Below are 1,153,433 nucleotides of genomic sequence, written 5' to 3'. Positions count from 1 at the left end.
TTACTTGTTCATGAGACCCAGAAAATATTAGATACAGGCTCCCAGGTAGATGCCATTTTCCTTGACTTCCGGAAGGCGTTCCACTGGACTCGCATTCGGGAGGACGACGGTTCAATCCCGTCTCCACCCTCCTGATTTAGGTTTTCCGTGATTTCCCTAAATCGTTTCAGGCAAATGCCGCGATGGTTCCTTTGAAAGGGCACGGCCGATTTCCTTCCCAATCCTTCCCTAACCCGAGCTTGCGCTCCGTCTCTAATGACCTCGTTGTCGACGGGACGTTAAACACTAACCACCACCACCACCACGGAAGGCGTTCGATACAGTTCCGCACTGTCGCCTGATAAACAAAGTAAGAGCCTACGGAATATCAGACCAGCTGTGTGGCTGGATTGAAGAGTTTTTAGCAAACAGAACACAGCATGTTGTTCTCAATGGAGAGACGTCTACAGACGTTAAAAGTAACCTCTGGCGTGCCACAGGGGAGTGTTATGGGACCATTGCTTTTCACAATATATACAAATTACCTAGTAGATAGTGTCGGAAGTTCCATGCGGCTTTTTGCGGATGATGCTGTAGTATACAGAGAAGTAGCCGCATTAGAAAATTGCAGCGAAATGCAGGAAGATATGCAGCGATTAGGCACTTGGTGCAGGAAGTGGCAACTGACACTTAACATGGACAAATGTAATTTATTGCGAATACATAGAAAGAAGGATCATTTATTGTATGATTATATGATAGCGGAACAAACAGTGGTAGCAGTTACTTCTGTAAAATATCTGGGAGTATGTTTACGGTACAATTTGTAGTGGAATGATCATATAAAATTAATTGTTAGTAAGGCGGGTGCCAGGTTGAGATTCATTGGGAGAGTCCTTAGAAAATGTAGTCCATCAACAAACGAGGTGGCTTACCAAACACTCGTTTGTCCTATACTTGAGTATTGCTCGTCAGTGTGGGACCCGTACCAGATCGGGTTGACGGAGGAGATAGAGAAGATCCAAAGAAGAGCGGCACGTTTCGTCACAGGGGTATTTGGTAACCATGATAGCGTTACGGAGATGTTTAGCAAACTCAAGTGGCAGACTCTGCAAGAGAGGCGCTCTGCATCGCGGTGTAGCTTGCTCGCCAGGTTTCGAGAGAGTGCGTTTCTGGATGAGGTATCGAATATATTGCTTCCCCCTACTTATATCTCCCGAGGAGATCACGAATGTAAAATTAGAGAGATTCGAGCGCGTACGGAGGCTTTCCGACAGTCGTTCTTCCCGCGAACCATACGCGACTGGAACAGAAAAGGGTGGTAATGACAGAGGCACGTAAAGTGCCCTCCGCCACAGTGGCTTGCGGAGTATAAATGTAGATCTAGATGTATCGAATAAATATTATAACACTGAGTATTGAAAATTAACAATTTTTTCAGCCTTCAGTTGCAAGGTAATTTTTACTCGTTTACCTAGGTTTCGATTCCAGTAATGGAATCTTCTTCAGAGCTTATAAATTAAACCACATACGGACATATATTACTCTCTGAAATGCATCATCAGTCTAATGATTGAATAATAAAGAAATCGTGATACTTACAAAAATTAAATTATTTTGAGGGCCAAACACTGGCCATGTCACAGATTAAAAATTAAAACAATAAAGACGCATAATCATAAGATTATGTCAGTCAAAATTAAAACCATTAAGGCGAACGTAGACGAAGCTACGCCGGCCATAAATAAGGACAACTGCGAGCGGCACGGAAACTAGGCGTCGCGAGCAGTTCCGCGGCGAGGCTCGGCCGCGGCCAAGCGCATGCGCGAGCGCAAGCGCAAGCGCAGGCGCGAGAGACAAACTGTCTCAAAATTATTTAGAGCAAATATACATATAAATAAAATGTGACTGAAAGCCGTCTTACAAATGGCCAAACCTATCTATTGGTATGGCAACATTAAACAATTTACCTGAGAACAAACTACAAAGCCAAGGTATAAAAAATGTTTTACATTTAAATATTATAGTAAGAGGGCGAACCCCCGCTACAGTAACTAAAAAATTAGTTGCAGATGACAAGTTGTATATTGTGTAGCAGAACAGCTACCAAAACAAGTGGACAATAACATCATGTAAGGTATGTTACTTATTATTACACCCACTGTTCGCCAATTAAGTTATAAATTCAACTTTTACATAATGTTGTAAACGACACAAATGTTAATATGTTAACAACAAATTTACAGTTAAAAATAAAAATAGAACCCACTGACGCTAGCACAAAAGTGCTGAAACATGTATGGGTGAAACAAAAAGAAAAAAGGTGTCTTGCATAAGGCGGAACTTCTCATCCCATTTTCTTAGCAAGACTTTCTCTCTCATCCATAATATGGGTGGAGAGAGTGGTTACATATTTGTTTTTGTTTAAGTTGGTTTCGTCGCACAGTGTTCTGTTGGCATTTGTTCCTGCTTAGGAATCCGTGTGTGAACTGTACAACTTAAATGTTTTTCAAAGCTACTGCTCGCATTCCACGAAGGCCAGTTTATTTTCATTTTTTTATTATATTTTTATTTTTATTTTTTTGTGAAGTCAAATCTGTCGCAAATAAAAACCGCAGGGAAAACCGAATGAAGCTTTAAGTAGATACACTGCGCAGGGTCTCAAGTATACCTAGATGATCACGCTCTTTAGTGCTGAACGCATAGCGAGCACGTAAAGATACCTACAATAAAAGTCTCTCCTGCCAGGTGTAAAGTGCGTGCTGTCATTCGATTTCTTCGTACTGCTGTCATGCAGCCCACATAATGTAATTCTCACGACTGACAGTGAAGTGCAACAATGATACAGGAACATTGAAGCAGCAGTCAGGGAGGGAAGAGGGTATCAATCGACGGCCTTGCTCAGCGAGTGGATCAGAAAATCTTTTACGAAGCGCAATTCAGAGCAAGCGAAGCGTAATGTTGTCATCAGGAATTTTTCGTGACAATGGCTGTCGCATACTGCAGTGCAACAAAAACGCTCCTGCAACGTTTTCGCGCAGCATTTTGGCACAGGCAACAAGCTGCAAACCAGAACAGACAATTGGTGGAAAGCAGAGGAGGCAGCCTTCTAACACGGGGAATTGGAAAATTAGTACAGCGCTACGACAAACGTCTACATCGTAGCGGTGAATACGTAGAGATGTAGTTGGAGGGAGTAGCTAAATGTTGCAATTAAAACATGTTTGATTTTCACTGTGATTTCGATTTTGCCGGACTTTGATGAAACAACTGTCTTCGTATTTCATTTTTGTTCCCATCCGTTTTTTTCTGCTTTCTCACATTTAGTGTGGAACTGCAAGACAGCAGCTTCTTATATTTGACTTTATGCCGTCTTGTTATGAGTATGATACGTAATTCTGAATGGCATTGCTTCTTCAATAAATTATGATTTGTATTCCTTTGCCTAGACGTTTCTTCCTTGCAAATGCTAAAAATGCAGAAGTAATTACGAAAGTGTTCTCAGCTGTTATTAACAGCCACAACATATCACACCTTTAAGCAGAAATCACACCAATGAAAAATTGGAAGACAATAATACGCTCTCGCTTCCTTTCTTTAGTGAATTATGTGTAACAAGAGTTAACTAAATGAAGTAGCGTTCAATACGGTGAAAGTACGTTTATAATATAACGCAAAATTTCATCGAAATATTTTTTCTGCATAACAGTAACTGGCACAATAACTTCGCATTCTGTCACCAAAACTACAAAGCATACTCAATGGCAATAAGCAATACCATTCAAAGCAAAATTACGTACTAATTCTATGACAAGATGTAATAAAGTCGATTGCCACATCTGTCCAAACATGCTAACGTGGGGACTTTTCCATTCAATGATGCAAACAAAAATAAAATGGAATACGTTAAACATACTTACAACACAATCAAATCAAGCAATGGTTCAAATGACTCTGAGCACTATGCGACTTATCTTCTGAGGTTCAAAATGGTTCAAATGGCTCTGAGCACTATGGGACTCAACATCTTAGGTCATCAGTCGCCTAGAACTTAGAACTAATTAAACCTAACTAACCTAAGGACATCACACATATCCATGCCCGAGGCAGGATTCGAACCTGCGACCCGCTCGGCTACAGACTGTAGCGCCTAGAACCGCACGGCCAAATCGAGCATATCACACACAGATTTAAATGCAGAAAAAAAACATACACGAGTCAAAAGAACACCGTGTTTCACGACAGCTTGTCTTATATGAAACAAAAACACATACGGACCATTTACTCCACACACCACCATGGCTATGAGCAAAAATCAAGCAGAATTGCTTACAACGCAATACAAAGAGTGCAATACACACAAGAAGTGCGATGAAACCAACATTCGTGTCACGTCTTGTCAGATAATTTTAGGTTTTGACAAGCTATAGTGCAATTATTTTCATTTGAATATGGCCATAGTGTCGAAATTGCAATATTGGGTTTTATAAAATAAACAACCTTACAGCCGAAAGGCGATCGTGGTGTCATTCACAAAATTTTAAATGAGTGTGAATCCCAGCTAAGAGAAGCTACTTTTTGATAGAGATTACTCGAATATATTACAAGGTGATAAGCACGTTTCAGGTCACGCGCTTTACCACTAGACTATGACACCCGCCTCTAAAGTATAAATGAAAAATAATGTCACACCTGGCCGGCCGGTGTGACCGAGCAGTTCTAGGCGCTTCAGTCTGGAACCGCAAGACCGCTGCGGTCGCAGGTTCGAATCCTGCCTCGGGCAAGGATGTGTGTGATGTCCTTAGGTTAGTTAGGTTTAAGTAGTTCTTAGTTCTAGGGGACTGATGACATCAGATGTTAAGTCCCATAGTGCTCAGAACCATTTGAATTTTTTGAAATGTCACATCTACTCGTTTTCTCAAAGGAAGAATACGTATTTTCGCACCATATTCTCCCGCATTCGACGTTCACTGTCAGACCATTATGAGCACTGCTGTCTTCTCTACTTCCATATCGCAACATGGGCAATGTATCTCTTACTACACTCCTGGAAATGGAGAAAAGAACACATTGACACCGGTGTGTCAGACCCACCATACTTGCTCCGGACACTGCGAGAGGGCTGTACAAGCAATGATCACACGCACGGCACAGCGGACACACCAGGAACCGCGGTGTTGGCCGTCGAATGGCGCTAGCTGCGCAGCATTTGTGCACCGCCGCCGTCAGTGTCAGCCAGTTTGCTGTGGCATACGGAGCTCCATCGCAGTCTTTAACACTGGTAGCATGCCGCGACAGCGTGGACGTGAACCGTATGTGCAGTTGACGGACTTTGAGCGAGGGCGTATAGTGGGCATGCGGGAGGCCGGGTGGACGTACCGCCGAATTGCTCAACACGTGGGGCGTGAGGTCTCCACAGTACATCGATGTTGTCGCCAGTGGTCGGCGGAAGGTGCACGTGCCCGTCGACCTGGGACCGGACCGCAGCGACGCACGGATGCACGCCAAGACCGTAGGAACCTATGCAGTGCCGTAGGGGACCGCACCGCCACTTCCCAGCAAATTAGGGACACTGTTGCTCCTGGGGTATCGGCGAGGACCATTCGCAACCGTCTCCATGAAGCTGGGCTACGGTCCCGCACACCGTTAGGCCGTCTTCCGCTCACGCCCCAACATCGTGCAGCCCGCCTCCAGTGGTGTCGCGACAGGCGTGAATGGAGGGACGAATGGAGACGTGTCGTCTTCAGCGATGAGAGTCGCTTCTGCCTTGGTGCCAATGATGGTCGTATGCGTGTTTGGCGCCGTGCAGGTGAGCGCCACAATCAGGACTGCATACGACCGAGGCACACAGGGCCAACACCCGGCATCTTGGTGTGGGGAGCGATCTCCTACACTGGCCGTACACCACTGGTGATCGTCGAGGGGACACTGAATAGTGCACGGTACATCCAAACCGTCGTCGAACCCATCGTTCTACCATTCCTAGACCGGCAAGGGAACTTGCTGTTCCAACAGGACAATGCACGTCCGCATGTATCCCGTGCCACCCAACGTGCTCTAGAAGGTGTAAGTCAACTACCCTGGCCAGCAAGATCTCCGGATCTGTCCCCCATTGAGCATGTTTGGGACTGGATGAAGCGTCGTCTCACGCGGTCTGCACGTCCAGCACGAACGCTGGTGCCACTGAGGCGCCAGGTGGAAATGGCATGGCAAGCCGTTCCACAGGACTACATCCAGCATCTCTACGATCGTCTCCATGGGAGAATAGCAGCCTGCATTGCTGCGAAAGGTGGATATACACTGTACTAGTGCCGACATTGTGCATGCTCTGTTGCCTGTGTCTATGTGCCTGTGGTTCTGTCAGTGTGATCATGTGATGTATCTGACCCCAGGAATGTGTCAATAAAGTTTCCCCTTCCTGGGATAATGAATTCACGGTGTTTTTATTTCAATTTCCAGGAGTGTATATGGTGTTCTGTGGTTGCGTCTTTCTACTAGAACGCGTTACCAGTTTCGGCCAATGAAAACTCTGGCCGACAGAATTTATTTCTGCTCTGTCACGCTTTGTGAGACAAAACTACTTTTTATTTCTTGTTCGTCTTTCGGGAAAACATTCTGTACTGTCGAAGTAGCTTTGCAGACTTTTATCTAGTGCGAATATAATGGCGTTTGACCATCAAACATGGTTATTATGATAAGATTGCAGCCAGCTGCAACCATTGCAATCTCTTACATATAATAGGGTATTTGGCTGATCCCTGAAAATTGTGTGAAATGAATAATTAGGTAGTCATTTTATGCTCGTAACATACTTTCTTCCTCTTGAATTTCAGTATGCTTTTATAAAAACGGAAAGGAAATTAAAATAATTTGAAAGCCCGCTAAAACTCTCCATTCGAGTCATGTGATGCCTGTGACATCATTAGCTAGCCCGCTGCTCGTACTCTCAAAACGCTAATTCACAATGATGTCTTGCTTTGGAATTTACTTTTCGGAAAATGGGTTACAAATGGTGTGCAGTAGCACGTGTACAAAGACATATACAAAAACTCCCGAAAAGTTTTTTTGAATGTTTCAGAGAATGAGAAGAAGCGTAAAATGTGGTTACACTGTACCGGCAAACTGCCACCACGTCGACGCACAAGTTCACTAACTCCATTAAAAATGTATTTCACTGTGAAGCTAACATTAATTGACCTCCGAGATATGCTTTTCCACTTTCAAAAGGAACGATAGCGTCATTCAACGAAATTAAACTCTTAGTGAAAATTGTTGTTTTACCCAACTTCATGTAAATTAGTGGGTAACTCTGTTGTTAGAGTGATAGACCGTCGAATTTTATAAGATGATGTCCATACATCGCTGTTTCGGGTCCAACCCAAACAATATTTTAAATTATTTGTAAAACGACTAGATAGTCCTCCCCTATGAAAACCAAATCACAAGTCCAACATGTAGTGTTATCATCGTATGAAAGGGCAAACTCTTACTGCAGAACTGCTTCAAGGGGTGGAAGATCATGGATTCATATCAGAAAGGAACACAGTTCAAATCAAGACATGACCTCAGTACAGCAAGTGAAGACAAACACTTTGAAATATCATGTATTGGATTAACAGAGCTTGATATCACCAAGAAACTAATCATTTTATCTGTTTATAGATCTCCCAGTGGTGGTGTGGACACTTTTTTCAATAAATTAACAGAAGTTGTAGACAAAGCTTCGAGTACAGAAGTTAACATAATTTTATTTGGGGACATTAACATCAACACAAATATCATTAATGAATCGAGCAGCACCCTCATAAATATCCTTTAAAGTTTTGGCATGTCCCTATTGGTCAATAGTGCAACAAGGCTTATCACAATGACTGCATCAGTAAGTGACCATATGGCCACAGATATGGACAGGGAAAAATGTGATGTTGCTGTAGAAGATGTCGGACTGTCATCCCATTTCTGTCAAATAACAGCAGGAAATCAGGCATCGAATCATTCCCTAAACTACAAGCCTACAAACAACATCTATGAGAAATCAAAATAAAAGATTTTTCAAGGGAACTAGCAAAACAAATCTGGGATGAAGTGTATAGGGAAAACAATCATCATCATCATCATCATCATCTTTTAAGACTGATTACGCCTTTCAGAGTTCAGTCTGGAGCATAGTTCCCCTTATAAAATTCCTCCATGATCCCCTATTCAGTGCTAACATTGGTGCCTCTTCTGATGTTAAGCCTATTACTTCAAAATCATTCTTAACCGAATCCACGTACCTTCTCCTTGGTCTGCCCCGACTCCTCCTACCCTCTACTGCTGAATCCATGAGTCTCTTCAGTAACCTTGCTTCTCCCATGCGTGTAACATGACCCCACCACCTAAGCCTATTCGCCCTGACTGCTGCATCTATAGAGTTCATTCCCAATTTTTCTTTGATTTCTTCATTGTGGACACCCTCCTGCCATTGTTCCCATCTACTAGTACCTGCAACCATCCTAGCTACTTTCATATCCGTAACCTCAACCTTGTTGATAAGGTAACCTGAATCCACCCAGCTTTCGCTCCCATACAACAAAGCTGGTCGAAAGATTGAACGGTACACAGATATCTTAGTCTTGGTACTGATTTCTTTCTTGCAGAAGAGAGTAGATCGTAGCTGAGCGCTCACTGCATTAGCTTTGCTACACCTCGCTTCCAGTTCTTTCACTATGTTGCCAACCTGTGAGAATATGCATCCTAAGTACTTGAAACCATTCACCTGTTCTAGCTTTGTTCCTCCTACTTGGCACTCAATCCGTTTATATCTCTTCCCCACTGACATTACTTTCGTTTTGGAGATGCTAATCTTCATACCATAGTCCTTACATTTCTGATCTAGCTCTGAAATATTACTTTGCAAACTTTCAATCGAATCTGCCATCACAACTAAGTAATCGGCATATGCAAGACTGCTTATTTTGTGTTCAGATATCTTAATCTCAACCAGCCAGTCTATTGTTTTCAACATATGATCCATAAATAATATGAACAACAGTGGAGACAGGTTGCAGCCTTGTCTTACCCCTGAAACTACTCAGAACCATGAACTCAATTTACCGTCAACTCTAACTTTCTATTTTGTAATTCATTATGGGACTTAATATCCGTGGTCATCAGTCCCCCAGAACTTAGAACTACTTAAACCTAACTAACCTAAGGACATCACACACATCCATGCCCGAAGCAGGATTCGAACCTGCCACCATAGCGGTCACGCAGTTCCAGACTGAAGCGCCTAGAACCGCACGACCACACCGGCCGGCTAACTCTAACTGCTGCCTGACTATCCACGTAAAGACCTTTAATTGCTTGCAGAAGTTTGCCTCCTATTCCATAATCTCGTAGAACAGACAATAACTTCCTCCAAGGAACCCGGTCATATGCCTTTTCTAGATCTATAAAGTATAGATACAGTTCCCTGTTCCACTCATAGCACTTCTCCATTATTTGCCGTAAGCTAAAGATCTGATCCTGACAACCTCTAAGAGGCCTAAACCCGCACTGATTTTCATCCAATTGGTCCTCAACTAATACTCGCACTTTCCTTTCAACAATACCTGAGAAGATTTTACCCACAACGCTGATTAAAGAAATACCTCTGTAGTTGTTACAATATTTTCTGTTTCCATGTTTAAAGATTGGTGTGATTACTGCTTTTGTCCAGTCTGATGGAACCTGTCCCGACTCCCAGGCCATTTCAATTATCCTGTGTAGCCATTTAAGACCTGACATTCCACTGTATTTGATGAGTTCCGACTTACTTTCATCCACCCCAGCTGCTTTATTGCACTGCAATCTATTGACCATTTTCTCCACTTCCTCAAATGTTATCCTATTTCCATCATCAGTCCTATCCCATTGTACCTCGAAATCTGAAACATTACTGATCGTATTTTCACCTACATTGAGCAACTCTTCAAAATATTCCCTCCATCTGACCAAGCAATCCACAGGATTCACCAGCAGTTTTCCTGACCTGTCCAAAATACTTGTCACTTCCTTCTTACCTCCCTTTCGAAGACTGCTAATTACACACCAGAATGGTTTTCCAGCAGCTTGACCCAAAGTCTCCAACCTGTTTCCAAAGTCTTCCCACGATTTCTTCTTGGATGCTGCAATTATCTGTTTGGCTTTGTTTATTTCTTCAACATAACTTTCTCTGTCTACCTGAGTTCTATTATGTAGCCATTTTTGATACGCCTTCTTTTTCCTTTTACAGGCTGCCTTGACTGTGTCATTCCACCAAGCTGTTTGCTTCATCCTACCTTTACACACTACTGTTCCAAGACATTCTGTAGCCACTTCTAGTACTGTGTCCCTGTACCTTGTCCATTCCTTTTCCAATGACTGTAATTGACTACATTCAACTAACTGGTACCTTTCTGCGATCATTGTTATGTACTTGTGCCTGATTTCCTTATCCTGAAGTTTCTCCACTCTTATCCTCCTACATATGGACCTGACCTCCTGCACTTTCGGCCTCACAATCCCTATTTCACTGCAGATTAAATAATGATCAGTGTCATCAAAGAATCCCCTGAATACACATGTGTCCCTCACAGCCTTCCTGAATCCCTGATCTGTTATTATATAGTCAACGACAGATCTGGTTCCCCTGCCTTCCCAAGTATATCGGTGAATGTTCTTATGTTTAAAAAAGGAGTTTGTGATTACTAAGCCCATACTGGCACAGAAGTCCAAGAGTTGTTTCCCGTTCCTGTTGGTCTCCATATCCTCTCCAAATTTACCCATAACCTTTTCATAGCCTTCTGTTCGGTTTCCAATCCTGGCATTAAAATCACCCATGAGCAGAACACTGTCCTTCTCCTTTACTCTAACAACTACATCACTGAGTGCCTCATAAAAACTATCCATCTTATCTTGATCTGTCCCTTCACAGTGCGAATATGCTGACACAATCCTAATTTCCTTGCTAGACACTGTCAAATCTATCCACATCAATCGTTCGTTTACATACCTTATTGCAACTACGCTGGGTTCCATTTCTTTCCTGATGTAAAGCCCTACACCCCGTTGTGCTATTCCTGTTTTGACTCCTGACAGGTAGACCTTGTATTCTCCCACTTCCTCTTCTTTCTCACCCCTTACCCGAATGTCACTAACAGCTAAAACGTCCAGCCCCATCTTACTTGCAGCCTCTGCCAGCTCTACCTTCTTCCCAGAGTAGCCCCCATTGATATTAATAGCTCCTCATCTCATTAACATTTGTTTGCCAAGTCGTATCTTAGGAGTCCCTGGTTTGTCAGTTAGAGGTGGGACTCCGTCACCTCCAAAGGTCCGAGGCATTTTCCTCTGAGTGTTGCCAGCATCATATTTAAAGTACCACGGAAGCAGGTTGCTAGCCTTACTTGCCCCGAGTCCCATTGAGTTTTATCCCTAATGGTTGAGGGACTATCCGGTGGATTTGGTAGTCTTTGCCGTATGAGCACAAAGGTGACCACGCCTCAGAATATGTCCGAGATGCCCAGCCTTATTCCAAAGTAACTGGTATCCCGACTGTCGGGACCACTTACTTGGCCATTCATACTTTGCATAGATATGCAACGTAGGAAAACAATGTGAATATGAAATTCTCTAAATTCTCCACATTATTTAAACTGAACTTAGAAAAGGCATTTACAAATGTATGCATGTATGTATCAACAACTCACAAAAACATATGGATAACAGCATGTATTAAGAAGTCCTACCAGCCACTTAAATACCTCAGTTCCAGGAAAAAGAGTCGCAGTGATTCAGAATTCTTAAATTTCTATCATAGATACAAAAAGGTCTGTAGAAAGATGCTGACTGCTGCAAAAAAAGTCATTTAATTACAAAACAATATATAATGCAGGGAATAAAAGCAAAGCAGTCTGGGATGTTATAGAAGAGAAAATGGATAGAAGTAAAGAAACACAGAATAACATACTACAAAGGGACAGGTATATGGTAATAAATGATCCACGACACTTAGCAAACTAAGTAAATGAGCATTTTTTCAAGTATTGCGGAGAAGTTACAGCAACAACTCCCCAAAAGAAACATAACACCTGTAAATAATTTTGCACTAAATACAATGATTTTACTTCCAACAATAGAGAATGAAGTCAATAAAACTGTTCAAAAATTAAAAAATAAAAAGTCAGTAGGCTTAGATGAAGTACCAGTTTGTGCACTGAAACAATGCATAGAGATTATACAAGGCCCCTTAAAAAATATAATAAACGAATGCTTCACATCTGGGGCATTTCCAGAGCAGTTAAAACAAGCAAGAATTGTACCTTTGCTTAAGAAAGGTAATGCAGAAGACATAGAAAATTACTGGGCTGTTTCCCTGCTGTCACCATTCTCAAAAATAATAGAAGCAATTATGAAAGCCAGATTAATGAATTACCTGAATAAATACAATCTTTGAAGCGAATCACAATTTTTTCGAAGTGGCAAAAATACGAAGTCAGCCATAGTAGATTTCATGAAGGTTGTACTTGAAAATCTTGACAAAGATGAGTGTGTCACAGGCAGAGTTTTGTATCTTTCTAAGCCTTTGATACAGTTGATCACAAGATTCTATTACATAAATTAGAAGCATTAGGAACAAGAGGGGTAGCTAATGACTGGTTACGATCATACTTAGCAGATAGAGTACAAAGAGCAGAGATAACGCATACTTTGAATAGATCTAAACATTTAGTAAAACACTTATCAGAACCAAACTACATTAATATAGGGGTTCCACAAGGTAGCATACTAAGACCAATACTATTCCTGACATACATCAATGGCTTTCCCAGTAGTGTTACTCATGGCGAAAAAATTCTCTTTGCTGATGACAGCAATATTAAGAGAACTCATTGCAGAGAAAGCAAATGATGTTCTCAAGGAAGTTTACGATTGGTCAATAAGCAATAAGTTGACATTGAACATAAAGAAAGGTAATGCCATGACTTTCAGATTGAAGAGGGAAAATGACAGTGTTAAATTATTGTAGATGGCACTCTATAGACTGTGTAACAAACGCAAATTTTCTAGGAATGAATATTAATTCTCAGTTGAAGTGGTGTGAACACACAAAGGTACTTGCAAACAGAATGTCATCAGCGTGTTATGCCGTTAGCATCCTGTCATCAGTGTGTAACATGCTGTGTCTTTTAGTCACATACTATTCATATGTACACTCAATTCTTAGCTATGGCATTCTTTTTTGGGGAACAAATGCACAAAAAATGAACACAGTTTTCAAATTCCAGAAAAGAGCCATAAGAATCATAACCAAAAATGGCAGTTGAGCTCATTGTAAAGATCTATTCAAAAAAATAGGGGATTTTAACTGCACCATGTGAATACATTTACCAGTCAGTTGTACACATCAAAAATAACATTGATAATTACTGCACAGACATTTCTGTCCATGGCCATGGAACAAGAACTAGACTCAACTTCCATTTCCCAAGAAACAATAAACATAAAGCTCAAAACAGCATTTTCTACGAAGGAATAAAATTGTACAATAAATTACTAAAAGAGATTAAAGAAATTGCAAAAATACACTTGTTTAAAAAGGCAGCTAAAAAGTGCCTGTTATGCAATACATTTTATACATTGAAGGATTACTTAGATAAAACAGAGTAAAGGTTTGGTAAAACAATGTTATACAAATAAATAATAATAATGATTATAAAACATCCAACATTCCACATAACACCTTCACATTACATTTTTTTCCTTCTTTTTTCCTTTTCTAGAAATCTTACCCTCAAGCTACGCATTGCACAATAGTAACTCCTCTTTCTCTTTCTGAGCTCAAAATCTCACTCATTATAGAGGGATGCTGACTCAGTTTTTTTTTTTTTTTTTTTTTTTTTTTTGAGGATAGCAAATGGGAAGTTGTGGTACAGAAGATGGCCCAGAGATCACCAACGCGCGCGCGCGCGTGCGTATGTGTGTGTGTGTGTGTGTGTGTGTGTGTGTTTGTTCAAAAATGGTTCAAATGGCTCTGAGCACAATGGGATTTAACATCTATGGTCATCAGTCCCCAAGAACTTAGAACTACTTAAACCTAACTAACCTAAGAACATCACACCAACACCCAGTTGTGTGTTTGTGTGTGTAGTGAGTGAAGTGTTATGAAACGATGTGTGTATAGTGTGTGCAGTGACTGATAGTGAGATATGAGTGAACAGTACGGCATTATTTAATAAGTTATTTGTAAAAAAAAGTATTGTATATCAGGAGTAAATCTAATGATTGTCTCTAACTAGAAGTCTGTAAGTGTATGTGTATACGAATTGGCTTATTTTAAATTGGTCTAAACTTGTAAATACTTTGACATATCCTATATCCTTGTAAAAAGAGATCCATGGACGAATAAAGCTACTACTACTAAAATTACAGAACTTTACCACACCGATCAGAAACAGAACATTATTGTGTTTTATTTGCTGTTTACATGCGTTTACATTTGCAATCCTTGGTCACGCAGCGATGTTGCTTTCCAAAAAAGTGAATCGTTTGTTCACAAAATAAATGCATTTGTCCTCTGTTGTCCATTTCTCAGACTAAGATTAATGTGAAGTTGTATATAAGACTTCCCACCATTTAATGTGAAGTTATATACAAGACATCCCACCATCGAAGCGATTGCTACAATCTGTTCTTGCTAACTCTATTTTTGTACTTCGTGTAAAACTTTTAGAAATGTACGTCTCTTCCCGTATTCGAATATGTGCCCTCATTATTCGCACTCTGCTGCGCTATCCATTGCGCCACTGAGCGCCTCGTCAGAAGTATCTCTGCTGAGTGTCTTCTACACAAGAAATTAGCACTATGATTTGCTAAAAATAATTTTACTGTGCTTTGGGTTGTAGCCAACGGTCTTCCACATATTAGTAACACCGTTCCCGTTACATCACCGAAGTTAAGCGTTGTACGGCTTTGCTAACACTTGGATGGGTGACCGTCCGGTCCGAGAAGCGTTGTTGGTAAGCGGGCTGCACTCAGCCCTTGTGAGGCAAATTGAGGAGCTACTTGACTGAGAAGTAAACTGAAAACGGCCGGGAGAGCGACCTGCTGACCAAATGCCCCTCCATGTCCGCATCCAGTGTCGCCTATATGCTGAGGATGACACGGCGGTCGGTCAAAGCCGTTGGGTTTCCAAGACCTGTTAGGACGGAGTTTATAGTTTATTTGCAAAAGTTCTATCATTCCTTAGTTTCGAGCTATTTTAAGGCTGTTGCAGGGAACTGGGAAAAGAATGTTCGTCGTTGCACATATCGTTACTCTAAAAGGGTGAAGAATTAACGAATCACCTTTCGCGAGGTTTCCGCTATCAGCGTTCACAAAATTCCTTTCTATTGTTGCTGCGTTTTCCGTCACTAAAGATCCAAACTGTCTACAGAAAAAGTACATAAAAACCTGGTAACTTCGGCTACCATTCCTCTACCTCATTTCTTACTCCTAATTTGTGGTAACAGAGCGCTTGCCATCATATGATCAAAGCTCGATATTTTCTCCTCTCAGAGAGGTCACAGTTCGTAGTGATGGACGGTAAATCATCGAGTAGAACAGAAGTGATATCTGGCGTTCTGCAAAGTAGTGTCTTAGGATCTCTGCTGTTCCTGATTTTCATAAATGATCTAAGGTGATAATCTGAGCAGCCCCGTTAGATTGTTTACAGATGATGTTGTAATTTACCATCTAGTAAAATCATCAGTTGATCAATTCCAATTACAAAATGATCTAGAGAGAATTTCTGTACGGTGCGGAAAGTGGCAATTGGCTCTAAACCGAGAAAAGTGCGAGGTCATCCACATGGGTACTAAAAGAAATCCGATAAATTTTGGGTATAGGATAAATCGCACAAATCTAAGGGCTGTCAATTCGACCAAATACCTAGGAATTAACGATTACGAGCAACTTAAATTGGAAATACCACATAGATAATATTCTGGAGAAGGCGAAACAAAGACTGCGTTTTGTTGGCAGAACACTTAGAAGATGCGACAGATCCACCAAAGAGACAGCCTACGTTACAATTGTCCGTCCTCTGCTGGAATATTGCTGGGCGGTATGGGGTCCTTACCACGTGGGATTGACGAAGGACATCGAAAAAGTACAAAGAGGGATAGCTCGTTTCGTGTTATTGCGCAATAGGGGTGAGAGTGTCACTGATATGATACGCAACTTGGAGTGGCAGTCACTGAAACAAAGGCGGTTTTCTTTGCGGCGAGATCTATTTACGAAATTTCAATCAACAACTTTCTCTTCAGAATGCGAAAATATTTTGTTGACACCAACCTACTTAGGGACAACCGATCATCATAATAAAATAAGAGAAATCAGAGCTCGAACGGAAAGATTTAGGTGTTCCTTTTTCCCAGGCGTCATTCGAGAGTGGAACGGTACAGAAGTAGTATGAAAATGGTTGGATGAACCCTTTGCCAGGCACTTAAGTGTGAGTTGCAAAGTAACCATGTAGGTAGATGTAGATGTTAATAATTTTTAAGCTGTAATTACATAAAAATAACATATTTTGTGAGAATATTGCCAGTAAATGCTATTTGCATATTACAATCAACCACAGCAACGACAGTCCGAAGCATATTTTTTACGCAGCAAAATAGCCTATTGGAAACCGTGATAGAAGTCAGTTTAGGTAAAGTGATACTGTTTTCTCATGTATTTGTGCGCAGATTTCACATACAATATCGTGTCTCTGTTCACATTTTACGTAACTAAGAACAATTGCTGATCTGAATCCATCTTCGTATTAGGCATCTGTAAACTCAAGTAAGTTACAGTCACTTACACTCATTTTCAGGTTTTCTCAGAATCTTTAATATTTCTTTTGCGGACCTTAAATGTGGTTCGAAAGGAATGTTACTTATTCTGGTGAAACTGTAAATCTGATCCATGTGCAAATTATATTGCTTGTATTTAGATTTCGTAGAATCATTAATTCACACCTTTTCGTGGTATTACGAATTTCAACCACTCGTATTTGCGTCCATGTTCTTACATACTTTCATGGGGTGGTGTGTTTCTTGGTTTTGTTTGGACTTGAAATCAAGATTACACTGTGTATACGTTCCCTGTTGATTTTTTACTTCTTTTATAAATGAGGAGGTATTGAATAGAATTGGAGAAAACAGAAATTTGTGGCAAAACTTGACTAGAAGAAGGGATCGGTTGGTAGGGCATATTCTGAGGCATCAAGGGATCAATTTAGTATTGGAGGGCAGCGTGGAGGGTAAAAATCGTAGAGGGAGACCAAGAGATGAGTACACTAAACAGATTCAGAAGGATGTAGGTTACAGTAGGTAATGGGAGATGAAGAAGCTTGCACAGGATAGAGTAGCATGGAGAGCTGCATCAAACCAGTCTCTGGACTGAAGACCACAACAACAACAATTATAAATGATTTTCAGCAAATAAGGTAAGTTGAAGCTCATGCAATTACTCAAGAGATTTTCAGCTGCTGAGACTTCGGACTGCGGGCCACTGCATTCACCAGACATGTCAAAGGTGTATAGGTTATTAGGCAAAGTAACAGTGAGGTACCTCAGTAACGATTGTTATCATTGTGGATGATTCTTCGTGGTCCATTACGGCCTCCTAGGGGTCCGTAATTTCGTGATTGTTGACCACTCGTTTTCGAATAAACTCAGTGGCTGATTTTATCCCAACGAGCATACGTTGCGATTCCTCCGGAAAATGTGACAATATAGTGTTACAGCACTATTCTTTCGACATTTGACAGTCTAAATGACTTGCAAGAATGGATAAGTGAGAGGGATACGGTTTTCTGGGCAGAAATATTCCGATATATAGCCAAGAAGTTCTCTGTGCGTCGTCTGTTCAGTAAATGTCACTGCGTTTCACGCACCTTCCACGTGGTCTAACGCTTGCTGGATGACAAACGTCTCATGTTCCTCATTTATTTCTTTAACATTAAAATACGCTCCGAGATATCTGAGAAACGTTTCCAGTTTCAGATTTCTGCATTTCTGTTACGCCAGTATCTAACTGAAAGAATTTCAGTTGATGTCACAGTTAGAAGTGTGCGTCTGTTTTCAGGGCTATGATTATTTTCGTTCGCAACACTTACTTTCGTGACAGAGATCTGCAGGTGGAGCTCTATGATAGTAGCATGCCGTGTAACATAAAGCTGTGCACAGGCCTCTTTAAGCAGAGTTGCACTGGCGGCGATTTATCTGTGTCGTCTCTTACGCTTCTGTCGTTATTTTCTACTCTCTTTTCAACCGCCGAGAAGCATTCATTTTCTTGTTGCTGAATCTTCTTTACTCCTGCCATTTCTTCCGAAAAATTACGACGCGTATAATCTCTCTCGAGTTGCCTCTTCTCTCGCTCAATCTTCCTGCCAGATTCTTCCTGGAAATCTTTTTTACCTGTAGCAAGTCCCTACAGCATCTCTCTCTACATATTGTTAATTCATGTGTTGTATGAATCGTTCCTCCACACGGTCCGCATCGTTCTTCTACTTCCAAACCACTGTATTAACGTTTGCTCTACATCTACATCTGCATGGATACTCTGCAAATCACACTTAAGTGCCTGGCAGAGGGTCTATCGAACCATCTTCACTATAATTCTCACAAGGGAACCTCCCCATCGCACCCCCCTCGGATTTAGTTATAAGTTGGCACAGTGGATAGGCCTTGAAAAACTGAACACAAATCAATCGAGAAAAGAGGAAGAAGTTGTGTGGAACTATGAAAAAATAAGCAAAATGTACAAACTGAGTAGTCCATGGGCAAGATAGGCAACATCAAGGACAACGTAAGCTTAGGAGCGCCGTGGTCCCGTGGTTAGCGTGAGCAACTGCAGAAGAAGAGGTACTTGGTTCAAATCTTTACTCGAGTGAAAAGTTTACTTTCTTTATTTTCGCAAAGTTATAATCTGTCCGTTCGTTCATTGACGTCTCTGTTCACTGTAATAAGTTTAGTGCCTGTATTTTGCGACCGCACCGCAAAACCATGCGATTAGTAGACGAGAGGACGTGCCTCTCCAATGGGAACCGTAAACATTTGATCGCAAGGTCATAAGTCAACCAATTTCTCCACAGGAAAACACGTCTGATATATTCTATACGACATTGGTGACGGCATGTGCGTCACATGACAGGAATATGTTGTCGACCCACCCAAATTGTACACTTGGCGAACGGGTAAAAAGATTCTTCTACCTTGCCCAATTTAGGTTTTCTTGTGAATGTGATAATCACTCCCAAAAAAGTGTGAAAACATAAGAGTGTGTCACATAAACTGCAACAAATGAATGCAACAGTTTCACAGTCGCACAGTTTTCCCTGTGCTCTGTCAAAACATATGTTTTTAACGTTTTCAAGTTTTTCCGTGTGTAGACCATCAAATCTTGCATATGTCCAAGCAAATCTGAACATGTCCTGGAATTTTGGAGAGAGAAGTTTATTATGTGTGAGTGCCTGAACTTTGATAATTGTCTGAAAATTAAAAATTAAACTTTTCACTATAGGAAAGACTTGAACTAAAGACCTTTCATTCCGCAGCTGCTCACGCTAACCACAAGACCACGGCGCTCCTACGCTGACACCCTCCTTGATGTTGCATATGTTGTTACCCATGGAATATTCAGTTTGTATATTTTGCTTATTTTTTTCATAGTTCCACACAACTTCTTCCTGTTTCCTCGATTGATCTTTGTTCAGTTTTTCAAGGACTATCCACTGTGCCAACTTATAACTAAATCTGAGGGGGGTGCGATGGGGAGGTTCCCTTGTCAGTTATACCATTCTTGAACAGCGCGAGTAAAAAGCGAATACCTACATCTTTCCATGTGAGCTCTGATTTCCCCTATTTTATTATGATGATCGTTTCTCCCTTCAAAGGTGGGCTCAACACAATATTTTCGCATTCGGAAGAGAAACTTGTTGACTGAAATTTTTTGAGAAGATTCCGCCGCAACGAGAAACGCATCTGTTTTAATGATGTCCTGTAGCATGTCAGTGACACTCTCTCCCCTATTTCTCGATAATACAAAACGTGCTGCTTTTCTTTGAACTTTCTCGATGTACTCCGTTACTCCTATCTGGTAAGGACCCCAGACCATGCACCAGTACTCCAAAAGCGGATGGAAAAGCGTAGTGGAGGCAGTCTCTTTAGTACATATGTTATATTTTCTAGGTGCTCTGCCAATGAAACGCAATCTTTGGTTTGCCAACCTCACAACATTTTCTACATGTTCTTCCCAATTTAAGCTGTTCGTAATTGCAATTTATAGGCATCTAGTTGAATTTACGGCCTTTATAATGGACTGATTTATTGTGCAATCGAAGTTTAACGGATTCCTTTTAGCCATTGGTGTGGATGACCTCACACTTCTGGTTATTTAGGGTCAACTGTCAATTTTTGCACCATACAGATATCTTTTCTGAATCGTTTTGCAATTTCTGTTGATCTTCTGATGACTTTACTAGACGATAAACGACAGCATCATCTGAAAATAACCTAGGATGGCTGCTCAGATTGTCTCCTAAACCGTTTATATAGATAACGAACAGCAGAGGGCCTGAAACACTATGTCGGGGAACGCCAAAAACCATTTCTGCTTTACTCGATGACTTTCCGTCAAATACAACAAACTGTGACCTTTCCGACAAGAAACCATGAATACAGTCGCATAACAGACGATATTCCATTAGCAAGCAGTTTCTCTACAAGGTGTTTGTGTGGTAGAGTAAAAAAAAAAATTTGTGTGAATTCCTAAGGGACCAAACTGCTGAGGTCATCGGTCCCTAGACTTACACACTACTTAAACTAGCTTAAGCTAAGAACAACATTCACACCCATGCTCGAGGGAGCACTCGAACCTCCGGTGGGAAGAGCTGCGCAATCCGTGACATAGCGCCTCTAACCACACGGGCACTCCGCGCGGCTGTGGTATAGTGTCAAAAACCTTCTGGAAATCTTGTACTCAACACTTCGTGTGAGTAAAGAGGTAGCAGGCATTCGCAAAAACAATGTTTTCTAAATCCGTGTTGACTGTGTGTTGTTGTTGTTGTTGTTGTGGTGGTCTTCAGTCCAGAGACTGGTTTGATGCAGCTCTCCATGCTACTCTATCCTGTATAGTGTCAAAAACCTTCTGGAAATCTTGTACTCAACACTTCGTGTGAGTAAAGAGGTAGCAGGCATTCGCAAAAACAATGTTTTCTAAATCCGTGTTGACTGTGTGTTGTTGTTGTTGTTCTGGTGGTGGTCTTCAGTCCAGAGACTGGTTTGATGCAGCTCTCCATGCTACTCTATCCTGTGCAAGCTTCTTCATCTCCCAGTACCTACTGCAGCCTACATCCTTCTGAATCTGCTTAGTGTATTCATCTCTTGGTCTCTCTCTACGGTTTTTACCATCCACGCTGCCCTCCACTACTAAATTGGTGATCCCTCGATGTCTCAGAACATGTCCTACCAACCGATCCCTTCTTCTAGTCAAGTTGTGCCACAAGCTCCTCTTCTCCCCAGTTCTATTCAATACCTCCTCATTAGTTATGTGATTTACCCATCTTCTTTTCGAAGTAATTCATAATGTTCGAACACAGTATAAGTTGCAGGATCCTGTTGCATATCGACGTTAATGATATGGGAATGTAATTTAATGGATTACTCCTAATACCTTTTTTGAATAATGGTGTGATCAGTGCAACATTCCAGTCTTCGGGTGCGGATCTTTCGTCGAGCGAATGATTGTATATGATTGCTAAGTATGGAGCTATTGCATCAGCATACTCTGAAAGGAACCTAACTGGTATACAATCTGCCCACCGGAAGACATGTTGTTATTAAGTGATTTAAGTTGCTTCACTAGTCCGAGGACATCTACTTCTACGTTATTCATGTTGGCAGTTGTTCTTGATTCGAATTATTGAATATTAACTTCGTCTTGTTTGGTGAAGGAATTTCGAAAGACCGAGTTTAGTAACTCTGTTTTGGCAATACTGTCGTCGATAGTATTTCCATTGCTATCGCTCAGAGATGGCATTGATTGTGTCTTGCCACCAGCATACTTTACATAAGACCAGAATCTCTCTGGGTTTTCTGCCAGATTTCGAGGCAAAGTCTCGATGTGGGACACTATTATAAGCATCTACACTGAAGTCCGCGGTAAATTTCGAGGTTCTGTGAAAGAATGCCAGTCTTGGAAATTTTGCGTTCATTTAAATTTCGCATGCTTTTTCTGTTGTTTCTGCGACAGTGTTCTGACCCGTTTTGGGTATCAGGAGGGATCAGCTCCATCGTTTGTTACTTTATTTGGTATAAATATCTCAACTGCTGTCGATACTATTTCTATCAATTCAAGCCACATTTGATCTACAATTACACTGTTATTTTGGAAGGAGTGAAGACTTTCTCTCAGGAAGACGTGAAGAGAATTTTTATCTGCTTTTTTGAATAGGAATATTTTTCGTTTCTTTTTGGATGATTTATGAATTACAACATTCAGCCCCACTACGACAACCTTGTTTTACTAATCTCTAATTAAAATATGGCGCTTCAGTCTTACCGAAACCGGTAATTGAAAATAAAGAATAGCGATCGAAGACTGAAACGCCATATTTTATTTATTGAACGATGGCGGAATTCCCATTGAGACAATCATATCTAGTTTTGATTTACTAATCTCTGTATCCGTTTTGATGCTCGTTATTAGCTCAGGATTATTTATTGCTAAGAGGTCAAGTATGTTTTCACAACCGTTTGATATTCGCGTGGGCTCATGAGCCAAACTGCTCGAAATAATTTTCAGAGAAAGCTTCTAGCACAATTTCGTATGATGTTTTTTGCCAATCTCCGGATTTAAACATGTATTTTCGCCAACATGTAGAGGTAAATATAAGTTACCACCAACTATAATTGTACGAGTTGGATATGTGTTTGAAATTAAACTCAAGTTTTTTAATCTTTCAGCAACTGTGTCATCCGAGTTGGGAGTTTCCATTTCTTATTGTATTTCGGTTGCCAAGAATGACCTCTGCCCGTATTAACTCATAAGAACTACCTACTTCAATTTCGCAGCAAGGTAAACTACTTCTAACAGCAACAAACACCGCAACTGTATTAAGCCTATCCTTTCGGGACACCGTTAGGTTCTTCGCAAAAATTTCGGCTGAGCTTATGTCCGGCTTTAGCCAGCTTTCAGTGCCTATAACGATTTGATTATCAGTGCTTTCTATTAGCGCTTGGAGCTCTAGGACTTCTCCAACACAGCTACGACAATTTATAAGTATTAAACCAATGGTTCCTGTATCTGCATTCTTCCTATGTTAGATCTGCGCTCTTTGAGACTGAAGCGCTTCTTGTGTTACCCCGAGACCCTCTGACCTAAGAAACCGCCCAGTCTACGCCACACAGTCCCTGCTACCCTGTAGCCGCCTCCTGCATGTAGTGGACTTCAGACGTATTCAGTGGAACCCGCTTCGTTCCCCATCAGAATTTTTGATTGGTTTGTGCCCCTGTCTCTTAAATTTCTATTGTCGCTGCTTTTCCCTGCACTATCTGCGTCTATATCTATATGTATATTCTGCAACCCACAGTTCGATGCATGGCGCAGACCACCTTGTACCACAACTACATACACTCCTGGAAATGGAAAAAAGAACACATTGACACCGGTGTGTCAGACCCACCATACTTGCTCCGGACACTGCGAGAGGGCTGTACAAGCAATGATCACACGCACGGCACAGCGGACACACCAGGAACCGCGGTGTTGGCCGTCGAATGGCGCTAGCTGCGCAGCATTTGTGCACCGCCGCCGTCAGTGTCAGCCAGTTTGCCGTGGCATACGGAGCTCCATCGCAGTCTTTAACACTGGTAGCATGCCACGACAGCGTGGACGTGAACCGTATGTGCAGTTGACGGACTTTGAGCGAGGGCGTATAGTGGGCATGCGGGAGGCCGGGTGCTCAACACGTGGGGCGTGAGGTCTCCACAGTACATCGATGTTGTCGCCAGTGGTCGGCGGAAGGTGCGCGTGCCCGTCGACCTGGGACCGGACCGCAGCGACGCACGGATGCACGCCAAGACCGTAGGATCCTACGCAGTGCCGTAGGGGACCGCACCGCCACTTCCCAGCAAATTAGGGACACTGTTGCTCCTGGGGTATCGGCGAGGACCATTCGCAACCGTCTCCATGAAGCTGGGCTACGGTCCCGCACACCGTTAGGCCGTCTTCCGCTCACGCCCCAACATCGTGCAGCCCGCCTCCAGTGGTGTCGCGACAGGCGTGAATGGAGGGACGAATGGAGACGTGTCGTCTTCAGCGATGAGAGTCGCTTCTGCCTTGGTGCCAATGATGGTCGTATGCGTGTTTGGCGCCGTGCAGGTGAGCGCCACAATCAGGACTGCATACGACCGAGGCACACAGGGCCAACACCCGGCATCATGGTGTGGGGAGCGATCTCCTACACTGGCCGTACACCACTGGTGATCGTCGAGGGGACACTGAATAGTGCACGGTACATCCAAACCGTCATCGAACCCATCGTTCTACCATTCCTAGACCGGCAAGGGAACTTGCTGTTCCAACAGGACAATGCACGTCCGCATGTATCCCGTGCCACCCAACGTGCTCTAGAAGGTGTAAGTCAACTACCCTGGCCAGCAAGATCTCCGGATCTGTCCCCCATTGAGCATGTTTGGGACTGGATGAAGCGTCGTCTCACGCGGTCTGCACGTCCAGCACGAACGCTGGTCCCACTGAGGCGCCAGGTGGAAATGGCATGGCAAGCCGTTCCACAGGACTACATCCAGCATCTCTACGATCGTCTCCATGGGAGAATAGCAGCCTGCATTGCTGCGAAAGGTGGATATACACTGTACTAGTGCCGACATTGTGCATGCTCTGTTGCCTGTGTCTATGTGCCTGTGGTTCTGTCAGTGTGATCATGTGATGTATCTGACCCCAGGAATGTGTCAATAAAGTTTCCCCTTCCTGGGACAATGAATTCACGGTGTTCTTATTTCAATTTCCAGGAGTGTATTTCCTCTCCTATTCTACTCGCAAATAGACCAATGAAGAACGACTATCTCAAAGTCTACGTACGAGGTTTGGTTTCTCGCATCGTTCTTACGCGAAATGTACGTTGGTGGCATTGGAATCTCTCTGCTGTTGACCTCAACTGCCGGTTCTATAAATTTGCGCAATGGTGACTTGCGGAAAGGACATCGTCTTCCCAGCAGGGAGTCCCATTTGAGTTCACAAAGCATCTCCGTAATGTCTGCGAGCTGGTCGAACCTACCGATAACAAATTTAGTAGCCCATCTCCGAATTTCTTCTAAGTCTTCCTTTAGTCCAGAATGGTGGTAATCCCAAACACCCAAAGAGTACTCATGAATAGATCGCACTGGCATTCTACACGCCGTCTCCCTTATGGATGAGCTGTACTTTCCTAAAATTCTCCCAAGACAACGAAGTCGAGCATTCGCTTTCCCTACTACCAAGCTGACGTGCTCCTTCCATTTCATATCTTAACGTTATACCTAGATATTTAATCGAAGTAGCTGTGTCATGCTACACCCTACTAATGTTGTATTCGAACGATGTGCGACTGTTTCCCCTACTCATTCGTTAATTTACATTTTTTCTAGGCGTACAGGATTCTGCCACTCATCATGCCTTCTTGAAATTCCTGAAGTCACTCAACGACAGGAAACAGCCGTAAATAGCCGCCCCCGCCCCCCTGACCTTCCCTGGAGCGCTCCTGTCGATACCCTTGTCTTCGAACCACTCATAAATTATCTGGGAACCTAAACCATATGCTTGGACGTTCGTCAACAGTGTGCAGTGGGGCACCGTGTCAAACGCGTTCCGGAATTGTAGGAATATGAAAACCGCATGTTGCCCTCCATCCACGGTTTGTAGGACATCACATGAGAAAAGAGCAAGTTAAGTTTCGCACTAACGATGCTTTCTAAATTCGTGCTTATTTGTGGACAGAAGCTTTTCTGTCTGAAGGAACTTTATTACATCCGAACTCAGAATGCGTTTAAGAATTCTGCAGCAAACCGATATTAAAGATATTGGTCTGGAATTATGCGGGTCAATTCTTTTACCGTTCTTGTACAAAGGAGTTATCTGCGCTTCTTTCCAGTCGCTTGTGACCTTGCCTTGGGCAAGATTCACGATAAATACAAGCTAAGTGAGGGGCCAATGCCGAGAGTACTCTCTGTAAAAACGAATTGGGATTCTATCTGGATTTGGTGACTTACTTGTTTCCAACATTTTCAGTTGCTTCTGTACGCTACGGATACCCATTTCTAAGTCCAGCATGCGGGAATCTGTACGACAGTCAAACGACGGTATGTTTGTACGATCGTCTTGCGTGAATGATTTCTTAAAAGTAACGGTTTTCTTTTGTTGTCTTCCATTGTCACCCCAGGCTGGTCGACGAGTGACTCGATAGAAACCTTCGACCCGCTTAGTGATTTCACATGTGACTAGAATTTTCTCGTGTTCTCGGCAAGATCTTTCGCTAAGGTATGACGGTCGAAGTCGTGTGTTTCCCGCATCGCTTTTCTTACAGACACACGAATTTCTACTAACTTTTACCTGTCAACATTTGGGCGCTCTTTTTTTGAATCGTGAGTGCAACAGTCTCTGTTTCCTTATCATTTCCCGAATTTGGTTATTAAACCACGGAGGGGCGTTTCCATCCTCAATCCACTTACTTGGCACACACATCTCCAGAGCGCGATATACAATCAGTTTATACTTTGCCCATAATATCTCTACGTCTGTCGTACTGAAGCTAAATGTTGTCCATTCTTTGTCTAAGTGGAATGCTAACATCTGCTTGTCTGCATTTTCTAATATACTGTCCTGGCCTTCTTGACGTGTTTACTGACGTCGGTAACCATCGTCGCTATAATGACATCATGGTCACGAATCCCTGTTTATGTACTGACACTGTAGATAAGGTCAGGCCTGTTTGTTTCTACAAGGTGTAAAATATTTCCAATACGTGTGGACAGTTTTCAGTAAAAGTGTTCGTAAGTACTCCACAAGACTATCTGTCCGTATCACCTGCAGTGAATCCAAAGACGTCCCAGTTTATACTCGGTAGGTTAAAGTAAGCTCCAGCTACTACTGCATGATCTTGGTATTTCCGCGATACTGAGCGTAGACTTTCTTTAATTTTAAAACTGTCATAGCGGAATCAGTTGGCCGGTAAAAACATCCAAGAATTAACTTGATTATTGTACGCGCCCAGATAACTTCACTGTTGGATTTAAATTCTACCTCAATGGGGACAACATTTTTGTCAGCTTCAATTAACACATCCCCTCCTGTGGCGTCTAATCTGTCTTTCCGATATATGGTCCATGAATCGCCAGATACCTCAGAGCTTTCTAATTCTGGTTTCAGCCAGCACTCGGCCACGAGAATAATCCGAGATTGAGGAATTTCCGGGAGGGCAGTAAATTTGGAAAATTTGTTCCGATTACTGTTAAAATTTACTGTTAACATTTTGACAATCGAAGTTTCTCTACATCGTACATCATCTGATTTCGCTCTCTGCATATCGACTGGTGATTATTCATCAGAGGACATCAAACTTCCGCCTAGCCTAAAAAAACCCCATATGCACTCCACATGCATTCTGCCACCCCAATAGCTGCTTTATGTAGTGCACCTCTGGCCTGTCAGGGGAGTCCTACAGCTCTGCACCCTGAAATACAGGTCCAGAAATAACTATTTGCTAATGTTCCTGCTTGCTGACTGTCTACCGTCATGCTCGTATCAACAGTTGCCTCGTCTGAACTTATGTTGGGTTTTCGTTCCGCATCTCAGAAACATATGTCCTGCTGCACGGCTCCAAATATTCGACACAAGCCTCGCCCCCGCGTCTGACAGCGTCCTCTTTTCCAGCCAGACAACGTGTGTTTGAGTCGGAAACTCCTCCCACGCTCCTGACAACAGAAAAACATGCACGCAGGGCGTCAAGAATTTCTACTCATATGATCTGTACTAAGTAGCGGCTGGGTGAAACGCCGACGGTGTCCCTCGGCTCTGGGAGAGTGCATGTGAAAGGTGTAGCCAGCCCTTTTCTTAGCCAGGTATTGCTCCGAGTGTCGCGTAGTTTGGTCTAGGCATCACAAATTGGTAGCTCTTGTCAAGCCGATACTACAACTGTGAATGCAGCTATGCTTTGAAAACTTGACAGAAATAAAAACCTGTGACTTCCGAATATTTGCAGATTCGGGAAGGTTCCTCCAAATTTAAAGTGCTCTTTCACAAAGACGGATATAACGGCAAATGCATTTGGCAACGGCCCTAGTCAAAGCGCTAACAGCTTCTCTACGAAAAAAATAAACCCTAATTTTTAAAATATTGTACAGAATAATTGTTCCTGGGTAATTTTACTTATCTAGATCTGTTAATATATGTTCAATTTCCTCTTGAGTGAGCCAGGAATAACAGCTTGAAGAGGGTCTTATACTGTTAATAGTGCCAATATCCTTTATTGTGAGCGCCGAGTAGAGAAATCAAGGGTGGAGTGGAATCTATTACTGGATTATCCAGTTTCATGTGTCATTAATGTTACATTCCATGTCTACTAACAGTGCCCATTCCGATCTTGGTTGCCTGGCGAGTGTACTCTATTAAAATCACTGTGTGGTACTGGTACGTCAGTCGGAAGTACATGGTGCACCATGTTCGCCAGTTGGTCTGCACATTAATTACTCCTAATACCAGCATGCCCACATTGTGTTCTTGAAAGTGCACATTTCTCGGGCAAGTGACTCGTTCTTGCTGATAAAATATCATTCCACACCAACCAAAATAATTTTCTCAAGTTCTACTGTCGGCGCCTGGTGCAGAACTTTCCTCTGAACATTAGTTTGGTTTTCCGTGTACTGAATCATACTGCACCACACCTTAACTGAATGTCCATCAGTTCTCCTAGTGGATAATGCTACATTTACGATAACTAGAGTAAACAGTGGTAACTTTCTTGGCAGAAGATTGTGTATTGCTATTTAAGGTATTGCCATCAATGTCGATACGGCATGCAGTTGTTTGTTATGAAAGATGGTTCAAATGCTTCAAATGGCTCTGAGCACTATGGGACTTAACTGCTGAGGTCATCAGTCCCCTATAACTTAGAACTACTTAAACCTAACTAACCTAAGGACATAACACACGTCCATGCCCCAGGCAGGAGTCGAAGCTGCGACCGTAGCGGTTGCGCGGTGCCAGACTGTAGCGCCTAGAACCGCTCGGCCACTCGGGCCGGCTATGAAAGATGGGCAATCTACAAAACGTGCCTCACACGTATTGATCATTCAGTACGTCGAACACCCTAGGTTACTAATTTCTGTCAGTATACTTTTGAGCCTTAAGGGACACCGTTCATCCCCCGAAGCCCTTCATCCCTCGCAGCATTATTTAAAATTAAAGCAATAACAGCCCTCGGTCGCAAAAAAGAAGTCCTTTGGCCTAGGTTTCGGCACTACTACGAGTGCCTTCATCAGAAGTAAAACACTCAAACTGGCATGTCACCTATAAAGTAAATATCAAGTGATAAAGCTCAGCCACAAAATTTTTGAAATAGAATACATGAAAGGCAAACCACTATGGGCTACTCATACATGTCGAGGTACAGGTAGCATCAGACTGGTCTGATATTTACTATATACGTGACATGTTAGTTTGAGTATTTTACTTCTGATGAAGGCACTCATAGTAGTTCCGAAATCTAGGCCAAACGCCTTTTTTTTCGACCGAAGACTGTTATTGCTTTAATTTTGCTTTGTAAACGGTCGCTGACCACGCAGCCATGTTCAAAACCTGCTGTCCATGGTTTTTTTTCTGGTCAGCCGTCTTATGACCGGTTTGATGCGGCCCGCTTCTAGTTCCTCTCATTTGCATCCCACATCCTCTATTATCTGCTGTATGTATCCCAGTCTCTATCTTCCTCTACAGTTTCTATCCTCTATAGTTCCCTCTAATACCATGGAAGGTACTACTAACAGATGACTTATCATCCTTTCCCTTCTTCTTGTCAATGTTTTCCGTATCTTCCTTTCCTCGCCGATTCTGTGGATAGCCCCTTCATTCCCTGTCTTATCAGTCCACCTAATTTTCATCATTCTGCGGCACCACATCTTAGATGCTTCGATTCTCTTCTGTTCCGATTTTCTCACAGTCTGTGTTTCAGTACCATCAAATTCTGTGCCTCAGACCTGCATTCTCAGAAATTTCTTCCTCGAAGGAAGAAAGCTATGTTTGATACTAGTAGACTTCTCTTGGTCACCAATGTGCTTTTGGCCAGCACTAACCTGCTTCTTATGTCCTCCTTACACCGTCCATCATGGGTTACTTTGCTGCCTAGGTAGAATTCCTTAACATCGTCTGCTTTGTGGTCACCAATTCTGGTGTTAAGTTTCTCGCTGTTCTCATTTCTGCTACTTCTCATTACTTTGACCGATTTACTCTAAATACATACTCTGTACTCATTACACTGTTAATTCAATTCAGCAAATACCGTAATTCTTCTTCACTTTCACTTCTGATAGCAATGTCATCCTCGAATAATTGATATCTTTTCAACGTGAATCTTAATTCCACTCTTGAAACATTTTTTTATTCCCGTCATAGCTTCTTCGATGTTTGGACTGAACAGCAGGGGCGAAAGGTTACATCCCTAGCTTACACCATTTTTAATCCGAGCACTTGATCCTTGGTCATCCAGTCCTATTGTTCCCTCTTGATTTTTGCACGTATTGTATATCACCCGTCTTTCCCTACCGCTTATCCGTATTATTCTCAGAATTGCGAACACCTTGCACCGTTCTACATTGTTGAACGCCTTTTCTAGGTCGACAAATGCAAGGAATGCGTCTTGATTTTCCTTCGGTCTTGTATCCATTATTGACCGCAATGTCAGACCTACCTTCTTGGTGCCAATACCTTTCCTAAAGCCAAACTGATTGTCATCTAACAGATCCTCAATTTTCTTTTCCATTCTTCTATATATTATTCTTGTAAGCAACTTGTATGGCCGGCCAGAGTGGCCGAGCGGTTCTAAGCGCTACAGTCTGGAGCCGCGCGACCGCTACGGTCGCAAGTTCGAATCCTGCCTCGGGCATGGATGTGCGTGATGTCCTTAGGTTAGTTAGGTTTAAGTAGTTTTAAGTTCTAGGGGACTGATGACCTCAGCAGTTGAGTCCCATAGTGCTCAGAGACAGCCAACTTGGATGCATCTGCTCTTAATCTGATTGTGCTATAATTCTCGCACTTGTCTGCTCTTGCAACCTTCGGAATTGTGTGGAGTTTGTTCTTCCGAAAGTATGATGCTATATTCCCAGTCTCACCAACGTGAGTAGTCGTTTTGTTGCCACTTCCACCAACTGTTTTAATAATATCGATGGAATGTTATCTATCCCTTCTACCTTACTCTATTCTCATTCGCCCAAAGCTCTTATAAATTCGGATTCTGATATAGAGGCCCTCTCTCTTACCTGCTGACTCCCGTTTCTTTTTCTATCACGTTATCAGACGAGTGTTTCTCCATAAAGGCCTTCAATTCACTCGTTCCACCTATCATTCACTCCGCTGCATTTAACAGTGGAATCCCCATTTCACTCTTAATATTACCGCCCTTGCTTTTAATTTCAGCTAAGGTTTTTTTGGATTGCCTATATGCTGAGTCAATCCTTCCAACAGACGATTCTTTTTCGATATCGTCACGTGTTTCGTGCAGCCCTTTCGCCTTATCTTCCCAATACTTTCTGTTTATATCGTTCCGAAGTGACTTGTGGTTCTGTATTGCTGAATTTCCTTTAACATTTTTGCACTTCCTCCTTTCGCCTATCAACAGAAATATTTCTTCTGTTGTCCATGGTTTGTTTGCAGTTATCATCCTTCGCTTTAACTAAAAAGTCTATTGAGCTATTTGTTATCGCAGCCTCAGCCCGCCCAGTTAGCCGTATGGTCTAACGCAGAGCTTTCCGGATTGGGATGGAGCGCCTTGTCCCCGGCACGAATCGACCCGGCTGACTTGTGTCGAGGTCCGGTGAGGTGGCCAGTCTATGGATGGTTTTTAGGCGGTCTTCCATCTGCCTCGCCGAATGCGGGCTGGCTCCTCTTATTCCTCCTCAGCTACATTACTCTACCACGAAAACGTAGGGTTTACACCCGTCTGGTGTGAGGCGTTCCCCGGGGTGGGGGGATAGGGGGGTGTGGGGGTGGTCACCGGGGGCCGTAGGGTTGTGGACACTGCGGCTGCGGCGAGGACGGAACCTCTCCTTGGTTTCTAGGCCCCCGCACAATACAACACATACAATACAATCTATGGCCTCAGAAAACTTCTAGCGTATCTCCTTATTCCTTAGTACTTTCGTATCCCAATTTGCTCGTTGGTTCTTCGTTACTAGTCTCGTAAACCTCAGCCTATTCTTCGTCATTACAACGTTGTCATCTGAGTCTGGAACTGCTGCTGCGTACGGCTTACAATCCAATATCCTGTATCGGAATCTCTGCCTGACCATTGTGACACGAAGAATGGAGGTAAAATATCTTCTCCATCGTCCTAAATTTTTTTTCGCCGTTTAATACCTGTAAGCTTTATCACAGAAACTAGATTTAATAGTTAATGGAGGTAACAGTGTATTTATTTGTGAATGTAAATGATTGACTATAATTATGTAAGTATTGTAAAATGCTGCGTAATCGCCAAGGGAACTTCGTTTAAATGTATCGATAGCAACGACGAAATGGCAGTAGTTGCACCGTCGTCATCTTTTGTGTATGGAGAGTCTCTGGTGCGCTGTGTGCAGAGACAAGACACAGCAGCTTGAGTCTTGAGAGAGTGCGTTAAGTGTAGATTACGTGATCACGCCGATGCGTTGTGTAGTTATGATCGCGCCAATGTAGACACACCTATTTTATTAACCAGCAAGTATTTAGAGCACAGTCGGAGTGAACAGGCGAAGGAAGCCACCATTCTAACTTTTGCCTGCCCCATAATTATCTGTGGCTCTGGAGACGACTCGTGGTTCTCAACCGGCAGCAGTAGCATCAGCAGCAGCTCAGGATTGTCGTCGGCTACATTATCCGTCGTCCGCACAGCTACATGCGTTACCCAGTGGCATTTCTTTAATAAACTTTAATGACTAACTTCCTTGATTAATAACCTGCAATAATTAAAACTTGTAGGGCACCTGTGTTGTCATTGTCCTCAGAAATTATCACGCAGGGTCCCTTTCTCTTCCACGTAATCACCGAGTGACGTAAAAATAAAAACATAGACTAACTATTTACTGCCACTTTTGTTTGTTTGCTAATGACCAGTTTCAGTCTAAAACTGCCTCATAACTGTCCTTTCTTGTATTGCACAACAGAGGATTGCCTAATTTGCAATTTTGAGTCTTAATTTCACTCACTTGAAATAATGTAAAATTTCACTGGCAAAGCTAATAGCTAAAGATACATCACAAATTGAGAGTGTGCAGTTTCATTTATTCTGTTTTCAGATTAGCGAGTGACTTCTGGTAGCTTGGTATGTATTTTACTGTTCTCATGTTAAAAACAAATCAATTGCTCATTTGCTTACAGTAAATTCAATTCGGTCTTTCAATAATTAAAGGTACATTGCTTGCCTTTTTCCAAATTTTGCAATACGTTACGCTGACGTTACTGAAAGTCATTCTCTTACGTAACAATGTTTCAGTTACAGCCAATCATTTATTTAATTAGGAACTTCATTGAACCTTGCTTTCAAAATTTAGTATTTCAGAATAAGTATCTGCAATCTCAGTGCTTTCTGATTCATTTATTTTCTCGTGAACTGTTGTGTTTTGGAAAGGCATGACAGCCTTTTGTTGCCGCGCTAGTGATGTGCTTAATTTTCTTTCCAATTGCCTTTCTTATTATTTTGGATTTCACTGCCCTAGTGGGCTGGCGTCTGTTTAATTACCCCGTTTTTTGCTAATCATTTTTTTTGTATTACATATTACGTGGTACCCTATTCTCTCCTTTGTGGTTCGTGAACAATTGTACTAAATTGCAGTCATTTCAAAATTATTATCAGTATTTAGATTAGGTTTAGAATAGATTTCTCCTTCAGATGGGTCTGTTACTGTCTTTCCTCCTGCTAACCGCTATATTTACCTTCGAGAACGATAGCGTTAATCACAGAAAAATTCACTTTGGCATAGGCGAACACGGTCATTTATATCACAATCCAATAGGCAGATTGGGAAGGGGGAAGTTAAAGGGGGAGGTTGCACGTGGTGATGCTTGTGAAAGGACAATATCAGTTTGTTATTGTTCTTGGCACGAAATTTTCGTTATGCAGATTCGTTGCAAATTAAACCATTTCGCTGTGAATCAAGTCGCTCATGCACAGCAATGGTAAATGGTGGAAATGAACCACAAAATTTCAAAATCTGCATTAATCAGTAAAACAGGCAATATCGTTGAGGAACCAGCGGCTATCATCACAGACACTGCCGCTAAAACACAGGAACTGACAAAATGAAATCCCTGGCATTTCCAGATGCTACGGAATTCGGAATAAACATCAAAACCAAATCCATTCACGATAGATACGAGGAAACCATTAAGAAAGAACCAGAGTTAAAGTGGAAACCAGTAATATCTTACAATATATACGATTTGTTAAGCATGTTGGTCAGTAAAATTAATGCTCAGTTCGAAACAAAGAAAGCTCAATCCTAATCAATTAATGCTAAGATCAACGCTCAGTCCGAGTGAACAAAAGCAGAGACTGATTCAACAGTAAAACTGATGCACAATCACGTAAAATGGATGATCAGTACAAAGCAATCAAGGTTGTTTACAATAATAATGGAGTTGTTAACACGAAAGTAGTTGAACTAAAGATATCAATAATTGTAGTGAATACCGAAATCGGTAATCTTAAGGAGGAAACGACAGAGGTACAGCCAAAAATAGGAAGCATTTTGAGACGGTAGTATAGAGGATCCAGCAGGAACTGAAACAGACTGCTGATCCCATTATTGAAAGTAGAGTAAGAGGCAAAAATCAGCCAACCAGTTGCAAACCAAATCTTTATTTAGCCTGTCACCTAAGTTTCGATATTTATAAAAATATCTTCTTCAGAAGGAGTGTGCCTTCATACATGTGATGCTAGAGGTTCCACTCCTTCTGAAGAAGCTATTTTTACTGATATCGAAACCTATGTCTAGGGCTAAATAAACCTTTGGTTTGCAACTGGTTGGCTGATTTTTTCAACCTATTCAAATATACATAGTTGCTGAATCGCAGCCATATTTAAGATTTTGAAAATGTTGTTGTTGTTGTGGTCTTCAGTCCTGAGACTGGTTTGATGCAGCTCTCCATGCTACTCTATCCTGTGCAAGCTTCTTCATCTCCCAGTACCTACTGCAACCTACATCCTTCTGAATCTGCTTAGTGTATTGATCTCTTGGTCTCCCTCTACGATTTTTACCCTCCACGCTGCCCTCCAATGCTAAATTTGTGATCCCTTGATGCCTCAAAACATGTCCTACCAACCGATCCCTTCTTCTAGTCAAGTTGTGCCACAAACTTCTCTTCTCCCCAATCCTATTCAACACCTCCTCATTAGTTACGTGATCTACCCACCTTATCTTCAGCATTCTTCTGTAGCACCACATTTCGAAAGCTTCTATTCTCTTCTTGTCCAAACTGGTTATCGTCCATGTTTCACTTCCATACATGGCTACACTCCATACAAATACTTTCAGAAACGACTTCCTGACACTTAAATCTATATTTGATGTTAACAAATTTCTCTTCTTCAGAAACGATTTCCTTGCCATTGCCAGTCTACATTTTATATCCTCTCTACTTCGACCATCATCAGTTATTTTACTCCCTAAATAGCAAAACTCCTTTACTACTTTAAGTGTCTCATTTCCTAATCTAATTCCCTCAGCATCACCTGATTTAATTTGACTACATTCCATTATCCTCGTTTTGCTTTTGTTGATGTTCATCTTATATCCTCCTTTCAAGACACTGTCCATTCCGTTCAACTGCTCTACCAAGTCCTTTGCTGTCTCTGACAGAATTACAATGTCATCGGCGAACCTCAAAGTTTTTACTTCTTCTCCATGAATTTTAATACCTACTCCGAATTTTTCTTTTGTTTCCTTCACTGCTTGCTCAATATACAGATTGAATAACATCGGGGAGAGGCTACAACCCTGTCTCACTCCTTTCCCAACCACTGCTTCCCTTTCATGCCCCTCGACTCTTATAACTGCCATCTGGTTTCTGTACAAATTGTAAATAGCCTTTCGCTCCCTGTATTTTACCCCTGCCACCTTCAGAATTTGAAAGAGAGTATTCCACTTAACGTTGTCAAAAGCTTTCTCTAAGTCTACAAATGCTAGAAACGTAGGTTTGCCTTTTCTTAATCTTTCTTCTAAGATAAGTCGTAAGGTTAGTATTGCCTCACGTGTTCCAACATTTCTACGGAATCCAAACTGATCTTCCCCGAGGTCCGCTTCTACCAGTTTTTCCATTCGTCTGTAAAGAATTCGTGTTAGTATTTTGCAGCTGTGGCTTATTAAACTGATAGTTCGGTAATTTTCACATCTGTCAACACCTGCTTTCTTTGGTATTGGAATTATTATATTCTTCTTGAAGTCTGTGGGTATTTCGCCTGTCTCGTACATCTTGCTCACCAGATGGTAGAGTTTTGTCATGACTGGCTCTCCCAAGGCCATCAGTAGTTCTAATGGAATGTTGTCTACTCCCGGGGCCTTGTTTCGACTCAGGTCTTTAAGTGCTCTGTCAAACTCTTCACGCAGTATCTTATCTCCCATTTCATCTTCATCTACATCCTCTTCCATTTCCATAATACTATCCTCAAGTACATCGTCCTTGTATAAACCCTCTATATACTCCTTCCACCTTTCCGCCTTCCCTTCTTTGCTTAGAACTGGGTTGCCATCTGAGCTCTTGATATTCATACAAGTGGTTCTCTTCTCTCCAAAGGTCTCTTTAATTTTCCTGTAGGCAGTATCTATCTTACCCCTAGTGAGACAAGCCTCTACATCCTTACATTTGTCCTCTAGCCATCGCTGCTTAGCCATTTTGCACTTTCTGTCGATCTCATTTTTGAGACGTTTGTATTCCCTTTTGCCTGCTTCATTTACTGCATTTTTATATTTTCTCCTTTCATCAATTAAATTCAATATTTCTTCTGTTACCCAAGGATTTCTATTAGCCCTCGTCTTTTTACCTACTTGATCCTCTGCTGCCTTCACTACTTCATCCCTCAGAGCTACCCATTCTTCTTCTACTGTATTTCTTTCCCCCATTCCTGTCAATTGTTCCCTTATGCTCTCCCTGAAACTCTCTACAACCTCTGGTTCTTTCAGTTTATCCAGGTCCCATCTCCTTAAATTCCCACCTTTTTGCAGTTTCTTCAGTTTCAATCTGCAGTTCATAACCAATAGATTGTGGTCAGAATCCACATCTGCCCCTGGAAATGTCTTACAATTTAAAACCTGGTTCCTAAATCTCTGTCTTACCATTATATAATCTATCTGATACCTATTAGTATCTCCAGGATTCTTCCAGGTATACAACCTTCTTTTATGATTCTTGAACCAAGTGTTAGCTATGATTAAGTTATGCTCTGTGCAAAATTCTACAAGGCGGCTTCCTCTTTCATTTCTTCCCCCCAATCCATATTCACCTACTATGTTTCCTTCTCTCCCTTTTCCTACTGACGAATTCCAGTCACCCATGACTATTAAATTTTCGTCTCCCTTCACTACCTGAATAATTTCTTTTATCTCGTCATACATTTCATCAATTTCTTCATCATCTGCAGAGCTAGTTGGCATATAAACTTGTACTACTGTAGTAGGCATGGGCTTTGTGTCTATCTTGGCCACAATAATGCGTTCACTATGCTGTTTGTAGTAGCTAACCCGCACTCCTATTTTTTTATTCATTATTAAACCTACTCCTGCATTACCCCTATTTGATTTTGTATTTATAACCCTGTAATCACCTGACCAAAAATCTTGTTCCTCCTGCCACCGAACTTCACTAATTCCCACTATATCTAACTTTAACCTATCCATTTCCCTTTTTAAATTTTCTAACCTACCTGCCCGATTAAGGGATCTGACATTCCACGCTCCGATCCGTAGAATGCCAGTTTTCTTTCTCCTGATAACGACGTCCTCTTGAGTAGTCCCCGCCCGGAGATCCGAATGGGGGACTATTTTACCTCCGGAATATTTTACCCAAGAGGATGCCATCATCATTTAATCATACAGTAAAGCTGCATGTCCTCGGGAAAAATTACGGCTGTAGTTTCCCCTTGCTTTCAGCCGTTCGCAGTACCAGCACAGCAAGGCCGTTTTGGTTAATGTTACAAGGCCAGATCAGTCAATCATCCAGACTGTTGCCCCTGCAACTACTGAAAAGGCTGCTGCCCCTCTTCAGGAACCACATGTTTGTCTGGCCTCTCAACAGATACCCCTACGTTGTGGTTGCACCTACGGTACGGCCATCTGTATCGCTGAGGCACGCAAGCCTCCCCACCAACGGCAAGGTCCATGGTTCATGGGGGAAGATTTTGAAAATAAAGTAATTTAAAAGGTACAATGAGTGCGAAAAGAAGGAAGGGAATAGATTACGAGTTTGCGAACTTTAGTATCAGACGTAGATACTGGAATGAAGATACAGTTGACTACTTGCGATGAGAAAAAGGGGAAAGTGGAAAGGTGAGCGACGACCACTTGTCAAGCAGTTGCAAAAGTACATCTACATCCTCATCTACGTGATTACTCTGCTATTCACAATAAAGTGCCTGACAGAGGGTTCAAGCTGTCTGTCTACCGTTCCTCTCTCGAATTGTGCTCGGGAAATACGAGCACTTTAATTTTTCTGTGCGAGCCCTGATTTCTCTTATTTTATCGCGAAGATCATTTCTCCCTATCTATGTGGGTGCTAACAGAATGTTTTCGCATTCGGAGGAGAAAACTAGTGATTGAAATTTCATGAGAAGATCCTGTCGCAACGAAAAACGCCATTGTTTTAATGATTGTCACTCCAATTTACGTATCATGTCTGTGGCACTATCTCCCCTATTTCGTGATAATACAAAACTAGCTGCACTTATTTGAACTTTTTCGATGTCATCCGTCAGTCCCACCTGATGCGGATCCCACATCGCACAGCAGTACTCCAGAATAAGGCGGACAAGCGTAGTGTAAGCAGTCTCATTAGTAGACATGTTGCACCTTTTAAGTGTTCTGCCAATGAATCACAGTCTTTGGTTTGCTCTGCCCACAACACTATCTATGTAATCGTTCCAATTTACGTTATTTGTAATTGTAATCCCTAAGTGTTTAGTTGAATTTACACCCTTCAGGTATGTGTGGCTTATCGCGTAACAGAAATTTAACGGATTTCTTTTAGTACTCATGAGAATTACTTCACACTTTTCTTTGTTGAGGGTTGATTGCCACTTTTCGCACAATACAGATGTCGTATGTAAATCATTTTGCAGTTCGTTTTGGTCATCTGCAAACATTGTAAGGGGGAGGGCTACTCAGATTGTCTCCTATGTCGATAGTACAGATCAGGAACAATAGAGAGCTTATAACACTTCCTTAGGGAACGCCGATATTACTTCTGTTTTAGTTGATGACTTTCCGTCTACTACTACTAACTGTGACCTTTCTGATAGAAAATCACGAAAGCAGTCGCACAACTCAGGCGATATTTCATAAGGACGCAGTTTGGTTAGAAGACGCTTGTGAGGAACGGTGTCGAAAACCTTCTGGAAATCTAAAAATATGGAATTAGTTTGGCATCCCCTGTCGATAGCACTCATTACTTCATCAGTATACAGAGCTAGTTATGTTTCACAAGAACGATATTTTCAGAATCCGTGCTGACTACGTGTCAATAAATCGTTTTCTTCGAGGTGATTCATAATGTTCGAACACAGTATATGTTCCAGAACCCAACTGCAAATCGACGTTAGTGATATGGGCCTGTAATTCAGCGGATTACTCCTACTTCCCTTTTTAGGTATTGGTGTGACTTGAGCAATTTTACGATCTTTAGGTGTGGATCTTTCTGTGAGTGAGAGGTTGAATATAATTGCTAAATATGGAGTTATTGTATCAACATATTCTGAGAGGAACCTGACTGGTATACAATCTGGACCGGAGGCCTTGCCTTTAACCGAACTAGAAAAGAGATTAAACGAAAAGCGGCACTATGTGCCGTGCCACGCACATAATACTGAAATCATAGCGAAGAAGAAGCGTTTCGATCCCCTCAAAAACCAGGGTGGCTTGCCCGCTACCGACTTCATTAAAAATTGTTGAAGGGTATTGCCTGAATCGTGGACGGATAATACAAAAATGAACGCTGTAATCGATGTGCTAGGGCGAAGCTAAGCGATGGGGCTTAAACCTCGATATTGTGAACTAGAGATTTCAAGAATTTAAGGATGCGTTCTCGAAAGACTATTGGTCAGAACAGAAGAGGGAGAGTGTAAGGCGCGATTCCGTAGTGTCAAATTCCTACGACGCAGACTCGCGCGGCTAAATAAAAGAACTTCGCGAAAATTAGATTCGCAAATTTCAATATTTACATTATCGATGAACTGAATCACAGATTCTCTAGGAGTTGTGGAAGAAGCTTCCAGATGATTCCAAAAGGCACATAGGCAGTCGTTACAGAATAATTACTGCAATCTTAGAAGAGTTCGAAGAGGAAGATAAATGGCCGAATAACAGCGAAAGTTTAAGAGACGTTGTACTAGTAACAATTACCACAACACCAACAGCCTTAATAACAATAACCACGGCAGTAATGGTAAGTACCACACTGGAAATAATAACTCACGCCATCATAACAATAAGAGTCATAGTGGAAACAATAATAGAAGAAATGACAAAGAACAGTATCAAGTGAATATGGTACGTAGTTCTCAGCAAAATGATAGTAGGCAGGAGCAAAATCAGCAATTACGACAGCCTGAAAGCAACGGTCCTGTTGTACTTAACCTGGGAAACGATTAGCCATGCCGGTTTGGGACCCAGCAGGGGTGGGAAGACCTTGGCGGTCCATAAGAAAGGCTAGGCAGCGTAACTGTGATAGATCCGGTTGGATAAATCAGCGATGGGAGAGTGTGCAAGAAGACGAAGTGAGTAACGCATCCGCGGTAACCGTAATTGAAGTTGAACAGGTGATCGACAAAGCGGTCGCTATGCGTGATAAAGATGAAAATAGAATACCGGTCGTTACGGAAGAGGTAGCCGCTGTTACAGCAACAACGATATCGCACGCTCCAATACAGCGCCATTCGCCGGCTCAATTAAGGAAGCCAATATCGGATACAACTTCCGCTATCGCTCAGAGCAACGCGGAAAGCGAGGTGGTGTGGCTAGGTCAGTTCGGTAGGATGTACGGCAAACTGAAGAATTATAGACGATTGTATGAGAGGTGCGCTAATGGGGAGAGCGAAAAATACCTGACGCTTCTCAAACCGCATTTATGAAGAAACAGAAAGCTCTGTACCGAAGAGGCACGTCTGTCCAAATGATGGTAGTAATGGAAGTAGTCAACCACACCGACGCTGGTCCTAAAGAAAACCGAGGCGATATTTCTGAAGAGGAGCAAGAAAAGTTTACCGACAATGACTGGGTACGATTAATTGTAAGCCACGTAGACTACAACATCAACGAAGTTAAGGCTGACGTCATACAGTCAGATGACAGCGATGTGGGTTACGTGAGCTCGGGAGAAGAATTAGAAGAAGAAACACAGAACATTTTTCCAAGCAATTTGGAAGATAATAGCCATTTTTCTGAAGAAAATTTACCTGACTTGACAGTTAGTCCTTTGCTCGTAAAACGAGATTCGTTAATCGAAGAAATTCATAAAAAGGTTACAATGTTGGAGTAATGACGGCTTCAACAACCGCAGAACAGCCAGATAGAAATTAAGGATGTTCAAGAACAGAAAGCTAAAAAACCACCAGATAAACCTCTATTGGTATCAGAGCCGGACAGGTTCTTCTGTAATGACCTTGGTGTGGATGAGGCAGTTGTGGGGAAGGCGGATAGTCGTCTTCGGTTCATTGGTAGAATTTTGTGAAGATGTGGTACATTTGTAAAGGAGACCGCTTATCATACACTAATAAGACCTATTCTTGAGTACTGCTCGAGCGTTTGGGATCCCTCTCAGGTCGGATTGAGGGAGGACATAGAAGCAATTCAGAGGCGGGCTGCTAGATTTGTTACTGGTAGGTTTGATCATCACGCGAGTGTTACGGAAATGCTTCAGGAACTCGGGTGGGAGTCTCTAGAGGAAAGGAGGCGTTCTTTTCGTGAATCGCTACTGAGGAAATTTAGAGAACCAGCATTTGAGGCTGACTGCAGTACAATTTTACTGCCGCCAACTTACATTTCGCGGAAAGACCACAAAGATAAGAGAGATTAGGGATCATACAGAGGCATATAAGCAGTCATTTTTCCCTCGTTCTGTTTGGGAGTGGAACAGGGAGAGAAGATGCTAGTTGTGGTACGAGGTACCCTCAGCGACGCACCGTATGGTGGATTGCGGAGTATGTATGTAGATGTAGGACTTTTCACGGAAAAACCATGAACTAGACACAGTAAGAGTAGACAAGTAATAGAGCCTGTCCACATACACGGCCTACAAATGCACGTTTTAATTGATAACGGAACAGAGCTAAGTGTTATGTCCGCAAAAATTTTCGATTTGTTAAAACGAAGGCCGGGAGTAGTAGTAATGCCCGTAATTGGAGTCAAAATTATCGGTACTCCCGGAAAGTGTAGCAAACCTATAACCTACAAAATATTTGTCTGTTTCGAAATTCAAGGGTAACAATTTGAACATGAATTTATCGTCGTGCCAGATTTGAGCACCGAGATAAGTATTGGCTTAGAGTGATTATTGGATACCACAGAGTCATTGAATGATGCGCGTTTCAAAAGATCAGACAGAAATTGTGAGTTTTAATGAAACAGGTGATGATGCGAGTAGTCAATAGCAACGTGTTCACATTGTTACTTGGTCTAATGACATTGGTTTAGGCAGAAATATGGAATACTATTAAACGCACAAACGAAGTTGATGCGGCTGATAGGAGCGACGATAAAGGCATTTCCCATTTACAGTTGCTCCCATCAGCCACCGCGCTAAGTGTCAACTTTGTTTGTGCAAATAACACATTAAGTGGAATCTGAATGTTGACAATAGTTTAAAAGACGAGTTCGAGGATATTGTGGAAAAGGTACTAAATGCTACTTCTGTGCAGAAACGCGATTTATATAACGAAATTGTGAGAAATGAAAACGTATTTTCGAATAAACCAGGTCTTGTCACTGGGTATCAGTGAAAATTAAATGTAATGCTCCACAAACCGTTCTTTGTATCACCGTATAAGGCGCCGCTGTCCAAGAAGGATGTTGTACAACTAGAAATAGATCGAATGCTGGAATGGAATGTTATAGAGAAGAGTAGGAAACAGTTATCATAGGGTCAGAATCGTGATAGATGCACGTACGCTAAACAAAGTTGTTCAATGTCAAACTGATAAACCAGAAATTGTGAAGGAGATTCTGCAAAGATTTCATAATGTACAATTTAGACCGGCCTCGACCTGACAGCAGCCTACTGGCAGATCGCTCTTGAGGAAAAATCGACGAAATAAACTGCTTTTTTTGTATGCAGGCAGCTGTCACCAGTATAAGTTAGTGACATTTGGACTGAACATATCAGTGCCTGACCCTCGATAAAGAACTAGGCGCAGCCCTAAGTTCCAGATGGACAGTGTATGTGGACGACTTTCTGTTGGCGAATGCGACCTCTCACGAATTTTACTGCAAGTTCATTCATGGGAAAGGATTCAATGATCTAAACTTAAATAACTTGCTACGCAAGACCCGGGAAGCAAGAACGCTACCGCAAAACCACGAGCTGCGGACATCGCTGAAATAGTAGACTATTGTCACTCAGCCTAGGGTCATTTCAGACCAAAGAAATGTACGAGAAAATAGCTGAAGCTGTGAATTTTAACATCATGTTAAAGAGAATAACAGATACGATAAAGATTTGCGATAAGTGTCAGAGTGTGAAAGTCACCAATTTGTAACTGGTGACTTCGTTCTCGTTAAAGCGAACGAGAAATCGAGCTAGAATGATTGTGAGGTGTCAAAATTTAAAGTCATCTATAATGGACCATTTAAAATTATCAGTATACTTCACACTAACGCTTACTGTTTAGCTTCTCCTAATTCCGGCACGCATCAGAGAAAGAATTTCCAGTAAAAGCTTAATTATTATTGTAATTTTCGAAATTTATTCCAGATTTGTTCCTTAGACCTGAAGGCGGAAGATGCAAGATGTGGGAGGTAGGGTGGATGAGGATGAATAGTCCAATGAATTTTTGTGAGGCCTTACTTGGTCATGGAGAAGGAGAAGTTCGTTTGCATTTTTGTTTCGACGAACTCGATTGTGGTATCTTCAGGTTACTCAGCATAACACAATAGTCGGGCGTTGTGGCCGAGCGTTTCTAGGCGCTTCTGTGCGGAACCGCGCTGCTGCTACGGTCGCAGGTTCAAATCCTGCCTCGGGCATGGATGTGTGTCATGTCCTTACGTTAGTTAGGTTTAAGTACTTCTAAGTCTAGGGGCTGATGACCTCAGATGTTAAGTACCATAGTGCTCAGAGCCATTTGAAGCTTTTTTTTTATAACACAATACGCTTCAAAGTTGACCTTTGCACTGTGAGAGAGAACAGAGTAACCCTTTCACAGTCCTATAAGACCGTCGACATGACTTTACCCGCTGAGAGTGCGGCTTTTAACTTTTTCTTCGGAGGAGAGATGGCGTACCGTCACTCCATGGGTTGCCATTTCGTTTCCTGTTCGAAGTGATGAACTCTTATTTTATCGCCCGTGATGATGTTCGACAGAAAATTGTCAGGATCAGCCTCGTAACGCGCAAGCAATTCCGCACAGATGGTACTTCTTTGCTCTTATGATCTTCTGTTAGGCGGCGAGGAACTCTGCAAGCGCACAACTTTACAGATCTCACTTTGAAGGCTACCTGTAGCGCCGCCACCCATCATAGCTTCATGAAACTGTAGCGGCTGAAATGGGAATATTCCACGACGTTCCACAACAGAATTCTGCATTTTTTGCAAACGAAATTGATTGAGAAAAGAAATACCGCATTATTTATTGAATGCCCCTTGTATTACAGTTAGAAACTGTGCGTACTTCTTGAGGCTGTTTAGCTCAATTACAAACATTAATAAAAACGACAAACTGCAGGGATGTATTCCTGACTGGAAATGGAGGAAAAAAAGTCCTATGAACATGTGTCTAGAAATATACCGTCGCCACGGTAGATGACGCTGACAAATGAACGTTCCTCTGACCACCTGCCGTGTATTCCTTCTATGTTGAAGGCTGTGTGACTGACGCAGCGCGCTGAAAGCAGCGCAATGGTCTGGTATTCACATCGGGAACAAGTCGAAATGGTATTTGTGTACGGACAAGCTCACTGAAACTGTCGAGAGCCAGAACCCGGTCCTCCAAATCTGGTGTACGCACAGTCCCCCGCCTCCCGGCATGTTCGCCTGTCTGAAAAGAACTATGACCACACAAACGCAAAAAAAGGGCTGAAAAATCTTATGTGATCTGGTTGGTGTCTGTGAGGGGTACTTGTTTTGGTATGTTCATTGGACCTCTTTTCCTCCATTTGCAGTCAGGAATCCGTCCCTCCAGTTTATCGGTTTTATTAGTGTTCACCGTTTATAAGGACAATTTCGGAGTCATATTCTACAGTACTAAGAAAGGAATATTCCTAAAGTCCCAATAAACGATCTTGATGAAGCCTGGTGTGTGTGTAGACGGGGTAAAATAGTGCAGTACGTATTTTTTTCTGTAGCCAGTTTCGCTTTTAAGGGGTGAAACCCACTCCGTAACGTAATATGGCATTTTAGGCTTAGAAGGAATAGCGTGAGATGATAATATATAAAAATGTTTTTATATAAAATTTTGAATGTAATTAATGTCCTTGAAAAACATGTAATAATGTAATAATTTTAAGTTTAACAAAATTCCCCACCACCGTTAAATGATGTTGAAAAATGATAATTTTTGTTACAATGTAGATTAAAGAAGCTTCCAAGCCACATAAATCCCTGTGTAATAAAGCTGGTTTCTGATATACTATTTTGGGAAAATAAAATATGCTGTCGGATTATTTTCAACATTGCTAATTAAAATATCTAGACATTCATTAGTATTCTACTTATTTATTTTACTTGTATTTGATTTATATTTCAAATTGTTATTTTAAGTTCTACGTTCTTTTTTTTTTAGTTTACTACTTCACGTAAATATTAACTGAAAGTAATAAGTAATTCAATAATAGGACAAAAACGTTATTATAAATCATCGCTTCGAAGATATTACCTCTAAACCAAAAACGCCAAAATACCTTTAGGGATGGGCACAAACAAACAAGACACATTGTACTATTTTGCTCCCTCTAAACACCCGCAAAATTTCATCAAGGTCGTTTATTGACACATGGGAATGGTGCTTTGTAAGATAAGTTGTTGTTCGTCCTCACTACTATACGCGCTGGCACAACTTGTCTTTGTGTTCACGGAATTGACTCATTACTGAGTTTGTTAATTTTTCACAACGATGTTTACCAAAACTGCCGTCAGGCGAACATGCAGCACGAGCGAATAAATTTACGTAATTATTCTGCCGTGCTTCACGTACCTGAGATATTCAATCAATTTCTGAGCTGCGGCAGATGACGTCAGTGCTAAAGCCGATGATATGCATGAGAGAACACTTTTGCCACCTCAACCTCAAGTACAGCGTAAAACCATGTCACGTCTCAGGAGGATCATCATTGGCCTACGATGCACTTTGGAGATCCAATTAATGTACTCGTATTTATTTGTCAGTAATTAACTTTGCAAATCATTAAATCAAAACAAGTTAGTGGAGTTTTGTAGGTCGTTTCACACGGTACTCAGGAGTTGTTATGCAGATATGTAAACAGCATGAAAAAACCTTCGACGCTTTAAAGAAAATATTGGCAACTAGCTCTCCAGGTAGAGGAATGCAATTGCAGACCTCAAGGAACGCCAAAAGCAAGTCGCGTTTGACTAAATGGCTGCGTCACAACTGGGGGAATTCATGTCATCGGGGTCGCCCAGAGAATATTTCCCTTCACAAGCGACGTGTCATTCGGCGCATCTTCCTACCGTTGTAGCCATTCTTCACACGTTAGTTGCCTTTCGTTTTGTTCTTAGTATGACAGTTATAAGACAAATATTGTAGTGTCTCATTTAATTACACAAAAAGTTAAATCATGCACTGTACAGAAACAAACCGGCAGCTTCCTTATTGCAACAAAGGTTTGTGCACGGTACTTGTGGTGAAGGTGATCGACGCAAATGCCCACCTTCGTTCTCTTCGCTAAACTGTGATTTTTGTGAAGGTTGTGTAGTAGCAGTTCTCAAACTTTTTTCCTCTCGTCCCTTTTTCATTAGGATAAATACTATAAGCCCTCTTCACACTCTATTTTATGAACAAAACTACTCAATTTTCATATTTTCTTGGCCTTATTCTCTGTTTTAGCAATTCCGGTTTAGAAGGATTTTAAGCAATAGAAACCAAAACTACATGAATTATTACAATGAAATCACGGAAGAAATTGTTTATCACATTTTCTTTTATTCATTTCATGAAATCAACAATATTTAGAATTCAGCAATCAATGATTACAAGAACATTACAATTTTAAATTACGAATTTGATTGTGATAGCTGAGTTTGCTTTTGAGAAGAAAGTTTTCTAATAGCAGGAACAGCTGTTCCTCATTCTTTGCTGGCATCTAGCTTTGAACGGTAGTAATATTTCATAGCTGCCAAAGTTGAAAAATTATTCTCGCACAAATATGTTGCTGCAATAGAAATGAGGATTTCTCGCTCCATTTTGGCTCAATAATGGGAATTGCTTGGAAAATATGTATCCAAAACTCAAACAAAAACACTTCATTACATTTTCTCCTCAGTGAAGTATCACAACTTGTAAAATAAGTTGATTTTGCTCTTTTATATTTAGACATGACGGTCCAAGAGCGTTGTGATTGGATTTTTAATACAATTAAATTTCTCAAAACCGTCGCTGAAATACATTTTGAATTGAAGCTTTAGTGTAGCAAGATGATGAAGGCAGGCTTTAGTAGTAAGGAGATGGGTTCGTCACTCCACATTTGATATCAAATTAATTAAATTGATCAATTAATCACCCCCGACCCCAACCACCCTCGCCCTCCTCTACCCCACACCACGCCCTGTCCCTCCCCCACAACCGGAAACCCCCTCCCACTTATGATGTCACGTGTTTTTCTCAGCCTACAAGTATGCACTAGCCCCCTCCTCCCCCTATCCCTCCCTTTCCCCACCCCTCCCCCTCCTACAACCTACCCTATTTGCGGGAATTTCGAATTTTGGTAGGAATTTCGAAATTTGGCAGAAATTTCATTGTTCCAGGGCTGTGCTGACATCCCACCCCTCCCGCCACCCGCGAGTTGACTGGAAATTAAAATTGGCAGTACACTTTGCAGGACTCCAGCCATGACCCTCCTGGGTGGAAAGCATAAGTGTACCCCCCTAACACAATTAAACCACCAGAACGCTTGAAATTGACGGGAAATTAAAAATGGCTGTGTCCTTTCTGGGACTGGAACCCTGATTCTACTGGGTCGAAAGCCCAAGTGCACCCCCCAACATATGGAAACTGTCCAGATGCGCAAGAGGAAGGTATGCTTAGTGTACTTTATTTATTTTGCTTGGGAAACTGACGCAAAGATCGATTCTAACTACGTAATTAATCAGAAAGATCAGGCCTAATTACACAACTATATGCATGGTACTACACAAGGACGGCATAAAAGCGTAATACATCTCAATAACTGCTGATGCCGTACAACTGGTGTTATCACACTGCCAAAAAATTTCGCAATACCACTCGAAAACCAGTGACACACACTCAAATTCTACCCTTCACCTATAAGATGGCGGGGTTAAGGGTGGGGTGTAAGATAGCACCTTTTTTCTTTTTGGTGGGAAATATGTTCAACTGATGAGGTGCTGGTGTTGGACAGACAGGAATTTAAAAGGTGTATTATCTGTAAGCATACAATATCTATCACTGTTTGATGTTAGAGTTTGCTACAGATGGTTGCTCAAAAATCACCTTACAACCCAGGTAACCGATGCCAATACATGCTACCACAAGTGATGGGAAAAAAATGTCACAGTTCTAATAACACTTCGAAATTGTCATGAAAAAACCAGCACTTGAAATGAATGGGTCACAATGCAACACATGTATTGGGGAAAATTGTCGTCCTAAAAGACTACAGAGGAGGCCGTAGTTGAACGTGCGTTCTCTTCAATGTACAAGACGCATCTGCAGAGATGACCTGACACAGACTATGCACGCTTCAAATGGCTCTGAGCACTATGCGACTTAACTTCTGAGGTCATCAGTCGCCTAGAACTTAGAACTACTTAAACCTAACTAACCTAAGGACATCACACACATCCATGCCCGAGGCAGGATTCGAACCTGCGACCGTAGCGGTCGCTCGGCTCCAGACTGTAGCGCCTAGAACCGCACGGCCACTCCGGCCGGCTATGCACGCTTCCAACGCCTCCAATAGGCTTCTCGTTCCACAATGGAAATCACTTTTACTTAATGTCAACAACTCTTTCTTGCAATCTGTTGAAAGTATTTCTAGGAAAGACCAGAGCCCTTTGGAACAACAAAATTCCAGAGAATGATCCAGATGGTTCGCATCACTTCGCTTTCCACCATCTGGCTGCTGCTTTAAGGCGACGCTCCTACGCCAACACAATTAAGTGCAAATTGTTCGTCTAAAATATAGCAACAGAGAAGCCAGGCACCACCCCCTGAGCAGAGAGCAGCTGTGTCCGGCGACTGCTCACAGCACCGCTGCTGCCACCCCATTTACACCACTCACGATACGCGGCATGCCTTCAGGCAACAGTTGTAGACAACACAAAACGGAAATTAGGTAACATAACCCCGCCCATCCAGAGAATGCTCCAGAAGGCTATTTCAAAAGTCGGATGCTTGCGAAACAGGAAGCCTATGCCACCTAAGGAGAGTCCAGCCATATGGCGGCATCGTCAGAACCATGATAAACGACTATTATGCCAACCTAGGGAGAGCCACAGCCTTGTAGGGAACTCGCCCGCCGTTCTGTGCTGGGCTATTTAACACCAAATCGACTCCTATAATAAATCATCTATTAACAGAGAAAAATACAACCATTTTACGTTTGACAAGAACAAGCTATAATTCAAGAGAACAGCTGTTTTGTTCACTGTGACAGATCCCCTTTCACCAATGCGATGCTGTGTCATACTAGTGATTACGAAACAAATTATGAGAGCCTGTCTCGCTCTACATAGATGGGAGACTGAAATTTCGTTAAAAGATATCGCCACAATGAAAAAAAAAAGAAAAAATAAGAAAGAAACGCCTGTGAAGAATTATTCCGTGGCGACCTAGCCATGCCTTCCATCTGCCAGGTGTCACGTCATTGATTTCAGTTTGATTCATTAATTGATTACATTTATCATGAGAGTCACTTTGCATGGCGAATAATTTTTTTTTCAGCAGTCTGATTACACTCGCCAAGTAGGTCAAATGGGAATCCATGGAAGGAACACAATGTTCTTTTCGAGGTACACTATTGAGAAATGACATCTGAAGCTGACCACAGAGGGATTCTACAGCTCATAACATATATTTTGTGTAGGGAACGCACTATTAAAAACACGATCATAACTTCTATGATACCATCACCATGCATAAAAAGCGGTTTTGAGCCTACAGCGGCACACACAGGTCACTGGTAGTGTTACGCTTTGAAGAAGAAATACTGTGCAAAATACACTCCTGGAAATGGAAAAAAGAACACATTGACACCGGTGTGTCAGACCCACCATACTTGCTCCGGACACTGCTAGAGGGCTGTACAAGCAATGATCACACGCACGGCACAGCGGACACACCAGGACCTGCGGTGTTGGCCGTCGAATGGCGCTAGCTGCGCAGCATTTGTGCACCGCCGCCGCCAGTGTCAGCCAGTTTGCCGCGACAGCGTGGACGTGAACCGTATGTGCAGTTGACGGACTTTGAGCGAGGGCGTATAGTAGGCATGCGGGAGGCCGGGTGGACGTACCGCCGAATTGCTCAACACGTGGGGCGTGAGGTCTCCACAGTACATCGATGTTGTCGCCAGTGGTCGGCGGAAGGTGCACGTGCCCGTCGACCTGGGACCGGACCGCAGCGACGCACGGATGCACGCCAAGACCGTAGGATCCTACGCAGTGCCGTAGGGGACCGCACCGCCACTTCCCAGCAAATTAGGGACACTGTTGCTCCTGGGGTATCGGCGAGGACCATTCGCAACCGTCTCCATGAAGCTGGGCTACGGTCCCGCACACCGTTAGGCCGTCTTCCGCTCACGCCCCAACATCGTGCAGCCCGCCTCCAGTGGTGTCGCGACAGGCGTGAATGGAGGGACGAATGGAGACGTGTCGTCTTCAGCGATGAGAGTCGCTTCTGCCTTGGTGCCAATGATGGTCGTATGCGTGTTTGGCGCCGTGCAGGTGAGCGCCACAATCAGGACTGCATACGACCGAGGCACACAGGGCCAACACCCGGCATCATGGTATGGGGAGCGATCTCCTACACTGGCCGTACACCACTGGTGATCGTCGAGGGGACACTGAATAGTGCACGGTACATCCAAACCGTCATCGAACCCATCGTTCTACCATTCCTAGACCGGCAAGGGAACTTGCTGTTCCAACAGGACAATGCACGTCCGCATGTATCCCGTGCCACCCAACGTGCTCTAGAAGGTGTAAGTCAACTACCCTGGCCAGCAAGATCTCCGGATCTGTCCCCCATTGAGCATGTTTGGGACTGGATGAAGCGTCGTCTCACGCGGTCTGCACGTCCAGCACGAACGCTGGTCCAACTGAGGCGCCAGGTGGAAATGGCATGGCAAGCCGTTCCACAGGACTACATCCAGCATCTCTACGATCGTCTCCATGGGAGAATAGCAGCCTGCATTGCTGCGAAAGGTGGATATACACTGTACTAGTGCCGACATTGTGCATGCTCTGTTGCCTGTGTCTATGTGCCTGTGGTTCTGTTAGTGTGATCATGTGATGTATCTGACCCCAGGAATGTGTCAATAAAGTTTCCCCTTCCTGGGACAATGAATTCACGGTGTTCTTATTTCAATTTCCAGGAGTGTAATTTCCGCAATTTGGTATCAACCACATATTTGCGTTGGATCCAGTAGAGACGTCTTTTAATGATTACAGCCACTGGTGAATCATATTGGTGCCATTCTTGTACCTCGAAACGAGCCATCATCTTCTTTTTTTTTCGAACCTATCTGCTAAGACTTCCATACATCAAGATCACCATCGCTGTTTTTCAGACAGTCCCTCTGCATTTGTAACTGCTCCTAAGTCTCTGCCCTGCCCTCCCTGCAGCTTAGTCCATGTGATCGTCCCAATTTAAGTCTGACTACGGAAGTCGGAGTGCGCTATATCTAAGACCTTCTAAATCCTGTGGGGAAACAAGATGAGCTGAGTTAATGTGACAGGAGTGTGTTTTGACCAATCGGTGGAGATGGGAACATGGTGTCATAGCAACGCCAACTGTGTACAGTGTGTAAGGTGAGCGCCAAACCGAGCGAGGTGGCGCAGTGGTTAGCACACTGGACTCGCATTCGGGAGGACGACGGTTCAATCCCGTCTCCGGCCATCCTGATTTAGGTTTTCCGTGATTTCCCTAAATCATTTCAGGTAAATGCCGGGATGGTTCCTTTGACAGGGCACGGCCGATTTCCTTCCCAATCATTCCCTAACCCGAGCTTGCGCTCCGTCTCTAATGACCTCGTTGTCGACGGGACGTTAAACACTACCCACCACCACCGCCAGCGCCAAACGAAGCTTTCCCCTGGCACTCGAGCGAGTAGAAGAGATAGTATGAGCAGTTATGGTGGTGTTTCTTGTTGCGGAAATTGGGAAGACTACACATCATACATGGCATGGACGGAGGACAAAGCTTTTGCTACTACATTGCGACACATCTCCTAACTACACATAGGTAGTCTACATCTACATCTACATGATTACTCTGCAATTCACATTTAAGTGCCTGGCAGAGGGTTCATCGAACCACAATCATACTATCTCTCTACCATTCCACTCCCGAACAGCGCGCGGGAAAAACGAACACCTAAACCTTTCTGTTCGAGCTCTGATTTCTCTTATTTTATTTTGATGATCATTCCTACCTATGTAGGTTGGGCTCAACAAAATATTTTCGGATTCGGAGGAGAAAGTTGGTGACTGAAATTTCGTAAATAGATCTCACCGCGACGAAAAACGTCTTTGCTTTAATGACTTCCATCCCAACTCGCGTATCATGTCTGCCACACTCTCTCCCCTATTACGTGATAATACAAAACGAGCTGCGCTTTTTTGCACCCTTTCGATGTCCTCCGTCAATCCCACCTGGTAAGGATCCCACACCGCGCAGGAATATTCTAACAGAGGACGAGCGAGTGTAGTGTAAGCTGTCTCTTTAGTGGACTTGTTGCATCTTCTAAGTGTCCTGCCAATGAAACGCAACCTTTGGTTCGCCTTCCCCACAATATTATCTATGTAGTCTTTCCAACTGAAGTTGTTCGTAATTTTAACGCCCAGGTACTTAGTTGAATTGACAGCCTTGAGAACCGTACTATTTATAGAGTAATCGAATTCCAACGGATTTCTTTTGGAACTCATGTGGATCACCTTACACTTTTTGTTATTTAGCGTTAACTGCCACGTGCCACACCATACAGCAATCTTTTCTAAATCGCTTTGCAACTGATACTGTCTTCGGATGACCTTACTAGACGGTAAATTACAGCATCATCTGCGAACAACCTAAGAGAACTGCTCAGATTGTCACCCAGGTCATTTATACAGATCAGGAACAGCAGAGGTCCCAGGACGCTTCCCTGGGGAACACCTGATATCACTTCAGTTTTACTCGATGATTTGCCGTCTATTACTACGAACTGCGACCTTCCTGACAGGAAATCACGAATCCAGTCGCACAACTGAGACGATACCCCATAGGCCCGCAGCTTGATTAGAAGTCGCTTTTGAGGAACGGTGTCAAAAGCTTTCCGGAAATCTAGAAATACGGAATCAACTTGAGATCCCCTGTCGATAGCGGCCATTATTTCGTGCGAATAAAGAGCTAGCTGCGTTGCACAAGAACGATGTTTTCTGAAACCAAGCTGATTACGTATCAGTAGATCGTTCCCTTCGAGGTGATTCATAACATCTACATCTACATCCATACTCCGCAAGCCACCTGACGGTGGGTGGCGGAGGGTACCCTGAGTACCTCTATGGGTTCTCCCTTCTATTCCAGTCTCGTATTTTTCGTGGAAAGAAGGATTGTCGGTATGCTTCTGTGTGGGCTCTAATCTCTCTGATTTTATCCTCATGGTCTCTTCGCGAGATATACGTAGGAAGGAGCAATATACTGCTTGACTCTTCGGTGAAGGTATGTTCTCGAAACTTTAACAAATGCCCGTACCGAGCTACTGAGCGTCTCTCCTGCAGAATCTTCCACTGGAGTTTATCTATCATCTCCGTAACGCTTTCGCGATTACTAAATGATCCTGTAACGAAGCGCGCTGCTCTCCGTTGGATCTTCTCTATCTCTTCTATCAACCCTATCTGGTACGGATCCCACACTGCTGAGCAGTATTCAAGCAGTGGGTGAACAAGCGTACTGTAACCTACTTCCTTTGTGTTCGGATTGCATTTCCTTAGGATTCTTCCAATGAATCTCAGTCTGGCATCTGCTTTACCGACGATCAACTTTATATGATCATTCCATTTTAAATCACTCCTAATGCGTACTCCCAGATAATTTATGGAATTAACTGCTTCCAGTTGCTGACCTGCTATTTTGTAGCTAAATGATAAGGGATCTATCTTTCTATGTATTCGCAGCACATTACACTTGTCTACATTGAGATTCAATTGCCATTCCCTGCACCATGCGTCAATTCGCTGCAGATCCTCCTGCATTTCAGTACAATTTTCCATTGATAGAACCTCTCGATACACCACAGCATCATCTGCAAAAAGCCTCAGTGAACTTCCGATGTCATCCACAAGGTCATTTATGTATATTGTGAATAGCAACGGTCCTATGACACTCCCCTGCGGCACACCTGAAATCACTCTTACTTCGGAAGACTTCTCTCCATTGAGAATGACATGCTGCGTTCTGTTATCTAGTAACTCTTCAATCCAATCACACCATTGGTCTGATAGTCCATATGCTCTTACTTTGTTCATTAAACTACTGTGGGGAACTGTATCGAACGCCTTGCAGAAGTCAAGAAACACGGCATCTACCTGTGAACCCGTGTCTATGGCCCTCTGTCTCGTGGACGAATAGCGCGAGCTGGGTTTCACTCGACCGTCTTTTTCGAAACCCATGCTGATTCCTACAGAGTAGATTTCTAGTCTCCAGAAAAGTCATTATACTCGAACATAATACGTGTTCCAAAACTCTACAACTGATCGACGTTAGAGATATAGGTCTATAGTTCTGCACATCTGTTCGACGTCCCTTCTTGAATACGGGGATGACCTGTGCCCTTTTCCAATCCTTTGGAACGCTACGCTCTTCTAGAGACCTACGGTACACCGCTGCAAGAAGGGGGGCAAGTTCCTTCGCGTAATCTGTGTAAAATCGAACTGGTATCCCATCAGGTCCAGCAGCCTTTCCTCTTTTGAGCGATTTTAATTGATTCTCTATCCTTCTGTCGTCTATTTCGATATCTACCATTTTGTCATCTGTGCGACAATCTAGAGAAGGAACTACAGTGCAGTCTTCCTCTGCGAAACAGCTTTGGAAAAAGACATTTAGTATTTCGGCCTTTAGTCTGTCATCCTCTGTTTCAGTACCATTTTGGTCACAGAGTGTCTGGACATTTTGTTTTGATCCACCTACCGCTTTGACATGAGACGAAAATTTCTTAGGATTTTCTGCCAAGTCAGTACATAGAACTTTACTTTCGAATTCATTGAACGCCTCTCGCATAGCCCTCCTCACACTACATTTCGCTTCGCGTAATTTTTGTTTGTCTGCAAGGCTTTGGCTATGTTTATGTTTGCTGTGAAGTTCCCTTTGCTTCCGCAGCAGTTTTCTAACTCGGTTGTTGTACCACGGTGGCTCTTTTCCATCTCTTACGAACTTGCTTGGCACATACTCATCTAACGCATATTGTACGATGGTTTTGAACTTCGTCCACTGATCCTCAACACTATCTGTACTTGAGACAAAACTTTTGTGTTGAGCCGTCAGGTACTCTGTAATCTGCTTTTTGTCACTTTTGCTAAACAGAAAAATCTTCCTATCTTTTTTAATATTTCTACTTACGACTGAAATCATCGATGCCGTAACCGCTTTATGATCGCTGATTCCCTGATCTGCGTTAACTGTTTCAAATAGCTCGGGTCTGTTTGTCACCAGAAGGTCTAATATGTTATCGCCACGAGTCGGTTCTCTGTTTAACTGCTCAAGGTAGTTTTCAGATAAAGCACTTAAAAAATTTCACTGGATTCTTTCTCCCTGCCACCCGTTATGAACGTTTGAGTCTCCCAGTCTATATCCGGCAAATTAAAATCTCCACCCAGAACTATAACATGGTGGGGAAATCTACGCGAAATATTTTCCAAATTATCCTTCAGGTGCTCAGCCACAACAGCTGCTGAGCCCGGGGCCTATAGAGACATCCAATTACCATGTCTGAGCCTGCTTTAACCGTGACCTTCACCCAAATCATGTTTGAATACAATATATGCTCCAAAAGGAGAAGGATATCTGTGTCTCTCAGGGTGCATTCATGTCTATCACCCAAACATACGTGGCGATCCTATTAAATATGCAGGTATTGGTTCAATGGAGCAGGTGGTTCATGATCGAAGTTACTTCCACAGACTGATGTAAAGGTTCATCTGTGGGATGATCAAATCCAACACACTATCGATCACGCAAGAGGCTTCCTGTATTGCTCCCTCATAAGCAGTTTAATACATTGGTTTTGTTTTTTCGCTTGTAACACACGCAACCAGTGTACACTGCCATACACTTTTTTTCTACCATGACTTAGAGCTGCTGGTAAGCCGACATTAACACATTTCGATCCTCTGTCTCTCACAGAAAAATGAACATAGCATGGCATAAACTATGCAGCTACCACAGCACCGGCTGGTACAAATAAAACACAGACGCGATGTTTCTCATTGTCAAAATTGTGAAAAGGCATCGCAACATATGGAAACTGGAAGTGATTGCGCTATTGTAGTACGCTTCCAACAGCTATTCGTAGGTAATTAAACTCATCTTCCAATCGAAAGGGTATTCGTTTCCAAAAGCATTGTTCCCCCATTTTGCAGTCATGTACATGATTACTGTTCTCGTGTTGACCATCGCTTTTCGCAACATGCCTGAGGTAGCACAAATAAAAAGAGGTACTGTTATCTTAATGGTGAAAAAACTAAAAAAATAAAAATAAAAAAGGGCATCGCAGCATGTGGAAATAGGATGAGTCGGTAGCAGTTAGGAACGCTTCCAAACAACGGTATTACGTTGATGACTTCTACAATTAATTCCACGTTCCACAGCGACAAGTAGCAGATATCCAGTGTTCCGCTAAGATTCCCTCCATCTCAAGAGTGGTGTCAGTCTGTCACTATGTGGTAATCAACAGCACACCCAGTGGATGGTCGGGATGGGAAAGATATCATTGATATGGGGTGATGTCCTTTAATACACATGATAGCGAAATTAATTTTACCCAGAAGTCGGAGAGGTAAATGTCTACCACATTTTGAAACGTGCGTAGAAACATAGTGCCCTGAGTTACTGCTGTAGGACCGTGTTTTGACTTAAATATCTATAGCACTTCGATCATGGTGCTTAACTTACAATCTTTCTTTGTGTGGATGGGAGTCACAGGGCATTCTCGCATTCTTAGGATAAAGTTAGAGACAGAAAGATCTCCTCGCATTGTCTTTGACCAACGCTCCATTCCACGTCTCGTGTAGGAACAGTGCGAACAGAGTCTGTAACTGTTGTCCTGCACTCATCTAGGAGCACAAGATTTCTCCAGATGCTCGAATGTCGAGGGGGTTAGCACCCCTTACCGGTGTACAGTAGATATGAAACTTATATAACAGACAGTTAAGAATAAGAAACGGGGGGTTTTTATGCATGATGGAGCTCCAAATGGAAGGAGTTTGCTGCGTTTTACGTAATCAACTGCGCCAGTAATTCTGATGTATTGTCCTAGTGTCTGGAGTCATTACCAAGAAGGTAACGGTAAGAGAGAACATAAACACATGCATTCCTAAGGCTGCTATGTTCTGCACTTAAAACACGCTATAATGTTAGATCTTGCCGTTTCCGACCTTGTAGTCGTATGGAATGCAACGCTGTTACTATCCCAATGTAAGGAATATATTTCTAGCGCATGACATACAATCTCCTTGCAGGTTTCTCTGCCATAAACTATAGTGGTAAACAGTAAAATGAAAAGCTACTTCCTTAAAACATCGATTCCATGTGACACTCGTACAATATAGCTTGCCAGAGGTGTGTAGCCCCCATTATTCACATCTGATCACGGTTCAGAAATTATACTATGGTCGCATCAGTCCTATACAAAATGATCTTTAGTAAAGGAGAATGCCTCTTACAAGGAAAGAGACAAACGCATACCAGCGGTGTTTGACATGTGAAATTACACGTCATTTCGCCACTAACTCCGTAAACAGGACATCTTTTAAGCAGATTTATACACAGGGACTGTAATACCTCACAAACACCCGTCGCTATCTTAGAATCACCGTAGTTATGAAACTGAAGAAACTGAAGACTCAATTTTATGCCCAACAGGCGGCAGGGGAATGGAGTACGTCATATAAATCCTCGTTCGTCTAGATTAATGTGTCGAAACAGGATGGAAATCTTCTGATGATCGAATGGTTTGCTGTTAACGATCGCAAGTAGACAGTGCGCTACGTCACACACAGAACACGCAGTTATATGCGAGTCGAACGCAGGTTATGTCACACAAATGATGCATCCCGACAGAGCAACGGAAAAAAAATGTCGCTACAGCTCCATCTCACCCTATCACTCAATCCACTCTCTGTCATCCTTTAAAGCATATGCAAGTAAGTTTAGAGGCAGATGGTTCTCTTTTTTCGAGGAAAGCATGAAATACATCAGTCAACTCGCGCGTGTCACCTCAATAGACGTACAGTAGAATGCTGCTTAGACGAAAAATAAAAGATTGTTTCCCCAGTTCCCGGTGCTTCCATCTCAACGTTTTCGTAATTTTTCTCTGCTGGATAGTGCAGAATAACGATGATAGATGGTTGGGTGATAGACTTGAATGCATCCTGAGGGTCGCAGATCTGTCTCTATGTTGAGTCTTCCTATTATTCCCACCAAGAAACACCATCGTAACTATTCGTACTGTCGTCATGTTGCAGGAGCAGGCTTCATTTGACGCTGACCTTACACATAAAACACGGGTGGTAGAGTAAATACAACATGTTACCATTTCCAACAAGTAGTCAAAACTTAGCTCACTCTGTTTCTACACAGGTTGGAAAATGCGGTAGATATTTCTATCTCCGACTTCTGGGTAAAATTGATTTCGATATCAACTGTGGTGTGTATTACAGCACATCGAGTGATTGATGGTCTGTTGTATATGGCTACCCTACAGTGCAGGAGATGAAAAATTTACACTGGTCTGTGGAAGCGACTTCGATCACGAATCACCTGCTCCATTGAACCAATACCTGTACGTTTAAGACACAGATCTCCATCCGACTACCTGTACGTAGTTAGGAGATGTGTCGCAATGTAGAAGCAAAACTTCGTCCTCCCTCCATGCCATGTACCACGTGATGATATGTAGTCTTCCTAGATTTTCCAAGAAGAAACACCACCGTAACTGCTCGTACTATCTCTTCTACTACCTTGTGTTGCACAGGAGCAAGCTTCGTTTGGCGCTGGCCTTATACACTGTACATGGTTGATATATATATATATATATATATATATATATATATATATATATATATATATATTCCTGGAAATGGAAAAAAGAACACATTGACACCGGTGTGTCAGACCCACCATACTTGCTCCGGACACTGCGAGAGGGCTGTACAAGCAATGATCACACGCACGGCACAGCGGACACACCAGGAACCGCGGTGTTGGCCGTCGAATGGCGCTAGCTGCGCAGCATTTGTGCACCGCCGCCGTCAGTGTCAGCCAGTTTGCCGTGGCATACGGAGCTCCATCGCAGTCTTTAACACTGGTAGCATGCCGCGACAGCGTGGACGTGAACCGTATGTGCAGTTGACGGACTTTGAGCGAGGGCGTATAGTGGGCATGCGGGAGGCCGGGTGGACGTACCGCCGAATTGCTCAACACGTGGGGCGTGAGGTCTCCACAGTACATCGATGTTGTCGCCAGTGGTCGGCGGAAGGTGCACGTGCCCGTCGACCTGGGACCGGACCGCAGCGACGCACGGATGCACGCCAAGACCGTAGGATCCTACGCAGTGCCGTAGGGGACCGCACCGCCACTTCCCAGCAAATTAGGGACACTGTTGCTCCTGGGGTATCGGCGAGGACCATTCGCAACCGTCTCCATGAAGCTGGGCTACGGTCCCGCACACCGTTAGGCCGTCTTCCGCTCACGCCCCAACATCGTGCAGCCCGCCTCCAGTGGTGTCGCGACAGGCGTGAATGGAGGGACGAATGGGGACGTGTCGTCTTCAGCGATGAGAGTCGCTTCTGCCTTGGTGCCAATGATGGTCGTATGCGTGTTTGGCGCCGTGCAGGTGAGCGCCACAATCAGGACTGCATACGACCGAGGCACACAGGGCCAACACCCGGCATCATGGTGTGGGGAGCGATCTCCTACACTGGCCGTACACCACTGGTGATCGTCGAGGGGACACTGAATAGTGCACGGTACATCCAAACCGTCATCGAACCCATCGTTCTACCATTCCTAGACCGGCAAGGGAACTTGCTGTTCCAACAGGACAATGCACGTCCGCATGTATCCCGTGCCACCCAACGTGCTCTAGAAGGTGTAAGTCAACTACCCTGGCCAGCAAGATCTCCGGATCTGTCCCCCATTGAGCATGTTTGGGACTGGATGAAGCGTCGTCTCACGCGGTCTGCACGTCCAGCACGAACGCTGGTCCAACTGAGGCGCCAGGTGGAAATGGCATGGCAAGCCGTTCCACAGGACTACATCCAGCATCTCTACGATCGTCTCCATGGGAGAATAGCAGCCTGCATTGCTGCGAAAGGTGGATATACACTGTACTAGTGCCGACATTGTGCATGCTCTGTTGCCTGTGTCTATGTGCCTGTGGTTCTGTCAGTGTGATCATGTGATGTATCTGACCCCAGGAATGTGTCAATAAAGTTTCCCCTTCCTGGGATAATGAATTCACGGTGTTCTTATTTCAATTTCCAGGAGTGTAATTTCCGCAATTTGGTATCAACCACATATTTGCGTTGGATCCAGTAGAGACGTCTTTTAATGATTACAGCCACTGGTGAATCATATTGGTGCCATTCTTGTACCTCGAAACGAGCCATCATCTTCTTTTTTTATATATATATATATAATAAGAAGATTCGCTCCCTCACGCTGTACATGGATAGGAACGGAAAGTTGACACACTGTTTGCTGTACATTTTCGTAGGTTAAGTATAACTCAAGTGTAGAAAAAAATCCTTTTGTAAGATTCAGTCCCATTTGCTCGTTTTTAAAGATACTCTGGATTGCAGAATTTCCCTCAAACTGCAAAAAACTGGCGATTTATTTTCATCTGAGTTGTTAAGCTTTTTTTTTAAGAGAGGTGTTATACGTGACGAGTTTTCAGTAATGCATACATTTATCTAAATGCCACATTAAAGTTTGCTTTTTTGACAAAACACATTATTAATTGCACAGACGCACCTTGCAATAGCTATTGTGACAAATCTTGAAACAGATTGTCCTATTAAACAAGCAATAAGTGACCAGAGAAGTCAACACCTTGCTGTAACATAAGAGAAGAAATTTCACGGTTATTTTCATACTAGCAAATTCTTTTTCCACTAGCCATCCGTGACTTTTTAAAAATTATAGTACTGGACTGAAAAAAATTAAATATAAACTGTAGCTTCAGCTGTATCGATGGAGATATGGAAGTTCCATATGTTAGCCATATGGCAAAACACTCTCGTAGTGTTGTGCTATCATTTACCAAAATCTTGTTTCGAATCTCTAAAAGTTTAGGATGTATGAAAATGATGGGTCACTGTGATTTTGCATCTTGTGCATATTACAACATACATTGATGCAAACGAATTTTAGCTAAAATATTGATGTTTTCGAATTTTGCATAGTGTCTTACCTAAATGTGAATATCACAAAAACTATGAACATCAGCAAAAAGATGGGCACTTCACCATGAAGCTGACGTATACAGGTATACGTAACGTAAAAATGAAATTTTTTTATGAATAATTTCTGTAAAATCGTGTGAGAAAGGATACAGAACTAACAGACCGTTTATGACGTTCTACCCATAATGGCACTGCAGCACCTAGACTAGCGCGTTTACCATAACTCTCTGTGTGTAGCCTTAGGCACATACAGCTACGTTCGACAGGACAGCGAGTTGGCACACAGACTACCAGCTTTCTTTCTGTTCTGACACTAAGGTTGGTAATGGGGAAGGGGATGATCGACTTCGGTTAATGGCAGAATTTTAGGAAAGTGTAGCTCATTCGTAAAGGAACTATTTATAGAATAATAGTGGGACCCATTCTTGAGCACTGTTCAAGTGTTTGGGATTACCAACAGATGAGATTAAAGGAAGACATCGAATCATTTCAGAGGCATGTTGCTCGATTTGTTACCGTTAGGATCAATCAACAAGAAAGTGTTATGGAGATGCTTCAGGAACTCAAGAGGAATCTCTAGCGAGAAGATGACATTCTTTTCACAAAACACTCTTAAGAAAACAGGCATTTCAAGCTGGTTAAAGAAAGGCTCTACTGCTGTCAACTTATACTTTGCATCAGCGTAATGAAGATAAGAGGAATTAGGGCTCATATGGAGACGTACACAGTATACTTATAAAGCCGTTTTTTCCTCGCTCTATTTGCGACTGGAAAGGGAAAGCATATGACCAATAGTGGTACAAGGTACCAGCCACCATGCACCATATGGTGGCTTGTAACAATGTATGTAGATGTATTCATCGCATAAAAACAAAAATCCCTTTCTGTAGCTGTGTGTAGTGTTCAAGCTTTTCACGCGGTGGACAGCAAAAATTTAAATGTACACGCCACTCCTTCACGCCCCTCCCTGAAATGGCGGGAGATGAAAGTATTTACACCAACTTCTGAGCCACACAAAATTAATTATGTATCAAGAAACATAACACAAATTTTGTTTTTATATGAGGAGGGTGAATCAGAATTAATAGTGAAGAATAATGGTTGTATGAAAACTATGCCCAATGAAATTTTCCCCCAACCAGAAATCAGTTTGCGTCCAGTGTTTCCGGAAACCACCTGTTCAGTGCATCACGTCCTATCTGTACCCTGAGTCCTCGTGCAATGGACGCACTCGAGCTTTTTTTCCTCCTTTCATGACGCATACTCGTCCTTATATGAAAAATCGTTATATATTTTGAACTTATTTTTGTTTGTTTTTTATTATACGATGGTAGGAACTTAAATAGTGGCAACTATTTACTCACAACCGATACAAAAGAGTTACATGTTTCACCTGTTACTGTCCTAGAGCCTGTTTTGTTGATGGTGCGAATGGAGCGGTCTACTGCCTGTAGAATCTCTGGGATAGTTCTGAAGCGAATGCCACAAAGCCAAAACTGAAACGCCAGTCCAATGAATGGCGTCATTATGGGTCGCCGCGAAAGTCGAAAGTGCGTCAGAACCCCAGCATGGTGCAAGTTATGGTGATTCTCGTGTACGACTGTGATGGTGTTATCCTAACGCATTACGTTCCTCCACGGCAGACCGTCACTGCACAGTATTACTGTTCGTTTTTGGAGCATCACCTGCGACCAGCTTTACGAAAGGAGCGGCGACACTTTCTGCGCAACCCATCGGTCATTTTGCACTACAATGCGCGGGAGCACACTGTTGTGACTTGGCAAGACAGCCAAGCCACTAGGAGAGGAAGCCGAAAGGCACGCGTTTAAGCTCACGCCGGCTGGCGTGAGGTCTGGAACAGTTAAAGGAATTGAGTCTAGTAAAAAAAGTACGTAGCTTCTGGAATACTTTAATCCATAATTGGTGAACATCGGTCTGACGGTACATGCATCACAAGATAAATAGCAAATGATAATGGCGCCTTGCTAGGTCGTAGCAAATGACGTAGCTGAAGGCTATGGTAACTAACTATCGTCTCGGCAAATGAGAGCGTAATTTGTCAGTGAATCATCGCTAGCAAAGTCGGCTGTACAACTGGGCGAGTGCTACGAAGTCTCTGTAGACCTGCCGTGTGGCGGCGCTCGGTCTGCAATCACTGACAGTGGCGACACGCGGGTCCGACGTATACTAACGGACCGCGGCCGATTTAAAGGCTACCACCTAGCAAGTGTGGTGTCTGGCGGTGACACCACACACACAACACAAGCTGTGGCTGCTCTGCTCGGTCGATGGGACTGGGAAATACTGCACCATCCACTATACTCCCGGACTTAAGTCCTTGTGAATTTGATTTTATTCCAGAGATGAAGGAAGCACTTCATGGCATTCGCTTCAGAACTTATTTTCTCTTAGCACAACGTGCAAGACCCTGCTTTAAACAAAGGCCTGTCGTTCGTCTCTAACACCCAACAAGTGAGTTTAAGAGTTCGGTGAACTTGAAGAAACTCGACTGTGGCTTCTAGTGAATTCCTTGAATTGACCAGACGGCGGGGACGAGAGCAAACCTTCTGCTTTCAGCCTATTGTGACTTGCACAAACCGCGCCAAGGCCGGTTGGGCCATTGACATCACGCTGCTCTCTCTGTCTCTGTCTTGTACAGCTTTCGGACAGTGGCGAAACTCACGGCCTGCTGGTTAAAGGCCACAGGCGTGGACACCAAGATGTGACCACGAGCGCCGCCTTCCTTCTCCTGTCCAGCGTATGCTCCGCTCACTACTCAGGCGACACCCCATGTTACTCTTGTGCGCCAGTCAGAGCTCTCCAAACCGCGGCACACGCCCTCTCGCCACGTGGCGACAGGCAACTCCTAGCGACAGTGAAATAGACCTGGGGAGAAATCGATACAAATACACTCCTGGAAATTGAAATAAGAACACCGTGAATTCATTGTCCCAGGAAGGGGAAACTTTATTGACACATTCCTGGGGTCAGATACATCACATGATCACACTGACAGAACCACAGGCACATAGACACAGGCAACAGAGCATGCACAATGTCGGCACTAGTACAGTGTATATCCACCTTTCGCAGCAATGCAGGCTGCTATTCTCCCATGGAGACGATCGTAGAGATGCTGGATGTAGTCCTGTGGAACGGCTTGCCATGCCATTTCCACCTGGCGCCTCAGTTGGACCAGCGCTCGTACTGGACGTGCAGACCGCGTGAGACGACGCTTCATCCAGTCCCAAACATGCTCAATGGGGGACAGATCCGGAGATCTTGCTGGCCAGGGTAGTTGACTTACACCTTCTAGAGCACGTTGGGTGGCACGGGATACATGCGGACGTGCATTGTCCTGTTGGAACAGCAAGTTCCCTTGCCGGTCTAGGAATGGTAGAACGATGGGTTCGATGACGGTTTGGATGTACCGTGCACTATTCAGTGTCCCCTCGACGATCACCAGTGGTGTACGGCCAGTGTAGGAGATCGCTCCCCACACCATGATGCCGGGTGTTGGCCCTGTGTGCCTCGGTCGTATGCAGTCCTGATTGTGGCGCTCACCTGCACGGCGCCAAACACGCATACGACCATCATTGGCACCAAGGCAGAAGCGACTCTCATCGCTGAAGACGACACGTCTCCATTCGTCCCTCCATTCACGCCTGTCGCGACACCACTGGAGGCGGGCTGCACGATGTTGGGGCGTGAGCGGAAGACGGCCTAACGGTGTGCGGGACCGTAGCCCAGCTTCACGGAGACGGTTGCGAATGGTCCTCGCCGATACCCCGGGAGCAACAGTGTCCCTAATTTGCTGGGAAGTGGCGGTGCGGTCCCCTACGGCACTGCGTAGGATCCTACGGTCTTGGCGTGCATCCGTGCGTCGCTGCGGTCCGGTCCCGGGTCGACGGGCACGTGCACCTTCCGCCGACCACTGGCGACAACATCGATGTACTGTGGAGACCTCACGCCCCACGTGTTGAGCAATTCGGCGGTACGTCCACCCGGCCTCCCGCATGCCCACTATACGCCCTCGATCAAAGTCCGTCAGCTGCACATACGGTTCACGTCCACGCTGTCGCGGCATGCTACCAGTGTTAAAGACTGCGATGGAGCTCCGTATGCCACGGCAAACTGGCTGACACTGACGGCGGCGGTGCACAAATGCTGCGCAGCTAGCGCCATTCGACGGCCAACACCGCGGTTCCTGGTGTGTCCGCTGTGCCGTGCGTGTGATCATTGCTTGTACAGCCCTCTCGCAGTGTCCGGAGCAAGTATGGTGGGTCTGACACACCGGTGTCAATGTGTTCTTTTTTCCATTTCCAGGAGTGTATTTTTGAAAAGAGTAAACCACCATTTGACTGTGTATTATGATATTTATCTTTTTTTACTATCCAGGTTTCGTCTTTTATGGCTTTATCAGTTACAATGGTAAGGGTTGTTAAAGGATTATTAAGTCATATTTTTTAAGGCAGATTTGGACTGCCTTAACAAATATGACTTAATAATGGTCTGACAACCTACAGCACTGCACTTTATTAAGTATAATAATACACAGACAAATGGCGGTTTACTCTTTTCAAAATTATTGTGTGACTGTGACTCATATAATATGTGTGTGTGTGTATCGTCCTGTTAAAAAATGTTACTTAATATACAGTTTAACATTACTTATGTTTCTTCACTTGGAAATGACGGCAATGATATGCACAGTTATCCAGGTATGTTGCGCCTTCTCGCTCCAGTAGAAAGGTGGGTGATAGAGATGTTAATGCCAGTGGAGTTGAGAAACAGTTGAAATCGCTAAAACTAAACAAACTCTCAGGCCCGATGGTTTCCCTTAGAGATGCTGTACCAAGCCTGTGACTGAGTTAGCATCTTACTTTCAATTAATCTACTGTATGCCCTTGAAAAAAAAACCTGTGTCCAATGTACGACGTTACCTAAAGGATACTCAGCTGAGTAATAGCTCCCTAACCAGTGTCCCAAACGAGCAAACTGCCAGCGGTTACTTGTATCCTGCCGTCAATCAGTCTGTGCATTGGCTAGAATTCCGGATTAATAAAATAAACAGAAATATTGATTAAAAGACACATGATGCATTAATAAAAAGGGTACTGCTCAGTAATTATTGAGGACATCAGAGAATTCTGTTGAATAATGTTTATTCTACAGTTACCAGTATAACACAGACAGAAATAATTTCATTAAATGCAGTTAAGCTGCGTAGAGAGTGTTACGAGAATGGTAGCAAAATCCCGAAACTAGATTGCCATCAAAGACACACGAAAAAGTAAGTCCATTTCGTGATGACAATACGCGAATTATTCGCCAAAGAAAAATAATTCAGAGTTCAGTATGACGAATTACAAATTACGACACATGAGATAACGAATAGGAGGTCATACTCTGTCTATTCTCACTTCCATAATGCAAATGGAAAAAATCTAAAGTTCTGCTTTGGAGCACATTCAGAGCTCGCGATAATTAAACTGCTATCGAAAGTTAAAATATTTTAGCGACCGTTCACCACCCAGAACCTGTCTCTCACGTGATCGAATAGCACATGTTACCACAGGTAGGTGTGCCTTCTCCAACAATTCGCCCGAAAATGTCTGCCATCAGGACCTAACATAAAAATGCCATCTTCAAGATGTGATGTAAAAAGTGTCTCCTTCAAAAATTCAAGTACAAGTGTCCCCATTGCTCTCTTGAATGCATAGCTCTGAATGTGTCTGTCCACTTGACTCCAGCGGTATTCTGCCGCTGTCGGCTTCTCCATTGGCTGAAGGGCATCCCCGCCAAAATTCATCGTTCTCATGTTCCGCAGGTATGATTTAACTCAACTTGGCCGCTTTCTGCACTAAACTAGTCTATTACACCAATATGTTAATAAAGCCGTATTATAAGCACTTGGTCTCACTCAGACCGTTTACAATATATTTATATATATATATATATATATATATATATATATATATATATATATATATATATGAATAACAGTTCGGGAAACATTGTTCGTAAATATCAGGAAACTTCTCCCAAAGATGTATAACACGACCAAAGATTATAGCTTTAAGATCACTGCGGAACTGCTCAGCAACAGAAGATAGTAATGATCTTTCCCAAGATAGCATTGTATACCAACGACCAACCACGTAACAGGGTTGCACCTCATTTATTTATGTCGACGATCTGACCCTCTCTACCCAGCATAAGACATTTCAAAGCGTTGAAAGACTACTTTCGTCTGCTCTTGACGACATGGGAAAGTATGATGATGCCAACAGCCTGAGGCCAGATCCAAACAAAACTAGTCAGCACATTTCATCTCCATAACAAATATGCTAACTACAGGTTAAAAATGTCATGGTTGGGAACTCATCAATCACAGCTCTACCAGTAAATACCTCAAGGTTGTTGTTGATAGGAGTCTGACGTTCAAGGAACATTGTGACAGTGTCAGAATGAAGATCACAGCATGAAACAGTATCTTAAAAACACTCAAATGCCCAAGCTCACATGTAGTTTGGACGTCGGCTCTAACCTCGTGCTACTTGACAGGAGAACATGCCCCTTGTGTGGTACCAGCGCTGCCACTCGAAACAGGTTAATATTGCTCTTCACCAAACTTCCCTCCAGATTACAGGATGCTTGACATCACCCCCAAACGAGAAGATCCAGCTTCTGGCCTGAACAGCTCCATGCTATATCAGGCGGATACTAACATTGAAATCCGAAAAGGGCAAAGTCAACACCGGGCATGAAGCTGTTGCTCAATATCTTTGCAGCACGAAAAGCTTCATCTTAAATACCTCCCCCTTAGTGAAGTCAAATATGGATGAGAGGCTCCAACGGCGGCAGGAAAGAGCTAAAAGTGACTCGATACCACCAAAAGAGGAGCTTGTGATCAAACAAGTGCTGCATCATTTGAGAGATACAGAGGTGAGCGAGTCTGCTGGGACTTACCCCAGTTCACTGCTACTAGTGCCACGTCACCATAACGCATCTGTGCGTAGCATACAAGTATTGCACCACAATTTAAAAATGAACTTAAAAATTAAAGTAGCTTTTCCAAATTTTGTCAACATATGCTTCGGTATATATTAAATTGTCAAATCTCAGAGTGATCAGATGAATATCTTTCCCTAAATACATCGTTTAAAATAAAAAACAAGTTGCGCTACATAATAAAGAAAGAAATCCAAAAATTGACAATAATGTGCAAATGCATGTAAAAATCAACTGTTACAAATTTCATCTTGATCGAAGCAATATTTTTCGCAAAATCCACAATTTTACGAAAAATAAGTGACGCTAAATAATCAAGAAAGCCAAAAATTTGTATGAAGCTTCAGTTCAACATAAAAATAGTAACTACGTGACTCCATTGAGCTACCTCTACTAGTTTTCACGTAATTTACTGAAAACTAAATTTGGAACAAAATCGTTCTTATTTTTAGTGGATTAAGTATCAGTTATGTTAATGCTAGACAGTTCTGGTTACACCCATTAAATAATAGAGCTATAACAAGTTTCGAGACTTTGATGTAAATAATAACCAATACAAGGTCTCTTAAAGTTGTAGCTCAGAGATCATTTTCTGCTGTTAGTTCCGTTCTAAAAATTCTAGACGGCAAAGTTTAAATGCAGGTGAGGTATATCTTTTTCTCGGATTATAGAAAACTTGATTCCATTCATACAAAAATTACGAAACTTCTAAATTAATACACAACAGTGCTATAAAATATTATGTGCCCGAGGGGCATAGAGCGGATGACAGCAGGTGTTCCCTTGGCCGTCCGCTGCGCCCGTATATAAATACTGCCTGAGAGGCAGTGACATTACTTCACTTCACACCCAGCTACCGTATGGTCTGTATCAGTCAAACGCCGGAGTACGCGCTGCCTCGGATGACGTCACAAACAGGCTGTTACTAAACACATTTTTTCAGTAATAATAGAAAGCGAACTCGCGAGGACTGTACACCGTCCTGGATCGTTTAGATTTGTAAAAAGACTTAACGTCGCACCCAGCTACCATACAGTCCGCGTCAGTCAAACAACGGCTTAAGCGCTGCTTTGGGTCGTGTCACAGCCAGACTGCAAATAAACTCCCGTTTTCGGTACAAATAGGAAGTGAACTCGGGAGGACTGTACACCGTCCTCGATCGCTTATATTTCGCAGAAGTCACTGTTTGTGTGCCGCCCGTAACGTCAACAAATCCGCGTGGCAAGTGGTGATAATTATTTTCTATTTATGTGGGTAGCAATTATTTTGACTATCAGAAATCAAGGCGAAAGATCATTTAATTGAAACTTATCGAAGAGGTCGCCTCTGAACTGGTCATAGTGCTATTTAGGATGCAGACATTTATTATTAGTACTATCATCAGGAATATTCCTACGTTGTGCATGTCAAATATATCTATCAATCAGAACCCAAAATCTTCATTAATGATCATAGTTCCTGATCCCGCTGAGTAGATAGAGAGTAGAAATATTTCCTTCAGTGGGCTGGACAAATTTGGAAATTTGGAAATTTGTGATAAGGTCTTATGGGACCAAACTGTTGAGGTCATCGGACCCTAAGCCTACACACTACTTAACCTAACTTAAACTAACTTACGCTATGAACAACACACAAACCCACGCTCAAGGGAGAGCTCGAACATCCGCCGGGCGAGCCGCACGGACCGTAACAAGGAGCCCTAGACAAGAATGGAGACTGGAAAGAAATAGTTTTCAGGCTCCTCGTAGAAGACGGCGTTCGCCGCCCCACGAGCTGTCACTCAGGAAACAGCACCTCATGGCCAACATGGAGATCACTTAATCTTTGCATGGGCATTCACTGAACTAAAACAGCCATTTTAAAATGGAAACTCAAAAAAAAAAAAAAAAATGTGTACCATGTACATGGTGTCGAGCAGATAATGATCCATTTCCTTCACTGCATTGCTTACAACATCTCCTCAGGCATCGTGACGCAAGAAGATCTGGCATAAGGAAGGCAAAAGCAGTGCACTTTGTTGAAGCACCACACTTCATTTAAATTGAATTATCTCAGTTTGAGAAGACAGAGGGAGGAATCTGTTTTATTTACCAAAAACATTCCGAAAACAAGATCGCATAAATATCTCTTTATTTAAGACAACTGGTGTCATCTTCAAGATTAAATTTTTTTTGTTATGAAATGTACTCATTTTAAGTTCTACTTGACAACTTTGTTTGAGGTGCAACGTCAAATGAACACATTTCATAACAGAAAGCTTTTTGAAGATGTAAAGATGACAGCAAAGCCTGTCGAAACCAGTTGTTTCAAATAAAGAGATATGTTTGCCAGTGGATTGTTTTTAGATTCATTTAAATGGTTGTTATTGGTACGCTAAGAAGAAGAACAGTTTGTTCATACATAAACAAGCAAGTATTCTTGTGCAAATGCACTCACATTAATTGAAAACAGATTGAGGTCAAATATTGTTTAAATAATTATTTATGTACACTCGATAGAAGCGTCTTTTGCCATTCTTTTCAGTAGTGGTGTCAGCTAATCAGTTGTAATCACATTTAAATAAAGTTACTGGTAAAATAGTAAAATATACATTAAATAACTACACAAGTATTACGACACCACATCAGCTATTTACGCTGCATTCAGTTTCTGCGTTACTGAGGAGGATACAATATTCTGACAAACATTTTCACAATGAAACACTATAAAAAACTTAAGAAATAATTTAAAAAAGGATAGAGATACATAGCTTTGAGGGATGATAGCTGTATTGTAGTGCAATCATCTAACAAGGCGAGGCCGCCAATTGTGGAATTCAGATTCGATTCATACTGCGCATAATAAAAGCTCATGGCCAGAGGTGTAATGTGGCAAAGCACCAAGATGCACTTCCCAGCCGTTGTCGAGAAAATCTACAGTTAAAAGAAACCGTTGCGGTGAAATACTCTCTACGATTAATAATTTTCTACAGCGTTGTGGCGCAGCGGTAAGCGCTCGGGTTCGTAATCCGAAGGTCGCCGGATCGAATCTCGCGCCATGCAACCTTTCTTTTTTAGTATTTGTTTTTTTGTAATATATATATATAATTCCCGGCAATCAGTTGCAACAATTATGCATATAATAAGTTGTTGAAAGTCGTTTGTCGTGGAAAAACTGGCGACTTCGAACATCATTATGTTTTCCGCAAACAAAGTTGTATTTCACAATTGTTATTAACTGTCTTCATAATGTTAACCACGTATAGTTAACCGAAAACGTAGAAACTATATTCCGAAACGAATACGTATAGCGTAACTCAAACGTTCGAATTAGAATAGAGACCCCACGAACACAAATTTGCTGTGGCAGGTATGAAATATAAACTCCGTTATTCGCTCGTTACAGTTGAAGGACAGATGTTGAATGGGTCGAAAAGAGCCGCCGCATAACAGCGCAGTTGCCTGCTAACTTCGAAAGAAGGTAGATGCGGTACCTTGCGCAACTTATAACATCGTCGAAAATCAGTGCGGACGGGAGAGCTTTGGTACACCCTGTTAAAAAAACGGAAAAATGGAGGCGGTACAATTGGAGAGCGATCCGCCTTCACCAACATGCATAAGCAATTCATTAATAGTATATGAATTACAAGAAACTAATAATAAAAAAAAATTGCATAGCGCGAGATTCGATCCGGCGACCTTCGGATTACGAACCCGAGCGCTTACCGCTGCGGCACGACGCTGTAGAAAATTATTAATCGTAGAGATTATTTCACCGCAACGGTTTCTTTTAACTGTCGATTTTCTCGACAACGGCTGAGAAGTGCATCTTGGAGCTTTGCCACATTACACCTCTGGCCATGAGCTTTTATTATGCGCAGTATGAATCTAATCTGAATTTCACAATTGGCGGCCTCCCCTTGTAAGATATCGTTTGTTGACATCTTCAAGAAGCGTTTAAAAGTTGTAACTCTTCAGGCTTCCCCGGCGATATCTTGACATGTGGAATAATCGGGTCTACTGCCGGATGTTTGTGTCGCTCTGGCACAATATTTCGGCCACGTAACTCGTTGCCTACTTCAGATGCTACCTGAGACTGCCATGTTGGAGGATCTTGTCCAGTATTTATGCCCAGAGGGCGCTGGGTGCTCTCTTAGCTCTCTTAGCCTGGCGCTGCTTGTAACGTGTTGTCTCTTCCCCGGTGCTCCCTCGGACGTCCGGGCCCGACTCGGTCGCCATCTGTGGCAGCTCTCTGAGGCCCGTCCTGTGTCGGGCGTTCCGTTCGCGGTCCGCGCCCGCTTGGCGCTGCTCCTGAGGTGTTGACACTTCCCTGGTGCTCCGACGGACGTCCGCGCCCGCCTCGTCCACCATCTGCAGTTGTGGCAGCTGTCTGCAGCGAGACGGGCCTCAGGCTGGCAAAACTCGTACCTACCATTCAGTGATATGAAGGATGCCATAAGGCTCCCGTGTACACAGTTGTGCATTACAACTGGTTACAGTAAGTCACATTAAGACCATGACCAACACAGTAGCATTAACAGTCAAGCTCATAGCAGGACCGTTCACAAGCATAGATACACAAAATAATTCTCTGGTTTCATTTGCCTAAATTTAAGAAGCGGTCTCATTTTGATACGGCTTCGCCTGATATATATGGACTCCAAACTGCATCTTTTCTTTGGTATCCTCACCACTAAGGTAACCGGGATGATGAACCTTACAATTTGAAATGATCCCCCGAAACGGGGAAAAACTTGCCCTTGACTGTATCGTTGCTTCTTACCCACCACACCAAAATTCTTAACGAATGAATAATCCCTGGCTTCAGTGACCTGTTCCGTCTTCCCAATGTATAGCGAAGAACAATTATTTCGTGATCCATTCATAATTTTTCCTTACACGTTACAAAGTGTTTCAGATTTGCACAGCATCAACCTTCTCTCGCAGGCTTGAATGCATACGGCAGATGAATCCTTGTGCGCGTCATGGACTGCTGTATCAAACGCGTAGCTCAACCAGCACAACGACATATCCCAATTAGCGTGGTCATAAAGACGGAAGTTAATTAGCGCTGCACGTTGATTTCGATTAACGTGCTTCGCAAATGAGGGTTTCTGGCAGTAGATGTTGCGATAGTATGGTCTAATGGTGGCGTCTTTGACTAGAAATCAAAACGTTCTCGGTCCTGGGTTTGAACCTCGCTATCATTTAAATTTTGAATAACCATCACCAGCAATGACAGCCGATAACGTCCGGCATAAGAAGTCACCCACATTCTGCCAAAGGCCTTATCAAAGGGGCGGAGAGAGAAAAATTCATTGAGTTCTACAGTAAATATCAGTTAGTAAAAGCGAATACTCTACTGAAGAATGAGAAGTGGAGGAGGTATACATAGAAAAAGCCGGATGATATGCGAAGATTTCAGTTAGATTACATCAGACAGAGATTCCGAAATCTGCTATTGGATTGCAAGCCCAATCCAGGAGCAAAATAGACTCAGACCACAATTTAGTAACGTAGAATAGTAGGCTGTAATTTGAGAGACTAGTCAGGAAGAATCAATGAGCAAAAAGAGGGAAACGAAAGTACTAAGAAATGAAGAGACACGTTTGAAGTTTCCTGAGGCTGTAGATACTGCGATAATGAGTAGCTCAGTAGGCAGTTCGATAGTGGAATGGACATCTCTAAGAAAAGGCAATCATAGAACATGGAAAGAAAATAATAGGTACAAGGAAATTAACTGCGAAGAAACTATTGACGATAGAAATACTTCAGCTGGTCGACAAAAGAAGGTAGTAAATAATGTTCAAGGAACTTCAGCAGTAGAGAACTAAAAGTCGCTTAGGAACGAAACAGATAGTAAGTGCAGGGAAGCTAAGACAAAATGGACAGAATTTGGTACGATATCCCTCAGCAGGACATCCGAAAAATCTGTCAATCAGTGTCAAGTCGGATAACTGCTAGCATAAGGGCGAGATGTGAAACATTTTGTCACTGACTCTCTCGATCTGTGAAGCTCATTCCCTTGAATAAATCGTCCATTTGTTCTGAATCTGTAGTCATCTTTTCGTCTGTACATGTACGTCACATCTAGAGATTTCAGTCTAATTCTTTCGTGGTGCGTCTTTTTTTCTTTTCTTCCTTTTTTTTTTTTTTTTTTTTTTTTTTTTTTGAGGATGTGTATGTTAGTTTAAGGACAGTCTGGTAGAGACCACATAGTAGTTTCCACTGTATACGTCTACTCTGCAGCGTAAGAAAGAGACACTTGTGTACCTCCAGGACTGTTACGCTACAGGTCAGGACAACTTGAGTGGCTTTAATTGATTGACTGATGGACCGCCCCGCACGTCGAGCCTGTTGCTTTCGTCGTGGTGTGTGTCACAGCTTCTGCGAAGCACCCTCCTCCAGTTTCAAGTCGCGAGATGCTGTGTCCGAAATGGGCGAAGCGGCAGCTCTCTGACGGGTCGTCAGTCAACATCCATTAAGTCCTCGCCAACCCAGTGAGGCTGGAGAAGGGCCGGCCCTAGTGCTGCCTGCAGTAGTAGGCCGAGCGAGCTGCCTTGTCTGAGCGCGCCCCAAGGGCTGCCAACCTGATCGGCACGTGTATGTCACTGCGATCCATCTGCCGAGGGGGTAATTGCGCATCACGACGACAACCCCTGAGAGTAGAGGCAAGCTCCGTCACGAGTACACCAGCGTCCTCGTTGTGGTGCAGACGTGACGAGCCCTTGGTCGCAGGGACGAATTTTTGGTGGGAAGGTAAATTCAGTATTAGAAGTTATTACTATGATATGTTGGCGACAGATGTTTCCAAAAAATAAAGGAACTTTTGTAATCTAGCGTGTTGCATTATCCCAATTTACGCGATTTTTTCAGTGTTTTGTTGGTACACAGGTCTGAAAAATGTTAGATATTTCGAAAATTTAGTCAGCTTTAAACCTGACCGATCTCTTAAGCTACTACCTCTGAGTGCATAGGAAGTTATGACTCTGGTATCAGTATGCTCCAAATATTCCCCTTAGTATGCAATTTGACCCGTGAATGTACAACAGCGCGACCTGCCTACTTTTACTGAAATGTGAGGTAGCGCATCGGAACAAAAAAGGAACATTTAAAATAAAGCAAATGAAAATAATCTGCAATTAACATCTTCAACTGCTCTAATATAACCTATTGTCGTAACTGTATCCCTCCTTATAGGAGAGGTACGTGCCATGCAGATGTATAGTAACTGAGCACTGTATGTTCTAAGCCTTACCGTGAAGAAAATGCTAGATTAGAAAGCAAAATCTCGACGTATGTATTGCTGCAGCACGTGTCTCGAAGTTCACTGCGACCTGTATTTGCCTTATTTGGCTGAGTATCATACGTTGACAGGAAAATAACGTGACTGCTGAAGACATTTTAAGAAATATTAGTTCCATTGCAGGCACATCATTTTAAATAGGTTGCACCTGTACAGAGAGCATTATAGATCGTTCGACTGAAAAATGACGTCGCGAGGAAAATAATTCATGGGAGATTTGAGTTTATATTGAGTTGACCATGAGAGAAGCAGGTGTCCTTGAGGCTGATGCCGCAGTATTTTAAAGTTTGTCTTTTCGCTTTTTTAATTGTAAAACCGTAGGCTTATTTGATTGGAAGTTGCAGTCTTTCACATTGGAATGACAGTTCAGTAGAGATCCGTGGTATTCTGGTTGATAAACAGTGGATAATAGTTCGTTGATGTTGAAGATTTTCTCCTTTGTAATTTCGAAGTTCAGCACACTGATAGCATCTTTCCGTGGTGCTTGTATCCCAAGTCGTACTGATGTCTGGTTGTTTATTGGTTAACATATATCTTATAGGCGAATGAGTGCTTCATTGAAGATGCCGTCGTTGAATTCGATGGGCAGTTCAGGCTGAGCCTGTCGGATTTGGTACAGTATGATTCGAAGGAGTCCGATAAGTGTTTTGAATTCGATGGGTTGCATGTTGTTAAAATTGTGGAGAGTAAGTGTCTCATTTGTTCAGCTGAGGTTGTGGGTGAGGCTTCTTGTAGTGTTAATTACCAGTGGTTGTCGTTTACCAGTACTCCTAAGGGTTGCCATGTTCTCTCTACGTCTGGCATAGGTAATCGTCCACAGACTTGAGATATGTGAAACTTATTGGTGCCCATATTTCTTGTAGATACATTTGGAGGCAGAAAAATTCGGTGTCGTTCGTATCTACGGTGTATACTCGGCGTAGTGCGCCATTTTTCGTTATTCCTGGATGATCTCCTACTGGAATTCCTTTTTTTCGTCGTTGAAAGATTTTCCTTGCCGTGCTCCATGTATAATCGGTTGGAACGTCGGCACATAGTAATGTTTCGCGAATGGATCCGTTTGGCATAGTTGGTAAAAAGCTGTTAATAGTGTGTTCGGAGGTGGTTTGTAAGGTGTCAGGCAAATCCAACACCTTCCATGAAAACCCTGACATGAGAAGCAAATCCAGTAGTATGTCACATAGCTCCGAATAAATCGTGACATTAAATTAACCAAAGTAATACGAGTAACGAGTGAGCAAATGGAATACCACAGACTAACACAAGAATGCCTAAATGCATGTCATACCTTCCCACCGTGAGACAGACGCAGTTCCGAGGGGAGAAACGAGAACAGAAGCCGAGAGCAGAAACGTGTTAAGTTGAAGGCCCTACGATAAGGGACGGACACACACGTCGCCAGCTAACCGCTAGGACCACCCCCCCCCCCAGCCCATGTTAAAAGCTAGAGCCCTCCAGAAGAACAGTATAGATCTTACGATAACACTAAAAGGACCACACCAGCTGCAAGTTTTAGCGTGAGACTTTTCGCGTCTCTGTTACGTTGCAAACTTTAAAAACATTGCCCCACCACGAAAAGTATAACGTTTCTCATTGGATAGACAGAATTTTTGTAGGTGGAGCTTAAGGTTAACATTGAGACCCTGATTGGTCAGATGAAAACACAGCCAGATTGTTTTTTTAAACCACCTTCGGTAAATTGTAGTAAGGAGAAGTTAGGCGAGGAGTTCCTTCCGAGACGGCGAGGTGAGCGGAGCTGTGCTGCCCGCCGCCCCCTGACGAACACCGACAAGGTAATGAACGCACGCGATGCCGCATAACAGCGCATAAAGCTTCACTCAGAGCTGCAGAAGTCTCATCTGTTACACCCCCTTTTTGCGTAATACTAGTGTCGATCGTCAATTAAAGCTCATGGTGTTCACATTTGCCACTTGAAGTAAAAATCTCAAACGCGATGATTCTTCTGTTATATAGTTATTGAGAAGCCACATCAGCCACTGTAATTTACGACAAGTTAGATAAGTAATTAAAGATAATTGAGGGTCACTGTAGACCATTTTGATAGTTTTCTCTCTTGTAAAACTTAATTTAAACCTTGATTATAGATGTGATATGGCATAGGTCATCCTTCGATCCATTGTAGGACTTGGAAACCCACCCAGGTAATATTCGTTCACATTTTTGTTGAACGCAGTTGGTTTTTATCGTCCTGTATTGAAACATTTCCTTTTATCAATAGTGCAATTTATAAACAATGTTTTGTGAGTGGAATAAAATTTCCAATGGTAAACTTAACTGCTTTTTCGACGTTATCTTACCGGCTAACTAAAAATAGGAAAGCCTTGAACCCCTTCCACTAAATTTAGTTAGTATTAAGATTCTTTTACAGGGAGTGCAGTGGAGCTGACGCTGAAATCATTAAGTATTTGGTTATATCGTCGCTAGTCTCACTGAACTCTTCTGAACTCTACATGTCATGTGTGGTCTGGCGTCTCCTTACCAGCAACAGGTCCCAGGTTCAAACTAGTCAATTCCCTAAAAAACACGCTCAGAGCGTCGTTCGGCGAAAGTGGTAGGGAGACACGATATAGAACAACAGACACCACGCAGAATGTTAGATTCACTTGCAATTTTTCTGGCGGTGTCTTTTGTGAAGTAAACTCGCTGTCCATTCTCCAAATGCACTGCTAGATATTGAGCAGTTGATTCGCGTTCGTGTATGGGAAATCCAAAATTCCACCACCCTTCTTCGTTACTGTTGATGTATTTGGTACATGAGAGGATCCCGTCGTTTCTCTTTTGTTGTTCGCTGTCTTTGGCTATTTGAAACACTGCCACGTCACTGCTTTTGTTCACTTACAGACATATTTGATGGATTTCTCTGAATTGCTCGTAACATTTTGGAAAGTTGTGTTTTATATGGTACTACCTATTATCTGGTTATCTAATTCCAGTTCGTCGCTGCCTCGTATTCGTATTTTTGCTGTGAAGCAATCGTTTTCGGGCGATCGTGTTCTTTACTTGGGATAGCCGTCAACTCCGGTTTGTGTGTTGTCCAAGTACGGTTTTGGGTATTTTTATGTATATTGTACGTGGCAACTTAGAGTTTAATGATCCACATGGTCCCTGAATCATGTTTTTCATTACTATGTCGTACAGCTCCGGATCTTGTGGAGGACTGGGTAATTCAGCTTGGATGATTTTTTCGACATGCTTGGGATGAATTCTATAGTGTAGCCGTATGATATCGTGAGAGTGAGGCAGTGCTCGTTTTTGCCATTCGATTTTGTACATCCAGCATCTTACGGTTACGAAGATGTGATATTTTGTGATGACTTTAATAAATCTCTCTTTCTTGTCGGAAAACTCGGGCTGTTGTGTCGATGCATGGGGGCTTGTCCATATCTCAGCTGTTCTTTGATTTCTGTCCATGACTTGTTCCATGTGAAAGTCATGAAGTGGTCAGGTCGTCCATATTTTCTTATGTAGGTCATGTCATATTGAATGTATTCGTGCATGTATCTCGTACTTCCTATGTATAATGAGGGTAAGATTACCATTGTTCGAATGACGTCAATATTTTCGTCATTTATGGTTGCGTCTCGAAGGTGGATGTAATCTACGATGTGTAGTTTCTTCTGATTCAGTTTTACGTAAAGCTTCTGTTCCACTTCTATTTTATCATACGTACCAGTAATTATTGGAATAAAGAACAGTGTTGAGAATATGATTCTATGTTCCATCGTCTCTGATCATTGAGCGGTAAGCATGGAGATCCTTGGAAGTAACTTTTTTGTTTGTTTCTACGCCTTTTTCAGGTTGTATTTGTTTCACATTAAAGTGGTATCCGTTCTCTCCGTGCAGAAATATTAATGGATATTGGAGAGCATCATATAAACGGCGTGTCTCTGCAATGCATTGTAGTCCGTCCCTTCTTCATTCTATAATTATGTCACGTCTAGCGTTTCATTGTCCAGAATTACGATGGCGACATCGACTGTCTGAGGTGCATTAAATCGATGTTCGTGTTCTTGTAGTCTTTTGTCGGCTCGAATAATAACTTTGTAAACATCAGAAATCATTCGGTCTAGCGCTGCTCTGAATATGTGAATCAGTTGGTTGTATTCGTGTAAGATCCTCTGTACATTTCGGACTACTTCTCGTCTCAATCCAATGATACTTGTGCATCTTTGACCAATTACTGTTTCTTCATTTCCGATGTAATATACTTACAGAAATTTATGGTCTTCATTGCATAACGATAATAATGACCCTACGTTGTATTACATTTGTCCTTGGATGGAAAAAAACATAATCGATTTCATCTGTGTTAGTGTTGGTCAAAGTGACACCGAAAGAAGTCTTTTGGAAGTAGGCGTTATACACTTTTGTACGAGGCCTGTTCAGAAAGTAAGCTCCGATTGATTGCCAAATTGAAACCACAGTGAACATCAGAAATGTTTTACTTGTAACAATTAGCTACACCTTTCAGCTACTTCTCTACGTAGTCGCCGTTCTGACTTAGACTTTTGTCATAGCGTTGTACCAACTTTTCAATAGCCTCATCATAGAAGGCAGCCGCCAGTGCTTTCTGCCAATTCTCCACGCTGGCCTACACCTCGTTGTCTGTGTCAAAATGTTGTCTTCAAAGACAGCGGTTCATGTGACCAGAGATGAAACTCAGGGGGAGACAATTGCTGACTGTATTGTGGGTAATCTCACATTTCGATTTGAAAACGATGCAGGAGCATTTTCATTGCCCCTGCAGAATGCGGCTGAGAATTGTCTTGAAGAAGAAACAGCACGACAGTTATGTAATGTTAGCTGCATAGCTTCAGGCGAAATTTCTCACCAGGCCCTCGTACTTGGCGGCAGACACTATTTTCTAGACATCTTTACGCACTCACTGCGAGCTCAGAAATGAGAAGAGCGACGTGATGCTAACTGGGGTTATACTAGAGACACTACCCAACACATCTGTGCAAAGCTTTATCGGATTTTCATAGTCGTTTCCATTTCGCGACCGATCGGAGCTTACTTTCTGAACGCCCCTCGTATTTTGAAGAAAGTGTTTTAATTCTGGAGTTTCCCCGGTCATGTGATGTAAAAAAATCCTGCGGGGATGCTTTCAGTGATGGAATAGAATTTTTCCATTCATGCAACAGAATCCTGGTGTTTCTCTACTAAATTTGTTCGCTTTGCAAAATTGATATATGTTACCCGATTTTCCCGTTTACGACGTGTTTATTCTGTTATATCCTTTCATCGTGCAGTAGTGGAATGCTTCATTTGTTTGGTTTTACTGTTTCCTTGTCCAGTCCTCGCTTCTCGTAGGGTGATATTTTCATGGCTGACTTGAATTCGCAGTCTTTTATTATAAGATTGTGTCGCATTTCTTGAGTCTTCAATCAGTTCATTTTGTTATTCTTCAGCTTCTCTGCTGCTCAAGTTTCTCATTCTCGTTCGTTAGAAACTTAAACGTGCTAAGCGCTCTTCATCTGTTTCGTTTCTTCGCTGTTATTTTTGTTTTCGCCATTTTACTTCAGATGTGGCCAGATCTGCTCCTCTTTTACGTTTGGACATTGTCTAAAATACACTGAAGTCCAAAATTAAAGCAACAAACCGCTATTTCCCCGTCCTATGCCTAATTCACAATATAATCATACAAACTGTTAACAGATGTCCGTATGATCAACGGAAAACCACGTCAGCGATGACGTTAGCGTCAGGGCACTTATCGAAAGGACTAGCGTTGCCGGATAGTCCCACATCCACAACTGCTGTGTGTAGTCACAGACGGTGCTCTATGGTACAGAGAAGACACCTACCAGACTCTCTACATGGATGAAGAATGGAAGCAAGACAATCGCGAACTCATGTGGCCCGATAGCTTAATGTGCATCGTTCTGATGTTTCTCGGATGTTGCGACAGTTTATAGAGACCGAAACTGTATCACGAATACCATGGCACAGCCTACCACATGTAACATCAGAAAGAGAGGACCGTTATTTGGCTGTAAGGACACGACGGTACCGCCTTGGTACTGCGCAGAAACTGGCATCTATCTTCACAGCATCCGCTGGACGTGTTGTATCGACGCAAACGGACTAGAAAGGCTCTGACAGAGTGGCCTTTATTGCTGGAGACATGCTGCATGTATGCCTCTGACGCGTTTTCACGGGAACGTCTAGAGTGGAGTCGTCAACATGCCACTTGGACAGTTGAACAGTGGGCCAATGCTCCTTTCAGAGATGAGTCAGATTTGGTCTGGAGATTAGTTCTCGACGGATTCGCATCTGAAGGGGATGTGGAACACGATTTCGAGACCCAAATATTGTGCAAAGAGAACGATGTCGAGGAGGATCGCTAATGATGAGGGCACGGATTATGTTTATCACTCCAACATCTCTTCACGTAACTGTACAGGTGAATCGCGAAGGTCTAGCTGCTGACAGGTATCGAGACGAGGTCTTGGGGCCTCATGCACGATTGTTGCGAGGTGTTGTGCGCCCAGGCGTCCTATGGAATGGTGGTTGATGCTTTCTTGGAAACAGAAGATACTGCGTACATGACTTGGCCTGCTCGCTCTCGCGATTTGAATCCCATAGGGCACGTCTGGAATGCACTAGGGAGACGGGTTGCGTCACGTCAGCACCACTAATCGCTCTCCAAGACTTGCGAGCAGCTCCGCAGGAAGAATGAGTCTTATTGCCTCAATATGACATTGGTGACGTTATTCACAGCACGCTCCGTCGTTGTCGGGTCTGTATTGTTGCCATAGGTGGTCACACCCGGTAGTGTGCACATTGCTTTCATTTTGGACACCAGTGTACAAATCAAGTCAACTTTTTATTACCCAATACACTAAGTACTGTTTACACACTTACCACACTTTACTTTTACCTTGTATTCTGTCATTTTATCACTTTGATACTCACATTTTACTTTTTGTTTTTATTCACTCACTGAAATACTTTTTCTGTTCCTCCCTTCGTCACTGATAAGAAACTGACGTCCGAACCCACTTCAAGTCTTGCTTTACATACGCCTTCCAATGGGTAAGCCCATCAGTGGCGAATTCCAGAACATACCAAAAAGGCTTCGAATGGTCCACAATGTACCAGAACATTCCACATTGCTGTGTTCTACAATGTTCCACAATGATCTGGTATGTTCCGGGATGTTCCTAAACATTCTGGAATCTTTCCGAATGTTCCAGACTATTGCCGAACATTCCAGAACCTCTCAGATCATTGTGTAGCATGCCGGAACATTCTCGAAAGTTGTGAAATGCGCTCGAATACTCTTGAATGTTCTAGAAATTTCTAGAGGGCGAAACTTCCCAGCCGTTGTATCTACAACGGCACGCCCCTCAGTTAAAAAGGGAACATTCGTCATGGATGGGGGACACAGAGCTACCACAACATAATAACTCCCTTGATCGTACCGGGACTCGTTTCTGAGTTTGAGCGGCATGCACTTTGTACACTTACATTTATAATGTTGTTTGTTGTTGTGGTCTTCAGTCCAGCGACTGGTTTGATGCAGCTCTCCATGCTACTCTATCCTGTGCAAGCTGCTTCATCTCCCAGTACATACGGCAGCCTACATCCTTCACAATCTGCTTAGTCTATTCATCTCCTGGTCTCCCTCTACGATTTTTACCCTCCACGCTGTCCTCCAATACTAAATTGGTGATCCCTTGATGCCTCATAATATGCCCTACCAACAGACCCTTCTCCTAGTCAAGTTGTGCCACAATTTCTCTTCTCTCCAGTTCTATTCAATACCTCATTACTTATGTGATCTACCCATCTAATCTTCAGCATTATTCTGTAGTACCACATTTCCACAGCTTCTATTCTCTTCTTGTCCCTTCCATACATGGCTACTACACTTCATACAAATACGTTCATAAACGACTTCCTGACACTTAAATCAATACTCGATGTTAACAAATTTCTCTTCTTCAGAAACGATTTCCTTGCCATTGCCAGTCTATATTTTATATCCTCTCTACTTCGACCATCATCAGTTATTTCGCTCCCCAAATAGCAAAACACATTTACTACTTAAAGCGTCTCACTTCCTAATCTAATTCCCTCAGCATCACCGCATTTCATTCGACTACATTCCATTATCCTCGTTTTGCTTTTGTTGATGTTCATCTTATACCCTCCTTTCGCGATACTGTCCACTCCGTTCAGCTGCTCTTCCAGGTCCTTTGCTGCCTCTGACAGAATTACAATGTCATCGGCGAACCTCAAAGTTTTTATTTCTTCTCCATGGATTTTAATTCCTACTCCGAATTTTTCTTTTGTTTCCTTAACATCTTGCTCAATATACAGATTCAATAACATCGGGGATAGGCTACAACCCTGTCTCACTCCCTTCCCAACCACTGTTTCCCTCGACTCTTATAACTGCCATCTGCTTCCAGTACAAATTGTAAATAGCATCCCGCCCCCTGTATTTTACCCCTGCCACCTTCAGAATTTGAAAGAGAGTATTCCAGTCAACACTGTCAAAATCTTTTTCTAAGTTTGAAAAAGCTAATATCGTTGGTTTGCCTTTTCTTAATCAATTTTCTAAGATAAGTCGTAGGGTCAGTATTGCCTCAAGTGTTCCAACATTTCTACAGAATCCAAACTGATCTTCCCCGAGGTCGGCTTCTACCAGTTTTTCCATCCGTCTGTAAAGAATTCGCGTTAGTATTTTGCAGCCGTGGCTTATTAAACTGATAGTTCGGTAATTTTCACATCTGTCAACACCTGCTTTCTTTGGGATTGGAATTATAATATTCTTCTTGAAGTCTGTGAGTATTTTGCCTGTCTCATACATTTTGCTCACAAGACGGTAGAGTTTTGTCAGGACTGGCTCTCCCGAGGCTGTCAGTAGTTCTAATGGAATGTTGTCTACTCCCGGGGCCTTGTTTCGACTCAGCTCTTTCAGTGCTCTGTCAAACTCTTCATGCAGTATCATATCTCCTATTTCATCCTCATCTACATCCATCTCCATAATATTGTCCTCAAGAACATCGCACTTGTATAGACCCTCTATATACTCCTTCCACCTTTCTGCTTTCCCCTCTTTGCTTAGAACTGGGTTCCGATCTGAGCTCTCTGAGCTCTCTGAGCTCTCTGAAGGTCTCTTTAATTTTCCTGTAGGCAGTATCTATCTTACCCCTAGTGAGACAAGCCTCTACAGCCTTACATTTGTCCTCTAACCATCCCTGCTTAGCCATTTTGCACTTCCTGTCGATCTCATTTTTGAGACGTTTGTATTCCTTTTTGCCCGCTTCACTTACTGCATTTTTGCATTTTCTCCTTTCATCAATTAAATTCAGTATCTCTTCTGTTACCTAAGGATTTCTATTAGTCCTCGTCTTTTTTCCTACTTGATCCTCTGCTCCCTTCACTATTTCATCCCTCAAAGCTACCCATTCTTCTTCTACTGTATTTCTTTCCCTCATTCTTGTCACTCGTTCCCTAATGCTCTCCCTGAAACTCTGTACAACCTCTGGTTCTTTCAGTTCATCCGAGTCCCATCTCCTCAAATTCCCACCTTTTTGCAGTTTCTTCAGTTTTAGTGTACAGTTCATAACCAATAGATTGTGGGCAGAATCCACATCTGCCCCTGCAAATGTCTTACAATTTAAAACCTGGTTCCTGAATCTCTGTCTTACCATTATATAATCCGTCTGAGACCTTCCAGTATATCCAGGCTTCTTCCAGGTATACAACCTTCTTTCATGATTCCTGAACCAAGTGTTAGCTATGATTAAGTTATGCTCTGTGCGAAATTCTACCAGTCAGCTTCCTCTTTCATTCCTTACTCCCATTCCATATTCACCTACTACGTTTCCTTCTCTTACTTTTCCTACTATAGAATTACAGTCACCCATGACTATTAAATTTTCGTCTCCCGTCACTATCTGAATAATTTCTTTTATCTCATCATACATTTCATCAATCTCTTCGTCATCTGCGGAGTTAGTTGCCACATAAACTTCTACTACTTTGGTAGGCGTGGGCTTCGTATCTATCTTGGCCACAATAATGCATTCACTATGCTGTTTGTAGTAGCTTACCCGCATTCCTGATTTTTATAATATGTACTGATTATTCATAAAGTAGACAAAAGCTCAATAACAACACATACAAATGTTCTCTAGTGGACAACTAGCCATATAGTACCACCCATTTATAAAACCTGAACAATGATACCATACGCTTTCTAATCCCCACAATACCAGTTAGAGAGTGGGAAAGTAATGTGACAGACGACCGATATTCTCGGACGACTCAGTGAAAAATATTCATACAAATGTATAAATAAAGACCCAATCTTCAGCACATGGACACACAGTTGAAACATCATTGGAAATTTGTGGTAAGGACTATGGGACGAAACTGCTGAGGTCATTGGTCCCTAGGCTTACACACTACTTAACCTAACTTAAACTAACTTCCGCTAAGGACAACACACACACCCATGCCCGAGGGAGGACTCGTACCTCCGACGGGGGCAGCCGCGCGAACCGTGACAAGACGTCTCAGAACGCACGGCTACCCCGCGCGGCAAAACTTCATGTTATATAGAATGAAGCCAGCGCAACGTACGCAAGCCACGATCTCACCAATGATACTTGATTCCGCAGCTTCGGGAGTGCACAAGACGAACGTCTGAGCCTTACAAATCCTCAGCAGACAGAAACCAGGAGCCTGTCCGCATGGACGTGTCAGACTCAAACTCGGTACCAGGCAACCTAATTAGGTGCCTAGACTCTGCGCTCAAAGTCTTCTTAGACATGTTTCTCACTACTCAAACAAAAATAAGGCTAGTTTAGCAGACGGAAACTTGGACTACAGAGCTACATTAACGCTTCACAAATCGTATACAGACACACAACATGTAAGTCGTTTGTAACAGGCGGTTTTCTGCTGTCAAAAATATTACATCGGTTTTGATAATAAAGCGATTACTTCTTTTTTATAAAAATTACAAATATAGTTAGGAGCATCAGACATGAGAGAATAGAGAAATTTAACATCAAAGTTGGTGATCACAAAGTAGACGAAGTAAAGGAATTCGGCTATCTTGGATGCAAAATAAACCATGACGGACGATGCAGGGAGGACTAGCACGGGCAAAGAGGGCACTCCTGGTCAAAGAAAGTCTGCTGGTATCAAACATAGGCCTCCAAGCGAGAAATAAATTTCTGAGAATGTACATTTGGAGTCCAGTATGATAGTGAAACATGGACAGCGGAAAAAGTAGAACAAAAGAGAATTGAAGTATTTGAAAAGCGGTACTACAGAACAATGGTGAAAATTGGATGAAAAATTCGGTGAACTGATAAGATAAGGAATGAGGATGTTCTCCGCGGGATCGGTGAAGAAATCGTGATATGGGAAACAATTATATGGAGAAGGGGCAAAATGACAGAACCTGTGTTAAGACGTCAGGGAATAGCCTCCATGGTACTAGAGAGAGCTGTAGAGGGCAAAAACCTGTAGAGGAAAACAGAGATGGGAATACATCCAGCAAATAATTGAGAATGTAGGTTGCAAGTGCTACTCTGTGAGGTGTTGGCGCAAGAGAGGAATTCATGGCGGGCCGCATCAAACCAGACAGAAGACTCAAAACAAAGGGTAAGACAATTTATATTCAATATTTCTATAAGAACTAAATAAAGTGCACTAAAGTTTTGTTAAAAATGGTAAATATTGCTTTTGACGAGTGTGGCATGTGTCTGGCCCCCAGTTTATCATCAATCGATGAGATCTAGGAAAACGAGATAGAAATGATTATGATCGATTACCGAATCACAGTCAAAGATGTTTCTGATGATGTTAGCATATCAATTGCCTCATGGCATGATTTTTTCCAATTTCTTTACTATCAAACATGTGGCAACGTAATTTATTCCAAAATTCTTGAAACAAGAATAGTGACTTCATATAGTTCAGAAGACTGCTTGCCCGCTACTTGCTTAACAATGGTCATGCCTGGAAGAAGGATTGCGTAGGTACTCAACTTTATTGATTGTATTTCCTTTGTTATTTCATATTAGCGTCTTATGTTACCCCTTATCCATATTACTAACAACGGATAGCTCTGTGATGCATGAACGTGTGATGCTTGGAAGTGCAATCATACAATTAGAATAACTTTTTGGATCATTGTAGAGGTGTGAATTGCCACTGAATTTAGTTTTCGAAGCTGGCTTGTGGCACGACTGGGCAGGGAACAACAGCTGGTCCCGCTAACATGTACGTCATGTGATCAGGTAGACCAATCCTTAAGCTGTGGAAGTTTCCAACCAACTCTTGTTCAAATTTTTTTTCAGTAAACTGGTGGGAGGCTTGAGCAAGAGGCAATGGCATTTTTACTATCAAGCCAACTGGCAACGTTGTGTCATTCCTTGACAACTGGCTGCCTTCAGCCCCTACCACAGCGTCTGGGAAGTTCAGAAATTATCTGTTAGCTGATCGGGCTCTCACGGTGTGGTAAGTTGTTTTGTTTCGAGCACTCTTAGGGTAAATTATTTCGGTTGGGATTTGGGTTACTCGTCTCATTTCTTAATGCAGATAATAACTGTAGTTATTTAGTTCATATACGCAGTGAGTTACGTAAATAAATTATATGCATGTCAGTTTTATCGATTTCAGCTTGATTTTTGGAGAATAGGGCTTGATTTCATTACCCAGTTACCCATTTATCCATCCACATTAGAATTTTTCCGTTGTGCTCTACAGAATTTCTTGAGCAGAATGAATGGTCACTAGCCAGGTGACGGCATCACTTGCAATTTGTAGTCCCCCTTGTAGCGAGTGTTCTGAGTTTTCGTGAGTTCACAAGTACACATGTGTTCCATCTTTCTGATGACCTGATCCTCTGCTGAGAAAGTTATGTCAAGAGAGTTTGTTAATAGCTGACCCACTGTAAGGAACCATACTGTTAAGATGACTCTGCTCTGCTGACAGATCGCTAAAATCGAGGAGAGAACATCTAGCCAATAATAAATGTCCTCCTTCATGGAATATAGTTCGTTAGTCTTTTCCCTAAAAGAGCATTCCAACACTCCCTTCAGCCTCCTATGATCATTGACAATAGCTGTCCTGCTTGAGAAATATCCATTTAAATTATTTCTGAAAATCATGCCTTGATCACTCGTCCCGTACTCGCTTATTTAGATTCCATTGTGCGTTACAGGTAAGTTACTGGGCCAAATTCCATTAAATTCTTTTAATGACTTCAGGTAACGTTGTACTCAGTGGAATTTGCAAGTAGAGAGGCATTGCCTGATCGTCATGAGAAAGACTAGTTTCATAAGTCAATGAGGCATGGTGAAAGATGTATGCCGTATTTTAATGAAATTAAAATTCAGAGTCAGAGACTAATCGCACGGTAGATAGTGTCAATGCTTAAAGTAAATATTATAGAATCAACGATGGGCATCTTTTAAAGTCAAGATCCATGCTCCTACTAAAATGTGTCAGAAGAGGTGATGAGAGATGGGTTTAAGGATATTTCGGGCTAACTCTGTCGTCCCAGTGGAAGCTTTCTTGATAGTCAAGAACTAGAGAAGATCACCAAGTACGGTCAGATGCGAAAGTTATCTCCACTGTATTCTTCGTTTCTAACCGCTTAGTGCATCGTGACTTCTTGCCACAAAGTCGAACGATGAAAAAGGAGTACTATTTACAAGTTCAACGACGTTTGCGTCAGTAGTACGAAACAACGGTTGGATTTGTGGAGAAATTGTAATTGATGTCCTTTTCGCCACAATAATGGACATGCACACACTTAGTTGCCTGCTCCTGAATGTCCAGTCAAAAACAAACCTTTAATGACGCCCCAGCTTCCATATTCGCCACACGTGTCAAAAATGGCTCTGAGCACTATGGGACTTAACACCTGAGGTCATCAGTCCCCTACAACTTAGAACTACTTATACCTAACCTACCTAAGGACATCACACACATCCATGGCTGAGGCCGGATTCGAACCTGCGACCGTAGCGGTCGCGCAGTTCCAGACTGTAGCGCCCAGAACCGCTCGGCCACTACTGCCGGCCCACACGTGTCCCCATGGAACTTTCGTGTTCCCCAAAACAAAGAAAAACTTAAGGGTCCGTCGTTATAAAAGCATAGATGAGATTAATATCCCCTAATACAGAGAGATAAAAGCTATCCCAAAGCTCAAGCTACGCAAATGTTTTGTGAATTGAATAAAGCGCCGGTATAAGTGTGTAACAAAGTAATGAGGACTGTTTCCGACGAGTTAACATTATTTCCAAAAGCAGTAATTGCCTTTTATACTGAACATGCGTTTTGTGCATAGGAAATATAACAGTTGATATTGTGTGCTGGTCAAAAATTGAAGAACAGTTCCATTAGTGATATAACAGGAAAGCAATCTGTTAAAATATGTGTCAATCTGTCATTTCATTCACATCTGCCTATTACGTAAAAGTGGACACTATACGTGGTGCTGCATGTTGCAACCACGCATCCTGATCACTACCTTCAGCCGTTCTTCGTAGTGAATCATGCGCTCTTTCAGACTCCTGGTTCTCTTCAGATTGCGTCAGACGCATTGCTAGCACGCACCTGTAATGACTGCACTTTATCGACGTGTTGGATATGCTTTTAAACTTCCTCATAGCCGGAAATGTGACGGATTCAGGTCTGATAAACGGGAGCCCATTCTACCAGATCACTTCGACAAATCTACACCCATAAAAGTTACGGGGAAATACTGTCGCACGATGTGTGGAAAATGGGGCTGTGCCCTGTAATACACTGCTGTGCAAATCTTGGTAATTTTCTTGTGATTCGCCACTGCCAAGTAACACAGTTGGTTGAAACTTAGATCATACATAGATACAACTGCTATAGAATAGTACAGAAGGTAAATGAAAAATACGCTGTGAGAAGAACAGAAATGATACCTTTGTTTAAAGACCGTACTTGTACTGAAGTGATTCGTGATGGTCACCTGGAAATTACAAACGACGGGACATGGCTTAAAATAGGGTGCTGGTTTATAGATCAATCCGCGGCTTACGATACGATCAACCATCGACTGCTTCTGAATAAGGTTTATGATATTGCCGTAAGTTTGACACCAGTGCTTACTAATTTAAGTTATATAATACAGCACTGAAGATGGTCACTCAGTGACAGAAAATCGATTTTGCAATAATAAAAATATACAACCAATGCTGTCTCTCTTTTCAAGTATACCCATTATCTGGTCGTAGTGCACAGGACACTATGGAGTCGCCAATCAATGGATGTAAACAGTTTCTGAAACATAAGCATATCAGATTTGGGTACAAAGCATGGTGTTTAAACACAACTATCAAATATACCAACGAGCTGAGCCTCAGAGGAATGAAAAATATGAGAAAACATTTGGAAAATGTGCTGCTCCTTTGATTCAAATGATCGATTCTTTTTCTGAAAAGAACAAACATCTTCCCTACAGGTTTTATTTTGACAACCCGTTAACATCACAAGCATTGTTGATTTACCTGAAGCAACGAGGTTTTGGTGCAACTGGGACTATTCGTGAAAACTGTCTGCCTAAAGAGTGTCATCTCACACCTTCTAACACTATGTCCAAAAGGAATAAGAGAGGAGATTTTGATTACAAGAGCAGCAAGGAAAGTGGAATGATCGTTGCCAGATGGCTAGATATTTCTACAGTAACAGTTGCTTCCACAAGCCATGATATCAGTCCAGTCAACACCGTTGCCCGATACTCTAGACAAGAGAAGAAAAGAATACTTGTACCTCGACCTAATGTAATTGGAGAATACAACAAAAATATGGGAGGAATTGACCGATTGGATGAAAATATAGCGTTATATAGAGTGAGTGTCAGAGGAAAGAAATAGTGGTGGCCAATTTTTACATGGCTTCTAGATACCTATATACATAATGGGTGGTTTCTTCATAGAAAGACTGGTATAAGTATGCCTCAGCTGCATTTCCGGCGCTAGATTGTGAAATGTTACCTGACTTCCAATGCTGCAGTACCAAGAGGTCCTGGACGCCCTGCAGGTAATTCAAACCAAGGCAGAGAGCTGCATGATATTAGATATGATGAAACAAATCATCTTGTAGCCACTGGTAAAAGCACCCTCTGCCACGCAACATTGGTATGGAGCACTTTCTTCAAAGGTACATTGGTAAGAAGCTCTCTCCACATCGCAACTTTGCGTAACATTGGTGTAGAGCACTGAGTGAGCAACTGCGACTCCTAGCAGTTCTACCATTCCCCACTAGATAGCAATGAGGTCGTCTTCTCGGCGACAGAAGCTTTTTAAGTCATCACAGTTCATCCAATTTGAAAGAAACATTTATAAACGATATACACAAAACTACCTCGTAAATCAGTCTATTAGTGAGAAGACAGAACGAGATAGGTAGAAGAAGAAAGTAGGAAAGGCTGTACAATGGCTTTGTACACTTGTATCCAGTATTTCTATTCAATATTATTTAATTACTTTATTTTATTTAATTTCACGTGTCTATCGATGTTAGGTACGCGATACTATTCAGATTAGTAAAATTTTGAAACACATATCTATTTTGTACGAGTTGTAAATAACATTATTAACCCATTTCTACCGGAATTATTTTTTTCTTCTGATTTCTACAAATTAGATATTTATGTGTTTATTGTCATCAAAGAAAAGCAATACAGCAATCAAAACAAAAAAATAATCAATAATTGAAACAAAAAAGGGCGTGACATACAGGGTGTTACAAAAAGGTACGGCCAAACTTTCAGGAAACATTCCTGAATAGTATCGCGTACCTAACATCGATAGACACGTGAAATTAAATAAAATAATAAAATAAAGTAATTTAAATAATATTGAATAGAAATACTGGATACAAGTGTACAAAGCCATTGTACAGCCTTTCCTACTTTCTTCTTCTACCTATCTCATTCTGTCTTCTCACTAATAGACTGATTTACGAGGTAGTTTTGTGTATATCATTTATAAATGTTTCTTTCAAATTGGATGAACTGTGATGACTTAAAAAGCTTCCGTCGCCGAGAAGACGACCTCATTGCTATCTAGTGGGGAATGGTAGAACTGCTAGGAGTCGCAGTTGCTCACTCAGTGCTCTACACCAATGTTACGTAATGTTGCGATGTGGAGGGAGCTTCTTACCAATGTACCTTTGAAGAAAGTGCTCCATACCAATGTTGCGTTGCAGAGGGTGCTTTTACCAGTCACTCGCGACTGAGTTTGCTCCAGAACAATGCTGCATGGCTGAAAGTGTTTCATAGCAATGTTGCATGACAGAAAGTATCCGGTACCGCTTTTACATGGCAGAGGGCGCTTCATACCCAAGCCACCTATTCAGGTACCTCGTTCCTGGGAGCCACGCTCCTATTGGGTAAGGCGTATGATGTCACTGGGATCACTGTTCTGCCTCGCGAGTTTAACACCAGTCTATTAAGTGCGTATTAAGTGCTGACACACATTATTAAGCATAGCTTAAATCTGAATTTATAAGAAATAAAAATGTGTACATTTTACAATTACGTCCGCCTTCGGAGACTTCATATTAAGTACTAGAACATCTTACTACATTCATAAATTCTCACTGTAACTCAGAAAGATGACGACGCAACCCACTGAAGATTTTGCATCGCAGTAAGTTCTCTAACGTTTTCTGTTTTAGCTTTGGTTTTCAGATGGCTTACTCTAATGAAGGCTGTTGTCCTCACGTAGAGAGAAACCACTTTATGATGCATTTCGGAGAAGTTTGAGATTATTATAGAATTCAACTTTCCCATCACTCCGTCACACTTAGCTACATGTCGCCCATGGAAACTGTGAAACAGTACTTCAAACATCTTTATTTTAGTGAACCAGATAGTTTACGGAGGAGTGAGAACACCTATGGAGATTATGGACATCCAGTCATTAACGCTGATTTAATCTGAATCCTGGACAATTTCTCTGGGACTGTACCCAAGGAAACGTCAATGCATTTGCATGTAAACGATTCGTAACCCACAAGCTATTTCAGTGCACTACGGGACTCGTAGTCATAATTTATTGCTGGCTCATCACTAGGAAAATAAAAAAGTCTAGTTATTGTTCGCTGGTTTTAGTGCAATCCAAACCAACTGTGATATTTCTAGTTATGTTAACACACACCCGCTTGTGATGAATTTTATGAAGTCCTGTTCATTTTCTTCTGTTGGAGAAACATGTGACGGTACCTCAGTAGTACTCTCCACAACGGATGTATTTACGGACAAGAGGATGTGTACAGTGTTTTCAGTCAATATTAGAAGCCGCATTTTACTATTCACTTCTACAGGCGTTGGTTTGTTGTAAAATGCGCCCAGTTCACGAATTTTAGCCTTGGTTCAGCACGCATTCAGGATGTACAAAGCTCCCACATTCTTTGTGTCAGGGGTAAAGTGCGAAGAGAGAATTTTTTGAAATGGAGAGGCAGCAGGCATTGCCTCTTTTCACAAAGCATGTTGGAACAAAAATCCGCGACGAAGCGTTTTACTATGTTCTCCTTCCTTATAAAATTAAGGTCAGAGCCACTTCGAAGAGGTGCCTTGCTTTCCTTAGGAACACTTGAGCTTAAAACATCAAAGGTTTATTGATCAGTTCAATTAAATTTCGTTCTTGATGCTTATTTAGCTTGTATTAAACGCCTGAGGCACAACGATGTGATACGAACTGCGCTGCCATTCTTACATTCTGCCGAACTCGTCCTCTTACTTCTTCTGAACCTCCGTAATAATTATGATGTATGATGCTTAAATCCCTGTTCTTTCTTACTAAAAAATTTTAAAAGACTTCTTGTTGAAGACTGTGATGTTGGGCAGAGTTACTCCATCATCTAAACTGTGGTTCCTAAGCAATTTCTAGCAAATACGGGACATCAAAACCAACCCTGGAGCCATAGGATTTGGAAACTAGTTTTTTGTTTTGGAAACTCCAAGCTTCTTCCATATCACAAATTTTTGGTGTATTTTGTTACCAATTGCTACCAACTACTTTATAATATTCAGGATTAACTCACAAGCCATGGTACTAGTCAATATACAAGCTGTTCCCATGATGTCAACAAACCATGAACCATGACCACCAAATACTTTTGTTTGGTCCTAAAATTACATCGTCTGATGTGTCAAGGCAATGCAACCACCTATATACATCTCGTCAAAATAGAGGTCACCTCTCTCTAGAGGTTTGAATGTTTCTGTCGTAGCTTTCGTAAGTTGTAGCACTTCTTTCAGAATTCCGGGTCTTCACTTGAATTGCTTGGCCATTTCTGAATTGGTGGGCAGCAAGTGTGTCATCTCCTGGAAAGCCCTATAAAAATTAAGTTAAACCTACACCAGACGTGAAAATGTGAAGTGTCAAAAAAAGTACAACACTGAGTGTATTTCTGTCGATAAAAGCCGTAGCTAATGCGACAAATAACTATAAATTTTGCAACTCGTTGATATGATTTTTTGTGATGAAAATGTTAATAAAACATGTATTTTAGTATCAAAGAGTAATTATGCAATGCAAAGACATTCTTTGTAACCATGGACATCTTATCTCATAAGATTAAAAAAGGCTTGGATCGAAGATGAATATTGCTTTTGTCTCTGCTGTTGGAGAATGAAGTCGCTACCTGTTCTGACGCACTATGTATTTGATGTACGTATTTTCTTTTATAATACATGGTAAAAGTCAATTTCTCCTGTTATTATGCAAAACCTCTCCCTTCCTATGCTAATATGTAAGTGAGAAATAATTATTTAAAGTAAGTTGTGTGGAAGATTGCCCATCTGGCTTTCTTTTGTTGTAACGACGCACAGACGGCCATGACGCAATATTTAATTAAATATTAAATATTAGGCTTCACCCTCAATTTAAATTAATAAATACTTTGATAACTGATAATAATTTTCAAACATTAATATTTACAAAGTTTATTTCATCAGAATTTTTACGGAATTGCGTGGATAGATTTAACTGCAATTAGGTTTAGGTTTGCTTCACGATATTTTTGTGTTTGCTATTAAATTTATTTCTGTCAAGAAAATGTTGAACCTAACATGAAGTTAGCTTGCTATCAATGAAATTATTTATCGTGAGTACAAATCCTTAGGCTGCGTAGGTGGTTATATCGCATCTCTCTTCGTAACAATTAATTTAACGGGAAATAACAGTAAAAGTTTTATGCTACTTCTGATTACTTTGAGCTAGCCACGATTTTAGGCAATGTAATTAAACCATTACAAGCAAAATTGCACTCATTTTTACTAATACACTCCTGGAAATTGAAATAAGAACACCGTGAATTCATTGTCCCAGGAAGGGGAAACTTTATTGACACATTCCTGGGGTCAGATACATCACATGATCACACTGACAGAACCACAGGCACATAGACACAGGCAACAGAGCATGCACAATGTCGGCACTAGTACAGTGTATATCCACCTTTCGCAGCAATGCAGGCTGCTATTCTCCCATGGAGACGATCGTAGAGATGCTGGATGTAGTCCTGTGGAACGGCTTGCCATGCCATTTCCACCTGGCGCCTCAGTTGGACCAGCGTTCGTGCTGGACGTGCAGACCGCGTGAGACGACGCTTCATCCAGTCCCAAACATGCTCAATGGGGGACAGATCCGGAGATCTTGCTGGCCAGGGTAGTTGACTTACACCTTCTAGAGCACGTTGGGTGGCACGGGATACATGCGGACGTGCATTGTCCTGTTGGAACAGCAAGTTCCCTTGCCGGTCTAGGAATGGTAGAACGATGGGTTCGATGACGGTTTGGATGTACCGTGCACTATTCAGTGTCCCCTCGACGATCACCAGTGGTGTACGGCCAGTGTAGGAGATCGCTCCCCACACCATGATGCCGGGTGTTGGCCCTGTGTGCCTCGGTCGTATGCAGTCCTGATTGTGGCGCTCACCTGCACGGCGCCAAACACGCATACGACCATCATTGGCACCAAGGCAGAAGCGACTCTCATCGCTGAAGACGACACGTCTCCATTCGTCCCTCCATTCACGCCTGTCGCGACACCACTGGAGGCGGGCTGCACGATGTTGGGGCGTGAGCGGAAGACGGCCTAACGGTGTGCGGGACCGTAGCACAGCTTCATGGAGACGGTTGCGAATGGTCCTCGCCGATACCCCAGGAGCAACAGTGTCCCTAATTTGCTGGGAAGTGGCGGTGCGGTCCCCTACGGCACTGCGTAGGATCCTACGATCTTGGCGTGCATCCGTGCGTCGCTGCGGTCCGGTCCCAGGTCGACGGGCACGTGCACCTTCCGCCGACCACCGGCGACAACATCGATGTACTGTGGAGACCTCACGCCCCACGTGTTGAGCAATTCGGCGGTACGTCCACCCGGCCTCCCGCATGCCCACTATACGCCCTCGCTCAAAGTCCGTCAACTGCACATACGGTTCACGTCCACGCTGTCGCGGCATGCTACCAGTGTTAAAGACTGCGATGGAGCTCCGTATGCCACGGCAAACTGGCTGACACTGACGGCGGCGGTGCACAAATGCTGCGCAGCTAGCGCCATTCGACGGCCAACACCGCGGTTCCTGGTGTGTCCGCTGTGCCGTGCGTGTGATCATTGCTTGTACAGCCCTCTCGCAGTGTCCGGAGCAAGTATGGTGGGTCTGACACGCCGGTGTCAATGTGTTCTTTTTTCCATTTCCAGGAGTGTAATTGCGCCTGCGTAGAAACTTAGATTATCGTCGGCGTATATGTAAGCCGCATTTAAGATCGTGCAGAATATACGCGACGCCAACAGTGTACTGAGTATCCTTTACCTTTTTCTCAACAATGTCAACCACATCTTCCATTAAAATCAAAACTTTTAATATCAAAGAAAAGAGAGGAACGATATACAAGGAAAAGAGTTGTCCTTTTTCCGCAATTAAGGGTAAGCTTTGGGTGAGAAAGCTCTTAAGGCGAGAGCACTTGCAGAATCTTTCGGGAGCCACTGAACAAAGCGATCTATTTACTTCGACTACACAATCAGAACACTTTAGGACTTTTTTTACTTCTTCTATTCAAAGCGTAGGTTTCTTTCGTCAGCAGTTGTATTTGGTATTTTAGTTTTCCTTTTTCCTCTTCAGTGGTAACGTCTAGGTCAGGACCTATGTTTGTGCTGGTCGTCTGATCAAATTTAATTTTCTTTGGAGATAAAGCTCCTGAAGCAGACAGCGCTCTGTTTTGTACGCTTCTCCCCTTCACATCGGCGATCTTTTGCTGATGTTAACTATTACTAAAACAAATGTATTTTAGTGTAGTATCGTTATTATTGCTATTGTTTTTGTTGTTGTTCTACAAATCAAACGTTTGTAGTCTCTATAAAAAAACAATGTGCAAATAATGCCAAAACTGAAAATACTTACAAACAAGTTTCTGAAGTACATTTATGGTGCTCGTGACAACCTTGATACATTTTGTAACATCCCCTCTTACTAAGCAGGTAAAACGAAATTTTGACAGTGATCTCGTACACCAACGGAAAATAGTTTTGGACCAAGCACTCGTTTCCGAAGAAAAAAATTACCAGTTTGTGGGGAGAAGTGTACAACAACTTATCCTAATGAATAAGTTATTCCACTTCCTCTATTCTCCGTTTATTTGATTTTTGATTAATAAACTTGAAACAGTGCCCTATCACATATAAAGTACGAAACGAGAAGGTGTACCACGTGGCTCAAATAATCCACAGTGAACTCAACTGACATAATGCAGAATATATTTAGCACGGTCGCCAGCCCTATTGGGCACTGTGTGTTCACTGCCCAAACCACTATGCGAGCAGTAATGAGTACATATCTGTTTGACTGTAGCGTGGAGCAACAGAAGGTTTTCAACAACACAACACATTACGATATAACAACAAGAAATGGGGACGATTGTATTGTATCGTTAATAACTTAAAAAATACTAATTTGGAATAAGTGTCTAAACCCCTATTGTTACGGCAATAATCCATGTAACCTCAGAGCAACGTTTACATCCATTTACAGGGTTTCTGGAATCTGCCAACTATGTACGAGAAAGTACTGTGATTTACTTAATAATTCATGAATTCAATAAACAGCTATTAACTTACACCACATCTAGAACGCCGAAATTCGAGCCAAGACAACTCACAGTAGCGCTACGAAAATTAACATAGACTTGAAATACACTAATTTAATATATTGTTTTACTCGGATTTTGAATAGCCAGGACCACTTTAATTGAAGTTATTCTAGTTTAATTTTCATTTAAATAATAGGAACGATTTTGTCTCTGTATATTGTTATTGAGCAGAGCAGTAAACATACTGAGACCTCATTACTAATTATCTGCACTTATTTTTCAATAAGCAAACAATGCTGCCAATATTTCTCTTTCATTACAGAGTGGTGTACTTTCAGAGCTCTCGTAAAAGTGTTTAATTCAGTAATAACAATTAATTAAGGCAATATTACATCATAAATAAGTAAATTAATACCTATTGTAAGATATCAATTGAAAGTTTCACATTTTTTGCGTATTTTCCGGAAAAATAAAACATTTCATAGGCGCAAATTTTGGAGTAGGATCTGTTTACGTTATCGTACACTGTAAGTTAAGTGATTAGTTCAATAAACTCAGGTTAGTATTGTTAGCGTATTCTTACAAGCTATCCATTTGATTCTCTAGTAAGTAGTCAAAATGAAAAGTAAGTGAAAAGCGTCACGTAAACAATATATGTTAAAATCGTTTTTGCTTCTCTGGAAGTTTTGAATTAATATCCGAACCTTAGCCCTAAACTTTCTAAGAAACGAAATATATTAATTGAGTAGTCTAGGAAGTTATTCTTGTTTATCTTAGACTAAAGTTAAAATTTGTTTGCCATGAGTGAGAAGTGTATGACTTACCGTAAGATCGCTAGTTCTGGGTGTGGTGTGAGGGTTGTTGCGGTTTCTTTAATATGATTGACTATAGCGGCGTGGGAAATGGGAAAATAAACAAGGCATATTGGTTGTGTACCATTTTCTGTAGAGATAGGAAGATAATGGAACAGGAGGAGAAGATTGCTGCCCTTCAGGTGGAACTAGTTAAAGCGAAACAAAATCTGGAAAGATTAAGGGGAAGAAGAGAAAAGAGAGGTGGAAAGTGACAATGGGTTGTAGAACAAATAGGGATAGGACTTTATCAGACAGTGTTGCTGTGAATGTGGAGATCAGGATTGATTTGTTGTTACAGGTGGTAATTGTTGAGCCACAAGCAGATGTGTGAGTAGACAGGACACAACAAACTTTCAAAACGTGTTTGAAAAGTAAGAAGTCAGAAAAAGTTGTGAAGAAGTTTTACTGTTAGGTAGTTCACATGACAGAGGTGTTGGTTAGCTGATGCAGGATGAACTAGGGTCAGGTTACGAGGACACAAGTTTTTTTAAACCTACTGCAAGTCAGGGTCAGCTGATAGAGGATGTAGGTTCACTCTGCAAAGACTTCACAAAGGAAGACACCGTGGTAATAGTGGATGGGGCGAGCAATAGCATAGACAAGAACTCTAATTATTCAATTGAGAGGGACTTGGCAAAGATAGCTTCAGCAACGAGATATACTGGTGTTGGGCTTGTGTCTTTTCTGAGGCGCCATGATTAGCCTCATTTAAACTCTTCTGTTAGGAGAGTTAATTTAGTGGTGAAACAGCTACTTGGACCAGGTATGGGTCTCATATCAGTGCGGTTCCTGTTGACTCTATCACCAGGTGGGACTATACTAGGAAACTGAAGGAAAATTGTCTGGGCTAATAGCAAATAACTTAAGACAGGGCACTATCACAAGTGGTAAAGTATCAGTGATCCAAAATGACAGAACAGCCATTTTTTAGGGTACAGAAGGCTGAACCAAGTTCTGGGACAGGTTAAAAATGACATTCAAATTGACAAAACAGCCAGTCAGAAAGCAAATTTTAATGTACACAGCTTATGCAGATAGCCTCTGATTGAAACTAGAGATACTCAAAAATTGACAGGAAAATTAGGTTCATCCAATTGTAATTCAACCAGTGCTAAAAATCGTTTACCCTTATTGCATCAGAATATCTGAGGACTAAAGGGTAAGCTTAATGAGTTGCTTATTTGTGTTGAAGAATTAGAATTGAACAAACCAGTTCATATAATCGGCCTCTCTGAACATCATGTGAAAATTGGTATAGATATGTTAAATTTACAGGATTCAAGTTAGCTTCTTACTTCTCTAGAGAAAATATGGAGAAAGGAGGAGTTGCCACTTTTGTCAGAAACTGTTTTCATTTCAAGAATATTGATATTAATAAATTTTGCTCTGAGCATCACAGAAGCTTCTGCAACAGAAGTAGTATTTCATAGTAAGTCCTTTACAATAGTAAGTATGTACAGGTCACCTTCAGGAAATTTTAACCTCTTCATAAAAAAATCTGGTATCTCTGTTGTTCCATCTCACAATAAATAACAAGAAAATAGTGGTTGCTGTGATTTTAATGTGGATTTATTGAAAAGCTTTGTCAGTGAATAATTATTGCAATCAGTAAATCTATCATTCAGTTTAGTTCCTCCTATGAACTTTGCAAATAGGATATGCTGAGAGGTCACTACTTGGACCCTCTCATAGAAATAAACTCAGTTTGAGTAGAAAATGTAATGACAATCATAAAAGTAAACTCAGTTAGAACAGAAAATGTATAACAAACTCAAGGAAGGCAAAACCAATGGTCATTTATTTATGTTACACCTTGTAAAGCCAACATTTGCTGTGTAATACCCTTAATCAATATCCCATGTTGTGTGTGTGAGAGAGAGAGAGAGAGAAAGATATTTGCACAATTTCAGTATTGCAGCAATCGATTGCGTCTGCTGGACAGAGATGTAAGGGTGCCCCAAAGAGAGCAACAGCTAGTCGAAACTTCAGGCCTTGGTCAAGCAGAGATGAGTAACGTTGGCAGTAAGAGGGGAGCTTCTTTTAAGATACTTTAGAGGACTTCCGGGGGGAGAACAAAGAATGCTGGGTGATGCGCTGTTCTAAAGCACTCTGGCAGCGGACTTCATGACGGGTGGACGCGTTAAATACCTCCGCTAAGAAAGCGTGGCATGGTTGGTGAGTTCACCTTAAGTGAGCCACAACTATATTAAATCTTTTATTTCAGGGTTATGGAATCAGGACAGGTTTTAAATTAAGATGCGTGTGTGAAATATTTAAGAATCTTTTAAATATTTTAAGATATTGTGTTAAGCTTTGTAATGGTATATCTCTGAGTCGTGTTGCACAAGAGCACGATGAAATGGCAAGACACAGCTGGTAAAGCAGGATATAACCTAAATTAAGATGCGTGTGTGAGATACTATTCGTGTTTTGAGACTGAATAGAATAACACATGTGACTTAGAGATTCATTGTGCACAAGCGCCCCAGTGGCGAGAACAAGGTGTGTGTAATGTGTTGCCATGTTTTATTAAATTGCTGTAAGTTCTGGGAATTCGTGTATCGTGAAAGAAGGGAATAGTAATCACGATCTCGAGATTTAATTGGAATAGTAGGCCAACACGTGGACTTGGTGGCCACGTGGTAGGCAATGTGTAGATCCTCCGTTTGCTTAATACAGTGAATCGGTTAGGATGTTATAGAGTTCCTTCTTGTTATCTAAGTTGTGTTTCAATATATTGCAGTGCGATTTTAATAATCATCATGTGAATAATTTTTATGAAGGTTCTAAGTAACACGTGGGAATGTCACGTGCCTTACGTGAATTAGCCTACCTTATTAGCGTTGTGAGTAGCGAGAGCAATATTCGTTCTTGGACAATTTCTCTTAGTTAAGCTATACGTGCGGCTTCACCGAAGGAACAGATCCTAGTCGGCAGTTTGCTTAAGGAACCCTCTTAGCGTTCGAGTCTGAAAGGAGTCGGACTGCGAGGTAAGGTAGCGCATTGTGCAGAAGGGACAGAGGCTACAGTGGACCGAATTCTGGTCGCTGTTGGGAAATCCGCCGTCTTGGAGGCGAGCAGAAAAGGGGCCCTCAAACCAATGTGTAGCGGCCTCGTTAGTGTGCCGAGCTTTCGGCCAGACCTCTGCTAATTTAGAATCGCGAAACTCACCTTAGCTCGGATTTCGTAACCAAGTCCAGGTAGCGTTCGACTGTGCTGAATTACTTGTAAATTGTTGCACCATACTAATCGTGATGCATGAAATAAAATCCGGTGTGCAGTAAATGTATGACTCTAGCACACAAGTACTAGCATTAATATGAATATATTCAGTCCTCATCCATTACCCGAGTAAATTATCTGTTGGCTTATAATTGTAAAGTCACCCATGAGATTGACACTATTATCGGGATATTAAATGTTGCAATCAGTAAAATAAATTAATGTATATCTCATTGGTTTGCTATTATTCCAAACAATTAAAACAGAATCCCGTATTTATAATGAGAATGAAAATCAAAGAAGTAATTATCATAGAAAGAGAGAATGATAAATAAGCTAGAAGCGTTAGAAGGGATACTGTAAAATATTGAAGAAATTAATTCAGAAATAGAAGCAGCTTTATTATCAGAAAAAGATAATTACATTGAGCTACGAAATAAAAACTGTATGGGATATAGTGAAGACAGAGACAGGTAGGGTCAAAAAGGAAGAGGAACAGATAGCTCTAAAAATAAATGAGACTTTGATAACAAATACATGTAGCGTCGTAAACCTCTTAAACAAGTACTTCATTTGCGTTACTGACTACTCGTTATCAGGTTATGTGAACAGAGCAATGGAGTATCTGAGACCAGTCTTTAAAAATAACTTCAGTAAAATGGAAATGACACTAACGTCTCCCAAAGAAGTAGCATCCCTCAAAAAATCCTTAAAATCTGAGTATTCTAGTGAGTATGATAACATATCAACGAAGTTAATCAAAGAGTGCATGTGAGTTAAATTCTCTCTTAAGTTATCTGTGTAAACAATCTCTTATCAACGGAACATTTCCAGACTGGCTAAAATATGTCGAAGTTAAGCCTCTTAACAAAAAAGGGGATAAAGAGGTACCATCAAACTATCGACCAATTTCACTTTTGTCGGCTTTCTCAAAAATATTTGAAAAGGTTTTGTTCAAGCATCTCCTAAAGCATGTGGCTGCAAATAATGTACTGTCCAAGTCACAGTTTGGGTTCTTTAAGGGTTCTGATATGGGGAAAACTATTTACATGTACAGTGATAATCTACTTCATTCATTAGATAACAAATTAGAGGCTACTGAAATTCCCTGTGACCTGTCAGAAGCAGTTGACTGTGTGAACCATAGTAGTCTCTTAAGTAAATTAGACTATTATGGCGCCACCGGTAATGCTGCAAAATGGTTTGAGTCTCATCTAACTTAGAGGAAACAAAGAGTGTCGTTGCGAAATGCCTGTGCAGTAAGCAGTAAGTCTTCATTTGATTGGGAACTAATTACATGTAGTGTTTCTTAAGGTTCCATCTTGGATCCATTGCTTTTTCTTGTGTATATCAATGAAATCTCGTCTGTTACATTGCCAGATGTGCAGTTGATGCAAACATTGCAATAAGTAACAAGTCAAGCACAGATGTAGAAAAAACTGCCAGTAAAATTTTCACTGGCATTAATAAATGGTGTGAAGCTAATTCACTGTCATTAAACTTTGAAAAGACTCACTATATCATTCAGGACCTGTAAGAGATTTGCTTCCAGCATGTGTATAACATATGAAGACATGCAAATCAAAGGGTTTGACAGTGCTAAATTCTGGGATTACAGCTCGATAGTAAATTCAGTTTGGAAGGACATACCACCGAATTGCTGAAGCGCGTAAACAAGTCTGTATTTTCAGTGATAATGATGTCAGATGCATACTTTTCTTACTTTCCAGTTTAAGTAAAAATGCCTATTAGATTTCAGTTTCGACATCACTTGGTCACAACAGACAAGATTTGGTATTTTGTGTACGATAACTTTATTGAAAGTGCATGGCAATGTTTGATTCTGACAGAGCATTAATTCTGTAAATATTAGCAGTTTTAGTTTGTTGTAATGTATTCACCTATTTTGACAGTATCCTGACAGGATAGTAAGTATTATATTCAAATTTATTATGTTTTTTTATGTTATACTTTTTGGCATGTTCCACACACACGAGAATCATCTCATATTTAGGTCTATGGAACGAAAACTGAATCTAATCTAATCTAATCTCATTACAATTCTTTAGCCTTAAGCAACGACACTCGGATATTCAACAACAGGAAAGGACTAGGAAAATACGTAGTTGGCTGCTTGGTTGTTTTGGGGGAGGGGAACTAATAGCGAGGTCATCTGTCCCATCGGATTAGGGAAGCATAGGAGAGGAAGTCGGCCGCGCCCTTTCAGAGGAACCATCCCGGCATTGGCGGAAGGATTTAAGGAAACCAACGGAAACCTGAATCAGTATGGCTGGATACAGGATTGAACCGTCGTCCTCCCGGATGCGAGTTCAGTGTGCTAACCACTGCGCCACCTCGCTCGGTGAACCGAAGTACTTGACAATGCCGTGTACAACTTAATATTGACACGAGGTTCACTAGAAATGTCGAAGTATTTCAGAACGTGAAGGAAAATAAAACGATGTTATAGTCAATTGCAGATGTTAAGACGACGTCTTCGCTGTCGTCGCCAGTGCCTCTGTCGCTCCATAAATGTAGCGGACACACCTTGATTTTTTTTTTTTTTTTTTTGTCATCAGTCTACTGACTGGTTTGATGCGGCCCGCCACGAATTCCTTTCCTGTGCTAACCTCTTCATCTCAGAGTAGCACTTGCAACCTACGTCCTCAATTATCTACTTGACGTATTCCAATCTCTGTCTTCCTCTACAGTTTTTGCCCTCTACAGCTCCCTCTAATACCATGGAAGTCACTCCCTCATGTCTTAGCAGATGTCCTATCATCCTGTCCCTTCTCCTTATCAGTGTTTTCCACATATTCCTTTCCTCTCCGATTCTGCATAGAACCTCCTCATTCCTTACCTTATCAGTCCACCTAATTTTCAACATTCGTCTATAACACATCTCAAATGCTTCGATTCTCTTCTGTTCCGGTTTTCCCACAGTCCATGTTTCACTACCATACAATTCTGTACTCCAGACGTACTTCCTCAGAAATTTCTTCCTCAAATTAAGGCCGGTATTTGATATTAGTAGACTTCTCTTGGCCAGAAATGCCTTTTTTGCCATAGCGAGTCTGCTTTTGATGTCCTCCTTGCTCCGTCCGTCATTGGTTATTTTACTGCCTAGGAAGCAGAATTCCTTAACTTCATTGACTTCGTGACCATCAATCCTGATGTTAAGTTTCTCGCTGTTCTCATTTCTGCTACTTCTCATTACCTTCGTCTTTCTCCGATTTACTCTCAAACCATACTGTGTACTCATTAGACTGTTCATTCCGTTCAGCAGATCATTTAATTCTTCTTCACTTTCACTCAGGATAGCAATGTCATCAGCGAATCGTATCATTGATATCCTTTCACCTTGTATTTAAATTCCACTCCTGAACCTTTCTTTTATTTCCATCATTGCTTCCTCGATGTACAGATTGAAGAGTAGGGGCGAAAGGCTACAGCCTTGTCTTACATCCTCCTTGATACGAGCACTTCGTTCTTGATCGTCCACTCTTATTATTCCCTCTTGGTTGTTGTACATATTGTATGTGACCCGTCTCTCCCTATAGCTTACCCCTACTTTTTTCAGAATCTCGAACAGCTTGCACCATTTTATAGCGTCGAACGCTTTTTCCAGGTCGTCAAATCCTATGAAAGTGTCTTGATTTTTCTTTAGCCTTGCTTCCATTATTAGCCGTAACGTCAGAATTGCCTCTCTCGTCCCTTTACTTTTCCTAAAGCCAAACTGATCGTCACCTAGCGCATTCTCAATTTTCTTTTCCATTCTTCTGTATATTATTCTTGTAAGCAGCTTCGATGCATGAGCTGTTAAGCTGATTGTGCGATAATTCTCGCACTTGTCAGCTCTTGCCGTCTTCGAAATTGTGTGGATGGTGCTTTTCCGAAAGTCAGATGGTATATCGCCAGACTCATATATTCTACACACCAACGAGAATAGTCGTTTTGTTGCCACTTCCCCCAATGATTTTAGAAATTCTGATGGAATGTTATATATCCCTTCTGCCTTATTTGACCGTAAGTCCTCCAAAGCTCTTTTAAATTACGATTCTAATACTGGATCCCCTATCTCTTCTAAATCGACTCCTGTTTCTTCTTCTATCACATCAGACAAATCTTCACCCTCATAGAGGCTTTCAATGTATTCTTTCCACCTATCTGCTCTCTCCTCTGCATTTAACAGTGCAATTCCCGTTGCACTCTTAATGTTACCACCGTTGCTTTTAATGTCACCAAAGGTTGTTTTGACTTTCCTGTATGCTGAGTCTGTCCTTCCGACAATCATATCTTTTTTGATGTCTTCACATTTTTCCTGCAGCCATTTCGTCTTAGCTTCCCTGCACTTCCTATTTATTTCATTCCTCAGCGACTTGTATTTCTGTATTCCTGATTTTCCCGGAACATGTTTGTACTTCCTCCTTTCATCAATCAACTGAAGTATTTCTTCTGTTACCCATGGTTTCTTCTCAGCTACCTTCTTTGTACCTATGTTTTCCTTCCCAACTTCTGTGATGGCCCTTTTTAGAGATGTCCATTCATCTTCAACTGTACTGCCTACTGCGCTATTCCTTATTGTTGTATCTATAGCGTTAGAGAACTTCAAACGTATCACGTCATTCCTTAGTACTTCCATATCCCACTTCTTTGCGTATTGATTCTTCCTGACTAATGTCTTGAACTTCAGCCTACTCTTCATCACTACTATATTGTGATCTGAGTCTATATCTGCTCCTGGGCACGCCTTACAATCCAGTATCTGATTTCGGAATCTCTGTCTGACCATGATGTAATCTAATTGAAGTCTTCCCGTATCTCCCGGCCTTTTCCAAGTATACCTCCTCCTCTTGTGATTCTTGAACAGGGTATTCGCTATTACTAGCTGAAACTTGTTACAGAACTCAATTAGTCTTTCTCCTCTTTCATTCCTTGTCCCAAGCCCATATTCTCCTGTAACCTTTTCTTCTACTCTTTCCCCTACAACTGCATTCCAGTCGCCCATGACTATTAGATTTTCGTCCCCCTTTACATACTGCATTACCCTTTCAATATCCTCATACACTCTCTCTATCTGTTCATCTTCAACTTGCGACGTCGGCATGTATACCTGAACTATCGTTGTCGGTGTTGGTCTGCTGTCGATTCTGATTAGAACAACCCGGTCACTGAACTGTTCACAGTAACACACCCTCTGCCCAACCTTCCTATTCATAACGAATCCTACACCTGTTATACCATTTTCTGCTGCTGTTGATATTACCCGATACTCATCTGACCAGAAATCCTTGTCTTCCTTCCACTTCACTTCACTGACCCCTACTATATCTAGATTGAGCCTTTGCATTTCCCTTTTCAGATTTTCTAGTTTCCCTACCACGTCCAAGCTTCTGACATTCCACGCCCCGACTCGTAGAACGTTATCCTTTCGTTGATTATTCAATCTTTTTCTCATGGTAACCTCCTCCTTGGCAGTCCCCTCCCGGAGATCCGAATGGGGGACTATTCCGGAATCTTTTGCCAATGGAGAGATCATCATGACACTTCTTCAATTACAGGCCATATGTCCTGTGGATACACGTTACGTGTCTTTAATGCAGTGGTTTCCATTGCCTTCTGCATCCTCGTGTCGTTGATCATTGCTGATTCTTCCGCCTTTAGGGGCAATTTCGCACCCCTAGGACACGAGAGTGCCCCGGACCTCTATCCGCTCTTTGACAAGGCCGTTGGCCGAATGAGGCTGACTTCTTATGCCGGAAGTCTTCGGCCTCCAATGCTGATTATTTATCGAAATTTAGGCAGCGGCGGGGATCGAACCCGGGACCGAAGACGTTTTGATTATGAATCAAAGACGCTACCTTGATTAGCAATGACCAATCATGGGGCAGGATCCTGATCCGTGGAGCTCGTGCGTATGCCCACACTCGTCATGCTCTTCGTACCACGTAGTTAACAACTCCCCCTCATATAACCTCTCCTTACCACTACACACGCTACTCCCGTTTGCGCACGGACTCGTTTCACCATCAAGTACTTCTCCCGAGCGTTCGCACTATCGTCACCCTCGCTTCACAAGTTTGCTCTCTGCCAAACGATAATGGATTTCCCCAATTTTCCCTAACGGCGTCACCCCAGTAATATGAAACCATATTACAGAAATAATTGATATAGGTTAAAAAACATACTCCATTTCCTATTTACAAACAGCGTCTTGCGGTTTACGAATAAAGACGTATCATATTTTCAGTTAACAAAATTGGCGAAATTTTTAGGTAGCATAGCTCCATTATAGTGTCAGAAAATCCTCATGGAATTTTTTATGACGGCAAAAAGTCATCCTTAAATTTTTTGTAGGCGACACCAGAAGCTAATTTTTTAAGTCCCATTATTCTCATAATCTTCAAGGAGGAAATGATCTGAACAAAACTTATTCACATTAACAGGATTAGCTGTTTTACAGCGACACCCTTTTTCGGAACTCCATGTTAAACGACATCCGCAGTTTTATATAAAGCATTTTTGCAATTCACAGGTAGCACAGTGATATCTGTTTTTGCTCACAATACTACATAACACCCAACGACAAGAATAGCTAGCAAGTAACTGTATTCTATTCATTTCAACGGAGGCATCTGAGAACCACCTTGCAATAACAATGCACGTATAGTGTTCCTTTCTCGCTTGCCGTATTCCTAACGACATCACGCCGTTTCGCCAGCAATCTGCAAGGGCTGGCTCACCTTGATAACCATACCAATGTTGCGTGGCAGAGGGTGCTCTGTACCAATGTTACGTGGCCAAGAATGCTTCATACTAATTGTGCGTGGCAGAAGTTGCTCCGCAAAGATGTTGTGCAGCAGAAAATGCTTCATGCGATGTTGCATAGCGGAGGGTGCACTGAGCAGACTGTGACTGCCACAGGATGCTTCATGTCTATGTTGCTTGCTAGAGGGCGCTTCACACTTTTGCGTGGCACAGATTGCAACCTATGGATGCTGTATAGCAGAGGGTGTTGCGTGGCAAGGGTTCTCTATACAGCCGACCGCTGTGGCCGAGCGGGTCTAGGCGCCTCGGTCCGGAACCACGCTACTGCTACGGTCGTAGGTTCGAATCCTGCCTCGGGCATGGATGTGTGTGATGTCCTTAGGTTAGTTAGGTTTGTTGTTGTTGTTGTGGTCTTCAGTCCTGAGACTGGTTTGATGCAGCTCTCCATGCTACTCTATCCTGTGCAAGCTGCTTCATCTCCCAGTACCTACTGCAACCTACATCCTTCTGAATCTGCTTAGTGTATTCATCTCTTGGTCTCCCTCTACGATTTTTACCCTCCACGCTGCCCTCCAATGGTAAATTTGTGATCCCTTGATGCCTCAAAACATGTCCTACCAACAGATCCCTTCTTCTAGTCAAGTTGCGCCACAAACTTCTCTCCTCCCCAATCCTGTTCAATACCTCCTCATTAGTTACGTGATCTACCCACCTTATCTTCAGCATTCTTCTGTAGCACCACATTTCGAAAGCTTCGATTCTCTTCTTGTCCAAACTGGTTATCGACCATGTTTGACTTCCATACATGGCTACACTCCATACAAATACTTTCAGAAACGACTTCCTGACACTTAAATCTATACTTGAGGTTAACAAATTTCTCTTCTTCAGAAACGATTTCCTTGCCATTGCCAGTCTACATTTTATATCCTCTCTACTTCGACCATCATCAGTTATTTTACTCCCTAGATAGCAAAACCCCTTTACTACTTTAAGTGTCTCATTTCCTAATCTAATCCCCTCAGCATCACCCGATTTAATTTGACTACATTCCATTATCCTCGTTTTGCTTTTGTTGATGTTCATCTTATATCCTCCTTTCAAGACACTGTCCATTCCGTTCAACTGCTCTTCCAAGTCCTTTGCTGTCTCTGACAGAATTACAATGTCATCGGCGAACCTCAAATTTTGTACTTCTTCTCCATGAATTTTAATACCTACTCCGAAATTTTCTTTTGTTTCTTTTACTGCTTGCTCAATATACAGATTGAATAACATCGGGGAGAGGCTACAACACTGTCTCACTCCTTTCCCAACCACTGCTTCCCTTTCATGCCCCTCGACTCTTATAACTGCCATCTGGTTTCTGTACAAATTGTAAATAGCCTTTCGCTCCCTGTATTTTACCCCTGCCACCTTCAGAGTGTAGTTCAAAGTCTAGGGGACTGATGACCTCAGATGTTAAGTCCCATCGTGCCCCGAGCCATTTGAACCATTTTTTTGCTCTATAGAGAACAGACGTAGACAAGAGAGCTTCGTACTGAACTGGAAGGTGACAAAAGTCATAGGATACCTGCTAGTATAGTTAGGGCCTCCTTTTGTCTGGGATAGTGCAGCGTCTCGACGTAGCATGGACTCAATAAGTCGTTGGAAGTACCTGCAGAAATACTGAGCCTTCTTGCCTCTACAGCCGTCCATACTTGCAAAAATTTGCAGGATTTTGTGCACGAACTGACCTCTTGATTATATGCCAGCAATATTCGAAGATATTCATTTCGGACGATCTGTGTGGCTAAGATATTCGCTCATATTCTCCAGAATGTTCTTCAAACCAGTCGTGATCAGTTATGGTTCGGTGACAATTCCATCGCAGTTTGGGAACATGAAGTTCATGAATGGGTACAAATGGTTTTTCAAGTAGCCGAACATAACCATTTCTAGTCCATGACAGATTCCATTTGACCAGAGGACCCAGTCCATCCCATGCAAATACAGCCCACACTATTATGGAGCCACCACCAGCTTGCGTATCGCCTTGTTGACAACTTTGGTTCATGCTTCTTGGGGGTCTGAGTCACACGCTAACTCTACCATCAGCTCTTACCAACTGAAACCGGAGCTCATCTGAGCAGGCCACGATTTTCCAGTCGTCTAGGCTCCAACAAATGCAGTCAGGCTCCCAGGCGAGCCGCTGGAGGCAATGTCGTGCTGTTAGCACAGTCACTAGCGTCGGTCGTCTGCTGACATAGCCCGTTAACGCCAGATTTCGCAGCATTGTCCCTAACGCAAACGTTCGTCGTACGTCCCATATTGATTTCTGCGGTTATTTCATGTAGTTTTGCTTGTCTGTTAGCACTGACAGTTCTACACATAGACCCAGCTCTAGGTCATTAAACGAAGGTCATCGGCCACTGCGTTGTCCGTGGTGAGAGTTAATGCCTGAAATTTAACATTCTCGCCACACTCTTGACGGTGTGGATCTCGGAGTATTGGATTTCCTAAACATATCCGAAATGAAACTTCCTGGCAGATTAAAACTGTGTCCCGAGTTCGAGTCTCGGTCCGGCACACAGTTTTAATCTGCCAGGAAGTTTCATATCTGCGTACACTCCGCTGCAGAGTGAAAATCTCATTCTGGATATCCGAAATGCAATGTCCCAAGCGTCTGGTTTCAACTACCATTCCGCGTTCAAAGACTATTAATTCCCCTCGTGCGGTCATAACCACGTCGGACACCTTTTCACATGAACCACCTGACTACAAATGACAGCAACGCCAATGCACTGCCCTTCTATACCTTGTGTACGCGTTACTACCTCCATATGCACATGTGCATATCGCTGTCCCATGACCTTTGTCACCTCACTGTGATGGTGCGTGGCAGAAAGTGCTTCTACACCTACATCTACATTTATACTCTGCAAACTGCCGAGAGGTGGGTGGCAGAGGGCACGTCCTATTGTACCAGTTAAGATCTCTTCCCGTTCCAGTTACGTATGGATCGCGGGATAAATGACCGTTTGAATGCCTCTGTGCGTGCAGCAAATATTCTAATCTTCTTCTCATGTTACCTGTGTGAGCAATACGTAGGGGACTGTAGAATTTTACTGTATTCATCATTTAAAACTGGTTATTGAAACTTTGTTAATAGATTTTCTAGGGGTAGTTTACATTTTCAGGAGTCTTCCAGTTCAGGTCCTTCAGTTTCTCTGTGACACTTTTCCATGGATCAACAAACCTGTGATCTTTCGTGCTGCCGTTCTCTGTACACGTTCAATTATTCCCTATTAGTTCCCATTTGGTAGGGGTGCCACACGCTTGAACGATGTGCTAGAATGGGTCGCACGAGTGACTTGTAAGCAATTCCTTTGTAGACTGATTGCACTTCCCCAGAATTATAACAATAAACCAAAGTCTACTACCTGCTTTAGCCACGACTGAGCCTATATGGTCGTTCCGTTTCATGTCAAAATGGCTCTGAGCACTATGGGACTTAACTGCTAAGGTCATCAGTCCCCTAGAACTTAGAACTACTTAAACCAAACTAACCTAAGGACATCACACACATCCATGCCCGAGGCATGATTCGAACCTGCGACCGTAGCGGTCGCGCGGCTCCAGACTGTAGCGCCTAGAACTGCTCGGCCGGCCATTTCATGTCCCTATAAAGTATTATATCCATGTATTTGTATGAGTTGGCCGATTCTAACAATGACTCATGGATATGATAGTCACAGGATACTACGTTTTTTTTCGATTTGTGGACTGCACAGGTTTGCATTTATGTTCATTTAAAGCAAGTTACCAACCTTTCCATCACTTTGCTTTTTACTGATGTTGCGTGAGAGAGAGTGCTTCACACTAAGTTACAAGGCTGAGTGTGCTCCGTACTAATGTTGCGCGGCTGACAGTGATTTGTACCAAAGTTGCTTAGTGATCATGTTTTGCACTAATGTTGCGCAGCAGAGGTTGGTTCATACCATGTTGCTTAGCGAAGGGCACTCAATACCGATTATCCATAGCAGTATAAGCCTCGTAATAACTTTTTTCATTTCTTGGCAGAAGGCGCTTCATAAAAATTTTACGTGGTAGAGTATGAGTGTTGCATGTTGGTGTTTGCTTCGTTCGAGGGTTGCATGGCAGAGGGTGCTACATAGCGATTTTGAGTATCAGTGAGAGCTTCGTACCAATGTAGTGTGGCAAATGACGCTTCATGGCACAATTACGTGACAGATGATAATTTCTAGCAATGTTACGTGCCAAAAAGTGCTTCGTGCCAATGATGCATGGAGGACAGTGCTTCATACCAATGTTACGTGACATTGGGTGCTCTGTACTGAAAATTCATGGCAGATGGTGCTTTGCATCGGTGATGCTAGCAGCAGGTGCTTCAAAACAATTTCTTCGTGCCAGTGTTACAGTTCTGAACGAGCCTAGTTGACGGTGCTCTGTTGCGGTTTTGGGTGGTAGACAGTGCTTCCTAACGATATTGAATTGCAGACGGGCTACGTACCAATGTTACATGACAGAGTATGCCACATAGTGATGCTAAGTGGCAAGGGACGCTTTAACCAAATGTTGTGTGGCAGAAGGTGCATCCTGCCAGAGTCACATGGCAGAAAAGGAGTCCTACCCACAATACGTAACAGAGGGTAAATTGTACGAAGCGTGCATGGAAGAGGGTGCTTCCAAGCGAAGATAAATTGTAGGAAGTGCTTCATACCAATGCTGCATGCCAGAGACTGCTTCTTACCAATTTTTATGACAAAGGGAGCTTTGTAATTTGTTTGGTGACAGAGGGCGCTTTATACTAATTGAGCTGTGGCGGCCTCCTCCTTTCAAATCTTCCACCCTGCGCACCAGAAAACTAGGGATTCCTCGCCACAGAGAGCGCTTTCCAACCTAGGGCCACGGCCATGTCACCGTGAGCGACCGGGCGGCTGCTGTCATTTGTGGCATCAAGTCTGACTAGGCTGAGAGTGATGCACTGTGTACGGCCCGAGTTTGGTTAGGTTGACCGTTGGTAGAGCATGTTTGTAGAGCGGTTCTCCGCAGCTATTCCCGTGTGTGTATTACCTTGAGTGATCTCGGCCCTGTGTATTCCTCGAGTGCCAAAGTTTATTTTATTTGTACTTTCACGTCATTTTCCTCTCGTTTATACAGAGAATCGGGTGTTTTGGAGACTCTGATTCATTAGCTACTTCACCTTTGGATTATACGATTATTGTGCTCTTTCCTGTCGCGGTATGTTGCCTCCTGGTGCTGTACAGAATCAAGAGGCTGCAATGCCTGAGATGTGGTTCTAGTAATCGTACTTTTGGTTCTTATGTTCAGCAGTTAATCTGACAGGACAAAAATATTTAAAATTGTATAAATAATTGGTGACTCCTTGTGCAGAGAACTGTCGATTGTGCTTGCTGAGGGAATATTTGCCACGTGTTCAGCCAGAGACTGTGAAAGGTGCTAGTGGTGCCGCAACTTAGACGCTTCTGCTTATTGTGACACACACAGAGGACACTGAACCTGTTGGCAACATAGTTGTCTTGTGGAACGCCCATCTGTGTATATCGGCTGCCGAAATCCTCTTGCGTAATCCGGTTACGGGTTTCTGCCGCAATAATTTCAATAGTTTTGTTTTACACTCCTGGAAATGGAAAAAAGAACACATTGACACCGGTGTGTCAGACCCACCATACTTGCTCCGGACACTGCGAGAGGGCTGTACAAGCAATGATCACACGCACGGCACAGCGGACACACCAGGAACCGCGGTGTTGGCCGTCGAATGGCGCTAGCTGCGCAGCATTTGTGCACCGCCGCCGTCAGTGTCAGCCAGTTTGCCGTGGCATACGGAGCTCCATCGCAGTCTTTAACACTGGTAGCATGCCGCGACAGCGTGGACGTGAACCGTATGTGCAGTTGACGGACTTTGAGCGAGGGCGTATAGTGGGCATGCGGGAGGCCGGGTGGACGTACCGCCGAATTGCTCAACACGTGGGGCGTGAGGTCTCCACAGTACATCGATGTTGTCGCCAGTGGTCGGCGGAAGGTGCACGTGCCCGTCGACCTGGGACCGGACCGCAGCGACGCACGGATGCACGCCAAGACCGTAGGATCCTACGCAGTGCCGTAGGGGACCGCACCGCCACTTCCCAGCAAATTAGGGACACTGTTGCTCCTGGGGTATCGGCGAGGACCATTCGCAACCGTCTCCATGAAGCTGGGCTACGGTCCCGCACACCGTTAGGCCGTCTTCCGCTCACGCCCCAACATCGTGCAGCCCGCCTCCAGTGGTGTCGCGACAGGCGTGAATGGAGGGACGAATGGAGACGTGTCGTCTTCAGCGATGAGAGTCGCTTCTGCCTTGGTGCCAATGATGGTCGTATGCGTGTTTGGCGCCGTACAGGTGAGCGCCACAATCAGGACTGCATACGACCGAGGCACACAGGGCCAACACCCGGCATCATGGTGTGGGGAGCGATCTCCTACACTGGCCGTACACCACTGGTGATCGTCGAGGGGACACTGAATAGTGCACGGTACATCCAAACCGTCATCGAACCCATCGTTCTACCATTCCTAGACCGGCAAGGGAACTTGCTGTTCCAACAGGACAATGCACGTCCGCATGTACCCCGTGCCACCCAACGTGCTCTAGAAGGTGTAAGTCAACTACCCTGGCCAGCAAGATCTCCGGATCTGTCCCCCATTGAGCATGTTTGGGACTGGATGAAGCGTCGTCTCACGCGGTCTGCACGTCCAGCACGAACGCTGGTCCAACTGAGGCGCCAGGTGGAAATGGCATGGCAAGCCGTTCCACAGGACTACATCCAGCATCTCTACGATCGTCTCCATGGGAGAATAGCAGCCTGCATTGCTGCGAAAGGTAGATATACACTGTACTAGTGCCGACATTGTGCATGCTCTGTTGCCTGTGTCTATGTGCCTGTGGTTCTGTCAGTGTGATCATGTGATGTATCTGACCCCAGGAATGTGTCAATAAAGTTTCCCTTTCCTAGGACAATGAATTCACGGTGTTCTTATTTCAATTTCCAGGAGTGTATTTTCCTTTTTTAAAAGAGATATGATCATATTTCGTGTTTTAACTAATGTGAGTTTAAGAGTTTTGCTCTGTGAGTTCAGCGTTTAGTAAGGCCATCGGCAGACTTTCGCAGGTTGTTAATTAAATTTTATTATCTGGTGCTGGCCAGGGTATAATTTTTGAAGAGGCATGATTTCTCGTGTCTAATTTCTTAAAGTTTTATTATCTGTCACTGGCCAAGTTTTCTTGATTTAAGTTAAGGGACGTCTAGATGTGGACGTAATATCTTAATCGGATGGATTTGTAAGCAAGTGCCCTTATTGCCCATCACGTTTTTGGCCTAACATTACTTGGGATCCCGTCTGTAGATCAGAATTGTGATATAATATTCTAGAAGACCAGCGGGTTCTCTTTACTGAAATAATTATGCCACATGTTGGCATGATAACTCCTCCTGTTTTTCTTAAATGTTTAAATTCAAAATTAGAGTAAATTCAGTTATCTCGTCATCAAGTTTTATTCAAGTGCCCTTCGGGATAGTTATTAAATTGTTAACGAACTTTTTTGGATTCATTCTGCTTTAAATTTGTTCTGCGGCAGTAGACGTTGAGTGTATTCAGAGAGTTTGCCTACTATAAAATTGGATGTCTGCACTTTATAATCTTTGTTAGACAAATTCATTCCACTGCCAGAAAACGAATTCCAAGGGGCAATGGCTCTTGACTCGGCTAGGTAAAAGAAATGGAGGGATTTAACCAAAAACATGTCTTTCCAGCACTCGAGCAAGAAAGCATGGAACCTGCTAAGAAAACTAGATAGTGCCACAGAAACTGGTAACACTTTGACAAAATAAATCGTAACATAATAGCAGCTAAGGCTGTCAGTCTAACATGAGCGCCAAGAAACAACAGCAAACAGAAAGTCAAAGGAATGAAACATGGCTAAAGTCTAAAGCGTCTCTTGCTCAGTCTTCCGAAATTGCACGAAAAACCTATACAGCTGAAGTTGTTTCAGCCTTAGACACCTTGTAACCTGGTAATGCGGCTGGCTTTGGCGGCATATACACTTAAAATAAATGTAAAAACAGACTCAATTACCCACCTCATAAACATGTACCACAGTCTTGGAACTAACGTCTTGTACGCTCCTCTCACACAAACAACATTAAACGTTACCAACTTAGAAACTACTGAACGCAGGACAAAATTCCTGACGTATCATGAGTGACATCATGGCATGATTCAGCTCACCCCTTGTACGTGCGGCCACCTAGTACTAAAAAACTAAAACTAGCAAGGGCCGATAGTATAAGACGGTTGGTACTGTGGGACTCTTCCCTACAGATTCACTTTCTTCCTGTTCAGGTTGCACATCTGAATAATTGACCTCAATTGAATATGTATAGTCTCCGAACGGCTGGAGTATTATGTCTCCCGTCTTTTTCTTCCTCCAGAACAAAACTTTCGGTTCTCTCTCCTTTGGAATTGTTTCACACTTAGGTGGCGACGTTGACTATTTAACAGATTTTTGCACCAATAAAGTGTTATGCAACCTAGGACTGTCTTTTAATATTAATAGATTTAGAACGGGAAGTAGTGGCTTTTGATGCGGCTTGCCGATTTTGACGCTGGCAGGATATCGTTTGGACTCACATTTCTCCGTTGTTTGTATCTTGTTGTCCAGTTCCTGGTTTCCTGCCAGGTCATCGTCACTGAGTATATGCCTGTTACAGGAAGAGCCCCGATATCTAGAGGCTATTTATAGTATATTCCATTGTTAGTACTGTCAAGTAGGCCGCTCCAGATAGCCTCGTAATCCACTTTATTTGCTCTCCAAGTTTCTGTTTCTTGGGAAAATGCGTGTTAAACGTTTCTGTGAATTCCACTCAAGAGTCGGCATTATATGCGTGAAAAAGGGTAATAAATAGAAGATGTGGACACGCTTTTCTCTTGTTTTGTCTATCACACAAATGTGATATGATGGCCATCAATAATTACCATCACCGGATAGCTTTACAAAGTTCAAAAAATGGTCAAATCTCTTAGTAAAAGTATGAGTCGGAATCCAGTTCCTTGAGTGGCAAGCTGAAGTTATCCTAACATGTGATACTATCGCGTGTTAGTACCCATGGTATCACATATTAGGAATATGTGTTCTTCAGCTATAAAAACTAACCTAATAGTTACGCTGTTCGCTTTGAAGGATAGTTCCTTATAGCAAATGAATGAGTACTTTATAAAGAATATAATAGTATGAATATTCTTGCAACAACCATTCAACTTCAGATATTAAATCCCTACAAGCACATACACCTAAAACACTTGCAATTTAGTGCTTTTAAAATAAGGACTGTTGTTCAGCTCCGTAACGGCCTAACTGTCACTGCTCTACGCCTCAGGCGCTGTGAGAACTGATACTTCCCAACAGAACTGAACACTTACTTTAATTAATCTAGCTGTGCAAGAATTGCGAACTGTCCCATAGCACATCCCTTTCCCTGAATTCAAAATCATTTTCAGATTAATAAATTTTAATTGCAATCAGACGAAGCCTAATGAATTTCCTCATCTGATATCTGTAGTTTCATATCTGCAGACAAACGAAATTATTGAATTCTATTTACTTTGAAAATTAAGGAGAAACAAACGACAGTTTTTCTCGGAGAACCACATTCTACGTTTTCCCTGTCAGCTGGAAGGTCGTGCAGTTTCTTTCGTGCTTATCTCTTTCGGAACATTATGCATGTCCAACTGGGTCTTAGTAAATATTGTCTCATAAAATTGAAACGTTTCGTTCAAACCCTTTACACCAAATAGTTGAACTTATTTTTCTCAGCGTATTTGTAAGCTTACTTCGAGACCAAACTTTATGAGCTCATCGTTCTCTCTTAATCAATTCAATCTTAATGATTTTTTTTCTGCTGCATCTGCTTTCCTGTTCTTTAAGTAGTTATCCTACAGACAAAACGTCCTCTTTTGCATCTTAATTTTGACCTTAATGTGTTCTAAATTGAGAGTGATGGTGAATTTTAGTTTTTCACAATAAAAGAACAGAATTGTTGCTGTTAAGCTCTGCGCTTACATTTGAGAGTGTAATTTAAAAAAAATAAAAATAAAAAGCCATTAACTGTTTCTTTCAAGCAAGAGCAATAATTATTCTAATTAACTTCTCTTGGCCGGGGTGCACAGTCACGTAGAATCTTTTAAAGGACATCATATTCGCCGTTGACGGTAAAAATTATTTATTTCTTTTGGCCATTTTCAAGTTGTACTGCAACTTGCTTCAGTCGATGTCAAACCTTAAAATCCATGTATACATGTCGGAGAATTTCAGTGTCTGATACAAGCTGAAGCAAAATCTTTTGCAGCACCTCTTGTAAATGGCCCAAAGACCGTAAGTACAATTGTGAAATAACTAATTTCTACGGTCAACGGCACATATAAAGTTCTTTAAAGAATGATAAATATTCGATTAGTTACTCTCTCCTACATTTCAAGTACGAGCTTCGTAAAAGAATTTTGCTAGAAGTCTGACTGATCCAAAATCAGTTCTTGCTGAAAATAATAATATTCATTCACTCCTACAAAACGAATGCCCCTAGAACAACTTGGACGAACTTTCCTTAAAATTTTGTGAGTTTTGTGACATAGGTTTTGTTATATCGTACTACAATAGCCACGTAAAGTGCACAAGGCCGTGTTGTAATCATCATAAAGGCCATTGGTACTTATCACGATGGAAACATAAGAAGTATTGACCAAACAGCGTAACCGGACTTCAGTTCAACCAGTGACGACCACGTACTTTTCCTGTGAACTATGTCCACACCGACAACATCTCTTCAGACGACATCTGGCGCTACCCGCAATTTATTACGTATCTCGCGATCGCTGTTGGCTTCCTGTATTTCTTCAGGTGGTACTGCTTTCAGACGACGTGTATAGTACGTCTCGCTGGTATGATAACAGGTTAGCGCTATAACCTAATATTAGCAGTCATGGGGCGCAAGTGTTGTCATAATATGTGCTCGATTTGGAACTTAGCCATTTTCCTTAAGAACAGTTTTGTTTCATCGACTGTGCCTATTATACTTACCGTACGGCGTAACTATGCACTGAAATTAAATCGAGGCAGTCAGAAACAATAAGGAACTATCTGTTTTGGCAAATTAATGGGGCACAGTATTCAGACTTTAAGTTGTGAAAATTCTATCAAAACTGATCAGCACATTATCAATGAATGAGTGGATTAGTGTCAACCGCAAAGCACAGCACCTCGGTAAATGTTTGATAATTTCTGAATGAATGAAGAGGTACGTGAACGCATATCAACCCTGTTACGAACCAGATCGCCCCTAAAGTAAATATCTAGTAAGTGAACAAGTCTGTAACGTGATTAACATCCATAAAGACAAGGGAAATGAGGTTTCGGATAGAACCATATAGACCGTCGTTTATTCCTCGCTGCATTTTGGAGTGGAATAGGAAAGGGAATGATTAATAATGGTACAGCGAGTCTGCCATGCGCCATATGGTGACTTGCAGAATGTACTACATGTAGATTTATCTAGAGATTTTATTGAGTCTTATCCTGTACATGATATGTAGTAATGTAGATTGCAACACGTCTGTTGTAAACTACTTGCACACAGCGACTGAGTTGGTCAACATATATACACTCCTGGAAATTGAAATAAGAACACCGTGAATTCATTGTCCCAGGAAGGGGAAACTTTATTGACACATTCCTGGGGTCAGATACATCACATGATCACACTGACAGAACCACAGGCACATAGACACAGGCAACAGAGCATGCACAATGTCGGCACTAGTACAGTATATATCCACCTTTCGCAGCAATGCAGGCTGCTATTCTCCCATGGAGACGATCGTAGAGATGCTGGATGTAGTCCTGTGGAACGGCTTGCCATGCCATTTCCACCTGGCGCCTCAGTTGGACCAGCGTTCGTGCTGGACGTGCAGACCGCGTGAGACGACGCTTCATCCAGTCCCAAACATGCTCAATGGGAGACAGATCCGGAGATCGTGCTGGCCAGGGTAGTTGACTTACACCTTCTAGAGCACGTTGGGTGGCACGGGATACATGCGGACGTGCATTGTCCTGTTGGAACAGCAAGTTCCCTTGCCGGTCTAGGAATGGTAGAACGATGGGTTCGATGACGGTTTGGATGTACCGTGCACTATTCAGTGTCCCCTCGACGATCACCAGTGGTGTACGGCCAGTGTAGGAGATCGCTCCCCACACCATGATGCCGGGTGTTGGCCCTGTGTGCCTCGGTCGTATGCAGTCCTGATTGTGGCGCTCACCTGCACGGCGCCAAACACGCATACGACCATCATTGGCACCAAGGCAGAAGCGACTCTCATCGCTGAAGACGACACGTCTCCATTCGTCCCTCCATTCACGCCTGTCGCGACACCACTGGAGGCGGGCTGCACGATGTTGGGGCGTGAGCGGAAGACGGCGTAACGGTGTGCGGGACCGTAGCCCAGCTTCATGGAGACGGTTGCGAATGGTCCTCGCCGATACCCCAGGAGCAACAGTGTCCCTAATTTGCTGGGAAGTGGCGGTGCGGTCCCCTACGGCACTGCGTAGGATCCTACGGTCTTGGCGTGCATCCGTGCGTCGCTGCGGTCCGGTCCCAGGTCGACGGGCACGTGCACCTTCCGCCGACCACTGGCGACAACATCGATGTACTGTGGAGACCTCACGCCCCACGTGTTGAGCAATTCGGCGGTACGTCCACCCGGCCTCCCGCCTGCCCACTATACGCCCTCGCTCAAAGTCCGTCAACTGCACATACGGGTCACATCCACGCTGTCGCGGCATGCTACCAGTGTTAAAGACTGCGATGGAGCTCCGTATGCCACGGCAAACTGGCTGACACTGACGGCGGCGGTGCACAAATGCTGCGCAGCTAGCGCCATTCGACGGCCAACACCGCGGTTCCTGGTGTGTCCGCTGTGCCGTGCGTGTGATCATTGCTTGTACAGCCCTCTCGCAGTGTCCGGAGCAAGTATGGTGGGTCTGACACACCGGTGTCAATGTGTTCTTTTTTCCATTTCCAGGAGTGTATATATATCTTCAGGGTCGAAAAGAAATTCCAGGAAGAGCACGAAATCTTTCAAGAGTTAGCAGTGTTTTCAACTGCAAAGTATTGTCATTTTACCGTTGAGGCACTGTCTTAAAGTATGGAATGTTAACTGTATATCGTTAATCATAAAATTATGTGACCTTCAGAACGTATAATTATGAAGAATTACGAATATTATAATTGCGTTGATTACTCAAAAACATTCTGCGCCATGCTCGAACAGTACACTGCAATCTCTTGTTAATCAATGGGACATGGAATATTTAAGTGAAGCACATTTTCGACCAACTGTAATATTTACCATCCAAGTGACACACATAACAAAAGAGCTTCTCTTTGGGCATAACCACTGATTCTCTCACATTTTGTGAAAGGGGAACGCAAAACTGATTAGACGTTCCGTATTTTGAGGAGATGAATGCGTATGAGGAAAATATGGGTCGCCAGAGCACACACTCTTCCATTGTCACGTCCTAAGCCACTCGCGGCAACTACTACTGGCACACAAAGAGATAGCACAGTAACTACGATACACAAGAAAGCGGACGGAATTAAATATTGATACAGATGACACATTCAGGAAACTGTAAAAAGCACACAAAAACGATCATACATTTAACACAGAGTAGCTCCGGTAGAATTTAGTGAAGACAATGCGAGTGAGAATACCACCTACACAGACGAGGGAAAGAGTAATTTCTAGAACAAATTATCGGCAACGAGCAAACCCGATGACACAACCATTCTAATACAAAAGCCTATCACGACTACTTTAATGCACATAGAGATACAACAAAAACAAGAGGACCACACACTTGGAGCATACCCAAATGAAACATATTACCAAAATTCGCGACCAACTATTTTACTAATAAAGGCCACATATAAAAGCATAGTTACGATATCATACTATCCGGATAACGTATAACAAAATGACACAAAAAAAGTGTACAGACTCAGAATCTGGCATCACCTGCATGGAGTAGAGGCTGCAGTATTTTTAAGACTCTGTACCTCCGTAGCATATAGTTTAAGAGTAGTCTAGTTTAGTCCATATACAACAAATGCCATGCAGAGACAAAGTACTCGAGGGTTTTCCTAGTAGCAGAAGGTATAACACTAACTTTAAGTCCTATCATGGGGCCTCTTTCTTAACTTGCATCTAAAAACCACAAATAAAGATAAATGATACCGCAACTACACTTTTCATATCCCTCTGCTTATATCTGTTTGCCTTAGCAGCAATAATATTCCAATTATCTTTCTAATATGAGAAGAATATGGTGGGGACCCACAAACTGGCGCAGTACAAGGCGTGTTTTTTTAAGTAAGTGCCGTTTTGAAATTTAAAAAAAGACATGTTAAGATATCTCAATAATTTTATTTTTACATGAAAGCCTGTACCTTAATCTACTTTTCTATATAATTTCTGTCAATATTGAGGCACTTGTCATAACGTTGTACCAGTTTTTGAATACCCTCCTCATACAAGTCTGCCGCATGACTTGTTAACCACTGCATCACCCCTGTTTTGACTTCGTCATCGTCTAGAAGACGCTGACCGCCCACGTGTTGCTTCAATTGCAGGAACAGATGGTAGTCACTGGGCGCAAGATCGGGGCTGTACGGAGGGTGATCTAGAATTTCACATCGAAAAGATGTGATGAGATCTTTAGTCTGATTCGCCACATGAGGACGGGCATTGTCTTGTAGCAAAACGATGCCCTTGGTCAACTTCCATGGACTATTGCTTTGATTATGGTGTGACGTAGGCCACCCATGTTTCATCGCCCGTAACAATTTGGCTTAAGAAATCATCACCGTCCTTGTGGTACTGTGGGGCGGCGGGTGGATATATGTTGTTGTATAAATACTCTGTAGAATGTAGAAACACAGCATTTCCCGGCCGATGCACCATATGTGGGGTGGCGGTTGGAAAATTTTACTGTTGTATTTTTGTTTGAATGGAGAAACACTTCCCTGCCGATTATCCATATGTGGGGCGGCAGGTGGAAATATTTTATTTGCTGTTGCATAAATGTTTGAATGTTGAATTTGTTTGGTTTGTAGAATGTTAAAACAGTTCCTATTATTTAGAATGTTATTTATGCTGTCTTTTGCCGTTCTCAACACTGGCTCTCTAACTACAATATTGGCAACCAGAAAGTGATTAGCACAACGTGAAGCCTGTAATTAAAATTCCTAGTGCCCACTTCATCTGAGAATACACTTATAGTTACAGCTTATAGCTCTGAGGAATTAGGAGATTGTCCGGGATTTATAATCAAAAACGGTCTTGAAAAAACGTTCTGTATTCTGAAAGTCACAGATGAAAACAAAAGAATCCACACCATCTAACTAACAGATCAGTTCAGAGTCTAATGCGCTGATGCAACTATAAATGTCCAAATTAAATGTTTAAATGAATGCTCGCCATAATTTGATGATTAGGTTGATCAAACACCACGCTAAATAATGGTAGAATGTTTGTCCCGCGGCGGCACGTGAAAATACGACATACGCAAACTGAAGATCGATAATTAAAGTCATCCCAGAATTAACACTTATTTCGAGTAACTTAATACGGCATCCGAGGCTGTTTGTAGCAATGATACCGACGCGACGCGACTTCCGACACAGATGGCGTGCTATTCAGCGTCTGGAGAGAACTGGGGCCTTGCCTCCTCGCGCAGCGTTCTTATATATAAAGCCGCGGTGCGGACGGCTAAGGGAACGCCTGATCAAATCGGCTCTCCCGACTAGCCGCTGGGCTAGTAATGCACCACATTAAGTTACCGAATAAATCATAGCTTCTCTTGCTGATGGCCGATGAAGCTCTCAATTTGACGTGGCTAAGTTAAATATTTTGGGCGAGAGAATTAATTTAATTACCCTGCACGCAGTAGACGAGCTCTGAACTGGCCCTTTGGAGATACGCTATCGCTATAGTTTTATAGGTATTCAAATGAAACTTCTCACATCCTTATGGTGATAGCGGATCTCCATTCTACTTAAATATAAACATCCTAGCCTTATTTATTAGCCTACTTAATCTGTCTTGCTTCCTTAAGTTTTGAGACGAAAACCAGAAAATCATGAATTTCCACTAAAATCTTAATTTGTGAGATCCAGAAGACTGTTTTTATTAAATAATTATGAAAAATGAATCTAATTATCAATTTTTAATTCTCTAGCTCTTTTCTGTTGCGCCAATGATTTTTACAGAAAAGTTATCGAACTGATATTCAACACATGTTGTTTTACTATTACTCCTGACATGCTAGAAATGTTTTAGGTTATTTGCTTGATTTTTAATGTATTGCGCAACATTTATGACGTCAGAGCTAGTTACAGCGTACTGGCTGGCACACAATGGAAAGACTGATGTGAATTTACTACAGCGTGAGTAGGCTGCTTCCCTACATCACCCTCTACTTACATTTTTTGTTTTTGAATGTTAATGAACGAAAAAAAATTTAATTACAAAAAGGGAAGCAAGAGTACAGTTTAACTCCCTATGAAAAATTAAAATTGAATTGTAAACATATATAAATATTAAAAGAGAACTGATTACCTACTTTAATTATTTAAATTGCGGGCATGTTCACTGCCTCTTAAGCAACATTATTACTCAAATTTTTAAGCAAAGTCCATGAAACACTTTGGCATACATATTGCCTTAGATAAACAAACACATAAAAATATGTAAAATTATGAAAATCTTAAATCCATTAAATACATTTTTACATACACAAATTCAAAGAAAATAACATGATACATAAACAGATAATTATCTCTTAGCAGTCTTTTCTAAACCTGAAAGAAAATTTCACAAATCATTTTTACACACGTGGTTGTAGCCGCTTTGGCTGGCGTCCTACACTTCCATTCACAAGGGTAGAGGAGGGGAAGTTGCTATGGTGTGCGTCCTTCACGTTCACTCTAAATGACATGGGGAAAGGGGAGGGGTCACTGTGAGTGGTGTCCAAGTCACTCCACGCTTTCACGTAGCTACCAGGCTGCCATTATCTGGTTTGTCCTGTAGAACAAACAAAAAGAGTGCCTCAGACTCTGTTCACTTAATATCTAAGGGTGGGTCACAATGAAATGGGGATATATACATTTTATCCTTCAATATGTTGCTGGAACAAAGTTAACAGAACCTTTTTAATTTTACTCTCACGGTTACTTGACTGTCATAAAATTGGTAAACAAATGGCTCAAAACGCCGTTAGTCACTCACTAGAGAAATTTTATGCTCAAGGCATACAATCATGAATCCTATTTAACATCAATTTATTATTTCTGGGCCGGAACACTGAACCAATGCTCGGTAAATTCCAGATACATTTGTATTTTATTCACTTAGCTGACTCATCTTTGATTACCTTATTTTCAGAGATAGTATGAGTATATTTGATTAGTAGTTTTCTCAGCTTCTTTGTACATGTGAGTAACTTTTGGTGATAGTACGGTTGTGAGTGTTCAAAACATACTACGTTTAGTTGACTAAATCCACTTATTGGTCCTCTGCTGTTGTGTCAGTTCCACATCTGTAATTAGGTACTTACTTACTTTGAAGTGTATTTATGCTGAGCTATCAATAATGTTTCACGTCTGTCATTATGTTACTTATTTACTTTGCTAGTGTGTGAACTTAAGTAATACTCACCCTATTAACATTTAAAGCATAGGATAGCACATTTATTGTATACCTATAGTGTATTGCAGCTGATCAGTTTGCTCACGTGGCAATCCATTTCCAATCGATCGGACGCTGAAACCACAGGTAGTCTCTCTCGACCTACCACTAAAGTGCATCAAGTAATTATGGACGAGCGTAATGCTAAATTCCTTAAACCTATAGGACACCATGAGCTGCTCTGTCTCATCTAACATAGGGGTACCTATGGTCGCATTCACGCCTCCAACTCATAACCTCAATACAAGTAGGTGTGTCCTGTCACACACTACATTAAATAACGGCCAGCTCCAATCTTATAAATACTTCAGGGACGTGTCCTTCACGTCTCAACCACAAACACTGCTCAATTCTATTACACTGCCATTCCTTGCTTCACAAGGTGAGTTTATTCTTACAACTTATCTGCATATTTTTCATAACACTAAGCACTCTCTTTTACTATTTATTAGTTAGCTCTAATGCGTACACTAGGTCTCATTGCCACTTTAGATCCGGCTTGTACACGAATTTGTACATCTTTTTTAAATATTGTTGGTGGACCATTTCCAATAACACAACACTTTGTACTTACTATATTACCTGGGTTCTATACATAATCGTTACTCAAATACATTTATATCTTAATTACGTCATACTTCTCTATTGTTTGTCACTATTAGGTTTGTCACATTAGGTATTTTTCTTCACTAATCGGTGGATAGAATGGTTCCAGAACTCATGGCTTGATAGCCATGGCGGAAAATTTTTGTATTGGAAAGAAGGGGTCAAAATTTTTGTAGATAGGAAAGATGAAGAATGTGTGAGACCTGAAAGGGAAAGAAGATCTCACACAGCTGGGACTGCACAGCTGTCACACTGTGTAGAGGTTACAGAACAACCTCCTCCCTACAGCATTCATTCAAATCCTTTGACCACGCCACGTCGATCTGAAAATACTATATGATGCGTTTTCAAAACCTGTCTCAGTTTTTCCTTCTGATTAGCTGAAATTTTATCGATTTCCTGCAATTTAGTTTCTATTTTGTCCAAAATAATTGCTTCTTCTTCATCTGTGTTTAGCTTACTTGTACTAAGATGAACACCCTCGTACCAATATCTCCTATTTTTCAGAACTCGTATAGGCAGCTCCCAAGTGTCATCATTAGCTACTACATGTTTATCACTAAAAGGTACTGTAATTACTCCGGTTATTGGCAAGACCATATTTAACTGGCTTTTTTCAAAGTCAACAACACTCTGATATTTTGACAGGAAATCTATGCCAATTAAAACCTCAATACTGAGATTGTTTACAATTAAACATGGATGATCATTTAAATTACCATTAATGTTAAAGGGCAGCAAAGCTTCTTGCTTTACTGTTTTTGACACCTTGCCAGTAGCACCAATTATTCTTAGTCCTGATACCCTCATTACTGTAAGCTTGTCTTTACCAGGTAATGCATCAAAGAAGGACTGAGATATCGCACTCACCTCACGTCCACTGTCTAAGAGACAACGTACATTGATACCCAACATATTCACTATTATTATAGGGTGGCTTATTCTAGTTTGTACAGGTAGTTCCTCAAATTCATCCAACAGTTCCTTTTGGATTTGTCTCCAACTAAAGTGATCGACATCTGTCTTCATTACATTTAGGTCACAGTGTGTAGAGGTTTCCTGAATTACATTTTCAGCTGGCTTTTCCAGTCGGTCTATTAATTTTAAATCGAAACACCGCACGACTTCATTACATTTAGTTTGCTGAACATGACCCAAATTACTGTAGTCTGAGCGATTCTGCGCCTCCAGACCGGGCATAACACTAGTTACAGCTAAACCACTATCACCATTATCGTCGGGTTCCTTCTCAAGTGACAACTGGTCACAGCTACTGGGTTCATCGACCCCCAACAGGCTACCCTCTACATTCTCACTTATCTCCTGTCCTAAATCTATTAGTACATTATCAACATCCTGCACAGGCACTTTAGATAAGAGCACATCATCCTCATCGTAAATATAAGCATGAATTTCTTCTGCTTCTTCACCTGACAATTCAATATTTTGTAGCTCTTCCCTATCGTTGCACAGCTGCGCCTTCTCGTTCTCTTCCCACTTAGAAAGCGTCTCTAAAACGGTATCTATCAAATACTGTGAGTGATCTAATATTTCTGCTGTATTCTTAGATGCTACCGACTCTTCATCCACATGTTCAGTCTGAGTATTCTGATCTGTCTTACCAATTCCCGTAACTACTGGCTTAGGAAAAGTAACCGCCTGGTGAGCGCCAGTGTCCTCATAGACGGGAACTAGTTTTCCTGCCTCGGCCTACTACTGTTTCCTTTATTTTCATTATAGTTAACTGGCACAGCATTACTTTCCGTACTGTTGTTTACATGCATAATTCTGTTTGGAACAAAATTATTATTACTTGGATGCCATTGTTGGTTCTGATAATCATTTCTCCAATTCCTACCTCTCTTAGGATGGCGAACACCTACTGTTCTGATGTTTACATTGCCATTTTGCTCGTTCCTAAAATTACTACTATTGTTATTAGCATTTCTGTTATTACGTGCTTGCTCCTCATTGGCAGCAACACGTTCGACACGTTCCAAATATTCAATGAAACGATCCAGATTGTCTCTAGGGGCAGATATAATTCTAGTTTGCCAATACCATGGCAGTTTGGCTAGTATTATCATTTCAGGTTTCAGCTTTTCTGCCAAATGTGACAAACGTGAAACCCATGACCTAGCAAACTCTTTAATAGATTCCTTGCCTGCATTGAAGCGTTTTCCACTCCAAAATTCTCTCAACACTTCATTTTGCTTATTGCTAGACCAATACTCATTAATGAAAGCTGTTTTAAACTCCGCTAATGTTTTACACTTCAACATAACATCAGCTGACCAACGCATGGCGTCACCTGCTAAATGGCTTCTAATAAATGAGATTTTCTCTCGTTCAGACCAAGTTGGTGGAATCACATCTTCAAAATCGTTCCAGAAACCTAGCGGGTGGATATTTTTATCTGGATCGAACCGCAAGAACTGCCGACACCCGATAAAAGCGGCGTTTGCAGCTACAACTTGTTGTATACTACCATTACCAGAAGTTACTGAAGCTACTTTACTCTCAATGTTAGCAATGTTAGTACTAATATTTTCTACTTTCATTTCAACATTATCTACTCTTTGCACAATATGAGTAGTATCAGTTTTGATTGCGTCTACTTCTGCTTGAAATATGTTTACTTTTATATTAACATCTTTAAATCTATCTGAGCACAGTTCAGATTCCGCCTCGATCTTTTCTGTTAACTTGTGCTCCAGCTTCGCATCTTCCATTTGGAAGTCTTTGCGAACCTCAGCAACTTCGGATTTTACTGTTTTATACATTTCAGAAAATTGTTGAGCAACCTTTTTCTTAATATCCTCATGATTGTAATCAATTTTATAATTCAAACTGTCTAGATCCTCTTTCAACTTATTGCAACCAGCCTTGAAGGTATCGTCCATTACCTCCAATCGTTTATTAAAATTAGTTTGGCTGGCCACAATCTCATACTTTAATTCAGCATTATTGGATTCTAATTTATTGTCCATTGCCTCAAACCGTTTATTAAAATTTGTTTGGCTGGCCACAATTTCAGACTTTAATTCAGCTGTCATTTTTGCATTACTGGCAGCTATTGCTTGTAATATAACATTTAAATCAACAGCCCCAGTATCTTTGGGTTGCTCACTAGCTGGTTTCTTTTCACACTCAGGTGACGAAAAACTAGCTCCAACACCAGAATCATCAAAACTAAATGAAAATTCTGATTGATCAGTCATATCTAACTTCTCCTGTTTAAACTCTGCCATCTCTGATGACTGTTTCGTTTTTAACTCATCAGATAAGCTATCATCCAATAAATTAATAATTTCTGATTTCTGCTGGGTCTCTATTATTGAATCATTGCCCCTTTTTACACTACTGTCAGGAGACAATACTTCATATTTCACTTTAACATTACTACTTTCATGCATATTTACACTTGAACCGTTGTCTGGATTTACAGTTCCCTCAACAGTCATAGGTTCTGATATAAGTTTAACCTCAGTTTCTTTTGGCGGTTCCATCGCCAACAGTCTTTTAGTGCAGGTTAGTAAAATTTTTAACAGCTTTTCACTTAACTTGGTTCCTTCTGCACAACATATGGCGTTGCCGGCGTGGCGTACCATGATTACTGATGCGACCCAGTGCTGAATTGCAGACGGCACTCCGACGGCTGCTGTGTGTTTGCGTGCCCCGCAACTGCAGGCACGGCTCCGGCTGTTCCGGCAGACGACTGCGGTGAGGCGAAACTGGCTTCTCGCGATGCCAGCAGCGCCGCTAGACTCAGTGCCAGCTCCGTCAATCCAGATACGTCGTTAATCCAATTGCGTCGTCCACATACGCACATAACACTTTCACTGTTCTATTACTCAATTGCGTGTCGCATTTCACTCGCGAATCCCAATATTTAAAAATCACTTTCACTTTTACTCAGTTTATTTCCCGGCCGATGCACCAATTGTGGGGGGCGGGTGGAAATATGTTGTTGTATAAATACTCTGTAGAATGTAGAAACACAGCATTTCCCGGCCGATGCACCATATGTGGGGTGGCGGTTGGAAAATTTTACTGTTGTATTTTTGTTTGAATGGAGAAACACTTCCCGGCCGATTATCCATATGTGGGGTGGCAGGTGGAAATATTTTATTTGCTGTTGCATAAATGTTTGAAAGTTTAATTTGTTTGGTTTGTAGAATGTTAAAACAGTTCCTATTATTTAGAATGTTATTTATGTTGTCTTTCGCCGTTCTCAACACTGGCTCTCTAACTACAATATTGGCAACCAGAAAGTGATTAGCAAAACGTGAAGCCTGTAATTAGAATTCCTAGTGCCCACTTCATCTGAGAATACACTTATAGTTACAGCTTATAGCTCTGAGGAATTAGGAGATTGTCCGGGATTTATAATCAAAAACGGTCTTGAAAAAACGTTCTGTATTCTGAAAGTCACAGATGAAAACAAAAGAATCCACACCATCTAACTAACAGATCAGTTCAGAGTCTAATGCGCTGATGCAACTATAAATGTCCAAATTAAATGTTTAAATGAATGCTCGCCATAATTTGATGATTAGGTTGATCAAACACCACGCTAAATAATGGTAGAATGTTTGTCCCGCGGCGGCACGTGAAAATACGACATACGCAAACTGAAGATCGATAATTAAAGTCATCCCAGAATTAACACTTATTTCGAGTAACTTAATACGGCATCCGAGGCTGTTTGTAGCAATGATACCGACGCGACGCGACTTCCGACACAGATGGCGTGCTATTCAGCGTCTGGAGAGAACTGGGGCCTTGCCTCCTCGCGCAGCGTTCTTATATATAAAGCCGCGGTGCGGACGGCTAAGGGAACGCCTGATCAAATCGGCTCTCCCGACTAGCCGCTGGGCTAGTAATGCACCACATTAAGTTACCGAATAAATCATAGCTTCTCTTGCTGATGGCCGATGAAGCTCTCAATTTGACGTGGCTAAGTTAAATATTTTGGGCGAGAGAATTAATTTAATTACCCTGCACGCAGTAGACGAGCTCTGAACTGGCCCTTTGGAGATACGCTATCGCTATAGTTTTATAGGTATTCAAATGAAACTTCTCACATCCTTATGGTGATAGCGGATCTCCATTCTACTTAAATATAAACATCCTAGCCTTATTTATTAGCCTACTTAATCTGTCTTGCTTCCTTAAGTTTTGAGACGAAAACCAGAAAATCATGAATTTCCACTAAAATCTTAATTTGTGAGATCCAGAAGACTGTTTTTATTAAATAATTATGAAAAATGAATCTAATTATCAATTTTTAATTCTCTAGCTCTTTTCTGTTGCGCCAATGATTTTTGCAGAAAAGTTATCGAACTGATATTCAACACATGTTGTTTTAGTATTACTTCTGACATGCTAGAAATGTTTTAGGTTATTTGCTTATCGAACTGATATTCAACACATGTTGTTTTAGTATTACTCCTGACATGCTACAAATGTTTTAGGTTATTTGCTTGATTTTTAATGTATTGCGCAACATTTATGACGTCAGAGCTAGTTACAGCGGACTGGCTGGCACACAATGGAAAGACTGATGTGAATTTACTACAGCGTGAGTAGGCTGCTTCCCTACAGTACCGCTCAAGGAAAATCACTGCACTGTCTAAACGTCAACATTTTCGGTACCCAACGTGCGCACAATTTTCGGTATTTCAAGTGCTTGGTCACTACGCCATACAAAACGCTACGAGAAACATTAGGAACGTCATCCCGCAAGGAGGAAATCGTAAAGCGTCTGTTTTCTCTCACCTTATTGTCTACTTCCTGAACCAAACTTTCATTAATGTCCGAAGGACGCCCACTCCGTTGTTCATCATGCACATCTTTAAATGCTCTCACCCAATTTCTTACCATTCCATCACTCATAATGTTTTCTCCGTAAACTGCACAGATCTCACGATGAATATCGATCGTTTTTAGGCCTTTAGCACTAAGAAATCTTATAACAGCCCTTACTTCACAGTCTGCGGGACTCACGATTATCGGAGGCATCTTAAACACTCAGTACACAACGTAAACAAGGAAGAATCAGACTGTAATGGCGTCAGTGCGTAGATTAAGGTACAGGCTTTCCTGTAAAATTAAAATTATTGAGATATCTTAGCAGTTTTTTATTTCAAAACGGTACTAACTTAAAAAACACGCCTCGTATCACTCGTCAAACTATGATTATTTCAGTAGCAAAATTTAACTTAAACAAAGTCACTTCTTAACTTAACTTGGGATAGTTTATATTTTACTTTTCAAGGCAAATTATTCAACACTCAGCTCGATTAACTTAAAAAATCATTCATGATAGTTATCAAGGCTAAATTGTATTTCAAACGAGTTTAACTTATTGCCTTTTTCATCGCCTGTGAAGCAGGTATTTTTAGACAGTATCATATGCACAATATGGCACAATACTTTTGCAAAATGATACTTTGCAATAAGCTGAGAGTACTTTATCAAAATTCTAACTAACTTCAATTTTGTTCGTCCTTGCACATTTGGCCAACACACATAAATCACTAGTTCATTTGAAACAGGATACTCGGTTTATAAACAATTAGGAGAGGACCCTACATATGTTCATGATCAGGGTAAAAGATATGGTTCCAAACACAGATTTGTAGCATTTGGATTATTATGAAAATCACTCACACAAATTAACTGGTCCATGCTCTGATACATATCTACACTCCTAGAAATTGAAATAAGAACACCGTGAATTCATTGTCCCAGGAAGGGGAAACTTTATTGACACATTCCTGGGGTCAGATACATCACATGATCACACTGACAGAACCACAGGCACATAGACACAGGCAACAGAGCATGCACAATGTCGGCACTAGTACAGTGTATATCCACCTTTCGCAGCAATGCAGGCTGCTATTCTCCCATGGAGACGATCGTAGAGATGCTGGATGTAGTCCTGTGGAACGGCTTGCCATGCCATTTCCACCTGGCGCCTCAGTTGGACCAGCGTTCGTGCTGGACGTGCAGACCGCGTGAGACGACGCTTCATCCAGTCCCAAACATGCTCAATGGGGGACAGATCCGGAGATCTTGCTGGCCAGGGTAGTTGACTTACACCTTCTAGAGCACGTTGGGTGGCACGGGATACATGCGGACGTGCATTGTCCTGTTGGAACAGCAAGTTCCCTTGCCGGTCTAGGAATGGTAGAACGATGGGTTCGATGACGGTTTGGATGTACCGTGCACTATTCAGTGTCCCCTCGACGATCACCAGTGGTGTACGGCCAGTGTAGGAGATCGCTCCCCACACCATGATGCCGGGTGTTGGCCCTGTGTGCCTCGGTCGTATGCAGTCCTGATTGTGGCGCTCACCTGCACGGCGCCAAACACGCATACGACCATCATTGGCACCAAGGCAGAAGCGACTCTCATCGCTGAAGACGACACGTCTCCATTCGTCCCTCCATTCACGCCTGTCGCGACACCACTGGAGGCGGGCTGCACGATGTTGGGGCGTGAGCGGAAGACGGCCTAACGGTGTGCGGGACCGTAGCCCAGCTTCATGGAGACGGTTGCGAATGGTCCTCGCCGATACCCCAGGAGCAACAGTGTCCCTAATTTGCTGGGAAGTGGCGGTGCGGTCCCCTACGGCACTGCGTAGGATCCTACGGTCTTGGCGTGCATCCGTGCGTCGCTGCGGTCCGGTCCCAGGTCGACGGGCACGTGCACCTTCCGCCGACCACTGGCGACAACATCGATGTACTGTGGAGACCTCACGCCCCACGTGTTGAGCAATTCGGCGGTACGTCCACCCGGCCTCCCGCATGCCCACTATACGCCCTCGCTCAAAGTCCGTCAACTGCACATACGGTTCACGTCCACGCTGTCGCGGCATGCTACCAGTGTTAAAGACTGCGATGGAGCTCCGTATGCCACGGCAAACTGGCTGACACTGACGGCGGCGGTGCACAAATGCTGCGCAGCTAGCGCCATTCGACGGCCAACACCGCGGTTCCTGGTGTGTCCGCTGTGCCGTGCGTGTGATCATTGCTTGTACAGCCCTCTCGCAGTGTCCGGAGCAAGTATGGTGGGTCTGACACACCGGTGTCAGTGTGTTCTTTTTTCCATTTCCAGGAGTGTATATGCACGAAGTTAGTGGAGCAGTGGCGAAGTTGTGGTGGCAAGCGACATGACGTCTAACTGTACTCACGGCTCTTGATGTTTGAATGCTCTATAAAATTTCTTCTTGGCGACGGATTGTTAACGTGTTAAAGCCATTCCTTATTGCCGAGAGTACCAAGCAACAGCCAAATCCGCATCCGAGGCAAACAAAACTCCTTGCAAAGCGGCTTTCAGTTGCCTACCTTGACACCGTCGCTGTGTACCGTGCAACGGCTAGCCACTGACTGCGTACCGTTCACACCAAGGAGCCGCCCAGTTCGACCGCCAAACCCACCTTTTACATTGTGCGCCATGCCACTTCCGTGGTGGAGGGACTTCACTAGATCTTTTACATTTTACAATACAAGCATGAATCAGCTTCCAATACACATTGTTTATCTTATTAACTTACACATATAAAATTTCATTATTTTAAACAATCATTTATCTTTTTCCGTATATACATTACAAACTTAAAATTTTCTGTTACAGATCAATGATTTTAACTAACAAAGAATAAACACTTCATAATTACAGATACAAAGTTACATAATATAAAACTACTTCTAATCGATATAAGTGTTACAAGGGCTCAATAATTTCCACCTTTCCCGTATTCTTTTTTTCTCTTTTTAAAATGGATCGCCGGGAATGAAACATCCACTTCTCAGCTCTTTAATGTGACAACAAAAGTTTAATACTCACACCGTAACTATGTCATAAGACGAAAACTAAATTCTCATAAAACTGTTATAAGCAGAACGTACATTTCAGCAACGAAATCTATGACAAGAAATCTAAAGTCTCTGATGTCCGTACCTTGAAAATACGAACGCACTGAGATAGTATCATTTCATGAAATGAGACCGTTGAGACCTGCAGAAATGACCTGTGATTTTGTAGCGGATTATATAATTCAATGTCTTTGTCACACGTTACTTTATTACAATTGAACACCGATTTCAGCTTTGAAGACGTCGTCAACCCAAAAAAAGCAAGTGGATACTGAAAGGGATAGAGAAGATGTGGAGCCGAACAAGCACAGCAGTACAGAACATTACCTGTAAATAACTTTAAAATAATATCTAACTCGATTAACCTCCTGTTCAGCGTCCCGTCCCTCATCCGGTAAAAACGTTTGGCTGTCCGTCTCTGTGCCCGACAGCTAAGTTTTTTTTTCTTAGGAAAGGATAGACTTACCACGTTGAAATTTATATCGCATACAGAGGCCTATGGTCCCTTTGCAGCACGAACATTTTAAGCTTCTAAGTCAGTGCAATCACAAGGTGCGGCCATTTATGTCAGATATTTTGATAATCGTAAAATCACTCATCAAAACGTTTAGGCTGATTTCCGTTGGCCTAGAATCATGGGATTTGACAAATAGGAGGGTTCACACTACAATGAAAGGAAAACATACGAAAATTGTAAATCTGTAATTCTATCACAGGAACAATATTGTCATTTCCTATTTGTCTGTCTGTTCGTCCATCTGTTAAAGACCCCTTTTTCTTAGCAACGTGTAGGTGTATCAAGTTGAAATTACATCACATAGTAAGGCCCACGGTCCCTCGGCGGGTATAAAAAAATTGAAGCTTCTACGTCAATACAGTCAAAATATAAGGCCTTCATTTATTTTCATACTTGCAAAGTCACTCATCAAAAGCTGTAGGGTACATCCTGTTGGCCTAGTATCACGGAATTTTGCTGTGAATTTGAAATTATATCAACGAAAAAAATATCCGACTTCAGTCTAAATTACAATAGTCAGTAGTACTGCATTCAGCTGCCTAGGTAACTATGGTAAAAATCAAACATGTGATAAGGAAGAACATACATGATTTAAATAATGAAAACTGCACCCGTTACTTATTCTTTGCTGCTTAACATAACGAATTTCTAGAATTTACAGTTAATTTCAAGTGCATCTGAAGATGAGAGTTAGTTCTCGAAACACGTTTTGCTAAGCAGTAAAAGATAAGTAACTGATGCAGTTTCTTTTTTTAAATCAGAAGAACACAGTTGCAGGCTTTCCCCAGACATATAATATGATGAACAAAATTTAGGAATCACTATATTGCTCATATGACGCCTCTCGGAATTTATCTATAATCAGATATCCACGAGCGATTACTGCATGTAGGTATGGTGTTTCAAGTCGTACGTCAAACAAACATTCGCGGACTAGCCTGTCAATATATATTTCACTTACAACTTGAAATGCCATGTCTACGTGAAGTAATAGCTCCTGGATATCTGATGATGGATAAATTCCGTAACTCGTCACATGAGCAGTAAAGTAATTCCTTGCCTGAAGTTTGACTTCTATCATGGCGACCAAGTCAACCTGAGTGGAGACCTTGTGATTATTATAATAACGGTTGCCTGCCTCCTGCATGGCTGACGTCACATTTATATTACTGAAATTAAAACATTCCTGAAAATCTGGTAATCTCTGGGATCGATATCTTGCCAGTATCAGTGTCGATAACAGGCAAAAGTGGTCAAGCTTCTCGATTGGCGGAATGGATGAAATATCTATAGACATAATTAGGGTTGTACTGAAACCTCAGTACGCGAGTCCTACTCGCTCCTGCCCAATTTTTTACCATTGTCTCATACTATTGTATTCAACGTTATTTTCCTCAATACCATTGTGGATACAGAACAGTTAATAAGCTTATTAAGTACTCTCACTGGCGGTGATGAAACTCGACCATGAAATCCAAGTTTTCTCACCTCCCGCCTAACTGTCACAGTGCAGTGCAGTGGATCATGATGCACTTTGGAATTCCTGTGTGATGGTCTGGATATTACACGTTACCTGTCCATTAAACATTACAACCCTCTTCAACTGTCGGCGGTCTCTGTCAGTCAACAGACGAGGTCGGCCTGCACACTTTTGTGCTGTACGTGTCCCTTCACGTCTCCACTTCACTGTCACATCAGATATAGTGGACCTAGGGATGTTTAGGAGTGTGGAAATCTCGCGTACAGCCGTATGACACAAGTGACACCCAATCATCTGACCAGGTTCGAAGTCCGCGAGTTCCGCGGAGCGTCCCGTTCTGCTCTCTCACGATGTCTAATCACTGCTGAGGTCGCTGATATGGAGTACCTGGCAGTAGGTGGCAGCACAATGCACCTAATATGAAAAAAGTATGTTTTTGGGGGTGTCCGGATTCTTTTGATCACATAGTGACATAAGGTGAGAACGAGAGCATTTTATGCTTTCCGTCTGGTCACCTAAGAAGAGCGCGGTAGTGCTGGAGTTTCGCTGAATACTATTTCATTCTTTTTAAAAATTAAATGATATTTGAAGCTATATTGTTTCTTTGTTCATCGGTTTTTGCGTCTGAACTGCAACTGCTCACACCATGCAGGTTAGTTGGACCGCTGGCTGGACAGTGCTGTCAAAGTTTAATGCTCCGGTAAAGCTGTTGTCCCGCGTTATCACTAAGTCTATGAGCGTGAAACACAGCATGTAACGTATCCTTATGATCGTACTTGACTGTAGTGATCATAGCTTCGCTTCCGCTCCACGTGAAACGAAATCCAGTGAGATTCAAGCAAACGCGGAAGAATAAATATCGTCATGTTTACATCAGGTACATTCTTTTTGATGAACAGAGTATACCAACAAGGGCGTCCAGCTGAGCAGCGAAAAGTTTGATTGTGATCCTTCGATCACTTTGAATGAGTGTCAACACGTTGCAACATTGCAGAAGTAACGTCTGTATGCGGGCTGCCGGCACATAGGAGTTCGGACAGGTTTGCCCCACCTTGTTGCGATGATGACATGCGCCTTGCCCAACGATTCGCCGTGCTTTTGTTTACTGCCAGATCTCCGCAGACATTCCGAAAGCGCCTTTGAATACTTCCGATGCTCTCTTGTTTTCCGCCAAATGAAACTCAATGGCAGCTCTAGGCTTGGAATGTGCTGCTGTTACAGACACCATTTTGCAGGCTACGTATAGCGCCGCGACCTAGCGGATCTTCATGAAACTACGGGTGTTAAAGCGAGAATATTCTACGAGATCTCACAACAAATTACCCATTTTTTCAACCGAAGTTGGCCGCGAAAAGAAAATGTGTGCTTTACTTACTGAACGCGCCTCGTATATATATAACAGTTTTTAAATAGAAATTCGTTAACGGAACAGAAAGAGTTCCACAGGAGAAACTATTTTAAGTCAGATTTAAAACTTGCTTTTCTACCTGTCAGACACTTATGGTATTGGGCAAATGATCAAAAATATTTGTTGCTTTATATTGAACTCCTTCTGAGCCACTGACAGCTTTAGTGATGGTTAGTAAAAGTCATTTTTCTCTCTAGTGTTGTAGGTATGGACATCACTGTTCTTCTCAAACTGTGATGGATTATTTACAACGAACTTCATTAGGAAATGTATGTGTTGTGACGGCGCAATTAAAGTACATGTCTCCTTAAAATGGCACCTACGTGACGCAGTGGCTGAATACCACTTATTATTCAAACTACTCGCTTTTGTGAAATCAATGATTTCTTTCTAAGTGTGAGCTACCCTGAAATCATTCCTTAAGACATTTCTGAGTGGAAATACGCAAACTAGATCATGGATTGGATTATGTATTAGGGATTTTCCTGTAGATAGATATACGTAAATAAATATCGGCACTGGAGGTAAAGAGATGGATCTACGCAACAACAACAACAACAAAAGATGTCTGCACAAAAAGAAAGTAAGTCTTTATTCAAACAGCTGAAATTCTGAAAGTTACAGACTTATTTTGAATTCCTTACAACACATAACGAATGAAAAAAACCTTCCGAACTTAAAAATTATCGATGAGAAAGATCGTCACTGTACAAATGAAAATCATAATGGATAACACTTCTGTATCCACACTTTACACATGTCTTGTCAGGTGCTTCGATACCTCTTCCGTTTGAATTAATATAGGGACTCCTCCTGGATCCGTCCTTTGACCAGCCGGAGGAGACAGAGGTTCGTATTAGAAAGCAATTCCGCAGTAAATTAGTAGAGTCGCCTTTGAAGTGTCGCTAGCAGATTGCCTGGAGGTACGTCCTTTTAAACTGATTTCGCTTCCTCCATTTCTCATTCTCTCTGCCTCCCCGTTCAGCGCAGCCGCCACAGGGAAACCAAAACTAGGACCGCGTGAACTGCTGGTGGAATAGGTCAGCGTGGCATTGCAGATCAGACGAGCATACGACCGAGTGAGGTCACGCTGTGGTAAAGAGACTAGTCTTACATACGGGAGGATCACCATTCGTATCGTCTGGTGGCCTTCATGATTCAAATTTTCCGTGGCGTCCCTAAACTACTTTAGAGAAAAGCCAGGAGGTTTCCTTTGGTAGAGGACATGAGCAGTTTCCTTTCCCAAACCGACCTGTTGCTCTGTCCTCAACGACCTCGTTGCCGACAGAATTTTTAACCTTTATCTTCCTTCTCGTTACTGAAAACGAATTTGTCCACGTTTAATTCGTGAAATATGTGTCAAAGACAACGCTACCCAACTGGTTATTCAGTAAATAAAAGCGGTCACAGGATTTTCTCGCACATTGTCTCGTGAATATCCATATCCTAACAGATAAGAAAGTGCTATAAGTTCTCGCTTTACAGTTTTACAGTACATACCAACAAAAATGCTGTTCTACACAAAGTAGAAAATTGCATTGCTGCCGATAACTATGTACGTATCAGTAAAATGAAACAAGGGCTAATTATAACATTCTATTAGTTTTACAGTCGGATACTACGGCCACTTTGTCCTATAATGTTTTCCGGTTGTCCATCCTACTGCTGCATGCAAGACTACGGCTCTGATCTGTCTTTATTGAGTACCGCAGCTTACGAAACCTGTGTGTTAGGCAACCCACCACACATATCTCCCTTGCAGTTTTGCCTGAGGACGGCGTTCACTTCCAACTAATTAGCGTTAACCGCCAAGCAATTTAAACTTGAAACTGAGCTGGTAATTAAACAAGGTTTCAAGTTATTTCTTCGCTGCTCCTCCATCAAACTTTATATTCCTGTAGTTATTAACGACTTTTCGTTATCATCTGGCAGATATAGGCATATAAGAAGAGCATTTTCCTGAAAGAAAGTAAATATATAACATTAAAAACGCATTCTCGTACATTATTTTAAAATCCCATTGTTCTTGATTTGGAGTCCTATTTCCTAAAATGTTTCTTCCAAATGGTGATGTATCACATATATGCCATTATTAAGTATTCGTTTTCTTTTTCTCAGTTAAAGGATCTGGCAGGTCTCTGTAGAACTGTTGTATTAGTGATATACACTCCTGGAAATGGAAAAAAGAACACACTGACACCGGTGTGTCAGACCCACCATACTTGCTCCGGACACTGCGAGAGGGCTGTACAAGCAATGATCACACGCACGGCACAGCGGACACACCAGGAACCGCGGTGTTGGTCGTCGAATGGCGCTAGCTGCGCAGCATTTGTGCACCGCCGCCGTCAGTGTCAGCCAGTTTGCCGTGGCATACGGAGCTCCATCGCAGTCTTTAAAACTGGTAGCATGCCGCGACAGCGTGGACGTGAACCGAATGTGCAGTTGACGGACTTTGAGCGAGGGCGTATAGTGGGCATGCGGGAGGCCGGGTGGACGTACCGCCGAATTGCTCAATACGTGGGGCGTGAGGTCTCCACAGTACATCGATGTTGTCGCCAGTGGTCGGCGGAAGGTGCACGTGCCCGTCGACCTGGGACCGGACCGCAGCGACGCACGGATGCACGCCATACCGTAGGATCCTACGCAGTGCCGTAGGGGACCGCACCGCCACTTCCCAGCAAATTAGGGACACTGTTGCTCCTGGGGTATCGGCGAGGACCATTCGCAACCGTCTCCATGAAGCTGGGCTACGGTCCCGCACACCGTTACGCCGTCTTCCGCTCACGCCCCAACATCGTGCAGCCCGCCTCCAGTGGTGTCGCGACAGGCGTGAATGGAGGGACGAATGGAGACGTGTCGTCTTCAGCGATGAGAGTCGCTTCTGCCTTGGTGCCAATGATGGTAGTATGCGTGTTTGGCGCCGTGCAGGTGAGCGCCACAATCAGGACTGCATACGACCGAGGCACACAGGGCCAACACCCGGCATCATTGTGTGGGGAGCGATCTCCTACACTGGCCGTACACCACTGGTGATCGTCGAGGGGACACTGAATAGTGCACGGTACATCCAAACCGTCATCGAACCCATCGTTCTACCATTCCTAGACCGGCAAGGGAACTTGCTGTTCCAACAGGACAATGCACGTCCGCATGTATCTCGTGCCACCCAACGTGCTCTAGAAGGTGTAAGTCAACTACCCTGGCCAGCAAGATCTCCGGATCTGTCCCCCATTGAGCATGTTTGGGACTGGATGAAGCGTCGTCTCACGCGGTCTGCACGTCCAGCACGAACGCTGGTCCAACTGAGGCGCCAGGTGGAAATGGCATGGCAAGCCGTTCCACAGGACTACATCCAGCATCTCTACGATCGTCTCCATGGGAGAATAGCAGCCTGCATTGCTGCGAAAGGTGGATATACACTGTACTAGTGCCGACATTGTGCATGCTCTGTTGCCTGTGTCTATGTGCCTGTGGTTCTGTCAGTGTGATCATGTGATGTATCTGACCCCAGGAATGTGTCAATAAAGTTTCCCCTTCCTGGGACAATGAATTCACGGTGTTCTTATTTCAATTTCCAGGAGTGTACAATCTCATTGTCTGACTAGACTTTCTGTTTAGGATTTCTCAGCCGCACAGAAACTGAAACAGAAGCTTTCTCAAAATTTATGATTCCCCAATAGAGTGGTATATTTGAGTAAAAAGATCCCTCTGTCTCACTCATTACGGTGAATTGGGAAGCAAATGAGCACATGTAATTTTATTTGTGCTTCCTTGTTATTTTACGTAACTGTGGAAGCGGGTGCATTGCATTTTCCGAATAGGAATAGAATACCAACTTTTTAGTATCATCATTACGCATACTTACGTATTACAGTTATGACGTAAAACATTTCTCTATTTTTCACAGATAGTTACCGTCGTACACACATACTGTATGCACCAACTACACTTAAGCGCAGCGAAGACAAGCTACCATATTTACGCGGTTATAATGCACCATCGAATGTAATTCGCATTTCACTTTTAAAAATTAAAATCATAAAAGACGCTTTGTTGGCCCCTGACTGATAGGCTACATTTATTTTACACAACGGTGGATGTATACATGAACAATCAAAACGATAGTATTTTTAAGTGGCCCATTTTTAAGTGACCCGCTCATTATCAAAAAAGAATGCTTAACTTGATTTCCGATATGACATGCAAGCAAACATACCAAAAATTACGGGTGCTCCTTATCACTATTAACTAATGGCAGCATTACTGGTATTCTCGTAAGAGTCTACATGATAAAAAGATTAATTTCCTCTTTCACCATCATAATAGGTGTCCAGAATGGGATTTTAACTCTGCAGCGGAGTGTGCGCTGATATGAAACTTCCTGGCAGATTAAAACTGTGTGCCGGACCGAGACTCGAACTCAGGACCTTTTCCTTTCGCGGGCAGGTGGTCTACCAACTGAGCTACCCAAGGTAGGAGACGAGGTACTGGCGGAACTAAAGATGTGAGGATGCGGCGTGAGTCGTGCTTGGGTAGCTCAGTTGGTAGAGCACTTACCCGCGAAAGGCAAAGGTCCCGAGTTCGAGTCCTGGTCCCGCACACAGTTTTAATCTGCCAGGAAGTTTCATACTAGGTGTCGTTCTGGAGCACATCTTCACTGCCGTCCAGTGTATTTGAAGTACTCCATTTCTCGAATGATTTTACGATCATTGGTGCTTCGATGCTTTTCCAGGCAGCCGAAACCCACGGTGCAATAACGTGAGTTGATGTTAACTGTCGGAGTCACTTCACGGTTTGGTTCGCAAAACCATTTTTCGAACTGTTCATCAATGTAACTTTTGAAAGGTTTCTTTATGCTGAAGTCCAGAGGGTTGTAACACAGAAATCATTCCTCCAGGAATAGTATCAAGGTCATTGGACAGACAGTGGATCTTCTATTTTTTACATCAGTGAGGTGACCACGAAATGCATCAAGACAAAGCATTGACGGTAGTTTGGAAATCACACCAGGACGGAGTTTCCACTACGTTTGGGAGCCAGTCAAGCATAAAAGTTTCGGTCATGCCGCTCTTCTTCAGTCGTCCCTCCCTTCTGTTGATTTCGAACAATGACGTAATTTTTAGGGTTTTTGGGGCTTCTTTTCCGCTTGAAGGTTAAGAAAGGGGAAAGTTTGGGCCCATTTGCTGGGATTGCCAGCATTACAGTTGTGTGCTGTTTTTCACACCCTGATGTTTTGGTGGTAACTTCTTTGCTCCCCTCCTTATCAGACGCATAATTACTTGGCATAATAAACCAAAGTGGCGTCTCATTAGCGTCGCTATTTGGTGTATTGAAAAATTCTCCTCTTTCCGAAGTTTGGAGACATACCACTGAAATTCTTGAAGTTTTTTCTCAAAATCCTCTGGAAGCTTTTAGCATATGTTGTACGGCGTCGTAAAGCTAAGCCCGTTCGTTTCTTAAAGCAATCAATTCATCCACAGCCAGCCTTAAATCTTGTGTCGATATATTAACAACCTCTTTTGCTTTGTTTCCTATGGTGTCACTCGTCACCGTTTGCGCATTCGTCTTCTCATTTTTCCCTCCTTTCAGGGACTAACTCCAAAACTTTCACTTCAACATTAGCAAGTCTTCCTTTGCATGGGCCAGTATATTTCTGTCCGGGGGGTAGTTGCAAATAACGCCAATTTTTGTTTCTTCCATGAGTGAACGTTACTCTCAGCTACACTGAACTTTCGTCCTCCCTCCTGTTACAATATTTATCAGAATAAAGAATTGCTTTGCGAATGAAAGTAGCATCATTACGATGTGCTTCTCTGCTTGCCTCCCATTTCGAGACTACCTAATGCTAACACACTACTCAGTAACAGGCCAACAATTATGTAACGCAGTTGAGAATTACAACAGGCGTATTGTAACGCAAGGAACAATATCCTAATTTCAATGATGTTGTCGCTGAACGAGGGGTTTAAGTTTGTACTCGAATGTAATGTGTCATCTAATGTTACGCGCACCCCAATTTTCAGTACTGCACATGATAAAAAAAGAGCGCATTAAATATGTTTTTAAGAACAAATCCAGAAAGAGTTCATATGCTGTAACAAAATGAATCGATTGATGGACTGACAGGCGAATGGCCCCATTTTGGACGCCAAAATGTAGTACGTCACCTTTTAAAATGATGAGTACATGGAAAAATCATGTTTATTATAATTATAATTTACAGATGAACAAGCAACTATAAACTCGGGGGGGGGGGGGGGCGGACGAGGAGAGATGAGGAAGAATGGTGACTCTTCATCACCACAGAAGTCGGTGTATGGGTTGCTGCTACGATGATGAGGTGATGAGTCGACCTCCTTTGGTGCCATGTGGGACAGTCGGCACAGTTTTCATCTGCCCACTCCAGAGACTCTGCTGTGACACTGTCTGCAGCTTAACTCCTTGCTTCTTAAGCACTTTAGTCAGAGATCTGCCCGGCGGCCGAAACGCTGTTATTAACACGCAGTCTGTTGTCTGCAGTGTTCAGCTCAAGGGGCAGCTCTACGTAATCCTTGCATGCTGAAGTCAGAAAAGAGATACAATAATGCTTAAAGATTCAAGCATCAGACATGAGAAACTAACCTAAGGACATCACACACATCCATGCCCGAGGCAGGATTCGGATCTGCGACCGTAGCGGCCGCTCGGCTCCAGACTGTAGCGCCTAGAACCGCACGGCCACTCCGGCCGGCGATGTGGTTGTCACAAAGTAAAGATAGCCATCAGAATGAATGCAGGAGTCGACTCAAACTGTAAACTCAGTCGACAATAGGCTTCCAAAGTTAAAACGTCTTACGTGAAACAGCATGCAAATCACTTCTTTCCAAGCGTCTCTGGGTCTTCCTGTCACTGCTTGATCCCTCAGCTGCCCCTGATCGGCAGTTTTGTTTATGTTCCTCCCACTGTGTCCTCCAGGGCGCTAAATTTCCCATCGTATTATCTTTATCATTAACGGGGTTAATTTGCAATCTCTCCCAGTGAACAACAAACACTGGGCAGCCACACATATCAATCTGCCTGCAAGTTCCCAAAATTTCTACTCTTGCGAGTCGAAAAGGCACTGGATAATGGCTGCCGCGTAGCATGGAAACTCCTGCACTGTTCTGACTCTGTTTCGCTTTGCAACACTTCGTACTGTGGGCTGCATGATCCCTAGTGGTTTCCTTGTAGGATTTTTTAAACCGTTATTTATTTTATTTATTTGTGTCAAAAGCGTTACATAAAAAATAGACAAAAGAGACAAAAGGAGGAAGGCACACTAAATGTATAAAATTACTACATATAGTGCAAAGGAAACATATATACAATGTGAGGCAAATACAGCCATATAATAATAGTTATCTGTAAACAGATTCCTAACACTAAATATAATTAGACCATAAATTAGCGACCTCGACGGCATTGTCCCTGGCCCACAACAGGTCCTCCAGGGAGCAGGCAATTAAGCACTAAATACAGTTGTACAGGTGCTTAGTGGTTTGTTCGGCTCACATTCGCATACAGTTGATGGGTCCCCAAGGTAGTTCCGTTTGTCCCTGTTATCCTCTATTCTACCCATACCACTATTTAGTCTGTTGAGGGACTTGCATTGCCGGTTTTCGCCTGGGAGGGGGCGTGGGGAGGCAGGGCCTGCGAGTTTGTAGGTAGGCTTTGCTCTCAGGCATCCTGCTGTTATTCTACAATTCTCGTTGAAGGCAACGTCTACGCGCCTGGCATGAACAGAACTGTACCAAACAGGGCAAGCTATTAAGCGGCAGAGTAACATAAAGCAAGTGCCGGTGTTCTGAGTACGGTCGTTTGGGCGCCCCATCCGGCACTTGCGACCTTTCTGATGATGTTACTGCTGGCGGATACTTTTTGTTTTTTTATTTAGGCAGTGCTTCCTAAATGTCAGCGCACGGTCCAGCGTGACTCCAGACATTTTGGATTGTGACAGTCCTCCACCTCCATGCCGCCCCATACAACTTTTAGTTTTCTATTATCATCTTTATTTTCTAGATTAAATCGCATACATGAGTTTTATCTGGATTCGGTTTCAGGTAGTTATTTTGGTAGGGTGCTGAGAGAGTGTGAAGTCCATTTGTTAGATGTCTCTCTAATGTTTCTGGGTTGCCGCGCGGATTGGCCGTGCGGTTTGAGGAACCATGTCACGGATTGCGCTGCCCCTCCCGCCGGAGGTTCGAGCCCTCCCTCGGGCATGGGTGTGTGTATGTTGTTCTTAGAATAAGTTAGTTTAAGTATTGTGTATGTGTACGGACCGATGACCTCAGCAGTTTGGTTCCTTAGGAATTCACTCACATTTGAACAATTTTGTTTCGGGGTCTGGTTTCCGATATTAGCGCCACATAGTCAGCGTAGATGAAGCTTTTCGAGTTAAGAGGTTGTGGCTGATCGTTAGGATATATGTTAAACAACGTTGGTGCTAGGACGCTACCTTGACGCTGAACGCTTTTTTGTATTCTCCATCTACTTTTCTTGCCGTCTATTTCGACGTAGAATCTACGGTTCTGGAGGAGAGTTCCTACGAAGCTGGTAAATTCATAATCTCTCGTTAGTTGATATAGTTTGTGGAAAATGATAGTGTGCTGCACAATATCGTAAGCTGCGGAGAGGTCCACGATACTGCTCCTGTGACCAGAACCCGCTCAAAACCGTGAAGAATTCCTTTCAGGATTTATCTGCATTCTTGAATTGTCAATTAGGCTACAACCCAACAACATACCAGCTTGTTTATAACGGGAATGCCTGTAAGTCTTCATTCAAATCCCCCATGCGTTTCGGTATCGACGGTGTCGATCAGCTGGTAGTCATTCTTTCAGAGTGAAGCAAATGCTTCGCCGTACTTTCTGGTTCTCGGGCTCTCAAACAAACGAAAGATTTCATTGGTCCTTGACATGAGTCATAAGCTTTTCGTGCTGAAGGTTGAATGTCATGGTAAGTCGCTCATCTATACTCAGACACGATCTGCTCTTAAAAAGTGTTCAGATCCTCAAAGAAAAACTGCGCTTCACTCAAACAAAGTAAAGTATTATGTGTATTTAAGAAATACATATTACATCAAAATGGTCCAGGACGGATAGGTTGGGATGGGGAAAACACAATATCAAAAATAACTTTGTTCAACGTTCCTCCTCAATGGGTTTGATTCCTACAGTAGTAATGAATCGAAAACAAGGAGTGCTTTCTATTGCGCTTCAGTACCTGCAACAGACGCATGGAGCCTTCCCATGCTTTCAATATGTAGGTTGCTCAGGAAACGGTCGTTGACTGGAAGCAAGCCGACTTTATTATTCCAATATTATGCGTTTCAGATATTGTCATCTTCAGATATCCTGGAACGTAGTGTTGGATATGGACATAAAGTTAATTGTGGCACTGGTAACGATCTGAGTCTGCTTATGAGCAACACGACAATCCAAGATATCTGAAGATGGCAATGTCCGTGGACAATCTATTCAGCATAATATTGTCTCCAAGTCCTGAAGGGGGGCTTATCCTTCATTTCCGTGGCGCACCTCAAAGGGTCTTTCTACCAAATTGCTATCTCTGTCGCATTCTTCATTCCACACGAGCGTCTCTGCTTCGGAGGGGGGAGACGGATATCTAACTTTTGTATCGCCTGGCTCCCTTATCGCTGGTTTCGTCAGCTCGTGGTTCGAGTGCGGCCTCACTTCCGTTTTCGTCTTGATGCGTGACTTTCATATTCACATGGGTATCGTGCTGTGTCAAGGGACCCTACTCATTAACAGGGTCAGGCTCTCTAAACCCTAAACCGTATAAGAACATGTGTGAGGCTCTCTCACACACGAATCGTCGCAACAGCCTGATTCCCCTTCGTCGATCAGGTGCGTGGAACGCTAATCGCGACCAGCGGTCAGTAAACTGACCTCGTCTGGAAACCTTTTTCCATCTAATATTTACCTTCTAGCTCCCATGACTCATGTACAAAAATTTGCTCGCCCTTCTTATAAGTTACTGAATCAAATGCGATCTTAGTGCCCTTTACACTCCATGCAATAGGATCAGAACAGATTAGTCACAACTTTCGTAGTGACTATGGCTCCGCCCAAAGTAAATCACTGTCAGTTATAAAATCAATGGACAGCACACCGATAACAATCGCATTCACCTGACAGAAACTGCTTCTCTCAAGACCTATTTTTGTACTCGCTTCTTTTTCGGCTCAAACGCGGAAGTCACTGAGATTCCTTTAACGGGTGTCTCGGGTTATTTACTGTCACTCTCCAACAATTTTGAATAAAAAGACGTCGAAAGCGCTGTCACTGCCGAACAAGAATCTAGGCATTCCCTGATCTTGATGCCTTACACGGTTACGTTAAGGAGAGGACATAGGTTGTCTGTCTTTTCCGACAAATTCGGTCATACTGGCCAGTGTCGTCTTGCGCTTGCGATCGCCAGTTACGCACTTTGTATGTGTGATATCCCTTTTGTAATGAGGTGTCCCGTGAGGAACCTCATACTCTTTTGTCATGTATTTCAATTATCTTCCGAAACTCTAAATTAGGCGAGGCCAATGGTGGCGTACATACATTATCTTTGGGATGTCTCTGGTTGCGCGATGCCTGAACACAATCGACACGGCGTCCGTGTTTCAGTGCTCCGTTTTTACCTTGCTCTGTCTAGCGTGTATCACATCGTCGGTTCGTACCTCACCTATTCAAATGTTCAAATGTGTGTGAATTCCTAAGAGATCAAGCTGCTTAGGTCATCAGTGTCTAGACTTACACACTACTTAAGAACAACGCACACACCTATGCCCGAGGGAGGACTCGAACCTCCGGCGAGAGGGACCAAGTCTCGCCTATTCCCTTCCTCTCTTCTTCACCCAGTATTGTGTCAATTTGACCTGTCATTGCGCCGCACGAATGTTAGCAGCGCCCCATTTTTCATCCTCTATGTACAACTGTGTTCTGTTCTTCGTTTTCCTGCTCATCGATGTCAATCGGACTTAAAATGTTGAGGAGCTTCTCTCTCGACAGTGAACCAAAGAGCAACCAGAGCACACTGTACCTCAGCAGGGTGACGTGCATCACATTACACCGTTTCTCAACTGCCATTTCCTTGTTCAAGTATCCCACTAGAACGGCAAAATTAGCAGCGTAAGTCCCCATTAACTGCCGTGAGTGTAGCTTGTACTATCCGCTGCATATGTTTCTTTTCGCACTTGCTTGTGTGTGGCTAGGTTCCATTGTGCCACCAGAAACTTACAGAAGAAATCTTTGTAGTACTGCTGCCGCAGATGGTTACAAAGAGCTAAGCAGCCTCCTTCTGCTCAGTGCAGCTACTGCTTGAATTATGACTAAAAACCTTTAGAAAAGGTGACTGAAGACTTCCGGCATGAGGAGACACCCTCCTTCCAACAACGGCCATGTCAAAGAGGGGGAGGAGCGGACAGAGTTTCAGGGTTCATCTTGTCCTTGTAGTGGTTATTTGTCCCTGAATGACGGAAGAATCAACAGTGATCAATGGCACGTGGATGCAGAAGGCAATGAGGATACGTACTGTATATCCATAGGCCATGCAACTTGAAACTGGAGAAATGTCATGATGAAAAAAATGAAATGTCGTGTGACGAGGGCCTCCCTTCGGGTAGACCGTTCGCCTGGTGCAAGTCTTTCGATTTGACGCCACTTCGGCGACTTGCGCGTCGATGGGTATGAAATGATGATGATTAGGACAACACAACACCCAGTCCCTGAGCGGAGAAAATCTCCGACCCAGCCGGGAATCGAACCCGGGCCCTTTGGATTGACAGTCTGTCTTGCTGACCACTCAACTACCGGGGGCGGACAATGTCATGATGATTTGGACATTGCCAAACATTCCGGTTTAGTAAGCCATGTGGATCCCCGGAAAGAGACTGAAAGGAGGAGGTAACTACGAGAAGCAAGTTGAATATCTAACGAGAGGGTAATATTATTCGAGTAGGAGCGTGGAATGTTAGAATTTCGCACGTTGTAGAGAAGCTAGAAAATTTAAAAAAGAAACTGCACAGGCTCAATCTTGCAATGGTAGAGGTCAGAGAAGTGAACTGGACAGGACATAGGGATATCTGGTCAGATGATTTTAGATTAACATCGACAGCGGCAGAAAAAGATGTAAAGGGAGCAAGATTTGTCATGAACAGGAACGTAGGTCAGAGAATGAGTTACTTTGAACAATTCAGTGATAGGATCATTTTCATCAGAATCGACAGTAAACCAATTCCGACAACAATAATTCAGGTATACTGTCCGAGGTCGTAAGCAGAAGATGAAGAGATAGCTCAGTATGCAAAGGGTGATGTTAATTTGATAATCATGGGGATTGGAACGCTATGATAGGGGAGATAATTCGCGACGGTATTACGGGAGAATATGGGCTCTGAAGTAGGAACGAGGCAGGACACTGACAAGAAGAACTCTGCAGTACACTTCAACTGCTGATAGACAACTCACTGTTCAGAAATCATAACAGGAGGAGGTATACTCTGAATACACGGGAAGATTCCAGCTGGATTACATCATGGTCTGACAGAGATTCCGAAACATACACACTCACACCGCAATTTACAAACCATGGAAAGTAGGTTGTAGGTCACGAGAGTCGTCAGGATGTATCAACGTGGTATGAAGTTGGATATGAAAGTACTTAGGAGCGCATATATGAGTCTAAAGTTTTCTGAATTTATCGATACTACAACAATGAATACAGCAGTAGGCAGTTCAGTTGAACCGGACTAACGTCTCTAGAATCACAGAATTAGGACAGAAAAATACAAAGAAGATAATACAAGCAAGGTAAATGTAAAAAAAAACCTGGACGATGAAAGAAGGAAGTATAAACGCTCATGGAAGACTGGTGTACAACGATATAAGTCACTAAAAATTAAATAAACTGGAAGTGCGGGCAAGCTAAGAGAATGTTTGCAGGAAAAATCTAAAGAAATCTAAAAGGAAATGACAACCGGAACGAGAGTTTCAGCATATAGAAAATACTAACCAAATTAAAAGCACAGTTGTCAACATCAATAATACAGAAGGAATACCGCTGTTAAACGTAAAGGAGAGCGCAAATAGGTAGAGGAGTATATGAAGACAGTAACTGTTCTCGGAAGAACAGAATACTGTTGATGACCGTGCAGCATTTCCCTGGAATAAATGATGACTAACTGAAACCCTCAGCTGCCGACAGGTGTTGTTGATATACCTCGATGTGGACAGCTGTAAATGTGTGCCCCGACCGGGACTCGAACCCGGGATCTCCTGCTTACATGGCAGACGCTCTATCCATCTGAGCCACCGAGGACACAGATGAATAGCGCGACTGCAGGGACTTATCCCTTGCACGCCTCCCGTCACACTCATATTCCCAACTGTCCACAATTCTACATATGTAATGTACCTTATAGACATTTGCCCATTCACTCATTACTCGCGCACGCTTTGGCGATTCCCGTAAGAGTTTGGGCAACCTGTGCGCATTCGCACAGACGAAGGTCAATGGCTGGGTAGCCTTTAACTATATATATGAAGACAGTAACTGTTCTCGGAAGAACAGAATACTGTTGATGACCGTGCAGCATTCCCCTGGAGGAAATATACATCGAGGTATATCTACAACACCTGTCGGCAGCTGAGGGTTTCAGTTAGTCATCATTTATTCCAGGTAGAGGAGTGTTGAACCTCTACGAGAGGGAGGTACTGCGAAAAAGCCTTTGATAGCAGAAGAAATACTTAAACTGAACGACGAAAGAAGGTAGTATTAATGCTCAGGAAAGACAAATAAACAACGATATTTCACTCAGGAATGAAATAGACAAGAAATGAGAGGAGGCTAAGGTGAAATTGGTGCAGAACAAATGTAAAGAAGCCTGAAACGAAATGATCATTGGAAGGACAGGTTCAGTATATAGAAAACACAAATAAAATTAAAAGAAAGGTGTCAACATTAGTAATGCAGAAGGAATACCGCTGTTAAAGGAGAGTACGGGTAGGCAGATGTGTGTAATTAAGGCTTCAACGAGAGGGAAGAACTGATGATGTGGTGGAAAAACAGCGGGTGTGGTTTGGAAGACCTGTGACAGAAGAAGAAATTGGAGACGATATGGAAGATTTAGGAGATCCAGTATTAGAGTCAGAATTTAAAAGAGCTCTGGGGGACTTGAGTTCAATGAGACATAAGGTTTCTATATCATTCCTTCTGAATTTCTAAAATCATTGAGAGAAATTGCAAACAGCCGAATATTCAAGTTGGTTTACAGATTCTGTGAGGAGATCTACCTTCAATACTTCGGAAAAATATAATCACACTTCCAAACGTATAACGACAGGTAATTGCGAGAATTACCGTAAAATCTGATTAACAGGTCATGCGTGTAAATCACTTACAAGAGCAGATGAACGGAAAATAAACCTGAGGGTTTCTTAGGTGACGATCGGTTTGGCTTTACGAATAGGTACAGGTACTAGGGAGGCATTTTTGACGTTGCTCTTGGTAATGAAAGCAAGACAAGATAAATCAAGACACTTTCGTAAGATTTTTCGATGTAGAAACAGCGTTCGGTAGTGTAAAATGGTGCAAGATGTTCGAAATTTTCTTGAAAGTAGGTTTAAGCTACAACGAAGGACTGGTAATATACAATATGTGTTACCGCCAAGAAGGAACAATAAGAATGGATGACCAAACACGAGGATATAAGACAGGGATGCAGTCTTTCTGCCATACAGTTCAGTCAATACTTCGAAGGTTCTAGAGTGCGATTAAAATTGAGGGTGAAAGAATATCACAACTAAGATTCTCTGATGAGAGGACTGAAATCATAAGAAATGAGGAAATTCACCAAAGCATCAGCCAAGAGGACAACAACATGTGTAAAAGACCTACAGAGAAACAGAACAGTATGATAAGACATGTGTTAAGATATCAGGGAATAACTTACATGGTACTTGAGGGAGCTGTAGACGGTGGAAACAGTGGGGGAAGAGAGAGACTGTAATACACCCAACAACTAATTGAGGACATTGGGTTCTGGTACCACTCTGAGACGAAGAGTTTGGCACAGGGCAGGAATTCGTGGCGGGCAGCAACAAACAGGTCAGAAAACTATTGACTCAAAGAAAAGTTAAATGCCCACGAAATAGTGCTACCAGTACCTCCAGCTGAAAGTAAGCCTGCTTTAAAAATGATGGAAATAACACAATTGGCCCTGTTACTAAGTGTAGTGTATTGGAAAGAGAAAGTAAAGGATATCGTTAAGGCTCTCACCGCTTTGAAAATTAAAAATATGCTAATACAATGTGACATCTAAATATCAATATAAATTCTTGGCTTCAGAGAGTTTTGTAACTTCCTTTTGCTCCTTTGAATCTTTAGTGAGCTTTCGTTGTTATTGTAATGCCGTCAAGGAGTTAGCAACAATTTCACTGAGAGTTCCTAATGTCTGAGGAAAGCAGAACAGAAAGCGTACTTTTGTGTTTGTCAAGCAGATAATAGCTTATGCTTACAAAGTGATATAGGCAAAGAATACTACTAAGAGACTGAAAACGCACAAAATGATTGAATATGATGTTTTTTTACAGACGAAAATAGCAATGATACATGACGTGAATATATTACAAAGCTCTAGCGAAAGATGTCTGGCGGGACGCCAAGGTTTTTACCCTCCTATGATCAAACAAAGTGAGAAGTAATTCAGTTCATTTCACAGACTCATTCAGAGTACATGTGTGTGTTGCGACTGTATAGTATCAGCCGATTTACAAAGTCGTTTCTGGTGGCTTATCACTCTAAACACATTCAGTAGTTGCTTTTGGAAACACAGTGCGGAGCCCCTAGGAAGTCGGCAACAGCTTTAACACCGGAGGGATGCAGGTGCTTGGCAACGTTGCACCTCAGGGAAACTGATAGGCCGAGATCCCATGTCTGACGTACATGGATTGTTTATACAGTTTCAAATAATCATGAAATATTAGTATTTCTCAAACAAAGTTAACTAACAAAATTTAATACTTTACTGATTTTAAATAATTTAGCTAACTAACTACCAGTAAAATATTGTATCATGAGTAAGGGGTAGACCTCTTGTTGAAACCGTCTGCTGCGAAAAATAATGATAGTAACTCAAAGAAGTAACAACACAAGAGCAAGAAAATCAATTTCGTAATTATAACTAGTTGCAGACCAAACTAACATATTTCACACCACCATTACCTCTGACGTTATGCGGACGAGAGGTAGTAATAAAGTTTTGATTGCCACGTCAAAAAATTGGTTTTAATTACTTTTTTGTTTGTTTGCAGGGACATGTCTGAAACCGCAATCCCCTCACAATAGTACCACAGAGCGATGCCAGAGGAGCCAAACAAAGTGAGAGTATTTGTTTTCTGTTTGAAGGACAACAACGCTCTAACGATTTATAGAGAGTAAGTAAAAGAGTTCGGCAACAATTCGCGATCATATGACACAGTGGTTAGGTGTCGCACAGCCTTCCATAATGGTCAAATAAATCTTAATGATCTAGAACGAAGTGGTAAACCAAGAGGAGTGGGCGCCTTGGTGGTCTGATACCGGAGTACCACTATCGAGGCGATAGTCATAAAAGTAAAAATCAGTAACGAATCAGTTTTCAGTGTCTCGAACTATATTTTCAACACGACAAAGGGCTATGATCGCTGCATTTCGTGACTGGTAGAAGCTATTCAAAAGCCCGCCGAACAGAGGCAGCAACGGAAATGTTGCCGCTGTGTCAGGCCAATCCGGATGACTTCCTTAGCCATCCAGTGATCATGGACGAGACTGTGTGTGTTGCTGTGATCCTGAGACAAAGGATCAAAGAAAACGTTGGAAATATGTACGAGAGCTATACGGAAAGTAAAGTCCGATCGGTCGCGAAATGGGAACCATGGTGAAAATCAAAAACGTTTTATTGAAAACAATTAACTACACCTTCCAGCTACTTCTCTACATAGTTGCTGCTCCGACTTCAACATCTGTCGTAGCGTTGTACCAACTTCCTAATACCCTCGTCATTGAAGGCAGACTCCTGTTGATTCTACCAATTCTCTACGCTGATCTGCAGCCTGTTGTCTGAGCCAAAATGTTGTCTTCATAGCCAGCCGTTCATGTGAGCAGAGAGGAATCTCAGAGGGAGCCAACTAAGGGCCGTTTTGTGGGTAAACAAACGCTTCCCGTCGAAAACGCAGCTGAATCATCTCCATTTCCCCTTGCAGAGTGCAGCCGAGAATTGTCATGAAGAAGGAAAAGCATGACAGTTACGACATGCGGGCTGCATGACATAATGCGAACTCTCTTATCAGGCCTTTATATTTGGTGGGAGACACTATTTTCTACGCATCTTTAAGTGCTCACGGTGCACCCAGAACTGAAAAGAACGACGTGACGCGATAGACCGGCATGCTGTCCAACAAATCCGTACAAAGCTTCATCGGATTTTTACTGTGGTTTCCCTTTCGTGCTCGATCCGACCTTACATCGGAATAGCCCTCATATATTAATCACTGCCGAGAAAGGCGAAGACCCATCCAATTTCGTTCAAGGTGATGCTGAATGTTTTTAGAGACTGTCACGATATGATGCTAACATTAGATTCGTGAGGGCAAGATGTCACGGAAGCATACTATCGAACTCTCCAGAAAAGGTTGCGGGAGCCTGTCCAGGAGGGTGATTTTGCTTCACGACAAAATCCCAGCTCTATTTCCACTTATGCTGCATCTATCGAATTTTGTCTCTCCAGTATTCCCCTGACACGGCATCCAGTGACTTCTTCCCTTTTCCTCGAATGAAGAAACCATTACGTAGCATATTCCCGACCTGTTGTCTGTGGAACAGCGACCGATACGATACTGAAAAAGTATGTGATTTAGTTTAAGCTTGTAATTTATTTTTTCTACTAACTACCGGTTTCGATACACAGTACCACGCAGTCGTCATACTCGCTCCCCAAGTAGATGTGTCAGACACTTCAAACATTTGTTACACTCACTTGGGGTGACGACTGCGTACCAGGAAGTGGCATGAGGATGGTACTGCGTACCGAAACCGATAGCAGTATGTTAAAACTATAACTGTAGACTGAAACGTATGCTTTTTCATTACGTAGCGGGTACTTCAAGAATGCCAATCAGTTGTCTTTCAAGGTGGAACGTTCCCTGAAAAGCCAAATGCGGATTGCTGCAGTCGAGGTCTCCACCTCGTCATCCATCGTTGGGAAACACGTTGCACGTTGAAGGGTGAGTATGCACAGAAGGACTAACTGCATCATCACGTTTCGTTGTCGAAGATCAAATGACTCCGAGCACTATGGGACTCAACATCTGTGGTCATCAGTCCCCTAGACTTAGAACTACTTAAACCTAGGGACATCACACACATCCATGCCCGAGGCAGGATTCGAACCTGCGACCGTAGCAGCAGCGCGGTTCCGGACTGGAGCGCCTAGAACCGCTCGGCCACCATGGCGGCTGTCGAAGATCATTTTTGAGGAATAGTAATTAAAACATTATGTTTACCCTCATACGCTTTCCTGCTACGCCGAAGCAGACATTGTTGGCGGTACTGATTCAATATGAGCACCGTGACTACAGTATTATTTCTCAATTAAATTGAATAATGACACGACACTACTTATAACAATAACATGAGGTTATTGTGGACATAAATATATGTTATAGGCTTTTGCAAAATGTTCTTCAGAGCAACATAATAGTAGGTGTCTTGGTTCTGTCGTCAACACTATGGAACGAGGGAGTGACTGCGAGCTGAGTCAGGCAATGGTGGCAGAACGCCGAAATGGAAAATAACTTTATTCCTTACTTTTATTTAACGCAGTGTATACTACGCTTTAAGCTTCTTCAGCCGTTCATATATAGCTAATTTAAGCTGTGTTGTTCGGAAAAAAAGAAAACATACTCACCAATAATTTATCAGTCCCATAATGAACTTCCACTGTAGCGGAGTGTTCGCTGGTTTGAAACTTCCTGGCAGATTAAAACTGTTCCCTGCAGGGGTCTCAAATCTAGGACATTACCATTTCGCGGGCAAGTGCTCAATCGACTGAACTGTCCAAGCACGACTCACGACCCGCTTTCTCAACTTTACTTTCGGCAGTAACTCATTTCCATGGAGTGAATCGCACTTGCATAGCTCTGAGCACTTGCCTTCCAAAGGGAAAGCTCCCAACTTCGAGTCCCATTCCGGCAGACAGTTTCAGTCTGCCGCAAAGTTTCAATATACCAATGGAGGTATTTGAAATTATGGTTAGAAACTCGTTAGTATCGACGAAGAACTTTAACATCTGTCGTATGCGACCACGGGTATACACATTGGTAATGAAGGTGATAGTTATGGCGCTTTTGGAATTTGTTAAGGTGCTAATAGTTATGGAAGTGATATTTAGGGCGCTCAGTTTGTAACACCATAACTCTAATGCTGTACTGATTTATTCTGCTTTTGTTTCATTTCATGTTACATCGTTGAGCTTCTGTGAATGTTGTTTGATTGAATCAATAACACAAAACTGTATACTCCTTTCTTTGTAAGAACTTTGATGTCTTGGAAGGTTCTATGCAATGTAGTGTATCTGTCATTTAAATTCTTTCTCCCATTTGGAGGGAACAAAACTTACTCTATATAATTGTAATTTCTGTGGGAATAATTTTTTGTAGAAATGTCAATACGTGCAAATGTTCTGTTTTATTTAATGTGTTTGTATGCTATGTAAATTGCTGATCCTCACTTAGGGTTCTTAGTTATTCTGTATGAAAAAGGTGTTGTGGTTCCCCTCGGGGACGGAACTATGTAGAGCGCGCAAATTGTGGTTGGCGTAGGTAGAAAAGGTGGAAACAAGAGTCAGTCGGGCACTGAGGCTTATAAAGTTTTGCTTAGTAAATGATCACATTGCTGCCTGTTGTAAATCGCAGAAGGTGAGTCAGTATCTTGCAAATATGTTAATTTTGTGTCTCACGGTAGTAAAAGTGGAAAACTGCAATTGTGAAACGTTATATACTCATGTTTGCTAAGTGTTTGCCTCTCTTGTGTATTGGAAGTGCATAATAATAATATAACAGGATCCACAGTTTGTCTATTGTGTTAATGCTAGGTAACAAGTAATGGGAAGACCACTAATATGAAAAACATAATTTCTATATTCAAAAGACAGTGAGAATTAACCTGTTGATAAATTCCATATAATCTTCATTCTTAATAGAAAAGTATTTAGTTGAGAGAGACTCAACCTATTACCATCTCATAATTTTGCAGTGAACAACATTTATAATTCTATGTCAACTAGGAAAGTGTTTGAAAATTAGTACTTAACCTGCGTCCAATTAATGATTCTGCAGTGAATATTAATAGTAATGTGATAAAGACCATTCAGTTTGAATAAGCCCTGAAAGTAATAGTGTGTTTCGTTACCTGTTATATTTTCTGAAAATAGTTTATGCTGCTCTAGCTGTTTGTTCCAACCTTAACGTTAACATATGCAGGTGTCAGAGTTCATTGCACTCGCGTGTGGCCAAGTCTAGGTTGTGTTTGTCAAAGTTACTCGTACCTACTTAATCTCTCTCTTGCCTAATTAGGCTGGCGACCGTTTTCCTTTTTCTTTAAAGAGTATAGCTAGACAAAAATATTGGTTGTTACTGTTCAAATATTTACGTAATTCTGACTTTCATTTCCGACAAGCCACCTCCGTTAGGTACAACACGGTCAACATAACAAAATTCCTCTCAGAGGGTAACACTGCTCTGTTGCTGTATACCATAATCGCTTTAACAAGATAGTTTTATTTCACGACCTGCTTCCAACATTAAGGTTATGGTATAGTAGTAGCAGACAGGAGTGTTATCAGTTCCATGGTCGCCAGTCTCTTCATTAAATTATAACTAGGTGAATTTGTTTAAAGCGATACGTTTGAAAAGTTTCGCCAAAATTCGTAAAAGAAACGCTTACTTTCACTTAGCCGGCAGCTTCTGTACGTGTAGCATCACAGCAGAGCACACGGTTGCGTTTCATCTACATCTACATTTATACTCCGCAAGCCACCCAACGGTGTGTGGCGGAGGGCACTTTACGTGCCACTGTCATTACCTCCCTCTCCTGTTCCAGTCGCGTATGATTCGCGGGAAGAACGACTGTCTGAAAGCCTCCGTGCGCGCTCTAATCTCTCTAATTTTACATTCGTGATCTCCTCGGGAGGTATAAGTAGGGGGAAGCAATATATTCGATACCTCATCCAGAAACGCACCCTCTCGAAACCTGGCGAGCAAGCTACACCGCCATGCAGAGCGCCTCTCTTGCAGAGTCTGCCATTTGAGCTTATTAAACACCTCCGTAACGTTATCACGGTTACCAAATAACCCTGCGACGAAACGCGCCGCTCTTCTTTGGATCTTCTCTATCTCCTCCGTCAACCCGATCTGGTACGGATCCCACACTGATGAGCAATACTCAACTATAGGTCGAACGAGTGTTTTGTAAGCCACCTCCTTTGTTGATGGACTACATTTTCTAAGCACTCTCCCAATGAATCTCAACCTGGTACCCGCCTTACCAACAATTAATTTTATATGATCATTCCACTTCAAATCGTTCCGCACGCATACTCCCAGATATTTTACAGAAGTAGCTGCTACCAGTGTTTGTTCCGCTATCATATAATCATACAATAAAGGATCCTCCCTTCTATGTATTCGCAATACATTACATTTGTCTATGTTAAGGGACAGTTGCCACTCCCTGCACCAAGTGCCTATCCACTGCAGATCTTCCTGCATTTCGCTACAATTTTCTAATGCTGCAACTTCTCTGTATACTACAGCATCATCCGCGAAAAGCCGCATGGAACGTCCGACACTATCTACTAGGTCATTTATATATATTGTGAAAAGCAATGGTCCCATAACACTCCCCTGTGGCACGCCAGAGGTTACTTTAACGTCTGTAGACGTCTCTCCATTGATAACAACATGCTGTGTTCTGTTTGCTAAAAACTCTTCAATCCAGCCACACAGCTGGTCTGATATTCCGTAGGCTCTTACTTTGTTTATCAGGCGACAGTGCGGAACTTTATCGAACGCCTTCCGGAAGTCAAGAAAAATAGCATCTACCTGGGAGCCAGTATCCAATATTTTCTGGGTCTCATGAACAAATAAAGCGAGTTTGGTCTCACACGATCGCTGTTTCCGGAATCCATGTTGATTCCTACATAGTAGATTCTGGGTTTCCAAAAACGACATGATACTCGAGCAAAAAACATGTTCTAAAATTCTACAACAGATCGACGTCAGAGATATAGGTCTATAGTTTTGCGCATCTGCTCGACGACCCTTCTTGAAGACTGGGACTACCTGTGCTCTTTTTCCAATCATTTGGAACCTTCCGTTCCTCTAGAGACTTGCGGTACACGGCTGTTAGAAGGCGGGCAAGTTCTTTCGCGTACTCTGTGTAGAATCGAATTGGTATCCCGTCAGGTCCAGTGTACTTTCCTCTGTTGAATGATTCCAGTTGCTTTTCTATTCCTTGGACACTTATTTCGATGTCAGCCATTTTTTCGTTTGTGCGAGGATTTAGAGAAGGAACTGCAGTGCGGTCTTCCTCTGTGAAACAGCTTTGGAAAAAGGTGTTTAGTATTTCAGCTTTACGCGTGTCATCCTCTGTTTCAATGCCATCATCATCCCGGAGTGTCTGGATATGCTGTTTCGAGCCACTTACTGATTTAACGTAAGACCATAACTTCCTAGGATTTTCTGTCAAGTCGGTACATAGAATTTTACTTTCGAATTCACTGACCGCTTCACGCATAGCCCTCCTTACGCTAACTTTGACATCGTTTAGCTTCTGTTTGTCTGAGAGGTTTTGGCTGCGTTTAAACTTGGAGTGAAGCTCTCTTTGCTTTCGCAGTAGTTTCCTAACTTTGTTGTTGTACCACGGTTGGATTCTCCCGTCCCTCACAGTTTTACTCGGCACGTACTTGTCTAAAACGCATTTTACGATTGCCTTGAACTTTTTCCAGGAACATTCAACATTGTCAGTGTCGGGCCGGCCGGTGTGGCCGTGCGGTTAAAGGCGCTTCAGTCTGAAACCTCGTGACCGCTACGGTCGCAGGTTCGAATCCTGCCTCGGGCATGGATGTGTGTGATGTCCTTAGGTTAGTTAGGTTTAAGTAGTTCTAAGTTCTAGGGGACTGATGACCACAGATGTTAAGTCCCACAGTGCTCAGAGCCATTTGACCCAATTTTTGTCAGTGTCGGAACAGAAATTTTCGTTTTGATCTGTTAGGTAGTCTGAAATCTGACTTCTATTACTCTTGCTAAACAGATAAACTTTCCTTTTTTTTATATTCCTATTAACTTCCATATTCAGGGATGCTGCAACGGCCTTATGATCACTGATTCCCTGTTCTGCACATACAGAGTCGAAAAGTTCGGGTCTGTTTGTTATCAGTAGGTCCAAGATGTTATCTCCACGAGTCGGTTCTCTGTTTAATTGCTCGAGGTAATTTTCGGATAGTGCACTCAGTATAATGTCACTCGATGCTCTGTCCCTACCACCCGTCCTAAACGTCTGAGTGTCCCAGTCTATATCTGGTAAATTTAAATCTCCACCTAAGACTATAACAAGCTGAGAAAATTTATGTGAAATGTATTCCAAATTTTCTCTCAGTTGTTCTGCCACTAATGCTGCTGAGTCGGGAGGTCGGTAAAAGGAGCTCCTAACTAGAATTATTGTGTGTTTGCTAAACACAGTCCAGCACTTAACTGTCAATAGTTTCGCAGTGTTTAGTATGACTAGGGGCTGTTATTGTTATGTTCCGATGCAAGCTGGTGACCCTCTGCTCACAACTCCAGGCGGAGCTGGCTTTGCTCATGCAGATTGTGGCTGTTGCCAATTGACATCACTGCCAATTTTGGGACATGGGGATCTAAGAGATGTCCTGCACGTCGCACGTTCCATCGCTGTGAACAGACTGGATAATGCCTGCACTGCCGTTGCCCCCTCATCCGAGGTTGCTCCAAGATGTGACAGGCAGCAAAAGAATTTCTAGACGTACGGTCGAAAGGCCTCCCCATTTTGTCTGATAAAAAGTGATCAGGCACTATGTGTAGCTGATAAACAAAGTGAGCCAGATGCAGTTGCTTGTCCAGCATCAGAGGAAGCCTCTCGGTAAGCAATATTTGGGCATTCGAGAGGATGGGATTACTGGTATTTGGGAACTCCAATTTTAGGCACCCATGGTCCATGAGCAGCGTTTTTGATCGGTAATCAAAAGTCCTCTGTGCCGGGTTCAAACCCCACCACCGCTTAAATTCAGAATAAAAATCATCAGCAGTGGCGGCCGAAGACTTCCGGCGTTCTGCCAACGGCCTTGTCGAAGAGGTTGTAGGAGCGGTCAGCTACAGGGCACTCTCTTGCCCTTGAGGTGGAAAACTGCCCCTAAACGCAGAAGATTAAGCAATGCTCAACGGCATGAGGATGCAGAAGGAAATAGAAACCATTGAGACACATAATGTGTGTTTTGCAATAAATTTCAGCTAGTAGCATCGAATACTCTTTTCAATAATCACAAGAGGAGGAGATATGCTTACAAAAGGCCTGGAGATAAAGATAGATTACATCATGGTCAGCAGAGATTCCGAAATCAGAAACTGGATTGTAAGGCCTACCCAGAAGCAAATATAGACTCAGATCACAATTTAGTAGTGATGAAGAGTAGGCTGAAGTTTAAGAGACTAGTCAAGAAGAAGCAATGCGCAAAGCAGTCGGATACGGAAATACTAAAGAATGAAGTAATATGCTTGAAGTTCTCTGAGGCTATAGGTACTTCGATAAGGAAGTAGGCAGTAGGCAGTAGGCAGTTCAGTTGAAGAGGAATCGCCATCTCTAAAAATAGCAGACATAGAAGCTGAAAAGAAAAACATAGGTACAAAGAAGGCGACTACAAAGAAACCATAGGTAACAGAAGAAACACTTCAGTTGATAGGTGAAAGAAGAAAGTTCAAAAATGTTCACGTAAATTCAGTAATCCGGAAATATAGGTCACTTAGCAATATAATAAACGGGAAGTGCATGGAAGCTAAGGTGAAACGTCTGCATGAAAAATGTGAAGTAATCGAAAAAGAAATGGTGGTCAAAAGGGCTGACTCAGCATATAGAAAAGTCAAAACAACCTTCATTGAAATTAAAAACAAGGGTGGTAACATTAAGAGTGTAATGGGAATTGTACTGTTAAATGAAGAGGAGAGAGCTGATAGGTGGAGAGTGTCCATTGAAAGAGGAAGAATTGTCTGATAACGCGATAGAAGAAGAAAAAGAAGTCGCTATTGTTCAATCTCTACATCGGAAAAGCAATGACCGAAAGAAAAGAACGATACAACAGGGAATTACAATTCAGTGTGAAAGAATGTCAATGATAAGATTCGTTGATGACATTGTTATCATCAGTGAAAGTGAATAAGAAGTACAGGATTTGTTGAATGAGATGAACAGTCCAATGAGTACAGAAGAAACGTTGAGAATATATCGAAAAAGATGAAAGGAATGAGAAGACCAAGAAACTTATCAGAATTGGTGATCGCGAAGTAGATGAAGTTAAGGAAATTCTGCTACCTAGGCAGCAAAATAACCCATTACGGTCGGAGCAAGGATGACATCAAAAGCAGACTAGTACTGGCAAAAAGAGCATTTTTGGCCAAGATATATATACTAGTATCAAACATAGGGCATGAGGAAGGGAGAAATGTACATTTGAAGCACAGTATTGTATGGTAATGAAACATAGACGATGGGCAAACCAGAACAGAAGAGAATCGAAGTATTTGAGATTTGGTGCTACAGAAGAATGTTGAAAACTAAGTGGACTGATTAAGGTAAGAAATGAAGAGATTCTCCGCAGAATCGGCGAGGGAAGAAATATATGAAAAAAGCTGAGAAGAAGAAGGGACAGGATGGTAGGCCATCTGTCAATACGTGACGGAATAACGTCCATGGTATTAGAGGGAGCTATAGCACTCCGTGTTCAGGCCACGAGTGGCTTAGCGGGACCATCCAACCGCCGTGTCATCGTCAGTGAAGGATGCGGATAGTAGGGGTGTGGGGTCAGCACATCGCTCTCGCGGCCGTTATGATGGTATTCTTGACAGAAGCCGCTACTATTCGGTCGAGTAGTTCCTCAATTGGCATCACGAGGCTGAGTGCACCCCGAAAAATGGCAACAGCTCATGGTGGCCTGGATGGTCACCCATCCAAGTGCCGACCACGCCCGACAGCGCGTAACTTCGGTAATCTCACGGGAACCGGTGTATCCCCTGCGGCAAGGCCGTTGCCCAGAGGGAGCTATAGAGGGCAAAAACTGTAGAGGAAGACAGTGATTGGAATGCAGACAGCAACTAATTGAGGACGTAGGTTGCAAGTGCTACTCTGAGATGAAGACGTTGGTACAGGAAAGGAATTCGTGGCTGGCCGCGCCGTATCAAATCAATCAGAAGACTCATGTCATAAGAGATTTTCTCTGGTTTCTTGCGGTTATCTGCAGTAATAAAAACTACCAGTCTTGCTTGCAACATGAAACCACAGCTTACTACCTGTAACGTAGTCGACAGAACTGACGTTGGGCCTGTGGTACGGAGCAGAGTGGAGAGTCTGAATCAGAATTTCAGACGGTTCCGCGACCGTGTAGTGCGAAGAATCCTCGACTTGCGCCATAGGCTCGTGGGGTTTCGGGTTTCACTTAATACGTCAGTGGTCTATTACACACGGGAGGCAGCGACGTGGAGTGATCTGGGCGGCTTTTTGCGTCAGAGTGTTTCGGGAAACTACAGAAAAGGCTCCCGTCTCAAAGGGGCCATGGCAAACACAGGACGAGGGTAGACAGAGTAAGAATCGGTTTTGCAATTGAAAACTGTCGTAGCTGTGTTGGGAAAGAACCAGAGCTCCAAGTGCTAACAGAAGGCACGAAGCTTCATTTATTATGGGTACTGAAAAATATGGCGATAAGTTCCGCCGAAATATTTTCAAGGGAGCTAACGGTGTTCAGAAAGGATATATTAAATGCAGTGGGTAGTGTATGGCTTATTGTTGCTAGAAGTAGTTTACTTTGCAGTGAAACTGAAGTCGATACATTCTGTGAGTTAGTGTAGGCAGGGACTATACTCGACAACCGAAAAAAAGTATAATTTATTTGCTTTTGTTCTACAATATTACTTTTATTGCTAACCGGTTTTCGGCTTACAAGGCCATCTTCAGACATTTAGCCAATGGCTACAATCCAGTTCTTATTGACCACATCTTGCACAGGAAACAAAAACAGAAAATTATACCCCTCCTCTATGCCCCACCTGCTTCCCCATCCACTGTCTGCAAAAAACGGTGTACTCTACCATTTCTAGGTCAGGTATCACAGACTGTAGCCAAAGCACTGAAATCCTGCAAGTATAGGGTTTCCTACTATGTCAGGAACACTACAGCCCAGTGTGTTTTTAATAGCAAAGACAAGATCCAGTTATTAGCCAACAGTGGGGTATACAAAATCACCTGTTCTGATTGTGACAAATTTTACATTGGTCAGTCAGGCAGAGACATATCAACTAGGCTGGCGGAACATGAACGCAGCTGGAGGTTGCAGAATTCAGACTCTGCATTTCCTGAGCATGTACTGAGTGAGGGTCACAACTACCAGCCAGTGTCCCATGTACTTCACTTAGCAAACAAAGGCCATAAACTCAACCTGCTGGAAGCCCTGGAAATTAACAAAGATCTTGCTCACAGTCCAGATCTCATCCTAAATGACCAGACACAACTCAACACTTACCCTCTCCTAAACTTCATATAATCATCTTTGTTGTTCATTAGTTCACACACTCTCTCTTCCTACATATTCCCATTTTCCTGTAGTCATTAAGTTGTTTTATTTGTTGCAGTTGTCTTTGTATTCCACATAGGCTGTAGTTTCAATAGTTAAGGGTTTCCTTTTATCTTGTATTACTGTCCATGTTTAACTCCCCTTATAGTTGTCTCATCAAATACTGTTCATATTTACTTTGCTCATTTATTTAATGAAAACTGGTACACAGCCACTGCTTTGATAATAATGTTAATGTTAAAATGCACTACCACCACACTCTCAAACTGTAGATTCCCTCAAACACCTCAATTTTCCTGCATTTATTAATTTCTGTTTATCTTATTGATATTGCTTAAGTTCTTTATGTATTCTGTATTTACATTGACAACTGTCTCTTCTTTTTTAATTGGTTGTGTATCACTCTCCATGTTTCATACCTCTTGATACAGCCTTGTCTAGTACTAATTTTATCTTATTTTATTAGTTTTGTTTATTAACAGAAACTGTTATGTAGGCATGCTATTCCTATTTTGTGCTAAAGGCTTTCCTGTCAACTCCATTGGTATTTATGTACTGTTCAGTTTTTACTATTTCATTGCAAAGATGTTACTTATTGTACATTTCTACTTCACTCTAGGCGTGTTACTTCTCTTCCAATGTTGTCTGCTAACATTTAACTTCTTTGGTGATAATACTCAGTAAATGTCTGAAGATGGCCTTGTAAGCCGAAAACCGGTTAGCAATAAAAGTAATATTGTAGAACAAAAGCAAACTGGTGCTTTTCATTTATTATTATAATGTTGTTCTACCAAGAACCGACGGAAGATTCTGTTAATATATAATTTATTTCTTTTACCGTTCACTCGACTCGGCTGAAACAATTCCTCTCAACACTTCAAAGGAAACCTGAAGCAGCTTCGAAATAGGTACCCAACACTTACAAATGTAGCTAGCGTTTACTTAAGCCTACCCTCGATATGTTGGAGAGAACACCTCTTTAAAGCCGGCATTAGGCATAAAATAACGTCCGATATCATACTGAATGCTTTCTCCGAAAATTATTTTGAGCAGGTAGTTCAGGAGACCAGGAAACATATTTGGCCTGTTGGCTACAAATAATGCCGAGCAAATGGGCAGCATCACGACAGACACACGGATTATCGATCAGAAGGGCGTTGGGGAATTTGATAATGTTGGTCCAGGTTAATGCGTTTTGTTTCGTCTTTCGAATATGCACGCCAGTAGAAAGCACAAATTAATAGCATTCAGGAATACAAAACAAGAAATGGAAATACGAGTAGCGAACTTAGAGATAATCTAACTCAATCTTGTATCTATTAAACAGGCCTACAAGAAATCGATAAGTTAAGAGAGACATTCATCTCAACAAGTATTTCTCGCAAATGCATAATTCCTCCTGTGTGTATAACAACTGCTGCGATCATACCAGGAGACAAGGTATTGATTTTAGATCCCAGTATCTAATCCCTCCCAGTCATGGATGAGCCCAGTAGTGTAAGACATACTGTCGAGTTATCTAACGATATTTAGAAGAAACGAAAACCTAGTCATTCTCCTCCTGTGATAGCACTCGTTGCAAATTATTCCCACAAGGTAGAGACTGCAAGGCCTGCATCCTCTACGGCCTGCTGCCTGTAGCAGCTCACCAGTCAGGAAGTGAAGAACTGACTCTCGAAATGCCGGTCTGACCCTCTCTGCCAAGTCTTCTTCTGTTTCTCCTCGAACTCCGGCCGCAGAATAATGCCATGTGTGATCCAACTCTACTCCGAGTTTGCCGCAAAAGTCCGAGCAAACTTGCCGCCACCAATTGGAATCTCAGAACAGTGATTCATCTACGTCTATATCTACGTGGGTACGTTTCAGGTCACACTTAAGTGCCTGGGAAAGGGTTCATCGAACCAGCTTCACTTCACAATAATTCTTTATTGTTCCAATCTCAAACAGTGCAAAAAAAAAGAACGAACACTCATATCTTTCCGTGTGATTTATGATTTTTCTTATCTTATTGTGGTGATCATTTCTTCCTATGTAGGTCGGCGTCAACAAAATATTTTCGTATTCGGAAGAGAAAAATTATTGACATTTCGTGAGAAAATCCTGCCGCAACGAGAAACGTCCTTGTTTTAATGATGTCCACCCAAAATCCACTATTACGTCCGTGATATTCTCTCCCCTACAGTACAAAATGTGCTGCTCTTCTTTGAACTTTCTCGATCCCTCACAGCGCAGCGGTACTAAAGAGGACGGACAAGCGTAGTGCAGGCAGTCTCTTTAATATATATGTTGCTTCTTGTAAGTGTTCTGTCAATATATAACAGTCTTTGGTTCGCCTTCCCCACAATATTTTCTGTGTGTTCTTTCCCATTTACGTGGTTTCTAATTTAATTCCTAAGTATTTAGTTGAATTTGCTGCCTTTAAGAGATTCCAGCACTCATGTGAATAACCTCTCACTTTTCATTATTTAGGGTCAGTTGCCAATTTTCCCACTGTACAGATATCTTTTATAAATAATTTTAAGTTATTTTGTCTTCTGATGACTTTAGTAGAGGATAAGCGACTGCATCATTTGCAAACAACACAAGACGGGTGCTCAGATTACCTCCTAAATCGTTTACATAGATAACGAACAGCAGAGGGCCTGTAACACTACCTTGGGGAACGCCAGATATCGCTTCCATTTTACTCGTTTGCTTTCCGTCAGTTACTGTGAACTATGACCTCTTTGACAGGATATCACGAATCCAGTCGCATAAATGAGACGATATTCCGCAAGCACGTAGTCTGATTACAAGCCGCTTGTGAGGTACAGTGTCAAAAGCCTTCTAGAAACCTAGGAATAGTGAATCAGTTTTACTCTCGTTTTCAATAGCACTCGACACTTTGTGTGATTAAAGAGCTAGTTGTGTTTCACAAGAACAATGTTATGTTGACTGTGTGTCAATAGCCAGTGAAATGTTACGAAACGGAACCTGAACATCCCACCTAATTCAATTCTTTTAGGCAATGAGGTGCTCTCCCGCTCCATAAGATAAACAATTTTGCTGTTCACGTAGTTTTGCGTCTGGGCGACGCTATTCCTTCCCCATAAAGAAGAGAAAAACATTGACACGTGATTACCATAGTGTGAAAAACGTCAGTTCTTTGTCATTGGCGCAACACGATTCTCGGCGGCGTCCTTGGAAGGCCGTGAGGTGAAAAACGCACCCACCTCGTTCTTTTAACAGCCACAGTAGCTCATAAAAAGGTTTATTTTGGATTCGACGGATGCACTCAATTATTCCCAGAACGAGTTCATTAGAAGTGACCCCGAACCGCGCACAGCGCTGTTTACCGTAATTCTAAACACTTGCAGACGCATGCGGCACTCTGCGCCCCCGTGCTTAAAGCGGTTTGGCCATGGACTCTACCTGGCAGCCAATGCTCAGGTCGCTGCCCTCTGCTTTTAATGGCCTCCCTTTTGAAGTTTGGCCGTCCAACAGAACACATTCGGCGTTCACAAATGGCTTCCAAATGGCTCTGAGCACTATGGGACTCAACTGCTGAGGTCATTAGTCCCCTAGAACTTAGAACTAGTTAAACCTAACTAACCTAAGGACATCACAAACATCCATGCCCGAGGCAGGATTCAAACCTGCGACCGTAGCGGTCTCGCGGTTCCAGACTGCAGCGCCTTTAACCGCACGGCCACTTCGGCCGGCAAATGGCTTCCAATACCCCTGGTACAGGGCTTAATGACTTCATATACGGAGGCGAGTAACTCATTAAATCAAGAGCATGCCACTTAATAGTAGTTAATAATACTAGTTAGGTGAGAAAATTGGAATGGTATTAGTGCATCTATTTTCCCTGTTGTTATCATTAGCTATGAGAGCATCATACGGACAACTAAAAATGTTTCACGGTTACCTGCATTATGTGCTAGCACAAGAGAAACGTTCAATTTTGTACTATTTTTTTAATAACGTCACGTTTTGTGAACCGTACGTTTTTGAACAGGTGTTTAGGAGAAAAAGTGGTTTATGGAATAAAACAAATTCCGATAATTGCGAGTAGGACTCGCTACAGACTCGTTTATGTCTGTAGACTCATTTATGTCTGTAGATAGTTCATCTATCCCAGGAATCGAGAACTTCGACAATTTTTGGCTGTTATCGATATTGGTGCCGGTAGGATATACGTATCCCTATCCCTGAGAAAAGGTGTTTTAACAGGAGGGCAGACAGACAGTGGGATAAAATATAACAAATTATTTGTGTCATTGATTAATTAACAATTTCAGAATTTTTCTCTTTCCTTTTACTTTGAAACCCGCTTCTTGCCAAATATCGTGATAATATGTCAACCGTAAGTACGTTGTAAGCTTTAATGAGTGAGTTTGCGACCGTAAAATATATGAATTAGCTGCCGTTGCTGTTTATTAAATTGTTTTAGAAAAAAAAGTTCAAATGTGTGTGAAATCGTATCGGACTTAACTGCTAAAGTCATCAGTCCCTAAGCTTACACACTACTTAACCTAAATTATCCTAGGGACAAACACACACACCCATGCCCGCCGGGACCAGCCGCACAGTTTATTTAGAAGCTTAAAGTTCTTACAATGGCTGGTGCCTTAGACGTTAATATGTAACGTAAGTTACAACATGATGCATAAACCGGTTCGTGAGAAGGTATATTAACAGATGGACAAACAGATAGTCAGAGAGCAAATGACGAAAAAAATGTTTATTTGTGTGACATAATTACAAACTAACAGTTCTTGAACTTTTTTCTTATTTGTATTGTAAAACCTTGCTACTTGCCAAATTTCTTGATTCTAGGTCAATGAAAAGTACCCTATATTTTGAAGAGTGTTTTTGAGAATAGCGAAATATGTGACACAAACACCCGTATCTTTTGAATGCATTGACCTAGAACGTTAAATGTCTTAGAGCGCCAAAGGATCGTATACCTTAGTGACATAAATTTAAACTAGACATATCCATCTGTTCCTGAGAAAAATTGTTTGGGACAGACAGGTATCCGTTTTCATCGTTTAAGGTTGTTGTTCTTGTGATATTCAGTCCTGAGACTGGTTTGATGCAGCTCACCATGCTACTCTATCCTGTGCAAGCTGCTTCATCTCCCAGTACGTACTGCAGCCTACGTCCTTCTGAATCTGCTTAGTGTATTCATATCTTGGTCTCCCTCTACGATTTTTACCCTCCACACTGCCCTCCAATACTAAATTGGTGATCCCTTGATGCCTCAGAACATGTCCTACCAACTGATCCCCTCTTCTAGTCAAGTTGTGCCACAAACTCCTTGAAAGGGTACAGTACCGCCCGACATTGAAAATAGGTACAAAATACTTCATTATTCTTGTCAGAACAACACATTTTTTGTGTAAAAATAACTCAATTTCAATTAATGCAGCGAAGCCGGATACCAGTGTGGGAAAGAATGACAATTTATTTATTTAATTGATCGCATGTGCACTCCCTCAAAGTAAATCCCTACATCCAGTTTGGTGAGATCTGTTAAATGAATGAATGTATGGTCGTCTGCTAACCACAGATAGTGAATGTGAATATATGATCATCTTTGAGTCGATCCTTTGGCCACCTTTGGTGGGACCAAAGACATGAAATTTACCAGAGCTTTGAGCGCCTGAAATGTGGCTGACCAATACGATAGCAAGGTGCTTCCTCCACCTCGACAGAGATGGGAGATGACCTAGAGAACGGCCATATTTCAGCACTCTGCCGCTGGATCTTGTGCTGTTAAGACCTGTTTTAGTTGTGCTCCGTAGTGACGAAAGAGTGGAGACATGGTATGCATGTGGAATATTTAAGAGTAGTTTGAACTAATAATTTCTCTATCTCAGGAACTTTTGTGGGGAGAATTAAATGTCAGGCAGGTAACATTAATGGGATTGTAGTAATCTTCGGAAGTGACCAACGGTCACAATGAAACCACGTGTAGCAATAAGTTGAAATACTTCCGTGTGCTTAAGTTAAGCTGAATTACTAGCGTGTGTACAATAAGTTGAAATATTTAAGAAATAGCGTGTGTACCATAAGCTGAAATATTTAAGAAACGGCGTGTGCAGGACTTGAAATTAGAGACGAGTACTTCCACGTGGTGAGTACTGTGTGAGTCTCAATCTGTGTATGAGACAAAGGATAAAGAGAAGTACTCGTCCATGGTATCAGTTGAGGACTCGCGTGTGTGATGAATATGTTCTTAATGTTATTCCGTGTGACGCTAGATTTAAACTCTGAGAGAGAATCAAGGTGAGTCGGCCGTCTATCCAGCAACGCAACTTGGCTTGCATTGCACAGGAAGACGTGCATATGTCTCCAGAGTTCATAGTAGGAAAGTAGAATTACAAAGTGGGGCAGTGTCGTGTGAAACTGGGATAAATATTAATTGAAGTGGGAAAGTTGAAAGTGATAATGTTGTGACTATTACCTGTGTAGTATTTCATGTTGTAGTGTGATGTATGTCATGTAATTTGAGTATGTGTGGTTTGCATGGGAGAGTAGCAAGGTAGTTTCAAAAGATTAGTGGGTTGTGCTTGTTCCTTCTGTGTCGCTCGATCTGGAGGAAAGTTTCGTGATGATGATTGTGAGAGTCGTAGTGTGAGGTATAATGAAAGATCCACCATCCTATCCAGAAAGTGCACTGTAGTGTTAAATAAATTACGAGACCATAATATAGAGATTCACTAATGTAAAGCCATGCCCACTGGGCGGAATTTCTCATATTTTATTGTTGTAGGTTATAGAATTTGTGTGTTTAGGTTAGAGAATTTATCGGAATAAATAAGATAGTGAAAAGAAAAAGATTGGTGGCCTTTTCCATTGAATTGTATGTTGTCATAATGTCCCGAATTTATAATGTGTGCGCCATTCATATTCAGTGGGATGGCCACGTGTTAATAATAACCGTTAAATAAAAGACAAAAAGAAAATGTGGCATTGCCAGTGCATAGTGTACAGTCAGAGTTCTGTAAATCACTGATAGTCAGATATGCGTTTCCGTTGCGTAGTAATCATATAGGAGGATAACTTGTAACTAAGTGTGAGTACTAGAGTTCATGTTACTCGTCAAATAAGAAAGAATCCACTCGCTTGGCAGACCACTCATCTTGGAGGCCTGACTGCTTGATGCCACAGTATGAGCAAGGCATGTGGGTGCCTCTCATCCTCTTCTCCCAATTCTATTCAATACCTCCTCATTAGTTATGTGATCTACCCATCTAATTTTCAGCATTCTTATGTAGCACCACATTTCGAAAGCTTCTATTCTCTTCTTGTCCAAACTATTTATCATCCATGTTTCACTTCCATACATGGCTGCACTCCATGCAAAGACTTTCAGTAACGACTTCCTGACACTTAAATCTATACTCGATGTTAACAAATTCCTCTTCTTCAGAAACGCTTTCCTTGCCATTGCCAGTCCACATTTCATATCCTCTCTACTTCGACTATCATCAGTTATTTTGCTCCCCAAATAGCGAAACTTCTTTACTACTTTAAGTGTCTCATTTCCTAATCTAATTCCCTCATCATCACCCGAATTAACTCGACTACATTCCATTACCCTGGTTTTGCTTTTGTTGATGTTCATCTTATATTCTCCTTTCAAGACACCGTCCATTCCGTTTGCTGCCTCTGACAGGATTACAATGTCATCGGCGAACCCTAAAGTTTTTATTTCTTCTCCATGGATTTTAATACCTACTCCGAATTTTTCTTTTGTTTCCTTTACTGCTTGCTCAATATACAGACTGAATAACATCGTGGAGAGGCTACACGCCGGCCGCGGTGGTCTAGCGGTTCTGGCGCTGCAGTCCGGAACCGCAGGACTGCTACGGTCGCAGGTTCGAATCCTGCCTCGGGCATGGGTGTGTGTGATGTCCTTAGGTTAGTTAGGTTTAAGTAGTTCTAAGTTCTAGGGGACTTATGACCTAAGATGTTGAGTCCCATAGTGCTCAGAGCCATTTGAACCATTTTTTTAGAGGCTACACCCCTGTCTCACTCCCTTCCCAGCCACTGCTTTCCTTTCATGTCCCTCGACTAGTAGAACTGCCGTCTGGTTTCTGTACAAATTGTAAATAGCCTTTCGCTCCCTGTATTTTACCCCTGCCACCTACAGAATTTGAAAGAGAGTATTCCAGTCAACATTGTCAAAAGCTTTCTCTAAGTCTACAAATGCTAGAAACGTAGGTTTGCATTTTATTAATCTAGCTTCTAAGATAAGTCGTAGGGTCAGTATTGCCTCACGTATTCCAACATATCTACGGAATCCAAACTGATCTTCCCCGAGGTCGGCTTCTACCAGTTTTTCCATTCATCTGTAAAGAATTCGCGTTAATATTTTGCAGCCGTGACTTATTAAACTGATAGTTCGGTAATTTTCACATCTGTCAACACCTGCTTTCTTCGGGATTGGAATTATTTTCTTCTTGAAGTCTGAGGGCATTTCACCTGTCTCATACATTTTGCTCCCTATATGGAAGAGTTTAGTCAGTACTGGCTTTCCCAAGACTGTCAGTACTTCTAATGGATTGTTCTCTACTGCCAGGGCCTACGGAACCATAAAAATATACGGTTCTTTTCAAAAGATATATTGCTGTTCATACCATCGTAACAAACGAAGTTACAAGAAGCACCACACCCGTGCTGGTCGTTGTCATCATGGTAACTAAACGGCATTTACTTCGTCCAGTTCTTATTTTGCTTCGGGACTACTTCTTAAGATATTCTGTGTATTGCGCGATAATTAAAGAAATTAGTGTTACCAAAAATCATGTAGGTAGGTGCTGTGAAGTTTGTCGCTGACAAAGGTCGGATGGCAACTGAAGAAACACCTTCAGGAGCAGAAAGTAATCCACCACAGAGGGGAATGCCGCAGGCAGCAGGGTAAGCCTGCCTGCTCGCAAAATGCGCGCTGCCCTCGTGTGGAGTCCTGTCACGTCTCGGCCGCTCTCGGTCGGTCGGCCGCCTGAGCCGCGGGTAATCCGCCAAACTGCGCAGGTCGCCACTGTGTGTGTAAATGAACACATTTAGAGACGCCAGGTCAGGCCGCGGAGAAAAACAACTCTCGCGAGCGAAAGAGCAGAAGCCCATCACTCCACACGAAGCAACGTGTGCCGAGTGCGCCGGAATCGTGCCCGCTACAATTGTTACCAGAGTCCAAGCACTCGCTTTTTAGTTCTGTTCGGCGAAGAAATGAAAATATTCATCTGTTCCTAGCAAAAGTGCATATTCCGAAGCCGAGCAAATTTTCAGCGGATGGAAGGATACAAAATCCAATATGTATACGAAGCAATCTCTTAAATTGCTGTGGCAGCCACTGGACTATTCTTCGCGTCCATTCCAGGCTTTGAAGTTGCCCGAGTGTTGCAGCAACCGAATAACAACGTACGGCCTACTCTCTAGTTAATAGGTAGCGCAAATTCGCAGAAGCTAAAAAGAGTAGCAGGTAGGCCTTTTGGTAAAAATGTTTTAACGTAATTATTTCATGTCGTAATTCCAAGTGTACGTTTGGAACCATTACTGAAATCGATTTACTTTTCAGTGTTTCTGTTGCAGATATGAAATTCGGCACTTACGGTATTCCCTCGATGTTTACGTAGTGATTAACTCAGGTACTTATCTTCTTCTTTCAGTATTGTTATAGAGCGGTTTTAGCAGTGTTAGTGGCGCTTTGGTGGCCGGCTGCCTTTCCTGACGAAACCCCCCCCCCCCCATCCCTCCCGCCTTTCGGGAAAAAATCTGTGTACCCAATGTTTCAGCGTCTCCACCTTCTGTTGATCCATATGTTCAAGCGCGTGAACATTGCTTCGCTTCAGTAACGATTAGAGATCAGTAAATGAATCCAAGGCAGCTAACCAGCTGCAAAAAAAGGTGGTTTTCTTCAACTTTCGACCATTTTTTCTTTGGATCAAACCCGTCTTCTTCAGAAATAATATCTAAAATTTTGTCTTGGAGAAACGCCCACTCACGTCATTATTTGGTGTATTTCCAATGTGAAATGTTAGTTACACGTATTTCTGAAGAAGACGTGTTTATATCCAACGAAACAGTGGCCAAAAGCTGAATAAAATCACTTTTTGTTGCAACTGGTTGGTTAATTTTGATTCATGCATTATACTAATTGTTTGCTTAGCTCGTATTTGAAGCAGAACATGGATATTGGGCTGATATTTCCATAGCTGGATCTAGGGAATCGTCCAAAAACGACATTCAGGCTCACGAATTTGTACTATGTGAGCAAAAGTGTCCGTACACCTGGCTGGAAATGACTTACAAGTTCGTGGCGCCCTCCATCGGTAATGCTTCAGTATGGTGTTGGACCACCCTTAACCTTGATGACAGCTTCCACTCTCACATGCATACGTTCAATCAGGTGCTGGAAGGTTTCCTGGAGCATGGCAGCCCATTTCCTTGAGGAGAGGTATCGATGTCGGTCGGTGAGGCCTGGCACGAAGTCGGCGTTCCAAAACATCCCAAAGGTGTTCTATAGGATACAGGTCAGGACTCTGTGCAGGCCAGTCCATTAGAGGGATGTTATTCTCGTGCAACCACTCCGCCACAGGCCGTGCATTATGAACAGGTGCTCGATCGTATTGAAAGATGCAATCGCCATTCCCGAATTGCTCTTCAACAGTGGGAAGCAAGAAAGTACTTAAAACATCAATGCAGGCCTTTGCTGTGATAGCGCCAAGCAAAACACAACGGGCTGTAAGCCCCCTCCGTGAAAAACACGACTACACCATAACACCACAGCCTCCGAATATTACTGTTGGCACTACACCCGGTGGCAGATGACGTTCACCGGGTACTTGCGATACCCACACCCTGCCATCGGTTTGCCACTTTGTGTACCGTGATTCGTCACTCCACACAACGTTTTTCCACTATTCAATCGTCCAATGTTTACGCTCCTCACACAAAGCGAGGTGTCGTTTGGCATTTAACAGCGTGATATGTGGGTTATGAGCACACTGTCGCCGGCCGTAGTGGCCGTGCGGTTCTAGGCGCTACAGTCTGGAACCGAGCGACCGCTACAGTCACAGGTTCGAATCCTGCCTCGGGCATGGATGTGTGTGATGTCCTTAGGTTAGGCGACTGATGACCTCAGAAGTTAAGTCGCATAGTGCTCAGAGCCATTTGAGCCGGCCGCGGTGGTCTCGCGGTTCTAGGCGCGCAGTCCGGAACCGTGCGACTGCTACGGCCGCAGGTTCGAATCCTGCCTCGGGCATGGATGTTTGTGATGTCCTTAGGTTAGTTAGGTTTAAGTAGTTCTAAGTTCTAGGGGACTAATGACCACAGCAGTTGAGTCCCATAGTGCTCAGAGCCATTTGAACCATTTCAGAGCCATTTGAACCAAGCACACTGTCATAGTACTTGCAGTGGATCCTCAAGCAGTTTGGAATTCCTGTGTGATGATCTGGATAGATGTCTGCCTATTACACATTACGACCCTCTTCAACTGTCTGGGTCCTCTGTCAGTCAACAGACGAGGTCGGGCTGTACGCTTCAGTGCTGTACGTGTCCCTTCACGTTTCCACTTCACCATCACATCGGAAGCAGTGGACCTATGGATGTTTAGGAGTGTGGAAATCTCGCGTACAGACGTATGACACAAGTGACACCCAGTCATCTGACCACATTCGAAGTCCGTGAGTTCGCGCGAAGCGCCTAATTCTGATCTCTCACGATGTCTAATGACTACTGACGTCGTTGATATGGAGTACCTGGCAGTAGGTGGCAGCGCAATGCAGCTTATATGAAAAACGTATGTTTTTGGGAATGTCCGGATACTTATGATGATATAGTGTACCAGCTCTCGTCGGTAATCTGTGAGGTGCCTTCAATCCGTGACTGCTTCTCCTCACCGTACCCAAACCGGCCATGTTTTACCTCGTATGGTCATTCTGCATCGAAAATTTCGTACTCTGCAAGCGACCGTATGGTGTGTGGAAGAGGGCACCATCTACAACTACAAGTAATTTACATGACCGGTACCACGCGTCCATGTCACCATCCATTGCTGACGTAAGTTACGGCTGCAAGGTGGTATACATTCCGAAGTTCGTTGTATGGGATTAGCACAGTAAGTAGGATGGACGTAGAGATTTGATGAGATGGCAGAAGGGGCTATCATGTTTCGTAAGGCTCATTAGCACACCATGAGTGAAGCAGCCAGCTTTCTTTGTGTATCAACTCGGACTGTCTACTGTCTACAAGGAATAGTGTACGACTCGCAGACACGTTACACGATTCCAGCACAGTGGCCGTAAAGATTCTAAGCAGCGGGAACCGGTGACGAGTGTCACACCTCATCAGACCCGACAGGGATTCCTGCTGTGAGTGAATGCAGGTCCTTCCAACAAGTTTCCAAGTGAACCTTGCACGCAACGCAAAAGCAAATAAAGATGCGCATCATCAGTGGGCAAAACTGCACAAAAGCTGAACTGACGGGAGCGTGTGGTGTGGTCGGACGCGTCGCAATTTTCTCTCTTTTCTAGTGATGCTAGACGTGAAGTGCATTGACAGCCTAGCGAAGCCCTTTAACCTGCAGTTTCATGTCGAAGATCGCTCTGTGTTGATTTGAGGCTGTTTTAAGTAGCATGACACTGGCTGACTCATGTTACCGTGAACATGAACCAAGATACATACATCCTTTTCTGGTGGATAATCGGACAGTAGCTGTTGATGTACCTTACATGTAGTAAGGATAAAACCGTCACCTGTATTAACTGATTTTATTCATAAGAAACTGGTATGGGTGTTGCAGTACACCATTTTGAGGCCCTTCTAAAATTCTGGATGATCAAACTGAGTCGTAGAGGAGCCTAACGATGGTGTGTTGTAGCACTGAAACCGGCTTTGCGATCATCCTGAGTCACAGAGGGCCTGAAAATGGTGTTGCGTGTAAATTCTGTACTATGTACAGTCTTAGACATAAGAACTGACCGCCGGTCGGCCCCCACAGAGACTAAGTCCGAGTCGTTCACTTAAGGTGGCCAATAAAACTGACCGCCCCTGACAACTCTAAGTCGGGCCATCTGCACAATCTGGCAACACTGTAAGATGCGGAAGTGTTAGGAGGAAGTATTGTCTACTTCCCAGATCATATGGATGAAATGAGCCCGTGGTCTTGCGGTAATCGTCGTGCATTCTACACTTAGAGTCGCATGTTCGCGTCTAACAACTTTTTTTTACCTCATTTCGGTCTAAAGTTATGAGTCTGATTGAACATCGAAGACAATTCGCTTAACATTCTACCCACCCGCAACAATAAGTATTCCAGAAACAATTCCGCAGGACAGCTCGTGGCCGCGTCGCGATCATAACAGCTTACGCTCGGGCGTTTCCTCGCGCTGCAGCGGCTACCGGCCACCGGCCAGACGCCACCCGCCGCCTGAAATCCGACGCCGCCCATGTGAAGGCGGCGCCACGCTGTCAGTGTATTTATCAATGCCATTTTCGAATTTGAAGTTCTAGTTATCATCTTGCAGTTAAGCATTGGATTTTGCATACTTGAAAATCATGAACTACAGCTAAGCATTGTAAAATTGAGTCGCAAGTGGAAAAAGGTGTAACATCTGCAACACAACGTTTACTTTTGGTATGACACAGGGGTGAATGTAGAGGAAGCAGCAAGAAAGATTTGAACTGTGTTTGGAGCGAGTGCTTTTGGGGAAAATACGCCAGAAAAAGATATTCTTGTTTCAAAAAAAAAAAAAATGGCTCTGAGCACTATGGGACTTAACATCTATGGTCATCAGCCCCCTAGAACTTAGAACTACTTAAACCTAACTAACCTAAGGACGGCACACAACACCCAGTCATCACGAGGCAGAGAAAATTTCTTCTTTCAACAAAGATCGTACTGGCATGAATGATTTTCCACATTAAGGAAGTCTCGACTGCTGATATATGTGACAGATTACCATTTTTCCATCATGCGACATTTGCATTCAACAGGCAAAATTCAGAAGTCTGGTGTAGGAGTACTGCATGCTCTAATTCTAAACAACAAAAATCAACGGAGTGACTATTATTGAACGTCATCAGGTCGCTCATTGAGCAGTCCTATGCAGTACTGTTACTGGCGACGTGTTATGATGCATTTATCGTTAACTTCCTAAGAAGAAATGAAAGGCTGAGCCCCACCAAAAGACGTAGACTAGAGCAAAGAGTAGTGTGAACATAATATTTTACATCTGATAGCTCCAAAAGTGTGTTTTGGACTACGAATTCTGCCCCAAGGGGTGTGTGCAACACAGCTGGAATTTGTTGTCAACAACTGAGACACCTTTCGGTCGCAGTGTAAAAAAGTCGAGCAACAAAACTACATCACCTGTGCAACTGCATGATAACTGACTCTGTTGATTTGAGAGAGAAAACTATCCAGGAGATTGATAGGAAAGTCGTCTCTCAGACACTTGTATTGATAGGGAAGTCCTCTCTAAAGCACTTGTCCCTCTCGTCATATATTCGTAAAATATTACCTTTCCCGCTCTTGATCGATCAACCGTCAAGGCAATTCATTTCTAGACGAAAATACTCTTAAGACTACCATGGTTTAATGACATCGTTAAAACAAGTAGGTTTCTACGGGCGTAGAATTTGTAAACAACTGTAGCATTGTCAGATTATTTTAGATACCGTGAAAGAAAATTCAGCTGCTGATTAATTTCTCTTTGATGATTGCTGTTGCGTTTAGTAAACTAATGGAAAATTCAAATAAAATATTCACTGTACTAATACAAATTAAATTCAGCTTACTACAGAAACATCACGACGATTGAGCCTATTTTAACACGAATTAGTAGGATATTACCGACTTTTGACTTCGAAAAGACACTAAGGGTTACTGTAAGTAGCAAGATGAATTTTGCTCCAGCGTTGTCTTACGACTCCCTTATTTAGTTTGCATGTGCCTGCTTGTAGTTCAGCTACAAAAGAATTTAAAAACTGGCTTTCAGCGAGTCTCGAAAGGCGAACGAAAGCAGCTTGCACCTGGTAGCCAAGAATATTACCTGGGAACTGGTTTTTTCCTAAAGTGGGAAGCCGTCCTTTTGTGGTTGAATTGTTGGCAAAAGTCATTCAGACGTGTGCCGTTGGTCCAAGCGTTTCGGTATGCTGAATTTGTAACTATGGTTTTTCTACAGGTTTTTTCTGTTCCAAATAGAGAGTTGAAGTCTCCCATTAGTATTTTCACGTCATCTTGGTGAATTTTGCGCATAGTATTTTCGAGTGTGTTCCAGAATTTTTCGACATTTGTGGTGTTTATCTTGTTTTCGATGTTGGTGGGAGCATGTGCATTGATGAGTGTATATTTTTTACTGGGGCTCTGAATGAGCGTAGTCATAAGTCGATTGTTGATGGGTGTGATTTCTTTGACAGGGTTGATGATAGATCTGTGTTCCCATTAGTATTTTCACGTCATCTTGGTGAATTTTGCGCATAGTATTTTCGAGTGTGTTCCAGAATTTTTCGACATTTGTGGTGTTTATCTTGTTTTCGATGTTGGTGGGAGCATGTGCATTGATGAGTGTATATTTTTTACTGGGGCTCTGAATGAGCGTAGTCATAAGTCGATTGTTGATGGGTGTGATTTCTTTGACAGGGTTGATGATAGATCTGTGTTCGAGAAAAGCAATGCCCAAGATTGGTACGACTTTCGCTACCTTTTGTTGTATTTTGCTCTTGAAGATGCAATGGTTTCCGTAATGCAAGGTTTCACTGTCAGTTAGTCGTGGTTCGTGAAGAGCAAGGATGAGAATTTTTTGTTGGTCGATTTCTTTTGAGAAATTATTTAGTTTTCGTGCTTGGATCAATGTATCGACGTTTAGTTATAAAAAAAAGATCTTATGTGTGTGAAATCTTATGGGACTTAACTGCGAAGGTCATCAGTCCCTAAGCTTACACACTACTTAACCTAAATTATATTAAGGACAAACACACACACACCCATGCCCGAGGGAGGACACGAACCTCCGCCGGGACCAGCCGAACAGTCCATGACTGCTGCGCCCCAGACCGCTCGGCTAATCCCGCGCGGCATGTAGTTTTCAAGTGCATGTTTTCTGCTTGTAGGTAAATTTACAAGAGATCTTCAATATTCTCTGCCGTGCTAACCTGGACTCCCCAGAATCCGAAATTCCAACTGCCGCCTGTCGACAGCCGGGTTGTGTACCACCTGGGGTAAAGCTGACTTTGCTTGCACAGTTTATGTTTGATTGTGTTTCATTGGTTTGGCTGCTGATTCCAGGACCGGACGGGACCAGAGGGTGTTGAAGCTTTTGGAAGCAAATATTTTCAGCCGAGCTCATTGAGCTAACAGACGGTGACCAGAGTAGCGGTAGTTTTCTCTCAGACGCGTCTGGATTTTGATTTCAACGGATTGAGTAGCCGTTCAGGATTGTGTTAGTATTTGGTTCACCCCAAGTATTTGATTTCCTAGGTAACACCCATATGGGGGAGGGTTTCCCCTATCCTCCCCACGGGATTATTATTATTATTATTATTGTCATTATGTCATCAGCAAAACCGATATGGTGCATCTTCCCACCACTGAAGTAGATGTGCATTGTTCGATTCAGTATTTCCATCACATAAATATGGGTTATAATTACGTTACATTGCTGCCAGTAGACACATTTCTTACTTTTTCTTAGGCAGTTGCTACCTGTTACTCCATCATAGGAATTTATGTGCGCAGCATTGTTGCAATACAGACGTTCAAATTATCCGATTTCTGTAATTTCATTTCGATACCAGATCGTTCTAATCGGATTGAGCAAGTCAGGCTTGATGTGGATATACGAATACGAATCTCATCATTTGATAGACTGGGTAAACCACATTCTTAATCGGACGGTAAATCTAGATCACTTATTTATGACAGGGCCTGAATTCTTAAACACTGTGGAAAATAATAATACAATGTGCTTATTACTAATATGTTATTTAAATATAAATATATGAACGAACGAGATAACAGTTTATTTACAGGAGCAGAGCCCCATCCATCATAGCAGAGCAGTGCGAGATTGGTGCAGGACCAAGAGAGAATAAAGCTGGTGCCGTTTGTTCCACGGTCACCGAACATCAACCAGATAGAGAATATGTGGGCAGAGGTAACAAGGTCATTGCCATGTGGACCTACAAATGCAAGCGACCTTTGGACGAATATAGAAAATGGATGGTGGGAAGTAAACCATCACGCTACACTGTCGACGACTTAATGAAATCAATGCCTCTACGCCTTCGAGAAATCTTACGTAATGATCGTGGGTGGGTTGGTTACTAAAAGTATACTCGTTCACAAAACCCATGTGGACAATTATCTGATAGTCGGTCAAGCTTTGCTTTGTCACAGCTTTTTAGATACAAGTCCATTTACTGTCAGTCTTCTCCTTACAATTCTTGCAATGCAAGGTAATTGAAAAATCTCATCCACTCTACGCCAACTGAGGAATTGACTGGTGCATGTGTTGTTCAACACACAGTAGTTGTCACCCTCACTGGAATCAATGACTGTTTGTGTGTGTGTGTTTTCGTGTCCACGCACAATCTGAATCAATACTATTAACATTAGAGAGACAACCGACAATAAATATTGCATCAAATATGACTGTAAAGTGTTTTAATGCGATGGGTAGTTACAAACTGAATTTTTACCCAACCCACGTCCTGCATATTACGTTAAGTAAGATGTATTAACTCCATAGTATCGTTAGCAGAGACAGTGCGCTCTTGTTGTCGAGGCTCGCGACAAGTGCAGCGATTAGCAGTGCCCAATGCCGCCGCGATTTGTTTATGTTGGCTGAGCGTGGACACTGCAGCAGACGCTTCGCCATAAACAGAAAGAAATCACCTTGGCTCTGACTGCAGTGAGCGAATATCACTGCCTGCGTGTTCTTACAGTAACCAACGTGAGACTCTACTCACAGGTGCCATGGAGCAATTGCAACGGGTATCGTGTCATTAGTCATCAGAATATTAACCAGTGATGAAATGTTCACTCTATGTAAATCCCAAGAAAACAGGAACCTTCTCACAAAGGAATGTGAGGTGATATCAAAATTTATCCAACATACAAATATTAACTGCAGGGCTTTCATGTATGCAGTAGTAGCACACTAGGAAATATTACGTCTTGGAAGCGTATATTTCATTTCCTATTCTCATATTAACGCCCTTGTTTTAGTATGAAGTGAGAAAATAAACACGAAAAACTAAAGTTCCTGAGAAGCATATCAGTCATTTCCTCTTCTCATATCATAACTTTTGTTTTAGTATGAAGTAAAAAAATAAACAGTTTAAGCTTGTGAAGCATAATATGACACGAGATTCTTATCGTAGGCGCTATCGCAAACGCAAAAAGCAGGGTTGGATGCCGTTGAAGTCCCGTTACACTGATGGCAAGACAAATGTTCGCAAATCATCTCTATTGCCTCAAAAAACAATTCCATCTTAAATATCGAAGAATCGACGTCCACACTGTCACAGCGCTTTGAAATATAGTTAATACCGCAGATGAATATTTGTGACCGACTGGGCTTCGAACCTGGACCTCCTGCTTACTAGTCAGACATGCTGATCACTGCACTATTATTTTTTTAAAAAAGTTTGAGAAGACTTTCAACACCAGGTAGGCGGAGGCAAAGAGGGCAGGTGTCGAAGATACGAGGCCTGGCCTCAATGCCTCCCCCATACCTGTCACTGAGCAGCTGCATTATTCCCATGTATTCCATGTTTGCATCCATATATGCCTTTAAATTGTGGAACAAAACTGAAGTAGTAATTAAGGTAATTAGTAATTAAGGTAGAATAAGTAACAGACTGCCACCTCCAACGGCGTGCGTTCCTTGTAGAACATAACGTATAACAGTGAAAAGGGTGACGGAAAAATACATAACATTCATTTGGGAAATATATTCATAATTTAAGTTATTTTGCACTGGATGCATATGAGGTCTGTAAGGAAGCCATATATTTTTCAACAAATGAAAAAAAATTCGGAGCCGGAGGGGTTTTGCCAAATTAGAACAGTTCTGATTTTAGAACCAACGTAAAAGAATATTCTAGGAAAAGTGAAATAATGGTATTCTGCTTCTAATCAAGAAAACTGTCCACCTCTTCATAGCCCACATAAAGCAACAGATAAAAAAAATTGAAACCATTCCTTATATTTGTTATTCTTTTTCAAAGTGAAATGTTCTTCTGCAACGTAAAACATGTACTCTTCTATGTTCTGTTTGTTACGACGTAAAACACAAACTGTCCCAGAAGCCACGAACAACTGTTATTCTTTGCGGACGGGTAACATTTGCAGTCGGGTTGTAAAGCTTCAGTTATCGGTATACGACTTTCTGCGGTTCTGTTGATAGTGCTAATTTCTTCCTAGTCCATTTCCAAATTCTGATTCTGTTTTCACATAAGAAGATGAGCTTTACAGTATCTACAAGCCGACATTTGTCGCAGTATGGAGATGGTCTCAATTTAATTTTCCATAGTCATTCCGCTGAGGATATGGTTTCATTTACAACGTTGCACCATACGGCACTGACGATAGAATTTTACTGTTGATATTTTTCCAGACGTTCCTCCTGTTTTTTGTAGGTTAATTTACCGGAATTGGTTTGTGAAGAGGATGTCTGGTAATATAATCATAGACGGTTCTAGTATTGGTTTGTGCTGGTGGAAGTCTTATACAGCTCCAGTCGCCATAGTACTTTCGGACGTAATCTAGGCCGGCATGCTACATTAACAGGAGCGTTCCTATCCCCAGGATCTAACGAGAGGAACAGAAGTTTCGTGATGCCTGTCTTAGAGGCATGTATTAGTTTAAAACCACGTCTTTAATTCCAAGTCCTCCGTTTTCCCTCTGCAAAGTCGCCGTGTGCAGGGATACTTTGAAGATATTTTGTTTCCACACAAACCAAGAGGCTACAGCTAATATTTTATGTGCAGTGACCTGCAGTATCGGTAAGACTGCTGCGACATGATATATTTCCTAAGTATGTTTGTATTTATAAAGTGAACTTTCTGCAGTCGGTCTAATAATCGCATGTCATGGTCCTTCAACAAGGTTCCGATGACTTTAATTTTCCGCTCCCAATTGTTCGTGGCCATACGCTTGGGATTCGCCCTTAACCTCAAGCCGACTTGGAGTCTCTCTTCAGTTACATCTAACCAGTGCGCACCTGTTGCACTATTGTAAGAACCGAGATGCAGGTTCATTTGGCTACATGAATGCGTATGTTCCTCCAGCATGATGGGGCTCCTGCACATTCTAGTCGTCAGGTGACACATTATCCAAACCTAACATTTCCCGGAAGGTGGATCATTAGATATGGGCACTTTTTTTGGCCTTCAAGGTCCTCGGACCTTATCTCTTTGGATTCTTGGCTGCGGGGATGGTTAAAGGCGAAGTCTACAAATAAAAAGTAAACCCTAGAGCCGATTTGATCGTTCGGGTTATGAATAGTGCAGCCCTCATAAAAGAACGCAAAGACGACCTCAGTAGAGCTAGACGTGGTGTTATCAAGAGAAGTCAAATGTTCATTGAAGTTGGTTGGTGAATTTTTGAAAATCAACTTTGAATGTCCTCATTTGCCTTTGCTTTGAGTTTGTTAGCGTTACGTACTAACAGTTGTACCTCTGTACTCAATAAAAAGTGGACACATTTATATGGAATTTTTTTCGTCTGTACTACCACCTGCTAAAATATCTACTATTCCTCCTGAAAAACCCTGTATATGGATATATGGGTGGTGTCTGTTCTTTCGTACATGTCCGAAAGAAAATGCTTCATAGCATTCTGCAACGACTTTCGATCTAGTTGCAGGGGCTGATACAGATTTCAGAGCTGCTTGGCTGTCTGAATAAAAATAGATGCTACGATTTTTGTAGGGTCTACTCTAATTTTCCTCCGTGCACAGGCTGACAGAAGAAAAAAACGTGTAATACTGTGGCCATTTTCCCTAAAGAGATTCTAGGCAGTACACCAGACTTGGTACTTTCATCTGTTTTCGACCTGTCAGTAAACCACTATATTATGTCTCCTGCACGGTGTTGTGGTTCGTTTTTCCACTGTCCCCTGCTTCCAACTGTTACATGGCAAAGTTTATTGAAACAGCTATAAGTTATTGTGTAGTTAGTCAGCATTTCCCCAGCTATCGCCTTACTGATTTGGGATTCCGTATATTACAACTATATCCAGTTATTTCTAATTTTTAGTCTTTATGTTCCTGCCGCTGCCTCCATTTTAAGCCACAGGTGTAAGGCGGGCATGTCTAGCATAATATCCATTCCAAGAGTGGATGTCCTGCTAATTCCATCTGTTTGTGGAAGCAGGCCAGTCTCTGCACTTTGCCAGACTCCCTAGCAGCCACCTTCTGTTCGGCTTTGTTCATATTATAGGCCAATAAATTATCATTGGTCTATTTGCAGGGATGTATATCCAGTACATACTGGGTTTACACCCCAGTTTACCCTACAGCAGCTTCTAGTGCTTGTAAAATTATCTTTCGCAGTGGAAAATATTCTTTATGTGAGGTATTCATAATAGTTTTCCATCCAGGGCTACCTCTAGATACACTACAACCCTCTCTACAGTTTCATCGAGAAACATAATTTTTCAGTATGTATGCTGGACATGCTTTCCCATAAATAATACTACACCAATTTTCGTGGGGCTCGTCTTTAAATACTTTTTCACAATGTTCAGTGCACATAGGTTTAACAGTACTAGCAAATTTTCTAAGTCTTACTGTGAATAGATCGTCTACTTATTCTTTTCAAGAGTAGTCTCCCGCATTCAGCTCATCTATGAGTTCATTCACCACTAGGTTCTTCATCTCTAACCATTTACTCGAAGGTCGTATTACTCGACATCCAGGAAGATACAGAGAGCATCCAGAAAGGGTAGTGCTTTTTCCACCTTCCCAACAAGTTGGTGAAGTGTTACTTAACATGATTTGCTTCGCAAGTATTATGAAAATGTGGTATTTCATAGATAAAATTATGTATTCACAACAACAACAAATATGTCGGCAGAAAACAAAAACGTGGCATTATGAATTTGGCAGCACCTCAAGGTTTTCGCTTTGAAACTAAGGGTTACTAAAAGAAGCAAGACGAATTTTGCTAGAGCGTTGTCTTACGATTTCCTCATTGAATTTTTATCTGCTTGCTTGTAGCTCTGCTACAAAAGAATTAAAAACCTGGCTTTCGACGAGGCTCGAAAGGCGAACAGACGCAACATGCATCTGTCAGGCAAGCACGTTACCGCGGAGCTAGGGATATGCGCGGTGTCATCTACTTACTTATTGACCCAGTAAGCGCTATGGCAGATAAACCGCAACACAAGAGGCGACAGTAGTTGTATTTCCCATGTGGATCGACTTTCGTGGACTCAAAATGATTAACTGATATCCTTATGTCACATTTCAAGCGAAAATCACTCAGTATTAAATTGAAATGACACGATAATATCAAGTGAATTTAGCAGGATAGTTCTGTGCCATCAAGGAAGTAACTCGTCGGTCACAGAGTTGCCAAACATATTCTGCGCTGTTGCCAAGTTTCAGTTATACTGCCAGGAAGGATACCAGCTGATGTGTTCTGTGAGTGACCTCTGAAGTGACTATAGCTTCGTTTCAAAGTAGCGGGTGGAAAGGGCCGCAAGATCCTCATTATATGTCAATGAGTCTTATTCGCATTTGTGTAACTAGGTTTAGGGGCTAGAGTGCAATTACTTGTAATACATCGATGCACTGAATGCAAACTAAATGTCATAAATTAATAACTGCGGCAATTATTTGTGTTTTACTGACTTAATCGGACCGAAACCTTGAAAGCGTATTCACCAGACGCGATTCACAGTTTTGGAGCTTCTCCAGTGGCAGAGTTGGCAATGTATATATGCTGTACAATATTGTTATTGAGATCACTGTCATTGGCACATCCACCAGAAGACAGGCATGGCCTGGATTATTGTTGTCAGCTTTCCTGACGGATATTCTACCTTTGTTCGAAATGTGATGACTTAGGGTGAATTCGAACATTCCATATGGCGAAAATTTGATGTTTCTATTCTTCCAGCTCTAACATTCAAATAACTGTTACAATAAGCGGCAGAAAAGCTCCTGTGAGTGAACAGTTAATAATGCAATCATAATTAGTGGAATCTGACAAATTCCATCTGTCATCTGATAATTGTGAAAAACTACTTTTTTCATCTTCACAGCACCACAGTATGAACTCAAGGGTTTCATAGAATACCTATACTTAATTTCGTTGTGATCGTTTTCAATGACAGCACGGGAGGAGCAAAACCATCTGACTTGAAACATCCTTTTCCAGCGGGATTTGAATTTTTGGTTACAGTTGCAGTAGCACGTCCAGTGAGGTATTATCCAGTGAGGTATCAAGAATGTGAGCAATCACTCATTGCTGTAGTATAGGCAAGGGCAGAGAGAAGCACGTTTCCGACATAGTAAACGATGAGAGACTCTGTCGCTGTCACTTATTAAACAGGAATTGTTCAGAAAATTACAACTATATCTAGTGAAATGAGTAGGTTGATGCAGCTGCAGTCCGGCACTATCACTCAGTTGCCAAACATTTTCCGAATAGCACTTAAGATAAAAATGTGTATGTGTGTGTATGTATGTGTGTGTGTGTGTGTGTGTGTGTCTGTGTGTGTGTGTGTGTGTCTGTGTGTGTGTCTGTTCTTTCGGACATTTCCGAAAGAACAGACACTACGAATCGAAATAGACAGCCTTGTTAATCAATTAAAGAATGAAGGACAGATGTCCAGGCTGTCATGCGCATTAAAATAGAACAACGGCGTCAGATGAAAATTTGTGCCTGATCAGGTTCGAACCCAGATTCGTAGTGTCTTTCCTTTCGGACATTCCCGAAAGAGCCGCGCATGTGGTATGCGGCAAAGATTGGAATTCGCGTCTGACGAGGAGCGTGTGTAGATAGGAGCTGAAAAGAGGTTGGCTGCTGCGTCCCGACGGTGCCCACCGTCGGAAGTTCGAGTCCTCCCTCCGGCATGGGTGTGTGTGTTGTCCATAGCGTAAGTTAGTTTAAGTTAGATTAAGTAGTGTGTAAACTTAGGGACCGATGATCTAAGCAGCTTGGTCCCGTTCTTACAACGAATTTACAAAATTTTAAATCCAAAATACTGCATCACGGTTCTTACAGTAGTGCAATAGGTGCGCACTGGTTGGCTGTAACTGAAGAGAGACTCCAACTCGGATTGTGGTTAAGGGCATAATAACTTAAATTGTGAATACATTTCTGGACGAATGTTTGTTATGTATTTTTCCGTCACCCTTTTCACTGTTATAAGTTATGTTCTACAAGGAACGCACGCCATTGGAGGCGGCAATCTGTAATTTATTTTACCTTAATTACTACTTCAGTTTTGTTCCACAATTTAAAGGCATATATGGGTGCAAACATGGAATACATGGGAATAATGCAGCTGCTCAGTGACAGGTATGGGGGAGGCATTGAGGCCAGGCCTCGTATCTTCGACCCCTGCCCTCTTTGCCTCCGCCTACATGGTGCTGAAAGTCTTCTCAAACTTTTAAAAAAAAATAATAGTGCAGTGATCAGCATGTCTGTCTAGTAAGCAGGAGGTCCAGGTTCGAAGCCCAGTCGGTCACAAATATTCATCTGCCGTATTAACTGTATTTCAACGCGCTGTGACAGTGTGGACGTCGGTCCTTCGATATTTAAAATGCAATTGTTTTTGAGGCAATAGAGGTGATTTGCGAACATTTGTCTAGCCATCAGTGTAACGGGACTTCAACGACATCCAACCCTTAGTCATTGCTTTGTGCCGGCGCTAACCAATGTCATATACATGCGAATCACATTGTAGTTCATATTTAGTCAAATAACGAATGGTCAGTATACAAGTATGCCGGCCGGGGTGGCCGAGCGGTTCTAGGCACTACAGTCTGGAACCGCGCGACCGCTACGGTCGCAGGTTCGAATCCTGTCTCGGACATGGATGTGTCTGATGTCATTAGGTTAGTTAGGTTTAAGTAGTTCTAAGTTGTAGTGGACTGATAACCTCAGAAGTTAAGTCCCATAGTGCTCAGAGCCATTTGAACCATTTATGAAGTGTACAAGTATTTACGAACAGTAGAAGCAGGATTGCAGCGAACTGATCCCTTAACCAAGTGCAACATAGAGTACCTGTGTAATGAGTCATTCCAACTGCATAGCTGAGGGTAATATTTGTAAAGCAATTCACTGCAGGATTAATGTAATACCCGCACGATGAATTCTGTAGTCATACTGTATCTTCAGCAGCCCGCGAATGGAGTACTATGTTCGTTAAATCGGATTACTCAAGTTGAGGCCAAATAAAGAGAGGCGACGACGCCACAACACTATCTTTACTTAAGCAGGTAGTCAGCGCTAAATTGTATGTGCCACCATTAACGTTACTGTAAGCAGTTCGACAGCATAACACCACCACAACTACTGACAACCTGAGCCATATCATCACGCAGTTGTAACTCGCAGTGATTACAAGTTGCTGATGTTTGTCAAGAATAGCGGAAAGCGCCTCTGAAGTTCCATTTGCATTACGTCTAGGACGGAGAGAATCCTAAATAACAGTAATAGGTCACCCAGCGAAACGAAGAGTCCACGTTTTGTCTCAAGTTCTTGCAGTTTGATATTAATGCAGTTCCAGATAGTTTCACACTAACGGGTTCTTTTGGCTATCGGAATACTCATATGTGAATTACAAAGGTGTAATTGCTAGAACGCTCTACTACCTTAATAACACCTCATTCTGGATTGAATACGACTCGGAAAGCGACGTCAATTTGACGTTTCCAACCATCTCCTAACGTCTTACTGAATGAAGTCTGAAGTGCACCCACACTTGTGTTGCCTGTCGCATGGATTCTGTGATGTATTGTGGCAGCTGGCAGTCATTGCTGAATACAGACATTTGCAAATATCCCCACTGCTTTATGGGAAATCGTCTTTGTTGCATTTTTTCCATACCGTAATTAGCACAATAACACAAGGCTTGTTCTGCTGAAGAACATGATGCCCACAAGTCCTTAAATAAGAATCTCCTAGCGGGAGTAATGCATGAAAGGAGACAGACTGTTGGACAAAAGAATCGACAGCTCCCTGGTTTTTGCGTTTCCGATAGCGCCTACGATAAGAATCTCGTGTCATATTATGCTTCACAACCTTAAACTGTTTATTTTTTTACTTCATACTAAAACAAAAGATATGATATCAGAAGAGGAAATGACTGATATGCTTCTCAGGAACTTTAGTTTTTCGTGTTTATTTTCTCACTTCATACTAAAACAAGGGCGTTAATATGAGAAGAGGAAATGAAATATACACTTCCAAGACATAATATTTCCTTGTGTGCTACTACTGCATACATGAAAGCCCTGCAGTTAATTTTTGTATGTTGGATAAATTTTGATATCACCTCACATTCCTTTGTGAGAAGGTTCCTATTTTCTTGGGATTTAAATAGAGTGAACATTTCATCACTGGTTAATATTCTGATGACTAATGACACGATACCCGTTGCAATTGCTCCATGGCACCTGTGAGTAGAGTCTCACGTTGGTTACTGTAAGAACACGCAGGCAGTGATATTCGCTCACTGCAGTCAGAGCCAAGGTGATTTCTTTCTGTTTATGGCGAAGCGTCTGCTGCAGTGTCCACGCTCAGCCAACATAAACAAATCGCGGCGGCATTGGGCACTGCTAATCGCCGCACTTGTCGCGAGCCTCGACAACAAGAGCGCACTGTCTCTGCTAACGATACTATGGAGTTAATACATCTTACTTAACGTAATATGCAGGACGTGGGTTGGGTAAAAATTCAGTTTGTAACTTCCCATCGCATTAAAACACTTTACAGTCATATTTGATGCAATATTTATTGTCGGTTGTCTCTCTAATGTTAATAGTATTGATTCAGATTGTGCGTGGACACGAAAACACACACACACAAACAGTCATTGATTCCAGTGAGGGTGACAACTACTGTGTGTTGAACAACACATGCACCAGTCAATTCCTCAGTTGGCGTAGAGTGGATGAGATTTTTCAATTACCTTGCATTGCAAGAATTGTAAGGAGAAGACTGACAGTAAATGGACTTGTATCTAAAAAGCTGTGACAAAGCAAAGCTTGACCGACTATCAGATAATTGTCCACATGGGTTTTGTGAACGAGTATACTTTTAGTAACCAACCCACCCACGATCATTACGTAAGATTTCTCGAAGGCGTAGAGGCATTGATTTCATTAAGTCGTCGACAGTGTAGCGTGATGGTTTACTTCCCACCATCCATTTTCTATATTCGTCCAAAGGTCGCTTGCATTTGTAGGTCCACATGGCAATGACCTTGTTACCTCTGCCCACATATTCTCTATCTGGTGGATGTTCGGTGACCGTGGAACAAACGGCACCAGCTTTATTCTCTCTTGGTCCTGCACCAATCTCGCACTGCTCTGCTATGATGGATGGGGCTCTGCTCCTGTAATAAAATGTTATCTCGTTCGTTCATATATTTATATTTAAATAACATATTAGTAATAAGCACATTGTATTATTATTTTCCACAGTGTTTAAGAATTCAGGCCCTGTCATAAATAAGTGATCTAGATTTACCGTCCGATTAAGAATGTGGTTTGCCGGCCGAAGTGGCCGTGCGGTTAAAGGCGCTGCAGTCTGGAACCGCAAGACCGCTACGGTCGCAGGTTCGAATCCTGCCTCGGGCATGGATGTTTGTGATGTCCTTAGGTTAGGTCGGTTTAACTAGTTCTAAGTTCTAGGGGACTAATGACCTCAGCAGTTGAGTCCCATAGTGCTCAGAGCCATTTTTGAAGAATGTGGTTTACCCAGTCTATCAAATGATGAGATTCGTATTCGTATATCCACATCAAGCCTGACTTGCTCAATCCGATTAGAACGATCTGGTATCGAAATGAAATTACAGAAATTGGATAATTTGAACGTCTGTATTGCAACAATGCTGCGCACATAAATTCCTATGATGGAGTAACAGGTAGCAACTGCCTAAGAAAAAGTAAGAAATGTGTCTACTGGCAGCAATGTAACGTAATTATAACCCATATTTATGTGATGGAAATACTGAATCGAACAATGCACATCTACTTCAGTGGTGGGAAGATGCACATATCGGTTTTGCTGATGACATAATGACAATAATAATAATAATAATAATCCCGTGGGGAGAACAGGTGAAACCCTCCCCCATATGGGTGTTACCGAGGAAATCAAATACTTGGGGTGGACCAAATACTAACACAATCCTGAACGGCTACTCAATCCGTTGAATTCAAAATCCAGACGCGTCTGAGAGAAAACTACCGCTACTCTGGTCACCGTCTGTTAGCTCAATGAGCTCGGCTGAAAATATTTGCTTCCAAAAGCTTCAACACCCTCTGGTCCCGTCCGGTCCTGGAATCACGCAGCCAAACCAATGAAACACAATCAAACATAAACTGTGCAAGCAAAGTCAGCTTTACCCCAGGTGGTACACAACCCGGCTGTCGACAGGCGGCAGTTGGAATTTCGGATTCTGGGGAGTCCAGGTTAGCACGGCAGAGAATATTGAAGATCTCTTGTAAATTTACCTACAAGCAGAAAACATGCACTTGAAAACTACATGCCGCGCGGGATTAGCCGAGCGGTCTGGGGCGCAGCAGTCATGGACTGTTCGGCTGGTCCCGGCGGAGGTTCGTGTCCTCCCTCGGGCATGGGTTTGTGTGTGTTTGTCCTTAGGATAATTTAGGTTAAGTAGTGTGTAAGCTTAGGGACTGATGATATTAGCAGTTAAGTCTCATAAGATTTCACACACATAAGATCTTTTTTTTATAACTAAACGTCGATACATTGATCCAAGCACGAAAACTAAATAATTTCTCAAAGGAAATCTACCAACAAAAAATTCTCATCCTTGCTCTTCACGAACCACGACTAACTGACAGTGAAACCTTGCATTACGGAAACCATTGCATCTTCAAGAGCAAAATACAACAAAAGGTAGCGAAAGTCGTACCAATCTTGGGCATTGCTTTTCTCGAACACAGATCTATCATCAACCCTGTCAAAGAAATCACACCCATCAACAATCGACTTATGACTACGCTCATTCAGAGCCCCAGTAAAAAATATACACTCATCAATGCACATGCTCCCACCAACATCGAAAACAAGATAAACACCACAAATGTCGAAAAATTCTGGAACACACTCGAAAATACTATGCGCAAAATTCACCAAGATGACGTGAAAATACTGTTGAGTGGTACTTAAGTAAATAAATTAGTGAAATCAAAGTGAACTAGAAATTAGGATATAGATGAAAAACTTGGTTTAGTTTAGAGAGTTACATACTGGCATTCAGCGGGCAAAACAGCAGAACAGAAGAGACAATGACCACGAAGTCAGCAACTTCCACATAAGCGGGCGCTGTCGATTCAGCCGTCAGGGCATCGCCCGACCGGCTCACGTGTTTCTCAGTTGTCGTATGTGAGCAAAGGCCCTCGCCTACATCCCAAGAGCCAATGACCGACGTTAAGAAGATTCTTCGAGAAGCTTTTCAACGTGACAGACGAGGCAATGACCGTGAAGTCGTTCACCTCCAGTAAACTGAAGTGAATAAATACGCAAGACGCAGTGGGCCAGACAGATGAAGCCGGAGACGGAGTCGAAGACGGAGACAGACGAAGACGGAGACGGGGGCGGAGACGAAGACGAAGACGAGAGACGAAGGAAGAAAAGAAGAGTAGCAGTAGTTTTCAGTCAGTTTCGGTGCTGAAGACCGTCATGCAAGAAGAGTCTGCATCATGCACAGACGAACCAAGTCCGCCGCTGTAATGGAATAGCAAGCAGCCGCCGTAGCGCCAGAAGACAGAAGTTAAAAGGTATTTGAAGTCTGGTTTTTACATACCCGGGTGACTCGTGAGGACGGGAAGGAGACGGCCTCACATCAGTAGTCACCTGTGAGCTGGGATGAAGACCTGACAGCCGAAGATTGGCAAGCGGGAGTCCGTGGTTCGAGTCCGGGACACTGGCCTTCCCCCGCCGCGCCGCTCCGCTGGTCGACGCACAACACACGCGGCCGCATAGAGAAGAGAAACACTGGGACGCCACTCCCAAGGTATCATCCGACGCACGACTTCGCTCGCAATAATTAAACCGGCCACCTCGCGCTGCGCGTCTCCCGACAACTGGGCGAGACAGCGACACGAGATACACACCGCTACGCGTAATCAGACGCCGCCGCCGCCGCCGCCGCCGCTGCCGCAGCAGAAGACATCACAAACGACACAGCTGCCGCTCTCCGAACCAGAATATTCCGTAAGATACAGTTGTACAAATCTTCAATAAAAGTTATTCTTATGTAAAAATGATGTTTCATTCGACCTCATACCCGAGCCAAGGAAGAACCCACCCTGCCCACACGTTGTTAAGAGAGAAAAGTTAATTTATTTAATATTTTCACCCTGACAGAATGCTTTAGAATGCTCATCCTGACAATTGACAGCATCCAAAGAGAAAACCCAGTTACATTTAGTAGCAGAAGTGTCACATTTAGTAACACAACTGTTACATTTGGTATCAGAAGCCGTTATAGTTGTTACAATACTAATGGGAGACTTCAACTCTCTATTTGGAACAGAAAAAACCTGTAGAAAAGCCATTGGTACAAATTCAACATACCGAAACGCTTAGACCAACGGCACACGTCTGACTGACTTTTGCCAACAATTCAACCACAAAAGGACGGCTTCCCACTTTAGGAAAAAACCAGTTCCCAGGTAATATTCTTGGCTACCAGGTGCAAGCTGCTTTCGTTCGCCTTTCGAGACTCGCTGAAAGCCAGATTTTTAATTCTTTTGTAGCTGAGCTACAAGCAGGCACATGCAAACAAAATAAGGGAGTCGTAAGACAACGCTCGAGCAAAATTCATCTTGCTACTTACAGTAACCCTTAGTGTCAGAGCGAAAACCTTACGGTACTGCCAATTTCATAATGCCGCTTTTGTTTTCTGCCGACATATTTTTTGTTGTTGTGAATACATAATTTTATCTATAAAATGCCACATTTTTATAATACTTGTGAATGATCAGGAGATGAAGTAAATACAGATCTTTTCGAAGACAAAAGTCGGTAATATCCTACTAATTCGTGTTAAAATAGGCTCAATCGTCGTGATGTTTCTGTAGTAAGCTGAATTTAATTTGTATTAGTACAGTGAATATTTTATTTGAATTTTCCATTAGTTTACTAAACGCAACAGCAATCATCAAAGAGAAATTAATCAGCAGCTGAATTTTCTTTCACGGTATCTAATATAATCTGACAATGCTACAGTTGTTTACAAATTCTACGCCCGTAGAAACCTACTTGTTTTAACGATGTCATTAAACCATGGTAGTCTTAAGAGTATTTTCGTCTAGAAATGAATTGCCTTGACGGTTGATCGATCAAGAGCGGGAAAGGTAATATTTTACGAATATATGACGAGAGGGACAAGTGCTTTAGAGAGGACTTCCCTATCAATACAAGTGTCTGAGAGACGACTTTCCTATCAATCTCCTGGATAGTTTTCTCTCTCAAATCAACAGAGTCAGTTATCATGCAGTTGCACAGGTGATGTAGTTTTGTTGCTCGACTTTTTTACACTGCGACCGAAAGGTGTCTCAGTTGTTGACAACAAATTCCAGCTGTGTTGCACACACCCCTTGGGGCAGAATTCGTAGTCCAAAACACACTTTTGGAGCTATCAGATGTAAAATATTATGTTCACACTACTCTTTGCTCTAGTCTACGTCTTTTGGTGGGGCTCAGCCTTTCATTTCTTCTTAGGAAGTTAACGATAAATGCATCATAACACGTCGCCAGTAACAGTACTGCATAGGACTGCTCAATGAGCGACCTGATGACGTTCAATAATAGTCACTCCGTTGATTTTTGTTGTTTAGAATTAGAGCATGCAGTACTCCTACACCAGACTTCTGAATTTTGCCTGTTGAATGCAAATGTCGCATGATGGAAAAATGGTAATCTGTCACATATATCAGCAGTCGAGACTTCCTTAATGTGGAAAATCATCCATGCCAGTACGATCTTTGTTGAAACAAGAATATCTTTTTCTGGCGTATTTTCCCCAAAAGCACTCGCTCCAAACACAGTTCAAATCTTTCTTGCTGCTTCCTCTACATTCACCCCTGTGTCATACCAAAAGTAAACGTTGTGTTGCAGATGTTACACCTTTTTCCACTTGCGACTCAATTTTACAATGCTTAGCTGTAGTTCATGATTTTCAAGTATGCAAAATCCAATGCTTAACTGCAATATGATAACTATAACTTCAAATTCGAAAATGGCTTTGATACATACACTGACAGCGTGGCGCCGCCTTCACATGGGCGGCGTCGGATTTCAGGCGGCGGGTGGCGTCTGGCCGGTGGCCGGTAGCCGCTGCAGCGCGAGGAAACGCCCGAGCGTAAGCTGTTATGATCGCGACGCGGCCACGAGCTGTCCTGCGGAATTGTTTCTGGAATACTTATTGTTGCGGGTGGGTAGAATGTTAAGCGAATTGTCTTCGATGTTCAATCAGACTCATAGCTTTAGACCGAAATGAGGTAAAAAAAAAAAAAAGTTGTTAGACGCGAACATGCGACTCTAAGTGTAGAATGCACGACGATTACCGCAAGACCACGGGCTCATTTCATCCATATGATCTGGGAAGTAGACAATACTTCCTCCTAACACTTCCGCATCTTACAGTGTTGCCAGATTGTGCAGATGGCCTGACTTAGAGTTGTCAGGGGCGGTCAGTTTTATTGGCCACCTTAAGTGAACGACTCGGACTTAGTCTCTGTGGCGGCCGGCCGGCGGTCAGTTTTTGTGTCTAAGTCTGTACATCTAAAATCAACCGCCGGCCGGTGTGGCCGCGCGGTTCTAGGCGCTACAGTCTGGAACCGCGCGACCTCTAAGGGTCGCAGGTTCAAATCCTGCTTTGGGCATGGATGTGTGTGATGTCCTTAGGTTAGTTAGGTTTAAGCTGTTCTAAGTTCTCGGGGACTGATGACCTCAGAAGTTAAGTCCCATAGTGCTCAGAGTCATTTGAACCATTTTTTTAAAATGAACCAAGATGCTTATTTCAACATTGTCGGTGACTTTTCCTCCTACATCTACATGATGTTGTGGACATCACCATTGACCTATATGGCAACAGCCGTGATCATAGTATGGGGAGGCGGGTAAATGATCAAAATTATCAGTACTTCGTTATTAAGCTTGTGAAAAAACACTTAAATAATCTGTTCGCGCTTTACACCTATCTACGCAGTCTACACGAACCTGAAAACTGTTGTTGCGGTTGGCCAGAAAGCGAAGGAGAACATACTGACCATAATTTCCAGTCTGCAAGTTCACATTACTCTGCGAGCTCACTGAAAGAAAGTGTTCCTACTTGCTATTTAACTCATCGGGATCAGGAACTATGAATATAAATAAAAGTTTTGAGTTTTAACTGATTGGCATATACGATAGAAGTTCACACACACACAATGTCTAATGCTATCCCTATTAATAATAGTACCCGTATCGGGAACGGCACTATTAACAGTTCAGAGGCGACAGGAAGTTCCAAGAAAATTGTCAATCGCATAGACTTCTAATTGTTCGTTTTAAACGTGGAAAACCTGCCACGCGGTTTTGTTAACATTATGGGCGGCACACAAACAGCTACTTCTGTGAAATCTAAGCGATCCAGGACGGTGTACAGCCTTCGCAAGTTCACTTCCTACTTTTATCGAAAACGTATTGAGGTCTGCCCACCCCTGACGTCATCCAAGGCACAATGCAAACAGATTAATATCTCTGTGTGACGTGTCTGTTCTCACTGTCTGCCTGGCAGAGTGTATACATGAGCGCAGCAGACCGCCAAACTGAACGTCTGCTATCAACCGCCCTAGACCTGTTTCACACGTACGCATTTCCATTCTGTTCCGTTCGTTTCCGGTTTCTGATGAGTGTGAAATGGTACTTCGGTTTTTATTCGTTACCTAAAAGAAACAATATAGCACCAAATACTCCCTGGAGCCGAATAGGTTTCATCAGGTTTCTGTGAGGTTAGAACTCATGTCCAAGGAACAGAAAGCAATCAAGGCGTTTACACAAGCACGGTTCAGTTTGTGTTTTAACCTGATAGCGAGTGGATGTCTTTAAAAATTATCTCCTATCATTTTTTTACAGTAGTTTTCTCAGATTTTCTGATAAAACGAGTGATCTACCAGAAGCAGATCTGGATCGGCTTATTTCTAAAGTGCAATCTAAACCAGAGCTGTGTGGCAGGAAGCATGAAAAGATGTTTTGTTGAAATTTTTATCGACTTTGATAAATCTGACGTCGCTAAAAAAATGGAATTGGGTAAGTAATGAAGAATTCATTTTGTCGAATAAGAGACGTAGCACATTAGTTGGTAAACTCACGGCGAGTTTGAGGACATTTAAAAGGAATTGATTTGAAAATTAAGAAAATAAGCCATTACATTTATTTAAAATACGTATCAGATTATAACACACTACATAATTTTTGTCATAAGTATTAAGGTAAATCAGATTTTAGAAAACTGCAAACTCACTGAACCCACTTCAGTCATGAATTAATCTTACGACATATCTCTACATTTTTTGCCAACATACTTGCCTGATTTCTCCTCATTTCACCCGAGGAGGCATCTTTAAACCCGAGATGGACAACGTGTTTTCCATTTCAAAACCATCTCTGTCTCGTACGAAATTGTGAGGAACTACACAAGCTTTCACTATACTCGTAGCATAGTCAGGATCCAAGTTAATTGCGCGATGGAATATCGTCCATTTGTTGCTATTCCAAAAGTGCGTTCCACAGACCTGCGAACTCTGCACGCGCGATAGTTGTAGATGCTTTTCGCTACCGTCAAACTATTTCCACTGTACGGTTTGAGGAGATGCTTATGTAAGCAAAAAGCACCATCTCCAATGTGGTAGTAAGGTATTTTGTGGTTCTGTGTGCCGGAACACACTTGTCTCTGGTAGGCCTATGGTGTCATTAATGATAGATCGCCACAGTTGACAGTTTTGAAAAATGTTAGAGTCACAGTTCTTTCCAACATTAGCGTAAACAAACCGGCGTTCTGCATCAGCTACTTCCACCAGAACTATAGACGAATATCCATTACAGTTGATATGCATCGAGTTGAGAGGGTGGACGATCCTTATATGTTTCCCATCAACGGAGCCTAAGCAGTTCGTGAAATTAGCGACAATTTCAAATTTCTGGGCAAGTGATTCCCATTTCTTATACTGTCCAGATGGCACAACAGACTCCTGTGACGATCTCGAAATCCCGAGGAGATAAGCGTAATCCAAATCTGAGGAAGTGCAACCACTTGCCAAATATCTAAAACAGTAAAGCAAGCGCACTAGATTAAAATTAATTAAAATATTGTAACGCAAATTGTTACAAAAAAACACGAACGAGAGATTGACAGGTCTTACGATTAATAAAATAATCTTTTTTTTCGGTAAAGACGTTCTGAAAAAGTGGAGGCAAGTGAGAGACCTGTACCGAAGATCACTGAATCGTCTTTCAAACAACCTGTATAAAAAAGAAAAAAACGGGTAATGGATTATATTGAATTAGAAATGATCGCAGCCCTGAAGGAAACACCAAATCGGCACCTTTAATTTTTTAAAGAATTACTCCCTTCTCTTGATGATTTCGATGAATTTGACACACTTGATTTTCAAATGAAGATGCTGAAAGTAGTAAAGGAAATTAGCATCCTCTTCCGTCTACATCCGATACACCATACGTCTCTCCATCCAGTACTCCACCGATGGCCTCTTCATCTGCTACCCCACTGATGATCCCTAATCAGTACGTACAGAGCCAGCCAAGTACCCAGCGCTTTGCGTCAGCCGAACTAAAGCCAATTAATTCACAAGTGTCCCCTGTTCAGTTATACGAGGGCTCACACAACCTTGGCCTGAACTGTCGTTACAGTTCTTTTTCCGATGACAACTGAGGATATGCGTTTCACAATTTGTAAAACATCACTTAACTTCCTTTTCCTTGTATTTACTCCAACCTATTATTTGCAAACTTACGTTATTTCAGTTTTATATTAAAAACTGAATAAAAAAGACTCTTTCAAAAAATTGTGTTAATTGTACTGTCATACCTCAAAGTTACGGTCAGCATCTGAATCAGTCGAATACATTCCCTCATAAATGTGTCTTGGCGTTGAAAATGGTCCTTCAGTTTCACATGTAATTCATTAAATGATTTCATTGACATCCCGAAGTAATTAAAAAATTCGTGGTCTAGCAGCTTCTGGAGATTGGTGTAAAATGATCCAAATTCCTGCCATAAAATGATGAGAGGGTGCTCCCATTGAATTCTAGCATTCCTCCTTTGTTTTCATACTCTTCTATAGAGAAACAATAAGGCATTGCTTCTCGGTTGCAACTGAAAACGAATCGAACCGAACCGAACCGAATGGAACAGCATACGTGTGAAACAGGCCTTAGGCACACAGAGAATGCGCTGCAGTTCTACCTGTTTACCGATGAAGCGGGTTTCACAAACCACGGGGCAGTGAATCTACGGAACATGCATTACTGGTCCGTGGACAATCCTCGCTGGCTCAGACAGGTAGAGCGACAGCGACCGTGGACTGTAAATGTATGGTGCGGAATCATTGGTGACCACCTCATTGGTCCTCACTTCATTGCAGGGGCCCAAACAGCTGCAACATACATCGCGTTTCTACAGAATGATCTGCCAACGTTGCTCGAAAATGTCCCACTGGAAACGCGTCGACGTATGTGGTATCAGCATGATGGTGCACCTGCACATTCCGCAATTAACACTAGGCTGACCCTTGACAGGATGTTCGACGGGCGTTTCATAGGACGTGGAGGACGCATAAATTGGCCAGCCCATTCTCCTGATCTTACACCTCTGGACTTCTTTCTGTGGGATACGTTAAAGGAGAATGTGTACCGTGATGTGCCTACAACCCCAGAGGATATGAAATAACGTATTGTGGCAGCCTGCGGCGACATTACACCAGATGTACTGCGGCGTGTACGACATTCATTAGGCCAGAGATTGCAATTGTGTGCAGCAAATGATGGCCACCACATTGAACATCTATTGGCCTGACATGTCGGGACACACTCTATTCCACTCCGTAATTGAAAACGGAAACCACGTGTGTACATGTACCTCACCCCTCATGGTAATGTACATGTGCGTCAGTGAAAAAGACCAATAAAAAGGTGTTAGCATGTGGACGTAATGTGCTGTTCCAGTCTCTTCTGTACCTAAGGTCCATCACCGTTCCCTTTGGATCCCTACGTAATTCGGTGCTCTCCGATTCACACGATCGAACAGCGGAGGAGTGGTACTCAAGCGTCAACTTTAGGTTACAATATCTCCGGATGTAATTAACATTTTACAATGCAACAAACGGCACTGATTACGTATTTGTTTAAATGTTCAGATGTGCTAACAAAACTAACGGGGTTCCATTTAAAAAAACGTAGGTTTGTGTAAAAAAACATACTTCCGTGCATTTTTTTATTGTTTTTTATTAACCAGTTACACTAACCCCTCTCCTCACGTTCGGTCTGTGGAATCGATTCGTCAGTATTTGATGTGGTTTACGAAATATATCCAGCGGTAATGTTAGGTGACTCACCCTGTATATGAGTTCACTAAAGGAAAAATGAAACTTGATAATAAAACATAGGAAATACATGTAATGTTGTAAAAATGAAAATAGCCAGGTGCATATAAAACATCTATAAAACATATTTAAAACAAATGTACATAAAACAATTAATGAAAACAAGGCATCCTACAGCTCCCTTCTCAAACGTCTTTAGGGTGTCCGATTTTTGAAATTTACAATTGTCACATGAAAACACCGCACTACACATGTCATGTAACAGGTTGGATGTGGCAGCTATGTGGAATGGTGTTAGCCAAGGTGGGTTATCACTTTTTCTCGGCATGTACAGTACAGGCAGCACCCTCAGTGGGGCAGGACCTTGTCTGCGGCAGCAACCAGTGGCGTCTCGTCTCCTGACCATCTTGGATGACGCGGTGGTCGGCAGTGCGTTGCCTCTGTTGAAGACGAGCATGGGAAGACCAGTGCAGTATATGGACAAAGGTTTGATGTGAATCACCTGCTGCTGTTGCTGTCGACCATGTCTCCAGACACGTAATACCTCCAGTCAGCGTTCCCCAAGTGCGCCGCGCTGGCTTGGGCCTCAGACTCCCATTCACTGGTAGGTCCCTGTGGACATTGTAGTGGCAGCGGCGGCGAAAGTGCTCTGGTGTCTGCCGCACCAGCCCCTTGTTGACAGCTGGAGGCGCGAGGGAGCTCGTCCGCTCCCAACTCTATTCACGCAGCCGATGATGTCATGTCGACCAGCTGCCCTGCGCTTGCTAACTCAGTTACCACCTGCTGCGACACCCCCTGCTCACAGGACTGGCGTACAGCCTTGACCGTCTTGTGTGCGTGGCGCTCCGTCTGCCCAGCTGCTACAGCCGCTCCGGTGTCTGCAACCTCTCCAAATGCGTGATACGTCGCCATCAACTCAGCCGCTCATAGTCTGCACAATCCTTAAAAGGAAACTCAGTGCCGTGCTTTTTTTTTTTACAACTATGATTACAGCATAAATACAGTGAATGATTACTCAAAGATTGAAAATTATAGTGATAACTAGACAAAATTTATGCTACTGTGCATATGTTCGGCTGTCACCGACTATTGAACTATGTGTGGTTGTTCCGAAGGTCAGTGGCGTGGGTTGTCATTTCCTCGCGCCGCTCGACCTGGGTTTGGTCCCTGAATCTCAGTTTCCTCGATCTCAGCTCCATTTCCGTTTCCTCAGTCCTTCAGTTGCGCCCATCTTCTATTGTCGTTGAAACCGGAGCCATGTATTCGCCATCCGTTGTTTCGTGGTCCGTAGCCTTCATTCCTCCTTCCATTCCAGCCTCTGTTGCGTAGTGCATAATTATTGCGATTCCAATTCCAGTCTCTTCGTTGTTCAACTTCATTACCCCCGAAATTTCCCGAACGTGAATGGTTTCCGTAAGGTGCTCCATTCCGCACATTTCCGTTCCTATTATTGTAATGGTTATATTGTGGACGCGACATTGGGCCTGCGACGTATCTGTCAGACTATCCTCTGTGTTCTCTGATATTTGCTGCTCGGAATGCGTACTCTAATTCGTAAAGTGTGTTACAGAAAGTACTGAGCTCACATTGCACCTGTCAGATAATACTTGTTGATGTGCTGACGGACGTTTGGTGTAACAATGACGAATGATTTCACCGGTAGAGCATGGTACGTCGAGATACTGGTTCTTGTCAATCATTGCATCAAGGAACTTGACTGGACTTTTGTAGCCTGAACTCTCGAAATCTTTGCCAACAATCATCCCATATTTTATGCGCTCTTGCGTCTCCTTGGACCAGTTAGGAAGCTGTCCTTGAACTGCTTGTAACTTCAACACGTTGCTGATATTCCGCGCATTTTCTACGCAACTGACCTTTGCAAGTGTCCGCAAATAAAGTCCAGCTTGTATTTCAAAGGCCAATTTGCAGTTAAAGAGCGGTCAAATTGTGCGTGGGTGAGTAAAATTACCCAAATCTCGGAAAATTTCGAATTTTCGTACTTGTAAGAAGTGTTGAAAGTCAAATGGTGTTTCATCGACAACTTCCGTCCTAAGGAAAATATCAAACCTTTGGATGTCCTCGTTCGACATCCCCACATTTGTGCTCCCTCCCCGGCTTCGAGGAAATGTGACGTTCATCTCACCATGTCCTCTGCTCGCTGCTAACGGTATGCAGTTATCCGTCCCGTTTGAATTTGTTTCCGTCCCGTCTGAATTTGTTTCTGGTTCTGTTGCATTCGCGCTTGGCCGCATTTGAATTTGCTTCCTTAGCGCCTCCTCCAATTTCTTCTCCACACGCGTGTTGATCGCTTCCTGTTGCGATTTGAACGAAAGGAGAGTCCAGATCTCTTTAGTCTCGCTCACTGGAGTTGCAGTTGTTACCTCCGAACCAGTCCCTAATTTGCGCAGCTCAGATTCTAATTTGTCCATGGCCACTGTCGCATGAAAATCCGTGGCTTCACGTATTTTTGCGTCGATGCGCTGCTCCGCGTCATTTTGCCGCTTTTCCGAGCTTTCGACCTTGTTCAAAATGATCACCGCCTCACGTCGTTGCAATCCTATCGTTTACTCGCTTTCGATGCTTCAGCTGCTACTCGTCTTGCAAAACTTGCAACTGTCTTGGCGCTCTCTGCCGTCTTCTTAGCATCATGTGCAATCTTTAAACCTTTCATTGCTTTGGTGTTTACTTTCCGTAGGTTTTCCTGGAGTTTATTTGCCCATGACTTGTGTTCCTCTCGCATCTGATTTACCTGAGCACCAATATTTTTTATATCCGTCCTCGTCTCACTAATTTTCCCCTTCATTCCTTTTAGTCCATTAATCTTTACCTCCATTCCTTTTAATCCAGCGTCCATTCCCTTCAGTCTATGAAGTTTCTTCTCCATTCCCATTAAAAATGCCACCAGACTGAAGTCCTCTTCGTTTTCCTCAATATCGTGATCGTCCGAACACACACATGATTTCTGCGGTGTTGTATCCGCAGTATTGCTTTCTGATAGCGCCCTGTCTTCTCTCTCCGGATTTCTAGTAAGCACCTCTGCTTCAATATGTTGTGGTACGCTCACATCTTCTATCACACGCGATCTCACACTGCCTGTCACCTCAAGAACAGCCATATCGCTTTCGTCTCCCTGATTTCCTTGTTGTACGACCTCATTGTTGCTGACACCATTCAACAGCAACGCCTCCCTACGTTCAAACTCTGCCTCAACCGTCTCATTGCGCTCTTCCTCCATGACATATGCTTTATTTTCCCGCGCCCAGTCTACTTGTCTATCCCTACTTCTCGTTATCATTCAAATTCTCTATCAACAACTACTAATTATCCGTGCAATACGTGGACAACCTATTATATAGCTCACAAGATATACGCAGTGTAATACAATGACAGTAGTACACGAGATACAGAATCAAAAACAACCAAATACAAAGCAAATACAACAGTAAACACCACAAGAAAACGACAACGCCGTTAGCAACGACGGGAAATCGGTCGACAAATGACGCAGAATTCGCCGACACAAATGCACTATAAATAAAACAAATAAACACATAAACAACACAATCAGAGCATTAAGTATCTACAGCATACTAATGAGCCATATTTTTCTTTTAATTTTGTTTTTTATATCCTCCTAATGTGGACCTGTTCGGCAAGTACACAAACTGACAGCATCACAGAAGTGCCAAGGACTTGGATCCTGGCAGCGGTTTGCCAATTGCAAGCTTGCTACTCGCTTTTACGATCTGGACGTTAATAAAAAAAGACAAGGTACTTTTAATCAAAACACAGATATAAGTTGTTATCCAAATGACAATAGATTTATTCAATCTTAACATAACAAGACCAAAAAATGACTAAAGAAACGTCACACAAACATCTTTATTCGACAAACGCTTTCACTAACATGGAGTCTATGGTGGACAAAGTGATCAGCTGGGGATCGACACACGACACTAACCAGAACACTAATCGCTCTATCTGACTGCACGTGAATCCGGGGTATGGCACAACAACTACCCCACAATCAAGCATCTATACTCTACCATTCCAAAAAGAAAAATATGGTTCGAAAGAACAGGGTGCTGAGAAGCATATACTGGAGCACTACGCCATAGCAGCGAATATTTTAACCTCCTGCTGGTCAGAGCGGCACAGCACGATGCGTTCGGCGACTGAAGTCATGGACGGCCGCAGTCTCTTATTAATGGCGCGCTCCCGAAAAATGCGAGTACGCGGTTAATTCGGAACGCAGATACTTTCCAATGAGCCTCTGAAACCCCGGTGGATTTCAGTGTGCAGGTGGACCCGTTTGCTGGTCTGCCAAACCAATTTGACTCAGTGCCATGACCATGCGTGACGGAATATGTCAAATGCGTAGACGGGCAATTCAAGACAAATAAGTACACCCACGCATCACTTGTTGTGTGTGTCATGCTAGAAGCAGTACCTCTGACGGTTCAGAAGATGACTGGCACAGGCTCTGAGTGGCACACTAGCAAATGACACAAGTTTCACCGTTTAGGTAGAGACCTGCAGTTCTTTACCAGCGAAGCGCCAGTACAAGAGTGACCTCTTCTCTTTCTATCTGCTTCCTCCTCAGCTCGGTACCAAAGTACATTTACATCTTACACTTCCCCCACTTAAGCACAAGCGAATCACGAGGTGGAGTGTGGCATTCGAAGCTCGGAGAGAACGGCTTGCTCTGTAAACACCAATTTGACCAATTGGAGACTTTAAAGTTAGTTGGGAGAAAAGGAAAAGAGATTCAGCTTCGCGGCCTCTTTCCCCACGCTTACGCCATGTCTTTTGCTAACAACATAATCAGGATGGGACCACACCCCTCCATAAAAAGCTTGTTATCTCCTCTGTTGCATTCACTTCGAATTTTCCAAAGAACGGCCATGAGCTCTATAAAAGCCTCGTGCTTTCACAAATATGTTTTGTAGCAGAGTCTGGACGTCTGGGCCCAGTCGCCCTGTCCCACAGGAATTCGCAGAACGGTCACAGTTGTCTCGTCGGCTTCCAGCCTAACAAGGGCCCATCCTCTGCTTTATCGCCGGTCTTCAATGCGCTGGCTGTTGCAGCGGCGATTTCTCGGCGCTAGTGAGTCTACCTGGACGCGGCTGCCTACCGACCGGCGCCAACCAACGTGTCTGCACAATGCAACTGCGGAACTCAGCCATCTGGAAATGTTTCCACCCAGGTTCCGCAGAAAAAACGCGCTTCTCTCGGCCCACCACCGATGTGCTTTTACTGCAGTCGTTTAAATCGGCATCCTATTCCTTTGAATGCAGGTAAAGCTCACCGTTATTCCTTCCCTAGAGCACGCCAGCAAGAGTATTAACTGCTGCCCACCATTTCATCATGATGTATGAAGTCAAATTGCAATAAAGATGATATTTCCTGAGAACATGAAGTGGCGTAAGACTGAATCAGGACTGAGAGTACCCTGCCATCTCTCAATATACTGAGAGTACTGAAATCTAAGTTACCAATGAATATTAGAGAGAAGCCGATACATGTACCTGAAACAATTTTAGAACACTTTATGATTATATTAGACTGAATAGATTTTACACATGAGGATTTGAAAGATAGTGGTGGTAACTGTGTGGGACAATCCACTTCGTTTAGTCAAACAACAAGGGCAGGAATGGCGATTGTTGCAGCCATGGCGTAGCCCTGCCGTTCTGACCTGGAACACAAAATGGGCCCCTCAATAGACAAAATTCATCGCCTTTTAATAGGATGGCAGCTGTTTTAATACGAGCTATAATGTAAACCACATTGGTGACCATGGAAACCTGTGGCTAAATCAGTACGCAAAAAAAAAAAAAAAAAAAATAGAATCCCATTGTGGGGAATCATATGTCAGTAAATACCAGTAATGCTGATCCAGGGGATGTACATGTACATAAACCAAATGAAATTGGCAGCCGAAAAAACACGCGGTAGGAGTAACTGAAGTAGTAGAAGAACGTTCCCCAGTTACTAATGGTCCATCAGACTAACTACTACCACATCCGCCTCTTTATGCTGGTCACAGGATGGAAAGGTGGCAGCAAAAGCCATAAATCTTTACACGTGTTAAGATACAATCTGGGTAGCGTTATAACAGATAAGCTCTGCAATGATCATGACATATGCTATGATCAGAGTGAAAAATTAATTCAGGCAGTTATCAAAGCTACAATAGAAGGCAATCAACCATTATCATACTTGGCACTGGAGCCATGGGGAACATTATGTCGAATAACGTTTTTAAAAGAATAAATGAAATATGCCCGCCAGTATAGCCGAGAGCGATAATGCGCTGCTTCCTGGACTTGTGTAAGCGCGCCGGCCTTGGACCGTATTAACGATGGGTGCCGATATGCCGGCCAGCCTGGATGTGGTTTTTAGGCGGTTTTCCACACCAGCGTGGTCCCCACCTTCCGCATCAGTTAACGACTCGCAGACATTTGAACATGTTCGCGTTATTCCGTGGCTTATGCTAGAAGCAGACAGCTCGGGTACACTAATTCTGTTCGGGGTGGCGACAGGAAGAGTATTCAGCCACCCTCTGCACCTAACACTGCCACACTCCATAGTAATACCCACACCCAGCGGTAGCTGGAGCGGGATCCAGATACAACAAGAAAATGAAATACATAAAATACACAGGTTCCTGGGTCAAAATTGCAGAATCTCCGTTGATATTGGCGCCAAATCCCATAGTGTCAAAGTGCAGGTACAGATTAGGGTAAATTTAGGAAATGGAGCCATAAGTTGCACATTCATAACTGTGAAAGTGTTATTTGTAAGTTGCATAATTGTCACGGATTTTTCACTTCAACACCTAGATTGACTTTTCATGTGGGAAATGATGTTTGAGAGTTGCTGATGAAATTGTTCTATGGAGTTGCCCGACATGGCAAATTTGGCAAGGAACTGGGCTGCTGTATACATACAGTCATCCATCTCATTCTACGTGTGCATGGCATCCATTCAGTTCGGATGATCATGTGCACTGCAATTCTGCTCTCATTAAAAAAAATTATCTAATTCAGGATGTCTCACCACACAAGTGTATTCTTAGATAAGCCAGTAATCATGTGAGGCTGCGAATACCACATGGAAGTTACATCCCGTAACACTTACCAACGGCCTTGCCGCAGTGGTAACACCAGTTCTCATCAGACCACTGAAGTTAAGCGCTGTCAGTCTGGGCTAGCACTTGGTTGTGTGACCATTAGGTCTACAGAGCGGCGTTGGCAAGTGGGATGCACTCAGCCCTTGTGAGGTAAACTGAGGAGCTCCTTGATTGAGAAGTAGTGGCTCCGGTCTCGTAAGCTGGCATACAGCCGAGTGAGCGGTGTGCTGACCACATGCCCTCCCTGATCCGCGTCCAGTGACGCCTGTGGGCTCACGATGACATGGCGTCCGGTCGGTATCGTTGGGTTCAAGATGGCTCTGAGCACTATGGGACATAACTTCTGAGGTCATCTGTCCCCTAAAACCTAGAACTACTTAAACCTAACTAACCTAAGGAAATCACACACATCCATGCCCGAGGCAGGATTCGAACCTGCGACCGTAGTGGCCACGCGGTTCCAGACTGTAGCGCCCAGAACCGCTCGGCCACCCCGGTATCGTTGGGCCTTCATGGCCTGTGCCGGCGGAGTTTAGTTTTAGCTTTTTTAGAACTTACTGTTACACTACCTATTCCGTGATCGAAGAAGAATGCAATTAAGAAGGAGTTAGAGAAAATGTTATAGTGGAAGATGATAGTGACATCTGTGTCGCCATACAGCAGTCTCTCGGTAGCAGTGTCTAAACCACACAGTAATGTCTGTGTAGTTTTAGATGCTAGGGTGCTTAATAAGATCCTAGTCTCAGATTAAAATAAAATTAAGCGTTTATACACACACCATGACACATTCAGTAAAAAAATCTCAGGACGTATTTTCATTTGTTTTCTCAGTTCAGTGTGTAAATATTTTAGACGTAGTTGTAAGACATATTTTGTTTCCGTATCTCTTTTATTGCCTCTATGATCGATTAATTTTCTTGGTATCATTTTTTTTGTCTATTCTCAGTTCTGTGGAGTAATACCGTTGTCCAGTGGAGGTGTGCACATAACCTGCATTTTAATTTTTAAGTGTCCTTTGTAGTGTCGGCAGACTTGCCAACACTACGCACACTAATTGAAAGAGGCGGCCAAGATGCACGCGCTAACTCACGAAGGATGGAGTGAGGTCTGAAACAGGAGACTTAATGAATGCTATAAAGAAAAGTACGTAGCTTCTGGACTACTTAACTTTTAATCCGTCCTTGTATACATCGTTCTTGATGAGACATCTGGAGATTGTGGCGATACAAGTGAGACTCTTTTGATACAAGCTATCTAAGGCTAATGGCGCCTTGCTAAGTCGTAGCCATTAACTTAGCTGAAGGCTATTCTAACTGTCTCTCGGCAAATGAGAGCAAAGGCTTCGTCAGTATAGTCGCTAGCAACGTCGTCGTACAACTGGGGCTGAGTTCTCGTACGCCTCTCGAGACCTGCCGTGTGGTGGCGCTCGGTCTGCGATCACACAGTGGCGACACGCGGGTCCGACATGTACTAATGGACCGCGGCCGATTTAAGCTACCACCTAGCAAGTGTGGTGTCTGCCTGTGACACCACATCCTTTCTGATCAGCAAATCCCTGCTCCGTGACGGCTCACTATTGTGCATGGGAATGTAAGTTTAGCTGCGTTTTTGGACGGATTTCTGCTCTTTCTTGGCCAGGAAACACAGGGAGGTTCCATTAGCTTTCGTGACACAATAGTGGAGGCCACGCTAAAAAGACTGCAGGGGCGCCTAACGGCACATTCCTGTGAGGTCTACGTGAATCAGACGCTGTATGCCGATATCGAAACGTCATTCCCGCCAAATTTACAGGCGAGGCGTTTCCTTGGCCCGTCTGACTCTTAGGGCGTAACTTCTAGAAGCTTCTGGTGTCTTTCTCTCAGCAGAAGAGCACAAAATAAGATGTATTCATATGTGCTCATCTCCGAATGTGATTGGTTTGTACCGTCGCGCAGGAGAGTGTGACACAGGACGGGTGGGTGTGACTTGCGGGACAACGTGGGCAAAGTGCCGTCTAGGTCGCTGTACTGAAGGCAGACAGCTTTGGGGATGCAAATAGTGGAGTCGAGATAGCTTTACGGATATGGGGACAACGATCATGTTAGTTTTGGGGACGCTGAAAGTGCTGTCAGGTATCTGACAAATTATAAAGTTCAATCAAGCTGCGTCGGAAATTATAGGTATTATGAAGAATAAAGTCACTGCCATGTGTAGTCCTAGAAAAGCTGAAAGTAAATGAGAGTTAATTCAGTGCTGAGGTTCTCAGAAAAACTTCTGGGTGCTGCACAAAATTGATTCATGTTAGATGCAGTAGATGAGTGGTAGAAGACCACAAGGTTTGCTGCTGCCCGAAAGTGTTCCAGCCGCATGTTGAATGGTAAGGAACTAATGATTGTAAGCGTGGGTAGCGATGAGTTGTGGACTCTGGAGTGACTGATATCTTCACCAGCATTTTCATTTTTCCTCCTCTGGGCAGCAGTTTAATTATGAGACGATTCAGAAACATTGCTTTAGCTCGTGTGAGTGTCCGATTTGTTGTTCCAAAATTGCTTTTTTATGAATAGTCCATCCTGTTATTAATTACTGAACCTTTAACTACGGAGTTTTAACTTGCCTTACTAACGACGGAGTTTTAACTTGCCTTACTCAGTTTGTTTCTCACATGCTCTGTAACATTCATTGCTAAAGAATCAGTGTTCACTTTCGTTTCTCATAGCTTACTTTAACGGAGCAAGTCTCTTATTCGCATGATTAACATCCCGTCAAAGATAGTTTCTGCTTCCTCAGTGCACAGAGTAAACCTCACTCAGATCATTGTCCCATTTAGTTCACTGAGTTGCCAATGTGTATAGGACAATTGGACGAATTACGTTCCCATTCGTTTATTGTCAAATTTTATGTCAACTGCACAAGAGAACGTTAATAACTGTTGTATTTTGCTGTGTTTCTCTAAAATTATCAGTTTCTCAGGCCCACATAGTTGTAGTCGGTAGTAAAAATCAGAGCGGTACCAGCTGCACGCAAATATCTCATAGTCGTCATTACCGAGTCCGCATTACCTTGCGCCGGATTAGATTAAGATCCCACCATTATAAATCAGGGCTTAAATATTTCATTGTGGACAGAACTCGACAAGGCCATTGTACTTAGGGTTGACCAACAATTTAAAATTATAACGAAAGGTTTGAGAGTCTTATGATGGAAAACACTAATATATTTATACAGCCCAGGAACATCATCTGTTAACTCTTCTCAGGAGTTGTCAATGATAAACCCCCAGACGTCTACGAAGATTTTTTCTAACGTTAACGGTAATAAAACAACAAGTGCCTTTCATGCTTAGCGGAGTCATTTACTAGTCTATACAATGAGTTGAAAAAAGTCATTCATAGCGATACGCACATGTACAGGTGGCGGTAGTATAGCGTACACAAGGCATAAAGGGACAGTGCATTGGCGGAGGTGTCGTTTGCACTACGGTGATTCATGTGGAAAGGTTTCCGACCGGTACGCAATACCGGTGTCAGGCTGTCTGTGTTAGAAAGGACAGGGCCAAGGGCAGACTGAACATCATTGGTGTTGTGAACTTTCTTTCTATTTTAACACAACACACTAAGTTAGATTTTGTTGCGAGAACATGAATGCAATGGGTGTGGGTGATGCTGGATTGAGAGGAGAATACATGCTCAAACCACTCCCATTTATTTTCTTTTGATAACCCTACCTTCCAGGAAGCTGTGAGGCACAGAATACGTTACTACTGGCATCAAATTTGAATTAGTTGCGATACTTTTAAAAATAAGAAATAAAATACATAATGTCAATGAAAATCCAGGATAGGAATTATATATCAGTCATTTGTTTTCCTCCTTAGAACAAAAAACTTTGAAAGTTGCAATAATTTAAAAGTAAGAAACAAAATACATAATATAAAGGAATATCCAGAATACCAATGAAATATTAGTCAATTGTGCTCCTTCTTAGAAAACAACAGGCACTAGAATTTAGCAACATCAGGCATCAATTGCAAAAATATTACATGTCACACAGTCAGAGTTCAACGCCTGTACCATACTACACTTGTGTCCAAAATTAAGCGACAAACCGAAATTTGGCAAGGTTGCCTATATTTTGTCATAAAACAGTATAAACAGGTGGTAGTAAAGTAGAAACAACATAAAGAATACAGAACGTAGATAACTGCAACATGAATAACGGCAGAGAAAAATGTTATTCTTTTTTCCAACTTAACGGATTTACACACTGGGTGCGACCACCTCTAGCTCCAATATAGGCCTGACAAACAATGGGGCGCGCTGTGAATGATGTCATCAGTCTCATGTTGTTCACCTTTAATGTGTAATGTTAGACATGTGAAGTATTAGACATGTAACTCCAGCCAATGAGTAAAATTTCCCTCCGACATAACTTACCGCTAAATACGTGCTTCTCTGCTCAAATGGTTCCAATGATTGAAATGGCTCTGAGCACTATGGGACTTAACATCTGAGGTCATCAGTCGCCTAGATTTAGAACTACGTAAACTAACTAACCTAAGGACGTCACCTACATCCATGCCCGAGGCAGGATTCGAACCTGCGACCGTAGCAGCAGCGCGGTTCCGGACTGAAGAGCCTACATTTGGTCGGCCACAACGGCCGGCTCTGCTCCAATCCAATCGTACAAATATATCCTCTTCTACTACCAAACCTACTCGCACTTAAGACATTAATGTCACTAGCTCAGCGCCAATGACTTCCATTCATTTGATATACTTTTAGCCTCTCATCGAGGCCTTGGCTTACAGAGGTTAACGATCTCGGCATGAGGCTTCCATACGTGACTTCCATTCATTTGATATACTTTTAGCCTCTCATCGAGGCCTTGGCTTACAGAGGTTAACGATCTCGGCATGAGGCTTCCATCCGTTTGCAGATTCCTCAGCACTTTCTTCGCCCAGCGATTTTATCTGTCCTGCTTTCTATAAATCGACTGCGTGTCCCACTTACTCTGTGCACAATAGGGTAGGACGGTGCATTTCCGGGCACCTGCAGGGTGTCTGTCCACCTCCCCAACACGGCTCTTCGCTATCTCCTCCGCTCGCATGCAGCTCCCAGCAAGTTCTTCCGTTTCTTTTCCAGTCAGGTAACCTGGGCAACTTCAGCTGCCCTCCGTTCATACAACTCACACCAACGAAATTCATATTCTACCACCACCAGTTGGTATAAAAAATACAGAAAGCTATTGTATGGTTGCTGATCCAATGTGTTCGTTGATATTAGTGCCGCCCGATAGCTTAAGGAACACAAAAATTCTCAGTGATACAGAAAGAGAAAACGTTCAAGTACAAAATTAAATACGTACGAAAGTTGGCTCGCAAAAGTCTGTCGCCTTTCTAGCTTACAAAGGACAGTTGTAGATATATAGCGTGGTCCATTGATCGTGACCGGGTCAAAATATTTCACGAAATAAGCATCAAACGAAAAAACTACAAAGAACGAAACTTGTCTAGCTTGAAGGGGGAAACCCGACGGCGCTATGGTTGGCCCGCTAGATGGCGCTGCCATAGGTCAAACAGATATCAACTGCGTTTTTTTAAATAGGAACCCCCATTTTTTATTAAATATTCTTGTAGTACGTAAAGAAATATGAATTTTTTAGTTGGAACACTTTTTTCGCTTTGTGATGGATGGCGCAGTAATAGTCGGTCGCAAACACATGGCTCACAATTTTAGACGAACAGTTGGTAACAGGTAGGTTTTTTAAATTAAAATACAGAACGTAGGTACGTTTCAACACTTTATTTCAGTTGTTCCAATATGATACATGTACCTTTGTGAAGTTATCATTTCTGAGAACGCATGCTGTTACAGCGTGATTACCTGTAAATACCACATTAATGCAATAAATGCTCAAAATGATGTCTGTCAACCTCAATGCACTTGGCAATACGTGCAACGACATTCCTCTCAACAGCGAGCAGTTCGCCTTCCGTAATGTTCGCACATGCATTGACAATGCGCTGACGCATGTTGTCAGGCGTTGTCGGTGGATCACGATAGCGAATATCCTTCAACTTTCCCCACAGAAAGAAATCCGGGAACGTCAGATCTGGTGAACGTGCGGGCCATGGTATGGTGCTTCGACGACCAATCCACCTGTCATGAAATATGCTATTCAATACCGCTTCAACCGCACGCGAGCTATGTGCCGGACATCCATCATGTTGGAAGTACATCGCCATTCTGGCATGCAGTGAAACATCTTGTAGCAACATCGGTAGAACATTACGTAGGAAATCAGCATACATTGCACCATTTAGATTGCCATCGATAAAATGGGGGCCAATTATCCTTCCTCTCTTAATGCCGCACCATACATTAACGCGCCAAAGTCGCTGATGTTCCACTTGTCGCAGCCATCGTGGATTTTCCGTTGCCCAGTAGTGCATATTATGCCGGTTTACGTTACCGCTGTTGGTGAATGACGCTTCGTCGCTAAATAGAACGCGTGCAAAAAATCTGTCATCGTCCCGTAACTTCTCTTGCGCCCAGTGGCAGAACTGTACACGACGTTCAAAGTCGTCGCCATACAATTCCTGGTGCATAGAAATATGGTAAGGGTGCAATCGATGTTGATGTAGCATTCTCAACACCGACGTTTTTGAGATTCCAGATTGTCGCGCAATTTGTCTGCTATTGATGTGCTGATTAGCCGCGACAGCAGGTAAAACACCTACTTGGGCATCATCATTTGTGGCAGGTCGTGGTTGACGTTTCACATGTGGCTGAACACTTCCTGTTTTTTTTTAAATAAAGTAACTATCCGGCGAACGGTCCGGACACTTGAATGATGTGGTACAGGATACCGAGCAGCATACATAGCACTCGCCCGTTGGGCATTTTGATCACAATAGCCATACATCAACACGATATCGACCTTTTCCGCAATTGGTAAACGGTCCATTTTAACACGGGTAATGTATCACGAAGCAAATACCGTCCGCACTGGCGGAATGTTACGTGATACCACGTACTTATACGTTTGTGACTATTACAGCGCCATCTATCACAAAGCGAAAAAAGTAGTCCATCTAAAACATTCATATTTCTTTACGTGCTACACGAATATGTAATAAAAATGGGGATTCCTATTTTAAAAAAACGTAGTTGATATCCATTTGACGTATGGCAGCGCCATCTAACGGGCCAACCATAGTGCCATCTGGTTTCCCTCTTCAAGCTAGACGAGTTTCGTTCTTTGTAGTTTTTTCGTTTGATGCTTATTTCGTGAGATATTTGGCCCGGCCACTATCAATGGACCACCCTGTATATGTGAGATGTGGGCAGCTGTGTTACAGATCCAGCGGTAGTGAGAATATTTAGTGCAAATCTCTCGAAAGGTGTCCAAACAAACACAGTAAAGCGTAGTTGGTCATTGTAATGCTAATGGTCCGTGCAGTCTCTGTTGTGGTCAGTGAACTTAGATGTTTTGGGAACAATATGATCAAACACAGTTCTTAAGAAGTGTTTTCACAAACACTTATCTCTTCCATATTTCCATTCGGCACACTTCACCATAAAGAGTGATTTTTCGATGTATACATATTGAACGCCATACAGGTAATTGTCAAGGTACTCGAAAAATTACGTACTATTTTTCACGAAAATCAATATTTATGAATCTGTCACAGCTTTTCGTAGCCTACAGACTTTAAATTGGAAGGTCAGATACAAATTAATTCATACATAAAAGATCACATAAATATTTCATGGAGCTGCTACATGTAAATGGAGCACGGTGATCGCAAGCGTTTCAGTTATGAACCAACCGAAAGCGTGTCGTAACTTTGTAAACGGTGTACTTTCTCTGAACTTGGTCGGCACAGCTGTTTGACGTACGCCATCGACCGAATATGGCATATTTTACCTTTCTATGTATCTGCAGCGTATTGTCAACAACAGCTAGTTGTCTGTTCCAATATCCGCGCGTAGATGCCTGTTCCAAACACGAGCGCTTTTCGAAGGTCGTTCCTGGAAACGGAAAAAAAATTGACGTTATTTACTGACCAAACTGTTAGCTAAATAAAATGGAAAAGTAATTTTCGTTCGCAAATTGTCTGTTCTCCCTGCAGGCGACTTTTCTGTAGACATCGAAAAGCCATCGTGTGTGTTCGCTCAGGTAACTCAATAACTTTTGATTCGTTGAACATATCTGAAATCTCTTTTCTCCTATCTGAAAGTATCAACCAGAACGCCGCTGTGGATCTTATGGAGAAACAGAGCGAGCTGAGTTTCGCAAGGTCTCTGTTTGTGGAATCCATGCTGATTTCTTAGAGCAGAATTTCGTCCTCCAAAAGCATCATAATAAATGAGCATAAAATACGCTCCATAATTCTACAATAGATTCACGTAAACGATTCTACAATTACATGCATCTGTCCTAGGATCCTTCTTGAAAACGGGAATATTCCGCGTTTTTTTTTTTTTTTTTTTTTTTTTTTTTCTGTCGCTGTTCCGGCGACCTACTATAAACTTCTCATAACGCCAGAAGGGGAGGAAGTTCTTTCGCGTAATCTCTATGGGATCTTAGAAATATCTCATCTGGGTAGTTGCCTTTCCATCACTAGCGATTTCAGTTGATTTACTATCCGGCGATCATTTATCTCAGTATCTCAGTTTCGAAATACCGAATTCATTCTTTCGACTTTCTCTGTCGTCTTCCGTTTTGTTACCAGTTTGATCACTGAGTGACTGAATACATGACCTCAAACCGCCTTCTGATTATACGTCAGACCAAAACCTCTTAGGATTTTAATTAGATCGGTTGACATAAATTTACTTTCAAAATCATTGAACACGTGTGTCATTGTTGTCCTTAACGCTTATTTTCTCTTCGTTGATCTGTTGTCAGCCAGCTAGATTTTGACTTCTCTTAAATCTGTGATGAAGTTCACTTTGTTTACGAATCAGCTTTTTAACATGTCTATTATACCACAGTGAGCCTTTTCTACTCTTAAAATCTCGCGCGGAACACAGTTGTCTATGGCGTATCGAACAACGCTCTTGAATTTTATACTTTTTCGCTCCAAATCTTCGTCCTCAGCGCTGAATATTTGATGCTGTCTAAACTGAAGTCACTGCACATATGCTCTTAAGTTTGGCTCTTGCCAGTTCTTGAAATAGCCACACTCGGCTGCTGCTTTGAGGAACTCATTTCCGAATCTAATTCCAACAGTACTGTGCGACCGGCAACAAAAACGTTTTTTAAGAAGAGAAATTACTTAACGTTTAACATTAATTTAGGTATTGCGATGTCTTTTGTGATTTTTTTAGTGCATTCTTATTTCTGCAGACAAAAATAGGATAAAAGCTTTGGAACTATGGTCCTATGGAGAAATTCTGACAGTTAAATGGATGGTTCAAGTAACTAATGAATGGCACTGTATCTCATCAGGGAGAAAGAAAAACTTGTTTGTCTAACTGGACCAAACTAAGGGAGAGTTTGGTGGGACACATCCAGAGAAATAGTAAATGGACGGAAATGTTGGAGGCAAAAATTGTAGAGTTAAGCTAATGCTTTAATACAGCAAGTGGGTTCAAAAAGTGGTCTTTTGCAGTAATTATGCAGGTATGAAAGGACTTTTACAATATAGCACGTTGGGCTGACTCATACGAGGTGTGGCTAGAAAAAAACCGGACTAGTGCTGGTGAAACAATAAAACGAATGCAATAAGGCTGAAAGTCGCGTGGCCTGTCACGTAACTCTCGCTCCGCCTACTGCTCGAGTATCATCTGCCTCCTGCACTCAGTCTGCCCGTGGCGTCTGTTTTAAGTAGTTGACGTTTTGTCTGTGCGTCGGAAAATGTTGAGTGTACAGAAAGAACAGGGTGTTAACATCAAATTTTGTTTCAGACTAGTAAAATCTGCAAGTGAAACGTTTGTAATGTTACAACAAGTGTACGGCGATGATTGTTTATCGCGAACACAAGTGTTTGAGTGGTTTAAACGATTTAAAGATGGCCGCGAAGACACCAGTGATGACACTCGCACTGGCAGACCATTGTAAGCAAAAACTGATGCAAACATTGAAAAAATCGGTAAATTTGTTCGACAAGATCGCCGTTTAACAATCAGAGCAGTGTCTGAGTTAACAGGAGTTGACAAGGAAAGTGTTAGGCAGATTCTTCATGAAAGTTTCAACATGAACAAAGTGTGTTCAAAAATGGTTCCAAAGTGTCTCACAATTGAACAGAAGGAACGCCGAAGAATGATTTGTTCTGACATCCTGGAAAACATTGAAAGTGATCCCACCTTCTTACAAAATGTTATTACTTGCGATGAATCGTGGTTTTTTACTTACGATCCCGAAACTAAACGCCAATCGATGCATTGGAAAATTCCTGGTTCTCCACGACAAAAAAAGCACGATGTCAAAATCGAAATTCAAGGCAATGATGATTGTTTTTTTTTTTTTTTTTGACATCAAAGGGATTGTGCACATTGATTGGGTACCAGAGGGACAAACAGTGAATCAGCATTACTACATTAGCGTCCTGGCTACCCTACGTGAGCGAGTACGGAGAAAACGGAACGATTTGTGGAGAAAAAAGTCATGGATCCTTCACCAAGACAATGCCCCAGCTCACAGTGCGTTGTCAGTGAAGACGTTTTTGGCAAAACACAACATTCCCATCTTAGATCATCCACCCTACTCACCTGATTTGGCCCCCTGTGACTTTTTTCTTTTCCCTAAAGTCAAGTCAGCTTTGAAAGGAACTAGATTTGAGACTGTTGAAGCAGTAAAAGAAAAAGCGACGGAAGTAATGTATGGACTTTCCGAAAATGATCTGCAGCATTGCTATGAACAGTGGAAAATTCGTATGGAGCGGTGTAGAGACCGAGGAGGAGAGTACATTGAAGGAGATAACATGAAATTGTAAATAATTGTAAATAAATGTTTTTTCCAGCATCAGTCCGGTTTTTTCCTAGCCGCACCTCGTATTAGTCATTGGCCTAGAGACTGTAACGACATGTGTGTGGGTACCGCAATCGAGTATTAATTAATTGTCATATAGAAGAAAAATAATAGTAATACAGTATGATTGTTTTTGTTTATTCATAAGTGTGTAAGGAACTTTACAAAAACTGTTGCGCCATGGGATAGCCAAATATCAAGGCGAGGCAGTGCAGATGTTGCAGGGAAGGTACTTTCTTGCCTACGCTTCATTTTGGTTCTGTGACTCGTTGCCTGAGGTATACAGCTAGAGACTGCGCGGGGTAGCCCCCGCGGCCTAAGGCGTCCTGTCACGGTTCGCGCGGCTCACCCCGTTGGAGGTTCGAGTCCTTCCTCGGGCATGGGTGTGTGTGTTGTCCTTAGCATAAGTTAGTTTAAGTTAGATTAAGTAGTGTGTAAGCTTAGGGACCGATGATCTAAGCAGTTTGGTCCCATAAGAACTTACCACAAATTTCCAAAATTTATACAGCTAGAGTCGCAAGCCACATATCTGCGCCTGACAGTTAGTCCACTCTTCTCTCGCAGCGGTTTGCCAACGTGCCTACATTCAGTCAAGGCCAAAAGCGGCGAAAACTTGGGGGTTTCCCTAAGATGCTGTCAGCGGCGAACTCACTACTTTTGCCACATCTTTTCACTTGCACCAATCGCGCACAATGATGAATTCACCCTGCTTGCGGAGCCAACGAGCGGGGCACCCAACACTGCCTGCAGCGTCAGCCACTAGCGCGGATTTAGTTTAGTAATGCGCGCTGCTTTGTAACTCACGGGTCAGCGAGTAAGAATTCAGTTCATCGGGAGTTCAGCAGAGTTCATCATCGACAGAGACAAGAGTTCAGAATTCCTCGACATCCAGCAGTTTACCATCAGCAGCAAGGAGACTCTCTGCATGAATTCTCGGTCATAGTGCATCATCTCGCATGCCAGAACTCGCGTTAGCTGCAGTCGGAAGAGATCGGTCAGCAGTCTGGAATCTGCTGCCAACGAATAAACAGTGCACGAGGTTATGGACCACTACAGCCTTGCTCCGGCGAGGTAACTTTTTCTCTGGGTGGGTGTTTACTTCTGGGTGTGACCATCAATGGGACTTAGATCAGAGCCTGGACCAATTCATACGTGTTTAATTCTAGCTAGATTCAAGTTTGTGTTAGTGCTGCAATAAATAAATGTTCGTTTATTTGTACGAGTTCTAATTATTTGTGTGTAGCCCTGTGACACAAAACTATACAATATTTCAGTAACGAACCAGGTACCACACTTTTTTCTGTTACTAAAGTCGTGATGCATAACGAGATATGTACAGCAATGGGTAGGGAATCGATCTGTCATGTTAAAAAATTACGGAATGAACACCCGGGTTTTGAGTTGACTGAACCGCTAATTACAGTGTGGAGAACGAAGGTGTGAATAGCTTGGACAGGACGTCTCTGCATAAACGGGACCGAAGTATTCCAGTTCGATTAACTGAAAGGGGTGCAATTGTACCAGACGCGTTCTGCTAAGCCATTGGGAGTTGTCATTAAGCTTAACGCCTGGAACAGGTACCGGGCAGGCAAGCTGCGCCGTTCCACACGCTTAGCCATCAGTCCTCGGGGCATCTCAACATGGAACTCAAGCGGAAAGTGACTGAGATAGGACTGTCACAAATTCATACCTATAAACAAAAATGGCTCTGAGCACTACGCGACTTAACTTCTGAGGTCATGAGTCGCCTAGAACTTAGAACTAATTAAACCTAACTAACCTAAGGATATCACACACATCCATGCCCGAGGCAGGATTCGAACCTGCGACCGTGGTGGTCGCTCGGTTCCAGATTGTAGCGCCTAGAACCGCACGGCCATTCCGGCCGGCCATACCTATAAACATTTAACATACACACACACACACACTATAACAACCAAATGTAGAGCACATTATTTTCCAAAATTCAGTATAATTTCTTAATTTTAAAAATGTGCGTACTTATTTATGTCTTCGGTTAGAAAGAAAACACTAATGTTAATGCAATAGTTGATGAACAGATATTACCTGCATGTTGGTGCATAAGTTCGTTGCGGTTTTTTTTTTTCGCTGTAGGTTTATTTCACTCTTTCTATTTGTGTTTGTATGTTGTTATTCTATCATTTGGAGATAGTGAGTAAGCTGTGAACGCTAGAAAATCTAGTGCCAAGTAGACAAATCGGAAAGTTTCCGACATATTCTTCTGTTTGAGTTCAGTAGATGGGTAACAGCAGAGGAGGTAGCCAGAAAAATTTGCGCCGCACGTGGAGATAATGACATTTGACAGAACACGATAATAAAATCGCTTTCTCGTTTCAAGGAGCATCGTTTTGACGTTAGTAACGCTCCACGTTCAGGTAGACCTTCGGCGTTTGGTGAAGACCGTTTAAACACATTAATCCACAACAATCCACGTGAATGTGCACGAGAACTGGCAGGTGAGATGAACTGCGACCATTCCACCATCGTGTGAAATTTGTATGCAGTGGGGAAAGTTCAAAAGTCGGGTGTAATAGTACCGCATGCTATAAGCCAAAATCACAAAAGTAACTGGGTGGCGTTATGTGGATCTGTGCTTTCTTGTCGTCAATCGAATCGCGAACGGCACCGACCATTCCTATCGTTACTGGCGGTGAGAAGCTGTGTCCTCATGATGAGGTAAGGAAAAGAAAGGAGTGGTTGAGCCCAAAGAAAGCAGCATCTCCCAGTAAAAAGACCTACTCGCATCCATAGAAGATAATATAATGTGTCTGGTGGAACATCGATGGTGTAGGGTAGTACTACTAATTGCTTCCCCCAATTGTAACCATCATTTCTGACATTTATTGTCATCAACTGAGTCAACTTGCAGAGTAGTCCGAGGACAAAGATCAGAAATACTGTGTGAAGTGATGCTACTCCACGATAACGCCCGCCCATATTCTGATAAATGACATTATTGATGACTAAAGTATCTGCTAAGTGCATCTGTTGTGTTTATGAAACTTACGGAAAAACGCTGCGAACTTATGCACCAACCAAGGTGTACAACTTTGCTTCCGCCGTTTGCCGATAGGTGGCGACAACGGTAAGTAGCTATCGAAAGAAACAGATCACAGACATCAGGCAGTTAGCTTGGACCTCGGTCAACATAACCTCATTCAACCATTAGTCGATTTGTGTCTGCATCGTAAAGTTGTTCTTGATTGAAAAGGTCAGTTTACGAGCCTAATTCTCGTCATTACCGGGAGGTGTTACTGCTTTGTTTCAATATGAAGAAAATGGCGGCTGAGTCTCATCGAATGCTCTCAAGAACATATGGTATGATCGCTATTAGTGAAAGAACGTGTCGTGAGTGGTTTCAACGCTTCAAGAACGGTGATTTTAACGTCGTAGACCGGCATAATGGTGGAAGAGAGAATGTTTTCGAAGATGCAGAATTGGAGGCATTGCTGAGTGAAGACGCGCGTCAAACTCAAGAAGAATTGGCACGATTAGTGGGAGTGACACAGCAAGCCATTTCAAAACGTCTCAAGGCTATGGGCGTGATTCAGAAACAAGGAACTTGGGTCCCCTGTGAGCTGAAACCAAGAATCGTTGAACGGTGTTTGTGTGTTTGTGAACAGTTGCTTCAGAGGCAAAAACAGAAGGAATTTCTGCATCGCATTGTGACCGGGGACGAAAAATGGGTTCATTACGATAAGCTTAAACGCAAAATATCATGGGGATATCCCGGTCATGCTTACACGGCTCCAAGATCATGCTCTGCATTTGGTGGGACCAGCTCGGCGTCGTGTACTATGAGGTGTTAAAACCAAGTGAAACAATCGCAGGTGCTCGTTATCGAACGCAGTTCATGCGTTGGAGCAGGGCGTTAAAAGACAAACGACCGCAATACAGCGAGAGGCTCGATAAAGTGATTTTGCAGCACAACGCTCGACCCCACGTTGCAAAAAAGGTCAAAACGTACTTGGAAACTTTAAAATGGGAAATCCTACCCCACCCGCCGTATTCTCCAGACATTGCTCCCTCTGACTATTACCTGTTTAGATCAATGGTGCATGGCCTGGCTGACCAACACTTCCGATCTCATGAAGAAGTCACAAATTGGATAGATTCGTGGATCGCTTCAAAAGATGAACATTTTTTTGACGCGGGATTCTTACACTGGCGAAAAGATGGGAGAAAGTAGTGGCCAGCGATGGAAAATACTTTGAATGATACATGTGTAACCAATTTGTTTCATTAAAGCCTCAAATGTTGGGGAAAAAACGGCAGAAGAAAAGTTGTACACCTTGTAATAATTTTAAATACACAAGATTCGATGTCATTTTAATTATTTTTTAAGCACTACTTATTATGAAACTCTCTTAATTAAAGTTGACCAATTTTTTCAAAAAGCTGTACAAGAGTGTAAAATTGTGCATATCGCTAGGAAGGAGTGGAATGGTAGGGAAGTGGGAGCAACTTAAAAGAAGTAGTGAGGCAGAGGATAGTAAGCTATGCTTAGGTGTCTAGGTTTGATTTCAAGACCACTCCCGCTCTAGCATGATAACTGAGTTCTATCGTCACACGTACCAAAGGGTTAGTCTGTCGAGCAGTCAGTCACAGGAAGCGGGACCGTAATTTTCTTCTTATGTCTTGTAACCCACTAATGCAATCCCAGCTGGGAGATAGTGGAAAGAAACCGGTTCAAGAGTAACGGCTTCAGGGCAAAGGGATAGAAGTGCCTCGGCAAGCGCCGATGAAAAAAATCTCTGTGACAGTCTGGATGCATAGTAGGACTACTGGCGATTTATAATGCCAGTAGCGACAGTTCAGACTGGGGTTTTAGGACATGTCAGTAGTAGCTAGGTTACCCGTTGTAGATGGGCACAATGTCTCCCGGCCCAGCTTCACCGTCAGCGTACCTATAACATGCCGAAGTCGTCATCTGAAACGTCAGTTTGATCAGAAAATCGGTCGTTAGTGGTACACAGTCGTGTGGGGTTTGTTTGCATTTCATGTGTGTTCCGTTTATCTGTAGTTGCCGGCTTGTAGGCTGTATGAGCTCGGTTGCTGGTGCCAGTCAGATTTTCTGTGATTCAGGAGATCGCCAATATTATGTTGCCTGTGTGCTTAGTTTAAACCTGCCATAGGTCGCTAATTGTCCCTAAGAATCGTTGGGGTCATAATTCCCCAGAAATAGGACTAAGGGTTTGTTAGTGTCTAGAGTTCGTGAACAGTCACGTGGCGTGTTTCTTCAACTCCTCCGCGAGAGTCTCTAGGCCGAATTGTCCACAGTACTTGTGTACCATGGAGAATTTCTTATGACTGTACTGAATAGCCTGCAGACAGTTTTGACAACGTTTTTGTGACATTTTTGGTTGTTGATCTTTTTGCGAGGCAGTTCACATCATAACTTACATTTTTATCCGTGAGAGAGAACGTAGAGAAACTTTAAAGTTTTCATAGAGAAGTAGTAACCTCCCCCTTACTAACATGTTAAAGCGATAATATGACCGTGACCGAGCATGCCTAACGACTTTGGTTTTGGACAAGACTATCGTCTCTGGTTAGTGGAGAGAAGTGTACAACACGTTATCTTAATAAGCAACATATTCTGCTCCTGCACATTCTACTTATTTGGATTTGATTTAATACTTAAACAGTGCAATGATTCACGTAAAATACGAAACGAAAATGGGTACCAAATGACTGTGTCACAACAAATGTAGTTCATACTTGAAGTAATCCAGAAATTAATTAATACGATTGTCAGCCCTATTGGGCACTGTCTTTCCATTAACTGATCAATAATGGGAAGAGCAATGAATCCGCAACAGTTTGGCTGAACATGTGGCAACAGAAGGTTGGCACACGTTTCTTACTGTACAATATATTACGAAATAGTGATGAATAAAGAAACCGATTGCCTTATATCGTTAATACTCAGGTATGTTACTTTGGGAAATGGTATTTAAACTCGTTATTGAAACGCAAATGACTGACTGGAGGTAGCCCTTTCGTTACGACAGTAATTTACGTAACCACAGATAACGTTTATTCACATGTAGTAGGTTCCTAGACATGGCAAGCTAAGTACTTTTGATAGGTTGTAATTACTGTAAAATTTTTCTGTATCAAATAAGCAACTGTCGGCTTTTAATATATAGACAGTGCCGAAACACGTACCAAGCCCGTAGACGATAGCATTATATCAACAGAAACACAGATGAAATATGTGAACTTAATGTATTTTTTTTATTTGCAACTGTCAGAATTACTTTAAATTACTTTACGTTACTTTGTGTTCACTCAATTGGCTCTTAATATTATTTAATAACTCAATTAATTTATTTAGGCTTCATTATTAATTCCTTTCAAGTTATTATCTTTTAGTAAAAAATAAAACTAGCAATGATTTTAATACTTTTAACTATTTAGACAACTACACTCGGGTATTCAATAACTGGAAAGGAGTAGAACCATAAGTAGGTGACGATGGCTGAGGATAATTACAGGATCATGTACCTAACGTTATAAGTACAAAACTTATTATTGAAATAAATTTCACTGAGAATGTTCACCGGGTAATGCCTCCCTAAGTTTCCGACGTGAACAAAAATAGAACAACCTTACAGTTCATTGCAGATGTTAAGCTGTCGTCTTCGTTGTTGTCTCCCACTGCTTCATGTAATATTGCGGGCACACCTTGATTCGCAATGACCAGTAATGGGGCAGGATCTTGATGTTGTTGGAGCCTCTTATATCTGCCCGAACTCGTGAACCTCTTGGTGCCTCGTTAACGACAACCCCGCCTTACATAGGTCCAACAGTGTACGCTACTTACGTGTGTTCACTGTTAACGTCTCACAACCAGCACTCCAACATAAGTTTTTACTCTCTGTCAACGATGTTACTGTTCCTAGCTTTCCCTAACGGCATCAACTCAGAATAAACACATCATAATTGAGCCGTGTCAGCTTGTTTTCTGAGCTGTTATATCTTTGCTTACTGGGGCAATCGGATTTCCTCTCCCACCACCTGGTAGCTTTTCGGTCTTTTGTAGTTGGCTCTTTGGTTGGAAGGAGTTAGAGGCAGCTTGTTGACGAACGGTACGTCAGTGAGAGAGAGGAACGTCCGACGAACGGTGAGCGTGCCATTACGGGTCCTGATCGGCGGTTGCTCTTCCAAGTGGGCGGCTACTTGTACAGGGCAGTGTTGTTGTGAATTGTAGGACTCTACTCTGTTGCACCCGACCAACTACGCTGTGGATCTGGGAGTGATTGTTTCCTGATATGGGCGTCGTGATAACGTTGATTTTCTCTGGTAACCGCCTGCCCTACATTGTTTTTGGGGAAAGTACTTCCGTTTATGGACTATGGCACAGGCGGTGCTCGACTTGCTCCCGTTTGGCTGGTGAGCCCACTGTTCTCCATCACTCCTTACTCAAACTACTAAATTCGACCCCCTTCCTCTTTGTATGAAATCCCTTTATGGGTGATATATTTGAGTGTATTGAAACAGTGTTTTCCTTTTTATTATAATTTGTTCAGCATTTCGGTGATCTTTGTCATTACTGCTTGTGTGTGAAATTAATTAGTTTGGAATTTGTTCTAGGGCATCAAATGTATTAGTTATCACTGAGATCGATTAACGAGGCTGACCTTTAAGGTGGCAAGGTCTCTTTTGCCAGACCTGTGCACGAATTGTAACATCGGGCATGGTCGTGGTAAGCAAACGCCAGCGGCCAGATGAATTTGGCTCGTTTTCTGCACTCACATTGGAAGGCCTTAGTGAGATCAAGAACTTTTCTTAACAGAAGGAATTTATTGTTACCGTTGTATATTTTATTGTACTGTGATGTGCTTAGGTATTAGCGCTCACGCATTTCATGCCACTTCTTAAGTAAGTTTGTTTTTTGCTAGTCTTGTTGCCAAGTGGCTGCTTCATCAAATTCATTGTTATATTTGGTCATTACTGTTGAACGATTAACCGGTTAATCAACTTTGTTTTAATTCTGAGTCGCTATACCTCTTAGTTTTTGGTCGTTGTCAGGGGCGCGGTTTGCATTTTATATTCTCGTGGCGGGCCTTATTTTTGATGCCTGGCCTGGCATGAATTATAGAGGGTGCCCGAAAAGTCTTTCCCTGATTTCATAAATTGATAACTCATGCTAGAAGTAAGATACGAATATGAAACTGGTGTTTAATTGTTTACAAACTATCAACGTTTTTTTCACACATCAGTAAACTTCCACATGAGCACCCTTGGTAGCACGTAGCACATCTAGGCAATATTCAATTTCCGTCGACACATTAGCCAACAGCACTGGAGTGATCGATTCAACGACTGTGGTTATCCGTTGCCGCAGGATTTCAAGATCTGGTACACGTGTTCGTTAGACCTCGTCCTTGACATAAACCCATAAAAAGAAGTCTAATGGGGTTATGTCAGAAGAGCGTGGCGGCCAAACCGTTGGCCCATCACGACCAATCCATCGCCCAGGAAAGGTCATATCGAGATAGGCACGGACGTCCAAACCATAATGAGGTGGTGCACCGTCTTGCTGAAACAAGGCATCGGGGTGACACTGAAGCAGCTGAGGAACAACATACAGTTGCAACATGTCCAGATACACTGCAGATGTGATGGTAGCCTCAGCGAAGAAGAATGGCCCGATAATTCGATCGTGCAATAGCGCGTACCAAACATTCACCTTTGGACTGCCTCTGGTGCACTCCATGACCTCGCCAGGGGGTTGTGAACCGCAAATGCGCACATTATGGCGATTCACTACTCCACTGACAAAAAAGGTCGCTTCGTCGGAAAAGACAATTCGTCTGAGATAATCATCATCGTCCTCAATACGTGATAGCATTTCGACCGCAAAGTGATATCGACGTGAACTGTCATTGGGAAACAAGGCCTGACCAATCTGCAATTTGCTTGCACGAAACAATAAACGTTTGTGTAAAATGTCATGTACAGAGCTTTTTGGCATCTGTAATTCACGTGAGGACCTGCACACCGATTTCTTCGGACTTCGCAGAAAAGACTGCCTTTCAGCTTCCACCCTGTCTGCTGAGGTTCTTGGTCGACCAGACCTCGGAAGGTCAGCAACCGATCCTGTGTTCTCGAACTTCTCATACCAGGCTTTAATGCTCTTGACATCAAGTGGATTCCTTCCAAATGTTTCCTGGAAGTGTCTCTGCACTGTGGTTGGTGATCGTGTCTCATGGTACCACATCACACACTGTGCCTTCTCCTGATTGGTTATAATGGCTTCTTGGACACTGAACCTCATCCACTACTTACGTACTGTGAACCTAAAACAGAACAAAAACTTTGATAGTTGTAAACAGTTCGACACAAGTTTCATATTTGTATCTTACTTCTAGCCTGAGTTATCAATTTATGTAATCAGGGAAAGTCTTTTCGGACACCCTGTATGTCTGTCTGTCTGCCCTCGGCTTCCCGAGTTGGTAGTTGCGTTGGAGCCGTTGGCCCCTGCATGTTATCCACTACCAGCCGATCCACTGGCCGTGGCTGGTCCACGTCGGCTGTGTACGTGTGTGCGGCGTGGTGTTCCACCCCCACCCCCCCCCGCCCCCGTGCTGCGGTAGCCACTGAGGGTGCGTGGCCTCCTCGCTTGCTACTGCGTCTCTCTATAAGTTCATAATCCTTATGGCATTTGGACTTAAATTCAAATCAAAGTGTTCCCTATCCTGAGCCATCCTAGCCAAGCCTTGCCTCCGCCAGCCCGACCTTGTCTTGTTATTGCTGCCTTAAAATTTGCTACATTTGAACTCCTTTCAATCCTTTCATAGTGGGTTGCTGAACATGTAAATTTCAAAATCGTTGTTATCTTTCTGTTCCAAAATCGTTAGTGCCCAAAGGGCGCTCTAAATCCTTTATCATAATCCTGGACCTGTAAATTTTAAGATACTGTTGCCTTCCTTCTTTGAAAAACTGCTTGTTGCACAGAGACCCCCCATATTGGAGGAATATTGAACATGTACATCTGAAACATCTGTTACTGTTCCTGTTCGAGAAACTGCTGAAACCTAAGGGACTGTCAAGACCTGAACTTGTAAAATTTTGAATATTGTTACCTTCGTGTATTAAAAGCAGATAATGCCAAAGAGCTCCTCCAGTTTTGTGAAGTGCTGAAACTGCAACTTTTTTTTTTAAAGGGATTATCATTCGGTTTATAAATTCCTTGCACCAAAAGTGCCCCAAAGTTACACTACTGGCCATTAAAATTGCTACACCAAGAAGAAATGCAGATGATAAACGGGTATTCATTGGACAAATATATAATATTAGAATTGACATGTGATTACATTTTCACGCAATTTGGGTGCATAGATACTGAGAAATCAGTACCCAGAACAACCACCTCTGGCCGTAATAACGGCCTTGATACGCCTGGGCATTGAGTCAAACAGAGCTTGGATGGCGTGTACAGGTACAGCTGCCCATGCAGCTTCAACACGATACCACAGTTCATCAAGAGTAGTGACTGGCGTATTGCGACGAGTCAGTTGCTCGCCCACCATTGACCAGACGTTTTCAATTGGTGAGAGATCTGGAGAATGTGCTGGCCAGGACATCAGTCGAACATATTCTGTGTCCAGAAAGGCCCGTACAGGACCTGCAACATGCGGTCGTGCATTATCCTGCTGAAATGTAGGGTTTCGCAGGGATCGAATGAAGGGTAGAGCCATGGGTCGTAGCACATCTCAAATGTAACGTCCACTGTTCAAAGTCCCGTCAATGCGAACAAGAGGTAACCGAGACGTGTAACCAATGGCACCCCATACCATCACGCCGGGTGATACGCCAGTATGGCGATGACGAATACGCGCTTCCAATGTGCGTTCACCGCGATATCCCCAAACGCGAATGCGACCATCGGGTTGCTGTAAACAGAAACTGGATTCATCCGAAAAAATGACGTTTTGCCATTTGTGCACCCAGGTTCGTCGTTGAGTACACCATCGCAGGCGCTCCTGTCTGTGATGCAGCGTCAAGGGTAACCGCAGCCATAGTCTCCAAGCTGGTAGTCCATGCTGCTGCAAACGTCGTCCAACTGTTCGTGCAGATGGTTGTTGTCTTGCAAACGTCCCCATCAGTTGACCCAGGGATCGAGACGTAGCTGCACGATCCGTTACGGCCATGCGGATAAAATGCCTGTCATCTTGACTGCTAGTGATACGAGGCAGTTGGGATCCAGCATGACGTTCCGTATTACCCTCCTGAACCCACCGATTCCATATTCTGCTAACAGTCATTGGATCTCGACCAACGCGAGCAGCAATGTCGCGATACGATAAACCCCAATCGCGATAGGCTACAATCCGACCTTTCTCAACGTCGGAAACGTGAGGGTACGCATTTCTCCTCCTTATACGATGCATCACAACAATGTTTCACCAATCAACGCCGGTCAATTGCTGTTTGTGTAAGTGAAATCGTTTGGAAACTTTCCTCGTGTCAGCACGTTATAGGTGTCGCCACTGTCTCCAACCTTGTGTGATTGCTATGAATAGCTAATCATTTGTTTATCATTTGCATATCACAGCATCTTCTTCCTGTCGGTTAAATTTTCGCGTCTGTAGCACATCTTCGTGGTGTAGCAATTTTAATGGCCAGTACTGTATTTTAATCGTAATCCTGAACTTGTAATTTTTTCTAAATAGGGGCCCCTTTACTTGTTTGAAATTTACCATCTAATAGGTGGTTCTCAAATTGTTATGGTCATGCTCTTTCTGAACTGTAGAGATGTCACATTTGTCTGGTTGAAATTTTTTATGAGTACCTGAGGGGCTCTCGAGTCGACTCGTATTTCTACGGTTCAGATGGTTCTGAGCACTATGCGACTTAACTTCTGAGGTCATCAGTCGCCTAGAACTTAGAACTAATTAAAGCTAACTAACCTAAGGACATCACACACATCCATGCGCGAGGCAGGATTCGAACCTGCGACCGTAGCGGTTGCTCGGTTGCAGACTGTAGCGCCCAGAACCGCTCGGCCACTTCGGCCGGCGTATTTCTACGAATTTTGAACTTGTTATGTTAACGCGGCGTTACTTGCCCTGAAAGAAACTGATAAAAGGGGTATTTAAACCGCCTTGTGTAACTTGAGATAACTTGCCTTAAACTTCCTGTGCTATCAGGGCTTCCTTATTGTAAGTTCGGTCTTTCTGGTTAGCTGCCCTGAAACCAGTCTCCAACAGTTGCTATTGATTTGTATGATCTTGATGTTTTTATATACATCGTGTTAAATAAAGGATTACAAACTATTGTGAACCAAGAAATGGCTTTCCGTAAACTCGGCTTGCACCTTCCTCCCGCTCGTGAAGTTGCTGTCCTATCCTGGAGCGTCCACTGAGGTCTCAATGATATATGCAATTTATGCAGATTACAGCACATATCACATTTCTAATCAACACACAGTATCTGAAGATTTACGGAACAAAACACGTACATCATATTTACAATAAACATAACGGCCAGATATTTTAGGTTGAGTATCTGTAGCACAGTGACACAAAGTGTATTAATACACATTATGGAATGAACAGTTTGTTCAATTATTCATCAAACAGGGGGACACTATGAGTCAACTTTTTGTGAATCTGGCTGCCAGCTGGAGTTTACTGAGATACCCAGTGCCACTACTACAGAGAGGTTATGTTGTGTACGTTATTGAAATTTAAAGGTATTCTTTGTCACTTTAGTCATTTGAGCTACAGCTACATTCATTTATTCGTACTGCAGTTAACAAGTCTGCAAATAACTTATAAACTTGTAATTTTACTAACAGAAAAAGTTCTGCACGTATGTTCAGTGGGTCAACAGACTACAACAGGTCAAATATGTCCGATTGTGAATTTACGTTCCCATTCCAAGACACAGTTATCAAAACAGGGTGGTAGCTAGCAACGTACATTGAGATGAAGTACATTAGCACCTGTAGAATTATTTTTGTAGGTACAGGGTGGGGCAAATAAAAATGGCTCGGAGAATAGAGTTCCAGGGTACAAAGAAACAGCAGAGGAAAGGAAATACAGTACTAACTTGAGTAGAGCAGATGTTGAAAGTGACCACCATTCATCTCTTGGCACGTTTAGGATTTTTTTTTCTTGTTAAAAAACAGATCTTGTCTGACACCATTTTCGCATGGCACCCTTTGCTGGCACTTTGACACCATTAAACTTCTCAGCGAACAACTGACCGCACCGTTTCCACGACTTTGTTGCCACGTAACTTTCCGCAACGAACACCCGCTGCTCCGCTGTGAGTACCATCGTCCCTTTTTCATTGCTCCGCTCACACTCACTCAGCCCGCACTACGCTGTGAACCGGTGTGGATCATATGCGGGCGTACATGTGGTGTGCACGTCAGCGGGTTTAGTTATATGCATATATTCACGTCCAATCGTATCCGCTCGTCCAGGCCACTACTATTTGCTCCACCCTGCACCTCCATCCTTTCTCTACTATCCATTACGGCTAGCGCTCCAGGTGGACCTACCTGCTTGTAATTTGTTTATTACTGTGCTTATTACGAATAAATATAAATTGTTCTTCTACACGATTTACGAAGGTATAGATGTTGGAGGGCATACTAATGTACGAGGCGTGTTTTTTAAGTAAGTACCGTTTTGAAATTAAACAGAGACGTGTTAACATATCACAATAATTTCATTTTTACATGAAAGCCTGTACCTTAATCTACGCACTGACGCTATTACAGTCTGATTCTTCCTTGTTTACGTTGCAATGCTAAAGGCCTAAAAACGATCGATATTCATCGTGAGATCTGTGCAGTTTACGGAGAAAACATTATGAGTGATGGAATGGTAAGAAAGTGGGTGAGAGCATTTAAAGATGGCCGCACAAATGTGCATGATGAACAACGGAGTGGGCGTCCTTCGGACGTTAATGAAAGTTTGGTGCAGGAAGTGGACAATAAGGCGAGAGAAAACAGACGCTTTACGATTTCCTCCTTGCGGGATGACTTTCCTAATGTTTCTCGTAGTGTTTTGTATGGCATAGTGACCGAGCACTTGAATTACCGAAAACTGTGCGCACGTTGGGTACCGAAAATGTAGACGGATTGTGCACAAAACGAAACGTTTAGACAGTGCATTGACTTTCCTTGAGCGGTACCACAACGCCGGTGATGATTTCTTAAGCCAAACTGTTACGGGCGATGAAACATGGGTGGCCTAAGTCACACCAGAATCAAAGCAACAGTCCATGGAAGTTGAGCAAGGGCATCGTTTTGCTGCAAGACAATGCCCGTCCGCATGTGGCGAATCAGACTAAAGATCTCATCACATCTTTTCGATGGGAAACTCTAGATCATCCTCCGTACAGCCTCGATCTTGCGCCCGGTGACTACCATCTGTTCCTGCACTTGAAGAAACACCTAGGCGGTCAGCGTCTTCAAGACGATGACGAAGTCAAAACAGTGCTGATGCAATGGTTAACAAGTCAGGCGGCAGTCTTGAGGGTATTCAAAAACTGGTACAACGTTATGACAAGTGCCTCAATATTGACGGAAATTATGTAGAAAAGTAGATTGAGGTACAGGCTTTCATGTAAAAATTATTGAGATATCTTAGCACGTCTTTTTTTAATTTCAAAACGGTGCTTACTTAAAAAACACGCCTCGTGGCTTATAACGTGAGTATCGTAAAATGTAATGGAAAATCAGTAGAATTGCCTAGGCAGGAAGGTGGTTTGAGAAGTGTGGTAGAAAGCCAATAAAAACGTTTGTTTCGTAAGAACTCACCGTACTTCATCTTACTTCCCTTGGTCCAGCCATCCTCCAGCATTTACCCCATCGGAAAAGCAGGTTCTGTCAAACTGTGCAAAATACCCGTTAACATCAACTATGACTCGCTCATTTGATGAAAATTTCTTCCTAGCAAGCCCTGGTTTGAAGTTAGGGAACAGGAAGAAGTCACTTGAGGCTAAGTCCGTGAATATGGTGGATGAGGAACCAATTCAGAGACCAATTTCTGCACTTTCACCGTTGTTATCGCTGGTGTATGGGAAGGTGCATTATCTTGGTGGAAGAGCAACCTCAGTTTCTTTCAGCCAGCCGAAGTTTCAAACGTTCCACCAATGAAGCATAATACATTCCAGTAGTGATTCTGCATTTTCCGAGTGAACGTTATTCCTTGGGAAAGAAACAATGACCAGCAGCTTGCCAAATGACAAAATGGTCTTTGTCTTTGCCTTCTTCTGTACACTTTCACCAGCCTTTGTCCATTGTTTTGACTGCCGTTTTGACTCTGGTGTGTAATGACAGATACAGGTTTTATCAGTAGCCATAAACCGGCGCAAAAAGTCTTGCGCATTAGAATTAAACATCACCAGACATTGTGCTGAAATTTTGTGCTGGATGGATTTTTGTTTGACTAAGCTTTAGCCGCTTCTTCAAAGCGAATTCTTCCTCTCTTAGTTGAGATGCCAACAGTAGCAGCAATGTCACGAAGTTTTATTCGGCGGTCTTTTATAATCGTATCATGGGTTTTGTCAATGGTTTCCTTTACGGTGACTAGACGGCTGGAGTGCGCCTCGTCTTCGGTGATTGCCGGACCACATTTAAGTTCATTAATCCAAAAGTAAATGTCTTCAACGATGGTGCAGAATTCGCGAGGACTTCTTCCAATTCCATTTTGATTTTTGCGGTAGTCCAATCCATCAAATTAAAATGATTAATTACAGCACGAAAGACAATGGAGAACCATTTTCAGCCGCAGTCCACATACTGACAAATTCAGACGGTTGTCAACAGTGATCTGTAAGCTATACACTATTGAAATTCTTTATACGATTCATGGAATTATCAAGCTTACCAACCATGAAGGTGCAATCAAAGTTATCCATTCTGCATAGAAAGTTAGCAAGCACTATTTAAAGGTATAAAAGTTGGATTGTATGCTAGAAGTAACTTATAACATGCATGTCGTAATGAATGTAATGTAAAAAAGTAACCACCTGACTTGATGTACGGTATGACATAATAACTCCAATATTGCCAGGTTAAATGAAGGAAGAGATCTCTGAAAGAATAAGAAAAGTAAACGAAACTCTGATGTCATATTGTACAATTGTTTTGCCAACGAAATGTTTTTTATATCAGATTTCTTTAATTTTGTTCCAGTTTTCTTTTCCATCCCTTTGGTCCCAGGTGCACAGTCTGTACATTCACTGACCTACTGCGACGTTTTATAACACCAGTAGTTGAAAGTAAGGGTACTTCGATTGATGAACGTTATTTTACCAGGACTTACCTTCTTCACATGAGAAGTTCTCTCTCTCTGTCTGTCTCTGTCTCTGTCTCTCTCTCTCACACACACACACACTCTCTCTCTCTCTCTCTCTCTCTCTCTGTCTCTCGCTCCCTCTATCTTTCGCGCGGTTGTCTCACCATGCCAATTACGCCCACTTTCACTGTGAGTGAATTACCGGTGAATCGCTGTAGTACGAGGCAGAGATGGAATTCCCGTGAGCTGGTGGATATGCAGGCGATGCGCTGCGGTTGTGTGGCCCCCGGCGGTGGCTAATGGGTGCTCCAGTGAGGGCGACAGCCGGCTAGCAGACGGACACGCTCTCGCGCCGTCCGCTCAGTAATGAGCAGCTGCCGGCATTGCCTCGGCCGAAATTGTCTGTCCGTAGTTACGGCTCGTAAACACCACCCGGACCCTTGGGCCAGCCGTCACGTCCTCGTTATGAGCGCAGGTTCTGTCCCCAGCAGCACGGTTTCCGTCTCCTCATGGGTGAACAAAGTGGCCCGTAAATGTCATTTGCGAACGGTTAAAATTGTGTGTCGAACTCAGAAGCGCTTTTGTCAGGCACTGCTCTTTTGAGTTAGCCATTCATGCACGAGCCGTGGACCTAATCAAAGGCTCTCTTTTCCGCTGACTCCTCATCACTGATTCCTAAATCGATAATGCCATGTGCTTGGCAGGCAATACTAATGTCAACTTATTGACGGAAAGTCATCGAGTAAAACAGAGGTGATTTCTGGCGTTCTGGCTGTTCCTTATCTACACTAGTGGCCATTAAAAATGCTACACCACGAAGATGACGTGCTACAGACCCGAAATTTAACCGACAGGAAGAAGATGCTGTGATATGCAAATGATTAGCTTTTCAGAGCATTCACACAGGGTGGCGCCGGTGGCGACACCTACAACGTGCTGACATGAGGAAAGTTCTCATACACAAACAGCAGTTGACCGGCGTTGCCTGGTGAAACGTTGTTGTGATGCCTCATGTAAGGAGGAGAAATGCGTCCCATCACGTTTCCGACTTTGATAAAGGTCGGATTGTAGTCTATCGCGATTGCGGTTTATCGTTTCGCGACATTGCTGCTCTCGTTGGTCGAGATCCAATGACTGTCAGCAGAATATGGAATCGGTGGGTTCAGGAGGGTAATACGGAACGCCGTGCTGGATCCCAACGGCCTCGTATCATGAGCAGTCGAGATGACAGGCATCTTATCTGCATGGCTGTAACGGATCGTGCAGCCACGTCTCGATCCCTGACACAATAGATGGGGACGTTAGCAAGACAACAACCATCTGCACGAACAGTTCGACGACGTTTGCAGCAGCATGGACTTTCAGCTCGGAGACCTTGGCTGCGGTTACCCTTGACGCTGCATCACAGACAGGAGCGCCTGCGATGGAGTACTCAACGACGAACCTGGGTGCACGAATGGCAAAACGTCATTTTTTCGGATGAATCCAGGTTCTGTTTAGAGTATCATGATGGTGGCATCCGTGTTTGGCGACATCGCGGTGAACGCACATTGGAAGCGTGTATTCGTCATCGCCATACTGGCGTATCACCCGGCGTCATGGTGTTGGGTTCCATTTGTTACACGTCTCGGTCACCTCTTGTTCGCATTGACGGCACTTTGAACAGTGGATGTTGGATTTCAGATGTGTTACGACCCGTGGCTCTACCCTTCATTTGATCCCTGCGAAACACTAAATTTCAGCAGGATAATGCACTACCGCATGTTGCAGGTACTGTAGGGCCTTTCTGGATACAGAAAGTTGGACTGCTGCCCTGGCCATCACATTCTCTACATCTCTCACCAATTAAAAACGTCTGGTCAATGGTGGCCGAGCAACTGGCTCTTCACAATACGCCAGTCACTACTCTTGATGAACTGTGGTATGGTGTTGAAGCTGAATGGGCAGCTGTACTTGTACACGCCATTCAAGCTCTGTTTGACTCAATGCCCAGGCGTATCAAGGCCATTATTATAGCCAGAGGTGGTTGTTCTGCGTACTGATTTCTCAGGATCTATGAACCCAAATTGCGTAATCACATATCTGTTTTAGTATAATATATTTATTCAATGAATACCCGTTTATCATCTACATTTCTTCTTGGTGTAGCAATTTTAATGGCCAGTATTGTATATAAACGATTTGGGAGTGTATCTGAGCTGCCGTCTTCGGTTGTTTGCAGATGACGCTGTCGTTTATCGACTAATAAAGCCATCAGAAGATCAAATCAAACTGCAAAACGATTTAGAAAAGATATCTGAATGGTGCAAAAAGTGGCAGTTGACCCTAAATAAAAGAAAGGCGTTTTTCGTTGCGACGGAATCGTCTCACGAAATTCCAATCACCAACTTTCTGCTCCGAATGAGAAAGTATTTTGTTGACACCGACCTATATAGGGAGGAACGGTCACCAAGATAAAATAAGGGAAATCAGGGCTCGTACGGTAAGATATAGGTGTTCGTTCTTTCCGCGCGCTATACGAGATTGGAATAATATAAGAATTGTGAAGGTGGTTCGATGAACCCTCTGCCAGGCACTTAAATGTGATTTGCAGAGTATCCATGTAGATGTAGAACTTCAGACTTTTCGCAGATGATGCAGGTATCTATGAACTAAAGTCTCTAAATTTTCAAATCTTGGTATGTTTTCGAAGAGTGGCAAAGATAGGCAGCTTGCCATAAATGTACAGAAAAGTAAAGCTATGCGTAAGACAAAAAGAGAAAAAGTCTTTTCGTGTGACTACAATGGCAATGATTCATAATTGAGGTCTATGTGTCCTTTTTGGGGAAATTGTTTAAAATTAATCAGCGGGTTCTGTGGAACCTTCTACCGAAATTTTCTTTTATTATCTAAATGTTAGAAGGCAGGGAAGCATTTTCCTTACGCTTATGCGCGCAGCTCTCCTCATTCACTTTAATGCAGCGAGTGTCTCATGTACGGGTTAGCTTACTTGGAGTATCGGCAGTTGGTTCAGTACTTGGCTCATTATCACACGAAGGTCCACAAACATCATTCATATTTGGCAAACAGAAATACTGTAATGGAGTACTGAAGGACTTGAGATTCTTAACAGTAGCGTTTAATCCAGTGAAGCCAGATACAGAAAAGGCTCTCAGAGATTTTTTTAAGTGCATGGATGATGAAAGTAGTTCGTGATTAGACTATGTGCTTGGAGCCAGTATAACCACTCTTTTAATCAAGAACAATATTATCAGGCTTATTTTCATATAAGCGAGAGGAAATCCATAATATCGGTAATAGTTAATAGCACTGAAAAGGTTTAATTAAAATCCCCGGTATATAACCTCTCATCCGAATAATGCCCGCAGCAAAGTAGCGCTTCAGGGAGATCAAAGATGGTTTAACGCGGCTACTTTTGTTTCTAAATTCTACAGTATAAGCTATGCGCGGGTATTGTTAGTTCCCTTGTTTTCTGCGCTCTGAATAAGTCTACGTATCTGTGGCGTGCGATATAGCGGCCATTATGCTACGGAAGGGATGAGGGCACTTTTGTTAAATTGCAAGAAAATTCACTATAGTTAATTTATACGGGTCAGACTTTTGCCGTAAGGTCACGGACTAAGAATATCTGAGGAATTGTGTGCGCGGGAAAAAAGTAGCGCACATTATTAAATTCTAGTACATGTCGAATAACTGATAACTGGATCCGTGGACTATACGAAGGGACGGTAAAGCGAATATGAGAACGGAACTCGACACTTAGCTTTGTGAAAATAAAAGCGTACGCAGTTTGAATGACTGTGTGGAAGTATAGTAATGGACCATCGTCCTTGCTATAATATCTTTGAGTGCCGAACTATAAAAATCAGGGACATTTTAGCAGCCGTAAATGCTGAGAGTAATTGTAGGATCAACCCTACTTTTCCCTCTATACAAAAAGCAATCATTCATGGTCATTTAAATATCATTGAATGTTGTTAAGGGGAGATGGAAAGCAAGTGGGCTTCAAAAATTCGAATTTTAGATTTTAGAATGTTTGAAATACCTGGTCTTTCCTGCCTGAAACAGTTTTTGTTTTATATAAATACGGCAATTTTTGCGTGAGATATGATGGTTTTCCTGACACGCTGTGTAATCTGGGGACCGTTACAGCAATGCTTTTGGACGGGTATGTGCAGAACAACCCTATGGTCCTAATGTCACAATTTCTAAATTAGAGTGCATTGGGCATGTCCAGAAGAGAATGGGGTCTAAGTTGCGAAGATTATTGAAAGAAAAGTCAAAAATAGTATTGGAAGATGGTAAGAAGAGAGTGCATTGGGCATGTCCAGAAGAGAATGGTGTCTAAGTTGCGAAGATTATTGAAAGAAAAGTCAAAAATAGTATTGGAAGATGGTAAGAAGAGAGGTGGTAAAGGTCGCCTGACAAATGTTGAAATAGATTGATTACAGAATTATTATGGCTTGGCCATAAGAAGAAATGTAGGGAATTTAGAAAACATGAAAAATGCTGTATGGGCTATCTTTTTCCATAAGCTTTCCACAAATGAAAATCCAGTGCGCGATCTTTGCCCGAATGATCCTGACACTTGGTGCAAGTACAGGAGAAGTGCCAGATATGACCACAAACATTCTTTACCTGCATCTGTAATGAATGAAATTAAACCCATATTTTGAGAGCTTTGTAAAGATACCTTGTTGCAGAAATGTCTTCACGGGAAAACCCAAAATTTAAGTGAATGTGTGAATTCTGTCATTTGGAACCGGTTACCAAAAACTGTATTTTTTCAACTTACAAGCCTCAAATGTGGTGTTTATGATGCTATTTTATGCTTCATTGATGGTGTAATTAGAAAACTGGATGTTTTGGAATTATATTGGGCAAAAAATCTAGTGGAAGTACTGCAAAATCCTTCGTGCAAATAGATAAAGAGAGAATCCGCAAAGCAGATATTGCTAATTTAAAATACACAAAAGAAGGCAGACAGAAAAGAAGAGGGACCAAGAGAAGAAAAGAAGATCAGTATGATTCAGATAATGCTTAGTATGGAGCAGGAAAATGTTAGTGGTAAATAAATCTCATCAATAACTATACTAGAATTGCAATACTAAACATAAATGGATTTTTCTCAAAACTACATTTTCCTTACTTTCAAGTACCATTATTTGATAAACTAATGTGGTTAGAAACATGAAATTTGGTCATGTTGTACTGCAGATGGTAATACGTTATTACAAGTAAATTGAGAACCACCAAAGAATCAGAAACTGTTTTATAATAATTAATGAACAAAAAAGTTAAATTTTACTACTGAAAGAATATTTTTTTTAATTCAAAACAATGAGATATTATACCGATTTTACCCGTAAATTGAGGCATGTATGTGACATATATGCAGTAAAGATTTCATTGTTTTATCACTTGTAGTTCTTTTGAAAAGTACCTATTCAAAGGGTACAATAGCATTCGCAGAATAGGGATAAAAATTGCCTTCCGTCTCCGCTTAATAAAAAACTAAAGTGATTGCCGTAACATCATGTATATTGGTGAATAATAACTAACATACAAAGACGTTACTAACTATATTGTCTTCGGTAACGCAGCAACAAATGAAGGCTGATCGACTGAGCCAAAAATTAAAAATTATTATAAAAACCCGAAGGTTAGTTGCTGTTACAGTGAAGATGTTTGTGGCTGCTCCATATTATGTACAGATCTAACTAAAAACCGGGCATATAAAGAAAATAATAACATTATATCTTCCGTCAGAGAAGTCGACGACTGCAGATCGACGGAGCGCTGCTACACCAGTCACCAGTGTCCTGACGTTATTTAGAAAACAAACATGCATGCAGGACAGGAAGAAGAAGAAGAAGACGAGAAACGCAAAGTCCTTCACTAATCAGAAACTGTACCAGAGAATCTGTCGTTCGTAATGTATGGACCACATTACAAAACAGTGGTATCTTATTTCTATAATTGTACGAGTATTTTGTTAGCTATTTACTTCCTGTTATTTTATTTTCGTACTTTTCTGAGGGTTTCATGATCGTAGATATTAGTGCGAGTAATAGTACTGTTAAGTTTTAATGTGCTGTGAACGTTAAAATAACATTTAATGAAAGGAAAGTTTGCTAATTATAACCTGTTGGCATTGATTTATGGGAAAAGAACGTATAAATGTAAGTTAAAATCTGTAATGTCGTGGATAGATTTATTTAATAATGTACACATCATATTAAAATATACTTGAATATCAGTGTCAGGATGTTATTCGAATATATTAAAAGTGAGCATTTTAACTGCAGTATCCCGCATAACCATCTGGTCTACGGTTCACTGTCGACTTTCGGCGAGCACGCTCTCGGGATGCAACGGTAGAGCTTAACCGAGATGAGCAGCACGTGACTGACCTTACGGAACTAGCCAAGTATCTCTAGCAGCTGATCGAGCAAGTTTCTCCTCCGGGCAGCCACGGACACGCAGCCTGAGCCCGCTCTGTGGTGCTGCCGACACAGCGTCACCCGGAAGACATCTCTTCAACCGCTTCCCACCTGCCAGCTCGTGGACAGGACGTTGTGTGGCGAGCAGCCCGTGGAACAGGGGACTGTTTGCCGCGGGACATCGCCCACTATACCCATGTGAATCTATCACCGGCAGACGAGAAAGGAGTATACCGGTTGCGCTGTGGCGGTGTGTCAGCTGCATTGAAGTCATCACATCCCAGCACCTAGTTGGGGGGATATGTATGCGATTAACGCCTGTTGATGTTCTGTTTTGTGTATCATTGTCCTAACCACCTTCAAAGTATAGTTTGCAGCGTCCTTTGGCCAAGTCTATTAATTTGAAAGGTGCAACAGCAAAAGCTTCTTCTCTGTGATACAGCTCAGTCCCTATCTCAGACTATTTATCGAAATACTTTATTGTCGTTGCTGTGTTTGATATTGAATTTTGGAGGGTTATATAAAGTGTGTCATTGATAGCCAATTTTCAGTTGGTTCAGGATTTGTTGTGCCAATAGTGTCGTGCTTGGTAGCGAGCAAAATTCGTTGCACTAAAAGTTGACTGTGTTTGCAACTGTTACTGACCTTCTAGTTGGTTATTGCCTATTCACAGATTTTGGAGGGGTTAGTTACTTAAAATTCGTTGTATTGTGTTATTTTGAAGGAAGAATTTGTAATCATGAAATTTACCTTCTTCTTAAATTGCTTGGTTGGGCGAAATGTGTTCTTACGTTCTTGAATTTATTTTCAAGATAACTTGTAAATGTGTTTTAGAAGTGCTCGGTGTTTGTGTAACCCGACGCGTGTGTACTGTGGCGTATCCAGACTAGCGGGCAACATCGCTCCTCCGAGTCCTTTCTTCCAGAGGCTGGCTTTATGTTTAGAAGGCGTGAATTTGCACTTTGCTGTTATGTGGATAAAACTGTTATCTTGTTGGAATTTTATGCTACACCGGAGATAAAATATATTGCGTCACTATTACGAATGATATTCAATTAGCCGGCCGTTGTGGCCGAGCGGTTCTAGGCGCTTCAGTCCGGAACCCCGCTGCTGCTGCGGTCGCAGGTTCGAATCCTGCCTCGGGCATGGAGGTGTGTGATGTCCTTAGGTTAGTTAGGTTTAAGTAGTTCTAAGTCTAGGGGACTGATGACCTCAGATGTTAAGTCCCATAGTGCTAAGAGCCATTTGAACCATTTAATATTCAATTTCCAACCCCCAATGAAGCAATTATGGCTGGGTGCGTATTATTAACAATTTTGCAAGGATACGAAATGGAACGATCCCATAGGCTTCGTCGTAGTTTAGGTAAATGTCGGATATCGGTTCACTGTCAGCATACTGACAAAACGCAGTCTACAAGAGAGACTGCTTACATTTCACTTGGCGTCCTATCTAGTAATAACGTCACGTCGAAGCCACAATCAAGCCTATATTTTATTGCAGGTTCGTTAATGAAGTACAATACTTAGAACCGAAAGTACTTTTATTAGTGACACCACCGCACAGCCAGAGCAGAAATGAACTCCTGGACGGAGAGTGCAGCTATTTACACAAACATTGAATCCATCAGAATGCTAGTACTTATACAAAAATCAAGTACTCCAAAACATACAAACATTACAAACGTAAGATATTTCAAGAACATTATCGTAACGATAAATACTATATAACAAATAATTGTTGCTGGTCAGCTATGAACTGGCAACCCGTAGCATTGCAACCACTGTGGTCCATTTTCTTTTACTTCGAAAACCTGTTCTTTATTGAACATTATACTAATACACAGTAGCTGCCATAAACAATAAGACAGAGATTCAGCTTTACTTTCATTTTTAGGAAGTTTATTTACAATAATGGAACATCTCGTTTGTTGTGTCCAACACTTTTCATTTATATACCTCATTTAAGCAATATTTTTCTATAACGCTTAATTATTATTAAATCTACCGTTCAGATCACATAATTTCCTAAATATACTTAAAGTATCCCTATTTAACACGTTATAACACGCAAACTAATCAATGTACATATACCCAACTTGTTAGCATTAATGTCCAGAGTATGGGGTGCATGATTTCCATGGGTCAAATCACCACCGTCCAGTTCCAACTATGGCCACCAGCTGCAGTGTTCAGTCATCGTGACTCATAGTCTCACGCTCCTGACCAGCTGCAGTGCACTTGTTGACGTGTCAGAGACCTTGGACATAAGGAGCAGGGCATTATTGGTGAAGCTCTATTATCAAAACAACAGTAATGCTGCAGCCGCACTTCGAGAATATTGCAGGCTGAAAGGATTACGGAAGGGTCATCTTTCTTCACTATCGTGCGGAGCGTGATGAATAAGTTCGATTCAACTGGAGAACTGAGCGTCGCTCCGGGAAGAGGCTGATGACCGGTTGTACCACAGGTGGTTGATGAAATCGCTGTTGCTATAGCAGACAACGCTGCCCGCAATTCCCGATCGTCAGGCAGTGAGCGTGCTGTGTGACGACAGTTGACCATCGCGTGATCCACTGTACGCGAGGTGCTTCGAACCATTCTCAAATGGTATCCGTACAAGATCCATACCGTACAGCAGCTTGCACCACAGGACGCTCAACGACGTGTTGACTTCGCTCCTTACTTTCTCGCAAGGATTGAAGTTGACGAGGGCTGGCCCTGGACTATACTATGGACAGACGAAGCTCAGTTTTCTCTGACAGGTGAGCTGAACGCACAGAATTGCCGAGTGTGAGGATCTTGACCTCCAGTCACCCTCAAGCCACTGTGCATGAAGTTCCTCTGTGTGGTGAACGTGTCACCATACGGTGTGGCTTCATGGCTACGTTCATAATTGGCCCATTCTTTTTTGAACAGGTTGGCGCTCAAGGACCGAAGGCGTGCAGTGTGACTGGCCAGAGCTACTACGATATGCTTCGCCAGCATGTCATACCCGCCCTACAGGAGAGAGACGCATTGAACTCGACAGTTTGATGCGGCCCACCGCACATCCTTCGTGAAGTTTACATGCCTCTCCGAAACACATTTCAAAATGGTTCAAATGGCTCTGAGCACTATGGGACTCAACTGCTGAGGTCATTAGTCCCCTAGAACTTAGAACTAGTTAAACCTAACTAACCTAAGGACATCACAAACATCCATGCCCGAGGCAGGATTCGAACCTGCGACCGTAGCGGTCTCGCGGTTCCAGACTGCAGCGCCTTTAACCGCACGGCCACTTCGGCCGGCGAAACACATTTCGAAACGATCGAATTACTACCCAATTGTTTCCAAATGCTTGGCCGACACGGACACCAGATCTGGCTCGTTGTGATTTCTGGTTTGTGGGGCTACTGAAAAGACAGGGTTTACATATGTGCTGATCTGAAGCGCTACATATCAAGAGAGGTAGCCAGTATACCTACGGACATGCTTCGTTCTGCTGTGCAGAATGCAATCCTGCTCTTTCAGAGTCTGACACTGATGGGCGCCATATTGAGCGTCTTTTGTAGCAGTAATGGTACTGTATGTAATGGTACGATGTACCATAGCAGCACATTAAAAATGTTTAATAATGTATGGTAAGTCTATGGGACCAAACTGCTGAGGTCATCGGTCCCTAAGCTTACCCACTACTTAATCTAACTGAAACTAACTTACGCTAAGGACAACACACACACCCGTGCCCGAGGGAGGACTCGAACCTCCGGCGGGGGGCGCCACGCGAACCGGGAAAAGACGCCTCAGATCGCGCGGCTACCCCGAGAGGCTAACTGTGTTTCAATTGAACTGATTCTGCTTTATTTCTCTTCCCCATGTCCTTGACATTAATGCTACCAAGTTTGGTCCATATACGGTTATTACTTTCCGTGTTATAACGTGTTAAATAGGGAAAGTTTAATATGTGAACGAAACAATTTTCAGAATGGTAGACTTTCTGGGGATGAGGGAAGTGGAAGAGTGTTACAGGGACGGTAGTTCATCTTGATATGATTCTGACAGTAGTGGCACTGTCTGCCTGCAGCAGATCGTTGTCTTCGCAGGCGCTGGCTTCCAGCTCCTACCAGCCGCTATTCGATACGTCTACATACACTCCTGGAAATTGAAATAAGAACACCGTGAATTCATTGTCCCAGGAAGGGGAAACTTTATTGACACATTCCTGGGGTCAGATACATCACATGATCACACTGACAGAACCACAGGCACATAGACACAGGCAACAGAGCATGCACAATGTCGGCACTAGTACAGTGTATATCCACCTTTCGCAGCAATGCAGGCTGCTATTCTCCCATGGAGACGATCGTAGAGATGCTGGATGTAGTCCTGTGGAACGGCTTGCCATGCCATTTCCACCTGGCGCCTCAGTTGGACCAGCGTTCGTGCTGGACGTGCAGACCGCGTGAGACGACGCTTCATCCAGTCCCAAACATGCTCAATGGGGGACAGATCCGGAGATCTTGCTGGCCAGGGTAGTTGACTTACACCTTCTAGAGCACGTTGGGTGGCACGGGATACATGCGGACGTGCAGTGTCCTGTTGGAACAGCAAGTTCCCTTGCCGGTCTAGTAATGGTAGAACGATGGGTTCGATGACGGTTTGGATGTACCGTGCACTATTCAGTGTCCCCTCGACGATCACCAGTGGTGTACGGCCAGTGTAGGAGATCGCTCCCCACACCATGATGCCGGGTGTTGGCCCTGTGTGCCTCGGTCGTATGCAGTCCTGATTGTGGCGCTCACCTGCACGGCGCCAAACACGCATACGACCATCATTGGCACCAAGGCAGAAGCGACTCTCATCGCTGAAGACGACACGTCTCCATTCGTCCCTCCATTCACGCCTGTCGCGACACCACTGGAGGCGGGCTGCACGATGTTGGGGCGTGAGCGGAAGACGGCCTAACGGTGTGCGGGACCGTAGCCCAGCTTCATGGAGACGGTTGCGAATGGTCCTCGCCGATACCCCAGGAGCAACAGTGTCCCTAATTTACTGGGAAGTGGCGGTGCGGTCCCCTACGGCACTGCGTAGGATCCTACGGTCTTGGCGTGCATCCGTGCGTCGCTGCGGTCCGGTCCCAGGTCGACGGGCACGTGCACCTTCCGCCGACCACTGGCGACAACATCGATGTACTGTGGAGACCTCACGCCCCACGTGTTGAGCAATTCGGCGGTACGTCCACCCGGCCTCCCGCATGCCCACTATACGCCCTCGCTCAAAGTCCGTCAACTGCACATACGGTTCACGTCCACGCTGTCGCGGCATGCTACCAGTGTTAAAGACTGCGATGGAGCTCCGTATGCCACGGCAAACTGGCTGACACTGACGGCGGCGGTGCACAAATGCTGCGCAGCTAGCGCCATTCGACGGCCAACACCGCGGTTCCTGGTGTGTCCGCTGTGCCGTGCGTGTGATCATTGCTTGTACAGCCCTCTCGCAGTGTCCGGAGCAAGTATGGTGGGTCTGACACACCGGTGTCAATGGGTTCTTTTTTCCATTTCCAGGAGTGTAGATACTCCGTAAACCGCTGTGAACAGTATGACAGAGGGTACGTCCCACTGTGCCAGTTGTTGGGGTATTTTCCCGTTCCTTTTACATGTGGAGCGCCGGAAGTATGCAAGACTAAAACCGCCTCCCACGGGATGATGATGATGATGATGATGTCCCATACTCCGAGGAGCGTCGGGAACGACACGGAAGACCCGCACCGTCGACTATTCAAGGTCCTAGCGCAGGTGGTTTGCCATTGCCTTCCTCTGGCCGTAATGGGGATGAATGATGATGATGAAGACAACACAACAACACCCAGTCATCTCGAGGCAGGAAAAATCCCTGACCCCGCCGGGAATCGAACCTGGGACCCCTTGCGCGGGAAGCGAGAACGCTACCATAAGACCACGAGCTGCGGGAAGAGGCAACTAACTTTGACGTGGACGCGGCCGGGAAATCCAACCTTAAAAGACATGACGTCCGCGTCACATGTGCCGTACTAGTTAACGGGATTTCCGACTGTAGCGTTATCCAGAGGCAGCTGCGGACTGCATCTGGCTCGCAAGTCTCAATTTTTTTTTTACTTTTAAAATTTTTATTTTTATTCATTTTTATTATTTATTTATTTACGAAAATTGAAGCACGTAAAATTTGTATGCTATCTCTACCAAAACGTACATATCCTCTCTTGACTATACGCTATCCATATTGTTCCGCCAGTAGTATACAAACACAAAAACATCAATACCCATGATTTTGTTATAAGATAAAAAGGGAAGTTTCATTTCCAGTCACGAAAGACATCAACTTATAATACAAAATCGGAGAAACTCACGCCTGAGGGATATTGCACTTATATTAACATAACATAAAGTACCATAAGAACAATTTCTGTTAATTTAATAAGGACCTCTCACAACCTTTAGGAAAACGCGATGTCGGAAAAACAAACTGTATACAGTGGGACCCGAACCCGCTTCACATGTATTGTAAGTCAGCACCGCTGATACTCTGCAACGAACAACCTTGAATTTCTATTACGATCTGTTGAAGGCTTTCATCGCTAATATGTTATTCAATGATCTTTAATTATAACAGATTCTACCAATAACGATATATTTTTCATGCATCTTGAATGTGTACTGGCCTTAAAACAGCATAGTTCCATAATACGCGAGCTGTAACATGCGAAGAACTACATAAATTCTTGAGACACTTGTATGACGTTTCCCGTCATTTTATTCCAATGAATCGTGCCATCAACGACGCGTCATCGAGAGATCCTATAAGTGCTGGTGCTTGGAAATAGCATGTACCCACAGGGTGTAAGGCATAATATAAAACCCGCTGAATAAGGGCTTCAACTTAAAATGACAAATATAATATAGCGTCTCGCTAGTTCTCCTTGTCACGTAGAGAGTGTTCTTGCACGTTATTGGTTCTACTATACGTAGCACGTTACTCAAGTATCGTAGAGCTTAATTTGTGTTTCACATGACGAAATGGTTCTTCAACGTACAACAGTGGGAAGTGACATACAAACTCCTACAGACCCACGTCAACGTTACGTAACTCGTCCCGTCGCATCGCCGCGCTTGCTAGCTAGTGGACAGCGGTTGGGTGTCGTGCGCCACTGCCTTCAGGCCCCGAGCACCCTCTGCTGCAGTGAGCAGACCATCGAGCCTTTAGCTGAGCGGGAGACTTCGAATCTGCTGCGAAATCACGGCACAAGATACAGATGTGTATGTAGGACAACCGGGAGAAAAGATCGAATGTGAAGTTTGACTTCATCGCAGCCTCGGATTTGTTCGATACAGTTCCCCACAGTCGTTTAATGAACAAAGTAAGAGCATATGGACTATCAGACCAATTGTGTGATTGGATTGAAGAGTTCCTAGATAACAGAAAGCAGCATGTCATTCTCAATGGAGAGAAGTCTTCCGAAGTAAGAGTGATTACAGGTGTGCCGCAGGGGAGTGTCGTAGGACCGTTGCTATTCACAATATACATAATAGACCTTGTGGATGACATCGGAAGTCCACTGAGGCTTTTTGCGGATGATGCTGTGGTATATCGAGAGATTGTAACAATGGAAAATTGTACTGAAATGCAGGAGGATCTGCAGCGAATTGACGCATGGTGCAGGGAATGGCAATTGAATCTCAATGTAGACAAGTGTGATGTGCTGCGAATATATAGAAATAAAGATCCCTTATCATTTAGCTACAATATAGCAGGTCAGCAACTGGAATCAGTTAATTCCATAAATTATCTGGGAGTACGCATTAGGAGTGATTTCAAATGGAATGATCATATAAAGTTGATCGTCGGTAAAGCAGATGCCAGACTAAGATTCACTGGAAGAATCCTAAGGGAATGCAGTCCGAAAACGAAGGAAGTAGGTTACAATACGCTTGTTCGCCCACTGCTTGAATACTGCTCAGCAGTGTGGGATCCGTACCAGATAGGGTTGATAGAAGAGATAGAGAAGATCCAACGGAGAGCAGCCCGATTTGTTACAGGATCATTTAGTAATGGCGAAAGCGTTACGGAGATGATAGATAAACTCCACTGGAAGACTCTGCAGAAGAGACGCTCAGTAACTCGGTATGGGCTTTTGTTGAAGTTTCAAGAACATACCTTCACCGAGGAGTCAAGCAGTATATTGCTCCCTCCTACGTATATCTCGCGAAGAGACTATGAGGATAAAATCAGAGTGATTAGAGCCCACGCAGAGGCATACCGACAATCCTTCTTTCCACGAACAATACGAGACTGGAATAGAAGGGAGAACCGATACAGGTACTCAAGGTACCCTCCGCCACACACCGTCAGGTGGCTTGCGGAGTATGGATGTAGATGTAGATGTAATTAAAATTCAACTCTCTTCCTCTTCATGGAATACGTGCTCTCTCCAATGCTTAGTCCGAGAGTTCCTCAATGAGTCACTACAAGTCTCAGCAAACTGTCCCATTCCCATTCTTTAACAAACTTCTCCCTCTCAGTGTTGAGAGGCTTACACCAACTGAAGAGTATGGACGACGGGTAATTAACTACATCTCAATATGATCAGAGCAGCCGGCCGGGTGGCCGAGCGGTTCTAGGCGCTACAGTCTGGAACAGCGCGACCGCTACGGTCGCAGGTTCGAATCCTGCCTCGGGCATGGATGTGTGTGATGTCCTTAGGTTAGTTAGCTTTAAGTAGTTCTAAGTTCTAGGGGACTGATGACCTAAGAAGTTAAGTCCTATAGTGCTCAGAGCCATTTGAACCATTTTTGATCAGAGCAGTGTCTGCCCTATATGAGCAAAATAGCGAATTACTAGAACATAAGGAGCTACATTTGAAGTACAGTATTTGTTAAATAAAACCATTGTACACGGTTCACGTGCAAACCTCTGGTTATGCATTGGTACGTTTAAGTTTTTAGAACTCATTGTGCGTCCGTTATTTCCACTCAGTAATTAGACAGAATACAACTTGTTAAATAAATACTTTATTCTGTAATACTTTACAAATTGCAAAAGTCTATCCGCTGCAGTGCTTGGATGACCAAGAAATATTTCCGTTCGCTACGGTGTCTCCTCCGCTCTCAGCCACTAAGCAGTACCGTTGTGTACAAAGAACCCAGAAGGTGTCATTATGCACACCCAGAGTTAAAAGATTTCCCGATGGGGAGTAGATTATATTGGTTTACAATATCTCACTAGGTGGCACTTGGAGTGGCAAAGTGCGTTACGGAACTCAGCAAACATCATCAAAAGAAACTGCGACTAACGTCCTCTGATTGATGAAAGTGAGCTACGAGTCTGCTTCGGTCCAAAATTCCACAGGAATGTAGCCCTGGACTAGTAAATCATTTTACATTGTTAGCAAGTTCCCATGCAACGAAGAACCTGCTGCAGCTCCTTAATTTATTTCTGAAACATGCCTGTATGTTCCTCCACATTCATTGCCATCTTATACCACACACACCGAATATTTCGGAAATGCTTTCAGTGTTAAAGCCACTATTTCCAAACACCTATGAATGTATTGGTATATTGTTGCCTCCAGACATAGGACATTAAGTCTTTTCTGACATTATAAATTTCGGTGTAAAGGGGCCTTACAAGTGCACCGCAGTCAACATCCACATACTCCTGGTATTACAGTTTCGAAACTGCTGCAAGATCCGTCGTAAGCTGTACCTCCTCCTTCTTATCATGGAGCATCGAGTGGAAATCTAATGGTTTTCGGTTGCGGTGGCAACCATTAGTAGCCTAATCTTATATTCAACGTACTAAAACATCCAGTAAATGAATGACTGAAGAATGCTCGCAGATGACGTCTTGAAAACTATTACCTGGCATCTATAACTAAACTTTCTTTCAGATGTATTAGGTGTGTTTTAACTATTAAGCAATTTCCTCTCTAATTAAACAGACTTGTCACCGCTTCCACCATCTTTCTTACTGTGCATTATACACTACACTAAGAAGAAATGCAGATGACAAACGGGTATTCATTGGACACATATATTATACTAGAACTGACATGTGATTACATACAGTTTGGGTGCATAGATCCTGAGAAATCAGTACTCAGAACAACCACCTCTGGCTGTAATAACGGCCTTGATACCCATGGGCATTGAGTCAAACAGAGCTTGGATGGTGTGTACAGGTACAACTGCCCATGCAGCTTCAACACGATACCACAGATCATCAAGAGTAGTGACTGGCTAGAGTGCCGAGCCAGTTGCTCGGTCACCATTGAACAGACGTTTTCAATTGGTTAGAGATCTGGATAATGTGCTGGTCACGGCAGCAGTCGAACATTTTCGGTATACACAAAGGCCCGTACGGGACCTGTAACATGCGGTCATGCATTATCCTGATGAATTGTAGGGTTTCGCAGGGATCCAGTGAAGGGTAGAGCCACGGGTCGTAACACATCTCAAATATAACGTCCACTGTTCAACGTGCCGTCAATGCGACCAAGAGGTGACCGAGACGTGTAACCAATGGCACCCCATACCATCACGCAGGGTAATAACGCCAGCATGGCGATGACGAAAACACGCTTCCAATGTGCGTTCACCGCGATGTCGCCAAACACGGATGCGACCATCATGATGCTGTAAACAGAACCTGGATTCATCCGAAAAAATGACGTTTTGCCATTCGTGCACCTAGGTTCGTCGTTGAGCACACCATCGCAGGCGCTCCTGTCTGTGATGCAGCGTCAAGGGTAACCGCAGCCGCCAAGGTCTCCGAGCTGATAGTCCTTGCTGCTGCAAACGTCATCGAACTGTTCGTGCAGATGTTGTTGTCTTGCAAACGTCCCCATCTGTTGACTCAGGGATCGAGACGTGGCTGCACGATCCGTTACAGCCATGCGGATAAGGTTCCTGTCATCTCGACTGCTAGTGATACGAGGCCGTTGGGATCCAGCACGGCGTTCCGTATTACCCTCCTGAACCCACCGATGTCATATTCTGCTAACAGTCATTGGATCTCGACCAACGCGAGCAGCAATGTCGCGATACCATAAACCGCAATCGCGATAGGCTACAATCCGACATTTATCAAAGTCGGAAACGTGATGGTACGCATTTCTCCCCCTTGCACGAGGCATCACAACAACGTTTCACCAGGCAATGCCGGTCAACTGCTGTTTGTGTATGAGAAATCGGTTGGAAACTTTCAAAAATGGTTCAAGTGGCTCTGAGCACTATGGGACTTAACTTCTAAGGTCATCAGTCCCCTAGAACTTAGAACTACTTAAACCTAACTAACCTAAGGACATCACACACATCCATGCCCGAGGCAGGATTCGAACCTGCGACCGTAGCGGCCGCGCGGTTCCAGACTGTAGCGCCTTTAACCGCTTGGCCACCACGGCCGGCTGGAAACTTTCCTCATGTCAGCACGTTGTAGGTGTCGCCACCGGCGCCAACCTTGTGTGAATGCTGTGAAAAGCTAATCATTTGCATATCACAGCATCTTCTTCCTGTCGGTTAAATTTCACGTCTGTAGCACGTAATCTTCGTGGTGTAGCAATTTTAATGGCCAGTAGTGTATGCCCCTAGTTAGTTGAAGCTGATAATTTTACTCACCCTACCAATACCGTAAGGTTTCAAATACCGTCTCCAGCACGTAGTTCTGTAAACTGTAGCGGTTCAAACACGGCTCTCTGGACCACAACCCAGCAACCAAAACCAGACCGCAGTCCACCGGCCAATGCCCTGCCAGATCAGCAGCGTCAGCAGACACGACTTCTGCAGCCAGCACTTCTGGTGAGGAACGTGACGCTGACCCCCACCGTACGGTCGGCTGACCTACTGCTTATTTCTTGCCAGGCCATCAGTCTCACTCACATGTTTCAATGTGGCCATGATTCAGGGGCCTTCTCCAACTTTCATCTTGTGGGAATGGGATTTAAAGCACGAGGACCAACCGATCAGCAATTCGCCACAGTTATGTCAACCAGTGATGCACAAATCTGTGTCGATCATCGCCACATCTATGACACTGCCTCTGCCGGGCCGTGAACCAACAACCGCTGCCTGAGAGTCCAACCCAGGCACAGGAATGTTGCCTCGCTGCCGCACCGCCCACCACAGCCGTGAGCCACCACCTGCTAACGTGCTGTGATAACTGGGCTGCCGCTACCGTCCACTGGAGGTGCTAGCCGTAGCACAGCCATATCGGTATATGGGGGTCTGAGGAAATCCTATTGTCTGCAATCTGTCTGTTTCAGATTGTTAATTTTCATCAGTAGAGTGACCTGTCACTCGATTAGCTGCCTTCTCCACCTGCGCCATCGCCAGTCTCCAGCAGAAAACAACTCGCCCACTCCTACCCTGCAATAAACCCCAATACAAAACTGACATCCTTCTTTGAATTAGAAAGTCCCCACTTCAACTGATTGTGTAAGGACAAATGGTCTCAGACAGTCTAGTAAAGAAATCAGTGTCAAGGGTTTGTGGATCTATTATACCGGAAGGCTCAATACGACAAGAGCAAAGAAAAACCATTACAAGCATCAGGACAATGGGATGGTAAATTCTACATGGAATACAGAGATCTAATACTCTTTTGAGCTACTTCACGAAAAAACGAAAGTGAATTGGTAGATGTGGGTATGTTATAAGTACTATCCTATTAGATTTGAAGTTTTGAAATATTCGCAACATATACAGGGTGGTCCATTGATCGTGACCGGGCCAAATATATCACGAAATAAGCATCAAACTAAAAAACTACAAAGAACGAAACTTGTCAAGGTTGAAGGGGGAAACCCGACGGCCGTATGGTTGGCCCGCTAGATGCCGCTGCCATAGTTCAAACGGATATCAACTGCTTTTTTTTTTTAATAGGAACTCACATTTTTGGTAACATATTCATGTAGTACGTAAAGAAATAAGAATATTTTAGTTGGACCACTTCCTTCGCTTTGTGATAGATGGCGCTGTAATAGTCACAAACATATGGCTTACAATTTTAGACGAACAGTTGGTAACAGGTAGGTTTTTTAAATTAAAATACAGACCGTAGGTACGTTTGAACATTTTATTTCGGTTCCTCCAATGTGATACATGTACCTTTGTGAACTCATCATTTCTGAGAACGCATGCTGGTACAGCGTGATTACCTGTAAATACCACATTAATGGAATAAATGCTCAAAATGATGTCCGTCAACCTCAATGCATTTGACAATTCCTCTCAACAGCGAGTAGTTTTCCTTCCGTAATGTTCGCACATGCACTGACAATGCGCTGACGCATGTTGTCAGGCGTTATCGGTGTATCACGACAGCAAATATCCTTCAACTTTCCCCACAGAAAGAAATCCGGGGACGTCATATCCGGTGAAAGTGCGGGCCATGGTATGGTGCTTCGACGACCAATCCACCTGTCATGAAATACACTATTCAATACCGCTCCAACCGCACGCGAGCTATGTGCCAGACATCCATCATTTTGGAAGTACATCGCCATTCTGTCATGCAGTGAAACATCTTGTAATAACATCGGTAGAACATTACGTAGGGAATCAGCATACATTGCACCATTTAGATTGCCATCGATAAAATGCGGGCCAATTATCCTTCCTCCGATAATGCCTCACCATAGATTAACCCGCCAACGTCGCTGATGTCCCACTTGTCGCAGCCATCGTGCATTTTCCGTTGCCCAATAGTGCATATTATGCCGGTTTACGTTACCGCTGTTGGTGAATGACGCTTCGTCGCTAAATAGAACGCGTGCAAAAAATCTGTCATCGTCCTGTAATTTCTCTTGTGCCCAGTGGCAGAACTGTACACGACGTTCAAAGTCTTCGCCATGCAATTCCTGGTGCATAGAAATATGGTAAGGGTGCAATCGATGTTGATGTAGCGTTCTCAACACCGACGTTTTTGAGATTCCAGATTCTCGCGCAGTTTGTCGACTACTGATGTGCGGATTAGCCGCGACAGCAGCTAAAACACCTACTTGGGCATCATCATTTGTTCCAGGTCGTGGTTGACGTTTCACATGTGGCCGAACACTTCCTGTTTCCTTAAGTAACGTAACTATCCGGCGAACGGTCCGGACACTTGGATGATGTCGTCCAGCATACCGAGCAGCATACATAGCACACGCCCATTTGGGCATTTTGATTACAATAGCCATACATCAACACAATGTCGACCTTTTCCGCAGTTGGTAAAAGGACCATTTTAACAAGGGTAATGTATCACGAAGCAAATATCGTTCACACTGGCGGAATGTTGCGTGATACCACGTACTTATACGTTTGTGACTATTACAGCGCCATCTATCACAAAACGAAAAAAGTGGTCCAACTAAAACATTCATATTTCTTTACGTACTACACGAATATGTAATATAAAATGGGGGTTCCTATTTTTAAAAAAACGCAGTTGATATCCGTTTGACCTATGGCAGCGCCATTTAGAGGGCCAACCATAGCGCCATCTGGTTTCCCCCTTCAAGCTAGACAAGTTTCGTTCATTGCAGTTTCTTCGTTTGATGCTTATTTCGTGAGATATTTGACGACGTCATTATCAATTGACCACCCTGTATAGGGGGTGCATTCAGCCTCGTGACGCCAATTGAGGAGCTACTCGGCCGAATAGTATCGGCTCCGGTCAAAGAAAAGCATCATAATGACCGGGAGAGCGGTGTGCCGACCACACGCCCTCCTATCTGCATCCTTAGCTGAGGATGACACGGCGGTCGGATAGTCCCAGAGAGGCACTTTTGGCCTGAAGACGGAGTGCTTTTATAAAGTGTGTTTTGTAAAGTTATAAAATGTGACAGATACGCGATGATGTTGATGTTTTTAGTCTCAACAGTTGTTATATTCCTCTCCTGAAATCAACTGATATGATCAAAATGAGACTACCACAGAAACTTGCCCGCCCGGTTAGCCGTGCAGTCTAACGCACTGCTTTCCGTGATGGAAGGTGTGCCGGTTCTTGGCACGAGTCCGCCCGGCGTATTAGTGTCGAGGTCCGGTGTGCCGGCCAGTCTGTGGATGGTTTTTAAGGCGGTTTTCCACCTGCCTCGGCGAATGCGGGCTGGTTCCCCTTATTCCGCCTCAGTTACACTATGTCAGCGATTGCTGCGCAAACACTATCTCCACGTACGCGTACACCATAAATACTCCACCACGCAAACATTGGGGTTACACTCGTCTGGTGTGAGACTTCCCGGGAAGGGGGGGGGGGGTGTCCCCTGGGGGCTAAACTGCACAATAACCCTGGGTTCGGTGTGGGGCGGCGGTGGGGTGAGTGGACTGCTGTAGCCTGTTGTGGGGTTGTGTACCACTGCGGGCTACGGCGGGGACGAAGCATCTCCGTCGTTTATAGGTCCCAGCTCCATAACATAACATACGATAACCACTGAAATTTAATGATGATAAAGAGAACGGAATCGCAACTTATGGGAGGTTGGGTAAAGATGGTGGTTGGGGTGGAGAACCAGTAACAATAAGAATGCGACATTATGTTTTCCCTAGCGTTTACCTCACTTTTGATGGGGTCAACTTTTTCAAAATTTGGAAAAATTTAGTTCTTTGTTTAACTTTGTAGTTGGAGACCCTCCTAATGAGACAGCCCTCAAAGTAATCTGACGGAGGTATGTTGTATGCTGTTTCTGTTTGCGAATTGTGTAAATTTTGTTCTGCACGTTATCGTATTTAAACTGTTCGCATATCGTATTATCTGGCGTTTAATTTTGGCACTTGGCAAGCATTTGCCTAGATGAGGACGGTCAACTACCTATAAAACATACTCATGCCGCCTGGAGTACCAAGCCAGGTCTTTTATCTACCACGTGGATTTGATCCTTGTTTGGTTCAGTTCCCTGTGTAGCAAACTGGCGCACTGTGCGATACGTAGTACTAACAGTTCATAAGAGTGCAATGTTATAATCGGCACTAAGGTACGGTCTTCTTAAGGGGCTCCGGAACGCCCTATACTTGCAATGTTAAAATAACGCTTATAAATTACATCTTTCCTCACAAAGTATTTGAGGTAGGAAGTTGAACTTTTAACAGATTATTTATTGGAATATGGGCTACAACTTAACACAGGGATTTTACAAAATTTTAGTTCAGTTATTAAAGATGATTTTTTTCAATTGTAATGAAAATTCACAACATTTTTTTGCAATTTTTTATTTATATATTCAAAAATATACAGTTTTTTGGAAAAAGGCTGTGTTAAATTATGCAGAAGGTACTGTGTAACATGTACTGAAAGTTTGAAACAGATATGTTTGGAAGATCCTTAGAAAACATGTAATTAGTATGAGAAAATAAAAGTTTTGGGAATCGAGCGACAAAGATTGGATTAACTTTTTAGTGCATTCCAGGTCCATAGGATGGATTATCTTCATCCTCAGCAAACTCCTCCTCCAGCTTCCTCTTGTTCCTCCTCCTGTTTACTCTTGCTTGTATTTCTAGACTCTTTACAGCCCTGTCTGCAGCCCGAAGGCGTTCCTTGTCTAAAGCAAGCATCGCTCGTACCATGTTAGAACCTATCTTCATTCCCATATTTCTAAATACTTTGCACCTTACAATGTTGCCATCATTGAAAGTCGCAACAGCATCATACACACCAAAGTGAAGTGTTTCTATTCCAACAGATACAGTCTTGGGGATTCTCGACCATATAACACTATTTACACTTTCATTGGGGTTTTGAGTTTTTCCGTGAATACACTTTTTCAACAGTTCAGGTGCTGCTAAGTCTCTGAAAATAGGTTTTATACTTTATCTCACATCACTAAAATGTACCTGATGAACACGGACGTTAATAATAACACCATTTGACAGCAGTTTAACAGCGCCACAGTGGGTCACGCCCATGTAGAACACATTTCAAAAAAAATTTAAAAATAGTTGTAGTCTTCGGAATTTAATAAATTATAGATCTATTAAAAGGTAATAGTCTGCAGATTCAGAAAACGCAAAAAAGTAAAAATTGAACTTTTCATGATTTTGAGCCTTTCCGGAGCCCCTTAATCTTCATCTCTCGATAGTCTCATGGTAACAAAGGAAAAAAATCTAAAGATCTGAGAGGTTATAGTTGAATTTCCGAGTGGCGACTGCTGAGTAGATGATTTTCAGGAAGAGCATATGAACAGCGTGGGCTACTGCATGCTTGAATGTTTTAAGGAAACTGCAACCTTTCATGAGAGTGATGGAGGTGAAACACATATGTGGCACAAATTAGTGAAGTGCAGTTGAAAAACACTTGAAGAGTTATTGCTGGGGTGTTTTTGGACAGTAATCATATGATTATCGTATAAGAATTGGCGATTTGTGTCCTACGTTAATTTCTATGAACAGTGCCGTGACATAATAATTATTATCCACTAACAAGAAAGAAAGACAATTACAATACGGTAGTATGCTCCTGGCAGCGACTATAAAATAGGAGAAAATTCAGTAGTTAATACAATTTGCAAAATGCCGTTAGAGGCTGGCATACTGTAGTAGGTTTGGGAAAAGAAAGATAATTATTGGTAGACATGCGTCGATGAGAAGAGTCTTTCCTAGATTTTACCGAAGACTTGAGACAAGTACACATCTGTAATGTGTAATCGATGTGTAGTGAATGTTAGGGGGGTTTAGTTAAAAAGTAATACCACCGAATTTTTTATTCTGTTCTCAATAACAGCTGAGGCATTACAGGTGCTAGAGCAGCTGGCAGGCTGATATAGCATCGAAACTGTAACGTGGTCAATAAACTTGCATGGGTCGCACCAGTGGTGTTGCTGAACTGGGGGGAGTCTTTCCCGTTCTACTCACGCACATGTTAATGTTGCACTCCTTGATCACGCCACAGGAGGGCGGAAAACAGAAGGGTTGAAAAAAGCATAAGTACCGTTTACTCCTTCTGATCACGTTCACATTTCGTCGAATGGTTGTAAACGGTCCCTAGTGGTTCCAACCTGTACACGGGATCAAAAATTGCGGTTGCGCTGCACCTCAAACCGGTGTGAAAACTTTCACGAGGATGCAGCCCCACAATGTCATTAGAGAAGGATCGAAACGTCCGAGGGAGTCAGAAGTGTCAAAAAAATGTCAAGAAAATCTTCCTGTTGCTCATCGCAGTGCGAACTGTCGTTTTAGAGCTGAAGTGTGTGGGAATCAACGCTTCGGGTAAATGCGTTCTATCAGTGATTCCATTTATGCGACTCCCGGAGGCCTTTTCGTGTCCATTCTGAACGGCGGTGTGCCAGCAATGTTTTCCTCGACCACCCATGAGAAAGACGTGTGATTTCAACGCTGGGTATCGCGATTCTGACATCCGTCCACAGAGACGTTAAAATTAGAAGTGAAGTGAGCGCAATTTCAAACTTACGTGTCGCAGTGGGAGACAAGTGCGGTGTTTCGAAGCAGTGATTCTTTAATTTTATTGCGATGTGTAAGTCGGTGTGCGAGAAACAGCGTGCTTAATGGAAGACCCTCTCCTTAAGCATGATAATGACAACCACACATGAGCGTTGGGACATCTGCAACACTGGACTCGCATTCGGGAGGACGACGGTTCAATCCCGCGTCCGGCCATCCTGATTTAGGTTTCCCGTGATTTCCCTAATTCGCTTCAGGCAAATGCCGGGATGGTACCTTTAAAAGGACACGGCCGACTTCCTTCCCCATCCTTCGCTAATCCAATGAGACCGATGACCTCACTGTTTGGTCTCTTCCCCAAACAACCCAACATCTGCAACAAGCCGACGCCTTGAGTTCATTGTCATCGATCGTCTTACATGCATTCCCGACTCGTCCGCATCTGCTTTTCATCTGCTCCGAAAACATAAAGAACACCTTCGAGGGCTTCACTTTGATAGTGATGAAACAGTGCAAGCAGAGGAGAGGTTGTGGCTCCGTCAGCAAAATTAAACATCCTACAGGCCCTAATCAACAGGTTTATCTCTCGTGTTCGTCACCAGGGTCGCTGTATTGAGAAATAAACATGTGCACATGTAAAATTGAGATGTACAATGCTAATAAAGTTTGTTTTATTTCAGAACTTCACGAGTTTCAAATAAAAAAATCAAAGGCATTACTTTTCAGCACATCCTCGTAGTTTCTTCCTGCACCTGATCCATTTTCATATTTTACGCAGGAGAACCAATGTCAGAGAGCATTCGAACAAGCTCCAATTTCTCTGGTTTTACAGTGTTGATAACTTCACGAAGAGTTATAGCAGGAATAAATATGTCCTTTCACTCTTCTCGGAGCTTACGTTGTTTAAATTTTAACTGTGCGCCTTTCCGAGATGTTCCTACCGTAGTCGTTAGCTGTGAAATTCGAGAATCATCTCTGTGTTGCTCTCACGCTTATTAAACGAGCCTCTGACGAAACTCACGGCGAGGTGGCGCAGCGGTATTTTCCCGTAAATCTGAGTCTGGCATCTGTTTTCCCAACAGCCAGTTTTATGTGGTCGCTGAGTTTTCGATTACTCCGAACCCAGAATGGCGTCGAACTTCTTAAAGGTTTCAATGTTTGTGACATTAAGAGAGTTTCTCGTGAAACGGAAGTATTCAGTTTCCGAAATATGGTCACCAGTATGGAATAGTTGTTAGCTATAGAAGGGATCGACTGAGTGAGAATGCTTATGGTAGGATACAAGCCAAACAATCTGCAATGACAGCACAAGTTTCATGAGTTGCTCTAAGTCGCGAAACTTTCAGTCGTTTATGGCCACTTGAGCTGGAAAGAAGACAGGTCCAGTGGGGTGTGGGCTTGAATGTTATCCGCAATTCCAGTTTCACAGATTGACCGCAAAATTTTAGCGAAGGTATATAACACTGCAACTTGGTTTACGTAGCTTGTGCAGTCAGATACCAAATTCGGTTTATTACGTACTATGCCCCAATAGAACAAATAGTCCTGTCACGGAAAAGCCACGTATAACACTTCCGTCTGCTACTGTTATACCATAACCTTAAAGTTGTAGGCAGATCGTATAATGAAACTATCTTGTTAGAGTAATTATGGTATAAAGAAACAGTGCACTGTTACCCTCTGAAAGGAATTTAGTTGTGTTAACCGTGATGTACCTAACGTAGGTTGTTGTTGTTGTAGTTGTGGTCTTCAGTCCTGAGACTGGTTTGATGCAGCTCTCCATGCTGCTCTGTCCTGTGCAAGCTTCTTCATCTCCCAATCCCTACTGCAACCTACATCCTTCTGAATCTGCTTCGTGTATTCATCTCTTGGTCTCCCTCTACGATTTTTACCCTCCACGCTGCCATCCAATACTAAATTTGTGATCCCTTGATGCCTCAAAACATGTCCTACCAATCCATCCCTTCTTCTAGTCAAGTTGTGCCACAAACTTCTCTTCTCCCCAATCCTATTCAATACCTCCTCATTAGTTACGTGATCTACCCACCTTATCTTCAGCATTCTTCTGTAGCACCACATTTCGAAAGCTTCTATTCTCTTCTTGTCCAAACTAGTTATCGTCCATCTTTCACATCCATACATGGCTACACTCCATACAAATACTTTCAGAAACGACTTCCTGTCACTTAAATCTATACTCGACGTTAACAAATTTCCCTTCTTCAGAAACGATTTCCTTGCCATTGCCAGTCTACTTTTTATATCCTCTCTACTTCGACCATCGTCAGTTATTTTACTCCTTAAATAGCAAAACTCCTTTACTACTTTAAGTGTCTCATTTCCTAATCATTCCCTCAGCATCACCCGATTTCATTTGACTACATTCCATTATCCTCGTTTTGCTTTTGTTGATGTTCATCTTATATCCTCCTTTCAAGACACTGTCCATTCCGTTCAACTGCTCTTCCAAGTCCTTTGCTGTCTCTGACAGAATTACAATGTCATCAGCGAACCTCAAAGTTTTTACTTCTTCTCCATGAATTTTAATACCTACTCCGAATTTTTCTTTTGTTTCCTTTACTGCTTGCTCAATATACAGATTGAATAACATCGGGGAGAGGCTACAACCCTGTCTCACTCCTTTCCCAAGCACTGCTTCCCTTTCATGCCCCTCGACTCTTATAACTGCCATCTGGTTTCTGTACAAATTGTAAATAGCCTTTCGCTCCCTGTATTTTACCCCTGCCACCTTCAGAATTTGAAAGAGAGTATTCCAGTTAACATTGTCAGAAGCTTTCTCTAAGTCCACAAATGCTAGAAACGTAGGTTTGCCTTTTCTTAATCTTTCTTCTAAGATAAGTCGTAAGGTTAGTATTGCCTCACGTGTTCCAACATTTCTACGGAATCCAAACTGATCTTCCCCGAGGTCGGCTTCTACCAGTTTTTCCATTCGTCTGTAAAGAATTCGCGTTAGTATTTTGCAGCTGTGACTTATTAAATTGATAGTTCGGTAATTTTCACATCTGTCAACACCTGCTTTCTTTGGGATTGGAATTATTATATTCTTCTTGAAGTCTGAGGGTATTTCGCCTGTCTCATACATCTTGCTCAACAGATGGTAGAGTTTTGTCATGACTGGCTCTCCCAAGGCCAGCAGTAGTTCTAATGGAATGTTGTCTACTCCCAGGGCCTTGTTTCGACTCAGGTCTTTCAGTGCTCTGTCAAACTCTTCACGCAGTATCTTATCTCGCATTTCGTCTTCATCAACATCCTCTGCCATTTCCATAATATTGTCCTCAAGCACATCGCCCTTGTATAAACCCTCTATATACTCCTTCCACATTTCTGCTTTCCCTTCTTTGCTTAGAACTTGGTTTCCACCGGAGCTCTTGATATTCATACATGTGGTTGTCTTCTCTCCAAAGGTCTCTTTAATTTTCCTGTAGGCAGTATCTATCTTACCCCTAGTGAGACAAGCCTCTACATCCTTACATTTGTCCTCTAGCCATCCCTGCTTAGCCATTTGCACTTCCTGTCAATCTCATTTTTGAGACGTTTGTATTCCTTTTTGCCTGCTTCATTTACTGCATTTTTATATTTTCTCCTTTCATCAATTAAATTCAATATTTCTTCTGTTACCCAAGGATTTCTATTAGCCCTTGTCTTTTTACCTACTTGATCGTCTGCTGCCAGGTTGCTTATCGGAAATAACAGTCAGAATTACGTAAATATTTAACAGTAAAAAACAATAATTTGCTTATCCTCACTGTCCAAATGATGATAAAAACGGTCGCCAGCCTAATTAGGCATAAAAGTGAAACAAATGCTTAGCAAGCATGAACATGTAACTCTCGACAGTTGCAGTATTGAACTTTTACTGCAGTGAAACACAAAATTGAGATATTTGTAAGATCCTTTCAACACACAATATTAATTTTTGCACACTCTATTGCCATATTAATTTTAATATGCTTTCAATAAAGGACACTCGGTAAGCATTTTAGCGTGAGAGGGGCCCTAAGTGGATATGTGACTGAGGATCAATCACAGTAGGTACAAGAGTTCAGTTATACAAGTAATTTACCTTATATTTGAGTACACTATAGCATCCTATGAGCTGATTCTTCACTGTACATTACTATAGTTCTTCTGTTCCATTACAGTGATTGCGCAATGTGGTGGCGAGTGCATGTTGGTGGGTGGATTTGCACGCGGACATGATGGACTCTTGTCATTTCTTAGTGGCGATGATAGATACCAATTCCAGAATAGTTCCAGCTCTTTATCCATCCATCCGAGATATTAGCCCTTGGAAAACGACACGAAAAGCCTCTCTCGGCACCAGCACAATACACAACTTTTACATGAGCAGTTGACAGTTTGGTAGCTGGTCCCCGACTGACTTTTTTTTCCACCTTTCTATCCATGCCAACCACATTTTGCGCGCGCTACACAGTTCCGTTCCCGAGGGGAACCACACCACCTTCTACATACAAAATATTAAAGAACCCTAAGTGAAGGTCAGCAGTTTTCATAACAGCAACCAAACATATTAAATAAAACAGAACCTTTGCACATATTGACATTTCTACAAAGAAAATTATTCAACCTCAAAGATAACCAAAGAGATTATGTGAGAAAGACAAAACATAATATTTGCTCATATTGTGCATGTTACAAGATTACACTTCATTACAGTATCCAATTAATCATACACTAATTACAGAAGTTGGCCGTTGGGATGTTGAACAAAACAGAAAGCTAAATGAATCAACAAAAGGTATGTAGTGCGTAAGCTATGGTGTTAATTTTACTGTAGCTATTGCTTCAGCTTGATGTGATTGAAATGCTGTTCGAATTTGACGAAGTATTTGTGATAAATCCTATCGTTTCCGAGAATACAAAGCTGTTTTATTTAGTTGTGGATTATTAATATTCACGTGTTTGAACTATTACCCCTAGAAAGTTTTACTTGATTGAGATTCACAAGGACGTCGCAGAGAGCCCGTTGGAGGTTAGACGGAATGCTGTGTGTTTCAGGTCCAGTGACCTTATCTTTGAATTAATGCAAGTGCAGTCGCATTGTGACAGAATAGAAGTCAGCTGTCTTGGAACTGTGACTCTTTGAGCTTATACCATGAATTATAGCGATGCTGACGACTCTTTCAAAATGGATTTCACTTATTTAGGAACGCTGAGTGTTGATCCTAGACTGACGATTAGCAGTTCCTTCGCCGACAGTTGTACGATTATATCGCGTAACTGGTTGTCATGTGTAGCTGACATATGGTGCACCACAATGATGTGCATTCACGACATCCTATTTTTTATCGAAGGAGAACTGGGTTATTGAAAATACGCTGCTATGATTTCACAACTAAGTAAAAGCCACATGTTTCCTTACACACTGCTGCGGATAGCAACTTTGAGAGTAAGGATGGGATGGAAGGAAAGGTGTTCGAGGCTTTAAGTTCCACCTTGCACTATGAACCGTTCAAACTCTTTTGTGAAGTTTTCAACTAATTTTTTAACTTATTTAGGGGCGTGATATCCTCTCTGTCATCTAACAATACATTTTACATAATTTAAATTGCATTCGTTATGACACAGATGACAAGTTCTTATATAGATAATATGGACTACAGGGTTATAAATACAAAATCAAATAAGGGTAATGTAGGAGTGGCTTTAATAATGAATAAAAAATAAGAGCGCGGGTAAGCCACTATGAACAGCATAGTGAACGCACTATTGTAGCCAAGATAGACACGAAGCTCACGCCTACCACAGTAGTACAAGTTTATATGCCACCTAGCTCCGCAGATGAAGAACTTGAAGAAATGTATGATGCGATAAAAGAAATTATTCAGATAGTTAAGGGAGACGAAAATTTAATAGTCATGGCGGACTGGAATTCGATGGTAGGAAAAGGAAGAGAGGGAAAAGTAGTAGGCGACTATGGACTGGGGGTAAGGAATGAAAGAGGAAGCCGCTTGGTAGAAATTTTTGCACAGAACATAACTTAATCATAGGTAACACTTGGTTTAAGAATCGAGACAGAAGACTGTATATGTGGAAAGGGCCGGGAGACACTGAAAGTTGTTGAGGCTTTCGTGGCCACTTGTTGACAAACTGCCTATTGGCTTCTGTCTCGGGTTCTTCGGCCGACGTTCATCTAATGATTTTTCTGACGTTTCGCCAGCACGAGTGGCTGGCATTGTCAAAGCTTCACCCTCCATTGCCGGTGGTGAACTGGAGCCGAGCTCGTGGGCGCAGACTATATGTACCTGGCGCGCCAACGTCCGAGGGCTTCTCCGCGGTCATTTCCGGTGCGGTTCTCCTCTTGCGAACGACCGTCGCAGGTAGCAAGAGGAGAACCGCACCGGAAATGACCGCGGAGAAGCCCTCGGACGTTGGCGCGCCAGGTACATATAGTCTGCGCCCACGATTCCCAACTGGGAGACAAAATCCCCCCACTTACCCCAGACCAAAAAATAAACAGAGTCCCAACAGAATTACTTTAAACTAAGGCTAAATAGAGCTGGTAGCTCTGCAGTAGCCCGCCCACCACCTCTCAGGTGTGGGAATGAAACAGTATAAAAAAAAAATAAAAAAAAAGAAAAAAAAAAAAGCTCGGCTCCAGTTCACCACCGGCAATGGAGGGTGAAGCTTTGACAATGCCAGCCCCTCGTGCTGGCGAAACGTCAGAAAAATCATTAGATGAACGTCGGCCGAAGAACCCGAGACAGAAGCCAATAGGCAGTTTGTCAGACACTGAAAGGTTTCAGACTAATTATGTAATGGTAAGACAGAGACTTAGAGACCAGGCATTAAATTGTAAGATATTTTCAGAGGTAGATGCGGAATCTGACCACAATTTATTGGTTATGAACTGCAGATTAAAACTGAAGAAACTGCAAAAAGATGGGAGTTAAAGGAGATGGAACCTGGATAAACTGAAAGAACCAGAGGTCGTAGTGAGTTTCAGAGAGAGCATTAAGGAACCATTGACAAGAATAGGGGAAAGAAATACAGTAGAAGAAGAATGGGAAGCTTTGATAGATGAAATAGTGAAAGCAGCAGAGGATCAAGTAGGTTAAAAAACGAGGGCTTGTAGGAATCCTTGGGTAACGTAAGGGATATTGAATTTAATTGACGAAAGGAGAAAATATGAAAATGCAGGAAACGAAGCAGGCAAAAAGGAGTACAAACATCTCACAAATGAGATCGACAGGAATTGTAAAATTGCTTTGCAGGGATGGCTACAGGACAAATGTAAGAATGTAGAAGCATATATCATTAGAGGTAAGATAGATACTGCCTACAGGAAAATTAAAGAGACCTTTGGAGAGAAGAGGACCGCTTCTATGAATGTCAAGAGCTCAGATGCAAAATGAGTTCTAAGCAAAGAAGGGAAGGCAGAAAGGTGGAAGGAGTATATAGAGGGTCCATACAAGGGCAATATTATGGAAATGGAAGAGGACGTAGATGAAGATGAAATGGGAGATATGATACTGCGTGACGAATTTGACAGAGAACTGATAGCGTTGGGAGAGCCAGCCTTGACAAAATTCTACCACCTGGTGAGCAAGATGTATGAGACGGGCGGAATACCCTCAGACTTCAAGAAGAATATAGTAATTCCAAACACAAAGAAAGCAGGTGGTGACAGATGTGAAAATTACTGAACCATCGGTTTAATAAGTCACGATTGCAAAATAATTACACTAATTCTTTACAGACGAATGTATAAACTGGTGGAAGCCGATCTCGGGGAAGATTGGTTTGGATTCCATAGAAATGTTGGAACACGCGCGGCAATACTGACCCTACGACCTATCTTAGAAGATGGGTCAAGGAAAGGCAAACCTACTTTTCTAGTATCTGTAGACTTAGAGTAAGCTTTTGCCAATGTTGACTGGAATACTCTCTTTCAAATTCTGAATGTGACAGTTGTAAAATACAGGGAGCGAAAGGCTATTTACAATTTGAGAAGGGAGTGAGACAGGGTTGTAGCCTATCCCCGAAGTTATTCAGTCTGTATATTGAGCAAGCAGTAAAGGAAACAAAAGAAAAATTCTGAGTACGATTTAAAATCCATGGAGAAGAAATGAAAAATTTGAGATTTTCTAACGACATTGTAATTCTGTCAGAGACTGCAAAGGACCTGGAAGAGCAGCTGAACGGAATGGACAACGTCTTGAAAGGAGTATATAAGATGAACATCAACAAAAGCAAAACGAGGATAATGGAATGTAGTCGAATTAAATCAGATGATATTGAGGGAATTAGATTAGGAAATGAGACACTTAAAGTAGTAAAGGAATTTTGCTATTTGGGGAGCAAAATAACTGATGATGGCCGAAGTAGAGAGGATATAAAATGTAGACTGGCTATGGCAAGATAAGCGTTTATAAAGAAGAGAAATTTGTTAACATCGAGTAGAGATTTAAGTGTCAGAAAATCTTTTCTGAAAATATTTATATGGAGTGTAGCCATGTCTGGAAGTGAAACATGGACGATAAATAGTTTAGACAAGAAGAGAATATAAGCGCCCGCATCTCGTGGTCGTGCGGTAGCGTTCTCGCTTCCCACGCCCGGGTTCCCGGGTTCGATTCCCGGCGGGGTTAGGGATTTTCTCTGCCTCGTGATGGCTGGGTGCTGTCTGATGTCCTTAGGTTAGTTAGGTTTAAGTAGTTCTAAGTTCTAGGGGACTGATGACCATAGATGTTAAGTCCCATAGTGCTCAGAGCCAAGAATATAAGCTTTTGAAATGTGGTGCTACAGAAGCATGCTGAAGATTAGATGGGTAGATCACGTAACTAATGAGGAGCTACTGAACAGAATTAAAGAGAAGAGGAAATTGTTGACAAGTTGACTAGAAGATGGGATCGGTTGGTAGGTCCATAGGACACATTCTGAGGCGTTAAGCGATCACCAATGTAGTATTGGAGGGAAGCGTGGAGGGTAAAAACCGTAGAGTGAGACCAAGAGAAGAATATAGTAAGCTGAGACAGAAGGACGTAGATTGCAGATGAAGAGGCTTGCACAGGATAGAGTAGCATGGAGAGCTTCATCAAACCAGTCTCTGGACTGAAGACCACGACAACAACAACAAGAACAACATTTAAAAACAGGATGTTCGATAATTCCAGTTACAAACTTCTAGGAGCGTACATAATATTTTGAATAGAAACCCATGTAATACGATGATTTCAATTCTGATGTGCCATACCTCCTTCTACTCAAGCTAACTAGTCCTGCTGCTTGATCTTTTTACATAACGTGTTTGATTCGTTCTTGGAATATTTGGCACTGAATGTTCGTCAGGAAATGTGGTTTTAACATAATGGTACACCACCTCACGTATCAAGTGAGACATCCCATCAGACGATGCGGTGACATATGCATAGGCCGAGGAGGTCCAATCGCGTGACCGCCGCAGTCGTCGGGTTTGACACTTGTTGGACTACTTGTTGTGGGGTCGTATGCAAAGTTTAACTTGCAAGACTGCTGTAGAGACAGAGGAAAGTCTGCTAGCAAGAAGTCTGGCTGCTGCACTAGAAACCGAAAAGACATGCGGCGAGATGGAAAGTGTGTACCAGAACATGCTACGTAGGTACAATGTCTGAAACAACATTGCTAGTTGCCACATTGGGCCGTTGATGTAAGGCATTAGTACTCTTCTGTACAGTATGTTGGGTGCGTTTTCATTTTGGAATAACGGAAATACGTAAGGTTTAAGTGTTAATACAAACAAATGCGTGTAAGTGATAAATGGATGTTTCGTTAAGTTCCTCTTGAATTGCTATTTAATAGTTGTATTGAGTCACGCCTAATTAAGTTCCTCAAGCTGAACTGATATCGTCGTACAACGGAAACAGTACGTTTCACAAATCTGTGTGAATTCCTAAGGGACCAAACGAGGCTGACACACTACTTAAACTAACTTTCGCTAAGGACAAGACACACACCCATGACCGAGGGAGGACTCGAACCTCCGGCGGGAGGGGCCGCGCAGTCCGTGACATGACGCCTCAAACCGCGCGGCCACTCCACGCGGCCAGTACGTTTCTCGACATGGATCTCTCTTCAAAGTATTATGTACTCAGTCCCCTCCACAAGTCCTATAAGTATTTCCCAACGCCTTATATAACTAAAACAACGACAGTGTAAACAATAGTACCTACAGCAGAAGAAAAGTCGCAGTTATTATTAGTTTATGAAATTTAGAATAACAAAAATACATTTCTGGCAGGCAGTATAAACCATAGCCACTGGCAGGAATGGACGTGAGAGGGGACAGATAGAAAAAGAGTGAGAACAGACATATTGACACCACTTTTAAAAAGTGTGATTGGATGGCTTAATTTTCAGAGAGTAGCTTGCATGTGGGAAAGTTTCGGTTGCAAGACTTGATCGTCATACATTTTTAATCCGCTATCAGCAGAGTATCAGGTTACAAGTAGGAGTACAAATTAATGCTTCCGTGTATTAAACGAGAGAATAAAGTAATACGTTGGTGAAATCGATCCGATTTAGGTGCTCATAGATTTTGGAATCTATGAGACTGGCGACGTACCGTCGGACTTCCGGAAAAACATAATTACGAAGATAGCAAGAGCCGACATGTGCGAGAATTATCGCAGCTTAACAGCTCCCAGGTCCAAGTTGCTGATAAGAATAATATGTATACAGAGAATGGAAAAGAAAACTCAGGATCTGTTACATGACAACCAGTTTGGCTTTAGGAATGGTAAAGACAGCAGAGAAGCAGTTCTGACGTTGCGCTTGCTAATGGAAGCAAGAGTGAAGAACAATGAAGATACGTTCATAAGATTTGTTGACCGGGAAAAAGCGTTCGACAGTGTAAAGTTGTGCATGATGTTCAGAATTCTGTCAGAAATTGGAGTAAGCTATCCGGAAAGAAAGGGTAATATACTGTAAAGTATGTATGTAGAAATGTAAACGGATCCTAGCCAAGGCTCGACATACGTTATGTACCAAGAATAATGTAGATGTAACCCTTATGCGCAATTTCTGGTTAATCCATCTCACAAGGCCAAATATAAATTTAAAAATTACAGGGTCGTCACCAGCCCAAGCCCTTCCTAACAATTAAGAAAAGACCGAACTGGAAATTATCAGTTTAATTAAATCAAGAATTTAATTATAAGGATGCAAATTTTACTAAGAAATTAACAAGATGAACAGCATTGTATGTCGTACATCCATGAACTTGTTTAATTAAATGCGAATTCCTTAATTTTGAGACCGTACACCCGTTCACTTTGATTTTTCCTCCAATTTTTATTCATCACAAGCAAGCAGATTAACTTTTTAAAAAATCAGGAAATAGAATATTAAATTGAAAAGTGGCATCTGTGAGAAAGATAAACGACGCAGAATTTATCTTTTACGTAGCACATTTATTTTATGACTGAATATGATGCATATCCTATAAATACACATGACTGGTGGCTAAATAAAAAAAATTATCTAAATAATTCGCCAAAAAATGGTAGAATAGCGCAATTGAAAAGGAAAAACAAAACACACAAAAGGAGGGAAGTGGAACACAATAATTCAATCATTCCATCTACATACCCCCAACAGAAATAGTTGAGAGAGATACCTGTCACCATTCTTCTCATGCACTAGCTTGGAAAGAGGTTTAACCGATTCGCAAGGTTTTGTGGTGTAGATATACGACGTAGAAACCGCGCTTGCCGCTTACGAAGGGCCGAACTTCAGCACGTGGGAAACTTGATTACAAGTTAACTATAAGAGATGGGGCCCCTCCACGCCCGCACGAACGTGGTGACCAGACCAAAAGCTCTACTGTCACCTCCGTCAACATGTTAGTTATCTAGTAAGTGGATCACAGGATGCTGGGCTATGATGTTATCTGTGCGTCTGGGTAAGACTACGCAATAACACGGTCAATCAAGTGATAGATAGTGGACGAAATGCGAGTGAGGGTAGCAATTTGAAGAGCAGAGGAAAAAAAGTGCCAAAGCTCGTGCCGTGGGAGAAAAACCTCTGCGACAGTGGGATGGGTAGTAAGAGCAGTAGTGGCTTACTAGCTGCGATAGTTCATGCAAGGTTGGATTTGTTAGTATGGGTATTCTTGCATCATTACCGTGGCAAGTGATGGCGATGTATCCCAGTTGCTGCAGCCGCTATATTCCTGGAACAATCAAGATCGTTATATAGTAGTGGGAGATCGGCCATAGATCATCTCACTGTGTGGGGAGTGTGTGGAGCTTGTCTGCATGCAGTGTACGGTACGTCTTCCCTGCATGGTGCCAGTTATTCGGCAGTGTGTTCCAGCTGGATATCCAGTAATGGAGTCTGATTAACAGGGGCTCACCTGTACCGTTGTGTTTGCGTGTGCTTGGCCATAGATGTTAAGTCCTTACATGTATTTCTTTTGGTCTTTTGTATTTCCATTTATGGTTGTGGTCGTAGTTCCCCAGATTCAGAATAAACGGGTTCTGCGAATGTCTGGAGTTTCTGTATAGTCTTGTGGTGAGTTTGTGGATTACTTCCGTGAGGGTCTTAAGTCGGTATTCCCGGTGAAGGTCCGCGATGCGTGTGTATCGTGGAGCCTTGCTTATGATTTTGAGTACTTTGTTTTTTATGAGCTGCAGACGGCGCAGGCGTGTAGGCGCAGCGTATCCCCAGACAGGAGCTGCGTACGTCATCAGGGGCCGAATAAGAGTCATGTACATGGACCTCGACACCCTTCTGTTCAGTGTGCTACGCCTGTTGAGCATAGGGTAAGGCTGTTTGAGCCTCGCGCTGGCTCGGTTGGTCATGTGTTGTATGTGGTCCCCCCAGAGTAATTTCCGGTCCATACAGACACCGAGATGTTTGACTTTCTCACGGAAACGTATTGGGCGTGCATGTTGAGTTATTGGTCTGCAGTATCGGTGTTTGCGCAGTTGCTTCGGTCTTCTAGTGAACAGAACGGCTTCACACTTGTCGACGTTTACTCTAACACGCCATTTCTCCAACCAAGGCTCAGCCACTCTGAGTGCAGTCCGTAAGCGTGACGTAATGTTTGATGGTTTCCAATCTTGCGCGAGGATGGCTGTGTCATCCGCGTAGATTGCCATCGTTGTGTTGTGTGTGGTTGGGAGATCGTTTATGTAGAGGTTAAACAGTAGGGGCCCTAGGATGCTTCCCTGGGGTACTCCCGCGTGTATACCGTGTCGTGTTGATTGTTTTCCCTGCACGTCAGTGTTGAAACCCCTGTCTGTGAGGTATGAGTGTATTAGACGCACCAGCCCGTCGGGGAATCCCGCGTCGCTGAGTTTGCGAAAGAGGCCGTTGTGCCATAGACGGTCGAATGCCTTTTCGATGTCCAGGAACACCGCCCCTGTTGCTTTGTTTGTGTTGAAGCCATGTGTTATATGTTCAACGACCCGTAAGAGTTGTTGTGTTGTGGAGTGGTGATTCCTGAAGCCAAATTGCTCCGGTCTCAGGGTGTCATTTGTTATGCACTGCCTAGTGATGCGTTTGAGAATCACCTTCTCAACAATCTTACTGAACGAGCTCAGAAGGCTGAAGGGTCGGTAATTTTGTGGGAGGCTGTGGTCTTTCCCCGGCTTTCTGAACATCAGGACCTTGGCCGTCTTCCAAAAGGCGGGGAAGTGTTGGTGTTTTAGTATGGCATTCGTTATGTGTGTTAGGTATTCAGTAGCTTTATCCGTGAACTCCTGGAGGACACGGTTTTGAATGCCATCATGACCAGGGGCTTTCCTAGCAGCGGAAAGCATTATAGCCGAGGAGACTTCGGCTGTACTAGCATGTCGAATGTCGTCGCGCGATGGTTGGGCTAAAATGCGTGTAACCTCCTGGTCAGTAGCAAGTGTGAACACTGGATCTGATGGTACCAGGTTCGGTGTGAATGACGCTGCGAGTGTGTGAGCCATTAGTTCTGCTTTCTCTTCCGCTGAGTATGCTGGTCCGTCAGGCCCTTGAAGCGTTGGGGTATATGTTTTCTCCCTGGTGAAGTGCCGGGCTAGTTGCCACACGCCAGGTGGTGCGGTGTCCAGCCCTTCGAGTTTTTGGTTCCACTGTTGTGTTCTATGTGTTTGTATTTTATCGTGTATGATGCCCTGTAGCCTGTTAATGTGCCGTTTGAAGTACGGGCGCCTGGTGCGCTGCCATTGTCTCCTAAGGCGATTCCTCATTGAGATTAGGCCCAGGATTTGCTGGGACAGGGCCGCACTGTGTTGTTGTGAGGTGCGATTGGGTATGGTGCCCGCCATTGCGTCCTGGACGGCGTTAGTGAGGGTTTCTACTGTCTCGTCAATTTGTGCTGTTTCGTTAATTTCGTGTATGGGTGGGATATGGCTATCGAGCATTTCCTCGAACAATGTCCAATTCGCACGCCCGTAGTCCAACATCCTGCGTTGTTCCATCTGCAGTGTTTCCTCAATGTATAGTATTACAGGTTGGCGGTTTGAAGGCAGATCGTTTTCAACGGCAACGTTGAGTGTCGTTGTAATGCCCTTGATGAGGGCCATGTCTAACACGTCGGGCCTGTGTCCCCGCTGATAGGGACTGTCCGTCGGTACAGTCGGCGCTAGTATAATGTAGTTTCTGTCTAGTGAATGTTCATACAGTTTTTTGCCGTTGGGATTTCGTATGCGTGAATTCCATTCTGGGTGTATTGCGTTCAGATCTCCAGCGACTATTACTCGCGGTGAGATGTTGAGCAGTGTGCTGATATCGCGTGATGAAATGCCTACAGGACTGTTGTATACCGATATCAGTGTGGTGTAGGCTCCGTTGAACTTGACTCCGACGGCCGTAGCCTCGATTTTTTCCAGTTCTGGGTTGTTTGTGTGCTCAATGTCTTTGTGTATGACGATTGCACTTCCACCTGCCACGGCGTCGCCCGGTCGGTCGGTACGATAGACGCAGTAGCCAGGAAAATTTAATGGTTTGTGCGGCTTAAGGTCTCGCTCAGTAGCGCGACAAGGATTCCCTTGCGCTCCATGAACGCGGCAAATTCTGCCCTTTTGTTGTGGATCGAGTCTGCATTCCAGAACAGGATCTGTGATAGTGTGTGTGGGTTTGTGTTACGGGCCGGGTGTGGTATGTTATTCATGTAAGGGTGTGAAAGAGTGTTGTCATGGCAGTGTGTATGACAGCCCAGTATTGCCCGGGTTCGGCGCTCATGAGTTGGATGATGAGTGTGGTGACGGCCGTCAGCACCTTGGTAAGGATTTGAACGGTCGTGTGTCGAGGGAATAGTGTTTCCAGTATTCCCCCAGGTGATATGTTGGTGTTGGGTATGGCAGCCCGAGGTGCTGTTGTGAAGTTAGCGGCCGCTTGTGCGGGTATTGGTGTGTTGTTAGGAGTGGCATTTGTGTTTATGTTTTGTGACAGAGGTTGTGGCGCCTGTGTTACATCTGTGGTGAGGGGGATGGCAGTGTGAGTTACAGTCTCGGTGTCTCGTTGACTGTTTTCCTGTGTATAATTGAACTGTTGTTGCTGGGTGGCCTGTTGTGGTGATTTGGTGTTCCCCGCCCTGTGTTTACGTGTATGTCTATTCCTCCTCTGGGCTTGGGGTTCTGGGGGTTCTTGTGTGGGTGTGTTTTGCTGTATAGTGTGCGTTTCTTCGCAGCACGTGACTTCCGGGAGTGGGTTGGGGTTGTTGGGGGAAGGAGACCAGACAGCGAGGTCATCGGTCTCATCGGATTAGGGAAGGACGGGGAAGGAAGTTGGCCGTGCCCTTTGAAAGGAAACCATCTCGGCATTTGCCTGGAGCGATATAGGGAAATCACGGAAAACCTAAATCAGGATGGCCGGACGCGGGATTGAACCGTCGTCCTCCCGAATGCGATCCGGTAGTGGTTCAAATAGCTCTGAGCACTATGGGACTTAACATCTGAGGTCATCAGTCCCCTAGAACTTAGAACTATTTAAACCTAACTAACCTAAGGACATCACAAACATCCATGCCCGAGGCAGGATTCGAACCTGCGACCGTAGCGGTCGCGCAGCTGCAGACTGAAGCGCCTACAACCGCTCGGCCACAGCGGCCTCCGGGAGTGGGGTCGTGTTGTTTGAGAGCATAGGTGTTGGCACCAAGCCCCTACCACGCCGTAGTGGAGAAGCGAGGCAACTGTCCCCCAATTGAAGCAGCTGATCGCCGCCATTTGCAGGGAGAAATCCTAGTACTGGGGTTGTGATTTGAAGTATATGAGAAGTAACAAGAGCAAATTGAAGCACAAATTAAACATATGTTTGTTTAAAAAAATACTGAGTATTCGAGTCTATTTTAGAAGTATACTTAAATGAATGAAGTTTCCTAATTTCCGAAATACGTCTGCATAAAGACGCGAAATTTAAGAATGTAAGGCTCCTTCCTGACAAGGTGGAACGAGTTTACATAGAGTTATTTTCATTAGATGATTACATGAAACTTTTAAAGTAGCAGACAGTACGATTATATTTGCCCCTCATTCCTTTGCCATTGCAGTATTAGTGGAAAGTCCATCACAAGTAACAGCTAACACACTGATATTTACATCATACAACATTGTAATGGCCCTCTCCAATAACATGTCACTGTGAGTAGCGTTAATAAGCGATATTACTTTATCGTTTACTAAGTTTTTAGCTTTTAGTTCTTCTAAAATATTTGCTAATTTGCAAATCTTTTGCGTCTGTCTTTTGCACTTTTTGTTCACTGTATTTAACTTAGTCTTATATTGCACAATTTTTGCTTCCTTCCTTTCTTCAATTTTTTCGAACTTTTCTTTCAGCTTACTTGGACTTGATGGAAATGAATAATCGTGGTCTCCAGTGTAACCAGAAACGTGCACATTAACACACACGTTTTATGCTGTCTCAACATTTCTTGGTTTTGGCGGTTTTCTTGCCTTGGTAACCTGGAAAAGGAACTTTCAAAATTATACACACTGACAGTATTTCCACACTATTTGACCTAGGCCTATATTGCACGATTTCCAGGACACTATACCGTTTTCAAATGAGTTGGAAATCCAAATACTGTCGGTATAGCATCGTCGTTCAGTTGACGTCTATTTACATAATGTTGCATGTAACAATTCTCTTCAATATGAAGAGACCACAGCAAATGATTTGCTGTCGGTTGGAAGTTCTCTCTCCGAGTAGCAACTATCCATTTCCGATTTAGAAAATAATTTGTAAGGGTAAATCTAAACAAAAACAAACGCTAATAATGTATTATTTCTACATGAAAATACTTCCGTTCTTACTGTTACAATTAAAAGCAGTACACGAACGAACCATGTTTACGCACTGTTTCCCTGCAAATGGCGGCTTCTATCTCGTTCAATGTGGGGACGCGACACTAGCGCCAATGCGCGGTCTAGTTTTTATTTAGTAAGTCTATGGTTGGCACCGATGCTTGTTGGTTTTCAGGTGTTGTCTGTGGCTGTTGTGTAGCTGTTGCAGCGGTTGTTTCGCGTGTGTGTTAAGGGCGCTGAGGTTCCGCGGCCTGTGCCGTTCCGCCAGGGCGTGCAACCGTGGCAAACGTTACGCCTTTCCTTACTGGGTTCGGCGCTGGCCTTGGGCGTGGTATGCCGTGCTGTACCCTGTTCTTGTCTTGTTTACGCTTCAGCGCCTGTTTGTATGCACTGCACTGCCTGATATTGGCCACATGGGGCCCACCGCAGTTGGCACAGCGCCGCTGGTTTGGCTGTGTTTGTGTGCAGGTGCTGGATCTGTGACTGCCAGCACATCCGCGGCAACGAGTTGCCAGGCCACAGCGGAGGGCCGAGTTGCCGAATCGCTGGCAGTTGTTACATTGTTGGGGGACATTGGGTGGTTCGTAGTGTTTGTTCTATACGTACTTCAATCAGCAGAAACCTCTTTATCTGCAGGATGGCGCAGGAATCAGCCGTGGCGGCTAACTCAACCATGTAGTGTGGTAGCGGTGCGTGTGTGCGGAACCCCGTCATCCGGGAGGCACTTTTACAGTCGAATCCCAGATAACAGAGCGCCGCCTGTACTGTCTCTTTGGGGGTACTGGGATCCACTCCCTTGATCACGTACTGATGTGTTCTCTCGTCCAGCGTTCTGTACGTGTAGTGTTCGATCTTCAGATCTTTGAGTACAAGTTAACTGTTCAGAAATTAGACATTAAACCAAGCACAAATGTAACAAATTTGAATGGTACAATACCAGAATTATTTTGCCACCATGAGATAAAATTAACTCGGCAAAGCGGAAACCCGCCCCCCCTCCAACCGTTTCAACTTACACATGGTCCGTTCAAAAACAAACCGTTACAAACATTTCCTCTACGCGCACAAAAAACTGATATTTTACTGAAATTATAACACACGAAACAATTAAACTGGTAATATGAAAACCTATTGCAGTGCAGTATTAGGCCAGAAGGATCATCGGTTACCAAACACGAGGTACAGGACGAACTCAAAGAAACAGCAGCATCTTCCACGATAACATAGAAAATAAGAACAATAAAAATCACACCGCTCGAAAACACTATTTTTCTCACGTTCACCAGAAGTTACACTGACTAGCTTTTCCAAAACATATTCACTGCTAGAAATTCCACACCTTGATGTCCGAAAGGAACAAAGCAACTTCCACACATTTAATTTCAACCACCATCATCGCCGTTTTTTTAACAAAATAGTAATGCCACATTCTGAAAACTCATAACTACACACGCTTCGGTTAAGCTGAAGTCCTTAAATATTCCATGAGTTTAACATAAGGAAGTTCTAATTCGACCTACTTCGTATCAGCAGAAACCTTCTCTAGGAGCTACGAACTGTACTCACCAAGCGCTAGCTGCAGAGTGTCCTTTCTCCACCGAGCTTCACCTAACTACCGGTGCAACGGAAGCTACCAGAGGGGTAGGCTTCCGCCACCAACCTGACATACAAACCAACCTCAGACTAAAAGGGGTAAATGTCTCTGTCCAGGTCCTGGTATCCTTAGTTGGTCATCCTGTGCTACCCTCCAAACGAGAAGCAAACATCACCTGCTCCTAGCAGTCGACAACCAACTCAGCATACCCCACAGAAGGAACCCGAAACCACACGTAAAAACACTCATTCAGTCACATTGAAGCGCACATAAGGTAGGGTGAAGGGAAAACGTAATAAATACAGGTTATGATTTCCTATGGAACATAAAAAATGAAACATATCATTTAATAAGCTTTAGTTTGATTGCTCAGCCTTTCTGGGAGAGTTAATGAATTAAAGCGCAATCAGGCGCTGGACAGAACACGATACACAGAATCCAGTCAGACAATCGTCTTATGAAACGACTCCACAGAGACGTTTCAATACAATATGTACAAAAACCAAGAAGGAAAAATAAGTTTGGAAGATGCAGAACGATTGTCTGTCAGAATATCTTTGAACAACTGTTGATTGGAAAATGGAAAGTGTCGTATTAACTTGTGAAGGACGACGTTCCGTGTGAGTGGTGCGGTGAGATTTATGTCTTTGTGCTTATTTGCCACTGCGGCAGTAGTTATTTTAAAGTACTGATAAGCCTAGGGAGTTGTTCTCATGTCTATCTTTAAAAATATGAAGTATTCCCTTCAGTCCCAATGTCTAATGAACGAGCCAGGTGATAGTGGTACAAATAACAGCGATTATACAACAGCCAAGATGTAAGATGAAATTGCCATTCAACAAGAACGAAGTGCTGGGATTAAAAAGGGCGTAAGGCAGGGATATAGTCTTTTTCCCCTACTGCTCGGTCTATACATCTGAGGCAATAACTGAAATAAAATAAAAGTTTCAGGAGTGGGCATAAAATTCAGGGCGAAAAGATATCAACGATGCAATTCGCTGACGACATTGCTGTCCCCAGTGAAGGTTAAGAAGAACTGCGGGATCCGTTGATTGGAATGAAAAGTGTAACGAGTACAGAATATGGATTAAGAGAATGTCGAACGTTACGTATCCCCGTGCACTTTGATTTTATATACAGTTTGACTGAATGTAAAAGAATTTTATTCATTTGCTTGGCAGTAATAAAATCATGGATTGAACTTTTATAATCTTTGGCTATAATACAATTTAAAGGGCATAGCACTTCAAATAAACCATGATTTGATTATCGTTGCAAACACAAAACATGAAATGTGGTTCTCACTACGGGTTTCTGTAGTTGAAAATTTAACTTTGTGCACTCTGGCCTATTATGTGGGGATACGCACAAAACTAAAAGATTTACTACTGTGAATGTACGATCTTTACTTTGTAAAACTGTGTTCTTATAATTCTGATCTGGCTTGTTAGAAATGAAACACTGTATAATTACTGTAACTGATTGCGAAATTAAACATGTCTTTCTCAACTTTAGTCTTTGAAATGCACTGAAAATTACTCTTCTTACACGCACAGAAGTTACAGTATGCTGTATGCGCCAAACAGAAAAGCTGCAGTGGATTTTTTAATATTTGAACAATATTGATTGCCACGGCTAACACGAGAGCTTGAAACTAAAAATGAAAATGATTTTAATATTATTAGCCAGACCAGATATCAACACAGCAGTCTTTGATCTCACACAAGTAAAGTTTTAACACTCTGATTTATGCAAATTATTTACGTCACTGATAATGTACTAGCAGTTGCTCAGGTCCATGTGAAAATGACGTAATAAAATCTGCAGTTCTCCTCTGTGGTCTCCGGGAAGCTGAAAGAAATAATTTTAATGTGCAATTACCTGCCCGCTTAGCTGCAGGAAAACTGCTTTCATTCAATTATAGTTTGAATTTGCCGCGGCAGCGGCTCCCGCGATCGTGGCGCAGCACTGCGTCACGAAAAATTCACTGAAAAGGACCAAAAATACGGGATGAAATACTGGGCTCGCGAGTTACAAATTATTGCAAGTATTTTTAACAGTTTCTATATTCAGAATTGACATAAATTCAAAGTACACACCTTTTTTATACATCAGTACCAAATGAAAGCGAACTAAACTTTCGAGAGAGCGTCGCAGGCTCTTACAACTTTAACGGCTGCGAGAAGACAGAGACAGTAATGTCTAAGCCTCCACTATTTACAAGCAATTTAATATGTTAATACATATCTTTGTAATATTTTTAATTATCATTGTCTGCGTCGGTTTCCACACTCGCCGACCACAGACGTTATTTGCAAAACTGGCATACTTAAGATTATACAAATATAAAAATGCAAAATGATTATTTCCTTTATACAGAATCCACATAATCGATAACTGTTCATACGGAAATGAAATATACGGAAAGAGATAAATGTTTTTTGCATATATTACACAGATTTTACAAATGTCTTGCCCGAAGACGTCACACGTAGAAAAAAGATGAAAGTGAAATGAAATGATCGTATGGCATCGTTGGCCGGGAGGCCCCATGAGGGGAAGTTCGGCCGCCACATTGCAAGTCCATTTTAGTTGACGCCACTTCGGCGACTTGCGAGTCAATGATGAAGAAGAACACACAACACCCAGTCATCACGAGGCAGAGAAAATCCCTGATCCCGAAGGGGATCGAACCCGGGACCCTGCGCGCGGGAAGCGAGAACGTTACCGTAAGACCACGAGTTGCGGACAAACATAAAAAGTAATGATAAATAGCAGAAATGAAAATACCAAGACATTTATCATCAAAATTGGTGGTCACGAAGCAGACCAAGTTAAGGATTCTGCTACCTTGGAAGCAACATGGCGCTTGACGGACTTAGCTAGGAAGACATAAAAAGCAGATTAGCACCGGCAACAAGGGCATCCATGGAAAAATAAATCTGCTAGCATCAAACATAGCCCTTAAGCTGTGGAAGAAATTTCTGAGAATGAAAGTTTGGAGCAGAGCATGTATGGTAGTAAACTATGGGCTACAGGAAAATTGGAACACTAGAGCATCAAAGCCTTCGATATGTGATGCCACGGAAGGATGATGTAAATTAGGTGAACTGATTAGGAAAGGGATGAGGAGGGTCCCCTCAGAATGGTACTAGAAGGAGCTATACAGACTAAAAATTGTAGAGGAACAGAGACTGGAATATGTGTTACGATGACGACGAAACGAGTTGTCGCCAATATTGACTGGTGGCCAATGCTAAATAGAAAAATATAAATCACAGCAGGTTTGTCAGTAACGTCGAGAAGGGCCCGGCTGCATGGTCTGGATCTGCAACGACTAAAATAATTAGAAGTCGTTGGTAAAAAATAATATTCGTTGTACTTAACTGGTTGTACAGGATTCTTCTTGGCTGCATACATATAATTATGAACATAGCTGTTGAGGCCTCACTTAGGCCATATTTTACTAAGCGCCTTGTTAGAGGTTGCTTCCTATCAGCCGAAGGCTATGCTACTTTATTACTTGACGTCCCGAGCAAGAGTGGACGAGGGCTCGCTAGAAACTTGATACAAGCCGCGGAGCGGCGCTAGCGGCGCTGGTCGCAACTAGGGGTGTCCAACGAGACTATAATACGGACCGCGGTCGATAACTGCAACCACTAACAAGTGTCGTATCGAACGTTGATACCACAATATGTGCAACAAATAGTTGAGGATGTGGTGTGAAAGTACTACTCTGAGAAGAAAAAATTGGCACAGGAGAGGAATTTGTGGCGGGCCGCGTCAAACTAATCAAAAGACGGATGACTCAAATAAATAAAAGAACTATTTTCATCGGTTAAATAAGCAGATGCGAAAAATAAATTTTTCGTTTCCGATGGATATTGCGTAATCATGTTTTGTATAAATGAGAAGAATGTAATTCGTTCAAACTGCAAAATTTCCGCCGCTTGGGACAGAAACAGAGTGTGGGCTCCGTGAAAATGTAGTTTTACAAACAGGGAGACTTATGGCTATAGTGTCACATTGTGCCAGGAAAAAAAAAAAAAAAAGAATGCTGGTGACAGTACCTAACAACGATTATGTGGTTTCCAAGGAGGCCCTGGTATTAACAGTAGCTTCATGTTCAAAACGTTGCGTCACTTGTAAAGGTAACATATTGTGACATAATTCCTTACAACAGTGAATGTAGTCAGAAGAGCTTTGTGATGCAGGAGGAGCCGAAACGCTCTGTCCCTCCGCCCTCCAGCGGGCCGTTGCGTGGGCCGGTCCTTCCCCTTACCTGCTGTGACAACAGCTACATCCCCCCACCCCACCCTCTCCGCCGATTAGGCATTCAGGGGTGCACAAAGCTGAGGAATGACCTTGAGACATTCATCCTTACTCAGACTAGCAGTAGACGCATTTAATAGGTACATACCAGGGCCATTCGGAAAGTAAGGACTGATGGGACACAAAATGGAAACCACAGTGAAAATCCGATGAAGCTTTGTGCAGATGTCTTGAGCAGTGTCTCTAGAATGCGCGTCAAGTCGCTCTCTTCAATTCTGAGCGCACAATGAGAACGTAAAGATGTCTATAAAATTGTGTCTCCCTTCAAGTATGAAGAGCAGGTGAGAGATTTCGCTTAAGGTCCACGTAACTGTCACGCGTTTCCTTCTTCATGTCAATTTTCGGCCGCACTCTGCAGCGGCAATGAAGATGCTCCTCCAGCGTTTTCGATGACAAGTGTTTATCACTCACAACTCTGCGAGTAACTGGCTCCCCCTGGGTTTCGTCTCTCTTCACGTGAACCGCTGGCTATGAAGATATCAATTTGGTACAGGCAATGAGCTGTAGACCAGCATAGAGAATCTGCTTGCAGGCGACTGCTTTCCGTAGTGAGGGTATCGGAAAGTTGATATAATGTTATGACGAATGTCTAAGTCGGAGAGGCGACTACGAGGAGAAGTAGCTAGAAGGTGTAGCTAATTGGTTCAAACAAAACATTTTTGATTTTCACAGTGGTTTCCATCTCGCGACCGATAGGACCTTAGTTTCCAAATAACCATCGTGTTTCATAATTCAGAAGAAAGTGTGCAGATCACAGGAAACTTTTAAAACAGGACAAATACAGTAGAAGAAAATCCGAAAGGCAAAGAAATTTTTACACGTTGGGCAACAGGCTACTAAGTAGCAGGAAAACAATGGTAAAATACTGTACTGTCGCAGCTATGTAACTACTGAAATGAAGCTATTGCACAACGGAATGTCACACACGCTTATGCTTTTCTGGAATCTGCAAAAGATATTTGAATAAAATCAACAAGTTTCTTACAAATTTGAGGGGAATTATCACCATATTGGGATATATTAACATTGTAAACTGAATACTGAAGTAATTGAAGTATATATATCTGATGTTCCTCGTGGCTCCCAAACTTCCAAATGTGAATTCAATGGCAAAAGAGGAATGAATTTCGTGATTTTGGAAATATATTGCATAATAGTACTGACAGTCAGTTAAAGAAATTAAGGTGAAAGAAACAGCGAGAATTTCTCGGCGTCGTTTTAAAAGATAAATTTTTGTTGTGCAAACACCAGAAAATACAAGGCCTTAAATGAAGGTAAGCACAGGGGTATGTGATTCTCGGCTGTCATATGCATGGTTTATTCACAAAGGTTTACGCTACTAATCTTAGCAAAACCTTTGATAAAAATACAGAATTTTAGAATGGAATACTTGCAGAAGGATTAGTGACACTGAACAAATCACAGGAAAATGAAGCCCAGAATTAAAATTAAAAACAATAGATGAGATAGTTTACAACAAGTTACAACGTTAGAAGGTAAATGATTGGAAGGTAGTATTGTTAATACATTCTGTAGCCGAGTCCACTTATAATGTCATAAATAATACGTATACCAAACAAGTCACTTGGTAGATATTTATGACACAGTAAAACGAAGAAAAATGTTGTCAAACACCTTTTTCGTTTCTGCAATTAGCTGCGGAAGAAGATCCAGTAAGAAAGAGCTGAACGTAGTGTCAGACACTCTTTGGTTTCAGTTTAGAGAAGTATCATACTCTCTTCAAACTATAGCCAAACACATGTAGCTGGTACTTCACTCATTCATGCTTTTTTGGTAATTGCGCATTACATTAAAGAGTGATTTAATGTGCAGTTTCTTCGCTTAATGTTCCGTACTACACTCCCTCTGAATAGTCCTAATAGCGTGCATCTTTTTGTAGGAAATGATTTCCGAAGGCAACATTCAACGATGGTGTTCACAAAACACAGAAAAATAAAAGTAATATCGGTCACCGGAAGATTTACGTCAAAGATGACAAATCGTAGCTGAAGAATACACCACACAGCAGTCATTTAACGAACCATGGCAACACAGTTCGTGTGAAAATATTTTCTAGCTTACAGTATGATTGAAATCTGTCTAATGGATGTGTGTGCCTGGAAGACCACACATACCTTGTAAAACGACAGATTGCATAGTGATGTGTGGTGCTGTGAATGTAGATACTTGTAAGGGACAGAAAGTATGCACGAAAAGTTGAGGAAAGAAGTATAGAAAGAATCTGCAAAAGAAGATTAGAATTAATGGGGAAAATGCTAATATGTTAAGAAATAGCAACTTTGCCACTATGACAACTACTTGGAGGTGGGAAATCAGCTTTGTGGAGAAAGGTAAGAGAATATAAAATATTTCTAGAGAATGTTGCACAGTATTATTGTAATTATTATTATTATTTTAATGTTCTGGCACTTGAAGTATCCTATTCACCTTCTTCCTTCTGAATACATTGTTGTTAAGTCTGAATTATAATCTCTTAATTTTATACATTCTTTAAATGTTCTTTGTTCTTGATGTCACAGATCAGGTACCAAAGATACATCCATGAGGTTTTCCTAAACCTTTGCCTCACTTGAAATTTTATTGGAGCTTTTTAATTCTTCTTGAAATTTGTTGTTAACAGTGTGATTCACTGCAAAATACGGCAGTATATTTATTTTTTCCCTTTTTGGCTACAAAATCTTTTTCGTTATTAACAAAGCATTGAACGGCACATTTTGTCCTGTCCTTCTGTTGTAGAATTTAATTATTTCTCAGACTTAAAAGTTAAACGATTTTTGAATCTTGTGTACTGCTAACTGCCGATTTTGATGCGCTGATATAACAAAATATGAATGCTTTATCGAAAGTGATTAAATAGTTGTTTAGCTGACTTATTTCAGTTTTGATGGCTTCAGTTTAACATTCAGATTTTGAATGGCGCAGTCCTAAGGTTTGACTGAAAGAGAAACTTTTTTTCTCTATATTCCCACGCCAAAGGTTCCTTCTTTTTCTTTTAGTGGGCCATTTGTGTAGATGTGGAGCCACAGATCTTCAGGGTTTTTCAGATTTTTTGTTTCAAATGCTGTAGCTCTCATTACTTATTTCTATGTTTAATTTTTATAATTATCCATTATGACTAGTTATAATGAGACAAAGTATTGCCGCAAAAGTACGAAAATAATTTTTCACCACCAACTTTCTGAACTTCTGTTGTGATCTTATGTTGTTGTTGTGGTCTTCAGTCCTGAGACTGGTATTATGCAGCTCTCCATGCTACTCTATCCTGTGCAAGCTTCTTCATCTCCCAGTACCTACTGCAACCTACATCCTTCTGAATCAGTTTAGTGTATTCATATCTTGGTCTCCCTCTACGATTTTTACCCTCTACATGTCTTCTAGTTTTTGGATGAAGCTAATCTATGTTTTCAGCTGTCTACTATTATTATTATATGAATCTTTATATTTTAACCATTTAATATGATAGGCTAGACGAACCAGTATCTCATACTAGAGCAATGATACCGTTTGAATATATTCTATTCCGGTTGGAATTCTCGTAGATACTAAAGGTGTTAATTTTACTCCACCAGTTACAACTCTTATAGCTTTGTTGTGGGCCATTAGTAAACTGTTCGTATTTCTGTTAGTATCAATAAGAATATCTTTTCTACCATGTTTAAAATTGGTATTAAATAGGTTTTGTAGGTGTTGTTTCCTATTTACTACTGGCTAATATCTTCAGTATGCTGTCTGTTTTTAGCTTTCTTTGCTGTTTTATTTATTTGGGTCTGCCAGTTTAATTTTTGATCTATATACGTACTCGCAAATATTTACAGCGCTCATTTTGCTTTGTATCTCCTCCTTTAGTTTTTAAAGTTCCTTTTGGATGAGAATGATATAAAGACAATATTTGATAGTAAGTTTTCTGAGTATTTATTTTCATTAGATTTTCATGTGATCAGCCTTCAAAAAGACTTAGCATTTGGTTCTATTTATTTGGTAACTAATTTCCTTCGTTTTTGATAATGAAATCCAAATAACAAATGCATCTGCATATAGTGCGGTTGTTACTGCTTCTGTTGTACATATATATATATATGAGGTCACTGATGGAATTATTAAATAAGCTCGGGCTGGTACAGCACCTTCAAGGACTCCCTTCTTCGATTTATTACATTTACTTAATTTATTATTTACCACAGTTACACATAATATTTCTTCTGCAAAGTTTCATATCCACTGCTACATTTTTCCATGAGTATTTAAGTTCCTTAGTTTTCCAGCAATTTCACTGCCCATGTACTTTCATAGGTTCCTTATAAATAAAAAAAATAATGCTGAGAAGTTTTATTGTTACTTAAGGCATCTTTTACTGTTTGTGAGAAGTGGAAAATTTGATCGGTGGTTGAACGGATTTTTCTTAATCCTTGTTGGTTCAGAGAACGAAGGTTCTCTGTCTCAATCGAGAATTTATCACATTTCACATACTTTCAGCTAATATCCTTGTTCAAGATATTGTCTGTAATTTTCTAAATTATCTGCTGATTTTCCTGAATTTAATATTCGGTTATTGGTTAATGATGATCTTTTTCTAGTTGGCAGGTATGTGTGACTTCCATATATGGTTCATTGATTTCAGGAATTTTTCCGCTACAGCGTAATCACGAGGTTTCTATGACCTCAGATGCGACATTATGTGGTCCAGGTTTCTCCCTATCCATCAGGCACGAAATCGCTCGAGTAAGTTCTTCTAAAGAAAATTATCATTAAATATTTTATGGAATTTTTCCATGTAATTGTTTTTTGTATAGGAATTTCATTGCTTTCGCTTCCTTTTTAAGGTATATGTTTGGATTGGAAACGTAATTTATTGAAGGCTTTTGTCATATTTTGATCTGTATGCAATGTGTTGTTAGTAGTGAAAACCTTTATTAGTTTGTAGTTATTTTACTTGTATATTTCTTTCAAAGTTTTCCAATAAATTTATGGATTTTATGCCACTATCTTATCTGTAATATAAGTTTTCAATGAATTTGTTGAAGGTGCTCCTTTTGGATTCATTTATTGTCTTATTAAAATTTGCTACTTTATTTCCCCGTTCTAACACAATACTTCTTCTTCTGCTGTTTCCATTCTTTTTTTTTCTTTTGCATTCTGCTTTTTTATTCTCAGTTTTGTTAATGCATCATTCCAGAAGGGTTTACATCTGATTTCTTTTTTCTTTCCTTTAGTTTTTATCTCGTCTGTAATGAAGTCACAATGTATTTGTATTGAGGTGCTCTTGAACAGCTTCTTTCGACCATTTTGTGTTATCCAGGATGCATCTGTTGGCTAAACCAAATGGAGACGGTATACATCACACCCCAGATGTTGAATATAAAAGTACAAGTTTAGAGAAAATATGGAAGTGACACGGAAGTAGATCGAAGATTAAAAACAAAATGACCACTTTTAGTGTGAGAGTAGTTGATGTGTGCTGAAATTAACAATCTAACACGGTACGTTGGCCCGCATTAAGTCATTAAAGAGTGAAGTGGTACTCATATTAAACCTAGATCAAGAGTATTATAAAACAATTTCCTTGGATACGAGTGCTAATAGTGCACTCTAATCATCTACTACTAAAGTAGTTCCATACTGTAATTAATTGATACAAGCCTCACTCGTATCATACATAAGGAATTTTACTGCGCTGCCTGTTGAATGGTAGCTTTGTGTCCTGAATTGTAGCAGTCAAGCTGCCAACAACATGAAAATGCCTGTCGCTGTAATGTCGATTTCGCAGAAGACTTTGAATGGCCTGTGCAGTGTAGTATCTGTTTTAATGAAGAGCTGTTCATAACAGGAACCCTGTTGCATGCGACTACCTTCACGAGGTTTCTGACTGTTCTCCACAATACCAACAGCTTGACAGAATTCCATCAAATTTACGTCGAATATCTGTTTCTCTCCCTTACAGACGCATATTCGAGAACCAAGTGCTTGCAGGTATGCATTCTGGAATGTGCGCTAACGATAAAAGATGTAGTTTGCATTTTACGTGTCAGAATATCAGCGAATCACTCATCTACAAAATGTACGGTATGTGACCCCAAACTCTAACGAAGTTATGGAAAACCAAGCAACGTATCACACATATTAATTACTGGAGTCATCTTTCAAAAGAAATATTACGCTGATACTGGAACTTTTATATTTTTGAAGCCTGATGTTTAACGATTGTCACACATCAACGTAGGATTTTTAATAACGTAAGTTATTTAGTGCAAAAAGTACAGACTACTCTGAATTCCCTTAATTAAGGAAAACCTAGGGTTAGGGAAACAATACTCACGTTCGAACAGAACCGAGATTTCCCGATACGATACATTTGACTTAATTACAGTGAGTGCAAGTGGTAGAAGAGGAATTGCTAACTAGCCTTGCAGCAAACTATGGCTTTACTTAAAATTAGACTGTTTCTAGAAACTGAGGATGAAGTAGCATTTAATCCCATCACCTTAAACTCCTGTTATAATTGAACTAATTTGCAATAAGAGTTCTCTTACAAGGTCCGTCTGAAAAGTTTTTTTTTTAAAAAAAGAAAAAAAGAAATTGGCTTTCGGTAAGTACCCACACAGCCATCACCACAGTGGATAGACCAGGGCTTCCCAACCTGTGGTCCGCGGACCCCTTAGGGGTCCGCCGGCTCTTTCTAGGGGGTCCGCGGCCACATTTTACCAAATCATTTAAAATAATGAGTAAAATTATTCAATAAAAATGTGAAAATCAAATTCATCACTGTTTTTTTTTTTTCGTGTGAAAAACATGTGTACTTTTACTTCAAGTCGTATCCCCAAGCAGCCTTTGCGGTTACTAAGTGAGAACGTATACACAGTTTAGTGCCGGAGAATGCGGCTTCTCTGATCGACTGTTTAGCAACAATATGGGGGTCGTTCGTGCGCCGGCTCACGGCGGTAGATGCGCGGAGCGAGCTTTGTCGACCAATCACAGCGCTCGCTGGCACGTATGCGGCCCCAGGCATCATTAAATGTTACACTTTCTTTGTCAGTGCACTACCTATTTCATAAGTCGATTTTTGACCAGTTTACTACTTCTAACATGGATCGGTGGCTGAATTCAGGATCACTGAAGAAGGGTGAGGTTTCTCCATCGCCTTCACAACAAGGGAAGTTTCCAGTTGAAATGAATGAGGAGGGAGGACGACCAAAGACTTTACATACATTTGAACATTTTTCTTCGGATTTCACGAAAAACCACACACACACACACACACACACAGACCCACGCGCGCGCGCGCGCGCGCGCACACACACACACACACACACGACTGTTAGGCAAATAGTGGAAGTGAACAGACCATAAGCGGCAGCTTGTCAACAGCGAACACTTTGGACGTGACGTTGATTGCTCTTTGAGGCAGAAAGCTCCATCGTGTGAAATTTCAATTACCAAGTAATTTTAATCAGGCTATAGTGTGTTGAACAAAGGGAGTAAATCAACTAGTAGACGATACGACAGTGTGGTTCGACAACTGAGAATATTCATCAAGCCGTACTCTGGTGCGATGTTACATAGGCTTGTACATGTCACGTGACACCATGCAGGCTATTTTTATGTTATTTACAACGATACGAGGGTAAGGGCAACACGGCATTCAGTACCGGAACGGAGAGCATCTCCGACCCGGTCGGAAATCTAACGCCTTCGGTAGGCAATCTCCCACGTTGACCCCGCAACTACCGAAACAAACGTCTGAAAAAGTTCGGAGAATGACCTCAGGAAATAAAAGGAAGCAAGAGTACAAACAAAATACCGTTTTGGCTCTCAAAGTAACTATCATTAGCTCAATAAAATTTTGCCATCGGTTGTACAGCTGTTGGAAACAACAAACACCTCTCGCGGAATCACTTAAAACACCATGTTCACGCTTTGTTGGATATCCGCATCATTACAGGAGATGGGACCTGGTGCTACCAATACAATCCGAAGACGTAGTGACGGCCATTGTCATGGTGTTCATCGTATTCCCAGCCTACCTCATATAAAAATTGGCGATGGATCAAACTTCTCTGTCGAAAGAGGGGATTAACATCACGTTAATCTTGGATTTTGTCAGCCAACTTTTTTCAGGAGGCGGGGAAGACGATGAACACTGCCAACGACAGTCGCTTGGTCTCCGGATCGTATTGGCAGCACAAGCTCTCATCTTCTGTAATGATATAGACGTCCAGTGACACGAGACAGCAGTGCTTCGAGCGATTCCACAAGAAGCGTTTGCTGACAGTTTCCAACACCTTTGCAGTCGATGTCACTTTGAATATCAGTTAAGGTATTTTATTTGTAACTTGAAAACACTCTACAAAGCCATGCCCGCGTTGATTATTATTTACTATCGAGGACCGTATCAGCGCACACTCCGCTGCAGAGTGAAAATCTCATTCTGGAAACATCCTCCAGGCTGTGGCTAAGCCATGTCTCCGCAATATCCTTTCTTTCAGGAGTGCAAGTTCTGCAAGGTTCGCAGGAGAGCTTCTGTAAAGTTTGGAAGGTAGGAGACGAGATACTGGCAGAAGTAAAGCTGTGAGGACGGGGCGTGAGTCGTGCTTGGGTAGCTCAGTTGGTAGAGCACTTGCCCGTGAAAGGCAAAGGTCCCGAGTTCGAGTCTCGGTCTGGCACACAGTTTTAATCTGCCAGGAAGTTTCATATCAGCGCACACTCCGCTGCAGAGTGAGAATCTCATTCTGGAAACATGCCCCAGGCTGTGGCTAAGCCATGTCTCCGCAGTATCCTTTCTTTCAGGAGTGCTAGTTCTACAAGTTTCGCAGGAGAACTTCTGTCAAGTTTGGAAGGTAGGAGACGAGGTACTGGCGTGAGTCGTGCTTGGGTAGCTCAGTTGGTAGAACACTTGCCTGCAAAAGGCAAAGGTGCCGAGTTCGAGTCTCGGTCCAGCACACAGTTTTAATCTGCCGGGAGGTTTCACAACGTTGTATATGCCTTTCTTTGTACAAGCCGTAATTCCTCTTATCTGGACTTCATGGTTCTTACGTAAGGTGTACATTCTTTGACATGAATGCTGTCAATGAAACTGGCCGTCCATGAGTAACCTAAGTCTGCCCATCTGCACGATCTGGCAACACTGTTGGACGCGAAAGTGTCTGGAAGCCTCGCCGTCTTCTGCTAGAGCTCTTGCAATGCTGTACCCGCCCGTCGTCTATTAGTACATCTATACGCAAATCCCAAGTTCGGGTCCACTCATTCATTCATTTGTTTAACGACAGTTGGGCTGCCTGCTAAATGTATAGGTCTGGTCGCACTTCAAAGATAGTTTGCTTCACCCCATATCCTACCAATAATTGTAAAACTTTTCGAAAGACCTCGCGACTGCGTCAACATCAGAACGGCTTATTCTCGAGAATTTCGTCGCCCTGGAGCCGCTATGGGCCACCGGCCAATGGCCGCTTGCTTACAGTCACACAAGCGGTTTTTTCTTTTTTTTCCCCAACATCAGACCAGGTGAACGCATCACTGCGCATCTTCGGCAAGGACTAAAGTCGTATTGATAAGCATGAAATTGTTTCCTGTTACATTTCTATTTTCCACCCGAATTCGACAAATCGAATGTACGAGGTACATTTACATTGCGTAGGCTGTTATAGGTGTATTTATCGATTGCCATTTACTTATTTGAAGTTCTACGAGGGTTATTTGGAATTTAAGGTCCAGTCGGTCGCGAAATGGAAACGACAGTGAAAATCAAAAATCTTCTCTACATAGTCGCCGCTCCAACTTAGACAGCTGTCGTCGCGTTGTACCAGCTTTCCAGTGCCCTCGTCATAAAATGTAGCCGCCTATGCTTTCCACCAATTCTCTGCGCTGGTCTGTAGGTTGTTGTCTGTCGCAAAATGTTGTCTTCATAGCCACGGTTCATGTGATCAGAGATGAAGTTCAGAGGGAGCCACTTAAGGGCTGTATCGTGAGCGATCAGACATTACCCATCGAAAACGCTGCAGGAGCATCTTCATTTCCCCTGTAGACTGCGGCCAAGATTATTGTCGTGATAAAGGAAACGCTTGAGAGCTACGTGAATTACATGATAAAAGGGGAAATCTCTGACGTGGCCCTCATAGTTGACGGGAGACACTATTTCCTAGGCACTTTAACGTGCTCACTGTGCGCTCAGAACAGAAAAGAGCGACATCACGTGATTGACGGGCGTACTAGAGACACTGCTCAACATATCTATGCAAAGATTCATTAGATTTCCAGTGTGGTTTCTACTTCGCGCTCGATCGAACCTTACTTTCCGAATAGCCTTCGTATTATTTATCTTTCAGTTACGAATTGGATTTTCCGTTCTTGAAATTTATAAGCCTCTAAAAGATTGCTATATCAACTATTTACTGGATTTACAATTAATGTTAAGAAAGGTAATAACATATTTTTACTTAGCAAGAGTGACAGGATACAAACTGCAGAGTATCTTAGGAGTCCACATCAAATATTTGGTGATAAGGAGGAAGATGTGGAGCACAAATGGGAAAAAAATTGCCGGCCAGAGTGGCCGAGCGTTTCTAGGCGCTACAGTCTGGAACCGCGCCACTGCTACGGTTGCAGGTTCGAATCCTGCCTCGGGCATGGATGTGTGTGATGTCCTTAGGTTAGTTAGGTTTAAGTAGTTCTAAGTTCTAGGGGACTGATGACCTTAGAAGTTAAGTCCCATAGTGCTCAGAGCCATTTGAACCATTTTTTTTTTCTTTTTTTGGTGGAAAGAATTCAGAAGCTTACAACAACATGTCGAGCGAGGTCCAAGGGATGGGAACCACCACTGCGGTCTGACTCTTGCGTAACCAATGGGAGCTTCGTCACACGTTCAAGAGAAGCCAAAACCTAACCGACAAACAAAAGATAAACGAAGCGAAAATGAGCGTCAGGAGAGCAATGAGAGAAGCGTCTAATGACTCTGAAATTAAATTTTGTCAACCGAGCTGAGTAAAAATTCAAAGAATTTTTGGTCTTACGTAAAGTCACTAAGAGGTTCCAAATCCTGTATTCGTTCACTCAGTGACCTTATTGGCACGTAAACGATAGATAACACAGAGAAGGGCGAAAAACTGATTTCGGTCCTCCGAAATTGTTTCACCGTAGAAGATAGTAACACGGTCCCTCCTCTCAACTACAGTCGCTTAGTAGTAGAAAGGCAGCAGGACCAGATGAGATACCTACAATACTCTATGAAGATTATGCGAAAGAACTTGCTTCCCTTCTAGCAGCAGTTTGTCATATATCACTGGAGCAACGAAGGAAACCAAGCGACTGGAAAAAGCACAGGTCACTGCTGTTTCCAAGAAGGACCGTAGAACAGAGGCACATGATTTTCAGCCAATATCGTCGACGTCAATCACTTGTAGAATTCTGGAACTTGTTTTATGCTCAAGAATTGTGACTTTTTGGAGCACGAAACTGAGGTCGCTCTCTTCCTCCATGAGATCCATAGCGCTGTAGACAATGGCCCTGACGTTGATGCCGTTTTACTTTCCTTCAGGCAGGCATTTGAGACCGTCCCACACTGACGATTAGTGAGAAAAGTACGAACTTATCGCGTATCGGACCACAATTCCTACTGCATTCACGACTTCCCTGCAGATATAATACAGCACATCGCCTTAACGGAACAATATCGACAGATGTAAAGGTAATTTCTAGAATACCTCAAGGAAGTATTATAGGACCGTTACTGTTCATAATGTACATAAAACGATCTGGTAGAAAGGGTTTGACGCTCTTTAAAGGCGTGCAGATAACACAGTTATCTACAAGAAAGTAGCAACGCCAAAAGAGAGTATCGATTTGCAGAATGACCTTCAGAAGATTGAGGAATGGTGCAGGCTCAGGCAGTTGATCCTGAGTCTAAATAAATATACCTTAAAGTTCATACACTGGAAAATAAATCCACTATTGCACAACTACACTATTGATGACAAACTCCTGAAAACAGTATTTACCGTAAAATATCTAGGAAATTATTTGGTTATAAGAGAGACGTTCTGCATCAGGGAGTGGTTTACTGTTGTAATTTCGAGACAACACTTTCTGGGAAGAGTCGGACAACATATTAATTCCTCCCACTTACATCTCACGAAATGGCCACGGCGCGAAAATTATAAAAATTAGAGATAACAAAGAGACTTGGAGGCAATCATTCTTCCCGCGCGTCCATTAGAGTGGAACAGGGTAGGAGGCCATTTAATGGCGCCAGAAGTACCCTCCACCACACACCATTAGGTGGCTTGAGGAGTGTGAAGTAGATGTAAACGTAAAGGAGTGTCAGAAGTTGAAATATGCGATATATTGTTAGCTTTGGATTCAATAGATGGGTGAGGGCAATGGAAGCAACCTGAAACATATGCGTTCGTGTGTGGGACCAGTGCTGTCGAATAGATGATGTCAGAGAAGGATTTTTTTGTTCAGGAAGGATCGTTCTTGCATGACTGATTTTCCATATCGAGAAAATCTCGGTAACTGACATATCCGCTGAAGTGCGACCATTTAATTTAGTGCAATATTTGTATACCATAGGCAAGGTTCCTGGACGTTGGAGTACTTGAAGCATAACCATGTTTGCCTATGCTATGCCATCGGTAGTTGCGCCTCCGTGGAATCTGACTGAAAACTCTTTGTCTAAAGCAAAAATGGGATCCACACAAAGTTTACTGATCGAACACTTTACCTGCATAATAATTATTTAAGAATGCTCTCTCAAACTAAATGAGGGTAAAAGTTACTAACGTATTCTCAACATTAGCAGTATAAATCCAACTCTCTTCTACATGATCAAGAAGTTAAGAGTCTGGTATATGTATATACACGAACAGTGATAGCAAAATCTGAAATCACTGGTTATCATAATTAGCATAGATAAATTTGTCACACCATTCGATTCTAATTAACCAAATGAAAGTAACGGATAACAAAGTTAAGTTCAACCTTGAGTTAAATTTAAGATTTTTGGTACTGTGCACATGTCTTATAAATTATAATACTGAAGGTATCTGAATTTAAAAAAAAACTGGAGTGGAGGAAAAACCCAGCAGGAGTAAGGAACCAACCTGCTTTGTTATATACTGCCTGCTCTAATTCAAAACAACAAATACCTGTATCAGTGGGGTGATTATCACTTTGTTTAGTTTGACAGTCCTCGTTTCGTTCACTGAGCACTCCTATGCAATACTGACAGATGACTAGCAAAGGGCAGTGTGAACAGTTAATATTTTGACTCTTGTGGCAGAAAAAGGGTGCTACGCGCTACGAACTCCTCTCCGCCATTGTATCCATTGTAACTGCATTTATTGTCAACAGCTGAAACACTTTTCAGCCGTAATGTAAGAAAAACAGCTAACGAAATTTGTATCGAGTGAAATTGCTATCTGTAAACGCACTCTGTTGATTTCACAAAAGAAACTACCTAGGAATTTGGTTTGGAAGTCATTGCTCACACACCTATTCTTGTGGTCTTATAGCCTTAATTCCGAGATAGTGACAGCACGCGCATGAATCTGCGTGCTTTGGAACTAAATCTGTCTGTACCACTTACTTATGGAGAACATCCGCAACATAATTAATATCATTAAAAGCTTCCTATATATCCTTCACAGAATCTACAGCAAAATTACCATCTGTAGCTACACTGCACGATACAAAAATCGTTACCTCATGTGCGATTTTCTCTTTAGAGATTCATCAGAAACCTCCAAATGGCAGAGATTGTTTCATGGCATGCACGTAGAGACTGTTTCTATTAAAATGAAGAATGTACCTCAATTCTCCACATGGCCTGTTCTCCTTCTCTCTGATTCGCAGGTTATTTGCCTATGCATTCCTGTGCACGCACTGACATTCGAAAAACAGCAACATATCAACATCAGTCAACAGTCCAATGTTAACATATTTTTCTTTTGAAATTGTGTGCTACGAAATCCCTGGTGCAGAGTAAGAGACGGCCAGATCCAGAGTATATGTGGCCATGAATACCCTCCGGAATTTCTCAGAAATGTCGGAATAGGCACAAATCTGTTTCCATGTACGATCGAGCATATCCCCTAAATCAGAGATGTTGAACTCCTGTCAAGCCATGTGCCTATACTTTGTATCTGTTGTGGCAGTGAACGAGAGTTAACTGGTGAAAATGGCTGTATGGGGCGATGTGGTGTCATGGTATCACTGGATCAGATGCATTATTTCTGAGGAAAGACACCCTTCTCCATCGCAGGCTTAAACTTTGCACAGTCAGAACGAACTGCATATCCTCCTGCTACATTGTCTCAGGAAGCATCTGAAGAGACGTGCGTGAACTGTAATTAGTCCAGGAAGTGAAGCGTATTTTTGAAGTGAATCAGTTGGAGAATAAAATGTAATTTTCTACATTGTCACATACGACACTGACCTTATTATTCTGCGAGCTGAAATCACTCAAGTGGTCAACAGGAAAGTCAGCATCATACCTGATTAAATTATGGAAAAAGTTGGTAAATGTCATTGCAGCTGATTTTTCCAGTTGCATGCATTGCACCACAGAACTTCCCCATTAGATAACTGGTCTCTACAGGGAGCCCACAAATATGACATCCAACTGCTTGCCAGCCCACAGGCTGATCATAGGAATATTGTTGCGATAATCCTCATCAACACCCATTGCAAGTTTCTTTGTACTCAGAGAGCAACCATCTCACAGGATTATCCTCCACATGTGAACCAGACTGACTGAGGTTTGGGTCTATGAGCATACAACTTGCTACACTGCTTTATGCTGTATATGTCGTTCAGTGAAGGTCGTTTGAGAAACAGTGAGATCACTTTCACAGGTCGCCACAGGAACTAGTAAGCTATCAGAGTCAGTATATACAACGAAGGAACAGCATTCCTGGTGATAGTCATTCTCAGTAGGGGGTTCCACACGCTGCAGTTCCTTCCTGGCTCAAAGACTCAGTCTGACGTCTATCTGCATACTCAATTTTAGTAAAAGAGTTAAACAGGCATGGCAAGAAGGCCTTCTCCCCTTCTTCTATAATTGGGTGGAAAGTAGGTTGGACATGTTCATACTTCAGACGTAGTGATCCTTCTCGCCCTTGTTGAATAGCAATAATTCCACCTATCTGGGACGCTGACTGGCTATTTTGGAAACGTATATGGGTCTAGCTACTCTATGATTTAATAAATGAAAAGCGCTAGTTTGCTTTTGTTCTACAGTATCACTTTTATTGTGCTAACCGGTTTTCGGCTTACAAGGCCATCTTCAGACATTTACTGAGTATTGCCACCAAAGAAGGTACTATATTTGAAAACAACATTGGAAGAGAAGTTACATATCTAGACTGAAGCAGAAATGTACAGTAAATAACATTTTTGACAGTGTGGTGGTAATGCAACGTAAAAAGTAAGAAGCTTAACAGTAAATAAACAAAAATGGAGTAAACAGGAAAAAAATTTAACACAAAACAGGAACAGCAAGCCAACGTAACAGTTTATATTAATCAACAAAACAATAAAATAAAAGAAAATCAATACTTGGCAAAGCTACTTCAGAAGGTATAAAACATGGAGAGTGATAAACAACCCATTTAAAAGAAGAAAGAATATATGAGGCACTTAAGCAACATCAATAAGATGAACAGAAATGAATAAATGCAGAAAAATGGAGGAGTGTGCGGGAACGTACGGTAAATCAATCTTTGAGAGTGTGGTGGTATTGCATTTTAAAGTGTAAAGAAGCTGAACAGTACACAATACAATAGGAGCACACAGGAAAAACATTAATACTATACTCAAAACTCTGCCTATGAAACAGTTTGCATTAAATAAATGAACCAAGTAAAATAAAAACAATACTTCATGAGACAACTATAAGAGGTATTAAACATGTAAAGTAATACACATACTAGTTAAAAGAAAGCCTTAACAATTGAAACTACAGTCGATATGGCTTCCAGGACTTGGTCGTCCCGTTGGTGGACCCAACTTCGAACACAGAACACATCTTCGGACCTAACGCGTGGTTGGTCCACCTGCGAGCCCTATCCCAGGTTATGGCGACTGTCTTTTGGGATTCGCAAGGGATAATCCTCATCGACTATCTGGAAAAGGGTGAAACTATTACAGGTGAATATTGTTCATCGTTCTTGGACCGTTTGAAAACCGAGGTGCAAGAAAAGTGCCGGCGATTGGACCGTAAAAAAGTCCGTTTCCATCACAACAATGCACCAGCACATACCTCAACAGTTGTGGTCGCAAAATCATTTGAAACAAGATTCCAACTCGTTTCATATCCCCCATATTCTCCAGACTTGGCTCCCTCTGTCTAACATTTGTTCCCCAATTTGAAGAAATGACTGGCGGGACAAATATTTTATTCAAACGAGGAGGTGATTGCAGCAACTAATAGCTATTTTGCAGACTTGGGCAATTCCTATTATTTGGAAGGGATCAACAACAGCGATGGACGAAGTGCCCAAGTCGCCATAACCTATCTGACATGTGGTGGATCCGCCTCTGAACATCGGTCTGGGTACATATACAAGGGGCGTTTGAAAAGTCCGTGCAAAAATAAAAACTATTTACGTGTTTGGGGTAAACCTTTTTTATTTTTCGACGTGGGCTCCTTTTAGACATATACACTTCGTCCATCGCTGTTGTTGATCCCTTCCAAATAATAGGAATTGCCCAAGTCTGCAAAATAGCTATTAGTTGCTGCAATCACCTCCTCGTTTGAATAAAATATTTGTCCCGCCAGTCATTTCTTCAAATTGGGGAACAAATGTTAGACAGAGGGAGCCAAGTCTGGAGAATATGGGGGATATGAAACGAGTTGGAATCTTGTTTCAAATGATTTTGCGACCACAACTGTTGAGGTATGTGCTGGTGCATTGTTGTGATGGAAAAGGACTTTTTTACGGTCCAATCGCCGGCGCTTTTCTTGCACCTCGGTTTTCAAACGGTCCAAGAACGATGTCACCTGTAATAGTTTCACCCTTTTCCAGATAGTCGATGAGGATTATCCCTTGCGAATCCAAAAAGACAGTCGCCATAACCTTTCCGGCCGAAGGAATGGTCTTCGCCTGTTTTGGTGCAGATTCTCCCTTGGTAACTCATTGTTTAGATTGTTGTATGGTCTCAGGAGTATAAGAATGTATCCATGTTTCATCTACAGAGGCGAAACGATGCTTAAAGTCGTGCGGATTCTTCCTGAACAGCTGCAAACCATCCTTGCAACACTTCACACGATTCCGTTTTTGGTCAAGCGTGAACAATCGCGAAACCCATCTTGCGGATAGCTTTCTCATGTCCAAATGTTTATGCAAAATATTATGTACCCATTCATTCGAGATGCCCACAGCACTAGCAACCTCAGGCACCTTAACTCTTCTGCCATCCGTCACCCTATCATCGATTTTATCAATGATTTCAGGAGTCATAACCTCCATAGGGTGCCCAGAACGTTCAGCATTTCTTGTTTCACATATGGCCACTCCGAAAATTTTGAAACCACTTATAAACTGTTGTAATCGAAGGTGCACAGTCACCGTAATGTTTATGAAGCCTCTCTTTAGTCTCCTCAGGCGTTTTGCCTTTCATAAAGTAATGTTTAATCACCACACGAAATTCTTTTCGTCCATTTTTTGACAATCACTCGACTTCCTTGATTCACACGAATGCCAAACACAAAGAAATAGACCAATATGGCTGAAACTTGGTGTCCGTTCTTTCCAAAGATGCTACTAACTAAACATGACCTTGATACGCGCCAGCGGTGCCATCTCTCGGACTTTGCACCGACTTTTCAAATGCCCCTCGTAGTGCGTGGCAGATCCACACTCGAACACTTACTGGCATGTGGTATATTGTGGATCTGCATCCCACCATTACTCCGGAGATTATGCATGGCGGATCGAACTTCAGCCTTACCTCGGACTTGGCCTATTGTGGATCCGCATCCCAACATCCCTCCAGGTATAACACGAGGCGGATCCACACTCGAACGCTAACTCGGGTCTACTGTGTGTCCTGCGAGCCATCCACAACACATGCATATACACAGACATACAAGAAACAGAGCTACACACTGCAAATGTAGAATATGTGGGTGGAGGCAACTGAATGCAATCGAGTACGGTGCAATACTACGCCTCCCAATCAGTGCATTTGCGCTGGATGTTGGTAGCAGTTTTACACTTACAAGCAATTTTAGAATATGGGAAGAGAGGTCATGTTATGATTGCATGGGTAGAAGCGACATTAAAAATATGATAGAATTGAGAAAAATACGTATAAATTGAGAGAAAATACACCAAAATGCGGGGAAATTGAGGATGTACTTGTGTGTCTTCTGATTGGTGTAGAATAATTCTTGTATTTGGGAACGAGTATGCAACAGCAAGAGGAATACGAGAAAACGTTGCCATGGAGGCATCGGGAACCAAGGAAACCATCATTTTTTTCGTCGAGGAAGCATTCTACACTATGTCTATTGACATAATAGTGATACACATGAGTTGACTGCTGTCTTTGATGCTTTCCTGGAAAAGCAGAGACCATTTACCTCTAAACGTATTTGCATCAGCGTTAGAGGAAGACATAGAGTGGATGGAGTGGTCGTTTAGACGGAGTTGTAACGAGGTACAGTTTAATGGTAGGCTGATGATGCATTCTAGAGAGAGAGAGCGAGAGAGAGAGAGAGAGGGAGAAGTTGCTGCAGATCATTTGAACATTTTTTTCCCGATGTTCCATCAGGATGCATCAGTTGTGTGACATAGCCTGTGTTCGACTCGTATACAACCGCTTGTTCTGTGTAGGTCTTAGACCAGTGTCTGCTTGCTATCATTAACAGTAAACGTCACGGTCATCAGAGGAATTCCATCTCATGTGTGACGAAACGTGACACATTCCTTTAATCAAACGAAGATTTATGCCGTGTACCCCATTCCACAGTCGCGTCTTGGGTATAAAAATCAAGACTTCAGTTTCATAACTAAGATGATTCTAAGTTAGCGATAGGTGTTTGTGAGGAACTTCAAACTCCGTATATACATTTGCTTGACAGATTTTCTGTTTACAGAGTTAGTGGCGGATGACGTGTAATTTTACATGTCAAACGCCGCTACTATGCGTTTTATCTGTTTCCTTCAAGGAGATATTCTTCATTACTAATGATCATTTTAAATAGGACTGATGTGGACATAGTATAATATCTGAACCGTGATCGGATGTGAGCAGTGGACGCTATACATCTCTGGAAAGCTATATTGTGCACGTATCACATGCAATCAATATTTTAAGGAAGTAGGTTTTTCATTTTATGGTTTGTTACCACAGTTTATCATAGAGAAACCCGCAAGAAGGATGTATGTCATCTGCTGGAAATATATTTCTTACGTTGGGATATTAACAGTTTTACATTCTATATGACTAATAATTCGGAAACTGGAGCAATCTAACTTTATAGCCTGTTTTAAAGAGTGGACCCTTGTAGCCTTAGGAGTGCGTGTGTTTATGTGCTCTCTTACCATTACCTTTCAGGTACTGATCCCAGACTCTAGAACAATAGTTTAGAGTTGATAGCGTTGTTAATTTACATAAAAGTGCTTCAAACTCCAACCGTCTGGAGCTCCAATATGCACAAAAGCCAGCTGTTTCTTGCTCTTCTTAACCGTCTGCTATTACATCACAACACTTTCAGATATGTTACTATACGCCGATAAGGGGTGCTAACCTCCTCGACATGGGCGCATCTGGAGAAATATTATGTAATTGTATGGGTGACGACTCGGCTAGCTCCATTCATTCACGAGAAGCGAAATGTAACTGTCTACTTGTGGTCAGCTGCAGATTAAATCGGAAATGATGCTGCAGAATGGGCTGGTCAAAGACAGTGCGAGAGGGTCTTTCAGTCTCCAATTTTATCCTAGGACTGCGAGAATGCTCTGTAGCTCCCAACTGCATAGAGATATATCTTAAATTAGGCACTGTGTTCGAGATGCTGGAATTATGTAGAGTACTGTCTATTATACTTTGATGATGTACGTGTTCAAGAATTAACAATGAATGGACATACTGCACAGTCATCTATCTACATTCGCAATGATACTCGCAAAGTAGACAAGGGGTGGTTTAGCTATGTCTCTGAAATTCGGAAGCATGCTTTCGCATCATTGGTCATTGTTGAAATTACTGTAAAATTGCTAAAATTGTTTGCACTATCAACTGTGATGGTTATTATTACAGTACATCGACGATTTCTTTTCCATCGCATCTGTTCACTGGTACACTGTTGATACCACGTAATGATTGACTGATATCGCTTGTTTCAGTTGGAGAAAGAGTGTTGGTGGAGGGGCAACACCTTCTGGGGATGTGTTGCACCGAAATAGTGATCACGTACATGACTGCAATTTGAGGAATAAGTCGAAACGGAGTGCAGAGCCTTCAGCTATTCCGTCACTGGGACAGATGAGTCGAAATGTAGAGGTCATCAGTCACCTTCAGACAGCAGTTTGGAAATGCTTCACAACGCCACCAAACATTACCCTTTCCTTATGTTATAACTGTCTTTTATTTAAAATCATCCATTGTGTGTGGTGTGTTATGTTAGCACAGTAACAACATGACTTATACCATGCGACGTCTAGTTTTCTGTGAGCAGCAATGGATCAGAACGCGCTAATGTCGGTTTAGAACCTGACGCAGACCTCGACGTCGTAGCGGAAAAATCAGAATGTATAGCAGTGTACAAAGCATGTTGCAGCAGAAAAAAAGCAATGTTTCAAACCATGACACAGGGTCACAGTGAGCATCTATTCAACTTATAGTATAGTTTGTGGGATACGGTCATCCTCCTACAACACAGGCGATGCAACTTTACACTGGTCCATGCAGTGGATCAATAGCTGTATATTTAATAGGATCGCCACATGCATTTGATGCTGGCATACTGACGGTATTTGTTTTCGATATATGGGAGGAGAGACATGCGGTAAAAATCTTATCGAGTTGTCTGTCGGATGAAGTTAGTGGAGTTTTTACAGTTCGTAATTTTTCTGTGTTGGATGGTACAGAATAACAAAGATAGCATGTTGGGATGATAGACGTGAATGGGCCCTGAGGGACATGTCTCTGCTTTGGACAGCAGTACTTCTATGTAGTTTGAGGACGCACCACATTGCTGTAGCAAAACCCTCGTCCTTCCCCCAGTTCCCGTACTGTCTTTTATACTACCTCGTGTTGCAGGAACAGGCTTCATTTGGTGCTGATCTTACACATTGTACACTGCTGTCGGAGCTATGACAACATTTTCCCATTTCCACCGAATGGTCAAAACACGGTCCTGTCGCACTAACTCAGGGTTGCAGAAGGTGGTATATACAACTCTCTCTGACTTCTACTCAGTTTCTGCTTAAATTTGAATGATCACATGAGCAAAGCTGCAGAAATGGCAGCAGTTGCAATACACACTGGGACTATCTAAAACTTTACTGTAGATGATATGTTCGAAAAAGGTCACTCGTTTCAGGATATGAGAGGGTCAGAAATATGATTCGCTAGGGGCTGTAATCATTAAAGGACTTCTCCATAGGATCCAACGCAATTATGTGGTTGAATTGAAAGACATCTTTCCAAATCCCAGACAGTGTTTCTACTGGCAACACTAGAGATCTGAAAATGTTGTGTACATTTCTTACAGCCTCAATCAGCACACCATCTAGTGTATGTGATCCTTCTCAATCAACCTTCACCTATAGCCCAGTGGATACATCACAGAACTTCTGACATGGCATCAAGACAGAATGCATTACAAATACTGGAGGGATATCTAGCGGTGGCATGAGGGAGTTGCAAAAACCAGTTTCATACCATGTTCCTTAGCTGAATCACTCTCTAAATTCAGTGATTTTATCACGCGGTTGCATCGTTGGCTACTTGTAACCGCGCTGTTGGTCTGACAATATACACTCCAGTAATCACCATCCGTATTCAGTGTCGCGGTATTTGTCTGGAAAAACCACTTTATTCGGAGGTAATGCCATACCTCGATTTATAAAGCTGGTATAGCTTTTAACATGGATACTTGTGTGCAGCTGTAGAACGAAGATCACTTGAGGTAGTAATATGGTCGTGCTTTTTAACATGTGGCGGTTTGTAAGACGATTACGTCTCTCTTTCTAAGACACAGTGGTACCATTTGTAAGAAAAATTTATGTGACATGTCCACCCATCGCTGATTTTCGGTTAGTATTATTTTTTATCACCGACAATCAGTTATTGGCCAAGTATTACTTAGTATTAGGGAATGCATGGTAGGTTCGCCTTGAGCATCAGGCTTATAAAGTAAGAGTGTGTCTGTTCTGACATGTGCAAAGGAAATGACTATGTCCAGTCGTAAGGAAGGTATAGATTTGATGTGGAATACTGTGACAGGGAAAAGTATGTCAAGACATAAGAATGGTACACATTTTACTACTTCCAGTGCCACAGCCATCAGCAGGACGTATTTCTGATACATCACTCATTTTTGAATGTCATCCAATTGAGACAGCGATTGTAACATTTAATTGTAAGTATAGGGATCAAATATGTATGTAACTGGTTTTCTAGGATGATATGGCTATGCGTGCATGGAGTGCAGCGCCAGTGACCTGTGGCGGGAATGATTCACGTTTCTGGCTAACGGTAGGAACTGTCTGAAAGGAGAGGCCTGTTTGGATGCAGGAATGTAGCTGACTTAACCATGGTGTCCTCTAGACGGCCGAAAAGCGAACTACGAGGGCAGTTCAATAAGTAATGCAACACATTTTTTTTCTCGGCCAATTTTGGTTGAAAAAACCGGAAATTTCTTGTGGAATATTTTCAAACATTCCCGCTTCGTCTCGTATAGTTTCATTGACTTCCGACAGGTGGCAGCGCTGTACGGAGTTGTTAAAATGGCGTCTGTAACGGATGTGCGTTGCAAACAACGGGCAGTGATCGAGTTTCTTTTGGCGGAAAACCAGGGCATCTCAGATATTCATAGGCGCTTGCAGAATGTCTACGGTGATCTGGCAGTGGACAAAAGCACGGTGAGTCGTTGGGCAAAGCGTGTGTCATCTTCGCCGCAAGGTCAAGCAAGACTGTCTGATCTCCCGCGTGCGGGTCGGCCGTGCACAGCTGTGACTCCTGCAATGGCGGAGCGTGCGAACACACTCGTTCGAGATGATCGACGGATCACCATCAAACAATTCAGTGCTCAACTTGACATCTCTGTTGGTAGTGCTGTCACAATTGTTCACCAGTTGGGATATTCAAAGGTTTGTTCCCGCTGGGTCCCTCGTTGTCTAACCGAACACCATAAAGAGCAAAGGAGAACCATCTGTGCGGAATTGCTTGCTCGTCATGTGGCTGAGGGTGACAATTTCTTGTCAAAGATTGTTACAGGCGATGAAACATGGGTTCATCACTTCGAACCTGAAACAAAATGGCAATCAATGGAGTGGCGCCACACCCACTCCCCTACCAAGAAAAAGTTTAAAGCCATACCCTCAGCCGGTAAAGTCATGGTTACAGTCTTCTGGGACGCTGAAGGGGTTATTCTGTTCGATGTCCTTCCCCATGGTCAAACGATCAACTCTGAAGTGTATTGTGCTACTCTTCAGAAATTGAAGAAACGACTTCAGCGTGTTCGTAGGGACAAAAATCTGAACGAACTTCTCCTTCTTCATAACAACGCAAGACCTCACACAAGTCTTCGCACCTGAGAGGAGCTCACAAAACTTCAGTGGACTGTTCTTCCTCGTGCACCCTACAGCCCCGATCTCGCACCGTCGGATTTCCATATGTTTGGCCCAATGAAGGACGCAATCCGTGGGAGGCACTACGCGGATGATGAAGAAGTTATTGATGCAGTACGACGTTGGCTCCGACATCGACCAGTGGAATGGTACCGTGCAGGCATACAGGCCCTCATTTCAAGGTGGCGTAAGGCCGTAGCATTGAATGGAGATTACGTTGAAAAATAGTGTTGTGTAGCTAAAAGATTGGGCAATAACCTGGTGTATTTCAATGCTGAATAAAACAACCCCTGTTTCAGAAAAAAAATGTGTTGCATTACTTATTGAACTGCCCTCGTAATACTTAGTATGTGTAGGACAGTTTTCGTAATTGTGTGGACATTTGAGAATATTCAGTATGGACATGTGTTTGCCCTCGACCATTATACCCTCCTATTTAAATTGAGCGATTGGCTGCTTCTTCACATTTCCTGTCTTCATTTAGTTTCCAGGTTCTAGATAAATAATTTCCAGTCTATATCTTCAGAATTATGTTGCAAAAGCGATACTGCTATGCAAGTGATATTGCTGTGTGCTTGATATTGATAAGTATCAAGTATATGGTATAATATTCTGGCAAATCATGTGAAAATACTTGTTGTCTTGTAATCCCAGAGTCTGGATGTTGGGCTGATCCCAGCAGAGGTTCGAGTCCTCCCTTGGGCATGGGTGTGTGTGTGTGTGTGTGTGTGTGTGTGTGTGTGTGTGTGTGTGTGTGTGTGTTTGTCCTTAGGATAATTTAGGTTAAGTAGTGTGTAAGCTTAGGGACTGATGACCTTAGCAGTTAAGTCCCATAAGATTTCACACACATTTGAACATTTTCTGGACGTTGGTGTAGAAAACAAGCAAGCAAGCATGTCGGGGCCAGAAATGGTGACGCCTTTGTGCTGAGGGGAACCTACCCAGTCTTTGTACAACAGTCTTTGCAGTATATGTACAAGTGTCTGGAAGTCGATAGCTACATGAATGGGATGTTTTTGTATGGCACAGGATATGAATTGTATGTTTACTACATCAACATGGTACAAGATAATATATTGTTGGGTTGGAGATTGGTTTCATGCTCTGACATTCAAGCTTCCATCCTCAGTGGCAGAGCAGAGTAATTGACTCCTGCAGTGCTGTCTGTCTTCATGGTATATGTACGAGTGTCTAGCGGTCAATAGCTGTATGAATTGTGTAAAAGGGCGATTTTGTATGGTGCAGGATACTAATTGTATGTTTACTACATTGGCACGGTACACGGTGATATATTGACATGTTAAACTAAATTATGTTACGGACAACACACATACCCATGCCCAAGAGAGGACTCGAATCTCTAATTGGGGGAGCCGCACGAACTGTGGCATGAAGCCCTAGACCATGTGGCTACACCTCGTGGCTCATGCTCTAATATTCAAGCTTCATCCTCAGTGGAAGTGCAGTCTAATTGAGTAAGAGTCTTTCCATATTTGACTATCTGTAGGCCACTTTTGCAGAGTTTAACTGTCAGTGTAATATGGCTATGTGTATAAAATAGTTTTGCTGCTGAAAGCCTCACCTGAAGAAAAAAAAGGCGGACAGTGCTCCTGCACCACCACCAGCAGCAGCAGCAGCAAGTTGGTGTGTAAATTCAGTAAGAGCCCATCATAATGCTCCAATCATTCACTAATCATTCCTTGTGCTGGGACATAGGAGCCTCTACATAGTGATGACACTATGTAGACAGAGATGTTTGTTGAAAGCAGGACTTTACCATTTCCAGGAAGGTTAACACATGATAGACGGGGTGCCATGTTAGCACCATCAGAAAGAATGCATTCTGTGTTATCCTGAGTTATTTCCGTAAACAGCGGCTTTTTGGGAGAGTATTTCCCTGCGGATAAGATGAGACATCATGAAAGCGACTATTAACTATTTCTGGGACACTTTACAATTTCCAAGAGGTGGACTTGGCTCATATGTACATAACCATGTGATGTCAGTATAGCATTGAGAACCTTTTAGATGTGCCACTATGCACACATCTCTTGTTTGATGCTGGAGTTACAGGTACACATAAGTCACAGTAAACACATGCAACTCACATGTCCAGTTACGATAACTAGGAACAATGCACCCTGTGCTAGTCTGGGAAGCATTGGAACAGATTTCTATAGAACGATCTGTGATGTCAGTATAACACTGAGAACCTTTTAGCTATGTATGTGAAGGTGGGCCGTTATACAAACATCTCAATCAGTGCTGGATCTGCAGCTCTGCATCATCATGCCAGCAACGATGCCTAGGTGATCACATATTTGGACAGGTATATCTCAGGTGTCATGTATGAAAGGGACAGCGCCGCCTCATCCTTGCAGGCCCCGAAATGACACCTGCACATGGTTCAGCAGCTGACAGTCACGTCTTCACTTTGCAGGGGCACCAGTGCAGCCTTACTCCTGGGAGCGCTTGTTGTAGTGTTCTGTGCAGTTCAATGGACAGAGGATGGCGGGTGGAGCGTGCTTCAAGACTGAAAGATTTTAAACTGTGTAATTATGTGTGATGTTGTTTCATGATGGTATTACTTGCGCAAACGGAATAAAAAAAGAAATGTGATTGATGTAATTTCTTTCCAGACAGCAGAGAATGATGAGCAATTGAAATACAAGTCCCACATACACATTTTTTATTAAAAAAAGCAATATACCCTTGATTTCCCCTTTGTGAGATCCATCCTCTCCACTGCAGAGCCGCCAATTTCCAGGTAAAGGAGGGGAGGGGGAGAGGGGAGGGGGCGATTGGAGTGGGGATGGGGTGGTGGGGGTAGTGATAGATTTCCTGAAAAATTCTTTAAATAAGTAAATAAACTTTATTTCATACAGTGCCTTGAATCCCCTAATTTCTTTAAATAAACAATATTACACACATTGTCTAAATTGTTTAAACAATATTCTATACACAGCAATCGATTTACATAGAAATTCTGTAACTAAATAAATAAACTATATTCCATACATTGCCATAAATAACTAAACAATAATCTATACATTGTCTAAATGTCTATTCCATACACTACAATCGAATTCCCTTCAAATGATCGATCAACTGAGTCTTTCCCTGCTAATTTCCAAGAGGGAGGGTGGGAGGGGAGGGGGTACTGGAGGGGTGAGGTTAATTAATTGATCAATTTAATTAAGTAGTCAACCAAATTGACAAGTGAGAGATGCTATCCAATAACTGAGACCTGAAAGTGTACCAGTAGCAGCGAGGGTGGAGGTTTCCTGAGTGTGGAGGGCAGTGGGAGGTGGTGGGGCAACAGTATATTGCCCATTAATCAAAAGGAAGGATCCTTTTAGCAGAACAATAGGTTAAGGACCTCTCAATAAAAGGAGAGCAATAGGTTAATGAGATGTCAATCAAAGGAAACAATAGGCTTGCCCCTGAGTGCATACCTGCCCCTGATACATGCAACCTGCACTAACATATTGCACCACTACATAGTTTGCCCTACTACTAACGTTTTGTCCACATGTTTGTGGAGCACATGAACATCTCTCTCGGCAATTAATTAAAAAATGCGTCTTTCTCGAAGCTCTGAAATGATTTATGTGATTTCATTCATTTGAGCTTTATTGCCTCTGCCATCTAATTCTGTGAGTATCTGTAGTCATTCCGTGATTGTGTTTGGGTCATCATAATATATATACTCTAGAGGAAACTTATGTTGAATAGGTTTTCCCATGTGCAGCAACGAATGTGTATCTAATAATATTCTGGTATTATTTACGTTTGAGTGTTCTGCAAAATCTCCTGCAATCGCTGGTTTTTGGGCCATAACAGTGTTTCTGAAAATATACATATGCGCTTGAAGCGTATCCCCAGAGGATGTATCAACAGTGACAGAAAAAGATTTATCATTATGTAGGCTTCCATGGCCAGTCAGTTGACATAAAAGTTTTCTGAGTATCGTACCACGTCGTAATGTAAATAAATATACTGGAAAATGTAATTTTTCAGCCACTGTTACAATAGCCGTCTTCTGGGGCTGCTGATGTGCTTTAGCTCTATGGATTCCTTTATATTCCATCACTTCTGCTCACTGTTCGTGGCGTTTCGTCACAATTTTAAAATGTCCTGCTTGTGGCGGTAGTTGGAGTGAGATTTGTAGAAGATGAGGACGTCAGCAGCGGGTATTTCAACTTTCATGGTGGGAGGTAGGTAGTTGGGGCTTACATATATTTTCATGAGGTTTTCATAAATTTTGTAGTATTTGGTAAGTAATTATTGTTATATTACTTAACTTGACACAAATCTACTTTATAAATTTTATAAATTATAGCTACTTCTCTAGTTTATAAATCACCATTGCTAAGGAACATATGGATATTTAGAAAAACATTACTACTGGTAGAGTTACACAAGGGGGCGGCAGGTAAAAAAGTTTGAATGTCCCTGATCTGGAGCACGTTCAGGTACGTGATTGGAATCATTAGATTTTTAAAAGTGTGCTCCCATGCATGAGTGTACTCTTTCTAGTTAAATAGTTTACCTTTTCACAGAAAGTCCCCTACTGTGATAGTATAACTGCGTATATCGGTGAGGGAGAATGAATGTTTGCGTGGAATAAAGCAGAAATCTGCTTACAAACATCATATAGACAAAATCACTCATCCAGGAATAATATTGTTTCAACGTCATTATATCGTGGATATTTCAATACCATTATTGCACAGAACGTACGATCCAACATGATTCTGACACTGACACGCTTACAGAAGTTAGACTGTACCTGACGTCAAGCGGCATTACTGGCAAATCAGGTGATGAGTTTGCCACACCTCTAAAGAAAAAAATTATTATTGAAGGCTGTACTTGTTCTGGTTATGTTCATCTACATCGTCAGTAATATTTGCACCCTTAACATCTGGATATGATGACTAGATCAATGATTTATTAATTTGATGTTAATATACAGGGTGGTCCCGAATTCATGGTACAAACTTTAATGGTAGGTACAGGACATTGTAACAAGGATTTATTGTATAGGAATGTATAGTCGCAGGTGACGCGGTGAGGCGTAAACAGGGGAAAGAGAAATGGAGTTATCGGTTGGTGTCACTGCCGGTAGAGGGCAGTAGATGAACATGATGTATCGCAGTAGGGACAAGCGCCATTCACAATTGTGCTGCCGTAGACGATGGGTGACTTTACGTATGCAGAAAAAGCAGACATGCATTACATGTACGGCCGTGCAAATGGTAACGCCAGAGCTGCGTTACGAATGTATCGCGCGGAGTATCCTAATCGACGAATGCCGGATCATAGAATTTTTCAACGGTTACATCGTCAACTTTGTGAAACAGGTACGTTCGACGTCAACAGACATGACGCTGGTCGATTAAGAGCTGTACGCACTCCAAGACTGGAAGAACGCATCTTGAACATAGTGGCTGATAGACCCGAGTCAAGCACAAGAACTGTTGCGCGTGACGTACATGTGAGTCATCAGACTGTATGCAGAGTGTTAAATGAAAATCGCTTACACCCCTTCCATTTTCAAAAAGTACAAGCATTGAATCCGGCAGATTATCCTCTTCGCGTGAACTTCTGCCAGTGGTTGTTGCAGCAATGTGCGTTGCAGCCGGATTTCGTAGGTCATGTGCTATTTACAGATGAAGCGACATTTTCACGCGAGGGTGTCTTTAATGCGCACAATTCCCATGTGTGGGCAACAGATAATCCACATGCAACGCGTCCACATGCGTATCAACAACGTTTCGGTATTAATGTGTGGGCTGGTATTGTGAACGACTTTTTGATTGGGCCATACTTACTACCCACGCGACTCTGTGGCGAAAGCTATCTTATTTTTCTGCAAGAAGTGTTACCAGAACTGCTGCAAGATGTTCCGCTCGCCATTCGTAACCGCATGTGGTTTCAGCACGATGGAGCGCCAGCACACTTCAGCACTGCTGTACGGAATTACCTGAATGCCACGTTTGGTGCTAGATGGATTGGGCGTGGTGGACCAGTCCCTTGGCCACCCCGATCTCCTGATTTCTCTTGCCTCGATTACTTTTTATGGGGACATCTTAAGAGCCTTGTTTATGAGACTCCAGTTGACTCAGATGAGGATCTCGTTGCTCGCATATCTGTAGCTGCTGCAGGTGTGCGTGAAATACCAGGCATCTTTGAACGTGTACGCCAATCGCTGCACCGACGCTGTCAAGCATGTATCGCTCATGGTGGACGCAATTTTGAACACTTACTGTAAACATGACACTTGTCAACAACGATTTCAATAAAATCTTTCGTTTTCCTTTCGGCCGTTATTTCCCCTGTTTACGCCTCACCGCGTCACCTGGGACTATACATTCCTATACAATATATCCTTGTTACAATGTCCTGCACCTACCATTAAAGTTTGTACCATGAATTCGGGACCACCCTGTATATATAATTTTAACAGCAATGTATGCAACTATTAAAAGAATAAATACTCTGAACTCTACAGTCAACTCATCGACCTCCTAGCCAATAATGTATGATCATTCCCATACTGTGTAGCGTTACGCCATACAAAACATCATAATTAAATACGGCGGAATATAAATAAGACGATAAATGTAAAATACCTGCGCGAGAGATAAATACTCTGTGGAGTCTAAGCACCTCCGTGCGAACTCGATAACAAAGATATACAGACTGTATTAAGCTACGGCAAACAGATAATTATTCCATGTTGGACACTGGTAGAGAGATGTTCTATGTCGGATGGAGAGGAGATTATTGGAAGCCGCCATTAAGGCAGTAATCTATATTTTATGGTATTGAAGCAAATAAATACATATAAAAGCACTAAAGGAGTGTCAGGTGTGTAGATATCATAACCCTTAATCATTTCAAAAGAAATATTAAGTGATTATAAAGACGCCTCTCGTTCGGAAGTGTTATGTGGTTTGATGACGCGAACCTGCAGTTTTACACGGTTTTGGGATTCGTCGAGAATATTTCTCCAAAGACCTAAATAATTTCACGAACTAAAGTTGGACGCCACATTCCATACACTGACACAGCATAGCACATGGCTGTACCGATCGATTTCCGTAGAGCGATACATTATCTTTAGCGATTTCAGGTGAAGAAGTTCCAGCAAGGAGACTCATCGACATCTGCTGCAGCGAAACGCATATGGTATTACCGTTTATTTTAACTTACGGGGAACAGTAAGCAATATAGACTTCATTACCACCATAAACATAATTAAAAGGACTCAAATAAAAGGAGCAAATAGTGAAAAGGAATCGCTAAACCAAACTATAAATAAAAAATTAATTAATAATAATACGCAATCACGTAAATGAAAGGCTCATTAAATAATAGAGAGAATAAAAATAAGAACTTTAAAACTGTCGCTCAAACAAAAATGAACAAAATTGCAATCCTTGACACTCAACCTGATAAACGCAGGGTGGCACTTCTTGTTGTAAACTTCTGTGATGGCAATGAATGTACATTGTAGCTCATGACCACTGATGCATCTGCTTGCTCTCTAAACACAACCATAAACTCGCTCTTTAAGGAGAACAAAGACTGCACTACATTAGTGTACAAGCAGCCTGCTTATTTCAGACATCTCAGATGTATTGGAACTAATTATTCCCGAATACGTCACAATTAATGAGCTGAGGAACGGTTTCGAGGAAGAAGATGATTTTATGGCTGAAATATGTAAATGTGTATGAAGGGTTCTTAGGCATTTACATAAAACTTATGAAAAGATGTCATAGTGTCAATTCAATTGACTGTTACCTATTTCCTGAAGGACTGATACATTTATTATATGATACTTCACATAGATCTAACTGGCTGCCCAAAGTGTTTAAGAGTGATGCACGTCTTCCTAAGTATAAGCTTTGTTACATGTATTGTGATATAAAAGCACAATAGCAAATTGATGGCCTTCTTCCTCTTCAACTCCAATGTCAGAGTTGTAAAAATAAATAAATAATTTTTCAAATAATAATACGTGTAGGCACCTGTGACGTCTCGTTTTGTCTCCCCTGGATGGTGATGGTTGTCTCAGTTGAGATGACGTGGAACGGCGTCTGTCGGTCACCACAACGCCAGTCTGTAAATATTATAAAAACAAACTCTTCGCGCAGTTTATTTTTCAGATACTGTCTCTCAAAGCTGATGTCAACGTCTCAATGGAGCAGCACGCCGGAGTATGTGAGCCGCCCTTGTAATTAAAGCAATGGTGTTCGATGTCTATTAATTTCTCCACATTTCTCCCTTGATCTGAAATGATTACCAAAAGTCCATTGGGCGTTCGCAACAGACATTTCAGTTTATGTGAACTTGCTGAGTGTAGTTCTTATGCCCGGTTTGAGAATGGGTATTCAAACGTTGAAAATATAATATCTTGAATCATCAATCCATCACCCAAATCGATGTCACATCGTGAATTTTGCGAGGATATTGAATTGTTAATTATTATTCCGTCGTCAAGGTGTCGCTACGTCGCGTATTCAACAACTACAGGATGGAATTCCATAGATAACATACCCTTGAGCAATAATTCGTCGTATTTCGGTGTGAACTTTTTGCTGTTTACAGTTAAATTGTCACTAAATCACTTTTCACTTATATGTTATCCGAAGAATCAGTTAATTCCACAAATACACTTTAAATGTTCATTAAATGATGTATGCGACACGAAGAATTAAAGCTGAATTAAAGTTTACTGTTTTTCAGAATTATTTGTCCTTACACTGAGCACACACAGCGATTTCTCATTCAGTGAACTGCGTCTGTCAGAATCAGCAATTCTGACTTTGACGATAGCTTCTGGCAACTCGGCGCAATTGTAAGTTCTTCGTGATTGCGTTTATCTGTTGCCTACTCAAGTCTAATAATTGAGTTTATGTCGGCGATCAGTCTCTTTCCGTGTCCTTTGACGTTCGTGACTATTAACTATCAAGAAAGATAAGTCCCACCACAAATCAGCGATCACAAGAGTTATTTTTCTGTCACATAAATCAACTATCCCGTTATCCGCCTAAACGGTAAAGATGGTTTTACTTCAGACTTCTGACTAATACGTCCAACCGTAAAACTTTTAAACTTCGGATCGGTTTTAAAACAATCTAGTAGCGCTTCATGTGCGTGCTACTATTGCAAGAGTACAAGAGAGGAGTGAAGTTAACATCTCCATTGCCGAGTTACAGCTCGATGCGGCTACAACGCTATTCTAGGATAAATGTTTATCTTTGGTCAATTTATGGTCTGGGATTTAAAACCTTCGTAAATCATAAGTTTTTGAGGTCTTTCATTAAAGTTTCTGTTTCGTATCATATGGTATTCTTTCATTCAGTCCTTTCTTTATGATAAGCTTTAGTATTTGCATACCATTCTTGATAATCAAACTGTCAAGATGGTAAACTTTGTTGTCAGTAGCTGTCATCACTGTCAGGATGACTGATTTTTCTATTTCTTTTTGCAACAAAAGGGTGTTCATTATGTGTACTGTAATTGGGGTGTTACACACAGCAGCTTAGTAAATATTTCAAATGTTTTACTCAGTGAGCCACTGTGACTATGGATTTTTAATTAACTCTTTATTCATATTTGAATAGTCAATGTTGTTTCATTGTTGGAGGAGGATACAGCAGCTGTGTGTCCTCATCTCAGCTTCCTGTGGTGTGCGCCGAGGTGGCGGAATGTATATGTGTGTGTCTCTGAGTGGTGGCCTTGCTTGGTTGTGGCTGCAGCTGACTAATGTGTGCGGTGCGTAGGCAGCCATGTAGGAAAGGAGCTGCACGGTGGTGTGGATGGCAGTGGCTTTTGCGCCGCGAAGGTTCACAGTTCCTCTTGGGGGCTTGGCTGGTGGACCAACGAGTTTGTGACACTTGCGCGGAGCGACAGTTGTACAGACAGGAAATGTGTTGACATTTGCGCGGAGCCCATGATATTGCAGGTAGCAGAAAGGGTGTTCCAGAAGTAGGATACAACGGCCTGTCCGCCGCTACCTGCGACGTTTTCTGGGAAAAGCCAAAGCCCATTTCCTGCACAAAACTGGCTGTCCCCGCACCAGTTCGCAGTGTGTGTGTGTGTGTGTGTGTGTGTGCGCGCGCGCGCCTTCTCTCAGAGTTTGGTACTGCAGTTGACATCTGACTGCCAAATAGTGTTCTGTGATTTAGTGCTGAGATAAAGGAGTTCAGCGAGACCACCAAAGGGAAGCCTTCACTGATTTACAATGGACTTCAGGACACAGTGGACTACACAAACAAAAACAAGAAGTGACTTAATGGCGTTGTGTAAACTTTAAAAATAGTATATGGAAGCAAAGTCTGTCCACAAAAAATAACACAACTTTAGAGGAAGGCAGCAATGTTTGTATTCTAGGTGAAACAGCGATTGAAGTGCGAGAACATTTTGGCAGCGCAAAGGCAATGGAAATAGACGCTAAGGTTTCATCAATGTACATTGAAGAAGTAGGGCAGCTCTTTAATCAAAGCTACGACTTAGTAACACCGTTGCCATCACTCAGAAGTGCGAAACAATCGTTACATAGTATTAGGCGAAAATATATGGGCCCTACGCAAGACCCCACCGATTCTGGATGCATATCCTACCAAGAAAATAATTTACTGGTGAATTTATTGTGGTAACATTTTTTGAGTTGCCCATGATAACAGGGGACCGACTGACAGACTACTGGTGTTTGCAGCGTAAAGAGAAAAGCATGTTTATCAAACAACAAATCGTTCTTTGTGGATGGAACGTTCAAGAGTTCGAGCAAGCAGTTTGGACTGTTGTTTATGCTTCGCACCGATCTTAATAGCTCTTAGAAGGAAACTGAAACCATTCCAGTTTTTTGCCAAATAAAAAGCGAGAAACATATTAACGTTTTTTAAAGCTATAAAAAGAAACGTGCCTGGATGGAACCTTGTCTCTGATGATGGATTTCGAAATTGCCATCGTCTAAGCAGCTAACAGTTTGTTTCCTGGAACAGAGATTATTAGTTGCAGTTATTTTAATCAATATTTGTGGAAAAATGGTCAGCGTTGTAGCCTCTTTACAATCTATAAGGAAAATGAGGATATACATTGCCACATAAGAATGTTTTCTGCTCTAGCACATCTTCCCTTGGAGATGTTGGACGGTGGTTGGCTGTGTATTCAGGAGAGCACGCCTGAAAACCAAAAGCTTCAGGACTCTTATGACTATTTGCTGGGCCAGTGACTCTATAACGAATATATACCAAGAGAGATATGGAACTGCAGTGGAAAGCATCATCGCACTAACAACGTCTCAGAAGGATGGAACTGAAGAATAAATACAACAATATGGAAAGTTCATCAGAGTGTTTACTCTTTAGCGAAAAATCCTCGAGAAGATGCAGAGTACCACGGTCACTTACTAATTTTAAGCTTTGATGGGCACAGCAGAAAAAAGTCAGCAATGAAGACTGCAAAAGCTTTAAAGAAACTTCAAACTGACAGGAATTTAAAATCGTTTCTGACTTGTGTGGCCTACTCACGGAAGTTACAGTGATAAAGAAAACGCCAGAACCATTGAACATTTGCAAATATTGAAAAACAGTTTGATGTAATCATTGGCGATCTTATAAATTTTGAAAGTTAATTTAATGGGGGACGAAAAGAGACTACCTCCTCGTGGTGTTCATTGGAAACGACACAAAGTCGGCTAAATCTCTCTTGAAATTTTTAAAATATTCGCTAATGAAGACTAACAAGACTATCCTGAAGATCAAGATTTGGGAATAATCGCAGCATTCGCCTTGAGAGGTTCTTAGAATCAAAATCTGTATGGGCGGACAGCGAATACAGAATATTTGCTGTGGAAATGCAGGCAAATAACATGCAATGAAATCCGTTATTCCTCCCACTGTTAGAAGCTAAGCAAACCAGCAGACACAAAATAATCATAGAAAGTGACTGGTCGCAGTTTTGAAACCTTTCAACATACGGTAAAACTAATTTCTAGTAACACATGTCGTAGACTACAGCAGGCATGTTGAGGACGCACCTAGGCGAAAACGAGCGATCACCCTTCATCACATCCTGAGTTGTGAGCGCTTGCGGTAAAATGGGGCAGTCAGACGTCGTTACTTAGAGCAGCACGGCCGACTGCTAGCACAGGAAAACTGTAAACAATGTGCCCCTTCAGAGGAATGACCATAAAATTAGGTTCGGCGAGGCCTTAGGTTGGGCGGGGCTTTAGATACGAATATTCGGTATATACGGCGCAGTGCTTATAGGGAAATTCCAACCAAAAACTTAAATTTTCTTCTACATTCCCGGTAGCAACCAAATTTTAAAATCGTGTTTGTTACGTAGAGAAGTAGCAACTCCTGTGTTTAGAACGTAACTTCATTGGTTTTCGAATTTAGAATTTTTAATATGATTTTAATTGTGTTCTTGAAAACCAACTTACAGTACTCATAGCACAATTTTCAAATGACAGACTTTGTAGGTACATTCTCAAGATTTAGGCAAACGGTTCTTTGCATTCATTTTATGAAAAGCACTAATAATTTTGTTTTCAGTGTTTAATTCAAATTTCAGCCTTAAATTTTCTTTAACTATGGGTGCATAAATGTGATGATGAAATAAACAAATTACATTTTCGATAATATTAATGAATATAAGTACGCAAACTCATCAGGACTACTTCCTGCAAAAATTTCATTCAGATTGGTGAATATTTATGATAAAAAAGTTGGCACTGAAGATAGAAAAACAGACTTACAGTAAAACGCATTTTATGACTTTATCAAAAATTGAATGTAACAACAAGACACCTACCCATTAAAAATCACTGGCACCATAACCTTTTTTTCCTTCCTGTTTATGTGAGGCTTCTCCTAGTAATTTCAAAACCAATGTAGAATTTTTCTTGAATTTTCTAAATAAAAATCTACTCACAATCTTCTTGAGGAGGTACAGTGGTATCTGATTGTAAGCCAATACCTATTTCCTTGGAATATGTTGATTTAACATGACTTCATTGTAACTTCCTGCAGATTAAAACTGTGTGCCAGACCGAGACTCGAACTCGGGACCTTTGCGTTTCGCGGGCTAGTAGAGCACTTGCCCGCGAAAGGTAAAGGTCACGAGTTCGAGTCTCGGTCCGGCACACAGTTTTAATCTGCCAGGAAGTTTCATATCAGCACACACTCCGCTGCAGAGTGAAAATCTCATGCAGGACTTCATTGTATTCCCTAAATTTATATTTATCCAATCAACAGGCAAAGTAATTAATTTCCAGGGACTGACGGCCAGTTGTTTTGCTTCAGTTTTCTTGTAAATCTTGCAACTTGTTTTTCCCAGTTTGATTTTATGACAAGTTCGGAGTAAAGCTGGTTCTGTTTGACAATGACAGAAATCAAAAATTGTCTTTGGCATCTTTTGGTGTACCACACCCCCTTATGCAGTCCGTATTTCAAATATTTCTTACGCGTACTTGTAATTCGAATACAGCCGAATCGCTTTGGTATCTAAGAGTAAACACACCAAAGATGTGAAGTAGCCATTAAATTTCTTTTGAAACAAATTGAAGTTTTGGGCTGGAGTGTCCCCTTAAAATGGAGAGTAGCTGTTTTTAAAGGAATGAAAGTAGCATAATAGTTGGGTTAGGAACTTCAGTGTATCCGTGGAGCATGCCTAGTCTGTGTGTTCATTGTATGTGATGGTGTCTTGATATTCTTAGTGTTCTAAGAATGTGCTTGAAAACTTTGAACACGACAAAAAAATTCAGTTTACAACAACATTACAATAGATTCCACGCAATAGATTACGGACATATGGAAGGTGAATAATGTGAAGCTCATTTGGAAAAAAGATGGAAAATACCGATTTCATGCGATATGACTGAAGAAAGTATTCATTATATCGAAGCAGAGAAATAAATACCTCAACAATTTTCCTAACATCTTTGCTAGAAAAATACGTTTTTATTTTTTGTGCTGGAACACTCAGTGTATGAATCTCCAGTTAGATCAAGTTACCATAAACTGATTTTCAGTTTGCAAAGGGTCACATGGTTTCACTCATTTTTGGGTGATGCTAGTAGTGGGACTACCTGTGTTCTTTTCCACTCAGCATTGTTGCCAAAATTATTCAAGATGGCGGCGATGACGTCATCCAAGGTGGCGGCGTGTAGACTTGGCAACAGTGCATGACGTCATTCAAGATGGCGGATTTTGTCGGGAAAATAGGTTAATTGTGCTACCTCCACTAACCTAACCCCCAGAAAAATGGCGGGACATTTGAATTTTGGCCGGGAAATAGGCCAACTGGCCTATGTTCACTATCCTAACCCTCCAGAAGAAATTGGCCAAATTCAAATTCCATCAGGATAATGGCTGCAAAAGTATACTTGTCTTTATTAGTATTCATTATTATTATTATCATTTATTGTCATTCATTATCATTTATTATTATTATTATTATTATTTATTATTATTGTCCTACCCCCACTATAAAATGGCGCCATGTTCAAATTCCAACACGATAATATCTCGAAAACTGTACTTCTATTTATTATTATTATTATTTATTATTCATTCAAAATGTCCGATTTCGGTGGAGAGAAAGCCATTTGCGTTACATCCATAAGAAAAATCTGTCACAAGTTCAAATTCCAACACCATAATCGATCAAACATACGAAATAGTCCACATCCTACGAACTTTGACTGTCACTTACGTTTTTTCACTGCTAACCTATCAAAATCGCGTCAAATAATAAACTGCACTAGTACTATCGTAATTCACATTCTCTGATTTTGCAAGGAAAAAGGATTGAAGTCATTATTTCAAGCAGTACTGTCATCACTTGTTCTCCAACAGACTCACTACACATCTTCGAGATGGCGACACCCAGTGCGCTCGCCACTAGGTCAAGACTCCAACTGACTTAGTTCAAATCACCGCCAGCAGAGGAGGCTACCCCTGGCGCCACCGGTCAGCAGTAGTCCGCTCACACACCACTGGTCCAGCGCCCACTTGGACTGTGCGTGTCCAGCGGCGTAAACATGTTTTGCTTGTTCGAACCTGCCAATTTTGACGTTACAGCGGTAGGTTGTCTGTTCACCATGTGTATTCATCGCTCCCACATGTTTCCACCTAAACTGTTCGCCCAAGAGTGGAATCATCTCCAACGTCGCAACGGTCAGTTAGCGATCCACCACGAGGTTTCGTGGCAGACAAAGAACATGCTTGGCGCCAAAGTTGTTTGCTGGAGAGTGTAAATTGCCCTGATGTCACACAACCGCCAGTCCCCCACGTGGCGTACTGGACAAAGAATGCTCTCGCTATGTTAACTGACTCAAGATGGTCTGCTCTCTCTCTCTCTCTCTCTCTCTCTCTCTCTCACTCTCTCGTGCGCGCACGTGCGCACGTTATAACCAGGCACGCACAGCGCCGTGCTGCCGCCCTGCGGGCATCCGACCACTTTCTTCACACACCCTTGATCGCCACCTCCATACACGCGTCGGACAGTCTTCTGTAAATATGCTAACACCCACGTCGCGCATCTAACCTATCAGTTACCGAAGTACTTAATTCCATTTCAATTTTAATCACATTAAATAATTTAATTTACAATTTCATATAGGTATGAAAAGGTGTTCAACTACCTACTTTCAACTACTTTTCAAGGGCCAGACCGCCACCTCTTCCTAGGAACCCTCGCCGAGTTTGAATTCTGTCAGTAAAGAAAGGTCACTTGCGTTTTCACTACCAACCTAGAAAATTGCTTGTAAAGAAAGGACAATTGTACTAACCTCATCCACCCGACCGCCACTTCCTCCTAGGATCAGGCGCCAAGGGCGAAATCTGCCAGTAAACAAAGCTCACTTGCTTTTTCGCCACCAATGTAAGAAAATTGCTGTAAACGAAGCTCACCACCACCACCACCACTTCCTAGGGGGCGGGTGGTAAAAGGACTCAGCCTGCACTAGGCTGATGGAGGGAGGAAGGAGTGTACTTTATCTATTTGCGAGCAATTTATTTAGGGATGGAATATATGTATCACAAAACACAGTCTCTGACATGCCCCACAGCATACAGACCTGCAAACCACTCCTACATAACTCACGTATAAAGCTCTACACACACTCTTCCTAATTGTAAACTGTCAAAAATAACACATTGCACACCCTACAGACATGCGAACCACTAATAAACAATGCACAGCATTTATGTCCATATAGCCAAACAACTCCTAAATTGTCAAAATAACAATCCATGTAAAAAACTCTGCTTGCTAATCGTCAACTGTTGAAATCATACACCAGCCTTTATTTGAACAATTAGAGGCAACACCACCACCAAGTGTATTCGCCACTGAGTCCATAGCCCAACCGACTTAGTTCATATCGATGCCACTAGAGGACGCTGTAGAGATGCAAGTACCGTAATCTAAGATGGCGCCACCTAGTGGGTTCACCACGAGCTCCAGACCCCAACTGTCTTAGTACATTTCCTCACCGTCAGAGGACGCCACAGTGACACCAGCTGGTGACAGAAGTACGCCATGATGGCGGTCAACAGTGTGTTTTCCACGAGGTCTACGACGCTGTCGTACATCTTGTGATGTAAATCAAGATCGTGAGGGAAGACTACTCATCCTGCTCTGAGCTGCTGGGGGGAGCAAAGCATGAGTTCACCCTATTTAGTTTCAAACATTTTTTTTAGCGATCGAATATATCCATCACACAGATGCAAAAAATCCACCCTGTTGTGCTTGGCGTCACAATACGCAGTTTGTAGACAAGCAAACAACTCCTAATTTCAGTACACAATAGCAAACTGCTCCTAAATAATGCAGTACACATATCTCCAAACACGCTCAGTACTCATAAGCTGTCCAAATAACGCATGGCACAGCCTACAGGGCCGCTCGCAAAATAACGCAACAGACGCGCACAAGCACCCACCACCACACCCTCTCCCCCGCGAAGTCACACGCCTGACAGCCCTCAAACCGCGCACGGGTCCCTGCTCGGCTTCCGCAAACATGATGTGGCGACAGCTGCGTTTATACTCCACAACCGTGCAATCCGTATCCAAATACGTGTTCACCTAGACACAGCTCCTGGCGCAACCGGCCAGGGACGCGCGCTCCACCGCACAAGCCATCCGCCACCACCGAACACCGGTGAAAGTTGCATCTCTCTGTACAGTCACCGTTATACTGTCGTAGGACACCAAAGCGCGTTCACGCTAGTCTCATAGTCGAGGCATCTCCAGGCACTACTTGTCTTTACCATTGAATGCACAACATCACAGAGTGTGTTGACACACGCGCTCGACCGCACGTACCCCCCACCCCCCACCCCACACCGCCCAGCGTTACCGACGCAACAGCGCCAAGTGCACGCGCACAATTACAAACTCATCTAACAACCTTACCAATCTTATTCTTACATCACATCTCTTTGTAAAAAAATAAAGCCAAGTCGACCTCTCGGGAATTGTATAGTGTCCCAGAAGTAGTTAACGCCTGCTCTCTTCGTGCCTCAGCTTGTATGCACGGAAATTCTCACCCTAACAGAACCTGTTTACCAACGTATCGTCTAATCCAGTCTTCCTCCTGGACATAACGTGACAGCCTTCCTTCTCTCAACATACGCAAATGTTCTCGCCGCTCCTATATCCCGCCACAATAAATCGAGCATTCTCATTTGCTCTAATCGAATTTACCAGTCGAATTACGTATGCTGCAGGTAACGAAGCACCATCGACCTTTTCTATCTCGGACTTCCAACGGTTATTTTGCAAAGACTGCTAAATTGCACAGACAGTTCCCTCAATCTATACACCTCCAACCTGTTCATTCTTTCTACAGACGCTACACTCAGTAGTAATAAACTATTTTACACCGATCACCATTTTGCACCGACAACTAAACATCGGAAATTTGTATACAAGTCATCAAATACATACCATACTAGCAAGAATATTGGACCGTCAAACCGATCTCCAACCAGGGAATATATCACCGAGTACTGTCTCGATCTAGTAAACATGCAGTTCATAGCGATAACCATTCCAAGTCACCTCCTTTACATCAGCGAACCGAAGTCACTCTCAGAACTGACGTTCAAAGACATGCTCCTTCACCCTTGGCATAAACGCTTTACTCATTCCGCTTTCTTGCTCGCATTTCTACAGTCATCTCCAGACTAGTCGATTACAAGAACATCCGTATTTTCGCCATAATATTATACAGTTTTCGCCATACATGTAGATATCAAGCACACAGCACTAGCCACCCGATCGGTAACACAACATAATGCGGAAAATATATACAGTAAATTATTTCTCCACAAACACCAAACTTTAGCGAGGCGAAACGTGCTGTAAACCATTGACTAACTAGAAACAAGTAGAATAAACTGATATTCGCACTCTCTAAAACCGAAGTCGGTGATCTATCAGGTCCCACATGATCGATATTGTTTACAAACCAACTACGGCCATTCCCACGCCTGCAGGACAGGCAAAACGTGTATCCAACACACCACAATCCATATTCTCTCAACTAAATGAAGCCATAGAATGTGCAGAAGCACTCGACCGAACAATTTACATGGGAGGGAATAATGCTCCACCACAAACGCACCATCTTCTCAAAGCTACAACTGATCACGAAAGCAGCCCAGCACATACTTAGTTCTCTATTCGATCGTCTAGAACATGGTAAAGTTAACTATCATACATTCCTACACTCCATCAGGCCTCTGCATTCGGAAGACAGCTACCAGTAACGTGGAAACGCGAATCAGTACCATCACAGACTTTGCATGCACGAACACATTCTAGAAAACGCCTCACATATTGCTTCTATCATTATATTTATAATTAAATCTTACGATCTAGGTCTCAACTGAACGGTATTCTTCAATGAGCGAAGTATTGGAAATACACTCCGTTGAACACTGCGGCTCTGGAAATACCTGTACCTTCCTTAGCAGAAGTCGGACAAAGCCATATCCACCACCTTCTGCAGCCCATCTAGAAACAGAGCGAACTGAGTTACTGTGACAGGACAGTGTTTTGACCATTCGCCGAAATGTGTGCATTGTCGTGCGTTCCCAAACTACATACACGTACTACAGATCCACGTCCACAGGCGCGCTCATACCAAGAGAATCTACCTATAGAGATAGAACGTCTCAAACAGTTTTCTCCAAGAATGGATACACGGACAGACAAATTGAGAGGGCAATCCAACCAGCCACTGTACCACAAGTTCCTGAAGAAGACCAAGATGAAGCAAAGAAGGTGGCATATCTGCCCTATGCTGGCTCTATTTCTCCCAGAATCAGTAGGATCCTCCGTAAACACAATATCAGGTGTGTTTTCTGTCCATCCAACAAGATTGGGGGACTGCTGGGGAGTGTCAAAGACGACTTGGGGTTACGAAAACCAGGGATTTACAATATACCTTGTCAATGTGGCATGTCCTACATTGGCCAGACGACAAGAACTGTGGAGATCAGGTGCAAAGAACATCAGAGGCACACTAGATTAAGACAGGTGACTAAGTCAGCCATTGCTGAACACTGTCTAGAACTAGATCATGCCATGAAGTATGAGGATACCAAGATTCTAGCACAAACACCCAGATTTTGGGACAATGTTATAAGAGAATCGATAGAAATTAAAATGGCTGACGATCTTATGAACCGTGACACAGGGTACCAGCTAAGCAGAATCTGGGATCCGGCTCTGGAATTTTTAAAGGAGCAACGGGGCCAGCTGCAACACTACACAAACAGAAGAAACAGAGACATGGAGATGGAAAACGAGCCCCTGACGGACTGCCAGGCGCACCAGACCGAAGATGGAACACCCAGAAGTGGGACTGGTGGGCGCGGACCGCAGTGGGAACATCCAGAGCCGCAGCGGACGAAAAACGGAGCGGCAACGCTCTAACAGGTCGTGGTGAGTAGGCGCGGACCGCAGGGGGAACGCTTGGTACCCCAGACCGTAGATGAAACCCCCAGGAGCGGGTTTGGTGGGCGCGGACCGCAGAGGGCACACCTAGAACCACAGCGGACGGAAAACGAAGCAGCAACGCTCCAGCAAGTCGCAGGGAATGGGCGCGGACCACAGAGGAAGCGCCTGCAGCTGTTGGTGGAGGGGGAAGGCCATAGGCATAAATACTGGAAGTTGTGGCAGCCGTAGCGCGCAGGTCACTGTAGCACGCGGCGCTCAGCTACTGCGGGAGAGTAATCGAGGAGATCGTACTGCGCGCGGGTGGCAAATTGTCGTGTTGCTGTTTTAACGGCAAAAAAGCAAATTGTCAAACCCTAGCGCGCAGTATTGTTAAGATGAGCAGCGTGGGACGTGATGTCGCGAGAGGTGGCAACTCGGCGACAGAAGAAGCAGTCTCCCCCGCTCCCGCCCTGTACATCAAGTGCAGGGAGGTCGAGTGGGTGGAACTCTATGATGAGATGGAGCAGAGCTGCGACAAGGAGGTCGTCGTTGAGTCCGCAAACTGGGACGACTAAAAGGCACAGTGGACGCCCCGGAAGGAGGAGCGATGGGTCAGAAGACTCGTCGCAAAGAAGTCACCAAGGCGCTCCTGAGGGGACTGCCTTGGATTCTCACGGAGCGAGCAGTGAAGGAAGGACTGCGCCGACAAGGTTTTGTTGAGGCAACCGTAAGGTTGCACAACAAAACCAATAAGAGGAAGCCGCCGCTGTTTATCGTCGCCACACCAGCGGCAGGCAACGGCGGGGACATCCTCGAAATCCGAAAGCTCTTGGGCTTTCACGTGCAGCCGGAGACTCTCCCCCCCCCCCCCCCCACCTGGACCCGAAGCCGCAGTGCTTCAAGTGCCAGGAGGAAGGGCATGTGGCGAAGCACTGCCGCAACGCCGCCAGGTGCGTCAAGTGCGGACGTCACCATGACACCCGCACCTGTACCAGCACCAAAGAAGTCCAACCGACGTGCGCCCGCTGCGGCGGTGAGCACGTCGCTAATTGGCGCGGATGCCAGGCCTTCAGCGGCCGAAATCCCGCCACTGCACAGGAGACGGCGCCCCAGGCAAAGAGGCGACGCCGCAGAAGAAGGAGGCGACAACGTTCTGCAGCCGCTGCGAACAACGGAAGGGCAGAGGCAACAGCGAGAGGAAGAGGCAACGCCGCGGGAACAACGGCGGCACCGGGAGGAGAGGCGACGACGGCCACCGCTCACGTGCGGCCGCCATCCCCCTCCGCCAGTGGCAAAGGCGGTGGAGGGGGGCGGCGGCGCGACGCAGCGTGTGGGAAGACGGCGGCGACAGCTGGTCCCGACGTCGACTCGGCCCTCCAGGAGGCGGAAACAAGATTCCGCATGGTTCTCCATGCAGAGATGGAGGCCGCCTGCTTCACTCTCCGTGAATACCTCCGCCGCAACACCAGCAAGGAGACGCAGGCGCTGCAGACGGATGAGCAGCACAAAGACGACGGGCCGGCAACAGAAGCAGCACACCCCAGTCGTGACCAGGCCACACAAACGGCCTGGCCGAAAAAGATGACAATCAGTCGAGCCACACAGGCCTCGTCAGAAGGCAAGGGAGCACCGGCAGCACGTCAGGATTCAAGCGTCCAAACCAAGGAGTTCGTCAATCACTGGGCCGCCCTTGTGGACAGCGAAATCCTGGACGTCACCAACCCAAACTTGGCCGACCGAGATGAACACCAGATGAGCTTCCTGCAAAGCAAGGAGCTCATAAGAAGAAAGGCGGAAGCCAGAGACGAGGAGTTCAGAAGAAGGCAAGAGGAGCAAGAGGCGGAGCGTGACAGAAGACGCGAAGCCGCCCTTGCCCGCCGTGAACGCCAGCGCCAACGCTGGCAACACGGCAAATAAAGATAAGGCAAGTCATAACAAGCAGTTCTGGCCGGGTTTTGCAGGTTTTCCTTGGCCGCTAAGGTAAATACCGGAACTGTCCCCAACAAACTCCTGCAAATAAATTCCAAATTGGGAGAACCCCCCCCCCCCTCTTTGCACCCCTGCGAGAGAAATAAAGAGTGCCACAGCAGAATTAACTTACCCCTTGACTGAAAAGAGCTAAACGCACGCTCTAAAACAGCCCGCCCTTCTCCATCTGAGAAGGGAATGAAAAGTGCAAAAAAAAAAAAAAAAACTCGAGGAGCAGTCTCAGGTCGCACCTGATGAAGGTCACGAGCTACGTGACCGAAATATCGTGCAAGTATGACGGCGATATCCGGCAGAACACCCGACAACCCAAGATGTCATTAGATCGCCGGGAAAGCCTGAAGAGTTATATCAAAAGTCTCTACAGGGAGGAGATGTATCAGAATATCAAGAAGCTGGACAAGCTTCGGCAGAAGAAAGGGAAGATGCTGAGTTCTCTCAGTTTTTTGCTGAGGTGTCGAGATGGAGAAATGGTACCAGTATTTGCCAGAATTAAACATCACATCAACTCCAGGGCGGCGAACAAGATAAAATGCAGAGCCAGCATGGCACTGGTGAGAGAGAGGATTCGAGATATGCGCCACAGGTTAGATGTTGTGGCCAGGGAGCTGTTACACATTCATCTGTACATGGCAGCCTCCTTAACAAGAGAAGATTGGGATTGGGTAGACCGTGCCTCCTGGTCTTTAGCTGAGTGTGCTAGAAGGAATGCCTCATCTTGCCAATCTGCAAAGTTTGACCGCATTAGTAAGAAAGCACAGCAGATGGAAGAGACACGCACTATGACGAATCTGAGTGGCTTACAGTTTGATGATACAACCTTAAAGGTACTCAACAAGGGTCTCAACTTTGCTACGACCCCTAGAAACGTACCCATTTCAGGTTTCGTCAGTGCAGTAGAGCAAGTTGCAGCCACACTTCCACCTAATGTGGCAGAGGAAGTCCGCCGAGAGACCTGCAGGGCCCTCACCAAGGCCAGGCCGCCGAAATCGAACATCACAACCGAGGAGAGGCTTGCACTCAAGAAACTCCGGGAAGACAACAGCATTGTGGTACTGCCAGCAGACAAAGGGAACTCCACTGTCATCTTGCAGCGGGTGGATTATGATGAGAAAGTACGCCAACTTCTGGAGGACCCTGCATACAGAATTCTGGAGTGTGACCCCACGGACAAGGTGGCCAAGAAGACTAGTGCTCTCTTGAAGGAAACAGGGATGCCCGATAAGATCATCAGACAACTACAGGAAAAAGCGCCAGTGCCACCTAGACTGTATGGTCTGCCTAAAATACACAAGGAGGGCGTTCCCCTACGTCCAATTGTCAGTAATATTGGGGCACCTACGTACACAACAGCCAAGTACTTGAAAGGTCTCCTGTCTCCACATGTGGGAAAAATGTATTCACCACATCCGCAACTCAGAAGATTTCCTGCAACGCCTCAAGCAACTGCACACCACAGATTCGGACATCATGGTTAGTTTTGACGTGGTATCGCTGTTCACCAGGGTCCCACTGAAGGACTCACTAGAACTGATTGCAGAGAAATTTGACGGTGCTCTGTTGGACCTGTTCAGTCATACACTGACATCCACGTATTTCCTGTACAGAAACCAATATTACGAGCAAACTGAAGGTGTAGCTATGGGCAGCCCACTGTCCCCTGTGGTTGCCAACATGTTTATGGAGAGTTTTGAGGAGAGGGCATTGGAGATAGCCACATTTAAACCCACATGCTTCTTTAGGTATGTGGATGACACCTTCGTGATCTGGCCACATGGGATGGACAGGCTCAAAGAGTTTCTTGAACATCTTAACTCATGCCACCCTAATATCAAGTTCACCATGGAACTGGAGATGAATGGCCAACTGCCATTTCTGGATGTAGTAGTCCAGAGGAAAGCAGATGGATCAATTGGCCACAGTGTGTACCGAAAACTAACACACACTGATTTATATATGCAGGCCAGCAGCTGTCACCACTCTGCACAGAAGAATGGGGTTCTGAAGACTTTGGTCCACAGAGCACGTGCCCTGTCAGACCAAGAGAATCTACCTATAGAGATAGAACGTCTCAAAACAGTTTTCTCCAAGAATGGATACGCGGACAGACAAATTGAGAGGGCACTCCAACCAGCCACTATACCACAGGTTCCTGAAGAAGACCAAGATGAAGCAAAGAAGGTGGCATATCTGCCCTATGCTGGCTCTATTTCTGCCAGAATCAGTAGGATCCTCCGTAAACACAATATCAAGTGTGTTTTCTGTCCATCCAACAAGATCGGGGGACTGCTGGGGAGTGTCAAAGACGACCTGGGGTTACGAAAACCAGGGATTTACAATATACCTTGTCAATGTGGCATGTCCTACATTGGCCAGACGACAAGAACTGTGGAGATCAGGTGCAAAGAACATCAGAGGCACACTAGATTAAGACAGGTGACTAAGTCAGCCATTGCTGAACACTGTCTAGAACTAGATTATGCCATGAAGTATGAGGATGCCAAGATTCTAGCACAAACACCCAGATTTTGGAACAGTGTTATAAGAGAATCGATAGAAATTAAAATGGCTGACGATCTTATGAACCGTGACACAGGGTACCAGCTAAGCAGAGCCTGGGATCCCGCTCTGGAATTGTTAAAGGAGCAATGGGGCCAGCTGCAACACTACACAAACAGAAGAAACAGAGACATGGAGATGGAAAACGAGCCCCTGACGGACTGCCAGGCGCACCAGACCGAAGATGGAACACCCAGAAGTGGGACTGGTGGGCGCGGACCGTAGAGGGAACATCCAGAGCCGCAGCGGGCGAAAAACGGAGCGGCAACGCTCCAACAGGTCGTGGTGAGCGGGCGCGGACCGCAGGGGAAACGCTTGGTACCCCAGACCGTAGATGAAACCCCCAGGAGCGGGTTTGGTGGGCGCGGACCGCAGAGGGAACACCTAGAACCGCAGCGGACGGAAACGGACCAGCAACGCTCCAGCAGGTCGCAGGGAATGGGCGCGGACCACAGAGGAAGCGCCTGCAGCTGTTGGTGGAGGGGGAAGGCCATAGGCATAAATACTGGACCAGGTCCACTCGAGGAGCAGTCTCAGGTCGCACCTGATGAAGGTCACGAGCTACGTGACCGAAATATCGTGCAAGTACGACGCTGATATCCGGCAGAACACCCGACAACCCAAGAAGTTAAATACCATGTTTCTTACTTAGCTGTCCCCCTGTTCTTTGGATCATCAAAATATTAGTAGAGATGTTGAATTTATCTCTCAGGTCAGTTCTCATTAATACAACAGTTTTGAAAACAAATATGCCACGAAAGGGGTTAATGAGTCACACTGAAGTGATGCGCAGTTGCTTCGTTGTGAGTGCAAGCTGGCTCGCACTAAGACCGTTGAGAGGCACCCACTTGCCTTACTCATACTGTGGCATCAAGCAGTCAGGCCTGCAAGATGAGTGGCTTGCCAAGCGAGTGGATTCTTCCTTAATTTATCGAGTAACATGAATTCTCGTATCTTACTATTTAGTTACAAATTATCCTCCTGTGTGAATAACACGCAACGGAAACACGCATCTGACTATCAGTGATTTATAGAACTCTGACTGTACACTACGCACTGGCAATACCACATTTACTTTTTGTCTTTGATTTAACGGCTTTTATATAAATTCGGGACATTATGACAACATACAATTTAATGAAAAAGGCCACCAATCTCTTTCTTTTCACTAGCTGATTTATCCCTAAACACACAAATTCTACAACCTACAACAATATCACATGAGAAATTTCGCCCAGTGGGCATGGCTTTACATTAGTGAATCTCTATACTATGGTCTCGTAATCTATTTACCGCAACAGTGCACTTTCTGGATAGGATGGTGGATCTTTTATTATACCTCACACTTCAACTCTCACAATCATCCTCACGAAACTTTCCTCCAGATCGAGCGATACAGAAGGAACAAGCATAACCCACAAATCTTTTGAAACTACCTAGCTACTGTCCCATGCTGAACACACATACCCAAATTACATGACATACACCACACAACAATATGAAATACTACACAAATAATGGTTACAACATTATCACTTTCAGCTTTCCCACTTCAGTTAATATTGATCCCAGTTTCACACGACACTGCCCCACTTTGTAATTCTACTTTCCTACTGTGAACTCTGAAGATAAACGCACGTCTTCCTGTGCAATGTAAGCCAAGTGGAGTTGCTGGATAGACGGCCGACTCACCTTGATTCTCTCTCAGAGTTTAAATCTAGCGTCACACGGAATGATATTTCTTAAATATTTCAACTTATGATACACACGCTATTTCTTAAATATTTCAGCTTATTGTACACACGCTAGTAATTCAGCTTAACTTAAGCACACGGAAGTATCTCAACTTATAACTACACGTGGTTTCATTGTGACCGTTGGTTTACTACAATCCCCTTAATATTACCTGCCTGACATTTAATTCTCCCCACAAAAGTTCCTGAGAAAGAGAAATTATTAATTCTAACTACTCTTAAATATTCCACATGCATACCATGCCTCCACTCTTTCATTACGGAGCACAACAAAAAACAGGTCTTTACAGCAGAAGGTCCAGTGGCAGAATGCTGAAACATGGCCGTATTCCGGTTCTCTCGCACCTCTGTCGAAGTGGGAGAAGCACCTTGCTACCTTATTGGTCAGCCACATTTCAGGCGCTCAAAGCTCTGGTAAAATTTTCATCTCTTTGGTCTCACCAAAGGTAGCCAAAGGATCGACTCAAAGATGATCATATATTCCCATTCACTATCTGTGGTTAGCAGATGACCATACATTCATTCATTTCACAGATCTCACCAAACTGGATGTAGGGATTTATTTTGAGGGAGTGCACATCTGATCAATTAAATAAATAAATTGTCATTCTTTCCCACACTGGTATCCGGCTTCGCTGTATTAATTGAAATTGAGTTACTTTACAAAAAAAAATGTGTTGTTCTGACAAGAATAATGAAGTATTTTGTACCTATTTTCAATGTTGGGCGGTACTGTACCCTTTCACCGTGTCCTACGTGAGCAGTAGAAGCGAACGACAACGAGTGACCTCTGGATATGTGACAATCCAGCGACAAGCAGCAACATCGGGCGACAACCTTGGGTGTCCTGTGTGCGAGCAATCATGTCGCGCTACAAGATGGCTGCTTAGAGCCAACCAACTGTTTCTATAAAACGGCGTCCTTAACCTGTAGAATACTATAGCTGGAGAGTAAGGCTACAGAATTAGGCTTACTTAAGAAACCAAAGCGAAAAGGAATGCTGTGCTTGAAATATACAAATGTAGGAATCTTCATGGAGAATTTCGTAAGTATCGTCAACTAATAAGATCACCAGACAAGTTCTTCGAACACACATGAACAAGCAGAGGAACATTCCACTATCTCATCAATAAATTAAATACGAATGTCTTTTTACATTTTCAATAACTTTTAACAGCCAATCAATGCGGAGGAATGACTATTACATGAATATCTACGCTAAATTCAAAGATAAGCACAAAGAATGATGTGTGTAGACAATAGGTAGCTGTGGTGTAGTGGTTGTGTGTACGGTTCGTAATTAAGTGCGAGGATAAGTCCAGAGTTCGATTACCAGCAATTCCTATATTTTTACTGACTCCATTATGATTCTGTATTCAAAGTTTTATGTATACTGTTTACAATGCATCGCTAAGTATTTTTTAAGGTCTTGCCAAAGAACTTGATTTTCACATCTATCCCAGTATATCACACACATTTAATTCCTAATGAATTACAATGAACCATGAAATTTTACAGATATTTCATGTTGTGAACATAATTCATCAGCAGTCAGTGTTAAGGTCAAGGGTTTCAATTACTCTAAATAGTCTGTAGAAGTAAAGCTTACAAAATTTTTGAAAAGAAAGTCAAACATTTCGTGCAATGATTTGTCTAAAAGTATGAAATAAAAAATATTAGGGAAACGCTTGGTGCACCTCATTTTCTGTTCATGATTTCGAGCGTCATTCAGAGGCACATAGAACGTTTCTCTGATCTACTAATTTGTTTTACACAAATAATTACATATAATTTATTTGAGTGATTTCTTCCATTTTTAATTTCAAATTTCATTCACAAAGCATGATCTTACTGATTCCTCGTTTGCCTTCCTGACGTACTTTATTCTAATGAAGCCTTTTTGACATTTAAATACCGCACCAATGTATCATTTTATGTGCAAAATAGCCAAGTCTTGAACAGATGACATTTTTGACACTTCATTTAACGCAGCTTTTCATGAAATATTTCAATTTTTACTCAGCTTATTAATTAAGTTTTCGTTCATTACCCCGATTACTTTCAAGCAGTTAAATATTTTCGTGCCAAACTAAACCTCATGCTGGTCACTTTGATACCCCGTTTACCTGTTTCTCTCCCTTTGTTTGCCTATGAAAATTTGGACAAAACCTCATGGTGTAAGTTATAGGGAGTCTTGTTTTTGCTCTGCTAGCGCGTTTACAAAAACGTATCGAGTGTTAATCATTTCTGCGTGCTGTCATTTCCAAACATCGTCGTTTCGATATCTTGAATCTTTTATGAGATATGACGATTTTTCTAGAACTTGATTCCCCAAGCGCAGGAAAGGTTCGGACGCGACGCGAGCGACCCGTCCGTCTCAAGAATGAAAAGAGATATCATTCCGGTCTCAACTTTAAATACAAATTAGATATATTGGTTACATTTCATATGTAGTAATGTATGGCCTTAAATGAACTATAGGGAAAGTCTACACAATGTGATTTTTCCCTCTGCAAATTCTTAAAAATTGCGTGCAGCCATGTAGTCAATTTCGTGCGGCACAGTAACAATGACGAATAACGAAAATAAATTCTGACCTTTATCATTTAAGGATATCAAGCTATAGGTTGCGGAAGAATCAAATTTTTTCAGCCGAATAGTTTTCTTAAAATCGAATGTTAAGAAATTCATAGCTGCTGTCGCGTCCGCTCCATTGCTTTGCAAAGAAGTCACGTGACTGTCGCTCTGTGTCGCGCGAGCTGCAGCGACAAGATTCAAACACGTTTGAATTCAAACGTCGCCAGTTGCAGTGGGAGACAGGCAATCTAAATCACACAGATGTCGCTCACGTAGGACATTTCCATAACTACAACTACAGTTGTGTTTTGTCGCCTGAAGCTGTCGCGCGGTGTCGCTCGCTTGTGCCGCTCACGTATGACACGGCCTAACAGCTGTGTTACTCCTTGTGTACTGCCCCTGTGAAAAGCCAGTTGGCCTAGCAAGAGTCCTGGGCTCTGTGCAAGTGCCACTCCATTCAAATGTCACGCTGCACAAGTGTTCCAACCTCGGGCCAGTTGGGTGACACTGCTTCCCTCTTGCCACACAGGCAAGGCTTAGCTGTCACCTTGCAGATAACGACAAAAGTGCTGTATGGCACAGAGTCAGTAGTACTGTCACTTGATGTGCAGGATGTGGGAGTGTGTCGCATTTTTGCTTAGCAGTGACGACTTGCTCATGAGCACTGACTCTTGATAAATAGCAATGATTTATGTGCATTAGAATCATAGCATGGGGATTAGAGAAATAAAAACACTTTTTGTGTTATTAAGGTTTCGTATATCAGTCTGTAAAAACAGAACCCATATAGATTCTCTTTGCCATCTGTCTGTCAATCTGTCCAGCTGTTAAGACCAAAACAGGTAGAAGTATAAGTTGAAGTTTACGACAGATACTAAAGTCTATGCTCCCTTGGTGGTGTAAATAATTTAATGTTCAAAGTGAATAGAATCAAAAGATATGGCCATTTGTGTCATTTATTTAGATACTCACAAACTCACTCATCAAAACAAACAGCTGAACAATCTATATTTACGTTAGGCATGGTAGCCTAGTGGTAAAGCATGTGCCTGCAAACTGTGAGGTCATGGGCTCGAATCTTGGTCGGACCATGGACTTTTCACTCGTCATTATAATGTAGCCTTCACCTCTCAACATTATATATATATATATATATATATATATATATATATATATATATATATATATATATATATATATATGTGTGTGTGTGTGTGTGTGTGTGTGTGTGTGTGGATTCCAAGTAGTGTTGTGAGACTGATCGTACTCTGTTGTCATCTTGTCCTCTATACACTACTTCATCCAGCATATATTGTCAGATTTGTACCATGAATGTCGCATTCTAGCCCCAACTAGATGAACCTTTTCTGCTACTATAAAACCAGTGTATCTCGAAGTCATTGTCGGACGCTGAGTCAATGTTCATGCATTTGGACCAACTAGCAGTCAAATTATATGTATTGGCGGATAGTGGTGTTCTAGCAGCATTTAACTGAGGCTTGGCTAACTCGAGCGACTGCGGCTGTGGTAGCGGTACACAGTAGGCGAATGACAGCAAGTCCAATAAATCTGGAAGACTGTCAATGAGCTGTTGCATTTCAGCTACTATTGGATGAGGGACATTGTACTCTTGAACTAAAAAACAATAATGCAGGTAATGGATGGCTATATTTAAAGTTGAGCTACTCACAAAGGTCCAATGTGCACTGTAATTACTCGTATTATATGGCAGCGAAACGTGTTACATATTCTAATGTGTTAATTCGGAACCGATTTATGTTGGAAAAAATTTGTTCCAGTTTTGGGCACCAGGTGCAAATCTAGAGCTGTGAGCGTAAGAAACACGTACAGAAATGTTACCAAATTTAACAAATTAGGACCAGGGCATGGGCAAAGAAGGTCCAATAAGTGACTGAGGCATTATGGTGATTTTTATTATTAACTGCTGCTTACACAGGTTCTTCAATATGAGAAATTAGAGCCATCAACCAAATGCAGTACGACGCCAGGTTTGCACCTCGTGCCAAAATTAGAAATAATTTTTTTCGGACGTAATTCGGTTCAGCATTAACACGTTAATTATCTACCAAGATTCGCTGCCATACGATAATTACAGTACACACCGGAGCTCCGTCAGTAGCTGCACTTTAATTTTAACCAGCCAAAGTAAACTAATATATTAACAGTAACAGTAATATTAATAATTGGTGGCGAAATACTTACTTTCATTCTTCTTCTGCATTTTGGAGGTAGTTTCTGATTGCTATTGGTAGCGGTTCACGACCATTTTTTCACTACTGAGTACAGATCTCGAATGATTCCTACGTGGTGAAGTGAAGAAGGAGAGGGGAGGTGTGATAAGGAGGGGAGGGGATCACTTTGAATATGACAAGCACAGTTGCATCAGCTATAATATGACGCCAGAAAAAAAGTGCTGATCGATACTGTCAGCGTTTTTGGTCAGGACCGCTCTATTGTTGTAAGTTCATATTCGAAAATTTCAGATGAAATTTTAACAAATCAAGATGTTCGACAAAGATACAGTCTATCAACCTCTTTATTTAATTTATATATTGTCGACAATAGTTTTGAACTGGAAAGATGAAATACCTTAGGAATTAAAATAGGATCTAGTGTACCGTTAAATACTAAAAATGGTTCAAATGGCTCTGAGCACTATGGGACTTAACATCTATGGTCATCAGTCCCCTAGAACTTAGAACTACTTAAACCTAACTAACCTAAGGACATCACACAACACCCAGTCATCACGAGGCAGAGAAAATCCTTGACCCCGCCGGGACGTTAAATACTCTGCTATATGCTGATGCCCAGATAATTGTACTAGAAAAGAAGATAATTTACAAAGATCAGTATGTAGATTGAGCCAAAATGCAATAAAATTACGACTTAGCTATATCTGCAAATAAGACAAAGATAATGGCTTTCAAAGCAAAGAAATCAGTGAGATCGAAAATAATAAATAATGAGAAAATTTTAGAACAAGTATCCCACTTCAATTATCCAGGATGTGATATTAGTTTTAACTATGCCAAATACATTCAGAGGAAGGCTAATAAATATCAAGATATCTGTGGAATAATTGGAAAAACTTCGGGAAGAAAAACAAGAAAAGAAATACAGGTGAAATACTATAAAGTTATGGCTGTACCTAATCTGGCATATGGTTACAAATCATTGACAGTAACAAAAAAAGAACATTCGCTTATGCAAGCAACAGGGACTAAGTTCGTAATATATGTAAGAAGGTGTAATAAAATGGATTAAATAAGAAACGAAACAATAAGATAAAATTTAAAAATATTTTCAGTTAATGACAACATAGAAGAAAATAGAATGAAATCGAAGGATCGCGTTGATATAATAACAGATTGCCCAAAAAAATAATGAATTATCGGGCGACTTAGAAGAGAGAACTAGGTAGACATGGTAAGAGACGAATGGATTACAACATCCAATCCTTGGAAAGAGACGATGATGAAGACGATGAACCGCCCTGCTACCCCACTAACTTACATCTGGCTTAATGACCGCAAGAACAAGATAAGAGCAATCAGGGCCCGTACAGAGGCATATAGAGAGTAGTTTTTCCCTCACTCTATTTGCGAGTGGAACTGAAACGGGAATGACGTAGTCTTGCGATGTACCGTTTGATAGTTTTCGGAATATGTTTGCAGATGTAGATCTGTGGATGAACACCGAAACCGAAAATTTCTTTTTGAAATTTGTGTGATCTCAATAAATAAATTATTTTAAAAACAAGCAATCACTGTGCGTCTCCAGTCGAGATCGTTCCAAAGGAGTTATATGACTACTAATATATAACTATTATTGGTTGATACTGCTGAATGCCTAAGTGCTCTATCTGGAAAGACGTGTAACAAAAAAATTTAAATAAATTTTGTCGACTTTCCTTTCAGTGCTTTCCCTATGGGGATAGTCTTGAAAAGATGAATTTAGGGCTGTCCGTCGTACCAAATAACGGTATCCTAGTACTCAAATGCTTTTTGTCTGACAATAGTCACTACAGCTGCATAACTCTCAGCCTATATCCTCTCTTAACTGGACGACTAGTTACCTTCAAATCTCTCTAGTACTTTGAAATGATATTTATTGGAATACATTCATGTGTAATGCAACAGAAATTGAACTACAGAGTAATAGATTACCTTCGGTAATTTTCCACTCCTTGAAGATCAGATTTTTCTTACTTTTACGTCAGTGTTACTGAAAAGTCTGTACATGACGGGAGGTTATAATTGAAGATCCACGCACTGACTTAACTCGAGCGCTAATATTGGGACAGCGAGCCTGTGATGGTAACCATCTGTTATCTGTCGGACAACTGTTGTTTAGTACAAAGGGGTAGGAGGGATCATGCGCGATGGAGCGCGCGTTCACGCACGAATTGGCAGTGCCGTGCGTAGAATGGGTGTAGTGGCATGGGTCGACGCGCGAGATATCGCTAGGTCGAATTCGGTCTGACAAGGAGACCAGCCGCGTTCTGATCGAGATACCCCTGCCTCCGTACTCGCTCTAACTCCAGGCTACATTATTTGCCGGAGGACGCAACTCAAAAGCGTAATACAAGCCACTGAAAGCCACTACGGTCAATGCCGCCAGTGAGAGAAGTGTTCTGTTGGTTTAGAGGCCATACCCGAAGAAACAAACGATTATAGCGGTTACAAAAGCCGTGAACGGTTTCGACAACGTTTTTTTTTTTCCTAACATACTGCAGAGTGTAAAACGTCTTGAATGGATTAGGTTGACTTACAAGTCAACAATGCTGATTATTACCAAATTCACCCTACACCATTCTTTGCGTTCTTCGCCTGTTCTCTTTCTTTAAATATTGTAGATTATTCATATCCCTGTTTTATTTACATTTATTTCGGAACTCCAACTGTAATATATATAGGCATAGCACCAAAAGCGACATAGGAAATTTTGTGCCGGACGTGGACTAAAACCCGGATTACCCGCATATCGTGGCCGGTCGCCTTACCACTCACGCTAGCTGGGCACGCTCCCTAGATCGACCCAAACTTCCATATTTCACAACACTTACCTATTCACTTACCTATTTCTTCTCACAGATTATTATCCGGCTGCTGTGGCCGAGCGGTTCTAGGCGCTTCAGTCCGGAACCGCGCACCTGCTACGGTTGCAGTTTCGAATCCTGCCTAGGGCATGGAAGTGTGTGATGTCTTTAGGTTAGTTAGGTTTAAGTAGTTCTAAGTCTAGGGGACTGATGACCTCAGATGTTAAGTCCCACAGTGCTCAGAGCCATTTGAACCACAGATTATTAATTCACTTACCCACAGTCGCACAGCTCGCGATTCCCACGCACGCATTAGAATTAGGACCATGAACAGTCATACACCATCGTTGTCGCTTTAGGTTCTCCGCCTCATACATACTTCTATGGCCTTCATCTATACTTACTACAGTTAAGTTGAATTTAAGGGATAAATCTGAGTATTTGAAACTGTGCTCGTCATGAAATATAAGTTTTTTAGTTAGCTTCACGTGCACTGAAACAATATATTTCCGAAGACATCTCTAGGAACAACAAATGCTCTTCGATAAGATCGGCTAGAACATTTCTCTTTTTATGCTTCTGCATACTTTTCTAATCAGCATACTGCATTCTCCACATGTCAGCGTTGTAATAAGAGAGTTTCCACATCTGTATACCAGTGTGGTGATAACGTGCGCTTGGAAATTAAACTGTAAGTGTCCTGTGTAAGATCTGCACAATATCTCGCACTGCTGATAGTGAAGGGCACGTCGCAAACAGAATCTCGACTATCTAACGTAGAAAGAATTCCTTTTATTTCTTTATTTTTTTTGTTTTACGCCTGCACTAACGTGGTGACATACACAAAGAGTTTTACTAATATCCGTACGTCTGGGCGCGATCACCCACTGATATCGATCCAACGACGAGGTAGGAGACTGAAAACGATTGAAGGTTAGCGGTTTCAATGGTAGAAGGGTTGGGGGGAGTGCACGGCAAGCACCGTGGGGAAAAAAAACCTCTGCGAAAGTCTGGGCGGGTAGTATGGTTACTGGCGCATTTGTGTCTAAAGCTATAGTTCATTGAAGAAATGTTAGCAGGGATGTTTCACGGTGGACTCCGACGATATCTTCTGGGCCATCTGTAGCATCATAGTACCTGTAACACACCAAAGTCGTCATCAGAGAAGTCTCTCATGCCTATTACTGCATGTACTTGATGATCTATTAGTCCTTATCCTGATGGGAAATAGTTACACGTGCTGTTCCACAAGGTTCCATCTTAGGAGCTACCTTTTTCTTGTGTGCAGCTTATTAATGACCTTTCATCAGTAACATTACTAGATGGTAAATCTCCTTTGGATATGATACGAATAGTATGATAAAAAGCGAATCAATACAATTTTAGTTGGAGCGATTTGTGAAATTCTCTTGTTTTCTTGCCAATTGAAAATAGAAAACAATATATTCAGTTCTAAACATTTAAGATATTTCCACCAACAAATGTATAGATCTACGAGGAGATGATGATAGATGAGTTTGAGTGATAAATTCCTGAAAATGTTTCAAAATTTACTGACTCAGAGCGAATTCTTTGACATCAGCTGTGTTAGTGTAAGTAGGCTGTTTAGGTTATGTTGGTAACGCCACGTAGCGCTCTGTATGAAAATCACTGACTGTGCTGTATGCAGTCTCTGGCTGGTTGGCATTGTTGAAATATTCTCTATTGTAGCGTTGGGCAGTTGGGGCGCATAGCGTTGCGCAGTTGGAGGTGAGCCGCCAGCTGTGGTGGATGTGGGGAGAGAGATGGCAGAATTTTAAGAGCGGACGATGTGGACGTGTGTCCGCCAGAAAGAGTAAATTTGTAATACTAGATATCATGAACTGATATATACAGAATATGCGCTACAGGGTTGTTCACAATTAGCAACGGGTTTGAGAGAAGAATTGCACGAAAGATACAGCACAGACAGAAAAGCGACACACTTCAGGGTATACTGTATATTTCCGAGTTTAGATAGGGGTATTTCATGCGAAAAGTCGGCCAAAATTAGTGTTTGGTGTTTTCTTTACTGTGGTGTTTTCTTTACTGTGTGTGTGTGTGACTTTTGAACACTATTAAGGTAAATACATTGATTGTTCTCTATCAAAATCTTGCTAACTATGCCTATCAGTAGTTAGTGACTTCAGTCGTTCAGAATCTTTTATTTAGCTGGCAGTATTGGCGCTGGGCGCTCGCTGTATTGCAGTAGTTCGAGTAACGAAGATTTTTGTGAGGTAAGTGATTCATGAAAGGTATAGGTTATTGTTAGTCAGGGCCATTAATTTGTAGGGATTATTGAAAGTCAGATTGCGTTGCGCTAAAAATATTGTGTGTCAGTTTAGTGTTGATCAGAATAAGTAAAGAGAGAAATGCCTGAGTACGTTCAGTTCTGCTCAGCTGTTTGAAAATCAATTAACGTAGAGGTTTATCAGCACAATCATTCATAAATTTTTCTAAGGGGACATTTCATTAGGTATAGATGGACCATATATTAGCGACATGAAAATTTGTGCGGAACCGGGACTCGAACCCAGATTTCTCACTAATCCCGAGCGGTCACATTAAGCACTTGAGTACAGGTTTCCCAGACTGATCCAAACCTCCATATGTCACATTGTCAACCCTCATGCTACAGTCCATTACGTCCATCACCTAATGCTCATCAACATTATTAACTGATTTCCCGCAACAGGGAGAATGAGAGTATGCTTGTAATACTTACTTGCACGTCTGAAAGAACAGACCATATTGAAGATCCACAGCTGCACGAAATAATTCGAAATTTATTTGCTGACTGCGTATTGTTTGACGTCAGCTGTTTTAGGTAGACACAATCTATCGATTAGGGAAATATGAAAATTCTTGCCGAAAGGGGAATCGAACGCTTGTTTTGTGCTGCCCAGTGCGACGCAAATTTTCGTATGTCGCATTGTCTACGTCCTTGCGCCGTAGTCCACTACATTCATCACCTAAGGCCTGCCAACATTATTAGTTGGATTCCTAAAAATATGATTTATTATTCAATTCATTTGGGAGAAGCACGGCAGTGAGCAATTGAAACGATGAAACATTTATTTCCTTCGCGAATACTGCCACAGATGACGTAAAATTAAAAAGGCTGACAAACTTTGCTTACATTCATTCCAAAGAAATGGGATATCTCATGAAGCCAAGCCACAGGTTTACCAATCCAAAAGAGTGTAATCCGAAGCCGGCCGCGGTGGTCTAGCGGTTCTAGGCGCGCAGTCCGGAACCACGCGACTGCTACGGTCGCAGGTTCGAATCCTGCCTCGGGCATGGATGTGTGTGATGTCCTTAGGTTAGTTAGGTTTAAGTAGTTCTAAGTTCTAGGGGACTGATGACCTCAGAAGTTAAGTCCCATAGTGCTCAGAGCCATTTGAACCATTTTTTTGTAATCCGAATAATTTGTGCTGTATATTCAAGAACTCCCTACAGAAATCTGTTCAAAGAACTGGGAATTCTAATTACAGCTCCTCAGTACAGTTTTTCTTTAATTGAATATGTCATCATAAATAATATTACTACCTTTCTATCAATCACTCTGCTTACGGAATATGCGCTACAGCGTTGTTCACAATTAGCAACGGGTTTGAGAGAAGAATTGCACGAAAGATACAGCACAGACAGAAAAGCGACACACTTCAGGGTATACTGTATATTTCCGAGTTTAGATAGGGGTATTTCATGCGAAAAGTCGGCCAAAATTAGTGTTTGGTGTTTTCTTTACTGTGAGGCACTATAGAATCGATTTGTAGAATGATAATGTATTTACTTACTTTATAACATGAAGTAAAACCAAATTATGGTATTTTTTATTATTCAGTTGATGCTTCACTAGCGAGGAGATTCAAATATGGTTCAAATGGCTCTGAGCACTATGGGACTTAACTGCTGAGGTCATTAGTCCCCTAAAACTTAGAACTACTTAAACCTAACTAACCTAAAGACATCACACACATCCATGCCCGAGGCAGGATTCGAACCTGCGACCGTAGCGGTCGCGCGGTTCCAGACTGTAGCGCCTAGAATCGCTCGGCCACTCCGGCTGGCTAGCGAGGAGGTGATGTAGGATTTTTCTAAACAATTAGGTCTTTGTTCGTGCCACTGATTAAGTTGGAGCGGCTCTAAGAATGACTGAAATACACTACTGGCCATTAAAATCGCTACACCACGAAGATGGAGTGCTACAGATGCGAAATTTAACCGACAGGAAGAAGATGCTGTGATATGCAAATGATTAGCTTTTCAGAGCATTCACGCAAGGTTGGCGCCGGCGGCGACACCTACAACGTGCTGACATGAAGGAAGTTTCCAACTGATTTCTCATTGCCTGGTGAAACTTTGTTGTGATGCCTCGTGTAAGGGGGAGAAATGCGTACCATCACGTCTCCGACTTTGATAAAGGTCGGAGTGTAGCCTATCGTGGTTGCTGTTCATCGTATCGCGACATTACTGCTCGCGTTGGTCGGGATCGAATGACTGTTAGCAGAATATGGAATCGGTGGGTTCAAGAGGGTAATACGGAACGCCGTGCTGGATCCCAACGGCCTCGTATCACTAGCAGTCGAGATGAAAGGCATCTTATCCGCATGGCTGTAACGGATCGTGCAGCCACGTCTCAATCCCTGAGTCAACAGATGGGGACGTTTGCAAGACAACAACCGTCTGCACGAACAGTTGGACGACGTTTGCAGCAGCATGGAACATCTGCTCGGAGACCATGGCTGCGGTTACGCTTGACGCTGCATCACGGACAGGAGCGCCTGTCTGGATGCGCGAATGGCGAAACGTCATTTTTTCGGATGAATGCAGGTTCTGTTTAGAGCATCATGATGGTCGCATCCGTGTTTGGCGACATCGCTGTGAACGCACATTAGAAGCGTGTATTCGTCATCGCCATACTGGCGTATCACCTGGCGTGATGGTATGGGGTGCCATTGGTTACACGTCTCGGTCACCTTTTGTTCGCATTGACGGCACTTTGAACAGTGGACGTTACATTTCAGATGTGTTGCGACCCGTGGCTCTACCCTTCATTCGATCCCTGCAAAACCCTACATTTCAGCAGGATAATCCACGACCGCATGTTGCAGGTACTGTGTGGGACTTTCTGGATACAAAAAATGTTCGACTGCTGCCCTGGCCAGCATATTCTCCAGATCTCTCACCAATTGAAAACGTCTGGTCAATGGTGGCTGAGCAACTGGCTCATCACAATACGCCAGTCACTACTCTTGATGAACTGTGGTATCGTGTTGAAGCTGCACGGGCAGCTGTACCTGTACACGCCATCCAAGCTCTGTTTGACTCAATGCCCAGGCGTATCAAGGCCGTTATTACGGCCAGAGGTGGTTGTTCTGGGAACTGATTTCTCAGGATCTATGCACCCAAATTGCGTGAAAATGTAATCACATGTCAGTTCTAGTATAATATATTTGTCCAATGAATACCCGTTTATCATCTGCATTTCTTCTTGGTGTAGCAATTTTAATGGCCAGTAGTGTATATTCCTTTCGGAATCATGTTTCTTTTTTTTCAAATTTTAGTTTAAACTGAATTTGTTGTGAACCGTCTTAAATCAATCTATAGATGACTTCCAACGCGCTAATGTCATCATTTGGAAGTTCATTAAAACCTCTTTCACACATGATATCAATCGCTTACATGTGTGATTAAGGAAGGTTAGACGTTAAATATCTGCTCATGTGTTAATCACTTGATGAATTCAAGTCACAGGTAGCATTGGTTTTTAGTCTCTTGAATGGTACTGTAACAGGGACAGACCTTTTTATCAGCTTTTCGAATTATTTCTATTGTTTCCTTGTCAACCAGGCTTCCACAAAGATTTACAATGCTTCGATATGTGAAAGTTGTTCTTTTGCTTATAAGTCTCTGCGGCTCCGATGTAATGCTTGTCTGTATTTAGCTTCTTGTGTAGGGGTTAAGTAATATCCTCAACCACTTTGGAACTGAACATTTCCACATTCTCGGAGCCTCACCTGACTCGCATACGTTTATTCCGTTCCTTCAAAATTGTTTCTTAATAGCTGTGACTTACGCGTTTTGCGGCGTTCACTTAACTCTACGAACAACTTTGATGGCCTTCTAACGTGAGGCTTGCAAAATGGAATTTTAATGGTACTTTGCAACCAGCTATGGCTATTTTCTAAGAAGGGATTTACAAATTTGTATGCAGCAAGCAATCGTTTCTTTAATTGTGACTTTAAATAAGACAGTACATATTAAAAACCTTTCTTTTTTTCATCAGGGTAGGTAATGTCTGATAATATATAATTTTTCACAAAGTCCAATCTTTTTACAAACTTTTTTTCAGAACATCTTCTCGTAAGGTCCTAGAGGCCTTTTCTTGTCACAAGCTTGACCTTCTAAGCGCCTAGGATGAACACTATATATAACCAGAACTCATTTCATAGATGACGTTCTTTATACCTGGCAACTCATTAACGTAAAGGAACCGCGCAAACTCAAAATGCGGTATCCAGCGGCTATTTTTCTACATTTTCAGTAGGGCAATGATTTCCACATCACACAGTTTTAACAAATATGCAAGAAAACACCTTGAACTATAACTAAAAATGATTACTATTAAAAGTAGTAAAAAATATGAATTAAAATAATTATAAATAGCGGTACATACTCGGATCTTCGAAATCCATATTGCTTTTCACTACACTTCAAGTGAAAACACAATTTAACACATTCACAAACGTAGAGTGATTTCGAGCCCGTAAAGAAGCTTCAGATGCGCTGCAGGCGAGACGTAAATATACACTACCTCTACCGCGTATCAGTGCACAATAAGAAAATAACACACTGCCTCAGCTATGCGCCATCTGACAGACTATCGCAGGAAGTTAGGCGTTCCGGAAATTACTCGATTTGAAAAGTGGACTTTATGCCAGCCTTTAGGGCAAAATACCCGATGTGCAGCATGGCGTAGCTGCACTAGAGAGGCGAGCGTGACGGAACGTGTAGACATATTATCCATTCCATATTATCACATCGAATTAGTTAGCACCTACAGATATGCAACCCAATGAACAGATTTCCAAAATGGGCTGCTGTTCCACCTTCTTGGGAAATTTATGTCTGTCATGTCAATGAACTGCAAGCGTATACTGACATTTCCTGTGCCATGAATGGTGCCCATATTGAGCACCTCTAATCTGAGTTTAAAGGTTGGGTAGATGTATCCACAGACACGTGTCTACTTTCTGTACGTCCTGATGTTTTCACTCAATCGTCTTTCGAAATCCCGGAGGTTCTACTAAGAAAGCCTGTATTAATAAGAATAATCCGCATAAACACATCCTACTGCATCTGGAGCAGCAATTAGGCACTACAGTCACACAACAAGCTGTCAAAAATCGGTTACTTTAAGGATAGCTCCGAGTAGACGCCCCGAAATGTGCATTCCACTGACTCCAAACCACCGTCATTCGCGACTTCAGTGGGGTCAAGCGAGAGTTCACTGGAGGGCGGGGTGGAGGTCTGTTGTGTTTTCTGATGAAAGCTGGTTCTGCCTCTGTGCCAGTGATGACCGTGTGTTGATTAGGAGGAGGTCAACTGAGGACCAACAATTCTTTGAGTGCTAGATACACTGTACCTACAACTGGAGTTATGGTCGAGGGTGTCATTTCATATGACAGCGGGAGAACTCTCTTGGTGATCCCACGCACGCTGACTGCGAATTTGAACTTCAAGCTGGTGATTCCGTTGTGGTGCCATTCATCAACAGTATTCCAGGGGGCGTTTTCCAAGAGGATACCGCTTGCCCACGTACCGCTATTGTGATCCTACATGCTCTACAACGTGTCGTCATATTGCCTTGGCCTGCTCCATCACAAGATCTATCTCCAATCGAGCACATAGGGGACATCATCAGAAGACAACTCTAGCGTCATCCACAAACAGTATTAACTCTTTAAAGGGCGGGCATCTCTGTAGCCTACCACATATGTAGACGCTTTGAAAGGACAGTGGTCACTGTGCATAACCCCATATTTTTCTCAGTTTACCACGAAGGGGCGGAAGTTCTCTCAACTAACCAACTAACTGTTGACCTAAATTTCACTAGATGGCATGAGAATCACAGTGCAGTACTTCTGTTGCTGACGAGCTGATATTTCATGCATTGTTGGTGTTGTTCGTCGTAGTGTCGTGCGTTTCTCTCTTTAACTCTTCTTCATACGGCTATTACCGGTAGTAGTCATCTATATTTATGTGTTGAGCTTGCATAAATCTACGTCTAATATTACTTTTTATTCGAATAGAATTTTCTATACTTCACAGACAGCTTTCTGTGTGATTAGTGGCGCTAACAACCGTCCTTTTTCTCCCTCTAGTATGTCTCGCCAAAAACGAATAACCGAGTAAGAAAGTTCATGAATATTATTTGATGAAATTCCTTCTAGTGACAACAGTGTTGACAGTGATGAAAATGATGGCAGTGACCCGACATTCACTTTCGTTGAGAGGTGCAAAACAGTTTGCTGTCTCCAAAAATTGTCTCAGTGGTTGCTGTTTCATCCTCTGAATACAAGCACACAAGCCATACGTAGATGAAAGAACTTGCCACGAAAGTAGTAAACATCAGCCTATTCACTCATGATAAAGAAGATAAGCAATCTGCAGTTGAAGGAAAACCCTGGTCCGAAATGTGTGGGTGTGTTCAGTGCGCAAAGTACCCCTGTTCAGTGTGCAAAGTACGTTTCCGACTGAGAGCAAGCAAGGACTGTTTCAATAGATACCACGAAAATTAAAAGAAAGTTATACTAGAGTTGAACCAGCAATCATCGAACATGTATCCTGTAGTGGAGTGCTGGTTAGCCGCTGTGAACACATTTAATCCTAATTTTCGTTGTTGTTAACGTGAAATATTACGAACTTACTGTAGAAAACATATCACAATAATAAAATCAAACTGTTACGAGGGGATCAGATTTGAAATATATAAATTATTGTTCATTTTTATGGCGCTTACCTGACTCTCAAAGAGCTAACGAAATGCAACAGACATGGAACTGCATCCCCAAACTGACACCCGGCACCTGTGCAACGCAACGCATGTACGTCTGCATGCTTGCTTTCAGCGTTCTGGTGATTACTCTGATTATTAACGCACCAGCATTTCACATTTGCAATCGTCTATCTCGTGCTTACATTAACCTGCGATCTTGAAATGTTTATCATTGCAATATGTTATTTAGACGAATGTATTCCCAAAATTTCATTAATCTACATTAATTTTTTGTGTTACGATTTTTTTCCATCAGTGTATTTGTAAAGGAAAAATTCTCCCACGATCTACAAAGCTTTTTGCAGCAATAAATAAAATACTGTATTGCAAATGAATCAGGCAGTGGCGTAGAGACAAATATTGCAATTTGTTGATCCGTATCCCCTGACATGTTCACTAAACCGCATAATTCACTCCAGAGAGCACTCTTATACAGTGTGTCCCGGGAGGAATGGCCAGTATTCATGGATATGGCAGGAACGATAATTCTAAGCTAAAAGGTGTAATACACATTAGCTCCAAAATGAATATCCTAAGAGCTATGAAAACTTCATCTTCGATACTGTGAAACAAATCTCTTCTACTGTAAGCTCTTTGCTTTCAAAATTTTGAGAGGGCGTGGTATGGACCAAAATAAAACAAAAAAGTTCAGTAAACAAGTGCATATTTTAAGATTTTAAGATTTTTCATCTTCGTTAATGTAATACATATTTCTTGTTCTGCACAAGTGCTCATAGCTGTTAAGTTACGCATTTCAGAGCCCATGTTTACCAGATAATTTTTTCTTGTTTTTGTCCATACTGCCTCCTCCGAAAATATGGAAAGCAAATATCTTACCGTAGAAGATAGTTGTACCACAATATGGAAGATGAAAAAGTGATCCTAGCCCTTAATATGCATTCTAGAGCCCATGTTTATTGGACTTTTTTGCTTCGAATCACCGTTCCTGCCATATCCCTGAATGTTGATTCAGCGCCACATAAAAAGTTGTCGTAAGCGCAGCCATCGGCTTACGTTAGATAAGCTTCGCACATTGCCTGAATGTGTGTGTGTGTGTGTGTGTGAGAGAGAGAGAGAGAGAGGGGGGGGGGGGGGGGGGAAAGAGAAAGAGACAGAGACAGAGACAGAGAATTGTTTTTCGAGTTATTATGTGTGACGAAGTACGAAACGGAAGTGCGAGACTTATGACTCGGGGCACAAATACATCACAAGCGAAAGACGGACAAGAAACGGAAGTGAACTAACCAACTGATGTGACAGTTTGCCGTGAAGCTGGTGGTAACTCGAAAGCATGTGTGTTTTCGCCGAGCGTTATATGGGGAGTGATGTTGAGATGCGGATCCACAATATACCACGTCCGGAACAGGATTTGAAGATGAATCTGCACATGCACACGCGCAGACACACACACATACACACACACACACGCACAAAACTATGCTAATGAAATACGGACGTTTCATATGCAGCACTAAAGAAACATTACTGGATACTTCGGCACAACATTGTACTCGAATGCATCCAGCCACCTCGAACAACATATTCTACAATTGCAGCACGGTTGCTCTGTTTTGCTGTATGTCTGTAACTGTGTATGTGTCACGGATGGCTCCCGATTTGGTGTTCGAGTGTACCCAGTTTGAGGGTGACCAATGACAGCGAGAAATTACAGTTTGGTTTTAGCGCTGAAACAGAATCTTTTCTGTCTTGACTGTACTAGTACAGGTTAGCTTTGACCAATTTTGGTTCTGCCGCAGATTGTTGATCGCCATTTTCTCGCATAAATTGCAAATGACGAGTTTGTGGTTAGCTTAGGACATGAGTTTAAATTCAAGACTACAGAACGCGTCATCTGCCGCAGTTTGGTCATTGGTCACTTCAAATTAGCCGTCGACAGAGCATCTCGCATTTTCGACATTCCTCACGGCAGACATTTCCAACACTGCTCCACGTTACACATTAACGGCATATGTGAAGTGATCCGCCGTGTTTGGTGCCACCTGCAACCGAGCGGCAGACGGCAGATGATGTGCCAACGCTGTAGTGGCAAGTCACGGAAGTCAGCTATCACGTAATTGTAGTAAGATCGTACATTGCAGTGTACTTCTGTCATATATATGTTAGTCTTCGAAGTTACTACACCATGAAGACTTTAATGAACAATTTTTAATTAAGTGGCAGTTAATTATTACAAACAGTACCAAGAACAACAAGTTTTCGAGTGATCCTTACTGTACTGTTGGTTTCAACCACTATATTTCCATAGGACGTAAGTTATACAACAAAATAAATATGAGCTTCAACTGGAAACAACGTAATCTAATGTCGTGCCTCCCAAGTTCTGCTTGTGAAATTATACGTGACCTTGCATCTTATTAGCCATATTTTCTCTCCACGAAACAAAAATCTGACTTTCACCCTTGGAATTGTGTGAAAATCGGAAATAAACTTTGTGACGCCTCAAAATCAACGAGCTCCTCGTCCGCGAACGCTGTCACGGCTCGTCTGAAGACGGATTTACAGGAAGACGGCTTTGAAGACGCCAGAACTTACGCACTTTCTATGTCAGATTTTCTCACACAGCAGAGGGATACCGTCACTGTGATTGGATTCGTAATCTTTGCATCGACTTCCGAGAAAACGACGGACATGGAGCTTTTTCTAGGACTTTAAGAAGTGATGCAACTCTGCGGAGAGAAGTTGCTTCAGCAGCGACGGATTACAACACGCGCTTTCCTCGTCTTCAACGTGCAGACTGTCACGAGGAAATGCTTGATCTTTGTACATTTAAACCTGTGCATAGCTTACTATTTCCACATTGAGGAACTGCGTTTTCATGTTTAATGAGTCGCATTCATTGGAGAAAATACGATTTTCAACAGGATTCAAACGTTGACATGTGTGTGAATTCCCAAGGGACCAAACTGGTGAGGTCAGCGGTCCGTAGACTTACTAACTTCTTAAACTAACTTATACTAACAGTAAGAATAACACACATACTCATGCCCGAGGGAGGACTCGAACCTCCGGCGGGAGGGGCCGCGCAATCCGTGACATGGCGCCTCTAACCGCACGGCGACTCCGGGTGGCTTCAATGGGAGTCTCAGGGTTTTCTGTGTGTGGACTACGAAGACAGTCACTGTGGTGTTATAAGATATGAGTGGCAATGTCAATCGTCAGACAGCCATTTGGAAAGGGTCAGCTCGTAGAATAGCGAGAAATATCTGATTACTGAAGATGTCAGTAACAAAAGGGTTTGTTAACGGCTTCAGCTAGGTATTCCTATAGCCTACTCGCTGCTCCGGACAGAAATTCAACTGTGACACACTGGACACACGGTGGCGATACTTCAAAACAGAATCCACATCCTTAGCAACTGGAGTTAGAAACTGCACCATCGGAAACACTTTAGTTACAGAAATGCTATGGTCACGCGTGTCTCTGTTAAACTACAAAAGTTTCTAGGGTGTTCCTTTCTTCAGTAACGCCTGAAAATTTTGAGTGGATATCTGTACCTGGTGTATCAAAACTAACAGTTAAAACTGATTTGGGCGAAAACGTTCCGCCGGCCGTTGTGGCCGTGCGGTTCTAGGCGCTTCAGTCTGGAACCGCGTGACCGCTACGGTCGCAGGTTCCAATCCTGCCTCGGGCATGGATGTGTGTGATGTCCTTAGGTTAGTTAGGTTTAATTAGTTCTAAGTTCTAGGCGACTAATGACCTCAGAAGTTAAGTCGCATAGTGCTCAGAGCCACTTGAACCATTTTTTTGAAAACGTTCCATTGAACACTGGTTCAAGGGGGTCCGTTACAAGACAATTGCAAAGGTACTGTTACGAGCAATCATTGACTTCTACACGGAATATTGTCGTGGTTTATATAAATTTATTTGGAACATGAACTCTTCGATTAAATCTCCACCCAGCTGCACTCACGGTCCATTTTCTGGGAATGAGGTAGGTGCACCAGCACGGTTTTAGACATTGGTGTACAGAGCACGAGCCATGTCAAATTCAGACAGCTTTTCCTCCGAGCTACAACAGACACAGGATACCAGCTTAGCACAGCATGGGATCCAGCGCGGACCATGTTAAAATCACAGCGACCACAAAAAGTAACCACTTATCACGCAACGGATGACTTCTCGGTGACGACATAAATATTCGGATTACGACAGCGAGGATGATCTCACGCCACCCCAGCACAGGCACGTATACATTGGCGTGTGGCTGCCGATAGAGAGCGCTGGGGCAGCGACGGAAGCGCCCAGTATGACTGACGACCTTTGCGCCTGCGCCGATCTTTTTGATTCATCGTCCGACAGGTGGCGTAGAGCGGCCCCTCCCGCTACAGGGCAGGAAATATTTTCCTACTGGTCACTGAATATGCCGCATTCACGCCTACACGTTTCCTTGTTAAACTTTTGCGCGACTTTGGCCGTTCACTTATGTAATAAAATAAAACACTTGCAGCCGCGTTTTAATGTTATTTTATTCTACTGCAACCATTTTCGGCGATACAGTACACCATGTTCAGGCCTGCATGGATAAACACTGGGGGTTGAACCCCTCTACCATCCTCCACACCTACAAATCCTTGATCCGTCCCATCTTCTGTTATACCAGTCCCACCTGCATATCCGCCCCCCCCCCCCCCCCCCCAATTCTGTAAGTCCCTCCAGATCCTCGAACACCATGCACTCCGCCTCGCCTTCCGTATATGCCTCCCATCCCCCAAGCGGATCCTCTACGACCTCATTCCTTTCCTCCATCTGCTGCTATTCCTCGTACATATCCACGTCCTCTACACCTCCTGCCGCCTTGATCCCCCTCATACGCTGGTTGCTCCTCTCCTCTCAAACCCCCACCCTCTGCCGCGCCTTCACCGTTGTGTCCTCCCTACCCTCCACCTCTACACTCTTCATCTCCTTTTCCAAGGTGACTTCTGTCAACTCCCCCTCCCAGATGATGCCCTCTCTCCCTCCATTTATCTCTCCTATCAACTCTGATCGTCACCTGCCCCTCCCTTCCTCTGTCCTTTTCCTGGGCTCCCTATCCCCCCTCCCATCCTGTTTTTCCCCTCATCTGTACCGGTCGCCCCCATCTGCCCTTGGCTATGATGTGTCATCTTCGCGCCAACTTTTTAGTACAGTGTTTCAAGCGAGTGTTAAGTGTTGTGCCTCTTTCCCGAAGTGATGCGAACGGAAATCATACTGTCATTTTTATATCTCTTGCGAACAGGAAACAGACTGTCGCCGTGTTCTTTTTAATTGTCTGTCTACTATTTTACCTGTCTGCTTCCGCCATTTTACAAGTTAAGTCACCGTTTTTATCGCCTGCTTCAATTGTTTATTTTCTTCTTCTTATGTTTTAAAAATTCTGTAGGCTAAAGAGCGGCGTACTAAGCTGCTGCCAGCCCGACCCCTTTGGGGGGGGAATCGAAACTCAATAAAAGAAAAAAAGCATAAACAGTCATGATAGCATCGTCAGATTACCAACCATGTAAATGCAAAGACAGATTAGAACCGAACAAGGATCAAGGACAATACTATATAACGTACTGCTCTACCACAAATATCAAACGAGTTAGATATTAGTTCTCGTTTGAGATTTGTTTTACAGTAGTACATAATATATAGGTACATTCACACATGAGGTTGTCCTCCCCGAAAAGTATCTTGCGAAGGTTCTTCATATGCAGGGTGGGGCAAGTAAAGGAAGCCTAGAAAACAAAGTCCCAGAGTACAACGAAACACAGCAGAGGAAAGGAAATACAGTTCTAAACTGATTATAGCAGGTGTTGAAACTGACCACCATTCATCTCTTGGCACGTCTGGGTCCTGGACGGTATGTTTCTTAAGTTGTTCAAAACAGATCGTGCCTCGAACAATTTTCGGACTAAGCGTAGCATGGCACTCTTTGATGGTACTTCAACACTATTCAACTTTTCAGCAAACAACACAGACTTGACCGTTTCCACGACTTCGTTGTCACAAAACTTTCCATAACGAACTCCCGCTGCTCCAGTGTGAGTAACAGCGTCCCTTTTGCACTGCTCAACCCACACTGAATCAGCCCGCACTATGCTCTGAACCGGTGTGATTCACATGGCGGGCGTACACTTGGTGGGCGCCTCACGTGGGTGATTATACACATATATTCACCTTCAATCGTATTCACTCGTCCGGGCCACTTTTTTTGCCCCGCCCTGTGTTCTGTATGTGTTATGACGCAGGTAGTTTTCTACATTTGGTCTTTTGACACGTTTTGGAAACTCATTTTAAGTATGCCCCTTTACAGTTTGCTCCTCAGCATTTTATAACTTTGACATGACATGTAGATAAATTTATATTGTCATTTCGAGAGCTTTTCCTATATTGACACATAGATTTTATTGATACTGTTCTTTTGCAAGGGCTTCTTGCACATACATGCGTATATGTTTTTCATTCTCAACATTATCTTGGATTTTGTATATTCCGTGTATGATATGACGTAGGTGGTTTTCTACGTTTGGCCTTTTTCACCTTAGCATTTTATAGCTTCGAAGTGACATATAAATATATTTATACTGTGATTTTGATAGTTTTGCCTATACTGACAATTAGATATTGTTGATGCTATCGTTCTGCAAACACTGCTTGCACATAGATGCATGTTTCTTTCGTTTACTTATTTCTGATGTTGTTATAATTGCTTTCATACAGGCGGCCGCGGTGGCCGAGCGGTTCTAGGCGCTTTAGTCCGGCACTGCGCGACTGCTACGGTTGCAGGTTCGAATCCTGCCTCGGACATGGATGTGTGTGATGTCCTTAGGTTAGTTAGGTTTAAGTAGTTCTAAGTTCTAGGGGACTGATGACCTCAGAAGTTAAGTCCCATAGTGCTCAGAGCCATTTGAACCATTTTTTGCTTTCATACATCTATCATTTTCTACAGATTTTTTTGTAAGTTGGTAGGTTATTTCAGAACTTTGCTGTTTAGTGTATCATCTAACTGACTAAATTTGTTATCATGGAATATTTAATTAATGATTTTATTAATAAACAGTACATTTGTACAATGTAAAGAGTGGAAATTCGTTATGGTATACTATACATAATTCTATTTTAGGTATGTGACAGTGGATGTATCTATAACTTTCTATCAAATGATTACCGTCACTTCAGTCATATCGTATTTCTTTTATTCATATTCTATTTTAATCTGTCTTTTTATTTGTATTGTTGGTACGTTGATGATGCTATCATTAGTGTAAATGTATAGTGGTTTGAAGATGTTATAGTGAGTCACCGAAACTGGTTGCAATATAAAAAAATAATAAAAGCCTCAAGGTAGGCTATTTTCCTTATATGTTTATCATTATAATTATTTGCAAGTGGAAAATATATGAGCATTATGAAAGTGTATATTAAGTAAAATACACTTCAGGACATAGTATGCCTCATAAAATAGCTTACATAATAACAAAGAAACAAAATTTTTAACATGACAGATAATGTCCGTTATTCATATAGACAGAGTGTGCATCATAAAAGTGCGGAAAACACTTAGAACCAGTGCGATATGCGTATGTAAGAAGATGAACCGAAGAAGGTTACGTCGAACATTGGTGGTGTTTTTCTTCCGGCAGCACAATGTTTACGTTGCTGGTCATTTGTATGGTGACGTCGAAGGGGCTTGGACAAGGTGGCACACCACCTCACGGCGGGCATACGCAGTGTTTCCGATTTACGACGACTATCAGGGTGAAGGTAGGCGTAACGTAGTGAGCAAGTAGTTTCCAGGATTACTGGGCACAGATTTCACTGGACGCAGTTTTTAACTCTTTATTAACGACTTCTCAGACGGTATTTGTAATTACTTCAGACATTTTCCAGATGATACAGTTATATATAATGAAGACTTACCTGAAAAAGTCTGCACAAGAGTGCTCTTTTCAAAAAGGTTTACGTTTTAGCAGTTGTTGTGGTCAATGAAATGGGATGAAGACACAAACTAGGTCGTAGGTAAAGATATCACTTCATTAATAGGTTATTAAAAAAAAGCAGTCTCTTTTTAAAGAAGCTGCCTGCAAAACATTCACGCGTCATAGAATACTGCACAATGCATAACAAATAAGACAAACAGTGGATACTGACTAGTAGGTGAGCATCGCTGAAAAAACTGATCTGAAGACGCTTGCGAATAGACGCCAGCTGTCTCGCGAAAGCGTATTTACAAAGTTTCAAGCACGAGCACTCAGTGACGAATCTAGGAATATTACACAAACACATCGCTCCAATGATGACAATTCTTCGTCCGCTTCAAACGCGAATAAACAACACTAACACCTATTATACTAAGAATAACACTCTGCCATGCAGAGGCGTCTGCGGAGTGGAGATGTTGATGTATATGTGGCTGATGGAGACGACCTCTGACCTTCTTTGTGCAGTATGAGTGTTACGTCAATGATGGAACATCAGAAACACTAGTCATGCTTCACGTTTATGCTAGCACGCGGCCCTTAACGTTTTGTTGCGAATAAATTTCCGTGTAATTTTCCTGTGAAAAAAAAAAAAAATTCGCATTCGTTCAGCGAATAATGGCGCGATGGCAGGTCCTTAGAAATTACATAAGCGATGTGTTGGACTTCTAGATTCTAAATTCAAAGGTTTTGCACTTTTTTTTTAATTGCAATGTCCCTCGACCCACTAGACAATTGATTTTAACAAGCTATCTATACAGTATTGGTAAAGTTTAGAAATTATGGAAACTGCTCAAGCAGCAAACTCTTCCACCGCCAAATCTTCCACCTTTAAATGACTGTCAGTCAGAAAGAAACTAATAAGGAAAGATTGGAAATTATAAGAACTAATTTAGCACTTGAACAAAGAGTAACATGATACCGACCAGTTTAACAACATAAATGAAATGTATATATTGTTTCGATGGAATAAAATTTTTTTTTCGTTAGAATAAAATATGTTACATATTTTAATATAATTAGAATCATAATTTCTGTACATCAGTCCTTAGTACATCACTTACGCGTAACTTTCAAGAAATGACAATTCAGAGAAATACAGCGTATGAAATATTATATAAATTTACTTATAAAACCGTAGTGTGTACTCGCGATTATGCGTATTTCATTTAGTACAACGCCTATATCTCCACCTGTATTCTGGAAGATAGTCCTACTTTTATTTTTCTGAGGTCCCTTTTCTTATTTTATCAAACAATGGCATTATGGAAGAACTGTGGCTCTTACGTGGCAGGATAAAACAGGGACAGAAAGCCATACGGGCTGTTCCAACTGCCCGGCTTATACAGCGCTGCGGGTCAGTTGACTTGAGCCTTTGTCGCGAGCGACTCCATCACGTTTCCCTTGACACTCCATTTCAACAAAAAGTAACTATTTTTCATAGCGTTAGCTTTTAATATACCCTAATAATTTGCCATTTTTCCATAATTTGGACTGTGAGCAGTTACGGAAATTTACATTTCAGGGTTGTGTAGGTCTAGCTCCAACATTCATGTTGTTTCTCTTCCTGTCCTCATCCACCGTGTTTGATGATGTGCTATGGCCGTATCTCCCTGCCGATTGAGAGAGATGGCCATAGCATTTTGAGATAGTTAGGCACCCCCCTCCCCAAAAAAAAGACCTTTTTATTTTTTAGTTTTGACGTGAATATTTTTATTATTATTATTTTTTTTTTACGAACATCGACTAAGTACTTTTCCAAGACTCATCCTACTAAAGGCAGAGGGAGAGAAGAAGACTTCATATTACTATTAATAATGTAAAAAAGATAGTTACCCAGTCAGAAAAGGTTCAATAGAGTTTAATATTCGAAAGAATACCCTAGAGCGAAATATAAAAACCGGCTGTGATTAAAAAACTGCAGTGGGACCAGGTTCCTGTTTGGACATAGCCAAGAAGGAACGACTTGCGTCATTTGCTATAATTTTCTGCATAAAATTTACCTGAAACAAGTAATTCAACAAAAACACGTTCAAGCTATTTCTCTACTGGTGCACTCTCGAACGGCGCGCGGGAAACTCGAAAGCTTAACTCTTTCAGTGCGAGCTCTAATTTCTCTTATTTTATTATGATTATTACTCTCAATGCAGGCGGACGCCAACAATAGATTTTCACAATCGGACGAGAAAAATGTTCATTGAAATTTCATTAGAAGATCCTGTTGCAAGGATAAACGCCTTTGCGTCAATGATTACCATCCCAATTCGCGTATCATATTAGTAGCACCATCTCCCTTCTTTTGCGACAGTACAACATGAACTGCCCGTTTCTCGACGTACTCAGTCAGTCCCATCTGATGCGGATCCCACACAACAGTACTCCAGAAGATGGTGGACAAGCGTAGTGCAAGCACTCTCTTTACTAGACCTGTTCCACTTTCAAGTGTTCTGCCAATAACTCTTAGTCTTTGGTTTGATTTCCCATTAACATTATCTATGATCGTTCCAATTTAAGTTATTCGTAATTGTAATCCCTAAGTATTTAGCTGAATTTTTGATTTGTGTGATATTTCGTGTAACAAAATTTTAACGGATCTTTTAGTATTCATGTGGATAACTTCACATTTCTCATTATTTAGAATCAGTTGCCAGTTTTCGCATCACACAGATATCTTGTCTAAAACATTTTGAAATTTGTTTTGATCATCTGATGACTGTAAGACGTACATGACTGCTCAGATTGTCTCTTGTGTCGTTAATGAAGACTAGAAAAAGCATGGGGCGTACGTAACTTCCTCGGAGAACGCCAGATATACTTGTGTTTTATTCGATGACTTTCCGTCAGTTACTACGAACTGTGGCCTTTATGATAGGAAATCAAGAATCTAAACGCAGGATTAGCAATCGCTTGTGAGGAATGGTGTCAAAAACCTTCTGGAAATCTAAAAATACGGAATCAGTTTGTCATCTCCTGTCGATAGCAATCATTACGTCATGAGGATAAAGAGCTAGTTGTGTTTCACGAGAACGATATTTTCTGAATCCGTCAATAAATCGTTTTCTTCGAGGTAGTTCATAACGTTCGAACACAGTATGTGTTCCAATGCAATTACATGCCCTAGTTACATAATCACATAGCTACAGATTGGAGGTGTTGTCTTGTTCAAAAGTTTTCTTGTGAGTGCTCACCTTGATGTGCAGGGATTGACTGAGTTCATGCACAGTGCCAAGGCCAGAGGATGTCCCACCTTCCACCCATCGCACCCTCCCTCCCTGCCCTCCCAGAAAAAGTTGTCAGGAAAACTCTCTGAGTTGGTGGACTGGAAGGATCCTAAAATAGGAAATTCAGTGACATTGAGGAGGATATAATAATAAATTATAACAACATATTGTTTATTTATAAAATTCAATTTCCAGGGGTTGGATCTCTCTTCTATTTGGCAGGAAAAGCTCATCATTCTCTGGTATTTATTTAATTTTGGAACCTGAAAGTCTTGTAAAATGTATCGAAAAAATAAGTAATTAAATAAAAATTTTTCCTCATTTCCCAATGAGGAAAAATTTCGTCTTGTGACTACGAAGGGGGGTTTTTCCCGTATGAATATCTGGATAGTTTTGCGAAACTCAACAAAACCAAGCTACCTGACAGAAATGCATTCTCCAGCAACCTTACAGGCAATGCCATAAAGGACGCAGAGTCTGAGAATGCCATGAATTTCTGGTGGGAATTCAACATTTCCACTTTAGGAGACTATGCATAGCTTTACAAGGACACAGGTGTGCACTTGCATGCAGACGCTTTTGAGAAATTCCAGAGTCTGTACATAACCACATGTTCTCTGGATCCCACCTTTTATTACACAGCACCTGGGTTGTCTTGGGATGCTATGCTCAAAAAAAAACCAAATGCAGCACCGAATTATTGACTGATCGTGATATGATTCTTGTCTTTGAGCAAGAGATCCCTAAGGGACTTACCGATGTGTCCATAGGCACTAAAACGGAAATAACCCACAGGTGGGTGACAGGTTCAATACATCTCTTGATTGGAGTTTAATGATATACCTGGATGTCAGTAACTTAAATGGGTACACTATACAACGATCAGTGCCAATTGGTAAGTATTGATGGGTGCCTGAAGACGAATGCAAGGGATTAGGTGGAATAATCATGGGTATGGCTGTTGATTCTGATGTGGGGTATGGGTGAAGACAGAACTCTCACGACCTACTAGTATGCATGATGTGCACGCTGATTTGCCACTGCGTCCAGAGCTACTACTTTTGTAAGGACACTTCACCCCAAAACTGATGACAAGGCTGGGTAATGAGTAGAGATACATCGTTCATTATTGTAATCTCCAGCAGTGTCTCAGCTTGGTTAGAATCACCTGGGCTATCTCCTTCAAGCCATCTCCTTGGTTGAAGCAGTAAATTGTTCTGAATACATGACAGAGAGCTCCCACAAGGTTTGTCTTTGAGAAAGTATTTCAAGTTTTGGTAAAATAATGGAAAATTTGAGGGAACATTCTGAAATGTTGATTAGATCCGAATAGCATGGGCATTATGGCGTAAGAAAAACCTTAGTGGGACCAAATTTTAGTGGGTGACCATATTCAGCGAGAACTTTGTTGTGTGGAGGTGGAAAATATTGCTGTAAAATTCACAAAACCTGTCTACGTCGAGATATGCTTACTAAACCTATCCAAACTCCACATGTACCGCTTCCATTATGAGTTTGCGAAGCCTCATTTTGCTGATCCTAAATTACTTTATATGGATAAAGTTAGCTTCATTTATTGGGTGAAGAACTGAGTTCCATATGAAGAAATGAGGTACCAAGGCAATGAATTCAGCTCATCCCAACACATGGACGATAATGCTTACAGCATTGTTGCACAGAAGAAGAAGGTTATCGGTCTTACAAAATATGAGGCAACTGGATTACCGATTGCAGAGTTTGGTCTGCGAGCAAAAATATATGTGAATCACACATTGGAAGATACCACCCAGAGGTGGGCTACGGGTGTGCATCATGTGACATTGAGAGCCCTCTCTGTCAAAGAATATTTGCAGCATCTGTACAACGATCTTCAAGATGCTCCGCTGCAGCCACAGCACGTTACGTAGGAAACTAAAATTCAGTCGAGAGGATACAAGGTGTACACTGTGCTGCAATCAACAGTGGACCTGTCTCCTCATGTCGAAATAATTGTCATTTGTGATGACAGAATTGGAACACTCCTGTACTCAAACTATTCACTTGTTGAGGAAGCAAGAGGCAGTGAAGGAAAGTCACGGGGTGAGAGGGAGAGAATGAGACCTGGTTTAAATGCTGCAGGATACTATGACTCTTTATGTGCTGATGAAGCAAAACTTATATACAACTGTAAAAAGAAGTACATGATTGTTGCACATCACAGGGCAAAACAAAGACAAAATTTATCTTGCATGTCATGTATCGAAATGTGTGTGTGTGTTTGTGTGTGTGTGTGTGTGTGTGTGTGTGTGTGTGTGTGTGTGTGTGTATGCAAGTCATGTACATTTGTAAACAGAGTAGTTTTTAAGAGTCAACTGCCACTACCTGTCCAAGTGAGATTAACTTTTTAAGTGTACATAGTCCACAGGCCATCAGAATTATTGTTCATCCATGTAACCAGTGCTATTGGTTTTAGTTTTAGTAAAAGTATCTCTGCCTTTGTTTTTAGTGTTGTTTGATATGTATGTCTGAAAACTGAAAAAAAATATCAACCTGTGAATTTCTTCATTTTTTAAAAGAAAAGTATTATGTGAAACAAGAATCAAATTGTAACCTCAAGAACTGAATTGTATCTCAAGAAATTAAACTGTAATCTCAAGAATCAAATTTTATCTCAAAAACTGAAGAAATGAAAAAATTCCTTACAATATATCTTCGTTGTTATTATGTATAGAAAAACTATCCCCTGTTGTACTTTATATATAAAGGGTGTGCAAGACACACAAATGGTATTAGTTTTGAATATGAAGGTGAAGTTTAAGATCGAGAATAACAAATTACATGTAATGGTCGACGGAATTACACATACCATGCAGCAGGCACTGGCATTTTGTAGGAACAAGTGGCATGTAACCATTGCAACTTAACTACAACAAATACCCCCCCCCCCCCCATCGACTGTGAAAATGGACTCGGCAAGCAACCCACTGTCATTTAAGCCCTCAACAGATCGTTGCATGAAAAACTTAAAATTAACATTTGGATAAGATACCTGACTGCGTATTTGAATATGAAAAACTACAGAAACAAATGAACCTGTAACAATGAATACCTAAGCTATCTGACTACATATTTGAATAAGAATTTGCATGTGATACAGAATTACTGAATTAGATCACATGACCTGTTGTGGTGAGCCAGTGTCTCTGTTTTGGCACAGTGTTTTGCACTCACGTCTTTAGAGGACTGCCTTTTTCCAAATGGTTTATAGCAATTCGCAGCAGCATGCAGCAGCAGCGGCTAAAGCTTATTGTTGCTAAGAATGAATTTAATAAAAATGAATTTGCTTGCGCCCTCTTAACTACTAAATAACGTGTAAAAAGGGATTTCATGAATTAAGTCTATTTAAAAACTTCAGAAATCGTTATGACCATTAATAAATGGCTCTGCGTACTATGGGACTTAACATATGAGGTCATCAGTCCCCTAGACTCAGGACTTAAACCTATCTAACCTAAGGACAAGCACACACATCCATGCCCCAGGCAGGATTCGAACCTGCGACCGTAGCAGCAGCGCGGTTCCAGACCGCTCGGTCACAACGGCCGGCGACCAATAATAGTTAGACTATTATTAATAATGGCGAAATGCTTGACAATGACCTTATAAGTATCAATAATGGCTGAGTGCTAGATTAACAAATTATTTCAATTTCAAAGTTACATTTAACATTTAATAACCACAGCACATTTATGAGTGGAGAATAATAATTATTATTATTTGGATGATAAGGAAGCATCGTAACTGACAAGCAAAACATGGGATTATTGCGAACTCTGACTAATAATCACGAGCCTAACCCTGCAATAGTGCTTTACGCTTTGCTTGCGAATTTTACCTTTAATTCCATCTTCAAGCGTACTCAAGCCATCTAAATCTCTCCTCAATATATAGATGAAATCAGGCCTTGAGTGTGGTAAGATCTGCCATCACCGACGTGAGGGCAGCGTGACACGTCTTCTGTATCCGAGCTCTCGACCAATACTACTGAAATTTGACTCTCGTAGACAGACCTCGTCTCACAACACTGCTTAGAATCGCATCCCCATGTTTCGTCCTCAAATTGTTAGAATCGATATCTGAGTGTTTATTTATTTCCATAGAGAATAACAGAATCTTACACAATGCAAAGAATAGCGTTAAGTAGCCGATATTGTTTTCGGTACTCAATGTAATATTTAATCAATGCTATGGAGAGTTCTGACACACTCCCTACACCATGGCTGTTTACAAAGACATGCCAATGCTCAAATTCACTACCAGAATTATGGCCCTTCTACTGTTCCTCCTAGTCTCCAACAGCATCACCTTGTTCACAGACATCCTGCACACTTGAAGCTGAATAACTGAATGACAATGGAGTCATAGTCTTTATTCGGTTGTATAAAGCTAGTACACTGAAGGGAGAAGTGGAAATCTATTGTTAGCTTGGAATAAAGCACGCTTTGCATTGAAGCCTATACGAGGTTTTGAAAATTCAGCTTCAACATGCATGTTGTAGGATCCAAACGGACCCATGTGGAATGTGCATCATTAAGCCACCATTTCTCACGCATGTAACAAACAAAATCTTTGTTTGACGGTCTAACAGAGTCTTATTTTTTCGTAACAAATTCAATTTTGTCAGCTGCAACAGATCTATCTCAGGCTGTTCGTCCTCTAAGGTGTTAAACGGTTGTCGTGCTTAACAGGAGAAAATTCATTTGTACTTAGACTCGATACAGAACAGTTCTGCAATAACATTATGGTATGCAAACATTTCGCTACCCATTTTCTAGGCGCTACAGTCTGGAACCACGCGACCGCTACGGTCGCAGGTTCGAATCCTGCCTCGGGCATGGATGTGTGTGACGTCCTTAGGTTAGTTGATTTAAGTAGTTCTAAGCTCTAGCGGACTGATGACCTCAGCAGTTGATATCCCATAGTGCTCAGAGCCATTTGAACCATTTGCTTGGCCCTTGAAAATTAGCCCCGAACAGATTTAGTCTAGTATTCTGCACTCGCAATGATGTCTTAGTCTAGAAATTTGTACGATCTGGATGTTAGGTCTACGATAGTTATATGTGTAAACATGGCATAATGCTCAAATGCACCAACACAAACTCTAAACTTGGCAGTCCGAATAAGTAAGATGCCACTGTATTGGTTGGATTTACAAGTATCAAAAATACGAGAAGGTTTTGTGGAAGTGTCGAAATCGAGAAAATAAAAGACACGAGGGCTTTTTTAATTGTAATTACACCCTTTATTGCTCACCAAATATGTGATAACGATTATGTGGCGTAGGGTTTTGGTACTTGACAGTGCAAAATGGCACTCAGTTTTTGCGAGTGTGGATATTCACAATTTTTTGGACGCTATACACCTATAAATGATAGTCAGAAATCTATATGTGTTGGAGGGAAACGTTACTGTGGTCAGTGTACTCACATGTGCAAAGAGAATGTCTATGTCTGGTCGTAAGGGAGGTATAGATCTGATGCGGAAAACTGCGATTTCAGCGCATCGGTAGTCGTAAGGGGAATGAAAACTTTTACATGAAAAATTATCCCCAGTCATAAGGATACAGAGTTAAGTAGGCAACTGCTATTTTCAGAGTCGGTGGTATTTCCGATACTTTTCTCATTGTATTATGTCACCAGACTGGGGCTGCAATCCTGTTATTTAATTGTAATTACACCAGTAACTATATCGCTGGTTTCCTAGGACAATTCTGCCTGCCATCCAGGTGTTGGCCAGAATGAATTTCCAGCTTAAGGCAAGAGGCGCTAATGAACCTCCTGAACCAGTCAGGTGTGGTACAGCCTTGTCGTCCTCTGAGCTGGTGAATAGCCTAGTAATAGTCAGTATGTGTTGAGCAGCCTTCAAGATCAAGTATATTGTACTCTCTGACTTACGAGCAGATTCAGTATCAATCACTGACGAGTGTGAGCACTGGATGTATTGATAACATCCAGATTCCTACGACTCTGGTTGTCCTGGACACCCTCTACATCTGGGTGGTCCCCCCCCCCCCCCTGGTAGCCTGAGTCCAGCTGCAAACCTCACACAATCATGAGCTGCATGTCCACAGCAGTGTGTGGACATCGAGACATGAGCGCACAGAATGTGGGAGTGTTTCAGCGATCTCCAACTGCTTCTAAGTGTTTACTTCTTCTCAATACAGTCAATTGGACTTAGTCTTGCAGCGGAAAGTTGGGAGTGGTATTCATTGATGTTAGTATCCTGTCACATGGAAAACCTTTCTTCCTGCTCCACCTCCTCCTCCTCATTCTTCATTCTGGTGTAGCTGAGAGAACAAGCTCAGGGATTATATAGAGCTTTAAAAACCAATCTCTCTTCGAAGCATTAATACGACTTGGTGGGGTCTGCTGTCATGGTTAACCCAGTGTGGCGTGGTAATTTTAAGGGGTGGCCGGATGCCCTTCCTGTCACCACCCCATACCTCCTGGGATGGAATCAATGTACCCCAACTGTCTGCACCTAGTGTGAATCGTGAGAGTGCGAACATGGTTCAAATGTCTACGAGCCATGTAACTGAGACGGAATGTGGGGACCAGCCCAGTATTCACCTAAGAGGATGCGGAAAACCACATAAAAACCACATCCAGGCTGGCTGGCACACCAGCCCTCGTCGTTAGTCCGCTGGGTTGATTCGATCTGGGGCCGGCGTGCCTACCCTAGTCCAGAAAGCAGCGCATTAGCGCTCTCGGCTTCCCTGGTGGGTAGAGCTTTAAAAACCAATAGCTATGTCAAATTCCTAATGGATCAGTTTATTGTCTCTGACAGTTGTATTTTGAACACACACTCCTCTCAAGCCCCTGCACCTGTCTTCCGTTAATTGTTTAAGGACATGGAACATTTGAGCTGAAATTTTAAACTTTCAGCTACCTCCAACACAAAGGACTTCCTGCCAAACAACCTGTCTGTGCCAGTGTCCAACAAGAGTCAAGGAGAAAATCCGGAAAGGGGAAGAGAAAGGTTTGGAAACCATCATTTGCTGGATCGAATCTCGGAATTTCCCACCAAATATTCCAGTCCTAGTATCCTCCAGTAGGAAGCATGGCAAAACTATCTCACACTGGGTATGGCTTTAGTTATTAGTCACTCAGTTTTTTACAGCAGGGATAGAGCAAATGGACACTTTGCAAGACATCCACAGCCCAGCAGTTTGGGGAGCGATGGGGATTTTCTAGGTATCCACTACCATGTTCGGGACAAAAGAGGGATTAATTGCAGTACATGAAAGACGCTCACTGGGCAAGAAGTAGCCATTTGAGAGAGGGGGGGGGAGGGAGAGGGAGGGACAGACAGGGAAAGGGAGAGAGAGGGGGAGGTAGAGAGCATGTGTTTCGACAGGAATTTCTCAGATGTCAATATGAAAGAGTTGCCATCACCTGATGCCTTGTCTGACAGGAAGCAACTGGAGGGGCGATAGGGAGGGGAGAATGGTTGGAAGAAGAAGGGGTGGGAAGTTTTCTTCTCCCAGTATCCTGTGCAGTTGGTATTGTGAACTAACTTAGTATTTGCACAGCAGGGGAGCCCATATAGCAGCTGCTTCCACTGACCTGGTATGGAAGGTGTGTGTTTGGGAGGAAAGCAAGAAGTGAGTCTGTTATCAAAGGGTGCCAGCACCTGATGCTACCAATGGTGGCCCGCTACTCTCAGAGTCACTACCCACTTTTCTATGCGAATGCAGCCGTGAGGCCATCATTTCCTGGTAGTCTGTGGATGGCATGCATGAATAAATCAGTGTGTCCATTTGAAAAGTTGTTTTTCCGCCAGATATGTTTAGCTTGATCTGTAACAGTGTAATTATGTGTGTTGATTAATGGGATAAATTGAGAGGTTTGATGATGGTATTTCTTGCACAATTGGAAGAAAGCGACCTATATATGTATTTAATTACTTTTTCCCAATATATTTTACAAGACCTGCCTCTTCCAAAATTAAATAAACAGCAGAGAATGATAAGCTTTTCCCACCGATTAGAAGAAAGATCCAACATGTAGGAATTGAATTTTGTAAACAAAGAATATATTACTATTATTTATTATTGTGTCCTCTTCAATATAATTGACATTCTTGTTGTTGAATCCTTCTAGTCCTCCAGCTCAGCGGTTTTTTGCTCCAGTTTTTACGGGAGGGACAGGGAGGTAGGGGGTGAGGGATGGTGTGGAACATCCTCTAGTGGTAGCATTGTGCACTAGCTCAGTTGATCTCTTCATATCAAGGTGAGCATACACACAAACATGTTCCAACAAGACAACATCTCCAATCTGTAGCAGTGTAATTACGTAATTAGGGAATGTAGTTGGTGAATAAGGTAATACTGGCAACTCCCAGTCCAATAGCTCAGCACAGACTGAGTATTTCCTGCCCCCAGGTGATGGATGTTGGGGGGGGGGGGGGGAGACTGAGCTTTTTCCACCAGTTTCCAACAGGGTGATACCCAAAATAAAGAAAATGAAATACTCTATGTCCTTCATCTCCAGCGACTCAGCACAGTCCAAGTGTTTTTTCCTGTCAGTTTACAAATGAGGGAGGGGAGAGTAAGTGAGGGAGGGAAGGGGAGGCCTGGGGATTTTGGAAGGGCGAATTAATTGATCAATTTAATTAAGTAGTCAATTGATTTTATATCAAAAGTTTGCTAGTATTGGTGAGGGGAAGGATGGGGTTTTGGGGATTTCCCAGAGGTGTGGGGGAGGAAGAGAAGGAGGGTTGGGGGTGGGGGGGGCTTCTGAAGGATGGACTATTCCCAAGGGGTCATAAATCTGTTAGAATAACATTATGTTAAGGGGAGGAGAAGGGGGCATAGATCAATCAAATTTGCCCCTGAGTGGTTGATTGACCATTAATGTATGCAGCCCACACAAACAAAATGCACCAGGACGAACTTTGCCCTACTACTGAAGCACTACTGGAAACCTGTGGAGGAAAAGATATAGCTTTAAAAATAATTCCACTTAAAACTACAAAATATGCACAACCTCTAGACGTGTATTTCTTCAGGCGATATAAAATATGTGCCAGGAGAGTAACAGACGTTCTTAAACTACGTTACAGGAGCATGCAACTAACACTGTAAGAAAGATTCATCACGAAAGTGCATTATGTCATTAACCACCAATTATCAGCAGAAATATATAGATCAGCGGTTCCCAATCTTTTTGACTCTCACACTTCTACAATGATCTGAGTTGGGGGAAGCACTGACTTTTAAATATGCACACAGTAAACATGTACAAAATTGAAATCCAAACAGTAGGTTTAATAACCTTAAATTATCTTAACCATTAACGGTTAAAACCTAAAGTTACTCTAGTTATGGCTTTAAAGTTTCGCTATGTACAGACCGAACTGCGACAACAAATAATAGTTTTCTTTGTAATTATCCACCTCTTCTTTGAAATTCAGTGAGACAATTGTGCCTGCTTTTCATGCCACAGATCTCTGAAGTAAGAAACCACAGATGTTAAATAAAGTCTCAAATCACTTTCAGCACAATGTCTGTTTCTGTATTTATTTTTTTAAAAGGTGTACGAATAAAACGGCTTTTCACGCAAATATATGGATGAAAAGGGCAATAAAGCGGTTATGGTGTTGTTCGCTAACACTGGGAACTCCTTTAAACGTAACGAGAAAGCAATTAATAACAAAGATTTATAACTTCTGTAACTGAAAATCAGTGGAAATTTCAAGAAGCTGCTCTTTTTCATTCACACTAAATGTATTAAAATTGTTTACTCTTCAAAAGGATTGCATACATAATTGTTACTATTGGACAAATATTCTCTGGACGCTTTTCCAAGACCCTTCAAATGGAAAAAATTTGGAAACTAAAAAATATTGTGTAGAGCAACACATAGAAGCAAGTGCATGTGAGCTTAAACTAAATAATGCCACTTTTACAATTGTAGCCTTGTGTTCGTCCCCAGTGGGAAATTTTCAACTATTTTTGAAAAACTTGGATTCTTTGTTGTGCTACCTGTCAGACAAAGGAAAGCAAATTATTGTTTGCGGGGATTTCAAGGATTTCAACGTAGATTTTCTGATAGAGTCCGATAGGAAGCTTTACCTTGAAGTATTACTTAGTTCTTTCAATTTTACATCAGTTATTGATTTTCCTACTTGGGTGGCACAGGAAAGCAGCACACTGATAGATAACGTTTTCATACACCAAGAAAAATTTAATGAAATAAAAACTTTTCCTGTCAAGAATGGTCTGTCTGATCATGATGCTCAGCTAGTTACAGCATATGATATAGCTCCATACAGTAATGTAAAACAGTCTTCCAAAATAGTGCATTCCATTAACGATTTAACAATTCAAAATTTTAGGGAAAGCTTGGAACAGTTCAACTAGAATTAGGTGTACAGGAAACATTATGCTAATATAAAATTTAACTATTTCATGAAACTTTTGTGAGTATATTTGAAAACAGTTTCCCTAAGAAAACAGTGAAACATAATCATAAGAAACCACATAAAAAGCCATAGCTTACTATGTTGTTGTTGTTGTTGTTGTTGTGGTCTTCAGTCCTGAGACTGGTTTGATGCAGCTCTCCATGCTACTCTATCCTATGCAAGGTTCTTCATCTCCCTGTACCTACTGCAACCTACATCCTTCTGAATCTGCTTAGTGTATTCATCTCTTGGTCTCCCTCTACGATTTTTACCCTCCACACTGCCCTCCAATACTAAATTGGTGATCCCTTGATGCCTCAGAACATGTCCTACCAACCGATCCCTTCTTCTGGTCAAGCTGTGCCACAAACTTCTCTTCTTCCCAACCCCATTCAATACTTCCTCATTAGTTATGTGATCTACCCATCTAATCTTCAGCATTCTTCTGTAGCACCTCATTTCGAAAGCTTCTATTCTCTTCTTGTCCAAACTATTTATCGTCCATGTTTCACTTCGATACATGGCTACACTCCATACAAATACTTTCAGAAATTACTTCCTGACACTTACATGTATACTCGATGTTAACAAACTTCTCTTCTTCAGAAACGATTTCCTTGCCATTGCCAGTCTACTTTTTATATCCTCTCTACTTCGACCATCGTCAGTTATTTAGCTCCCCAAATAGCAAAACTCCTTTACTACTTTAAGTGTCTCATTTCCTGATCTAATTCCCTCAGCATCACCCGACTTAATTCGACTACATTCCATTATCCTCGTTTTGCTTTTGTTGATGTTCATCTTATATTCTCCTTTCAAGACGCTATCCATTCAATTCAACCGCTCTTCCAAGTCCTTTGCTGTCTCTGACAGAATTACAATGTCATCGGCGAACCTCAAAGTTTTTATTTCTTCTCCATGGATTTTAATACCTACTCCGAATCTCTGTCAACACCTGCTTTCTTTGGGATTCGAATTATTATATTCTTCTTGAAGTCTGAGGGTATTTCGCCTGTTTCATACATCTTGCTCACCAGATGGTAGAGTTTTGTCAGGACTGGCTCTCCCAAGGCCGTCAGTAGTTCCAATGGAATGTTGTCTACTCCGGGGGCCTTGTTTCGACTCAGGTCTTTCAGTGCTCTGTCAAACTCTTCACGCAGTATCGTATCTCCCATTTCATATTCATCTACATCCTCTTCCATTCCCAAAATATTGTCCTCAAGTACATCGCCGTTGTATAGACGCTCTATATACTCCTTCGACCTTTCTGCTTTCCCTTCTTTGCTTACAACTGGGTTTCATCTCAGCTCTTGATATTCATGCAAGTGGTTCTCTACTCTCCAAAAGTCTCTTTAAATTTCCTGTAGGCAGTATATATCTTACTCCTAGTGAGATAAGCCACTACATCCTCACATTTGTCCTGTAGCCATCCCTGCTTAGCCATTTTGCACTTCCTGTCGATCTCATTTTTGAGACTTTCGTATTCCTTTTTGCCTGCTTCATTTATTGCATTTTTATATTTTCTCCTTTCCTCTGCTGCCTTCACTACTTCATCCCTCAAAGCTACCCATTCTTCTTCTACTGTATTTATTTCCCCCATTCCTGTCAATTGTTCCTTTATGCTCTCCCTGAAACTCTGTACAACCTCTGGTTCTTTCAGTCTATCCAGGTCCCATCTCCTTAAGTTCCCACCTTTTTGCAGTTTCTTCAGTTTTAATCTATAGGTCATAACCAATAGATTGTGGTCAGAGTCCACATCTGCCCCTGGAATTGTCTTACAATTTAAAACCTGGTTCCTAAATCTCTGTCTTACCATTATATAATCTATCTGATACCTTTTAGTATCTCCAGGTTTCTTCCATGATTCTTAAACCACGTGTTAGCTATGATTAAGTTGTGCTATGTGCAAAATTCTACCAGGCGGCTTCCTCTTTCATTTCTTAGCCCCAATCCATATTCACCTACTACGTTTCCTTCTCTCCCTTTTCCTACTACCGAAATCCAGTCACCCATGGCTATTAAATTTTCGTCACCCTTCACTATCTGAATAATTTCTTTTATTTCATCATACATTTCTTCCATTTCTTCGTCAGCTGCATAGCTAGTTGGCATATAAACTTGTACTACTGTAGTAGGCGTAGGCTTCGCATCTATCTTGGCCACAATAATGCGTTCACTATGCTGTTTGTAGTAGCTTACCTGCATTCCTATTTTCCTATTCATTATTAAACCTACTCCTGCATTACCCCTATTTGATTTTGTGTTTATAACCCCGTAGTCACCTGACCAGAAGTCTTGTTCCTCCTGCCACCGAACTTCACTAATTCCCACTATATCTAACTTTAACCTAACCATTTCCCTTTTTAAATTTTCTAACCTACCTGCCCGATTAAGTGATCTGACATTCCACGCTCCGATCCGTAGACCGCCAGTTTTCTTTCTCCTGATAACGACATCCTCTTGAGTAGTCCCCGCCCAGAGATCCGAATGGGGGACTATTTTACCTCCGGAATATTTTACCCAAGAGGACGCCATCATCATTTAATCATACAGTAAAGCTGTATGCCCTCGGGAAAAATTACGGCCGTAGTTTCCCTTGCTTTCAGCTGTTCGCAGTACCAGCACAGCAAGGCCGTTTTGGTTATTTTTACAAGGCCAGATCAGTCAATCATCCAGACTGTTGCCCTTGCAACTACTGAAAAGGCTGCTGCCCCTCTTCAGGAGCCACACGTTTGTCTGGCCTCTCAACAGATACCCCTCCGTTGTGGTTGCACCTACGGTACGGCTATCTGTATCGCTGAGGCACGCAAGCCTCCCCACCAATGGCAAGGTCCATGGTTCATGGGGGGGGGGGGGGGGATAGCTTACTAAAGGGATAAAAATATCTTGTAAGCAGAAAAGGGAAATGTATCTTAAAGCTAGGAGGAGTAATGATCCCTAAACAGTGTAACATTATAAAAACTACTGCGCTGCATTAAGAAAAGTTGTTAAAAAGTCCAGAAGTATGTGCATTATGTCTGAGATTAGCTCATCTGATAATAAAATTAGAACAATTTGTAATATTGTAAAAATGGAAACAAGGCAACCGAGAGCACAGGAAGACTGTATTTCTATCAAACACAATGAAAAGTTTGTTAAGAAGAAGTCGGAAGTATAAAACATTTTAATAATCATTTTTAAGTTTTGTAGAGAAAATAGGATCCAGCTATTCCCTGGAAAATGCAAGGCAGTATATGGAAGAGGCAGTACCTATGCAATTTCAAAAAACTGAAATTCAATCCACCTCTCCTACTCAAATTAGGAAAATAATAAATTCACTTAAAAGTAAAAGCTCACATGGAATTGATGTCATTTCCAACAGAGTACTAAAAGCTTGTTCCCAACAAATAAGTAGGATTCTCAGCCACATATGTAGTTGCTCACTGATCAGGGCATTTTTCCAGATATGCTATCATTAAACCATTGCATAAAAAAGGGGATAGATCTGATGCTAACAACTACCACCAAATCACAATTCTCACAGCTTTATACAAAATTCTTGAAAAAGTAATGTATTCAAGAGTAGCATCACATATTTGTAAAAATGAAATACTAACAAAACGTCAGTTTGGTTTTCAGAAAGGCTTTTCAACAGAAAATGCTATATATATGCTTTCACTAATTAAATATTAAATTTTTTGGATAACTGAATATCACCTATTGGGATATTTTGTGATCTCTCAAAGGCGTTTGATTGTGTGAATCGTGAAATTCTTCTAGATAAGCTTAAGTATTGTGGTATGAGAGGGACAGTGCACAAATGGTTTAATTCATCCTTAACTGAAAGAATGCAAAAGGTTGAAATTAACAGTACAGATATTCTGCAAAAACCAGCAGAATCCTCTAACTGGGGAAACGAATAATACGGTCTGCTGCCCGTAATCGCAGCAGACCGTATTATTCGTTTCGGACCTCTTGATAAGTATGGAGGTGTGATTACACATGTCAATCACATTGCGATTACGGGCAGCATGGGGTTCACGCCTGAGCCTCAGGACGTGCGCTAGCAGCGCATGTCGGGTGTTTCAAGCGTCAACTTCGCGTCTCAATATCTCGCGTTGTAATGGGAATATTGCGATGCAATCAACGCCATTGTGGATGTGCTTTGTCATGCTATGGATTGCTGAAGAAAAAATATAGGAGGTCCATTTAAAAAAACATAAGTTTGTGTTAAAAAACACATATGCTTTCGTTTTAGAATGTTTCCAAATATGTACATTCATGGGCCCCAGCCCTACATTGATACCGGTGAAAGTCGTTTTCCAATAGCTGTTATTGTTCCAGAGATATTTTGGGTGGACAAGATAGCTGAGACACCCTGTATATTAAAATCCAATCCTAGTATAATTATTATTTTCTTTACACACGGTTCACTTTTGTCGGATTGACACTATTACAACTCCCCGAGTCAGGGGCTGTAATATGTCAAAACGATGGAGGGGTATGGTTTGAGAGAGAGGGGGATGTCTCACGCTGAAGCGTGCAGATACACACTGGCAAGTGTGTCATTGACTTTATCACATCGAAGGTACGCAGCAGACGTTTCGCTGATTCCGGTGATGGCGCCGCATGGCGTACGTGCATGGGTCGGTGCCAATGCGAATTCCACAATCTGCTGCCTCGGTGTCCAGTGGCTCAGCCTACCTGACGTAGTGCTCCCACTCACGCCAAACCACGGCTAAGTGGTCTCTGTGCGTGCTGGCTGCGCTGGTAGCCTGAGGCATGGCTGGCTGCTTCCTCAAGCACAACTCGTGGACCCAATGTAAATTTCCGAAGGGAGAATAGTAAACTGCCTTCGTCGTAGTGAGTCTTAGCAGCTCCTGCCATCCGTCCAGGGCAGCTCGGTCAGTGTCTGCACCTGGGGGCCACAAGATCGCGTTCCGGTCCCGCCCTTGTGGTTGGCAGCTTGCAGTCCAGCAGACGATGTCACCTAGAGAAAGGAGGCTAGCGGCCCTCTTACTCCTTGCACAAATGGTGGCCGATACGCTCACCACTAATACTTTGTGCCCCTGTTCTTGCATGAAATCGTCTTCGTACTTTGTTCCATCAAAATTCTGCCTTTCTGGGGCTCTATTAACCCGTTCAAGGACTGCAAAAGCCCTGGATAGAGACTGCCATTTAAATAAGTTAACGGGTAATACACTCAAAGAGCCTTCTGGCATATACAACATACTCCACAACAATATCAATGGAGTCGAGCCTGTAACCATAGCCGAAAGACGAAAATCCGTCGCGCCTTGCTCACAAGTCGTGCCTTTTCCGCTTTGCCGAAGCTTGAGATTCTTCAACCATACCGTCTGCCTCCTTAGTAATTCAACCAAATAGTTTCCGGCGGAATACGGAGGATAACCAATGGGTAGCCACCCTCAGGAAGTACTTTCGGTCTGGCAGAAGCTGCTTTCCACATCTCATCCCATTTACTTTTCGCACAAATAGACTCGCTTCACTTGTCTGCATACCAGTCCGTACATGGCAGCTCGGACAGATCACAAACCTCCCTTTAGTCACCTTTCCAACTCTACCCGTGACATTACCCCATGAGCCTTGTTGGCGTTTGAGACTAGCATTCAATTCGTTGTCCAGATTCACGAAGAAAATCTAGTTACTAGGAAGACGTCAGGTTGAGGTTCGTCGTCCGCTGTTCCGAATGTTGTCTAACAATTTTCCTCAAGCATTTACCCAACTCCTCTTCCGCCGACTCCTAGCTTGAGGAACCACATTCCCCAACTGTGACAACTGCGCTCTTAATTTACTGCAAGTGAACTGTAGCTCCAGGTAGTCTCCTTTTATCTCTTTAACTAAATTATTCTCCTGTGCCTCTTTATACAGGGTGTTACAAAAAGGTACGGCCAAACTTTCAGGAAACATTCCTCACACACAAATAAAGAAAAGATGTTATGTGGACATGTGTCCGGAAAGGCTTAATTTCCATGTTAGAGCTCATTTTAGTTTCGTCAGTATGTACCGTACTTCCTCGATTCACCGCCAGTTGGCCCAATTGTCTTCGGTGCTTGCGTTGACATGCGACTCAATGCTCTACAGTACTAGCATCAGGCACATCAGTACGTAGCATCAACAGGTTAGTGTTCATCACGAACGTGGTTTTGCAGTCAGTGCAATGTTTACAAATGCGGAGTTGGCAGATGCCCATTTGATGTATGGATTAGCACGGGGCAATAGCCGTGGCGCGGTACGTTTTTATCGAGACAGATTTCCAGAACGAAGATGTCCCGACAGGAAGACGTTCGAAGCAATTGATCGGCGTCTTAGGGAGCACGGAACATTCCAGCCCATGACTCGCGACTGGGGAAGACCTAGAACGACGAGGATACCTGCAATGGACGAGGCAATTCTTCGTGCAGTTGACGATAACCCTAATGTCAGCGTCAGAGAAGTTGCTGCTGTACAAGGTAACGCTGACCACTTCACTGTATGGAGAGCGCTACGGGAGAATCAGTTGTTTCCGTACCATGTACAGCGTGTGCTGGCACTATCAGCAGCTGATTGGCCTCCACGAGTACACTTCTGCGAATGGTTCATCCAACAGTGTGTCAATCCTCATTTCAGTGCAAATGTTCTCTTTACGGATAAGGCTTCATTCCAACGTGATCAAATTGTAAATTTTCACAATCAACATGTGTGGGCTGACGAGAATCCGCACGCAATTGTGCAATCACGTCATCAACACAGATTTTCTGTGAACGTTTGGACAGGCATTGTTGGTGATGTCTTGATTGGGCCCCATGTTCTTCCACCTACGCTCAATGGAGCACGTTATCATGATTTCATACGGGAAACTCTATCTGTGCTGCTAGAACATGTGCCTTTACAAGTACGACACAACATGTGGTTCATGCACGATGGAGCTCCTGCACATTTCAATCGAAGTGTTCGTACGCTTCTCAACAACAGATTCGGTGACCGATGGATTGGTAGAGGCGGACCAATTCCATTGCCTCCACGCTCTCCTGACCTCAACCCTCTTGACTTTCATTTATGGGGGCATTTGAAAGTTCTTGTCTACGCAACCCCGGTACCAAATGTAGAGACTCTTCGTGCTCGTATTGTGGACGGCTGTGATACAATACGCCATTCTCCAGAGCTGCATCAGCGCATCAGGGATTCCAGGCGACGGAGGGTGGATGCATGTATCCTCGCTAACGGAGAACATTTTGAACATTTCCTGTAACAAAGTGTTTGAAGTCACGCTGGTACGTTCTGTTGCTGTGTGTTTCCGTTCCATGATTAATTTGATTTGAAGAGAAGTAATAAAATGAGCTCTTACATGGAAAGTAAGCGTTTCCGGACACATGTCCACATAACATATTTTCTTTCTTCGTGTCTGAGGAATGTTTCCTGAAAGTTTGGCCGTACCTTTTTGTAACACCCTGTATACGAGGGTTATTCGGAAAGTAAGGAACGATGGATCGCGAAATGGAAACCACAGTGAAGATGAACACTGTTTTATTTGCAACAGTTAGCTACAGCTTCCAGCTACTTATCTGCATAGTCGCCGATCAGACTTCTACGTTTTTCGTAGCGTTGTACCAACTTTCCAATACCCTCGTTATAGAAGGCAGCCTCCAGTGCTCTACACCAATTCTCTACGCTGGCCTACAGCTCGTTGTCTGTGCCAAAATGTTGCCTTCATAGCCAGCGGTTCATGCGAGCAGAGATGAAACTCAGAGGGAGACAATCACGGGCTGTATTGTGGGTAATCAAACATTGCCAATTGAAAACGACGCACGAGCATCTTCACTGCCCCTGCATAATGCGGCTGAGAATTGTCTTGAAGAAACCGCACGACAGTTAAGTAATGTTGGTTGCATAGCTTCAGGCGAAATTCCTCACCAGGCTGTCGAACTTGGCGGGAGACACTATTGTTCTAGTTATCTTTATGTGCTCCCTGTGTGCTCAGAACTAAAAAGAACGACGTAACGCGATCGACGGGCATAGTAGAGTCACTGCCCAATACACCTGTGCAAAACTTCATCGGATTTTCACTGTGGTTTCCATTTCGCGACCGATCGTTCCTTACTTTCCGAATAACCCTCGTAATTCCGGAAAGGCATCCATCAATACAAGCACCTCATCCCTAATATCACAGATTTCAGTTGTTTTTAGCGTCCATTTACGACTAGTAAGGCACACATACGCTTGTCTCGAGAACATCACATCGATTCTACAGGCTGAAAAACATTCTAGAGGCTGAATAACCGTTACCTGCCATGCCTCGCCCTTGCAGATGTACACCAACAGCAGGACCATCCTCGTCCGCCAGGATGTCTTTATGTATTCACCACCTGTAGAACAAAATTGCTCTGTCACCCTCTCCCTCCTTCCGAGAACACAATCCATAAAAAAAACATTGATATGAAAAACTATCAACTCCGCAATAAAACAACAACTATCTCTATGGGAATAAAAATACATACTCCCTGATATACTAAACCAAAAAAAAAAAGAATAAATTGAAATTATGCAACAAAGCGACCTTAACCTGTACGACGCTTCATGCACCTTACGTTGCTCATCATTTCCAGGTTCCTTCTTTTTACCCTTTGTAACTGTCACCTGTTGGTTGGTTGCCGAGAGTTGTGGTATCCCCTCTACCATTCCTGTTAACTGTTTTATGCGACTGCCGTGTATAGCAGGTTCTTTGTGGGGAACTTATCTTCACGTTGACCAGTAACGTCATTTCCACTACCTTAACAGCGAATCTTGTCATTGATATCATTTCACCATTAATTTTAATCCCACTCTTGAACCTTTCTTTTATTTCTGCCATTGATTCTTCGACGGACAGATTGAAAGTAGGGGCGAAAGACTGCGCCCATGTCCTACACCCTTTTTAATCCGACCACTCGTCCTTGGTCTTCCATTCTTATTATTCCCTCTTAATTCGTGTACATATTGTATATTATCTGTCTTCCCCTATAGCTTACTCCTAGTTTTCACAGAATTTCGAATATCTTGCACCATTTGATACTGTCGCTCGCTTTTCTCAGGTCTACAAATGCAATGACCATTTCTTGATTTTTGTTAAGTCTTGTTTCCATTATTAAGAGCAACGTCAAACTTGCCCCTCTGATGTCTTTATCTTTACGAAAGCCAGACTGATCGTTATCTAACAGATTCTCGATTTTATTTTCCATTCTTCTACATATTATTCTTGTCAGCAACTTGGATGCATAAGCCGTGAAGCTTATTTTGTTAAAGTTTTCACACTTGCCGACTCGACTGATGACCTCAGAAGTTAAGTCGCATAGTGCTCAGAGCCATTTGAACTTGCCGACTCTTACTGTCTTCGGGATTGAGTGGATGATATTTTTCCCAAAGTCTCCAGGCGTATAGTTTCTACACATCAACTTTAATAATCACTTGATTGCTATTTTCCCTAAAGATTTCAGAAACTTCCAAACAATGTTATTTATCCCATCTGCCTCTCTAAAACTACAGTGAATATAATTCAAACCAATCTTGTATTTTATGCTGTAAATAATATGTGTTAGTATTCACAACAACTTTCATTTATTACGAAAATGTCCTTCGTACGTTCATTTACAAATGTTAAGTTACGTTAAATAAAGTCTAAACCACGGTGTTACGTAAACTAAGAGCAACGTCCGTTTTGCTTTCCTCAAGTGAGTCAGGTGTGGCGGAATTTGACGTATGACGCATGTTTAACGGCCAGCATGACGCAACGTTTTTCTAGACGTAAAAGTAACGTCAACGTCGGGAGGAATATTAGCAATAACCGAGATTCGATTTCTATCGTATGCAGCTTAAAAGTATGTTGGGCAGAAAGAATATTGTAGGCTCCAAATTGCGAGAAAATAATTTTCACTGTAACCAGTACGAGTTTCGGAACATGCTTTCCATCTCTTCAGTAGAATTTCGGAAGTAGCACGCAAACGTCAAGACCAAATTAAAGAAAAGTGCGATACCTGATAGGCACAGGTTAAGTACATCATCGTACATATTTCTGTACTGAAGTATATTTTATACTCCCTTTTCCAAACACTACATTTAGATTATTGTAGATCTGCGCCTGTACTCCGAAATCTTACCGCGTGATCTTGGGGAAGAAATGCTGTCAGCACGCCAGCGTGTCAGTCACCTTTAGTCATTACGCGAGTTGTAATGACAGAGTGTAAAATGTTTATCGTACTGGAGTGTATGTTGGGATTTTAAAGTATAAGTACACCTTGCGTCTTTCGCGTTCGTTGTTCCAACAGAGACTGTTAAGCTTTTCTTTGAAATTTCTGGCAAAAAAAAAAAAACCTCGTCCTTTAATCGTACAGTTGTTCTCTGGATTTTCTCGAACTCTTCAAGTACTGTAACTTGCAATATTTCCAATGTTGATTAGCAGTCCTCAAGAATCCAGACAATGCTTGTTAGCGACCTTCTTCGTACGATTCTTACGTCGAATCTTAAGCTGACATCTTCCTAGTAACTGGATTTTCTTCGAGAATCCTCTTGAAAGATAACTTTATACGTGTGATTATGATCGATGCTGATGATTACTCGGTTATGGTGAAGGCAGATTAAATTTTCGCATCATCTTCATTCGTATACGGGATTAGGGAAGCTGGAAAAAATAGAAATAGTTTGGCTTTTAGTATTGGTTTCATTCACGGCAGTATCCTGTAAACTGTTTCGATCTTGTCTTAGGGATCTTCAGATCTCATTGCATTACTGGATAATCACATTCGATTCTTTCACGTGCCTCGCTTCATGTGGCATTGTTTCGTTACCTGGAACGGAATACGCAAAATGTGACTACGTACAATAGATATATCACAAATTTCCATTTTGAACAAAATGAGAGTGTGTAAGGACAACGGAAACTCAGCTGTGCGCTGGGTAGCAAAACTAAATGCCGTCTTCTAAAATATTAGTCCCAGTTTAACATCGGAAAAGCAGTCTCGAAATCTTTTATGGGATTTTAAATGAAACAGGAACACGAGGTGACTGGTTATATAATATTTAATCTTTCCACATTTCTTTAAAAAGGCGTATAGTTTCACAACAAAGTGACCGGAAACAAATTGTTGAGAAAAGATGTGTAGAGATCTTCCTTAATCTCAAACAGATCTCTAACACAGCTTCTGTAGATTTAACTCCCGGAGAGTTCCCGGTAGTAATCTATCTGCTCTGAAACGCGAGAGATTCTCTCGACATGCGCTTTACTTATCATAAAGGAAAATTTGATAATTGCCTTAGATAATAAGCTACACAACAAAATGAGAAGACTGAATTCCCCAAATCATACTTTGTAGATGTCGCACAAAATTTGCGTCATGCGTTGGAACTAACGAAAAACACCGCGCAAATTTTGGAATTGTGTTACCCTTAGGTCAAAGCACTTTCTGCACTTACTTCGTTCTGTTACAGTTTACATTCTGCGTAGAGAGATGTATTGCACCACTGTTACGCAATTGATACTGTTGACCCTATGAACTATGTTCATTTTCTGTGAGATTGCTAAGTTTTCTGGCAAGTCTAAACCACATCAATACTCTGCAGATCACTGTGAATTGCACGGTGGAGGTGCTTCCCAGTGAACCAGTTGTTGGGGGCTTTCTCCCGTTCCATTCATGAATGAAGTGCTGGAATGATTGTGCCCAAGTTCCTTTGTCAATGCTGTAGTTAGTCTAATTTTACCTTCATGATCCCCAAGGGAGTGATATTTAGTAAGTTTCAGAATATTCCAAAATTCATCAGTTCATATGTTTTTTGAACATATTAAATAGGCTTACAGATGGTAGATTGCTCTTCCGTGTATGCATATGCTCAACTGGAACTAGATTCTAGTTGCAATACGTCTGGGAAGTGGTAAACTGTACCCGGATTTAAATAACACTGTGCTTGACACCAAGATGTTTAGAAAAGAGGCACCATAGCAACCAGCAACCACAGAACGAGCTACGTCGCACCTTATGGCGTTCGCCGTTGTCATATCGATCTGCGGTCGCCTATTGGTTCGACTTCGTTGGTGAGACTATTTTTATAATCCAAAAAGAATGTCAGCGAAAGTGAGCAGAAAAATGATCAGTTTCTTACGATCCTTCAAGGTGAAATAAATACTGCATGTTAAAGGGAAACGTGCGGAGGAACTGAGTTACGAATTTACCAGCTGTTGCTGTTGCGGCCATATTGGGAGTGCCGCTAACGCAGACCAAAATCGCCCTTTTCCTTGCCTTTCAAGCGGTTTTTTTTTTAATTCTTTGTCGTACTCTGGTCCACATACACAAGTTAATTCAAACCGTACACACTTCGAGGGTGTAATGTATGGGTCAGAAGTAAAACGTTAAATAAAAGTTTTGTCTGAAACTGTTTAGTTTCCGAGTGATGGGTGTCATTTGTGATAGGTGTTGCGCCATGGGCCAGTAAAGGCTTTTGGCGTGTCATGTTCTCCTGTTGATCGAATGATGCTGCTTTGTCGGCGATGCCACTGTACACTTTAGCCGGGAGGCAAGAGATTATCTCGAAGTTGCTTATCCCGATAAGTGGCCCGCCAGATATCCAGATCGTGATCCTGCGATCTCCTACCTTCGAAGCTCGTGTATGGTGCTGCAATTGAGAATGTAGCACATCTACTGCAGCGAATTGAAAATAGCTGTGCAAATGTGCAAAATCAGACGAACAGAGCCAGCAACATTCCGAGAGCAGTACGATGTCGAGACACGTCACTGTTTTCGTCTACATGGACATCATTTTGAACAAGTCCTGGGGCACACGTACAGTACGTAGTTGAGCTGAATTTCGAATCCATTCAAGTCGTTGCTTTCTGAGAATAATTAGAAGAAAAGGAGTAAAAATGGACACAGGTGTAATTATGGGCACTCCTCACGTGTTGCAGTCTGGCGACCAGGACTGAAAACGGTGCCTGTTGTTGGCAGACGGTAGCAGTGAACCGTTGGAAGCATTGTTTCAAGCAGAGTAGTTACAACATCGGTTATTGTGTGAATTGGTGTTTGTTCAGGACTGCAAACGTTTGGCAGGAATGTGAAACCGTTTTCTTTTTATACCCTTCAAAAGCTACTTTTAGAAGCACGTTTTATGTTAGACACGCTTTTACCTTAGACGTGATAGTGGCCATGTTGCTTAAGAATGGTTGGTGTAAATATGGGCCTTAAATCTCCCTTCCCCAAAACTCGCTATACTAGTAAACATGTACTTTACACACGAAGATATTAAGGTGCATCTGCATAAATCTTCATTACTATTGCCAATTTTTCTCATGTTTATCATTATTATTTGATTTTTTTACTGTTACTATTATTGCTTTTATCATAATTTGTATGTATAGCACCTGTTGTAAAAATACTGCCAGCACTTATTTTATTATGTCTTAGTCATTCTCTTTATTCATATTGTCACCAGAGTAATCTAATTTTCTTATTTAAACTATTGTCATGATGTAACTCTGATGTGTGAAACGCTGCATGTGTGGAACTCTGGTCCAATGTAAGAGAGGGCCTGATGGCCCTAATCTGACCAGGTTAAATAAATAAATAATGATAAATAAAAATGGGCCCATATTTGAGGAATGCTCATAATTGCACCATCTCTATTTAAATAATATACGGTTAGTCGAATTCTGTTTGAAGTTCATACATACAACTGATGCAGCAACAAACAAACAAACAGAATGTTCAAATTGCGATAATAGGGCCTAGTGCGTTTGTTTGTCCTTGCAGAATGTCAAGAACGAAGAAGCGCTATGACTGTAAGAACCAGAGGCATCAGCGGGTAAATCTCCGATGGTACGTGCCATGGCAGCTGTGAAAGCAAAGCAGGCTCCTGTGAAAGGTGCTGCAACAACATTCGGAGTGCCTCGTAGCACTTTGCAGAGATAAACTTGATAAAATCCCTGAGCAAGCGGTTCAAGAGACAAAGCTTGGAAACCTATTTTAAATGTAGACCTCGAAAAACAGCTCGTTTCTTATCTCCTCGAGATGGAGCAAAAATTCCTTCTGTGCACTTTGGCGGATCGGAGAAGAATGACATTTTTACTTGACCAGAGAAATAGTTTGACAACCCATTTCGAAGAAGGAGTAGCAGGAAGAGATAGTACTGGCCTTCTTCTTGAGAGGCACAATGATCAGCTGTCAATTCGCAAACCTTGAGGAACTCCATATGCCAGAGCCTAAGGCTTCAATAAAGAGAACGTGATGTTTTTCTTTGATTTATTGGCAGACGCTTTCAACAAACACTCACATCCAGTAGACCGAGTGCATAACTTGGACGAGACTGGCCTGTCCATTGTCCAAAGCAAAATTCGAAAAGTGGTAGGGATGAAAGGAGAGAAACAAACTGCAGCTCTAACGTCTGCAGAAAGAGGGGCTACAGTCACAGTTATCGCATGCATTCGCAAATCGCAACACTATGTCTCGCCGATGATAATTTTTCCTAGAACCAACATGTCCCAAGCCCTAATGAGAGGGCGTCCCCCTGCTGCAATGGTTCGTTCACTTCACTGAGAAAACGTGTCCGACTGAACAAAAGCCTGTTCTCCTCATCTTGAATGGTCATTATAGCCACTTTCGAAATCCAGATGTGATTGACTTGGCGAAAGAACACCACGTGTCTATCATCTCACTTCCTCCACATTGCACCCACAAACTGCAGCCTCTAGATAAGACGTTCATAAGACCTCTGAGAACGCACTACAGCGAGGCAGTGAGAGTATGGTTGCATCACAATGGGCGTCCTCTTACACCGTACGACGTTATAGAGGTTTTTCGTCAATCCTACCTTCGTACCCAATCAGCTGAGGTAGCAACAAACCGATTCAGAGTAACTGGGTTCTATTCTATGAACCGTTACATCTTCCCCGAAGCTGATTCAATAGCAGCTGAGTTAGTTGCAGGAAAATCTTGCTCCACAGTGGAACATAGACCCAATGTTTCCGAATCATATGCTCCTCTATTTGCTATCTCTGGACCATCGACATCAGCTGCTTCTTCTTCGAATTATCCTGGTGTTAAATGTAAATGTCGTGTGGCTAGGGCCTCCCGTTGGGTAGACCGTTTGCCGGGTGCAAGTCTTTCGATTTGACGTCGCTTCGGCGACTTGCGCGTCAATGGGGATGAAATGGTGGTGACTAGGACAACACAACACCCAGTCCCTGAGCGGAGAAAATCTCCGATCCAGCCGGGAATCGAACCTGGGCCCTTAGGATTGACATTCTGTCATGCTGACCGCTCAGCTATCGGGGCCGGACATCCTGATCTTCAGTCACATCAAGCCCTAGCTATGCTAGTTGATGAAGCCATCGAAACACCGGGAAATTCTCCAGGGACTTCAAGAAATGCAGTTTCACCGTTCGACATATCTCCTGTCCCGAACAGTAAGAAGAGAACCAGAACACGAGAACGAAAAGCAGCAACCGCCTGTCACATCACTGGAACGCCACATAAAGATCAGTTGACAAAGTCACTTGATAAAAGTGCTGTCAAGAAGAGGTCGTTCAGTTTCTCTGGGGTTAGAGGCCGTCCTCCGGACAGAGGTGCAAAATCCAAAGGCCATCAAAAAAAGAAAATCTGTTCCACAAAACTGTCCGAATCATCACCGGACTCTTCAGGCTCCTGCAGCCCCCACCTTGTGGACAGCGATAGTGACCTTGATGTGAACGATGGGGATACACCAGACTCAAGCGATGCAAGTTGCATCTTTTGTGATGAAAGGTTCTCTCAAGACAGGAGAGGAGAGGTGTGGATTAAATGTGCTATGTGTCAAATGTGGGCACACTTAGATTGTGCTGGCGCTGAAGGAGCTACTTACTTTTGCGATTACTGTAAAAAATTTCAGATTTCATGCATAAATGTACAAAAGCTGCTTTTTGTATAGTCTACCATTTTTATTGTTTTAACCCATTTCATTAAATCATTACAAAAGATTTCTTGCACCTTTTGTGGATGCCCGTATTTGCACCCCCTTTCATTCACTTAATAAGCTTTTTGTAAATCCTTGTTTCCGAATAGAAATAATGGATACTAATCATTGTTTCGCCTCTCATCATTTCTTAAACTTGTTATAGTTGTTAATGAAGGTATAAAATCTGGAATTTTTACACAAGAAGGTACCTTTAAGTCTAAAACAATAGGGGATGTCCATATTTACACCTTTCCCTCTAATTTTGTGCAGCATTTCTCATCTCTACTCTACGCCATAACTCTGACATAAAGCAGTTTTAGACGAAACTTAATTTAACGTTTTACTCTAATCTTGATCATACAGTACACTCACGAAGTGTGTACAGTTACTTCTGAATCGCCCTGTATGTATATACACCGGAATGAGTGTAGTACCATGTTGATGGAAACTTTTATTGTAATGAGCAGTATTCTGGATGTGCTAGAGCAGCGAAAATGTACCATTGAAGTACGCTTATAAGCTGTTTATGTTCGCCAAAGTCCGGAGCGGCTGCTGACAATGCCCATTCCGCAGCTGGCACGACGCCTTCATATGTGTAGGCAGCAAGCCAGGCAGAGAAACAGAGACAGCGGCTCGCGCCTCCTGGAGGCAGCAACGGAGGAACTGGTTGGCCGCAAGACACGAAGGCCGCTGCTGATTGGCCAAGAAGCCTTCGGTCAGCCAATGAGCGGCCGCTGTCCCACCTTTCTTTGCCCACGGTGAGAGCTGCCGCGAGGAATGAGGTAGGAAGGCCAGCCAAGGCGAGGTTTCACCGGACGGCAGGCGCAGACCGACGGAAGTGCCGGAGCCGTGACGCAGGGGTTGGGCAGGCTTCCACGATGGAGGCAGGGTGAACGCGAGTCAAGTTTGTTTCGTCTGTCAGCCCGAACGGGCGGCACACGTCGGTCCGTCAACAGGAACGTACCAGCTTCCAGGCACCAACAGTGACGTCACAACCGCGGCGTAAGCAACAGGTCGATTCCGTCACTCTCCAAAATACGTCATAGGTGTTCTCCCGCGCATCTTTTGGTATTAGCGTGCGGTGATATCAACTCGCGAACGAGCAAGCAACTCAGTTGGAATACGTGCAACAGATACATTGGTTTGCGTTAGCGAGTGTAATTTTTGTGGAAGTGTGTCAACAAAGTCGTGACGAACGTGTGAAATTTTACTGTTACAAGTGATTTGTGTGAAAGAAGATAATTCCTAGGGCAACATCGTGTTAATATCCTCTGGAAAACAGAAGCAGATTATTAGGAAGATTGTGTTTTTCGACGCTAAGGATTCGGAGAAGGAAAATGACCGCCTCTTCAGCAGCTTTGTGGGTCTTTCTGCTCTTCACCTTTCACCAGCTGAACACAGGTAAGGAAAAGAAAGTGCTTACCTTGTCCATTCTGTACAGTGCTGAATAATGCGACTGTAATGTAAATAAACATTCAGGCAGAAACAGAAACCAGGCCTAGCAAGCATGTGTGTCCGTATCATCTTCTAATTGCTGTTTTTCTCTAACGGTATTCGAGCCATAGGGAGGTTTTTGTTTCCGTGTTTACTGTTTGCTTGTTCACTGCACTTCATAACAAAAGTTTAGAAATCATTAAAATGAGAGGAAATCCATTTATTATGCAATTCCATTTACACATTATCGCCGTGTAATACATGCGTTGGTTTGGAGTGTATAACCGATATCAATTTACATCCTCTCACCACTGTACAAAAATTAAGTTGATATCTGAATTTAAAGTCGTAGTGAACTTGTTTAGCATGGTGACATAGTAGGACGATATGTACCGAGCAGTAACAGTATTCCGCGACGAATTTACTGTAGGAAATTTCATTATCCGAGTCTTGATTATTTTAGTGATTGCTTTCTGCCTTATAGGTATGGTTTCCTGCATGATTCCATATCGAAGGACTTGTTACCATTTTAACTTAGGGGATACTGGTACAACGATTAATCTCTCTTCAGAATTTATCGAGACTGCAGCGTGGGAGTATGCTAAAGACATTGTGGTTTCCATTAATATTTCCGCACAATAAAATCACACCACCCCAATAGATCTTGTTCTGAAAGAATAAAGTTCACCCCCACTCCTCTCCAATACGTGTTTATAATTCAGCAGCATCCTACTTCCACCGCAATGTGCGCACGATCATCTATCGAATTACTTCCGCCCACCACGCTGTGCTAGTTTCCCTGTTACATAGGCACGTATTACAATAAAAGTAAGTAAGAAATAAAGACGACTGCAAGGACAGTTAGTCGTCCATATGAATAACTATCACAACGCTTCTGAAACGAAGAGAACCAGAAAATTATCGTTTCAGAGGTACTGAACTGTTAGACACAACTAAGCAGTTAACGGTACACCCAGTTACATGTATTCCCCCTCCACTGCAGCCATCACCTCCCCTCCCCCTAGTCTATTCTGTAGCTTCAGATTAAGAGGCGGCTACTTTTAACTTTATTCCTTCAACAATACTTATTCTCAAAGTATTGTTGCTTCGATGATCGACTAGTTTGGTATCAAATGGGGAGTCGCGTTTGCCATATGTAATAAAGTATAGCGGGAATAAATGCTTTTGAAAATCCCGCCACGAAAATAGTACGGTAGTTATAGTATTAGTTGGATACTACTAGTCTCTTAAATGGTAGAATGATGTGAAATAATATGGTTAAATCACTTCCAATACTTACCATTACTGACACGTTACTCCAACAGTAATGGATCACCATTTTTAGTCTTTCAGCATTCAAAGCTTCAACATTCAGATATGCTTGACATTTAACTGATAGTTCAGGTAGCCCCGAAATAGGAACGAACAGCTTTTTCACTGAGTCCATGGATTTGTAATAAACCAGATCTTGCTGGCTACTATTTTCCAAAAATTACGGTCCTCAGCGAAATAGCCTGGTGTTCCCGCTCACACACAGGCACTACAACAGCATACTAATTGATGGAAGTCAAGTTACTCAACAGTGTGAACAACTTAATAGTGGTTGTTACACAGAGTTGCCGATTGCAATCTAATAAGCTAGACGTAGCATTAGAGTAAGTTGCTGACGATTGCTTGTATGTTATATATTGATCCAGCGCACCAGTACAATATGAATGTTATGTTCTTTAATTTGAAAATCGGGACATTTGGTGTCCCGATTGAGGCTTCTTGGGTCAACAGTATAAAAGGTGAAAAATTCGAACATTGCAGATTAATCGGTACGTATGACAACCGTAGAGATAACAATATAGTGTATTAAGCAACGTCCACGTCCTCTCTTCCACCCATTTCATTGCTGCAGGCGCATTTAGATGTTTTATGCATTATATTGAGTCATACCTAATTGACATATCCCAAAGAAAGCAGATGTTGACAGATGTGAAAATTACCGAACTATCAGTTTAATAAGCAAAATACTAACTCGAATTCTTTACAGACGAATGGAAAAAATGGTAGAAGCCGACCTCGGGGAAGATCAGTTTGCATTCTGTAGAAATGTTGGAACACGTGAGGCAATACTGACCCTACGACTTATCTTAGAAAATAGATTAAGGAAAGGAAAACCTACGTTTCTAGCATTCGTAGACTTACAGAAAGCTTCTGACAATGTTGACTGGAATACTCTCTTTCAAATTCTGAAGGTGGCAGGGGTAAAATACAGGGAGCGAAGGCTATTTACAATTTGCACAGAAACCAGAGGGCATTTATAAGAGTTGAGGGGCACGAAAGGGAAGCAGTGGTTGGGAAGGGAGTGAGACAGCCTTGTAGCCTCTCCCCGATGTTATTCAATCTGTATATTGAGCAAGCAGTAAAGGAAACAAAAGAAAAATTCGGAGTAGGAATTAAAATCCATGGTGATGAAATAAAAACTTTGAGGTTCGCCGATGACATTGTAATTCTGTCAGAGACAGCAAAGGACCTGGAAGAGCAGCTGAGCAGAATAGACAGTGTCTTGAAAGGAGGGTATAAGATGAACATCAACAAAAACAAAACGAGGATAATGGAATGTAGTCGAATTAAGTCGGGTGATGCTGAGGGAATTAGATTAGGAAATGAGGGATCACCAATTTAGTACTGGAGGGCAGCGTAGAGGGTAAAAATCGTAGAGGGAGACCAAGAGATGAATACGATAAACAGATTCAGAAGGATGTATGTTGCAGTAGGTACTGGGAGATGAAGCAGCTTGCACAGGATAGAGTAGCATGGAGAGCTGCATCAAACCAGTGTCTGAACTGAAGACAACAACAACAACCTAATTGATGATATATCGAATGTTTTCTGCAACCGTATCATCAAACTATAATTAGCGTTTCATAAAGACGACAATGAATGAGGCATACTTGACCCAGGGCGGCACTTCAAAGACATCATAATAGTTGCTAGATCAGTGATTATTTCTACTGTAAAACTATTTGTCTTACACTAACAGGAAGCACAGTCCCGTCGATTACTTCGTTCTCAGTTAAATGTCGTTAGGTTTACACCAGGAAAACACCCTAATGTCCGCTTATGTATGTTCATGCTTGTGTTCGATAACTTTTGCGGTAACTCCTCCGTAGACATCAACACAGCTTTCTCAAATCCTGATGATGTAATAAGCAGCCCACGGTTTATTTACGAGATGCACAAATTTAGTGGTGTCGAAGCTGGTGCCGTGTTCCTTGACTAGGGGGGGAAAATCGCCTACTGAACAAGATATGTGAAAGACATGCAGTCGTACCAAGTATGAAACTTCTCTGAAGATTGACAAGCAGAATATGATAGTTCGCTGTCAGTGGTAGGTAAAGCTGTGTCAAGCGTACATACCACCATTGCTATTCGCGATGGGTATAAACTAGCACTTACACGACTCCAGAAATGTAGAGATGCTTCACCACTATTATCCAGCAATTAAGCGCTCTGTCTTAATGAGTTGTCTTCTTCTTAAGTCCCCATCCGGATTAGATCGTTTACTAGCTCACCACTGCAACTTACTGAACCCGTGGGAGATATTTACCGTGTCTGCGTACGTGTATCTTGTTTTCCTTTTTCCAAGTCTGGGCTTTGAATTTCTATCATCTTTGCCACATGACCAACAAGTTTGATCAGCAAGTTTTTCATGATGCTTCTAATCGGCTTTTTAGATAATACATCACATAGTTCTCTGTGGTCAAGATGGGTGGTATTTCAAACACTGAGTTGGTCCCTGGGGTGTGCGCAGTTACTATAACTGATGGCGAACATTGCACGAAATGATGGTCTCTCATTTGTAATTGTGGTTCGTTATTCAGACTTTCTCGTGTAATGAAACTTATTGATCATCATTAATCATTATATTACATTACTAATTTATCGCGGAATCATCTTACAATAATACAGAATTTGACGCCGTAATCCTATGAAAATAAACACTTCAAAAATATACCTACACATGCGATATATGCATGTTGTTGTTGTTGTTGTTGTTGTTGTTGTTGTTGTCCTCAGTCCGGAGACTGGTTCGATGCAGCTCTCCATGCTACTCTTTGCTGTGCAAGCTTCATCATCTCCCTGTACCTACTGCAACCTACTGCCTTCTGAATCTGTTCAGTGTATTCATCTCTTGGTCTCCCTCTAAGATTTTTACCCTCCGCACTGCCCTCCAATACCAAATTGGTGATCCCTTGATGCCTCAGAACATGTCCTACCAACCGATCCCTTCTTCTAGTCAAGTTGTGCCACAAACTCCTCTTCTCCCCAATTCTATTCAATACCTCCTCATTAGTTATGTGATCCACCCATCTAATCTTCAGCATTCTTCTGTAGCACCACATTTCGAAAGCTTCTATTCTCTTCTTGTCTAAACTATTTATCGTCCACGTTTCACTTCCATACAAGAATACAGAATTTGACGCCGTAATCCTATGAAAATAAACACTTCAAAAATATACCTACACATGCGATATATATATCCTGACACTTAAATCTATACTCGATGTTAACAAATTTGTCATCTTCAGAAACTCTTTCCTTGCCATTGCCAGTCTACATTTTATGTCCTCTCTTCTTCGACCATCAACAGTTACTTTCTCCCCAAGTAGCACTCCTTTACTACTTTAAGCGTCTCATTTCCTAATCTAATACCCTCAACATGACCCGATTTAATTCGACAACATTCCATTATCCTCGTTTTGCTTTTGTTGAAGTTAATCTTATATCCTCCTTTCAAGACACTGTCCATTGCGTTCAGCTGCTCTTCCAGGTCCTTTGCTGTCTCTGACAATTACAATGTCATCGCCGAACCTCATAGTTTTTATTTCTTCGCCGTGGATTTTAATTCCTACTCCGAATTTTTCTTTTGTTTCCTTTATTGCTTGCTCAATATACAGATTGAATAACATCGGGGAGAGGCTACAACCCTGTCTCACTCCCTTCCCAACCACTGCTTCCCTTTCATGCCCCTCGACTCGTATAATTGCCATCTGGTTTCTGTACAAATTGTAAATAGCCTCCGCTCCCCGTATTTTACCCCTGCCACCTTCAGAATTTGAAAGAGAGTATTCCAGTCAAGATATATGTGCTTTTAGCCTCGCGGGGTTGCCGAGCGGTCTAAGGCGCCTTGCCACAGTTCGCGCGGCTCCCCCCGTACTAGGTTGGTGGCCTCCCTCAGACATGGGTGTGTGTGTGTTGTCCTTAGCGTTAGTTAAAGTAAGATTAAGTAGTCTGTATGCCTAGGGACCGATGACCTCAGCAGTTTGGTTCCATAGGAACTTGCCACAAATTTCCAAAATGTATGCTTTTATGAGGATGGAGAGGTCATGGGCCGTAGCCTTGCTGAAGGAATGATTTAAGAAAACCTAAAGCAGGATGGCCAGGTAGAGCCAAATCCATCCTCCAGATGTTTAACAACTGTACTGCCTCTTTCGGATGGTCCATATTGTACGACGGCCTTTGATAAACACGCAGTTTAGTCCAGTTATTATAAAACATAGTTTGGTTCCTCGTCGCTGCGCACATCAAGCACAAGCGCTGGTGACTCATGAACTATGAACATGCTGTTTCGACACTCGTACTATCTCCAGTCTGTTTGTAAAATTGACTGCAGGCTCGTAAACATGCCACTATGAACACCAACATGAATATTTTCATGTCCTTTCCGTCCACCTGAAAATGTTAGCATCCGTCCATGATAAGTCAGATGTTGAACTCAGGAGAATGAGACGACATTTCTAAAATGCACTAAACACACTGGAACACGAGTTTGTTCTAACTAAAAGCAGTACGTTGTGATCATGTACTCTGATGCGAACTAGTGTTGTAGTTATCCCGTTTGTGTAGCGTGCGTTATTTGAGAATTTGGTTTGGCTGACTTTTCGAATAGATGTATTTACCTTTTTAAACAGATTTATTTTAATAATCTTTTGCATCTCCTCAGGCAGTTTATTATATGGTTTAATTCCCTGATAGGGAATGTTGCTTTGAGTTTTTTGTTTGTATTTCCTTGGTAATGTAGGTCCAAACTGACGCTTGTTCCACGACTGTGGATAGAACTATTACTGAAGCACTTGACATTGTTTTCCCTCACGCGATTTATTGCTCACCTTACGATCACTGGGAAACTGTGAGATGGAATTTGAGACAAAATTCACCTGCTTACAAATGTGCAGCTGTACTGCACAGGTTCTCGGCAACCTTCGTTGTCTTCTCATTTAATGCTCCATTGCAATAGCTCCTTGCTGGCGGAGCAAAACTTACGGCTTCGTAAACCATGGCGATAGCGTCAGAGTGCACTAAGGCTGTGAATGCAGTACTGTTCTGGCCGCTGGTCTGTAATACCCTGAGCCCTGTTGTGTTGCAGTGGCGTACATCTACATCTACATCTATACTCCGCGAGCCACCTTACGGTGTGTGGCGGAGGGTACTTATTGTACCACTATCTGATCCCCCCTTCCCTGTTCCATTCACGAATTGTGCGTGGGAAGAACGACTGCTTGTAAGTCTCCGTATTTGCTCTAATTTCTCGGATCTTTTCGTTGTGATCATTACGCGAGATATATGTGGGCGGTAGTAATATGTTGCCCATCTCTTCCCGGAATGTGCTCTCTCGTAATTTCGATAATAAACCTCTCCGTATTGCGTAACGCCTTTCTTGAAGTGTCCGCCACTGGAGCTTGTTCAGCATCTCCGTAACGCTCTCGCGCTGACTAAATGTCCCCATGACGAATCGCGCTGCTTTTCGCTGGATCATGTCTATCTCTTCTATTAATCCAACCTGGTAAGGGTCCCATACTGATGAGCAATACTCAAGAATCGGACGAACAAGCGTTTTGTAAGCTACTTCTTTCGTCGATGAGTCACATTTTCTTAGAATTCTTCCTATGAATCTCAACCTGGCGCCTGCTTTTCCCACTATTTGTGTTATGTGATCATTCCACTTCAGATCGCTCCGGATAGTAACTCCTAAGTATTTTACGGTCGTTACCGCTTCCAATGATTTACCACCTATGGCATAATCGTACTGGAATGGATTTCTGCCCCTATGTATGCGCATTATATTACATTTATCTACGTTTAGGGAAAGCTGCCAGCTGTCGCACCATTCATTAATCCTCCGCAGGTCTTCCTGGAGTACGTACGAGTCTTCTGATGTTGCTACTTTCTTGTAGACAACCGTGTCATCTGCAAATAGTCTCACGGAGCTACCGATGTTGTCAACTAAGTCATTTATGTATATTGTAAACAATAAAGGTCCTATCACGCTTCCTTGCGGTACTCCCGAAATTACCTCTACATCTGCAGATTTTGAACCGTTAAGAATGACATGTTGTGTTCTTTCTTCTAGGAAATTCTGAATCCAATCACAAACCTGGTCCGATATTCCGTAAGCTCGTATTTTTTTCACTAAACGTAAGTGCGGAACCGTATCAAATGCCTTCCTGAAGTCCAGGAATACGGCATCAATCTGCTCGCCAGTGTCTACGGCACTGTGAATTTCTTGGACAAATAGGGCGAGCTGAGTTTCACATGATCTCTGTTTGCGGAATCCATGTTGGTTATGATGAAGGAGATTTGTATTATCTAAGAACGTCATAATACGAGAACATAAAACATGTTCCATTATTCTACAACAGATTGACGTAAGCGAAACAGGCCTATAATTATTCGCATCTGATTTATGACCCTTCTTGAAAATGGGAACGACCTGCGCTTTCTTCCAGTCGCTAGGTACTTTACGTTCTTCCAGAGATCTACGATAAATTGCTGATAGAAAGGGGGCAAGTTCTTTAGCATAATCACTGTAGAATCTTACGGGTATCTCGTCTGGTCCGGATGCTTTTCCGCTACTAAGTGATAGCAGTTGTTTTTCAATTCCGATATCGTTTATTTCAATATTTTCCATTTTGGCGTCCGTGTGACAGCTGAAGTCAGGGACCGTGTTACGATTTTCCGCAGTGAAACAGTTTCGGAACACTGAATTCAGTATTTCTGCCTTTCTTCGGTCGTCCTCTGTTTCGGTGCCATCGTGGTCAACGAGTGACTGAATAGGGGATTTAGATCCGCTTACCGATTTTACATATGACCAAAACTTTTTAGGGTTCTTGTTTAGATTGTTTGCCAATGTTTTATGTTCGAATTCGTTGAATGCTTCTCTCATTGCTCTCTTTACGCTCTTTTTCGCTTCGTTCAGCTTTTCCTTATCAGCTATGATTCGACTACTCTTAAACCTATGATGAAACTTTCTTTGTTTCCGTAGTACCTTTCGTACATGATTGTTATACCACGGTGGATCTTTCCCCTCGCTTTGGACCTTAGTCGGTACGAACTTATCTAAGGCGTACTGGACGATGTTTCTGAATTTTTTCCATTTTTGTTCCACATCCTCTTCCTCAGAAATGAACGTTTGATGGTGGTCACTCAGATATTCTGCGATTTGTGCCCTATCACTCTTGTTAAGCAAATATATTTTCCTTCCTTTCTTGGCATTTCTTATTACACTTGTAGTCATTGATGCAACCACTGACTTATGATCACTGATACCCTCTTCTACATTCACGGAGTCGAAAAGTTCCGGTCTATTTGTTGCTATGAGGTCTAAAACGTTAGCTTCACGAGTTGGTTCTCTAACTATCTGCTCGAAGTAATTCTCGGACAAGGCAGTCAGGATAATGTCACAAGAGTCTCTGTCCCTGGCTCCAGTTCTGATTGTGTGACTATCCCATTCTATACCTGGTAGATTGAAGTCTCCCCCTATTACAATAGTATGATCACGAAACTTCTTCACGACGTTCTGCAGGTTCTCTCTGAGGCGCTCAACTACTACGGTTGCTGATGCAGGTGGTCTATAGAAGCATCCGACTATCATATCTGACCCACCTTTGATACTTAACTTAACCCAGATTATTTCACATTCGCATTCGCTAATAACTTCACTGGATATTATTGAATTCTTTACTGCTATAAATACTCCTCCACCATTGGCGTTTATCCTATCCTTGCGGTATATATTCCATTCTGTGTCTAGGATTTCGTTACTGTTCACTTCCGGTTTTAACCAACTTTCCGTTCCTAATACTATATGCGCACTATTTCCTTCAATAAGCGATACTAATTCAGGAACCTTGCCCTGGATACTCCTGCAGTTTACCAATATTACGTTAACTTTTCCTGTTTTTGGTCTCTGAGGACGGACGTTCTTTATCAACGATGCTGATGTTCTCTCTGGTAAGCCGTCAGGTATTTTATCGTTTCGCCCAAGGGGGGGTCCCTCTAACCTAAAAAACCCCCGTGTACACGCCACACGTACTCTGCTACCCTAGTAGCTGCTTCCGGTGTGTAGTGCACGCCTGACCTGTCTAGGGGGGCCCTACAGTTCTCCACCCAATAACGGAGGTCGATGAATTTGCAACCATTATAGTCGCAGAGTCGTCTGAGCCTCTGGTTTAGACCCTCCACACGGCTCCAAACCAGAGGACCGCGATCGACTCTGGGCACTATGCTGCAGATATTAAGCTCAGCTTGCACTCCGCGTGCGATGCTGGTTGTCTTCACCAAATCAGCCAGCCGCCGGAAGGAACCAAGGATGGCCTCAGAACCCAAGCGGCAGGCGTCATTCGTTCCGACATGTGCTACTATCTGCAGCCGGTCACACCCAGTGCGTTCAATAGCTGCCGGAAGGGCCTCCTCCACATTACGGACGAGACCCCCCGGCAAGCACACTGGCATTCTTCCCCGACCTACCCGCTATTTTCCTGAGGGGCTCCATAACCCGCCTAACGTTGGAGCTCCCTATAACTAATAGGCCCGCCCTCTGTGACTGTCGGGACCTTGCCGGAGAATCGGCCACTGGCCCAACAGGCGAGGCATCCTGTGGTGGCTCGGAAACGATGTCATCACCACTAGGAAGCACCCCGTACCTGTTGGAAAGGGGTAAGGCAGCTGCCACGCGGCCAGATCCCACCTTCGCCTTTCGGCCAGGCACGCGCGAGCCCACCACTGTCCGCCATTCACCCTGGAGTGATGGCTGACCGGTAAGATGCTCACTGCCGGAAGACGCAGCGACATCAGGGGTTCCATGTGATTCCAAGGCCACCGAAGTAGGCATAGGTCTCACCACAGTTGCCCCAACGCCACTACGAGCCGACGCCTGCGCCTCGAGCTCGATGAGCCTAACAGACAAAGCCTCCACCTGCCCCCGAAGAGTGGCCAATTCTCCTTGCGTCCGCTCACAACAACCACAGTCCCTACACATGACTATGTTTACCCTACTCTATACGGTGACAAATTCCCAAGATAATCTTCTGATGAGCTACTCTGATAATCAAGAAACACTCACTGAAATACGAGACGCGAAAACTACGCTAGGTTTTCCCAGAAAAACTATTTAAAAGCTAAGCGCAGCAAATAAGTACAAAATAAATTTCCCTCCTAACGATCAAGAACTGTTAGTTTCTATGCAGAGCAGATAAACACAAATAGAATCCCTTCCTTAGTGGAAGGTCGTAAACAAAATGCAAAATAAACGCTTTATACAAACAGTACTCGCTGCTGCTGGTGCTCTCGCTCTGGCTGTCACAAGACATTGTGCAAGACAAGCGCTTCTACTTTCCGGGCTGACGACTATTCACGAGCGGCCGTTGCTGCTCTTTATGACTGTACTGTATTCGTAAATGCGCCCATTTCTGATAACACGAAGTTCCATGAAATGTTTGGTGTGTGTCTGATATATGGTGAGATTTCGATTCACTCTCCCGTAACGCACAAGTGGCAAGATCGAAGATATAACGGTATTCGGAACTCACACCATTCCTTCTAACATTTCTTGAATGAAAATACTTGGCACAATAAATGCTTTCATCAGTAATCGTTCGTGTGACTCGGAATTCCCCTTTTGCAACGAATCCTGCTCGGCGATTGCTGTTGTAAAGGCAAAGAAAATACGAATGAAAACACTAATAGATGGAAAAAAAGTAAAATAAGTATCTTTTCATTGCGTTCTACCACCTAACTGGTAATCATGACAATATGGTCTTTCACCAAAAAAAAAGTTAGATATCTGTTCGCAGACAAGGACGTTGAGTTATAAATTCGTATAGTGTCAAAAATGTCTTACTTATATTGGAGAGCAATGTGATGGTTAACTTTATCGAGGAGAATCTGTAGGAGTTTTTGTCTTTCAAAGAGTTCCCTATCTGGTGTCGATGACTTCTGCATGTGTATGTTATGCAATGACATGCTTTTGCTCTTGCGAGGAATTTGGAAACATGGTATATCAAACTTTCTGGCAGATTAAAACTGTGTGCCGGACCGAGACTCGAACTCGGGACCGTTGCCTTTCGCGGGCAAGTGCTCACAGCTTTACTTCTGCCAGGACGGGGCGTGAGTCGTGCTTGGGTAGCTCAGTCGGTAGAGCACTTGCCCGCGAAAGGCAACGGTCCCGAGTTCGAGTCTCGGTCCGGCACACAGTTTTAATCTGCCAGGAAGTTTCATATCAGCGCACACTCCGCTGTAGAGTGAAAATTTCATTCTATGGTATATCAACACAATTGCCTCCAATAGGAAGGCATGACAGATACATCGTCGTTTAACGTTCCCTCCCTATGTAGTGTTTACAGTTAGCGGCCTCTTAAAATGTTACGCAAACTAGCTGGTAGCAAGGAAACTAATGCCACGACCTGTCGTACATTAAACGGCCGCTTTATCCTGGCGAGAATTCCACATATCAGTGGGCTATGGAGACGATGAAGGACGTGGACAGAGCAGTGAACGAGTTCAGTCTTGTGGGCGAAGAGATTAATGTTATGCGTTGGACATTCGTCTTGTAGACTGGAACCCGTCACAAGGTAGAGTACAATGTGTTTCAAAATTCTCTTTTCAAAATGATAACGCATATTTTAGAAACGAGGATGGGTAGAAAGGTGCGGTCTGTGGCATAATGTTCATATACGCCTAAAGTTTTAGTGGCCGTTTAACGTACTTCACTATGTGCGTCAACTGTAGCACGCAGGATATGTGATCGGTATTCCAGTTCCTCTCATGTCCAGCCTAACATATCCTCATTAACGTATGCAATTGCTGGAGACCTGGGAGGGGGGGGGGGGGGCGGCGGCAGGAAATAGGTCGTCCTCTGCCAGTCCAACGGGCTGGAAATGTGTCGTCCAAAGCGTTCCTGATGACGATCGAGACCCAGTAACGAGGGGGCACTTACCTGCAGCAGCAAGGTGCCAGGCTGCAACTCTTCGATCTCTGGGAATGGAACAGTCGAGGTTGTTGACACCTCTAAGGAAAACTGTCCCACCACATGGTCCTGAAGCATACCTCACCACAAGTATACCTTGGTAATGTTGCGCACAATGTCCATGATAATCTGGGTGTTTCGAGAGCCCCAGTTCCTCACATGCAGTCGGTTTATCTTCACGGACAGATGAGAGCAAACTTTGCCCATCGTCACCTTTTTCGGATAGATTGCGTCATCGTCGATCCGGCTCGGAACCTCAATTGCAAATGCTTTGCACTTAGGCATGCCATCAGGTTGAAGCGCATGCAGTCGCTGCACCTTGTAGGCATGTTGTTTCAGTCTATTAGGTGACATTCTGTGCTCCATGGTTGGTGTAGGCTGCGACTGTCAAGAAGTTTGAGGGGTAGACTTGTTTGACCTCTTGACACACGTGTGCTGCACCCGTTTCACATCTGCATCACTCGTGCTGCACGCACTTCCGGACTTCTTGAACTTCGTGTATGTCTGTATGGTGTTCGGACTCGATGGATTTTGGAACACACTGTATTATCGCAGACCAAGGTTGAGGACGTTTCGTTGATAGAGGAACCTCCATGATGTTCAGAAATCAGCTCCTGTCTGTTGATAACTTTGTAAGCCGCAAACTGGATGAGTAAATAAGCTGTGCATAACAAACGCAGACCTCTCCTGCAGGGGACAGAGTGACCATTGTAATTAATACACAGACAAACTGCCCAAGAGTTCGCGTATTGTTTGATTTATTATATTAGTTCCAGTCATGAGATACGAGCGTTCTCAGACGTTTATTTCCATGTTTATATGTATGAGGTTCATTCGACTGAAGCCTAGTCAGTGCGTCTACCTTTGCCTTACACGTAAGGTGGCACCACGTAACTACGGGTGTGGTGGCGCCATCTATTGGTAGAGAGACTGACGCGTGCCCACCGTTTGATGTTGCATAGCGCCAGTGTGGTTTCACGTCGAAGAGAAGGTCGTCACACAAGCTTTCGTCCACTACCGAATATGCAAGCGCGTAATCAGGTACGACGAAGAGTGATTCGATTTTTGGCGGCGGATGGAGTTGAACCTTAGACGAGCCATCAAATCGAAACGCCGAGGCATGTTGTCCAATGGCGTTATCCTCCTGCATGATAATGCCCGCCCACACACGGCCAAAGCGGGGAAGACGACATTGCAGCAGTTTCGGTGGGAAACCCTGGAACATCCATCGTACAGTCCCGACCTTCCACCGTGTGATCTTCATGTCTTTGGACCTCTAAAACAAGCTATTCGCGGACATCTATTCGCAACGGACGACGAAGTGTGTGGCTGGGTCCAGGCCTGGATCCGACAGCAGCCTACTGGCTTCTTCAAGGATGGAACCGAGCGGCTAGTGTCGCAATGCGATAAATGTGCCAACAGTTTTGGCGACTTTCTAACCTCTTGTTACCAGAGTCTACTGACCGAAACTATTCAAATAAATTAAATGTGTGACCCACAACGGTTTACCCGTTACATTAAATTTATACTATAGGACATAGACATTTTCGTTTATGAATATGTAGTTTTAACGAGAAGCTCTTTTCTGGCCAAAGTCTTCATTTCTGTAGAACTACTGCAACATATACACATCAGAACCGGCTTACTGTAGTCGAGCTTGAGTCTCCCTCTAGAATTTTTACCCCCCCCCCCCCCCCCGCCACAACGCAGTACTTATCTCCATTACTACACTAAGGAAGCTTTTATTTATTCTCGTGTCAGAAAAATACATATTATATGCGCAGTTACGACTATACTACTTTTGCCCAAAACTTCGCTCCATGATGAAGTGCATCTTCTGTGCAGAAGAACGGATGTAGTCGTCACTGAAGCAGTAAGGTCTTCTCCACAGTCGTGCAGAATATCATCTTGATCAGTACAGCCCCACCTTACAAAATCAACGTTTGATCTACCAACTCCAGATCTCATTCTGATCAGGAACATCCGCGTCATCCATTTCTCATCATAGCGATGAGGCAGTGTCTGTGGAACTCTACGCCAGCCAGGGGGAAGGTATGTCGTATTCCTCCACTGTTGCAACTTAACTTTCTCTGCAGTGGTTCCAAGTGCTGTCCAAGTTCTGGGGAAACCCCACCTTGACTTCAGTCGTTGCGGGTACGGTTCGTGGCCATAAAGAGGATACATTCTCTCCTGCTCCACTTCCTTTCTTTCCTCATTTCTCTTCGAACAGCAGGTGGTGCTACTCCTGCGAGGTGGTAAAGCCATTCGACTGGAGGGGATTCCAAGCAACCTGTAATGATGTTGGTGTCATTGAATTCTAATTCCACTTATTTGACGTGTGATGAATTGTACTTCCATACTCCCTCGCAGAACAGCATAGTGCCGTTGCAGAGGTTCATATAGTTTCAGGTAGACTAAACCCACTCTCAAGTGGCCAGTTTCCGTAGAAGATTGTTCATGGTGGAAACTTTATACTTGTACTTCATTTTACACTTGCACACGCAGTGCTTCTTGAAAGTAAGTGATCTATCACGTGTCACTCCTAGGTATTTTGGAGTCTCACCTGACCATACTATGTTTGATTTTTCTACTAGGTTTCCTGTTCTTCTTATGTGTCCTTGTGCGATTTTATTTAAGTTGGTTTGTGTTGCAGTATCTGTGAAGTTGTTTAAGGGCATTCGTGAGGGCGTTAAAAACCCGTGCTCTGGGATGCTAGAGCAAGGTCATCGGCATACAAGAAGTTCCTGCTTTTCGGTGCTACGGGTTGGTCATTTGTGTATATACCATATACAACTGGAGCCAGCACACTTCCCTGCACGAAACCGTTTCTCTGTTGTATCCATCGGCTACGCTGTTCTTGGGAGTTGACGAGGAATCTGCGATTCTGCGAAATAGTGGCTACCAGACTAGTTAGCTAAAATCCTTTGTCCGATTATAGACCTTGACTAGTAGTAGCTGCTGACTTTCAGTGTCATACGATGCTAATAAGTCGACCAACACCTCTTGACAAACACCTCTCTTTTCACCCTACCAACTTCAAACCTATCTGCTAAAAACTGTGTGAGCTTTAGCAGCTGTCCGGTGAAGCTTTTGTCAGGTCGAAATCAAAATTGCTCAAGTATAAATAAGTGATCAGTTATAAGGCGATTCAAAATCAAATCTTTTAGTGAAGGTGTGCTTTAAGTCTCTTTTCTCCTCAATTCTATACAGTACCTCCCCGTTATTTACCTAATGCATCCATCTAATTCTGTAGCATCACATTTCAAAATCTTTCTTCCTCTCTTTTTTCCTGTGAGCGGATCTTTCTCCTTTTCATATAGTCTGTCGGTAAACTGAAGAGCGAGTCCCCACTCTGCCAACCGAGCTACGTCACGAGGCGCTTCTACAGGCTGTTTCACAACATAGTACCGGCCCTGCTGCGGCGCTCGCTTCAAATCTGTGGCGAAGCCGCGTACAGATACGTCTCGGCTGCGTTCATTTTTAGACAAATGCGTTAAGACCGTATAAAAAACGATAGCTTCTTCCGAAACAACATTATAGAGTAAGTAATATTAAGATAAGAACGGAAGTCAGAATTCTACTACAAACATAGAACCAAATGCCTGTTCATGTGAATGTATGTTCCTCTATTGCTATTCGTGAAACGAACCCAATATAATGCGATCAGTCTGTAGAATTTAAGGCTTGTTCTTACTTTGTGTTTCTACTAAAAGGTAAAAGTTTTCTTTTAAGGACTGCATTGAAACTTAACAATTGTTGCAACACAAATAGTGTTTAAAAAGTAAGCAGAAATTTATAATTTTGTGTGTTGTATTAGTCCGATTTGCACTCCTTTTTTCTCACTGTCTTCGTAAACATGCCTCAAAAGTATGTGTTCAATGTTATGCATATTGGGTATTTACTCTGTCACCTGTCAGAAAGGTTAGATGTGTTTTGGTAGCATCAACGGTTATTTGTTTTGTATAAAAATAAATCAGAGAATCTGTATTAAATTTTATTATAAGAATGGAATAAAGTGTATGAAATTTTTAGAAATGGTAAATATTGCTTTTGGGCAAGGGCAGACATGTGGTATAAACATTTCAAAGCAGGCCTTAAAAGACAGCGGTTTTACAAGCATGGATGAGATTAAAAATGCACAGTCAAGGGACCTATAAACTATCCCGAAGAAACAGTTCATAAAGTGTTTCGGGAATTGGAAAAAGCATTGGCACAGGTGTATAGTATGTAATGGGGAATATTTTCAAGAGGATAACATTGCTGTAGATTAACAAATAAAGTTCTTACCAAAAAAATTAAAATTAATATGTGAACGCACCTCGTATGTCAAGCTTTTTGCTTAGAAGTCCAGAATCGGTGTACATGTTTCGAAGGAAATTTCAGCAGTGTTTAGAATAGCTATTGCGCACATGTTTTAAGCAATATGTCTTAGAATCAGGTGATTAGTGACCGAGATAGAGATTTAGTGTTCCATAAGCATCATAGGTTTTACGTGATTTCGAAACTGTCTATAAACGATGGGTTTCCTCTCAAAATTGTTAGTTTTCCTTCGTAGCGATTCCAGTAAACCATGCGGCTATTAAGTGAGGCTGACGTTTGCATAAATTGCAGGCCTTTGATTGGGACTGTTAATATTAGCCAACAGTTCTTTTTGGGTCGCCTCTTTAATACACGCTGTAATAACATTAGAGAAGATCGAACGCTCGTTGCTCCGCAAATACCTCCTCTTCTTCGTAGTCTGCACATTTTCTTGCAATGCTAGACGATTATCCATCACTTCCGGATATCGAAGTACACCAGTAAGGATACGAAGTTAACTCATTGACACTGGCAACTAAGATCCCACGAACAGAAACGACGTATATCACTGCATGCCGATCTACACTGCTAGACAGATAACGGGCAACAGATTTTGGGTGCCCCTGTAGGCCGGTGGCAGCTTTCTTCCGGTAAAGGCCACTTCCCCCACCAAAAGCGATGCTCGCTCTTGAGTTTGCAGACAGATTATATCACGTACTTCGTAATCATCACAGCTTCCATTTTCTTGTAAGTTTCCGAAGAGATTTTACTTGTCGCTTCAGCCAGGGATTTATTTCTGGGCACATGAACCCACAGTACCCGAAAACACTGGCAGTGATGCACCTCGTGCATCCCGTCCCCGGTATCGCAATGTGCGTGGCTGACCCAGAGAGCTGGCCCGTGCGAAAGTTCAGCGGAGTTCAGACGCGGCTGGCCTTGGCGACCTACCGGGATAACATAACGGGACGCGTAGCCCGCCTCGGCAGTCGCCCTCGCGGCGAGCCGCCAGTGTGGCGAGGCGCCGGGCACGCACTTGCTGCTCACTCGCACGCAGGGGACGGGGCAGCCCCGAGATTCCCACTGCACTCTACCGTTAAGTAGGACTGTTGCTATTTTTAAAAATATCTGGGATCAGGTGTATCGATATTAAAAAGAAACATCCATATCGGCCACCGATATATCGTAAGAAAAGTATCGATATGTTGTTGTTGTTGTTGTTGTTGTGGTCTTCAGCCCTGAGACTGGTTTGATGCAGCTCTCCATGCTACTCTATCTTGTGCAAGCTTCATCTCCCAGTACCTACTGCAACCTACATCCGTCTGAATCTTCTTAGTGTATTCACCTCTTGGTCTCCCTCTACAATTTTTACCCTCCACGCTGCCCTCCAGTACTAAATTGGTGATCCCTTGATACCTCAGAACATGTCCTACCAACCGGTCCCTTCTTCTAGTCAAGTTGCGCCACAAACTTCACTTCTCCCCAATCCTACTCAATACTTCCTCATTCGTTATGTGATCTACCCATCTAATCTTCAGCATTCTTCTGTAGCACCACATTCCGAAAGCTTCTATTCTCTTCTTGTCTAAACTATTTATCGTCCATGTTTCACTTCGATACATGGCTACACTCGATACAAATACTTTCAGAAACGACTTCCTGACACTTAAATCTATACTCGATGTTAACAAATTTTTCTTCTTCAGAAACGCTTTCTTTGCCATTGCCAGTCTACATTTTACGTCCTCTCTACTTCGACCATCATCAGATATTTTGCTCCCCAAAAGCAAAACTCCTTTACTACTTTAATTGTCTCATTTCCTAATCTAATTGCCTCAGCATCACCCGATTTAGTTCCACCACATTCTTTTGTTGATGTTCATCTTATATCTTCCTTTCAAGACACGATCCATTTCGTTCAACTGCTCTTCCAAGTCCTTTGCTGTCTCTGACAGAATTACAATGTCATCGGCGAACCTCAAAGTTTTTATTTCTTCTCCATGGATTTTAATACCTACTCCGAATTTTTCTTTTGCTTCCTTCACTACTTGCTCAATATAGAGATTGAATAACATCGGGGAGAGGCTACAACCCTGTCTCACTCCCTTCCCAACCACTGCTTCCCTTTCGTGCCCCTCGACTCTTATAACTGACATCTGGTTTCTGTAGAAATTGTAAATAGCTTTTCGCTCCCTGTATTTTACCCCTGCCACCATCAGAATTTGAAAGAGAGTATTCCAGTCAACATTGTCTAAAGCTTTCTCTAAGTCTACAAATGCTAGAAACGTAGGTTTGCCTTTCCTTAATCTAGCTTCTAAGGTAAGTCGTAGGGTCAGTATTGCGTCACGTGTTCCGATATTTCTACGGAATCCAAACCGATCTTCCCCGTTATATCGACGGAGAAATGTCGACGAACAGCCTTAATAAAATATCCGGCTGCACATCGTAAATATACTGTAGGTTATACGACTGTACATTTAAGTACTGATTTATTACTAGATATTCTGTGCATCAACAAGCTAGCAACCACCTTATCCCCCTTAGAGGAAGAATTGAAAGAAAAACTAAGCATGTCAACGTTCCACGGTAACTGCATACAAGTGGCACATTAAAAGGTGTCCGATGGGTCCGTCGTTCGGTTTCGTCCGGAACATTTCATGTCCACTTCGCTGTTTCTTCATTTCTGCAAACGCTATCGACCTAGCAGTTGTAGTGTCAATATTGCGTGGTGAAGTTAAACGGTGCAGTTTTTGTTCGTAGCGCCGTGCGCCCATTACGTCAGCATTTCCCTTCACACGTCTCCGCCCACTGTAAAGACTTGTCTTGTCATTTAGATTTTTGTTCACCAGTTTCTGCAACTGTTTATGAACAATGCCGATGTGGAGAAATAACACTCTAGTTGCGTTAAAATTTGCTTATTTACTCAACTGGTGTGCTGTTTCTTCACGTAGGAAATCTTTATATGTCATTCACACCGCCACCCCTCTGTGCAATCTGATTTCTTTTTTGCGCCAACTACACTTGATTCACTAAGAGAAAGACCGAACGTGATGAAAGCTTAAAAAGTAATAAAACTCCTTCAAACACCGAAAGTAAAATTTTGCTCTACTGCAATTTCAAAAGAACAATTCCGAAAATTTCGATAAAATATAATATATAATAAAAATAGGGCGTTCGATTTGGCCGTTCAGATATCGATACATTTAGTGGAGACATGGATTTATCGATAATTTGTCAACAGTCCTACCGTTAAGTGAAATACAAAAGAGAGTTTCGATGGGAATTCAATAGGATGTAAAGTGCGTAAGTGGAAGAAAAGCTGCCATAACATAAGGTCGCCAGACAAAAAAATTGGTCACACGCGAGTTCAAGAATCGTTCACGGCCACTACAAAGGCCCTAAGTTATCGACGGACTGCACTCAGTGATTACAGCGCTGATAACGCTGTCTTTCACTAGTACGCGTCATCTCCGTGACCAGTCAATATCTGCCTTCCCTTATATACCTTAACAGGCCTAGTATCAATACTAGGCACGGACAACATCAATGCATTCTGGTGGTCGTTCTACATGTCATGGAGAGCTGCAGCTCCAATCATTCACATATCACCGCCGCGCGGGATTAGCCGAGCGGTCTCAGGCGCTGCAGTCATGGACTGTGCGGCTGGTTCCGGCGGAGGTTCGAGTCCTCCCGCGGGCACGGGTGTGTGTGTTTGTCCTTAGGATAATTTAGGTTAAGTAGTGTGTAAGCTTAGGGACTGATGACCTTAGCAGTTAAGTCCGATAAGATTTCACACACACACATATCTGCCGATGGTGTGTAACTGTACGAAGTTACGCTTGACATCCGACCATGTCTTTGGGGTTTCACGTTTTTGTCAGGCAGTGTATGTGATACAAGAGGAAGTATCCTCATCTATACACTCGAAATGTAGATGCAGATGTAGACATGGAACATGGCAAAAAAAACAAGAAACTAACCTTCACATTATTAAACAAAACCTGATGCTGTGATCTAAAATTACACTTTGTGATGTGCGATACAGTTGATCGGGTGCCTTCCACGCGTTACTCGATATGCCAACCTTCCAGAACGCGCTTCAAAGGAGAAACCTAATAATCATTAATAACAGGGAATAATCTTTTCTGTACCTGCGTATACTCTAAGACAAAGCCAAAAAAAGGGCAGACACATGACATGGGAAGAGGCCGAATGGGACGGATGTCGATAGATGTGATGTACATGTACGGACAAACATATGACTAAAATTTTAGAAAAATTGGTTGATATATTGAAGAAAGAGAGAGAGAGAGAGAGAGAGAGAGAGAGAGAGAGAGAGAGAGAGAGCTTCACAAACTAAACAAGTGAATAACTCGTTAGTCCCCCTCTGTCCCTTATTCAGGCAGTTATTCGGCTCGGTATTGATTGATACAGCTGTTGGATGATCTCCGGCGGATATCGTGCCAAATTATGTCCAATTGGCATGTCAGATCATCAAAATCCCGACCTGATTGGAGGGCTCTGCCCAGAATACTCCAAATGTTCTCAGTTGGGGAGAGATCTGGTGACTGTGCTGGCCAAGGTAGGGTTTGGCAAGCACGAAGCTGCTGAAACTCTTGCCATGTGCAGGTGGACATATCTTGCTGAAATGTAAGCCTAGGGTGGCTTGCCATGTAGGGCAACAAAACAAGGTGAGTAGTGTCTTCAACATACCGCTGTGCTGTAAGGGTGCCACGGATGACAACCGAATAAGTCCTGCTATGAAATGAAATGGCACACCCAGTCTATCACTCCTTTTTGTCGGGCGACAGTCAGGTTGATACCCCATCATAATCAGGGGGGGGGGTCTCCAGCCACGACTTCACTGGTCATCGGGGCTCAGTTCGAAGCGCGACTCATCACTGTAGACAGTTCTACTGCAGTCAATGAGATTTCGAGTCGAATGGGGCCGACACCACTGCAAACTGGTTTGTTGGTGTTCGGAGGTCAACGGCAGTCGTCGCACCGGGATACCATGAGCACAGTCGCCTTTCTGTTACTCTGTTATCAATGTTCCTTGTGTATGCGATTGCAGTGTTTCTCGGTATATTCCAATGAAGCGGTATTTGCACTTAGGATCGACGATAATGTTGAATCTGGGGTTCTGAGTGCTTTTCTGATGACTGCTCGACCGTCACGTTCTGTCTTCTCTCAATGTCGACCGCTTCCTTCTTGACGTTATGCTCAGCCATGGTTTACCCATTCCTGGCAACATCTTCGGCTAGGAGGATCGTCCCTGGTCAAATGTCGAGCGATTTTACGATTACTCCAGCTGGCTTCTTTGGGCCCCATTACACGTGCTCTCTCAGACGCTGGTATCTCCATGTATTGTTCATGCGACTGTCTGCGAACTGAGTACACGGAATGAAATTCGCAAGACTTTATGCCCTAGTATCATCAATATGTCCCCTGTTTACTATGCTTGCTGCGCGGTGAAATCCCGCTGCAGCGTCACACATTCATCCATCGGCCGCCAAAGTGTACAGTTTTGCATTTTCCGTCGATGTCTGTACGAATATCAGTTAGTAACAAATTCTCATAACTCCTTCGTGGTGAGTTTTTTTACCTTCGGGTGTATTTTCCTATCATAAATGAAGGTCCTGAGCTTGAGTCAATCTTTTTACTTTCCTTTTTCACGCAGAAAGCTATCACAATAGACACGACAGGAAGCTATTTGTTCAGTGTACGATTAGCAAAAACAAAAGAATAAAATTGTTCAAATGACTAAGCACTTTGGGAACATCTGAGGTCATCAGTCCCCTAGACTTAGAATTACTTAAACCTAACTAACCTAAGGACATCACACACATCTATCCGCGCGGCCGCTACGGTCGCAGGTTCGAATCCTGCCTCGGGCATGGATGTGTGTGATGTCCTTAGGTTAGTTAGGTTTAAGTAGTTCTAAGTTCTAGGGGACTGATGACCTTAGAAGTTAAGTCCCATAGTGCTCAGAGCCATTTTGAACCACACATCTATGCGCGAGGCAGGATTCGAACCTGCGACCCTATCAGCAGCGTGGTTCCGGACTGAAGCGCCTATAACAACTCGGCCACAGCGGCCGACAAACAAAAGATCAGAAATCGGCACAGGCGGATAGCGAGGAAATGCCTCAAGAGAAGAGCGCTGTTCCTTAGAGGCGAAGATATTTCGGTAACAGAAATCTAACAACTCCGAAATAAGTTTATTGCTGTGAAACTTCCTGGCAGATTAAAACTGTGTGCCGGACCGAGACTCGAACTCGGGACCTTTGCCTTTCGCGGGCAAGTGCTTTTGGTAAAGCACTTGTCCACGAAAGGCAAAGGTCCCGAGTTCGAGTCTCGGTCCGGCACACCATCTGCCAGGAAGTTTCATATCAGCGCACACTCCGCTGCAGAGTGAAAATCTCATTCTGGAAGTTTATTGCTGTGTGCTATGAACTATTTATACTCAACGTACAGTAGAGCGCCAGAGAAAAGGAACGAAGATAGACTCATGAATAAGTAACGTAGTAGCTGCTACAAGATGCAATAAATGACTTTGCAGTGTCGTGTGAGCACATAAGTGGAACAAAAAGGGTATTTGCGCATCGTCAGAGTTCTCGCTACGACCTTCAATCTCGGAAATTTTCTTGAGGCATATTACTCGCCCGGAAATTCCAGACAGAACCTGGCCCTTGTTTCCGTTTGTTGTTAGTTTCGGACAATGCGCACAGGGTGCACGTAATTAACGAGGCCGTTGCTCCTAACCACACGATACATCTCCCATTTGGGGATGTAGCGGCCGCGCTCTGTCATTCCATATTACGGTTACATGCACCAGCGGAGCCCAACGCCGGAAGATATTACTCTGGCCAGGCCCTCATCATAAGGACGCCACGGTCTTGGCTGCTCGTGTTAGGTATGGTCTATTGCAGTAGCAAAGGCGTAAACAACCCTTGCAGAAGGGGCCAGTATCCTAAAATTCCTCGCTTTCAGATTGAATGTGGTTACGCTTTTTAAGTGTTTCTTGAAAACTGTTTGTCGCCTTCCACGTGATTCAACATTTCGGACACAACAAATGAAAGGAAGAACCTTTCATTTTGTATATTAAATAGATCACTTTAACTTCAACATCATAACGAGACGTTCCATTAGTTCAGTCATACAAAAGCAATCAGAGGTTAACGCTGTCTATCGGGTTGCCATTGTCGCATTCATCTGAAAGGACGCTGCGAGGAAAAGTTAGTCAGACGACGTTCTGGACCTAATTTGCTACAAAATTGCAGCAGCTGAGTTTTTCGTTTGTGTGTGTGTGTGTGTGTGTGTGTGTGTGTGTGTGTGTGTTTATTTCAGTAGTAGCTGACAAAGCCGGCAATGCCGGATATTCATTGTCTCAGTTTTCTGTTTATGTGGTGGTGTAACGAAAAAGTATCATTGCCATGTATTTGTAAAAGCGCCTCTGAAATTATGAAAGAGACGCACAAAGACATACGCATAATGTACAAATTTATAAGTACAGTTTCCAAAATAAGAAACATGATCCCTGATAGCTTCTGTACGGTGGGCACAGTTGCTTAGCGTATCTACAAGGCGATTTTGTAAATGCCTCTGTAGACGGCAACTGTTTTCGCGTATAGGTGTTTGCGCTTCGCAGTTGAAAGCTATCAAAACCGCTGCAAGATGTCAGTTTCCTTACATTGACTCCAGCGTAGAAGTGTATTAATAGTAAAGAATAAATATATTAAAATACCATGCATGATGCATTTTTATAGAACCTCAGTGTGTATGATGCCATATCTCTTGCACTGAGCGGCACATGTGGATACTATCAGCGAAATATGTTGTAAATCGATTTAGCAGCAAAGAAGTAATAAATTTAAATACCATGCATACTGCGGCATTTTTCACGCGTTTCAATGTTCTAATCTACGTGTCATACAATGACATAATTTTGTAGGTACATACAGCTGCATATGCGGATACTATCTGAAAAAGGTGTTGCGAATAGAGTTCGTAGCACAGAAATAATAGCTTTAAACGTCATGCATGGTACGCCACTTTTTCACTCATTGTTTATGACGTCATATATTCTGAACTGTGATAGACCTGACAGTAAGGGACATACGTAACAAATTTGTTTGAAATTTGTCCAGTCGTTTAGGAGGAGATGTGGAACACACACACACACACACACACACACACACACACACACACACACACACACACACACGCGAGAGAGAGAGAGAGAGAGAGAGAGAGAGAGAGAGAGAGAGAGAGAGAGAGAAAGACAGTTGATGTGTTATATACCTAATTTTTCTACATTTCACCATCTACTTTTGGAGTACTGTTTTTGTAGTTTGTTACTCCCCTTGTGCGGTTTACATGCATTGGCTAACCGTGTATTTATTGAGATAGACTGCGAAGCCTTACGACGCTTCCTTAGCACACAGTCTTGTCGATACTCATTGGTGCCCTCACGTCGGTGAGACAATGAGGAAGAAATGCGTTTAACAATCTGTCGACTCCAAGCTCATTAGAAACAGGTCACAAGTTGGGAAGGAAATCGAACGTGCCGTTTTCCGGGGAATAACTCACACAGTCGACAGTCGATATTAGGGAAACCACAGGAAACCTAAATCGTCATGATCCGCCTGGCACTTCAGAACCACTCCTCCCTAATGCCCATCCAGTCGGCCAGCGAATGGACTAGCTCGCTCCGTCATCGTAAAATGATGTTATTCATCACTCAGAGACTTTTGTCGGTTACATGGAATCTTCCTAAAAGCTCTATACTCACTAAATTTGTAAAAAAGCGCCAGACAAAACTTCTGCACACACATTTCGCGGATAAGAAGCCTGTTGAAAGAGCCTGTTCAGCCCCCCATGGTGTCTCGCGGAGTTCCTCGTAAGCAGTCTCGAGGATGTCCATTACAGATCTTTCAAACAAAGGGGGAATCCCAAAGGCGAGGACACGTTCCGAGGTGTTAGCGTCATGGCTGTGTAAAGCTATCGGCGCACAGCACGAAGCAGCTAACGTTGACGGGATATCCAATGTCACGAGACAAACCGCCGTCAGCACACGCTGCAAGCTGGTTAATATGGTTTTGCGCTCTCGGCGCACTACAGTAGCAGTTGTCGGTCTTATCTGGCTCACAATCCATACAGTTTGTTCGCGAAAACGGGCGCGCTTAAAATTCCTACGTTAGCTCTATTGAAACGCACATAAGCTTTCTTGACAATATGCAAGTCACGTTGTTCTGTCTGTGGTATACATAAATCAAAACTTCAGTATCCGTGTAGTTGTATTAAGACAGAAATGAAAGACGCATGCCCACTCATTAAGTATATAAATTTACAAAAGTCTAGCAAATCGAACAAACTCACTCCTGGCAGGGATAACTTACATAAATGCACACATCCGAACAGAGGGTAGGAGAACATCGGCTAACGAACAAAGTGACAGGAGACTGTAGCAAGACAAAAAAAGGAAGATATTTCTCGAGTTATGAACATTCTAAGCTTACATATTATGCAAGTCTCTTTTTTTTCATCATAAAACAAAATATTAATTGTCCGCCTAAAACAGGGCCGGCCAAACGCTGCACAGTGTGCAGACGTGCGGAAGTGCTGCACATGTGCGCACGTGTGCAACAGCGAGCTACAGCGACATCTGTTATTAGACATGTGTCCTAAATGAACGGCGGCGGCTCGACTTCCCTGTGTATGTGGTGCAAGCAAGAGCGCAACATACCCCGTCTCGTTTACCCCTGGTAACCGTAACCTTAACAGAGAAGTACTGAGAAATGCCAGGTACTGTGAAAAGCAAAGGACGGGAGATATATGTTCTCAGTCGTTTAAAAATGACTGGGAACTGCAATTCTTTTTTGTATCCGTTGGTGAAAACTCACAATGTTTGCTGTGCCGCCGAATAATAGGCGGCCAGCGTAGGTTTTCAATTGAAAGACACTACAATAAATATCAGCCGGCCGAAGTGGCCGTGCGGTTAAAGGCGCTGCAGTCGGGAACCGCAAGACCGCTACGGTCGCAGGTTCGAATCCTGCCTCGGGCATGGATGTTTGTGATGTCCTTAGGTTAGTTAGGTTTAACTAGTTCTAAGTTCTAGGGGACTAATGACCTCAGCAGTTGAGTCCCATAGTGCTCAGAGCCATTTGAACCAATAAATATCACAAAGACGAATGTAGTGTACTCAACAGTGAAGAACGGCAAGCAAAATTAAATGTGCTTAAGAAAATGGATGAGACACATAAACTCGATTATCAATTCTCATGACCAGTGATAAACTTGTTTGGATTTATTCCTTTCATAATTAAAAATTATTGTATACTAACTGTGCATTATTGCCTCATTCTGCTCCATGTTACATAATTATCAGGAAAGTTGGTCATTAAATCGATTGTTCCAATGTATACTTACATTTAGGGATTTTTTTTTTTAAATGTGTGAATGGCTACGCTCAGCTGAAGTCGATAAAACATAACATTCATCTAATTGTCGGTTATTATGCAGATTTCAGACGTAACTGATGAAAGATATAGCAATAATGGTATTGAAATAACAGGTGATCATCGAGAGGTCTGCGGTTATTCTGTTCAGAGGTCAGTGAGACATAAATTATGTGGGTGTAACTGATGGCACCGAGAATTAGTATAGGAAACCTTGCATTAGTTTAATGTTATTTGAAATCATGAATAAGGTTCGTTGGAAGTCGATAAGTGCTCTCTTTCTTAAATACTAGATCAAAAACATTACGCGTATTTACGTGCCGTCAGTAAAGCTGCCTTAAAAGAAAACCACGATTGTTAACTGGGGGTTTAAACTCTTAACATAAAAGTAGACGTCTCAGTGAGTAGACTGTGACAGTATTTTAAATGTTTAATACGCGAAATACCTTCCCATGGTTGGCTTGCAAGCTGTGGAAAGAGCACTAGAATGCGCCGGTACACAGTATCCCAGCAAGTGGATAAAGCGACATCTGTGCGTAGAAACATGCACTACATGTGAACGTTGACGGCTGCGGCGTGCACGCTGTGACCCGGAAGTTGCACATGTGCAGGAGCACCGCACGCATGCAGAATTTCTGGCCGGCCCTGGTCTAAAATTAAGTCACAAAAGAAAATTCTCTCTCTACAAAATGAGAGCATAATAATTGATTTCCTGTAGCGAACACGATGTCGGTGGAGCGTACATCGGACTCCCCTCTCAATTCGTTCTTCTGCCATTCTCAGAGTGTAATTTGCAATGGAACTGGTACGGGGCTTTTGCTCACGCTACGGTTTGCCGCAATTAGTGGGCAAAACAGCGGAGCGGTGTTTCCGGTCAGCGACCGCTGTCTGTCTGTCTGCCTGCCTGCCTGTCTGTGTCCGAGGTGCGGCGTCTCTACCTGCCGCTTCTGCTGGCTCTGCTCCCATGGGAGGCAAGACAGAGCGGCCGTTAGTCGGCACGCTAGCTGGGACCACAGATACTGTGCATTCCACGGAGGGCGTACTGCCTCCCACGACTTGCGTCGGAGCACTACCGATCCTCAACCACGGGATAGGGGATAGTGGTGCAGTCAGGAACTTCATCTGCGGCCGGCCGAAGTGGCCGCGCGGTTCTGGCGCTGCAGTCTGGAACGCGAGACCGCTACGGTCGCAGGTTCGAATCCTGCCTTGGGCCATGGATGTGTGTGGACGTCCTTAGGTTAGTTAGGTTTAACTAGTTCTAAGTTCTAGGGGGACTAATGACCTTAGCAGTTGAGTCCCATAGTGCTCAGAGCCATTTTTGAACTTCATCTGCATCTACATCCATACTCCGCAAGCCACCTGACGGTGTGTGGCGGGTGGTACCCTGAGTACCTCTGTCGGTTCTCCCTTCTATTCCAGTCTCGTATTGTTCGTGGAAAGAAAGATTGTCGGTAAGCCTCTGTGTGGGCTCTGATCTCTCTGATTTTATCCTCATGGTCTCTTCGCGAGATATACGTAGCAGGGAGCAATATACTGCTTGACTCCTCGATGAAGGTATGTTCTCGAAACTTCAACAAAAGCCCGTACCGAGCTACAGAGCGTCTCTCTTGCAGAGTCTTCCACTGGAGTTTTTCTATCATCTCCGCAACGCTTTCGCGATTACTAAATGATCCTGTAACGAAGCGCGCTGCTCTCCGTTGGATCTTCTCTCTCTCTTCTATCAGCCCTATCCGGTACAGATCCCACACCGGTGAGCAGTATTCAAGGAGTGGGCGAACAAGTGTACTGTAACCTACTTCCTTTGTTTTCGGACTGCATTTCTTAGGATTTTTCCAATCAATCTCAGTCTGGCACCTGCTTTACCAACGATTAATTTTATATGGTCATTCCATTTTAAATCACTCCTAATGCGTACTCCCAGATAATTTATGGAATTAACTGCTTCCAGTTGCTGACCTGCCATATTGTAGCTAAATGATAAAGGATCTTTCTTTCTATCTATTCGCAGCACATTACACTTGTCTACATTGTCACTCGTCTCAAGCGCATTTCGTATTAATTACAAGAAGAATGACACGAGAACTGACAGGTTATCGAACCAAAAATGTTCGCATTATTAGTCATCCACATACCCATCCACGCGCCCTCTGTCATTTAACGTTTGAATTCGTTGTTCCTTGTAGGTTGCGTTTCTTCGTTCCGCCACTAGCTTGTGAACATAGTGAAGAGCCTAAGCGGTTAGTACTAACCATGATGTCCACCCGGTTAGTCGTGCGGTCTAACGCACGGCTTTCCGGACTTGGACGGAGCGCCTGGTCCCCGGCACGAATGGGCCCGGCGGACTTGTGTCGAGGTCCGGCGAGCCGGCCAGTCTGCGGACGGTCTATAGGCGGTTTTCCACCTGCGTCGGCGAATACGGGCTGCTTCCCCTTATTCCGCCTCAGCTACACTTACGTCGGCGACCATTGCTCTACCAGGCAAACATAGGGGCTACACTCGTCTGGTGTCTGGGGGGGGGGGGGGGGGGGGTTTCCACCGGGGGCACAATAATAGTCGTCGTGCGGTTGTGGACCACTGCGGTTGCGGCGGGGACGGAGCCTATGCGTCGTTTGTAGGCCCCCGGTTAACATACAATACAATATTAACCATGATTGCTTTTTTGTGGTACTTGTGCAATATCGATTCATTTCACCCTGTCAGCACTTTCCAAACTCTGTTAGGATGGATTTGTTTTCGGAGAGGGTCCGTCTTGAAAAACACAATTTATTATTTTTATTTCCCAGACAATTCGCTGAAGTTACAGCATCATTCGTGGGTTTTATATTATCTTCTGTAAAGCAGGGGAAATACTTTTTACTACTAGTACACATATAAATTCGAGTTTATAAAGTCAGTATTTACGTATTTGAAAATCAGACAAATTTTTGTGTGCATACCTTTTTACCACTAGCTGTGGGTTTCCTGGATTTTACGCAATTCAATGTAATTATTTGATGTTACTGTTTGTCATTTGCAGGCATATGGAACTTGAATTAGAACAATTATGTAATTCGAAGATTTATGACTGGGCTTGTTAAGGCTATGCCTACCTTTGACTATTACTATGTGGAATATCGTGTGCCTGTACGTGTGCTCGTGAGAGGTATCAATTCTCTAAAGCTATTTGTTTGATTGTAATTTATTTTTGTTGTCTTCGCTAAATGGAGTTTTGTTCAGGTTATACAACATATAGCTTGTTCACAGTCAGATGATTAGAGTTTTTGTGTATGGTGGTGGTGGTGGTGGTGGTGGTGGTGGTGGTGGTGGTGGTGGTGGTGGTGGTGACGACATTCCTGAGTATGAAGAATTGGTGCTGGTTGTTGTCTCTGTCTGTTGTGAGATCAAGGAAGTTTAACATTTTGTCATTTTCTGTTTCGATGATGAATTTTATTTTGGGGTGTATTGTGTTTATATCATTGTGGAGGTGGATGCGAGTGGGTGTTCCGTCTAGAAGAAATATGATGCCATCTACATAGTGATACCACCGTACTAAACCATATTCTTTGGGTCTTACTATTGTTTTAAATATTTAGTTTCCAATGCGATTGAGGAGGAGGATGGCTAGGAGTCCACTGACTGGTGACCCCTGTGAAGTCCACGCTGTTGTGAGTAGAATTGGTTTTCATATGAGAAATAGTGTTGCTATGAGATGAGTTTTAGAATTTTAGCTATTTCTTTTATGTGGGGTCTGGGAATAACATCCTATTGTTCTCCCTGTTGTTTGTTGATGGTGAAGGTTTCAGTGGTGGGGGGATTCGAGTACATGGACTTTATGTCGACTGATGTGAGTATGGCCGTTGTGGATATGTTGATATATCTTGGATTTTATGTATCAGCTGTTCCGTGTTGCGTACGTTTCTGTTGTTTGTGTGTATATACAGTGTCTCTGTAAGTATGTGTGTATTTCTCTGGCTACGCGATACATGGATGCACGTCTGAAATTTACATAGCATGTGTCGAAGTGTCGTTCTTGTTCAGTCCAAGTACCTTGGAGTTCTTTGGACTTAGCCATCCCACTTTCTATTTTGTGAATATGTGTGAGATAATTTTTGGAAGTGTTTGGTTATTTGTCTGCTATCTTTATGTTGGGTCACTGGTTAGCTTTGTTTGTTGTTGTCTTCTAGAAATTTGAAGGTTTTATTTTTGTATGCCTCCTGCTTTATACTATCTTGGTGTTGTCATTGTCTGAGATCGTGATGAGAGTCCCCTTGTTTTTGAATTTGTTCATTTCTTTCTGGGCGTTTTTTCTTCTTCTGTTTTTGTTCCTGTCTGTATGTTGTTTTTATTTTCCTTTATTATGCAGTTTCTTCTACGACTAACTCTCTTGTCGGACCTGTATTGAAGTTTGATTTCTTGTTTCTTTCTTGTTGTTAAATTTCCTTGACCTCACATCACCAATTCTCCATATTCAGGAATGTCATCACCAAGAGCACAGCCATACACAAAAACTCTTAATCATCTAACTGTACACAAGCTAGCCAGTTTCCAATATGTGTCACACAGGCGGAACAAAACTCCACTTAGCGGAGACAACTGTAAAAACGAATTACAGAAAATCAAACTGCCGGCCGCGGTGCTCTCGCGGTTCTAGGCGCGCAGTCCGGAACCGTGCGACTGCTACGGTCGCAGGTTCGAATCCTGCCTCGGGCATGGATGTGTGTGATGTCCTTAGGTTAGTTAGGTTTAAGTAGTTCTAAGTTCTAGGGCACTTATGACCACAGCAGTTGAGTCCCATAGTGCTCAGAGCCATTTGAACTATTTCTGAAAATCAAACAAATAGGTGTAGAGAATGAGTATGATACAAACATTGTAAAGAAACTTGGTCACAAAACTGAAACAGAAATAAAGGGGACACTCAGCACACAGAAACAAACAACCTGTCACCAACTTACACACACACACACACACACACACACACACACACACACACACACACACTCTCTCTCTCTCTCTCTCTCTCTCTCTCTCTCTCTTTCACATAGCATTAGTCAAAGTAAGGCATAACCTTAACAAGCCTAAATCTTCAAATTACATAACTGTTCTTCTTAAAGCTCCATAAGGTTGCAGACGACAAACTGTGAAACAAAATAGCTACATTGAATTGCATAAAGTCCAGGAAACATACAGCATGTGGTAACAAAGTGTATATACAAACTTTCATCCGCTTTTCAGATATGTATATACTGACTTTATAAATCCAAATTTGTGTCTACTAGCAGTAAAGAGCGTTTCTCCTGTTTTATGGAAGAAAACATAATACCCGTTGATGATGCTGTAACTTCACCGAAACATATCTGGGGAATACAAAATAAATAAAAATATAAAAAAAAACATGTTTTGGTCAAGGCGGACCTTCTCCAAAGCTCCTGTGATGAGATGTGGCCGTCCAACAAGTTACCGCCTACTCGTGATTTCTCTGTCCTTCAACCACTTTCCATAGATGTTCACGGCAGTAGCGCACCAACAGCCGGGCGGCTTCACCTTTCCCGGGTGCTAGTAACGAAACGCTGGAGCATAACAATCTGCCCTCGTCAGTATCCACTCTCTTATGTCAGTGGATTTTCCCATTTCCTTACCGTACCGTTACTAGAAAGATCTCCCGTTTCTGCTCGCTCCGCTTAAATACACTGACGGAAAAAAAAATTGTACACCTGGAAAGATCCGATGACGGCATATGCCACCTGGGGAATGACAGGTGTACTGATGATGGTTTCAACGTCGTCCGCCAACAGACAGCGTAGAGGCATAGCTACCAGCGCGCCTTCTGTGTCTACCCTTCAACAGGAAATGCTCACAACCAGAAAGCTCAGTGTGGTACATACGTGCGAATCGAGCAGACAACCAAGCCAGAGAGACCATCATCGTTCTTCCTGCAGCCAACTGAGCGAGTTCGAAAGGCGCCAAATTGTAGCGTTCCGAGTGGTGGGATGGTCCTTTCCGAGAATTGCCACAAATGTTGGACGTGCTGCGTCAGTTGCGCTACGACGGTGGTATTACTGATCACCTGAACATTCTCACACCCTTAGACGAGGTTCAGCATGTCCACGCAATACAGACGCTCGCCAGGATCGTCCTATTGTGAGGGCGCCAGTGCCAGATCGTATAGCTAACACAGGACAGCTAAGAGGGCTGGTGAGCCCAGACGTAACAACATGTACTGTTGCGAAGATTATTAGCAGTGGGACCACGGGCACAGACACCTCAAGCCCGTCTTCCACTCTCACCACAGCATCGACATACATTGTTCGATTGGTGACGTCAGAGGATCACTTGGAATATCGCGCCGTGGTCTTCACCGATGAAAGCAGATTTCGCCTGCACAAAACTGATGGTCGTTTGCACGTACGACGTAGCCCTAGTGAGCGCTGTCTCGTAGATTGCATTCATTCAAGACACACTGAGCCCACCCCCAGGTCTTGTGCTCTGGTATACGGTAAGCTACAACTCTCTTTTATCTTCGTGTTTGCGAGGGGACCCTAACCAGCGCTCTGTACGTGCTGAACGCTGTTAGGACCGTTCTTTTATCGTTTTTGCAACAGGAAGGTGATGTGTTGATCCAACAGGATAACGCTCGCCCACACACTGCCCTCGAAACTCAACTCGCTCTGCAAGAAGTGCAGCAACTTGCCTGGCCAGCAGGACCATCGGACTTGTCTCCAATCGAGCAAGTGTGGGATATATGGAACTTGTAAACTAATAATTCCTACAGAACTATGTGGACAAGTCGAGCAGGTGTGGCGTAACATAACAGCGGGCAGCATTCGCCATGGAAATGGAAATGAGCGTTTGACGTCACTGGCCGGGAGGCCCTGTACGGGGCAGATCCGGCCGCCTTGGTGCAGGTCCTTATTACATTCGACGCCACATTGGGCGACCTGCGCGCTGGATGGGGATGAAATGATGATGAAGACAACTCAATACAACACCCAGTCCCTGAGCGGAGAAAATCCCCGACCCAGCCGGGAATCGAACCCGGGCCCCTTAGGACGGCAGTCAGACACGCTGACCATTCAGCTATCGGGGCGGACAGCATTCGCCATATGAACCATCGACTGGATGCAAGAGTCAGAGCCTACATTGCCGCCCGTATAGGCCACACCACGGCCTAACATTGAAGTTTCAACACGGGTCGATGCCTTCTACCTCAAAACCGCTTGTGCTAATGGTGTGTAAATATAACCATTTCATGTACACTACCTCCAGTGTAGCAGCAATAAATCTTGAATGAACTGAAAACCTCTAAAAGGATGTATTAGTTTTTCTTGCGGCAGAGTAGTTACCCTAGTGCATCATGTGCCCGCTACGCTAACAGACAGCCTTCAATATAGCGACGGGCAGTGGTTAGAATGTTTTGCTTCGTCAGCGTGTAGCGCTTGATGACATCATCTCTTCGGTGGTCACTGTCAATTGCAGACCAGATACTGGGGTCGTGGTCCTAAGTCTTATTGCTTATGAAAGAAAGTATTAGTTGTCGACACTCGTTGCATCGAGTCGTACCACTAGCTGTGTGCCGAAATTTTGGTTACACATTTCTGCCATAGTCTACGAGAAACACATGTACGAATGTGGTAAGTTAGATGTATTGTTCTGTTCAGTCCCATAGTTTGTTAATGCAATCCATATAAAAAGAGATTTGTTTTGAAAATGGCCTGTTACGCTCCTTCGAAGCAAATAACTTTGCGTAGTCAATTTAACCAGCGCAGTTTTCGCTGCATTATTCATCGTGAAAATTTTAATTCTACGCCAGATAGGGCTGCGATGAATCTCCCATTTATCGCTAGCAAAAGCCTAAACACAGTTCGTCACAATGGAGGCGTCGTGTTTCGGTAACTGTGTCAGTGAACGGGTTTCATTGATTGCTTTGATTTAAATGTTTCCATAAATATCACCACATCGCGGTACAGCCTGCCGCACCACCAATGTCGTTTCCCAGTGATGCTACATTCATATATCGCAACGGAGAATTCATAGTTATAAAGTTCGGAAGGAAGTGGTAGAAACTCTCTCTCTCTCTCTCTCTCTCTCTCTCTCTCTCTCTCTCTCTCTCTCTCTCTGTCTGTGTGTGTGTGTGTGTGTGTGTGTGTGTGTGTGTGTGTGTGTGTCTTTTGCGTCTGACAGCCTACGCTAAAATACGCATTTGTATGTACAGATGACGCAAACATAGCTAACATATTGATTTCCGCTGCTTCGCAAGTGATAGTTCTGTTCTAATTTGTTGGTTTAACAACGTATTCAGCGTCATTATGTATTGTTCATCAACCATCTGGTAATGAAATAAACGTAGTTAACTGAAACATGATAAAAATGTAGTTCAAATTCGCCTGCTTCCAAAAACACGAGTATAGTATTCTTTCTGAACTTTAGCAATGAAACTCACAGCTGGTTTGTAGGCGTAAACTCAGAACACGTAACGGCCTTACTAGACAGCGTTAGGCACATGGACAGCAGTAAGTAACCCACTGGAGTTGGTCCGCGCCAAACATCGCTGTGCCGTTGCCCAATACCCGGTCAATAGCTAAACCACCTCCAGCCTCTCCTGTAGCGGGTAACAGGAATACCCGTTGAGACGTGAGAAACTGGTTTTAGCCTCTGTGGTCGCCAGCAGTGGTTCAAATGGCTCTGAGCATTATGGTACTTAACTTCCGAGGTCATCAGTCCCCTAGAACTTAGAACTACTTAAACCTAACTAACCTAAGGACATCACACACATCCATGCTTGAGGCAGGATTCGAACCTGCGACCGTAGCGATCGCGCGGTTCCAGACTAGCGCCTAGAACCGCTCGGCCACTCCGGCTGGCGCCAGTAGTGGAAAGCGTTCACAGTGCTTTAGGCTTTACGTTGCTAGGAAGCCGTGATTCTCTCTTAGAACAGACAGAAGATGAGTATGAAACAGGATCTCGGCCACCGGCCGGAGTGGCCGGGCGGTTCTAAGCGCTACAGTCTGGAACCGAGCGACCGCTACGGTCGCAGGTTCGAGTCCTGCCTCTGGCATGGATCTGTGTGATGTCCTTAGGTTAGTTAGGTTTAATTAGTTCTAAGTTCCAGGGGACTGATGACCTCAGAAGTTAAGTCGCATAGTGCTCAGAGCCATTTGAACCAACCAGGATCTCAGCCGAAATGACGGACGTTGTTGCTGCTGTTGACGTCGCCGTGATCTACACTCGGAGCAGTGATGCGATGCACCTCTGCATGCTAGTATGCCCTGTGCAAGCTTCATCTCTGCATAACTACTGCAACCTACATCCATTTGTATCTGCTTTTTGTATGTATTCCTTCGTCTCCCTTTACAATTTTTTTAGTCTCCACACTTCCCTCCATTATAGAATTTCGATTCCTTGGCGCCTCGGGATATGTCCCCTCAACCAGTGCCTCCTTTACTTTAGAAGGTACCTTAAGTTTCTTCTTCACTTTGATTCGAAACCTCCTTGGTAGTTACTCGAACTACCCATCCAACTTTCAGCATTCTTCTGTAGCACTGCATTTCAAAAGCTTTTATTCTCATACTCTCGGAAACGCATATCGTCTACGTTTCTGTTTTTCCTCTCATTTATTTATGTAATTTCCTCAGCATCACCTGATTCAGCTCTGCTACATTGATTTACCCTTGTTTAAATTTTGTTGACGTTCATCCTGTAAACTCTTTTCAAAACACTATTTATTCAATTCAGCTGCTCTTCCCATTCCTTCGCTGTCCCTGACAGAATTACTATGTCGAAGTTTCTCTTTCTTCTCCCTGAACTTTCATTACCTTTACAAATTTCTGCTTGGTTTCTTTTGTTGCTTGTTCAATGTATAGATTGAATAACATCGGCCATGGTGTGTCAATCAGTGTATAAAGGTCCGCTGTACTAAAGAACGTAGGGTGTTGCGCGGGCAAGGCTTATTGAGGCGCACGTGAAGTTTCAATCACTACCTGAAGATTGTGCAGATAGTAAAATGCTGATGCACTGGATGCACCTCATTCACGATGTTGTTGAGCTCATTGTTTCCGGGCCCTATGGGGACCTGATGACCATCGTACGTACATCATCAGCCTCTGACACACGCCTTCATGGAGATATCAGAGTCTGGATTGATTTCCCTGTATCACATTTTTGTCTGAAGGCTCCCTGTAGGAGCATTACGATAAACCGCTTATTCAGACAGACTGTTAGCTAGAAGTGTCGATCGTGTCGAGCTCTAACTACTAATGGAAGTGCTTGCCCTGATATCATCGTTCATTAAATTACAGTACTGTAACAGCATCTGCCGTTTCACTCTGCGTAAACCCACTTCTCTCCAACCCGTGGTTCGTCATGCGACAAATTCTCTATATTTGTTGCCCTATTAATATCGGAGTGAATGCAATTATCTTGGAAATTCATTGCTAGGATAATGGTGTGTGTTAGGCTTATTCCAAATTCCTATCGTTATACAGAGTCTCTTCTCTGGACAGCTACGGGGACACGATCCTCAACATTGATACACTTCTTGGACCTGCGTATTTATTTACGATTACTGAACAGCGAGGTGGCGCAGTGGTTAGACACTGGACTCGCATTCGGGAGGACGACGGTTCAATCCCGCGTCCGGCCATCCGTGGTTTCCCTAAATCGCTCCAGGCAAATGCCGCGATGGTTCCTTTCAAAGGGCACGGCCGACTTCCTTCCCCATACTTCCCTAATCCGATGAGACCGATGACCTCGCTGTCTGGTCTCCTTCCCCAAACCAACCAACCAACTGAACAGATTCCGCAAGGACTCTGTTAACCATTCTCTCCGACACATTTAATGAAGGTGTTCACTGGAGATTTGATACAGTTGCTGATACAGTATTTTCACTAATAGTCGACTACTGCAACACCTATTACATTTAGCTCTACATTAAGGTGTAACATGCCTTCAATCTTTCAATGACGATGTCAAAGGTGCGAAGAAACTACGGTATACTAGTAATAAAACTGGAAAGAAACTCGTAAGCTAAACGTTCGTAATAAGCTAAAACTGCTCAACCGGTTTTGCAGTACACTCTTAGACAAAAAAAAAGAGAGACCAATGGGATGGTAATTGGCACGTATGATGTACATATACAAAAAAATAGATAACAATACAAAGAAAACGGATGATTTACTCAAGAGAAGGAGCTTGACAAATCGAGCAAGTCAATAACTCGTTGGTCCACCTCTGGCAGATATTAGACTTGTCACTGATTGACAGACTTAATGGAGGACCTCATGAGGGATATCCTACCAAATTCTGTCCAATTGGCCCGTTAGATGGTCAAAATCACGAGATTGTACATGGCCATGTCCAAAGTCCTCCGTAGCTCCGGCGACCTCGCTGGCCAAGGTAGTGTTTGGCAAGCAGGAATGTAAGCAGCAGGAACTATCGCCGTGCGCGGGTCAGCATTATTTTGCTGAAATGTAAGCCCAGGATGACTTGCCACGAAGAGCAACGAAACGGGGCTAGTATTTGTCGAAGCACCGATGTGCTGTAAGGCTGCCGTGGATGACAACCAAAGGGTTCCCGCTATGAAAAGAAACAGTACCCAAGACCATCACTCCCGGTTGTAGGCCCGTATGACGGGGGCAGTCAGACTGGTATCCCACAACTGTCTGGGGAGTCTCCAGCCACGTTTTCCGTGATCATAGGGGCTCATTGTAAAATGTAAACTTTCACGGCCGGAAATGTTACAGTTAATAAAGTGTCCCAGGCTGTTATGCCGTGGTCGAATGGACTTCTGTTTAAAAACAGACTTTCCGTTCAAAATGGTTCAAAGGGCTCTGAGCACTATAGGACTTAACATCTGAGGTCATCTGTCCCCTAGAACTTAGAATTACTTAAACCTAGCTTACATAAGGACATCACACACATCCATGCCCGAGGCAGGATTCGAACCTGCGACCGTAGCGGTCGCGCGGTTCCAGACTGAAAAGCCTAGAACCGCTCGGCCACACCGGCCGGCCGACTTTCCGTCCCCATCTGATCGGACATTCAACGAAGGTACGACCCCCGTTGAAAACGTCCTCTGCAGACGGGGACGAAACGTCGTGTTTTAAAGTGAAATCCATTCGACTGCGGCATAATAGCCCGGAACATTTTATTAATTGTGACATAGGGGCTTAGTTGGAAACCGGGACTCATCACTGGCAATGAGATTCCAAGCCGAAGGACATAATTTGGCTCAATATCCTTCAGGAGGACAGTCTGCCACTCTATCAAAACGAAGCCGCATAACTGCATGCATAAAGGCCAGAGGTCGACCATCGCATTATTAACTTACTCTTTCTCATGAATAAATCTTTCAGTTTTTCTGAACTCTTTCTCGTGAGTAAATCATCCACTTTTCTGAAACTGTTATCAGTTGTTTGTGTGTACATGTACACCACATCTACATATTTCTGTCCCATTCTGATAATTGCTTCACGATGCGTCTTTTTTTTTTTATTGCCTTTACACACAACTCACTGAAAGGTATACAGCTTCATTCGGGAACATTATGCAGCAAACCGCACCTCGCTGTCTTTCCCAGTTTCTGACATACATGAGATCAAACTTGTCAAAATCATTTTGTAACAGCCGGGCGGGATTAGCCGAGCGTTCCAAGGAGCTGCAGTCATGGTCCGTGCGGCTGGTCCCGGCGGAGGTTCGAGTCCTCCCTCGGGCATGGGTGTGTGTGTGCTTGTCCTTAGGATAATTTAGGTTAAGTAGTGTGTAAGCTTAGGGACTGATGACCTTAGAAGTTAAGTTCCATAAGATTTCACATACATTTGAACATTTTGTAATACACTGTATTTGCGGGGTCTGTAGAGAGCAAAAACTGTTGGGGAAAACGGAGGTTGGAACATATCCAACAAATAATGGAGGAAGCTTGGTGGTAATGCTACATTGATGTAGAGAGGCTAACACCGGAGAGGAATCTCTTGTAGGCCGTATCACACCAGGCAGACTATTGGCAAGGGAAGAAAAACGTTGTTCTTGTTGTTGTTGTTGTTGTGGTCTTCAGTCCTGAGACTGGTTTGATGCAGCTCTCCATGCTACTCTATCCTGTGCAAGCTGCTTCTTCTCCCAGTACCTACTGCAACCTACATCCTTCTGAATCTGCTTAGTGTATTCATCTCTTGGTCTCCCCCTACGATTATTACCCTCCACGATGCCCTCCAATACTAAATTGGTGATCCCTTGATGCCTCAGAACATGTCCTACCAACCGATCCCTTCTTCTGGTCAAGTTGTGCCACAAACTTCTCTTCTCCCCAATCCTATTCAATACTTCCTCATTAGTTATGTGATCTACCCATATAATCTTCAGCATTCTTCTGTAGCACCACATTTCGAAAGCTTCTATTCTCTTCTTGTCCAAACTATTTACCGTCCATGTTTCACTTCCATACATGGCTACACTCCATACAAATACTTTCAGAAATGACTTCCTGACACTTAAATATATACTCGATGTTAACAAATTTCTCTTCTTCAGAAACGCTTTCCTTGCCATTGCCAGTCTACATTTTCTATCCTCTCTACTTCGACCATCATCAGTTATTTTGCTCCCCAAATAGCAAAAGTCCTTTACTACTTTGTCTCATTTCCTAATCTAATACCCTCAACATCACCCGACTTAATTCGACTACATTCCATTATCCTCGTTTTGCTTTTGTTGATGTTCATCTTATATCCTCCTTTCAAGACACTGTCCATTCCGTTCAACTGCTCTTCCAAGTCCTTTGCTGTCTCTGACAGAATTACAATGTCATCGGCGAACCTCAAAGTTTTTATTTCTTCTCCATGGATTTTAATACCTACTCCGAATTTTTCTTTTGTTTCCTTTACTGCTTGCTCAATATACAGATTGATTAACATCGGGGAGAGGCTACAACCCTGTCTTACTCCCTTCCCAACCACTGCTTCCCTTTCATGTCCCTCGACACTTATAACTGCCATCTGGTTTCTGTACAAATTGTAAATAGCCTTTCGCTCCCTGTATTTTACCCCTGCCACCTTTAGAATTTGAAAGAGAGTATTCCAGTCAACATTGTCAAAAGCTTTCTCTAAGTCTACAAATGCTAGAAACGTAGGTTTGCCTTTCCTTAATCTTTCTTCTAAGATAAGTCGTAAGGTCAGTATTGCATCACGTGTTCCAGTATTTCTACGGAATCCAAACTGATCTTCCCCGAGGTCGGCTTCTACTAGTTTTTCCATTCGTCTGTAAAGAATTCGTGTTAGTATTTTGCAGCTGTGGCTTATTAAACTGATTGTTCGGTAATTCTCACATCTGTCAACACCTGCTTTCTTTGGGATTGGAATTATTATATTCTTCTTGAAGTCTGAGGGTATTTCGCCTGTTTCATACATCTTGCTCACCAGATGGTAGAGTTTTGTCAGGACTGGCTCTCCCAAGGCCGTCAGTAGTTCCAATGGAATGTTGTCTACTCTGGGGGCCTTGTTTCGACTCAGGTCTTTCAGTGCTCTGTCAAACTCTTCCCGCAGTATCTTATCTCCCATTTCATCTTCATCTACATCCTCTTCCATTTCCATAATATTGTCCTCAAGTACATCGCCCTTGTATAGACCCTCTATATACTCCTTCCACCTTTCTGCTTTCCCTTCTTTGCTTAGAACTGGGTTTCCATTTGAGCTCTTGATGTTCATACAAGTGGTTCTCTTATCTCCAAAGGTCTCTTTAATTTTCCTGTAGGCAGTATCTTTCTTACCCCTGGTGAGACAAGCCTCTACATCCTTACATTTGTCCTCTAGCCATCCCTGCTTAGCCATTTTGCACTTCCTGTCGATCTCATTTTTGAGACGTTTGTATTCCTTTTTGCCTGCTTCATTTACTGCATTTTTATATTTTCTCCTTTCATCAATTAAATTCAATATTTCTTCTGTTACCCAAGGATTTCTACTAGCCCTCGTCTTTTTACCTACATGATCCTCTGCTGCCTTCACTACTTCATCCCTCAAAGCTACCCATTCCTCTTCTACTGTATTTCTTTCCCCTATTCCTGTCAATTGTTCCCTTATGCTCTCCCTGAAACTCTGTACAACCTCTGGTTCTTTCAGTTTATCCAGGTCCCATCTCCTTAAATTCCCGCCTTTTTGCAGTTTCTTCAGTTTTAATCTACAGGTCATAACCAATAGATTGTGGTCAGAGTCCACATCTGCCCCTGGAAATGTCTTACAATTTAAAACCTGGTTCCTAAATCTCTGTCTTACCATTATATAATCTATCTGATACCTTTTAGTATCTCCAGGGTTCTTCCATGTAGACAACCTTCTATCATGATTTTTAAACCAAGTGTTAGCTATGATTAAGTTGTGCTCTGTGCAAAATTCTACCAGGCGGCATCCGCTTTCATTTCTTATCCCCAATCCATATTCACCTACTACGTTTCCTTCTCTCCCTTTTCCTACACTCGAATTCCAGTCACCCATGACTATTAAATGTTCGTCTCCCTTCACTATCTGAATAATTTGTTTTAATTCATCATACATTTCTTCAATTTCTTCGTCATCTGCAGAGCTAGTTGGCATATAAACTTGTACTACTGTAGTAGGTGTGGGCTTCGTATCTATCTTGGCCACAATAATGCGTTCACTAAGCTGTTTGTAGTAGCTTACCCGCGTTCCTACTTTCCTATTCATTATTAAACCTACTCCTGCATTACCCCTATTTGACTTTGTGTTTATAACCCTGTAGTGACCTGACCAGAAGTATTGTTCCTCCTGCCACCGAACTTCACTAATTCCCACTATATCTAACTTTAAGCTATCCATTTCCCTTTTTTAAATTTTCTAACCTACCTGTCCGATTAAGGGATCTGACATTCCACGCTCCGATCCGTAGAACGTCAGTTTTCTTTCTCCTGATAACAACGTCCTCTTGCCGGCCGCGGTGGTCTCGCGGTTCTAGGCGCGCAGTCCGGAACCGCGCGACTGCTACGGTCGCAGGTTCGAATCCTGCCTCGGGCATGGATGTGTGTGATGTCCTTAGGTTAGTTAGGTTTAAGTAGTTCTAAGTTCTAGGGGACTTATGACCTAAGATGTTGAGTCCCATAGTGCTCAGAGCCATTTGAGCCAACGTCCTCTTGAGTAGTCCCCGCCCGAAGATCCGAATGGGGGACTATTTTACCTCCGGAATATTTTACCCAAGAGGACGCCATCATCATTTAATCATACAGTAAAGCTGCATGTCCTCGGGAAAAATTACGGCTGTAGTTTCCCCTTGCTTTCAGCCGTTCGCAGTACCAGCACAGCAAGGCCGTTTTGGTTATTGTTACAAGGCCAGATCAGTCAATCATCCAGACTGTTGCCCTTGCAACTACTGAAAAGGCTGCTGCCCCTCTTCAGGAACCACACGTTTGTCTGGCCTCTCAACAGATACCCCTCCGTTGTGGTTGTAAACGTGTGGGAGTCATATTACGGGCTCCCCCGTACCAGGGAACCGTGGTCGTTGCTTGCAGGCAGAAGAGAACCTGGGCAAAACTGCGCAACGCGACAATGCCGTGACGCAGTGTGTTGGTGAATCAACAGGTATTTCTAGCGCAGACGCTGCCTGGCGAGGCCCAGCGCGATGTGGAGTGGCGCGGTGAGGTGGCCGTGTGTTCCGGTGACCGCCGTGCCGCCGGGAGGCAGCCAGCCAGCCAGGAGCCGTTACTTGTCCTTGCGAGCTGCGCCACGGCCAGAGCCCGGCTGTGGCTGCGCGCTGCAGGTGCGCGGGGTAGCTCTGCCCCAAAGGCGCGGCCGGCCGCATTCCGCCGCCACGGGGACGCCTTCCACGAATCACGTGGCCGGTGGCGGCCGAGTCGCCAGCCGGCGCGAGCTGCGTGCACGGCCACGCCTGCAGCCCGAACCGACAAGCTATCACACACTGAGCTGACAAAAAAGTCAGGGGATAGTGATACGCACATTAGAGATGTGCAAACTCGTTCATCCTTGGGAACTAGTTCACTGCTGATCGTTCTTTTTTGGGAACAGTTCATTTTTACTCGTTCACCGTTCATTTGTGCTTGGTATATGGTTCTTACGAAAAACTGAAAACTAGTGGTGTTTGTGACTGAAGGGTGGAGGGCACCAAGAGGGGGCACTTGCCCTCGCCTCCCCCCTGGAGTATAGAGTTTTTATTCATTACAGAATTCTTACACACTTTTAGAAGTAATTTCTGTGATTCTGCAGAACCTGTCGTTTAGCCAACCGTAGCCTTGTGTGGCTGATCGCAGGGAAATAATATAGGGTGGCGCACGGAAAACCGGCCCCGAGTACAGACGGCTCGCCAATTACGGACGATGTGTTGCCCCTTACGAGCAGATACAACAAACAGACAAACATGCAACAATTAGGCAGTGAAGAAACAACAAGCTAATGTAAGCAACAATTGCGAAACAATCGATGATGTGTAGAGAGCTGGAGAAGAGAACATGAAAATCTCTCGCGACGCGCATGGGCTATAGCTCCTGTAGTCTTGTAAACCTGTTGGTGGCGGTTTCCCAACTTAACAGACCACAAGTGTCTTGTATAAAATTCTTCGTTTAGACTTCCACTACATAGCTATGCTACGTTTTAAACAATAATCGTTTACACCCAATATATACTTCACGTTGTCTCTGAGTTCGCAGTAATAAAGTTTTTGGTTTGAAAACTCCTTCTGAACAAATGTTTTTGAGATAATAAGTAAATATGATTTTTATGGCAATCTATGTCTTTTCAAATGGAGAGGCACCGCTTTTCCTACTGAGCCAAAATGACCCACAACCCACTTTTTTTCTTTTTCAGAGAAACCGAACTAGCAGGTAACGCAAATTGGAAACAATAAAACTTAAAAATAATTAGAGCCTTCCTAAATGTAATGTTTTGTATATGAAACATACACGAAAATAGTTTTATTTGAATTTTCCTACACTAAAAATTTAAGCAAATTATTGAAAGTTAGCTGCTAAATCAAGTCGATGAAACGAAAAAATATATGAATAACAAAAAAAACTTGCCTTCTTATAAGTATGACTTCTGCTGTTCATCGATATAATGAAGTGAGCTGATATGCCCTTTTGTTACCTGAAAAGACGTACCTGTTACATACAGCGTAATTTTTATCTAATTTACGTAACTATAAAATACTTTTTGATTATCGGTCCTGGACGCTGAATAGCGAGAACCAACTGCAAGAACAGTTTGGAACACATGTAAAATAGGCGAGCGCAATGAACGAAACGAACTACTGGATACTGAACTAACTAGGAACAATCGGCAGTGGAACTGAGACAGGTGGTCATGCGAAGAACGACGAGTGCGGCCTAGGGAGACTGAGACGAGCACGGGTATCAACAGACTTTGAACGCGAAATGGTAATCGGAGCTAGGCTGATGGCGCATTCCAATTCGGAAATCGTTAAGGAAGTCAATATCTCGAGATCAAGAGTGTGCCGAGAATACTAAATTTCGGGCAATACCTCTCACCACTGACAACGCAGTAGCGGACGGTCTTCACTTAACGACCGAGAGTAGCGGCATTTGCGAAGAGTTGTCAGTGCCTGGAAAACCGCAGAAATCGGTATGGGACGTACGACGAACGTGTCCTTCAGAACACTGATGCGAAATTTGGCGTTAATGGGCTATGGGAGCAGACGATTGACGCGAGTGCCTTTGGTAACAGCACATCTGATGCAGCGCCTCTGAATGGTTCAAATGGCACTGAGCACTATGGGACTTAACTTCTGAGGTCATTAGTCCCCTAGAACTTAGAGCTACTTAAACCTAACTAACCTAAGGACATCCATGCCCGAGGCAGGATTCGAACCCGCGACCGTAGCGGTCTCGCGGTTCCAGACTGCAGCGTCTAGAACCGCACGGCCACCCTGGCCGGCAACGCCTCTCCTGAGTTCGTGACCATGTCTGTTGGACACTAGAGAACTGGAAAACCGTGGCCTGATCGGATGAGTCTCGATTGCAGTTGCTAAGAGCTCATGGTGTAATGTTTGTGTTCCTTTCTTGGAAGATCGAGCACTTGCTCACATCTGCACAGTCTGCTGGTGTTACTGCGCTTTTAACATGGAATACAATCGATTCGGAAATACCATGAGGTCTTGCTGTCAGTTTACGAATTTGCGCAAATCATATATTCCTGGTTTCTTCACTGTTGACCAGACCAGGAAAGTGCTTTAGTATGTTCGATACGACAATCATAGTTCATTATCAAACGTCTTGTCGCTCTTAACGCACCCATGCTCTTCCATTACCCTCACTACAAAACACATGCCACAGCACCTTTCTACTAACTGAAGACTGAAACCAAATGTGAACACGCGAAATCACATGGGAACACAAACTACAGCTGGTGCTGCCCACCACCATTGCTGCCGTGTGTACATAGCAACAAAGCTGTGAAGTGGAAAAATCACAGCGCTTCGTCCAAGTCCTTGAGGTACCTGTTTTGGTGACGGCCACCGTAGCAACGGGTTGCGGAGTATGCATGCCCAGTCTGGTACAAATTTAGCGACGCAAACATTGTCGACAAGGCGCTAAACGGAAAGTGTTTGCTTATTACAGGTTGTTTGAAACCTACGCCATTTCTAAAATTCTACCGGCTCACAGACATAGATCCGCAAGAGACTCGTGAAGCAGCTGTCTACTACTGTCTACTCGGAGAAGACAAAAACCTATCTATTACATGGGCACGTTCCAGCAACCCCAACGCTGCGGTCTAGAAGTAGTTTCATCAAGACCAGATCTTGCACACAACAGCAGCTACAGCAAGAGAACGTCGACGTGAGCATATTTCCTCCCTGGGCCTAATCAGAATTGGATCGTACCGAGGTCACTCAACCGTCTACGTTCTCGAGCTGGAAGATTCAGCTGATGGTGACTCAGGAACATCGTTTCCTGGACAATGTGCCGTTAGGCGCTAGAGTGGTGCTAGTGGCGGAAATGACGGAAATTTAGGCATAAGTTAACGAAATGTTTACGTAACGGAATTCCCGTTATGTCGAACGATACTTACATTGCACTGCTTTGTGGTATACATGACATTCATTCATATGTTGTACTTTCAGCCTGCTTTCTCTCTCTCTCTCTCTCTCTCTCTCTCTCTCTCTCTCTCTCTCTCTCTCACACACACACACACACACACACACACACGCGCGCGCGCGCACGCACGCACGCACGCAAATATTTAGTTGTAGTAAACACAGTGAACATAAGTACACCACAATGAAGATGCTAGATGTTACACCTTGCCACATCGCGATCTTTGGTATGAAATGCTATAGATCGCAGAATAAAATATTTACAAACGCATATAATTGACACAAGGGATAATTGCAAGCTATAATGTATGGCAGCACCTGTAGCTTGCAAAGTAGATAACTAACAAGCAATTTTGAATACGAGATCTTTAGTTAGTATTCTTCTCGAATGATTCACCCGAACACGTTTCAGAACACTACACCTGACGTAAGTAATATTCTAATTGGTGTAGGAGGTACACAGTAAAACAACTGAGCCTCTGATGGTGACACACATATTGTGAAACATTTTGGGTGGATTCTTTTTTCCCCTTTGGGCATCAGGCGGAACCATTTTATGTGATTCTTCCTGCAAACATGCCTACATTAGAACACAAAACAGCCAAAGAAAAGTCGATTTTGTATGTGTGTGTGTCAAAAAATAGCTACCCATCCCTTTTTCGTTTATTTTGTACTCTGCTTCCAGATTCCGCTGCTTTTCTGTTATGTTTCTGGTGACACTGTGGGTTCGTACTGTTTTGTATGGTTCAAATGGCTCTGAGCACTATGGGACGTAACATCTGAGGTCATAGTCCCCTAGAACTTAGAACTACTTAAATCTAACTAAGGATATCAGACACATCCATGCCCGAGGCAGGATTCGAACCTGCGACCGTAGCGGTCGCGCGATACTAGACTGAAGCGAATAGAGCCTCTCGGCCACAGCGGCCGGCGTATTGTTTTGTAGCCACGCGCTGAACTGTTTAGGAAAACAACGAAATGTTGAGTTTATTAAGCTCTGTATGTTTCGTAAACAGAATGTATTTCGGTACTGGCGTGTTATTTATGACCACTGTCGCTTAGCACGTGAATACTTCGAATTGTTTTTACTTTCCAGTTTCGGAATAATTACGTTGGGCATAATTATTTCCTTGAATTTATTCCCTAGCTAAATAGTGTTTACGGGAAAGTATGTTTCCGAATCACACGCGTTAATACTTATTTCGAGGCAGTTCCATCATCCTTGCTGCATCATCTTTGTTTGTTGGGTGAAATTTTATTTAGGATATCGTTCACAAGACCGCTACAGGTATTACGGCTTAATAGCATACAATATTTTGTAGATCTCGTCATTAATATGTTGTGCAACGTTTTTGAGGCTATCACATATGTTTTTGTAAGAACAGCGTACAAAACGGTTTGCCGGCTGCTGTGGCCGAGCGGTTCTAGGCGCTTCAGTCCGGAACGGCGCTGCTGCTACGGTCGCAGGTTCGAATCCTGCCTCAGACATGGATGTGTGTGATGTCCGTAGGTTAGGTTTAAGTAGTTGTAAGTCTAGGGGACTAATGACCTCAGATGTTAAGTCCCATTACGCTTAAAGCCATTTGAACCATTTGAACAAAACGGTTTGCTAAGATTGTAATCGTAAATGCCATTCAGGGATTAGGCTTTAATCCTGTTTCCACTTACCGACTGCTGCCTACAAGCCAGTACGAGCAGGTATCTACGATCGGGCGATAGGTGATCAGCATGTCGTCAGTCCTTCCAGCCGTTATTGCCATTAGATGAAGCCTGATGACGCCGCTGCTTCTTTATTCAAGGAACTCCTCATTTCGCCTCATGGGACTGTTTGGATCCCGTTCCAAACCTCCCCCTACCTCAGTAAGAATCTGAGGAGGAACCGGGAGCTGGCGGGGTAGCCCCCCTCACCCCCCCCCCCCCCCGCCCACCGTCGGACGTTCGAGTTCTCCCTCGGGCATGGATGCGTGTGTGTTGTCCTTAGTGTAAGTTAGATTAAGTAGTGTGTAAGCCTAGGGACCGCTGACCTGAGCAGTTTGGCCCCATTAGACCTTACCACAAATTAAATTAGGAACCGAGAATCGAAGGCAGGCACAGAGGCAGTCTGTATAGATTGTTTTCTATTAAAAACTTCATATCGTAAGTGGCTCAGACACAGGGGCGTCGAAAATACTGAAACGCCAAAAACACATTACCATGTCTAATACGGTGTAGGAAACCCATAGGCATTCAAAAGAGGGTCCATTCGTCTCGGAATGAATGAATAAATAAATAAATAAATACAGACCCTGTATGGTTTTAAAGGGAATCTCATCTATTCTTCTTGCAAAATAGTCGCAAGTTCGGGTTACAATCATGGAGATGGATAGCGATCAAGTATCCTTCTCACCAAACTAGACTACTAATGTTCAATAATATCGCGCTTCTGTGGCCGTGGTGGCCAGAGAGGATGGGATACTTTATCCCATGCTCACAAAACCAGTCCTGCACGATGCGAGCTGTGTGAGCAGGGGCGTATCATCACTGAAGAACGAATATTGTCCCATGAGATGGATCCTATAAGGCAAAATGGTCATATTCTGGGCAGTAATGTGACTTGCAGAGTACCCATGGGACTCAAGGAATTCCGCGATATGACAGCCCAAATTATTACCAAACCCTCGCAATGTTTCACTCTTGGGTCGTAAACGCGGCCAGAAGTTGGAAGCAGTGGAACACAAGAGTTAACCGACCAAATGACGTTCTTCTATTGTTCCACAGTCCAGGTTTTCCTGTTACGGCATTTTCTTCACTGATGAGTGGTTCTGGAATCCAGCTCTACCTGTAATTCTCTGCTTATGGAGCTCCATTCACGTAGTTTTGGCGCTAACAGGGTTCACGAGAGTGACATTCAGTTCAAAAATGTTCAAATGTGTGTGAAATCTTACGGGACTTAACTGCTAAGGGCATCAGTCCCTGCTGCTGCTCTCATCTTTTACTTTCCCCTCTTTGGGGAAGTGTGAGGCGGAGTTTGTAGCCTTTCGACTTTTACTCTCCTGTCTACGTGTGTGTGTGATCATTTCTGTAGTTTTTTGGTGTCTGTGAAATGTGATGATTGTTCTGTTTGAGTCTGGTACTTGCCTGAGGTAGGCGAGATGATTGGTGTTATAAAGGAAGGAACAGGATTAAGGGATTGGGTAATGAGATTTTCTCTTCGACTTGGTCGAAGATCGTCATAGGGCGCTTGTGCTTGTCGCGGGACATGTCATACCGACCTTCGTAGAAGGCCCTTCCCAGATCTTGGAAAAGCTCTCTCAGGAGTGGGATTTCAGCTGCGGCATGCAGATCATCGATGGGGAATCCAAGAGGTAAATGCAGTGCCCTCCTGAGGGCGCGGTTCTGCAGCCTCTGGAGTTTGTCCAGGTGCTGCTTCGCCGCGTATCCCCAAACAGGGCACGCATGTTCCATGACTGGCCGAATCAGGGTCTGGTACACGTTTACTGCTACTGGACAGGGAAGGGAGCTGGCTGAGTTCAGGATTGGGTATAGGATGGACATTCTGGCGCAGACCTTCCTGTGGACCTCGTCTATGTGGGGTTTCCACGTAAGACGAGAGTCCAAGGTTACGCCAAGCTACATGGCGGTCCTGTGCCAGGGGAGTTGGGTTCCATTTAGGTGAAGATGGAGGGGGGGGGGGGGGCGTTGAGGAGGTTCGCGCCTTCCGAGCCTGCGGGTAATCAGCATAGCCTGTGTCTTTTCAGAGTTGATGGTGATACGCCAGCGACGGGCCCAAGTTTCTGTGTCATCTAAAACCCTTTGTAGCCTACGGATGACCAGGTCCTAAGCTTACACCCTACTTAACCTAAATTAGCCTAAGGACAAACACACACACCCATGCCCGAGGGAGGACTCGAACCTCCGCCGGGACCAGCCGCACAGTCCATGACATAGAGTTCTGCAGAGACTTTTGCAGCTGTTATCGTCCCATTTTTCTTCAACAACCTCTGTCACTACACGGTATATCTCTTTTATACAGTGCCTCTTGAAACACCAAACACTTCTGCTACGTGGGTTAGGGAAGCACCCACTACCGAGCACAACAGTTTTCCCGTGTACTAATTCGTTAACTCCGGCGTAATGCACTCACAACTACACAGAACGATATCCTGACCACGACTAACTTCTGGCTTGGCTAGCATCTGCATTTATGTAGAAGTACTCATTTCTCGCGATGTTCACACAATTTTGTCCATTTCGTAGCTGTTGGGATGGAACATCCCCGGTTTTTAGAGCACTTGCTTCCGTGTGTGTCTAGCGGTGGAAGCGCAAAACTTCTATAAGTGGTGTTTATAGACTTTTTAGTGACAAGTTCGCCTCATTAGCTGTGATTGTTTAGGACAAAATATAATTTTATTTTGCTTTCATCATTACTGTCCAGTTTGGGCTTTGTGACAATTTTCAAGTAATTGATTAGCATTAAAACATTAAATGGACTTAAGCACAATGGGTGAAAAACATGTCTTACGGTTGGACAGATCTTGCAGTGAACTACATATGAAACCTTGTCTTTCTACACCTACTTGGATACTCCGCAAATCACATCTAAATGCCTGGCAGAGGGTTCATCGAAGCACCCTCACAAACACACTATTATTCCAATCTCGTACAGTGCGTGGAGAAAAAAACGAACACCTGTATCTTTCCGTGCCAGCTCTGATTTACCTTCTATGGGACTTAACATCTTAGGTCAACAGTCCCCTAGAACTTAGAATTACTTAAACGTAACTTAACCTAAGGACATCACACACATCCATGCCCGAGGCAGGATTCGAACCTGCGTCCGTAGCGATCGCGCGGTCCAGACTGAAGCGCTTAGAACCGCTCGGCCACACTGGCCGGCCCCTATTGTATCATGATGATTGTTTCTCCCTATGTTGATTGGCGTCAACAAAATATTTTCGGATTCGGAGGACAAAGTTGGTGATTGTAATTTCGTGAGAAGATTCAGCCACAACGAAAAACGCCTTTGTTTTAAAGACATCCACCCCAAATCTGTATCATTTAAGTGACACTCTCCCCCCCCCCCCCTATTTCGCGATAGTACAAAACGTGCTGCCCTTCTTTGAACTTTCTCAATGTACTCCATCATTCCTATTTGACAAGGATGCACACCGCGCAGCAGTAGTCTATAAGAGGACGGAGAAGCGCGGTGTAGGCAGTCTCTTTAGCAGAGCTGTAACATTTTCTGGGTGTCCTACCAATAAAATAGCAGCGACGTAGCATACTACTTTGTAGTGTGAGCGAGAACTTTCCATTGTTTTTACTAATCAGGTACTTTAAGTGCATTGTCAGCGGCCGGCCGAAGTGGCCGTGCGGTTAAAGGCGCTGCAGTCTGGAACCGCAAGACCGCTACGGTCGCAGGTTCGAATCCTGCCTCGGGCATGGATGTTTGTGATGTCCTTAGGTTAGTTAGGTTTAACTAGTTCTAAGTTCTACGGGACTAATGACCTCAGCAGTTGAGTCCCATAGTGCTCAGAGCCATTTGAGCCATTGTCAGCGAGTGCTCGTTGTCTGTAGCAGTTTTCTCACACTGCACCGGAAAACGCTTGACAAAGGTTTCGTAACTTATTAACACTTCATAGTCGTTGAACTGTATGACAACATTTGAATGAGCCTTTGTTACATAGCGTTCTTTCATCGATCAGCAAATTCTTAAATACCTATCAAATCTCAGTTACGTCGATTTAATTTTCCTGTGTGTGTGTGTGTGTGTGTGTGTGTGTGTGTGTGTGTGTGTGTCTGTTGTTAGTTTCGTGTTTCAGTCTTTAATATTGGTTGTGGTTTTTTACGAAACAAATAGCAACATTCACGTTTCGTGTGTTGTAACTTGTAAGTCTTCTTCTGGTCTACTCGAAGCTGCTAGAAACAACTCGACTCTTGTTGTTTTAGGTTTCATTCATTGACTGTCGGACAACGTTAGAATATGTGAGTGTAGAAGCTACTTGCAAATTGTTGCTTTTATTAGGTTGTGATATTTTAGAAATTTCTTAATTGCTTACAATAGGACTGAGGGCAACGGTAGGAAAAAAGGAAGACTATTCTGAATAGAACTTGCACTGTGCTGTGAGAGTTTCGTACAAACTTAATTACGTATATAGATAGTTCATATATAAGTTTTGATAAGTGAGTTTTCGAGTATCAAAATATGTGACTAAATTGCCGTATCGTTTAACTGCATTCACACAGAAGTTAATTTTCTTTCACCTTTAATCGTCTACAATGTCAGTCATTTATACTTCCTGTCTATAATACTAATGATGTATACTACCTGTTGCACAGAGTACATAAGCGAAATTTCGTCACATGCTATCCTTTCTGGTTTTGGAAATGTAATGGCCAGCATCGAATATTTGTGTATGACACCATTTGCGCAAGAAACACAGACTTTAAAGTATTACGCAACTTCCTGTCGCCGCAGCAGTTCGAGGTATTGAATGGCCTCAGTTAATAAAGTTTGAAAGTGGAGCTTCTAATGTCGGGTCTGTAGATAAGTGACTATCTGGAAATTTAAAGATACTTGGATGAATTGTCGGTCGGTCCCGCTGAATAAGGACCGGAAAAGGCGAGTTCGAATGTCGGAGAAAGGCAAAGGCGTATGACAGCCAATAACACTACTCTAAGAAAAACAAACTAGACTCGGAATTTACCATTACGAGTTTTCAAATAATGACACGTTTAAACAACAACTAACATAAGGCACTAATTTTAACACATTCTGCCTCGCAACGAGATCCATAGCCTATGTAAAGAATGCGATGTGCTGCGAACACGTATGGAGGAAGAAGAAGCCTTATTCATACGTCTGCCCTTTCCGACTGCCAGCGCCGTCGCCTTCGCTGTCGAAAAAAAAAAAAAAAAGAAATCTTTTCCACTGAGGTATTGACGTCAGCGAAAACTCCAGACAGGTGCTAACGGCCAGTACACGGCCGCTAGGTCACGCCCTCGGCAAAACCGCCTCCTACCCGAGCGATGTCAGGAAATTACAATGACGCATAGTCAGTCGGCTTTGCGTCCAGTTGTGCCTCTAAATGCCAGGGAATTCCTCAGGGCGCGCAGAAAGAAATGTAGTGAACAATCATCACATTCCGCGTCGCGTGAAAGTCACGCACTTCTTCGAGCCGCCTTATAGATCGACAATTTAAGACTGTTAGATAAGAGTGTTAAGATTCCATTGTCTGCTAGACGCTTACCGACATAAATACGCCACGTGCTGCGATATAGCTCTGCGTTGCTTCATTATTCTTCATGGCTTACACATTTGCGACTTTACTGCTCTGCACTGAATGTGACAGAGGCGCAGATGTACGGCTCTGAATAAAGCTCGACTCGTAAATGTCATAGGGACGAGCCACATGCCGTCTGCTATACGCCCTACTGCTTTGTTAGCAGAATACTTTAACTTTTAGGAAAATATGATTTATTCAGTAAAGTCCCACCTTCTACTGAATGGTGGTCCTAGAACCAATTTTACAAATGTATGAAGTTAGTTACTGAAATAGGTCGCAGCCCTCGAATAACGTAGTGTGATGCAAGGTTGCAACAGGAATATTGTAGTAGGTCGCCACAGGTACGAAAGGAGTGAAGCAGACGTGGAGCACTGAGTCAGCTGGAATGGGAGGGAGGGAGTTGGTCGTAGCCAGAGGAAGGAATCATCCCGGCATCGACCTCAAATGCCTTATAGAAATCAATACGGCTTATAATGGGGAGTTACGGTATAGCAGTGTCGTCATGCAATGTGGTCCCAAACCTGCTGTATACACGCGGAAAATGATTGCTCTTCGTGTCATATGAATCAGTTTTATTCTTGTTCAAACTAGTCGAGGAAACCATTAAAACTTGGGCAGAACGCAAGTCAATAGGCCGTAGAGCACATTTGTGGGTTGGTGCCAATCTGCAAAATATCTGAAAATTCCTTAACTAAATTACAAGGAACTGTCACTTTGATACATGTTAAATGCGCAATTTGAAGAAAACTTTTAATATGCTATAGCCAAATATGGATTGGGGCTAAGAAATGAAAGAGGAAGCCGCCTGGTAGAATTTTGCACAGAGCACAACTTAATCATAGCTAACACTTGGTTTAAGAATCATGATAGAAGGTTGTATACATGGAAGAACCCTGGAGATACTAAAAGGTATCAGACAGATTATATACTGGTAAGACAGAGATTTAGGAACCAGGTTTTAAATTGTAAGACATTTCCAGGGGCAGATGTGGACTCTGACCACAATCTATTGGTTATGACCTGTAGATTAAAACTGAAGAAACTGCAAAAAGGCGGGAATTTAAGGAGATGGGACCTGGATAAACTGAAAGAACCAGAGTTTGTACAGAGTTTCAGGGAGAGCATAAGGGAACAATTGACAGGAATAGGGGAAAGAAATACAGTAGAAGAGGAATGGGTAGCTTTGAGGGATGAAGTAGTGAAGGCAGCAGAGGATCGAATAGGTAAAAAGACGAGGGCTAGTAGAAATCCTTGGGTAACAGAAGAAATATTGAATTTAATTGATGAAAGGAGAAAATATAAAAATGCAGTAAATGAAGCACGCAAAAAGGAATACAAACGTCTCAAAAATGAGATCGACAGGAAGTGCAAAATGGCTAAGCAGGGATGGCTAGAGGACAAATGTAAGGATGTACAGGCTTATCTCACTAGGGGTAAGATAGATACTGCCTACAGGAAGATTAAAGAGACCTTTGGAGATAAGAGAACCACGTGTATGAACATCAAGAGCTCAGATGGAAACCCAGTTGTAAGCAAAGAAGGGAAAGCAGAAAGGTGGAAGCTAAGGTAAGTCTATACAAGGGCGATGTACTTGAGGACAATATTATGGAAATGGAAGAGGATGTAGATAAAGATGAAATGGGAGATACGATACTGCGTGAAGAGTTTGACAGAGCACTGAAAGACCTGAGTCGAAACAAGGCCCCCGGAGTAGACAACATTCCATTGGAACTACTGACGGCCATCTGGTGAGCAAGATGCATGAAACAGGTGAAATACCCTCAGACTTCAAGAAGAATATAATAATTCCAATCCCAAAGAAAGCAGGTGTTGACAGATGTGAAAATTACCGGACAATCAGTTTAATAAGCCAAAGCTGCAAAATACTAACACGAATTCTTTACAGACGAATGGAAAAACTAGTAGAAGCCGGCCTCGGGGAAGATCAGTTTGGATTCCGTAGAAATACTGGAACACGTGAGGCAATACTGACCTTACGACTTACCTTAGAAGAAAGATTAAGGAAAGGCAAACCTACGTTTCTAGCATTTGTAGACTTAGAGAAAGCTTTTGACAATGTTGACTGGAATACTCTCTTTCAAATTCTAAAGGTGGCAGGGGTAAAATACATGGAGCGAAAGGCTATTTACAATTTGTACAGAAACCAGATGGCAGTTATAAGAGTCGAGGGACATGAAAGGGAAGCAGCGGTTGGGAAGGGAGTAAGACAGGGTTGTAGCCTCTCCCCGATGTTATTCAGTCTGTATATTGAGCAAGCAGTAAAGGAAACAAAAGAAAAATTCGGAGTAGGTATTAAAATCCATGGAGAAGAAATAAAAACTTTGAGGTTCGCCGATGACATTGTAATTCTGTCAGAAACAGCAAAGGACTTGGAAGAGCAGTTGAACGGAATGGACAGTGTCTTGAAAGGAGGATATAAGATGAACATCAACAAAAGCAAAACGAGGATAATGGAATGTAGTCGAATTAAGTCGGGTGATGTTGAGGGTATTAGATTAGGAAATGAGACAAAGTAGTAAAGGACTTTTGCTATTTGGGGAGCAAAATAACTGATGATGGTCGAAGTAGAGAGGATAGAAAATGTAGACTGGCAATGGCAAGGAAAGCGTTTCTGAAGAAGAGAAATTTGTTAACATCGAGTATATATTTAAGTGTCAGGAAGTCATTTCTGAAAGTATTTGTATGGAGTGTAGCCATGTATGGAAGTGAAACATGGACGGTAAATAGTTTGGACAAGAAGAGAATAGAAGCTTTCGAAATGTGGTGCTACAGAAGAATGCTGAAGATTATATGGGTAGATCACATAACTAATGAGGAAGTATTGAATAGGATTGGGGAGAAGAGAAGTTTGTGGCACAACTTGACCAGAAGAAGGGATCGGTTGGTAGGACATGTTCTGAGGCATCAAGGGATCACCAATTTAGTATTGGAGGGCATCGTGGAGGGTGAAAATCGTAGGGGGAGACCAAAAGATGAATACACTAAGCAGATTCAGAAGGATGTAGGTTGCAGTAGGTACTGGGAGAAGAAGCAGCTTGCACAGGATAGAGTAGCATGGAGAGCTGCATCAAACCAGTCTCAGGACTGAAGACCACAACAACAACACATAACAAAATATGTATTTCGCCACTAAACATAGCAAAGCAGATTTCGTAGGGTTTACAAATGAAATTTCTAATCCTACCCGGCAAGTCTCTGCGCCGTCCGACTGCCGTGAAGTGAGGCTGGTGTGCTGATTGAAATACTCAAGACAGTTTTTTAAATCCTACATCCTTGTAGCGCAAGGATGCAACGGGAAACATGAAAATGGATTGAAACAATGGAAACGAAGCGGCAATCCACACTGGAACATAACGCTCTGATTAGACTAATTTCGACCACAGGCTGTGCTCATGTCTTCTTTTCTGAAAAAGCCGTTGATGTCACATAAAACAGATCAACTGCCTCAGTATTACATCGCCCGTCGTAAATAACGTAACCGTAGGCGTTAGCAGGAACTTTTCCGAGAGGTGGCAATATTTTAAATTGCTGCTTTTTTATGTATCTGATACTGTTCTAGAGTCTTTGATTAAAATCTTCGCAGTTTTTAAGCCGCGTCATTTCGAATAAAATTATCGAACTTTCGACGGCTATCCCCGCCATCGTAGTCACGAGTAAAGCCACTGACCTTTACTACATCCAGAACTAAATTTTACAGGAATTACATCGAACACGTTCTAGCTTAAACGATTTATAGATATCCATTCAGCGATTTGTTGGTAGAATACCTTGTTACCAAAATGGTAAGCATGTTTCATTGGTAGAAGCTAACTACCTATCACTATATTATTAAAATTAACACGAAAGCCGCCAGTTTGAGTTTACGATCTAAAATTCCATCATTTTTATTATTAATTCTTGGGTATTCGAAGAGTTATTCACAAGAAATATTTTGTTAATACACTATTTATGTTAGATTGCCATCGAAAAAATTCTGAATCAGAACAATAATAAGAACGATGTAAGATATCGTATTGGAATGCAACAAAAATAGCAATGGATAAAATATGAAGTTGATAAATTTTACTAAAACCACAATATTGCCGGTAGCGGCAATGCTAATTCTGTAATTTAGCAGGTTCACTGACAATCATTGCTAAAATTTCGCGACAATATTATAATGAATACATGCATAAACCAGCAGATTGCAGAGAGAGGGGGGGGGGGAATAAGAGCCCACTCCTGTCGTCGTCGTCGTCGTCGTCGTCGTCGTCGTCGTCGTCGTCGTCCCCCCCCCCCCCCCCCCCGTTGTCGAACCCTATGAACGTAGTGATGTAAAAATAGTGTTCATGGCCTACACAGTGTCATGAAATAGAACAAAATTATTTTCACCCACTACGTCGACACTATCAAGTGTTGCATGTGCGATACAAATCAATTGATAGGGCACGATAAGTGAATAGAAATAGTTGGTATACTGGTTTCTTAAAAATGCATATTTTTGCCTCTTCGTATGATTGGTACGCGCTACTTCTCACGTCCCCATGCCCCCACCCGATCAAATCGCAGTATTCCACTGCAACTACTTTCATAGAATCTTCTCTACGCAGTTACCTCGAACGACACATACAGATTACCTCTCTGGGTTGGAGGTAAGCTCTAGCATTTAAAATAAATGGAGAGTGCGAACATAAAGCGTTCTAAACGCCATTTTTTCACAAAACGCATTTACACTGTCGTCGTATTCTCGGTACTTCGTGTTCGTCACTACACTTGATCCAGGCGCCAAAACACGGAGAAAGTTTTCAAAACATGCGTTATCAAATGGTGCATCGTCTTTGTGACAGTGTGCTTCTCTCTGCAGTTCCAAAATTTAAAAGACATGAGAAGTGGTTTTTGTCTCATAGTTAAAATCCTCTTGTTGTATTTCTGTGCTTGTATTATCAGTAATAAAACTCAGTGCCCCATTATTACACTCTCTTGGAACAAAAACTGTCTTACTGCTCTTTTGTCGAAAACTGACATTTTTGTGTACAAAACATAAATTGAATATCGCAAAAATGAAAACAGCAGCCGGCCACTGTTAACAAATCTGTTCATTTCCTCAAACAACACCGTTACCGGTTTCGAACCGTCTGCTTCATCTTCAGACGGCTGTTCATGCATATAGTACTTCTGTTGTTTACTTCAGTCGTTAAGAAAAACTGCCTAACAACTAATGTAAACAACAAATGTAATATAAACGTGAACAACCATCTGAGGATGAGCCTGTTAGTTCAAAATAAATAGCTTTCATACCAGCGGATGGTTGCTGTTTTGTTCTTTGCAATAATCAGTTTGTAAGAACTTTCTTATTAGCACTTACAACCAGTTAGTTTCCTGGTGTGGCGCTTGGAGCATCTTCAATAAAGTATTTGTTTCCTAATTTGCGTCATTTTTTGCGGTGATGCAGCGAGCAGCATAATTTTGCGATGTCAAAACACCTCAATTTTTATCACTCACTCAGAGACATACGTTCTTCTGGGTTTGAGACCGCACTATCGGCTATAAAATTCCTGATCACTTTTTAATCTGCAGTGAAATTATTGTGAGGCGAAAGTGCAGGAGGTCAGGTCAATATGTAGGAGGATAAGAGTGGAGAAACTTCAGGCTAAGTAAATCAGGCACAAGTGCATAACAGTGATCTCAGAAAGGTACTAGTTAGTTGAATGTAGTCAATTACAGTCATTGGTAAAGGAATGGACAAGGTACAGGGACACAGTGCTAGAAGTGGCTAAAGAATGTCTTGGAACAGTAGTGTGTACAGGTAGGATGAAGCAAACAGCTTGGTGGAATGACACAGTCAAGGCAGCCTGTAAAAGAAAAAAGAAGGCGTATCAAAAATGGCTACATACAGCAACACAGGTAGACAGAGAAAGTTATGTTGAAGAAAGAAACAAAGCCAAACAGATAATTGCAGCATCCAAGAAGAAAACTTGGGAAGACTTTGGAAACAGGTTGGAGACATTGGGTCAAGCTGCTGGAAAACCATTCTGGAGTGTAATTAGCAGTCTTCGAAAGCGAGGTAAGAAGGAAATGACAAGTATTTTGGACAGGTCAGGAAAACTGCTGGTGAATCCTGTTGATGCCTTGGGCAGATGGAGGGAATATTTTGAAGAGTTGCTCAATGTACGTAAAAATACGAACAGTAGTGTTTCAGATTTCGATGTACAATGGGACAGGAATGATGATGGAAATAGGATCACATTTGAGGAAGTGGAGAAAAGGGTCAATAGATTGCAGTGGATTAAAGGGGCTGTGGTGGATGAAATTAAATCGGAACTCATCAAATGCGGTGGAATGTCAGGTCTTAAATGGCTACACAGGATAATTGAAATGGCGTGGGAATCGGGACAGGTTCCATCAGACTGGACGAAAGCAGTAATCACACCAATCTTTAAACATGGAAACAGAAAAGATTGTAACAACTACAGAGGTATCTCTTTAATCAGCGTTGTGGGTAAAATCTTCTCAGGTATTGTTGAAAGGAAAGTGCGAGTATTAGTTGAGAACAAATTGGATGAAAATCAGAGTGGGTTTAGGCCTCTTAGAGGTTGTCAGCACCAGATCTTTAGCTTACGACAAATAATGGAGAAGTATTACGAGTGGAACAGGGAATTGTATCTATGCTTTATAGGTCTAGAAAAGGCATATGACCGGGTTCCTAGGAGGACGTTATTGTCTATTCTACGAGATTATGGAATAGGAGGCAAACTTTTGCAAGCAATTAAAGGTCTTTACATAGATAGTCAGCCAGCAGTTAGGGTTGATGGTAAATTGAGTTCATGGTTGAGAGTAGTATCAGGGGTAAGACAAGGCTGCAACCTGTCTCCACTGTTGTTCACATTATTTATGGATCATATGTTGAAAACAGTAGACTGGCACGGTGAGATTAAGATATGTGGACACAAAATAAGCATTCTCGCATATGCGGATGACTTAGTTGTGATGGCAGATTCGATTGAAAGTTTGCAAAGTAATATTTCAGAGCTAGACCAGAAATGTAAGGACTATGGTATGAAGACTAGCATCTCCAAAACGAAAGTAATGTCAGTGGGGAAACAGATTGAGTGCCAAATAGGAGGAACAAAGCTAGAACAGGTGGACGGTTTCAAGTACTTAGGATGCATATTCTCACAGGATGGCAACATAGTGAAAGAACAGGAAGCGAGGTGTAGCAAAGCTAATGCAGTGAGCGCTCAGCTACGATCTACTCTCTTCTGCAAGAAGGAAATCAGTACCAAGACTAAGTTATCTGTGCACCGTTCCATCTTACGACCAACTTTGTTGTATGACAGCGAAAGCTGGGTGGATTCAGGTTACCTCATCAACAAGGTTGAGGTTACGGATATGAAAGTAGCTAGGATGATTGCAGGTACTAGTAGATGGGAACAATGGCAGTAGGGTGTCCACAATGAGGAAATCAAAGAAAAACTGGGAATGAACTCTATAGATGTAGCAGTCAGGGCGAACAGGCTTAGATGGTGGGGTCATGTTACACGCATGGGAGAAGCAAGGTTACCCAAGAGACTCATGGGTTCAGCAGTAGAGGGGTCGGAGGAATCGGGGTAGACCAAGGAGAAGGTACCTGGATTCGGTTAAGAATGATTCTGAAGTAAAAGGCTTAACACCAGAAGAGGCATCAATGTTAGCAATGAATAGGGGATCATGGAGGAATTTTATAAGAGGGACTATGGTCCAGACTGAACGCTGAAAGGCATAATCAGTCTTAAATGATGATGATGATGATGATGACAATGCGGCCTCAAAACCAGAGGAATTTTATTGACTGTGACAACGGCCGCGGAAGCCTACGTTTAAAATACATTGTTTTGTCATTCTCCTGACAAGTCTCAGATTTGGCAGTTAGCGCGTTGTCCATTGCCATTCTGCAAACAGTAATCTGTAATCTCGTTGTATTTATAATCACACTGCATTTGTTTGAAAGAGCGCTTAGACTTACAGGCTGCCTCCAAGGGAATATCACGCGAATAAAATAATACGTTGGATCATTCCATTCTGCTACACGGAAACATATTGCAGTGTATTCCATTCGCTTCAGTGAGATTCTTTATATATTCAGAAACGAAAAAAAGAGCGATCAAGTGCACTAGCGATCTCTCGTCGTCGTTGTAACTAGTGTATGATCAAAAAAAATTTCAAACGCCCTTTTCTCTGTAATATGGGGTAAGTGGTACTCAAACCTTCCACTCTCGCGTTTGCGAACCGTTTAATTGCGGAAACTGTTGGAGCAATGGTGACCACAACTTTGTTTGATGTGGGAAGCCTGTCTTTACGAGAACTGGTGCAAATGAGAGAGCCATTAGCGGCCGACACCAAATGCAGTCGCCTTTTTTGAACGTTATTCTACAGTCCACAGATCAGCATCAACCAGCATGACATGGAACAGTGAGCTATTATTCCACACTCCGTATCCGTAATTGTGACCTCAAAAGTGTAGACTAAGCATTCAGCACAGTCCTCTTCCCCGTCCGAAACAAATACATGTGACTCAGATCATGCGTGGGAAATATTCTGCTTAGAATCGAATTGACAAAGGAAGAACAGCGTTGCAAAACGATTTTCCAGAGGAACTTCTACCAGTTCCCTTTCCTTCTTCCCAAATTATCTTCGTAAACTTTGTCTTCTCTGCTGCGTTCTGCCGACCGTTTACTTCATGTTTTTTTAGGTGTATGTTTCTTTAAGACACTTCTGTACTGCTCTAGAATGGTTATATTATTTTGTATTAGTTCTATTTTGTCCATATCTTCTTCTGTGAATGATAAGTCTTGTTTTGGTGGTGTTTGCTATCTCAAAAATTTGCCTTCTGGTTGTCCATTCTGTGAATATGTCCATAGAATTTCATTTTTTTTTCTAAAGATTTTTGCCGGGCGAGTAGCTTCGCCGGGTGCAAGTCTTTCGATTTGAAGCCAGTTCATCGACTTGCGCGTCGATGGGGATGAAATGATGGTTATTAAGACAACACAACACCTCGTCCGAGTGGAGAAAATCTCCGACCCAGCCGGGAATCGAACCTGGCCCTTAGGATTGACATTCTGTCACACTGACCACTCAGCTACCGGGGACGGACTACACCGTCATAGAAGGACGGGAACGCCAAACAATGTCTGCAACCACCGTTGCGTACACTGGCTGAAACAAGGGACTAAACGAACTCGCCGAGTCCCAGAGCGCAGGAACTGTCGGAAGCAAATGTTCAGAAACGTGCTGATCATACTTCCTTCCTCCTATGGTGGGAGGGGCTGAACAAGGTGGGCCCTGCATGTTTACACAACCAGTTCAAATGTGCTCTCAACTACTGCTTGCGGCCGATCGTGTCACGTTGCCCTGTGCGCATAGCAGCCATGTCGCCCCCAGCCAGCACTTCCGCATCTGTGGCCCTCACTGCCCCAGTGCGCTGACCTCGGTCAGTGATGGCTCTTCCCATTCACTCTCGGCTCAGGTCGAAAACCGAACCCCTCAGACCGTCGGGAGACACCGCGAACCATTTACTGGGCTTCTAGCATATCGATGATAGGCAATGAAAACCTCTTAACCCCATTTTCTTAAAATTTTAGTGGAGAATCGGGAAGGTTTCTTAAAAAATAATACAACGTGATACAGATAAAATTTGCTACATGTATAACTGTTTAGTAGAAGCCTAGTTATTGACAGATTAGAGAAATCTGTGCCCTTTCAAAATTCTCTTTGATACGGGAGAGTCCTGCAGTATCGGTCAACTTAGGTTTTTTGCTTTATTGTGTAACTGTGGTGGTTAATCGGAATAACAATATACTATTTTCTTATCTCAAGACAAGTTCTATAGTGCGCGCAAAAAACCGTGGCAGCTAGATGGGCAGTCGGCTGGGGAATCGTGGGGAGAGCGGTAGTGGTGGGGGTAGCTCAGAGCACTGTAGGGGAAATGCCGATCGCTGGAGGGGAGGTGCCGTTGTAAACTGAAGCCTACGCTCACATTTTTTGTAACTATTAAGCGGAGACCCTTCACGCTCACACTTGCATGGTAACCATTAAAAAAAAAACTACTGTCACCTTTGATTTCGATAGTATCTAAAAAGGATTGCAGCGTAAATGCAGCTATTTATTTTCGCCTGGCCTGTTAACCATTACTAACTTCCAGAGAAGCGTCGTGAGTAGGGAAATTTTGAGTAAAACCTAAACATTTCTCCGGTTGCCATGTCAAAATTTGCTTCTTTTGCCAAAACTCAGAGGAGTTTACACTGTCTCACCTCACTAACATGTTGTGTAGGCACAACTGCGAGAGAATTCTGAAACAGTGGTTTATTAGTGAGGCACTGAGGAAAAGCAAGGTCAGTAGCTTATGAAAAAGCATATCCTCGGTACAAAAAAACCTATAATGTCTTCACATAGGAAGGGATTATTTCAATAATGGTACAAGTTCAGTTTTGTTCACTTTGAGAGACAGAGTCTTAAAGTTAAATGAGCGCTGAAAAATCGAGCATATGGCTTCTTTGCTAGAGATGCACTTTTCTTACTGTCCGTTTGGATCATTAATTTTAGAAGCATTATAGGCAGAAAAGTGGAGGTAATGGACTTGTAACACTATTGAAATAAGCCCTTCATATGCTGTTCCAAAACCCATAGCATTTCTTGTTTCATAAGATATCGATTGCCCTTAGTCCTTTTTCAAAAACGTCTGTTACTGGAATATTCGCGATGGATAATAAGTTTTACGTAATACTGAAATGGTAAAATACTCTCCTCTTCGCTTGCTATCATTTGCAAAATCTTATTTCGATATCTGAAACCGTTTATGAAATGTGAGGAGTGTTGTGAATATTTTACTCTGGCGTTATCGCTGGCGCGGCGCGATTACAAATGAGTGCGCTACACCAGATCAATTTTCTACACCAGCTCAATTTTCTCGAGACCGGTGATAGATAGATACCTCTGCCCAAACCTAAAGAAAAATTTAACATGCTAGCTAAATTTCATACTCAACATAAAATGTAATATGCACGAAACTTAAAATCATAACGACCTCTATTTTCCATTGCACTCGTTTCCGAACATCGTTCATTGTCTTACTTTCACGTAAATATCACAATAAGTCTGACCATTAACGAAATGATGGACACATCATTATAAACCTGACACACAAAGGTACAAGTAAAGCAAAAATGAAATTTTTTTTTACGTGATAGTTTATGCAAAATCGTTTACCGGCTGAAAAGTGGAAAACACTTAGCGGCGTCCCCTTCCGAACAAACGAATGAACTCGCCAAGCGCTTTGGACGGAAAGTGGTCACTACGCATCAGCCATCATAACCTGCGCGAGCTATGCGAGGACTACGGTGAACGATTTTTATTTTTTAACTTCATGGAAAGTAACAGAGCTACAATTAAAGGCTTGTAGAAAGTGTCTTGTAGTATTTTCTCTGCTAATATCAGTTTCTAATGACACACTGCACTGATGTTGTTCAATAATTAATAGAACGCATAAGCGAGGAAACGTATAGTTACTATTTCAACTTCGTTCACTTATGTTCAGCTCACTGTTTTACAAGTATCGCAAATAAAATATTCTCCTGATTTATACATCCACACATGACCAGCGTATCCACTTCCTACACAGCACTCAGTCTTCTTGAGATGTCTCCAAACACGTATCGCATTATTTGGTCTCCTCTGTCGACCTGTTATTTTCAGCCGCGTGGGATTAGCCGAGCGGTTGCCGGCACGGTAGCTCAGCGTGTTCGGTCAGAGAGCTGAGTGCTCTCTGTAATAAAAAAAACTGAGTGAATGGATCAATAACGAACTTCATCGGGCGTCTGGGGACGTACGCCACGAACAATTGCAACGAACTATAACGAACAAAATGAGATTTAAAAAAGTTAACAAAAAAACAAAAAAAAGCGGTCTAAGGCGCTGCAGTCATGCACTGTGCGGCTGGTCCCGGCGGAGGTTCGAGTCCTCCCCCGGGCATGGGTGTGTGTGTGTGTGTGTGTGTGTGTGTGTGTGTGTGTGTGTGTGTGTGTGTGTGTGTGTGTGTGTTTTTGTCCTTAGGATAATTTAGGTTAAGTAGTGTGTAAGCTCAGGGACTGATGACCTTAGCAGTTAAGTCCCATAAGATTTCACACACATTTGAACATTTTTTTGTTATTTTCAGTAAATAGCAGTTTCCTTCGCCACTTTGTAATTGGCTTTCCATTGCCACCCTTTGTATGTTTATCTTACTTTGGAGCGCGTGACTTAGGCTCAGCTTTCTTCAACTACTTTCCAGAGTTTATTTTTTCCGCTTTTAATCTCTTCTCTCCGGTGGTGAGCTTTTTCTTTTCAAATTATTGAAAAGCTTCTGCTGTCTACATCGCGGTCTTTTGTGAAACATTACGTTGCTCACAGCCATCTTCATGCACTCTTCATTCCATGTTCCTCTTGCTTTGTTCTCATTTTCCACCATTTCAGTATGAAAAGAAATACGAATAAGGAAATATAATTTAAAACTTGAAATTACTTCTGGCCGATACTGAAAGACAATTGTGTGGCCGATACTGCACGAGAAACACGCAGTTTGATCTAGTCATACTGTGCGTTCTTTTACAGAAAATTTCATGAAACGTTTGTTAGATATCACTCGTAATATAACATAGATAACCGAATTGCAGCAACGAAATTAATCACTTACCTTGAAAATGGTACCACAGCCTCAAAATATCTTTTGTGCGCAAAGAGCTAAAGCAACACCACCAAGCACTCAAGCAGACAAATTACTGAAAAGTCGAAGACAATATCTGCCTCCAGTGCACATGGATTCACGAACTTGCTTCTGCTTACTGTACCCTTCTGTGATTTGGAGGCGGAAAGGGAAATCACTCTAGTTGGCGTTACTGCAAGCTGGCCGAAATTGGAAATTTGTGGTAATTTCTTATGGGACCAAACTGCTGAGGTCATCGGTCCCTAGACTTACACACTACTTAATCTAACTTACGCTAAGGACTACACATATAGCCATGCCCGAGGGAGGACTCGAACCCCCGGCGGGGGAAGCCGCGCGAACTGTGGCAAGGCGCCTCTGAAGGCGCCTTATGGTCTGTCGGTAAACCGAAGAGCGAGCGAGCGAGTCCCCACTCTGCCAATCCAGCTACGTCACAGGGCGCTTCTACAGGCTGTTTCACAACGTAGTACAGTCCCTGCCGCGGCGCGCGCTTTACATCTGTCGCGACGCCGTGAACACATACGTCTCGGCTGCGTTCGTTTTTAGACAAATGCATTAAGACCATAAGGGATGCAAAAAACGATGGCTTCTTCCGAAATATAACATTAAGATAAGAATGGAAGTCAGGATTACACTACAAACATAGAACCGAATGCCTGTTCATGTGGTGAATGTATTGTATGTTCCTCTATTGCTATTCGTAAAACGAACCCCATATAATGCAATCAATCTGAATTTAAGGCTTGTTCTAACTTCGTGTTTCTACAAAAAGATAAAAGTTTTCTTTGAAGGCCTTACAACACGAAGAGTGTTTCAAAAGTAATCAGAAATTTATAATTTTGTGTGTCTGATTTGCACTACTTTTTTATCACTGTCTTCGTAAACATGTCTCAAAAGTATGTGTACAATTTTATGGATATTGGGTATTTACTCTGTTGTCAGCTGTCAGAAAGGTTACATATGTTTTGGTAGCATCAAGAATTATTTGTTTTGTATAAAAACAGATTAGGGAATATGTATTAAATTTTTTATAGGAATGGAATAAAGTGTATGAAAATTTTTGAAATGTTAAATATTGCTTTTAGTGAGCCTGTTATGAGTGAACCAAGGGCATAGAAGTGGTATAAATATTTCAAAGCACGCCTGGAAGGACACCAGTTTTACAAGCATGGATGAGATTAAAAATGCGCAGTTAAGAGACCTATAAACTATCCCGAAGAAAGTTCCTAAAGAATTTCGGGAATAGGAAAAAGCACTGGCACAAATGTATAGTATGTAATGGGGAATATTTTGAAGGGGATAACATTGCTGTAGATTAACAAATAAAGTTCTTACCAAAAAATAAAAATTAATATGTGAACGCACCTCGTGTGTCAAGCTACTTGCTTAGAAGTCGAGAATCGATGCACATGTTTCGAAGAAAATTTCAGCAGGTTTTATAATATCTATTGCGCACATATTTCAAGCAATATGTCTCACAATCAGGTGAGTAGTGACCGAGATAGAGATTTAGCGTTCCATAAGCATCAAAGGTTTCACGTGGTTTTGAAACTGTCTATAATGATCGGTTTCCTCCCAAGATGATTAGTTTTCCTTCGTGGCGATTGCACTAAACCATGCGGCTTATTTTCGCGTTCTTTCCTAATGCGTCCTATTAGACGAGGCTGACGTTTGCACAAATTTCAGCCCTTTGATTGGGACTGGTAATATTAGCCAAGAGTTTTTAGGGGTCGCCTCTTTAATACACGCTGTAATAACATTAGAGACGATCGAAAGCTCGTTTACTCCGCAAATACCTCCCCTTCCTAGTATTCCGCACATTTTCTTGCAATGCTAAGACGATTATCCATCATTTCCGGATATCGAAGTATGTCAGTAAGTATACAAAGTTAACTCATTGACACTGGCAACTAAGGTCCCACGAACAGAAACGACGTATATCACTGCATGCCGATCTACACCGCTTGGCAGGTAACGGGCAACACATTTTGGGTGCTCCTATAGGCCGGTGGCAGCGTTCTTCCGGGAAAGGCCGCTTCCCCCACCAAAACCGCTGCTCGCTCTTGAGTTTACAGACAGACTACAGATGGGGCGGCTAAGCAGGCCGATACTGCACGTCTCTCCCGCAGGGGAGTTATTGGAATTAAGAGCTTTCCACAGACAGACGGAGTGTTGAGGTTTTCATTGCCTATCATCGTTATGTACGGGGGCAGTTCAATAAGTAATGCAACACATTTTTTTTTTCTGAAACAGGGGTTGTTTTATTCAGCATTGAAACACACCAGGTTATTCCCCAATCTTTTAGCTACACAACACTATTTTTCAACGTGATCTCCATTCAATGCTACGGCCTTACGCCACCCTGAAATGAGGGCCTGTATGCCTGCACGGTACCATTCCACTGGTCGATGTCGGAGCCAACGTCGTACTGCATCAATAACTTCATCATCCGCGTAGTGCGTCCCACGGATTGCGTCCTTCATTGGGCCAAACATATGGAAATCCGACGGTGCGAGATCGGGGCTGTAGGGTGCATGAGGAAGAACAGTCCACTGAAGTTTTGTGAGCTCCTCTCTGGTGCGAAGACTTGTGTGAGGTCTTGCGTTGTCATGAAGAAGGAGAAGTTCGTTCAGATTTTTGTGCCTACGAACACGCTGAAGTCGTTTCTTCAATTTCTGAAGAGTAGCACAATACACTTCAGAGTTGATCGTTTGACCATGGGGAAGGACATCGAACAGAATAACCCCTTCAGCGTCCCAGAAGACTGTAACCATGACTTTACCGGCTGAGGGTATGGCTTTAAACTTTTTCTTGGTAGGGGAGTGGGTGTGGCGCCACTCCATTGATTGCCGTTTTGTTTCAGGTTCGAAGTGATGAACCCATGTTTCATCGCCTGTAACAATCTTCGACAAGAAATTGTCACCCTCAGCCACATGACGAGCAAGCAATTCCGCACAGATGGTTCTCCTTTGCTCTTTATGGTGTTCGGTTAGACAACGAGGGACCCAGCGGGAACAAACCTTTGAATATCCCAACTGGTGAACAATTGTGACAGCACTACCAACAGAGATGTCAAGTTGAGCACTGAGTTGTTTGATGGTGATCCGTCGATCATCTCGAACGAGTGTGTTCGCACGCTCCGCCATTGCAGGAGTCACAGCTGTGCACGGCCGGCCCGCACGCGGGAAATCAGACAGTCTTGCTTGACCTTGCGGCGATGATGACACACGTTTTGCCCAACGACTCACCGTACTTTTGTCCACTGCCAGATCACCGTAGACATTCTGCAAGCGCCTATGAATATCTGAGATGCCCTGGTTTTCCGCCAAAAGAAACTCGATCACTGCCCGTTGTTTGCAACGCACATCCGTTACAGACGCCATTTTAACAGCTCCGTACAGCGCTGCCACCTGTCGGAAGTCAATGAAACTATACGAGACGAAGCGGGAATGTTTGAAAATATTCCACAAGAAATTTCCGGTTTTTTCAACCAAAATTGGCAGAGAAAAAAAATGTGTTGCATTACTTATTGAACTGCCCTCGTAACAGTGTAGAAGCACTATCGATAGGAGCTGACAAGGCTTACAGTAAGACAACGCTAGTCGGGCCGTATTCCTTCAATATGTGGCCGCTCACTTGCGTTGTCAGCCTCCAACCGCGACACCTCTCCCCAGACGCAAGCTCCGGGCCAGGCGGTTCCGCTGCTCTCCGAGCGAGACCCAACCCTGGGACCGACCACTCCAAGGCGATGGCAACTGCGACGGCGCGTGCTCCACGCATCCGACGCCGCTCACGAAGTATTCGCGGTTAGCTACTGCCCACTGTCACGATGCCGACTTCGTAGGTTCGTATGAGCAGTTGCCAGCGGGCTCGTGCGGATGCGGAGAGCTGAATTCGCGTATGAGCAGTGCCTTCCTCCCGCTTCTGGCTACTTGGAGCGTGGCTGTTTGGTGTATGAGCAGTAGCAGCAAGTAGTCAGAAGCTACCCGGAAAAATTTTCCTGGCGCGCCCGAGCTGCCAGATTCGCGCATGCGCAGAGCAAGCTGAGTTATAGTGGGGGGAGGGGGGGTCCTTCCCCACGTGACCCGTGGCCGTGTATATGTTTCGTGTCTTCGTTTACAGCTCCCACGTCAAATGAAAACAAAACAGATTTCTGTGGCTGGGAGCCATCAAGTGAATTAATATACATTCTCATAACCATGAAAGACCAAAATAAGTTAGTGGTTTCAATTTTATGATTTTATATTATTTCCACGTTATTAGCGATCAACCATTAATGTCTTAATGAAGCTATTTCTGTCCGTTTTATAGAGAAATTTGCTTCAGTTAATTTTTTTTCCTCTGAGGCAGTTAGTTTATTTGAAACGAAGTGTTTCATTCCGCGCTATTGGCTACTTTCAACCTCGTTCAGTTTAAAGTGCAAATTTTCATTTTCTGGGACGAATGACGTTATACCATAATAAAGAACCAAACAGTAGAATACAGTACTGGACCTCTAAGAAAATTGGTATCACGAGAACCACATGAAATTGAATATCAGGTCCTTCAGAGTCCATCTGGACATAGAAATGTGCAATTAGAGCGGAATGAAGCATTTTAGTATGGTTTATGAAATTCCGATGCTGCTGGAGTAGCCTCTGATGTCCTGTTCCTTTTATGACACTGTAAGACCTCTTAATGCTATATACGTACGAAATACGTAAACATTGACTTGAAGCTAAGTAGGGAAATTTGGTCAGTAGTTTTGAACTAAATATTTTGTTTCAAATATGACAGCTGTAGCAGAATTTTATAGATCTGCCTTCTGTGAAAGAGTTTTCCGATCACAAGGCACTTGTCTAGTACTTCCTCTGGGCCTGAAATTATTTCTTAATTTGTGTTTACGTCTTAGATTTATAGAATGCCATTCTATGCTAAATTTTAGACTGACAGCATACCATGTTTTATCGTTTTAACTCCCCACATGGCTTCATATTTATTCCTAGAGTAGAATATAAACTGTCAGTTGTACAGTTTCTTTGCCTCACAGACAACCATGTTAATTTTTTCACATTTTGAAATAGTCATGAAATTTATTGTCCTTTATTCCGGTGTAAGCTACACAAGAAACTGTCTCTTTTTTTGTTGCAAGTAATTTTTATTCCATCCTAGTAGCTTTTTGCAGTGCTGTGTAGATGTAAACCTGTTGGAAATGCTGAATAACAATATTGCAGAGTACGAATTTACAAAAAAAAGAAAAAACGTCAAAGTCACCCCTTGGCAAAATTTTATGGTACTTCGAGCTGTGGAGTCTAATTTTGAAATGATATTTTGCCAAGAACTCCTTCCTTATTTGCATCCTTTATCTGTGTGGGATATGATGAAACAATTGCTCCAAGTACAACTCAGTATGTCCTCTCAACAACATGCCGCACCGGCGGCACGGCTACACATGGTCACGTGATGCCCCACCAGAAATACGACGAAAAGCGTATGAGCAGAGCAAGCATCAAGCACGGGCTGCCTACGTCATCGTAGCTGCGCATGCGCATTACAGCCTGTTGTCTGGCGCTTTCTGGTAACTGCTCAAACGAACCCCGTGTTGTGGCGTTGCCTACGAATTACTTAACCAGCTACAGTATTCTACAGGTTAAGGACGCTGTTTTATAGAAACAGCTGGTTGGCTCTAAGTAGCCATCTTGTAGCGCGACATGGTCGCTCGCACGCAGAACACCCAAGGTTTTCGCCCGATGTTGTTGCTTGTCGCTGGAATGTCGCTGATCCAGAAGTTGCTCGCTTCTGTCGCTCACGTAGGACACGGAAGGCCTCCGCATCGAGATGCTTTTCGGAGCTGTAATTGGCACCGCGTTCGTAGTTCGACACGACCGCTGGATTTATCTTTCGAAAAAAGCCATAAAATTTCAGGTGTGCAGTGTACATGTCGTCACTATCTCACTCAGATTAGTGTAATGTGAAATATAAACGCAGACAATTAAATTGCAGGATAATATTGCAGCAATTCGCAACACTTTTTATTTTTAGCTTGGCGTTTTACCGTTAGTGTTGTATTTCCTGCCAGCAGCCTAGTTATGATTTTGCTTTTCCTTGCAATGACTAGTGAATAATACTTCCACACATTTCCATTAGAAGAGCAGAGAGTCTTTCGAAGTGATCGTATGTACCTTTCAACTCACACCTCCCCTCTACTGGAAGCATGGCTGGCGATGTCAGCTACAGTTTCTGTTCTCACATTATCATGTGCAACATGGGACAAATTCCCGAACTACTTCCGTGCACACTGAAGAAAGCAAGTTTACATTGTATGAACACTGAAGAAAGCTTTATAGTAACATCGTTTTCTGTGTGGATTTTCAGTTTTTGCCTACTTACACGATGGGTATCCAGGGGAAATTGTTGGAACAGAATTGGGAAGAAATCTTTTAGTTTCGGTATAAATATTAAAGCAGCTATCATCAAATTGCTGACAATATACAGCCGATTTTTTGAAAGATTACCAAATACTGCTATTCTCTGATCCTTGTCATGATATAGCGATATAGCCTGTAGCCATTTTTCACGCAAATCGTCATAGGTCGGAAATTTATGGAACGAAGCATCGACCACTTTTGAGTCTTAATTTTTACACAGTGGAACGCAACAATCCACCATTATTGCTTCTTTTCTGATCAGTCGCTTAATGGCTTCATTTGTTAGTACTATCCTGCAATAAATATAGACCTGTGATTCCGCATATAGAACGTAATTCAAACACTATTAAATATATGAGACATGTAGTTTGTGCATTATATTGTAAGAACACTTCTTGTTTTAAACGACTCCCCTGGAGGATAAATGCTGTGCTTGTATTCAACTAGCGGGTGGCAAATTGCAACTAGAACGCTCTTTGGTACTCAATAAATTGTACCCTACCTCCCTATTTGAATTTTGCAATTAATGCATGTGATGAACGGGCCTACTTAAAATATTAAAGGTTTGGACTTATTGTCAAACACTTGCGTTTGGCCCTGCGTGCGTCTTGCGTCGACAATAGTAGTAATTCATATTAAACATCTATCGGGAAATCTGAAATTAATTATTGCATAACAACCTGCTTACCAATAATCTTGTTGTTGAAGAGGAAAATTAAACACCCAACAGAAAAATGTCAGTCACAAGATTCGCAATATACACAAGAATCGTATACCCACAGACTTAAACTGCAGGGACGTAACATGACATCTATCAGCGAAACTTTAACTACGACGAACGGAAAGGGTAGGAAGCAGGCGCACGCACGCACGCACGCACACACACACACACACACACACACACACACACACACACACACACACACTGATGCATCTCATAGGCAACGGTTGCGGCTGCTCCGCTGTCGCGCACCAGACTGCTCTCCTGCTACGGCCTGTTTCACACGGGCCGTTCCATTAGGTTCAGTTCATTTTTGGTTCTTCTTCGGTTGCTGCCGACAAGTGTGAAACTGTGCTCCGGTTTCTTTTTGGTACTTCTAGAAAAAGCAGAGCATCGGGTACTCCCGTTTCATCAGATTCCTATAAGGTGCGAAATCATGTCCAGGGAACAGAAAGCAATAAAGGCGTTCACATAAGCAGGATTCAGTTTCTGTCTTAACCTGTTATCGAGTGGATCTTCTTAAAAATTACATATTTTTTTGAACGTTCTTGTTGCAGTTTTTCTGATAAAATGAGCTGTTTATCAGATGTTGATGTGGATCGGCTGATTACTGCAGTGCAGTCTAAACCAGTGCTACGGGATAAAATTTGTGAAAAATGTAAGGATTAATTTAAGACGTAGTGTACATAGAAAGAAGTTTGTGTTAAAATTTTCAACGGCGTTGGTGAATTTGATGTCGGTTAAAAATGGAATTGTGTAAGTATTGAAGAACTCACTTCTGTCCAATAAAAGGCGTAGCTCAACTCGTAAATGAAGTTGATGTCTTGACCGTAGATATTTTAAAACGTGGTTCTCTTGGGCTGAGGCGTTGATGTGTGTGCAGATATCGATGTAAATCGTAGGTCGTGTTACCGGAGTATAATAGTTCTTATTTTCTTATATTTGAATAACACGGCAGCGAAGCTTCAGGTCAGTTACTATACACTGATAATTTAAAAGACCACAGATTAAGAACTAACATTTCGCTTCAATAAGACACAGCTCTACTAAATTTATTTAAATAGTTTATAGTCACTGCATGCGATACTAATGTTGAAAGAGGCTAATTAGATTTTGTTGTGTGGTAATGTGAAGTTAAACTCATGATTACAGAAACAGTAAAGCTCGTACTTAAATTCGTAAGTAATCTCGTAATTCTTGAAGAGTGATCAGCAATGCGAAAATTAATTAGAAATGCAACATTAAACTGCGTACTGCAATGCTCATGGCGAGAATACAGTTTGTGCTGATAAATTTAAGAAAATTGTCCTGTTAGCAATAATACAAGCAACCTGACTGCGAGGAAAGTATGAAATATAAGTAACTACCAAGAAAACCTTGTCTGAAAAGTATGTCACTGTTGGAGTGTTAATTGTGTCACACGTAAATTATAAACGGCCTAACTATTTGTGCAATGAACAAATACTGTGCTGCTGCTATCTCCAAACTACTGCAGCTGCTGCTATGCTAGTTACAAAATATAAATTCAAACTGCTGGCAACTTGATGTGCAACGTGTTCTTTAAACTGTAGAGGCATCCACAAAACGTTTGTGCTAATAAATTTCATTACTGCAATGGTCTTATCATTTAAAGTTCTGTCACAGAGAAATTCGGGAAAGCAAAATTAAGTATGTGAAACTTGAGATAACGAGACAAAAGATGATTGATGGAGGAACAACAACGTAACTGTACTAACAAAACCTTACATCACTAAGACAAAATATTTCAACACTTGAAATATTAAAAATTCACTTTACGTTAATGGTGGAAAAACCTGAACAAATTCTGTTTACTTTCTTACAAACACGTATTCCATACATCTTTGAAAGAAAATCAGTGAATCACACGCTGTCATTTTATCACAAAAATCTTCAGTTCTAAATCCCTGACCAAATTAATTAACACACTTGGATGTCTCGGCAAATGCGCTACTACAGTATCTTTTGAAGTCTTCTGAATGAAAAATAATATTAAAAATTATTGTTGGCACACACCACGGCCTAAACACATCTTACTCCATCACAAGATACAACTCGACTCTCCCTCGCTCGAAGACTGCACTCTACTCACAAGCAAAGGTTGTACGAACAGTGTCCCACAGCGCAACCTCTTTGGAAGAGATGTTGCCCGCTGTTACTCAGATACTATTGAAGCTTTACTATCCCGCGTGACATCCAAACTATTACCAAAACTAGAATTTTCTGTGTAAAATAAAACCTTTACAATGTACTGTTTATTACACAGCGTACAGAACAGGCTTCGTCGACAAAACTATCTGGCTTGCACTATTTATTCTAATTTTAATTAAAGGTTTATAAAGTTTGTCTTTCCCTTTTTTTCTTTTCTTTTCATTAACGAGTTATTAAAATGTTCCAGCTGGCTCAAAGTTTACGTCCGACCAGAGATTCTAACAGTCTGTAGTATTGAAATTTTATACTAACACTTGAATGTCGATATGAATATCGTTACCTTTTGCGAATATTCACACTAAAATGCAGTTAATTTCGTCTCTTACTTTTCACTTAGATTTAACGTCAAATATCATAAATCTTCAGTTCTGATCAGTAAAGAATCTATCTTCCTTTCTCTATAAATAAATTCAAGTCCGTGAAACCATATCTTAGAATGACAAAAATTACACAGTCTTGTCGCAGGTAATGCTGTTGTAAAATGATCGGTATATTAATGAGTTAACAGTGATGGTTTCGTGCGTATGTAGGCAAAAACAGACTACCGTATTACATCTTTGCCCTCTTATAACTTTAAATTCTTAGTCACTTTTACATAAATATTCCAAATAATGCTAATTAAGAATTGTTATGAGAGAAAGAATTATTGAAATAAATCCCTAACACTGACGGAAATGACAGAGTGGTTACACAAATGCATTGCAATTTTGAGGAAATTTAAAAAGCAATGATTTGAAAATTCAGAAAATAACCAATGACATTTGTTTAAATACATATCAAATTATGATATTGTCCACGGTTGATGGATTCCCTCATAAATGTATCTTGGCGTTGAAGACGGTCCTTAAGGCTCACGTGCTCCCAATGAATTGTATTTCTCCGTCTTTTTTTAACTATTTTTCTTTCGATTCGCGGTGGCGCTGTGCTAGGCTGCTTTGATGCCTCGCGCTGTCTCCGCCTGTGCAGGAACACACCTCCAGCCCTGGCACAAAATACCGAGTGGAGCGGGACTTCTGTGCTGTTTGTCTCAAAATTCTTATTTGCGGGAGATGGTGATCTGACTCTAGAAAAATCCCTTCCTTTTTCATAAAAATATCTCGTTGGTATTTGAATCTGTAGGTAATGAATTCCAATTGTTTTCAGCACCCCTCACGGCGAAATGGTCATAAGTAGATCACATGGCGACTGTATTTGTGTAATTATGTTCATGGCACGTGAGGGTTCAGATCTCAGATATCTGTTTACCCAAGCAATTCGGTGCAGCTCTCCAAACATTCTGCAGGAAACCAACTTTGAACTTTCCCGAGTGTGTATAATACACTGACGTAAGGTCAGTAATTCAGTAAGCAGAGGGCCAGGGTTTGATTCCTAGCCTATGCTAACTTTTAAAGAAGTGTGAGTGATGTCAGAGAATTTTCGTCGAAAATAAAAGACAAAGATTGGAAAGAAATTAGCTATCCATACGTCTTCACTGGCTCGAGAATATCTACGTCATTTAAATATATAAAATTCATCAACTATATGCTGATTAACACACGTATAATTGTAATTTTCACGAAATGTGTTCTTTTTCTTACTTCTAATTACATTTTTTCATTTTTATGTATTTCACGCTTCACGGAATAGCTTGTTGAACATGTACTACTGTTTAAAAATTTACCACACCAAATAATCGAATCTTGGCCACAAACATGGCAGGTGAACTTTATACAACAGAGCAACGTTGCCTGTCTAAAAACAGAGCTTACGTTGAGACAATGAAGAAACTAGGCAATCTTCAAAGTCGATGTTCTCGATAATTTTATAGAGTTGCGTTGAACTGATTGGAACGATTGACATTTTAGTGTTCAATAAAAATTACAAAAAGCCAATGGCCGTTTGGTAGGACGGATGATGGATTAACCGATTCTTGTCGATGAAGGCTAAATATGACGCGTTTGGGTACAGCGTCAAGAGCACGGAATTTTTGTTGGACGTTTGAAATTCTCTGATGGTTCTCGCTCTATCGGACGTGACTGTCCTCTGTGAGGTGTCTTCCGCGTAAAAGCGTAAAACAAAGTGAACAACCACGAAGCGGCTCTCACAGTCAGGTCTTATACAGGTTGTTGGGAAATTTCCGTTTACAATCTTGTTGGACTGATGGAGGGGAATCAGTGCATAAGATTTTCAACGGGAAACCATGTCCGGAAACGGACTTTTTCCGTTCTACGACGGTTTCAATTCAGATGCGTAACGCATCCACGGGAAAAAGAAAACTCGCAAGGTTGCTTGTTCTGATATGCAGTGGGGTAAACGGGATGACGAGTACAGTGTCTGTAACAACGTTCGTGGTCGCCACATCGCACCGCTGTTGTACTGCCTCAGTACTGTTACCTAAGTACATTAAGCTGACTTCTTTTTCGTTTTGGAATAATGTGAGCACGTAATGTTTAAGTGTTAATACAAACAAATGTGCTGAAGTGGTATATGAATGTTTCATTATGTTCCCTTTCGAATTGTTACGTAATAATTGTATTGCATCACGCCTAATTCAATTCTCCTAGCGGGCATGGATGACTTAAAAATCTGAACTGAAGCCGTCGTAGGACGGAAACTGTACGTATGAGGACGTGGATCCCTATTCAAAACGTTATGTACTCAGTTCCCTCTACATGTCGTAGGGGTTTGTAACGGGAGTTTCCAGTCACCCTGTATTTAGTGCTGCAGTTTCAGCTTACGTTGTTTTGTTGTGATAAAAGGAACATAGGAATGGAGTATGATGAAAACAGTAAAAGATTATTTGTACGTGTTTCAGTACTCATTAGGAGTGTACCTTGCAGTGTGAAACACACAGGGTAAATAAATGACAAAAATCGACCACGAGTGAGTGCCGGTTTTGGAATCAGTCCTCTGGAGGTCCTAGGATTCCTGCTGCCACTTACAGCTTCCTTCGTCATTGGCAATAATTCTTGTCAGTTAAAAATACCACATTGCCCTTATTTTGGAGTCCGTAAAACTGTAGATCCACTTGTAATTGATGGAGTATAAGTTATTTCAGAAATGAAACGAAATGAAGGACACACCACATCGACTAAAATCATACATGTAAACCCAGGCGAACCTGGGTGTTGTGGATACCTTCATAAACGGTGACAGTTATTGAACTATATGAAAAAAAACAACGTAAATTAGTTACAAACTACGGCGTGCACACACTTTATTCAACATGCAAATGTCACTTCTGATATTGGGATTTAGGTTACGACATGTTAGACATACCTGCTATAATTGGCGATGATATGGTGTAAACCTCACTATAGATATTCGGATTTACTTTATGGCATGTTCGACACGCCTGCCATCATTGCCGATGATGTGGCGCAGACGAATAGCGAAATTCTGCATGACCCAATGCTGTCAATGACCTCCTGAATGGCTGTTTCCAGCTCAGTAATGGTTTTGTGGTTATTGCTGTACACATTGTCTTTATTATAGCCCCACGAAAGGGAGTCGCATGTGTTCAGGTCGGGGGAATATGGTAACCAATCGAGCCTCATGACAGTGGCTTCTGGGTACCCCAGAGCCAGAATGTGGCCTCCAAAGTGCTCCTCCAGGACATCATCAGACACTCTCCTGCTCCGATGGGGTCGAACTCAGCGTCACTTTGGGTAATGGGAATGAAATCACCTTCCAAATTTTCACATACGTTCGGTGGTCACCGTGCCATCAAGGAATATCGCACCGAATATTCCTTGACTGGACATTGCACACCACACAGTCACCCGTTGAGGGTGAAGAGACTTCTGGATCGCGAAATGCGGATTTGCAGTCTCCCATACGCGCCAATTTCGCTTACTCAAGAACTCATCCAAATGAAAGTGAGCTTCGTCGCTATACAAAACCATGCATGCGCATACTAATTCCCATCATGGCCCGCGGCCAACCGTGCAGTTTGAACGTCCTAACGCAGACCGTTCAGAAGTTATTACGTTTTTATTTCATATAGTTCAATAATTGTCATCCAGTACATATGAAGTGAACCGCACTACAACTTCTAGTTAATACATGTTGGAAGGGTTAGGTGGCTTACCTCTCAAGACGCTGGACGTTATTAGGTAAATTTTCTCTCTCTCTCTCTCTCTCTCTCTCTCTCTCTCTCTCTCTCTTATATCTTTTGTGTCATTAATTGAAGAACACTAAATACTCAGCATCAGGAAAGCTGTAAACTAAGATTTTTCATATTAACTTTTCACTTTTAATGGGCTGTAAAGCATATGCAAAAAAAAGCCTTTAGACTTGCAAATCCCAAAGTGCGAGACAAAAGAAAGAAATTTTGATTTAGTTGCCACAAAATTCAGAAAGTAGTTTTTTGGTGGCGGCCCTGATTTTACTCTGTTTCTTTCTCGACATCAGGTGACTAAATCACTATGCTTTCGTCCTCAATTTCGGCGGAAGTGTACGTGTTATAGATTCATCCCCAACTCTACATCTTAACGTGTAACCTGTCTCAAATAAACGCAAGGGTACGGAGAGAGGTGGCGGGTGGTTAGACAATGAACTGATATTAGGGAGGACAACGGTTCAAATCTCGTCCACCCATCTGGATCAAAATTTTCCGTGGTTTCAGTAATTCACTTAAGGATAAAGCCGAGGATGGGTGCTTTGCGAAGAACGAAATCTATTTCCTTCCCCATCTTTTGCAAATTCGATTAGTGTTCCGTCGTCGGCCCAACTATAAAACGCTGACGAGTAGGAGTAATGTGTGGGCGCCCGCGCTTGCTCGCGCGCAATGCGCTATGGTGTGTGTGTGTGTGTTTTTTTTGTCTGAGTGAACTTCCACGCTCCATTACCCGCTTTGCCAAAATCGCTCTTTAAATTTAATTTCGTTCGTGCCCGGGTACAATTTTTTTTTTTTTTTTTTTTTTTTTTTTGGTCGCATGTCATAAGTCGCAAAAGCCGCAGTAGCTCACAGCTGCTGTCACCACACCTACACGTGTTTCGAGTGTTCAATGGATGTAATGCGTAACGTCAACTCTTCCACGTTGTTGGGCCAGATTAAATTACAGGTGCTAACTACTTCACCAATAATGTTTCCGCTAGTCTTGTTTCAAGACAGTTTGTTCTGTTATTCTGAACGCAAGTTTCATTCCTCATACGGCTCATACTATCTTCAGTATTTAAGAAAGGAAGCGACCAAAAATAACTAGAAACTACCTGAACAGCAAACAGAATTGTTCATCTCTGGGAAGAAGAATGCGGAGCACCTGTGAAACAAATTCGGAAATATTTCGAGGTTCCTTGTCAGATATGTTTTTTGCATGGAAGATACTGTGAGTGAGAAGGAACACCATCAGAAATTTAATACGAAAGCAGAGAAAGCTCCAAAGCAGATACAGACGAAATCGAATCTTAGATATAAACGAAAAGCTGAACACCCTTACGAGTAAGGGCTGCCATACGAGATGTCTCCATTCCATTTGAAAGCAAAATCCGACTCGCCGATTTGTCTAAAAACGATAAAAAGTGTTGATTCTGTGTAAAATCAGTCTGTAGAATAAAGTCTCCTTGGATACATATTAAGCATAAATACTTTGTCTCCTGGCAGTTATGATCTGCGCATACAGTGAAACATCTTGATCGCAAGATATTTATTTCCTTCTGATACAAGGAGAAATGGCTCTACATCATTAGTTTGTGATTTACATCGGCTTCTCATCATGTGCTTCCTCTTTTACATTTGTTCCTTTACAAAGGCGAAATGCCGAATCGGGTAAGGTTCAAATGGCTCTGAGCACTATGGCACTTAACATCTGAGATCATCAGTCCCCTAGACTTAGAACTACTTAAACCTAACTAACCTAAGAACATCACACACATCCATGCCCTAAGCAGGATTCGAACCTGCGGCCGTAGCGGTCGCGCGGTTCCAGACTGTAGCGCCTAGAACCACTCGGCCACTCCGACCGGCAATCGGGTAAGGAAGAAATTGTAAAATAAATATTTTGTAGTCAAGGCGAGAGTATAATAAGATTTCTATAAAGATGTTTCTCGATCATGAAGGCACCGGAAGGGAAATACTGGAGGACGTGAGTCGAGGCTTCAAGAGAACCTTCCCGTACACTGATGTAAAGATGGTAAAAAAGAATCTAGAACGCTACATTCACTTCGCCACACGCCATACTGCAACTGGCGGAGTACAAATTTTCATTTAGATGTTACGCCATTACTCTCACTTTTTGTGTTTCATTGCGTAATATATTCATTTTTAATTTAACGATTTTGTTCAAAAGCTGCGGAATATATTTTCTTTTTCTCCAGAAACAACATGACCCTGAGAGCTTCTATATCCTAAGGTTTACTTTGCAATCAAAAATATGTGTTAGTTTCAATTGTGATTTCGGAAAGTAGCATTTATATTAATTTTATTAGACTTACGTATCGTATCATAAATGGGAAATTATTGTTCTTTTCGGCTGCCACGTTTCATTCCGCTGTCTCAAATGTCAGAAAGCTATGCGAAAACATGTTGTTAATTTTCTCTTGTTGTTAAATTCCTAAACATTTCATTATATTTCGTACAGTTCGCAATATTCTATTGGAGGACTAAAAGAAATCGGATCACGAAAGCATATTAAAAATCGATGATGACGTCACTGACCTTTTACTGATGCTGTGCAATGAAGCGGAATAACAACAGCTTGCAACGAGAGGTTGGAATGCTAGCTGTTAATGATATATGCATATGATTTGAAGACCTGCAGTTGTAGAAAATATTATTCCAAATTATTCGCTGGATGTGAATTTCACAACATCAGCAGCAGCAGCAGGTATATATTTATTACCCAGTTGAGACGTATGAAGATTTGTGCCGCAACGGGACTCGAACCCGAACTACCCTCTTATGGCGAGCGGTCGCTTTAACCACTTCGCTACCCGTGCACGCTCTCCGGCCCTACCCAAACCTCCGTATGTCACGGTCCACGTCCTTACAATCGTAGTCTTATGTACGTCTCCCTTTAAGCTCACAACATGAGTCCCGCTAGAGGAGAATGATACCATCACAAGGAATGGAGACCATCTTTATCGTGAAATCACTTGTCAGTTTCATAAACCGACGATAAAAATGGTCTCGACACCTTGTGAGGGTGTCATTCTTCCTAAACGGGAATCAAGTAATCTTGCGAGCTTAATGGAAGACGTACATAAGATTACGATTATAAGGCAGTGGACTAAGAAATACGGAACTCTAGATCCGTCCGGGAAGCGTCCACGGACTGCCTAAGTAGTTAAGGCGACTGCTCGCGATGAGTGGGAAATTCGGGTTCGAGTCCTGATCCGATACGAATTTTCATTCGTCACAACTGGGTAATAAATTTATACCGACTATAGTTGTCATAAATTTCGCCCTCAGTGAATTTGTTAAGGATATAGATGGTTATTGCAGTATGTTGTGCATCAATATTTCAGAAAATTTCATAAGCGATGCAGTTGCACACAACACTCGGAACAAAGGGTACTGTTATGGATAAGCGGCTATTATGACGTCAGCATTCCACTTTCGATCATTGGGGTACGAAAAAGCAGCAACAATGTTCTAGCGATAACGCCACGCAGAGTAGAAGAGGGACCATACTCTAATACGACCTTCAGCGTTCTCGCACTGTACAAACTGTGAAACTTGGCTCGCTCTGTTTGTCCACGAGGTTCAGTCGATGGTAGCTAACGGCGCTTAGGTTCATTCCGCGTCAGCGACTTCCGGAAGGCATTCGAAACAGTTCCGCATTATCGCTTACTGAGCAAAACACAAGCTAACGGAATACTGGACCCAGATTTGTAACTGGATTCAGGGCTTCCTAACTAAATATGTCTTTCTTAAAGGGTCGACATCTTGAGATTTAAAAGCAAGCTCCACAGTATCCCCAGACGAGAGTAAGAAGCCCTTACTCATCATTGGAAGGTCAATGAGACAGTTGGCCTCTGCAGGGAAACGCAGGAAGAGCTTCATAGATTTCACGATTGATACAAGGACTGGTAAAAAATGGTCAGCGTCAATAAATGTAATGCGAAGTTGCGAAGAGGGCGGAAAGTCCCTTTACTGTGCGCTTATATTATGAGCGACAAATAGGAAATAGCAACAGCGGTGTGTTACATGGGACTAAATGTCTAATACAAACTGAAGAAAAGCGACAGTATAAATATCCGAAGAAAATGTCATACATCTACATTCGTTTTCCTTTGTTTCATCACAAGTCTTCTAACTGGTTTGTTGCGACCCGCCACGAATTCTCCTCCTGTCCGATCCCTTTCATCTAAGTACAGCACGTGCATCCACCGTACTGAATCACTTGTTCCACACATTCTGATCTCTGTCTTGCAGACGTTTTATACCCTCTACAACACCCTCAAGTACCATGAAGCTACTCGTTGCTCTAATACATGTCATACCATCATGTCTCTCCTACTCGTCAATGTTTTTCTCATCCTCTTCTTTTCTCCCGTTACTACGGAGAGCCTCCACAATTCTTCTCTAATCAGTTTACGTAATTTTCAGTATTATTTTGTAGCATAAATTTCAAACGCTTCGAATTTCTAATGTTTCAGTTTTTCAACAGTCTAAACAATAAAAGGTTCCCAAGGAGCATTCTCAGAAATTTCGTCCTCACATTAGGCCATTTTTTTTTTTTTTTGTACCAGCAAATTTCTTTTGTACAGGAGGTTAGTGTTTAACGTCCCGTCGACAACGAGGCCATTAGAAACAGATCAAGGAAGGGAAAAGAAATGGGCCGTGCCCTTTCAAAGGAATGGCTCTGAGCACTATGGGACTCAACTGCTGTGGTCATAAGTCCCCTAGAACTTAGAACTACTTAAACCTAAGTAACCTAAGGACATCACACACATCCATGCCCGAGGCAGGATTCGAACCTGCGACCGTAGCAGTCGCACGGTTCCGGACTGCGCGCCTAGAACCGCGAGACCACCGCGGACGGCCTTCAAAGGAATCATCCAGGCATTTGACTAAAGCGATTTAGGGAAATGACGGAAAATCAAAATCAGGATGGTCGTACGTGGATTTGAACCGCCGTCCATCCGTCTTTTCGGCAAGAATGTCTTCTCTGCCTGTACTACTGCAATTAAAGTCGTCCTCCCTTCACCCGACACTTGTTATTTTGTTTCGACGGTTGTAGAACTGTTCACTCCACCTACTTCGTAGTCCAATTTTTAAGCCTATCGCTAATCTTATTTGTGGTACTCCTTAGTATTTTCATCTTTTTTTCCAGCGCACTCTCAATCCGTAGTTTGTGCGTGATACTCATCCGCTGGCTTAGGTAGCTTCTTTAGGCCAATTTAAGGCCTTTTCCCAGCAGGATAGACCCGAAGTATCTTACATCAATGTGGTCGTCCATACTTGGTAGGTTAAAAAATTAATACCAGGTAAACTATTGGAGCAAACTGAGCTTATGATGCATCATATAGAAGCTGATAGCATCAGTAAACTACACAAGAACCTACATCTTAAATCAGGCGCGTATATATAAAATTACTGATGATTTTATTAAAAGCTGATACTTCAGTTTAAGGGAAACTTTCAGGTAACGTGAAGGCAACATGCATTTCCCGGATCCGTACCTCATATACTGCATGAATAGCCATAGTTTGCTATGCAATTTCTATTCGAAATTTTTATGTAGGTTTCGTCATGCTGTAAAACCAGACGTAAGCAAGCCTCATCAATTTTATTACTAAGCCGTTTAATATTGTACTGACATTTTAATTAGAGGTAGCAAAATCACCACAGTTCTTTTCTGTTTTACTGTACCTTGTGAATAGGTGTAGTTATCATTAAATTTCAATGGTGATCGTTTTTAAGTAATGTGCTTCCAGTAATGTGTGACTTCACCAAGAGCATTTTTTAAGCGCAAGCGGTAGGGCCCTCAAGGTCTTTCGTCGGCGCTGCTGAGTGGGTTGCGTCGAGAGGCTGTGCGACTCAACAACCACGGATAAGTTAACATTTTTGTAAACTTGTGTTCAAATGTGTTTGAATTTCAAAGGGACCAAACTGCTGTGGTCATCGGTCCCTGGACTTACACACTACTTAAACTAAGTTACGCTAAGAACAACACACACACCCACGCCCGACTGAGGACTCGATCTTCCGGTGGGAGAGGCCGCGCAATCCGTGACATGGCGCCTCAAACCGCACGGTCACTAAGCGCGGCTTGTAAACTTGTAATAATTTTGTGAGCACGAGTTAGGGACTAACTTGTAACAGGACTTCATCTGACAAGATCTTTCGGTACTGATTTTGCGAGACTATCCGAACTTTAATTTGGTTTATGGGATATGAGGCTGCTGTGAACAGTAATTGCTGCGATTGATATTTATATTCGTGTGTGATGAGCTAGTTCAGTGTTTATTCAGAATAACGAACTTTCCATTGCGCTTTATAGTGGAGAAACTGCATGCGTGAAGTTTCACTGTTAGCTGTTTGTTTTCGTGAACTACTCTGCAGTTAATTGAGCTTCGCTCTTATGTGTTTTTTGTAACAAATTCTGCTAGTATTGCGTAATTACAAAACTTAATAGTTTTTTAACGCATTCTCATACGTGTGGACTTTTCATTCAATACAGTAACGAAGAAAACATAGCAACATCAAAAAATAATTAATTTAGAGGAACGAAATTTCGGTAATACGTTAGTCTGCCTTACATACTTAAGTGATCAACGTGGCAAGATCACAGGTTAACATGGGCAACCGTGGGATGCTGGTGCATTAATAATGATGTACCTACCAGAATGTTGAATACAAAAATGCACGCATTGTGTTGTACAGATGCCGGATGTTAGTTTGTGGGATGGAGGTCCTTGTCTGTTACACTAGGTCGATCAGCACAAGGACGGTTTATGGATGATGCCAGAGTTGTCCAAAGGTGTCCCATATGTGCTCGATTGGAGATATATCGGGTGATCGAGTGGGATAGTACAACATGTCGGCACTCTTTATAGCTCGTTCGGTTACAGTACCGATATGTGGGCGAGAGTTATCGTGCTAGAAAACGTCACCTGCAGTGCTTTTCATGAGTAGGATCACAACAGGTCGAATCACCAGATTGACGTACAAATTTGCAGACAGGTTGCGTGGTATAACTACGAGAGTGCTTCTACTGTCATACGAAATGGCACGCCAACCCATAACTGGAGGTGCAGGTCCAATGCATCTAGCGCGCAGATGGTTGGTTGCAGGCCCTTAATTGGCTTCCTTCTAACCAACACTCAGCCATCAATGGCACCGAGACAGAACCAGCTTCCATCAGAAAACACAACAGATATTCACCCTACCCTCCTAACCGCTTGAGACCAATACATCTACTCTGCAATTCACACTTAAGTGCCTGGCAGAGGGTTCATCGAACCATTTTAATACTGCTTCTCTACCATTCCACTCTCGAATGGCGCATGGAAAAAAGGAACACCTAAATCTTCCCGTTCGAGCTCTGATTTCTCTTATTTTATTATGATGATCATTTGTTCCTACGTAGGTGGGTGTCAACAAAATATTTTCGCATTCGGAAGAGAAAGTTGGTGATTTAAATTTCGTAAATGGATCTCGCCGCAAAGAAAACCGCCTTTGTTTCAGTGACTGCCACCCCAACTCTCGTATCATATCAGTGACACTCTTACCCCTATTGCGCGATAACGCGAAACGAGTTGCCCCTCTTTCCACTTTTACGATGTCCTCCGTCAATCCTACCTGGTAAGGATCCCACACCGCGAAGCAGTATTCCAGTAGAAGACGAACAAGTATAATGTAGGCTGTCTCTTTAGTGGGTGTGTCGCATCTTCTAAGTGTTCTGCCAATTCCAATCACCAACTTTCTCCTCCGAATGCGAAAATATTTTGTTGACACCGACCTACATAGGGAGGAACGGTCACCACGATAAATTAAGGGAAATCAGAGCTCGTACGGGAAGATATATATGTTCATTCTTTCCGCGCATTATACGAGATTGGAATAATAGAGAATTGTGAAGGTGGTTCGATGAACCCTCTGCCAGGCACTTGAATGTGATTTGCAGAGTATGTATGTAGATCTAGAACTCACCACGTGCAGTCTGAAAGGTAATTAACGCTCACGACCGTTACAGCATCTTTTTCAGGCAAACCTGATTTGCATTCTCATAGTGGCCTAACTCTTACACGAGTGGAGCGAAATTTTAATAGATATCTTTCAGTTGTAGAAACATGCCCACCAACATTCGTTTATGTCGCACAACTACCTCCCGGTGTAGCGATTTCTTTGCATCATTGTATTTATTTTATTTAAAATAAAACCCTCTGGCCTCACCATAGAGTAAATATCTCTGGAGTGAGCGTTCACATGCGCAGAACAGATTTTGTGTTGTCGACATACATTGCCGCCCTGGTAAAGTGCTCTCGGGACGTCGTGTATTTGTCCGTATAGCTCCCTGTATATTTAGAATGTTACTACATCCCTAGTACATACGGATTCTTTTCATAGGTGTCGTGGATTATTTATATATGTTGCGTAGACATTTTAACAGTATCTATTTGATACCGGGGATAAACCAGCTAAGTAACTTTTAAGGGCAAGTGATATTGCATTCCGCTTCTTTGCGATGGGTGTCACAGTCCTGTTGCACTCGATTTTTGGTAGTTTTCGGTATGATACGCCACTTTATAGTATTACAGAGCCTGACGTACATTTTTGCAGTGATAGTCTTGCAAAACGGGTTGACGGTACGCTAGTACTTTTGCAAGTGTCCGAAAAACACCGAATTTGCCACACATTAGCGGTTATATCCCTGCTAATTCGTCCTTTTTTCTGCTATTTCTGCGTATTTATTTTCTCATTTTTCCGACGTAAAGTACAATTTTTCTTACTGGTGACACTTTGAAGTATTTATTTAACGCATTTTAACGTACTTGCTCCCAGTTTATTAAATAAATATTTCTCAGTGAAAGAAAGTAGCAAATATGATAACCACAAGTTATATATACGAACCTGACAAATTTCGTTTTACAGGTGGTTTTCGTATGGGTACTTTTGGTAGTAGGTGCTGTGGAAAATTAAAAATAGTTGGTATAGCATCTACCTTCAGCCACACACGTCCAAATTTTTTTTGTCTAAACATTCCTCTTCAAAGTGTTTTGAACATACTTTAGAATATTTTGTGGGGACAAAACTATTCCTCCTTATTTTCTGGGCCCACATCTTTACTCGTTGTTCATCCTTCGGGAAACTAAAATATAAATCACACATAATCATTCTCCATGTCCTAGAACACTTAACTTGGTCTTCTACTGTACCTTTATAGTAAACAAAAAGGTTTGGACACACATATTATACGAAGACAATTACAGACTCCCACTCTACTGAATTTATCTGTCTCCCCTCTTTCAAATCTATATACATAATCGACAAGTCACTGATAAATGCATGGAGGATAGTATTTGCTGAAACAACTAACCATTCACTTTCCTGTTCCACTAGCAAATTTACGAGAGAAAGCGATTGTTTGTAAGCTTTTGTACGAGTCGTAATATCTATTATATAGTCATAAAATCGTAGAAAAATAGGTCTACAGAATCAAGCCTTAATTATAATGCGTCTCGAAATTTTTAGACATACACAGTGTCCCTTACTAATATGATAACTATAATTAGAGCTACATGGTATGTACCCATGAAAAGTTACTACCCCCCTTTCACATATTTTTCTTTCCATCCGTAGCAACAACAGTAATTCAGCACCGCTATTACACTATCAACAAACTGTGAAAACACAACAAAAACTCTTGATATTATAAACTTCAAACTCTGCGGAAAGCACACACGCACAGCGAAGTCCCGAAAACACGTGACAATCCTGGTTTAATGTTGACAACATGCGCAGAACGCAATGCGCACTCCAGAGATATTTACTCTATGGGTCTCACCAACGTAAGAGCCGAGACAACAAATTAGGTCTCGCATTGCTCACACATAGACAGCATACAAAAAAGAAGAGACAGCTGGTGTGGTCGTACAGTGATAACAGCAGCCTGAAAACGATGCGTCACCGCCACTGCGATACCGCGGAGAAGCGCGCCGAGCATACGAACCGTTGCCCGTCTGGCGGCTGTTTGTCTGCTGGACTATCAGGAAGCGGCAGAGGAGCGGCGCCATTAAAATTCATGGCCGCGTGTTTTGGAGCGGAAGGCCTGCCGGCGCGGAGGACGCCGCCGCCGCTGCCGCCGCCGCCGCAGGGCACCCAGAAAGCGTCAGGACCAGCCGTGGCCGGGCAGAAGGAGCGGACCGGCCTACACGGCCACCAGCCCACCGAGTGAAGCGTTCAGCCGACACCCCCGGGTAAAGTAAATTATCTTAAACACTGTCATACATAGCAAAACCCTCGCTATGGGAGAAACTCGGCACGCTCAACGTTCGGATGCACGGTCCGTGTGCCGACGGCTTTCACTGCACTCCCATCCGAGAGCAACGTTCTGTTCGTCCAGTTCGGCCGGACTGCTCACACGGCCAGCGAGCACTATACAACACACCGTCCAGTCTACATTCGCCGACTAAGAAGGGGTCTCAGCGATATGATTCACATTGACAGAAAGTGCAGGGTACGGCAAAGACTTACGTAAACAGGAAGATGCAACACTCAACCGTTTTCGAGAAGACTCGAGTTTAAAAATTTTAGGCGCTCTAATTTATTTTATATGGTAGTTAGTATTCAACGATTCCATAACCGAGCAAAGCTGGTTTCAAATACTTAACCTGTTGTCAGCTTCGAAGAGTTCATCTTGCTGCAACTGCTACACAAAACAAGAATAAATCGACGTCCTGGAGGTTCAAATACTGACCAAGTGGGTTGTGAGGCCCACGATAATTAGTGACATACGCTGCTTCGAGCTTCAGTTTTATTTATTACAGTGTGCGAAGGTGGCACAACGTGTGCAGCTTAGAACTGATTACTTGTTAACTGATCGGCACACGTGTCGTGTCGATGCTTCGAGCAAAACGCCACCCACATACAAGAGCCTCTCCACAAATTTAATGAATTACGATGAATTTTGATAGATAACAGTACACTAAATACCACTGAATAAATCGTAAAATAAAATAAAATTACATAATACTTGAAATTCATGACAAAACAGTCTCGTTCATAATGGAAGTACTCATATGAGTAATTATAGCACTACATATTACATTTTAGTGGACAGTTCTTAAAATACAGAGTACAAACACTTCCTAACATATTCCCTAGCTTTAACAAATATGTACTTCATTTTTGTAAAACAATCTTTTGAAAATTGAGTCTGGCAGACAAGAGATGTTTTGCAATTCCATAATTACACTAATATTAACTTTTAAACTATACATCACCAATACTAATTACGATAAAAAAATTAATTTTAATTACTTTCAAATTACGTCTGTTTCAAGTCTGTTATCTACAATGACGGTAGCGGAGACACATAAATTTTAAGGGAATATAATGATTTTAAACATTCTTACCAATTACAGTGTCTGCTTGACGCATAAGAAAAACATTGTGCGGATTTATTTCATCATTACAGTTCCCAAAGTATAGTATTACTAATACTGCCCATGTTTGCCTATGCTTAGGATTGGTGTTAAATAATTGTTAGTGTTAAATTGCTGGTAACAAACTTGAAACGAAGGGGAAAGATGGTACCTGTTAAGTTTCAATTACACCTGCTGTATGTCGCAATAATGATTGTCTTCCATGATTCTACGATCCATATCATACTGATTCGTGCAGTGATCTATATGTCACACATTATATACTTGTCACAAATGTAGATACAATAATGTAAATAAAACTTTTCCTTTCGATATATTATGAAAATGAAAAATGAATCGCCGGCCGCGGTGGTCTAGCGGTTCTAGGCGCGCAGTCCGGAACCGCGCGACTGCTACGGTCGCAGGTTCGAATCCTGCCTCGGGCATGGATGTGTGTGATGTCCTTAGGTTAGTTAGGTTTAAGTAGTTCTAAGTTCTAGGGGACTGATGACCTCAGAAGTTAAGTCCCATAGTGCTCAGAGCCATTTGAACCATTTGAAAAATGAATCACTGAAGACTGACAGTCTGCACAGTTACAATAAATCTGCTTTTGCAGTTAAAAGAAAAAGAGAGAGTGACAGCAGGGAGATCAGACCCAAGGGCCTCGCACTTTTGAAACTAAGCAGTAACTCGCTAGGTTGCTGACTCCTTGAACGCTAGGGACCATACAAAGCATCTAAGCACGCGTAAAATTTTCAAACTAGATTCTTCTCGAAAACGGTTGAGATTTGCATCTTGCTTTTTACACATGTCGAAGTTCTAGTCGTGCCTCGAACATCCTGTCAATATGAATCAAATGGCAGAGGGGAAGTTAACACGGTCGCATTCTAAGAAATCAAGACATTTTCGCCACCGCTCTTTCTTTTCCTCGGCGATATGTTTGTACAGTCGAAGGTGATAAACTAAAATACACAGCCGTCCCGAATTTCGAAGTGACGTGACACTGTTAGTAAACAGCCAATCAGTTGCCGGAAGTCTGTTTAATTAAACTTAAGTGTGATACTACTATGAGTATCTTCTTCAGAGGTACGTATTGTTTCCAACTGGAAAATTAAATCATTATTTACTTGGTTACAATAATTAAAATATGTTACATGAATCACGAGAGAACCAGCTCAAGTCACACGCAGTAATTAAAATTAAAATGTTCGTTGAAACTGTAAGAGTTAACAGGTATAGCTGCTGAACAGATGTAAATGTCAAGCTAAAGGTGCAGCCTCTAGCTACAGTGCTTATGTAAACTATCGTAGTGAGCGCCATATGTTGCGAGCTGATGTCTTAATAAAAGGCAGAAATCTGTAATATTTATCTTTTCTTGCATCGACGTACCGTCTAATAAACAAACAATAATCTACGTCGCTAACGAGTATAAAACAGCGTAGGACTAACAGTAATGAGGTAATAACAGGTAAATTAATATGACATAAAAAAAGTATACCAACAGATTTGTAGGAAGTAACTACTATAATTATTTCATAATATGCAGGTATTAAAAATCTGTTTTGCTTGAAATAATAAATACATGCTTCTCTAGTGAAGACTTTTCGAAGAAATTAAAGGTCTGATAATGATGTTCTCGAGCACAAGGCAGGGATGGTACGGCAAGCAATAACATATGATGAGGAAACAGTCAATCTTAGTTGTAGGGATGAATTTATTTTTCATAGCAATGACGCGTTTCGCATGATTCAGGCATCTTCAAATTGGCTGAATATTAGATGGTGTTTACATGGGATTCCGAGCATACAAAACGTCCCAGCAAACAGTTGCCCTCGTCAGTTATTTGGGAACATTGCGTGGTGTACTCCTTGGCGCATGCGAAGTAGCCCACTGAGTGCAAAACAGAATCAAGACTACATAGATCTGTCTTCATGCTCATATCCGGGCTATGCACATAGGCCTGGGCGCGGGAACACATTGAGGCGTGTCCGCAACTCACAGCAGATGGGCGAGATCAAGATCTTCCTGATCCAGTCAACGCGGCACGGCAGACGTAAAGGAATATAAGTTTATAACACGCTCGAGTCGGCTTGATTTTTGTGCACTGAATGTGCTGGCAGACACGTACACGCACCACCAAATAATTTCCTTTCATCGCTCCCATAAAATTTTTATCGTCACGTCCCTCTCAGTGTTCGGACGAGCGAGCCAGGTTTTAATTACTCTGTATCGGGAATCCCAACACTCTTCCTATTTGCGGCAACCACCACAAAAGGCGATCGCTCCTCCCCCCCCCCCCCAAACAAAAAAAAGCAGAGCGACGTTAACGGCCGACCGTCGATACGTGCAAGGGTATGCAGCTTAAAAAACGATTGTGCCCGTACTCTGAAATCCCACGGATTTAGCTCCCGTGTTCAGTTTTAACCTTCTGTCTGTGAAGAACATAATAACAAAATTTGGATCAATTGTACTATCTCTTTATAAGCACATTAGTTTAGTGCCATAATACTACATAATTTCTTAGTTATCTACATGATTGTAATCTTCCTACTGCTGCAGCTATATGTAATATCTAGCCAAAAAAACTTACGTGGACAAAAATTAGTTGCTGAGACGCTTTTTTGCTGGTTATTGCAGAGACTAGTGAGGTAACATTGAAGTAAATCTCGCATGAAATCATTTCTTGATAGTAACGATTGGTATATTCTGATGACAGGATTAGAGTATATCGAAAATCAATTGATACATCCTAATATTTAAAAAGTCACGATTCAGGCAGGTGGAGGTTTTTGCGCGGTATGATATAAGACCTATGCTTTATCTGTTTTCAGTTCTAACCGGTGAATGATACAAGAATCTACTGTTCAGTCGCATGCATACGTTTGTCCACCTACAGCATTGGGCAGCAGACCTTTACCATCAGCCAGACAATCCAATATGTAACCTTTTACCCAGTTGTGTCAGAGGGGTTTGAGGAAAACTCTACGAAAACGATGATACTTTAAGATACGTGAATTCCTTGAAGCATATTATCCACACAATGTTTGGTGTTACCTTCTATCAAGTTACTAATAAAGGAAGTAAATTTCTCAAACGAATCTGCAAACATTATCAATTTTGTTTTGATTAAAGACTTCTAGATCACCTTAGATTGCATAGCATATTTTATTTGTTACTGCTTCGATAACCGTCGGGTAAAGAGTTACAGCTCGTAAGACGAAGTGCAGTGTCTGTAGCAACAAGAATTCTATTGCAACGAAGCATGTGCTAAGCTTCGTTCTAATGATGGCAATAGCTGTAAGTTTGTGATAAATTAAACTATATAAAGCGGTTAAAACAGATTTATTCGGAAAAACATGATGCTGTAACATCAGATGTGCTCTAAGGAAGTGTTGTAGGACCTGTAATGTTTTCACTGTGCTGGATAATGTATAGTGTATGTTTTAAAACAGAAGCCGGTAGATAAACAAAATTCTTAAGTTGTGGGTAGATAAACAAAGTAGAATGGCATGGAAGAGTGGGGAAACTTGGTAGGGCAGTTGCCATCTTGGATGCAATTCGCAGTTTCCAAATGTATGTAACACGAAAAACAGAGAAAGGTTTCTTTCATTTGAGCACAGCTGTAATCATTCTACAGTTGTCACATTTTGTAATGATGAAGGCAAATGTTGCTGATAACAGGCAAGGACTACAGATATCAGCCGGCCGCGGTGGTCTCGCGGTTCTAGGCGCGCAGTCCGGAACTGTGCGACTGCTACGGTCGCAGGTTCGAATCCCGCCTCGGGCATGGATGTGTGTGATGTCCTTAGGTTAGTTAGGTTTAAGTAGTTCTAAGTTCTAGGGGACTTACGACCACAGCAGTTGAGTCCCATAGTGCTCAGAGCCATTTGAACCATTTGAACTACAGATATCCTTCACGAGTTGTTGAGAACATTGTGATGTTTTTATCCGCTTCACCCGTGCTTCATGTACCGGAATGTAGTTGTAGCAATACAAGCATCAACAAACCGCTCTCAAGGTGTGCAGCGTTTTGTATCTTCACAGCATACACTGTTTTCTTCACATGTACCCACAGATAGACTTAAATCCGGGAAACGTGGTGGCCACTCCACGGGATCTCAGCGACCTATTTGTCTCCGGGGAACTGCTTGCCCTTAATAAGGTGGCACACCATCGTGCCGAAAGAAATTTGAAAATATACCTTTTTCAGACAGCAAGATCGCAGCACCTCTTCGTCTAACAATCGCAGATAACTAGGCTGCTCGGATAACTCTGGACGAAGGAGGACTGAGCAATACGAGAATCCCATAACCTAAACCACACACACACACGCGCGCGCGCGCGCGCGCGCACACACACACACACACACACACACACACACACACACACACACACTCGAAATACCTTCTACGAATACGTCCAATGAGGGCTGACATCTGAAAAGTATCGATAATTCTGTTTGTTTACTACTCCGCTCATACGGAAATTAACTTTTATCTGTAAACACTGCGTCATTATAGAAAATACAGTTTTCGTCGAGTTTCCGTGTTACCCATTCGACAAACTGAATCCGACTACCTTAATCGTCCTCGGTGAGATGTATAATATTTATTCATTTTCTATGGGTGTCATTACGTGCGGCCAAAATTATCGTTATTGATGTCGACTGATCCCAGTTCCATGTGAGATGTTACTGCACTATGGGTTTTTACTGAACGATGCCAAAACAACTTCATGTTATACCGCTTCCGACTGTCGAGCTGGTCTGCGGTAGAGACAGTTCCACGCAATTTCGCAACACGTTTCACCACCGCACTGTAGGAAAAGGGTGGCCTGTCAGGCTGGCGTTGGTTAATAAAACACTGTCCGACAACACAGGTGCACCTCTCTACTGACATCAATATAAAATTTACGAGGAAACAAGTTCAGACATGTTCTCCGGATGTCTCGCACTGTTTCGCTGTTGACACTAATTCCTTGCGACAGCCTTCTTGCAGATTTCTTTGGGCTGTGTGAACGCAGCTCTATCCTCTCAACGATTCCTTTATCATGTACAAATCTATGCTTGCCGTATGTTTAGCGTCAATTGCACTGCCACCGGTTCTAAAGATCGCCGAACTGACTTTCGACAAGGACGTACACGCCCACCAAACGCTGTGCAAAACCTTCTTTCAGCAGCGATAAGTGAGTAATTGCTGGCAAAATGAAATTCCACAGTTGCTGCTTCTTGTTCTGTATTCCACCTGCTCAAGTTACATTACTAAATGTTGCAAATGGTGGTTTTTATCGTCTTTATATCCACCTGAATAGAAAAAGAAAAAAATTAGTATCACAAAACGTGATCATTAGTTAACTGCCACTCTGCATTCAGAGGTAACACTGTGAAACGGGAAGCATCAGTTTTAAGAAAGGCGGATGAAAGACTTAGATTGTTGTACCTCTCACAATAAGTCGGTGTAACGAGGTACCCCATGCGAAAGTGTAATAGAAATGCTCGGGAAATTTAAGTGAGAATCCACGCAAGGAATACAATGGAGTTCTTGCGGAACATTGCTGGACAAATTTGGGAAACTTGTATAAGAAGAAGAAGAAGAAAACAAATCTGCTACAACGATCACTCATCTCACGTAGAGATTGAGAACAAGATAAAAGAATATAAGGCACGTACAGGAGCACGCAGTCACTTTTCTCTTCGCTCAATAGACAAATGTAGTAGTCAAAGAAATTGATAGTTTTAATACGTTACTGTACTTGTCTTTTCAAGAGCTCCCAAATATCACTTGCCGCTGCCCAATAAAATTGTACTGCTGGCAGCAGAGAGTGGCCAGACGGGCCCCCACCAGAGGTGCAGACACAAGGAAGGCGGAATAACTGACATGAAATATACCAAGAAAAAAAGCTAAAGAATTAACCGGGAGACGTTCGTGAATTCTCCTGCTCCGTGTGATCCTATCTTCTGTCTACGAGACTAAACATCTTCCTCGACCCGCGACCTTAAACTCAAGCGGTTGTCACTCTCGTCTCTTCGTGCAAGTAGCATCGTAAAGAAACGATTACTGCCAGACAGACGTCTATCCCTAACATGGTTTATGTGGCAACAGAGCGCTCGGTTCACACAGATGTCGCCTACACAGCTCACTCATGTCCAACAGTGGAGTTCTTCCAATGCAAGTCGTCGAGAAGGTGGTGCAGCAAGTATGCTGTTTCAGCGAAGACTTCCAATGTTTGTAGATATTTGCGACTGAGGATTGGAGCGAGGCGAAACGGTAGAAGGAAGCAATCAATAAGTTGGAGGTAAGAGGAAGGGGAAATATGTAATAAACCGGATGTCAAAAAGTCAGTATAAATTTGAAAACTTGATAAATCACGGAATAATGTAGATAGAGAGGTAAAAATTGACACACATGCTTGAAATGACATGGGGTTTTATTAGAACAAAAAAAATTCACAAAATTTCCGACAGATAGCGCTGGACAGCAAAACGTCAGTGACTGCGCATGACAATCGTGTATAAAATGAGCTGTAATGAGAGAGAGAATCAGATGCACCAGCAGTCGAAGCATGTTGACGTTACCTGAAAGGGCGCTTTTAGTGAAGCTGTATTATCAGAATGGGGAATGTGCTAGTTCAGAGTTACGATCCTATCGCCATAGGAAGGGGATTCGAACAGGTAAAGGTTCGTTGACAAATGCAGCTGTAGCTGTGGCGAGAATGATTTGGAAGTTCGAAGCCACGGGTTGTTTAGACGATCGACCCCATAGTGGCCGACCAAGCACAAAGCGTAATGCTGCTGAGACAGTTCAGGAAGAAATGGAGACTGTAGCGGGTTCGTCTATGCACGGGGAAGTCAGCGCTCGTGCAGTCGCACGTCGCACCGGCATTCCATACACTACTGTTTGGTTGGCACTGAGGCGTACCCTCCGATGCTATCCGTACAAAATCCATCGGCGTCATGAACTGTTACATGGCGATTTAGCGAAGCGGAGGGCATTTGCGGTGTGGGCGTTTCAAAAGATGGCGGAAGATGACGATTGGTTGAGTAACGTGCTGTGGACCGACGAAGCTCATTTCACGCTCCGAGGGTCTGTCAACGCCCACAACTGCAGAATTTGGGCTACCGAAAATCCTAGAACTGTCGTGGAAACTCCATTGCACAACGGTATGGGTTGGATTCACCACATCTACCGTTATCGGCCCTCTTTTCTTCGAGGAAATGTGTGATTCTGGTTTTGTAACTGCTACCGTAACGGGTGAGAGGTACGCCGATATGTTACAGAATCGCATCATCCCCAGCCTGGCTAATAAACACCTGCTGGAACGTACGATGTTTATGCAGGACGGCGCTCCACCCCATATTGCTAGACGCGTGAAAGATCTCTAGCGCGCGTCGTTTGGTGATGATTGTGTACTCAGCCGCCACTTTCGTCATGCTTGGCCTCCCAGGTCCCCAGACCTCAGTCCGTGCGGTTATTGGCTTTGGGGTTTACCTGAAGTCGCAAGTGTATCGTGATCGACCGACATCTCTAGGGATGCTGATAGACAACATCCGACAGCAATGCCTCACCATAACTCTGGACATGCTTTACAGTCCTGTTCACAGCATTATTCCTCGACTACAGCTGATGTTGAGGAATGATGGTGGACATATTGAGCATTTCCTATAAAGAACATCATCTTTGCTCTGCCTTACTTTCTTATGCTAATTATAGCTATTCTGATCAGATGAAGCGCCATCTGTAGGACATTTTTGAACTTTCGTATTTTTTTTTTTTTTTTTTGTTCTAATGAAGCCTCATGTCATTCCAAGCATGTGTGTCAATTTGTACCTCTCTATCTACGTTATTCCGTGGTTTATTCAGTTTTCAAATTTATACTGACTTTGTGATCACCCGGTAATTCGCGCCCCAGCCTGAACATTTGCTTCTCCAAGTTTGGATTAGTACAGACAAAAAAAAGAATTCAAGAATAAAGATTCCGATTAATAATATTACGGAGGTTGTCAGTCGTTATGCCTGTAGACCGCTATAATAAGTTACTCCCTCGTGTAAACAAACATATGCTCTGCCACTGGTCACCGACTACGTTGCTCAAGCACCTGGTGTCGTAAAACCACTGGAGGCTCTCTTTCTTGTCTGTAAGGTATTTTGTTTCTGTTCAACGGTTGTTTGCTTTCTTCCACCGTCGTGTCTCGCTCCTGTCCTCAGTTGCAAAAATCGGAAGTTTCCGCTCAAATAGCATACTTGCTGCTCCATCCTCTCGGCGGTTTACAATCTAAAATCCAATGTTGAAGACGAGTGAGCTGTGTTGGTGGTAGCTGTGTGAACCGAGTGTTCTGCTGCACCGTAAACCATAGGTTAAAGTTTCTTTGCAGAATGAGATTTCCACTCTGCCGCGGAGTGTGCGCTGTTTTAATTTTGCCAATTCGTGTGCTAAATATTTTTTTTTTACGTGGCAAGATTACGACCATCGGGTCCTCTCTTAAATCTAACCAGCCGGCCGCTGTGACCCAGCGGTTCTAGGCGCTTCAGTCCGGAATCGCACTGCTGCTACAATCGCAGGTTCGAATCCTTCCTCGGGCATGGATGTGTGTGATGTCCTTAGGTTAGCTAGGTTTAAGTAGTTCTAGGTCTAGGGGACTGATGACCTCAGATGTTGAGTCCCATAGTGCTCAGAGCCATTTTACATCTAACCATGCATTCTGCTTATTTTACATTCATATGTTTTAGTAGGCACGTTAAACTACATCTAGTACAAAAGGCACACTTGGAAAAATACATATATATAGAGTTTATATTCGTCGATGATAAGTACTGTTATAATTATACATTATGAAAGAGACATTTTAGATAGGAGTGCTAGCAACAGGGAGTATGAAGGGAGACTGATAGTGAAGGGAGGAGAAGAATAGAGACATGATGTAACATAAGTACGGAAATATAAAGGAAAATGCGTGGTTAATAGAGATAGATGAAGAGGAAGAAGAGAAAGGAGCAAGATAAGAGACACTAGCTTTGCTATTTGGCAGAGGAGGCGATTGGCCTTGTACATTAATTTTGTGGAAAACGGTATGAGGATGATACAGGGTGTTTCAAAAATGACCGGTATATTTGAAACGGCAATAAAAACTAAACGAGCAGCGATAGAAATACACCGTTTGTTGCAATACGCTTGGGACAACAGTACATTTTCAGGCAGACAAAGTTTCGAAATTACAGTAGTTACAATTTTCAACAACAGATGGCGCTGCGGTCTGGGAAACTCTATAGTACGATATTTTCCACATATCCACCATGCGTAGCAATAATATGGCGTAGTCTCTGAATGAAATTACCCGAAACCTTTGACAACGTGTCTGGCGGAATGGCTTCACATGCAGATGAGATGTACTGCTTCAGCTGTTCAATTGTTTCTGGATTCTGGCGGTACACCTGGTCTTTCAAGTGTCCCCACAGAAAGAAGTCACAGGGGTTCATGTCTGGCGAATAGGGAGGCCAATCCACGCCGCCTCCTGTATGTTTCGGATAGCCCAAAGCAATCACACGATCATCGAAATATTCATTCAGGAAATTAAAGACGTCGGCCGTGCGATGTGGCCGGGCACCATCTTGCATAAACCACGAGGTGTTCGCAGTGTCGTCTAAGGCAGTTTGTACCGCCACAAATTCACGAAGAATGTCCAGATAGCGTGATGCAGTAATCGTGTCGGATCTGAAAAATGGGCCAATGATTCCTTTGGAAGAAATGGCGGCCCAGACCAGTACTTTTTGAGGATGCAGGGACGATGGGACTGCAACATGGGGCTTTTCGGTTCCCCATATGCGCCAGTTCTGTTTATTGACGAAGCCGTCCAGGTAAAAATAAGCTTCGTCAGTAAACCAAATGCTGCCCACATGCATATCGCCGTCATCAATCCTGTGCACTATATCGTTAGCGAATGTCTCTCGTGCAGCAATGGTAGCGGCGCTGAGGGTTTGCCGCGTTTGAATTTTGTATGGATAGAGGTGTAAACTCTGGCGCATGAGACGATACGTGGACGTTGGCGTCATTTGGACCGCAGCTGCAACACGGCGAACGGAGACCAGAGGCCGCTGTTGGATCACCTGCTGCACTAGCTGCGCGTTGCCCTCTGTGGTTGCCGTACGCGGTCGCCCTACCTTTCCAGCACGTTCATCCGTCACGTTCCCAGTCCGTTGAAATTTTTCAAACAGATCCTTTATTGTATCGCTTTTCGGTCCTTTGGTTACATTAAACCTCCGTTGATAACTTCGTCTTGTTGCAACAACACTGTGTTCTAGGCGGTAGAATTCCAACACCAGAAAAATCCTCTGTTCTAAGGAATAAACCATGTTGTCTACAGCACACTTGCACGTTGTGAACAGCACACGCTTACAGCAGAAAGACGACGTACAGAATGGCGCACCCACAGACTGCGTTGTCTTCTATATCTTTCACATCACTTGCAGCGCCATCTGTTGTTGAAAATTGTAACTACTGTAATTTCGAAAGTTTGTCCGCCTGAAAATGTACTGTTGTCCCAAGCATATTGCAACAAACGGTGTATTTCTATCGCTGCTCGTTTAGTTTTTATTGCCGTTTCAAATATACCGGTCATTTTTGAAACACCCTGTAGTAGGAAATGCTTAAACTTCTTCTTAAAAACAGCAGAGGATTGAATTTTGCGCAAGGTAAGGGGAAATTTGTTCCAGAGGCGGACAGCGGCAACTGAGAAGGATATTGCAAAAGTTTTTGTTTTGTGAGTGGGCACAGTTAGGATACCAAATAAGAGTGACCTCGTGTTTAGATTATGATGGCATAAAGGTGTTTAATCTCTGAAGCAAGATACTCGGGTGCTTGCGCGACGAGGAGTGTTCATAAGAAATCTCACCCAATAGTCGTTTCGCTGTGCTTCATTTTCACTAAACCTACTTGTAAAGTTATAAAATTTGCTGAATCTACGTAGAAAGTAATGTGGATGGTAGTTCTGTGAAGGGGGAAGGGAGGACAGCTTTTGGCATTCGCAGCGTGCTAGGTACGCAGGATGACGTTATCGCGGCTCTGGAAGCCGGTGTCGGTTGTTTGACTGCGCCGGAAGACCAGTACAAAGGCAACCGCAGGCTGGAGCCTCGTCGGGCAGGCGCAGGCGGCAGTATCCGGACAAACGCCGACCGCGCAGCGTCCACGGCACACGTGCCAGTTTGCAGAATCGCTTCACCATTGTTTCGTAAAACGGGTTGCCAATCAGCTACCGCAGGTACTGCGAATAGAGTACACAGGTTCGGAGGATCCAGCCTTTGAAACTGCTGTGGGCAACCTCAGCGGACGCTGAGGCTGAACGCTGCAAGCTTCAGTATTATTGGTCGCTGGCAACCACGCTGAAGAGCAGTACGCTTGTTAGTAAACTATTCCCTCTTTCTGTCTTTCATGAACAAAGGCAGGAGAGGTCTAGGTTTACGGATGAGTGGCACACTCTACTGTCTATGCATCACACAGGAAGTGGAACACTGAAATGATTACCTGAACGGAGCGGAACAGTGTGCATTTACTGACATCAGTCTAACCTTCTGTGGTGTCCGAAAAGTATTTTCCTGATTACATAAATTGATAACTCAGGCTAGAAGTAAGATACAAATATGAAACTGGTGTATAATTGTTTACAAACTATCGAAGTTTTTTTCACACATCAGTAAACTTCCACATGAGCACCCTTAGCACATCTAGGCGATATTCAATTTCCGTCCACACATTAGCCAACATCACTGGAGGGATCGATTCAACGACTGTGTTATCCGTTGCCGCAGGGTTTCAAGATCTGGTACACGTGTTCGGTAGACCTCGTCCTTGACATAACCCCATAAAAAGAAGTCTAATGGGGTTATGTCAGGAGAGCGTGGAGGCCAAACCGCTGGCCCATCACGACCAATCCATCGCCCAGGAAAGGTCATATCGAGATAGGCACGGACGTCCAAACCCCAATGAGGCGTTGCACCGTTTGCTGAAACAAGACATTGGGGTGATACTGAAGCAGCTGAGGAACAGCGTACAGTTGCAACATGCCCAGATACACTGCAGATGTGATGGTAGCCTCAGCGAAGAAGAATGGCCCGATAATTCGATCGTGCAATAGCGCGCACCAAACATTCACCTTTGGACTACCTCTGGTGTACTCCATGACCTCGCCAGGGGGTTGTGAATCCCAAATACGCACATTATGGCGATTCTCTACTCCACTGACAAAAAAGGTCGCTTCGTCGGAAAAGGTAATTCGTCTGAGATAACCATCATCGTCCTCAATACGTGACAGCTTTTCGACCGCAAAGTCATATCGACGTGTACTGTCATTGGTCAACAAGGCCTGAACGATTTGCACTTTGTATGCACGAAACAATAAACGTTTGTGTAAAATGTCAAGGAGAGAGCTTTTTGGCATCTGTATTCCACGTGAGGCCCTGCACACCGATTTCTTCGGACTTCGCAGAAACGACTGCCTTATAGCTTCCACCCTGTCTGCTGAGGTTCTTGGTCGACCAGACCTAGGAAGGTCAGCAACCGATCCTGTGTTCTTCGACTTCTCATACCAGGCTTTGATGCTCTTGACATCAGGTGGATTCCTTCCAAATGTTGTCTGGAAGTGTCTCTGCACTGTGGTTGGTGATCGTGTCTCATGTTACCACAGGACACACTATGCCTTCAACTGATTGGTTAACATGGCTTCTTGGGCACTGCACCTCATCCATTACTTAAGTACTGCAAACCTAAAACAGAAGAAAAACTTTGATACTTGTAAACAATTCGACACAAGTTTCATATTTGTATCTTACGTCTAGCCTGAGTTATCAATTTATGTAATCAGGGAAAGTCTTTTCGGACACCCTGTATTTACGGGAAAATTCTAATCCTCGCGCAGAAACGTTAGTGGGGAATAACCAGTTTTCGACGGGCAGCTTTATGATCTCTTCCACTTTTTCTGGAACATTAACATTTCTACTACAATGTGATGTTCAGCGACGAATCAGCCTTCCATATACTGGAGATGCTAATCGTCACAATGAGAGAGTGTCGTACACTGAACATGCTCATGAAATTGTGGCGCATGAACAGGACCGGGCGATGTGGCCGAGAGGTTCTAGACGTTTGAGTCCGGTACCGCGCTGCTGCCACGGTCGCAGGTTCGAATCCTGCCTCGGGCTTGACTGTGTGTGATGTCCTTACGTTAGTTAGGTTTAAGCAGTTCTAAATCTAGGGGAATGATGACTTCGGATGTTAAGTCCCTTAGTGCTTAGAGCCATTTGAAACATGAACAAGCTTTGAGGAAGGTCGTTTTCTGTGCAGTGTCACAGAAGAAGCTGTATGGGCTAATTTCCTTCCGTGAGAGGACTGTGGCGCGCACCTCTTACATTGATATGTTGCATTTGCGGTTGTTTCCACAGCTGACTGCTGATCCCGGGCATTTCATCTTCCAACACGACGGGGCACCGCCTACCTAATCGACGAACATCCACATCGTTGGAAGATGAATTTTATGCGAAGATGATGTGTCTCCCTCCCTTGGCCACCTCAGGTCGCCTGACCTAACACCTTGCGATTTTTTTTCTTTGCGTGTACATTAAGGAGCTTATTTGCGTATTCCCACAGCCAAGAATACCGGATGAGCCTTTACAACACGTCAGCGATGGTGTGATGAGCATTGACAGGATGTTGCGACATCAGATATGGAATTAACTTTACTACCGCATGGGCGTGCGTTGTGTGACCAGAGGGGCACACACAAAACATCTGTAGAGTGAAAATTACAAACCTGTTGAGCTTACGGTTCTGTTCATGTTTCAGTCATACACTACTGGCCCTTAAAATTGCTACACCAAGAAGAAATGCAGACGATAAACGGGTATTCATTGGACAAATATATTATACTAGCACTAAAATGTGATTACATTTTCACGCAGTTTAGGTGCATAGATCTTGATAAATCAGTTCCTAGAACAACCAACTCTGGTCGTAATAACGGCCTTGATACACCTGGGCATTGAGTCAAACAGAGCTTGGATGGCGGGCCCATGCAGCTTCAAGACGATACCACAGTTCATCAAGAGTAGTGGCTGGCGTATTGCGACGAGCCAGTTGCTGCCACCATTGACCAGACGCTTTCAATTGGTGAGAGATCTGGAGAATGTGCTGGGCAGGGCAGCAGTCGAACATTTTCTGTATCCCGAAAGGCACGTACAGGACCTGCAACATGCGGTCGTGCATTATCCTGCTGAAATGTAAGGGTTTCGCAGGGATCGAATGAAGGGTACAGCCACGGGTCGTAACACATCTGAAATGTAACGTCCACTGGAATGAGGTTTTCACTCTGCAGCGGAGTGTGCGCTGATATGAAACTTCCTGGCAGATTAAAACTGTGTGCCCGACCGAGACTCGAACTCGGTGTAACGTCCACTGTTCAAAGTGCCGTCAATGCGAACAAGAGGTGACCGAGACGTTAACCAATGGCACCTCATACCATCACGCCAGTATGGCGGAGACGAATACACGCTTCCAATGTGCGTTCATCGCGATGTCACCAAACACGGATGCGACCATCATGATGCTGTAAACAGAACCTGGATTCATCCGAAAAAATGGCGTTTTGCCATTCGTGCACCCAGGTTCGTCGTTCAGTACACCATCGCAGCCTCTGCTGTCTGTGATGCAGCGTCAAGAGTAACCGCAGCCATGAAGTCCGATGTGATAGTCCATGCTGCTGTAAACGTCGTCGAACTGTTCGGGCAGATGGATGATGTCTTGCAAACGTCCCTATCTGTTGACTCAAGGATCGAGACGTGGCTGCATGATCCGTTACAGCCATGCAGGTAAGATGCCTGTCATCTCGACGGTTAGTGATACGAGGCCGTTGGGATCCAGCACGGCGTTCCGTATTACGCTCCGGAACCTTCCATATTCTGCTAACAGTCATTGGATCTCGATCAACGCGAGCAGCAATGTCGCGATACTATAAACCGCAATCGCGATAGGCTACAATCCGACTTTTATCTAAGTCGCAAACGTGATTGTACACATTTCTCCTCCTTAGACGAGGCAACACCGGTCAACTGCTGTTTGTGTATGAGAAATCGGTTGGAAACGTTCCTTATGTCAGCACGTTGTAGGTGTCGCCACCGGCGGCAACCTTGTGTGAATGCTCTGCAAAGCTAATCATTTGCATATCACAGCATCTTCTTCCTGTCGGTTAAATTTCGCGTCTGTAGCACGTCATCTTCGTGGTGTAGCAATTTTAATGGCCAGTGGTGTATTTGTACATGTAATACTTTGGAAAATACATAGCTTTGAAGACGAATGAATCATGTACAGTGGCCCTCTGTTGGCTTATTTGTTTTGGTAATCGCTCCTTATCTACCAACTCCAAAATGGTTTTATTTCTTTAAATTGTTGCATTTAATCATTTTCATATGTATTCCTATGTATGTCTAGTCCGTGCAACACCTTTCTGGCTTCAATAATTTTGTTATAGCTGTTTATTTATTTTTGTTTTCGCATAGAAATCAGTTTCCTCATCAACTAATCATTGTTAGTATTGCCACCATCTAAAAATCTGGCATTGTGGCGTTTCGCTTTCTCTTCATTTTATTTGCTTTCTCTCGCATTTTTATTTGTCCCGTTACTTATTCATATACAGTTTTCATCTACATCTACACTCCTGGAAATGGAAAAAAGAACACATTGACACCGGTGTGTCAGACCCACCATACTTGCTCCGGACACTGCGAGAGGGCTGTACAAGCAATGATCACACGCACGGCACAGCGGACACACCAGGAACCGCGGTGTTGGCCGTCGAATGGCGCTAGCTGCGCAGCATTTGTGCACCGCCGCCGTCAGTGTCAGCCAGTTTGCCGTGGCATACGGAGCTCCATCGCAGTCTTTAACACTGGTAGCATGCCGCGACAGCGTGGACGTGAACCGTATGTGCAGTTGACGGACTTTGAGCGAGGGCGTATAGTGGGCATGCGGGAGGCCGGGTGGACGTACCGCCGAATTGCTCAACACGTGGGGCGTGAGGTCTCCACAGTACATCGATGTTGTCGCCAGTGGTCGGCGGAAGGTGCACGTGCCCGTCGACCTGGGACCGGACCGCAGCGACGCACGGATGCACGCCAAGACCGTAGGATCCTACGCAGTGCCGTAGGGGACCGCACCGCCACTTCCCAGCACATTAGGGACACTGTTGCTCCTGGGGTATCGGCGAGGACCATTCGCAACCGTCTCCATGAAGCTGGGCTACGGTCCCGCACACCGTTAGGCCGTCTTCCGCTCACGCCCCAACATCGTGCAGCCCGCCTCCAGTGGTGTCGCGACAGGCGTGAATGGAGGGACGAATGGAGACGTGTCGTCTTCAGCGATGAGAGTCGCTTCTGCCTTGGTGCCAATGATGGTCGTATGCGTGTTTGGCGCCGTGCAGGTGAGCGCCACAATCAGGACTGCATACGACCGAGGCACACAGGGCCAACACCCGGCATCATGGTGTGGGGAGCGATCTCCTACACTGGCCGTACACCACTGGTGATCGTCGAGGGGACACTGAATAGTGCACGGTACATCCAAACCGTCATCGAACCCATCGTTCTACCATTCCTAGACCGGCAAGGGAACTTGCTGTTCCAACAGGACAATGCACGTCCGCATGTATCCCGTGCCACCCAACGTGCTCTAGAAGGTGTAAGTCAACTACCCTGGCCAGCAAGATCTCCGGATGTGTCCCCCATTGAGCATGTTTGGGACTGGATGAAGCGTCGTCTCACGCGGTCTGCACGTCCAGCACGAACGCTGGTCCAACTGAGGCGCCAGGTGGAAATGGCATGGCAAGCCGTTCCATAGGACTACATCCAGCATCTCTACGATCGTCTCCATGGGAGAATAGCAGCCTGCATTGCTGCGAAAGGTGGATATACACTGTACTAGTGCCGACATTGTGCATGCTCTGTTGCCTGTGTCTATGTGCCTGTGGTTCTGTCAGTGTGATCATGTGATGTATCTGACCCCAGGAATGTGTCAATAAAGTTTCCCCTTCCTGGGACAATGAATTCACGGTGTTCTTATTTCAATTTCCAGGAGTGTATTTTGCACAAGTCAGATCTGCGAGGTGTGGCGGAGGGCGTTTCTGGTATCGCTGTAATTTCTTTCCCTTCCCTGTTCCAGTTGCGAACTTTGTGTGGGAAGAAGTGTTTTTGGTAATCCTCCGTGTGATCTCAAATATCTCTCATATTCCCGTCATTCCTGAAAACTGTGTGGGAAGGAGTAATGCGCGTTATTTGAACGCACGCTTTCGCAATATCAGAAACAAGCCTCTCGGCGATGCACAGCAGCTCTCTTGTACGTCTGCCACTTGCATTCGCCGACCATTTCCATAACGCTCTCGATCTTGCTAAACTTATCTGGTAAGGGTCAAAGACTCCACTGCACTACTAAGCATCGGTCTGTAAACCAGTTATTTCGTGGGTGAATAGCATTTCTAAACACGTAGAAATTAAGGGCAAAGCTTCCGCCTTTCCCCGTTAGAATCGAAACGATAGCTGCATTCTACGTAGAATGAACTGAATCGCTGAACACAGAGAGCACCTGTGTCATTAGCGGTACTTCGCGCTGCGTCATGCTGTTAATGCATGGATATCGTGGCCACACGTCGTGCTGTCGATGCGGAGGGCCCATTGCTTCGACTGATGCGGCGAAAGCGCGTCCAGCTTGACTGTGCGTGTGCAGTGAGGCGTTTCTCCGTGGCCGCTGAGCCGCCCGCGTGGTTGTCGGCCGCGAGCGGAGGAAGCAAGAGGGCAGAAGAAAGTGCCGGCTGGCCGGAGACGGCGCGACCCACTTACCGGCTCCCCACCCCCTACATTCCTCTGTGGTCACGCTTTCTGGCCCGTCCTTTTCACTGACTGACAACAGGACGCACAGCATTCCAGTTCCTACTGGCTGGCTGATAACTAAATTCCAGTGTCGTTACTTCTGTGTTCAGCTGTGGCGATGGCATTGCACCAGAAGAAGGAAATATGGAGCAAGCACTGAGCGTTAGAAAGCCGGACTGACACTTCCAGACTTTCAGTAAAGCTAAACATTCCTACAAATTATTGAAACATTCATAACAATCTTGCTGTTTGTGTACACCCTCTGTGGATTATACACGGTGTTACAAAAAGGTACGGCCAAACTTTAAGGAAACATTCCTCACACACAAAGAAAGAAAATATGTTATGTGAACATGTGTCCGGAAGCGCTTACTTTCCCTGTTAGAGCTCATTTTAGTACTTCTCTTCAAATCACATTAATCATGGAATGGAAACACACAGCAACAGAACGTACCAGCGTGACTTCAAACATTTTGTTACAGGAAATGTTCCAAATGTCCTCCGTTAGCGAGGATACATGCATCCACCCTCCGTCGCATGGAATCCATGATGCGCTGATGCAGCCCTGGAGAATGGCGTATTGTATCACAGCCGTCCACAATACGAGCACGAAGAGTCTCTACGTTTGGTACCGGGGTTGCGTAGACAAGAGCTTTTAAATGCCCCCATAAATGAAAGTCAAGAGGGTTGAGGTCAGGAGAGCGTGGAGGCCATGTAATTGGTCCGCCTCTACCAATCCATCGGTCACCGAATCTGTTGTTGAAAAGCGTACGAACACATTGACTGAAATGTGCAGGAGCTCCATCGCGCGTGAACCACATGTTGTGTCGTACTTGTAAAGGCACATGTTCTAGCAGCACAGGTAGAGTATCCCGTATGAAATCATAACGTGCTCCATTGAGCGTAGGTGGACGAAACTAAAATGAGCTCTAACATGGAAATTAAGCTTTTCCGGACACATGTCCACATAATATCTTTTCTTTATTTGTGTGTGAGGAATGTTTCCTGAAAGTTTGGCCGTACCTTTTTGTAACACCCTATATATCCCAGTGGATGTTTAGCAAATTACGTGAAGTTCAATAACTCACGGAATCTCGCAACGAACCAGAACTACTTCTTTTTAAAATTTTGATGAACTTTAAATTACGTAACCAGAAAACTGTACAAGTATAAAGACCATTTACAAAATTAAAATTTACTTGTGGATGGTTGACCAGAAAAACAATAAAATCATAATAATTATTTGCTTAACTCAGAATAACAGGCACAGTTTTCTATTGGTTGGGGCTGATCGGTTGGTTGGTTGATTTGGGGGATGGGACCAAACAGCGAGATCATCCGTCCCATTGGATTAGGGATGGATGGGGGAGGGAATCGGCAGTACTCTTTCAAAGGCTTGTGGCCGCGGATGTTACGAAAGGCTCTACAGGGAGGCAATCGAAATCGCCAAACACGCTAATAATTTCAATCGAAAGGAGGAGGGCGTGAAATAAAACGGTATATGGATGTCGGTGTTGAAGATGATGTGTACCACCCGTCCACTACTGGGTGATGGCAACGGCGATCAACGGCAGCGGACAGCGGCCAGTTGCACAGGCGTTTTCAGAACACGTGACGTCACGCCTCGGCGCGGGAGCGCACGGACACGGAATTTAGCGGCAGTCAGCAGCGAGCCAGTGAGTGTGTGGGACCTTCCATCTGGCTACAGACCCCCTTGAAGATGTCCTCCGCAGACGGGGACGAAACGTTGGGAATTGACACAGAATTAATCAACCGACCACGGCATAACAGCCTGGATAATTATAATGGGCATGAGGTCTTTTTTGTGATGGACATTGACTGCGCGGACGCTAACGTGGACTGCTGCAGGACAACGACAAAAGTGAAGCTGACTGAAGCTACATGGGCATATTTAAAAACTCAGTCGTAGCAATGAAACGGCAGACTGTCAGGGTAGTCACGTTATCTATCACTACTCTAAGTGGCTGTGCGTAGGAACAAAGTTCTGACGGAACTCTACAGAACTGTTAGGTTCCTATTACCTGGCTGGTTCCAAACGCCCTCCACGAAGGTCTCTCCACGCTCCACTGTCCTCTTTGAAGCCAAGGAAGTTCTCTAACGGTTACCGTCATCTGAGTTACCATCAATAATAGTTCGAAAGGCGTTAAATTAAAATAAAATTGCTCCAAAATTACACTTTTAGAAGGAATGATGATATACCAGAACCAGAACTTCCCCGACAAACTCACAGAAGAGATAGTACGGACCAAAACAAGAAGAAAAAGGTCCATGAAAGATGGGCTCTAAAATGCATACCTTAAGAGGTACGAGCACTTCTTCAGTAGAAGAGATCGGTTTCACAGTGGCCATTTTAAAACCCATGTTTACCAGGAATTTTTTTCTTGTTTTGATCCCCGCTGCCTCCTCCCAATATATGTAAAGCAAAGAATTTGCAGTAGACGATATTTATTTCACAATAAAGAAGATGAAATAGTGCTCAAAACTCTTTAGGTGTGCGTCTTAGAATCTATGTTTACAACACCTCTTTTTTTCCCATACTACCACCTCTGAAAGTTTGCCGGTGAAATTACTATTCACCTTCCATAATTTCGTTTCGGACACACATAGAAAATCGGGAGCGAAGGTTTTCATTTTATTTTAATGTATAACCTCTGCTATTTCAACACGAGGTGCGAGTGAAACCGGCTCTTTGGAATGTCCTAGTTACTGTGCCACCTATCAACATAACGTTACATCGAAGTAAATGCACATTAGATAGTGACTGAGCAGCAATGTAAACAGCTAAGTTAGTGTGGCTTAAAAAAATTGTTTCCAAACTGTGACCATCGAGAAAAATGGTTCAAATGGCTCTGAGCACTATGGGACTCTACTTCTGAGGTCATTAGTCCCCTAGAACTTAGAACTAGTTAAACCTAACTAACCTAAGGACATCACACACATTCATGTCCGAGGCAGGTTTCGAACCTGCGACCGTAGCGGTCTCGCGGTTCCAGACTGCAGCGCCTAGAACCGCACGGCCCCTTCGGCCGGCGACCATCGAGACTTTGCTTCAGGGATGCTTCGTAAACGTTCCGATTTTAGACACTTCAAACAATGACGGACACGGAGTACGAAAAAAAATGCCCGTTGTCGACCCATTTTAAGGTATTTGCTACGCAACTCTGATCGACATAACAACAAACCTACGTTCACATCCATATTCCACAACACAGTGGAGCGCACATTGTGTAACATTGTTATTTTTCCTGCTCCAGTCGCGAATGGTTCTCTGGAAGGAGGATTGTTCGTAAGCTCGAATCTAAACTTCATTGTCTTTTTGTGGTTGACTCTTCTAGGAATGTACTCTCTCGAAATTTCAACATTAATCGCCGATGCAATTTCCTGGCCGTTTGGATGCGCCCACGCCCTTCTGCTACCGCAACTATCGTTGTTCACTCCCCTTTATTGTCCAAGGACGCGACAATATGCTACTTGGCTTCCTACACTTGAAGTCCGCTCGAGGAAGCGCTTATCACTTCCACTGATTGTCACGGAATACGTAAGCAATCATGAAAGGCATAACTTCATAGCTGCGTCATTAGAGTTTGGTATTACTGGAATCTGAACGGTAGATTCCATGCTGCAAAGCTATAACAGGAACGGTAGATGTTAGCTGATTCATTCTAGAATCAGTCCGAAGAGCCATCGAAATAGCTGATAGTAGAAAGCTAGATGGGTACACGTACATTCCATTACAATCCCTCGCTGCGAAGCCACTTTATGGCCTCAGCTTTTTACAAGGCTTTTTATGTCATTCTGTTCGATATTAACCTTAATAGATAGGTATACTAACTCACGAAATTGTAACTCCGTAAGTTTTCCTGTATCTTTAGAGTCATGGAGCCATAAATGTCCTACAGTGTATTTGTAAATTACAAGCAGTACCTGGAAAGTTGAGTAAGTGAGGCCACAACTTTCACCTGTACGTATTTGGATAAGTCAGTGTATTTGTCGATATACATCCATAAGAGGTATGCAAGAGTTAGGGTTACCCCTATCACGTCTGCGAGGAATGTCGAACAATCTGTTTTTGAGGGCTGACGAGGGCTGACGAGGACACGATAAAATTGTCTCCAGATCTCGGAAAAGATGACCACGTAGCTCTACCGTACTAACTCAAATACAGAAGTGTATGGTCAGTTGCATGGATGTTCCTTAGCCAGGTGAGTCATCTTTTTTCATCACTGAAGGGAATATTGCTACAAAGCAGAAACTGGTAAAGACTGACCAGTGTTAGCTATACAGCCACATAGAGGAAAAAAAATGTTTCAAATGGCTCTGAGCACTATGGGACTTAACTTCTGTGGTCATCAGTCCCCTAGAACTTTGAACTACTTAAACCTAACTAATCTAAGGACATCACACATCCATGCCCGAGGCAGGATTCGAACCTGCGACCGTAGCAGTCGCGCGGTTCCAGACTGCGCGCCTAGAACCGCTAGACCACCGCGGCCGGCAGTGCGTTAGACCTCACGGCTAACCGGGTCGGCAAAAGAATGGTACTCAAATTCTGTATGACTGACATTACTGCTTTGTACCTCCAACGTATGAACTTACTCGCCCATACGATTAAATAGAATTGAAGCAGCAGAAATGAGCCTTTTAAGACCTTCGACAGGATACAAATAAGAATAAAGAAACTTTCCTGAAGACACTTGTAACAACAAATGGTTGAATGCATGGCTGACGAGGTGCGCTGCGTTTATCAGAAATTACTGTGGATGATGGAAATAATGGGGATTTTTTAAATACAGGTTGTTTCCAAAAGAATATAGTCCGTATTACAAAGTATTATATCGTCAAAGCTGTCGATAGTTGTGCCACGGCATCGTTTTTGGAGGAGCGAGTACACTCTCTAGATTGTATTAATTGCCGCTAGATGTCGGTTGTCTTCTCTTTGCTTGATTCCCGTCACGTTTTAAGAAAATTATTTCTATTGTGGAGTATCCATTTTGCGTTCTCGAGTTTGCGAAGTGTAACTCCGTGGTTATAGTGCACAGACGTTTCAGGCTCAGGTACCAAACGGATCCTCCGAAAAGATGTAACATTCGCAGATGGTATCGACTGTTTGTAGACACGGGATATGCATGTAAAAGAAAGAGTCCTTGAGGCCTTTGTGTTTTCGATGAGAGTTTCACACGAATTCAAACCGCTTTCCAAAGTAGTGCTACAAAATCAGCTCGTCTTGCCCGTCGGGAGTTACAATTGCCTACGACAACAATTTGGTGTGTTTTGAGACATCGGTTGATCATGAAGCCGTACAAATTACAGTTGTTACCTGCTCTCCGTCATGACGACAAACACAAACCTGTGGCATTTCCAGACGAGCTTCAGAATGCTATTGGAAATAACAGCACTTTCGGACGAAGCATTGTGTTCAGTGATGAAGCGACTTTACACGTTAGAGGGAAAGTAAACGAGCTCTTACGTTCGAATTTGTGGACTACAGAATCCAAGTGCACACACTAAGCCGGCCGCTGTGGCCTAGCGGTTCTAAGTGCTTCAGTCCGGAACCACCCGACTGCTACGGTCGCAGGTTCGAATCCTGCCTCGGGCATGGGTGTCTAACGTCCTTAGGTTAGTTAGGTTTAAGTAGTTCTAAGTAACTGATGACCTCAGATGTTAAGTCCCATAGTGCTTAGAGCCATTTGAACCATTTGCACACACTGAGCATATATAAAATTTACCCACAGTCAATGTGTTTTGTGCGATTCCCCACATCTGTTTAAGACCCTTTCTTTTTTATGGGAACACGGTCAACATTCAGCAGGATCTCGCTGTGTTAAAAACTGGTTGTTTCTGAGGGTGAACGAGGAAAACTTTTTTTAACAAGACGGGGCACTTCTCACTGGATTCTCCAAGTACGTGAATATCTAAATGAAACTGCCGTGCCGCGTGATTGGCCGTCAAACAACCGGTGCCTAGCACTTCCCAGCTGGCCTCCTGGGCAATGAGAACAACGTTTATACACCAACACCATTACAGAACCTAGAACAGATAAAGGACCGGATCAGACATAGCATCAGCTACGATGTGCATGCTTACCGGAGTACGGGAGAAATTAAGAGTATCGATTTGATGTTCTTCGTGTCGCTGGTGGAGGACATATTAAACATCTGTAATCTAAACTTGAGAGATTCGTTAATATGTGTATCAAGTTTCATAGTTGCATGATCTATAGTTTAATAAATATATAAGTTCGAAGTATGTATATTCCTTTTGAAACACCCTGTAAAATTAAAACTTCCTGGCAGATTAAAACTGTGTGCCCGACCGAGACTCGAACTCGGGACCTTTGCCTTTCGCGAGCAAGTGCTCTACCAACTCTGGAAACATCCCCCAGGCTGTGGCTTAGCCATGTCTCCGCAGTATCCTTTCTTTCAGGAGTGTTAGTTCTGCATGGCTCGCAGGAGAGATTCTGTAAAGTTTGGAAGGTAGGAGGCGAGATACTGGCAGAAGTAAAGCTGTGAGTACCGGGCGTGAGTCGTGCTTTGGTAGCTCAGTTGGTAGAGCACTTTCCCGCGAAAGGCAAAGGTCCCGAGTCCGAGTCTCGGTCGGGCACACAGTTTTAATCTGCCAGGAAGTTTCATATCAGCGCACACTCCGCTGCAGAGTGAAAATCTCATTCTGGACCCTGTAAAATTCATTGTTATTGCCCCTATTACACTGCGTTATTCCGTTCGGTACGCTTCTCCACGGAATGTTTTTCTGTTACCGAGCACAGAATTCCTGCTTCGTTCACACGAGCTGTGCAACGACTGTAGCCCTTGGCTATCGAAGAACTTGATTATCGAGAGAAACGAAACGGTCTCGGGAAATAAAATTACGGCAATTAGTGTTGGACCTCCCAGGCAAATTCTGTGAGCCAGAGGCAGCTCACGCGATCCACTGCTTCCTCGTTTGCGTGAAGGACTCCGACAAAAAAGCGGCAGCAGGCACTGAGGTGACCGAACACCTTTCCTGCAAAAATTGCCGAACTGTAAGATTGAGTCGCTTGGGAACAACTACGTCAGTAGCAGTTTCAGAGCAGATGCCAATCTTCTCATAACTCCATATTCGTGATGTGTCATAAAGCCGTTCGTAAAATGACAATTAAACCAGCAGCATATGAGTCCTCCAGTCACTGTGCTAATTAAATTACCCCTAGCGACAGTCTTCATTTCTTGCGCTTGGGCAACACAGTTAACTTGGACCGTTGCTCGCAGAGTAATTGGAATTCCTGAATGGCTTTTCAGCTCCCTCTTTGTGCCTCGTCATTATCTCCGTTCTTTCTCTCTGCGTCTCTTTCTCTCTTCGTATCCCTCACTAACTTCCTTGTTGTTTTTTTTTCCCTCGAGTTCTCTTGAATCAGATGAATGTGTACGTAATGTTCATCAACACCGGGCTTGCTGCATTGGATAGGGGATATCTCCTTGTTTGTAGTGTCTCATTTTGGAACTAATAATGTCCATCATTGATGTTGCTGGATTGAGTGAATACGTTAAACAATATGACAGGCTGGAGACAATACAATAAATTTAAGCTCGCGACGGCCAATGTCAGTTTCCCTGTAAAGGATCGCTGCAAAACTTGCTGAAATGTTGGCGTTTTAGTTGTTTTATTATTTCATAGAGACTCGGCCACATAACCGAAATGAAATAATTCAGAATCATACAATAAATTAATTGACGACTGTGTAGCAACTTTTTGTCTTTCTGATTTAGTGTGCGGCTGCACAGTTGCTTCTGATAAGTTTAATTAAAATCTATCATATCAGTGGCTATAATATAACAGTTTACTGTGTACACACCAGTACAAAGCTAATACGGTAGCGTTCCAGGACATTCTCACGCAAAATGACGCTTAATTTTTTTTTCCTACTACGGAGGCAAACACCATTAATTAAACGTACCTGCTTTTTTTAATGTGTTCTGACTGTATTCTGTCTTCTTTCTTCGCCAGTTCTGCTGTTCTTTGGACTATCGACTTCCTTTGGGCAAGATTCTATCTTTGCCTACGCTAATCTGCTTTTTATGCCCCCTCTACCTCGTCTGTAACGAGATATTTTGCTTCAAAGGTAGCAGAATTCCTTGAATTCTTGCTCCCTGGTTTTTATGTTCAGTTCATCGCTAATCTCATTTCTGCTAGTCGTCATTACTTTTGTCTTCCTTCATTCTCAGTATACAGGGTGAGTCACCTAACATTACCGCTGGATATATTTCGTAAACCACATCAAATATTGACGAATCGATTCCACAGACAGAACGTGAGGAGAGGGGCTAGTGTAACTGGTTAATACAAACCATAAAAAAATACACGGAAGTATGTTTTTAATACAAACCTACGTTTTTTAAATGGAACCCTGTTAGTTTTGTTAGCACATCTGAACATATAAACAAATACATAATCAGTGCCGTTTGTTGCATTGTAAAATGTTAATTACATCCGGAGATATTGTAACCTAAAGTTGACGCTTGAGTACCAATCCTCCACTGTTCGATCGTGTGTATCGGAGAGCACCGAATTACGTAGGGATCCAAAGGGAACGGTGGTGGACCTTAGGTACAGAAGAGACTGTAACAGCACATTACGTCCACATGCTAACACCTTTTTATTGGCCTTTTTCACTGACGCGCATGTACATTATCATGAGGGGTGAGGTACACGTACACACGTGGTTTCCGTTTTCAATTACGGAGTGGAATAGAGTGTGTCCCGACATGTCAGGCCAATAGATGTTCAATGTGATGACCATCATTTGCTGCACACAATTGCAAGCTCTGGCGTAATGAATGTCGTACACGCCGCAGTACATCTGGTGTAATGTCGCCGCAGGCTGCCACAGTACGTTGTTTCATATCCTCTGGGGTTGTAGGCACATCACGGTACACATTCTCCTTTAACGTACCCCACAGAAAGAAGTCCACAGGTGTAAGATCAGGAGAACGGGCTGGCCAATTTATGCGTCCTCCACGTCCTATGAAACGCCCGTCGAACATCCTGTCAAGGGTCAGCCTAGTGTTAATTGCGGAATGTGCAGGTGCACCATCATGCTGATAAAACATACGTCGACGCGTTTCCAGTGGGACATTTTCGAGCAACGTTGGCAGATCATTCTGTAGAAACGCGATGTATGTTGCAGCTGTTTGGGCCCCTGCAATGAAGTGAGGACCAATGAGGTGGTCGCCAATGATTCCGCACCATACATTTACAGTCCACGGTCGCTGTCGCTCTACCTGTCTGAGCCAGCGAGGATTGTCCACGGACCAGTAATGCATGTTCCGTAGATTCACTACCCCGTGGTTTGTGAAACCCGCTGGTAGAACTGCAACGCATTCTCTGTTAATGCCCATTGACAGAATTGCACTCGATGATTAAAGTCATCACCATGTAATTGCTGATGTAGCGACACATGAAACGGGTGGAAGCGGTGACGATGCAGTATGCGCATGACACCACTTTGACTCAGTCCACCGTCTCTCGCAATGTCCCGTGTACTCATGTGTGGGTTCATGGCAACAGCAGCTAACACACCAACTGCACCCGCTTCGCCTGTGACGGGCCTGTTACGGACCCGTTTGCGTGCTACGACCATACCTGTTGCATACAGTTGGCGGTAGATGTTTTGCAATGTGCGGCACGTTGGATGCTCTCTGTCCGGGTACCGTTCTGCATACACCCTGCAGGCTTCAGCTGCATGTCGTCGATACTCGCCATAGATGAGTATCATCTCCGCCTTTTCAGAGTTCTAATACACCATGGTCACAGTTTCTACAACATTACACTATCACAGACGTCTGGTAACACGGTGTACTACAGTTGGTCTGCGTGCGGAGACGAATGCAGAATAACAATAGCAGCAAGCGCTACATGCGTACACTGCGACAGCTAGACCAAACCACAACAGTGCACTACAGCCACACTCGTAAATACGGTCGTCATCGTAAACATGTCCCTGCAGATGCTGCTCGCCGACTGTGGCCCGTGTTTGTTAAAACACGCAACTGAACGTCGGAGGTTTCAAGCGTCAACTTTAGGTTACAATATCTCCGGATGTAATTAACATTTTACAATGCAACAAACGGCACTGATTATGTATTTGTTTATATGTTCAGATGTGCTAACAAAACTAACGTGGCTCCATTTAAAAAAACGTAGGTTTGTGTTAAAAAACATACTTCCGTGCATTTTTGTATGGTTTATATTAAACAATTACACTAGCCCCTCTCCTCACGTTCGGTCTGTGGAATCGATTCGTCAGTATTTGATGTGGTTTACGAAATATATCCAGCGATAACGTTAGGTGACTCACCCTGTATATGTACCATACTCATCAGACTGTTCATTCTGTTCAATTTTACTGAGGATAGCAATGTCACCGGTGAGTCTCATCGTTGATATTCTTTCACTCCGAATTTTAATCCCATTCTTGAACTAACCTTCTGTTTCTGTCATCGCTTCATCGACATGTAGGCTGCAAAGTATGGGAGAATGACTGTATCATCGTGTAACACCCTTCTTAATCCGAGCAGTTCGTATTGGTTTTTCATTCTTACATTTTCTTCTTCGTCCTTTTACATATTTTGAGTTAATCGACTTACAGCTTGCTCCTATTTTTTCTGAGAATTTCGAAAATCCTGCAGCATTTAATATTGTCGAACTCTTTTTCTAGGTAGACAAGTTCAATGAAAGTATCCACCATCCAATATCAAGCACATCATCAGAACTGTCTTTCCGATGCCTTAACCTTTGCTAAAGCTAAAATCTCACCAGAGATATTCTCGATTTTCTGTCCCTGCCAGTATATCCTGCAATGTATGCTCTGATCACACGACCTATAAACAGCTGGTAGATTTCCTGAGAAACGTAGCGAAACTGCGACTCTGTCCAGATCAAAAAAGGAAACATCGGCTTCGAGCGGCAGTAGTGTCTCGCAAACAAAGGTTGGGTTGTTTTGGGGAAGGAGGCCAGACATCGAGATTATCGGTCTCATCGGATCAGGGAAGGACGGGGAAGGAAGTCGGCCGTGCCCTTTGAAAGGAAACATCCCGGCATTTGCCTGGAGCGATTTAGGGAAATCACGGAAAACCTAAATCAGGATGGGCGGACGTGGGATTGAACCGTCGTCCTCCCGAATGCGTGTCCAGTGTCTAACCACTGCGCCACCTCGCTCGGTCGCAAACAAAACCTGTGCACTACGCCAAAATTAGCGTAAGGAGAGAAATGCGTGAAGCTCTCAACGAGAAGGTAAAACTATTTTCCGCCGGCCGCGGTGGTCTCGCGGTTCTAGGCGCGCAGTCCGGAACCGTGCGACTGCTACGGTCGCAGGTTCGAATCCTGCCTCGGGCATGGATGTGTGTGATATCCTTAGGTTAGTTAGGTTTAAGTAGTTCTAAGTTCTAGGGGACTGATGACCACAGCAGTTGAGTCCCATAGTGCTCAGAGCCATTTGAACCATTTTGAAAACTATTTTCCGCTCACTTAGAAAAGCCTGAGAGTTTTGGCATCGAAACGGAGGATGACAAGCGGAAGGCCGAAATAAGAAACGACTTTTTCCATAACGATTTTAATTGAGGCACATCATTTTGTGATTGCTCTTTAAATTGTCGCTCTCACGCCAAATGACAGTTACCGAAATACGTGGCCAAGTGATAGAAAAACAAATGAAATCGCTCAACAGAGGAAACCGCTGGACGTAATGGAACACCAATACGAGTCTACCTTGGAGCAAGACTAAAGAAAGATCAAGAAACGGTCATAGGATTTGTCAACCTGGAAAACGAGTTCGACAGTGTCAAATGGCGCAAGAAGTTCGAAATTCTGGGAAAACTACAGGTACGCTACAAGGAAAGAAGGGTAATACACAATATGTACAAGGGCCAAGAGTGGGAGAAAAAAAAAATGGTTCAAATGGCTCTGACACTATGAGACTTAACATCTGAGGTCATCAGTCCCCTAGAACGTAGAACTATTTAAACCTAACCAACCTAAGGAGATCACACATCCATTCCCGAGGCAGAATTCGAACCTGCGACCGTAGCGGTCGAGCGGTTCCAGACTGAAGCGCCTAGAACCGCTCGGCCACACTCTCCGGCCAAGAGTGGAACACCAAGAACTAAGTACTCGGATTAAAAAGGGCGTCAACAAGGATGTAGTCTTTCGCCGCTGCTTTTCAATATATACATCGAAGAAGCAATGACGAGAAACAAAGGAAAATTCAAGAGTGGGCTTAAAATTCAAGATGAAAGAAGCTCTGTGCCAAGATTTCCTGATGACATTGCTACCCTCAGTGAAAGTGAAGGAGAATTACAGGTTGTGCTGAATGGAATGAACAGTCTAATGAGTACAGAAATCGGATTGAGAGTAAATTAAAGAAAGACGAAAGTAATGAGAAGTAGCAGAAACGAGAACAGCGAAAAACTTAATATCAGGATTGGTCATCACTAAGTAGATGAAAGTTAAGGAATTCTGCTATCTTGGCAGCAAAATGAACCATTACGGTCGGAGCAAGGAGGATATAAAAAGCACAGTAGCACTGGCATTCCTGGCCAGGAGAATCTACTAGCGTCAAATGTACGCCTTAATTGGAGGAAGACATTTCTGAGACTGTACATTTAGAACACAGCGTTGTGTAGTAGTGAAACGCGGACTGTGGGAGAACCAGAAAAGAATAATATCGAAGCATTTGAGATGTGGTGCAAGAGCAGAATGTTGAAAATTCGATGGTTTAATAACGTAAGGACCGAGGAGGTTCTCCCGAGAATCAGCGAGGGAAGGAATATATGGAGATACTGACAAGAATAAGGAACAGTATGGTAGGACATGTGTTAAGACATCACGGCACAGCTTCCATGGTATTAGAGGGAACTGTAGTGGGTAAAAACTGTGGAGAAAAGCAGGCTGCAACTGAGAAGGCGGGCTGCAATTGCTACTCTGAGATGGAGGGGTTGGCACAGGAGAGAAAGTCATAATTCGTGGAGGGCCGCATCAAACCAGTCAGAAGACTGATGACAAAAAAATTTGTCTAGTCCTTCAGTAAGCACATACAGTGTTTCCACGCGTGACGGTGTTCCATACACAATAATATGAAAACACTAGATATGGAAGCTCTCTTTCCTTACCATATGCAGCGGATTCAGCACTGAGGAGGAAATGAAGGTAGAATATTAACTAATCGTAGAGTAGTCTCATTAACATTGTTTTCTGATGAAGCTACTCTTACTCGTGACGGAATCAATAACACGAGTGCTGACGTAGATGGTCTGACGAAATCCGATTTGGCTTCGTTGAGACACATTTTCAAGAAAGCTTCTCCGTAAATGTGTGGTATGGTATGATAGACAATCAGCTGACTGAGTCAGTTGTGTTATCGCATCGCCTTGCCGAAGTACATTTTTCTAGATTTCCCTGAAAACGAGTTCCCAGCGTTGTTGGACGAGAGGTACCTTTGGCTAGAAGATAGGAAATGTTCTTCCAGCACGATGGGACACCTGCACATTCTAGTCATAAGGTGACGCACCATCTAAATCTAATGTTCTCCGGAAGATAGCGCGACAGAAATGGTCTTGTTTCATGTCCATGAAGGACCCCGGACCCTACGCCTTCAAATTTCTGCTTGTGGAAGTGATTGAAAGGGAAAGTCTACAAAGAGAAGTAAACACAATAGAAGAATTGTGAATAGCTCTCATAAAATAAAGTGAAAATGACATCAGAAGAATTAAAATCGACTTTGGACTTAATCATTTGCATTTGCTTAACACCTTGTGTATTTGTTTGGATTAAATTCTTAAAAAAAAAAAATGGTTCAAAGGGCTCTGAGCGCTATGGGACTTAACATCTGAGGTCATCAGTCCCCTAGAACTTAGAACTACTTAAACCTAACTAAGGACATCACACACATCCATGCTCGAGGCAGGATTCGAACCTGCAACCGTAGCGGTCGCGAGGTTCCGGACTGAAGCGCCTAGAACCGCTCGGCCACAGCTGCCGGCTGATTACATTCTAACAGCTGTTTCTCTGTAACTAATGAAAACTGGACACATTTTTTACATACATCTATATGGCTGCTCTGCAAATTATACTTAAGCGACTGGCAAAGGGTTCATCAAACCAACTTCACATTATTTCTCTATTATTCCACTCTCTAACAGCGCGCGAGAGAAAAGAAAACCTGCATCTTTCCGTGCGAGCTCTGATTTCCCTTATTTGATTATGATGATCCTTTCTCTCTATGTACGTCTATGTCAACATGAAAAATCACCTTAGAAAAATTTATGAATGTCAGTGCTGGAAAACCTCTACGTTATTTGATTTTCAAACAGCTGAGCAAAACTGAACGTACTCAGACATTACTCTCTTTACTTATTCTGATCAACACTAAACTGACACACAATATTTGTAGCGCAACGCAATCTGACTTTCAGCAACCCCCGCGAAAAAAATGGTTCAAATGGCTCTGAGCACTATGGGACTCAACTGCTGAGGTCATTAGTCCCCTAGAACTTAGAACTAGTTAAACCTAACTAACCTAAGGACATCACAAACATCCATGCCCGAGGCAGGATTCGAACCTGCGACCGTAGCGGTCTTGTGGTTCCAGACTGCAGCGCCTTCAACCGCACGGCCACTTCGGCCGGCGACTAACCCCCGCGAAAGAATGGCCCTGACTAACAGTAACCTATACCTTTCATGAATCACTTAACTCTTGTTTACCCAACTCCTGTTGCATCAGAAGAGGATCTGGTTGACTGGATAGTAGCAGTAGCAGCAGCAGCAGGAACAATTCAGGGTACTCCTGGGGTGTTTGCCCTTGTCAGACAGAACATGACCCGACGTTGTAACCTTTGTTTACGTGACAATGGAGGCAATTTTAAAAATCTACTGTAATTGAAATTGGGTTGTGTTAATGTGTTGTCTCTTGGTCATAAAAAATGGAAAAGTGTTTGTTGGTTCAATTAATTTGCCTCCAAAGAAATCTTCCTCTACCGGTTTAAATACTCCTTATAGGAAAAAATCATACTAGGGAAAAATATTTGTTCTGATGTCCTCTACAACCTCCCAGAGTTTGTCGGTTTAAATACTTTTCACCCTGTAGATGTCCGCCCCCGGTAGCTGAGTGGTCAGCGTGACAGACTGTCAATCCTAAGGGCCCGGGTTCGATTCCCGGCTGGGTCGGAGATTTTCTCCGCTCAGTTACTGGGTGTTGTATTGTCCTAATCTACCCGACGGGAGGCCCTAGCCACACGACATTTCATTTACCCTGTAGATGTAGGTACTAGATAAGTAACATCGCTTCTGGCAGCGAAGGCGAAGTAGCTGTTGGGAGATGCTAGTAGGCGCAAGCGACTGTACCTATAGCGGCTGCTGCCGCGGTCGCGCCGGTCTGAAATGTAACGAGGTCAGGCAAGCTGGCGGTTGCGCGCACTTTCACGCCGGCTGCATGGTATACCCGGCCGTGTCGGCTTGCCGCCTCCTGCTGCGGCTGGCGAAGGAAGCGGTCCGTTTCTGCTGCGGGCGGAGCAGCGCGCTGTTTGATCTCTGCCGCGCCGAGCTTTAATTGCCGGACCAGTCGACCTAGATTGTCTTTGCTACTTCTGAACGCTTCCTGCCTTGTTGCTCCAATACAAAGCAACCCATCTCGTCGGTAACTGAATCCGAACGTTTGCTAGCTGTATTCCAACAGTATTAATGAAAAATGAAGATAGCAGAATTCTGTGAGAATTTAAGAACTAAAGATCAATTCATGCAGGAGGATCATATCGATATGACATGACTTCAGTATGAAGGACATAAAAATACGCATCCTTTGCTTCGAAGAGTAGCGGAAATAGTCGCCTGGTTCGGATGGAATCCCAGTTTGGTTTTACAGAGAGTACTTCTCGGCGTTGGCCCCCATATTTAGCTTGCGTTTATTGCGACTTCCTCGCCCAGCAAAAAGTCCCAAACGAAGGGGAAAAACGTACGTGACCCCCGAATGTAACTTGCAAAATTACAGACCTGTATCCTTAATGTCGGTTTGCTCCAGCATTCGTAAGCACATTCGAAATTCGAACATAATAACTTTCTTTGAGAGAGAAGAGCCTCTATTCATGAATAAACACTGAAACTGGGCTTGCCGTTTTCTCACAAGACATCTTGCAAACATCGAATGAAAGGCAACGTACAAATTCCATATTCCTAGATTTCCGTAAAGCATTTGACACTATGCCACACTGCAGACTGTTAACGAAGGTCGGAGCAGACAGAATAGCTTCTCAGATATGCGACTGACTCGAAGATTCGTTTAAGAAACATAATCTTTTACGTTGTTCTGGACAACGAGTGTTCGTCGGAGACACATCTGTCGTCAGGAGTGCCCCAAAGAAGTGTGGTAGGACCACTCTTGTTCTCTGTGGACACAAACAATCTGACAGGTAAAGTGAGCAGCAATATGTGTCTGTTCGTTGACGGCTCTTGAGTTATAGGAATGTCTCGTCTTGGATGGCTGTAGGACGACAGTAGATACTTGGATAGAATACCTGTTAGGTATGATGAATGGCTGCTTGCGGTGAATGAAGAGAAATGTGTGTTAATGCAGAAGAAAAGCAAAAATAATCCTGTAAATGAACAGCGAAAATAATCCTGTGATGTTCGAATGCAGTATTATTAGTGTGCTTCTTGACACAGCAGTGCTTATTAAATATCTAGCCGAACGTTGCGAAGCGATGTCAAGTGGAACGAGAGCTTCAGGTCGATTTTAGGCAAGCCATATAACTAGGGTATATTGGGACGCGACGTATCTAAAGGAGACAACATCCAGAACACTGTGTGACTCATTTGTGTGACACATTCTTGGGTACAGCTCGATTGTTAGGTGTTCCAACGGCTTGGATTAGCGGAAGACATCGAAACAATTCTGAAACGTGCTGCTAGATTTGTTGCCGATAGGTTCCTCATGACGCGAATATTACGGAAATACGATATGAACTAACATGGGAATCCGTGGAGGGAAGATGATGATCATTTCGCAAACCCCATTAAGAAAGTTTAGAGAAACGACTCCTTTGTGACCCACAAGTCGAGGCTGCTGCCACTAACATACGGACCACGAAGACAAGAGAACTCGGTGCTCGTACGATAGCATCTAAACAGTCGTTTCTCTCTCGCTCAATCTGCAAGTGGAACAAGAAAAAGAATGACTATCAGTGGTACAACATACCTTCCGTCTTGCACCTTATGGTGATTCGGGTAATATGTTTGCAAATGTAGAAATAACCATCATTATGAGATTGGGTGCTCCTGTTGCAGTTTTCTCATATTTGCGAAGTAAATTTGGCTATCAAAATTCCGCCTTCTGCATAACATTAGGTTCTTCATTTTTATGTCCTTCACTCAAACGTGTTACTGACACCAGTATCTGATATTCAGTGGGTCTAAAGTTAGTTAGTTATTTGTATAACGTTTTAGAGAGATAAAACGAGACCCAATGAAGATGACACCTTTGGGCGAAGAATAAAAAAAACGTTTTGCCGAGACGTGTTGTGGGAGAAAATAAAACTGGTTGTTACTGAAAATTGTCTTAATTTGTATTTCATATACAAGTAGTCAAAATTTCCAAATTGCAATCCAGCGATGGCGATATATCGACCGTTACCACAGATATATCTTCTTTCTTTCTTTTTTTCATTGCTCTTACTGGTCTACTCGGACTGTCATGATATCCTCTCCTGTGCCAGTAGCACTCGTGCCCACCCAACTTCCTCAATTATTTGCCGGATGTATTCCAATCTCTGTCTTCCTCTACAGTTTTTACTCTCTACAGTTCCCACTAATATTATGGAAGTTGTTGTGAACTGTCAAGAGCAGCCAGTCCACAATAAGGTAGCCGATAGGGCACGCGTAACTCACGCCGTCTTGCGTTAAATCTGAAACAGGATATGTGGTAAAAGCTATAAAGAAAAGAACTGAGCTTCTCATATACTTAACTTTAATTTGTTCTTGTACATCGCTATGGTGAATACAATTGAGACTCTATCCCGATATGGATAACTGCGCCTTGCTAGGTCGTCCGTATAACTGGGGCTGAGTTCACGTCAGTCTCTCGAGACCTGCCATGTGGTGGCGCTCGGTCTGCGATAACAGTGGCGACACGCGGGTCCGACTTGTACTACAGGACCGCGGCCGATTTAAGCTACCACCTAGCAAGTGTGGTGTCTGGCTGTGACACCACAGAAGTCATTCCCTGACGTCCTCTCATATTATCCTTTATTGTTATTGCTTTCCTCATATTGCTTTCCTCATATTGCTTTCCTCACCCATACTGCGGAGAGCCTCTTTCATTTTCTATCTTACAGCACCACACCTCAAATGCTTCGATTCTCTATTTTTCCGCTTCTCGCAGAGTTCATCATTCAGCACCATACAATGCCAAGCTCCAGAAATATGTTCTCACAAATTTATGACTAGTTGATTTCCTTAGGCAAGGAAAGGTCTTTCGGCCGTGTTAGTCGGCTTTTTGTTTTATGCTTGTTCCCTCCGTCATGCGTTGTTTCCAAGTTAGCAGAATTCGTTCACTTCGTCTACTTTGTGATCCTCAGTTTCTCACTAACCTCATTTCTGCTGCTCCTCATTACTTTCGCCTCAAATCGGTTTGCTCTTAGTCAATATTATGTGCTCAGTAGACTGTAGACTGCATTCAGTATGTCCTCTAGTTCCTCCTCACTTTTACTCTGGATAAGAACAACGAACCTCACCTTTGACACTCTTTCACCCTATATTTAACCCCGCTCACGAACCTATTTTTTTTATTTCCGTCGTAGCTTCTCCGATGCACAGTCGAACAGTACGGGAGAAAGGCTGCGTCGCTGTCTTACACCTTTCTTAATCCGAACACATAATTGTTGACCTCCCATTCTTATTGTTCAGTCGTCATACTTACATACGTTGTATGTCACCCGTCTTTCTCGGCTGCTGCTTTTGCACCATTTTACACTGTGGAAGTCTCTCTCTAGGTCACAGGCCTCTGAAGTCTCGCTTCCATTTTGAAGCGTAACATCAGAACTGCCTTTCTCGTACCTTTACTTTCCTTAAAGCGAAACTGATCGTCACGTAAGAGAACTTCCAACCTTCTGTATATTGTTCTTGTTAAGAACTGGGTTGCGCAAGCTGTTAGGTGATCGTGCTATAATTCTCAAATTTATCTAACCTTGTTATCCTCGGAAATTTGTTGTTTTTTTCCGAAAGCCTTCTTGCTACGTAATGGATACACAGCGTTAGGATTCGAACTACTACAAGGAAGAGTCGACTACACTTCAGAAAAAAATATGATGATGATGATGATTGAATTGTGGGACGCCAATCTTTACTCGGTCTAATCTCGCCACTTCCATGAATGATGATGAAACGATGAGGATAACACAGACACCCAGTCCTCGGTTGGAGAAAATCCCCAACCCGGCTGGGAATCGAAACCGGGACCCTGTAATCCAGAGGCTGCAACTCCAGCCACTAGACCACGAGCTGCAGACCAGAAAAATGAGGCGTGGAGAGATTTCGTAACAATCTGTCACCTCAGAGTTACTGGATAAACTGCCACCACCTAGAGCGGCCTTCGCTTCAACAGGCGGAGGTTGTTGTGTATGGATCTCGTACCTGCTGCTGCGGAGGTTTCTTGTAACATCCCCCACCCCCACCCTCTCTCTCCAACGTCTTCCCCTCTCACGCCCCACCCGTCTTAAGCTGGCGTCACCACTCGTCGCATACTCCCCTCAGGCAACCGTGTTGCCTTTTCAGTCGTCTCTAAAAGCTCTCTTTCCTCTAGTGCAGTCGTTGCAGCAGGGCTAGCTGTATAGGAGCCTAAGGCGAAAGCGCCGTCTGATCCGTCCCATCAGCAGAGCGCTTCCCCAAACATCCAGTATCTTTTACTTCCATCAGAAAGTACATTCAGTAATCCAATAAACACAAGTAGAGTTTAAGGTTTATTCGGTTAGGCACACTCACTTAAAACAAACCGACCAAAAAAATTAGCTAGTCCCAGGAGACGTCACGCTAATACTGTGTTCAAATAAGCTTCCTGGTTAATGTGTATGGTAACCTGAACGAGTTACGGCACAAAAAACACCCGTAAGACATCATACCATCACATCTGGCCTGAACGACACCCTCCCCACACTGATTAAACGTCTCAATCAGTCACAGATACACTCGACGCACTGCGTAATTTGAAAAGAGGCAACACGCTACGCACATCCCTTCAGCTACTGTCCGATTTCTATGTTGTTTGGCCCATCCAAGACGTGCATGTTTTTGTCCCTTTTCCGAGGTATCTGAGTCCAAAAGTAGTTATCAGCAAGTCCCCTTCACAAAAAAATTGCTCTGAGCACTATGGGACTTAACTGCTGAGGTCATGAGTCCCCTATAACTTAGAACTACTTAAACTTAACTAACCTAACGACATCACACACGTCCATGCCCGAGGCAGGATTAGAACCTGCGACCGTAGCGTCCCCTTCACAATGTTCGCACCGGAAAGTGGATGAGATGGGCATGCATTCACTGATAGCAGAGATTCCTGTTGGATTTGAAACCGATTATCAGTGACAAGTAGTATATATATGAAGACAGTAACTGTTCTCAAAACAACAGATACTATTGATGACCGTGCAGCTTTTCTCTGGAATAAATGATGATTAACTGAAACCCTCAGCTGCCGACAGGTGTTGTTGATATACCTCGATGTGGGCAGCTGAAAATGTGTGCCCCGACCGGGACTCGAACCCGGGATCTTCTGCTTATATGGCAGACACTGTATCCATCTGAGGACGCAGGACGCAGATGAATAGCGCGACTGCAGGGACTTATCCCTTGCACGCTTCCCGTGAGACTCACATTCCCAACTGTCCACAATACTACATATGTAATGTACCTTATAGACATTTGCCCATCCACTCATTACTCGCGCACACTTTGGCGATTCCCGTAAGAGTTTGGGCAGCCTGTCCGCATTCGCACAGACGAAGGTCAATGGCTGTGCGAATGCGGACAGGCTGCCCAAACTCTTACGGGAATCGCCAAAGTGTGCATGAGTAATGAGTGGATGGGCAAATGTCTATAAGGTACATTACATATGTAGTATTGTGGACAGTTGGGAATGTGAGTCTCACGGGAAGCGTTTCTGCAGCTAGAAACTAGACATTAAAGAAAATGAGCAATCTCTCAACTACAAAGACAATAGATATAAAATGTTTCTCATCATTTCATTAGGCATTTTAGTAAATATCATAAATTAAGAGCTCTACAGTGTAATCATATGTTTGCAAGTTTGAGCGTGTCGTCTTTGCGATGCTTTCGACAAAGAAATGTCAATAGCGAGGATAATGACCTCGTCTTCTTTTTTTTTTTTTCACCTAATGGCTTTCTTTTGTCAGATGACTACCTCTCAGCTGGGCGCCCAAAACGCATTACGTCAAGGTCACTTACCTTTCTTACTGAAATATTTACGACAGCAGTTTCCGTTACAGTGACAGTCTCTCATAAAAATTTCACAGGTCGAGAATTTGTGTTACCAATGTGTAGAAACTAAATCCTGTAAATATAAGTGTCCAAAAATTTTTCATCGGCATTGTGGTACATTCACGCATTTACACACATTTCATAACTCTTAAAGTACGATTCTTGGTTTCCAACATGCTTTTTCACAAGTCAGAGTCCCTAACCACTACTCATTATTCCTTACCTTGTTACACATATAAATATTCGTCGACACTTCTTCAGTATTTCATCATAATAAATACGTAGCGTAATCAAATTCCTCATATAGCATCAGCTTATTGATCATAAACATACCTCAACAGCATAATACACATTGTCATCGTAATAACAACATCATAAAAACTCAATAAAATCTCAAAAACGTCATAGCTTTCTGCAATAATGTCAAAACCTAAAAAAAATCCTCTGCCTATTTCAATAGTGTCATCTACCTCAATCGTACTTTAAAAATCGTGATCCCATACGAAATATATCATTCAAAGCTCTCATAATATCACAATGGTTCCGAAAAAGTATGAACAATTCACACAGTACAGACAAAATACAATTTCGTAAGTGTGAAGTTATCCAACTGTGTAATTACGTAAACATCTGTCACTGATGTGGTAAAATAAATGTTTGTCTCTCTCAGTTAAATGATCAGATAGCTGTGTAATTTATGTGTTAGAGAAATATGGTACCGATGTGTAAAGTTGTATAAGCAAATACCATATTAGCTAGGGATCCTTGTGCTTGCCAAACACATGGTACACAAAGTAAGCGTGTACCCCCCTGAGGATAAATGTAATTATACCTTCAGGTGTTACAGATTACAGCAATGGAATGAAATGTATCACGGAAAACTTTCTTTGTAATTCAAAAATCTTGAAAAATAAATGGTTTAAGTACAAAATTAATTTCTCAAATGCGTGTCCTGTAGCGCTAAATGTGCTTCTTGCTGTAAGATAATTCTGTGGAAGTGTCGTAGTTATCGTCCTCTGTAAGCAAAGTTCTGCTGAAGTCAATGTACTTACCTCATCATAAACGAAAGTGAAATGCTTTGCGTATAGATATCGTAGTTATAACGTACCTTATCGTGATCAAGAAAGTACTATAATGTAACGTATTGTTGTGCTACGAAAAAGGCTGTCTCATTGTAGCTATACCACAAAAGTTACTACTAAAACATGTTTTACTTTCCAGAATAATACAGAAAAACTGTGCAGATATAAAACAGATACAGAGCAAAAGCAACAATGTACATTGTGTCACATATTAGTAGCGTCATGATATAATCGTGTAGCTGTCAAAGAAACCAAATACTAAGTCATCTTTAATCTCACAGAAAGTACTTCAAATAAAGAATGTATTTTCAAGTAAACCAAAATGTTGCATTAAAATCTCATTAGCAGTATATGTTCTAAGTATGTAAACCTGATAGTCGTTATGTAATCGTGCAACTAACAAGCAAGAATGTACAAATAACAACACTGTGTCGTCTGTTCACTATAACAATGCATTCGTAATTTCTGTTCTTGACTGGATATTTAACTTCAAACATTGTTGCATGTTAACAGATTCTAAGTCTGACAAAGCATACTAGTAATGTAAAGTGAAAAGTCACATGGCAAAGACAAAGTTAAAAAGCAGATTATCATTCAATAAACGGTTTTACATGTGAAATGTGGTGCAAGCCTTTACTCTTACTACTATGCAGAGCTCCAGCTTCAACGGAATCATCATGTGGTATATGTCGGTAAAGAATACTGGAATTTTTCTCAAGGTTAGCATCTATGTTATTTTTCTCTGAGCCAGCTGGCGTACGCGGCTGCCTGCTGTGCGAGTCATTGTCTGTCTCTTTGTTGGCGTGCGTCGTTATTAGGATTAGGAGACCTAACTTCTACAAATTCACCTTGTCGAGAGGGCCCTGCTCTGTTTGAATCCCGCCAGTTCTGATGCAATTCAGGTCTGTCGTTACGATCACATCGTCTGTCGTCATGTCGGTAGATTCCATAGTTTCTTTCTTGTCTGTCACGTGGTGGAGAATTTCTCCCTGAATCGTAACTGCGCGCTGGACCGTTGCATCTAAAGTTATTCTGTCTCCCTTGATAATAATTATTTTGGTTCCCATATTGTCTGTTTCTCTGATTGTCTCTGTGATAGTGATTACCGTAGAGAGGTGATCTTTCCCTGTAATTATTACCACTCTGCCAACGGTTGTCATACGGGTGGTGTCTGTTTTGGTCACGATTTACGTTGCAAGAATTGCCTTGTCGTGCATTACTTCTGTCATCGCGGAATTGTGACAGATGTGACCTGTAATTGTTGTGCTCCTGTTTTCGCGTTCCGTTATTGTCAGTGTCAATTTCCAGTTGTTGTAACAGTCCCTGAAAAGCTTCAATGTCGTCTTTGCAACGTCCTGCTAAAGTAATATGTCGTAAATGTTCAGGCAGTTTGATTAAGCAAATGCGGATGAGTTCTGAGGGGCTGTATGGGTTTGAAAGATACTGATTCTTATGCAACATGTCTTCAAAATATTTCATAAGACTGGAAAATTCAGATTGTTCGAAACGTTTCATCATTATGATGCTATGTTTTACTCGGTCTTGTGTAGCTTGAGACCAATACGCTGAGAGGAAGGCATGATAAAATTCTCCTTCACTGTGGCAATCGTGAATGACCGATCACATTCTTACAGTGGTTCATTCTCCAAGTAGCCACACATAAATTCTAATCTGTGCTCTAATGACCAGTTGGGGGGGAAACAATGAGAGAATTGATGAAGCCACGCTTGTGGATGAATGTCATTGCCAGAATTCTTAAATGTTTTGAATTTATGTGTAGTAATGAACAGCTTACAGTCAAAATCATCATGTCGGCGAGTCGCAAGTCGGTCATTGTTGCGTCGTTTCGGCGGTTCCATTTCAAAATTCGGTGCACCTTGCCAATTTCTTTCATAATTTCCAAAATGCGCTGTCTTATTATTTTGCGGCTTTTCCGTATTTCTAAGTCCCTCTTCCTGTGTTGGAGCGCGAGTGTCCTCTGAAATATGTAATTCTTGTATTACTTGTGCCAACTGATCTTGTACTTCCCGGATTTCTCTTTTGTACTGTGTATTGATTTGATTTTGATTTTGTTTGAATTTTCTAATTTGTTCATACTCTCCAGTGTCCGTGAGGGCTACAGGTCTTGTGTCGTTCAGATCATCATCTACCTTTGTAGATAAGTTAGTGAACTGATCTGAAAGTTCGGCTACTTTATCCGTTAGTGAAATTATTTCCTCTGTGTGCTTCTCTGAACCAGGTTTCAGAGTGTCCATTTGTGTTGAAATCGTATCTACTGTGTCCTTTAAGTTTTCCTGAGTTTTTGCAAGTTGCGTAACCGAATCGGTAGATGCAACTGAGTCAATTTTAGCTTGCAAGGTGTCGTGATTTTCATGAACAATAGTTTGCAGTTCTTTTATGGCTGCTTTGTGATTCTGTAATGCATTTTCATGACGCGAAAAAATGTCTTGGAAATGCTCACAAATTTGTGTTTTTACGTCGTTACAGACTTTTTGGCATTTCGATTCGATTTTATGTAACTCAGTAGTTAAATCTTCACGTGTTTGTTCAAGCGTGGTGTGAAGATTTTGTTCCATTGTGTCTAACTTTTCAAGATTTTGTCCCATTTGTTTCTGATTTTGTTCAAGCGTTGTGTCTAACTTTTGTAGCCTTTGTCCCATTTGTTGCATTAACTGTAATAACAGTGCACTGGTGTCTGAAACATGTTCCTCAGTGCTATTCGGCAGTGCATTTGAACCGGCAATATTCGCATTTTGAAAAGCAGAAAATGTGTCTTGATTTATTTGAGAAAACGGTGGACGCAAAACCTGAATCTACAGTATTTGCAAAATGTGTCCTGTCATTTCGGAATCCTGAGGCGAGCTGTTGCCGACCGATCGATCGATAATGCTTCCCTGTTCACTAATTGTTTCACTGCCTACACCATTATTTGCAGCTCGCTCCATTTTCCCTATGCACAATTACCAAATTACTACTTTGAACATTAGTTAATTCATTACATGGTGGCGCTAACACACTGATTTCGTCTTCACTGTCATTTCTAGGTTTACTTTGGAGCCTAGTATTACGTTTTTCACACGCCATTATTGTTACAATATTTCACACGATAACACAGAAAACCACAATTTGAAGAGCAAAAATAAGAGAACACATTAACATAGCACTGAAAATAATATCTAGTTAATTGCAAGCGCAGCTGCGAAATACTTGCTGCAAATCTACATGCATGCCACAACTGTTTTACTGTACAACAATGAAAAACTACAACTGCAAAGGAAATTCTCTCTATAATTACGCGCTAGCAATAAACAAAAGCTACACTAATTACACAAACTACAAGAAAAAATCAGAAGATTCCAGTGAGGTATCCTCGGCTACGGGTCGACATATGAAACGTCCCCTTTAGAAAAATTATATACGTGACTGGGCTTAAACTGATACAGAATGATTTTAGCGCAACGCAATCTTTCAGTAATCCCTACAAAAGAATGGCCCTGACTAACATTAACCTATACGTTTCACAAATCACTTACCTCACAAAAATATTCGTTACTCGAACTACTGCAATACAGCGAGCGCCACTACTGCCAGCTAAATAAAATATTCAAACTACGGAAGGCACTAACTACTGATAGGCATAGTTAGCAAATGAAAGATTTTAATAGAGAACAAACAATGTATTTACCTTAATAGTGTTCAAAAGTCATATATATATATATATATATATATATATATATATATATATATATATATATATATATATATAATCACTTCATGACATCCAGTCTTACAGATTTACTGTCTCTGGTGGACACACGTCCAGATCAAACGCTCTCAAAACTCCGCCATCTCTCTCCCCACATCCACCACCGCTGGCGGCTCACCTCCAACTGCGCAACGCTACGCGCTGTTAACATCCAGCTGCCCAACACTACAATGGCAGACAACAATGCGAACTAGCCACAGACTGCACACAGCACAGCCAGTGATTTTCATACAGAGCGCTACGTGGCGTTACCAATATAAGAACCTAAACAACCTACTTACAAGGTTTAAGTAGTTCTAAGTCTAGGCGACTGATGACCTCAGATGTTAAGTCCCATAGTGCTTTGAGCCATTTGAACCATACCTGTTGAAAGTACGACTTCCGTATTACGGCTACACCACATTTATGAGGAAATTACGCTCTACACAACTTGAAATGCAGGCAATGGGTTGAGAATGAACGTTAGCGTTCGAAACCAGTCACCACCAGTAAACTGTAAGCAGCTGTGACAAACCTTAATAAATAATAATAAAGTTTAAGTTGCTAGTCCTTTTACCAGCGGAATGTTGGAATTACTTAAACGACATAACGTATTGAGAAGTGGAAAGGGTTTACATTAGACACAGAATATTACGAGTATAACCGCTTATCATGGGAAGAATCCCTACTGTGTGGTACAAAGCGCAGTACTCTCAGTCCTGCACTTCCAAGTGACTTCTAGCGTATGACTACAAAAAGAAGTTTCGTTGCTATCGCTAGGTCGTGTATGATTGTTTCCGCTATTGTCACAGCGAGGATTTTTTGTAAGACATTGAAAAAAGGAAGTACATTCAGTGTTCAACCGATGAAAGAGATCTTCTTGTAATCATATATAAATAATCGTACAATCACTCACTTTATGTTATGTACTTCTGACGAGAAGGATACTCTAGTTCACTAGCTCCAAGTGGAGCGTCACGATCAACCGGCAAGTTGGTTCCCACATGGGTGTACGTAGATGGCGGCGGCGGCATTGTGAGGGAGCGTGCAATCGCAAGTCATTAGGAGGAGATTAAAGCTCGAGACTCGGGGCAGTAGCTATTGGTAATCGAAGCAGTGTAGCACCTTGCTGGCTAGAGCTAGTACACAGCTTTCGGATAGATACGTGCAGATACAGTAGGACGCCCTTGAGTTTGGGAGGCTGATGAGTGTGTTCCTTAACGAGGCAGTCATTACTTTCATAATTTTGTTGGGATACCAGGGCCTCCGACATCTTCCGTCGCAGGACGACCTTCAGACAGGAATAGCGGATGCGTTTCCGTTGCAGAAGCACTCAGAACATATTCACACGACTGACGCACTTCTGCTACTTCGTAGGGATATCCAGTCTCTCTCATCTACATGATTACTCTGCAATTCACATTTAAGTGCTTGGCAGAGGGTTCGTCTAACCACAATCATACTATCTCTCTACCATTCCACTCCCGAACAGCGCGCGGGAAAAACGAACACCTAAACCTTTCCGTTCGAGCTCTGATTTCTCTTATTTTATTTTGATAATCATTCCTACCTATGTAGGTTGGGCTCAACAAAATGTTTTCGCATTTGGAAGAGAAAGTTGGTGATTGAAATTTAGTAAATAGATCTCGCCGCGACGAAAAACGTCTTTGCTTTAATGACTTCCATCCCAACTCGCATATCATATCTGCCACACTCTCTCCCCTATTACGTGATAATACAAAACGAGCTGCCCTTTTTTGCACCCTTTCGATGTCCTCCGTCAATCCCACCTGGTAAGGATCCCACACCACACAGCAATATTCTAACAGAGGACGAACGAGTCTAGTGTAAGCTGTCTCTTTAGTGGACTTGTTGCGTCTTCTAAGTGTCCTGCCAATGAAACGCAACCTTTGGCTCGCCTTCCCCACAATATTATCTACGTGGTCTTTCCAACTGAAGTTGTTCGTAATTTTAACACCCAGGTACTTAGTTGGATTGACAGCCTTGAGAATTGTACTATTTATCGAGTAATCGATTTCTTTTGGAACTCATGTGGATCACCTCTTACTTTCCGTTATTTAGCGTCAACTGCCACCTGCCACACCATACACCAATCTTTTCTAAATCGCTTTGCAACTGATACTGGTCTTCGGATGACCTTACTAGACGGTAAATTACAGCCGTTATCTATCGTTTACCTAAAACGTTTCATACTTTCTGAATGGCGCATTTAATATTGCATTGTGACATTACACAACATACACGAATATTTAATTTTCCTCAGTCAGCTTGAAAATTCTCAGTATATGTTGCGCCGTTCATGTCTTTCTCAGGGAATGTGTAATACTTCTCGCCATAACATGACACAGGTGGTCTTGTAAGCTGTCGATAAGCTTATTTCCGAGCATTTGACAATCATATTAAGAGATAGCTTCATATTAACACATACCACAGTTTCATGTTATCCCTTTAGTGAGCGATGTTACTTAATCGCTCTGTGTATCTCGATTCGTTCTGGTCTGTTTCCTCCGTGCTCTGAAAAGTATTTATCTGCGTTCCGGAACTTGTTTGTGAAAGGAATACTGTTAACTCACCTGTGGGCACGACGATAATGAGCACAGATGTGCGAAATATTGTGACACGTCACATGAATGGAAAATAACGGTGTGCTCATTACTTAAAAGGTAAGAATAAAACACCTGTCATGTCGCTTATTGCCATGACACGATCCAAAGAAAACTCTTAAAATAGCCAATACCTGTACCTTCACGTGTATTGTATTGTATTGTGTGTGTGTGTGTGTGTGTGTGTGTGTGTGTTTGTGAACTGCAGCAGCCATCCTGCAATTAGATATTCACGAATATAGTTTCGAAGCACTGAGTACTCCATCGACAACATTCGTTTTAGTGTCATTCAAGGGATCTCGATTTTATTTTTGACAAATAAATCGAGCGAGAAGTGCTTCATATGTGTGATATATATATTATTCCCAGACTGCATTCAAGAGAAGCTAATTGGGTGTTCTAGAATAAAAATTTTCATACCTGAGAAAATAATTTTCAGTCCTGTCCGAAAAGCAAACCAGGTAATCCCAATCCATAGGCGTAAGTTCAGAAGTTAGCGCAGTTAATTGTGATAACTGTTATAAAAGTGACTGTTAGCTATTGCGGTGTGAAATGACCCGTAATTTATGCACAGTCACTCAGTTCCTGTGTAGCCACTCCGAAGTCCAATTAACTTGCTGTCGAGGTTCGGTCGTTAATTATTCCAATTAAAATAATAAAACTAATACTGGATTAACCATCATCATTAAATTGTACTATGAATTATCAATTATAATTCGATGGCCTTTTCTTCTGTTTGCTATTTACATTTACGGTTTCCCCTAACTGTGCTTATGTTCGTCGAAATGCGTGCACCACACTTCATAAAGCTTTTCCACTATTTTGACCTTCACTTCGACGATTGGGGCGTGTAGTCTTTTTCACTGGTATTTACAGGTGATCTTGTTTGCAGGTGATTTTAAAGCACAACAGAATTGTGGAATTAATATGGAATGTGTTTGAATACGCTGTTGCTTTAGCTTAATACACACACAGAGTACTCTAACCGAAATTACTACCCCGTCGAGAAAAATGATGTTTGTTCGTGCGTGAAAGCATGTGTAATTTCTTACTGAAACTAGCATTTTAACGGTTCAAAAAATTTTTTTGCTCTAAAACTTCAGGATTGATTTATAGTATTACATTGTAGAATGTGAAGTCGTATGTGCAATTTTGTGCTTTTGTGGTCCTTGTTATATAGGATGATTGTACTGTGGGCAATTCGGTAAATTTCATGGAGGACTGATTTCGTAATGCTGAAGTCGCTGTTAAACACCTGCATGCGATGGGTATAGAGGAGGAAGACTACGTGTTAGGGGAAGGAAGGCGCATCACATTTCATCTTCCAAAGCGAAGCACTGGAGGCCAAAAGACACAATACAATTAGGTCATTAATTCCTGAAGAAATTTTGGCCTACAGAGACCTACCCTTTAAGTACCTTTAAGTATACAGGTTGGCTTTTCAGAAATGGCACGGAAAGATAATGCAAAATAAACTCAAATTTAGTGTGGCCAACAGGGGGCTAGGAGCACTGTCATTTTGTCTCCCTTTTATATCAAATCAAGTCCCTGTTTACTTCATTGTGCATGAGAAAGCATATTTTACACCACCTGATTACTTGTACGCAAATGTGTTGACCGTTGACAAAGAAACACAAAACTGTTTGACTATGTGTGAAAGTAGCATGACGCGTTCAGCTATTTTCGGAGCATTAATAATAATAATAATAATAATAATAATAATGTGCAATCAGAAGAAGAAGAAGAAGAAGAAGAAGAAAATACAGTAATGGACTCAAACATCCCAGAGCAAACAAACAAAGAACAACACGCATCAATTAAACAATCAGAGGAAAACGAAATCTTAAGACAGCCACCAGCACAAGCACAAATAGAACATGAAGTGACACACATGTTAGATATAGAAGAAAAATTTCAGTTGACATATATGGAATACAAAGACACAAATACAGACATTAGACCATTCTTACATAGACAACCAAATAGCCCACAAGTCGAAACAACAATAAAAACTATCAACACAATCATACACAACAAAATAAATGAATACACAACTATGGAAGAGTTACAACTACTGGTTTATGTAGGAGCACTCACTACACTAAATATACACACTAGGCAGAGATCAGAACCAACCAACACACAGAACAAACCCACAAAACCAGCATGGCAACACAGGCTACAGATCAGAATAGAAAAACTGAGAAAAAACATCGGACAGCTAACACAATTTATAAGAAATGAAATGTCAGAAAAAAACGAAAAAGGTTAGGTAAAATCTCACAAGAAGAAGCGATAGAGCAATTAGATGAGAAGAAGCAGAAATTACAAGCATTGGCCAAACGACTTAGGAGATACAAAAAAAGTGAAAATAGAAGGAAACAAAACCAAACATTCAACGCAAACCAAAAGAAATTTTACCAGACAATAGATAACACACACATTAAAATAGACAATCCACCAAACATAACAGACATGGAACACTTCTGGAGCTACATATGGTCAAACCTGGTACAACATAATAGGCATGCACGGTGGATACAAGCAGAAACAGACACATACAAGATGATACCACAAATGCCTGAAGTGATAATTTTGCAACATGAAGTCACCCAAGCTATTAGTTCTACTCACAATTGGAAAGCCCCTGGAAAAGATAAAATAGCAAATTTCTGGCTAAAGAAGTTCACCTCAACACATTCACATCTAACTAAATTATTTAACAGTTACATTGCAGACCCATACACATTCCCTGATACACTTACACATGGAATAACTTATCTGAAACCTAAAGATCAAGCAGACACACCAAAACCAGCTAAATATCGCCCCATAACAAGCCTACCAACAATATACAAAATATTAACTTCAGTCATTACACAGAAATTAATGACACATACAACGCAGAACAAAATTATAAATGAAGAACAAAAAGGCTGTTGCAAAGGAGCACGAGGATGTAAAGAGCAACTGATAATAGATGCAGAGGTGACATATCAAGCTAAAACTAAACAAAGGTCGCTACACTAGGCATACATTGATTACCAAAAAGCTTTTGACAGTGTACCCCACTCATGGTTACTACAAATATTGGAAATATACAAAGTAGATCTTAAATTGATACAGTTCCTAAACATAGTAATGAAAAATTGGAAAACCACACTTAATATCCAAACAAATTCAAATAATATCACATCACAGCCAATACAGATTAAGCGTGGAATATACCAAGGAGACTCATTAAGTCCTTTCTGGTTCTGCCTTGCCCTGAACCCACTATCCAACATGCTAAATAATACAAATTATGGATACAATATTACTGGAACATACCCACACAAAATCATACATTTGCTATACATGGATGATCTAAAACTACTGGCAGCAACAGATCAACAACTCAACCAATTACTAAAGATAACAGAAGTATTCAGCAATGATATAAATATGGCTTTTGGAACAGACAAATGTAAGAAAAATAGCATAGTCAAGGGAAAACACACTAAACAAGAAGATTACATACTGGATAACCACAGCGACTGCATAGAAGCGATGGAAAAAACAGATGCCTATAAATATCTAGGATACAGACAAAAAATAGGAATAGATAATACAAATATTAAAGAAGAACTAAAAGAAAAATATAGACAAAGACTAACAAAAATACTGAAAACAGAATTGACAGCAAGAAACAAGACAAAAGCTATAAATACTTATGCTATACCAATATTGACCTACTCATTTGGAGTAGTGAAATGGAGTAACACAGACCTAGAAGCGCTCAATACACTTACACGATCACAATACCACAAATATAGAATACATCACATACATTCAGCAACAGAAAGATTCACATTAAGCAGAAAGGAAGGGGATTTATCGACATAAAAAACCTACATTATGGACAGGTAGACAATTTAAGAAAATTCTTTACAGAAAGAGCAGAAACTAGCAAAATACACAAAGCAATCACTCGTATAAGTACATCGGCTACATCATTTCAATTTCATAACCACTTCTACAACCCTTTAGATCACATAACATCAACAGACACGACGAAAATTAATTGGGAAAAGAAAACACTACATGGCAAGCACTCGTATCATTTAACACAGCCACACATCGATCAAGACGCATCCAACACATGGCTAAGAAAAGGCAATATATACAGTGAGACGGAAGGATTCATGATTGCAATACAGGATCAAACAATAAACACCAGATACTACAGCAAGCATATTATTAAAGATCCCAATACTACAACAGATAAATGCAGACTTTGCAAACAACAAATAGAAACAGTAGATCACATCACAAGCGGATGTACAATACTAGCAAATACAGAATACCCCAGAAGACATGACAATGTAGCAAAAATAATACATCAACAGCTTGCCTTACAACGTAAACTTATAAAACAACACGTTTCCCACATACAAGTATGCACCACAAAGTGTACTGGAGAATGATGAATTCAAATTATACTGGAACAGAACCATTACAACAGATAAAACAACACCACATAACAAACCTGACATCATACTCACCAATAAAAAGAAGAAATCAACATAACTAATCGACATATCCATACCCAATACAACAAATATACAGAAGAAAACAGGAGAAAAAATTGAAAAATACATCCAACTGGCTGAGGAAGTCAAGGATATGTGGCATCAGGATAAAGTTGACATTATACTATCAACTACAGGACTCATACCACACAATATCCACCAGTACATCAATGCAATACAGCTACATCCAAACTTATATATACAACTACAGAAATCAGTAATTATTGATACATGTTCAATTACCCGAAAGTTCCTAAATGCAATATAACACATACCATACAGTTAAAAGGAAGTGACGCTTGATCAAGGTCCGCGTCACTTTCCATTTTTAACCAGACTTGACGTCTGAGAAAGTAAAGAATAATAATAATAATAATAATAATAATAATAATCTTGTACAAACTGCCTTTTCCTAAAGCATAATCTTATTTTTTATGAAAATTTCGAACGTATTGCACCATTTTTCATTGCCGAAAGCTTTTTTCAGATCGCAAAAGCCTGTGAACGTTTCTTGATTTTTCTTCAGTCCTGCTTCCATTAAGAATCCCATCTCTGGCGACCCAATCTTTGCAAAAGTCAAACTGATCGTCACCCAAGTGATCCTCAATTATCTTTTCCATTCTTCTGTATTATTTTTGTCAGCAACTTGAATACATGAGCCGTTAGGCTGATTGTATGGAAATTCTAACTCTTACTTGATCTTTCTATCTTCGGAATTGAATTTTTATGAGAGTCTGGTGGTGTGTTGGCAACCGCCTAAATTTTGCACACCAACTTGTACTGCCGCTTGGGTGTTATTTGCCCCAATGATTTCAGAAATTCCGAGGAAACGTTATCTATCCCTCCCGTCTTATTTGATAGCAAGTCTTGCAAAGCTCTATGCCCTATGTCTTCGATGTCGAGTACCATTTATTCTTCAATCACGTCATTGGACAAGTCCTCCCCTTGTAGAGATCTTCAATATGTTTTCACCAGTCCGTTTAAAAGTGGAATGCTCATTGCACGCGTAACGTCGCCGCCCTCTAAAAATGTCACCTAGTACTGTTTTGATTTTTTTATACACTGAATCAGTCCTTCTGACGATCATTTCATTTTTGATTTCCTCATATCTTTCATGTAGTCACTTCGCTTTGCTTTCCTAGCACTTTCCCAGCTCTTCCCACTTGTTTCATTCCTAAGTGACTTGTATTTCTGCTTGTATTTCCCTGAACATATTTGTACTTCCTTCTTTCGTCGATCACTTGACTTGTTTCTCGTCAATCACTTGACTTATTTCTCCTATTACCTAAAATGTATTCGGAGTTACCTATCTTGTACCTATTTTTTTCTCATTTTCTGTGATCGCCCTTTTTAGATGTGTCCATGCGTCTTCAACTGAACTGCCTGCTGAGTATGTATTGCCCTGGGCATGGCATAGTATCTTTACACTTTCGACACTTCCACTTGCTGCGCAGTCCATTCTAAGGACGTTACCAAAGCATTTAATCCTTCATTTCTTGATGGAGTCCGGTATACTTTGTATCAGATTACACATTTCTTGGTTTGCTCTTCTTCTATACGCGCTGTCGCTCGTTTTTCGCTTTGCAAATATAGCTGTGAGATTCTTAGGTATAGCCTCCAATTAGTCCTCAGGTCAAGTCACTATCTGGTAACGTGTTAATTTTGAGTTGACAGAATTGTTCGTATTGTAGATCTTCATGCTGAGTTTGTTTGTTAAATGCTTCATGTTGAATCGTTCCCCCATAGCTTAGTTTTACGTCGGACAAGTTTCAATGTATTCTCCTATATATTTAAATCTTTCCTTTTGATTTTTTTGTTTTAATTCCATCTGTCTATGAGCTGTCTTCAACTAAAGCGTAGACCATATATTCCCGATGAAAACCTTTATGCCTACTTTAGGCGCCTAGCTCTGGATCTGGATGGTTTGATTGGTCGCCTATTGTAACGATTCCAAAGAACTATATTCGTGATTTTTTTTTCCTCATTTGTGTTCTACATACTCCTTCCCGTATATTAACAGATAACTCTCGCAAACGATTAGTAAATTTCAAGCAGTCATAGTATTAAAATATGTACTCTTTTTAAGAAAGCATTTATCAATGAATATGTCAAAACTCTGTCCAACAACATCAACGAAATACTCTCTTCTCTAGGGGGAAACTTTCGGAACAGTAAACCTCCTGAGAGCCATTTACGGAACTGGCGAGCCCGCTAGTAAATTCGCTCCTACCTCTGCCAAGTCAATAGCTGCAAGGCACTGGAAATGTCCGTTTGATGTATAAAAGAGGAAAATGCTTGTCTCTGACGTCTGCGAGTAAGAACGCTACGAAACAAAACGATACATGTTGTGGACCTCGATACAAAAGTAACTTCACGTGACTTGTTCTCTCATTGGTTCACAAGTCTGTTATAGGTTCGGTTGTTAGATTACAGTATAAACATAAATGAAAGATTATCAAATCAGTCGCATTTTATGTCTTAAAATGAGATTTTATTATTCGATACATACAGTCGGTCTAAGTGCCCTACAAACTAAGGAGGCTGTGCTACCTTTGTTCCCGTTGACTTTGTTTTGCGGCCTATGACTTAGCTGCTGTCGAAAGGGATGCTGTGCAATGGTAATTATTCAGGGTAAATCTTATAATGTCGAAATTGCCAATCCATATCAAGTGAGTGCAATTTCGACAAAATATGCACACAATTTCTACAAAAATATATTTACATGGGCAGACATGGGTAATTAAATAATTATTTATTACTCTCCAAAGATCCTTCTACAGCTTGGAAGCAGATGTTAACAAGAATTTTCTCTCCTAGTATGTTATTTACGAGCATCTCTTCTACTCTCAAATTCAGATGGATTGTTTACAGAAATCTGATATTCCTGATAACTAAACCAGATGCCTAAAAGGTATGCGTGTTTCCGACATGCAAATCTGATTACGTTTTGTCTGATTGAGCATTTACTTCAATATAATATCTCGTATGCCGGCTGTGATTTCTAGTACGCATGATATAATGAATTACTGTTTCACCTTGCTGAAGTTGGTGATTATTCTTACAGAAAAGCTAGCTGTGCCTAAACCTTTTAGAAGATCTGCTAGTTGGATATTCCCGTTTCAGTTTCGATCAGCGTGCGCACCCAGTAGCATAGAACTTCATACCTTGTCTAGAATTCCTTGTGTAGTGGAGTATTTATATCAGTACAGAATAGTATGAGCTGTGATACTTCAAGGTTAAAGCTATGACCTTTGTGCAGAACCAGTTACTGACTTCCACAAAATTAACATGTACTCTTTGCCGCGCGGGGTTAGCCGAGCGATCTCAGGCGCTGCAGTCACGGACTGTGCGGCTGGTCCCGGCGGAGGTTCGAGTCCTCCCTCGGGCATGGGTGTGTGTGTTTGTCCTGAGGATAATTTAGGTTAAGTAGTGTGTAAGCTTAGGTACTGATGATCTTAGCAGTTAAGTGCCATAAGATTTCATACACATTTGAACATTTTAGAACATGTACTCTTTCCTCTATTGATGTTTGTTTATTCGACTTGACAGTGATACTGACTGGATTTACCTCCTGATTCGAATAAAATGATAGGTCATTAACAACAAGAACAGTAGACAGCTCCTGATCGAGTGTTGTGAAAAGCCCGTTGAATCCCACTCCATGCAAGTAATTTGGTGTCCATCTATGAAATAACAGTCTATTGTAGCTCTCTGAATTGTGTGTCTTCAGTAGGAGCTAATGGGTGTATGTGCCGAACCGTAAGCTTCATTAACATATACCTTCTGTAATAGAATGTTACTTATGAGCAACGAATCAACTGCCTCTCCTAAGTCATAGCAGACGCCAACTGGCGATATTTTATCTTTTCATAAGTTCCGTGTATGACCACTAAATGCGCAAATGGCTTATCAGCTGGGTGACCTCCTTCAGATCGAAACTGTGACTGGCTAGGTATCTTGTTATCCCACAGGCGAGTGACAACCCATGACTGAATAATGGAAAAATAATGTAAACTGCAGAATTGCCAAGAAAAAGGTGGAAAGGAGACAAGCTATGGTGTTTTTGCAGGTCGATTACCGCATATTCGGCTTTTCTTATGTCAATGGACTCAATCTGCTTGGAATTTCATTTCTTTCTTGAAGTAGGTGCGTGTTGCATTTAGTAATCTTGCCGAGTTACGTTGTTACTTAACTTCACAAGCGAGAAAACTGGCAATGAAACTAAGAAAATAAAATTTCATGTTCCGATAGACTATACAAGTTTCGTTAGTAATATATAATAAACGATAGTTTGTTAAAGACTTATCTTAGATCACTCATTTGTCTACAGCAGGAATGCACAGCCAACGGCCCACCATTGGTCTGATGGCTGCCCCCTATTCACCGGTCGTTGTTGCAGTTTTCTTTCATTTTCTTACTCGTCTTTCATTCTCTCCCAAATAAAAGAGAGAGCTTGTAGAACGGAATTCTTTTGAGCACAGTCGTTGGGACAGGGTGACCCTAATTAGTAATAACGACTTGTCTCGCAGTACAATATTTTTGAACTTTTGGTCTTTACATAGTCACACCAATGCGGCCCACGTTCTAGTAAGTCTGTATACCCCTGCTGTATAGTGACCAATCTTTCTCTGGAACACTCGAAGTACTGTGAACCTATTTCTGCTTGATAACATTTTGCTCTTCTGGGAAATGTTTTCAAACAGAAATAAAAGGTCATTGAGGCAACAAGAGGCGGAATTACAGTTGTAAATATGCGATTTAACAGCGTTCCGCTCTTCCATCATTATTTTCTGGCTTTGATGATAACTGTATCCTTTTCACCAGTGCAGAGACCTGAGTCGGAATAAGTGTATGAATACAGAAATGATAGTAAAGAATATTATCGCTGTAGGTATCCTCATTCGCCGGCCAAGCTTATATGATGATTGTAAATTTTTCCAATTAAATTGTCTGTGAGTAGGGAAAAACTAAAATAGTTTCAAATAGCTCTGAGCACTATGGGACTTAACATCGGAGGTCATCAGTCCCCTAGAACCTAGAACTACTTAAACATAACTAACCTAAGGGCATCACACACATCCATGCCCGAGGTAAACTAGGTCCGAGCCAAAAATTTACACGATTACTAAAGTAAAATGTACCGTAAAGGGTCATGCAGTACTTGAATCTTAGCCAATCTCACCTTCATATGTTTTTATCTCATTTATTTTCTTCGCGTGTATATGGAGATAAATAGTGATATTATTGAAGGGGTAAGCCTTTAATTAGTATTTTTCGATGTGGGAATCAAAAGCGTGTAAGTGATGACTCTGAAAGATTTGTGGAAGATATTCGTGCATTGTTTTCCCGAGAGAGAAACAGAAATGAAGTTAGTCAAGTACACAAACCTGTGACTCATGGGGCGAAAGAAAATCGACGTCTGTACGCTTAATTACACCCGTGGTCTAGGGGTAGCGTCTTTGATACATAATCAAAACGTCTTCGGTCCAGGGTTCGATCCCCGCCACTGCCGAAGACTTCCGGCGTAAGAAGTCAGCCTCATTCTGCCAACGGCCTTGTCAAAGAGGGCGGAGGAGCGGATAGAGGTTCAGGGCACTCTCTTGTCCTAGGGATGGGAAATTGCTCCTAAAGGCGGAAGAATCAGCAATGATCAACGACATGAGGATGCAGAAGGCAATGGAAACCACTGCATTAAACACACGTAACGTGTATCCACAGGACATGTGGCGTGTAATTGAAGAAGTGTCATGATGATCTCTCCATTGGCAAAAGATTCCGGAATAGTCCCCCATTCGGATCTCCGGGAGGGGACTGCCAAGGGGGAGGTTACCATGAGAAAAAGATTGAATAATCAACGAAAGGATAACGTTCTACGAGTCGGGGCCTGGAATGTCAGAAGCTTGAACGTGGTAGGGAAACTAGAAAATCTGAAAAGGGAAATGCAAAGGCTCAATCTAGATATAGTAGGGGTCAGTGATGTGAAGTGGAAGGAAGACAAGGATTTCTGGTCAGATGAGTATCGGGTAATATCAACAGCAGCAGAAAATGGTACAACAGGTGTAGGATTCGTTATGAATAGGAAGGTAGGGCGGGGGGTGTGTTACTGTGAACAGTTCAGTGACCGGGTTGTTCTAATCAGAATCGACAGCAGACCAACACCGACAACGATAGTTCAGGTATACATGCCGACGTCGCAAGCTGAAGATGAACAGATACAGAAAGTGTATGAGGATATTGAAAGGGTAATGCAGTATGTAAAGGGGGACGAAAATCTAATAGTCATGGGCGACTGGAATGCAGTTGTAGGGGAAGGAGTAGAAGAAAAGGTTACAGGAGAATATGGACTTGGGACAAGGAATGAAAGAGGAGAAAGACTATTTGAGTTCTGTAAAAAGTTTCAGCTAGTAATAGCGAATACCCTGTTCAAGAATCACAAGAGGAGGAGGTATACTTGGAAAAGGCTGGGAGATACGGGAAGATTTCAATTAGATTGCATCATGGTCAGACAGAGATTCCGAAATCAGATACTGGATTGTAAGGCGTACCCAGGAGCAGATATAGACTCAGATCACAATATAGTAGTGATGAAGAGTAGGCTGAAGTTCAAGACATTAGTCAATACGCAAAGAAGTGGGATACGGAAGTACTAAGGAATGACGAGATACGTTTGAAGTTCTCTAACGCTATAGATACAGCAATAAGGAATAGCGCAGTAGGCAGTACAGTTGAAGAGGAATGGACATCTCTAAAAAGGGCCATCACAGAAGTTGGGAAGGAAAACATAGGTACAAAGAAGGTAGCTGCGAAGAAACAATGGGTAACAGAAGAAATACTTCAGTTGATTGATGAAACGAGGAAGTACAAACATGTTCCGGGAAAATTAGGAATACAGAAATACAAGTCGCTGAGGAATGAAGTAAATAGGAAGTGCGGGGAAGCTAAGACGAAATGGCTGCAGGAAAAATGTGAAGACATCGAAAGAGATATGATTGTCGGAAGGACACACCCAGCATACAGGAAAGTCAAAACAACCTTTGGTGACATTAAAAGCAACGGTGGTAACATTAACAGTGCAACGGGAATTCCACTGTTAAATGCAGAGGAGAGAGCGGATAGGTGGAAAGAATACATTGAAAGCCTCTATGAGGGTGAAGATTTGTCTGATGTGATAGAAGAAGAAACAGGAGTCGATTTAGAGGAGATAGGGGATCCAGTATTAGAATCGGAATTTAAAAGAGCTTTGGAGGACTTACGGTCAAATAAGGCAGAAAGGATAGATAACATTCCATCAGAATTTCTAAAATCATTGGGGGAAGTGGCAACAAAACGACTATTCACGTTGGTGTGTAGAATATATGAGTCTGGCGACATACCATCTGACTTTCGGAAAAGCAGCATCCACACAATTCCGAAGACGGCAAGAGCTGACAAGTGCGAGAATTATCGCACAATCAGCTTAACAGCTCATGCATCGAAGCTGCTTACAAGAATAATATACAGAAGAATGGAAAAGAAAATTGAGAATGCGCTAGGTGACGATCAGTTTGGCTTTAGGAAAAGTAAAGGGACGAGAGAGGGAATTCTGACGTTACGGCTAATAATGGAAGCAAGGCTAAAGAAAAATCAAGACACTTTCATAGGATTTGTCGACCTGGAAAAAGCGTTCGACAATATAAAATGGTGCAAGCTGTTCGAGATTCTGAAAAAAGTAGGGGTAAGCTATAGGGAGAGACGGGTCATATACAATATGTACAACAACCAAGAGGGAATAATAAGAGTGGACGATTAAGAACGAAGTGCTCGTATTAAGAAGGGTGTAAGACAAGGCTGTAGCCTTTCACCCCTACTCTTCAATCTGTACATCGAGGAAGCAATGATGGAAATAAAAGAAAGGTCCAGGTGTGGAATTAAAATACAAGGTGAAAGGATATCAATGATACGATTCGCTGATGACATTGCTATCCTGAGTGAAAGTGAAGAAGAATTAAATGATCTGCTGAACGGAATGACCAGTCTAATGAGTACACAGTGTGGTTTGAGAGTAAATCGGAGAAAGACGAAGGTAATGAGAAGTAGTAGAAATGAGAACAGCGAGAAACTTAACATCAGGATTGATGGTCACGAAGTCAATGAAGTTAAGGAATTCTGCTACCTAGGCAGTAAAATAACCAATGACGGACGGAGCAAGGAGGACATCAAAAGCAGACTCGCTATGGCAAAAAAGGCATTTCTGGCCAAGAGAAGTCTACTAATATCAAATACCGGCCTTAATTTGAGGAAGAAATTTCTGAGGATGTACGTCTGGAGTACAGCATTGTATGGTAGTGAAACATGGACTGTGAGAAAACCGGAACAGAAGAGAATCGAAGCATTTGAGATGTGGTGCTATAGACGAATGTTGAAAATTAGGTGGACTGATAAAGTAAGGAATGAGGAGGTTCTACGCAGAATCGGGGAGGAAAGGAATATGTGGAAAACACTGATAAGGAGAAGGGACAGGATGATAGGACATCTGTTAAAACATGAGGGAATGACTTCCATGGTACTAGAGGGAGCAGTAGAGGGCAAAAACTGTAGAGGAAGACAGAGATTGGAATACGTCAAGCAAATAATTGAGGACGTAGGTTGCAAGTGCTACCCTGAGATGAAGAGGTTAGCACAGGAAAGGAATTCGTGGCGGGCCGCATCAAACCAGTCAGTAGACTGATGACAAAAAAAAGCTTAATTCTTCCTGTCGGACTGGTTTCAAATAGTATGGCAAGAACTCTTACTTCGTATATATATACGTAGTTCTTCACCATTTCAGTAATTTAGCCACAAGATTTAAATTCCTCAGAAATGCTTGTAAAGCACATAATTTTTGCACCCACAATCTATACCGGGTAATACTACATTTCAGAGCCATTGTCATATTCTAGAAAGTGAGACCTTTCACGTAAAACTGGATTACAAGTCTGTGACTTAATAGAATCTATAAATACGTATGCACAATTGTGCTTGTTATTTACTCTGTCCACTTCCACATCAATATGCGGCCATTATTTCGACTGCAGAGGTATTGGGCGGTTCTTAGTTTCAAGTTTGTTTTACTTTCTAATGTCTGCTTGGAACCGGGAATTACTGAAATATGAAAGGTGTACCAATGTCTGCAAATTACTGCTTCAGAGTCACAGAAAATTGAAGGAAACTACTGCTTCATTGCCAGTCGTGCTATAAACTGATGCCAGCCGGGGTGACCGAGCGGTTCTAGGCGCTACAGTCCGGAACCGGGCGACCGCTACGGTCGCAGGTTCGAATCCTGCCTCGGGCATGGGTGTGTGTGATGTCCTCAGGTTAGTTCGGTTTAAGTAGTTCTAAGTTCTAGGGGACTGATCACCTCAGAAGTTAAGTCCCATAGTGCTTAGAGCCCTTTGAACCATTTATAAACTGATAGAACAACATTTTTTTAACAGCCCTATAAATATGTCAGTTCTAATCTTTCGCTGTTAAAACACCAATGAGCAATATGGACAGTGTACATCGGGAGAGAACTTTTGCACCCAAACAAATGAATACTGGTCCCGATGTGAGTCGCTGGGGCTAACCACAATACGACAAAGCTGCACGATAGGAACAATTTGAAATACTGCAACCATAGACCCGTTATAAGCGCAGAGGGCAATAAGAACGTCATCGACAGTTCACTAACGAGCCAACCACTTCTCGCTGAAGCATCTGGCGATGCAACGGTTCTCCCTGGCAACACCGCAACTAAGCGATAGCTTGCGCAAGTGCACGTCTCCAGCGGACCGTTAAGGTGACTCGTGAGCTTCCTCTTCTTTCAGCTGAAACTCCAACAGTACGGGGGATAATCTGAATACATTCAAAACTGTGGAAGTGTTTCAGAACTTGGCTTCTTGACCCATGATTTTAAAGTTGTTTTAACCTGATCGATGAAGAAAGTATACGGGGACGCTATAATGGTCATCAGCAATGGGCGACTTTGGGCAGTTTGGTAATACCCTGAATTTTTCTAAACTGGTTTTTTCAAACGTAGGTTAAAACACAGAAAAGATCACATACTCGTCGGATTTCACTTTCCAAAATGCTGGAGGTGATGTATAAACCGGGAAACAAAAGCAAAGTTAGTGTTATGACATAGTTCTGCACTAAACAATTCTAGCACTTGTCGTGTTATTTCCCTGCACTTCCAGTCTTTTGTGGAATTTTTCTACAGCTAATTATTGAATAAATATTAAGCACATCCCTGAATGCACTTCAACCGATGATTCCTTTCATATGTCTTACTAATGCATTCATATTCATATGGCGTCGCTGTATTAGTTGTTTACACGTCCACAAGTTCCAAAGTTTCTGCAGGAAAGGTACAATATATTGTGCAATATACTGAGCGAGCATTAGTATTTTTAGAGCTCTGCAGTTTCGTCCAGTACATTATGAAAACCTGAACCGCCCTCTACCAACACTACTGTTCCACATAGTCACCGTTTCATTTGTACACGTTTGCGCCACCCTTCAACCCGGCCATCAAAGGGTTTGGAAAAATGTAAGGTTTCGCTTGTTGACGCACGATTTTAAAAACCCATGTTTCGCTGTTAATTGTGCACTCAGAAGCGTCTGTCTCCTGGACAGGCGTCTGCTACAAATGATGTCGGGTGGCCGCTGCGCGGTTTATCTCCAATTTCCGTGTCTCCGTTACTGCATTCAACTACTTATTTGTTTATTTCACATGCTTTGGTGTACTACTAAAAATCACTAAGGGGAGAATGGTCAGTTCCCAGTACTGCGCAGTAAATACTGAACGTGTGAGAGCCATTCAAATTCGCCCGATGTCTCTCGTAATTCCAAACAGGACTAGATTTGGTCACACTAGCATTTTGCAAATGTAAATAAGTGTTACACACTACAACATTAGTGTAACAGGGTCTGAAAACTGTCACAAGCAGTAAGAGTGGATAGATGGATCACGGTTCGGCCTATCACTCTCCAGTTCAGTAATGAACAACAACAGCTACGCAGCTTCACCACCTACTCACTGTGGAGTGCAGAAAGCAATGCCTCACTTGCGTGCTTTTGTTCAACACCTCTGACACTGTAGTCCCATTGACACTGGCTACTGGGCGAATGGAAGATTTTAGGTTTCTTGGAAGGGGAATGATACTGATCGTTCGAAAGCTGGCTATGATCTGTATTAACTCCGCTGTTAGTGTTCATTATTAATTTTTTTTTTGTACACACTAGGCCTTGATTTTTTATCCACACTTGCTTAATAAAGTACTGTATGAGGAAAGTAATTTTTTCTTGCTCCAAATAAAATAAGTCTACTTAACTTATTATATCTCAAGTGATTTAACATCTGAATTATGTTACCTACATCATTTGAGTCTGGTGGCGTCGGTTTGCTCTTGCATCTTTACGATATGCAGGCGAGTTACTGGTATTGAGAAAAGCTGAATATTACCCTTTCTAGACGTGTTAGTATGCTATAAGAATGATGGGTCTTTGGGACATTCGGTGTTCAGAAAACCAACACATACAGATCTATATCTTCAGGCGTCCAGCTGCCATCACCCCGCACAAACCGCCGGTGTTCTTAGTACTTTAATTCATCGGGCACATGTAGTATCGGATGCTGATAGCTTTCATGAAGAATTAGTCCATCTGAAGGTTTTTAAAGAGAATGAATCGTGATAACTGCTTTCAGCTGGATAAAAATTGAAATCCAGTCATTAAAATTACGCGCTCACAACGGAATCGACATGCTCAGTCAATACTCAGCGATTAGATTGTTCTTACTTCACCACTGATGGCTGCCTCGCTCATGTCATCGCCTAATGCATGCGCCGTAAACCGCCAGTACGATTTGCATGCGCGGAATTCGCTATAAATACCATGAATGCATCAGGTCACTTCAGTACTCCTTCTACTCACCTGAGGTTGGCCGGACGTCTCTGGGCTGAAATACGGTGGCCGAATGTTGATGGGATCCGGCTGCAAACCCGAAAATTACTGGAAGAAGAAATACGCCGCGAAAGTTTCAGAAATCAATATTTCAATATCTATAAAACTACAAAGATTAATGTTTCATAGTGGATAAACATTTACACTATGAACCTTTGAATTAACAATTTTTAAACGTTTCATGTGATTTCAGTATACGATATCTCAAATGATAGCATTGCACTATAGCCATCATCTTTGAAAACTGTGTTTCTGTATCTATTCGATTTATTGATTTACCCGTTTTTATGTCTTTTTCATAACATAAATGTCTGTCAGAACATCATATTCTTCTGCGTGGTCAGCGCGACAGACTCAATCTTAAGGGCCCGGGTTCGATTCCCGGCTGGGTCGGAGGTTTTCTCAGGGACTGGCTGTTGTGTTGTCCTAATCATCATCATTTCATCCCCATCGACGCGCAAGTCGCCGAAGTGGCGTCAAATCGAAAGACTTTCACCAGGCGAGCGGTCTACCCGACGGGAGGCCCTCGTCACACGCCATTCCTATTATTTACACAGTTAAAGAATACAGCATGAATACCTCAGATATTGTTAGGCTTATATAGTTATTCAGTGAAGAGTTTGCTATTTTGCCAGTAACTTTATTTATATGTTGATTGCAAGTGCTACTACAAAGTGTGTTAATTTAAAGGTGGTCCATCGCGTGTGTTAGGAGACACAACACTTGAAAAGAGAACCACAAGACACTTCTGTCAAGAAGACTTAAACTATTTTTAAACAATATTTAAGGACAGTCTGTGGCCATTTATCTCGTGGCTAACACACGCATCGTTACTGCATATTTGTACGTCAGTCTGGTGATTCGACCTGCTTCGCTGCCATTCATGAACAGCATTCAAGGGGACGTTTTCCAACAGAATAACACTCGCTCACATAGCGCTGTTGTAACCCATCATGCTCGAAAGAGTGTCGACATGTTGCCTTGACCTGCTCGATCATCAGATCTGTCACCAATCGAGCTCATATGGGGCATTGTTGAACGAAAACTCCAGCTTCATCCAAAAACAGCATTAGCCCTGTATTTACCTACCAAGTGCAAAAGGCATGGAATTCCATCCCACAGAGAGACATCCGGTACCCGTACGATACAATGCATGCACGTTTGAATGCTTGCGTTCAACATTCTGGTGGTTACGCCTATTATTAATGTACCAGTTTTTTAAGTTTGCAGGTTCAAATCCTGCCTCGGCCATAGATGTGTGTGACGTCCTTAGGTTAGCTAGGTTTAAGTAGTTGTAAGTTCTAGGCGACTGATGACTTCAGATGTTAAGTCCCATAGTGCTCAGAGCCATTTTTTACGTTTGCAATGGCATTTCTCGGGTACATTAACTTGTGGTCTTGTAACGGTAATCACTTTTATATGCTACGTAGACAAATGTATATCCTGAATTTCATTACTCTACATTATTTCTTGGTATTGAGATTTTTTCCGTTAGTGTAAATTTTTTGGTGTTCTTTCTTGTCGCATTCTCGTTAAGGGTCGGAACGTTAAAAGTTGTGTGCGTTCTGTTACAGCCATTATTATATTCTTTACATCCTCATGTGCTCTGTGATCCAATTGGGATAGCCTTGATGCTTATCTTAGAAAGTCCATTTCTGCGGCTTTGGTCTTCTTGCGGTTTTTCTCCGTAATCGCCTAGTTCTCCCAGCCGTAAACGGTAACTGGCACAATAACTGCTTCATATGCATTAAATTTGGTTATTAATTCGACTTTTGCGAACTAAGAAAGGGAGTTCAGTTTTGATGGTTGAAATGGCTCTAAGCACTATGGGACTTAACATCTGAGGTCATCAGTCCCCTAGACTTAGAACTACTTAAACTTAACTAACCTAAGGACATCACACACATCCATGCCCGAGGCAGGATTCGAACCTGCGACCGTAGCGGTCTCGCGGTTCCAGACTGCAGCGCCAGAACCGCGCGGCCACTTCGGCCGACAGCCCGCACAGTTGCGATAATATCGTGTCACGGATGGCGCAGTGGTTAACGCACCTGTCTAGTAAGTAGGAGATCCCGGATTCCAATCCCGGTGCGGTACACATTTTCACTCGTCGCCTCTAATTTCGTCTAATGTCCCAATGTAGCTGAGATCAGTAACCTCTCCCTCTTCACTTCTCATTCCTTTCCTTTCTACCCTCCACCTTCAATTTACTTATAAATTTATCGTTGATGAAACAATAGGAATTAGTGTGAAACACGGAGTGCGAAAGTTGTGTGAGGGAAAACTTTCGACTATGACCTCCGTCTGCGTGCGATTTGGAAAAATTACGTCGTAAGTCATTAAATGGTCTCCGTTATTTACAGTTTATCACCCTCTCTGGAGTGGCGTCTTCAGTTTAATGAAACTTCCTGACGATAAAAATAAAGCACACAGCGGACAGATGATCCCGGATCTTATCCTGAGAAAGAGAGAAAGTTTCATTCTGAGAACGTCCTCTACGACCTACGCCATACACTTTCTCTCTAGCAGTACAAGGCGCGATCACCAACAACGTGCCCTAAGACCAGTCAAGTCTCCCAGGCGAGAAGTCAACGAAACCAGGACGCTCAAAATCCGCACAGACACAGGGCAAGGCTGACGTGAGGGACTAAATTGTAATCAAGTTCTATAACACATCAAGACGCGTGTTACAACCACCATTTTAAACATAATTAAGAAAATAAGGCCCCCAAGAGACCGTTGTGGCCTAGCGGTTCTAGGAGCTTCAGTCCGGAACCGCGCTGCTGCTACGGTCGCAGGTTCAAATCCTGCATCGGGCATGGATGTGTGTGTTGTCCTTAGGTTAGTTAGGTTTGGGTAGGGGACTGATGACCTCAGATGTTAAGTACCATAGTGCTTAGACCCATTTGAACCCACAAGAGAAGTCGCAACTTTTATCAGATACAAACATGAAATAGCAGAAAGTAACTCAAATAGCTTAAGATGCTTCAAAGAAAATTTACAGTGGGTGCACTAGCCCAAACACAACATAAAAAGCCCAATGAACAGGTGAACACAATAAAACAGAAACGCTTGGCAATAGAAGCCAAAAGTGAAAATAAATTATGTCCAAGAGGGAGGCGGAGCACAGCTTTGCTAGATCGATAGGAACACGTCAAGGGAGCTCTAAATAAACAACATGGTCACTTGTCGAAATAAATGAGAAAGTGATGCACCTCAACAGGGCAAACGGACAAGCTGCCGAATAACATTCCAATACCCGGATCAGAGGAAACCCATCAACGTACGAGGATAATTAAGGCGCTTACCCCGTCTTATACGTCCAGGAGCAGCAAGACTTCGTCCTACGGATAAACCAGCGAAATCTGGAAAACAGAAGTTGCCACAGGTAACATATCTTCTGGTCCCGGCGCCCCCCCCCCCCCCCCCCCCAAAGAAGAGCGGCAAGATTGACTGGTACATTTAGCCATCGTGAGAGCGTTACAAATCTCATTGAAAGTTTGCAGTAGGACACACTTGCAGAAAGTCGACGCGCTAAACGGAAGGGGCTGCTCACTAAATTCTGAAATTCGATCTTCGCCGAGGATGTAGACCATATATTATTACCATCAACTTTCAAATCGCTCAATGATCACCATTCAAAGATAAGGGAAATCAGAGCTCGTACTGAGGCGTTCAGACAGTCGTTTTTCCCTCGCGCGATCCGCGAGTGAAACAGAGGGGGGAGGGGGGGGGGGAATGACTTTGGCGCTAATTGTGCCCTCCGCCACACACCGCTTGGCGGCTGGCGGAGCGTGTGTGTAGATGCAGGAGACCCAAACAGAGTTCTTCCGTACCGACCGCCTCGTAGCCAAAACACCGCCAGCGATCTCTTTCAACGGCAGCCACCAGAAATCTCCCCCTCGCGCTCCCTAAGCCTGCTCTGCCTAAGCAAACCAAAGAGAGCCTCACATCGCAGCACCACAGACATACTCGCGAGTCGGGCGAGAGGTATCGACCTTGCAGCACGGCTCAGAGTACGCATGGTATAAAAGGCACTGCATTGGCGGAACTGTCATTGGTAATCGGGTGATTCACATGAAAAGGTTTCCAATGAGATTATGGCAGTACGACGGGAATTAACAGGCTTCGAATGCGGAATGGGAGTTGGAGCGAGAGGCCTTGGACAGTCCATTTCGGGAATCGTTAAGGAATTCAATATTCCGAGATCCACAGTGCCAAGAATACCACATATCAGACATTACCGCTCACCAAGGACAATGCAGTGGCCGAAGTCTTTCACTTAACGACCGAAAGCAACGAAGTTTTGCGTAGAGTTGTCATTGCTAATAGACGAACAACACTGCGTGAAATGAGCGCAGATATCAATGTGAAACGCATGACGAACGTATCCGTTGGGACAGTGCTGCGAAATTTGGCGTTAATGGCCTATAGCAGCAAACGACCGACGCGAGTGCCTTTGCTAAAAGCACACCATCGCATGCAGCACCTCTCCTGGGCTCGTGACCGCATCGGTTGGATCCTTGATGACTGCAGAACCGTAGTCTGATCAGATGAATCCCGGCTGCAGTTGGAAAGAGCTGATGATAGGGCTCGAGTGTGGCCAGACTCCACGAAGCCGTGGAGTCCAGTTGTCAACAAGGCGCTGTGCAAGCTGGTGGCTGATCCATAAGGGTTGGGCCGTGTTTTTATGGAATTCACTGGGTCCTCTGATCCAACTGAATCCGTCATTGACTGGAAATTGTTATATTCGGCTACTTGGAGATAATCTGCAGCCATTCATGCATTTCGCTCCCAAACAACGCTGGGGTTTTTGTGAATGACAATGAGCCAAATTACTGGACCACAGTTATTCGCGATTGCTTTGAAGCACATTCTGGACAGTTCGAGTCAATAGTTTGGTTACCTAGATCGCCCGATACGAATCGCATCGAACTTCTACAGGACATAATCCACGGGTTAGTTTGCCCACAAAATCCTGCAACGGTAGCACTTTCGCAATCGTGCACTGCTATGGAGTCAGCATGGTTCAATATTTCTGCAGGGGTTTCCAACGACTTATTGAGTCCATGCCACGGCGAACTGTCGCATTACGCCTGGCAAAAGAAGGTCCGACACCATATTGGGAGGTATCCCATGATTTTTTTCACCTCATTGTAGTTGCTTGCGTGACCCCCACTGCTGCACTTACACTCTGGTATTATGATGGCCATGGACGCATCGTTGGCTGTTGCAGTGCCGAAACTTTTGATCTGAAATGTCTTCGCTGCTTTGCTTCTAGTTATTCTGATGGAAGCTTCAAAATGGTTCAAATGGCTCTGAGCACTATGTGACTTAAAATCTGAGGTTATCAGTCCCCTAGAACTTTGAACTACTTAAACCTAACTTACACATCACACACATCCATGCCCGAGGCAGGATTCGAACCTGCGACCGCAGCGGTCGCACGGTTCCAGACTGAAGCGCCTAGAACCGCTCGGCCACTGTGGACGGCGATCGAAGCTTCCGTAGTGACACTAAATTATGTTCTTGAAGGGCAGAATATGTCTTTAGTATCTTGTAGAGAGCGCGACTGCTACGGTCGCAGGTTCGAATCCTGCCTCGAGCATGGATGTGTGTGATGTCCCTAGGTTAGTTAGGTTTAAGTAGTTCTAAGTTCTAGGGGACTGATGACCTCAGATGTTAAGTCCCATAGTGCTCAGAACCCATTCTTGTAGAGAATCTATAGGGAGTGGACCATTTTAATCCATAATGGAGAGTTGCTCGGAATTGACATGGGATTCACCCAAACGTTTCAGATAAAAATTGTAGGTGGCAACGAGGGCCACGCATTGCTACTAATGGCCGTAATCTTGAATGTAATTTTCAAGGTGATTCGGAAGTTAAGAGTGGTTTTATTAAATCGGGACCATGATATTTGATTCAAGGCATGAATGGGACGGCAAATTTTACTTACAGATCGTTACATTATGCAACATCATGTCAAGTTTCAATGAAGGTAAAATAAGCAAATACGTTCTTAGTTCTGGTACGGCTTAACTCCAAATAGAGGAGGGGACGGCAAAATACGAGGTTAGATAAAAGTTGGAAGAGGCGTAAGGGGTCACGTTTCATTACCAAAAACGACAATCTTAAGCATAATTATCGAACATCATTCGAAGGTTGAATTTTGTTTCATGGAAACCCCTACACGTGACGCCAGATTTGGAAAGAGATGTGAGAGATTTGAACTTTTAAGTTTTCAACAACGCGTTTATTGGTAGAATTAATACATCAGACGTACCAATCTTATTATGACTTATTGCAAGACACAACAGAAATAAAACGGAGATCATTGGTTTACAAGTCGATGAGTGGGTCTCTTCGCCTCTCATTCCTCGGGATGTGGCTAAAAACATATTTGCGTATTTGACCTTCATTGAAACTTACCCTGACTTTGAATAATGTATCATATTATACGTAAAATTTGCCACTCTTTTCAGTTATTAAATCAAATATTTGGGTTTCGTTTTAAAAAGAATCACTTTAACCTCCGAAAACACACACTCCGAAAATGCAACGGCACGTTGCTGTGGGTTCAATTTTCGGAAAGATGTCCAGACCACTGACACTGTTAAGACGTGTGCCGCATCCTTACCGAGCAACCTGTCCCCAGTGGCTTCCTTTTGCGACAGAACAGCGCCGACCCAGATACCGAATCACACCGCACACACGAGAGCGCGTCTGATCAGACCTTGGCGAAGGCCGGCGGCTGGTTAATTTCACTTTGCCTGCCCCAGCGCGGCGACAGGGGAGCAGGAAGACGCCTCCGCAGACCCGGATGCGGGCACCGGGCAGGTCTAGGGGACAGCGGCCTTGACCTCGATACCTGCTGAGCGCGCCTCGGACGGCGGCCGCCCAGTCGGGAAGATGGGTGGGTGGGGGGAGTCGACTAGGGTTGCACAAGCCGGCGCTCACTGACGCCGGCCACGTCCGTCTGCTTTCTTTTCTCATTCTTCTCAGTGCAGATTAGTTTTCTTCTTTTCCCGGGTTCGATTCCCGGCGGGGTCAGGGATTTTCTCTGCCTCGTGATGGCTGGGTGTTGTGTGCTGTCCTTAGGTTAGTTAGGTTTAAGTAGTTCTAAGTTCTAGGGGACTTATGACCACAGCAGTTGAGTCCCATAGTGCTCAGAGCCATTTTAGTTTTCTTCTTTCATTTTTACAGGATGAAGCATCGTCCTTACATTCCATTTGCTTTAGTCACATCATTTATCCCTTTCCATTTTCAAGATGTGATACGTATATTCCCCTCCAGCGTTAGAGGTTTTTGTTGAGTTCTCACAATCCCCTTTTTTTATTGTACAGGGTTATCAATCCTATGCCCAGTCACAGCCTGGAGGACGAGGATTTGTATCAGGTTTACTGCTTTAGGGAACCTGGCTTCTTCGTGCCTCTAAAGCCCTCCCTTCCCTGCGTTGGACACGTTTTGTCTGGCTCTTCTGTCCATTCCGGCTTTGACCCTGTCGGTAGCTTTCTGCTTCCGGCACAGCCCTTGACTTCGTTGAGGCACGTAAACCCTGCCGCCCAGCACACAACTGTCTTCGGCAGGGCGACTCTGGGAGGATTGTATGAGATTTGTATCAGATATTCTGATGATGGGCCATCCCCTAAATGTGTGCAGGTTAAAACCGTGCGCCGGATTGAAACTGGAACTCGGGACCGTTATCTTCCGCGGGAAAATGGTGCAGTATTTGCCCGCGAAAGGCAGAGGCTCCGGGTTCGACTCTAGCTCCGGCACACATTTTAATCCGCCAGAAAGTTTCCACTGCAGAGTGAAAATATAATTCTAAAGGTTATGTTCTCTCTCTCTCTCTCTCTCTCTCTCTCTCTCTCTCTCTCTCACACACACACACACACACACACACACACACACACACACACACACACACACACACACTTTTTTGCGCATCTCTTATGCTGCATCGCCATCCCCAAGACTATAATTACACTAGGAACATTGTTGTATGTTAGTTTTAATATGTGGATCAGCAGTTATGTTACAGATTTGACCGTTTTGATTGTTAGTTATTCGAAAATTATTTGGAAGTGTTTAAAGCCACGATCACACACGAAACTCTCACTGAAATTTAAAGTAGGTTGTACTTTAAATGCGATCTTTTTTATTTTGTTTGGTCTTAACCTTTATTGGCATGGGACGAAACAAGACGTTTACTGCTACCGGTCGTAATTAACTTATTTTCCATCTCGTTTCGGAGGTTTAACCCTCCATCATCCGGTGGATTTATATGGATGAATATGGCGGTGTGTGTGCTGCGTTACGACTTTGGTGTAATCTCTGGCACTGTCTGATAGCGAGAGAGAGAGAGAAGACATTAAGTAGTGTTTTCTTGTCCGCTACTACGGAGTGCTTCGGGTTACTCCCATGTTGAATACATCACATACCTCCCATATTAATTCAGATAAACCCACCCCATGACGGAGTTTTAAACTTTCGATACGCGTTTGAAAATTGATAATCAGTTACTGGTAACAATAAACTTGTTTGTTACGTTCGGTTGTATTTAGTGATGCGACTTGCTTTTCCCCACGACTGAATAGCACTATCAGACAGCACGCTACTCGTTGTACTTCCAAACACTAGGGATCTGTTTCAGTTTTTGTGGTCCGTCAGATTTCAGTGTGTGTGTGTGTGTGTGTGTGTGTGTGTGTGTGTGTGTGTGTGTGTGTGTGTTTTCACTTTCTTAGTGAAAATGTCCGAAAAGTGCTACAGTTTTGCTATTTCTGGAACTGTACGAAGAGCGACATTGCTGATGACTAACTAATTGGGTTATATGTGGATCTTGGTTTGAGAGACAAAGAACTGTTAGAAATTGTGAGTTATAAGCAAGAAGTAGTCGTCGGTTGTGAAGTTACAGTTGCAGAATTAAAAATTACAAGTATTCGATATGCCTACCTAACTGAAAACAATAAAATTCTGCACTCTCGGCTGGCATATGCGTTTGCAGATGATTACTACTGTTGGTTTGCCACAGCTAAAAGGTTCACGAAACATGTCGTGGTAATGCAGTTTCTCGACTAGGACTGAATTCTTGAAATGAGTATCTGAATTTTGAATAGAGCTCGACATTTGTTTTAGCCATTGTTATGTGGTTTACTAATGGATTTTCGTCTTCGAGCGTTCGTTGATGTAAGAAGTGTATTTGGTGCCGTCGTTCTATGCCTCAACAAAACCCACTTTCAGATCCATCATTAGGATTTCTATCCCTTGTCTTGAACCCTTCCTTCAGTTCGAATGCCATAAGATACAGTACAGCATTAAACAGGCGTCTACATGGATTCAGTTGAGGCCACATTTAAATAGGGAAGCTAAATGGAATTCGTGCCGTTATGTGTGTACAGCAGTAAGCCAAGAGCTGTGGCTTCGCCTCAAATGCGTATGTATGAGCGGTTTAACGGCCCCACACGAGTCAGAGCGCTGTTGAGAGAGACACATCTCCCATACGTGAGACAGTGAGGAGAGGTGAGAAGCCCCGAAGTCAAATGACCAGGAAATGTCACCCCTGCACCTTCAATCTTCAGCTCATCCCCTGACCAGACAAATACTGAATGCGTCCAGTTACAGCACACTCTCATTATAGTATTGTGTACCTCGGTTACACAAACTGCGGAGACAACTGCTGCGGCTACTCCACTAGCCCGCCTTAGTGACTGGCTACAGAGGAAGACAGCTGCGAGACCGGTACGAAATACTGAGTCACTTGCCCGACACACACCATTCTGGTGATCAAGTAGTCAGATGAAAGGCTGCTGTATATGGGCGTGTTAGTAGGTCGAGTGCACTCGCCGTGTTACAGACGACTGTTGTTGCGACTTGTTGTCCATGACTGGGAGCTCGCACGAGGCGAAGCAGCGGTGGAGCGCATGACGCGGCTGCTCCCGTTATCCCACTGTATCTCCTGTCGACCCGTGGGTGGTTGGCGGTATCAGAGCGAAAACCCTGACCCAGGCAGCTCAACTCGGCTTGCGATATACATTTTGCTTTGCTTTGCTTTCGCAGACCGTTTGCCAGAGCGGGCGTCCTTATCAAAGAAGCTGGTGTGCTCAAAGCTGACGCTAGTTGGCCCTTACTTTCCCCCGCAAGCTTCCAGTACAGCCGCTCCGATTTTGTTTTCCTACTCTCGGTCGAGAAGGAAAAACAAGGGAGGAATCTACAGTATAGCATCTCGTCGGCTTCAAGTTTATTATAGATGGAGCACTATAATTAATTAAGGCAAGCGCTTTGGGGTTTCTTCGACCTAAAGAGTAATTTAAGCGTATTCACATAAAACTAAATATTGCAAAAATCTAATAATAGATTTCTCGTCAAGTAATTCATTTCAGTCCCTAATAGACTAACGATCATACCATATTTGCAGGTCGACAATATCATGTTTTCCCTTCCGTTTGACCGAGCGGTTCTAGGCGCTTTAGTCCGGAACCGCGGTGCTGCTACGGTCGTAGGTTCGAATCCTGCCTCGTGCATGGATTTGTGTGCTGTCCTTAGATTAGGTAGGTTTAAGTAGTTCTAAGTCTAGGGGACTGATGAGCTAAGATGTTAAGTCCCATAGTGCTCAGAGCCATTTGAACCAATACGATGTTTTAAGATATTGTCAGTGGTCAGACTAATCCCCAAGTATCATGTAGTTCCCAGTTGTCCTTATGCAGATTATCAGGTTTTTGTATTATTCCCCTTTACTGTCCGGTGATTTATAAAATAAAAAAGCGATGCCTGGAATATTCTGTTACAATCAGAGTGTTGAAAAGTACATCATAAACCTGCAATGGCATCTCGCCTATATGACAGCGAACACAGGCTTCCAGGTATCAATGAAGATTTTAAATTCTATCATAACTAACCCCCAGTCAATAAAATCACTGTTCTAGAGGCGCTAGTAATACACAAGCAATTCACATTCTAAATGAACAGACGGAAAGCGAATGCAGCAGATTACTTTCTGTAGTGACTGTCTCTCAATACTAGGGCGTACTGAAAAGTAATGCCTCCGAATCTTTTATGTGAAACTTCTTAGAGCTTTTTAAATAAAGAAACGATACTAACATAGTATATCTTTATTCTTGATGTCTACGTTCTTGCACCCTTCTGCTGCTAGAGGTTCAAATGGTTCAAATGGCTCTGAGCACTATGGGACTTAACATCAAAGGTAATCAGTCGCCTAGACTTAGAATTACTTAAACCTACCTAACAAAGGACATCACACACATCCATGCCCGAGGCAGGATTCTAACCTGCGACCGTAGCAGCAGCAGCAGCAGCGCGGTTCCGGACTGAAGCGCGTAGAACCGCTCGGCCACAGCGGCCGGCTTTCAACGCCTTGGGCTCATTGTTGTCGTCCATCATCTATACAGTCCCGACTTGGCTCCACCCGATTTTCATCTGCTTCCAAAACTTAAAGAACGCCTTAGAAAACTTGTCTTTGACAGCAGTGAAGCGGTGCAAGTAAAGGTGAGGTTGTGGCTCAACCAACAAAACCAGTCTTTCTACTGAGACAGTACAAACAAACTGGACTCCCGTTCGGAGAAATGTGTTCGTCGTTAGGGTGAATATTTTGAGAAGAACACAAATCTAGAATTGTAAAACCGTTAGTTTTATTTAAAGAACTCAGAGTTTTCACACACAAAATTTAGAGGCATTACTTTTTAGCACACCCTGTTAATTGATTCATTATCACAGCACCACCACCACGAAGCTGCGCCACTGCCATATCAAAACCATAGATCTTCTATGGGCTCAAATTAAAATTGATGTCGCGGAGTGTAACATAATGTTTATGCTGCGAAACTCGGAGTGACGCGTGAACGGGGCTGTCACACATATAATTTTGATGAACTGTAAGGACATTGTGTACAATACGTAGAATGAATTCAAAAAATCGAACGAAGAAGGCGTAAGAGAATTAACAATACCGGATATATTAGTTTCTTCGTCAGATGTTAGGGAAAATAGCAGTGAATGGAACGTCACTGTGTTCGTCGGGACAAATGAAAAAAAAAAAAACAAAAAAAACTCATCTCTCGTTGTTGGCTGGTAGATACATGATGGGTTGTTCAGAAGCCGAATTGTAAAGATACCGTTCTTTGACGTGGTGAGAGCGTTATGATTCAAGTGCAGCTGCGATGAGAGCAACTAGAGTTTAGTTTTTGAGGTGATGACAAGGAGAGAGGGAGGGCACTGGGTGAAATCCTGCACCGGCACATAGTATGCTCTGTCGAGCAACGCAAAAATTACCGTCTGGCCTAAAATCCCCATATGAGGGGCGGATCACCAGCAGCAATGACCCATGCCCTTACGTCATGAAGATCATTGGAGGTGTCTGGAACTGAAGGGGTCGGCGAAAGAAAGTACTAACTAACAATAGCATATTTTGAGTTGCTGTGTGTTACATGTTTTGTTAAATTGGTAGACAAGGACATAAATACATTAAAACAACAGAATATATATACTAAGATGGTATCTGTTCTTTCGGACATGTCCGAAATAATATATATTATAAAATATATAATATAAATATAGTAAATATATAGTTAAGGCTCACCGGCCACTTGACCATCTTCTCCTTCTGTGCGAATGCACAAACAGTGCCCGAACTCTTACGGGGATCGGCAACGCGCCGCGAGTAAAGAGTATAATGGGCGGGGGCACTACGAATGTAGTGCGGGATAATACGTTGAGAGTGTGGGTTTCGTGGGAGGCGTGCTAGAGATAAATCCCTGCATCGCGCTATCCTGTGTGTGCTCGGTGGCTCAGACGGACAGAGCGTCTGCCGTGTAAGCAGAAGATCCCGGGTTCGAGTACCGGTCGGTGAACACATTTTCATCTGTCCCCGTTGACGTATGTCAACGCCTGTAAGGAATGGGTGTTCATTTCATTGTAATAAACACAACAGTAATTATATAGCAAGATTTTTTCTTTTAGGTACCACAGTCACAATTTCCTAAAAAATACGGTAGCATTCTGTACTATGGTTATTATGAAGTCAGCGTCTTTTTATTTACATCACAACGAGCCGATACATTTGAAATTGGGAAACAGCCTAAATCAGCGCCGGCAGCTGTGGCCGAGCGGTTCTAGGTGCCTCAGCCCGGAACCACGCTGCTGCTGCTGCGGTCGCAGATTCGAATCCTACCTCGGGCATGGATGTGTGTGATGTCCTTAGGTTAGCTAGGTTTAAGTAGTTGCAAGTCTAGGGGACTGATGACCTCAGATGTTAAGTCGCATAGTGCTAGGAGCCATTCGAACCTAAATGAGCTGATAATGGCAAAAATAACTGCGATTAACAACAACCAGTGTGGGAGATGGTTTTTTATTTCAAATTGTGCAAAAAACCGCAGTTTCTAGAGATATGTATGGTAGAACATGTTAGCAGCACATGCTGCATTCGAAAATAAAACAGATTCTCTGATCAGACTAATCCTCCCTAAACTAAGCGTTAGCCCTTTCTACTGCTGACCCCTTCAGTTTAACACAGGAGATTGCCACAAAACCTGGTAATTAGGATCTGAAAGCTACCATCTCTCCTGTACCCACTGCCCAAATACTGATGATGATGAAATTATTTTCCATCATAGGGATTCGAACCGGTTATATCTCAGCCGAGTCGAACAAGCGCGCGTTTGCCATCTTGGCTGCGGAAACGGAATCTTATCGACACAAAAGTTGATCAGTTACATAAGTTCTTTTGTTGCCTTAGTACACACTACTTATAGCCACCTACATGGTCGATAAGCTGTAATAAACACACAATACCATAGGTTTTACGGTCAAAGATTCCGAAATGTGACTGTTACTGCTTTGAGAAAGAAGGGTATTAGTAACAATTTTGCCACTTTTGGACTTCTATTTAGAAAAGGTTTCGTGAGGTGATTCTGTCAGTAGGTGCTCTAATTCTCGTTTCCGTGTTCAGCATGGTGTGGGTGTAGCCAACAAACTATAAAACTTTACTTCCATGTGAGTTGCATCTGTTTGCATTATGCTAAATATTTCTCCCTTCCCGAAACTGCAGACCTTAACCACGAGAAAGCGTACGTAAGCCTACCTCTTCATTTTACGTACGTAAGCCTACCTCTTCATTTTACGCTCATGCAGTTTTTATAGGAATACCTGGGGATCCGTGCTGTGTTGCGCCGACAGTTGACGTTTGAGTTGAGTAAATATTTTGCATGTTAGTTTCCAGACACTGCAACTTTGAGAGAAGCCGACACTGAAAACGTATTTTTGAAAAAAAAAGAGATGGAGAGAGAGAGAGAGAGAGAGAGAGAGAGAGAGAGAGAGAGAGAGCGAGAGCGAGAAGAAATAATATTACAGAAGAATCGCTGCTTTCTCAGTACAGTGGACGCCTCAATACTTTTTTTGTTTTTAGAAGTCGTCAGACGTTGTGTGAACATGTTGAAAGTTTACTTAGGGAAAGATTATTTCTTTTAGGTTATTTTCTCGTCGACAGCATCTCCACTCGGCAATAAACGTAATATAGGAGCGTGTTCCTCTCGCTCTGCAGAATGTAAATATAGATATAATACTTGGTAAACAGTGGACTTACAGGTATAGAGATGGACGCCACATGAAAGAAAGGCTGTCAGTCCACCTCCGTACACGATATTCATTAAAGGTTTCAGCTTCTTTTCACGATCTCATTCTCAATAAAATTGGCTATATTATTTACTCTACTCGACGTGCTTCTCATAGATTAGTGTATAGTGTGCCCCGTAATATTCGTCTCAGTTACTAAACACTTCTGTATTAACTAAACAAACGAATATTCATTGCATTTTTATTTCTTGCCGCTAAACAGTGTATTTCTCTCCTGATGAAGATAAAGTTGGTGATTCAGCTTATATTTGAAATTAAGTAAGTGTCAAGAGACGTTACAAGATTCTCGAAGGATGCGTACTTTAGAAAGATGGAAAAATGAGAATGACCAATAAATAAAGGCGTAACGGGGAGCAAACTACCATTAGAAAGTGGGCACAACAAAAGTATTGATTCTCTGTTGCATGGGGGCTTAATTAAATAGAAATGCAAATAATTTTAATTTTTTACTTTAGTAGCTGTCTGTCCGTTTACGCAGTCTCGTAAACGGTTGGCCCTGACTAGTATTATTACGCAATCTGACTGCATAGAACAACAACAAGGAATGAAATGGAAATTTTCATTAATACAATTAATTAATTAAGTCCCCAGCAACTATAAAACCTACGAAACCAAAGCACAAGTATAACTGTTCTGTGTGTGGAAGTGTGATTCAACGTACGCATCTGGCACGGTTCTTCTTCAACAACACATGAATTTTTAAATATCATTTATACTGAATTAATTAAAGAAAATAGAAATACCATAATTACTCAAAAAAACCAGAATTACACTCTAATCCAAGAACACAAGCCAGATGCTTTGTTGACTGAACCTGTAATGAAGCATTATTTACGACATTAAATAATGAAAAATAAATCAAGTTTCGTTACCTTCATATATTGACCAAAATCACTCTAATCATTACAATATATCTCCACACCGACTCGCTATTACCACATCTCAACAAGAACTTTTCAGTATCACATCTCAGCAAGCACTCTCTACTAGCACATCTCAACAAACACTCTCTGCTACGAGTTCTTAACAAGCACTGACTACCACGAGCTCTCCCCAAGCACTGACTACTACGAGTTCTCAATAATCACTCTCTGCTACGAGCTCTCCCCAAGCACTGACTACTGCGAGTTCTCAATAATCACTGCCAGTGGAGGCGGCGGAACAATACTCTCTAGCGCGATCTCTGGCGCTGTGGCTCAGTGTAGCCACCTTTCATATGCCCTTCCTCCACGGGCTAGAATTTGATGGTATTTTTGCCAGCATTGGTGGTGAAAATACCACCAAATTCGTCAAAAAATACAGACAAAAATAAAAGATAATATTAATGCGTAAATATCATATAACTAGATAAAATTTTGGCTTTGCACTGACCTTTCGATAACCTAATATATAAAATACAGTAAGCAATACAAATTATTTCATACATGTGACTTTACATAACAGTTTACACAAGTATTATGTGGTTAAACAGTTCAATCAATAGCGTCAGCAATGACGAATATGTGCAGGTAAGAGTCTCATAACTTTTCACAAACAGTAATACACAAAAAATCAGTTTATACAAATATTCACATAAACGCTTTCCATAGCTCAAGAATAAGCAGTTGACAGTTCCAGCAGTAGCACCCAGCAATGGTCAACAGGTGCAAATACCAACAAGTGACATCTTCACTAGAAGCAGTCCCATCAGTGGCACCCAGCAATGTTGAGCAGGTGCAGGCACCAACAAGTAACACCATTTCAGTATAAGCAGTTCCATTAGTGGCACCAGCAATGTTGAACAGGTGCAGATATCAACAAGTAACACCATTTCGGTAGAAGCAGTCCATCAGTGGCACCCAGTAATGTTGACCAGGTGCTGACCGCAGTCCATAAAATTCACTTTCACTAATCGCACTGTTCATCAGCAGAAATTAAACATGACTAAATGTCACACATCATGTTGAAAAGTGCAGCACCATCACTAATCAGACAGTTCAGGCATGAACAATAGTTTGAATACACGTACAATGCTTTTACACTAAACATGCAAATCATAACAAACACACAAATGATATCAGATAATTGTCCTATTAACTATTACAATACACAAATACCAGTAAACCTATAATATTTATGGGTGTCAGTGCAAGCCACAACAACAAGTAAAATAATAATTAGGAGATAGGTTGGGATCACTTCTCTGGGGTTATAAAAGGAAAACACACAAAACACACTCACTCATCTTTCATCCACATTTAGTGCTACTGTGTAGTTGAATAGTGTTAACTGTGTAAATGCAATTCTGTCAAAATTTTATGTTCATCATGTGTATCAAGTAGTAGTGGCAGCAATGTATAACAGTCAATAATAGTTAGTCAACGTCATAGTCATCATGTCAAGACCAATGTTTACCAAGCCAGGTCAAAATGTACGGTTGCTGAACAACTGTCAGTGAGCCAAGATATGCAAATACTTCCTCTCTTCAAAAAAAGTATATACTGCTTATTGATTTAACAAAGTGTGTGTGTGTAGACAATCTTCTTTGTACTTGAGTGTTCTAGTCTGCCATCTTCATCCTCCTTGTTCCATATAGACCAACAAAAAAAATATGCTCCTCACTTACTTCACCTCTTATCCACCAAACTCCAATAATCATCAGCATTACATAATCTCAATACTTCAATAATACCTCATTTACCTTACCTCTTGTCCACGAAACTCCAATAATCATCAACTTCACATAATCTCAATACCTCAATAATACGTCGATACATATAAACCTCAGCACCAATATCATTTCACTTCCATAACAACTCTTTCCTCTAGTCAGTCTCCTCGAACAAGTACAGACAAAATCCTAGTGCAACTTCAATTCAGCATCCCATACAATCCGAAGACACAGTGTCCACACACAACCTCTGTGTAATCCACCTGACACAAATTTTCTACTCATTATAAATTATAAGATACATTTTGGTTCCTTGTCCATCATTAAATAAAAGAAATGCATACATGACCTCTAACAGACTTAGTTCGAATAACTCTCAGTAATTAAGTACGATTACGGAGTGTGAATGATCATAATATTTCACAGTGTGTACACCACTTCAAGAATCATGGCAGAAGCAAACATGTGGAGTATTTCTTGTGTCAAGTGTCACTTCCTATTTCAATTGCTCACGAAGAATGCAGTGTAATAACTCTCAATGGTCTAAACCTAGTTTTGGTATGTCATGTCGTTGGCTTCCTTCCTATTAGCATAAATTTATACAGCTTCCATAAAACCTCCGGCTCATGTGACTTCTATGCAGTTTCTTGTACCAATGTCGTTCGTAGAATTATAGCAGTTCATTTTCTTATCTTAAAAATATAAGGCACTGAGCGTAAGCAAAACATGCAATAGCGCGTAAATATACCAGTAGAGAACAGAATGTCAACAAGTGGATGCAGCACAATCCCTACAACGAGGCTCTGCCAAGCGAACAATCTATAATTAATACCATAATGTGGCCTAAACTCCATGTACGTACACCTCATATCAGCATTTCTATATATAGCAAATTAAAGAATAGTTATGACAACAAAACAGAAATCTGTAAATATGCAAACCATACGCAAAGCAGCAAATATATATCTCACACAATAAACAGGTCATAAGCATCATATCAGCATAAGCAAATAAATGTTCATACGTAACCTTAATAAGTAACTATGAAGGCGCAAGCAGATAAATCACAAAGTATATCTTACATACATAACCACAGTCAGCACAATTAATCAGTTGTCAATTACAATTTAAATAAATAAGCACAGCAGGCACATAATAAAAAAAAATATGACATCAGTGAAAGAGCAGTGCAGCCAAGCGATGCATAATATATACAAATAACAAGCCTGTTCATTAATCAATAATTGTCAAAATCAGCAAATGTACACAAGCACGTCGCTTCACAAGTAAATTCATAGAACATGAAATTTAGCACAAAGTATGAATCACGTAATCGCAAGCAGCAAATTACGTCTAAAGTACGTACCTAAGTGGAAATATGTTACCTGAAAAATAAACTCAATTAATCGTTACCTTTTTGGTTTTTTTACTTCTTTTTTTTTTTTAATTACATTCTTCCTGAAATTTTCTCCATAGCAAGTCCTCTTAACGTTGGACACACACAGAATTTACCTGAAGGTCTTAAATACTTTATACAACCGTATCCTGAAAAATACTGAACGTTAATAACATAATTTATAAAGTCTCCATAGCTTTATACAGAATTTAGTCGGAAAAATTAGACTGTGTATTTGTTTACGGCTGTCAGTGCATTCACACTGTGCGCTCGATCAGCTGTAGGCGCGTGACGTATGAGTAATTGTTTGCGGTCAACGACTGCCTTTTGCGGCGCGCAGACTTCACTGTTGCTTTGAGTATGTGCCGCCGCCAAAACACAGCGCGGTATCCCGCCGCCAAAACACAGCGCGGTATCCTTGTATTCTCCGCATGTTTACATGTAGCTGTTGGATTCTCAGAAGTATGTCATTCCACAAAAATTTTAACGTTAGATATGTGATGTATTCCCTTAGAGCGTCGAGATTTAAGAGTTTCTACTTCAATAGTGTTATCATGAATAATTTTGCGAATTCTATATGGACCGTTATAAAGCAGAAAAAATTTGCGACACAATCCCTTTCCTTTGTGAGATAAACGATGGGGCTTAATTAACACCTTTTGACCAACTGACAAGATTTTTAAACGACCAGGACGTTTAGCTGATTTCTCTCTTCTAGCAGCCGCAGATGCAATATTTTGTAGAGCCAGGTTGACAACTTCAGAATGCCGCAGTTTCCGTGAAGGCGGAAAAGGAACGATTTCAGAAATGCGATTTGTTGGTACTTTATTTTTTAATATCAATAGAGGCGGTAAAGAAGTTGAGTCATTAGGAAGTTCATTCAGAATGTTTTGAAAAATATGAAGATACTGATCCCAAGTTCTGTGATTCTGATGACAATAAAGACGGCACAATTTATTGATTTCCTTCATCCATCTCTCTGAAGCGTTAGATTGAGGGTGAAAAAGTGAAATAAAAATTGGTTTAATCTTACGACGCCATAGAGTACGAAGCCAAATTTTAGAGCGAAACTGTGATCCATTATCTGATATTACCTTATCAACATGACCAACTTCTTTAAGAAAATGTTTGATGAAAGCGTTAGATACTGAACGAGCTGTTGCCTTGCGTAAAGGTGTAAAACACACATATTTTGATGTCAATTCCACTGCTACGAAAATGTACGCAAAACCATTAGTAGAACGAACCACTGGACCGAACAAATTGACTGCAGCCATGTCCTTTAATTTCGCTGGAATGATAGGAAACAACGGTGCTCTGTGAGAAATAGTTGGCGGCTTAGCCTGTTGACATAATTTGCATTTGGCAAGAACAGTTCGAATACGTTTTTCCATATTACTGAAGTAGCAATTTTCTCGTAATTTATAAAAGCATTTTCTGGGACCAAAGTGTGCATAACTGAAATGTATAAACGAGGTGTGGCCAAATCATCCAATCTAACAAAGCGTCTAAGAAAATTACAGACACAAAGGAAATTACGAACATTACGTTTTGTGGTAGGAACAGCATAATTACGAATTGCATCTAGTTTCTCTGGATCAGGGAGAATACCTTCTGTAGAAATAATGTGACCGAGAAATTTCACCTGAGAACGACCAAATTCAGATTTTTCCAAGTTCACTGTAATGCCAACTCTTGCAAAAATACGTAATAATGAATCCAAAATTTTGTTGTGCTCACTCCAAGAACGTTTAGCAATAAGAATGTCGTCAACATAAGAAGTAATATTGTCACGAAGATAAACAGGTAAAATTTCGTTTAAACTACGAATGAATGCTGCAGAAAATATAGTAAGTCCAAACGGTAATTTCCGAAGTCACTTTTGGGTAAAATCGTCATATCCGGGTAATCTTTATTTACTGTCTAGATAGATGGATAGTAGAAGAATTGTTTTTTATAGATACAAAGAATAGTGAAAGAGTAGGCAGCGGTGCAGAAAACTAAAAGGGAAATAGCACCACTACAGCTCGGGGCCCTGTGAACGCTACGACACATATTCACTTAGTGTAGTGAATCCCCTGAGGACATTAATAGCTGCACATAAATTTCAGTTTGTGACTTAGTGGCAAATTTGGCGGAAGTGCGTACGTAAATTGATCAAGCCATGAACATGGATGTATGTCATTCTTAGAATTACGAAAGATCTGAAATTTCCGGAAAGTCAAAAAGTGTTTATAGTCAAAGTTTTCGCCTCGTGGCGACAAAGACCTACCGCGTCTGTCCCAGTCCCAATGTCGATTATTGTCAAGTTCGCGCGCCTGGCGCTCTCTTGTTGCACCCCATAAATGAAATAAATTATTTTCTTCAAAGCCCTCTGCTATCTGTGATTCCAAATTTCTTCTGCTGTCTTTTCCTACGATTTCGCCTTCAGTTTGTTTGACTTGCTTTTGTAACACCTCAAATTCTATTTTAACGCGTTCATTAAATTTTCCCTGATTTTCAACATGTTTGTTTATGTTCTGGTACTCTTCAGTTCCTGCAAATGGTAATGGAGCTGTATCATCTGAATCTCTGTCCCCATTTAAACTAAGACTTGTCAATTTATCTGAAATCTTAACTCTTTCCGATAAGTTTACGTCTTCCGTAAGTGCCGCAACTCGGGTTTCGGTATTGTTACACTTAGTAGTTGATTGTTCACACTGTTGCGTTGAGTCATTTGTGCTGTCATTTGGTACAGATTCCTCGATTCTTTCAAATACTTCTTCATTATCGTGTGCACGTTGTAAATTTAACTCTGAAAATTTTTGTACTATCACGCGATCTCTTTCTTCCTGTTCTCTATCCTGTTCCTCTTGTCTGATCTCTACTGCAATTAATCTATTATTGTGAGAATTCAAAATCGGTTGTGCTTCCTCTCTAATTTCTTTCTTTGATTCATCTTTCGTATTTTTGAAACATGTCCCTCTTCGTGAACATAACCGTGTTGTCAAAGTTCCCATCTCTGTTTTTAATTCAGATCCCAAAGTTCCCATCTCGGTTTTGATTGTTCCTATTTGTGAGACTAACCGTGTTTCCATTGTTCCCATTTGTGATCCCAGTGAGTCAAGCCGTGTTTCCATTGTTCCCCTTTGTAAGTCTAACCGTGTTGTCACTGTTTTTAATTCAGATCCCAAATTTAATATTGCACCCATCAACTGCTCCATAATAGCCGGTTCGAAATTCTTTTCGCCCCTAACATTTCCCGCGAAACCAACTTCTTTCGTCATGGCTGTAAAGCTATCTGTGTTCGACACTATTTCAGAATCTTCTATCGTTAATCTCGTATTCTGTGAATTTTCTGATTGAGAAAAATTTTGAATTGGTTCCGGACTATTTTCCCGACTTATTAAATTGTTTTCCACTCCATTATTCATGATACTGTTTTCCTCTGTTGGCGAGTTCGCCATGTTAACAATTTCGTCATTCTCACTATCCATCATTTTTGCCTTTTTCATCGATCGTGTAATCATTTACAAAACTTACAAAACTCGTCACTATATGAAAATTACACACAATGACACTTTATCTCCAACGATACCATTCACACGAAATGTTTCCCTCAAACACGATTAATCGAACAATTGAAATAATTGCACTAATTGTCAAACCCGTAGACAAGACAACAGAAATGAAATTTTGCAAAAAAAAAAAAAAACATTAGAAGAATGACAATTACCAAATCTACACATGCAAAATAGACTACAATTACTAAACTACAAATTACTACAACAATACTACTGTCTACTATTTTTACTATCAGAAGATTCCAAGGGACAATCCTGGCAGGGTCGCCACGTGCATGGGGGCTTAATTAAATAGAAATGCAAATAATTTTAATTTTTTACTTTAGTAGCTGTCTGTCCGTTTACGCAGTCTCGTAAACGGTTGGCCCTGACTGGTATTATTACGCAATCTGACTGCATAGAACAACAACAAGGAATGAAATGGAAATTTTCATTAATACAATTAATTAATTAAGTCCCCAGCAACTATAAAACCTATGAAACCAAAGCACAAGTATAACTGTTCTGTGTGTGGAAGTGTGATTCAACGTACGCATCTGGCACGGTTCTTCTTCAACAACACATGAATTTTTAAATATCATTTATACTGAATTAATTAAAGAAAATAGAAATACCATAATTACTCAAAAAAAACCAGAATTACACTCTAATCCAAGAACACAAGCCAGATGCTTTGTTGACTGAACCTGTAATGAAGCATTATTTACGACATTAAATAATGAAAAATAAATCAAGTTTCGTTACCTTCATATATTGACCAAAATCACTCTAATCATTACAATATATCTCCACACCGACTCGCTATTACCACATCTCAACAAGAACTTTTCAGTATCACATCTCAGCAAGCACTCTCTACTAGCACATCTCAACAAACACTCTCTGCTACGAGTTCTTAACAAGCACTGACTACCACGAGCTCTCCCCAAGCACTGACTACTATGAGTTCTCAATAATCACTCTCTGCTACGAGCTCTCCCCAAGCACTGACTACCACGAGTTCTCAATAATCACTGCCAGTGGAGGCGGCGGAACAATACTCTCTAGCGCGATCTCTGGCGCTGTGGCTCAGTGTAGCCACCTTTCACTGTATCTATTAGGCTCTAAAAGATAATAGAAATTTCGACGTAACAAGTGCATGGAACAAAAACGAATGGATATCCCAATCGCTGCGTACGCCATCCACCCAAAAACTTCCAAGGCTGATTTCATTCCTGGCGTTTAAGCGACGTCAGTGCAGTAACTTAAACAACTGTAAACAACAGATGTGCATTCGACCAGTCAATTGTGAACAGCCAGTGTTCAGCAGTACACGTGCGACTACCAAAATGGAGTAACATCACTAAGACATTTTCCAGAATAGTTTCAAGAACAGAAAAGCATATGCACACCTTGACTCCCGAAAAAGATTCACGACGCTTGAACGCCTGCCGCGACTTGATTGAAACACAAGACGCCGGCAATTACTTTCTGAAAGAAAATCGTCACGGGTGATATGACGTGGTGTTACATCAACACGGACCTTCCACGAAACTACAGAGTGCAGAAATTCATATGAAGCGTGAACGCTTTGTCTGTAACAACCGACTTTCAAGCACGTTGCCTTTGTGGCGTAGAAAGAATCACCTACGTAACTGATGTAAAACAGTAACATGTTTGTTTCACACACGTTAGTTTTATGCTTTTCTCCTTTTATCAGTACAGATTTTATGTCATTATAGCCCACAGGCAACGCATTGTGGCTTCTGCACAGGCTAGTTCTGAGATTACCCAACACAAGGCACCCAGAAATTAAAATATAGCCGGAGCATGTTTCTCGTACCATGACTTGTGCCTATTCATTTAGATTACAGCGAGCATTAACCGAAATTTTTATTCCGACATTATCGTTGACCATGTTTTGCCCTTTGTCCAATTGCTTCTCTAAGAGAACGCTTTGCGGACTCTTGCCTTCAGAGATGTCAAAGACCTGGTTCACAGAGCAGTACGAATATGGCTCCTGGCTTACCAAATATTAACACACTCTTTTCCACCTCTACTGTTCTGCCAAATCAGTTACTGTTAACCCCATGCGAACAGCAGCTGAAATGGCTCAGCATCCTGGAAATTAGCAAACTTTGTGGTGTCTTATCAACTATGTGTGGCTTAAGCTGAATATGGCATACCTGAAGAATCTCTTCAGTGCCGAAGTGAGGTCAAACGTAGTGGTAAACGATGTTAGAGTCGTCCTGGGATGACTAATTTCTTCTCCTTTTGCTTATCAATGAACTAAGAAAACCACTCAATAAAAAAAATAGCTCTAAGTGGAACCGCACACACATAGGTGATATGCCGCTCCACCGAAGGAAAGAGAGAGAACACGGCACTCAGTCAACAGACCGAAGGAACAATTGCAGTGAAGTAAAGAAAATGAATCGTCATTCTGTATAAAGAAATTGTTACTAGCGGAAGACATGCACAAGCTCAAGGATGCCTGCATAAAAAATGGCTCTGAGCACTATGGGACTCAACTGCTGTGGTTATCAGTCCCCTAGAACTTAGAACTACTTAAACCTAACTAACCTAAGGACATCACACACATCCATGCCCGAGGCAGGATTCGAACCTGCGACCGTAGCAGTCCCACGGTTCCGGACTGCGCGCCTAGAACCGCGAGACCACCGCGGCCGGCTGATGCCTGCATACGCCTTCCATTCTTGTATCAGCTGTTCCTGGTCAGGGGCACAATAATCGTCGATGTTAGATGTGGTGGAAGTGGACGCGGAGTAGTGGACACGCCATCTGGATGGAAACACTCCCTTGATGACCGCACGTCGTAATTTCAGTCGAGGTTGCGGTACACTACGTATATTATCTCACGTCCATTGATTTGGCAGAGCAATAATAACTATGCTGTTGTTAACGTTCTAAACAAGAAATCAGTCACTTATGGAGTCATGGTCGGCTACGACATTGTCCCGAGGCTTTTAACACCAGTGCTTTGTATGGTTTAACGGGACAGTTTCTCTCAAATTTGACGGCCATTTTTTAATGGATCCAAACGGCACGCAGAGTTAGATGGAGCCAATAATTTAAAGGTAAGTACCGTTTTAATATAAAATAAAAAACAAAACGAATACTACAACAATTTTATTTTTACGAGTACATTAAAATCTGTACCTTAATCTACCTTTCAATATAAATTCCACGTATATTAAGACACTTACCGTGATTTTGACCAACATCTGATACACATCCTTACAGAAATCTGCCAGCTGAATTTATTAACCTTTCACCTTCCTCGCACTGATTAGCAAGCTGCTGATTTTAAGTACGAGAACAAATCATAGTAGGTGCTAAGTCAGGGATACACGGAGGGTGTTCAAATTCTTCACAGCCATACGGCGCGGTGTGATCTCGAGTGCGGTGAGCCATGGGAGCGGGCATTGTCGTGAGGCAAAACGACCCCTCTACTGAGCATGCCACGCCTTTTGTTTTGGGTTGCACGGTACGTTTTCTTCGTCTTACAATAAGCGCCAGCGTTGACGGTGCTACCCGTAGGTAAAAACTTGTCAAACAAAACACCCTATCTGTCCCGAAACAGAGTGCACAAGATTTTTCTGTCTGAAACTGTTTAATGGAACGGGTTCCAGTCTAACGACTGTTGTTCTGATTCCGATGTAATGTGAACTACCCATATTTCGTTACAAATGAGAATTTGGCTTAAAAACATATACTCTTCGACTCAGTATCTTTGGACAAAAGTCATTATACTGGCAAAACGGCCGGTTTTATGTAACTGTCAGCAGTTTTGATACTTAGTGACGCAGAAATTCCGATACTGTAAGCTTGTAATTAGATGCAGAACGTCTTGCAACGTGAGGGGGGGGGGGACTAGGACGATAGACGATAGACGATAATGAAATCGTATGACGTGTATCCTCTCAAAAAATTTTATCGACTTTGTACACCAGATCATCAGTAATAAACGCATGGTCTCCCAGTTCTTGTCTCTTCGTGCACATTTTTGTGGCGATCTTCAAATGCCCTACCCCATTTTCTAACCATTCTAGCGGTCATAGAGTTTTCTTTATACGCTTCACTAATATGTCGATGAATTTCAGCAGAATTCACGTTTGTTGCAATTACGGGTCCTAATAGCAGCGCTTACATCACAATCAGTGGCATTTCTATTCTGCGCGATTTTAAACACATGTAAATAGTCGTTTCAAACATGTGCAAGCGAAAGCTACCATAACGGCGTTTGCGGATAGCCAAAAGCTGAAGGTACGAGGCGTGTTTTTAAGTAAGTACCGTTTTGCCACACCGCGACCGCAGCGCTGCGGTCGGCGTTCTGCGCATGCGCACTGGGTACCTACCTCTATTGTCTACGCACTGACGCCATTACAGTCTGATTCTTCCTTGTTTACGTTGTGTACTGAGTGTTTAAGATGCCTCCGATAATCGTGAGTCCCGCCGACTGTGAAGTACGGGCTGTTACAAGATTTCTTAGTGATAAAGGCCTAAAAGCGATCGATATTCATCGTGAGATCTGTGCAGTTTACAGAGAAAACATTATGAGTGATGGAATGGTAAGAAAGTGGGTGAGAGCATTTAAAGATGGCCGTACAAATGTGCATGATGAACAACGAAGTGGGCATCCTTCGGTCGTTAATGAAAGTTTGGTGTAGGAAGTGGACAATAAGGTGAAAGAAAACAGACGCTTTACGATTTCCTCCTTGCGGGATGACGTTCCTGATGTTTCTCATAGTGTTTTGTATGGCATTGTGACAGAGCACTTGAATTACCGAAAAGTGTGCGCCAAATTGTTATGGGCGATGAAACATGGGTGGCCTACGTCACACCAGAATCAAAGCAACTGTTCATGGAATGGCGGAATTCAGATTCACCCAGAAAACTGAAGTTTAAGCAAGCAATTTCTGCCCGGGAAATCATGTGCACAGCTTCTGGGACAGACAAGGAGTATTGCTTGTGGAATTTCTGTCTCGTAATCAGACAATCAATGCAGCAGTTTATTGTAATACATTGCACAATCTGCGCCGTTCAATTCAGAACTAAAGACGTGGCAAGTTGAGCAAGGGCATCGTTTTGCTGCAAGACAATGCCCGTCCGCATGTGGCGAATCAGACCAAAGATGTCATCACATTTTTTCGATGAGAAATTCTAGATCATCCTCCGTACAGCCCCGGTCTTGCGCCCAGTGACTACTATCTGTTCCTGCACTTGAAGAAACACGTGGGCGGTCAGCGTCTTCAAGACGATGACGAAGTCGAAAACAGTGGTGATGCAGTGGTTAACAATTCAGGCGGCAGACTTCTATGAAGAGCGTATTCAAAAACTGGTACAACGTTATGACAAGTGCCTCAATATTGACGGAAATTATATATAAAAGTAGATTAAGGTACAGGCTTTCATGTAAAAATAAAATTATTGAGATATCTTAGCACGTCTTTTTTTTAATTTCAAAACGGTACTTACTTAAAAAACACGCCTCGTATTTTGCGAGCATGCGCAGTAAGACAACCGCTAAGCTCTAACGGTCAAATTTCAAAACACACTAAATTCGAGCCTTCTTTCTGTAGTACCGCAGAACTAACATGCAGCTTCTCGTTCTCCTGTTACACGACTTCGTTCAAATTCAGGGAAGTATTGATAATGGCGTCTTTGTTGTCTTAATGGCGTTCTTGACTAACGTGCCGGCCGTTGTGGCCGTGCGGTTCTAGGCGCTTCAGTCTGGAACCGCGTGACCGCTACGGTCGCAGGTTCGAATCCTGCCTCGGGCATAGATGTGTGTGATGTCCTTAGGTTAGTTAGGTTTAAGTAGTTCTAAGTTCTAGGGAACTGATGACCACAGATGTTAAGTCCCATAGTGCTCAGAGCCATTTCTTGACTAACGTCAGCTTACCACGTCCAATCTCGAAGGTAAAAAAGTTAAAGCAAACGTGATTTGTGTCCTCAAAGTGGTGCTACTAGTGACCGGTGCGAAATCTGAATAGACCTCATCTTTCAGATGTAGAAACACGGCTACCAAGTTTCGTTTTATGTCGCCCTATCCTCTTAGATTTGCGATATTTTCCGCCAGTTTGTGTGAGGAATAGGAAAAGAAAAAGCAAGATCAATGTTTGTCAACTTGAGTATTGGCAAAAAGTGACGGTTCTGCTGAAGCAACTTGCTGCAGAAGGCACGGTTTTCTTATGACCTTCAGCAGCGGCCAGACACCAGCCCAGGTAAGTGGCGCCGGTTCCGAGTAGCGCTCATGTCATCGCTACGGCCGCTGCGCTGTTTCGCGCAGCTCGAGATCGACCTTCAGTCACGAAGGCTGTACGTGACCACACCTCAGAGCACTGTGGAGAAGGCTGCTGCCTGTCACGTCCAGTGTACAGCAAACCACGCCACATAAGAGCGTTGCGGCGGTCGGAAGGAAGACCCACAAACAGCACTGTTCGTCACAATTTATCTATCCTTTTAACTACAGCCGGCCGCGGTGGCCGTGCGGTTCTAGGCACTTCAGTCTGGAACCGTGTGACTGCTACGGTCGCAGGTTCGAATCCTGCCTCGGGCATGGATGTGTGTGATGTCCTTAGGTTAGTTAGGTTTAAGTAGTTCTAAGTTCTAGGGGATTGATGACCTCAGATGTTGAGTCCCATAGTGCTCAGAGCCATTTTTTTAACTACACTCTCGTCCCGTGCAGGTACAGCCTGCGATTGAACGACAAGAATTCGTGCTGCGAGGAAAAATACCCGTTAGGCCAAGATATATTTAATTTTGAGTGGATGCCTTAAATTCCTTTCAGAAATACGATACTGAGGTACAGTACAAAAATGGAGTGGTAACTGGAGAATAACGACTTGACGAGTGAAGCCATACTGCATTTTTTTTTTCATCCTGCAGTTTCAATACTCAGTGTTACCGTTCTGACGAATGTTGTCCATAACTGCCAATACCTGTCTGTCAGGTGCAGTGTACCCGTAAGTCCAAGCACATAGTAAGTGACGATCACTGAATGTTCGATCAACTACAGAATCATATGTGCTTCTTTCCGAGGCCAACGATGGTTCAGTAATGCGACGTAAATTTCCATCAGTTTACATGAGCACTGAACCATAAATCAATACAGGCCAGGTATTTTAGCAAACCCAGCTGGCTCCAACGTGACGTAAGCTATCAGAAGTAGTACTACCATCCCATATTCACGCCCGAGACCAGCTTTCGTAGTCTGTCCGGCGGCAAAACCACAACCATGAAACTTCATGGCAGATTAAATCTGTGTGCCGGACCGAGACTCGAATTCGGGACCTCTGCCCTTCGCGGGCAAGTGCTCTACCATCATTTTTTTTTAATTTTGTTCGTTGCGGACGTCACATGACATCCGTTCAAGTTCGTTTGTTGATTCTTCCACTCAGTTTTTTTTTTTATTACAGAGGCCAACCAGCGCTCTGACCGAACGCGCTGAGTTACCGTGCCGGCATCATCTGAGCTACCCAAACACGACTCACGCCCCGTCCTCACAGCTTTACTTCCGGCAGTACCTCGTCTCCTACTTTCCAAACTTGCCCGCGAAAGGCAAAGGTCATGAGTTCGAGTCTCGGTCCGGCACAGGGTTTTAATCTGCCAGGAAGTTTTATATCAGCGCACACTCCGCTGCAGAGTGAAAATCTCATTCTGGAACCCCAGCCATGTTTATAGACGTTCACATTCCAAAACAGGATTTACTGTACTACTTCTTAAATCTTTTCAGTGTACTTTTTCCACAACATACGTACCTCCCAATCGGATAGTATGACATTGTGAACAGAAGCGTACCCAAGGAGTGAGTGCCCTAGGGGTGGGACTTGCACAAGTCATGTTAGTTCTATGTTGAATGACGAACTAGTTTTGAGATACCGCGATAGATGGCACTGGGTACACTTGCTATGGTTAGTAAATATCCGATAAGTGTTCCGGCTTTCTACAGACTGATATTGAACGTCATTTTGGCAGAGTAAGCGAAGTTTGTTTGTAGGGACGGAGCAGGTTTCTTCCCGATCGCTGGGCACACCTTTGTGACAATGAGTATTCCCGCTTTGAAATTCAGTAACTCATCAGACCGTGAAGGGCCTGGACACCAATTGCTGGACACCCTGTACATTACCGGAGTCCTGCAGAAATATCACAGAAAACTGAATTCATTTCATAATAACAATTCGTACCAGTGTTTTGCAAACGTACGCTACAGGAAATATGTGGGCACACGGAAGTACTTTGTTTGTCTTTCTCTGCCCGTTAAAAATTGTTCTTGATAAAACCGTTCTTTCTCTCATTGCTGTGTTTTCTTTGCATTCCACAGTCCCACTCCCTACACACATGGAGATGCGTTGCTCAGACATTCATAAAAGGGACGAAAAAACATTTCGGATGGTTGTTTGCAAGGTCAGAAAAGTTCAACTCAGAAGCAACAAAAAAAAACATGAAGGAGAATTCGATAGATAAAATCGCGTAAAACATTAATTCGTGCCTGTGTCAGATGAAATTTTTCTACGTGGTGATCAACAGTACGCCTGCTCGCAAATACACACACAAATACATAGATATCCTTACTGGCTCTCAGAAACTCGGAACACATAATAGCGAATCCGGAGAGAAATTACAGCGACAAACTAAAAGGCACAAAAAACGTCGCTGTAAATTCATGGCGATTAGAAGTTATTCCCAACGGAGGAACAATGAAAACGTTTCAGGAAAACAGAAATGTATTACTATCTAAAGTACGTTTACGGTTTAGGAACTCGTTTTTGAAATTATTTTTTCGGAGTGCAGCATTATAGAAAGTGAAACTTGGGCGATAAACAAGTCAGACAAGGGGGAGGGGGGGCATGAGGGAAGAAGCTTTTGAAATGCGGCACTAAGACAAAATTTGGAAATTTGTGGTAAGGTCTTATGGGACCAAACTGCTGAGGTCGTCGGTCCCTAAGCTGACACACTGCTTAATCTAACTTAAACTGACTTACACTAAGGACAACACACACACAAACCCATGCCGGAGGGAGGACTGAACCTCCGACGAGGGGGGGGGGGGGGGGGGGCACTAAGGAAGAATGCTGAAGATTAGGTGGGTGGATCAGATAACTAATGAAGCTGGGAGAAAAAAAAATTATGCTACAACTTGACTAAAAGAAGAGATCGTTCGGTAATAAAAGCTGAAACATAAGAGTAGTTACTTCGCTCTCGGAAGTTATTGAGGGATAGGCCTAAATATTGTACAGGGAGACCAAAGCTTGACTATAGCAAACGTGTTCAGATTGGTGTAAGCTGCAACAGTTCTACATAGACGAAAAGACGAACAGGACAGGCTACCGTGAAGAGTTGCATCAAATCAGCCACTCACGGACACCGGTGGTATCATGAAATAGAGCCAAGCACAGGGATCGACGGCTGTTGAACAAGATTCAATAGAAATATGACGGGGACAAAAGACTCAGAAGATTTTTACCGTGAACTGTGGTGATACGACTGCACACATTCTGGCATTCACAGCCACGGTGTACTGTTGTGAATTTCTGCTCTTCTGAACGCTGTTTCGTTATATCTGGATACGATGCCAAGGCGGAAGTAATAGAGAACATTCCATTTGAATTTCTGAAATCATTGGAGGACATGGCAACCAAACGGCTATTCAGTTTTATATATAATCTATGAGGCTAGCAACTTACCATCAGGCTTTCAGAAAATTATCATGCACACAATCCTGAAGACACCAGGGGTGGGTAAGTGTGAGAACTATGTTGCAATCACCTCAACAGCTCATGAAACCGAGATGCTGACAAGAGTAGTATATAGAAGAATGGAACATAAAATCTAAGGTCTGTTAGACTGCGATCAGTTTGGCTTTAGGAAAGTTAACGGATCGTAATCGTAGTTCTGGCGTTGCCACTGATAGTGGAAACAAGACTTAAGAAAAATCAAGACAAGTTTGTAGAATTTATTGAGCTCGAAAAAGCGTTAGATGAAGTAAAATGGTGCAAGTAGTTCGAAACTCTGAGAAAAGCAATGACTGAAATAAAAGAAAGGTTCAATAAAGGGATTCAGATTCAAGGTGAAAGGATATTAGTGATCATATTCGCTAATAACATTGAAGTGCTTAGTGGACACGAACAAGAATTACAGGATGTGTTGAATGGAATGAACAGTCTAATGAGTATACAATATGAACTGAGAGTAAACCGAAGACAAAAGTAATGACTAACAGCAGAAATGAAAATGGCGATAAACTTAATATCAAAACTGGTGACCACGACGTAGACGAAGCAGGAATTCGGCTACCTTGGCAGCAAAATAACACACGACGGACGAATGAAGGACGTTAGAAAAGAAGATTAGCACAGGTACCAAATATCGACCTTAATCTAATAAACAAATTTTTGAGAATACGCGTTTTGAGCACAACATTATATGGTAGTGACTCAAGGACTGGAAACTATGAAAAAAAGATAGTCGAAGAATTTGAGACTTGGTGCTACAGAAGAGTGTTGAAAATTAGGTGGATTGATAAGGATGAGGAGATCATATGGAAAACACTCTCAAGGAAAAGGTACAGGATGATAGGACATGTGTTAAAACGGCGGGAAGTAAGTTCCATGGTACTAAAGCGAGCTGTAGAGGGTAACTACTATTGTTGTGGCCTTCAGTCCAGAGATTGGTTTGATACAGCTCTCCGTGCTACTCTATGCTGTGCAAGCCTCTTCATTTCCGAGTAGCTGGGTAACGACTATAAGGAAAGAAATACACCCAACAAATAATTGAGGACGTAGGACGCAAGTGCTACTTCGAGATGGGAGGAAAATAAAGGAGTTAAGACGCAGTAAATACAGGGGAAATAAGTCTTTCGAAAGTACAGATCAGATGCTTTGGCGATTATCTGGAGGAGGAGAAAAGTAACTTACACTTAGATAAGAGATCACTCGTTTTACAAATACGTCAAGTGCGACCATCAATGTATTGGGTGGCAAGATTCTTTGCTACTTGCGCTTCTGCCCATGATTGTAGAGTTACACAGAACTGCTCATGCGATCTGCACTACACACCGGAAGCAGCTACTAGGGTAGCAGAGTACGTGTGGCGTGCACACGGGGGTTTTTTAGGTTAGAGGGACCCCCCCTTGGGCGAAACGATAAAATACCTGACGGCTTACCAGAGAGAACATCAGCATCGTTGATAAAGAACGTCCGTCCTCAGAGACCAAAAACAGGAAAAGTTAACGTAATATTGGTAAACTGCAGGAGTATCCAGGGCAAGGTTCCTGAATTAGTATCGCTTATTGAAGGAAATAGTGCGCATATAGTATTAGGAACGGAAAGTTGGTTAAAACCGGAAGTGAACAGTAACGAAATCCTAGACACAGAATGGAATATATACCGCAAGGATAGGATAAACGCCAATGGTGGAGGAGTATTTATAGCAGTAAAGAATTCAATAATATCCAGTGAAGTTATTAGCGAATGCGAATGTGAAATAATCTGGGTTAAGTTAAGTATCAAAGGTGGGTCAGATATGATAGTCGGATGCTTCTATAGACCACCTGCATCAGCAACCGTGGTAGTTGAGCGCCTCAGAGAGAACCTGCAGAACGTCGTGAAGAAGTTTCGTGATCATACTATTGTAATAGGGGGAGACTTCAATCTACCAGGTATAGAATGGGATAGTCACACAATCAGAACTGGAGCCAGGGACAGAGACTCTTGTGACATTATCCTGACTGCCTTGTCCGAGAATTACTTCGAGCAGATAGTTAGAGAACCAACTCGTGAAGCTAACGTTTTAGACCTCATAGCAACAAATAGACCGGAACTTTTCGACTCCGTGAATGTAGAAGAGGGTATCAGTGATCATAAGTCAGTGGTTGCATCAATGACTACAAGTGTAATAAGAAATGCCAAGAAAGAAAGGAAAATATATTTGCTTAACAAGAGTGATAGGGCACAAATCGCAGAATATCTGAGTGACCACCATCAAACGTTCATTTCTGAGGAAGAGGATGTGGAACAAAAATGGAAAAAATTCAGAAACATCGTCCAGTACGCCTTAGATAAGTTCGTACCGACTAAGGTCCAAAGCGAGGGGAAAGATCCACCGTGGTATAACAATCATGTACGAAAGGTACTACGGAAACAAAGAAAGCTTCATCATAGGTTTAAGAGTAGTCGAATCATAGCTGATAAGGAAAAGCTGAACGAAGCGAAAAAGAGCGTAAAGAGAGCAATGAGAGAAGCATTCAACGAATTCGAACATAAAACATTGGCAAACAATCTAAACAAGAACCCTAAAAAGTTTTGGTCATATGTAAAATCGGTAAGCGGATCTAAATCCCCTATTCAGTCACTCGTTGACCACGATGGCACCGAAACAGAGGACGACCGAAGAAAGGCAGAAATACTGAATTCAGTGTTCCGAAACTGTTTCACTGCGGAAAATCGTAACACGGTCCCTGACTTCAGCCGTCGCACGGACGCCCAAATGGAAAATATTGAAATAAACGATATCGGAATTGAAAAACAACTGCTATCACTTAGTAGCGGAAAAGCATCCGGACCAGACGAGATACCCGTAAGATTCTACAGTGATTATGCTAAAGAACTTGCCCCCTTTCTATCAGCAATTTATCGTAGATCTCTGGAAGAACGTAAAGTACCTAGCGACTGGAAGAAAGCGCAGGTCGTTCCCATTTTCAAGAAGGGTCATAAATCAGATGCGAATAATTATAGGCCTATTTCGCTTACGTCAATCTGTTGTAGAATAATGGAACATGTTTTGTGTTCTCGTATTATGACGTTCTTAGATAATACAAATCTCCTTCATCATAACCAACATGGATTCCGCAAACAGAGATCATGTGAAACTCAGCTCGCCCTATTTGTCCAAGAAATTCACAGTGCCGTAGACACTGGCGAGCAGATTGATGCCGTATTCCTGGACTTCAGGAAGGCATTTGATACGGTTCCGCACTTACGTTTAGTGAAAATACGAGCTTACGGAATATCGGACCAGGTTTGTGATTGGATTCAGGATTTCCTAGAAGAAAGAACACAACATGTCATTCTCAACGGTTCAAAATCTGCAGATGTAGAGGTAATTTCGGGAGTACCGCAAGGAAGCGTGATAGGACCTTTATTGTTTACAATATACATAAATGACTTAGTTGACAACATCGGTAGCTCCGTGAGGCTATTTGCAGATGACACGGTTGTCTACAAGAAAGTAGCAACATCAGAAGACTCGTACGTACTCCAGGAAGACCTGCAGAGGATTAATGAATGGTGCGACAGCTGGCAGCTTTCCCTAAACGTAGATAAATGTAATATAATGCGCATACATAGGGGCAGAAATCCATTCCAGTACGATTATGCCATAGGTGGTAAATCATTGGAAGCGGTAACGACCGTAAAATACTTAGGAGTTACTATCCGGAGCGATCTGAAGTGGAATGATCACATAAAACAAATAGTGGGAAAAGCAGGCGCCAGGTTGAGATTCATAGGAAGAATTCTAAGAAAATGTGACTCATCGACGAAAGAAGTAGCTTACAAAACGCTTGTTCGTCCGATTCTTGAGTATTGCTCATCAGTATGGGACCCTTACCAGGTTGGATTGATAGAAGAGATAGACATGATCCAGCGAAAAGCAGCGCGATTCGTCATGGGGACATTTAGTCAGCGCGAGAGCGTTACGGAGATGCTGAACAAGCTCCAGTGGCGGACACTTCAAGAAAGGCGTTACGCAATACGGAGAGGTTTATTATCGAAATTACGAGAGAGCACATTCCGGGAAGAGATGGGCAACATATTACTACCGCCCACATATATCTCGCGTAATGATCACAACGAAAAGATCCGAGAAATTAGAGCAAATACGGAGACTTACAAGCAGTCGTTCTTCCCACGCACAATTCGTGAATGGAACAGGGAAGGGGGGGATCAGATAGTGGTACAATAAGTACCCTCCGCCACACACCGTAAGGTGGCTCGCGGAGTATAGATGTAGATGTAGATGTAGATATTCGGAATTCCATTTTCTGTCACCAGACAGTAGCTGCAGCACAGTTAAAAACACAAAAATTGCTTATTATCCGGCGCAATTCAATCTGTTTCTAAGTAACCGATTTTGTCCACTGACACCGTAGTTTCCGCAGTTTTGGCCTGTTTTTTTTTTCCATCTGAGGATGGCTCGGCTGAAACCGGTCATTACGTCTGAAATAAATTTATTTTGCCCTGTAATACATTATTTTCAAAACCTTAAATCGAAATAGTCACCGCCTTGATAGAAATGACGTTCTTTCCTAAACATTTAGAAGTTGTTTGTCGTTGCTAACTACTACTACTACTACTAGCAGCTTTATCCACCCGTAGGTCTCTTTTTACAAGGATATAGGATATGTCGAAGTATTTACAAGTTTAGACCAATTTAAAATAAGCTAATTCGTATACACATACATTTACAGGCCTCTAGTTGGAGACAATCATTAGATTTACTCCTGGTATACAACACTTCCCTTACAAATAACTTATTTGTAATGCCACACTGTTCATTCATATCTCACTGTCAGTCACTGCACACACTATACACACATACACACACACTGGTGATATCTGGGCCATTTTCTGTACCGCACCTTCCATTTGCTATCCTGAAAAACTGAGTCAGCATCCCTCTATGAGTGAGATGTTGTGCGGTACACAGCTTGGGGGTAAGTTTTTCTAGAAAAGGAAAAAAGAAGGAAAACAACATAGTGTGAAGGTGTTATGTGGAATGTTGGATGTTTTATAAAGATATTTATTATTTATTTGTATAACTTTTTTTTACCAAACTCCTACTCTGTTTTATCTAGGTAATCCTTCAATGTATAAAATGTATTGCAAAACAGGTACTTTTTAGCTGCCCTTTTAAATAAGTGTGTTTTTGCAATTTCTTTAATCTCTTTTGGTAATTTATTGCACTGCACGACGAAGCTACCTAAATACTCCGATTACTACCCGGGATCTTTGATCCACCGACTTTGCTTTACAATGAAATTTGCACAAGGTGGACTGGATTTATTGAGACAAGGCTTGCAAATACAACACACCTCTTTATTTGGTGAAGAGGTAACTATCTCTTAATGTTGATCGTAGGGAAAATAGGAACCAACTTGAACTTCAGCTGCTCTTCGTTGCCATTTGGGGTTCGCAAACTCATTACAGTCACACTGTGATAAATATCTCCAGCACAACAGTGGCTCAGGAAACGCCAGTGGTCGTCTCGAAAGTATGTTTACCGCACTGTTCGCTTCGCTCCGCTTCTATAGTTCTGAACGAGGGCATCGGGAAAAAAGATCGTGACGCTACAAATTCTTGTAAATTCCTATTATATTCCAAAATGCTTGTGAAAATGGTTCAAAAACGCCTCAGAGTGATATTCTTCAATTTTTTCTCCCACTAGAATCGAAGGAAACATTAGAAAGGCGAGCAGCAGATTTGTAGCTATGTCAGTTCAAAAAATGGTTCAAATGGCTCTGAGCACTATGGGACTCAACTGCTGAGGTTATTAGTCCCCTAGAACTTAGAACTAGTTAAACCTAACTAACCTAAGGACATCACAAACAGCCATGCCAGAGGCAGGATTCGAACCTGCGACCGTAGCGGTCTTGCGGTTCCAGACTGCAGCGCCTTTAACCGCACGGCCACTTCGGCCGGCTAGCTATGTCAGTTGATTTCCCAGAACTTCAAATGAGATCTTGTGAAAACAATTTGTTTCAGCAGTTTCTGGGAACTCCTTTGCTTCTATGCGAGGAAATTTTACAGGTACTGGAAGTGGAGATGAGACACGCGCACGAGAGTACTTTCCTTCATATGCATGTTGTTGATGAAATAACGTTTTACGCCTGAAACAGATGAGTTAATTACACTTCTGTCTACTCTGTGAAATTGTCTTCGTTTCTGTGTAACTGATGAACTAATGTTTTTAAAGAATCTGTTGCTTGTGTGAAGTTATTCACCCATTTCAGTTTCTCTTCTGCTTACCAGGGAACCTGTTCTCCATCTCTGCTTTACCTCTTTCTACGAAGAATTTTCCAGAAACGTCTCTGTTCACGCACTGAAATTTTTATTGGGGCATTCATTTCGTTGATAAATTGTCACAGGTTATCGACAGTGTGCAGGCTGGATCCTCTACCTTTCGCAGGCAGTGCTTAATGGACCTAATCCAAGCATTTACCTCCGATCTTTACATTATCTAAATATTACCTAAACACTAATAAACTAATTTAAAACAGATTTTCAGTACTTGTACACCTATGAATGGCCGGCCGTTGTGGCCGAGCGGTTATAGGTGCTTTTGTCAGGAACCGCGCTGCTGCTATGGTCGCAGGTTCGAATCCTGCCTCGAGCATGGATGTGTGTGATGTCCCTAGGTAAGTTAGGTTTAAGTAGTCCTAAGTCCAGAGGACTGATGACCTCAGATGTTAAGTCCCATAGTGCTCAGAGCCATTTGAACCATTTTGAACTTGAGAATGTTTGTGGGCGTAGGTTCAAGCAGATCAGGGAGTGAAACAATAAGCCTTACGAAACTAGAACAATAGCTATGCAACACAGACAAAACAATAACTAAACTTCTGCCAGACTGTTAGAAAGTTCACATCTATATGTATGAGTGTGAAATTAGAATCTGCTATAGGTAACATTCACCACTGTAGCTACCTCCTGCATGGCTCCATAAGGTGATGTAGGCGTCATTCTCAAGCTTGTCGCACTCTTCTACGGCGTCCCTTCGGAGGTCATCCAGTTTGTGAAGAGACTTCCTACGACATCGCGCAACAAGTTTCAGCTGTTCCTTATCTGTCTCAATTGGTCTCATGTCAGCAGATACCTCGGGCCTTTTCTAATGGTTTATACCTGCATCCTGGATGAAGATGTTCACCATGTGGGCTTGGTGGAACCCTTCGCTGATACCTAAAATGTAGGACTGGACAGTAGGTCGGAAGATCATATCCCTATAATGTAAACCCTCAGATACACTCCCACGATAACGATACGAGGCGTCCGACGTGACAGTTGACCAAAACATGACATATCCCTTTACGTGCTGAACCCTTCCGCAACTGTACACGCCTGAGGCGAACACCGAAACCTGGCCTTCTCCACACCCTTTAATGACGCCATCAGTTGCATTTTATTCTATTTCAGCCATCAGTCTTATGACTTGTTTGATGCAACCGGCCATATATTTCTCTTTTGTGCCAACCTCTTCATGCAGAGTAGCACCTACACCCAGCGTCCTTAGTTTGTACCCTGCACAGTTATCTCCGGCACCGTGGCGCTTTCTTCCTGATGTCACGATACAAGCCGTATTAGTGTTTCCCCGGTGTTTCTCTCTTTGAAGATTCCGAGAAAAACATCGTCATTCCTTATCAGTCGACCTAGCGTTCAACGTACCTCTGAAGCACAACACATCTCAAACGCTTCGATTCACTTCCGTTCCGGTTTTCCCATAGTCCATAGTTGGGTGAATGGGGGAGAGGATCTTCAAAAAAATCTCACCGAATATCATTTAAAAGGTAAAATGGGGGGGTGGGGTGGGGAGGGAGTGATGAAAATCACATTTTTAGTCCATAGAATATACATTATTGTAATGGACAATATTAAAGTGCCCATCAACTTCATGGCTGGTCTTTAACTGACTTGAACTGAACTGAATGCTTTGCATGCGTGGGATTCCCGTATTTGAAGCAAATGCCGCACAAATGTTTGATTTCTTTCGAGGAATTGCCTGCCGCGGCGGTCGAAATCAGTGTGTTTCACTCTGTGAGTCAGTCGTGACATTCTGCGACGGGTAGATGTTATTTTATTCAGCATGTGTTTTTATCAAAACTATTAACAGTGCTTGTGTTAAGTGGCTTGCTGACAAGTTGAAACACACGTGCGAGCAAGAAGTTAATCGTTCGTGAAAGGAAGCTACGCTGAAGTTTACCGACAAAATGATCATATAAATAACGAAACTGAAAAGCTAGAAACAACATTGTCTATCATCTTCAAAGTAAGCAAAAATTCAGTGACATTTAATGTATATAATATACCAATAAATGGTCAGTTTTTTTTTTTAAGTGGGTTCGTCAAAACTGTTGGAGGCTTTTCTTCCGTCTGTGTCTGCGTCGGAACACTATTCAGGATCGTCAGTATTTTTAGTCAGGTGTTAAAATGATTCTAAAGGAAAGATTGTTTTATTAATCAATGTTTAAAACAAAGTAAAAAAACATTTCCACGTGTTTTTACCCGAATAAGTGGCAAATCTCACTTGCAGGGGAGGGGAGCTCCACAGTTTTAGAGGGTAGAGGGTACATATTTTAAAGAAAACCCCTCAGTTAATTAATGGAAATCTCCTTGTCAAACATTAGTGTTCTACCCCTCATAACGTCATCAATATGTGTTCTTTGAGCCATTTTCAACACACAGTCACCATTAGCACGTCTGAAAACGTCTGCACACTTACTCGCTGCACCGTACTCTGACATGCACAAACACACCTCTGCATTTGTGGACTGCTACCAGCGCCACCGTGCGACGACCGCAGGTCAGATGCACCGCATGGTCATACCCCGAGGTGATTTAAACCCGCAAACCGCCCACCAGAGCGTTGTTTCACCATGTATCAGCATTATCCTTAATTTATGAGCATGAGTTTAGTTCCTACCTCCCTGAAACTGGAAAACTGGCGCCGGCGTTCACAGTAAGTAGGTACTTGTCGAGAGGTATGTCCTGCAAGTAATGTATTACACTGCTACTCTTGGTTAACTGCGCTGTTAAACTGTACGTTTGGAAGCCCCTTGCATTGTCAGCAATGTCGCTGCCATACTTAAAACACAGGATGACACGACCGTGTCTGCAGTAGTAACATACGTGCGGACGCAGTGTGTTGCATCTTCGCGCTCTCAGCTGCTTTCTGCAGGGCCAAGTCTTGTTTTCCGCGACGTAGGCTTCACGCAAAGTAACCAACGGGCAAGACGTCACGCTCCGCTCGGCCCACGAACCCCAAGGCGAGCAACTCGCCGACCGGTTGCTTCCTCAATGAACGGAGGGCGTCCGTGTACTCCAGGTCAGGTACGTAACAGGTGGGGGTCGCTGTACATGACGCAGTCTGCCCACGCATTATAAGCTGAGTGCCACGAGCAGGATACCCAAGCCCGGCTCCTTGTCGTTACCTCTAACAAAAACGCAATACTGTTGCTGAGGAAGAAAGTGAATTTTCAGTTCGTTGCGAAGATGAAGGAGTAGAGTGACGTGACGAAAGTCATAGGACACCTCCTGATATCGTATCGGACCTCATTTTTCCCAATATAATGCAGCAGTTCCACGTGACATGGACTCGACGAGTCATTGGAAGTCACCTCCAGAAATACTGAGACATGCTGCCTCTGTAGCCGTTCATAATTTCGAAGGAGTTGCCGCTGCAGGAGTTTGTGCACAAACTGATATCTCGATTATGTCAGGCGATCTGGGTGGCCAAATCATTCTCTTGAAGTGTCCAGAATGTTCTTCAAACCAAACAATTGTGGCTCATTGTCACCCACAAAAAATCCATGGTCGTTTAGGAACATGAAGTTCATGAATGGTTGCAAATGGTTTCCAAGTAGCCCGACATAATCAGGACCCAGTCCGTTCCATGTAAACACAGCCCACACCAATATGGAGCCACCACGAGCTTGCACAGTGCCTTGTTCACAAGTTGGATCCATGGTTTCGTGGGGTCTGCGCCACACCCGAGCCCTGCCATCAATTCTTAACAAGTGAAATCGGGACTCATCTGACCAGGCCACGGTTTTCCAGTTGTCTAGGATCCAACAGATATGGACACGACGTCAGGAGAGGCGCTGCAGACGATGTAGTACTGCTTGCAAAGGCACTTGCGTCGAACATTTTTTGCACTCAGTTGTCTTGGCGCCCTTGAATTCGCGCTCCAGGGGACCACTTGGGTTGCTTGGCCACAAACTGAGCCAGCTGCTGTGTCTGCAACGAAAACACAACGCTGTGCAAGAAACATGACGTCAACAGGCGTGGGCAATCGAGTAAAGCACGATTCCCGCAAAGACTGTCCTGCTGCGGATGCGGTTGATGTGGTGGTATGACAAGCATATGTTAATGGCGGAATTATACCACTTCCTATTGGGCCAGACACCATTAGAACGTCCCAGTATTGCCGGTGACTCGATGCGGCAGACGCCATACTGATTTTGGCGAATTTACCTGTTTTGTATTAGAACTTGCAATATTCCGTTTCGAGGCAACGATGCATTTTTGACTTACCACAAACACGTCATCCTTGTAATCAAATGTCAGTTAATGACACGTCAACGTTAAGACTCAAGATACTACACTACTGGCCATTAAAATTGCTACACCAAGAAGAAATGCAGATGATAACCGGGTATTCATTGGACAAATACATTATACTACAACTGACATGTGATTACATTTTCACGCAATTTGAGTGTATAGATTCCGAGAAATCAGTACCCAGAACAACCACCTCCGGCCGTAATACCGGCCTTGATACGCTTGGGCACTGAGTCAAACAGAGCGTGGATGCCGTGTACAGGTACAGCTGTCCATACAACTTCAACACGATACCACAATTCATCAAGAGTAGTGAGTGGCGTACTGTGACGAGCCAGTTGCTCGGCCACGATTGACCAGACGTTTTCAGTTGGTGAGAGGTCTGGAGAATGTGCTGGCCAGGGCAGCAATCGAACATTTTCTGTATCCAGAAAGGCCCGTACAGGACGTGCAACGTGCGGTCGTGCATTATCCTGGTGAAGTGTAGGGTTTCCCAGGGATCGAATGTAGGGTAGAACCACGGGTCATAACACGTCTGAAATGTAACGTCCACTGATCAAAGTGCCGTCAATGCGAACAAGAGGTGACCGAGACGTGTAACCAATGGCACCCCATACCATCACGCCAGGTGATACGCCAGTATGGCGGTGACGAATACACGCTTTCAATGTGCGTTCACCGCGATGTCGCCAACACGGATGCGACCATCATGATGCTGTAAACAGAACCTGGTCTCATCCGAAAAAATGACGTTTTGCCATTCGTGTACCCAGGTTTGTCGTTGAGTACACAATCGTAGGCGCCCCTGTCCGGTGAAGGGTAACCGCAGCCATGGTCTCCTAGCTGAGAGTCCATGCTGCTGCAAACGTCGTCGAACTGTTCGTGCAGATGGTTGTTGTCTTGCAAACGTCCCCATCCGTTGACTCAGGGATCGAGACGTGGCTGCACGATCCGTTAGAGCGATGCGGATAAGATGTCTGTCATCTCGACTGCTAGTGATACGAGGCCGTTGGGATCTAGCACGGCGTTCCGTATTACCCTGCTGAACCCACCGATTCCATATTCTGCTAACAATCGTTGGGTCTCGACCAACGCGAGCAGCAAAGTCTCGATACGGTAAACCTAGGCTACAATCCGACCTTTATCAAAGTCGGAAACGTGATGGTACGAATTTCTCCTCCTTACACGAGGCATCACAACAACGTTTCACCAGGCAACGCCGGTCAACTGCTGTTTGTGTATGAGAAATCGGTTGGAAACTTTCCTCATCTCAGCGCGTTGTAGATGTCGCCACCGACGCCAGCTGAATGCTCTGAAAAGCTAATCATTTGCATATCACAGCATCTTCTTCCTGTCGGTTAAATTTCGCGTCTGTAGCACGTCATCTTCGTGGTGTAGCAATTTTAATGGCCAGTTGTATACAACAGCTGACACAACAGACGGAACTTGCATGATTTCGCCATAGCGTAGCCGATGAGGGCGTCTATTACAGAAGGGAATAAGTTCACACCCCACTACACGCTTTTTCTTTTCATGTTAGCGTTTTTAACACATTGTGGAACTTTCTTATGAATGTAATAAAAGTACGTTCTGCAATATTCGATGTTATTTAGATTTCTGTCCGATTAGAAATCTAAGGATAATATAAATTTTTGGCCGGTTACTTCCGAATGTATGGCGATTTGAAATGTTGGTTAGACAGGAACCTAAGATGACATCTTCAAAAATTACAATTTTTCCTTGTCACAAATATTTGGCTGTTTATTTCCAGGCGTACGCTAAGCTCATAGAGAGACAGGTACTTCACATGTTATAATCAGCGGCAATTCGGGCTGGTGTACTTTGCCGCTGACGACACGTGTTCGATATTTACCGCGGAGGCAGTAGCGTAGCTTTTGCGTGTTTACCTCGGTCGGAAAAGGGCACATATATCACCTCGGCATTTAAAGCGGATGGGACGCCACGACTTCGCCGCCTGCCCTTTGATAAACACGCGGAGGTCGTTCCTCGTCCTGTGTGTACAGCCGTGCCAGCAGGTTGCGAAACTCATTGAGCGCGGCGGTGCGCGGGCATGAATGGAGGAGGGGTTGGCAGTTCCGGGACGGACGGCCGCGCCAAGGATGCGGGACTTCCCCACTTTCGCTGCCGCCTGCTTTCCCTTTCCTCCACGTCAGAAGGCGCTGCCGGATGTGGCCAAGTCCCCACACACCCCTACCTCTACCTGCTGCTCTTCGATCGTGTTACATCGGGTCCCGACCGGGGCTACGAACTATGCAGCACCAAAGTCAGGTAGATTTGACCTAAAATTCGACTACAAGAGGACTCAGTTTTGGGCCATGTCTGATGCAGACTCACATAATTTAAAATAACTAATTTCATCAAATGAATGAGAAAAATAAAGACGCTTTCTCAGTTATCTGGGGCCGGATGGTGCAGTATGAGGTCATCCCTCCGGAACTCGGTGCTTCAAAAATTAACATAAAAATGAAACCTGAAGCATTACGCTTATAAAAGAACATTTTTTAAATACATACACGTTACCCAAATACTACCCACAGTCCCACGCTGGGCGTCCTTGAAATATTTTTTCCGTTGTATTCCCATTTCACCATAAGTTAAATGCGGAGAATTCATTCTTGTAGTAAGCGTCCGATTTTTTGTCTGTACATTCGCCAACCCCTTTCCCAGATGCTAAGGGCTGATATTACACGACAGTTATTTAGAAATACTTTGTGTAGGCGGTGTTGGACCGCTTTAAGGAAGGATAAAAATTGCTTTGAACAGTACACAGCTGTACTACTTTATTTTTATTGGAGACTGTCGATTTCGCACTGAATCAGACAGTCTTCGGGTCCCGGAGCTCTTTCGGCCTGTAAGGTTTGATTGAGGACCGAAAACTGTTCAATACAAAGAAAGTAGTACAGTTGGGTATTGTACAATGCAATATTTAAAATAATTTAGGTTTTCTTCTTAGTTGGTTCTCGTAAGAACCCGTGCACTGCGTAGATGCGAAATGAAAGAATACCGTAGCCAGGAGGAAGGTATTGTTGATCTTAGTTTTCTAGCAACTACCAGATCTCAGTGATGATAGGCTTCCAAAATGGGTTACTGGCGCCGGCCGCTGTGGCCGAGAAGTTCTAGGCGCTTCAGTCCAGAACTGCGCTGCTGCTACGGTCGCAGGTTCGAATCCTTAGGTTAGTTAGGTTTAAGTAGTTCCAAGTCTAGGGGACTGATGATCTCAGATGTTAAGTCCCATAGTGCTTTCAGCCATTTGAATTTTGGGTTACTGGCAGTGAGTGTAAACATAAATGGCTTATTGTTGCTGAAGCTACGGGCAGTTGTGAATCTTCTGGGAAGCCGAAAGGCTAATTCAGATGTGCTGTTCTAACGACCGAAAAGCAGTTGGATGTTGTAGACACGTTAGACATTTTTTGACATCTTCGGAACTGCCATTGTCGACTTTGTTATGTTGATTTGAAAATGGGGCTCGGCCCGAAACTAGTCATCGAATGAAAAATAAAATATTTGCAACCTGGACTGATGTTTCGTTTTGTTGATTAATATAAGTTGCTGACCCAAGTTACTTCCAACATGCTGGAAGTTTGTAAAGTTAGAAAAGACCGAATAGGCAATAAATCGTTCTCAGGATTATAGGATAGGCAATGTGAGATTTAACTAAAGTCTTATCTAATACGACCAAAGCTGATAACTAAGCATAAATGCCTGATGCACACACGCACCAAAACCGGGCAGAAATATTTCCCGAACCAGGTACGAATAATAAATGGAGAACAGTTCTCAGAAAATCTGAAAATGAATTTAACTCTGCATCGCGATAGCAGACTATTCAAACATCGCTATGGGATTAGAGAAATTGCTGCTCGGAACGCAGCTGATATTTTTTGCGGTAAATTCTTCAGTTAAACCGAACAGAACATTTCTTTCCAGCAACATACAACGCAGATAAAACTGAAGTGTATTGGAGGAATACGCCCACTCAGATCGTAGCGCACGCTGTTTTTGAATTATACACGTTTTTAGGTTATTCGTGCAGCGCCGGATCAGCTTTAACCTGAACCGTCGGGACCTCGCTAGATGGTGATCCATTCGAAAAATGTTATGTGGAAATTATATGAAATAAAGATGCTGTCGCCATATGGCGAGCTTAAAAGTACGCCTCTGAATCATTTTCTTAAAGCACAGCGTCGCTGATAGACACTATCTTTACGATTTTATTCGTCCGCGTCCGTCTCCTTCAGAAGCAAAAAAAAAAAAAAAAAACAGGATTCCCCACAACACTGCAATATAACTGAAGGCTACTGAAGTATTCTGCTTTGTATCGTGGTTCATTATTACACGGAAATTAGCAAATACTTTCGAAGAAATTATTGTGGATTTGTTCAATTTGGTATGAGTATTGCAGAATTTCAGAATATATGCGTACCTTAGCTAGTTTGTTTCGACAGTGGGTGTGAGCTTCAGCAATGTACCGGAATTGACTACAGTTGGCTGCTCTGACCAGGTAACTGCCGGCGTTATTCGTTTCAAACAGACGTTCTTTATTTCGTATTCCATCCTTCTCCAATCCGAGCTTGCGTTTCGTAGTCCAATCAACGAAGGAATAGTACAGGAGAATAACTGTGTTGTCGCAAATTTTTGACGTGACAGGAGTCCGCTGCCGGGCTGGTAGTGTGAGGGGGCGTTTAAAGGCCACTTTATCTGCCGGCCGGGGTGGCCGAAATCCCAAGACGAAGAAGCGGAGTTTTACAGCAATAACACACAAACAGTAAACGAAAGTGTTCATAGAAGTGATGGGGCATTGGAAGAATGTTTGCAAACTGCTTCTGCGCCGCCTTTGGCAGAGGAGACGGTGGCACACGACTGCCCTTCAGATCCACCGACACCACCCTCGGTGGAAAACTACTCAGGGGGTGGGCGGAGCAGACATTTGGTGAAGGCCAGTGTCAATGCAAACCGCAAGAAAAGTAAAAAGAAAGGTTCTAATGCAAACCGTGACGGTGGTCTCCAGTCAGATTCTCAGGAAGTATCCGGCATGGAGTGGCATGAAATGATAGACTAGCGGGAAAAGGTCACTCCCCTATGTTACAGTCATATACGATTACCACGTTAAACATTAATAGGATACAGTCGGATGTTAAAATAGCTGCTCCGAAACAGTTTCTGTATGAGCCAGCGACGGATATTGCTCTCCTACAGGAAGTGGTATTCCCACAATTAAATTTTTCCAATTACGTTGATTTTTACAATATTTCCACTGAAACGAATGTTGGCACGGGCATTTTAGTTAGAGAAGGCATCCCCGTACATGATAAATTAGAATCGGGGCGAGGTATTGGAATAAATGTAGCAGGAGTTACTATAGTCAATTTATATGCTCCTTCTGGCAGCAGTAATAGAGCTGCAAGAGCCACATTCTTTAATGAAAGCGTAATTTATTTACTGAGGAAAAACCCCCTCCAACTTACAATAGGGGGAGATTTTAATTGTGTATTGAGTCGAAAGGATCAAATCCCCAACTTCAATTACTCAACTGACTTGAGACGTCTTGTTGTTGATTTAAAATTAAAAGCTGCGTGGGAAATAAAATACCCAACAATGGTGAACTTCACTCATATTGTTGCGAATTCCTGTAGTAGAATCGACAGAATTTGCATATCGGAAAATTTAGCAGATAAAGTACTGAAAACAGAAACTGTTCCCGTTAGTTTTTCCGATCACAGTGCGTTGTTGACCTGTGTAAATTTAACACCACAACCTACCCGAAGAGTAAGAAGCCAGTGGAATCTAAATTTATCGTTATTATCAGAAGAAGACTTAGAAGATGCCCTAACCAGAGTTTGGGAAATGTGTCTCCGTTCACTGAACAACTTTCCAAGTGTGATAGAATGGTGTACCCAACGAGCGAAACCGAAGCTAAAGAAAGTTTTAATATCTTTTAGTATAGATATGGCCAGAGAAAGGAAACACACTGCAGAATTCTACTACAGCGTGCTCAGGGACCTCTACGATCAGACAGATGCAATTCCTACAAGATTAAAAGACATCAAGAAAATAAAAGCGAAGTTAATAAGTCTGAAACGTAAGGAACTGGAGGGACTTAAAATAAAATCCAAAGCAAAGTCAGTCACTGAAAATGAGACTGCTGCATTGTACCACCTTGTCAGACACGCCAAGAATAGAAGAAGAAGTTTCATGGATCAACTTCAAATAGAGGATGGTACCATACTCACCACCCAGAAGGAAATAATTAAAGAGACCTCAGCGTACTATGAACGTATGTATGCGTCAGGAGAAACAAACGAAGAAAAATACGATGAGCTCTTTGGTACATATCTTCCACGAATATCGCGAGATGATGAGAACATTTCTTCGGACATTACCAAGGAAGATGTATTAGAAATCGTGTGCAGCTCCCCTGCTAGAAAATCTCCAGGACATGACGGACTGCCCATTGAATTCTATAAACGATTTTGGACCCTAATAGGAGAAAAGTTCACCGAAATTGTCAATGAAGTCTTACAAGGAAAGCCAGTGCCTGCAGAGTTCAAACAATGCAAAATCGTGTTGATCCCGAAGAACAACCTACGTCCGATTTCGCTTTTAAATTCAGATTATAAAATTATAGCTCGAGTAATTAACAAGCGCTTTACACCATTCACTGCTGACATCATAGGCCAACAGCAGACGTGTGCTTTTAGGAGGACGATTTTACAAACTGCGGCTTTGTATCGCGATGTCATTGCGCTAGCGCAGGCAAGTAACATAAAATGTGGACTGCTTTTCATAGACTTCCATAAGGCATTTGATCAAATTAATCACAAATACCTGATAGAGACAATGCGCCGAATGGACTTCCTGCCAAAAACCATCGACATCATCAAGAACATGGCAATGGGTGTTACTGCACAAATCTCCGTTAACTGTCAACTGACAAAAAAAAATTGAAATAAAAAGGGGTGTTACCCAAGGAAGCCCCTTATCCATGCTCCTGTTGGTTATATCGCTGGAACCTTTCTTGAGACAGCTACAGCACAGGCTGACAGGCATTACCATTCAACGAACAAAGACCGTGGTAGGTGCTTACGCGGACGATGTAGGCGTAATCATCAGAGACCAAACAGATGTGACACAACTAGAGATGATACTTGCAAAATACTGTTCCGCATCAGGTGCGAGGGTAAATGAAAATAAAAGTAAATTTCTAAATATAAAGCGGCTTGCTAACTTGCGCATTGAGTGGGCGAACCATGTTAATGAACACAAAGCTCTTGGAATGGCATTGACAACGTCCCTTTTAAAAATGATAGCAATAAATTGGCGGGAGGTGGCAAGAAAAATCAAGGGAGCTTTGATTGAAAACTGTCAACGTAGCATAGACCAGTTCCAGAGAATACTGTTTATCAACACGTATATTTTATCCAAGGCTACTACATAGCACAGGTTCTCCCCATTCCATCAGTGGTGGCGAAGACGATCATGTCCACCTTAGCAAAGTTCTTGTGGAAAGGGGAATTGTTTCGAGTGCCGGTGAAGACAGCAGTTTTGGATCCAAGCAATGGAGGAGTGGGTCTAACCGACATAAAGTCTAAAGCGATGGCATTGTATGTCAAACGAACATGGAGCATAATGTGTAATGATCCAGGGTGCATTACAGCAAAACTATACGATATTGTCAGGCCAGAAAGTGTAGAGCCGCCGATAAATATACAAAAAATAAGTTTTAAGCTGAAACACATTAGGGAGTACTATCTTGAACTAAGTTATCTCAGCAAAAAGCTTTTAAAGTCCAAAAACGTTACAGCAAAGCCGATTTTAGCTGAAAGACGGAAACATGAAATGAAAAATAACATGAAATGAAAAATAACATAGAAACCAAATATGCTGGAATAGCATGGAATGTGGTCTGGAAAAACATCAGTAGTGATGTTCTTTCGTCTGACGTGAGAACAGCGTGGTACAGGGCAGTCAATAACATCATCAGCACTAATGAGCGTCTCTATGCCATCGGTTTAAGTGACACTAACCTCTGCAGCAAATGCAACCTCGTTGATAGTGTGCCTCATCGTTACACATGTGGAGATCGGATTATCAACTGGAGGTGGGCCAGGGAGAAAATTGCTCAAATAACAAGAACTTCAGCAAACAATGTACCGACTAACATTTTCTTCAGACCAGGGGAAAGTTACTACCCTCAGGCAAAAAATAACGCAGTGATTTGGTTAATGGGCAAATATACAAGTTATGTTTTTAACAATATTGGGAGCGATGACCATATTGAATACAAGATGTATATCGAAAATGAATTCGAGAAAATACTTAAATATCAGAATCACAATAAGAAATATGGTAGCATGCTTCGAATTGTCTTCAACCGAATGGGTATAGGTTAGGAACTGGATTCCTAGTAGAGAGGGAATGGGTTGGGTCACGTTCCCGACCCTAACCTCACCTGCCGGCCGAAGTGGCCGTGCGGTTAAAGGCGCTGCAGTCTGGAACCGCAAGACCGCTACGGTCGCAGGTTCGAATCCTGCCTCGGGCATGGATGTTTGTGATGTCCTTCGGTTGGTTAGGTTTAACTAGTTCTAAGTTCTAGGGGACTAATGACCTCAGCAGTTGAGTCCCATAGTGCTCAGAGCCATTTGAACCTAACCTCACCTGCAAGTCACGCATGAAAAATAAATCAGTAGTACAGCAGATACGAGAATATGGCGAGAAACATCTGGTGTCTGATATAAAGGAAGATCTTGAACTCCCTATAGATGCGTTTAGAAGGCAGGAACTGACAAAAATAACAAGGCAGCGAAGGACTTTGCGACGTCGCTGTTCGGCACTTCTCTTCTGTCCACGTAATTTACCCTGGAAGGAACACACATCAAGGATTTGCTGGATGATTAATTTGGGTCTGGGAAATGATGAGGAACCGGCTGCAGAAGAAGAAAATGTGCATGCTGATCTGCCACCAGTTGAAGGTGACAGTGAAGGTGCTAAATTGTGCTACTGCTAAAGACTAATTTTTTGAATGCTGTAATTCATGACTGCAATTATCTGTGACCTTATTTATGTCACTTCATTGTAGCCATTTTTGTTACTGTTTTTGGTGAATTAAAAAGATGACGTGAAAAAAAAGCGGTTCTAGGCGCTACAGTCTGGAACCGCGCGACCGCTACGGTCGCAGGTTCAAATCCTGCCTCGGGCATGGATGTGCGTGATCTTCTTAGGTTGGTTAGGTTTACGTAGTTCTAAGTTCTAGGGAACTAGTACCATAGTGCTCATAGCCATCTGAACCACATTATCTGTTTTTCTTGAATAACTCGAAAAAAAATCAGCTTCTTATGAAAATGTTTCCCTGCATAAAATATACGTTACAAGAAAAAGGGATCCTGCTCATTTTTTTCTGTAGGTCTGCAGGGGATGAAGAAATGGCAGATTGTTAAAAACAGAATGAAGATATGAAAATGTTTGTTGTTATATGAAGTGGATTATGGACAAATATTAATTGTATGAACCCCATCTAAGAGCTGTATTTAGGAATAAATTGTGTCCTAGAGTGTAAAGTGTAGGAGGAGGCGGGGATGCAGGGTTGAAGCGCGAGGGGAGGTAGATAGCCGGTTATGGTCATGCACTTTCCTCCTTCGTCTTACGCAGCCTGAAGCACGAACAGGTGATTCCTCATTCTATCTACCCTCACAACGCCACAAGAAGCAAAAAAGGGTGTTTCACAAAGTTATGCTGACACTCGCAGCGCTACGAGATACTGGTGACGCAGCGCTCAGACGTGCTGTAAGGGGTCAACCGCTCCTTAGGTATTCAAAACAATATCTCTTTGCCTCACGCAGGTCGCAGTAGGTACTATCGACAGTCGAACGCCCAGTGTTGAAAACACGAGCAAGTAAGTTGTTGGTTGCTAAGGGAGCAGGGCGGATTTTGGCAGGACGGCTGACAGCGTTTACAGTTGTTTCACGGCCGTGTGCGTCACCAAAAGCCGTGGGCCTGTCCTCCAGCAAATACGTAAATGGCGCTAATTGAGTGATTTGTTTGATGTGTACAAGTGTTCATTTGTGCACCGTGATTACGCGACAACCGCGCCGGACACCCACGATTTGGATTGCAGTGAGGATTGTATATTCAGTGCCACATGAAGAATATTGGCATGTGACGACATTAATAAGCTTTGCCAGATGGTGGGAGTAACTGCTTCATTCGTGTTGTTTAGACAAAGATATAGAACATTACCAACAAAGTATGTACCGATTATTGCTACCTGACATCCTAACTATCTTTGTTGTATTTGATACGAAACAACGCCCGTGCAAATATTAACGGATCAGCCTTTATCAGTTGCACACGGTCAAACTGTTTTAAACTGTTAGGATATGCCGACCGCTGTGGCCGAGCGGATCTAGGTGCTTCAGACCAGAACCGCGCTGCTGCTGCGGTCGCAGGTTCGAACCCTGCCTCGGGCAGGGATGTGTGTGATGTCCTTAGGTTAGTTAGGTTTAAGTAGTTCTAAGTTCTAGGCGACTGATGACCTCAGAAGTTAAGTCGCATAGTGCTCAGAGCCATTTGAACCATTTTTTGTGTGTGCACAAAATTTTCTGTGCCGATAGCGCTCCGGTTAAAATAATGACGAATTGCGCATCTCTCCTCCGAATGTGCTATATTTTCTTTTCGAGTGGAAGTGAGGGAACAGCAGCTACAAACTGGAACCGGTCGTATTCAATCCAGCAAAAGTTTCGCTGGAGATTTCACGTGCTCTGTTAGCGAAATATTTGGAGGAAGTAAGTTCTGATCACTGTTCACCGAACCATTCCGGTATTCGTCTGAAATGATTGAGTAAAGGTAGAAGAAACTAATGCAAAACAGCCGCACGAGGATTTGAATCTGCCTTCTGAAACCTAACTCCGTATCTTAACAAGTAATCCCTCAGCTTGATTGTATTTCCATGGAGGTACCTACGAGCCGTAAATTGTAGGTGGCTACCATTTACTGGTGCTCTTGAACTCGGCGACCGTCGACAGGCAAAACTTTATTTATTTAATTTGCAAAAACCAGTGACTTACTTTGTGATGCTGTGCTTGTCAATATTCTACAGTATCTTTGACATTCGATCACTCCCATAACAGGCGAACTACGAGTACTTTGCCAAAGGAACGTTTCTAATCAAACGAAAATCTGTAGATACGATAATCGTAAAATTAGGCGAAGTTGTAGATCCTACGCATCTAAAATCTTTCGTACCTATAAGCCTTTTAAATGTTCTTGGTAAACTATAGACTTCCTCTAAAGAAGCTTATCTGGTCGATTTTTAAGAGGGATTCGTGTAACCCACAAAATTTGACCAGTCAGCAAGGTCAAAGCATATCTTTTGGTAAAATATAACGAAACTGCGAGAGACAGCTCTCTGGGCGATTTCAAAAGGCAGGTCTCGAGACGCGGTCGCGTTCCGCCTGTTGCAGAAGCTGCTGGCTGAGTGCTCCGTCGCTTTTAAACGCTGTCAGGAAAGCGTATCTCGGAAAGTCCCAAGCTGGAGGCCGTCCAGTGGTCTAAATGAGCCGCTTATCTGGACCATACGGCTGCGGAGAGTGACGGAGCCAGGCGGCTGTTGTCGTGCCATTGAGTGGGAAATTTTAGGCACTCAGGTACAAACAAACGATCAGTTGAGGCTGTGAATATTTTTAGACTTCTTCTTCAGCTTCCGTGACGGTTACCGTTGACCTGCATAAACTACCACTGTCGTAACATTAGCAAGGGAATTGTTTACCATAGCACATAGCCAGAAATAACAGGAATCGTAAGTGCAAGTCCCACTACTCACCTAATTTGATGTTTTCCCGAAAGAAGAACGTCAGGAACTCCTGGGATTTACTCGACAGCACCCACAAATGGCTTGCGATCTACGATTCCTTATTCTCGAGAGTCTAAAGCACTACTCCGTAAACATCGTTGTAATTATTTCCACGAGATTAATAGGTTTGTCTCCTAAATACCAAACGAAAACTTTACAAAATTATGACTACCTCCGCTTCAGACGAAACAATGTTAGTGGAAATCTTGTGTTGACGTGCTTTTGTAGTAGTTGTTGTTTTCCTTATTCTGAAGACTGGCCTGATGCATCTCTCCACATATTTGGCAACACTTTCCATTTTCTGCTTTAGTGTTGCACGCTTTATTAATGTGAGCCTGTTAACTGAAGTCAAGCCATGATCTTCAGTTTTTACCCTCCACCCTTCCCGCATTAGAAAACCGACGTTTCCTTTGATACCTAGCTGGATGTGTCCTGTCGACCGGTGCCTTCTTTTACTCAAGATGTGTTACATATTTTGTCCTCTATTGGATTCAGTACTATCTCATTCGTTGTCCACTAACCTAAGAAATCTTCAGCATTCTCCTTTTGCTACTTCATGCACTTCAAACTGAAGTTCGACAGTCTGCGTACCCCCCCGCCCCCTCCCCATCGCATTCGGGAGGACGACGGTTCAATCCCGCGTCCGGCCATCCTGATTTAGGTTTTCCGTGATTTCCCTAAATCGCTCCAGGCAAATGCTGGGATGGTTCCTCTGAAAGGGCACGGCCGACTTCCTTCCCTGTCCTTCCCTAATCCGATGAGACCGATGACCTCGCTGTTTGGTCTCTTCTCCCAAAAAACCAACCAACCAACCCTCCCCATCTCTCTCTCTCACACACACACACACACACACACACATTAGGAACGAGCGAGGTGGCGTTTGGTTAAGAGACTGAGCTCGTGTCTTGAACGAGTAAGTCTCAGATCCCATTTCGGGCATCCTGGTTTAGGTTTTCTGTAGTCAGTCTCCAAGGCGAGTGGAAGACTTTAAGGCGAAATATATGGCGCTTCTCTGGAGGAAAGACAGTTTATTTCGTGTAATCCTGACTGGTAAATTTAGAGAACCAGTAGCCCAGAATGTTGGACCTACAATTTGTTCTACTAGCTCAATTATTGATCTCGAGATGGATCATGATAATAATAAGAGAGACTAGGATCCTTACCGAACCATAAAGTCGTTTTCCGTCGAACTCTGTGTCATTTGTTTAGGACGGAAAGTGGATAATATTTGTTAGCATAGGCGCTTCGAGTGTATGTAGGTAGTTGGTAGACCTCTTTTAATGCTGTATTTCCAGTGTTGTTGGTGTTTCGTATCAGTAACTAATTATGCTGGAGTGGTGAGACTGGATGTCTCACATCGGTGTTGACAGCCAAAACGTGTCTGTCGATGTGTCGAGACTGCATAAGGATGACATGTTGTTGAAAAACGATGTTACAGAAATTCTAATTATTTATTTTAGCCCTTCAAAGTGGACGTTGCTGTTATTGACTTGTCTCACTGTACAGGGTTGCATTCTCCCGTAACTGCCCACATGCACTCATTTCCATGGGTTCCCTCTACAGCTTTTCCGTAGCAAGGGTGAACGTCAGTCACCTCTTCGAATCTGCAGCGGTACTGCCCTGTCGCCGGCCGCTGTGACCGAGCTCTTGTAGGCGCTTCAGTCCGGAACCGCGCTGCTGCTACGGTCGCAGGTTCGAATCCTGCCTCGGGCATGGATGTATGTGATGTCCTTAGCTTAGTTAGGCTTAAGTAGTTTAAGTCCCATAGTGCTTAGAGCCATTTTGAACTGCGCTGTCGTACTGTCAGACTTCGCGAAAGAAAAGAACAAATAATTTCTGTCGTTTTGTTTAGTCACAAGCATTGTCTTAGGCGCTGTAAAGGCGGGAGTTTTATCCGGATGGTGGATAGGTGAACCTTAAAGACATGACTGCTCCTTTTATGTGGTCTGCAGACATTTTTGTTATGTCTACATCTACACAGATACTCCGCAGGCTACCGTTCGATGCATGGCAGAGAGTACCCTGTGCTACTACTTGTCATTTCCCTTACTCATCTACTCGCAAATAGAGTGGGGGAAGAATAGATGTCTATATGCCTCCGTATGAGCACTAACTTCTGGTATCTTATCTTCGTTGTCCTCGCGCTCATTGTATGGTGGCGGCAGTAGAATCGTTCGGCAGTCAGCTTCAAATGCCGGTTCTCTAAATTTCCTCAATAGTGTTTCTCGAAATGAACGTCGCCTGTCCTCCAGGGATTCCCATTTGAGTTCCCGTACCATCTCCGTAAGAGAGTTAAGGGTAACAACTCTATTTCTGGTTTCAGTTGAGCATCTGGAAATGACTATCAAATATACAGAGAACAACATGATTTCACGGAGTGACTGCAAATGACACGTTAAAACGGTGTGCTGGAACGGAAACCGAATTTGGACACCATCTATCCGAACATGGTACATCGACTTGTTCAAAGCTTTCACCTGCCATTGACTCCACTGCACTTCTTAAATAAAATCTGCTTTACGCGTACGGAAACAGCTAGTTACATATGGGAATCTTTATGCATCTGTGATAGGTTCTCATGGAGAGTTTCGTGTGACGTAATGGAAAACGGTACGTTTTAAAGTACACTCTTTTTCCTGGATACCACCATCACATTATGGAGAAAAGGGCATTGAAATATTTTTAATAACTTCTGAAATCTTCACTAGGACTGTGAATGTGTAGTAATAACTACATGCTGTGCATTAGTAGATAATCTTTTCGTCCAGAGATAACGTTAATGGTTGTAAATAAGCATTACTGAGGCTTTTGAATATCGAAAAGAATAAGGTAATTTCATGTTGTGGTACATAAGTATAGATGCTGTTCACCATCTTGTCTGTGTGCGAAGTTCCGTTTCCGTATTTCCATTTGGTTTCGGTTGCGAACGTTCACAAGTGTTTTTGTTAGCTAGTAAGAGGCCAATAACTTAAGAGGGCATCGAGTTTTCTGTGTTTAGCTGTACTTCATTAGATCACATTCTGTCTGATGTGGACAGAGCCTTAAATTCTTTAGATCCAATAGAAAACGCCTATGTATATGGTCAAAAGATAAGTAAAATGTGTTTTTTCAAGAAAATAAGTTCAGCAAATGGAACATTAGAAAGCATATTTTGCCAATGAGGAACCAATTCTGACATAAATTTCAGTAGTGAATGAAGACTGATAATGTCAACAGTAAGTACCAAAAAGAGCTGCATTCAGTAGCGCAAAGCTGTGCTGTTCTTCTACCATTAGTGACGGAGAAGCTTGTAACTTCATATGAAGTTGGAGTATGAGTCTCTATAATGTGTACATTGCGACCGTCAGTGCTGTACTTCCAAGTACTGCTGGAAGAATTGTTTTCACGAGAGCATGGTTCAAATTTCCGTCTGGCCATCGAGATAGAAGTGTGCCGTGGTTACCATTGCTCGCCTGAGGCAAAGGCCGGGATGGTTCCTTTTAAACTAACAAGTTCGATTACCGGACTCATGACTGGCCAAGTAGAGCTTGTACACAGTATCTAATGACACTGTATACGGGACGTTGAATTCCAGCCGTCTTCATTAGTAGTACATTCTCATTTTCTGGTTTATATTGGACTGCGTTGTTCCATTTTTTTTCCTATGTGTCTATCGTCCGTATGGTAGCTAGTAGGCGCGTGCTATCTCGTTTTCAAAAAAAGTGTCAGCGAATACAGTTTCGATACTCCTAATCGTTGAGTAAACGATTAAAAATTTTAATCAGGCAGAATTTCATACCGACACAGTACACATTTCGTTCGTTTACATTCTGCTGAAAAAATATGCAATTACACCGGTGTCCAAAATTACAGCAACAAGCCGCTATTTCCATGTCCTGTGTCTAAGTTACGATGTAATAATACCAACTGTCAACAGATGTCCGTTCGATCGTATTCTGCACGGAAGATGGCATTCCGGTAAACGGACAACCACGTCAGCAATGACGCCAGGGCACCCATCAAACGCGGTAATATTTTTCGGGTAGTTCCACATCCACGATCGCTGTGTACAGAGTCACAAATGGTGCAGTATGGCACAGAGAAGACGCCTGGCAGACTCTCTGCAGTGGAGAGGCGTAGAAAGAGTGGAATTAGGACAGTCACAAATTGACGTGGCTCGATAAAGTGAATCGTCCTGCTGTGTCTCGGATATGGCGACAGTTTATACAGGGTGTTACAAAAAGGTACGGCCAAACTTTCAGGAAACATTCCTCACACACAAATAAAGAAAAGATGTTATGTGGACATGTGTCCGGAAACGCTTAATTTCCATGTTAGAGCTCATTTTAGTTTCGTCAGTATGTACTGTACTTCCTCGATTCACCGTCAGTTGGCCCAATTGAAGGAAGGTAATGTTGACTTCGGTGCTTGTGTTGACATGCGACTCATTTCTGTGAACGTTTGGGCAGGCGTTGTTGGTGATGCCTTGATTGGGCCCCATGTTCTTCCACCTACGCTCAATGGAGCACGTTATCATGATTTCATACGGGATACTCTACCTGTGCTGCTAGAACATGTGCATTTACAAGTACGACACTCATGTGGTTCATGCACGATGGAGCTCCTGCACATTCCAGACGAAGTGTTCGTACGCTTCTCAACAACAGATTCGGTGACCGATGGATTGGTAGAGGCGGACCAATTCCATGGCCTCCACGCTCTGCTGACCTCAACCCTCTTGACTTCCATTTATGGGGGCATTTGAAAGCTCTTGTCTACGCAACCCCGGTACCAAATGTAGAGACTCTTCGTGCTCGTATTGTGGACGGCTGTGATACAATACGCCATTCTCCAGGGCTGCATCAGCGCATCAGGGATTCCATGCGACGGAGGGTGGATGCATGTATCCTCGCTAACGGAGGACATTTTGAACATTTCCTGTAACAAAGTGTTTGAAGTCACACTGGTACGTTCTGTTGCTGTGTGTTTCCATTCCATGATTAATGTGATTTGAAGAGAAGTAATAGAGTGAGCTCTAACATGGAAAGTAAGCGTTTCCAGACACATGTCCACATAACATATTCTCTTTCTTTGTGTGTGAGGAATGTTTCCTGAAAGTTTTGCCGTACCTTTTTGTAACACCCTGTAGAGACCGAAACTGTATCCCAATGACCAGGGCAGGGCCGACCACGTGTGTTATCAGAGAGAGCAGAGCGTTATTTGGGTGTAAGGGAATAACGGTACCGCCTTAGTGCTGCACCGCAAGTGGCATCTGACTTCGCAACATCTACTTGACGTGTTGTATCGAGGTAAACGGTGTACAGAAGGCTTCGCCAGAGATGCCTTTACTGACTGAGACTTGATGTACTTGTACCTCACAGCAGCGTCTTCACAGAAAGGAACGTCTAGAGTGGAGTCGCCACCATGCTGACTGGACGATCGAACAATGAGCCAATGTTCTTTTCACAGATGAGTCCCGAATTGGTTGGAGAGGAGTCAGGACGGATTCCAGTCGGGAGGGAACGTGGAACACGATTTCGGGACCCAGAGTTTGTGGAAAGAGACCGACATCGATGAGGGTCCCTAATACTTACAGTATAATGTTGACCACTCGAACAGGTCTTCATGAAATTGTACGGGTGAATCGACAAGGTTTAGCTGTTGCCAGGTATCGTGACGAGGTCTTGAGACCTCATGTGCGGTTGTTTCGAGGTGCTGTGGGTCCAGACTTTTTATTGTTGGACAATAATGCTCGACCTAATAGAGCATGGGTGTTTGATGTTTTCTAGGAAAAGGAAGATATTGCGCGTATGGTGTGCCCTGTTTGCTCTTCCCATAGATCACGTCTGAGATGCACTTCGGAGACGGGTTGCAGCCACAAACCACTCCGCGAGACTTGCGAGCAACCCCGCAGGAAGAATTGGCGTTATTGCATCAACATGAAATTGATGACATCATACACAGCATGCCCCGTCGTTGCCAGGCCTGTATTGCTGCAAGAGATGGTCACACCCCATACTCAGCACATTATCAGCTGTCGGAATGTGTGTGCAAATCCGTTAAGATGCAAAAAACGAAGAAACGTTACGCATGTTGCAGTTGCTTACTTTCTTTACATTGCTCCTACTTTCCTGTCATGTGTTTATGCTGTTTTGTGGGAAAATAAACGCAAACTTACAAAATTTCCGTTTGTTGCTTCAATTTTGGAAACCATTGTATATAGAAGGAAAGAAAAAGATGTTAGAATATTGTGGTTTCGAAAGGAACAGTTGTGTATTGGGTGTATTGAACCGGGAACCTAGAAACGACGGAATGGCTTCGTCCCGCTGTAGCCCCCAGTGGTTCACTACCCCCACAACAGGCCACGGCAGTCCACCCACCCCAGCCGCCGCCCCACACCGAACCCAGGGTTAATGTGCGGTTTGCCCCCCCCCCCTCCCACCCCGCCCCCCCCCCCCACCCACCTCTCTCCCGGGAACGTCTCATACCAGACGAGTGCAACCCTAAATGTTTGCTTGGTAGAGTAATTATGGTGTACGCGTACGCGGAGACTGTTTGCGCAGCAATCGCCGACATAGTGTAACTGGGGTAGAATAAGGGGAACCAGCCCGCATTCGCCGAGGCAGATGGAAAACCGCCTTAAAAGCCATCCAACAGGCGCACCGGACCTCGACACTAATCCACCGGGCGGATTCGTGCCGGGGACCGGCACGCCTTCCCGCTCGGGAAGCAACGCGTTAGACCGAGCGCTAACCGGGCGGGCAAGGAACAGCTACTAAGTATATTGTCGTTTCCCTGCCTTAAATGTTTCACATGTGTTAGTTTCAATAGATAATACAACCCACTCTGTCGTCGTGCACCAAATCATCTTCATTGTCTTTCACTATGAGGTCGTGCTCAGAAGTAATGCCTCCGAATTTTGTATGTGAAAACTCTTGAAACTTTTTCAATAAAACGTTACTAACACTCTACACCTTCATTTTTCATGTCTGTTTATTTATTTCTTAACATAGTCACCATGTTGACGAACACATTTCACCCAACGAAAGACCAATTTGTAGATATCGTCTATGCAGAATGTTCGGCTCTGTTGATTGATCCGCAGCATCACTTGTACTAGCACCACTTCATCACTATCAAACTGAAGTTCTCGAAGCTGTTCCTTAGATTTTAGAAAGAGATGAAAATCGGAGATGGGGCAAGTCGGAATTGTATGACGGATGATCGATGACAGTGACTCCAAGGCGTCGGATTGTTGCAAATGTCGCAGCACTCGCGTATGGTCTGAATTTGTCATGCTGGAGCAGAAGGTGCTTTACGTGCGGACGAACTCTTCAATTAGAAACTACTAGCGGCAGAGGTTTGCAACCCCGGGTCAGCGAAACAGGAGACCACCGAGTAACATACATGACATGTAATACCTCAAGCGCTAAGGAAAACAGAATAAAAGTTTGGAGGCATTACTTTCCAGCACGTCCATGTACAGGCTTATATAGCACTGCATTAGTTTACCATTCGAATCAGTAGGTTTGGGGTATCATTGTACAGTGACATACGCTGTCTTTCATTCCACTCACGTACAAACTGCAGAAAGAAAGGCTTGCTGGTACGCCTGTGTGCGAATTGTTGTTACTATAATTTTGTCTTCTGTGGCTCGATACATTGTAAACTGACGAGTATTGCGCATATTCCCCCCAGCAAAGCCGACATTTCAAATGTTTGTGAGACATACCAAATCATTCTTCGCATGTATGTACTGTAAGTCGAGATTTTTCAGTATTTGTGTTACAATCGCCTGCCAGTCAGACAAGCATGTGTCCTTTCGCTCCGTTCCTTTGTGTATATGCTCAGTGTTGTTTGTTAGATCGTCTGGTAGGTACTCTCAACACAGTTCTCCCGTATGGGCCGAAAAAGTGTTCGTGAGTAGTATTTATAGCAGTTTGCAGACAGAATGTCTCATTTTTGTGTTATATGAAACGGGGCCGATATCGTCGTTCCACTGCATATCTCGCAGATGCTTTTACGACGAGGCCGACTACAGTTTTGATTCATTAATCCTCTAGTTAGAGGTTGCGACATACATTCAATTTCTGAATTCCATAATTTCAGATTTCTCTATATTAAGAACTATATTCCAATTTATGCAGTAGTTAACGTATTTTTTCAGTTCTGACTGGGTATTACTGGCGTTCTTCTCAGACGAGTCTTCGTCAAAGACAACCAGAATTTAGCCGGCCGGAGTGGCCGAGCGGTTCTAGGCGCAACAGTCTGGAACAGCGCGACAGCTACGGTCGCAGGTTCGAATCCTGCCTCGGGCATGAATCTGTGTGATGTCCTTAGGTTAGTTAAGTTAAAGTAGTTCTAAGATCTAGGGGACTGATGACCTCAGAAGTTAAGTCCCATAGTGCTCAGAGCCATTTGAACAACCAGAATTTATGTCAACGGCTCAGTCATTAATTTACAAACTGATCAGTAATTATCCCATTACACTTGCTTCTGGGGTGTTGTCGTATATTGCCTTTATCTACGTTGGCAGCTCCACTTACAGGACAAAGTGTAGTGTACTAGCTCTTTCTTCATTCACAAAGGGAATCAGCCGCTACTGCTATTTAAATATCTTGAGTTACATTCAATCCCATATATTTCTCAAAAAAACTTCCTTCAATTTCGGATGCGGTTGGTAATAACGCAATTTTCTCTTTCTGTTTCAGGTACGGTAATCTGCGTGTGGTGTGCCACTATTAGTGATGAGCAATTCTGCGGCTAATAAGCTATTGCACAAAGGTAAGTCAGAATATTCAGGTAGAACAGCCACAGCTGCAACAGTTTCAACACACACGACTTCGTGGTTGATGCGCAAGTATTAATTACAAAAGGGTGATTTTTTTTTCCCCAGTAAGCGATACCTGCGTTAGCTAAGAACACAAGAAAATATTTATAAGTGCCTTCATACTTATTTTCGACCCACTATAGCATTTCGTTATACCTCCAACTTCTCACTACGTACCACCTGCGCTTTGAAATTGCCCGGAAGAGAATGCGTCAATTTTGTTGCAGCAATCAGAAGAGCATAGATACCGAAGGCTACGTTAGTAGCATGTTGTGTTTTTCGAGTTTTAACTGAAATGTTTAACGGGCGGAACGGGGATCGGTCAGTAATTGTGTTTTCTGGCGGTTGAGCGGATTGCGTGCAAATACAACATAGTGCTGCCAGCGCTAGTGTGCTTTTTGTATCAACACTCAACCTTATTCTGCATTGTGCTCGCAATGGGAGGAAGCGGAAGAAATATCGTCACTGTACTTGGAAACAGTTGTCAAATAGGGATTATTACTGATGAACTGAAGTCTGCCATAAATCTGCGATTGTTCTTCGGTCATGGGAAGAAGTTTGCGTAATACATTTGGAGGGGACCTGTTGCTGTGTGTCATACGACGGTAATCACGAGATTTCACTCGTAAGGAACTGCACAAGGGAATTCGTAAATGTGGCAATTTCACGCAGGGAATCGGTAAAGCTGGCAATTTCCTTAAACGGCAGGTATTGATGACTCGACTCCCGGGATCCAATAAGAAGCAAACTTCACGTGATCACACGCTGTTGGTAACAATGACACTCGAAAGAGGGATAATTGTGATCAAACAAGGCACAAATATTTATCCCTCATCCAAGAATGTGTTTCATCGCTGCTTCTGTTGTTCCCGCTCAGCAACAATTACTACACATTTGTCTTTGTAACCGTTTATAATCTGACAAATTTTATAACCTGACAAATCATGATCGCTGATCGTTGAACGTTACGGTATTTGCTGATACAGATTTTGACGGTGGAAGGCTGCAGCTAAACTGCACCTCTAAACGTTGTTGTCGCAGCCTGAAATGCATGAGCGTTCATATCTCGTGCTGAGAAAGTCATTACTCATTAGCATCAACGTACCTCTGACCGATAACTGCTGTAATGTAACACAGTGGCCGAGCGGTTCTAGGAGCTACAGTCTGGAACCGCGAGACCGCTACGGTCGCAGGTTCGAATACTGCCTCGGGCATGGATGTGTGTGATGTCCTTAGGTTAGTTAGGTTTAAGTAGTTCTAAGTTCTAGGGGACTTATGACCTAAGATGTTGAGTCCCATAGTGCTCAGAGCCATGGTTCACATTTTGTAACACAGCTCTGTACTCAGCGGAATGAGGTAATTCTGTACCAAATACGTCAACCACCCTCAGTACATGACACTCACTGTCCAGACATGCTTCTGTATGAGAAGCGAGGACAATAACGTGCTAATAATAGAGTGCCAACCTGCCTCAAGTCGCTCCCGTAGTGAGTTATGCATGAGAGTCGGTGAAATTCGAAGTGGGCTAAAGTCAACTTGCGAAGGGTCTAAGGGCGGCTGATATTAAAGTTTTACTGCGCGGCTTTAACTCCTGCTGGTACGTCTAGAGTACGTCTCAGAGGAACGCAAACTCTCTAACTGGATGATATGGTTCTTCAAAGGCAACCTAGGAAACCGTGACTGTCAGGCATGGCGTTAAGACATAGTTTCTTATTTCGCATCCGTCGGGAAAGCAGAAGTAGAGCACATTTGACATTTAAGACCCAGAATCTGAGCGCCCACCCTCTTTAAATTTGCAATTCGGATACGACCTAGTACCTAGAGTCGACCACTTTCGTATTTTCTCTTCACCTAGTCTGACGGCGTTAAATTCTGTTCCTACTTTCCCTTAAAAGTTTAACCACTGAAAGATACGACTTACGGAGTTTTTATATACCATTTAATCAATAATTCTTTCTGAAGAATATCACGAAGCTGATCGCACTGACACGCACTGCTTCTTTTTGTGTTGTTGGTGACTTTTCGCAGACGGCATTACAATCTTCTTTATTGTGAGAGCCGTTGTTGCTGACCTTTAGTATTATTTTATTGGTGTTCCTTTCTAAAATATTTTGTGCGTATTAAAACCATTGTGCTCAACGCTACCAGAAATGGCCACTTCTTTAATGGTTTGTTTCTCTCGGAACCCAATATCTCAGTCTGTCACAAGATTACTAAGCAACGAGTGGTGTCGTATTTTCTCATATACCTCACTGAAATACTCCTGGGACGCATCTGATCGGGAAACGCTTGCGTGTGTGTAATTCTTCTCCGGAGACCTATTAATGTCAAACGTTTGGCCGACGCAAATGGCCGCAATTTACCTTTTGTACTGACGGATATAGTGCAGCGCGGTATATTCATGCAGTGCCATGAAACGAAAAGCTGCACACCACACAAAATGTTCACGCCGTTGTCACGCAGGTACATAATCACTGGCCACAGCTATTATATGGACACCGACTGACAGCGGATTCCAAACGGCAATTACGCTTGACATACAGGGCACGCGGAACAAAAGAACGCAGCATACATAGCGACCCATTCAGAACGACAGCGCGTGGCTTCACCTGAATGTGCCACGTGTGAACTGTAGCGCTTTCTTCACGTACAAGGTTCTAGACTGTTTACTGTCGATTTGGAAATTTGTAGAATTTGTACATCAATGGCAACAACAATCCAGTGGGAGTAAAATTAACTAGCGAAATCGTTTTCATATAAGTTCGCGCTGTAATGAATCGACAAAAATTGTTACTCTCAGATTAGAAACTTTTCAGGAATCACATATTGAGACAGCTGAATTACAGGTTTAAATACGAAATATTTCGTACAGTTGCTCTCAGGAGACTCCTGCCAAAACAAAAGATAAACTCTTTTAAACTACCGCTAGTGTTGAGCTACTAAAATACAGCGTATTAAACGAAAAACTTGCAGCACTGCGCTCGAGTTGATAGTTTGCGTAGATCATGTAACCTAAGGTGTCCGTCCTATGTCCGTCTCACTATATTTCAATGGTTATTAGTGGTCGAAAATTTAACTAGAGTTAACGGAATACTATGTGATAGGTATTTCAAGAACCTACATACAGTAAACCAGAAAAGATTATGAATTGTTAGCGTATGCCTACTACGAACAGCAGTCTGTTTCGATTTTAATGCGGCTTGATAGTATTGCAATTTCATGAATGGTAGGATCCGCCGGGTTTATAGTCAGTAATTCTGATGAACGGCGCCGCGCGGAGTGGCCGCGCGGTCTCAGGCTCCATGTCACGGATTGCGCGACGCCTCCCGGCAGAGGTTCGAGTCCTCCCTCGGGGATGGGCGTATGTGTTGTCCTTAGGTTAGTTAGGTTTAAGTAGTTATAAGTTCTAGGGGACTGATGACTTCAGAAGTTAAGTCCCATAGTGCTCAGAGCCATTTGAACCATTTTTTTGAAACATTGTATACTTCATTTTCTGTTTTCTCCACTTCTTACCAGTCAAGAGCATTTATCTCCCTTTAACTCTCTGAAAAAATATTTCATCCTACATAACAATGAAATACGTATCAATGTCACTATGTACCCTTTGGAAATGGTAACTGCTCAGTTTATTATTTATTTTAAGTACTTGAGTTATGTTGTGGTAAATATTCATACTAATGAATCAGAAACACGTAATTGTACGTTGTAGTTCAACTGGTTAGTTTGTAAAAATCGGCAGGTTGTTGTCGATGTCAACTTCTGTTATCAAACGTATGCTTTCAGTAGGAGACCATTTCCCAAAGGACTGGGTTTCACAACCAACTTCAGTCAATGCTTATGCACTGATGAGCCAAAACATTATGACGACCTGTTTAATAGCTTGTTTGTCCGTCATTAGAACGAAATACATTACTGAATCCGCGAAACAGGGATCTGACAGTTTGTTGATCGCGTTGTGGAGGTACGTGGCATTAGATGTCCACGCACGGGTCATGTAACTCGCGTAAATACCCGACAGCTGATCTGCTTTCGCGGTGATGGCTCCCGATAGCGACCCAGATGCGTCCCGTAGGATTTACACCAGGCGAATTTGGTCGCCGAGACATCAACGTGAGTTCACTGCAGTCCTCTCCAAACCACTGTCGCACGGATCTGGCTCCGAGGCAAGGACAATTATACTGCTGAAAGATGACACCGCCGTCGGAGAAGACATCAAGCATGAAGGGATGCAGGTGCTTCGCAGCTATCAGCGTATCTTCGATTATTACCACAGGTCCCATGCAAGTGCAGGACAATGTCTAATGTCTCCCATAGCATAATATTGGTCCCAGCAGCCTGCATCCGTAGCGCGCTGCACATTTAGATCCCACGTTCATCTCATGACGGCGCTTGTGGAGACGACCATAGGAAGTAACGTAGCAACAATGTGATTCATCCGAAGAGCCGACCCGTTTCCACAGATCGACGGTCGAATCCTGACGGTCCCGCGCATAATGCAGTCGTAATTGATGATGTCGTTGGATCAACATGTGAACACGTAATGGTGGGCTCCTGCTGAGCTCCATGTTCAACAGTTTACGATAAATTGTGCCTGGTTTCAGCATTGCACTTTTTCAGCGCAGATGCCACAGATCACCATCTATCATACTTAACAGAGCAGAAAAGTCTCTCTGTGAAGAATCGTGAACGTCTGATCATTTAGCTCCTCATGGTGATTTCACTGTCCTACCTCTATCATGCTCATGACAGTAGCACGTGAACATTCGACCTCCTCCACCGTTTTCGAGATACTTGTTCAGAGGTTCTACGTAATAATAATCTGCCCTTTGTCGAAATCGCTTATCTCCGTGGATTTTCCCATTTTCAGCCCATAGCTTGGTTATCACCAGTCTATGCCTACTCCGCGTACATAGGTTTGTTACCGTCTGACGCGTCCGCAACACCTCCAGGCGGCATCCAACGTCGCTGTGGGCAGCAGTCATAATGTTTTGACTGGTTTACTTGCACCTTGTCCCGCAGTTTTCGCAGGGTCGGCATGGTTCATGCTTACAATCGAATTTGGCACGTTAATTTAAAGGGGTGGCCGGATGCCCTTCCTGCCGCAACCCCGTACCCCGTACCGTACCCCCCCCCTCCCCCCACCAGGACGGAACAGTGTACACCAGCTGTCTCCGTCTAGTGTGGTTCAAATGGTTGAAAGGGCTCTGAGCACTACGGGACGTAACATCTGAGGTCAAAAGTCCCCTAGAACTTAGAACTACTTAAACCTAACTAACCTAAGGACAGCACACACATCCATGCCCGAGGCAGGATTCGAACCTGCAACTGTAGCGGTCGCGCGGTTCCAGACTGAAGCGCCTAGAAACGCTCGGCCACGCCGGCCGGCCCGTCTAGTGTAAATCATGAAATAGTGCGAATGTATTGCAAATGTCGGCGAGTCGTGTAACTTAGATGGGACGGGGGGACCAGCCCGGTATTCACCAAGTGGGATGTGGAAAACCGCCTATAAGGTACATCCAGGCTGGCCGGCACACCAGCCCACGTCGTTAATACGCCGGGCGGATTCGATGCGGGGTCGGCGCACCTACCCGAGTCCAGGAAGCGGGGCATTAGCGCTCTCGGCTAATCTGGCGGGTAGTCATAATGTTTTGCCTGATCAGTGTAAATCGATATTTGCAACCACTTTCATGAAATTATTTTCCATGCACGGGCAGACGGTCTACCCTACATCTCACCATACGACTTCACTCGTATGTAGGTACGTACTACTGCGCGTTGGTTGCATTATAATTCACACTATCTAATTTAAGAATCTCCGATTATTTTCAAAAGAGATTTGTAGGTGAACCTTTCCAGCCTATTCTTTCAGATATCTCTTTTCTTGCTGCTGCCATTTCACTGTCTGCTAGTGTTATTAAATCGCCAGTGAAAGGTAAACAAAAGATCTTAATGTATTCCTTTGCTCTCCATAGTTGGGTAGGATTTCAGAGATTTTGCTCCTTTAATTCTGTTTACCATTCCCCAGTGACTTCAAATATGAGATAGAGCTCCCTCTGCTGTTTCATTTATGCTGTAGGTGATGATTATTTGCTAATAGCCAGCAACCAGTTCTTCCATTTTTATCTCCTACCTATATCCCATTTTACAACTGCCTTGGTGGAAGAGTTCTCCTGATTTGTAATGTACGGTACCAGTATTTCGAGAAGAGAAGCAAATGAGAGAACGATCTAATCTCTTAGAGCAATGCATTAGATTTTGTATAACATGCTTACAACTCCCTGCCTTTGTACTACCACACTAGTTTCTCCTGACATGCAAGAAAATTACTGAGGCTGTCACTCTTGGGCAAAGTTTATATCTATGACCAAACGAGACTCCTCGCCCTGTTGAGCCTTCCACGTTGTTTCCCGCGAGACGTGGAAATAACCTATACAAATAAGAAGTTCTCGTCAGGCATATCTATATGCTTATTTTTACATTAATAGTAAGAGGTAAACATAGGCTGGATTTTGCAAGTACTTCATTAATATGTTGTCCGTTTCGCAGCATCAGCTGTGATCTGTAGTACATGGCGAACACATCCCTCATGCTTCAACCCTACCTTTCCTATAGCGAATCATGTTCTAAAATACGCTTTAAATATAAACAATAAATCCATCACGTATCTTAAAATTGCCAGAACGCAATTTTATCAGTCACAGGGTTTCGAGAATGAGGCGTTTGTCATTAAGGTTGAAATATTACTTTTCTCTACCTCATACTAATACCTTGGGAGCTAGAGCAGTTCGGAGATTTTCATTGTCACAGTCGACATTAGCATGGTACAGTTAATAGGGAATTTCATATGACAGTTTTTACAGCATACTTACAGAGTGTGTAGCCTACCTCTAATAAAGTGAAAGTACTTTGTGCTCCAGCGTAATCTGTCAAATGAAAGCACGTTATATTTAGAATTGTTAAGGAATTGATACCATGAATCCTGCAGGACTGTCCATAAACCCGTAAGAGAACGAGGGGGTGGAGATCTCTTCTGAACAGCACGTTGCAAGGCATCCCAGATACGCCCAATAATATTCATGTCTGGGAAGTTTGGTGGCCAGCGGAAGTGTTTAAGCTCAGAAGAGAGTTCCTGGAGCCACTCTGTAGCAATTGCGGACGTGTAGGGTGTCGCATTGTCCTGCTGGAATTGCTCAGGTCCGTCGGAATGCACTAAGAACATGAATGGATGCACGTGACCAGACAGGATGCTTACGTACGTGTTACCTGTCAGAGTCGTATCTAGACGTATCAGGAGTCCCATATCACTCCAACTGCACACGCCCCACACCATTACAGAGCCTCCACCAGCTTGAACAGGCCCCTGCTGACATGCAGGGACCATGGATTCATGAGGTTGTCTCCATACCCGTACATGTCCATCCGCTCGATAAGATTTGAAACGATACTCGTGCGACCAGACAACATGTTTACAGTCATCAACTGCACCAAGTCGATGTTGATGGGGCCAAGCGAGGCGTAAACCTATGTGTCGCGCTTCGCCTTCCAAAGCCCATATCGATGAAGTTTCGTTGACTGATTCGCACGCTGACACTTGTTGATGGCCCAGCATTGAAATCGGCAGAAATTCGCGGAAGGGTTGCACTTCCGTCACGTTGGACGAGTCTCTTCAGCCGTAGTTGGTCCCGTTGTTGCAGGATTTTTTTCCAGCCGGAGCGATGTCGGAGATTTTGGGTTTTATACTCGTGAAATGGTCTTACGGGAAAATCCCCACTTCATCGCCTCGGAGATGCCGTGTCCGATCACTCGTGCGCCGACTGTAACACCACGTTCAAACTCAGTTAAATCTTGATAACTTGCATTGTAGCAGCAGCAACCGATTTAACAACTGCGTCAGATACTTGTTGTCTTACATAGACGTTGCCGATTGCAGCGGCTTATTCTGCCTGTTTAATTATCTCTGTATTAGAATACGCATGCCTTTTGGCGCTTCAGTGTATAAGACAGAGTTTTTTAAATCCATATTGCACTACGAACTAAACTAACTATCGTTCAGAAAAACTTGTGGCTGGTTGCAGTATTTCCTACAGTGTAAAGTATAATTTTTCTTGAAGCTGCATAAGCATAGAACATGTTCTACGTTAAATACGTTAAGTGCTCTGTAATTGAGATTATAGCTAAGACAAAAAAGTAACACTATGCAGAGTGCAAATGAACACCAACACATACGATTTCGTGGCAGTCTAAAGCTATATCGAACCGGGACTCGAACGCAGGACTTTCCCCTATCGCGGACAAGTGCTCTATCAGTGGAGATACCAAAGCACGACTCACGATTCGTCCTCACAGCTTTACTTCCACGAGGAGTACCTGATCTTCTACCTGGCCTTTATTGCAGCAGTCCCCCCCCCCCCCCTCTCTCTCTCTCTCTCTCTCTCTCTCTCTCTCTCTCTCTCTCTCTCTCTCATCCCTCCCTTCTCCCTCTCTGACATGTTATCAGAGAGGTAGCAGAAGACGCGATACATATTCCTTGAGCTCTTCCATCAGGTGACAGCTTCATTTTGGGAGACATCCGCGAAATACGACCTGGGAGAGGGGAAGACTCTTCCTCCAGATTTTTTCGTGATGTCCTACTGCCGTTGACGAAGTTTCGAAATCTGCTGTATATATACGATCGGCGAATTGAGTATTTCTTGAGAAGAAGGATTCCGGTGACAACGCTGGACTCTTTCGTGTGGACTCCGAGGTTAAGACACAAAATGCAGGACGTACTATGAAATATGTCGGATAGTTATATGATGAAGTTGTGATAGAAGTAGAAAATCACCGAAATGTGAATATCAGGTAGGATTAACTGAATCTGTACTTTTATTCTTTCATGTGTTTAATGGTGAACTTAACTAAGAGGGAGAATCAGTGTAGTTTATCGGGTAGCTCTCACATTCTACATCGATTAAGCGGAAGACTAGATCACTGTTCTGGGAGCAGTTTATCGTAGATATAAGTAACACTGACGGTCTCTTCGGACTGGAAAAAAAGCTTATTTTGTTTCATTTTTTAAAGAAATGTCACAGGTCTAATGCACCGAACTAAAAATCTATTCCAGTAAAGTCACTTTACAATACCAAAATGCAATCCGTTTTGTCCACGAGTAAGATGACTTTTTAGAGACAGAACATTTCATCTGTAGAGATCAACAGGAAGGACATACAGCGGGGAACTGAAACAAAAGTAATTATCAAGTTCCATGTTAGCGTGCCCTACGACAAGTGAGACAAACGCCCAAGGAAAGTAAGAAATAGAGTCCGCAATTCACTGAGTCAGATTAATGTAAGAAAATAACTTCAGAAAAGAACTGTAGGCTTGGAGTGGCTTGTTCAGGGCAAGATCTCCACAGAAATGCCCAAAAATGTCCAGTCGCAGATGGTGCACAAACAACGTTTTGCATAACGGGAATGTACAATTCAGGACCATTCAAGAAACTGGGACTGCTCCACCCGTCTGGAATACTTATCATAACGGTAAACTAGATGTAAGAGAAATTCACGCTTTCACAGAATCTGTACTTGTCTCTCACGCAACGAGAATGGAATAAGTAGAGGAGTGAAGAGGATGGAAGATCGCGCTGTATCATCATCTGTACTCCGTTACAAACTCGTATGGTGGGTGCCGAGTACAGATGCAGGTCGGCCAGATGCAGGTCGGTTTGGTCGATTGACGGGACGATCTGTGTGAGGCCAGAAACACTCAGGTCCCGTTTTCATAATGCGGTTGTGCGACAAGGAAAAACTGACTACAAAGAAAAACTAAAAGTTATCTCCGTCATCAGCTGCAGTCTTCAACTTTTCAGATCCAGCTTTGATCCTGTTGTTTTCTGAAATTTACGGAAATATTTCCCTTGCCTTTACACGATAAGGAAGGTCCTCTATAATGGCTGGCTCTGAGCACAATGGGACTTAACATCTATGGTCATCAGTCCCCTAGAACTTAGAACTACTTAAACCTAACCAACCTAAGGACGTCACACAACACCCAGTCATCACGAGGCAGAGAAAATCCCTGACCCGCCGGGAATCGAACCCGGGAACCCGGGCGTGGGAAGCGAGAACGCTACAGCACGACTACGAGCTGCGGACAAAGGAAGGCGGTCCTCTATAACCATCGACGCTTGTCCAAGCGTATGACAAAAGTTTCGGCATTTAACAGTTACGAAATCTGACAAAATCAGAAAATGTTCTCTTACGAGTAAGTTAGACCACACCAGACGATTTTTTTAAAGTTCAAATTAAACGAAAAGGCAATAAATTCTGCATGTGTATTCATTCATACAGTGTTACTCAGCCATTTTCCTGCCTAACAATGTCAAATTTATGTGAGGCTGTTTGCAGTGTGCATCCAAGCACCTGAAGGTGTTTTTGAGTTGACTTTTCAATACATAATGATGTCTCTGTTGGTGTTTATTTCAGATTAATTGCTCACCCGAATCCAATTCACTGCGTGGTTGACTGTTTGCGTACGGGATCGCGATAAGTAATTATACACATCAACAAAACTTTTACATCACCTCTGTTCCGAGAGTTCCGGAACCTGTACAGAGAATTGGAATATAGATCAACGTAAATATCATTTCCGCCTATTTAGGAGCATATACATCGAGCTAGAAAACAACATGGACCACAAAAAAACGAACTGCCATCAACTGGATTGTATGTAAGTGAATACAACTATTATGCTTCATATATAAGCAATTTAGCGTATTTTTGTTAATGAAAAAAGGATAAAGTGGTACTAAATATTCAAATATTCTTGTGCAGCGGGGAGCAGTCGTCATGGAGTTAATCAAAACATCTAACGAAGAATGTTAGCTGTCTGGAGATAGGCATGGTGCCCGGAAACCGCTTATGGCAGTAAAATAAAACACTCAAAAAAATATTTGTCGCTGGCTGCGCCATTCACCAACTCCTTCGTTTTTGAAGAAATCGCTGCCACAGTTGCTCCATATCCAAAGATTGTCTAAAAACATACATTTTTCGTTAGTATAATGTGAGGTCCTAAGTTAATAATACTCGAGTTTTTAACGCTTTAGGGTTTTCATACTCCATCTTGGGTGCCCGTCGTCCTACGTGTCTCTCAGAGCAAGGTCGCCGGCCGGCATTCAAGGCACTTCACTAGCAAACTGCTGATCTGTGTTCGACTCTTGGTCATGGGTTTTTCCTCATTCTATATATTTTTTTCGGTACATCTGATAATAGCCGGCCGTAGTGGCCGAGCGGTTTCTAGGCGCTTCAGTCTGGAACCGCGCGACCGTTACGGGCGCAGGTTCGAATCCTGCCTTGTGCATGGATGTGTGTGATGTCCTTGTTAGGTTTAAGTAGTTCTAAGTTCTAAGGGACTGATGACCTCAGATGTTAAGTCCCATAGTGCTCAGAGCCATTTGAACCATTTTTTTATCTGATAATATTGTGATAAACGGAATGCCTTTCTTTCCATTTTTTTGGAGTGAAATATCGGAAGGCGTTATTAATAACGAAATAAGTATAAATACTGTACAGACAGTTATTTTCACTGTGACACACAGTACAAAGTATATTATAGCGTAATCCTAACTGATCATCTATTCGTGAGCGTTCTGGCATTCAGTGGGGTGAAAGAGGCAGAACATAAATATTACTCGCACAATGCGCAACACACAAACGAAATCTCGTCGCACTGACTTTTTTCGGGTACATTGTTTGTGGAAAATGTCTGATTCACGTGCCTAGAAACAGATGTCCCAAACGCCAATTTGCGTACCAAGCACATTAAAGCACGTCTTGAGAGACAGGTATGGAAACCTGGTTATGGACCAACGCATGAATTTTTATAGCATCCGGCCTATCTTGTAATTCTCTCCTCTGCTGTGATCTCGCATGATTTTCAAGTTGAGCGATAATATTCTTTACCTCTAGAAAGAACTACTGTCACACATCTGACAAAGAGAGGCACATGTCTGTGGTGTCACTTCCACAGTGCAGATCGGTTGAACATCTACGAAAGGCCTAGCGTGACGTCCCGCGATGAAAATAACTGTCAGTGCATTATATGCACTTATTTGATAATTAACCACACTCCCCTTTTTTTTTACCTCAAAAAAGAAAAGAAAGGTATTCCGATCGTCACAGTATTATAAGATACACCGATAAAAATATCAAATAAAAAAAAAGCGATGACTAAGAATCGAACACAGACCTGCAGTTTGGCGGTGAGGTGCCTTGTTCGCTCAACAGATGAGCTCGCTGTGCTAGACACGTAAATTGGCGGGTATCAAAGCTACAGTATGAAAACACAAACACGTTAACAACTGGAACATTATTAATTAGCACTTCGTATTTATTAATAAAAATGTTTGTTTTTCGGCCATCTTTCGATGTATGGCATTGAAATTACAATTTTTCGTCGACAACCTTGGCCTCGATTTTTTTTCAAAAGCTAGGGAGTGTCTAGCAAAAAGCCGAAATACGTCTGTTTGTTTTCAGTATAGAATGTCCTCTCAAAACTTGATCAAAATCGGTAATACACAAGGCAGACCCACTCTTTGTGAGTTCTCATGATCAACCGATTCTACTGCTGCTCTTTTTCTAAAATTGCGCGTCATTTATGACGGCGGCCGAGCTTAGGTTCGCTCTGCGCATCTGACGTCACAAAACAGTCAGCCAATGAACCGAGTACGACATTGCCAGAGCTCGACTGCAGTGCAGAGCACGGACGAGTGTCTTCAGTTTTAGAAGCGTTGATTCATAAATAAAGTAGTAGAACAAAAGCAATGTCTTGATAGCAGACTTTCTTTTATAGAAAGTTTGGAAAAAGCATTAAAGCATTCTTCATACCAATTGCTTCATATTCTATTAATTAATTAAACCAAACAAGCAATAAGCCTCGTAATTCAGGCGATAGCAAGGAAAGGTGTTTGTATCATTCTCACGAACCTCTTTTTCGCAATAAAGAACAGCGGTAATTGTTTATTTCCTATTGTACTTCGACGAAGCGTGAGTAATTCATAGTCATACCAACAGTATTTGTCAGTATTTTGCGTGACATTTTAGAGTCCTCCAGGATTTCTATTGAATCACGAGTTGCGTTAGCGTAATGATTAAGGTGTCGGGCTGCTAAGTGAAGAGCTCTGAGTTCAAACCTTATGCGGTGCTTCATTTTTTCTTTATTTAAAAACAATATCGAAATGTCTTACTTCATGAATTTTATTCGTTTGAATGTAATTTTTTGAAATTTCAAGTGCTTTGCCTCTTCATTAATCCTTTCGCTGCTACAGAGACGTGCTCACCGCATTCCGCGCTGTGCGCGATTTTGTCATCACTGCACTGCTCGCCTGTGCAGACACATGGTGTTCCTACTGCTTTGACACACTTTTAATTCGATTTAAGAAAAACTATTTGGCCCAAAAATTTGATTATTACACATATTCTTGACTGACACCTTCCCCCCCATAAATGACTTAATTTTGTTTCGATGTTCAACGCAGTTATTGTGCAGCATTGAATGTAGTAAATTTTGAAGCGTCGCAGAGGTAAAAATCCATAGCGTATACTTTCCGTACGGTCGATTGAGAATGACATGTGGACAAGATACCTAAATTTCATATAAAATTTACTGTATAACAATATCTCATTTAAGTACCAGATAGGTGTCGTATGTAATATTGAGAAATATTCCGTCTTTCGCGACTGTACTGAAAGTTTTATTTACACCGGGCCCGTTTGGCTTTATTTTAAAGCACTTCAATCTATGAAAGGTAAGGCACATACACAATGGTACTCATTTTCTCTTTCTTGTTTTTGTTCCACAGTCGCAGTTTTACCAATGGTATTGAAATATATTCCTCTTCTGCAACTGTAATAAGCGTCTTATTTAGACCAGACGCGTTTTTATCTTTTGAAGCATCTTCAGTGGACAGTATTTTGTCTCCTCCATTGCCAAGTCACCTTTCGTAATTTTGTGCTGCGGTAACACAGTATTCAACGTTTGTGTCGGCTGCTCAGTGTTTTAGCAAATAAATGCTGTTTGGGCGTGCCACACACAAAAATTATATTTGACATAGCTCAGAGCACTTCACCGATACAAAATCGCGCACAGCGCGGAATGCGGGGAGCACGTCTTTGTAGCAGCGAAAAGGTTAATGCGGCCGTGGTGGCTTTACTTCATAAACTGCGCGCTCCCCCCTAAACGTAAGTTTGCGAACTATACTATGGCGCTGCTTCTCTTGGCGCGTGCGTCGTTTGCAACTGGCAACGCAGCAATCTCCCGCGTGTGGGCGGGCATGCGCGAGCCGCCAAGATAAAAGAATTGAACTTATAGTAATAACATAATACTTCCCGCCTCCTTTAATACTGGCACGTGGACCTTTCGTGGCACCTAATGGTCTGTTCTGAATCACGTAGGGGTGTCTGTATACTTCATTCAGAAAACTACAATGATACATATTTAACCAACTACCTAACTACATTAGTGGTTCCTGAATTTACAGTTGTGTTACAATTACTGCGCTCAGCTTTCTATTACTAAGGGTCTTTTAGTACTTCTACAATTTTTTCAAAAAAATGGTTCAAATGGCTCTGAGCACTATGGGACTCAACTGCTGTGGTCATAAGTCCCCTAGAACTTAGAACTATTTTTTCACTTTGGGCATGTCTGTACACTTTCGAGTCGCGTTATGAGGTTCAAGCTGACCAAGCGAAAGTGGACAGTTGGCTGGTGGCACGATACTGCACACACGCACGTAAGAGGCGGCTGTGCACCTGCAGTGCGCGGTCTCCTGTGAAACTGCAGCCGGTGCGTCGCCCTCAACAACTGCGCTAATGGACAGCGACGCACAGGTCCAGACGCAGGCATGCCCGGAGTCCTGTGCCGGAATTAATCAGCGCGGCCGCAACCACAGCGCCATTAGCAGACGGCACGCGTGTAATTACCCGACTGTGACACACGGCACGGCGCGCCGCTGGCGTCGCCTTTGCGAGCCCCTCTCTGCGTCTTTTTTTTACACTGGCCAGTGATGGCTTACTGCGGCGAACAATTGAATCTCGAAGCGCAGAGATAGCGAGGTAGATGCCGTGAAGCTCGCAGTTGCCCGGTTCGACCTTTTGTGAGCCGCCGGCGATGGGACAGATGGACCATCAGAATACCATTAAGCAATAGTCTTCGGTACCAGATTGGTTATACAGGGTGAGTCGCGTAAGACGTAACAAAAAAAATGGTTCAAATGGCTCTGAGCACTATGCGACTTAACTTCTGAGGTCATCAGTCGCCTAGAACTTAGGTTAGTTAGGTTTAATTAGTTCTAAGGACATCACACACATCCATGCCCGAGGCAGGATTCGAACCTGCGGCCGTAGCGGTCGCCCGGTTCCAGACTGTAGCGCAGAGAACCGCACGGCCACTCCGGCCAGCTAAGACGAGAACACCCCCCCCCCCCCCCCCCTTATTCCGGTGGCGCGATTGCACGTATCGACAAGCGGTGTTCGGCGAATCATAGCCCACTATGGGGCACATACTTTGGTACATGCACAATAATCACTACGTTTATAGCCGGCCGCTGGTGGCCGAGCGGTTCTAGGCGCTTCAGTCTGGAACCGCGCGACCGCTACGGTCGCAGGTTCGAATCCTGCCTCGGGCATGGATGTGTGTGATGTCCTTTGGTTAGTTAGGTTTAAGTAGTTCTAAGTTCTAGGGGACTGGTGGCCTGAGATGTTAAGTCCCATAGTGCTCAGAGCCACTACGTTTATATTGACCGAGATAATGAGGCAAGTACATGTTTTTTAAATGGGACGCTGTACTTTTTTTCCATCATTCGAAAGCTCTGGAAAAGACGCGTATAATGATGTAACGCATGTTGCTCTTGCGATTCAAACTTCGCTTAAAAGACGCTGGCAAATATTGTACGATTGGAGGTCGAGGCGGTCGGAAGCGGCTGCAGACTGTAAACACGCCTCGCGCGACCCGCGGGCCGAGTTGCCGTGCTCTATGCAGCATGCACGGCCTACGCTACGTAGGTAAATCCTCATCCGCCCTCTTTTAACCAAAGTTTGAATCACAATAGCAACATGCGTTACATCACTATACGCGTCTTTTCCAGAGCGTTCGAATGATGGTACAAAAAGTACAGCATCCAATTTAAAAAACATGTACTTGCCTCATTATCTTGTACAATATAAACGTTGTGATTATTGTGCATGTACCAACGTATGTGCCCCATGGTTTGTTATGATTCTCCGAAAACCGCTTGCCGATACGTGCAATCGCACCCGGAATAAAGGGGGTGTTACGTCTTACGCGACTCACCCTGTATACATGGTTTTTGGACGGTCGTTCGACGGCCCGATTGTTATATTCATAGCAGCGATCTTGCGGCCGGAAATCTGACAAAAATGGTTCAAATGGCTCTGAGCACTATGGGACTTAACATATGAGGCGTCAGTCCCCTAGACTTAGAACTACTTAAAGCTAACTAACCTAAGGACATCACATACATCCGTGCCCGAGGCAGGATTCGAACCTGCCACCGTAGCGGTCGCGCGACTCCAGACTGTAGCGCCTAGAACCGCTCGGTCAATCCGGCCGGCGAAATCGGACATGGTATATCGGATATCAGCTTTGTGTTGTAACAAGAGGGTATCCTCCCTCAGCCGCTCTGATTTCCTGCGCGCCTTAAGAGAGGATGATGATTTGGTGGCATGATATTTGACGGTCAACTATGCCTACTTTGCTGTCTATGTCGAGAGCAAACGCTGCGGCGCAGTGGTTAGACAAGGCGTAACACAACCACATCCGATCGTTTAAATTACAGCGACCCTGGGATTTAAGCCTAACAGTTTCGCAGGCGGTGCTAGGGTTAGGATATCGGACAACAACGTATTGATATGTCGGAGTGAATTACGCGACATTTTTTTACCGATATTGTCCATCCGATATATTAGTAACATCGATATTATGATGCGATATATTTTGTCATATACTGCTCTATAACTTCCGAAGATTTTCTATTTACCTGTATAATTAAGTTTGATTTCCTTTAATTTTTTATTACTGTACAAAACGAACTCCTCATACTTTTAAATAACACACGCAGTCTTAATTATCCTGAGCTTTAAAACTAATCTTTCGGTTCCGACATATCGAGATTTGCCACGACTGCTGACTCGCGGACCCTCCCGTCGGAGGTTCGAGTCCTCCCTCGGGCATGGGTGTGTGTGTGTGTGTGTGTGTGTGTGTGTGTGTGTGTGTGTGTGTGTGTTGTTCTTAGCATAAGTTAGTTTAAATTAGTACAAGTAGTGTGTAAGTCTAGGGACCGATGATCTCAGCAGTTTGGTCCCTTAGGAATTCACACACACATCTTTTGAACTGCTGACTGTTGAACAGAAACAAGGCCGCGTGGAAGAAGACTTCAAGTTCGACTCGCCTCGAGACAGCTACTCACGCGAAATCAAACATTAAGATGATGCTGATTTGTTTTTTCGATGTGGGAGGAGTCGTCTGTTGGGCAGGGTCTAGTAGTTAACCAGGCTTTCTAGTTCGAAGTTTTGAGAAGATAATGCAACAGTGTGCCGATGAAGCGGCCTGATTTGTGGCAGTCGGATGACTTTTCCATCATGACAATGCCCCTGCTCACACAGGCCTGTATGTACAATTCTGGACCAAAGGTGGTATGACCCCTGTTCCTCAACCCCCCCCCCCCCCCCCGCCCCACCTCCTTTGTCACCCGACCTTGCCTCATGCGACTTTACTTTTTGTTTCCCTAAAATGAAAAGATACGTGAAAGCGTTATGCTGATGCTACTGAGGTTAAGAAAAAAACGACGGAGGCGCTGTCAAGCATGATAAAAGATGAATTTAAACAATATTTTGAAAAATGGAATAAAGGATGAGACAAATATATTAATGCAAGAGGAGAAAACATTGAAGGAGATTGAAGGTTTGTGCTTAAAATGTGAATAAATAAGTTTAAAAAAATTAAGCTCGCTTTCGTTCGGGTACGCCCTCGTATACTATCTTAAGCAGGATACCAGTTAATAACAACATCGGTACATACGTAGTCCGAGGTGGCGCTCCAGAATGTCAGTATTCGTTGGCTCCAGACCAAAATGTTTGACTACCACCGATCCACACTGTTGCAACTGCAGCTATTGAAAAGGCTTCTGCTTTGGGCATATGGATTGGTCTAGGTTCTCATTCCCCTCCGTTTTGTGTGTGTGTGTGTGTGTGTGTGTGTGTGTGTGTGTGTGTGTGTGTGTTTAATTAACCCACTGACGCTTTGTTGCACATTGGAAACAATTATAGGATCTTATCCTCATGTTAGTATTACCTGGAAAAGTAATAAAATACAGACTAACGTTTGTTATTGCTGAAATATCGAAACATATACAGTGTCAGCACTTCACAGTTCAAACGATGTTCCTTACAAATTGTCTTCGTCTTCATTACGGTGGGCGTCCGATGATGATCATTTTAGCATACCAGCTGACTGCCGCGGTTCTGCCTGGAACGTTTGCTGGACAGCACTCGACACGATTCTGCATACAGAGATGTCTTGTAACGCGAATACTTAACGATTTGCAGTTATTTTAGTGCGCCTCCTCCCCAGTGCAGAGCGCTTACTTGTCCCAGACTCTCTCATCGAGAACGGAAGAATGTAGGAGCACGTCTTGCGCTTCGTTTACATTCTGTTTCCGGAGAACTGAAGATCTACTACTCCTAGCACCTTTACTTTACGATTATAGGCCACAGCAAGTACCAGTATGCACGTACTTACACACATTTTACAAATTTCTAACACAGCCTTAATTAATTTTCTAATTTGTTTTACAACATTAGCATAAAACGATCTACGTAGGATATGTACTTGATAAAACTGCGAAGAAGGGAAATACGGCAGCTGTGATCTGAACTGTGATAGTTCGTTACAGATGAAGGTGTATTTGGAAAAAGAGGATTTTAGATGCTCGTCCTGTCACCCAACTTGGGCTCTTCCGGTGCCAGTTAGTCGCTTGAGAGCCTGTGCCTTTACACCTCTCTAAATAAGACCTGCTACTATCATATCTGCCTCTTTATTTCGAGTGTGCTCAGTGTAGAGTGACCCTCTTTAGCGACGGGTCGTTGATCATTAATCTACCTTCCATTCTTCTCGTTCGTGTCAAGTGTGAATTTTACTTGCTTCCCATCACTTCGCAGCACATATAAGCGGGGCTACTTTCGAAACCATAGTTGCCGTTATTGGCTAGTCATTCAACGCTTAATTACTGTATATTAGGACCAACTACCAAAGACACTCATATGAAATTACACGACAGTCTATTACACTTAGAATGCCTTTAGAGATGAGATTTTTTCCATAACTTTCGGTCAGTTACAAAACACACACATAAACAAGGACAATCATACGCCGCAAAGAATACACACACACACACACACACACGTCGGAAAATCTAAAGACTCACAAGGCGATAGCAGATGGTCCCACCATTACTAAAATCAACAAGAGACGCTCGCGTACCGCAATAGCAAAACAAAACACACGGAGTGGCGAGAGGACAGTGGTCCTTTCAACACACACGTGAATGTATTTAGTGCAGTGAAAAGGCTGTATGCTGAAAACCCAAAACGTCCACGTAGAAGAACGAGAAGAATGAAATAAACAACAAAAAACTGTGAGTAACGATCCGAATTAAAACTGTTTGTATTAATACGTAGAGCATGCGGACTGTTCAAGATCCAAGCAAACGAAATTGTAACACTGTTACAGTGACCACTGAACATGCTTTAGAGTAATGCGATAAGCGCATGGTCTTAATAAGACTGTCATTAGTTGCAAAAGTAGTTTTAATCTAGAACTCTGGCTCTGCAGCTGCGGGAAAAAAGCCCAGAAACAAAGAAAGCAACGTATAGACATTTTCTGTTGCATTACCGTTTATTCGTGGTTTTCTGTAGGCTGTACGTTACTGCAAATCAAGGGCGCCTAATCTACCTAATGTGTTCTATAAGTCGGGTACATAATCATTGGCTACCTTTAAAATGCTAGAATCCAGCTGCTCGGTAATTATCGTGACATGTTTGCATTGCATGCGCATAATTTCGTTTGGTAGTAAACTTCATTTCTCGCAGAAAAATTGTTTACTGCACGTCTGATGTTAATTATTGCAAATTTTTTGTCCATTATCTCTCATAGTTTCTTTGAATACGGAAAATTTGAGACATTACCTATCACTGAGGAGTCAGATTTGGCATCTGATTATGAAGCTCCTTTCGTATGATATTGCATTTTGTACTCAAAGCTTTCGTAAAAATGAAAGTACATATTCATATTAAACATTTTTCAACCTTATACCAGTCGCCTCAAAACTCATAACACTATAAACAGACTTCGGTTTTATAAATACGATTTCTGTCAAGTTGTTTCACTGTGCTATTTACAAGACTGACGTAACCTCCATATAAATCTAAGCAAATAACAGGTCCAGAATGAGATTTTCACTCTGCAGCGGAGTGTGCGCTGGTACGAAACTTCCTGGCAGATTAAAACTGTGTGCCCGACCGAGACTCGAACTCGGGACCTTTGCCTTTCGCGGGCAAGTGGTAGAGCACTTGCACGCGAAAGGCGAAGGTCCCGAGTTCGAGTCTCGGTCGGGCACACAGTTTTACTCTGCCAGGAAGTTTTAAATAACAGGTCATCAGGGAGGACTCATCCCTTATAACATGAAAACTGGTGTTACACAGTTTTGGTTTTTCTTTAAATTTAACATGTTTCTTTTCGACGTTAGCCGGCCGCGGTGGCCGAGCGGCTCTAGGCGCTTCAGTCCGGAACCACGCGGCTGCTAAGGTCGCAGGTTCGAATCCTGCCTCGGGCATGGATGTGTGTGATATCCATAGGTTAGCTAGGTTTATGTTCTATGTCTAGGGGACTGATGATGGCTCTTGAGCACTATGGGACTTAACATCTGTGGTCATCAGTCCCCTAGAACTTAGAACTACTTAAACCTAACTAACCTAAGGACATCAGACACATCCACGCCCGAGGCAGGAATCGAACCTGCGACCGTAGCGGTCACGCGGTTCCAGACTGAAGCGCCTAAACCGCACGGCCACACCGGCCGGTGGGGACTGATGACCTCACATGTTAAGTCACATAGTGCTTAGAGCCATTTGAACCATTTTTTTTTCGACGTTACCTTTAAAATTGGAAATATACTGGGAGGGGATGCAGTATTCTGCAAGTTTCATTTTTAATAGGCTTCCAGCGCAACTCAATAACTTGAGTGATAAACCGAAAGTCCTCAAATCGAAGTTGAAGGATTTCCTTCTAGCACACTCCTATTTTGTCGAAGAGTTCCTCGCAATATTTGCGAACTTTGCTCTATGATGTACTACTGAATCGTAAAACCTCGTGTTTTATTAATTCCTTAGTTCCTTTTCTTGTGCATTTTCTGATCAGCAGTGTTCCCCTCAGTGATCAAGTCGCTATCCCTCGATTGGTTCCACGGAACCTGACAGATACAAAAAATTATTATAGTATAGTGTCCTGGATCATCTAGTTATCTTACCTGCTGGGTACAGTTTCTGAATAGCCTAATTACAGGTCGAGTGTTGATCTTAATGAGTTCTGTCATATTCAAGTAAAACGAGGGTCTGACAGTGTATCCAGGGAGAATATTCTCTCCAGTCCTGTTTAAGAACTGGTATGTCTGCTACAATAGGTTGTTCTAGATATTCCGTTTGCTGGACGGAAAAGGGCTTAGTTGTCAGAGGGTGTTAAACATTTGTTGCAAGGACTGTTATGCCCCAATACCGACAATGCGAACCTCGGATATGGGTCTCACTTTGAATGGACGTCGCACCGATAGTCCTCACTAGACGTTAAAAATATGAATGTAATCAGTAATCCACACGGTGTTTCCTCCACTATACCAGCAATGGTCGTATCTTAAATTTAATCAGTGTAGTTGGTACCATAAATCACCACTGACAATTGTTTTCAGCATAGAAAGTGAAACAACTGTGGAGTAAAATGCAGTAGATCTCATTTGCATTACAACTGTGACGCAATAGGTCTAGTGCATTCAAAACATTCTTCACGTATTTGGTAGGGTGACTAAAGCCTGTAGGACGTCGGCTTCACATAGGTACGTTATATTGCCGTCATATTTGCCCTCTGGCTGCATGTCTTGCATTATAGGTGCAGAAACATTTCAAGCAGTTCTTTTTCATTCTGAAACGTTGTTGTTATGAGTGGCATAAAACAAAAGCGTTTAATATGTACGTGTCGATAACTTCAGTAGAAAAAGAGAATCTGAAGGTATTGGGTCGCATGTTCAAATAACTTAAGGTCGAATGTTCAAATAACTTACGGGAATGCAGCGGGTGACTTTGTTGGCGGTTATCGACGATGTCACACGGCTGCATCTCCCGTAAGTTATTTGAACCGTGAATACGCCGGGAAGAACTCTGGTCACTCGCGTACAGCGAGAAATCCGGATTCGAGTTTCGGTCCAGAACAACTTATCATCGTCTTCATTCACTTATACAGCTGATAGTTGTTCGTATTCGCAACTGCGAATGCGTTTCATGCAATTCATAACGGCTGTAGTCGCCGCAGTGCCTGTTCTTTCGGTCATGCAAGCATTGTGATGTCCTCCTTAACAACACAGGGACTGCAATATCGACATCACTCGTTGTTGACACATGATCTAAATGTGACTGTTTGGATCATTTAACACACAAACCTAAAGTGTACCTAAGCGAAAGTACCGTTGGTTAACGGTACTCGCTGGTAGCTCGCTACGTCTTGTCACTCATCGCGAATGACTCAAGGCTTAATGGCCGGGACTACTCTGCAAATACTGTTCGACGTGCTGCAATTTAAATGACTCGGTAGAACAGGTGTTCAAGAAGAGCGTAAAACTGGTGTACGTTTTACAAACCAGTCTTCCAGGCCTATTATTTGGTTAGTGTGCCCCCCTGCAGCAGTATCTGGAAGACAGCGCAAGAAAACGCCTGAAGATCTAGGAAACTAACGGGAAAATATTTCAGAATCACGGTTAAAAAAATATGCAGTATTATGTTTTCCTGAGATCAAACAGTGACGTTTCGCTTCGCTGAATATTGAAATGGAGAGATAAAATATACCAACTGTTTATAACAACGACAGAGAAACCATTGTGAGGCGATATTAATCATCATTCAGTCCGCCTCTAGTGACTTCGATGTACTTTTCTTTAGCATTGAAGCTTCGTGAATGTCGTCATTTTTTTGAAGGAAGATGATCTGATGTCGTTCCTTGTAAATTCGTTGTTTTGCTTACAACATTCTACACCGCCCGTAAAGATATAAAGTTGTTGTTGTCTTCAGTCCTGAGACTAGTTTGATGCAGCTCTCCCTGCTACTCTGTCCTGTGCAAGCTTCTTCATCTCTCAGTACCTACTGCAACCTACATCCTTCTGAATCGGCTTAGTGTGTTCATCTCCTGGTCTCCCTCTACGATTTGTACCCCCCGCGCTGCCACCTAATACTAAATTGGTGATCCCTTGCTGCCTCAGAACATGTCCTACCAACCGATCCCTTCTTCTAGTCAAGTTGTGCCACAACTTTCTCTTCTCTCCAATTCTATTCAATACCTCCTCATTAGTTGTGTGATCTACCTATCTAATCTTCAGCATTCTTCTGTAGCACCACATTTCGAAAACTTCTAGTCTCTCCTTGTCCGAACTATTTATCGTCCACGTTTCACTTCCATACATGGCTACGCTCCTTACAAATACTTTCAGAAATGACTTCCTGACACTTAAATCTATACTCGATGCTAACAAACTATTCTTCTTCAGAAACGCTTTCCTTGCCATTGCCAGTCTACATTTTATATCCTCTCTACTTCGATCATCATCAGTTATTTTGCTCCCCAAATAGCAAAACTCATTTGCTACTTTAAGTGTCTTATTTCCTAATCTAATTCCCTCAGCGTCACCAGACTTAATTCGACTACATTCCATTATCCTCGTTTTGCTTTTGTTGATGTTCATCTTACATCCTCCCTTCAAGACACTGTCCCTTCTGTTCAACTGCTCTTCCAAGTCCTTTGCTGTCTCTGACAGAATTACAATGTCATCGACGAACCTCAAAGTTTTTATTTCTTCGCCATGGATTTTAATGCCTACTCCGAATTTTTCTTTTGTTTCCTTTACTGCTTGCTCAATATACAGATTGAATAACATCGGGGAGAGGCTACAACCCTGTCTCACTCCTTTCCCAACCACTGCTTCCCTTTCAAGCCCCTTGACTCTTCCAACTGCCATGTGGTTTCTGTACAAATTATAAATAGCCTTTCGCTCCCTGTATTTTACACCTGCCACCTTTAGAATTTGAAAGAGAGTATTCCAGTCAACATTGTCAAAAGCTTTCTCTAAGGCTACAAATGCTAGGAACGCAGGTTTGCCTTTCCTTAATCTTTCTTCTAAGGTGAGTCGTAAGATCAGTATAGTCTCACGTGTTCCAACATTTCTACGGAATCGAAACTGATCTTCCCCGTGGTCCGCTTCTACGAGTTTTTCCATTCGTCTGTAAAGAACTCGCGTTAGTATTTTGCAGGTGTGACTTATTAAACTGATAGTTCCGTAAAGTTATTAGTATAAATTGTTCGCTGTTTTAGCTAAGACGGCAACACATTCTTCGGTAGTCACATAATTCCTTTCTGCGATGTTTAATTTCGATTGAATCGTGTCTTTACTGAACAGTGCAACCTTTTATTTAGTTAAATCGGTAATCACATGAAATAAATCTTCCATCGTTCCAAATTATTCATTTAGTTCTAACTTCTTTAGGGGCTAAAGACTCATTATCAAATATTCATCATTACCACACAAGCTTAACAATAATATGAAGATGGCATCTGTTCTTTCGGACATGTCTTCATATCGTTTAAGGCTAACCGGTTGTTGACCTTCTTCAGTGCGGATGCACATGATTTGCCTGAACTCTTACGGGACTCGGTGGATTGTGTGCCGCGAGTAATGGGTATAATGGCAGGAGCACTACGAATGTAGTGTGTGGACTATTAAGTTGAGAATGTAGGTCTCATGGGGAGCGTGCCGGCGATAAATCCCTGCAGTCGTACGATCCTCTGTGCTTTCGGTGGCCCAGAGGGATAGAGCGTCTGCCATGTAAGCAGGAGATCCCGTCTGCCATGTAAGCAGGAGATCCCGGGTTCGAGTCCCGGTCGGGGCACACATTTTCAACTGTCCTCGTTGATGTATATGAACGACCGTCAGCAGCTAATGGTATTGATTAAATTGTAATTTAACAATAATACGTTGTGACAGTTTTGGGAAGACTAACGTTTCGTAATGACGCATTATCTTGCAACTACTTAAAAGCGAAACTGGAGAAATTTCTTTCCGGATATATTATACTTATTTCCGCATATATTATCTACTAAGAACACTGACAACAAGTTCCTTTGCAAAAAAAAAAAAAAAGTCTAGAGAACGAATGAAGCCGATAAACCACTCTAGTCAAACAACACTGCAACACCTACGAATCAGATGGAAAACATCTGCATAAATATTTTTCCCTTCGAACATATTTTCTTATTTACGTTGTGTTGTCAATAGTACATGATGACCTTCCATTGCAGGAGGTATTTTTTGCATTGCTGGTGCCATATTAACGTCTTTAAGTTTTTGGATACACGTTGTACGTTAGATTACCATTCTAACCACTGCAATGTGAAGGTAGTTAGACGGACGCACTTTTTATAGCTAATAAGTTTGTGTTCCAAAGATTTTGTTAGTTTCTCAGTTCAGAATACCGTTCTTCTGCGCCATACAGTTGTTTTGACCCGTGTGGATAGGAGGCACAAATTGCACGCTCGTGTTTAAGACTTCGATTAAAAAGGCAGTTCGTAAAATCAAAACGTAATGGTATTTCCCCAAGTAAAGTCCCCCAAGTCCTCAAACTTTCATTATACTTTCCCCGGAAAATTAGAGCTTAGCATTTTATTCATCCAATAATTAAGCTAGCTTATCAGATTGGTTCTGATGCACACAAGCAGACTTGTTTGTGCTCACAAATGCCTCTGCATACTTCGGTGTGGTTAAATTTTAATCTCTCCTGAATACAAGCAGAATAACGAAGTGTAATTAACTGTGTACTGAAGAAACAGTCATTAGTTAGTGGTAAGTGAACACAGTAATTACCTCCCACAAACAATATGGTGCTTAAGGTAGCCAAACAATTAATTACCGATCGATAAAATGATGTCACAGAACTCCTATAAGCCAAATTAGCGTAATGCGGCGACAGCGTTGACAGATTTGTTGGAGCCACTATAAACGGATTATCCTGTTTCTCTGAAGCAAGAGCACGTCGCTTGTCTCGCTTAATGCAAAGAACCTTATGCTTTTACGTAATGGGTTCAATAAGCCCGTAACTAACTCCCCCCCCACCCCCTCTCTCTCTCTCTCTCTCTCTCTCTCTCTCTCTCTCTCTCTCTCTCTCTCTTGCACGCTCGCTCTCTGTCCCCTCTCGGTCTTTCAATCCACTGGATGTTGATCGTGGTCGCGTTTGCTTAACGAATCGGAATAAAAGATATTTAATAATCTGCGAAACACTCCGTAATCAGTATACCGCCAGTCCAAATCGGACAAAGCAATTGCAATCTTTAATCTCAGTATTTCAATAAAGAAATTTAAATTCATTACCAGCAGCTTGAGGGAACTATTCAAAGGAGAAAAAATTTTCACTACAGTGTTAACTTTACTCTCTTACTACGGAATATTAATTAACATGTAAATCACTTTCCCACACCAACGATTACGTAAATAGCCTTTGCGGATCTGCCTAAATTGACAGCTGTAGCTACAGTGGAATTTAACCAGCTGACATACATTATTTACATACATTGCCTGACAAAAAATGAAATTTGCAATGCGGTGCGACTCATTAGTATGACGTTCCACACCCTCTGGCTTGAATGCACCCAATGGTTCCGCTGAGAAAGGTGTCGTAAAGCCGTTGTATACCCTCGTTGCTAGTATCAAACATAGGCCTTAGTTTGAGGAAGACATTTCTGAAAACGTACGTTTGCAGCACAGCATTGTATGGTGGTGAAACATGCAATGTGGGAAAACAGGTAAACAAGAGAATCGAAGCATTAGAGATGTGGTGCTACAAAAGAATGTCGAAAATTGGATGGACTGCTAAGGTAAGGAATGAGGAGGTTCTCCGCAGAATCGATAAGGAATGGAATGAATGGAAAACACTGACAAGAAGAAAGGACAGGATGATAGTACATCTGTTAAGACATCACGGAATAACTTCGACAGTCCTAGGAGGAACTATAGAGAGTAAAAACTGTAGAAGGAGACAGAGTTTGGAACACATGCAGCAAATGATTGAGGACGTAGGTTGCAGGTGCTACTGTGAGATGAAGAGGTTGGCACTGGAGAAGAATTCGTGGCGAGCTGCATAAAACCACTCAGAAGACAGATGACTCAAAAAATCGCCTCCTGAGCCAAGTTGGCCCGCCACTGTTGTGACTGGTCCTTGATGCGCTTATACTGGCACTGGGACGAATTTTTTTTCTAAATCTATAAGTTATTTTCATACGGTCGACTAATTTTTCTAGGGTAGCGAACGTCCATCCGAGGCTGTAGTTGCTTGAAACTGGAGATACTGTAACCACGCTTCCACACAGAGCAGTGTACGATCCGATAACGAGTGACTGGTACTTTGTTCTCGGTTGGCTCGCTTTCTCTGCACCCTCCACCTTTTCTTTTGGCGCATTTTTTTCTCCCCTACACAGAGGGACTTCCCTCCACCAATTCTATCGATCCTGCACGTGGACTAGTAAAGTAAATAATGCAGGGTGTCCCAAAAATAATGACCCGATTTTAAATAGAATTATTTATTAGGAAGAGGGCTTAACACCAACAACTTGGATACTAAATTACTCAGAAAAGACAGAAGTTTATAAAAATCCATCATAAATGTTCAATATGTCCTCCACTGGCTGCACGGACGACGTCTAGCCGATAGCCGAATTCATCCCAAACTGAGCGTAAGGTGTCTCCTGTCACTGAAGCTACAGCTGCTGATATTCTGGTTTTTAGTTTATCAATGTCACGAGGTAAGGGAGGAACGAAATCACATTGCTTAACATATCCCCACAGGAAGAAATCACATGGTGTTAAGTAAGGGGACCTACGAGGCCAAGAGTTTAAAACCTGGTCTCGCGGTCCTGTACGCCCTACCCAACGTTGAGGCACGTTGGTTAGCGCTCGTAGCGACATCTAGCGGGTTTTTTTATGAAACTCTAGCCCGTGCCGATTACCTGTAGTACTCCTTCAGTTACCTAGCGACATTTGTCTCAATATTATTACAAGTTAAAATCGGGTCATTCTTTTTGAGACACTCTGTATTTTACCGTTTACATGTACATATAGAAAAACCCGTATCCAATACAGAAATAAAAGTCAACATAAATATTAACGAAGTGAGCACGAAACACAAAACATTATTTATAAAAAAATTGAAATTGCGAGAGGCATGAAGTTTTGATGTTACAAGCCATCTACATAGTTCATAGCAAAAGACGTGACACATTTTGTGTCACTGAGCGCATGTTATGCGTCGTGACACTTTTTATGATTGACATATTTTAATGTGTGTATTTACCCGGTTTTGTCTGTTCTTTCCCACTCTTTGTTACAATTGTTTGTTGGAGTGCGTGGTAGAACTGTTACTGTATTATACACCGAATAAAAGTCCGCCTCCATCCCCAAATGTTTACAAACTTTTGTGGACGGTGAGTTTGTAAAGCTCAATTGCATAGCTCTCGAGGAAAGAACACGACGGAGAGACATAGGACTGCTGATATCATAGTGTCGCTGGTTCTACCAAGAGCAATGTACCTGAGCTAAACGCCGGAACCTCCTCACCTGTTGTTGGAGCAAAGCTTATGGAACGTGTCGTAATTTTAATGACTCGTTACGACGTGTTTTTCATTTATATTTGTAACTTTTAACCCTTAAGACGAAGTGTTTGCTCCAAAGTACGCATAGATAGATAAAAAATAGAAATACAGATAGTTAGTACACATCTTCATTCAAACACACAACTTCCAGCCGCGCTGGGTAGCTGTGCGGCTTAGGGCGCCTTGCCACGGTTCGCGCGGCTCCCTCGTCGGAGGTTAGTTTGTGTGTGTGTGTGTGTGTGTGTGTGTTTTGTTCTTAGCGTAAGTTAGTTTAAGTTAGATTAAGTAGTGTTTAAGTCTAGGGACCAATGACCTCAGCAGTTCGGTCCCATAGGAACTTACCACCACGTACGTTCCACTGTCTGAGTGTGCAATTTGAAGCTATTATGTATTCGTTAGAACACGGAAGAGATTTAAAACTGAAATACACAGTGTTGATTGCCACAATAATATCGGTTTTACACTTCGTTGTGAACTGGCTTTCGGTTTTCTAGGCCATCCTCAGACAACTGGAAGACCACACAATCAGCGAGGTTTATAGTTATGCAGATATTGTTTTTACCAACATCTGTGACCTTTCATGAGGATATATCTATACAAAAACTCAGGCATAAGGCAATTGACAAAGAAACTCTGAAAAAAAATTACTTTATTCTTAAAAGTATAATAATGCACAGGCCAGAGGCGGTACTCTAGTGAGTACTGGTACGGGCTACTATGTTATATGAAAAAAAAACCTGTTGAACAAGATGAATAGGACAAAAAAAGGTGTACAGGGGAGGAAAAAGTCAGTGGAGTGTGGGAATGTGGGTGGGGAACAGTTATACTATTTACAACGAGCATATTGTCTTATGGCACGACAATACTAACTGCCTGCTACTACGTTGGCAATGGTGAACAATGGAATTGTATTTCAACATTAAGGATTAACTCAAGATTTAGTGATTGGTGCTCTTGATAGCTAGAATTTCAAGTAGCGTTGTCTGAGAATGGCCTAGAAAGCCATAAACCGATTCACAACGAACTATAAAATGAATTTTGTTGCGGAACTTAAGTACTGTGTACTTCAGATTTTAAAATGTGTACGTTCCCACAAGTACCGACGGAATTTAAATAAATAAAAGGTACCTGTATCCAAAAGTATGGTTCGCGATTTCAATTTTATGTCAATCACCTGCCATTGGTGCTGCTTTCTGTTCTGCTTCCACTTCGTAACCATCCACAAGGACTATGTCCGCGGCTCTCTTCTTTTAAATCTAGCGAGATATCCGATCAACGGTCATATTTTTTATTGTATCTTATTGACATTTCGGGGATGTCCGTAAGTAAATTCACTGTAGCGCAGATTGGTTGGCTTCACAGAAATACCTGTCGTTTATTGAGTATTGTTTGTTTTCCCGATTCCCGGCTTTTCAGCAATTCCCACTATATTCATGTTTTGCAAATATTCCTGTCTTTGGCGGCTGAGTGATAAAACTGAACGCCATACTAATTTCAAACAAGCAGTTAACGTTCTTGGAAATGTATCGATGAAGTATAAAGTGCCCGAATGTGTAACAATTGCCCACTGCAGCGGCTCACCGCCAAAGTTCAGCGTGTTTAGGGACGCGCTGCGTGAAATGTTAAAAAGTAATCCGATATTTCTGAGTGGGAAACATTGAAGATCGTATCTACACTAATAAAAATCTGTAAAACCGTCGTGACTGGCTTTGAATACGCTGATCTCCAAAACGATAAGGCGAATTTTCATGGTATTTAAGCTTGTAATTTGAGCATAATTTGGAGCACCGTATAGGTTTTAGCTAATCAGAATCGGATTACGGAAAGAAGATATCGTGATATAAAATTTTAATAACAATTTCTTTTCTCTCCGTTTGTCTTTGTCCGTCTGTCTGAACACGCTAATTCCAAAAGCAATAATACAGATTTTAATGGAGTTTTCAATGGTATCTTCAGTGTAGCTAGAGGTACCCTAGAGCTATATTTCGCTCAATTCGAATCACGAAACATAGATATTCATATATATTATAAAAATGTATGTGTGTATGTATGTTTGCCTCACATCTCCGAAACCACTGGACCGATTTCATAATGGTGGTGGTGGTGGTGGTGGTAAGGTCTTATGGGATCAAACTGCTGAGGTCAGCGGTCCCTAAGCCTACACACTACATAATCTAACTTAAACTAACTTAACGCTATGGGCAACACACACCCATGCCCGAGGGAGGACTCGAACCTCGGACGGGGGGAGCCGCACGGACCATGACAAGGCGCCCCAGACCGAGCGGCTACACCGCACGGTGGACCGATTTCAAAAATGGTTCAAATTTCTCTGAGCACTATGGGACTTAACTTCTGAGGTCATCAGTGCCCTAGAACTTGGAACTACTTAAACCTAACTAACCTAAGGACATCACACACATTCATGCCCCAGGCGAATTCGAACCTGCGACCCTAGCGGTCGCGTGGTTCCAGACTGTAGCGCCTGGAACCGCTCGGTCACTCCGGCCGGCCGACCGATTTCAATCGAACTTGGTATACATATCGTTTTTTGTCTGGAAAGAATCTCTCTCCGGGTAAGAACGGCCTACCTATCGAAGGAATGGCGGTGGAGTGGGGGTGGGTGGTAAAAGAGAAGTATAAGTCATGACGCGCTAATACCCAGATTTTACTCATCCAGTATTTCGCGACGAGAGCACTTAGTGACGCGGAACAAACTTTACACAAACCTTTACGAAACATTTTCTATCCGACAACACACACAAAATGTTGAAGGAAAGAAAGTTTACCGTTTACTGCATTTTCGCTGTTCATGCAGTAAAACTGTCGTAAAATAGTATTGTTTCTTTGTTACTAACTCTATTCTCAACACATTTAGCAGACACTATCCGAATATGCTGCTGAATGTACCTACAAAATTATATTAGTGTACGAAACACGGTTTAGGAGATATAAGAGAAGAAGATAGACAGAGAGTGTTGGAGGAGGTGCACAGAGAGAAGGTGGGGAAGGATATGGACAGAGAGCGGGGCAGAGGGGGATGTACTATTAGTACTGAAATACGAGGGGCGTTCAGTAAGTGATGCAACACATCTTTTTTCTCGGCCAATTTCGGTGGAGAAAACGCGGATTTTGTTGTGAGACATCCACTTCAGCCCCAACGGTTCCGATAGGCGGCGGCACTAAACGTAGCTTCCAAACGCCGTCTGTAACTTAGGAGGTGCGTTCCAAGCAGAGAGCTGTCAAAGAGTTTCTTTTGGCGGAAACCCAGAGTATCGCAGATATTCAGGGGCGCTTGCAGAATGTCTGCGGAGACCTGGCAGTGAACAAAAGCACGGTGAGTCGTTGGGCGACGCGTCGTATCCTCATAGCAACATGATGGCGCAAACCTCTCAGGTCTCGCGCGTGCCGAACGGATGCACACAACTGTGAGTCCTGCAGTGTTGGAACGTGCGGACACTCTAATTCAAGGTGATCGACGGATCGCAATTATACACCTCGCTGCTCAGCTGGACGTCTCTGTTGGTAGTGCTGAAACAGTCGTCCACCAGTTGGAGTACCCAACGTTGTGTGGCCGCTGGGTTCGTCGCTGACTGTAAAGGTCAGATGCACTCCGCAGGAAGCAATACTTGGGTGATGGGGTGGTTACTGATGATGCAGCAAAACGTTGACCTGTAGAGCGTTATCATGCGGGCATACGAGACCACCCAATAAGGTGGCGTAAGGCCGTTCCATTGAACGGAGAATGTGTAGAAAAATAGGGTTTTGTATTCAACAGAATGGGGAATAATGTGGTGTATTGGAATCATGAATAAACTCAACCTGCTTTCAGAAAAAAAATCTTACATTGCTTACTGAAAATAAGCCCCATGGCAACGCCGGGTCTCGGCTAGTTATAGAATAAATGAGTTATAATTGAGGCTGAGCGATTTGAAGGTGGAAAGGTTCGACAGGCAACCCATTTCTACCATTTGTAATAAAATATAACACCAGATTCAATATTACAATAGTTTCAAAACGCGAAGACAAAGTAAGAAACAGAGAAATTTAGGTTTCGAATAAGAATTTATTTTTCCGTCACTCCAGACATGTAAAGTTTTCAGACGTAACAACAGTTCACCGTACACTCGCACCTGTTATAAGACGCGTAGTGCTCGCATTTGGATGCAATACTGCACTCGCCTTTGCAGTGAGATACGAATTCTTTTAAACACCTTTCGATCATCTCGTATATCTGGCGCGTTAGTTGCCGCCTTAAATTCTAAGAGAATCGTAGAAGTTTTGTGCAGAACATAATTTTTGTCGAAGATTATCTCTTTATGAAGATGTAGTCTGTGAAAATGATGGTTGTTTCTAAGTATACCCTATTGGAGATATTATTCGTTGAGGCACCGAACGCCGAGGCCAACTCTTTTAGGGCCTGTGCTCACACTGAAACACGTATGTTGTGCGGCAGCGATGCTGAGGCATTGTAGAATCTCTGACCAGAGCAGTTGCGCTCGAAGCGCAGTGCAGTACAGTTGTATCTCGCGAGCAGTCGCGTAATGTAGTGTGTCGCGAGCAGTCGCGTAAAGTAGTCTGTTGGTAGCTGTCGCGGAGAGTAGTATGTCTGTAGCAGTTGCGTCGGCGGGCGTCGGCACAGCGATGGTCAAGATTCAGGACAAGGTATAATTTTATTAAATAAATGTTTATGCAGCTTTGCGCTTATCAGATAATGTAAGGTCCACTCATTGTAATTTAACTTTCAAAAATCGCCCCCAATAATAATTTGGATTTAAAAACAAATTTACAAACAATCATTCAAATTCCCTCCATTTCCCTTTAACAAAATTTTTTTTTAAAAAAAAAAAAAAAAAAGGGGCAATTGCAATGTTTTTCCTCCAAGCCGCAGCCAACAATAAGAGCAGAATTTTGACATGCAGTTATACTAAGGTAAGAAATTAATCCTGATTTCGAACAGGGCCACAAAGACCGACATTTCGGTTAAATTGATTTTTGAGTATCACTGTAGTTTCATTGTCATGGGATTCTCGTTCATTATTTTATGGGAACTTGCACTTGAGTCAGATAGCGAGCTTTTATTTAATTGTCTTTGCCATTAATATTCTTGTGGGAGTTCACACTTAGCTGTGGCTACATTACTAATAAATATAGTTATCTTTTAGAATTTGTTGTGGGAAGGTTACACTTGGTTGCATTTCTATTAAGTATTACCTTTAGAATTTGCTGTGGGGAGGTTACACTTGGCGACACCCGGTCCAGGATCGTATTTCGTGTGAATCTTTTGTAAAACAGTCAGATATCTGCTCTTATTGCTTAAATATAATTATAATTTGGCGCAACGCTTTTACTAATCTTGTGACTTTCGTTCTACAGGTCAACGGCAATTCGTTGCTCTGTTGTATTTGTGTGTTGCTTTTGCATTGTGCTTATTTCTTTTGTGAATATTTGTGTCTATTGTGAAAATGCCGCGAAAGACAGTGAATAGTGTATCGCGAGGCATTATGAACGAAATTACCGACTTAAACAACGTGACCAATAGTACTAGTGACACGCAGTGTAATGATGACAATGCTGTGTTCACTAACAGTCAGTGCGTTCCAATCGCGAATGACGACTTTTACCTTAATGATGAACAAGAGAACTCAATTGTCTCCTCTGTTAATTTGACGACAATTGATGACGCGGGGCGTTCTGTTGGAATGAGCGCTGCCCAGCTTAACACACCCGGTTTGGAAAATTCAAATAACGTACAGACAAATTTCTCTAATGAAAATGAGCAGGATACACAAAGTACGACGGATTTATTTAATTCCGAAATAATGTCTGACAGTGTACATCCGACTGATAAACCTTTTTGTAAAGTACAGAATGACCAAATGGTCACACAGAACGTGACAATTGCATGCACCCCATCACAGAGCACTGAGAATGCAGCAGCTACTATTGGTTTGGAGCAATTTATGGCAGTAATGCTACAGTTTAAGAACGAATTTAGCGTAATTTCCAAACAACAGAATGAAAAATTAGACAACAATGATGTAAATCTCAAACAACTTAGTGAACAGGTCAAACAACAGAACGAAAAACAAGACAAGCTAAATAAAAAATTAGATAACAATTCCAGACAGTTAAGTGAACAAATTAGAGCCGTTGCCGCGCAGTGCCATGACACTAAGGTACAGTTACGCGAGGAAATTGAGGCTTGTTCGCGAAAAAGTAGCGAAGAAATTAAGTCTGTTGCTCAGGAATTAAGGGAATTGCAAACAGCTGCAACAGAAACACTCAGAGATGAAATTAGCGGAGTCGCTAAACAATGCTCTGAAAAAGCTACACAATTACGCGACGAGTTTAAAGCAATGACGGTAGAACTTTCGCGCACAATGGATGAAAAGATTGACGCAAAATTCGAACAACAGAACACACAAATTAACGAACGTCTTAGTCTTCACATAGAAAACAGTAATACGCGTTTTCGTAAATTTATTGATGATCAAAATAAAGTAAAACGCCAGGTAATGGAAACAATCACTGCACAGAGACAGGAAGACAAACGTAAAATGTTTGCGAAGGCAAAAACATATGTAGACAACAATATTGCCACAGTGTCCGACGAAATTAATACCATCAAACAGTCGAACACAGAATTACGTAACAGAATTTCGGATCTTAAATCGAAAACAGACACCTACACAACAGATTTTCAAACAGTGACCGATAGACTCGAACAATTAGAGCTAACACAGGATTCCGATGTCGTCAAAGATGACGTTAGAAAACTGAACGAAACTGCACGTAAATTGCAAAACCAGATTAATGCCACTGACTCTAAAACCGATGATCAGGCAAAAATACTGACTGAAAAATATGATGAATTGGCCAGTCGTATTGATGCTATCGAAAATGCTAACGACAATAAATCAGACGATACTTCACCAGTTTCATTTAATCAAACGCCTGAATTTCAAAATTTACAGCAGACGATTAATGAGATTGATTCGTCTAATAACACCTTACGTAGAAAACTGTCAAGCTTACAACAAGAAGTAACACAGATAAAAACCACTTCAGTTAATAACACAGCACAGCAGACGCCACTTTTCGAACATTGGCCAGACTCACACAGCGCGTGTAATTTGGGTAATCTACAGAGAGTACGGGACTTAGATTCCGGACAACCACAGTTCAACAGATTTTCTTGCAATACTGATCCTGTTCCATCACACAGAGACGATAGTTTCGATTACAAACATTTTCTGTCAGTAAGAAAATTTAAAGTGTTTAAAAACGACAGAACACAGATTCACCCGCTAGATTGGATCCAACAATTTAGCTTTGCTTTTCCACCGACTTGGCCTGTAACGCATAAACTTGAATTTATTTGCAGCTTTTTGGAAGGCGAACCGGCAACTCGTATGAGGCCGATCGCGAGGCAATGTTACTCAGTAGAAGAGTTTCAGAATGCGTTCCTATCTGCGTATTGGTCAAAGACGACACAGCGCGGAATTAAAGATCAGTTAATTAGCTTACCAAATTATGAGAACACAAATTTTTCCAGTGTCACGCAATTCTTTGAGCACATGGTCCAGCAGAACCAGTACCTAAGTGAACCGTACAGTGAATCTACACTTATTCAATTATGTATCTCTAAGTTACCGCGATCATTAAGAGTTTCACTTTTAACCGGTCAGCAAAAAGAAAATATTTCAGCATTCAGAGATCTGTTACAGCTGTTGGAGGTACAACAATCTGATTATTCTTTTGTGAATAAAAATTCTTCGTATAACAACCAAGGCCAACAGACGTACAGCAATTATGATCAAACGCGTAATTTTAATAGGAGAAGTAACAGACGTTTTAGGAATGACAACCACCAAAACTTTAATAACAGACAAAATTCTGATTATCAATATCATCAAAACTTTCAGCAACAGGAACCACCTTTTAGTAACAATAGACGTTTTCCGCCACAACAACATGAAAGTCAGCCGGTTAGCATACCTAACCAACAATGGAATGCACAAGGTCAACCAGGGTTTAATGTTTCACCGCGTGCACGTGTAGTCCGTGATCCAACAAATAGTAACGCACGGCAGCAAGGAAATAACTACGTACAAAGAAGACAGTATTTTAATTCCTATCGCAATGCACCGTATAGGAATGACTATCACGACAGACGTAATAATGACGAGCACAATTATCAACGTACATATAATAACAGTCGATCTTACCAGCAACAAAACCATCAGCAACAACATATTCTAGTAAATGAACCCGACAGTAGATATCATCCGGAGCGTAACACGTCTGGAAAAAGTAATAGAACTGTTCAAATTGTAGAAATGCCACAACATTCCCCTGATAATAGTAACACGTCAGATAGAATCTGACTAGATACCGTACAGGACGTATCTTCCAATAACACAAGCACTAGTTTTGACACGCAAAATGTTGTTCACGAGAATGTAATTACGTTTGACGACATCAGAGACACTCTTTTGCAAGAAAAACCAGTTGTTCAGAAAACCATTTCACATCCTGTCATCGAAATTAAAATAGGTTCATCGAAATTTTCAGCAGTAATTGATTCCGGATCACCTATGTCAGTCATTAATGAGGAAACTTTTAACGAGTGTAACAAAGAGAATACGTATCCCACATTACCATTAGGCAAAACAAAAGTGAAAGGAGCAGTATCAAGTAAAGGTGTAGACGTTAAATTACAGACACATTTGTCATTTAGTATTGGAGGTCATACTTTTCATTCAAATTTTTGGATTGTTCCCTTATTGACAACAGACGTTATTTTAGGCATGAACTTTCTGGTACAACACGACGCAGTGGTCGATTTTCAAAATTCTTATTTAATGTTGAAGGACGAAAATGTACAATTAGCGTTAGAGTTTCAGCATTCTTTATCTGCGGAAGAACAAACAATTAACCGCACAGAGGTCATTTCCGCAACACGTAACATAGGCTGTAATTCCGCATTGTTCACAGACACGTACGTACACAACTATAATACTCCAGACGAAACTGACTACGACGTAATGCAAATGATTTCTGATAAAGTTAAACAAAGCAGTGCAAATACAGACGACGAACGAACGCAATTACATAAAATTCTTTTACAACAAGCTCCAGTTTTCGACAACATTCCTGGTACTATGTCCGGCTTTATGTATGAATTTCAAGTGAAACAGCACGATACATTTAAAGCAAAGCATTATCCCATTCCATATATTCATAGAGAACAGGTTAAAAAGGAATTGCAGGATATGCTCGATCAAGGAATTATAGAACCAGCAGTTAGTCCGTACATAAACCCGCTACATATTGTTAAGAAAAAAGATGGCTCACTTCGCCTTGTACTTGATTCACGTCACATTAATGACATTATTATTAATGAAACAGATCGACCACAGACACTAGAAGAACTACTACAGAAATTTCACGGTACAGCTATTTATTCTACACTAGATTTAAAATCGGGATTTTGGCAAATTCAACTTCATCCGAATTGCAGAAAATATACAGCTTTTCTCTGTTTTGGTGACTGTTATCAATTTTGCAAATTACCATTCGGCTTAACTATTTCCTCTGCAGCTTTTATTCGTGGTTTGAACACAATACTTCCGACAGAACTTAAAGACAGAATTACGACGTACGTAGACGACATTCTTATTGCAGAAGCTAACTGGTCTGAACATAATCTGATTTTAGAACGACTATTGCAAACTTTCCATGCACAAGGACTTACAGTGAATCTCAGTAAATCGCATTTTGGTAAAACTTCTATAAAATTTCTTGGACACGTAATTTCAGCAGAAGGCATTGCGCCTGATCCAGAAAAACTCCAAGCTCTACGTGACATTACTGTTCCTACGACGAAGAAGCAATTACGCAGTTTTTTGGGTTTAATTAACTTTTTTCGTAAATTTATTCATCACTCTGCTTTAGACACACCTAGATTATGCCAATTAACAGGTAAAAACACTATTTGGTCATGGGATAAGCAAGCACACTCTGAATTCGTGAACCTGAAACATGCTTTGTTGAATGCTCCACTTTTATCGCACCCAGATCTTACTCGAAATTTTTCCATTGCCACCGACAGTTCCAACACAGCTTTAGGCGTACACATTTTTCAGGAAATTGAAGAAGATGGTTCTAAAGTAATTAAGAACATCGCATTTGCAAGCCCCATTTTGTCACCTGCTGAACGAAATTATTCCGTTACTGAATTAGAAACGTTATGTGTTGTATGGGCTTTTACGAGATTTCGGCACTTTCTTTATGGCAGACACACGACTGTTTACACAGATCACAGAGCTATTCAATTTTTACTTTCAGCTAAATTCACTCACGACAGACTAAGCAGATGGAAGCTATATTTACAGGAATTTAATTTTACGATAGTTCACATTCCCGGCACACAAAACGTTATAGCAGACGCACTTTCACGTTCTCTCAGCAACAATCAGCAAGACGTAGCAACCAACTTCTGCAAAGCAAATTTCAGCGTCATGTACATTCAGCAAGTTGCATTTGAAAATTTTATTTCATCGTCATTACAGGACATAGCACGAGAGCAAAGCAAAGACAATGTGTGGAAAGAAATTAAACACCTTTGGCAAGATAAGAATAATGTTACGATTAGAAACCACTACACTGTACGCAATGACATTCTGTTTCGCCGCTCTCATCCAGACAGTAACAATTGGTTATTATGCATTCCTGACGAACTGGTTAACAAATTAATCTGGTACACTCATTTAAGTTACGCACATTACGGAGCCAGAAAATGTTTTCTTATACTGAGACAGAACTGTTATTTTTCAAACATGGAAAAACGTATACGACGAGTTTTAGCGTCATGTAAAATTTGCCAGAAAGCTAAGTCAGACACCACTTCACACATTCCTCCATTATATCCCATTATACCTGTTAAATTAAGACATATGGCCGCAGTAGACATTTTTGGTCCAATTCCGAGAACTAACAGAGGTTTTTGCTACATCTTTGTCGCTGTTGAACTCACTTCAAAATTTGTTACTTTCACTCCGTTACGTAAAGCTACTGCCAAAACTGTTTCGAAAGCATTTGTAAAGCATTTCTTATTTCATGTAGGGCATGTGATGAAAGTAATTTCAGATAATGGATCACAATTTCGTTCTGCTATATGGACACGCATGTTACGAGCTAGAAACATTTCTCCGATCTATATATCCAAGTACCACGCTTCTTCGAACCCTTGTGAACGATTAATGAAAGAAATTGGTAAACTGTGTAGAATATACTGCCACAAAAGACATGTTAATTGGGACACACACATACACTCATTCCAAGATGTAATTAATTCCATTCCAAATGAATCCACTATGCTACCTCCGTCTGTTATACTGAAAAACGTTGAACCACCAAACAAAATCAAAGAGTTAGTAAATTTTCCTAGATCACGTCGATTACGACACCACGAAATAATTGACATTGCGCTGAACAACATCAAACGTGCCGCAGAGCGCCGGAGAAGACAGCAAAAACAGGTTTGTAGACACCGAGATTTTCACGTTGGACAGAAGATATTAGTACGTACACACTATTTATCCAGCAAATTAAAAGGTAAGTGCAGTAAATTTGAACTTCTATACGCAGGTCCATATCGGATTCGCAGCATTCCTCACCCCAATGTTGTACACGTCGAAACTCTGAGAACCAGAAAATCGAAAGGCAACCATCATGTGTCAAACATTAAACCCTTTATCGAATGAAACGACTTTACGATGTAACATGCTATGAGGCCGTTTACATATTTTATGACCACTTATGCAATTATATTCACATGACTAATTACTGATGATTATCGTATTTTTTTCTTGGCAAGTGCCCGGCAAGGTAAGGTTAGCAGGTCGCTTTTCTTGTCGTTACACATCAGACCGTGCATATTTTCCAGATGAACTTACACATTTTGTGACCACTTATGCAATTACATTTATGTGACTACCTATTGATGATTATCGTATTTTTTTCTTGGCAAGTGCCCGGCAAGGTAAGGTTAGCAGGTCGCTCTTCTTGTCGTTACACACTAGACCGTGCATTTTTTCCAGATGAACTTACGCATTTTATGAATAATTATGCAATTCTCTGTAATGACGCATTAATTTTATCAAATTCTCTCTCCATTGAAGTCTTTAATTATCGCCTCTATTAACTACACAACATACAAGCTGAACACAACGAATGTCACATTTTGTCTTTCTTATGTATGTACGATGTTTTCATGTTTTGTTTATATGCATTGTGAACTAGTTAAGGTACAACACACACCATTTGACTTTGACATTTTGCCTTGTGATATCTCAACATCGTGACTGTTTTACATTTTCCTTTTTTGCTGCTGCATTACGATATTCTCTGTACACTTTTTGCCTTTAAACACTGTCTATGCTTTGAGATATTACGTTTTCTGTCATGTTATGTTGTATGCTTAATTGAGTCACCATTAACCAGTCACTATTTAATGGGTATATGATTTAAATGCAAGACATTAATCTTTGTTCATCAATTTCAGAAAGAAATGATGCGTACAGGAAATGAATTAAACAGAAATGGGAATTTCACCTATGGAATAAACGAAAGAAGATACAATAAGCTAATGAGGACGAGTAAATGGATCAGAATTAACAAGCATTAACCAGAATATATTATACACATCACAGAATAGCAGTCTTAACTAATTTTTTCTTTCAGAATACAAAGCGATTGATGCAAGCTGTCAGACAGAACTACACATCTTAGTTTTAAGTGATGAAATATGCTAGGGATTAGGAATAGTTGTGTGATGAATAATGAAATGATTTTTGCAGATGATAATGAATGCTGATAATGAACAATGATGAAGAATATGGTACTATGAATAATGAAGTTTTTGTTTACAGGTGATGATAATGATGGAGTTATGATGATATGAATAATGAAGTTTTTTCTTTACAGATGAGGATAATGTTGAAGTTATGTATTTATGCTATGTAGTTATTTAAGTATTTGTTGCAGTTTACTTTGACAGCAGGTGTTATATTGCGTAGTAGGATGACTGAAGGTTTTGGAAAGGACAGCTATGGAACACATTTTTTATACACATTTCACTACCTGTTAATTCGAAGTTCACTACTTTTCAGCATAGTCCGCGTTTCTTCTTTCAGCTCAATAATCCATTTTGTATTTTTCTTTCAGGAGAAGCTTTTTATGATACTTACTAAACTTGTTACCTATTATACCTGTTCTAGTACTTGCATTTTTTTTACCCACTTGTGTCTATCATTTATAAATGTGATAACCTTGCTACAGCTGACTCATGACGAATGACGTTACACAATCTTTTCATTTATAGGAACAACCTAGAAGCAATTTTTTCTCTTATTTCTTCTTGCTTTCCCTTATAATTACCCAAAGCAATGCATTGCTAGCAGAAAAAACAAAATGTATTAACAGTCCCAGATAATGTCACTAGTTTATGATAATTCTGAATAATACTGATCAGCTCTGAATAGTATGTCACTTGAATAATGACTTCTTAATGATACCAAAACATAATTGCCACTATCTATTGTAATGAGAGTACTTATTATGCCCATGCTTATTAATGCTACTAATGTTTTGTACTATTCAATACTTGCTGGCCACTGAGTGCCCATAATTAATGTAACTTATAATGCCCATGCTTATTAATACTATGACTGTAATTAACTGATTTTTAATAATGATTTCTTAATGATATGAAGAATACTGAATGATGAATAATGTTTTATACTATTCAATACTTGCTGGCCACTGAGTGCCCATAATTAATGTAACTTATAATGCCCATGCTTATTAATACTATGACTGTAATTAACTGATTTTTAATAATGATTTCTTAATGATATGAAGAATACTGAATGATGAATAATGTTTTATACTATTCAATACTTGCTGGCCACTGAGTGCCCATAATTAATGTAATTACTTATAATGCCCATGCTTATTAATGCTATGATTGTAATTAACATTTTTCTAATGATGATTTCTTAATGATATGAATAATACTGAATGATGACTAATGTTTTATACTATTCAATACTTGCTGGCCACTGAGTGCCTATAATTAAGACTTTTTATGAACATGTTCTGTAATATTAAAATACATGGTACAGAAATGTTCAATGACTAGAGTATGGATACCGCAAACTACTTATGTAATCACTAATCAAGACTTGTGTGTTAGTTAATGTCCTTCACCTTCTGACCTAACTACCTGAAATTATAGTAACATCCATTTGTCTTGTCCATCCTCATTATCATGGAGCACTATATTTGGTTTTTGCACTAATTCTACGTTGGTGTGCCGCCTCTTAAAAGCGTGGTGTTGACACGACATGCTGTCCACCACTGTAGGCGAAGAAACTACTTATGTAATCACTAATCAAGACTTTGTTATGGAGCACTGTGTGCCGCCTCTTAAGAGCGTGGTGTTGACACGACATACTGTCCACCACCGTAACCGATGAAGACGTTATTCTGGTCCCACTGTTTGGTGTACCTGGTATACTGCCAAATGATAGTATGGAATACTACTACGACGTTTCACTGTCTTGATAAGCTGATAAATACTTCTGGGAACGGAACTGCAGATTGTATCACTTAGTTGTGATTCTGTGGAAAGATATGGACTTTCAGTGCAGCTATGTGCAAACTAAAGTGCTACAACCATGATGCAATCCTTCCTTTCCTATCCTAATAGTGAAAATCATTTTTTACTAACACCATTTATGTTCATGGCATATACATTTTTTCTCGATTTGTTGAACTCTAGTGCGATTACACTTGTGTCACTTGTCGACATGATTTTTGCCATTTGTTGTCAAAATACTAAAGACATTTTCGATTTGTTTTGAAGTGCAGTATGTGTGCACTCTTGTCATTTATATTGTATATACTTTTTGTGATTTGATGATTTTTTGTACACTTGCGTTTATTTCTTATGAAAATGTTCAAAAATTTGCAGTGCATGTGCACTTATGTGAATATGTTTTCAACTGAACTCCAGTGCCTGTGCACTCTTCTCATTTTCAACATGATTTGTGTTTTTCTGTACAATTGTATGATTTATGTCATTTGTTACTCATTGTATATATATTTCGTCTTTGCACTTTGTTATCTGTCAAATAATTTGTATATACATTTTTCGGATTTGCTGATATGCTCAGTACTTATATTTTCTCTTGTCTGTAATGTTTTGTAATCAGTGCATGCGCACAACATTTAATTCATGTATTACACCCAAATAATTTGTAAATGTTAATTAATTAAATGGAAAATTTGTTACGATGGCAAGTCCAAATGACTCACCATCGCTGCCAAATTTTTTGCCCCCCAGTGGAGGGTTATGAAACACGTATGTTGTGCGGCAGCGATGCTGAGGCATTGTAGAATCTCTGACCAGAGCAGTTGCGCTCGAAGCGCAGTGCAGTACAGTTGTATCTCGCGAGCAGTCGCGTAATGTAGTGTGTCGCGAGCAGTCGCGTAAAGTAGTCTGTTGGTAGCTGTCGCGGAGAGTAGTATGTCTGTAGCAGTTGCGTCGGCGGGCGTCGGCACAGCGATGGTCAAGATTCAGGACAAGGTATAATTTTATTAAATAAATGTTTATGCAGCTTTGCGCTTATCAGATAATGTAAGGTCCACTCATTGTAATTTAACTTTCAAAAATCGCCCCCAATAATAATTTGGATTTAAAAACAAATTTACAAACAATCATTCAAATTCCCTCCATTTCCCTTTAACAAAATTTTTTTAAAAAAAAAAAAAAAAAAAAGGGGCAATTGCAATGTTTTTCCTCCAAGCCGCAGCCAACAATAAGAGCAGAATTTTGACATGCAGTTATACTAAGGTAAGAAATTAATCCTGATTTCGAACAGGGCCACAAAGACCGACATTTCGGTTAAATTGATTTTTGAGTATCACTGTAGTTTCATTGTCATGGGATTCTCGTTCATTATTTTATGGGAACTTGCACTTGAGTCAGATAGCGAGCTTTTATTTAATTGTCTTTGCCATTAATATTCTTGTGGGAGTTCACACTTAGCTGTGGCTACATTACTAATAAATATAGTTATCTTTTAGAATTTGCTGTGGGGAGGTTACAACACGTCAGGTTGTTTGCCCCGTGACCTGCTCTTCTTTCACTTTACGGTGCCCGTAAATGTTTTACGACGGCTATTCCACACAGTCCACCAACCCACTTGCTAGGCATAGGACGTACTCGCTGCACACACCTTAGTCTCCAGAATTCTAGGTAACACGAGGGCCAGAGGGGCATTCTTCTAGAAGGTCATATCTCTGTCAACTTAAATAAAAGAAAAGCTTTTGCTCTGTATTTTGGATGCAGAAAACCATAAAATGTAGAAGCAGATCTTGCTAGGTAGACGAACACGAAGAGACGTTTTAACATTGTTAGCTAAACTTTCCGTCGGCGCTTGGTAGAACATCGCGATAATATTAAAAAGGAAAACACTTCCTAATATTCAGCAAAATTATACTTATTTGGTACGAACCGGCTTTCTGCTTTTCAGGCTGTCTTCAGGTGACAACTAAATGTCGGAAACACAGATAAACATTACGTGCAGCTTACACATGCGTTATTGGTGCAGAAATACAAAAACGACAGTGTGTTCACACGGGAAAATGTTACGTACTTACGTCACACAAAATAATTACATTAACTAAAAAAGGGGTAAACAGCGTGTGTGGAGGTTCATTTAACAGCCGATGAGAATTAAGATCAATTTACAGTTTGTAGTTAGTATTCGTAATGAAAACTCAACGAAGGGAAAATAGAGACTGAGTCTGATCATTTCATACCTGGCTGGAAATCTGTATCATGTATTAGTTGATTTACAGTATTTGTCTTTTAGTTAATGTAATTGTCTCTATTTGACAAAAAATGTACCGTTTCCTTACGTAAACACAGTTATTTTTGTATCATCTGTGCAAATAATATCTGGTGTAAGTCGTACATCATGTTTATCTGCAAACGATTTAGAAAAAATATCTGAATGGTGCGAAAAGTGGCAGTTGACCCTGAATGACGTAAAGTGTGAGGTCATCGATACGAGTGCTAAAAGGAACTCATTAAACTTCGGTTACACGATAAATCAGTCTAATCTAAAAGCCGTAAATTCAACTAAATACCTAGGCATTACAATTACGAACAACTTAAATTGGAAGGAACACATAGAAAATGTTGTGGGGAAGGCTAACCAAAGACTGCGTTTTATTGGCAGGACACTTAGAAAATGTAACAGACCTACTAAGGAGACTGTCTACACAATGTTTGTCCGTCCTCTTTTAGAATACTGCTGCGTGGTGTGGGATCCTTACCAGAGAGTACTGACGGAGTAAATCGAAAAAGTTCAAAGAAAGGCAGCACGTTCTGTATTATAGCGAAATATGGGAGGGAGTGTCACAGAAATGATACAGGATTTGGGCTGGACATCATTAAAAAAAAGTCGTTTTCCGTTGCGACGGTATCTTCTCACGAAATTCCAATCACCAACTTTCTCCTCCGAATGCGAAAATATTTTGTTGACACCGACCTACATAAGGAGGAACGATAACCACGATAAAATAAGGGAAATCAGAGCTCGAAAGGCAAGATGTAGGTGTTCATTCTTTCCACGCGCTATACGAGATTGGAATAATAGAGAATTGTAAAGGTGGTTCGATGAACCCTCTGCCAGGCACTTAAATGTGATTTTCAGAGTATCCTTGTAGATGTAGATCTGTGTTTGCGACTTTCAGTTGACACCTGAGGATGGTCTAAGAAGCCGAAAGCCGGCTCGTGGCCAAATAAATATAATTTTTAGAACATTAAGAAGTGTTTTCCTTTTTAATATTGCTGGTACAGTGTTTAAAAGTTGATTTTTCACATCAACAGTTTCGGAATTACGTTTATTATCAAGTGGTAGGCACGTACCAAAATACGGATACTTTTGCATTACAAAAAATTTCAGGATCCAACCGTTTCCGCTGAACTAACCCGCTGATTCTTCTTTACTATTGCCCTTGTCGTATGAGGCTGTGGATTATCGTAAGGGCATCCTTGAAACAGCACTCATCGTTATTTTGGACGAACTGCAGGTAATAGTTTGTTTTTCAGGATTGCACAGTGATCTGAACTATTAACTCTTTCGCCATGTACCTTGAACACCATCTGGATCGGGCGGTTCGACAACGGAATTAGCATCAAGTTCCTGAAGGACAGGGGTCGATTGAATTTTCTGCACTCGGGAAATGATGGGTTCTCCATTCCAGGCTACGACACATCGGTTCTCTCAGATTCGTATTAATCAACCCACCTTTCGTCTCCTGACACGAATCGTTCCAAGACAGACTCTGGAATTAGCTGCAGAAAGTTGGAGATAATGAATAGCCGTTGTCGACAATGAGTTATGTTTCTTGGGTACCAACCTGCTAAAAAAAATTTAAAATGCTCTGATTCATTATTGACTAGTACATATGCAAGTCGAAAACATGTCCAAGAGTTCCATCACTTCTGCTATTGTAGTTCTGTAATTTTCACCGACTTTTTTTTCGTTAGATACATCCAGTCTCGGTTGGTAACTGCGGAAAAAGGCACAAAAATTCTAATGAACTCTGTTTTACGTCAGCGCATGTTCTCAGTGGAATGGACCACTGATGTCTATCCAGGACGAAAAGAAAAATCACAAATCACCGACTTATATTTCCTTGGTTTATACACTCAAAAACTAAAAAGACGTCCTCTATTATTTAACATTGTAAGCACTAACAGTGAACCACTCAGCCTATTGTTCAATTACTACAAACACAAATCCATCAGCTTTAAGCTTTGGTACTGTACAATTCGGCAGAACGTTTTAATTTAACAGCTACACTGAGCGATCAAAACAACCGTAAACCAGTGAAGCTCACTTGTGAGAGCATTCAGTATTGTTTTAAAATGTTCCACAAGAAACACCAGTTCGATCTTGTTCAAATGTTGCAATACGTGTTCCAAGAAATTATGTTTAGAATGATTCACGTGAAAAGTTTAATTAGGAAAATCTGTAATTGGTGCTTCTCCGTGCTACATTTCAGTGCATTTCCTTAAGTTCAACGTTAAAGGCGTTCGCAGCGCAGGGGCGGGGGGGGGGGGGAGGAGGGGGAGAGATAAGAGGTCGCACTTACGCGCCCCCATCCCGCCAGCCTCCTCTCCCGTGCTGGAAGAACCAGTACAGAGCTTTTATTCGTTACAGAACAGATATTCTCATAGGTGCGATTCCGCTAAACCTCTCGTTTAGGCAATAATAGCATTACGCGGCTGATCGCAGTGAGTCAGTCCTACGGCTTTACCAGTTGCTGTTTACGTGTTAACTCTTATTTAAAAATGACAGTTTTCAGTCTCGATGCCCTTCTCCTCCTCCTCCTCCTCCTCCTCCTCCCCTTCGCCCAGAATAAATTTCTGTGGACGACCATGTCAACATATATTTTTAATGGATTTCAGAGCTGAAATAGGTTGCCAGAAAGGAAAGGAGCCTGAAGGCTCATTCATTTTGGCAGTACTCACGAGTAGTATGCACTTTCGTGCAATGAAACGTAAGAGTTCCTAGAATGTTGTTGAAGTCCGCTTATGATCCCCCCTCCCCCCCCCCCCCCCCCACACACACACACACCCGCGCGCGCCCATACATACAAAAATACGCAGGATGAATCTGAGAGAGAAAAGAAAAAGCTGGTGGAAGAGAGACAGAACAAAACTGAAAGGAAGGAGGTCTTGTACCATGTCGGTGAGTTCCTATTCGTCTTTTTAATACTTAAGGAGGCGGTATTGTGCCGCAATACTGATAATCAGAAAGAGCCGGCAGATTTCTGTTTCACGAAGAATGGAGAGAGTCCTTAAAAACTGTTAATTATTACATAAATTCTTCTGCTCAGACATAACACAGCATAAAGTAAAAGGATTAAACAAAAATTGGTTTTCAAACTTTCTCTAGTCCCTAAATTTTATCAATGCCTTGGATGAAGCGCGGAGTATTGACAGCACTTAAAATTATCAGTAATTGGAGCAGTTGAGTTCACTACAGCTGATGAGGATGAGAAACAGAAACAGAATAGATGTCTGATGCTCTTTTCGACAGTTTGGGCAAAGAGGTGTTCAAAGATGTGCTGCACCGTGAGATGGTTAGCTGCACCCAATGAAATGGCTGATCATTCGGTTTAGGACACTACAGACAAGTAGACAAGTGGCTCCGCACACCCTCCGTTCGATTAACATTCGGATACTTCGAAGACATGTTTTAAAGCATGCGGCCCATTGCCAGTATCAGTGCAGCTCAATAAGTGAGCATCTGTCAAATTAATTCCATCTCGATTTTTTAGAATAGAGAAGCATAAATTAATAAATTTTAAAATACTTAAATGTGTTGATTATGTACCTCCGACCGGTCTCCCCCCCCACCCTTATTTTTTTCCCGCGGTTATTATTAAGGATATTATCCGCGACTCAAAAATACTCGTCTTCTTCCAGTGCGGCCAAAGTAAGCTGGGAGCTGGGATACCCCTTCTCATGCTATTCCAGCCTCTTTCAAACAGTTCTCTAGGGGCGAAAAGCCAGGAGCGCTATGTTGTGTGAATGACGATACACAAACAGGAAAAAATGTCTTGTACACATGAAGACAGACTCATGAAGAAATCAGGAAATAGTGTTTTTTCCCTTGGGTTAATTGTTTAAGAAAAAACTTCGAACTCGTCACCTAGACTACGTTCCTTTGTCTTATGTCCCGAAAACGGAAATATGACTTACCACACTGGGCCGACAATACCACACGCCCTTAAGACTGTCAGAGAAGGAGCCTTAGCATGTTGTGGATAGTTGCAGTTTTTCCAGATTGTTGCGTTCTTTAACCGGGTGCTCCTTTGGTAACGACAGTAGCGGTTTCAAAAATCGGCTTCCGAAGTGCTCAACAGGAAATTTTGCAGTGAGTGTTTACTACTAATTTTGACCTAGCATCGATGAACCTTGTAAGTCGACAGTCACCTCAGACATCTATGGCCGACGACTACGCTCTTTGCTTTAGGACATTGTAACGTTCTTTAATTATTGAATGAATGTGTGGTGTCACCGCCAGACACCACACTTGCTAGGTGGTAGCCTTTAAATCGGCCGCGGTCCGTTAGTATACGTCGGACCCGCGTGTCGCCACTATCAGTGATTGCAGACTGAGCGCCGCCACACGGCAGGTCTAGAGAGACTTCCTAGCACTCGCCCCAGTTGTACAGCCGACTTTGCTAGCGATGGTTCAGTGACAAATTACGCTATCATTTGCCGAGACGATAGTTAGCATAGCCTTCAGCTACGTCATTTGTTACGACCTAGCAAGGCGCCATTACCAGTTACTATTGATGCTGTAAAACATGTACCGTCAAGAGCGATGTTCACCAATTATGGATTAAAGTTAGGTATTCCAGAAGATACGTACGTTTTTTGCTAGTCTCAATTCCTTGTCCTGTTCCAGACCTCACGCCAGCCTGCGTGAGTGTAAACGCGTGCCTTTCGGCTTCCTCATAGTGGGTTGGCTGTCTTGCCAATCCACAACAGAATGCGTGACTGAGGAATGGAGAGATAACTGGAGTTATCGTGTAGCGTTTTGTGACTGCAGGTGGTATGCTTACTCTGTGTTACTGTTAGCAAAAATTTTATACGAACTGACTGGGCAATGCAACTCCCAATACAAATAAAGAAATGCAGTCATGCTGGCCGCAATACATTGGAATGAATATTAAATTCGTTTGGCTGATAACGGAAAACATTTAAGAAATATTCACTGTCTTTGAAAAACATATGACCTGGACAGGGAAGCGGTTCTGATTGGGGTGAATTACTAACACTGACTTTTTCAATACTGGCTTTTCAAAACAGCTGACAACTGTCATTACATTACTCAGAAAAATTACATCCTTTTAAGTAACTGAGTCACAACAATGAGATTTATACAGCAAAAATTATCTAACCTCGCTAAAAAAAGCATAAATACAAATCATAAAATCACGCATACCTATATAAACAAATCTTAAAAATATTACAGAAGGGAAATATCTGACTGGCCTTTACATCAAAACTTTTTACGTACGTTCAGGGGATTCTCAACAATTACAAATTATCAGCCAACTCATCTACATTAACGCGCTGGCGAAACGAAAGTCATAAATATTAAACATCTTTACCTTGTTTGCGAGAAGAGTTCGGCTTTCACGTTAATATTTCTAGTAATACATGTACTCGTAATTCCTACAGTATAATCTAACACTTGATGGCTTCACAGAGCACACCACAAAATCTGCGTACTCCACCCTCTTTCGATCACAGCGAGCTACCCACTATCGTGCGCCAAGCGCTCTCTTGCTCCAACAGTACTATCTCAGACCAGAAGCAATATCTTTGGCTCTGTGGTCGTGCACAGTCAACGATCTGCTTTATTAAGCCCATCATGACATACATCGCCTCCGTAGCGTAGCGGTATTATTACCGCTTACCACGCACGGGGCCCGGGTTCGACCTGGGTGTTGGGTGTCCATCATTATTTTCATCATCATTAACTCGCAAGTCGCCGAAGTGGCGTCAGCTAAAAAGGACTTGCAATGTGGCGGCCGAGGCCGTACTCCCCCAAAAGGGGCCTCCCGGCCAACACTGCCATCCGATAATTTTTTTTATCGTTTATAACAATGTTATCATAATCGGGTGCCATATACAGGTGTACCTCAGTAGAATACTTTCAACTTTACGAAAAAGTACTACTCGTTCACTGGCAATGGATTTTCATGATGGACGCTTCGTGAGGAGTCCTTACAGTTTGATGTTTAAGAACTAACATGAAAGTGAAAAGCAGATTATTAATAAGCCAGAAAGTTTATTTGAATACCACTGTCCCATACCTGATTCTGATATTTGAACAGGCTAATAATACGTGATGAAATACGCAATAAGTGGTTTTTGTAGTTTTCGCATGATTAAACTATAAAACTCGAAACAGTAACCAGAATTTTTCATTCACATTAGCAGATGTTAAAAATTTCAATCCAAATTTGTAATTAACGACAAGGCACACGTCTGCAACCATCGATAAACATGATAAATAACGAAATCTGAAATGACGTCAATTTAACTATAATTGCAGTTTTGGAAGACTAAAAGACAATAACCACAACAGGCACAATGGAAAAAGATCTCTACTCGTATCTGAAATATTTCCACTTTCGAAGTCTACATTTTTGTTATACGCAAAGTGAGAACAAATTTTAGTTGCAGATGACATTGTTTGAAAAATACCATTTGCAGCGAAGAAAACGGGACCATTGTATCAGTATTATCGGTTTTATGTCCTGTTCCATTCGTGTAATGAGCGAGAGAAAAACTACTATTGCCCCTTTACACATTCGAATCTCTTATACACTGAGGTGCAAAACATGTAGACGAAATTTTCAAATGATGTGTCACTGCGAAGAAACGTAGCTCTGTGAAACTGGATCCATACGTAGAAATAACTGGTACAATACACCGGTTAACTGAAAGAAATACCCAGTCAGTGACTTTAAGTCACTGAAGACACCTCGATTTATGATTACAGATTGCATTGCATGCTTTGCAAAGGGCTCCCATGTTGGTCAGAAGGTTAGTAAGAAATTCTGGTAAGGCGTTCCATTCCTCCATTAGCGGGGACTGATGACCTCAGATGTTAAGGCCCATAGTGCTTAGAGCCATTTGAACCATTTGAGCCTCAGTTAGCGCGATTGGCGATTGCTTTATGGTCTTTGTTAGATGTGTATGTGCCGGAATACGTCTCTCCAACGCATCCTACATGTGGCCGATGGGATATCAATCGGGGTAACGTGGAGGCCAATCCATTCACCAAATATGCTCTCGTTCCAAGATCTCCTCCATCTGCGTGTTTCGACGCGGACGTGTATCGTCATCCATAAAAACTGAGGTTGGGGCCGAATGACTTCCTAAAAAGCCGGACACCGGGAAGAAGTACAGTGCCGCAATAACACTGACCAGTGAGTGTACCGTGTTCAGAGATTTGGAGGTCAGTACAGCTGTGCAACATTAGGCCTTCCCAGACCACAACTGGACCACCAAAATGATCATGTTCTACGTTGTTCCTGGGTGCATTGCGTGTTCCCATCTCTCGCCAAATGAGGGTACGTCAAGCATTGTCGAACATGATCGTTTTAGTGGTCCAGGTGTCACGATGTGGGGAAGCATAATGTTGCACGCATGTACTGATCTCCGCCGGCCGCTGGGCCGAGCGGTTCTAGACGCTTCAGTCCGGAACCGCGCTGCTGCTACTGTCGCAGGTTCGAATCCTGCCTCGGGCATGGCTGTGTGTGATGTCCTTAGGTTAGTCAGGTTTCAGTAGTTCTAAGTCTAGGGACTGATGACCTCAGAGGTTAAATCCCATAGTGCTTAGAGCCATTTGGACCATTTGTACTGTTCTCCAAATCTTTGAACAGGACTCACTCACAGACCAATGTGCGTTCTTTTCAAACTGACCTGCCCCCCCCCCCCTCCCCCCCCCCGACTTAAATTCCCATCGAGCACGTATGGGATGCACATGCACCAACGACCATAAAGCAGTTGTCAACCAAGCTGGTGGGTGAATGGAAAGCCGTACCACAGGAATTACTAACCAACCCTTTGGTCAGCATGGGAGCACATTGCATTGATCCCGTGGCGATCCCACAAACTATTAAGAACAATGTCCCGCCTTTTGTAATGTCCATTGAGCGTTCATGAATCGCAGTGACTTGAGAGTAGTTATAGCCTTTGAATAAAAGTGTCACTTCTCTTAGTCTCATTGCGTACTTCTTTTAGTTAGCTTCTGTGCTATACTGCAGCAGTTAGGTGACTGGATTCGTGATTTCCTCTCAAAGAGGTCACAGTTCGTAGTGATAGACGGTAAATAATCGAGTAGAACACAAGTGATATCTGACGTTCCGCAGGTTAGTGTCATAGCCCTTCTGCTGTTCCTCATTTATATAAATGATCTAGGTGATAATCTGAGCAGACCCCTTAGATTGTTTGCAGATGACAGCTGTAATTCACCGTCTAGTAAAATCATCAGACGATCAATTCCAATTACAAAGTGATCTAGAGATAATTTATGTATGGTGCGAAAAGTGGCAATTAGCACTAAACAATAAAAAAAAAAAATGCGAGATCATCCACGAGGGTACTAAAAGAAATCCGATAAATTTTGGGTATACGATAAATCGCACAAATGTAAGGGCTGTCAATTCGACTAAATACCTAGGAATTACAATTTCGAGCAACTTAAATTGGAAAGACCACATACATAATATTGTGGGGAAGGCAAAACAAAAACTGCTCTTTGTTGACAGAACACTTAGAAGATACGACAAATCCACTAAAGAGACAGCCTACATTACACTTGTCCGTCCTCTGCTCGAATACTGCTGCGCGGTGTGGGATCCTTACCAGGTACGACTGACGGAGGACATCGAGGGAGTGCAAAGAAGGGCAGCTCGTTTCGTGTTGTCGCGCAATAGGGGTGAGTGTCACTGATATGATACGCGAGTTGGGGTGCCAGTCACTGAAACAAAGGCGGTTTTCTTTGCGGCAAGATCCATTTACGAAATTTCAATCACCAACTTTCTCTTCCGAATACGTAAATATTTTGTTGACACCCACCTACGTAGGGAGAAATGATCACTATAATAGAATAAGAGAAATCAGAGCTCGAACGGAAAGATTTAAGTGTTCCTTTTTCCCACGTGCCATTCGAGAGTGGAATGGTAAGGAAGTAGTATGAAAATGTTCAATAAAATTCTTCAGGGTATCAGACCGCATCGTCATAATTTAAAATGCGCCAACGTTTCGGCCAGCGTTGCAGCTAGCCTTCATCAGGGCCTTACGTTAAACTGCTAAATGAATCACACTTGGTTCCTTAAATAGCTGCACGAGAAAACCGTGTCGTTACTTGATTGGCTGTAGAAAGATGAGGAGGAGGGGTGGAAGGTATGCTTTATTGGTGTTTCCTTTATTATCTGTCATTGGTTGAAATAGCTGTTTTCTATTGGTCTTTACATTAATCCACCCCATTGGAGGAGACGGACGAATAGCGAACAGGTGATGGCTGTGACGTCACACTGTTTACATGCTGTCCAGGAGCCGGCTGCGGCGTGCCATTGCTCTGTGTGCTCGCGACCACTACTGCGGCTCTCCCCGTGTCTGCATGGGCCGCCGCGGCTCTGCCGCCGCTCCGTAGCCCTGCTATTGCAGGCAGCCAAGACCTCGGAAGCTTGTATCCGTCCTCTCTATTCATGTTGGCGGGTCTTTTGGCTATTTCTATCGCCTCTCTAATCTTTCTTTTAAAAGTGAGAGGCTGTTTTGCCAGGACGCGGGCTTCTTGAAAAAATATTGGTTTCCCGCACTCGTCTCGGTGTTCCGCCACTGCTGACTTAGTATGTTGTTTCAGGCGGATATATCTTTCATGTTCCGAGAGCCTTGTGCTGATCGGACGTCCCGTCTCACCTATGTAGACTAATCCACACGCACAACCAATTTCATACACGCCAGCTGTGTGTAGTTTGTCAACTGCATCCTTGGTAGAACCGAGCATGTCTGATATTTTGTTTCTGCTTCGGAAAATTGGTTTGATGTCGGCTTTTCGTAGAATTTTGCCAATACGTTCGGTGACCCCTTGTACATATGGTAACACAGCAATGCTCTGCGCCTCCTTCTCCTCTTCCCCATTATTCTTCTCCCTTGTCGACATGGTGCTGTCTATCATCTGCTTCCCATAGCCATTAGTTCCGAAGATGGACCTGAGGCGTTCAAGTTCTGTCTTCAGATGTTCTTCGTCGCTTATCCTGTACGCTCTCTTCGTTAGCGTGTGCAGGGCGGACTTCTTCTGCGTGGGGTGATGGTGGGAGGAGGCGTGAAGGTACCTGTCCGTACTGGTAGGTTTCCTATACACTTTGTGGCCAAGTTTACCATCAGGTTTCCGATAAACTTCCACGTCGAGAAAAGGTAGCACCCCATTCTTCTCTGTTTCCATTGTAAACTGAATTTTCCTATGCTGTTGGTTTAGGTGCTTGTGGAAGTTCTGTAACTCCTCTTCTCCGTGGGGCCAGATGACGAAAGTATCATCGACATAGCGAAGCCAACAATTTGGACGTAATGGTGCGGACTGGAGGGCTGTTTCCTCAAATGCCTCCATGAAGATTTCTGCTGCGATAGGCGATAGGGGTGAGCCCATAGCTACACCGTCAGTTTGTTCATAAAATTGACCTCTCCACTTGAAATAGGTGGTCGTCAGACAGTGGCGCACAAGCTCACATATATCAGGTGCCACGCGTTCTTCTAGGATGTTCACAGTATCTGACACTGGGACATTCGTGAATAGGGATTTGACGTCGAAACTAACCATCAGATCTTGGTCCGTAACACGCATTTCCTTTAGTAGAGACACGAAGTGAGTGGAATCCTTAACGTAGGACTCCGTTTGGTGTACTAGGTGTCGGAGCCTAGGTGCCAGTTCTTTCGCTAGGTAGTAGGTCGGCGAATTTATACTGTTTACTATGGGCCTTAAGGGAAAGTCGGTTTTGTGTACCTTCGGTACACCATATATCCTTGGTGCCTGTGTCACTTGCGGGATGAATCTTCTGGCCTTGTCGAAGTTGATTCTGGAGTGCTTGAGCAGTGCCTGCGTCGTTTTGATTACCTTGGCCGTCGGATCTCCCTGAAGTTTCTTGTAGATAGGTTCTGCGAGAATATCTTCCATTCGTTTGTTGTAGTCAGTTGTGTCCAAGACTACAGTGGCGTTGCCCTTATCTGCCTGTACCACTACTAAGTGGGGGTTGTCCCTGAGTTCCTTGATGGCATGGTATTCCTCAGCGTTGATGTTTTGCTTCGGTGGCTTTGCTTTATTCAGAACTCTGACCGTTTCCTGCCGGATCTTCTCCGCCTCGGCCTGTGGCAGATGACGTACCGAAGCCTCTACGGATTCTATGATATCTTCTTTTGGAACTCGCTTAGGTGCGACTGCGAAATTCATTCCCTTGGCCAGAATTGCTGTGGTTGTTTCGCTCAAGGTGTGGCTGGAGAGGTTGACCACTGTCCGTCGCCTGTCCAGCGTCAATGTTTCGTCCGTGGCTTTCTGTTGTAGTTTGTCGTACTTTCTCATCTGGCGGTTAGTAATACTATTACTGGTCCTTGATGCTTGCTGAAAGGTTAACCTGTCGACTTTATCCCAGTCTTCCATCTGAAGTTTTCCGGCCAAAAATAGGTGCAGATCACACAAATTCCTGTTGTGAGCATCGAGACTTATGCGGATGTGGCGGATCCTTTCCCGTAGCAATGCTTTACTGGCTTTAGCACAGATATTCCTCGCCTTGTTCGTTTTTATGTGAGACGTCAACCGCAAAGAATACGGCACAACACTCGTGTCTCTGCATCTCTTCAAAAAAGCAAGGTCATTCAGCAGTTTACCTCTTTTTAGACGCAGTGCTTCTAACTTCTTGATGTTTCCGTGGATTTCCTGCCCATACAGGTTGGTTAAATGTAAGCGAAGGCTTCCGCGGCCGTTGTCATCTTCAAAGTGTATAGGAAACCTACCAGTACGGACAGGTACCTTCACGCCTCCTCCCACCATCACCCCACGCAGAAGAAGTCCGCCCTGCACACGCTAACGAAGAGAGCGTACAGGATAAGCGACGAAGAACATCTGAAGACAGAACTTGAACGCCTCAGGTCCATCTTCGGAACTAATGGCTATGGGAAGCAGATGATAGACAGCACCATGTCGACAAGGGAGAAGAATAATGGGGAAGAGGAGAAGGAGGCGCAGAGCATTGCTGTGTTACCATATGTACAAGGGGTCACCGAACGTATTGGCAAAATTCTACGAAAAGCCGACATCAAACCAATTTTCCGAAGCAGAAACAAAATATCAGACATGCTCGGTTCTACCAAGGATGCAGTTGACAAACTACACACAGCTGGCGTGTATGAAATTGGTTGTGCGTGTGGATTAGTCTACATAGGTGAGACGGGACGTCCGATCAGCACAAGGCTCTCGGAACATGAAAGATATATCCGCCTGAAACAACATACTAAGTCAGCAGTGGCGGAACACCGAGACGAGTGCGGGAAACCAATATTTTTTCAAGAAGCCCGCGTCCTGGCAAAACAGCCTCTCACTTTTAAAAGAAAGATTAGAGAGGCGATAGAAATAGCCAAAAGACCCGCCAACATGAATAGAGAGGACGGATACAAGCTTCCGAGGTCTTGGCTGCCTGCAATAGCAGGGCTACGGAGCGGCGGCAGAGCCGCGGCGGCCCATGCAGACACGGGGAGAGCCGCAGTAGTGGTCGCGAGCACACAGAGCAATGGCACGCCGCAGCCGGCTCCTGGACAGCATGTAAACAGTGTGACGTCACAGCCATCACCTGTTCGCTATTCGTCCGTCTCCTCCAATGGGGTGGATTAATGTAAAGACCAATAGAAAACAGCTATTTCAACCAATGACAGATAATAAAGGAAACACCAATAAAGCATACCTTCCACCCCTCCTCCTCATCTTTCTACAGCCAATCAAGTAACGACACGGTTTTCTCGTGCAGCTATTTAAGGAACCAAGTGTGATTCATTTAGCAGTTTAACGTAAGGCCCTGATGAAGGCTAGCTGCAACGCTGGCCGAAACGTTGGCGCATTTTAAATTATGACGATGCGGTCTGATACCCTGAAGAATTTTATTGAAGATGACAACGGCCGCGGAAGCCTTCGCTTACAGTATGAAAATGGTTGCCAGGCACTTAAGTGTGGAGAGTAACCATGTAGGTCTAGATGTAGTTATTTCTATGTATTGTCCGAGTTTTATCGACCTATATTACTTCGTAGTGACACATGATGCGAAAGATAATCTTATCCTTAAATTCTTCATACCAGTGTATTATTCTCAAGATTTCTACGCCAAATATATGTTAGTACTAGCATCTGGATCGCATAATAATCTTCGAAAGCAGGTTCTCTAAATTTACAGCTTCGCGGGACTACGTCATCTTCCAAGGATTCCCACTGAAGTTACCAGAGCATTACTGTTAGACTGTTTTATTGGCTATACCGACGTGTTACAATGTTGGAAGCCCGTGTCTCTATTAATTCGAAGTCTATTGTCACGCCTACTGAATAATGTTTCCTGACAGCTGTCTTGTATTCGCCTTCCCTAATCCTGATTTTACGTGATCGCACCATCTTACATTCTTAACACTACTGCAAATACTTGTATGTTGTGAAGAGCACTGATCCTGTTATAAATTTATCGTATGGTTTTACAAGTACATAAAAGTATCTACGATCAAATAATCAAACGATTATGTCCAAACGTGACAACCAGTCAAGAACACTTTCAGTAATTTGATTTATAAAGTCCTCAGATCACCGTCAAATGCTCGAAATGGGCACTCCTTAACTATTTAATGTACTGTTTGCTCCTCCACTCCGTTCCGCAGTAGCATTCAGCTACATGTACAGAAACGAGCGTCGACCAGGCTTGGGGTGGTACTTCTGTATCCTTCGATCTCCTTTGTTGGATCTTCAACCAGATGACCATTGTTGTGTCAATATTCGTTCCAGCGTTGTCACCATCTGGAGGTCACGCCAAAAGAACCGACACATTCTAAGTCAACTCAGGGTGGTGCATGTGATTGGAGACGAGTTGTTGGTGGATCTTGTAAGGCATCATACAAGGGAGAGTTCTTATGATAAGTAATCATTTGGCAAATCTCGCTCGATCCGACGCCACCTACTTTGACCTGACCTTATCGAGTTGTTTTCCTGCACCCTCTATTGCATTTTTATAGACAGAAGTTTGTGACGATATGCATTAAGAGCATCAAAACTAGTGCAATACATAAAACATATTATTCGCGTTGGGGCGAAAAGAGAGTGTAAAGCGTGAAACATCACTTCAAACAGTATACAGAGGGTTATATCTTCTTTGTTTTACATTATCACTAGGTTGTCTGTTCGCTTTATGAAGCACGACCTGAGAAAAACTTCTTCCCCACCAGTCTTTGAACTTACAGCGATGGCAGCTTAGTCTCAACGCGCGAGGAAGCTATGAAACATTCAAAGCGGCTCCATTAGGGCCTACTCGCTGCCTAAATTTCCGTGTGTAACGCAAATGCCTCACAGTACAAGGCTTCAGCAGGTGCCCGCATTCTGTATATCTGTTGACTAATGTACCGTCAAAGCCGGTGATGTAATGTGTGTGCGCTTCTTAATGCCAACTGTTATGACAACAACCAACCGAGTGAATGATCAGAGAAGTAGCAGCCGAATACTGGCATGTAAAGAAACTAATAGGAAAACGGAATGTGCATGCCTGTTGCCAGTACACCTCCTGATACAGGGTCCAGTTCCTTATTTAACCATTTATTTTGGCTCTAGTTGGCGAATACGTTCTTCAGTCACTGCCGTGGAATGTATCAAGCATGTCATTCAGTTACACAACGAAGCAGTTGACTGCAGAGAAATGGCATGCAGGTATATTAGCTTGCTTTCTTTAAATTACATGGTAACATCCTCAGTTGTGACAACGTCCCCAGTAGAACTAGAATAAAGAATTTAGAGGCAGTCGGGTGGACGCAGTAATGATACGTCCTAACAGAATGAAAACGGCAGTCAGCGTGCTTGTCTCTCACAAGCGTCTTCTGCTCCACTGCCTTGTGGAATCTGGTAAGTTTGATACCGGCTGACTGAAACTGTTATTTAGTTTCTGAGTAAATGAGGTCTACTTGAAAAAGCGTTGATATTTCAGTAAAATATATACAGTTCGGTTCAAAAATGGCTCTGAGCACTATGGGACTCAACTGCTGAGGTTATTAGTCCCCTAGAACTTAGAACTAGTTAAACCTAACTAACCTAAGGACATCACACACATCCATGCCCGAGGCAGGATTCGAACCTGCGACCGTAGCGGTCTCGCGGTTTCAGACTGCAGCGCCAGAACCGCGCGGCCACTTCGGCCGGCCATACAGTTCGGTCTCTGGGGGCTAGGAGTCTCTTTTGCAGGCGATACATTACGCCAAACCTATGATGCTTTCGGAGTGTATGGTACAGTACACGCGTAATAACTGAAACGCTGTTGGTCACAGTAAAGAGTTAATACTAATGTTCACATGAGCTACGCTAATAATAAACATCAACAGTATGATGGGAACATCAGAAAAGAACTCTAATATAAGTGCAAACAAAGGTTGCGGATTAATAAGAAAATTTACCAAGAAGACCTTGCGCACTTACTAAAAAATGTTAACAAGGGGACATTGCGCAGTAGCCCTGTTCGATTTTCTTCGACAGTCACCGCCCGGACATCATTTTCATAAAGTAATATTTTGCAGTTCTCAAAAAAAAAAAAAAAAAAAAAACTCGAAAAATCGACATTATTGAAGATGTTAGTGCTGTTAAGTATAAAAAATTTCCGAGGTGTAATAAAGCCGTAAGGATCTGCAAAGGTTCAACATTCAGGAAGCTCAGATGTTAGATAGGGATACATTTCGGACCATGGTTCAAAATTTGGAAGGATTTTAAGTCGAAAGGACTAAGAAGACTGTAAGAGCGTGGACGGATGAACAGAAGCAACAGCACAGCGTCCATATGAAAGAGTACTGGAGAAAGAGGGAACGCCAGATAAAGAAGAATGAAACTGTAGCGTAATAATTGGTCAATTAGCTAATAAAACAAGAAAATAATAGAGCCGCTGGTGGCTACGTGTTTAGCGCTCCAGTTGTTAACCCTTCGGTGGGCGCGGCTTTCATACACTCCTGGAAATGGAAAAAAGAACACATTGACACCGGTGTGTCAGACCCACCATACTTGCTCCGGACACTGCGAGAGGGCTGTACAAGCAATGATCACACGCACGGCACAGCGGACACACCAGGAACCGCGGTGTTGGCCGTCGAATGGCGCTAGCTGCGCAGCATTTGTGCACCGCCGCCGTCAGTGTCAGCCAGTTTGCCGTGGCATACGGAGCTCCATCGCAGTCTTTAACACTGGTAGCATGCCGCGACAGCGTGGACGTGAACCGTATGTGCAGTTGACGGACTTTGAGCGAGGGCGTATAGTGGGCATGCGGGAGGCCGGGTGGGCGTACCGCCGAATTGCTCAACACGTGGGGCGTGAGGTCTCCACAGTACATCGATGTTGTCGCCAGTGGTCGGCGGAAGGTGCACGTGCCCGTCGATCTGGGACCGGACCGCAGCGACGCACGGATGCACGCCAAGACCGTAGGATCCTACGCAGTGCCGTAGGGGACCGCACCGCCACTTCCCAGCAAATTAGGGACACTGTTGCTCCTGGGGTATCGGCGAGGACCATTCGCAACCGTCTCCATGAAGCTGGGCTACGGTCCCGCACACCGTTAGGCCGTCTTCCGCTCACGCCCCAACATCGTGCAGCCCGCCTCCAGTGGTGTCGCGACAGGCGTGAATGGAGGGACGAATGGAGACGTGTCGTCTTCAGCGATGAGAGTCGCTTCTGCCTTGGTGCCAATGATGGTCGTATGCGTGTTTGGCGCCGTGCAGGTGAGCGCCACAATCAGGACTGCATACGACCGAGGCACACAGGGCCAACACCCGGCATCATGGTGTGGGGAGCGATCTCCTACACTGGCCGTACACCACTGGTGATCGTCGAGGGGACACTGAATAGTGCACGGTACATCCAAACCGTCATCGAACCCATCGTTCTACCATTCCTAGACCGGCAAGGGAACTTGCTGTTCCAACAGGACAATGCACGTCCGCATGTATCCCGTGCCACCCAACGTGCCCTAGAAGGTGTAAGTCAACTACCCTGACCAGCAAGATCTCCGGATCTGTCCCCCATTGAGCATGTTTGGGACTGGATGAAGCGTCGTCTCACGCGGTCTGCACGTCCAGCACGAACGCTGGTCCAACTGAGGCGCCAGGTGGAAATGGCATGGCAAGCCGTTCTACAGGACTACATCCAGCATCTCTACGATCGTCTCCATGGGAGAATAGCAGCCTGCATTGCTGCGAAAGGTGGATATACACTGTACTAGTGCCGACATTGTGCATGCTCTGTTGCCTGTGTCTATGTGCCTGTGGTTGAGTCAGTGTGATCATGTGATGTATCTGACCCCAGGAATGTGTCAATAAAGTTTCCCCTTCCTGGGACAATGAATTCACGGTGTTCTTATTTCAGTTTCCAGGAGTGTATTTCCATGAGAGTTCGCGTTGCGGCTTTTGCGCCGCAGTTAGTTTTACATTTTTAGCCTAAGGAAAAATAATCATCCTATCAGTAATAAATAGGTAAAATCCATCAATTTCTTTTACCGTAATTTCAGCACTTGCTTTTCGACCTGACAAAACTTTTAGGATGTTCGTGGCCTCGGTTTTAGGAGAAGAAGGAAGGGGTGTTTACTTATCCAAATAGTTTATTTATCTTTTCCTACGTAAAATCGGTAATCCTATGTTTGTTGTCTCCCCTCTCCAACCAGATGGACATCTGTTTCCTCTGTTGATTGTTCGGAGTCACTGCTGTGGTTTTCTTCTTCAGTAACTTCCTCTTCCGACTCAGATTCACATGAATCTGACAATTCTCGTAATTCTTCTTCTGACAATTCTCGCAGTACTTTCTCATAGTATTCAGGACGTACAATTAGACGGTGCTTGTCAAATGCCTTCTTTTTCTCCATTTCCACCCTTTTATGAGACCTAATGAAACACATGTTTTTGTAAAAGTAATATATTGAAGCAAATCAATATCCAAGAGTGTAAAAAGTAATGCACATTGCATATTGGAACTTTTTTTCGATTCGAATATTCATTATTTACTAATATAAAAGAAAGATTGCCTTGAGGCGAAAGAAAAATACAAGTATAGAAAATACTTACATCTGAAGGCGCGTAGCAACGAACACACCGCAAACGCAACACTCACATTTCAAACAACAATAGCGATCAAACTGCTGAAAGCATGAATAGCGCAAATGTAGTAAGTGGCGACATCCGTTGAGAACAACAAATTCGTATCTGGACGTTGACGCAAATGTAACGCTATCTGTGATACTAACAGAAAACTAAATCTTGCGGCTATCTGCTGCAGGCGCGCCCACCGTGGGGTTAAGCATCTGGTTCGATATTAGCTAAAAGCAAATTGGAATGTTAACTCAGAAGTATGAAACAAAATTTTCAGATAAAAATAATACACTTGTTTGTAATTGCTCTTCGCATAAAAAGGTAAGTGTCCATGACAAAATGTGGCACAAAAATGTGAAACAGTTAATGAAACATTTCTTTTTATTTCCAGAGATTATGGAGAATATGAAATAGGAATTAGGGCAATTATTTTGTCAGGAAGCTAGATAACACTCATGAAGACGATTTTCGGAAATATTATATTGATCTTCATAGCTCTTGCATGGTCGTTCGGCCACGTCTCCCATATGGCCTGTAATCCAACGTTCTCTTGTCAGCCAAGTCGTAACATTTCCCCGTTAACAAGGACCGCCAAAATATTGATTTAGTGATCTGTTAAATACAGAAAGTCATTTTTCATCAGATGTCGGTAGCTTGGTCGTAGTAGTCTGACCTTCACGTGCATTGATGTTAGGCTGTATCACGGCATATTAACAATGTGTAAAATGCATATGTGACCATCAGATGCTTTTATTTTAAAATTTGATCACTTTATAGCTTGCGGTAGGTTCTCATGGTGTCAGAGTTCGTACGTAACAGCTGTGGTATTCTCTTATTCACTTTGGTGTCAACGAAGCTTTCGTTTTTCTTGAGGCCGCACGACAGAAATGTTTCGCAGTAGCAAAGATGAACAAGTGCTCATGGGTAAACTCTCTAGAGCCCATGTTTACTGGACATTTTTTTCATTTTTTGGTCCATACTACCACCTCTGAAGCCGACCGGAGTGGCCGAGCGGTTCTAGGCGCTTGTCTGAAACCGCGCGACCGCTACAGTCGCAGGTTCGAATCCTGCCTCTGGCATGGATGTGTGTGATGTCCTTAGGTTAGTTAGGTTTAAGTAGTTCTAAGTTCTAGGGGACTGATGACCTCCGATGTTAAGTCCCATAGTGCTCAGAGCGATTTGACTACCGCAGAAAACGTGCAAAGCAAAGAACATCCACCAGAAATTTGTTTAACAGTGTCATAGATGTAGCGCTGACAGTTCTGAAGGTATACATTGTCGAGACGTTTTCTCTTCGAATGGTCGTTTCATAATATCCTTGAAAACTGAGCATTCGTCTTAAGACACCCTGTATTCTCCATACGTCCTGTCTCGTCCTTTCTCCTAAACCTCTGGAAGAAAAAACAGCTATGTTTCGACAGTACTGGCAAGTTCTGCGGGATTTTGTGAGCTGTAATTGCGAAATTCTGACCTTTCTCAGTACCGAGCGGCTACTTTCATGGAGTTTCTCTGACAATATGTTTTCCAACATTCATTTGTTATCCGCAATGATATCTTTTCCGTGCACTTTATTCGTATGTTTCTTGTACTTTTGTGCACTGAAAGCTGATATTTTTGCTGCATGACTGACCGTTTTCCTGTCCACTTTATCCCAGTGCTGAGGTGAGTGAATAGTCACCAGTTCAAAATTCAGCGCATTTAATGAGTTAGTTATATTGCCACTCTGACACTAGTGGCCTTCGTACATCTTCGTTCCATCTTTTTATGCCACTGTCTGGCGCCACTAATGTGAGTGGAGGGCAGTTACCTCCATCGCATCACGTGATCGGCTGAGAATGTGAGAATGCGAAGAGTCTACAGACTGCTAATGAGTCCTTGGATTGGCAACAGGGCCGTTGGCATTGGCCGAAGCCTTGGAAACAGGCCAAGTGCTTATAATGCGCCCACTAGCTGTCGAAGGCTGGTGGCCATCAAGAAAACTCGCCTACAGTCCATGGAGTAGGCACACCCTCCGCTTAACAGATATTCAACGCGTGCAGTTTAGCCTGTTTCATACATAACCGCTCTGGGCGAGGAAAAACTATATATAAGCAACTCGAATCCGTTCATGGTGCAAAGGCGTCAGGAACAGAGATGAAGCAAAATAACTTGCAGCCCATCTAGCAGCATAAAAAAATAAAAATAAAAAAAAGCTTCAAATGGTGCTGAGCACTATGGGACTTAACATCTGAGGTCATCGGTCCCCTAGAACTTAAACCTAACTAACCTAAGGACATCACACACATCCATGCCCCGAGGCAGGATTCGAACCTGCGACCGTAGCGGTCGCGCGGTTCCAGACTGAAGCGCCTAGAATCGCTCGACCACACCGGCCGGCTATCGTAAGTATCGTAAGTCGCTGGAGCAGCGAAGAGTATTAGCGACTGGAAAAAAGCGTAGCTCATTCCCTTTTACAAGAGTGGGTCCTAGTACAGATGAACATTATTATAGGCCTATATCATTTACATCACTCTGTTGTACAATTATGAAACATGTTTTATGCTCAAGAATTATGACGTTCATGAAGAACCTTGTCTATAAAAATCAACATGGATTCCCCGCAAACAGAGATCTCGCGAAACTAAACTTGCGTTGTTGCTCCACGATTTTCACAACGTTGTAGTCATCGGCGCTTAGGCTGATGGTTTGTTATTCGACTATAGTAAGGCATTTAACACTGTTTCGCACTACGTTTGAGGAGAGGTGGGGAGGGGGGGGCGGGGGGGAGGGGAGAGGGGAAAAAACGAATTTACTTTAGGATCAATTTTGCGACTGGATCCAAGAGTTTCTAACAGGCAGAACTCAACGCATCGTTCGTAACGGAGCAAAATCGACAGTGTTAAAGGTAATTTTGGAAGTACCTCGAGGAAGCGTAATAGGACCGTTAGTGTACTGTTTACAGTGTACATAAATGATCTAACAGAATGCGTCGGAAGCTCTTGAAGGCTCTCCGCAGATGATGCGGTAGTGTGTAAGAAGGCAGCAACGCCAGAAGATAGTAAAGCTTTCTAGTAGGACCTCCAGAGTACTGATGAATGTTGCAGGCTCTGGCTGTTGACCCTGAACATAAACAAATGTAACAAATGTTCAGACGTGTGTGAATTTCTAAGGGACTGAACTGCTGAGGTCATCGGTCCCAAGACTTACACACTAACACCTAGACTTACACACTACTTAAACTAACTTACGCTAAGAACAAAACACACGGCCATGCGAGAGGGATGACTCGAACCTCCGGCGGGAGGGGCCGTGCCAAATGTAACATATTACGCATACATAGGAAAAGAATTCCACTACTGTGCAACTGCAGTATAGATGACATTGCTGGAAACAATAGCTACCGTACACTATGTAGGAATATCTATCCGGAGCGACCTTAAGTGGGATAACCACTTGAAACAAATAGTGGGAAATGGAGATGCCGTACAGATTCATGGGAAGAATATTAAGTGAATGTAATTCATCCACTAAAGAAGTGTCTCACAAGGCACCTGTGCGACCGATTCTTCAGTGCTGTTTACCAGTCTGGGACTGACGGGAGAGAGAGAGAGAGAGAGAGAGAGAGAGAGAGAGAGAGAGAAGGGGGGGGGGGGGGAATCCAGTGAAGAGCGTTTCGTCACGGGATCGTTTAGTCGGCGCGAAAGCAGGCGCTACAAGAGAGGCGTTGTGCGCCACGGAGAGGTTTACAGTTGAAATTTCGAGAGAGTACTTTCAGGGAAGGCTTAGACAACATATTCCTTTAGAATTATATATTAATACCTTCAGCTGCTGACGGGCGGTGATATACACTCCTGGAAATTGAAATAAGAACACCGTGAATTCATTGTCCCAGGAAGGGGAAACTTTATTGACACATTCCTGGGGTCAGATACATCACATGATCACACTGACTCAACCACAGGCACATAGACACAGGCAACAGAGCATGCACAATGTCGGCACTAGTACAGTGTATATCCACCTTTCGCAGCAATGCAGGCTGCTATTCTCCCATGGAGACGATCGTAGAGATGCTGGATGTAGTCCTGTGGAACGGCTTGCCATGCCATTTCCACCTGGCGCCTCAGTTGGACCAGCGTTCGTGCTGGACGTGCAGACCGCGTGAGACGACGCTTCATCCAGTCCCAAACATGCTCAATGGGGGACAGATCCGGAGATCTTGCTGGCCAGGGTAGTTGACTTACACCTTCTAGAGCACGTTGGGTGGCACGGGATACATGCGGACGTGCATTGTCCTGTTGGAACAGCAAGTTCCCTTGCCGGTCTAGGAATGGTAGAACGATGGGTTCGATGACGGTTTGGATGTATCGTGCACTATTCAGTGTCCCCTCGACGATCACCAGTGGTGTACGGCCAGTGTAGGAGATCGCTCCCCACACCATGATGCCGGGTGTTGGCCCTGTGTGCCTCGGTCGTATGCAGTCCTGATTGTGGCGCTCACCTGCACGGCGCCAAACACGCATACGACCATCATTGGCACCAAGGCAGAAGCGACTCTCATCGCTGAAGACGACACGTCTCCATTCGTCCCTCCATTCACGCCTGTCGCGACACCACTGGAGGCGGGCTGCACGATGTTGGGGCGTGAGCGGAAGACGGCCTAACGGTGTGCGGGACCGTAGCCCAGCTTCATGGAGACGGTTGCGAATGGTCCTCGCCGATACCCCAGGAGCAACAGTGTCCCTAATTTGCTGGGAAGTGGCGGTGCGGTCCCCTACGGCACTGCGTAGGATCCTACGGTCTTGGCGTGCATCCGTGCGTCGCTGCGGTCCGGTCCCAGGTCGACGGGCACGTGCACCTTCCGCCGACCACTGGCGACAACATCGATGTACTGTGGAGACCTCACGCCCCACGTGTTGAGCAATTCGGCGGTACGTCTACCCGGCCTCCCGCATGCCCACTATACGCCCTCGCTCAAAGTCCGTCAACTGCACATACGGTTCACGTCCACGCTGTCGCGGCATGCTACCAGTGTTAAAGACTGCGATGGAGCTCCGTATGCCACGGCAAACTGGCTGACACTGACGGCGGCGGTGCACAAATGCTGCGCAGCTAGCGCCATTCGACGGCCAACACCGCGGTTCCTGGTGTGTCCGCTGTGCCGTGCGTGTGATCATTGCTTGCACAGCCCTCTCGCAGTGTCCGGAGCAAGTATGGTGGGTCTGACACACCGGTGTGAATGTGTTCTTTTTTCCATTTCCAGGAGTGTATATCAACGGGGACAGGAGAAAATGTGTGTTCCGATCGGGACTCGAACCTCGGATCTCCTGCTTACATGGCAGACGTTCTATCCATCAGAGCCACCGAGGGCGCATAGGATAGTACGACTACAGGGACTATATGGCGCACGCCAGACCCATATTCTCACCTTATATGTCCACGCACTACATTCGTAGTGTCCCTACCCAATACAACCATTACTCGTGGAAGACATTCTTACCAAGTCCCGCAAGAGTTCGGGTAATATGTGTGCATCCGCACAGAAGAGGAAGGTCATGGCCGGTATTGCCAGAACTATATTCTTATATGGATATGGTGTGTGTTCTTTCGGACATGTCCGAAAGAACACACACCATATCCATATAAGTACATATTCCTTTGTCCCACATACATCTCACGAAATGACCAGAACCCGAAAATCTGTGAAATTAAACATAATGCAGAGGTTTACCCACAATCATTCTTCCCATGCGCCATACGCGAGTGACAAAGGGCAGGTTGCTTGTGGATTACTGATGCAGATATAAATAAAAAAGGGTTTCGTAAAAAATTAATTATGTATACAGACAGTTCAACTATTCCGGCGATCGATATTCTGGATCATTTTTGCCTATTGTGAGGTGTTGATAGTGGAATCTTTGTCGCCTTAAAAATATTCTTGACGACGTCAACCCACCAGGCACAATCTCAAAAGCACCTAATGCTCACGACAATTACAGCGGGTATTTAACGCAAACCTGATTTGCATCCTCATATTGGTGCTACTAGCACCACTTTTACGTGACTGGTGCGAAATTTTAACAGACATCTTTAAGATGTAAAAGCACGCTTACCAACTTTCGTTCATGTCCCACAACTTCTTCTATAAAAAGCGCTTCCTTACTATTAGAATAAATTATTTGATCATGTTTAAACACGCCCTACCAAGAAACAACAGCAAAAGTAAGAAGTACTATCAAAAACCCTTCAGCACTTAAATATATTTTTAAGCTGAAGTTATTGGAGACCAATACAAATTTCCGCTTCCAAGGCAGGTAAAATTATGACTTTAACTAAGCTTAGTTAACTTCAGTTATCATATGCGCCATGTTAAAAAAGGCCACCTCCTGTTTCACGCTGCAAGATGGTGCACGACCAAAGAGGTACGGCTAAACCGTATACGTTATACACTACTACTACTACTACTACTACTACTACTACTACTACTACTACGTGATCAGGCCCAGTGGACCGCACGCATCTACAAGTTTCCTCCTCCACTGTATTCTGTCCATTGCTGCTATCCGCCATTCGTCCACATCTATTGACACTTGGTTTAAATCTTCATGGAGTCCATCCCTCCAACGCTTCTTGGGTCTCCCTGGCGGTCTCTTTCCTGTAGGTGTGAAATCCAGGAGCTTCCGAGGCCATCTGTGATCCTCCATCCGGGCCACATGGCCGGCCCACTGCATTCGCTTGGCTTTGGCAGTTCCTGCTGTGTTGGGCTGCTGGTATAGTTCCTCAAGCTCTTGGTTGTATCTGATCCTCCATTCCAGAACCGGACCGAAGATCTTCCGAAGCACTTTTCTCTCAAAAACAAGGAGCTTATGGAAGTCCTGTTTCCGGATACTCCATGTCTCACAGCCATATAGAACAACAGGCTGGATCAGGGTTTTATACAGTCGAATCTTGAACTGTCTGGAGAGATATTTGGACCGAAGCAGTTCTGCTAGGCTGTGGTAAGATCGGTTTCCTGCTTATATTCTGGCATTGATCTCTGCTTCACATGGCGAGTTCTCAGTGAAAAGTCCCCCTAGGTATTTGAATTCTTGCACTCTCTTGTAGGAATAGTTCCCAACCTGTAGTGATTGTAGATGATCAGCAGTCTGAAAGTGACCACACGTCATAACGAGGTACTCTGTCTTGGTTTCGTTTATGTTTAGCCCAAATTTGCTGGCAGCCTCCTTTAGTGCTTTGGTCATTACTTTCAAAAATATATAGAATTTTACTTTCCATAAAGTTCTGTAACTCAAAAATTAACAATATATTCCATATGTGTAGAATATTTACGAATGATACACACAACACAACCCAATGTTTAGTAAATCAAAAATTGTAGAAAATGGCGGAAGCTGCTTAGTGTGGTCTGTTGTGCGCATTCCCTTATGTTACTCTAAAATCGGATACTGTACTGAACTGCCGAGCAGAAAAAGTCATGTGTTCTTGGGTACACTATTCTCTAGGTACAACACTCTCCCCTACTACTCCTGGGAATCAGTTTGATAATGTGAGTTTTTTCATGTGCTTCTACATTGTGAAGAATAAATACTGTACTAAAACTGAAATAATTGCCGTAAAATCTCGTTAACGTAAGAGGCCATTCACCCCTCAACCTGCTGCGCAAAACATTGGCAGAGAAAGACAGATACGCAACTTTTTCGCGTACGTATCATAAAAATTTAGGTTGGTTTTCTGAAATTCTGCGGAATGCCGTGTGTCATATGTCTGGAAGCAGTATATAAAAGACAGGCACTGGATTCCGAAACATGTGGAGATAGATGCTGGGCGCATCGCAGCTGTAAAAGTAATTACTTCCGCCTCGGAACAGGGAAACATACGGCATTTCGCACAAAAGGCGCATATCGCAAACACAGCCCGCATGTGTCAGTCCGCGACAGCGTATACACACTGAATTCGTCCCTGACCTAGGGCCAAGATCGATCTGCGTGGTTTCGCTTCGCAAAGAGCGACGAAAATGTTGCCAAAGGCTGGAATGTCGACGCATCGTTCTGCATCGGCATTAATTCGCCAGCGCGGGCTTCCGTACTTCCGTATACCGCTAGCACGCCTGAGCCACAACCATAGCGTTGCGAAATAGGACACTAGTTCCAATAACGCAGATAGCTTCAACTGTCAGTATTAACTGATGTACACTATAACTAATGAAGCACACTCTGATGTAGCCACGCTGCCATTTATGCTGCAAAAATATTTTTGGAACGTAATTGGCCTTAAAGTCCGTAGTAACTCCAGTGCTGACTATTGTTGGTTACCGATTTCGATGAGTTTCGCACGTTGTTATACATTTCTGGAAAATATTAATGCAATGTGAGATACTGCATTGGCGATCAACGGCGGTATTTAGTTAAGAAAGAAATCGCTAACTGCGATTATGATCCCGCTATTTAAACACACCACATCGTTGCTTCTCCATCAGTTGACAGCATCTGGAGGCTTCCGCGGTTCCTTTTCCGTGGCTCCGTCTCCACATACGAGCTTCGGGTGTACCGTCGTTTCATTTTTATTACAATGTTGACATTTTATCTGTATGTCCTTCTGTAGTTATATTACTCTGTCAGGGTGTATACGACCCGGGACATCCGGGAGAAATCCGGGATTTTTTTTTAATTCCGGGAATTTTTCATTGTTTCAATTTTCAGTTAAATTTTTGTGATTTTGACTGGTAAGAACCAATACTCTAACAAAAAATATTACTGTATCCCGCTTCTGCAGAATAATACTGCAGCAATAAAACATGAAAGAGAGAGAAAAAGAAAACGAAAATAAAACTTAAGTCGCAAAGGAATGCGCCTTATACAACAAATTACAGTGCTCACACAAGCGTCTGCCGACAGCAAAGTGTGTCAAAGGCTTTAGGAAGACTATGCAATGCTTCTTAACAACAAACTGCCTCCAATGAGCGTGACGTGACAGCTGTTTACATTAGATTCGTTTTAATGCAAGATCTTTTAATGTTTTACACGTACAAACATGCGGGCTTCCTGCGTCATCGTAGCTGCCCAAGTGCAGTGACGCCTGTTATCTGGCGCTCTCTGGCAACTGCTGAAACGTACCTATTTCTAATAGGTCACGGAAAATATTGCGAATATTGCTTTGAAAAGCGTTACTTTCAAAGTAAACTATGTGAGAGAATGTACGACGAATTTCTTAAATCACAGAGCCTTTGGATCTCATTTAAAAATCAACTCTTTGGGGACGACCACCTGAAGAATTTCGAGCCAGAAGATGAGACATTTATGTCGTTATTAAACATTTTACTGGCACATTTATGTGATGTATGACGCGCAAAAAAGATCAACATTATATGTGGAAGCTTAGCTTTTCTTGCTTAGAGACCAGTATTATATGTGTAAGCTTTTCTTTTCTTGTAGCAACAATATGTATATTAATTGAAGCCATTAACTTTTCTTATTTGTGTGTCGCGCTACTTAAGAGTGATCTTGCTATTGGCGGACTACATCACGTGTCAAATGCTGTCATCAGCTCTGGCGAGATCACGTGACATGAGCTGTGACTGGCTTACAAAAGCGCGTCGCAATCTCGATTTTAATGCTTCGGAAAGTAACATGCGGTGTTTGGTGGAATTCGAATTTATACCTTCGTAACACGAAAATATGCAGCGTACATGTTGCTGCACATCAAAGATCTTTCCAAAACGTGTTTTTCCCCCCTGATTTTCATTTTCTAAAGTGCCGGGAAATTCTACGTCGTTGTATAGAACCATAAACCATCAAAGGGTTGATAAGTTTTACAGTGCTGAGGGAAAGTATACTGTCACTTAACACGGAAAAGTGTATTTTCACCAGAAAGTGTATTTCCAACCGAGAAAAATCCGGGAATTTTTTCTCATTGTCCATGTATACACCCTGTCTGTATTCCAGAGTATGGTGGGTAGATGGTCTGCCTTTGCACTAAAACTGGTGACGTAATCTAGACTATTTTCCTGTGTTACGTTTCCTTTCTTTCTGTTTCATTCGTAGATGGTAATCGAGAAGAAATATTGTTGGTACTCCCTTTATAAGCTCGAATTACTCAAATTCTGCCTTCGTTGTCATTACATGAGAGGTAATTTGGAGGCGGTACTATTTCCTGAAAACGGAAGAAGATAGAGGAAACAAATAAATAAATAAACTATTCGCCCGACCTCTAAGTAGGAAGATGGACGAGAAAAGTTTGTACCTACTTTGATGTACTAATATGATTTGTTTCGATTCCAGATAAGTTTTCCTACGAAAATATCGTGTGAAACTTACTACAACCGAACTAGGAACAGGAAATGATACAATGGGACTAGCATGAGACAAAATAAATCCCCAGTTGCACGGAAAGTATGTTCTAGGTATAAGCGTTCTGCAGTTGCATTTGCTAAGTTCTGCTTTTAGCTCGTCGGTGAATATGCATGGCTTTTTTAAGTACTATTTTTAATATTTAACTCACACTCATCTAGTGATCCTTACGTCCTTCAAAATATTGCTTGTGGTACTGGCGAAAATGTTGGTCTTTAAATGTGTGTCAGGTGGCTGACGAAGCATGTTTAGCAAGGAACGTCAGGATTGCTAACTTGCATTTGCTTGTAGCATAATTTCAGTACCCGTTTGCATCTCCACTTGAAGTTATAAGCAGATTTTAAAGTTTACATAAGATTCCTCCGCATCCGCTCCTCCCTTCTGCGTGTATTTCCTGATCTTAGCAGGCCCCGTTTTGAAGAAGTTAAAAGCTTTTAATTTGATTGAATAAGGTAGAGCTGGTGAACTTGAGCTGAATTTGCTCCCTCTGTAAACTGGTTCTTTAAAGGAAGTTCCAAGGAACGTGGCGTAACCTACGTACGTAGCAAAATCGGCAAAAAGGGTGCTTAACACAACATCATTATTTTCTGTGGAATTTTTTCTTTAATTTATATGTCTAATTTACGTAATCTCTTTCATCTCACCGACTACACCAGTTGTAATTTACTTAGTAGTGGCACGTAAAGCCATACTGCTGAGCACTTTTAGAGAAAAGAAACAGTGCTGAGGGTTCACGAGACTGAAAGATCATCTGTAAGGGGAAAAGATATGGTTCACAGCCATGACCTATTAATACACTGTTAGGCTCCAACAGGGGGTTACTACAATTATTGTACGGTATTGCAGTGCCTGTGTTGTTCAGAAGTAGGACACAATGGTCCTCATGAACGCATGTTCGAGGCCCTGTGGCGACTGGATTCGTTACGAGTATGGATAACTATCAGCTGTATAATACACTGAAGAGCCAAAAAGACTGGTACACCTGCCTAACATCGTGTAGAGCCCCGCGAGCACGCAGAACTGCCGCAACACGATGTGGCATGGACTCGACTAATGTCTGAAGTTATGCTGGAAGGAATTGACATCATGACTTCTGCAGGACTGTCCATAAATTCGTAAGAGTACGAGGGTTGGAGATTTCTTCTGAACCGCATGTTGCAAAGCATCCCAGATATGCTAAATAATGTTCATGTCTGGGGAGTTCGGTGGCCAGCGGAAGTGTCTAAACTCAGAAGAGTATTCCTGGAGCCACTATGTAGCAATTCTGGAAATGTGGGGTGTCGCATTGTCCTGCTGGAACTGCCCAAGTCCCTCTGTATTTACAATGGACATGAATGGATGCAGGTGATCAGACAGGATGCTTACGTACGCGTCACCCGTCAGAGTCGTATCTAAACGTATCAGGGGTCCCATATCACTCCAATTACATACGCCTCACACCATTACAGATTCTCCTCCAGCTTGAAGAATCACCTGCTGACATGCAGGGTCCATGGATTTATGTGGTTGTCTCCATACCCGTTCACGTCCATCCGCTCGATACAATTTGAAACGAGACTCATCCGACCAGGCAACATGTTTCCCCTCATCAGCAGTCCAATGTCTGTTTTGTCGGGCCCAGGCGAGGCGTAAAGCTTTGTGTCGTAAAGTCATCAAGGATACACGATTGGGCTTTCGCCTCCGGAAGCGTATATCGATGCTGTTTCGTTGAATGGTTCACACGCTGACGCATATTGATGGCCCAGAATTGAAATTTGCGGAAGAGTTGTACCACTGCCACGTTGAACGATTCTCTTCAGTCGTCATTGGCCCTATTTTTGCAGGATTTTTTTCCAGCCGCAGCGATGTCGGAGATTTGATGTTTTACCGGATTCCTGATATTCACGGTACACTCGTGAAATGATAGTACGGGAAAATCTCCACTTCATCACCATCTCGGAGATGCTGTGTCCCATCGCTTGTTCGCCGACTGTAACCCCAAATTCAAACTGACTTAAGTCTTGATAATCTGCCATTGTAGCAGCAGTAACCGATCTGAGAAGTGCGTCAGACACTTGTCTTATATAGACGTTTCCGACCGCAGCGCCGTATTCTGTCTGTTTACATACACTCCTGGAAATTGAAATAAGAACACCGTGAATTCATTGTCCCAGGAAGGGGAAACTTTATTGACACATTCCTGGGGTCAGATACATCACATGATCACACTGACAGAACCACAGGCACATAGACACAGGCAACAGAGCATGCACAATGTCGGCACTAGTACAGTGTATATCCACCTTTCGCAGCAATGCAGGCTGCTATTCTCCCATGGAGACGATCGTAGAGATGCTGGATGTAGTCCTGTGGAACGGCTTGCCATGCCATTTCCACCTGGCGCCTCAGTTGAACCAGCGTTCGTGCTGGACGTGCAGACCGCGTGAGACGACGCTTCATCCAGTCCCAAACATGCTCAATGGGGGACAGATCCGGAGATCTTGCTGGCCAGGGTAGTTGACTTACACCTTCTAGAGCACGTTGGGTGGCACGGGATACATGCGGACGTGCATTGTCCTGTTGGAACAGCAAGTTCCCTTGCCGGTCTAGGAATGGTAGAACGATGGGTTCGATGACGGTTTGGATGTACCGTGCACTATTCAGTGTCCCCTCGACGATCACCAGTGGTGTACGGCCAGTGTAGGAGATCGCTCCCCACACCATGATGCCGGGTGTTGGTCCTGTGTGCCTCGGTCGTATGCAGTCCTGATTGTGGCGCTCACCTGCACGGCGCCAAACACGCATACGACCATCATTGGCACCAAGGCAGAAGCGACTCTCATCGCTGAAGACGACACGTCTCCATTCGTCCCTCCATTCACGCCTGTCGCGACACCACTGGAGGCGGGCTGCACGATGTTGGGGCGTGAGCGGAAGACGGCCTAACGGTGTGCGGGACCGTAGCCCAGCTTCATGGAGACGGTTGCGAATGGTCCTCGCCGATACCCCAGGAGCAACAGTGTCCCTAATTTGCTGGGAAGTGGCGGTGCGGTCCCCTACGGCACTGCGTAGGATCCTACGGTCTTGGCGTGCATCCGTGCGTCGCTGCGGTCCGGTCCCAGGTCGACGGGCACGTGCACCTTCCGCCGACCATTGGCGACAACATCGATGTACTGTGGAGACCTCACGCCCCACGTGTTGAGCAATTCGGCGGTACGTCCACCCGGCCTCCCGCATGCCCACTATACGCCCTCGCTCAAAGTCCGTCAACTGCACATACGGTTCACGTCCACGCTGTCGCGGCATGCTACCAGTGTTAAAGACTGCGATGGAGCTCCGTATGCCACGGCAAACTGGCTGACACTGACGGCGGCGGTGCACAAATGCTGCGCAGCTAGCGCCATTCGACGGCCAACACCGCGGTTCCTGGTGTGTCCGCTGTGCCGTGCGTGTGATCATTGCTTGTACAGCCCTCTCACAGTGTCCGGAGCAAGTATGGTGGGTCTGACACACCGGTGTCAATGTGTTCTTTTTTCCATTTCCAGGAGTGTATTTCTGTATTTGAATACGCATGCTTCTGCCAGTTTCTTTGGCACTTCAGTGTAATTTTTGTGTGGTACAAGCTATCAGCATGTGGGTAGACACACATTTTCAAAGATTTTTGCACTCAAGTTGCGACATAATAATGACTTACTTGATTTTAAAATTGAAAAAGAGATCTTTCACACACCTATCTTGATCGGAATATTTTATCACGATCGCAACCTCTTTATGGAAACACTTCCTCAGGAAAACTAGATAGACCTCTTGGACAGTTTTAACGTAAAAAAATTTGTCTAATAAACTGGAATTACACTGCAGATCAAGCGGTTCCATCTGCACACGCTTTCAACTAAAAGGCAACCGGTCTTGAAAAAAGCTCGAAAATTGGCAGTGTTCTCAAAGCGCTCAGAAAACTATTTTTGTAGTGGTTTAAAGGCGACAGTGAATTCTTCAAACCTCGCGTTTTCTTTAATGCTAGTGAGCTTAGGGAAATGGACTGTGTTGATCGTCAGAAATTGTCCCTCTCACAGTGCGATAATCTTTCTAAATGCATCACCATCATATCAGAAATAAGTTATTTCTCACCTTGCCGTGTCTTATTGACGGCAGTGTGCGGTCTCACCCACTTGAAAATACGAGGTCTGCAATCAGTTCTGGATGTTATAATTTTCGTTCCTGCTCTCCCTTTTCCTTCATAAATCCAACAATAACGGCTTTTATCGTTCGAGACGTTCCTCTTGACTTAAAACAACTTACTTCGCTGTAATATATAAAATATTCGTCGAAAACTGTTGACACTGCAATAATGTGCAGGACTTAACGAAATTTACCATTTGCACCACGGATTTCATCACGTGCTCCATGCCCGCAACTTTAGCACAAAGTGCCGCTTGGTGTACAGGACAACGAATCTCGTATGTCGATCGTTGTAACTTTTTGCTCTTTCAGGTTAACTAAATCTTTATAAATTCATTCTGCATGGCGTTGTAATACGTTCCATAGCAAGTTTGCGGTACCCACCGATTATGCTACTGTATATCACATGATACACATTGAGAATTCTTATCCTTCTCTCCTGTCATTCCCATTCATTTTGAAGGCTTGTGACGATAAATCCTTAGACTGCCCCCTTTCGTGCAAACAGCCACTCTAAACTTCTTTTATACCACGAACAAATAGCTAGGGCTAAGCAGGGCTGCCACCAAGACTCCGCAGAAATGGAGAAGTCGTGACGACGGAAAAAACGCCGCACCGGAATTCTAGACGAAATGTCTCGGTGTTCCGAGAAGTACCGACCAAAGCCGAAACAGGCCGATCGTCGATCCTCGGACCGCACACAGTGCTTGCTTGCAGTCTGGCACTCCGTGGCCGGTCTTGCTCAAGCTTAACAATGGTTAACACAGTAAGTTGTCAATACATGACAGTTGCGTCGTGCACGGAAGATACTTCGTACCAACGTTGATAACTGTCTGTCATGTTTGACTCGCGTATAGAGCGAGGAATTAATGGTTGTCAACACGATGCTGTACGTACCTCACCTACTTTATTCTGGACATTCCCACGCGAGATACACCATTAAGAGGGACGAGTTAGTGCATATTCTTCCTGGAGTACTGCTTCTGGAAATTTACGCAACGGGGTTTCGAAGGAATGACGTGATTTTCATTCCAGATCTCCTTGCTTCTCTGTCAAAATTTGTGTTTGGCCTCTACTGCCCTGTTAACAATCCTAGCGGCGCGTCCCTCAGTTTAATCTATTTCTGGTAACATTCAGTAGGAAGTAGGCTCCGAACGCTTGACAATTGGTTATGCCTCACTAGTGGCTTGTGTGTCGTTCATATGTGACCCACTGCACCATAAGGAACTACCGTCCTTCGTACAAAGTTCCTGGCTATTGTGGATGCGGATGGTCACCACAATGATCAACGTTTCCAACTGGGAATGTAAACATTGCACGGAATTAACAAATGTAGCCCCTCTAATGTGGAATGAAAATGTTTCTTTCAGTGGCTTATTCTTTATTTTTCTTTCGCATGTGCTCACAGATGATTCCACAAAGTGTTTTTGTTCTCCAGTTACTCCTTTTTTGTGAGGACGCTCTCAAGAACCGAAAGTTTAATTGTCAGCACCCTATGTGTGGAATGATGGGTAAGGGCAGTGTGTCTCGGGAACGGACCTTAATTTCATTTAGCTTGTTTTCCTGATCACTACACGAGACATCCGATGAGGCAGGACAAATGCTGTACAGTTGTTGCCAACAACCTCTCCTTTCTCCCAGACGCTCCTATTTGCGTGTCTTGAGCTTCTCTTTCACATGTCCTCAGATTAGCTTCGATATGCCCCGTTGCAAGTCTTTAATGATAATTATAAGCGCTGCAGTAGTATTCTGTTATTGATATCACCACTATTTTCTTTTTGATGCACACTAACGCGAAAAAAAAAACATCGAATGACTGGAGATAGGAAGTTAGTATTCACAGGACATGTAAATTAGTATGTGCTGCATAAATGATTTCAGTCATCTGGATTCAGTATGTGTCCCGTTGCCTAGTAGGCACAGGGTCTGCCATGGGCCCTCTTAACTTGCTCCGTGTGTGATGGTATCGATGCGTATAAGGGGGAAAAGGGCGTCCTGTGTTATAGCCATCCATGCTGCATTCACCTGGTTCGTATATGGTGGTTGGCACGGCGTCATAGTGCCGCATCTGTCGTTTCACCATACCCCACAATTTTCAATTAGCAACAAGTCAAGTGATCTGGCAGGCCAGGGAAAAAGACTGACATCCTGTGACACCTAGAATGCACGTGCTCGTGCAACAACATGTAGCCTTGCATTGTATTGCTGAAAAATGGCGTCTGAGGTGTTCTGCAGAAAGGGTATGGGTACGGGTCGCAGTATGTCATTCACATCACAGTGCCCTGGACACGCGCCAACTGTGGTTTGTGATTGTACCCAACAGCACCCCACACCATTAGGCCATGAGCTGGCGCTGTATGTCTAGTGCAAATGCAGTCACTGTGATACTTGTCTGCGGAGAATCAGAATTCTTCCATCACTTTCAGACTGACAGAACCTGGATTCGTCCGAAATCACAAACTGATGCCATTTCTGTCCCCAGTGACGTCGTCCCATACACCATTGCCACCTAGCATGTTTCTGCACATTGGTCAGTAGTAGAAGGAGAAGTGGACGACACGCAAGAACCAAGGAAGACGCAGATCTGTCCTGCAATGCCACTCGGATCGGATGAGGTGTCGATCTTCTCAGGAGGTGGTCTGGCTGGTGAGACCACACCCATCTCGTTGTGTTCTACGGCCTTCTGTGAACCATTCTGCACACACCCGTTGCACTGCAGGAACCCTTCCTCTTACACTAGCAGCGTCGTATTATCTCATGCCAATAGTGTTCCCTCTTTCAAACTCACTGATTTCACAGCGTGGTTCGAGCATACGTCTCCTAGGCATGTTGCAGGTCTACTCAAGTCACACTGATGCTCGATTTATAGCGACAACGAGAGCCGCAGGAACATTTTACCGGAACATGGTGTTGCTGCGCGATATCGATGTTGACCTGAACCCACGCTCAAACATTTTTCAAATGCAAATCGTTTCTGCAGAACATACTAATGTACATGTCCTGCGAATATGAAAGTCCTATCTCTAGTCATTCAAGAAGTTCTGTTTATTTCTGAGCATGAGTGTGTGTACGCAGACCAGAGCGATGAATGACAATTTGTACCAAGACTGGGACTCGAACCCAGGTCTCCTGCTCACTAGACAGATGCGCTAACTATGACGCCATCCTGGCACAGTGGTTTTGCGCAATTGTACGGTCTGCCCTAGCAAGCCTTAGTCCTACTTGGTGTTCCCCCTGAACTCGAACAGGATTGCAGAGGCTCTCGTACTGTACTGGAATAACACCTCAGCGTTGAACGAAGCGAGTAGTCCTGCTCGTTACTTTTCAAGTCTCAACCTATGATTTAAATGCAGACTGAAGTGACGAATGAAAATTTGTACCAAGGTTAGAGCATCTCTATAGTGAGCAGGAGACCTGGCTTCGAATCCTAGTCTTAGTATAAATTTTCATTCGTTGCTTCTGTCTGCATATATACACTATAGATGCTGGAGACTTTAAAATGTCTCTGGAACCATTTAGTTTTATTTCACTTCGTTTACATTACCATAAGTGCTGCATTTTGCCCAGAAGTCTTCAATGATCATATCTTTCCATGTTCCTTCCTGGCTTCTGATTTGTCTTCTGTCGGTAAAATCTACGGTGATTGTGAGGTGACGGTGACTGTGCTATGAAGGAAAATCTTCTTACTTTACTACAGTAAGCTCCATACATATTTGAGTAATCTCTCTACTTAAATATCATTTCCAGAAAAGCCTTCTGTATTCTTTCCCACCCTCAGCGTTGATCTATAGGTTACAGTTGTTTCGGTCAATCTTCGTTAATTTTTGTTTTAGCTATTTTCTTTAATTCATAGCCACCCCGTTTATCCCATACACACGGCAACTTCATGCACACTGTTCACACGCGACGCTGGGGAGGAAAAATTTATTTCACTGAGCTATGGTCATATGTAATTTATATTGGTCGTGCAAAATTAATTTTTTCTTCGTACTTTTCTCTGTAAGCTTCAACATGTAATTTCTTTCTACGTTTCCGTAGACGCAAATGACTAGTCTTTTTAAGTTGTCGGGAATGTTCGCCAAAGGGAACGCTCGCCCCTGTAGTAATAAAGTTACCTGCACCATTTTTTCATGTCTTTCTGGGACAACTTTTCATACATTAACGAAGCTTGAGAGGCCAGTTTCCTTGTTCGGATATTGCTGATCACATTTACTGAGAATTTTGCATCAGTAGCAAAGAAGAAAAATGAGATGCCGATACCCGCAATGACAAACTTTCAACTCATACGTACGCTGATCTATCAAGAAGCAGCTGACGTAACATCTTGGATTCATTGCGCTAATGGGCACACATATAGGATATCCACCACACCTCTAAACGCTTCAATTCCTTCTGTTGTTTACATTATCCCGGAACACGCTTTACTTATCACTCGGTGAAACCACTATAATGTCTCTATTCACTGTGCAGTGACACGTACTTCTCTTTCCCTTTCGTCCGCTTTATTCGGCCACACCGCCTCCAGTCTACTTAATACGCAGTTCCTTCATATTTCTCATTAAATGAATTTGGGTTGAAGCCAAGCAGAAGACAGGGATGTCTCGCGCAGTTGAGGCATTTAACCTCCTGCACAGAGTTATTTAATTTGGCCGTGGCTGCACTAGAAGGCACTGGAGATAATTTTATTTTCGTAGAAAGCTTCGTGTCTTGCCCAGTACTTGCACAGAATCTGCTCCACTATCAGTTACATGTTTATCAGGAACCGCAAGATAACCCTTTCGCATTTCGCAATGGTTGTCCCTTCAAATTTATTACGCGATTCCATTCTTCCTACGAACAAATTCACACGACAGCTACATCCGCGGTCATTGGTAGTAAATTGCAGATATATTTCTTTCATCTGAGGTTAGTCGTTGCACAGTCTGCGATACGCAGTTTCTAACTACCAGAACGTTTGTCAGCATCGGGTTTTAATTCTAAATTTGACTATTATGCCCCGTGAAATGAGTGCAGTGTACACTCTGGATAATATCTCTCGATAGAGAGCACTACGTCACTCACTGTAGGACCTTGGGGAAGTGCTGCTACGCCACCATACCTTGACATTGTGTTTTACCCTCACTCCCAAGAACACAAACATAAATCTAGCTGTTCAGTTGCTAGTCTAACAGCTCACAACTTTCCATCTGACAGTCGCAGTGTACTCGAGAGTGGGATCTCCTCTCCTAGAATACACGTTAAAACCTGTAAAACGAACCATTCTGACTGTTGAAACTTTCACCGTATGGATAACTGCTTTGGAACGCAGGCAGTTCGTGACTGGCACACCTTCTCTCAGTGTACAAATATATACTGAATAGTGCAACCATTCTGTTTGTTTAAGTCTTAATTTCAGAAGTTGTTTGCGGCTCGACACTATCACATGTAGCCCGAAATCAGTTACAGAGTTTCCGTTCACACAACCCACAATCCCCGTTCACGACCACCCATCTCTTGACTCAGTGTCACGGTAGAATGTCTGAACGAGAAATTTCATTTATTCTGCATTTACTATGTTCACTATATGATACAGTTCGAAGAACAGAAGTCTTTCTTGTATCAAAATTGCCCGTAAACAATATTTGCTTTCATTTGACACTTTCACCTGCTACTTTTCGACGATCATCCAACCACCGTAGATACAACCGCAATCGTATACACCTATGTGGTTTCACTCAAACCAGCTAGTTAATAGATATTCTGGATTGAGTTGACCTACTGCCATTCACTCACCCTCCCTTTCTTTCCTCCAAAATTACAGACCAAAAATTTCGTTTTCACGTTGTCACTGCAACTGGACACATCGCAATTGAACGAGAGTAACTGGAAAGTAACTGCAGATTGGCACCATGGCGAAAGTTTACCTAATAGCCCGAAAGAATCCTGGAGAAACGGGCAAACATGTCAGATTTCTTTTTATGATGAGAGTCCTTCTAAAACGCTACCTTGACATGAAAAGTCCCAATCAAAGGGCTTCCGTCGTGTAGCTCTGACCTTACGTTGAGTGATTTCTTTCTCTTCTCGAAAGAAAAATATAATCTCCGAACCGTAGAACCGAATGTCTCTTCGTGACGAGGTAGAATAAGGGAGGTAAGAGATCATGCGGAGCAATATCAGGAGAGGACTATGGAAATTATAACCTCGAATATCCGTTAGCAACAGAAGATAATCATCGAAGAAGTTTACAGTTAGATAAAGACATAAATCTTGTGCAACGGGATACAATTCCTACCGAATTAATGCATACATTGACAGATGAGATTGATACATACAAGCGCCAATTTACATCTACGTGGATACTCTGCAAATCACATTTAAGTGCCTGGCAGAGGGTTCATCGAACCACCTTCACACTTCTCTATTATTCCAATCTCGTATAGCGCGCGGAAAGAATGAACACCTATATCTTTCGGTACGAGCTCTGATTTCCCTTGTTTTGTCGTGGTGACCGTTCCTCCCTATGTAGGTCAGTGTCAACAAAATATTCTCGCATTCGGAGGAGAAAGTTGGTGATTCGAATTTCGTAAGTAGATTCCGTCGCAACGAAAAACGTCTTTTTTTTAATGATGTCCTGTCCAGATCCTGTATCATTTGTGACACTCTCTCCCATATTTCGCTTTAATACAAAAAGTGCTGCCTTTCTTTGAACTTTTTCGTTGCACTCCGTTAGTCCTCTCTGGTAAGGGTCCCACACCACGCCGTAGTATTCTAAAAGAGGACCGACATGCGTAGTGTAGGCAGTCTCCTTAGCATCTCTGTTACATTTTCTAAGTGTCCTGCCAATAAAACGCAGTCTCTGGTTTGTCTTCCACACAACATTTTCTATGTGTTCCTTCCAATTTAAGTTGTTCGTAATTGTAATGCGTAGGTATTTAGTTGAAATTACGGCTTTTAGATTAGCCTGATTTATCGTCTAACCGAAGTTTAACGAGTTCCTTTTAGCACTCATGTGGATGACCTCACACTTTTCTTTGTTCAGGGTCAACTGCCACTTTTCGCACTATTCAGATATCTTTTCTAAATCGTTTTGCAGTTTGTTTTGATCTTCTGGTGACTTTATTAGTCGATAAACGACCGTGTGATCTGCAAACAACCTAAGAGGGCTGCTCAGATTGTCTCCCAAATCGTTTATATAGATAAGGAACAGCAAAGGGCCTATAACACAACCTTGGGGAAGGCCAGAAATCATTTCTGTTTTACTCGATGACTTTCCGTCAATTACTACGAACTGTGACCTCTCTGACAGGAAATCACAAATCCAATGACGATATTCCATAAGCACGCAATTTCACTACGAGCCGCTTGTGTGGCACAGTGTCAAAAGACTTCCGGAAATCCGGAATCGATCTGAAATACCTTGTCAATATCACTCAACACTTCATGTGAATAAAGAGATAGTTGTGTTTAACAGGAACAATGTTTGCTAAACCCACGTTGGCTGTGTGTCAATAGACGGTTTTCTTCGAGGTAATTCATATGTTCGAACACAATATATGTTCTAAAATCCTGCTGCTGCATATCGACGTTAACGATATGGGCCTATAATTTAGTGGATTACTCCTACTACCTTTCTTGAATATTGGCGTGACCTGTGCAACTTTCCAGTCTTTGAGTACGGATCTTTCGTCGAGCGAACGGTTGTATATGATTTTTAAGTATGGAGCTAATGCATCAGCAGACTCCGAAAGGAGGCTGATTGGTATACAGTCTGGACCAGAAGATTTGCTTTTATTGAGTGATTTAAGTTGCTTCACTACTCCGAGGATATTTACGTCTGCGTTACTCATGTTGGCAGCTGTTCTCGATTCGAAGTCTGGATGATACAACACGTGACTCCTGTAAGGAAGTCGGACCTTGGTGAGTATATGAGTTGCTGAAACTTCTTGTCAGCTTAAAACTCCGTGCCAGACCGTGGCAGGAACGAAGAACATCAAAGGTTGTGGGTTCCAGCCCCAACCAGCGTAGAATTTTAACCTACCATGAAGTTACAAAACAACCCACACTCCATTGCTGAGGGAAAGATTCATTCTTCAGTAAATGATAAGACAAGGGTCTGATTCTACCGTACAGACAGAGTTGTGTGTCAGACGTTGTGGGTAAGATATTCGAGAAGCTGTTGTATAATCAACTGAAATTTATCAGTAATTAAATGGCATCACGTTCTGCAGTTGTTTGATCTCCTTTGCAATGTATACCACGGTTAGACATTCTCTAGCGGTTATGATTGAAATAAAGGTCCGTATGTCTTTCGCTATCTTAAATCAATAAGAATACATGTCTTTTTAAATATTTAATGTTTGTTTTTCACGGAATCGCAGGAACGCTGTCATGTGATAAACGGACAGTGAGAGTAAATTTGTCTCAGGCTGATGTTAAATGATCTATGATTTTATCATAACATCGATTTCGAGTGCTCCGGCTTCATCAACAGATGTAACTATTACCATTAAAGAATTGTAATCCAGTCCATAAATAATAGAATTGCATTACATGTTGGTTACATTTTAACAATTTCTTTGACCTCTTCTAATTGGGAGGACAGTTAATGGTCTCACGTTAAATTCAAAAAGTGTTTAAAAAGACAATGTCCTGTAATCACAGGCGAGAAACATTTACGCGTTGTTATTATCCAGTCTAAGTAAGTTCACTGTCGCTTACTGGCATTCACTTTATACCTTAAACGTGGGGCTGGAGACGTTGAAATCTACAGTGTGGTAGATCATTTAATCTGCAGCCTGTTGCAAATTCATTTTTAACTTTCGGTTTCAAATACATCAAAAGCAAATTTTTGAATTTTCAATTCGGTTTACCGGAATCACCGCGAGTCACTTTTGGTCTTCTGTTGTTTATTAATTTGTTTATTTACTTGGACTGAAGACTCTGCTCAACCGGTTGTACGGACCGTGACTATTGTCGATCATATCACACTTTCTTAAAGCGCACTTCACACTACCTTTGCTTATGCCGATATTTCCTGACTGCGAATGCAAAGAATTGTATCCGCTACGGTGACACTCGCTCACTCTTGGTACAGAGGTCGCAGAAGCCATCCCCAGTAGAAAGGGTGCGATCGCTCGCAGTGGCGCAGTGCAGGAGACGCGCAGCTGAGTAGACGCCAGGGCCACGTGGAGTGCACGTACTTCTTAGCTGGCCGCCGCCCGATTGGGAACAGCGCTGAGGCGGCTAGCGCCACTCAGCCGTGCTTGATTCCATTAGGCGCAGCCCTGGCACCCTCGGTTCGCCACTTAGCAGGGTCTACGGCCAAAGGCGCCGGCGCCGTCGGCGTCTGTGGCGCTTGCAGACGCTCCAGCCACATCCGACTAGAGAGAAAAGTGCAGTATAATCAAAGGGATCGGATTGCAATGAATACTAAATCGAGCCACATTCTTCAGGAGGAAGTGAACGTCTTTGTCAAAACCACTCTATCTTCGACTACCCTCACTTCTCTTTGTTCCTCATGGTGGGGGACCTTTCATGATGTTCTGGCAATATCTCTAGGTTCTGGTTTCTTTTGTTGATTACCAATTTATTTTGTCGCTTTTCAGCTGAGAATTTTTTTCTCGCCTTTTGGTTTAGAGCTTCATTTCCAAATTTTTTCCTGTAGTGTGGGCCGACTGGGGAGGTAGCCTCAAGCAGCGCGTACTGCTTGCACTGTCTGCACACCATAACATGCGCTTAAAAGCCAACGCAGTAGCCAATCCGACGTGGTGAGGTCGTTATATACCTTACCGGTCGATCCCCATAACACCACAGAGCACACGCTTCTGATGCCTGAGCTGCTAGCTTCCCTCACATGCCAAGAGCAAATCTGCGTCTTCTCAGGGCATCAGGACTTCCGGCAACGACCGTCGAGCGAGACGAACTATGGGCGTACATGGGGAGAGACCTTGACCAAAGTGGGTGACATCAGGGACATTCCGTACATGAAACACATCAAACTCAACCAGCATAATAGCCCTACGGATCTGGCTGTTTCCTCAGACAGGTGAATGAATGAATGTATCTCGTGTGGCGGGGGCCTCTCGGCGGGTAGACATTCCGCGTCGATGAGGATGAAACGATGATGATGAAGGCGACGCAAACACACAGTCCCTGAGCAGACAAAATCTCCAACCCAGCCGGGAATCGAACCCAGACGCCCCAGCATGACAAGCCGGCGCGCTGTCCACTCAGCTACTGTGGCAGACATCATGTAGGTGTAGATATTTCAACGCGGACAGCTACTTTCTCTACTGTGCAGTCCCTCTGTGGTGTCATGGGAGTAAGGTATATAACGACCCCACCACGTCAGATTGGCTACTGTGTTGGCTGTTAAGCGCATGTTCTGCTGTGCAGACAGTGCTACTTTTCCTACTCCAAGGGAAGGGGAGCAAGCCAGAAGTTTGGAAACAAAACGCTTTACTTAGTACCTGGTGCGTACTATAACAGATGGAGATACTTTTACAGCGACGAAACCATTAGTTTTCGTGGAACAAATAGAACATAAATTTTTTGAAGTGGCTCACTGGTAAATAGATAACTTTTATTTAAAGCCGCGTCTGCTACACAGTCTCAAGCAGTTCAACCGTGTCAAAGACGGGGTGACATACCAGTGACATTACACCAGATAAAACTCTTAGTACAAGTAGTTATCTTTCACAGGGACCTTACACTCCAGACAGATGAGGCGCTACGAGCTAATCAAGAACAAGGAGGCGACGTTTTGTCCGACGGTCCAAAAGACAGCCAAACATACACAGATTTCATGTCAGCTTTTGAAGGAAATGTCCTTCCGGAAACAGTTAAAGTTCTGGTGTATCAGTGAGACGTTAAATTTCACGTCCCACCGGCCATAAGATATTTCCTCTGCTTACGCTTTGGATAGATAAGAATGCCATTCCGTTGCGCGGAAGACCGGAAATGTGAAAACTGTGGAATATCACAAAGGTCAGCCGCCTTTGTATGTATTTGTACAGGAAACCATCCTTTCCACCAGATTGGCCAGTACTTAAAAAAGAAAAAAAAACAGCTATATAAATCGGTTGTCACTTGTTGAAACAAGGTAAACATGTGGTCGCTTGCATCCAGTCAACATGATGAAAAATGGTTCAGATGGCTCTGAGCACTATGGGACTTAACTGCTGAGGTCATCAGTCCCCTAGAACTTAGAACTACTTAAACCTAACTAACCTAAGGACATCACACACATCCATGCCCGAGGCAGGATTCGAACCTGCGACGTAGCGGTCGCGCGGTTCCAGACTGTAGCGCCTACATGATGAAAATTATGCAAAAGTCTTAACTATGACACTGCTTACGTCAACTTTTTCAAACCCAGATCTACCATCACTTTCCCCTCTCGTAGTTCCGGGTCGTTGCTATATGTGGAAGTGCCGTAGTACGCCTCCCCAATGCATCCCATGCGTTCTCGACAGAATATAAGTCCGGTGAACGGATAGACAGTCCATTAGCGAAACATCCTCTTGTTCCAAGAGCTCCTCCATTCCTGCGCTTTTAAATGCCGTAGCGCATTGTTATCCATAAAAATGAAGTCAGAACGGCCGAGTGCACCCCTGAAAATAGGCAATTGGGGAAGAAATACAGTGTCACAACAATATTGACCCGAGGGTTTAGCGTGATGAAAGATTTGGAGGTCAGTACCCAGGTGGAACATTATGCCTCCCCATGTCATAAAACTTGGAGCGTCAGAACGATTATGTTCGACAGTGTTCCTGGGTGCACTGTGTGTTCGCACTCGTCGACATATAAGGGTACATCCAAAATCACTACTCAGACTGAATCTACCCTCTGCCGAGAAGAGCACGCGAGCCCATTCCTTGTTGGTCCAGTCCCTGTGCTCTTGACAACACTGTAAGAGGTGCCTTCGATATTCGGGTGTCAACAGAACACAGCGTCTCATCGTTTGGAAGAGAGACCACCCTCGTGCAGTTGCCGTGCCAGCGTGAGATTGCGTGCCTTGCAGTCCTGCCAAAAGTGTTTGCAACTGCACCCGGTCACTTCTTGCCTGATGCACAATGTAGTGGTCTTCTGCTGCTGCAATTGACCACGGTCAACCACCTCCTATCCTTCGGGCAGCAGTGCCTGCGGTTCGGAACGCTCTCTATCTACGTGAAACAGTGCTGTGATCAATACCAAACCCATGGGCTACGTTCCTCATACATCGTCCTACTTCCAATTTCCTGATCACTCATCCCCGTCTGAAGTCACGCAAATGATGTCTTCGAGCCATGTTGTAATGTTGTAAGGAAGAGTGCCACCACAGTGCACCGTAACTGCTCGCCGATTGACACACGTTTTCTTTCCCGCTCCCTCAACTACCCCATTTGTCACTATAGTCACGCCATGTGACGTCCACCTGCGCACGACGGAGAGACCTGAGGCAACATCCTCCCACACTTTCACTCATTTCCATCAAGTATTTTATATGTTATATTACTTCATCAAGCTCTTTTTCAATTATACAGAGCCGTGCATTATATTAAACAAGGACGCGAAACACGTCGTTACTTTCCATTGCTAACAAGTACCTTGTTCCCTAACGACGATTGCTTCGTAATGTGCATTATTTAAGGAAATTGTAAAACTTATCTTCACTCGTAACTGAAGGGAACAAAAAAGTGGTTAGACTCTCCAGCACTCAAGAATCTCCTGCTTCAGGCATGGATGCATGTGATGTCCTTAGGTTAGTTAGGTTTAAGTAGTTCCAAGTTCTAGGGGACTGAGGACCTCAGATGTTAAGTCCCATAGTGCTCAGAGCCATTTTTGAACACTCAAGAATCTGACTACTCTGGTAACAGAATCTCAGCCTTCCGCGCTACAGAAACCACCAGCTAAGGCTGATGATAACAGGCTGCCAACGCCCGACTTGGCATCGCAAAATTAATTTCCCGAGAGCATAGTAAATCGACGACAGAGCCTAGAGCCGAGAAAATGTCTTTGTCTGTCAGCCGGACTTTCAGTAGTGCATTCAAGTGTTAGAAGTACGGCGTGTACAAAAACGCATGGTCCAGTATATTACACGAAAAATTTCTCCACCGTTTTGTGACAGAAAAGAGCACAACTAAAAGGAAGATCTTCCCGGACTGGAGTCACAATCCAGAACGGAAGTTTATTACATGTTATTATGGACGGTGGGTTGGAAAGAAGAATAGTCGGAGACTGTCACCGGTTAAGCGACAAAACGAAAACAGAACTACGTTCGACGAAGTAAAACATAAAAATTACCACTACCGTAAAATCGAGGAGAGGGGGATGATAACTTTGACAGGTCGAAGACTCTCAGGTTTATGTTTTTGTACTGTAAAACAAGAGTATGCTAATGGATGTTCCTAATGGAATAATGCTGACGCAGTTATTAGACTTGTCCACAGACATTCGCTGTAAGTCGCTTCCACCGACCTCGACTTTGAAGGTCGAAGGAGATGGCACTGTTAAAAGCCTGAATCAAGCGCAAGTGCCGAGCTATTCTGATTTAGGTTTCCACCGCCTCTTAAACCGCTTGAGGGTATCGCTGCTGTCGATTCCGTTCCTTACAATTTTTCAGTCTGAGTTCGTGCTTCCTCTGCTTCCACCACGACGTCGACGGAACGTGAAACTGCAGCCCTACCACTTAACAGATAGCGAGCACAGTGGCACAGGATGGACAGTGGAATGTTTTCCAAAATGCCTCAGTATTCGTTCCATTCTGTGTCTATAGCACACAGTCAAGTGGAAGGCTACTACTCCTCCGAGGAATCCGGCAGGCGCTTTTGTCAGAAGTCCATTTTTCTGCTCCACTAAACACTGAGTCGCACGCTACTGCGTTGCGCTCTCGCGGTTTCTCTTCACAATACGAAACCTTTCACCGTGGCTACTGCCTATACACAGGCAGGAAACTGCCGCCGTTGTCAATGTTCTGCCTAGATGCCACGTACGTTCTGCCGTCATTACTTTGCATCGCAAGTCCATGACAAACGCATACTGTACAAAGGCTTCTACAACGCAAGTTGAAAATTGCTCCATGGAGCCATAATTCACATACGAATACTGTAAATAGCACTCAAGGCACCCACTTTTCTGGTATCTTGGTCTCATCAGAATGTAAAACAATATTATATTGATGGTTATAAACATCTACATCATACTCCACAAGCCACCTAATGGTGTGTGGCGCAAGGTACTTTCAGTACCACTATCTGATCCCTCCAAACCTGTTCCACCCGCGAATAGTGCGTGGGGAGAACGATTGTCGCTAAGCCTCTATATTTGCTCTAATTTCTCGAATTTTCTCCTATTGGTCAATACGCGAGATGTATGAGGGCGGAAGTAATATGTTGTCCGACCCCTCCTGTGTCTGTCCCGAAATTTCAATATAAATATCTCCGTGATGCGCAACGCCTCTCTTGTAATGTGTGCCAATGGAGTTTGTTTAGTTTCTCAGTAACGTCTCTCGCCAATTAAACGATCCCGTGGCGAAACGCGCCGCTCTTCGTTGGATCTTCTCTATCTCTTCTACCAGTCCTACCTGATAGTGATCCCAGGTAGGTGAACAATACTCAAGAATTGGGCGACAAGCGCCTTATAAGCCACTTCTTTCGTGGATGAGTTACATTTCCTTTTCTTCGATGAATGTGAGTCTGGTATCTGCTTTTCCCACTATCTGAATAGTTACGTCTAGATATTTTACGACAGACGCTGTCTCCAGCTGTTTGTCATCAATATTATAGCTGTACAGTAGTGGATTTCTTTTCTTAAGTGTGCACAGTATGTTACATTTATTTACGTTCCGGGTCAACTGTTAGAGCCTGCACCATTCATCAATTCTCTGTAGGTCGTTCTGCAAATTCTTACTATCTTCTGGCTTTGCTAATTTGGTCTAGACAACTACATCATCTGCGAATAGCCTTAAAGAGTATCCGACGCTTTCTACTAGATCATTTGTATATACTGTAAACGTGGCTTTCGTGACAGAATAATGAATAGCGACAGGACGGTGGGAAGGGCAGAGCGAGATTGGCGGTTCCAAGAGTATTGACCGTCTGCTAACGAGTTTCACTTTGCAAATAAAACATTCCTACTGTGTGTAATCTCCTTTATACACTGTCAAGGCGGGACAGATTGGTTGAACGAAGCAACTTTCGTAGGTGGTCAGGCAGTAGCTATTGAAAGAAAGTTTAAAGCTCGTATTTACAGTCAGTTCATCTTCAAACTGATCTGTGCACTCGTCAAATTCTGCAAGAAAAAATGACTTAGGTGTTATCTAAAGTCGAAAATAATTCACCGTTGTTGACATACTTAGAGTTAACTTCATAAAACATATCCGACGCTTCCAAATAAGTCAGTCATGAACATAAACCAATTATTTCGCTACTCACCGTGAACTTTCAACGAAGAGAAATAACTGAAACAACGTCTTTAGCTGGGCGTTCACTGAGTGAACTGTTACGTCAAAGCAACCTAGTGTTACACATGCCCGACGATAAACATGCCCCTGTGATAACACTATCCCGGACATAAAATTCTGGACAGTAACTAATCAATTCACAAAAGTTGCAAGGTACCTCGCCATTTGTGGCGGAAATGGAAGTAATTACGTTGTTACTAAGAAATTACAGATTCTCGACCCAAGCGTAAATCGACTCTTTCAAAGACTGGACATCGTCTTCTATATTTGCCAAGATAAAAAGTCGTGAGTTCGAAGTGCGGACTGACTGACATCATTGCACAAACTTCTACAGATGGTACATCGTGCCTTGTAGGGTACTCTTATATTTGACGTCTCAGGCACTGACGAAAGTTAGTTAAATAACGGCTATGATTTCCCAAGAGTTCCAGTCGAATGTCGTTTTGATCTAGCGAATTATATGAATATATAACCAGTGATTTTAGTCTATATGCTGGTACAAATTATAATAATTCGCCATTGAATCTGGAAGAAATTACCGAAAAACGATATTGTATGCTCAGAGACAGCGCGTCGAACGTGGTGAGTCTTAGCCGAAATAAACATCCCATGGCATGGCATAAATAAAGTATAAAACCCTTATAGACAAAAAATTTACTTATTATTATAAAATGTACTTTAACCATCAGCTGTTTTTTGTCCCATTAGTTGACTACTGGAACGAATGAACAGCTGATGGTTAAAATGCATTTTATAAAATGCTTTATGGCTGTTGAACTTTACCTTATGGAAACATAACAAAAATTTACTGTCCAATAAAGAACGAGATTGATGCGTTCAAAACAGATGTGTCAGTCTGGCACAGTATAGGTATCTGAAGAACAAGGTAGCAAACAGCTCAAGTAGTAACATGTGACGGTATAATGATATCGTATTGACCTCCATCGAAAGTGAATACAAATACCTTGCAAATTTGTTTGAGCAGGGAAAAGTGGTAGAAAGGAAGAATGGAGAACCGAAACCCAAAAACGTCATGAACATGCTCTATCGGGAGACATTGTTCAGTGTTCATTTTTTGCTTTTCAAGAAATTGAGTGCAATTTTTTTTTTTTTTTTTTAAGGAAGCTATTTCCACGGCGTAAGTGTGGACGTAATCAGCTTGTGTGTAAGTATAAACACCTACGGAATTCTACTTGGACACACACACAGAGCTAAGCACATGAGAGCAAGCTTAAAATCATAACGGATCCAGATATTAGATAAAGAACACGACACTTACAAAGACCCAAATAATTGTACAGGTAAGACGTGCACGCATATTTTATGGTATGAAGTAATTAGTGGAAGAATTCAGTGTGCTGCGATCTAGGCTACTTGGAGTTACAGACAAAAAGAAAGTGACTTCATGAAGACCGTCACAGCACTCTATGCCCCGAGGATGGAAATGCGGACACGTGATAGATCTGAAGGAACAGTGGGAAAGAAATCGAACAATAGGTTCGTAATAGCTCATTTGTCAAAGGAAAGGATACTTCCTGTCTCAAAGGCCATCTCTGCATAATGCTTCTTGCGGAGGCGGAAATGCCTATAAATATTACATGCAGAGCAATGAATCTATTCCACTGGTTATGAAGAGGACAAAGTTAAGACGATTCAGAAGGTCTCAAGGCTAAACAAATACAGTGTTTAATTATCTCAACCTTAGAGGTTCATCCGACGTTTCTCCGAATGAGCGAGGAAGCTATCCTCTCAAAATAATGGGAGATGTAGTTTTCAAATCTCGCTGCTAGGCAGTCTTGACTTCCGCTTAGTGCAGTTTCCTTATGTCATTTTTTGAAAATTCTGCGATGCTCCCTTCAGCATTTTCCGTTCCAATCCCAGTTGTTCTTACTGTTAGGTAGTGTTCCGTTTTTCTTGAGACTACCACATCTGCGGCACATTACGTTTTGTTCGGATATTTTCTTGAATGGGAGAGGAACAGAATATTCCACTGCAACTTCCTGATTCCTCGTAGCTATTATTGGACATACTGAGGTAACAAACAGGCCTAACAGGCAATACAAATAGTTTTGGAAGCTTGACGGATTTATAGCTGAAATGAGAAAAAAGGAACTGTAATTGAGATACGCAGGGTGTCCCCGGAGGAATAGTGAGTATTCAGTGATATAACAGGAACGATCATTCAAAGCAAAAATGTCCAGTAAACAAGGGCTATAGAGTGCTTATCTTAAGAGCTATGAGTGCTTGTGTATCTGAGACATCTACTGAACAAGTGTTCGTAGCTCATAAGGTATACTTTTTGGATCCCATATTTACTAGAGATTTTTGCGTTGAGTGTTCCTTGCATTCGTTCCCTGCCTATTGACCTTTCTTCCTGGACAAACCTGTATTGGCCTATGCAAAAGAAGCAAGCCCCATTCCACATGCTATCCTTCAGACAGATCCAAGCCGTGAGTGGTTGAAAATGGGGTTGCGAGCACGAAACCAATCGCTGAGAACGAAGTACAGATAAATGAAAGGAAATAAAAAGAAACTCCGATTCACCAATCGCAAGCCCAGTACGTAATCGTGCATGTACCTAGGAAGGAACAAAGAGTGAGTAACAGCGTGCTGAAAAAACTGGGAATCACCAGGCCCCGAAAAGCCGAAAGGGGTCCTTTCCGAGAGAATAAAACTCCCTTCTAATACGTTACGATACGGTACAGTCATTAATATATTTTGTAAGGCTACAGAATTGCAATTATTATGCGAGAGTCACTCCAAAAGAAATGCACACTATTTTTTTTAAATCCATATTTTATTCCTCATGTTTGAATGTTTTAAAGTGTGGAGATACATCTTTCAGGAACAATATTTTCATTTCTCCACATAATTTCCATCCCTCTCAAGTGTCTTACGCCATCTTAGAACTAGCGCCTGTATACCCGCACGGTAAAATTCTGGACCAACCTGTTGGAGACACTGTTCGACAGCGTGCACAAGGGAGTCATCATCTTCAAATCTTGTTCCACGAAGAGAGTCTTTCAGTTTCCCAAAGAGATGATAGTCACATGGAGCCAGGTCAGGACTGTAAGGCGGGTGTTTCAGTGTTGCCCATTCGAGTTTTGTGATCGCTTCCATGGTGTTTTGACTGACATATGGCCGTGCATTGTCTTGCAACAGCAAAAGATCTTGCTTTTGCCGATATGGTCGAACACGACTCAGTCGAGCTTGAAGATTCCTCAGTGTCGTCACCTGTGCATCAGAATTTATGGTGGTTCCACTTGGCATGGTGTCTACAAGCAAGAGTCCTTCAGAATCGAAAATCACCGTAACCATAACTTTTCCAGGAGAAGGTGTGGTTTTGAATTTTTTTTTCTTGGGTGAATTTGCATGACGCCACTCCATTGATTGCCTCTTTGTCTCTGGTGAAAAATGATGGAGCCATCATCACCTGTCACAATTCTTCCAAGAAATTCATGTCCCCCATTCTCGTACTGTTCCAAAAGTTCGCTGCATACCGTTTTTCTTGTTTCTTTGTGAGCCACTGTCAACGTCCTGGGAACCCACCTGGCACAAACATTTTTTTAACGCCAACACTTTGTGTTCTGCAAACACTTTCTTCCCCTATCCCAACCTAGCGTGACAATTTGTTCAGTGTGATGCGTCTGTCAGCAGTCACCAATTCGTTAACTCTGCACACTGTTTGGAGTGTGTGCAGTACGAGGCCTGCCGCTGCGAGGACAATCCTCAATATTGCCGTGCCCGCTTTCATCACTTAACATGCTTGCCCACCGACTAAATGTGCTGCGATCGACAGCAGCATCTCCATACACTTTTTTCAACCTCTTGTGGATGTTTCCTACTGTCTCGTTTTCACAGCAAAGGAATTCTATGACAGCACGTTGCTTCTGACGAACGTCAAGTGTAGCAGCCATCTTGAAGACATGCTGTGACGGCGTAACTCACGGGAACAGGTTGAATTAAGTTTGAAAACCAACGGGAGGAATGTATCTACACACTGTGAAACTTTCACACATGCAGAATGAAAACTGTATTTTTACAAAAATAGTGTGCATTTCTTTTGGAGTGACCCTCGTACAAGGAGTGATCAAAAAGTTTTCCTTCTACAGTCGAGAATCGGTATGCTAACCAGGCAAAATCCGTGTGTGCATTAAGGCAATTATCACACCGACACACCAGGTGGAAGATACCCGTTTGGTAAGACAACGTGTCCTAATGCGTGAAGTAGTCAGTAACTGCCTACTGCACATCCTAGTCCGACAGGAATCGTCAACCCTACCAGGCATTTTTTAAGGGACCTAAGGGATGATAACCGCTTGGGGAGAGATCAGGACTATAGGGTGGGTGCTCAAGTGGCTCCACGCGAGTTGGCCTAACTTCTACGTCACGACATTCGCAATATGGGGACGTGCGTTGTCGTATGGCAGCAGCGCCCGTTGGCGCACCCATCCACAGTGGTGGTTTTCTGCGGGCGTACTGCCCCACACACATTTTTCATTCTCCGATGCATGTCTGCCGGTGTGTGTCCTTCTGCAGAAATAAAAGAATAACAGCATGTTGTTCCTGTTTGGACGCTTTTGCTTATAACCTCGCCATAATTCGCGTTTCCCCATTGACCTCACGCATGTCGGAAAAACGGGAGTGCCACACTATTCCCTCGCGTACATGCTGTGCTTGTGTACCAGTAGCGGAGTCGTGCTACGTTGCATACCTACTGCGGCAACGCCCCCACACAAACTTTTTGATCTTCCCTTATTTATCTTCACGAAACTGTTAGCGAATTAGTCACATCCGAACATCGCAATCAGGTACGTAGCCCGGTAATTGAACACGGTAATTTTTAAGCGATGTTGATTATAATACACTACTGGCCATTATAATTGCTACACCAAGAAGAAATACAGATGATAAACGGGCATTCATTGGACAAATATATTATACTAGAACTGACATGTGATTACATTTTCCATTTTCACTCAATTTGGGTGCATAGATCCTCAGAAATCAGTACCCAGAACAACCACCTCTGGCCGTAAGAACGGCCTTGATACGCCTGGGCACTGAGTCAAACAGACCTTGGATGGCGTGTACAGGTACAGCTGCCCATGCAGCTTAAACACGATACCACAGTTCATCATGGGTACATCAAGGGTAGTGACTGGCGTATTGTGACGAGCCAGTTCATCGGCCACCATTGAGCAGACGTTTTCAATTGGTGAGAGATCTGGAGAATGTGCTGGCCAGGGCAGCAGTCGAACATTTTCTGTATCCAGAAAGGCCCTTACAGGACCTGCAACAAGCGGTCGTGCATTATGCTGCTGAAATTTAGGGTTTCGCAGGGATCGAATGAAGGGTACAGCCACGGGTTGTAACATGTCTGAAATGAAATGTAACGTCCACTATCCAAAGTGCCGTCAATGCGAACAAGAGGTGACCGAGACGTGTAACCAACGTCGCCCCATCCCGTCACGCCGGGTGATACTCCAGTATGGCGATGACGTATACACCCTTCCAATGTGCGTTCACCGCGATGTCGCCAAACACGGATGCAATCATCATGATGCTGTAAACAGAGCCTAGATTCATCCGAAAAAATGACGTTTTGCCATTCGTGCACCCGGGTTCGACGTTGAGTGCACCATCGCAGGCGCGCCTGTCTGTGATGCAGCGACAAGGGTAACCGCAGACACGGTCTCCGAGCTGATAGTCCATGCTGCTGCAAACGTCGTCGAACTATTCGTGCAGATGGCTGTCTTGCAAACGTCCCCATCTGTTGACTCATGGATCGAGACGTGGCTACACCATCCGTTACAGCCATGCGGATAAAATGCCTGTCATCTCGACCTCTAGTGAGACGAAGCCGTTGGGATCCAACATGGCGTTCCGTATTACCCTCCTGAACCCACCGATTCCATATTCTGCTAACAGTCATTGGATCTCGACCAACGCAAGCAGCAATGTCGCGATACGATAAACCGCAATCGCGATAGGCTACAATCCGACCTTTATCAAAGTCGGAAACGTGATGGTACGCATTTCTCCTCCTTACACGATGCATCACAACAACGTTTTACCAGGCAACACCGGTCAACTGCTCTTTGTGTATGAGAACTTTCCTCATGTCAGCACGTTGTAGGTGTCGCCACTGTCGCCAACCTTGTGTGAATGCTCTGAAAAGCTAATCATTTGCATATCACAGTATCTTGTTCCTGTCGGTTAAATTTCGCATTTGTAGCACGTCATCTTCGTTGTGCATCAATTTTAATGGCCAGTAGTGTAAAATATTACCGAAAGCAATTTGGCTACAAAGAAAACTTAAAACAAAAACCCGAAAATGTCCTTTATTGTATGTCCCGTGCTGAAACAGGTTCCAGACGTGAATAATAACAAAAAAACAAAAATATCATGTACAGTTATGAAACTCGCATTTAGAAAAAAAAGAATGAATTCATGTTTGACAACAAGAGACCCATTTGTCTTCTTCTGGTGATATGTGCTGTTGTCTTGCGCCTTCATTGAATTCGTTGTATCCTGATAAATCTACGGATTGTTTTGGAGGTTGTGAAAGCAATATTTGCTGATAGCTGCAAACTTACGGTCCATCAATACATTAAGACAGCCTAAGAAACGATCAAACCAACTCACGTATACGGAACTGTAACCATCAGGACCCTTCATCATAAACCGCAATGACTGGAGGTATGTATCTGAGATTTAGCTGTAGGAAGAGGAGACAATGGGATGTCGTCGGCCACCATGAATGGCTCTGAGCACAATGGGACTTAACCTCTGATGTCATCAGTCCCCTAGAATTACAACTACTTAAACGTAACTAACCTAAGGACATCACCCACATCCATGCCCAAGGCAGGATTCGAACCTGCGGCCGTAGCAGCAGTGCGGTTCCGGACTGAAGCGCCTAGAACCACTCGGCCACAGCGGCCCGCGCGCCATCACGAACATAGGGACTGATCCATCAGTTGACTTACGCAGACTCATTTGTACGTTGCAGGTGGATGCCAGCATGGGCTGCCAGGCAACCAGACGCCTCGGGTGCTGCGGGTGGACCGCAACTGGAACGTGCTCGCCTGGATGCCTCCGGGCAGCCTGGTGACGTACGCCACCGTCGACAGAAACGACGACCACCAGCTGGTCTTCCTGCTGGAGAAGCGCATGCCTGACGACCCGCCGCTGCCGTTCACCATCGACAAAGCCACCGGCGTCATCTACACCAACGACACGCTCAAGGACTTGGTGAGCACCACCTTTCCGCCTACTTTCTGATAATTACAAAAGACAGCACTGGAGATGTACCTTCAACAGAATTGGTTGCTTTCCATTAAATCGACCACCTCGATCTGGTAAATTGCCCTGAAAATCTTCGATTATTTCGAATTTCCAAAACATTATGTGGGCCATGACAAATGATAACCATTATATTAAAAGCTCTTGCAATTGCCTTAAAAGTTCACATGCATCGTTATCTGTGTGATGTTCCGTTAGGAAACGTGGGGGTGTATAACTCTAGCTTAAATTCTACACTCATGCTCATAAATTAAGAATAATGCGGATACATGGTGAAACGCCACTCTGGTGGGCGGTTTGTGGGTTTAAATCACCTCGGGGTATGACCATGCGGTGCATTTGACCTGCGCTCGTCGCACGGTGGCACTGACAGCAGTCCACATACGCAGAGGTGTGTTAGTGTATATCAGAGTACAGTGCAGCGAGTATGTGTGCAGACGTTTTCAGACCTGCTAATGGCGACTGTTTGTTGAGAAAGGCTCGAAGAACACATATTGATGACGTTATGAGGGGTAGAATACTAGGGCGACTGGAGGCTTGTCAAACACAGCAGGTCGTAGCACGGGCCCTCCGTGTGCCACAAAGTGTGATCTCAAGATTATGGCAACGATTCCAGCAGGCAGGAAACGTGGACAGGCGCTACATTACGGGACGTCCACAGTGTACAACACCACAAGAAGACAGATATCTCACCATCAGTGCCAACAGACGGCCACGGAGTACTACAGGAAGCGTTGCTCGGGACCTTACTGCAGCGACTGGAACTGTTGTCTCCAGAAACACAGTCTACAGACGACTGAACAGACATGGTTTATTCGCCCGGAGACCTGCAAGGTGCATTCCACTGACCCCTGGTCACAGGAGAGCCCGTAAAGCCTGGTATCAAGAACACAGTACATCGTCATTGGAACAGTGGTCCCAGGTTATGTTCACGGACGAGTTCAGGTATAGTCTGAACAGTGATTCTCGCCGGGTTTCCATCTGGCGTGAACCAGGAACCAGATATCAACCTCTTAATGTCCTCGAAAGGGACCTGCATGGAAATCATGGTTTGACGGTATGGGGTGGGATTATGATTGGTGCACGTACACCCCCGCATGTCTTTGACAGTGGAACTGTAACAGGTCAGGTATATTGGGACATTATTTTGCACCAGTATGTCCGCCTTTTCAGGGGTGCAGTGGGTCCCACCTTCCTCATGATGGATGATAACGCACGGCCTCACCGAGCTGCCATCGTGGAGGAATACCTTGAAACAGAAAATATCAGGCGAATGGCGTGACCTGCCTGTTCTCCAGACATAACCCCCATCGAGCACGTTTGGGATGCTCTCTGTCGACGTATCGCTGCAAGTCTTCAAACCCCAAGGACACGTCAGGAGCTCCGACAGGCACTGTAGCAAGAATGGGAGGCTATATCCCAGCAGCTGCTCGACCACCTGATCCAGAGTACGCCAACCCGTTGCGCGGCCTGTGTACGTGTGCATGGTAACCATATCCCATATTGATGTCTGAGTACATGTGGAGGAAACAGTGGCGTTTTGTAGCACATCTGTTTCGGGACGGTTTTTTCAACTTATCACCAACACCGTGGACTTACAGATATGTGTCGTCTGTGTTCCCTATGTGCCTATGCTATTAGCGCCAGTTTTGTGTAGTGCCACGTTGTGTGACACCACATTCTGCAATTATCCTTAATTTCTGAGCATGAGTGTAGTTTTAAACCATAGACAGTAAATGTGACTACCTCATCTCATAATTACGATATCTGACAAAATGATATTTTGCAGTAATATTGGCAGAACTAAACAGTGGACATTGCCACAATCTAAGTCTGAAGGCTGTCATGCAATAATCCGACGTCTTTCCATCGATTCCACATATTTAGGCTGCCTAACAGTGAATAACAAATCCAACATGAGGAAACTGTTATGAAGGATAAATTATGATACAGATGTACGATAATTCAAAGTCGACGGTTATTGTACACGGTCACATTAACGTTAACACCTGCCAAAAGCCTGTATAACTTTTGCAACGCAAACGTGTAGGAATAGTATCAGTGAGGCTCTGGAAGGTACAGACGGGGGATATGGAGTCATGCTGACTCCAGTGCTGTGACCAGCTGCGCTAGGTTTCTAGGCTGAAGATTCGTGGAGCGAACAGCCCGATCGAAATGGTTCCGCAGATTCTCGGTTGGGTTTAATCCGGGGTTTTGGTGGCCCAGGAGTACGGTAAACTCATCCTGGATCTCTTCAAATCAAGCATATACACTGCGAGCTGTCACAGGTTGCACTGTTCTGCTGCTAAGCGTCGTCGTGCCAAGTAAAAAGAAATAAATCGCATGTAGGGGTGGACGTGGCCCCCAAGGATATATACATAATTATATTCATTCATTGCGCCTTCCAGAATGACGCGACCACCTAGGCAATGCCACGAAAGCATTCCCCAGACCATGAAGCTACCTCCTGCGGCTTGGACCCTTCCGTCTAGTGTTGCAGGGCGTACACGACATCAACCATCCGATGGAGCCTAAAATGTGATTCATCTGTAAAGGCCACCTGGCCCCACTCAGTGGATATGCAGTTGCAGTACTGGCAAGCAAATCCCAACTTTCATTGCTAATGAGCAGCAGCTGGGTTAGGTGCATGAACCAGGTGCCTGCTGCGGAGGCACATACACAGCAACGTTCGCTGAACGGTTGTTGAGGAGACACTCTTGGTTCAGCGGGACGGTGAGTTGCTCAACAGTTGAACGTCTTTTCGCTTGTACGCATCCCAGCAGCTGTCTTTCATCCGTGTCATCTATGGGCAGTGGTGCATCACTGTTGCCTAGGTGCCGGTTTTGGATAGCGCCATTTTGCCATGCGAGGTTCCCGGGTTCGATTCCCGGCGAGGTCAGGGATTTTCTCTGCCTCGTGATGGCTGGGTGTTGTGTGCTGTCCTTAGGTTAGTTAGGTTTAAGTAGTTCTAAGTTCTAGGGGACTGATGACCATAGATGTTAAGTCCCATAGTGCTCAGAGCCATTTGAACGACCATGCGAGGTATACTTTAACCACGACAGCACGCGGAACTGTTCACAAATTTACCGATTCGGAAATGGTTCCACGCTTGGCCCGAAAGCCAATGCTCTTTTGGACATCACATAAACTGCTCCGTTTCCCCATTACGACAACTAATGTACAGTTACCCGCGTCGGCGCAACACGCTTTATATACCCCCCCCCCCACTGCTAATGCTGCCACCTGCCGTGTGTGGGTAGTTAATGCACTTAGCGCGCTCGATAAACTTGCGCTTCCAAATCTTTGCGCCCGCTTCAACCGAGAACCTATTTGCGACCTCTTCGATTCTGGAAGACCGGTTTCATTGCTTAACTACAACTGGTATCTCGAGTTTCGTAATTTGTGTAAGTTCTCTCTGATACGCCCCTGCTAACAGAGATGTCGTGAAGCAAAAGGGCAGGAGTTGCCTCAAGTGGGTGAGGTAATTTTTTCATGAGTCGTTAAACTCAATGTAGTTAAGAATCTGTCAGTGACCCTGTTACTCGAGGGTGATTTCATTCAACGATCAAGGGTGGTTCTTCACTTTGCGAGTAACACGTCGAACGCCCGCCCGGCTAGCCGCGCGGTCTAACGCGCTGCTTCCCGAGCGGGAAGAGGTGCCGGTTCCCGGCACGAATCCGCCCGGCGGATTAGTGTCGAGGTCCGGTGTGCCGGTCAGCCTGTTGATGGTTTTTAAGGCGGTTTTCCATCTTCCTCGGCGAATGCGGCCTGGTTCCTCTTATTTCATCCCAGTTACACTGCGTCGCCGATTGCTGTGCAAACACCGTTTCCACGTACGCGTACGCCATAATTACTCTCCACGCAAACATTTGGGGTTACACTCGTCTGGTATGAGATATTCCCGGGGGGGTCCACTGGGGGCCGAATCACACAATAACCCTGCTTTCGGTGTGGGGCGGCGGTGGGGTGGGTGGACTGCCGTGGCCTTTGTAGGGTTGTGAACCTCTGACGGCTACGGCGGGACGAAGCCTCTCCGTCGTTTCTAGGTCCCCGGTTTAATACAATACAATACATTGAACAGTTTCCCGATGTACTCACTAAGAAACTGAGCGTAATCATTAATGTAACTGGAACGTGTGAGTGTCCATTTAGCGTCAGCGTTACATGTTAACCCATAGATAGGCAAATTTTTCACTAATTTGCTTCTCACTATCCACAAACTTCCTTCCATTTCCCTTCTTCTTCGCGTTAAACCCGTCCAGTATGTGTTTGTTGTACCCACTATACGACAAATTTATTTTCTTTAACTTTGCGGCTGGATGTTCTTCCTACCGTCGCAGATGACAAGGTAATCTAGGAGGGAAGTCGTGTGCATTATCAGCCTGTGAATCGCGTAAATTTTTGTTCTGTGTGTGACTGTATTTTAACTGCATATCATATTATCTGAGGCGGAAATTGGGGAACAGCCCAGCATTTGCAGAACAACAATGATAAACCACTTAAAGATAGATCAGACTGGCTGATGCACCACCTCTGGGTCTGGCCCAACCATTTGTCTGGCAAGCTAACGCACCGCGCGTTACGCTGTACGAGCAGGTCAACATCCTTGGAGCTACTAACCCAGAAAACTACAAAGACGCAGTAGGACAATTTGAAGGATGTGGGCGGTCAAAAATTTAGCACTAAGATTACCATGTCTATCGTCTAATATGTTGTAGGAAACACCTGAGCTTCTGCTCATCTCGAAATGGATAGAAACAGGTCCTGTACGGTATCTTACTCCATCCTTCCTGAAAAATAGTCGCAAGTAACGATGTTGGATAACGATCAAGTATCCTTCCTCCGAAGTAGACCACTAAGGCTCGATTACATGAAGGTCTGGTGCCAGTAGCGGCCAGGGTAAATGCAGAAATTCATCCTCATGCTCACAAAACCAGTCCTGGATGATGCGAGCTGTGTGGAAAGGAGCCTTGTCGTCTTGGAAGGCATCGTCACCATTGGGGAACAAACACAGTACCATGGGATGGGCCTGATCAGCAAAAATGGTAGCATAATCGTCAGTAATGGAACTTTGCAAAGTATCCATGGGGGTCGTGGACTTTCACAGAAAAAAAGAGGGTAAAAGAAGTTTTAACGTGGAGATAAAGTTAACAACTGACAAGAAGTAAGATGATTTTACAGTTTGACTCTAGTATCTGCAACGAAAACTTATTTTAACGAAAGGGGAAATGGAAACAGAGTCTGATCATTTAATACTACGCTGACATTCTGTGCCATATGTTTGTTCATTTCCATTGTTTCCAGTAGGGTCATCTTTCTGCTTATCTTGACACTATGTAAAACTTCACGTTCTACGTCATATGAATGGCTGATGTCAGAAAAAGTTAAATCTTCCTTCTTTAATCTACAGCTTCTCTTATGTTCACGTAGCTCAAATGTCACAGCCCCCCCCCCCCCCCCCCCCCACCCCAACGCCAACTCCCTCTAGCAACATGGAAGCTATTCGCAGATGTCTTAACAAATGTCCTATCATCCTGTCCTTTCTTCTTGTCACTGTAATTCATATGTTCCTTTCTTCGCCGATTCTGCTGAGAAACTCCTCATTTTGTATACCACCAGTCTACCTAATTTTCAACATCCTCCTGTAGCTCTTCAAATGCCTCGATTAAGTTCCTTTCCTGTTAACCAACAGTCTGCGATGCACTAACGTACAAAGCTGTGCTCCAAACGTACACTCTCACGAATTTCTTCCTCAGATTAAGGTCTATGTTTGAGACTAGCAGATTTCTCTTGGCGAGGATATCTTTTTTGCCACTGTAGTCTGTGTTTTTTTCTGTATGTCCTCCTTGCTCCGTCCGCCATGGGTTACTTTGCTGTGTACGTAGCAGAATTCCTTAACTTCATTTACATGGTAATGACCAATCCCGATGTTAAGTTTCTTGCTGTTCTCATTTTTGCTGCTTCTCATTACCTTCGTCCTTTTTCGATTTACTCTCAATCGATATCCTATACCCATTAGGCTGTTCATTCCATTCAGAAGATCATGTAATTCTTCTTCACCTTCATTGAGGTTAGCAATGTCATCAGCAATCTTATCATTGATATTTATTCACCATGAATTTTAATTACGCTCTTGCATCTTTCTTTTATTTCCATCATTGCGTCTTCGATGTACAGATTGAACAGTAATCCCTGACTTACACCTTTTTTAATCCCAGCACTCCATTATTGGTCTTCCATTCTTGTTATACCCTCATGATCCTTATATATTACCTGCCTTTAACTGCGTTATTTTTCTGATATTTCGAACATCTTGCGCCATTTTACACTGTCGAAAGCTTGTTCCAAGATGACAAATCCTATGAGCGTGTCTTGGTTTTACTTATGTCTTGCTTCCATTACCAAGAGCAACGACATAAGTAACTCGCTGACTCCCTTACCTTTCCGAAAGCCAAAGTGACTGTCATCCAACAGATCCTCACTTTTATTTTCCATTCGCCAGAATATTATTCGTGTTGGCAACTTGTATTTATGAGCCTTTAAGCTGAATGTGCCATAGTTCTCGCACTTACCTGCTGTCTTCGGGATTGTGTGGATGACAGTTTTCCGGATGTCCGATGATATGTCTCCAGACACTTCCCAGTATTTCAGAAATTGCGATGGAATCCTATCTACCCCACCTGCCTTATTCAATCAAAAGTTCTCCAAAGCTCTACTAAGTTCTATTAGTAGATGTCTTCGACATCGACTCCCATTTATTTCTCAGTCACATCAGAATTGTCGTTCCTTTTAGTTGGGGTTTAATATATAACTTGTGGTTATCCGCTACTTGACAGTCCCCTTCCGGAAATGCGAATGGGAGACGAGTTCAAAATATTTTGCCAGCGGAGAGATCAACAAGACGCTTTCGAATTACAGGCCACATGTCTGTGGCAAAGATACGAATTATGAAATTACGAGTTTTATGTTGGCTTTTGTGTTCACCATCCAAAAGCAAACCCACTTGGGATCAACCGCTGTGCGTCTGGCCACAAAAGAGAAGTATGTAATTGAAAACGTGTCATGATGACCTCTCCACTGGCAGAATATTCCGTATTAGTCCCCTATGCGGAACCCGGGAAGGGGCCTGCCAAGGGGGAGAGGTACCCACGAGAAAAATATGGAATAAACAAGCAAAGGGCAAAGTACTGTGAGTCAAAGCGTGGAACGTCAAAAACGTGAACGTAGTAGGGGAGCTAGGAAATCTGAAAAGGAAAATGTAAAGCCTCACTCTAGATATGGTGGAAGTCAGCGAAGTGAAATGGAGGGAAGTTACAGGTTCGTGGTCAGAGGAATAGAGGGTACTACCAACAGCAGCAGGAACTGGTATAGCGGGAGTAGCATTCAGTATGAAAATCAGAGTAAGGCAGAGAGCGAGTTCCCGTCAATAGTTTAGTGATAGTGTTGTTCTCATCATAATCAACAGTAAATTACGGCCAACAACAACAGTTCAGTTATGCATGCAGAAAATGAAGAGATAAGGAAAGTATATGAGCATACTGAAGTGGTAATTCAGTACGTAAAAGGGGATGATAACCTGATAATCATGGATGAGTGGAACGCGGTAGTAGGGGAAGGAACAGAAGAAACAGCAGAATATGGATTTGGTTGTAGAAACGTGCGTGACTTACTGAATTCGGCAATAAATGTCTTATAGTAATAGCAAATACACTGTTCAAAAATGACAAGAGGAAGAGGCGTATCAGGAGAGGCCTGGATATAGGGAAAGATTACAGTTGGAATACCTCAAAGTCACTTAGAGATTCCGACATCAGATGCTGGATTGTATGACATACCGAGGAGCAGATACAGACTGAGATCTCAATTTATTAATGATGAGGAGTAGGTTGCAGTCCGAGACTTGTCCAGAAAAATCAGTGTACAAGTAAGTGGGATGCTGCAGTACTTAGGAATGATAAAATGAGCTTGATGTTTTTTGAGGCTCTACTTACTGCGATAATAAACTCTCTGTAATCAGTTAAAATGAAGAGAAATGGACTCCTCCGAAAAGGGCAATCACCAAACTTGGAAATAAAAACATAGGTTCAAGGAACGTAACTGTGAAGGAACTTCCAGTGACAGAAGAAATACATAAATTTATTGAAAAAATCAGAAAAACATACGTGGAAACACAGAAATAAACGATGCAGTGCAATCGTAAATGAGATGGATAGTAAGTCGAGCGGAGCTAATACGAAATGGCTGGAGGAAAAAATCAGAAGAAATTGAAAGATAAGTGTTCGTCAGAAGGTCTGGCTCAGCGTTTAGAAAGGTCAAAATAACTCTGTGTGATTTTTAAAACACGGGCGGCAACATTAAGAGTTCAATAGGAATTCCACTGTAAAGTGCAAAGGAGAAAGCGAGTTCGTGGAAAGAGGGCATCCAAGACCTTTAAGGGGAGGACGGACTGGTCTGGTGGCGTGATTGGGGAAGAAATGGGAGTCCATGTCGAACACATCAAGTATAACACAAAAAATTTAATAGAGCTATAAAAGACTTACGGTCACATAAGGTACACAGGATAGATAACATTCATTGGAATTTCTGAAATGACTAGACTCTGTGAGTCCGGAGTCATACCATCCACAAAATCCCGAAGAAAGAAAAGGCAGATACGTGCGAAAACTGTCGCACAATCAACTTCACAGCTCATCGGGGTACTGACAAGAATAACACATAAAGCACGGAAATTAGTTACGCAATCGAAAAGATAAGGGCCCCAGAGAGTCAGTTATGACGTAGCGATTGATTCTGAAAGCAAGACAAGTAATACCAAGATAAACTCATAGGATTTGTAGGCGTAGAAAAAGTAAAATGGTGCAAGAAGTTAGATAGACAGAAAAATAAATAGTACTGGGAAGGGCGAGTAACGTACAAGAGCCAGGACAGTACAATAAGAATGAAAGACCAAGAACGGAGTGTTCGGATTAAAAAGAGTGTAATACAGTGATGTAGACTTTCGGCCTCTACTATTCAGTCTATAGATTGAAGCAGCAATGATGGAAACTAAAGAAAGGTTGAAGAGTGGGGAAAAATTCCGGGTGGAAGGATATCAGTGATGAGATTCGCTAATGAATTGTTGTCCTTAATGGTAGTGAATGGAATGACCAATCTGAGAAGTACAGAGTATGAATGGAGAGTAAATCTTTGATAGACGAAAGTAATGAGGAATAGCAGAAACTGGATTAGCGTGAGACTTAACATCAGAATTGGTGCTCACGAAATGAAGGAATTCTTCTACCTTGGAGGAAAAATAACATGGTGGACGAAGCGAGGAATGCATAAGCAGACCAGCGAGTCGAATTGCACATTCCTGTTCAAATAAGTCTACTGGTATCAGACACTGCCCCTAACTTCAGGAAGAAATTTCTAAGGACGGATATCTGGAGCACATCATCGTCTTGATGTCGGTCGTGGACTGTCGGGAGACCAAAATGAAGGGAATCGAAAATTTCAATGTGGTGCTGTAGAAGGATGTGCAAAATTAGATGGATAAGAAATAAGAAAGATCAATGTAGATTCGGCGAGGAAGAAACAAGTAGAAAACATTGCAAAGAAGAAAGGGACAGAATGATAAGTCATGTGTTAAGACATCAGGGAATACCTTCCATGGTACTTGACGGAGCTGAAGTGGATAAAATCAGTAGAGGAAAAATGGTTCAAATGGCTCTGAGCACTATGGGACTCAACTGCTGAGGTCATAAGTCCCCTAGAACTTAGAACTACTTAAACCTAACTAACCTAAGGACATCACACACATCCACGTCCGAGGCAGGATTCGAACCTGAGACCGTAGCGGTCGCGCGGTTCCAGACTGTAGCGCCAGAACCGCTCGGCTACCAGCGGCCGGCTCAGTAGAGGAAGACAGAGTCTGGAATACATCCATCGGAGAGCAGCCAGTTGCAGCTGATGGCTCATGTTGGAACTAACGATGTGTGTCGCTTTGGATTGGAAGAGATTCCCTCTGGTTTCTAGTGGCTGGCTGAAGAAGTAAAGTCTGCCAGTCCTATTCGCGAGATGAAGCGGAGCTCGCCATCTGCATCGCCGACGTAATCGATTGTGTTCATTCGGTACAGAGTCGAGCAGGAGGCTGCAAATTCCTCGACTTGCTGCATAGGGTGGTGGCTTTCCCGGTTCCGCTTAATATGTTAGGCGTCCACTAGACAAAGGAACCAGCTACACGGGTAGCGAGGGCACTGGTCTGTTTTTAGGTTAGAGGGTCTTGGGGGAAAAACAGAATTGTCGTCAGTCTAAAAGAGTGCAGAACAGATACAGAACGTGTGTGCTGTAGTTGTAAATTGTAGCTGTATTGGTAAAGAATCAGAACTCCAAGGGCTAATAGAATGCCCTGAATCTCAGATCGTCATATGTACGGAAAGCTGGTTATATCCGGAAATAAGATAAACCGAAATTTTTGCAAAGGACCTAACCATGATCGGAAAGGATAGATTAAATATAGTTCGTGATGGAGTGTTTATTGCTGTCAGAAGGAGTTTACCTTGTAGTGAAATTGAAGTAGATAGTTCTTGCGAGTTAGTATGCTTGGAGGATATACTTGACAATCGGAATACATTAGTAGTTGGTTCCTTTTACCGACCTCCTCCACCCCCCTCCCCCCTCCTGAGATGATACATTTCCTGAACAGTTCAAAGAAAACTAAAACTAGAGCCTCATTTCAAACAGGTACACGACTCATAGAGTAACAGTTGTGGGTAGCCGCAATATACCCTCGATATGTTGATGTTGGCAGTCGGAGGTAGGTACAAAACGTCGTCCGAAATCGTTCTGAATGCATTATCGGAAATTATTTTGAACAATTAGTTCAGGAGCCCACTCGAATGTAAATGGTTACGAAAAAATACTTCCTCTCTTACCAACAAATAATATTGAGGCAATAGGGAATACCATGACGGATACAGGGATTAGAGATCACAAGGTTGTTGTAGCGAAACTGAATACTATAACATCCAAACCCACAAAAAATAAGCGCAAAATACATGTGCCTAAGGAAAGCAGATCAAAATTCGCTAGAAAACCTTACTAAGAGAGAGTCTCCACTCCTTCCGAGCCGGCCCGAGTGGCCGAGCGGTTCTAGGCGCTTCAGTCTGTAACCGTGCGACCGCTACGGTCGCAGGTTCGAATCCTGCCTCAGGCATGGTTGTGTGTGATTTCCTTAGGTTAGTTAGATTTAAGTAGCTCTAAGTTCTATGGGACTGATGACCTAAGATGTTAAGTCCCATAGTGGTCAGAGCCATTTTGAACTACTTCCGATCCGAATAGTAAGCTTAGACTAGATCTGGTTTAAATTCAAATAAATAGTATCGACGGCTATTGAGAGACATATTCCAAATAAATTAACAAGAGATGGTACTGATCTCCTGGTTCTATTAACTTTTCAGAACACTGTTATAAGAGCAACGAAGAAAGAATGCCAATTTTAAAAGAACGCAAAACCCTCAAGATTAGCGAAGTTTTACAGAAGCTCGAAATGTAGCCCAAACTTCAATGCGAGATGCATTTAATACTTTCGACAACGTAGCTCCGTCTCGAAATCTGGCAGAAAATCCTCAGAGCCCCTGGTAGTATGTTAAGTATAACAGCGGAAGAGACAGTCAGTACCTTCACTGAGTGATAACAGAGGTTATGTTACTAATGTCAGTGTAACTAAAGCAGAGTTACAAAATACTGTTTCCCGAAATTCCTTCACCAAAGACGAAGTAAATATTCCAGAACAACTGCCAACATGCGTAACTTAGAAGTAGGTATCCTCGGTAAATAAAGCAGCTTAAAACACTTAAGAAAGCACAAGGCTTCTGGTCGAGATTTTATGCCAGTAAGGTGTGTCTCACAGTACGCGGATACAACAGCTCCATGTTCAGCAAGTATGTACAACCAATCGCTCGTTGAAAGATCCGTACCTAAAGACTGCAAAGTTGCACAAGTCACACCAGTACCCAACAAAGCAAGTAGGAGGAATCTACTGAATTACAAACCCACATCGCTAACGTCGATTTGCAGTAAGATTTTGGAGCATATACTGTGTTCGAACATTATGAAATATCTAAAAAAAAAAATAGATTTGTTGACAAACAGCCAACACCGATCCAGAAAATATCGTTCTTGTGAAACACAATTAGCTCTTTATTCGCACGAAGTAATGAATGCTGTTGATAGGGCACGGCCGGCCGGGGTGGCCTAGCGGTTCTAAGCGCTACAGTTTGGAACCGCGCGACCGCTACGGTCGCGGCACGGCAAGTTTATTGTGTGTTTGTAGATTTCCAGAAGGCTTTTGACACCACCCCTCGCAAGCGATTTCTGATCAAATTGCGTGCCTATGGACTATCGTTGCGCGACTGGATTCTTAATTTCCTGTCAGAAAGGTCCCAGTTCGTAGTAAATGACGCAAAGTCGTCGAGTAAAAGAAAAGTAATATTTGTTATTCAAATGGCTCTGAGCACTATGGGACTCAACTGCTGTGGTCATAAGTCCCCTAGAACTTAGAACTACTTAAACCTAACTAACCTAAGGACAGCACACAACACCCAGCCATCACGAGGCAGAGAAAATCCCTGACCCCGCCGGGAATCGAACCCGGGAACCCGGGCGTGGGAAGCGAGAACGCTACCGCACGACCACGAGATGCGGGCAATATTTGTTGTTCACCAAGGAAGTGCTACAGGCCCTTTCCTGTCTCTGATGTATATAAACGATTTATGAGACAATCTGAGTAGTTGTGTTAGACTGTTTGCTGGTGATGCTGTCATTTACCATCAGATAAAGTCATAAGATGATCAAAACAAACGGCAAAACGATTTAGACAAGATATATGTATGGTACGAAAGTGGCAATTGACTCCAGATAATGAAAAGCGTGAAGTCATCCACATGGGCACCAAAAGGAACCCGCTAAATTTCGGTTGCACGATAAATCACAGAAAGCTAAAGGCAGTAAATTCAGCTAAATACAAGGATTACCATTACGAATAACGTAAGTTGGAACGGTCACATAGATAACAAAAGATGAAAGAACACTGAGAAAATGTAACATCTGCAAAATAGACTGTCTCCATTATGCTTGTGCGTCCTCTTCTGGAGTATTGCTGTGCGGTGTGGGATCAACAACAGATAGTATCGACGAAGGACATCGAAAAAGTTCAGAGAAGGGCAGCTTGTTTTTTTTTGTACTATCGCGAAATAGGCGTTTTTCATTGAGGCAGACTCTTCTCATGAAATTTCTGGCACCAACTTTCTCCTCCACATGCGAAAATGTGTTGAAGCCCATATACATAGGAAGAAATTATTATCGTAGTAAAATAAGGGGAATCATAGCTCGCACAAAAAGATTTAAGTATTCGTTTTCCCGAGCGCTATTCCAGAGTGGAACGTTAGAGAAACAGCTTTAAGGTGTTTCGAGGAATCCTCTGCCTGGCACTTAATTGTAAATTTCAAAGAAATGGTTTAAATGGCTCTGAGCACTATGGGACTTAACATCTATGGTCATCAGTCCCCTAGAACTTAGAACTACTTCAACGTAAGTAACCTAAGGACATCGCACAACACCCAGTCATCACGAGGCAGAGAAAATCCCTGACCCCGCCGGGAACCGAACCCGGGAACCCGGGCGCGGGAAGTGAGAACGCTACCGCACGACCACGAGCTGCGGACTGTAAATTTCAAAATAATCATGTAGATGTAGATATTAATAATTGAAGACGTAGGTTACAAGTGATACTCGGAGATGAAAAGGTGGTCATAGGAGAGAAATTCGTGGCAGACCGCATGAAGTCAAATAGTTTATGACCCAAAAATACATATTTGGTTGTAGCTTCGATAGTCTTCATTATGCAGTGTACTAGAGAGAAATTTTTTGAAGACTAGTTTATTTGCATTACCTTTGGACAATCTTCCAACCGTGCTCAACCTTTCCGTTTAATCCATTAAAGGTAGCACTTACCTCTGTGAACAAATTTCAGTGTTACTTATTTGCGGCTACTTAGGATTTTGGTAGTGTTTTTTCTTTCAATGAATTGCTCAGTTTCTTTATGTAAGGGCATGGTAAGATTGTAAAGTTCTGCAAGCATAAAATACAGCAATATCTCTGAAACTGCATATCACATTTTCTGGTATGTTGCGACGTTGAAATAGGCACTCCGCCAGAAGAAGTTGCTGTTAAAAACTGAAACTAAATTAAAAAGTTACATTTATCACTAAACCTACCGTGACACATGGCTATACATCGTTTAATTCACACTTCGTTTCTGTCGATGTGGGTGGTAAGAAAAAAAAAGTGTATTAAACGATTCCGCTCACACGAAGTAGTTGTAATTAAAGTGCAGCTTCTCACGGAGTTCCAGTGTGGACTGTAATTATAGAATGGCAGCGGAACTTGATGCATATGCTAATGCGTTATTACCGAACCGTTTTACGCTGGAAACTTTTGCCTCTCTTGTGGCAATCTGGCGCTGTGAACGCAAGAAAGTCCTATAGAAACGTTTCCTTATGTAATCGATTAGGAACGGGACGTGGGCAGAAAAGGTCAAACAAGTGAGAAAGACTTAACGTGAATTTCATTATTAACCAAACGTTGCACAATTTGTTCAGTATGAGCACCGGAGACGTCGACGAGATGCTGCATTCGTAAAAAGACTTGTTCAACAGTTTTGTACAGTATTTCCGATGGAATCTGAGCAATGGATTCACGTATATTGGCGGTCAGACAGGTAGAACGGAACGTGTCTCTGGTAATCGCCTTCTTTCAGATGTCCTTAGGACCAAACGTTACATGGATTCAGATGAGGCGATCTTGCGAGCCATGCATCTGAAAAACCTCTGGAGACAACTTGTTCGTGGAAGGTTGCATTAAGCAGACCTTTTACTGGGCGAGCGACCTGGTGTGTTGTCCCATCTTGTATGAAGGCAGAGGTTTCCACACAGTTGCACTCTTTCAGATCAGGAATCACATGCTGTACAAGGTCTTGACAACTTGCTGACGTCATGGTACACCTGTCACGCCTCCTGAGTGTATTCTCTTCGAAGTAGAACGGAACGAGAATAAAGATGCTTGTGGTTCCTCACAACAGAATCATACATGGCGAGTGCAGTGGTTCTTCGTGCATAGCACGCAGTTGAACAGTATCCCAGACTCACAATTCTGTGTATACACTTGACCTTCTAGTGTAAAATGCGCCTCGTCACGCCACAGAATATTGCCCAGCCACATGCCATCAACTTCGATCCGTGCCAGAAATTGAAGAGCAAATTCAAACCGTTGCTGCGGATCACGATTGCAGTTGCTGCACCGTCTTGATCTTGCACGGGTACCAGTGTAAAATAGACCACAAAAATTTCCGTATTATTGGCTATGAGATAGACAGTTCTCGTGACATTGCTCGAGCACTACCATTACCCGAGGCATGTGCTGCATAGTCGGTTACTGCAACAGCAACCTCGTCAGTAACTTCCACCGAGATAGGAGGCCTTCCTCTTCAGGTGTCACACCAAGTTCAATCGTGTTTTAAAATTTCATTATCGTCCTCTTCGGTCAGTTTAATGAAGTCGGGCCTCACCTCAAACCTTTCAGTCGGCTATAATCTCTCAGTGCTGCACTGCGACTGCTACCGTTCAGATGAAACAATCCCCACTAACTACGTTCGGCCTCTCTTCTCGATACCCATACTGTTCACTCACGCTTGGCTTGTCAAATGACAACTTGAGTGTCATACCGTCGTACAGTGTACAGGGCCACATTTGCACCTAGTAGCCGGCCGCGTTGGCCGAGCGGTTCTTGGCGCTTCAGCCCGGAACCGCGCGACTTCTACGGTCGCAGGTGCGAATCCTGCCTCGGGCATAGATGTATGTGATGTCCTTAGGTTAGTTAGGTTTAAGAAGTTCTAAGTTCTAGGGGACTGGTGACCTCAGACGTTAAGTCCCGTAGTGCTCAGAGCCATTTGAACAATTTTTTTACCTGGTAGCCGAAATTGGAAATATTTTTTTCTGTACATATCTGGTCTGCATAAATGCATAAGCATATGTACCAAGTTTCGCTGACGTTCCGTTAACTACAGTCCACATAAGATCCCCCGTGAGTAGCTGCACTTTAATGACAACCACCTGATAGTATTGGTTTACGGCTTAGGTGACGTACGCTGCAAATGATTAAGACAGGCAGGAGGTGTGCTATAAAGAGAGGTTACCACTTACGGCCTTATTTGTGTCGACTCGCTGCTCTGGCCTCGTGACCTTTTACCCACAACGTCACTAGACGTTCCATTTCTCATCTCCCGTGGTCGTCCGCTACAAAATGAATCGTTTTCCTGGCAATCGACAGTGAATCACAGATTGATATGAAAGCGGCCGAGTTGTCATCAGTCAGTCCACGTTGCACTTCATAACTAGCCGGAAACATATCCCTAGAGGCATAACCCTTGTCTACATTTGTATGACTTCAAGCATTCTTTCAAGCTGCTTATTTATGTTTTCGTCGGAAACAGCTCAGTCGGTCTCAGTTGGAAAAGTTGAGCGGCGTACAGTGTATTTGTACTGAACTTGACGACTTGCAGTTGATATATCGCATTAAAGCACTTTTAGGTGTCAAGAAATAATTTCCGTATCGAATCCATTCTGATGTTAACCGTAGTGTTAGTAGATAGAAAGCCATACGTTATATACAACTGTAATTTCTCTGGCGTGAGGGATAGGCGAGATACTTGAACAGCTGTCTGATCGACGAAACAGTGATTTGATTCGGGTATCAGAGAATCGACGTTAAATCGAAAGACTTGCAACGCGTAGTAGCTACTTGTAGCAGGTACACTTACGCACTGGGTTATTAAGTTGGGTGTTGTAAGCAGAAATTAAAAGAGCATGCTCTAATAGTAATTTAGGCAATCTCTCTTAAAAATATTACAAAGCATTACGTTCCGGGACCGAAGAAATAACGACCTGCAAGCACATATTATGGGAGTTGGTAAGAATTTTGGAAGTCCTGTTTACCTACCACAGTGCGCCAGCTACCCGCTGAAAGCGGCAGTAAACATCTCGTTAGGGTGAACAGGAACCTCTGACATTCTTGCGGCCACCGATCAATGCGTAAACAAGACTACGTTATCATAGTAGCTTTCCGCTTATGCGCCGTTCTTAAATAAGATCATCGCAGCCATACTTCCGTAAAGCTACGACTACGGAGGTTCCGATTCAACAGTCATTGGGAATCAACACAAATGATTTATCTTGTCCTCATACCCGAGGACACAGTATGTTGGGCATCGGTTATTGCGCGAGATCCCAACCGATGAAGAGTCGGGAAATATCTGGGCGAGGTTCACTCCGATAAAATGTATTGTAATAAATATGATCTCTGTAGCTCTGCGATAAACGGAACAAATGATTTCGTTTCTGCCGATCGCATTGACTCCACTGTTATCAGCATTAAACTGCTCTATCGCAGTTTATTATTATTATTCTTTACTTTCTCAGACGTTAAGTCTGGTTAAAAATGGAAAGTGACGCGGACCTTGATCAAGCGTCACTTCTTTTTAACTGTATGGTATGTGTTATATTGCATTTAGGAACTTTCGGGTAATTGAACATGTATCAATAATTACTGATTTCTGTAGTTGTATATATAAGTTTGGATGTAGCTGTATTGCATTGATGTACTGGTGGATATTGTGTGGTATGACTCCTGTAGTTGATAGTATAATTGGTATAATGTCAACTTTATCCTGATGCCACATATCCTTGACATCCTCAGCCAGTTGGATGTATTTTTCAATTTTTTCTCCTGTTTTCTTCTGTATATTTGTTGTAGTGGGTATGGATATTTCGATTAGTTGTGTTAATTTCTTCTTTTTATTGGTGAGTATGATGTCAGGTTTGTTATGTGGTGTTGTTTTATCTGTTATAATGGTTCTGTTCCAGTATAATTTGTATTCGTCATTCTCCAGTACATTTTGTGGTGCATACTTGTATGTGGGGAACATGTTGTTTTATAAGTTTATGTTGTAAGGCAAGCTGTTGATGTATTATTTTTGCTACATTGTCATGTCTTCTGGGGTATTCTGTATTTGCTAGTATTGTACATCCGCTTGTGATGTGATCTACTGTTTCTATTTGTTGTTTGCAAAGTCTGCATTTATCTGTTGTGGTATTGGGATCTTTAATAATATGCTTGCTGTAATATCTGGTGTTTATTGTTTGATCCTGTATTGCAATCAAGAATCCTTCCGTCTCACTGTATATATTGCCTTTTCTTAGCCATGTGTTGGATGCGTCTTGATCGATGTGTGGCTGTGTTAAATGATACGGGTGCTTTCCATGTAGTGATTTCTTTTTCCAATTTATTTTCTTCGTGTCTGTTGATGTTATGTGATCTAAAGGGTTGTAGAAGTGGTTATGAAATTGCAATGGTGTAGCCGATGTATTTATATGAGTGATTGCTTTGTGTATTTTGCTAATTTCTGCTCGTTCTATAAAGAATTTTCTTAAATTGTCTACCTGTCCATAATGTAGGTTTTTTATGTCGATAAATCCCCTTCCTCCTTCCGTTCTGCTTAATGTGAATCTTTCTGTTGCTGAATGTATGTGATGTATTCTATATTTGTGGCATTGTGATCGTGTAAGTGTATTGAGCGCTTCTAGGTCTGTGTTACTCCATTTCACTACTCCAAATGAGTAGGTCAATATTGGTATAGCATAAGTATTTATAGCTTTTGTCTTGTTTCTTGCTGTCAGTTCTGTTTTCAGTATTTTTGTTAGTCTTTGTCTATATTTTTCTTTTAGTTCTTCTTTAATATTTGTATTATCTATTCCTATTTTTTGTCTGTATCCTAGATATTTATAGGCATCTGTTTTTTCTATCGCTTCTATGCAGTAGCTGTATTATTATTATTATTATTATTATTATTATTATTATTATTATTACTGAAACGATAATAAAATGATACATCCATCTTCTGCACTTCAAACAACAAACTTAAATGCATTTAGACTTAATAGTAAGTTTCTAACAAAAATAAAATGGAAATAAACCAGACACTGATCGGGCGGCTCTCTGTAACTGCGACGTTGGCCAAAGAAACTTTACAGAGACGATCTAGTGATGTGTGCCTGTCTAACATCAGGTAAGTCCTCATTTAGGGGGCACGCGGCAAGATTAGCTACGTGATTACCATGTTCGTCATTTGTCCTTAGGCCATGGACCTTACAGTACTTCTCACGTGGTAAACACTCATCGTCACTCATAAACACGATAAAAAGCTTGACACGGAAAGTGTCTCTGCTTTACTTGTGGCTAATTGCTTTTCCTCTACGGCAACTGTACTTCAGCTGTCGAGTAATATACGGTGCGATACTAAAGCAATCAGGATTCACGAAAGTCATATCGTTGGCGAAGTTTCCACTTTCGATATATCCCAGAAGTCCTGCCCAACAGCAAACAACTACATACGTGCCGTCATCAAAATTTCTGTGACTATATTATTCCTGTTCCTTCCTCTTTCTTTCTTTTTTCTGTCTGGATTTATTGCATTCCTTTAATTTTTGCTGAGCTCAATTTTTCAAATCTTTCCTCTATCTTTGTCATTTCGGATACCTATGCACATCTTAAACTGGCAGCGTATTGAGCGGTATTGGTCACATGTCTCCAGGGCAAAATTCAAGCCATGAGGACATAGAAAGTGGGTAGGGGAAGGCAGGAGGGAGGGACGGACGAAATACGAGCGTCTGGATTCGAGAATCGGTCCGGGGCACAGTTTTTATCTGCCATAAGGTCTCAACAGATCTAGTTCTGAGAAGTTTCCGATGTATCGACATTGTATAAGTGTGTCAGATGAACTATTGTCGACTAAATTACTTGCTGCTAAGCACAATAAAGCATATTTCTTAGACTGGAAGCCAGCCGGAGTGGCCGAGCGGTTCTAGGCGCTACAGTCTGGAACCGCACGACCGCAGGTTCGAATCCTGCCTCGGGCATGGATGTGTGTGATGTCCTTAGGTTAGTTAGGTTTAAGTAGTTCTAAGTTCTAGGTAACTGATGACCTCAGCAGTTAAGTCCCATAGTGCTCAGAGCCATTTTTTTTTACTGTTAGCTTCAACTAACTACTGGCAAGAACTGACTCTTCCCGCCTTACATAAGCACTTCATTATACAGTCGATAGGATCGTTGTAGTCTCAAGAAATTTACTTACGGATTTGTTAGCAGGCCTGAGATTGTTACAAATGAAATGTTTTTAGTATACTTACTTTCACTGTCAATATAATAATACTGTTGTTAATAATTGTGGGCATATTAATTTAACGTGCCTCAGAATGATTTGTTCATCCTTCTCTACTCAATGACCTTACCAGCCATAATTGCCTAAATGGTAGTTTTACAATTTTGACTATGTTTCAGTTTCTACTTCGTATATTTTATATATTATACCTAAAATATTATACTTCTTTGCTAACGAAATTTTAACATTGAAGTGTAAAACTGTTGACCAACTTTTAATTGTTATCGCCGTGGGTGGACCTTCTCCGCTTTCGTTTAAAATCTTTTCAACCAATTCTCATTTTATTTTCTTCTGTTTCATGACTAAATTACAGTTTTAGCAAAACTGGAGGAGAGGGCATGAACGTGCACGGAGACATGCATTCACCAATACGTGCTTTTTATTATCCATTGCAACACATTAATAAGTAACCGCTGCCTGTGTTATCAAAGCCTGTTAGTCTTTCAAGTCTTTGATATACAGCAAGATCAAAAATTCCACCGATAAACTTCTTGACGTGATAACATGGACTCAAATAAGAAAAAAAAATCCAGTAAAATTGGCCCCTAAAATGCACATCTTAAGAGCTATTAGCACTTGTTAAGTACAAAGATGTGTTTCACAATATCGAAGATGAAGAATTTCGTGTGTTTTGGAATTTATGTTTAATAGACGCGCTTTCCTTGTTTTGGTCTATACTATCACCCCTGAAAGTTCGTCTGTGGAGTTATTCTCCACCCTGTATATCCACGAACTATTTTCAGTAAAATATTGGTTATGAGAAAAGACTACGTTAGTCTCCCTAGGCATCTAATTAATATTCTATACGGGCGCTGATAACCAGGCCATTGAGCATGCTGAAGCCAACACCGTCATCATTATCATTAATTAAAACAGCAATTTCCATGCAAAGTGTAATTTAATTTGTAAAAAGAATTTCTGAAGGAAATATCGGATATCACTGTTACGAAACATGCAACATGGCAGAGAAAGTATTTGAAACTACTCGTTAAAAATATAAATACTGAACACGCGAACATAAATTTACTGAAGCACTTTCTGGTAAACAGTATTCAGTTAGTCCATGTGTTTGCAACGCTGGTGCACAACACCGGTTCGGACACGACACAGCAATATCTCGGCAAAAGAAGCATAGCAATCACGATAAAGGACAGAAACACATTCATTCGTACGTGTGCGTCAGCTAAAATACGCGGTATTCACGTCCAGTTATCCAGCATTGAGTACATTAATCTATACTACTACTCTGCATTTCATACGTACACAAAGTTTACTGCAAACAATGTATGAAGTTACCGAGTAGTCTATTTGCATACTGAGCAGGCCCTAACTGAACTGCGACAGTCTGCCGACGTTTTATTACCGCATCTGTGATGTGGAAGGGATCCTTGCCCTCTTAGTCGCGTTGAACGTTTTCCATTACTCGTATGAGCATCTCCCAGGTAGAGATTATCTTCTCATCAATGAACGCACAGCAATCAATAACGCGTCCACACACATTCAAGGCTACAGCAGAACCTCTTTAGACAGTGGCGTGCTAATCCTTGCCTCACAGCCGGCCGCGGTGGTCTAGCGGTTCTAGGCGCGCAGTCCGGAACCGCGCGACTGCTACGGTCGCAGGTTCGAATCCTGCCTCGGGCATGGATGTGTGTGCTGTCCTTAGGTTAGTTATGTTTAAGTAGTTCTAAGTTCTAGGGGACTGATGACCACAGTAGTTAAGTCCCATAGTGCTCAGAGCCATTTTGAACCTTGCCTCACAAGAGGTAAACACTAAACAGTAATTTGAAAGTGCGAGAATTCCAGACTGAGGACTCGACAAAGTATGTGTTGTTCAAAAAAATACTAAACAAAGGTTTACAGACAGGCAAATTCGTACATTGAAATCTTTTTAATTTGAACGAACGGATAACGAATCCCAGCCCGAATTATTGAACGTACGAATGATAGAAACGTTTTCTAAAATATTTATTAGGGCATATCCGTTTTAAATGCTGCGTATAAAACCTGTTCGTCTATCACTAAAAGAAAACGCCAGTCAATAACAAAAATATTTTTACAAGATGAGCAATACGGCTTTTGTAAAGGTCAGTCCTGCGAAGATGCAACATTTGTTATAAGACAACTGATAGGAAAGGAAATAGAGTTCAACAGGTAACTATTCCTGCCCTTTCTAGACTATGAGAATGCCTGCGACAATGTAGGAAGGATTAAATTACGGGAAATACTGAGTATTAAATTTAGTGACTGCCATTAAATCACTGTACAATGACACTAAATTCAGTATAACGAGGATTTATTAACTGTAAACCTCGAACTAAAGCCAATTTTAGAAGAATGAAATTATAAAAACCTCAAGAGGACTGACATTAGAAGGAACAAATTAACATTATTTAATTTTCGGGCGACCAGGTTCATTTAGTAGGAAGTGAAATCACTTAAGAAAATATAACGAAATTGAATAATGTTTCGCATCTTACCGAATGGTTGTATCTGTGTTAGAAAAGTAATGGCGGTGGAAAAGAAACACGTTGACAAACAATAACATAATGGAACAGGTAATTTCATTTAAATACCCCCGGACAGGTATATCAATGAAACTTCCTGGCAGATTAAAACTGTGTGCCCGACCGAGACTCGAGCTCGGGACCTTTGCCTTTCGCGGGCAAGTGCTCAACCGTCTGAGCTACCCAAGCACGACTCACGCCCGGTACTCACAGCTTTACTTCTGCCAGTATCTCGTCTCCTACCTTCCAAACTTTACAGAAGCTTGGAAGGTAGTACAGAAGTTAGTAGGTAGAAGGTAGTACAGAAGTTTGGAAGGTAGGAGACGAGATACTGGCAGAAGTAAAGCTGTGAGTACCGGGCGTGAGTCGTGCCTCGGTAGCTCAGATGGTAGAGCACTTGCCCGCGAAAGGCAAAGGTCCCGAGTTCGAGTCTCGGTCGGGCGCACAGTTTTAATCTGCCAGGAAGTTTCATATCAGCGCACACTCCGCTGCAGAGTGAAAATCTCATTCCAGGTATATCAATGTTCACAAATACTTCAAATGTGGTTCAAAATATGCACAAATATAACGCTGGAAAGATACATTGGCAGAAATATGAGCAAAGAGATAACACAAAGACAGCACAATGTGATGGATAAGCCCGCTTTTACGTGTGGATGTGAATACTGAATTCTAAGGAACAACGAAAGACAAACAAAAAATCGAAGCACTTGAGATGACACTAAGAGAAAGAGCGCCAAGTGAAGACTTAAGGCAGCAGCTAGACGTGAAACAACGATGACTAAGACACCAGGCATTGCCAAAAAGAATGGTACGACCACATCAAAACGATACCACCTGAGCTTCTGCCATGGCTAGCTTTATATTTTATCCGAACTGGAAGTCTGAATATGGGACGGATAAGGAAGAGATGGAGACAACAGTTTTCTAAATACCTTTGGTTTGGGAACGGGTCAATACCCACTCCCTAAAATGGGAGACCGTAATGCGAGAGACAGAAAGCATGCAACCCTGGGGGAACACTGTTTAATAGAGTGACTCAGGAGCTTACATATGCGGATGATATTGATTTGTTATCCAGGAGGAAACTCGACCTGGAAGAAAAGCTTGAAAAGTGGAAAGGTATGGTGCGGAGGTTAGGCTGATCATTAATCAGTCAGAGACCAAGTATATTTTAACATATAGGAAAAGATATATTGAAGGAGAAAGAAACATGACTTTGAACGGAAAAGATTATGAACGCTGTGAGAGCTTTAAATATCTTGGGTCACTGGTAACTGAGAATAATGATAGGAGGGAAGAAACACATGCAAGGATTGCAGTTGGTAACTGGAGCTACTTTGCGTTAGTTTAAGTGTTTAAAGCAAGGAGCCTTAGTAGGAATCTGAAGCTGACTGCGAATCGTACAGTAGTTAGACTTGTGGTGATGTATGGTTCGGAGACCTGGACTATGACACAAAATTGGTGAGTAGTTGTTGCTGGGATGGGAAAGGAAGATACTTAAGAAAATCTACGGGCCAGAGAATAATAAGGGTTTTTGGAGAATCAGAAATAAGGAGATGTACAACAAACCAAATATCGTGACAGAAATAGAGAGTACGGGGTATTTCAAAAAGAGTATACTTATTTCTAATGGATACACACTCCTGGAAATTGAAATAAGAACACCGTGAATTCATTGTCCCCGAAGGGGAAACTTTATTGACACATTCCTGGGGTCAGATACATCACATGATCACACTGACAGAACCACAGGCACATAGACACAGGCAACAGAGCATGCACAATGTCGGCACTAGTACAGTGTATATCCACCTTTCGCAGCAATGCAGGCTGCTATTCTCCCATGGAGACGATCGTAGAGATGCTGGATGTAGTCCTGTGGAACGGCTTGCCATGCCATTTCCACCTGGCGCCTCAGTTGGACCAGCGTTCGTGCTGGACGTGCAGACCGCGTGAGACGACGCTTCATCCAGTCCCAAACATGCTCAATGGGGGACAGATCCGGAGATCTTGCTGGCCAGGCTAGTTGACTTACACCTTCTAGAGCACGTTGGGTGGCACGGGGTACATGCGGACGTGCATTGGCCTGTTGGAACAGCAAGTTCCCTTGCCGGTCTAGGAATGGTAGAACGATGGGTTCGATGACGGTTTGGATGTACCGTGCACTATTCAGTGTCCCCTCGACGATCACCAGTGGTGTACGGCCAGTGTAGGAGATCGCTCCCCACACCATGATGCCGGGTGTTGGCCCTGTGTGCCTCGGTCGTATGCAGTCCTGATTGTGGCGCTCACCTGCACGGCGCCAAACACGCATACGACCATCATTGGCACCAAGGCAGAAGCGAATCTCATCGCTGAAGACGACACGTCTCCATTCGTCCCTCCATTCACGCCTGTCGCGACACCACTGGAGGCGGGCTGCACGATGTTGGGGCGTGAGCGGAAGACGGCCTAACGGTGTGCGGGACCGTAGCCCAGCTTCATGGAGACGGTTGCGAATGGTCCTCGCCGATACCCCAGGAGCAACAGTGTCCCTAATTTGCTGGGAAGTGGCGGTGCGGTCCCCTACGGCACTGCGTAGGATCCTACGGTCTTGGCGCGCATCCGTGCGTCGCTGCGGTCCGGTCCCAGGTCGACGGGCACGTGCACCTTCCGCCGACCACTGGCGACAACATCGATGTACTGTGGAGACCTCACGCCCCACGTGTTGAGCAATTCGGCGGTACGTCCACTCGGCCTCCCGCATGCCCACTATACGCCCTCGCTCAAAGTTCGTCAACTGCACATACGGTTCACGTCCACGCTGTCGCGGCATGCTACCAGTGTTAAAGACTGCGATGGAGCTCCGTATGCCACGGCAAACTGGCTGACACTGACGGCGGCGGTGCACAAATGCTGCGCAGCTAGCGCCATTCGACGGCCAACACCGCGGTTCCTGGTGTGTCCGCTGTGCCGTGCGTGTGATCATTGCTTGTACAGCCCTCTCGCAGTGTCCGGAGCAAGTATGGTGGGTCTGACACATCGGTGTCAATGTGTTCTTTTTTCCATTTCCAGGAGTGTATTTATTAAACTTTAAGACAAAGGAATATGAAACTTCAAACTTACATTTACGAACCTCTCAAGTTCAGATTACATATGTTGAATACGTCCTCCATCAGCGACACGAACAATATCACATCAATAGTCATATTCCTCCCGTACTCGGGCTAGCGTGTTCTTCGTCAGTGATGTTATGGCAGTACGGATCCGGTTCTTCAACTCTTCCAGATTCTGTGGGTGTGATGGTACATAAACGTTGTCTTTAACGAAACCCCACAGGTGAGGGTGTCAAATCCGGTGACTGTGACTGTGGAGCCCACGTGAGACATGCTAAGACGCCAGCTCCTTGACGATGACGACCAATGCAACGATTCGGTAGAGTTTCATTCAGATGTTCACACACTTCGCGACCCCAGTGAGGGAGTGCCCCGCCTTGTTGAAAAATGAACTTGTTGTCATGCAGGCTCGGAAACAACCAGTTTTGTAACATAACGAGATACTGCTGACCGTTAACCGTGTTTCCATCAAAGAAGAATGGGCCGTAAACAGATGATGTAGATATCGCACAAAACACATTGACTTTGGGAGAATCTCGTACATTTCAGTGGCTGCATGTGGGTTCTGTAGGCTCCAAATTCGAACTTTGTGTTTACCTGACCACTGACATGGAAAATCGCTTCATCACTAAACACAATGTGTTGTGCGAAGGTGTTATCATTGTCAATAGCATCAAGAATCTCGTTACAAAATGCCAAACGTTTGCGTAACAACTGTAACTTGTACGGCTTCATAACCAACCGACGTCTCAAAACACGCCAAATTGTTGTAGGAAGTTGTAACTCGCGACTGGCACGACGAGTTGATTTTGAAGGACTACGTTGGAAAGCAGTTTGTATTTGTGCAACATTTTCTTTATCTTTCCTTTACATACACATCATATAACTAGAAAACGTCGACACAATCTGAGAATGTTCCACCCATTCGGAGGATCAAGTTGGTACCTCAACCTGAAACGTCTTTGCACTGTAATCATGGAATTGCATATCGCAAACTCGGGAACACAAAATGATTTCTGATGCGGAGTCACCATTTTAAACATATAACGGTTACCAAGAAAAACAGAAGACAACTGACATCTAGCGGCTATTAATATAAACTAGACTTTGTAGTCGTTTCTCCAAAAGTCGGGCCGAGGTGCAGCCATCGATAGTTTGGACAAAATAATACTTTGTGATATGTGTGTTCTTTTTGATACACACTGTAATAGACTACGTTGGTTGGGACATGTAGAAAGAATGGTGGAGGACAGCACAGTCACGAAAGCTTTTAAAGGAAAACCCGGTGGACGTCGTATAAGGGGAAGACCAAGGACCAGATGGCTAGACGACGTGGAGAAGGACTTGAGAAGGATTGGAGTTAGAAGATGGAGAGCCAAGGCAGCCAGCAGAATAGAGTGGGCGGAGATTGTCCGGGAGTCCAAGGCCCTACAAGGGCTGTAGCGCCAAGGAGTAAGTAAGTAGTGAAATGGGGGAGGAGGAGGAGGAAGAGGAGGAGGAGAGGGAGAGGGAGAAGATGAAGAAGAAGTTACCTGGAGCTATAATTGTGTATATGGTATAAAGTGATGTACTAGTTGAAGAAGAACTAGATGAACTGCCTTCACCGCTGGCCTCTGTACAATTAGGAATGGGATTCCAAAATGGAATTCTTTCATACGTTTTAATTCTTTACGAAATGGTTCAACACTTACAAAAGCGTGCAATGAAACTTTCCCCAAACACTTTTCTGTTAGAGGTATTTTATCGATTACTGAACCTGAACAGCCATTCACTACCAGCCTTGAAACCTGTTTTCCTAATTTATCTGCAAATCTTTCTGTTACAGTCTGCAGTTCGCTCCATTTAACGGAACTCCGACACAGAGTTGTGTTTTGTACCAGCTGTAGAGAGCGTCATCATTGGTGCTCATTTTTGGTCCAGTTATCCTTTTCGTTTTCCAGCTAGTTCGTCTTGTTTTAAAATACGAATTTTAATGCGGTATTTCTAAACGTTGTAAAATGTCGCCCTAACTGTGCAAAATTCTGGCATAACACTTCGGGCAGAAGCAACGATTATGATTTTATCATGCCCTCTCATTTTATCTTTTAAAGTTAATGATTTATATTCAGTCATAATATTCCTCTTTTTTGTTGTACTGTACTGTACGTTACTTGAATACACATTGAAGCGATCGGAGAGGTGGTATTTAACATAACTCGTCGCGGGGGCTTGAGCATGAGATCTGAGAAAGCTTGGCTTAGTTGCCTGCTTGTGACCGAAAATAATACATAAGTAATAATAGTGGCTACAATACTAAGACGTACGATGCAATGTTACTACGGAAATGCCGAGGGTCACACAGCTGATAACTTGGAATTGCGGAGTGTTTGCGGGTGGTCTGTCATGACTTTCGCTGACATTTATCGAGTGTACCAAAAGACATATGATTTCCTCTACTTATCGAGGTTTTTTAAAGCGACCGGAAGACTACAAAACCTGACAAAAAAATTTGAAGCACCCAGAAGACATAGACAAACAAACGCCATCGGGGAGGGTGTAAATGATGAGAGTTGCAATTCTCTGTCACAGGTAGCAAGGGCATAAATGTGAATTAGCGTTTGTCCTAGCAGGCCTGGTAGGGTATACAACGGGCGTGAACGGCGACAGTTGTTAAGTGGCTAGTGTTAAGGACACGGATGTGCCATGTGCTAGTTTGAGAGAGCGTTATCATATCAGCAACTGCCAGAGTTTCAAAAGGACTCAATTGTGGATCTCGTTGTAGCCGGCTTGCCGAAAAGTGCAATATCTAGATTTGTGGAGCATTCGGATGTGACAGTGGAATTTTGGACTGCATGGGAACGTGAGGGCAGATATCCTCGTCGTCAAAGTTCCAGTTGACCAGGTATGACCAGTGCAAGCGAGGATCGCTGTATGGTGTACCAAGCACAACGTAATCCTTTGACAGGTAACTAATACGAATTCTGGCTGAGGTAACGCTTCTGGTGTCACGTTACACTAAGGCAACTAGGAAATTTATATTCAAGGTTACTCTGGGGAAAACCTATCCTAGACATGCACCTGAGGCAATTGTATGTGTTACATTCAAGGTCATGACTTAATTCTATACTGATCACGTGGCCAGCAGGCACTTGTGTGTAGTGCAGTAAAGTCAGGATGTAACTTGATTTGCCGCTCTGTGTTTTGCGCATTCGCTCTTGTGACAAAAGTGGGGAGGGGGAAGCTTGCGCCGGCCAGTGTGGCCGAGCGGTTCTAGGCGCTTCAGTCTGGAACCGCGCGACCGCTACGGTCGCAGGTTGGAATCCTGCCTCGGGCATGGATGTGTGTGATGTCCTTAGGTTGGTTAGGTTTAAGTAGTTCTAAGTTCTAGGGGACTGATGACCTCAGATGTTAAGACCCATAGTGCTCAGAGCCATTTGAACCATTTTTGGGGAAGCTTGAATCATACCCGCCCACAGGGGAAGGAGAGACCTTCATTTTCCCATCGGTTTTGTACCATGCAATTGCCCAAGATGCATAAGCGGGGTTTTTGGTTACATCCTGACCTTGATTGACACAAGTGTCTGCCGACGACGTAGTCTGTATCTAGGTGCATCATGACCTCGAATGTACCATATACAGTCTCATGTATGTGGGCAGGTTGGGTGTTCTCCGAGGTGACCTTGAATATAGCTCGCTCAACTGCCACAGATGTAACACGACACGGGAAGTAACCTTGAGCTATCATTATCTCAGCCCGAACTGTCCTTGTTAATTTACTCCCCTTCACATTTCCTCCTGCAACCAGAAGACAAGTAACAGACCCCGTAGCAACATTCTACGTCATCCTACACCATTGGTCGGAGACTAGGTAAAGCTGGTCTACGAAATGACCATACCATTCGTATGTTGTCATTGCGCCAGAACACAAAAGCATGCATTTGGAGTGGTGCCGTGACTAGGAACGATGGACTTGCGTCACATTGTGATCAATGTTGTATCATCGCTGTGCACTACCCTGGGTAATCATGGCGATGACCTGAGGTGAGTTTCCATTTTTCCAATGTTTGGGAGAGCCACGACAATGGCACTCCTGACATCATGGTGTGGGCAATCGTCAGGGGTGACTTCAGGTCACTGCTGGAAGTGATTGGGGGAATCGTCGTACATCACATACATTCTGCATCATCATGTGTTACTTATCATGAGACATTAGTGCTATTTTTCAAGATGTCATTACTCGTCCACGTACGACACGTGTTTCTATGACCTGTTTGCGTGACACTGAGGTACTCCTGGCCCAGCAATATGAATAGATGTGGCTCCGAAAGAACATGTGTGGGAGCAGGTCGAACCTCCCTGTGGTAGTAAGCAGATTATCAAAAACAGGAGAGCTTCTATGAAGTTTGGAAGGTAGGAGACGAGATGCTGGCAGAATTGAAGCTGTGAGCACAGGGCATGTCTCTTGCTTTGGTAGCTCAGTTGGTAGAGTACCTGCCCGCGAAAGACAGAGGTCCCGAGTTCGAGTCTCGGTCGGGCACACAGTTTTAATCTGCCAGGAAATTTAATATCAGCTCACACTCCGCCGCAGAGTGAAAATTTCATTCTAGATATCAAATACCAGTTAAAAAAAAAAAAAAACAGAGGTAGTTCATCTTTCCTCAGGAGCCGATACAACGGTGTTATGACAGCCTTCCTAACTGTATCACTGCAAGCATCTAAGCCAGTGGGAGTGCACGTCCTACTGATAACTAAGCTCTTAGTGCCAGTATGTAAATTTGACTCGATTTTGCGATCACCGAATAACTTCACATTCCCGCTGAACCCACGAAGTTGTACATAGTTTTCACTTTCCATTTTTTTTATATGAATGCATGATGCCTCTTCTTTGTGACTTGTCCGAAAGACAAGGGGCCGATAGGTCGCACTAGGTGGAAATGTGGGTCGGCTCGCGAGCACCCCGAGATAGCCCATGCATTTTCGATAAACAACGTCCGGATGGCACAGTGCTTAATGCAACAGCCTACTAAGAAGCAGATCCCAAGTTCGACTCCCGATGTGACTCACATTTGCATTCGTCGCCGCCGATCCCGCATAATGTACTGATGCAGATCATATCATCAGTTCTTTCCTTTTCCCCCGCTCCCCCTGTATCCACCTTCAGTTTACATAGTTCCCCCTTTTTTTTGTTAGGTAGTATATTTTGATTTATGGGTAAACTGACATATCGGGGTTCGCATCACCCTGAAGTCGACTGTTTTACACACACTACGGGCCATTAAAATTGCTACACCACGAAGATGACGTGCTACAGACGCGAAATTTAACCGACAGGAAGACGATGCTGTGATATCCAAATGATTAGCTCTTGAGAGCATTCACATAAGGTTGACGCCGGTGGCGACACCTACAAAGTGCTGACATGAGGAAAGCCACCAACCGATTTCTCATACACAAACAGCAGTTGACCGGCGTTGCCTGGTGAAACGTTGTTGTGATGCCTCGTGTAAGGAGGAGAAATGCGTACCATCACGTTTCCGACTTTGATAAAGGTAGGATTGTAGCCTATAGCGATTGCGGTTTATCGTATCACGACATTCCTGCTCGTGTTGGTCGAGATCCAATGACTGTTAGCAGAATATGGAATCGGTGGGTTCAGGAGGGTAATACGGAATGCCGTGCTGGATCACAACAGCCTCGTATCTCTAGCAGTCGAGATGACAGGAATCATATCAGCATGGCTGTAACGGATCGTGCAGCCATGTCTCGATCCCTGAGTCAACAGATAAGGACGTTTCCAAGACAACAAACATCTGCACGAACAGTTGGACGACGTTTGCAGCAGCATGGACTATCAGCTCGGAGACCATGGCTGCGGTTACCCTTGACGCTGCATCACAGATAGGAGCGCCTGTGATGGTGTACTCAATGACGAACCTGGTTACACGAATGGCAAAACTTCATTTTTTCGGATGAATCCAGGTTCTGTTTACAGCATCATGATGGTCGCATCCGTGTTTGGCCACATCGCGGTGAACGCACATTGGAAGCGTGTTTTCTTCATCGCCATACTGGCGTATCACCCGGCGTGATGGTATGGGGTGCCATTGGTTACACATCTCGGTCACCCCTTGTTCGCACTGACGGCACTTTGAACAGTGGGCGTTACATTTCAGATGTGTTACGACCCGTGGCTCTACCCTTCATTCGATCCCTGCGAAACACTACTTTTCTGCAGGATAATTCACGAGCGCATGTTGCAGGTCCTGTACGGGCCTTTCTGGACACAGAAAATGTTCGACTGCTGCCCTGGCCAGCACATTCTCCACATCTCTCACCAATTGAAAACGTCTGGTCAACGGTGGCCGAGCAAATGGCTCATCACAATACGCCAGTCACTACTCTTGATGAACTATGGTATCGTGTTGAAGCTACATGGGCAGCTGTACATGTACACGCCATCCAAACTCTGTTTGACTCCATGCCCAGGCGTATCAAGGCCGTTATTACGGCCAAAGGTGTTTGTTCTGGGTACTGATTTCTGAGGATCTATGCACCCAAATTGCGTGAATATTTAATCACATGTCAGTTCTAGTGTAATATATGTGTCCAGTGAATACCCGTTTATCATCTGCATTTGTTCTTGGTGTAGCAATTTTAATGGCCAGTAGTTTAATTACACGAGCTTCCTACTGGTGGCAAAACAGGTTTCTCAGTTGTACTAGTATATGCACAATTTGTTTAAGTTCGAAGCCTTAGTTTTAAAAAGTAAAAACACTGTTTGCGGCCATGTGAAGTAGTTTACACGTGATGCTGTGCCGGTAGGTGGGGAAACCGCTGTACCTGTACGTGAAGGTGGACGACCCGTCGAGCCCGATCAGCCTTAAGACGGAGGTGCGGGTGCGCGTCCTGAACGACACGTCGTCGGCCGGTGGCGCCAGTGACCTCCCCCGCTACCCCCCCGGGCTGCTGCAGCCGCACTACCTGCCGGCGCCGCCCACGCTGCTGCCGCGCCCCGGGGCTGGCGGCGGCTCTGCGCCGGGCCCTGGACCCGGCACGGGGGCAGGAGTGGGGATGGGGCTCGCCTTCAGCCGCAGGCCGCCCACCGCTACGCCCAACTACAGGACCACCAACACGACGACGTCGACGACGACATCGACGCCGTCGTCTCCGGCGCCATCGCCTTTGCCGCCGTCAGCGTTGCCGCCAGATCTCAACAATGCCCCGTCAAATACAGGTACCTCAGCACGCACCTGCTCTTGCTGTTTATGTGTAATCCGTGTCGGCCCGCATCTCGTGGTCGTGCGGTAGCGTTCTCGCTTCGCACGCCCGGGTTCCCGGGTTCGATTCCCGGCGGGGTCAGGGATTTTCTCTGCCTCATGATGGCTGGGTGTTGTGTGCTGTCCTTAGGTTAGTTAGGTTTAAGTAGTTCTAAGTTCTAGCGGACTTATGACCACAGCAGTTGAGTCCCATAGTGCTCAGAGCCATTTGAACCATTTTTTTGTAATCCGTGTCGAACTAACGACCGAGATGGTGGCATGATACAGGTTAGCGAACGTAGATATCTCCTGCTAGGAACACATCATATGTAAAACATTCTCGGTATTCTTGCCGCGTCAGTTCTGGATAAAATCTTGAGCCTTCGACGATTACCTCCATCGTCATCGTCAGGAGCTGACTGTCTTCACTGCTGCTGTGGTAGCCTTATTTATAGCCCGTGGACGGCTTCTGATTGGTCGGCTTATGATTGGTCGGCGATTACGTACTGCTGTCGCAGACGATGTCAATGTGTGCACCGGTGGCGCCACCGCTTCCGTTGGAACGTAAACCTTGGAAGGAACGGCTCTGCTGCTTCTCTACATCAAGCGCTCGTTTCCATGCACAGCTCAGATGGTATCCGCTATCGCGGTTAAAGTTGTTTTGACTCATTATTATTTCAACAGCCTCCTTAATAACAGAATCCCAGTACGTGGAGGCATGGGACAGAATTTTTATTTCATCGAACAAAATTTTATGTTTATTCGTGAGGTTGTGTTCCGCAATTGCCGATTTCTTCAGTTCTCTGTTTTTAATATGGCGTTGGTGTTTTGCACAGCGGTCGGAAACGTTACGAATCGTCTGACCTATATAATTACTTCCACACTCACAGCGTATATTATAAACTCCAGGGACCCTGAGGCCGAGATGGTCCTTAATTTTCTTAGGAGGACGAAAAATCGGTCTTATACTTCGTCTACGCAGGACTCTCCCTATTTTACTGGAAATCACGCCACAAAAAGGAAGAACCACAATCGGTATTTCATCCTGTGAGTGCTCAGCATTTTCACGTTTTCTTTTTTTGGAGAACGCTGCCTTTATATCGCGTGCAGCGTAGTCATTCTTTCGGAACACGTACTTCTTGTCTGAATTTACATTCTTAAGTGTCGGTTAAGTACTTCTTTAATGATTTTTTTATATTCCCGAAACTATTATACGTAGCGGTATCAAACTTTGACATAAAGCTCGTCTGAGTAACTAAAGGTCACGTACCAAATTTGGAATAAAACAGACAATATTTAACATAGTTATTAAGTTTCTTAGGTGAGGTGAAGAAGTGATTTTGGTACACGCCGCAGTGAGCATTCTCACAGTCCGCTTTAGCAGCAGGTGTGGCTATGACGCATACGTAGGCCAATAATTAATTCTGGTTTTAGAACAAATTGTTCAGATACATACATCATTACTTAATTAATAGAATTATTGAAGATCAGTGTTTGGGTCAGAGAAAATTACTAGTAAAGAGCCATCTTAATGGGAGGGATGGCATACACACGTACAAGAAGCTCTGCATATGAACAGGCCAGGCAGTGGCTGATACCATGCCCCGACGTCTCCAGCATATTCGGGAAGCCTCACAGACTGGCACCCCCAAGTACACAGGCTCCGCCTATCTAAGACAGACACAAACACACCTTCACGCACATGAACGTTTACTGACATTGCGGCTCCTGTTGTAAAATCCAGTTACCTTTAAGTGACTAAAGAGCGGACAACGCCAAAAGTCTGGTAACTTTCCTTAAATATCAGGTCAGAAGAAACAATTAAGCTGTTGCGCATCCAAACGTATTACAGAGCAACACGTATGGTCACTTGCGGAAGTGCAGAGAAAGCGGCAGTTATTTCACTGACCAAATTAAGTGGGCTAAGACATTTTACAAGAGAACCACTGTGATAAATGCTACGGAAACCCGCAATTACGGGTTTAGCGTCACGCTCTCTCTCACAACACGGTGTAACAATTATCTTAAAACACCAGGAAGGTACAGCAACCTGTTCGAAACTAAACAGGACAAAACGTACTAAGTAAAAGGCAGGTGTTAAACACGAGTGAATACCCTCCCATAAAACAGTGGCATAACATGCGGCAAGTAACGTGATCATACACATAATGATTAATTTGCACAATGGACTAGCCCAGTACTCTTGGCAAACTTAAACACGCCTGGAAATGCTCTAGTGAAAAGAATAATAATTAATTCCTCATGAAACTTGCAATCGTGACTGCTGGCATAACAGCTGGTTAAACTACAAAGCAACACATTACAATGTTTCACTCAAATACCGTAAAAGAGCCCAATAAATACACACAACCGTTTACAACCAGTAAATGTGACAGACAGATTGTAACAATTTCGGGCTCCATCGTGATTAAATACGTCTCGTGCAGCCACAAGCAACCGCTTTCAGTATGCAGGCGTATTTAGGAAGCTGAGTAGCAAAGGAATAAACTACCAGCGACATTTCTTCAAGACCTAAAATTCTGGGAACACTCACTCAGAAAATACACAACTCTCACAGCAGGGGTCTTTTTCTTCTTCTCGTTCTTCTCTCGTGTTTTTATGTATTTTTTTATTTTTAAACAGCAATTTAATCCACCTCAGAAAGTTGCGCATTAATGGCACTTAAAGCTCGGAAGGCAGAGGAGTGATTGCGATCTGATCGTTAATACTTCTACTACCAAATCCTCTGTGGGACGAAAAGAAAAGTTCCAAGCACAAATCGGTATGGGCTGGGGCGACCCTAACGCGAACAACCTCCCAAAAAAGACACACAAGCTCACAACGATATTGTCAGTCTTTCGCCCGGTGAGCACGAAGTATTAAAGGCGACGGAAGTTCTCAAAGTTCCTCACCCGGCATAATGCAGTAAGGTCACGGTGGGTATGGAGCAGCCCGCAGCGTAAGGGGTCCTCCTGCTTGAGTGTAGTGGAACTGCTCCACAAAGCGGCGTCTGACGGAAGAACCCCACGGAGACTGACAACCAGTGTCATCCTGCCGGCCGGCGATTCCACCTTGACCCGTTTACGTAGTCACCGTAGAACCGTCTCCGTGCTCGGGCTACAAATCAGGCAACGGTCCTCCGGATCCATAGAACGGGTCCACGAGATCACAACACGGGCCCACCCCACCGTTACTCTCCGTCGTCGACAAGCCGTCTCCCTTCCCCCGTTTTCACTCCAAGCGACTTAACGTCCAAGTCTCTTCCTGCCATCTTCACGGAACCGGATCTCGCGCCCGCTCTCTCTTGCCAAAGCCAAACACTTACAGGGCGTGACGCGAGGTATCGAAAGGACGCACGCTCGCAAGTTTTCTCCACAGTTATTTTTCTTGTACACGTATTTGCCTGTCCAACATCAGAGATTACCCTGTTTAGAGACGCCCGTTCCCCTCCAACTGAAATGCGCTCTGCGCTAGTCATTATAGCCTCAGAACACTCTAAGCGTATCGCTTTCTGTAACCATGGCAGTTATTCGCTGATGTCTTAACACTATGCCGTCCGGCGACAACACAGTTGTGTCGTGTGCGAAATAGCGGTGAACGGACGGCGACACCATAGTGGTGTGGCGACAGCACTTTGGTATTTTTTGCATTCTGTTGGTGTTTTGTTTAGGTAAAAAGAAGCTACACACGTCAACAAGTTTTTTGTTTTTATATGTACTTGTGCCGTTTCATCATGGCGGACGAAAGAGACAATAGGATTATTTACGATGAATGCGCGGACGTCTTGTCTGACGTTCCGGACGCCTTGGCCGATTGGGAAGAAGACATTGGATATCAAAAAAATGAAAGTGGAGCAGAATCGTAGGAATATAATGAAATACGTCCAAGAAGAATTCGGCGAACGCTACGGTTGCCAACGATTCGGCTGAATCACATGAAGAAGACAGTGCACAGTGGTCAGAGTTTGATTTACCGAGGACCAATAATAAATTTGAAGATTCCTCGGGTCCAAACATATTTCCAGAAGATACACAGAGCGTCGAGGATATCGTAGAATTATATATTCGGATCGATCTATGTGAATATATTAGCAACGAAACCAACAAGTACTACAGTTAAAATTGCAATATAAGGAAGCTGGATTTAAAAAAAGTGCCAAATTTGTCGACGTTACGGGACCCGAACTTAGAAAATGGTTTGGGCTTGCTGTCCTTATGGGAACTGTAAAAAAAGCAAGGATCGATGATAATTGGCCAACGAATACGTTGATAGACACACCTATATTTCGCGAAACCATGTCCCTCAACCGATTCAGACAAATATTATCATTTTTACATTTTTCCGACAGCAACAATAAACGGGATAATGCCGACCGGCTTGTCAAAGTGCAATTCGTAACTGATTATTTTTCCAAAAAGTTTAAAGAAACGTTTAATCTAAATCGAAACATCTCAATTGATGAAGGACTGATACCCTGGCGTGGACGGTTAAATTTTAAAGTTTACAATCCGTCGAAAATTACGAAATACGGCATACTCTTTCGCATGCTGTGTGATTCGAGTACGGGTTACATTTCCTCATTCAAGGTATATTCCGGTGCTGGATATCCTTTAGCAAAAACAGTGATGGAACTATTGATACCTTCTGATGGAACGTGGCATCACCTCTGCATGGATAATTATTATAACAGTGTAGAACTTGCAGAGAAGTTACTTCAAAAGAAACTTCGAGTTTGTGGGACGATACGGCAAAATAGAGGATTTCAGGAAAATTAAAGCCCGCAAAAGTCAATGTGTTTGAAGCTCGTCATCAACAGAAAGGTGATAAGCGGCTGCCGACAAGCCAAGTAATCCGAATTAGTGCTGCCTGCGCCTAGCGAATTAATTTGTACGAGGCGTGCAGACGGCGAAGTGTTAACAGATGTCCTATCGTCCTGTCCTTTCTTCTTGTCAAAGTATTCCTATATTCCCTTCCCCTCGATTCTGCGCAGAACCTCTTCGTTCCTTACCGTATCAGTTCACCTAGTTTTCAACATTCATCGGTAACACCACATCTCAAATGCTTCGATTCTCTTCTGTTCCTGTCTTCCTACAGTTAATGTTTCACTAACATACAATGCTGTGCTCGATATGTACGTTCTCAGAAATTTCTTTCAGAAGTTAAGGCCTTTGTTTGATACTAGTAGACATCTCTTAGCCAGGAACATCCTTTTTACCAGTGATAGTCTGCTTTTAATGTTCTCCTTGCTCCGTCCGTCAGTGGTTATTTTGCTCCGTAGGTAACAGAATTCCTTAACTTCCCCTACTTAGTGATCGTCAATCCTGATGTTAAGTTTCTCGCTGTTCTCTTTTCTACTATTTCTAATTACCTTCGTCTTTCTTTGATTTACTCTCAGTCCATATCCTGTACTCATTAGGCTGTTCATTCCATTCACGTAATTCTTCTTTACTCTCACTCAGCATAGCAATGTCATCAGGTAATCTTATTATTGATATCCTTCCACTTTGGATTTTAATTCCACTGTTGAACCTTCCTTCTATTTTCCTCATTGCTTCTTGCATGTGTATATTGAACAGTAGGGGAGAAAGATTACATCTCTCTCTTACACTCTTATTATTCACTCTTGGCTCTTGTACATGTGTATTATCCATCTCTCCATAGCTAACCCTTATTGTCCTCAGAATTTAGAACATCTTGCACCATTTCACGCTGTCGAACGCATTATCAGGGTCGACAGATACTATGAACCTGTCTCGATTTTTCTTCTAGTCTTGCTTCCATTATTAGCCGCAATGTCTGAACTGCGACTCTGGCGCGTTTAAGTTTCCCAAAGCCAAACTGATCGCCATCTAACACGTCCTCAATTTTCCTTTCGATTCTTCTGTATATTATTCTAGACAGCAAGTTGGATCCCAGAGCTGTTAAGCTTATTGTGCGACAATTCTCGCACTTGTCAGCCCTTGCTGTCTTCGGAATTGCGTTGTTAATATTTTTCCGAAAGTGTGATGGTGTATTGGTAGACTCATACATTCTACACACGAACGTGAATAGTCGTTTTGTTGCCACTTCCTCCCGATGATTTTAGAAATTCTCAGGGAATGTTATGTATCCCTTCCATCTTATTTGATCTTAAGTCTTCTAAACAAAAAAGGCAATACTAAAGACACTTCAAGATAGGAAATTGTAAGTAACTCATTTCAAATAATAATTGACTCCTTTCCTGCTATTCCAACACTTCCCAATTTTTTATTTGGTACCTTTGAATGAAATAAAATAGTTTTCAAGCAAACAGCTATTTTACAGTCTAATAATTTTCTTCGGTGATTGTGTCTTAACTAAATCCTCCAGATTTGGAGGATAAATAGTTAAGGTATTTGTAACTGCTCACTTCTTCCAGCAGACGGACACGCGGCTCGGTAAGTATTTCATTAAAAGTCACCAGTCGGTCTCTCTCTCTCTCTCTCTCTCTCTCTCTCTCTCTGTCTCTCTCTCCTCCTCCTCCTCCTCCTCCTCCTCCTCCTCCTCCAATGCAGCCTCTCTTCTGACTCTTCAAACGAATTCCTAAATTCGTAATGTGGTTCGGAAGTTCCCAGCTACAGCCATGGTCGCTGCTACGCTCCGCATACTCGGTAACAGCCTACTTCAAAGAAAATGGGGTACCGAGTTTACAGATAAATCATTTAAGGTGCGCTCATACACCGTTTCCTCGCTTCAAGTAACTGAATTATTCCAAAGTGTCCCTAAACAGGGCTTTCTCTTAAAATTAACAATAAAAGAATTAAAGCTGTCCTCCTAGCTTCATCCTTTATCCCAGCACAACACAACCAGAAGAATCTTCATGATTCTCAGAGCTATAATTCGGCACACTCGTGTGACCTATTGTACAGTTTTCCGAAAAAAATCTCAGTATTCTTCGGCAAAAGTTGCTCAAGACAACTTCCTCTCTGTGACTAGCCTTAGCTGAGGTGCTGTTCTCTGTGCAGCCAAACATAGACAGATATTTGGAAGATCTTCTAAGCACCGGGCCAAGATTAAGCCGCTTGCAAAGCGTGAATCTAAAGGCATCATAGCTTCCAGTAATGCAAGTAAAAGGCGAGCTTCTCTTCGTTGTCGGCAGCGGTATTCATTCCTTTACTCCTCTCTTCCAGAAGATACATATCGGTCCTGACAATGTGTTGATTTCGTTGAATATTCTGTGCCATTCAGGTGCCTGCTTCAGAGCCTTGTGCGGAAGGGGGGCGCGGGGGGGGGGGGGGGGGGGGGGGAATAGTTGACGACAAACTACTCAAAAGAGTAGGTGAAAGAACGTGTATAAGGAAAATCCTCAGAAGAAGGGAAAGATTTACTTGTCCAAGGTGGGCACCAAAACCATGATACATTAAAGAATGATGTATTTTCCATCAGGCTTTTGTTGTTGTAAATGAGTTCTTTATTCACCAGTGTAGCTAGTTTTGAGAATTTGTTCATTCTGAAGCGCACAATGGATGCACGAGTATGATGTGACCTTATCCATTCGTGCTCTTGAGAGTGAGCATATGCTCAAAACTAGCTGCAAGTGCTGAATAAATTACTCGTTTATAATAGTGAAAGTCAGGTGGAGACGATGTCATTGCTTCTAGTGAAAGGTTAGTGGGACATTAGCTGCGGCATATAGGAGTAGATAACTTAGAGCTAGAAGGAACAGTAAATGGGACAAATTGTAGGGGAGGAATATGCACAGCAGACTGTAATTTACATCAGATGTAGACTTAAATAGGATGAGAAGATTAGTACAGGAAAGCAAAAGATGGTTGACTGAATCAAACCGCTTCAGAGCATGATCTCTTAAAAAATAGTACGTTGATTGACACGTTCCTCCTCACTCCCGTACGTTGAACTTCAGGCAACGCAAGATGCTAATCCAAGTCCAGAGGTGCAATATCTCGCCTTGGAATATTGCTGCATCCGTTGTGTCCAACCTGTAGGAGAGGCCAAACTCGTCTCGCATAGTGTAAACTCCGTCCGAACAGGCCATGAACACCCAACGGTACCGACCGGCCGCCGTGTCATCATCAGCCCACATGCAGCACTGAATGCGGATAAGGAGGGGCATGTGGTCAGCACACAGCTCTCCCGGCCGTTGTCAGTTTTCGTGGCCGGAGCCGCTACTTCTCAATCAAGTAGCTCCTCAGTTTGCCTCACAAGGGCTGAGGGCACCCCGCTTGCCAACAGCGCTGGACAGACCGGATGGTCACCCATCCCAGTGCTAGCCCAGCCCGACAGCGCTTAACTACGGTGGTCTGACGGGAACCAGTGTGATCACTGCGGCAAGGCCGTTGGCTCGCATAGTGTAAGAGATCAGTAAATTTGTATGCGCTTCTGCTCAACGACTTAGACCTGCAGAAGATTCGTTACACATTGTGTGGGGGAGGAATAGAGTATAAATCCCATTCCAGCTATGGTGAGATGCGTTTCCCGCAGTTTCGCTAAATGGCGGGATGATTTGTGTAAGGTAGTGTTGTCTTTTTTCAGTATTTCTCAGCTGAGCTACTGCGCTGGTTCTACGGGTCTGAAACGTCCCCTTTTGAACAATTACACAAGACTATGCTTAAGCTGACACACAATATTTTTAGCGCAACGCAATCTGACTTTCTAAAATCCCTACAAAAGAATGGCCCTGACTAACATTAACCTATACGTTTTTAAATCACTTACCTCACAAAAATCTTGGTTACTCGAACTACTGCAATACAGCAAGCGCCACTACTAGAGATGGGCAAAACTGTTCTTTTCAGAGATCGGATCCGAACTGTTCACTCCCTGAAATGAACTAGGTCTTTTTCATGACTCACCACTCATTCACAATAGAAAATAAATGGAAGGCACATTGCCCTTTAAACTTGGTTTATTCCAGTAGTATACCTGTATTTTGATCTTATTTGATCCTATTTTGAAGTAACACAGATAATGGGTAAGAATTTTGTATTGTTTATTGGAATTTCCACGATATGACAAAGTTTTTAATTATCGATTTATTTTGCACTATCGTGGTTTTTTGGGTGATTGGAAAATTTTGTAACTTGAGATTTACATTAACAATGTATTTGGCTATAATGTATTAAAATTTCATTAACCTCGTACAAATACATCCCAAGCCATATATTTTTAAAGTGAACATTTCCTTCCTAAGATGCCCAAAATCGCAAAATCCGTACTACAATTAGAAAAAAAATATAAATTTGACTGTAAGACCAAAGTGCTGCATATAGCCTTATGCAGAATAAAACAAGGAAAATATTGGTGTATCACGTTTTGCGATACGTTTATTAGTTCGCTCGTAATTAAAGTGAAAATTCGAGTGTCCATAATAAAAAATCCTATAGTAAGAGGAGTCGTCAGGAACCTCATCTGATCAGTTTAAACAAATAAAAATAAAATAAAAACAAATGATGTATACATAACATAATTATGTAATATACACATCGGTATTAGTACAAAGAACAATATCCAGTATAGACGAACTCCGATGCAGAGGCGCTGAGTCAAGCTGGTCGAGCCGCGAGCTGTATTGCTGCGTGAGCTAAGACCGCAGAGACCAGAGTGACACCTGAGTTGCTTTGCTCAACGCTCTGGCTAGAGTCGAGAACGGTGGGGTGAGCGTTGAGCGGGCGAGTTCCGTGGGTAGGGGGAGCGGTGAGCGGCCACCAGTCACCCGCTCCGAGACAAATCGTCCGCTCTCTTGCGAGCAGGTTGTTGCAAGTAGTTCTTATGTTCTCCGCTAGGAGCCTCTCTGTCTTGTTGCTCGCATCAACTGCCCAGAGGGCAGGACGTGCGACTGAAACGATCGCCGAGGGAGTGCGATGCTAAGGTGCGCCAGACACTGCACGCGGCAGAGGAAGCACAGAGACGGCACGGGATATGTGAAACACAAAATCCAATGGGGCACTGCACAATGCAGGCAGCCAAGGCAGAAGCAGGGCAGAGGCCGGCGCTGGCTGTGTTGTGTGGCGCGCAGTGTGCTCTGACCAGCAGAGGCCCCGCTGATATGCTCCGTCTCTCTCTCTCTCTCTCTCTCTCTCTCTCTCTCTCTCTCTGCTGTGGAAAACGTTTGGAGCTACCGTTCTTTTTTTCTGAATCACTGATTGTTCACTCCTTTGAAAGATTCAACTCTATAAAACAGTTCAGGAGCAGATCCCCCATCTCTAACCACTACTACCAGCTAAATAAAAGATTCAAACTACGGAAGGCACTAACTACTGATAGGCATAGTTAGCAAATGAAAGATTTTGATGGAGAACAAACAATGTATTTACCTTAATAGTCATCAAAAGTCATAATATGTGTAAGAGTTCATAACATCCATTCTTACAAATATCAAAACTCCGCCATTTCTCTCCCCACATCCACCACTGCTGGCGGCTCACCTCCAACTGCGCAACGCTACGCGCTGTTAACAGCCAACAGCCCAACACTACAATAGCGAATATTACAACAATGCCACACAGCCACAGACTGCACACAGCACAGCCAGTGATTTTCATACAGAGCGCTACGTGGCGTTACCAATATAAAAACCTAGACAGCCTACTTACAGGTCGTACACCAGCGTCGTCAGCAAATTATCGTAATTGCTGCCCAGCCTGTCTGTCATATCACTTACGTATACGCATAATATGAGCTGTTCTGTCACACTTCCCTGCTAACATATTCTGCTAACAGTCATTGGATCTCGACCAACGCGAGCAGCAATGTCGCGATACGATAAACCTTAATCGCGATAAGCTACAATCCGACCTTTATCAAAGTCGGAAACGTGATGGTACGCATTTGTCCTCCTTACACGAGGCATCACAACAGCGTTTCACCAGGCAACGCTGGTCAACTGCTGTTTGTGTATGAGAAATCGGTTGGAAACTTTCCTCATGTCAGGACGTTGTAGGTGTCGCCACCGGCGCCAACCTTGTGTGAATGCTCTGTAAAGCTAATCATCTGCATATCACAGCATCTTCTTCCTGTCGTTTACATTTCTCGTTTGTAACACGTCATCTTCGTGGTGTAGCAATTTTAATGGCCAGTAGCGTATTTTATGCGAGCTTGGTTTTGAAATGGCTGTAGGTGTCAGCTTCCAGGACTGTTGGCTTCATTTCACATAAATTCGCGGAATGTGGTGAAAAGACTACAGTTGTGCATCGATGGTGCTGAAGGGAACTTCCAGCATATGCTATGAGGACTTTGTACGTCTGCTTTCTGGAAGACTTTTTTTTATCATCTCCCAAAATTAGTTCGGGTTTGTATGGCTGACACTGTACTTTCCCCGAGGGTTTCTCGAATAATTTCGTGCTGTTACGGTCTATATTGTTGTCTAGTTCACTCTACCATTCCATCTGAAATGAGTCATTGCGCACAAGGGGTCGAACTCGAAGCTTCCTTGCGACAGTATACAGCAGAGCTGCATGGGCGCCGCATGTTGACACGGACTGTGTGTATGCGCAGGTGGTACCGGCTCCGGAGACGTGAGCGACAGCAGCAACAGCAGCACGACCGCATCCGCCGCCACGCCGCACCCCGTGCCCAGGGGCTCTTCCGCCGCCGCCACCGCCCCCGCGTCCACCCAAGTTCCACCGGGCAGCGCGGCGCCGCCGTCCGACATCGCCACGACGCTGGTACCTGTGACGTCAGTGCTCGCACTCTTCGTGTTCGCTGGCGCCGCCTACGTGCTGCGCAAGCGATACTGTGCACCGAGACCCAAGGGCAAGGACGACATGGTGTGTGTCACGTGGGTCTATTCATACATGTGACAAGTCGTATAGAGCTTTACAATGAAAAGAATACCCCTAGCTGCATACAGGCGTTTATAAGTCAACGGGGACAGTTGAAAATGTGTGCCCTGACCGGGAATCGAACCCGGGATTTCGTGCTTACATGGCAGATGTTCTATACATCTGAGCCACCGAGGACACATACAATAGTGCGACTGCAGGGATGTATCTGGCACGCCTCCCATGAGACCAACATTCCCAACTTATTGTCCTGCAATATATATATATATATATATATATATATATATATATATATATATATATATATATATATATATATATATATACTCCTGGAAATTGAAATAAGAACACCGTGAATTCATTGTCCCAGGAAGGGGAAACTTTATTGACACATTCCTGGGGTCAGATACATCACATGATCATACTGACTCAACCACAGGCACATAGACACAGGCAACAGAGCATGCACAATGTCGGCACTAGTACAGTGTATATCCACCTTTCGCAGCAATGCAGGCTGCTATTCTCCCATGGAGACGATCGTAGAGATGCTGGATGTAGTCATGTGGAACGGCTTGCCATGCCATTTCCACCTGGCACCTCAGTTGGACCAGCGTTCGTGCTGGACGTGCAGACCGCGTGAGACGACGCTTCATCCAGTCCCAAACATGCCCAATGGGGGACAGATCCGGAGATCTTGCTGGCCAGGGTAGTTGACTTACACCTTCTAGAGCACGTTGGGTGGCACGGGATACATGCGGACGTGCATTGTCCTGTTGGAACAGCAAGTTCCCTTGCCGGTCTAGGAATGGTAGAACGATGGGTTCGATGACGGTTTGGATGTACCGTGCACTATTCAGTGTCCCCTCGACGATCACCAGTGGTGTACGGCCAGTGTAGGAGATCGCTCCCCACACCATGATGCCGGGTGTTGGCCCTGTGTGCCTCGGTCGTATGCAGTCCTGATTGTGGCGCTCACCTGCACGGCGCCAAACACGCATACGACCATCATTGGCACCAAGGCAGAAGCGACTCTCATCGCTGAAGACGACACGTCTCCATTCGTCCCTCCATTCACGCCTGTCGCGACACCACTGGAGGCGGGCTGCACGATGTTGGGGCGTGAGCGGAAGACGGCCTAACGGTGTGCGGGACCGTAGCCCAGCTTCATGGAGACGGTTGCGAATGGTCCTCGCCGATACCCCAGGAGCAACAGTGTCCCTAATTTGCTGGGAAGTGGCGGTGCGGTCCCCTACGGCACTGCGTAGGATCCTACGGTCTTGGCGCGCATCCGTGCGTCGCTGCGGTCCGGTCCCAGGTCGACGGGCACGTGCACCTTCCGCCGACCACTGGCGACAACATCGATGTACTGTGGAGACCTCACGCCCCACGTGCTGAGCAATTCGGCGGTACGTCCACCCGGCCTTCCGCATGCCCACTATACGCCCTCCCTCAAAGTCCGTCAACTGCACATACGGTTCACGTCCACGCTGTCGTGGCATGCTACCAGTGTTAAAGACTGCGATGGAGCTCCGTATGCCACGGCAAACTGGCTGACACTGACGGCGGCGGTGCACAAATGCTGCGCAGCTAGCGCCATTCGACGGCCAACACCGCGGTTCCCGGTGTGTCCGCTGTGCCATGCGTGTGATCATTGCTTGTACAGCCCTCTCGCAGTGTCCGGAGCAAGTATGGTGGGTCTGACACACCGGTGTCAATGTGTTCTTTTTTCCATTTCCAGGAATATATATATATATATATATATATATATATATATATATATATATATATATATATATATATAGGGTGGTCCATTGATCGTGACCGAGCCAAATATCTCACGAAATAAGCATCAAACGAAAAAACTGCAAAGAACGAAACTAGTCTAGGGTGATTGGGGGAAACGAGATGGTGCTATGGTTGCCCCGCTAGATGGCGCTGCCATAGGTCAAACGGATATCAGCTGCGTTTTTTTTTTTAAATAGGAACCCCCATTTTTTATTGCATATTCGTGTAGTACGTAAAGAAATATGAATGTTTCAGTTGGACCACTTTTTTCGCTTTGTGATAGATGGCGCTGTAATAGTCACAAACATATGGCTCACAATTTTAGACGAACAGTTGGTAACTGAAAGGTTTTTTAAATTAAAATGCAGAACGTAGGTACGTTTGAACATTTGGGCACAAGAGAAAATACGGGACGATGACAGATTTTTTGCACGCGTTCTATTTTGCGACGAAACGTCATTCACCAACAGCGGTAAGGTAAACTGGCATAATATGCACTATTGGGCAACGGAAAATGCACGATGACTGCGACAAGTGGAACATCAGCGACCTTGGTGAGTTAATGTATGGTGCAGCAGTATGGGAGGAAGGATAATTGGCCTCCATTTTATCGATGGCAATCCAAATGGTGCAATGTAAGCTGAATTCCTACGTAATGTTCTACCGATGTTACTACAAGATGTTTCACGGCATGACAGAATGCCGATGTACTTCCAACAGGATGGATGTCCGGCACACAGCTCGCGTGCGGTTGAAGCGGTATTAAATAGCATATTTCATGACAGGTGGATTGGTCGTCGAAGCACCATACCATGACCCGCACGTTCACCGGATATGACGTCACCGGATTTCTTTCTGTGGGGAAAGTTGAAGGATATTTGCTATCGTGATCCACCGACAACGCCTGACAACATGCGTCAGCGCATTGTCAATGCATGTGCGAACATTACGGAAGGCGAACTACTCGCTCTTGAGAGCAATGTCGTTACACGTATTGTCAAATGCATTGAGGTTGACGGACATCATTCTGACAATTTATTGCATTAATGTGATATTTACTGGTAATCACGCTGTAACAGCATGCGTTCTCAGAAATGATAAGTTAACAGAGGTACATGTATCACATTGGAACAACCGAAATAAAATGTTCAAACGTATCTACGTTCTGTATTTTAATTTAAAAAACGTACCTGTTACCAACTGTTCGTCTAAAATATGTTTGTGACTATTACAGCGCCATCTATCACAAAGCGAAAGAAGTGGTCCAACTGAAACATTCATATTTCTTTACGTAGAGGCAACAAGCCGCGAGTAATGAGTTTAATGAGCAGGGGCACTACGAATATAGTGCGGGACAATAAGTTGGGAATGTGGGTTTCACTGGAGGCGTGCCAGAGATAACTCCCTGCAGTCGCACTATCCTTAAGTGTCCTCGGTGGCTCAGGTGGATAGAACGTCTGCCGTGTAAGCAGGAGATCCCGGGTTCGAGTCCCGGTCGGGCCACACATTTTCAACTGTCCCCGTTGACTTATATTAACGCTTTTTATGCAGCTAGGGGTATTCATTTCATTGTAATTTCATTCCAACGAGCTGCATGGTCACCGATGGTATCTGTTCTTTCGGACACACCTTCATATATAACTTTCACAGCTCAAGATCTAGATTAACACGGATACTCTACAAATCACACGTAAGTGTCCGGCAAAGGCTTCATCGAACCACCTTCACAATAATTCTCTATTACTCCAATCTCGTACAGCGCGCGGAAAAAAAACCTGCAACTATATCTTTCCGTGCGAGCTCTGATTTCCCTTATTTTATTATGATGATGGTTTCTCCCTATGAAGATCGGTGTTAGCGAAATATTTTCGCAATCGGAGGAGGAAGCTGGTGATTGAAACTTCGTGTGAATATTCCGCCGCACCGAATAACGCCTTTGTTTTAATGGTGTCCACCTCAAATCCTGTATCACGTCCGTGACACTCACTCTCCTATTTCGCGATACTACAAAACATGCTGCTCTTCTTTCAACTTTCTCGATGTACTCCGTTAATCATATCTGGTAAGGAATCCAGACCGCGCACCAGTATTCTAAAAGAGGACAGACAAGCGTAGTGTAGGCAGTCTCTTTAGTAGTTCTGTTACATTTCCTAAGTGTTCTGTCAAAAAACGCATCTTCGGTTTGCCTTCGCTACAACATATTCCATGTGTTCTTTCCAATTCAAATTATTCGTAATTGTAATTCCTAGGTGTTTAGATGAATTGATACCCTTTGGACTTGACTGATTTATCGTGTAACCGAAGTTTAACGGTTCTTTGTAGCACTCATGTGGATGGCCTCAACCTTTCACTATTTAGAGTAAATTGCCAATTTTCGCACCACGCAGATACCTTTGATAAATCGTTTTGGAATTGTTTTGATCTTCTGACAATTCTACTAGACGATAAACGACAGCATCATCTGTAAACAACCTAAGACGGCTGCTCACATGATCTCCTAAATCGTTTATATAGATAAGGAAGGGCAGAGGGTCTACAACACTACCTTGTGGAGCTCCTGAAATCATTTCTGTTTAACTCGATGACTTTGCGTCAGTTACTACGAAGTGTGACCTCTTTGACAGAAAGCACACGATATTCCACAAGCAAGCAATTTACTAAAAGCAGCTTGTGTGGTACAGTGTCAAAACCCTTCTGGAAATCTAGAAATACGGGATCAAATTGAAATCCCTTATCAATAGCACTCAACACTTCATGCGAGTAAAGAGCTTTTTCTGTTTCACAAGAACGATGTTTTCTAAATACGTGTTGACTGTGTCAGCAGATCGTTCTCTTCGAGATAAATCATAATATTCGAACACAGTATGTGTTCCAAATTCCTGCAGCATATCGACGTAAATGTCACGGGCCTGTAATTTAGTGAATTACTCTTACTACCTTTCTTGAATATTGGTGTGACCTGTGCGACTTTCGAATCTTTGGGTACGGAGCCGGCCGGTGTGGCCGTGCGGTTAAAGGCGCTTTAGTCTGGAACCGCGTGACCGCTACGGTCGCAGGTTCGAATCCTGCCTCGGGCATGGATGTGTGTGATGTCCTTAGGTTAGTTAGGTTTAATTAGTTCTAAGTTCTAGGCGACTGATGACCTCAGATGTTAAGCCCCATAGTGCTCAGAGCCATTTGAACCATTTTTGGGTACGGATGTTTCGTCTAGCGAGCAGTTGTACATGATTCCATCAGCATATTCCGAAAGGCATCTAACTGGTATACAGTCTGGACGGGAAGACTTCCTTTTGTTAAGAGATTTCAGTTGCTTCACTACTCCAAGGATATTTACTTCGAATTTTCTCATGTTGGCAGCTGTTCTTGAATCTAATCCTGGAATATTTACTTCATCTTCTTTGGTGAAGGAATTTCGGAAGGCTGTGTTTAGTAACTCTCCTTCAGCAACACCTTCGTCGATAGTATTTCCATTCCGGTCGCGCAGAAAAGGCATCAGTTGTGTCCTGCCGCTAGCATACATTATATAAGACCAGCATATCTTTGGATTTTCTGCCAGGTTTCGAGACAAAGTTTCGTTGTGGGAACTGTTATAAGCATCTAGGTCCATGCAAGAGTAATATCTCTTAATCTGAGCAAAATACCGCCCAGGGGGCTCGCCACTTTATGGCGGGTTGGTGCTTAGCTACCACGGGGCCCCAGTCCTTGCAGCATTTTTTCCCTTCCGTGCTGCATGGCTATCCTCTTTCTATTCTTTCTCCCCTCCATTGGGAGACATGTCCGGGCTGTTATTGAGAATGTTCTGCGTTGTCTGTCGCTGACGTTAGAACAGTCTCACCTTCGTTTTTCGCTCTTTTTTTTCCTCTCGTTCCTCCGCTTCGGCGTTTGAGGTTCCTCTTCTTCTTCTTCCTGCCTGTGCGCTTCTGAAGGCTGGCCCACGCATCTGACGCATAACAGGTGATTGGGTAACGCGTAATTCCCAGCCTCGTATCGAGAGGTACCCCTCCTGTTATAGGCCAGGCCCAGGGAGGGATGATTGCCTGAGCTGCAACCTTCCCTAGTTGCCGATTGGTCCCTCTGTCAGGTGTTCGGGAGGTCCCCTTGTGAAGGGGGCCCCCAGTTTATTTTCTTGCAATGAGTCAATCATCTTCCCAATCAACGTCTACAAAACGTAAATGTAATGGGGCTAATGATTCAAAGACCCTTCCTGCTGCACCACAGTTCCTCGTGGTCTCACATACTGAAGACGCTCTGTCCTTCGCCACTGTAAACCCGTTTATTATTCAGAAAGGTGTTGATGCAATTGCCGGCCCTGTGAAATCCTACCCTCGTTTACGGTATGGCACTTCACGTTTGGAGACTATTTATGATTCTTAAGCACAACAGTGGCTTGCTGCCTCGCTTCTCCACGTCTAACCTGTTTGTGTCAAGGGCCATAGAACTTTGAATTCTTACTGTGGTGTAATTTACACCAGGCTGTTCGACAGTCTAACCGAGGTCAAAATCCAGTCTTGCCTCTCTGATCAGGGTGTCATTGCCGTCCATTGTGTAATGAAAAAGGTAATTCCTCCTTAGTGCCCACCTGCACTCTTTTAGTCGCCTTAGTGGTGCTTCCATCCAAGGTCAAAGCAGACTATGAAATTATCACAGTACAGCCGTACATTCCAAACCCAATGTGCTGCTACCACTGTCATCATTTCAACCACACTAGAACATCTTGCCGACACCCAGCCAAATGTGTAACATGTGGTAGGGTTGCACACGAGGGCGATTGTCCACCTGCTTCTCCTTACTGTATCAACCGCAATGGCAACCATGCCGCCTCCTCTCGGGATTGCCCGTGTATCTTGATGAGCAGGCTGTCCAAGATATCTGAGTAAAGGAAAAAGTGCCTTACCCAGTCACTCGTAAGTTGCTGGCTAGTCGCAAACCCTGCATTCTCCTGTCTGGCACCTATAGTTCTGTTCTTGCTGTCCCTCTCTCCATGAAGGACATGAACATGCAGACATGCTATCTCCAATTCAGTTCTGAGGTTGTGAAATCGCCCAGTGTCAAGGTAGCATCTCTATCCCCCCCCCCCTTTCTGCTGTCCAACAAGCCATCACACTCTCGCCTCAAGAGGCAAAGCCGCCAGCTACACAACCGGTAGGCCAGAAAGGACAGAAGGGGAACTACCGTGAAGACTTCCTCCATCCCTCCAGCTAAACAACAGCAGAGCCTTCCTCTAACTAGTAAGGCTCGAAGAAGTCCACCAAAGGCAAACGGTCTTCTCCTTCACCAACTCAAAGATCCTCTTCGACGGTGTCACCATGTGATACTGCAGCCCAGCCGGCCTCCGTATTGCTGGTGTGCACCACCAACCATTTTTCAGTGTTGGACTGCACAGACCTACCGCACAAGTAAGCCGATGCTTCTATTGACCCAATGGATCAGTTTCCTCCCGCTTCTGTGCCCTGTAGTAGCGACTCTTCCCCAGCTGCCACCCAGCAGCCGCTGAGGTGACAATCCTACATCTCCAGAATGAGATTTTCACTCTGCAGCAGAGTGTGCGCTGATATGAAACTTCCTGGCTGATTAAAACTGTGTGCCCGACCGAGACTCAAACTCGGGATCTTTGCCTTTCGCGGGCAAGTGCTCTACCATCTGAGCTACCAGAGCACGACTCACGCTCAGTACTCACAGCTTTACTTCTGCCAGTATCTCGTCTCCTACCTTCCAAACTTTACAGAAGCTCTCCTGCGAACCTTGCAGAACTAGCTCTCCTGAAAGAAAGGATACTGCGGAGACATGGCTTAGTCACAGCCTGAGGGATGTTTGCAGAATGAGATTTGCGGAAGGTAGGAGACAAGTTTGGAAGGTAGGAGACAAGATACTGGCAGAAGTAAAACTGGGAGTACCGGGTATGAGTCGTGCTCCGGTAGCTCAGATGGTAGAGCACTTGCCCGCGAAAGGCAAAGGTCCCGAGTTCGAGTCTCGGTCAGGCACACAGTTTTAATCTGCCAGGAAGTTTCACTCCTACATCTCTTCCTCATCAAGACTCTCCTTCAAATGAATGTTCACAGCCTTCGGTCCCACAAAGAGGATTTATGGCTGCTTTTAGCATCACAGCATCTCTTTGTACTCTGCCTTCAGGAAACGGAATTGCACCCTCGTGACCGCTTTGAACTTTCACATTTCTTACCATTTTGACCTTCCCCCTGAGGTCTGCATTGCTTCTCATGGGGGTGTCATGCTGATCTTACGGGATGACACTCGTAGTCAACCCATCTCCTTGACCATCCATCTTCAAGCTGTTGCAGCATGCCTTTTCTTTCCTGACTTTTTCTCTCTGTACCATTTACGTTCCTCTGTCATTTGATGTCACCAGGGCAGGCTTCCTTCAGCTCATTGGGTGGATACCTCCCCCATTTTTACTACTTGGTGACTTTAATGTACATCATCCCCTTTGAGGTTCTCCCAGGACCTGTCAGAGAGGTGCCGTCTTGGCTGACCTTCTTAACCAACTTAACCTCTTCTACCTTAACTCTGGAGCACCCACTTTCCTTTCTGACTCCTCCCACACCTATTCCCATTTGGACCTATCCTTCTGCACTTCCCAACTGACCCATTGTCGTGAGTGGTCCATTCTTTCTGACACCTACTCAAGATACCATTTCCTGTGTGCTATCTGTTTGCTGACTCATACCCCATCCCTGTGCAAGCCCAAATGGCATCTTACTAAGGCTGACTGGCAGCTTTACTCGTCCCTGGTGACCTTCAAAGAACAAGATTTCCCCAGTTGTGATAACTAGGTGGAATATCTCACAAATGTTATCCTTACCGCTGCAAAATGTTCCATTCCTTGCACTTCCTCTTTATCACGTCATATCCCAGTCCCTTGGCCTTACTCATTACTTTTGCCATTTAGATGTTTCACCCACAAGGTTCATATTGTCCTGAATACTTCAACTTTGCACTGCGTTTCTAATTGCTGTGCCATTTCATTCCCACGCTGTGGTAAACACCTTATCCGTACCAGAGCAGAACTGTGTCTGCAGGAAACTGGGAATGTGAAATCTCTTATGATAATATTCCAGTCTTGGTAATAACCTTAGCATATGACAACAGTGTAACTTTTTCTGAAATTACTCCATAGAAACATTTCAGGTATTCTAATAAAAATTGCTTCTTCATTTCAGAACATTCCTCATGACTGTTTATGTTCATTTCTACGCTGTAATACTTTTGTCCCCAATTTCAGATTACATTCTCAATTTTTGTTTGCTGTGCACTTAAAAACAAAAATACTGTGGCAAATGACACTATCTTGCTCTATGCTAGGAGAATGATTTTGTTTAGCTTGTTGGCTAATCTTGCCCTGAATTAAGCTACCCTATTTAGAAAATGGCATTCACAAGTTAGTTAAAAGACATTGTTAATCTTCTGTCAGCATACTGTCACAGATACAAGCCAAAGCTGAACAGGTGACAACTGCCTGGATTCACTGAAGACACAGGTATTCAGGCTCAAATAGAGAAATGTTCATTTGGATAAAAAAGCCATCCACCTAACATGGAATTTGCATTAAAGGCACCCAAAACTAACCAAAAGTGATAAATAAAATAAAAAAGGACTGAGAATTGATGATTATCAAAGGTACCAAGCACAGCTTGACAAAAAATGGGGAACACCTAGACGGGGAGGAGGAAACAAAATCAAACTTGACAGGGTTGACAGGGTATGTAACTGTTTCAGAGATTAAAAAATAGGCAAATTTAAAAAGAACTTGGTAGTATAAGTCCACTTACCAGTATGATATGGCACCCCCTCTGGCATGGATGCATGCACTGATTCTGTTCAGAATGTGTTATAATGACATTGTATCCTTCCCTCATGCAAGATATCTGTAACAGGTCTTAGATATTGTGGATAAAGGCATTGGGATGAAGTTGACATCTGAGCTGGTCTCACACATACTCTGTTGGATACAGATCTGGGAATCTTGTTGGCCATGGAAGTTCTTCAGAATCAGGCTGAAAGTTCATCAGGACACATGACGTGTAGATGAGCAGTGTCCGTGTGCAATATGGCACTTTCTATCACATGAGGACAAAGGGTGTCCATGATGTACTGCAGTGCCATCAGCGTTCTCAGTCACTACCAGCCATAACTTGAAATTATTCCCGATGGCAACATACACCATTACACTAGGAGTAACACTGCTGTACCTTTCCAAAACATTGGAAGAATGGTACCTCTCCTCAGGTCACCACTGTACTCACTGACAGTGGTGATCCAGGGTACTGCAGAACTTGAGATTCATCACTGAACACAGTTCATGCATCCCAGTTATCACAGTACAATAAATGATATGAAAGGGGTGGAAGGCCATCAGAGTGACTGAAACCTTATGAACAACTGATTGTGGTGAAATTCAATCAGTATCCAGGGCAACACACACCCTCCATTTTCATTTATACTTTACCTTCTCTATTTTACCACAGGTAACATTTAAGTGTTCACATTTGTACTAGAAATGTAGAACATGCGAGGAGCTGAGGTTAAGAGTATTTTGCCACATCAAGGGAGAACACTGAGATTCTGTATAGATTCAGCAACCTGATATTTTGTAAAAAAAGTCCTTGTCCAGCACAGATGTAGCACTATGGTCGCGAATCCATTATTCTTGGGGTGAGGCTGCAAGAAACTAGTGATATGGCTGTGCTCTCAATTGTATGAAATACTCTGTCAAATTCCAATTTTGGGATTGCATATTATTCTTATGTAATCACACAAATCGCACTGGAACAAAGCATCAAACTGCATCAATGTATTTTGCAAACTTTCATCTACAAAGTCACATGTATCACAGTCCATATTGGAGACATTAATAAGTCTTTGAGAAAATACATTCATAAACTAAGTTACACATTTACTCTTATCTTCTATGCTTCACAAGCAGTCACAGTTGTTTTATATCATTTTATACATCGAAATGCCCCACAAATCTGGATATTGCAAGAATCAACCAGCCAGCCAAATAGAGCCCCACAATGAAACTCTTTCAAATTCTGTCAGCTGCTGACTATGCTTTCTCACATGAGTACACAGCATCTCCATTTCCTTTACAGCAATCACTCAACATCTGATGCTATTCATGATGCTCCTTGTATACCCTACCAGGCCTAGTAACAACATTAAACATGAACAACATTTTTTGCGCTTTGGTGGATGTTCTGCCTGTTAAGAGGTTTGCAGCTCAGACGTTTATGTACCTGCATATGTGAACGAAATTACAGTGACATCTAAGTATGTCTTCTGGATGCTTTTTGTCATGCAGAGTACATAGTAGCAGAAGACATTAAAGACTTGTACTCTCTATGGACAAATATTACACAACATAAGAGAATTTGAAATGAGGAGAACAAAAAGGATTCGTGGATGGATAGTGTAAAGAATAAGGTGGGCCTGAGAAGCAAGAGTGAGAGAGCAGATGCAGTTTCTGAATAATAGAAAGAACAGGAGGAATGAAGGGCTTACAAAAGTCTTAGAAGTGTATGTGGAAGTGAACAGGAGGCAAGAGAGGAAGAGATTTCAGATCCTGGACAATTACTCAATGACATAACATACAGCAGCATTAAGGTGCCTGGGCACCAACTGCGATGTGCAGTCTGCTTTGTTTATTTTCGCTTCATCAAAATTAAACCATTCCGGAACTCGGTCCTCTCACAGATTCCAATACAGTTTTGAGCACACCAGGTAAGACCATAGACAGTTAACTGTCCCAAAGGAAGGTCTTGCAGCTGTGAAGAAGCATAGCTCACCATCTCTTTTCAACACTCTTAGTGACATTATTCACAGATATTAGTTTTCATAATGGACTGAAGCTCCTAAAACTACAATGAAATTCGATACATAAAACTAATTAACATTACCCAAGAAATAACAGTACTGATTTTACATAATACATTGTATTTCGTCTGTAAATGCAGAATCATTACAATCCAAAATAAAGAAAGTTAACAAAGAGAAGAGAAATGAGAAAAGAAAAAAATAAAGAGAAAATACTTACTGACTTTGTTAACGTTTTACAAAACAATCAGTAGTAGTAGAAGAACAATAAATAACTGAAGCCAAACAAGCCAGTTACAGAGTAAAAGAGGAACAGAAGGGAAATCACATATCGCTTTTATAAAAAGGACGAGCGAACACAGACATTTAACGTCTAATTGAAACATTTGCCCGTTCTCTTTTGTCAATCCAAATTCACATCATGCCTTGTTAGTTGTAGACAGTATCATTGCTTGGGATGTACACAACTGGGAATGTAGTCATTATCCAATGTGTCATTCGAGGGCTTGATGTAGATGGTTTAGCCTTATTTCTGCGTCATTGCTGCATGAGCAGGATAAAAGACATCAACAATCAAAGGCACATGTTTTCTTCATTAACAAATTTTTGATCACCAAAAATCTTCCACGAAGAATTATTGTTTCATGTCTCCAGAAACTAGTAGCTTCATTAACCTGAAAAGTATACATGTGTTATTGATCTGTTTTTCAAAACCCGGTAGCTGATAGGTGTGCTGTATTACAATGCAGAATAGTCAAACTTCATTTCAGTATTGCATATCTGGTGAAATAAAAGTACATAATGGGAACAGAATGGTGTGTTGCTACTGTAATTTTCCCCTCATCACCATTCTCTCTGCATTATCTATCATTCTGTTAAAATCAGCCAGACACAGGAATGGTCATTGACATTGTCTATTCCCACAATTTTGTAACAGTGGATGTTTTTTAAAGTATGTTGGTCAAATGAATTCGCTTTCCACACTTACTTTTTCTCCATTTTTTTCTTGGTGTTATCCTACTTTCATTGAAGGGTAGCATAAAATGAAGGTCACACATGTTGGATCCATCACTTGTTTGTTATGTCAGACCCAATGTCATTTTTTCGTTCTCATACATTACCGATTATTGCTCCTTCTGGACTTGACAATTGTTATATGAGTATTTCTGTGGCCGGATCCAAGTCCTGTATGCTAATCATAATTTGTTCTAACGTTCAACATTCTTCTGTGGATCATGGCGGTGTGCACCCGTATTTGAACTATTAGTGTTTTTGGAAACATACCAGCATTTAGCTAAGCATTTGTGGAAAACCACCTGAAAACCATACTTTGACTGGGCAGCCAGACCAGTGTTCATTGACACGGTATACAGACTTTATCTGGATGTGTTTTACCTCAATTTCTCACAGCTCAGTACAGTACACTTAGTCACCTTGAGGCATGTCTGCTAGTCAGGCACACACACGGTGCATGTCGTATCAGTGAGCATGCTAGATATTCGGGTATGTTTTTCACTCTAGGACCAGTTCATTAATGGCTATGACCATGCATTTTCTTACAATAACAATTGTTGGGTAAGTATTGGTTGTTTATGTGCACATGCATGAGTGTTTTGCCAACAGCTAAACTGGATGTATCTCGTGTTGCAGAGGAAAGAGGTGTCTGTTTCTGGAGCGCCGCTTGAGGAACCCATGGCACTCGGCCACTGGAGGGGACCACGAGCCCACAGCAACCGCTACGAGGGCCGCGAAGGCGAGGAACCACACCCCACGACACAGGTCAGTATATACCAACTCCTCCATCTGCCTCCGATACCAGAAGGAAGCGCTGTGGCAAATTATCCAATCCCAATGTTACGGTGCCAGAGTGGTTTCATGAGGAGGCATGGCAGGAGCATGAAGAGTATTTTCCACACCTACGTCCCTACTGTGGAAGGCACCTGATGGTGTATGGCTGATGTTCCAATCTGTTACCGCTATCATTGCTCCCACCTCTCTTTGAGTGCTCTGTTAGCAAATGATGCCTGGATAGAATGAGAATAAACCTCCATATCAGCTCAGATTTGCTCATCTTGGCAACTTACCGAGACTTGTGTGGGAGAAAGTAAGATGTTGCCCTGACTCTTCTTCGAATGCAAACATGCTGAATTGAAAGAGTAAACCTGTCCGTGATACACAATGTCTCTCTTATAGCATCTGCCAGTAGAGTTTCTTCAGCTTCTCCATAGTGCTTGTGCACTTGGTAAATGATTCTGAGACAAAACTTGGTGCTCTTCATTGGATCTCTCCTATATCTACCATTAGTCTGATTTGCTAAGGATTAATGACTAATACTGAAGAATCGAAGATTTTTTTGTAAGCAATCTTCTTCAGTGGATTACATTTTCTTGAGACTCTCCCAATGAAGCTCAACCTGACATCATCTTTTCCAGCAATGGTTTTACATGAGCATTGTGCTTCAGGGCCCTCTGGTCGATTACTCTTAATTTCTTACTCCATCCAGTAATTTTTTGTCAATTGCAGGAAAGCTCTACTTGCTGTTGCCAGTCTATACTTTATATCATTTACTTGTGCCATCGTCATCTATTTTGCTACCCAAGTAACAAGACACATCTCAAGCTTTTAGTATCTCGCTTCCTAATGTAATTACCTAGCCGTGTCTTAATTCTACTACACACGGTAACCATTGTTTATCTTTGTTGTTGTCATTTTATGAGCTCTTTGGAACAAGCTGTACATTGCGATCTTATGATTAAATTGATGTTTCTGAAAGAATTACATTGTAATTGGCTTATTTCAACATTTTAATTTCTTGCATTAGAAGTTGAATTCCTTTTCCAAATTATGCCTTGGTTTTCTTTAGTATTTGCTTCAGTGCAAGTTATAGGTGGTAAATATATATCATTCCCATCTTAACTACAACCCCTATTTTAGTTTGTTCCACTCTTAGGATTGTTGTCTGGTTTCTGCAGATATTGTAAATAACCTTTGCTCCTTCTCCAGAAGGAGAGTTATCAGAGATAACTTCACATATAGAAGAGCCTATTCAAGATAACGCTTTCCTAACCTTTTGCTAAATCTACTGATGCTGGTTTTTCTTTCTTCGAACTGTTTTCCAAACTAAGTCGTTGGGTCCATATTGCCTCACATGTTCCTACGTTTCTCAGAACCCAAACTATTCCCCAAGATTGAGCTCTATCAGACGTTCCATTCCTCTGTAGATGTTTATTGTTAGATTCTTGTTTGTAATTATAACGTATTAAACTGGTAATTCACTGATTTAATATTTTGTTAGGTTGGTGCTTAAGTTCGTAGCATTTTTGTTTTGCATGCTGGTATAACAGTTACTATGAGTTTGTTTATTGATTGTCAGTTTTTATGTGTAGTTCACTGTTGCTATTTGAGTTTTCGTATTTTGTCATTTCGATTATGTAGCTGTGGACACTAGAAAATAGAGTGCCAAGTAGAGAAATGGGAACATTTCAGATGTATTTTCTCTTTGAGTTCAGTAGCGGCCTGACAGCAGTGGAGGCAGCCAAAAACATTTGCACTTTGTATGGGGATAGTGCCATAAAATAGTTTTCTTAATTTAAGAATGAGGTTTTTGACGTTAGTGACTCTCTATGTTCAGAAAGACCTTAGAGGTTTGATGAAGATCGTTTGGAGACATTAATCCACAATGGTTCACATCAGTGTATTCAAGAACTAGCAGACGTGATTCACTGCGATTGTTCCAACATTCTGCAACATTTACATGAACTGGGGAAGGATCAAAAGTTAGGTGTATGGGTACCGCATGCTCTGAGCCAAAATCACATAAATCGCAGGTTGCCAAACGTGCAACTCTACTTACTCGTCATCAGTTGGCTTGTGAACAATGCTAACCATTCCTCTCATGTATCGTTATTGGTGTCGAGAAATTGTATCTTTATGCTAACGTAAGGAAAAGAAAGGAATGGTTGAGCCCAAAGCACCAACTCCCTGTACAGATGCTTGCATGCATCCATAAAAGAAAATGTTTTGCATCTGGTGGAACAGCGACAGTGTCATGTACTATGAATTGATTCCCGGAAGTGTAACTATCACTGTTGACAGTAAATGTCAACAACTGAGATGTCTTACAGATACAAACCAAGATAAACGGCTAGAAAGATTGCACGACGTGATGCTACTCCAGGATAATGCACTCCTGCATTCTGTAGGACTAATAAAAAACACTAGCATTGGCAGACTGTTATAAATACTGAAGGAGAATTTATTATTAATGACTAAAGTCTCTGTTAAATTTATTAAACTTGTGGGAAAAAGCTACGAACTGATGCAACAGACTAATGCTATTTTCTATGTACATCATACTTCGCAGACCATCTAGTGGTATGTGACAGAGGGTACTTTCTGTACCACTGAGCCCTCCAACCCTGTTGCACTCACGAATAGTGTGTGAGAACAATGATTGTCGGTAAGCATCTGCATTTCTCAAATTTTCTCCTTGTGATCATTACCCGAGACGTATGTGGGAGAAAGTAACATGTTTTATATTATGACACGGCTATACATCAGAGTGATTTTAATGCTGTCTTTACTTGCCTAAGATTTAAAAACCAGAGGGTTTTCTTTGAAGTACCAGTAAGAAACGTGAGACATGTCTTCCGTAGCTGTCCAACGCTAAACCTGCTGACCGCTGGGAGTTTCCACGCCATCGCCTGAAGGTGTTCAACATCCTCGGAGAGGGCTGCTTTGGGCAGGTGTGGCGCTGTGAGGCTCTGGACATTGATGGTAAGTCTACACAAACAGCATACATGTTTTCAGATGATGATCTGCAGCACGCGTTCGTGCGCCCAAAGGCAATATAATTATATTGTATTTTGTAGCTACTACGTTAGCCACAGTGACTGATGTGACTAAATTGCAGTGTCTTCCAATGTATCTGGCTCAGACTCTTCCTCATGAAACGAGGGTTCAGTGACTGTTTCAAGAATCCCCCAATGCCGCGTTGGGAACGGTTCTAGTGTAGATGGTTTAGTGTTTCCTTGCTCCAAGCTGTTGATAACTGTCAAATGTACTGCATGGATAAATGTGGCAAGTACTTGTGATGCGACGTCATTTAGGCAGTTCTGGTGTCCAATGCTTGGGGAAGCATGGAATTAATGGAAGATGATATCACATGGATTCATGATAAGAACCTCTTGCTCATCTTCCAAAGGCAGGATAGAAACTGGAGTATCCATGCACAAGTAGACTTAACCATTTTGGCTACAAACGTTGAGGACATAGCCACTTCATCAGGATTCAGTTTTTCGTGATTTCGATGTAAAGGAAATGTAACGGTCTACTGTTCACGATAAGTATTTTGCAGTGGCTTACTATGTGCTCCCATATCAAATTTCTTATGTCCATTCAAGAACACACAAGATGATCAATATCACAACAACATTCTTCTGATAATAACTAATTTGTTGGATAGAAAAGTTGATGAGAGAACCACTCTAAATACTGGGATTGAATTTCTCCCTGATTTGTTTACCAACCATCATCAAAAATGTACTTACAAAATAACTTTGTTCATGGATGACGTATTATTTGATCAGTACGACCTTCTCCAAAAATAGTGTTAAATGGATTCTAGCCTCACGATGTAAGTACCTATGTCAGTTTTTCATTCTGTTAGCATCACGCTCCCACTAGCTGCTGAAGGCCCTCTCCACTGTTCTTGCCAATTCTGGCAAAAGAATACTTTTTTCTCATCATATGCTGTTTCTAAATTAAAGAGTAACATTGCTTGTATTGCTCCAGAATTCTTTCTCATAGTCTGTTAGTTGTTAATGTATATCTGTTTTCTTTACTGTATTCTTTAACTGAAACAAGTTTTACCAAAATCCATAGACTCATCGACAGTGAGCAAGCAGATTACCGTAAATGTGTTCTTGCTATCTCCAGGAAGGCAGAAACAGCCGTTGTGGTAAAACTTTCAGCTCGTCTGACTCAGATGTCATGATGGAGAATGCACATAAGTGGTTGTTAGTTCAGTATCTGATATATTTTAGAATGCCTGTCACATGTGGATCGTATAGTGAAGCACAAATTTAGTGTGTATCTGGACACAATTACATGAAACAAGACACTGGTTTAGTCTGCCATTCCTAGAATGTTTGAAAATTCTTCTATGAACACTATACAAAAGTGAGAGTACTGTGTTCTTCTGGCTATTTGAGACACCATTGAGTGGGATATGCATTTCTCATATTCTTCCTCTATCAGTTCCATGAGTTGTCAACAACTGCTAAGTTGTCGTGCGTCATTGTGACTGCCAGTGCTTTTACTACCTCATGACATCCTTGCAATGACGAATACTTTTTTAGGCTAGTGTATTTATTAGAGCACTTTCAAGTAAGTATAGGAGATTACCATTTTGTTGAAATCGAGTTACAGACACAGCTATTATGATCAAAACCAGCATGGCCGTTAGTGTGGATAAATTGTCCAAAGAACGCACACATGAAATCTCGCAACACAGTACAGTCTGTGACAGCACAATCACCAGCAGGGTCCAGAATGCACATTGATGTAGACTACGATCATTAAAGGAATTTTCCTAAACAAAACGTTGCGATTGTGTGGTGGATGCTGCTGTGTGGATGACTATGCTGCTTCTGCAGTTCAGCTCACACACAGTAAGTATTCTGAGAATACTAAAGGGGGATTGAATGATGGTCGTGAATACAGATGATGGGATTACTATGTATAGCTATGTCAAGATTGGGTTATTATGAATAGCTATGTCTGGGAGAGAGAGGATAGGGAGTGGCGGAGGGAGGTTGGGTCGAAATGTTGAGCTGGGAAATGTGATCAAAAAGTGATGGTTAGTCTAGGAAAGTATGCTGGCTAGGATCCTGCTAGGGTACTACAGCACTGTTCTAAGGAAAAGGATATAAGGGTATTGGGGCTAGAGTTTAGCTAAATCTACATCCACACAGATACTCCACAAGCCACCGTATGGTGAGTGGTGGATGATACCATGTACCAATACTTGTCATTTTGTTTCCTGTTCCACTCGCAACAGAGCAAGGAAGAAACGACTGTCTATACCTGCGCCAGCGTTTCTTATTTTCGTGGTCCTTACGTGCACTGTATGTTGGCGGCAGTAGAATGGTCCAGTAGTCAGCTTCAAATGCTGGTTCCCTAAATTTTTTCAATAGTGTTTCTCGAAAAGCATGCCACCTTCCTTCCAGGGATTCCCATTTGAGCTCCTAAGGCATCTCCAGAACACGTTGTTCGAACCTACCGGGAGCAAATCTAGCAGCCCGCCTCTGAGTTGTTTCAATGTCTTCCTTCAATACGACGTGGTACGGATCCCAAACACTCGAGCAGTACTCTAGAATAGGTGGCACCAGCATCCTATATGCAGTCTCCTTTACACGTGAAGCACTCTTTACTAAAATTCTCTCAATAAACCTAAGTCAACCATTCGCCTACCCTACCACAGATCTCACATGCTCGTTCCACCTCTTATCGCTTTGCAGTGTTCCGCCCAGATATTTAAACGACCTGACTGTGACACACTAGTAATACTGGGTACGAAAATTACAGTTATGGGTTGTAGGGTGGGTGTCAGGACAGATTTCTGAGTTAGTTGTTCTTGGGGCACAGTGTGATGGGTGTGGTGGAGGGTAAGGCTAAGGTTACTGGTACAGAAGAGGCAACAGTCTAGCTCTGGAAAAGTTCAACAAGACAATGGGGTTCTGACCTGTGGGTTGACAAGATTTGTAGTATTTGGGAGAATGTCTGATGGAATGTATCACCTGGCGGAGGACTTATGTAGGAAAAGGAAGAGAGTGCAGAAGGCGAAGCGAAATTTGTGTGTTCCCGGACTTGTATGGTTATAAAATGTTGGAAGATTCGCCATCCACGTTACGCTGGCGCAGGTAGGATACATTGTGTAAGCCTTTGTAGTTATAGAGGGAACGATCTCGTCCCCATGTACAACCTATTATTTACTTTTTTAAATTTTGCCAGCAGCTGCTTTCGGGCGCGGTTATACAACACTGCAGAAGAGTAGCACTGCCCGCGTCAGACAGGATCTCAAGCGTGGCCTGGAGACCGACCTCGCGAAAGTCTGACGTGCTAAATTCATAGTGTATACCTAATGCAGGTAGAGTACCAGGGTTGCGTAGTAATCACCCTTGTGTCGTGTAATTTCTGGCACCGGAAGAAGACAGGTCGTGTGATAGATGCTCAGTTCTTGGGCCGCATTGATACTTGCTTTGGGCCGCATGCGACCCACAGGCCGTGAGTTGGGCACTCCTTCCATACAGAAATAGGGATTTACACGCTGCTTGGCAGAAGTCTCTCACAGAACTGTCTCTAATCAACAGCACCTTTCTTAATATTAAAGCTTCATATGATAACACCAGTAGTCTGTTCCAAAATTCGCCATTAGAATTTAACCAATGAGAAGAACAGTTATTAATAAAGATCATGACTATACGTTGATTGAGCTCTAATCCACAGTGTCCTGTGAAGCGGAACGAGAATACGCTTTCAATGTTTATCCGTCCGTCGGTTCGGAGTGTTTAAACTTAGCACTTTCCGTGGTGCTGTTCGAGACGAGCAACATGTATACTTCCAGCGTGATTCATATTCTTTCTTTCCAATCAACAACGCACACATCTAGAGCTAACAGTCGTCCATAGTAAACAACGTTCATATTTTGCGAAGGAAAAGTTGCAGTGCGAGACAATGCCAGCGTTAGTTCAAATGGTTCAGATGGCTCTAAACACCATGGGACTTCACGTCTGAGGTCATCAGTTCCCTAGACTTAGAACTACTTAAACCTAACTAACCTAAGGACATCACACACAGGCATGCCCGAGGCAGGATTCGAACCTGCGACCGTAGCAGCAGCGTGTTTCTGGACTGAAGTGCCTAGAACCGCTCGGCCGCGGTCGGCCCAGCGTTAGTAAAAGGCATTTTAGTGGCTGTAGCTCTTGGCTTAGAGATATTTTTAACAGCAGTATTTTGCTCAAAAATGGACATACTTGTCAGTAGGGAGTCATCTGAGATAATTTCGAAATTTGCACCTACATTTCGACTGATTAAATATTTTTATTGTTTTACAACATGACTCAAATGATAAATTTTAGTATATAATTAAAAGATTTGCGAAAGAAGAAAATTTCCTTCTATTTTAGTTTACAAATGGTTCAAATGGTTCTGAGCACTATGGGACTCAACTGCTGAGGTCATTAGTCCCCTTGAACTTATAACTAGTTAAACCTAACTAACCTAATGACATCACAAACATCCATGCCCGAGGCAGGATTCGAACCTGCGACCGTAGCGGTCTCGCGGTTCCAGGCTGCAGCGCCTTTAACCGCACGGCCACTTCGGCCGGCTTTTAGTTTACATAAACACATGAAACATAATAAGTCGATATAGTGTAATTTGAAAAAAAAAATACTTACGAAGATTTGAAATATCTATAAAGCCGACGTTTCGACCGCCTTTGCATCCGTCATTTTCAACGCTAGTAGACTAAGTAGTGTAGCAGACCTGAAGAGACCGCTGCAAAAACGGTCGAAATCTCGACTTCATAGCTATTTTAGTCTTTCGTAACGAAGCGACCTTTTGTTGAGAATAGTTTGAGTCACGTATTAGGCTAACAAATATGGGAAATCTCGCTCATTACATAAAGAAGCCATACAACTTGTCGAGCAGTTATTTGTTACCAGATTTATTCTGTTCGTGTAAACAGAAATAAAAGTATCTGTGGCACCTAAACATTTTAAGTAGGAAAAAATATTGTGACTGAAGTAAACGTATTACTTGTCAAAATACTGAAACGTTTCCAATAACGTGAATTGACTACTAATTTGGGATCTCCCAACCCACAATGGCATTACGTTTGTCGATGTGTAGCAAAAGAGACGGGCCACCACATTGCCCTACACGCGTGTCCGCTAACACGTCGCCCATCCCTCAAGTGCGGAGGCCCACGCTATTTGCGGGTCTGAAGGCGAATGGCCGGACCGGCTTCGGACAGTGGAGCCGTACCACAAGTGGGCTGTTTGGTGGAGTCCACATAGACAAGGCGAGCGGCGCATTCGTCGTCGTGTGACCTGTGGTGGCTCTTTGATGTAAATCTGGTTGTGGCGTTCGCCCTGATGACAGTGCGCGCTTTCGGCTGAATGCGACACTGTGTCCGAGCAGAGTCTGCCCCGTCAATAGACCCGCCACGTGTCAAGGGCGTGGGTGGCATGGACGACGCTGCAGAAAGGCCGCGGCCGCGCTTACTTGGACAACAGGTCACGAAGGAGCGACTGCGCGAATTTTCAACAGAACGTAGGTAAAGCTAATGAGGTTCACGGTCGCAGATATTCAGTGACGACAGAGAGAGCACAAAAGGTATTTTAAAGCAGCAGGTAAAATGCTGGACCAGAAGAATGGTAGGTGAAAGTGGATACAGATGTACTGGAAAGCGTAAGCAGAATCAATTTACCTCATTTTCAGACCACAAGATATTGTTTACAACACTTCTGGAAGTTTTCGGTTTTTTAAGACAGTGTAATACAGTGACCTAAACGAACACTAGATCTTTATACAAAAAATTGTACATTGATTGGCGGCTCCATGGAGTGTTCTGTGCACCACGACCAAATAGTGGATAGAATTGGAAGGAGAATCAGCTTTGGTCGTATTTTTTTGTTTTATTATCCGCAAAATCGATTTTCGGTCACTTAGTGACCATCCTCAGCTTGTTGATACCAGTGCCTACCAATTTTGATTGCATATTACAGCACTGAGGATGGTCACTAAGTGACCGAAAATCGATTTTGCGGATAATAAAACAAAAAAATACGACCAATGCTGATTCTCCTTCCAAAAATTGTACAGTTTCCGATCAAAACTTTCGTATTGAATGGCGCGATTGCATATCGCCAGAAAGCTTCTTTTTTTCTTTTTAAATAAATGTTGGCTAATGGAGACTCAATCAGGCCTAAGCATTCGGTAGTCTTACCACTAATGTCTTCACCCATGAACCATGGACCTTGCCGTTGGTGGGGAGGCTTGCGTGCCTCAGCGATACAGATGGCCGTACCGTAGGTGCAACCACAACGGAGGGGTATCTGTTGAGAGGCCAGACAAACATGTGGTTCCTGAAGAGGAGCAGCAGCCTTTTCAGTAGTTGCAGGGGCAACAGTCTGGATGATTGACTGATGTGGCCTTGTAACATTAACCAAAACGGCCTTGCTGTGCTGGTACTGCGAACGGCTGAAAGCAAGGGGAAACTACAGCCATAATTTTTCCCGAGGACATGCAGCTTTACTGTATGATTAAATGATGATGGCGTCCTCTTGGGTAAAATATTTCGGAGGTAAAATAGTCCCCCATTCGGATCTCCGGGCGGGGACTACTTAAGAGGACGTCGTTATCAGGAGAAAGAAAACTGGCATTCTACGGATCGGAGCGTGGAATGTCAGATGCCTTAATCGGGCAGGTAGGTTAGAAAATTTAAAAAGGGAAATGGATAGGTTAAAATTAGATATAGTGGGAATTAGTGAAGTTCGGTGGCAGGAGGAACAAGACTTTTGGTCAGGTGATTACAGGGTTATAAACACAAAATCAAATAGGGGTAATGCAGGAGTAGGTTTAATAATGAATAAAAAAATAGGAGTGCGGGTTAGCTACTACAAACAGCATAGTGAACGCATTATTGTGGCCAAGATAGACACAAAGCCCATGCCTACTACAGTAGTACAAGTTTATATGCCAACTATCTCTGCAGGTGATGAAGAAATTGATGAAATGTATGACGAGATAAAAGAAATTATTCAGGTAGTGAAGGGAGACGAAAATTTAATAGTCATGGGTGACTGGAATTCGTCAGTAGGAAAAGGGAGAGAAGGAAACATAATAGGTGAATATGGATTGGGGGGAAGAAATGAAAGAGGAAGCCGCCTTGTAGAATTTTGCACAGAGCATAACTTAATCATAGCTAACACTTGGTTCAAGAATCATAAAAGAAGGTTGTATACCTGGAAGAATCCTGGAGATACTAATAGGTATCAGATAGATTATATAATGGTAAGACAGAGATTTAGGAACCAGGTTTTAAATTGTAAGACATTTCCAGGGGCAGATGTGGATTCTGACCACAATCTATTGGTTATGAACTGCAGATTGAAACTGAAGAAACTGCAAAAAGGTGAGAATTTAAGGAGATGGGACCTAGATAAACTGAGAGAACCAAAGGTTGTAGAGAGTTTCAGGGAGAGCATAAGGGAACAATTGCCAGGAATGGGGGAAAGAAATACAGTAGAAGAAGAATGGGTAGCTCTGAGGGATGAAGTAGTGAAGGCAGCAGAGGATCAAGTAGGTAAAAAGACGAGGGCTAATAGAAATCCTTGGGTAACAGAAGAAATATTGAATTTAATTGATGAAAGGAGAAAATATAAAAATGCAGTAAATGAAGCAGGCAAAAGGGAACACAAACATCTCAAAAATGAGATCGACAGAAAGTGCAAAATGGCTAAGCAGGGATGGCTAGAGGACAAATGTAAGGATGTAGAGGCTTGTCTCACTAGGGGTAAGATAGATACTGCTTACAGGAAAATTAAAGAGACCTTTGGAGAGAAGAGAACCACTTGTATGAATATCAAGAGCTCAGATGGCAACCCAGTTCTAAGCAAAGAAGGGAAGGCAGAAAGGTGGAAGGACTATATAGAGGGTTTATACAAGGGCGATGTACTTGAGGACAATATTATGGAAATGGAAGAGGATGTAGATGAAGATGAAATGGGAGATAAGATACTGCGTGAAGAGTTTGACAGAGCACTGAAAGACCTGAGTCGAAACAAGGCCCCAGGAGTAGACAACATTCCATTAGAACTACTGATGGCCTTGGGAGAAACAGTCATGACAAAACTCTACCATCTGGTGAGCAAGATGTATGAGACAGGCGAAATACCCACAGACTTCAAGAAGAATATAATAATTCCAATCCCAAAGAAAGCAGGTGTTGACAGATGTGAAAATTACCGAACTATCAGTTTAATAAGTCACAGCTGCAAAATACTAACGCGAATTCTTCACAGACGAATGGAAAAACTGGTAGAAGCGGACCTCGGGGAAGATCAGTTTGGATTCCGTAGAAATGTTGGAACACGTGAGGCAATACTAACCTTACGACTTATCGTAGAAGAAAGATTAAGAAAAGGCAAACCTACGTTTCTAGCATTTGTAGACTTAGAGAAAGCTTTTGACAACGTTAACTGGAATACTTTCTTTCAGATTCTGAAAGTGGCAGGGGTAAAATACAGGGAGCGAAAGCCTATTTACAATTAGTACAGAAACCAGATGGCAGTTATAAGAGTCGAGGGGTATGAAAGGGAAGCAGTGGTTGGGAAAGGAGTGAGACAGGGTTGTAGCCTCTCCCCGATGTTATTCAATCTGTATATTGAGCAAACAGTAAAGGAAACAAAAGAAAAATTCGGTGTAGGTATTAAAATTCATGGAGAAGAAGTAAAAACTTTGAGGTTCGCCGATGACATTGTAATTCTGTCAGAGACAGCAAAAGACTTGCAAGAGCAGTTAAATGGAATGGACAGTGTCTTGAAAGGAGGATATAAGATGAACATCAACAAAAGCAAAACGAGGATAATGGAATGTAGTCAAATTAACTCGGGTGATGCTGAGGGGATTAGATTAGGAAATGAGACACTTAAAGTAGTAAAGGAGTTTTGCTATTTAGGGAGTAAAATAACTGATGATGGTCGAAGTAGAGAGGATATAAAATGTAGACTGGCAATGGCAAGGAAATCGTTTCTGAAGATGAGAAATTTGTTAACATCGAGTATAGATTTAAGTGTCAGGAAGTCGTTTCTGAAAGTATTTGTATGGAGTGTAGCCATGTATGGAAGTGAAACATGGACGATAACTAGTGTGGACAAGAAGAGAATAGAAGCTTTCGAAATGTGGTGCTACAGAAGAATGCTGAAGATAAGGTGGGTAGATCACGTAACTAATGAGGAGGTATTGAATAGGATTGGGGAGAAGAGAAGTTTGTGGCACAACTTGACTAGAAGAAGGGATCGGTTGGTAGGACATGTATTGAGGCATCAAGGGATCACAAATTTAGCATTGGAGGGCAGCGTGGAGGGTAAAAATCGTAGAGGGAGACCAAGAGATCAATACACTAAGCAGATTCAGAAGGATGTAGGTTGCAGTAGGTACTGGGAGATGAAGAAGCTTGCACAGGATAGAGTAGCATGGAGAGCTGCATCAAACCAGTCTCAGGACTGAAGACCACAACAACAACAACAACCACTAATGTTTACCTGTGAAATAAAAAAGGTGCATAAACCAGCAATTTTGTAGAGTATCTTTGTTTATTTGGTTGGTTGTTGCAGATTTCTTTTTTTTTTTTCCCTCCTCCTATAGACGTTAATCATTCGCTGGTTGCTGCTTTATCGATTTCTGCAAATCTTTTCATTTGGTTACACATATCACGCTGGAATACTCTCTAATCACTTGTAGGCTATACTCACTGAGTAAATAGTTTCATTATTTTACTCATCAGTTTTATAACTGGCGTGAGACGGCTAGCCACGTCTTCCTCTCATATGCTAAGCTCTTAATCTCAGATTATCACTTGCATTAAACGTCTTCAATTTTTTTATATATATATTTTAATCTTTGTGTTCAATACAGATTTTATCCACTGCATCTCTCTCTGGCCCCGCGAAATGATTCCCTCATATATTAACAAATGTCCTATCATCCTGTCTTTTTCTTGTCAGTGTTTTCCACACACTTTCCTCACCGATTCTGCGGACAACCTCCTCATTTCTCGTCACCCTACCAAATTTCCAACATCCTTCGACAGCACATAATCTCAAACGGTTCGATATTCCTACTACTTCCTGGCCACTAATTTTGATGTTCAATCTTTGACTGCCTTCATAGTGTCATCTTGAGTACTCCTCAGCACGGGCGTCCGCAGAAATTTATGTGTGTGTGTGTGTGTGTGTGTGTGTGTGTGTGTGTGTGTGTGTGTGTGTGTGTAATGGGGGAGTGCAGGCAAGACTCCAAAATTTCCATGTTTGATACAAATGAATGCTAATAACTGTAAGTAATGCCTCTGAGTTACTCGTATCAGTAAATCCTAATCATGAAAGGTGAGTGGTTGTAGTTACTTCTTCATTCATCCCAGTCACGGGGTACTTTTCCTGTCTAATGTAATAGATGTATAAACGGCAACGCCGGGTATGAATCATTTCATTGCGAAAGACTTCGTTGACTGTGAGAATATGTTCATTAAACTGGGCGGTGACACAGTTACGTTTCCGAGAGACGGTGCTGCAAAAGGATAAGTTGGCTTTAAGTACTCACTTCTTCCAGCTTCACCACTTGGACTGTGAAGGAAATCCTTTATTCAGTTCATCACTATGTTCCTGTCACTGTAGACGTATGCACTGATCAGCCAGAAATATTATGACTTTCTACCTAATAGCCGGTATGTCCACCTTTGGCACGGATAACAGCGGCGACGCGTCGTGTCATAGAAGAAATGAGGTTTGATAGGTCACTGCAGGAGTTGGCAGCACTTATTCGGACACAAGTCACGTAATTCTCGTAAATTCCGGCGACAGGGGCGATGAGCTCTGACGGCAAGTACAATCACATCCCAGATGTATTCGATCTGATTCAGATCTGGTTTATCGGGGGCCAGCACATCAACTGGAACTCGCCACTGTGTTCCTCGAACCAGCCTATCACATTCCTGGCCTTGTGACATGGCGCTTTATCTTTTTGAGAAATGCCACTCCCGTCGGGAAACATGAACGTCAAGATGGGATTTAAGTGGTCTGCAACCTACGAGGGCTATCCACAAAGTACATTACGTTTTGGAATTAAAAATAAATAAAGTATTGGAAATTTTTTTATTATACACAGATGAAAGCCACACTTACATACTACTTTTTTACATAGTTTCCATTTAAATTAAGGCACTTATCGTAGCGATGGACGAGCTTGGAAATTCCTTCGTCGTAAAATTCGGCCGCCAGCGCCTTCAACCACGTGGTTACCTCTTTTGGGACAGAAAAGGTGTGATTTTTGTGGATTTCCTGGAAAGAGGCACTACAATAAACTCTCAAAGGTATTGCCAAACTCTGCACAACCTCAGAAGAGCAATACAAAACAAGCGCAGGGGACAGTTGGGCTCAAAGATCTTGCTGATTCACGACAACGCCCGGGCCCACACGGCAAATGCCACTCGTGAAGTTCTCGAATCTTTTAAGTGGGAGTTGTTTCCTCATCCGCCGTACAGTCCCGACCTGGCACCGAGCGACTTCCACTTATTCCCAGCAATGAACAAGTGGTTGGCTGTGCGACGTTTTGACGACGACGCACAGCTTCAAGAAGAAGTAAGCACGTGGTTGAAGGCGCAGGCGGCCGAATTTTACGACGAATGAATTTCCAAGCTCGTCCATCGCTACGATAAGTGCCTTAATTTAAATGGAAACTATGTAGAAAAGTAGTATTCAAGTGTGGCTTTCATCCGTATATAATAAAAAAAAATTCCAATACTTTATTTATTTTTAATTCCAAAACGTAATGTACTTTGTGGATAGCCCTCGTATATACGATATTCCTTGGCCGTCTTGGTGCCTTCCACGAGCTGCACTGGATCGATGGATACCCACGTGAATGTACCACAGAGCATAATGCAGCTGCCGTCAGCTTGTGCAGATGTCAAGGAGCTGTTCTCCTGCAAGACTTCAGATTAGCGCCCTCCCTTTGGCATGATGAGTGAGCTATTGGTATTCACGAGACCATGCAACACTCTGCCAACGTCCAGTGCCGATGGTCACGTGCCCATTCCAGTCGTAATTGCCGGTGTCGTGATGTTTACATTGGCAAATGCATGGGTCTTCAACTGCGGAGGCCAATCTTTAGGAAACTTTGATGCGCTGTGTGGTCAGACACACGTGATCTCTGCCCAGCATTAAAGTCTGAAGTTAGTTCTGCCACAGTTCACCGCCTGTCCTGTTTTACCTTTCTGCCCAGCTCACGACGTCCGACGTTCGTAATTAGGGGTGGCCGCCGAACCCCACGACGTGGTCTCACTTTGGTTTCGCCACATGTTGAAGACATTCACCACAGCACTCCTCGAACACCAGACAAGTCTTGCAGTTTCTGAAATGCTCGTGCCGAGACTCCGAGCCATCATCTGCCCTCGGTCGCACTCGGATAGATCGCACTCGGCCCCATACTACACACGGACGGCACGCTCACTGATACTACATGCACAGCGCGTGTTGCTGACTAGCAAGTCATTCCTCAGCAGGTGACGCTGCTATCGTCCGGACGGGCTAATATCGGTAGTAGGTTGGTGATCGTAATGTTCTGGCTGGTCAGTGTAGAACGGTTCCTCCACAATGAGTTCGATTAAGGTCCTTGTTGCCGTTAGTGAAAAAGTTCAGTGCAAAGATGATGCGACAAGAGGTGGGGTCGGGAGCCACTGGAAGCCGTCATGTCAATGATTTCAAAAATGCTGTTTCACTGAGACAGCAGTATATAATTTCACTGTCCACATAATAGTCTTCAAATAGTAAAATGTCACCGATAGGAATTTTCTGCGACTTGTCCAAAGCATTTGATTGTGTGAATCATGACATTATGTTGCAGAAATTACAGTTCTATGGTATAAATGGAATAGCGTATGATTGGTTTAAGTCGTACCTACAGAACAGGAAGCAAAAAGTTTCCTTATATGGGTCAAGTGATTTAAACAAGTTTGCCACTTCATCTGACTGGGGTGAAATTACATTAGGTGTTCCACAGGTTCAGTCGTGGGTCCCCTTCTGTTCTTGACATACGTGAACGACCTCCCTTCCTATCTGAAACAGGAAGCTGAACTGACACTGTTTGCTGATGATACAAGCATCATTATTAATCCACTGAAAGAAACTCCAGTTAAAAATGATACAAATAATTGGTTTTCTGCAAATGGGCTTGCTCTAAACTTTGAAAAAACACATTACATTCAATTTTCTGCTGCAAAAAGTACAGTTCCTTCAATAAATATAACACATCAACAAAGCCAGTAGACAGGGTGGAGTAAACTAAGTTTTTGGGTGTACACATAGATGAGAATCTTGATTGGAAAATTCATATTTTGGATCTTCTAAAGCGACTAGGTTCAGCAACTTTTGCAATCAGAATAATTGCCAATTTTGACGATATAGAAATTATTAACCTATCATACTTTGCATACTTTCATTCTCTGATGTGATACAGAATAATATTTTGGGGTAACTCAACATTTAGACAAAAAGTATTCACTGCTCAAAAGAAAGTGGTTAGAATAATGTGTGGGGTTCATAGTCGCACATCTTGTAGGCATCTTTTTAAAACATTGCGAATTCTTACCACAGCCTCACAGTACATTTAGTCACTAATGAAATCTGTTCTCAACAGCAAGGACCAATTTACAAACAACAGTGACAATCATGATTGTAATACCAGAAAAAAGAAAAACTTACACTATCCTTTACTCAACCTATCTTTGGCAGAGAAATGGGTAAAATACGCTGCTATAAAAATTTTCGACAAATTACCAGATGAAATAAAATGTCTGACAGACAGTAGTAATAGCTTCAAAAATAAATTGAAATCATATCTCCTTGACAACTCTTTCTATACCATAGATGAATTCTTGAATAGGAATAAATAAATCTATAAATATAGTATATGCATTTTGTGCCATTTAAGGGAATGGGGTAAATAATAGAAATGTAGAAATGTTAGTCTTTAACTCTGTATTCTATATATATATATATATATATATATATATATATATATATATTAAAAATCTAGTTTCATATGTGCATTTCTTGTGCACTTGACACGTTCCACATCATAACGGCTACCGTATCGTGCGATTGATCAATGGAACACGCAACTAACTAACTATTCTAGGTTCCACGTAATCCTCTTCCTCTCGGTGGCCGGTTTACCGCAGACATCTAGTTCAATTCGTCGACAACAAGATGGTCCTTTCCCGAAACTACGCCTCTACAGAAATATCCGAACACTGGAACGATGACTGCTGCCGCCGACAGTGTGTTCGTCCTCCAAACTTTACCGCCCTAAAGCTACGGCACTTTGGATATGGCGCTGTGATGGAACTTACGCCCTTGTGTACTTCTGCATGCGATCGCTGTTCTGGACGCGACCACTTCTGGTCTCAGCTGTATCCGGCGGTGACACTGGGCTCAACTAAATAGTGTTCGTGGTTTGCTTTTGTTGTCAGGATGCAATAACTAATGGTTCTGTATTACAAGTCTCTTGCGTACCGTATTTGACCTTGAAATGGCAGGAATTCATGACGGAAGCAAAAGTCGTCAGACATTTCTGAGCACTAAAGAATTATTTAACTCATACCGATACTTCATCGTACAAAACTGTAACCTGAATGATGGTCACCTAAATGTACAAACGTGGTGTTTTTATTGATAAAACTGGTATTTTTCTGCCAATCGCCAACGAAGGATGATCTTATTATAACATAAATGAATACAGCTAACGTACAGTGTTGACTATTTTCCAACGTATTCGTTGTTATCAGTTTGTGGATACGTCCAGGCAGAATGGGAATTTGTAATTAAAAAAAAAAAGCACGTAATATACAGGACTAAATTTTTCTTTTACGAGACTTTGGCCGGCCGGGGTGACCGAGCGGTTCTAGGCGCTACAGTCTGGAACCGCGCGACCGCTACGATCGCAGGTTCGAATCCCGCCTCGGGCATGGATGTGTGTGATGTCCTTAGGTTAGTTAGGTTTAAGTAGTTCTAAGTTCTAGGGGACTGATGACCTCAGATGTTAAGTCCCACAATGCTCAGAGCCATTTGAACCATTTGAACGAGACTTTGTTTGAATACTGGAATCGAAAATGGTTGCTGCAGAACTGTATCAAAACTGACAGCGATAGAACATGTAACAAACACCCACAAAATGTATTAAGGTGCACATTTCAACTGTACAATTAAATTTACATTTTGGCTAAAAACCTGAAGCACTATTAGTTGTATTCAATACATATTGAAGAGAATTCCCCGAAAGAACAGTAAGGTAGACTGTTTCTTTTTTCATCGTCTTTCGAAAAATGCAGTAACTTCGACGTTTAAGAAGTATAGCTGTAGGCACCTGTCTCCCAACTATGCATTTTTCTGAGAAAAGAAAGCAGTAATAAATCTATAGAAAGCTTGCAATATGACGTAATAAAAAGCAGATTCTGTAGTAGGCCCTATCAAATTCGAGATGCAGAGTGATATAGGCAGTCAGTGTTACGGAAAATACGTAAACACAGTCTATGATAAAAAATGTAACGCTGTTTACGACGGAGAAAAAAAATGTTCAAATGTGTGTGAAATCTTATGGGGCTTAACTGCTGAGGTCATCAGTCCCTGAGCTTACACACTACTTAACCTAAATTATCCTAAGGACAAACACACACACCCATACCCGCGGGAGGACTCGAACCTCCTCTGGGACCACATGCACAGTCCATGACTGCAGCGCGGCTACGACGGAGAGGAGTGTTGTTATACCAGGAGAAGGCTCACATTCATAATGCGTGCATGCATTGTAATTCGGAATAACACAGGCACTGTAATATCGTATTTATCCGCCGACACCGGCAAGCAATTTCCAACTAAAATATCTTCCCTGAACGGGAATATACACGGTGGGTGTAAGAGTACTGGTTGCAGACACATGGTTGACGACATGCAGAAGTTTGGGCCTGGCCGTGAGTCGTGTTCGGGTAAGCAGATAGTAAGGCAACCGCTCGCGATAAGCAAGGAACTTGGTTCGAGTCCCGGTCCGTCACAAATTTTCACTGTCTGCATACCATTATACAGCTAGTGGTGGTCCACATTCGCAAATGCGAATGCATTTCTTGGGCTTATCGTTACGTGTGCTGTGACATGCACTACATGCCGTGTATCTCATCATAATATTAAAGGGTTTAGGCTAAATGATGCATCGGGATTCGACGCTCTGTTTATTTACAAGGGGAAGGGGGGGAGGGTGATACATGAAAAGATGGATACACTAAACAACTTCCTGGTACGTACTACATATATTTATTATATGCACCTTGGTTATCCACCTCTCATCCAAATGGTAATCCTATTCCGACCATACATTCATTAGCACGTTTTCGTCAATGCCCGTCACAGTAGTAGTGGTGCGTTCTTGCAATTCTTGTAGCGTATTAGGCACAGGCAGTACATAAACTTTGTGATTAAAGCAACCAACAGACCAGCGCGCCCTATACAGCGAACTGGCAGTTCTCGTTGAGAAATACGTGGATAATTGTACTCTAGTGACGTGTGGTTCCGCCCTGTTGAAAGATAAAGTCAAGGAGTCACCAATCACTCGTGGTAACGACCACAACATCTCAACTGCAACATATCCAGGTACACGGAACCTATCACCGCCTACTCGATCAAGAGAAAGGGGCGATACCTTTGTTTTGGGTACGGCACAGAAGATATTTACTTTTGGCGAATCCCTTTCCAATAACACACAGGCATGCGGCAGTTCAGTACCCCACACTCTTGCATTGAGAAGATTCACGTTTTCATACAGATGGAAAGTCACCTCATCGCCGAATATCAGTGTCACAGCAAAGTAATCATAATCCTCCATCGCTTGCTGCATACGTGAAGAAAACTCCAGTCGCTGAGCATAATCATCTGTCAGTAGTTGTAACAGTTGCAAACGGTAGGGTTTGAAAGATAAACACTGCCGTAAAGCATTCCACACTGTTTCCTGCGGAACGCACAGTTCACGGCTCGCACGAATGGCCCATTTTTGTGGGCTGTGTACAGAGCTCAGTCTCACGACATCAGCGATTTCCTCTGATACAAGCAGTCGTTCCGTGCTTTTCCCTTTATACAGACAACTAGCATCACGAAACTGGCGAAATCGACGTAACTCTGCTGACCCGGTGCAGCTCTTCCACATTTACGTACGAACGCAGTCTGAATGCTCGTAACCGTGGAACACTTCACATAACCTAACACGCGAAACCTCTTTCCTTGCATTGCCGCCATCTTGTAGAGTGCCGTCGCAGGCCTGCTAGAAGAAAGATTAAGGAAAGGCAAATCTACGTTTCTAGCATTTGTAGACTTAGAGAAAGCTTTTGACAATGTTGACTGGAATACTCTCTTCCAAATTCTAAAGGTGGCAGGGGTAAAATACAGGGAGCGAAAGGCTATTTACAATTTGTACAGAAACCAGATGGCAGTTATAAGAGTCGAGGGACATGAAAGGGAAGCAGCGGTTGGGAAGGGAGTAAGACAGGGTTGTAGCCTCTCCCAGATGTTATTCAATCTGTATATTGAGCAAGCAGTAAAGGAAACAAAAGAAAAATTCGGAGTAGGTATTAAAATCCATGGAGAAGAAATAAAAAGTTTGAGGTTCGCCGATGACATTGTAATTCTGTCAGAGACAGCAAAGGACTTGGAAGAGCAGTTGAACGGAATGGATGGTGTCTTGAAGGGAGGATATAAGATGAACATCAACAAAAGCAAAACGAGGATAATGGAATGTAGTCGAATTAAGTCGGGTGATGTTGAGGGTATTAGATTCGGAAATGAGACACTTAAAGTAGTAAAGGAGTTTTGCTATTTGGGGAGCAAAATAACTGATGATGGTCGAAGTAGAGAGGATATAAAATGTAGACTGGCAATGGCAAGGAAAGCGTTTCTGAAGAAGAGAAATTTGTTAACATCGAGTATAGATTTAAGTGTCAGGAAGTAGTTTCTGAAAGTATTTGTATGGAGTGTAGCCATGTATGGAAGTGAAACATGGACGGTAAATAGTTTGGACAAGAAGAGACTAGAAGCTTTCGAAATGTGGTGCTACAGAAGAACGCTGAAGATTAGATGGGTAGATCACATAACTGATGAGGAGGTACTGAATAGGATTGGGGAGAAGAGGAGTTTGTGGCACAACTTGACCAGAAGAAGGGATCGGTTGGTAGAACATGTTCTGAGGCATCAAGGGATCACCAATTTAGTATTGGAGGGCATCGTGGAGGGTAAAAATCGTAGGGAGAGACCAAGAGATGAATACACTAAGCAGATTCAGAAGGATGTAGGTTGCAGTAGGTACTGGGAGATGAACAAGCTTGCACAGGATAGAGTAGCATGGAGAGCTGCATCAAACCAGTCTCAGGACTGAAGACCACAACAACAAACAACACGCGAAACCTCTTTCCTTGCATTGCCGCCATCTTGTAGAGTGCCGTCGCAGGCCTGCTATCTAGCGTGCAGGCGAGCCACGATGCGGGCTTTCTTACCTTGGTCAGTGTATCACATGGAGATAAAAATAAGAGTTCTGATGACGTCACAAACTTGAAGCCGACCCAAGTGAAGATCTGCCATGTTAGCTACCCAAAAACATTCGTTTCTGGTAGTTTGATTACGTGTAGTCGTGAAGTGTTTTGATAAAAAATGCCGGTTTGCGTCGCTTACTGGTATACTAATCATTCTGATTGTAGTGTAAAGTTTAAACAAATCACATGTCATTTGTAAGTGGACTTATTTGAGCACTATTTTCTTATATGTACTTGAAATTCTGATGCACTGTAAAGTTTTACAGTATGGTTTTATTGCTGTGATTTGACTTTAGATTTCGTATTAGTCCAACGCGAAGAGCTCTCTGGAGGTGAGCAATACACTTGGTTTTCATTGTTTGGTTATTCCCAAGTAACTAAAAAGTCCTGGCAAGAAATATCCTGGAAATGGGGACTAATGTTTTAAAATGCGATAATTTAATATAAAAGTAATGTAACTACATGTAGGTAATTAAATCTTCAATAAAATGTTTGGAAGACCTGTTACAGCGGTTAAATTATAAGTACTGAAAGGGTTACATATTTGTTAAAGCAAAGTTCCCTATCTATGTCCAGGCTATTTAGATCATTACATTAATCATTGTGTTGTCATGTTACCCTGTAAACTGCTGTTATTTGCCACACTGAATGTCACTTGGTAGGTACAATTTAAAAACAAAGCAGATGTGTAAACTACAATGAGCTTGACAATCTTAAATTCCATACTTTTCCTTCGTAATTTAACGAATCTTTCACTTTGTTGGCATGACAGCTGGCTTGTCTATATCATCCCTGCATACATCAATGGGACACCAAAGGGGGCCGGCGGAAGTGGCCGTGCGGTTCTAGGCGCTGCAGTCTGGAACCGCGAGACCGCTGCGGTCGCAGGTTCGAATCCTGCCTCGGGCATGGGTGTGTTTGATGTCCTTAGGTTAGTTAGGTTTAACTAGTTCTAAGTTCTAGGGGTCTATTTGTGCTGGACCAGTTGGCCTTGGATCCATGGGGAGTACCCTACAAACTAGTAAGGGAAAAGATCCGATCCCCAATGATGCTATCAACGGTCAGGCACGGGGATGGGATGACGGAATCCTGGCAGGAGACTGCCGAGGTCCTTCTCCGATCCCTGCTGCCTGACGACGATGAGGCCAGCGACACGGAAGGCCAGTCCCAGCTACGAAATCAAGATCTGGACAGAATAGCTAACAACAGGGCAGTCTACCCCTTCTCTGAGGAGGAGGTGGCTGGCCACATCAAAGAACTAAAAACAGGGAAAGCCCGCGGCCCAGACGGCATTGTGGCGGCGGTGGTGCAGTTCCTGGCACCTCAACTGGTGGCGCCTCTGGAAAGAGGCAAACGTTGTGATAGTCAAAAAGGGACCCGACAAGGACCCAGCGGATGTCAAGTCCTATAGACCGATCTGCCTACTGGACATCCTTGGGAAATTATTTGAGAAATTGCTGGCTGACAGACTGACTGCACACCGAGTGCTGTGCGGGATGAGTGGCAGGCAGTTCGGCTTCAGGCCGGGGCGATCGGCAACTGATGCGATCGCACTGGCGGCTGAGGTCTGCGACTCTACCCCATACAAGTACGTTGTTGGCATCATGGTTGACATCAGTGGCGCCTTTGACAACCTGTGGTGGCCTTCGCTCTTCTCCTGCCTGCGGGAGAAGGAGTGTCCAGGGTCGCTACATGGTTGCCTGAGGAGCTATTGTGAAGGGCGGGAGGTCTGGCTATCATCCCCTAGCGGTAGAGTAGGAAAAACTATAACTAAGGGATGTCCCCAGGGTTCCGTCTTAGGTCCCCTGTTCCGGGACATCCATATGGAGCCGCTTTTAGATAGTTTGCAGCAGAGTGAAGAAGTGCTAGAGGTGATAGCCTACGCAGATGACCTCCTTCTGTTGGTCGGCGGCCGGAGCCGTGAGGACATTGAGCCAAAAATAGACAGAGCAATGACCAAATTACAACTGTGTTGTACGAATACTAAGATGACGATCTCACCAACAAAATCGACGTACCTATTACTGAAGGGACAGCTGGTAAGGAACCCCACAGTCAGAATCGGAGGCTCACCAGTTATAAGACGACATGAGACTCGCTACTTGGGCGTCATCATCGATGAAAGGTGCAACTTTGGAAGGCACATTGAGTCCGTAACCCAAAAAGCATTACAATTACTAAACAACCTTACTTCCATAGGTCATAAACGATTTCACCTTCCACCACACCTAATCAAGCTGTACCATAATAGTATATTAACGTCAGTAGTGGGTTACGGATCGGGAGTCTGGGCACATAGGCTCACGAGGGTGGTGCCTGCCATGGCAGTGAGAAGAGTACAAAGAAATATGCTATTAAGATCTATAGGGGCCTACAGAACATCTCCAGGAAGTGCACTATTAATAATAATGGGGCTCTGTCCTTTAGATACATAAATACGAGAACAAGCAGCATGGTATTGGGTCAAGAAGGGGATCAACACGAAAATAGAGAATATCCTGGGAGCACTGGTGAGGGACAAGGGAGAAATACGCAGAAGGGGTGAGGACTTATGGCAGCAGTCTTGGGAAACGGAAGAAACTGGCAGAAGAACCTTTGGGTTCTTGCCAAATGTAAAAGAAAGGCTAGGGATGAAGTACTTCGAGCCAACGCGGGGTCTAATACACTTTCTCACTGGTCATGGGCCCTACCCGACATATTTGTGTCGGTTTGGGAAGAAGGCTACACCCGAGTGTGACTGTGGTGCTTCGGAGGGCACTCCCGACCATGTGGTTTACGAGGGCCCCCTTTTCGATGATGTAGCAGTGACACTAAGTCAACAGCTTCCACATAACAACACATATGACCTTTTAAGACATGACGAAACTTTTGAAACTCTAAATAGACTGGCAAATGAGGTATCACGGAAAGTACTGACAGCATACTTGAGGGACTTTCACGACTAACGACAAATACCGAATGTGTCCAATTACGCTGATCCTATATCGCCTGTGCGTGGACAGGTCGACTTTTCAGTTGCAATCCGCCACGTGCAGGACTAGGGGGACCGGGGTACACTGATCTAGACTAAAACACCGGAATTGACGTAGGCTAGTACAGTAGTTGTAGCATTAGATATAGATATAAAGCTAGGAACCTGCAGCGACAAACAATCTTGGCCTGCCCAGTGTCAGGGGCACGCTCATCGGGGTTAGCTCGATGAGCAGAGCCTAAAGTAGTAGGTTTATATCTAGGCTGACACTCCTGTAACGCTGCAGGCAGTTAGGAATTAACAGGTAGGAAGGAAACTAACAATTAGCAAGTAGAATAGATTAATAGCTGTAGTCTGCCTATTATCCTGCAGTATCCTGTCTGTAGCTCACAATAATAAACATAGTACCAATATAATAATAATAATGAAAATAGCTGCTGAATATATAACATTGTAGAATTGTTATGACCCATTAATCACTAAGGTGGTGGGTTCCTTTTGTATAAGTATTATTATTGATGTTGAAATAAAGATTAAAAAAAATTTGCATTTGACTTGAAAATGCAACAAATACAAATCGGTGCCTCTAAACTATCAATCATTGCTTTTGGAGTTCTGGCTTTATCAATTATCGGCACAAACACAATGAAAGTGAATAGAAATGGATTACGAAAGCACGCTTTTCATAGCACATACTTCTCGGTTATTCGAAGTGTATAAACAAAAAGGAATTACAGTACTGAGGCCAGAAGCGTCATATTTTCGTGTCGTTTTACTGTATCGAATACGCATTTAAGACCGGAATAACGTTTGAAGTTGCGTTCCTTATGATGTATTGTTCACTAAAACAGTGTAACATTTACTATATAAAATAAATATCGCGTGCACACGACAGGAATAACGAACAAGAAGGAATTGTAAACAATCGTCTGCTAATGTTTTGGGGGATCCAAGATGGCGGAGGGCCCGCCCACTGGCTTCAAAACAACGTACAGCGTAAGTACGTAGTGTCATCTGTCCTTATTCTACCTCCATGATGTATCAGTCTTTCCATGTATCACCTTTCTATGTACGTCGTATAGTCCTATTCGTCAATAAACAGTGGTCAGAAACAAGATGAATCATTCAGGCTAACACTGCCTTCATTTTAGTGCTGCATGAAGCCTTCGACTAATGCAGACAGTACCCCGTTACTTCCTTTTCGCAGTAGCAGTAAAAACAAGTACAACCGACGCCACAGCATACGCTAGGGAAAAAAAAGTTCTCTAGCCACAACGGCCACTGTTCAATTTTGTTGTACCTTTTTGATGTCTCTGTAGTGTTTATTTTTATTTGCTGCGTCGTCATCCGGCCTCATATGCTTCGGTCGTATATCACTGCTGTTAATCTCCCTATAACGACCAGCCCGAATAGCCGAGCTGCTTAAAGTGCCCTCTTCCGGGATACACAGAGGTGCGGCGTCCTGGATCGAATCAGCCTAGAGAATTAACGACTAGGGCCGGGGCGCCGGCCAGCATAGATGCGTCTCCCACATCCTGAGATGAAGAAGCGGAAGCAGCCTTTATATCAACGCATGTTGAAGATACTGTTTACTATGACTATGTGAAAATTTTTATTTTCCATTGGTATTCAATGCAACAATATCAAAATGGTTCAAAGGGCTGTGAGCACTATGGGACTTAACTTCTGAGGTCATCAGTCCCCTAGAACTTAGAACTACTTAAACGTAACTAACCTACGGACATCACACACATCCATGCCCGAGGCAGGATTCGAACCTGCGACCGTAGCGGTCGCGCCGTTCCAGACTGTAGCGCCTAGAACCGCTCGGCCACTCTGGCCGGCCAACAATATCAAGATTTGGCTGTATTTTTTGGACTGTTTTTTAGTATCATTATACGCACTAGCAAGCAGAATCGTCCTCACCATCGGACACTACTGGGCGACGGCTTCCAGACTTATCATGTATTTCTGTCTTTCTCTCCCGCGATTTCTGTCGTCTCGATCTTTATTTATCTCTTAAAAACCAGCGAAGTACCACTCACTCGGTCCACCTACCATCCATTCGCTTGGTTACGTGTCCCGCCAAGATTCATTTCATTGCGATCATAATTTTCCAGTCCGTTCCCCGATCCACTTGTTTGCTTTCCGTCTCTCCTGTCAGTCACCCATGTGCATCTCTACATTGACCGCCAAAGTTTTTTACGGTTTTTCCATTAAAGGACCAACTGCTTAAGTCAAAGCTCATAAAATCCACACGAGGTCGCTAATGGTCGCCTGTGTGATTGCGCTCGCCTCGGGGATATACATGTTAGAGTCCTGGTGGTGGATCAAATTTTAACTGCCATTATTTGGCCGGCAAGGTTGGGGGTGGAGGGAAGGGCCGGGTGTTCCTGATCACTAGTCTTTGACCAATGTCCTGCATTAAATTCCAAACATCATAGCAGTGTCTCATGAAGTGTGAACGAGGAGCATGTGAAACTGTTGATGGTGATCCGTCGGTGGGATGGAGACGTTAAATTCTGTGAACCCCCCTTCCCCCCCCCCCCCCCCCTAGTGCAATCCGAGAGGAGTAAACTTTGTGCGTGGCGTGGGTTGCATCTTTTCCCTTCTCCCAGCATCATCATACAACACAAAGACTACACCATAAAAAATGCAACACAACTTTCACATACCCATAAGGAAAGGGGTAAGTGTTCGCGGCGGAAGAACATCCTTTCCGACACGCAGCAGCCATCTCGTGGGATAGCCTAGCCAAAAGTGTTACGGCATTTACATTTAACCCTGATCATAAACTTTCAGTCGCACAGTTTAAGAAACATAATTTGAAAGACCCTATTTTGTGCACCGAAAGCTTCGCTGGCCATTTCTACAGTTTTATTTCTTTTGGTGTCTGTGCTGACGTTGACTTCAACGGCCCCAAATATAAAAATTCAGCAACTCGTTCCATCACTTCATTGTTATTTGTGCTATTTTCTTAAGGCTGTATCTGGTATACGTTGTTTAAGTCTTACTCCAATTCACTTTCACACTTACTTTCAAATTTGCTGTTTCAAGTTCTTCCATTCGTGTTTGAAATTCATCCTCGGCGTTACCCGCAGAACGAAGCTGATTCTTAATACATTTCCGAGTGTATAGGAGAGAAAATTTTAATTGGGGTTGCTGCGAAAAGTTCTTATAATACGGAAACTTCTTGCCTAGTATTTTTTTTTTCTTCCGCTTCCAAACCCCTCGTTGTACTGACGAAGTCTAATGGAAGTTGAGACTGATGCGTTTATTCCTCTGTGTAATAACATACTTTGAGTCAAGTGCTGTTGCTCTCTTTATCTACTTCTACATTTACATCCATACTCCGCAAGCCACCTGACGGTGTGTGGCTGAGGGTACTTTGAGTACCACTATCGCTTCACTCTTCTATTCCAGTCTCGTATTGTTCGTGACAAGAAGGATTGTCGGTATGCCTCTGTGTGGGCTCTAATCTCTCTGATTTTATCCTCATGGCCTCTTCGCGAGATATACGTAGGGGGGAGCAATATACTGCTTGCCTCTTCGATGAAGGTATGTTCTCGAAACTTCAACAAAAGCCCGTACCGAGCTACTGAGCGTCTCTCCTGCTGAGTCTTCCACTGGAGTTTATCTATCCTCTCCGTAAGGCTTTCGCGATTACGAAATGATACTGTAACGAAGCGCGCTGCTCTCTGTTGGATCTTCTCTATCTCTTCTATCAACGCTATCTGGTACGGATCCCACGCTGGTGAGCAATATTCAAGCATTGGGTGCACAAGTGTACTGTAACCTACCTCCTTTGTTTTCGAATTGCATTTCCTTAGGATTCTTCCAATGAATCTCAGTCTGGCATCTGCTTTACCGACGATCAACTTTATATGATCACTCCATTTTAAATCACTCCTAATGCGTACTCCCAGATAATTTATGGAATTAACTGCTTCCAGTCGCTGACCTGCTATATTGTAGCTAAATGATAAGGGATCTTTCTTTCTATGTATTCGCATCACATTACACTTGTCTACATTGAGATTCAATTGCCATTCCCTGCACCATGCGTCAATTCGCTGCAGATTCTCCTGCATCTCAGTACATTTTTCCATTGTTAAAACCTCTCGATATACCACAGCATCATCCGCAAAAAGTCTCAGTGGGCTTATGATGTTATTCACAAGGTCATTTATGTATATCGTGAATAGCAACAGTCCTACGACACTCCCCTGCGCCACACCTGAAATCACTCTTGCTTCGGAATATTTCTCTCCTTTGAGAATGACATACTGCGTTCTGTTACCTAGGAACTCTTTAATCCAATCACAAAATTGGTCTGATAGTCCATATGCACTTACTTTGTTCATTAAACGGCTGTGGGGAACTGTATCGAACGCCTTGCGGAAGTCAAGAAACACGGCATCTCCCTGAAACTGTCAAAAACGTGTTTATAAATCTATGGATCCCATTGCAGACTGACAATTTATTCTCATCGTCACGATCTATGCCGGACTTGAAAATAGTCCATACAGAGTGCCTGGCAAAACAAGTGAAAGAGAGAAGGGAAGGAAGAAACAAGGCGGAACTTCACGAATTGAGAGGATATTTGATGTTACTCCAGTGATAACAAAATGTAGTCAAATTTACAAACAGCTTGACAGTATGAGCCCACTTATCGGTACGACACCCCTGTGGCCTGTATGCGTGCACTGATTCGTTCGGGAATAATTTCAAGAAGCCGTTGTATCCTCTCCTGAAGCAATTTGACCCTCAACAGTAGCAACCGGCACTGGGTCAAAGGTGACGGCCGAACTGGTCCCACAAATGTTCTATCGGGCGCGTACAAGGGGTTGCTGCAGGCTACAAGAGCACGTCATCATCAAGCAGACAGTTCACACACGCTCTATGTGTGGATGAGTATTGCGCTGTCGGAAAATGGCACCACAATATTGTCGCTTAAGGGGTAACGCTTGACGACGCAGGTTGTCCGTGACGTGCCGTGTGTTCCCTCAGTCACTACTAACCGTAACGCTTCGGCGGCGCGGTTCTGTACGTCCATTACATGCACCTACCTGCGAATTCGTTGCAGCAGATCGCCGGTAGGAAAGCCGAGCAGACACCTACTGCACTGGAACTCGCACTAGGCTGCATACAACGTTACTATTCCAAGAATCGGGAAAAGGTCTTAATTTTGAATGAAAGCTGGAAATACTGGCAAAACTCTGGTATATTCTGAACCTTGATAATATTCGCGTTCACTGCCAAATCCGTACTAATCTTAACACAGCCATGCACAAACCTTTCATTCAGTTTAGAGATTAGATTAGTACTTCTTCCACAGATCATGAATACGACACTTTGTAGTGATGTGGAACGTGTCAGGTTAATAAAAGGTGTCTATACAAGTTATTACATTAGACAAAATATTACATGACACTTAATATTTTCAATTGTTTTTTTTTTTGGGGGGGGGGGGGAGTGGGGAGGGGAAATTACCAACTTACTACATCCAAAATTCATCTAATGAGTAGAAGGAGTTGCCATTCAGAAATTCTTTTAATTTCCTTTTCAATGCTGTATGGCTATCTGTCAGACTTTTGATGCTATTAGGTAAGTGACCAAAGACTTTTGTGGCAGCATAATTTACCCCCTTCTGATCCAAAGTTAGATTTAACCTTGAGTAGTTAAAATCATCCTTTCTCCTATTGTTGTAGCCATGTACACTGTTATTACTTTTGAATTCGTTCGGATTTTTAATAACAAATTTCATAATTGAATATACATTATATATATATATATATATATATATATATATATATATATATATATTGTGAGGCTACATTGAAGATCCCTAGCTCTTTAAATAAATGTTCGCAGATGACCTTGGATGAGCTCCAGCAATTATTCTGATTACACGCTTTTGTGCAATGAACACTGTTTTACTCAATGATGAGTTACCCCAGAATATGATGCCATACAAAAGCAGAGAATGAAAATAGGCGTGGTAAGCTAATTTACTGAGATGTATGTCACCAAAATTTGCAATGACCCTAATAGGATAAGTAGCTGAACTCAAACGTTTCAGCAGATCTTCAGTGTGTTTTTTCGAGTTCAACCCCTCATCAATGCATACACAATGAATATTCTACCTTAGCTACCGATTTCTGATACAAATCTACATTTATTATTGGTGTCATTCCATTTACTGTGTGGAACTGTATATACTGTGTTTTGTCAAAGTTTAATGAGAGCCCATTTGCAGAGAACCACTTAATGATTTTCTGAGAAACATCGTTAACAATTTCATCAGTTAATTCTTGTCTGTTGGGTGTGGTAGCTATACTTGAATCATGGGCAAAAAGTACCAGCTTTGCATCTTCCTGAATATACGTAGAATCGCAAGTCATTAATACACTCCTGGAAATTGAAATAAGAACACCGTGAATTCATTGTCCCAGGAAGGGGAAACTTTATTGACACATTCCTGGGGTCAGATAGATCACATGATCACACTGACAGAACCACAGGCACATAGACACAGGCAACAGAGCATGCACAATGTCGGGACTAGTACAGTGTATATCCACCTTTCGCAGCAATGCATGCTGCTATTATCCCATGGAGACGATCGTAGAGATGCTGCATGTAGTCCTGTGGAACGGCTTGCCATGCCATTTCCACCTGGCGCCTCAGTTGGACCAGCGTTCGTGCTGGACGTGCAGACCGCGTGAGACGACGCTTCATCCAGTCCCAAACATGCTCAATGGGGGACAGATCCGGAGATCTTGCTGGCCAGGGTAGTTGACTTACACCTTCTAGAGCACGTTGGGTGGCACGGGATACATGCGGACGTGCATTGTCCTGTTGGAACAGCAAGTTCCCTTGCCGGTCTAGGAATGGTAGAACGATGGGTTCGATGACGGTTTGGATGTACCGTGCACTATTCAGTGTCCCCTCGACGATCACCAGTGGTGTACGGCCAGTGTAGGAGATCGCTCCCCACACCATGATGCCGGGTGTTGGCCCTGTGTGCCTCGGTCGTATGCAGTCCTGATTGTGGCGCTCACCTGCACGGCGCCAAACACGCATACGACCATCATTGGCACCAAGGCAGAAGCGACTCTCATCGCTGAAGACGACACGTCTCCATTCGTCCCTCCATTCACGCCTGTCGCGACACCACTGGAGGCGGGCTGCACGATGTTGGGGCGTGAGCGGAAGACGGCCTAACGGTGTGCGGGACCGTAGCCCAGCTTCATGGAGACGGTTGCGAATGGTCCTCGCCGATACCCCAGGAGCAACAGTGTCCCTAATGTGCTGGGAAGTGGCGGTGCGGTCCCCTACGGCACTGCGTAGGATCCTACGGTCTTGGCGTGCATCCGTGCGTCGCTGCGGTCCGGTCCCAGGTCGAGGGGCACGTGCACCTTCCGCCGACCACTGGCGACAACATCGATGTACTGTGGAGACCTCACGCCCCACGTGTTGAGCAATTCGGCGGTACGTTCACCCGGCCTCCCGCATGCCCACTATACGCCCTCGCTCAAAGTCCGTCAACTGCACATACGGTTCACGTCCACGCTGTCGCGGCATGCTACCAGTGTTAAAGACTGCGATGGAGTTCCGTATGCCACGGCAAACTGGCTGACACTGACGGCGGCGGTGCACAAATGCTGCGCAGCTAGCGCCATTCGACGGCCAACACCGCGGTTCCTGGTGTGTCCGCTGTGCCGTGCGTGTGATCATTGCTTGTACAGCCCTCTCGCAGTGTCCGGAGCAAGTATGGTGGGTCTGACACACCGGTGTCAATGTGTTCTTTTTTCCATTTCCAGGAGTGTATATATTAAGAACAGCAGAGGACCCAAGACCGAACCTTGCGGCACCCCATTCTTGATTGTTCCCAAGTTTGAGAAATCACCAGGTTTTTGCATATTATGTGAACGTTAGCAAGTTTATTGTAACATATTTCCGGAAATCTGGACAGCTACTAAGGAAGGACTGTTCTTAAATTAAAATGCTCGCCATACTATTAAGTTTATCGATGTCTAATGCACTCAGGTTTTTAGTCAATGATCTGCTCAGTATGCCACGCGAAATTACTGTCTTTTCTCATACACAAAATTACTTAAAAAATTCGTACTTTCTAAAAAACACACCGGCATAAATATGCATTCACTTTAAAACACTTTCGAAACCTCTAGTACAACTAAAACCGGCAACTTATAACTTCCTTCGGAGATCATACTAGACAGGTATGCCTGGTGTCACCGACTAACATCGGGCCACAGTCACATCCGAATGCACCACAAGTCTGAATATTGCACCTGCCCAAATAGAGACCTACAACGAGGCCCCTTTCAAACTCTGTGAAGTACTGTGTCACACGAGTACACGGCTCCACTGTGTTCCGCACAGTGATCACTAAACACCCGATGCTGTTTACCCGTTATATGCCCTACTGTGTCTGGTAGCAACACTAAACATGAGCTACACTAATGCTCTATGGTGGCCTTGCCTACTGTTACAGAGAACTGCAGCTTCAGTCATTTACACATTTTATGAAGAAACGTACGTGTTGTTACGAAACAGGAGCTACTTGAATATTAATCTAACTAGAAATAACCTTGCTCATTCAGTAAAAGTGGAGGGACCAATACGCCTTCTCTGATACCCCATGTGTGTAATTTTGGAGATTACGGAAACCAAGAATATTTAACTTTTCCCATGTATGTTGAATATTACGTCCACACGGGTTGAAATAACTATTAAATTTTACCACACACAAACAAAAGTCAAAGTGCCGTAAGATGAAAAGTACTGGCATTTGTATAAAAGCAAACCATCACGAATCTATCAAATCATAAATACCCCCCCTTCCAAAGTACTTGACCAGTGGAAATACACTGGCTGTTCTTGATTGGCTACTGCCTAATAGCTTAATGGCGGATCCTGTACGACGTGCGTATTTTTCCAAAATACGCAATTATCAACACGGGAATCTGGCACAAAAACGAGACGACACGCAAATGTAGAAAGTAACACCAGCAAACAACACAAAACATTGACAGACATGCGATGAAAGCGAATGAAAGAAATAGTGATGACCTTCGTATCAATAATAATAATAATAAATATAATAATAATAATAACCCCGTGGGGGCCCGGGAAAAGAATACGCCTCCGGTATGTTCTGCCAGTCGTAAAAGGCGACGAAAAGAACAAACCACTAATAGGGCTAACCCCCCTTTTAGTGTGATTAGTTGGTTCAGGACAGAACTAAAGAAGCCTCAGACAAGCGCCGTCATGGTCGGGGACGACGCTTGAACCCTATGCCCGCCCACAATGGTAACAACACTGCTAGCCAACTGGAAACTGATTTAAATCCAAATAGAGGTGTTTTGCAGGATATGCTTCCTGCAACCACCCTAGAAGGAAAGCAAAGACAGAGGATGAGATGGTCAGATGAAGTTAATCGACACCTCATGTTCTGTTATTACCAAGCAACAAACCTAGGAACCAACACAACTGGATACAGATCACAAGTATACACAACATTTATTACCAGATACCCAGAATTAAAATTTTTAACAGAACAACGACTAGCTGATCAGATCCGTGTAATATTCAAAAATAACAGGATACCCCAGTCAGAATTAGAAAACATCAAACAACAAGTACAACAAATACTGGAACAAAATAATGTGCAATCAGAAGAAGAAGAAAATACAGCAATGGACTCAAACATCCCAGAGCAAACAAACAAAGAACAACACGCATCAATTAAACAATCAGAGGAAAACGAAATCTTAAGACAGCCACCAGAACAAGTACAAATAGAACACGAAGTGACACACATGTTAGATATAGAAGAAAAATTTCAGCTGACATATATAGAATACAAAGACACAAATACAGACATTAGGCCATTCTTGCATAGACCGCCAAATAACCCACAAGTCGAAACAACAATAAAAACTATCAACACAATCATACACAACAAAATTAATGAAAACACAACTATGGAAGAGTTACAACTACTGGTTTATATAGGAGCACTCACTACACTAAATATACACACTAGGCAGAGATCAGAACCAACCAACACACAGAAAAAACCCACAAAGCCAGCATGGCAACACAGGCTACAGATCAGAATAGAAAAACTGAGAAAAGACATCGGACAGCTAACACAATTTATAAGAAATGAAATGTCAGAAAAAAACGAAAAAGGTTAGGTAAAATCTCACAACAAGAAGCGATAGAGCAACTAGATGAAAAGAAGCAAAAATTACATGCATTGGCCAAACGACTTAGAAGATACAAAAAAAGTGAAAATACAAGGAAACAAAACCAAACATTCAACACAAACCAAAAGAAATTTTACCAGACAACAGATAACACACACATTAAAATAGACAATCCACCAAACATAACAGACATGGAACACGTCTGGAGCAACATATGGTCAAACCCGGTACAACATAACAGGCATGCACGGTGGATACAAGCAGAAACAGGCACATACAAGTTGATACCACAAATGCCTGAAGTAAAAATTTTGCAACATGAAGTCACCCAAGCAATTAATTCTACTCACAATTGGAAAGACCCTGGAAAAGATAAAATAGCAAATTTTCTGGCTAAAGAAGTTCACCTCAACACATTCACATCTAACTAAATTATTTAACAGTTACATTGCAGACCCATACACATTCCCTGATACACTTACACATGGAATAACTTATCTGAAACCTAAAGAACAAGCAGACACAGCAAACCCAGCTAAATATCGCCCCATAACATGCCTACCAACAATATACAAAATATTGACTTCAGTCATTACACAGAAATTATTGACACATACAACACAGAACAAAATTATAAATGAAGAACAAAAAGTCTGTTGCAAAGGAGCACGAGGATGTAAAGAGGAACTGATAATAGATGCAGAGGTGACATATCAAGCTAAAACTAAACAAAGGTCGCTACACTACGCATACATTGATTACCATAAAGCTTTTGATAGTGTACCCCACACATGGTTACTACAGATATTGGAAATATACAAAGTAGATCCTAAATTGATACAGTTCCTAAACAAAGTAATGAAAAATTGGAAAACCACACTTAATATCCAAATAAATTCAAATATCATCACATCACAGCCAATACAGATTAAGCGTGGAATATACCAAGGAGACTCATTAAGTCCTTTCTGGTTCTGCCTTGCTCTGAACCCACTATCCAACATGCTAAATAATACAAATTATGGATACAATATTACTGGAACATACCCACACAAAATCACACATTTGCTATACATGGATGATCTAAAACTACTGGCAGCAACAAATCAACAACTGAACCAATTACTAAAGATAACAGAAGTATTCAGCAATGATATAAATATGGCTTTTGGAACAGACAAATGTAAGAAAAATAGCATAGTCAAGGGAAAACACACTAAACAAGAAAATTACATAATGGATAACCACAGCGACTGCATAGAAGCAATGGAAAAAACAGATGCCTATAAATATCTAGGATACAGACAAAAAATAGGAATAGATAATACAAATATTAAAGAAGAACTAAAAGAAAATATAGACAAAGACTAACAAAAATACTGAAAACAGAATTGACAGCAAGAAACAAGACAAAAGCTATAAATACTTATGCTATACCAATATTGACCTACTCATTTGGAGTAGTGAAATGGAGTAACACAGACCTAGTAGCACTAAATACACTTACACGATCACAATGCCATAAATATAGAATACATCACATACATTCAGCAACAGAAAGATTCACATTAAGCAGAAAGGAAGGAGGAAGGGGATTCATCGACATAAAAAACCTACATTATGAACAGGTAGACAATTTAAGAAAATTCTTTCTAGAACGAGCAGAAACTAGCAAAATACACAAAGCAATCACTCAGATAAATACATCGGCTACACCACTGCAATTTCATAACCACTTCTACAACCCTTCAGATCACATAACATCAACAAATACGAAGAAAGTAAATTGGAAAAAGAAAACACTACATGGCAAGCACCTGTATCATCTAACACAGCCACACATCGATCAAGACGCATCCAACACATGGCTAAGAAAAGGCAATATATACAGTGAGACGGAAGGATTCATGATTGCAATACAGCATCAAACAATAAACACCAGATATTACAGTAAGCATATTATTAAAGATCCCAATACCACAGCAGATAAATGCAGACTTTGCAAACAACAAATAGAAACAGTAGATCACATCACAAGCGGATGTACAATACTAGCAAATACAGAATACCCCAGAAAACACGACAATGTAGCAAAAATAATACATCAACAACTTGCTATACAACATAAACTAATAAAACAACACGTTCCCATATAGAAGTATGCACCACAAAATGTACTGGAGAATGACGAATACAAATTATACTGGAACAGAACCATTATAACAGATAAAACAACACCACATAACAAACCTGACATCATACTCACCAATAAAAAGAAGAAATTAACACAACTAATCGAAATATCCATACCCAATACAACAAATATACAGAAGAAAACAGGAGAAAAAATTGAAAAATACATCCAGCTGGCTGAGGAAGTCAAGGACATGGGGCAGCAGGATAAAGTTGACATTGTACTAATTATACTATCAACTACAGGAGTCATACCACACAATATCCACAAGTACAGCAACGCAATACAGCTACATCCAAACATATGTATACAACTACAGAAATCTGTAATTATTGATACATGTTCAATTACCCGAAAGTTCCTAAATGCAATATAACATATACCGCACAGTTAAAAGGAAGTCACGCTTGATCAAGGTCCGCGTCACTTTCCATTTTTAACCAGACAAAACGTCTGAGAAAGGAAAGAAAAAATAATAATAATTATGTGGATGGTTTCAGAAGGTAATGGCTTGCAAAAATGTAACTTATGCAGTAGCAATTTATTTAATGACCGAGTCTTTTAATTTTTGATTCTGAAAGATGCTGGAAAATGCTGTTCAAAGCTGAGTGTAATTACATTTGCTTGAAAGACAGTAATAATGAAAAATTAACGGACCTTTAACACAACAACTGTAACGAAAAACTGTTTCCAGTAATAGAGCGGGTTGAGCTTTCCCAGCCTGAAAGAAGCAATTTTTCAAACTGGCGGTGTCAGCGTGTGGTCGTCGTCCGTGTTGTTGGTGCATAATCCATGAACGTGCTGTCCAGTAATTACCGTTGTTGTGCTAATCCTTTTGGTCGTAGCCGCTCGTTCCTGGATCCGGCAGAATCGCGCAGTGTTTGTAGAATCTTCCCAATTAGTACATTTGCAACTGGCGATGTAGGTAAGATACGCTTCATGCAATTCACTCGTGACGTATCCAACGGAATAACGTTCGTTAGCTGTTTATAGTCACAGTTTTGGATTTGCTTTTTCCTGTTCGATCGCAACTCGGGACATTTCAAAGTGCAGCAGTCCACAGTGAGAAAGTACGTTAATATATTTGTAATTTGATTTACCAATCAGTACTGTTAACAATAGTTACCGTGTGCTCACAGCATACACGCGGCGACGGAGAGATACTCTTCACAGCCCCTGAGGTTAACAGAGGATGCAGTACACGCGTAACGTTCAGGCGACTTAGCGATCGTCTCACTGAAGTTTTATGGTAGGTGTTTTAAATATCGGTTCACGATCAAAATCAACGCGACACGTTGTTTGCTAGTTCCTTTGTCCACTGTACACACCGAAATCAAAACTCGTATGACCGATAAAACAGTTTTTTAACATCGACAAAGAACGCAGTACGCTGTTACTCACGTGACACTGTAATTAGCACCCGTTCTCGCTATTTCCCCATCGACGCATCATATATTTCTACATCTCAACACGTCTCGCTTAGCATAACCCCAAGTACACTGTTTACAAGGGGAGTCGAATGAAGACGAGGCAGACGGAAAACAAGTAAGTAAACATTTTATCTCAAAGGTAATCACCGTAACTGTTAATACATTTATCCAGCTGTGGGCGGGCCGCAAGTTGTCAAGTTTGTTTCGACTGCGCTGCAGAAGTTACACATCCTCCACACAGTCCCGTTGTCCTCTGATGCGATTTCCATATTTTTTGTGCGCTACAGAAAGTTATTCGTGGCCTTCGATTTGCTTCGGACAAGGACGAGCACGCATGGTTAGAATCGTGATTCTGTAAACAACAGCAAACATAGTTGCATGAAGGGATTGACCGTCTTCTGTCACAGTTGGATAAATGTATGAATCAGTAAGGCGAAATAATAAAGTTTACTCATTTTTTCCATCAGTCTCGTTTTCATTCGGCTGCTTCTTATACAGCTTCATACAAAACTACAACTTGACAGTAATATTTGTGAAAAAAATGTAAGTAGCATATTAATGCACTTGCAAAGACACATCAGGAAAAAAAAGCAATTTCATGCATAGCAACTCCTTGACGCATAGAGAAAAAAAAATGCACTAAGACTAAAGTCACAAAAGTCACACTATAACAAATCTTCGTATGTGTCAGGAAAAATAAGCAGTAAAGAGAAGAAGAATGCACATAGTACGAAGCTATACTGCCATTCGACAGTGTCTTCTGAGTGCTTTACATTTTCTGTCACGCACTGTAACAATAATTCTTTCCTTAATGCATGACTTGGCTTACATCTTTGTTACTAAGCTCGGCATGGCAGAATATGTCTTTGTTAAAACTTCACTTCGTAACGGATCACTAAAATTTAGTAACTACGCTTGGAGACAGCCCGTACTAGGTGGCAACCGTAGCCTTAATTCGTAATCTTAGCTCCAAAGAATGTCACGCCGTGATATGTTTTGCAGCTTTCATGTATTCCCGTTGTGTAGTATCCTGTTGAGCTCTGTGTCCAAACTTTATACTTTTCAACTTAATATTATAGTAGCATTAACGTTATTTCGGTCTGATGTGTGAGGGTGTATATTTTGTAGGCCAGACCTTCAGTATGCTACGTCACTTACAGATGCCGTAATTACTTCTGGCCTTTCTTTTATTAGGCGTTATCTAGTCCAGGCTTGTTCCCCGATCTGCACCTGCGAGCTGTCTCGAGCTCGCGAGCTTTTAGTGAGCAACAGGTCCGCTCGCGGTGTTACGCGGTGGAGAGAAGGTTTGGGAGGGGACGGCAAGGAAGGAATGAAAGAACAATACAGCTTCGCAAAAGAACCTGTTGCGGGCGTGTCTAATACGAGTTATAGCCGATGATGTCAAGTCGCACGGAGATATATTGTTGCACGGTGGCTCATTAATGTGCTTCGCGGCAAATTTATTTTGTTAAACTGTTGCCTTGAGGAGAAAGGCCAATAACATGAAATTTAAATTTCTTGTAATATTGCTTCTCTGCACCCAAGTAATGAATGGATACTTCAGTCACAGCGCTCAACATTGCGTACTTTAGTTTTTGCACCTCTGCTACCTGCTCTTCGCTTTCTAAGTGTCCATAATATCAAATGGTTCAAATGGCTCTAAGCACTATGGGACTTAACAGCTGAAGTCATCAGTCCCCTAGACTTAGAACTACTTAAACCTTAATAACCTAAGGACATCACACACATCCATGCCAGAGGCAGGATTCGAACCTGCGACCGTAGCAGCAGCGCAGTTCCGGACTGAAACGCCTAGAACTGCTCGGCCACAGCGGCCGGCGTCCATAATATCGTTATTTAGTTGTACTCAGAGCTTTGAAGCGCACTAAAAGTGCTGTGAACTGCTGCACTTTGAAATGTCCCGAGTTGCGATCGAACAGGAAAAAGCAAATCCAAAACTGTGACTATAAACAGCTAACGAACGTTATTCCGTTGGATACGTCACGAGTGAATTGCATGAAGCGTATCTTACCTACATCGCCAGTTGCAAATGTACTAATTGGGAAGATCCTACAGACACTGCGCGATTCTGCCGGATCCAGGAACGAGCGGCTACGACCAAAAGGATTAGCACAACAACGGTAATTACTGGACAGTACGTTCATGGATTATGCACCAACAACACGGACGACGACCACACGCTGACACCGCCAGTTTGAAAAATAACTTCTTTCAGGCTGGGAAAGCTCAACCCGCTCTAACTATTACTGGAAACACTTTTTCGTTACAGTGCATGAACGTATAGACATCTTGCGCTGACGTGTTGGAAATTTTGGTGTATCTGACATTCACTTCGAACTTCCTAAATCAGTCTCCAAGCTGCTTATCAATAAAAGAGCCCCTCTCCACTTTAAACACTGCGTCGTTACGACGTACACTCGACGCTATGGCTACGACGAGCCTAATACACTGCCATTCCTCTTAATAATTTCCACTTCCCTTTCGCTACGTAATGACGTCTGACTACCCCACATTATCTCGAGTGACCACTTCCTGCCGGCCGCGGTGGCCGTGCGGTTCTGGCGCTGCAGTCCGGAACCGCGCGACTGCTACGGTCGCAGGTTCGAATCCTGCCTCGGGCATGGGTGTGTGTGATGTCCTTAGGTTAGTTACGTTTAAGTAGTTCTAAGTTCTAGGGGACTTATGACCTAAGATGTTGAGTCCCATAGTGCTCAGAGCCATTTGAACCATTTTTTGACCACTTCCTAGGAGAGGTGCGGGTGCGGGCGCTCGTGTTTGTGCTTGCCTAGCCGCCTCCTTAATAGGCCTGATCTATTCGACGATCGATACTTTGGTCCTATAATAGAAGATACATAGGCCCTGTTTAAGCAGTTATGTTATTACCTGAGATTCAGTATAGCTGTTTGAACTAGCACGTAGTGTGCGTCACTGAACTGAATTACTCTATTGAGGTGTAACTGGAGAATTAAAAATTGCAGTAACACATTTGCTCAATGAACCATTGGTGCACATCACTGCACAGCCACTTGATGCCAAATGTCAAGCTTCTTGCCAAATCTTGAAAAGGCGTAATATCCGGGAAATGAATTCCTGCTGTCTGATATTTCACGCCGTATGTATCACAGTTCTGCATTCTGTCTACACTCCCTGTCTTCTGTCGTGAATATGGTATTCGTGCTCGTTCGCAGAGAAATGAGCTTTCAAGTAATACATCTGTCTAAAATGTGAAAATGATATAAACGGAAGGTAGTAAGCAAATGTCAAGCGGAGGATGTAGGATTATCAGAAAAATTGATTTTTTAAAGTGAGGTTTTGCATCTGGGCTAACAGATAACTCTTTCTCCAGTCCCTTTATCCCTCTCCAGCTATTTTATAAGTTTTCTTCGTTTACGCATTCCTCTGAGGCGCGGGGGCAGATCTATCTTAGTGCACGTTCGGCTTTGTAAATTTCGACTTAGTCGATCTCGTCGCAGAGTTTCACATCTCAGACTGAAAATAGTCCAGTTCACTGATCAGTATGGATTCTAAAAGAAAACGAAATCTCTGCCTTATAGTATGTAATGGAGGGCTTTTTAGGAAGACACAAATGTAAAACTTGCAAGAAGTGAAGGCTCTGACGGTGAGCTCAGGCCAATCAAATCATTTCAGAAAAATTTGTGGCTGGTTGCAGTATTTCCTACAGTGTAATTCAGCCTTTACCGTGAAAGGCTGTAACATTACCAGGGAAACACCCCGTGTATAATTTTTGATACTCCTTCACTGATAAACTTCTGCACGTCGCTATGTACGGTGTGTAACAGGTACAAGTGCAGATTTTTTAAATATGTGGCACCTTCATATGGACATACATCAGAGTGTTGGTTATTTTTTCTCTGTGTAAAACCGTGTTCCCACAAATACATCACAAACTTCACGACGTAACGTTTTCTGCATGCCCGTACCTGAGCCGCAAAGTTAACGACGTCCGGAAGTACAGACTATCCATTTTGCATCCACGTGTTCACACTTTAATATCTAACTTGTTGCAACATGTACTTGTAGATACTATCCAACCTATAAAACATATACGTCTTGTAATAGCTATAATTGTTAGTTCACAAATTACGTAAATACTGATGTAATGTTGATCAGTACACCGTCTCAGTCACTAATAGGAATATCTCCACTTATACGCGTTTCACACTGTATGCCTGGTGCCTGCATCTACCTGGCACATTCCATTCCACAAGTTAAATTCGAGGTATGCGTAGCTGGTAGCGGATAGATGCTTAAACACTGATCTACTAAATCTAGAATTCTTACAACCAGTTTCTCCGGGTCATATTTCGGAAAAAAAAAATGTTGATGGTAACTGTACCTTCCGACCACGCTCAACGACGACAGTACTGTGTGTCACAGGAATGCGTAGGAATGCAAAAACCACTTTTTGCTGCTCATTTGTTCTACAAGCTCTGCTGCGGAAATTTGTTTCTCCCGAAATTCCCGATTGAAATCTCAACCAGAGCGACTCAATCCAGGTGTATGCACCCAAGAAGACGTGTAGATAACACAGTTCACTCAGCTGTTCTTATAAGCGGAAGTTTGTCACGTACTGAGCAGTTAGTGACATTTAGCCGTTGGTTGGAACTTTCATTCCACGATAATGCTCACAAGTTTGACGTTGCCGCTGTTTATTCGTAGTGTAAATTGTGTGAATCCATGTTTCGTCTAAATAAAACACGATTTTTGGATTGTGTTCCTCTTTACATACAATCTTAAATATTTTTATCGTGCAGACATTATCATTATTATTTTTATATTCTTGTTTGAATCTCCGTTTTTCACATTTCAATATCACACTGAAAACAGAAAAGTTTATCAAACGCATTCGAATAATACTGTCAGACGTATTTTGTACTGTCTGAAACAAGTCGTCTTCCAAGCACGAATCAAAACGTAGCAGTTTGTGTCTCATGGTTTGCTCTTCGCCGGCCTCTGCATTCATGTGGCTGGGGTCGATGTAGCCACATCTCTCTTGTCTAGCTTTGAAGCTATTCAATGAAGTCCTCAGTCTGCCTAAAAATCCAGTTTTACAGCGAGGTGTCCCTGGGAAGCATATTATTCTAGTGGCGCTCGGAGGAAGCTTTCTCTAAACTTGAGTATCTGAAGATAGTGTTCGTACAGTTGGTGGACCTCCTTAACAGCCCAATCTCACCCTCACCTTAACCGACGCTGTTTCCCTACGAGAAAACTGAAAACTTTGTGGTATTCCTTCAAGCTGGTGTAGACTGTCAACCGTAGTAGCCTTTAAGCAACCTACCAGCAATCTAAAGGTCTCGTTAAGGGCTGTGTCCAAATGTTTGGCATGGGATGAAGAGTACAAAACTGATCATGTATTAATAGGAAAGAGCAGCGGAGGGCTTTTGTTGGTATACGTGTATTTCTGTGTGAAGTCTTCAAATTCGTAATTGATGCAGTGCCTTATAAAAGTGGGAGCCCTGTCAAGTGTATCTCCCAATCAGCGGTCTGCAGTCCGACACTTGTCCTATTTACTCCCAGCTTAACATGTTCTTCCTTATGAAAAGCTGACAACTGGGTATTTACGTGATTGTCAGCGGAATATTACTGTAAGAGCTTGACAGGCGTTCAAGGGCAGTGGACCGATTTCCGTCTAGTGTGTCATACTCTGCGCTCTGCTTGGTCACATGATCTTTCTTTTAATGTACCGACTTTTAAAAATTCGGCAGCGGCCTTGCCGCAGTGGATACACCGGTTCCCGTCAGATCACCGAAGTTAAGCGCTGTCGGGCGTGGTCAGCACTTGGATGGGTGACCATCCGGGCCGCCATGCGCTGTTGCCATTTTTCGGGGTGCACTCAGCCTCGTGATGACAATTGAGGAGCTACACGACCGAACAGTAGCGGCTCCGGTCAATGAAAACCATCATAACGACCGGGAGAGCGGTGTGCTGACCACACGCCCCTCCTATCCGCATCTTCAGCTGGGGATGATACGGCGGTGTGATGGTCCCGATGGGCCACTTGTGGCCTGAAAACGCAGTGCTTTATTTAAAAATTAATCCCCTGTGTACTGTATTTGATCTCATTGTTTCTCCTCTAACCTAGGACAAAAGCTTTGTGAAGTTTTCGCCGTTGTTATTTCCTTATGTACTGTAGTGTATCAGACAAATTTGTGTTCAATAGACTGAATTTTTGCATGTCTTAAATAGAATAGTTATCGTAAGCACTTTCTTCGTCTTCCTTGTTCAGAAACACGAACCACATTCAATTCGGCATTTTCTTCTTCTTTATGTTTGTTTACACATCACTGCTCACTGGCTTCCTCATACCCCAACATTTTGCAAGAACGTTCTCTTGTCTTGGTTGTCACAATTCGCCAGTTCACCTTCCCGTTCCCATTAACTTAAACGACGCCAACAGCAATTCGTTGTGCCAGCCTGCGAAGCGAAGCAATAACGCAAACTACTTTCAACTAGAAGGTTACTGTGTAACACCGAACAAAGTCAATTTCCAATGAATAATGTAATCTGGTGACTTGTCGGCTAATAAATGGACTTTGAATGAGAATGCTGATGCTCCAATGTAAACTTTGCAGGCAACAATTGCACACTGTGTCTGCCAGTCAGCAACAGCTGAAAATAGATGATGTTAAAAAATGGCTCTGGGCACTGTGGGACTTAACATCTATGGTCATCAGTCCCCTAGAACTTAGAACTACTTAAACCTAACTAACCTAAGGACAGCACACAACACCCAGCCATCACGAGGCAGAAAAAATCCCTGACCCCGCCGGGAATCGAACCCGGGAACCCGGGCGTGGGAAGCGAGAACGCTACCGCACGACCACGAGATGCGGGCAGATGATGTTATTTCCATGGAAATTGTCTCATACGATTCACCGAGTTCCGCATCGGCTCCGGTTGCCACGTGAAACAAGCATAGCTCAGAAGAGGAAAAGTAGTGATTTTACTGTCACCTACGCTAAATTAGCGGCTGTGTTGAGAGGAGAGCGGGCTCATACCTAGAAAACGTTAGTTAGGAGTAAGAGAAAGTTGCAAAAAGACAATATTTGTACAAAGCAGACTCTCTTCGTATTCAAGAGAGAAAAAAATCTTGAATGGAAAATAGGGTAAAAAATTAATTATATTTCAATTAATGCGCTTAAAATGCTACGTAACTGTCGGTATGCGAAGTGGAATACAGCCACATTTTTTGTATTCCATGTTTGATCTGTTGGAAATAAAAATCGGGGCGTAGCAGTAAGAAAGCAGGATAGCTACTTTAGCTTACCATAATTTAATTTCGAGTTACCGTTTCACATGTGGTTTATTGGCGTAAACAGAAATTATTTGGAAATTTGTGGTAAGTTCCTAAGGGACCAAACTGCTAAGGTCCTTAGGCTTACACACTACTTAATCTAATTAAAGTAACTTACGCTAAGGACAACATACACACCCATGCCCGAGGGAGGACTCTAACCTCCGACGGGTCTAGCTGCGCGAACCGTGGCAAGGCACCTCAGACCGGCACCTCATCTGAACACACAAGTCGCCTAATTCCCGTAAATTCCGGGGAGGGGGGCGATGAACTCTGATGTCACGTCCAATCACATCCCAGTTGTGTTCTACCAGGTGCAGATCTGGTGAGTTTTGGGGCCAGCACAGCAACTGGAATTCGCCACTGTGTTCGTCGAACTGCTCTATAACATTCCTAGCCTTGTGACATGAAGCACTATCTTTTTGAAAAATGCCACTCCCGTCGAGGAAAATGATTGTCATGAAGGGGTGTATGTGGTTCGCAACCTATGTACGATACTCCTTGGCCGTCATGGTGCCAAAATGGAGCCGCCGTCAGCTTGTCTTCGTGCCGCAGTACTGGGGTCAAGGAGCTGTTACCCTGGAAGACGCCAGATTCGCGCCCTCCCATCGGCATGATGAAGAAGGTACTGCCATGCGACTCTCTGCCACTACGCCAATGCCCAGCGCCGATGGTCACGTGGCCATTTCAGTCGTAGTTGCCGATGTCGTGGTGTTAACACTGGTACATGCATGGTGTGACCCGAAAAGTTAAGGGAAGGCAGGATTCGGTTACGATTGTGGACAGGGTCATAATCAGTTACTGTTCTTCCCCTTTTACAGTTACACACATTTATTTTTAAAACAGTAATTCCAGACTCAACACTAAATAAAAAAACCATGCGTTATTAATGAAGGAATAAACAACTGTGTAAATAATAGTGTTTTCAGTGCGTTTCAATTTAGTAAATCACCATAAAATACAGATACAGATAATCCTAAAAAAAAAAGCCACTATGATCACGGCTGAAGACCTTACACGCCGAGAATGGCAATAAATTAAGGATGTTTGAGAACTCGCTGCAATTACAACTTACAGGTATTGAAATATTGAAAAGTGGCCACAAGCACAACAGAAGGTATCAGACTCCAGGAATGGCACTACATAAGGTTTTAAGGCTTACTGCCAAAATAAAAATATCGATTTATTTTTTTCTAAGCAAATGACCACAATCACGGCTGAAGGCCTTACACGCCAGGAACGGCAATTATATAAAAAATTTAGAAACCTGCTGTAAAACAGCAAATACAAGCAAAGGTTAATTAAAAGAAACAAGCAACTGACCACCAATCGGGTGAAATGAGATGATGGTAACCTTGTGACACAATTCTTACACTGCTAGATTTATTCCAGAAGGCTACCGGAACTATTAACTAGACATATATAAACTTTCATGTAAACATTACAAGGTATGGTAATAAATAATGCAATAATAAAACACAATGACCAATCACAGACGGTGCTCCAGGAATCGACCTCTGAGAAGGTCTGGCAACAAACACTTTCGCGAGCGATGAGATAAGAAGCCAAGAGTTGCATTCACTTCACAAGATGTTAACTCAGACTAGTGGCAGTCTAACGAATGACTAAAGACAATCTTGCTGAAGCTACCTGACGTCCAATAAACCAAATGCTAGAATGGAACAATACGCCAAAGCCGGAACCGGCGGGCTGCGTTACGCCCACAGAAAACTGTGCTTAGAGCGCCCGGAACTAGAAAGGAATCACTGCCACCACAGTAGAAGAATCACCAACCGGTCTACACTTGATAAAGATGTCAAAACTACACGCCTTACCGGACAGCAGCGGCAAGGCGAGTAAACGTACACTGCCGTTTCATACACTAACGCCCAGGGCAGGTCACTGGGGCGTTCGCGGTCACCCAGGCAAGGAAAATTACCGCTGGTCGAACTTAACAAATTGTAACAAGCTGAACGCAGTAAATAGTTATAAGAAGTCGTGGAAAGCTAATCAGATCCCTTTTCCCCAAGCACTCCACTCGCTGCTCTTCGCCTCAGCGACACTATGAGCAGTATGAGCAGCAACACGAACCAAGTCACTGGAGAATCGCGAGATATCACATTGGTGGAGGTTTCTCTACTTGACTTGAAATGCACTCATCTTAAAGCCTGTAGGATCTGGTTTACAACGAGGTCGTGCACCCTCGATACCACAGACCTTCCATCTGGCAGCCCATGCGCGCCGCCAGCTGTCCCGGCGTGTTCTCGCACTGCACGGACCTGACTCCTCCTCAGTCCCCAACTGAACTGCCACACTCACACGACACGGAAAAACGACGACGTCGCCCCAAAGATAGGGGAACAGTTACTACATATCGATATCCGCCGCTGCTGCCACTAGCGGACAGGCAACGCTTGCGAAACGAGTGGCGCCAGTCAAGACGAGAAGAAGACAAACAACCGCAACCATGCCAACTAAAGGATACGGTCTGTCCTCCCACATAGGGCGGAAACCAACAGCACGGTTCACATGGGTCGTCGGTCGCGGAGGCCCATCGTTAAGAGTGTTCAGACGCACTTGGTCTCTGCCCAGCATTAAAGCCCGATGTTAGTTCCTCCACAGTTCGCTGCCTGTCCTGTTTTACCAGTCTGCCCGGCCTACGACGTCCGACAACTGTAATGAGAGGTGGCCGCCCAACCCCACGACGGCTGGACGTGGTTTCACCTTGATTTCGTCTCATGTTGAAGTCACTGACCACAGCAGTCCTCTAACGTTCCGAAATGCTTGTGCCGAGCCTCCGGGCCATCATAATCTGCCCTCGGTCAAACTCAGATTGGCGTCTTTCCCATCCTACACCCAGACAGCACGCTGACTCATACAACATTCACCGAGCGTGTGTCTAAATAGCAGTCATTCCCCGCCAGGTGACGCTGCTATCGCCTGGACGGGTTTATATTAATGATCGGTGGTCATAACGTTCTGGCTGATCAGTGTACATCGACGAACTGCTTTAAAATGACATTTTTTTTTTCTTTTTTGAGTCATCAGTCTTCTAACTGGTTTGATGCGACCCGCTACGACTTCCCCTCGTGTGCCAACATCTTCATGTCCGAGTAGAACTTACAACCTACGTCCTGAATTATTTGCTGGATGTATTACAATCTCCGTCTGCCTTTAGTTTTTGCCCTCTACAGCTACCTCTAGCACCCTAGAAGTCATTCTCTGACGATTTGACAGATGTCCTATCATGCTGTCCCTTATCCTTGTCAGCGTTTACCACATACACCATTCGATTCGGCGCAGAACCTCCTCGTTCCTTACGTTATCAGCCCACCTAATTTTGAACATTGTCTCTAGCGCCACATCTCAAATGCTTCGATTCTGTTTTGTTCTGGTTTTCCTGCAGGAGTTCCACTGACAAACAATGTTATCCTCCAGACGACGTACATTCTCAAAAGTGTCTTCCACAAATGAAGGCCTATGTTTGATAGTAGTAGACTTCTCTTGGACAGGAATGGCCTTTTTGCCAGTGCTACTCTGCTTTTGATGTCCGTGCTCCGTCCGACATTGGTCATTTTACTGCCCAGGTAGCAGAATTCCATAATTTCAGCCATTTCATGACCATCAATCCTGATTTTAAGTTACTCGCTGTTCTGCTACTTCTCATTACTTTCGCCTCTCTCCGATTTACTCTCAACACATATTGTGTACTCGTTGGACTGTTCATTCCACTCTGCAGATCACGTAATTTTTTTTTTCACTTTCGCTCAGGATAGCAATGTCGTCAGCGAATCATATCATTGATTTCCTTTCACCTTGAATTTTAGTTCTACCCTTGAACCTTCTTCTAGGTACAAATTGAACAGTAGGGGCGAAAGGCAACATCCCTGCCTTACAACCTATTTAATGTGAGCACTTCATTCTTGTTCAAATGTGTATCAATTCCTAAGGGACGAAACTGCGGAGGACATCGGTCCCTAGACTTACACACTACTTAAACTAACTTATGCTATGAACAACACACACACACACACACACACACACTCATGCCCGAGGGAGGACTCGAACCTCCGGCGGGAGGGGCCGCGCAGTCCGTGACATGGCGCCTCAAACCGCACGATCACTCCGCGCGGCTCATTCTTGGTCGTCCACTCTTGTTATTCCCTCTTGGCTCTTGTACATATTGTATAATATCCATCTCTCCCTCTATAGCTTACTCCTCTTTTTATCAGAATTTCGAACCACTTGGATCATTTTACATTGTCGAACGCTTTTCCCAGGTCGACAAATCCTATAAATGTGTCTTGATTTTTCTTGAGTCTTGCTTCCATTATCAACCGCAACGTCAGAATTGCCTCCTCCAGTATATTATTCTTGTCAGCAGTTTGGATAAATGAGCCGTTAAGCAGATTGTGTGATAATTGTCATATTTGTCTGGTCTTGCAGTCTTCGGAATTGTCTGGATGATATTTTTCCGAAAGTCAAGTAGTATGTCGCTAGAATTATGCGTTCTACACACCAACGTGAATAGTCGTTTTGTTGCCACTTTCCCTAATGATTTTAGAAATTCTGATGGAATGTTATCTATCCCTTCTGCCTTATTTGTATCTATCCCTTCTGCCTTATTTGATCGTAAGTACTCCAAATCTCTTAAATTCTGATTCTAATACTGGACCCCCTTACTCGACTCCTGTTTCTTCTATCACATCAGACAAATCTTCCCACTCATCGAGGCCTTCAGTGTATTCTTTCCACCTATCCGCTCTCTCCTCTGCATTTAACAGTGGAATTCCCGTTGCTCTCATGAAGTTACCACCCTTGCTTTTAATTTTACGGAAGGTTGTTTTGACTTTGCTATATGCTGAATCAGACCTTCCGATAATCATTTCTTTTTCGATTTTTTCCGATTTCTTCACATTTTTCACGCCACCATTTCGTCTTAGCTTCCCTGCACTTCCTATGTATTACATTCCTCATTATTGCACGCAATAAGCTTTCTGATTTTAATTTTGATGCTTGCACGTTATGTGCTCGCTTGCTGATAGGCTATATCCGCCGTTTTATAATAGGATAATTGTACAGTAGGTCGACAGCTGTAAATACAATTTCAGGCTGTCCGTTGTAAAACAATACTCTTTGTAGGTCAGTAAGCCAAACGTACAATGATGATGATGATGATGATGATGATGATGATGATGATGATGTTTGGTTTGTAGGGCGCTCAACGGCGCGGTTATCAGCGCCCGTACAAGTCCCCCATGTATGCTCAGTCCAGTCTCGCCACGTTCATGAATGATGAGGACAACACAAATACCCAGTCATCTCGAGGCAGGTGAAAACAAACGTACAATGATGGTAACAAGTTGGTGGATAAGTTCGTAGCGTTTTTGCTTTGCAAGTTGGCATTCCGGTTGCTACGGGTTTATTAGTCGATTGTCATTTTTTATTTATAGTCCACTGTCGCTATTTGAGTTCACATGTGCACCAACCTGATACCACCACTATATGTTACTGAAATACAAAAAGTATTATTTTACATCGAACAGACAAACTATAATTACAGCGCCGGCCTTGGTAGCCGATCGGTTCTAGGCGCTTCAGTTTGGAACCGCGCGACCACTACGGTCGCAGGTTCGAATTCTGCCTCGGGCATGGATGTGTGTGACGTCCTTAAGTTAGTTAGGTTTAAGTAGTTCTAAGTTCTAGGAGACTGATGACCTCAGATGGTAAGACCCATAGTGCTCAGAGCCATTTGAACCATATAATTACAGCTCCCGATCTATTGTACAATTATCCTATTATAAAACGGCGGATATAGCCTATCAGCAAGCGAGCACCAAAATTGAAATCGGAAAGCTTACTGCGTGTAGTAATGAGGAATATAATAAATAGGAAGTGCAGGGAAGCTAAGACGAAATGGCTGCATGAAAAATGTGAATAAATCGAAAAAAAATGATTGTCGGAAGGACTGAGTGACTCAGCATATAGCAAAGTCAAAACAACCTTCAGTGAAATTAAAAGCAAGAATGGTAACATCATGAGAGCAACGGGAATTCCATTGTTAAATGCAGAGGAGAGAGAGGATAGGTGGAAAGAATACACTGAGAGTTCAAAAATCTCTTGCATGGATACGGCATGCTCTGAGCCAAAATCACGAAAGTCAGCTGCTGGCCATACGTGCAGCTCTGCTTGCTTATCATCAACTGCCTAGTGAACAACACCGACCATTCCTATCCTGTACCGTTTCTGGTGATAAGAAATTCTCTCTCTATGCTAACGCAAGGAAAAGAATGGAATGCTGAGCAGAAACAAACCGGCAACTCCCTGTGCAAAGACTTGCGCGCATCCACAAACAATAATGTTAGGCATCCGGTGGAACAACGTAGGTGTGATTTACTAGGAATTGCTTCCCAGAGTTGTAATATTCACTGCTTACGTTTATTGTGAACAACTGAGACGTATCGCAGACGCAGTCAAAGAGCAACGACCAGGAAGTCATGATACTCCACGCTAACGTTCGCCTGTATTCTGCTAGACTACCAACAAAAACTATACGGCATTTGGCTTGGGAAGTCATTCCGCGCTCACGTTATTCACCTTATCTTGCAGCCCAAGATTTTCACCTTTTCCTCTCCCTACTGAACAACCTACAAGTAACGTCCTTTCCGGATGAAAATGCGCTCTGAACATTGGTCGACGAGATGATTGCCTGAGAACCACGTAATCTATACAGTGGCAGAATCGAAAAGTTACCTCAGAATTTTCAGACTGTTGTAAATAGTGAAGGAGAATATATTATTGAAGACTAAAGCCTGTGTTATGTGTATCTGTTGTGATGGAAAAACGTTACGAATTTAGGCACCAACCTAATATCTCCGTTCCGTTCGTTTGTAGACTACGTTTGAAAATGACCTGTAAAGCAGGTCGATCAGTTGTAGAATTTTGGAACACGTATTATGTTCGAGTATAATGACTTTTCTGGAGACTAGAAATCTACTCTGTAGGAATCAGCATGGGTTTCGAAAAAGACGGTCGTGTGAAACCCTGCTCGCGCTATTCGTCCACGAGACTCAGAGGGCCATAGACACGGGTTCACAGGTAGATGCCGTGTTTCTTGACTTCCGCAAGGCGTTCGATACAGTTCCCCACAGTCGTTTAATGAACAAAGTAAGAGCATATGGACTATCAGACCAATTGTGTGATTGGATTGAAGAGTTCCTAGATAACAGAACGCAGCATGTCATTCTCAATGGAGAGAAGCCTTCCGAAGTGAGAGTGATTTCAGGTGTGCCGCAGGGGAGTGTCATAGGACTGTTGCTATTCACAATATACGACATAAATGACCTTTTGGATGACATCGAAAGTTCACTGAGGCTTTTTGCAGATGATACTGTGGTGTATCGAGAGGTTGTAATAATGGAAAATTGTACTGAAATGCAGGAGGATCTGCAGCGAATTGACGCATGGTGCAGGGAATGGCAATTGAATCTCAATGTAGACAAGTGTAATGCGCTGCAAATACATAGAAAGATAGATCCCTTATCATTTAGCTATAAAATAGCAGGTCAGCAACTGGAAGCAGTTAATTCCATTAATTATCTGGGAGTACGCATTAGGAGTGATTTAAAATGGAATGATCATATAAAGTTGATCGTCGTTAAAGCAGATGCCAGACTGAGATTCATTGGAAGAATCCTAAGGAAATGCAATCCGAAGACAAAGGAAGTAGGTTACAGTACGCTTGTTCGCCCACTGCTTGAATACTGCTCAGCAGTGTGGGATCCGGACCAGATAGGGTTGATAGAAGAGACAGAGAAGATCCAACGGAGAGCAACGCGCTTCGTTACAGTATTATTTAGTAATCGCAAAAGCCTTACGGAGATGATAGATAAACTCCAGTGGAAGACTCTGCAGGAGAGACGCTCAGTAGCTCGGTACGGGCTTTTGTTGAAGTTTCGAGAACATACCTTCATCGAAGAGTCAAGCAGTATATTGCTCCCTCCTACGTATATCTCGCGAAGAGACCATGAGGATAAAATCAGAGAGATTAGAGCCCACACAGAAGCATACCGACAATCCTTCTTTCCACGAACAATACGAGACTGGAATAGAAGGGAGAACCGATAGAGGTACTGAGGGTACCCTCCGCCACACACCGTCAGATGGCTTGCGGAGTATGGAAAAAAAATTGGCCAATGGTGCAAGAGGTATTTTTTATTTTATTTTACACGTCTAGTTCCGTAGGATCAAATTGAGTAACAAACCTCCAAGGTCATGGAACTTGGCAGCACATGAAATTACAGCATAAACTTAACAACAGGTAAAATAAAATGTCCATGAACCCAAAAAAAAGACATGCCATAAGTTTATGTAAACGCAATCAACAATATAACACAGGAATAAGCTTAGTTTTTCAAGGAACTCCTCAACAGAATAGGAATGACCGATGAGGAAATTCTTCAGTTTAGATTTGTAGGCGCGTGTATCACTGCTTTGATCTTTGCTTCCTGAAAATGGATGGAGCATTATACGGTACACCTTTCTGCGCAAGACTCAAGTAAGTGCGGTCCAAATGCAGATTCGATTTCTGCCTAGCACTAACTGAGTGAAAGCTGCTAGTTCTTTGGGATTAGCTAATATTGTTAACAAGAAACGACAGTAAAGAATACATATATTAAGAGACCAATGTCAGAATACCCAGACCAATGAACAGAGGTCGACAAGAAATTCGCGAACTTACACCACTTATTGCCCGAACCACTCGTTTCTGAGCCAAAAATATCATTTGAAAATGGGAAGAGTTACTCCAAAATATAATACCATACGTCATAGGCGAATGAAGATTACTGTCGAGCTTCACTAATCATATGCCTTTCTGTGAAACTAAAATGTCGGGGTTTGTTGAATTGTGTATTAGAAACTGTAAAAACTGATTCTTACTGTGATTCAGTGTTCGTTTTTTTTTCTATAAGCCATGAAGTTATGTCATTAATTGCACTATTTGAAACAGTGCCAACAGTAGCAAACTGTATGTTTGTCAAAAACAGTCGAATTGGGAAATCTTCAAGATTTCTTTCACGAATATTGGGCTATTTTCGCCCACACGAAAAAAATGGACAGTTTCGTCAGTCGCAGATTTTGTGTACTCTTTCTCGTGCTGACTGTTAAAACGGACACGAAAAGATCGTCTATATTGTTTCCACGTCCATCATATTGTCCGCCGCTGGTCGTTCTGCACTGGAGAATCGGAAATTTCGCGACCCGCTGCCTCTATTGCCGTAGCATGGATGGCTGATTTATTGACTGTTACGCTGCAGGAAAGTTACTTTGCATATGAAGTATGCTTTGATGACGGAACAGACCACTCGGCAATTTTGTGCTCCATTTCTTCAGCCAATTACTAGTGCCCTGACCCGACAAAGCTGTTAAATTGTCCGTACGGAGACGGGCGTCTTTCTGGACTCTATCCAGCCTTTGACAAGCCTGGTGAAGTATGTTGTTATTTTCCGCAGATTAGAACAGTCACTGTAATTGGAGTGAAAACTGTCATTTATTCTACGTACAGGAATATTTTTTGCTCTGTTATCTGCCACAGAATTACACGGTTTTTCTGAAAGACATTTCGCACACTCTTAACGAAACACCTCTGTGATCTCCAAAAAACTGTTTCAGGTATTCTTCATTGTGCTTAATGAATACGTGATCATATTGTATTAATGGTTTGAAGACTACCACAAATCTCTTGTGCCCTGCTTGGACTGATACTCTTTAAAATTTTTTGCGCGTTCGATTTTAAGTACACAATTTCACACATTGTTTCGCAAAACTATTTCTTTTTCGTTTATTGATGTACATATGGTCATAGAAGGGTCGACGGTGTTTTTCAGAACGAAGGAACTTGTGAATCAAGTTTTCCTCTTCGTAATACAAGTTTGAATCAATAACTTTCCTCTGTAGATTTGCTGCATTAAATAGAATTTTTTTCTGATATAACTGAGTCAACAATATGGGATTGTGTGTCCACCTCGATGCAAAACACTTTCGTTATGTATTTATTTATTTATTTATTCCAAGAATAGTTTCAGCGACAAATACCACCGTCGTCAGTGGGTTCTTTGATTCTAAAACATGCAAAAATAACTTACTTACAAAACATTGTAAACATTATTATATGTGTACTATTTGGTTCCATATAATGTTTTCCGTGAACGATTTCGTAATACCTTATTTAATGTACGCCACAGAATGGTTTTACGATTCTTTTATATTTTCTATGTTTTTTGTGGCCGTTTTTTCTCAGCATGTGTCTGCTACTGTTAGTAAACAAATAAAAGAATGTGAATTTATGAATGCCAGCGTTATTCAATCGGGATTGCGGTAGTGTTGCGGATTCAGTTTCGATGTATAGTAGGTTGTTACGTAGTTTGTCATGTACTCACGTTCGTTGGACGGCTTGCAGATACTTTAAGACACACAAAATCATAACTTTCGCACCTTGTTCGTAACCCAAAACATAACACCATCTTGCTGTTCGCGCGTGTCGCGATAAATGTGTCGCATATTGCGAGAAGGTTATGAAAATTATAGCGGGAGTTTGACGACTTTTGTTCCTTATTTATGTGTGTGCGTGTTGCAACAACGCACTCTTTACCGCCGTAAAAGAACGGACACAGTCTTATCACACACAGTGACATAAATAAGGAACAGAAGTCGTCAGAAAAGCCGCTACAAGTTTCATAACCTTGTCGCAATATGTGATACATTTATCGCGACACATGTGAGCAGCAAGACTGCTTAATGTTCTGGATAACGAACAAGGTGCGAAAGTTATTTTTTTCTGTGTCTAAAAGTATCTGCAAGCCGTCCAACATACTTGAGTACATAACTAACTACGTAACCACCTCGTACACATCGAAACTGTATCCACAACACTACCCCATTCCCAACTGTGTAACGCTGACATACGTAAGTTCATGTTTTTGTGTTTGTTTACTAACAGCCACTCAAACAATTACAGATGATATGTTGTATGCCGGGACCAAAAAAAAGTGACGTCTTGTAAAAAAGGTATTATGAAATTGTTCACGGAAAACCATATTTGGAACCAACGATACACATGTAATAATGTTTTATAGGTATGTTATTTCTGCATGTTTTAGAACCAAAGAACACACTAGTGATACCCGTCGCTGAAAATATTTTGGGAATAAATAAATAAATAAGCAAATAACAGAAGTGTTTTGCTTCAAAGCTGACAGACACTTCCATATTGTTGCTTTTGTATGCAAACACGGACCAGTGGAAGAGTTTCAAGATAAAAATATTGCTATTGCTTGATTTGAAGCTTAAGTTATTTTACAACACAATTAGCTTCGACATTTTTCGTAAAAATACTTTTTCTGGTAATATTATCCCAGCAGATTCTTGTTATCCCCAGTCTCACAAAATTGCCTTCTTTCACTCTGGGGTTCATCGTGCCGTGAACACACCTTTAGAACAGGATTGTTTAGGAAAAGATATATCTTTAGTAAAATCCATAGCTACTAACAATGAATACGACCCTATGTTAATTGACCAAATTGTTAGGAAAAAAACAGCTGTAAAATGTTCAACCATAAGAGATAACAGGGCGATAAAGAGTGAGGGTAATAACTTTATTTCTATTCCATTTTTGGGGATCGTATCATATGGGAAAATGAGACTTCTACAGAAGCAATACGATTACAGAGTTGCCTTTTCCGTAAACAATAGCTTAATACAAAGAGTGATACATACTGTTGGGGCACGGGAAGAACTTAGCATTAAATCCAGAGTTTACAAAATTACTTATGGCGACTGCCCCAACTATTACGTTGGACAGACAGGTTGACCCATAGAAGTAAGATATAAAGAACACACGGAAGGTAAAAATGAAGAAAACGTGTACACTTCCACGTTTGCTGAACATCTATTGCTCTCGCAACATACGCCACGAAAAGTGGATGACATGGAATTGTTGACTGTGCGAAAAACATGGTGTGGCCTGATGAATCCCTGACACTTTTAACGTTTGTCCTTAACATTTATAGTGATCGAGAACGCCATTTTCAAAGACAACTGCAAGCGTTTGAGCTGGAAAAGCAAGTTTCTTGGGATAACAGGAATTCTAGGTCTCAATACTGTCTCTCCTTTGGCCCTGCCGATGATGACGGTGGCCCGCATAACCTGGTGCCGTCACACTGTGATGCATAACCTACTGCCGTCACACAGTCTTGGTGCAACGAGGCAAATTGAAATGCTAAGAGAAAAAATAAGTCAGTATTCAAGAATTACGATAATATCACAATCCAATGCACCTCCAAAACATTCTATGTGCTGCGAAATATTTTCATGCGCATACGTTACATTGTTGTAGAGCTTAGTGATGGTTTTATTCCATAGGAATGCTTCTGCTGTCCTATTGTGGGGCGGCGGAAATGAGATTTTGGCTGTTTGTAGTTGTTGTAAAATTGCTGCATTAATGTTTGCTTGCGGTCAATTTCTAGCTTTTAGAATATTGTTAATGCTGTCTTTCGCCGTTCTCAACACTGGCTCTCCATTTAACGTTCTTGACTCCCAGAAAGCGATTTGACAAAACCTGAAGCCTGTAAATAGAGTTCCTAGTGCCCACTTTGAGAAATATTATTATAGCTGCAGCTTATAGCTCTGAGGAACTAGGAGATTGTCCGGGATTTCTAATCAAAAACAATATTCCAAAATATTTGGGTATGTTCTCCAAATCACAAATACACACACGAGTATCCCTACAACCTAACTAACAGAACAGTTCAGAGTCTATTGCGCTGATGCAACTATAAATGTCCGAATTAAATATTGAAATGAATGCTCGCCATAATTTGATGAAAGTATTTCATCAAACGCCACGCTAAATAATTGGTAGAATGTCTGTCCCGCGACGGCACGTGAAAATACGACAATACGCAAACTGAAGCTAGGTAATGAAAGTCACTTGAAATGATTTCATGTTTCCGCGCATCTCTAGTAACTGAATACGGCACCCGAGGCTGTTAGTAGCAGTGATACCGGCGCGGCGCGTCTGCCGACACAGATGGCGTGTCATTCAGCGTCTGGAGAGAACTGGGGCCTTGGCTTCCTCGCACAGTGCTCTTATATATAAAGCCGGGGTGCGGACCGCTGAGAAAACGCTCGATCAAATCGGCTGTCTCGACTAGCCGCTGTGCTAGTAACGCACCACTTCAAGTTGCATAATAAATTTTAGCTTCTCTTGCTGAAGGCCGATGAAGCTCCTAATTTAACTGTGCATTCAGCACGCAAGGAAGTATTGATAATAAATTTTTGACGTGGCTAACTTTAATAACTTAGGCGAGAGAATTAATTTAATTGCACTGCACGCAGCAGATGGGCTCTGAACTGTCCCTTCTGAGATCCGCTATTGCTATAATTTAATAGATATTTGAAAGAAACTTTTTACAGCTTCATCATCATAGCGGACCTCCAACCTATTAAAATCTAAACATCCTATTATGATTTATAAGCTTACTTAATCTATCTTGCTTCCTCTAGTTTTGAGATGAAAACCACAAAATCATGAATTTACACTAAAATCTTAATTTGTGAAATCCAAAGTACTATTTTTATTAAATCATTATGAAAGCTGAATCTAAATACAAATTTTGCAGTCTCTAGCTCTTTTCTGTGCCGCCAATTATTTTTATAGAAAAACGTCCAAATAAAGGAAACGGCTGAAGTTATCAAGCTGATATTTAACACACATTAGTTTATCATTATTCCAGACATACTAGGAAAGTTTTATGTCATTTGCTTGATTTTTAAGGTATTGCGCAACATCTATGACGTCAGAGCTAGCAGACTGACTAACACACAATGGAAACTGATGTGAATTTGCTGCAGCGTGAGTAGGCTGCTTCCCTACATCACCCTCTACTTAAAGTTTTTGTTTATGAATGTTAATGAATGAAAGAAAAAAAAATTTAATTACAAAAAGGGAAGCAAGAGTACAATTTAAACTCCCTATGAAAAATCAAAATTGAATTGCAAACATATATAAATATTAAAAGAAACTGATTTCCTACATTAATCATTTAAATTGCGGGCATTTTCACTGCCTCTTTAGAAATGTCATTACTCAAATTTTAAGCAAAGTCAATGAAATATTTTTGGCATACATATTGCCTTAGACTAACAAACACATAGAAATTGAAAAACTGTGAAAATCTTAGTTACATTAAATACATCAAATACATTTTTACACACACAAATTCAAGGAAGATAACATGATACATAAACAGATGATTATTCCTTATCAGTCTTTCATAAACCTGAAAGAAAAGTTCACAACTAAATTTTTACACACGTGGTTGTAGCCGCTTTGGCTGGCGTCCTACACTTCCATTCACAAGGGTAGAGGAGGGGAAGTTGCTATGGTGTGCGTCCTTCTCGATCTCTCTAAATTACAAGGGGAAAGGGGAGGGGTCACTGTGAGTTGTGTCCAAGTCACTCCACGCTTTCACGCAGCTACCAGGCTGCCATTATCTGGTTTGTCCTGTAGAACAAACAAAAAGAGTGCCTCAGACTCTGTTCACTTAACATCTAAGGGTGGGTCACAATGAAATGGGGATATATACATCTTAGCCTTCAATATGTTGCTGGAACAAAGTTAACAGAATCTTTTTCAATAATACTCTCGAGGTTACTTAATTGTCATAAATTGGTAAACAAATGGCTCAAAACGCCTTCAGTCATGTACTAGAGAAAATTTATGCTCTAAAGGCATATCATCATAATTCATATTCAATCTGAATTTATTATTTCTGGGCCGGAACACTGAACCAATGCTCAGTACATTTCTGATACATTTGTCTTTTATTCACTTAACTGACTCATTTTTGATTACCTTATTCTTAGAGATAGTATGAGTATGATTAGTGGTTGTTCTCAGCTTCTTTATACATGTGAGTAACTTTTGGTAATAGTACTGGTGTGAGTGTTCAAAACACACTACGTTTAGTTGACTACTAAATGCACTTATTGGTCCTCTGCTGTTGTCAATTCCACATCTGAAATTAGGTACTTACTGTGAAGTGTATTTATGCTGAGCTAAAATAATGTTTTACGTCTGTCATTATGTTTTTCAATTATATTGCTAGTGTATGTACTTATTTGACACTCACTCATTAACATTTAAAGCATAGGATAGCACATTTATTTCATATCTCTAGTGTATTGCAGCTGATTAGTTTGCTCACGTGGCAATCCATTTCCACTCGATCGGACGCTGAAACCACAGGTAGTCTCTCTCAGACCTACCACTAAAATGCATCAAATAATTATGGACGAGCGTAATGCTAATTTCCTTAAACCTATAGGACACCATGAGCTTCTCTGTCTCATCTAACATAAAGGTACCTATGGTCGCATTCACGCCTCCAACTCATAACCTCAATACGTGTAGGTGTATCCTTTCACACACTACACCCAAAATAATGGCCAGCTCCAACTTTATAAATACTTCAGGGACGTGTCCTTCACGTCTCAACCACAAACAATGTTCAATTCTATTTCACTGCCATTCCTTGCTACACCAGGTGAGTTTATTCTTACCACTTGTCTGCATATTTTTCGTAACACTAAGCAATCTCTTTAACTATTTCTTAGTTAGCTCTAATGCATACACTAAGTTTCATTACCACTTCAGATCCTACTTGTACATGAATTTGTACTTCCTTTTAAATTACTATTATGGGACCATTTCCAATAAACAACAATTGTACTTACACTATTACCAAGCTTCTATACATAATTGTTACTCAAATACATTTTATTTTATTTACGTCATACTTCTCTATTGTTTGTCACTATTAGGTTTGTCATATCAGGTATTTTGTTTCGCTAATCGGTGGATAGAATGGTTACATAATTCATGGCTTGATAGCCATAACAGAAAATTTTGTTTTAATTTGTTGGAAAGAAGAGGTCTAAATTTTTGTAGATACGAAGGATGAAGAGTGAGTGAGACCTGAAAGGGAAAGAAGATCTCACACAGCTGGGACTGCACAGCTGCCACACTGTGTAGAGGTTATAGAACAACCTCCTCCCTACAGCCTTCATTGGCTGCCTATGAACACGCCACGTCGATCTGAAAATACTTTATGATGCCTTTTTAGAACCTGTCTCAGTTCTTCCTTTTGATCGTCTGAAATTTTATCGATTTCCTGCAATTTAGCTTCTATTTTGTCTAAAATAATTGCTTCTTCTTCTTCTTCTGTGTTTAGCTTACTTGTACTAAGACTAACATCCTCGTCCCAATACCTCCTATTTTTCAGAACTCGTATAGGCAGCTCCCAAGTTTCATCATTAGTTACTTCATGTTTATCACTAAAAGGTACTATAATTATTCCGGTTATTGGCAAGACCATTTTTAACTGGCTTCTTTCAAAGTCAACAACACTCTGATATTTTGACAGGAAATCTATGCCAATTAAAACCTCAATACTGAGATTGTTTACAATTAAACATGGATGATCAATTAAATTATCATTAATGTTAAAGGGCAGTAAAGCTTCTTGCTTTACTGTTTTTGACACCTTGCCAGTAGCACCAATTATTCTTAGTCCTGATACCCTCATTACTGTAAGCTTGTCTTTACCTGGTAATGCATCAAAGAAGGACTGAGATATTGCACTCACCTCACTTCCACTGTCTAAGAGACAACGTACATTGATACCCAATATATTCACTATTATTATAGGGTGGCTTATTCTAGGTTGTACAGGTGGTTTCTCAAATTCATCTAATAATTCCTTTTGGATTTGTCTCCAACTAAAGTGATCAACATCTGTCTTCATTACATTTAGGTCACAGTGTGTAGGGGTTTCCTGAATTACATTTTCAGCTGCCTTTTCCAGTCGGTCCATTAATTTCAAATCGAAACACCGCACGACTTCATTACATTTAGTTTGCTGAACATGACCCAAATTACTGTAGTCTGAGCGATTCTGCGTCTCCAGACCGGGCATAACACTAGTTACAGCTAAACCACTTTCACCATTATCGTCGGTTTCCTTCTCAAGTGACAACTGGTCACAGCTACTGGGTTCATCGACCCTCAACAGCCTACCCTCTACATTCTCACATATCTCCTGTCCTAAATCTATTAGTACATTATCAACATCCTGCACAGGCACTTTAGATAAGAGCACATCATCTTCATCGTAAATATAAGCATGAATTTCTTCTGCTTCTTCACCTGTCAATTCAATATTTTGTAGCTCTTCCCTATCATTACACAGCTGCGCCTTCTCTTTCTCTTCCCATTTAGAAAGCGTCTCTAACACGGTATCTATTAAATACTGTGAGTGATCTAATATTTCTGTCGTATTCTTAGGTGCTACCGACTCTTCATCCACATGTTCAGTTTGAGTATTTTGATCCGTCTTACCAATCATCGTAACTACTGGCTTAGGAAAAGTAACCGCCTGTTAAGCGCCAGTGTCCTCATAGACGGGAACTAGTTTTCCTGCCTCGGCCTACTGCTGTTTCCTTTATTTTCATTATAGTTAACTTGCATAGCATTGCTTTCCGTACTGTGGTTTACATGCATATTTCCTTTTGAAACAAAATTATTATCCCTTGGATGCCATTGTTGATTCTGATAATTATTCCCCCAATTCCTACCTCTCCTAGGCTGGCGAACACCTACTGTTCTAATGTTTACATTGCCATTTTGCTCGTTCCTAAAATTACTATTATTGTTATTGGCATTTCTGTTATTACGTGCTTGCTCCTCATTGGCAGCAACACGTTCTACACGTTCCAAATACTCAATGAAACGATCCAGATTATCTCTAGGGGCAGATATAATTCTAGTTTGCCAATACCATGGCAGTTTGGCTTCAAGACCTAGTATAATCATTTCTGGTTTCAGCTTTTCGTCCAAATGTGACAAACGTGAGATCCATGACCTAGCAAATTCCTTAATTGATTCCTTGCCTGCATTGAAGCGTTTTCCACTCCAAAATTCTCTTAACACTTCATTTTGCTTATGGCTAGACCAATACTCATTAATAAAAGCTGTTTTAAACTCCGCTAATGTTTTACACTTTAACATTACATCAGCTGACCAACGCATGGCATCGCCTGCTAAATGACTTCTAATAAATGAGATTTTCTCTCGTTCAGACCAAGTCGGTGGAATCACATCTTGAAAATCGTTCCAGAAATCTAGCGGGTGGATATTTTTATCTGGATCGAACCGCAAGAACTGCCGACACCCGATAAAAGCGGCGTTTGCAGCTACAACTTGTTGTACACTACCATTACCAGAAGTTACCGAAGCTACTTTACTTTCAATGTTAGCAATGTTAGTACTTATATTTTCTACTTTCCTCTCAACATTATCTACTCTTTGCACAATATGAGTAGTGTCAGTTTTGATTGCATCTACGTCTGCTTGACATATGTTTATTTTTATATTAACATCTTTAAATCTATCGGAGCACAGTTCAGATTCCGCCTCGATCTTTTCTGTTAACTTGTGCTCCAGCTTCGCATCTTCCATTTGGAAGTCTTTGCGAACCTCAGCAACTTCGGATTTAACTGTTTTATACATTTCAGAAAACTGTTGAGCAACCTTTTTCTTAATATCCTCATGGTTGCAATCTATTTTATTATTCAAACTGTCCAGATCGTCTTTCAACTTATTGCAACTAGCCTTGAAAGAATTTTCTAATTCAACTTTATTGGATTCTAATTTATTATCCATTGCCTCAAACCGCATATTAAAATTTGTTTGACTGGCCACCATTTCAGACTTTAGTTCAGCTGTCATTTGCGCATTACTGGCTGACATTTCAGCATTACTACTTTTGACCTGTTCACTTATTTCATACTTTAATTCAGCTGTCATTTTTGCATTACTGGCAGCTATTGCTTGTAATATAACATTTAGATCAACAGCCCCAGCATCTTTGGGTTGCTCAATAGCTGGCTTTTTATCACACTCAGGTGACGAAAAACTAGCTCCAATACCAGAATCATCAAAACTACATGAAACATCTGATTGATCAGACATGTCTAACTTCTTTTGTTTAAATTCAACTATCTCTGATGACTGTTTCATTTTTAATTCACCAGAGAAACTATCCTCCAATAAATTTACAATTTCAATTTTCGGCTTTACTACAGGGGTCTCTATCACTGAATCATTGCCCCTTCTCACACTACTGTCAGGAGACAATACTTCATATTTTACTTTAACACTACTTTCATGCATATTTACAATTGAATCATGGTCTGAATTTACATTTCCCTCAACAGACATAGGTTCTAATTTAATTTTAAACTCAGTTTCTTTTGGTGTTTCCATCGCTGACAGTCTTTTAGTGCAGGTTAGTAAAAATTTTAACAGCTTTTCACTTAACTTAGTTCCTTCTGCACGACGTTGTCGGCGCGGCGTACCAGGATTACTGAGGCGACGTGACGCGTTGAACTGCAGACGGCACTCCGACGGCTGTGATGTGTTTGCGTGGCCCGCAATGGCAGGCGCGTCTCCGGCTGCTGCGTCGGATGGCTGCGGTGAGGTGAAACTGGCTTCCCGCGATGCCGGCTGCACCGCTAGACTCAGTGCCAGCTCCGTGAATCCAGATGCGATGTTAATCCAATTGCGTCGTTCACATGCACACGTAACACATTCACTGTTCTTTTACTCAGCTGCGTGTCGCATTTCACTCGCGAATCCGAATAGTTAAAAATCACTTTCACTTAGTAAGTTTCCCGGCCGATGCACCATATGTGGGGCGGCGGTTGATAAGGGAAAATATAATTGCAGTACAAAATGTTTGTTTGTCGAGTCAATTTCTAGCTTTTAGAATATTGTTAATGCTGTCTTTCGCCGTTCTCAACACTGGCTCTCCATTTAACGTTCTTGACTCCCAGAAAGCGATTTGACAAAACCTGAAGCCTGTAAATAGAGTTCCTAGTGCCCACTTTGAGAAATATTATTATAGCTGCAGCTTATAGCTCTGAGGAACTAGGAGATTGTCCGGGATTTCTAATCAAAAACAATATTCCAAAATATTTGGGTATGTTCTCCAAATCACAAATACACACACGAGTATCCCTACAACCTAACTAACAGAACAGTTCAGAGTCTATTGCGCTGATGCAACTATAAATGTCCGAATTAAATATTGAAATGAATGCTCGCCATAATTTGATGAAAGTATTTCATCAAACGCCACGCTAAATAATTGGTAGAATGTCTGTCCCGCGACGGCACGTGAAAATACGACAATACGCAAACTGAAGCTAGGTAATGAAAGTCACTTGAAATGATTTCATGTTTCCGCGCATCTCTAGTAACTGAATACGGCACCCGAGGCTGTTAGTAGCAGTGATACCGGCGCGGCGCGTCTGCCGACACAGATGGCGTGTCATTCAGCGTCTGGAGAGAACTGGGGCCTTGGCTTCCTCGCACAGTGCTCTTATATATAAAGCCGGGGTGCGGACCGCTGAGAAAACGCTCGATCAAATCGGCTGTCTCGACTAGCCGCTGTGCTAGTAACGCACCACTTCAAGTTGCATAATAAATTTTAGCTTCTCTTGCTGAAGGCCGATGAAGCTCCTAATTTAACTGTGCATTCAGCACGCAGGGAAGTATTGATAATAAATTTTTGACGTGGCTAACTTTAATAACTTAGGCGAGAGAATTAATTTAATTGCACTGCACGCAGCAGATGGGCTCTGAACTGTCCCTTCTGAGATCCGCTATTGCTATAATTTAATAGATATTTGAAAGAAACTTTTTACAGCTTCATCATCATAGCGGACCTCCAACCTATTAAAATCTAAACATCCTATTATGATTTATAAGCTTACTTAATCTATCTTGCTTCCTCTAGTTTTGAGATGAAAACCACAAAATCATGAATTTACACTAAAATCTTAATTTGTGAAATCCAAAGTACTATTTTTATTAAATCATTATGAAAGCTGAATCTAAATACAAATTTTGCAGTCTCTAGCTCTTTTCTGTGCCGCCAATTATTTTTATAGAAAAACGTCCAAATAAAGGAAACGGCTGAAGTTATCAAGCTGATATTTAACACACATTAGTTTATCATTATTCCAGACATACTAGGAAAGTTTTATGTCATTTGCTTGATTTTTAAGGTATTGCGCAACATCTATGACGTCAGAGCTAGCAGACTGACTAACACACAATGGAAACTGATGTGAATTTGCTGCAGCGTGAGTAGGCTGCTTCCCTACACTATACTTATGTACGTACTTACTTCAAATGTCGAAACAGTTACAAACTAATCTCTACGGTAAACTTAATGCATTTATTTGCTAGTTCACGTTCGTGGATGACTTGAGTCACGTTACCCATCCCACTGGAAGAATAGTCATGTTCGTCGTTCCAACGGAAAATCGATTTTTTTTCCCCGGAATAAAAGGTAGCCCATCTGTTAATTCAAGGTGTAAGCTTTTCCATAGCAAGTTCATCCAAATCCATCCATCCTTTGCAGCGCGAAGGAGTAACAGACTTACTCCACACACACTTACGCATTTATAACACGTACTGACAAACCAAAACATTACAGCCACTTCCCAACGCAGAGTTGGATGCCACCTGCTGGCGTTGCGAGCACGGGACGCGATAACGAAAAGTATGTGAACGACGGGGGATCACTCTAGCGCAGATATGGACTGCAAACGGGAAAATCTATTGAGATAAGCGACTTCGACGAAGGCAGATTATTATTGCGCAGAACCTGAGAACGAGTATCTCGAAAACGGCGAAGCTGGTCGAATGTTCATGTGCTACTGTCGTGAGCACCTACGGAAAGAAGTAGAACGACAGTGAAACTATCACTAGGGACTTAATGGTTGGAAGTCTACGATTCTTCACAGAACGTGGGGTTTCGGAAGCTTCTCTCCTGTGTAAAGTAGGATAGGTTGTAATCTGTGGCATTTCTGCCGAAAGAGCACAAAGCTGGTGCACGTACAAGTGTTTCAGAACACACCGTTCGTCGTACATTGTTGAATATGGAGCTCCATAGCAGACCGCCCCATGTGATCACATGTTGGCCAAACAACATCGTCAGTTACGATTACAGTGGCTACGGGACCATGGGCATTCGCCGTCGATCTATGGAAATGTGTCGGCTCTTCGGGTGGGAGCGGTATTATGTTATGGGAGACATTCTCCTGCGCTTACATGGTAGTAATCGAAGACACATATGCGAATCATCTGCAATCCCTTCATGCGATGTCGCTTCCAGCAATATAATTGTCCGTGTCTCGGGGCCAGAAACGTGGTACAGTGGTTTGGGGAGGGTTACAGTAAACCCACGTTGATGTCTCGAAAACCAAATTCGCCTGATCTAGATCCTATGGAACCCTTCTGGGTCACTACCTGGAGCCATCACTGCGTAAACAAATCAGTGGCGCATTATTTTAGGCACATTACATGGTATGTGCGTAGACATCTAATGCCACATACCCTCACATTCTACCAACAAACCGTCGGATCCCTGATAAGCAGAATCAGTGATGCATTTCGTTCCAAACACGGGCAAACAGGCTGTTAAGCAGGTGGTCATTATGTTTCGGCTCGCAAGTGCATCTGGGAATTCTATTCAGCTGCTGTGTGTCATACACACGGTCGCAGGTTCGAATCCTGCCTCGGGCATGGATGTGTGTGATGTCCTTAGGTTAGTTAGGTTTAAGTACCGGGTGATCAAAAAGTCAGTATAAATCTGAAAACTGAATAAATGGTTCAAATGGCTCTGAGCACTATGGGACTCAACTGCTGTGGTCATAAGTCCCCTAGAACTTAGAACTACTTAAACCTAACTAACCTAAGGACAGCACACAACACCCAGCCATCACGAGGCAGAGAAAATCCCTGACCCCGCCGGGAATCGAACCCGGGAACCCGGGCGTGGGAAGCGAGAACGCTACCGCACGACCACGAGATGCGGGCACTGAATAAATCACGGAATAGCTGTAGCCGAGGAATAATGCTGTGAACAGCACTGTAAAGCATGTCCGGAGTTATGGTGAGGCATTGGCGTCGGATGTTGTCTTTCAGCATCCCTAGAGATGTCGGTCGATCACGATACACTTGCGACTTCAGGTAACCCCAAAGCCAATAATCGCACGGACTGAGGTCTGGGGACCTATGAGGCCAAGCGTGACGAAAGTGGCGGCCGAGCAAACGATCATCACCAAACGACGCCCGCAAGAGATCTTTCACGCTTCTAGCAATACTTTTTTTTTGTTTTGTTCTAATAAAACCCCATGTCATTCCAAGTATGTGTGTCAATTTTTACCTCTCTATTTACATTATTCCGTGGTTTATTAAGTTTTAAAATTTATACTGACTTTTTGATCACCCGGTAGTTCTAAGTTCTAGGGGGCTGATGACCTCAGAAGTTAAGCCCCATAGTGCTCAGAGCCATTTGAACCATTTTTGAAATCGTGTATCACCAATGCCAGAAAGTCTCTTTTGGAGAAAGAAAGAACGAATTATCATCCCCATACGTTCTCAACCCTATTTTGTGCTCCATCTTTAATAATGTCATCGTGGATTGGATGTTAAACCCTAAATTTATTTTTGACATTTCTTTGCAGGTCGTGAAGGCCCCACTGTGGTGGCAGTGAAGACGCTGAAGGAGAACGCGACGGAGAAGGAACGGGCGGACCTGGTCCAGGAGCTGCAGGTGATGAAGATGCTGGAGCCACACCCTAACGTCGTGCGGCTGCTCGGCTGCTGCACGGAGAAAGGTGAGCAGTGTGCTGCCTTCTACCCAAGTCCTAGAGTGTGTCTTGTGTGGTTTACTGCACAGTGTGAATGAAATACATACAGCTGCTTTCGTACTGGCGTTATTACTACATGATGTCAGCGCCGAATTTCGTCTATATTACATTAAAAGAACTGCACTCAGATGGACAAGGCGGATTGCGATTATTGGCAGGTAGGTACGAAATGATTACACTTTCAGCTTTGAAGAACCAACATGTATTGCGCTACATGACCATAAAACGTACATGTAAGATGGTGTCGGGACTCCTTGGTTGTGAATGTGACGATCGATCCCCCACGGCACGTCTCAGACGTGGTCCTGCGGTACTCATCCCACGTCGCTTGCGCGTCATGTCTCAGATCCCACAGACTGGTGGGTGGAGGTGAGGTCCTCATGACACACTCATTGACAGGTCACACATTCTCGATGGGAGAGAGACCAGGCCATGCGGCTAGCCCTGGCTGCAAGGCACGCTCGGGAGGTGGTAGCAGTACGAGGACTAGTGTTGTCCTGGAATAGGGCACGGAAGTGGTAATTTGGAACGACAGTACCTCCTCCAAGTACAGGGCGGCCGTCACGGAGCACCACGGGATATCGCTCTCCACGCCATAACACTAGACTGGCGAAACGTCTGATGTGAAACCACAAACTATTATTTGTGACGCTCTCCACAGCGCCTCTAGACACGCGCCCAGTGGTTGTTGTCTCTAAGCTAGAAGCAGGACTCGTCGCTAGACATAATCCGCTGCCAGTCTACAGGGCCCCATGTCCATCGTTGCCGACACCAGGCGATGCGGCGTGTGCCTCGCTTCACATAACCGCCTGGTAATGATAAGAGGACTTTGCACAAAGGGCGAGGCAGCCTACTGAATGGTCATTAACGTTGCCATTGGATCTGTTTACGTATGGCGGACAATCCGTCGGTCCTCGCTCCTTGAGGTGCGTGTCGGATGTCCAGACTCTAGACGCCGTGCATGCGCACCGTCCTGTATTCATAGCCGCGTAACAAAGGCACTCCTGCTGTCTTTATGACCGTTGTGGTGCACAATACGATGATACGGTCATCCAGTCTCCAGCAGCTCCACGATGAAGCTCCTCTCGAATTCATCTAGCTGAGCAACATACTGTCGAACATGCCGCCTGGACATAATGTGGCGCCGGCCGCAGTGGCCGTGCGGTTCTAGACGCTACAGTCTGGCACCGAGCGACCGCTGCGGTCGCAGGTTCGAATCCTGCCTCGGGCATGGATGTGTGTGATGTCCTTAGGTTGGTTAGGTTTAATTAGTTCTAAGTCCTGGGCGACTGATGACCTCAGAAGTTAAGTCGCATAGTGCTCAGAGCCATTTGAACCATTGTGTGGCACCCAGGTGATGCTCCAGTAACAATGTCGTATTGACCACCACGGCAATTTGGAACCCTCTTACGTCATATGTTTCTGACATTGCCAGACTGGGTGCGATCTGTAGTATAGTGAACTCCGAAAAATCTCGAAACAGCCGACGTCACTAGTAAAGTATTTATTTAGATGACCGATTTCGCTAAGACTATGTTACCATCTTCGGTCTTTCAACTTGTATGAATTGTTAAGTTGAAGATCCAAAGATGGTAACGTAGTTTTACCGGAGTCGGTCGCCTAAATAAATACTTTACTAGCGATCTTTGCTGTTTGGAGTTTTCCCGGAGTTCGCCTTCACGGCCCCACCCATTCTTCCCAAGCGATCGGCTGACGGTGCAAGAGTAATCATCGCTATAGCTGATGCTGTACAACATATCCACCCAGTCTGCATGGTCTTGTCCTTCTGGGTGCAGCTCTTTTTACGATAATAAGTGTATATTGATACAGAGGTTGTTAGGATGATGATGCTTGGTTTGCGGGCCCCCAAATGCGCGATTATCAGCTCCCGTACAAATTCCCAACCTTTGCTCAGCCCAATCTCGCCACTTTCATGAATGAGGATGAAATGATGAGGACAACACTAACACCCAGTCATCTCGAGGCAGGTGAAAATCCCTGACCCCACCGGGTATCGAACCCGGGACCCCGTGCTTGGGAAGCGAGAACGCGACCGCGACACCACGAGATGCGGACAGAGAGAGATTGTTGGGGATGGAGCGTGAAAATCAATGAACGCCGTTCCCTAGCCTTAGCAACTAGCAACAATACTGTTACACACAGTTTTGCTGAAATGAAATAAGCTTAATTTTGTTCATTCGAAACTGTCTTCATTAGCAACAGGGCCATAGTTGATGAAGCGATTCGTAAATTAGCATTTACAGTTTGAGTCGTATGTGATTGTTTTTGTGATGACTGACCAGCGCGAAGCTGCGCCGATAGACCGATGACGACATTAACATGGTGCAGATTGCAGCCTTAAGGAACGACAAATGGATGACTGACAAACTGATCTAAAGGGAATCGGGCGTTTTAACACCTTCAAACATGTTAAGAACTAGAAAGTATCACAAGAACGTTGGAAAATAGGGCTTTCAATCAAGGCGTAAATCTTACTATGAAGCGGGCAATCCTACGATAAAGTTTGTAAGGACGTATTCATTGGCTCTGGCGACTCAGAATCAAACTACCACTACAACAGAACCTCGCACTCTGGCTACACTACAGCCCTGCCCTTCAAGACAACACTTACAAGTGCAATGGCGCCACTGTCCAAAGGTGATTGACAGTATTGTCAATACACTAGTAATAACAATCAGACTTCTGGGAAAGAATAGTGGAGCAAACGGCAAATGCGTGGTTCGAGTCAGAACTTGAGACGAGCACAGATGTTTCAAATGGTAGAGCAATGGAGAAACAAAACGCATATGCGAGATGAAGGTGACAGTAAACAATGATAGGAACCATCGTAATTTCGATAGATCACCATCTCAATTAACACAACACATTCCAAACTAAAAATACGATAGACATCTAGTCCGCAGCTCGTGGTCGTGCGGTAGCGTTCTCGCTTCCCACGCCTGGGTTCCCGGGTTCGATTCCCGGCGGGGTCAGGGATTTTCTCTGCCTCGTGATGACTGGGTGTTCTGTGATGTCCTTAGGTTAGTTAGGTTTAAGTAGTTCTAAGTTCCAGGGGACTGATGACCATAGATGTTAAGTCCTATAGGGCTCAGAGCCATTTGAACCATTTTATTTGACAGACATCTACGAGGTGCATTCAGGTTCTAAGGCCTCCGATTTTTTTTCTCCGGACTGGAAAGAAATAGAAACATTAGCATTGTTTTAAAATGAGGCCGCATGCATTGTCAATACGTCCCAGAGATGGCAGCACCGTATGGCAGATGGAATTTTACCGCCAGCGGCGAGAATGAGAACTGTTTTAAATACTTAAAATGGCGACGTTTTCCTTACTTGAACAGCGTGCAATCATTCGTTTTCTGAATTTGCGTAGTGTGAAACCAATTGAAATTCATCGACTGTTGAAGGAGACATGTGGTGATGGAGTTATGGGTGTGTCGAAAGTGCGCTCGTGGGTGTGACAGTTTAATGAAGGCAGAACATCGTGTGACAACAAACCGAAACAACCTCGGGCTCGCACAAGCCGGTCTGACGACATGATCGAGAAAGTGGAGAGAATTGTTTTGGGGGATCGCCGAATGACTGTTGAACAGATCGCCTCCAGAGTTGGCATTTCTGTGGGTTCTGTGCACACAATCTTGCATGACGACCTGAAAATGCGAAAAGTGTCATCCAGGTGGGTGCCACGAATGCTGACGGACGACCACATGGCTGCCCGTGTGGCATGTTGCCAAGCAATGTTGACGCGCAACGACAGCATGAATGGGACTTTCTTTTCGTTGGTTGTGACAATGGATGAGACGTGGATGCCATTTTTCAATCCAGAAACAAAGCGCCAGTCAGCTCAATGGAAGCACACAGATTCACCGCCACCAAAAAAATTTCAGGTAGCCGCCAGTGCTGAAAAAATGATGGTGTCCATGTTCTGGGACAGCGAGGGAGTAACCCTTACCCATTGCGTTCCAAAGGGCACTACGGTAACAGGTGCATCCTACGAAAATGTTTTGAAGAACAAATTCCTTCCTGCACTGCAACAAAAACGTCTGGGAAGGGCTGCGCGTGTGCTGTTTCACCAAGACAACGCACCCGCACATCGAGCTAACGTTACGCAACAGTTTCTTCGTGATAACAACTTTGAAGTGATTCCTCATGTTCCCTACTCAACTGACCTGGCTCCTAGTGACTTTTGGCTTTTTCCAACAATGAAAGACACTCTCCGTGGCCGCACATTCACCAGCCGTGCTGCTAATGCCTCAGCGATTTTCCAGTGGTCAAAACAGACTCCTAAAGAAGCCTTCGCCGCTGCCATGGAATCATGGCGTCAGCGTTGTGAAAAATGTGTACGTCTGCAGGGCGATTACGTCGAGAAGTAACGCCAGTTTCATCGATTTCGGATGAGTAGTTAATTAGAAAAAAAATCGGAGGCCTTAGAACGTGAATGCACCTCGTACAACTTAGACGTAAAGACAGAAACGTCTCAGTTATCCCCCTTAGCTCGAGTGGTTAACTAGACCCAGTAATTCACTACGAGAAAAGTATTTTCTCTAACAACATTTCGCCCACATGTGTAAACAGCTGAATCTCAAGTCATGGCGTAACAAAAACCGAATAGGCTCCTTTATGATAATTAGGAACAAATCATTTCCAAGTGCAATGTGCTCGCATGTTACTGTTAGTTCAATAACGCGCGAGATCATTGTGGCGGCAGCAACCATGTTTACCTTTTCTCATTGTCTTCGAAAACCTTCAAAAACTCTTTATGAGCAGTAACGATAATGAAAGAAATAAACAAATGGAGTATTCTGTATAGTAATATCACAAGCACTAATACAGCTGAAAAGCGAGGCCGTTGTGTCGCCTCCGATGTTGATGAATTGTCTTCCACGACAGTTGCCTGAATCACGGAAAACCTAAGTCAGTTTGGTCGAGAGGGAACTTTAAATATTTTCCTCCAGTATTTCACTGCTCTATCATCTTTTTCATTGTGTGGCTCTCAGTACCTTAATAGGAAACGATAGTTTTTCTTACATCGCGATTAAAAATGGAAACGTTATGTAGCCTACATGAGGCTAAATAGATTTGAAGCTTTAACTTACGTAACATTACATTTTCTGCTGAAGCGTTAAAGCCAGTAGACTTGTTTTGGTCAATACTTCATTGACAAAGCAAGCATTCTTAGGTATCTCCGTAACTTAGTATATATCGTTGTGTCACTTGTGTGACGTGCTTAAAATGTTACCGAATTCTGAGGTATATTTATCGTACAACACATTAAAATTAGGATTGTAGTTTCTGTTCTGTTACATCCGTGGCAGCACGAAGTTCTGGATGTTCTTAATCTACCACTTTCCCGTATACTGTTGATAAACTATTTCCTTTCTTAGAAGTGTATGCTGTTTTGCTAGATCAATCATCATAAGAATTTAATAACAACTTAGTTCTTTGTTTACAATTCGGACAAGAATGAGAAAGCCGAAGTTTCTACGTACCCAGAAGTGTGCGTTACGTTTCGGTTTAGTAACTCTCGTCAGTAAAGACTATGGAGCTTGATATACAGGGTGGTCCATCTGAATTTTCGGATGAGATTATCTCGAAAATTATACATCGGATAAAAATAGTGGGTAATACAATTTCGTAAGCTCAAAGGAGGACATCAAATGATACTAAACATGACCCCCAGCCCCCGTCCCCTTGGGTGGGGTTGGGGGCAACTTTTAAATCTTAAACGGAAACCCCCATTTTTTATTGCAGGTTCGGATTCTCTATAAAATAGTAATCAAGTTTTGTATGAAACATATTTTTAAACCATTGACAGATGGCGCTGAAATCGAGAAAAATTAAAATTGGGGAAGAACTCCGATTTACTTAGAATGATCAGAGAACGATGCATCAAATCGATACAAAATGTGCACCAATTCTTTCATTGCGCCAAATTAAGTTCTTTTTTTTTTTTTTTTTTTTTTTTGTTTAACAAAATGTATCCCACCCGCCACAGTTTTTGATGGAAGGAGACGGAATGATATTAAAATCTCGTTAGGGAAGTCTTACCAATTGCATTACTCACCTGACTATGGCGCTACCGTGGCCAAACTGCGAACTATTGCTCAGTATAAAGGTTGGTGAAATGCAATCAGACGTCACTTCACTTTTAGATTGTGAACCGTAAACATCAACTGACGAAAAAAAATTCTTGTTTAGCGAAACATGGCTCCCTATCCTCCTACAGAGATTGTTGATATGATGATAATTTTAGGTGAATGCCATAACAATTACGCTGCAGCTGCGCAACTGTATGCAGATTGTTTCCCAAACATACGACATCCAAGCGAAAACATTATTCGAAATTGCACTCAACGAGCTCGAAATGGATACATGCACCGTCCATCTCTTCATCGCAAATACAATGAATATGATGATCGTACCCTTGCTGTTGTCGCCTGTGTTCAACTGGATCCCAAAATTAGTAGTCGTGCGATTCAGAGACACAAACTGAAATACCGAAATCAACTGTTTCGAGAATTTTGAAGGCACATAAATATCATGCGTATCGTATCACACTGACACAGGCATTAACGCCGGAAGATATGCAAAACGCATGCATTTCTGCCAATGGGCCTTGGAAATGTTAACAGGTGACAATGATTTTTTTTAGATACGTTATGTTCACCAGTGAAGCCTCATTCAAAAACAATGGGGAATTAAATCGTCATGGTTGTCATTATTGGTCCCCTGTCAATCCTCACTGGCACAGACCCGTTGACAATCAACACAAATGGTCGTTAGTGGTCTGGCGTGGAATTTTAAACAGTTACTTGATACGACCGTATTTTTTTTTTTTTTTTACCAAAATGTTACTGAGGAATCTTATTTACAACTTCTTCGCGATGATTTATTGGAGCTAATGGAAGATGTTGATTTAGAAACTAGGCAACGAATGTGGTTCCAAGAGGACGGAGCAGCTCCCCATTATGCTAAAAACGTGCGTAACGTTTTAAATTTACGGTACCCTGGTCGGTGGATAGGATGCGTCGGACCAATTCAGTGGCCTCCACATTCACCAGACCTAACATCTGATTTTCTTCTTGTGGGGTTATTTAAAAAATATTGGTTATGAAAGACAGCCCAGAAGCAGAAACGATATGGAGCAACGGATTCGAAGAGCGTGTGCAGCCATACCATGGGATGTGCTGCTCAAAACTGTGGACAACTTTCGCAGACGATTGACTTTATGCATTGAAGCAAATGGGGATAATTGTGAACAATTTCTTCGTGGCTAATTTCATTAATTAACTACCCCAAATTGTGCGAGACAAGGGGACTCACACTAATGAAGCACCCCAACATGTGAGAGGCAAGGGGTGTGAAGGCATTGCTAATTACGCACATAAAATTTTTTTTCGTGATTTTCTTTGGATTCTATTCTTTTTATTTTGTTCATATGGGCATTTCTAATTGTGATTATGTAACATTCTACTGTGGTTTTTAAATGTAAAGATCTAATTGTGATTATTTCGTTTGCCAATGGATAAATACGAGGTGCGGCTAGAAAAAACCGGACTGATGCTAGAAAAAACATTTATTTACAATTATTTACAATTTAATGTTATCTCCTTCAATGTACTCTCCTCATCGGTCTCTACACCGCTCCATACGAATTTTCCACTGTTCATAGCAATGCTGCAGATCATTTTCGGTAAGTCCATACATTACTTCCGTCGCTTTTTCTTTTACTGCTTCAACAGTCTCAAATCTAGTTCCTTTCAAAGCTGACTTGACTTTAGGGAAAAGAAAAAAGTCACAGGGGGCCAAATCAGGTGAGTAGGGTGGATGATCTAAGATGGGAATGTTGTGTTTTGCCAAAAACGTCTTCACTGACAACGCACTGTGAGCTGGGGCATTGTCTTGGTGAAGGATCCATGACTTTTTTCTCCACAAATCGTTCCGTTTTCTCCGTACTCGCTCACGTAGGGTAGCCAGGACGCTAATGTAGTAATGCTGATTCACTGTTTGTCCCTCTGGTACCCAATCAATGTGCACAATCCCTTTGATGTCAAAAAAAAAACAATCATCATTGCCTTGAATTTCGATTTTGACATTCGTGCTTTTTTTTGTCGTGGAGAACCAGGAGTTTTCCAATGCATCGATTGGCGTTTAGTTTCGGGATCGTAAGTAAAAAACCACGATTCATCGCAAGTAATAACATTTTGTAAGAAGGTGGGATCACTTTCAATGTTTTCCAGGATGTCAGAACAAATCATTCTTCGGCGTTCCTTCTGTTCAATTGTGAGACACTTTGGAACCATTTTTGAACACACTTTGTTCATGTTGAAACTTTCATGAAGAATCTGCCTAACACTTTCCTTGTCAACTCCTGTTAACTCAGACATTGCTCTGATTGTTAAACGGCGATCTTGTCGAACAAGTTTACCGATTTTTTCAATGTTTGCATCAGCTTTTGCTGACAATGGTCTGCCAGTGCGAGTGTCATCACTGGTGTCTTCGCGGCCATCGCCGTACACTTGTTGTAACATTACAAACGTTTCACTTGCAGATTTTCCTAGTTTGAAACAAAATTTGATGTTAACACGCTGTTCTTTCTGTACACTCAACATTTTCCGACGCACAGACAAAACGTCAACTACTGAAAACAGACGCCACGGGCAGACTGAGTGCAGGAGGCAGATGAAACTCGAGCAGTAGGCGGAGCGAGAGTCACGTGACTGGCCACGCGACTTTCAGCCTTATTGCATTCGTTTTATTGTTTCACCAGTACTAGTCCGGTTTTTTTCTAGCCACACCTCGTATGTTTCTTGCTTTGTACCTGTGGTAAAGTTTCTAAAGTTCTCTTTTGGAAGATTATTAATTGTGAAAAATGCAGTCAATAACATTTATAAAGGTTTATGTAATTTACGATAACGATATAACATCTATAGACAGGGGACAGCGATAGTGATATCGAGAGTTGAAAGGTTGTTGCGTAGTAGAGGGATCAGATTGTTAATTCTCTTTTCCACTGCGGTATGTAATGCCATCGCCAGCGAACTTTAAGAGCAAATAAACCGGACTGTGAAAGTGCCGCTAACATTACTTTGTTGTGGCCGACACGAACTGTGCCTTTATTCGAATGAACTTTGCTGGTATTGGTTTTGGGTGGTGGAACTGTTGTATATCACATTCTATCAAGCCATGAAAGTGAAGACTAACTAACTGTTCAATATTAATGGCTTTCAGTGACGTTGTCGAAGTTTGAAATGCGAGAACAGAGTGGACATCGTTTACGGTGTGCTTCACATACATGAACAATTCTATGAACTGTGTATTTGTGGCTGAGACTATATGAATGTGACGAACTGTGTAATTATGGACGATAGCGTCACGGACAGTGCATAAAGTGTAAAAACGAGTGATGTCTACCTCATGTACTTTGAAAGAAAGGACATGTCAACAACGTTCGTATACTGGCGTCTTGTGGTTTGTTAATCACCACAGGGTTAATGATACAGCTGTGCCGGAACTTTATTTGCGTTTCGCCGGAGAAGATTAACCAGCGGAACTGTCTGTATCCTGCTCTCATCATCGTAACCCGCCGACATCGCGCTGCCTAACGCAACGCTTCGTATGCAACAAAAAGTTAAGAGATTTCGCTGAAAGCTATCACCTGACCTAGAAACTTTCTTTCTCTATTAAAAGTATAAGAAATACAGACTCTATTCAAATAAATTCTTTGTTTAGTTTATGTTTGCTTTCTGCTAACGAAAATAAAATTACAATCAGTGAATTAAAAGTTGCCTGGTAGTCATTGTTGAAACACCAGTAAATATAAACTTCTTCCTCTCATTAGGACTAATTCTCCTTGCATGTCAAAATTATTTTAGTTGTTTTATGTAGTTTTTTGTATTGTTATGAGACTAGATATATGACTGTAACTAATAAGAGTATTTTGTCGCGAAATATGGCTTCGCGCGAAAATTACGGCGACTGCCATAATTGCTTGCGTTCTGACCAATAATGTAAAAGCTGCTATTCCCGTATTGGTGCTTCTCCTGACGTGAGCGGGAATTATAAATGTCAGCTGTCAAATCACGTAGTGACTCTTTACCCAGTAATAAAAGTTTTTTTGATATTGTATTGCTACGAGTCGTAGTATTAACAGACACTGGTTATACTCAAAAGTGGGTAGATGTATGGTGAAACCCCCCAGTGTTCATGCGATTGTTAACAGTATTGTGTGTGATTCACGAAATTTTGTCACCTTTTCTAATTCCTTTGAAGTTTCAGAGAATATATACACAATTTTGTCGGTTCAGGTTAATTTCAGAGCAGTTTCTCGTGAATATTAGAGTTTTCAGTTCATAAACAAAGTGGGATCGTGACCAATTGAGAAGTATAACAAAGAGTGTGGTTTTCCAACTAGAATTTTGGATGACTTCACAGTTCAGTTTTTGATAATTATTTTTCCTGTGGATTGAGGTCATCACAGGGGACACACACTAATGTGCACCCTATGGGAACATCATTCTACTACGTCCATGTCGTTCTTCCTGGGTAACGCTAAAAGTAGGATACAGTACATTTTGTACAAAAACAACCTAATTTGACGTACCGAAAGAATTGGTGCACTTTTTTATCGATTTGATGCGTCGTTCTCGGGTAATTCTAAATAAATTGGAGTTCTTCCCCAATTTTACGTTTTTCTCGGTTTCAGCGCCATCTGTCAATGGTTTAAAAAATGTTTCAGACAAAACTTGATTACTTAGATTCCGAATCTGCAATAAAAATGGGTGTTTACATTTAATATTTCCCCCCTGCGGGTCCGGGGTAAGAATAGGCCCGAGGTATTCCTGCCTGTCGTAAGAGGCGACTAAAAGGAGTTTCAACCATTTCAGCCTTCCATGTGATGGTCCCCCTTGGGGTTTGACCTCCATTTTTCAAAATTCGACAGAAGTACGAGCCTTTTGGGGAAGGACACCTTACGTGGTGTACCACTGGTCCTAAGTGCACTGAGACCTTGGCACTCAGCATTGCACCGGCCCCCCCTGCGGGTCCGGGGTAAGAATAGGCCCGAGGTATTCCTGCCTGTCGTAAGAGGCGACTAAAAGGAGTCCCTCCCCCTCAAGGGGGTAGTTAGCGCCTGCGTCCGGAGACGGACGGTTCCACGACCTCTATTTGCGGTCATTTTGCCTTTTCACTTCTCGTTTCTTCCTTTCTTTGGTTGGTTCCTTTCTTTGCTCTTCTCCACCTCACTGTCTTCCTTACTCTTTCCCTGCATAATCTCCTTGCCTTCTCATTGCCTTCTTCTCCTTGCCTTCTCATTGCCTTCTTCTCCTTGCCTTCTCCTTGCCTTCTCATTGCCTTCTTCTCCTTGCCTTCTCATTGCCTTCTTCTCCTTGCCTTCTTCTCCTTGCCTTCTCATTGCCTTCTCATTGCCTTCTTCTCCTTGCCTTCTCTGGTCTCCGCCTCGGCGTTTGAGACACTGTCCTCTCTCTCTCTCTCTCTCTCTCTCTCCTTTTTCCTCTTCTTCCTTCCTCCCTGTGCGCGCCTGAAGGCCGACCCACGCGTTCGCACGCGTAGCTGGTGACGGGGTAACGCGTAATTTCCCGCCCTGGGTAGACATGTAAGGCACGCGCGTACCCCCTGGTAAAGGCCAGGCCCGGGGAGGGGTGATTGCCTGAGCTGATACCTTCTGACCATGCCGATTAGTCCCTCCGTCTGTTTCTCGGGAGGTGTGACCTGAGGTGTAAACATTCACCTAAGGCGGGAGTGCCCTCTGAGAGGGTCCCCACAAGGAAGGAGCGCGCCATCGGAGACGCTGGCAATCATGGGGGATTTCTCCGCAATGGATTTCACTCCATCTCTCTCGACTTCTGCCCAAAAACGGAAACGTGACCAGCTACCAGTGACAAAAGTACTACCGCCTGCCCCACAGTTCCTCGTCGTTTCTCGATCTGAGGACGGAAAGGATTTTTCCTCTGTCAACCCTTTCGTTATCCAGAAGGGCGTCGATGCCATAGCCGGATCTGTCAAATCCTGTACCAGATTGCGTAACGGTACCTTATTACTCGAAACTGAGAGCGCCTTTCAGGCACAAAAACTGCTTCGGGCCACACTCCTGTACACATTCCCTGTCCGGGTGGAGGCTCACCGAACTTTGAATTCGTCTCGTGGTGTGGTCTACACTAGATCCCTCGACGGTTTGACTGACGAGGAGATTCAATCTTTCCTCGCTGAGCAGGGCGTGACGGCTGTCCATAGGGTCATGAAAAAGGTCAACAATGACCTTGTACCGACCCGGACACTTTTTTTGACCTTCGATAGTGTTCAGCTGCCATCGCGCATCAAAGCGGGCTACGAGGTTATTTCTGTTCGCCCCTATGTCCCGACACCTACGCGCTGCTACCAGTGTCAGCGTTTCAATCACACTCGCCAATCTTGTTCCAATGCGGCTAAATGTGTCACTTGTGGCAGGGATGCCCATGAGGGTGACTGTCCACCTCCGTCTCCTCGTTGTGTGAACTGTCAGGGTGACCATGCTGCATCCTCCCGCGACTGTCCTGTCTATAAGGAAGAACGCTGTATCCAGGAAATTCGGGTCAAAGAGAAAGTGTCCACCTCGGCTGCTCGCAAGCTATTGGCTAGTAGGAAGCCCACGCTGCTCCCAGCGGGGAAATACAGTACTGTCCTCGCCTCTCCTCGGACTACCAGGGAGGTGGCAACCCAGACCTGCGATCTGACCTTCAGCACCACGGTCGTCCGTTCGGCCAGTGCTAAGATCGCGCGGTCCACGTCTCCTCTTCGTCCCATCACCCCACAGACACCAGCCCCTTCATCAGCTTCTGCTAAGACGAAGACCCAGAAGTCAGATGCACGGGCCTTCAAGAAGGAACCGTCCCGTGCAGACTTCCTACGTACCTCGACCTCCCAGCCTTCGTCCGGTACTTCCACCAAACGACCATCCAAGAAGGCTAATAGGAAGCACAGTTCTCCTTCTCCGCCACGGCGCATTTCTTCTCCTGCGCCACCCAGCGGTTGCCGCCCCAGGCCGTCATCCCTTTCGCCTGGCCGCACCGCTGGTAGCCGAACATCTGGCCGTTCACCGGCGGAGGAAGCTCCCCCTCCCGGCCATCTTCCCAAGATGGCCGATGAACCTATAGACCCAATGGACGATGACTGTCCGCCTACTGATAGCGGCGGCAGTGCTCGCTCGAAGCCAGGCCCTCAGCGGCCTTCGAGGTGACCCCTTCTTTCATCTTCCTTTTTTCTTACGATGGCACTTATTCACTGGAATATTCGCAGCATTCGCTCCAACCGGGAGGACTTGAAGTTGCTGCTTCGCTTGCACCATCCGCTCGTCGTAGCCCTCCAGGAAACGAAGCTACGCCCATGCGATCAAATTGCCTTGGCACGCTACACCTCTGTGCGTTTTGACCTACCCCCTGTGGTGGGTATCCCAGCTCATGGAGGGGTTATGTTGCTGGTCCGGGATGATATTTACTACGATCCCATCACGTTGCACACCGGCCTGCAGGCAGTTGCCATCCGCATTACTCTCCCCACTTTTACATTTTCCATTTGTACCGTTTACACTCCATCGTCGTCTGCCGTTACCAGGGCAGACATGATGCAACTTATTGCTCAGCTACCTGCACCATTTTTGTTAACTGGAGACTTCAATGCCCACCATCCCCTTTGGGGCTCTCCAGCATCCTGCCCGAGGGGCTCCCTGTTAGCAGACCTTTTCAACCAGTTCAATCTCGTCTGCCTCAATACTGGCGCCCCTACTTTTCTTTCGGATACATCTCACACCTATTCCCATTTAGATCTCTCTATATGTACTCCCCAACTTGCACGCCGGTTCGAGTGGTATGCTCTTTCTGATACCTATTCGAGCGACCACTTCCCATGTGTTATCCATCTCCTGCAGCATACCCCCTCTCCGTGCTCATCTAGTTGGAACATCTCCAAAGCAGACTGGGGGCTCTTCTCTTCAAGGGCGACCTTTCAGGATCAAACATTCCCAAGCTGCGATAGTCAGGTCGCACACCTCATCATTCTCTCTGCTGCTGAATCTTCCATCCCTCACCCTACTTCTTCTCCACGTCGCGTACCGGTCCCCTGGTGGACCGCAGCATGTAGAGACGCTCTACGTGCTCGTCGACGTGCTTTACGCGCCTTTAAACGCCACCCTACAGTGGCGAATTGTGTCAATTATAAACGATTACGTGCACAGTGTCGTCGTATTATTAAAGAAAGCAAGAAAGCCAGCGGGGCTGCTTTCACAAGCACCTTCAACAGTTTTACTCCTTCTTCTGTTGTCTGGGGTAGCCTGCGCCGGCTATCTGGCACTAAGGTCCACTCACCAGTTTCTGGCTTGACGGTCGCGAATGACGTCCTTGTGGCCCCTGAGGCTGTCTCCAATGCCTTCGGCCGCTTTTTCGCAGAGGTTTCGAGCTCCGCTCATTACCACCCTGCCTTCCTCCCCCGCAAACAGGCAGAGGAGGCTAGGCCACCTAACTTCCGCTCCTCGAATCGTGAAAGTTATAATGCCCCATTCACCATGCGGGAACTCGAAACCGCACTTGGCCGATCACGGTCCTCCGCTCCAGGGCCTGATTCTATTCATATTCAGATGCTGAAGAACCTTTCTCCTGCGGGTAAAGGTTTTCTTCTTCGTACTTACAATCGCATCTGGATTGAGGGACATGTTTCCGCATGCTGGCGCGAGTCTATTGTTGTCCCGATTCCTAAGCCGGGGAAGGACAAGCACTTGCCCTCCAGTTATCGACCCATCTCGCTTACCAGCTGTGTCTGTAAAGTGATGGAGCGAATGGTTAACTCTCGATTGGTTTGGCTGCTCGAGTCTCGACGCCTACTTACCAATGTACAATGTGGATTTCGTAGGCGCCGGTCTGCTGTTGACCATCTGGTTACCTTGTCGACCCTCATTATGAATAACTTCTTGCGGAAGCGCCCGACCGCGGCTGTGTTCTTTGATTTGGAGAAGGCTTACGACACCTGTTGGAGGGCGGGCATTCTCCGCACCATGCATACATGGGGTCTTCGCGGTCGCCTCCCTCTTTTTATTCGTTCCTTTTTAATGGATCGACAGTTCAGGGTACGTGTGGGTTCTGTCCTGTCAGACACCTTTCGCCAGGAGAATGGGGTACCACAGGGCTCAGTTTTGAGCGTCGCTCTCTTCGCCATAGCGATCAATCCAATAATGGATTGCCTCCCATCTGATGTATCAGGCTCCCTTTTCGTGGACGATTTTACCATCTATTGCAGCGCGCAGCGTACGTGTTTCCTGGAGCGCTGTCTTCAGCGTTCTCTTGACCGTCTTTACTCGTGGAGTGTCGCCAATGGCTTCCGTTTTTCTGCCGAGAAGACGGTCTGTATTAACTTCTGGCGCTACAAAGAATTTCTCCCACCGTTTTTACGACTTGGTCCCGTTGCTCTCCCATTCGTGGAGACAACAAAATTTTTAGGTCTTACATTTGACAGGAAACTTAGTTGGTCTCCACATGTGTCTTATTTGGCTGCCCGTTGTACCCGTTCTCTCAATGTCCTCCGTGTTCTCAGTGGTATGTCGTGGGGAGCGGATCGAACCGTCCTCCTTCGCCTATATCGGTCGATCGTCCGCTCCAAGCTGGATTATGGGAGCTTCGTATACTCCTCTGCACGGCCATCCATCTTACGCCGCCTCAACTCCATACAACATCGGGTTTACGACTTGCGATCGGAGCGTTTTATACTAGTCCCGTAGAGTGTCTTCATGCTGACGCTGGCGAATTGCCACTCACCTACCGGCGCGATATACTGCTTTGTCGGTATGCCTGTCGGCTACTGTCAATGCCCGACCACCCGTCTTATCGTTTCTTTTTTGACGACTCTCTCGACCGTCAATACGGGTTGTATGTCTCTGCCCTGCTACCCCCTGGAGTTCGCTTTCGTCGCCTCCTTCAACACCTTAATTTTTCACTCCCTGCAACCTTTCGAGTGGGCGAGAGCCACACGCCACCTTGGCTCCAGGCTCAGGTTCGCGTCCACCTTGACCTCTGCTCACTCCCGAAGGAGGTTACCCCCGATTCAGTCTACCACTCCCGTTTTGTCGAACTTCGTTCGAAGTTCATTAATACGACCTTCATTTATACAGATGGCTCTAAGACCAATGACGGGGTCGGGTGTTCTTTTATTGTCGGGGCACAAAGTTTCCAATATCGGCTCCATGGCCATTGTTCGGTCTTCACAGCTGAGCTCTTTGCCCTCTACCAGGCTGTCCTTTACATCTGCCGCCACCGACATTCTGCATATGTCATCTGCTCCGATTCCCTGAGTGCTATCCAGAGCCTCGGTGATCCGTACCCGGTTCACCCTTTCGTGCACCGGATCCAACGCTCTCTTCAGCAGCTGGTGGACGTCGGTTCTCCGGTTAGCTTTATGTGGATTCCTGGCCATGTCGGTATCCCTGGGAACGAAGCTGCAGATGCCGCGGCCAAGGCTGCGGTCCTCCAGCCTCGGACAGCTTCTTGTGGTGTCCCTTCGTCAGATTGTAGCAGGGTAATTTGTCGGCGCATTGTCTCGCTGTGGCATGCCGATTGGGCTGCACTTTCAGACAACAAGCTTCGGGCCTTGAAAGCTCTACCCGTGGCTTGGACGTCCTCCTCACGCCCTTCTCGGCGGGAGGAGGTAGTTTTGGCCCGGTTGCGAATTGGCCACTGCCGGTTCAGCCATCGCCATCTGCTGACGGCTGCGCCGGCGCCGTTCTGCCCATGTGGGCAATTGCTGACGGTCCGCCACATTTTAACGTCGTGTCCGAATTTTAACACCCTACGTCTCGATATTGGCCTGCCATGTACTGTAGAAGCCATTTTAGCGGATGACCCACGAGCAGCTGCTCGCGTTCTTCATTTTATCAATTTGACAACCCTCTCAAAGGACATTTGATTATGCTGTTTTCTTTTTTAATCCTATGCCTGTCAGTATGTCTTTCATCGTGTTCTCCGTTTTGTTGCTGTTTTAAACTTGTGACTCGCGGTGCATTCCCAAAGTAGTCTGGGCGCTAATGACCGTTGACGTTGTGCGCCCTAAAACCACAAAAAAAAAAAAAAAAAAAAAAAACATTTAATATTTAAAAGTTACCCCCTGCCCCACCCAAGGGGGCGGGGGCTGGAGGTCACGTGTAGTATCATTTGATATCCCCCTTTGGGCTTACGAACTTGTCTTATCCACTAATTTTACCCGATGTATAGTTTTCGAGATAATCCCATTCGAAACTTCAGATGGACTACCCTGTATACCTGTGTATATATAATCAATCAGTAAACTGCGTCAGATATATTCTGGTTGGTCTAATTTTCACCTTTTTTCAGGTTTATTGCCCAGTTGTCATGACTACTGTATTTCAAATTACAGAGTACCGTGTTTACTGATTACGTGTATATAAAAGTATAGAAACGAAACAAATGAAGACACACTAGACTATTTTCAGCTCAGCTGCAGAAACTTTGAAGTTTCTATGTATTCCAGAACTAGCAAGGCGACAACGCATTCAAAAGTACTAGGAAGCTTAAGGTAGTACTAGGAAGCCTTTAACAGCAATAGCAGTAATTTAACAAAGTTAAGAAAGATAATTAGAATCTATAGTAGAAAGGGTTTGAAATAGACAGAGGAACTATTAACAGTGTGCAAAAAACTGACTGATAAAGGTGAATGTACACTCCAGTACGTCGATCAGCAGTTAGAAAATGTGTGAACTACTTGTCTGACGGAGGAGGACACCTACCACGATCCATGCAGTTTTGGGAATGCAGCCGCAACCAGCTACTCTCCTCTCCTGGAGGAGGAGAGAAATTGGTTACAGCAGCATTTGCATTTTAATGCATCAAGAAAAACGGCATGAAAAATGTGAATAATACAAAGGTATGTTTTCCACCAGTCCAGATTACTAGCCTGTTTCTATCATTTTGTGGACACTACTAGCACTCAGCCATGTACATTATATTGAAAATAGACGAAGTATATTCTCTGAGGCTTCTGGTTTTTATGTGACAGTTATCCGCGTTAAAGGACCTGATCCAAGGGACTGGAGATTCGCCCTTTAATTCCAGTCGGAGCGCACGCTCCTGAAGCGTCACGTGGCTTTCACCGTTTCATATTCGGACGCAGACTGAGCAGGATTTGCTGGCAAAGCTGCAAAGAGAGAGAAATCGCAGAGAGACTTCTCGGAGGTTTCTCATCTCAGAGGGCTTTGCGGCGAGACTAAGCCCTTCTGACGCCGCTCCGGGACCTAGCTAGCTGGTTACAACTAGCGACATCAATAAAAGTGACGAAGGCGGTAGCGGAACAACGGTTACCAGTGCCTGTTATATTTTATCATTCGATTTTCAGAGCCTATGCTTTGTATTAAGGTAAAGTATAGCTACAATGTCAGTTACATTACACTGTCAGCGTACATTATTGTTTGAGGTATTGTAAACTTTTCGGTACCGTTGGACATTCACAGAGGAAGGTGTTTACTAGTGAGGTAAATGGAAATGAGCGTTCGGTGTCATTGGCCGGGAGGCCCCTTGCGGGGGATTCTAGTGAGGTGAGGCGTTCTCTTATTCTCAGCGATACAAAATCACATATTTTTTCGCAAATACGGTCATGTTCAGCATTAAGTAGCCAGAAAATACGAATAACGTTGATCTCAGGCGTTCGCCTTCCCAATCTCGCCTTAACGACAAGCCAGCAGTCAAGATAATACACTCCTGGAAATGGAAAAAAGAACACATTGACACCGGTGTGTCAGACCCATCATACTTGCTCCGGACACTGCGAGAGGGCTGTACAAGCAATGATCACACGCACGGCACAGCGGACACACCAGGAACCGCGGTGTTGGCCGTCGAATGGCGCTAGCTGCGCAGCATTTGTGCACCGCCGCCGTCAGTGTCGGCCAGTTTGCCGTGGCATACGGAGCTCCATCGCAGTCTTTAACACTGGTAGCATGCCGCGACAGCGTGGACGTGAACCGTATTTGCAGTTGACGGACTTTGAGCGAGGGCGTATAGTGGGCATGCGGGAGGCCGGGTGGACGTACCACCGAATTGCTCAACACGTGGGGCGTGAGGTCTCCACAGTACATCGATGTTGTCGCCAGTGGTCGGCGGAAGGTGCACGTGCCCGTCGATCTGGGACCGGACCGCAGCGACGCACGGATGCACGCCAAGACCGTAGGATCCTACGCAGTGCCGTAGGGGACCGCACCGCCACTTCCCAGCAAATTAGGGACACTGTTGCTCCTGGGGTATCGGCGAGGACCATTCGCAACCGTCTCCATGAAGCTGGGCTACGGTCCCGCACACCGTTAGGCCGTCTTCCGCTCACGCCCCAACATCGTGCAGCCCGCCTCCAGTGGTGTCGCGACAGGCGTGAATGGAGGGACGAATGGAGACGTGTCGTCTTCAGCGATGAGAGTCGCTTCTGCCTTGGTGCCAGTGATGGTCGTATGCGTGTTTGGCGCCGTGCAGGTGAGCGCCACAATCAGGACTGCATACGACCGAGGCACACAGGGCCAACACCCGGCATCATGGTGTGGGGAGCGATCTCCTACACTGGCCGTACACCACTGGTGATCGTCGAGGGGACACTGAATAGTGCACGGTACATCCAAACCGTCATCGAACCCATCGTTCTACCATTCCTAGACCGGCAAGGGAACTTGCTGTTCCAACAGGACAATGCACGTCCGCATGTATCCCGTGCCACCCAACGTGCTCTAGAAGGTGTAAGTCAACTACCCTGGCCAGCAAGATCTCCGGATCTGTCCCCCATTGAGCATGTTTGGGACTGGATGAAGCGTCGTCTCACGCGGTCTGCACGTCCAGCACGAACGCTGGTCCAACTGAGGCGCCAGGTGGAAATGGCATGGCAAGCCGTTCCACAGGACTACATCCAGCATCTCTACGATCGTCTCCATGGGAGAATAGCAGCCTGCATTGCTGCGAAAGGTGGATATACACCGTACTAGTGCCGACATTGTGCATGCTCTGTTGCCTGTGTCTATGTGCCTGTGGTTCTGTCAGTGTGATCATGTGATGTATCTGACCCCAGGAATGTGTCAATAAAGTTTCCCCTTCCTGGGACAATGAATTCACGGTGTTCTTATTTCAATTTCCAGGAGTGTACAAGTTACTGAGCGCAGTAGTCAGGGGAAAATCAAGTCTGGACGTTACCCGCAATGTAACCAAGTGGAGCCTTTTATCATAATTAAAAATTGACATTTAACTTAAATATCAGAAATAAAAAACTACATATGCAGCTCCCACAAGGGATTTTCCATCGTTTCTACAAAATGGAATTTAGGCGTAAAGTTTTCGCTACTAGTTTTGCTCACTTGCTTTTGTTTCTGCACTGATTAACATACCAGGAAATGGAACTTCACCAGACAACGAACGGAACATCAGCTTGTGCAGAAGCGAAGTAACGTGCGAAAACAGTTGCCAGAACCACTTACCGATTTCCAAGTACCTGGTTTATTCTGGGATTATCCTGAGAAGCTAACTAATTAATAAATAGGGAGCACTACTTCGTGACGTCGATACCTCTATACTCTTCTCTGAAGAACTCCAGCCTCTCTACGGCTGTGCATTTTACGGAAGGTCTCTGTGCCGCACGAACCTTACAGAGAGTCTGCATCTCGTGGTCTAGTGTTGCTGCCTCGATCACGGGTTCCCAGGTTCGATTCCCGGCCGGGTTGGGGATTTTCTCTGCCCGAGGACTGAGTGTTTGTGTTGTCTATCATCATTATTCGTGACAGTGGCTAGATTGGATGGTGTAAAAATTGGATTATTTAAAAACTGGGGCTTTGTACGGGCGCTGAAAACCGCGCCGTTGAGTGCCCCACAAATCAAACATCATCATCTGGCTCTGAGCACTATGGGACTTAACATCTATGGTCATCAGTCCCCTAGAACTTAGAACTACTTAAACCTAACTAACCTAAGGACATCACACAACACCCAGTCATCACGAGGCAGAGAAAATCCCTGACCCCGCCGGGAATCGAACCCGGAAACCCGGGCGTGGGAAGCGAGAACGCTATCGCACGACCACGAGCTGCGGACAAACATCATAATCTCCGAACCTTACAGAGCACTGGCAATCAACATTTTTTTTTTTACCTACTCCCATTTTTGTGTCTGTGTTAATAGTAAAATATTCCTACCGCCCACCGGCTCCACAGTAATGGTGATTTATAAAGTAAGGAAGTAGCGTTATAAAAATTATAAATCAGAGTTACAGCAAGTAAAATCGTATAACAATAGTTGCTTACCAAATTATTTAAGTGAAATTTTTATGAAAATGTGTTTACAATCCCTACCGTCTAGGCTGACAACCACTGTTCTGTAGCAGCAGAGAAAGATACGAGATTCCTACGTACAGTATATTTAAACCCCTTCTGACCACGTGGTTTTACGAAAGCTTTGCCTTCCCCATAGAGGCCAGCCGCCTTTTGTATGTAATAACGTTGCTGCCTCTGGATCACGGGGTCCCGGGTTCGATTTGCGGGCGGGTCAGGGATTTACTCCACCCGGGGACTGGGTTGTCCTCATCATTCAAGATGTGAGGAGGCTGGAAATGGAAAGATTGGGAACTTGTACGGGCGCTGATGACCACGCTGTTGAGCACCCCACAAATCATCATCATCATCATCTACGTAATAAGATATAGCAATGGCTGTGTTATTTAGAATTACGATGCAATGGTCCTTCGGACAGGCATGCATGCATACATGCTGAAACTTCCCCTTTGAAAAATTTAATGTGTTACTGTACTGGTTAACCCCTTACGTTATTTGATTTCCAAACAGCTGAGCAGAACTGAACGTACTCAGACATTTCTCTCTTTACTTATTCTGATCAACACTAAACTGACACACAATAACAATAACCTATACCTTTCATGAATCACTTACCTCACAAAAACCTTTGTTAATCAGACTACTGCAATACAGCGTGCGCCAATACTGCCAGCTGAATAAAAGATTCTAACTACTGAAGGCACTAACTACTGATAGGCATAGTTAGCAAATGAAAAATTTTGATAGAGAACAAACAATGTATTTACCTTAATAATATTCAAAAGTGATTATATATATATATATATATATATATATATATATATATATATATATATATGATCAGTTAATGATATCTAGTGTTACAAATTTACTCTTTCTGATGGACACATGTCCAGAACCTCCGCTCTCAAAATTCTGCCATCTCTCATCCCACATCCACCATTGCTGGCGGCTCACCTCCAACTGCGCAACGCTACACGCTGTTCACATCCAGCTGCCCAACACTACAATAGTGAATATTCCAACAATGCCAACCAGCCACAGACGGCACACAGGACAGCCAGTGATTTTCATACAGAGCGCTACGTGGCGTTACCAATATAAAAACCTAAACAGCCTCCTTACAATGCATGCATACATGGTAGAACGAACATTGCACCGTAGTTCTGGAAAATGCAGGCACTGCAATATCGTATTTATCCGCCGACACCGAGCTAGCGACTTTCAAGTAAAATGTCTCCGCTGTACGGGGATATAAATAATGGGTGTACGAGTACAGGTTGTTGACACATGGTTGACGAAATACGGGAATTTGGGTCTAGCCGTGAGTCATATTCAGGTAGCCAAATAATATGGCGACCGACCACTATAAGCGGGAAATCCGGGATCGGGTCCCGGTCCACTAAAAATTTTCATCGACATTCCATTACACAGGTGTTGGTTATCCATCTTCGCAACTGTGAATACATTTAACGTATTCTCTATGTAAAATCTGAGCATGGCTGCATCACGCGACATCCTGTGTCCTATGCAGTACACTTGGTGGGAATTTAAGAAAGGTACTAAACTGAATTTAACATCAAAATTGGGGACGATGAACTAGGCGAAGTGAAGGAATTCTGCTACCTTTAAAGCAGAGTAACATTTGACAGGTGAAGTGAAGACTACCAATAGATTAGCACAAGCGGAAAGGGGATGCCGTGTTGAAAGAATTTTCTAGTTTCAAACAGTGGCCGTAATTTGAGGAAAAAAATTCTGAGTATATACGCTTCGGGCTCAGCATTGAATGGAAGCGAACAGTGGACTTTGGGAACAGCAACGGAAAAGAATAGAAGCATTTTACTTTCATGAATGTCTGAAAGAACAGACACTGCTCAAGATCCACAGCTGTGCGAAATAATTCGAAATTAATTCGCTGATGTGAATTGCTTGATACCAGTTGTGTTAGGCGTATCGAACCCCCTTACGGCAAGTGAAAGTGACAGATTAATAGATAACGAAAGAAATTTATGCGTGTAAGATAAAAAGAGTCCTTCTCTCGAAATTTTCTTCCTTCATAACCCCTCTTTGTTACCACAGACGACGTACGGTTCGAATGACTCTGAGCACTACGGGACTTAACATGTGAGGTCATCAGTCCCATAGAACTTAGAACTGCTTAAACCTAACTAACCTAAGGAAATCACAGACGTCCATGGCCGAGGCACGATTCGAACCTGCGACCGTAGAGGTCGCGCGGTTCCAGACCGAAGCGCCTAGAACCGCTCGGCCACACTGGCAGATCAGACGACGTATCATTGACCCCTTTTGTACTACGACTACAGTACACGCGAGGTGCCTATTTGCTTCCACGACCCTGAGTGAAATGCATAAGTTTTGAATAACGTTCACCAACCTTCAGTCTTCTGTGGTACTTGTCCCATGTGCAGAAAACAGCACTTAGGTTTTGTGAGTCCGTTATCTTGATCTGTAATATAGTGATAGCAAGGAACTGGTATTGCATAAATAATTAAATTTTGAGCTGATTTCTTTAAACGGGATGTCAGTCGCTTTTTATTAGCAGAATCCGAGAAACGACACAATTATAGTCCACTTTATGAAACACAAATAATTTCCTTTCTTCGCACTTTCACGGAGAATAAGCAAAAGAATGAACTGTGTGTTGGCCTAATTAGTATCAAACTAGTTCTCATCTCTACGTCGAGCAAAACCAGATATTTCCAATTAAGTTCTTAACCGTTATCAACAGTGGAAGGCAACATGTCTGTCAGAGACTGCCGACAGAGCTCTGGTCTTGCAGCCGAACCACTTCACCCGCCATCGAAGTTAGACGCGACCCGAAGATCACCGAAGTGCTTCGTCTGCCTTTTCGTTTAGCAATTGCTCATTATTCTGCTAGTAATTAACACTTGAAATAATTGAAAGATAGTTTGCTATTGAGAGATGCTTTTATACGAAAATCAAGTAAATTCACTGTAGTTTATTGTAATTAATAATGGAAGTTCATAAGTTCATCATTTTGGCGTTCTACTTCCGAACACAGCAGTCAGTCGCTGAAAGGCCCACAATTTTGGCGGTCTTTTTCACGACTCGCGTACCGAATAAACCGTCTGTCACCGTCACAACAGACCACATTGTCACCTTCCCACTTAAGCCTCTTCAGCTGCTCTCAGAAGTACTTGTAGCTGAATATGACGGCTGTAGAGCCAGAAATAGTACATCATAACACGGCCGATGACAAAGAATTAGCACTTATCGAATTAATTTCAGATTGTTCTGTACAGCTGTGGATCGTCAACAGTGTCTGCAGTGTCAGACATACATATAAGTATTGCACAACGATAACAAAATTGGTAGCGATTCCTCGTTGTCTCATACTCCCTTTTCGGGAATCCAGGTAATTTTGTGAGCGTTAGGTGATGAATTCGGTGAACTACAACACAAGAATTTAGACAGTGTGACACGTGGATGTCTGGGTCGATCTAAGGAGCGCTCATGTACGAGGTGCGGCTAGAAAAAAACCGGACTGATGCTGGAAAAAACATTTATTTACAATTATTTACAATTTCATGTTATCTCCTTCAATGTACTCTCCTCCTCGGTCTCTACACCGCTCCATACGAATTTTCCACTGTTCATTGCAATGCTGCAGATCATTTTCGGTAAGTCCATACATTACTTCCGTCGCTTTTTCTTTTACTGCTTCAACAGTCTCAAATCTAGTTCCTTTCAAAGCTGACTTGACTTTAGGGAAAAGAAAAAAGTCACAGGGGGCCAAATCAGGTGAGTAGGGTGGATGATCTAAGATGGGAATGTTGTGTTTTGCCAAAAACGTCTTCACTGACAACGCACTGTGAGCTGGGGCATTGTCTTGGTGAAGGATCCATGACTTTTTTCTCCACAAATCGTTCCGTTTTCTCCGAACTAGCTCACGTAGGGTAGCCAGGACGCTAATGTAGTAATGCTGATTCACTGTTTGTCCCTCTGGTACCCATCAATGTGCACAATCCCTTTGATGTCAAAAAAAAAAAAAAAAAAAACAATTATCATTGCCTTGAATTTCGATTTTGACATTCGTGCTTTTTTTTGTCGTTTAGTTTCGGGATCGTAAGTAAAAAACCACGATTCATCGCAAGTAATAACATTTTGTAAGAAGGTGGGATCACTTTCAATGTTTTCCAGGATGTCAGAACAAATCATTCTTCAGCGTTCCTTCTGTTCAATTGTGAGACACTTTGGAACCATTTTTGAACACACTTTGTTCATGTTGAAACTTTCATGAAGAATCTGCCTAACACTTTCCTTGTCTACTCCTGTTAACTCAGACACTGCTCTGATTGTTAAACGGCGATCTTGTCGAACAAGTTTACCGATTCTTCGCGGCCATCTTTAAATCGTTTAAACCACTCAAACACTTGTGTTCGCGATAAACAATCATCGCCGTACACTTGTTGTAACATTACAAACGTTTCACTTGCAGATTTTCCTAGTTTGAAACAAAATTTGATGTTAACACGCTGTTCTTTCTGTACACTCAACATTTTCCGACGCACAAACAAAACGTCAACTACTTAAAACAGACGCCACGGGCAGACTGAGTGCAGGAGGCAGATGAAACTCGAGCAGTAGGCGGAGCGAGAGTCACGTGACAGGCCACGCGACTTTCAGCCTTATTGCATTCGTTTTATTGTTTCACCAGTACTAGTCCGGTTTTTTTTCTAGCCACACCTCGTATAACGGCTGTACAGCCAGAAATAGTACATCATAACACGGCCGATGACAAAGAATTAGCACGTATCGAATTAATTTCAGATTGTTCTGTACAGCTGTGGATCGTCAACAGTGTCTGCAGTGTCAGACATACATATAAGTATTGCACAACGATAACAAAATTGGTAGAGATTCCTCGTTGTCTCATACTCCCTTTTCGGGAATCCAGGTAATTTTGTGAGCGTTAGGTGAGAATTCGGTGAACTACAACACAAGAATTTAGACAGTGTGACACGTGGATGTCTGAGTCGATCTAAGGAGCGCTCATGTATAGCCGAAGTGGTTAAATAAGGTGACGACAATCAGTGATCCTCTCTTTCAGTGTGGATGAAGACCGTGCCGGCTCTCTTACGAGACTCGGACTGCGAGTAAAGGGCTCACGGGTAGATGACGCTACGTCAGGCTGGGGGTTTGGTTTCGAAAGGCTGTGTGCTCGGATGGCCAAGGCGGTAAGGCGGCCGCCCGCGTAAAGCGGGAAAACCAGGTTCGAGTTATGGTCCGGCACAAATTTTCACCTGTTCCGATTGATACATTTCAGCGTCCAGATGTAACTAATGTCAGTGAAAGCTTGAACAACGAAGTGGTTAAGGCGGCCGCTTGCGATAAGTGGGAATGCAGGATCGAGTTCTGGTCCGGCACATATTTTCATATGTTACTATTGCGTAGTAGATTCATACCTAATAGGGTAAGTTTCCCTATTCTCTGATAGCTAAGAAAATCTAAGGGTATTGGTGGTTAAAAACCAGCTGAAAGCTCCCAAAATGACTGACGTGGATATATAACCTTTTATCGCGAAAGTCAACAGATAACAGTTTATAATGTAAGTCAAATAAACTTTTACACTTTGAAGAGTATACTTAAAGGGTGTGGCAACGGCCTTGCCGCAATGGATACACCGGTTCCCGTGAGATCACCGAAGTTCGGCGCTGTCGGGAGTCGTCGGCACTTGGTTGTCTTGTGACAGCCAGAGCGAGAGCATCAGCAGCAGCGAGTACTGTTTGTATAAAGCGTTTATTTTGCATTTTGTTTACGACCTTCCACTAAGGAAGGGATTCTATTTGTGTTTATCTGCTCTGCATAGAAACTAACAGTTCTTGATCGTTAGGAGAGAAATTTATTTTGTACTTATTTGCTGCGCTTAGCTTTTAAATAGTTTTTCTGGGAAAACCTAGCGTAGTTTTCGCGTCTCGTATTTCAGTGAGTGTCTCTTGATTATCAGAGTAGCTCATCAGAAGATTATCTTGGGAATTTGTCACCGTATAGAGTAGGGTAAACATAGTCATGTGTAGGGACTGTGGTTGTTGTGAGCGGACGCAAGGAGAATTGGCCACTCTTCGGGGGCAGGTGGAGGTTTTGTCTGTTAGGCTCATCGAGCTCGAGGCGCAGGCGTCGGCTCGTAGTGGCGTTGGGGCAACTGTGGTGAGACCTATGCCTACTTCGGTGGCCTTGGAATCACATGGAACCCCTGATGTCGCTGCGTCTTCCGGCAGTGAGCATCTTACCGGTCAGCCATCACTCCAGGGTGAATGGCGGGCAGTGGTGGGCTCGCGCGTGCCTGGCCGAAAGGCGAAGGTGGGATCTGGCCGCGTGGCAGCTGCCTTACCCCTTTCCAACAGCTACGGGGTGCTTCCTAGTGGTGATGACATCGTTTCCGAGCCACCACAGGATGCCTCGCCTGTTGGGCCAGTGGCCGATTCTCCGGCAAGGTCCCGACAGTCACAGAGGGCGGGCCTATTAGTTATAGGGAGCTCCAACGTTAGGCGGGTTATGGAGCCCCTCAGGAAAATAGCGGGTAGGTCGGGGAAGAATGCCAGTGTGCACTCGGTGTGCTTGCCGGGGGTCTCGTCCGTAATGTGGAGGAGGCCCTTCCGGCAGCTATTGAACGCACTGGGTGTGACCGGCTGCAGATAGTAGCACATGTCGGAACGAATGACGCCTGCCGCTTGGGTTCTGAGGCCATCCTTGGTTCCTTCCGGCGGCTGGCTGATTTGGTGAAGACAACCAGCATCGCACGCGGAGTGCAAGCTGAGCTTAATATCTGCAGCATAGTGCCCAGAGTCGATCGCGGTCCTCTGGTTTGGAGCCGTGTGGAGAGTCTAAACCAGAGGCTCAGACGACTCTGCGACCATAATGGTTGCAAATTCATCGACCTCCGTTATTGGGTGGAGAACTGTAGGGCCCCCCTAGACAGGTCAGGCGTGCACTACACACCGGAAGCAGCTACTAGGGTAGCAGAGTACGTGTGGCGTGCGCACGGGGGTTTTTTAGGTTAGAGGGACCCCCCCTTGGGCGAAACGATAAAATACCTGACGGCTTACCAGAGAGAACATCATCATCGTTGATAAAGAACGTCCGTCCTCAGAGACCAAAAACAGGAAAAGTTAACGTAATATTGGTAAACTGCAGGAGTATCCAGGGCAAGGTTCCTGAATTAGTATCTCTTATTGAAGGAAATAGTGTGCATATAGTATTAGGAACGGAAAGTTGGTTAAAACCGGAAGTGAACAGTAACGAAATCCTAGACACAGAATGGAATATATACCGCAAGGATAGGATAAACGCCAATGGTGGAGGAGTATTTATAGCAGTAAAGAATTCAATAATATCCAGTGAAGTTATAAGCGAATGCGAATGTGAAATAATCTGGGTTAAGTTAAGTATCAAAGGTGGGTCAGATATGATAGTCGGATGCTTCTATAGACCACCTGCATCAGCAACCGTAGTGGTTGAGCGCCTCAGAGAGAACCTGCAGAACGTCGTGAAGAAGTTTCGTGATCATACTATTGTAATAGGGGGAGACTTCAATCTACCAGGTATAGAATGGGATAGTCACACAATCAGAACTGGAGCCAGGGACAGAGACTCTTGTGACATTATCCTGACTGCCTTGTCCGAGAATTACTTCGAGCAGATAGTTAGAGAACCAACTCGTGAAGCTAACGTTTTAGACCTCATAGCAACAAATAGACCGGAACTTTTCGACTCCGTGAATGTAGAAGAGGGTATCAGTGATCATAAGTCAGTGGTTGCATCAATGACTACAAGTGTAATAAGAAATGCCAAGAAAGGAAGGAAAATATATTTGCTTAACAAGAGTGATAGGGCACAAATCGCAGAATATCTGAGTGACCACCATCAAACGTTCATTTCTGAGGAAGAGGATGTGGAACAAAAATGGAAAAAATTCAGAAACATCGTCCAGTACGCCTTGGATAAGTTCGTGCCGACTAAGGTCCAAAGCGAGGGGAAAGATCCACCGTGGTATAACAATCATGTACGAAAGGTGCTACGGAAACAAAGAAAGCTTCATCATAGGTTTAAGAGTAGTCGAATCATAGCTGATAAGGAAAAGCTGAACGAAGCGAAAAAGAGCGTAAAGAGAGCAATGAGAGAAGCATTCAACGAATTCGAACATAAAACATTGGCAAACAATCTAAACAAGAACCCTAAAAAGTTTTGGTCATATGTAAAATCGGTAAGCGGATCTAAATCCCCTATTCAGTCACTCGTTGACCACGATGGCACCGAAACAGAGGACGACCGAAGAAAGGCAGAAATACTGAATTCAGTGTTCCGAAACTGTTTCACTGCGGAAAATCGTAACACGGTCCCTGACTTCAGCCGTCGCACGGACGCCAAAATGGAAAATATTGAAATAAACGATATCGGAATTGAAAAACAACTGCTATCACTTAGTAGCGGAAAAGCATCCGGACCAGACGAGATACCCTTAAGATTCTACAGTGATTATGCTAAAGAACTTGCCCCCTTTCTATCAGCAATTTATCGTAGATCTCTGGAAGAACGTAAAGTACCTAGCGACTGGAAGAAAGCGCAGGTCGTTCCCATTTTCAAGAAGGGTCATAAATCAGATGCGAATAATTATAGGCCTATTTCGCTTACGTCAATCTGTTGTAGAATAATGGAACATGTTTTATGTTCTCGTATTATGACGTTCTTAGATAATACAAATCTCCTTCATCATAACCAACATGGATTCCGCAAACAGAGATCATGTGAAACTCAGCTCGCCCTATTTGTCCAAGAAATTCACAGTGCCGTAGACACTGGCGAGCAGATTGATGCCGTATTCCTGGACTTCAGGAAGGCATTTGATACGGTTCCGCACTTACGTTTAGTGAAAAAAATACGAGCTTACGGAATATCGGACCAGGTTTGTGATTGGATTCAAGATTTCCTAGAAGAAAGAACACAACATGTCATTCTTAACGGTTCAAAATCTCCAGATGTAGAGGTAATTTCGGGAGTACCGCAAGGAAGCGTGATAGGACCTTTATTGTTTACAATATACATAAATGACTTAGTTGACAACATCGGTAGCTCCGTGAGGCTATTTGCAGATGACACGGTTGTCTACAAGAAAGTAGCAACATCAGAAGACTCGTACGTACTCCAGGAAGACCTGCAGAGGATTAATGAATGGTGCGACAGCTGGCAGCTTTCCCTAAACGTAGATAAATGTAATATAATGCGCATACATAGGGGCAGAAATCCATTCCAGTACGATTATGCCATAGGTGGTAAATCATTGGAAGCGGTAACGACCGTAAAATACTTAGGAGTTACTATCCGGAGCGATCTGAAGTGGAATGATCACATAAAACAAATAGTGGGAAAAGCAGGCGCCAGGTTGAGATTCATAGGAAGAATTCTAAGAAAATGTGACTCATCGACGAAAGAAGTAGCTTACAAAACGCTTGTTCGTCCGATTCTTGAGTATTGCTCATCAGTATGGGACCCTTACCAGGTTGGATTAATAGAAGAGATAGACATGATCCAGCGAAAAGCAGCGCGATTCGTCATGGGGACATTTAGTCAGCGCGAGAGCGTTACGGAGATGCTGAACAAGCTCCAGTGGCGGACACTTCAAGAAAGGCGTTACGCAATACGGAGAGGTTTATTATCGAAATTACGAGAGAGCACATTCCGGGAAGAGATGGGCAACATATTACTACCGCCCACATATATCTCGCGTAATGATCACAACGAAAAGATCCGAGAAATTAGAGCAAATACGGAGACTTACAAGCAGTCGTTCTTCCCACGCACAATTCGTGAATGGAACAGGGAAGGGGGGATCAGATAGTGGTACAATAAGTACCCTCCGCCACACACCGTAAGGTGGCTCGCGGAGTATAGATGTAGATGTAGATGTAGATGGGTGACCATCTAGGCCACCGTGTGCTGTTGCCATTTTTCGGGGTGCACTCAGCCTCGTGATGCCAATTGAGGAGCTCCTCGACCGAATAGTAGCGGCTTCGGTCAAGAATACCGTCATAACGACCGGGAGAACGGTGTGCTGACCCCACGCCCCTCCTATATGCATCCTCCACTGAGGATGACACGGCGGTTGGATGGTCCCGGTAGGCCACTCGTGGCCTGAAGAGGGAGAGCTTCTTTTAATACTTAAAGAGTGCATAATTTCAGATAGTATGTTTCTTAATTTAGGATAGGATTATTTCGTAAGGAAAAGTCAAGAGTGCATACCTATAGGAATATTGTTTTACTACAAAAAGTACAAAACTATGTTGAGATATCCCTGTTTAATTACGACAGTAAGGTTTTTAACATGGCTGTCAATCAGCGACTGTTGTATAATACAAAATGTTGAAAAACACAGCCCTCAGTCGCGAACACAATTAATTTGTGACCTAGGTTTGGGTGTCACAAGGAACACCTTCTTCGGACAAAATTAAAACTAAATGTTACAGCCTAACGTACCAAAAAAAACGTTTTGTGTTGACTGTAGCAGAGGACACATGGCAACCCCTAGTGGCTTGCCCCTCTGTTACATTTTATTTTAATTCCGACTATCTGACGCTGTCAGGTATGACCGCAGCTTTCATATTTTTTTTGGTACGTTATGCTGTAACATTTAGTTTTAATTTTGTCCGAAGAAGGTGTCCCTTGTGACACCGGAACCTAGGCCACAAATTAATTGTGTTCGTGACTGAGGGCTGTGTTTTTCAAAATTTTGTACAATAATGATACACTCATAACTACATTGAGGCTATGTGCGCAGTTTTCACATTTGTACGTCTATCAGGCATGTGTTCTTTGTTCCAGCACACAGGTCATGTACCCAGCGCAAACATCGTAAATACCTTGTTCACTGTTCTCCAAATTTATCTCCCCGGTATGGGACAGAACAATAGATGCACTCCTTATCTTCGCTATTATCATCTTCATCTGTCGAGCAAGGGGAACTTCGGGAATCCTCGGCAGATGATAACTCACATGTGATTTTCTTTGTTGCCTCTCGTTTTGGCCACATTTGTGCATTTGTGTTGTTCTGGCTGGCCTTTCGGGTGCCTTGATGTTTCCCCCTTTTTGAATATTCTCTTAGTTCTTCTAAAACTGCCCTCTTGCTTTTTAGCTCGTCTTGAGCTGAAGGCTCTTCCTAAAGCATGTTTTCTGCCTATACTAGAAGTTTCCTTCCTCTACCTAATCTAAACGTGTAGATTTTGGCTCTTCAAACAATTTAGACTCCTTTAAGAGGCGCATTTCTTTATTTCTAAAAGCTTCCATTACGGTCCACATATTTTTGTCTGCCCAATATTTTCTTTCCTTTTGAACCATCTCCTGAAGAGAAATAAAAAGAGAAATTTATAGAGAGAAGTGTTGGCAGGTGATCAACATTAGGCAGCCTAGCAGTGCCCGAAATCAGGCACCTGTACCAATTGACAAATATGGCGAAGCTACCGAAATAGGCAACGAAATATTGCACTTTAAAGCTACTCACAAGTTTCATTAAATACAAAATCTCAGTAATAAATAAGACTAAAACATCAACCTACTTACCAAGCAGATGTGTTGCTTACGTTATGTCTACGAAATATTACGTTCAGATGTAAGATACTAAGAAAAAGAATCAGCTACGAGCACAGATGGAGCTAGATAAGCTTGGCAGAAGCAGAAGTAAAACTTCCTGGCAGATTAAAACTGTGTGCCCGACCGAGACTCGAACTCGGGACCTTTGCCTTTCGCGGGCAAGTGCTCTACCAACTGAGCTACCGAAGCACGACTCACGCCCGGTACTCACAGCATTACTTCTGCCAGTATCTCGTCTCCTACCTTCCAAACTTTTGGAAACATCCCCCTGGCTGTGGCTAAGCCTTGTCTCCGCTATATCCTTTCTTTCAGGAGTGCTAGTTCTGCAAGGTTCGCGGGAGAGCTTCTGTAAAATTTGGAAGGTAGGAGACGAGATACTGGCAGAAGTAAAGCTGTGGGTACCGGGCGTGAGTCGTGCTTCGGTAGCTCAGTTGGTAGAGCACTTGCCCGCGAAAGGCAATGGTCCCGAGTTCGAGTCTCGGTCGGGCACACAGTTTTAATCTGCCAGGCAGTTTCATATCAGCGCACACTCCGCTGCAGAGTGAAAATCTCATTCTAGAAGCAGAAGTAGTTCACCTAGTTTCCGGATCGGCAGGACTGTGCAGGGAGCAAATAGTCATCTATCTGGAACTAGGCCACCATCCGAAAATGAAGTAGTAACTCGTGATGACTATAAGGTGAGTGTACAGTGCCGAGGCACCTGCGTCAGTCGCGGACTGTCGAGTATTGTCAGACACCTTTGGTGCTATCTGTATGTAAACAAAGTTTAGTTCCGCGTTCTGCCAAATGGTTCAAATGGCTCTGAGCACTATGGGACTTAACTTCTGAGGTCATCAGTCCCCTAGAACTTAGAACTACTTAAACCTAGCTGACCTAAGGACATCACATACATCCATGCCCGAGGCAGGATTCGAACCTGCGACTGTAGCGGTCGCGCGGTTCCAGACTGTAGCGCCTAGAACCGCTCGACCACTCCGGCCGGCTGCGTTCTGCCGACGGCAGTTGTAAAATGAAAAAGTTACCGTTAACTTGAAAAATAACAAATCTAGGTGCCTATAACAGTTTCCACAACGAAACGTTGTCTAGAAACCTGGCAGAAAATCCAAAGAGATTCTGGTCGTATGTGAAGTACGTTAGCGGCAAGAAACAATCAAAGCCTTCTCTGCGCGATAGCAGTGGAGATACTATCGAAGACAGTGCTGCCAAAGCAGAGTTACTAAACACAGTCTTCCGAAATGCCGTCACAAAAGAAGACGAAGAAAATATTCCGGAATTCGAATCAAGAACAGCTGCCAACAAGAGTAACATAGAAGTAAATATCCTTGGAGTAGAGAAGCAACTTAAATGACTTAATAAAAGCAAGTCTTCTGGTCCAGACTGTATACCAATTAGGTTCCTTTCGGAGAATGCTGATGCATTAGCTCCATACTTAACAATCATATACAACCGTTCACTCGACGAAACATCCGTACCCAAAGACTGGAAAGTTGCACAGGTCACATCAATATTCAAGAAAGGTAGTGTGAGTAATCCACTAAATTATAGGCTCATATCGTTAACGTCGATATGCAGCAGGAGTTTAGAATGTATATTGTGTTCGAACGTTATGAATTACCTCGAAGAAAAGTGTCTTTTGACACACAGTCAACATGGGTTTAGAAAACATCGTTCCTGTGAAACACAACTAGCTCTTTATTCACATGAAGTGTTACTGACAAGGGATTTCAGATCGATTCCCTACTTCTGAATTTCCGGAAGGCTTTTGACACTGTACCACATAAGCGGCCTGTATTGAAATTGCGTGCATATGGAATATCGTCTCAGTTATATGACTGGATTTGTGATCTCCTGTCAGAGAGGTCACAGTTAGTAGTAATTGACGCAAAGTCATCGAGTAAAACAGAAATGATTTCTGGCGTTCCCCAAGGTAGTGTTATAGGCCCTTTGCTGTTCCTTATCTATATAAACCATTTGGGAGACATTCTGAGCAGCCGTCTTCGGTTGTCTGCAGATGACGCTGTCGTTTATCGACTAATAAAGTCATCAGAAGATCAAAACAAACTGCAAAACGATTTAGAAAAAATATCTGAATGGTGTGAAAAGTGGCAGTTGCCCCTGAATAACGAAAAGTGTGAGGTCATCCACATGAGTGCTAAAAGGAACTCGTTAAACTTCGGTTACACGATAAATCAATCTAAAAGCCGTAAATTCAACTAAATACCTAGGTATAATAATGAGCTTATGACATTGGTGGCCGGGAGACCCCTCACGGGGGCGCCACTACGGCGACTTGCGAGTGAATGAGGATGAAATAATGATGAAAGACGCACAAAACCCAGTCAAGTCGAGGCAGAGAAAATCCCTGACCCCGGCGCGAATCGAACCCGGGACCCCGTGCGCGGGAAGCGAGAATGCTACCGCAAGACCACGAGCCGCGGACAATACCTAGGTATTACAATTACGAACAACTGAAATTGGAGGGAACACACAGAAAATGTTGTGGGGGAAGGCTGACCAAAGGCTGCGTTTTATTGGCAGGACACTTAGAAAAATGTAACAGACCTACTAAGGAGACTGCCTACACTACGCTTGTCCGTCCTCTTTTAGTATATTGCTGCGCGGTGTGGGATCCTTACCAGATAGGACTAACGGAGTACATCGAAAAAGTTCAAAGAAAGGCAGCACGTTTTGTATTATCGCGAAATATGGGAGAGATTGTCACTGAAATGATACAAGATTTCGGATGGAAATCGTTAAAAGAAAGGCGTTTTTCGTTGCGACGGAATCTTCTCACGAAATTCACGAACTTTCTCCTCCGCATGCGAAAATATTTTGTTGACACCGACCTACATAGGGAGGAACGATCACCACGATAAAGTAAGGGAAATCAGAGCTCGTACGGAAAGATATAGGTGTTCATTCTTTCCGCTCGCCATACGAGATTGGAATAATAGAGAATTGTGAATGTGGTTCGATGAACCCTCTGCCAGACACTTAAATGTGATTTGCAGAGTATCCATGTAGATGAAGATGTAGAAAGCAAACCCAATAGAAAGGCGAGTAAGCAAGCAGACACACAGGAAACAGCAGCACGACTGGTGCTATACTAGGCGCTGTAGAGGGGGGGGGGGGGGGGGGGGGTCCGTACACACACTCTCCGGTCCTTCGCCATGGGAAACTCCTTTGCTCTGTGCCCGTGTGCCAACGGCTTATGGGTGGGTGGGTGAGCGCAGGAAGCGCGTCAGGTGTGGCTGGCGCCAGGGCGTCAGTGTCACTGTCGCCAGTAAAGCGGCGTGGCGTGGCATGCAGGTCGTGGGTCAGCAGACGGGAGCTAATTAAAGCCAGCAGCTGCCTGGGCTGTCCGCACACGAGCCCGAGGTCCGCAGGCCCGCCGAGCATCGACCGGACAGCGAGGGCGCCTTCCCGGCCTACCCCATCCTGTCCCACTCTGTCCGCCCTCCGCTTCTGTCCTTCCCTCCCCTCTGCCGCCCTCCACTCCGTCGACCGTACTCCGTAAACCCGGCGTTGCTTCCAGCGCACGCCATCTGTTATCTGGCGGTAGCTGGCTGTTGTCGGACCTACAGCACTTATACCTCTCTGCCCAGCTGTGCTGGAATGCCAATCTTATCCGACTGATCCCCTGCACAATTGTCGTGAAAGCACGTCACCCTCACTGAAGCCGAGATACTAAACCCGCTTTTCCGAAAGTAATTAAACAGATAAAATGTAAACTTGAATTTATCTACGTTATATGGACGTTATTAGGGGGCTTCCATTATATTGTTAAGATTCTTATGAAATAATATACACTACAACAGTCACTTCTAAGTAATATCTTATTAGTACGACGCGTTTCGGCAGCTTGCTGCCATCATTAGGTGCATTGCATTGTTACATTGTAACATTTTCAGGTTAGATTTTTTATCTCAATTGCTCCTTTTTGCCGACCGAGGTGGCCGAGCGGTTCTAGGCGCTACAGTCTGGAGCCGCGCGACCGCTACGATCGCTGTTTCGAATCCTGCCTCGGGCATGGAGGTGTGTGATGTCCTTAGGTTGGTTAGGTTTAAGTAGGTCTAAGTACTAGGGGACTGATGACCCCAGATGTTAAATCCCATAGTGCTCAGAGTCATTTGAACCATTTGAACCAGATTAAAAACAGAATAAGATTCAAATGGCTCTGAGCACTATTGGATTTAACTTCGAAGGTCATCAGTCCCCTAGAACTTAGAACTAGTTAACCGTAACTAACCTAAGGACATCACACAGATCCATGCCGGAGGCAGGATTCGAACCTGCGACCGTAGCGGTCACGCGGTTCCAGACGGAAGCGCTTAGAACCGCACGGCCACACCGGCCGGCCTATATATTGTATTGTTACGTTGTACTGAAGTACCGAAACTGGTACCCATATAATAAACATCATCGTAAGGACAGCTGTAGGTGTTCCTTTTTACTACGTCGTGGAAAATTATTTGTTAACATACAACCACGGAAATTACCGTCCTTCAGAAACAACTGGCGCACATTCACATTCAGACGAAATAAAGAGCGCTATCGACAGCAGATTTTACTTTCGGTCCTATTTTTAATTTTCTAAATGGCTTTCGATACCGTTTCTCATAAGCGTCTTCTAATCAAATTACCTGTCGGTATCGCGTCGATTGTGCGACTGAATTTTCTTTCAAAAAGGTCACAGATCGTAGTAATTGATGGGGAATCCTCTAGTAAATTCGAAGTTAATGTGGATGAGTAGAAAGAACAAACCAATAATATTTGGCTACAGTATTAGTAGCGTTCTGCTTGACACAGTCAAATCGTTTAAATGTCTGGGCGTAACGTTGCAGAGTGATAAGAAATGAAACGATCATGTGACATATGAAGTACGTTTATTGGTAGAATTGGAGAAAAGTGTGGTTCATATGTAGAGGGGGCCGCATGTAGGGCGCTAGTGCGACTATTCTTGTGTATTGCTGTAGTTTTTGGGATCCTTACCAGATCGGATTAAAGGTAGGCATCAAAGCGATTCAGAAATTACGGAGGTGCTTCGGGAACTCAAACGCGAATCCTAGGATGGAAGACGATGCTCTTTTCGAGGAAAACTATTGAAAAAATTTAAAGAACTTACATTTGTAGTTGACGACGACTGTACTGCCGCCAACATAGATTTGGCGTAAAGACAACGAAGATAAAATAGGAGAAATTAGGGCTAATACGGAGGGACATAGTCAGTCGTTTTTCCCTCGCTAGACTTTCGAGTGGAATAGGAAAGGAAATGCCTGGTAGTAATACAGGGTACCCTCCGCCACGCACCGCGTGGTGACTTGCGGAACATGTGGAGGTAGATGAAAAGTACAGAGAAGGGCAGCTTGTTTTTTATTACCCGAAGAGCGGACAGATTGTCACGGATCTGGTAATCGAGCTGAGGTGGCAAGCATTAAGACGAAAGGGTTTCCCGTTGCAGCGAGATTTTTTCACGAAATTTCAGTCACCAGTTAGGTCCTTCGAATGTCAAAGTATTTTGTTGAAGAATGGAGGAATGACATATTAAAATAAGACAAATCTGAGCTCGCATATAAAGATTTGTATACATGTAGACTTGAACTACACTTCGTTACTTCACTGAAGTACTGTTCATCGATAGATGGAGGTAACTGTTCAGTATCAGCTAACAGCAGGACTTGACCATTGAAAATACACGAAACGGCCTAAGTGAAAAGATCGAGTGGGGCGACGCAGTGTTAAGATACTGGGACTCGTGTTCAGATGGATGGTGGTTCGAATTCTGTCCTCCAGACTTTGGTTTTCCGTGATTTAGCTAAATCACTTATCTTGAATGCTGCAGTGATTAACTGGAAAGAGCACATCCAGTTTCCTTTTCATCTCTCCCCAATCCGGGATTTCGCTTGGCCTCTCATGACGCTAGTACGAAAGATTACGATGTGAATATGCGTATCTAAACTTAAAATTTAACCGAGTTGAAATCTATTGGCTGCTGTGCGCCCAAAATTGAAGGAAGAACATCAGTCAGTCGCAAAAGTCGTAGTTTATTGCAGATATAGATTTCGACTGTAACATAGAGATCATAGGTGCATTACGGGAAGAGTCATATAGGTCCCAGAGTGTCAAAACATGACATACGACAAAACGATACTAGCCTTTACATCTCAGACAAAACTTTTATGTAATCGCTAGTTACATTTTGTCATGTGCTGTGCTCTGACACTTACGGAACTGTATGACTGGTAATGCACCGATGATGAGTATGTTATAGTCGAAATCTACGGCTGCAGTACCTTGTTGATTTAGCGTTGACTGCTGTCTTTTCTTCAACTTCAACTTAGAAATGGACCCACCCAACTTGAGCTTATAAAAGCGAATAAAAAACTTTTCAAAATATGGAGATCTGTCTGTTCTACCACCGATCAAGGTCGTTAAAGGTTCACTCGTCTATAATCTGAGTTTGAAAGTTGACGATTAGCAAAAAAGACTACATAAACACAAGTTGCTGGAAAAATAGAACATTCCACTGGAGCTAATCAGTGTAACATACTGACAAGGGCAAAAGGTAGACATGCCACACCGTACGACAACACGAAGTTTTCTATTTGTGAAATATGACTGTAAGTACTAGCTGTGTTTATACACATCAAAAAAATTGTTCAAATGGCTCTGAGCACTATGGGACTTAACATCTATGGTCATGTCCCCTAGAACTTAGAACTACTTAAACCTAACTAACCTAAGGACATCACACAACACCCAGTCATCACGAGGCAGAGAATTATACACATCGTTAGAAGTAAATTTTTGATTCGTATCATATAAAACCTCATTTATGGCTCTTACCCATCTGTGGCTCATAAGCGGCTGTTGCACAGTGGCCTTTGCTTTTGTAACTTTGGATTCGGTAACCTTAAAAAGAAAAAAAGATTCTCTGCAAGTAGAGATTTTAAAAGACAGATGAGCTTGATCATTGGTATAACACATCTCCGTATTTTATAATAAATTTTATTCTGATTAAGCTGGAGTGCTTGCCGCTTTAGTGTAACCGAAAGCAGCAGGCGGAAGTGGAAAAACAGTGTACAGGTTCTCATGTTGTGATAGTACTATTCATGCATGGTGACCTCCTGGGTACACCACCGGTTTCTCATGTCACCTAGGTAGCATATCTTGACGAAGTAACGCGTCGTCATCAACGGGCTGTCTCTGAAGTACTAACAGGCTGTTTTCCTTTATTAAAAATACGGTTCGGATTTGAAACTTCCTAGCAGGTTAAAACTGTATGCCGGACCCGAGACTCGAACTCGAGACCTTTGCCTTTCGCGGCCAAGTGCTCTACCAACCTTTTTTTTTTTTTTAAATATGAGTTTGTTCGTTGCATTTGTTCAGGGCGGACGTCCCATGACACTCGGTCAAGTTTCATCGTTGATCCCTTCACTCAGTGGTTTTTACAGAATGTAGGTAACACTCTGAGCGAACACGCTGAGCTACCGTGCCGGCAGCGACTGAGCCACCCAAGCACGACTCACGACCCGTCCTCACAGCTTTACTTCTGCCAGTATCTCGTCTCCTACCAGGCTATGGCTAAGCCATGGCTCCGCAACATCCTGCATTCTAGGTGGTGGTGGTGGTTAGTGTTTAACGTCCCGTCGACAACGAGGTCATTAGAGACGGAGCGCAAGCTCGGGTTAGGGAAGGATTGGGAAGGAAATCGGCCGTGCCCTTTCAAAGGAACCATCCCGGCATTTGCCTGAAACGATTTAGGGAAATCACGGAAAACCTAAATCAGGATGGCCGGAGACGGGATTGAACCGTCGTCCTCCCGAATGCGAGTCCAGTGTGCTAACCACTGCGCCACCTCGCTCGGTCCCTGCATTCTAGGAGTGCTAGTTCTGCAAGGCCCGCAGGAGAGCTTCTGTGAAGTTTGGAAGATAGGAGAAGAGGTACTGCCGGAAGTAAAGCTGTGAGGACGGGTCGTGAGCCGTGCTTGGGTAGCTCAGTCGACAGAGCACTCTTCCGCGAAAGGCAAGGGTCCCAAATTCGATTCTTGGTCAGGCCCACAGTTTTAATCTGCCAGGAAGTTTATATCAGCGCACACTCCGCTGCAAAGTGAAAATTTCATTCTGGATGGTTCGAATTGTTGTTATTCTGAATGATTACAAAATTCAAAAATAATTTTCGCTAAATATCCTAACAAAAACTACTCAGTTGACGTTCGTGGGCTTATAACAGCCGCTCCATTCACCGCCACCGCCTACCATCATGGTATAATGTCAGATGAGGATCAAAAACTGATCGAAATCGTTTTTTGCGGTCGAGACTGTTTTCTGGCAGACCACTGTTCTCCACCAAAATTGCTGTCAAAAATTAAGACGCCACGAAGCTTAGAACTGGCAAAGCACAGCTAATAGGAGTGTCACTTGTTCTGCAAGTTCTAAGCTTTTTCATATCTGATCACAGCAGTTGGCGAAACGGCGTATAAAAAAATAGAAAAAGACAGTTCTACTCAGAAAATATTCAATGACCATTTAAAAGAAACGATGCTAAACTACTAATATGAATGATGGAGCAACGTACAACAGACATGTCCGATTAAGGATTATCCAAGACAATGCTCCGAAGCCGAATGGTTAGCGTCGCTGTGTTCGGACCCATGTTCGATTCCCGGTGTCTACTTAACTTTTGTCTTAAATAAAGAAGCAGCAGCATCTCCAAGATCTATCTACTTACAGTAACGGCTGGAGGAATTGGTGACGCGCTGGTAACGTGTCCCACGATAATAGGTAGTTCCTCGTACTGCCTTGTAGGCAGCATTCAGCCAATCAGAACACGCCGAAGTTCTACGTTTCAATGCTGCAGTACCACGCAGGAGGAAGACATTTTTTGTAACGTCCCCTTAGAAAAAATTATGAATTACTGTGCTGGTAAACTTCTACGTTATTTGATACTAAGACAACTGAGTAAAACTGAACGTACTTAGAATTTCTCTCTTTACTTACTCTGATCATCACTAAACTGACACACAATATTTTTAGCGCAACGCAATCTGAGTTTCAATAATCCCTACAAAAGAATGGGCCTGACTAACAATAACCTATAACTTTCATGAATCACCTCACAAAACTCTTCGTTACTCGAACTGCTGCAATATAGCGAGAGCCAATACTGCCAGCTAAATAAAAGATTCTAAGTACTGAAGGCACTAACTACTGATAAGCATAGTAGGCAAATGAAAGATTTTGATAGAGAACAAACAATGTATTTACCTTAGCAGTGTTCAAAAGTCATCATAACATCCATCTTTACAAATTTCCTTTTTCTGGCGGACACACGTCCAGATCGTCCGCTTACAGCAACCCCTCGAAACTCTGGCATCTCCCTCTCCACATCCACCACTGCTGGCGGCTCACCCCCAACTGCGCAGCGCTACACGCTGTTCCCATCCAACTGCCCAACACTACACAAGCGAATAATCCAACAATAGAGTCCAACCAGCCACAGACTGCACACAGCACAGTCAGTGATTTTCATACAGAGCGCTACGCAGCGTTACCAGCATAAAAGCCAAAACAGCCTACTTACAGTTTATAGTAAATTGAAACCACAATGTATCGCAAAGTTGATGGAATGTGATCATTTTGACTGTCCCAGTGACTTGCTAATATATTTTTTCTTTTTCGAAACGGTAATATACTTCGATATCCTGCTTCGGTCATGAAATGCCTGTATACGTTTAACACTTCATCCAGTTACCAGACGATGGGGTTGTGGAGGTAACTTCATTAGAACTTCTCTCAGTACGCTGTTTAGCAGTTGCGATATTTCAGCTGGTACATGCCTGACTTTTTTCATCTTAAAACCGTGACAAGAAACGTTCGTGTTGCCACTTTTATTTAGCTGGACAAAGCACGAGCCGGCCGCTGGTGGCCGAGCGGTTCTGGCGCTACAGTCTGGAACCGCGCGACCGCTACGGTCGCAGGTTCGAATCCTGCCTCGGGCATGGATGTGTGTGTTGTCCTTAGGTTAGTTAGGTTTAAGTAGTTCTAAGTTCTAGGGGACTTATGACCTCCGCAGTTGAGTCCCATAGTGCTCAGAGCCATTTGAACCATTTTTGACAAAGCACGAACGCGCTTGATTGCTGCTATGGTTTAGTTAGTATTGTGGTCGTCTCGAATGCAGGTATGAATAGTTTAGTAGCTGTAGCTCGTGTCCTTTCCATATAGACGTCTACGGCGTAGCTCATGATATTTTAGCTGTTTCCCCGAGTGAGACCGAGTTAACAACCTCTGCCTCGACTTACGAAGTCAGCAATAATTACAATGTTGATGGAATTCTAAATTACACTGTCAAGGGGGTACCTTATACGCTCAACGAAGTCTCGTCGAAACAAAACAAACGTACCACCTTCGTCTGTATTCTGGCTGCTACTGCCGAATTTATATTCAGCTGTGTTCCATGCAGCGCTGCCGAGCCAATTGAATCGCTTATCCTTTGCGACGGTCAGAAAGATTTTTCTGCTATCGTGCTTCTAATTCAGATTTTGATACGTGGAAAGGTGTGTGTGTGTGTGTGTGTGTGTGTGTGTGTGTCGGGGGGTCTCTGTTATTCTAATCTCGGCTGTTTACCTTCGGTGGCGGTTCGTGAGTAAACATTAGATTCAGATGAATTTCAGTGTGTTAAAGTGTAAGTGGGCTGTTTAGGTTTTTATGTTGGTAGCGAAAAAGAGACAGTAACTTTGTAACACTGGATGTCATGAACTGATATATATATATATATTATGACTTTTGAACACTATTAAGGTAAATACATTGTTTGTTCTTTATCAAAATCTTTCATTTTGCTAACTATGCCTATCAGTAGTTAGTGACTTCAGTAGTTAGAATCTTTTATTTAGCTGGCAGTATTGGCGCTCGCTGTATTGCAGTAGTTTGAGTAACGAAGATTTTTGTGAGGTAAGTGATTTGCGAAAGGTGTAGGTTATTGTTAGTCAGGGCCATTCTTTTGCGGGGATTATTGAAAGTCAGATTGCGTTGCGCTAAAAATATTGTGTGTCAGTTTAGTGTTGATCAGAATAAGTAAAGACAGTAATGTCTGAGTACGTTCAGTTTTGCTCAGCTGTTTGAAAAGCAAATAACGTAAGGGGTTTACACAGCACAGTAATTCACTAATTTTTCTAAGGGGACATTTCAAAAGTAATAGCATCTGTTGTATATCAGTTATGCTTATGAACAAATAATAATATGCATACTTGTCTGGCAAAAGAAAGAATGGTTTTTTGTGTAATTGTGTTGTCCTGAACATAATGACAAGGAAGAAGTAATATGTAAGCTTTGACTACTCTCCGTTGCTCATTTTAGCGCAAGTGGCAGTTTTCGTGCTTTTTTTATTATTTAGGGCAAACTTGTAAGGTTCTTAACACCTGTGTTATTCCACGAAGTAACTTCCGATCTGAGAAGCAGACATTTTTACGTTGCACCCAAACAACAACTGAAATTTCTTTGAAATGTTAGCTTGTAGTCACGCTTATGCGATTTTGTCTCTCTCTTAACGAACGGTTCTGGTCTGGTAGGCCTTAGTCCCTTTTCTCTAACTTTCCTTTTCTCTTAGAATTAAAATAGATTCAACAGAGTTCATGTTGACACAAAATGCGAAAGCCGATTTCTGCACGGTAAACAACCATCTCTAAACACGAACTGCCCACTGTGGAAATGATTGAGTTCAGTGCCTGCCAACATGGTCACTTCACTACAATACAAACGAAGCGCTGATAACCGTAAGGACCTAATGCAAACCGTCGTCGACCCCACATATAAATGGACAGAGAAACCAGTGAGACAGCTTTTCGTGAATGTTCATACTCGTTTATGCAATGTGGGCCTGCAGCACAGATAAACCTGACTCGCCATAAGATCAACAGATATCAGAAGCATGTATAAACGCTACAATCTCACAATCGACGATGTTGCTTTAGGTCCTTATGGTTCTTAGCGCCTCAAATGGATTACTGTATGATGAAATCCAAAATTTAATATACTTTAACGCATTCAGAGGCCCACAAAATAAGTTTTGCTATCAGAATAACAGTGACATGTACTGAAGTCCAATGTAATTTTACTATATAGTGAGTGAATTGGCATATGTGAGGAATGTGCTACCGCAAAGCGGGATTTATGCAAAGCGAACGGCGATAAAAGTCTACTTCAGTAAGCCAGCACCTGGTGGCACTGACGGAAACTTGTAGTTGAGTGGTAAGGGATAGCGGTTCACGCTGTAAGCCTTGCATGTTGTTCATGAAATCCTTATGTCTTTGGCCCCTAAGGCAATTACGTCACGCCAGTGCGCGTGTGCAAAAGGTCCTTAAAACCTACACAACTGAAGACGTGGTAACTGTCCTGATGACACGTTTCGCGGGATCTAGAGGAGTAGCAGTGTAGCACAACGCGGTGGATTTAGTGCCGTGTATTTCAGACTGCGGCATCTTCGTTGCGTTTCACAGCAGTCAAAGAGAAATAACCAATAACGTGCTCTTGTTTCTCTCACACAGCAGCCGCCGCTGCTTATTCTATAAAGTAGGTGGCCGAGCTTAAGATAAAATGCAAGAATTTTAGCAGAGACAAAGACGGTGGCCGAGAGTAGAATAAACAGCAGTAGTTTTAACAGAGACCAGTGCTACACACTTTTTTGGGCACGGGGGCGGGCTTCGGATATCGAGCGAGAGCAAAGACGGATGCATAACGCTTGTAGGGAGGCGGGAGCGGCAGTTTCAAATGTGGCGCCGGCCTCTCGCGCCACATGACGTCACTCGGTGCCGCGGGAGACCGAAGGTGCTACGAGCTGTCCTCTCTGGAGGATTCCAGACGCTGCTGTCGCTCTTATATACCGTGCCAGCCTCAGCAGTCAGTGCTTTTTACTCCTGAAGAAGATGGCAGAGACCGCCATTGAAAGCTTGAATATTTTAATCGAAGTGACACGATTTGTAAACCATGAAGATCTCGTCCCGACATGCCAACGAAAAGGAGACATTGGACACACATTACTGTTATTCGTAATATGTTGGTCATACTGCTTTTGAACCCTCGGGTTCGTGTCATCTGATCGTTTGGAGTAACAAACTGACACATCAATTTCACAAATGAATTTTTCAATCTGCAGCGGATGCGTGGTGATACGAACCTTCTTAGCCGATTAAAACAGTGTGCTGGGCAGAGATTCGAACTTAGGACCTTTGACTTTGCCTACCGGCTGAGCTCTGCAAGAGTGCTCACGACCCGTCCTCGAAGCCCTACTTCCGCCAGAACCTCACTTCCCACCTTCCAAACTTCTCAGAAGTTCTCGTGTGAAACTTGCAGGAACTTCTGGAAGGAATGATATTGCGGAGACATGGCTTAGACACAGCCTGGGAAATTTTTCCAGAATGAAGGCTGTGAGGACGGGTCGTGAGCTGTGCTTGGGTAGCTCAGTCGGTAGAGCACTAGTCCGCAAAATGCAAAGATCCTGAGTTAGATTGTCAATATCAGTCTCCAAAGAAGTTTTGTAATGGCACAAATCTTGGTTACTCCTTATATCATACACTACTGGCCATTAAAAAGGTATGCAGATGATAAACGGGTATTTATTGGAGAAATATATTATACTAGAACTGGCATGTGATTACATTTTCACGCAATTTCAATGCATAGATCCGAGAAATCAGTACCAGGAACAACCACCGCTGGCCGTAATAACGGCCTTGATACGCCTGGGCATTGAGTCAAACAGAGCTTGGATGGCGTGTACAGGTACAGCTGCCCTTGCAGCTTCAACACGATACCACAGTTCATCAAGAGTAGTGACTGGCGTATTGTGACGAGCCAGTTGCTCGGACAACATTGACCAGACGTTTTCAGTTGGTGACAGATCTGGAGAATGTGCTGGCCAGGGCAGCAGTGGAACATTTTCTGCATCCTGAAAGGCCCGTACAGTACCTGCAACATGCGGTCGTGTATTATCCTGCTGAAATGTAGGGTTTCGCAGGGATAGAATGAAGGGTAGCGCCACGGGTTGTAACACATCTGAAATGTAACTTCCACTGCTCAAAGTGCCATCAATGTGAACGAGAAGTGACCGAGACGTGTAACCAATGGCTCCCCATACCATCACGCCGGATGATACGCCAGTATGGCGATGACGAATACACGCTTCCAATGTGCGTTCACAGCGATGTCGCCAAACACGGATGCGACCATCATGATGCTGTAAACAGAATCTGGATCCATCTGAAAAAATGACGTTTTGCCATTCGTGATTCGTGCACCCAGGTTCGTCGTTGAGTACACCATCGCAGGCGCTCCTGTCTGTGATGGAGCGTCAAGGGTAACCGCAGCTATGGTCTCCGAGGTGATAGTCCATGGTGCTGCAAACGTCGTCGAACTGTTCGTGCAGATGGTTGTCGTCTTGCAAACGTCCGCTTCTGTTGACTCAGGGGTCGAGACGTGGTTGCACGATCCGTTACAGCCAAGCGGATAAGATGCCTGTCTTCTCGACTGCTAGTGATACGAGGCCGTTGGGATCCAGCACGGCGTTCCGTATTACCCTCCTGAACCAACCGATTCCATATTCTGCTAACCGTCATTGGATCTCGACCAACGCGAGCGGCAATGTCGCGATAAGATAAACCGCAATCGCGATAGGCTACAATCCGACCTTTATCAAAGTCGGAAACGTGATGGTACGCATTTCTTCTCCTTACACGAGGCATCACAAGAACGATTCACCAGGCAACGCCGGTCAACTGCTGTTTGTGTATGAGAAATCGGTTGGAAACTTTCCTCATGTCAGCACGTTGTAGGTGTCGCCACCGGCGCCTACCTTGTGTGAATGCTCTGAAAAGCTGATCATTTGCATATCACGGCATCTTCTTCTTGTCGGTTAAATTTCACGTCTGTAGCACGTCATGTTCGTGGTGTAGCAATTGTAATGGCCAGTAGTTTATATTTAATTAAACTGCATCGGGTCCTTCATTAAACAGATATACACTATTTTTTCATATTTTTTCCTCCCTTCGTTTCATAAATATTAAAGACAACTGGCTGATCAATTTCATGTCCACGGATTGCAATAACGTGTGCTCGAATAAAGGAAATTAGTTTTACTCTCTGTTGGTTGCTTGTAATGAACATACTACTGAAAGTTTTTCTGTTTCTCTCCCTTTTTGCGAGATGCAAGACTACCAGTTATTGTACTGGAGCGTCGCTGTAGACATACCGAGGTGTTTTGGAAGATGTATAAAGGAAATGTACGGCGTAATAATGAGAAAACTACACGTCTTTTATTAGCTTTTTAACTGCCGAAACTTGAAGATATACGAAAAGAGGACATGTAGTAGATGTAACAGTATAATAATTACTAGCGTACAGGTGTCGATCTGTACTATTAAACGGGTAAAGTCAAGCGATCCTAGTTGCAGGTTACCCATCTAACTGTTCCAAGGGAAAGAAAAGTTTGATTTTTCAGTATTTCACATAATTACTAACCGAATTTAAAAATCTAAAATACAGTCATAAGCTACTCACTAAGAGGCTCAATCATACGTTAAAATTTTAACGCAGAAAGTTAAGTATTAAAGTTAGAAACAACGTAATACACAGCCGAGCGGTTCTAGGCGCTACAGTCTGGAACCGCGTGACCGCTACGGTCGCAGGTTCGAATCCTGCTTCGGGCATGGGTGTTAGTGATGTCCTTAGGTTAGTTAGGTTTCAGTAGTTCTAGGTTGTAGGGGACTGATGACCTCAGAAGTTAAGTCCCATAGTGCTCAGAGCCATTTGAACCATTTGTTCATCCAGTATTTGAGAACGAGAGCACTTAGCGACTTCAAACTAACTTTAGACATAATTTCAAACCTTTTAGAAACTTTTTCTCAGTGAACGAATACTGAAAGGGAGTATCATTTATCGCATACTATCTTTCCGCTGTTCGTCTACTAAAACCTCAGCATCAGACACGGCGTTTCAATTTATAACATCTTTACTACAAATTCTATTTGCAACAAATTCTGCAGACAGTATTCAAACATTTCACTGCATGTACCTTGAAGTTATATCACACTGCGACGTATAGTTCAGTTTGATATACATTGAGGTGCGTGAAATGGAAGTTTATGCATGAGAGTTCGATTCTTCAAACAATTGGGAGTGGTGGGGTTATTGGTTTATCCAATGCACTTAATAATGAAATAAAAAAGTTTTGAATTTAGAAATCCCTTAGATAGTGGGCTCATAAGGCACGCAACGTTGTCGATGACGGTTAAAGGAGCTGAGAGAAATCACAAGCAGTTTACTAAAGAAATTTTTGAAACAATCAGTCAGTCAGTAAATTTCTCAGGTATTTAGTTTACTTCTACCTCTCTTCGAAGTTTTTTCCCCATCTATTCCGATGCCATTTGTATTCTCATCTTCTTCGTTCATACTGCGACATACGTACTACCTCTCTCCAGCACTGAGTACAGTAGATGAAGTGGAATTTGAAAACTTTCCATTCACATATAGAATTATGGATACACACCTGGAGACGGCCAGAAAAACTGCGCAGAAATACCATGGCAGCAGGTTGCAGACATCCGGCAGTTCTCCTGAAATTTCACGGAACAGTCACTGAAGATCTCATTGAGAACTGTAGCAGCTCTCGATTGAGAGTTATACTTTTTTTGAGTTCTAGAGATTACGTTGAGATCTCATTAATGTTCGCGGATGTACAGAATGTTAATGCAGTGTAATGAAGCTAACATTGTCGAATGCTTTCATTTCACGGATATGTTGCTGGTTTAGATTAACATTAGCAACAACGTGTGATAAACTTTTTTCCATCTTGCAAAAGTGTAAATAGGCTGGAGAGATTTTGCAGTTTGACATATTTTGTTCCCTGTTACTTCATTATTCTCTACCCTCTTAATAATTGATTACGTGAGAGAACTATGTGTTATTTGAGTATCAGTCAGCTGATATATTGAGACTAACAACAATTTGAAAAAGGAAGACACGACCACTGGGAAGTCGCTAGGATTTTACTTTGTTGAAGTGCTAGTTTTAATAGTGCTTTCTGTATCTAGTCGAAGGTTATTCAGTCATACAGGCTAAACAGGGCGAGCTACTGTCGTAATATGCCATGAATCATTAAACATTGTAATCATTTAAATATGTATTTGTAAGAATGGGCTGAAGTGTGAATATAAACAATTTCAAGCTCAGACATTTAAAGTTTATCTGTAAGCTGCAGTCCGCATGTTGCGTATATACTGATTGGCGCCATGCAACCTACCGTAGTTAACGAGTAGACTCAGTTAGGCTCGACTAGATGTGGTGGTGGTGGTGGTGGTGGTGGTGGTGGTGGTGGTGGTGGTGGTGATGGTGCTACCGAAACTACTCATCGAGAAACAGTAAAACCATAGCACGTTCCAGGCAGGAACGTCTTCTTTTTTCAAATACACAGATGATCTGGGGCACCATTTATGCAAATTATGGCAACAGTTTATTTGCCGTAACGATCACTGGTCAGTTATAAGATTAATTTTTTGGTCCATACGATTATGTTCGGAACTGTTGTCGTAGGCGACGGTAACAGTGCAACAGTCTGCTGTAACGGATCACTTAGTAATCATGATATTCGTAAAGACTGAAATCGGTCATCTTACAATTGAAGTGCTACACGAATGGTTACTGGTGCTACTGGACAACAGATGCTCCTTACGTAATATATGAAGTATTTACCAGCCTACATTTAGGTAATCTAATATAATAAAAAATACAATAAAAATGATAAAATGTTTTTTAGATATATCATATTAACGAGATTAATTTTTCGGCACTCGGACAAGCGCAATAAGCCGGGCTATACCGGTAAACGGGTGAAGAATGTTCTCATGTTAGTTCCACATAAAATGAAATAGCCCTTCTCTTGTTGTAGGTTATGCTTCCCAATTTATAATATTATATCGGATCGCCGTATCCACCTACAAAATCTTGACCGTGTCCATGTTGCACAGGTGTGCTTCGGTACTTCTTATTATACACTCCTGGAAATGGAAAAAAGAACACATTGACACCGGTGTGTCAGACCCACCATACTTGCTCCGGACACTGCGAGAGGGCTGTACAAGCAATGATCACACGCACGGCACAGCGGACACACCAGGAACCGCGGTGTTGGCCGTCGAATGGCGCTAGCTGCGCAGCATTTGTGCACCGCCGCCGTCAGTGTCAGCCAGTTTGCCGTGGCATACGGAGCTCCATCGCAGTCTTTAACACTGGTAGCATGCCGCGACAGCGTGGACGTGAACCGTATGTGCAGTTGACGGACTTTGAGCGAGGGCGTATAGTGGGCATGCGGGAGGCCGGGTAGACGTACCGCCGAATTGCTCAACACGTGGGGCGTGAGGTCTCCACAGTACATCGATGTTGTCGCCAGTGGTCGGCGGAAGGTGCACGTGCCCGTCGACCTGGGACCGGACCGCAGCGACGCACGGATGCACGCCAAGACCGTAGGATCCTACGCAGTGCCGTAGGGGACCGCACCGCCACTTCCCAGCAAATTAGGGACACTGTTGCTCCTGGGGTATCGGCGAGGACCATTCGCAACCGTCTCCATGAAGCTGGGCTACGGTCCCGCACACCGTTAGGCCGTCTTCCGCTCACGCCCCAACATCGTGCAGCCCGCCTCCAGTGGTGTCGCGACAGGCGTGAATGGAGGGACGAATGGAGACGTGTCGTCTTCAGCGATGAGAGTCGCTTCTGCCTTGGTGCCAATGATGGTCGTACGCGTGTTTGGCGCCGTGCAGGTGAGCGCCACAATCAGGACTGCATACGACCGAGGCACACAGGGCCAACACCCGGCATCATGGTGTGGGGAGCGATCTCCTACACTGGCCGTACACCACTGGTGATCGTCGAGGGGACACTGAATAGTGCACGGTACATCCAAACCGTCATCGAACCCATCGTTCTACCATTTCTAGACCGGCAAGGGAACCTGCTGTTCCAACAGGACAATGCACGTCCGCATGTATCCCGTGCCACCCAACGTGCTCTAGAAGGTGTAAGTCAACTACCCTGGCCAGCAAGATCTCCGGATCTGTCCCCCATTGAGCATGTTTGGGACTGGATGAAGCGTCGTCTCACGCGGTCTGCACGTCCAGCACGAACGCTGGTCCAACTGAGGCGCCAGGTGGAAATGGCATGGCAAGCCGTTCCACAGGACTACCTCCAGCATCTCTACGATCGTCTCCATGGGAGAATAGCAGCCTGCATTGCTGCGAAAGGTGGATATACACTGTACTAGTGCCGACATTGTGCATGCTCTGTTGTCTGTGTCTATGTGCCTGTGGTTCTGTCAGTGTGATCATGTGATGTATCTGACCCCAGGAATGTGTCAATAAAGTTTCCCCTTCCTGGGACAATGAATTCACGGTGTTCTTATTTCAATTTCCAGGAGTGTAGTACTACTTGAAATAATAACTCTTACAGTTTAATTTTCTTTACATGAAATAATAACTCATACAAACTTTTAGTTAATAAAATAATACTGTATTCTTCTGTTCGATGTACATAGAAAATACAGACTCCTCACTTATTCACGTCCCCCAAAATGGTGGCCTACGACTACGCGCTAAGATAACTAGCGGAGCGCGAATCCTTCCTCTTACTCAGGAAGAGGAAGAACATGTTTTTCAACATCTGAAAATCAAAAATACATGACGGTAGACACTGGCTCTACGCTGGGCAACCGCTTCACCTTTCTTCTTTGCTTTTAAAGAAAACGAAAACATAAAAGTAACAAATGCAAAAGGTTTATCACAGTAATTGAAGAAGCATTGGATATGAAAACATTTTACTGTCATGGAATGTGATAGGACGGGATAGGTGGAAGGGTACAACAAAGTGCCGGAACTTGAAAGGACGGCACGCTAAGAAAAATAGGCGGGAAAAGCTTAATGTGATTCGACAAGCCAGTATCGCACGGCAGACTCTCCCTCCTCCCCCCCCTCCACCACCACTCTCTCCCTCCTTGTTTTCCTGGTGTTCAGATACCTATTACTACATAAATCGTAAATGAGGAGCACAAACTCCGTTGCAAAAGAGCCGGAGCGGAAGTGGTCCCTTAACAGTTAAAGAGTTGTTTTCGGGCTGGCACACATGAAAATAACTGAATCTCATTTGTCAGGTTTTCCTGACGGATCTGTTGCAAGTACTCTTCTGGGTTTGTCGTCGGATCCTATTGTATAAATCCCACAATATTTCGTATATACAACTGCCCGACGTATTCTGGTGGTGGTAGCTGCGTTGTCACTGCTACAAGGCAGTATGCAGCCTAAAGGAGCACGAATATATTAAATTCAGTCTTCTCCCGTACTATGATTCATGGAAGGAAGGTGGTTAATATCCCGAAGGATATAATTTCAAATTAGGTGTTGTATTCTGGGTCTAGATTGCTCTTACTTTTTTTTGACCTCTCTCGGGTCCACATGAACCATCTGTATCTGTCACATAACAGGCTTATACTTTGACATAGCATGTAAATATTTCTGGTAGATTGAACGATACAATCAGGTATGGGGATCGTTTATGTTGAACGGAAACCTGTCATGTAAACAAACTGAAAGCAATGCTGACCGACAGTAAAAAATCTGTTTTGTAGCAAGTGAGTGCGGATATTCTTCGAGGACAATATGTCAAGTTCTGCAGAATTTCTGACCACTGGCCGGCCATCGCGTTACAGGTTTTACTTTTTTCTCCAAATTGCAGATACGACGGCGTCTTTCCCTTGTATTTCGCCTCTAGGGAACTCGTCCTCAATGAGATGTTGAACCTTAAACTTTCTTGCTTCTGATCTGACCTTCTCCAACATGTTATCTGCGTACTCGTCCAAGCCAAGAAAGACAGAGAACTGTAAAATCATTATCTAAATTACGTGTCACAGGCGACGATAAGCTACAGGGGGAGAGCTTTGTACCTCGAAAGTAGACAGCCCTCTATTAGAAGTATAATATACTCTCTTATTCCATTTTCAATTGATAGCATTCACTTTTTGTGTACTGCAGTCATTTTCTGTAACTATAGAAATTGCTCCGAAATAGCAAGGTTTAGCAAAAAGCGAAACAAAAAATGTTCAAACGTATAACATGATCATATAGTTAGGAATAAATGCTCTACAGAAATACACAAATGTCGCAGTCTAAAAAATCTTGTCAGTACTGAATTTAATAGTCTGCTTACTACATTATTACCCTACTGCACAACAATAATCAGGGATTGACCAAACTGAGCAGAAGTATTATCAAAAATCAGTTAAAAGTTAAATACATTTTCAAGTGGAAGATACTGGAACATAACATAAATTTCCATTGATAAAACAGTTTAGAGGTTAATGAAACTCAGTTCATTCGTAGCAACCACATGCTCCATAGAAGAAACCCTCCTTTCGAAGTACAAGATGGTGCACCACACTTTCACAAGTTATATAACTAGTTTTAAAATATTTACAGAATGTTACTCACCATAAAACTCTCTAACTAAAGTGTTAAAACTATATTCAAAACAGCGTTAATATATATGTGTGTAGAACTCAGAATATTTACCAATGCTGCACGAAACACAACCTCTTGTCTCCCAACAACAAAAAACAGTAGAAAATGTCCGAAACTTCTTATGGCAGTTTCTGGTAGGTATTCCTTCATGTGATTCTAAAATCTCCAATTAGATTGAAATACAGGCCGATATACATCATGTGTTCCCAGGTACACTATCATCGAAGTACGACACCCTGCCATACTTAACAGAACTTAGCATCTACAAGAGGACAGTGAGACACTTCTAGAGTTCTGTTCCAGTATTCAGGTCCGTATCAAGTAAGCATGAGAACAGGCATCGAATGAAATTAAAAAATGGTTCAAATGGCTCTGAGCACTATGGGACTCAACTGCTGTGGTCATTAGTCCCCTAGAACTTAGAACTACTTAAACCTAACTAACCTAAGGACATCACACACATCCATGCCCGAGGCAGGATTCGAACCTGCGACCGTAGCAATGAAATTAAAGACGAACTATTCAGATCGAAACAGAGCGGTATATCCTATAGAAATGTATAATATAAATGCTCGGAGAATTGGGATCGTTTGAAAAAAGACGAAGTAGTTCTCGCGAAATTCTGTTGAGTAAATTTAGAGAATCTGTATTCGAAGAGCAGTATGCAACGAAGCTACCATAAGAGAGATTCAGGCACGTACGGAAGGATATAAAATGTCATTTTTCCTTCGGTGGGTACGGGAATACAATAGGCCAGAAAATCTGTAATATTGGCACCTTCCGCCATGCGATAACGTTTAGTTCTAGCTTTGTTCGCAGTGCTTATCGACTAGAACAAAACAAATCTTGTGAAATGAACATACTGTTAGAGGCATGTGTGTCGGGTGTAATTTCTACTATACAAGAAAATCTCGAGAGGATTGCGTCATCCCACTCAGAAGAGTTGTATATTGCAAACCTTTACTATATCGAGAACATCAAAGAGATGATTGTTGCCAGTTTGAAGGGGAGGTGAGAGACCGCTATGGAGGATTACTAAAGGGAGTTATGTAGCAGAATTGAAGGGGCGATGAACAATAAACACAAAGTTTTTTATAATTTATTCGAGATGAATGTCCTTGAGAATCGCTTAATACCTTAGGTTTTCTCAGACATTCTGTCAATAAATAAAGATTCTTTCATTTGCACAAAGCTGGACTTCCATTTTACAGTTTTACAGACAGCAGAAATGCACTTCGTATTGTGAACTGCTTCCGAGAACGTCCTTCCAGAATGGAAACGTGCGCTCCATAAAGGACGAATGAAGCAAGGACGAATGAAGCAAGGACGAATGAAGCAGTGTCCGAGTAACAGCTGATATCTCGCCGTTGATTTAAGCACTGCTCGACTTCATTTGGTGATAATTTCTGTGCGTAGTACTGCGCATTTTCTTTTTAATTGCAACAATAATATTGTGTAACAGAAAATTTATCAATATTGTTGCGAAACAGTTACGTATGCCAGTTACGCTTCTTTTGATTCTCCTCGTGAATAATTAAGATATTTCGAGTTTGTTTTTCTACTGAATACAACGCTTTGCGGCTGTTGGTACAATGTCCCCTTGCCTAATGTGTTAAAATTTGCATAATCTTTTGCATTAGTAATTGTTGATAAGTTAGGGCATGATAACGAACAAAGACAGAATTTGCGCTTTGTTGCGTTAGAGTGGCTAATATTTTATCCTGACTGTACGTGATCCATGGATTTGCTGATATTACGTGGCGTGCATAATAACTGTCGGTTCGCTGACGTAATTTCACTGACCGTATTGCTAACGAACCTCCCTGCCGGTACGCTTGCTTATTCGGACACGACGCGGCCAATATTTGTGATAGCAACTGGCACTGTGTAAGTATATACGTATCGCTACCTACATGTGCTAATTGCTTACAGAGGGGTAAAGGCGCAGAAAGTTATTACGAGAACCCCGTTTGTTTGTTTTGGTCTCCCTGTCACATGAAAGCCGTTGTATGAAAACGTGGCGACTTCCATAACCATTTCGTTATTATGGAATCGAAATAATTTTTATTCTGGACCTGTCCGTGAACCGTGGATTTGATATTTTCTCGTGAATGACTGCCCCAGTTCGCTGCAATACTGAAAAAATTGAACATTAGTACGATGAGAGAATCAATTATTGGCTAGACAACAAGCATATATCTGATAAGCAGAGTCAATAGTCCTATCATGCTAGCAATACTATAACATGTTCTCGGTCATCCACACAGCTCATTCCATAAGTTCCTATCGATTTTCTGCAGCCATTCCATTAACACCAGTTACTTGGTGATTGTTGAACCTTGTAGTAGGATCGATTCTAACATAACTGTTGAGAAGAACTGATGCTGAAGTGTGTGGGCGTCTGAGATAACCTGGTAGCGTGTTGCTGATGGAAGGCTGAAACTTCCTTCCTCTTCTTCTTTTTGTTCATCTCTTCTGTTCCTTCCTCTATCATGCGTTAGGTCTTCCTCCACCAGTAAGATTCGATTCTTCTACTTTTTTTACGGTCCTCTAATACATCTTTTACCTTGCAGAATACATTGCCAAAAATGTAGTGGTAATCTTCAGTCTTCCATTCGCAACGGATTGCATTTCCGTTTCTGGAATTTCTTCAACCTCTTCATTTGAATCAATTCTTAATGCTTTCCTAAAATACTTCTTCATTTCATAAACTATCTACATATATCGTGATATGCTCCTAAGAATTTTCGTTTCATTGGCTTGCAATCATATTTTATCGTCTTTTTCATTTTCAAGATTCATTCCCTGGTAGCGATATAATTATGAAATTTAATATAAGTTTCTGTTCTTTCTTCATTCTGGAGAAATCTTCTAATGGTGTCGTTTAGGTTACTGAATTTATCAACTTTAGGTCTCCCGTATAGGTTACCATTAATTATCTCTAAGAAAATTTGTATCTACTTGCTGTATGATGATTTGTTCTGTTAACATTCTTGTCCTTTGTGCGTTTTGCCGACAGAAAGCCATGGCTTAAGTTTTTTATATTGATGTTGACATGTCGGAATGGCATTTTTGTGCAGTTCATAAGCAACTCTTTGGTACCCTCTTCACCGTTCGGGACTAAAGCTTGTAATCTGCATCCAGTATCGTAATAATATAATCTTGTTAGTGAAAATGGTGTGTGTAATTCTTAATCTTAATTTTCCATTGCACGTATTATGGGACAGTGGTGAAAGGTTGCAGCCTTGTCGAACTGCTAAGTTAACATCCTCTGTTAGTTTGCCCCAGTTATGTGGGCTGTTGTATCTTTACAGATCTTACAAGAAAATCAGGGCGGCGGGAAGATCGTGAAGTGGCAGCCCCCTTATCAAACTGTACCTGCGGAACCCTTGTATGGCTGCCAGGCGAAATAAGGAATTACTGTCCAGCTATATAAAAGAGAATAAGCCAGACGGAAACCCCTTTGACCTTTGGTCATTACGTAATATTCCAAAAGTGGAGAACACGTAACGATAAGCAGACCACGTGACTTCATTCATTCACACTTCACGCCAACAGTGCGCTTTCGTGTTACCTCGTTGCTGTGAGTCACAGATTTATAATGCCATCCTCTATTTTATTGACTGTGTATTTCGCTGAGGGACATATTCTCAGATATTAAAATATTGCTGAAATATGTGTGAAGCACCAACTGGCCATCAAAATGGAAGCAGACAGATGGACACTAACGATAAAAGCCGCGCATACTGTCGCAGTAAGTAAAGAACTAAATTTTGCATGCATATCGACAGATAAATAATAGTCACGGCGATACATTACAGCGTGTTCCATCATCTTATCACAGAACCAGCACCCAGCATTATGCTAGAAATAGTGATGTAGTGGAATAACAAATAAATAGTCAAAGAAGTGATTGGTCGCAGTTTTATGTATTTACATTAGACCATTCGGTCAGCTCTCATTGGTCTTTCGCTAAAAGCACCAGAATGCGATGAATTCATCTGAAAACAAAATAGCTTCACAGATGGACGGAAAAAAGGAGCAAAACACGTCTTTTTTATTTTTATTTTTTTAAAATCATATTCCACATGTGTTGTTCATTTGAGTGATAAAAACTGGACCGGGAAAGAGAGAGAGAGAGAGAGAGAGAGAGAGAGAGAGAGAGAGAGAGAGAGAGAGAGAGAGAGGGGACTTCTGCTGCCCTGAATAAAAAGTGTGAAACAAAGTTTGTGTCGTTTCAGACCCGTTGTTCGTCATCATGGAGTACGTGGCGCTGGGGAAGCTGCAGAGCTTCCTGCGCAGCTCTCGCGCCGAGCGCCACTACGGCAACCTGCACGGGCCCTCCAAGGCGCTCACGTCGCGCGACCTGACCTCCTTCGTCTATCAGGTCGCCAGGGGCATGGAGTTCCTCTCCTTCAAAGGGGTGAGTGCTGACTGCCAAAATTCATCGACACTGAAACAGTCGATCGCTGAAACTGATGACAAATACATAGGCTCATGGTTGTGACTCCATAAATTTGTCTTTAAATAAATTCATACATGATATAAAACGTATTTCATTGTTTATGGTTGCATAACTCCCGAACGATGATAGGTAGGTGGTTGTTAGCCCCACAGCGATGGCTGTCTTGACAGTAAAAGTTATGTGGACAGAGTTTGGCTGGAATCGGTTCAGTGGTTTAAGAGGAGGTATGGGACACACACACGTGTGTGTGTTGAAGTCCAAAAGAATTCCACATGATGGCTCTGCGGGTAAAGATGGAACGTGACACCATTGCCCAATATTTCCTGTAGAAAATCTAATGCACCATTATCCATACTAGGCATTGCGCCGTCTTCCGTTCATTAGAAGAGCGGTGGCAAGATGATGTGGCAAAAAGTTATTTTCCAACTTGTATTAGTTAGCATTGACAGTTGCATTGAAAAACACTGGTCCGTTTAGGCTGTGACTGGATGGAACTATCCATACTGTGACTTTTTACAATGCGTAATTTTTTCATGACGATGAACTTTTTGCGGTTTTCTCTATTCCAAAATCGAACATGTGGTATGTTTACTGTTCCACTGAGGTGGAAAGCAATTTCGTCTGAGGGGCATTATTTCATCTTTTCCTTGTGCCAATAATGAATACTCTAGTCAATTCTAGTTTGTTCACTGGTAAAAGTGCTTGGACAAAATAACGAGGTATCCCCATTTGCCTTGCTGGCTGCCAGGTGAGTTGTTTAGAATGGATTGAATTTCCACCTGTAGCGCTGCCATGTATTCCGGTGCCAGAGGTCATTTACCTTCCAAAAAACTACCTTCTTCAGATTGTCTCATTAATCGAAGAATTGTGTTCCTTGATGGAGCCCATCGCCAGTGAAATTGTGCCCTAAATCTTCTTCCCGCCGCTCTGACACTTTTCAGTTCAGCGTAAAGGAGAACTACCTCAACACGCTGCTAGACATGGGGAAACGATAACTGAGAAACAAGGGACTGGCGGTAATGCAGCAACACGACCTCTGCCGACATTTCCAAGGAACAAAATACTTTGGAGCGAATTTCGAATTTAATGTAACTAGAGGTACAATTTTTATTCAGTGTTAAAATGTGTCCACTATTCGTGCACCACGCTGTACCTTATGCCTGTTCCTCTGAACGATTGTTTCATAATTTCAAAACTGTATTTTCGAATACATGAAAATAACACGGTTTTAAACGTGGCTGTTACTGAGAAACCGTATACTAACTTCAACACAGGATTACACAGCCAACCGGTTGCACATAACTGTTATGTACATTGACCTAAGTTTCGACACCTACCAGGGGTGTCTTCATCAGAAGGAAATTATGATATATCATTAAATTACATGCTAAAAGGCAATGGTCAGAATTTAGAGCAGCCATGCTCAAGACAAAAGCGAAATAAAACGTTCTAGCGTTTGCCACGTGCGCCCAGTTGGGAACATCACATGACAGAGTCAAGGAGTCAAAAACTAGATGCAAGATGAATCCCTTTCTGAACGTGGAGGAAAGTGTGTATACGCAGAGATTGATAGAGCTTTGGAAGAAGCAAGGCAGAAGCGATAGATAACATTCGAATATAATTTCTAAAATAATTGGAAGAAGTCGTGCCTAAATTATTATTCAACTTACTGTGCAAAATCTGTGTGAAAGGAAACATGCCACTGGACTCCAAAAAGAGTGTCATTCACACAATACGGAATATAGTAAGGAGAGTTAATGCGAGAACTGTAGCACAATCAGCTTAACAGCTAGCTCCAAGTTGCTGGCATGAATAATATACAGAACAGCTCAACGAGCTACTGGCCAGAATGTAAAGAAAATTTAGGATCTGTTAGAAGACTAACAGTTCATCAATAGGAGAAGGGAAGATGTTATGACGTTACGCTTGTTAATGGAAGCAAGACTTTTAAAGTAACCAAGACAGTTTCTTCGGATCTGTTTAGCAAGGAAGAACGTTCTACGTTCTGAAATGATGGAAGTTGCGTGAAATTCTCAGAAAAAAGTTAAATATGTAGGAAAAGACGAGTAATATAAATGCGTAGAAGACGAAGACGGAACAGTGAGAATGGAAGCGATGCAGTCTGCGTCCTTTATTAGTCAACCTGTATACCGGAGGAGTAACGAAGGAAATAAATGATGGGATATGTGTGTTTAACATTCAGGGGGGGTGAGACGCTACAAGCCGACACCGCTAGTTCAGAACAGAATTCGTGATATTTTGTTCGATCAAAATCAGTGAACCCTTTGGTAAGCGTTACTTGCTAGTGGACCTATACAGAACATTAGCATCATGGCAGCTCGGAGATATACATTGAGTACAAAGTGACAGAGGGAAACGATGATGAAGCGGTAATTTTAAACCATTCTTGGCCGGCCAGGGTGGCCGAGCGGTTCTAGGCGCTACAGTCTGGAACCGCGCGACCGCTACGGTCGCAGGTTCGAATCCTGCCTCGGGCATGGATGTGTGTGATGTCCTTAGTTAGGTTGAAGTAGTTCTAAGTTCTAGGGGACTGATGACATCAGAAGTCAAGTCTCAAAGTGCTCAGAGCCATTTGAACCATTTTAAACCATTCTTGCTCGAGCAAGCATCGCTACCTTAAGGTCGTCCGATTATCGTCAAAATCTTCAGAGCAAATGTCGGGCGTCTCAATACTGTATTTTCGAATTGCGGCCTTTAGCACAGCAACCATTTACCTACATGACGAAGCATTTGGCTATCTTAAAATCGTCAGATCTTCGAAAAACCGTTACAGCATATTTCGGGTGTATCACCATCCTTAAAATTTCATGTCAAAAGAATCGAAATTGCTGCTTGTAGCGTGGTACCCAGTCATGCTCGTAAACAGGAATTAAGTTACTTCACGATCACCCGACTGCCGTCAAAACATATACAGCATGTTTGAGGTTTTTCTTTAAACTGTCTTCAAAATTTCAAGACGGAAGCCCAATAATTTCGCCCTATGCAGTACCCATCACGCTTGTGACTATTATATTGTCACCGTCTGAGTAACTACGAACTGAATCGTAATCTGCGCAGATGTGAAAGAGGGAACGGCGTTGAACGTTTAACTCCGTTTCGTCGTCCCTACTCAGTTGATTTCGCTTTACGCAAAGAACTCGGTTAACTCGGTCTAGCGTAAAACCGAGTGGGTTCACATCTAGGCACAGCAAGGCTGCTTCTTAACACAACGGAAACCAGACCTCGTTAATCGTGTGCATGGCTTGTTACAAAAACATCGTTAAAATACTCATAAGTAAAAGTGCACTAGGCGGCCGTTGTGGCCAAGTGGTTTTAGACGCTTCAGTCCGGAACCGTGCGACTTCTACAATCGCAGGTTCGAATCGTGCCTGCAGCATGGATGTGTGTGATGTCCTTAGGTTATGTCCATTATAATTATCCGGGCTGTTATGCCGTGGTCGGTTGATGAATTCTGTGTCAATTTCCAATGTTTCGTCTCCGACTGCGGGAGACATCTTCAAGGGGGTCCGTAGCTCGATGGAAGGTCCAACACACTCACTGGCTCGCTACTGACTGCCGCTAAATTCCGTGTCCGCGCGCTCCCACGCCGCGGCGTGACGTCACGTGTTTTGAAAACGTCAGTGCAATTGGCCGCTGTCCGTCGCCGTCGATCGCCGTTGCTATCACCCAGTAGTGGACGGGTGGTACACATCTTCATTAACACCGGCGTCCATATACCGTTTAATTTCACGCCCTCCTCCTTTCGGCTGAAATTATTTGGGTGTTCAGTGATTTCGATTGCCTCCCTGTAGAGCCTTTCGTAATATCCGCTTGTGGCCGCTAGTACTTGCGTCTCCTCGAAACGAATATTGTGGTTCCCTGGCTCGAAAGCATGCTCCGCAACAGCTGATCGTTCCGTTTCTCCTCTTCTACAATTTCCCTTGTGCTCTTCCAAACGTTTAGAAACAGTTCTTTTAGTGGTACCCACAAAGGCAAATACCGGGGGAAGGTTACTCTAGGTTAAAGTATTTTAGTGTTATTCGTGTTTATATCTTCAAAGGGTATTGTGACCCGTATGTGTTGTTTTATTTTAATCTTTCAACTTTTGTTTATCAAGAAGGGGGCTCTGCTTGGTAGTAGTAACAAATGGTTCAAATGGCTCTGAGTACTATGGGACTCAACTGCTGTGGTCATCAGTCCCCTAGAACTTAGAACTACTTAAACCTAACTAACCTAAGGACATCACACACATCCATGCCCGAGGCAGGATTCGAACCTGCGACCGTAGCAGTCGCACGGTTCCGGACTGCGCGCCTAGAACCGCGAGACCACCGCGGCCGGCGGTAGTAGTAACAACCATTGTGCAGAAGCAGTAGTGATTTGTAATGCTTGTCAAGTTTCAGTTAATGGTAGCCTACTGAAGTACTTCTCACTTGTTAGCGTGTTTGCCGGCCGGAGTGGCCGAGCGGTTCTAGGCGCTTCAGTCTGGAACCGCGCGACCGCTACGGTCGCAGGATCGAATCCTGCCTCGGGCGTGGATCTGTGTGATGTCATTAGGTTAGTTAGGTTTAAGTAGTTCTAAGTTCTAGGGGACTGATGACCTCAGATGTTAAGCCCATAGTGCTCAGAGCCATTTGAACCATTTGAAAAGTGTTCTTACCTTCACAGTCGAATTACCCTTCATCAACACAAATCAGTTCAGTGCCTCTGACTGTATCTGATCGGGTATTGTTAACTCGATACGAGCTCAAAGCAAATTTGATAATGTCATGGAGGTGGAACTGCCGCTCGACTCACGCCTGACCTCTTCCAACACCGAGCGGCTTCTCTCATCCCCACTGCTAATATTTTTAGGGTGCACTGTTATCAGACAGTCCACTTCGGGAATATTAATCATTTCCATAACGGATCAACTCTATTGCTCCAGTGAAGACGCTCTCAGAATGATACGTGAACTAACTTACCATTCCTACGTCAGCCCTCCTACCTTCCCGTCGCCAGGACTCTGAACTCCCGCCATGATGAGTCACTTTATTTTTGCTTACCTTCTCCCTACTGCACGACGGTGGCTTCTCAGGGCCGCTGCCAGCCAATGTGAATTCTGATTATCACACTAAATCAAAGTTCAAATATCTCGTGATATCAAGCTCGGATCGCGATGCGGTTGTCACCAATCTTTTACTAAAAATTTACTGTAGTCTTCGCAGTTTCCACCTGCTTCCTTATCTTGATCATTGTCGTAATCAGCAAACTTACAACTCTGAAATGTCATTTCCTGTGACATGAAGTACCACCGCCATTTCTCAAAGTCAATGCAAATAAATGTTTTGGTATCCTTGAAATTATCCATAAGAAATTTATTCCAAGTTGTTAGTCACAAGGAAGTTCTACTGCCATGTTTTGGAAGATTGAGGAAAGATGTTGGGTGCAATCTATCTGAGAGATTGAGAGCAAAGACTTCAGTTGCTGCATCATGGCAGTGTACTTACACACTCTGCTCACTGTGAAGGAATTCCTTAGAAAACCACATGACACTTGTCCCCAAACCAAACTACTCGCTTGATCTAGAAAATGGTTCAAATGGCTCTGAGCACTATGCGACTTAACTTCTGAGGTCATCAGTCGCCTAGAACTTAGAACTAATTAAACCTAACTAACCTAAGGACATCACACATATCCGTGCCCGAGGCAGGATTCGAACCTGTGACCGTAGCGGTCCCTCGGTTCCAGACTGCAGCGCCAAGAACCGCACGGTGCTTGATCTAGACCCCTACGATTTATTCCTTTTCCAAAATGAAACTGAAGTTGAAAGAGCTGCGTTTTTCATTTACTAGCAGAGATTGAAGCATAATTGCAGCTGAGCCTGAACACGATTCAGCCATTACACTTTCAGCATCGTTTGCAATAATGATAAAATCGCTGGAAGGATTGTATATAAGTGGGAGGGGACTACTTTCAAAGTGACAGTCAAAACTGAGATGTAAGTGTTTTTACAGGAATTTTCACGGATATTTTTAATAACACCTCATCTGTGAATCTCCTCATTATTCTGATATCTCATCACAACCAATGGCATTCACAACGAACACCGTACTTACGGTTGCTACAGTCATCCATATTTCTTGGCGAATACTGTACCACAGTGCACTGCAGTATTTCATGCCATAGGAAGGCAATGACGAGAGATAACAGTGTCTCGTCGCCAGGGACAGTACACACAAAGACATGGATAGCTGGGCTGCTCCTGGAAATGTGTCCAGATAGCTGAAGTAAGCGGTTTTCTTTTAGCACGGCAGCAGTGCGGACGTGTTGTTTGTGTCCTCGCCGCAGAATGAGCGCTCTTGTTTGTTTACTCAGTACTCGGCCGTTCCGTGCGCGGTGGTTTTCGCATACAGATCAGCATGGCGGACCAATACGAAAAATCGACGCTCAAATTTACGTTCGAAAAAGAATATGTCCGACCAAAAGCACTCGAAGCTTAGAGATGTCTACGAGACGAGGTAAAAATCCCGGTGTGCGATATCATCGGCATACGTTTGTCCACTGTGAGCGGTATAATCTGTGTGAAGATCATCAACGAAGCAAGATGTGAAAGGATCTTCGGGAAACGAAACAGCGCCTCCGCTTCTGCGACGCTGATGGCAAAGTGGGTACTGTGGACGTCGATCATGCTTGTTTGGTATTCCACACTATGAGCATATTTAAACTTCTATTTGAACTCGCAGCAGAAGAAGTCGAGTCGGCTCTTCGACCTTACAGCACGGTACATAGCCATGTCGTAGAAAGATGGACCCAGTTCCGGACATATCGTGTCTGAACGGAATCCGACATGTCAGAATTGAACTTATGTCCCCACAGACCTCAATATCGGCGGTTGCTGTGCCATAGTCATTTACGGCAGACAACTAAGGGCTCCTACCGGATGTGGGAAGGAGGTCACCTACGATCCAATCGCATACAGCGCCGCATTACGCAACTACCATCTGCGAACATCGTGCCGATGTCGCAGCTGCTGCTGCTGCTGCTGTCCGTGACTTACGCTGCCGTTCTCACGACTTCAGAACATTTTGTGGACGAGCCGCCAAAGGACGAGGATTCCACCCACAAAGACGATGCTCCAGCGGAGGCAACCGCCACTGGCTGCAGTGTGGGAACACAGAATGGGACTGAGGAAGTTTCGCAGGTACTAGCAGCTGAGCGATCAGACTTCGATACACGAGGCGGGTGCTGCCCTCCACTTGCCGATGTGCGAGGACCCATCCCTTACACTGAGATGATGACAGAAGATGGTCTCGCTCTGCGTTCAGCTTCTTGGGGGAAGGACGATGAGTTACAACGGCAGAGCCCGGAACTTCAGGAACGGTTCCCGCCGAGGTGTACTTATAACACTGTACCCCAACGGAACAAATAGTCCTGTAACGGGAAGAGCAACGTGTAACATACCGGGAATCGCGCATGTAGTATACACGTCAGAAATGTACCTACTTTCCGCAACTGTCGTACTACGCTACCCCTTTTACAGGATTTGACCATGATGTATGACTAATGGGCGTGGAAATCAGACTATTAGTTCTTTTCCTAAGAGTTTTCTAACTGTTGGAAAGAAAAGCAATAAAACTAGAATAATACTGAATCCAGGACGTTTCTGTTCCAAGTTCATTAAGCGGTTTTTCTAATGGATTTACAGTCGGTAGCCTATCCAGGTAAAGAAATGGTTAAGTTTCAGAAAAGTAGACAACTAAATTTGGCCTAGTTTCTTGCTGTTCCCTAACATAACTTCACAAATAAATATAAATTTTCAGGATATGGTTCTGATAAAGACATAGGAATATTTTAGCTATTACGCCAACATACATACACAGTTTAGCTCTAAAAAGGCTACGAATTTTTAATCATGACGCCGGCCGGAGTGTCCGAGCGGTTCTAGGCGCTACAGTCTGGAACCGCGCGACCGCTACGGTCGCAGTTTCGAATCCTGCCTGGGGCATGGATGTATGTGATGTCCTTAGGTTAGTTAGGTTTAAGTAGTTCTTAGTTCTAGGAGACTGATGACCGTTGAAGTTAAGTCCCATAGTGCTCAGAGCCATTTGAACCATTTAATTATGACTAAGTGCTAAAAAAATCTGACAAGGAGTGATCTCTATGTTGGCAGTTTGTGTAACCAACAAATTAAATACTTAAATATTCTGTTAGCATAATACACTCATTTAAATTTACTAAGACACTTTGTTTATACCTTTCTCTTAACAAATGATGTGTCAAAAGCCAAAGGTAGGGTGTGGTCATTCTGTATTGACAGCATTTTTATGGAACCCAACTTCAGTGTTACTGAGCCAGAAAGCAAATTTTTTTATCTCTTTGTACTTTACTGTATTCCATTTATAACTGAGGGAACTTAACTTTACTGAAAAATTAATTTGCACAACTTCAGTATTTATCCATGACAAATTCGTCATTTTAGCAAAACTTATTTACTCACTTTCACTTTAGTTATTACCACAAAGAGAGTAAGAATGTTAAAACCGTTAAATTTGTCTGAAAACATCTATTTAATACTCACGCAAAATTTCACTTTAGCACTTTTATTACGTAAATCATACAGCACTCTTACTTGCACTTTAAAAATTAGTCCGCAACAATTATTTTTAGACATTTATTCAAAGATGAAGATCAGTGCTTGTAGGTGCTGAATACAAATATTTGAGATACAGCATATAGATATTTCATACCTTTTTATAACAGGTTTACTTGGAATAATCAAACACCAGGAAGGGAGCCTACATAGGTGAATGATTACGAATAAAATAACAGTGAACCAAATTTTATGTTTTAACACAATAATTATTCGAATAACGTTAATTTTGAATTAATGGTTCACGCTTCTACAATTCTAATCATACAGTTCAAAAAATGGTTCAAATGGCTCTGAGCACTATGCGACTTAACTTCTGATCATCAGTCGCCTAGAACTTAGAATTAATTAAACCTAACTAACCTAAGGACATCACACACATCCATGCCCGAGGCAGGACTCGAACGTGCGACCGTAGCGGTCGCTCGGCTCCAGACTGTAGCGCCTAGAGCCGCACGGCCACTTCGGCCGGCTAATCATACAGTTCGTAGCCTGTTGCTGTAGTCGTTGGGTGTGGAGGATGGCAATGGCGACTATACTACCTTTGGTACGGCATGTAAGTTTCTTTAAGTGTTAACTAATTAATTCTTCTTGGCGTCGTTTACCACAGCCCAACAACTTGTACCAAAGCCCTAATAATTCATCAGTCGTCATCTGAGGCTATTGTGCAACAATTTTCAGGCACGACATCGCATGGTCCTTCTGAATGTTGGCTCTTTCACTGCTGCCTACAGACTGTGTCTTGCCGGTCCCGCTCGCTCTACAGATAGTTCGCCAAAAACGCAAGCCACCTTTTACTCTTCCCACAGCAACTTCTGCGCAGTACTAAAGCACTCCATCTTTTACATAACGCATATCCTACACGTTGCCCCCAAACGTGTACCGTTACATACAAATTACAACTTGCACAAATACGTAAAATTACGTACTCGAACATTTTCATTTCATTAACCCATGACAAAGTATTACTTAGTGAATGATACACTTCACATATTTCTTTACATAAGTAACAAATATATATTAGCAAAGCACACTATAATATCACATATACCACATTTTCCAAATATGCTCTGCATATCATAGTTAAATTACGAGAAACTTTAAATGCAAAATTTTTTATAAATTTGGATAAATAATAGTGCTATATGCTGGGGGTGAAAAGAGGTGATTATGCAGGTTGACACACGATAGACATTTCCGACCTAATGAATAACTTGTCACCCGCAGTTCGATGAGAAGGTTGTCGTATCGTCACAATTAACCTCAGTACGACTGGGACAACAACGAGGATCCCTATGTTGCAAGAGATGCTTCGTGCGTCGGATATTGGCTTTGCTTTATTGCAAGAAGAGTGTCTCGCGTCCCTCCTGGACTTCTATGGTTATGCTACATATGTGACATAGGGTGACCAGATACACAGTGCTACGGTGAAACTAGTGTGTGGCGGTATTGCCATTGAAAATATGACTTACCTCCTCTCAGCCAGGGGCTGGCGGTCACAGCGCTGAATACACGCATGATTAACGTGTACGCTCGACCGGGAACCGACTAACGCCACAAGAGGTCACAATTCTGTTCAGAGGAAGGAACCTCCCTATACAATGGTCGCTGCGATCAGTATATCTTCATCGGCGTTTTTGTGTGCTCCACCCCAAAGACCAGGTCCCACACTTTTTTGACGTGTCGAAAACTTCGGATATTGGTGCGAGACCTGCATCTCATCGGTACTTAGAATAAAGTGCAAGGTGACCGCCCCAGACATCAATAAATACACTACTGGCCATTAAAATTGCTACACCACGAAGATGACGTGCTACAGATGCGAAATTTAACCGACAGGAAGAAGATGCTGTGATATGCAAATGATTAGCTTTTCAGAGCATTCACATAAGGTTGGCGCCGGTGGCGACACCTACAACGTGCTCACATGAGGAAAGTTTCCAACAGATTTCTCATACACAAACAGCAGTTGTCCGGCGTTGCCTGGTGAAAGGTTCTTGTGATGCCTTGTGTAAGGAGAAGAAATGCGTACCATCACATTTCCGACTTTGATTAAGGTCGGATTGCAGCCTATCGCGATTGCAGAATATGGAATCGGTGGGTTCAGGAGGGTAATACGGAACGCCGTGCTGGATCCCAACGGCCTCGTATCACTAGCAGTCGAGATGACTGGCATCTTATCTGCATGGCTGTAAAGGATCGTGCAGCCACGTCTCGATCCCTGTGTCAACAGATGGGGACGTTTGCAAGACAACAACCATCTGCACGAACAGTTCGACAACGTTTGCAGCAGCATGGACTATCACCTCGGAGACCATGGCTGCGGTTAGCCTTGACGCTGCATCACAGACAGGAGCGCCTGCGATGGAATACTCAACGACGAAGCTGGGTGCACGAATGGCAAAACGTCATTTTTTCGGATGGATCCAGGTTCTGTTTACAACATCATGATGGTCGCATCCGTATTTGGCGACATCGCGGTGAACGCACAATGGAAGCGTGTATTTGTCATCGCCATACTGGCGTATCATCCGGCGTGATGGTATGGGGTGCCATTGGTTACACTTCTGGGCCACCTCTTGTTCGCATTGACGGCACTTTGAACAGTGGACGTTACATTTCAGATGTGTTACGACCCGTGGCTCTACCCTTCATTCGATCCCTGCGAAACGCTACATTTCAGCAGGATAATGCACGACCGCATGTTGCACGTCCTGTACGGGCCTTTCTGGATACAGTAAATGTTCGACTGCTGCCAGGCCAGCACATTCTCCAGATCTCTCACCAATTCAAAACGTCTGGTCAATGATGGCCGAGCAACTGGCTCATCACAATACGCCAGTCACTACTCTCGATGAACTGTGGTATCGTGTTGAAGCTGCATGGGCAGCTGTACCTCTACACGCCATCCAAGCTCTGTTTGACTCAATACCCAGGCGTATCAAGGCCGTTATTACGGTCAGAGGTGGTTTTTCTGGGTACTGATTTCTCAAGATCTATGCACCCAAATTGCGTGAAATATAATCACATCTCAGTTCTAATATAATATATTTGTCCAATGAATACCCGTTTATCATCTGCATTTCTTCTTGGTGTAGCAATTTTAATGGCCAGTTGTGTACCTTTCTAGCCACTCGACCAGTTATCTTGATCTTTCACCAGGAGTGTTGGGCGCCGAACGGTGGCCTCTTGCTTTTTCAAAGTATAGTGCCTTCATATACACAGTCACCCTCCAGCAACAATGTGTAGAGGGTAGCGGTGGTATGTGGAAGATGAATGTAGCACACCTCGAGAACACAGAATGCCGCCAGGTTACCACCAATGCGTTCGCGGACTGCGAAACACGTCTTCCACGATACCCTTAGACGTTGACATGGTGAATGGACTGTTCAAAACCATCGTTCCGGCGGATGCTAATACAATCGCTGCATGGCATCGTAGCCCATTGGACGTTTATTATAATGTTTCGCGAACTCGCATCCCAACCGCCGTCACAAAATAGATTGCAAGCTGCCGAATTGAAGCGTACGAGGTTGAGACAAATGAAAACCTTAAATTTTTTAAAAATATTATTTATTGCGCAGAAGTGGTACAAAGCTGTATCACTTTTCAACCTAATCTCCCCCACGCTCAATGCAAGTTCTCCAGCGCTTACGAAGTGCACACATTCATTTAGAAAAAAATTCTTTTGGTAGTCCGCGCAACCACTCATGCACCGCGTGGCGTACCTCTTCATCAGAACGGAACTTCTTTCCTCCAATTGCGTCTTTAAGTGGTCCAAACATATGGAAATGACTACGGGCAAGGTCTGGTGAGTATGGTGGATGAGGAAGACACTCAAAATGCAGGTCTGTGATTGTTGCAACTGTTGTACGGGCAGTGTGGGGCCTTGCATTGTCATGTTGCAAAAGGACACCTGCTGACAGCAATCCATCTTTGATTTGATTGCAGGCCGCAGATGATTTTTTAGGAGATCTGTGTATGATGCACTGGTGACAGTGGTCCCTCTAGGCATGTAATGCTCCAAAAGGACGCCTTTTTCGTCCCAAAAGAGTCACCATAACCTTCCCTGCTGATGGACTGTTGGAAACTTCTTTGGTTTTGGTGATGAGGAATGGCGCCATTCCTTGCTCGCTCTCTTCGTTTCCGGTTGGTGGAAGTGAACCCAGGTTTCGTCCCCAGTAACGATTCTTGCAAGGAAGCCACCACCTTCTCGTTCAAAGCCGAAGTAGTTCTTCACAAGCATCAACACGTCGTTCTCTCATTTCAGGAGTCAGCTGCCGTGGCACCCATCTTGCAGACACTTTGTGAAACTGGAGCACATCATGCACAATGTGCTGTGCTGACCCATGACTAATCTGTAAACATGCTGCAATGTCATTCAGTGTCACTCGGCGGTTTTCCTTCAGTATGGCTTCAACTGCTGCAATGTTCTGTGGAGTCACAAGTCGTTGTGCCTGACCTGGACGAGGAGCATCTTCTACTGAAGTCACGCCATTTAACAACTTCCTACTCCATTCGTAGACTTGCTGCCGTGACAAACATGCATCACCGTACTGAACCTTCATTCGTCGATGAATTTCAATACCTTTCACACCTTCACTACGCAAAAACCGAATAGCAGAATGCTGTTCTTCCCCGGTGCAAGTCGTAAGTGGGGCGGCTATCTTTATACTGATACTGCGACGGTATGTGTGCATCTGCACTGTGCTGCCACCTACAGGCCATTCTGCACGCTGTTTGTAGCATGCTTACCAACATACAGGATAACGGCGCGAAATTTCGATTTTTTATTACAGATTTAAGATTTTCATTTGACTCACATATTGTCTCACATATTGTCTCTTACACGGCGGAAATTGTAACGGGTGGTCTTGCGCTCGCGACGTCAAGACTGAGCGAGTGGCGAAATCCCATCTGTGCACCACACCGTGCTCGATAGCCATCGATGCTGACATCTTATCACAGACCTCACTTTGCCGGATGGTCGATCTTTAACCACCCAGGCAACCATTGTGGGAACCTTCGCAGACGATTATCGACGTTTTTGCCAGGAGGAGAATATATAGTGGGACGGTAGCGACGTTTTGCAACACGTGCCGCGCACCCTCGATGACACAGCAGCATCGTCGCTTTTAGCAGAGATTGTGCATGACGACTCTGATGAGGCGCTAGGTAAGGGTGCACTTAACAGGTTTCCCAGACCGGACGGACTGTCACTCGAATGATTCGTACTTTCCACACCATGCTGATGCCACGTTGGATCACCATGCATCGAGAGCAGATGTCCCCCCCGATTTTGGCGTGCCACTTACCTTCGTCCATGGTTCGGTCGATCGAGGACCACCGCCCTATCACAACGTTAAATTCGATCTAAAAGATGTTTGTCTGGCTCCTGGCTGCACTTATAAAAAAGGGCCCCCTCTTTCCTTACCTTATCAGTCCACCTAATTTTCAACATTCGTCTGTAGGACCACATTTCAAATTCTTCGATTCTCTTCTGTTCCGGTTTTCCCACAGTCCACGTTTCACTCCTATACAATGCTGTACTCCAGACGTAAAGTCTCAGAAATTCCTTCCTCAAATTTAGGCCTACGTCTGATAGTGGTAGACTTCTCTTGGCCAGGAATGCCCTTTTTACCATTGCTAGTCTTCCTTACTCCGTTCGTTATTGGTTATCTTGCTACCTAGGTAGCAGAATTCCTGTACTTCATGTACTTGGTGACTGTCAATCCTGATGTTAAGTTTCTCGCTGTTCTCATTTCTGCAACTTCTTATTACTTCTGTCTTTCTTCGATTTACTCTCAATCCATATTCTGTACTCATTAGATTATTCATTCTACTCAGCAGATCATTTATTTCTTCTTCTGTCTCACTCAGGATAGCGATGTCATCAGCAAATCGTATCATCGATATCCTTTCACCTTGAATTTTAATTCCACTCCTAAACCTTTCTTTTATTTCCATCATTGCTTCTTAGATGTACAGATTGAACAGTAGTGGCGGAAGACTAAATTCCTGTCTTACATCTTTTTTAATCCGAGCACTTCGTTCTTGGCCGTGAACTCTTATTATGCCCTCTTGGCTCTTGTACATATTGTATATTGCCCGCTTCTCCCTAAAGCTTACACCTACTTTTTTAAGAATTTAGAACATCTTGCACCATTTTACATTGTATTATTTTTTTGACAAAAAAAAAAACAAAACAAGAAATTCAAAATGCAGTTACTGATTTCGACCAGCTTGTGGTCATCATTAGATCGTCTAAATACACTGTCTGATGATGACCAACTGCTAACTGCATTTTGAATTGTTTTTGTGTTTGTTTTAGGAAGAAAATAAAAGAACAAAGAGATAAATATTGTTTACTGGCCAAAGCACTTTCGACACTCCTCTCATTTTCAGTAGGCCATACTACTCGTAGTTTTGACGCAGCCTTGCACTAAGACGTAATATGGGCTATTGAAACTGACAAAATGGTCGAAACCACTTCAGCCAGTAAGCAATATTTGTGTGAGCGTTGACTTACAGCCTTTGTAGTCCAATTTAGTAAGCTCAGGACGGTCTATGCGATCAACGTGGCGCATAAAAACAAAATAAAGACCTAATTAATAACGTAATTTCCGTTTACAATAAGTTGTTTGTAGGTTCAACCACTTACGGTCTATAACAGTGTGCATTTATTACATTAGAAACTTATTGGCACATCTAGTTCAGCAATCCTTGCTAACCCAAGGATAATAATGAATTAACGAGAATCCGTGTTCTTTCAAGAACGCAATTTTTTTTTTTTTTTTTGCTTTATTTAATTCTCAGTTGTAGCCTCTTCAGTTGGGTTCACAAGTACTTGGTTCCCCTCGGTGCCGGAGACACCGCCAACTGAAGTTAACCCTGTGGTGTTAATGAATTGGCTAAAATGGTTCAAATGGCTCTGAGCACTATGGGACTTAACATCTTAGGTCATCAGTCCCCTAGAACTTAGAACTACTTAAACCAAACTAACCTAAGGACATCACACACATCCATGCCCGAGGCAGGATTCGATACTGCGACCGGAGCGGTCGCGCGGTTCCAGACTGTAGCGCCTAGAACCACTCGGCCACATCGGCCGGCTGTTAATGAATTACCTGAGATTGAGCAAACACCACACATAGAAGAATACATATATGGTAAAGACCCAAGTATATTTTACCAGTAAAATAAAATAGAATGCACTGATCTGATCTGATTTGGTCATACAATCGGCGTAAACATTAATTAGTACTTCAGGTAAGTGGTGTGGTTGGAGTACAAAAAATTCTATTGCCATCCCGTTTAGTCAGTTTGATTACTAGCGTCACAATCATGCAAAAATCACTGTCTGGATATTTCGTTGTGACAGGGGGCGCAGTTCTCGCAATTAACATTATTTCATCTTGGCGGTGCTACCAAAGGTTCTTCGGGAGCGCACACGCGACCGTTCGCGACACGATTGACTGTTGATCTCGAGACGTAGTATGCAAACGAAAGTATATTCTCTCACGAATTTTAGGTCATATGCCTCTCTCAGTTAGAATGATCAGTGAATCACGCCAGTGTGCAATTTTGCAGACTACGAATTCGGCACTGCACGCTGCATCTATCACGCAAACTAGTGCACGACTCCCATCTGTTACGTTCTGCGTTCCCGAGAGAGGCGGCCTTCGATATTTCGATATTGCGGGGTATGGGCAGCTATATTCCACTGTGCTTACAAAGTCTGTATATGGTAATTACACATTCTGTCAATGTCAACTTGTGGCTGATTGCTGTTGGAACCTACAGGGCACTCGTAATGGTTGTGGGAGCGGCGGGGTGGGGGGGTGGGGGGGGTTGAGAAAAAGGAGAGAGAACTGCTAGTAGGACTCACACTCCGTGGTTTCCGCACTTTCTTAATTATATGTATAGATACTACTACTACTACTACTACTACTACTACTACTACTACTAATAATAATAATAATAATAATAATATATAGTGTGGCCCAATGGCTGGAAGTTGAATCTGAACCAAGTGTTGTTTCTGGCTACTTCTCACGGTCTTGAGAGGTGAAGGCTAGATTAAAAAGAAGACAAAAAAGTGTATGGTCAGACTGAAATCAGATAACGTGATCTCTCGGTTCCAGGGCACACGTTTTACTGGTAGACCAGCAGGCACAACGTGTCTGTAGATAGTTCATCCACGGGTTTTGAGGACTGAGTTTACGAGTATCAAAATATGTGACATACATGGTCATATTTTATTGGCTGCATTAAATTATTCACACAGCCAAGGGTCCGTAAACCTTGGTATTTGAAATAAATTTCACCATGATGTCCTTGAGAAAAAGTGATCTTGACAGACGGACATACAGGCAGAAAATGGCAAAACAAACATTTTTTATTTGATGTAGCTAAAAATTAAGAAATTCTTTGGTTTTTTTCCTTGTACTGTGGACCCCTGCTTGTCAAATTTTATGATTCTAGGTCATGGGGAATTACTCTATAGGTTTTGATGAATGTGTTGGCGAGTATCGAAATGCGTGACGTTAATGGCCGTATTTTTTGGTAGCATTGTCTTCGGAGCTTCGAGTTTTCATACTGCGAAGGGAACGTGGGTCTTTGTGCTTGAATTGGTTTCGACCTGATACTCGATACTTTCGTGAGAAAATGAGACCTTAACGGACAAACAGGCAGACAAACGAACGGACAACAAAGTGATCGTGTAAAGTTTCCACATTCCCTGATTCTACATCTACATATACACTCCGCTAGCCACCAAGCGGTGTGTGGCAGAGGGCACAATTCGCACCAAAGTCGCATTGCCCCCCTCCCCTCTGTTCCACTCGCGGATCGCACGAGGGAAAAACGACTGTCTGGACGCCTCAGTCCGATCTCTAATTTCCTTTATCTTTGAATGGTGATCATTGCGGGATTTGAAAGTTAGTGATAATATTATGTGCTCTAAATTCTCGGCGAAGATCGGTTTTCGGAATTTAGTGAGCAGCCCCTTCCACTTAGCGCGCCGTCTATCTGCAAGTGTGTCCCACTTCAAACTTTCTATGGGACTTGTAACGCTCTCGCGATGGATAAATGTACCAGTCACGAATCTTGCCGCTCTTCCTTGGACCTTCTCAATCTCTTGAATCGGACCCAACTGGTAAGGGTCCCATTCAGACGAACAATAAGACTGGACGAACTAACGTATTGAAAGCTATTTCTTTTGTTGAAGGACTCCATCGCTTCAGGATTATATCAATAAACCGCAATCTAGAGTTTTCCTTATCTGCTACTTGTGTAATCTGATCATTCCATTTGAGATCATTTCGAATAGTCACACCCAGATACTTGACTCCGGCCGCGGTGGCCATGCGGTTCTAGGCACTTCAGTCCGGAACCGCGTGACTGCTACGGTCGCAGGTTCGAATCCTGGCTCGGGCAATGATGTGTGTGATGTCCTTATGTTAGTTAGGTTTAAGTAGTTCTAAGTTCTGGGGGACTGATAACCTCAGATGTTGAGTCCCATAGTTCAAATGGTTGAAATGGCTCTGAGCACTATGCGACTTAACATCTGTGGTCATCAGTCCCCTAGAACTTAGAACTACTTAAACCTAACTAACCTAAGGACATCACACACATCCATGCCCGAGGCAGGATTCGAACCTGCGACCGTAGCGGTCGCGCGGTTCCAGACTGAAGCGCCTAGAACCGCTCGGCCACACCGGCCGGCCAGTCCCATAGTGCTCAGAGCCATTTGAGCCAGATACATGACGGATTGAGGTACGGAATCCTAGAGAAAGAAAAGAAACAAACAGAAAAGGCCCACTGTAGGTGCCACAACTGTGGTGAAACATGTGGGGGGTGTTCCTACAAGAACTCTTTCATACATCGCGATTTACTGTAAACACGGAATAGTGCTTCATATTCCATTTTAATAAAACTGCACTTTTTTTGCAGATAATCCATCGGGACCTGGCCGCTCGAAACGTCCTGATAGGTGAGGACCACGTATGCAAAGTGGCGGACTTCGGCTTCGCGCGCGACATCATGTCGAGCCACGTGTACGAACGCAAGTCGGAGGGCCGGCTGCCGATCCGGTGGATGGCTCCCGAGTCGCTGTACGACAACATCTTCTCGGTGAAGTCGGACGTGTGGAGCTTCGGCGTGCTCATCTGGGAGGTGGTGACGCTGGGCTCGACGCCGTACCCCGGCATGGCGGCCGCCGAGGTGATGCGGCGCGTGCGCGACGGCTACCGCCTCGACCGGCCCGAGCACTGCCGGCGCGAGCTGTACAACATCATGTACTACTGCTGGGACAAGAACCCCAAGGAGCGGCCCGGCTTCGGCGAGCTGGTCGCCATGCTGGAGCCGCTGCTGCTCGCCGAGACCGACTACATCGAGCTGGAGCGCTTCCCCGACCACTCATACTACAACATGGTCAGCCTCAGCGACGAGAAGCTGTGACGTCAGGGCGGCGGCCGGAGACGGCCGCGAGGCGACGGCGACGGTGGCGGCGAAGGCGGCGGCGGCGACGACGACGACACCGCAGTCGACAGCTGGTCGTGCTGAGAGCTGGCCTCTGGGTGTGACCCTCGGGGCCATCAGACAGCAGCTCCCGCAAGTTCCTCGAGCAGTAACAGACCTTGTCCAGTGCTGATACGGCAAGTCTGCTCATGCAGACGCAGCTGCAGGCACTGGTTCATGAAATTTTCAGGGTTCTCATACAGTGGCCATCATAGTGCAATATTCTCCTTTTCCCAAGAAGCCACTTATCCAAGATGACGCTAGGCAGAGGGATTCTTCTCAGCATCCATCGAGAAGGAAGTTCGTGTCCACATGCCGATATAAACTCTGTCGTAAATATATCTGAAGAGTCAAAACCTTGTTTTGGAGAGACCTTTCAAATGATCCCTAAGATGTTCTTTATTCCTCACTACACACGATATCCCCAAGATTTATAAAACTGAAATTAGGATTTTCAGCATTTAATAGGTTACAAAAACTAAGTATTTCGCTTTCCTGTTGATCCTCTTAACCTTGTTTACTCCCCAGATACTGAAACTACTTTCGTTGATGAATGCCTTATCCATTAGATATCTACATGAAAGAGCAGTACTCATATAACAATCATCAAATATGCAATAACTTGTTCTCATAAAATAACCAGTAAATAATCTGCGAGCCCAAATATATATTTTGGCTTGTTATCAGTGATTAGGCAGTGAATGTAAAATTTCCCTTATTCCTGGACCACTTATCTAGCCCATATACCAGTTACTTCTCCTTAGCACATAACTGAAAAAATTGATGAGTGGTGCTTTTTTGATCTGAAATCTTTTGAACCCTAGTGATAAAAGCAGTACACTGCTAAAAGAAAACGCCATATTTTTCTTCTCGTGGTAGAGAAAAGCACAAATGCTAACCTACACCGAAGTACACCAAATTAGTGTTCAAACTATTGTCAACGAAAAAACATATTTAAAAAACAGATTAACGGGGGTAGGACGTCAAATGGGCCGACTTCGAGAAGGACTGGCACCACAGGACATTTTAATTTGCACTGTCTATACTTTTACAAATAAATTCATAAAACTTTGTCAGCATGACCAGGAAGGATTCAGGATTCACACTCATAGCAGTGGAAGTGCAAAAACACGAAAAAATTGTATTTTTTAAATGTGAAATTTCATGATTTTTTTCACTTATTGTTGGCTGCATTTGTTGCTATAGGTACACTTTTCTTCATAAGAAAGAGAGATTCTTTGATGAATTTTGCACAGCTTACAAACCATACTTACAGGTGCTTGAAACTCTAGAATTTATTTAATCTATGGAAAAATGAATGGGCTGTTACGTTTTTAACTTCATGTTTTGAGAAAACTCGAATTTTATAGTTAATTATCTCAATTTTTACCACAGTTTTTAACAGATTTGATAAATTCTAGAGTTTCATACACCTGTAAGTATAGTTTGTATGCTGTGCAAAATTCATCAAAGAATCTCTCTTACTTATGAAGAAAAGTGCACCTACAGCAATAAATGCAGCCAATACCAGGGGAAAAAGTGATGAAATTTCACATGTAAAAAAAATTGTTTTGTTATTTTTTTGAACTTCCTCCGCTATGAGTGTGAATCCTGAATCCTTCCTGGTCATGCTAACAAAGTTTTATGAATTTATTTGTAAAAGTATAGACAGTGTAAATTAAAATGTCCTGTGGTGCCTCTCCTGCTCCAAGTCAGGCCATTTCACGTCCTACCCTCCCTTAAGGATTTAAAAAGTTACTAGATCACAGTCTATGTGACACCCTGCACAGCACAATAAAATTATTCATTGGTAGCTGGATTACTGTGCCGTCACCAGTTACTAGATAGTGTGATCCCAAATACCTTTCTCCAACCCATTCATATCAACATCTTATTATAATCGTATAAAACACATTTAGCTCATCAGAGTCTATGCACCACATACTCATCAGGTAGGAGCAGTTTATCTACTATTGCAGCTTTTTCTGCAGTAGAGTTTCTCTCACCTTACAATTTGTCAGCTGGCAGCAGTGAAGTAATATTTGTCATTTTAGCATGTGCTCTCTTGTAAGCTTGAAATGCTACTGTTTTTTCGCATTTATGGAGTTATCTTTGAAATTTTGCAGTTCACATGCCGTAGCCCAGCTTACTGAATTGCTTTCATGAAGTTTTTACACAAAGTACTTCAAAATTGACCAAGTTATATTTGTCAGCCCTTACAAGTGACAATGTATCTTTTCATGCAGTTAGTAGAGAAGCTAGAAACATTGGATGCAGTATTTAGTCCCCATCTGATAGTGAAAACTAAGTGCTTGTTTCTTCACTTGCAACTTACACAGTATGCAGAACACTGTAACAATCCTTTCTTCACTTGTACATTACCTGACTGTGCTTTTGGTATATTCCACACTGTGGTAAGGGCTGAAAGTGGGCAGCATCAAAGTTATTTTCAATTAAAATTCTATTTCCGACAAAACATTCCTCATACCACATTCCTTCTCTAGATGCTATTAGAAACAGAACTGCATATAAATGGATGTTGAGGGCCTTTTTAATCATTCACTGGTAAATTTGGGTCTAAAAAGAAATTCTACCAGAACTGATGAACTCCGGTTATAGTGTAAAGAGAGTGATAAGAATGGGCTAACATTTTAGTTCTGTTTATTGCTATATTACTGCAGTGTACTCAAGAAGTCACCTTTCTCAGTTCAAATGCTGATGAAGTAAATGGGAATTCCATAAAAAATTGAAAGTGACTATGCATCATGGTGATGCTGAATTACTAAAGACAGAACCAAACATGAAAGACTGTTAATTATGTAGTACAACCATACTTATTAGGTCTTTTAATAAACCTCATTTAGATTTAAGTTGTTATACAATATAAGCTTTATGTGTGACTGATATTGTACAGGTTGAAATAATGGCTTGTGAAATCCTGCATTTAACTTTGCAGTTAGTTCATGAGTGTTTATTTGTACAGACAACATCTTATTTATTTTGTTGAATCTGTTGAGTATAAAAGGTAAGGTCGCTGTGATAAAATGTAAAAAAGAACTGTTTTTCCATTTTGATAATTATTTTGTAATATTCACAAGTGTTCTGTAATAAATTGTAGTAGTTTGAAGTAATTAAAATTTTAATGCTTGCAACTAATTCTGTTACACTGTAAGAGTTTTAATAAAAATTATTACATTTAAACCTTGTCTCATTATCTTGTAATATTATTTAAACCTTGTTTCACCATCTTATAATATTCTAAAATGCTTACTAAAACACTATTGCTATTAAAAAACAGGAATAATTGGTAGCTTTCATCTGATTTATATCTTACAAAAAATTCAACAATATGTTTTGAAAGACAATGCTCAGGTTGTCAAACACAAATTGTGAGGTTCATAATCTAAAATATCTACCAACACATTTGTGGCATTAATAAAATAAAATAAGATAGTAAAATAAACACATAGGATAGTGTGTCCTTATATTACATTAAAATTGTTGACTTCTGTCAGTAGCCACCCTATCTGATACTGCAGTGCGCACAAAGACATGCCATCCTTATTGGCTGTGGGCTCCCAGAGCATCAGTTTAGATAATCTCCAAGTGTCTGGGAACTGCTGTGAGTTGACATGTCTAAGGTATTAGTGTACAAGCGGAGCTATTGGTCAATCATATTGCTATTTTATTGGTCACTTACTATTCCTCATTTCCAAAGATACTACTTGTATGTTATCATCTACAGTTATCAGCCTCTAGTTGTTTTATCAAGTAAGTATTGTAAATTTGTAATTATGCATTTGCAATTAAATGAATGCTTCGGTATATATTACAAAAATGTGTGTGTGTGTGTGTGTGTGTGTGTGTGTGTGTGTGTGTGTGTGTGTGTGTGTGTTACACAGCTTCTCCTAAACCAGTGGACTGATTTCAACAAAACTTCGTACACATATCCCTCACTTTAAGGCAACAATTGCTGTGGGGGCAGGAGCCATATACTTATCATTGCTTAGGAGACATGACGTCATATACACCAATATGTTGCATCATGCATAAAGTTTTAATACATTAATTCTTTATTACTAAACCACTCTCACTGTTAGTTCAACGTAAGGAAATCCATGACGCCTGTCTGCGCTTTTGGCAGGTTTCACCTGTGAACCACAAATGGCTGTACATGAAATCAGTAGCCATCTACAGAGCTGTGAAGAGGCATTGCCACACAGACTTACACAAAATCTAATTGCACACGTCCAAAGCAGCTGCGCCAGCATACAGAAACTGTGCAGGATATCACCTCTCACCGAGTCTATTGCGGGGGTACAAGTAAGATAAGAATAAGTGCAAGGAAGATGTTTGCCTTGTAACAGGTCAAATTTGTTTCTCTATTGTAGACATGCTGTACTAAACAAGTGATGTTAATGTGTCAGTATATGAAAGTGAAGCTAACCTTACGTTAACTTAGATTTGACACAAACATTATTGCTAAGGGGCATGAATCACTGCAACAGTTAAAGCAGTCTTTCACAACAGTCCAGAACAAAGGTATCACAGTATTCCTGTGTGTTTTTCAGGTTGGTTTAATGTTCTATGCGAATTTTGGCCACAGTACAAATTCAGTGGCAGCATCTACAGGAGCTACGGTACTCCTAGAACCAAATAGTCGTAAAACTCAAAGAACTGGAAGGCTCCTCACAACTTACAGCTCTCCAAACCTACCAAATAAACTGTTTCATAATTTCAAAGGTTTCTTCACGAGTATATGGAAATGAATTTTTTTCGATATTACCCTACTGATGGAGTTATTTTTTTGTTTTCCTTACTAATAAAAAAATGGTAAAAAAATACTTGGGCAATGCCGGGTTTGTCAGCTAGTCTGCTATAAAGTAATTCTAAAAAGCCTTTAAAAAATCTCGTGCCGTTCTCTTTCACTTGCATGTCAAGAGTATTGCCATGGCTTTTTTTTTTTCACGAATGGTAATTGTTCATCCTTTCTTTCCTGCGTGCAGGATTTCTAAGTTGTCTTCTACTCTCTGCTTCGTGCAACGGTTTTTTTTTGTTTTTTTTGTTTTGTTTTTAAAGGCACCGACAACTGATGCTGTGATTCCAATTATTCATGCGAGCCACAGGAGTACAAAAAGTCTATTTTTCTTAGCTTGGTACACAGGGCAGTCAACGTGCCAATGGGTAAGAGGGATAAAGAGCTGGAATTAAACATTGTTAAGAAGATTGCGATCAACAACGCCTAAAAAGTAGATAATGTTAATAAACTGCTGCCCAAAAGTAATAAGAATGGAAAGATTAAACTAAACGAATAAAAAATGAAAACTGTCGTTTGCCATATTATGGAACAGTCACGCAAAATATCGCAAGCATTTTTAAACCTCATAATATCAAAAAATCTTTCCAGGAAAATGATCTAGTCAGGTCTAACTTGTAGAATATTGGTAAAAAGATAGCAATTTCTAAAGCTTGAAGTTTATAAAATAGACTGCATGTCTTGTGCTGCAAACTATATTGGACAGATACGAAGAATATTTTCGATTAAATACACGGGTAATAAGTATGTTAGATACATGGATTATAAATATGCATTCAGGCTAAGTAACTATGACAAATCAGCTGTTGCAAATCATGTGTATAAAAGCACGCATTCACTTAAGAGAATGGAAGACAGAAATCGTATACACAGAAAAAAATGGATGCCCAACTTACGAGAAGAAGTGGCAACTACCGTTCATGAAAAGAAACATGAAAATATGAAAAACTAGCAACTCTCTAGAGGGTGTCAATCAGAGATAAGAACAAGCAAGTAGCAGCTTTGGAAATGAGGAACAGCAGGTGACCAATAGACTAGCAATATGGTTGAGCCAGTAGCTGCGCTTACACAGTAATACCAGACACCTGGAGAAGTGTCAACTTGACAGTCTTTGAGTCCACAGCTGATCAGGAGGATATGGGCTTGGAAGACAGTGTCGAGTGACATGGGATGCCTGCTGACAGAAGCTGAAGTTATAATGTAAGGCAAGATCTATAGCCTTTTATATTACGCACATCACGAATCTGTTCGTAGATTTTTTTGTGTTTGAACCTCATGAGATGGGTTTGACAACATCTTGATGAGCATCATCTTCCAAAATGCTTGTCTGTGTGTAAAACATAAACCAGTTGAATTCTACTAATTATTATTGTTAAAATAGGCTATATCAACAGCTATCTCACATCCTTTAAACTGGTAATATTAAACTTTCTGAAGCATTGTTCTACTGTGTTGGATCAGTAACAAGAAGCTATTGGCACGAGCGAAATGATTGTAGAAAGTAAAGACATGCACTCTTAAGGCTACACGGTTCTGGACTTTAACACGCTGTAATGTTAAAGCCAACTGGTATCCAAAATATTAGTCATGTGGAGTGCAACGCTCTTAACCCTGTAATGACATATATCCATCCTGTAAGTTTTCTATCCCACTCACTACACTGGCAAACTTGAATATTATGAAACTACTTCCGCTTACAGAAAAAAAAAAATGGTTCACATATTACGCTGTGCTCGCATCAGTCCTACAAACTGATCGCCAACAACGGCAAATGCATATTATTAGGAAACAGACAAATGCGTAGCAATGGTATTTGATATGTTAAATTACGCACCATGGTGCACTAACTCTTTAACAGGACAACTATCAGCCAAATTTCAAATAACTTCCGGGAATTCAGCCAGGTAACACTTTCAGCGACCGCCGATATTTCGGCGGGAGAACACCCCGCCATTTTCAAGGCAAACTGCAACGGACAGGCGGCGTGCATGCAAATTTAATACCTCGATTCTGCGACAGAAGCAGGAAAGATAACACACACACTGAACACTAGTGCCACCAAAGATGACCAAAGTCAGAGCTATCGATAGTGAGACTATGAATTCACAGGTGAGGCAGCATTGACTCTGTTCCTCTGTTTTTTGACAAGGGAGAGAGCCGGATTCCAAACAGAGTTTAAACAGAAACCTCCATCCCTGTTAACGAGGTTGCTCGCTAGTTTAATCTCAACTGCCTCCTTAATGACACTGTCCCAATAGCTGGATGTGCATGCCAATATCTCGGTGTTATTATATAACATGGGGTGACCAGTATCCAAGCAATGTTCGGCAATAGCAGATCTATTTGGCTGCTGTAATCGTGTGTGCCGTTTATGCTCAGTACATCTGTCCTCCACGGTCCTGATAGTTTGACCAATATATGCCATACCGCAGCTACAGGGAATACGATACACACCTGCCTTACGCAATCCAAGATCATCCTTAACGGAACTCAAAAGTGCTCTAATTTTAGATGGAGGTCGGAAAACACATTTCACATCGTATTTCCGTAAAATACGACCGATCTTATTGGACGTGTTTCCTACGTAAGGCAAAAAGGCAGTAGACTTAGGTGTTGACTCAGAATTATCATCAATCACCCGATGTACAGTTGGTCGATAGCGCAACGCACGTTCAATCTGTCTATCACTATAACCATTTTGACGGAATGTAACTTCAAGATGGGACAGCTCAGCTGGCAAAGTCTCAGCGTCAGAAACGACATGTGCCCTGTGTACCAAGGTACGAAGTACCCCTTCACGCTGAGCCGAATGGTGACAACTATTAGCTTGTAAGTACAAATCGGTGTGAGTACGTTTCCTGTAGACTGCATGTCCCAATGATCCATCATCCTTCCTCCTAACCAACACGTCGAGAAAGGGAAGGCAACCATCCTCTTCCACCTCCATCGTAAAACGAATGTTCGGGTGGATCGAGTTCAGATGTTCTAGAAAGACATTCAAATTTTCCCTACCGTGAGGCCAAACAACGAAGGTATCGTCAACGTATCTAAAGAAACAAGCGGGTTTTAAAGGCGCCGACTCCAATGCACGTTCCTCGAAGTCTTCCATAAATAAATTTGCGATCACAGGAGACAACGGACTACCCATCGCAACTCCATCTGTCTGCTCGTAATACTGGTCATTAAATAAAAAGTAAGTGGATGTCAACACATGCCTAAAGAGATTAGTTAAATCAGCACCAAACCTGGCTTCAATTAACCGCAACGAATCAGACAGAGGAACACGAGTGAAGAGAGAGACCACATCGAAACTCACTAAAATATCAGAGTCATTCAGCCTCAGTCCCTCCAAACGACGTAAAAAATCAGCTGAGTTCCTGATATGATGTTCACACTGTCCTACTTGTGGACTCAACAGAGAAGCAAGATGCTTGGATACACGATATGTCGGAGCGCCGATGTTACTCACTATAGGACGGAAAGGAACCCCTTCCTTATGAACCTTTGGAAGGCCATATAACCTAGGGGGAACGGCACTATAGGTGTTAAGCCTCTTGATTGTGTCTTGCGAAAAACCACTTTTCTTCAGGAGGCTGTTGGTCTTTCTCTCAACACTTTTCGTGGGGTCAGCATCGATTCTGCGATACGCTGAATCAGATAGTAAACGTTGCATCTTTATCAGCCAAATGTACACACACACACACACACACACACACACACACACTCACACATATGTTGGGTTTGCAGTACCTTATGGACCTCAGTCAATGACTTAGAAAAGGGGTCTGAAACATTTTACACAAATCACTTGTACTTGCAGTTCTGAAATATTGTTCCAGTGTTTGATGTCCATACCAAGAAGGTATTGGAAAGAGAGAAATGATCGTGGAACATAAACACATTTCGAGGGCTACATGGTTCTGCACTTAAACATGCTATAATGTTAGAGCTGTGTGGTTTCCGACCTATTAGTCGTGTGGAATGCAACGCTGTTAATATTCCAATGTAAGAAATATATTTCCAGCGCATGACATACATTCTCGCTGCAACTTTCTGTCCGCTAAACTATGGTGACAAACTGTAGTCATAAAACAACCACCTTGCGCATCGTTTCTTTGTAACACAAACACTACATAGGTTTCCAGAGGACTACGATACCTGCTGTTTACGAAGTTCAAGCCCGATTACATTTTGGAAATTATGATATGTTCACTACAGTCCTATAAAATAATCGTTGACAGCTGAAAATGAAAATGAATATGCCAGAGGAGGTGTAACAATCGTAATGCAGGTTAACACCACCATTTGTAATCTTCCTCTTGCACACTGAAGTCATGGTCCAATGTTAGGTTGTACTGTTCATGAGTGGGATAATATTGTCAATTCGCCTTGACGCCACGTCTCTAGAATGCCTCCTTTTTCCATTATTAAGGTGTATATTTAGTGTCAGTCCACTCTCCTCTACATCAGCAATTTTATGGATTTCGCTCAGTACTCATTCCGTGGTATATTTTCTCTACATGTTCATTTGACTTTCACTCCTTCGTGTAAGGGTCTGCAACAGGGAGTTGACGTGTGTAGAGTCGATTTCTGCTGCTGCTCAGATTTTTTTCCATAAGTATATGCTCTTATTGCTTAGCAGATGTACTTCGTAATTTCTGTTTATATCTTCCAACTCTCATAGGTGTCTACAACCTTTTCAGCACATCTACAAACTGTAGCTTTCAGGTATTTATTTTTATCACACCAGTAATAAGTTATTCGTCAGTTGACAGTGTGTCGACTGCAGCTAGCATTTGGGGCGCTAAAAGTTACCCTTCTCTACAGAGTTTTGCGTCTGAACGACAACCATCCACCACTGAAAGCTATACACACATACACACGGAGACTTTGCACACATATGTCCTGTCTTGAAGTGTCGATTTCAACCACCTGTGCGTTGTTTTCGGCAGTGACACATTTCAGCATACAGCGAAATACTCTTCTCAATATGGTTCTTTAGGGGGTGCAAGCCCATTGAAATTCATCCTGCCAAAGAGCATAACATCTTCGACATAGACTGGAGGAGACTGGTCAGGTTTCTATTTCGTCTTGAGACACCATGTTTGGGTAAAATAATGAGCACTACATTCGTAAAAAATATCTTACGATATATTTATCTCCAGCCCCATCTTGACAGGTTACACTTGGTGTAACCAGCGGTTGCTCAAGGTCATTTCTTCCAGGACCCAGGCGATCATTGTAGGCAAAACCACCCCTTCCTTTCGTCTCCTCGACTTCTATATCATCATTTATGGCAGTCCTATCACCCTCACCCCCACCCTCAAGTATCTTGGCATCACCCTTGACCATCACCTCTCCTGGCCCGCCCCCCCCCCCCCCCCCCCATCTCCAGACTGTCCAAGCCAAGGCACGCTCCAATTCCATCTCCGCAAGCTCCTTTCTGGCTGCACATGGGGTCTAGACCCCGCCACCATCCTCCACACCTACAAATCCCTCATCCGCCCTATCGTCTGCTACACCCATCCCACCTCGATCACTGCCCCTCCAACGTTTTGCAAATCCCTTCAAATCCTGGAACGCCGTGCACTCCGCCACACCTATCACATCTGCCTCCCCCACAGGGATCCTGTATGACCTCATTCCGTTCCACACCTCCTCCTTTTCCTTGAACAGATACAGATCCTCTACACCTCCTGCAAACTTGATCCTCCTCACCTGCTTGTCTCTCCCATCCTTTCCCACACCTGTCCGCTGCCGGATCTATATTCCCATGTCCCACCTGCTCTCCATCTCGCCACTCTCCATACCCTCACCTAAGGTGGCTTCCGCCAACTCCACCTCCCTGATGATGTCCTCATCCACTCCATCTACCCCACCTACCAACTTTTTCCTCCCCTTCCACCCCCTGTGTTTTTCCCAAGAGCACCCTCTCTCCCTTCTCTCCCTCCTTCCTTCCTCCCTCCCTCCTCTCCCCTGGGCTTCCCATACCCCCATACCTTCTTTCCTCCCCCCTCCCCTCTCCTCTGCATCTACACCCTCCTGCTCTCCCTCCTCCCCCACCTTTTCCCCTCTGGCAGGTCCCCAGACTCGTACACAAACAATGAACATTCGCGCACCAGAGATCATTGCCAGTGTTTTTGTGTACCTTCGTGATAGTGATTCAGTGTTTCATCATTTGTGCTCCATCGTTCACAAAAAAAAAAATGGTTCAAATGGCTCTGAGCACTATGGGACTCAACTGCTGTGGTCATCAGTCCCCTAGAACTTAGAACTACCTAAACCTAACTGACCTAAGGACATCACACACATCCATGCCCGAGGCAGGATTCGAACCTGCGACCGTAGCAGTCGCACGGTTCCGGACTGCGCACCTAGAACCACGAGACCACCGCGGCCGGCCATCGTTCACATGTGTCATTTCTGTCATCTATGTTCATGTGCTAGTACTGAACATTTTTTATTTCACTGTGCCTGTGAACGGCTCCATGTTTTTTAATTTTGTCTACTGTTTTTTATCCACCATTTTGTTTTGTTTTTCTTTGTCTTCTTTCTGTACTAACTGTAATATCTGTGGCCGAAGAGCAGCGTAGTTTTTCCGCTGTTGGCCTACCTGTACAGATATAAAAATAACAATAAAGCAAAAAAAAAAAAAAAAAAAGACAGGCCCAGTCTCTCCTCTAACTCCTGTGCAAGGTAGATATGCCCAACCTCCCCCCTCCCCCCCCTCAAATACACGTCCTGCAATATGCAAATGACACCGCCTTCTTTGCCCTTGCTCCTACCCTTCACCAGTCCCAATGCCTTCTCCAGAATCACCTTGACCTTTTTGCCACATGGTGTAACCAGTGGCTCCTGAAAATCAATCCTTCCAAGACCCAGGCGATCATCGTAGGTCATACCACTTGCTCCTTCTGGCTCCTTGATATTTCCCTTACCATCTGCTCCCATACTGTTGGCTCTTCCCCACCCTCCCCTACCTTGGACTTACCATTGACAGTCACCTCACCTGGATCCCTCATCTCCACACTATCCAGTCCAAAGCCTACAACCGCCTCTGTCTCTGGAAGTCCTCTCTGCCCTGACATCGGGGTTGAGCCCCTCTGCCATCACAAATCCTCAAGCCCACAACCGCCTCTGTTTCCGTAAACTCCTCTCTGGCCTGACATGGGGGTTGAGTCCCTCTACCACCACAAATCCTCGATCTGTTCCAACCTATGTTATGCCAGTCCCGCCTCGATAACCGTACTCCCCCCTCCAAATTCTATAAGTCCCTCCATATCCTCGAGCATCCTGCACTCCACCTTGCCTTTCGTGTGCACCTCTCGTCCCTATGTGGATCCTCTATGACCTGATTCTGTTCCCCCATTTTCTTTTTCTCGAACATATCTGAGTTCTCTACTCCTCCCACAGACTTGATTGCCTCCTCCAATGGTTGCTCCTCTCCTCTCCAACCCCCGCCGACTGCCATGACTTTACCACTGTGTACCACCCACTCTCCACCCCTACACCTTTCATCTCCTTTCCCAATATGGCTTCCATAACTCCCCCTCCTGGATGATGAATGATGCCCTCTCTCCCTCCTATCAACTCTGCTGCTCAGCTCCCCCTACCCCTACCTACCTCTGTCCTTTTCCCAGGTTCCCTCTTCCCCCCTTCAATCGTGTTTTCCCCACCTACCGTCTCTTTGCCTCCATTCTCTCGCCCCAAGTGCTTTTGCTTTCTCCTCCTCTACCTTCCCCACTCCCTCTTGCATCTGCCCTGCTCCCCTTTTTACGTGTCCTCTCCCTCCATTGGTTCCCCCCTTTTTGTTTCTCCTCTCCTCACCCACTTTTTCCCCCTCATCTGTCCGGGTCCTCAGCCCCCGCCCCCCCAATCTGCCTTAGGCTGTGGTGTGTTTTCATCGTTTCTATAGTGCAGTGTTTAAGTGAGTGTTCAGTGTTCTGTGTCCCCTTTTTAAAGTGTTGTGGACAGACACCATACTGTTGTTAGATGTGTTTTGTTTTCTCTTGCGAACAGAAACCAGATTGTCACTGTGTTTTTCTAATTGTGCCTGTCTAATACTGTGAGTTTTAATCAGCGTCACGAACCCTTTGTTTTATATTTTCACCTTCACAACTTTTCGCCATTTCACGGTTTTAAAAAATCACCGTTTTATCGCCTATTTTTATTGTTTGTGTATCTTCTCTTTTATTTTTTTTTTTAATTTTTGCTCTTCTGTTGGCTTAAGTGCAGCATATTAAGGTGCTGCCAGCCTGCTCCCTCCTTTGGGAGGGATAAAGAAAAAGAAAAGATGAACTGGCCCAGTGAGTCAGTCAGGTAGGAGCCCTGACAGTGTTTACTTGAGAGTACTTGAGCGTTGTTCATTATAATCACGAGTGTTGCTCAGCATAGTGTAGTTATAGTTTCTGAGTCGACATTGCATTGTCATTCACCTTGTAAGGCAGCATTATTATTTCGTATGTGTCCTGTTGTACCAGGTATATATAGGCGACAGGCATTCGTGCCTGTAGCCTGCCAGCGCTCTGACTATGTTAGTTGGGCTGGGGATAAGCATGAATAGGGCCATGGACAGGAATTAGTAGCTAGGCAACTCTTCCGCCACCCCTTTGCACGGCACTGTAACACCAGCTGCTCGACTGCCATCCCGGCAAGCTGCCAGCTTTCTGAAGACACGTCGATCGGCAAAATCGGATTAAACGTTTAGATTTTGGAAATTCGTTGCTGGGTGTTACTTGTATAATTTACAGTCAGATAGAAAAAGTTAAACTAATAAAGATATTGAAAATCTGATTACACCATCACAATCGTCCTGCAAATAATGGTAATGCACATGTTTCTTTTTAAGCTGTTGTGATTCCTCTGGCTATTATTACTTTCTACATGAACTGTGAAATGTCTGCCGTTATGGTTTCACGAAGTCTGCTATCTTTGGCACTCCTGGCATATAAATCTCCTTCATCGACACAAAGCCCATTCCTCAACACAGCGTTAACATGCAATTCCCAGCCACGTGGTCGTCCTGGACCACATGCTGGGGCTAGTCCTCTTGCTCCGGCTAATGTTCGGCACCCTGCAGTTGCTGACGACCCCCGGCTTGCCGAGTGGCCTGTGTGGTCATGCCAACTCTGAACTTAGAATATTTTCAGGGCGCCACAACTCACCCGTTACCTCAAACACCTCTACTTATTCTGGCTTGCCAGAATGTTCAGAAGCAGCACGCTTCAGTTCATACAAGTACATATAAAACAAATGACAAATAACTGAATTAAATGATTAAAACGCCAGGCCAGTATTGTTTACAAAATTTTTGTAGTAGTGTGGGAGCAGCATGAATTTCGAAATAAACTTAAACTAACACAAATTATGAATGAAACAGCATATTAAATAAATGCGTGCAATTCAGTTATGCATAAACTATTTTTTGGACAAGAAATAAAAATTTTTTAAATGCAATTTCACTTATGTGCTATTTTGTAAGCACTTCTTGTGCCACTCATTCAGCGCTAAGGGGCTTTCTTGCACAATTTTTTCCGCCGCACTACACACGCTCACACGGATTTTAGCACGTAGCATTGATCAACTCGCATAAGTCTTTTGACCAAGTGCCTCGCAGAAATTGTGTCTGCCTCTGAATTACGAGCTCCAACGTTTATCTTGACAAATTTGTCTACAACGAAAACCAAAAGCAGAAAACCATCAACAAACCATTTCCCAAATCCAACCAGGATCATCGCTAAAGATTCCCTACAGCGGAAAATGATACTTTAGGAACACATTCACAAGGCAAACTACTGAATCACAGTAAGCTCAAATTCCCACAAGTTCTATTTAATTGACTTTAATAAGTTCTTCCTAGCTCCACGCACCAAAAAATGCGTGCACATACAATTACAATTTTAATACCCTTCAAATTGTCCACTAAATTCTTTGCCACACTGTTATACAAAGCATAAATCAATACATATTTTACTTAATTCACGAGGTCACTGACCTCCACGCACCCTCAGTGCCTAAACTTCCCCTCTTGCACGCATACATTGCCACAATAAACTAACAAATTACCAATGAATCCTCAAGTAAAACATATAAAATTATCCCTCCAAACTTACTACCACTAACTACAAATTAGAACAGCTTTTCACTTCTCCCTTTTCTCTAAACGTCTAGCAATTAAACTTCCCTCGTTTCCACTTATGCGGCAGTAACGACCGTAATGTTCTACCGTACCAACGCCAATCAGTCACATTAAAACCACACTCCTCCTTCATATACCAATTTGTACATACTTCATTACACAAACTATCCCCATCCACACTATTTACTGCAGCCCTCTCTAAATTTTCTTTTAGTTCTTCCACACATTTCGCCGATTCACTACCCACAGCATGCACAACTATACTGTTTTTCCCTCCAAAATATCGACACTTGTAGCTTCAACAAAATTACACATCAATTCACTGTTAAACGCTTTATCTTCCTGAAATAATACATCGATGCCTAAGCCATCATCACCATAAATATTCATCTCAGCGATCTTATCTGCTGATACACCATTTAAATCACTACATCAATTCACATCAGAATTCTTACTTTCCTCCGTCGACAAATTAACTTTACGCGAATCGTACACAACTTTATCCTCCGCCGCTACATTACACAAATTGCTGCTACCCTGTCGTACAATTTTGGGACTTCCAAGCTTGCTACTTTCCACTGTGATCGGACAAAAATCATCACACACTGCCATTTGCCACTGCCCCGATCCTACTTTACACACATTCTCACATTCATACTCTGACAAACGTTTTAGATCCACACATTCATCAATAAGTTTCGTTTCGCTTCATTTGTGACTAGAAACGCGTAAATTCCTTCCTCCGATGTATCAATACCAGTAGCTTTTACATCATTACATAAATTATCATTACTCTGTTCCTTTAAACAGGAATCATCTACCCCGCCGACACATTTTTAACTTCAACTGCAGGCGAGACAAATGCTAAGCCTCCCTTAGTAACATTAACGCTTTCCGCTGAAACACAATCACCCTCACTTGCAGCTGGCAAGACCAAAGCGACGCCACCTTCACTAACATCGACGCTTTTCGCCGACTCACAAATACTTCCTACTACACACACCTTCGCTTCTGTAATTGCTACTATTTGATGATACCTCTTCAGAACTCTTCACACAATTTGCTCTCACAAAATTCATCTCCTCTTTAACTTCTTTTTGAACCACTGAATCTTTCCATTCATGACCATTCACACACTCATTCATTAAACATCCACAACTTACATCATTCCCCGCAGATTTATTCCCATTACTTTTACTTAAATCTCTCACAAATCTATGCTTCCACAGTTCACGCCTGCTTTTATTGAAAAAGCCACCTATATAGCCTTCCTCTTTAATACTTCATATTATATATTTGTTGCCTTTCACCAAACCTATCAACATTCCTACCATTACCATTATCTCCAGTCCTTTTCATCACCGGTTCAGGTCGCCATCCCCGAACCTGAGATGTGGAGAACATCAGTTTCTCGACCGGTTGTTACGCGATTGCACTTCGCGTTAATTTCCTCCGTCAAATCCGCGTTTTTTATTTGGGTCCCATTCACGAAAGTCCCTCAAGACCAAACGTAAACACTACATTGGCACACTCAACGTGAACACACTGGTGAAGACAGGAAGGATGAAACAACTCACAGACACTCTCGAAATATTTCAAATCAAAATATGTGCACTGCAAGAAACACGATTCACAGAAGAAGAACATTTCAACATGGAGAACTTTAGAATATACAAAGGAAAACTATCGAGATAACTGAAAAACTTACGGCTTTTTGGCACAGGATTTGTAGTACACAAGTCCATCACGGACAGCATAATCGACTTTTCTTCACCAAACGATAGAATCTGCACCATCACAGTGAAATCAGCCTACAAATCCTACACAATAATCAACGCACATGCACCTACTAATGACTACAACAGGGAAAACCCGGACGAAATTGATGACTTGTGGACGACAATGGAAGAAACTATCAGGAAAAATTCCTGCACATAGAGTCAAAATAATACTGGGAGACTTCAAAGCTAATCTCGGAAAAGAAAAGGAACACAGACATACAACAGGAAAACATACTCCACGCAAGGACACAAACAAAAATGGAAAACACCTGACAGAATTTTGCAAAAACCACGACCTCGCCATAATGTCAACAAATTTCAAGAAAGCAACACTGAAACTTACCACATGGAAATTCCCCAGCGGAAAGCACGAACTACAAATCGACCAGAAAGACTCACAAAAAGAAATTTTGAACACAGACACACGTAAAACTACTTCGACGCAGACCACCACCTACTATAGATCAGGATTCGTCTTTTGCCCATGTAAAACCTCCAGAAGAACAAAATTGTTAGATCAGATCCAGAATACCTTACTTTAAACCAGACACAAATGTTAGACAAATTTAAAATGGAGAAAACAACTAACTGGACGCAATTTTCAGGAAGAATTCGATAGGCCATGAAAGTAGCACAAGAACAACGCACAAGGAAACACCGGTGATGGAACCACATATGTCACCAAGATATTGACCAATGAATCAGTGCATGGAAAAAATGTAGTGGCCATAAATCCCCAGAGAATAGGATGAACTGCCTGAAAACACAGAAACAATCAAGCAAAATCATTCGCAGAGAAAACCGACAGTATGATAAACGGTGACTGACGGAGATTGAATCGGACTCCACGAAGAACAATACAAGAAACTTCTACAGAACGTTCATAGAAAACATGACTGGATATCAAGCACCTGACTTGTGCTTCAGAAGACCATATTGAATCCTAGAAACCAATACCAAAAACAATTGTGACATTCAGGCAAAGTGAAAAACTCCTCAACGCGGACCCCTCCCCCTATGGAAGAACTGATGACAGAAACGAGTACGTACAATCCAGATAGTGAACCTCCAATTCTAGAAGAAGTTAAAGAAGTAATAAAGTCACTCAGGAATCGTAGAGCACCAGGAGAAGACGGCATCATCGCGGAAATCTGGGAGTTACAAGACCCAGAACTCACCAAAGACATCAACAGTATCTTGGAAGATATATGGGAGACCATGAAAATTCCTGACTAGTGGAAAACTGCCATGATACACCCACTACGCAAAAAAAAAAAGGTGACAAGACTGACCCGAACAACTACAGAGGAATATCCCTACTACCGGTCACATATAAGATCCTCTCTAAATCTTTACTTAACAGACTAGAATGGCAGACCGATCACTTGATTGGGGAATAAAATGGCGGTCTTGTGCGGAACAAATTTGGAACCTGAAAACGATTTTACAACACAAACAGAACTTTATCATTACCTTTGTCCACTTCAAAAAGGCGTACGACTCTTTCGACCGGAAAACTCTCTTCAAAATACTAGCTGAATACGAAGTAGACAACAAAACACGGAAAAATCATAGAACAAACCTCGACCAACACAACCTCCAAAGTGAAGTTCTGTGGGGAACTATCAGAGCCCTTTGAAATTCGCACAGGTGTCTGACAAGGCGATGGCCTCTCACCTCTCCTTTTCAGTCTAGTGTTAGATAAGGTAATAAAAGAATGGGAAATATCACAACAGGGGAAAACCTTACGAAACCTACAGATTAAATGCCTGGCTTTTGAAGACGATTTGGCGATTGTCACGAAAGGCATAAACGAAAAAAAAGAAGCTATTGAAAAAATACACGAAATCGCTTACAAAACTGGACTACAGACCTCTTACGAAAAGACACAGTTTATGAGCACAAAGAAATTCTCATCCCTGAACACAAAGTACGGCACGACTTACAAAACAACATACTTCAAATACCTCGGTGAAACACTACAAATGAGCGGACATACCAGAGACTCAAAGGAAGAAAGAAGAACTAACCTGGACAGGACATAAAAAGTAGTGTGGAATTATTAGAACAAGAAGTCTATTTCATAAAAAGCCAAATTACGCCATTCCGACATGGTGGTGCTCCCGGAAGCACTGTATGCAGCAGAGAACACACTAATCCTAGAGCATACACGTATTAGACAACTAGAAAAAGTAGACCGGAAAATACTTAGGAAAATATTTGGTGCAACTAACAGCAATGGAATATGGATCAAGAAACCTACAGAGGAACTATACGAACATACGGAGACAATGACAGAAAAGATCAGAAAGTGCAGTCTACAATTCTATGGACACCTATACAAAATGCCGTCACACAGACTGACCAAACAGATCTTTGACTGGGTAACCACTAGAAACAACGAATGGGTGGCAGAAGTAAAAAACGACCTGAACCAACTCAACGTCACACCAGACGCAATAAACAAGGGAATAAAATTCAGAAACATCATTAGGAAAAGTAAACAACATGTGATACCCTGTGACAAACGAACAGGTGTAAAATGGATCGAAGAACGCGAAAAAGATCACAGCCAGAAGATGAAAGAAATATGGGCAAACAAAAAGGCAACCAAGATGAAGCCAGTGACATGAAACCGACAAGAAGCATGACAGAGGACCGGAAACAGAAACACAGCGAGCGAATGAGAGAAGTTTGGGTAGCAAGGAAGGCAGCAAAAGGAATTGGCAAAGTAGTTTAGTTCAACTGCCCTCTTTAACGGGAAAACACCAATAATAACAATAATAACAATAATAATTTATAAGTATGCTGCTTCTGTTTTTTCGTGTAACTGACGTGATCAATAGTATTCAGACACTTTGACCTCCAGTAACTCATGTACTATTCAAGTTACATGCATGTAATTCATACCAATTTAAGTTTACACGAATAGGTTTCTAAACACATGTCGATCGACAAAACCGGATAAACCGTTTAGATTCTGGAAATTCGTTACTGGGTGTTACCTGTATAATTTACAGTCAGATACTTAACTTTAAACTAACAAAGATATTGAAAATCTGATTACACCATCAGAAATGTCGTGCAAATAATGGTGTTGTACATTTTTCTTGTTAAGGTATCATGATTCCTCTGGCTATTATTAATTTCTACATGAGCTGTGAAATGTCTGCCATTATGGTTTCACAAAGTCCGCCATCTTTGGCACTCCCAGCATACAAATCACCTTCATCGACACAAAGTACAGTCCTCAACACAGCGTCAACATAGAATTCCCAGCCACGCGGTAACCCTGGACCACACGCTAGGGCTACCCCTCTTGATCCGGCTAATGTTCAGCAGTACGTGGTTGCTGACGAGCTTCAGCTTGCCGAGCGGCCCGTGCGGCCACGCCAACTCCAAACTCAGAATATTTTCAGGGCGCCAAATCTCTCCCGTTACCTCATACACTCCAATCACATTTAACAAGAACCATGAAATTATTAGGATTGTCATCCAATACCAAGACGCACTGACGCTTCGGTGCAAGAGTTTCATATAATTGGAGAGATCACTCAAGAAAACCAACGGCAGTACCACAGTGGGCTCCAAGCTTACACATAACGCTTACGCATTCCCGTTTCAGGAGATATGTTGTGAAGTCAATGGGTCTGAGGTCGACCGTACAAGCAGTGTAGACGTAATATCAATCCTTAAAAAGTACGTCTCTGAACTCTGAATCACCCATGGTTTAGAAAATGCGGAGTGGTTAATAGACAATCTGGCGGATAGAACAGTTGCAGAGTACAAATGATTTACTGCATGCATAACTATAAAAATGCTTTGGGCTGCTCTGAAACATGAGGTTGAGTATTATGAATGCTAAACAGGAACTCATTCCGGTACATAATGCGACGGATAATAACTCATACATTCAAGGAGCTCAAGAGGAGAATACATCGAAGTGCCAAAGAAACTGACATAGGCATGCACATTCAACTACAGAGATACGTAAACGGACATAATACAGCGCTGGGTTCGGCAACACCTTTATACCCTGAAGAACCAAAGAAACTGGTATACTTGCCTAATATTGTGTAGGACTCCCGCGAGCACACAGAAGTGCCGCTACATGACGTGGCATGGACTCGATTAATGTCTAAAGTAGTGTTGGAGGGGGTTGACACCATGAATCCTGCAGGGCTGCCCATAAATCCATAAGAGTACGAGGGGGTGGAGATCTCTTCTGAACAGCACGTTGAAAGGTATCCCAGATATGCTCAATAATGTTCATGTCTGGAGAGTGTTTAAACCAAAAAGAGTGTTCCTGGAGCCACTCTGTAACAATTATGGACGTGTGAGGTGTCGCATTGTCCTGCTGGAATTGCCCGGCAGCCATGAAAGTATCACCCTACGAGGACCAGGGACGAAGACAAGTTAACAGAAATCTAACGAATGAAGCATTTCACTATGATTCGACTTAAGATGGAACAAGGATGATCGCCAAACAGCTGTCGAATAACATCGTCGAAGACGATGTACACACACTATTTATCCCCAGAATACCAGTGACCTCTACTGAACTGCTATTCTAATTAAAAGACTACAGTTTCCAATCATAGTAGCCTACAGTCTTACAATTAACAACGCGCAAGGGCAGACTTTAAAATATTGCGGCCTCAACCTCAAAGACTCCAGCTTCTCTCATGGTCATCGACACGTAGCTTGCTCTCGAGTAGGAAACCAAAAAATTTGTACATGTATACCACGATAACAAAATGGAAAATGTCGTTTATAAATAGGTATTTTAAATACTTAGAATACGTTTTCTATAAAAACGTTTTATCACTAATACTGTAAATATTGTAAATAGGTGGTATACATTTTCCATAAATTTTTTTACCTCGTATACTTTAAAGTTTATCCTTTTATTGCAATTACCACACAATCTCCTATCATCCCTCAGAGCGAAGTCGCAAAGCCCAGCTAGTACATGCATAAGTGGTTAGGCTGAAAGTGCTGCTATGAAAAAACAGTTTTTAAACCTCAGCGCAGTTCACTCCTCTGAATGTGGTTTACCACTGCACCATGCTCATGTTTATCCGTTCCTAAGGAATGTGTGACAGCGAACATTTAAGATAGTTGCCAACAAGCCGCTACGCAGTGCATTTGTTTGCCAGTTTGAATGTAGGCGTTACAAGAATGTTGCCTACTGTTCTGTGCAAATTTACCAGATTTATCAGTCTACCCAGAAATTTATCGTCTGCTTTGCCTCGCACTGACTTCTGCTTCATTAAGGGGATATTCCAAATCGCATTTGCATTTGTTTGCGTTTGAATGTAGGCGTTACAGGAATGGTGCCTACTGTTCTGTACAAATTTACCAGATTTATCAGTCTACCCAGAAATTTATCGTCTGCTTTGCCTCGCACTGACTTCTGCTTCATTAAGGGGATATTCCAAATCGCATTTGCATTTGTTTGCGTTTGAATGTAGGCGTTACAGGAATGGTGCCTACTGATCTGTACAAATTTACCAGATTTATCAGTCTACCCAGAAAATTATCGTCTGCTTTGCCTCGCACTGACTTCTGCTTCATTAAGGGGATATTCCAAATGGCAGCAAACCTGTGATACGGTATCTGCTGTTTGTACCGTCGTTGGTGTTGCGTTCGGTGCGCTCATCCACGAATAATCATGGTGATTACTGCTGCGTTAAGGTGGCAGTGACTGTCAAGGGAAATTTCCGTTCGCGAGGGCAGAATCACACACCAGATCGTTACGTAACTGCACCGTTATCGTTGCTTGATTTTCAGAGTTGCGCAAAGGGAACCAGAGTTGTCTAAGAAGCGGTACTGCTTGATTTTGCTGTAATTTGTAGCCCTAACGAATGAAGTCGTTTGAGGCAGAGTGGCTTGTTATGTTGTTTGCACGTCTTTAAGCAAATTTACAACTTGCTGTTCCATTTGTTTTCTAAGCGTACCAGGAGGGAATTACATACATAGTGCTGATTTAAGTAACGTAATCTGAAGTGAAATTATGGTAGAAAGAGCTGGGACAGGAAGACAGCCGTCAGCGATTATTTTAAAAAGTTATACATGTAAAAAGAGGGTATTACTAAATATGTGTGTCCATAAAAGAATGTCCTACTCTCAATGGTAATTTATAATAGTTTAATTTAGATTATTTACAATAAATAATATATCAAATTGAAGATGAACTAAACTAGTTTTTCTTACAAATGTTCAATATGTGCGCCTTTAGTTATAGCAACACATCCAACCAAAGTACAATTATCCCGACGCTTTGGTTAATAAGTCGGAGTGATGGAGGCAATCGCCTCTTCAGTTCTGTGTCTCAACTCTGAAACTCATTAGGAGTTGGCGGAACATAGACACGATCTCTCATAAACTCCCAAATCAAGGAAAAATCTCATGCCATGAGGTCAGGTGAAGGTGGAGACCAGCGTTTTTCCGACGTTCTGACCATTACGACCAATGCAGCGGTCGGGGTCTTTGACGTTCGACCACTCTCGTAGGAAGAGATGCCAGTGGGTAGAGGCTTCACCTTGATGCCAAAGAAAGTTTTCAGGTTCACCTTCTCATTACGGAAAGAGCCAGTCTTGCAACATATCCACATAAACCATCCCTGACGCGGTAGCTGCAGCGAAAGAACATAATCTGTACACTTGAGTGTTTAATTTTGTGGAATTTCTTTGATATTGTAAAGGTTCGTGAGAAAGCCCCTGACCCCAGATACGAACGTTGTGGATACTTGTCTTTCCATTTAGATCAAAAGTTCTCTCATCACTGAACACGATGCAATCAAGTAAGTTTTCCCACCGCAACACATCACTTGCAAAATTGTATAGTCTGGCTTTAAAACGTGTGCAAATATAGCTGGTATGAATCCATGTGTAAATGTTTTCTTAAAACCTTTCACACTGTCGTCTTTGGCAACTGAAATTCAAGACGTGCTTTCCGAACAGACTTCTTAGGACTAAGAAGGTAAGATGCTCGCTGCTTCACGGTCAACATCCTCATCAGATACTGTTGGTTCTTACCGTGCTTTTCTCTTTACATATACATCTGGTCTATTTGAACAAACTGCACCATCAGAGAATGTTTTTGCGACTTGGATTATCACAATTAATCATGAACGTCCCAGGTGCGGTCTCACAGACCGCGAGCTTTTATTGTTACTCTGTTGCTAAGGTAGAGAGATGGTGTAGGAGATTACCGCTTTGTCTAGTTGTTCTTTCCCGGAGCTGATGTGGTTTCGTTTGTCACAAGCCAACTGAAAGTGACGTGGACCTATACTGTTACTTCCACTTTCGTGCTAACAGTCTCTGAGAGCGCACCTGCCGCTTTACGTTATGGATTCAGTAGCCAGGTCTTTGCTGTTCCGACTGAATTTGAGTATACTGTTTTAAAACGGTTTGTGGACATTTTAGGAAGTGATGTTGGAGCAGGCTTAGACAACGAAGTTGAAAGTGAACGTAGTTCAGAAATGTACAGTGTGAAAGCAAATTTGTTTTGCTAACTGTGAGTTCTGTGATTGAAATAAACGATCAAAGTGATAGAAACAGAAACATAGATTCTGAATCTTTAGCTAAAGGCTCTGCTAAAAATATATTTCATCGAAATAATATCGCTGGTCATCGAAACCTCTTCTCAGGCGATTTCGTGTTCGGTAGCATTGCGTCATTCGTTTGCCAACAGTGCGGTCACCTGCTCAGGCAGGTAATAGTCCAGATCCTCTTACTGTCTGGAATTTGCATGTGACTGACAATACTTTCAGTATCATATTGAAAAGGCCTAACACAAAAATAAACAATGAAAAGCTTGAAAATCATCTAAAAGTTTGGTATGAAGCTAATTTATATGAGAAAAAATCATTCGGTTTGCTGTTTTATTCAGCTATCCGTTTTGTTTGTATTGTTGCAAGAAGCAAATCTGTCTTGAATGCTCTACAGAAGTTTTCAGCGAGTGCAAAGAAAACTTTCGAAAAGGATATTTTCTGAATGTTTTGTGGGAGTTTCTTCTGTTTTTATTATTGTATGTATCAAAACAATAAAAGTATAGAAAAAAGTAAAATTTTGAGTGCAGGGTACTGGAGTTTCTATAGATTAACACTATCTTGAAGTGTTATGTTCGTTTTGTGCAGCTTTTCTGTTTAAATACGTTTCTTCGTAAAAATAAACTTTAAAATTTATTTGAATAATTTTTTGTATGGTATTAATTAACTTTTGTATAAAAAACTGAACTGTTTTACTTAAATTACGTAAAGCAATTTTTAATGTCTATTTCAATATAGCGATCTGTCAGACCACAGCTGCAACAGCATGTGATTAAAAAAACTAACCAGCAAGCTAAAGGTTAAATTTTAAATGACACCCACATTGACTTGAAATTACGGATTCACTTTTACCAAGCTGCAGAACACAAAACGCGTTTATGTTTACGAGTCGCCATTGTAAGAATGTTGCATATGTGGCGCAGCATGCAGGAAAACAACAAAGCATTATTCGTGTCTGCGCTTTTCTAGAACCGTTTTACCTTTTGATTGTGACGTTGAGCCAGCACTGTACAATGCTTACAGGTGATATTATTAAAATTTATAACTGGGACATTCTTTTATGGATACTGCGTGCTTTTAATTATTTCCTTTTGTGTGCAGCGGATAAAAAAATTCTGAATGCTGAAAAAGAAAAAAAAACTGACTGACGAACCGCTTCTAGATTGCTTACTGAGCTCGGCAGAGAGGCACAGGTATTTTGACGAAAACAGATATATTGGGAATTATATAAATAGTCATTTAGAAACCGCAACCAGTCACAAGTAAGACAAACTGTTTTTTTATTCATGTTACCATAGCCAGTTTCGTCGTTAAAAACCCATCTTCAGATGAACAGAAAGCGTAGTGGCATAGCCACTAGAGTGCCATCTGTGTCTATCGTTAGTAGGGAATGCTGACAGCCAGAAGGCTCAGCGTGGTGCAGACATGTGACACAAGCAGGCACCCATTCCACGGAGTTGTAAAGCGATCAAATAATGGTCTTCCGAGTGGCGGGATGGTCCTTTTGGAGAAATGCTACAGCATTTGGACGTGTGGCGTCAGTTGTGCAACGATGTTGATATCAGTCGTTACGTGAACTTTCTTACGCCAGTGGACGAGGTTGTGACCGACCCCCCCCCCCTCCCCCCCACCGCTATCACCAAGCACAGACACTCGCCAGGATTGTCGTACAGTAAGGGGAGCAGCGGCAGATCGCAGCACAGATACTACTCTGCTACACGTGCAGCAACTTTTCTCACAGCTTGTCAGCTCAGACGTGTCAAAACGAACTGTTGCGAACCGGTTATTAGCAGTGGGACTGCGAGCACATACACCTCTAGTTCGTCTTGCACTCACGTCACAGCACCAATGCGTACGATTCAACTGGTGCCTTCAGAAGACCAGTTGGAAGATGGAATGGAGTGCCGTTGTATTCAGCGATGAAAATAGATTCCGCCTGCATACAAGTCTGGTCGTTTACGCTTACCACGTAGATCTTGTTCAAATGGTTCAGATGGCTCTGAGCACTATGAGACTTAACATCGCAGGTCATCAGTCCCCTATAACTTAGGACTCCTTAAACGTAACTAACCTATGGACATCACACACACCCATGCCCGAGGCAAGATTCGAACCTGTGACCGTAGCGGTCGCGCGGTTCCAGACTGAAGCGCCTAGAACCGCTCGGCCACTACGGCCAGATCCGGTGACCGCTGTCTCGTAGAGTGCATTCGTCCAAGAGACACTGGCACCTCCCCAGGCCTTATGACCTGCGGTACGATAAGCTGCATCTCTCGTTCACGTTCGGTATTTCTGATGGGGACGCTAACCAGCGCTCGGTACGTATAGAACGTTGTTACACTCGTTATCTTGCTGTGTGGTGTGTTCTTCCAACAGGATAATGCTCGCCCGTACACTACCAGTGAAACTCAACGTGCAGTAACTTTCCTGGCCAGCACGATCTCAGGACTTGTCTCCAATCGAGCACGTATCGAATATGATGGGATGAGAACTGACTCATGCTACTTGTCAACCAAGAACTCACAGAGCTACGTGAACAGGTCGGGCAGGCGTGGCATAACGTATCCCAGGGCAGTATGTGCCATTGTACGATCGGCTTGGCGCCAGAGTTGCCGCCATCATTGCCGCCTATGGAGGCTACACCACCTTCTAACGTCGATACCTGGTATTTCTCCACTGCTTGTGCTATTGATCTGTAAGTGTAATCATTTCATGTGATCCGTAAACATTGTCGCAACAATAAATTCTGTGTGAATTGGAAAGCTCTAAAAGGGCGTACTAATTTCTTTTCCTTATTCCGTTTTGAAATGATCGCATTTCTGAAATTACTAACCCGTGCGAAGAAGTGGGATCGATTGTATGTCGTACTGTACCTTTGGTTAACTTCCGAGAATCCGCTTACCTTTCTTGCCCACATGGGGAGCTGGTACTACGCCGACTTAAGCGGATCGGTCACGCTCGACAAATCAGTTCTCTGCCGAAGTTAGTTGGGAAATTTGCACCGGTGATGGGCTAGATGTGCTACATTGCCGTATGATTCTACGTTGCGACCGAGAGGCAGACTTATACTTGTCGCCTTCTGCTTCCGGTGTGCCGCCTGCAGTTCAGACCTGGCTGTTAACTTTGAGAAGGGCCTTAAGAAGAGCTTTAGCTTAAGTGGTCAAAGTTTGGTACACGGCGTCGAGGGCTATGAAAACTGTTATTACAGGACGAAAACAGTGAAAATTTGTTGGTGAGAGTTTTATGTCAAAGGTGCCTCTTCGGATCTCACTGGAAAATCGACACTGAACATTAACTTATTGCTGCTTGCCATGGTTGAAATTTCATTGTCATTATCATTTGTTGTGAGTGACGTCAGTTACCGTATCTCTCTCTGGGTGTAATTATTCCAGGTCAGTACTGTTAAATGTTTCAATTACCTCTGTTGAGGACCTTTTGTAATAATTGTCTGTGGTTTTTAACTTATATGCTAACCTCGGGAGCACCAACACAGAACATACTTTTTGCAGCGCTTAACCACAATTACCTCTTTTTAATATCCTGTTGTAACCGCTAAAACCGTTAAATGCTTGCAGGTCTTTTTTAAACTGGTGGTTTGACGACCAGAATTCTCATTTTTCTGTCTTTTTTTCTCTCTGGTACTGTTCTGTATCATTTATCCTGACTAACTGTCATTACTGTTCCAAGGCCAAAGTGGGATTGGGTGAATTACAGTAATCCAGTAGGATGCCATGCTTTCTTGAAGAGAAAGTTTTTTAATTCTGTGTCAAAGGCATTATTCTTATTAATCTCACAGAGATTTTTTAATTGTTGACTTGAGTAAATGTTCTTTTATGCTTAAATGTTGAGAAAAATATTTCAAGTTTTTTATTTTAGTTGTTTTGGAATAAGACTAAACTTTATGCTAAAGCCCTGGCTAGCATTATTCCAGTTAATTCATCACTTACCTGCTTCCTACCTATCAATTACAAAAATTACTCCGGAAAAGTAATATTTTTCCAAATATAAAAAGCTATTCCATGCTACAACACGGCCAAGTACCTAGTAATAATTTGAAAGCAATGCAATTGAGAAAATATTGTCAACATGGTATTTAATTGTTATGTGTTACATTATTACGCTATTATACTCCAATAACACTTGGCAACAAATAAGAACTTTATGTATATATATAATAACGTCAAGTTTTCGTCTTTCGAGTTTTTAGTTTGTAGTCTTCCTGTTGATGTTCAGCAGTAGTCTGCTAACATATTAAGATTCAATTTTCTCTTCCAACGCTTCTCCATTATAGCAATCCGTTGATGGAACCTCTCCCACTTTCATCACTAACAGCACCGAGAGACCCTGGAAAGAAGTTTAAGTGAGCGTGTATGTTGTGAAACTTAAGGGGACATGTGGCACCCCATGTCTTGGAAACATGTCACCATATTCTTCACCAGTTACACATAAATTTCTGCTTCCTTGTTTTAAAGGAAATTGATGGTCACATTTTTAAAAGTGCATCATGCTGTTTTTTTTTCTTTTCGTCCAATAATGCAGTGAAATGGTTGCTCTTTATTACTGCCCTAATTTGTGTCCTTGAACTTACCGGCAGTCATGTCAGGAAACGTTTCTTGAAGGCACTCACAGGGTGCTCTCCACCTATTCATGACGTTTACGAAAATGCTCATAAGGCAGAGTTGGATGTGGAGTGGAGGCAGCAGAATCTGTTCACTATCGACAAGACGCTTGCACAACACACCCTTCTTCCCTGGTTCTAGGTTGCTTCGCTTTGGCCACTGTTTCACAATGTAAATTTTGTCAGCTGCATGGCAGTCCCACTTGCAAATGAAACACGAGAGCTTGGTATATCCTAACTGCATACCTAGGAGGAGCGCTGCAACCTTCAGATCAGCACAGATTTTCTACTTGGCTGATCTGGCCATGTAACATTAACCAGAACGGCCTTGCTGTGCTGGTACTGCGAACGGCTGAAAGCAAGGGGAAACTACAGCCGTAATTTTTCCCGAGGACATGCAGCTTTACTGTATGATTAAATGATGATGGCGTCCTCTTGGGTAAAATATTCCGGAAGTAAAATAGTCCCCCATTCGGATCTCAGGGCGGGGACTACTCAAGAGCACGTCGTTTTCAGGAGAAAGAAAACTGGCATTCTACGGATCGGAGCGTGGAATGTCAGAACCCTTAATCGGGCAGGTAGGTTAGAAAATTTAAAAAGGGAAATGGATAGGTTAAAGTTAGATATAGTGGGAATTAGTGAAGTTCGGTGGCAGGAGGAACAAGACTTTTGGTCAGGTGATTACAGGGTTATAAATACAAAATCAGATAGGGGCAATGCAGGAGTAGGTTTAAAAATGAATAAAAAAATAGGAGTGCGGGTTAGCTACTACAAACAGCATAGTGAACGCATTATTGTGGCCAAGATAGACACAAAGTCCATGCCTACTACAGTAGTACAAGTTTATATGCCAACTAGCTCTGCAGATGATGAAGAAATTGATGAAATGTATGACGAGATAAAAGAAATTATTCAGGTAGTGAAGGGAGACGAAAATTTAATAGTCATGAGTGACTGGAATTCGTCAGTAGGAAAAGGGAGAGAAGGAAACATAGTAGGTGAATATGGATTGCGGGGAAGAAATGAAAGAGGAAGCCCCCTTGTAGAATTTTGCACAGAGCATAACTTAATCATAGCTAACACTTGGTTCAAGAATCATTAAAGAAGGTGTATACCTGGAAGAATCCTGGAGATACTAAAAGGTTTCAGATAGATTATATAATGGTAAGACAGAGATTTAGGAACCAGGTTTTAAATTGTAAGACATTTCCAGGGGCAGATGTGGATTCTGACCACAATCTATTGGTTATGAACTGCAGATTGAAACTGAAGAAACTGCAAAAAGGTGGGAATTTAAGGAGATGGGACCTGGATAAACTGAAAGAACCAGAGGTTGCAGAGAGTTTCAGGGAGAGCATAAGGGAACAATTGACAGGAATGGGGGAAAGAAATACAGTACAAGAAGAATGGGTAGCTCTGAGGGATGAAGTAGTGAAGGCAGCAGAGGATCAAGTAGGTAAAAAGACGAGGGCTAATAGAAATCCTTGGGTGACAGAAGAAATATTGAATTTAATTGATGCAAGGAGAAAATATAAAAATGCAGTAAATGAAGCAGGCAAAAGGGAATACAAACGTCTCAAAAAAGAGATCGACGGGAAGTGTAAAATGACTAAGCAAGGATGGCTAGAGGACAAATGTAAGGATGTAGAGGCTTGTCTCACTAGGGGTAAGATAGATACTGCCTACAGGAAAATTAAAGACACCTTTGGAGAGAAGAGAACCACATGTATGAATATCAAGAGCTCAGATGGCAACCCAGTTCTAAGCAAAGAAGGGAAGGCAGAAAGGTGGAAGGAGTATATAGAGGGTTTATACAAGGGCGATGTACTTGAGGACAATATTATGGAAATGGAAGAGGATGTAGATGAAGATGAAATGGGACATAAGATACTGCGTGAAGAGTTTGACAGAGCACTGGAAGACCTGAGTCGAAACATGGCCCCGGGAGTAGACAACATTCCATTAGAACTACTGATGGCCTTGGGAGAGCTAGTCATGACAAAACTCTACCATCTGGTGAGCAAGATGTATGAGACAGGCGAAATACCCACAGACTTCAAGAAGAATATAAAAGTTCCAATCCCAAAGAAAGCAGGTGTTGACAGATGTGAAAATTACCGAACTATCAGTTTAATAAGTCACAGCTGCAAAATACTAACGCGAATTCTTTACAGATGAATGGAAAAACTGGTAGAAGCGTACCTCGGGGAAGATCAGTTTGGATTCCGTAGAAATGTTGGAACACGTGAGGCAATACTAACCTTACGACTTATCTTAGAAGAAAGATTAAGAAAAGGCAGCCCTACGTTTCTAGCATTTGTAGACTTAGAGAAAGCTTTTGACAACGTTAACTGGAATACTCTCTTTCAAATTCTGAAGGTGGCAGGGGTAAAATACAGGGAGCGAAAGGCTATTTACAATTTGTACAGAAAGCAGATGGCAGTTATAAGAGTCGAGGGGCATGAAAGGGAAGCGGTGGTTGGGAAAGGAGTGAGACATGGTTGTAGCCTCTCCCCGATGTTATTCAATCTGTATATTGAGCAAGCAGTAAAGGAAAGAAAAGAAAAATTCGGAGTAGGTATTAAAATTCATGGAGAAGAAATAAAAACTTTGAGGTTCGCCGATGACATTGTAATTCTGTCAGAGACAGCAAAGGACTTGGAAGAGCAGTTGAACGGAATGGACAGTGTCTTGATAGGAGGATATAAGATGAACATCAACAAAAGCAAAACGAGGATAATGGAATGTAGTCAAATTTAATCGGGTGATGCTGAGGGGATTAGATTAGGAAATGAGACACTTAAAGTAGTAAAGCAGTTTTGCTATTTAGGGAGCAAAATAACTGATGATGGTTGAAGTAGAGAGGATATAAAAAACGCAAGGAAATCGTTTCTGAAGAAGAGAAATTTGTTAACATCGAGTATAGATTTAAGTGTCAGGAAGTCATTTCTGAAAGTATTTGTATGGAGTGTAGCCATGTATGGAAGTGAAACATGGACGATAACCAGTTTGGACAAGAAGAGAATAGAAGCTTTCGAAATGTGGTGCTACAGAAGAATGCTGAAGATAAGGTGGGTAGATCACGTAACTAATGAGGAGGTATTGAATAGGATTGGGGAGAAGAGAAGTTTGTGGCACAACGTGACTAGAAGAAGGGATCGGTTGGTAGGACATGTTTTGAGGCATCAAGGGATCACAAATTTAGCATTGGAGGGCAGCGTGGAGGGTAAAAATCGTAGAGGGAGACCAAGAGATGAATACACTAAGCAGATTCAGAAGGATGTAGGTTGCAGTAGGTACTGGGAGATGAAGAAGCTTGCACAGGATAGAGTAGCATGGAGAGCTGCATCAAACCAGTCTCAGGACTGAAGACCACAACAACAACAACAACAAGTAGGGTATTATAGACATTGCGGAATATCCTTCAGTGATTTTTATGTTTCTTCCGCCTGTACAGAATGACGGCAGGAATGGAGATTTTCTTATTCCCATTATGGAGAAGCACACATTTGAGACTCATCTTTCAGGTATGTATGAGAAATCCATTCCTGTGGGTGTGTTTAATTCCCTGTCCTGCTAGTAACTCATCAGTATTATTGCAGAAATAGACGGTTTCGTCCATCGTAAAAAGTCTACAAATGCCTTGTGCGGCTGTGGATATGAGAAGCTAAGGCCAGTAGGAATTATATTCCGATCTTTCAGCCGGGAACACAGAAGTTTTGCTTTGGCCTTGCTAAGTTCAAGCTCCCGTACAAGCTCATCGAGTCCTTTCCGTGTAGGACGGTGAATCGCTGACTCATTAACTGCAAAATCTTCATCTTGGAACTCAAGTTCGTCTAGAGACGATAAATGATTTTCTTCGTCGATAGTCCAACAAACAGGAAGCTGAGATACAGGCAACTGTGGGCTATGGGGATCAGGCTGAAGTGTTGATGTTAAGTTTGGATACCCAGTCCTCCTTCTCTTTGTCGTTGTCATGCCTTTCACTGATGGTGTTGCACAAAAATAATAGTCGTCAGTATGTTTCTTTGGTTCTCGCGAAAACACGAGCACTGCAATTAGCATAGATGTTTGCTTCCCATTCAGCCACTCACTGTATAGCACAGATAAACAGAAATGTGGAGCCCCTCCTTTCTCCTAGTCACCCACCACGCATCCAAAGTACAGTTCATAAGCTTTTCAGGCAATAGGCGTGAGCTCTCCCTTCTATTCAGTAGAAATCAACTCGCCTCAAATGTAAGGTAACTGTCACTACTGTTCGCACATAAGCTATTGTATTGCAAAAGTAATCACTAGTTCACAAGGAGACGCAAATCAAAAAATTGAAAAAAGAAGTTTTAAATATATAACAGAACGTTGAGGTCTCATTATAAGAGTAAATAACCTAGCATGGTATCTCAGAAACTAGAAACAATTAGCAAATTTTATTGGTTTTTTTGGTAATTTTAAAATCAGCGTTCCGAATTTAGTTAATAGCTGCTACTTCCATTTAGGAACCAAATCCATTGTTGAACTGTGTAACCGGTAAGTGAAATCAAATTAATAAAAACCATTGTTAAAGATCAGTCACAAGTTAAAAACGTTTTGAAGTAGACGCTGTTGAAAATTAATACAAATTTCAATTTCTGAGATAGGGAAAATTGTTAAGACTACGTTGATTTACAAACTTAACGCATTCCATAGTGAACAGACCTTCTGTTTCAAAACACAAAATTGTGCACGACTGATGAAGTATGGTTTAACCGTCCACACGTTATGAGACTAGTTCTAAAGATAAAGAGAATTTTACCGTGAAACTCTGGTAAAGGATAAATTAATAATAGGTTTTTGTATACAATACAGTTATTAAATATCTAGTACTTTTAATATTTACAAATGCTGTATAAACCATAACCTCGTGTTTCACAACAGAAATGAAAACTGTAGAAAATGCCTTGAACCGTTTGCGGCGATCTCTGGAGGGCACCCGTTAAAGTGATTCTAAAGTCTGTGACCAAACTGAAACACCGACCAGGGAATGTGTTGCTAGGTACACTACCTTCGAGGTACAACACACTAACCTACTTTCACTTTCAGTCGTAGTGATTTGTGGCTTAGTTGTTGGGTTTGCATTGTATTACTCTTTCATCGTTCTGTCTTACAGCGTCTAGCACAACAAATATTAACATCCGAATCTGAAGGCAAATACAAAAAGTATGTAACTCATCTTAATGCAGGACTGCCTCCTCAATCTCACACAAAAGGAAACAGTAAATTTTTTGACACCTACTGCTGTTTTTCATTCATTGTAACAACCTATTGCACAAAAAATAAGATGGTTTTAACGGCATATCTCTCAACAAGTACAGAAGTGGAGTCTGTTTCAAACTGAAATGGTAGGTGACGTGGAAAGATTAATCTATCACCAGGAAACGTTAGGTGTGTGGTTTTTAACGGAGAAGAGGTACTTCTTGATGTAATAAAGCAAGTGAGACTGTACTAATTTACTAGCGTATTACCCCTGTAATGAACTGCAAGGATCACTTACAGTTCCTTCAGGATCCCGTCAATGGACGAAACCGTACAAAATAAATAAAAACAATCTCTTTACAGATAAAACTGTTAATATGATCTCTCATTGTGTTGCGTCGCCCGATATCTCGTACAGCCATAAGGAATTTAACTCTTCCTCAAAAAGCAATATGATAAGATTCCGTGTCAAAGTTTTACATGTGAATCACCTTGATCCCTTCGCAAACAAATCAGTATTTCGGATATGCAGGATTACTTGCACAGAAATGTTTATGAAATTAAGTCGGTTTTGTTTCATAAGCGCTACTTTTTTCATACCGAATCTTCGCTCCGCCAACGTTAAGTAATAATTTCTGGACAGGGTTTCAGGAGAGGGTTGTCGATAACTAAATGTGATACAGAGGTCCAGCTCGGCCTTCGATTCTGGTTTGTTTTTTTTACTTCCTTCTGCTTTGTGGAAAGCAATCACGGCTCCTGATGTGGTGTTTACACCGGAGCTGTATCGACCGCCCGCATATCAGCGGTACACTGTATGCGTCCCAAAGGTGCAACGTGGTACTCGGCTCGTGCAGTTTGACACAAAAATCCAGCAAACAGTTTAAAGTTGCGGATAAGTTCGCAATAGCCAAAACAATATATTTGGTTCTCTATATAATATACTGGTGGCTTTATCTGTAAAGAATGTCCATTTCATTTGTACCTCATCTTTAGTGTGCAGCAACGAAAAGATGAACAAAGATATTGAATGTGGTGTCACTGCCAGACACCACACTTGCTAGGTGGTAGCTTAAATCGGCCGCGGTCCATTAGTACATGTCGGACCCGCGTGTCGCCACTGTGTGATCGCAGACCGAGCGCCACCACACGGCAGGTCTCGAGAGACGTACGAGAACTCGCCCCAGTTGTACGACGACGTGGCTAGCGACTATACGGACGAAGCCTTTGCTCTCATTTGCCGAGAGACAGAATAGCCTTCAGCTAAGTTAATGGCTACGACTTAGCAAGGCGCCAATTGTATCAGTGCATGTATCTTACGAGTCTCATTGTATAGTCAAGAGAGATGTATCACAAGGATTGATTAAAAGTTAAGTATATTCCAAAGATACGTATTTTCTTTATAGTATTCAATACGTATCCTGTTCCAGACTTGACGCCAGTCGGCGTGTGTGTACGCGTGCCTTTCGGCTTCCTCCTCAGTGTGGCGTGACTAGCTTGTTACGCCACAACATTGAATAACAAAGAAGTAGATCGATTAATGTACTGTCACAACAGTCAAAGAAACCGAAGGAAAGGTGCAGGTGACGGTAAATTAAGATACTGTTATGTTATGGTATGTTTAATTGTGTACGTTCCCTCACAGGAGATGTTCAAACAGTCCACCGTCAACTTCAACGCATGTTGCTGCTCTAGCAGACAGGTGTTGCGTCGCCGATCGGAGCTCAGTTTTCCATTGCTTTATCTGGACACAAGCATGTAAAATACGAGCGGGAAGTTCCTCTCTTGTGTCCACTCTGCGCTTGTAGACGCCGCTCTTCAGCCACCACCACAAACAGTAATCCAGTGGGGTAAGATCGGGTGAGCTCGGTGGCCAGGCAATGACTCCACGGCGACCGATCCAACGACCAGGATACGTTGTGTTGAGATACTGTGTCACTGGCCGTACGGAATTTGTAGGAGCTCCGTCATGCTGAAAGTACATACGAGCTCGTGTTGCCAAAGGGATATCCTCCTCGTATTCTGGTAACACATTCTTAAGAAACTCAAGATACCGTGTCCCAATAAGATGGTTTTCTAAAACAACTGGACCGATGAGTTGGTCATCGATAATACCGCACCACACGTTGAATGAGAAACGTCGTTGAAAATTCGTTTCCACAGTAGCGTGCACATTTTCATTTGCCCGTACATGAGAGTTGCGCGTGTTGTTGATTTCATTGCGAGTAAATTTTGACCCATCAGTGAACAGAATACATGGTATTAATCGCTCATTGCCAATGATCCATTGACAGAATTCTTGGCGGGCGGCAGCATATCCATCATGCAGATGTTGTACACTTTGCCCATGAAAGGGATAGGCGCGCAGTCCGGAACCGTGCGACTGCTACGGTCGCAGGTTCGAATCCTGCCTCGGGCATGGATGTGTGTGATGTCCTTAGGTTAGTTAGGTTTAAGTAGTTCTAAGTTCTAGGGGACTGATGACCACAGCAGTTGAGTCCCATAGTGCTCAGAGCCATTTGAACCATTTTGATGAAAGGGATACAGACCGTGCTCGTGTACTGAGCGTATCACTCGTGTTTGTGGAATACCAAATTCGGCAGCAGTTCTGTTAGAGCTAGTAGTACGGTTGCGTTCCACTACTTGAAGATTGTTCTCAACTTATTACGAGTTTGTTGTTCGGACGTTGAGAGACAACATTTACGCTTCCCAGCGTAATCCGTGACTGGCACTCTGCTAATTTGGAAATCGTTGTTGGTATTCTCGCGCAGCACCTCTGGACTTCCCATTGGACCAACCATAAACAAACGCCGTGTCAGCATACTCTGCATCTGTGAAGATCCGTGGCATTTTCACTACACAAAACTCTAACCGTTGTTCACGTACAACACTGTAGTACCGTGCACTACGACAAGCACTGTCGGACTGAGACTTGAGGTAAGCAACTGCACCATGGTCAAGTGAACTGCGTACTGACACGGTTAGTAGGGACGACTCTGCACGTTTCCTGTTCCTAGTTGTTTTCATTGGTTTATCCGAAACGGTTAAGAAAAGAGCATATGTTTATTAGGAGTTTTTTGTTCAGAATCACCACTAGTATCACCCCTCAAAGCGTGTACCTTTCCTCCTGACTCACCCTGTATATTGATGGTTTTTTTTTTATTTGTAAAAGCCGCCGAACGTGCACAGTCTTTTAATTAACGAACGGTAGAATGTAGGATGAATTAGTTGACACCTTTGTGATATACGGAGGTAGTATTTTCCTCCTTTCACTAGCGAAAGTTATCTTCCCTACCACAATCTTGCAGACTTTGTAAGTAGGCATTAATAATAGTCCCTGTTCAACAAACTGTGTGTGTGTGTGTGTGTGTATCGAAACAAACTTTCTAATGCTCTTGGAACATAGTGTGTTCCAGTGTGTGTGTGTGTGTGTGCGTGTGTGCATACGTGTGATGTGATACCAGTTCAGAGATAACATATGCTCCTATTTTCTTAAATCCATTTACTACGTATTTTCAATCAGTAGTTGAGCTCCGGAAACATTCGTGGTGGTTCAAGGGAGACTATTAGTTTTCTGGGAGTCATGGCACAGCAGATGGCGTGCAGAGCTGGGCGCAGCAACGCTTCTCCGTAAATTACGTACGTATTCTGTTCGTAAGCTCTGCACAGCGAGGAAAGGCATTGTTTAAATATTCTCTCGGCAGAATCATTACGCAACGGGTGCAAATGAAAATTTCATCAGCCTCAAACAGGTATTTTCAAAGTTGCCTTATGTTGTTAGCTTGCATGGGAAGTATAAGGGCGACTTTAATAGGGAGACGAATAAATGATTCAAGACTAGCGAATAACTTTAGGAATACTCAAAAATTATTACAGTTAGATCATTACTATAAAAAGAAACGCCGTTGCTACACGAGACATGAACCACTACGTGGCGAGAAAAAGTAAGCAGCAAGACGACTGGAACATACTTACCACAAATGAATGTAAATAGTAAGACAGGGATTCAGTACATACAAGATGAGATATAATGCTGTATCGTTCTGAGCACAGGATAACATACTCAGGTGACAAAAGTAATGGCGTAGCGATATGCATACATACAGTGCATGGGGGCTTAATTAAAATAGAATGAAAATAATTTTAATTTTTTTTGTTTTTAGTAGCTGTTTGTCCGATTACGAAGTCTCGTAACGGTTGGCCCTGACTAGTATTATTACGCAATCTGACTGCTAGAACAACAACAAAGAATGAAATGGAAATTTTAATTAACACAATTAATTAATTAAGTCCCCAGCAACTATAAGACCTACGAAATCAAAGCACAAGTATAACTGTTCTGTGTGTGGAAGTATGACTCAACGTACGCATCTGGCACGGTTCTTCTTCAACAACACAAGAAATTTTAAATATCATTTATACTGAATTAATTAAAGAAAATAAAAATACCATAATTACTCAAGAGAACCAGAATTACACTCTAATCCCAGAACACAAGCCAGATGCTTTGTTGACTGAACCTGTAATGAAGCATTATTTACGACATTAAATAATGAAAAATAAATCAAGTTTCGTTACCTTCATATATTGACCAAAATCACTCTAATCATTACAATATATCTCCACACCGACTCGCTATTACCACATCTCAACAAGAACTTTTCAGTATCACATCTCAGGAAGCACTCCCTACTAGCACATCTCAACAAACACTCTCTGCTACGAGTTCTTAACAAGCACTGACTACTACGAGTTCTCAATAATCACTGCCAGTGGAGGCGGCGGAACAATACTCTCTAGCGCGATCTCTGGCGCTGTGGCTCAGTGTAGCCACCTTTCATATGCCCCTCCTCCACAGGCTAGAATTTGATGGTATTTTTGCCAGCATTGGTGGTGAAAATACCACCAAATTCGTCAAAAAAATACAGACAAAAATAAAAGATAATATTAATGCGTAAATATCATATAACTAGATAAAATTTTGGCTTTGCACTGACCTTTCAATAACCTAATATATAGAATACAGTAAGCAATACAAATTCTTTCATACATGTGACTTTACATAATAGTTTACACAAGTATTATGTGGTTAAACAATTCAATCAATAGCGTCAGCAATGACGAATGTGTGCAGGTAAGAGTCTCATAACTTTTCACAACAGTAATACACAAAAAATCAGTTTATACAAATATTCACATAAACGCTTTCCATAGCCCAAGAAACAAGTAGTTGACAGTTCCAGCAGTAGCACCCAGCAATGGTCAACAGGTGCAAAAACCAACAAGTGACATTTTTTCAGTAGAAACAGTCCATCAGTGGCACCCAGTAATGTTGAATAGGTGCAGACACCAACAAGTAACACCATTTCAGTATAAGCAGTTCCATTAGTGGCACCAGCAATGTTGAGCAGGTGCACACAGCAACAGGTGACATCTTTTCAGTAGAAGCAGTCCATCAGTGGCACCCAGCAATGTTGAGCAGGTGCCGACACCAACAAGTAACACCATTTCAGTATAAGCAGTTCCATTAGTGGCACCAGCAATGTTGAGCAGGTGCAGACATCAACAGGTGACATCTTTTCAGTAGAAGCAATCCATCAGTGGCACCCAGCAATGTTGAGCAGGTGCAGACATCAACAAGTAACACCATTTCAGTAGAAGCAGTCCATCAGTGGTACCAGCAATGTTGAGCAGGTACACACAGCAACAACTCACATTTCTCAGCAGAAGCAGTTCCATAAAATTCACTATCACTGATCACACTGTTCATCAGAGTTTATAAGCAGAAATTAAACATGTCCTAGTGGCACCAATCATGTAGAAAAGGTACAAGTAACAGTCCATAATTTTTACAATCACTGATCACACAGTTCATCAGCAGAAATTAAACATGACTAAATGTCGCACATCATGTTGAAAAGTGCAGCACCATCACTAATCAGACAGTTCAGGCATGAACAATAGTTTGAATACACATACAATGCTTTTACACTAAACATACAAATCATAACAAACACACAAATGATATCAGATAATTGTCCTATTAACTATTACAATACACAAATACCAGTAAACCTATAACATTTATGGGTGTCAGTGCAAGCCACTACCAACAAATAAAATAATATTTAGGAGATAGGTGGGTAGGATTAGGAAAGGAAAACACACAAAACACACTCACTCATCTTTCATCCACATTAAGTACTACTGTGTAATTGAATAGTGTTAACTGTGTAAATGTAACTCTGTCCAAGATTTGATGTTCATCATGTGTACCAAGTATTTGTGGCAGCAATGTATAACAGTCAATAATAGTTAAGTCAACGTCATAGTCATCATGTCTAGACCAATGTTTGCCAAGCCAGATCAAAATGTACGGTTGCTGAACAACTGTCAGTGAGCCAAGATATGCACATGCTTCCTCTCTCAAAAAAAAGTATATACTGCTTTGTGATTTGACAAAGTGTGTGTGTAGACAATCTTCCTTCTACTTGAGTGTTCTAGTCTGCCATCTTCATCCTCCTTGTTCCATATGGACCAACAAAAAAAAAATATGCTCCTCACTTACTTTACCTCTTATCCACCAAAACTCCAATAATCATCAGCATAATCTCAATACTTCACTAATACCTCTTCAATACGTCGATACATATAAACCTTATCATCAATATCATTTACCTTACCTCTTGTCCACGAAAACTCCAATAATCATCACTTAATCTTAATACTTCAATAATACCTCTTCACTACGTCGATATATATAAACCTCAGCACCAATATCATTTCACTTCCATAACAACTCTTTCCTCTAGTCAGTCTCCTCGAACAAGTACAGACAAAATCCTAGTGCAACTTCAATTCATCATCCCATACAATCCGAAGACACAGTGTCTACACACAACCTCTGTGTAATCCATCTGACCCAAATTTTCTACTCATTATAAATTATAAGATACATTTTGGTTCCTTGTCCATCATTAAATAAAAGAAATGCATACATGACCTCTAACAGACTTAGTTCGAATAACTCTCAGTAATTAAGTACGATTACGGAGTGTGAATGATCATAATATTTCACAGTGTGTACACCACTTCAAGAATCATAGCAGAAGCAACCATGTGGAGTATTTTTTGTGTCAAGTGTCACTTCCTATTTCAATTGCTCACGAAAAATGCAGTGTAATAACTGTCAATGGTCTAAACCTAGTTTTGGTATGTCATGTCGTTAGCTTCCTTCCTATTAGCATAAATTTATACAGCTTCCATAAAACCTCAGCTCATGTGACTTCTATGAAGTTTCTTGTACTCATGTCGTTCGTCGAATTATAGCAGTTCATTTTCTTATCTTAAAAATATAAGGCACTGAGCATAAGCAAAACATGCAATAGCGAGTAAATATACCAGTAGAGAACTGAATGTCAACAAATGGATGCAGCACAATTCCTACAACGAGGCTCTGCCAAGCGAACAATCTATAATTAATACCACAGTGTGACCTAAACTCTATGTTTGTACACAGTATATCAGCATTTCTATATACTAAATTGAAGAGTAGTTATGACAACAAAACAGAAATGTGTAAATATGCAATCCATATGCACTGCAGCAAACATATATCTTATGTAATAAACAAGTCATTAGCATCATATCAGCATAAGCAAATAAATGTTTATATGTAATCTTAATAAGTAAACATGAAGGCGCAAGCAGAGAAATCACAAAGTGTAACCTACATACATAACCATATCAGCACAATTAATCAGGTGACAATTACAATTTAAATAAATAAGCACAGCAGGCACATAATTAAAAAATATGACATCAGTGAAAAAGCAGTGCAGCCAAGCAATGCATAATATATACAAATAACAACCCTGTTCATTAGTCAATCATTGTCAAAATCAGTTAATGTGCGCAAGCACGTCGCTTCACTAGTAAATTCATAGAACATGAAATTTAGCACAAAGTATGAATCACGTAATCGCGAGCAGCAAATTACGTCTAAAGTACGTACCTAAGTGGAAATATGTTACCTGAAAAATAAACTCAATTAATCGTTACCTTTTTGGTTTTTTTTTTTTTTTGAAATTACATTCTTCCTGAAATTTTCTCCATAGCAAGTCCTCTTAACGTCGGACACACATAGAATTTACCTGAAGGTCTTAAATATTTTATACAACCGTATCCTGAAAAATACTGAACGTTAATAACATAATTTATCAAGTCACTATAGCTTTATACTGAATTTAGTCGGAGAAATTAGACTGTGTATTTGTTTACGTCTGTCAGTGCATTCGCACTGAGCGCTCGATCAGCTGTAGGCGCGTGACGTAGGAAGCGATTGTTTGCGGTCAACGACTGCCTTGTGCGGCGCGCCGACTTGACTGTTGCTTTGAGTATGTACCGCCGCCGGAACACGGCGCGGTATCCTTGTATTCTCTGCATGTTTACATGTAGCTGTTAGTTTCTCTAAAGTATGTCATTCCACAAAAATTTTAACGTTAGATATGTGATGTATTCCCTTAGAGCGTCGAGATTTAAGAGTTTCTACTTCAACAGTGTTATCATGTATAATTTTGCGAATTCTATATGGACCGTTATAAAGCAGAAAAAATTTGCGACACAAGCCTTTTCCTTTGTGAGACAAACGATGAGACTTAATTAACACCTTTTGGCCAACTGACAAGATTTTTAAACGACCAGGACGTTTAGCTGATTTCTCTCTTCTTGCAGCCGCAGACGCAATATTTCGTAGAGCCAGGTTGACAACTTCAGAATGCCGCAGTTTCCGTGAAGGCGGAAAAGGAACGATTTCAGAAATGCGATTTGTTGGTACTTTATTTTTTAATATCAATAGAGGCGGTAAAGAAGTTGAGTCATTAGGAAGTTCATTCAGAATGTTTTGAAAAATATGAAGATACTGATCCCAAGTTCTGTGATTCTGATGACAATAAAGACGGCACAATTTATTGATTTCCTTCATCCATCTCTCTGAAGCATTAGATTGAGGGTGAAAAAGTGAAATAAAAATTGGTTTAATCTTACGACGCCGTAGAGTACGAAGCCAAATTTTAGAGCGAAACTGTGATCCATTATCTGATATAACCTTATGAACATGACCAACTTCTTTAAGAAAATGTTTGATGAAAGCATTAAATACTGAACGAGCTGTTGCTTTGCGTAAAGGTGTAAAACACACATATTTTGATGTCAATTCCACTGCTACGAAAATGTACGCAAAACCATTAGTAGAACGAACCACTGGACCGAACAAATCGACTGCAGCCATGTCCTTTAATTTCGCTGGAATGATAGGAAACAACGGTGCTCTGTGAGAAACAGTTGGCGGCTTAGCCTTTTGACATAATTTGCATTTGGCAAGAACAGAACGAATACGTTTTTCCATATTACTGAAGTATCAATTTTCTCGTAATTTATGAAAGCATTTTCTGGGACCAAAATGTGCATAACTGAAATGTGTAAACGAGGTGTGGCCAAATCATCCAATCTAACAAAGCGTCTAAGAAAACTACAGACACCAAGGAAACTACAAACATCACGTTTTGTGGTAGGAACAGCATAATTACGAATAGCGTCTAGTTTCTCTGGATCAGGAAGAATACCTTCTGTAGAAATAATATGACCGAGAAATTTCACCTGAGAACGACCAAATTCAGATTTTTCCAAGTTCACTGTAATGCCAACTCTTGCAAAAATACGTAATAATGAATCCAAAATTTTGTTATGCTCGCTCCAAGAATGTTTCGCAATAAGAATATCGTCAACATATGAAGTGATATTGTCACGAAAATAAACAGGTAAAATTTCGTTTAAACTACGAATGAATGCTGCTGAAGATGCAGTAAGTCCAAACGGTAATTTCCAAAGTCACTTTTGGGTAAAACAGTCAAATCCGGTTATTCTTTAACTACTGTCTAGATAGATGGATAGTAGAAGAATTGTTTTTATAGATTCAAAGAGTAGTGAAAGAGTAGGCAGCGGTGCAGAAAACTAAAAGGGAAATAGCACCACTACAGCTCGGGGCCCTGTGAACGCTACGGCACATATTCACTTAGTGTAGTGAATCCCCTGAGGGCTTTAATAGCTGCACATAATTTCCAGTTTGTGACACTGTGGCAAATCTGGCGGAAGTGCGCACGTAAATCGATCCAACCATGAACATGGACGTATGTCATTCCTAGAATTGCAAAAGATCTTAAATTTCCGAACAGTCAAGAAGTGTTTACAGTCAAAGCCTCCGCCTCGCGGCGACAAAGACCTACCGCGTCTGTCCCAGTCCCAATGTCGATTATTGTCAAGTTCCCGCGCCTGGCGCTCTCTTGTTACATCCCGTAAATGAAACAAATTACTTTCTTCAAAGCCCTCTGCTATCTGTGATACAAAATTTCGTCTGCTGTCCTTCCCTGCGATTTCGCTTTCAATATATTTGTCTTGCTTTTGTAATGCCTCAGATTCCCTTTTGACGCGTTCATTAACTTTTCCCTGATTTTCAACATGCTTATTTATGTTCTGGTACTCTTCGGTTTCTGCAAATGGCAATGGTGCTGTATCATCTGAATCTCTGTCCCCATTTAAGTTAAGACTTGTCAATTTATCTGGAATCTACTCAACTCTTTCCGATAAGTTTACGTCTTCCGTCAGTGTCGCAACTCGGGTTTCGGTATTGTCACATTTAGTAGTTGACTGTTCACACTGTTGCGTTAAGTCATTTGTTACGGATTCCTCGATTCTCTCAAATATTTCTTCCTTATCATGTGCAAGTTGTAAATTTAACTCTGAAAATTTTTGAACTATCACACAATCTTTTTCTTCCCGTTCTCTGTCCTGTTCCTCTTGTCTGATTTCTGTTGAAATTAAGCTATTATTGTGAGCATTCAAAACCGGTTGTACTTCTTCTCTAATTTCTTTGTTTGATTCATCATTCGTATTTTTGAAACATGTCCCTATTCGTGAGTCTAACCGTGTTGTCATTGCTTTCATCGTGGTTCTAATTGTTCCTATATCTGTTTTAAATTCAGATCGAAACTGCTCCATTGTTCCCATACCAGTTGTAATTATTCCTATTTGTGATCCCTGTGAGTCTAACCGTGTTGCTAAAGTTCCTATCTCTGTTTTAATTGTTTCCATTCGTGCTCCCAAATTTAATATAGGACTCATCAACTGCTCCGTAATAGCCGGTTCGAAATTCTTTTCGCCCCCAACATTTCCCGCGAAACCAACTTCTTTCGTCATGGCTGTAAAGCTATCTGTGTTCGATACTATTTCAGAATCTTCTGTCGTTAATCTCGGATTCTGTGAATTTTCTGATTGAGAAAAATTTTGAAATGGTTCAGGACTATTTTCCCGACTTATTACATTGTTTTCCACTTCATTATCCATCATACTGTTTTCCTCTGTTGGCGAGTTCGCCATGTTAACAATTTCGTCATTCTCACTATCCATCATTTTCGCCTTTTTCATTGATCGCGTAATCATTTACAAAACATACAAAACTCGTCACTGTACGGAAATTATACACAATGACTCTTTATCTCCAACAATACCATTCACTCGAAATGTTTCCCTCAAACACGATTTACGAACAATTGAAATAATTGCACTAAATCGTCAAACGCGTATACAAGACAACAAATCAAATTCAGAGAAAAAAAATACCATTAGAAGAATGACAATTACCAAATCCACACATGCAAAATAGACTACAATTACTAAACTACAAATTACTACAACAATCCTACTGTCTACTATTTTTACAATCAGAAGAATTCCAAGGGACGATCCGAAGCAGCGGTCGCCACGTGCATGGGGGCTTAATTAAAATAGAATGAAAATAATTTTAATTTTTTTTGTTTTTAGTAGCTGTTTGTCCGATTACTAAGTCTCGTAACAGTTGGCCCTGACTAGTATTATTACGCAATCTGACTGCTAGAACAACAACAAAGAATGAAATGGAAATTTTAATTAACACAATTAATTAATTAAATCCCCAGCAACTATAAGACCTACGAAATCAAAGCACAAGTATAACTGTTCTGTGTGTGGAAGTATGACTCAACGTACGCATCTGGCACGGTTCTTCTTCAACAACACAAGAAATTTTAAATATCATTTATACTGAATTAATTAAAGAAAATAAAAATACCATAATTATTCAAGAGAACCAGAATTACACTCTAATCCAAGAACACAAGCCAGATGCTTTGTTGACTGAACCTATAATGACGCATTATTTAAAACATGGAAATAATGAAAAATAAATCAAGTTTCGTTACCTTCATATATTGACCAAAATCACTCTAATCATTACAATATATCTCCACACCGACTCGCTATTATCACATCTCAACAAGAACTTTTCAGTATCACATCTCAGCAAGCACTCCCTACTAGCACATCTGAACACGAACTGACTACTACGAGTCCTGGACAAGCACTGCCCACTACGACATCTCAATAATCACTGCCAGTGGAGGCGGCGGAACAATGCTCTCTAGCGATCTCTGGCGCTGTGGCTCAGTGTAGCCACCTTTCAACAGGTGGCAGTAGTATAGCGGACAGAAGGTATAAAAGCGCAGTGCATTGACGCAATTTATAATGCGGTTGTCGGGCTTTTATAATTTCCTGCTACCGATTTACACAAAAATGTGACCGTGGGCATCGGACTATGCAACACCGTGTTGTAAGTATATTTCAAGCACGCGGAAAAATACTGTTTCTTGCGCGTGCATGACAATTTTGAAATCAATAACAAATAAAACTTCGACAGCATTGGAGTGTTGGTGAAAGTCTCCGAACGATATTGCTTATGCCACTTTGGACTACACAGTAAATTACGATCATAGTTCACACAATAATCATTCACATTGCCACACATACAACTAAAGTACTAATTATGAATCAGGCAAGTTTTTGATTCTATCAGTTTACAGCAATGGCAAAACAATACGTTCTATTTGATTCAGTGCCAAATGTTTTATGAAAGTGTGTTACAAAAATAACCAAGTAACACACGGATCCATTTTACAGATTTTAGTTAAGGGTATTGCTTACATTTATAATAAAATGATTCTTATTTTTAATGGGAAACTGTACTTTACAAAGAGATGGGTCATTTAGCTGGGTTGATATCGTCGTGGTCATGTTTTGCAAGGGGACCCTCCATGCTGTAAATCACGGATTTTGATGCGCTTCAAATATGTTGCAGAGGCACTTACCCTGAGTACCTGGCTATCCGGTTTTTTTGGCGACGGGCCTTGGTTTTTGAGAAAATCGACTTTGAAGTTCATTGCGCGCCAGGACTTCTGTTACTTCAATGTATGAAGCAAAAGAATAAAGGAAACACGTATAACGAGAGTTGTCACTTCTCTGACTTGTTTCTTTGAATGTACAGCCCATTCGGTGCGACTGTTATGGGAACTGTGGGAATATCGAAATGTTTGGAATGATTGTGTAGTGAGACAGAGACAGAAAGTGGACTGTGTGATACAATGCGAGAGCACCTAGTGTACATTAGTGCGTAGTAAGTGTCACGTAGTGCTCATAACTAGGTGAAGAAATCAACTGCTGTGCGATTAAACTATTGGCAACAAACCACTGGAAAGAGTAACTACCGTAAAATATCTTGGAGTAACCATCCGGAGCGACCTAAAGTGAAATGACGCATAAAACAAATTGTAGGAAAATGCGATGTCAGGCTAAGATTCATTGGAAGACTATTAAGGAAATTCCCGAAAAGAAGTGCCTTACAAATTACTTGTTCGATCGATTCACGAATTACAACAGCAGCATTTTGTAGACAGCTCACCTGCCCGCCTCTCAACTGGTTGTGAAGTCTGGACAGAAATTATTATCGCAGCAACAGTCTTCTCATCAACCTTAGCGGGGAATCATACTGGCACTGTCGTTTTAAATGGCAAATGAAATCTGACGATTTCCATTTAACCTGTAAAATGATATTTTCTGCCTCAGATACCTTGTTCTTCAAAGCGAAATAATGTTAAAAAGGAAAAGGTTTTAAGAAGATTAACGATAAATGAAGACCTTTAGGAATTGAATGAAATTCTCTGAAACGATATAAATGTATGGATGGTGCTTAAATAATTGAAGATGCTTGCAGTGATGTGAAATTACACTCCTGGAAATGGAAAAAAGAACACATTGACACCGGTGTGTCAGACCCACCATACTTGCTCCGGACACTGCGAGAGGGCTGTACAAGCAATGATCACACGCACGGCACAGCGGACACACCAGGAACCGCGGTGTTGGCCGTCGAATGGCGCTAGCTGCGCAGCATTTGTGCACCGCCGCCGTCAGTGTCAGCCAGTTTGCCGTGGCATACGGAGCTCCATCGCAGTCTTTAACACTGGTAGCATGCCGCGACAGCGTGGACGTGAACCGTATGTGCAGTTGACGGACTTTGAGCGAGGGCGTATAGTGGGCATGCGGGAGGCCGGGTGGACGTACCGCCGAATTGCTCAACACGTGGGGCGTGAGGTCTCCACAGTACATCGATGTTGTCGCCAGTGGTCGGCGGAAGGTGCACGTGCCCGTCGACCTGGGACCGGACCGCAGCGACGCACGGATGCACGCCAAGACCGTAGGATCCTACGCAGTGCCGTAGGGGACCGCACCGCCACTTCCCAGCAAATTAGGGACACTGTTGCTCCTGGGGTATCGGCGAGGACCATTCGCAACCGTCTCCATGAAGCTGGGCTACGGTCCCGCACACCGTTAGGCCGTCTTCCGCTCACGCCCCAACATCGTGCAGCCCGCCTCCAGTGGTGTCGCGACAGGCGTGATTGGAGGGACGAATGGAGACGTGTCGTCTTCAGCGATGAGAGTCGCTTCTGCCTTGGTGCCAATGATGGCCGTATGCGTGTTTGGCGCCGTGCAGGTGAGCGCCACAATCAGGACTGCATACGACCGAGGCACACAGGGCCAACACCCGGCATCATGGTGTGGGGAGCGATCTCCTACACTGGCCGTACACCACTGGTGATCGTCGAGGGGACACTGAATAGTGCACGGTACATCCAAACCGTCATCGAACCCATCGTTCTACCATTCCTAGACCGGCAAGGGAACTTGCTGTTCCAACAGGACAATGCACGTCCGCATGTATCCCGTGCCACCCAACGTGCTCTAGAAGGTGTAAGTCAACTACCCTGGCCAGCAAGATCTCCGGATCTGTCCCCCATTGAGCATGTTTGGGACTGGATGAAGCGTCGTCTCACGCGGTCTGCACGTCCAGCACGAACGTTGGTCCAACTGAGGCGCCAGGTGGAAATGGCATGGCAAGCCGTTCCACAGGACTACATCCAGCATCTCTACGATCGTCTCCATGGGAGAATAGCAGCCTGCATTGCTGCGAAAGGTGGATATACACTGTACTAGTGCCGACATTGTGCATGCTCTGTTGCCTGTGTCTATATGCCTGTGGTTCTGTCAGTGTGAACATGTGATGTATCTGACCCCAGGAATGTGTCAATAAAGTTTCCCGTTCCTGGGACAATGAATTCACGGTGTTCTTATTTCAATTTCCAGGAGTGTATATCAATGTGTACAGCGCTGAAATGCAGTAAACCTGCAATGTAATGAATATGAAATGACAACTGTGAGCCACTGCAAGCCCATAACTCGAACCTGGAATCCAGATTATCAAGAGCAATCACCTTAAATCAGTTACAATGAAATTAAGAAACTCGAGGTATGATCATCTCACATCTCTCCTGTAGAGATGAGTTCAAAAGGAAAGACCTCTGGGGTCGCTGTAGACAAAATTAAACAAGACTAAAAAGAAAAAGGAAAAAACTATTTTAGGCAGATGCTACCATAAACCAGGGAACATGAGCTCCATTCTCAGTCTGGAGGTCAGTTTTGGTACGAAGTGGGGACAGCTACTTTTTTATTAACCGTTTTGCTATAAGCAAGTTTATTGAAACACCGACAGTTTTTAGCACTCACACTCAATAAGAAAAATATTCATCCTGTCCTGTTCATAAAATATTTTAAAGGAATGTTGTTCAGATCTTGACCAGTTAAAAAACACACATTTCAGATTAGGTTTTATCCAAGTAGAAACCATCCTTTGGGCAACTGAAATTACTGAATCTGCCATAGATATGAATAATGCTTTCTAATCCGAGTATTGGTCAAAATGCTTACAGGAAAGATTCCACAAAGAAGTCTTTAACCTAGAACCGTCCCATCGTAAGAAAGCTAATCTTCGAAAATTTGTCTAAAAGTATTTAAATAGAACTCGATTTTGGGATGAATCTATTTGGACAGAGATGAGATACGAATATTAAAAGCGCACTTGCCTCTGAATGTAAGAAAAACGTTAGTCCACATTCCAGGGACGAGCCTAGAACGCTTCATTTCCATGCCGGATTCTGTCGATATAATACGTGAGGATTCTAAGATGAATAATGGCAAAAACGAACATGCCGCAATACAAAATTAAACTGTATTAATTTCCTGCAAAAAGCTTCTATTAATTTTTTTTCCAAACCAGATAGTTTACACAAAGAGAGAACGAGAATACTACAACTCCTGCTTGATGCACATGCACTGTAGTTTAGGCAGTATTTGTAGGCCAGCTTGAGAGATCACAAGTGTCGTGCATCAAACAGTTCATATCAACTTCCTGTAACTACTGTGGTATGTTGTAAACGATGACAGTGTTTGAATAATACAGAAAATAAACGACAACGTACATTAAATGAGTTGTATCTCGGAAACAATTTTCAATAAGGCGTATGTCACATGAAGATTTTTGTTCATCCCTCAAAGCTTGGTCCTTTCCTGACTGGCCATGAATTTACAAATGGTGTCGAAACAGACTGGGAGACGTCTATGTCAGCAATGCTATTTGTGCTTAAAAACCTATTGCATATGGAAAACTTTGATGATTAGCATAGAAATTAAGAAATCTTTGACACAAAATTTGCTCTCATCAGATGGACTGAATGCAGGGACATTACACTACCTGTTCCTCACAATGCGTGACTGAAATATATAAAGACCGGGCCAAATATCTCACGAAATAAGCATCAAATGAAAAAACTACAAAGAACGAAACTCGTCTAGCTTGACGGGGGAAACCAGATGGCACTATAGTTGGCCCGCTAGATGGCGCTGCCATAGGTCAAACGGATATCAACTGCGTATTTTTAAATAGAAACCCCAATTTTTATTACATATTTGTGTAGTACGTAAGGAAATATGAATGTTTTAGTTGGACCACTTTTTTCGCTTTGTGATAGATGGCGCTGTAATAGTCACAAACGTATAAGTACGTGGTATCACGTAACATTCCGCCAGTGCGGACGGTGTTTGCTTCGTGATACATTACCCGTGTTAAAATGGACCGTTTACCAACTGCGAAAAAGGTCGATATCGTGTTGATGTATGGCTATTGTGATCAAAATGCCCAACGGGCGTGTGCGATGTATGCTGCTCGGTATCCTGGACGACATCATCCAAGTGTCCGGTCCGTTCTCCGGATAGTTGCGTTATTTAAGGAAACAGGTAGTCTTCAGCCACATGTGAAACGTCAACCACGACCTGCAACAAACGATGATGCCCAAATAGGTGTTTTGGCTGCTGTCGCGGCTAATCCGTACATCAGTAGCAGACAAATTGCACGAGAATGGGGAATCTCAAAAACGTCGGTGTTGAGAATGCTACATCAACATCGATTGCACCCGTACCATATTTCTATGCCCCAGGAATTGCATGGCGACGACTTTCAACGTCGTGTACAGTTCTGCTACTGGGCACAAGAGAAATTACGGGACGACGACATATTTTCTGCACGCATTCTGTTTAGCGACGAAGCATCTGTCACCAACAGCGGTAACGTAAACCGGCTTAATATGCACTATTGGGCAACGGAAAATCCGCGATGGCTGCCACAAGTGGAACATCCGCGACCTTGGCGGGTTAATTTATGGTTAATGTATGGTGCGGCATTATGGGAGAAAGGATAATTGGCCCCCATTTTATCGATGGCAATCTAAATGGTGCAATGTATGCTGATTTCCTACGTAATTTTCTACTGATGATACTACAAGATGTTTCACTGCATGACAGAATGGCGATGTACTTCCAACATGATGGATATCCGGCACATAGCTCGCGTGCGGTTGAAGCGGTATTGAATAGCATATTTCATGACAGGTGGATTGGTCGTCGAAGCACCATACCATGGCCCGCGCGTTCACCGGATCTGACGTCCCCCGGATTTCTTTCTGTGGGGAAAGTTGAAGGATATTTGCTATCGTGATCCACCGACAACGCCTGACAACATGCGTCAGCGCATTGTCAATGCATGTGCGAACATTACGGAAGGCGAACTACTCGCTGTCGAGAGGAATGTCGTTATACGTATTTCCAAACGCATTTTGAGCATTTATTGCATTAATGTAGTATTTACAGGTAATCACGCTGTAACAGCATGCGTTCTCAGAAGTAAGAAGTTCACAAAGGACATGTATCACATTGGAACAACCGAAATAAAATGTTCAAACATACCTACGTTCTGTATTTTAATTTAAAAAACCTACCTGTTACCAATTGTTCGTCTAAAATTGTGAGCCATATGTTTGTGAGTATTACAGCGCCATCTATCACAAAGCGAAGAAGTCCAACTAAAACATTCATATTTATTTACGTACTACACGAATATGTAATAAAAATGGGGGTTCGTATTTAAAATAAAACGCAGTTTATATCCGTTTGACCTATGGCAGCGCCATCTACGGGCCAACCGTAGCGCCAATTGGTTTCCCCCTTCAAGCTAGACGAGTTTCGTTCTTTGTAGTTTATTCGTTTGATGCTTATTTCGTGAGATATTTGGCCCAGTCACGATCAATAGACCACCGTATATATATATAATGACTCACCCTTTAAACGGTTGCTTGATATGACCGTATTTTTCTGACCGAGATGTTATTGGGGAGTCTTATTTACAACTTCTTCGTGGTGATTTGTTGGAGGGTGAGTAACTAACTACTGCCCCCAAGAATAGCTCCGAAAGTATGGTAGGAGCTGAAAAGTTTGTGGGACAAGTGTTGCATGGGGCCATAATATGACGTTGGTTTTCTGTTGCTAGTTAGGATCGCTTCGGAGATATGAAAGTCAACATAGTTTTTTTAAATGCAATGGTATTGTTTGGTACTTATTTTCTGACAGCGGCTATTGAGACGAATCCAATGATGTGTAACAGTAAGGTCTTTGAGTGTCAATGAAGGACACAAAGGTGGCATGGAAGTCCATTTACAGAAGGTGTTCGAAGTGATGACCATTGGTATCAATGCAATGATGCAATCTTCTTATCATGGTTTAGTGGTATCTAATCACATGGGCACTTATTGAAGCATATGCTCTGACAATTCTCTCTCGCATATCTTCAGGTGTAGTTCAAATGTCTTTAAAAACAATGTCTTTTACGAATCCCCACAAGAAAAAAATCCAGAGGCGTCAAGTCTGGCGAACGAACTGGCCACGACACGTCTCCTAGGCTTCCAATCCAACGATTTGGGAATTGTCTCTGCAACTCATTTCTAGCCATCAGCGAAAAATGTGCCGGACACCCGCCGCGTTGGTACCACATTCTGCTCCTTGTTCCTAAAGGTATTTCTTCCAATAACAAACCGAATGTTTCTTGCGGAAATGTCGTATACTTCCCACTATTAAGATTTCCTTCGATGAAATAGGGGCCTGCAATCCTGTCCTCCGGAATCCCACACCATACATTCACCAACCACGGTTTTTGGTGTACAACTTGTCGCAGCCAACATGGATTTTCAGTTGCCCAGTAATGCACGTCATGAAGATTAACATTTCCATGACTCGTGAATGTAGCCTCGTCAGTAAGTATAATCAAATTAATAAATGTGTCATCCCTCTGAATATGAAATTGAGCCCATCAGCAGAATTCAATGCGACACATACAATCCATAGCAGTTAATTCTTGGTGGAGACTGTTATGGTAAGGATGATATTTATGGCGATGCAGAACATAAACAACACTACTCTGGTTCGGGCCAGATTCCCTTGCGATTTGACGTGAACTAACACAAGCATGTCGAAACACAGTGGCAAGAGTACCAATTTCCGTTTCCTCGTTAGTAACTTTCCTTTGCCGGATATGTTTCCGATGCATTAAATATCCAGTTGTTCTCAATTTATCATACACATATTTAAATGTATGATTTGTAGGGTGAGTACGTTGAGGATACCTTTGAGCGTATAAGTCTCCAGTTTTCATCGAATTTCGTTGGCATTCTCCGTAAATGAGAAGCATACCGACTTGTTCTTCGAAGAAATACATCATTCGCATTTGTTTGTTTCGACGATACTAGTCTTCTCGTTCCTTGTAGTGTTGTGTTGTGAAACCGTCGAATGGTGTTTACATGTCAATGGCACATTAGATGGATACGCCGTATTCGGCCAATATTTACTATTTACACGATATACGAGAGAGAATTGCCAGAGCATGTGCTTCGATAAGTCCCGAAGTGATAAGGAACACCACTCAATCTATGATAAGAAGACTGCAGCACTGCATTGATACCAATGGTCATCACTTCGAACACCTTCTGTAAATGGACGTTCATGCAACCTTTGTGACCTTCGTTGACCTTCAAAGACCCTGCTGTTAAACATCATTGGATTCGTCTCGATAGCCGCTATCAGAAAATAAGTAGCAAATTATAACATCCCATTTAAAAAAAACGAAGTTGTCCTTCATATCTCTGAAGCGACCTCACCTAGCAACAAAAAACCAACGTCATATTATGGCCCCCGTTGGCCCATGCAACACTTGTCCCCCAAACTTTTCAGCTACTATCATATTTTTGGAGTTATTCTAGGTGGCAATAGTTAGTGACTCATGTATATATATATATATATACATATATATATATATATATATGCAGATTGTACAGACTGTTCATAGAGCATCGTGTAAAACGTATATCAGTCAAGAACTTTTCTAAATCTTTAGTGGCCGGCCGATGTGGCCGTGCGGTTAAAGGCGCAGCAGTCTAGAACCGCAAGACCGCTACGGTCGCAGGTTCGAATCCTGCCTCGGGCATGGATGTTTGTGATGTCCTTAGGTTAGTTAGGTTTAACTAGTTCTAAGTTCTAGGGGACTAATGACCTCAGAAGTTGAGTCCCATAGTGCTCAGAGCCATTTGAACCATTTTTTTTTTAAATCTTTAGTAACAAGTTTTCTCATTCATACACAACAAGTATATTTATATAATAAAATACGTGTAACCTATGTTGGTCTGAAAGAACATTAGGGACTTGAATAACAATTTTAAGTAAATTGGTTAAGTACTTTTCGAGATTTTTGATAACGACATTAAACAACAACCTGTCTTCATACAGTACTATACATTATATTTATCTGTATAAACCATATATATTAAAAATGTAGCTTATGTCCATCCGATTGTTTATTACAGTATCGTGTAAAAGGCTAAAGTAAACTGGTCAAGAAATATTCGAGAATTTTAGTAACAACTTTAAATATTAGTCTTTATATAGTAATTGAAATTTTAAAAATATATCTATGTACTATACATATTAAAAATATGTAACCTATGTGCGTCCAAATATTTATAAGAGTATTGTGTAAAAATCTGAAGTAAATCGGTCAAGAGCTTTTCGAGATTTCTACTGACAAAGTGCCCCTTTATATTAAAACAATATGTTGTCTTTCTCTGTTGGAACCTTTTTCAGAGAATCATGGAAAAATCTGAAATAAATAGGTCAATTGCTTTTCGAGATTTCTGTTAAGAGCAGTAAATAATGTCATGTCTTTATATAGTAGTAATAATTTGTTACCCTGATATGTAAATGAAATTTTGAACCTACATTAACAGAGTTCAAAGTCATGTGAATGTTAGTGTTACTGAATAGACGTGGGTCGGAAAGATTAAATTTTACTTGGTGCTTCCTGAATTCCAAGTAAATAGTTTTCTCTTTACTCTTTGCTTTCTGTTCTTTGTGTGTTTTGATAGAATTTCGGGCGTGTATTTGATTTTCTTGTAAATTGTGCATAGGCTAATTTTATTTCAGATACATAAATAATGTTGTCCTGGGCAAACTGACTGGTAAGATACCGAGGGTTATCAGCTTTCAGTAACGCAGGCCAAAGTCGTGGAAAACTGTGCCATTGTATGCAATCTATTTCTTATTATATAGCACACTGGACTCGAATTCCGGAGGACGACGGTTCATTCCTGCGTCCGGTCATCCTGATTTAGGTTTTCCGTAATTTCCCTAAATCGCTCCAGGCAAATGCCGGGATGGTTCCTGTGAAAGGGCATGGCCGACTTCCTTTCCCGTCCCTCCTTAATCCGATGAGACCGATGACCTCGCTGTCTGGTCTCCTCCCCCAAACAACCAAACCATATTATTATACACTACTGGCCATTAAAATTGCTACACCAAGAAGAAATGCAGATGATAAACGGTTATTCATTGGACAAATATATTATACTAGAACTGACATGTGAATTCACTTTCACGCAATTTGGGTGCATAGATCCTGAGAAATCAGTACCCAGAACAACCACCTCTGGCCGTAATAACGGCCTTGATACGCCTGGACACTGAGTCAAACAGAGCTTGGATGGCGTGTACAGGTACAGATGCCCATGCAGCTTCAACACGATACCACATTTCATCAATTGTAGTGACTGGCGTATTGTGACGAGCCAGTTGCTCGGCAACCATTGACCAGACGTTTTCAGTTGGTGAGAGATCTGGAGAATGTGCTGGCCAGGGCAGCAGTCGAACATTTTCTGTGTCCAGAAAGGCCCGTCAGGACCTGCAACATGCGGTCGTGCATTATCCTGCTGAAATGTAGGGTTTCGCAGGGATCGAATGAAGGGTAGAGCCACGGGTCGTAACACATCTGAAAAGTAACGTCCACTGTTCAAAGTGCCGTCAATGCGAACAAGAGGTGACCAAGACGTGTAATCAATGGCACCCTATACCATCAAGCCAGGTGAAAGGCCTACGCCAATATGGCGATGACGAATACACGCTTCCAATGTGCGTTCACCGCGATGTCGCGAAACACGGATGCGACCATCATGATGCTGTAAACAGAACCTGGATTCATCCGAAAAAATGGCCTTTTGCCATTCGTGCATCCAGGTTCGTCGTTGAGTACACAATCGCAGGCGCTCCTGTCTGTGATGCAGCGTCAAGGGTAACCGCAGCCATGGTCTCCGAGCTGAAAGTCCATGCTGCTGCAAACGTCGTCGAACTGTTCATGCAGATGGTTGTTGTCTTGCAAACGTTCTCATCTGTTGACTCAGGGATCGAGACGTGGCTGCACGATCCGTTACAGCCATGCGGATATGATGCCTGTCATCTCGACTGCTAGTGATAGGAGGACGTTGGGATCCAGCACGACGTTCCGTATTACCCTCCTGAACCCACCGATTCCATATTCTGCTAACAGTCATTGGATCTCGACCAACGCGAGCAGCAATGTCGCGATACGATAAACCGCAATCGCGATAGACTACAATCCGACCTTTATCAAAGTCGGAAACGTGATGGTATGCATTTCTCCTCCTTACACGAGGCATCACAACAACGTGTCACCAGGCAACGCCGATCAACTGCTGTTTGTGTATGAGAAAAAGGCGGTTAGAAACTTTCCTGATGTCAGCACGCTGTAGGTGTCGCCACCAGTGTCAACCTTGTGTGAATGCTCTGAAAACCTAATCATTTGCATATCACAGCATCTTCTTCCTGTCGGTTAAATTTCGCGTCTGAAGCACGTCATCTTCGTGGTGTAGCTATTTTAATGGCCAGCAGTGTATTATGTACTCACTCCCATTTACAAGTCCTAGATGTTTGTAGTGGGAATTTCGGAACTCTCTGTCTATGAACTAGTGGATAACGTCTGAATTTGAGGTTTTACGCACACGAAGTTGTCTCTAGTGTGTTATCTCATGTGATATTGAGCTCCACCTTAGGCGTCAAATACGTGGTAACCTGCTTTATATCAGGCTAAAATTTGACAAATCGGAATTTCAAGCTGAGATATAGCAAAAAATTTAACTGATTTCTCGTTTGCTAGGCGCCAGCCTTGCTAATTATTAATCAAACAAAGTACCTCTTTTCTCGACGCGTGCAAAACATCGCAATGACAGAGAGGTGAACATAGATGGCAAAATCAAAACAATTTACTGAAAAAATTAAAAAACAAGAATCTCAATTAAGTGAAGGTAGGGTCTGAGGGAGTTTGGACTGGGCAGTCTCGGCCAAAAACGGGTTCTCTGAAGAGCTGGTTTGGGCAGTTCGATTCCTCCAAAGTGCTGAATCGGCCATCAGCAGTGCAGAGATGCCTGTTGGCGGGCTCTGTTTGCGGTGGGGTGTTTCTTGGTGTGTCGTCTTGCTCTTCTGTGAGCAGGCTGTGCGTGGCGGATGGTTGACAGCTGTCGGTGATTGTCTGGCCTGTTCCATTTGGGCATACTGAGAGGATTTGCGCCGCGGTCCGCAATGCATGCTTTGCAACGCGGTCCCATCCTGGCCACATGGTTAGTAAGGAGTTTCTGTGCTAGGACTTTCCATTCTCCACCAGGAAAACTGCTGTATGGTCACTGGGACATACAGACGTGTTGCAGTGTTTCTCCCCAACGCATACCATATACGTTCCCTCACCTCCACTGTTCGATACGGTTGGGCATTGTCTTCCATAAAGATGAAGTTAGGGGCGAATGCACCTCTGAAGACACGCACACGAAGGTGTAAAGTGTTACAGTGACGTTGACTGGTGAGTGTACCGTAACCAGAGAGAGTTGGAAGTCAGTATGTCAATGTAACATTACACTCCCCGAACCGTAGCACCTGAAACACAACAGCGATTATAGATTGAGATTTTCACTATGCACCGGAGTTTGCGGTGTTATGAAACTTTCCTGGCATATTTAAACTGTGTGCCGGACCGAGAGTCAAACTCGGGACCTTTGCCATTCGCGGCTAGTGCTCTACCATCTGAGCTACCCAAGCACGACTCACACCCCCTCCTCACAGCTTTATTTCCCCCAGTACCTCGTCTCCTACAGTCCAAACTTCACAGAACCTTCTCCTGCGAACCTTGCAGTACTAGCACTCCCGGAAGAAAGGATATTGGGGAGACATGGCTTAGCCATAGCTGGGAGATGTTCGCAGAATGGAAAGTACGAGGCGAGATAGTGGTAGAATTAAGCTGTGTGGACGGGTCGTGAGTCGTGCTTGGGTAGCTCAGATGGTAGAGCTTTTGCCAGCGAAAGGAAAAGATCCAGAGTTCGAGTCTCGCTACGGCACACTGTTTTAATCTGCCAGGAAAGTTTCAAACAGCGCTCAGTCCGCTGCAGAGTGAGAATCTCATTCTGGAAACATCTCCCAGGCTGTAGCTAAGCCATGTCTCCGCAGTGTCCTTTCTTCCAGGAGTGCTAGTTCTGCAAGGTTCGCAGGAGAGCTTCTGTAAAGTTTGGAAGGTAGGAGACGAGGTACTGTCGGAAGAAAAGCTGTGAGGACGGGGAGTGAGTCGTGCTTGGGTAGCTTAGATGGTAGAGCACTTTCCCGCGAAAGGCAAAGGTCCCAAGTTCGAGTCTCGGTCGGGCATACAGTTTTAATCTGCCAGGAAAGTTTCAAAAGCGATTACGTTCGACAATGCTGGACGTAACCTCACATGGCGGGAGTTTGGAATACGTAATGTACCCAGTAACATTGTCGCTAAAGCTAATAAATCATACATGCGAACGTTCATGGATCAGTCTGTCTATTAGTGAAAACCATATAAAAACTCTTGAAATCGTTCCTGGGACATGTCTTCACATAGAGGCTAAAACAAAGCGGTGGGGACTTTAATTTACAATATTTATACGAATATTTGACTACACCGAGAAAGTCTAATAAAACATGTGGCACTGAAGTACATGTTATCCATTATACTACCCGTCTCCATATGAGACGACGGTGATGCAGGCCGGTGCAGTGGTTCTCAACCCAGAGGCAGTGGGTTCGATCCTTCGTGCGGTTTGGGGTAGGGGGCCGGATGCAGAGAAGTTTTCACCACTATTGTTTGGTCGGAAAGTGGAGAAAAGGTAGCCTCGTAAAGTTCCTGATTACCAGACATTACGGAAATGGCCTGAATTAAATTCAGCTCTCTGATACGCCATGTAAAGGGGGCCTATAAAACTGATGATGATGTCAGAGTAAAATGGTATAAGATGTCGGAAATTTTGCGAAAAAGGGGACTAGGCTTTAGGGAAAGAAGCATATTATACAGTATTTCCGTAAGTCCACCTTTTAATGGCTAATGGGGCTGGTATATGATAGCAACGACAGCACCATCAGCTGTGTGCATTAAGTTATTCAATTGGAAGCGGTATTGGTGACACAATCTTCAGATCCCTGGGTTGTACCACCAAAATGGCCTGCAATTAAATGAAACTAATACACACAGTTGACAGAATTATTGTTGCTGCACATCAGTATACAATATTTACAATAAACAATAGGGAACAATAAGAACGGAAAACAGAGAATTAAGAACTCCGATTTAAAAGGGTCTAAATCTGGTACTCAGTCTTTCGGCTCTTTTGGTCAATGTATATATCAAAGAAGCAATCACGGAAGTAAGAGAAAGGTTCAAGAGTGGGACTAAAATTCAGGGTGAAAAGATATCAGTGGTAAGATTCGTTTATGAAGTGAAACTGAAGAGCATTACTGGACGTGTTGAGTGTAATGAACAGTGTAATGGGTACAGAATGCGAATAGAGAGTAAAGCGAAGAAAGCCGAAAGAAATGAGGAGTGATAGAAACGAGAATAGCTCTAAATTTAACGACGAAATTGGTGACCACGATGTAGACAAAGGACTCGTAAGCTACTACCTTGTGAGCCACATGCCGAGGTCGATACCTCGTATCCGGCGAACTTGATTACCATCTTTGTGTATCTGGGGCGCTAGTGCTCTCTGGCGGATACAGTCGGGCGGGGTTTTTCGGGAGGCGTGAAGAGAACGGGAGGGAGAGCGTATTTCTTTTTGGGTTCCCAATGTGTGCACGTTTCAGCAGCGGGCCCCGTGGGCTGGCGATGTTGGTAGGGCAATCTGCGGCAGCCCTGCGGCGTTCCACAGGACGTTTTCCCGGCTTGCTTGCCGTGATAGGTTGATAACAGAGCTTGGGATCTGCCGCTAACTGTTTTAATGGTGAGCGTTGTTTGACATTTCTGTCACACTCGTTCCGACCCGTGGCTCCTGTGTGTGCTGCTTTAATGATTACTGGCTGCTTGGTGCTCAATTCTCCGCCTCCCGTTTTGCAATCCACCTTTGGTAATGTCAATTTTTGAAGTTTCGTCACGTGTGCTCACCCGTCTCCGTTGTAGGAAAACTACTGGATCTATTATGGCTAATTCCACTTAAACGCAAAAGGCAAATACCAGGGGAAGGTTAGTCTAAAAGTCTTTTAGTTTTATTCGTGTTTATATCTTTACAGGGTCTTGTGACACGTATGTGTTTTAATCTTTCAACTTTTGTTTATCAAGAAGGGGGCTCTGCTTGGTAGTAGTAACGATCATCGTGCCTAAGCAGTAGTGATTTGTAATGCTTGTCAAGCATTAGTTAATGGTAGCCTACTGAAGTGCTTCTCACTTGTGACCGTGTTTAACTCAAATTCTCTAGCCGAGCATTTGTTCACGGATGAGGTAAACGGTAAGCAGGAGCATTCCATTACGAAAAAGGATTTTGCATTGTTTGGCGCTCATGATTAACTTCAATATGAAATATTTTGGAGTTTAATATTTGTATTTTGTTGCTGCAAAATTTCTCTCATGACAGCTTCTGCCCTAGCCTTGAGTGTGATGTTTTTGAAGTGGGCCAATGAACAATTATTTTATGTAAGAGAAGTATATGTACGTCGCAACTGTGCCACTGTTAACTTCACGCGTAGTCGCCGGGGACCAGATGCCCGAGGTCTACGTTAGTGTGTGATGTGACGTCCGCGGGCATGCGCCCTCTTCTCACATCAGGTCGGTTCCTCCTAATCTGCGACATAAGGAATCTCTTTGAATATACTGTTTTTCTTGAAATTTTGGAAGCGTAAAGAGGATATATACATACAAGAAGCAGTTTACTAACTTCAGGCATTAAATCTTTTCTTACTGAAACTGTGTCACTGGAAAACAAGGCTCATTTACATCAAGAAACCAAATTTATATATATATATATATATATATATATATATATATATATATATATATATACCTGAAGCGAGTAGCCGGCTTTTGTTGTGCTTTGAAACACAATGCAAAATAGGTTTCTTAATTTCAGCGAACCTTGTTGAATTGCACTGTTTAGTAATAAAAGATTTAATGCCTGAAGCGAGAAAACTGCTTCTTGTAAAACTTTTGGAACTTAATGAAAATTTGGTTTCTTGATGTAAATGAGCCTTGTTTTCCAGTGACACTGTTTCAGTAAGAAAAGATTTAATGCCTGAAGTTAGTAAACTGCTTCTTGTAATCCTTTTGGAACATAAAGCAAAATTTGGATTCTCCCTGTGGGTTAACTTTTCTTTTCATTAGGAAAAGAGTAAAATTATAATTCTTGTGGGAAGTAAATGTTATTGGTAAAAGAAAGGAGCTTATGAATTTTGGAATAAATTGATCTGCTGAATTTTAGTAATAAATTTGTGAAGTTATTATTTTAAAGAAACAAACTGTGGTCCAGTTGTTACCCAGTCCTTACATTAGGGCTGTTAATTGTGTCCTCTCATTAATTAACATTCTTGTTGAAGCTGCACCACGTTGGAAGCAAAATAACAGTGACGACGAAGCAAGGGAATATAAAAATCATTAAGTACAAGCAAAGACGGCAATCCTGCAAAGAAAAGTTTGCTAGTATCGAACATCGGCCTAAACACAAGGGAAAAACTTTCTGAGAATGTACGTTTGAATCACAGCATTGTACGGTAACGAATCATGGACTCTCGATCACCGGAAAAAAAGAGAATTGAAGCTTTTGAGACGTTGTGTCATAGAAGGTTGTTGAAAATTATGTTGACTGATAATGTTTGAGGAAGTTCTCTGTAGAATCGGCGAATGGAGGAATGTATGGAAAACACTGAAAAGGAGAAGGGAGATTATGATAGGATATGTATTAAGGCATCAGGTAGTAAAGGAAACTGTAGAGGGTAAAAATCGTAGAGGGAAGAGAGATTAGAACACATGCAACAAATTAATGATATAGGGAGCAAGTGGAACTCTGAGATGACGACGTTGTCACAGGAAAAGAATTAGTGGTGTCCCATATCAAACCAGTCAGAGAATCAGAGGACTGATGACTGATGATCCTGAAAAAAAAATCACATAGGTCCAGTCTGGCTACAGGATGTAACAGGTCAGGGATAAGTACAGTTATCTGTACGCAAGTGGTATCTTAATATGTACACATCAATGTGTCGATTGTTTTTTTTAGCGTCGAACAGTCTTCCCATAAACATGTCACGGACTTTTCTGCATGGCCTTAGTTGGGCTGCGGAATGAACCACGTCTGGCAGTATAGACTGCCCGTTTTGCAACCACGCATCCACAATTCAATATACGACCTGCTGCTGTAGGGAAAATGAACATTAATAGCTTCCTTATGCCACATGTACCTGCAGTACTACCCAACCAAAAACATACCACTTGTAATAGCTGTTGTTATTAGTCTGCAGATGAGTAAATATTGATGTAATGTTGTTGAGTACACCGTCCTCAGTCAACAGAAACATCTGCGCTTGTACCCGTTACACACTGTGTATTGTATGTGGTAAATTAAACCATTTTGTACACTCCTAAGGCGTATTTATTCTTCTTATGCTCCGTTAAGACCCCTCAGGGTCACGTGTGGCTTGTTTTGCATGTCTTCATTCTTCCCAATACCTCTTCGTTCTCTCGTTACTTCTGTTTCTTTATTCTTCTGTTAAGACAACTCTGATACGCCTAAGGCGGATTACAATTAAAAAATTGTCTTAAGAAATGCCGTTCAATTGTTATTACTGTAACACCACTGCGGACTTTTTTCTAATTTTAAATTGATTCAAAAGCCTTAAAAACATCGTGCGATTGCTGAAATTATGCATTTTACATAATAAAGTTCTAAGAGAAAGGACTTAAATGGCACTGAAGCGTTTCACACATAACAGACGTTCGACTTTGCGTCATAAATCGAAACTGAAAGGCGGAATAAATTACACGTCTCCTGGATAGCAGCCTACTTTACTACCTGTCAAAGCTCTTTTATGAGTACGTAGTGAACCGAAAAAAAGTTCGTGTTTTTTTTTCACCTGAATCAGATACTGTTAATTCTCTGTTTCTCCTCACTTGTCACATTCAACTCTGCTGCAGAGCTAACCTCGGCGCTACAGCGTACAACTGGACGTTCGCTGTACTTGAGCTGACAACTGACGATTAGGTGAGAGTTAAATTACGCCCTGTTGGCGCTCATTTAGATAGTTGCCGGTAATTACGTAAAGCGAGAGCTAGAATTTCCATCTAGCATCGGGGGATTAAAAACTGATGTTTTCGATGTATGGAATAATAAATGTTGTTCTTCACAGGGACGAAAAAGCGGAACAAATATAGGCCGTCATCTAACGAGAACTGCTGCAACGCAAAATTCAAATAAAAGCTACGTTTGTTTTTTCAGTTTAATCACTAATTCTTTGCTCGCTGATGGAATGAAGGTTGTCATTAACAAGAATGCCATTAAAGGCGAAGAACATGCCCGGATTATCCAGAGATGAGAGGAAGAACCATCACTTCCTTATCTAAGGAACCGTTGTGTTTTCAATCTAAGTTTCAGAAAATTTATGTATTTGCGGGAAACACTTTAACTTTTTTACTTGTGTATTTTTCGTGAACTGAAAATACAGTAAACTGAATTGCTATTCTTTATACTCGTGTATCTTTGTGTTGTCCTGAACAGTACAAGTGATGTAATTACGGAACACAAATGAATCGTCAAAATTAAAATTATGTAACAGTATTTTTAATTAAAAAGTAATTAGTAAACCCCAATTGCAAACTAAAAAAGCTATTCTGTGAAACTACATATTGTGCAGGAGTGAGCCGTGCTACCATTGTGTAACATCACAGTACTTGAAACGTAATTATAACATGCAAAGCTAAGAGAATGAAAAGCTATGTAAAATAACCAATCGAATTATGAAAGAATTACCAACCAAAATGTTCCTACAAAAATGCCCTATAAATGTACGTACCCAAAACTAACACATTTCTAAACACTGAATAACGGACACGAAAACATAGCACTGCATAGGAAGAATAACCTGCCCAGATATGAAATGCAATCTGAAATAAACTTTACCTAAACTGATCTGGTAATGAATTTTGAAGTGCAGAGGTAACTGAATGATCTAACTGTACTGTAAAACTATCCATAACAAATTTTCGTACAGCATACGTGAGGTATCGGAAACATGGTTCTGCCTGAAGTGATGAACATAAAAAATTCGGCGCAAGAGAAAATGAGTTAAATACCGATTAAAACCTCGCGAAGTTTGATGCAAGGGCATGCAACTGTACTAACTACATCATGTTTTAATTTTAGCCACTGCGTTCCGCAGAGTGCAATGCTGCGCCACAGACAATCATACAATTAAATTCTTCCGTTAGGAGACGGTGCTGGAATGTGAACTTGTTAAATGATTAATTCTTGAGTTTATCACGGCGTATTTGATAATCAAAATATCCACGGGTGTGCTGCCGGTCTATAGTGTCCAACGGGCACAATATTTCGGCGATCATACATGTCGCCATCATCAGGTGAACTGACGTACTGAGCTCCTGTGAACGTGCCCGCACGGAGATCCGTACGCTATGGCTGCTCAGAGGGAACTGGGTTCGGTCGCGGCGGCGGGGTTTTAAATACCCTCCGCCCGCGGCGCGCTCCCTCCGCCGTCCGCGCCCCGCGCCACGGTCGCGCGGTGGAACAGATTGCGACGACGTCTGAGATGACGTCGGTGTGATGGCTCTGTCCGCCGTGGTCGTCACAACTATACGTTTGCTCGATTTACTCTTGATTAGCCCAATCGCTGGTTCCCAAGCCTTGCTAAGATTATAGCCACAGTCACGGTTTATGAGGTCGTCATTGGTGCGAACTTCGATGGCCTCTCTAACAACGCTGTCCCAGTATCTCGACGTCTGTACCAGAATCCTCGTGCGGTCATACTCCATAGCGTGATTTCCCGACAAACAACGTTCAGCGACCGCCGACTTCTCGGATACATCAGTCGAGTGTGCCTCTGGTGTTCACGGCATCGATCCTCGACGGTACGCATCGTCTGACCAATATACGACTTGCCAAATTGGCACGAAATCTGGTACACGCCGGCCTTCCTCAAACCGAGGTCATATTTGGCGCTCCCCACCAGTGCACGGGTTTTATTCGGAGGACAAAACACAGTTCCGACCCGGTGTTTCTTCAGAATGCGGGCGATTTTCCCCGAGAGTGCGCCTGTGTATGGAATAAACGCAGTGCCTACCTCCTCCCTCGTGACTTCATCCATCTCAACAGGTTGTGCTGCAGTGGTTGGGCGGAGAGCACGTTGAATCTGCCACTCTGAGTACCCACTTTTTCGAAATACAGTTATCAGATGTTCCAATTCCTGGGGTAGACTCTCTGCGTCAGAGATAGTGCGCGCCCTATGTACTAGAGTTTTAAGCACCCCATTCCTCTGTGAAGGGTGGTGGCAGCTGTCTGCGTGCAAATACAGATCAGTGTGCGTTGTCTTCCGATACACCCCATGACCTAGGGTGCCGTCAGCCCTTCTCTTGACCAAGACGTCAAGGAAAGGTAATTTACCCTCCGTTTCAGTCTCCATAGTGAATTTGATGTTGGGGTGTATGGAGTTTAGATGTGTAAGGAAGTCAAGGAGTTTATCCTTACCATGTGGCCAGATGACGAACGTGTCGTCCACGTAACGGAAAAAGCAAGTAGGTTTCCATACGGATGACGACAGGGCTTCCTCCTTGAAGTTCTCCCTGTACAAATTCGCTACCACCGGTGAGAGTGCGCTACCCATGGCGACTCCCTCCGTTTGTTCGTAGTATTCTCCATTAAAAAGAAAAATTTTGACGTCGTTTCCTTGTTTACGAGGGTACCCCTGCGAGAGTCACTAGAATTGATTAGTCACAAGTTTGACGAGAAGACCACTGAACTTTTTAGGCATGTCTTGACTTCCACGTATTTTCTTTTTAATGGAGAATACTACGAACAAACGGAGGGAGTCGCCATGGGTAGCCCACTCTCACCGGTGGTAGCGAATTTGTACATGGAGAACTTCGAGGAGGAAGCCCTGTCGTCATCCGAATGGAAACCTACTTGCTTTTTCCGTTACGTGGACGACACGTTCGTCATCTGGCCACATGGTATGGATAAACTCCTTGACTTCCTTACACATCTAAACTCCATACACCCCAACATCAAATTCACTATGGAGACTGAAACGGACTGTAAATTACCTTTCCTTGACGTCTTGGTCAAGAGAAGGGCTGACGGCACCCTAGGTCATGGGGTGTATCGGAAGACAACGCACACTGATCTGTATTTGCACGCAGACAGCTGTCACCACCCTTCACAGAGGTATGGGGTACTTAAAACTCTAGTACATAGGGCGCGCACTATCTCTGACGCAGAGAGTCTACCCCAGGAATTGGAACATCTGATAACTGTATTTCGAAAAAGTGGGTACTCAGAGTGGCAGATTCAACGTGCTCTCCGCCCAACCACTGCAGCACAACCTGTTGAGATGGATGAAGTCACGAGGGAGGAGGTAGGCACTGCATTTATTCCATAGACAGGCGCACTCTCGGGGAAAATCGCCCGCATTCTGAAGAAACACCGGGTCGGAACTGTGTTTTGTCCTCCGAATAAAATTCGTGCACTGGTGGGGAGCGCCAAATATGACCTCGGTTTGAGGAAGGCCGGCGTGTACCAGATTTCGTGCCAATTTGGCAAGTCGTATATAGGTCAGACGATGCGTACCGTCGAGGATCGATGCCGTGAACACCAGAGGCACACTCGACTGATGTATCCGAGAAGTCGGCGGTCGCTGAACATTGTTTGTCGGGAAATCACGCTATGGAGTATGACCGCACGAGGATTCTGGTACAGACGTCGAGATACTGGGACAGCGTTGTTAGAGAGGCCATCGAAGTTCGCACCAATGACGACCTCATAAACCGTGACTGTGGCTATAATCTTAGCAAGGCTTGGGAACCAGCGATTGGGCTAATCAAGAGTAAATCGAGCAAACGTATAGTTGTGACGACCACGGCGGACAGAGCCATCACACCGACGTCATCTCAGACGCCGTCGCAATCTGTTCCACCGCGCGACCGTGGCGCGGGGCGCGGACGGCGGAGGGAGCGCGCCGCGGGTGGAGGGTATTTAAATCGGCCGCCGCCGCGACCGAACCCAGTTCCCTCTGAGCAGCCATAGCTTACGGATCTCCGTGCGGGCACGTTCACAGGAGCTCAGTCCGTCAGTTCACCTGATGATGGCGACATGTATGATCGCCGAAATATTGTGCCCGTTGGACACTATAGACCGGCAGCACACCCCTGGATATTTTGATTGTTAAATGATTGAATGAAAGTTGATGTTTAAAAAACTGTGTTGCAAAAACTGAAGCTCGCTTGTCTTAATATTACAACCATGTCAACAAAAAATTATCATTATAACAATCATTCCTCTGCCAAGTATTAATCGCTGAGAAATGGTAAAGGTGTGGTAAGTTCTGTAACCTCTGACAGCAAGCCATGTAAATAAAAATCTTTTCTTATTCTCCTCTTAACAATATAACCAACTAACCCAAGCCAATAAGGAGAGATTACACTAAAGCCTTCCGTTATTCTTAGACATCGTAACTACGCACAAGCAAGCAGTGCAGCAACACGTCACCTCAAAAATCTTCACGTGTACAATTAATCATTAGAAAACCATAATTCACAAAACATCCTCCTCCGTGCCTTTATCTCCGTGCTCTCCATCATTTCAGCATCGTAGCCAACACTCACTAGCTGCCCTAGATTACCTGCACCAACGACACCACTACCAGCAACCGAAGATCACACTGCTTGTACTCAGAACCTCTTCTGCGTAAAATGTCTACTATCGACAAATACTACTAGAAAAATGTTTACCGTACGAATATGAAATACGACACATCTAACGAAAATATAAAACTCACATTACTTTCCTTGAATACTATAAATCTTATACCACCAATGGGTTATTTATGCCCTGTTTTCACATAGAAATATCTGAACCATCGCACCAGGTCCTCTTACTTCGACTACGTGGAGCATTGAAAATAGGGAACTTACAACTCCGGTTCCTACCTCCGTACACCTACCTCCGTACTCTGCAGATCATTGTGAAGAGCATGGCAAAGGGTTACGTCCCACTGAACAAGTTTTTAGAGCTTTATGTCGTTCCATTTACGTATGGGGGTGCGGGTAGAGTGCTTTCTTTACCCACTATTGCATGACTAATTAAGGAAACCAATTCCAGTGAAAGAACTATCTGGAGGTAGGACGTGAAACACAGAATAGAATGTAACAGTTTACATAAAGAAATTTTGATTTATTCAGTATTTTAGGTTATAAGTTACTGTTACACTGACGTGGAAACTTCATCTGCGCTATCATTAATCATCTTTTTAGATACCTTAAAAATCTAACTAGATATGCTCTAAGTAGCAAAAATAATTCATTATGTCAGCTGCTTTACGTGTGTTCAAAGCTTGTATGTTCTGCAAAGCTTATCGATTTTTAGCTTCTGCCAACATAATGATGCTAAAAACAGTCCAACTCGATGCATCCAGACTGAGTGTTATCTTTAACATTACGTGTAAATAGAGAGTAACCACCTGTAATTTTAATTGGTCTTATATTATTATTATATTATTGTATTACTACTATCACTATGTGAGTGATACTTAGGGAGTTGTAGTATTTTCCTAAATTTCAATTCAAGCTGGTTCTAAAAACCTTCTGAGTAGGTTTTCACGAAATTGTTTCCTTCTTTCTTCCAGCCTCTGCCAGTTCTGTTGTTTAAGCTTTTCCGTGATGATCTCCCATGGTTCGAACAAACCTGTGGCCATTCGTGCTGCCCTTCTTTGTATCTGTCCAATATCCACGATTCGTCCCACACAGCTGAGCAATATTCTAGAGTGGGTCGCACGAGTATTTTGCATGCAGTCTCTTTTGTAGATTTGTTGCGTTTCTGTACTATTCTATCAACGAACCGCAATCTACCACCTTCTTTACCAAAAACTGAGAGTAAGTGATCGTTCCATTTCTTATCCCTGCCAACTGTTACATGAAGGAATTCACTTAAGCTGACCGATTCCAGCTATGACTCATTGACATTGTAGTTATAGAATATTGCATTTTTTCTTTTTGCGAAGTTGCCAATCATTGCACACGTTTGTAATATTATTACCTTCGTAATGAATAGTTGTACCACTTCTTTCAGACAATAATCCATTGAAGGAACTGTACTGACTGCGAAAAGTCTGTTCGTGTCCTACCTGTTAGATCCTCGGATTTCTTCTCAAGAAATTACGCAGACGTGCATTATTCGTCTTCATTCCTTCCCATTCTCAAAGTATCCCCTTCACTAAGCGATGGGTCTGGCATTTCCAGTATATGTGTTCGGTTGGGAATTTCTCTTCACCGCATCCTTAGAATTTTTACTGGAGTTTGAAAAAGTTCTCTTTCTTCTAAGTTATGTAGAAAGCCAGTCACTACATTTAAAATTTATCTTGTGAGTTCATGAGGCACTATGAACCCTGCTTTAATGCCCTTAAACATTTCGCCTTAAAGGAAATCTTTCCCGGCGTCGTACAGCAAAGTAATTACTTTTTGTCTTATATACTATAATGACCAGGAGATTTCTCATTGCGCAATGCAGTAGTGAAAGGCAGATTAAGCATAGCCTAAATCAAGACAACCTGAAACCATAACCTTTCCAAACAGATCTCGTTTAATTACTCGCTGTGAATGTATGTGAATTATGCCTTATACCTGTAATTCGGGCGAGGCACATGTATATGTACTCTGTATCCCACAACAGTGCTTGGGATGAAATGAGCTTTTATGGTGGATAAACACTGACGTCTTCGTCACTGCAAAAACGTTCATTGAAGTTCCACTGTGACTAAAGCTTACCTTGTTAGATAAAAGTTTCGTTGAAAATCAAAATACTCCTCCCGTTGCAGGCAGGTCATTAACTTTCTTTCTCAAATATAACAAGACGGGATCTGAATCTCTCGAGAATGGCATTCGTAAGGGAGCGCATGTGAGGATTTACACAGTGATCAGAGGAGAGGAAAATATTTTTGTAAGAGTCGCATGTTACGTGGAGGCAGAATAAGCATTTGTATATTACGCAGAAAAAGTGAGCCTTGGTGGCTGGTAATACCGTATCGATATGGATATGCTCTTATCTTTGGCTCTAAGATGTTTCGCAGAGAGTGCAGCGCCCTCTGGCGTAACCTGGAGGGTCGGCTTGCTGGGCCCACAAGGGCGGTATGACAGCACGATGGGTCGAGTATCAGTGGAGCAACCAGGCGGAAAGGAGGTCTTCTGTGTTGGCGTAACCTGGGAAGGATATGCAGGGATCGTGTTCGCCCGTGTTTGGCTTGCAGTGTCGAGAAACCTCAGGAGTGGATTACTAAAACCCCACCGATCTGTCAGAGGCGCGTTTACCGGAATTTGTGGATGATTCGGTTCTGTTTTTGTTACTGAAGTCTTCTCCGTCATGGAATTTGCACGCTGAATTTTATAAGCAAGAAATTGTGTGTTAAAAGGGTTTGTTAAATATATTAATTAGATCTTTGTATATTGCACCTCATTGGAAGATTGATCTGTGGATTTCAACTATTCGTGGCGACTTTAATTTGGATTAATGAAACTTCCTGGCAGGTTAAAACTGTTTGCCGGACCGAGACTCAGACTCGGGACCTTTGCCTTTCGCGGGCAAGTGCTGTACCATCTGAGCTACCCAAGCACGTCTCACGTCCCGTCCTCACAGCTTTACTTCTGCCATTATTTCGTCTCCTACCTTCCAAACTTCACAGAAGCTCTCCTGCGAACCTTGCAGAACTAGCATTCCTGGAAGAAAGGATATCGCGGAGACATGGCTTAGTCACAGCCTGGGGGATGTTTCCAGAATGAGATTTTCACTCTGCAGTGGAGTCTGCGCTGATTGAAACTTCCTGGCAGATTAAAACTAGTCTCTGTCTGGCACACAGTTTTAATCTGCCAGGAAGTTTCATATCAGCGTACACTCCACTGCAGAGTGAAAATCTCATTCTGGAAATTTGGGTTAATGTTAGTGTCCGCCTTTACTAGGAAGCTTGTTATGAAGTTAGTTGGCAGTGTAGTTTTCACGTGTGTTTAAGTGTGTCCACCTGCCTGTTATTAATTCTCGCCGTCCTTCAGGCAAATAACTATCAGTTGACATTAGCTCTGGAGCACAGTATTGGTCGATGTTTAATATTATCACAGATTGTCCATTCCTGGAATGACTGGACTTTCATCTTGCGCAAATGTTATCAGGGTCAGTGCTAAGAACCGTGTGACTTATGTTTAATTACTTTGGATAAATGTTGTGCTCAATTTGTAGTTGCCGTTTGGCGGAACATCAACCGTCTTCTGGACTTGGCTCCACTGTCTCTTTTTCAATGAGACTAATGTACTGCTTATTTTGCTTCAGGTCATGTATGTCGTGTGTTTGCTTTATTTAAGTGGTTTATGTGGAAATTTTAGTTTGTTTTAGGACACAGTGTCCGTTCTGAGCTTGGCCTGGACTGTGTACGTGCCCAGGAGCCGTAGAATTTGGAGCAATTAGCTCGGGGTTGACTCAGTCATTTGCTCCAGCAGAATTTGATATAAATATTGAATTCTGAAATTTTCTTAAGCCAACTGTAAGTGGTGTATTAAATTTTCTGCTAACTTCTTAGGAGACCGTTAAGTTCAGAGTATCGCTCCGTAACCATTGGGAGCGTAATATTTATTTATTATAATCTTGGCTATGACTTGAGGTTGCACTCACTGGAATTTATTTGCTAATTAGAAGAGGCTCCCTTTTTATTACCATTATTGCTTCTTTAAGCTATTTAAACATTTTACTCTTGGTTGAGAGCTCAATGGTTGTTCTTATTTAATGTAAGTTTTAATTATTTGCTCATTATTGTGGAACACTGTAAGCCTTGTTACCACGTCCATTTTATGAGGTTTTAAATCTTTTATACTCCTTTGGCCACTTTGTAGTTTAGTATAAGAATCTTTCGGCCGTGGCCTATTATGTGGCCATTTCGATTTTATTAATTTTTATCGGTTCCTTCTGCCCATGGAGTTTTGGTAATTTTTATGGCTGTCTAAATTTGACTTGAATGTGAATCAATAGCTTTTTATTTTATGGTCAACCAATAAGTTATTGCGTGCGAGTTACATTTGACATTTTCTACCATCATTGAATATTCTTCAGTATTCAAATTAATTGTTATTTAATTAAATTCTTAACTGGTTTGTTGGTCTGTGCAAAATAAATATGTACCAGTGAATAAACTGTGTCAAATCCCCTCCTTTTCCTTCCTGACCAAATGAAGGGGTCACATTTTCGCATTTCAAAAAAGAATACAAACGCTTCTGTTTTACATTTAAGTGCCCTTTAACGGACCCCCTGACATTACATCACGAATCATTTACAAAGAACGCCAGTAAAATAATGCCATGTTCTTAGTTGCCTGCCGCGGTGGCCAAGCGGTTCTAGGCGCTTCAGTCCGGAACCAGGCGACTGCTATGGCCGCAGATTCGAATCCTTCCTTAGGTTAGTTAGGTTTAAGTAGTTCTAAGTTCTAGGGGACTGATGACCTCAGATGTTGAGTCCTATAGTGCTCAGAGCCATTTGAACCATTTGAACCATGTTCATAGTATAATGTTATATATTTTTAGTGCGTGAAGAAGCTGTGGAATGAATTACTTTCAGATTCGGATTAGTGAATAGAAAAAGGCATGTTGGATCTCATGTGTCCCAACCAAGTTGTGACATCGAGCACAAAACTAACATTGTTCATATAAAGCGCTATTCAAAAGTACATCGTCTGAGTGAACCTGAAAACAAAGTAACAGGTAATTTCGCAACGGCACTACAACGTATCAATCATCCCCCAAAAATCCTGGCCGACATCGCTTCATTGTTCACATCTCAAAATCACAAGACAAATTTCTATACTAAATAAGTCGGCACATTCTACCAGCAAGAAAGCAGAGCGCGCTCACCTCAGCAGGCAGAGGGGAAACATGTCCCTTTGTCCAACAACCCATATGGAACCTCGCTAACCGCTCTCTCTGCGAAGCAATGCTATTTGATGACCATCCAAGATGCTTCTCCAGGCGGTTGTAAAAATGAATATGCGCAATGGGAAATACTGAATTAAAAAATGAAAGTTTGGCCCTGTCTGACTACTGAAGCAGATTTTAGGATATCTTAATGGTAATATTATTTCCTCCTTCTTACTCTTACTCATATAAATTACAACATCAAACACAAAAGAATGATTAAGGCAATTAGCAACTACAAAATGATAAATTTTGTTTCTGCTTATACATTTTTTGTAGATTGAAACCCCTTTATAAATTACAAATGTTTATATATTAATGTCCAATGGACATAAAGAGACACAAATGAATTTCCTAACTAATTTTACTGATCAATTGCCCAAGTCTGCCCTTTTTATGGATGTTGTTGTTGTGGTCGTCAGTCGAGAGACTGGTTTGATTCAGCAATCCATGCTACTCTATCCTGTGCAAGCTTCTTCCTCTCCCAGTGCCTGCTGCAATCTACAACGTTATGAATCTGCTTAGCGTATTCATCTTTTGGTATCCCTCTACGATTTTTACCTTCCACGCTGCCCTCCAATACTAAATTGGTGATCCCTTGATGCCTCAGAACATGTCCTACCAGCCGATCCCTTCTCCCCCCAATTCTGTTCAGTACGTCCTCATTAGTTATGTGATCTATCCATCTAATCTTCAGCATTCTTCTGTAGCACCACATTTCGAAAGCTTCTATTCTCTTCTTGTCTAAACTAGTTATCGTCCACGTTTGGCTTCCATACATAGCTACAATCCATACAAATACTTCCAGAAACGACATCCTGACACTTAAATCTGTACTCGATGTTAACAAATTTCTCTTCTTCAGAAACGCTTGCCTTGCCATTGCCAGTCTACATTTTATATCCTCTCTACTTCGACCATCATCAGTTATTTTGCTCCCCAAATAGCAAAACTGCTTTACTACTTTAAGTGTCTCATTTCCTAATCTAATTCCCTCAGCATCACCCGACTTAATTCGACTACATTCCATTATTCTCGTTTTGCTTTTGTTGATGTACATCTTATATCCTACTTTCAAGACACTGTTCATTCCGTTCAACTGCTCTTCCAAGTTCTTTGCTGTCTCTGACAGAATTACAATGTCATGGGCGAACCTCAAAGTTTTTATTTCTTCTCCATGGATTTTAATTCCTACTCCGAAATTTTCTTTTGTTTCCTTTACTGCTTGCTCAAAATACAGATTGAATAACATCGGGGAGAGGCTACAACCCTGTCTCACTCCTTTCCCAACCACTGCTTCCCTTTCATGCCCCTCGACTCTTATAACTGCCATCTGGTTTCTGTACAAATTGTAAATAGCCTTTCGCTCCCTGTATTTTACCCCTGCCACCTTCAGAATTTGAAAGAGAGTATTCCAGTCAACATTGTCAAAAGCTTTCTCTAAGTCTACAAATGCTAGAAACGTAGGTTTGCGTTTTCTTAATCTATCTTCTAAGATAAGTCGTAGGGTCATTGTTGCCTCACGTGTTCCAACATTTCTACGGAATCCAAACTGATCTTCCCCGAGGCTGGCATTTACGATTTTCCATTCGTCTGTAAAGAATTCGCGTTAGTATTTTGCAGGGGCGACTCATTAAACTCAGTAATTTTCACATATGTCAACCCCTACTTTCTTTGGGATTGGAATTATTATATTCTTCTTGACGTCTGAGAGTATTTCGCCTGTCTCATACATCTTGCTCACCAGATGGTAGAGTTTTGTCAGTAGTTCTAATAGAATGTTGTCTACTCCCGGGGCGTTGTTTCAAATTAGGTCTTTCAGTACTCTGTCAAACTCTTCACGCATCTTCATCTACATCCTCTTCCATTTCCATAATATTGTCCTCAAGTACATCGCCCTTGTATAGACCCTCTATATAGTATTTCCACCTTTCTGTTTTCACTTCTTTGCTTAGAACTGGGTTTCAATCTGAGCTCTTGATATTCACGCAAGTGGTTCTCTTTTTTCAAAAGGTCTCTTTAATTTTCCTGTAGGCAGTATCTATCTTACCCCTAGTGAGATAAGCCTCTACATCCTAACATTTGTCCTCTAGCCATCCCTGCTTAGCCATTTTGCACTTACTGTCAATCTCATTTTTGAGACGTTTGTATTCCTTTTTGCCTGCTTCATTTACTGCATTTTTATATTTTCTCCTTTCATCAATTAAATTCAGTATCCCTTATGTTACCCAAGGATTTCTATTAGCCCTCGTCTTTTTTCCTACTTGATCCTCTGCTGCCTTCACTACTTTATCCCTCAAAGCTACCCATTCTTCTTCTACTGTATTTCTTCCCCCATTCGTGACAATTGTTCCCTTATTATCTCCCTGAAACTATGTACAACTTCTGGTTTAGTCAGTTTATCCAGGCCCCATCTCCTTTAATTCCCACCTTTTTGCAGTTTCTTCAGTTTTAATGTACAGTTCATAACCAATAGATTGTGGTCAGAGTCCGCATCTGCCCCTGGAAGCGTCTCATAATTTAAAACCTGGTTCCTAAATCTCTGTCTTACCATTATATAATCTATCTGAAACCAATCAGTATCCCCAGGCCTCTTCCACGTATACAACTTTTATTTTTTATTTTTCTTGAACCCAGTGTTAGCTATGATTAAGTTACGCTCTGTGCAAAATTCTACCAGGCGGCTTCCTCTTTCATTTCTTACCCCCATTCCATATTCACATACTACGTTTCCTTCTCTATTTTTTCCTATCGAATTCCAGTCACCCATGACTATTAAATTTTCGTCTCCCTTCACTATATGAATAATTTCTTTTATCTCATCAAACATTTCATCAATCTCTTCGTCATCTGCAGAGCTAGTCAGCATATAAACTTTTACTACTGTGGTAGGCGTGGGCTTTGTATCTATCTTGGCCACAATAATGCGTTCACTATGTTGTTTGTAGTAGCTTACCCGCATTCCTATTTTTTATTCATTATTAAAGCTACTCCAGCACTACCCTTATTTGATTTTGTATTTATAACCCTGTATTCACCTGACCAGAAGTCTTGATCCTCCTGCCACCGAACTTCTCTAATTCCCACTATATCTTACTTTAACCTTTTCATGGATACGCGAGCTAGTATAAATAACGCCAGATGACTGACATCACTTAGGTACCAAATATTAGAAGACAATACTCTCAAAGTTGATTTACAGTGGTGTGCAACCTCACTGGAAATAAAGTGACAGCTATTTAGCTTTATATCCGTAATAATCCGAAGCGATTAGCAATATCTGCGTCCGGTGCGTCGTAGTGATGGTTCTGATACACGTCTGCGATGACGGAAGAACGCCAGCCACAAAATATGTACATAAAAAAACACTAGGATGGCAGAAGGCGGTCCTTTGACTAGTATAATCTAATACTGTCTTCTCCCCTCTGTGTTCTACAGACGGGAAACGCGAACTCCCAGCTACAAGGGTGGAATTGAGATAACGTCTCAACTTGAGTACAGACAGAGGAAGTGCTCTCAATCACTGAGCGCTGCATACTTAATGACGACTCCCTACCCGGAGGCAAAGTGCAGAATCGTATAAGTTCACAACAGTACAGTGCCTGACTGTTCACCAACTATAAAATCTCCTGAGAGCAAAGAGAGCAAGTCCGCCTGTACCAACAAAATCTGATACTAAGCGACCATCAAACATGGGTGCTCAAAACAGAAGACCTCTTTGTCTACACCGCTGGCTTCCCAGCAAAGCTCGGCTCCCCTCCCTCGTCATTGCAGAAGACGAATCATATTCTCGAAACCTCGAAATATTCTCCCTCTCTACAGATTCTTCCGAACGCCGACCAACCATATTTTAGTCTTTTATCGTCCAGCGCGGAAAGTTTGCGAGTAAATACCGATTCCCGTTAATTAGTTAGGAATTCATACAATGGTACGCTTCTCAGAGTAAAAATCCTCAGAAATAACCCAGCCAGAGTGATTTCCGAGGTAACGCTTCCTCGTTCCTCTCTATCGCGTCCAAGATTTTCAGAGTTTCTGAAGTATTATCCGGTTATCCTTCCGACCTCGCTAAAATATTGGCCGGCCGCCGCTCTATTGTGCTTCAGCGCTCAGATGCCCTGAGCGTCGGTCTTGGGCTACTTCCTGTGTTAAGCCGGACCAACACACCTGTGCAGGCTTTCACATACAAGGCCTGAGTTACGCCTGCCGTTTCGTTTCCACTGGCTTTCCAACCTCTGCTAGTTATGCAATAATTCATTACGCCGTTTTGATAATAAAGACAGTCCATCAACTTTCATGCACTAAGCGTTAACAACTATTTGCAAGGTGTACGTGACAATGTTAGTCTTCTTTAAATATACATATATACGATGTACAACCTACCAAATGATACCTAATTCCGATTGCAAATCATGTCAAAGTAAGTAGATGAGTACTTGTAAGGTGCGGAATTATAGCCACCTTACAACCAATCTTAGAGTATAGGTATCGTGACTGAGACATGTCTCTTCGGTTCTCAAACAAAAATGTAGCTACTCTAACAGACGGAACACTGCCTATATGTTCTCTGAGACATGCAAGTGCTTTTCAATACGCGTATGAGTACATAGCGTGAAAGATACCTGTTGGGGACGACTATGAATGTGTCCCAGTCTGAGCCTATCGCTTATCTTTCCTAAACTTCATGTGACAGATACCGAGTGGTTAAGATATTGTAGACATAATCTCGAGAGCCGACGGTCGTCTTCGGATCGAAAAGCCTGTTTCTCCTTTAACAATATCTGTGCAATGCCACAATAATTCTTTGGTGAGCCTATAGCAGGTTTCCTCTGTACATTTTATGTAAATCACGGTGTAATCTCCGATGACGAAAGGTTAGAGGAAAGTATTCTGGCATGGACGAAGGCTTTAGAATGTAGTTATTGGCTATTGTGACATGTTAGTTGACAATTTAGCTACGAGAATGAATCTGGTGATCTAGACAGTGAACCGATCACTACCCATGAGATCACGTGAAATGAAAATGCAAAGTCGCGAAACAACTATAACCATCTGGTTTGTTGCTTGGTGCATTTAAATGATTCTAATCACTGAATGAAAAGCAAACAACTACGAAAGGGCACAAGGATGCAAAAACTTACAGGAAAGACCTGGTCTGAGTTTTGGATAGAATGGCACTAAAATGGTGTCCACCAAAATCCCCAGTTGTTGCTGAATAAGTTGACAGATTTATCTCTGTGGTGTCACCGCCAGACACCACACTTGTTAGGTGGTAGCCTTTAAATCGGCCGCGGTCCGGTAGTATACGTCGGACCCGCGTGTCGCCACTGTCAGTGATAGCAGACCGAGCGCCACCACACGGCAGGTCTAGAGAGACGTCCTGGCACTCGCCCCAGTTGTACAGCCGACGTAGCTAGCAACAGTTCACTGACCAATACGCTCTCATTTGCCGAGACGATAGCATAGCCTTCAGATAAGTCATTGGCTACGACCTAGCAAGGCGCCATAGCATTTGATATTATTTTATGAAGCATGTACAATCAAGAGCGATGTTCTAGAATTCTGGATTAAAGTTAAGTATTATATCAACTACGTACTTTATTTGCTACTATTAATTCCCTTGTAATGTTCCAGACCTCACGCCGGTCTACGTGTATTTAAACGCGTGCATTTCGGCCTCCTCTAGCAACACAGTGTTGGCAAATCTGCCAACACTACAATCTCATCTAAGAGCATATTCGGTGCAGAAGATCCAAATAAGTTTGAGGTCCCCTCGACGCAACATGTGTAAATGTGGCTCATGTTTATCACTCTGCTGGTACCCACTAGTAAACCTACCCAAGGGATGCACTTCGATTTTGATCGGCTTTGCGTATTCAGTAGTGTAGAGCAAAATAAATGACACATATCTTAAGAGGGTGAAACACCCTCCTTGAAACAACTGAGTTAAACATTTCTGAATAAATGTCGTTGAAACGGTAACAAATACAAAAAGACACTTTGAATTAAAAATTGTATCGATTTAATGTACGTTACAACGATGACCCAGATGCGTGCAAAAAGTCATTGTTTTCGAAATTTCCTGTGCTCGTTGCACAAAATCAAAGACCATTCTAATTTTTTCGACCCAAACGATTCGGCGTTTCCTCATTATTGTACAGATTTACAAAAATGTTACAACAATAATGTACAAACAGCTTTAAATCTAAAAATGTTACAACTTGAAAAAAAAGAAGCAAGTGTAAAAAGAAATCTAAACTACGACACAAGATTAACAGGTAAACCAAATTAAAAGAAAAAATATATGTAGAACAATATATGTAGACTATACATTTAGGTCATATTTATCTGGGAAATGCTAAACAACCCAACGGGTCAACTGGTATTGAAGAGGTCATGTATTGGGTATGTGTACAGGGATGTTGAGATGTTCGTAACTGATTTCTGACAAATGTGTCTATGGAGTATCACTTTATTATGCATGACTGAATTTGGTATTAACAATGCTGTCTGTTTTGCTAAATACCAACTGTCGAAATGAGAAACAAAGTATTGGGAGAAGTGAATCTCGAAAAAAAAATGGCTATTTCAACAAATCTGAGTGCACCATTGTAACATTCATTAAAAACCATATAGCTATTATTTGAAGGTTTTTGTATATCTGTTACCGTTTCAACGGTATTCATTCTCTAATATTAAACTCAGTTTTTCTTTTCGAGGGGGTTTTTCAGCCCCCTAGCAGCTGCATAGGCAGATATAGGAAAATATTTGTTTCTCAATTTGCTCTACACTACAACATATTCAAAGCCGATCAGAATTGATCTCTGTGCTTCAGGCAGGTTTATTTCTAGGATGCAGAGTGACTGAGGATTCTAGGCGTAGCCCTAGTATCAGAGACCAGCTCAAAAGTGGAGGTATCTCTTTCTAATGCTCTACAATGAAGAAGTGTACTCTTTCATGTTCTAAGACGAAGTGTCTTACTCTCCTCTTCCACAAAATCCAGCCGGTTCACCAGCGCCGGAATCTATTTAGCCAACAGCAGGATATATGCTGAGCTCCAACCGATGCAAAGTTTATAACAAATGTGACAATTTCCGTAGGTCTAACGAAACTACTGGGTTAATAAGTTCTACTCAGTTCTATCTTAAAGAGAGGCAGAAGACAGAAACTCTCTCCCACTATTAATATGTTTTCACATTCTGTCCAATGAAACTGACTACACTTTACACTTATGAGTTCTCAACCCCACTACCAAAATAATTACTATGAACCAATTGTGGGTTTTCTTACAAAATTTAAACATCTACACCAGTAACCTAATTCGGCTCTCAACAGCCATCTCCCATGCAGACAGTGTCACGTTTTTGTCCTGGTACTGGAGATTTTATGTCCTGAAAAGGACACTTTTTAAGATCCCCGCTGTCGGAAAGTTTGCAGCGTGCTGGCCACTTCCTCTTGGCCTGCTTGCCCACTTGACGGCTTCATGGTGTTTTCGTGTTTGTTGAAAATACCATGTTCTGTCCTCGGTCCATACCTGCTTGATTCCTGGCTTTCAGCAGAAACACTTTAATTGTCTGCATGCTGCACTCTCCTTAGGCGCTCTTGCCCATTTTCATAGTCAAAGTTGCAGAAAAACGTAAGTACCCACCACCATGCAGAGTGAAAGAAAACAGTACTGTTTATATCTGTAACCGCTGGTATGAGGTTAAGTTGCGTGCATATTTTCATGAGCATTAACAAATGTTCAAATGTGTGTGAGTTCTTAAAGGACCAAACTGCGGGGGTCATCGGTCACTAGACTTACACACTAGTTAAATTAACTTAAACTAACCTATGCTAAGAACAACACAGACACACACACACAACCATGGCAGAGGGAGGACTCGAACCTCCGGCGCCGGCCTGAGTGGCCGAGCGGTTCTAGGCGCTACAGTCTGGAACCGCGCGACCGCTACGGTCGCAGGTTCGAATCCTGCCTCGGGCATGGATCTGTGTGATGTCCTTAGGTTAGTTAGGTTTAAGTAGCTCTAAGTTCTAGGGGACTGATGACCTCAGAAGTTAACTCCCATAGTGGTCAGAGCCATTTTTTTTTTAACCTCCGGCGGGAGGGGCCACGCAGTCAGTGACATGGCGCCTCTAACAGCGCGGCTGAGCATTCACAGATTAAGTAGAATGACTGTCTTCTTCTGCATAGTGGTTATTTCATAAGGCTACGGAACAGTTTTTGATGATTTCTATGTGTGTCTGTTTACCTTGTTTTCGGACGACGTCAGTGTGTTCACACTGTCGCATTTTGGACCTACTTTTTCAGCTAAACGATGGGCTAAACGTGTTACGCACTTTAGGCTGGGATAAAATGTTGTATTTACTTTCTCGGACTTTATCAGATATGGGGCAGGTCACTTAACCACAACGGGATCGTTTTCGTTATGTAAATTTATTGGCACAAATTATATAGATTGCTACTGGCATCTACCGAGCCAAACAAGGGCACTATGTAGTTTACAGGTAGGCACTCCGTCATCAGGCCACATGTGGCCCACCGGGACCATCCTCAGCTGAGGATGCGGATAGGAGGGACGTGTGGACAGCACACCGCTCTCCCGGTCGTTATTATGGTTTTCTTTGACCGGAGCCGCTACTATTTGATCGAGTAGCTCCTCAATTGACATCACGAGGCTGAGTGCAACAGCGCATGGCGGTCCGGATGGTCACCCCCTCAAGTGCCGGCCACGCCCGGCAGCGCTCGACTTCGGTATCTGACGGGAACCGGTGTATCCACTGCGGTAAGGCCGTTGCTCCATGTAGTTTACAGATGGTAAGAAAATCAAGAGTTACACACGTTCTGCACTCTTGGTGTAATTCATATAAGAAACCTTCAATAAGCGGTCCTATCACGTAAGTTATTGCAGTATAAGCACTAAGGCCAGAAAAATGGCATAATCTTCGTTATAAATGTCTAATTCGTGAGTTTTATTGATGAAGTCTTCGAAATGTCTCTAAATGTCCAAAACAAGCAAAGATGGACGCAACACGCGTTTGCATGGCAATCAGGGCTCGACTAATGAGTCTATGAGATGCGAGAGAATTAATTTTTCTTTGTTACTGATTAGTTCCTTTAGCCTTACGTGAGAAAGATTGCAGAGCAGGCGGCGGGAATGCGAAATTGTCTTTTGTCTCTATGTTGGTCACTGTTCTCTGTGAGACGTTGCCTTTCAGGCTGTGACGTCAGATACTGTACCAACAGGACACCCGACTGCCAAGCTCAGGTAGCATTCAGAGTACCATACAAGGAAAACAGTACCGGAGGTATCACGGAAAACATGCGAAACTCCTTGTAGTGAAGCACGCTGACAGATGACGGAGCCTGCGTGGGACCCGTCACGTGGGCTAGCGAGTAAGCTTACTGCGAGTCTTACTCCGTGCGAGACGGGCCTTAGCGCTGTCCGCTGCGCCTCGGCATGGAGCGAGACGTCCGCCACACGGTAGTCTGACACGTCTTCACCCCTCAGGGCCGGGACGCGGTGTTTGCAGGTATTCCCTCGCCGCTGTCTCAACGACAGACACTGGTGCACGCAGCTCCCAGGAGGCAGCAGGCGTCAGACCGCCGTCACCGCTTGTCTGGGACCATTTGTCCGCAGGATCGAGAGCTCCCACGCCGCAGCACAGTGCAGCACTGCACACACAGCTCACGGTCAAATCGTCACACGACTTGACTCGCTTTCTGCAGGGTGTTTCAGAAGTGATGGTCAATAATTTACACGCGGAAAGAATAAGCTAAAACTAGCTAAAAATCTCCACTAAACACGAGTCCACAAATCAACCATTGTCGAAATACGCCACATTTCCTGTTGCCGTTCATCAGTGTCCAGGAACACACTGTAAGACGTCGTGGTCTCCTGACCATCATTGCTTACATATTCCACCTTCACAATCATATTCCGCACATCAAGACGCTTCATTCGAACCCAAAAACTCGATAAGATAAAGTCAATGTTGTATGAATCCATACCCCTTCAAGTCTGGCGTGAAGAGGGGCCGTTTCGTTGTCGCTCTTGGAGCGAAAACACGTAAAGAGAGCGTGTGCGCTCGTACGTGTACTCAAAGAGCGAGGAACAACTCTCTCCTCAGTACTACACTGGGAGAGCACCTCTGTCGAGAGTGAATCGGAGTGCGACTCTATATTGAGTCCTTGCGATTAAGCGTTGTTCACTGTGTTCGCCGCCACTTATTGTACGGTGTGAACGGACATAGTTAAACGCCTGCGAGCGAATTTTTGAGTAACATCGCTGTGGACTGGTTATCTGACCGGTGTACCACGCCAATAGACTAGGGGCGAATAGGAGTCCTTGACTTCATCAAGGCGTAGGGACAGTTTGATTGGCGAAGGTCAATCCAGATAGAACGAGAGTTATCTTATTTGTCAGCAGCGAGCGGCGTAGACAGCAGTCATCGCAGCTTACGGTATTGTGCGCTACAGCTATTGCGAGCCCCATATTTCCTCCACAACAGTACACTTCACTGCTTTCACACGCGACAGCCCCGACCGTACCTAGCAACATTCTAACGGATAATTATTCAAGTTGAGAAGGCGCGGCTCTCAGCCATTCTGCCAAGTCAATAACAATCTTAAACTTCGTATAGAAATTTCATTAGCGAATCCTATCCTTAAGACGTAACTACACATTCCGAAAAGAACCCGGAAATAACTTGTCCAGTTCATAACTAAAAGTGCCATTGTGATTTCTCAGAATTTTTGCAAAAAAAAAAAAAAATAAATAATAATTTTCGTTAGTTTCATGTTTTTCTTACACTAACTAGCACTACTCCAGTACCCAAGTATCCCACTAGTTACATAAGAAATTTTGTGAATTTTTGTGTCATTTCCTTACAGCGGACGACTCCAGAAGATATTTATTGCTGAAAGTTTTTCAGGCATTTCTCTTTTGAAAGTTAGGAACGTCTGTCTGACTTCTGTAGTAGTGTGGGGGTGGATATTGCATCTTTCACGAGCCGTAGGTTAAAGGGTACATCTCAGATTAATCCGTTGTGCAGAATGACAGAATAGCACCCACACGTCGCTCACAATATGACATCTCTAAACGTTCAAGTTGGTGTTCAAAATGTTGTCCATGATTCTTAATGCAACATTGAACTCGTCTCTGAAATGAATTGCGAATCCTCTCAGGCAATCCTGGGGAATTCTATAAATGCTGGAAGGCTACTTCAATCTGCAAACGTAATTCCTCAAGAGAGTTGACCTAGGTAGCGTAGACCAGGCATGTGACATGACCCCACGCACAGAAATCCATGGGATTTAAATCCGGAGACCTTGGAGGCCATGGCAGGGCTCTCCTCTATTCAATGTTGACCATCCGTCCGATTTAGAAGCCGACGCACTCGTAAATGAAAACGTGTTGGAGCATTGTCATGCATGCACTACATGTTTAGGCGTTGGGTGGAGGGACTTCATGGTGTACTCGTAGATCTGGAAGTACAGTTCGCAGAAACTGCATGTACTGTTGTGCGGTTAGTCGCTGTGGTAGGAAGTGTGGTTCAGTTATGCGGTCTCCGAGCAGTCCTGCTCAGACGTTCAACGATTAACGCTGCTGATGTCGTGATACGTGTGTTGCATTAGGATTGACATCGGCCCAAATGTTACAGTTATGTTAGTTAAAAATACTGTCACGGGTATAAATCGAGCCTCATCCGTGAACAGTATACTGCTTACAGCAGGGGGATTCAGGGTACACTATTGTTGCATCCATTGGCAGAAATTCTCTCTAGGAGGGAAGTCTGCATTGTTGACAGCTTGCACTCGTTGGAAAATGGTTCAAATGGCTGAGCACTATGTGACTTAACATCAGTCACCTAGAACTTAGAACTACTTAAACCTAAGCGTTCTCGCTTCCCACTCCCGGGTTCCCGGGTTCGATTCCCGGCGGCGTCAGGGATTTTCTCTGCCTCGTGATGGCTGGGTGTTGTGTGATGTCCTTAGGTTAGTTAGGTTTAAGTAGTTCTAAGTTCTAGGGGACTGATGAGCATAGATGTTAAGTCCCATAGTGCTCAGAGCCATTTGAACCATTTTACTTAAACCTAATTAATCTAAGCACACCACACACATCCATGCCCGAGGCAGGATTCGAAGCTGCGACCGTAGCGGTCGCGCGGTTCCAGACTGAAGCTCCTAGAACCGCTCGGCCACACCGGCACTCGTTGGAGATGATGTAAAATCCGCCGCACACTGCTATGACTCAGGGTACGCTCTTGGATAGCATCCTCTTTGCTGAAGTACTCGGACGTTCGTGTACAATAAGTAATGCATCTGCGTCAACTTTCTTGTACATGGTGTGCGAAACTCACGATTTCTCTAAGGCAATGAAGTAACCTGCTAAATGTATGACTGTCGGGTGACTGTGGAAAGGAAAAACTTCTTCTTACAATTGTACAGCCTCAAACGCACTGCCATCGCGTTGCCATACATGAAGTGCATATCAGCGTAGTCTTCATTAGTGTAACCTCTGTCCATGGTGCCTTCACGTTCGTAACTGACTGCGAGGCCTGTAAGGCACAGTGCACGGAGGGGGAAAGGGAAGCAGTTGCTCATGCATAAACAAACAGATGGTCGATCTCAAGCCTTGAGATACCAACGTAAATACCGCATTATTCAGATCGTTAACAGTTGGTTCCAACTCGAATTAATACAATACCTCGGCAACGGTTGATTTGCGGATCTACACTCCTGGAAATTGAAATAAGAACACCGTGAATTCATTGTCCCAGGAAGGGGAAACTTTATTGACACATTCCTGGGGTCAGATACATCACATGATCACACTGACAGAACCACAGGCACATAAACACAGGCAACAGAGCATGCACAATGTCGGCACTAGTACAGTGTATATCCACCTTTCGCAGCAATGCACGCTGCTATTCTCCTATGGAGACGACCGTAGAGATGCTGTATGTAGTCATGTGGAACGGCTTGCCATGCCATTTCCACCTGGCGCCTCAGTTGGACCAGCGTTCGTGCTGGACGTGCAGACCGCGTGAGACGACGCTTCATCCAGTCCCAAACATGCTCAATGGGGGACAGATCCGGAGATCTTGCTGGCCAGGGTAGTTGACTTACACCTTCTAGAGCACGTTGGGTGGCACGGGATACATGCGGACGTGCATTGTCCTGTTGGAACAGCAAGTTCCCTTGCTGGTCTAGGAATGGTAGAACGATGGGTTCGATGACGGTTTGGATGTACCGTGCACTATTCAGTGTCCCCTCGACGATCACCAGTGGTGTACGGCCAGTGTAGGAGATCGCTCCCCACACCATGATGCCGGGTGTTGGCCCTGTGTGCCTCGGTCGTATGCAGTCCTGATTGTGGCGCTCACCTGCACGGCGCCAAACACGCATACGACCATCATTGGCACCAAGGCAGAAGCGACTCTCATCGCTGAAGACGACACGTTTCCGTTCGTCCCTCCATTCACGCCTGTCGCGACACCACTGGAGGCGGGCTGCACGATGTTGGGGCGTGAGCGGAAGACGGCCTAACGGTGTGCGGGACCGTAGCCCAGCTTCATGGAGACGGTTGCGAATGGTCCTCGCCGATACCCCAGGAGCAACAGTGTCCCTAATTTGCTGGGAAGTGGCGGTGCGGTCCCCTACGGCACTGCGTAGGATCCTACGGTCTTGGCGTGCATCCGTGCGTCGCTGCGGTCCGGTCCCAGGTCGACGGGCACGTGCACCTTCCGCCGACCACTGGCGACAACATCGATGTACTGTGGAGACCTCACGCCCCACGTGTTGAGCAATTCGGCGGTACGTCCACCCGGCCTCCCGCATGCCCACTATACGCCCTCGCTCAAAGTCCGTCAACTGCACATACTGCGAGGCCGCTTTTCCTTATATTACATCGCTCAGGCTCCGCCATCGCTCCCCCCGACCGGCCCAGCCAACTTCATGCACACGACTGCTAGCAACAACTTACTCCTACTGCTACAGACACTGCTCCTAATGCAGTCAACACTGCTCTCTGGTCTGAGATTCTCTTATAGCTTACATATCGCAGGCAGCGCGTGAGCAGTCCATCGAAATTACATCTGCTCGAGTCCGCTAGCAACAAATTCTTTAATCATGGACCTCTTACAACATGTATGCGGTGGAAATTCGTCGACAAGAGTCACAATGAGGCGAGGTGGCCAAATGTACCGGGATGACCTTTCATTTCGTGGTTATCGGGGTGGTAACAAGATTGTACAAGTCACTACGTACATTAGATAGAACTTTATGGGTCTGAATGTTACCCTAGATTAGCGGGATGTTTGTTTTATTGTTAAGTGGCTATGAGCTATTGTTACCAACTCTGTTAATAAATGTCCCGAAATGGTTATCACTTTTCCCATTTTGAGTATGTGCACGTAGCCCAGGAATATTGCCTTGCAAATCAGTATGGGATTACAGAAACCCAAACATCCATTCTATAGAGGAAAGGCGGTTTCAATGAACGCGTTGAAAATTCAGCCCATCCAGATATGCCGGTCCGCTGATGCCTAGTATTGCCACAATGTATTGTAGTTTCGATTATACATCCTTTCCTTTCCTTTCCATTAAGCTCTTGTCCCGCGTTGGCGCAGGGTTGGCCTTGTTAATATGGATTTGGCAATGACAGTGGCAGAGAGTGGCCTGATGCCCTTCCCGCCGCCACCCCGAACCCCCCCCCCTCCCCCCCGCCACCCCTCATGGGACGGAATAAGTGTACCCCAGCTGTCTGTGTCTAGTGTAAGTGATGAAATAGTGCGAACGTGTTCAAATGTCTGTGAGTTGTGTAACTGAGGCGGAACGTGGGGACCAGCCCGGTATTCACCTAGCAGGGTGTGGAAAACCGCCTAAAAACCACATCCAGGCTGGCCAGCATACCGGCTCTCGTCGTTAATCCGCCGGACGGATTCGATCCGGGGCCGGCGCTCCTACCCGAGTCCAGGAAGCAGCGCATTAGCGCTCTCGGCTACCCTGGCGGATCCTTCGATTATACATAGAAATTAATAATGTAAAGTGCTGCTTATCTGTTGACTTCTGTCTCTAAGAATTGATCTGACCAAATTCGCTTTATTTATCCAGCTAAAGCTACTGCTATTGGGTTTCACATAAACCTCATTGCTACCTGTTTCCTTTCGCCCATGTACCATAACCACAACTGATTTATATGATCCGTCCTCGTTTTCATACAGCAGACTTCCACTCATTGAGTTCAACTCTTCTATCCTGCAAATATTCTGTAATTCTCTCTTGCAACGTTGTTAATGACAACACTGATGTCATCGGCATAGGTTTGTGCAATTGTGCGTGCTTTACGAGACCTGAGACCTGGTGATTTGGAATTAAGGTGATAAAAAAGGTCTTCTCATGCTATGGCATCAAACGTGGTTGACAAGGGGCACTCACTAGTGTAGGTGGAGTGAGATTGTGATGATATTGTTAACTTTACTTCACGTGCTGGCGTCCCGGAAACAGGTCTATGATGTGGTCACTACCGCACTAGAGAATCTCACTACTTTCAGTGAGGCTGATAAATAATTATTTTCCACGCTGTCGTATACGCCATTGAAATCTGAAACTACAAGAATGACATCACTTATTGAGTTCCGCGTTGAACCCAAGATCCATGTATATTTCCAAAATTTCATGCATCGTATGTTCCACTACGGCAGAGTGTTGATAAATTCCAAATTGCCAATTCATTGTCCATTTGAAACTGCTACTGGGGAGGCTCGTACACTTTGAAATTCGCATATACTTTGAAATCTGCACTGCATAAACTCACGGATCTGTTTTCCTTTATAACAGCAGTTTCCCACTTTAGGAAGAAGAAGTGTCATTTCCTCATTGAACTTGAGTGGCAGCTGCCTACCATTTAGTAAGTCGTGATTAATTGCAATACAGTGGTCTGCTCCAAGGGCCACTCTGAAAAGTTTCTTCAGATTATCGGCGAAGCGGTTCTAGGCGCTTCAGTTCGGAACCGCGCTGCTGCTATGGTCGAAGGTTCGAATCCTGCCTCGGTCATGGATGTGTGTGATGTCCTTAGGTTAGTCAGGTTTAAGTAGTTCTAAGTCAAGGGGACTGATGACCTCAGATGTTAAGTCCCATAGTGCTTAGAGCCATTTCAACCATTTTTGAACTCTTTGCCTGTGCTTTTTGCGTCCTCTTTGCTTCGTCTGTCATGTGCTATTTTGCTCCTAAGATAGCGAAATTCCTTAACATCGGCTACTTCGTGGTCACCAATGTCGATGTTAAGTTTATCACTAATATAATTTCTGCTACTCCTCATTACTTTTGTCTTTCTTTGGTTAACTCCCAGTCAATAATCTGAACTAAGACTTCATTTCATTCAACAGGTCCTCCAGTTCTTCCTCACTTTCAATGAGAATAGCAGTGTCATCAGTCATATCATTGACATCCTTTCGTCATGAATTTTAATCTCACTATTGCAGCTTTCTTTTATTTCCATCATTACTTCTTATTGAACAGTAGAGGTGAATGTCTGAATCCCTGTCTTGCACCCTTTTTATTCCGAGCACTTCGTTCCTGATCTTCCAGTCTTTTCTTCTTGGTTCTTGTATGTATCGTACATTCCTCGTCTTTTCTTACAGCGTATTCTTGTTTCTCGCAGAATTTGAAATATCTTGCACCACTTTACATTTTATGGATCGACAAATCATACGAGCGTGTTTTGATTTTTTTTTGTACCTACTTTCAGCGTGAGGACTGCTTCTCTGGTCATGTTACCTTTCCTAAAGTCAAACTGGTCCTCATCTAATATATCCGAGATTTTCTTTTCTACTCTTCTGTATGTTATGCTTGTCATCAGTTTGGATGCATGAACTGTTTACCTTGCTGTGAGATAGTTCCCGCATTTATCCGCCCTTGCAATCTTTGAAATTGAATGGACGATGTTTTCCGACGGTGTGATGTTACGTCTCCACTCTCATAGGTTCTAGACACCAACTTGAATAGTCGTTTGGTTGCTACTTTCTCCAATGACTTTAAAAATTCCTAGGGAGAGTTACCTATCCCTCCTACCTCATTTAAACTCAATGTTTCGAGAGCTCTTTTAATTCATTACTCTAATACTGCAGCCCCCATGCCTTCCCCATCGACTCCATCTTCTTCTTCCATCACGTCATCAGACAGTTTCTCCCCCTCATATAGGCTCTCGTTGTACTCTTTCCATCTATCAGTTCTCGAACACTCACAGTGTTACCAAATATTTCATTACCCTATATGCCACGAGTTACTTCCCGACTGGATTCGTGATTTCCTGTCAGGAAGGTCGCAGTTCGTAGTAATAGACAGCAAATCATCGAGTAAAACTGAAGTGATATCAGGTGTTCCCCAGGGAAGCGTCCTGGGACCTCTGCTGTTCCTGATCCATATAAATGACCTGGGTGACAATCTGAGCAGTTCTCTTAGGTTGTTCGCGTATGATGCTGTAAATTACCGTCTAGTAAGGTCATCCGAAGACCAGTATCAGTTGCAAAGCGATTTAGAAAAGATTGCTGTATGGTGTGGCAGGTGGCAGTTGACGCTAAATAACGAAAACTGTGAGGTGATCCACATGACTTCCAAAAGAAATCCGTTGGAATTCGATTACTCGATAAATAGTACAATTCTCAAGGCTGTCAATTGAACTAAGTACCTGGGTGTTAAAATTACGAACAACTTCAGTTGGAAAGACCACATAGATAATATTGTGGGGAAGGCGAGCCAAAGGTTGCGTTTCATTGGCGGGACACTTATAAGATGCAACAAGTCCACTAAAGAGACAGCGTACACTACACTCGTTCGTCCTCTGTTAGAATATTGCTTCGCGGTGTGGGATCCTTACCAGGTGGGATTGACGGAGGACATCGAAAGGGTGCAAAAAAGGGCAGCTCGTTTTGTATTATCACGTAATAGGGGGGAGATTGTGGCAGATATGATACGTGAGTTGGGATCTAAGTCATTAAAGCAAAGACGTTTTTCGTCGCGGCGAGATCTATTTACGAAATTTCAGTCACCAACTTTCTCTTCCGAATGCGAAAACATTTTGTTGAGCCCAACCTACATAGGTAGGAATGATCATCAAAATAAAATAAGAGAAATCAGAGCTCGAACAGAAAGGTTTAGGTGTTCGTTTTTGCCGCGCGCTGTGCGGGAGTGGAATGGTAGAGAGATAGTATGATTGTGGTTCGACGAACCCTCTGCCAAGCACTTCAATGTGAATTGCAGAGTAGTCATGTAGATGTAGATGTAGATCATTTCTTTTGCAATATTTTCAGATTCTTCTTGCAGCCATGTCGCCTTGGCTACCCTGCGGTTCCAATTTATTGCATGGCTAAGGGACTGTATATTGAACAGCAGGGATATTCAAAAAAGCGTCGAACAATTTGAGAGGATGTAGTACTCATCTAAACAAGAAAAATCAGTCCAAAAATGGGTCCGGAAATGCCTACTTTGTGTCGTAAGTCCTATAAACATGGGTCCGGAAATGCATACTTTCTGCAACCCTTTTGTTGTACCTGCTGGCACGCACTGAAGACGCCACCCAGGAGTCTCTACACATCGTTGATTGGCGTGGCGCTGACAGATTCCTTCAAGTGTCCCCATAGCCAGAAGTCGACGAGATTAAGGTCTATGGAAAGAGCAGGCCAAGTTCCAAGGTGTCGTCGTCCCCCCCCCCCCCCCCCCTGACTAATGCAGTCTGCCTGAAATGTCGAAATGTCAAATGTCTGTGCCGATGTTCGCGCACATTGTGAAGGAATTGTGCTGGTGTACCATCATGCGTTGGTGTAGCGATTGCACACTCTAACCTTGTATACCAGTAACACAACACTTCTTTATTGATTACACATGCACATGAACTTATCAGCAATAATAATCAATTAACAACATTTGCATATCAAGGCCCTATCCACAATTAGTATTTACAATATTAACTGTCACACTTGTGACAACGGCCCCTTTACGTGCCGGTAACAACAACCAAAATAATAGATGAAATAGATAACCAAATGTTTACAATGACGGCTATCCTCTTTATCACTCAGTTTTACACTTACAGGGGGAGGCCGCCAATTGTGAAATTCAGATTCGATTCATACTGCGCATAACAAAAGCTCATGGCCAGAGGTGTAATGTGGCAAAGCACCAAGATGCACTTCTCAGCCGTTGTCGAGAAAATAGACAGTTAAAAGAAACCATTGCGGTGAAATACTCTCTACGATTTATAATTTTCTACAGCGTCGTGGTGCAGCGGTAAGCGCTCGGGTTCGTAATCCGAAGGTCGCCGGATCGAATCTCGCGCCATGCAACATTTTTTTTGGAATTTGTTTTTTTGTAATTCAAATGTTTTTTTGTATTTTTTTTTGTAATTCATATATATATATATATATATATATATATATATATATATATATATATATATATATATATATAATTCGCGGCAATCAGTTGCAACAATTATGCATATAATAAGTTGTTGAAAGTCGTTTCTCGTGGAAAAACTGGCGACTTCGAACATCATTATGTTTTCCGCAAACAAAGTTGTATTGAAAGATTGTAACTCTAATTTGCTTTGCTGAATAGCGTAAGATTGTGACTTGAATTTGGTATGCTGAAATCGGGTGCTAATTAGACCATGAAAGCGGTTTAAAACTGTGAGCTGTCTTGTGAGGTTAACCGTGCGTTTACTGGGCCACTGTTTCACGACTGGGTAACTAGTCTAGGTTTACCACATTACCAATCAGACTATCATTGATTATAATCTTTTACAGTCATACAACAACCGGTAATATATCTATATAAAAAAAAGGAGAATTTAAATAAAAAGAAAGAAATCAGTTTATATTTGCAAATTTATTTTAAAGATTGTTCATTGAAATTTCAGCATATTATACGTGAGTTATAACTGAGCTGGTGCCTTATTTACGATTGTGAGACTGTGAGATTGGAATATTACGGAACACATAAAATATGGAGTCAAGATTGGGAGACTGGATACAACACTGCATTCATAAAACAACACACAAAGAACATTGAAACGCATGCAAGAGAAAGTTAATCACTACAAACAGATTCAAATTTTTACCCAAAGAATTTCCGTTCGAAGCACAATCCTGTCCGTCATGTAATTACCACACACTGGTATACTAAATTCACATTAAATCTTTGTGAAATCTTCCCAAGAAGAATAGCTGATGGCTACTTTGGTGATTACACCACATGCTCCACGTGGTCAACTTGATTTACAGAAAGCGTATAACTCCACAATAATTTAGATAATAAAAATACATTCGATCGAAAAGCAAATTACAAAAGAAAAACCTCGAACTGGTTACTAACGTCTTACTACTAACCTGATGGGTCAAACAGTTATATAAGCACGTGGTACTGGTCTCACAAAGTACACGCCACGTGGGTTGAACATAAAGAAAAGTTGGTATATTCAAAATCTTTTCAAGACGATACGTTATAATCACACAAGCATTTGCCTTTAAGACTGATCTTACTTAGAGTTACTGACCAACACGTGGTTCCACTTTACTCACAAAGTAATAACAAAGCAACTACCGCCAATTAATCTGAACTGGACACGAGAATTACACTCCGCTGCAATTAAAGATAACCTTAGCTATTTTAAAGCTAACCCGAAATAAAATTGATTAAATTCTCAGTTAAGCTGAACTTAACAAATCCATTGTCCTATGGACTTAACAGACACGCGCTTAGCCGGAGATCTTACCACTTTAGACGCTCGCTACCGCCAGACTGCTACTGCTGGACTCCAACTGCCGACTGCTCGGCTGCAACTCTCCAACTCCCAGACTCCCACTGAACTACCCAGCGTGCTCCCGAGAGTCGCTCACAAAGACCAACGGAAGGCGCCAGAGGGGCAGCTTCCTATACCAACATGACAGGGGACGGACCGGACCATACTAAGAATGGAAACCTCTCTGCTTTTAGGAACCGTAGCTACCTGTTTCAACGTTGGTCCTACTGTTCTCTAGCAGACAGCCTTGTCTGCTACCCTCAAGCATGCAGCTACAAACACATTTGATCATTCATCCTCTCACACAGAAGGGAAGGGGGATGACAGTATCTTATCATACACAGTATATAAAAGAAAGCGGATGTAGGTTCCGTATGAGACTGTGTGACATGAATTACATATAAGAATTACATATAAACTGTGCTTTAAAGTGTAGTAGTGTGAGAGATCGTTCTTGTTTACGTGTAAAAGTAACACGTTCCACTACTCAGTCTCCTCCCAGATAGTCAGAAACGCCACAGTAAATTTAGAAGAGGAATTTATTTCTTAAAAGACAACAATTTTGAGAAATTAAACATGAAAGGAATCCAACAGAGACCTTTCATAACCCCAACGCTCCGGGAAAAGACTGTGCAGGGAATTTTCTGGCCATGCTAGGACATTCCCAAGCAGGCTTCTCACACCCTACTTAAACCAAAAGTGTAAAGAAAAAGGCAAAAGGTCACCAGCTACTTGCTAAAACACAATAATTTCAAACATCTTTACAATCTACCAATTTCAAAGAGAGAAAAATAAAAACACACAATCTGTGACACCTATTTAAAAGATCATGTAGACCTAAATCGGTCAGCAAGTAAAAACAATGGTTCCTGTGTCATTAATATGAAAACAATTTCTGGTTGTTACCCTTATGGAGTTCACCAGTATTTGCTCATTGCAAGAGCCAACTGATCACAGGCAAATTTATGACTGTTTATTAACAGGCAAAATTTATGAAAATAGCAAAGGTGCCACAGCAATTAAAAAAAGAACATCAAATAACATCAGTATCATAAAGTAGAACATTACAATGCACAATTCGCAAAAGCAAAAAATCGACAAAAAAAAACATGTTTTACTAAGTGGTTATCGCAAAAAAATTCTATATCTTACAAAACTAATAATCTGTAGAATTAACCTAACTATGTGGCACTAATTTAATCACTCTACAATATTTCAGTTAGTTAGCAACAATGAGCACTGTGTCATTATACTGAAACTACAATAATTGTGTGATTGTTACCCTTAAGGGGTTCCTCACAATAAATATGCCCCATGCAAAGGCTAATCGATCACCGCCCAATGAGAATGAATAGCAATCTGACTGATAAAGGAAGCAGTGCCACAGTAATGAATTTATGAAACAAAATATCACAAATCTAATACCTAACACAAGAACAAACATTGATCAATAAAACAGTACAATAGTCAACATCTAAAACAAAACACCAATAAATAAAACACCTGCAAAATACAATAGTCAAAGTTTAAAAAAAATATAGAACACCTGCAAAATACAAGAGTCAGAGTTTAATAAACACCAATAAATCGAGTCCCTGCAAAACACACGAGTCAAAGTTTCTGTGACAGAAACACACGTATATGCATTGAACTAAGAACCGTATAATCACTGTTCACTTATACACTCACTAGTTCCACTGTTCCGTGGCACAATATAAGGGGAGGGGGAGGGGGTTCGTCGCCGCAGCTGTCAGTAGGGATTTTTTGTCCATCTGTTGCGTGCGATCCCGCCGTCTCTGCCCTCTCATGAAGTTTCTCTTGTGTCACGTACATCTCGATTTTGTTTCATGTTTGTATTGTCAAATTCGTGTGGTATCCTCTATTGACATGCCAGGTTGATATTCCTGGGCAAGGATGACACTTCAATGGCTCTTCTTCGTGTCACCCTTAGCGACCAGAGAACATCTAACCATGAATTACTGTCGCTTGACAGTAGGCATCCGTCAGGAAATGTCGATAGGCGTCGTTGACGTCTGCAAGTTTCTTTGGACAGTACCTGTCAAAAGGCTCCACGCCCTTTGTGTTGTTACACCGCAGCCGTCTCGTCACGGTCGCGTGCGTGAGGTGCGTTGCCAGGAGATGGATTTCCGCGCGGTGGACCGCTCGCCCATCTCAGGTCATTCCCTTCAGCTAGGGTCGCGCGGGCGGCCGCCCATTAGCTGCAGGTATACGGGAAAGTGTTTGCGGCGTAGGGTCTTTTGTTGTCGGCCGCGCTCCCGAAGTGGCCCGGTTGACAGCGTCCCCCGCTGGGAAACCCGCCAGTTTACAACTAGCTGGCTGCTCCCGCTGTCTCTTAAGAGTTTTGCCGGTTCGCTTTCACGTTCTCAACTGCATTCACAGAAATTTTTTTATCATCCTTATGTGATTACACAATGTCATACATAATACCACTTAGTATTGTCTTTCACAATTTTTAAGAACAAAGTTATATGAATCGACAATCTAAAATTAAAAGTTAAATGACTTGACAATATAAAAAATAAAAGTGAAATGACTTTACAATGTAAAAATAAAAATTAAATGAACTGACAACATAATATTTAAATCCACATCACTAATGTGGTTCACTTGTGTTTTAATAAATCAAATGCCACTTATTAATCCACTAAAATGAATAGGGTTATGCCTTGCGCAAGTATAGGTTAGGAGAGCATGGGGTTCACATGTTATTTACACACACACATGCACACCTGTTGTCTATTCTACAAACTAACTACCCATAAACATGCATTACTCAAAATTCTACTTCTATCCACTACTAATTAATCCCACAAGCCACTTCAATGCTACTTCAACAAAGTGTTTACACCACTACAGAAATGTTCTAATTCGCCCTCTTCTTGACGCTCGCGGCATACGTCTTGTCACATGATAAATGGAGAACTTTCCTTAAACATACACAGTAAAAAGAAACAATGGTTATTTGCACGCAAAAACATTTATACCAGTTCTCACACCTGAAAAGAGACTCGCAATTATACATTTGTCATACTCATAGATTCACACATAAAACAGCAAGAAAATTTCATCTAAAATTACGTTATTACAAGACTTAATCACACAGATGGCTCTGAGAAGGTAAAATATTTTAATTATACAGGTTATATTACATTTTCTTACCCATTTTGCTTCGATTTCGTTCCTTCTTTACGTTACCTTTCGCCTTCAAATCAGTTATTTCTCCTGTGGTGGTTATTCTGGATTCATTTCTCATGAATGGCAAAATTGTGGTCACCTTTATTCTGTAAAACAGTATCATCTTAACATATTGAACTTACAACAGACACAAAAGATCCGAATCCTCCTGAAGTATAAATGGCAATGTTTTGCTTCATCCTTATTACCTTAAACCAAGCTTTCCTTCGTTCCCATAATCAAAATTATTTAATCATCCTCTACCTTCAAGAGGGAAACTTCCTCAGTACAAACCATATAAGCTGCAGTGCATCCCGCACCAGCGAAAACAGTAGGCTGTAATGCTCACAGCATCAGCAAAATCACATAAACGTCGCTTTTCTAGGACAAGTATTCACGCAGAATAATTTTTCGGGCTTTGGCTCAACATCAATCAAGATTACAAAAAGGATCCATATTTCCGTTCCATTCTCCATTTGCTGAAAAACTGCTCGTATTTGACTACCACAATAATATTTCAGGACCACGTAAATTACACAAACCACAATTCTTCTTTCACCTTGAAGGGAATCAATCTACTTACGAAATCCACAGACATCACTTTACGTACTCAGCTATAAAGAACAAAAAAGACATATATCACCAATATTAACAAATCATCGTATATTGGGAAGCCAATGGTTAAACAATCGTATTATCACATCCTGTTTTCAAGATTCCAAACTTACTCATTCCTTTCTCAGAGTTCTCGTAACTTAAAATTTTCATACAGCACGCATACTATAGTAAGAGATCCTCATTTATACTGACAGATATAGAATAGTAATAGATAGATAGTAGCACTGAAAGCAGAAAATCGGAAACAAGGCTACTAACAGCTGGGGACCTGGGTTTGCCAGACCCATAATACCCACAGATCGGATATTCCCCTGAGTTCTTGCAATTTCAACAACGATCTTGCTTCTCTCAGGAGCAACTCTTTTCAATTGACACAAAAAAAAGCATTTCACTTGTTCACAAGGAAACCTTTTATCTTTACGTTTGAATCAAACTAAATCCTAATTGCACAAGGAAAGAAAACAAATTAACAACATCACTTCAATCAATCACATAAAAATATCTTTATCACTATATTTACCATCATATTATTCAAAATGCATACATCACAAATTTAAACTAATCAATTCATTCTCTTCACCATCCTCTCTACTCATTTGCCATGTCGCTCATTTGTTCCGATTTGGCGCCTTCTGGGCTGATCATTTGTCATTGCCGGTTTCGTTCATTTCCATTTGTTGGATTATGTCTGGGGTTGGCTGGCCGAATTTCGACATCATGTGGGGCTCCTCCTACAATTCTACTCCCACCGTGTTCATCGTAGTAACGATGCTGGTTGCCGTACCTGTTGCGCTCACGATCTTGTCCCCATCCTCTATCATTTCTGTTGCTCCATCTGTGTTCGCGACTGTTACCCCAGTTTCTATACGGCCTGTCTCGATTATTGTTTCGTTCGCGTCGCGACGACCAGTCACGCCGTTGATTAGTAATACGGCCACGACTGCGATCGCGCTGCTGAGCCCCGTAATAACTTTGTGCCTGATTAGGCGGGCATTCTGGTGTATTGTATTCCAACTCTTGGAGAAGCGTTTTAAACGTTTCCACGTCCTCTTTGCATCGTCCCGCAAGAATGACGTGCCGCAAGTGCATCGGCAATTTGGTGATGCATATCCTAATTAGTTCCGCAGGTCCGTATGGGTCGTATAAAAATTGATTTGCCTGCAGCATGTGGTCGAATAGGCGTGCAGGGCTGCCGAAACCAGACTGGTTCAAATTTGGCAGCATAATTATGCCATGTTTGACCCTATCTTGTGCCGCTTCCGACCAATATGCGGAGAGAAAGGCTTGTCGAAACTCCCGAGTGGAGTTGCAGTGACGCGCTGCCGACCTCATACGACTCGCCGGTTCGCCTTCCAAATAGCCACACATATACTCTATTTTATGTGAACTTGCCCAGTCGGGAGGAAGACAGAACTCAAATTGCTCGAGCCATGCTCGTGGATGTATGCCTTTTTGAGAATTTCGGAATATCTCAAATTTTCTTACCGTAAGGAAATGTTTGAAATCAAATCCCCGCATTTCCTCCTGGCGAGGCCCTTGAATGTTTCTATTTGTCTCATGTCTGCCCCTTAAATTACATTCTTCCCTGTCGTCAAAATCTCCCTCGTGGCCGGAGTCCCTCTCTGCACTGTTCGTACGGCTATTTTTCTTGCTATTGGCGAGTTCGGAATCACACGCCATGCGGTTTTCCAGATGCGCCACGCGTTCTTGTAAATCGCCTGTTACAGCTTTGTGCTGTCTGTTTACTTCAAACTGTCCCTTCTGGAATTTAAGAAGCGAACGCACTTCTTCGGTCTCTGCGGCCGCTACCTGTGTGATATTGTTCTCGCTTTCCGTCAGCTTCATTGTGCCTACAATGTCCGCTAATGCCGCGATCTTCTCATCTATTTGTCTCTTGTCCTCCGCCCCAGTCTGCTTCAATTGTTCGACCTGCAGTTCCAACGCGTGGATCGCTAAACTGTTGTCCGCTATTGTGTTGCTAACGGCCGTGGGACAATGCGTTTCAGCCTCTTGGACACTCGAGAGTACCTGCTGACGATCTCTTTGGCATTGTTCTCTCAGCTCTTGGAAATTCCTAAGTAGCCGTTCTTCGCTTTCTTTAGATTCGGCCTCGCCACTGCGCTTGCTCTGTTCTAACGCTTGCAGACGGTCATCGATCTGTTCAAATGTTCGGCCTAATTCTTTCATAATATCGCTTTTTATTTCACTTGCCAGATTGTTTATTCTTTGTGAGATATCATCGGACACTCTCTGCATCGACTTGTCAACTTTATTTGTCTGCTGGATTAATTTTTCGTCTATTTGTTCGCCTAGCTCGCGGATCGATTTTTCAGATTTCTGCGTCATTTGTTCGCCTAGCTCGCGGATCGATTTTTCGGATTCTTTTTGTTCTCGGAACAATTTTTCTGATAATTCTTTTTGTTCTCGAAACGATTCTTTATTTTGTTGTAATAAGGCTTTCACGAGTTCTGCCAAATCAATTTGGTTAGTTGGAGGCACATTAATTTGTGACTCTGATGTGAGGCCGTTCGTGCTGTTTTGCATTTCGTCTGAAGTATTCCCCATTGCATTTTCGGAACCGCCCGACGCGTTAATATTGGAAATCAAATTATCCCCTTGGTCCATGTTGCTTAAGTTGTCGGACCGCTTACTTTTAGCTTGGTTACGTGTCAGCATTAGTGCAATTTACACCCAGTACGCAACACACTAATCACAATAAATGTGTCCCCCAAAAATTACGACAGTCACACGAAAGATACTCAACCTAGTACGCACTTTTTCATACGCAAAACAAATTTTTTATCTTTGTTCGAAACAGTGGAATTTACAAGCGAGAAAAAAAAACACACATATATAGAACAAACAAATATAGAAAACAAAACAAGACAAACAACACAACGCCGCTCAACAACGCCGTGAATCTTTTGAACGTCTGCTCAGAAACAACGCAAAAGTTGTTTGAGCGCTGTAGGGAAAAAAAATTAAGATTATACAACGCTTGCAATCTAACGTCTCAGAGATTCCAGAGTCTAGCGGAATCACAGAACAGGGTCGCCATGTGAAAGATTGTAACTCTAATTTGCTTTGCTGAATAGCGTAAGATTGTGACTTGAATTTGGTATGCTGAAATCGGGTGCTAATTAGACCATGAAAGCGGTTTAAAACTGTGAGCTGTCTTGTGAGGTTAACCGTGCGTTTACTGGGCCACTGTTTCACGACTGGGTAACTAGTCTAGGTTTACCACATTACCAATCAGACTATCATTGATTATAATCTTTTACAGTCATACAACAACCGGTAATATATCTATATAAAAAAAAGGAGAATTTAAATAAAAAGAAAGAAATCAGTTTATATTTGCAAATTTATTTTAAAGATTGTTCATTGAAATTTCAGCATATTATACGTGAGTTATAACTGAGCTGGTGCCTTATTTACGATTGTGAGACTGTGAGATTGGAATATTACGGAACACATAAAATATGGAGTCAAGATTGGGAGACTGGATACAACACTGCATTCATAAAACAACACACAAAGAACATTGAAACGCATGCAAGAGAAAGTTAATCACTACAAACAGATTCAAATTTTTACCCAAAGAATTTCCGTTCGAAGCACAATCCTGTCCGTCATGTAATTACCACACACTGGTATACTAAATTCACATTAAATCTTTGTGAAATCTTCCCAAGAAGAATAGCTGATGGCTACTTTGGTGATTACACCACATGCTCCACGTGGTCAACTTGATTTACAGAAAGCGTATAACTCCACAATAATTTAGATAATAAAAATACATTCGATCGAAAAGCAAATTACAAAAGAAAAACCTCGAACTGGTTACTAACGTCTTACTACTAACCTGATGGGTCAAACAGTTATATAAGCACGTGGTACTGGTCTCACAAAGTACACGCCACGTGGGTTGAACATAAAGAAAAGTTGGTATATTCAAAATCTTTTCAAGACGATACGTTATAATCACACAAGCATTTGCCTTTAAGACTGATCTTACTTAGAGTTACTGACCAACACGTGGTTCCACTTTACTCACAAAGTAATAACAAAGCAACTACCGCCAATTAATCTGAACTGGACACGAGAATTACACTCCGCTGCAATTAAAGATAACCTTAGCTATTTTAAAGCTAACCCGAAATAAAATTGATTAAATTCTCAGTTAAGCTGAACTTAACAAATCCATTGTCCTATGGACTTAACAGACACGCGCTTAGCCGGAGATCTTACCACTTTAGACGCTCGCTACCGCCAGACTGCTACTGCTGGACTCCAACTGCCGACTGCTCGGCTGCAACTCTCCAACTCCCAGACTCCCACTGAACTACCCAGCGTGCTCCCGAGAGTCGCTCACAAAGACCAACGGAAGGCGCCAGAGGGGCAGCTTCCTATACCAACATGACAGGGGACGGACCGGACCATACTAAGAATGGAAACCTCTCTGCTTTTAGGAACCGTAGCTACCTGTTTCAACGTTGGTCCTACTGTTCTCTAGCAGACAGCCTTGTCTGCTACCCTCAAGCATGCAGCTACAAACACATTTGATCATTCATCCTCTCACACAGAAGGGAAGGGGGATGACAGTATCTTATCATACACAGTATATAAAAGAAAGCGGATGTAGGTTCCGTATGAGACTGTGTGACATGAATTACATATAAGAATTACATATAAACTGTGCTTTAAAGTGTAGTAGTGTGAGAGATCGTTCTTGTTTACGTGTAAAAGTAACACGTTCCACTACTCAGTCTCCTCCCAGATAGTCAGAAACGCCACAGTAAATTTAGAAGAGGAATTTATTTCTTAAAAGACAACAATTTTGAGAAATTAAACATGAAAGGAATCCAACAGAGACCTTTCAGTATTTCACAAATGTTATTAGTTGTCTTCATAATGTTAACCACGTATAGTTAACGGAAGACGTAGAAACGATATTCCGAAACGAATACGTATAGTGTAAGTCAAACGTTCGAATTAGAACAGAGACCCCACAAACACAAATCTGCTGTGGCAGGTATGAAATATAAACTCCGTTACTCGCTCGTTACACATGAAGGACAGATGTTGAATGGGCCGAAACGAGCAGCCGCATAACAGCGTAGTTGCCTGCTAACTTCGAAAGAAGGTAGATGCGGTCCCTAGCGCAACTTATAACATCGTCGAAAATCAGTGCGGACGGGAGAGCTTTGGTACACCCTGTTAAACAAACGGAAAAATGGAGGCGGTACAATTGGAGAGCGATCCGCCTTCACCAACATGCATAAGCAATTCATTAATAGTTTATATATTATATATGAATTACAAAAAACTAATAAAAAATTGCATTGCGCGAGATTCGATCCGGCGACCTTCGGATTACGAACCCGAGCGCTTACCGCTGCGCCACGACGCTCTAGAAAATTGTTAATCGTAGAGAGTATTTCACCGCAACGGTTTCTTTTAACCGTCGATTTTCTCGACAACGGCTGAAAAGTGCATCTTGGTGCTTTGCTACATTACACCTCTGGCCATGAGCTTTTATTATGCGCAGTATGAATCGAATCTGAATTTCACAATTGGCGGCCTCCCCTTGTTAGTGAAAAGGTAAAATTAATTTGATGCTATCTGACCTAAACGGTACTATTAATTGTTCTGTTTACACTTAGCATTTTACTGCACTCAAAGTCTGGAAGATTCTACACTTTATCCAAGCTTAAGTCAATTTGATGAACATGTGATGGACGCGAGCAAACGTTAATCTATTACGGTATCACAAACACACGATCCAAAGGGTGAACTTGTACTCAACTTTGGGCAGTAGGAAATCTTCTGCCTAAAACAAGCGTCTCGTTGAATGGAATAGAGAAATCGCGCGTTAGCGGGGTCCGGACGGCTCTGAGTTCAAATCCTGAGATTTCCGTCACACTGCAAGCTCGCGGGGCGAGGTTTACTGGCGTCGACCACTATCCAAGTTCCTGAAAACAGGAAAACATGAGCGGCAGACACACTGTTGTATATACAAATTACACAAATATGTATATAGAAAAGCAATACCTTAATATAAACACATTACAAGTTAACCAATGAACAGAATTAAGGAGCTTAGTTTCCTTTCATCAAAAAAAAAAAAAAAAGTATTTAGATACTACGTGAAAAGATGTGTCAGTCCACACCCAATGACTTAAGGTCCACCTTACAAGATAATCTGTCTTTGCTGAAAGGCTGACACCACGTAAATCAAACGTGCAGTACCTAACGTGGCAATCAACCTTCAGATAGGTATTTGAAATTGCAATAGAAAACTAATGTCACTTTAATAGGTCGCTAATGCAATAAGCGCGGCCCCTATGGCCACAGACCAAAATACACACGGCCTCTATCTGACCATAAAACACAATGTGGCCTATATTTATCATGGCCACTTGCCTTCCATTGACACAAGAAATTATTAAGAAACAACAACTACCACTAATTCGTAAAACCAGAAAATTTAAATCTATAAATTAAGAAATGACGTTCAAGTGAACCAGCTACCTTCAGCGTGCCACAAAGCACCAGATCCAAACTTACAAATGCCAGGCTCTATTTCTAGCTACTTTAGTAACATAATTTCACGGCCGTTCCAGAACATAACTCGCCTCGCCACCACTGCAGTGAATGTTTTGCTGGCCACTAGCACGAGCAACTGCAACAGTCAACAGTCCTTAAGTACACAATAATATTCACAATATTTAGAAAGAGGAACCTACTACGAAAGCTTGGCGATTAATTTTTTCTTCTTCATGTGAAATTCACAAGCCATCCATCCACATAGCTCTCGAGGTATTAGCAAATCCTGGTCGCCACTGGCCAGCCGTGTCAGTACAACTTTTAATACTTTCCGGCAGCGGGCCTTGCTTCTTCGTTGCTCCAAACTCAACTGGTTCTCATGGCATACGGCCTTGCCACGTGACATGATGCCGCCAACTCCCCAAAACGACAACATCGAAAGCACGTCATGTCAAAGACTGACTCGGCTCATGCGTGACACGTGACACCACTCCCCTCGACTTGCGCACGCGCGCCACCATAAATAGCCTGCCTCAAAGACGCAAAGAGAATAAGGCACAGGGGCAACGATCAAAGATGGAAGTAAGAATCGATATCGCCTGGCGCCAGAAACCCACCGGCTCATACATGGGCCACATTTGTATTCGTTGCTGCAATGGCACAGCCTTCAACAAGATAGGCAATACATTAACGAGAAATTCCAGATTAAGCGTCCCAGTTAACCTTTGTGGTAGCAAGCATGGCCCTATTAATCTATCGCCAGGTACGCTTGCCTGTAGTGGTCTAGCGGTTCAGGCGCTCAGTCCGGAACCGCGCGACTACTACGGTCGCAGGTTCGAATCCTGCCTCGGGCATGGATGTGTGTGATGTCCTTAGGTTAGTTAGGTTTAAGTAGTTCTAAGTTCTAGGGGACTGATGACCACAGATGTTAAGTCCCATAGTGCTCAGAACCATTTTTTTTGGCTTGCCTGTATATTGACTGACAAGTGGTGTTGATGTGTGTCCTCTTTCCTGAATCGCTTAGGGATTTATATCTACCCATATACGCTGGCTTTGGAAATACATAATACTATCACTTGTGAACCCTGCCTCATCGCTAAATGAAATCTTGATTGTAAACAGTGGATCTGCGGCACACTTCTGCAACAGCCATTGCCAGAACCGCCACCTGCCATGGTGATCCTCTGGCCTTAGGGCCTGAACGCGCTGTAGGTGGTATGGGTACAGCAATTGTTCAAGCTGTACCCCGCACCCCAGATAAGAGAGTGGTACACGCCTTCTGTTGCTGCTAATGGTGGTACACAGGTCCCATTGGTTACTTCCACCGAATGTAGCACACGCTCCTCCGTGTCAGGCCTGAGGACTGCGTAGGGCCTTCCCCTGTCAGTCTTTGTAATGGGACGCGAAATTAAAGCTTCACCCATCCACAAGGATCAGCTCAGTTTGCAGGTAAATATAAGTTTAATTTAGTGTTTTGTTCATGTATTTGTAATATTTTGTTATGTTTGTAGAATATTTAAAGTTTTGTATTTTTTGTTTTTTACGTTTCATGTTTGGAGAGAGCAGCGCAACTCGCGGAAACAGCATCTTCACTGCCGGAACCAGAAAAAAATTGCTCGCCACTAGACGTCGCGGGTCAACGACGAAAGAGCAGCAGAAGATCCTGTGACCGGGTTGTTGCGTCGAACCCCCAACATCCAAATAAATAAAAATTTGTAATTTTCAATTGTAATGACGTCACAGAATGTTTAGTTCATGTTGTATTTTGTTCAGTTCTGTTTTGTCGAGTCTGATGTTCACATCTATATGTAGCACATGCGAAGACAATGAAACAGTGTACGCTCTAAAGGTTAAATACGTGTTCGAGAATTATTTATGAAGAGTTATATTGAGGAAGAATTATTACTGAATTTTTCCAAGATATTAATTTTCGGAAGAGTTTCATTTCGACTCTTGAATCTTAAAGATTTTACAGTCTGATTTTAATATGGGAAGGGACAGATGACCTCACTGTCGGGTCTCCAGCCCCAAGCAACCCCCCTAATATGGGAAAAATAAGATAACTTGCAAGAATATAATTTCCAAGAAGAAACAAACGACATCTAAATTTCAAAAGTTTGCACAAACCAGTTGGACTGAGTGACGTAATTTTGCACAAACGTCTCAAATGGAGGTGATTTAATTACAGTTTCGTTCAAGAATCTTTTATAGTGAACTTTAAAAGAATTTAAATAATTTTTTGAAGTGTTTTGCAAACGACGTAGTTGACGAACTCTGCACATGGTCATATTTCAAACAAAAATGATTGAGTCATACGCGTCGTTACACTACATCTTCTGAGGTGCAAGACTACCTGTGTCCCTCAGACGCTGGAAAAACCTGCCGAACGGCTAATCAGAGGGCATTTTCGCTGGATATTTTCCAGCGTAGAAGGTACAGGCTCGCAGGCTATGTCTTTTTGCTAAACCATAGCAGAATATCAAATACGCCATTTCACTTGTCGAGTAGTAGGCTTCCATCACTAACAAGTGGTGAAACAGAGAAACTGCAAATGCTTTACACCATTTGTACGTACAAACAGCACAATAACAGTAAACACGTAAGTGAATCCGCATTTTAGAGAAGGTTAAACACCATGATACTACCCAGGGTTGACAGCAACGACGAAAACTAACGTAGCCTACGACACGACTCGAGCCACACAACTGACTGCAGACGACCTAATGGTAGGTAGAGTACTGCGGGTAAGGCATTGTAATACCCTGCCGACATATCTGTTGGGGCACCAATGCAACGACTGTACTAATATCCGCAACCAAGTGTCGCACAGACCTTCCTTTAAACACGTGTTTATCTCGGGAAGTATGAGTTTCCGGACCCATATTTATTGGACTTATTTTTCTTTTTTTGATGAGTACTAAAACGTCTCAAAGTATTCGACACTTCCTTCTGAACACCCTGTATATTGCTGTATTTTCCTGAAAATATTTTTACTTATTTCTTTCGTCGATCAGTTGTATTTTTTCTGTTGCCCAAGGTTTCTTCGCAGTTGCTTTCCTTATACCTATGTTTGTCTGTCAGTAACCTGACTGTCCTTTTTAGAGGTGTTCACTCCTCTTCAGCTGCCTACTTTGCAATTCCTCAGCGCAGAATCCTCAAGCTTAGTGAACTTCAAGCGCATCTCATCGTTCCTCAGAACTTGAGCACTACTTCTTCGACACTGATTCTTTCGGACGAGTCTCTTAAATACCAGTCTACTCTTCAAAATTGCTAAAATGTGATTTGAGTTCATATCTGCTCCTAGGTACGATTTACAATCCAGTATGTGATTTCAGAATCTCTGTTTGACCATTATGTAATCCAGCTGTAATATTCACGTGTCGCTAGCCTCTTCCAAGTATACTTCTTCCTTTTATGTTTCATGAACAACGTATTTGCTATCACCAGCTGAAATTTATTGCATAACTCAATTTGTGCTTCTCCTCTCTCTTGCCTTATTCTGTCGTATTTCTTCTATTTCTTCCCTGCTACCGCATTCGAATCCTCCATGATCAGTAGATTACATACTGAATTACTCTTTCAGTATCGTCATACACTTTCTCTAACTATTTTTCTGCTTGAGAAGTCGGCATATATACCAGAAACAGGGCGTTTGTTTGTGTTGATCACAAAATATTGCTCCAGAAGTTGGACCATTACGGAATATGGGGTGTAGCTCACAATTGGTTCACGTCTTACTTTAGTATCAGACAGCAAAAGGTCATTATTCACAATGTTGAGACTGGCTGTCACATGGGGCCTGAGTGGAGTATAGTCAAGTGGGGGGTTCCCAGGGAACAGTGTTGCGGCCGCTACTGTTCCTTATTTATACAAGGTGTTACAAAAAGGTACGGCCAAACTTTCAGGAAATATTCCTCACACACAAATAAAGAAAAGATGTTATGTGGACATGTGTCCGGAAAGGCTTAATTTCCATGTTAGAGCTCAATTTAGTTTCGTCAGTATGTACTGTACTTCCTCGATTCACCGCCAGTTGGCCCAATTGAAGGAAGGTAATGTTGACTTCGGTGCTTGTGTTGACATGCGACTCATTGCTCTACAGTACTAGCATCAAGCACATCAGTACGTAGCATCAACAGGTTAGTGTTCATCACGAACGTGGTTTTGCAGTCAGTGCAATGTTTACAAATGCGGAGTTGGCAGATGCCCATTTGATGTATGGATTAGCACGGGGCAATAGCCGTGGCGCGGTACGTTTGTATCGAGACAGATTTCCAGAACGAAGGTGTCCCGACAGGAAGACGTTCGAAGCAATTGAGCGGCGTCTTAGGGAGCACGGAACATTCCAGCCTATGACTCGCGACTGGGGAAGACCTAGAACGACGAGGACACCTGCAATGGACGAGGCAATTCTTCATGCAGTTGACGATAACCCTAATGTTAGCGTCAGAGAAGTTGCTGCTGTACAAGGTAACGTTGACCACGTCACTGTATGGAGAGTGCTACGGGAGAACCAGTTGTTTCCGTACCATGTACAGCGTGTTCAGGCACTATCAGCAGCTGATTGGCGTCCACGGGTACACTTCTGCGAATGGTTCACCAACAATGTGTCAATCCTCATTTCAGTGCAAATGTTCTCTTTACGGATGAGGCTTCATTCGAACGTGATCAAATTGTAAATTTTCACGATCAACATGTGTGGGCTCACGAGAATCCGCACGCAATTGTGCAATCACGTCATCAACACAGATTTTCTGTGAACGTTTGGGCAGGCATTGTTGGTGATATCTTGATTGGGCCCCATGTTCTTCCACCTACCCTCAATGGAGCACGTTATCATGATTTCATACGGGATACTCTACCTGTGCTGCTAGAACATGTGCCTTTACAAGTACGACACAACATGTGGTTCATGCACGATGGAGCTCCTGCACATTTCAGTCGAAGTGTTCGTACGCTTCTCAACAACAGATTCGGTGACCGATGGATTGGTAAAGGCGCACCAATTCCATGGCCTCCACGCTCTCCTATTCTCAACCCTCTTGACTTTCGTTTATGGGGGCATTTGAAAGCTCTTGTCTACGCAACCCCGGTACCAAATGTAGAGACTCTTCGTGCTCGTATTGTGGACGGCTGTGATACAGTACGCCATTCTCCAGGGCTGCATCAGCGCATCAGGGATTCCATGCGACGGAGGGTGGATGCATGTATCCTCGCTAACGGAGGACATTTTGGACATTTCCTGTAACAAAGTGTTTGAAGTCACGCTGGTACGTTCTGTTGCTGTGTGTTTCCATTCCATGAATAATGTGATTTGAAGAGAAGTAATAAAATGAGCTCTAACATGGAAAGTAAGCGTTTCCGGACACATGTCTACATAACATATTTTCTTTCTTTGTGTGTGAGGAATGTTTCCTGAAGGTTTGGCCGTACCTTTTTGTAACGCCCTGTATAAATGATATGCCCCCTAGTATTACGGGTAACTGTAAAATATTTATGTCTGCTGATGACAGTAGCTTGGTAGTAAAGGATGTTATGTGCAACATTGGGGCCGCGTGGAGCGGTCGCACGGTTTGAGGCGCCAGCCGGACGTTCGAGTACTCCCTCGGGCATGGGTGTTTGTGTTGTTCTTAGGGTAAGCTAGTTTAAGTTAGTCTAAGTAGTGTGTAAGTCTAGGGACCGATGACCTCAGCAGTTTGGTCTCTTAGGAAGTCACACACATTTGAAAATTTTGCAACATTGGCCTGGTTTTAAATAGTAAAGTTCATTACCTAAGTTCACGGCTTGTAGAAAATAAACTAACGCTAAATCACAGTAAGACTCAGTTTTTACAGATTCTATCACACAATTCAAAAAAATCTGGCGTTTTAATTTCACAGAATGGGCATATGATTAGTGAAACTGAACAGTTCAAATTTCTAGGTGTTCAGATAGATAGTAAACTGTCGTGGAGAGTCCACGTTCAGGATCTTGTTCAAAGACTTAACGGTGCCATTTTTACTTTTCCAATCATATCTGAAGTAAGTGATCGTTCAACACGAAAATTACTCTATTTTGCTTATTTTCTTTCTCTTATGTTGTATGGTATTATATTTCGGGGTAACTCTTTTGGATCCTAAGCGGGTTGTTTGAGGAATAAGTGATGTAAGTTCACGAACCTCTTGCCGACCCCTGTTCACGAGTCTGGGTATTTTGACATTGGCCTCTCAATTATGTATTCCTGACTGTCATTTCTTGTTAACAATATTAGCATATTCCCAAGAATAAGCAGCTTTCACTCAGTTAGTGCTCCACAGAAATCAAACTGCATTTGGGGGGGGGGGGGGTGGTATATGGTGGCGCCAGGAAATGGCATCCGGCCAGCCCTTCCAATTAACGTGCCAATTCCGATTTAACCACGCCAACCCCGCGTAAAATGCGGCACAACGGCGGAAGCGATAGATATAATACATGAAGCATTTAACTATACACTGTAGTCTTGTTGGACCATAATGCGAATACACGTCATTGCAAGACTGTAGCTAGTGATGATACTGCTCAGTGTACATTCAAATTGTTTTTACGATTTGAACGATCTGAAGATGGGTGTAGAATGCAACCGAAATTTGTCATCATGCTTTAATTGTGTAATGAACGTTAGAGTCTAGGCATTAAACTTTTCTATATTATTTTTTCAATAAACAGCTGTTTTATATGTTTTGCATTGACAGTTCACACGCATACCACTAACGAAACTTGAGGTCTGTCGAGGGTAAGAGTGTCTAACTGGTAGGGGACCAGTGCAGCGATGCAACATGCGTCCATAGTTGAAGTACAGAAGGGGGGGGGGGGGGAGGTTGGCAGCGACCTAGAACCGTACTCCAGCAACAGCCTGACGTAATGGGCGTGAAGCGCTTCAGGCAAGGCATAAGAGCGTGTTTAGCGTGTTGTCTCTTGCCAGGCAGGCGGTAGGGGGAGTGTCCCTCCAAGCAGAAGCCCCGTCACAATCGCAGCGCATGGGCAGTGGCAACAGATAACTGAGGCAAAGGACGTGGTGAAAAGTCAACCACTGCAAGCCGGCATATAACCTCCGGTTACGCCAAACAAACAAATTTCGACATTCTTCTAATAATTTCCGGGTATGCAGCCGGATCCCGTCGACATTCTGCCACGATATTTCGGCCCAGAGACGTCCGGCCATCATCAGGTGAGTACACAACTACTGAAGAGCCCAGGTGCAGTCGCGGTATTTATGCCGAGTCTCGCGCATGCGAAATGTACTGGCATCCTACAGCGCATGCGTCAGGTGTTGACATGCGCAGCATAGCCGAGTTGTACGTGCTGCCCTCGATGGTGAAAATAAAGGTTCATCTACTCATTGAGTATCGAATGACGCTGTCGATTCCACTGTGATTGTATAATTTTAATAACAGGATTCCAATTTTTATCCAGCTGAAAGCCGGTGTCACGATTTATAAGATTATTGGCAAGACGTATTTCCACTGATTCCTTGATTACGGAATCCCAAAAACCGGAAACCGGGGCTGAAATTTTTGTTCCATTGTATTCCATGGAATGTCCCAATGAAATACAGTGCTCTGCTACTGCCGATTTTGACGGTTGCCGCAGACAGGTGTATCTTTCATGTTCTATACATCGTTCATGGACAGTTCTTGTCGTCTGGCCAATATATGCAGGTGGCAGAATGTCGACGGGATCCGGCTGCATACCCGGAAATTATTAGAAGAAGAAATACGCCGGGAAAATTTCAGAAGTCACAAATTTCGACATTACATAAATGTAAAAAAAACAAATAAAAAAGGATTAAACACTGCATGGCAGATGTCAGTGCACTCCTGCCGCAAGGTGGTCACTAACCTTAACACTTCGGGATGCACTCCACAGGCAAGAACAGTCTGGTACAACGTCTTTACTCACTGGAGTTACCAGAATCAGTCTATACACATGAAAATGAACATAAAATACATTACAGAAACGTAGACAGTCTTGATCGCATGAAACAAAGCTTTCTGTCGCTGCTCTCCATACAGATTAATTTCAGTCGTTATCTGAGAAGTGAGACTACAACGCAAGGAATAGCGTAGAAAAAAATTGTTCAAATGGCTCTGAGCACTATGGGACTTAACTGCTGAGGTCATCAGTCCCCTAGAACTTAGAACTACTTAAACCTAACTAACCTAAGGACATCACACACATCCATGCCCGAGGCAGGGTTCGAACCTGCGACCGTAGCGGTCGCGCGGTTTCAGACTGTAGCGCCTAGAACCGCTCGGCCACTCAGGCAGGCAATAGCGTAGAAACTCAGAATATTTTCAACTTTCTAGACACAGTAAAAGGTGCCAGTAACTGATTATGTGGGGTCTAAACTGCTCAAATACTTGATACTGTAGACGGATACAATAGCTCCTCTAAATTCTCTACTTGGTTCCTTTGTGGAAGAATGATCCTTGACTGCTTTTGCATCTAATACATTTCTGTGAATGACTAGTTCGTTTCATTACTGCGTGACTGGGACTGCTGTACTCACACTATTATCGTTCAATGATAGCCATATGTAGCAGTCTCTGAATATCTTGGTCAACGTCAGGCTTCCTGGATGACGACAGAGAATTAGATTTTTTTGCGAAATTATACTTTTAATTTGCAAGCACATCCTTTTATTAGTCCGGGCTGGATCAAAAATACATCTTCCTTCGCTGAACTCTTTGTTTTGGTGATCGGCAAGGTCTGTTAACTTATTTAATTTCGACTGAATATCTGGAGCAGCGTCATTCACGTCATCCATGTCTTCACGTCATTATCTTTCTCTCGAATTATGGAGTCACACATCTTTCTTTCGTGCTAATAAAATGACGGTTCAAGCACACAGGGTCTTTATAATCTTCACCTACAATTCCACAGAAGCAAATCTACATCTCTTCTACAAATTCTAATCGGATACGCCTTTCTTTCATCAAACATGTACTGAATATGATTCAAAATGCCAAAACCGGAATAACAGACATTAACTATCCAAAACCAAATCGAGAAGTTCGATATTTCATCAGAACTTGTTCATTGATTGCTTTCTGCGATTTCTAACTGTGGCTCAATCGTAGTCCATTTACCGGAAAAAGTGCATGTTTATTGTCAGTGACCTCATGAAATAATTTCTCTGTTATTGTGCTAGACTCCGAATCAGGATCCAACATCAAGATCAATCCCACATACACTCCTGGAAATTGAAATAAGAACACCGTGAATTCATTGTCCCAGGAAGGGGAAACTTTATTGACACATTCCTGGGGTCAGATACATCACATGATCACACTGACAGAACCACAGGCACATAGACACAGGCAACAGAGCATGCACAATGTCGGCACTAGTACAGTGTATATCCACCTTTCGCAGCAATGCAGGCTGCTATTCTCCCATGGAGACGATCGTAGAGATGCTGGATGTAGTCCTGTGGAACGGCTTGCCATGCCATTTCCACCTGGCGCCTCAGTTGGACCAGCGTTCGTGCTGGACGTGCAGACCGCGTGAGACGACGCTTCATCCAGTTCCAAATATGCTCAATGGGGGACAGATCCGGAGATCTTGCTGGCCAGGGTAGTTGACTTACACCTTCTAGAGCACGTTGGGTGGCACGGGATACATGCGGACGTGCATTGTCCTGTTGGAATAGCAAGTTCCCTTGCCGGTCTAGGAATGGTAGAACGATGGGTTCGATGACGATTTGGATGTACCGTGCACTATTCAGTGTCCCCTCGACGATCACCAGTGGTGTACGGCCAGTGTAGGTGATCGCTCCCCACACCATGATGCCGGGTGTTGGCCCTGTGTGCCTCGGTCGTATGCAGTCCTGATTGTGGCGCTCACCTGCACGGCGCCAAACACGCATACGACCATCATTGGCACCAAGGCAGAAGCGACTCTCATCGCTGAAGACGACACGTCTCCATTCGTCACTCCATTCACGCCTGTCGCGACACCACTGGAGGCGGGCTGCACGATGTTGGGGCGTGAGCGGAAGACGGCCTAACGGTGTGCGGGACCGTAGCCCAGCTTCATGGAGACGGTTGCGAATGGTCCTCGCCGATACCCCAGGAGCAACAGTGTCCCTAATTTGCTGGGAAGTGGCGGTGCGGTCCCCTACGGCACTGCGTAGGATCCTACGGTCTTGGCGTGCATCCGTGCGTCGCGGCGGTCCGGTCCCAGGTCGACGGGCACGTGCACCTTCCGCCGACCACTGGCGACAACATCGATGTACTGTGGAGACCTCACGCCCCCCGTGTTGAGCAATTCGGCGGTACGTCCACCCGGCCTCCCGCATGCCCACTATACGCCCTCGCTCAAAGTCCGTCAACTGCACATACGGTTCACGTCCACGCTGTCGCGGCATGCTACCAGTGTTAAAGACTGCGATGGAGCTCCGTATGCCACGGCAAACTGGCTGACACTGACGGCGGCGGTGCACAAATGCTGCGCAGCTAGAGCCATTCGACGGCCAACACCGCGGTTCCTGGTGTGTCCGCTGTGCCGTGCGTGTGATCATTGCTTGTACAGCCCTCTCGCAGTGTCCGGAGCAAGTATGGTGGGTCTGACACACCGGTGTCAATGTGTTCTTTTTTCCATTTCCAGGAGTGTATTTCTGTAGTAACGATCGGTTTAACGGCAGCTGTGGTACACTGCTCACCTTCCTTTAAGTAGTCTTCCACAATGCCGTTTCCGTTGTCTATATGCATCGTTTGTATTGGTATAGGTAAAACCATGTTCGTATATACAGTTTCAGAGTGGGGCGCAACCGAAACTAAAATAAGTTTTCCTGCGAATCCCGAAGTGTAACCACGTCATCATTTCTTTTGCGTTCTGGCAAGCGATCAAAAGTCACACGATTGTTATTCCCCTGACATTTGCGAATAGGTTACTGTCATCTATCATATTGTCATCCGCTATCGTCATATCTTCTTGTTCGTTACGATCATTCCGCAAGAGATGCATGAATATTGTAATTTTCAGCTACTTATCATGTCCCACGTTTGCGCAGTGTCTTTCAGATTGCTCACACAGATATCTATTGCTATTGATCAAAAATAAATTTAGCGAAAGGATGTTTGCATTGGCGCAGAAAAGCAATGGAATGTAAACATTCAGTCTGTTTAAACTCTTGGAACTTGCGTATACAAGTACTAGTGTCAACAATTAAGTCTGGCGTTGCACTCAGCGCACAGCGACATTTCTCTCGAGTATTATTACTTTTTCTTTTAGCACACTTTCGTTTAAAGCGGGTTGCCGTATGTGCTCATATTTAGCGGCCGGATCCGCCCATTGTTCCTGTACGCATGCTATCATTTTAATTTAGTGACTATGTCATGAAAAATCACTCTATGCTGTCCTGGTCTCCGCAATGTGTTAGTTTTATTTTATCTTCTACCTGAACGAGTGTGGTTTTATTGTGCACGCGCTCTTCCTTTTGCTTAGATTTTAATATTTCAGTTTCTGATTTCAGCTTGGATAGTTCCGTCATAACTTCATCGTTTAATTAGTCCTTTTTCCCATGAACATAATGATAAGTTTTTTTCCGCGACTGTTCTGTTGCTTCCAAAATTTCTAGCGCATTCATTTTAACTTATTCTCCACTACATTTAATTCGTTTTTAACATCATCACTTTGCATCTTACTTTCCTGTTTAAGAAAATTAGTTTGCTCTTTCATATCTTTATTCATTGCCTTGATGTACTTAGGCGATTGATGCCGTTTAGTCATTGTTGGTTCATGGCTGGTGGTGCAGCAACCTCCATTATTTAACTGAATATCAACACCGTTTTCCCAAGTCCGTTACTACCACAGTTTAAGCTACTGTTATTTTATCAAATTTGCGAATATTCCTCAGAATCAATATTCACGAAAGAACTGCCGTGCATGCAGATATCTCCTACACTCGTTTCAGTACCTGCGCTGTTAGCATTCAAAGTGGAACACGTTACCTATTGTTTCTAAAAGCCACTCCTATTCACAGTTCTTAAATTATCGCTACTTTCAAGGTTTTTTTTTTTTTTTTTTTTGCAAAACAGGGTACGCCTAGGTAGAGGGCTGTGCACATACCATTTACTGTAGTACGGCTGCGCTAGCTGTCTCCCAAGAATGCGATGAAGACGTGGTTCAAAACACTAATAAGTTGTGAACTTCTTCTATGATTCTCACCTCGCTGATAATTACACTCCTCTTCTTGTAGATGATCGTTTATTACACTACCGGCCATTAAAATTGCTACACCACGAAGATGACGTGCTACAGACGCGACATTTAACCGACAATAAGAAGATACTGTGATATGGAAATGATTAGCTTTTCAGAGCATTCACACAATGTTGGCGCCGGTGGCGACACATACAACGTGCTGCCATGAGGAAAGTTTTCAACCGATTTCTCATACACAAACAGTAGTTGACCGGCGTTGCCTGGTGAAACGTTGTTGTGATGCCTCATGTAAGGAGGAGAAATGCGTACCATCACGTTTCCGACTTTGATAAAGGTCGGATTGTAGCCTATCGCGATTGCGGTTTATCGTATCGCGACATTGCTGCTCGCGTTGGTCGAGATCCAATGACTGTTAGCAGAATATGGAATCGATGGGTTCGGGAGGGTAATATGGAACGCAGTGCTGGATCCCAAAGACTTCGTATCAGTAGCAGTCGAGATGACAGGCATCTTATCCGCATGGCTGTAACGGATCGTGCAGCCACGTCTCGATCCCTGAGTCAACAGATGGCGACGTTTGCAAGACAACAACCATCTGCACGAACAGTTCGACGACGTTTGCAGCAGCAAGGACTATCAACTCGGAGACCATGGCTGCGGTTACCCTTGACGCTGCATCACAGACAGGAGCGCCTGGGTGCACGAATGGCAAACCGTCATTTTTTCGGATGAATCCAGGTTCTGTTTAAAGCATCATGATGGTCGCATCCGTGTTTGGCGACATCGCGGTGAACGCACATTGGAAGCGTGTATTCGTCATCCCCATACTGGCGTATCACCGGCGTGATATTATGGGGTGCCATTGGTTACACGTCTCGGTCACCACTTGCTCACATTGACAGCACTTTGAACCGTGGGCGTAACATTTCAGATGTGTTACGACACGTGGCTCTACGCTTCATTCGATCCCTGCGAAACCCTACATTTCAGCAGGATAATGCACGACCGCATGTTGCAGGTCCTGTACGGAACTTTCTGACTATAGAAAATGTTCGACTGCTGCCCTGGCCAGCATATTCTCCAGATCTCTCACCAGTTGAAAACGTCCTGTCAATGGTGGCCGAGCAACTGGCTCGTCGCAATACGCCAGTCACTACTCTTGATGAACAGTGGTATCGTGTTGAAGCTGCATGGGCAGCTGTACCTGCACAAGCCATCCAAGCTCTGTTGGACTCAATGCCCAGGCGTGTCAAGTCCGTTATTACGGCCAGAGGTGGTTGTTCTGGGTACTGATTTCTCAGGATCTATGCACCGAAATTGCGTGAAAATGTAATCACATGTCAGTCCTAGTACAACATATTTGTCCAATGAATACTCGTTTATCATCTGCATTTCTTCTTGGTGTAGCAATTTTAATGGCCAGTAGTGTAGTATTATTTAATCACAGGTTTGGTGAAGTTCAATGAACACAATGGATTGAGTGTTTCATATTTCCTTTTACCAAAGGTACTCCTATTCCTGAATTCCAGTAACAAAGAATGCCACGAGAGTCGAATAAACCCTCAGCTTTCTTGAATGATTCAATCTTAGACGAACTTCCCTAGTTGCGAAATACTATTCAGTTTTATTCCGATATGCGCACCGCAAAATTCAGTACGCTCCTTTGCTTTCTTTCGAACACTTCCTCCGATTGAATGTTCGCTACCGACCATATCTGAAGAGCCCACACTAACAAGTATTGCGCTACTGTGCCCGCAAATAAAGCAATCCTAACGTTAATCGTTGAACCCAGAGACGCTTAACAGTGCGTCGTCGCACCTCACAGAGGTTTTATTCGGTCTCGTGTGTACCGAGAAGCAGCAACGGTGACTTCACGGTTCTTCACAAAAGTTGAAATGTTGTTTCCTAGGGCCTATCCCTCCTCTCAACAACATAACTGAAGTCGTTGCTCAACGTAATCGGCTTAGTGAGGTTTGCACTTCACTTTAAAGTTCGCGTCTGGCCACCTTTGCGTTCGAGCAGGCAAGTGCATATATTTTTTTCTAGTTTACTGCTGTTGATGATGCAAACGATACGTCTGCCAGTATGAAGTAGAGCCTGAGGGGTGAAATGAATGAAGCGAAATAACGACTGTGTCCCTCTCAGCGCCAATATTTATAACTACATCAAAGCCTGACACGTCGGTAAGAGCAGGTGTCACTGCTAATTGCAAGAGAGCAATATTAATTTGTGCGTTCCATTAAAATGGTTGAAATTCTATTATCCTAAAAGAAGAAATAATGCGATTAACGTTAATTGTGGTAATTTGAAAACCCTGCAAACAGTTTAGTCTTTCGTCTCAATCGCCACGTCGTCTGTCCATATTAACGTTTCTTTCGATGGAATGTCATTTTCTGTTTGCCTTCGTAAAATCCCTCGTATATGGAAGTGCCTTTACCGATTCCATGTTCGTGATCTTCAAACAAGTCAATCATTTACCAATCTGTTTCTCTTCCTTCGTACTGTTCCACATCCTGGTGTCGGCGTAAGGAGCGACTGGGTCTATTACGTGTCGCAGTTCTCCACTATCCGTCAGGCTTGTTCCCGAGTTCCTGAGCACTTGTGTCGGACTTTGCGTCCGATACCTCCGCCCGATCTCTCAAATGTGAGGCTTTGTCACTAGATGTACTTCTGCTTTCATTTCCAACAAAAATTGCAAACTAACTTCATTTAATTAGCCGAATCGACCACTGTCACTGTTTGTAGTGGTCGAATCACCGGTTTGTGGTAAACTGAATTCTTTGGCACCTTTTTTTTTGTTTTATTTGTGGTGCGAGATCGAGAACTCGTTTCAAAGAGCTGTTGGTACTTAAACCGGCCAGTCTTTCCGCATAGGGAGGAGTTAATGGTGCAAATTATCTGAAGTAGGCGCCCTGTCTCACTCGCCGCATTGACAATTTTGAGACATTCCGCACCCAAATGGTAGACAGCACCGCATGCGGCACACATCTTCGTCTGCCGTAACCCTCGGATATCTACATACACTGCTGGCCATTAAAATTGCTACACCAAGAAGAAATGCAGATGATAAACGGGTATTCATAGGACAAATATACAGGGTGTTACAAAAATGTACGCCCAAACTTTCAGGAAACATTCCTCACACACAAAGAAAGAAAATATGTTATGTGGACATGTGTCCGGAAACGCTTACTTTCCATGTTAGAGTTCAATTTATTACTTCTCTTCAAATCACATTAATCATGGAATGGAAACACACAGCAACAGAACGTACCAGCGTGACTTCAAACACTTTGTTACAGAAAATGTCCAAAATGTCCTGCGTTAGCGAGGATACATGCATTCACCCTCCGTCGCATGGAATCCCTGATGCGCTGATGCAGCCCTGGAGAATGGCGTATTGTATCACAGCCGTCCACAATACGAGCACGAAGAGTCTCTACATTTGGTACCGGGGTTGCGTAGACAAGAGCTTTCAAATGCCCCCATAAATGAAAGTCAAGAGGGTTGAGGTGAAGAGAGCGTGGAGGCCATGGAATTGGTCCGCCTCTACCAATCCATCGGTCACCGAATCTGTTGTTGAGAAGCGAACGAACACTTCGACTGAAATGTGCAGGAGCTCCATCGTGCATGAACCACATGTTGTGTCGTACTTGTAAAGGCACATGTTCTAGCAGCACGGGTAGAGTATCCCGTATGAAATCATGATAACGTGCTCCATTGAGCCTAGGTGGAGGAACATACGGCACAATCAAGACATCACCAACAATGCCTGCCCAAATGTTCACAGAAAATCTGTGTTGATGACGTGATTGCACAATTGCGTGCGAATTCTCGTCAGCCCACACATGTTGATTGTAAAAATTTACAATTTGAACACGTTGGAATGAAGCCTCATCCGTAAAGAGAACATTTCCACTGAAATGAGGATTGACACATTGTTGGATGAACCATTCGCAGAAGTGTACTCGTGGAGGCCAGTCAGCTGCTGATAGTGCCTGCACACGCTGTACATGGTACGGAGACAACTCGTTCTCCCGTAGCACTCTCTTTTGTACAGCAGCAACTTCTCTGACGCTGACATTAGGGTTATCGTCAACTGCAAGAAGAATTGCCTCGTCCATTGCAGGTGTCCTCGTCGTTCTAGGTCTTCCCCAGTCGCGAGTCATAGGCTGGAATGTTCCGTGCTCCCTTAGACGCCGATCAACTGCTTCGAACGTCTTCCTGTCGGGACACCTTCGTTCTGGAAATCTGTCTCGATACAAACGTACCGCGCCACGGCTATTGCCCCGTGCTAATCCATACATCAAATGGGCATCTGCCAACTCCGCATTTGTAAACATTGCACTGACTGCAAAACCACGTTCGTGATGAACACTAACCTGTTGATGCTACGTACTGATGTTCTTGATGCTAGTACTGTAGAGCAATGAGTCGCATGTCAACACAAGCACCGAAGTCAACATTACCTTCCTTCAATTGGGCCAACTGGCGGTGAATCGAGGAAGTACAGTACATACTGACGAAACTAAATTGAGCTCTAACATGGAAATTAAGCGTTTCCGGACACATGTCCACATAACATCTTTTCTTTATTTGTGTGTGAGGAATGTTTCCTGAATGTTTGGCCGTACCTTTTTGTAACACCCTACATTATACCAGAACTCTCATGTGATTACATTTTCACGCAATTTGGGTGCATAGATCCTGAGAAATCAGTACCCAGAACAACCACCTCTGGCCGTAGTAACAGCCTTGATACGCCTGGGTATTGAGTCAAACGGAGCTTGGATGGCGTGTACAGGGACAGCTGCCCATGCAGCTTCAACACCATACCACAGTTCATCAACAGTAGTGACTGGCGTATTGTTACGAGCCAGTTGTTCGTCCACCACTGAAAAGACGTTTTCAGTTGCTGTGAGATCTGGAGAATGTGCTGCCCACGGCAGCAGTCGAACATTTTCTGTATCCAGAAAGGCCAGTACAGGACCTGCAACATGCTATCGTGCATTATCCTGTTGAAATGTAGGATTTCGCAGGGATCTAATGAAGGGTAGAGCCACGGGTCGTAACACATCTGAAATGTAACGTCCACTGTTCAAAGTGCAGTCAATGCGAACAAGAGGTGACCAAGACGTGTAACCAATGGCACGCCGAGTGATAGGCCAGTATGGCGGTTGGAAACTTTCCTCATGGCAGCACGTTGTATGTGTCGCCACCGGCGCCAACCTTGTGTAAATGCTCTGAATAGCTAATCATTTGCATATCACAGCATCTTCTTCCTGTCGGTTAAATGTCGCGTCTGTTATACGTCATCTTCGTGGTGTAGCAGTTTTAATTGCCAGTAGTGTATAATTGTATATGTTACCTCTGGTCTATTTTTAACTCATAGTCACCACTGTCCACGTCTAAGTATGTGAAACAACGTCACCATTCATGAATGGCTGCGCTGGCTGGAATTTCAAAAGCACACTGCGTACTCTTACCGATCTCAGACCCATTGCCGCCCGCGAAACGGTGACTCTAAATACTTTTCTAGTAGAGGTAACGATTTTTAACTCCCCATCTTACGAATTTACAACGCGATTGCATGCGTCGACATTGATCGTTATAACGTGCAAGGCATTAGTAACTAAATTTGACTGTAATTCTTCCACATCGTTACTGTATCAGCCTAGCTTATCGTATAGCCAGATATCAACTTCGTCGAGTCAGGATCAATCGCATTCATACGAAAACCTGAATAATCAACTTATGTCCGTCACCATGATGTCGAATGACGTACTTTTGTTCGCCACAAACCGAGGGGGCCTCGTTTACAGTCGGACGCTCACAGGACGTAACGAAAAAATGACGTAGATAAGCTCTCGTTCACTCTCAGCAATCCATTGTGAAACTGTAGTTTCAAAAAGTTTCTCGAGTATTTTCAGGAAGTCCCGATTTCGGAGGTGGAGGAATCTAAAAGTACGGCTTTTGTTTTACGCGACATACCTTTTACGTCACTTTAGCCTTTAGAGTGGGCTCACGTGAGCTGCAGTAGTAGTAAGTGGCGTTTCACTGCAACGATAAGTAGTGCAACGTATATGGACAATGAATCCAATCTGGTCAGACGGAAGGACGGGACAACGTTAAAATATCATCCATATCGAGTCTTTGAAGATAGAACACTTTCTTAAACGGACGAAAAAGGTGGTTCAAATGGCTCTGAGCACTATGGGGCTTAACATCCGAGGTCATCAGTCCTCCACACGTAGAACTACTTAAACCTAACTAACCTAATGACAGCATACACATCCATGCCCGAGGCCGGATTCGAACCCGCGACAGTAGCAGCAGCGCGGTTCCGGCCTGAAGCGCCTAGAAACGCGGCGGAGAAAGGTGGAAGAAGTACAGCACGACCTAGCCACCTGTGGAGAAGAAGAGTTGAAACTGGCATGACTAAACTCGGAAGAGTTATTCAGGTTTTACCGGCCGCGGTGGCCGTGCGGTTCTAGGCGCTTCAGTCCGGAACCGCGTGACTGCTACAGTCGCAGGTTCGAATCCTGCCTCGGGCATGGATGTGTGTGATGTGCTTAGGTTAGTTAGGTTTAAGTAGTTCTAAGTTCCAGGGGACTGATGACCTCAGATGTTAAGTCCCACAGTGCTCAGAGCCATTTGAACCATATGAACCATTCAGGTTTTGATGCGCCGCATTTCTCCTTCTAGGGAAGACGACATTTTTAATACAAACTGCGATACAAAGTCCTGAAAGTATCCTTGTGGGCCTGTAATACAGCACTGTTGTCTTGTTGCGAAAAAACGGTAACGTGACATTTCTCAGTATCACTTAAACTCCCTACTCCATTAACGTAACAGGGATGTTAGATAGTGTGGGAGGAAGTTACGTTGCTCTTTAAATGAGGTGCTCATTTCATTTTTAAATTTCTTTTTTGATACCTTAGAACGGTGCCGTAGTTCCATTTTAGAGCCGCGTATGGAGTCTTTTAGCCAATATCAATTTCATTCCCGACACACCACCACTGCCAGCTAATAAAGGACTCCACACATTCTGGACGTGAAATTAATTTTCCCGGACTTGTAGTAGACGAATTCTGAGGTTCTTTTTACCAATCGTAATGACATAATGCGCCACCTACGGTGACTGGATTCCTTCTAAAGAACTGCGATTTGAGATTTATGTGCTGTGAAAAATCGCTCTCTTACCGTAAGCAGTGTAGTGGAAAATACATCATATAAGGAGCTCAGTGGCTGTTTCTTCTTTTTATTCCTTTTACAATTCCAACATTTTTCAGCGCAGCTAACGATTTTTCCCGCATCTTTCAGCTTCACAGCAGTGAGCGGAGAGTACAGGAACCTCTAGACGTTTTATATAAGTTTTACGAATGCAGTCCGTGTTCAGGTGCCATGGTTGTCCTCAAAACTAAACGACTGCTTATTGTACTTATGTTCGATTATTGAGAATGAAATCAGCGATTCTGCTGCCACATTTCGCTCATGGGACTCCTATCACTGAAGATAGGAATAACAAAGAACATGCCATATTTCTCGATCTCTTATTTTATTTGATGCTATACTGTTTTAACTGGTATATTTCCCGACATAAACTCTGTAGAAGATTGTCGGTTTCGGCCGTCACTAGCTATTTTCAGATCAAAAGAGGAGGCAGTAGTTCACTCATAAGCACATTAAAAGAAATCCACATGATCAATATGGTTTTCTCCATGTGCTTCTGTATGAAGTACTGTATTATGACTGAGCGGCACAATATCCATTTAATTTTTTTTTATCCACCAGAGACGTCTCCATTGTGACCAATAAGACGTACTGTCAATAAATAAATAAATAAATAAATAAAAGAAATATGTGAAAGCAATGGATGAATGGCAGCAGGCACATTCCATATTCCTATATTACCGGAATGCGTTTGACGAAGTGACACACAGCAGACAGTTACGAAGGAACGAGCGTATGGAACAGGTTCCCAGATATGTGAGAGACTCAAAGACGTCTTAAGTAATAGAACCCAGTATGTTTTTCTCGATGGCAAGTGTGGTGGTGGCGGTGGTGGTAGTTAGTGTTTAACGTCCCGTCGACAACGAGGTCATTAGAGACGGAGCGCAAGCTCGGGTTAGGGAAGGAGTGGGAAGGAAATCGGCCGTGCCCTTTCAAAGGAACTATCCAGGCATTTGCCTGAAACGATTTAGGGAAATCACGGAAAACCTAAATCAGGATGGCCGGAGACGGGATTGAACCGTCGTCCTCCCGAATGCGAGTCCAGTGTGCTAACCACTGCGCCACCTCGCTCGGTGATGGCAAGTGTTCATCAGGGTTAAGGACATCATCAGGAACGCTCAAGGGAAGTGTGATAGTGTAACACCACAACTCAGACCCTACCTAATGTTTACTGATTAAATTTTGCTTTCTGTTTTTTCAAGATTATATCGTCGAGCTTTTGTAATTATTATTAATTCAGTACTGTATAAAACATGTATAATCTTTTCTCAATTGAAAATTTTGATGTCTTTTAGATTGTAGGAAGTGTAATCTCTGTAATATGTACAATATGAGCAAATGATATGTTTTGTCTTTCTCATATAATGTCTTTGGTTATCTTTAAAACTGAATAATTTTATTTAAATAATTTTGTGTAGAACTACCAATATGTGCAAACGATATGTTTTGTTTAAAGTGATTGTTTACTGTTATGTAAACTGCTGACCTTCATTTAGGGCTTTAGTTATTTTGTATGTAGAAGGTGGTGTGGTTGCCTTCGGGAACGGAACTGTGTAGCGCGCGCAAAATGTGGTTGGCGTGGATAGAAAGGTGGAACAAAAGGGTCAGTCAGAGACGAGCTACTGAGCCGCCGACAGCTCATGTAAAAGTTGTGATTCGTGCTGGTGCCGAGAGGGGCTTTTAGTACCGTTTTAATACGCGTCAAAGCCTGGGATTAATGGAGGAATATGCTGGCAATACTCTGAAATTAATATCTATCTTCGCCACCAAGAAATGACAAGAGTCTAGCTTGTCTATCTGCACCTCCATCCAACAACATCCACTCGCCACCACATTGAGCAATCACTGAAAAGGGATCAGGAAACAGTAGAACTGTACAGTGAAGGGTCAGCTCATTGGATATTTCAGTGTGCTCAAATATAAGGTAAATTATACCTGAACTCTTTTACCTATCCTGATTTTTTATCCTCAGACACTTATCCAATCAGGGTCCTTCCCATGTTAAAGTGCTTATCGATTATCCTGACTGGAAGAATATCAAATCCCAGTATGTTATATTAAAAGGCCTATTTAAAAAATGAAAAGTTTTCGTTAAAATTAATGTGGATAAAGGATGTGCCATGGTAACTGTTTGTTGAAGTAAATTTTGCAATCAAAGCTGTAGCTTAAAAATCTACGAGTTTTCAAAGAATTGTCGAAAATATAGAAGCAGATAAATTCAATTAAGTCTTAAAACAATTTGCTGTTATTTCAAAGCTAATAGAATACTTACTCATACTGAGGCTACACAATTTTGTTTAGTAGATTAATACAGCTTGTTGTCCACTGTACCAGGTGAGTCAATGCCTGATGTTTTATGTTAACTTGTGTCTTACTGCAGTAACAGGTCAAATTACTGATGAAAATTTCATGGTTATGTTTGCTAAAATAAGGATCCCATGTGTATAGGAAATTGCATATCATTAATGTAATAAGACCTACAGTTTTTTTATTCTACTCACTAGTAGGAAACATTTGATAGATAGACCATTTGTTATGATTACAGTAACTGCTTTCAGTCATAGATCTGTGAGAAAGTGTTTGTCAGTGAATTTCATTTAAATTTTATTCTAAGTAGAAAGGTACTTAGCTGAAAGAGACTTAAACTATGTCCAATTTACGATTCTATGGTGAATATTAATAGTAATATTGTTGAGACCATCCTGTTTGACTAAGTACTGAAGACAATAGTGTGTGTCAGTATCTGTTGTACTTAGGCAAATAGTTTTTTCTGCTCAGACTATCAGCTCCAACATTAACGTTAACATATGCTTGTGCTAGAGTTCATTGCACTCTCGTGTGGCAAAGTACAGGTTGTGTTTGTCCATTAAAGTTACTCATATCCATTTTCTTGAATAGGAATGTTGCTCATTCTTATTCCTGGCTGGCGACCGTTTTCTTTATCATGTGTACAGCTTGGATAGGTAAATTTTGTTTGTTACCATTTAAACATTTACGTAATTCTGACTTTCTCTACCGATAAGCCACTTCTGTTAGGTACATCACGGTCAACATAACAAAATTCCTTCCAGAGGGTAGCACTGCTCTGCTTCTTTATACTATAATTGCTTTGACTAATAGTTTCGTGATACAATTTGCCTCCAGTTCTGAGGTTATGTTATAACAGTAGCGGACGGTAGTGTTATAATAGGACCGCTATTATTGTCTAAAAAAATAAATGATCTGACGAGACAGGATGAGTATCACTCAGCAGACGTTTGCTGATGACACTGTGGCGCACAGGGAAGTGTCTCCGTTGAGTGACTGTAGGAGGATACAACATGCCTTACAATTTCTAGCTGGGTTAACGAATGGCAGTTCGCTCTGAAATACGAAAAACTTAAGCCAGTTCAGATAAGTATGGAAAACGATCTGGGCGTAAAGTGATATCAAATCGTACGAACACGTAACGACGGTAGTAGGGAATGCGGAATGGTCCACTTTGGTTTATTGGGAGAATTTTAGGAAAGTGTGGTTTATCTGTAAAGGAGACCGCATACAGAACCTTGTGCGACCTATTCTTAAGTACTGCTTGAGTGTTTCGGATTCCCTCCAGGCCATATTAAAGGAAGCTATCGAAGCAACACAGAGGGGGGGCTGCTAGATTTGTTACCGGTAGGTTGGGTCAGTACCCAAGTGTTACAGCGATGCTTCGTTAACCCAACTGGGAATTCCTGGAGAAGGCGATATTCTTTTCGCTGAACACTCTTTGATATCAATGGTTATTGGTTTCTCCGTCTTACGCTTACTAAAATTAACTTAAGAGAATTTTACACCAGACGCGCTTCGCCTTTTTATTTGTAGCGTAGCTAATCTGGAATACCTGTAAGACTGTAGTTTTGTAATTTTTGTCTATTTCTTTCTCATGATTTACAGGAAGATAAACCTTACAACATTATACAACATGTGGAATAGAACCAATTTTATCTCAGAAATTTAAATTCTTTTAGTGTTCATTTGTTAACATTTTTCTTTTATGAATCACTTCTCTTGTTTCGAGCGCCTCCATGATACGATTTTTTATGGATACGCTCCGTCTCTTGTGTGAAGAAAAAACGTGTAAATTTGTAGCAAAAAGTGTTCAATACATTATTCATTACAAGTTTGGAGTGGGGTTTGGTTTAGTAGGAGGAAAAACGTACATCTATTAAGATTCCTACTATGTTGTTGTTCTTGTGGTCCTACTATGAAAATATTATATCACGAATACCACACTTTACGGACGGACTGGTCAGAAGAAACTTATTCATCTAGTAAGAGGAAGGTTGCAGAAGAAGATTCTGGAGCTGCTACCATTAAGAAGAAATGAGGTAAAGTGATAACTTCAGCGGACATAACTTTACAAGCCATTAATGAGAACTAGCAGCTTTACAGCGTAACAATGGCACTTCTTCATTCTGCCGTCCTCCTCACATACCTTCAGAGACATACCGTTATATATAGAAGATTTAAAAAAATACTAAATTACGCCGCCGTCACTTCAGCGGGCTATCAACGACAGGAAAGTACTGAATGAACATACACTGAAGAACCAAAGAACTGGTACGCCTGTTTAATATCATGTAGGTCTGTCCATAAATCTGTAAAAGAAAGAGGGTTGGAGCTCTCTTCTGAACAGCACGTTGGAAGGCATCCCAGATATGCTAAATAATGTTCATGTCTGGGGAGTTTGGTAGATAGCGCAAATGTTTACACTGAGAATAGTGTTCCTGGAGCCACTCTGCAGCAATTCTGCACGTGTAGGGTAGCGCATTGCCCTACTGGAACTGCCCAAGTGCGTCGGAATGCAAAATGGACGTGAATGGATGCAGGTGATCAGACAGGATGTTTACCTAAGTATCACCTGTCAAAGTCGTATATAGACGAATCAGGGGTCCCATATATCTCCAACTGCACACGCCAAACACCATTACAGAGCCTCCACCAGCTTCAACAGTCCCCTGCTGACAAGCAGGGTCCATGGATTGATGAGGTTGTCTCCGTACCCGTACACGTCCATCTACTCGATACAATTTGAAACGAGACTTGTCCGACCAGACAACATGTTTCCAATCGCCGGCCAGTGTGGCCGAGCGGTTCTAGGCGCTTCAGTCTGGAACTGCGTGACCGCTACTGCCGCAGGTTCGAATCCTGCCTCGGGCATGGATGTGTGTGATGTCCTTAGGTTAGTTAGGTTTAAGTAGTTCTAAGTTCTAGGGGACTGATGACCTCAGATGTTAAGTCCCAAAGTGCTCAGAGCCATTTGAACCTTTAGTTTCCAATCATGAACCGTCTAATGTCGGTGTTGACGGATCCAGGCGGATCGTACAGCTTTTTGTCGTGCAGTCAACAAGAGTACACGAGTGGGCCTTCGGTTCCGAAAGCCCATATGGATGATGTTTCGTTGAATGGTTCGCACGCTGACACTTGTTGATGGCCCAGCACTGAAATTTGATACAATTTGCGGAAGGGTTGCACTTGTGTCACGTTGAATTGTTGTCTTTACTGGTCGTTGGTCCCGTTCTTGCTGGATTCCGGCCGTAGCGATGTCGGTGATTTGATATTTTACCGGATTCCTGATATTCACGGTACACTCGGGAAATGGTGGTACGGAAAAATCATCATTTCATCGCTACCTCGGAGATGCTATGTCCCATCGCTCATACGCCGACTATAACACCACGTTCAATTTCACTTAAATGCTGATAACCTGCTGTTGTAGCAGCAGTAACCTGGCTAACAATTGCGCCAGACACTTGTTGTTTTATATAGGTGTTGCCAATCGCAGCGCCGTATTCTGCCTGTTTACATGTGTCTGTATTTGAACACACATGCCTATACCAGTTTCTTCAGCGCTTCGGTGTATATGTGGGTAGATAAAAATGTACTAATTGTACTTTATTTCTGTGTTATATTTGCAACTGTTGTGGGTGAATGAGACGAGTAGCAAAATCGATTATGTAAAAACGGTACAGTGGAATATTATCCAGATAACATACTGGAGGTGCACTGCGAAAAATTTGCTGACAACCTTTTAGCGACAAAGGTAGAAACTATCTAATTATTAAGCTGGCATAATTACGCTTGGTAGCGTCTCTTCAGTGCTAAACCCATGTTGCTATAATATTAGGTAGACTATATCGCAGGCAACAATTAGTAGCCATTTGGACACAGTGTAAACTGCACATAAAGTTTTTAAATGTCACGAAATATATTGTAGCGAAGATTACTGTTAAGATTATCAACAGAACTATTTTTTTGTCAATATGGAACCAGTTAGTAAAGTTGTTGTTCAGGATAGAGAAGGAAATTTAGATGTAGAAAATGTTGCTACACATAGCCAGACGACAAATGCTAGTGAAACACAAGATGTCGGATATCAGCGGAATAGTCATGTATTTTATTTAAACTTAGCTTATATTGAAGAGAAAAATGTACTGATGGGTGATGCAATGTTATTCACAGTAGACGAAATCAACTCTCAAGCAATCACAGGGAGCATTCTTTCCCAGGATAACTGCGGAAGACCTTCTAGCGTGAGTTACGAAAAATCTATTTGTGCGACGTCACGTGAACAGTATCCAGTCACGAGCGAACAAAATCTGAACGATACAGAAGGCGCTAGTGCGTCATCAATGTCCGGAATACAGGTCACAATAAAGGCTATTTGTGGCATAAGTTCGAACATACGCAAGTTGCGCACAGATTTGCGTGGTGGCTTAACAGAGAAGTTTGACGATTTGAGCAAAACGTCATGCGTGAACCTGCGCAGAGATCTGGCGAAAGGTTTGCTCACAGACTTGTCCACTGACTGAAATAAGCTACATCAGAAGTACTCGTCCACAATGAAAATCAAAAGACTCAGCATAACTGAAGTACAGAATAATTACAGAAGCCGTGAAGTTCGTGGAAGACGATTTCACGGAATTACGGCTAATTTTGCGAGGACTTTACCAGATGAAGTACAAAAACTACCAGGAGAGGTGGAACACTTGAAACTAGATCGTGAATTCGTGAAAAAATACCGAGAACGCGTGGACAATTTAAATAGCCGAGGTTGGATTATTAAATAGCGATATTGCGCTTGCACAAAAGTTCGTGCAAGGGCATATAACGTACGTGGATGTCGTGGAAGAAGTAATGACACAGAAGGCAAGCAAAATAATTGCTACAATAGGCTCAAAGGAGCCGATCGCTACCAGTAACCAAAGCCGAAGAGATGTGTCTGGAAGCGGGAATGCTTACATGCATTCACGTGCGACTATGCTTGTCGGTGAAGAAAGAGAAAATAATTAGCAACAACCAATGCCAATGACAGTACCGTCATGTGTTGGTACAGTCGCATGCAACGGGGGGCGGTGCCGCTGCCCGTGAGCACAGCACCTGTTTGTCATCTATTTTAGCAGATGAAGGCCTAATGAGACGTAGGCAATTTCCAGTATATTCGACTGAGGGCAAGAAAATAATCCAGGACAATCCGGAATGTGCTGCTACGTAACTTGACCGAAGCACAAAAGGTCAGATTTATAGTATGCATACCCAAGGTTACGCTTTGCTTCGGGCCTCCGACGTGGCTGGGCGTTGCCACACGTACGAACAACTTGAACAAGCGCTTCTTGACAAGTTCTGGTCAGTCGCTGTGCAAGACAGGTTGCGTCGAGGGTTGTTTAATCCTCAGCTTTTTAACAGTAAACAGGAAGGAATGCGTCGATATTTTGAAAAATATCTTAATAAGACGCCTTACTCGACGAATCCAATTTCAAATGTTGACGTCTTAAGGATACTCAAGTGTCGGTTGTCGCCGCACATCAAGGAAAAATTGGTGACAATACCAGTAAACGATCTCGATTACTTCCTCTCTATTCTCGAGTCGATCAATCTCATTTATGAAGAGGGACAACGTCCAGGTGAGAACAGGAATATATAGCCTGTTACATCGCGTAATGGAAACCACTATAACAATAACAACCTAACAACCAGCTCGACTGGCATCAAATGGTTCAAATGGCTCTGAGCACTATGGGACTCAACTGCCGAGGTCATTAGTCTCCTAGAACTTAGAACTAGTTAAACCTAACTAACCTAAGGACATCACAAACATCCATGCCCGAGGCAGGATTCGAACCTGCGCCCGTAGCGGTCCTGCGGTTCCAGACTGCAGCGCCTTTAACCGCACGGCCACTTCGGCCGGCCCGACTGGCATCCTTAAGCGTCTCAGCAAAGTAACAAAAGTAAGAACTACGATAAATGAGGAAACTATGGGTGCCACATTTGGGATAGGAGAGAACATATTGATTTCCAAGTCCGCCGGCAGCAGGCAATAAAAATCGATATGGCAACTGTCCAATGCATACTGACAGGAGGAGGCACACTAAACATAAATAACAATTTTGGTAAACATTTTGGGAACAGTGATCAATAAAGTACTATATTTTAACTAAAGTTCAGTCTTGATCACAGCACTTATGTCTCAATAACATAGGTGCCCAGTTTCGGTTATATTTATATAACCGACCTGTGAATTAATTTTAGAAAATAATAATGACCAATCTTAAAATAAAATGAAAAGTGTCAAATGACGACAAAATTTTAACAAGATAAAATAAAACTTATTATACCCATGGCTTCCTTGGAGGATGGTAGGCAGAGCTCTCCTCAGCTGCTACGAAGTCAACTGATGGTTATAAGAGCTGAGCATGAGCTTAAATATGCAGAGGCTCTGCCTACTTCCTCTCACACTACTTCACAACTGCCAATCAGTTTCATAATATGACGCTATCGTCAAAGTATAGAAGTACGAAATACACTAATAACATAAAATTGATTCATTTAAAATGTTTGATTAACAGATAGTATATGTAAAACTTATTTATATTTTAGATAAAAATGATCAGGAGTATATAAGATCCAATGTAGAGACTGTGAGAAAATATATATCGGTCATCACATGACATTTAATAACCATGCTGAGGGGACAGTAGATCAGAATCTACAAGTTCTTCATTATGCAAAGGAAGGCTTACTTATGAATACCTTAGAAGAAATCGAGATATATGCTCATTTAAAAACCAAATCATCAATGCTGCTCAATGAACAATTAGATTTTCGCGAAAAATATTTTTACGACCTTTTTGACGAAATTTTAAATTGAAGGTGCACCTACTCTTTTGTTTTAAAATATAAAATTAGTTATACCCATGGCAAAAACTACACTCCTGGAAATGGAAAAAAGAACACATTGACACCGGTGTGTCAGATCCACCATACTTGCTCCGGACACTGCGAGAGGGCTGTACAAGCAATGATCACACGCACGGCACAGCGGACACACCAGGAACCGCGGTGTTGGCCGTCGAATGGCGCTAGCTGCGCAGCATTTGTGCACCGCCGCCGTCAGTGTCAGCCAGTTTTCCGTGGCATACGGACCTCCATCGCAGTCTTGAACACTGGTAGCATGCCGCGACAGCGTGGACGTGAACCGTATGTGCAGTTGACGGACTTTGAGCGAGGGCGTATAGTGGGCATGCTGGAGGCCGGGTGGACGTACCGCCGAATTGCTCAACACGTGGGGCGTGAGGTCTCCACAGTACATCGATGTTGTCGCCAGTGGTCGGCGGAAGGTGCACGTGCCCGTCGACCTGGGACCGGACCGCAGCGACGCACGGATGCACGCCAAGACCGTAGGATCCTACACAGTGCCGTAGGGGACCGCACCGCCACTTCCCAGCAAATTAGGGACACTGTTGCTCCTGGGGTATCGGCGAGGACCATTCGCAACCGTCTCCATGAAGCTGGGCTACGGTCCCGCACACCGTTAGGCCGTCTTCCGCTCACGCCCCAACATCGTGCAGCCCGCCTCCAGTGGTGTCGCGACAGGCGTGAATGGAGGGACGAATGGAGACGTGTCGTCTTCAGCGATGAGAGTCGCTTCTGCCTTGGTGCCAATGATGGTCGTATGCGTGTTTGGCGCCGTGCAGGTGAGCGCCACAATCAGGACTGCATACGACCGAGGCACACAGGGCCAATACCCGGCATCATGGTGTGGGGAGCGATCTCCTACACTGGCCGTACACCACTGGTGATCGTCGAGGGGACACTGAATAGTGCACGGTACATCCAAACCGTCATCGAACCCATCGTTCTACCATTCCTAGACCGGCAAGGGAACTTGCTGTTCCAACAGGACAATGCACGTCCGCATGTATCCCGTGCCACCCAACGTGCTCTAGAAGGTGTAAGTCAACTACCCTGGCCAGCAAGATCTCCGGATCTGTCCCCCATTGAGCATGTTTGGGACTGGATGAAGCGTCGTCTCACGCGGTCTGCACGTCCAGCACGAACGCTGGTCCAACTGAGGCGCCATGTGGAAATGGCATGGCAAGCCGTTCCACAGGACTACATCCAGCATCTCTACGATCGTCTCCATGGGATAATAGCAGCCTGCATTGCTGCGAAAGGTGGATATACACTGTACTAGTGCCGACATTGTGCATGCTCTGTTGCCTGTGTCTATGTGCCTGTGGTTCTGTCAGTGTGATCATGTGATGTATCTGACCCCAGGAATGTGTCAATAAAGTTTCCCCTTCCTGGGACAATGAATTCACGGTGTTCTTATTTCAATTTCCAGGAGTGTATGTATGAAAAATATGATATACAACATATTAAATTTTTTATTAAATTGAGATTGATTATTATAAGAACTATTAGATCAGTGAGTTCTAAATATTTAATCAGCGGTCTCGTTAGTTATTCAGACATACATAATGCGGAATGTACCCTTGGCTGCTACCCTACTGTTATAAAGAATGTCACTATGAAAACTACAGTTAAAGTAAGACGATTTTGCAACATCCATCAAAGATCGATATATACCACAACTCCAAGGACTTTTACATCTTTGATTTAACTGACACTGTAATAGTATTAAGGTTGCCCACAGATGGCACAGCTATTACGCATCGTAGTTTACCGTTTTTATCTAAAATATAAATAAGTTTTACATATACTATCTGTTAATGAAACATTTTAAATGAATCAATTTTATGTTTTTAGTGTATTTCGTACTTTTATACTTTGACGATAGCGTCATATTATGAAACTGATTGGCAGTTGTGAAGTAGTGTGAGAGGAAGTAGGCAGAGCCTCTGCATATTTAAGCTCATGCTCAGCTCTTATAACCATCAGTTGACTGCGTAGCATCTGAGGAGAACTCCGCCTACCATCCTCCAAGGAAGCCATGGGTGTAATAAGTTTTATTTTATCTTGTTAAAATTTTGTCGTCATTAGACACTTTTCATTTTATTTTAAGATTGGTCTCTAGTATTTTCTAAAACTAATTCACAGGTCTGAAGATGGTTATATAAATATAACCGAAACCGGTCACCTACGTTATTGAGACATAAGTGTTGTGATCAAGACTGAACTTTAGTTAAAATATAATAAATAACAGTGGTTACAGACAAGTAAACTGGTGATAAGTTCAGGAGAGAGGACAAGGACAAAGGGAAACTGATTCGCGATCCGGGTAGGATACTGTTTGGAGAAACAATGATCATACTGTTCATACAGCAGAGGTAACGCATATCGAAGAAATGACTCCGTCAACCCAACAGGGAAACAGAGGCCGATCGCTATAAGCCCACACTCGCAGATCGAGGAGAGGAGCGGGCACACGCAGTTAGTTACTATTTTCTACACTTACACTAGGATAGTGATATTAAGGAAGAATTATGTATTGAATGTGGAAGTGACAGTAAAAAGGCAGAAGTAAAAATGCAGACCATGAGTATGACGAAAACACTTAATGCCGCAGTACCCATTATACTAGATACAGGGGCTTCGATTAACATTATTTCACAAAGCTTCTTCAATGAAAATACTTTACCAGAACAAAACTGCCATATCTTGACTGCAGCTGGGAACAGATAATAGGGAATGAAATTACAGGCTTGTATACCGATAACATTCAAAGACATCACAATAGAATGTACCTTTCTGGTAGTAGAAAAACTGATTGTCAATTGTTTAATGGGTACGGATGCTTTCATGCTATTCAAAATATAGATTGATATAGATAATGGTAAGTTTTATTTCACAGTGGAAGAACAAGAGATATCTGTAGATCTACACTGCTGGCCACCGTAAATGCAACACCAAGAAAGACAAGAGGTAGCACAACAAGATTTATTTTGTAGATAACATGTTGACCAAGTATCAAATGATTACGTTTGCAGACGTCTGTGACATGTGGTTCCTGCCAGAATCAGTAGCCATTGTTGGAGATCACCGCTGCCACACGTCTCGGCATTGAGTCAAAGAGACGTTGGATGTGTTCCTGGGGTACAGCAGCCCAAGCAGCTTCCACACGTTGCCAAAGATCATCTGGTGTGGCAGCTGGGGATGTAATCTGGGTCACTCGTTGAGCAACCATGGACCACATGTTTTCTATCGGCGAAAGATCCGGAGAGCGAGCCGGGCAGGGAAGCAATTCAATCTGGTTATTGACGAAGAACCTTTGGACAATGCGTGCCACGTGTGGTCGCGCATTATCCTGTTGAAACATGGCTGTGGCCGAGCCCTGAAGGTAAGGAAGGACAACTGGCTCCAGCACCTCGGATATGTAGCGCCGGCTATTTAAAGTACCGGCAATGCGTACTAGAGGCGTGCGAGAGTAATATGCAATACCGCCCCATACCATAATACCCGGTGCAAGACCAGTCTGGCGGTGCATAATGCAGCTGTCCAGCATCCTCTCTCCACGGTGTCTCCACACTCGAATCCGACCATCGTGGTGCTGCAGACAGAAGCGTGCCTCGTCAGTAAAGACAACGTCATTCCATTCTGCCGTCCACATCCGTCTGTCATCACACCATTGGCGACGTCTGTGGTTCTGCGTCAATGGTAGACGAAGCAAAGGACGTCTTGCGGACAGACCACTCTGCTGTAAACGGCGTCGAATGGTACGCGCAGACACTGGATGATGCGTTACAGACGCAATGTGCTGTGCTATGGTTCGGGATGTCACTGAGCGATCCGTCACTGCCATGCACACAATTTGCTTATCAGCACGTGCAGAGGTGCACCGAGGTGAATGCGATCGACCACGTCGGTCCGTCGTACCCTCCTGCATCCAACGGTCACATATCCGCATTACAGTTGTTTGGTTTCGTCCATCACGACTAGCGATTTCTCTGTATGATAATCCACAATCTCGGTAAGCCACTATCCTTCCTCTGTCGAACTAGGATACTTGATCAAAAGATGTTCGCTGTTGTCTACGAGGCATAACTGATCGTCTTGTGAAACAACCACAAGGTAAACACACGTGCCGAACGTACACTCGTCGAAATCGCCAAGCCTTAAATGGCGCTACGAGGTGGCGCCACAGGCGCGCGTGATGTGCGTCTGCGCTGAAATTCTAATCAGTTGCATATCTCATCGCTGCAAACCCATGGTGTAAATTTCACTTGATTCGGATGCTTCCTTCAGGGTGTTGCATTTACAGTGGCCAGCAGTGTAGTAAGGGTAAGATCCATCATTAGAAGCAGCAGAGGAAATGGTAACGTAAACATACAATTGTCGTATATTGAGATATTATTACTTGATGAACAAAAATACGAACTTTAACAGAGAGAATATAGATGTGTTAGCAATACAGGCAAAGGTTAATAAATCTACTTGTTCATGTGTGGCACAACGGGAAGAGATAAGGACACTCGTCCAAAAATATGCTCATGTGTTTGAGAAACAACAGGAAATAATAAAAGCTTCTGTCTACAAGACGGACGTCAACCCCCACCTCCTCCCTCCCTGAAACCCCGTACCGAAGTCAGAAAAGGAAGCGGTAAAGAAGAAAATAGAACGCATGGTCGACTGGTGGGGTGACAGAATCTTCTCTCTCACCCTACTGTAGTCCCATTTCAGCACTTGCAAAGCTAGATGGCAGCATTAGGTTGGAACTTGACGGAAGGTGCACAAACAAAATTATCGTCTCAGCGAGGTCACGACCAGAAAATTTAGCACAACTGTTGAAGTTTCATGGAGTTCTATTTTTTACCACGATCGATTTCAAAGTAGCCTACTGGCAAATGCCTTGCACCATGAGAGTCTACGGCATTTGCATGTGGTCGAAGGAGCTATTAATTTTCGTTGTTACTTTTTGGCTGTCTTTATTGTAGCCCTCGATAAGGTGTTAGCCGGCAGCTGTGGCCGAGCGGTTCTAGGCGCTTCAGTCCGGAACCGCGCTGCTGCTACAGCCGCAGGTTCGAATCCTGCCTCGGGCGTGGATGTGTGTGATGTGCTTAGGTTAATTAGGTTTAAGTACTTCTAAGTCTAGGGGACTGATGACCTCAGATGCTAAGTCCCATAGTGCTTAGAGCCATTTGAACCATTTTTGATAAGGTATTGAGACCACAGCTGCTTAGTCAAATTACAGTATATGCAGACGACAATTTGATTGCAGCTCCCAGATCGGAAGAACACCTCCGAATGATATAGCACAGGTATTTTACCGTTTTTCTGAGAGTGGGGCATTGGCAAACTAGAAAAAGTCCGTATTTGAAAAAGAAAGGATTAAACTTTTAGGACTTATGATTTCTCCTCAAGGGATCTTGGTAGACGCCAGTAGGTACTTTCCACCTCCACAAAACAAATAACACCTCAAGGAGAATTTAGGCCTGGTCTCGTTCTTTAGGAAATTCGTACCCAGTCAACTCTTAAGTAGTGACTTACTAAAGAAAAATAATATTTGATTATGGACACGTCAGTGCCAAAAATATTTTAAAAAGATAAAGAAGCTACTTGTCAACGAGAATATTTTAAACAATTCGGACATGAATCAGGAATTATGCGTTACAGATGCATCCTCAGAAGCCCTGGGGGCATATCTTTTCCACATTAAAGAGCTAAATAGTAAAAAAACACCAGCCATTATTAGTTTTGTGAGAAGAACGCGTACAGAGTACGACAGGGCATACTCTGAAACAGAACTCGAAGCACTCGCTGTCGTATGGACGTTTCGAAAATTTCAATATTACGAGGGAAAGTCATAAAATAAAGAGACTTTTGAGAAAAGGAGTGTTTATAGAAGCATATATTATTTTTATACATAACCTCCCTGTACGTCAGCCTACTTTGTCCACGTTTCATAAGCTTTTCGTTTACATCAGAATAAAAGTTTTTTGGCTGCATCAGTAACCAGTTTTGCACCGCAACAATAACTTCCGCATCGGTTGCCAATCTGGGGGGCAGTGCGGAACTGAATCGAACTTCTTTCCGAAGTAGAGGAAAGCGATATCAACCTGGGCGCCGCTATCTACTGATTTCTTCCCTATGCTCCAGCGTTGTGTACTGAGCGTTCTTGACGAAAGTAAAATGGCCTATTCCCTATTTGGCACAGTCCTCACCGCTTACTTTTGTTTTGTTTTGGTTTGGAGGGAATAACATTTCAGTAACGATGGAATATCTGTTATTGAGAATTCGTTTAAGGGTTTATTGCCCGGCACCATCGAATTAGGTCACTCACAACAGCGTGGAGAAAAACACGTTGTCACTTTTTCCTCTTAAGAAATGAAGGTGGCTGGTGACTACGGATACCGATAATTTCCATTTGTAATTTTATGAGTGTGCCGGACAATCAGTCATTAATTATTTTATTATTACTTTTCTGGCTCTACAGTGGATAATATTGCCAAACCTGCGCCGAGAGGGCGTTCATTAAGTAATCCAACACCTTTTCTCTGAACTCAGGTTAGTTTCATTCAGGATTCCAGTATACCATTTCTTTTTCCTACAAAACACCATTTTTTGATGTAATCTCCTTTCAGTGGAACAGCCTTACGCTACCTTACTGGGACCGGCTGTATGTGCGCATGGTACTCATCTACATGTCGACGTCGGAGCCAAGGCTTGCTACATCAATAATGTTCCTCTCATCCACGTACTGATTCCCGCGAAGTACATCCTTTATTGTGCCAAACGGATGGATGCCGAAAGGTACGATATGCAGGGTGTAGGGTGGATGAGGAAGAACAATCCAATGAAATTTTGCTAACTCCTCTCGGGTGCGTAGACTTGAGTGAGGTCTTGCCCTGGCATGGAGATGACGTTCGTTTGCACCTCGAATGAGAGTGTACGCACGTTCCAACATTGCAGGAACCACAACTGTGCTGCGGCCGGCCGGCACTTGGGAGATAGGACAGGTTTCCGCGACCTTGTTACGATGATGACAGACACCTCGCCCAACGACTCGCCATGCTTTTGTTCACCCTCGGATCTTTTTAGAAACTCTGCAAGCGTCTATGAATATCTGTGATGCTCTAGTTTTGTGCCAGAAGGAACTCAATGACAGCTCTCTGCTTGGAGCGCAGGCTACTGTAGCGCCGGCACGTGTCGTAAATTCATGAAAGTGCAAGGGCTGAAGCGGAAATATTCCACAATGCTCCGCAGCAGATATCGCAGTTCTACAACCGAAACTAGACGAGAAAAAAATGTGTTTCATTACTAATTGAACGGCACTTGTTATTTACTTGGCGGAGCTGGGTAAAATTAAGACACATCCTTCACTTAAGGCAAGAAGCCAGAGAAGCAGGTAAAGTCGGACGGCTGTTCAGAGTCCCTGCTGATGCAGCGAGTGCTGCTGTCGAAGCGTCGGGGTGGTTACCTCACGTTGTCGCCCAACAGAGGGGCCAAAGGCGTAAATAACATCTACGCAGCAGAAAGGAATGATACCACTCTCTGGATGGCCTGGGTACCTCACCTCTGAGTTGTGAACCTGCTGTGGGCTAACTAATGAGAGCAGATGCCATAGCAATACAAGAACGGGCCAAGACTGTATAAATACTCGTCATTTTCAAAGCTATCGCAGTCCGCCAGCTCTCAGACCCGAGAGGGAACCTATATTCGCCCAAGAGATTAAGAGTTGATGAGTCTACAAATGTTTGGGTTATGAGTCTTTAGGTGTACGAGTTCCATTGCTCAATCAGCTACCCTCTCCGGACACTACTGCAGTGAGCTGTAATCCTGCCGCTGGAGCCAAGATCGATTCTGTGGACTTAGCGCCTTCTGACATGTGGGCCATCAGGGGCCTACTTCAGCTGCTGCTGACCATCCACCCTCTGCCATCGCCAGAGTGGGCATACTGCTTACTGCCTTCTGCCTGCTGATTGCCTCTGCTCAGGGCAGCTCCCCTTTCTGCGCTGTGTCCACAAAGATATGCCGTGCCCCGGCGCGTACTTGGTCCAGGGTAGATGGTTACCTCTGACGCAGAATGGGGAGGCGACCTGTAGGTGATGAAGCGGTGACGTCAGCGGCACGGTAAAACCGCTGACCCAGTTAGACAACTGGGTCAGCGGTTTTGCCGTGCCGCTGACGTCACCGCTTCCTCGCCTACAGGTCGCCTCCGCCTACCCAAGGCTGTAAGCTGCGTGCTCACCAAAGTACCATCATCGTCGGGCGTGTACCGCTGATGTCCTACAGTCGCTGGCTTCCCGCGGCAACGACACGGCTATTGTAGTACTGAGTCGTTAATGAACTGTTTTATAATGCTGTTTCTATTCTGTCTCGTCGGGCGTCTGGCAGGCATCCCCTTGCTGCTCCACTGCTACCCAGCCCAGGATGGTGAACTATCGACACTCTGGCCTATACCATCCCAGCTCCACCATCTACCACAGCGGATAACCATCCCGGCCGCTATTAATGGAAGACGTCTTTGTAGACGTCTACGACCATGTTGCACTCATTCACAAAAATCAGTAGTAAGACAAAAGAAGAACGAACTTGGCATACAAGTTGTTTCGCATGTCACCGGAGGGAGATGTCACAAATGGATGAAAGATACATATAGTACACAAAAATAAGACCTACGTACCAATAACGTTACGAATCCGTAAAATCTATAAAGTTAAATAATGAATGCTCGTATTGAGTGTGTCTACTGGCGGTAACAGAGCTACGAGTGAGAAAGAAAATTTTTCATTGGCCAACAGCTGATGCTACAAACATAACAAAGGCGCACTCTGCTTTACAACAAGTATAACAGTAATATAAATAAAATACAAATTACATTAATATTGTATTTTACATATGACTTTCATCTTTCAGAAAACAATAAATGATATACATGTATGGGCAGTGCATATACATATGTATGGCGTATCGTAATTAATGGCATAAATGCATACAGTTGAAAGTACATTATACTAGGAGCAAAGAAATATTAGTAAACGTGGGCTCTAAAAGGCATAAATTAAGAGCTACAATCTTAATAGTAGGTATTCTGTGACGAATCTCTTCTACTGCGAGCTCTCTGCTCTCCATATTTTGAGAGGAGGTAGCATGGACCAATTAAGAAATATGTCTCAGTAAACATGGGCTCTAAAGTGCATACCTTCAGAGCTGTGAGCATTTCTTCATCTTCGCTACTCCAAAACACATCTCTTCTATTGAACAAGTGTTCATAGCTCGTAAGGTACACACTTCAGAGCTCATGTTCACTGAACATTTTTAATTGTTTTGGTCCATACTACCTCCTCCCAAAATATGCAAGTTACCGAAAATAAAGAGCTTGCAGTAGAAGAGATTTTTCCATAGTATCGAAGATGAAGAAGTAATCACACATATTTACTGAGAATGTTTCGTTTCTTGTATGGTGTGCTTTCAAATGTATTCGGTTACGTCATTGATAATGATATAAGCTGTATTATTTAGATCTCGCAAAACTCACATAAGGCTAAGATAACCACTTTATAATAAAACTACATAAAACGGCAAAATAAAACTACGCGCGAAGGAAGGTCAGTAAACCAGTGCCCAAGCTTAGGGTGGAAGTTCCGTGAGAGAGTGTAACTTGATTCAGTGGTCGGAACCCAAATAAAGCGCTCATAATAAGAGATCGTTATCATTATTTAACACACACTACATACAAATTTGAGGAATGTTATCTACAGCTAAGCGTTTCGGGGGTCAGGCTCCCGTTCCGAGCTGTCTGCGTTCAACCCTTCACACACACCCACTTAAAAAAATAGTTATGAAATAAAATGAAACAAAGATTTTCAGACATTAAGTTTTCCTCTACGATTAAAATCGGTAACACCTGATGCCCTGTTTCTCTTCATCAGACTACCACTCGCTTTTATACAGTGGTAACGACGGTCGCTTCTGATTATCACACCAGCTGCCTTCCCGTGCACAGGCTTGTACTGCAAACAAGTATATGGCTCTAACTGACTGCACTGAGCCGCCAACCGTTCCACAGTATTCCAGCGATGACGCAGGATACAGCATTGTCCATAGTTACTGTGCAAACTGCTTACAGATATCGCCCTTCTGCTAAATTCAAAACAGAGCCACGAACACGGTGAAGAATTCGACACCGCTGTCTCCCGTTTGTACATTAAGAGCATTATAAAATCTATCTCGATAAACTGATATTTCTAGTGCTTCAACTACCTCGAGCATTCTGCCTTTCTTTGCTATGTCCAGCCCGCATCTCGTGGTCGTGCGGTAGCGTTCTCGCTTCCCACGCCCGGGTTCCCGGGTTCGATTTCCGGCGGGGTCAGGGATTTTCTCTGCCTCGTGATGGCTGGGTGTTGTGTGCTGTCCTTAGTTTAGTTAGGTTTAAGTAGTTCTAGGTTCTAGGGGACTTATGACCACAGCCGTTGAGTCCCATAGTGCTCAGAGCCATTTGCACCATTTTTTTGCTATGTCCAGTGCCTCCAGATCCTCTTCAATGTCTTTTAGTGGATGTTCCCTCACATATATATGTCAGGATATTGCAGATGAATACATATACTAGACAAGTTAGCCGCTTGAAAGGCACCAAATAGGAGTTAAAGTTGATGCACTTAAAAATATTATCCTCACAACCACTACCTCCCATCTTAAAGATGGATGATATTAGAATATGGCCTACCCAGTTACCCGACCGGTCAAACGCACGGCTTTCCGGAGCGGGAAGGAGCGCCTGGTCCCCGGCACGAGTCCACCCGGCGGACTTGTGTGGAGGTCCGGTGAGCCGGCCAGTCTGTGGATGGTTTTTAGGAGGTTTTCCATCTGCCTCGGCGATTGCTGGCTAGTTCCCCTTATTCCGCCTCAGCTACAATATGTCGGCGATTGCTGCGCAAACAAGTTCTCCACGTACGCTTACACCAACATTACTCTACCATGCAAACGTAGGGGTTACAATCGTCTGGTGCGAGACGTTCCCTGGGGGGGGGGGGGTCCACGGTGGGCCGAACTGCACAATAACACTGGGTTCGGTGTGGGGCGGCGGAGGGGTGAAGTTTACTGCGGTAGTCGTCGTGGGGTTGTGGACCACTGCGGCTGCGGCGGGGACGGAGCCTCTCCGTCGTTTCTAGGTCCCCGGTTAACATACAACGTACAGCATATTAGAATATCATATTTTGGTTTTTAAAAAATCTGCCTTACGAAATAGACGTGCGAAAAAAGAAATAAAACATATCACATACCAATAAAAATAAGAGTGTATAAAATATTAAAAAGAAAAAACATGGAAAAGAAAGTCTCAGATTAAGATGAGAGGAATCAAGGAGTCTGGAAAAATAGTAAAAATCAATAGTGAAATTACAATGTAAATGATAAATTTGTGGGCGAAAGAATGAAAGCTAGCTGTTGCACAACCGCGGTGGATGCATGAAGTGGTGTCAGTCGTCGTAACAAGTCATAAAAAATATCAAAGAACAGAACCATTTCCTGCTAAAATCATTCTGCTCATTGCTCAAAAAGTCCACGGGTGTACTGGCGCTCCAGTGTCCAACGGGCACCATATTTCGGCAATCAGACATGTCGCCATCGTCAGGTGCACTGACGAACTGAGCTCCTGAGGGCCGGAGGCCGTCTTAAATCCCCTCCCCCCTCGAGGCGTTCTATCCACGATCCGCGCCCGCGGCCGTCTTAAATCCCCTCCCCCTGCGAGGCGTTCTATCCACGAACTGCGCCCGCGGCCGTCTTAAATCCCCTCCCCCTGCGAGGCGTTCTATCAACGATCTGCGCCCGCGGCCGTCTTAAATCCCCTCCCCCTGCGAGGCGTTCTATCCACGATCTGCGCCCGCGTCCGTCTTAAATCCCCTCCCCCTGCGAGGCGTTCTATCCACGATCCGCGCCCGCGGCCGTCTTAAATCCCCTCCCCCTGCGAGGCGTTCTATCCACGATCTGCACCCGCGTCCGTCTTAAATCCCCTCCCCTGCGAGGCGATCTATCCACGAACTGCGCCCGCGGCCGTCTTAAATCCCCTCCCCCTGCGAGGCGTTCTATCCACGATCTGCGCTCGCGTCCGTCTTAAATCCCCTCCCCCTGCGAGGCGTTCTATTCACGAACTGCGCCCGCGGCCGTCTTAAATCCCCTCCCCCTACGAGACGTTCTATCCACGATTTGCGCCCGCGGCCGTCTTAAATCCCCTCGCCCTGCGAGGCGTTCTATCAACGATCCGCGCCCGCGGCCGCGTGTCGGCAGTCGCTGAGACGCTGGCGTCGGCGTCTGTGGAGGTGTCGATATGATTGCCCTGAGATTGGTGTCTTACCGGCTGACAAAGGCAATGCTACGGTTGTTTTTTCCCATAAGGACTATATTGAGAAGATGCAGAGCATGCTCAATGATGAATCTTACAGGAAAATCAACGCTGACCCAACAAAGAAAGTGGAGAACGAGATTAGGGCTGAGATTTTTACTCTGCAGCGGAGTGTGCGCTGATATGAAACTGTATGCTGGACCGAGACTCGAACTCGGGGCCTTTGCCTTTCGCGGGCAAGTGCTCTACCAACTGAGCTACCCAAGCACGACTCACGCAACGTCTCCACAGCTTTACTTCCGCCAGTACCTCGCCTCCTACCTTCCAAACTTTAGAGATGCTCTCCTGCGAACCTTGCAGAAAGAAAGGATATTGCGGAGACATGGCTTAGCCACAGCCTGTGGAATGTTTCCAGAATGAGATTTTCACTCTGCAGCGGAGTGTGCGCTAATATGAAACTGCCTGACAGATTAAAACTGTTTGCCGGACCGAGACTTTCGCGGGCAAGTGCTCTACCAACTGAGCTACCCAAGCATGACTTACGCAACGTCTCCACAGCTTTACTTCCGCCAGTACCTCGCCTCCTACCTTCCAAACTTTACAGAAGCTCTCCTGCGACCCTTGCAGAACTAGCACTCCTGAAAGAAAGGATACTGCGGAGACATGGCTTCGCCTCAACCTGGGTATCTTTCCAGAATAAGATTGTCACTATGCAGCGGAGAGTGTGCTGATATGAAACTGCCTGACAGAGTAAAACTGTGTGCCGGACCGAGACTTTCGCGGGCAAGTGCTCTACCAACTGAGCTACCCAAGCACGACTCCCGCAACGTCTCCACAGCTTTACTTCCGCCACTACCTCGCCTCCTATCTTCCAAACTTTACACAGATCTCCTGTGAACCTTGTAAACTGGCACTCCTGAAAGAAAGGATATTGCGGAGACATGGCTTAGCCACTGCCTGGGGGATGTTCCCAGAATGAGATTGTCACTATGCAGCGGAGTGTGCGCTGATATGAAACTGCCTGACAGATTAAAACTGTGTGCCGGACCGAGACTTTCGCGAGCAAGTGCTCTACCAACTGAGCTACCCAAGCACGACTCACGCAACGTCTCCACAGCTTTACTTCCGCCAGTACCTCGCCTCCTATCTTCCAAACTTTACAGAGCTCTCCTGTGAACCTTGCAAACTGGCACTCCGAAAGAAAGGATATTGCGGAGACATGGCTTAGCTACAGCCTGGGGGATGTTTCAGAATGAGATTTTCACTCTGCAACGGAGTGTGCGCTGATATGAAACTTCCTGGCAGATTAAAACTGTGCGCTGGACCGAGACTCGAACTCGGGACCTTTGCCTTTCGCGGGCAAGTGCTCTACCATCTGAGCTACCCAAGCACGACTCACGCCCCGTGTCCACAGCTTTACTTCCGCCAGAACCTCGCCTCCTACCTTCCAAACTTTACAGAAGCTCTCCTGCGAACATTGGAAACTGGCACTCCTGAAAGAAAGGATATTGCGGTGACATGGCTTAGCCACAGCCCGGGGGATGTTTCCAGAATGAGATTGTCACTCTGCAGTGCAGTGTGCGCTGATATGAAACTTCCTGGCAGATTAATACTGTGTGCGGGACCCTGACTTTCGCGGGCAAGTGCTCTATCAACTGAGCTACCCAAACACGACTCAGGCCCCGTCTCCACAGCTTTACTTGCGCCACTACCTCGCCTCCTACCTTCCAAACTTTACAGAATCTCTCCTGCGAACCTTGCAGAACTAGCTCTCCTGAAAGAAAGGTTTTTGCGGAGACATGGCTTAGCCACAGCCTGGGGGATGTTTCCAGAATGAGATTTTCACGCTTCAACGGGGTGTTCACTGATATGAAAGTAAAGCTGCGAGGACGGGGCGTGAGTCGTGCTTGGGTAGCTCAGTTGGTAGAGCACTTGCCCGCGAATGGCAAAGGTCCCGAGTTCGGGTCTCGGTCCGGCACACAGTTTTAATCTGCCAGGAAGTTTCAAGATTAGGGCTCTTTTCAAGGATGCGGATTTGCCATAGGGTGCCGCCAAGAAATTGACACCTCAAGGACCTGTACTACCAAGACTTTATGGATTCCCTAAATGCACAAGGGGTGCCGTTAGGCCCAATTGTCAGCAACATTAGGGTACCTACACATTTGCTTGCCAAATACCTGGCAGTATTACTGATCCCTTATGTGGGTAAATGCACTCATCACGTTCACAATTCAGTGGATTTCGTAAAATGACTCGACAACTTCAAGCTGGAAGACTCAGATATCCTGCTGAGTTTTGACGTTGTTTCGTTATTCACCAGGGTGCCTCTTCGAGAGTCAGTTGAGCTTATTGCACAGAAATTTGACGATAAGACGACCGACATTTTCAGGCACGTTCTGACCTCCACGTATTTTCTATTTAATGGAGAATACTATGAACAAACAGTATGAGTTGCAATGGGGAGCCCGCGCTCGCGTGTGGTCGCGAATTTCTATATGGACTACTTCGAGGAGGAAGCTTTAGGGTCATCGAAATGGAAACCTACTTGTTTTCTCCGTTATGTGGATGACACGTTCGTGATCTGGCATCACGGAAGGAAAAAGCTCCTAGACTTCCTTACACACCGTAACTCCATACATCCGAACATCAAATTCACTATGGAGACGGAAGCAGAAGGAAGATGACCATTCATGGACGTCATGGTCAAAAGAAGAACGGATGGCACCCTGTGCCACGGGGTTGACAGGAAGAAATCGCACACCAACCTGCATGTGCATCAGGGTAGCTGCCACCACCCTTCGCAGAGGAATGGGGTGCTAAAAACATTGGTGCACAGGGCGCGCACCATCTCTGACACAGAGAGTGTGCCCCAAGAGCTGGAACACCTCAAAACTGTATTCCGGAAAAACGGGTACTCGGAAGGGCAGATACGACGCTCTCTCCGCCCCAACTCTACAGTGCAGCGTGTGGAGACGGAAGAAGTCACGGAGGAAGAGATAGCCACTGTCTATATACCGTATACTGACGCACTATCGGGGAAAATAGGACGAATAATGAGGAAACACCGAGTAGGAACTGTCTTTCGCCAACCCAATAAAACACGAGCATCATTGGGAAGTGTCAAAGACGATCTCGGTTTGCTGAAGGCCGGTGTGTGCTAGATTCCGTGTCAGTGTGCGAAGATTTACATTGGACAGACAGTGCGCACCATCGAAGATCGTTGCCGAGAACAACAGAGGCACACTCGACTTGGGTACCCTAACAAGTCGGCTGTCGCAGAGCACTGTTTGTCCTAAAATCACGAAATGGACTACCAACATACCAGTGTCTTGGCACAGGCATCTAAATACTGGGACAGCGTCGTTAGAGAGGCTATCGAAATTGGTACCAGGGACGGACTCATCAACCGAGATTGTGGCTATGACCTCAGCAAGGCATGGGAACCAGGATTGATTCTAATTAAAAAGACGCTCAGCAAAGACAACGAACGGACGACCAGGGCGGACGAGGCAATTACACTGACGCCACCACAGAAGCTGAAGCCAGCATCTCAGCGACCGCCGACGCGCGGCTGCGGGAGCGGACTGCGGAGAGAACGCTTCGTAGGGGGAGGGGATTTAAGACTGCTGCCCGCCCTCAGGAGCTCATTTCGTCAGCGCACCTGACGATGGCGACATGTCTGAACGGCGAAATATTGTGCCCGTTAGACACTAAGGACCGGCAGTGCACCCGTGGATTGTTCGAGCAAGAAATACCCTGGGAGAAACTGAAGAATCACATTCTGCTCTTTTGTCACCCTTTCTGATTGCCTCTTTCTATGAGAATGTATCAGATGATCCTCCAAATTATTGAGCACATGGCCTTCAGGTGCATTATGCAGGATATAAAGATGTTCCGTAGTAGGTTCAAGGTTTTGCTTTTTCTAATTTAAATGGTTCCCTAATGCACTCCTGTTAGATGGGTGGAAAAATGCCTACCAGTCTGGCCTATGCATAATTTACCATACTCTCTATACCTCAGTTTATACATTCCAATTTCGAAAATTTGTTATTGCTTTCTATAGAACGAAACTCTGTTGCCTAGATTCCTATCGGTGCGAAATTCTATGTTTAATTAATTATTTTTAACGTACCGTGATGCGCTTTGAACGTGGGATATTGTGAGAAAGAAATATAAAATTCGTTTTAGGTGTTATTTATTTTCATGTTCTTTTTTCTATTTATATTTCATCTTTTCATACACCCTTATTGCACTACATCTTTTAAAACTGTTAGCTATCTCTACCTGTGTAACTGTGCTCAACTCAACTTCAGTTGTATAATCATTAAGAGGCAATCTGAGGAACCCATTAATCACTGATCTAAACGAAGCTCTGTTACAGTAACTGGATGAGATGATTCAGTACTAATAATGACAAACAAGGAAAACTCCTACACTGGTCTCACAAATTTGAAAACTTTTTTTCATTGCCTATCGATTTCAATCACAGAGTGAGCATCTTCAGTGCAACACTAACTACAGTGGACTCATATATTCATGCAAGAAATATTGTGAGGAATTAGTCTTGCAGTGAAGGTGATCATTCTATAATTGAAATCGATATGCAGTAAGAGAAACCGGTTTGAAGTTTGTATGACTAATGCTGGCGTTTTCCTTGTTTGCAATACTTGCTGTGTGGTCGTGGTGCACATATTTTGTAATGGTATCCAGGCTCAACTAATAGTGAGATCATACTCTTGTCTGCAATACTTGTGTAGTCGTGGTGCACAACTTTCCTAATGGAATCCAGTCTCAACTAATAGTGATATCATCACTGGTAGGTTTACGGAAAATGTCAGGGATCGGTATTCCATCACTTTTCTTTAACGAGAGACCCAAGTACCTGATACGTCCACAATTTTCCATCTCTGCTGTGGTTATAATTTTGGGGTATGAAGTTAAACTTCTTAGCTAAGTTATTGTGTAAAATATCTGGACATAACTTTAAAACATTTTTTTTTCCACATCAGTGACAAAGATATCGATAGGAGTAGCTGACAGTCTGTTGCCCATGACCAAACCCATATTTTTTGAGTATGGAACTTATGTATGTAGCGATGCAATCACTGGAATACTTGTACTGGTACATTTTCTATTCTGCTAAGAGAGAGTTATGCTGATAAGGTTTCGCTGGGATGCTCTTACACATTCTCCATACATTCCCCACCACTCTTTTGCGATTTACACATTTTTGGACACCTAAAGAAAGACGTTCGTGGCCATCGATATGCTTCAGATGGAGAGGTGCACGCCCTTGTACAATCATGATTTCGTACGCAGTCGCAAGCATTTTTCTACGAAGGTACTGACTGTCTTGTCTCACAGTGGGATAAATGTATGAACAATTATGGTGATTACTTATGAAATAATAAACAATTCACTCACTTTTTTCCTTCAAGCTCCTTTTCATTTCACTGCACCTTATTATTACTATCGTTAATTCCCCATTTAGGAGAGCGTTAAAACACCATCAATTTTCAAGGCAATTTTTTTTGTCCATTTCTTTTTTCTTCCCAAAACCTCTCATATATTCACTGTGTTTCATCTTCCTCTCTTCTGTCCATTTATTTCGTGGTTTCTTCTCTTTTAGTGGTTCCTCGAACTTCTGTTTCCTGATTTTTCTCTGTATTTTTCACTGTTTGTTATTTCCTCTGTGGAGATATTTGGTTTCTTGAGGTCTTCCATGGTTTCCTTTACCCAGTTTAGTTTTCATCGTATTACACATTAGTACGTTAAAAATATTCTTGTTCAGCTTATTTTAGTTAATCGTACAAAAGCGCCCATATAATTCAGCCACTCCTTTTCTGATGTTGTCTATAATTGTCTCTGTCTGTTTGTACAGTTCTTTTGTCGGTCTTTTTATCCTGATCCCCTGTCTCTGAACTGGCCCAGAGATCTTTCTCAGAATTTTCCTCTCTTGCTTTTCCATTCATTGATTTTCGTTCTTCCCCTGATTACTGTCTATTCTGAGGCATACAAAGCTTCTTTTAAGACTACTGTTTTGTAATGTCTTAATTTGACACTAACGGAAATACTTCTTTTCTTGTAATGGTTCCATGTAAGTCTGTAAACTTTTTGTAGCTTTGCAACTCTTTCTTCATTGGCTGTCGAATTTAGTCCTGTTTTATGTACAGTCTCTCCTAAGTATTTGAAACTTTCTACTTGTGCTATCTTTCCATACTATGTTACCAATGGGTTTCTGTCTGTGGATTTTGTGTCCATGTACTGGGTTTTGTCATATGAAATTTGTAGTCCTGTTCTGGCTGGGATTTCATGTTGTGTCTTTAGGGCTTCTTTGGCTTCTTTGTGTTATTTGTTATGAAGGCTATATTATCGGCAAAGGCCAGACATTTTATGTTGATGGTTATATTTTTGTGTCTCCCCATCTTTACCCCATTGACTCCTTTGTCCCATGTCCTGATTATTTTCTCTAAAACTGCATTAAATAAAATGGATGACAGGCCATTTCCCTGTCTCACCCCTGTCTTGATTTCAAACGGTTTCGAGATGCGCCTTATATAATTTTGTAGTGTCTTTCCGTAATACATCTTAGCAAGATTAACACAACTCGGTTTTAATTTTATCAACAACATACAACTGAAACCATTGTTTAGTTTAGTTATTTTAACCCTCTTACATGCGCAATGACAACATGGTTTTTTCAGTAACTTTATTCATTAGTTACAATCCTATGTTGTCACAGTTTCGGTTATATTGCATAATCGGTCTCTAACAGTTTATCTGTTTAAAGACGGTGTAATTGTACGTAAGCACTAGCATTTGTTCCTCTTTCATTGTGTACGACTGTAGCAAGTGTAACAAAACTCGATTTTAATTTTGTTAACCGCATACGACTGAAACCACATAGTTTAGTTATTTTAACTCTTATATGTTCAATGACAATGCGATTATTGTAATTAGTTTTATTCATTAGTTACGATCACTCTGTGTGATCTTGTTACTACACTGTATGTAATTAGTTCACATTGTTTTTTAAAATTTTATACAACTTTTTGTATACATTGAAATTTGTTCCCTTTTATTATGCATGATTACATTCTTCTGCTTTTGTTTATATGTTTTTTTGCAGATAGTTGGAACAATGTGTAACACTGATAATGCAGGATGCGTAGCACCTGCTACCGATGTATATATATATATATATATATATATATATATATATATATAACACTGATAATGTAGGATGCGTAGCACCTGCTACCGATGTATATATATATATATATATATATATATATATATATATATATATATATCGGTAGCAGGTGCTACGCATCCTGCATTATCAGTGTATATTTGCTGAATTGTATGTAAATATTTGTAATTTAAATACTTTCTTTTAATAAGTAAGGACATTGCTTCACTGTATGTGTAAATTTAGATAGAAGTCTGTTGACATTTCATTGTATTTATCTGTGTCTTACTGTGAAACTTATAAGCTCTGGGGTAGGGAGATGTTGCGCGGAGCGCGCGTGGAGAGAGAGAGAGAGAGAGAGAGAGAGAGAGAGAGAGACGGGTTCCAGGGCTTGTACTGTGCAGACGTGTGGTGTTAACGCTTTCAGAGTAGAGTGTACCATTTCAGTGGCATCATGTACGCGCTCAGGCCAGATGTCTAGTGGCAGGAGCACAGTCTGTGGACGGGCGAAAGAGGCTGTATTAATTACGATTGTCCATTCCTGTAATTAGCCGTGATCCACGAGATGCTACGGTCTTCAACAACAGCAGCAGTTCCAGAAACACAGATTCGTCGTCGGCTCCGAGTTTCGTCGTATACACAGCACTGAAGTAAGACTTCATTGATGGAAACTATTAACGGCTAACCCATCAGCACAACTGAATGTGATTTGATTGATAAAATTTATTTAAATAATAATCAGTTGAGCTCAGAGCGATTGTGTCCTCATTCTCCACAGACATTGTTACCAAGAAGGGGCCTTCTTCCTTTTTTTCCTTATATGCTAACCGAGTGTCATAACAAACAATTTGAATGGTTGTAGGCAGTTTATTAATGAATAATTTAACTTTTAAGAATTTTAGCCTCAGTCTACTTTCAGTTAACTATTGTAAAATAGCGGCTTCAGTATATGAGTTAAGTAAAGCAATTTCATTTTTCAAGTTTGAGAATAAATCACTGGAAAAAATCCAAACCTAAAGAAATGCACAAACTAAGAGTGCGGAAGTTTTATTTATTTTACATATAGCTTGGAGCACATGGCTGTTTGGTTTGGTACGTATTCTGTTAGGTTTTATTCCTGTTCAAATCAGTAAAAAAGGCTCAGTTGTTTAGACATTAATTTTAAATCCAATTTGCAAAATAAGTAACTGCAAAGTAAAAGTTCTTGCTTTTTTCTAAATTTCTTTGATGACGTTACGTTGTGGCCTCTGAAAGTCATTGTTCATGTCACGAAGTTCAGTTCTAACATACAGTTTAATTGCATATTTTCAAATCGTTACTCGATTGTCTTTTTTTTCAAAATTTAAGGGCTAACATAACATAAGAGTGACTTCTCAGTTTTCTTTATCACTACATACACACTTAAAATTAGTGTCAAAGAATGTAACAACTTTCAGTTCCCATGTCAGTGTTTAATAATTCATGTTTTTCTTGCACATCATCTTGTAGAGCAATTTGGATGCAAATTACCCTAGTGGGCTGTCGACCGTTACTCATTTCCTTTTCGTTCATTAGTGTAACTTTTGGATTCATGATCTGTGGTACCCCTTTTCTGTCCAGTGTTGTTCGTGAGCGAATGCACAAAATAACTTTCATTTTTCCAAATTATAGCCCTGTTCGGTTTAATTACTTTTTATTTTTAGTAGACTTTTCCATCTGAAAGGTCTGTTGTACAATCCCCTACTACTCATCGGCATTATTTCTTCGGGAAAGATAGCCTTATCCAATTAGTAAAAATCCATTAGGCATACATAAGATCCACGGTCATGTTTCATATCGCAATCAGGATAGGCCGATTAGTAAGGGGGAGGTTACAAATGGTCTGATATCCGTCACACTTGAATGTAGTTTCTGCAGTTAAGGAAGGATTGTGATATCCTACAGTCAATAAATGGCTCTCGATGTAGTAGATGCCAGTATTTTTACGAGTCTGCCTCTCTACTGGAGCGATCCCCCTGGACAGTCCTCTGTATTAGCCGACTACGATATTATTACACCTGGACGTGAGGGCGATTAGGTCGACATACCGTGAGTCAGCTCGTCATAGGGGTTAATAGTACACTGAAGCGTCAAAGGAACTGGTATAGGCATGCGTATTCAAATACAGAGATATGTAAACAGGCAGAATATGGCGCTGCTGTCGGCAACGCCTATATAAGACAACGAGTGTCTGGCACAGTTGTTAGATCGGTTACTGCTGCTACAATGGCAGGTTATCAAGATTTAAGTGAGTGTAAACGTGGTGTTAATAGTCAGCGCACGAGATGGGACACAGCATCGCCGAGGTAGCAATGAAGCGCGATTTTCCCGTACGACCATTTAGCAAGCGTGAATGTCAGGAATCGAGTAAAACATTGAATCTCCGACATAGTACTGATAGAAACGCTACCAGGCGTAATCATGCCAGCTTAATAATTAGATAGCTTCTGCGTTTGTTGCTAAAAGGTTGTCAGCAAATTTTTCGCAGTGCACCTCCAGTATATTATCTGGATAATATTCCACTGCAGCGTTTTTACATCATCGATTTTGCTACTCGTCTCACTCACCCACAACAGTTGCAAATACAACACTGAAATAAAGTACAATTAGTACATTTACAATGCATGCGATGTAACATTTTTATCTACCCACTTATACAATGAAGTGCCGAAGAAACTGGTATAGGCATGTGTGTTCAAATACAGATATATGTAAACAGGCAGAAAACGGCGCTGCGATCGGAAACGCCTATATAAAACAAGTGTCTGGCGCAATTGTTAGCCAGGTTACTGCTGCTACAATAGCAGGTTATCAGCATTTAAGTGAAATTGAACGTGGTGTTATAGCCGGCACGCGAGCACTGGGACATAGCATCTACGAGATTTGAAATGGGGATTTTTTCGTACGACCATTTCACGAGTGTACCGTGAATATCAGGAATGCGGTAAAATATCAAATCTCCGACATCGCTGCCACCGGAATCCAGCAAGAACGGGACCAACGACCACTAAAGAGAATCGTTCAACGTGATAGAAGTTCAACCCTTCCGCAAATCGCTGCAAATTTCAATGCTGGGCCATCAACAAGGGTCAGCGTGCGAACCATTCAACGAAACATCATCGATATGGGCTTTCGGAAACGCCTATATAAGACAAGTGTACCCTTGATGACATCACGACGGACCGCGTGTGGACCTAGCTCGTCTACACCAACATTGGACGGTTCATGATTGGAAACATGTTGCCTGGTCAGACGAGTCTCGTTTCGAATTTTAGCGAGTAGATGGACGTGTAAGGGTAAGGAGACAATCTCATGAATCCACGGACCCTACATATCAGCAGGGGACTGATCAAGCTGGTGGAGGCTTTGTAATAGTGTGGGGCGGGTGCAGTTGGAGTGATATGGGGCCCCTGATTCGTCTATATACGACTCTGACAGGTGACACTTAGGTAAAGATCCAGCCTGATCACCTGCATTCATTCACGTCCATTGAATATTCCGACAGAGTCAGGCAATTCCGGCAGGACAATGAGACTCCTCACATGTCCAGAATTTCTACAGATTAACTCCAGGAAAACTCTTCTGAGTTTAAACCCTTCCGCTCGCAGTTTGAGTAGTAACATGATGTCCTGTGGCTGCACGAAAAGCATTATTCAACATCGTGGCGTTGCTGTCAGGGTTCCTCCGAGCCATAATCCGCAGGTAGTGGTCATCAACTGCAGTAGTAGCCCTTGGGCGGCCTGAGCGAGGCATGTCATTGACACTTACTGTCTCTCTGTATCTCCTCCCTGTCCGAACAACATCGCTTTGGTTCACTCCGAGACGCTTGAACACATCCCTTGTTGAGAACCCTTCCTGGCACGTAGTAACAATGCGGATGCGATCGAACCTCGGTATTAAGGTCTAGGCATGGTTGAACTACAGACAACACGAGCCGTGTACCTCCTTCGTGGTGGAATGACTGGAACTGATCGGCTATCGGACCCCCTCCGTCTAATTCGTCAAATAGGCGCTGCTCATGCATGGTTGTTTACATCTTTGGGCGGGTTTAGTAACATCTGTGAACAGTCAGAGGGACTGTGTCTGTGATGCAATATCCATAATCAACGTCTATCTTCACGAGGTCTGGGAACCGGGGTGATGCAAAAATTTTTTTGATGTGTGTACTAAATATGCAGGCATGCAGCACGTGTAGATATTAATCGTATGAATAGTAAAGTTTCTGAAGCAGAACGCATTATACCACTGTCAGTTGCCACTGGTTCCGATGGAACTGAGCGAAGAGTATGGAGACTTTATATATTACTGGAAAATATGTTGGAACGATTTTTCGATTTCAGTCTCGCTACAATTGAATTTATTAAGGAAAAAGGAGCCCAGGTACGAAAATTAGAGCATCAGGACTGAATTGCTGACTTCAAATATTAAGTGGACTTGACTGCGCACTGCCTACAGCAACGCATTGGCAAATGAGAAACAATTTCTTTCTGAGCTGATGAGGGATTATTTAAAAAGAAAATCGTGTTATAGAAGGTACATATCTTGACAAACACAGTCCATTCCTAAGTTCACTGCCATTATAGGAAACGCGAAATTTGAAGAATTCATTGTGGCTTTGAAAAAATTACAAGGATTGTTTCCTAAACGTTATGAGGGCAATGTTAGTCTTATCTGTTTTCGAACTGTTCTCGAGACCGTCTGCTGTGTCAGTTTAAAGGGCCCCTGTGCACGTGAAAATGTAGCTGAGTGACCTCAAGGGCAATTCCCGGTTTGGTAACAAATACTTTTACGTTTGTAACGTCCCCTTAGAAAAATTAGTGAATTATTGTGCTGATAAACCTCTTACGTTATTTGATTTTCAAACAGCTGAGCAGAACTGAACGTACTCAGACATTTCTCTCTTTTCTTATTCTGATCAACACTAAATTGACACACAATACTTTCAGCGCAACGCAATCTGACTTTCAATAATCCCTTCAAAAGAATGGCTCTGACTAACATTAACCTATACCTTTCATGAATCACTTACCTCACAAAAATCTTGGTTACTCGAACTACTGAAATACAGCGAGCGCTACTACTGAGAGCTAAATAAAAGATTCTAACTACTGAAGGCACTAACTACTGATAGGCATAGTCAGCAAATTAAGATTTTGATAGAGAACAAGCAATGTATTTACCTTAATAGTGTTCAAAAGTCATTATATATATATATATATATATATATATATATATATATATATATATATATATATATATATATATATCACTTCATGACATCCAGTCATCCAGCTACGCGCTGTTCACATCTAACTGCCCAACACTACAATAGCAATATTCCAACACGCAAATCAGCCACAGACTGCACACAGCACAGTCGGTGATTTTCATACAGAGCGCTACGTGGCGTTACCAACATACAAACCTAAATAGCCTACTTACATAGCCCCCATGCTCCCCACAAAAATTTTACAAATTGTTTTGTGCAGTGGCCAATACAGATTTGAAAAATTTTTTTCATAATTACGATAACAAACGTATGAAATGCACACACTTATTGATACACTGTTGGTCAAAAGCAAAAATTTTCTAACAGTCCATAAAGACAGTCCTGATCGTTCATTTCTTAATGTCTGCACAGTAAAATAAAATGCACACGGAAGTAGTGGATTTCCTTGCAGTCTTGAAGAAGTAGTGTTGTCCTTCCATCGGAAAGACAGTGCTAACTCTTGACATGCAGACAGTTAATGGGCCACAACAAAGCAAACCCACAGCAGAGTCAGTCGAAGTTGAAGAATATTGGTAGGTAGGTCATCGCAGAGCAGACCCACTGTAGTCCTGGTAGATATTATGGTATTGGTGGGCCACCGGAGGTGCAGACCCACTGCAGTCCTTGTAGAAATAATCGTATTGGTGGGCCATCAAAGATGCAGACCCACTGTAGTCCTCGTAGAGACTGCCAGCAGCCTTCTGTTGCGACTGTTCAGGTGCACAATCACCATTGAAGAGTCTTGCGGATAAAATAGCAAGTCCATAAACCACCACTTGTGCACTCACAAAGTTTTTGGAACTGTCCTTATAACCAGCAATAGCAAGTTCATAAACCAACACTTTGGCACTTAAAAATTTTTTGGAACCGAGATGGGGCCCCTCGACGCCCGCACCAAAGTGGTGACCAGACCAAAAGTTCTACTGTCACCTCCGAAAACATGTTAGTTATCTAGTAAGTGGATCACAGGATGCTGGGCTGTGTTGTTGTCCGTGCGTCTGGGTAAGACTGCGCATTAACACGGTCCATCAGGTGATAGATAGTGGACGAAACGCGAGTGAGGGTAGCGATTTGAAGAGCAGAGGGAAAAAAGTGCCATGGCTCGTGCCGTGGGAAAAAAACCTCTGCGACAGTGGGATGGGTAGTAAGAGCAGTAGTGGCTTACTAGCTGCGATAGCTCATGAAAGGTTGGATTTGTTAGTGTAGGTATCATGCATCATTACCGTGACAAGCGATGGCGATGTGTCCCAGTTGCTGCAGCTGCTACATTCCTGGAACAATCAAGATCGTTATACAGTAGTGGAAGATCGGCCATAGATCATCTCACTGTATGGGGGATGTGTACAGCTTGTTTGCATGCAGTGTACGGTACGGCTTCCCTGTGTGGTGCCAGTTATTCGGCAGTGTATTTCAGCTGGATACCCAGTAATGGCGTCTGATTAACAGGGGCTCGCCTGTGCCGTTATGTTTGCGTATGCTTGGCCATAGGTGTTATGTCCTTACAAGTATGTCTTTTGGTCTTTTATGTTTCCATCTATGGTTGTGGTCGTTGTTCCCCAGATTCAGAATAAACGGGTTCTGCGAATGTCTGGAGTTTCTGTATAGTCTTGTGGTGAGTTTGTGGATTACCTCCGTGAGAGTCTCAAGTCGGTATTCCCGGTGAAGGTCCGCTATGCGTGTACATCGTGGAGCATTGCTTATGATTTTGAGTACTTTGTTTTGTATGAGCTGCAGACGGCGCAGGCGTGTAGGCGCAGCGTATCCCCAGACAGGAGCTGCGTACGTCATCAGGGGTCCGATAAGTGTCATGTACATGGACCTCGACACCCTTCTGTTCAGTGTGCTACGCCTGTTGAGCATAGGATAGAGCTGTTTGAGCCTCGCGCTAGCTCAGTTGGTCATGTGTTGTATGTGGTCCCCCCAGAGTAATTTCCGGTCCAGCCAGACACCGAGGTATTTGACTTTCTCGCGGAAACGTATTGGACGTGCATGTAGAGTTATTGGTCTGCAGTTGCGGTGTTTGCGCAGTTGCTTCGGTCTTCTAGTGAACAGAACGGCCGGTCCCTTGCTGAATTATCAACACACGTGCAAATGCTAACAGTCCCCTTTTTTTGCATATTCTGCGTGTACTATGACCAACAAAAACGTGTTAAGTGAAATGAAACTTAATTTGAAGAATTGGTGTCTGTACAATTATAAATTTACAACATAAAAATACAATTAAAAAGGCACAAAATACATCATTAAAGAACATAACAATAGATATAACATTTGCAGTAGTACAGGCTTTACAAAAGAATATAAATAAACAGATACATCAGTGTTACAGGAATTATGACATATGTAAATAAATAAAATAATGAGAACAGTTTTCAGAACATTAATTTCAAGTATGAGCATTGAAACAGAACAGAATTAATAATCTCCAAACGTCTTCACAAATTAAGTAACATAGTATTAGAAAAATTCTACAACATGTCTCTTATCAGATAAACATATAAAGACCAGAAGAACACAAATACACAAGGGTACACAAACACACAGCACACAACACAAAAGGAAAGGACAGGGTTCGTTTCCAGTGAGACATCTGGTGCTGCAGTCCAACCCAAAACGTCATTACATAGATCTTCCCTCTTATTTCAACATTTGCTCCTGCCAAAAAAAGTCCTATCTAAGCCTGTTGTCCTTAAACCCTACTATTTTGTTCATATCCTCTTTCAAAATAAATATTTCTCATTGTACAATACTCATTTTTGTCAAAATATTTTTCATATAACTTCTCAATGCATTCTTTCCCTATTCTTGATAGTTTCTTATATAATCTACGCCCTCTTAAGCTAACTTAAATCTACTGAGCTCAGATATGTATACCAAGGGACGAGGCAATGCAGCAGCACATAGCAAATTAACACAAACAGCAATGACAAAAAAAGGCAAATTGGCAAGGCAAGCAGCAGTATATCTAAATTAGCAAAGCAAATGCAATATTTCAACTAATATAAGGCAATGTGCAGCAACAAGAAAAATAAATCAGTAGTAAAACTGGCTTAACAGAGTGGTACGAAGTGAAATTCAGTAGCACTATGCCTGGCAAACAGCAGCAATAAATGCAATAACTTATATCAAAACAGGACAAATCTCAAGCAGAAAAATGTTACAGTAAAGATGGCCATGTGTAACACCTATGTCGCATCGTAACACTAGAGTGATGCATCACGATAACTTACTCTAGCAGACAAGTTACCAAATCACAAAAAAAATTATTTATGCAATTCCTGTGAAGGGAAATGTCTATTTGTGTTCCCTTTTTTTTTAAGAAAGAAGATCATAAAATTATTGTTTAATGGATCTGTAGACAGAAAATATTTACATTAGTACATGTATTAAATTTTATTTTAACCAATGCTGCAGTGCAGCTAGAAACTAGATATTAAACAAAATAGGCAAATATATATACAAAGCAAAGCATGAAATATCATTCACTAGCCATATGGAATTTCATAAGGCAGTAAAAAAATCTCTCTACTAGAAAGACAGTAGTCATAACCAGGTGTATAAACATAAAATATTTCTCATCATTTCATTAGGCATTTCGGTAAATATCAGAAAGTATCGCAGAACTGTAATAATATGTTTCAAGTATGAGCGTGTCCGATTTGAAATGCTTTGTACAAAGAAATGTCAATAGCGAGGTTACTGGCCTCTTTTTTTTCTCCACCTAATGGCTTTTTCTCCACGCAACAGGCACAGCTGGGCATCCACAACGCATTATGTCAAGGTCACCCAGCTTTCTTACCGAAATATTTTCGACAGCAATTTGCGCTACAGTGACAGTCTCATATAAAAAAAAATTCACAGGTGGAGAATTTGCGATACAAATGTGTAGAAACTAAATCCTATAAATATAACAGTGTCCAAAAAATTTTCGCCTGCAATGTGATGCATTCACGCATGTACACACATTTCATAACTCTTAAAGTACAATTCTTAGTTTGCAACACACTTTTTCGCAAATCAGGGTCCCTAACCACTACTCGTTATTTATTACACATATACATATTCGTCGACACTTCTTCAATATTTCTTCATAATAAATATGTAAAATAATCAAATTCCTCATATAGCATCAGATTATTGATCATAAACATGCCTCAACAGCATAATACACATCGCTGTCGTAATAATAACATCATAGCACATCAATCAAATCTCAAAATCGTAACTACCTCCAGTAATTTCAAAACCTAAAAAAAATTCTCTGCCCATTTCAATAGTGTCATCTACCTCAAACGTACTTTAAAAATCATGATCCCATACCAAATACATCATTCAAAGCTCTCATAGTATCTCAATGGTTCCGAAAAAATATGAACAGTTCACGAAGTACAGACAAAATACAATTACATAAGTGTGAAGTTATTGAGCTCTGTAATTGCGTAAACATGTGTCACTGATGTAGTAAAATAAATGTTTGTCTCTCTCAGTTAAATGATCAAATAGCTGTGTAATTATGTGTTAGAAAAATATGGTACCGGTGTGTAAAGTTGTATAAGCAAATACCATACTATCTAGGGCACCTAGCGCTCGCTACACGCTTAGCACACAAAGTAAGCGTGTACCCCCTGAAGACTAAAGTAATTATACCATCAGGTGTTACACATTACAGCAATGGAATGAAATGTATCACGGAAAACCTTTATATCTTTGTAATTCAAAAATCTTTAAAAATAAATGTTTTAAGTACAAAATTAATCACTAAAATACGTGTGCTGTAGCGCTAAACTGTGTGTCTTGTTGTAAGATAATCTGTGTAATTACTTATGGGTAAAAAATGTGCCAAGTGTTGTAACTATCGTCTTCCGTAAGCAAAATTCTGTAGAAGTCAAAGTACTTACCTCGTAATAAACAAAAGTGAAATCTAGGCATATAGATATCGTAGTTATTACGTACAGTACCGTGATCAAGAAAGTACTATACTGTAATGTATTGTTGTGCTATGAAAAAGGCTATCTCATTGTAGCTATACCACAAAAGTTACTACTAAAACATGTTTTCCTTTCCAGAAGAATTCAGAAAAACTGTGCATATATAAAATAGATACAACGCAAAAGCAACAATCTAAATTGTGTCACACATTAGTAGCGTCGTGATATAATCGTGTAGATGTCAAATAAACTAACCACTGTGTCATCTGGTATCTCTCAGAAAGCACTTTAAATCCATAATGTATTTTAAAGTAAACCAAAATGTTGCATTAAAATCTCATTAGCAGTACCAGTATGTGTCCTAAGTATGTAAGCCTGATAGTCGTTACGTAATCGTGCAACTAACAAGCAAGAATGTACTCACACAATAACACTGTGTCGTCTGTTCACTATAACAATGCATTCGTATTTAGTCTAAACATGTTTCCTAGGTTCTAGTCTGCATAGTTAACTTCAAAACATTGTTACATGTTAACAGTTTCTAAGTGTGACAAAGCGTACTAGTAGCGTGAAGTGAAAAATTTTACAGAACAGACTAAGTTAAAAAGCAGATTGTCTTTCAATAAACGGTTTTACATGTGAAATATTGTGTAAACCTTTACTCTTCCTAGTACGCAGAGTTTCAACTTCAGCGCAATTATCATGTATACGTCGGATTACGTAAGGTCCATTGTAAACCAGAAAGAATTTGTGACTCAAGTGTCTCTTCTTATGTGACAATGAATGAGCTTTAACGAGAACTTTCTGACCAATATATAGTGTCTTTGCATTTGCTTTACCGTTTAGTTTTCTCCTTTTGTCTGCAGCAGAATTTATATTATTAATAGCCAAATGAATTATGTCTTTGTGTCGAAGTTTATGTGTATTCGGAAAAGGTACAAGCTCTCTTATTCTGTTCGGTAGTTCTTCATTCTTCAGTACAAGAATAGGTGGTAAAGCAGTGGAGTCATGAGGTATTTCATTCAGCACGTTTTGAAATAAGTGTAAATATATGTCCCAATTCTGATGCTTTCTGTGACAATAAAGTCTGCAAAGCTTATTGATTTCTTTCATAATCCGTTCAGACGGGTTACAATGTGGTGAATACAATGGAATAAAAACAGGTTTGATTTTATGATTCCGAAGCATGCGTGACCAAACAGCAGATCTGAATTGCGGTCCGTTACCTGAAATGACTTTACTAACGTGTCCAACTTCATGTAAGAAATTTTTAACAAAGGCGTTGGGTACAGACCGTCCAGTGGCTTTGCGTAACGGCGTGAAAGAAACAAATTTTGAAGTAAGTTCAACAGCGACTAGAACGTACGAAAATCCATTTGATGTTCTGACGAGGGGTCCCAAGAGATCAATAGCAGCAAATTCTTTTAATTTAGAAGGAATGATAGGAAACAACGGAGCACGATGTGAGATGGTAGATGGTAGATGGTTTAGCTTTTTGACAAAGTTTACAAATAGACAAGACTCTTCAAATTCTCTTTTCCATATTGTTAAAATAACAAGTCGTCCGAAGAATATGATAACATTTTCGTGGACCAAAATGTGCGTAGCTGAAATGAATGTACCAAATGAGCTTATTAACAAAATCGTCAGGAATGCAAAGTACCCATAGCTTATTATCAACAGTGCAACGTTTAAAGAGTATGTTGTTTCTAACCAGATAATAATGCCGAATCTGAGTGTGTGTCTTTTCATGCCATTTACTTTTGATGTCTTTCCAAATCGGATCTTTGTCTTGTTCATGAGCAATGTCCTTTAAAGATGTGTTGATGAAGTTTCCAAAGGCCACTTTCTGAATGTAAAGAATACTGAAATTTTTCTTTAGGTTGCCGTCTGTGTTACTTTTCTCAAGCCCAGCCGGTGCGCGTGACAGTGCGTCCGCAACAATGTTCTGCTTGCCGGGAATGTAGACTATTGTGAAGTGGAATTCTTTCAGAAACAATGCCCAACGTTTTAACCTGTCATGATTTAATTTTGAAGACATAAGAAATTGTAATGCACGATGATCACTGTATACTTTTACGTGCTTACCAGAAAGAATGAAACGGAATTTGTTAAATGCCCAAACGATAGTTAAAGCTTCTAATTCAGTAACAGAATAATTTTTTTCAGATTTTGTTAGCACTCGGCTAGCAAAAGCAATGGTTTTCTGAACAGTACTGTCATTTTCTATGGCTTCTTGAAATAAATGGGCACCAAGACCGACTTTAGAAGAATCCGTGCTAAGGCAGAAGTCTTGTGACAGATCTGGATGAGTTAGTATTGGCGCGTTAAGTAGCGATTCTTTCAAAGAATTGAATTCCAGCTGTCCCTGTTCGTCCAGTTCCAAATAGTAGTTTTTCCAGTGAGAGAACGAAGTTTTGGTGTAACTAGAATTTGCATATTCAGAAAATGACGCAAAAATGTACGAGACCTAGAAAACTGCGGACTTGTTTTTTTGTGGATGGAACTGGAATGGCTCTGATTGCTTCTAACTTTTCAGGATCCGGCTGAATGCCTTCAGAAGAAATAATATGTCCCAAAAACCTCACCTTTGACCTACCGAATTCAGACTTTTCCAAGTTAACTGTAATTCCAGATTCTGCAAAACTACGTAGCAAACTGTTGAGGATGCGATTATGTTGTTCCCATGAACCTCCTGCTATTAGAAGATCGTCCACATATAAGGTGATGTGACGTTTTAAGAACTCAGGTAATACGGAATTTAGCCCGCGAATGAATGCTGCCGAAGAAATGTTCAGACCAAAAGGAAGTTTCCGAAACTGATAATAAACGCCCAAACAAAGGAAAGCTGTGTATTTTCTACATTCTGTATGAAGTTCGATCTGATAAAAGATGGATCTAAAATCAATAGAAGACAACACTTTTACACCATTCAAAAAATGGTTCAAATGACTCTGAGCACTATGCGACTTAACTTCTGAGGTCATCAGCCGCCTAGAACTTAGAACTAATTAAACCTAACTAACCTAAGGACATCACACACATCCATGCCCGAGGCGGGATTCGAACCTGCGATCATAGCGGTCACGCGGTTCCAAACCGAAGCGCTTAGAACCACACGGCCACACCGGCTGGCTTTACACCATTAAAATTTTGAAGAAGTTCTTCCAAAGTTTGCGGCCTGTCTGGTTCAGGAATGATGATAGTATTGCTTTGTCTCGAATCTAAGACAAGCCTGATCGATCCATTTTTCTTCTCAACAACATGTAATGGATTGTTATATGAGTTTACTGCAGGCTCAAAAATACCCTCGTCAAGCATAGATTGTATTTCTGTTCTAACACGGTCCCTATAATGTGCCGGAATTACGTATGGTGTAACACAAAATTTAGTATGCTCACGAACACGAAATTGGTACTGAAATCACTTGATTGTTCCTGTTTTGTGAGTAAAAACTGTGGAATGTGCTTGTAAAATCTCAAAAAGGTCCTGCCTATCAGTGTCATTACAATTCTCAATTGTTTGAATTTTATGCTGAATTAACTCATCAGTATCAAATACCTCATCGATAGCATCCCTCTCAATACTTGCACAGTGATTGTTAGTGTCAAGTTCCGTCGAAAATTCCGAACTGTTGTCTAACAGGAGGTAAAGCCGATTAATTTCCTCGTCATGGTTTGAGAGCCAATCTTCTAATTTCAAAGCTATTGACTTATCTTCTTTCTCTAAACTTATTTCAGCGTCGTGAAAGTTTAAGACTGTTTTGTATTCGTTCAAAAAGTCTACTCCCAATCATATTTCTGTTGACGTTAATGGAACGACAAGGTAGTTCATAGAGAAACTGTGGCTTTAACAAATGAATTCTAAGTTGGTTTGTTGGCGTATATCTACACTTTTTCCAACGATCGCACCTTGTAATTTCATCTTACGTAACGGAAGTGTGGGGCAATCGTTCGATTTGTTGCATTTGCTAAAGTCTGTTTCAGTAATTACTGAAATGGGACTGACAGAGTCAAGTACTGTCGTAAATTTTACGTCATTTACTGCAATGTGAATTACAGGATATGCAATGTTGTTATGTTTTACGTCGTGTTCCTGGAGTAAGATGTCCCTAATGTCTTCCATTTTTACATAATTACTAGCCACGGCAGCTACGTTGTCAGCTTCATAAGTACGTTTTGTGGCTGCCAGCGTTGTGAGTCATTTGCCTATTGTCTCTTTGTTGGCGCTCGTCGTTATTGGGATTCGGAGATCTAACTTCTACAAATTCACTTTGTCGAGTGGGCCCTGCCCTGTTTGAATCCCGCCAGTTCTGATGAAATTCAGGTCAGTCGTTTTGTCGGTAGTTTACAGAGTTGCGTCTGAAGTTATTCTGTCTCCCTTGATAATAATTATTTTGGTTCCCATATTGTCTGTGTCTCTGATTGTCTCTGTGATAGTCATTACCGTGGAGAGATGACCTTTCCCTGTAATTATTACTACTCTGCCAACGGTTGTCATACGGGTGGTGTCTGTTTTGGTCACGATTTACGTTGTAAGAATAGCCTTATCGTGTCCAGTTATTATTTCTTTCATCCCTGGATTGTGACGGATGTGACCTGTCATTGTTGTGTTCCTGTTTTGGCGTCTCACTATTGTCAGTGTCAATTTGCAATTCTTGTAACAGTCCCTCAACAGCTTCAATGTCGTCTTTGCAACGTCCTGCCAAAATAATATGTCGTAAATATTCAGGCAATTTGATTAAGCAAATGCGGATGAGTTCTGAGGGGATGTATGGGTTTGAAAGATACTGATTCTTATGCAACATGTCTTCAAAATATTTCATAAAACTGGAAAATTCAGATTAATCGAAATGTTTCATCATTATGATGCTATGTTTTACTCAGTCGTGTGTAGCTTGAGATCAATATGCTGAGAGGAAGGCATGATAAAATTCTCCTTCACTGTGACAATCGTGAATGACCGATTGCATTCTTACAGCTGGTTCATTCTCTAAATAGCCACACATAAATTCTAACCTGTGCTCCAGTGACCAGTTGGGAGGAAAACAATGAGAGAATTGATGAAGCCATGCTTGTGGATGAATGTCGTTGCCAGAATTCTGAAATGTTTTGAATTTACGTGTAGTAATAAACAGCTTATAGTCAAAATCATCATGTCGGCGAGTCGCATATCGGACATTATTACTTCTTTTCGGCGGTTCCATCTTAAATTTCGGTGTACTTTGCCAATTTCTTTCATAATTTCCGAAATGCCCTGTGTTATTAATTTGTGGCTCTTCCATATTTCTATGTCCCTCTTCCCGTATTGGAGCGCGAGTGTCATCTGAAATATGTAATTCTTGTATTACTTGTGCCAACTGATCTTGTACTTCCGAGATTTCTCTTTTGTACTGTGTATTGATTTGATTTTGATTGAATTTTCTAATTTGTTCATACTCTTCTGCGTCAGTGAAGGCTACAGGTCTTGTGTCATCCAGATCATCATCTACCTTTGTAGATAAGTTAGTGAACTGATCCGAAAGTTCGGCTACTTTCTCCGATAGTGAACTTATTTCCTCAGTGTGTTTTTCTGAACCAAGTTTGAGAGTGTCCACTTGTGTTGAAATCGTGTCTACTGTATCCTTTAAGTTTTCCTGAGTTTTTGCAAGTTGCGTAACTGAATCGGTAGATGCAACTGAGTCAATTTTAGCTTGCAAGGTGTCTTTATTTTCATGAACAATAGTTTGCAGTTCCTTTACGGCTGCTTCGTGATTCTGTAAAGCATTTTCATGACGTGAAAAAATAGGTTGGAAATGCTCACAAATTTGTTTTTTTTACGTCATTTCAGACTTTTTGACATTTCGATTCGATTTTAAGTAACTCAGCAGTTAAACCTTCACGTGTTTGTTCAAGCGTGGTGTCTAACTTTTGAAACTGTTGCTGTGACTGTTTTTGATTTTGTTCCATTGCATCTAACTGTTGCTGTGTTTGTCTCTGGTGTTGTTCCATTATGTCTAACTTTTGAAGATTTTGTTCCATTGTGTCTAACTGTTGCTGTGTTTGTTTCTGGTTTTATTTTATTTGTTGCATTAATTGCAATAATAATGTATTAGTGTCTGGAATCTGTTCCTCTATGCTTTTCAGCAGTGCATTTGCACCGGCAACATTCACATTTTCACAAGCAGAAAATGTGTCTTGACTTATTAGAGAAAACGGTGATGACCCAGAACTTGAATCTACAGTATTTGCAAGATTGTGTCCTGTCATTTCGGAATCCTGAGGCGAGCTGTTGCCGACCGATCGATCGATAATGCTTCCTGTTCACTATTTGTTTCACTGTCTACACCATTATTTGCCGCCCGCTCCATTTCCCTATGCACAATTACCAATTTACTAGGTTGAATGTCTGTTAATTCATTACACGGTGGCACGGTGGTGTTGATAAGCTACAATTGTCGTCACTACCATTTTTCAATTTACTTTGGAGCCTAGTGTTACGTTTTTCACATGCCATAATTATCACGTATTTCACACGATAACAAGAAAAGCACAATTTTAGGAGCAAAAATAAGAAAACACATTAACATAGCACTGAAAATAATATCTAGTTAATTGCAAGCGCACCTGCGAAATCTTGGTACATGCAACAACTGTTTTACTGTAGAACAATGAAAAACTACAACTACAAAGGAAATTCTCTCTATAATTACGCAGTAGCAATAAACAATAGCTACACTAATTACACAAACTACAAGAAAAAATCAGAAGATTCCAGTGAGGTATCCTCGGCTAAGGGTCCATATGAAACGTCCCCTTTGGAAAATTTATGAATTACTGTACTGATAAACTTCTTACGTTATTTCATTTTCAAACAGCTGAGCAGAACTGAACGTACTGAGACATTTCTCTCTTTACTTATTCTGATCAACCCTAAACTGACACACAATATTTTTAGCGCAACGCAATCTGACTTTCAATAATCCCTACAAAAGAATACCCCTGACTAACATCAACCTATACCTTTCACGAATCACTTACCTCACAAAAATCTTCGTTACTCGAACTACTGCAATACAGCGAGTGCCAATATTGCCACCTACATAAAGGATTCTAACTACTGAAGGCACTAACTACTGATAGGCATAGTTCGCAAATGAAAGATTTTGATAGAGAACAAGCAATATATTTACCTTAATAGTGTTCAAAAATCATTATATATATATATATATATATATATATATATATATATATATATATACACTCCTGGAAATTGAAATAAGAACACCGTGAATTCATTGTCCCAGGAAGGGGAAACTTTATTGACACATTCCTGGGGTCAGATACATCACATGATCACACTGACAGAACCACAGGCACATAGACACAGGCAACAGAGCATGCACAATGTCGGCACTAGTACAGTGTACGAGTATATCCACCTTTCGCAGCAATGCAGGCTGCTATTCTCCCATGGAGACGATCGTAGAGATGCTGGATGTAGTCCTGTGGAACGGCTTGCCATGCCATTTCCACCTGGCGCCTCAGTTGGACCAGCGTTCGTGCTGGACGTGCAGACCGCGTGAGACGACGCTTCATCCAGTCCCAAACATGCTCAATGGGGGACAGATCCGGAGATCTTGCTGGCCAGGGTAGTTGACTTACACCTTCTAGAGCACGTTGGGTGGCACGGGATACATGCGGACGTGCATTGTCCTGTTGGAACAGCAAGTTCCCTTGCCGGTCTAGGAATGGTAGAACGATGGGTTCGATGACGGTTTGGATGTACCGTGCACTATTCAGTGTCCCCTCGACGATCACCAGTGGTGTACGGCCAGTGTAGGAGATCGCTCCCCACACCATGATGCCGGGTGTTGGCCCTGTGTGCCTCGGTCGTATGCAGTCCTGATTGTGGCGCTCACCTGCACGGCGCCAAACACGCATACGACCATCATTGGCACCAAGGCAGAAGCGACTCTCATCGCTGAAGACGACACGTCTCCATTCGTCCCTCCTTTCACGCCTGTCGCGACACCACTGGAGGCGGGCTGCACGATGTTGGGGCGTGAGCGGAAGACGGCCTAACGGTGTGCGGGACCGTAGCCCAGCTTCATGGAGACGGTTGCGAATGGTCCCCGCCGATACCCCAGGAGCAACAGTGTCCCTAATTTGCTGGGAAGTGGCGGTGCGGTCCCCTACGGCACTGCGTAGGCTCCTACGGTCTTGGCGTGCATCCGTGCGTCGCTGCGGTCCGGTCCCAGGTCGACGGGCACGTGCACCTTCCGCCGACCACTGGCGACAACATCGATGTACTGTGGAGACCTCACGCCCCACGTGTTGAGCAATTCGGCGGTACGTCCACCCGGCCTCCCGCATGCCCACTATACGCCCTCGCTCAAAGTCCGTCAACTGCACATACGGTTCACGTCCACGCTGTCGCGGCATGCTACCAGTGTTAAAGACTGCGATGGAGCTCCGTATGCCACGGCAAACTGGCTGACACTGACGGCGGCGGTGCACAAATGCTGCGCAGCTAGCGCCATTCGACGGCCAACACCGCGGTTCCTGGTGTGTCCGCTGTGCCGTGCGTGTGATCATTGCTTGTACAGCCCTCTCGCAGTGTCCGGAGCAAGTATGGTGGGTCTGACACACCGGTGTCAATGTGTTCTTTTTTCCATTTCCAGGAGTGTATATATATATCAATTCATGACATCCAGTCTTACAAATTTACTGTCTCTGGTGGACACATGTCCAGATCATCCGCTCTCAAAACTCCGCCATGTCTCTCCCCACATCCACCACTGCTGGCGGCTCACCTCCAACTGCGCAACGCTACGCGCTGTTCTCACCTAATTGCCCAACACTACAATAGCAATATTCCAACAATGCAAACCAGTCACAGACTGCAGCACAGCACAGTCGGTGATTTTCATACAGAGCGCTACGTGGCGTTACCAACATACAAACCTAAACAGCCTACTTACACGTTAAAGCTGCCCTGGACGTCTACATCGCTTTCCTCAGGTAGAGTTCCCTCGTCTCCATAATGAGGTTCGATTGACATATTTATTTGGGTGACTTCTTTTTTTCCATTATGAAATTAAATACATCACGATTACATGGCAACTTGAGTGGGAAAATCTGTGAAATTGTTTGTGTCTGTCTGTATGCCTACAGTTTGTACTAGATAAAAATTATATTGCGTCTTGAGCACGCCAAAAATGGTTAAATAATACTGAAGATTTCTTTTTTTTTGTGATCTACGCCGTTGCGAAGTATGAAATATACCGGGTGATCAAAAAGTCAGTATAAATTTGAAAACTTAATAGATCACGGAATAATGTAGATAGACAGGTAAAAATTGACACACATGCTTGGAATGAAATAGGGTTTTGTTAGGACAAAAAAAAACGAAGTTCACAAAATGTCCGACAGCTGGCGCTGGACAGCAAAACGTCAGTGACTGCGCATGACAATCGTGTATAAAAGGAGCTGTAATGAGAGGGAGAATCAGATGCGCAGCAGTCGCAGCATGTTGACGTTACCTGAAAAGGCGCTTTTATTGAAGCTGTATTATCAGAATGGGGACTGTGCTAGTTCAGCGTTACGATCCTATCGCCATAGGAAGGGGATTCGAACGGGTAAAGGTCCGTTGACAATGCAGCTGTGGCGAGAATGATTTCGAAGTTCGAAGCCACGGGTTGTTTAGACGATAGACCCCGTAGTGGCCGGCACAAGGCGTAATGCTGCTGAGACAGTTCAAGAAGAAATGGAGACTATAGCGGGTTCGTCTATGCACGGGGAAGTCAGCGCTCGTGCAGTCGCACGTCGCACCGGCATTCCATACACTACTGTTTTGTTGGCACTTCGGCGTACCCTTCGATGCTATCTGTACAAAATCCATCGGCATCATGAACTGTTACCTGGCGCTTTAGTGAAGCGGAGGGCATTTGCCGTGTGGGCGTTTCAAAATATGGCGGAAGATGACAATTGGTTGAGTAACGTGTTGTGGACCGACGAAACTCATTTCACGCTCTGAGGGTCTGTCAGCGCCCACAACTGCAGAATTTGGGCTATCGAAAATCCTAGAACTGAAGTGGAAACTCCATTGCACAACGAGAAAGTCACGGTATGGGTTGGATTTACCACATCTACCGTTATCGGGCTTTTTTTCTTCGAGGAAATACGTGATTCTGGTTTTGTAAATGCTACCGTGACGGGTGAGTGGTACGCCGATATGTTACATAATCGCATCATCCCCAGCCTGGCTGATAAACACCTACTGGAACGCGCGATGTTTATGCAGGATGGCGCTCCACCCCATATTGCTAGACGCGTGAAAGATCTCTTGCGCGCGTCGTTTGGTGATGATCGTGTGCTCAGCCGCCTCAGTCCGTGCGATTAATTGCTTTGGGGTTACCTGAAGTCGCAAGTGTATCGTGATCGACCGACGTCTCTAGGGATGCTGAAAGACAACATCCGACGCCAGTGCCGCACCATAACTCTGGACATGCTTTACAGTACTGTTCACAACATTATTCCTTGAATACAGCTATTGTTGAGGAATGATGGTGGACATATTGAGCATTTCCTGTCAATAACATCATCTTTGCTTTGTCTTACTTTGTTATGCTAATTATTGCTATTCTGATCAGATGAAGCGCCATCTGTGGAACATTTTTTGAACTTTTGTATTTTTTTTGGTTCTAATAAAACCCCATGTCATTCCAAGCATGTGTGTCAATTTTTACCTCTCTATCTACATTATTCCGTGATTTATTCAGTCTTCAAATTTATACTGACTTTTTGATCACCTGGTAGAACGAAATAGTATGCAGCGCGTATTTGCAGTTTCCCCCTCTTCCCCTTCCCCCTTCTCAGGCAACATGGCGTGGCGTTGGTGGGAATGTGTAGCGAGGCTCAGCGCTATGGCACTCATGCTAAGGCATGACCCGTGAGCCGAAATCTTGGTGACGCCTGGTTTACATGATTGTCATGCATGCTGTGTTGAACTTAAGCCAATATACTACCTCAAGTTGTGGGGATTTCTTACGAAGACTTTTGGCAGTGTGAGTTGCATGTTATTTATACATAGGGTAAACCTTGGTGGTAAGTTCGTGGCTTTGCTTATTTCGTGATACTTTGTTGATTCCTCTTCACGGACTTATCAACCACGCTAGAAGTGCAGTCACTGACCCACAGATAGCAAACACATGTCCCCTACCTGCAGCGGCATTTCACACCGCGGCACCAGCGGCCTTGGCAGCACAGTGAGTTGTTTTCTTCCGTTGGGGGTAGTTGTCTTTCGCTTTCGCGCTGCAGAACCCCAAGTGTTTTCAAAGTGCTGATTACTCCTCATATTAACAAGGTAACATTTTTTGATTTTGCAAAGTTGTTTTTATTATTATTTATTTTATGGCCTTCATTGGACCACTCTAGTCAAAAATATAAAGTTGTTAACAAGTTGTTACTCAGGGTTACTATTTGGCTCAACAATAACTTAATATGATATTTAGGTAATATAATTATTAGAGTCTATTCTTATATAAAAGGTGTTTTGCTCTTCTGCCTGCCTAATATTTCTTCATTCTTTCAGATATTTTCTTTCTTTCTTCATCTGAGACCACTCTTCCTGTACTCCTTTTATTGATTTTCATTTGTAGTCTGGTTTGCGAGTCTTGCAGTACTCTGGTTTTCTCTGTCTTGTTTTTTAGGTCATCTACTGTAATTTGGAGTTCTTTTACATGTTCCTTAATTTCTGTGATCAATTTAATGTTGCTCTTGCTATTTCACAATTTTTGTATTATTTTTTTACTAATTCTGTTTTCTGGGGTTCTCATCAAATGTCCAAAGAATGAGATGCGTTTCTTCCTGATTGTGCTCATGACTGGTTCTATTTTCTTATATACTGTTTCATTTGATGCTATTCTCCATTGTCCATTTATTTTATACTGTTTATTTATACATGTCCTAATTATTCTTCTTTCTATTTTTTGTATTTTGTCAATTTCTGCTGTATTAGTTGTTTTGAAGACAGTTTCAGCTGCATACGTTATTTCTGGTTGTGTAACTGTTTTACAGTGTTTTAATTTTGCATTTATAGATAGGTTTTTTTGTTGTATGTAGTTACGGTAATGTAATTTGCGTAGTTCAGTTTTTTTTATTCTATTCTGCCATGATGGCTTCTCATTTAAATTTATCAACAACTTTGATTTCCTGTTCGCCTATTGGAATTTTGTTTGCAAGTGGTGGATCAGTTAGCATAATCTCCATTTTTTCAAATGATATTCTAGGGCCTACTTTCTCTGCTATTTATTGTAGTGATTTCCCTTGTTGCCTGGCTTCTTGAACGGTGTTGGCTAGGAGAGCAAGATCATCAGCGAATCCCAAGCAGTTTAAGCTAATATCATCTTTTGCACTTCCAATTCTTATCATCTTTGGATTGTCCTTGTACCATTCTCTCATCATGTATTCCAGTGCACAGTTGAACAGTAATGGTGATAGGCAGTCACCTTGTCTTAAGCCTGTTTTTATGAGGAATGGTTCCGAAATTTTTCCTCTAAACTTCACTTTTGATTTGGTGTTGATTAGAGTGAGTTGTATTATTTTAATTAGTTTTGGACGGGGTCCTAGATTTCTTAAAAATTTTAATACTGAAGGTCTGTGGAGACAGTCATATGCCTTCTTAAAATCTACAAATGCTATTGCCAGAGGTTTGTTCCGTTTCTTGTAGTATGCCATAATCAATTTTAAACTAATTATCTGCTCTGCACAGCTCCTCCATGATCTGAAACCTCACTGATATTCATCTAATTCCTGTTCTAATTGCTCCTTGACTCTTTCATATAGGATTTTGGATAGAATTTTGTATGTGCAGTCTAGGAGAGAGATTCCTCTGTAGTTGTCTGGGTTGGTCTTATCTCGCTTTTTGTGTAGTGGGTGGATGATAACTGTGGTCCAATGTTTGGGGGATCGTTCTGTTACCCAAATTTTTGTTAGAGCCATGCGTAAAGAGGTCTTGACTGTGTCACGTGCATATTTCCACATTTCAACAAAAACCTGATCTTCTCCACATGCCTTATAATTTTTTTGTTCTTTAAGAATTTTTTCTACTTCTTGGAAAGTTGGAGGGTCTAGTTTGTTAGGTTTGGTTTTTATTGGGGTATTTATATTTATTTCTCAGGATCTTTGGGTTTCTCGCATTTCAGAAGTTTGTTAAATGCTTTTTCTATGATTTCTGCATTTTCCTTGTTACTGTGTGCAATTCTTCCATCTTCATCTTTCAGTATTATTGAAGGGGCCTCATATTGTTGTAGTTGTTTCCCAAAGATTTTATAGTAGTTCCTGGAGTTGGTTTTATGATAATTACCTTCTATAGAGTTTATAATATCTTTATGGAATCCTCTCTTGATTATTCTAATATTTTGTGTGAATATTTTTCTTTCATTTTTTAGGTTGATGGCAATTTCTTCAGTTTTATGTGTTTGAAACTTTAACCATGCTTGGTGCCTATCTTCATGGAATTTGTCACATTCTGATGTCCACCATCCATGTTTCCTTCGTGGGTTCAAGGTAGCTTCTTTTTTAAGATTAGGCACTAGTTGTTCTAGATCATCTGTTAATTTGAAGGGTTGTGTTATATGTGGGTATTTATTATTTTTAATTAGCTGGTGTTGGTCAAACCTCCTTTTTATTTTATTAGTTTTTCCGGTCCTCTTCTTTAACGGAGTGAATTTGATTTTAATTTTAACTATATAATGGTCTGAGACTGTGTCTACTCCTCTCAGTACTTTAACACTGTGGATCTCCTTTAAAAAATTTTGGTCCATACAGACATGGTCTAGCTGCCACTCCCCCTTCATCCAGTCTGGATGTTTGCATGTTTTAAGTTTGTTTGTCTTCCTCTTAAAGTATGTTGATTTAGATATAAGGTTGTGTTCTCTGCAGAGTTCTACAGGTCTTTGACCGTTTTTGTTCGTAAATTTAAGTGGACTCCATTTTCCAATTCTATCTTTATACTTCCTTTCTTTTCCCAAGTGAGAATTGAAATCTCCCAATAAGATTTTTACATTCTTTTTATTTACTCTGTTCACAGTTTGTTCTAGAAGGTCCCAAAATTTATCTACCTCTTCCTTTGTTTTTGTTAGACAATTTTTTTCATTTGTTGGGGCATGAGCATTTATTATTGTATAGCTTTTATTAATTGTTTTAAAGCTTAGAGTCGCAATTCTTGGCGATACTGCTTGGAAATCCGTTACTGAATCTATTATTTTTATGTTTACTAAAAACCCTGTTCCAAACTGAGGACATTGTTTCATTGCCCTCAGTCCAGGTTTGCCATTATAAATTCTGTATCCTTGTGATTCGAATGGGTCCTCTGTGGTGTTTCTCATTTCTTGGATCCCTGTTATTAAAATTTTTTGTTTATTTAGTTCATCTGTGAGCTCCTTGAGTTTTCCGCTCTGAAGTAGTGAGTTTATGTTGTGTGTTGCTATATAATTTATTTGCTCATGTTTAATCTTTTTTTTGTGTTTTAGTGTGCATTTTGATGGTTGCAAATGCTCCGATTCGTTGCTGTGTTCTAGTTGACTACCTACCGAATCCGATGTAGTCTTTTCCTGCCTTTTTGAGAAGGATGGTGGAATTTTTTTCCTAAAAGACCTTTCCATTTTTGACTTTCGAAGGTTGCCAACCTTATTTGGAGCAAGCTCCGTTTTACAACTACGGTTGTTAACCGCAGAGGGTGTGTTTGGTCCGCGAGAGCTATTTTATTTCACTCAAGTCCGCCGGTAAACCGGTGAGGACTTCCTTATCCGCCACCTGGGACGCGCCACGTAGGAGTATCACCTCTCCTCCTACTATGGCAGCATAGTAGGTTCGCTTATGTAATACAAATAAATTTTTTCTGATTAAGGTTTGTGTTTTGCGTTCGTTAGTTTAGACGTCATAGCCTTAGCTGCGGTAGTAAAAATCTTAGCATTTTAACTGCCAACTTGCGCCACCCTAGATAGTCTTCACAAATACTGGCTGTAAACGTATTTAAAAGCGGATATTTAATTATTTGTAGTAGCATGCCCGTGTTATAGACAGACCATTTCATTTTAAACCAGATAATATATTAAATTTACATATCACCAACTAACCAAGCTATGACGAACTTAACCAGTTTTTTCTTTTGCATTTTAGATGTGTCCGAAATATCGCAAATATGCCAACCAAAATATTATTACAGCAGCGAGGTTGGTAAAAGAGGAGAAGTACTCAATTTACAAGGCATCAAAGCAATGTGAAGTGCATGGCTACCCTGAAAGGCTTTCTTAGCAAGACTGAAGATGAATGTGTAAGCCTACTTAAATTAGGGGAACCGTTTGCTTTACCTGTACAACTGGAACGAAGAATATGCAATTACATATTTTCCAAGCAGGAATTAGGATTCGGATTGACTATAATTCAGGTTTGAGAACTGGCACATAAGCTAGCTACAGCAAGTGGTAGGAAACATCCCTTCAATGAAGAAGAACAAGTTGCAGGGTCTGGTGGTGGAAAGATTTTAAAACACGTTATGGGCTTACCGTAAGAGTACCTGAAAATATAGCTGCTTATAGGTCTTTAATGGGAAATAGATCAATAATTACTGACTTTTATCAAAAATTATAAGCATTAGTCACAGATTTAGGAGTTCAAGATCGTCCAGTTCTAGTATGAAATTGCGATGAGACAGGGCTCTCATATGTGGTGAAAGCATCCAAGATCGTTACAGCAATTGGCAAAAAGTATGTATACAGCAGAACATTTGCTGATCGAGATGGAAATCAAACATTGCTTGCATGTATCAATGCTAGTGGTCATTGGATACCACCTATGGTGATATTTAAGGGTGTTCGAATGTCAGAAGATCTTCTGAAAGACGTAATTCCTGGCACCATTGTCAAACTATCACCAAAAGGGTGGATAAATTGAAAGCTTTTCTGGAATGGTTCAATCATTTCATACAATGTAATCCTCCTCCAAGATCTATAATTTTAGTAATGGATTCCCATGGATCCTATATTTCAGAAGAGGTCATTGATCTGGCCGAGAAGAACCAGATTTTTCTTCTGACATTTCCTTCTCACAATACTCACATTCTGCGACCATTGGATGTAGGGATATATAGGCATCTTATAAGAACATGGGGAAAATCTTTAAATAGTTACATGGTCAAGAATCCAGGTCTCAGACCCAACAGATCTGATTTCCACAAATTGTTAAAACCTGCTTACTACAGTGCTTTCAGTCCTGAGACCATTATATCAGCTTTTAGGAAGGCTGGGGTATATCCATTTAATCCTGCCGCTGTGACCGATGAGGCAATAGCAACATCAAAGCTGACAGACAAACCTGCAGAAGACAATCTGAGACCAGCTTTAGATGATTCAGGGAGTCATTCAGAGGTGAATGAACTTCTTCCTCTGCCTGTCTTAACAGATGAAGCGAAGAAATGCAAGCAGAGGAGAAAGGCAGATAGCAAGGCAAAATGTCTGATTCCAATTCATGAAGCAACTCCGAAAAGAACCAAAGGTAGGCCTACGGATTTTCTAAAATATTATCTCACGTGCTTCATTAACAGAGTAAACAGTGGTTCCTTTGAGTTGTTGTTTATTTATTTTAATGAAATTTATTGATTTATAGGTAGGCCACGAAAGGAAGATACATTAAATCCACAACCCAGGACCTCTGGAGTGACAAAGAAGAGGACGAAGGATCACAATAAATGTGGATCCTGTGGCCACAGTTATTTAGAAGACGTGAGGAAAAATCAGGGGCGCTATGGATTCAGTGTAGTTTTTGTTTAATGTGGTACCATTCGAAGTATCAACATGATTTTGAAGAGAGTGCGGACGTTTTTATGTGTCAAAACCTTTCTGATGAAGACTAAAATGAGGCTTTCATTTAATCAGTAAATTCAATCCAGTGATTTTGCTCATTACTTCGTCAGTACTTTATCATTATTATCATAAATAAGCCTCAATGTCGTAAAATGTCAAAACCAAATATTTTATAGAGATACAATGCTTTAATTATTTAATTAATGCATTATCACGAAATGACCCAAGTAATGTCACGAACTTACCAAGGGGTATCACGAAATAACCTACAAAATTCTTAGTTGATGAAATCATAAGGGATAGAATGGAGAATCAACTAATCATAACATTGTACATATTGAGTAAAGCATTTAAGGACAGGCTTATATATGTAATTCAGCAGGCTTTCAATATATTTTTATGTACTTTAAATTAAATTAATACACAAATCCTCACGAAATTACCAAGGTTTACCCTATAAGTTAATATTGCATTTATGCTAATTTTTATTTTGTTCAACTACAAATAGTGCAGTGATGTTCTTTCGAAAGAAACCAGTCGCGACATAATAAATGTGTAACAGTGTAGTGGTATTATTACCAATAAATTTCTGTTTCTGTTCAATTACATACTCTAGTCAAGAAGTTTGCAGCAGGAATTGAGTGATGATGTTACTGACTGCAATAAATTCTTAGTGGAAAAACTTTTATGAAAGTATACTTTAAAATCACCAGATACCACTATTCATTGGTCTTTTACTTACTGTTAAATAGCCCAGTAGAGCTTCAAGGAGATTTTTGATGAGATTAAAATCCTCTATAGGTACTTAATATGCACTTTCTATTATACGAATGTATTACGAAATTCGATTTTTATCACACATGTTTCCACAGCTGCCGAAAGTAAATTTTATAAATGTTTTTAAAATTCTTTAATTTGTGACACTTGCTGATGGATATAGTAGTTCCTTGATGGTATCCTACACTTGTATAAAGAACAGTATTTGTTACAATGTGAAATATGCCGTGTTATGTCCCTTTACTTCTCTCGATTGATATCTCAGACCTATGTTAGCAACCTGTTCGTCCTTTCCAAAACAGCAGATACAGTATGTGGTGTACTATCCATGAACTCTTATTTTCTCAGCAGTGACGTATAAAGAGAATCTTTGGTTACCTGCAAAGTTTTCTCATCAGTGTTACTCGTTAGCTGAGTCTCCCAGCAGCCTCCTACACAGTACTGCAATGCGGTCGCCATAGTTTGTTTGTTTGTTTGCTCATCGAACGAGAGGGGCGTGCGTTATTGCAGAAACATGGACGTGCCTGGAGTGTCTAGTGCCACAGCTGTTGGCTTTCTGGAAGACAACAGTGCCTCTGTCTTCTTTTATCAGACGTCTTCTTCGGTTACTGGGTAAAACTACATTTTTCACCTAAAAATAATTTTTTGTGTACCTAATTAACTCTTCTGTACCAACAAGCCAGTACTGTTTTGATGGTAATATTCTGTTTTCTTCTGTAATTACTGTTTTATCTAGATAAGGGGTGTAAACTAAGTTTCACTTTATCAAAACTAACTCTACGTTTTAGTAGTATTTTTGGGTTTTATCGTTGCATATCTTTCCCTTATCTGCACTTAATTGCTGCACATCGCACACACAGGGGAGAGCTGGGCAATGTGGCCAGGCTAAGTTAGTCCTATTTTTTTAAGCTGATAGGAATAGACGGAAATGCATATAAATGAGTGATCATAATCTGCAACTGTTGAAGTATAATATCAAATAATTTGATTACCTTAGGTTCATATTAATTTCTTCAAACAGTCACATTTTCAGAAAGTGGGCAAAGTGACCACTTAGAAATAAACATATTTTATTGTGTTCTTCAAATCCTGTACACAGTTCGTGGGCCCAGAGGGTTCACAACTACCAAAAAATCTGCTGCCTTCTGGCCCTGAATTTGAAAATTGGTCTTCGTAATACATGCACTCTCAATCTGCATCATTATCGTCAAAAACGACTCTTTGTGGATTGGGTTCAAATGGTTCAAATGGCTCTGAGCACTATGCGACTTAACTTCTGAGGTCAGCAGTCGCCTAGAACTTAGAACTAATTAAACCTAACTAACCTAAGGACATCACACACATCCATGCCCGAGGCAGGATTCGAACCTGCGAACACAGCGGTCACGCGGTTCCAGACTGAAACGCCTAGAACCGCTCAGCCATGTGGATTGGGCTTACTGTTCTTCGTGCACTTCTTTTTACTGCTTTTCTTCTCTTCAGGTGTTTTATTTCTCTTTTTTTTTCGTAATTTGCCGCTTCTAGGTCACTCTTACGAGGACTTACTGTATCACCACGGAGCCCTTGTTTCTGCCGCAGCTTTTAGGTTTTCCCATTATACAAATTGGCCAGAAGCCGCTGTCTAGATGCTCAGTTTGCCCGCATCGACATCTTTGCACGCTCTATTAGTGTGATTGAACTTTCAGTAAGTGCCAGGTGTACCGGTATGAAATGAGCATTAAGATACAAATGTGTCGATAGGGAACATTTGTTGTGAACTAGCCTTAATTTTTGTTTGTTTGTTGGTATGACATCTGTCGAAGATATTTAGTAAACATCAAGTCATGGAACAAACAACATCATATGTTTTCATCGTGTTAACAATGTCGAATTTTGTACCAGAAAGTGATGATTTGCGGAAAGCATTAATTTTTTGTTTTCATTTGGAAAAAAGTGCTGCAGAGTCGCATCGAATGCATGTCGAGGCATATGGTGATCATGCTCTATCAGAAGCAACATGCAAAATATGGTGTCAGCGGTCCCGAAATAATGATTTCGATGTAAGAAATGAAGAACGTGGAAGACCACCAAAAAAGTTCGAAGACGCCGAATTGCAAGCAATATTGGATGAAGATGATACTTTGCGTCAGAAGCAAATGGCAGCAATGCTAAATGTTACACAACAAACAATTTCTGACCGTTTGAAAGTTATGGGAAAGATCCAAAAGTGTGGAAAATGGGTGACACATGATTTGAATGAAAGACTGATGGAAAACCGGAAAACCATTTGTCAATTTTTGCTTCAAAGACATGAAAGAAAATCAATTTTGCATCTAATTGTTACTGGAGATGAAAAATGGATTTATTTTAAGAATACTGAACGGGAAAAATCATGGGTTAATTCGGGACAACCATCAACATCGACTGCAAAACCAGATCGATTCGGCAAGAAGACAATGCTCTGTGTTTGGTGTGATCAGAAAGGTCTGGTGGTTCATGACCTTCTAAAACCCGGTGAAACTGTGAATACTAATCGCTACAGACAACAAATGATCAATTTGAACTATGCATTGATCGAAAAAAAAACCAGAATGGGCCAGAAGACATGGCAAAGTATTTTTTTTACACGACAATGCAGCTGCACACAAAGCAAAACTGGTTTAGGATACAATCAAAACACTTGGCTGGGAGCTGCTACCCCACCCGCCGTATTCACCAGACTTGGCCCCTTCCGACTACCACTTTTTTTCATCAATGGGACACGCATTGGCTGAGGAACACTTCGATTCCTACGAAGAAGCCGAAAATTGGGTGTCTGATTGGTTTGCTTCAAAAAACGATCATTTCTATTGGCGTGGTGTCCACAAATTGCCAGAAAGGTGGTCAAAATATATAGAAAGCAATGGTCAGTAATTTGAATAAAATGTTTTTACTTTTCAATTCAAAATTAGTGTTTCATTTTCACAAAAAAACGCTCATTTCATACCGGTACACCTGGTAAGTAGTATTGAGTAGTCAGGATATGACACTTTCAAATCGATTTCATTAAAAATACGTCAGTCATACTCCCTGTCCACAATAAATATACAAACTGAGCGCTTATCTTACATCACGATAGCAAAATACACAAAAATTTGTATAACTCCAAGAATTGGCACAGCAGACAGGTTAGACTTCGTGGGGTGACTGGGCCCTCTAGGTAGAAATAAGTTAAGCATTTATGGCGCCTTGCCAGCACCTTAGAGCCACCAGGACCCCCACGGCCACTTTACCCAAAGCAGACACTTTGCCCGTCATGGCCAATTTCCCCTGCTCTCCTCTACATTCACTACATTTTGTTCTATTTACATTGTGTCCAGTTTTCCAGCTTTCCTTGCCCATTTTGTTCCGTTATACACACACGATACTTTTAGCAGAGTTTGCCACTAATAACGGAAATGGGATGGCAGAGGAAGAAGCCGAACTATTGTGAAAGTTTGTTGTTGTTAAGCAAAATCAAGCGTGATGTTAGTTTTTTTCATAAATTTGTGAACCATTGTGAACGACAGTTCCTGTGATAGTACGAAGTTTCATTTTTATCGACTTCATTTTCACGTACCAGCGTGTACTATTCTCTGACAGAACAGTGTATGACCGTGCATTTCGTCGGTGTCTCTTAAACAATTATCTGCATTGCACAACTAACGTTAACTCTTTCAGTGTAAAGCTCTTTGCTGTAGTGTGCTTTCAATGCCACAATTTGGGCACTGTTTACACGTACTGCTAATGATGTACACTCTTTAACGCTCAAAGCTTTTTAGCTGCACGCGAGTTGATTCCTATTTTGTGTTACAAATATTTATAAACGTTTCCTCCATGTTGTGATTCAACGAAGAGCCTGCGTTAATATTCTACTAATATTTATTTACTACAGTCAGTAGAAGCACTGGTATTTCTCGTGTATCCATTCATTTTTATATTTTTATGCACGTCGTTTCTGAAATAATATTACGAAATCAGATATAGCTTCACTTATCAAAAGAGATAAACCTTGCTATCTTTTCCTGATGTAATTTTCTGCTTGGTTATTGTCCTTGTAATTTAATTATTTTTTTATTGGACAGACAAACATAGATAACTGGGAAGAAACCTTTGGTAACGGAAGGAATAGTTCAACTGGTGAACAAAATAAGAAAGGACAAAAATCTTAGAGAAAATGCAACAGTGCAGCAATCTAGGTCACTTAGTAATAAAAGTGGAGGCAAAATGACCCTAAGAAAAATTAGATTCTAAACGGGAATGGTCTTCGGAAGGACTGACTCTAGCTGTGGAAGTCTTAGGGCGTAGAGTACGAGGTGTAGCTAGAAAAAAACCGGACTAGTACTGGTGAAACAATAAAACGAATGCAATAAGGCTGAAAGTCGCGTGGCCTGTCACGTGACTCTCGCTCCGCCTACTGCTCGAGTTTCATCTGCCTCCTGCACTCAGTCAGCCCGTGGCGTCTGTTTTAAGTAGTTGACGTTTTGTCTGTGCGTCGGAAAATGTTGAGTGTACAGAAAGAACAGCGTGTTAACATCAAATTTTGTTTCAAACTAGGAAAATCTGCAAGTGAAACGTTTGTAATGTTACAACAAGTGTACGGCGATGATTGTTTATCGCGAACACAAGTGTTTGAGTGGTTTAAACGATTTAAAGATGGCCGCGAAGACACCAGTGATGACACTCGCACTGGCAGACCATTGTCAGCAAAAACTGATGCGAACATTGAAAAAATCGGTAAACTTGTTCGACAAGATCGCCGTTTAACAATCAGAGCAGTGTCTGAGTTAACAGGAGTTGACAAGGAAAGTGTTAGGCAGATTCTTCATGAAAGTTTCAACATGAACAAAGTGTGTTCAAAAATGGTTCCAAAGTGTCTCACAATTGAACAGAAGGAACGCCGAAGAATGATTTGTTCTGACATCCTTGAAAACATTGAAAGTGATCCCACCTTCTTACAAAATGTTATTACTTGCGATGAATCGTGGTTTTTTACTTACGATCCCGAAACTAAACGCCAATCGATGCATTGGAAAACTCCTGGTTCTCCACGACAAAAAAAAGCACGAATGTCGAAATCGAAATTCAAGGCAATGATGATTGTTTTTTTTTTGACATCAAAGGGATTGTGCACATTGATTGGGTACCAGAGGGACAAACAGTGAATCAGCATTACTACATTAGCGTCCTGGCTACCCTACGTGAGCGAGTACGGAGAAAACGGAACGATTTGTGGAGAAAAAAGTCATGGATCCTTCACCAAGACAATGCCCCAGCTCACAGTGCGTTGTCAGTGAAGACGTTTTTGGCAAAACACAACATTCCCATCTTAGATCATCCACCCTACTCACCTGATTTGGCCCCCTGTGACTTTTTTCTTTTCCCTAAAGTCAAGTCAGCTTTGAAAGGAACTAGATTTGAGACTGTTGAAGCAGTAAAAGAAAAAGCGACCGAAGTAATGTATGGACTTACCGAAAATGATCTGTAGCATTGCTATGAACAGTGGAAAATTCGTATGGAGCGGTGTAGAGACCGAGGAGGAGAGTACATTGAAGGAGATAACATGAAATTGTAAATAATTGTAAATAAATGTTTTTTCCAGCATCAGTCCGGTTTTTTTCTAGCCGCACCTCGTATTAGAGTAGAACCCTCCGGATGAACTAGTACTAAGAAGTTTCGGTTTTTCGGCAGCTTGCTTCGTGTGGTAGCCATCTGATCTCAAGTATAGAATGCAGAGCATTAACAGTACAGGGTGTGCTAAAATAAACAACTGACGTTCTGAAATAACTAAACACGTTGTTGAAGCTACAGCACCATTTATAACATTCTTTCTCGAACTGTTTTCCCTCTTTGTTAATACATTTCGTCACACCACCTGGGAACTTAACCACACTAGCTTACACAGTCATTTATTAGAATCAACATCTTCAAAAGCGTTGTAAATAGCTTCTTTCAAGTTTTCAGTAGTTTGCGGGTTTGTAACATACGATTTATCTTTTATATAATCCGTAGGTGTAAAATTTTGTCACCCCTCGCCGTCCAGTAACATCCTGTCAAAAACCTCACCAACGTAGTTCTGCTCAGCAGTTGCATAATGCGTTGGGGATCCACTAGGTTGAAAGTAAAGTGGGTTGAAGTCCTCGTAGATTAGTTGTAATCCCGAAATCTCATAGAATTTCAACATTTCCGGATATTTCTCTCCAGTTACTGTTCCAGCCAACAACCAACGCCAAATTACTCCACGACATGAAATATACCACTCCAAACGGTAACGTAAGTTTGATTTAACTGCCTCCAAAAATCAGTTCTAGAGTCTCCGTGTATCAACAGGAACAATTGTGTCTGCTGACATCGCCTGATAATTTGAAAGTTTCTTCATCACTCCAAATTATCTGAGAAAACGAATCGTTATTACCTTGTCTTACTTCATTTAACACCAGCCTGGCAATACTGAAACCTGTTATCAGGATCACCTTCCTATAGCCCATGCATGAGACGAGGTACATGATGTTTGAATTTGGCTTTATGTAAAATTCTTCGCACAGAAGTTCCAGAAACATCCGGTTCGAGAGACAGACAGCCTACTAGGAGCCTATTTAAGGCTCTCAATAACCGCTGGGAAAGCTGAAAGGTTGGTTCCATCACTTACTGATGGCCTGTCTGACATGTGGCAACCCGTTACAGATCCGCTAGTCTCAAAACGTTTCAATAAATTGTAGTGTTGCCTGTGGTTGTAAAAATGTTGAAATTATTGCTCCATTCACTGATTTTTAAATTATAACCACCTTCGTATTACGTTTTTAAAGCAAAAACTATTTCTTCATTAGCAAACAAGTTGGAATCAACAATGAACAATGTCACAGATTTGTGAGTTAATAGCAGTGCACTCTGAAGTTTGTGTATATATTTATCTGAAAAAAAAAAAAAAAAACAGGGCTCTCTGCGTGACAGAGGAAGAAACTGAAGTCGATAGGGAAGAGATAAGTGATGCAGTGCTACAATCAGAATTTAAAAGAGCTTTGGAGTATTTAGGATCAAATGACGTAGAATAGTTGGATAATATTCCAACAGAACTTCTAAAATCATTTGGGGATTGGCAACAAAATTACTAGTCACGTTGGTGTGTAGAATGTTTTGGACTGGCGACAGACCATCAGTTTTCCGTAAAAAAAAAAAAAATCACCCCCATAATTGCGGAGATTGCAAGAGCCGACAAGTGCGAGAATTATCGCACAATCGGCTTAACAGGTCAGTCATCCAAGTGGCTCGCAATGATAATATACAGATGAATGGAAATGAAAACTGAGATTCTGTTAGATTACTATCAGTTAGGCTTCAGGAAAGGTAAAGGCACCAGACAGGCAATTACGATATTGAGGCTGACAATGGAAGCAAGGCTAAACTAACATCCAGACACATTCATAGGATCTGTCGTCCTGGAGAAAGTGTTCTACAATGTAAAATGGTGCAAAACTTTCGAAATTATGAGAAAAAGATAGGAGTAAATAGGAGTAGGCTATAGGGAAAGACGAGTAGTGTACAATATGTACAAGAACCAAGTGAACTAATAGAGTGGAAGACCAAGAATGAAGTGCTCGGATTAAAAAGGGTATAAGAAAGGGTTGTAGTTTTTTGACATTACTGTTCAATCTATACATCGAAAAGGAATGACAGAAATGAAAAACAAGATTCGGGAGTGGAATTAAAATTCAGGGTGATAGGATATCAATGACAAGGTTCACTCATGACGTTTCTAACCTGAGTGAAACTGAAGAAGAATTACATAATCTGTTGAATGGAATGAAGAGTCTAATAAGTACAGAATATGGATTCAGAGTAAATCGAGGTAAGACGAAAGTAATGAAAGTAGTAGAAATCAGAACAGCGTGATATTTAACATCAGGGTTGGTGCTCACGAAGTAGATGAAGCTAAGAAATTCCTGATACCTACTCAGCAAAATAACCAAGGACGCAGCGAGGAGGACATAAAAACCAGACTAGCACTGGCAAAAAGGGTATTACTGGCCAAGAGAAGTCTACTAGTATCAAATAATAAGATTGGAAGACCAAGAACGAATAGCTCGGATTAAAAAGGTGTAAGAAAGGGATGTAGTTTCTCGACCTTACTGTTCAATCTATACATGTGTTTTGTTACCGTCTTCTTTTGTCCTGATAACCAAGCACAACGTCCCATATTCTCTCTTTCGCAACACGTCATTGGCCTTGAGGCAAACCAGCCAGTTCGTCAGGCCCTTTGGACTGAGCAGTGTCTTGATTGTGTCTGACTCGTTAAGTGTTCTGTCGGCTCTGAACGTCTTAGCAGCACATCCACGTTCACCTTCTGAATGTAATGCGTCACTTGGTCCAGCTACCGCAATATGGAAATTTCTGCCAACTTGTACTGGATGCTCCAGCATCAAGGCCACCAACGAACGAGTTTGCAGGAAGCCTCACAAAAGATGCAACGCGAAATATATGCAAGATTTTAATGCTATCGACCACATCGCTGACGGGATATAACGAACGAAACACGAATGGGAAAACTTTTTACCATTGAGAGGTCACTGTAATGTGCTACCTGCTCCCACAATGAAGGTATTTGTTTACGTACTTGACATGTGGTAAACGATTAGAAACGCCTATCATAAGGAGGCGTTTTTGTCACAGAAATTTGTCCAGTGACCCCCATACCTGATGTGCTTCACACACTCCCAAATTTCACCGTGCATCCGAACATCATAATGTGATTTAAATCAAGCATATTTTTCTTGGTAGAGGTCTCGAGATCAGCAGAAACTTTGTGGAAGAGACTAAGCAAACTGGGATACACAATCACCATTCTCGTATCAGAGATCGTTATTGTTACTGCTCTGCACCAGAGTCGCTCAAGTCAAATTTTTATCCATTTCTGATGTTTCGTTCATGTAGAGTCTGTTCGCACGGATAGCTTGTGTACAGTACCTTCTATTACAAGTCGGGGGAATGTGCCATGGTACGGCTAGAAAATGATATGACATCAGAATAAATTAATGCATTTGTACAGTTCTTCACCTTCTGTATTTCTTGTTTCGTATGATCTGTTACCAGCCATTATATTCTTTGTATGTACTGACACAAATTTGTTTTGGACTTCAGATTTACAACTTGTCTTATACAAAGATGATTGCAAGGTGTGTGCTCCGAAAGCCAATACGTAAATTAAAAAATAAAATTATTTGGATTCACCCCATGTTCTGTAGACGCCTGTTAAGTTCAGCAGTCACTTTTGTGACGTTGCTCTAATTATTGCAGGTAGTGACGAAAGAAGTACGTCAACGCATAAGTGCTAATCGCGTGTTCTTTAGTCTGAACAATCTTTTTAAATCTCGTCTGATATCTCAGAAGAACAAAGTCTATCTGTACATGACACTGGTGAGGCCAGTACTTTTATATGGTTGTGAAACTTGGGTGACATCAGCAACGACAGAAGATTCAATATATGCGTTTGAGAGAAAGGTACACTATGTAATCAAAAATATCCGGAACCTGGCTGAAAATAACTTACAAGTTCGCGGCGTCCTCCATCGGTAATGCTGGAATTCATTATGGTGTTGGCCCACCCTTAGCCTTGATAACAGATTCCACCGTCGCAGGCACATGTTCAATCGGGTGCTGGAAGATTTCTTGAGGAATGGCAGCCCATTATTGACGGAGTGCTGCGCTGAGGAGAGGTATCGACGTCGGTCGGTGAGACCTGGCACGAAGTTGGCGTTCCAAAACAGCCCAAAGGTGTTCTGTAGGATTCAGGTCAGCTCTCAGTGCAGGCCAATACATTACAGGGATGTTATTGTCATGTAACCTCTCCGCCATAGACCATGCGTTGTGAAAAGGTGCTCAATCGTGTAGAAGGATGCAATCGCCATCCTCCCCGAATTGCTCTTCAACAGTGCGAAGGAAGAAGGTGCGTAAAACATCAAATGTAATCCTGTGCTGTGATAGTGCCACGCAAAACAACAGGAGGTGCAAGCCCCTCCATGAAAAACACGACCACACGATAACCCCACCGCCCCCGAACTTTATTGTTGGCACTACACACGCTGGCAGATGAAGTTCACCGGGCATTCACCATGCCCACATCCCGCCATCGGATCGCCACATTGTGTACCGTGACTCGTCACTCCACACAACGAGCCGGCCGAAGTGGCCGTGCGGTTAAAGGCGCTGCAGTCTGGAACCGCAAGACCGCTTCGGTCGCAGGTTCGAATCCTGCCTCGGGCATGGATGTTTGTGATGTCCTTAGGTTAGTTAGGTTTAACTAGTTCTAAGCTCTAGGGGACTAATGACCTCAGCAGTTGAGTCCCATAGTGCTCAGAGCCATTTGAACCATTTGAACTCCACACAACGTTTTTCTACGGTTCAATCGTCTAATGTTTACGCTCCTTACACCAAGCGAGGCATCGTTTGGCCTTTACCGGCTTGATGTGTGGCTTATGAGCAGCCGCTCGACCATGAAATCCAAGTTTTCTCACCTCCCGCCTAACTGTCATAATACTTGCAGCGGATCCTGATGCAGTTTGGAATTCCTGTGTGATGGTCTGTATAACTGTCTGCCTATTACACATTATAACCTTCTTCAACTGTCGGCACACTCTATCAGTCAAGAGACGAGTTTGGTCTGTACGCTTTTTTGATGTAGGTGTCCCTTCAGGTTTACACTTCACTATCACATCGGAAACAGTGGACCTAGGGATGTTTAGGCGTATGGAAATCTCGCGTACAGACGTATGACACAAGTGACGCCCAATCATCTGACCACGTTCGAAGTCCGTGAGCTCTGCGGAATGCCTCATTCTGCTCTCTCACGATGTCTAATGACTACTGAGGTCGCTGATATGGAGTACCTGGCAGTAAGTGGCAGCACAATTCCCCTAATATGAAAAAGTATCGTTTTGGAGTGTCTGGATACTTTTGATCATGTAGTGTACTTCCGAAGATCTATGGATCTGTCTATAATAACATGGAAGGTAAATGGGAAAGAAGAAAGAAAGAAGACTTGGAAAAGATTTTTGGAAAGCCACACATTGGACGAATATCGGGACAGGGGCGACTACAATGGTTTGGCCACATGTTACGAGCGCACGGATCCCTTCCTGAGAGAGTCCTCCACTCTCAGCCCATGGATCAACGACCGAGAGGTCGCCCAAGAACGCGATGGAAGGATCGAGCTACGACGATCCTTCAAGAAGTGGAACCGGCGGCCATGGAGGATAATGCTAGAGACCGGAAAAGGTCAAGTGACATCTGCAGCAAACACCTCCTCTTGTGATTGACACACATACCTTTTATTGGGTTTTTTGTGTTTGTAATGTTTTTTTTTCTACTACCGTTCTTCTGCTGTAGGCCTCAAAGGCCCGTTAATGCATAAATAATGATGATGACGAAAAAGCACCTTCAACAGCGACCTCTGTCTATCAGTTTGTGTAAGTTTGTATATACTAATGCACTATATAATATTCGGCCATTTTTCCTTAGTTTTTGCGTTCAAGAACATTTATTTTGCAGACTACCGTATCTAATACTTCCCTTTTCCTACTGAATTTTTCTGTGTTTACTACTAACCAAAAATACCTTGCGTAATTGTTTTAAGTGTGGCTTGTGACACAAATGGTTTTTGCGATTAATTTACTTCTGTACCGTTTAGGTTTATATTCTTATGGGGATGCATAGCCAGGATACCAGGGGGGGCGAGAGAAGGTTACTCCACTAACCCCAGACCCATCTCAGGAACGCAAAGAAGAGAAGAGAGGAAGAAGCAAAAACATTTAGCATCTGCTTTGGCGGCGACTCGGAACAATAGAGAGCCGCGGCTCCAAGACCTCTCCGCCTCACACGTCACTTAACCCTACGGCATGATTTTATTGCCAGGGTGACTTTGCTGATGAGGATTCGACCTTCTCCGGCGCGAACCAGTCAGCTGCTGCCGCATCAGTGGAAAGGCGACGGATGAAACAGGTAGCCTTCTTTTAAAATTTAAGTAAGACAATTTCTCGCGTTTGGAGCGTGTATATACGCGGTGTGAGGGGTATAGGTACAGGTAACTGGTACTTCAATATGTAAACACTTCTATGTGTTGGGATTTTTTCCTCTGCATCTTCCTGCAAACTATATTTAATACCTGATGTTCTCTGCATGGTCATAATTGCACCACGAAGTGGATTATGCGTGCATGTTTTTCTGTTTAAGAAGTCCAGTTTCTCGTTTTTGCAAGAGTGCATTCAGTCAGTCTGTAGCGCAATAGCAGCCTACTGAACAGACAGCTACATAGCTCTTTAAGGCATCAGCGTCCATTGGTGACACATCAAGGGGGTAGGAAGTTGCATATCTAGGATTCTGTCTGCTTTTATAGTTCACCTCTTCAGCTAGTCTTGCTACGATGGTTAGGCTGTGTGCATACTCTTTTAGGATGCAGGAGGAGCTGGCCGCAGGTATCAAACAGCTGAGTGCGCTTTTGGCTACGGTCAGTCACCTTCAGGTTGCTGCCTACCGGTGTAGCGGTGACAGAGATTCTGGCATACCTGAGGTGTCGCTTGTTTTTCCCACGGGCTCTGCTTCCGAGGCACCTACTAGAGTACCCGACGTGGTGGATCCTTCCTCACAGCACAGTGAGTGGCGGGTGATAATGCATTCATGTCGCTTGAGGCGAAGGTCCAGTGCGGAGACTGGCCGCCTTGTCTCGCCCATCCACTCAGAGTGGACAGGTGGCCGCCTCTTCAGCAGGGTCCCAGGAGGAACACGGCGGGAAGGGTTTACTACACTGATGCTCATAAATTAAGGATGATTGCAGAATGTGGTGCCACACAACTTGGCACTACACAAAACTGGCGCTATTAGCATAGGCACATAGGGAACACATACGACACACATACGACATTGTATTGGTGATAAGTTGAGAAAACCGTCCCGAAACACATGTGCTACAAAACGCGACTGTTTCCTGCGCATGTACCCTGACATCAATATGGGATATGACCACTACACACAGGTACACAGGCCGCACAACAGGTTGGCATACTCTGGATCAGGTGGTCGAGCAGCTTCTGGGGTACAGCCTCCCATTCTTGCACTAGTGCCTGTCGGAGTTCCTGATGTGTCCTAGAGGTTTGAAGACGTGCAGCGATACGGCGATGGAGAGCATCCCAGACGTGCTCGATGGGGTTTAGGTCTGGAGAACGGGCAGGCCACTCCATTCGCCCGATATCTTCTGTTTCAAGGTACTCCTCCACGATGGCAGCTCGGTGGGGCCGTGCGTTATCACCCATCAGGAGGAGGGTGGGACCTACTGCACCCCTGAAAAGGCGGATACACTGGTGCAAAATGACGTCCCGATACACCTGTCAAAGGCACATAGGGGTGTACGTGCACCAACCATAATACCACCCCACACCATCAAACCACGACCTCCATACAGGTACCTTTCAAGGAATTAAGGGGTTGGTATCTGGTTCCTGGTTCAAGCCAGATGAAATCCCGGCGAGAATCACTGTTCAGACTATAACTGGATTCGTCCGTGAACATAACCTGGGACCACTGTTCCAATGACCATGTACTGTGTTATCGACACCAAGCTTTACGGGCTCTCCTGTGACCAGTGTCAGTGGAATGCACCCTTCAGGTCTCCAGGCGAATGAACCACATCTGTTCAGTCGTTTGTAGACTGTGTGCCTGGAGACAACTTTTCCTGTGGCTGCGGTAAGGTCCTGAGCAAGGCTACGTGCAGTACTCCGTGGCCGTCTGTGGGCTGTGGGCACTGATGGAGAGATGTCGATCTTCTTGTGGTGTTGTACACTGTGGTGGTCCCTTACCTGGACGCCTGGACATGTTTCCTGTCTGCTGGAATATGCTGCCATAATCTTCAGATCACACTTTGTGGCACATGGAGGGCCTGTGCTACGATCTGCTGTGTTTAGTATTCTACCCCTCATAACGTCATCAATATGTGTTCTTTGAGCAATTTTCAACACACAGTCACCATTAGCACGCCTGAAAACGTCTGCACACTTACTCGCTGCACCGTACTCTGACGTGCACCAACACGCCTCTGCGTATGTGGACTGCTGCCAGCGCCACCGTGCGACGACCGCAGGTCAAATGCACCGCATGGTCATACCCCGAGGTGATTTAAACCCGCAAACCGCCCAACTAAGGGTTGTTTTAACATGTATCAGCATTATCCTTAATCATGACCATGAATGTAGTTACCGGGCTGGAAAGAAAGCCAACGTGCACTCTTTTATGTCTGCTGGGGTGCCTCATCCGGGATGAGAAGGTGGCCTTGCCTGCAGCTATCTAGCGTGGAGGATACACTCGTCTGTGGATCACGTCGACACCAGCGACTCCTGCTGCATTGGTTCTGAAACCATCATCCATTCATACAGGCGGCTAGCGGAGGTGATGAGAACTGCAGGCATCGTGTGCGGGATGCAATCAGACCTTACAACTTGCAGCATTGTTCCCAGAGTTGGTCACGGTGCTTCGGTTTGGAACCGAGTGGAGGGTCTCAACCAAAAGCTACGTCGACTATGACGGTCTTGGCTGCAGATTTCTAGACCTGCATTATCGTGTGGGGATTTGTAGGACTTCCCTTGGTAGGTCAGGGGTTCAATACACAAGGAAGCAGCTACTCGGGTAGCAGAGTACTTGTGAAGTGCACTTGGGGGTTTTGTAGGCTAGGCGGTAGTTTGAGTGCTCTGATGAACACTCGCCAGTCGATATGCAGCAAGGGAAGTTAGACGGCGTTCAGAGTAAAGATACATCGACCGCCAAAGAAAGTTTTATCAGTAAACAGTCAAAGTATTCGTTATAACGTCCCCGAATTTACTGCCCTCCAGGAAAGTTCTCACGCTCAAATTAATCGTGGGACCGAGAGCTGGCTGAAACTCGAAGTGGAAAGCTCTGACATATTTAGCGAGTCGTGGAACGTATATCGGAAAGACGGATTGAGGTCCTGTAAGGGAGAGTGTTCATTACAGTTGAAAGAAATATTTTCTCCACTGAAGTCGAAGTTGAGTGTAACAGTGAATTATTTAGACACGTATAATAGGTGTAGGTGAAACTGGCCACTCGACTCTGCTCTGACAGTTCTAGAGTCATGCAAGGAAAGTGTATGGTCAGCAGTGCGGAAATACCCAGATCATGCAGTACCAGTTGGAGGCGACTCTAACCTACCTAGTATAGACTGGGATGTCTATGGATTCATTGAGGGCAGATGCAGATGGACAGTCATGCGAAGTACTGTTTGGAATCATAGTAACCATGCTTACGAAAGTTAATAAACCAGTCAAGAAGTCTAGGAAAGTGTTTCTGCTGTACAGAGCTGATAAGCAGTGAACCGACCTCACTTAGTTCCTGTCAGATGTTGAAGCAGATTGTAAATCATGGTCTGGACTAGTACGTGCATAAATAATGGAATAGACCCGCCATGATTTAATAACGAAATTCGGAAAATGCCAATGAAGCAGAGGCTTTTGCACCCTCTTTTAAAAAGAGAAAGCGCAAGTGGCGATAATGGAAGGTTACCAGAGATTCGTGCGTATGTGAAAAGATCAATGAGCGAAGGATACAACAACTACCACAGTCACACTTTAGCAAAAGATCTGACGGAGAACCCGAGACAGTTCTGGACCTATGGCTCAAATGGTTCAATTGGCTCTAAGCGCTATGGGACTGAACATCTGAGGTCATCAGACTTAGAAATACTTAAACCTAACTAATCTAAGGACATCACACACATCCATGCCCGAGGCAGGATTCGAACCTGAGACCGTAGCAGCAGTGCGGTTCCGGACTGAGGCGCCTAGAACCGCTCGTCCACAGCAGTCGGCTCTGGTCCTATGTAAAATCTCTAAGCGGGTCTAAGTCTTCCATTCAGAGCCATGTGGACTAGTCTGGTGTGGCAGTTGAAGATAGCTAAACGAAAGCCGAAGTTTTAAAATTCACGTTCAAGAAATCGTTCACCCAGAAGGATCGTACAAAAATAATGTCAATTTGCCTTCTCATAGACTCCCGTATGAACGACATAACAAAAAGTATCATTTGCATAGAGAAACAACTGAAAGATCAGAAAGCAAATAAATCACCAGGTCCGGATGTAATCCAAACTCGGTTTTACAAAGAGTACTCTACGTGATTGGCTCCTTACCTAGCCGGCATTTTTCGTGAATCCCCGCCCAGCACCAAGTCCCAAGCGACTGAAAAAAATGCTCTGGTGATTCCTGTATATTAAAAGAGTAAAAGAACGTAAACGCAGAATTACGAACCAATACCCCCAACTTCTGTTTGGGGCTGAATCGTTGAACATATTCTCAGTCCGAATATAATAAACGAATCATCATGGTTTTAGAAAGTATCGCTCGGGCGAAACTCAGCTTGCCCTTTATTCAGATGATATATTGCGAACTATGGATGAAGGGCAATAGGCAGACTCCATATTTCTAGATTTATATTTACACGGTACCCCATTGCAGGCTGTTAACGAAGGTACGAGCATTTGGAATAAGTTCGCAGATATGGGAATGGCTCGAAGACGTCTTAATTAATACACTCCTGGAAATGGAAAAAAGAACACATTGACACCGGTGTGTCAGACCCACCATACTTGCTCCGGACACTGCGAGAGGGCTGTACAAGCAATGATCACACGCACGGCACAGCGGACACACCAGGAACCGCGGTGTTGGCCGTCGAATAGCGCTAGCTGCGCAGCATTTGTGCACCGCCGCCGTCAGTGTCAGCCAGTTTGCCGTGGCATACGGAGCTCCATCGCAGTCTTTAACACTGGTAGCATGCCGCGACAGCGTGGACGTGAACCGTATGTGCAGTTGACGGACTTTGAGCGAGGGCGTATAGTGGGCATGCGGGAGGCCGGGTGGACGTACCGCCGAATTGCTCAACACGTGGGGCGTGAGGTCTCCACAGTACATCGATGTTGTCGCCAGTGGTCGGCGGAAGGTGCACGTGCCCGTCGACCTGGGACCGGACCGCAGCGACGCACGGATGCACGCCAAGACCGTAGGATCCTACGCAGTGCCGTAGGGGACCGCACCGCCACTTCCCAGCAAATTAGGGACACTGTTGCTCCTGGGGTATCGGCGAGGACCATTCGCAACCGTCTCCATGAAGCTGGGCTACGGTCCCGCACACCGTTAGGCCGTCTTCCGCTCACGCCCCAACATCGTGCAGCCCGCCTCCAGTGGTGTCGCGACAGGCGTGAATGGAGGGACGAATGGAGACGTGTCGTCTTCAGCGATGAGAGTCGCTTCTGCCTTGGTGCCAATGATAGTCGTATGCGTGTTTGGCGCCGTGCAGGTGAGCGCCACAATCAGGACTGCATACGACCGAGGCACACAGGGCCAACACCCGGCATCATGGTGTGGGGAGCGATCTCCTACACTGGCCGTACACCACTGGTGATCGTCGAGGGGACACTGAATAGTGCACGGTACAACCAAACCGTTATCGAACCCATCGTTCTACCATTCCTAGACCGGCAAGGGAACTTGCTGTTCCAACAGGACAATGCACGTCCGCATGTATCCCGTGCCACCCAACGTGCTCTAGAAGGTGTAAGTCAACTACCCTGGCCAGCAAGATCTCCGGATCTGTCCCCCATTGAGCATGTTTGGGACTGGATGAAGCGTCGTCTCACGCGGTCTGCACGTCCAGCACGAACGCTGGTCCAACTGAGGCGCCAGGTGGAAATGGCATGGCAAGCCGTTCCACAGGACTACATCCAGCATCTCTACGATCGTCTCCATGGGAGAATAGCAGCCTGCATTGGTGCGAAAGGTGGATATACACTGTACTAGTGCCGACATTGTGCATGCTCTGTTGCCTGTGTCTATGTGTCTGTGGTTCTGTCAGTGTGATCATGTGATGTATCTGACCCCAGGAATGTGTCAATAAAGTTTCCCCTTCCTGGGACAATGAATTCACGGTGTTCTTATTTCAATTTCCAGGAGTGTAGAATGCTGTATGTTGTCCTTGAATACGGAAAAGAATATCGTCAGGGGTGCCGCAGCGAAGTGTGACAGGACCGCTGTTGTTCACTGTGCACATAAATGAGTTGGCAGACAGGGTGGGCAGCAATCTGCGGTTGTTTGCTGATGATGCTGTGGTGTACAGTAAGGTGGCGAAGTTGAATGACTGAAGGAAGATACAAGAGACTTAGACAAAGTTTCTAGTTGATGCGGTGGATGGTAACTAGCTCTAAATGTGGAAAAATGTAAGGTAATGCTGATGAGTAGGAAGAACAAACCTGTAACGTTCGGTTACAGTATTATAGTGTCCTGCTTGTCGCAGTCTAATCGTTTAAACCTGTGGGCGAACGTAGGGAAGGCGAATGGTCGATTACGGTTTACTGGGATAATTTTAGGGAAGAGTGGAGACCGCATATAGGGCACTAGTGCGACATAGTCTTGATTACTGCTTGGGTTTGTGGAAACCGTACCAGATCAGATTAAAGGAAGAAATCGAAGCAATTAGAAGGCGGGCTGCTAGATTTGTTACCGGTAGTTTCGAACAACACGTAAGTGTTAAGCAGATGCTTCAGAATCCCTGGAGGCAATGCGAAATTCTTTTGGAGAAACACTATCGAGGAAGTTTAGAAAATTGGCATCTGAAGCTGACTGCTGAACAAATCCACTGCTGCCAACATACGAGGGCTATTCGGAAAGTAAGGAACGACAGGTCTCGAAATGTAAACCACAGTGAAAATCAAAAGTGTCTTATTTGAAAAAATTAGGTACAACTACCAGCTACTTATCTCCATAATCGCCGATCCGACTTAGACGCATGACGTAACGCGATCGACGGGCATACTTGACACTCCCCAACACACCTGTGCAAAACTTCATTGGATTTTCTTTGTGGTTTTCATGTCGCGACCGATTTTCCTTACTTTCCGAATAACCCTCGTACATTGCGCCTAAGGACCACGAAGATTAGATATGAGAAATTAAGGTCTTACAGGAATAAAGACAGCGTTTTCCCCTCGCTATATTTGCGAGTGGAACAGTTAAGGAAATGAATATAAGTGGTACACCGCACCGTACAGTGGAGTACCTACGTAGATGTGGATGTAGATTCCTGTCAGTATAGATTTTCCGTTATGCGTCCAAGTGGCCTCACTTTGATAGCTGACCTGCTGGCCAGGATAAAATGAACTTCAACGGCTTGCTTATGCCCCGAGACTTGGAGGTACTAAATAATAAAAAAAAAAAAAAAAAAAAAATACTACCGATACTAGCTACAATTATTAATCAGCAAACTAAGTAAATACTGATATAATATTGTTCAGTATGCTATCCCCAGTCACCAACAGAAATATCTGCACCTATACGCCTAGCACCCCATATATATGCACACACACACGCACATGCACACACACACAGACAGAGACAGACACACACACAGACAGACACACACACACAGAGACAGACACACACAGAGACAGACACACACACACACACACACACACACACACACACACACACACACACAAACACACACACGAGAGAGAGAGAGAGAGAGAGAGAGCGAGAGAGAGAGAGAGAGAGAGAGAGAGGGAGAGAGAAGCTGTGGACGCTACAGAATGGAGTGCCAAGTGGAGAAATCGTAACATTTCCGAAGTAGTTTTTCTTCCGTTTGAATTCAGTAGAGGGGTGACAGCAGCGGAGGCAGACAGAACTTGCTGATGCACCCATACAATTTCGTAAAGAGGTATTCGTGTGATAACATAATCCCGGTCCACTCCATCCTTCCCGATATCGATCTCTTTCCACAACGTTTGGGTCCCGAAATCGTGCTGTTCTTGCCTTCCAGATGCGAATCCGTAGAGAATCACTCTTCAGACCAATCGAAACTCACATGTGAAAATAACATTATCTCATTGTTCGACTGTGGCATGTTGACAGCTCCACTCTAGACGTTCCCTTCTATGAAGACACGACAGAGGTAAACAGACAGCAGATCAACAATAAAGGCCATTCTGCTGAAGCCTTCTGTACAACGTTTGCCCCGATGCAACACGTCCAGTGGATGCTTCGAGGTCAGATGCCAGTTGCAGTGCAGTACTAAGGCGGTACTGTCGTGCCCTTACAGCCAAATAACTGTCCTCTATTTCTGATGTCACGCGTGGTCGACCCTGCCCTGGTCTCTAGGGTACAGTTTCGCTCTCTATAAACTGTTCCCTCATCCGAGAAACGACAGAACGGTTCGCATTAAACCATGGGGCCACACCAGTTTGCGACTCCTGCTTTCAGTCTTCCTATGGCCCCCCAGACAGGAGAGTCTGTAGTCATTTTCCCTGTGCCATACTGCAGCATCTGTGACTGTGTACACAGCAATTGTGGATGTGGGACTAGCCTGCAAACACTACCCCACTTAATAGGTGCCTTGGCGTCATCGTTGGCATGGCTGTCCGTTGATCTGAATACCATCTTTCGGGCAGAAACTGCCCGTACGACATCAGTTGATAGGTGTCTGATTATATCCTGAATTAGAAACAGAACAGGGAAATAGTTTGTTGCTATAATTTTGGACACCAGTGTAGATTACGTAACTGTAAGAAACAAATATTCAGACTCGATTTTAAACTGGAGAAAGGTCACCTCTAGGAAATGTGCCCTCAGAATATAATTTATTAATTATGGACTCCAGGATACATTCAAAGAAAAAGACTGGAACTGATCGGCTGTCGGAGTCCCTCCGTCTAATAGGGGCTGCTCATTCATGGTTGGTTACATCTTTGGGCGGGCTTAGTGACATCTCTGAACAGTCAAAGGGGCAGTGTCTGCGATACAGTATCCACAGTCAACGTCTATCTTCAAGAGTTCTGGGAACCGGGGTGATGTAAAAACTTTTTTTGATGTGTGAAGATGCAGCTTAAGTAAAACTTTGGAGAAAAGAGAAACAGCTGCATGACGCCAAAAGCCGAGATGGCAAGCCATTACTAAGTTGGAATGAATCTATACTAATAACAAATCTGTAAAACGGTGATGCCTTTCTGACCGTCTTTCTGTCTTACTTTGAAGACGCCAATCTTTAAAGCTACTAGAAAAAGTTTCATCGGCTTTCTACTGATAACTTGATCATTGTTTGCGGCACCGTTCAGGCTTTAGTTTCTCAAAATCTGATCACATATTATAAAAATGTATATACATATGTATGTTTCACAGTTCCTCCGAAACCACTTGATCTTGATGTACATATTCCTTACTGTCTAGAAAGAATCGCTGTGGGAGTGAGAACCACCTACCTATCGAAGGGGTGAAGGGGACGTGGAAAAGACGTGTGGGCCACGACGCGCAAATACGCAGCTTTCATTCATCCAGTGTCTCAGAACGAGAGCAGTTAGTGACTTGCACTTTGCACATAATTTCAAACCTTTACGAGACTTTTCTAGCTGACCACGTGCACAAACTGATGAAAGGAAAATAGTTTGTCGCTTATTACATTTTTGCTGTTCATGCAGAAAAACTTTCGCATCAGGCACGACGTCATGACGATTACATTTATTACTTCTTTGCTACTAAGTCTATTCGTAATGCCTTTAGCACACTTAGCACATGCTGCTGAATGTACCTACAAAATTATGTCATTGTACGGTACATAGTTGTGGAGATGTAAGGAAAGGAGGAGATTGACGGAGACGGGGGAGAAGGAGATGGAGAGAGAAAGGGAAGAGGAGGAGATGAACGAGGAGAGGGGGAAGAAGAAATGGACTAACATAACTGGAATATTTACGTACCACACATGACTATTAGTGGTACAGAGCACACTCCCCCACGCACCGCTACTATATAATATGAAGGAACGATACTTTAAGACACTGTAACCAAACGCGAAGAAGAAATTAAGATGATACAGGGGACACGCTACTACACAGAGCATTGAAAGATTTCTGCTGAAACAAGCATTTGGAGTAGATGATATTCTCCAAGAACTATTACGATCGTTTGATGAACGAACCATGTTACACCAGACATGCGGGATATATGAGACAGGCCAAATACCCTGACACATCAAGAAAAAAATTAATAACACAGATACCAAAGAATACAGGCACTGACTGAATGAATGTTACCTAAAAAGCAATTAGTAAGACGCTGTTGCCAAATTCTAACACGAATTGTCTACAGAAGAAAGGAACATCTGACTAAAGGAGATGTGGGAAACATGTGCTTGAATTTGGGAGAAATGTGGAAACACCTGAAGCAATATCCACACTGTTTATTTTATTTATTTATTTACACGTCAAGTTCCGTAGGTCCAAATTGAGGAGCAAAGTACAAGAAATAACAACATAAAAGTAATAAAAGATCAAAATAAAATGTTTATGAATCCGGAAAAAGTAAAGCCATAGGCTTAAGTAAACACAATCAACAGTAGCACAAGAATCAGATTATTTTTTCAAGGAACTCCTCGACAGAACAGAAGGAGTGACCCATGAGGAAACTCTTCAGTTTCGATTTGAAAGCACGTGGTTTACTGCTAAGATTTTTGTATGCTAGTGATAGCTTATTGAAAATGGATGCAGCAGTATACTGCACACCATTCTGCATAAGAGTTAAGGAAGTCCGATCCAAATGCAGGTTTCATTTCTGCCGAGTATTAACTGAGTGAAAGCTGCTTATTCTTGGGAATAAGCTAAAATTCTTAACAAGAAGTGACAGTAAGGAATATATGTATATATAGAGAGAGGCCAACGTCAAAATACCCTGACTCGTGAACAGGAGTCATCAAGGGGTTCGTGAACTTACACCACTTATTGTCCGAACTGCCGGTTCCTGAGTCAAAAATATCCTTTTAGAATGGGAAGAGTTACCCCAAATTATAATACCATACGACATAAGCGGATGAAAATAAGCAAAGTGGACTAATTTTCGTGTCGAACGATCACTCACTTCAGATACCGTTCGAACAGTGAAACGCGGCATTAAGTCTTTGAACAATATCCTGAACATGGGCTTTCCAGCCGGCCGAAGTGGCCGTGCGGTTAAAGGCGCTGCAGTCTGGAACCGCAAGACCGCTACGGTCGCAGGTTCGAATCCTGCCTCGGGCATGGATGTTTGTGATGTCCTTAGGTTAGTTAGGTTTAACTAGTTCTAAGTTCTAGGGGACTAATGACCTCAGCAGTTGAGTCCCATAGTGCTCAGAGCCATTTGAGCCATTTGGGCTTTCCACGACAGTTTACTATCTATCTGAACACCTAGAAATGTGAACTGTACAGTTTCACTTATCATATGCCCATTCTGCGAAATTAAAACATCAGTTTTTGTTGAATTGTGTCTTAGAAATTGTAAAAACTGTGATTTAGCGTTAGTTTGTTTTCTGCAAGCCATGAACTTATGTCATAAACTGCACTGTTTGAAACCGAGCCAATGTTGTACACAACATCTTTTAGTACCAAGCCACTGTCATTAGCTAAAAGAAATATTTTAGAGCTACCCGTAATACTAGAAGGCATATCGTTTACATAAATAAGGAACAGGAATGGCCCCAACACTGATCTCTGGGACACCCCCTCCCCCTTCACTGTACCGCACTCGGACCCCACACCACAGCCATTCGCAACACTGTGAATAATGACCTTTTGCTAAAGTAAGAGGTGAACCAATTGTGAGCTATTCCATGTATTCCGTAATGGTCCAACTTCTGGAGCAATATTTTGTCCCTTCAGCGCATGTGTTCCTGTTTCTATGCGTTTGGGCGCTGGTGACCACGCTGTTTAGCGCCCGAAAACCTCAAACCACACACACACACACACACACAATATTTTGTGATCAACACAATCAAACGCCTTAGTTAAATAAAAAAATATGCCTAGCGTTCGAAACCTTTTACTTAACCCATCCAGTACCTCACAGAGAAAGGAGAATATAGCATTTTCAGTTGTTAAACGACTTCTAAAGCCGAATTGTAGATTTGAGAGCATATCATTTGATATAAAATGATTTATTATCCTTACATACATAGCCTTTTCAATAACTTTATCAAACACTGGTGGCATAGAAATACACTCCTGGAAATGGAAAAAAGAACACATTGACACCGGTGTGTCAGACCCACCATACTTGCTCCGGACACTGCGAGAGGGCTGTACAAGCAATGATCACACGCACGGCACAGCGGACACACCAGGAACCGCGGTGTTGGCCGTCGAATGGCGCTAGCTGCGCAGCATTTGTGCACCGCCGCCGTCAGTGTCAGCCAGTTTGCCGTGGCATACGGAGCTCCATCGCAGTCTTTAACACTGGTAGCATGCCGCGACAGCGTGGACGTGAACCGTATGTGCAGTTGACGGACTTTGAGCGAGGGCGTATAGTGGGCATGCGGGAGGCCGGGTGGACGTACCGCCGAATTGCTCAACACGTGGGGCGTGAGGTCTCCACAGTACATCGATGTTGTCGCCAGTGGTCGGCGGAAGGTGCACGTGCCCGTCGACCTGGGACCGGACCGCAGCGACGCACGGATGCACGCCAAGACCGTAGGATCCTACGCAGTGCCGTAGGGGACCGCACCGCCACTTCCCAGCAAATTAGGGACACTGTTGCTCCTGGGGTATCGGCGAGGACCATTCGCAACCGTCTCCATGAAGCTGGGCTACGGTCCCGCACACCGTTAGGCCGTCTTCCGCTCACGCCCCAACATCGTGCAGCCCGCCTCCAGTGGTGTCGCGACAGGCGTGAATGGAGGGACGAATGGAGACGTGTCGTCTTCAGCGATGAGAGTCGCTTCTGCCTTGGTGCCAATGATGGTCGTATGCGTGTTTGGCGCCGTGCAGGTGAGCGCCACAATCAGGACTGCATACGACCGAGGCACACAGGGCCAACACCCGGCATCATGGTGTGGGGAGCGATCTCCTACACTGGCCGTACACCACTGGTGATCGTCGAGGCGACACTGAATAGTGCACGGTACATCCAAACCGTCATCGAACCCATCGTTCTACCATTCCTAGACCGGCAAGGGAACTTGCTGTTCCAACAGGACAATGCACGTCCGCATGTATCCCGTGCCACCCAACGTGCTCTAGAAGGTGTAAGTCAACTACCCTGGCCAGCAAGATCTCCGGATCTGTCCCCCATTGAGCATGTTTGGGACTGGATGAAGCGTCGTCTCACGCGATCTGCACGTCCAGCACGAACGCTGGTCCAACTGAGGCGCCAGGTGGAAATGGCATGGCAAGCCGTTCCACAGGACTACATCCAGCATCTCTACGATCGTCTCCATGGGAGAATAGCAGCCTGCATTGCTGCGAAAGGTGGATATACTCGTACACTGTACTAGTGCCGACATTGTGCATGCTCTGTTGCCTGTGTCTATGTGCCTGTGGTTCTGTCAGTGTGATCATGTGATGTATCTGACCTCAGGAATGTGTCAATAAAGTTTCCCCTTCCTGGGACAATGAATTCACGGTGTTCTTATTTCAATTTCCAGGAGTGTAGATATAAAATTATCTACATTATCCCTTTCTCCCTTTTTATAAAGCAGCTTTGCTACTGAGTACTTTAATCATTCAGGAAACTGACCATTCCTAAAGGAAAATTTACAAATGTGGCTAAATACAGGGCTAACATGTGCAGCACGGTTCTTCTGCTAGGCACTCCATTATATCAGTGAGAGTCCCTAGTCTTCAGTGAATTATTTACTGACTCAATCCCCCCTTGTCACAGAGGAGTATTTCAGACATCAATCTTGGAAAGGCATTTGCCAAGAAAGTTATATGATTCCCTGTAGAAACCAAATTTTTATTTAATTCACGAGCAATGCTCAGAAAATGATTGTTAAATACTGTACATATATCTGATTTATAAGTAACAGAAATATTTTTACTACGAACTGACTTTATATCGTCGACCTTGTGCTGCTGACCAGACACTTCCTTCACAGCTGACCATATGGATTTAATTTTATCCTGTGAATTAGCTAATCTATTTGCATACAACATACTCTTTGCCTTCCTAATAACATTTTTAAGCACCTTACAATACTGTTTGTAAAGGGCTACTGTAGCTTGATTGTGACTACTTCTGACGTTTTGAGATAATTCCTGCTTTGTTCTACATGATATCATTATCACACTAGTCAGCTACCTGGGCTGCCTGTTACTGCTAGTACCCCGTTTAGAACGTTCTAATGGAAAGCAACTCTCAAAGAGCATGAGAAATGTGTTAAGGAAAGCACTGTATTTATCATCTGTGTTATCGGCACTATAAACGTCCTGCCACTCATGTTCCTTGACAAGGTTTAAAAAACTCTCTATTGCTGTTGGATCAACTTTAATACGTAGTTTGTAATTATATGCTACATTTGTTTGAATACAAAAGCCTTTTAGGGTTAAAATTCGTGCATCATCGTCTGAAAGGCCATTCATCCTCTTACTAACAAAATGAGCATCTAGTAATGAAGAATGAATAAAAATATTGTCTATGGCTGTGCTGCTGTTACCCTGCACCCTAGTTGCAAAAAACACAGTCTGCATGAGATCATACGAATTTAGGAGATCTACCAACATCCTTTTTCTTGCACCATCATATACAAAATTTATTCTGGTGTCACCACATATAACTAATTTCTGATACTTCCTACAAGGTGAATCAAGAGCCCTCTCTAGCTTGAGCAGAAATGCTCTGAAGTTAGAATTAGGGGACTTATAAACAACAACAATTAGAAGTTTAGGACTCAAATGGAATATTGTTTTTTTTACATACATAGCCACTCCCCCACCCCACAAGGAACTCCTTGAAAAACATCCAGCTAATCTGTATCCTGGTAAAGGAAACCTTTGAATTGTCGAATTATTTACGTGGTGTTCTTACATACCAATAATTTCAGAGTCAACATCTATAAGCAGTTCAATAACTTTATCTCTAACACCTCTTATGTTTTGATGAAATATGCTTATTCCTTCTCTACTTCGAAACATGACGTCCACTGAAGGTGAGTCCATATTGAGGGGGACTTCCTGGAAGCATGTATACCTATCAGCTGACTTCAATCTAAAAAAGGTGCAGCTCTAACACCAACTACTACAGGAATTTTTCCATGAATGATTCCACCACCACCCACTACACTGTCGCCTATAAGATTTGCCAGTCTCCCATCCCATGCGTATCGAGGTGCAGGCCATGCCTAGTGAAACCCGATCTACTGATAGACACAACTGGCACCACTGAAATGTTACCTGTGCCCTCTGCCATCAGCCCCCTTCCCAGCCCCATGTTCACGCGCCTAACAGCTTCATTAAGATGAGGCCGATATATGACGCTGAAACAGTTCCACGAAATGCATATTGGTGCCAACAGTTTAACTATCATTACCAGGTCACCACCTGCACATATGCTCCGTCCCTATGAAAGCTGTTCTCTGCTCCACCCACGATCACTACCTGACCCTCCTTCGTAAAATTCCTACATAATTCCCCTATGCTATCAGTCAACTGAGCCAACCCTGCCCTAGGCTTCACAAAGCTGGTGACCTGGTACTCACTCCCCAACACTTCCTGCAACTGCTGGCCCACGCCTCCAACTTGCGAACTACCTAGCAGCGTACCTCCATCTTTCTGTTAGACTCTGCAACTGACCTAGGACTCCTAACTGCTGAGAACTGCTGCATGTTCCCTACATCTACAGCGACAAGAAGCTCCCCTCCACTCAACTCTGACTGTTGGTCAGATCTATTGCATACAGGCAAAGTATAACGTTCTGAATACCTCCTACACCTAGCTGCCCTCTTGGCAACTGCCAGTTCCCATTTCCCACCACCCTTCACTCCCCTCAACCCGCCTAGTTCCTCCTTTGCGCGTTGTAACTGCGCCTGAAGGGCACAGATTTTACGCTCCTGTTCCTCTATCAACTTATTTCGCATTGCGCAACTTATTGCGCATTCCGAGGAGAGGATCTCACTGTAATGCCCGACTGGATTGTCGGTATGCCCCTGTGTGGGCTCTAATCTTTCTGATTTTATCCTCATGTATTAACACAGCTAATATCAATACCAACAAAACTTCGCAAAATCATTAGCTAAAACCAAAAATTCAAGCGGCCACTGGAACACTCAACAAAGTTAAAACACTGAATGAAAATTTTGCTGAAATAGTTCACTAGTAACAATAAGAAAGTCTACTAAAAACTTAAGCACGAAATTTACTAAACGGCTTCAACGTACAGAAAACTCTAAAGAACACAGCGAGAAAACGTTTCCAGAAGTTTATTAAATCGTTATGTCGCCACAGACAGCACGAAACACCGCTGAAAACTATTAAATTTGATAACTGTATAACAGTGCACAAGTAACTTTGTCAGTACTTGGCTTTATAACCGCTACAGCTGCAACTGCATGCCGCAAAATGCAAACCCACTACGGAGGCGTGAGGCTTAGACGCGAATAACACACCACTCGAGTCAATAACACGGGAAGAAAGACTGAGATTAATGAAAATCAACTAATAAGTTACTTTTACAGCAAATATTAACACAAATAAACTTTAAAATAAGTAGCTGAAGACTAAAAATTTATAAAATATTGACGAGCATTTTCAAAAGGAGTCCAGCACACTGACGTCACACCGCCTGTCCAAAAATTTGTCTTTCAGGATAGATTAAAGAAAGGGTACCCCACACTTATAGATTTTGTCGAAGGTCAAGCCAGTTTCATGATGAGATGAGCGCTGGGAGGAGATGCGAGTACCACGCATTGATATCCTGGTCAAGGTTCTAGCAGAGATGGTTTCCTGTTGCCTCCCCTTAACTCGATATGAAGAGCCAAGTGTGAATTTGTGTAGTGTCGATCTCTATGATGAGCGCCCTTGAAATGTAGTGTTGCGTATGAGCTATTGTGGATGTAAGGAAGCAAGAGGGTGTAACTTGATACCCATCCGAATAGCAGCATAGTACCGACAGAAAGATCGGCTATAATATCGTGACATAACCACAAAAGGAAGGACGGAAGCTATGAACGTTCCGTCGACAACTAGGTTATTAGAGACAGAGCAACTCACTAGGTATACTGCGGACAGGTTTGGAATTTAACCCAGGACTTCAGCGTAGACAAGTAATTTCGAACTGTACACCAATATCTCTCTTCCCCCTGCCGTACAAACGCTAACAATGGAATGTCTTCAAACTTCAGGCTTCGAATCGGCAAACACTTAGTCGAGCAAAACTGTACGAGCGTGCTTTATCAATCTAGGCTATGTATTCGCTATGGCATTTGTAGATTCAGAAACAACTTTTAACGTTGTACACTGGATTTCATGTTTTAAATTTTGAAGTTGTAAGGAATCAAATACAAGAAGCGAAAATCTGCCTGTGAGTTACAAAAAATGTGGACTGCAATTATAAGCGACGAAGAACACGAAAGGCAGGAAGTGATGGAGAGAGGAGTGATACAAGCCTGAAGGCTGTACCTCGTGTCATTCGCTCTGTACTGTCATTCAGCTTGTACAAAGAACACTAAATAAAGGAATCCAAGGAAGAAACTGGAAAAGAAACTAAGCTGCAGGAGGAAGAAATACGAATTATGCAGAGGACATGGTAATTCAATCAGAGACGGTAAAGGAGTACGAAGGGGCCATAAAGAGAGATTATGGGTCGAAAATCAAAGTAAGTAAAACAAGAGTGATTGAATACAGTAATATTAAGACACATGATGTTCCGGAAATTACATTAAGAAGTGACAAACTGCTAGTATAATTAGATGACGAGCTTCTCTTTGTGCGGTAAAATAAGAGACAATGGCAGAGTTAAACACAATACAAAATATAGACCGCCAACAGCAAGAAAATACGTTAATTCTGAATATGAAAAGATCTTTCCTGAAAGCTTAAAATAATTTTCATGTGTCGTTCAGTCTCAGTTGCACATTTTTAACCATACGACATGTTCTTGTCAATGTGGATCATCTTCAGATGTAAGTAGTTGCGTCAGCAACCCGTCTTGTGTATTCAGAACCTGATTTCCATCCTCCTGAATGCGAGCCCACTGCGTGCGTACGTGTGTGTGTGTGTGTGTGTGTGTGTATTTTAAGGTTAAAGGGAGGGAGAGAGGGAGGGAGTCGAAGGCTTGATTACGGTAAAGAGATTGTAGTGAATGTTGGTTTCAGTAGTTGTGCCGAGATGTGGAGGCATGCACAGTGTGGACTAGCTCGGAGACGAGCATCAAACTGGATTTACTACTGAAGATCATAATAACATCAACATCGTCAATACAGCTGCGAACAGCTATGGCTCTTAGACGTATTAGAAACGAATATCAGAACATGGGTCCCATGTCCTCGTTGTTCTGCCCTATAATCGCGGGTTGGAGACTCTATGCACGTCATTCATTCTTCGCTTCCAACATGCGAACCCGTCTTGTATAAGTTTGTACAGTTCTGGTGGTCAACAGCTATGTTATGACCGTCCTTGTTAAAATAGTCCGGGACGAATGTGGTTTCGTTAGGGATAGGCCTTGCGCCTACCTTGCCCGCAACCAACATTACGTCCGTTGAAGGCGGTCGCATAACTCGTAGGGGACAGGCTTCCTACAGACACAGACAACTCTGCCGTACTTAATCGGTCACTAGGCTGCATCTTCGACAGGAAGTGCAAAACGGCTAAGCAGGGATGGCTAGAGGACAAATGTAAGGATGTAGAGGCTTATTTCACTAGGGGTAAGATAGATACTGCTTACAGGAAAATTAAAGACACCTTTGGAGAGAAGAGAACCACTTGTATGAATATCAAGAGCTCAGATGGAAACCCAGTTCTAAGCAAAAAAGGGAAAACAGAAAGGTGGAAGGAGTATATAGAGGGTCTATACAAGGGCGATGTACTTGAGGACAATATTAAGGAAATGGAAGAGGATGTAGATGAAGATGAAATGGGAGATACGATACTGTGTGAAGAGTTTGACAGAGCACTGAAAGACCTGAGTCGAAACAAGGCCCCCGGAGTAGACAACATTCCTTGGGAGAGCCAGTCCTGACAAAACTCTACCATCTGGTGAGCAAGATGTATGAGACAGGCGAAATACCCTCAGACTTCAAGAATAATGTAATAATTCCAATCCCAAAGAGAGCAGGTGTTGACAGATGTGAAAATTACCGAACAATTAGTTTAATAAGCCACAGCTGCAAAATTCTAACACGAATTCTTTACAGACGAATGGAAAAACTAGTAGAAGCCGACCTCGGGCAAGACCAGTTTGGATTCCGTAGAAATACTGGAACACGTGAGGCAATACTGACCTTACGACTTACCTTAGAAGAAAGATTAAGGAAAGGCAAACCTTCGTTTCTAGCATTTGTAGACTTAGAGAAAGCTTTTGACAATGTTGACTGGAATACTCTCTTTCAAATTCTAAAGGTGGCAGGGGTAAAATACAGGGAGCGAAAGGCTATTTACAACTTGTACAGAAACCAGATGGCAGTTATAGGAGTGGAAGGACATGAAAGGGAAGCAGTGGTTGAGAAGGGAGTAAGACAGGGTTGTAGCCTCTCCCCGATGTTATTCAATCTGTATATTGAGCAAGCAGTAAAGGAAACAAAAGAAAAATTCGGAGTAGGTATTAAAATCCATGGAGAAGAAACAAAAACTTTGAGGTTCGCCGATGACGTAATTCTGTAAGAGACAGCAAAGGACTTGGAAGAGCAGTTTAATGGAATGGACAGTGTCTTGAAAGGAGGATATAAGATGAACATCAACAAAAGCAAAACGAGGATAATGGAATGTAGTCGAATTAAGTCTGGTGATGCTGAGGGAATTAGATTAGGAAATGAGACACTTAAAGTAGTAAAGGAGGTTTGCTATTTGGGGAGCAAAATAACTGATGATGGTCGAAGTAGAGAGGATATAAAATTTAGACTGGCAATGGTAAGTCCCATAAGTCCAACCCCTCGTCCAAGTCGTGGGAGATGGGCAACGGCACAAAGTAGGGGACTGCCTATAGGGGCGATGTACAGCGGGGACTTCGTGTGCCCCAGGACCGCTACGGTAGCTGGGAAGGCCCTATGGGAACCCTGAAACGTGACGGCTAACGGGGCTCTGGTGAAGCTGCGATAGGCCTAGCAAGCCAGTAGTGGATAAATCAACTGCTTTTAAAAAGGGAACATGCCTCGGATCACGGAACAGATTTAAAGGAAACCGACCAAGCAATGGAAAAGGATTACGAGATGGTTTACGACTGGGCACCTTAAACGTAAGGACTCTAACTGGGAAGTTAGAAGAAATTGTAGAAATGATGGAAAGGAGGAAATTGGACATCTTGGGACTTGCTGAGACTAGGTGGAGAGGAGTTGGTGAAAAACTACTAAGTAAAGGATGTAAACTGTACTGGATAGGGAATGAGAGGGGAAGAAATGGAGTGGCAATAGTGGTCAGAGAGGGTCTGCAGGAGGAGGTGGAAGGTATCAATGATCGAATGATAAAAGCCAGAGTACGAGTGAAAGGAAAAAGCATTGAAATCATCCAAGCATATGCCCCACAGGTGGGGTGTACAAAAAAGGAGAAGGAGGAATTTGAAGATGACATGCAAAAGCAGCTAAATGGAGGTAATCAGATTATAATAGGGGACCTCAATGCCCATGTCGGCACAGACAGGAAAGGGTTCGAGGAGATAATGGGACCAGAGGGCTGGGGGAACCGAAATAGAGAAGGAAAATTGTTGCTGGAATTCTGCAAGAGGAATGGGCTGGCGATCGCAAATTCCTGGTACAAGAAGAGAAGTAGCCACAAAATAACTTGGTACAGTGGAGACTGGTCCCAAGCTTCAGTAGTAGACTATGTACTAGTGGATAGGCAGATGATGAGCAGCCTCACAGATGTTAAGGTCATTCCATCTGAGGCCTTAGACAGTGACCATCGGCTGTTGGTAGCCACCCTGAGAGAGAAAAAAGATAGGAGGGCAACAGATATACAGGAGAAAAGGTTGAAGACATGGACGCTGAAAGAGGAAGAACGGAGGACCCAGTACCAGACACTGATCAGGAAGAAGCTGCCAAAGGAAGATCAGAGAATAGTGGAAGAAGAATGGGGAGATTTTAAGAGGGCTCTAGTTGAGGCAGCTGAGACTGTGTGCGGAAGAACTAGCACAAAGAGGAGAAGTAAGGAAACCCCATGGTGGAACAACATATGTAAAGAGGCAGTACTTCGAAAGAACAAAGCCTTCAGAGAATGGTTCCAGACCCGAACAGAGGAAGCTAGGGTAAAATATAAGGAAAGCAAGAAAGCAGCACAGACCATAGTAAGGGCGGAGAAGAAGAAGTGGATGGAAAAATGGACAAGAATGTTAGAAGAGGACAGTGAAGGGAACAAAAAAGTACTTTACACCATGGTAAGAAATAAGAGGAACGACAGAAGCGAGTGCCTGAGGATCATGGATAATAATGGAAGAGTTGTGGAGGAAATGCATGAGCTCAAAAAGATTTGGAAGGAGTACTTTGAAGATCTGTTGAATGCCACCAAGCGGGTAACTAGCAGCGATGGAGAGCCTAAGGCAGCAGACGATTATATTAGTGGGGAAATTGATGATCTAACTTGGAATGAAGTGGAAGAAGCCATAAAGAGGATGAAAGGGGGCAAGGCACCAGGTTGGGACGAAGTAACAGTGGATATGATACGAGCAGCAGGAGTAGTAGGAACCCAGTGGCTATATAGAGTGCTGAGGGTGGTGTGGAAGGAGAACAGAATTCCTGAGGATTGGAAGAAAGGAATTATAGTCCCGATCTTCAAGAAAGGGGATAAAAGGAGATGTGAGAACTACAGAGGAATCACCCTGCTATGCCACTGTGGAAAAATCTATGAAAAGATCCTGGAGAAGAGAATAAGAAGCAGTATTGAAAGTAGACTGCAAGAGGAGCAGTACGGTTTCAGACCGGGAAGATCAACAACGGACCTCATATTTGCGGTAAGGCAACTGCAGGAAAGGCACTATGAGTACGGGAAGGACTTAATCATGGCCTTTTTAGATATTGAGAAGGCGTATGACAGTATCTGTAGGGACAAGCTCTGGGATGTGCTGAACGCAAAAGGGATAGATGAAGAGATAACACGAAAAGTCAGAAAAATGTATGAGGGAAGTGAGAGTTGTGTGAAAGTGGGGAGGGAACGTACTGCATGGTTCAAGCTGGAAAATGGGCTGCGACAGGGAAGTGCACTTTCGCCTTTATTGTTTATTATTGTTATGGATGAAATCCTACAGCAAGTATCAGATGCAATTGGAGATCATAAAATGAAAGCAGTGCTTTTTGCCGATGACCTGATGTTATGGGGAAATTGCGAGAAGGAGGTGCAAGAGCAGTTAGATGTATGGGAGGCGACGGCAGCACAATATGGAATGCATTTCTCTGCAAAGAAAAGTGAAATAATTGTCACAACAAGGAAGAAGAATAGGCCAAATGTGGATATAACTTGTGGAGGGGAAAAACTACAAGTGGTAGAGAACTTCAAGTACCTGGGAAGCATGATTGAAAGTAAGGGAGGAAACGCAATGGAAATAAATGAAAGGTGCAGAAAAGCAGGGCAGTTCTACAAATGCATTAGGGGGCTTATTTGGAGCAAGGAGGTGCCACAGAAATCCAAGGGAATTATATACCGAACATACTTTGTCCCCATATTGACATACGGAAGTGAGACATGGGTAATGCACAAAAGCGACAAAAGTAGAATACAGGCTAGTGAAATGAAGTTCCAGAGGAGCAGGTTGAGTGTAACAAGACGAGACAGATTGCGAAATGTGTATGTGAGGGAAAGACTAAAGGAGGAACCAGTACAGGACAGGATAGAAAAATCAAGACTGCAGTGGTATGGACACATGAAGAGAATGGATGAGGGAAGAATTCCAAAGAGGATGTTTGATCTGCAACTGGAGGGGAAGAGGCCCAGAGGAAGACCAAGAGATAGATGGGTGAAGGGAGTGAAGGAATGTGTGACGAGAAGAGGAGAGAACTGGACGAAGGTGGAAGAGGGGGAATGGTGGAAAGACAGAACACGATGGAGAGGCTTGTGTTCCCGACAGACCCAGCCAGTGGCTGGAAACTGTCCAAGATGACGACGACGATGACGAATGGTAAGGAAAGCGTTTCTGAAGAAGAGAAATTTGTTAACATCGGGTATAGATTTAAGTGTCAGGAAGTCATTTCTGAAAGTATTTGTATGGAGTGTAGCCATGTATGGAAGTGAAACATGGACGATAACTAGTTTGGACAAGAAGAGAATAGAAGCTTTCGAAATGTGGTGCTGAAGAAGAATGTTGAAGATTAGATGGGTAGATCACATAACTAATGAGGAAGTATTGAATAGGATTGGGGAGAAGAGAAGTTTGTGGCACAACTTGACAAGAAGAGGGGATCAGTTGGTAGGACAGACATCAAGGGACCACCAGTTTAGTATTGGAGGGCAGCGTGGAGGGTAAAAATCGTAGAGGGAGACCAAGAGATGAATACACTAAGCAGATACAGAAGGATGTAGGCTGCAGTACGTACTGGGAGATGAAGCAGCTTGCACAGGATAGAGTAGCATGGAGAGCTGCATCAAACCAGTCTCAGGACTGAAGACCACAACAACAACAACAACAGGCTGCATCTCATGCTCCGACAGTGGTCACTGGTCCTACGGATCTTTTTTTTCTCCTAGGGTCACGTGACCGAATGTAATACTTGCGGCATCCCAGAGCAAAGGGCTGTATTGCGGCCGGCACTCTATCTATGACGAGCAGGCCATCCCGAGTGGCCTTCCTAGGCAAGGCGCCAGATGTAGCAGCATTCCATCACTCAGGAACTCACTTTGGAGTCTCCGCAACAACTACGTCGGTTTCAGTGTCAGTAACCAGTTATGGACTTGTAAGAATTCTGTTTTTTTTTTTTTTCCAATAATACTACACGGCGCTGGGCTTGTTTGCGTCATACTGAAATTTTAGTTCTGGACTGTGCTTCCAGGACTAGTACTGATTCACAGTTGCCACAGTATTCTTTGGACTGTTCCTTCGGAAGTTCGGCTATCGTGGTGCAGTAAGTATTTACTACCGAGTGACATTCTCTAGCATTGTTTATTTGCCTTCAGTCGATATTTATGTTTATTCGTTCTGCCACAAGAAGTGATTGTTTGTAGTTCAGGCCTTCGGCCTTCCGAATAATTTGCCTGTTATTTCATTAGCCAAAGGAGACTTTTTTCTAATACTGGTTATATAATTTTCTAGAAGAAGTTGTCTTTCTAAAGAGCTTAATTTTCATGTTGCACCTAACACACGTGGGAACACAGGTGATTTCTCTCTTGTTAAATAATCGTATTCTACCAGATATACTTGAAAATTTCTTATCCGTCAAACCAGGGGAACACAACAGTTTCTTTCTCGGAGAGATTAGTTTAGCTGAGCACCGACACCTTCTCCATCCTGCTCGCGCTTTGTACTCTCTATGGCTTGTGCAGTATTGACGTCCCTGCGACGAATAAATTCCATGAATGTGTTTCTCATCTATACTTGTTTCGGAAAATCAAGGATAAATTTAGAAGATGCGATAGCTATTTTAATAGTTTTGAGGTTGCATCGTGCAGAAAAAGGAACATTTTTTCCATACCAGTCTTAGCCTAGTTTATTAAAGAATCTGCATTGGGCTGAAATTCATGACGCAAGCTCCTGGAAGCTTAAAACACGTGTGTCGCTAGGACTACTGTTCAGATCATTGCCATTAGTATGCAATGCTGTTACAAAATCAGGTCCCGTCTCACATCACCAGTCTATCAGGAAATCTCAATTCAACGTGCACTGCTGAGTGAAAGATTTGATATGAAAACAGCTTCCAGTATGTGGCTCAGCCGTCCTTCGTAATGATGGTATTTTATCTGCTGGAGCGATTTGAAATGGGACGGCCGGAGTCCTGGGGGAGGCTAAAGATTAGCTTTAGAATTATTGGAAGGATCCTAAGTAAGCTTAAGTCACACCAGGAAGAGTTTTCGTACAAAAATTTCAAGGAATCGATGTACTGGCTATTATTCGGCAGCATAGAACTCTTGGATTAACTACACAGACATGTGATGAAAAGAAGATCTGCTCTTGTTTGCTGGGTTTTCGTTCTTATTTACACAGATGCCGTGAAGATGGTACAGATTTTCAGGGGTGATGGAGAAGGGTTAATGCATCAGTTTGAAGTAAGGGATCCTGGCCCGGAAACGGGTTATAAGTGAAAATCTTTCTAGTACCTTTGGCATCAGTATGCTCTTCGCTTTCCACGTTTTGGGAGAAGGTAGGATGGAACAAAACAAGGAAAAACTTCTAGTATACATAGGCTCTAAAATGCATACTTTCAGAACCATCAGAACTTGTTCAGTAGAAGACATGAACTTCACGGTAGCAAATATAGCAAGTTCTCGTAGTTCTTAAGGCATGCATTTTAGAGCCCATGTTTACTTTACAATATATAGAAGCAAAGTAGTTGCAGTAGAAGAGGTCCACCGGCAGAGGTATCAGACCGATTTCGCTTGTAACTTTCAATTCAGTCGTTGCCGGACCCGGGTTCCTTACCTCAAGTTAAGGTATTTGACTTTCTTCATCATACCAGAAAGTTTGTAACATCATCACGGAATCGCTGTGTATTTTCTGGCACTGTTATGAGACTGGGTCTTTCCGTTCTCCTAGGTAACTGACGTACTTATTTGAAATTATTCAGTGTCGTTCCTTCATGCATTTTAAACTGAAGCAATGTCACAAATTCTTTTGGAAGGTTCGTTGTGGCTTCAAATCATCTACACTGCGTAACTCTGCGTTCATAACAGCTAAACCCACAACGTTATTATTACACTATCTGTCCACTTTATAATACTTGATTTAAATTTATAGTAAGTAGTGTATCTTGTGGTTCGGTCGTCTCGCTGTCTTACACAGCTGTCGCAGCGCCAGGTGGCGAAAACGAAAGGAGCTTGCTTCAGCTTGCGGGCCCGTTGAACGCTAAAAGGCCGCCGGTATTTTGAACTGATTACGTATCCAGTATTCAACCGCGTACGGCGTCTGCAACGTACCTACTTTCAGCGGGTCCCTTATTTGCTGGGAACTGCCTGATCCGACAGGTCGAAACCTGCCATGAAATTTTTTATACAGTGAGGATACACCGAAAAAATCAGTATGTCAAAATTTTAGCTGTTGAGACACACTGCATCTTTTTTTTTTATATTGGAAATTGTCAGATTCGTAGCTCTCTAGGAGGCTGGAGAAAGAAATGTACACCCCTACCATAACTGCAGCGGAAAGTAAATGCGCAACACGATGGCACATAGCCTTGATTTATGGCCGAGCGGTGAACAGATAACATTGCACAATGCGATCGTTAATTTTTAAAGCGAATTTCATTTTCCATTGATAATTTCACTGACAGCGGTTCACAGGCACTATTCGCTTGAATTTGTGACTTGTTTAGTATACATAATAATTAGCAGTCGTCTTGGCGGTATCTCTTAAGTGTTAACAGTGGAGGTAAACCGGAATTAATTTTCTTTGTGTTTCCTTCGTATATGCTTGTCAGTACCATCTGACTTGGTGCGGGTTCCAGAGTTTCAGCGTAATGTTTGCAAACTCGCATTAGACAAAATAAGAAGCACTGACACGCAATCGAAATCAGCTATTTCTCTTGAAGATCTCCATATGTGTTATGTATTAGTTAATATCTTGGATATCCCTTCGAATGATGGCCCATTTCATTAGAAATTGTGGAACCATAGAAGAAATAGAAATTAACTGTGATGATTCCGTAAGTTGTGGTTCCAACGATGATTGTTGTGCTTATTTAAGTCCAGATCAAAAATACAAAAGCCGTCTAGCATATGAAGAGTAATAACTTTCACTGATAAATAAAAGACTAAATGTTTTTGGATAAACGAAGGAGGGAAAAAACACATAACTTTTAGCTATCTCCAAAGCCGACTTCGTTTTGTAAAATATGAACATGATGTATGCAAATGAAAGAAGGGTTTCCATGCAGTACGAAATATGCGCCAAATGGAACTCTCAAAAGTGTGAAAGAAAAACTATTTAACTATTTGAAATATTTAGAATTACTCAATGCACCGTTACGTAGGGAGACCGACAAGACTAGTCCCTCTGTATTAAGTGGGATAAATATCACTGATTTCCAGGTTTCTTTGGCCTGCTCAAAGAAATTCAGAAATTATACGGAAAAGGAAATCGCAAAATTACGAAGTTTACTTCAAGTAAACATGGAGAGAAGATGTCATTAAAAGGTAGAAAATAAAAATTCGTAGCTTGTTGTTGTCCCATAAAATGATGTGTATAAAGCCAGTCAGTCAGATTTCGTGCAAAAACTGCGTGGAAACCACATTGTATCATTTTTTTAAAAAAAGACAAGATTGGTTAAGAAGCGATAAGTATCAGTGGATAGCTATTTCTGCAGCTTTACATCTGTCTTCAGGAACCTGACGTCAAATTATGGCCAGAAATAAAAAAATAAAAAAAGAACTGTTAAGTTGCAAAAAATCTTTATCGTAGCAAAATCTGTAAAAATGGGAAGTAATAATTTTCAATACTACATCCGAAACGTCTTCCTAACAGTTGCAGAAAACAATTCATTGCTTTTGTTGGACTTCTGATGCGGACATAACGACACCTCTGTCTTTCGTAGCAGGGCAAAAAGCCTGGATTCGGATTCCACCGGGAACTAGTAGTGTGAATCAACCCCTCAATAAAGGAATTTTTCCACGGTGTAAAGCATTTTTCAGAAAATTGTTGCACATTATAATTACCGATAGATATTTGTCATGGCAGGTTTATCAGCGTGACAGTATAGATAAACTTCAGTCATTTGTGCTTTATCAGTTTGCATCATCACGTTTTACGAATTTGATCAAGTATGAAACTTCCTGGCAGATTAAAACTGTGTGCGGGACCGAGATTCGAACTCGGGACCTTTGCCTTCTGCGAGCAAGTGCTACCAAAGCGCGACTCACGACCCGTCCTGACAGCTTTACTTTGGCCAGCACCTCATCTTTCTTCCTGGACAGGTAGTTCCGCTAGCTTCGCAGGAGAATGGCGTAAGTGAAGCTGTGAGGACGGGTCGTGACTCGTGATTGGGCGGCTCAGTTGGTAGCTGGCAGCGCCTGCAGCCGGCTACCCCCATCTCTTCAGAGCAGCGACCTTTAGCCCCCCATCCTGGTGGCGCGCAGATCCACGCACACCGTATCGCAATACTGAATCTCAGTTTCGGAACTTGACATTGCGCTGTTACAGGAGGTGCAGTTAGCAGCGCTACGTCGGAGAGCAATGCACGACTTCTGCGTCTCATGATGATCATATCGGCTGTGGAGTGGCGGTGTATTTACACCACTATGGTGGGATATGGCGTTTACGATTCACTCCATGCGTGGCATTAATGACATGTGCCTTCTGGTACGGAGAGTCGCCCTGGAAGGTTGGGTTTTTATGCGTAGGAGACTGCCCCATTGTTCTTACGGCGACATGAACATATTCTATTTGGAGGGGACTTCAGTTGCGTACTCGACCGGAAAGATCAGTCCCAGAACTTTACAACATGCCAGGATATGTGTCTCATTGAGTGATTGAGACCGAGCTCTTTGAGATACCTAGGAATTAAGGTGCAGAAGAACTGGGATTCACAGTTCACTCAGCAAGTTGTTACGACAGCATTTATGCCTTTCGTGGGCTGTTTGATGGGATGCTCGATGTAGAGTGCTAGTCTTTGGTATTTTCTGATCATGGTGTGTATGTGTGTAGCTGCTCCTTACCCCCCCCCCCCGCCCTCCCTCCCCGTCCCCACCTCCATCCCGGATGTTTGGAGGAGTCGGGCAACGTGGAAACTCAACACTCAGCATCTGCAGGTTCCTTCGAACGTATAGCTGAGACGTGGACGAGGTGCGAACGGCGTCTCTGATCATCCGCATCAGTGGGGGACTGGTGGCTTGAATTTGCTCCGACGCACGTTCCTCACTTAGAACAAGGAGGTAGCCGTTTGACACAGGCACACTACAGACTTCAGCGGCCTCCGCGGCCTTGATGGCCAGCCACCTTGCCCGGAAGTGAAAACTGAATACAGCATGGTTAAATCGAAGTTACCATCTATTACTCGTCTGAAACTGCAGGAGGCTGGCGTGGGTACCCACATGTGGTGTGGGGAAAGATGCGCTTGAACTTCTTTAAGGCTATACATAAAGCAGTAAGGAATAGCTCAGTAGGTAGCACAGTTGAAAAGGAATGGACGTCTCTAAAAAGGGCAATCTCAGAAGTTGGAAAGGAAAAAATAGGTACAGAGAACGTAACAGAAGAAACACTACAGTTAATCGACGAAAGAAGGAAGTACGAAAAAGAGGAAAATTCAGGGACACGGGGAAACAAGTCGCTGAGGAATGACATAAATAGGAAGTACTGGGATACTAGGACGAAATGGCTCCATAAAAAACGTGAAGAAATCAAAGAAGAAATGATTGCCGGAAGGATTGACTCGGGAAACAGGAAAGTCAAAACAAACTTCGGTGAAATTTAAAGCAAGGGTGGTAACATTATGAGTGCAATGGGAATTCCACTGTCAAATGCAGAAGAGAGCGCACATAGATGGAAAGATTACATGGGAATGAAGACCTGTCTGATGACATAGAAGAATAAACAGATGTAGAGTTAGAAAAGATAGAGGATCCAGTAATAGAATCAGAATTTAAGAGAGATTTGGAGGACTTAATGTCAAATAAGGCCGAAGGGATAGATAACATTCCAACATAATTTCTAAAATCATTGGGGAAATGGCAACAATACGAGTATTCAGGTTGGTGAGTAGAATATATGACTCTGGCGACATACCATCTGACTTTCGGAAATATATCTTCCACACAATTCCGAAGACTGCAAGAGCTGACAAGTGCGGGAATTATCGCACAAAGAGCTTAAAAGTTCATGCATGCAAGTTGCTTACAAGAACAATATACAAAAGAGAACTGAGGATGTTTTAGATGACGACCAGTTTGGTTTCAAGAAAGGTAAAGGCACCAGAGAAGTAATTCTGACGTTGCGGTTGATACTGGAAGCAAGACTAAAGAAAAATAGAGACACGTTCATAGCATCTGTCACCTCGGAAAAGTGTTCGCCAATGTAAAATGGTGCAAGATGTTCGAAATTCTGAGAAAAATAGGGGTAAGCTATAGGGAGAGACGGGTAATATACAATATGTACAAGGATCAAGAGGGAATAATGAGAGTGGACTCCCAAGAACGAAGTGCTTAAAAGGGGTGTAACACAGGGATATAGTCTTTCGCCCCTACAGTTCAATCTGTACATCGAAGAAGCAATGATGGAAATAAAAGGAAGGTTCAGGATTAGAATTAAAACTCAAGGTGAAAGGATACCAATGATAAGATTCACTGATGACATTGCTATTCAGAGTGAAAGTGAAGAATAATTACAGAAGGTGTTGATAGGAATGAACAGTCTAATGAGTGCAGAATATGGATTGAGAGTAAATCGAAGAAAGACGAAAGTAATGAGAAGTAGCAGAAATGAGAACAGCGACAAACTTAGCATCAAGATTGGTGATCACGAAAAAGACGAAGTTAAGGAATTCTTCTATTTGGGCAACAAAATAACCGAAGACAGACGAAGCAAGAAGGACATCAGAAGCAGGCTACCACTGCGAAAAAGAGAAATCCTGGCCAAGAGAAGCCTACTGGTATCAAGCACAGCTCTTTACTTGAGTAAGAAATTTCTGATAATGTACGTCTGGAGCACAGTATTGCACGGTAGTGAAACATGTACTATGGGAAAACTGGAACGGAAGAGAATCGAAGCATTTGATCTGTGGTGTTATAGACGAGTATTGAAAATTAGGTGGACTGATAAGGTTCAAATGGTTCAAATGGCTCTGAGCACTATGGGACTTAACATCTGAGGTCATCAGTCCCCTATAACTTAGAACTACCTAAACCTAACTAACCTAAGAACATCACACACATCCATGTCCGAGGCAGGATTCGAACCTGCGACCATAGCGGTCGCGAGGTTCCAGACTGAAGCCACTGCGGCCGGCGACTAATAAGGTTCTGCGCAGACTGAGGAGGTTCTGCGCAGAATCGGAGAGGAAGGGAATATGTGGAAAAATAAGTAGTGATAAGATGATAGGACATCTGTTAAGACACCAGAAAATGACTTCAATGGTGATAAACGGAGCTTTAGAGGACAAAAACTGTAGAGGAAGAAAGAGACTGGAACACATCCAGCAAATAATTGAGGATGTAGGTTGCAAGTGCTACTCAGAGATGAAGAGATTGGCACAAGAGCGAAATTTGTGGCGGGCCGCATCAAACCAATCAGAAAACTGATGACTCAAAAAAAAAAAAAAAAAAAGCTGGCGCACAGTACTATGATCAAGCAGGAGAGAGACTGCTGAACCATGATAGCAGATCAAGGCGACAAAGGGGGAGATACAGGTGAATGATACCACATGACTCACGCCATTGGTTTGCGGACGTAGTGCGAGATTCTTGCGCTTGCCGAATGAACGAAAAGGCGAGCATGTGCGAGTGACATTACTGTGTTCTGATCAGAGTGCTGACTAATAAATTGGTCCTAGCTGCAAGGCGGTGAATGCAGTTACTAGACTCGTCCACGGCGATGATGAAGTAACAACTACAAAAAAAAGGGCTCTGAAGACTATGGAACTTAACATCTGAGGTCATCTGTCCCTAGAACTTAGAACTACTTAAACCTAACTAACCTAAGGACATCACACACATCCATGCCCGAGGCAGGATTCGAAACAGCGACCATAGCGGTTGCGCGGTTCCTGACTGAAGCGCCTAGAACCGCTCGGCCACACCAGGTCCGTCTCGAAGATCAACCTGAAATGACAGTACGACGGCTAGAACTTTCATGACTCGGCTGGTGTAGCACTCCTGTTAGCTTTCGACTTAAAAAGTAGATCCGTTGGCAACTACGAGGGAGGGATGCGGCCGAAACCTACCTGCTAGGAAGTAGGAGCCGACCGTGTCTGTCTGCCAGCACAAGTTTCCTATTCTGGTCCCCTTCAGAATATCGGAAAGACAGTTTCCACTGTATCACTACCCCTCCTCGAGAAAGAAGAACGACTGCTTAAAACCCGAGTAGTATTTAACGGGTGCCTCCATTTTCAATAAATTATCGACTTCTCTCAGAATGACGGCACCCGAAATCTATACCCAGATTTTAGTTCCTCAGAATGCTAGGAATCATTATCATCATATTTATTTTCTCTCTGAATTTGTTTTTAATGATTGAAATTCCTATTGCGTTTTCAAGGAACTCAAAATTGATAGGGATATTATGGATACACCAGTGGGTTGTCTGTTATCATAGGGTTCTGACTCCGTCATCTGATTGCAAATAAATTCCCACTGGGCTCTTTCTTATTTGATGGATGGTAAGATACCTCGCGTTACCGTCTCTCAGTTCTACTCCAATTATTTCCCCATTGTGTAGCCTTAACACCACTGGTGGTACGTTCTCTTGGCCTCCTTTCAGCACACCCTGTGGATCACTACCTAAAGAGAAAAGTAAAACACGTTTCTTATATTTCGGCGTCACAGTACCGTCCTTCCCATATTGTTTAACTTTATCATCGCATTTAGCTCTTTCCAGATGGTTGTCAGCTTCCACTAGCGTGTTGATAGTGTGGCAGCTCATATCCAAAGTCCACATACTAGCACATTACTCACGTGCTTCACAGTCGTTGTTCGGAATGAGAAAACTGATTCCAAACGGTTGCAGATATCTTCTATAAAATTGCACTAGTAAATACGTATAAAACTTATTGGGCGGTCAACAAGTGACTGAATGTGTTCCAATATACTTGAGCCGGCCGCTGTGGCCAAGCGGTTCCAGGCGCTTCAGTCCGGAACCGCGCTGCTGCTACGGACGCAGGTTCGAATCCTGCCTCGGGCATGGATGTGTGTGATGTCCCTAGCTTAGTTAGGTTTAAGTAGTTCTAAGTCTAGGGGACTGATGACCACAGATGTTAAGTCCCATAGTGCTTAGAGCCATTGAACCATTTTGAATATACTTGAGTTTTCTCATTCTGAGAAGAGAGAGGGAGCGATCTGTTTTACTTGCTAAAAACATTCAAATTCCGAGATCATATAAATATTTCTTTACTTGAAACAACCGGTTTCGATAGGCTTTGATGTCATCTTCAATTATGAAAGGTTTGTCATGATTAAAATATTTAAAAACGTAAAGCATCTTGTACAAATGCCCAGTTCGATGGTGACCGGTATATGTATGGACGCGACCAGTTGCACAAGGTGGTTTGTGTTTTTAATTATATTAGTTATGACAAACCTTTTTATAATGTGCCGCTTTTTATCCACATGATAACTTGTTGTGAGGTATAAGTTAAAATAAATACGTTTAGTAACATAAAAGATTTTTAAGACCAGAAGATGACAGCATTGTGTGTCAAAACTGGTTGTTTTTATCAATGAAATATTTTTGTGATATTGGCTTTTAAATGTTTTTAGGTTCCAATATACATCATATTCGAGATGTTATGAGTGACAACGTGATACACGAAGTTTGAGCATTGTTTATCCGAGGCTATATGAGAGCACTGTGATTGCCACATACCTTGGAATGACGATCGTTACGGCAGTGTTACGGTATCATCTAGCGGAAACCAATTTAGAACTAATGTCCATATGCGAGGGGCGATAGGGAAGAGGTTTGCCGCATAAATATGTGTGCAGTAATCTGTTGAATTCTGGACAGTTAAATATCAGGGAGCAGTTATTTTGGGACTGTGCAATTTACGGTTACCAGCAATAGAGTGGGTCGCCACCGCTGTCAAATGACAAACGCTCTCATTTAATTGAGGATTTGTCGAGCACTATTTGTACAGAAAATACACATTTAAGTTCGGTAACTAAATAAAGCGGGAGCTTGCCTGCATGGATTCAAAATGGAATTAAAAATATGTACTGCTTTACCTGGTGGTGCTCACAATATATCAAAATGTTATGCAGATCACAACAGAATAATTACAGAGGTTTTTACTGTTGTTCAATGCAGTGAGCATGTAACATTGTTTCACTGAGTCTCTGGAATTTGCCAAATACATTTTGCAAATATTTTATTTCAAATAGTGTTTCAGTAAAACACATTTCGACATATAACATCCTTCAAGTAACCTTCGATGATGATCACGAACGCTGCTCCAGTAGAGGCTTTCATGCATTGTGCTATTTAGTCTCAGTTTCCGCTTGGGGTCCACTGTAGGACACGCTAAATTCCATAACAACACATCCAAAGTAATAGCAAACGCAAATAAAAAACAATTGCTGTGAAGATAGCTCTGTTTTGGAATGTTTAAAAATTAATCAGTTTCCAACATACAAACTGTGTACCAGATTGCAAGTATCAGCAGTCTAATTACATCCTCCCCTTCTTATTTCTCCCCCAGATGTAAAGTACGAACATATTAGAATACTTGAAACTGCTGGCAGATTAGAGGTGCGAAACTGGAATCTGGAGCCTTACCTTAGGCGGGAAGTGGTATTTCCGACTGAGTTATCCAGTTTCGACTGACGATCTGTTTCCACATGTACAATACCACCAGATTGTCTAGCCCTCTTATAAGCTTCACAGAATGTCTACTACAGACTGCGGGGTTAGCACACGCGCTAAACAGGAATCATATAGAAATAGTTTAGCCGAGCCTAATGGTTGTTACGAGAATGAACGCATCAGATACTGGCAGAAGTAAAGCTGTGAGTACCGGGCGTGAGTCGTGCTTCGGTAGCTCAGATGGTAGAGCACTTGCCCGCGAAAGGCAAAGGTCCCGAGTTCGAGTCTCGGTCGGGCACACAGTTTTAATCTGCCAGAAAGTTTCCGCTGCAGAGTGAAAATCTCATTCTGGAACGCATCAATGTTCAGCGCTGTAACTGAAGCCGTGAAAAGCCGTGTCAAGTCATACGTGGCTTGTTTGGTCGGTTGCAGCACCGCCCGCGAGATTCACAGAGCCATGTTCGAGTACGAATAAAACGATCAATTTCAATCTCAGGAACACTAATCTTATTGAAATTCAGCTTACTAATATAGTCTAATTGTGAAAAGGACTGAGCATAGAAATATCGAGTGATATGAATGCCAAACATTTCCACGTTTATAAATAATACCGTATAAGACCACTCATAGCTTTTCGCCTGTGATTATTAACTTATTTAATGTCTGACTCGTCTGAATATGTTCGTCGAAATACAATACGCCAAAAGGGGTAGTTTAACAGTCACAGCTCTAAAGCGTAGCTCACTCCTAATTACATTTTATGGACTATTTAATATTACAGTACAAGCTGCTATAAAGAAAGGAAGGAACACAAATAGCATATCATTTAATTTGTGTAAATATTTTGAGGGTAAACGTTTTGAAGATGATTAGCTATTTATCTCTTCCTCCTGAATCTGCATTTACTAGTAAAAATAACTTTCCATCGGATATATGCAAAACTCACACAGAAAATGCATTAAAACTGTTTTTTAAACCCCAGCTTTATCAATATTTTACGCTCGCACTTACAAGAAACATGCACATTTATTAAATTGAAGTTTTAGAATGAGTTAAATATTCTTTGTGTATTTTATACAAGGCTGGAGCTGTTCAGTTACGCTATGTCACTGTTTACGCTATTAAAATAATGATAACCGCTACAAAAAGTGCCTTTTTTATACGAATGAGTAGAAAAATTTCTATTTTATTTTGTATTAAGAACTGTTATTATTGTGTTACGTTAGTCACTTTCAGAAATTCAGCATAAATGTGGACAACGAAGGCAAGTTGAAACGATTTCTTTTTGTCAGTTATAATGTCAAATAGTTTGGCAACTTTTATGTAGATAACGTTGTAACTTCAGGCGAATTTTAAGACAGCTTATTGCAGTGTAATGCAGACAGACAATTTATACATTTATTTAAAATATCAGACATTTTTCTAAACAAAGCAAGAGAACTTTAAGAAAGACATGTTTGTGTGCGTATGTACGTGCTGGGCAAAACGTAATTTCCCCGAAAAAAATTTTATGCGCCTTAAAGTTAGACAGAGCTGCATCAAACCAGTCTCTGGACTGAAGACCACGACAACAACAACAACATCAACAAGTTAGACAGCTAAACTTACATCATTCGTCCTGGATGTGGTTGCCCTTGCCCTTGCCCTTCCGACTGAGTTATCCAGTTTCGACTGACGATCTGTTTCCACATGTACAATACCACCAGATTGTCTACCCCTCTTATAACCTTCACAGAATGTCTGCTACAGACTGCGGGGTTAGCACACGCGCTCAGAGTTGAAATATTAAAAGTTTTGGCTGGTTTCGTTATCTAGGGGCTGGGATACGTAGTTGTCGCATTACAAGCCAAACACTGCTCAGTCTACAGCATACAATATGAATATACACATGAAAAGAATGGTCGAAGGTTCCTATCGTTCACCAATTGCGAATATTTAATGCAACATAGTAATTTATAAATGAAACATTGCAATGAAATAAAATCTCCAGGTACTATCTTAACGACTTTAAATGATGAGTACGATAGTAGAAGTACTTTTGACAATGCGGTATACTTCTGCAAAACACTTATTGGTGTCGATGGTCCAGCAATTTAATAAAATATAAGGTGAATAACAGGGAAACAATAGATTCCCACTTCACGTAATTAGTTATGAACAACAACATAGCTCACGAGATATTCACTTCTAAACGTATACTACGTCTACACTGCAGAAGCCACTCACAAGTGCACTAGTCGGCACTACGAAATATTTCTATCACCCGTGACAACGCGCAAACTGCTCCACTCTCCCAGTCTTTTCCGCGACCGTGCGTCGCGTCCGTCGTGCCGTACTGTTCAGGACTCTCTCGTGTCCTCTCCCGTACTCTCCAGAACTCTCCTGTCCTCTCTCGAAACGATGCCCCTCCCCCACTTCCATACAGTCTCTCCACGTGTCCTTTTTGGAACGATCGCTGTGAATGGCTAGAGCGCTCCCGCCCTGTGTCGAAACCAACGCACACTCACAAACATAATGAAACACATTCTAAATACTAGATTTAGATTTAAATAACTTGAAATTAAATAAGTACTCCTACGGCTGGATCACAAACACGCTCTAACACACATTCTTAAATACATAAACAAATTAAATAAACACATATCAAAGGAATAGAACAGAAGTAGACCAGTAGCCTATTGTCTCTGTGCTTTCTAAAACACAGTAAATAATTGGCCAGTTTCTTCATGAATAGTATATATCGGATGTAAACAAAGACATAGACGAATAAATATATTTATAAGCATGCTGCTACCGTTTTTTCGTGTAACTGTGGAGTACTTATGGCCTGACGTAATCAATAGTAATCGACCACTTTGACCTCCAATAACTCATGTACTATTCAAGTTACATGCCTGTAATTCATACCAGTTTAGGTTTACACTAATAGTTTTCTAAAGACACATAGATCGACAAAATCGGATGAACCATTTAGATTTTGGAAATTCGTTGCTTGGTGTTACTTATATAATTTATCATCAGATACTAAACTTCAAGCTAATAAAGATATTGAAAATCTGATTACACCATCAGAATCATCGTGCAAATAATAGTAATCTTAATGTTTATTTTTGAGGTATCACGATTCATCTGATAATATTAATTTCTATAGGAACTGTGAAATTTCTACCATTAAGGTTTCACAAAGTCCGCCATCTTTGGCACTTCTGGCATGTCTCCTTCGTCGACACAGCCTCACCATGGAATTTGCCAGCCACACATCGGCTGGACTAAGCACTGGGGCTACCCCCCTTGCTCAGCTAACGTTCAGCACCACATCGCTGCTGTCAGGCCCCAGCTTGCAGAGCGGCCCGTGCGACCACGCCAACTCGGAACTCAGAATGTTTTCAGGGCGCCACAACTCTCCCGTTACCTCACATTGTTGTGCACTGAAGAATAAGAAAACAACGATGAACAAGAAGAAGAAAGGGTGTTTGAAAAACTTGTCCT

The 1,153,433-nt window shown here is 42.8% G+C and overlaps 1 protein-coding gene, 1 non-coding gene and 2 pseudogenes across 2 annotated transcripts; 2 read left to right on the top strand and 2 right to left on the bottom strand.

The window, feature by feature from the left end:
* Nucleotides 1-395,076: 395,076 nt before the first annotated feature.
* Nucleotides 395,077-922,960, top strand: LOC126246492 (tyrosine kinase receptor Cad96Ca). Its single transcript, XM_049948399.1, has 9 exons — nucleotides 395,077-395,659; nucleotides 715,250-715,491; nucleotides 748,257-748,668; nucleotides 760,163-760,434; nucleotides 773,716-773,844; nucleotides 776,721-776,841; nucleotides 843,306-843,458; nucleotides 902,266-902,447; nucleotides 921,076-922,960. The coding sequence occupies exons 1-9, from the start codon at nucleotides 395,596-395,598 to the stop codon at nucleotides 921,580-921,582; spliced, it is 2,082 nt and encodes a 693-aa protein (XP_049804356.1). The 5' UTR covers nucleotides 395,077-395,595; the 3' UTR covers nucleotides 921,583-922,960.
* On the bottom strand, nucleotides 756,893-757,010 carry LOC126211167 (5S ribosomal RNA; annotated as a pseudogene).
* LOC126206562 (5S ribosomal RNA) lies at nucleotides 818,054-818,171 on the top strand (annotated as a pseudogene).
* Nucleotides 922,961-1,068,557: 145,597 nt separating the features above from the next.
* On the bottom strand, nucleotides 1,068,558-1,068,632 carry Trnas-cga (transfer RNA serine (anticodon CGA)). Its single transcript has one exon. It is a non-coding gene; the product is annotated as a tRNA-Ser (tRNA).
* Between the last annotated feature and the right edge of the window lie 84,801 nt (nucleotides 1,068,633-1,153,433).

The sequence above is a fragment of the Schistocerca nitens genome, chromosome 1 (assembly GCF_023898315.1).
Source record: "Schistocerca nitens isolate TAMUIC-IGC-003100 chromosome 1, iqSchNite1.1, whole genome shotgun sequence".
Lineage (NCBI taxonomy): Eukaryota > Metazoa > Arthropoda > Insecta > Orthoptera > Acrididae > Schistocerca > Schistocerca nitens.
Note: the sequence above shows the minus strand (reverse complement) of the source record. Positions and strands in the feature narration are given on the sequence as shown.

Bases quoted from the DNA above. Each gene is read 5' to 3' on its own strand.
- LOC126246492 (XM_049948399.1), top strand. From the start codon at position 395,596: ATGACCGCCTCTTCAGCAGCTTTGTGGGTCTTTCTGCTCTTCACCTTT. The intron at 395,660-715,249 runs GTAAGGAAAAGA...TGTACGTTGCAG, and splicing joins CTTTCACCAGCTGAACACAG to GTGGATGCCAGCATGGGCTG. The intron at 760,435-773,715 runs GTGTGTGTCACG...CTCGTGTTGCAG, and splicing joins CCAAGGGCAAGGACGACATG to AGGAAAGAGGTGTCTGTTTC.